Genomic DNA, 1,153,433 nt, shown 5'->3' on the forward strand with positions numbered 1-1,153,433 from the left:
ATACCTTCATCAAGCATATGGAGTGAAGGTAAAGCTCACTGCAGAACCGAGGTTCGCCAAGAGGGTCTTGCAGTGGTCCCACCCTAAAGGTAGGCCTGAGCTACTTGATTATCCTCTCAGGTGTGCCGTCCTGGAAGATGACTTGAGAAAAGTACTAGTTACTTACCGGTAACTGTCTTTCTGGGAAATCTTCCAGGACGGCAGGCCTACTTCCCACCCGTTGGAGGAGGGAAAATTTTAGAACACTAGAAGGTGAGTACCTATGAGGAATGATTTCCCTTGTGAAACAGGTTCAGGAGTGACTTCTCTACAAACTGAGGATCAAGGGGAAGGGTGTGGACTTAAAACAGCTGTTGATTGATTGTGTTTCCTGTCGGGAGGAGCCTCTCATCTCTCAGGTGTGCCGTCCTGGAAGATTTCCCAGAAAGACAGTTACCGGTAAGTAACTAGTACTTTTTTTGCTCGCCTCCGCTATGTGCCTTTCGTGTTCTATCTTAGCCACCCTAATTGCACCCTTACATTTCTTGTTGCATTCTTTATAAAGTCTGAATGCTGATGATGATCCCTCAACCTTTTATTTTTTGAAGGCCTTCTCCTTTGCTTTTATATGCATTTTTACATTGGAGTTAAGCCATCCAGGACTTTTGTTCACTCTTTTAAATGTAATACCCAATGGGATGCATTGGCTAATGCAATTATTTAATATGCTCTTAAAGCAAACCCATCTTTCCTCCGCGTTCTTTGTTCCTAAGATTTTATCCCCATTCATGCCTTCTAGCAAGGTTCGTAGTTTAGGGAAGTTGGCTCTTTTGAAATTCAGTGTCTTTGTATTCCCTTTATGTTTCCTATTTGTGTGATTTATACTGAAGCCAATTGACCTGTGATCGCTGTTTCCTAAATTGCCCCGTATTTCCACATCCGTGATTAGGTCTGTATTGTTGGTAATTAGTAGATCCAGTAACGCTTTATTTCTAGTTGGTGCATCTACCATCTGAACCATGAAATTGTCCTGCAAGACATTTAGGAACTGGCGATCCTTAGATGAATGCATGGTTCCCTCCGCCCAGTCTATGTCTGGATAATTAAAATTCCCCATTATGATAACACTTCCCATCCTTGCTGCTAATCCAAATTGTGATAGGAGATCCGTATCCCCCTCCTCCCTCAGGTTAGGGGGCCTATAGCATACTCCCAGTATTATTTTCTCCTTAGCTTTTTTACCTTCTCTATCCCTGCAATAAAGTGTATACCCTTGAATGGTTGCCAGCCGATCACGAGAGCTGTTGAACCAGGTCTCTGAAATTCCCACAAAATCCAAATCCTCCTCGTACAACAGTATCTCTAGTTCACCCATTTTGTCCGCCAGGCTCCTGGCATTGGTGAACAGGCCACGTAGTTTAGACCGGTTGCATATTATCCTCCTATTGGGTGTTCCGAGATTGCAACTCGGACTTGTTACTATACTTATCTTGGGTTCATGTGCTTTAGTCAACCTACCACTAATGCTCCCAATACTACCCTCTGGAATATGTTCCATGCTGACTATCTCTACCTCTGGCCCCCCATCCCCTAGTTTAAAAACCCCTCTAACTTTTTGGCCATTCTTACTCCCAGCTGATCTGCACCCTTCTCATTTAGGATTAAACAGATTAAAGCCTTCCAGAAATGGAGAGTTTAAGATGAATCTTTAACAATTCTTATCCGGATGTGAATTCTCAACGTGCTTTGCAAATAGTGCTTCATCAGGAAAAATTCTAGTGTACCAATACATGCATAAAAGACGTCAGCATGCCAGTAAGGGAGAGGCCCACACCGGAGGATGGATGCCCAGGGGCCCACACAACACTAATTTGCCTATCTAAAGGGGCGGGCAGTGTATTGGGGAAGGGAGCCCAGCCCAAGAGCCCACAAGGATATTTATGCCAAGGTAGGAGTCCCCAGAGTGAGAGACTGGCCAAAAAAAAACTCAGCCAAGAGACAACCAAGTCCTTCTGTTGGACAGACTGACTTACATATGGGCCAAATGTCGGCCGGTTTTTGAACCGGCCCTTGTCTCCTGAAATTTGGCCCACTGGGATTTAGTCTTAGGCAGCCCATAGATTAGTCCGTTTGTTTTCATTCAACTATTGAACGAAAAACACTTGACTCGATTCCCCCATCCACACATTTAATGTGGATATGGGAATCCTCCCCACTGAGCTATTGTATTCTGACAATGGGGAGGCTTCCCCACCATCAGAATACACTGATCAGCGTTGCAGGCCATAGCCTAAAGCACTGAAAATCCAAAGGGCAGTTGGAACAGAAGTCAATCAGTAGATTGACTTCTGTACAACCTCCCTGCCCATACATGTCCCTGTTTAACCGGTTGAATTTCAATCCATGTATGGCTGGCCTAAGAAGCAGTGCATTAACACTGCCTAGCTAGATTTGCCTTTATTTTTAATCCAAAAAGATTTTTACCTTGGACCCCTTCTCTATAGCAACACAGGGAGATCTCATTCTACAACACATTGGGGTTGATTTACCAAAGGCAAATCCATTGTGCACTTGGAAGTGCAGTCGCTTTAAATCTGAGGGGAAGATCTGAAATTAGGGGAATCTCTGCTGATTCTGTCACCCAATCATGTGCAAGCAAAAATGCTATTTTTTATTTTCCTTGCATGTCCCTCTCAGATCTACAGCGACTGCACTTCTAAGTGCACTTTTAGTGCAAAGTGGATTTGCCTTTAGTAAATAAACCCCAATTTTACCATAGTGCCTTAATTGTGTCTGGACACCTATGGAATTAATTTAATTGCTGCATTTGCTAATTATTCGTTATGGAGAGAAATGTCATCCAATGACACAAGAAATCCTAAAAAAAAAGCAAAAACTGTATGCATCTCAATCTAACAAGGGATAGATCAGGTTCAAGTAAACTAAAAGATGATTGGTTTCTGCATGTCGACATTATTACTGCTCTTTGCTCTGCTAATAAGCATGATTAACATGGCGCAATAACAAATCAATGGCTCGTTAAACTGCAGGGGGTAAAGATCACGTGGTGGTGAATATGCTACATTACATTGGACCCATTAGTCCCAGTCCAATGTTTGCTTTAGTGTTGCTAGTCTACAGCATGATATTCAAAAACAGTTAAAGCTGGGAGGAGAAGGATTTTGTGAACTTTTTACTGTTCTTTGTGATGCCATTGGGAAAAGATCACTTCTCACTTCCTGTCCACTTTGGGAAAAAGGAAAAAAGGAATTCTGGCAGACAGAAATAAAAACTGTTCTTTCATAACCTCTGACACTCCCACACCTTCTTGTAGACCTAAATAAGTTTGTGTCAGTATTGCTGCTACCACATAGGTAAAATAAAATGCTACCAATGTTACATCTATGAAAATCTAAAGAAACTATTTCAATAAAGATTTTTATTTTTAAATATTGCTAATTTTTGTCATATTCAGTTTAGAATGTGTCTTCCGAATGGCAGACAGGCTAATTTGTCCATCAGCTCTTATCACAGACAGTCATTATCCGTACTATTCAACAGTGCAGGTCAGACAGCAAGTGAAAGAAAATACATTTTACAGAGATTTAAAAAAATATTTTTTTAGAGAACCCTTTAAAGGACACAAGACAGTAATTCTTGGGGATAAAGGTTACACTGCTGCCTATAGGAGGGTTGAACACTGGCAAAAAAAAGCCCCCATATAATACTACCTCAAACTGTTATGCCTTAGTTTTGTGAGCAAACAGTACATATGGCCTAATAGCACAGAAGGGAAGAACCTTTGTTCCTCAATGAACTTCAAGAAAAAGATTTTACAGTAAGTACAAAAATCTTATTTTCTTAATTTCTTTATTGTCCATTGAGGGACACAGGACAGTAGTAAGGAGGAGAAGGAATAAACGTCTAAACAAAGGCTTAATGGGTAAGAGTCAACCAAATATGGAGATGGCCAGCCACAAGGGAATGAGACGGAGGATCAAGTCCAGGACAGACATTTCCAGAGGGGAAAACGAGAACCTGAAGGAGCAATGGGCATCAACTAGCAAAGTGGAGGGAAACCAATCCTTTATCTTCAGAAGAAAACCTTAGACCATCCGCTAAGATGATCATCAAAAAGAGGAATTCGGACTTACCTGTAAATTCTATATTTTGGAGTACAGTACAGGACACTGGCAAAGTATTCATAGACCCTAAGTTATAGGCTCTTGAATTCACGGAAAGGAAGCATGGACAGACGAGGTATGTCCACAATAATTGTTAATCAGTTAATAGCTGGAGGCTGAAAGTTTAAAGTTTCTTCCCTACCTGCGTATGTACATATGACGTCCACAGATGGGATCTCCCATCCTGGGTGGACGTCATATGACGGCCTCGGGTTCCCAGCCGTCTAGGGGGCGCGCGCCCACTGCGTTGCTCGGGTCACGGTGGGTGTGCCCAGCGGCCGCGATGTCCGCCGGGCACCCGCGATTGCCCGTTAACCAGGCCGGACCGTGGATCTGTGTGTGTAAACACACAGATCCACGTCCTATCAGGTGAGAGGAGCGCGATCTATTTTCCCAGTACAGCGGAACACTGATAGTTCTCCTCCCCTTGTACGTCCACATTTAACCCCTTGTGTCCCCCTAGTGGTTAACCCCTTCACTGCCTGTCACATTTACACAGTAATCAATGCAATTTTATAGCATTGATCGCTGTATAAATGTGAATGGTCCCAAAAATGTGTCAAAAGTGTCCGATGTGTCCGCCATAATGTCGCAGTCACGAAAAAAAAATCGTGATCGCCGCTATTACTAGTAAAAAAAATAAATAAATATTTTTTTTTTTAAAAATGCCATAAATCTATCCCGTATTTTGTAGACGCTATAACTTTTGCGCAAACCAATCAATATACGCTTATTGAGATTTTTTTTTTACCAAAAATATGTAGAAGAATACGTATCGGCTGAAACTGAGGAAAAAATGTGTTTTTTTTTTTTTTTTAAATTGGGATATTTATTATAGCAAAAGGTAAAAAATATTGTGTTTTTTTTCAAAATTGTCGCTCTTCTTTTGTTTATAGCGCAAAAAATAAAAACCACAGAGGTGATCAAATACCACCAAAAGAAAGCTCTATTTGTGGGGAAAAAAAGGACATCAATTTTGTTTGGGTACAGCGTCGCACGACCGTGCAATTGTCGTTTAAAATGCGACAGCGCTGAAAACTAAAAATTGGTCTGGGAAGGAAGGGGGTGAAAATGCCCTGTATTGAACCGGTTAAAGGCAAAACATTTTTATCTTAATCATACAGTGCAGGACATAGAAATTGATTCTTAGGCTATGAGCTATATTATTATACAGGATTTATATAGCGCCAACAGTTTAGGCAGCGCTTTACAATGTAGAGGGGGAACAGTACAGTTCAATACAGAAGAAATAGGAGGGCCCTGCTCATGGAGTTTACAATCTAAAGGAAAACTGGTAAAAAAAAATAGAAGTGATCCATTACCTAAAGACACAGGCGGGAAAAAAAAAAACTGGGCATGGATATAGCGGAAGCAGTCTCGGCAAAGATTTTGCCAGTGTCCAGTTATCTGAAGGTAGTGACATATAACTGCCCAGTTTTTGGGGGTTCTTTTCGTCAGTGTCTTTAGGTGGTGGACCACTTCTATTTTCACCAGTTTTCCATCGTACTCTTCTGTTAAGATCTAACTGCCTTCATGGCTCATTAGTAGTTTCTGGATCGGTTACCATCACTGTACAAATTGGGAACCATAGCCAGATCCTTGAACGGTGGGGCTGGCCTGTAATGTTATATTTGTTTTGGACACTGAATCCTGCATTCAACCCTCAGTTTGGTACGTTGTGCAAAAATGGAAAATTGTATCAAATACTTACCATAATTTTCCTTTCCTGATGCCAATACATGGCAGCATACATATGATATAGCTCTGTCCCTATATCCATCCACAGGACCTGTTTAGCTCTATTAAAGTCTGACTGAGAGCTACCTCCCCCATTCCCCATATAAAGCACAAAGATCAGAGGGAGGGTTTGTATGCTGCCATGTATTGGCGTCAGGAAAGGAAAATTACGGTATTTGATACAGTTTTCCATTTTTCTGACGCCAACTTGGCAGCATACATATGATAAATAATGAACTTTTGAGAGGTAGAGTTTAATGTTGTAAACTTAGTCTTTATTTGACAATAGACAAAGAAGCTTGGATAGTTTTCCTCCCAAACTCTACTGCAATAAGAGCTGCTGGATCCACCCTGTAGTGTTTTAAGAATGTATGATGTGATGACCAGCTAGCCACTTTGCAGACTGTCTCCAGAGACACTCCTGCCCCTGCTGCCCAAGAAGAAGACATCGCCCTGGTTGAGTGAGCTCTAACCACTTCCGGAGGATCCTTCCCGGCTGCTCTATATGCCCGGTGAATAGTTTTTACTATCCAGGCCGAGATGGTGCTGGCCGAAGTCTCTTTCCTTTTACATTTTCCGGTAGGTATGATGAAAAGTCTGTAAAAACAGCTGAATGCAGAAGTAGCCTGGAGATAGGCTTTGAGGACTTTTGGAATGTCCAACTTATGCAGGTCAGCATCTGATTCTGCTGGGAAGGCTGGAAGCACCCGTTCACTGGAGAGAGAAAATATTGAAGCCACTTTGAGGACAAAGTGATCCAATGGTCTCAGCACAACCCGGTCTGGGAAGAATATGGTATAAGGTTTGGCTGCCCCCAATGCTTGGAGTTCCGACACCCTGCCCCCTGAAGTTATGGCTATTAGGAAAGCCATTTTTAAGGTGATGTCCCATAGTGAACGGTCTGTAGGAGCACAAGGAGGGTGTGCTAGAAAATTGAGGACTAATGCCAGGTCCAATTGAGGGAACCTATTTCTCTTGGGAGGGAGTAATCTAAGTACCGCTTTCATGAAGCACTACACCAGCAGGTTTGCTGCCCATTTCTTTTGGGTAAAAGCCGAGATGCTTGAAATTTGCACCTTAAGTGAACTTAGGCTGAGCCCCCAATCCAATCTGGATTGCAGGAAAGACAGGATTTGAAATACATTTTGGGTCACTAGGGTCAAACTGACGTCTGGCTGCAAAGCTCATGAGCCTATGCCATAATCTGGAGTAGATAGAGTTGGTTGACCCCTTTCTGGAACTCTGTAAAGTTCTAAAAACCTCTGGAGAACATCCTAACCCTTGTAACCCCTGCCTTTCAATCTCCAGGCTGATAAGGCCAGTTGTGATGGTTGCGGATGTAGGATATCTCCTTGCAACAGGAGATAAGGAGTCACCGGCAGAGTGATTGGTGGGCACATGCTGAGATCCACTGCCAGAGAGAATCATGGTCTGCGAGGCCAGTAGGGTAATACTGCAATGACTGTCAGATTCTCTGCCAACAATCTCTTCAGAAATTTCCAGTTTAAAGAAATTGTTGCGCAACCCAAGGATGGGTCAAGGTGACCGTCCCCTCCCCTAATAGATGTGGGTAGCGTGAGAGGAACCGGCTCACCTTGCAGTTGGTTGATGTTGCGGACACCCCCCTCGTGGATGATCTGTTTGAACACTTTGGGGTGAAGGGGCCATTCTTTGGGATCCTTGAATTGTCTGGATAGATGATCCACTTCCAAGTTCTGACGGTCTGGAAGATATATGGTCCTCAAATCTGGGGATATTGTTGTGCCAATGTCATGATCGGTTCCACCTCTCTCAAAAAGGATTGGCTGTGCGTACCGCCTTTTCGCTGTATGTAGGACACTGCTGTCGTGTTGCCCAGACGGAGCAGGACTGGGTGACCCTGTATGTGAGGCAGCAAGATAGCCAATGCCATAAATGCTGCATGAAGTTCCAGAATGTTGAAAACAATGCCCTGAGTGGGAAATTCCTATCTTCCATGGATCTTGTGGTGTTCACAGGTGGTGCCCCAGCCTGCTGCGCTGGCATCTGTTGTAACAATGATCTATGGCTGCGGACCTAATGGACGAAGCTGTACTAGTGTTTCCTGTGGTGTCCACCACCAGAGACTCCGGTGCATCCGGCTGGTGATCCTGATTGGCTGGGCTAGACGAACCCTCTTCCACTGCATAAGGAAGCCATACTGGAAAATTCTGAGTTTCCAGTCATCGGGATACATGAAGCCATCGTCCCGAGAAGACTCATGCACTGGGAAGCTGACATCACTGGCGCAGCCAATGCCTGTTGGAACTTCTCCCTAATTTTGTGGAGTTTCTGAAGAGGCAAAGAAACTGTGGCCACCTGAGAATTGAATTGGGCCCCTAGGTAGACCATATTCTGGGTAGGCTTCAGCTGGCTCTGGTAATGCCTGTCCCCCAACGCAAATCTGAGGAACTGCTGGTATGACTGAAGGATTGGGACATGCCGGTAGGCATACTGCAAGTCCACTGAAATCATCCAGTCTCCTGGTTGAATAACCTGGATTATGGTATGGAGAGAATCCATCTTGAGTCTCTCTATCCAGATAAATGGATTCAGCCTCTTGAGGTCATTCTGGAGGCTGCCGTTTGTACAGCCAATAATGGCCTTTCGCCACTGTGGACTGAACCCACCAATCTTGTCAGTGGTCTTTGCCAGAACTGGGCAAATTTGGGCAGCCTGGCTCCAACCGCCTCCCCCCTGGTGGGCCTGGCATCAAAAGGGCTTCTGGGTACCTGAGGGAGCCACAGGGGCCTTAGCTCTCTGCAATCTTATGAAGGTTGACTGTGTACCCCTCCAACCCCTTTTAGAGTCCTTGGATGAGTGAAAATCTCTGAAGTCCCGGTACCTGTTTGGCGTCCCTCTGGATGGTTGCCCCATCTGGTGTCTGGACCTTCGATCTTGGGGCAGAAGACTTGATTTTCCTCCTGTAACCCTGGAGATGGCAGTCTCCAGTTTTTGGCCAAACAGTGCCTTCCCATGAAAAGGCAGTTTACAGCATATCTGCTTTGAGGATGAGTCAGCCGCCCGCTCAGGGCTTTAGCCACAACGGTCTTTTGGCTGTGGCTAAGCATGGCTCTGAAGGACCATCAAATGATGTCTATAGTTGCCTCGCCCACGAAGTCTGCAGAGAGTTTTATCTCATCAAGAGCCTTGATGATTTTTTTTTCTTTTGGCAACTGATTTTTGATCGCATACTTCAAGTTCTGCTCCCACACTCGCATATCGCTTGCTACTGATGTTAAAGCCACGAGGTACTACCTGCCACGAGGTAGGACTTTAAGTTCGAGTCTATCTAAGATATTATGAAAGGAAAAAGAATCTTCCATCGGGAGTGTCACATTCTTGGCCAGTCTAGTAACTGCTGCATCCACCGTTGATGGGTTAGATAAAGGCGCTGCATCCTCCTCCATGAGTGGATACAATTTCTACAACCTATTGGTTGAAAACGATGTTCTCTCTACTTTCTTCCATTCCTCCTGAAACAGGCCTCTTATTTCTGTCATAAGAGGAAAGGTATCAACCTGTTTGTTTAGGTTGGAATAATACGTTTTCTTCTTCTTTTAGAGGAGGTTCCGGATCCTCTCATTCCAGTGCAGCTTTAACTGCTTTAATGAATGGTGGCACCATCGTAAATTAAAAGCCTGAACCTTCAGGATCCTCTGCCGAGGAGGCGGCATCTTCTCCCTCTGCCTGGAAGGTTGGCTGTAATACTAGGTCTGGGGAATTAGCCCACCTAATCCGCTGGGCTGAACTCACCCCTGAAATGCCTGGTACCTCTCTAACCTAACCTGTTCATCTGCCCCTGTCCCAGGTTGTCCGAGACGACCGGAAAATTCTGCCAGGGAGTCGAGGACTACTTTCTTGGGTAAGATTGACACCTGCTGACTCTCGTACTGCTGGTCTTTGGCAAGCTGCCTTAAGCAGTTGCTGCAAACTAGCTTTCGCCGGCATAGGTTCATAGGTTCATCTCCACATGAACAACATTTGCCCTTAGGGCACTGTGCCCTCAGAAGAGAAGCTGTGCGCTCTCTCTTAAGCGTGGATTTGCGCCCTTTGTACTGGGGTCTGCCAGGACTGGAAGAGTCACTCTCTGCCCTGTAAAAATCCTGACTCTGGACCTCCTAGAGCGGGAGTGTGAGCGGCCAGAGCTGAAATAGACAAGAAAGCGCGCTCGTTAGGGCATAACGCACGCTTTTCTCCCGCATCTTCATACTTACCCAAAGGTGGCCCTTACCTGATATTGCGGTGGTCTTGGTTATGTGGTGTTAGACTCATGCTGGTGGAAGAACCGAAAGGTGCAAAGGGAACTGCACGGCAACAGAAAGGAAAATAAGAAAAGAAAAAGAACAGAAAGAATGAGAGAAAACAAAAATAAAAAACATGCCCTACAAATACACATACAGTATCTCACAAAAATGAGTACACCCCTCACATTTTTGTAAATATTTACCACTGCGCGCATACCAAAGAGCAGGATCGCTCAAGGCTGATGTGGCCGGTCCAAGGGGGAGAGGAGAGCCGCGCGCATGCCACTGGGAGCTGTCGGGAGGGACAGGGGAGCTGAAGAGGCCTGGAAAGTAAATAAAAATGAACTGGAGCAAAGGAGAGAGAGAGAGACAAAGGACATGCCACAAGAGGGATATCGTCTCTGATTAGAGAACACCTCGGCCCCAAAAGACCACCAGAAGGGTCTCCCCACATTGTTGTTGGATTTAGCAGCCTAAGATGTGAGACTGCGTTCTGGGAGAGGCTGAACCCAGACGAACTGCAATGTATTAGGCAGGTAAGAGCTTATCCTGAGTGTAATGGTCTGTAGGTGTTGATCTTTGAGGACAAAAAGGAGAATGGGGGAGGTAGCCCTCAGTGAGACTTTCATAGAGCTAAACAGGTCCTGTGGGTGGATATAGGGGTGGAGCTATATCATATGTATTCTGCCATGTTGGAGTCAGGAAAAGTGAATTAGCCGGAGCGTGCTATACAGGTCCAGAGCTGTGGTCCATTTCTATGGCACCTAGACATCTTTGGGGGTATGCCCACTGTGACAGGCAAAGTCTGGACCAGCAATGTGGATAAGGCAAGACAGGGTTTTCTTCTACCCTTACAGAACGATTCCTGGTTATACATGTTTTGTTGGATTATTGCTTGGTAGTACACACTACATTATATCCTACGAGACCAACTAAACACGCAAGCCACTTTGAAGGCACAGGTTATGGGTAATCTACTGAGTGTTTTTTTTTCTTTAGCTCTCATTGTCTTGCTTATTCTGCCTTATAGGTAATGTTATTATAGAGTACACCTATTTAAATTAGGTAGTCTTTTCTTCAACCTCCAAACAGGAAATTCCTCTCTGGCTAGTGATGCGGTGCATATAAGACTGTTAAGTGTGCACATCCGCCTGCCATTTTCTGCCAATGATGCAAGCTGATTTTGCTTGCTGTCTCATCAGAGACATAGCCACAGGAACTCAGTTAGCACCTGGGTTATTGAAATTCATTCATACTGGACATGCTGAATCCCCTCGATCCACTTCCATTCTTTGACTACCCTGCAGGGGAAGTTCCTCTCTTAGCAATGGTAGATTACAGGCGTTTGGGATCGGAATCACATGGGACAAATGGTGGGAATTCTGCTGCAGGTCCTGTATAAACTTCAAGTTCCATTCAGGTGGACAGCAATTTCCTTGTTCTGGAACAAGGTCTTCCACTGACACTGCTCCATCCCAGCTCCCTCACAGATGCGACACATGCAGGATGACTGACTGAAGCAGAATTTTCTGCCACTATGATCTAATCCAAAGGCTAATCACTACTTTTAGAAATGGCAGGTGCCAACAGCTGCACACGCTCTTTGGACTCTCGTACCCCTGAGTATATCCCTGGAATACATCCTGAATCGCCTCGTGCACTTACATTTGCAGAAGGCTGCTGAAGATCTTTCACCATCAACATTTTTTTTTAAATGAGCTTCTTCACCTTCTTGCTACAGTGGACTCCACATACTCCTATAGACAAAAAAAGCAATTTCCCTATTCTTGATCAAGCTGATTGGGTTCTGTATGATTGTCCCAATTCTGAGAGGTTATTTACCTCTCCTGGAATTTTTTCTGCCTTGTACCCTATGAAAGAAGAATCTAAAGAGTTGCACTATTCCCACTGTGAACCCAGCCATTCTTACACTAAATCAATCTACTGTTTCTATTGATGGCATTTCACCTTTTGATTATTTGATAGACATTTGGTGACTCCTTTTGAAGCGATCCTTTGCTCTAATAGTCCTGAAGCCAGCTATAGCCACTTTATCTGTTGCCCAAATTATGGCAAACTGGACTGGAGGGCTCAATACTGAGCTGTATCTTGAAATAAATAATACTGTTGTTTCTGCAAGAGAACAGCTCTTGCCCTCGACCCTTCTATTCTGCAAAGACGCCATGGCGAATGTGGTCCACTAAAACTTCCTTCTTTTCTGTGCACATGCACATGTTATGGCTTATAGCTTGGTTGGCTGACCCTGTTAAGGAAAGATGTCCTTTGAAGGTAAGCTTCTCTTTGGAAAATCCTTTGAGGAAGGGGGTTCGTACCCCTCTATCCGCAATTACACTTCACTTATGATTTGTACCCCTCTACCTTACATGTACAATCTGTTTTTCTACTGCAGGCCCTTCCTTTCATGGCAGATCTTCCACCACTAAGCCCACCAGATCTGCACAGAAGCCTTATTCACATTGAGGGTTCGCCTTGGTGGAAAATCTACTGACATTTGCTTCAGCTTTTAGAGAGGTACACAAAAGGTATTGCTGTCCTCTCCCCATTCCTTTCTACCACCCATTGTTACTTGCTGCTTTATAAGAGGCAGTTTCCCTACACATTGCAGCTTTTCTGTCAGAAGAGGTGGTAATTTCCTTTCCTTTAAAGAAGAATTACAAGGACTTTCCATAATCTTTTCAGGGACCCCTTTTCCATTTAAGAATGCATGATCCATCATACCCTTGAAACATCTAAATTTCTGGGGTAGGCTCCCTCAGGCTGGGTTCACACTGATACTACACGACAGTCATCCTACTTTGCTCCGCAACATCAGTCCTACATTGGTCCTACATCCACCTGACTTGAATGAACAGGATACTACTTTGATCCGACTTTGTGATAGTATGACTTGTCCTTTGACCAATCAAAACAATAACAGTGTGACATAAATTTCTTTTACTGCTGCTGTAATCACTATGTCGGATGTCACAAGTTGAATGGTTAGGACAAGGATCCTACTTTGAACTGACTTCAATGATATTCAATGGGCTGAAGTAGGATCAAAGTAGTGTAGGGAGCATTTTCAAAGTTGGACCGACTTGTATCAGACTAGTTAAGACGGCTCTCATAGGGAAACATTGATTTTCACACGTCATGCGACATGATCTCCCAATGTCGGAGCATTTTTCGTACCAGTGTGAACTCAGCCTCAAGGTCTCCTGTAGAATTGACACTATGTCTACTACATTAGCTAGGCTTTTTCCTGATTGCCTGTAGACCTGTCACTATACCTTTTACATGAGAGATTTTCTACCTTTTAATAGCAAATGCAACGTAATGGGCATTCTTCCTGGCATGGCACGGCGTGTCCCGGAGCTCTGTGCACAGGCGCAGCCCGGAACACAGAGCGTCTCATAAGTTTCAATGGAACCTTCTGCTTCCTCTAGCACGCAGGCGCAGAGGGCAGGGAAGCCTTGGCCACCATATTTCTTGTGGGTAAAAACACTCCACTTTCGTTCCTGTTGCCTGTTGTAATATGTTGGCCAATTTATGTATAATATTGTATTGGAGTGCCATGCTGACCAGAAATTCAGTTGCATTGTCCAACTGAATTTTAACATAGCAAGGGGACAGCTGAAAACCCTTTGATGTGTTAGTCTCATGCAAGTCTACCTAGGGGTGTGAGGTATGGGCTGTTAACCTAATTGAACATTTCAAAGGGTACATTGTTTAAAGGACCATAGAAGAAATATTTATTGATGGTAATTAGACTTGAGGGGGTAACAATGGGATCAAGGAGTGTTTTGGGTTGGCCTAGCGGAGGCTCCCTCCTGTGGGGCTAATTTATCAGGGGGGCTTGTTTTTTTTTTTTAAATCAGATTCTTTTTATTGATTTTTAAAACATAAGAAGAGAAAAAACTCTTCCTTAAAACAAAAACATACATCAAATTACGTTGCCAAGGACATATTATTATCCAAATATACAGTCAATCAGCTTATGTTTCCTGCAATTTTATGGTATATATAGACTTACAATCAATCTATGAAAACAAATCTTTACATATCTATACCAATTTCAGCTTTACCTCGTATTTTCTATAATTAGTAAGTGTGTCCTTTTAGTACTTTGTACCCCTACTCCGCTCCCAGTCCTTCAACGGACAATCGGTCGGTGTAGAGGTACCTCTCCCCCCTAAACAATGGGGGGGGGGGGGGGATAGTGTCTGCTTTCTTCTTTTAACTAATATATAATTAAAACCTTATAACTCGTCACCGCAGTGTAAGACAACTTCTCATCAAAATTATTGACAGTTTGATCTATATTCTGAGTCCCTATGACATCATAGCATCCTGTATCCATTCAATGTAGACAGCCTCCCTCCTCAAACAAGGGGGGTAGGCGTCTGCGTTCTGCCACCTAGTATTTTATTTTGGACCAATTGGAAGGGGGCTAAACCAGGTACCTCCAACCAAGGATCCCATATACGTTCAAATTTTGCTGGGCTACCCCTGTGTTGGTATGTCAGCTTTTCCCTCAATAGAGTTTCATTTATGGTATTCACCCATTCTGCATGTGTCGGTGGTGTCACCGAAAGCCATTTCTTAGCTATAAGTTTTCTAGCAATAAACAACATTCTGGTGATTGCTATATACGTATGTGGTGTATATAGTTCTTCGTCCAACCATCCCAACAGACACAGCTTGGGGTCAACCACAAATGTAAGATTCCATATTTTATTTATAGAGCTGATTATTTCAGACCAGTATCTTTGTAATTTTGGGCACTTCCAGAGCATGTGTATAAGGGTGCCATTATCTATCTTACAACGGGGGCAAAATGGTTCATCTCTTCTGTTCCATTTATATAATTTATAGGGGGTACGGTAGGTTCGGTGTATAATGAATAGTTGCGTGAGTTTTTGGGAAGAGGAAAGAGACACTTTAGGCACAGTCTCCATTATAGCAGACCATTCCTCATCTGTAATGTGACCTATATCCTCCCCCCAACTTGTCCTGCATTTTAGTGACACAGTCTTGGATATCTGCATTATTAGTGATTCATATATAGATGATATCTGCCCTTTCCTAGACATTGAGTTTACCAGCTGTGTAAGCACCGTTGGTCTAGTTAATTCCCACTTAGAAAGTGTAGTTTGTGCTGAGATGGCGTGCCTAAGTTGTAAATATTGAAAGAACACAACATTTGGTATGCCATATTCTTCTCTTAGGGATTGAAAGTCCCGTAAAAGTCCTCCTTGATATAACTGCTTAATATACACCACCCCACTCCTAGACCATACAGAGAAGCCCTTTAATTTACACAGTTCGGGAAAATTGCTATTGTTCCATATACGAGACCATTCAGAGTACCCTTCATAATGAAAATGTTGCTTGGCCTTGTTCCATATCTTATCTATAAGCACCAAAGTTTTGTATTCAGGTACCCTACGGAACTCTCCTGCTTCCAAGCACTCCACAAGGCCCCCATTCGAGAGTAATGTACATATAATATTGCTCGCAGGGTCAGATAACTCAGAGTCCTGCCAACCCGTCAGGTGTTGCAATTGGGCCGCTATAAAATAATAATATGGGTTTGGGACTGCCAGCCCGCCCGAGTCCTTTGCCTCCTGTAGTGTTTCCAATTTAATACGCGGCACCTGTTTCCTCCAGATCAAAGAGTGAAATATGGTGTTACATTTTTTGAAAATGTGTATAGGGATCCATATAGGGGCGTTGTGGAGCGCATACAAAAGTTGTGGACCCCAGACCATTTTTATCAGGTTACATCGGCCAACTACCGAAAGGGGCAGTTTTATCCAACTGGCTGTTTTTTCCTGGAATTTTTTAATCAAGGGATTTATATTAAGTTTAACATATAGTTCTAAATTGGGGTGGATGACTATGCCTAAGTATCGGAAAGTATCTACTACCTTTATCTGGTCTGCTGCTGAGGGAAGTGGCGACACAAGGGGGTCCAATGGTAACAATGTGGATTTGTCCCAGTTTATCTTGAACCCTGAATAGGATCCAAATTTACTAATTAACTCCATGAGACTTGTTAAGGAGGCAGACGTGTCGCCCAAAAAGATGAGCGCATCGTCAGCATACAAGGCTATTTTATCTTCCAAATTTCCCCTTTTAAAACCGCATATAGTCAGGTTCTCTCTGATAGCAGCAGCCAGAGGCTCTATGGCCAAAGCAAAGAGCAATGGGGATAATGGGCAGCCTTGTCTTGTTCCCCTGTGCAAATCAAAGAAGGAGGAGAGTGTGTTGTTAATTCTAATACATGCTTTTGGTTTTCTGTATAGTAGTTTGATCCAGGATATGAATGTCTCTCCCAAGTTGAACTTCTCTAGCACCCTCCAAAGATAATTCCATTCTACGCTATCGAATGCCTTAGCGGCGTCTAGGGACAGGATAGCTCTTTGACCTGTATTATCTGTTGGGATTTGCATGTTTAAATATAGTCTGCGAAGATTGTGTGCTGTGGATCTGTTCGGTATAAATCCCGATTGATCCGGGTGCACTATTTTTGTCACCACCTTAGACAACCGCATAGCGAGGACTTTAGTGAGCAATTTCAAATCATTATTCAAAAGTGATATGGGCCTGTAAGACTCAGGTTGGATCGGATCCTTCCCGGGTTTCAACAGGACCACTACCACTGCCTCGTACATGGAGTCTGGTAATGAATCATTGGTGTGTGCATCCTTAATTGTGTGTAGCAATTCCGGTAAGAGTATGCCACCAAATTTTTTATACATCTCTACCGGGAGACCATCATTCCCCGGGGCCTTAGAATTGGGGAATGTTGCTAATGCAAGTTGCAATTCTTCTAGAGATATAGGTGCATTTAGTAGTTTTTTGTCTTCCCCCTGTATTGTCGGAAGTGAGATTCCATCTAAAAACTCAGTTAAGTCTTCTTCAGGGTAACTCACCTTCGAGGAATACACATCCTGGAAAAAAGTACAGAATCCCTTCATAATTGAAGGGGTGTCCATAGCTACTTGTGTTGGTGATACCGCCAAGCGGTGAATAATTGGTGATGGCTGCTGTGATTTGGCTATTACCGCTAACATGTGTCCTGTTTTTTCTCCCTCTTCAAAGTATGTTTGTGCGGTAAAGAAACGTTTGTTTTCTGCTTGTTGGATATGTATGGTGCGATACATTTTTTGTGCGTCTTTCCATTTTCTTTCACTATCAAGTGTGAGTGTCTGTAGGAATTCCTCCTCAGCTTTGTCTACCGCAATGCTGGCGTCAGCTGCCCATTGTCTGCTATTTGTTTTAATTGCGGCTATTTCCTTAATACACATTCCCCTGATAAAAGCCTTCAGAGTGTCCCAAACTATACCTGGTGGGGCAGAATGTTTATTGTCTAGTAAGAAGTGTTGAATTTGTATTTGCATTTGTTTAGTATCTCTAAACAGAGGAATCCAAAAAGGATTCATCTTCCAGTGTATTGGTAACTTTACAGTGGGGAAGCTTAAACTGAGTTGTACCGGGGAATGGTCGGATAGGCCTCTAGCAAGATAAATAACCTCTGGATCATAACAGTGTGTTAATGTATTACCCAAAACTAAATCAATGCACGACAAAGTAGAGTGCGTTAGGGAATGACATGAAAATTGTGCCTTAAAAGGAAACTTACACTGCCATAAATCAAAAAGCCCAATCTCCGTCAAAAATTTTGCAAGAGCTGTATATGTCCTGGGGCCCTGAGGGCAGTACTTCCTGTGCACATCTAAAGACATGTCCAGAGTACTGTTAAAATCTCCCATGACATATACCGGTACCCGAGGATATTTTGCCAGAAATCTAGAAAGACATTGCATTATTGTTAAATTAAATGGTGGAGGTATATATACATTTATGATCACACAGGTGTGTGATTCCCAAGTTCCCATAAGAAAAATAAACCTGCCCTCTACATCAATTTGTGCATCAATTTTTGTGAATGAGGTAGTCCTGGAAAACAGTATACTCACACCCCTTGAATACCGGGTATGTGTGGAATGGTATTGAGTAGGATATTTCGATAAGTGTAACAGGTTGGTGGTGTCTCTAGTGAGATGCGTCTCTTGCAGACATATTACAGTGGGGTTCCGATGTGAGATAGAGGTGAAAATGGCAGTTCTCTTTTTAGGGTCATGTAAGCCTCTCACATTCCATGAGAGAATTGACTCAGTTTGCTTAGTCATTTGGTGCAGTTGCTAGTTGTGATCCAACCCCCGATATTGGAGGTCTGTGGCATATGAACTCAGATGATGCAGTATAAGTTCTGAAGTGTAGAAAATGTATTGCGTGACTTGTACCATGTGTCTCACTCTGCAGATTTGCAACCATCGACAAAGCAAACTTGCTTTGCGACCAAAATATATAGCGCCCATTCAACCAGGGCTTAAAAATGGATAAAAGAAAAACAAACTGAAATAAAGTAACTTCCATTGGAAAGCCTTCCATTGGTGCCCCGCAGGGCGTTTGGTGGGGTAATAAAGAGGGCTGGGACCTTGTGCCCATAAAGTCCTAAACGATAGGGGTCACTGGTAAAATAAACCAAAAAAAAAAAAAGTCAGTTGTGACTCTCTGCGGGCTCCATTTTATCTAAGGTGAGCATAAAGAATCAATGTACGGGGTTCATGCGTTGTGTCATCCTGGTTCATTTCCACGCACGGCTGCCTGCAAATGCCTCTCATGTATGTCCAGCTAATTGGTAGCCATCATAGGATTTTCAAAAAAGTGCACCGTGCCCTCAGCAACCACTCTCAACTTGGCAGGGTATAGCATAGAATATATCACCGAGAGAGCACGCAGTCTCTTTTTGACCTCAGTATATTTTGCTCTTTGTTTCTGCACAGCCGCTGAGAAATCAGGGTATATTGACACTCTGGCACCCTGAATTTCCATATTGGGTTTCTGTCTGGCCAAGCGAAGTATACTATCCCTGTCCTTGTAATGTAGTAATTTCAGCAAAAATGGTCTGTCGTTGCCCCCTGGTGGCGGTGGACGGAGTGGAACTCTATGGGCTCTTTCAACAGAAAAGAATGGTGTAAGGTTATTTCTCCCAAATGTGTCAGCCAGCCAGGTTTCAATAAAATCAGTGGGGTTTTTTCCTTCAGCTTTTTCAGGTATACCGACAATGCGAATATTTGACCTTCTCAATCTGTTCTCCATATCCTCCACTCTATTCACGGTTTCTGTGGCTTTAGCTGAAGTTGTGTGAATCTCCTGAGCAAGAGGGGGTATATCATCCTCTAGTGTGCTCACTCTTCCCTCCAGAGCAGTGGCTCTCTCTCTTATTTTCTGCATATCTTGCCTTATGTGTAATATGCCTTCTTTCATGCTTTTGACTTCAATAGAGAGTTCAGTTAGTGAGGAGCCATAAGTGTGAACTGCAGTCAGTATATCATGCAGGGAAGGCTCAGAGTGCTCAGTGTCTGGAGCTTTGGCTGCTTCAGAGGAAGGAGGGGGGGATGGGGGATTCCTCACTGTGTGTTCTGCTGCTCCAGGGGCCATCTTCTCTATGCCATGCTGTGCTGTTTGCTGTGGGACACTCTTGGCTGCTGCCTTTGCATGTGAGGTATGTGGCTGTGTTGTTTTGTGAGTGCCAGTGTCGTGAGCATACCTCTCCAGGCGTGCAGCTGCTGATAGCTGTGATTCCTTCCCTGCACGCTGTGGGAGTGGGGATCCCCCATCTTGGCCATGCCGGCCGGCCGAACGGCTCTCCTCCATCCTCCCAGACACCCCCGTTTTGGATGTAAAGCGACCGGGTGTCGCTGTAGGTGTTGCCCCACACCGGGAGCGAAGTGTCCGGTCTATGGTAGTGGTGGATCGGGCTCACTTCAGGATGTTTTCTGTTCAGGATGCTGGAGCCTCTGTGAGACACGTCCTCTCACATGGAAGTCCAAGCCACGCCCCCAGGGGGGCTTGTTGATATGCAGGAATGTAGGTATTCCAAGGGCTCAAAAGGGTGTTCAGGTGGTATCTGTTAATATAATTACACATATCTAAAGGGGACTTGTTGATGTTGATATGCGGGAGTGCAAATTGGGGTGGTTCACGGCTGTTCACGGCTGGGGGTTGTTGTCTGTTTGAAAGACTAAAGCTAATCAAAGTCCTAAATTGAAACGGCCAATCAAATTGCTCAGCCATTCAATATTTAGTGAATATAACACGGCATTCAGTCTATAGTTTAAGTGAGGCTTGTCTGTGTATGGCTGGGAACACACAGGCCTAGGAATATGGGTCTCTGAATTATATTTCCTCTGTCGGATTTTTTTTTTTTGTCATCTGTGGACTTTGGACTTTGTTCTGTGTTGGAAGTCAATAAAGTGCATCTCTCTGGAAGAATTGGGTTGCTGCGGAAGAGTACTTACATCATTATAATAATGCCTAAATATTAATTATCATACCCACTCTACATCATATCACTCAGTATATATTAATATACCCGATCACTACATTGGTGCCGTTCAAGCGACCAGAAGAGCATTTTCGGACTTAGTAACAGAAGTCGGTGGTGACAACAATCCTGTGAGGTGGACAGAAGTCTGATGAAGAACCAAGAGCTGTGCTGTGACTCTAATGTGTGGTTGTGACATAAGAGAGTCTGATCTACAAAATTTAACAAGTTGGGAACCCCATGATTATTCTCTGGAGACTGGAAACAACAAAAAAGGACTGTGTCGTGTACCAGAAGACCTGAAGTGGAAGCTGAAGGAGTAACTAATGCGGTGAGTAAAATATTTCCTTTTTTTAATTATTAGTAATATAGTCAAAATGCTTACTCAGTGTGAAGCCAGTGTCAGTTCTGATAAAGTTAACAGATGGGTATTAAAATGTATTAAGCGCCATGGCGGTCCTTATGAAATTCCAGAAAATTGTAAGCAGACGTGGACGATGATGAAGGAATTTTTAGAGAAAAATGTTTTTGATAGCAAAATTTCAGAAAGTAAAAGAAAAGGTTGTATTATACAGGGCTTGTTATCTTGCTGTTTAACCATGGAAAGTTCTTTGAATAAAAAGGTTGAGGAAATTACCCAGTTACAGAAGGCAGTTGATAATAGCAACAATGTTTGTGAGAGGTTACAAAACCAATCAGACACTGAGACAGTAAATTTAAAATTGCATGCGGTTACGATTGGAGAAGCTTTACTTGAGAAATCTAAACGTTGTGTCTGAATTATTAGAGGAAAATGAGAGATTAAAATTAAGAATTATGGAATTAGAGAAGAGATCTCAGGAATGCAGATATGCATCAAATCTTGGATTCAGCAATCTGCAGCAAACAGAACCTCATATTAAATCTGATAATTCATTACCAGTTGCCCCCACTGTGACTACCACAGTTTATAACAATAATAATAATACAGGTGAAGTTCAGCTTGTAATGAAGCCTTTGAAACCAAAATTATTAGACGCAAGAAATAGGAATGGTTCCATACCATGATTTAAACAGATTTTTAAAATGGTTTTGTGACGTGCAGCAGGTCAGAGATATGTACAATCTCAACCAATCTGACTTAGAAAGAGTTTTGCAACATTCTGTAGGAAGTGGTCTTTGGATGAGAATTAAACAAATCTGTATTCAGCCTCTGAGGACAAGGGACATATTACTGGAATTATTATGTGTTTTGTATGGTGTACGTTCTGATGTTACTATTCATGGGAAGATCCAGCAAATGCAAAATGAATCTCCCTATGAATTGTCACACAGGATAGCAATTATTATGGAATTATTGGTCGGTAATAATCTTGCATTTGAGCGTGGGGGCTTGATACATATGAGTATGTTTCTAGATGCGTTGCATGAAGATATCAAACAAAATATTTTATTAGTTACCCCAAATCCTCATGATTTAAAAGACATATTGTTGAGAGCAGACCATTTATGGAGAAAGTCAAATGAGCAGGCTGTCAAAATTGATTTAGCCACATTGTTTAGGACAAATACTGAACATAAAGATCAGAAGACAGAAGATAATATCCTATGATAATAGCCAGAGACGAGACATCGGGTCAAACATAGGTGATATTAATATGAAAAACAGAGCTGACCAAAATAATAATAAGAAAAGGTCCAAAACCTGGATACCGTTTTCTCAGTTGAAACAGAAATATGACCACCTGAAAATTGAGTATGACAAGATGAGAGGGGAACGTGATAAATTATTAGAGCGGTTGAAGGGGGTACAGGGTGTCATAAATGCAGAAGATGTACATTCTCCAGATCTGTTTTTGAATGCAGATGACATTTCTCTAGCAGTGGGGGTGAATTAGCTCCAAACTGTAAACGTGTAAATAGTGTTTTGTTTTAACTTCAAACAACGTTTAAGGACCTTGCTAATTAGTTTTGTTGGAGAGTTTTGTCTTTCAGGGACGTCTGAAGATGCTTGCATGTGAATAGCAGAAGTCTGAAATTGCTGGCTAGTGGGGGAGAATTATGGAAGAAATGCTGAATAGACAATATATCACTATACATGGAATTATAAAGTATTCATGGACTCTCTCGAAATTCATCAAGCAATGGACCTTTTTTTCTTTTTTCTTCAACGCCCTAATTTTTAATTTTTCTCCCTTTTCCTGATATATTTTGCTTTTATTTTTTATTTTCTTTATGTTTTGTTTTCTTGAACTTTATCTTAAAACCAAAGAGAAGCATTTAAACCTAAAATAATTTTCATGACATCTGTACATATTACATAATGCGTATTGATCAATATATTTGACATCTAAGGTGAGATGCTGCACAATGGCTTGGCATAGCATAAATTTTAGTATGTTGGGTGGTTTTCCTAAATTTATAAGAGGGGTGAGTGAAATTCATCACTCTAGTCATGATTTGAAACTTTGTTGAATCAGTTGTTTATAATATGCTAAAGGCTATGACATATATGGATGAAAAAGACCTTTCTACCTTTCATGGTGAAGATACTGGCAAAAATTTCCACTGCCGCTTTGTCTGGATAGAAGATCTGATAAACACTGATGTCAAGCTGATTCTATCTGAACCATCGTTTCCACTGCCGCTTTGTCTGGATAGAAGATCTGATAAACACTGATGTCAAGCTGATTCTATCTGAACCATCGTGTGGGGGTATATGTATATGTTGGTATACCATTCAAGTGTAATTATGGACTGAATGATCCAAGTAACTGCTTTATTGAAGGCAATGAGGGGTCGGCCTACAGCAAATTACAAAAGCAAATTGTGGCTGGCAATCAACAAATTCTGATACTTGACAGGTACACATCCCAGTCATCATTGTTCAAATAGGAAATGGAAAGAAGCAGATGTGAATTGTAAAATGCTTGCAAGATGGACTCATGAATGTCAAGTGCAAGGAAATAGTTTGCAGTACAGTTAACCTTTTGACCTTGAAAGTGAGTGCTGGTACATTGATGGTTCTTCTTACTATAAAGATGAAAGTAGAGTGTTTGCGTAAAAGCATCTTTAAAAATGAAAAGCTTGAGCCTGGAGATGAGAGAATCCTGGACTTGTGGATTGGAGTTCCCAGAGCATACCAAGTTTACTTTCAGTGAGATGGTGAGAGATGTGATGAAGTCAGACCGAAGAATGGACTGTGAAATCAGCTCGTCTTTGTGCAATTTTCAAGATCTTGATGTGATATAATAAGGCCTAACAGCTATTATGGGCCACTGATGTTTACCAAATCCTTTTCTAGTCATGGTCTAAAAGTTATATTATCTAATAACTGTTTCATGGGGATATTTTAGAGGCTGGCGAAGAGAGATGTAACCAGTTTCAACTTCATATTTTATATGAGCCATTGTAAAGCATCCAGTACCTTAAATCATAATGATATTTTTTGTTGTTTGATTTATGGGTCAGTTCTAGTAGTTAGAACCGACCCAAGTGGGGGTATATGTTGTAATATGTTGGCCAATTTATGTATAATATTGTATTGGAGTGCCATGCTGACCAGAAATTCAGTTGCATTGTCCAACTGAATTTTAACATAGCAAGGGGACAGCTGAAAACCCTTTGATGTGTTAGTCTCATGCAAGTCTACCTAGGGGTGTGAGGTATGGGCTGTTAACCTAATTGAACATTTCAAAGGGTACATTGTTTAAAGGACCATAGAAGAAATATTTATTGATGGTAATTAGACTTGAGGGGGTAACAATGGGATCAAGGAGTGTTTTGGGTTGGCCTAGCGGAGGCTCCCTCCTGTGGGGCTAATTTATCAGGGGGGCTTGTTGATATGCAGGAATGTAGGTATTCCAAGGGCTCAAAAGGGTGTTCAGGTGGTATCTGTTAATATAATTACACATATCTAAAGGGGACTTGTTGATGTTGATATGCGGGAGTGCAAATTGGGGTGGTTCACGGCTGGGGGTTGTTGTCTGTTTGAAAGACTAAAGCTAATCAAAGTCCTAAATTGAAACGGCCAATCAAATTGCTCAGCCATTCAATATTTAGTGAATATAACACGGCATTCAGTCTATAGTTTAAGTGAGGCTTGTCTGTGTATGGCTGGGAACACACAGGCCTAGGAATATGGGTCTCTGAATTATATTTCCTCTGTCGGATTTTTTTGTCATCTGTGGACTTTGGACTTTGTTCTGTGTTGGAAGTCAATAAAGTGCATCTCTCTGGAAGAATTGGGTTGCTGCGGAAGAGTACTTACATCATCATTATAATAATACCTAAATATTAATTATCATACCCACTCTACATCATATCACCCAGTATATATTAATATACCCGATCACTACATTGCCCACCCTCTCTCCCTTTAAAGGTTTGGCTCATTTTGGGCTCAGGGCTGCTCCACATAGCCAGTGTGTGCCCTGCAGCTCAAAATCATTTCAGATAACAGGTATGTGTCACGTTTTTTTAATTTTTTGCTTTTATACTTTAGACATGGTTTTTTGTTAGTCCTCCCCTTTGGGTTCTATTCTTACTTCATATTTCTGCAGCTGATCCTCCTGCCCATTTCGCCATGAGCCATTCGTCTCGCAGTCAAGATCCTCTTGTGTCTAAAAGGTATGGGACCATCTTTTAGGTGAGTATAAAAAAAAAAAAAAAAAAAAAGAGCGCGCCACTTACAAACAAACCCTGTTTGCTGCAGCCCTGTTCCTGCTAAGCGGTCCAGAAAGTCTTCAAGACACTATGACAACGACGACAGCCCTGAGCGAGAGTCACGTTCTTCACATCATAAGTCTTCCAGGAGATCTGGGTCTAGAAGACGTCATTGCTCTCCACCCCCATCTCCAGGGTTAAACAAGAAGTGCTGGGCATGTGGCACTGTACCACTCCCTGATAAATTGGTCTGTAAGGACTGTCTCAGGGACTACGCAGCCAACCGAGCGCTAGGGAGTCGTCAGGTGGTCAATCTGCTCAAACAGACCATGAAGGACCCTTTCTCAGAACTGGCAGCAATAATTCCCACCCATGTGGCTTCTCAGGCACAAGGCCTAGACCCCGACATCCCGGGTCTTTCATCGGGCAGTAACCTGCTACCATCTTCAGGAAGCACAGCCAGACATTCTTCCTCTGAGGATCTTTCTGGAGAGTCATTGGAGGAAATTGAACCATCAGCTTTCAGTTTTTCCTTGGTCCAACCATTTGTTGAGGCAGTGAAAAACGCTATTGGTTGGGAGGATCCGGAAGAGCCACCTCAAAAGTCAAAGATTCATTTTCCTTTCCACAAGAGAAAACAAGTTTTTTTCCCGTTAATGGGAGAGATTAAGGAAATCATAGAGAATGAATGGAATAAAACAGACAAAAAGAAGATTTTCATTAGCCCGTATGTCCAAGTTGTATCCTTTAGCTCAGTGGTCATCAACCCTGTCCTCAGGGCCCACTAACAGGCCAGGTTTGCAAGATAACTGAAATACATCACAGGTGATATCATTTGCTGCTCAGTGATTGCACTATTCTAGTCTGCATCTCCCCAAGGTAATACATAAAACCTGGCCTGTTAGTGGGCCCTGAGGACAGGGTTGATGACCACTGCTTTAGCTCATAAGGATACACAATCTTTAAGTTAAATGCCTGTGGTTGACGCAGCAGTTTTACGGCTAGCAAAGAACATGACACTGTCGATGGAGGATTCAACTTCATTCAAGGATCCCCTGGACAAACAAATTGATTTGGATCTCAAGAGGAGCTATCCAGCTGCAGGAGCAGCTTGCAGACCTGCCATTGCACTAACGTCTGTTTCTAACGCCATTAGGTCATGGACAGAAAACATAGAAGCAGCCCTCCGTCAGGACTTCCCCAAGGATGATATAATCAAGGCTCTGGAGGAGCTAAAGTTGGCGGCAGATTTTGAGGGTAAAGCAGCCATTGACACGGTCCGCTGTTCGGTCAACTCAGTGCTACACTCGGTCATGCCAAAGACGGCCCTATGGCTGAAACCATGGACTACTGATCTTGTGTCAAAACAGAATTGGTGCAAGATTCGGTTTGATGGGAAATCCCTCTTCGGGGAGAGGCTGGATAAAGCAATTTCCAGAGTAACAGGGGGGAAATCCGGCTTGCTTCCTCAGGACAGGAAGGTCCGGAGAACAAGAAATTATTTATCTCGCTTCCGGCAATCAAGCTTCAGAGATATCAGGCAATCTCGCCCCTTTAAAGACAACAAGAGATCGTGGCAAGGCACTAAGTCGTCATTTCTGGGCACCAGAAAGAACAAGACTCTCACTGCTCCCCAAGAGGGGACGAAGTCTTTTTGATGCCAGAGGGGCGGAGATGCACCCAGTAGGAGCCTGACTAAAACGTTTTTTTCCCAGTCTGGGTTGCCAGATGCCAGGACCCATGGGTCCTATCAACAATTCGGTACAGACATTTTTGGACTTTTTTTCATCAGCCTCTACACACATCCTTCAAGGAAAGCCAGATTTCGACCGCCCTGGAGAAAGCTCTGGCCTTAGGTCTGTTTATGAAGTCGCTACAGCATCAGGGGGCAGCGGAACCTGTCCCTCCATTAGAACAATTGACAGGTTTTTATTCCACCCTCTTCCTGGTACAGAAGAGAACGGGCGACTGGAGGCCTGTAATAGATCTGAAGAGACTCAACAGGTACATTCATCTCGAGAGTTTCAAGATGGAGTCGCTGCAGACAATCATTTAAGTCATACAACCAGGAGATTGGTTGATACCAGTAGACCTGCAGGACGCCTACCTTCATGTCCCTATCCTACCATCTTTTCAAAAGTATCTAAGGTTCGCAGTGGGTCATGTCCACCTGCAATTCCAGGCTCTACCCTTCTGGCTTTGCACCTCCCCTCGGGTGTCTACGAAGGTGTTAATATCTGTCCTGGCCCCTCTAAGGGAGAGAGGGTTAAGAATTAACCACTATCTGGACGACATCCTATTGTTATCAAACAATCCGGATCAACTTATAGCCCACAGAGAAATACTTCTGCGATCATTGTCAGAACTAGGTTGGTTAGTGAACCACCAAAAGAGCCAGCTGATCCCAACACAACAAATTATTTACCTGGAGCAATGTTCGATACAGATCTGACCACAGTCTCTTTACCTCAACAGAAGATGGAGGGCATCATTCAAAAGATATTGAAGACCATACGGAAGTCCCACTTGTCAGCTTCACAATGTCTGAGCCTCATAGGCATGATATATTCTTGTATTCCTCTGGTCCCGTGGTCTCACTGGCATCCGAGACACTTCCAGACAGGTTTTTTAGCACAATGGAAAAAGCAACGTCTATCTCAGACAATTCTGTTGTCAACCCTGATGTCCAGGAGCCTGCACTGGTGGACCAGACCAGAAAATCTCTTCTGTTATCATCTGGGTTCTCATTCTTGGACCACAATTACATCAGATGTGAGTGATCAAGGGTGGGGTGCCCATTGCAGAGAGGTCAGGGTCCAGGGGGAGATGGTCCTTTCCCACCAGGGGGATAGTATCCAATGTATTGGAAATCAGAGCAGCTTTTCTAGCTTTAACTTCGTTTGCACCACAAATCAGGGGATAGAGGGCGCTTCTGCGCCTGGAAAACAAAGCTGCAGTTTCATATCTTCAGAAACAAGGGGCACCCACAGCAGGACGCTTCTGAGGGAAGTGAAACCTATAATGGTCTGGGCCGAAAGGAACCTGGTGCACCTCAGAGCGATATAGATCTCCCAGGCAAAATGAACACAGAGGCAGACGTCTTGTCAAGGGGATTTGGGGACAACGAGTGGTCACTCCACCCCCATGTGTTCGACCAGATTTCCCATCTATGGCAGACCCCACAGGTGGACCTCTTTGCTTTCCAGGAGAATTCCAAGCTCAGGAGGATTCTTTTCTCGCCTTCCACACCCACAAGCAGAGGGAGTAGACGCGTTATCGTGTCCTTGGAACTTCAAGACGGCCTACGCCTTTCCTCCTCGACTGCTCATCTTGAAGTTTCTCCTCAGACTCCTAAGGGAACCAGTTCAAATACTGGCAATATTAAATTTTTGGCCGAAGAGGCCTTGGTTCCCCCTAGCCTTGCACCTCAGTGTGAATCCTCCTATCAAGATTCCCCCCTTCCTGCAGTTGTTGACCCAGGGCAGGCTAATCCATCCAGATCCACAGAAGCTGGATCTTCGAGTATGGGGGTTGAAAAGAGGAGGTTTGAGTTGTTAGAATGTTCCCAGGAAGTCATATTCACCTTGCTGAAAGCCAGGAAACCAGCAACCAATGCAATATATGCTAAGATTTGGGAAAAGTTCCTATCTTACGCCACAGGAAAGGGTTTTGATCCAGTCTTTCCTACTACTGTTGATATTTTGAGTTTTCTTCAAACAGGTTTCAATTTGGGTCTCAGCCAGAGTTTCTTTAGGGCTCTTTCACATGGGGGATCCATATGTCCGTTTTTCATCCTTCCGTTATCGGATGAAAAACGGACATACATGTATCCCTATGGAGCGTCGGATGTCAGCGGTGACATGTCCGCTGACATCCGACCCGCTCCAATCCGAAAAGTGTAACGGAGGAAAACCCTACTTTTCCATCCGTTTTTGGATCGGATGACGACAGACACTACGGTCCGTTATCATCCGATCCCCCATAGGGGAGAGCGGCGCTCTGACAGGTCCGTCGCTGAACAGTGTGCAGTGATGGACCTGTCATCTTCCTGCTCAGCGGGGATCGGCGGGGCGATCCCCGCTGAGCAAGCGGGTGTTCACGGGGCGGATCATCACTGATCCTCCCCGTGTGAAAGAGCCCTTAAAGTACAAGTGTAGGCAATCGCTGCAGCAACCAACAAAAGGTGGGCAGGATATTCTCTAGTGGTCACATTTCTCAAAGGTGTACTGAAGATGCGCCCTCCAACCAGGCGTTACTTTCCGAAGTGGGAGCTTCCTCTAATAATAGAAGTCCTATCCGCTCACCCATTTGCACCGGTAGATAAAATCTCAATTTGGAATCTAACCTTGAAAACAACCTTTCTCCTGGCTATCACATGCGGCAGGAGGATTTCGGAGCTTCACTCTCTGGGAGTGGGAGATTAACACATTTCCTTTTTCCCAGACAGGGAAGAACTTCACCCTCTCCGAGGGTTCACACCTAAAGTCACCACAATGGCACATCTGTCGGAACCATGGGCATTACCAGTGTTTTCTGACCCAGAATCAAGCTCCTGTCATGAGTTAGATATCTCCAAAGTTCTCAGGGCCTACTTGGAAGCCACAGCAAATTTTATGAACTCTGACAGACTTCTCATCATCCCATGGGGCAAGAATAGAGGAAGAGAGGCTTCCCCCAGAACCTTGGCCTCCTGGGTTGTCAAATTAATACAAAAAGCTTACAGGGTTAGGAACTTGGATCCTCCGGCTCAGGTGAATGCTCATTCAATAACAGCAGTATCAGCATCTTGGGCAGAGAGGGTAAATGTTTCCCTTGAAAAAGTATGCAGGGCCGCCACTTGGTCTTCTCGGCACATGTTCCTTAAACATTATCGTATTGATCCCGGGGCTATTACAACAGTAAAGTTCGGGAGAAGAACGCTTTATGCTGCTATGTCTGTGTCTAATTAAAGTTTTTTTCGTTAAAGCATTAAACCCACCAGTGTGAGCTAGTTATTTATCATATGTATGCTGCCATGGAGGCTCCAGGAAAACAGAAAATTGTATCATACTTAACATAATTTTCCTTTCCTGGTGCCTATCCATGGCAGCATAAACTTCCACCCTAGGTATTCTATATTATGAAGAATGTTGGGGGAAGGGCTATGCCCTTTAATTTATGCTATTCACTAGTCCTGAAGGAGGAGTAGAGGCGGAGCTCTATCACATGGATGCTGCCATGGATAGGCACCAGGAAAGGAAAATTACGGTAAGTATGATACAATTTTCTATTATTTGATTCCCTATCAATCAGCAAGATTTCTGTCTCCCAGGTGTCTTCTATACAGATAACAAGCTGAGATTAGGAGCACTATCTTAAAGGGAGTGCTCCCAATCTCAACTTTTTACCTGTATAAAAGACACCTGTCCACAGAAGCAATCAGATTCCAATCTCTCCACCATGGCAAAGACTAAAGAGCTGTCCAAGGATGTCAGGGATGAGATTGTAGGCCTACAAGACCATCGCCAAGCAGCTTGGTGAGAGAGTGACAACAGTTGGCGCTATTATTCGCAAATGGAAGAAACACAAAATAACTGTCAATCTCCCTCGGTCTGGGGCTCCATGCAAGATCTCACCTCATATAGTTTCAATGATCATGAGAACAGTGAGGAATCAGCCCAGAACTACACAGGAGAATCTTGTCAGTGATTTCAAGGCAGCTGGGACCATAGTCACCAAGAAAACAATTGGTAACACACTACTCCATGAAGGACTGAAATGCTGCAGCTCCTGCAAGGTCCCCCTGCTCAAGAAAGCACATGTACAGGCCCATCTGAAGTTTGCTAATGAACATCTGAATGATTCAGAGGAGAACTGGGTGAAAGTGTTGTGGTCACATGAGAGCAAAATCAAGCTCTTTGGCATCAACTCAACTCACCATGTTTGGAGGAGGAGGAATGCTGCCTATGAACACCATCCCCACCATCAAACTTTGAGGTGTAAACATTATGCTTTGGGGGGGGGGGGTTCTGCTAAGGGAACAGGACAACTTCATGCATCAAAGGGACGATGGACGGGGTCATGTACCGTTGAATCTTGGGTAAGAACCTCCTTCCCTCAGCCAGGGCATTGAAAATGGGTCTTGGATGGGTATTCCATCATGACCATAACCTAAAACACACACAGGCATGGCAACAAAGGAGTGGCTCAAGAAGAAGCACATTAAAGAGGAACTGCAGTCCGCTCACATAATTTGTAATAAAAACATCTTTGCCATGCTGAAGCTACCCTCTAACCACTTTGCATATTGTTTTATATATATACACATACATATATATATATATATATATATATATATACATACACACACACACATACAGTGATTCGGTCCTTTCCAACTAAAAAGAGAAAAATTTAACCCTGCGCTCACCCAACAGAAAAGCAGCTCACACAACAAATAGGATATTGTCAAAATTTCAGTGCATAGACAAGTGTAGCGCTTGTAAATTAAAAAACTTATATACATTTATAAGAGTAAAGAAACGTCTATATCGATCAACAATAAATACAAAATATGACAAATTAACAAATAAAGTCTTTGATGATCTTCAGGTGTTTTTTAGACTGAAAGAGGCTGATGTTAGTCCAAAAAAGTATATAATTCCTTATTCACCACGTGGGTAACGCATGCAAAGATGTGATGGACCCTCCCCATAGAGAAAAAGTGAAGTCTGGATATGTTTGGGAGTCTTGTCGCCATCTAATCGTGAGGCCCTTCCTTCTCATTGCCCGTTGGGGCTACAAGCTTGATTGACTCATTGAACGTACGTTCCTATGAGTTCAATCCTTCCGGTAAGCCTTCACTTTTTCTCTATGTGGAGGGTCCATCACATCTTTGCATGCGTTACCCACGTGGTGAATAAGGAATTATATACTTTTTTGGACTAACATCAGCCTCTTTCAGTCTAAAAAACACCTGAAGATCATCAAAGACTTTATTTGTTAATTTGTCATATTTTGTATTCATTGTTGATCGATATAGACGTTTCTTTACTCTTATAAATGTATATAGGTCCTTTCCAACTATGCTGCAGAAATCTCCTTCCACCAAGTCTGGCTGCATCCATTTTAACTGTGGGCAGCTGAAGCTGCTGCCTGTTCACTTCCTGGATTTACAGAGGCACACCTCTAGCTCTGAGGCTCTCATTAGCCCTCTTATGACTCATCCCAGTCCCCCTTCCTGGCAAACTCTCAGGAGAGTGAGAGAGAGAGCTGTGCATAATGTCATAAGCCTAGGCTTTTTACCAGACAAGAAACAGGATATGGGCTGTATAAGGTATTTACTGTCAGAAAAAAAATCTTTTACTATTCAAAGTTAAAACAAGGGCAGAAGATTAAATAGATGGAAAGATGAATAAATAACTGAAGTTCCGCTTTAAGTGTTCATGTAAAAAGTCCTTATAATAGACAAACCTGAATAGATCTATTAAACCTTAAAAAAGATTTAATAGATGGAATGTTGAAAAATTGACTGAAGGTCCGCTTTAAGGTCCTGGAGTGGCCTAGCCAGTCTCCAGACCTTAATCCCTTAGAAAATATGCGGAGGGAGCTGAAGGTTTGTGTTACCAAACGTCAGCCCTTACTGACTTGGAGAGGATCTGCAAAGAGTGGGACAAAATCCCTCCTGAGATGTGTGCAAACCTGGTGGCCAACTACAAGAAACGTCTGACTTCTGTGATTGCCAACAAGGGTTTTGCCACCAAGTACTAAGTCATGTTTTGTGAAGGGGTCAAATACTTATTTCACTCATTAAAATGCAAATCAATTTACAACTTTTTCTAAATGCGGTTTTCTGGATATTTTTGTTGTTATTCTGTCTCTCACTGTTAAAATAAACCTACCATTAAAATTATAGACTGGTCATTTGTCAGTGGGAAAATTTACAAAAAGAAAAAAAAAAAAAAAAAAAAAAAAAAAGAAGGGCATTCAAGGTATATGGGCTTCAGTGCCTGTGTGAATAAAGCACATTTAATTGAATTAGTTATAGGGTAACACCTAACTCTCAACACATGTGGTCAGGAATATTGATGCATTTTTTTTTGCATTGTTCATAAACACAAATGTGAGGTAAGTACAAACCTTCATAAAATACATCTTTCACTAATTTCAACTACTTAAAAGCCCAAAGGAAAACAAAACCATTATCCCAGCAGGCTTAGCTAATGATCAGATATGAAAATCCACATATAATTAAAGTGAAACTCTCACTGTGTTTAGGAAATATTCCCCTGCAAGCCATTTGCATATCTTGTAAACATTTTGATAAACTTTTATTGCTGATCCTAATCTGCCTCTGTTCTCTATATACTATGACAGCCCAGTCTAGTGCATTTGCTGTGCATAGTACACATTTTTAATAAATGTACTGTATGTATGCACATGCTTCCATAGAAATGAACAGTAAACAAATGACCTCTTACACACTTCCAAAACGGTGTGGTCTAGCCACAAATTCCAGCAAGCATTTTCTGGTAAATCTAACATTGCAAAGATTGAGCTCATGGAAGAGTAAACACTGACCCTGAGCTTAACCATTGTCTACCTTCTGTGTTTGCCCCCATAGAAAACAGCTTGGCCTGGCCCCGTCCTCTGCTCCCTCCTCACAGGATTTAATTGATAGTATCGCAAGCCAATGTCTCCCTATGCTGCTGCTGTGTCCTATGAGGATAGGAACACAGACCAGCTCCGCACAGCGTAATTGAGATAGGACACAGCTAAGTATATAGGGAGGTGAGGGAGCAATACAAGTAGTGGAGCATTTTTTACCTTAACCGCTTAAGGACTGCCCCACGTACATATACTGTGGCAGGGCGGCCCTTAAGCGCAAAATCATGTACCTGTATCTATTCCTTTCTTCGGCTCTGAGTGGATACATTAGGAGCCAATCAAGTGGTCTGGCGGACCAGATGTCTGCCCGGAAACCCAGTGATCGTTCAGAGAGGGGCAGAACGGCGATCTGCCTATGTAAACAAGGCAGATTGCCGTTCTGCTAGTAAGAAAGACAGAGATCTTGTGTTTCTGCTCAGCAGGAACACGGATCTCTGTCTTTCTTCAGTTAAGCCATCCCATACACATTAAGAAAGCACTCCCAGGGAACACAGCTAACCCCTTCCCTGCCAGTGTCATTAGTACAGTGACCTTGCATTTTTTTTAGCACTGATCACTGTGTTGGCATCACTGGTCCCCAAAAAGTGTCACTTAGTGTCAGATTTGACGGCCGCAATGTTGCAGTCCAAAAAAAACAAAATAAAACGCTGATCGTCGCCATTACTAGTAAATAAAAAAAAAGTCCATAAATCTATCCCATAGTTTGTAGATGCTATAACTTTTGCACAAACCAATCAATATACGCTTATTGGGTTTTATTTTACCAAAAACATGTAGCAGTAATACATATTGGCCTAAATGTATGAAGAAACTAGATTTTTTAAAATATTTTTTCTTATTGGAAGGGTTTTACAGCAGAAAGTAAAAAATACATATATATTTTTCAATTGTAGGTTTTTTTTTTGTTTATAGCGCAAAAAATAAAAAACGCAGATGTGATCAAATCCCACCAAAAGAAAGCTCCATTTGTGGGAAAAAAAGGAGATCAATTTTCTTTGGGTACAGCGTTGTACGACCGCGTAATTGTCCATTAAAGCAAAGCAGTGCCATATCGCAAAAAATGGTCTGGTCAGGAAGGGTAAAACCTTCCGTGGCTGAAGTGGTAAAAGTATAACTAAAGGCGAAACATTTTTTTTTTTAGTGTTGGATGGAGTGGAGAAGGATTAGAACCCCTATCAGTTTTAATTGTGGTCTGTGCCCCCGTTAGGGAGATTCACCCTCTCTATTTGTCCTGTTTACTATTATCATTGAAAGTGAAAGTAACAGAAAATCCCAAATTTTGGGTTATCCCCAGAACAGTAATAGAGGAGAAATCTTCCAATAGGGACACTGGTTCTGGTGACCTGGGGGGGCAAGAAATTCCCCCAATTTGGATGGATTTCCTCTCACTTCCTGTTTGGCTATGGGACAGGAAGTAAAGGAAAATCTCTGCAATAGGACACCGATGGAGGGGAAAAAAAAATCCGACAGGGGTTATAACCCTCCCTTGCTCTATCCAAAATGAAAAAAAAAAATTGCCTATAGTTCTACTTTAATACAGGGACTGCGTTAAAGTGATTCTAACGGTTTTATTTAATTTATTAAAAAAAACAATAAAAAAAAAACAAACATGTTATGCTTACCTGCTCTGTTGTTTTGCAGAGCAGCCCCGAACCTCTTCTTTTTGGGTCCCCCGCCAACGGTCCTGGCTCCTTCCCTCTTTCCAGTGCCCACAAATTAATAGTAAGCCTCTATTGTCCATTCACAAACAGAGCATGACTAGGTCCCGCCCCCCCCCCCTCTCTTCATTGGCTCACTGGCTGTAAATGACAGCTGTGTGAGCCAATGAAGAGAAAGAGACCCAGGAGAGCCTCTGCTCCCATGACCATTGCTGTATCGAGATGGAGCTCAGGTAGGTATAAAAGAGAAGGCTGCACCTAGAAGATTTTTTTATCTCAGTGCATTAAGGTAAAATACCTTCTACCTTAAAAAAAAAAAAAAAAAACACTTGGTAAAAAATGTCTTGGCTTTATAACCACTTTGAGCTTGGTATTGACTTTTAGAGCCAGCAAAAGACTTTAAGGTAAAAGGGATTTGAGAGGCTCTAGATCACTTTTATGGGGCTCTGAAGCACAATCTGTGCTTCATTAGCTGCAGCACTGGGAAGGAGAGACATTGGGAGTCTAAAAGATTCCCGATATCCCCATAAAGACAATCTATCACCTGGCTAAAGGGATAGCAATAAAGATAGATAGTCAATTTAAAAAAGTGTTAAAATCTAAAATTATAATAAGTGTGAGAGTGTACAAAAAAAAAAAAAAAAAGCACCACCCTCTATGCACCCAATGCAAGTGTGGAGCACACACACATGCATGTAAACATATATTGAGTCACATATACAAGTCCATCAGTGTGAGAGCAACACATCTAGGGTCATTATTCACAGTTAACTCCAGACTTATAACCTTTTAAAGAGTCGGCTATGAAGAATTTCAGATACTATTGTTTTTTTGAGATTTCACGGGCACACACAATTTTAGGTCTTTACGTTTGGTATCCATTTACTCTATGGAAATCCCATCTTTTATATTTTTGGCAAAAAGTGGGTATATTATTGTTTTTGTTTGCACTAAAATGTATTTTAGTGTATTTTTCCTGAAAATATGAGTTTGGTAAATAGCTGTGCAAATATGCAACATAAAATATAATAAAATGTAAAAAAGGTCAACTTGGCATATGTAACCAATAGTACGCGTTAATGTTTAAAAAAAAACTTTTTGGTAATGATATATGTATATGGGGGTGGCAATATTTATTACATATGCAGACTGTACTTCTTGCTTTTGCTAGTGTTACACAATAGTTGTGCTACATAACGCCTGGTACACACTAAGTTTTTTTTTAATTTTTATAATCTTTATTTTATACATTTTTCATTTTAGACAACATACATAAAATTATTATATTTCTTATAGAAAGAGCAATTTCCATGATCAAATATCCAACCATAGACTCTCAATCTACTTATGTACCACAAATCTTATGTTCCTCTTCTAACGCAAGTCTTTTTTTTTTTCATTCAACCCAGCAGACTGAGTGAAACCCCCCCCCCAAAAAAAAAACAGAGCAGCTCGGGAGGAGACCCTGTACTAACAATCTGATGTTAGTAGAGCGATCTCCCGGCTGAGTTATTGTGTTCTGATAGGGGGACTGCCCCCCCTGCCAGGACACACCGGTCTGTGCTCACAACCATTGGCTGCGAACGCTGATGAGATGCTCGTTTTCTAGCATGCCCGTTTGGCCAGCTTCTGTCGGACAGGCTGATGTAAACACTGGCCGAATGTTGGCTGGTTTCTGTTGATCTGGCCGATATTTGGCCCCTGTGTACCAGGCTTAATTGTGTGGCTGATATCTTTTTCTCAATAGTTCAGAGAGACATGAACAGTACAATGCACCAAGCGCTCCCTCTAGTGGCTGAACTACAAATATCTACATTTAACTCTTCACTGCCAGGGCCTGCTCTCCACTTTTCATCTCAGGCGGCCAAACCATTTTTTCACTTACAGCTTTTAGAGTTTGTGAAAGACCTCCCAAACCGTACATTATTGTAAAGCACAGGACTGATAGAATAAAAGATAGTGCTACGGATTTTGTAGGTCCTGTGATGGCTGTGTAAACCTGGTAATAACATTATTATTACCTCACACAGACACAACATGATCTACAAAATTCCCAGTAAATCTAAATGTTAAAACTGGATTGACTAAATAAATACAAATATTTGTAAAATGTTAATTGTGCCTTTTTGGAAAACAGTGAAACAGCAAAGTTGTATAAAACTGTAAATAAGCAACGTACCCTAAAAATCTGGAGGTTGGCTTCACATCTATGCATTGTGGTAAGGCCTGATTCCACAGTGCTGTGTGTACATTGCAATGGTGCGTGTTATGAAAAGATGATGCATTATCACAATGCAGAATGTTATGACAAAATGTCACAGTGTGCTACCGCACAGAGGGTTGGATGAATGCATTTTTATATAAGAAAACAAAAATCAAGCAACACTGCAGCGCATGTGTACAGCTTACACCAGCATGCACAAACTTGTACACACGCATTTGTATATGCCTCATTTTAGGATAGCTCATTCTTTGTAATGGGAAAATGATAGCCCATTACTTTTTATTAATGAATTGTGGAGAATTGCAATACAGTGCTTTGAAAAAGTATTCATATCTCTTGAAATTTTCCACATTCTTTCATGTTACAACCGAAAACGTAAATGTATTTTATTGGGATTTTATGTGATAGACCAACACAAAGTGGCACATAATTGTGAAGTGGAGGGAAAATGATAAATGCTTTTTTTTTTTACAAATAAATGTGTGAAAAGTATGGCGTACATTTGTATTCAACCCCCTTTACTCTGAAACCCCTAACTGAAATCTAGTGGAACCAATTACCTTCAGAAGTCACCTAATCAGTAAATAGAGCCCACCCATGTGTAATTTAATCTCAGTATAAATACAGCTGTTCTGTGAAGCCCGCAGAGGTTTGTTAGAGAGCCTTAGTGAACAAACAGCATCCTGAAGGCCAAGGAACACACCAGACAGGTCAGGGATAAAGTTATGCAGTAGTTTAAAGCAGGGTTAGGTTATAAAAAAAAATATCCCCAAGCTTTGAATGTCTCACAGAGCACTGTTCAATCCATCATCCGAAAATAGAAAGAGTATGGCACAACCGCAAACCTACCAAGACAAGACCGTCCACCTAAACTGACAAGCCAGGCAAGGAGAGCATTAATCAGAGAAGCAGTCACGAGGCCCATGGTAACTCTGGAGGAGCTGCAGAGATCCACAGCTCAGGTGGGAGAATCTGTCCACAGGACAACTATTAGTTGTGCACTCCACAAACATGGCCTTTATGGAAGAGTGACAAGAAGAAAGCCATTGTTGTAATAAAGCCATAAGAGGTCCTGATTGCAGTTTGCAAGAAGCCATGTGGGGGACACAGCAAACATGTAGAAGAAGGTGCTCTGGTCAGATGAGACCAAAATTTAACTTTCTGGCCTAAAACCATAACACCATGTGTGGTGGAAAACTAACACTGCACATCACCCTGAACACACCATCCCCACCATGAAACATGGTGGTGGCAGCATCATGTTGTTGGGATGCTTTTCTTCAGCAGGGACAGAGAAGCTGGTCAGAGTTGATGGGAAGATGGATGGAGCCAAATACAGGACAATCTTAGAAGAAAACCTGTTAGAGTCTGCAAAAGACTTGAGACTGGGGCAGAGGTTCAGGACAACGACCCTAATCGTACAGCCAGAGCTACAATGGAATGGTTTAGATCAAAGCATATTCATGTGTTAGAATGGCCCAGTCAAAGTACAGACCTAAATCCAATTGAGAAACTGCGGCAAGACTTGAAAATTGCTGTTCACAGATGCTCTCCATCCAATCTTACAGCTTGAGCTATTTTGTAGAGAAGAATGGGCAAAAATATCACTCTCTAGATGTGCAAAGCTGGTAGAGACATCTCCAAAAAGACTTGCAGCTGTAATTGCAGCAAAAGGCGGTTCTACAAAGTATTGACTTAGGGGGGTTGAATACAAATGCACGCCACACTTTTAACATATTTGTAAAAAAGGTTGAAAACCGTTTATAATTTTTCTTCCACCTCAAAAATATGTGCCACTTTGTGTTGGTCTATCACATAAAATCCCAATGTGTGTGTGTGTGTGTGGGTGGCTCTGATATTTTACTTTTGAGGTAGAGAACGTTTGAAGACACATAGTCCCCAGTCTCTTTCTCCTCCACAGCCCAGCACATACTTCTTGCAGAGCACTACCTGTTCACTGACACTTGGAAGACATGGTTTACATACCATTAATGCTTATGATCTCTTCAGCTGTGAATGAACACCAGAGAGCTCAGCACATTATATGTACATTCAGGAAATTCAAAGCATTGGTAAATATGAGAAACATTTACTGATCCTCCACTCGCCATCATGTCCTTCCCACATGGAAACCCACAGTCTTCTCCCCTTCACAGCTTGCTGTCCCTGCTGGTACAGGGGAAATGAAGGACGGGCATGTAGTTGACAGTGGATTGTGAAGGCAAGATGATTGTGGGCACACTGCAGGGTGGATCTGTGTCTAAGGGAACCCTTCTGTTGTAAGTGGTTACAGAGGCAACCACTTAATTATATAGCACAGTAGGGTTCCTATGATTACATTTCTGTACAGTGTCTAGAAAACTTGTTGGAACCCCACAGACCTGAAGAGGCTTCATGACCACTGACTGGCAGGATTTCTACTTCTCAGATTAAAGATACACTCTAACCATCTTACAATGTTACATTTACAATGAGTCAGAGGACACCCTACCTGTTGAGTGGCTCCTGTTTTCATCCTGGTATAGATTCTCTGCAACTGGCTGCCGATTTAGTAAACCTCTGAGGTTGCCCATATACAGGTGGAATCTGAGTCCATAAGAATGCAGGCCACCACTGTTAATACTTGCAACACTGCACTCTTTTTTTTTTAATAGACTGTAATCCTCTGACAAGACTGTAATCCTGTGACCAGAGTCTGCAGTCCCACCTTGAAGCCCTGTGAAAGGCTTGTTGAATATCTCCAACAGGTAATACAATTTTTGGTTGGCATGAGACTTCTTTCTCCTATAACCTAATCTCCTAGCACCAACATAACATGCATATTAAAAAATAAAAAAAAAATGCAGGAATTGTTCAACAGAAGAAGGTGCTACAAGCTGACAGGTTCTCTTTAACATACCCCCTAAATAGGATGAAATATAGATGATATGTTATAAAGCAGTACAATGCAATACAAAAAGAGACCCTGAAAAAAAAGAGAATATCCATTGTTTATTAGACAAAGTACATAGCATAGACAAATTTCAATCCTATTATCCTATTTAACCTGGGAAGCCCATTTACATTTTCCAGCAGTAATATATACACAGGAAGGACTTTTTCCTTGCAGTCTTTTCTCAGTGTGAGGAGATGTAGCAGCAGCAGAATTATAGCAGCTTCAGACACTGAGTGTTAAAGCTGTCACCTTCCTTGACAGCTACCGCCTCCAGCAGGGCTTGCTTCTTCTGCATACTGCGTGAGGACTCCAGCTCATACATAGTTGTCAAATTGAAGAGAACGCTTTCGTGAAGATAGTGTTTGGGATCCTGCTGAACCAATCCTTCCAGATGCCTGAGGGATTCCTTTAATTTGCCCAAATAAAGCAGGCAAACGGCTGCATTGTTATTTGCCTGGGAAAAAAAAAAAAAAAAACAGTTTTGGGAATGAGGTGGAACAATAAAGCAGAGATCGATAACCTCATCAATGTGCTCACTGCGGCACAGCGCCACACGGCTTTGCTGCATTCCTAAACCAAGCAACACTACGTAATCAGATCAACCTGTGCTAATGTTTGAGGAACACCAGTCCTGTTCAGAACTGATAACTCTATACCAGCATAGGGGGAGCTGGGAAGCTATGTCTGCTCATTACACACAAAATACTGTATATTACATATATACTGTACACATACACACACAAACCGTGTCTTCTGCTACAGCACATTGTTTTACAATTCCTCAATGCAAGGCTATGGGTCTGTGCAGACTAACTGAAAACAGAACAGTAAGGAGTTGATTTACTAAAACTGGAGAGTGCAAAATCTGGTGAAGCTCTGCACAGAAACCAATCAGCTTCTAACTTCAGCTTGTTCAATTAAACTTTGAAAAAGTTGCACCAGATTTTGCACTCTCCAGTTTTAGTAAATCAACCGCAGTGTAACCTATCCAGTAACTGATTTTATCTCAGCGCTGCCAAGTGAGGATGTGGACTGTGCTGTGTTGCCTAATATAAAGATAACCAACAATAGGAGTACTCAAAACATGATAACAGCACATGTAAACCCTAACTGATATTCAGCCTGCTAAAGCACTGTGTAGCAAACAACTGCTATTTTCTTTTTAATAAAATATTTGTTTTTATCTTTTTATCCTCTGTTGTATCTCAGCGCTGCTGATCTCCCTCAGCCTATTTTCAGGCACTTGCTGTCTACATGCATGCACTCCAGAGATGGCTGTGTGTCATTTCTAAGAGCCTGTTTTCTGATGGATGAACAATGGATCATGCCAGTGCAATGTGCTTGGTATGGTCACCTTAAAAGTAAGAGAGTGTGACAGGTTAGCAGTTAAGTGTTAAGGGTTGGATTTAGACATTCAGTGTTAATGTCTGCTGAAAGATGTGGTTTACCCTGTACGCCTCCGACACGTGCAGTCTGTGTAGTGCTTTGCAGTGCCATTCATTTATGATGATAAAAAAAAAGCCTGCTAAACACCCATACTGCAGTGTACCATAATGCACATACCATGCATTGTGGTGTTCTGCATTAAACATAGGTGCTGATCCAGGTTTTCAGATGTTGTTGTGCAGTCATTTGGAATGGACTGCCTTAAAGCAGAATTCCAGTGAAAAAAATAATAAATTATAGTACATTAATAGATGTACTAAATAAGGCGGCTTTTGCTGCAATACTCACCTTATATTCAGAGCCCCCCCCCCCCCCCCCCCGCAGTACATCAGTATCACAAGCAAATGCTTTGATTAGTCACTTAGGATTGACTATATAGCTTGAGACTTTTCCCAGTAATACAGCTCTGCTAAACACAACCAAGTAGGGATAGACTTTCTCTGATTAGTTGGCAAAATATTTTTCATGGTTTCAAGTATCCTATAGGAATGATGTGCTTTCTATTTATAGGATCACTACAGAAAATAACATTTAGGCTGCATTCTTTTTTTTTTTTGCATTATTTTAACATGTTTGTACCACATGTGACAGCAACGCAAATAAACATAAAGGAAAATGTGGTGCGCTGTCATTTTTTAAATTGGTGCCTCAATGCACACACACACACACACGAATATATATACACACACACACACACACACACACACACACACACACATACATACACACAGTGTATATATAGGTGGCATCTAACCTCTGTTCGCCTAGCAAAATTCACAATTATTGATGACAACTTATGCTGGAAAGGATGTCCAGGGCCGACATACTTTGTGGGACTGCATCTAAAAAGACTTCTGGAACAAGATGTTCACACTTATCTCTGAGGTCACAGGTTGTATGATAAAGCCTAACACTGCACTTGCTCTACTTCTCATAGGAGTGAATGACTTCCCTGATGAATATAGATCAGTGGTAGTCCACATACTGTTTGGTGCCAGATTGATGATCCTTTGAAGGTGGAGAGGTTCCTTGGTTTCTAATGTTTCCGATGAGCTATGAACAATGTCTGGCACTCCAGCTCAGGAAACAGAGTCAGTTTCATAGAGCCTGGGATCCGTGGATTGTTACTCTGACACTGAATAAGAGTATATTGGCCTAGTAGGCTATTGTTAGCCAATTCAATGTTTAGCTGTGGAGGCCTTGCATTCCTGTCTCAGGACATTTTTTTCCCCCAGGAGTTCCCTCCTCTGAGATTAAGGTCTATGCTACTAATTTACAGTGCGAAGACTTCTTTTTTGTTTCCACTAGTTCAACGTGCAAATTAAGTGAGTCGCAATTATTCGCTTCTCCTGTTTAATTGTTCTCAATTCTCATGCCAAGCAGGTATATCTTAGAGTTGCCACCTGTCCAAGATTCACCCGGACAGTCCGGGGTTTTGAATTGTGTTCGGGTTTCCAACCACCTGAAACCCAGACACAATATTCAGAATGGACTGTGGCTCACCAAGTACCACAACTGCCGAGAGCATAGGTCTGCACACGGGCCCCACCCCCATACACGGACAGGAGGGGAGAGAGGGCTTCGTCTGCTCCTCCTCCTCAAGCTCCTTGCCCTTTGTCTGCCCACCCACACTCCAATCTCCGATATTTTGTGCCTCAGGAAAGGAATATGTGGGCTGGAAGTTTGAAGCTCAGCAACCGGCAGATACATTGTGGATGAAAGGTGCCTGAGCCTCCATCCTCAGGTGAATGAGCTCACCATCCAATGTCTGTGACTGAAGTCTCCCCCCTCCCTCCCTTCACTCTCCTGCCTCCAAGCGAGTGAGTACACTAAGAAAAGGGGGACTCAGATGCAAGGTGTGTCCTGTGGACTCTGATGTAAGAGGGACTTTGGGAATCCTAATTTAAAGGGGAATGCTGGGAACTGTAAGTGGGAGGATTGGTAAGCAGAAACCCCCTTAAATCAGAGTTCCCCTTTACACCACAGTGTTCCCCCTTTAAAAAAAAAGAATTTCCGTCATCCGCTAAAATTTTCAGGTTTGGCTTGAAGAAAAGGTGGCAACCCTAGTATACCTGCCAATCATTGTTCTACTATACGTTTTCTGCTTGATGCTCGATTTACTTTGTATTGTTTGATAAAAGAATATTTAACACTATGCTTAAAAAATAAATAGTAAAAAAAAAGCTAAAAAGGCAAACAGGAAGAACAGACAAGGCAGGAAGAAAAGGTGGACAGATAGAAAGGACATGACAGACAGAAAATAATGGGTTTGGTTGTGACAACAAAGATCCACCACTAGATGGAGCTAGAAGAGCTGTAAATACAACTCTATAGAGTCCCCAATGCAGCATTTGCTTCTTGTGCATATTAGGAGCGCAGACAGATCCAAAATTTCTCTGTGGAATTTGGTGACATTTCCAAAAAAATGTTCCATCGAAGAATGACGCGTTATTAACAAAAAGAGAAATAACACTATGCCTAAAAGTATGTCCTACTTCTGTATATGTCAGTGTAATTAAAGTAGAAGCACTCCATCTACATATAACCCTGAGTGGAAGGCTCTTTTACAGAACACAGTTGAACAGAACTGAGCTCCGACGTGATGCTAATCAGATGTAAGTTTGATAAATTATACACCACAGACACTCCTCTCTGTACTTCTACTAGGACTGAAAAATGCATTTCAATAGCTTTTCCATTCTCCACGCTATGTTTTATTCACATTTTTCTTACAAGTCAATGTTTTAATGCAAGAGACCTGCCAGTCTAGAACATTCTGTTACCCTGAATGATCATGTCATATGGATATGAAAGGAAGCTTCTGTTACCTGAAATTATACTGTAGACCCGAAGGCCAAAAACAGGTGCATGCTGGGAGTTGTACTCCAACGCCACCACCACCAGGGAATTTGCAGGAAAATAACTGACACAAAATTTTCTATTGGCACTTAAATCTGCACATACATCAGTCATTTCTGTTTCGTTCAACCAGAGGTATGAAAAAACCCCCAAAAAACGGATTCAATTCCCCCATCCACAATATCGTTGTGCACGGGGTAATCCTCCCCGCTGAGCTATTGTATTCTGACAGTAGGGAGACTTCCCAGGTGTCAGAATACACTGATCAGCACTTCCGGCTATAGCTGGTGGCTCTGATCAAGCGGAAATTTTCCAACAGGGCGATTGTACAGAAGTTGATCCATAGATGGACTTCTGTACAATCACCCTGCCCATACATGGAGCAAAATTGGGCTGATCCCTGCCGAATTTCAATTTAGATATAACAGACTTTAGATTCATTCACTAAACAGCAGGGATTCATCAAATACAATAAAAAGAAAATCCTTTTTCCCTGAGAGATATGATTGGCTGCTGTGGCTTACTATACTTTGCTCTTCATCAGTGATCTTTGCACCACTTCACCCACCTTCACCTCCGGAAGGTTTACCCCCCCCCCTTCCTGATCAGGCCATTTTTTGCGATACAGCACTGTGTTACGTTAACCGCTTGCGGACCAGCCGCCGTTGGCTAGGCTGTGCAAAATCACGTTATTGTACGTGCTCTCGCGAGGTCTGGCTAGCAGGCGCGCAGCCACCGCAAGCTCCGTGAGTCCGACCGCGGGGATACCCGCAATCGTCTCAGAGAGGAAGAACGGGGAGATGCTGATAAACAAAATTTCCCCGTTCTGCCTAGTGACAGTGTCCCTGATCTCTGCTCCCTGTGATCAGCCCCTCCCCCCCCACAGTTAGAATCACTCCCTAGGACACACTTAACCCCTACAGCGCCCCCTCCTGGTTAACCCCTTCACTGCCAGTCACATGTACACAGTAATCAATGCATTTTTAATTGCACTGATCGCTGTATAAATGTGAATGGTCCCAAAATAGCTCCAAAAGTGTCCGATGTGTCCACCATAATGTCGCAGTCACGATAAAAATCGCTGATCGGTGCCATTACTAGTAAAAAAAAGAAAAAAAAAAAATTAATAAAAATGCCATAAAACTATCCCCGTTTTTGTAGACGCTATAACTTTTGTGCAAACCAATAAATAAACGCTTACTGCGATTTATTTAACCAAAAATATGTAGAAGAATACGTATCGGCCTAACCTGAGGAAAAAAAACTGTTTTTTTTATATATTTTTGGGGGATATTTATTATAGCAAAAAGTAAAAAATCATGCTATTTTTTCAATATTGTCCTTTTTTTTTGTTTATAGCGCAAAAAATAAAAACCGCAGAGATGATCAAATACCACCAAAAGAAAGCTCTATTTGTGGGGAAAAAAGGACGTCAATTTTGTTTGGGAGCCATGTTGCATGACCGCGCAATTGTCAGTTAAAGCGACGCAGTGCCAAATCGCAAAAAGTGCTCTGGTCTTTAGCCAGCCAAATGGGGCCGAAGTGGTTAACTGACAATTGCGTGGTCATGCAACGCTGTACACAAATATGTCCTTTTTTCCCCACAAAAACTTCTTTTGGTTGTATTTGACCTGCGGTTTTTATTAATTTGTTTCTAAAAATGAAAGCGATCAGCGACTTATAGTGGGACTGGGATAATGCGGCGCAGACACTAACAGACACCTTTAACTCTTTTTGGGAACCAGTGACACTAATACAGTGATCAGTGCTAAAAATATGCACTGACACTGTACTAGTGACACTGGCAGGGAAGGGGTTAACATCAGGGGCAATCAAAGGGTTAACTGTGTGCCTAAGTAGTGCTTGCTAACTGTGGGGGAGGTGCTTTGACTAGGGGAAGGCAAAAATCTGTGTTCCTGCTTAGCAGAAACATAGGATCAGCACCTTCCCACTCTGACAGAACAGTACTCTGCCTTGTTTACATAGGCAGACTGCCGTTCTGCCTGTGTCCCGAACAATCGGCGGGGCCCAGTGGACATCGAGTCTGCAAGACCCACTGATTGGCTCCCGCTGTGTCCGCTCACACTGGGAGCGGGTCACCGGTGGCAAACGCCCCAGACCTGGAAGTGTCAGATCCCATACTAGGTACGTGATCTGGCACAGAGCGGCCACCCTCCTGCAGGTAATGTACATGGGGCAGTCGACAAGAGGTTAAAGCAAACCTGTACATTGCTTGGATTACGATAAGTAACAGGCTTACTTTATGGCAGGCTCTTTCCAATACTCCATCAGGGCCAGTGCCAGTGCCAGTAATAGGCAGTTCAGACAGCTGCCTTAGGGTGCCAGGATAGGGGGGCGGTAAAATCCCAATGCCCAGCCACTTGCTGGGGATTCGTTTTTTTGAAACCATTTATCTTGTGTTCAGGGCTGAGACAAGGTGCGGCTGAGAGAGGCATGGATACACTGCAGGAGGGGGGCGCCAGCTCCGGTACTTTCTGCACAGTGTAATGAAAGCACAGTCTACTCACACTCAGCTTTCTTTCCCACTGATTATACAGGACCCTACATATCTTCTCAACTCCCACCCCTTCAGTGACAGCCTCACTTGATGGCCATTCAAGCTTGTCCTTTCAGAGTGGAGGGCACACCCTCTGATTTGCATGGCAGTATGGACTGTGTCAGTATGGAGAAGAACTGCCAGCAAATGTGAAGCTGTACTGAACAAGAGATGGGGCAGGGCTCCTAGTCTCATCTATGCTCACGTGCCATCAACAGATCAATCAAAACATGTTCAGCACGGATGATGAGCTACATGATGGTGAGCCACAATTGTTGTTTGGGGTCTCTTCCTTTCACACTGAAAAGTAAAGGAAATGTGTTCTGTGCCAACATCTGACAGCTGTAAAGGTGAGGGCAGCTAGAACATCTACCAATATTTAATCCATTCCTCCCTTACTATTTTTAGCAAACTCAGTACAGAATTTGTTTAATGTTAGGGCTCATTAAAACCATATAGGTACACCCAAGTGCACATGTGTTTTGTGCATTTTCAGCAGTCTATTACTTTCAATTGGCTGGCAAACACAAAAAGAGGGCAGCAAGCACAGATTTTAAATTTGCACTACACCAAACCCAACAGTACTGAGGACTTTGCTTTCTGGTGGCTGCACATGCATCTGCATTTGCTAGATGCATGGGGTGCCATTAGGAATTAATGGCACACACGTATCTGCAGATGGCAGTGCATTTCTGTGCAGTGTGGGGAAACGCATGCATCCATGTGGGTTCCTGCACTGCAGTTTGTCTGAACAAGCCCTTAGAATTAGGGATGTTTAGGTGACTTTTCTGCTTTTCACTTTGAGGGCTCATTCATACCAGATGTGTTGTGCTGTGTTGCTCTGCTATGATCAACAAACAACAAATGTTCTCTATTCACACCATACATGAGTGTTGGGCTGTGATAAAAATGGAGACATGATGCATTTTTACATGACACACACCAACACACATATAGCACATATATACAGAGGATATAAAAAGTCTACACATTCCTGGTAAAATGTCAGGTTTCTGTGATGTAAAAAAAAAAAAAATGAGACAAAGATAAATAATTTCAGAACTTTTTCCACTTTTAATGTGACCTATAAACTGTAGACTCCTGAAATCTTTTAGGTGGAGGGAAGTAAAAATAAAATATGGTTGCATAAGTGTGCACATCTAAATTAATACTTTGTTGAAGCACCTTTTAATTTTACTACAGCACTCAGTCTTTTTGGGTATGAGTCTGTCAGCATGGCACATCTTGACTTGGCAATATTTGCCCACTCTTCTTTGTAAAAACACTCCAAATCTGTCAGATTGCAATGGCATCTCCTGTGCACAGCCCCCTTCAGATCACCCCACAGATTTTCTAATCGGATTCAGGTCTGGGCTCTGGCTGGGCCATTCCAAAAAACTTTAATCTTCTTCTGGTGAAGCCATTCCTTTGTTGATTTGGATGTATGCTTCGGGTCATAACTGGTATTTGGAACTGTTTATAATTCCCTCTACCTTGACTAAGACTCCTGTCCCAGCTGAAGAAAAACAGCCCAAAAGCATGATGCTGCCACCACCATGCTTCACGGTGGGTATGGTGTTCTTTTGGTGTTGTTTTTGTGCCAAACATATCTTTTGGAATTATGGCCAAAAAGTTCAACCTTGGTTTCATCAGACATAACACATTTTCCCACATGCTTTTGGGAGACTTCAGAGTTTTTGCAAAATCTAGCAGGGCTTGGATGTTTTCTTGGTAAGAAAAGGCTTTTGTCTTGCCACTCTACCCCATAGCCCAGACATATGAAGAAAATGGGAGATTATTGTCACATGTACCACACAGCCAGTACTTGCCAGATATTCCTGCAGCTCCTTTAATGTTGCTGTAGGCTTTTTGGCAGCCCCCCTGACAAGTTTTCTTCTCGTCTTTTTATCAATTTTGGGGCGACGTCCAGTTCTTGGTTAAGTCACTGTTGTGTCATATTTTCTCCACTTCATGACTGTCCTCACTGTGTTTGATGATATATCTAATGCCTTGGAAATTCTTTAGCATTCTCCTGCCTGATACCTTTTAACAATGAGATCCATCTGATGCTTTGGAAGCTCTCTGCAGACCATGGCTTTTACTGTAGGATGCGACTAAGAAAATGTCAGGAAAGACCTACTAGAACAGCTGAACTTTATTTGGGGTTAATCAGAGGCACTTTAAGGGATGGCAGGTGTGTACTGACACCGATTTAACATGCCTTTGAATGTGATTGCTTAATTCTGAACACAGCTACAACCCCAGTTATAAGAGTGTTTGCACACTTATGCAATTGCGTTAATTTTCGTTTTTTTTTTTTTACCCCCCCTAAAAGATTTCAGTTTGTTTTTCAATTGAATTGTACAGTTTATAGGTCACATTAACAGGTGGAAAAAGTTCTGAAATGATTTAGCTTTGTCTCATTTGTTTACATCACAGAAACCTGACATTTTAACAGGGGTGTGTAGACTTTTTATATCCACTGTAGTTGAATGAGTTGTCTTTTAATAATATTGAATAAATCTAAAAAAAAAAAAAAAGAAAAAGAAAAAGTAAACAATGCATTTTAACAACATATAGCACAGCCCCTCTACAACACACATCAAATGGACCATATTGTGTGCTCGCTGGTGTAAATGGGCCCTAAGTGCTAGTACCACCTCAGTTTCTCCACCAGGTACAGCATCTCCCACCCTCCTCTCTCTTTGGTCACGGTGCCTTTCTGCAGCAAAATGCACCTTCGCCTGTGTAGACAAAAATCTTTGCACTGGCCCTGCATTGCATCACCTGCTTTGATTGTCCTTAGGCCCCTTTCACACCGGCACCTCTGCTAAGCGGAATCAGCTTGCTCAGCGTGGGATTTCTTTGCTGACTCCCTGCTGAGCAGGCTGATGACAGATCTGTGTCTGCTCCGCTATACAGACACATCCCCCCCTCTCCTCTATGTGGACCTCCTGTCCATTTCTATCCGACTGTCATCCGATCCGCCAGACAAATGGGAAATAGAACCACCACACGTCTGTTTTTGGCAAACAGGATCTGATCAGATCGGATGGCGGCGGGTGTCAGCAGACACTTGTCCACTGACATCCGCGGCGCCATAGAAGGGACTGGAGGGTCTGATCAGGTCCACCTGAAAAACTGACAGGCGAACCTGATCAGACAGCCCGTGTGAAAGGGGCCCTATAGATGGACACATCATTTACTGAACTAGATGCCTATTTTGGCAGCTGTTTATGTACAATAAGCAGTCCAGAATTTCACTGCAGGGAAGTGGGTGGTCCTCTATCCATAGGTCAGCACTTTTACAGCTGTTCTGCAACAACAGCCCAGAAGCTTACCACCGTGTTTGTAGGGTCCACCTTCAGTACCTCTGTGAAGAACTTGTGTGCTTCTGCAAAGTTATTCTGACCAAGATGTTGGAAAGCCCTGAAAGATAAAATGTTATATGAAAATAAACATATTCTGTGGATGTATATTCTGGGCAAGCATGTCAGCATATTTTAAAAAGACATGCGCTTTTCCATCCTAATTTATCCTGTGGGGTCACATCCTTTTTTTTCCTTGGGCTTCTATGTGCACTGTGATGCGTTGCAGTGCAGTTGCATGCGTTTGCGTGCATTTTTGCATGTTTGTGGTGCGAAAAAATGCAGCATGCTCTACTTTTTTTTTTTTTTACCGAACTGCACTGCAATAATGTGAACTACGCCCATGGGATTACCTTGAATGTGGAGTGTCTATGCCGTTGGAGTGCAGTCAAAAATGCAAGCAACTGCATCCCACTGCGTTCGGTGTGAATGGGCCCTTAGTGAATATTTTTAATAACCCTCCCCCCAATCCCCTGAGTGCATCCCACCTGGGATTATACTTCCCTTCATCCCCTATCCAGCAAATTGTGCTCAGACAAGATCCTGGCTGGCTCCTCTTCCAGCTCCACATGTGCTGCAGCCTCATTCATCCCTGTGGGTGGGCTGATGGGGGCCAGCATGAATAAGGCTTACTCATCCCTCAACTCAACTCAGCCTGCAGGGTTGAATGAAAAAAAACTGTGCAAACACATGTTTACATCTTTGGAAGTTCACAATGCGAAGGTTCGTATGTAGGGGCCTTACTGTAGAGAGAAAGGTAAGTATTATCCCAGGTGGGCTGCACTCAGAGGCACAAGGGATTCATTAAAAGATTCAATTCATTAAAAGGTGAACGCATCTTTAAGCTTCTAAAATTAGAAGAGGTGCCATAGCCTTTCTGCTATAACCTTTATTAAAGGTCCACTTATCTGAAAGACGACCATATAGGCCCTAATTAAAAGAAATTCTAAGTGACAGCCATAAAAATAAATTGAAATAATGGATGAAGTCACTGGGCCTCGCTGAAGGAAAAATTAAGAATCCCAAAACTCGTGTGAAGATGATCCAGCACTGTGCAGAAGTACATTTTTATGGGATTTGGGATCCTCAGCTTTCCTGAATCTTGTGACGTGGCTCAGTAACATCTCTCCCACCTGTCGGAAGCTAGGATGTAAGGCAAATATTCTTTTACTTTTTTCTTTCATTTGGCTCTCACTTAGTGTTTTTAATCAGGTGGTGGAGGGCCTCCAGCTAAGCTAAACTTGCATTTTCATGCAAAATCAAATGTAATTAGAAACCTTCCCTCTGCAAACTCCTATGAAACCAAGGATTTGTCTTCCCTAATTTCAAGGCTAGGCCCTCCTTGCACTCCATCCTTCTATACAGAGACAGCACCCTTAGGCCCCATTCACACCTGAGCGTTTTGTAGCTTGAAGCCTGAAGCTACAAAATGCTGGAGTGGAAAAAATCAATTATTCTCTATGGAGATGGTTCACATCTCCACTCCAAACGCCTTAGGCTAGAAGCTCCAAAACGCCTGAAGCTCAAACAAGTCCGGGAACTATTTTTTAGGCAGATTACAGACGTTTTTCTGCTTTTTACATTGGTGACCTTTTGACCTGAAAATTGCGGCAAAAATCGCTGCACAATCGTGGTAAAATCACATGACTTTCTGCCTGAAAACGATACGCTTAGGTGTGATCGGGCGCTTAGGCTGGGTTCACATATATGCCAATTGGATGCGGTTTCCAATGCGCATGACATGCACGTGTGACCGCCTCTCAATGGAGCTGGTTCACACATCTGGGATGGCCGCCGTGCAAATTCCAAAAGGGTCCTATGTGTTTTTGGGTCCAGTCAACAGGAATGCACTGGAAACCGCGGGCGCACATATGTGAACCCGGCCTCACTAGTCACTTTCTGGGGACAGGGATGTGGCAGGTAGGAGGGGCCTAGTTCCAAAGTCAGGGAAGTCAATCCTTCAGTAAGTTGAAACTGATTTAAAAGCATGGTTCACCTTTACCAAAAAAATGCCTATGTAGGTAAAGGGGGGTCTGTATTTAAATACAAACTGCGCAGTGCAGGAGCAAGCTCTTTCTTGGATTCTAACCCCCTCCTACTTTCTCTTCTCTGATGTAGTAGCTCCAAGTTCAGCATTTATGAGCTCAGTCCTCTGATGGTGGAGGTGAACATTAACAATTGGGAGTGTCTTAGGTCATAGCAACAAGGCAGGATGGAATGGCAAGGGCAATAATCAACCTTGGACAAAGTTGCAGTTTGCTTTTATCTACAGACACCCTTTAGCTGCACTTCCGTTTTTTTTTGTAATGGTGAACTATGCCTTTAAAAGATATTATAGTGTAACCCACACACTCTACAGAAAAGCCTTCCATAATGTGTCTCCGGACTGACAACAAATGGCACCTTTACAAATCATCCATGATACAGAAATTGCCAGAACGGCTATGTGGAAATAACCTGCATTTTCCCCTATAAATCAATTCTTTAAATTACAAACCTCACTACATTACATTTTTCAGGCTATGTATTAAAGATCATTTCAAGGACAAAAAGTTTTTGTTGTAATTTTATCAGTCTGATGTCTGGAGTGAGAAGAGACCACACATGAATAATTTTAGAGACAGATTTGTTTTTTTGTTTTTTTTTTTTTTTTAAAGGGATTGAATGTAAAATACCCTTTCACACTGGGGCACTTTTTAGGCGTTTTAGCTCTAAAAATAGCACCTGAAAAGTGCCTCTCAAGCCACCCCAGTGTGAAAGCTCGAGTGCTTTCACACTATGGCGGTACGCTTGCAGGACGGGAAAAAAAGTCCTGCAAGCAGCATCTGTGGGGCGGGATCGGTGTATACACTGCTCCCGCACCGCTCCTGCCCATTGAAATGAATGGGCAGCACTGCCTAAGCGCTTCAGCATCTCCGCAACACGGGCGCTATTAACCCTTTCTTCGGCCGCTAGCGGAGGTTAAAAGCGCCCCGCCAGCGGCTGAAAATTGCCGATATAACATTAAAGCGCCACTAAAACTAGCAGCGCTTTACCGCTGATGCCGACACCACCCCAGTGTGAAAGGGGTCTTAGGTGGTATCCTTGGCACTAGCTGTGCTGGAAGTATACCAAGCTGTATGGCAGAACACACATGAGAATGAAGCAAAGTGTTTGCTTTGCATTGTATATAACTAAAATGAACACAGGTCAGCACTGATTTATGCTGACATTGAAGTCCTCAATTAATTCAAAAGCAAACAGGACACAACACACAAAAATAAGCCAATAATACATTTGTCAAGGCGCTTACCGGTTCATCAAAACTATAATTTTCTTCTCTGGCTCATCTTTATTAACTAGATTCTGTATTACATTTTCAGCATCCTGAAAATACTTCTCAGCAGTTTTTATGTCTCCAATCTAAGGAACAGAAAAGATAAATATGAATTTTCCAATAAAAATGCATCATAGACATGAAGAAGAATTCATAGGGTCAGACCTATATCACGCTGGACTGGGTAATGATCTAAAGCCCATTAGCAAGCCAACATACAACATGGGGGACAAAGTGATCAGACGAGATGGGAAACTGCCTGATTGTGATAGTTCCCCCCCTGAGATATAGTCAGAACCCTTCTTCACCTAAAGGAATGCATGTGCGACCCGAGCATGCCTAAAGTCTATGAGCAGCTTAAAGCTGAATCGAATTTGAGCACCACAATCTGAAAATGCTATTTAATTCATTTTTAATATTCAAAGCAACCTCACCCATCCACCCACATCTCTATGCTTTATTTTGTTGGGGAATTACTTTGAAAAACACCCCCCCCCCAGCATTTCAAGCCATGGCCATCTTGATTAAGGGAAGATGATTCAAATAACACTTACTTCCTGGAGTCCATCTGCCCTTAGCTGAGGCATGCAGATGGGGGGGGGGGGGGTGCTTAAATAAGAAAACCCCTCCTCCTCTCCTCCAGATGAAAGAAAAAACATGCCCATGAACACTCATAGGATGTAAGACATTTTGGCCTAGGCCAGAAACCAGGAAACAACTGAAGAAATGTAAACAAAAAAAGTTTAACCCTTTCGCAGCCAGGTCTATACATCATACGGACCTGACAGCGGGGGGTTGTAAACACATTGTGCGTGAATCTGACAAGCAGACTCCTGCCTGTCAGGTGGAAGCATTCGGCGAGGCTGCGATACCGCCCGATTGCCTCCACACACCCCTGGTAACAAAAGGTCCCTCCCCTGGCATGCATGCGCCCCCGCCATGTATCCTGGGACTGGCAAAGTGGGTGCAGCCGGGAAGAGGAAAGGCTGCAGAGCAGACACGCATCCACTCTCCTCCCCTCCTTGTTGTTGACCCAGAAAAGCTATGTGTTTGATGTCAGTTCCAAATCAGCCTCTCGGTGTCCCCAGCCAGCATACCAGGGAAAGAATGTAATGCAGTGCAATGTGCATTACATTACATTTAGTGGAGCACAGGGCAGACATGCATGGTCTTTTAGACCCTGCATGTCTCATTAAAGACTTAAAGACATGGATGAGTGAGTTTGGGGTGGAGGAACTTGACTGGCCTGCACACAGTCCTGACCTCAACCCGATAGAAAACCTTTGGGATGAATTAGATTGGAGACTGCGAGCCAGGCCTTCTTGTCCAACATCAGCACCTGACCCCACAAATGTGCTTCTGGAAGAATGGTCAAACATTCCCATAGACACACTGCTAAACCTTGTGGACAGCCTTCCCAGAAGAGTTGAAGCTGTTATAGCTGCAAAGGGTGGGCCAACTCAATATTGAACCCTACAGACTAAGACTGGGATGCCATTAAAGTTCATGTAAAGGCAGGCTCCCCAATACATTTGACAATATAGTGTATATTGTATATATATATATATATATATATTTATTTGCAGTTGATCAATAAAGCAATGAGTTTATTTATATGCAGTTGTGCAGACATTTTTCCAGGAACAACTGAAGCTGTAGCAATTATTGAAAAGGTCAATCAGTGTTTTCTTTACACATATGAGTCTGAGACCAGTCCTATATATCCTGACTCTACTTATCCTACGTAGTTATCAGAACACAGATACAATTTCACACTGGTTTGGGTTTCCATGATGGATACAGACACCAGGAAGAAAAGAGTTAATATGATCGGGTGTGCCTTCATTTGCTGGTAAGCCAAATTACATAAGGAAGCTTAAAAGCGGCTTTCAGCTTCGATCATGTTAGAATTGGAAAACAGCAGGGGTGGTTCTTGCAGAACATCTGCAATTAATGAGCTAATAAGCAGCACGCAAAGTTCTTCCACTTCCACCAGTCCTCTGAAAGTCATGAAATCCAACCAATAGGTTACCGGGAATGACGTACAATATATCAATGCCACTAGTTATTTCCAGACATGGTGACAATATGAAATACAGACCAGTATGAATGATACTTTTCCATTCCATTCAATGAGCCTCTATCAAATTATCTGTGTCCAAGTGTATTTCCGAAGGTCATACAAGTTATCTCAGATTTAAGAGTCACCCAGAAGTTAATGTGCAGAATGCGGGGCCCCACTCACTGACCAGTGTGTTATGACAACCGGGGACTTCAGCAGTGACATGCAATACTGTCTGGCTATCTTCTTTCCCATCTTGAACTTTTGGGGTGTTGTTCTACACTGTTGGATATACCTACAACTTCTGCTACATACCGCTTAATATAAATAAAGGGACCACGTTAGGGTTGCCACCGCATCCCTTTAAAACCAAACACATTCATTACACAGGTTCAGTCGCTAATTTAATGCAGGTAAGGCACTAAGTGGGTTTAATTACCACCTTAATCAGCCACAGAACCTGTGTAATTAATATGTGTTTGCTTTTAAAGGGATGAAGTGGCAACCCTAGACTCCATGATGATGATAGTGACAGGCAGGCAAACAAGCCTGGGAAATCGAGTTCACAGATTGTACCACCAGAGTAGTGCATCAAAGGCTGCTATTTTAATTTTTCTCTATGACAATGGCAAATTCTTCACAGCAGAACTTTCCTTAACAAGTGAAGTTCTACCCATTCTTCTCGCTCCCATTTCTGCTTGGCTCGCCTAGGCACGACTCGTGCATGCGCAGTGGGAAGACAGCTGTGAAGCCGCAGTTAGACACAGCTGGCTTCTCACAAGCAAAATGGGGCACTGGATACCCAAAGACCTAACGGAACCGGCCCAGGTGAGGCCAGCACTGGATCCCTAGACAGGTGTCTTTATTTAAAGTCAGCTGCTACAGTATTTGATTGGAACACCTCCTAAAGCACACGAAGTTACTCATCAAAAAAGATCCATTAATGAGCACTTCCCCCTTCAGATTCTTAAAGCGGAGTTCCACCCAAAAATGGAACTTCTGCTTTAAGGGAAGGTGACCCCCTGACATGTCATTTATGTCATTTTTTTTTTATTTTGGGGGGGTGGATACCCTCTTTTTAAAGGGTCCCAGCTCCGACTTCCTCCCGATGCACCGCGGCCAAGGAAGGGAGATCACCTCTCCCCCTTCCCTCTCGGCAATCGTCTGGGACACGTCACAGGTCCCAGATGATTACCCGGCCAGTCGCGGCTTGCGCATGCACAGTGGGTGCCCGGCTGTGAAGCAACAGCTGGGCGCCCACAGTTACAATGCCGCTGGCACCGCAGAGAGGAGGGGGAGACGAGCGGGGCTTCGTTCCCCCACATCGCTGGACCCTGGGACAGGTAAGTGTCCGATTATTAAAAGTCAGCAGCTGCAGTATTTGTAGCTGCTGACTTTTATTTATTTATTTATTTATTTTTAGCGGAACTCTGCTTTAAGGCTACTCACTAGATACACTGCTGGATTTATTTTGGACTGTGTCACCTCAATCTTAATGACACTAACAAACTCTAGAAAACCTAAAGTAGCATGCAAACTGGATACACTATTTATATGTAGCATGCACCAGAAGTTCGGGATGCACAATTGCTCATAGGGAAATAAAGGAATGGTTTGAATGGCCCCATCCACTTAAGATGGAATAAGTACGTTTTGTATTTGTAAGGCAGTGACCATATTTAAAGCTTTATGTTAGGCATTGCTATAGTAGACCCGGTATAGCTGTAAAGTCTCTGCATACTTAAGTGAACTCCAAGCAAACCATTAAACACACACACATACAAATAGGAGAACAATTATACATAGTAGATGATGTGTATTTCTGTCAATTCCTTTTCGGAAATTTACACAGCCCTACCAAACAGCACACACCAAGGCATTTTCTGAAAGTATACTGAGGTGTGCATGCTAAAGGTATATGTGAATAGGGGCAGATGGCGCTACCTATGTTGGATACGTAGGAGTTGTGTGTTAGCCGTGTACTCTCCTCAAATTAGGCTGAAATTAGCTTTTACAGAACCGTATTTTAAAGTTTATATGTGCTCAATGGGATAAATATCCCGTACCATAAAATGCAACCAAATTATATAAATATAGCAAACAAATATATATATGTATATACACACAAGTGTAAAAAATATATATCATCAGTGGTGGTGACGTTTAAATAAAAATAATAATAATAAGTGTAGCACTAACACAGCCCTCTATTGATGTTTAACCATATAAAACAATTCGTTCTTCCGGCTGTTGCACTAGCTGGTGGGGAGTCTATAATCCCTCCACTCCCAGTGCCATATATTGGTTCAGTATTACCACTATATCTCCACTGTGCACAAATAACGTGTTATACTAGTGAAACAATCACAGCCCCCTTCTTAACCATGAGTCCAGTTAATGTTAATAGGGACCAAGTGTAACATGTGACAAAAAATATATATATATGTATGACAAATTGAAAAATGAAAAACCACAAATGTGCCAAAAATATACCAATTGTGACAAAAATATAAAATATATAAAAGTAGATAATAGAAATCAGTGTTGTGAGAGTCCTAGCTTGAAGACAATTCATTCAAAAGTTCCAGCCTGAAGTGACTTTAGTGATGGCAGCAGTTGGTATCCAGTGACTTAAGTGCTCCCCCTCAAGGGTCCCCACTCACCAGCTCTCTGCACCCCTGCAGGGGTAAAAAGCATCTGATATCCTCGGTGTTTCCTTAGAATCCAATGGGGTTGTCCCTAGGGGCCTCCGCTCCAGGTGTAGATATCCTTCTGGGTTAAGCTTTCATAATGCAGAATCAGTGGGAGCCCTGAGCGTGTCATTAGCCACGTCGCCTGCCACCAGATACCATCAGGTGTCCCCAGCGGAGTCCGTCCTTACATCAGGTGCCCCCAGCGGAGTCACTCCTTACATGCAGCCATGGTAAGACATGCTGACAAGGAGTCTCCTTCACTCCTTGTCAGCATGTTGATGTCCATGTTATGTTTGGTCGCCATATTATCATGTGTTTCCAAGTCGATATCATTATGTATCCTTGATGTCCATGCCATATGTGGAATTGTATTTGTAAACTGACTTATTATTGCACTTGTTCCATACCACTGAAATCCAATCCATACCACTGAAATCCAATGTCCTCTATGACAATAAACTATTTTTTTCCTTTACATACCCCCACTATGTCGAGAACCTCATTTAAAGTTGCAAATTTCTCCCCCCTTTTTCTGAATGACGTCATATGTGATAAAACGCGTAGTGAGGAGCTGGAAGTGGCATCACCACACATGCACGGCCACTATTGGCTTCATGTAAATTGTAATTTGTTTTATGTCAACTGCTTCCTACATGCTTGTAAGTGATTTTAACCTTTTAATAAACGGAGTATGAAAGGTTTTACACTATGTGAGCGTGGTGCTCCTTTTTTCTTCTCTCACTGAGCATCTGTCCAGGAGTGAGATGAAGTCCATTCATTCCCTCATATTGGCTGCGGACTGGTAGATACACAAAGTGCTGATTGACTACTCATTAACTGAGAGTCACATTTGATTTGGTAAGCTCATATGCACGGAGAGTTTGTTGGAGCACTGGGTGGATCACATATGAAGATTGCAGACAGGGTTTTATTTGGGGGTTCTGCTTTCACTGGTGCAACAAATACAGTGGGACTTGAGTCACTGGTGCATGGACTCTTACTACTATTGCACATCGATTGCATGTACCTTTATGTTTATTGGCGTTTGTTTTGCCACATGAGTGCAGCAGAGTGTTTATTACAACAATGGGTAATCTGATGTATCAAATCCTGAATATATATTCATGCAGCTGCCTTGTTCATTGTAATGTTTGTGCAGAATCACTGTGCCCCATAACCCCTTTCTCCTGATGCATGCTGGGGGGGGCTGTACCAGGAAGTCAGTCACAGTGTGTGTGGGACTGGAAGCAGCAGCATGATACTTAGAGGGAGACCTGTTGTATATGACTCCTCCATGTAAGAATGTACATCGCTTTCTGAGCGAGTAATAAACCCTTCACTGGTTAAGAAGTGCATCCAGCCTGTGTGTAACTTACTGAGCGGATAATGGCAGCATTGCTAGCAACAACCCTGAGAGACCCCGTGTCGAAGGGACATAACCGTGGCAACGAGGATTGTGCATTTTAGCACATATAAGGTTTATTCAACCATTTGATCCTGCTGTTGAATCCTGAATTCAGTTGAATGGAGCAGTATATGGAAGCAAATAGTGTGGCTGTAGAAAAGAAAGTTGCAGTTTTCCTCACAGCATTGGGTCAAGATGCATATGGTACTCTCAAAGACCTAATTTCTCCAGACAAGCCAGCCTCTAAACCCCTGCCTGAGTTAATTCAGAGGCTACATGAGCACTACAACCCAAAGCCGCTAGAAATCACAGGGCGGTTTAAATTCTACAGTAGGAGGCAGCATGCCGGGGAGGATATAAAGACTTATATAATTGCTTTACGTAAACTAGCTGCCACTTGTCAGTTTGGAGACTACCTGCAGATGGTTCTCCGCGACATGTTTGTCATGGGACTCTGGGACGCATGCCCCTACTCCTCAGAATGTCACACAGCTCAGGTCCTACCTTGGCCTCCTAAATTACTACCACCATTTCTTGCAGAACCTAGCACACCAGCTCTACCCGTTACATCGCTTACTGGATGCAAGCGCTAAATCGATATGGACATACAAATGTAAAGAAGCTTTTCGGCTTTCTAAAGAGCTCATTCTGTCCTCTCAATTTCTGGTCCACTACGATTTAAAGAAACAGGTCACCTTGGCTTGTGACACCTCGCCTTATGGACTGGGTGCCGTGCTTTCCCATGTCATGCCACATGGCACGGAGCGCCCCATTTCTTTTGCCTCCAGGTCTTTAACCTCCGCAGAACAAAACTACTCCCAGATAGACAAGGAAGCTTTGGCCATTGTATGGGCCACAAACAAATTTCACACGTATTTCTATGATCGGGAGTTCATACTTATCACTGACCACAAACCTCTGTTGTCCAAACTGAATCCTCAGAAAGGAACAACCATATCTCGCTTACAAAGGTACGCTTTATTCTTGGGAGCTTATACTTATTCTATCAGGTACCGCTAACATGAGGCCCATGGCAATGCAGATGCATTTTCCAGATTGCCAATTGGAAACCACCCACCTAGAGACATACACATAGTGGAAGTACACAGGCCACGGTCCTGCATGTCCACCTCCCTAATTGCCAGACATACAGCCACAGATACCTTCCTGTCTCAGATATTCTTGTATGTTCAGGCTGGATGGCCAGAGAAAGTCCCAGGTGAATTTTGCCCAAACTTTGTCTGGAAAATGTGAGCTTGTGACTAATGCTGGTTGAATACAGTGGGGCAATAGATTGATTATACCTCAGTATTTGCAACCAACCATGCTAAGGATACTGCATAAGGGCCATCCTGGCGTGGTGCGCATGAAGCAGCGAGCCCGGAGCTATGTTTGGTGGCCACAAATGGATACAGCAATTGAAAATTATGTGGCTCAATGTCCTGGGTGCTGTCAAGCTCAGTGACCCCAAAAGAAAGGAATCCTGCTACCTTGGCCATGGCCGACAGACCCGTGGTCAAGACTCCATCTTGATTTTGCTGGCCCAATCCAGGGTAAAATGTATTTGATCGTGGTAGATGCATTCAAAATGGCCAGAGGTATTTTAAATGCCTTCTATTACCTCAGCTGCTACCATTCTATTCTTAAGGAAGCTCTTTGCTCAATATAGCTTGCCAACAGCCATAGTCTCGGACAATGGAACTTAATTTACATCGCATGAGTTTCAATCTTTCCTCAGTGGCTTGAACATCCAACACTACAAAACAGCTCCTCATCACCCAGCCTCGAATAGGCTGGCAGAACGGTTTGTGCAGACGTTTAAGAAGCACTTACTGTCCACTCTGGACCAGGTCGGACTGTCAGAGGAAAAGCTGCTGGAGTTGTTCACCATGTCCTGAAACACAAAATGCGCTACTACTGGGCTGTCCTTTGCTTTTCTTATGTTTGGCAGGCATCTCCGCACCAAACTTGATTTAGTCCGTCCACAGGAACAGTCACCGACACCTACTCCACCAGGCCGTCCTGGATTCCGTGCCAGTGATCTTGTATGGTTTCAGAATTACAGAGTTTGTCCTCATTGGCTTCCTGGCATTATTGATGGACCTCTTGGAAGAAGAATGTACCTTGTTCGCCTGGATAATGGAATAAAGGATAATGGATAAAGGAAGTGCATTTGCAGACCACTAGAGCCAAACCCAACCCCTCTTTCTAACCAACCACCAGAGCCTACTCAGGGCTCTACTGGTGACATATGGCATGGTGTCTGGCATGATCTTACAAGTTTACAACCAACCCCTGAAACGGTTGTTGACCATATTCCTGAGGAGTCCACACATGTGCCTGGAGTCGCAGAGACTGATTGGTCTGTTGGAGACCCACTGAAATCTCCAGAAACCTTGAGCGATTCTATCCCTTCCAATCCTCTTCCACTTTGTAAGTCTGCTCGCCAAAGACATCAAACTCCTTTTTGGCAAAGCACTGAAATCTTACGGGACACATCGGAAATCTTACGGGACACATCGGAAAACTTGCGGGACACGTCGGAGGTCAGGAAACTGAGACAAAGGGCTCCTGAAGCCACAGAACTGAGTTGGAGATACTACTTCCTGAACTGATCCTGTTTGCCTTGTTCTTTATGTGTTGAGTATTTGTTCTCTTGTTTTATATATATATATATATATATATATATATATATATATATATATATATATATATATATATATATATATATATATATATATATATATAATTTTTTTTATGTTTTATTTTTTTTCTTCGAGAAAAAGAGGTGTAATGTTTGTGCAGAATCACTGTGACCCTTAACCCCTTTCTCCTGACACATGCTGGGGGGCGGGGGCTGTACCAGGAAGTCAGTCACAGTGTGTGTGGGACTGGAAGCAGCAGCATGATACTTAGAGGGAGACCTGTTGTATATGACTCCTCCATGTAAGAATGATGTACATCGCTTTCTGAGTAATAAACCCTTCCCTGGTTAAGAAGTGCATCCAGCCCGTGTGCAACTTGCTGATCAGATACTGGCAGCATTGCTAGCAACACTCTGAGAGACCCCGTGTCGAAGGGACATAACATTCATCATTTATGTTAACCATTTTTATCCCAATACTGTCAAATAAATAAATTGCAGGCAAACAGAAGAGGAGGTTTTACTGCAGAAGAGACATACATGTTATCTTTGCCAATAACAGCCTACCAGTAATGTTTCATAAAAAGACTTTAATTCGACTTCCTGTCCTTAGCTTGTCCCTGAAGGAGAAGTGGCACAATAATGAAATTTGTCTATCGGTCATTCTGCTCTATCCCCCTATCAGCATGTTACTTCTTAATTGCAGCACACCTAAATGACTCCCAGTCTGAGCTTTGCTGCACAGGGATTCCAAGATGCTAATCTCAAGAAGACTATTATATATATATATATATATATACCGTATATACATACACACACACACACACATATCTATATACACACAGTGGGGCAAAAAAGTATTTAGTCAGCCACCAATTGTGCAAGTTCTCCCACTTAAAAAGATGAGAGAGGCCTGTAAAGAATTTATTTGCAAATTATGGTGGAAAATAAGTATTTAGTCAATATCAAAAGTTCATCTCAATACTTTGTTATATATCCTCTGTTGGCATTGACAGAGGTCAAACGTTTTCTGTAAGTCTTCACAAGGTTGTCACACACTGTTGTTGGTATGTTGGCCCATTCCTCCATGCAAATCTCCTCTAGAGCAGTGATGTTTTGGGGCTGTCGCTGGGCAACACATACTTTCAACTCCCTCCAAAGGTTTTCTATGGGGTTGAGATCTGGAGACTGGCTAGGCCACTCCAGGACCTTGAAATGCTTCTTACGAAGCCACTCCTTCGTTGCCCGGGCAGTGTGTTTGGGATCATTGTCATGCTGAAAGACCCAGCCACGTTTCATCTTCAATGCCCTTGCTGATGGGAGGAGGTTTGCACTCAAAATCTCACGATACATGGCCCCATTCATTCTTTCATGTACACGGATCAGTCGTCCTGTTCCCTTTGCAGAGAAACAGCCCCAAAGCATGATGTTGCCACCCCCATGCTTCACAGTAGGTATGATGTTCTTTGGTTGCAACTCCGTATTCTCTCTCCTCCACAAACGACGAGGTGTGTTTCTACCAAACAGTTCTACTTTGGTTTCATCTGACCATATGACATTCTCCCAGTCCTCTTCTGGATCATCCAAATGCTCTTTAGCAAACCTCAGATGGACCTGGACATGCAGGGGGACACGTCTGGCACTGCAGGATCTGAGTCCCTGGTGGCGTAGTGTGTTACTGATGGTAGCCTTTGTTACGTTGGTCCCAGCTCTCTGCAGGTCATTCACTAGGTCCCCCCCGTGTGGTTCTGGGATTTTTGCTCACCGTTCTTGTGATCTTTTGACCCCATGGGGTGAGATCTTGCATGGAGCCCCAGATCGAGGATTATCAGTGGTCTTGTATGTCTTCCATTTTCTAATTATTGCTCCCACAGTTTCTTCACACCAAGCTGCTTGCCTATTGCTGATTCAGTCTTCCCAACCTGGTGCAGGTCTACAATTTTTTTTCTGGTGTCCTTCGACAGCTCTTTGGTCTTCACCATAGTGGAGTTTGGAGTGTGACTGTTTGAGGTTGTAGACAGGTGTCTTTTATACTGATAACAAGTTCAAACAGGTGCCATTAATACAGTTAATGAGTGGAGGACAGAGGAGCCTCTTAAAGAAGAAGATACAGGTCTGTGAGAGCCAGAAATCTTGCTTGTTTGTAGGTGACCAAATACTTATTTTCCACCATAATTTGCAAATAAATTCCTTCAAAAAACAGACAATGTGACTGTCTGTATTTGTTTCCACATTTTGTCTCTCATAGTTGAGGTATACCTATGATGACAATTACAGGCCTCTCTCATCTTTTTAAGTGGAAGAAATTGCACAATTGATGGCTGACTAAATACTTTTTTGCCCCACTGTGTGTATATATATATGGCTTAGACGTGTGTAATATATATATATATATATATATATATATATATATATTTTTTTTTTTTTTACAAAACATGTACCTGAACGTTTTTTTTGCCTTGAGTTCATCTTCAAACATCATCAGTACAAAACCCTCAGTCTAAAAGCAACTCACAGATCAGTACAAGATATACACCATTCACATTCACAGAATATAAAGAAAAATATAAGCAGATTGTATTTGTAGTTAAAAAACAAAACCTCGCAGAGATCTCTCCATCTGATCATGCTTGGACTGATAGCACGGAATGTGACAGCATTCTCTGCCACAATGAACAATGTATCTATTACATGGCAGGACTTGTCAGCACACACATCTCACAATCTTATCTGGCTGAACCAGGCCACAAGAACAGATTGCATATTGTGTCTTCATCTGTTTCATATGACTGACAGATTAAAGAGAACCTGGTGCCTACAAGAGGGATGGGGAGTGTGGAGGGGATGGGGAATGTGGCGGAGGGGTAAAACCATGTGCCATTTATTAGATATAAGAGAGGGCACACCAGTGATATCATAAGACATAAGGGGCATTTCTTTAAATTATCCTAACAAAACAGATGCATAGGATTTATAAAGAACGTACACATTTTTCTTTATACTTATCATATCAGAAGAGATGGTGTAACTTAATGGTCGTCTTTCATGAGTAAGATTCAAGGAGGTGGCCATTGCTGACCTCTCCTTTTGAGAATGCTTGGTCCCTGGCTGTCTAATGCTCTGAAAATAATGCCAACACAAGTATAGTGATAAGAAATTCTGACACTCTTTTAAAGAATGCTTTTTCCAGGTCTGTGACTCAAAAGTCAGACACAGCCAGGCGATGAGTATTTTGGCTGCATTGGCAGCCCCAGTACTTCTCTTATGACAGAGTCACTTTAAGTGCCTGCAGGATTTTATTTTTAATCAGTAGTCTTTCTATGTTCTAGTATCTCCAAAGCATAAGTGTATCTATCACCCGTGATCAGTGATTGCATCCAGTCTGTAGACCCATACAAAAGTCAGCCAATAAATCCATGAAGAACTAATCATATAACCACCGGTCTTACTTCGTCCCAGTGAATTCACAGGCTGCAGTCTCTCATATTGGTACAGTGCTTTCACTCTGAATGGGTTGTGGACACACCACAATACACATTTTAATAGACATGGTGCAAACATCTGTGCATTATGCTGAATTGCTGAGGGCAATCCCTAAGGGATTTGGGGTACCATCAAGAATGAATGGAACCAGACTGTTTCATGCATTAAGCTGGCCATACATTATACAATTATCTTGTTCAATTTCCTTTAGATCTACCTTCAACTATGCAGTGCAAGGGCCTGCCTGACTGCATACAAATTGAAAGGGTTTAGGTTTTACCTCATATTCTATGGTTTTGGTAAATCTAAAGGAAATTGTACAAGAAATTTGGAGATTGTATGGCCGGCCTTACTGTGCATTTTACCACAACGCAAAAACCTGAATGGACCCCGACAGTTGTATTCAGTAAACAGAGCAAGGAGCAAAGCACCAAGAGCCAATGGGGTATACCTCACAGCAACCAATAGCATTTCATTTTACTGGAGTCAGAAAAGGACAAGACCGATCCTGATATTCCTTGCACTGAAGTCTAACAGAACCCTCTTAATGTATTACTGTTAGACTGCACATACAGTAATGGATAGCAGTTTTTATTTTTATCTGCCAAGTGCTGCTGCAAGAAATTAAAAGAACATGCTGGCAGCACTAGGAGAGTCTGACTACCCATCTCTAAGGCTTGTCCCATTGCTCTGACACAGCCCCCTAAACCTGCTTTAAAGTGATACTAAAAACACACCGTTGAACTTACATTATCCCTTCTCATTCTGTATGTGGATGATAGCACTGTTTATTTTAATTTGAAAAAAAAAAAAAGCAACCAATACTTTTTTTCTAATCGATATACAGCTGTCACATGACCCAGCTATTTCCCAGCCTGTCTGCAGTGAAGCAGGGAAACAGTGACAGGAGGAGCTTCTAGTCCTCCACTGCTGGTCACATTAAAAATAATAAGAATATCAATAAAATGTTTTAAACTCTCATTCAAATTTATGTTTGAAATCAAATCTCTATTATTTTTGGCAATAACACAGTGTGGGTGGATTTCTGCCAGTCACAGGCTGTGTCATGCCCTTCCAAACCGTGTCTTAGAATAAGAAGGAGGTGAAGCCTATTTCAATCAAGATGCAATATCCTGCCCCCATTGCATAGACCTATTTAGAAGACATGGTGGAGGGAGGGAGGGAGCTGTCATTTACCACTGTGTATACGTCCCTATGTGTGACTCTATAGTCACATGGGCTGCTCAGATGTGGTAGGGCAGAAATGCTCAGCATAAAAACTCTCTGAAAACTGAGCATGTGCACCAGCTGCCAACACTGCTCCACAAAGTCCCCAACTGCAGTGGGGACACAGACAGGAGGGGGAGACCGAACATCAGAATCAACCAGTTTTTTTTGCAGAAAACAAATCCCATAGTGATCAAGTATGAACAGCATTTCATGATCATTTTTAATGTGAGTTTAATGACACTTTAATCAACAACACTGTTCAGGGAGGAATAACAAGGTTAATTAGAGCAGTGTTCAGTAGGGAGTGTCAGACCACGGAAGAGCTTGTGTGTAAAAGCTCAAGTCTAAGTGCTGGTTCACACTTGTGTGATCCCAGACATTGCATGTGATTCGCAACACATTGCTGTGCAGATCACATGCGATGTCTGTGCAATGCAAATTCAGACAGTTTGTATGGCCCAATTTGCATTGCATTCGCACCAAAATGGTGCAGGATCCTATTTTTGCTTCCTGCACCATTTCACGGTTCACACTGCGATCCAATCTGGGGGGGTCATTAACTTTGTATTGACACCCGCAGTGGTTCACGATGGGCAGTGTGAACCGCCGGCGATTCAGGTGCGATGTGGGAACCGGCACTGGAATCACGCTGGTTCCCGCATCGCACAGGTGTGAACACAGCCTGACTTAAGGTCCTGGCAGCACAGAGATATTTTAGACTTTGCATCAGCAAAAAAAAAAAAAGTTGTTTTTTTACGGGATATGCATTTAATATTATTCATTTGGGCTTCAATGCTTTGCTCCATGTACTCAGCAGATCTATAAAACACATGCATTAGATTATTTACACATTTATCAAACGGTATCTTACAGATTACAGCTAAATATTCTGTACATAAATAGCCGTTCATTGTGCATTCCAGGCCACACTCTGCACATGGCACCAGCAGAATCTCCTGGGAATGCAGCACATAAGACAGGAATATAGATTGTGGCCTTGTATGGCCCGCTGAAGCCAGGAAGGTCACAGTCAGCTGCAGGCCTGTAGCATTGCCACAGTAATACAAGAGATTGTGGACACCTGTCAAGACTGATATGCCAGGCTGTGTAAGAGACTGGAGTAACTCTGACAAGGGGATTACAGAGGAGTTTCATAAGCCTGGAGCTTACATCTCTCTGTAACACAGAACAGAACCCCTCCTTCTCCGTCCAGTGGGAGATCTCACCAGCTCCTGCTCTGTACCTGTAAAGAATCTGGCATCAGCGCATCATTCCCAGACAGGCTCCTCAGCCTACTAATCATTAGCTAATAATTGTAATGTCCGATTTACAGGATAAACACCAGAAAAAATGAGCTCCCCTGTGGCTCCTCTACGGCAATATTTCACGTTATTTAATGACCACATAACTAAATGGGAGAAAACGGACTGGTTGTGAGTTCTGCAATTACCTGAAGAAAAATCCTTCCGATACCGCTCAGCAACTGTGGCTCCTGCTGGGGGTAATACTTTATAACGGCATGATAGGCTTCCACCGCCAGAACGTAATCCTGCAGAAGGGCGGAGGAGAAAGACAATTATTGGTATTTGTTTTACTTTAACTTTCAGACAACTAAAGCGGGACTTATCCTGAACAACCTCCCCAAATCTGCTCCCCCTCCCGAAACATGCAGACTGCCACATGGATGTGTTTCACGGGGGGGGGGGGGGGGGCAGTAATTTGTTATCTTTGCACACAGTTCAGGTCTATTTCAATATTTTTGCTGAGAAAACGTATTTTTATGGTGAATGCCGGCCTACTACACATCAAATGTTCAAAGGGTCTGTCCACCCAAAACTAATATTCTCCTTATGGATGGGTGCTAGTGAGCGAAATCACCAAGGTTTATGTATCTCTCAGGACTCAGTTGACAAGATTTCTTGCCTGGAGTTCACAGATCTTTCCTTTAACCATCCTGAGAGAGCTTTGATATTGTAAATAATCAAGATAATTGTAAAATTCTAAATACTAACAACAACTTACTAAGCCGTTCACAACTTGGCCCCCAGCTAAATCACTAACCTTGTCTCAAAATACCAAACAAATCATTCTCTTTGCTCCTCTTAAGAACCCCTGCTCTCTAGCTCCCTTGTCGCCACCTTCTATGCTCACCTTCAGGACTTCCCCAGAGCCTCTCAAACTCCTTACCCCAATTTGTCCCAATATCTCCTACTCTGTCCACCTTTAGGCGATCCCTCAAAATCTCTCTCTTTAGAGAAGCCTATCCGGCCTCCACCTAAACTTTTCCAGCAGCTCATCACCAACAGTTATTTCCTTTTATCACTTGACCCTCACTTTTCGATTGCAAGCTCTAATGAACACTAATGAACAGGGCCCTCTGATGTCTCTTGTATTGAGCTGTACTGTAGCTATACTGTATGCCTTCAATTTGCAAATAGCTGTGCAAACTGCTGGTGCTGTATAAATCTGTATAATAACAATGATTAAAAAAAAAAAAAAAAAAAAAAGAAGAAGCCTGTGTCTACTCAAAATGTCAATTTTAGATGGATTACCCTCAATTTGGGGTAAATGCACCTGCAAAGAACAAGCAGCATTCAAACAACGTAGTGTGTTTCGTTAGCAGTAAATTGAGATGAACAAACAAGTCACACACAGACTGGTGCACTGTGAACAGCGTGTAGATAGACTGCCACTGCGTGCCCACAATAACTCTGATACAGAGAGGCTGAGCTTGCAGCAGGCTTGATTTGATTATCCTCAGTCATTAACAACAGCAATACCATAAATACAAACACTTGGCCAAGCCTTCATATTTATGCCCATAGGGGGGACAGGGAAGGTAGTCGAAGAAACCACTATCATTTGCTATGTGAAATCAACAGCATTTAAACAAGAGTCTCTACCCAATCCGATCACTCAGTCCACGAAAGGTATGAACTGGCACCTCAGGTTGTAGCCCAATCCAAAAGAAAACCTGTATCTTAAAGTGATTGTAAAGTCTTGTTTGTTTTTTTTAATTAAAAATAACAAACGTCATACTTGCCTCCTCTGTGGCAGTGGATTTGCACAGAGCAGCCTAAATCCTCCTCTTCTCGGGTCGCTCTTCTGTGCTCCTGGCCCCTCCCTCCTGTTGGGTGCCCCCACAGCAAGCAGTTTGCTATGGGGGGCACCCAAGCCAAGTCACAGCTCCCTGTGTCCATTCAGACACAAAGCTGGGGTCTGGCTCCACCCCCTTTCTATTCTCATTGGCCGACTGACTTTGATTGACAGCAGTGGGAGCCAATGGCGCCGCGCTGCTGTCTCAGCCAATGAGGGGAGTCCCAGAGGGCCGAGACATTCCTACATCACTGAAGCTAGAGGGACCTCAGGTATTAGGGAGGGCTGAGGGCGGCTGCTGTACAAAGAAGGCTTTGTATCTTAATGCATAGAATGCATTAAGATGAAAAAACCTTCTGCCTTTACAACCACTTTAAAGTGGTCGTAAACCCTTATATATACCCAGCGAAGGGACTATCTTCAGGTGATACACAGATGAAACAAATAAACAAATCCTTCTACATAAATCGTACCTGTCTATCTGCTGCAGGTGTCTTTCCACTACAGCCATTCAAACTGCTGAATATTTAAAGCTTGTCTGAAAGTTAAAAAAAAAAAAAAAAATTGTCCAGAGCTCAGTGAGGAGAGCCCAGAGCTGATTGGAGGGAAAAGACACACCCCCTTCACACAGCACACAGGAACAGAACTGAGGCTGACAATCAGCTGGAGACCCCTCCCCTGTCACCATTTTTCTCTTGGTGTCAGGAAAACTTGTCAGAAGTGACTCATGTTAACAGCTCCTGAGTACACAATATAGAAGATATGCTTTGTTCATATTTCATGTCTGAGGTTTCCATCACTTTGAAGTCACCATGAATTCCTCTTAACTTCCCATGTAAGGCAAAAACAACCTAATTTTCACTAGAAATGCGTAGCTGGCTATGATACCAACTAATAATGGAGGAGTATAGACAGCAACTGATAAAAAAGTGTAAAAAGATCTCTGCACAGGGAGGCTAGGCTGTTATATGACTAATCTAGTTTTCACCCATTGGCATAATAATGATCCACATGTTTAAATTATGCGATTTCAACAAAAATAAAAAGGAGGCTACAGAAAAGGGGCAAATGATGACAGTGTATAGCTGGACTCCAGAGCTCCAGATTCTTGATGCAGTGCGCAATCATCATAAAAAGGCCAAAATGGCCAATTTGTAAAGTAAATACTAGTAACTAAATTAAGAAGTACAATAAAATTACATGCCGGGAACCCATTTTGTACAATTATGCAGTTCTGAGTTTACCCAACCAATGATTTCTTACAATAGAAAAAAAAACAAAAAAAAACAGGCACCACCATGGTCTATGCTGTGCTGGGTTCATTCCCCTTTTATATACTAATTTCATGTATATTTTTTGCAGCGATTGCTTATGTATCGTCCTGATCTAGCAAAGACCGTGTGGCATCATTTAAGCATCCAACACCAACTAAGCCATGGGAGGCACTATCTGATCTTTCCTTAAGGGTCATTTACACCTATGTGTGGACATTTCAGCCTGCCAATACACACACATGAATGGGCCCTTCAAAAACACAGTAAATCGCAAAGAATAGATTTGATCAATAGATGTGAACTAGCTACAATGGAAAGAATGGGATTTCTACTTAAAAGTGAATTTAAGTATAGATAGAAAGATTTTTCGTACTATAAAAATCGGGTTTTAATGGTATACGAAGAAACATTTACTACAAAGAACATACATTTCTCACATTTAAAATTATGCTTTTAGTATATATCAAAGGATTAAAAATAATCTCCGAGCAGAGATTCAGGTTATGTTGCTTAGTACATAAAAGATCTTTCTTGCATTTGGGCACATCAACCCACTAAAAGGCACAAAATTATTCAATCACTTGATTTCAAACATGAGTTAGACATAAAAAAAAACATCCTTATTGAAATGAAAGGGAACTTTCATGCTTTTCACAGCAAGAAAACATACAAAAGGGAATATAATCCTAGATTTCCTCACTGACTTCATGCTTTGGTCACTCCAGCCCTCCAAAAATCCCAGTGATTTTGTAGGTGGTACACATCTAAAACATGTCCCTCCAGCCTCCCCAATTCATTGCTAGATGTCTAAGCAACGTATCGCCAGGCCCAATTGCGGTCATGCAGAAGGCATCTGTATGCCAATAACATCCTTCAGAAATGCTCTACAAAAAAAGTTTCCTTAAGCTTTAAGCTAAAATCAAAGCTAAGACTATTCTATGCATTTTTCAATATATAGCATGACAAATTTTTAACAATAAGTGTCCAACTTTTCAAATTCTGAACTACTCTGAAATATATTCGCTAACATCTCAAACACAATATAGCGGTTGAGATGAAATAATCTGTAAGTTTCTGAAACATATAGAAAGCACATACTGCCTACCATTTTGAAACCCCCCCCCCCCCCCTTGTGGTAACCTACTGTACTTTTACATTATGAATGAATGGCGGAGCGATGTAACGCACAGAGTGGCTTGGGTTAGCATCATGGTAAAACCAACATTACCGAAAAGCATAGTTCTGAAGGAGGACGAAAGACCAACTACCCTTTCAAAAAAAGTATTCCTCATGTCTTTCCTTCCAAAGCCTAACTAAACTCTCTGGACACTTACCTTAAATCAGCAGACAATGCAATCTTGGAGCATGCACAATACTGGGTGTAGCTATATATGAGATGCTTCCCTACAACATTACTATTTAATCACTCCTACCTCCTAAACTACTGAACCTTCTATATTATTATTTTGAACTTGCAATCTCTATATCAGCCTGAAACTAAGGGGAAACATAAACCTCATTTAACTTCATATATTCTCTGTTTACAATAAGCACAGGATAGGATTAAAGAAGTGACAGTGTCCCTTTAAGTCTTCCGTCTACATGGAATGCACAATTTATGTTATTCAGATAAGAAGAAAGCGGCCCATTTCCCATCTTCAATAAATCCTCTCATTTGAGTTTCTCACATCTGATGTTGATCTATTATACAAGGAGATTAGCACCCTCCGAGATACGGTACATTTTGTAATTATTGTAAGAGCAGAGGAGCAAGCGGCACATTTTATCTCCTACAAATTAAATACCTCCCAAACTTCCTCCGGATACATAGATTGCACACAGATAATGGAGCCATCACCTGGGAAATACAGAGCTCAAATGAAACATCTTTACATCTTTCAGATGAGAGGAAGAGCAGAAAAATGGTGAATTAAAGCAAAGATCTGTGTTTTTTCCCTCTTATCTGACTTCAGTATATGCCTGAAGTCTTGCAATGTAGGACATTCACAAATAAGACAAATTTACTGAGGATGCTTTCATAGACCACCCAATGAGTTCCAGAAGACCCTGGGAACAGGTAGAAGCCCACCCTGAAACATAACAACTCTGTTTAACCCAGGGAACCTTTCTTAAGGGTGTAGGATTTGTTGCCGATCTATACAGCTTGTGTCAAAGGCAAGCATCAATTTTATTGACTAAGTCCTTCACTGTACAACCTTTAATGAGGGTTTAACGAGGGAAAGTCTTCTCTCAGGACAGAGGAAGACAAAAGATATATTGCATGAATTCTCCCCAAGAGTGGAGGATGCACAAGAAGCATGTCAAAAAATTAAGGCTTTCCTAGACACATACAATCAGATGATGGGATGCTCTGCCCTCTGACCACTCACTCAAGTTTAGTTTCACAATAATATACTGCAATATGGAAGGAATTTTGTGCTAGCTCTATGTTAATCATGACGTATTGAAAACTATACACACACTATATTATATATATATATATATATATATATATATATATATATATATATATATATATATATATACACACACACACACACACATACACACACCGTAGCTCGGTTTCAGGGCCTTGGCAATCTTCTTATAGCCTAGGCCATCTTTATGTAGAGCAACAATTCTTTTTTTCAGATCCTCGGATAGTTCTTTGCCATGAGGTGCCATGTTGAACTTCCAGTGACCAGTATGAGAGAGTGAGAGCGATAACACCAAATCTAACATACCTGCTCCCCATTCACACCGGAGACATTGTAACACTAAAGAGTCACATGACATCGGGGAGGGGGTATAGCTTAATGGGCCCAATTTGGACATTTTCACTTAGGGGTGTACTCACTTTTGTTGCCAGTGGTTTAGACATTAATGGCTGTGTGTTGAGTTATTTTGAGGGGACAGCAAATTGACACTGTTATACAAGCTGTACACTCACTACTTTACATTGTAACAAAGTGTCATTTCTTCAGTGTTGTCACATGAAAAGATATAATAAAATATTTACAAAAATGTGAGGGGTGTACCCACGTGTGAGATACTGTATATACAAATACATACATACATACAGTGGGGACGGAAAGTATTCAGACTTCCTTAAATTTTTCACTCTTTGTTATATTGCAGCCATTTGCTAAGATCATTTAAGTTCATTTTTTTTTTCCTCATTAATGTACACACAGCACCCCATATTGACAGAAAAGCTTCCTGATGATGCAAACCATATTGCGAAACGCTTAGAGGCTGCTGGAGACTTTCCCATCACTTCTGGTCATACGGGTGTGAGGTCTGGAACAAAGGCCGCTGTGGGGAGACATTGGAATTGAGTGGGAGATAGACTAAGACTCCGCTCTCCACACACACACTGCTGGATTAGCTTGGTACCGCCTTAGGGGCATCTTAACATGTGAGTTTGACTATGTTTTTAATTAATTTTAAATAAAATGAGAGTTACATACTACACTATGATGGCTACCTATATGTTTTTATGAGCACTAAACAGAGCAAGGGGCATTATTATACTGGTTGGACATGCTGCTATTGGATCCATCATAAACGGAGTGGTTATCCTAAATGAACCAAAGGCACATATTATTACCGTATCTGGTGAGTGGCCATTGCACTAGGTGGTGGTGAAGTCACGATAAGTGGTGAATTAGGAGCACTTTATATGGAAGAGGAACGTTATTACTGCACAGAAGTGATCACTCACTGTGTACTGTGTAATCCAGTGTACTGTGGTTTATACGTACATGTTGGGGACATTTTTTTTGCACTGTGCAGCACACATATATATTGTTATGTGAATTCTATGACCACCAAGTAATATTGGCACATAGTATGACTTTCTAGGTACACTTGCGAACAGTTTTTGAAGGATCTCGTCAGGTAGATTTGTTCTTAATATCTTGGAAAACTAACCACAGATCATCTATGGATGTAGGCTGCTTCCTTCTGTCTCTTCGTGTAATCCCAGACAGACTCGATGATGTTGACATCGGGTCTCCATGAGAGCCAAACTATCACTTCAAGGACTCCTCCTTTATGCTGAAGATAATTTTTAAATGACAATGGCTGTATGTTTGGAGTTGTTGTTCTGCTGCAGAATACATTTGTGGCCAATCACATGCCTCCCTGATGATATGGCATGATGGAAAAGTATCTGCCTTTATTTCTCAACATTGAGGACCCTATTGATCGGGCAATGTTGAGGACCATAGACGCAGTGGTCGGTCAAGGAAACCTAATGCAGCAGATGAAGAATACATCGTGATTACTTCCCATCGACATCTGAAAATGTCCTGCAGTGCCATCAGCATAAAACTAGAGGAAACTAGTGGGACCCAGGCTCACCCCATCTACTGTCCAGAAAAGTCTGGTCATAAGAGGTCCTCATGCAAAAATTGTGGCCAAAAACAAGGCTAAGCGACTCAACTATGCACGAAAACATAGGAACTGGGGTGCAGAAAAATGGCAGCATGTGCTCTGGACTGATGAGTCAAAATCTGAAATATTGGGCTGTAGCAGGAGGCAGTTTATTCACTGAAGGGACGGAGAGTGGTGCAATAATGATTGTCTGCGGGCAACAGTGAAGCATGGTGGCAGCTCCTTGGAAGTTCTGCATTTCTACAAATGGAGTTGGAGATTTTTTCAGGATCAGTGGTGACCCCAATGCTGAGAAATACAGGTTAATACTTATCCATCATGCCATACCATCAGGGAGACATGTGATTGGCCCCAAATTTATTCTACAGCAGGACAGCATTCTCAAACTTACAGCCAATGTCATTAAGAACTATCTTCAGCGTAAGGAAAAACAAGGAGTCCAGCAAGTTATGGTTTGGCCCCCACAAAGCCCTCATCCCAACATCATCAAGTCTGTCTGGGATTACATGAAAAGACAGAAGGATCTGAGGTAGTGTAAGTGGTGTTTTTTTACCTTGTAACGTGACTAAATAGTGACTAAGAAAATAAAAAGAAATATTTCTTTTTATTTTCTTAGTCACAATTTAGTCATGTTACAAGGTAAAAAAACACCACTTACATTTTCTAATCCTTAAAGTGGCAGCTTTACATTTATTTTTCTTTTCAGTTTTATTTTTGCTAAGCATGTTTCATCCGAGGTGCAGTGGTGGTAGTTGAAGTATAGGTGGGCTGTGTTACTTTAATACCAACAACTTGTTAAGGATCTGAGGTAGCCTACATTCACAGAAGATCTGTGGTTAGTTCTCCAGGATGTTTGGAACAACCTACCTGACGAGTTCCTTTAAATACTATGTGCAAGTGTACCTAAAATTAATTCCATTTCGAAGACAAAGAGTAGTCACACCAAATATTTGATTTGATTTGTATTTCTCTTTTATTCATTTACCTTCCATTTTGTTAATTGGTAAAAATAAACTATTAAAACTTCTATTTGTGAAAACACACATAATTTACGGCATTTCTTCACAAATGCCTAAATGTTTGCACAGTACTTCCTGTGTGTGTATATGTAACTAGCTAGATATCTATCTATCCATACACACACGAGGGGCGCTCAAGTGAAACCTGGACATTTACAATTTATAAAAGGTATAAAAAGGGATGCTAGCCTGGCGGTGCTACATGCATCAGTAAGTGGAAATTGTGCCCTATTACGGGTAGGCACCACACATCGTGGACCAGTTCAATGACCATTAATCAAGATGGCAGACAACAGTGTTAGTGCATGCATGGAACAGTGTGGCGATGAAGTTTCTTGTGAAAGAAGGCATAAAACCAGTTGATATCTACATCTCATCATTGCATAGTGCGATGATGAGATGCTCAACTGCAGTAATACATTTGAATGGTGTAAATGTTTCATAGATGCCCACACGTCCATCAGTGACAATCCCGGCTGTGTTGGTTCTACAGCAAATCATTCCTATGAACATTCAAAACAGTTCGGAACATCGTTGGAATGCATCAGGCATCACATGGAGGGCCTGATCCTCCATAATCGACGCAGTACTTGCCTTGAAATTGCAAAACAAATACATATATACAGTATATGCACATATACACACACACAGCGGGTTAAATAAGTATTGAACACGTCACCATTTTTCTTGGTAAATATATTTCTAAAGGTGCTATTCACATGAAATTTTTTCACCACATCAGTAACAATCCATAAAATTCATGCAATCCATAAATACAAAGAAACCAAAACAAATACGTTCAGAAATTAAGTTATGTGTAATAAAATGGAATAACATCCTTTGTTGGTAATGACAGCTTTAAGATGCCTACTGTATGGAGAAACTAGTTACATACATTGCTCAAGTGTGATTTTGGACCATTCTTCCACACAGTCTTCAAAACATGATGGTTCCGTGGGCCTCTTCTATGAACTCTGATCTTTAGATTTTCTATTGGACTCAAGTCAGGTGATTGGCTGGGCCATTCTAGCAGCTTTATTTTTTCTTTGAAACCAATTGAGAGTTCCCTTAGCTTTGTGTTTGGGATCATTGTCTTGCTGAAATATCCATTCTCGTTTCATCTTCATCATCCTGGTAGATGGCAGCAGATTTTTATCAAGAACCTCCAAACTTCACTGTTGGTATGGTGTTTTTGGGGTGATGTGCATTGCCATTTGACCTCCAACACATGGTGTGAATTATGGCATCCAAAGAGTTCAATTTTGATCTCATCTGACCAGACTATATCTTCCCAGTATATCACAGGCTTGTCTAAATGTTGTGCAGCAAACTTTAAAGATATACTAAAGTCTTTTCAATAAAAAAATGTTATACTTACCTGCTCTATGCAGTAATTTTGCACAGAGTAATCCGAATACTCCTCTTCTCAGGTCCCTCAGAAGCGCTCCTGGCTCCTCCCTCCTGCTGGGTGCCCCCACAGCAAGCAGCTTGCTCTGGGGACAACCAAGCCGGCGCACTCCCGAGCCATAGCTCTGTGTGTCCATTCGGGGGGGGGGGCTGCTGCTGCACACAGAAAGTTTTTTACCTTGTGCCTTTCTTTACAACCAACCACTTTAAACAAGCTTCAAAGTGGTCCTTGGCTCTTGGACAACTTTTCTGATAAATATTTTCACTCCTCTGTCAGAATGCTTGCAAGCACCCTGTCATGGCTGGTTTATGGTGAAATTATGTTCTTTCCACTTCTGGATTATGACCCCAACAGTGCTCACTGGAACATTCAGAAGTTTAGAAATCCTTCTGTAACCAACCAATGCCATCAGTATGTTTTGCAACAATAAGGTTGCAAAGGTCTTGGGAGAGCTCTTTGCTTTTACCCATCATGAGACGTTTGTGTGACACCTTGGTAATGAGACACCTTTTTATAGGCCATCAGTTGAGACTGAACCAGCTGATATTAATTTGCACTGACAAGGGGCAGGATTGCTTTCTAATTACTGATAGATTTAAGCTGGTGTCTTGGCTTTCGATGTCTTTTTGCATCTCCCCTTATGTGTTCAATACTTTTTCCCTATGTCATTCCATTTTATTACACAAATTCATTTCTGAATGTATTTGCTTTGGTTTCTTGCATGGGTTGTTACCGACATGTGGTAACAATTTCATGTCGATAGCACCTTTAGATATATATGAATATATAGTAATTTCCGCGCTTTGGATAAATGTGGGTTGCAGCCTCCCCTATTAGGTTTCCAAGGGAACTTACAGGAATAAGTATAAAAAATGCAGTGATTGGCGCTACCCTGTAACCACTGAGTAAATAACTGAAGAGTTATGGAAAATGTGCAAGTGCTAAGCTTTTGAGCCAAACTTTATATGTGTATATAAAGTTTGGCTCATAAGCTTAGCACTTGCACATTTTCCATAACTCTTCAGTTATTTACTCAGTGGTTACAGGGTAGCGCCAATCACCCCATTTTTTATACTTATACCTTTAGAAATATATTTACCCAGAAAAATGGCGACATGTTCAATACTTATTTTACCCGCTGTATATACAGTGCATCCGGAAAGTATTCAGAGCGCTTCGCTTTTTCACATGTTGTTATGTTACAGCCTTATTCCAAAATGGACTAAATTCATTATTTTCCTCAAAATTTTACAAACGATACCTCATAATGACAACCTGAAAGAAGTTTGTTTAAAATCTTTGAAAATTTATAAAAAAAAAAAAAAAAAAAATCACATGTACAGAAGTATTCACAGCCTTTGCCATGACACTAAAAATTGAGCTCAGGTGCATCCTGTTTCCACTGATCATCCTTAGGCCTCTTTCACACGGACTGTCCGTTCAGGTCCGCCTGTCAGTTTTTTAGGCGGACCTGAACGGACACTCCATGGAGGTCTATGGAGAGTCGGATGTCAGCGGTGACATGTCCGCTGACATCCGACCTGCTCCGATCCGAAAAAGTGTAACGGAGGAAAACCCTACTTTTCCATCCGTTTTTGGATCGGATCGGGTGACGACGGACTCTACGGTCCGTCATCACCCGATCCCCCATAGGGGAGAGCGGCGCTCTGACAGGTCCGTCGCTGCACAGGTGCAGCGACGGACCTGTCATTTTCCTGCTCAGCGGGGATCGGCGGAGCGATCCCCGCTGAGCAAGCGGATGTTCACGGGGCGGATCACCACTGATCCGCCCCATGTGAAAGGACCCTTAGGATGTTTCTACAACTTGATTGGAGTCCACCTGTGGTAAATTCAGTTGATTGGACATGATTTGGAAAGGCACACATCTGTCTATATAAGGTCCCACAGTTACCAGTGCATGTCAGAGCATAAACCGAACCATGAAGTCCAAGGAATTGTCTGTAGGCCTCCGAGACAGGATTGTATTGAAGCATAGATCTGGGGAAGGGTACAGAAAATTTTCTGCATCATTGAAGGTCCCAATGAACACAGTGACCATCATCCGTAAAGGTTTGGAACCACCAGGACTCCTCTTAGAGCAGGCCGCCCAGCCAAACTGAGCGATTGAGGGAGAAGGGCCTTAGTAAGGGAGGTGACCAAGAACCCAATGGTCACTCTGACAGAGCTCTAGCCTTTCTCTGTAGAGAGAGGAGAATTTTCCAGATGAACAACCATCTCTGCAGCACTCCACCAATCATCAGGCTTGTATGGTAGAGTGGCCAGACAGAAGCCACTCCTCAGTAAAAGGTACGTGACAGCCAGCATGGAGTTTACCAGAAGGCACCTGAAGGACTCTGACCACGAGAAACAAAAATCTCTGGTCTGATTAAAGAAAGTCTGAACTCTTTGGCCTGAATGGCAAGCCTCATGTCTGGAGGAAACCAGGCACCACACATTACCTAGCCAATACCATCCCTACACTGAAGCATGGTGGTGGCAGCATCATGCTGTGGGGATGTTTTTCAGCGGCAGGAACAGGGAGACTAGTCAGGATCGAGGGAAAGATGAATGCAGCAATGTGCAGAGACATCCTTGATAAAAACCTGCCACAGAACGCTCTGGACCTCAGACTGGTGTGAAGATTCATCTTCCAATAGTACACAGCCAAAAAAACAAAGGGGTGGCTATGGGACAACTCTGTGAATTTCCTTGAGTGGCCCAGCCAGAGCCCAGATTTGAACCCAATTGAACCTCTCTGGAGAGATCTGAAAATGTCTGTGCACGTACGCTCCCCATCCAACCTGATGGAAGCTTGAGAGGTTCTTCTGCAAAGAAGAATAGGTGAAACTGCCCAAAAATAGGTGTGCCACGCTTGTAAGATTAGAGGCTGTAATTGGTGCCAAAGGGGCTTCAACAAACTATTGAGTAAAGGCTGTGGATACTTATGTACATGTGATTTTTTTGCTTTTTATTTTTAATAAATTTGCAAAGATTTCAAACAAACTTCTTTTATGTTGTTATTATGGGGTATGGTTTGTAGTCTTTTGAGGAAAATTATGAATGTAATCAATTTTGGATCAAGGCTATAACTTAGCAATATGTGGAAAAAGTGAAGCACCGTGAATACTTTCCGCATGCATATAAACACACACACTTGAGAAAGACGACAAGCAATTTAAAGACACTGTATCTCAACAAGATAACAATGCGATCACAACATCATGTAAGGATTATCTACTGTTCAGCCAGAAGGTGCATGCTTGGAGAGCATTAGAGGCAGAAAGGTGCCTGGCCTTGAATCGTGCCACTAACTAACACCTGGCTTAATGGTCAGTGGGCAAAAAGATAACTTGGCAGTAGCAGCATAGACTTTTGGGGAAAGTGGTTCACTGTTGCTTTATTGATAAAGGCTAGTTCAGGTGATTATTTTGTATATTTTTTGGGGGTGAGGGGCAGCATAGCTAAGTTGTGTCTTTAAGGATAAGTGTACTTGTAATACTTATGCTTTATTTATACTTGCCCTTGCAGTCCACATAAAAGTCAGTTGCAAGGGCTTCTGGATTTGCCAACAAACAAGGAAGGGTAAAGTTAGGGTTAGAAAAGACAAAGGATGAACTGCTCATTTATAATACAAAGCTGTTCTCCAGCCTTTAGCTCCCTCTATTGGTGGCTGGGAGTAGCTACAGGAAAAGAACAAGACAAACAGTAAAAGGGCGCTGCAAATAAGCAGGGTAGAAAAGTACCCAAAACTACCTCAGCAGTGTAAGCTTCAAGCCATGCCTTTTTTTGCACACTTCTCCTGGTGAAGTGCCCAAAGCAGGCAGGCATCACTTCTGCCTACTCCTTGGCTTTGCGTCAAGTATAGGCCCTTTTCCCACATTTATAACGTTTTAGGGTATTTAAAAAGATAATGTTAAAGACCCATTCCTTTACTCTTAAACAATAAATGCACCCTTTTGAGCACTTTTTTTTTCAACATTGCCCATAAGTACTGCAAAATGTAATACATATCGCTAACTGCAGAAGAGAAAACCTTGGCAAGAATGGGGATGGTGAGGTTTGAGCTAGACTCATTGATATGAATGAACAGGAAGCAATGGAGTTCTTCATGGCTATCCCACACCTACAGCACAATGGGGTACAGTAAAAGAGGAAAGAAATAGGAACATGGAACAGGAGAGGCCAGTGAAAACAAAGACTTCACATTCTCCAAATACTTTATCTTACGTTCTACCATAACTGGTACATCAGTTAAACTTACCTGAACCTAACCTAACATGTAACCTGGATGGAGAAGAGCTTAGATGGCGGAACTCAAGCCATTTGTTTTTTAGTCAATGAAGAGTGAACTTTTTCTTGTCAATGTCTCTTATGGCTTCTAATTATATCACTAGGACAGTTAGTAAGGCTAATTTTCCCAATGGAAATAGATGGCAATAAAACACTTCAGTACAGTGAAGAATGGTCAGAATGACTTTCTACCGCTATTTGTATCCTATTTGGTAACAGTGGGGATAGATATGAGGGGAAAAAAAAAAAAAAAAAAGAAGATTGAGGTTTCAAGTATTCCCACTCACACAAAATAAAGACATTTGGCCGGAGAACCATTTCACACAGGCTCCTAGCCAGGGCAGTGGCCCTGTCTTTATTGTGGGGCCCAAAGTAGTTGCCCCATGAGCCCGCGCTACCTGCAATAATGGCACTGCAGAGTGCTCCGGGGACACGGGAAGCAGCGCTGTATTCCTGAGCCAGCAGAAAAGGGGCAGGGCCGGGAGCTCCACTGACACTCTGACCCCACACCATGCAGTCTGTATGCTCAGTCAGGAGGGAGGCAGCGCTGTATTCCCAAGCCAACAGAGAAGGGGTGGGGCCGGGAGCTCCACTGACGCTCTGACCCCGCCCCATGCAGCCTGTATGCTCGGGAGGGAAAGTAGTAGGAACAGGGAGCCCACCCCCCTGAACTTCTGAAAGTGCATGGTAGGCCCAGCTGGCCAGGTATGTCCTTCCCCCTATAGATTGCCTGACTGCTATCCTAAATCCTGAGCTGTTGTTCAGCTGTAAAGCTGTGCATTGCTGAAAGGTCTCTGACCATTTCCTGTAGTGTGTGTCTGCAATCTCCGACTGTCTCCTGTAGTACGTACACAGTCTCTGACCGTCTCCTGTATTATGTCTGCAGTCTCTGACCATCCCCTGTAGTACGTGTGCAGTCTCTGACCATCTCCTGTAGTACGTGCGCAGTCTCTGACCATCCCCTGTAGTACGTGCGCAGTCTCTGACCATCCCCTGTAGTACGTGCGCAGTCTCTGACCATCCCCTGTAGTACGCGCGCAGTCTCTGACCATCCCCTGTAGTACGCGCGCAGTCTCTGACCATCCCCTGTAGTACGCGCGCAGTCTCTGACCATCCCCTGTAGTACGCGCGCAGTCTCTGACCATCCCCTGTAGTACGCGCGCAGTCTCTGACCATCCCCTGTAGTACGCGCGCAGTCTCTGACCATCCCCTGTAGTACGCGCGCAGTCCCTGACCATCCCCTGTAGTACGCGCGCAGTCTCTGACCATCCCCTGTAGTACATGCACAGTCTATGACCATCCCCTGTAGTACGTGTGCAGTCTCTGACCATCCCCTGTAGTACGTGCGCAGTCTCTGACCATCCCCTGTAGTACGTGCGCAGTCTCTGACCATCTCCTGTAGTACGTGCGCAGTCTCTGACCATCTCCTGTAGTACGTGCGCAGTCTCTGACCATCTCCTGTAGTACGTGCGCAGTCTCTGACCATCTCCTGTAGTATGTGCGCAGTTTCTGACCATCTCCTGTAGTATGTGCGCAGTCTCTGACCATCTCCTGTAGTATGTGCGCAGTCTCTGACCATCTCCTGTCTGACTGCCTCCTGTAGGTGTGTGTCTGCAGTCTCTCCCCTCCCCTGTAGTAGGTGTATTAATGTGCTTACTTGCTCAAATATTTGGGATTGCTCCACTGAAATGATGTGCAGTAACCCCTAGCAATCAGTGAGCGGTAATGATGTGCTGTAAACTATAGCAACCAATCAGTAAACAGTAATAATGTGCAGTAACCTCTAGCAACCAATCAGCAATTATGAGTTGTAACCTCTAGCAACCAATCAGCAATTATGAGTTGTAACCTCTAGCAACCAGTCAGTGAGTGTTAATGATAGGTTGTAACCTCTGGCATCCAATTGTAATTTCTGCATGATCTGCTGCAGCAAACCGATATCGAGTCTACTGGCTATCCTAGCAGAACATTATGCTTCAAAAAGGGAGCAAAAGATGCATAAAAGGAGCATGAGCACTATCTGTATTTCCTACTCATCTACCCAACAATATATGAACTATTACTAGGTGCAGGTTGGCTAGTGATTGCTTGTCTGTGTATACGGTGGGATGTCACACAAGGACCTTCCTATCACTGTGGTCGAGGTATAGGTATTATTTTAGTGGAAATTCAAACAATACACCATGCTAGAGGTCTGTTCAGTCTACAAAGAAATCATTATAGATTACCTGCATGTATTCAATCAGCTTTTGTGGTGCAGTCAAGCACTTCTTACACTGATGCAATTAATGAGCACCTTTCTGTTCGGTGATAATTTATAACATTGTGAAATAACTACACCGCCAGCATGGAATACTACAAGTGACCTCTAGATGGCAATACATGGTACAGCTTAAGATATGAGCAATCTTACTTCAATCCTATATTTGCCTAGCAAGACAAAAAAAAAAAAAAAAATCATCACAGCCCTAAAAACTTGCGAATAAACATTTTTAAACAAACATACCTTGACTATCTCACTATAGCAGGTTCTTCCTCTGCTATGTTAGATGACAAACAAAAAATTAAGTGGAACAACAATAATTTCAGCTATAGGAAGTGTATCATATAATGAGCCTGTTAATCGGTGTGTTTTTGGTTTTCTGTTCAATGGGCGTTGATGGCAGGCACCATGCTGTCTACATGCAGTTTATTACACTGGTGCTCAGAATATAGTGCAGGAAAATGTATTACAGAGATATGATCATGGTTTGCTTTGATCTAAAGCAACTCAATGCAAAAAAAAAATAAATAAATAAAATAAAGCCGACTATTATATAGGATCATTAATACTGAGCCCTGCGGTGGCTGGTGAGTCCTATGTTCTGGTGAAGAGCTATAGCCACAGAAGAATTTCTGCTTCCGACACACTTACGGATTGGATGCCTGGTTGTCTGTCTGTGGTTCCATCCCCTGGACCCCACATTTTCTATAGAACACCGTAACCTAAGGGTTGGTGGATGGAACCACAGAGCTCCGCAGGGCAACAGGCATCTGACAACATAGGGTCCGGTGGATAGAACCACAGCGCTCAGCCAGCACCAGGCATCTGACCTATAAATAACTGTGTTATATGCAGAAGATTTTTCAACAGAACAAAAAAGCAGGGCTTGGCAGCCACCAGAGAGCTCAGTATTAATGATCTTTAAATGCAGGATACTATTTTTTTTGTGTGTTTTTTTTTTGGTAGCAGGGTCGCCGACGACCCTATAGCAGTTTTACTGCTACAGGGTGGCAGCTGTGCGTCAGATCACGTATATATACGCAATTTGGCATTTCTGCCTGCAGGGGGCCTATGCACGTGTATCGCTTCTGCTGTGAATATTCACAGCAGAAGCCGATCTGCAGGTGCCTGGGTTCTCAATGTCCTCCGGCACCCGCCGACTGTTGGTAAAGAACACAGAACCACGATCTGCCTATGTAAACAATGCAGATTGCCGTTCTGACGGGGGGGGGGGGGTGTAGTCTGTATCTCTGCAGAGACTAGAATCTATTTCTTCCCCTAGTAAAAACATCACACAGTGTACATCAAAACACTGGCTTGACACACTGTTAAGCTTTTGATCGCCCTAGATGTTTAACCCTTTTCCAGCCAGTGTCATTAGTACAGTGAGAGTGCATATTTTTAGCACCAATTGCTGTATTAGTGTCACTAGTTCCCAAAAAGTGTCAAAGGTGTCAGTTATTGGCTGAATGCGCACCGCAATATCGCAGTCCCGCTATGAGTCGCTGATATTACTATTCCAGTATATATCCTATAGTTTGTAGACACTATAAAGTTTGTGTAGACCAATCTATATACTCTTATTGGGATTTGTTTTTACCAAAAACGTGTAGCAGTATACAGTATCTCACAAAAGTCAGTACATCCCTCACATTTTTGTAAATATTTTATTATATCTTTTCATGTGACAACACTAAAGAAATTACACTTTGCTACAATGTAAAGTAGTGAGTGTACAGCTTGTATAACAGTGTAAATTTACTGTCCCTTCAAAATAACTCAACACACAGCCATTAATGTCTAAACCGCTGGCAACAAAAGTGAGTACACCCCTAGGTGAAAATTTCCAAATTGGGCCAAAGTGTCAATATTTTATGTGGCCACCATTATTTTCCAGCACTGCTTTAACCCTCTTGGGTATGGAGTTCACCAGAGCTTCACAGGTTGCCACTGGAGTCCTCTTCCACTCCTCCATGATGACATCACAGAGTGGGTGGATGTTAGAGCTCTTGCACTTCTCCACCTTCAGGTGAGGATGCCCCACAGATGCTCAATAGGGTTTAGGTCTGGAGACATGCTTGGCCAGTCCACCACCTTTACCCTCAGTTTCTTTAGCAAGGCAGTGGTCATCTTGGAGTGTGTTTGGGGACGTTATGTTGGAATACTGCCCTGCGGCCCAGTCTCTGAAGTTAGGGTATCATGCTCTGCTTCAGTATGTCACAGTACATGTTGGCATTCATGGTTCCCTCAATGAACTGTAGCTCCCCAGTGCCAGCAGCATTCATGCAGCCCCAGACCATGACACTCCCACCACCATGCTTGACTGTAGACAAGACACGCTTGTCTTTGTACTCCTCACCTGGTTGCCGCCGCACACGCTTGACACCATCTGAACCAAATAATTTTATCTTGGTCTCATCAGACCACAGGACATGGTTCCGGTAATCCATGTCCTTAGTCTGCTTGTCTTCAGCAAACTGTTTGCGGGCTTTTTTGTGCATCATCTTTAGAAGAGGCTTCCTTCTGGGACAACAGCCATGAAGACCAATTTGATGCAGTGTGCGGCGTATGGTCGGAGCACTGACCGGCTGACCCCCCCCACCCCTTCAATCTCTTCAGCAATGCTGGCAGCACTCATACGTCTCTTTCCCAAAGACAACCTCTGGATATGATGTTGAGCACGTGCACTCAACTACTTTGGTCGACCATGGCGAGGCCTGTTCTGAGTAGAACCCGTCCTGTTAAACCTGCTGTATGGTCTTTGGCACCGTCCTGCAGTTAATTTCCAGCGTTTTGGCAATATTCTCAGATACCAGGGTGCCTTGACGAGGCTCTGTGGCTTACTCATGCTTTTGCAAATGTGTGCAGACTAAACCCCTGCTTTTAACGCATACTGTTAGACAGGTTATTTGGTTGTCTGTGGGCTGGTCGGTAAGTTAAGCTTGGTTTTTTCCTTGGATTTATCCTTGGCCTTGTTTATACCTGTTGTTAGCCCTCCAATGCTTCTTACTGATAGCCAGCTATAGATGGGAGCAAGTGGCGACTTTTTTTGTATCGCAATATTCTTATAGCCTAGCCAATCTTTCCGTAGAGCAACAATTCTTTTTTCAGATCCTCAGCGAGTTCTTTGCCATGAGGTGCTATGTTGAACTTCCAGTGACCAGTATGAGAGATTGAGAAAGATGACACCAAATTTAACACACCTGCTACCCATTCACACCCGAGACCTTGTAACACTAACGAGTCACATGACACTGGGGAGGGAAAATGGCTAATTGAGCCCAATTCGGACATTTTCACTTAGGGGTGTACTCACGTTTGTTGCCAGTGGTTTAGACATTAATGGCTGTGTGTTGAGTTATTTTGAGGGGACCGCAAATTCACACTGTTATACAAGCTGTACGCCCACTACTTTACATTGTAGCAAAGTGTAATTTCTTCAGTGTTGTCACATTAAAAGATATAAGAAAATATTTACAATAATGTGAGGGGTGTACTCACTTTTGTGAGATACTGTACATACTGGCCAAAATGTATGAAGAAATTTGATCTTTTTAATGGATGGGTTTTATAGCAGAAAAAAAAAAATAAATAAATATCGGAGGTGATCAAATACTACAAAAAGAAAGCTCTATTTGTGGGAAAAAAAAGGGATATTAATTTTATTTAGGTTCAGCTTTGCATGACCGTGCAATTGTCAGTTAAACGCAGTGGCACGTCACAAACCCCAACCCTACCCCCCTTCTCCCGCCTTCTGAGGCTTGCTTGGCCTCTTCCGTTCCACAGGGAGACCTGAGAAACCAGCCGGCGCAGCCACCGTCTGGTCGGATAGCCGAACTAAGCTGGGATCGGCGCTCCCCTATGGTAACCTCAAAGTGATGACCTGACATCACTTCCAGTTTACCCGGATGTCAACAGTGCCATTTTTAAAAAAGTGGAAGCATTCAGAAACACTGATCTTGGTGTTTTGAATGCTTTTAAGGGCAGATGAAGGATTTGATGAGACCCCAAGCCTCCCCATAAAGAGTACCTGTCACATGCCTATTGCTGTCACAAGAATGTTCAAAAACAATAAAAGTGATCAACATTTTTTTTTAAAGGTACAATGTAAAAAAAAAAAATTATATATATTAATTAATAAGAGATTATATATATATATATATATATATATATATATAATTAAAGTGCCCCTATGCCCTCAAACTCAAAGGTGCATGCATGTGTTGGTTTTGCATGCACGCAGTGACCGTCCCACACATGTAAGGTATCACTGCAAACCCCAATTTATTCTCTAGGGCCTCTGCTTTAAAAAAATATATAATGTTTGGGGGTTCTAAGTAATTTTCTAGCAAAAAAAAAAAAAAAAAAAGACTGATTGTTTCATGTAAACAAAAAGTGCCAGAAAAGACCTGGTCTGGAAGTGGGTAGTGTTAGATGGACTAGTAGATTTAAATACACTAAACAAATTGAAGCCAAACTCCAACTGAAACTTTATAAACAGTTATAGCAACAGTTTTTCCTTTTGGGATAAAGGTTTTTATGTAAATAAAAGAAAAGCTGCAGAGGATGCAGCAAAGTCTGATTTGTGTGCGACAAGGCTGATTTAGTAAAGTAGCTGGGAATCTTAAGACAATAAATTGTTTGAATATTCATTCATGTGAAAATAAAATTGTTGTTCGCTGTGAATACCCAAATCCTTTGCAGCTGAAATAAGTAAACAGAAATGCGTTTTTCACTAGATTGGATAACTGAAGTAAATTTTAACACAACTTACTCCCTGCAATTAATACAGTGTCCTAGATACTCATTAGAAATCGGTAGTGCGACAAATGACTGAACTTGCGGCAGATTCATGTACACGCCAGTAAAGTGGATATAAATTTGTCATAACTGTTGCGCATCTCTCCTGTAAAGAGTTTTATAGGCAGAGAAGATATATGGAGAGGTGGGGAGAGTGAAGGAAATGTATCAAATAGCAGAGGAACTTAAAGAAAAACCTCAGGCATGGTATCTTTTTACTGACCAATCTATACCTCATCCAATCACAGAATGGTTTGCTTTTATGCAGAAAATGCAAAGCATTCTGTGAATGCTCGTACTTATCAACCGACCTCTTGTGTTTACAATACAGCAGGCCGGCCATTTCGCATGGGACCCAGAAGCAAGTGGAGATCACTGGAGAAGCGGTGTCTAGGTCAGTGATTTCCAGCTTCCAGGGTGATCAGCCAGATATAGTATATACATAGTTACATTGGTTCAAGGTGGACCAATGCAACTATGTAAAAATATACCATGCCTTGAATTCTTATATTAAGCCCCGGTTCACACTGAGGCAGCGCGACTTGCAGCACGACTGCCTCAGGCGACCTGGACACGACAGGGGCGGCGACTTGCAAAACGACTTCTATATAGAAGTCTATGCAAGTCGCCTCAAGTCGCCCCCAAAGTAGTACAGGAACCTTTTTCTAAGTCGAAGCGACTTGCGTCGCTCCGATTAGAACGGTTACATCATACAGAACGGGACGCTACTTGTCAGGCGGCTAGGTCGCCTGACAAGTCGTCCTAGTGTGAACCGACCCTGAAGAGAAAGAAATTGTAGCTGCATTGTCTCAAAGAAGCGTCATGATAACAATAATTACATGTTCTACACAAGCAACGATCTATTCCTACATGGAAGGAGTCTTATTTACCTCTAATTTCCTTATCACCAATATTACAGTATTTTTTTATGAATTTGATCGCAACAATAGCACCAGACGGTGTCATAAACAACTACGTGAGTTTTTTGCATGTGTTGGTACTGACAATGAAAATACAGCAGGGTTTTCATGAATATGTGTATGTAGGCCACATACATACCAGGAATATGTTGTAAGTTCCTTACAGAAACACCTACATTCTGTGAAGTTTCTCAATTTCTTTAGTAAATACGGTAGGTCCCAACAAGTCCGAATACAGCCAAAAACACACAGGACCTAGGATTTGCATCTGAGCCTGCATCTCAGCCTAGATGCACATGCTGATCCTGAATGATGCCTGAACCAACATGGCTCCATCCTTCTGAAATGGAGAAATTTTCAGGGATCTACAGTGGGGACGGAAAGTATTCAGACCCCCTTAAATTTTTCACTCTGTTATATTGCAGCCATTTGCTAAAATCATTTAAGTTCATTTTTTTCCTAATGTACACACAGCACCCCATATTGACAGAAAAACACAGAATTGTTGACATTTTTGCAGATTTATTAAAAAAGAAAAACTGAAATATCACATGGCCCTAATGTATTCAGACCCTTTGCTGTGACACTCATATATTTAACTCAGGTGCTGTCCATTTCTTCTGATCATCCTTGAGATGGTTCTACACCTTCATTTGAGTCCAGCTGTGTTTTATTATACTGAATGGACTTGATGAGGAAAGCCACACACCTGTCTATATAAGACCTTACAGCTCACAGTGCATGTCAGAGCAAATGAGAATCATGAGGTCAAAAGGAACTGCCTGAAGAGCTCAGAGACAGAATTGTGGCAAGGCACAGATCTGGCCAAGGTAAAAAAAAAAATTCCTGCTGCATTTAAGGCTCCTAAGAGCACAGTGGCCTCCATAATCCTTAAATGGAAGACGTTTGGGACGACCAGACCCCTTCCTAGAGCTGGCCGTCTGGCCAAACTGAGCAATCGGGGGAGAAGAGCCTTGGTGAAAGAGGTAATGAAGAACCCAAAGATCACTGTGGCTGAGCTCCAGAGATGCAGTCAGGAGATGGGAGAAAGTTGTAGAAAGTCAACCATCACTGCAGCCCTCCACCAGTCGGGACTTTATGGCAGAGTGGCCTGACGGAAGCCTCTCCTCAGTGCAAGACACATGAAAGCCCGCATGGAGTTTTCTAAAAAAAACACCTGAAGGACTCCAAGATGGTGAGAAATAAGATTCTCTGGTCTGATGAGACCAAGATAGAAATTTTGGCCTTAATTCTAAGCGGTACGTGTGGAGAAAACCAGGCACTGCTTATCACCTGTCCAATACAGTCCCAACAGTGAAGCATGGTGGTGGCAGCATTCAGCTGCAGGGACAGGACGACTGGTTGCAATCGAGGGAAAGATGAATGCGGCCAAGTACAGGGATATGCTGGACAAAAACCTTCTCCAGAGTGCTCAGGACCTCAGACTGGGCCGAAGGTTTACCTTTCAAAGCAATGACCCTAAGCACACAGCTAAAATAACGAAGGTGTGGCTTCACAACAACTCCGTGACTGTTCTTGAATGGCCCAGCCAGAGCCCTGACTTAGATCCAACTGAGCATCCCTGAAGAGACCTAAAAATGGCTGTCCACCAACGTTTACCATCCAACCTGACAGAACTGGAGAAAATCTACAAGGAGGAATGACAATGATCCCCAAATCCAGGTGTGAAAAACTTGAGTCTTTTTGGGAAAGATGCATGGCTGTATTAGATCAAAAGGGTGCTTCTACTAAATACTGAGCAGAGGGTCTGAATACTTAGGACCATGTGATATTTCAGTTTTTCTTTTTTAATAAATCTGCAAAAATGTCAACAATTCTGTGTTTTTCTGTCAATATGGGGTGCTGTGTGTACATTAATGAGGAAAAAAAATGAACTTAAATGATTTTAGCAAATGGCTGCAATATAACAAAGAGTGAAAAATTTAAGGGGGTCTGAATACTTTCCTTCCCCACTGTATATGAGAGATAAATACCACCACTAAGTGTTACACTTACACAATACTTGGCATGCAGTTTGAAAAATGAATCTAATACTAGGTCCCATAGGAAGAAAAGCAAAAGTACTATGAGCTGCACATCTCTGCATAGCCCTGTAAATGGATGTGTGACAGCCCCAGCCTGGGCTCCAACCTGGGGTTTGTGCAGGGCTGATGCAAGAATTTTTGACACTCTAGGCAAAACCTAATTTTGCGGCCCCCCCTTGGATCCACTCCTGACTCCACCCCCTTCTCCCTGCCCATGTAAACCCCACCTTTTTAATGAAGCGCCCATCAAATGCAGCCTCGCCAGCGCCCATCAAATGCAGCCTCGCCAGCGCCCATCAAATGCAGCCTCGCCAGCGCCCATCAAATGCAGCCTCGCCAGCGCCCATCAAATGCAGCCTCGCCAGCGCCCATCAAATGCAGCCTCGCCAGCGCCCATCAAATGCAGCCTCACCAGCGCCCATCAAATGCAGCCTCACCAGCGCCCATCAAATGCAGCCTCACCAGCGCCCATCAATGCAGCCTCACCAGCGCCCATCAATGCAGCCTCACCAGCGCCCATCAATGCAGCCTCACCAGCGCCCATCAATGCAGCCTCACCAGTGCCCATCAAATGCAGCCTCACCAGCGCCCATCAATGAATGTTTGCTTGCTTCCATTCATTTGGGAGTCGGGACACAGACACAGTTCTCCGCTGCCACTGCGCCTCTGACACTATGTGCGAACAGAGCGGCAGCTGCCTGCTGATGCTGAGACTTAGTTGCTTGCTGCAGAGAGAAGAGAGTAGGAACACCAGTGACCGGGCGCCCCAGGCAGCAGGGCACCCTAGGCGGCTGCCTAGTGGTAGCACCGGCCCTGGGTGTGTGGCCTGGTTGGAGTCCAAGCTGAGGCTGTCACACATCCACTTAAGCCCCATACACACTATCTGACTTTCTGCAGATTTTTGTCTTCAGATTTACCAAAACCATGTAGTGTAAGGGCCTGCCCGATTGCAAACAAATTGAATCTCTTAAGGTTTGACCTGATATTATATGGTTTTGGTAAATCTGAAGATAAAAACCTGCAGAAAATCTAATAGTGCGTATTGGGTCTATCAGGGCTATTCAGAGATGTGCGGCCCATAGGACTATTGCTTTATTTCCCATTTGACATTTGGAGCACGGATGAACTCCTGTCCTTGCCTGCATGCCAAGCGGTCTGATATTCAAGAGGACCTGAGGGAGCCTTGGGCGGCACCTATTATCTTGGTTTTGGGATACTAGGTCCACTATAGAAGAAGGTCAAATAACCCAAACATTTTTCAGTTTATAGTGAGTGGCAAGATTGCCGCATCTACACCAGGTAGCGGACTCTGCTACTACTGCAGCAGGAAAAGAGTCGCTCATCCTACTGCATTCTCTACAACGTGAACAAAGGGGAGGAAAAAAAAAAAAGGAACTAACAGAGAGGAAGACCCCTTCTAAAGGCTATGGGAGGTGGGTAAGCGTAAACATCCCACTGTAGGAAAGAAGCTGCACAGTGGTCAGTTTAGACTGCTCCGACACATAAAAGATGTATGAATTTAAACATTCTCTTTTTTACAAGAATCATCCACACGTGCACAGAAGAGTCTTAGTGACCAATATGGCTCTGTAGTTGAGAAGCTTGACAAACTATAATTGACTTATGTTGCTTGAAGTGATTGTAGCCGTATTAGAGCACTATATAACAAAAAATTGAGTAATGTCCAGGATACTTTTTTTTATTTGCACTAACACTCAAAATTGTACCCCCTTCATTCAAGGTAATTCTTGGACCTTAGATGAAGGGCGTACACCTCAAAAGCTTGTTCAGAAAAAACTGAGGGGCAGTTCACACTGGAACATGCACACATACTTTCCTGCGCAGCCACTTTTTGAAACCAATTAATGTCAATAGGCTGTTAAATGCCTAAAAAGTACAGCAGGCGCAACTTTTAAAAATGCGGCACACCAAACCGCATGGTACTGTGGTACCATCTGATTTGGTGGCTGCAACTAACATGTTTGTCAGATGCGTTTGGGGTGTCATCAACAATTAATGGCACCCACATGTGTCCAACAAGGGCAAGCACATTTCCATGCAGTGCGGGAAACACGCATTTCCCACACCGAAATTGGTGTGAATGGGCCCCCGAATGTTAGTGCAATAAAAAAAAAAAGTATCACAGACAGTACTAAATTGTTTTTATTGGTTTATGTTGAAATGGCACTCCTCATTCACTCACTCCAAGTGGCCCTCCTTTGTAGGAAGAACATTAAGCATCAGCATGGTTATGGACATTTCACACTGTACTGTTTACAAGCTTGTACATAGCAGTCATATGGATTAACCCTGAAGTTAGCAATACACTAAGATGGTGACTATAAGTAAGGGGACTTCCTGACCAATGAATGGTCTTTTGTTAAAGAGGGCACAATAGAGAACAGGAGGCACAGTAGCATGGTCAGTCTGGGGGCGCAAAGGGGAGAGTGAAATGCATTAGCAGATTGCAATACACTAAGAACCCTTTCACACTGGAGGCGTTTTTCAGGCGCTACAGTGCTAAAAATAACGCATGCATAGAGCCTGAAAAAAGCCTTAGCTGCAAACCCAGTGTGAAAGCCCGAGTGCCGCGTTACCCCCTGTATAAAGCTTTGGACCAAAGAATATGAAGCAAGCGGACGTTGAAACAATACCAATGAGGCCGAGACCTGGCCCTTGATAGTACTCAGGGTCATCTTCATCTCTAACCCCATTTGCAGAAAGGCAAAAATTCTACCCATGATATACTTTCTGGGATGCCAACCCCTGAATTCACACCAGGAAACATATGCCTTCCAGACTCTATAATAAAATTACTCTGGAGGCTGGCTTCCTTGCATTAATCAAGGTAGATATCACTAAGCCTGAAAGCTCACGATTCTTCAGAATGTGGGTTTCAATAGCCAAACCATTCATTTTAGCATTTGTAAAGTAGGATGGAACACTGGTCCCTGCGATAGCAGGTCTGGACGTGGTGGTAGGGTCCAAGGGGCCCCCACCACCATCTTTACTATTTCTGCATACCAAGATCTTCTGGGCCACGCTGGGGCAACAAGAACTATCAACTTCCTTTCCAGTTTGATCCTGCAAAGAATTTGAGGTAGCAGCAGAATAGGAGGGAATGCATAAATCAGTGAGAACTGATCCCACGGGGTCACCAACGCATCTGTTCCACATGCGAGTGGATCCCTTGTTCTTGACACAAAGTTGTTGACTTTGTTGTTGAACCTGGACGCAAATGGATCTACCTCCGGGATCCCCGATCTTTGGCATATAACCAGGAAGATGTCGGGGTGAAGGGATCATTCCCCCAGGAAAAACTGCTGGCGACTTAAGTAGTCCGCCTGCCAGTTCTCTACTCCTGGAATGAAGATTGCGATATGCACGGCACATGCTTTTCTGCCCAGGTTAGGCTATGGTTTACCTCTCCCTGGGCTGCCTGACTTCTGGTGCCCCTTTGGTGATTGATATAAGCCACTGCTGTGGCATTGTTGGATTGAATCCTGACAGGAGAATTACGCAACCTGAATGTCCAGGCCTCTAGGGCTAGGTGCGCTGCCCGAATCTCTAGAATGTTGATGGGCAAGGTCCTTTTGGTTCTCGACCATTTTCCTTGGACAGACGCCTCTTCCAGGATTGCTCCCCAACCCAAAAGGCTGGCATCTGTTGTTACCACCTTCCAGGTAACTGGTAAGAAGGATTTCCCCTTCTGCAGATTCTCGGATATCCGCCACCAACTGAGGCTCTGGCGCACTTTTGGCGACAAATGCATTGGAAAATCTAGAGCTTGGACCTTCTTGTTCCAGGCAGACAGGATATTGTTTTGCAGCAGTCTTGAATGAAACTGAGCATAGGGAACTGCTTCGTATTAAACCACCATCTTCCCCAACAACCTCATACAAAGGCGAATAGAAGGACCCTTCTTTGCCCTGAACACCTGAACCAGCTCCTTTATGGCGCTGATCTTTGCCTGGGGTAAAAACACCTTCTTCTGGGCTGTATCTATAACCAAACCCAAGTACTCTAATCTTCTTACTGGCTTTAAAGAAGATTTCTCTAGGTTGAGGAGCCAACCTAGGTATTCCAAGTATATAGTCAGGTTGAAAAAAGACACAAGTCCATCCAGTTCAACCTTAAAAACAATAAATAAAATAAAAAATATTGTACAATCCAATATATCCAATTTTATACCCCCAGTTGATCCAGAGGAAGGCAAAAAACCCCAACAGAGCATGCTCCAATTTGCTACCGCAGGGGAAAAAATTCCTTCCTGATCCCCCAAGAGGCAATCGGATTTTCCATGGATCAACTTTACCTATAAATGTTAGTACCCAGTTATATTATGTACATTTAGGAAAGTATCCAGGCCTTTCTTAAAGCAATCTACTGAGCTGGCCAGAACCACCTCTGGCGGGAGTCTATTCCACATTTTCACAGCTCTTACTGTGAAGAAACCTTTGCGTATTTGGAGATGAAATCTCTTTTCCTCTAGACGTAAAGAGTGCCCCCGTGTCCTCTGGGTTAACCGTAAAGAGAATTACTCAACACCAAGTTCACTATATGGACCCCTTATATATTTGAACATGTTGATCATATCCCCCCTTATTCTGCTCTTCTCAAGAGTGAATAAATTCAGTTCCTCTAATCTTTCCTCATAGCTGAGCTCCTCCATGCCTCTTATCAGTTTGGTTGCCCTTCTCTGCACTTTTTGAGAACTGGTGCCCAAAACTGAACTGCATATTCCAGATGAGGTCTTACTAATGATTTGAACAGGGGCAAAATTATCTCTCTCTCTCGAGTCCATACCTCTCTTAATACAAGAAAGGACTTTGTTCGCTTTGGAAACCGCAGGTAGTTGACTGTGGTGACCATGCTTTGGTCCAAGTGGGGCTACCGACTGGTCTATCTAGGTATGCTATTATCGTTATACCTCGAGTCCTTAATCTGGCCAGAGGAAGGGCCAGAAGCTTTGTAAACACCCGAGGTGCAGTAGGCTAGACCGAAAGGCAAGGCTACAAACTGAAAATGAAGTTTTTTTTTTTTTACTTCAAAACGCAAATATTTCTGGTCAGCAGCGAAAATAGATACATGCTGGTACACATCCTTGATGTCGATTGATGCCAGAAGTTCTCTTCCTTGTAGGATGGAGACTACTGATCGGATTGATTCCATGCGAAAAGAGCAGATTTTTAGGAACCGGTTTAGATCTTTGAGATCTAGAATGGGTCTGACATCTCTATTTGGTTTTGGACTGTGAAAAGGTTTGAATAAAACCCCAAACCTGTGCTCTTCCATGGGGACCACCATGATCACTTTTTGCGACAAAAGTCGGTCTAATGCTTGAAACAGAGACTTCTTTCTCTGTGGATCTTTGGGGACATTTGAACTGAGGAAACGAGGAGACAAGAATTCTCGGAACTTTAGTTTGTAACCTAGAGCTATTGTGAAGACCACCCATCTGTCTCGAAATGCCTCCTGCCAGACCCTTGAGAACTGCAGAAGTCTCCCCCCCACTCGAATGAGCGGGGCACCCCTTCATAAAGAGGCTTTAGCATTCTGTCTTGTAGGTTTCCTCCTCCAGGACTTCTTTTGTCTCTGGGGTTGACCCTGAGGTTTACCTCTTGAACCTGATGGTGGAGGCCATCGCGACTGGCTGGAGGCTGATGCCCCTGGCACTGGAGAAAGACCCTGTTTAAATGAGGGACGTTTACTCTTTTTCTTAACTGCCAAAAGGGTACTTTTCCCACTTGATATCTTTTGGATATAATTTGTCCAAATCATCCCCAGCCAGGAGCTTTTTGCATGGCGCTTCGGCTGACCAACTTTACAACCATAAGATTCTACGCATATGCACCAACCCATGCGTAAGGTGAGAGGTTTGAAGAATAGAATCTCCGATTGCGTCAATTGCAAAACAAAAAGCTGCTGGCAGCTCAGCTATATCCTGGGCCTGCTGTTCAGGGAAAACTTTGAGCACCTGTTTCAAATGGTCTCTTGAGGACTGACATACCCCATTTGCCGCCACTGCAGGTTGAGCCACTGAACCTGCCAAGGAAAAAATGTTTTTTTAACAGGAATTCCAAATTTTTATCAGTTGGTTCCCTAAGCATTTGCGCATTGTCAACAGGACAAGTCAAACTTTTATTCACGGAGGATATAGCAGCGTCAATTGCTGGTATATTCCACATCTTAGTAAATTTTTCCTCCATAGGATAAAGTGTTGAAAACTTTTTAGGGGGTAAAAAATGTTTATATGGGTGATTTCACTCAGAATACATAAGCTTTTCCAGCAATGAATGTACAGGAAAGGCACGCAAAGCCTGAGGAGGTTTTAGTGAACCCAAAGAAGTGGGCTTTTCCACTGACTCAGTTAAGGGTAGCTTAAATGTGGAGCGGACCATTTCAGTAAGAGAATGCACCAGCAATTTCTCAGCTTGTGAAGCTGAAGGGGAGTCATCAGTCTCTTCACGGTCCCCTGAGGGGGATTCATTTTCCCTCTCCCATAGTTCCTCTGTTTGAGGATCCTGGGTAGTAGAAGGGGACCTAATGAGTTTTCTTCCACTCTGTGAAGATGCGATTAAAGCCGTTACTCTTTCCTCAAATCGAATCATGGTTGAGGAAAAAACCTCCTCAGTAATATAGACAGGGGCTGAACTGTCGGAAGCAATTGCAACCCCTGATGACCCCGATGGCTCACTCTGACTAGCCTACCTAGGCCTTTCGGGGGGGATGGTATTGCAGCGGGAGGGTCTTTAAAGCCTGAGGGCGACCCCTTTGTGCCCTTGTTTTTTGAGGTATTTGTACCTCTCCCTCTGGTTATAGTGTCAAGCACAAATGCAGAGGTGCTACCAAAAATGCACCCACTGCTGAGCAAATAGTCCAGCAACTGCTGCTGCTGCTATTAATGCTCAGCCTGATGCTAAATAAATGTGCCCTGGGAATGCCTGTGTCACCAACACTCACATGCCCCCTTCTGCTTTGTGTCCCTCCATCAAATCATCTGAGAAAAGGTGCACTTTAGAGCAGACACAGCCCTGCTTTTGTGAACGTCTGAGGCACATCAACGCCGGGCTAAGCCTCGCCCCCTTTCTCAGACTTCCCACCCCCCCCTTTTTTTTTTTTAAAAAGATTGCTTTCCCGTGCGAGCGGGCTCCGATACGACCAGATCGCATCTGGAGGGGGCTGGGGTGGAAGAGGGGAGGAGAGCTTGATGGACGGAGAACCGTTGTAATGGCAGCGGTATACCACCGACTGGCCCATGCTCCTTCTGCTTCCTGGAGAGAAGATGTACCTCTGTCCAGGTGGGGGACATTTGTAAGAAAAAACCCCCCTTCTCACATCTTACCTGGGGCTTGGGCTGGAGGAAGCTTGCACCTTGTATGGACACAGAGCGAGACTAACAAGTATACAAACAGGTACGTGCTCTTGACAGCCCCCGGTGGTGACTTTAGGCATGACAACATTTATTTAAAGGAGAAAACCCACAAGAATTAGAAAAATTCTTTAGGAATCTCCCTTAACTTATCCAGCTTCAGGGTACTGTGTTAAAACCAGGGAGACCTAATCTTCACCACTCACGGTGGGCTCCATTTCAAAAACCTTCAGGGACCGGGGCCCCTTTTTATTGGGGGTTCCACACCCCTGGACCTGTAAAGCACCCCGCCAGGAAATATGGCTGAAAAAAAACAAAGCACTGGATCCCGGGGTCCAGATCATTAAAAAGAGAAGCGTTACAGGCAAAACCTCGTTCCTTCCGCCACGAGGCCCGGGTACCATTCAATTCGGCCTGAAAAGACACTTTGAATAGATCCGGTTGCATGGCTTGCCCCAGCAAAGATTTTTCCAGCAGAGCTCAACCTAGCACATCTTTACTCGTGACCAACACCTAAGACACTGGCGAAAAAACTGAGGTACTCCTTTTAAGGGGAGGAGTTATATGGGGAATTGAAATTCCTGTCTAGGGTGTGCCAGTGTCCATCACCTGAAGGTGCCATATAACCCATACAGGAATTACTGTGGCTCTGTGTCCCGTGATGTACGATAAAGAAAAGTTATTTTGGGTGACATGCGTTGCGCAATTTTGTTTGTACGACAAATTGTGGCAAAATCACTCTGAATTTGGGGTGTCATTGAGAGATAAAGGCATCGCAAAAGCGTCCCGCCATGGTGACAGAATTGCTGCGATTCTGCCCACTATTCAAATTGCCTAGGTGTTAATGGAGCCTAAAAGGTCGTGAAAGAACTGAGGGAGTGTTTTAAAAGATTTGTAGATCTGGGATACAGTAAAGAGTATATGACAGTTCAAATATTGGTAAGTAACCTAAATAGAGAACTACTGAGATTGCAACAAAGCAGGATTACCTAGAATTGATACGTTCATCTCTAGATACAACTGTTAGGACTATGAAGAATTTTTGGTGTATGATCAAAGCAACTCCCATCCAGAATTTTTCAAAACACCCTGTGCAAACTCCAAATACACATGTGTATGGAGATAAAACAAGATGTTGTACGATGACTGCATATGTTGACAATCTTGGTAACGAATCAAAGGAGGTTGCCTGCCAATTTATTAACCAGTCAGAAATTATTAGTCAAATTAATACTTTTTTCTTATTTTTTTTTTTTTAATTAAAACACACAGCACAAAAGTATAAATCTGTTTTCTCTAAAATGTACAAATATTAAAGGACATTTTCTACTAAACTAAAAGCGGTGGTTCAGTGATGAGTGGGAGTCTCTGCCTTGAACTTTCCTTTTACAATTTCTCAACACGACACAATACAATCTGTCGATTCAAATTCCAACCACAGTACCACCTGCCTGGAGTTTGCATGTTCTTCCCGTGTCTGTGTGGGTTTCCTCTGGGTACTCCGATTTCCTCCCACACTCCACAGACATGCTAGTAGTTTAATTGGCTCCTGTCTAAACTGGCCCTAGTTTGTGTATACTGTATGTGAATGTTATTGTATGCCCCTTAGCTAATGTGCGGACTGTTCAGATCTGTCAGTTTTTTACAGGCGGATCTGAACGGTCGCTCCATACATCTCTATGGAGTGTCGGATGTCAGCGGTGACATGTCCGCTGACATCCGATCCGCAAAATCCAGATGGATGGATGTACTATTTTCCATCAGTCTGGTGGATCGGATGAAAACTGACAGGCGGTCCGTAATCGTCCGATCCCCCCCATAGACGAGAGCGGACTCTCTGACTGGTCCGTCCCTGCACAGAGTGAAGAGACGGACTTGTCATCCGCTGGCTCAGTGGGGATCAACAGAGCGATCTCCGCTGAGCAAGCGGAGTACTAAAAAACGTACAGCAATGTGTTAAAGGGGTCTAAGGCTCTTAGTTTGTAAGCTCCATGAGGTCAGGGACTGATGTGAATGTATACTATATATGTAAAGCGCTACATAAATTGGACGGTGCTATACAAGTCCCTGGCAAAAATAAATACAGTGCCAAAGCTACATCAAACGATGACAGATATCTGACTCTGCTTCTTGTTACTTCTGTTACCGGCAGGCAGGGACGTACCTACAGGGGTCGCAATTGCGACCCGGCCCCAGGCTCCATTTTCCTCCTGCAGCCGCTGAATGCCTGTGGGAGAAGCGGGCATTCAGACACTGCAGGAGGAAACTTGAGAGATCAGTTTCTCTATATGCATCCTCCCCCACTGTTCCTCCTATGCAGCTTCTTTCTGCTGCCCCCCTGTGCTCTCCTGGCTCCCCCTCGTCCCCTGCAGCTCTGCCGGGTTTCCCCTTCCCTTCTCCCGCCGGCTGCTGCAGGGGATGAGTCAGGGTGGAGAGTGGGAAAGAGGCCAGTAGATGTCTCATTACCAGCCCCTTCCTTGTCTGAATGAATAGTCAGTGATTCATAACGATCATTAACTCTGTTTACTATGCTTCACTTTGTGAATGAAGGGGAAGCTCTGTACAGAGCGATTTCTATCCATTCATTCTGTGCAGCTGAGGCTGCAGGGAAGGAGATCGAGGGTTGTATCCTTAATCTCCTTTCTTTGTCTCAAAGGTGAAACATGAGAGGTCTGTTTAGACCCCTGATATCTCACCAAAGCACCCCAATGGGGCTCCTAAAAAAAAAAAAAAAAAAATTAAAAAAAATATTGTAATAAAATAAAAAAATAGTAATAAGTAATAAAAAAATAAAACAAAAATAAAAAAAAAACTACTGACACCAGTAACAAAACTACCAGGGTCACAAAGGTCGCACTTCCAACCAGGCTCGGAGGGAAGGGCCCTTCATGGTTTCTTGCACTGGGATCCCGAAGGTTGTAGTTACGCCACAGCCTGAAGGTCTCCCAAGGTATCAGAGAACAGTTGCATATGCAAACGCATGATCAGATCAAAATCAGAAAATCAACCGATTAACAAATACTGAATAAGCAATACAGTAAACAATGAGTGGAGATAGCATCCCCAACAGTTCTTTGAAATTACCTCTATCATGCATATACAAGTAGCTAAACTAGCCTTTGAATGCACTTACCTTTGAAAGACTTTTTAGCCCTTTTGCTGCCAGATCTGTACATTGAGTGGACCTGACAGCAAGGGGTTTTACACACACTCAACATGTTTGTTATTTTAAAACAGTAAAATGCAGAGCTTTACAAGCACTTTAAGACTCAACTCCAGAAAGAAAACTGCTAACCACACAGGAAATACATAAATTGGAGCTTTTTAACTTACCAACAGATAAGCATTTTTATACATTTAGGTCTGACATTACTAAGCCTGATCACACAGCACAGCCCCGTCTGACAGGCAAGATCTAAATTTTTCTTAGCTGCAGCTAAAGGATAAGTTCACCATAGCAAAATAAATAAATAAATGCACTTTTTTGCAGGTAAAAAAAATGTGCATTTATCTTTTTTTTTTGTTAGAAGCATGTAAAACATTGTACCTGCAATTCGCAGACTGTGGGTGCAATGCCAAGCTCCTGTAGACTGTCTGTGAAGCTGTTTGGCTGTACCTCTGATACAAGCAGGCAGTTACTGAACGACAGGAACCTCAATGAACTACCTAGAGTGCTCATCAGCACCCTGGTAGTTCATTGAGAACTACAAGTCGTCAGCTGCAAAGGCTGTCGGTACTTGTAGTTCATTGATTCACAGTGATCTGTGAATCAATGACACGGCCATGCGGGTGGAGCCTCGCTTGGCCAGCTTTCTTTGCATTGTGACAGCGAGTGCGGTGAGAAGATCTCCAGCTTGCTGTCACAAGGAAGGGGGGGGGGGGTGTAAATCTGGAGCAAAGGGCCACATGCTGAACATGTTACATGCTATACCCTTTAAACAACATTTGCAGGATTTGTTCCTCCTCCAGCCTGTGACTGGCCAGTGAAATGAGAAACAGTAGCCAATTTCTCTGTCACTTGTTGGCACATAAGCACTACAGCACAACTGATTGGCTACTTGCGCTACTTCACCCTCTCCAGTCTGGGCTTTACTGTACAGGGACTACATGTGGCTGATACCAGGTGAAATTTAGATACTTGCACTACTGGTGATGCATTAATATGAAGCTGCATTCATTTGTGTCTTTTATACTTTCCTGTTACATAGTAGGTGAGGTTGAAAAAATACACAAGTCCATTAAGTCCAACCTATGTGTGATTATATGTCAGTATTACATTGTATATTCCTGTATTTTGTGGACGTTCAGGTGCTTATCTAATAGTTTCTTGAAACTATCGATGCTCCCCGCTGAGACCACCGCCTGTGGAAGGGAATTCCACATCCTTGCCGCTCTTACAGTAAAGAACCCTCTATGTAGTTTAAGGTTAAACCTCTTTTCTTCTAATTTTAATGAGTGGCCATGTGATTATTAAACTCCCTCCCACAAAAAAGTTTTATCCCTATTGTGGGGTCATCAGTACAGTATTTATACACTGAAATCATATCCCCTCTCAAGCATCTCTTCTCCAGAGAGAATAAGTTCAGTGCTCGCAACCTTTCCTCATAACTAATATTCTCCAGACCCTTTATTAGCTTTGTTGCCCTTCCTTGTACTTGCGCCATTTCCAGTACTTCCTTCCTGAGGACTGGTGCCCAGAACTGGACAGCATACTCCAGGTGCGGCCGGACCAGAGTTTTGTAGAGTGGGAGAATTATTGTTTTATCTCTGGAGTTGATCCCCCTTTTAATGCATGCCAATATTCTGTGTGCTTTATTAGCAGCAGCTTGGCATTGCATGCCATTGCTGAGTCTATCATCTACTAGGACCCCCAGGTCCTTTTCCATCCTAGATTCCCCCAGTCTAAGGTTAAACCTCTTCTAATTTAAATGAGTGGCCATGTGTCTTGTTAAACTCCCTTCTGTGAATAAGTTCAGTGCTCGAAACCTTTCCTCATAACTAATATCCTCCAGACCCTGTATTTCAGCTGTAAGTCTAATTTGGTGTGTGAAAATAACATTAGACATGAGATGATCTCCACCAACTTAGCCAATTACCGTTACATCACGGAATGATCATATGGGCATTTTGTGACATCTGCAGATACTCTCTAGTCAACTGATTAAACTGATCATACAGAATAGATTTTCTCCACTGATTGCAACTCCATCTGAGAAAAGGTCAACACCATGGGAGCCTGCTCAGCACATCAAACATTCGTGTTCAACCACGCTCCAATGTGCGACACTCAGATCTTTTGACTACCACCTCATGTCTACCCTTTTCCTTGATAGTTTAGGGGAGGAAACTGGTAGTAGTTTCTGGTATGAACATGTAGCTCCTATAACCAACAAACAATACAGGATATTTCATCTTTGTCCTACAAGCTGCATCATACAAATAGAAGGAGAAAATCCAATTAAAAGAGTTTCCTTTGTGCGTATTCCTGGCGTAAGCTGCCAGACGGCATTAGAAGCTGGCTCGGCATTCTTCTCCTGTATATACGGTAGCTCTGCAGTTTGCTGCCGCCCACGTACCTTCATCATTAGCAGACAGTTTGCCATGGAGTACATCACCCGGCCCAGACGTGACCTCCACAGCTGAACAGAGGCTGCAAAATAAGATCAGCGCGTGAATGTGCACAAATAAATTAGAGGTTCTTTCTAGCCATCAATCACTGCTCCTATGAATTCTGATTTAAAAGATCCCCCTTGTTAACACTGCTGGGTTTCAGGCTAGAATTTTTAATACTCTCTAGGCTGCAAGTCAAGACAAAAAAAAAAAAAGCTATTTTTTTTTTGTTCACTTAGGGACAAGCTCACATAGTTCACGGATTAGAAGTCTGCATAAATAATGCAGCCATGCAGAAAAGCCAGCAACCTTTCCAGTTTCCTAGCAGACATGCTAATTACAATGACAAAAATTCAGTGTCATAAAAGCATTAGCATGCACATAGGATGTGTGCACCGGATGATATTAGAGGCTCATCATTATTGCACGAGCGAAAAACAGGATGTGCTGGTGGTATTTGTGAATGATTGTAATGCCAATGCAGACAGAGATGGGGGCGTCTGAGCCATATAGTTGTCAGCTTTTGGCAGCGTGAAGCCCAGGAGAAAGCGCTGAGCTCAACTACATCCCCTTATTGTTCTGTAGCTGGCAGCCTACATAGAGCTAAGCATCTGCCAATGTTACGAGATCAAAGAGGCTCACTAATCTTCTCAGGGCTGAGGGGACCAGCAGTGAACTGGTGCATGAGATTACAGAGCATCATGCAAGCCCATCGATCTGCGTACACATTCCCTGCGCTCTGCCCACTCCTTAGACTGCAAGCTCTTAGAACAAGAAATTATTTTCAATATTTCAATGGTTACAATGCAATGCAGATTTTTTTTTTTTTTTTTTTTTTAATTGCATTCCCATTAATAATAGCAATAAATAATGCAAACGGTAAGCTTTTCATTTACACCTCCTCTTTCTCTTGATCTATAGATTTCCTAGAACAGAAACAGTCACATAATAGCGATTCAAGACGAGTGAGAACTTCAGCATTTTGACCTCAAGACATCAGTACTGATTATTTTTTTTTTGTTAATACCACTAATAAAAATCATCCGTAAACAAAAAAAAATTTTTTTTTGCCTGCCTTGGTAATGTTCCCTGCCAATTGTGCGTATACACCGATTAGCCATAACATTATGACCACTGACAGGTAAAAGGGAATATCTCGTTACAATGGCATCTATAAAATAGGTGGGATATATTAGGCAGCAAGTGAACATGTTGTCCATGAAGTTGATGTGGTGAAAGCAGAAAAAACTGGACATTGCAGTTTGTTGTATATGGGGCTGTGAAGCCTATGGTGACCCATGTCCACAGCCAAAAGCTTCTACAATTGTCACATGAACATCAGAACTGGAGTATGGAACAATGGAGGAAGGTGGCCTGGTCTGATGAATCATGTTTTCTTTTACATCATGTGGATGGCCGGGTGGGTGCGTGTCACTTTCCTGGGGAAGAGATGGCACCAGGATGCGGTATAAGAAGGCAAGTTTGGCAGAGGCAGTGTGATGCTTTGGGCAATGTTCTGCTGGGAAACCTTGGGTCCTGCCATTCGTGTGGATGTTACTTTGGTGTCCACGCCTCAATGAGTCAAGCCTGTTTTAGCAAAAGGGGGCCATAATCAATATTGGGTGGGTGGTCATAATGTTATGGCTGATTGGTGTATAAGCCAGAGCCATGCCAACAATGAACACTAAACCCTTGTTTGAATATCTAAGAAAAAAAAAATGGAAGTGGCCACTGCTGAACTGTCCTTTTGAAAATGCTAGTTGCCTGGCTGACTTACTATTTCATTGGATTCATTATCTTATGTCCCTCTCCTTAAAGCCTGGTACGCACGATCAGAAAACCGTATGAAAAAAAAAATACAGCTTTTGAAGCGATCGTACGATAATCTAATCGTTCGTACACAGCTTTCGAGAGCCGATCATGACAATTCATGCTTAATTATCTGATGGGACAAGCACGAAAATGTTTCTTTTAATCAGTACAGTTGTCTTCCGAAAATACAAATACAATACATCACTTCTGAATTTTTATTTTGTCGTACGAGAATTTTCCTAAGTTTAGTAACCTCTTCATTTTCTGTATGAGACCAGCATGCAAAAAACAAACAAACAGACGATTGTTCGTCCGGTAATATAATCGTGTGTATGAGGCCTAAGTTATTCTTACCTTACCAGCTCCTTTGCACTGAAATCCAAGATGTCTTCCGCTAAGGAAAGTTGTGACATCACTCCTCCGCACATGTGACAGTGCTCAAGCCTAAGTGATTGGCTGCTAGACATGAGCACATGGGTGGAGGTCACATGCTCCCCCTCATATCCAGAAGCACAGACTATTGTCACTGGCGGTGTCGGAGCGCTAAGGGAATTCTGGTCAGGCCACTGTCACTGAATGGGCAAGGTGTCACTTGATCACGCTCGTTAATTTTCAATGGGCAGCATCCATAACTCTCTCAGGGCCAGTGCACACCACATTTTCATTTTTTTTCTGCATCAAAAACGCATGGGTGGTAGGTTATATGGTTTTTAATGGCATAGTTCACACCAGTGCATTCTAGTTCCAGATAAAGTAGAACATGCTGCATTTTTTCTGCACTGAACTGCACTGGAATACGTTAAAACACATCAAAAACTCACCGGAACAAACATGTTCTTATTTAAGGTATAGAAAAAAAAGGAGGGGGAAAAAATGCACTGGAATGCACCAAAAACGCTTCAAAAATGCACCAAAATAAGTAAAAAAACACACTTGCAGAAAAGTATCTGGACTGCATCTGGACTGTGTTTCTATGGTGTGAATTGGCCCTCAGTAAAAAGTAAAAATGCGAGAATAATAAATACGTATTTTTAAGCTTTTTTGCACGCCATGCCACAGATTTAAAATGAACTTTAGATGTTAATGTTTCAAAATGGCTGCATGCAAGATTCTTTGCAAAATAAAAAATACATAACCACAGCACCATTTCCATGATTCTCAGCACTGCTATGTGAATGCAGTTCTACGTAAATGAGGCCCAACAGAAAAAACTCACCAAACAAGCACTGGAAGAATTTCCCATCTAAATAGACAATGGGTTGTAGAAATAACCTATTATAGCTCCTAAGATTGAAGACGCTGAATCAAACAGGAAGGTGGAGCAGCATAACATACGTTGCAGTTTTTAATACATTTTAGGCTACCACAAAAGTAGCAGAAGGCAATCTATGGCTGGGTTCACACTAATGCAATGCAATTTTCATGGGATGTCCTGTGTGACTTGCTTGAGATTTCAATGTGACTTTACTCGCAGAAATTGCATCAGCATTAAATGAGAAGCTCTATGCGACTTTGATGATATAAGCTTTTTTTAACCCTCACCTCTTCTCCCAAGTTCATCCTTGCTGCCTAAACACTCTCCTCCTAAGCACATTACATTCACATCTGAGCACAATGGAAATGCGCGCCCCCAGTCGCATTTTTAACGCGTTTTTAACACGTAAACATGTGTCATGCCCTGCGTGTGACAAACGACCTAAAATAGCTCAAGAACCTCTTTGGTCATGGAGAGTTGGGCAATTTTTCAGTGTGTGTTTTATCGCACGTCTGCCAACGATGATTGGGGTGTCATGAACAATAGGCTGGCTTCACATCTGCATGTTTCCAAACACACGGTAACCCACTCAGAAAATTACACGCTTTGCTGCGCGTTTAGGAAACGCAATGGAAACACACATTGCGCTTGCATCGCCATGCATTCACATGTGCGCATCTTTTGACGTGTGGCAACCTGAACAGAAAATGTGGGTTTTGCTGCGCGTTTTTTAAAGGTGCTACAAATGCGCTTGTTTGCTATAATGGCATGCTAACCGCGATTGGAGTGTGATTAATAACTAGGCTGCATTGACATCTGTGCATTTCTGAACGTGGGGCACACAGAAAACCTGCGCTTTGCTGCTCTTTTCCAAAACGCACAGCTTGATGAGCGTTTACAGCACATTTCCAAAACGTATTTTCTGTGTGGGTTCCTGAGCATTTGGAAGCACGCAGATGTGTTGGTAGACCAATTATTAATGACACCCCAATCACAGTTAGCAGACACGTGTTTTGCCATGCAACAAAATGCTGTGCTACAAACATGCCGAAACACACATTGAAAATATGCAACGCTCCATGACCGAAGATATTCCTGAACTATTTTGGGGTGTTTGTCCCACGAAGGGCAACCTATTCAAGTGAATAGGCTGCCCTATGCGTGACGAGCATTTACGGGTAAAAGTCGGGTGAAAAAAAACCCAGAGTGTGATAGGAATGTGCTTGTGTTTGTAGGCAGCAAAGATGGCCTGGGAGGAGAGGAGAAGGTTAAAAATTAAAAACTTACAGCGGTTAAAGTATTGGACACATCACCATTTTCTAGGTAAATATATTTCTACAGGTGCTACTGACACGAATGGTTCACCACGTCAGTGACAACCCATGCAATCCAAACATACAAAGAAACCAAAACAAATCTGTACAGAAATGAAGTTATGTGTAATAAAATGGAATGGCACAGGGAAAAAGTACTGAGCACAAGAAATTGAGGTGCAAAAAGGCATGGAAAGTCAAGACACCAGCTGAAATCTATCAGTAATTAGAAAGCAATCCTGCCCCTTGTCAGTGCAAATTAATATCAACTGGTTCAGTCTCAACTGATGGCCTATAAAAAGGTGTCTCATTACCTAGGTGTCACACAAGAAACATCTCATGATGGGTAAAGGCAAGCAGCTCTCTCAAGACTTTTGCAACCTTATTGTTGCAAAACATACTGATGGCATTGGTTACAGAAGGATTTCTAAATGTCCGAATGTTCCAGTGAGCACTGTTGGGGCCATAATCTGGAAGTGCAAAGAACATCATTTCACCATAAACGAGGCATGACCAGGTGATCCTCGCAAGATTTATAACAGAGGAGTGAAAAGAATTATCAGAAGCATTGTCCAAGAGTGAAGGACCACTTGTGGAGAGCTTCAGAAAGACCTGGAATTAGCCAGTACAATTGTTCAAAGAAAACAATAAGTAATGCACTCAGCCACCATGGTCTGTATGCACGCTCACCACACAAGACTCCATTGCTGAAGAAAAGGCATGTTAAAGTTTGCTGCACCAGATTTAGACAAGCTTGAGAAATACTGGGAGAATATAGTCTGGTCAGATGAGAACAAAATTGAACTCTTTGGATGGCATAATACACACCATGTTTGGAGGTCAAATGGAACATCACCCCAAAAACACCATACCAACAGTGAAGTTTGGAGGTGGGAACATCATGGTGTGGGGCTGTTTTTCAGCATACGGTGCTGACAAACTTCATATCAATGAAAGTGGGATGAATGGAAAAATGTACCAAGACATTCTTGATAAAAATCTGCTGCCATCTACCAAGATGATGAAGAGGAAACAAGGGGGGACACTTCAGCAAGACAATGATCCCAAACACAAAGCCAAGGAAACTCTCAATTGTTTCAAAGAAAGAAAATACAGCTGCTATAATGGCCCAGCCAATCACCTGACTTGAATACATTAGAACATCTATGGAAAGAACTAAAGATCAGCCTTCATAGAAGAGACCCACGGAACCTTCCAGATTTGAAGACAGTTTGTGTGGAAGAATGGGCCAAAATCACACCTGAGCAATGCATGCGGCTAGTTTCTCCATACAGAAGGCATCTTGAAGCTGTCATTACCAACAAAGAATTTTGTACGAAGTAATAAATACATTTCAGTTAGCGTGTTCAATACTTCTTCCCTGTGCCATTTCATTTTATTACACATACTGTAACAATTTCTAGACATATTTGTTATGGTTTCTTTGTATGTATGGATTGCATGGGTTGTTAGCAACACGTGGTGAAAATTGCACGTCACTAGCACCTTAAAGTGATTGTAAGCCTTCGTTTTTTGTTTTTTTAAATTTAAAATAACAAACATGTTATACTTACATCCACTGTGCAGCTCGTTTTGCACAGAGTGGCCCCGATCCTCCTCTTCTGGGGACCCTCAGCGGCTCCTCCACGCATCAGATAACTCACTAGGAGAATCGCTCTCTCGGGGGGTTAACATGCGGGCGCGCTCCCGAGTTCAGCATTCAGCGTCCATAGACACGAATGCCGGACTCGGCCCCGCCCGTCATTGGATTTGATTGACAGCAGCGGGAGCCAATGGCTGCGCTGCTATCAATCTATCCAATCAAGAGTCGGGACCCCATGCAGAGAGGTATAGCGCGTCTCCGCCGAGGGAAATATGGGGCTCAGGTAAGTAAAACGGGGGGGGGCTGGTCACTGCCAGAAGTTTTTTCACCTTAATGCACAGGACTCATTAAGGTGAAAAAACACAAGGGTTTACAACCCCTTTAAGTAATATATATTTACCTAGAAAAATGGTGACATGTTCAATACTTATTTTACCTGCTGTATCTCATGCTGATTTGACTTCTTTGAGTTAATATAGAAGTCTATGGGGCTGAAATTGCGCTTGAATCACATCAAAGTAGTGCAGGAACCTTTTTCAAAGTCGCAGTGTCTTGAGTTGCATAGTTTGGAACTGCAACCATTGAACATAATGTGATTATACTTATGTGACTTTGGGGTCGATTTACTAAAACTGGAGCATGCAAAATCTGGTACAGCTGTGCATTGTAGCCAATCAGCTTCTTAAAAGAAAAAAAAAACCTGTAAGCTGATTGATTTCTATGTAAAGCTGCCTCAGATTTTGCATGCTCAAGTTAATCAACCCCCGTGTGTCACAAGTCACATCCCAAGTCACACCAGGGTCAACTGGGGCTAAAGCAAACCCCATTACTTCTGCACAGAAAACATGCCACTCTCTATAAAAAATGCATGTAAAGAAAACAACGTTTACACTGGCCTGGGTGACAGCTCTCAAAGCTCTCAACAGAGATAAGACATTATATTTGTAAAGTTGCAAAGTTTAAATGGATATATTGGAGGAACTAATATACAGTAAAACCTTGGATTGCGAGCATAATTCGTTTCGGAAGCATGCCTGTAATCCAAAGCACTTGTATATCAAAGCGAATTTCCCCATAAGAAATAATGGAAACTCAGATGATTCCTTCCACAACCATTTATTCATAAGTCCTTCAGTTTATAGTCTATATAAAAAGATTATAGCAATGGGATAGGTTGTGCAACCATAAAATGTCCATCTACAAATAGATGCCTCCACAAGGGGATTAGAAGCAAAATCCATCAGGAGCTACAGAGTATAAAAGAGAAGAGAGGCGCCTCTAAGTGTAGCAATACGGTTACATATAATGAAGGTAACAACATTTAGCAACCCACATGGTTGATGATTAAAAGAGGCACATCTAAGTACGCAGGCATCCGGGGTAAAGCGGTCTGCAATCGTGACCGGGAAGACTACCCTGCAGTAGATGTGCCTGTTTTAATCATCAACCATGTGAGTTTCCAAATATTGTACCTTCATTAAATGTAATTGTATTGCTACACATCGAGGCGCCTCTTTTATACTCAGTTGTGACATGAGGCTATTGGATTTTAAGACATTGCTTGTATATCAAATCAAAATTAATTAAAAATTTAATTTGCAAAACGCTGTCAAACCAAGGTTTTACTGTATTTTAAAAGTGTACTACAGTATATTTTCTTTTAAATCACACACACACTAAATCATTTTCATGTCTTTCAAGGAAATTTGTAGTGAGAGAAACACTGGCTGTCTCTGGTTTAAATACTTTTAGTCACTGACCTAGAATAAACTTGAAGCAGGTAAAGTTAGGCCCCTTCCACACAAGCGATCCCATCGGTCTGCCTGTTCATTTCTGAGGCAGACCCTGACTGAACCCTCCATTCTCCTCTTCTCCTGTTCCCATCTGTCTGGGTGGACCAGAGTGGAGGGCAGTTGGGTGTAAGCGGACAGCCGGTCCTGTGTCCGCTCTGCATACGTGGAGCAGACATGGACCTGCTGAGAAAAACGGATTTGGTCCGTGTGAAAGGGGTGAAAGTGTAGATAAAGTCTACAGTAGTCTAGATAAAGTGACTCAAATAATTAATGCCAGTAGGTCATCATGACCACCAGGCAACTAAACAGTGGTGGCCCTTCAATACGGGGCGCCGCTCCCCTAATCTACATGCAGGGCGCTGGACGCATGGATTTTAATGGGTTTTTTTTTTTTTTAAGCACACGATTAGAGCCTGAGGCTCTAATTGGCTTCAAAAAAGGGTGGGCTCAAGGCACAGACCACTTGTGTGACAACAACGAATTAATATTTGCTATTTTACATGGGGCGTGGCTTGGACATGCAAGCGTGAGGTTGCATCTCTGGTGAGCTCCTGTTTCCACCCAGGCTTTTGGCACTTTAACAGAGGGACTTCGCCTCCGCACACCCGCTACAGCATGCCCAGCTGCCGGAGAGCCTCCTCACAGCTCACCTGAGCTGTCACATCCCACTCGGGAGCACTGGACTCTTACTTTGTCAGCGATCCCAGGTCGTATGAGGAGGGTGCCAAGATGCTTCCCAGTGTCCATGGCCTATTCTTTCTGCTCGGACCCACAGCTCTATCCACTGCATCGCTGGGACCAGGTACAGTGCCACAGCCCAGTTCCCTTTCATGCCTTGGCCCCACTCTCACATGCATGCAGACTCCCTGAGACCGTGGGGGGGGGTTCGCTTGCGGTGATCACCACCTTCCCGTCCGTCTCCCCCCCCCCGAAATATTTAGCACCAGCCGCCACTGCAATGGCTACTAATTGAAGTTCTAATTGAAGTTCCATCAAACCTCCTTCCAAAAAACAAAAACAGCCATAGACATTGGATCTAGTTCTGGGCTCTGTGGCCTTTCTAGGACATGCACACCAAAGATAAGCATTTCTCACAAGCCTTTAACTGGTGCCATCTGCTCTCATGTATAAGCTCTTCACTCATACCATCCATAGAAACATGGCCACACACCACACTGGATTACATAGTGTGTAGCCACACTGCTTTCAAATGGATTGCCTTTGCTGCGACCTGGCAGGCTGTGAAATGCTGCAAGTACACCACTGTTCCACCATATAGTATAATGGATTAGCCACCTCTTCTAGGTCTGCTTTCCAACAGGGAATGGTCACATTGGTACAGTCAATTGGCTACGAGAAAATTCTAGAAGTCCTCAAAAGTCATCCATCTTTATTACCTGTTTAATGGTGTATTGTACAGCAGTGGTTCTCAACCTCAGTCCTCAAATACCCACAACTGGTCATGTTTTCAGGTTTTCCTTGACTCTGCACAGCTGCTTTAAATCAATATCAATGACATGGTATTGATAAGAGCTATTTTATCTAAGGGAAACGTCCAAATCATGGCCCGTTGGGGGGACTTGAGGGCTGAGGTTGAGAACCACTGTTGTACAGCATACCTTTGTATTAACATTTGCAGAAACCCAGCCACAATGCCAAACATACCTTATTTGTGGCAGCTCAAAAACAAAATTAAACTGAACAAAATGGTGTATTTCAGCTACCTTCAGACATTTTAGGAGGTTCACATGCTGCTCTGTTATGTTCCGTACACACCATCATATTTTCCGACAACAAATATTGGACGTGAGCTTGTTGGCGGAAAGTCCGACCGTGTGTATGATCCATCGGACATTTGTTATCGGACTTTCCGCCAAGAAATATTGGCTAGGATGTTCTCAAATTTTCCACCAACATATGTGTGTTGTTGGACTTTCCGATCGTGTGTACACGGGTCCAAAGTACAAACACGCATGCTCGGAATCAATGCTCACCAAATACAACATTAGCAGAAGGAGCCCAAAGGGTGGCGCATGACTATTGAATTTCCTTTTTATTGGCTCGTCGTACGTCTTGTACGTCACTACGTTCGTAATTGTTGGCCAACATTTGTATGACCGTGTGTATGCAAGACAAGTTGGAGCCAACAACCTTCAAACAAAATTCCACGGTTTGTTGTCGGAGAGTCCGATCATGTGTATGGGGCATTAATGTTCTTTAAAGGCAATGTTAAACATGTCTGTTAAATAAGATGGCATTTATGAATTACTCAGGATCCTATATTAAGGTCCATTCATCCTGGAAGTATACAGAGTTCAGCAACTTTTACTATCTAAAAAGTTCTAATTGCAGGCAATGCTAGAAATAAACTCTTTGTTGCAGCACAAACATAAGCAAAGTCGCGGGTGACAAAAACTGACACTTCAAAGAGCTTTGACTAACATAGGTGTCATAAAACAACACCAATCATGTGCAAAAATGCAATTGTTTTTAATAAAAGGCACGTGCTTTTACTGTCTAACTGGCAGTTGATCAAAGCTAAAAGAAATCTGGTAACCCATAGTTACTGCACACATGCCCTTCAAGAGAAAATAACCCCCCGATGTGCCCTACTCCTGAGATTTCTGGTGAGCGATGCGTTTAGCGGTCAGAAGTCACAAAGCCACCGGCTATGTCTAGACACCAGCTTATTTCTAGAGTCAGGGCAGCGTGCACATTCCAGGTGCAGGTGTCTACAAGTAATTGCAAGTGTGGCTCTTATCAAATGTTCCCAGGCAGTGCTGTCACTTTGCTGTTCCTCTATTTCAGCTCGTCTACCTTGCTGTGAAAAGCCAGGCAGCGGCTTAACCGCTGCGCTGCCTGAAAATACTCTACCTAAAGCCTTGCATAGCCAAACCTAAAGAGGTGATGTACGTTAAGCCTGCAAATCCTGCCACATAAGACACATACGGTTTGTCATTAAACTAGGTAGCTAGGAGGTTAGAGCAGATCTCCAGACATAAAAAAAAAATCCTATTCATTTGAACAAAAATCATTTGATGGAATTGTACTTAAAATTTAACCATGTGAAAAGTTTTCCAGAAATAGATAAAGAGTAATAGATTTACCTTAACATTGGAACACTGTCACCTTTAAATTTATAGTGCTAGTATGATTATGTGAACACATAATTATATAGAGCCTTAAAGTTCCCTAAGGCCCCTTTCACACTGGGCCTTTACCGCCATTTCTGTGGGGGTTTTCGGCCGCTAGCGGGGCGGTTTTAACCCCCGCTAGCGGCCGAAAAAGTGTTAAAACGGACCCGCAAAGCACCACTGCAGTAGCGCTTTGCCAGCGGTTCGGCAGCACTGCCCATTCAGCTCCTTCACCGCTCCAAAGATGCTACTAGCAGGACTTTTTTTAGCGTCCTGCCAGCGCACTGCTCCAGTGTGAAAGCCCTCGGGCTTTCACACTGGAGAGACAGAGAGGCTCATTACAGGAGCTATTTTTAGCGCTGTAGCGCCTGTAAAGCGTCTCAGTGTGAAAGGGGTCTAAAGCTCCCATTTCTTTCAAGCATGATATACAGCACAGTGCTTTTGCAGGGTCATTTGTCCAAATACATGTTGCACAATACCTCATTGATCCTGCCTGTTCCTGTGTTCCCCTCTGTAACCTGACCACATTTATCATGGCTGCTGATCCACGATAGCGTGGTCAGATTACGTCCCTTCGTCATCCTCTTCTCTCCTCTGCATCTTCCCCTCCCTGCCTGTCATTTCTGTAGTCTGTGCTCTGAGCCGATCTCCTCTCCTCTCTATCCCTCCCCTCCAGCATCTATTTCCTTGTGGCTGTAAAATAACATTCTATTTACTTGTATCCCCTCTGTTTTAGGAACATATTGAGTCTAGTGTATGATTTTTTTTTTAAATTTTTTAATAAAAATTATAATGCTAAATACCTTCTTTGCCCAGCTCTGCCATGTGGGTCACGTGTCCTACCTTTGCTAGCTTGCATACATTAGAGGGGAATCTCAGCCCCTCCCACTGTACTCACTTATATCGGGAAGGAGAGTGGAGGGAGGACACGTGACCACACAGAGCGGATACAAGTAATTTATATACAAGACTTTACAACCACTTTAAGGCTTCTAGGGTAAATTTTATGTTTAATCTATAACTAGAGCACATTTTAGACAGGAGGCAATCTACCAGCACATCCTTTGAGTGCGAGAGCAAACTGGAGTACCCGAAGGAAGCCCACGCAAGCAGTGGGAGAACATGCAAACTATATCCAGAAAGTGTCATGGCCAGGACTCAAATGGAGGACCCAGCTGCTGAAAAGTTGAAATATTAACAACTAGATTCTGGTGCTAAACTGTATATTAAATTTATATATTGCCCTTAACACTAGAATTAAATGAGAATGGCAATAGCATAACTTCTCTGGTGGGCTCCAGGTACCCCCGTCTGCTACCACCCACTTTACAATGAAATTGTGCAGCATGACCAGGTACAGTGCATGGCTGAATCCCCTTCTATCCCCAAGCCTCTGTTTGACATGAGCCACACCTCCATCCCAATATTCTCTCTCTCTCTCTCTGTACCAGCACTCAATCCAAAACATCTTGGTGTTCCACACAGATATGCCAATATGACAACGGACATGGTAGGCATCCATTTCATGGCTTCCAAAAGAGAACAAGTTAAATCAAATCGTTTTATCAAGGCAACATTTTGGGGAGTCACAGATTGCCTTTCTGAAGGCTTCTAGTACCCTGTATCCTGTATCCTGCACCTAGTATCCAAGTGTCCTGTTCCCTGCATTTAGGACCCTGTATCCTGCTCCACTCTTCTTGTTCTTAGTCCCAGTCCTAATCCTACCCTATTCATGTGAGCGCCCCCCCCCCACACTTTGTACATAACATGTATTAGTTGGGTTTTTGTTCTGGGTTTGCTGCACTATCACATTTATTTATTACTTTTGCATCATTTATTGTTTGTTGATGTTGGAAGGGTGTTATTTAGGTTAATAAAACTTTGTTTAATCACACTTGGTTTGGTTCCCGATTCCTTGAGGTGTAGCCTACTGATCTGGTCATCTCTACTGGATACCTGCTTATGGTACCACTTACAGTTATATTATTTCTTCCATAACCACGACTGCACTATTTTACTAAATACAGGGAAACAACATTTATTTGGGGTACAGGGTTTCGTTTTTTTGTTCAATTCAACCTTTCGTGAATATGGGGCTGCCACTGCTGATCTCTACATCTGAACTATCATACTAAGCAAACTGATTTAATACATTCAATACATGTATTAAATTCATGTATGCAGGTCATGAATTTCCAACTTCTTTCAAACTTTCTAATCTTCATACTTGTTTAGGGCTAGTGACCGAGAAAGAAACCCAAGCAACTTGTATTGCTAGAAGGTCTGCAGTGAGAGGCCCCATATTTCTCTCAGTACACTCCAGTGTTTTTACATAACAGTACACATTTTTAAACTGATGTTTTACATCTTTATTTATTTTTTGCAATAAAAAGTATATATGGGAAGCAACTATGACAGATGCTGCAGGACAATATATATAATTTTTTCTTAAATAGCACAGCAGTAGCCTTTCGCTTTGAAACAAATATTCAGCTGGCTGTGTAATTTAATTTGAGCTTTATCTTATCAGCTTTGTAAACAGCTGGATTTTTCAGCAAAGCAGTTAAGGTTAGCCTGGTGAAGAGATGTAGTTGAGGGCAGCTTTCTATGCCACCAAACAAAAGTTGAAGTTGTAGGGGACAATAAAAACTTTGAACAAAATGTATTGTGTACAGGTAATCACGCTACATGTTACAGTTTTTGTGTGTGTTTTTGGAGTTGTCTTTAAAAATAAAAAACAAAGACAAAATGGACCTTGATTTGAGATCCATTACATAAGTGCTTTGTTGGTAGCACTACTGCATGATCTGGGATCACTGCTGAAAAGTCACTGCAAATCACAATTTTGGCAGTAAATGTAACCTTGCAGGCATCGAGTCCTGATAATAAAGTACGCTGCAGTTCTGCCACAGCTCTAGACTACTACAGGTTCATGAAAGTTTAGGAGAACATTTGTTTTTATTTAAGATCTTATGAAGGTCAGATTGGCTGTGTAGTAAAATGGCATATAGTAGCATTGAGGGCACTGTGACAGGCCTATGTACACCAATGATTGGCTTTCTTTGAACGTTTCGCTCATAAAAACCAACAAATTTGTACAAATTGTACAAATACAGCAGCCCATGGCCACCGACTGGCAATTGAATTAAAGTTGATTGGTTGTTGAGGACCAGTAAAGGCTTATTTAGGACATAGTGGTAAACATGGCCCTTTGACTTTAATGCTGACCATTAATACTAACATTTTGAAGGCTTTCCATAATAAAAAAAAAAAAAAAAAAAAAAAAAAAAAGAAGAATAATCATCTTATGGAATTGAATGCTCCTCAGTCATCTGCCCCATAGTGTGATTTCTTTTCCAGGTTCTAAACAACCAAATTATCAAAATTGCAGTGGTCATTTCCTGCAAACTAAGGGCCCATTCACACCACTTACTCAAGATAGTATTGTTTAAATCAACCCTAACACAGAGGCAAGGTAAACTGCCTTGTTTTTAAGTGCTCCAGTTCATACCAGCCTGCTACATTGGTCTGTGATGATCAAAAATGGAACATTTAAAATGCAGCCCAGCACCACATGTTCTAGAAAAGAAAAAGCAATGTACATTTTTAAAAAAGCACAGAAAAAAAAGCACATGTGCTGTGGTGGGAACAGGCCCTGTTTACAGTTGACCTGCTGGACTTAACATGTGATGGAAACAAGCGCTGGTTTTCCATGACCATCTGCCTTGTATAATTTCCATCACCTCTCCCTCCCATATTGCAGACATTCACCAGCATTCTGTGCCATGGATGGTTCTGTGAGGGGGCATGCATTTTGTCATGAAGTCAATGCTTAGTTGTTCTTTTTTTTCCTGATGTGTCCCCCCAGAGCCCTGAACACAGGTCAAAAAAACACGGGCGCCATTGTGCCTCAGAGAAGAGCGCCTGTGCTGAACAGGCATGATGGAAAGGGTGGAAATTGAAATGACAAAGACAAACCAGCACAGGTATTATTTCATAACATACAATAAAAAAATGACATCATTAACGGCTTCTCGCTAAAATCAATTGCATTCCTAAGTGTGTGTCTGACAGAGGGGAGAGCGGGTTCTAACGGCATTGATTTGAAATCTATGAAGGTGGGGGGGTGGGGAGGGTCTGGAAATGTCCAAACGTATATGCCGGGAAAGCTGTTTCACAGCCATCAGCTCTGAGGCAGCCAACTGTGCTGTGATGTGTCTGAGAGCCTTTGCCCTCAGCTGCCCCCTCCTTCACCGTGTCCCTGTCTCACCAGAAGACACTCACCAAGGCTCCTAATGAGCTTTATGCTAGACTGTGGCATGAAAGAATAGCAGAGCATGTCTGAAGCCCTCTGTATCGCTAGCAATCCCTCAGACATCAGACATTTCTCAGCCACACATCTTCCAGCTCCACGCATACAGCGGGTGCACATTGCTGATAACATACCACCTCTTTCTTCTTAAAAGGCTCATGGCAGCAAACATTAGCCAAACAATAGAGATTTTAAAATGGGAAAAAGTATAGACAGAAGGTATATGTAAATACACAAAACACACTCAGGCTATTGCGGTAGATGTACGAACACCCGTTACTGTACACTTTTTTTGATGTCTTATGTTATCCTTTAAATTCGAAAGGGCCATCAATAAAAAATGCAACTCCATTATTGGCAATGTGGTGCACTGCACAAAGTAGTCATATCTGGGCATGGTGCTGTGCTATAGCACAGGTTCCATATGACTAAGGCCTCATTATCATGGGGTATAGCGCACACCATTGTTTAGCCGAACCAGGACACACAGATGTTCCATGCATCCATGTGCAGGTCACATTGATGTCAACTGGGACACAGTTGTTGCTCCCAATTTGATATACCCGTTTGGGTTCATATCTACGAAAGGATAAAGTTGGAAGCAGTAGCTGTGTCAGTACAGCTGCTGCATCCAAATTGACATCAATAGGACTGCCACAGAACACCTGTACATTCCTGTGTGGGTAAACATGGCCCCTTGTGAGCAAAGCCTTACTGTATATTTACACTACCATTTAGAATAAATGGCACAGCGAAAGAATGCACGTATAGCAGTAAGACACCATAAAATGCATGTATTATGGCTTGTTACTAAATGCAATAGTGTAAATAAAGTGAAAGCATACCTCCCAACTGTCCCGGGATTTGATTTAAATCCCGAGGTCCCGCGAGTCCAGTCTAAATTCCAGAGCCCAGTGCCAAAACAAGTTTGTCACTCGGCTCTACTAATCCCTCTAACGCGTACATGCTACCGCGGGCACTGGCACCCCATCCCGCATCCCTTGCCCCACATGCTCACCCCCTCTATTGTAGTCAGCATCTCTTCCTGACAGCTGCCTGTAAATCCACTTGCTGCAAAGCAGCCTCATACACTCCAGAAACCACCTCCTCCCAAGCTCTGACAATGCCATGTACACAAGGCAGGAGGGGGAGCCAGGGGAAGATGGACAATGCTGTGCATAACCTGTACTGATCTTAGGTTTGTGCAAGAGGGGAGAATACAGCAGCCAGGAAGGGGAATTACACAGCAGCCGGGAAGGGGGAGAACACAGCGGCTGGGAAAGGCAAGTAGGTCCCAAATAATGACGTTTCATGTGAAGAGTGATTTGAAGGGAGGATGTGTGCTGGAGAGAGCTTTGGGAGGGGAGAGAACTTATGCTAGAAGGGGGAGGGGGGACGGTTTAATGTCAAACCTCCCCCAACCCCGCCGCCTTTCTAGCACAAGTCCTCTCCCACAAAGCGTCCCCCCCCCCCAGCACATACCCTCCTTCCCCCAGAAAAAGATGCCAGATGCCATTATGGTGTCCTCAGACACCCACAAGAGATGCTGGGCATGTGCCCTGGGTGCCCACACTAGCACACCCCTGCCAGGCAGAGTGAGAACCAAGTGCCAGGACTCATCCCAGATTTGCGGGACAATTGGATTTTGTTCAAATTTCGGGAAGGTCCCGCCAAATCCAGGATGGTTGTGTGTGTGTGTGTGTGTGTGTGTGTGTGTGTGTGGTGTGGGGGCGGGTATTGCTAGATGTGTGCAGAGGATTTGTGCTAGGGGAAGGATGATTTGTGCTGGGGGGATTTGAAGATGAGATTTGGGCTAGAAGTGGGAAGAGGATTTGTGCTATAAGGGGGGATGAGTTGAAGAAGATTTGTCCTGGGAGTGGGGATTTGGGGGGAGAGGATTTGTGCTACTAAGGATGTGTATGGAGGACACAAGTTCATCTCACTGGAAAGACTCTTTGAAGCATTTAGTTGTTAAGAGCTTGCCTTTTGTGCCATCAGGAGACGTTAGACTTCATCGAGCCTTAACACAGGTCACTTAGTGCATTCGGTCATGATTTTATTACCTTGGCTGCTTAATCCCTGAAAAGGGGAGGCTTTTTTTTCACACAAAACAAGTTGGCCATATTCAGAGCTCTTAACAATTAAATGATTCAAGTTCTTGTCTTGCAAACGCTCCCTTTATCGCTATCAATGAGGTAGCAGCCAAGGACCAGATCTGGGATCACCTATACTATATTTCATTCATGAATCTGCTACAGTAAATCACTTCACTGTAGATCCATCGGAGCCTATTTTCACTTCCAGTGCCATCACTCATACACATTAGGCATAAAAAAAAATAAAAAATTAAGGCAGCCACCTCATAAGGACTACTAATGTATTATACTCCTTTTTTTAGTCATGACTTAAAAGCTATGCCCACCTTTTGCATTAAAGTAATAAACACATCCATATAAGTTAAAAATGTAGTATTTATTTATTTTTTGCACAGGAGCCTGCAAAGCATAGCAATCCTGATCAGTAAATCGCAGGTGTAATGCTCTGGCTGTTGCAGACTCTTCCTCCATGCAGTGATAAAGATCTTCGGTTATGGATCTGAAGGAAACATTGATGGACTACAAATGTGACAACATCACTGCACTTGTACTCCATTGAGGACTATTAATCCCTCTGCCATGGTGTCAGATGGGACTTGTAGTTTTTTTCATTCACAGAATCATGTGAATAAACAATGTGGCTGTGCGGGCGGAGCTAAGCTGATTTTGAATTTGAGCTGGCACAGAGACGAACCCCTCGATTCTGTAAGAGCAGAGTGGTTTGAGGGTGGGGGCCTGCAGACGGTGACCGCATTTAATGTCATATGCTAAATATGGACACAACTCAGAAAGGTGGTTTTACCTTAATTAAGAAAAAAAATATGTAAAGACCAACGCGGATATTTTTATTTTAGGTAATCAGTAATGATTCATCTCACTGATTCCAAAGACCACAAGACCACAATAAGGGTGTCAATTCTCACACTAGAGTTCCCCAACTATGTATTTATTCTACATAATGGAGATACCATACATGAAGTATAAGCTGAGCTGTCCATCAGTATCATGTAGTGTATAAGGCAGGCATAAACACAAAACTAAAGGTTGTGAGCAATTAGACCATAAGGTAAAGGAAACCTGCCTTGAGAGACATGTAGGACCACATTCCCATAGCAGTGCACAGAATAAAACAATGGTGGTTATTTATGGTGCACTTTGAAAACAATCATGCATGCACCCATGGCTCATGAAATTTATTGTTGTTGTGTTTCTAAAGTTAACTGTACTAAAGGAGGTGTGAAAGCTGCCAATTGAAAATGAACTGCCACACTCAGCGCAAAATGTGGAGGCTGTCAGTTCAAACAAACTTCTGAAAATGCTAGTTACCTGGCTGTCATACTGATTCTCTAGCTTCAGCACAAAAGCTGTAACCTTGAACATGCTACAGTTCAAGTTCAGGAGTGGCTTCAATAACTGTATACCGTAGTGACTCAAAACAAGCTTAAGGCAAGAGGATCAGAAAGACCGACAATAAAGGAGGCCATACACAGTTTGAACTTTAGCCCCTGCCAGCGCTATCTGGCTTTGTCAAGTCACGTCAATTGTTGAGTCGACGTTTGTCGAGGAAGCCAGATAGAAATTGTCAGCCAAACCGTGATTTCAATCAGATGTAGTCATTGTTTGGGTATCAGATACTGAAGCCAGCTGTCAGAATGTAATACCAGGCAGAGGAAATTCATCCATCTGCGCTGTTTTGGTGTGGAAAGAGGAATCTGTTTGATTTGCTTTATTCAGCTCACAGTCTGGACAAAAGAAATCTCTAAGTGTATGGCCAGCATTGGTATTTTCTGTAGGTGGTCATTTTGAGGGGCGAACCCTCTTCATCAGAGACAACCTGGTGACTCTGATGAAGAGGGCATGTCCCTGGAAATGCCTAAGCTGCACTAAGCACTGAAAAGTCTTCCCATGTCATCATCCTATCAGCGTGGATCTGAAAGCAGTCCCATAAGTATTTATGACACACTAGTCATTGTCATGCGTTTGTGAGTATATAGGAGTTGTTTTATTTAGCTAATGAAATTATATAGTGGTAATGTGCCAGATAGGTGCGCCATCTCTTTGTTATTTTATAGTGCTACTTGAAAGAATGACCATAGTCCTGAAGGGGCAGCAAGACATCAGGCTTGGAAGCACAACACTCAAGCACAGGAGGTTGTGTTTAAATGTATTTGATCAACATTGTTGACCTTCTTTTGAAAATGCTAGTTTCCCAGCTAGCTCTTGCTTTTATACTTTGAGTCATTAATCTGAAGAATAAAGATCAGGTGTTTTGACTTAATTTGCTTTATGCTTGTTCCAGGTTAGTGATTCAGAAAGCATTGATGCTAGTGGAAAGCCAGACAAAATCGCTTCTTCAGAAGGTAATGGAAAACCCTATAGTTTTCTAATGACAAGTCTCCTTTAACAAATTTGTGGTAGTTTGCTGTACATCATTAACAGTTCACCAATTTTAACGTGTTGCCTGGAGTTGCCTTTAAAACTCCTAATGTTGATTTGTCTCATTATTGACAGCTGTCATGGGTGAAGTTCTACTTATATTTTGTTCAGGATCTTTTACAGCTTAATGAATTCCAGGCAAGCTGAAGTCTGTACTGTACCCACACAATTTCTTTAGCAAAGTCTGTTATGCTCTGGCTCAAGCTATTTTTTGCTCCTCTTACATTTGTATGCAGATGGGGTTCGGTGCCTCTGTATGATTTAAACCCCAGCCCAGTCACTAATGCTCATGTTTCATTCCATAAATCACCTCTAAATTAAAATATCTTTTAGGCAGCTTTCCAGCCGGTCAATGTTCCCTAAAATGCGGCAGCCAATTTTCCCAATTAGCTAGCGGAGATGTTTGGAAACGGTCACCCCCCCACCCAGCCAGGCATTTAAACGTTACTGTGTTCTTAAGGGAAGAACTATGCAGAATGATTTAGGTGACGGCTAGCCAAACCGGACCTCGAATGGAAGGATGTTTCATAATTTATGACCAAACATCAGAGATATATGCACAGTAGATTTCAATTTTGAAGCAGAGCTGAGCCTCTGGTTTACAAGGGGAATGCTTGCCTAGAGAATTTATTGACCTTCCATACTTGGCTGACCCAGAACTCATTTTCTGAATCCACAAGTCTTCCAAAATGACTTCCAATCTATTTTGTGACTCTCAGCGGGTGAGACTGTTATTGTAGCTGGCTCTAAGATCTATCATTCTGCATGCCCTTTCCAGTCCCAGCAGTCCGCCTGTATTACGTGCTGGCAAAGGGGCACACTGCTGTATTATAAATGGTTAATTTTTACCTTCTTGTAATCTGTGAAACTACCTAAGAGTAGATGCATTAACAGCTCAGATGGGATTTGGGGGCTTTTCGCAGAGACTGTAAGAAAAAGTTAATCACAAAAAAAGGAACATTAAGGTCCTTGTGCTAAAATAACTTAAATGGTCCGAGTAGCCAGCTAGAAAAATAAATCTAAAGCAATCTATGTGACAGCAGAGACAGCCAATGGGCTAATGGTTAAAGTGCCCATGACTAAGTTACAAACAAAGAACAGAAACTTTAAAAATATAAGTCACATACGTCTTTGTTAAGCAGATCATTACAAGTGATATGTTCAGTGTAAGCTTTTCAATCCACTTATGGCTAAATGAACTAAGCTTGTGCACAAGTATAAGCAACTAAAGGAAAAGTGACAGTATTTGTTTTACATTCTTAACGTGGAACTCTAGCTTTCTTAATCCCCCCTTATTTCCTAAAGACTCCCCCATCCCCCAAGTCTGATAAAAAAAAAGTCTCCAGGTCAGTTCAGTAATGTTACAGGTCCTTCTTGACTTCCTTAATCTAAGGTCTCCAAACTTTCTAAGCAAAGGGCCAGTTTACTGTCCTTCAAGGCTTTAGGGGGGCTGGACTATGGCCAGTGGGAATGGAAAATGCCCCTGCATCAGTGCCCCTTCATTGGTTTTAATGGTGGGAAATAGTGTCCCATTGTCGATATCAATGAAAAGAATAGTGTCCCATTTTTGGTGTTAGTAAGGGGAATGGTGCTCCATCATTGGTGTCAGCTGGTGGAATAGTGCCCCAAGGGCCAGATAAAGAAAAGCAAAGGGCCATATTCGGCCCCTGGGCCACAGTTTGGAGACCACCGATCTAAGACATGGGTGCTCAACCTGGGGCTCTCCAGCTGTTGCGGAACTTCAATTTCCATCATGCCTCTCACTTTGGGAGTCTTGCTTGTAACTATCAGTCTTGCAATGCCTCATGGGACTTGTAGTTACGCAACAGCTGCAGGGCCAGCAGCTGAGCACCCATGGTCTAAGGGCACCTAGTGCTACACACATGGGCACTAAGGCTTGCTTCAAAAAGAAAGCAACATCTACAATGGTAGCACTTGTTGCTAGTTTTAGATTTTCTGGTATGCTCAGTTTAAAGTGGCTGTTAACCCATTATACTATGATCACACCATCACTTCTGTTATATAATGCTATGTGTCCCTGTGCTATAAAAAAAACCCCAAAAAAACAAATTTTACCATATATGAGAGTGGATCCCGACACTCACTTAACTCCTTGGCTCGCTCCTCTTCCCATCTGACAGCTATAGTGGGCGGGGCCAAGCACTGCCACTGACGTCAGTCCAAGAGGAGAGGAGAGAGATCCAGGAGTCACGTGAGCGCCAGTAGACGTTCTGATATACGGTATAATAAGCTTTTTTTTTATATAACACAGGCACAGGGACACATAGCATTATATAACAGAGGGGATGGTATGATCGTAGTATAGATATGATTGCACCAGGAGGGGAGGATCATGGAGGTGACGGAGCTGACAGGCAGGGAGGGGAGGGGGGAGGAGGGCACAGGAGAGCAGGGCTGCGGCTGAAGGAGACACGGAAACTGACCACGATGTCAGGGCTCAGCAGCCATGATAAACCATGGTCAGTTTACAGGGGGGAAGTGTATAGCCAGGCAGGATCAACCAGGTATTTCAGATGTTACAGAGGGCCAAATTACAAGCACTGTGCTGTATAACATGCTTTAAGGGAACAGGATACTTTTTTTTGTTATGATAACAAAAGCTTTAAGTTTAAATTCACATATGTAGTATTGTGACTGTATGAGTAGACAAAGCGTTAATTTGCTTTACTGGTCACTTGTTTCCAAAAGTAATTTCAAGCAACAAGTAACATTAATCAGTGACCAGCTTATCCTGCCCTGTAAGTGCTATACCGAGGAAGTCCACTCAATTAACCTTTATTATATAGTCACTCATTGTGACAATAAAATATAGAAGTGAGCTGATATCACAGAGATTTTATATTTCAGTAGTGGGCAAATGTTAAAATTTTAAATTTAAATAGGCAGCTAGGCCTGTGCATTTGAGAAACTGACACCTAGCTGCCAATGAGCATATACCCTGTAGGCTTGTGGCCATAGGAGGTAAATTAACTATTCCCTCACAAGCGCACAAAAGAATCCTCATTCACACCTAGCAAAGCAAGAACACGTTTTGCACACATTTTTGCGTGTTTATTGTGGGACACGCATAGGGCAGCCTATTGTTTTCAATGGGCTGCCTAATGTGCAACAAATGTGGCAAAGTAGCTCATGGAGCATTTTGCTGCATTCCGGTTTGCGCATTTTTTTTAGCATGCGTTTTTGAGTGTGGAAGAACACACATGTAAGCTCTAATGAGCAGGACCCTCTGATCCCACTTGTACAGAATTGTATCGTAACCGTACTGTCTGCCCTCATGTTGTAAAGCGCTATATAAATCCTGTATAATTAGGAAAATCTGCTTCCGGTATTTGGGGTGCTACTCCTGGAATGTGCAAATGTGAATGCAGCCTTAGACCAGGAGACTCAAAAAACCCCACATACAACAGGGAGGAAAACATTTGTACACACCAGGCTCCCACTCCCTATTGTCTACATAACATTTGTCATTTTCTCAGATCAGAAGGATTATGTTAATTACAGAGAGATGAAAAGGATTCCTTCCGATATCTGATAATATGCATTTTAAGCTACTATTCCTGGTTGTACAGAATGCACTAGAGACAGACAAAACTTATATATAAATCCTGTCCACGGCAGTCATGCAGTATTTGGATTTACCATGATGACTGGGTGTCGACGTCGGAAACCCTACCTCTGGTCTATATAACTGGCTGGTCTATATAACCTATGGCCAATTAATCTTCCTCAAGGCAGGTGAGGTGACCATCCCAGAGGTGACTGGCTGGGTTAGAGTCCATCTCACATCCATATTACAATAAACAGCGGCAAGAAAAACAAAAATGGTGTAATTTGCTTAGGAGCTTGTTTATTACTGTTTTTTCTCCACTAATTTTATAATTAATAGCCAAATTTCTGTATGTCCTTGTATTTTTGTAATTTTTACCTTTTGAACATAATTCTATGCACTGGCCGCCTAGGGAAATTTCTCAACTAAAAGTTCCTTCTTTGTTCTAAGCTAAGTATGAATATTCCTAGAGAAATTTGTGTATTATGTTACCAGTGTCTGTACGCTTGGTACAAGTTCATTGTTGATCTGTACAAAATTGCATTGTGTGGCTGAGGCTTGCATGTAGATCAGTGTCTGTGTGTGTAAACTAGCAGATCTGCCAGACAGGTGTGTGTATGTGGTTGCCTAGCAGTCCAGTCTGTCCAGCTGAAAAACTGCAGGTGGTGGCAAATTGCATGGCCCAAACTATATGGATCATCCATTTTCTTTTTTTTTTTTGCATGCTAGTCGCATATGGAAAATGGAGGTTACTAAAGTTACGACAATTCATGTACGACAGAATAAAAAAAAAAAAAAAAAAAAAAAACCTGTACTGATTAAATGAAAATTGTGCGATCTGGTATCATACGAGAACATTTTTTTGGGTTTGCCCAATCGGATAAACTGTCGTGATTGGCTCTTGAAAGCTCTGTACCAATGATCCAATTACCATATGATCGGTTTGAAAACTGTATTTTTCATCCGATTTTCGGATCATGTGTACGGGCCAGAAGGCTGGCCATATATGGTTCGAATCTCAGCTGGCTCAGCAGGAACTGGTCGATATTTGAACCATGTATGGGCAGGCTGAATGTACCAAGTTGATCGCCGCTAGCAATAATCATTGTCTTGTCCCCAATACAATGTCTCGGCAGGAGGGATTCCCCTGTCAGCACTGTCTGCTTTGATGAGGAAATTTGATGTGCAAATTTCTTTCCTGCAAAGAAAAAGGAAGGAAATTTGCACCCTCTATGGCCTGCCTAAGTTGCATGTCTGGTGTACATGTGGCAGTAGGAAAAGTAATAACAAAAGGATTTTAGCTTGCAGGGTAGCTTGAGGAATCTCAGAAGTGTGTGTCAATCTGCTCTAAAGACTTGAGTGCTCCAGACTGTATGATCTGTATCCTGTGTGTGTTCAGGCAACTCTGTTTGCCCCTCTAGTGGTGCCATACATTGCTGCAGTAACTGTATCCCTACGGGTTTAACCTTTCCAAAGTACGCTCCTCATTCCTCCTCCACCAAACAAGGTCTTGGCTCTGATTATCGGGTCGCTGTTGTTGTGTTTCCTTGGCATCTGGTGGCAGTGGTGAGAGATTGGTTGTTTTACAGTTGTTACCGGTGTCCAGATTGGGAAATTTTGGGTTCAACCGACAATCTGCCAGCATGAGGGTCGATTTATGAGATGCGTGCAGCGAAATGCAATACCTCGCGTATCAATCGGCCTTCCCTCATCCCTGTACCCTCAGTACACACTTGGAAGATATTTTATATGGCTACTAAATTAAACTGCAGCATCCTGCCAAAATTTGGTTCTGTGTAACCTGTCTCTCATGTACCAAAGGGATGGGAAAGGCTGTATTGGGCTCTAACAGAAGACAGTATAGGAATCAGTGAATGCATTGGTCTTCATTTTCATGGGTTTAGATTTCAGAATATGAAGAATACATGTGGTAACAACAGGTATACACCTGCCAGATGGCAGGGTTAAAAATAGCAGCCACTTGAATGGATAGCTTGCATGCAAAAGTCATGTGTTTAATTACAGTGCACTTATTCATTTCAGACACTCACTGCAAAAAGGAAACTGGAATGTGGTTGCTTTGGCTTCACTTCATATCTTGGGCAGAGGTAGTGCCCAAGTACACTAGATGGCAGACAAGTATTGAGCAGAGGTCTACCATCAACATATTAGAAAGCCAGTATAATGCAGCTGGGGTTTCTCTGGCAATAAACTGCTGGTTCCCAGGCAATTTTACCAAGTCATCAGCACAGTATATCCAACAGAAGACTGCACCAATGGATTCAGGTACAATAATATACAATTGTTAGAATGAGATTTGCTAGGATGTTCTCATTATATACAAGTTCTACACAACTGGGTGCTGTCTTGGGGAATCTCTTAACAGAATTCATACATTAAAGGCTGCTCATATGACCCGTGTGCTCTTCCTCCTTGCTGTATGTATAGCCAGGTAAAAGTGCATTGAGGTCACATGATGCAAGGACACAGTGTAAACATAAAACCGCTAATGTGGAAATACACTTACCTTGTCTATTACTATTTGTCATAGTGATCATGCTTCCATCTTCTGCAAACCCATTCTCCAGGTTTTCCAAAATCTGTCATTATTAAAAAAAAAAAAAAAAACATGGCAGAAAATTAGTATTTAAAGGACCACAATACCTAAATGTAAGTCTGGAATAACATGCTCATTAAATATGTACACAAAATAAAAGAGAAGATTAGTTGTAAAATCAACTGATGATCAAGGCTATATGCCAAAACTTGTTAGCCCTTTTTAATACAGACTATCATGTCAATAAAGATCTTCTAATGGATTTTGACGTTGCCAGGAACATTTGTTTTTCAATGATTGGTTGTAAAATCACCTGCTGTTTGCGCAATTTAATGTAGTATTTTTACCTATGAATCCCTAATGAAAATAGGGGCCCTCCACTGCCGTTTAATAAACCTAAGACTGAACTCTAGGCAGATATAAAAAAGGTACTAATAAATGCAGCTTCATTAGTGCGTCATATTTTTTAATGCATGCAGTGCAAGTACCTGAATGTGACCAGGTATCAGCCTCTTGCAATCCCATGCACAACAGAGCTCAGACTGGAGGAGGAAGAAGCAGCACAAGTTGCCAGTCAGGTGCTATCAAGTTACCTGCTGATCAGGAGGAAATTGACAAGAGATGTGTTCATCATTCTGCAATTTCTCCTTTCATTCCCCAGTCGAATGCTGAGGGAGGGGACAAGACCTATAGGTGTCACTTAATTGCAGCAGAGATAGATCTGGTCTTATCTCTTGCCACAACTGTGTGGCAAAGCGTATGCATTTCATTTTTGGATTTAGTAGGCTGCCTGAAGTTTAGAATTGACAGCCAACTAAAATGTTTTTTCCTTCATCTCAGTTCTGAGGTATAAAAAGCTTTGCTATGTGACGTCTTACAGCAGGGGTGCTCAACCTTTTGAAGAGCGAGGGCCACTTAACCACTTCTGGACAAAGCCTATTTTTGACACTTGTTGCTTACAAGTAAAAATCAGTATTTTTTTTGCTAGAAAATTACATTACATTATATATATATTTTTAGCGAAGACCCTAGAGAATAATATATTATTTATATATATATATATATATATATATATATATATATATATATATATATTTTTTAGTGAAGACCCTAGAGAATAACATGGCTCGCACAGTATTTGCGAACGGAAACCCAATTTTTTTTTTTTTTTTTTTAAAGCCAGTGGAGTGCAAAACACACCCAAATACACACCCAGGTATAAGAATACAAACAAAAAAGAGTTTGGGACTTTGCATGTACCTCCTTGGGTTCAACAACCACTTGACAAAATATGTGAAAAATGATTTTAAAATGATCTTTTCTCAAAGTACTAAACAATTTCCAAAAAGGGGGTTTGTTCATTTAAAAACAAGTTAAACTGGTTTGTCCAGGGTGCGGTTATCTTGGGCTTGAGATCTGATTTTTATTGGCCATAAAAATTGTATCTCAAGCCCAAGATAACAGAACCCTGGACAAGCCAGTTTAACTTGTTTTTAAAAGAACAAACCCCCTTTTTGGAAATTGTATAGTACTTTTAATAAAGATGTGAGAAAAATAATTGTAAAACTATTTTGTCAGGTGGTTTTAACCCAAGGAGGTACATGCAAAGTCCCAAACTCTCTTTTGTTGTATTTCTAGAATTGTTCTTCTAGGGATGGTACCTCCTTAAGGGTTTTCTATCAATTCACACTCTGCCCCTACACACAATTTTTCCTTTTTATAGGTATAAGAGCAGAGTGTACATCAAGCTTTCACAGTAAATTTGAAAAGCTTTCATGTAAACTCCGAGTTGCTTCCTTGAAGCCTTCAAGGCACTCGTAGTGCTAGTTTGGGCATGTTAAAGCTGAACTCTAGGCAGATTTAGAAGACACAAATGAATTGCAAGCAGTGAAAGTACCTAAATGTATCGGCCTCTTGCAGTCTTTGTACACCAGTGATTAGAATAGGAATGAAGCAGCACAAGGGACTAGTTTGTTGTGCTGCAGAGCTCATGGGCCAACAAGACACATACTGATAGCAGGAGTGAGCAGAGTGACAGATGGGCTTATCAGAGAAGTAATAGTGTATCCGTTGCAAACCTTATAGGCTTGCCCACAGTTCATGCAGGTTACTGTAGTGAATTGATTGATTGATAGATGGCGACATATAATGAGAAAATAAATATCTTCACCACCACACCTTGGTTTAGTGGCAACCCAGTCCTTGATGCAGGATTAAAGCAACAAGCATCAAAAGCAGACGTTTCAGGATCTCACTCTCTCTTGAAAAAGTCATCTTGTGAGGTCTCGAAATTTTAGCTTGTGATGTCTGTTAACTCTAGGGCTGCAACTAACGATTATTTTCATAATCGATTAGTTGGCCGATTATTGTTTCGATTAATTGGTTAATAATCCTAAAAAAAAAAAAAGTGTGGTGTATAATTTAGTTAATATGTAAAGTTTTCAAAAAAAAGGCCATTTATTCTTGTATATCTCTATGCAGTGGTAAATATAAATAACCAACTATATGGTTAGGGAGCAAAATATCTAATCCACTCTGAGCATAACAGACAGAAGAGATATATACTGTATATACTATAGGAGATATATACTGTATATACTATTAAAATGTGAATCTGGTAACTATCATAAGACTCCGAGATCAAATTTTTTAATTTAACAATGTCTTCCTTAAAAAAAAAAAAAAAAAAAAAAAAAAAGTTATTTTAAGAACCTTCGTTCGATTTTCTAATCATTAGTGGGGTCAAATCGACGTTCATTTTCAACCTATGTGACGGGAAAATTTTGAAATAATAGCAAACTTCTTGGTCGAAGGAATTTTTAGACAGTGTATGTGGTTTTCGTTAAGAAATTACATTAATTTTAAAAACAGAACGTTAAAAACCAAGTGAAAATTTCAAACAACATTCTTTCATTCAGCGAATGTACAAAGATTTTTCGTCCGAATAATCTCGTCTGAATATTTCGTCTGAAAATTGATCGGTGTGGCCAGTAGGGGTGCGCATCTTCACTGGCCTCACGATTCGATTCGATTACGATTATCAGGTCCACGATTCACGATGCATCACGATTACTGCGCGCGATTTTCATCCAAAAAATTTAAGTAGTCAGAAGAACTCCATTTTTAAAATTTTATCTGTTCTTAAAAAAAAGACAACACTCCCTGCATGTAGCAAAGTGTAAACACAGCAGACAACTTAAAGAGGAGCTCCAGATTGCCCCCAAATTACTACAGAAGATGGTCAGAGACTGCAGACATGATACAGGAGATGATCAGAGACTGCAGACATGATACAGGAGATGGTCAGAGACTGCAGACATGGTACAGGAGATGATCAGAGACTGCAGACATGGTACAGGAGATGATCAGAGACTGCAGACATGGTACAGGAGATGATCAGAGACTGCAGACCTGCTGAACATGGTAAGGGAGGTGCCAGACTGTCCTATCCAAGATGACCAATACCCCGCCCCCCCTCACCACTAACCTGTCACCATATAATACTATTACCATAGCGCTCCCCTGCCCAGTGTCACCACGGACCAATTCCCATCCTTCTCGACCAGCATCCAAACAGTCCTCTGCTCTTCACCGCCGCAGCCCCCCCCCCCCCCCACCTCTACACAGTGAGCATGCAGATAGGGCAATAAAACAAAAAATGGTGTGCAGTGCTTTGTGGTGATAATAAATGCACAAAAGAGTCTTACGTAGTGAATAAATATAGTCCTGAAATATATAATCTGTGATCTGATTAAAAGAAATATTTTGTGTATTCAAAGTAATTCCAGTGCTGAGTGTTCTCCGCTGTGTTCAAATCATTCACCAGAAATCAGGAATGATTTGAACACAGCAGAGAACACTAAGCACTGGAATTACTTTGAATATACAGAAGATTTCTTTCAATCAGATCACAGATTATGACTATATTTGTTCACTACGTACTTAATAACACTCTTTTGTACATTTGTCACTGCAAAGCACTGCACACCATTTTTGGTTTTATTGCATACAGTCTGGCACCTCCCTTACCATGTCAGTCTTTAGTTCTCAGTGTCCTCCCCATGGCCCCCTCACCTGGCTCTACTGCTCTTCTGGCTCTCCTCCAGCTCTGCCTCATCCTCCTCCATCACCGCTCTGAAACCTTCCGGGACCAAAAGCACTGATGGCTCCACTCTCCTCCTCGGAGCTCCGTGCTCCAGAAGCCGGTCGCGGCCACCACTCTTAGCAGCAGGGACAGCTCCAGCCACCACAAGCTCCGGCGCCGGCGCTCCATGTTTCCAACGTGCACACAGCGTGGCTCCTCACTTCCGCATTCCACCACCATGACGCCGCCTGGGATCACTATCTATTGGCTGGTGAGGGGGTGGGACGATGAGGGGAGAGAGAAGGGGATGAATGGAAGGCCTCCTCTCCTCGCGACACAGGGGGGGTGACGTCAGTGGGAGGCGGATCAAAACGGCGCAGAAACTTCGGCTTTCAGCTCCACTCGGAGGCAGGGCATGGTGCGGCGGCACGGCGCGAGGATGACGTCATCCTCAATAATCGATTTCTTAAGGCTACAGAATCGATGCCGCATCGTGGACAGTCGAATCCCGATGCATCGATTCGACGATTAATTTCAACACCCCTAGTGGCCAGCATAAGGCTCGGTACACACCTATGCAGTTTGCTTTTGATCTGTTTCTGCAGTGCTTTTTGACTTTTGCGCACGTGATTGTGCAACGATTTGCGTTTTTGCATTTATTTTTAGCCAATTTGTAGTTGGGAAGAATAAAAAAAAAACAAAAACTGCTGCAATAATTACATGCTTTTCTGCAGCTTTTCCATTGAAGTACAAAAAAAGCACCGTTTTGCATTAAAAAAAAAGTCCCTGACCCTTTCCAAATAGGCAGCGGCTGAAAAAAGCATAGATGTGAACGTGTCCCATAGGAAACCATGTAAATAGACTGTAGTGCGTTTCTGCAAAAAGCACTGAACACACAGATATGAACCAGGTCTAAGACAACTAAGTAACTTAATGGGGTAAAAAAAAACTAAAATGAGCCCTTTATAGTACAAAAAAAAAAAACACAGATAATCACTACTGTAAGGGGTTCATTTTTTTTACTGTAGAACTGTGAAAGTAATATTTACAGTAGTGATTATTTGCTCTTTTTGTACTATAAAGGGCTTATTTTAGTTTTTTTAACCCCATTATGTTACTGGCCGATTAATCGATTATGAAAATAGTAATCGATTAATTTCATAATCGATTAATCAATTAGTTGTCGATTAATCGATTAGTTGTCGATTAATCGATTAGTTGTTTCAGCCCTAGTTAACTATGTGAATAAAGGACAAGATCACTATACCTAGTTGTGAAAATCCTTATTTTCAGATGAGCTCATCAGTTAGCTGCTTTTACTTTCATTGTCCAGTCACAGGCTAGGGGAGGGAAAAACCTCTAAATGTTACTAAAAGTGGACCTTTTTACTTGAAAATAAAAGTACTGCTCATCCTTCTCCACACTCATAACACATTTGAGCATTTTTTTTTTTTTTTGCTCTTTATGGGGAGCGGGTACTTTTTTTGACAGGTACCCATTCCTACTTCTTTAATCCTCCCTTAGGCAAAAATTACGTCTGCTTGGGCCCACCTCGCTCCCCCACTAGCAGCATTCTGGGACACCTCGCATATCCCAGGAGGCAGTAGGATCAGTGTACCACGGGATCTCACGCATGCACAGAGGGAGCTAGCTGTGATACACCACAAAGTTACAGCTGGCTCTCAAATCCAAGATGACAGTACCAGGGATCCAAAGTGGTGAAAGAGAGCTGGACTTCTGGGCCTGGAATGTATCAGATTTCTAAAATCAAGCAGTTACAGTATTTGTAACTGCTGACTTCTTTTTTTTTTTTTTTTTTTAAATGGATGAAGTCGCACTTTAACTGTAGCACAAAAAAGTTATGTCACCTTTCCTATCAGACAGAGCTGTGCTGTATGTCCAGGCTGTGTACATTTCAGGACTGGATGGCCAGAAATACAAATGCTTTGGCAGGTAAGATAGTGCCTTTATGTGCAATACAACTTTGTATTTAGCTGTTCACCTTTGAGCACTTTTCATAATGAGAGTGCCGTCTAACTCTAATGCCGCGTACACACGAGCGGACTTCTCATTGGACTGAACTCTGAAGGACTTTGACGGAGTTCCAACGAAACGGACTTGCCTACACATGATCACACCAAAGTCTGATCGTTTCGAACGTGATGACATATGACCGGACTAGAATAAGGAAGTTCATAGCCAGTAGCCAATAGCTGCCCTTGCATCGTTTTTGGTCTGTTGGACTAGCATACAGACGAACTGATTTTTCGATAGGAATCGAGTCCGTTGGAAAGATTTGAAACTTGTTCTATTTCTAAGGTCCGTCAAATTTTTAGACAGAAAAGGTCCGATGAAGCCCACACACGATCGAATTATCCGACGGATTTGTTCCATCGGACCTTTGATGCCGAAAAGTCCGGTCGTGTGTACGTGGCATAAGGCCCTGGTGCTTTTGAAAGTAAGCTATAATGTTAGTGTTTTCCAGCAGTCTCATGCTGCATAAAGCCAGTGTCTGACTGTCTCCTGCAGTGTGTCTTCAGTCTCCATCCACACTTGTTGCATGTTCACAGTCTCTGGCAGTCTCTAATACTTTTTAAAGTCCGACAGACTTCTGCCATACACTGAAGTTTATGTGCAGTCCTTTGAAACTGGCAGGAGTCATACATGAGGCCTCCTAAACCTCACAAGTTGACAACCACTGCTCTAAGGCAGGGTTAAGGCAACCTTTGAGGATTGGGATCTACTTGAACAACACTAGGTCAAAAGATCACCGGGCATAGTGTCTTCCCCCCTCCCCCCCAAAAGGACAGCAAGACGGACCCCCCCCCCCCCCCTTATTTTTTATAAAATAATATTACTCAGAACAAAAATGTATTACAAGAAAATGCAGGCTTCAGGAGTGTGTTGCGCTCAGAATGCAGGGTTCAGGAGTGCGATGCGCTCAGAACGCGGAGATCAGGAGTATGTTAGGCTCAGAATGCAGGGTTTAAGAGAGGGAGGGGGGGAGGTGGAGGGTGGTGTGAAGGGTGGTGAAGGACACTGCTATGGGGTGACCCTGCCCATAACAGTGTCCTCTGCCACCTTCACATCACCTCCCCCCCAACACACACACATTGGTGTCTTCTGCCCCCCCTTTCCCCTATAGCGCAGTAATCAATGCCCCCCCAATTCCCTGCCATAGCATAGCGCCCTACATGTTTCCACAGCGGAGACCGGGAGGCAGCACAGTTCTGGTCAGAGGGCGAGAGCTGGCAGAGTGACTTTTCATATTAGCAAGCTGGTGATTGGTTGCTTAGGGCCACCCTGTGTCCTAGCAACCAATCACATTTCAATCACATTTAACATAAAAAGTTAATTTGGCCGGCTCCTCCTCCCGCCTGAACTGCGCTGCCTCCCGATCTCTGCTGTTTTATTGCGATGGAGGAGGCTGGGGAGGGAGGAAGAAAGAAGGAGCAGGATATAGAAGGCACGGCAGAGCCACGCAGGAGCCTTGAGGCTGGGAGAGGAGACAAGGACCGGCACATAGAAGGCAGGAGTCTGCTGCGCAGGAACCTGTTCGCAGTCTGTCACCTGCCTGTGGTCAACAGGTGGACTGCATTTGATGGGTTACCAACCCCCCGCTCTAAGGGCTCATTCACATAGCCGCAGAGGACTGTACATCATAAAAGACGCATATAGTTCTGCACTTGGGAGTACAGGTATTTCTGTAAAGCTGCCTGTACAAATCAATGAGGTTGCGTCCGTATGCTGGCAACTGCACATCCAAGCATTTATATGCATACAGGGATGGATTTCCGCCCCTGGACATAAATTCTCTGCATACAGGGCGCACACCTGTCTGTACCGATGTCAGCACTCAGAGGTGCCATTACTGGACTACAGCTGCAGTGTGTCAATGATTTGTACAGGTGACTGTACACAATCACACTGGATGCAGAAATATACTTCTATTCGTAGTGTACGGTCCTCAGTGGCTGTGGGAATGAGCCCTAAACAAACTTCTAGCAGGCTTTAAGACGTTTTAGGCAGCACTGAAGCTTGCTGAAAAGCCTGCTGAAGTACTTTCATTTTGATCAGTGTTTAACATCCCCAAAATAGAGCTAAAAAGTGCTTCAAGAAAGCTGCTGAAAGATTACTAAAAGCTTTGAAAATAGCTTGTAAAATCATGCAGCATATGCTGCTCTTATACAAAATAAGGTACATATTAAGGGAGAATGGAGAATCTATCCACCTGCTATGGGCAATAAAAATGCTCTTCCTTTTTATAGAGGAGGCCCAAAACAAGGCCGCACAGGATTCTGACCATTTTATAGTCTTACACAGATGATTAATAAAAGAAGGGTCCCATGTCACTCCTACCTTTAAACAAATGGTTTTCATACTGTGCAAGCAGTCAAGTGTCTCTTGAGGACATCCAAGGTACTGTCTTAATTCCGCATGTAGAATCCGCATAGAAAAAGGAACCATGGACCCTGAAAAGAATACAGGAAAAAAATATTGGAATACTCCTGTAACAGAATAATTAATTGTTCACGTTGTCATCCTCTGAATGTTAAAAAACAAATTCTTGCTTCATTGAAAAGTATGTTATCGATTTAAAATTAGAAGTCAATAACATTACTAAATAGAATGCAATTCATGATAGGAAAATGACGTTTTCATTGGAACGGGAGATGAAGAGAAATCTATTGAGGACACATGTTCTGGTGACAACTGGGATTTTTCCTCATTCAAGATATTCAAAACTATGGAAAAAAAAACCTAACCCCCCCTCCAAAAAAAACGCCCCTCACAGTGTTTGATTGACAGCATCAGGAGCCAATGGCTTAGCTTTAGAACCACTTTACCTCGAGCATGTGCAAAACAAAAGTGAAAAATTTTAATTTTGAATTGCCTAGATTTGTTACAGGTTTATTATAATTTAACCACTTCCCGCCCGGGCCATAGCAGATGACGGCCGGGCGGTGGTTCAGTTATCCTGACTGGGTGTCATATGGCGTCCAGCAGGATAACATGCCGCTGCACGCCCGCAGGGGCGCGCATTGCGGTGATCGGTGGAGCGGTGTGTCAGTGTGACACACCGCTACACCGATCTTGGTAAACAGCCTCCAGCGGAGGCTCTTTACCACAAGTCAATAGGAAGAGCCGTTGATCGGCTTTTCCTCACTCGTGTCTGACAAACGCGAGTAGAGGAGAGCCGATCGGCGGTTCTCCTGACAAGGGGGGTCTGCACTGATTGTTTATCAGCACAGCCCCCCCTCAGATCACCACACTGGACCACCAGGGATCGCCACTAGGACCACCAGGGAAGGGGGCAACATGTGGATGGCCAGGTACGTACCTCATGGCCATCCATATGTGTCCAGTCAGTGCCCAATCTGTGCCAATCAGTGCCCACAAATGGGCACTGATTGGCACCATTATATAGCACTGATGCCCAGCAATGCCACCCTTAGGGGCATCACTGCCATCAGTGCCACCCATCAGTGCCCATCCGTGCCCATCAGTGCCACCTATCAGTGCCACCCATAAGTACCCATCAGTGCCACCCATAAGTACCCATCAATGCCACCTAGGAATGCCCATCAGTGCCGCATACCAGTGCCACCTATCAGTGCCCCCTCATCGGTGCCCATCAGTGCCGCCGTATCAGTGCCCGTCAGTGCAGCCATATCAGTGCCCGTCATTGAAGAAGAAAACGTACTTATTTACAAAAATTTTTAGCAGAAACAAAGAAAAACTTTTTCAAAATTTTCGGTCTTTAATTGTTGCGCAAAAAATAAAAACCGCAAAGGTGATCAAATACCACCAAAAGAAAGCTCTATTTGTGAGAACAAAATGATAAAAAAAAATTTGTTTGGGTACAGTGTAGCATGACCGCGCAATTGTCATTCAAATTGCGATAGCGCTGAAAGCTGAAAATTGGCCTGGGCGGGAAGGTGTCTAAGTGCCTGGTATTGAAGTGGTTAACTAGGCTTGTCACAGCAGTTAATATTCATCTAAAGAAGGGTAGGGAAATGAGACAAACCCTTTAACTTTACAGCCATGAAGATTTTTATGTTTAGCATTTTTGGGGGAAGTTTAAAGTGGAACTTCATTCTACAAATTGACTTTGCTCCCCTGCCGCTGCCTCAACCTCCACAATAATAGCTGCTTTGTTTTTCGGAAGGGGATTCTTTTTGCAGACCATATTAGACTTTTCAATAAGAAAGGTTGGCAAAGTCTGATGATCTTTAATTTGATTTAGTTTTATTCCAATTTATACACTTTGTAGGCTGTAGGATGTATATAGACAAAATAAGATTTTTGTTTACTTAACATAAAATACTTTTCTTGGAGACATTCATGGACACAGGGGGTCATAAACCTTCACGTTACATCCATCAGCCATATGTTGTGTTAACTGAATAACATTTAATTATCTTGTTAAAATGACATCTGAAACTTGGTGGGATAGAATAAGCAGCAAGTAAACATGCGGTCTACAAAGCTGATGTGTTGAAGGAAGAAGAAAAAAAAAAAAGAACATTGCAGTCTGTTGTGTATGAGGAAATGTAGCCACAGACCAGTCAGGCTGCCCATGCTGACCCGTCTCCGCAGCCAAAAGTGCCTGGGAGAATCAGAATTGGACCACGGAGCAATGAAAAAAGGTAGCCCAGTTCGATGAATCACACTTTTATTTGCACAAGGATGGCCGCGTGTGTGCGCGTGTCGCTCAACAGGTGAAGAGATTGCACTAGGATTCAGTAGGAGAAAGCAAGCTGGCGTGGGCAGTGTGATGCTTTGGGCAATGTTCTACTGGGAAACCTTGGGTCCTGCCATTCATGTGGATGTTACCTGACATGTACGACCTACATAAACATTGCTGCTGACCAAGTACACCCCTTCATGGAAAAATATTTCCTGATGGTAGGAGCCTCTTTCAGCAGGATCATGCGTGCTGCCACTCTGCAAAAATGGATCAAGAATGGTTTGAGAGAGAGTTGAAACAAGTTTGAGGTGTTGACTTGGCCTCCAAATTCTACAGATCTCAATTGAGCATCTGTGGGATGTGCTGGAAAAACAAATCCAATCCATGCAGTACCCACCTTACAACTTACAAGACTTAAAAGGATCTGTTACCGAAGGCCTGATGCCATATACCACAGCACCCCTTCAGAGGTCTAGTGGCATTCTTGCTCTGGTGGGTCAGGGCTGTTTTGGTGGCAAAAGTGGGACCTACCCAATATTAATTATGGCTGATTGGTGTATAGTGCCACCTACAGGAGAAATGAATGATGGCAAAAAAAAAAAAAAATAAACATTGGCCAGCCAGGGTAAAACTCCGTCTACTACCAGTATGCCTCAGTTTTGTAGAAAAACAGTACCACGAGCGGGTTGATAACGACAGAGGGGTAGGACTTGTTTCCCTCGAGGGACTCCAGTAAAAGGATTTTATGTGGAGCAAAATATCCTATTTTTTTTCTTTCGGAGGGATACAGGAAGTCTTATAACTTTCAGGACATCAAAAAAAAACAAAAAACTAAGAGGCTGGCTACACAGCAAATACCTGTTAACAGGCCCAAAGTAAAACAGCAAGAACTGGGGACTGCCTGCGGCACAAGGAGCAGTCTGAAGGACCCTACTCACCAAATTTGTTATCACATGAAGAAAAGTGCCAAAAAAAAAAAAAAAAAAAAACAAGAGTTGCTCACTGCTCTAGAGGACTGTTCCTTAACTAAGGAGGGGGAACCCGTTCCTTAAGACCATAAGCCTGAACAATAGTCTTTATGAGCCAGCACCATTCATGAGCCCATCCAGAATGACAAAAAGGGAATCAGTCTTCCTGAAAGAAACAGTGGCTGAAAAATAAACGTCATCAGTCTGAACCCCATCCAGACAAACAGTGGGAAATTTATTTTTGGTGAACTGGAGCCAAAGAGGAAAGAACAATGTCCTAATTAAGGTGAAAGACTGAGACTACCTTGGGAAGAAAGCCCTAGGTGTTAAGACGATCATGTCCCTGTGCAAGACCAAAAAGCATTCCATGCAGGATACAGCCACCAATTCAGACACTAAGCTAACTGAGATCACGGCCACAAGAAATTCAACCGTGTGGGTCAAACAGGGCCTTCTGAAGTGTTGAGAATCCAGATTCAAATCCAAGATTTATATCCCATAGTGTGTGAAGGAGTCAGACTAGGGAGGACCACACTGGAAACCTCCGCCACAAAGGTCTTGATCAGAGAAGAAGCCAACAGTCTTTGAAACAAAATGGAAAGAGTAAAAGACCTTCCTTGATGGAACTAAGAGCCAAATGTGGGTAAGCTGGAAAAATGGGCACATGCATGTAAGCATCCTTTATGTGCACCAAATCAATAAAGTCTCCCTGGTGAAGGGGGAGCAATGACAGGTTTTGTTGAATCCATCTGAAATTTTTGAGCCCAAATGTAAACATTCACAGCTTTTAGGTCCAAGCAGAGGCAAATGCCCCCCTTTGGTTGAACTAAAACTCCTAGAACTGTTCTGCAGAAGCAACTGGATCTATGACCCAAGAGTGCCTGATGGAGATCAGTTAAGCCTAATATACACAGAAGGGTTGAAAAACAAAACAAAAAAAACATACAGCTCAGGAGGAGGAGTTCCTGTACTAACTATCTGACATTAGTACAGCAATCTCCCCTGCTCATCTATTGTGTTCAGACAGGACGACGGCCCCTGCCAGAACACTCCGGTCAGCGCTTTCAGCCAGAGAGCTCTGATCGGCAGACATTTTTCGGTCATGTCTTTTCATCAGAAGCTGGCTGAACAGAGGAAAACTGAGGAAGGGGCAGAGATGAATCGGGACACCACCTTTTGCATCTAGGCATTGGGAATGCAAGCAGTCCGTGAGTTTGCACAGGTCATCCCCCAGTATGGAAAGTGGGGGTGCATCTTCATGCTGAAGAGGGTTTGTTGTGGATTTAGCAGTCTTGGAGTGCCAGACCCTGCGGGGGGATGGGGAATTACCCTTGGGGGCTCTTGAAGAGAAAGATGAGAGCAAACGGAAGTAAAAGGAATGGATAGAGATGACTTGACAGTTTGGCTGAGGAAGAGGACTGCTTCCCGGTAGCATCCTTTAAGATAACATCCAGAGTTGTCACCTACTGGTATGGCCAGATTAACCACTTCCCTACCAGGCCAATTCTGACATTTCTCTCTTACATGTAAAAATCATCATTTTTTTGCTAGAAAATTACATAGAACCCCCAAACATTTTAAATGTTTTTTAGCAAAGACCCTAGAGAATACAATGGTGGTTGTTGCAACTTTTTATCTCACACAGTATTTGCGCAGGAATTTTTCGAACACGTTTTTTTTGGGAAAAAAACAGTTTTGTGTTTTAAAAAAAAACAAAACAGTAAAGTTAGCCCAATGTTTTTGCATTTTGTGAAAGATGAAGTTACGCCGAGTAAATAGATACCTAACATGTCACGCTTCAAAATTGCACACGCTCGTGGAATGACGCCAATGTTCGGTACTTAAAAATCCCCATAGGTGACGCTTGAAATTTTTTTACTGGTTACATGTTTTGAGTTGCAGAGGAGGTCTAGGGACAAAATGATTGCTCTCGCTCCAACGTTCACGGCGATACCTCACATGTATGGTTTGAACACCGTTTTCATATGTGGGTGGGAAATACGTATGCGTTCGCTTCTGCGTGCAAGCACACGGGGACAGCGGCGCTTTAAACATTTTTTATTTTTTTTTTATTGTTAATTATATTTTATTTTTTTTATTTTGACAAAAAAAAAAATTTGATCACTTTTATTCCTATTACAAGGAATGTAAACATCCCTTGTAATAGCAATATGACATGTCAGGTGCTCTTAATAGTGAGATATGGGGTCCCCATATCTCACCACTAGGCTGGGAAGCCTGAAATAAAAATAAAAAATAAAACGATCGGCGCTTCCCAGCCGAAGCGGCGCCGTTTTTTTGAATGGAGAGGCCGGGCGTGACGTCATAACATCGTGCCCGGCCTCCGACGATCATAGAGACTCCGGCGACGGAAATCTCTATGATCTACATCCGGCGCCGGCAGATCCGCTCTCCGCCTCACCGATCGTAACGGTGAGTCGGAACAAGCACCGGAGGGCGGCGGGAGGGGGGGGCGTCCCCTCTCGCCTCCCATAGGAACGATCAAGCGGCAGAACAGCCGCTATGAACGTTCCTATGGTGTGGAGATTCACCGGCTGAAACTGGCACTATCTGAATGATGTCTGTAACTAAAGGCATCATTCAGATATACCTGCCCAAAGCCCAGGACGTCATATGATGGTGGGCGGGCGGGAAGTGGTTAATAGTATGCACAGACCATTTTAGAGCAAATTCCTCAAAAAGCAGATGTAAAGATAAGGTCTTTGTGGCCTTAGAGGCTCTATAAAAATCAAGGCTAGAGATTGCAATGGAGAAACAACAGGTTGATCCTGTAGCTTCAGAGTGATGTGTACCACATCAATTAGAGCCAAAATGGTCTCTTTACATAATAACAGTGGACTGCAGCTCTTCAGGGAAAAGCTCATCAAATTAGAACTTTAATAAGAACTTGAATCAGTTTCTCTGTGTTCAATGGGTTATAAGCGACTAAGGCTGCAGGTAAATCAGATATAGAATCTGATGAGAAGGGGGTGGTAGCACACTTGCAGCTTCTGCAGAGTCAGAAAACAGGGTCATTTAGGTCATAAAAACCTGCATGACTGTATAAAAAAAACAACATCAGACTTTAAAGAGAGAGGACAGCATGGTTACAGGCTACTGATTTTACCATCAAAAAGCATGATGCCCCTAATCTGTTAGTGGAGGAACCCAGCAGGGCAGGACTGTCCCACCCGTGTCTAGAATCAGACATGTTGCAGCCACAGTGTGGTAAGCAATGTACAAGCTCAGGGTAAGAAGCAAGACCTTTAGTACTCATGGAATTTGAAAAGCTGGTAGCAGGTGAAAATTTAACAACCAGAAGGTCGGCTAGCTAAAAGGTGACTAAAGTCACTGCAGGCAGGAAGAAAGAATGGATTCAAGTTCCACATGGCTCTGTGAGGTAGAAGCAGCAGTAGGGAGATGCTCCCCCAACACCGTATGGTGGGAACAAGCACAAATTGGGCATGCAAATGCCATTCCAAAGCAAAGCTATTGCAAAGCATTAAGCTCTTCCACAGCAAAGCTGGTGAAAAACTATGAAATGGTGATGCCCAGCAAACAGTTAAAGGAAGGGAGCTCTTTCTGCTCTGCGCGGTACTCAAAGCGACACTTCAGTCAGTGCAAGTCAGAGGCAATGCTAGCAGCTCTGGATCTGGAGAGTGTTTCACAGCTAACTTAACCTGAACCAGTCTGGAAAGTACCCACATGGAGTCCAATGCCCGAAAGTCCCTTCCAGACTGGTACAGCAATTGGCCACTCCAGTGGAGACTGACGCGACACTCGTACCAGATAACTGCAAGTCAGTGGACGAAAGTCACCAGCAGCAGTCCATGTAGAATTTTTTTTTTCTTCAAAAATTAACACCTCAAAAAAGGTTAGTCTTCACAACAGGCATGCTGGTAGTAAGAGGTGCTATACCCTGGGTTAGCCTACAGTTAGCCTTGTTTGCCAAATCCTCTTGTAGGTGTCAACGTAACCCAAAGGTTTAAGAATTCCTATGTCTCTCAACAAACCCAACATAAAAACTATTCATCTTATTATTTTTACAGCAATTTATCACAAATGCCTAAAACTTTCACATTACTGTACATTATGCAAAAAGGCAGTTAATTGAAAACGTCAGGTCTGGTCTGTCGGTCCATGTGCCTTCCTTGTTCTAACCCCACCCTCCGCTTTCTCACACAGAACGCTAGCACCCCTGCATGATTTTTATTGTGGTCTGTTTCCTTGTTGCAAAATTTCCTCCACTTTCTGTCTAAAATGTTGTCCCCTGGCCAAAAAGCTAAGGGACAATCCTAAGAGCCCTGGATAGCAGTAAAACCAACATTACACCGTTTTAATGCAGCATGTACTGCATTTTCAACTAGCAAACACCAAACGCAGTGCTTTGGTGTGAACTGGGCACACTGAAAACCATTTATTTTTTTCTGGTTATTGCGCTGTGTGTCTGCATTGAACAACGCCGCTCAATGTAGCCTAAGACACATGATGTGAATTGGCTCAGAATGATCTTAAAGTATTACTAAACCCACAACAGTAAAATCAGTCTGTATATGCAATAAAGCATGCTTGTTGTACTCACTGTGGGACCTAAGAGGTTAATCCTCTGCATTGTGTAAAAAGGCTGTTTGATCCTGTCTGCTCCGATCTTCCCCTTCTTCCACAGTCCCCTCTCCATCTTCTGTTAGTACAGAAGCCTTGGGACACTCTGCACATGCTCAGTTTGGGGTGTATTGCTAGTGAGGTTTTTTCTTTTCTTTTGGGAGGGTGTATGTGATAAGCACAGGGCCAATCAGCGCTGTCCAGACAGAAGGTCAGGGATTCTGGATAGGACAGCTCAGTGCAGAATGAAAACTCCTCCTACAAGCTTTAACCAGGAACTGATAGAAGTCACAAGACTGTTATATACTGCTGATGAGAAAAAGGTATTTAGCAGTTTATATTTACTAAAATAATTGCATTTCCATGTTCTGTGTACTGTGGGAGACCAGATATAGTGACTGCAGGGTCCTGGGTTTAGTAACACTTTAAAAGCATCTGAAATTCTGAAATGCAAACAGAATGCCCATAAACACAAGCTCAAAGCATATTGACACAGCCCTTTCAGACACAAGCCAGGTATAACCACAGTCTGCTCTTGCATTGTTTTAGGCAGGGAGGCAATTTTATTACTATACTGCAAGCACAAAAAAAAAACTTTGTCCTATGAATAGCTAGATGAGGGATGACATGGGTGCTTTATTATGCAGTATCCTCCCCTCTTGTAAGAGTTATTTTTAGAGCCAGAAAGGACAATGCATTGTGAGACTAGGGCATGTGAGCGGGGAGCAGACAGGCTTTGTACCGAGTGCCATCCTGGGCATGTCTAATGATAAAACGCGATGAAACACAAGGGGCTGTCTTGCAAAACTGAACAGGCAGACCTGACCCAAGGCAGCCAGCAGCCCCACCACAACCTAGGCCGAGCGCATACTAATTAGAGCCTGCAGAAAGTAGTCTGCCAAGCCGAACAATGAGAGATTCAGAGTGACAGCTTTGTCACAAGTCATCATTTGGGACAAAGGTCAGCACTGGGTCCATATTACCACAACAAGAACCACATACTGGAGGAAAAAAATAGAATACATACAATGCATATCATTAAAAGTCATAAATTGCATTCCATGTTTAGTTTATTTTACCTATAGCATATTTCTACAATATCTATGGATTGACACAACCCCCTCATGAACCATGGTGGACCATGTCATTGTGCATATGATGCGAGTTTCACCTGCCATGACTTACTCTGGAAGGCACACTCTGTTTTTCATATCTCGGTTTCTCCACTGCTTATTATTAGTGACCTGTGATCTCTCAGACCTATTATAAATCACTTGGCAGTGACTTAACAGCATTAGAACCTATAGCACTGTCATCAATTAGAAGATCAGGTGAGAAGATATAATGAAAATTGGAGACTGATGACAACCATAACAAATAATCTCTGATAAAGTCAAGGGAGAAAAGAGAGAAGGAAGGAGCTTGCATTGTCTATGCCCATTCCTAGCAATGCTGGGGAGGGGGCGATTGTAAAGCTTAGATTTCCTCTGTGCATTTATTATTTGACATGCATTTTCCACATTTGTATTTCTGTAGTGCTTTTCTCACTGGGGAGTCAAAGTGCTTAACAGGTGAAAAAAGCAATCTTGGGCACACTCATTTTAGCCAATTAACCTACCAGCATTGAAAAAACCCCCACAAGCACAGAGAACATGAAAACGCCATGTCAATGGTGTCCTGGTTGGGATTCGAACTGAGGACCTCAGTGCTGCAAGGCAGACGTGCCAACCACCATCACTTCTGCAGTGGGGTACTGCAGACACTACACTATATTTTCTTTTGCAGCCTGGATGTGAATTTTAAAATTGCTGTAAACCAACATTCAACCTGATATTCAGTATCTACAGCAGGGGTCTCAAACTGGCGGCCCTCCAGCTGTTGCGAAACTACAAGTCCCATCATGCTTCTGCCTGGGGGGAGTCATGCTTGTAAACGTCAGCCTTGCAATGCCTCATGGGACTTGTAGTTTTGCAACAGCTGGAGGGCCGCCAGTTTGAGACCACTGATCTACAGTAATTTGATAGGCAGAGGCAAGAAAGATTAAAGGACAGCTGAAGTTATGAAAAGGAAGATAGCAAACAAGGGTTTGGCAATGGTGGTCCCATGCATCCTTGAGGTCCAATCATTTCTGCTAACTCAATTGTTAGATCACCATCCTTTGTACAATATAAAAGTTTGCCACTGGTTTAAAACCAAAATCAACAAGAAACTTTCACTTAGCTGCAATCAAGCACAACACATGAGTAAAATACTAATTTACCCTGTAATTGATGAAACATTGAGGCTACTGCCAATATTCACTGGGTTGTCCTAAACTCTGCAGCTGTCAGTCATCCATCATGCCTGTCTCTTCGTCTTGCTGTCAGTCCATATATTGACTTCCCATCTTGTACTGAATTCAATGCTAAGCTTTGGCTCTAACAGCGATGCGGTCAGTATTGATGCAGAGAAATTTTATGTTTTTAGTCCTAGATATGCCTTTCATTTCAACAGACTCTCCTATTCTCTAGGGATCTCTTATCCTTTCAGCTTTGCCTTTATAATATATAATCCTCCATATTGCATCCCTTTTTTGAGAGATCCTATATATCAGAGCAAGGCTGATTTTTTAATATAGAAGATTGACGGTCTAAACAAAGTCAGTTCCACAAATCTTTAGGGTTCGAACTTTCAGGCGAAAAGTAGTAAATGTATTTACCCCCTAACACACACTATGCTCAATTCACAAAGCTAAAAACACCAGGATAAGGATACTGTTTCTTTTTTAAATTGACAGTTCTTTTCAGTTCAGTCCAATGAGACTTGAAAATGTCTGTCATATGACTACAAGAAATATTTTTAAAGTGGTTGTAAAGCCACTTGTAATGTTACTACAATCCACTCTGTTAGGTAACAATATGTGCCCCACTGTATGCCCTTTATTAAAAAAAAAAACAAAAAAACCCACATCTACCTGATTTTAGAGCGCCTCCTGGCGCTCACATGGCTGGCCGCCTCTCTCCTCTCCCTGTCTGACAGCTGCAGCCGGAGGGGTTAAAAACTCCCACTGACCTCAGCCGGGAGGAGGGAGGTGGCTGGTCATGTGAGCACTGGGAGGCGCTCTGAAAGAAGATAGATATCAGCTTATTTTTAATAAAGGACATACAGTGGGGCACATATTGTAACCTAACAGAGTTAACAGAGGACTGTGGTAACATTAATCTGTTATGAAAGCAGCAGGAGAGGAGGATCAGGGAGCAGACAGAGCTGACAGGCAGGGAGGGGAAGGGGGAGAGGACAGAGGAGATGACACAGGAGAGATTCGGATGACAGAGGCATGTAAACTGACCACAATGTCAGGGATCAGCAGCCATAATAAACCATGGTCAGTTTACAGGGGGGGGCAGAACTAGGCAGGATCAGTCAGGTATTTCAGGTAATATAGGGGGCCAAATTACACAGCACAAGCACTGCGCTGTATAAAATGCTTTAAAGGAACACAATCCTTTTTTTTTGGGGGGTGGGGGTTACAAACACTTTTACTTTGTCCCTTCTATAAACCCCTTATGATCATCTTATACAGCCAGTACAGCATCTTTTGAGGATACTATCACTAAATAAATGTTGATATTTGGCCGAGAGATTACAAGCTTTTATTCTGATATAACTTGCAAAAAATATTTAATGGTCCACCTTCCCCAATTAACTCAAGAAACCAGCAGTTGGCTGAACACAACGTGGAGAAGAATGGTGTTAAAGGCGTTGTAAAGGCAGGATGTTTTTTATCTGAATGCATTTTATGCATTAAAGAGGGAGTCCCCCTAAAAAAAAAAAAAAAAAAAAAATATATATGTCAGCAGCAATAAATACTGCAGATGCTGACTTTTAAAATAAGGACACTTACCTGTCTCAGGGTCCAGCGATGTTGGCACCCGAGGCCGAACCGTCGCTCGGCTCTCGGGTGCTGCCGCCGTCATCTTCTGTAAGGGAATCAGGAAATGAAGACTTGCTGCGGAGGGGCCAAATGGCAGCTCTGTGTCTGAATGGACACACAGGGCTGCAGCTCAGCTCACGTTCACCCATAGCAAGCTGCTTTCTGTGGGGGCACTCGACAGGAGGGAGGGGCCAGGAGCACCAAAGAGGGACCCGAGAAGAGGAGGATCCAGACTACTCTGTGCAAATACACTGGACAGAGGAGGTAAGTATAACATGTTTGTTTTTTTTGTTTTTTTATTATACATGAGACTTTATAAATTAAGCACAAGAGAACCCATTTTGTACATTGTTCATTTTACACAGACTAAATATTCTCTCACCCCCTCATTTCTCAGGGTTTTAGTTTCACAACTTTCAGCTGCTGACATATGAGTTGTGACATTATTCTATTTGCTGGTTTTTAATAACATCTCACACCACCCCCTTTCTTATATTGGATATAAAATAAAATCTAACAAAAACTTTAGAACAGATGCTTTGACAGAATTCAATGTCCAGTCTCCCTCTGTACTATCTGTTCTCTGCAATTGCATATTTGTTTTCAGTGTTTAACTATTAAAATCCATAACATTGTTTAAAAAAAAAAAAAAGTCACAAAAAGCAGCAAATGGCAACACTATTCCCACTTCATCAGGGCTTAACACAGGATAAACCTTGAATAGACTCTGAGAAACAAGTGACTTCCCAGATCTATATTAGAACCAATACTGAACTCATCTCATGGAGAACAACCTGACAGCATTGCTGCTCAGAAACAGTGTTGTGCACTGATGAAGGGGGAATAGTGTCAACCCCAGAACGCTTTGGCTGGTTTAAAATACTTTTTTTTTTTAATCAACAATTATAATCATCTTGGAGCCTTTTATCCCATTTTAGTCTCACACTCTTTTCTGTATTTTAATGGTTTAAAGCAGGTACTGTCAGATTTTTGAAAATGTTTAAACCATTAATAGGTATAGCCTCAACAAAATGTAAAAGCATAACAAAGTAATTAATAACATTAAAAAAAATATATATATATGTTAAAAGTGCCCTGACATGGAACATGAAAGCATTTACATAAGGGCTCGTTCACACGGGCGTTCCGTATGTTGTATTTCATCCATCGGTTGCATGCCTATGAGCAAACGGATGATCATCTGTTTACACCCATATCTGTCCACATCTGTTTTTTTTTAACTGATCAAAGCCCTATTTTTGTTCTGTTAAAGAAAAACAAAAAAAAACGAAACGGATGTAAACGGACAAAACGGTACATTTTTGCATTGGTTGTTAGGAGCCGGTGCCCGCTGGCGTACTAACCACCAGTGACTCATCTCTGCTGTCAGGAGAGATTCCCACTGAAAGTAAAAAAAAAAAAAATATATAGACAGTATACAGTGAGGGGGCAGTGTGTAAACTCCCTCACATGCCGGTGCCGACTGTCACTTCTGGTTTTAAACTTAAGAGAAGTATGTTTTTTTCCCCCCATAATCATACTTAGCTAGATGGCTGCAGCATCGGTCTGATGCTGCATCTGTTCCCCGGCGCCTCTGCACTGAGAACCGAGCGATCAAACATCACCGATGGCTTAGTTTTCTCAGCTCCCTGAGCAGAAAGCTGCTGACTGTCAATCAGGACCGTCTCCTCCATGCTCACTGGAGTGCTGGGCTGTGGAGGGGGCGGTGCGGCCAGCTTAGGCTCTCAGCGGCTCGTTGAGAGGCTGAGATGGGTGTCAGTCTAGACACCTGCTGGATCCAGAAATCATTGTCGTGCCTGGACCGATTTCTGTGACGTCAGCAGAGACGTCAGCTGGACTTCTCCTTTAATTTCAATCTCTTTTCTTCATTTCTTCAATAGCGCTAGAGAAGAAGCTGTCCTTTGGCCCCACCACTGAAATAAAATGTGTGACCCCGCCCCTTTTACTTTAGCTGCGGGGACGAATGACAACTCCCTCTCTGGCGCTATAGAGGAAAGAAAAAAAGAAGAGCCAGCAATGACAGTTAGCGCTGGCAAGTGAGGGAGCCTGTCTGTATACACTGCCCCCTCACTGTATACACTGCTCTTCTCCTCTCCTGCCTCTCTCCTTGCACACACTGCCCCCCGCCTCCCCCACAAAGAGGACCTGTCACTTATATGCTATCCCACCACATGCACAGGGGGATATTTACAATCACAAGTTAAAAAAAACAAAACAAAAAAAAAAAACCAACAGGCACACTTAAAAAAGACATAAAAATCAAAGAATATAAAAATAAAAAAAATGCGAGCCTTCCCACCTCCACATATGCAGACATGCATACAAAAATGCATGCGTTGGGGTGCCTACATAAAAAAATGGCAATTGTGCCACACACGTTACATATCACCGTGCATGCCAGAGATCAATAATTTTAGCACCAGAGCTAATGGGTAATGCTAAACTGATGACCTTTTAAAAGATCGCCTATGGAAAAATATAGGGTATTGATGTTTTTTCACAGTTTTATGGGTGCCAAGCACACTGGATGTTAAAATAACATTATAAAAATGCCAGTAGCTCTGCAGTGAGTTTTTCAATGTTTTTCTGCGTTAGCGTTTTTTTTTTCAATGGATCAAAAATGTAAAAAACTGCTGGCGATCCACGTTTTTGAGCGTTTATCAGCGTTTGACATTAGAGCATTTTTACAGCTGAAAAACTCTTCTCTAAACCCACTAGTTTTGGGGTTTTTTTAAAGCCAAAAAACCCCCCAGCCAAAAACTGCTGATAACAGCCTATGTGTGCATGGACACAACATGATGGGGAGTTTATTGACTGTAGAAAAAAAAAACATCTGAAGCCAAAAACAGCTGCTGTAAAAACGTTCAAAAACGTCCAGCGTGCATGAAGTCTAATGCTTGACACTATTGAGTATCTATTTACTCAGTGCAACTCCATCTTTTATATTTTACCAAAAAAATAGGCAATTTATTGTGTTTGTGTGCCCTAAAACAACGTTTTTTTACAGACATTTTGCATTTTATAAACTGTTGCATTAATATCATGTGACATAAAAAATTGGAATTACCACAAATGTATTCTCTAGGGTGTCTGCGTTCAGAAAATATATAATTAAGGATGCACCGATACTGATATCGGTGCCAATATCAAGCATTTGCACAAGTATTGGTACTCGCCCAAACGCTCCCGATACTTTGCGGTGCGATTTGCGTCAATACAAAATGAACAGGAATGCGGTGTGATTCCGGTCTGAATCGTGTGCATATGTGTGTAGAGAAAGAGAAAAGTGCCATCTAGTGGGCAGTTGAAAAAAACATTAGAACTCACAATACATATCTGGCCACATGCAAAATAATCTGCATAGGTGTCCCAGTCTGCCGATCACGGGCACTCGGGGTGCTAACAGGGCTGGAAGAGATGTAGAGGTGGTCTGCCCCCAAGCTGATGTAACTTGGGGTTATAAAAAAAAAAAAATCAAACTGCCCACTAGATGGCACTTTTCTTTTTCTACACACACACACACAGTAGCATTGGGGGAAAATCGCATGCGGTTCAGACAGGAACCACACCACATTCCTGTTCAAATCGTATGCAACTCTTTGCAGTGCAATTTGCACTAATTTTTTTTTGTATTGACACAAATCACACCACAAAGTATCGGTACTCGTACTGGTGAGTACTTGACCGAAAGTGTTGGTACTCCGATAAAGAAAAAACGGTATCAGTGCAACCCTATATATAAAGTTTGGGGGTTTTAAGTAATCTTCAGGCCTAAAATTAAAAAATTATCATGTAAACCAAAAATTTAAAAATGGCCGCGGGACTCAAGTGGTTAAGGACTCCAGCTAGTGGATGTAATAAACCGATTTAAACTGATGAAAAATTGATCCATTTTTTTTCTTTGAAAAAATGTGACTGAACTGATGAAGCGGATGGAACACCCCTGTGAAATGGGCCTTAGTGTGGTGACCTGTGTTCTTCCATACTGGATTAAAGCGGTAGTAAACCGCGGTTTTCTTTTTCTTTTTTTTTAAACCTGCAAGGCAATGTGATAATGTGCTAGTATGCATCACATTATGTGAAACTCTTAGAACGAAGCCCTCCGGCGGCGTGCTTGTGACCGCTGAAGACGCTTTCATCTTCACCCGGTCTTCCTTCCGGGTTCATGGACTTCGTCTGTGTGAGTGGCCGGAGCCACAATGACATCACTGCCACACACGGGAGCCGCCATTTACAGAACAAGACTCTGGAGGAACGGCACAGATAGAGCTGCATTTAAGTAAATATCTCCTTAACGGTGCACATTTAGGAGATATTTACAGTACCTAGAGGCAAGCCTTAATATAGGCTTACCTATAGGTAAAAATCGTGCATGGGAGTTTACTCCCACTTTAATGCAGGCCACTGTTAGGGCACATAAGAAAAAAAAATTTCTATGTCCCCCATTCACACGACAACACTGGTGAGATATGCAGTGCAGTGCATGGTCGAAAAATGTAGCATGTCTGCTGGAGCGTTCACTGGCAGCTGCCCACAGGGTAAAATGTGGCACTTTATCATGCCCTAAAGGACGGGTTTACACCTGCATGATGCGCTACACCTGTGTAGCTTGAACCTGTATAACGCTCAAGGTCTAAAATCCCATAGTTTTCAATTGTGTCTGCTCACACCAGAGCATGGCTTAAAGCTTGTAGCCCAAAAAAGTACCAAGAGCTTCTTGGTACTACAATCTACAAGAGTATTTGGCCACAATGGACTTCAATGGGAGCCTCAGAAAAGATGCATGAAAGCATGTGTGAATATGCACATATTGCTATGTTTTTTCCCTAGTAACTAGCTCTCAATTGGCTAAAAATTATTTTAAATAAAGCACAAGCCTCACCCAAAAAAAAAAAAAAAAAGAGCATGTAAAAAGACCATTGATGATCAAGTGTGAATAATGCTAAAAACTGTGCTTTGTTCTTATATAATTTTTTTTTATTCATATAGCCAGCCCTTAATATTAGTAAACAATTCCAGCAGCAAAAGAGAGTGAGTACAAAGGCTGCAGAGAGGAGTCACAAGACTTCCTTCAGCTTCAGGAACACAACTATCTCATTCTCTTGACTGCTGCACTGCACCAATAGAAACTCTATTTAAACTCTATATAAAGCAGACATCTATATAATGCAATTATCTAACATGATAATAAATGGAGTGTAGCATGTACAAAACAGGGAGTCCTCATTCATATGGGTCCAGCGCAACTACACTAAAAACAGTGAGAATATAGGTAACTGGCTTCCTAGACCAACGGCATTGTCAGACACTGAGGTCCAGTCTTAAATTTTAATTTTGTAAAAATGTAAAAAATATCAATACAAAAAAAAAATAAAAATGTAAACACCTTTGTTCTATACAACAAGCTGTAGAATAGTGGAATAAAATCAGACACTAATAATTTGATGTTTCGGCACACAACACATACAACAGCTTTGAATTGTCAGGAAGAAGAATAGCTGAAGGTTACACATGAATGGGATGGAGCTGAGAATCAAATGATTCTCTGGCAGAACGGAAAGAGGCAGACGGGGGGGAGCTAGTAATTATAAGGGAAGGAAAATGCAAATGGAACAAATGAAAAGGCAATGGCTCCCAGACGGGCACTTTAGGTGAAGGAGATTTTCCCCTGCAGTATAGATGTGACAGAAAGAGGTCTGCGATTAGATGTGCTCCCTCACCTATCTCACAAGGTAATGTGCACGCAATACATACATTCATTCTCTCGATACAGCAATAGAACAACAGGGATCCTATATATTTCAAAAGGGAACCTAAAAATGCTGATTTTTTTTTAAATGTTATTTATTTTTGAGTAGTGTAAATAATAAATCTGGGCTACAAGGGGAGCTGCACAAATCAATAAATACAATCAATATTTTAACTTCCTTCCCTTTCTCGGTAGAGAGATTTTTGTGCCCACCCTTCTATTACTGTACATCATTCGGACTACAAAGCAAACTAGGACAGGTATTAGAGCACAGACTAGACAAGGACGGTGAGATCATGTGTGTGTGAAGGGGGTGTGTGCCGGGTGTGGCTGGGGTGTGTGCCTTTCCTCCAATCAGCTCTCACACACAATGCAGCTCTCAACCTCCTCCTCTGGGATACTAGCATATGCAGAAGGATTTTATCAAAATTCGGCACTTTTCACTGGCTGTAGATAAGAGAAGACTGCAAATAACCAAGTATAACTTATCAAAAATTTAGAGTTGGGTCTAAAAGTAAAGCTTTCCTAAGAGAAACATGGGACCCGCCACTGTGAACATCCTTCTGAAAACGCAACTTTCCTTGGTATTGTGCAGCAATTCCCAGCAAAGTCAAACTTGTTGTAGTAAGCCATCTCAAAGTACTGAAGGGTCAGTGTGATTCCCACATCAAAAGAGTGTGTGCTTACATGCACAGCCAGCATTATAGTGGACCTTGTAGTAAATTGCTTATTGGGTCTGAACTCCTCTCTATAAAAATGACGATACTTTATGACGGAAAAAAAAAATCTACCTGCCAGAAAAAAATGCTAGATCATAAACTTACCTTACCCCCGTCTTTCCTACCGCAGTGCCTAGATGAGGAGGGTGACATCCTGCCCTTCCAGCAAGATCCTGGGGAATGCACTTCAGCCAAAAACTCAAGAACACACTTGCACTGGAATTGAATGTTCTCTCATGAGATTTATGGTATTCAACATTCCCCAGGAAGCTTGCAAAAAGCTTAGTGATGTCATGCCCCAAAACATGGAAGACCAAGAAAAAAAAGATAGAATATGTACTTACCACACACCTGTCTCATTGCAGGGTGTTAAGTTACTACTACCTTACATATTGGTGAGGCTGAAAAAAAGACACAAGTCCATTAAGTCCAACCTATGTGTGTGATTAAATGTCAGTATTACATTGTATATCCCTGTATGTTGTGGTCATTAAGGTGCTTATCTAATAGCTTCTTGAAACAATCAATGCTGCCCACTGATACCACCACCTTTGGAAGGGAATTCAACATTGTTGCCGCTCTTACAGTAAAGAACCCTCTATGTAGTTTAAGGTTAAACCTCTTTTCTTCTAATTTTAATGAGTGGCCACGAGTCTTGTTAAACTCCCTTCCGCGAAAAAGTTTTATCCCTATTGTGGGGTCACCAGTACGGTATTTGTAAATGGAAATCATATCCCCTCTCAAGCGTCTCTTCTCCAGAGAGAATAAGTTCAGTGCTCGCAACCTTTCCTCATAACTAAGATCCTCCAGACCCTTTATTAGCTTTGTTGCCCTTCTTTGTACTCACTCCATTTCCAGTACATCCTTCCTGAGGACTGGTGCCCAGAACTGGACAGCATACTCCAGGTGCGGCCGGACCAGAGTCTTGTAGAGCGGGAGAATTATCATTTTATCTCTGGAGATGATCCCTTTTTAATGCATGCCAATATTCTGTTTGCTTTGTTAGCAGCAGCTTGGCATTGCATGCCATTGCTGAGCCTATCATCCACTAGGACCCCCAGGTCCTTTTCCATCCTAGATTTCCCCAGAGGTTCTCCCCCCAGTGTATAGATTGCATTCATATTTTTGTCACCCAAATGCATTTTTCTACATTAAACCTCATTTGTCATGTAGTTGCCCACCTTATTAATTTGTTCAGATCTTTTTGCAAGGTTTCCACATCCTGTGGAGAAAAGTTATTGCCCTGCTTAGCTTAGTATCGTCCACAAATACAGAGATTGAACTGTTTATCCCATCCTCCAGTTTGTTTATGAACAAATTAAATAGGATTGGTCCCAGCACAGAACCCTGGGGGAACCCACTATCTACCCCTGACCATTCTGAGTAATCCCCATTTATCACCACCCTCTGAACTCACCCGTCTAGCCAGTTTTCAATCCATGTACTCACCTTATGGTCCATATCAACGGACCTTACTTTGTACAGTAAACGTTTATGGGGAACTGTGTCAAATGCTTTTGCAAAATCCAGATATACCACGTCTACAGGCCTTCCTTTATCTAGAAAGGTTAATAGATTGGTTTGGCAAGAATGGTTCTTCATGAATCCATGCCGATTACTGCTAATGATACCGTTTTCATTACTAAAATCTTGTATATAGTCCCTTATCATCCCCTCCAAGAGTTTGCATACTATTGATGTTAGGCTAACTGGTCTGTAATTCCCAGGAGAGTCTCCTAGAGAACGAGGAGTTCCCTAAATATCATGAGAAGAAGCTCCAGTCCAGTGCACGGCATCCCCAACATATTTAGTGTTTTTTGTTCAACCAGCAGGTTGAGTAAAAAAAAAGAAAAAAAAAGAAAAGAAGACTCAATTCCCCCATCCACACATTTGAAATAGATGGGGGGGGGGGGGATTTGGGGTCCTCCTCACTGAGCTATTGTATTCGGACAGTGGGGAAGCTTCCCTGTCATCAGAATACATTGATCAGCACTGCCAGCTATAGCCTGTGGCACTGATCGGACAGGAGAAACCCAACAGGGTGGTTGTTCAGAAGTCGCTGTACAACCCCTGCAGGTCCCTGCTGAACCAGCTCAATTTTAAGCTATGTATGGCTGGCTTAAGAATGTCTTCTTGCAAGATTCAGGTTGCTCTGCATTCCCCAGGATCTTGCTGGAAGGAGTGTCGTGTAGCCCTTATTCTGGCACCCCTAGACCTAATGAGCCGTTAACAACCGCAGTACTGGGGCGGGGGGGCTCACTGCAATCGTAGATTTTGGTCAGTTCCTAGAGTTCAGCTTTAAACTTCAGACCTAAATTATATACACTACAAAGCTCAGTTTACTGAAAAAATCTAAAGCCACCAATTAGGATAGACCTAAAATGGTGGAATATAAATGGAGTTATTGATTGGTATCAAATATGGTTTACATGGATAAAATATTAATATTATATTATATATATATATATATATATATATATATATATATATATATATATATATATATATTTTTTTTTTAAGTAGCACAAAGGTCCAGTCTGCAATATACACTATTACCAAAAGTATTGGGACACCTGCCTTTACATGAACTTTAATGGCATCCCAGTCTTAGATCGTAGGATTCAATATTGAGTTCGCCCACCCTTTGCAGCTATAACAGCTTCAAATCTCCTGGTAAGGCTGTCCACAAGGTTTAGGAGTGTGTCTATGGGAAGGTTTGACCATTGTTCTAGAAGCACATTTTTGAGGTCAGGCACTGATGTGGATGAGAAGGCCTGGCTCGCAATCTCCACTCTAATTTATCCCGAAGGTGTTCTATCGGGTTGAGGTCAGGACTCTGTGCAGGCCAATCAAATTCCTCCACCCCAAACTCACTCATCCATCTCTTCATGGACCTTGCTTTGTGCACTGGTGCACAGTCACGTTGGAACAGGAAGGAGCCATCCCCAAAGTGTTCACACAAACTCGGAAGCATGAAATTGTCCAAAATTTCTTGGTATTCTAACGCCTTAGGAGTTCCCTTCACTGGAACTAAGGGGCCAAGCCCAACCCCTGAAAAGCAACCCCACACCATAATCCCCCCTTCACCAAATGATTTAGACCAGTGCATAAAGACATGGATGAGTGAGTTTGGGGTGGAGGAACTTGACTGGCCTGCACAGAGTCCTGACCCAATAGAACCCCATAGAACACCTTTGGGGTGAATTAGAGTGGAGACTGCGAGCCAGGCCTTCTCATTCACATCAGTGCCTGACCTCACAAATGCGCCTCTGGAAGAATGGTCAAACATTCCCATAGACACACTCCTAAACTTTGTGGACAGCCTTCCCTAGCTACAAAGGGTGGGCCAACTCAATATTGAACCCTACGGACTAAGACTGGGATGCCATTAAAGTGCATGTGAGTGTAAAGGCAGGCATCCCAATACTTTTGGCAATATAGTGTAGACTGGGTGGGTCTGTACTAAGAGCCAGTCAAGCTCTTAGTGCAGTGTATATTGTGCATGAACACATCACTGCTTTACCGCTTGCCGACCAGTCGCTGTCATTTTACTATTTTACTGCGGCAGGTCAGCTCACGGGATCGAGATAGCAGGCACGCACGCACTCGCTGCACTGCGGGGGCGCCGATGTTCCTGGCCGACGGTCGCGATGACCGCCAGCCACGAGCGATTGCGAGAGGCAGAACAGGGACGTGTGTGTGTCCCTGTTCTGTTCGGAGTGACAGATCGTGAGTTCCTAATAGCTAGGAACCACGATCTGTCATTTCCTCTAGGTCAGTCCCCTCCCCCTATAGTTAGAAACACACACAGGGAACACAGGTAACCCCTTGATCGCCCCCTAGTGTTAACCCCTTCCCTGGCAGTGACATTTTTTACAGTAATCAGTGCATTTTTATAGCACTTATCGCTGTATAAATGCCAATGGTCCCAAAAATGTGTCAAAAGTGTCCGATGTGTCTGCCATAATGTCGCAGCCCTGATAAAAATCGCAGATTGCTGCCATTACTAGTAAAAAAATAAATAAATAAAATAATAATAAAAAGATGCTATAAATCTATCCCCTATTTTGTAGACGATATAACTTTTGCGCAAACCAATCAATATACGCTTATTGTGATTTTTTTTTTACCAAAAATATGTAGAAGAATACATATCGGCCTAAACTGAGAAAAATTATTATTTATTATAGCTAAAAGTACAAAATATTATGTTTTTTTCAAAATTGTTGCTCTTTTTTTGTTTATAGCGCAAAAAATAAAAACCGCAGAGGCGATCAAATACCATCAAAAGAAAGCTCTATTTGTGGGGAAAAAAGGACGTCAATTTTGTTTGAGTGCAGCGTTGCACGACCGCGCGATTGTCAGTTAAAGCGACGCAGTGCCGAATAGCAAAAAATGGCCTGGTCATTCAGCAGCCAAATCTTCTGGGACTGAAGTGGTTAAAAGCTGGACAGCATGCTATCAGATACTTATGCTGGTTGTAGCACTTTGCATCAGGTTCCGAGCCTGCATAGCTTCTCAAAACAAATACATTATGGGATCTATTTATAAAGGAGTTAATTTGACATTCACCAAACATTCACTGAGGGTAAATCTTGGGCATGCGGTTTAAATTACAGGGATTGATTCACCACCAGTGAATGTTTGGTGAAAAACACATTCCCTTTAAATATGCTCCTTAGAGTTCACCTAGTCTAGCTTTTCTTTAAAGCTCCAGATTCCTTCCATTTATGAGGTGCAGTACCTAATAAAGCCTACTGATGGCACTGTTGTAACTGCAGAGGGACCAAATAGTTTTTCTTTTTTTTCCATTCAACACAGACAGGCAGAACAGGATTGCACAAAGAAATGCATACATTGGTTATTGATAACTATCAATCTGCTCATCATCCTGCAATGTTGATGTCCACTTTATAACTATGGAATCTAATATATTAAATCTGAACCTTGAGCAAGCGGCCAAATACAAAGCGAAGGCAAGAAGTGTAAATGAATTGCATAATAACCCTAACTATGAGAAGCGAAAAAGGGACACCTAAGTACGGTAGTATAAGTGGGCATGGCTTTACATGCTAAAATATGCACAGCATAATGAAAAATGCCTGACAGCAATTTTATTTTACCAGCATCACAAGCCAAGAGACTGTCAAAAACAGTCACATGATGCAAGAAATTGGAAAAAAGAATACTTGGATGTGTGAAATTACTCTCAGAAGATCAAAAAATAGAAAACGTTTGATTATTTGCATACACACACACACACACACACACACTCTCTGTACTTATGTTTATGATAACACTGTCATATACACAAAATACAGCAGGGCACAGCCTGTCATGGTAATGACAGGCTGTATACTACACCTGGGCTTCTGGGTCCGAGGAACTATGCTGGGTATTACGCTAAAAGTGCTCAGCATAGTAAGAATCCTTATCCATCTTCTTTGCAAGGGACACCATTGTTTCTATTCCAGTCTTTTTTTTTTTTTTTTTTAAGAACAAAAAAGTTGCCAATCTAGGAACTAAAGCATTCTAAGAAGGTAACAGATAGAACACCATTTTTTAAACATTTAGGTTAGTGAAAGAGTTGTTTTAAGGCATATCTATGGCCAAAATATGAAATCATATATTCATTTCCACGTTGTATTTCATTTTTTTCTAGCCTACCACTATTATGCTGAACGATCTTGAAGTTTGAAAACGTGCTTTGCAAAGATCCCCACACACTTACTTCCATAATTTGTGTGACACATATTTACTATGCCCTGTGAGTAGGCACTAATGTGTCACACATTTCACAGAGCCTGCCTTACAGTACAGGAATCGCTGCTTGCAGGCAGCAAAATGCCATGGGGGTATGTAGTAGTCCTTAGAAATCAAAGTAAACCAACGAAATGGTTGACAAAAAGCAAAAAAAAAAAAAAAAAAAAAAACAACAATAAAAAAACAAAACAAACAAAAAACACAACATGAGGTCATGGGTTTAATGGCTTAAATGTCCCCAGTAGGGTTTTTATTACTTGCATTGTGGTAGTTGGTTTCCACTTTTAACAGATGCCTACTGGCCTGACCACATCAGAAACAGTAGCAGACAGATATTTGACTTTAACTATGAGCAATTTCCAACCATAAAAAAAAAAAAAAAAAAAAGACATAATAAAAAAATCAATATGTAACTAAACTCCACATACACAGTGTGAGGCACTGGCTTACAGGATTGTGGATGGTATACACCAGTGGTCTTCAAACTGCAGCCTTTTGCTTGCCTTTATCTAGATCTTGGGACATTTTTCCTCCCACTTTTTATAAAACACTGTTCCTCCCACTAACAATGGGGCATAACTCCTGTTAATAACATCAGCAACGGGGCACAATTCCTCCCAGTGACAACGACAATGTGGCACTATTCCTTAAACTGACCCCAAAGATGGGCATTTATTCTGCCCACTGATAACAATGGGGCACCATTTCCACTGATACCAATGACGAGGCACTATTCATTCCACTGATACCGATGACGGGGCACTATTCCTCCCACCGATACCAATGATGGGTCACTTATTCCTTCCACTGAAACCAATGATGGATCACTCTTTCTCCTACTGGCACCATTGATGGGACATTATTCCACCCAATGATACCAATAATGGGCACTATTCCTGCCAGTGATACCAATGATGGGCACAATTCTTCTCACTGATACCAATGATGGGTTACTACTTTTCCTACTGACACCAATTAGGGAGCGCTATTCCTCCCACTGATACCAACGATAGGGCACTATTCCTCCCACGAATACCAAAGATGAATTGGTAACTCCCACTGATGCCAGGACAATTTCTACTTTCAATGGCCACAGTCTGGCCCTCCTAAAGTCTGAAGGACACCAAACTGTCCCTTTGTTTAGAAAGTTTGGAGACCCTTAGTGTATACTGTATGTGTCACCTAATTTTTTCACATCCACATTGTGAAGGACCCCAGGGGTTTTTGGCCGACGTAAAGAAAAATAGGATTTTTATAACAGCTTACCTGTAAAATCCTTTTCTTGGAGTACATCACGGGACACAGAGCACCACAGCAATTACTATGTGGGTTATAGACCACCTTCAGGTGATGGACACTGGCACACCCTAAACAGGAAGTTGCCTCCCTATATAACCCCTCCCATACCGAGAACACCTCAGTTTGTGTAGCAAAGCAATATACATATACCCCAGAAGAAGAGGGGTGGGACCTCTGTGTCCCGTGATGTACTCCAAGAAAAGGATTTTACAGGTAAGCTGTTATAAAAATCGTATTTTCTTTATCGTACATCACGAGACACAGAACACCATAGTAATTACTATGTGGGACATCCACAGACCAAGTTGCGGCCTTGCAGATCTGAGCCATGGAGGCTTGTGATGCACTGCCCCAGAAGCACTAACCGCTCTAGTAATTTTACCTTTTAACCATTAGGCCTGGATTATAACGTGCGGAATCCACTTAGCAATAGTGGATTTTGACGCTGCCTGTCCCTTCCTAGGACCCTCTGGCAGCATAATAAAACCTCAGTCTTTCAGACCTGAGCAGTCGTCTTTAAATAGACCTTGACCACTCTTACTACATCAAGACAATGTAGTGAGTTCTCTACCCTAGAACCTAGTTTTGGAAAAAAACGACGGTAGGAAAATATCATGGTTTAGGTGAAAACCTAAAACCACCTTAATAATTAAATATGGATTCTTTACAGGAAAGAGCAGCCAACTCCGATACCCTTTTGCAGAGGGTATAGCAACCTGAAACACTATTTCCCTTGTCAGAAGGACCAAGGGAGTATGCTGTAATGGTTCAAAGGGCTGTTTTTGCAATACCGACAAAAAACTAAGTTCAAGTCCCAAGGGTTCAAGGGTGGTCTAAGTGGCGGAATAAGCCGTATTACACCTTGTACCAAAGAAAGCAAGCGGTCTTTAAAATAAGACCGATAAAGCCGAGACTTGCCCCTTAATAGTACTCAAGGCCAGCTTCATTTGTACTTGTAGGAAAAAAAGAAGATATCTGCCTATGTTATATTTCCGAGGGTGCCAACCCTTGGATTCACACCAGGAAACATAAGCCCTCCAGAGTCTATAAATATATGAGTCTGGAAGCTGGCTTCATTAATGAAGGTAGAAATCACTGACCCAGAGAGACTACGTCTCTTCAGAATGTGGGCTTCAAATAGCCAAACCGTCAAACTTAGAGTTTGTAAGGTAGGATGGAATATCGGACATTGTGAGAGTAGGTCTGGCCGTAGTGGAAGGAACCATGGATCCTCCACCGCAAGGCTTTTTTGGTTCTGGACAACTGTCTTTTCCAGTACTGCTCCCCAACCTGAAAGGTTGGCATATGTCGGTACCACTTTCCAGGTAACTGGTATGAAGGTTTTTCCCTTCTGTATATTCCCGGATACCGAGTACCAGCTGAGGCTCTGGAACACCTTTGGGGACAGCCGCATTGGCAAATCTAAAGCTTGAATCGTTTTGTTCTAAGCAGTCAGGTTACTTTTTGTAACAGTCTCAAATGGAACTGGGCATAGGGAACGGTTTCGAATTAAGCCACCATCTTTCCTAACAACCTCATGCAAAGGTGAATGGATGGATCGCTTTTCGACTTGACCATCTTCACCAGCTCTCTTATGGCGTTAATCTTTGCCTGAGGTAAGAACACCTTTTTCTGGGCTGTGTCTATGATCAGACCCAAGTGCTCCAGCCTTTTCAGCGGTTTTAAGGAAGACTTCTCTAGTTTGAGAATTCAACCCAGATTTTTCAGGTATTTGATTGTAATGCGCACGGTTTGCTCCAAACGGGCCACCAACTGGTCTATTAGCAATAGATTGCCTAGGTACGCCGAGACTGTTATGCCCTGTGCCCTTAACCTGGCTAGAAGTGGGGCCAGAACTGTTGTAAACACCCAGGGTGTTGTAGCTAGCCCGAAGGGCAAGGCTACAGGCTGAAAATGCTGCTTTTCTGCCTTGAACCGCAGAAACCCTTTGTGAGAGGGAAATATAGGGACATGCAGATAAGCATCCCTGATGTTGATAGACGCCAGGAGTTCTCCTCCTTGTAGGATAGAAACCACTGACCTTATCGACTCCATGCAAAAAGGGGCAGATCTTCAAGAACTGATTTAGATTCTTTAGATCTAGAATGGGTCTGACATCTCTATTAGGTTTTGGTACCCTAAAGAGGTTTGAATAAAATCCTAAACCTTGCTCTTCTGTGGGGATCTGTATGATCACCCCGAGCCAGTAATCGGTCAAGTGCCTGAAACAGAGATGCCTTTTCCCTGGATCTTTGGGAACATTTGACCTCAGAAAAAACGAGATGGTGAAAACTCCAGAAATTCTAGTTTGTACCCTAGAGACACCGTGGAGATGACCCATCTGTCATGAATTTCCTCTTGCCAGACTTCTGAGTATTGCAGAAGTCTTCCCCCCACTCTGGCGAGGGGGGCATCATAATGAGGTTTTAGAATTCTGTTTTGCAGGTTTTCGCCCCCAGGACTTCTTTTGTGCCTGGGCCTGACCCTGAGGTTTTTCTCTAGAGTCTGATGGCGCGGCCGTGGCCACTGCATAGAGGCGGATGCCCCTGGGGCAGGAGAAAGAGTCCGCTTAAATGAAGGGCGTCTATTCTGGCAAAAGAGTACTTTCCCACTGAAAATCGTTTGGATGTATTTGTCCAAATTATCCCCCAAATAGCTGATCCCCACGAAAGGAAAACCAGTCAGCCACTTTTTGCATGGTGCTCTGGCTGACCACTTTTTTAACCACAGGATTCTACACATGTGTACTAGCACAAGCGAAAGGCGGGAGGCCTGGAGAATAGAATGGCGTCTATGGCAAACATAATGCTCTTGGTAGTTCGGCCAAAACCTGGGATTGTTGTGCAGGAACCTCTTTAAGGGCCTGTCTAAACTGGTCCTTTAGGGATTGACAGATGCCTATTGCAGCCACTGCGGACTAACCGAACCTGCTAAAGACAAAGAGGATTTTAACTGAAATTTCCAACCTTTTATCTGTTGGATCCTTAAGCATTTGTGCATTGTCTACTGACAAGTTAGACTTTTACTCACACTGGAAATTGCAGCGTCAACTGCTGGTATAATCCATTTTTTTGGTGAATTTCTCCTCCATGGGATAGAGAACTGAGAATCTCTTTGGAAGGAGAAAATGCTTATCCGGGTGATCCTATTCAGCATAAATCAGCTGTTCTAGTAATGAGTGGACACAAAACGCATGCAAAGGCTGTGAGGGTTTTAAGGAACCCAAGGAAGAAACCAAACTTTCAGCTGACTCCATTAGTGGTAGCATGAAAGTGGAATGAACCATCTCCGTAAGAGATTGTACCAGCAATTTTTCCTCCGCAGAGGTGTAATTGGTTTGTCTTTCCTCCTGATTAGAATGGTAGGAATACTGTGCTAACAAAATCTTAACAATAAGCAGCAGCATACAGTGCGATCACACCAAAATTCAAAAATTATATTAAAAAAATTGCGCTAGAAGTTAAAGTCCATAATGAATGACATCAAGGAAAAATTAAATCAAGAAAAAAATGTCCATTAAGAGAATAAAACACCACCACCGTGCGCCTATAGATAATTGTGCTAATCCACCGTAGCTGTTGATTCAGCTTACCAGACGGCAAGCTTAAAAAGGCAAGTGGCTATAGCCCAGCCAAGGCCTTTAAGCTTGCTGACGCTCCCGGTGTTCAGATAGCAGGGGGTAAATCTCCAGGCTCACTTGCGGTGTCCACGTATCCACATATTCCAATGAAAACCCAGGTAGCTCAGAGGAAAAAATGACTGGCCATAGTGCGATACCTTCTAGATATTATTATAAAAAACATGTACTCACTCACAGTTAAAACAGCAGAGTTGCGCATACGAAAGCCGGCCGGCAACAAGATAAGCGGAGCCCGTTCTCTTACAATGATATATGCAGCGTTGTATATTTTATCATTTTCGAGCTAAGGGAATCTTTTCCCATACTTAATATGGCGCCTAGATGCTCGTGACCCAGAACGAGGCTTGGTTCCCTTTATATGGTGGCGAGTCATTGCGCTGCCCGTTCCCCAACGTCAGATGACGAAACGCGTCTGGGAAGGCACGCACTGACGTCACCACGCCCTCGGAGTAGGAGAATGGGCTCCGCTTATCTTGTGTGCCGGCCGGCTTTCGTATGCGCAACTCTGCTGTTTTAACTGTAAGTGACTACATGTTTTTTTTTTCCTATCCATTTGGATGGAAGATGCGATTAAAGCCGCTAATCTTCCCTCTTTGCCCTACAGGGCAGAAGAAAAGGCATTTTCAGTCACGTATACAGGGGCTGAGATGTGAGAAGCAGCTGCACCACCAATTGGTTCTAATGACTCACCCTGGCTTGCCATATCTGATATTTCAGGAGAGGATGACAGTGTGGAGGCACGACTGGCGTTGCCAGCACCTGGGGGTGAAATCTTTGGTACCTTTTCTGAGATTTTTGTGGTGTCATAGTCCGAACCACAAAGAGCAGAGGAACTATTTAAATGCACAAATCGCTGAACAATAGTCTGACAGAATAATGCCGCTATACAAGTTCAGTCTAGTGCTGGGAAAAAATGTCCTTCCATATTAGGAATGCCTGTTTTTGCACCCTTACATGCCCCACCGCTCCTGTGTCCCGAGACTAGCCACCTTGCTTTCTCCTTGCTGCACAGCCGAAGAGAGACAGCTCCAAGTAATATCTCCTCTCCGCGCCTAGACCCCGCCCTCTCCGTACAACCCACCACCCCTTTTGTTTGAATTTTCCCGCAGACCCAACACGAGGCAGTAAAACGAAACCGGGACCTCCGCATCCCCCACAGCGGGGGGGGGGTAATTACAAGGGGCGCCATACAATTGTTGATCCCTAACCCCTCATCATCCCACCAGGGGGGAGAAGTGCAGGATCTCTTACCTACAAGAGGAATCCCCACTGTGCAAGCTGCTGCTGCCACACACGGACTGACACTGAGCTGAAGTGAAGACAACAGATAAGGTATGTGCATATACTCCCTCTAGCGGAGGATTTAAGGCATGACAACATTTTTCCCTTAAGGAAGAAAAAATATAGGTGGACTTTTTCAGTTCCTATGCTTCTTCCCTTACCTTATCCTCGCCACAGGATACTGCTGAAGTCAGACAGATCCAAACTTCACCCATCACGGCGGGCTGCGTTTAGCAAACCTTCAAGGACCAGGTCCCTTTTTATCAGGGTTCCACTCCCTTGGACCTGTAAAAGCACCCTGCCAGGAAAAAAACTTTAGGTAATGTAGCATGACCAAAGCCCTGAGTACTGGGGTCCAGCCCTGCAAAGAGAGGCGTTACAGGCAAAACCTTGTGCTTCAGGTACGAGGCCCGGGTACCATCCACTTTGGCCTCAGTGGCACTTTGGATGGATCCGGTCTATGGAGGCTATTTAAAACCAGCAAGGATCCCTCCTGAAGTTCTTCAGAGCACATCTTGACTTGTGACCAACACCTTAGACACTGGCGAAAAAACTGAGGTGTTCCCGGTATGGGAGGGATTATATAGGGATGCAACTTCCTGTTTAGGGTGTGACAGTGTCCATCACCTGAAGGTGGTCTATAACCCACATAGTAATTACTATGGTGCTCTTTGCCCCGTGATGTACGATAAAAAAACAAACTTTTTGATTTTTCAGAATCCTAATAAGTCAGGTTCTTGATCCTGGAGCCCAGGGACTGGATGGGATAAAGCCTCCATTCCTTGGGTAATCTATTACCTCATAGGCAGACCTTATCATTAGTCTCAGATGTCCACAGGCCTTTATATTTGTGACAGACTGATGCTCAGGGCTCTCTCCCTCTCTGCTGTAGGAGTACTGCTCCTGGGTGAAAAGGCAGAGTCCTGACAGAACACTAAAAATGTGCTGCCTGTTTTGTTTTGGGGAATTTTTTTTTTTAGGGGGGATACTGTTATTCAGGAAATGACCTGAGTTTAGTTAGTGGTTTGGCTGGGCAGATGTTTTGTTTGTTTTATGCTATGGACTTTCTGTACAAACCCTGCAGCAGTTGAACTGCGTTAATTTTCAGCCTTACTGAATAAGGCTCCATGCACACTAGGAGCTTAAAAAAAAAAAAAAAAAAAAAAAAAGGACGGAAAAACGCTGGATTAAAACTCCTCGATTGTTCAACTTTTGTGCAGGTGCTTTGCCACCTTTAAGCAGTTTATAATGGGTTGTTAAGGAGCAGGCGTCCGTGTCCTTAACAACCGATGATTTATTAGCTGTCAGCGGAATTCCCCCCTGACAGTTTAAATGTTCCAGAGTCCCAAAATAGGCTGGTATCAATCCCTCAATTACTATATATAGACCCACATGGCGGAGAGGCTGGGAAAAAATAGGATCTTATGATACCAAAAAGATGTGTAGGCAATATACCCAAAACAAAAAAATATTACATACAATTTTTCGGTATCATAAGATCCCGTTTTTCCCCAGCCTCTCCCTTATGTGGTTCTATATACCTCTTCTGATAGTTGAATATTAACAAAAGAATGCTGGCAACAGAGAAAAACAAAAACAAAAGGGGGGCTTTGAATCTGGTACGGATTTTAAGGCGAACCCGGTGCAAAAAAAAAAAACAAAAAAAAAAAAAACAAAAAAAAAAAGGAGTGTGGGGTCCCCCTCATGATCCATACCAGGCCCTTATCCAAGCAAACAGCCCGGCAGGCCAGGAAAAGGGGGGGGGGGGCAAGCAAGTGGGAACCCCGCTATTAGGGATGCAGAGCTCCTTAACAACCAGCTATTCACTGGTTGTTAAGGATGCCAGCAGCCGCCTGCTAAGAAAAAGAATGCTGGGCACTAACGCTTAGCAGCTGTTAGAGCCCATTCACACCTGCGCGTTTTGTAGCTTGAAGCCTGAAGCTACAAAACGCTTGAGGGGAAAAAATCCATTATTCTCTATGGAGATGGTTTACATCTCCTCTCCAAGTCGCCTGAAGCCCTACACCTGAAGCTCAAACAAGTTCTGGACCCTTTTTTGTCACGCGAATCGGGAAGATTTGGGCGTTTTTGGAGCAGGAAGCAGATGAAAAAATCTAACATAGCAACAAATGATGAAACAGATGATCATTTTTCCTAATGGCTAATAAAAAATGCCAAAGCTCAAAAATGCCAGACAACGCTGCATGGAAACGCGCAAATATGCCCAAAAAAAGCGCGAAAAACGCCGGAAGAAACGCTCAAAAACGCTACGCTCAGGTGTGAATGCAGCCTTAGTCTTAACAGTTTTTTCCTGCTCCTAAACGCTGAAGCAAAAAAAAAAACAAAAAAAAAAAAAAAAAAGAAACCACGCCTCTAGACGACAATAGTGGATAAAACTATTTTCTTCTAGAAGCAGAAAAAAACAAAAAACAAAAAAAAGCTCAAAAGCTGCTGCTAGAAGCATGGAGCCTAAGGCTTCATGTACACGGGACGTTGTTTAACCTCTTCTGAACTATTTAACTTGACAGCTAGAAACCGGTGTCTAAAAACGTCCGTTTAGCCGCGTTTACATGCCGCGTTTGTGTCCAGCAGCGGGTAATTTTTTGTTAAAATGAAAAACGTCTGTAAACGAAATGCTGCTAAACGCGAGTTACCGCGTTTAGCAGCGTTTACAGGCCATTAGAAGCATTTGCCGTTTCAAATGCCTCTGAACATCCGTCTCAACCCATTTTTTTTGCATTCCAAAAAATTCTTCTAAACTTAACTGCCTAGAAACTACTATAAAAGGACCCTGTGTACATGTACTGAGAAGATAATATAGAGGAGAGTTCAGGGGCAGCGGAAAAAAATGCCCAACTGGTCCTAAACGTCCATTTACCAGCAGCAGTGTACATGAGGCCTAAAAGGTGCAGTGCAAACCTGCTTGGACTGTTTCTGGGTGTCCTTGCCTTGTGCATGCTTCACTGCTGTCACTACCAGTTGAGCCTGTCCACCTTACAATAGATATGATGTACAGTATATTATATATCTTTGGAGAAAGCAACACTTAAAAGGTTAAGGAGCCACAAACCTGGCCAATTCAATACAATACATGTAAAATGTATACTCAGACATCCAGTGAATCAGGAGTATGTGATAGTGAGCTCTTGTGGTTCAACTCAGGCTCCCCAGGGTGTGGACTCTAAGCCCCAGCCTGCTTCTTCACCAGCGCCCCTGATGGTGGGTATGGAATTGCAGCAAGCTGGAGCCAGGTAACAGCCTCCAGGTTTACTCAGCTGAGAATGCAGAGACCACTTAGCATATGCAGACTACAACAGCAGGAGATGGAAGGGAAAACCAGGAAACAAGCCGAGATCAGGACAGGTGGCAGGCAAGCACAGACAGAAGACAAAGCCAGGATCAGTACACAGGTAGTCAGACAGGATACATGCAGTAGTAACCAGACAGGAGTTCAGAGAACTGTAAAGTTGCTCAGGCATCGCAGGCTGGACTGAGCACATGTACTCACTGCATATATAGAGAAGCAAACATAGGCATGCCAAAAAGTGATGGAAGGGAACATAAAAATAAAATCAGAGAATAGGTGCCAACGCCTATAGGTGAGTGCAGAAGCCAACAACACATGTTAAAGGAATCCCAGGACTAGGGGAACACTGCAGCAAGGAGGTAAGAATTACACAAGAAAACAGCAGGCTAAATTGTGACAATGACAAAACAATCAGTAGATCCAGAGATGTAGACAGCCAACATTATATGCAAATTGTGTCTTTTCTTGCTAAAACCAAGTTCACCTTGTATTAAAGATGGGATTCACAAGTCGATTTCCTGCTATCCTGAAACTATGGTATACTGATTGCTAGATGAGTGCAATAAAGGATTCCCTTAGAGAGTCACAGATGGTACGTGAAGACAGAATTAATAAAAACTCAGAAAAACCCAGACAGAAAATAGTGAGCATTCAACACAAGGCTTGCAGTAACAGAAGCTCTCCAAAGAGACCCACAATCTCTATGCCTGCAATCTACCAGGATTGACGGAGTCTGCCAGTCTCGCTCTCCCCTTGTCTTTTATAAAAATTGTGTCAGGGAACCAGAAACTATACCATTTGTGTGGCTTGCCACTTTAGAAAAGCAAATACTAATTTACATTACCCAATAGTGCTAGGTGCAATTTCTTTACCATTATTACTAAGTTTAATACTATTTAAAGCGTGTCTAAACCCAGGACCTTACAATCACTATATCTGGTCTCCCACAGTACATCGAACATTAAAATGCAATAGTTTTAGTAAATATAAACTGCTAAATACCTTTTCTCATTAGCAGATTAGCAGTATATAGTAGTCTTGTGACTTCTCTCAGTGTCTGGTTAAAACTTGTAGGAGGAGTTTCCATTCTCCCCTGACCTATCAGGCTGCAGGACCCCTGACCCTCTGTCTGGACAGTGCTGGTTGGCCCTGTGCTGATCACATGCACTCTTCTCAAGAAAAAAAAAAAAAAAACTTTCTAGCAATACACATCAAACTGAGCATGTGCAGCTTGTCCCCAAGGCTCTGTTCTATCAGGAGATGGATTGGGGGCAGTGGAAAAAGGGGAGGAACAGAGAGGACAGGATCAAGCAGCCTTTTTACACAATGTGGATGATTAACCCTTTAGGTTCCACAGTGAGTATAACAAGCATGCTTTACTGCATATACACACTGATATTACTGTTGTTAGTTTAGTAACACTTTAAGCACCCATACAATAGTTTCTAGGGCATGAGGTTCTGGCTAATCTATAGAAGATTCTGGCTTAAAAGACCCATTTACAAATTTTCTTTGTGTTGAAATGGCACCCCAATGCACCAAAGTAATTCAGCTCCACAGCACGTACAGTTGTGGTGTACTGCTTTGCCAAAAATGGTGCATGTCAGTTTTTATCAGATGTTTTGGTGCACTTTTAACCCATTCAATTGAATGGTCTTCGAACAGCTTACGAACGGGACGGCTGGCACATTCGACTGAACCTTTTCGACGGCGGGCACATTCGACGGACCCTTTTTCGAAGGCGGGCACATTCGACGGAACATTGGAAAACTACATATCTGCCGTTCTGCCCATGCTGTTCCGACTTATGAACATATTTCGACTTAACAACAAACCTACAGTCCCTAACCCATTTGTAACTCGGGGACTACCTGTACAATGTTAATGACGCCCCCAGATCGGTTCACAGATCGCAGTGCGAAATGTTGATTCGGACAGTAATCGGATCGTATGGATGAAAACAACCATGCGATCCGATTCCAGTGCGGGAAAAAAAAAAAAGTCCCTTCACCTTTTTTTTGCGAATCCAATGCGATTTCAGCCATACAACTGAACTCGAACTGCACAGACATCGCATGTGATCGGTGCGAATCACATGCAATGTCTGACATCACACAAGTGTGAACCTAAGCTCAAAGTGGAAATCCAAGCAGATGTACTGAAAAAATAAAAATTTATAGCAGCAGTGCAGCTTTTTAAAAAAAAAAAAAAAAATGAAAATTTATTTTACACAATATACACAGGCAGCTTACCAACCCATAATATGAGCCTCTAGTAAGGCTCTATTCACATATATGCAAATTGGATGCGTTTTGAACCACATCTGCTTCACATGACATGTGAATCAAACCGGTATAGAGCCAGTTCACATATGTGCGGTGCAGCGGCAGTGCAAATTTAAAAAAAGAGTCTTGTGCGTTTTGTGAGTACTGCAGTACTGCAGTGCGGATCAGATGAGAATTCCAAGCACATCTGAATTGCACATCGGATCGGTTTTGAACACGAATTTGAGCCGAAAAAAAAAAAAGTGTGTTGTCCCCTGCCCCAATCCATAGCAGGCCCTTTCATGTCTGGTACTGATTTTGTATTGCCTGCAATGTTTTTTTTTTTTTTTTTTTTACAGTCAGCTGACCGCTGAGGATTCATCCATTGTTAAAGTGGTTAACCCCCAATGTAACTTTAAACCATCCTCTCTGTTTATATATGTAATGTCTCCCTGTGACTGTAAATTTATAAAAATAAAGTTTATAAATATAAATAAAAATAATGGTGTATATACCTTGTTTGTAGAGCGCTGATCTGCGATCATTGACACGCCACCTCTCTCAGCCTGACAGATGCAGTGGGCGGTGGCCGGGAAACCCCCACTGACGTCAGAGAGGCGGTGTGTCAATGAGTGCAGATCAGCGCTCTATAAACAAGGTATATACACCATTATTTTTATAAAGCACAGTCACAGGGGGCCATTACATTACAAAACAGAGGATTATATGAAAAAGAAAAAGTAATTTGAGCATCAGGATGGGAGGAGGCAGCGCGGACACAGGGCTCACAGTCAGGGAGTGGAGGGGGGAGAGCACATAGGAGACACAGAGCAGGGCTGCGGATGACGGAGACACGTACACTGACTCTGGTGTCAGAGCTAAGCAGCCATGATATATCGGAGTCAGCGCAGAGAGGGGAGGGTAGAAAGTGGCAGGGTCAGCCAGGTATTTCAGGTGTTACAGGGGGCCAAATAACACAGCACAAGCACTGTGCGGTATAACATGCTTTAAAGAAGCAGGAACTTAATTTTTTATCTTTTGGTTTAACAAAAGCTTTAAGGATGCAGACACTGGCTTAAACAATTTGCATCGGAACGGCATCTAAATCACACCTGAACCGCTGAACAGTTGCTTAGAAAATTTGCAGTAAAAAACAGATGGGAAATTCACACCAGACAAGTGTGAACCTAGCCTAATCCCTTCCAGAGTAGAGGGAGGGGAAGAGGCAATATTAGGAGCCAATCCAGCTGAGCTGCTTGCACATGCTCCGACAGGGAACATGCAGAGGGGAATAGGGAGAATGAACAAAGCTAATAGCTTATTACTGTGTAGATGCTCAATTTCTGCCCAATTAAAAGGCTGTAGCCAGGCAGATGACTTAAAAGTGGTTGCAAACCCTTACATTTACCCAGTGAAGGGACTGGGCCTCAGGTTATATAGAGATCAAACAAATCCTCCTATACAAGTTGTACCTGTTTACCTAAAGTATTAACTTCTTTACATCTGTTCAAAGTCCAGAATTTGAGAGCTGAAACTAAATACTGCAGAGCTCAGTAAATAGAGTTGATTGGGAGCTGATTGGGAGAGAAGGGACATCCCCCCCCCCACCTCACATAGGAACAGAGCTGAGGCTGCCAATCACAGGCTTTGTGCTGGAGATACTTGCCGTGTCACCTTTTTTCTCATGGTGTCAGGAAAACTTGTCAGAGGTGACATGCAGATAGCAGAGGAACAGGGCAGTCCGTCATGAATACTTAATTTCCCTGAAAATGTCTACTTACAAGCTTAATTCTCACGCTCAAAAGTCTGTGCCAAAGATTTGCATTAAAGGGGGCCGACTTATGCAATAGTATAGGGATTGGAGATGTAGCCAATCCTTAACCAGGAATAGGGAGGCCCACCAATCAGAACCACGCCAACCAATGAGGCACAGATTAGATGGGAAAGAACACACACTCTCTGGTAGAGCAGTCACGTGAATGGAACCTTTGTAGGCCACAGCCTAGTAACTTTGGAAATGTCTGCCTTGTACTTATAACTAAATATGTTTGTCTTATGTCTTTTATGTCCTACTTTTTGTAGATTAATGTTTTGAAGAATATACTCTGTATTCTTTTAATTTTAACCCAAGATTTTCTTCCTTTGTATAGGCTATAGACAGATTGCAGTATATTAGTCTAGGCCTCCTTACTATATACCAATACATTTTTGGTATTGTGTTAAAGCTTTCACTCATGGTCAAAGAACTCTCATTAACCCAAATAATATCTGAGAGATATTAAATCTCAAATATAAGTTACAGGTAACACTCTGTTTGATCTGAATATTACCATGGTGCTGCACATGATCAATAATGACACCAGCCATGTATTGGCTTGACAGTTTGGTTGAGAGCACAAGCAACTGTGACAGTTATCATTCACAGCACGCCTTGGGAAACAGTTAAATCAATGGGTTTAGTTGCCCTTTAAAAAGGTAAAGTTCTCCTTAAAAAATAAATAAATGCACACATTTTTGCAGGAGAAAAATTTTGATTTATTTTTTTCACAATAGTCAGCAAAGCATTGCACCCATTATCCATTGATCACTCCTGCATAATCTTTCTGCAGCTCACTACTTGTACCAAAGTACGGGGTTTTAGTGGGATAACTGAAAGAAGTATCAATAGACTCTGTCAGTGTTGTGATCACCACACTTCTATTCCATTGAGAACTACAAAGTCAGTCTGCCGTGGTGGCAGGCAGGAATTGTAGTTCAATTATTCACAGAGTCCCACACAGCTGCAGGGGAGAAGAATCCCCACACTGTCATGGGGAGAGGGGGTTCTGCAATTTTACACCCTAAAAACATCTGCAACATGTAACATATTGCAAAAGGTGGAATTACCCTTCAACTAAGGTCTTGTTTACAAGTGCAGTTGTGGCCTTTAAAGTGGTAGTAAACCGCTGGGCGATTTGTTTTTCTGACCGGAAAGGTAATGTCATAATGTGCTAGTATGCATCGCGTACTAGCACATTATGTAAAACTTAAGCAAAGCCTTCCAGCAATGCAAAAACAAAGCCTTCCAGCGATGCGCTGTCCCGCTGGGGGCTGCTTCCATCTTCACCCGGCTTCCTTATTTCTGGGTCCGCGGCCGAGTGACTGGCCGGAGGCCCGATGACGTCACTCTCATGCATGCATGGGGGAGCCACAGTTTACAACACAGGTGGCTGTTCCTTCAGAGCGCATGCATCGGTGATGTCATTGGCTGCATATACAGTAAATATCTGCTAAACAGTGCACATTTAGGAAATATTTACAATATCTATAGGTAAGTCTTATTATAGGCTTACCTATAGGTACAAGTCAGAGATAGGAGTTTACTCCCACTTTAAAAAGCCGTAAAGAGGGTGGGCTTTAACATACATGCCGCACATATGCATCCATGAGTGGCAGAGCTTTCTGTGCCGACAGTGCGCTCACAAATCTAGGTCTCTGCTAGTTCTGCTGACAGCTCACATCCTGTAAGACAGGTCATACTTGGTGGGGATCTGTTGCAGTTTTCTGCATTTTCTCTGTTAATTCAGGGAAGACCTGCACTAATTTCCATTTCACTCTGAAATAAAAACTGGCACATATAGACCTGAAACAGGTTTATTTGCTCAGTTAAATGTGGTGCATGCGACTTCTGATAATTTATACATTTTAATAGTGTATGAAGCTTAGTCCATTCCTTGGAATGATTGGTAGCGAAAGACCAGCTCTTGATCATGTGACCACTGTGACAAAAAAACAAAACGTACTTCTCTTTTAACAGGTTCTTTACACTGAGGGGAGAAGGATTGGACGACCACATGCCTTCTGTGATTGGCTGTCACAGCGGTTTAGACATTAATGGCTGTGTTGAGTTATTTTGAGGGGACAGCAAATTTACACTGTTATACAAGCTGTACACTCACTACTTGTAGCAAAGTGTCATTTCTTCAGTGTTGTCACATAAAAAGATATAATAAAATATTTACAAAAATGTGAGGGGTGTACTCACTTTTGTGAGATACTGTATGTGTATTTCACCTATGTATTTAGCTGTTTGCTTGAAGTTCAGCTTTAAATATTCTGTTTAATGTATGGGGTCTCAACCTTAAATTAATCTTGGGCCGCATATCAGCATTATACTTGCCCTCAAAAGGGACGGTTGTATCTGTAAGACTATATAGTTGTCTTTATCCAGGGCTTATTTTTTCCTCAGAGAATAGGTGCAGGAACTCAACACCCAACAACCGAACTGCATCGAATGGTGGCTGTGGCCAAATTGCACAGTGGCCAAAATCCTAAATTGGGAGGATCTTGAAAAGGGGCAATAAATACCAGAGGTGCGCTGCGCACTCAGAGCAGAGCTCAGGGGTGCGCTGCGTACTGAAAGCAGAGCTCAGGGGTGCGCTGCGTACTGAAAGCAGAGCTCAGGGGTGCGCTGCGTACTGAAAGCAGAGCTCAGGGGTGCGCTGCGTACTGAAAGCAGAGCTCAGGGGTGCGCTGCGTACTGAAAGCAGAGCTCAGGGGTGCGCTGCGTACTGAAAGCAGAGCTCAGGGGTGCGCTGCGTACTGAAAGCAGAGCTCAGGGGTGCGCTGCGTACTGAAAGCAGAGCTCAGGGGTGCGCTGCGTACTGAAAGCAGAGCTCAGGGGTGCGCTGCGTACTGAAAGCAGAGCTCAGGGGTGCGCTGCGTGCTGAAAGCAGAGCTCAGGGGTGCGCTGCGTACTGAAAGCAGAGCTCAGGGGTGCGCTGCGTACTGAAAGCAGAGCTCAGGGGTGCGCTGCGTACTGAAAGCAGAGCTCAGGGGTGCGCTGCGTACTGAAAGCAGAGCTCAGGGGTGCGCTGCGTACTGAAAGCAGAGCTCAGGGGTGCGCTGCGTACTGAAAGCAGAGTTCAGGGGTGCACTGCGTACTGAAAGCAGAGTTCAGGGTAGGGCTGGGCGAAAAAAAAAAAACTCGATTCGAATCGAGTTTTTTTTTTCTTGGACACCGTGCCGGTCCTGAGGAGCTGCGGGCAGGAATATATAGGTGAGGCTGCTGCTTCGGCCTAGTTCGTGGCGTCCGGCCTCGCAGACTAGGCTGAAGCCGCGGCCTCGCCTAAAGACTCCTGCTCACAGCTCCTCAGGACCGACGCGGTGAAAAAAAAAAAAAAAAAAAAAATATCGAAAAAAAAAATCAATTTGCTTACCTTTTGAATCGGTTTGACTTCTCAACTCGATTCAAGCTTTAAATAGGTTTTTTCCCCAGCCCTAGTTCAGGGGTGCGCTGCGTACATAGTGCAGAGTACAGGGGTGCGCTGCGTACATAGTGCAGAGTACAGGGGAGCGCTGCGTACATAGTGCAGAGTACAGGGGAGCGCTGCGTACATAGTGCAGAGTACAGGGGAGCGCTGCGTACATAGTGCAGAGTACAGGGGAGCGCTGCGTACATAGTGCAGAGTACAGGGGAGCGCTGCGTACATAGTGCAGAGTACAGGGGAGCGCTGCGTACATAGTGCAGAGTACAGGGGAGCGCTGCGTACATAGTGCAGAGTACAGGGGAGCGCTGCGTACATAGTGCAGAGTACAGGGGAGCGCTGCGTACATAGTGCAGAGTACAGGGGAGCGCTGCATACTCAGAGCAGAGTACAGGGGAGCGCTGCATACTCAGAGCAGAGTTCAGGGGAGCGCTGCATACTCAGAGCAGAGTTCAGGGGAGCGCTGCATACTCAGAGCAGAGTTCAGGGGAGCGCTGCATACTCAGAGCAGAGTTCAGGGGAGCGCTGCATACTCAGAGCAGAGTTCAGGGGAGCGCTGCATACTCAGAGCAGAGTTCAGGGGAGCGCTGCATACTCAGAGCAGAGTTCAGGGGTGTGCTATGTGCTGAGTGCATTTTGAGGAGTACGGTACATACAGAGTGTAGGGTTTAGGGGTGCGCTATGCACAGTGTGCGGGGTTCAGCTCTTTCACAGGCTGTCCACATCTCACTGCCCCCCTCCTCGGCTCTGACCTCTGCACCTCTTTCCTCTTATCACCCACATCTCACTCCACAGCCCTCAGAAGAAGGCTTTTGTGTTTACAAGTGACAGCGGAGAGCAAGAGCCAGAGATGGCGGAGCAGAATTCTGACACGTTACTGCTGAAAAAAAAAAAAAGCCCTGGGTGCAACGGCCACATGAAATAGCCTGGTGGGCTGGATTCGGGCCGCGGGTCTTGTGTTTGACACATGTGGTTTAATGGATTGTACAGCTTCTAATATATTACCCAAAACAGTAAAAATCATGCATAAACATAACATATGGGGAGATATTGTCAGCTTACCTCTGCGTCCCGGATAAACATGTGGGTAATATTCATAGTAGAGGTCAGGCTGGTCTAGTTTTTTAAAAGCTTCAAACTCCATTTCGGCATTTTGAAAAAGGCCTAGCTTCACCAACAAAGACAGCCGCAGGAACCAGAGCTAGAGCACACAACAAACAGGGTTATTGCTTTGTTAGTTTCCTCTAATAGCCCACATCTGAAGTGAGCCTATCACTAACATTATACGGTATATCTTATAGGGCGTACACACGGTCGGACTTTGTTCGGACATTCCGACAACAAAATCCTAGGATTTTTTCCGACGGATGTTGGCTCAAACTTGTTTTGTCTACACACGGTCGCACAAAGTTGTCGGAAAATCCGATCGTTCTAAACGCGGTGACGTAAAACACGTACGTCGTGACTATAAGCGGGGCAGTGGCCAATAGCTTTCATCTCTTTATTTATTCTGAGCATGCGTGGCACTTTGTCCGTCGGATTTGTGTACACACGATCGGAATTTCCGACAACGGATTTTGTTGTCGGAAAATTTTATCTCCTGCTCTCCAACTTTGTATGTCGGAAAATTCGATGGAAAAAGTCCGATGGAGCCCACACACGGTCGGAATTTCCGACAACACGCTCCGATCGGACATTTTCCATCGGAAAATCCAACCGTGTGTACGGGGCATAATACACACTGGAATATAGGACAGAAAAGAAGACTTTTACCTGCAGCCTCTACTATAGTTATCCACAGATACATGCAAGGTCTGTTTATCTAATTACCTAAATCCAATGCTTTGTTATTTATCTTAGCTAAAAGCCCAGCTACACACAAAAAAAATGTTTTTTTGAAGTTTTGGGTAATGTAGGGAAAGATTTACATCTCTGTCAAGTTTGATTGCTGTCAGTGTCTTTGCTGAGGAATTTCTCTCACTTCTGGTCCCTGTTAACTGGACAAGATGTGGAGTGGAGAAGGGTTAGAACCTCTGCCAGGTGCTTATTGTATGAAAATCTGCACAGGTAGGCAGTGAGCATTATGGCTCCTTTCACACTGATGGGCAGGGTTTATGTACAATTTTACTGTCCCCCCCTGACTGCCCACCTACAAGCTGACCTGAGGCATAGCTGTATGATCATTTTAAATGCCACTTGCTGGTAAGTTCATGCTCTAATGTAAATAGAGCCATGTCACAACCACAAGCCAAAGGCTTGGCTTTGAAAGAAAATGTGGTGCTTTTATTTATCTTTACTAGTAATGATGGCGATCAGCAACTTATAGTTGGCCTTTTTTTACTGCGACAGACATTCTGACACTAACTGACACCTTTTGGAGATCAGTGACACTAATACAGTGATCAGTGCTAAACAAATATGCACTGCCACTGTACTAATGACATTGGCTGGAAAGGGGTTAACATCAGGGAAGATCAAAGGGTTAAAGGTTAACAGTGTGCCTAGACAGTGTTTAGGTCAGAACAGCGATCTGCCTTGTTTAAATAGGAAGATCGCCATTCTGCCTCTCTGCCGAACAATTGGTGGGTGCCAGCGGACATTGGGTACCGTGCACCTGCCGATCGGCTTCCACATTTGGCACCGGAGGGGGGAGCGGATACCTGTCTTTGACAGGTATCCTGTCCCCACTTCCGGGAATCCAGGCCGTGGCGCATTACATCAGCAGCTCGGCTCCCTACTCCTCCCTCCCCTGCTGCCAGTCTAGTAGGAGAAAACAGAGGTGCCTCGCGCATGCGCGGTAGGGACCCAGGGTGAAGCCATAATGCTTCGCTGCAGAGCTCCCTTACCCACAATGGCGGCGGCAGCACCCGACAGCTGATGGAAACATCAGCTGCGGTGCCGACACCGCTGGACTCAGGACAGGTAGGTGTCCTATTATTAAAAGTCAGCAGCTGCAGTATCTGCAGCTGCTGCCTTTTAATTTTTGCAGGGGTGGGCGGACCTCCACTTTAATGGGGCAACGGCATCAATGAAAACTGACATTCTAATCTCTCTCCACTCTATCCAAAACACAAATCTCTCTCTCTCTCGCTCTCCTTTAGCTATACTTTAACCACTTCCCGACAAGCTGCCGCCATACTGCGGCAGGTTAGCTTTATTGCGCGAATCGTCGTAGCTGTACGTCGGTTCGTGTAACAGATACAGTGGGCACGTGCCCGCCTCTCCAGAGCCGATGCGTGTGAGAAAATAGAGAGAGATCGTCTGTTCCTAGTTATCAGGCACAGCGATCTCTCCTCCTCCAGTCAGTCCACTCCCCCCTACAGTGTGTTCTTTTGGTCCTGCAGGTGTATCTGTCCACCCAGTGCTTCTATCCTGGTCTGAGGTTACCTGTTGTGAGACTGTCCATCGGAAGCCCTTACTATGTAACAAGCCTGATTTTAAACTGCCACAACGTGAGTTGCTATTAGTCTTTTCACCACAATAAATCTTTAAATATACTACACTCAAATTATGCCCTGTTCTTATTGGACTGCCAATATAATCTACAGCTTAACCCAGGAGATTGCTAGACTGCGAATGAAAAATGGAGATGTAAAAGGAGAACTCTGAGCATGTCTCAGCTAGGGCCAGCAGTTTTAAAAGTATATTTTCTTAACAATTCGCTGAACACGATGGGCAGTGGGAGGTCTGAATTTAGAAAGTGTACTTGAAGGTATATTTATTAAGGCACTCAGAGATGTGATGTATAACACATCTTGAGCAGAAAACTCACCTGTAAAGAGTCTGTGGTGTGATTGGTTGGCTGACCACTCTTCCCATAACCTTGTCCATGGGCTGTCAGAAGCCGTCCACTCAGGTCAACTGCTGCCCGCCAGTTCTTGCTGTTCTGTTGGAAAAAAACAGGTGAAGGTAACTAACAAATGGTGCCAATAAAGTGCTCGGCCGCTTTAATATGCTTGCTTTCTCAATCCAGCCATCAGTAATGATGACAAGGTCAGTAAAGATGGCCAGAGAAGCTGGAGATGTCATTTGTCAAAGCAGTACGTATAATTAGGTACTAAGTGAAGCCAAGCATGAGACTCTCGTTTATGACAAAACAAAAAAACACTTAAAATATTACAAACAATCAAATCAAGCTTCCTTTGCAGGGATTTGAACAGCACACAATCTACTGTGGGTTAAAATGTGCACACACTGTGTGTATAATAGTCAACTTTTTGCTTCTTGCGGTTGCTGTCTGAAAGCTTTGAAGTTATTGAGAGAAAGAAGAAACCTAAGAACGCTTTAAAAATTTTTAGTGGATTTTAAAATTTGTAACTTGAAACACACAAAGCATAGTATATAACAGAACAATCCCCTCACCTAATCCTTCCCTAATAAATATTAAAAGAGAAGTCGATTTTTCAAACCAAGTTACATCAATATTTAGGGTACAATATGAATCACAGTCAAAATCTGGGGGGCATCTACTCCCCACAGACCCATATAATTTTTTATTCTATTTTTTATATTGGCACAGCTGTATGTGGAACAGGGATCTGTGAATGAAAAATCCCATCAACCACCACTGCAGAGAGACTTGAGGTTCCCAATGAAGCACATTACTACACTTGTAGTGCATTAATTCCTCCAGTCCCATAACTGAAGGGAGGTACCTCAGTATGAACCTCTGGGTAAAGAATTGATTAGCATGAGTCAGAGCATTTCACCCGCGATCCAATGATCGCAGTTGCAATGCTTTGCAGGCTTATATAAAATAAATACACGTTAATTTAGTAAATCAATATGGGTGCATTAATTTTTTTTTTTTTCAAAAGCTGGAATTAGTCTTTAAAATACAAGTATAGGAATTAAAAAAAATAAACATTTATACTCACCTAGGGGGATGCAGCATTTGTCCCCCGCTTCCTCTAATACCAAGAAACGAACAATCAGTTCTAGGTCTTCAGTGAGCAGAAAAGCCCTCTGCTCTGCCCCTCCAGCGCTCACTGGAGATCTTGGCTACAGAAGGGGTAGGAGCGGCTGGTTCAGGCTCTCAGCGGCACGCTGGGAGTCTGAGCCAACTGCTGGTCAGGCATCTGGGTGGAACCCCAACATTAAAGTTGAGATCATTCCAGATTCTGGAGTGGCTGAGTGACGTCAGCCAACAGCGAACTTTAGCCCACTGTTGGCTGAATATAGGTCACAGGAGTATAGAACCAAAAAGCACTCCTGTGACCCATAGTGGAAGTATGGCCAAAAGAGCTTTGGCCATACTTCTCCTTAATCTTTTCATAGGGAAATGTGAATATCATTCCAGAATACAAACAGCCCTGGAATATATAGAAGAATGTTTAGTTCTTTCCGCAGATTTTCTATTGGATTCAAGTCAGGTGATTGGCTGGGCCACTCTAGCAGCTTTATTTTCTCTTTCTTTCTCTCTTTGAAACCAATTGAGTTTCCTTGGTTTTGTGTTTAGGAACAATTTGCTGAAATAAATATCCACCCTTGTTTCATCTTCATCATCCTGGTAGATTGCATTAGATTTTTATCAAAAATGTCGGTACATTTTTCCATTCATCCTTCTTTCAATGATAGGAAGTTTACCAGTACCGTATGCTGAAAAACAGCCCCACATCATGATGTTCCCACCACCAAACTTCACTGTTGGTATGATATTTAGTGCCATTTGATCTCCAAACATGGTTTGTATTATGGCATCCAAAGAGTTACATTTTGGTCTCATCTGACCAGACTATATTGTCCCAGTATTTCACAGGCTTGTCTAAATGTTCTGCAGCAAACATTAAATGAGCTTCAGCACGCTTTTTTTTCAGCAACGGAGTCTTGCATGATTAACATGCATACAGGTCATGGCAGTTGAGTGCATTACTTATTGTTTTCTTTAAAACAATTGTACATGCTAATTCCAGGTCTTTCTGAAGCCCTCCACACATGGTCCTTGGCTCTTGGACAACTCTTCTGATAATTTTTTTCACTCCTCTGTTAGAAATCTTGCGGGGGATCACCTAGTCGTGGCTGATTTATGGTGAAATAATGACCTTTCCAATTCCGGATTATGATCCCAGCAGTGCTCACTGGAACATTCAGAAGTTTAGAGAACATTCAGAAGTTTAGAAATCCTTCTGTAGCCAATGCCATCAGTATGTTTTGCAACAATAAGGTTGCAAAGGTCTTGAAAGAGGTCTTTGCTTTTACCCATCATGAGATGTTTGTGTGACACCTTTTTGTAGGCCATCAGTTGAGACTGAACCAGCTGATATTAATTTGCACTGACAAGGGGGAAGGATTGCTTTCTAATTACTGATAGATTTCAGCTGGGGTCTTGGCTTTCAATGCCTTTTGGCGTCTCCATTTTTTTCATGTGTTCAGTACTTTTTCCCTGTGTCATTCCATTGTATTACACAAAACTTAATTTCTGAACTTATTCGTTTTGGTTTCTTTGTATGTGCAGATTGCATGGCTTGTTATTGACACGTGGCAAATATTTTGACCCTCACATTTTTGTAAATATTTTATTATATCTTTTCATGTGACAAAACTGAAGAAAAACACGACTTTGCTATAATGTAAAGTAGTGAGTGTACAGCTTGTATAACAGTGTAAATTTGCTGTCCCCTCAAAATAACTCAACACACAGCCATTCATTTCTAAACTGCTGGCAACAAAACTGAGTACATCCCTAAGTGAAAATGTCCAAATTGGGCCCAATTAGCCATTTTCCCTCCCCGGCATCATATGACTCGTTAGTGTTACAAGATCTCAGGTGTGAATGGGGAGTAGGTATGTTAAATTTGGTGTCATCACTCTAAGACCCCTTTCACACTGAGGCACTTTTGCAGGCGCTACAGCGTTAAAAATAGCACCTGCAAAGCGCCCTGAAACAGCGGCTCCATTCACTCCAGTGTAAAAGCCCAAAGGGCTTTCACACTGGAGCGGTGCGCTGGCAGGGCATCAGAAGAAGTCCTGCCAGCAGCTTCTTTGGAGCGCATTAAGAGCGGCCAAATAGTTCAGGCAAAAATGGCGGTAAAGCGCCACTAAAAATAACGGAGTTTTACCATCGACGCCCGGGGCGGCTCAGTGTAAAAGAGCTCTAGCTCTCTCATACTGGTCACTGGAAGTTCAACATGGCACCTCATGGCAAAGGACTCTCTGAGGATCTGAAAAAAAAGAATTGTTGCTCTACATAAAGGTGGCCTAGGCTATAAGAAGATTGCCAAGACCCTGAAACTGAGCTGCAGCACGGTGGCTAAGATCATAAAGAGGTTTAACAGGACAGGTTCAACTCAGAACAGGCCTTGTCATGGTCGACCAAAGAAGTTGAGTGCACATGCTCAGCGTCATATCCAGAGGTTGTCTTTGGTAAATGGACGTATGAGTGCTGCCAGCATTGCTGCAGAGTTTGAAGGGGTGGGGGGTCAGCCTGCTAGCGCTCAGACCATACGCTGCACACTGCATCAAATTGGAGAGTGTCTGAACAGCAATTTTCAAATCTTACTATACATTCTCAATCAGATTTAGGTTTGGACTTTGGCCCATTCTAACACATGAATATGCTTCGATCTAAACCATTTCACTGTAGCTCAGGCTGTATGTTTGGGGTCGTTGTAATGCTGGAAGGTGAACCTCCACTCCAGTTTCAAGTCTTTTGCAGACTCCAACAGATTGCCCTGTATTTGGCTCCATTTATCTTCCCATCAACTCTGACCAGCATCCCTGTCCCTGCTGAAGAAAAGCATCCCCACAACATGATGCTGCCACCACCATGTTTCACGGTGGGGATGGTGTATTCAGGGTGACGTGTAGTGTTAGTTTTCCACCACAGATAGCGTTTTGCTATTAGGCCAAAAAGTTCAATTTTGGTCTCATCTGACCAGAGCCCCCACATGACTTCTCACAAACTGCAAATGGGACTTCTTATGGCTTTCTTTCAACAATGGCTTTCTTTTTGCCACTCTGCCATAAAGGCCAGATTTGTGGAGTGCACGACTAATAGTTGTCCTGTGGACAGATTGTCCCATCTGAGCTGTGGATCTCTGTAGCTCCTCCAGAGTTACCATGGGCCTCTTGGCTGCTTCTCTGATTAAGGTTTATGTGGATGCCTATGGCTTGGTAGGTTTGCAGTTGTGCCATACGCTTTCCATTTTTGGATGATGGATTGAACAGTGCTCCATGAGGATGTTCAAAGCTTGGGATATTTTTTTTTTTATAACCCAACCCTGCTTTAAACTTACACAACTTTATCCCTGACCTGTCTGGTGTGTTCCTGTGTTTACTATTAAGGTGACTTCTGAAGGTAATTGGTTCCACTAGATTTTATAGTTCGGGGTATCAGAGTAAAAGTGGGCTGAATACAAATGCACGCCACACTTTTCAGATATTTGTAAAACATTTTGAAAACCATTTATCATTTTACTTCCACTTCATAATTATGTGCCACTTTGTGTTTTTTTTAGCAATCATATTTTATTAAGTAAATTATCTTTACACAAGTTCCACTCACAGCACACATAAATCATATTCCTTTATACATTTATACTTTTATGATTAACGCGTAGCTCAAATTCTTCCTTTAAAGCTACTCATATAAAACTAGATAAAAATGGGAAAGACAGGAAATAAATAAAAGAAGAAAATATATATATTTAGGTATTTTTTACCTATTCTTCCATATGGCTACTTTCTGCTGTCGAGTGAACCTCATGGACCGATGTCAGCCCCAAGAAAGGCAAAAGTAGGAAGTTAGAAAAGAAAACCACTTTGTGTTGGGCTATCGCATAAGAGCCCAACAAAATACCTTTACGTTTTTCGCTGCAACATGACAAAATGTGGAAAATGTCAAGGGATATGAATGCTTTTTCAAGGCAGTGTATTACATATACATACAAACAAAAGTGAGTACACCCCTCACGTTTGTAAATATTTTATTTCTTTTCATGTGACAACACTGAAGAAACGACACTTTGCTACAATGTAAAGTAGTGAGTGTACAGCTTGTATAACAGTGTAAATTTGCTATCCCCTTAAAATAATTCTACACACAGCTATTAATGTCTAAACCACTGGCAACAAAGTGAGTACACCCCCAAGTGAAAATGTCCAAATTGGGCCCAAAGTGTCAATATTGTGTGGCCACCATTATTTTTGAGCACTATCTTAACTCTCTTGGGCATGGAGTTCACCAGAGCTTCACAGTCCACTTCCACTCCTCCTTGACGACATCACGAAGCTGGTGGATGTTAGAGACCTTACGCTCCTCAACTTTCCATTTGAGGATGCCCCACAGTTGCTCAATAGGGTTTAGGTCTGGAGACATGTTTGGCCCGTCCATCACCTTTACCCTCAGCTTCTTTAGCAAGGCAATGGTCATCTTGAAGGCGTGTTTGGGGTCGTTATGTTGGAATACTGCTCTGCAGCCCAGTCTCCGAAGGGAGAGGATCATGCTCTGCTTCAGTATGTCACAGTACATGTTGGCATTCATGGTTCCCTCAATGAACTGTAGCTCCCCAGTGCCGGCAGTACTCATGCAGCCCCAGACCATGACATTCCCACCACCATGCTTAACTGTAGGCAAGACACACTTGTCTTTGTACTCCTCACCTGGTTGCCGCCACACACGCTTGACACCATCTGAACCAAATACGTTTATCTTGGTCTCATCAGACCACAGGGCATGGTTCCAGTAATACATGTCCTTAGTCTGCTTGTCTTCAGCAAACTGTTTGCAGGCTTTCTTGTGCATCATTCTTTAGAAGAGGCTTCCTTCTGGGACCACAGCCATGCAGACCAATTCGATGCAGTGTGCGGCATATGGTCTGAGCACTGACCGGCTGATTCCCCCCCCCCCCCCCCTTCAACCTCTGCAGCAATGCTGGCAACACTCATATATCTATTTCCCAAAGATAACGTCTGGATATGACGCCGAGCACATGCACTCAACTTCTTTGGTCAACCATGGCGAGGCCTGTTCTGAGCGGAACCTGTCCTGTTAAACCGCTGCATGGTCTTGGCCACCGTGCTGCAGCTCAGTTTCAGGGTCTTGACAATCTTCTTATAGCCTTGGCAATCTTTTTGTAAAGCAACAATTTTTTTTCTTTCAGATCCTCAGAGTGTTCTTTGCCATGAAGTGCCATGTTGAACTTCCAGTGACCAGTATTAGAGTGTGAGAGCGATAACAGCAAATTTAACACACCTGCTCCCTGTTGACACCTGAGACCTTGTAACACTAACGAGTCACATGACACATGGAGGGAGAATGGCTATTTGGGCCCAATTTGGACATTTTTACTTATTATTATTATTATACAGAATTTATATAGTGCCAACAGTTTACGTAGCGTTTTACAACTTGAGGGTAGACAGTACAAATACAATACACTTTAATACAGGAGGAATCATAGGGGCCCTGCTCCTTAGAGCTTACAATCTACGAAGGCAGGTCAAGAGATACAAGAGATAATAACTGTGGGCGATGTGCTGATTGAGTAGATAAGTGTACAGTTGTTAGGTGGGGGCCAGATAGGGTTCTCTGAAGAGATGAGTTTTCAGGGATCGTCTGAAAGTGGATAAAGTAGGAGAAAATTAGACAGAGTGGGGTAGAGCTGTCTTGTGAGGAGATAGATGGAGACAGCTGGGGGGTGGAGAGATAGATTTGGGCGTCATCAGCGTAGAGATGATATTTAAAGCCATGGGAGGCAATCAACTGACCCAGGGAGTTGATGTAGATACAGAAAAGGAGAGGTCCAAGAACAGAACCTTGGGGGACCCCAACAGAGAAAGAGAGAGGAGGCAGTAGAGTTGTAAGTGACACTGAAGGAGCGGTGGGATAGGCAGGGTGAGAACCAGCGAAGAGTATAGTCACAGAGACCAAATGAGTGGAGTTTATTGAGGAGGAGAGGGTGGTCCACTGTGTCAAAGGCAGCAGAGAGATCCAGGAGAAGTAGTACAGAATAGGGTCTGTTGGTTTTAGCCGTTAGTAGGTCATTTGAGAGTTTAAGGAGAGCAATTTTCATGGAGTGTACAAGGGCGAAATCTGTACTGAAGGTAATCAACAAGTTTATTCATGGTCAAATGGTCGCTCAGTCGGTTAGGGGTGTACTCACTTTTGTTGCAAGCGGTTTAGACAAGCTGTACACTCACTACTTTACATTGTAGCAAAGTGTCATTTCTGTGAGGGGTGTACTCACTTTTGTGAGATACTGTGTATGTATATATATATATATATATATATATATATATATATATATATATATATATATATATATATATATATATATATATATATATATATATATATATATACATACATACACACACACACACACACACACACACACACACAGTATATATATATATATATGAGAGATTTTCCCTCACTTCCTGTCTTGGGGACTGTCCTGGGTTCTCCCTAACTGCAGTAAAACGTGACAGGAGTTCTAATACTTCAACTCTCTATCAAAAACAAAAAAAGTTTTGGATTTAGATACACTTAAAGAAAAAAATAAAGAAATAAAATGTACCCTGCTCTACCCAAAACAACAATTGTGACAAGCAATTTCATACCAGGTAAAGTTACAAATTTACATTTACCTGTCAGCATAAATAAGATGCATAAAATATTAGTAAAATGTAGTTGTTTGGCACCAAAAAAGGAAAAGACGTTAGTGTTCATGTAAAAAGTCCTTATAAAATAGACAAACCTGAAGACAGAGTCTTAAAAAAAAAAAAAAAAGACAAAAAACACACAGGTGCTTAATATCATAGTGTAGAAAAAAAACTGAAAATAAAATACACATCTTTTCCACAAAAAAAAAAAAAAAAAAAAAAAAAAAAAAAAAAAGGCAGAAAATGAAAGAACTTTGATTTTACAGTACGCAGGAACTCAGCATTTTCCACAGACACCGCTAATGGTACCTGCGCGCCATTCCTCCCCAGAAACAAAGACTCAAAGGGGGCCATTAACGCTACATGTGACACCATTAAAGTGATTAAAACGTCCTCCTCCACCAGTTATGACATTCTTCTCCATCATAAATTACACTGCTACAGCACATTGGCACAGCTTTGGAAAATGCATTTATTAACCCCCGATAGGGATTCTTGTCTGCAGAAAAGGAGAGCACCGATCCTCTCCATTATAACATTAAAAGCTTTTTTATCAGTTGGCTTGAACTGCCCATTGCCTGCTCGGCTCCAACCCAACAATTGACCCTTTTATGTTTGACAGATACATCCGTGGGTGATTAGCAAGTGATCCTGCATAGAATTTTGCATCTAAAAGCTCTACAGAATGGATCTGGCTTCCTGGCTAACTGTATAAGCTAGTGGAGGTTACGGCTTTGCTTTTTTCCCTGATTTTAAAAGTATATTGTCTAACATCCATGGTGGAGGAATTTGGCAAGCAATGTTTTTGTTTTCTAGTGAACAGGCCACTCTACTAAGGGTTAATACACAGGCCATGTGTGTTCTACTTCGGACGTGTATTCAAGGCATTTTTGCAGCAGTGAATGGGGAAGTGCTCTCTTTTTATTATTTGTTGATCTTGCCATGCATTGCATTTCTTTCTCAATGCAAGGTTAAAAGGAATGTAATGTGAACACATCTCAAGCACATATAAGACGTTTTTCCTTGAAAAATCGAGTCCAATGCTTGCATCCGCTATTTTATGGTTAGTCATGTACAGCAAAAAGGGGGAAAAAAAAAAAAAAAAAATCTGGTATGAGGTCTGCCCATCAATGTTTGAATTACACATCCTCTGAGGTCTTACACATTGCTTTCCTTTACATTAGGTCAACTGTCAAATATGAAATCACAAGCTTTTTACTGCTACAATATAAACTAAATCCAAAACAGGTTTGATTTAAAGTGGTATTAAACCCAAAAGGAAACATTTATTATATTGCAGCTTACCAATCTTTAGATGTGATGGCTTTATTAGTTTGGTGATCCAGACAGTAATTCTGTTTTTCAAAAGAACAAACTCTCCAGCATGTATCAGGCTGGGTTCACACTTATGCAAATTGGATGCGGCTTCATAGAATGCATGAAGGTAAAAAAACATTGAGCCTTTACCCACTTAGGAGGGGGGGGGCACTTAAACTCCCTTCCTGCCCAGACCAATTTTCAGCTTTCAGCATTGTTACACAACATTGAACTCAAATGAAATTTTTATCATTTTTTTCACAAATAGAGCTTTCTTTTGCTGGTATTTAATTACTGCTGGGTTACTAGAAAAAAAAAAAAAAAGTTTCATAGTTTGTTATAAAGTTTTGAAAACAGGTAATTTTTCCTCCTTCATTGATGTGCGCTGATGAGGCTGCACTGATAGGCTGCACTGATAAGACAGCACCAATGAGCACTGATAGGTGGCACTGATGGGCCCTGGTAGGTGACACTGATAGGCAGCACTAATGAGGCACTGATGTGCATCTTTCGGCTATAGCGTGGGCGGCAAGTACCGTATTTATCGGCGTATAATACGCACTTTTTTCCCCTTAAAATCAGGGGAAAATAGTCGGTGCGTGTTATATGCCGATCCCCGCTAATTGTGCTCGATCGCCGCCGACATTCACATAGCGTGTAGTTTTAAATATGGTGCCGCGGAGTTCGGAGGGACTCGGCAGAGCTGAACGAGTGCCGCCGAAATCACAGTGACTGGGCGGAGCCGAGATACACATAGTCGAGTGTTCTCGGCTCTTTCCGACGCCGCTCACAGTCACGCCCAGTCCCGCCATTGGACCTGTGTTATGTCCATCATAGGGCGGGACTGTGAGCGGCACCGGAAAGAGCCGAGTACACTCGGCTATGTGTATCTCGGCGGCGTTCGTTCAGCTCCGCCGAGTCCCTCCGAACTCCGCGGCGCCATATTTAAAAAACTACATGCTATGTGTATGTCGGCGGCGATCTGTCCAAGCATGGACACTGGGGGCAAGGCTGCACTGACCACTGGGGCAAAGCTGCACTGACAAGGCTGCACTGACCACTGGGGCAAAGCTGCACTGACAAGGCTGCACTGACAAGGCTGCACTGGGGCAAAGCTGCACTGACATGGCTGCAATGGACACTGGGGCAAGGCTGCACTGACACTGAAAAGGCTGCAATGACACTAACAAGGCTGCAGATGGACACGATAAGGCTGCATTGATGGGCATTTTAATGTAAGTTTTTTTTTCCTTAAACTTCCCTCCTAAAAGTTTTTTTCCTTAAAATTCTCTCCTAAACTTGAGGTGCGTGTTATACGCCGATAAATATGGTAGTTAAGGTATAACTAAAGGCTAAATATTTTTTTTTTTTAGTTTTGGATATAGTGGAGAAGGATTAGAACACCTGTTAGTTTTTAATGCTGTTTGTGCCCCCATTAGGGAGATTCACCTTCTCTATTAGTCCTGTTGACCAATATTATTGAAGGTAAAGAAAATCACAAATTTTGGGTTGTCTATAAAAAAGTAATAGAGGGGAAATCTTCCAGGGACGTCTTTAGTTCTGGTGACCCAGGGGACCCCAAAGAATTCCTTTAATTTGCAGGATTTCCTCTCATGTCCTGTTCTGGCTATGGGACAGGGGGTAAATCTCCCCAATGGAACACAAAAAAATAAAAATAATCTGAAAGGGGTTATAACCCTCCCTTATTCTATCCAAAATGCCCATAGTTCTACCTGAAATATGCTAGTACTACACGTCCTCCCCCGAGACTGACCTTGTTGCTGTCCAATAGTGCCCCCTGGGCTCCTTCATTAAGAGTGGTGTCTCACTAATACAGGAGATAGGTTACTGGCCAGATCCCCAAGTGAAAATAGAGGGGGGAGGGGGAAAAAAACCTAAAAAAAAAAAAAAGAAAAACTGATGCAGCTATCACATCTAAGGATCAGTTAGCTGCAATATATTTCATTTTTGGTTTTGGATTTTTTTGGATGAATTTCATATTTCGATTGGTGGTTGAATCATCGGTTGGCTTCATATATCTTCCATAGGCACTTTCTCTCTTTATTTAAGTTTCTACCCTCCCCACCTGCTATTCAAATGGAGACTCGCTGTTTTATTTGGCTTTCCCAAATAATTTTATTATACATCAGCAAGACAAGGGAGGTTCACCTGATTGGCTTTTTTGCTGGCCCTGGAAGGGGAAGATATAAGAACTGTGGTGGGTATATCTCTGTTATCAAGAGATCCAAGAACCCAGACAGCAATTCATGCCAAATGAACCCACAGAAAACATAAAAAATTTCTGTTTACATGAAATTACAATTTCACAGTTTAACTTACGTGTAGCCAACAGACTGCATAGACTCCCTGAGATGCAACAACTAAGAACCATAGGTCTTTGCTGCAGAGAAACCCACATCTCCTTGTGGGGGCTCTTGCCAAAAAGTCTTAGGTTGTGGTCCTCAGGTTTGATATACTGGCGACAATTGATCTCCATGCAGATAACCCAAACCGAGGCAAAACAGAGGCCCGCAAGCAATTTTGGTCAGGGTGCCATTATAGCATAAGTAGGGGTCTAGACAGGCAATATATAAGCAAAGAGCAGAACCCAGAAGACAAGTTGGGGTTATAATCCACAAGAAAAGGAGATCAGAGAACCAATGTACCACAAAGGGCCAAAAGTAACAATTTTGGTAATTTACAATTTCAGTGATACAAAAATTATTAATATTTTCTGAGTGATAATATTACAGGCATGCAGCACATTTGCAGCATTCTCTTTTTTAACTAGCAGTTGCTCCAGGCAGATGCCTAGAAAGAATGGACCCTGCTAGGAAATGAAGACGTCGAGTCTGTCATGAGACTAGAGTATTGGCGGCTCTCTTTGGTTTCCCACATACTTTTTAATCTGTGCATTAGTTTTCCTCAACGGATGAGGATCAAACGAGATCTAATACAGAATATTGGCAGGTCAAACGTCAAAATACATATTTTACAATGTGGCAGATCAGGTTCAATTAGTTCACAAATGTGGTTTAATAACTTTATTTGATAAGCGAGATCTTCTTAGCCCGAATGATTAAAAATGACAGCAAGCCTAATAAGGCCAAACAGAGGAGTCAAAGTAGCACGCCAGATGTAATGACGGCTGTATTTCAATACACACTCAGGAAAATCTTGAAGCTGCCTCTGGATTATGAATGAGTGTATAAAACGCAGCGGGACTCTGTGCACACTAGACAAGACGAGAGGAAAAAAAAAAAAAATAGGGCGCAGAACAAATAAATGGATGATGTTTATTCACAGCAGTGAGCCTCACACTAATACAGTAAACATTGAATTCAGGTCACTGTATACCCAGATGCACTCACGACTCAAAGCAGCATTTTTAATATTTTATAGCTCGGTGTTTACTGAGAACAGACACAGCACATCCAGCTCTATATACTATACATCCAGCTCTATACATAGACGAACAAAAGCCAGAAACACATACTGCAGGTTACAAGTTCTTTGCTTTAATATTTTAGAATGATGATAATAATAATAATAATAAGGAGAACTAAGAGTACCAGTGGATTTAGAAGGACATTTATAGGATGAACAAGGCTGAAGGTACGCTACTATATTCTCTACCGTAGTTCCTTCTTGTGTAAACTAATGGTGAACACAAGGGAAATCCTTACCAAATGCATCAGGCACCTGAACTATGCAATATGCCGTGCTTCCAAGCTTGACACCTGCAAAACTGTGAAAGTGTCCAACAAAGACAAATACTTTGATGTGATGGACTAGACTACGGTGTTATTTTGTATGTTAATCCCCAAGTCTTTGTTAAAATAAAGGCAGCTCTCGCTGTAATGTTCACCCAATCACCAGTGCTGTCCTCCAGAGAAACAATTGCTCTACACCTCTTCTGAGCAGATGACATCAATGGTTATTCAACCTACTTCCTTGAACCCACAGTGTCTCCTTAGAGATCTGCCCTGGATTTACATGAAAATCCTGCAGAGAGTGAAGTTGAAACTGGACTTTAAACAATGATACCTTGCTAGCTTTGAATATACTCCAAACCCCATATGCTGATTTTTTTATTTTTTTTGCTATTTACCTCTGAATAAAGTGCCTACAAGTACTAGTATCGAGCCTTAAAGCGGGGTTCCACTAAAATTTTTAACTTAATCTTACCCCCTTCAGTTAATTGCATAGATGTTCAAATGCCGCACAAATTTTTTTTTATTGCTGTAATTACCTTTATATTGTACTTTATTGTGGCACTTCCTGTCTCTCCTCCCATGGGAGTAGGCGTGTTTACTGCCTTTCCCCGGCGCCGCAGTGTCTCCTGGGAGCTTAGTGTCAGGCTTCCCAAGATTCAGTGTGGGAACAATGATCATGCTTGTGAACAAGCTGTGAACGAACAGCATTCACCACATCCAGGAAATCAATGCTTGTGGGCTTCACATGCCCACAAGCAAGATGGAAACAGCCAGCATCACATTTTTAAAGTTATTCTTCCGTACGAAAACAGACAGAGGCGGAAATATTACACCCAAACTGTGAGTATTATTTTGGAATTAGCAAAGTGTCTCAGTGACCTAAAAAAAAAAAAAAAAAAAAAAAAAAAAAGGATTGGTCGCCGGACTCCCGCTTTAAGCCAACCATAGATGGATCAAATCTCAGCTTATTCAGCAGGGACTGGCCGAGAGTCGATCCATCTATAGGCAGGCTGTTTGTACCCAAGTCAACCTATAAACACCGAGCTATAAAATATTAAAAACGCTGCTCTGAGTCGTGAGTAACCAGCATGTCAGATTTTTAGCATGCGATTATTGCCAGTGGCTATAGCCACTAGCAGTAATCACAGCATTCTCTCGGCAGGGAAGGTTCCCTGATTCCTACGCCCCCGCCGGAAGAACACAATAGCACTGTGGGCAGTGTTAATGAGGGAATCGAGTGATTGTCTTGTGGTTGTTGCAGGAAAGACAATTGCATAACCTATGGCCTGCTTTACAGAGAAACAAACAGAGCTCAAAAGAGCCTTTGAGGAATTAGGCGGGCCATACACTGTGCAAATGTACTTCCTGCAACCACGGGTTGCAGGAAAGAAAATTTGCACGATTCCCCCATCAATAGAGACAGTGCTGACAGGGTAATCAGCAATTGTCTTTTCTGGCGGTGGGACAGGGGCAGGTGGTGGAAGCTGTCCCTGCCGGGAGAAGACAGTGATTATTGCTAGCGGCTATAGCATCCGTCAGGCTGGTTGTACCCAAGTTGATCGATCAACTTGGTACATTCAGCCTGCCCATTAACGGTTAGAATCTTGGCCAGTTCCAGCTGAACTAGCGGGGATTTGAACCATGTATGGCCATTGTTCTATCATATTACAGCTACCCGTTAGATCGCGTAACGGAAGTGATGTTCCGACCAAAAAATACTTACTGCGCATGCGCTATATGTTCCATGGCGCCATGAGTTCCAAACACTTCACGATCTGACGAGTAGCGATAATCTGATAGAACACCCATGTGGACATCTTACTACACCCAGCTACGTCTTAAAATTTCAGAGTCATTTTAGTAATAAAGTGAGCGTATATAAATAAATATAGTATATTGATATCTGTGATGCAGTTTGGGTGTTTCATTTTGAAAGCCTAAAGGTTTAGCGCTGAGCAGCGCGGGGTGTACCAACATGGCCTCTGCTACCTTCCTACTGCTGACGTCTAGCTTCTTTCAAAATGTAACAGCATCACAGATGTCAATATACTATATTTATTTACATACGCTCACTTTATTACTAAAATTACTCCGATTTTCAAGACGTAGCTGGGTGTAGTAACATGTCCGCATGGGTGTTCTATCATGTTACTGCTACCCATCAGATCATGAAAGATTTGGAACGCATAGCATGTTGAAACGCAAAGCGCATGCACAGGAAGAATGTTTTAGTCGTAATGTCACTTCCGTTACACGATCTGATGGGTAACAGTAATCTGATAGAGCACCAGCTTTAGGTCTAAAAAAGTTTAAAGTGTAAATAAAAAGCAAAACATTCTTTTCTTTAATTTTGGAGAGTGGGAAGGGATTAGAACACCTGTCAGTTTTTATTGCGGCCTGTGTCCCCCATTAGGAGGATTCACCCTCTCAATTTGTCCTGTTTACAGTTCTCATCAAAAGTGAAAGTAAAAGAAAATCTTGTGTTGATACAGAAACAATAATATTGGGGAAACCTTCCAATGGGGACATCAGTTCCGGTGACAACCTGGGATTCCCTCACGTTGGAGGGGTTTTCTTTCACTTCCTGTATTGGCTATGGGACAGAAAGTGAAGACAAAATTTCCCCAAAGGTTCAGAGGTGGCAAAAAAAAAAAAAAAATGGGACAGGGGTATAACCCTCGCTAATGTTGTCATAAACTTGGCAGGCTGCCTGTTTTTTTTTTGTTTGGTTTGTTTTTTTAGACAGCTGTGAATAGAGAATTCTGCATTGAATCGGAAAACAGAGTTAGGTACCTGGTAACTCTTTTTCTAAGAAGTCTTCCAGGGCAGCATCCGAGAGATAGGCTCCTCCTCCCTAAAACAGGAAACACATTAGTCCACCATTATAAATTTCACACTCTTACCTGTGTGCCTCAGTTATGTTAAAGCACCGAAGGAATTCCCTGTAAGCTGCAAGCTCCCCCTCTGTACCTGGTTTTTGTTGTTTCAAGGGTGGGAACTAGTGCTGCCCTGGAAGACTTCTTAGAAAAAGAGTTACCAGGTACCTAACTCTGTTTTCTCGAATCGTCTTCCAGGGCAGCATCCGAGAGGATATATCAAGCAATACTTACTAGGGTGGGGTTAGAGACTGGAGCACTTTACGACCAAATGCTTGGTCTTGGTCAGACAGCTGGTCTATGCGGTAGTGCTTAGCGAAAGTACTGAAGCTCGACCATGTCGCTGCCCTGCAGATCTGCTCCGGAGTTGCCCCTGCTTTCTCTGCGGCCGAGGTTGCCCAGGCTCTAGTTGAGTGCGCTCTGATTTCACTAGGTGGAGTGAGATTCTGTGCCTTATAGGTAATCTGTATGGCCATCCTTATCCATCTGCTGATGGTGCTTTTTGAAGCTTGTTTCCCTCTGTTGATTCCTGCATAGAGGATGAAGAGGGAGGTCGTTCTACGCCATTCTTTTGTTCTTTCGAGATACGCTATGAGCGTGTTCCTTACATCAAGTTTGCTGTAAATGTTTCTTTTCCTACTATCCATGGTTGTTGGAAGTGAGGGTATGACGATGTTTTGGGTTCTGTGAAATGTAGAAGAGACCTTGGGTAGAAAGGCCGGATCTGGAGAGAGAATTATCTTGTCCAGATGTATTAGACAGTATGGTTCTATTGAAGATAGAGCTTGGATCTCACTCACTCTTCTGGCGGATACTAAGGCCAGAAGGAGCGCAGTTTTTAACGTGAGGTTTTTGTCTGAGCTGTCCTCGATAGGTTCAAACGGAGGGGAAAGAAAGCCCTTAAGTACTGTGCCCATGTCCCAGGTGGGAGTTTTGTACAATTTGGCTGGTTTGGATCTTTTAAGAGCTATGAGGAATCGTCTTATCAGCGGGTCTTCCGCTAGTCTAGTATCCATGACCGAGGAAAGTGCTGCAACTTGTACTTTCAGGGTACTTGGTGATATGTTTTTGTCTGCACCATCTTGTAGGAAGTCCAAAACTATTGGAATTATCCCACCGTTGGAGATTGGTCTGTCTTCGTACCAAGAAACAAATTTTTTCCTTATTTTCTCATAGATGGCTCTCGTTACCGGCTTTCTGCTGTTTAAGATGGTGTTGATTACTCTGTCTGACAGGCCTTTGTTCTGGAGTTTTACCCTCTCAGTAACCAAGCCGAGAGCTTCAAGATTTTGTGGTTCGGATGGTTGACTGGGCCTTGTGACAGTAGATCCGGGCGGTCCGTCAGTGTCAGCTGAGGTTGTATGCTGAGATTTTTTAAATGACTGAACCATGCTCTCTGGGGCCAGTGTGGTGCTATTAGTATCACTGTTGTTTTCTCTGCCTTGATTTTTTGGATTACTTTTGGGATTATGGCAGTTGGAGGGAATGCATAGCACAGATGCCATTTCCAGTTTTGGTTGAAAGCATCCACCCCGCTGTTGCCATCTGTAGGGTCCAGGGAGAAAAATATCGGAGATTTTGCGTTCGCCCTGGAAGCAAATAGGTCTACTTCGGGTATTCCCCACTTCTGGGTGATTTGAGTGAAGGTTGTTTGGTTTAGCGACCATTCCGTGTGTTTTATCGTTTTCCGGCTCAGGAAATCTGCCACTGTATTGTCTGTTCCTTTTAGATGAAATACCGGATATCGATCTTATGTTCACTTCTGTCCACAGTAGGATAGATTGTGTCAGTCTCATCAGTTTTTGGGATTTTGTGCCCCCTTGTCTGTTTAGGTATGCGACTGTCGTTGCGTTGTCTGATTGTATCTTTACATCCTTCCCCTGTAATGCTGGCTTGAAGGTTTTTAGCGCTTCCCCCACAGCTTTCAGCTCTCTCAAGTTTGAGGAGGCTTGTGCCCATTTGGGTGTCCATTTCCCTTGCGAGAACCGCCCTTCCATGTGGGCTCCCCATCCTAGGGCGCTTGCATCGGTGGTGATGCTGACTGGATTGACTTGAGCCCATCTGCGCCCCTCGATGACCCGAAGTGGGTTGAGCCACCAGTAGAGTGTTTGTTTGACTGTGGCGGGGACGGGAATGGATTTTTCTAGGGATGCTTGCCTGCCATCCCATTGGGACAGAATGTAGTTCTGTAAGGGTCGCATGTGAATTTGTGCCCAGGTGATGGCTGGAATGGAAGACGTCATCAGTCCTAGTACGGACATTCCGTGCCTGATCGTTGTGGAATGGTTCCTTAGCAGGGACGTAATTGCTTGTGTCATTTTTACATCTTTTTCCTTTGTTAGGAAAATTTTTGACAGTCTGGAGTCCAGCACGTATCCCAGGTACACTACTCTCTGGCTTGGGATCATTTGCGATTTCTCTGCGTTTATTAACCATCCCAGGTTTTGCAGATAGATCATACTCTTGCGCAGGTTGTTTTCTAGGATTGCTGCTGAGTCCGCAAAGAACAGGAGGTCGTCTAAGTATGGTACTATTCCAATACCCTCCTGTCTTAGACCTTTTAGCGCTTCCGCCATTATTTTTGAGAATATTCTTGGAGCTGAGGAGATTCCGAAGGGGAGAGCTGTGTACTGTAGGTGCAGCGTAGCTGCTGGCCCCTGGATTGCGAACCTAGAAACTTTTGGTGATCCTTCCTTATGGGGACATGTAGGTAGGCATCCTGTAAGTCTAGTGTTGCCATGAATGTCTCCTGCGGTAGGATGTTCCTGATTGAATAGATAGATTCCATTCTGAATCTCTTGTATCTTATTCCTCGGTTGAGTGGTTTGAGGTTTAGTATCAGCCTTAGTTTGCCTGATGGTTTTCTTTTTGCGAAGATGTGTGAGTAGAAGCCCTTTTGTTCCTCCTCTTGGGGAACGTGACAAATCACCTTCTGATCTAATAGTTTCTGTAGGGATTCTAGAAACACCTTTGCTTGATTGCTGTCCTTGGGTAGCATGGTCGCTAAGTATTTGGTTGGGGGGCGGTTGGAGAATTCTATTGCGTAACCGTCCGCTATGGTGCGCAGTATGAATTTGTTTTCTGTTATCCCCTCCCATTGGTGGGAGAAAGCCGCCAATCTGCCCCCCACCTGAAGGCAGTCATTGTTTTTTGTTCTTTTGGGTATTAGGCTTGAGGATGAATTCACCTTTGCCTTTCTTGTTTTGTTGACCCCAGTGCTTTTTTGCCCCTGGCTTATTGAATTTCTTGAAATGCCGAAAGGGCGCCTTCCCTTGTCTCTTCTTGGTTTGAGGGAACCCCTTATTTTTTTTTTTTTTTGCAAATATAATTTTTATTAGTTTTCACAAGAAGGGTAGAGCCCCAGAGAATGAAGAAATACATTCGAAAGAAATAGTGGGGGTCGCAGCCTCCCGAAACTACATCTAAACATTGTATAAGACAGTTTGAGAGATTTGTTGAACAGATTCTGTTAGTTTTCCGATCTTCCTAAGATGTGCATATTATGCTGTATTATTGTCACGTAGCCCCAGTCCTGAGGATACATGTATACAACACCCGTCTAGGTAACTATTTATGTTTCATGTCTTATACATGTAAACTGTTTGATTTAATTAGGTGGCGACAACCAGAGCGTGAAGTACAGAGAAGGTAGAGTAAGTAATAGGAAGAAAATGAAAACAAGAGAAGGAGGAGGGTAGGGTGGGGGGGGAGGGAAAAGGGGGGAGGAGAGTTGAGGGGGGGAGGTGGTCAGCGTAGTGATGCATTCTATGTTGAGTAAGCTGTGGGTTATCATTAATTTAGGTTCCCAAAAAGAGCTTTTCCTTCATCTGAATACTTAAACATGTTCCAGAGTGTCCATGTTTTTTGGTAGACTGCCTGCCTGTTTTGAGCTGTCATTATGAGATCTTCCATTGTGTTAATATTTTCTACTTTCTGTAGCCACATCGAGATGGACGGTGGGGATTGTGGTTTCCAAAGGGCGGGAATGCAAGATTTAGCTGCATTTGTTAAATGACGCAGAATAGATTTTTTATATTTTTTGGGCGTTATAGAGGAAACATGGAGGAGAAAAAATGCAGGATCATTCGGAATCTGATAGTTCGTGAATCTCTGGGATATGGAGCGAACCATAGTCCAGAAGTTCTTTAGCTTAGTACAGGACCAGAATATGTGCAGTAGCGTTCCCTCATCTTTCTGACATCGCCAACAGTATTTTGATGTACCGGGGAACATAATATGCAAACGGCTAGGTGTTAAATACCACCTAGTTAAGAGCTTATAGTTCGTCTCCTGTATTTTAGTGCATATTGAAGATTTGAGAGAGAGCGCAATCATATTCTGCCTCTGTATTGTCGTGAACGAGATTTGAAGGTCTGTTTCCCATTTTGTAATGCATGGAAGGTCGAGAGGTTGTGAGGGAGTATTTAGAATAGCGTACATCTTAGATAGGAGCTGTGATAACGGTTCTGTCTCTGAGCATAATTCTTCAAATGTAGTTAAGGGCCTAGTGTATGATTCAGGGTTTGGGAGTGTCTGGAGAAAATGGTGCATTTGTACTGCACTCCAGAATCCAAGTTTGAATGGGCCTACGGGGTCCATTAACTCTGGGATGGAAGGCCATTTGTCTTGTCGCACGAATTGTGAGGCTCTAACATAATTAGAATCCCTCAGTGTCTGAAACTGTCTTGAATTGATTCCAGGTAGAAATTTGGGGTTTCCCAGTATGGGGGTTAATGGAGATTCTTTAGTCGTCAATGAGGTTTGTAACGTTGCTTGTAAGCATTGTTTAATAGTATTGCCTATGAGGGGGTGAGATTTCAGGTCTAGTGGGAGAGAGTCCCAGCACCATATCGCCGTCTGAAGAGGTATTGTAGACTGATGTTGCTCTATTTGTGCCCATAATTTAGTTTCTTTATGTCGTTGCCAGTCAACTACCCTGCTTAGGTGGACTGCTTGGTAGTATTTTCGGATGTCTGGGAGCGCAATGCCACCATACAGTTTTGGTCTGGAAAGCTGTTGTCTTGGGATACGCGGCGCTTTATGTGCCCATACAAAGCGCATGAACAGAGTTTGTACTTGTTTGAGATATGCGGCGGGTATATGAATTGGTAGAGCTTGAAATAGGTACAGATATTTTGGTAGTATACTCATCTTAAGGAGATTGCACCGCCCAAACCAGGAATGCAGTCCAGTATTCCAGTCGTCTATCAATACTTTAGTCCTAGACAATAAGGGAGGGAAGTTGCTGGCATAAAGAAGGGCTGGGTCAGGTGGTATTTTCGTACCTAAATAAGTCAGTGCAGAAGTAGTCCATCTGAATTTAAAACTTGATTGTAAATTTGCAAGACAAGAGGCTGGTACTGAGATTCCCATTGCTTCTGATTTTGAAAAGTTGATTTTTAGATTTGATAATTTCCCGTATCTTTCAAATTCTCTAAGGAGGTTGGGTATAGAGATCACTGGGTTGGTTAGGGAGAAAAGCAAATCATCTGCGTAGGCTGAAATCTTATGTTGCATGGGACCGAGCGATATTCCTTGTATATCAGGGTTTAATCTTATTTGGGATAGGAAGGGCTCTAATGAGAGGGCAAAGAGTAGGGGAGAGAGGGGGCATCCCTGTCTCGTTCCGTTCGTAATTGAGAAGGGATCTGATAGGACCCCATTCGTTTTCACCTGTGCAGTAGGGTTTGAATATATACCGGCTATTCGGCTGAGCATCACTTCTCCTAGACCTATATGTTTGAGAACCGCAAACATAAACTGCCAATTTACGCGGTCAAACGCCTTTTCAGCGTCAGTATTAATAAAGACACAGGGGATTTTTCTAGATTTGGTGATGTGTAGTAAGTTTAACACCTTTGTAGTACTATCTCTAGCTTCCCTTGAGGGAATAAATCCCACCTGGTCTAGATGAATAAGTTGTTGGAGGTGGTGTGCCAGCCGAGTCGCCAGAATTTTAGTATAAATCTTGAGATCGAGATTTAACAGTGATATTGGTCTGTAGCTACCACAGGCTGCCAGATCCTTCCCCTCTTTGTGTATCACCGAGATGTGGGCTCTAAGAGTTTCTCCAGCAAAAGTATCTCCTGCTCCTATCTTGTTAAATAAAGTGACCATACGTGGTCCTAGTATGGGGAAGAGATTTTTATAATACGACAGTGTATACCCGTCAGGGCCTGGGGCTTTACCTGGTTTCATTGATCCTAGAGCTTTTTGGACTTCTGTTAGGGTAATGGGTTCATCCAGTTCAGTTCTGATTTCTGGAGAAAGGGATGCCATTTGAGAGGACATTATATATTCCTCTATTTCAGTAGTGGAGGGAGTTGATTGTGGTAGATTGTATAATTTGGCGTAGAACTGTCTAAATTCTTCAGTAATTAGTGCAGGTAAAGTCTCTTTTTTGCCCTTGGAAGTAGAAATATGTGGAATATAGGTTGCAGATTTGTGGGTTTTAACCATTTGAGCCAATAGTTTCCCGCATTTATTTCCTGACTCATACATCTGTTTATTGCATATTTGTATGGCTGCTTTTGCTCTATATTGTAAAAGGTCTGTAATTTTCCGTCGGACAGTTGTCAGATTCAGGTCAGAGGTCCTTGTAGGGGCATGTTTGTGTCTGGCTTCTAAGGTAGCTAGTTCTAGTAAAAGTTGGGTCAGTTGTGCATTTCTTTCTTTTTTGATACGAGCACCATGGGATATAAAGATCCCTCTAAGGACTACTTTGTGAGCTTCCCATAGTATACCCGGGTCGCAGTCTGGTTGGTCATTTTCTTTAAAGTACAGGTCCAGTGTTCTAGTCACTTCAGTCAGTATTTCGGGGTTCTGCAGGAGGCTTTCATTTAGACGCCAAAAACGGTGTCTCAGGGATGTAGTGTCCGATAATCTATAGGTGAGGAATATAGGTGCGTGGTCTGACCATGTCCTATTTCCAATTGAGGTTTGTTCTACAGCATGTAGCTGAGTGTGGGGGATCAGAAAATAGTCAATTCTGGAATACAATTGATGCGCATTTGAGTAAAACGTAAAATCACGTTCACCGGAGTGTTGTAGGCGCCAGACATCGATTAGCTGGGAGTGATGTAGTGTCTTAGCTATTCGCTTAAGTTGGCATGGTGGGATCGCTGCTCTGCCCGTAGATGTGTCCGCCGAAGGAATTAACGGCGCGTTAAAATCACCTCCTATAATTAATTGGCCTTCCCTAAACTCGGTTAGTTTCTCTAGAGTTTCTCTCAAGAATGTGGCTTGTTGCTCGTTAGGGGCATATATGGTTGCTAACGTTACCTTCACTGTACCAATTAGTCCTGTGAGGAATATATATCTACCTGTCGGGTCTATTTGGGAATTTTGTAATTGCCAGGGGATCTTACTGGAGATTAGGATGGATACTCCTTTGGATTTGGCCTCCGTATTCATTGAGTGATAGGTTACCGGGAAGTATCTGTTTTGTAGGTACGGCAGTCGATTGGTCTTAAAATGTGTCTCTTGGATAAAGGCTATGTCTGTATCGTTTCTCTTTAAGTCATTTAATAACATACGTCTTTTTTCTGGTATATTAAGCCCTTTTGCATTTAGGGACATAACTTTGATTTTGCTGACTGCCATATTGTAGTATGGCGGGGGGGGGGGGGGGGAGGGTTGGGAGGGGGGGGGTGGGTTCAGTAGAAGGGAGATATAGGGAGGGAAAGATGGAGAATAGAAAAAGATATTAAAGCTAGTAGAATAATGAGAGGGTTAGCGGAAAAAGGAGAAAAGCACAAGCAGAACCTAGTGTCCCGCTCGTTTCCCAACCCCTATTAAATCGGGGAGTATGTTTCACACACAACCCCCAGGAGACCTAAAGTCCTCCCCTAGGGGGGGTATGCTAACCTAGATGGGAGAGAGGAAGGACAAGGCCCAAGGCAGTGAGACTCCCGTTCGTCCCCCCCCCCCACCCCAGCATAGCTAGATATATAACCAAAAGGAGAAGAAACAACAAAACAAAAACTGTTGAGTATCTTTTAAAGTAAACATTTGACCAGGATAACAGAACTAAGTGGGTGAATGAACATCTCGATCCACTATGGATAGTTACTTAAGTTTTAAGTTGAAAAGACTGTACCATGCTAAACCTACTTAAACAGCAATATAGCTCATTTGATGATATAACATCTGTATTTGTTCCGAAGTCCAGATCTAGATATTAATAATGTTTCATGTCTGTATGAGCACATTGATATATCCTTATATAACCATCATCTCGTGATTCTCAGAGAGCCTGCAGTGGGGCGTCACGTCTACCTGGAGGGTACACCATAGCCCCACTAATCAAGAGCCTGGGTATTCCCACCAAGAGCCACCACAATCAGACTCTGCGAGTCGTCGGTCTTACTCAGCTCTCTTATTGCACACGTTCAATAGTATTTATTTGTTAATGCAATTTCTGCTCTAGTGTCTACTCAGAGTTAAGGATCATCCATGTGAACTTGCCAGTCACTGGTAGGGATACCTGATCTGTGATGGGCCTGTTCTCTTCAGATAGAATATCTGTGTCCAAGCCTGCTATCTTCGAGGGTCCGCCGATTAGGATGGTCACCTCGAGTTGTGGTGTGTCCTGCCCAAAAAGGGTGGCTTATGTTAAATGAAAATTGTCTCTAGTGGTAAGTAAGTTAATGCCACCTAGGTCTGAAAAAGAAAAATGAAATTAAATGCCGTCCCAAAGGTCATGTGAGATTGAGTGGTCCCTCGTCTAACCAAGTTCAGGTGTGTCCTTGACCTCTGCATGACCGTCACATTTTAGGGATAAGAGGTAAATGATAGCAGTAAACCGCTCCAAACAATGGGAAACAAAACAGCTCAATCATCACCTCTCAGTGATTAAGTATGGTGTTGATAGAGAAAGGTTTTCATGACTCACGTGCGCCGTCAGGAGAGGCAGCTCTGGATCGACGGCGGTTTCTTGGTTGCCTCTGTGGGAGAGTGTTCCCCACGCTTTGTGCGGGCATCCGCCCTGGCACGCGTGGGAGAGGGCCTAGCCAATTCGGGATATCCACAGGTTCTGTGTCCAGAAATGAGAAGAGGGCTGGTAGGGCATCTGGATTGCGTAGGGTGAAGGATCTTTGATCTTTCCTGAATGTAATTGACAGTGGGTATCCCCAACGATAGGTAGCCCCTCTTCGTCTGGCCACTTCCAGCAATGGTTTCAGGATCGCTCTTCTCTGCAGTGTGGCTCGGGATAGATCTGGAAAGATTTTGATCGTGGCACCGTCTAGTTCTGGATCCTCCGCTTCCCAAGCCTTACGCAGGATCTGTTCCTTATGCACATAGTGGTGTAACCTGCAAATAACGTCTCTGGGTCTCAGGGGGTCGGTTGGCTTGGGGCCTAGTGCACGATGGATCCTATCAAGGACAATGCGTTCTGGTAAATCTATACCTGGCAGGCTGCGGAAGATCGCGGTCGCTGTATCCGCCAGATCCTCAGGTCCTGTGGCTTCTGGGAGCCCCCGGAGACGTAAGTTATTCCGGCGGCTCCGGTCCTCCATTTCCTCCAGTCTCAGCTGTTGTTCTTGCAGTACTGTATTCTGTGCGGCATGGCTGTCTTCCATTGCTGACATCCGACGCTCTAGTGCTGCTAAGGAGCTCTCTCCTGATTCCACTCTGGAGGTTAGCTTACTGACGTCCGCTCGTACCGCATTCATCTCCCTGCGGTGTGTTGCTTCCACTGTGGCAATGAGGGCTGTAATGTCCGTTTTGGTTGGCAGGGCTTGTAGCAGAGCGCGCAGCTCCGAGTCCACTCCACTTGAGTACGATGAAGGCTGTGAGTGTTCGCCCAGAGTCGGGCGGAGATCTGTGGGGAAGCCGGCGTAACTCTCCGCCGCCTGTGTGTCTCCGTGCGGTGACGAGGAGCTGCTCGCTGCATGTCTCCCTGAGCGTTCTCCATGCTGCGCCGCCATCTTGAGTTCCGGGGAGCCGAGGAGAGATAGTTGAAATCTTCGTCTAAGTTCGCCTGAGGAGGGTGGCTGAGGGGTGGATTTGGTCAGCCTGCTGTTCTTCTTAGTAGTTCTCCTTTTAGTAGAGTACATAGTTTAGGATTTAAGCATGAATAGCCGGGGTAGGGGTGAGACGGCCGGGAGCTCAGCAAAAGCACGTCTCTATCCAGCCATGTCCAAGCCACGCCCCCACCCCTTATTTTTTGCTGCAGTCCTATCCAGGACTGTTTCTAGTTCGGGACCAAACAGTAGGTCTCCAGTGAATGGTATGCAACATAAACGGTTCTTGGAAGGTGCATCCCCCCCCCAGGATTTTAACCACAGGGCTCTGCGGGCCGAGTTTAGTAGTGCCGTGGTCCTAGAGGATATTCTGACAGTTTCTGCTGAAGCATCTGCCAAGAAAGCTGCCGCTCTAGTTAGTGTGGGGATGGTTTTAATTAGTTCCTCCCTGGGTGTGTCGTTCTCCAATAGATCTTGCAGCTGGGTTAGCCAGATTAGCAAGGTTCGGGCTGTGCAGGTGGAAGCAATAGCGGTTTGCCGCCCCTGCTTCCCATGCCCTTTTCAGGAGAGCTTCTATTTTCTTGTCCATGGGGTCGCTGAGGGTACCTGCGTCATCAAAAGCCAAGTCCGATTTGTTCGTGATTTTTGCCAGAGAGGCATCCACCTTGGGGCATTTAGCCCAGGTTTTGGTGTCTGCTTCCGCAAACGGGTATCTGCGTTTGATTGTGGCGGGGATGAAAAGCTTTTTCTCTGGGTCTTCCCATTCCTTTTTGACTATGTCTTTAAGTGTTTGGTGTACCGGGAACGTTCTTGGCTTCTTGGGCTGGAGCCCTTTGTACATTCTGTCATGCATAGTGCCATGGTGCTCTGAATTTCTTTCTTAAAAGAATTGAGCAGGTCTTTCAAAAATCCCTGTGATTCTTTTGCCACCATTTTGTCTAAGCATTTCTGACACAGGGGCTTTTTCCCATCTGGGGAAAGCCTGTGGCTGCATGAGGCACATGTTTTGCCTTTAGCCTTCCTTTCCTCAGGGGTCTTTGCCTGCAAGCGAGCATAGAGAACAAAAAAACCCCGTGAGTTTAGGTGGTCAAAGGGACTGCCTGTAGATAGGCAGTAAAGAGGTTAAGACAGAGATAATTCAAGAATATTCTGGCTTACCTTGGAGCTGTCCTGATTTGCAGGATCTGCAGGGCAGGGTGGGGAAGCGTCAGACATGATCAGCCACCAGGATCCTCTGCTTAGAGGCCTTTTTATCTGCTTCCTGCATAAGCTCCGGCCCCGCCCCCGGCTGACCCCGTGCAGGTTGGTGGACACACCTGCACATGCCGCTGTATTGTAGAGTAACTGTGCTGGTAGTGAAGGGTAGCATTGAACAAATTTGCTATTTGTATTCTGTTTTCTTTCTCTTTTTTTTTTTTTTTTTTAAACTTCCCGCCCCTAGGTGTCCCTGCTCTATCTCCGCAGTAGATAGACTACGGGAAAATGGCCGCCAACCCGGAAGCGGAACTTCCTCGGCGCCATCTTGGTACACCCCCGACTTCCTGTAGCGGCCTGTGGCGGTGAGGACGCTGCTGCGCCGCCCGGAGAGCGGTGGATTCGTTTGGGGGGACAGCCGCAGCCACCAGGGACCTAATTTAGAAGGTGCAAAACCCTCCCTGCTAGACCCTCTGCTGCTGAGGTTTTCGGCAGCGGGCGGCGGCGGCGGGGGGGGGGGGCGCCCATCTATGCATGTATCCATCCCCCCTGGCGGGCTCCAGATTCTGCGGAAAGCCAGAGGGGGGTGCTTGCGGAAGCATACACAGGCCTAACAGCGGCATGGGGTGGGGATGACAGAGTCCTCCTGCAGCCTGGGGGGATGATTGCAGACCCCTCAGTAGGGGCGAAATCTCAGGCTTTGAGCAATGTTGCCCAGTGCTGCGCCTGCTCGCCCTCCCAAAGCCCCTTGGGCTGTATGGGATGCTGGCAGGGGGTCTCCAGCAACAAGCACAGAGACAGGTGAAAATAAAATAACAAACGTTCTTGCAGCTCCTGTGGGTCCGGAGGAAACACAAACAACTGAGGCACACAGGTAAGAGTGTGAAATTTATAATGGTGGACTAATGTGTTTCCTGTTTTAGGGAGGAGGAGCCTATCTCTCGGATGCTGCCCTGGAAGACGATTCGAGAAAATGCTTTGTTAAGATCGTGAAGGGGGAAAGAATCACGATCTGATTCTTTAACGACTAATCGTGTAGCTCTAATCCCATGTTTTAGGAATAGGTCATGACAGGTCCTCTTTATGAAGAGATGAGGAGCCAATAAGACCCCACATCTCTCTGCCAGGCTGGAAAGCCCAAGATAAAAAAAAAAAAAAAAAAGAGATCTCGGCTTTCCAGCCAAGTTCACGGCAGTGTTTACAACTGCCAGGTCGGACGTGATGTCAAAGTCACGCCCGGGCCTCCGAGAGTCATAGAGACTGCCGGGGACCATCTGGTACTCTGTATTCTCTATGGTAAACTTCCGACAGCAACAGATTCCTTCTCCGGCTCGCCGATCGCACGGGTGAGCCAGTAGAAGCATCGGGGGGGGGGGGGGACGGACAACGGAAGGGAGGCATGGAGTATCAGTTTGCTGGTCCAGCAGACCATCAGCCTTACCCATTCTATCCGCCAGGTCATGCTTCTCCCACTCCAAATGTGTGAAGCGCTGACAGGAAAATATAGTGTGGTGGGCTGGAGTACAGGCTCTGCTGGGAATACGTCACTGTGATCCACTGGGCCAAACAGCAACAGAGTTGCTGTCAGCCGGCCCAGCCATGTATAGTGAGCCACTGCCTAGTACTACACCAACATCAGTGAAGATCACTCCACCAAATATGGACTGAGGTGCTGTCTTTTACCTATTGTGAACATACACTATATTGTCAAAAGTATTGGGACACTTGCCTTTACATGAACTTTAATGGCATCCCAGTCTTAGTCTGTAGGGTTCAATATTGAGTTGGCCCACCCTTTGCAGCTATAACAGCTTCGACTCTTCTGGGAAAGCTGTCCACAAGGTTTAGGAGTATGTCTATGGGAATGTTTGACCATTCTTCCAGAAGCATATTTGTGAGGTCAGGCACTAATGTGGATGAGAAGACCAGGCTCGCAGTTTGCACTCTAATTCATTCCAAAGGTGTTCTATCGGTTGAGGTCAGGACTCTGTGCAGGCCAATCAAGTTCCTCCACCCCACACTCGGTCATCCATGTCTTGGGATGGAGGGACAGGATAGCAGTACAGACACTCAATCTGTTCTCTGTAAAAGCAACAGTAGCCACTGCAAGAGGAACAATACATTTTCAGGGAATAGCACAGTTTTACATAACAGGCTGTATAAGAGTTCAGTAAGAAACAACAGATACTTACAAGAAGCTGTTTAAGCCCCAGGAAGGTCTGCTCTACCGAGTTGGCGGTGAGAACCTGTCTTTTCAAGGCTGCTTGTTCACCAAGAAAACGCAACATGAGATCCCGTACTGCATCTCCCTGAAAAATACAGAAAGTAATATAAGCCTTATGCAAGCCTTGTGTTAGTTAGAACCAGTGTGATTTCATTTTATACCCATGCAATGGACCAAAGCAGTACTGCTTCCCAATACAGCATCATTTGACTATTAAAAGGGATCATACACAAATAGGGGTGCATTTACTGAAACTGGAGCAGGCCAAAACTGGAGCAACTGTGCATAGTAACCAATCAGCTTATATCTTCAACTTGTTCAGTTAAGCTTTCAAAATGAAGGATAGAAGCCGATTGGTTGGTTGCCACACTGCTCCAGATCACGACAGCTGTGGTTGGGGGGGGGGGGGGGGAATCAGAGGAGGAGGATTTCTACTAAAAGGAGAGGAAAGCAGCACAAAGGACACATGGCATCAACTGTAATTGATTTTATTTATTACAGGTACTTACATTAGTGCTGTCAATTTACGCAGCATTTTACCTATATATTGCACAGTCCAGGGTGGATAAAAATGATTTTAAAGAAAAAAATAAATAAATCAGATTTTTTTTTTTTTAAATCGGATTTTTTTGATTTTTATCAGATTTTAATAAAATGCTTTGGGAGTAAAAATCTTTCTAAATATATTTTTCTATTTAAGATAGATTAATAATTTAGTTCATTCAGCATGAAATGGAGCTTAGTTATGTAGCATGAGGCTGTATATTCTGCAATATTTACATTTTTGGTAAACTCATTCAATGAATCCAAGCTGAGATAACATGCATTGATGCGTTCACACAATCTCACAGTAACCATGAGATAAACAAAGTTCAGGAATATTTCTTTATCCGTTGTTTTGCACATCTATGTACACTACAAACTGATTGAATAGGTTCTGATACCGCTGTTTTACTAACCTGACAGCTTATTATTCTAAATAGGAAACCTTCATATTGTTTGCAAATAATAAAGATTCGAACTACCAGCAAGAATAAGTCCTTACATTTAAAGAGCACCTGTCATTTCAGATCCATCATGACAGCACCTGTTAGCGGGCATCCACTCACCTGCTGGCACCACGACCCTCACCTTGTTGTGTCTCTGCCGTATTACCAGCCATTCCATTAAAGTAAATGAGACTGTCGGTGAGACAACAGCAGATCAGAGGAGGAGCCGCTGTGGGACAGAGATGACAGTTGCTCTTTAAAAATTATGATTTAAAATCAAGTTGATTTAAATCCTTTTTACTAGTGATTTAAATTGTGATTTAAATCAAATCCACCCTGGCACATTCACATCAGCCCCTGCCCCAAGAAGCTTACACTCTAAGGTTTCTAACTCACATACTAGGGCCAATTTAGATATAAGCCATTTAACCTATCAGCATGCCATTGGAGTGTGGGAAGAAACCCGCGCAGGCACAGGGAGTGAGCAAACTCCAGGCAGGGAGTGTAATAGGGTGTACACACGGTCGGACTTTGTTTGGACATTCCGACAACAAAATCCTAGGTTTTTGTCCGACGGATGTTGGCTCAAACTTGTCTTGCATACACACGGTCACACAAAGTTGTCGGAAAATCCGATCGTTCTGAACGCGGTGACGTAAAACACGTACGTCGGGACTATAAACGGGTAAGTGGCCAATAGCTTTCATCTCTTTATTTATTCTGAGCATGCGTGGCACTTTGTCCGTCGGATTTGTGTACACACGATCGGAATTTCCGACAACGGATTTTGTTGTCGGAAAATTTTATCTCCTGCTCTCCAACTTTGTGTGTCGGAAAATCCGATGGAAAATGTCTGATGGAGCCCACACACGGTCGGAATTTCCGACAACACGCTCCGATCGGACATTTTCCATCGGAAAATCCGACCGTGTGTACGGGGCATTATAGTTGGAATTCAGAACAGACAACCCTAGTGCTGCTAAGCAGAAGGGCTAACCGCTTAACCACTGTGTTGCCCTATGTTCTGGTTTTTATTTTTATGAATAAGCTTAGGTTTTAACAGTCTTACACTGTTATTAATTAAAATCAATAAATGTATTTAAAATGTAACTAAAAAGGCAAAACTTGTTTTTTATATAAATTTGAATAGAGTGGTGAGGTGTTAGAACCACCGTCAGGTCTGTATTGCTTTCTGTGTCCTCGGTAGGTAATTGTCCTGATCACAAATGTCACCGAGAACGAAAGTGAGATCCAATTCCCAAAATTGACACCAGGACAGGAATAAAGGAGAGATCTTCAAGTGTGTCTGTGTGTGTGTGTGAAAAAAAATACGTTTTGGCTTTAGATATACTTTAGAGAGTAACTCTTGTAGGAACCTGAAAACCATTTAGGCACAAAACACCCCTGGTTAGAAAAGTGTGAAGCATCATTCACTTGTGTATATTAGTCCACAAACCTCTTTGTGTTCTCATCTACCTGCATAGCTGACATGGTCTCTGCATTAGGAGGTGAAAAGCTGAAGGGTGCTTTAAAGACTTCACAAAAGCTGCTCCAAGCTTGTCAAATGCTTGCTGAAGCCGATACTTTCCAGACTCCGTTTTACAGGCTAATGCCCAGGTGTTCAATGGTTAAAGTGTATCTAAACCCAATTCTTAGATGTGCTGGGTTTATTTGTTTTCTTAAAGGATACAGTATCTAAAACCAAGCACAAAAATGTAGTATCTTTCAGTTTACCAGTCCCTAAAGAGGAGTGCTGCCACCGCCATCTTGACTAAAGCCTTGTGCACACGGTATGATTGTTGGCAGGGGATTGTCTGTTGACAGACTGTTGTCCTAAAATCTTACCGTTAGTACGCTCCTTTTGACAATTGTTGTCCAATTTTCAGCCAAAAAATTTTGGATGACAGGCTAGTAAATTTTCAGTGGACAATGGTTTGACGTCAGATTTTTGTATGGTCAGTACACAAATCCGTCACACAAAAGTCGAAATCAATGCTCACCAAACATGAAATTAGCAGAAGGGGCCCAAAGGGTGGCGCTCAAGAGCTGAAATTCCTCGTAGTACTTCACTATGTTCATGTTTGTGGCACGACAATTGTGTACCGTTAGTATGCAAGACAAGATCCTGGCACATGCCCTTTTGACAAAAAAAAAATCAGACGCTCGGTAGGTCAACAATTGTACTGTGTGTACGAGGCTTTAAGGAAACAGGCAGTTTCACAGCCGGATTCCTACTGTGCATGTGGGAAGCATGCTGCACTTTGTGAATGGGGTGGCTGTGGGGGAAGGGGGTCAAACTGAACTGGAAGTGGGAGTGGCTTCTTGTCAAAACCAGGTACCGCTCCCCCCTTCCCCCCAAAAGGTGCCAAATGTGGCAGCGGAGGGGGGAGAGGCAGACAAGTGGAGCTTCCCCTTTTGGGTGGCGCTCCAATTTAACTGTGTTGACTTTAGTTGAAATTATTTAAATTTTTTCAATTTAAGAGCATTTTCTGTAGATACAGAAAATACCTGTTTATCTTGATAAAGTCCGGTGTCCTCGTCACTTCCTGTGCTCTGAACTGAAATTTCAAACTATGTTCTCAGCTTTTATCGGTGAGCTACATAAGCCCTCCTCCCCATGTAATGGAGATGAGAGGAGATGTTCAAATGAGTAAAGCAGTCTAGGGGGACGTTTACTCACTGTACCCAAGGAGGATAGGAGTTGCCGCCCTCGTTTGAACACCTCCCCTTATTTCCATTCTCTAGAAAAAGTTATGTGGTTCTCACAGAAGTTACTTCCTTCCCAACCATGTTAATCAGGTGAAAAAAAAAAAAAAAACCCTTAAAAAGTGCATCTAAACCAAAAAAGTAAGGCCTCATGCACACTGTTGCTTCTAAACTCATGTTTAGCAGCTTTTGGCTTTTTTTTTTTGCCAAAATCCCAAAACTTAACTCAATAAAAAACACTTTGCAGATAAATGTGGTGGCATCAGTGGCAGAACTACCAGGGTCTCACGTGCGACTGGGGTATGGCGTTCCGCCACCGTGGGGGAGCCCAGAGCTGGCGCCAGCATAAAGCACTCTGTGCTGAACCCTGGAGCTCCGGTTACTTGCCTAACTGTGTGCGCTAGCATGGGCACCTGGTTTACCTGCCCCCATCTCTTGCGGGGGGGGTCCCACACTGGCGATTGCACCCTCCATAGCAGCTGGCATGTCTCACCACCGACTGCGAATGCCTGCACACAGAGCACACTGAAGCCAGCTCCTCCTCTTCGGCTCTGATGTTCTCCTGTATGCAGACAGGAGGAGGAGAAGGGACACTGCATTGCAATGGCCACGCTGATGATCTGAGGTCTGTATGGAAGTACATATACAGGGGGGAGGGGGCATGTATCCACCTGGAGGAGTGATGGGGTGGGGGTAAGTGCATGTGTGCTAGGGGTTGCTGGTTGCTTTGGGAGGGGAGAGGATTTGTGCTTGGGGAGTGGGGGTTGGATTTGCAATCTCCCACACCACCTTCTAACACAAGTCCTCTCCCCTCCCAAAGAACCCTCCGGCACATATCCTCCTATCACCCCCCTCCCCAGAATCAAAGAGATGCCGACTGCCACAGAGGGGGCAGTTGCGGTGTCTTGGACCCTGGGTACCTGTAAGAGATGTTCATGAAGTGCCCCGGATGCCCACTCTGGCGCGTCCATCCGGCAAGTTACTGGAGCCAAGTGCCAAAACTCAGCCTGGATTCACTGGACACCGGATTTTGTTCAAACCTTGGTAAGGTCTCACCAGAACCGGTACAATTAGGAGCAGGGGCATACTTACAGGGGTGGCAATTGCTACCCGGCCCACATGGATAGGAGGGGCGGCGGGGGGCAGCATATAGAGGAACGATCCCCTCCATTTTTCTCCTGCAGCCTTTCAGTGGAAAATGGAGGGGGATTGGTTCCTCTATATGCCGCCCCTCCTATTCACCTCCTGCTGTGATCGGGCTCCTGTGCTCTCTCCAAATTCCCCCTCATAAGCCACAGCGCTGTCGGGTTCTCCCTCCTCTCTCCCATGGGTGGTAAATGTGTAGTTTACTGGCCCCTTCCTTGTCTAAATAGTCACTAAATCTGTCCATTTATAACTGAAGCATAGTAACGTGTTAAGTCATAACTGTTTACTATGCTTCAGTTTGTGAATGAACGGGAAGCCTCTGTACAGAGCTATTTCTGTTGATGCATTCTGTGCAGCTGATGCCGCAGAGATGGAGATTGAGGGATGTGTCCCCAATCTCCTTTCTGTCTCAAAGGTGGAATGTCAGAGGTCTGCTTAGACCCCTGATACTTCACCAAAGCCTGCCAACGGGGCTCCTAAAAAAATAAAAAAAAATAACAGAAATAAAAAACGACTGATACCAGTGGTGGAACTACCAGGATTGCAAAGTTCACACTTGCAACTGGGCCCTGGCTTTCCACCACTGTGAGGGGCCCCATCTGGGGGTCCTTTATGGTTTCTTTCAGCGGGGCCCTGAAGGTTCTAGTTACGCCTCTGGGATGCATCAACTTTTTTTTCCTCGGATGAGGGGGACCTTTTTACCTGGATGATGCCTGCAGCTACAGAACAGTGAGCGTTGTCATGCTACAACAGGCAATGTGTTACTGGCAAAATCAGCAAATGAAAATAAAGGAAAAAAAATATATACTTTTCTTGATTTTGGCTTTAGATACACTTACAGAACAGTAATACCAAAAGCTTCCACTGGAAACACTTTTTGCAAACTGGTTTTCCTATATACAAAATACCTATCGTTGTCTTTTCTCTGTAGAAAAAGGGAACAAGTCTTTTACTATGCGTGATTCACATATAATCACTTACCTGAATATTATCGAACTTTAAACCTGGCATAGTAAGCTTCTCCTTATCAATAAAGACAGGGTTGTACTGCTGTGTGGCTACAGAAATAAGGATATTTCTCGTTTCCTCAGATGACAACCAAGCATCGTTTCTCCTGTCCATCTCGCTCATGTTTAGGGCAGTGGCAAATGGGTCATCAATTCCAGCGAACACACTCTGGATCTGTGAGAAGGGTTTTGGGGACTGCGGTATTTCCACAGTTGCGGGTGAGCCACTTGAGTCTAAAGAGTTATTACCCAAGAAAAAACTAACGGCAGGAGGGTTCTGAGAATTGACCCCATCTGGAGTTATAGGTGCTGGGTTTCTTTCAGCAACAGAAGGTGCTGCATTTGGATTACTGACCGAGATAAATGTTGAAGAAGTGGTAAAGGAATCAAAGAAGTCCGAAGCAGTAGAATTAGGTCCTACATTATCAGAGAAAAAGTTGCTTAAGCTTGGACTTGGCTGGACAACTTGTGTTTGAGCCTTTATGGTGCTTTTAAATTCAGCTCCAAAACTTGGCGACTTGACCATTTGAGGTTCAAAGCCATGGTGGACTAAAAAGGGTTGTTGGGTATTAGCCTGGCTGAAGATGGTACAGACCGGGATAGTTTCCTCAGCTGGAGAAGACTTAATGACTGGAATTACAAATTCTTCTTTGTGCTCAATTTCTGGTGTCTGTACATCGGTAGCGATCCCCTCGTTAATTTCAACCGGCTGCTCCTGAAGCTGTGCAGATGTGTCGCTCAAAGGCAACTTGTCTGAAGCAGAGTATTCAGGACTAACATCTAACTCAGAGCTATTCTTGCTATTTATACTTTGATTGTATTCCTTATCTGTGTCTTGCCCCATACCCATGGTGTCACTACTTTCAATTTCATCAACAATGTCCTGAAGGCAGCCAAGATCTCCGGCATCATCTTCGCTGATGTTCGGGGAGTCAGAGATGATCACACTTTCCATCATCTGCTCATTAAGTTTGTCCAGCAAGTTTCCAGAATCTTCAGACAGGGTGACATTTTCTTCAGATTCAAAGGTGTCAGCATCAAGATCAATGGTCTCCTCATGAAGTAGGATCTCCTCTTGTACTTGTGCACTTTTGTCAGGAGGTAGTCCTACAAAATCAGCTTCAGCCATGCTGTTGTGAGATTCTTTCATGTCATTTTCTAGGCAGTTATCTGGGTTCTCCATTGTTCCTAAAAAAAAATTCTATCATGTTATTTGGCTGGCCAAGTGTCAAATAATAATCATCAGAGACACATTATGTTACTTAAAGTCGAATTCAAGGCTGGAAATAACGAAGCATAAAACTGCCCCCCAGCCACCTTCTAACTCCTATACGAACTACCCTGAAAAGGGAAAATGCTTATATTTACCTAATCTCAGAGCTCCGCTCCAGTCACATGATCTCCCCAGCAGCCCGCTTCAGGGGCGAGGGGAGAGCATGGAAAATGGATGCTGGGAGCCAATCACGTGATTGGATCAGAGAGCCCTGAGAATAGTTAAGTATATACACATTCCTTCTACAAGGCAGTTAGTATAGAAGTTAGAATGAGAGTGGGAGCAGTTTTAAGCTTAGTTAGTTCTAGCCTTTAATTCCACTTTAAAGTGATATTGAAGGCTCCTAATTTTTCCCTAAAAAAAAAAAAAAAAAAAAATGTTCTATTTAACTGCTATGTGTAAGGATATTGCACAGAGTGGCCCCTTACCTCCCCTGCTGGTACTCTCCGATCCTCCTTTCCTGCGTGTGCTATGGGGGCACATGTGCGCTGCCAAGCTAGCTTGTGTGTGTGTGTTTATAAACGCACACACAGTGTGGCCAATGGCTCCCCCTGCTCGCAGTCTGTTCTGTGGTGAGAGACTAGCACCGTTGCAGACAGGCACAGCGCTGGATCGAGCGAGGACTCAGGTAAGCATTTTTATTTTTACCTTAATGCAGGTAACACATTAAGTTAAAAAAACCTTTTGACTTTAGAACCATATAGGTTGCAATCTGACTGCACAATCAACTTCAGACCTACCAAAAGTAATATAAGGACCAACTTTGTCTATGTAAATGAGAGGTATATCCCATGGGCCACAAGACTGTAATGTGTGTGGTGAGATCAATAACTAAAGGTTTCAAACGACGATAGATACCCTAAATAGCTGGGAGATTGCTAAGGATCTAAGAGCAATGGAATTGTAGGCAGAATCGCAGCGATTCTGCTCTTGATTACAAATCACTGCAAAACACGTTTTTGGGTGTCATTATTCTTAATGGCATGCCAAATGCTGTGCAACTCTGCTGCTATTGTCACGCAGCAATCATGGCAAAACACGTTTAAAAAAAAAATCACACTAAGCTTGTCACCCAAAAAGGAGCAGGAGTTTCTTTTGGGATGACAAACACACATAGGACAGTTCATTAAAGTGAATGGGCTGCCCTATACGCAACACGCAGAATCGTATGAAAATTGTGCATATGTGATATGTGAACAGGGTCCTACTCTTCTGGGGTGACAAGACCGCTATTCCACAGATACAATATGATAAGTGAGTATTTTCACCCTAGGACAGAAAGAGGTGTTCTGACATCATAATATATTTTTGTTTTTGAGTTTATATAATGGCAGCTTCCATATTGTTGCCAACCTCCCAGGTTCCCCTCTACTCACAGGAGCACGCAGGCTCCCCTCTACTCACAGGAGCACGCAGGCTCCCCTCTACTCACAGGAGCACGCAGGCTCCCCTCTACTCACAGGAGCACGCAGGCTCCCCTCTACTCACAGGAGCACGCAGGCTCCCCTCTACTCACAGGAGCACGCAGGCTCCCCTCTACTCATAGAATTGCATAGGTTCCCCCTTACTCATGGGCATCCGCAGCATAGGGTGGGGGGGGGGGTCAATTGCCCCGCCCCTTTCTTAAACAGCCCAATCATTGGCTGGATAGCTGCTGTGTCCTGCCCACCTCCGACATCACATGTCAGCTCCCCTCCCTCTCTCCATACAGTTTCACACAGTTACACTATCTGCTGTGAAACCTGTCATTGCCATCCAGTGCCATCTGCCAGTGCCACCTGCCAACCAGTGCCTGTCAAAAAAAAAAAAAAAATCGGCCTAAAATATCGGCCGCAAAAATCAGCATCATATATTGGCCATCAGCTGCCCCGATTTCTAAATATCGGCATCGGCCAGAGAAAAACTCATATCCATCAACCTCTATAAGAAGGTGTTGAAGAGTGAAGACAGTTGCCCTGTGTAACGCAATGTCCGCCGCGGCCGTGGAATTTTTTTTATACATCCGCTGGCCTAGGGCTGCTCTCAGTCTATTCGGACTTATCACAGTTTGATACAGACATCCGTCCCTCCCTCACCCCCCGCCCGATCATCGGATTGGCTCTGACTGCTGCTCGGGCCTCTGCTCGACATCTCAGCTGTTCCGGAACGTGATTGGCTGCCTCAGCCTGCCTGTGTAACGTCGCTATGCCGATCCAGTCAGCGCGGCGCTGGCTCCTCCCACAGGTGCGAGCAGTGACCGAGAGAGAATACGCTGCCAGTGCTATTGCATCACTGAAGAACCACAGGTAACAGCACTGCAGTGCCACTTAGGAGGAGAGAATATATATCTTGGAAAGTTGGACAGCAGAGCTATTGCTGGAAAAATATATTTGTGTTGTGTGTTATAATATCTTCTTCACTTTGTATGGAAGTTACTCAGTCTCTCAGGCATACCAGTCCATGATGCCCATATAAATTTAGCCTAGAGAATATACATCTTTCTATTTCCAATGTATTGCAATACATCTGTTGTGGCCATATTTTGATCTTGATGAAAACTATACTATATATACTATATACTATACAGTAAAGGCTGTTTTCATAAAGATCAAAATATGGCTACAACAGATGTATTGCAATACATTGGAAATAGAAAGATGTATATTCTCTAGGCTAAATTTATATGGGCATGGAGTGAAGCTGAATTATCTCAAGAGCTATTTCACACTGCCATCTGGCCGCGTTATCGGTAAAGTGGCGCTTTACCATCATTTTAGCGGCGCTATTCGGCAGCTAGCGGGGCGCTTTTAACCCCCGCTAGCTGTCGAAGAAAGGGTTAAATGCAACTATGTATCGCCGCTGCCGAAGTGCCCCCCCCCCCCGAAAAAAGTTCTGCGGACGCTCATGCCCTTACTCTAAATAAAATGCATCCCCCCCCACGCATAAAACGTGTCCCCTCCCCTTACTCATAGGAATACACACATCCCCCTCCCTTACTCATAGGATCGCACACATCCCCCTCCCTTACTCATAGGATCACACACATCCCCCCTCCCTTCCCTATAGGATCACACACATCCCCCCTCCCTTCCCTATAGGATCACACACATCCCCCCTCCCTTCCCTATAGGATCACACACATCCCCCCTCCCTTCCCTTACTTATAGGATCACACACATCCCCCCTCCCTTCCCTTACAGGATCACACACAATCTCCCCCTTACTTACAGGATCAAACAGGTTCTCAGGATCCTGAAGAGAGCCCCTCTACTCACAAGATGACACAGGTGTCTACACACCACACTGATAATTATCTATAAGATGTCTTTCTTTTAAAGAAGCACACTCGTACACATCACTATACAGTCTAGGCAGCTCCTGCACAAATGTATTGTCTTAGAGCGGACTATGACAGAAGTGAGCGGTCACACTGTACACAGAGGACTGCAGTCACCTTTCCAGGGATAACTCATTCCTATTAGTGACCCTGCAGCCCAGGGATGATAGAACACCGGGGGGGCCCTCCATCCCCACACACAGAGGAAGGAAATGATCTGACTCCCCCCGCTCACCTGACAGCCGGGCCCCGTGTACACAGCTCTGCCCAGCCCAGAACACCCTCCTGTCACTTCCAGCTGCTACCGGCAACTCATGCGCATGCGCGCACTTCTCTACCTTCATTCTGGGCATGCGCAGCCCAATGAATGAATGAACTTTATTCACACGCGAAAATTGCTGGCAAACAGGAAGAAGAGTGAGTACGGAGGCCGGGAGGAGAGCTGACATTCAGTGTGTGATCATACTACAGGGAAGATTCGTCTAGGTTTTCTATAGTGATATGGAGGATGACGCTCCTGTGATCTACGGCCTGGAGTTTCAGGTGTGTGCCCTTATCTATAAGGAATCAATGGGGCATGTCTCCAAAGGAGGGGAACTACAGGTCCCAGCTGGCCACACCATACAGTCTGATTGTATCATTTCCTTTCCATTAGCATCCAATCAATAAGACTCTTGTACTACATACTGTAAATGTGATGGAGATTGTACAACTAGATTGTATGGTGTGTGCTCAGCTTTACTTAGTAGTGGCCAATACTTCTCTCTACATTGTGCAATCAGAGATATGTTGTGCAGGGAGATCATAATCCTGGCTTCCCAATATTAAATTATATCTATGGTCAGAATGTCCAATCATATATTCATTTAATCACTGTAGAGCTGCACGATTAATCATTAAAAAATGTCAATCTCGATTCAACCCCCCTCCCGATCCTAATTCACCATTTCTGGGATTCTCTGTAAACAGTGCAGAGCCCAGATGTCAAAAAACAAAACAAAAAAAGCCAACAAATGTTTATCAACATTCCTCAGCGCTGAGAGATAGAGAAGAGATACAAACTATCATTTAGCCTGGGTTCACACTATTGTCAACACAGATATCACACTGTGGCGCCGATCGCATGCAATGTCAGTTCAATGCGTGTTTAGCCGTACAGTTGTATGGCTGAACTTGCATTGGATATGCATAAAAAAGGCGCAGGGACTTTTTTTTTCCCCGCAATGGAATCGGGATCACCCATGTGATCCCATTCCTGTCCGAATCCACAGTCCGCACTGCGATCTGTGACCCGATCTGGGGGTGTCATTAACATTGTATTGACACCTGCAGCGGTTCGCAGAGGGCAGTGTGAACTGCCTGTGGGAGAGATGCTATGCGGGGACCGGCACTGGAATCACGCTGTAATTGTGAGAAAAGTCCTGGACAGCCGCACTCAAAATAATTTTGGCCTTTATTAATAAAAATCAACAAAAATACATGCCACAGCAAGAAGTGCAGGGATCTGACGCGTTTCACACTACAGTTAGTGCTTAATCATAGCCATGATTATTGGTTATGATTAAGCACTAACTGTAGTGTGATATGCGTCAGCTTCCCTGCACTTTTTGCTGTGGCATGCATTTTTGTTGATTTTTATTAATAAAGGCGAAAATTATTTTGAGTGCGGCTGTCCAGGACTTTTCTCACAATTACATTGTTACAAGCATTGCCGGCACCTGGGGCTTCCAGCTTGGAGGAGAGGTATATTCCTGATTGTCCCTCCTAGAGCGGAAATGTTTCTTTTTCTTCTGGAATCACGCTGGTTCCCGCATCGCTACAGTGTGAACCCAGGCTTAGTTCTTTTAGAGATCAAAGGAACTTCGGTCTGCAAATGAGGTCAGTATAACCACTTAAAGACTTAACCTTTTTTGACACTTGTTGCTTACAAGTTAAAATCAGTATTTTTTGCTATAAAATTACTTGGAACCCCCAAACATTATATATATATATATATATATATATATATATATATATATATATATATATATATATATATATATATATATATATATATATATATATAATATAATTTTTTTTTTAACAGACCCTGCAATATTTTATGTCACATTGTATTTGCGCAGTGGTCTTTCAAACGCAGTTTTTTTGGGAAAAAGTACACTTAAAAAAAAACAAATAAAAAAAACAGTAAAGTTAGCCCAAATCTTTTGTCTAATGTGAACGATGATGCTACGCCGCAAGAATCCTGGGATAATTGTGATCTTTATTCTAAGCAAAAAAATTGTGATTCTCACTTTATCCAGAATTGTGCAGCTCTACTGTATTTCAACGATTTCCTGCCTACTCCTATTCATCTAAATGATATTGACGTTTGCACATTTACTTTGTGAAGATCCTCGCCGACTTACTTCTCTGAATTCTTTGACATCTAATCACTAGGCCCTGTGAATGGATATCGCCGTGTCACGCATTTCACAGAGCCTGCTTTCTGATCTATAGAGGTGCTGAGAGGAGGAGTTTCAGGAGGAGGAGTCAGTACAGAAATCAGGCAAGGTACCATGGGATTTGTAGTCCTTAGAAACTGAAAGTAAACAATAGAAGAGAAGCTATAAAGCATGCAGGGAATCCAGGAAGTTATGGAAAGAGATGGCCAGCAGACAGGCAGAGCTCACACAACAAAAGGAGATTTTTCAGGTAACCTTCTATTGGATTGTCAAAGGTAACTACAGCCGTGGCCAAAAGTTTTGAGAATGACACAAATTTTATTTTCACAAAGTCAGCTGCCTCCGTTTTTATAATGGCAATCTACATATACTCCAGAATGTTATCAGATGAATTGCAATTAATTGCAAAGTCCCTCTTTGCCATGAAAATAAGCTTAAAGTGGTTGTGAAAGCGGAACTTCAGTCATTTTTTCAACTTTCCATCTATTAAATCCTCTGCCCATGTTTTAACTTTTTGGATAGTAAAACATTTTTTTTCTGCCAGTAAATACCTTTTATATAGCTCACTTCCTGTTTCTTGTTTGGTAAAAAGCCTACGCTTATGACATCATGCACAGCTCACTCTGCCAGAAAGGGAGGGGTGAGTCATAAGAGGGCCAATGAGAGCTGCAGAGCTGGAGGAGTGCCTCTGTGTAAATCCAGGAAGTGAACAGGCAGCAGCTTCAGCTGCCCACAATTAAAATGGATGCAGCCAGACTCAGTGGAGGGGGATTTCTGCAGCATATATGACAAGAAGAGAATCACGGTATATATAAAATAATATACAAAGTGGTTGGAGATAATCTTCATGATGGCAAACATGTTTTATCACAAATTATGTGAGCAGACTGCAGTTTCTCTTTAAGCCACTAACTGATCATTATATCGTCCCCTATGTCCCATAAAAAGCTGTATCCTAGTGCCTGTGCAAAAAAAAAAAAAAAAAAAAAAAAGCCGATTTCTACCTGTTTTAACAGTGTCTCCCAGCGATAAAATGACTCCAGGCTCTCAGCTCTCCCTGTTTGATATCTCCAGTGGGCGGGGCTGAGATTCCCCTGCTGACATCAGCCAGGGAGGCGGGGAGGAGAGGAGTCATTCCCCGGAGTCATGTGATCGTTAGAAGACACTGTTATAAACAGGTAGAAATCTGCTTTTTTTTATAAAGCATACGCTCTAGGACTTAGCATTTTATGTGACAGAGGGGGTGATATAATCAGTTAGTTTTAAAGCAGTGGGTAGAGAAGCAAAGCGGCACTAGTGAGAGCTGACCGGCAGGGAGGGGAGGGGGGAGGAGGAGGACAGAGGATAACACAGGAGATCTGCAGATAGCAATGTATGACAGAGGCACGTTCACTGACCACGGTGTCAGGGCTCAGCAGCCATGATATATCGTGGTCAGCGCACAGAGTGGAGGGTAGAAACTGGCAGGGTCAGCCAGGTATACATGGGGCCAAAATACACAGCACAAGCACTGTGCTGTTATTCATACTTTAAGGGAACCAGATCCATTTTTGTTTTTTTGCGATTAAACGCTTAAATACCCAAAAAAGCATTTCCACTGCATTTGTGAAGAAGGCTTCAGGGCGCCCAAGAAAGTGCAAGCACCAGGACTGTCTCCTACAGTTAATTCAGCTGTGGGATCTGGGCACTACCAGTGCAGAGCTTGTTCAGGACTGGCAGCAGGCAGGTGTGAGTGCATGTGCACGCCTAGTGAGGCGAAGACTTTTGGAGGATGGTCTGATGTCAAGAAGGGCAGCAAAGAAGTCACTTCTCTCCAGGAAAAACTTCAGATACAGACTGTTATTCTGCAAAAGGTACAGGTGATTGGACTGCTGAGGAGTGGGGGTAAAGTCATTTTCTCTGATGAATCCTCTTTCCTGTTGTTTGGGACAGCCAGAAAAAAACCATGTCCAGAGAAGAAAAGGTGAGCATTACCATCAGTCCTGTGTCATGCCAACAATAAAGCATTCCGAGACCATTCATGTGGGGGGGTGCTTCTCAGCCAAGGGAGTGGGCTCACTCACAGCCATGAATAAAGAATGGTACAAAAACATCCTCCGAGAGCAACTTCTCCCAACCATCCAAGAACAGTTTGGTGACAAACAATGCCTTTTCCAGCATGATGGAGCACCCTGCTATAAGGTAAAAGTGATAACTAAGTGCCTTGGGGAAAAAAAATCAACATTTTGGGTCCATGGCCAGGAAACTCCCCAGACCTTAATCCCAGTGAGAACTTGTGGTCAATCAAGGAGCTGGTGAGCAAAAAAACCCCACAAATTCTGACAAACTCAAAGCATTGATTATGCAAGAATTGGCTGCCATCGGTCAGGATGTGGCCCAGAAGTTGATTGACAGCACGCCAGGGCGATTTGCAGAGGTCTTGAAAAAGAAGGGTCAACACTGCAAATACTGACTCTTTGCATAAACTTCATGTAATTGTCAATAAAAGCATTTGACACATTTATGAAATGCTTGTAATTATACTTCAGTATACCATAGCAACATCTGACAAAAAGATCTAAAAAAACAGAGGCAGCAGACTTTGTGAAAATTAATATTTGTGTCATTCTCAACTTTTGGCCACGACTGTATTGTTTGGTATTGTTATCACAATGCTGCTGTTAACAAAAAAGGAAAGTGTATACTGTGTTCACAGAACTCCTTAGGTGTGCACCATGCAGTGGTGAACTTTCTGAAGTGTCTGTGTGACATTTAAATAAAGGTCGTAAAAAAAAAAGGGGGACGATGCTGTACAAAGCCTTGATTCCTGTTGTAACACACTACACACCAACCAGTGCTAAGTGGTGTGAATAGACCCTTAAAGCAGACTTTCACCCTCCCCGTCCATATTATTTAATAACCCCATGTTACCAGGTGGTGTTTTCTGCAAAGTTCAGATACTCACCCACCCAGAGGATCCAGTGTTGTTCCGCTGAGATCCTCTTGTCATCTGACACCACTTGTTCTTGTGCCGCCATGACCTCATCAAGAGGCCCGCTGACTCAGCTTGTGGGTGTCACGATGATGTGTTATTAGGCTCGCCCTGCCCCTCTTCCTTTTTGAATGAGAGACTAAGGCCTCCTGGTATAGGTGATGTGCATATCCCAGGAGGCCCAGCAAACACTGTCCTTGTGTTTCACCTAGGCAAATGACATGCATGGGGGGGCAGGACAGCACAGTTTACACAAGGTTACAAATAAACGCACACAGCGCCATTCGTGTAGAGGAGGGGGGAACTTTATGTAGAGGCTGAAGATCCAGTATAAAGTATAACAAAAGGCATTGCTTTCTTTTGAATTCTGGATAGAGCAAGGGGAGGGTTATAACCCATGTCAGGACTTTTTTTTTTTTGCCCTCTGTGTCCCATTGTGGATATCTTATTTCACTTCCGCTAGCCAAAACAGGAAGTGAAAAGAAATACCCGGTTGTCACCAAAGCTAGTGTGCCCATTGGAAGATTTCCTTTCTATTCCTGTTCTGGGGACAACTCAAAATTTGGGTATTTCTTTAAGGCTCCGGTCACACTAGTGTGACTTGTCATGCTACTTTGGACACATAAAGTTGCATGACAAGTCTCAGTCCCTTGACTTCAGTGGCTCCCATTCCAATCTATGCACCTTAAAGTCACAGCGACTTTAAAAAGGTGCCTACACTACTTTGATGCAACTTTCTTGCAACCTGAGTGCCAATGAGTGTAAAGTCACTTCGGAAATTGCGCGAGTTTGGAGTTGCACTAGTGTGAACCAAGCCTTATTTTCACTTTTGATAATAATGGTAAACAGGACAAATAGAGAGGGTGAATCTCCCTAACGGGGGAACAGTCAGCGGTAAAAAATGACAAGGGGTCTAATCCATCTCCACTCTATCCAAAAAAAAAAAAAAAATGTTTTGCCTTTAGTAGCAGAATGACGGCCGGGTGGTGGCTTTATCTTTCTGACTGGATGTCATATGACTTCCTGCACATTGCAGCGATCGTTGCTGAGCTGTTCCCTACAGTGCATCACTGATTAGGCTAAAGAGCCAATGATATAGGCTCTTTACCATGTGATCAGCTGTCCAGTCACAGCTGTTCACATGTAAACAAATGCCAGTTATTGGCATTTCCTTTCCTCAGCACTGTCAGTGTCTGAGGAAGGGAAAGCCGATATCTGGTTTTCCAGTTGCATGGAACATTTACACTGATAATCAGAGCACTGATGATTAGTGCCCTAATCATCAGTGCAGCATATCAGTGCCCCTCAGTGCAACATATGGGTGCCCCTCAGTGCAACATATGGGTGCCCCTCAGTGCAACATATGGGTGCCCCTCAGTTCAACATACCGGTGCCCCTCAGTGCAGCATATCAGTTCCCCGCAGTGCAGCATATCAGTGCACATCAGCAAAGAAGAAAAATTACTTATTTGCAAAATTTTACAACAGAAACTAAGAAAACCCCTTTTTTTTTTTTTTTTTTTTTGTAAATTTTAGGATTTTTTTTGTATGTTTAGCAAAAAATAAAAAACCCAGTGGCATTTAAATACCACCAAAAGAAAGCTCCATCTGTCTCAAAAAAATGATGCAAATTTTGTTTGGGTACAGTTTAGTATGACCGCGGAATTGTCACTCAAATTGCGACAGCGCTGAAAGCTGATATTAGTTGCTTTCAGTCTGGGGAATCATGTCATCTCCTCCAAGGATGCAGTCAACAGCCTAGCTTGCTGAATTGCCACAACCAAACACTGTCATGTGAGGGCGGGGCTGACTTCATCAACCCTGTGTAAGCTCTGATACCATCTGAAATGAAGCATACGTAGAGTTAGGATTGAGGGGGAATGAAACGGATGGGGAAACATGAGGAAGGTAAGTATGAGTAGGCCGGGGGGGGGAGGGATTTAAGAGAGAATCCATTAATCAGTCTCTGCCACCCATAGGTGCGGGCTTTCTGCGCCCTCAAGACAATTGGCACAACAGGCAGATAACTAGCTTTTCTGAAGAAGAGGTCATCAATGGTCCTCTGCTAGCAGGTATGAAGTGCAGGCACCTTCACATACTTGCAGCAGTTCTCAGTGCCTCTGCACTGGCTGAATGGTGGGCTGTTTTAAATGGGCAAAGCTCCAACAGTCCTTGGTAGTGTCAGAGCTTGCTCACCCCCTCCTGCCTTCTACATATTTCTTTTGGCCAGTGAGGCAATCCTATTGATGAGCTCTAGAAATGTGGGATCAGGGGGGATCTGGCAGGCTCCAACATCACTTTGCATGAGTTGTAATTACACAGCCAGCGGGTAACAGCCATTTTTGTTCATTACAGTCGCAGAGTTTATATTCTGATTCTGCTTTACTGTTCACGTCTACCAGACAGGTCTGTCTAATAGAAACAGTGTGATTGTTACCTCCAGAATTGCTAATGCAGGATTGCAGTGAAATCCTGATCTCCCATGAGTTACTAATCAACAGACAAACTATAATGGTCTTTTTTTTGACCAGTTACAGGGATTTAAACTGATGCCATTGTTGTTTTATGTATAGGATTTTTCTTTTGCAAATCAACATTTTAAATCAGGGTGCATCGATGAACGCCCAACACTGCCCTCATGCATTTTGACTAGTTTTATGTGGCTTCCTTATTGTGACAGGTCCCATCTCTGCCTGCAGATGGGAAGAGATGTGTTCCTCTCTCACTTGGTGTCATTTGATTTCCTGCTATTTAGACCAGGGCTTGACAAACCCTAGGCGTCAGGTCATCATGGCGACAAGAAGAATGTTTCGCAGACCCCACGCATGCCCCCCTGCTTTGTATCCCGGGCTCCGCTTGCCCATCTTCGGTCCCAGGACCAGCATAGCGGGTGCCGCTGGGTAGAGGGGAGGGAGGAGAGCCGACACACGTCCACTCTTCTTCCCTTCTAGTTGTTGATCATGTCCCTGTTGATCGTTTCCCCAACCATCAAGGCCGGGAAAGAATGTAATGCAGCTCGATCTGCATTGCATTACATTCAGTGGAGCACAGGGGAGATATCCAGGGTTTTTTAGACCCTGGGTGTCTCATTAAAGAGAACCTTTCACCAAAAAAAAAATCATCACATAGGGGAATTTAAGTTACACCCAAACACATAAAATCCCCCCCCCCCAAAAAAAATTTGAGCCCCCCCCTCCACATCTACAAATACGCACGTAGAAACATAAGTGCACACGGCAGGACACCTATGCCTGAAAAGATCAATTGTGATACAAGTTACATATCGCTGCAAACGCCAGAGTGAGAGCAATAATTCTAGCACCAGACCTCCTATGTCACACTAAACTGATGACCTATAGGGGGCTTTTAAACATCGCCTATGGAAAATATAGGGTACTGACGTGTACAGGGATTGTAAACGATCACCTTGTAAAACAACTCATTTAGTTTAAAATAGAAATGAAAGGCAAAACATTTGTGTATAGATATAATAAAAACGTCCATTCCCTCAGCTGCATAAGAGCTGGGGGATAGGGGGAGCAGCAGTACACTGAGCTTCCCAGTGAATGGCTATGCGGGGGGAGGGGGGGTATCAGGGCAAGTCTGATCATTGGAGGAGAACATACTGTGTTCCTAGCATAGCTAGAGAACTGACCACTACTGTGCCCTACTGCTTAGCTTGGTCAGTTTTTAATAGAAAAGCAGAGGGACTGACAGGAACGCCTGGGATAATATTTGACATGTTGGGTATCTATTTACTTGGTGCAACCTCGGATTTTATATTTTACCTAACCATTGGGTAATTTATTTCGTTTTTATGCCCCCTAAAGTTAACTTTTAATACTTTAAAAAAAAAAAAAAAAATGAAATTTTGTGTTTCCTAGACCTTTGCGGTAATAAAATTGGAATTTTCACTATTTTATTCTCTAGGGTGTCTGCTTTCAGAAAAGATATGTTTGGGGGATTTATGTAATCTTCAGGCCTAAAATTATTTTTTATATGTGTGAAAAAAATGCAGAAACGGCTCTGGCTGTGAAAGGGTTAAAGGATAAGTTCGCTTTCGGGAACATGTTACATGTTCCACCCGTAAGATTTGTTCGTTAAAAACCTGGCTCCTAACTTTTTTAGCTGGCTCCTAAATTCAAAGCAAATTTGTCAAGCCCTGATTTAGACCTATTTACAACACAGGCTGTTTACAACATTGTAAGCCCTGGTCCACACTGATGGGGGACATGCAGCATTTTCCGCACCGCATAGCAATCGCACTGTGTTCGCGTGAGCTGCTGTGGGAGTCAATTAAAAGTTAACGGCACCCCAAAAGCAGGTTGCAAAATGCAGTGTGTTTGCTTGAACCGGATTGCATGGGTGTAAATACCCACACAACTTTTTCATGCGGATGCAGTGCGGTTTGAGCCATTCAAAATGTTTGCACAGGAACGGGGTGCTATTCCTGTGCAAATCACATGCAGTGTGAACCAAGGCTTAGACAGCCACCAGAAATAGGCATATCAGTAAAGCATATGCAACACATTTCTGGCAGCTTGGATGTAGTTGGAAGTCTTGCTCTGCATTCAAGAAAAACCTGCAAAATTTTCATTAATACCGATGTGTGCACCAAATTCAGACGACCAGTCTGTTTACATCTGACTGCCCATAGAGGTGAATGGAGGGCCTGATCAGGTCCCCCTGAAAAATGGACAGGCGGACCCGATTGGACTGCTCGTTTGAAGGGGGCTTTAGGCTTCATCTACACAAGCAGTGCCCTCTGATGAGCGATCCATGTTTATTGGCTCCACAATAAATTGTAACTAATTGATTTACGCAAATTCACACTATACAGCTGGAAAATCGCAGAGCAGCCAGAGTGATTAACCATTCCAGCCGCTCTGCATTGCAGCTGCGGTAGGGGTAGTGTGATGTGTGATTCGGTGTACAAAACTTACACTTCATTCACTGCAATGTCGGGCAGCGTGTTCTGCACTGCCTGGCATTGCAGTGCAATTTCGCCCGGTGCTCTGCGATAAAATGCAGCATGTTACCACATCATGCCACAGCACACAGCTAGGCTGCGTTGCAGTGTGAATGAGACATATAGAAAACAATTGTTTCCGGTGTGTCTCTGCAGTGACAGACGTTTTACAATGCAGTACAAAGTCTGTCACCGCATACTGTATAGTGTGAATTGGCCCTTAGATTTCCTTTATATTAAACGGGTCGCATAGTGTCGCTTGAAACCTGAAAACACAAAACAAACCCTCAAAAATGTGTTTTTGACTAGTAACTGGCTTTCCATTGGCTAAAAATAATTTAAAATTAAAATTGCTCAAGCCTAAAATGTTACAATGATATATATATATATATATATATATATATATATATATATATATATATATATATATATCTATCCTAAAAGGAAAAAACAGTTTGCTATAACTGATTATGTGAGCTGGAGTATAGCTTCAATTTGTCAGTGTATTTAAATCTGCTAGTACATTAAACACTCCTCTCCCCCCAAACTGAGAATGCTGCTGTCTGCTGTGTCCCCTGTGCTCATTTATCCACAGTGGGGGCACTGTGGATAAATGAGCCCCATACACATGCCCCATACACTTGATAGGACTTCGTACAAACTTTACCTTGGATTTTTGTACAAAGGGCGTTGGCCAAAAGTTTGTATTGCATACGGACGACACGACTTTTCCAGCTAACTTTCACCAATTAACGTGGTTTTTCAGCTCTTTACCACCACCCTTTGGTCAACTTCTGTATTGTTGTCTGATATTGTGTCAATCTCGGCGAGATTGACACCTTGCGAGCCGGGTTCACACTGGTGCGGGGATCCGATTTGGATCTCCGCCAATGCCAGCCACTGTGTTTGGTATGAATCTTGAGGGGGAACTCCACGCCAAATTTTAAATTAAAAAGCCGGCATGGGTTCCCCTTCAGGGGCATACCAGGCCCTTAGATCTGGTATGGATTTTAAGGGGAACCTCTACGCCGAAAAAACGGCGTGGGGGTTCCCCCCAAAATCCATACCAGACCCCTATCCGAGCACGCAGCCCGGCCGGTCAGGAAAGGGGGTGGGGACGAGCGAGCGCCCCCCCCCCCGAGCCGTACCAGGCCACATGCCCTCAACATGGGGGGGTGGGTGCTTTGGGGGGAGGGCGCCCTGCGGTCCCCCCCACCCCAAAGCACCTTGTCCACATGTTGATAGGACAAGGGCCACTTTCCGACCACCCTGGCCGTTGGTTGTTGGGGTCTGCAGGTGGGGGGCTTATCGGAATCCGGGAGCACCCTTTAATAAGGGGGCCCCCAGATCCCGGCCCCCCACCCCTTTGTGAATGAGTATGGGGTACATCGTACCCCTACCCATTCACCTAGGGAAAAAAGTGTCAATAAAAAAACAAAGTACACAGGTTTTTAAAGTAATTTATTAGGCAGCTCCAGGGGTCTTCTTCCGACTCCGGGGGTCTTCTTCCGACTCCGGGGGTCTTCTTCCGACTCCGGGGGTCTTTTTCCGACTCTGGGGGTCTTTTTCCGACTCTGGGGGTCTTTTTCCGACTCCGGGGTCTTCTTCCGACTTCGGGGGTCTCTCCGGCATCTTCTCCCGGTGTCCGGATCTTCTGCCGGCTCCTCCGCTATCTTCTGCCGCTCTTTTGCTAGCAGAGGCCCGGACTTCTGCATCGCCTTCTTCCCTCTTCTCTTCTTCCGATGTTGACACGACGCTCTCTCCAGCTGGAATGCTCTCTAAGGGCTCCGCAATGGACTTATATAGGCGGTGACCCCGCCCCCTTATGAGGTCACAGTCCTGGGGCATGCTGGGACTGTGACCTCACAAGGGGGCGTGGTCATCAGGTGACATGACCGGGCCCCCTTGTGAGGTCACAGTCCCAGCATGATAAGGACAAGGGCCTCTTCCCGACAACCCTGGCCGTTAGTTGTCGGGGTCTGCGGGCGGGGGGCTTATCGGAACCCATTATTTGCTACTTCACCTCCATGGGGTTCAGGGATGGCTGCCTCCAGGGATTAGCATTAGTTTGGCATGTGGCTAAAAAAGATAAAGGAAACTAGATGCCACTCAAACCTAGTGAGATCAGAAATAAGCCTATGGAGTAATGCTTACCATAGATTGCAGAGTAAATTATTACAAATAGTACAGATCAGATTATACACCCGTATCTACGATCTTTGCACTTTAGGGCATTGCCTCCATATATGATGTAATGTCCCCAGAGCCCTGAAAGCTAAAGGGAGAGACTGAAGGTGTATATTTGGCTACGCGTTCTGGTATCATATACCACTGGAACTGCGTCTTGTGGGGGGTTTTCCTGGGCTAGGATATTGCTAGAGCATTTGGCCAATGCTAACCAGATTTTATTCCAGTCTGAGATGTCTCTCCCCCATGTCTTGTGTCTTGTTTCTAATTGAAATCTGCTTTTAAATGGGGTTAGTAGTGATGTGGAAATGTGAGGCCTATGATTTTTAGCTTCAATGATAATCGGCTTTAATAAATGGACATACAGTATGGCTTAAACAGTGTGTCAGAAAAATGCTTGGATATTCTGAGAACAGCTGACATCATAAAACAGCTCTGGTATGTTGTCTAGAGTTATGCCCTGTACACACGACCGGTTTTCCTATCGGAATAAACTCTGAAGGTTTTTCCAATGGAATTCCGCTCAAGCTGCTTTACATACACACGGTCACACCAAATTCCGACCGTCCAGAATGCGGTGACGTACAACACGTACGACGGGACTAGAAAACGGAAGTTCAATACCTAGTAGCCAATAGCTTCCGTCTCGTACTTGCTTCAGAGCATGCGTCGTGTCGTTTTTGGTACGTCGGAACTGCATACAGACGAGCGGGTTTTCCGATAGGAATTGGTTCCATCGGAAAAATTTAGAACATGTTCTCTTTCTAGGTCCATAAGAATTTTTGACGTAAAAAGTCTGATGGGGCATACACACGATCGGAATATACAATGAAAAGCTCCCGACTGACTTTTTCTGTCGGACATTCCGCTCGTGTGTACACGGCATAAGTATCTAGGAAGCTCTGTTTATTTATAGTGTCCACTATACTACCTGGTTTATAGATGTACCGTAACTAAGTCAATCCCTTGCCTGGAGGAAATCATTTGGGGGCTGTGAGGATGACCTCTAACTGAGAGTAATGTTTCCAAAAATGTTTTACTTAAATGGAGTTGGGCAGAGAGGGGGATATAGAAGGCAAGCTCTCTTGTTTTTTTATGACATGTAATGACCTCCAGTTGACCAAGTGTGGCTACCTGGCTTATGTGAGGGAATAGGACTTTCTTCAACCCTCCCACCCTTGAGTGAATGTTGAAATGTCTTAGGATATGTGAGAGGGGGTGTTTCTACCTGGAAGGAGTTAAGGAAAGGTGGACTTTTGCAAGTGTATATATTGGAACACACGGGGGTTCATTTACTAAAGGCAAATCCACTTTGCACTACAAGTGCACTTGGAAGTGCAGTTGCTGTAGATCTGAGGGGGACATGCAAGGAAAATAAAAAACAGCATTTTAGCTTGCACATGATTGGATGATAAAATCAGCAGAGCTTCCCCTCATTTCAGATCTTCACCTCAGATCTATAGCGACTGCACTTCCAAGTGCACTTGTAGTGCAAAGTGGATTTGCCTTTAGTAAATCAACCCCATGGTCTCAAAGCATGGTCACATAAGATCTGTCTTTGTAACGTTTCCATATTATCTTATTTCTCTTTTCTTTTACTTTTTCTGTCCTGGGATTTACCTTAATACACTGATGGAATTTGTATGTCCATTGTAACAATATATCCTTTTTGTAATAATTATCTTTGTCCACTGGTAACACTGTATTTGTATCATCTACGTTTATATTTGCTAATATGTGATTATTCTAACGTTTCTTTTCTGTATAAATACATTTGATTGTTATTCTTTTTTGCACAGTTATCATTCGTTTTAATTCTATCCGTAATTGCTGCAACCGCATTGGTTGATTCTTATACAGTATAGACAAACGGTTTTAATCACTTATTTTATGTATCATTAGGCGTATAAGTGAGGTAGGTAAACATTGCCATAACAGTAGCAATGGGGAGTTTGTGGTCTCCAAAAAAGTTATGGAGATATTTGCTTTCTTTAGTTGACCACTGGATAAAGCCACAGGGTCTTCTAGTCCTGGAGAGAACAATGGGTTATAAAGAATACCCATGAGCTGGAAGTGGAGGGAGATTAGTCTGCGGGAATTGCTTTAGCGATTGTCATAGGGTAGGATCCCTCATGGGTGGCTTATGACTTGGGAGAATCCAGATCAAATTATAGATTGGGGCAGAGGAGCATTTCATGTTGTTTAGGTAGGACCACATTGGAAGTTCTGATGTTGCATGGAGTGCTGCTAGTGGTGCTATTTGTGCCGCTGTGTAGTATTTCATTAGATTAGGGACGCTGAGTCCTCCCCTGCAATTTTAGCATATTTCTCTGTTCAATTCAGAGTATGTGGGCTGGAATAGGTATTGGCAGGACTCTAAAATAATAAAGTAGATTGAGACGATATATCATTTTAATTGCCAAACCAGGATATCGAGTAGGAGTGCCAGGCTGGAGGTGTGAATCCTGTAAGTCCTATTAGAAATATTCAACATGTGTAAGTCACATTAAAAACTACTTCATGGTAAAAAAAAAAAAATGCACAAAATATAATTTATTAATCATTTACTGTTCAAGGTATATGAAAGCCCCCTATCAAGCTGGCCGTACATGGATTGAAATTCAGCCAGTCCAGCAGGGGCCGCCTAAATTTTGATCCATGTATGGGGCAGGCTGATTGTACTCTATAGTCGATCCAGCCTGTTGGATTTTTGTCATGCAATTACTGCCGGCGGCTAGAGCCGCTAGCAGTTATTATTGTATCCTGTCGGCTGGGAAGGCTCCCCACAACCCCCTCATCACCATCTCCACTGGCAGAACACAATAGCACTGCAGGAAGGATTCCCTCATCCGCACTGACTGTGTTGATGGGAGGATTGAGTCATTTATGGGCTGCTGCTTTAAGGCCTTTTTCATATTTGTGGTCGGGCATTGTAAAGCCTACAGCAGTGATAGTGAACTTTGGCACCCCATATGTTTTGGAACTACATTTCCCACGATGCTCCACTACACTGCAGAGTGCATGAGCATCATGGGAAATGTAGTTCCAAAACATCTGGGGTGCCAAGGTTCGCCATCAGTGGCCTACAGTATAGTGGAAGGGAGATGTTTACATTGAAATTTAACACGAATTTTTGAGTTGACAAATGGCATCGCCTGTCAAACTCGTCCATTCAAGCCAATGGTGCCACACCGTAACCCAAAAGCTTGGCTCCCAGTTGCGATATCTTAGTCTTATTGCAATAAAAAAACAGCATTCAGGAGGCAGGATTACCTTCTAAATGCCTGATAGTGGCTGCTTAGCTGAACTCTGAAAAACGATTTACTGCAGAGTGCCTTTCAGAGACTAGACAAGTGTGAACTTCTTTTTGCCCTGTGCATTTTAGATGCAGCGCGTTAAAAAAAATCATGCTTGCTGCATCTTTGATGTGCATTAATGAAAATACATGCTATGTAGAGTTTAATAACAAGCCTAAATAGCATGAGAAATGTGCCTAAGCCCAGGTTCACACTGAGTTGCGGGAATGAAGCCGTGCGAGATCAGCTGAACTCGCAAGATTTCACTCCCGCATGTCAGTCCCGATTTCGGCCACGGTTTTAGAGACATCTGTGCAGGTTTCTGCACGGATGTCAATGTAAATCGTAGTACAGAAATTACTTTTTGAAATTGGTGCGGCGCAGCAAATGTGGCGTCACACCAATTGGGACGGTGCCCTTGCTGGCAATTGCCGCCGAATTTGACATGTCAGATCGCACTAGTGTGAACCAGGGCTAAAACACAACCCGCCTAAGATGTGCCACACAGATGTGAACCTGCTCCTTAGGCTGTAAATTCTAGATGTGGTCATGCCACCTGCCTCCCTCTGCCACTTAATACCACTATGGTCAACCGCAGATTGAATGGAGCCGACAATTTATTATTATTTATTTTTTTAAATCATTTTAACTGATTCTTTTTTCCTCCTCATTTCTCTGTGACCTTGGGAACAAAACCTGGAAACCTATGGTGCCGTATGCCAAACGTAGCCGCCGTCAGTGTATTTTCTTTGTCTTCTGAGCAGAGCCTGCTTTCATCCTGTGCTTGTCACATTGCTCTCCTGGTGCCTTAACGGTGCTAATTAACTCCAGATTATGGGACATGCTTGTTAGGAGTCTCGCCGTATCAAAATACGCTGCTCAGAATGTGGATCAGCTGCTTTCCGAGCAATTATTTTCCCTGCCTCCATGTTGTGAGAGCCAAATTATTTCAGGTGGTTTATTAGCATCTTCATTTTTACCTGTGAGATTAATTCTCGAACACCTAGGGTGTAATTTTATCAGTCCCACAACGAAGTCTGTAATAAAATACTGTGGTACACAACGTTATTTGAATGATGTGCCAGAGCAGGGTTGTAAAGAAGCCAGACAAGCTCTATGCTCTTGAATGCATTTTTTTTTTTTAAGACGCGTAATATCATTTTTTTTAATATCTTGTTTATTGACGATTCCCACTTGACCCGTTTCTTTGGGACTACCGTTTGGATGAGTTGCTTGTTTGGTAAAGTATAACTTTTCATCCAAAAAGGAAAAAAAAACTTGAGGATGATAAAACGTCTGAGCCATGTTGACTAATTGCCGCTTTCATCTTCTCTTTGGAAAAATAAAATATGAGACTTGCTGTCCTCCGATGTAACGCTTATGTGCTTTGCGGTGCAATAACTTTGCCACATTTTCAGTCCCCGTGCCTTTTATATGACTGTGATGGAGATGTTTAAATACCCCATGCTGTATATATTGTCTCTTTTTAAAGCAGTCAGGTGCCACAGTAACTTTTTATTTACTTCTTAGAAGAACAACCACGAGCAAAAGGGAAAAACTTTTCATTTATTCTACAAGTGTAGACAGTAGAGCTGCACAATTCTGGGAAACATGAGAATCACAATTTTTTTTTGCTTAAAATAAAGATCACGATTCTTGCACCGTAACAACATCTTTCATATTATACAAAAAAAATTGGGCTAACTTTACTGTTGTTTTTTTTTGTTTTTTTGTTTTTTTTTTATTAAAGTGTATTGTTTTTTTAAAAAATTGCATTTGCAAGAACGCTGCGCAAATACCATGTGACATAAAATAGTGCAACAACCACCATTTTATTCTCTAGGGTCTCTGCTAATTATATATATATATATATATATATATATATATATATATATATATAAAAATGTAATGTTTGGGGGTTCTAAGTAATTTTCTAGCAAAAAATAATGATTTTAACTTGAAACCAACAAGTGTCAGAAAAAGGTCTAGTCTTTTTAAGCGGTTAAACTTCCCGCATTTACAGACTGAAGTTCATTCCTTTGATTTATAGTTGTTTATAGTTGTTATAGCTGTTTATAGTTACACTGAGGAATGTTGTGAAAACTTGGCAGACTTCCTGTTTTTTTTTTTTTTTTTTTGACAGCTGTCGGCTTTGAGCAAAGAATGCTGCATAGAATCATAAAAATGCTTTGTTAAGATCGTGAGGGAGAAAGAATCGCGATGTCGATTTTTAACAATTAATCACGCAGCTCTAATGGACAGTAAACAACTTCAATTTTTTTTGAAAGCCTGCTATGTGTAATTGCCATCTTTATTTCTCATTCGTTCTTTGACAGACACAGCTTTCTTTATTTAGAACGGTAGGGTTATATCATCTCCGCAGGAGTAGGACTAGGCAGAAAAAAAAAAAAAAAAAACAACCACTGGCTATGCCCATGGGCTCTCCTCCGTCAGTATATAACCCCCTACCTGCTCTAGGTATTCCGTTTTTTTTTTTTTTTTGGCCGCAAGTTTTTTGCAGGCTGCTGTTAAGAGGGTCTAATCCCTCTTGAAGGGGTATCGTTCAGGTTGGGTTCCAGCTTGTCCCGTGTGAAGCTCCTGTTACCTGTTTGGCTTTTGTGTTAGCCTTGGGATTTTTCGCTGTCCCACCCCTCATGTTCAGCGCTGCTTTGGGATGCCCCTACCGTTCTGAATAAAGAAGGCCGTGTCTGTCAATGAACGAATGAGAAAATAGGAATTTTTTACTATCCGTTTCTCTGAGTTCATTGACAGACACAGCACCCACCCCTCTATGGAGTTTTTTGATACGTCTATTACTGCTTGCTACTAAACTGAATACCTAGAGCAGGGAGGGGGTTATATACTGACGGAGGACAGCCCATGGACGTAGCCAGGGGTTGTTTTTTTGTTCTGCCTAGTCCTACTCCTGCGGTGATATAACCCTACCGTTCTGAATAAAGAAGGCTGTGTCTGTCAATGAACTCAGAGAAACGGTTTTACGGTAAGTAAAAAATCCTATTATTACATTTCTACTATTGTATGCATACATGCTGAAATCTCAAAATAGGATGTCAATGGGAGTGGCTACACTAGGCTCTGAAGATGTAAGGAAACAGAACAAGGTTGGCTGACACATCGGGGGAGATTTACTAAAACTGGAGCACTAAGGCTGCTTTCACACTGAGGAATTTTTCAAGTGCTTTTGCACTAAAAAAAGCGTCTGAAAAGCTCAAGAAAAATGCTTCCCTTTAAAATCAGTGAATGTATTCACACTGGGGCGGTGCACTTCTGTTGCGGTGAAAATATCCTGCTTGCAGCATTTTTGGAGCATGTTTGGGGAGCTTAAAAAAAAAAAACACACCAAAAACACACCTTCCCATTGATAGCAATGGAACACACAATAAAAATGCACATGCAATGAGATTTTGATGTGGGTATTGAGTCACATGTCCTTTAAAAACTGCACCACAAATCGCGGTAAAAACACATATGGGTTTTTGCCGCCTTTTTTCAGTGGATCAGTGTGAGGCTGGAGTCACACAATGGGGCCGGTTCACATATGTCCGCAGCCTGGATTGAAAAAAAGGTCCTGTGCATCTTTGGGTCTGGTTCAGGAGCAAATTCAGGCTAAAATTCATACCTGAACTGGTGTACAGGAACGCACCGGACCCCAGGCACGAACCCGCGGCTGCACATGTGTAAACCCGGCCTTAGAGCAGCCTTAGAATTTGATGTAGCTGTGCATGGTAGCCAATCAACTTCTAACTTCAGCTTGTTTAATTAAAGGGTAAGTTCACTTTTTGTAACATGTTACACCCATTCAGGGTGTAACATGTTACAGATGCGCAAAAGTTATAGCGTCTACAATCTATGGGATAGACTTATGGAATTTTAATTTTTTTTTACTAAAAAATGGCAGCAATCAGCGACTTATAGCGGGACTGCGACATTGCAGCAGACAAATGGGATGCTAAGTGACACTTTTTGGGGACCAGTGACACTAATACAGTGATTAGTGTAGAGTACAGGGGTTAGGATTGGGTAATGTACAAAGAATCTTGGTTTGAGGCGACCCAAGGAAAGTCACACTGATTGTGATGCACTGTCTTACCTGTGCCTTGGTGAAAATTGAGCTCTTCTATACAGATTTCAGCCTCTACATATCCTCAGTGATATCAATGTCTAAAGATGAATACAGTTAGGGGTCATCTCATATCCATTAATACGCCTTCTAGTAAAAATTCCATAATTGCCTTTTAAATAACATCACATTTGACACATGCCTTGTATACCTTCCCCCTGACCATGTACCCAACATACTCATAACCCTACAACCACTAGATCACATCTCGCAAGGCTGTGGCTGAATCCTTGTCACTAAGGATGAGCTTGGGGGTGTTCGCACACTCCACGTGCAGAGCCAGCCAGGAAGTCGGCACGGCACTGCACTAATCACAGGCAGTGAGACATTTTCCCGATGTGCGGCTGCAGAGATCGAGAAATGTCTCACTGCCTGTGATTAGCGCAGTGCCAACTTCCTGGTGGGCTCTGCACGTGGGGTGTGCGAACACGCCTGAGCCCATCCTTACTTGTCACAGTGGAATTGTCAGTGCTTCTGGCTGAGACCAAGCTGGACAGCAAAGCACTGCAAGTTACCAACATGCAGGCCCCGCAAGGTCCCCCTGTGACCCAGTGGGGTCCAGGCCTGGTGTGGTAGGGCTGCCTGTTTTTTTTAATTTTTTTTTTTATCTTAGATAGAGCAAGGAAAAGTTCTCACAGGGTAGATTTTCATTTGCTTCAGGTTTCTCAGTTTGGATGTCTCCCGAATGAATAAGCTACACTGGATTGGCTTGTGTTTATGTAGGAGATTCTAGACCCAGGAGTGATTTCAGGGGTTCTCTGGGTGAAAGTGTCAGCATTAGGATTACCGTATATACTCGAGTATAAGCCGACCCGAATATAAGCCGAGGCACCTAATTTTACCACAGAAAACTGGGAAAACTTATGGACTCGAGTATAAGCCTAGGGTGAGATATGTGCAGCTACTGTAAGTGGAAAAGAGGGTCAACAATGCCCATTTTCAGCCTCACTGTGCCCATTTGCAGCCATAGGTCCCCCGAACTTCAAACTCGGTAGTTAAGGGTTCCTATATGCCCCCTAGCTGCAGACAAAATTTGGTGTCTCTGGACTCAAAGGGTCCCGAAATGACATTGCTGCAGATAGACACAGTTGACCGACCGGCTCAAAGGGTCCCGAAATGACATTGCTGCAGATGGACACAGTTGACCGAATTTGAGGCCCCGTATCTCGGGGTCACTTGATGCTAGGAACCCCAAATTTGGTGTGCAAACCCAGTGGAACTAGCACTACAACATACCCAGCTGGGGTTCCTAGCACCAAGTGGCCCTGAGATACGGGGCCCCAAATTCGGTTCAGAAAATGTCAAGCACTTTTCTGCAGCAGAGAATGACATTTTCCAAACCGAATTTGGGGCCCCATATCTCGGGGCAACATGGTGCTAGGAACCCCAGCTTTGGATTTTTTGTAGTGCTAGTTCTACTGGGTTTGCACACCAAATTTAGGGTTCCTAGCATCAAGTGGTCCCGAGATACGGGGCCCCAAAGTTGGTTTGGAAAATGTCTGTCATTCTTTGCACAAGAAAAGTGCTTGACTCAAGTATAACGCGAGGGAGGCATTTTCAGCACAACTGAATTAGCAGGAAAATTTTGACCTTTTCTGTAAAAGTCAATTTTGGCCTTGCTCCCCCTCACCCCTTGAGATTTCTGTTGGGCCAAAACATTAGTTATTTTATCTCTTAAACCTGTACACTCCAATGAATCAAAACAATTTTTACCTGTTAATTTGGCAGTCATTACTTAAAAAAAACAACTAATAAATATTTATTCTTTTAGGACAAATTGGAGCATTTTGGTTCCATTTTCTTGTAAAAATGATTTAATTTTATATGTAGTCCCTAGACAAAAAGTTAAGAAGACTAAAGAAATTATTTTTTCTTTTTTTCCTTTTGATTAGTGACATTTTTTTTCTGTTATTCTGTCAAGTTTAAAATGACAATACCATTATATTTGTGGTACAGAACATGACAGTGAAACATGTAATAAATACAAATTAAAGAAAATGTTTACATTTTATGTTATAGATATAACATTTTAGTAAAATCATGAGAAAAATAATTGGTAGGAAGAGAAGGGGGAGATGCTAATTAGGGTAAATTAAGGGTTAATTAGGGTACCAAAGTTAACTCGCATGTAATTTTACAGCTTAACATATTGGGTATCTATTTACTCAGCGCAACCTCATCTTTTATATTTTAACAAAAAATAGGTCATATACAGTATTGCATTTGTGTGCTCTAAACTTATCTTAACTCACTGAAATGTTTTGCTTCATAAACTGTTGGGATAGTATCAGTGCCATAAAACATTAGCTACCACTATTTTACACCCCCCCCCCCCCAGGGTGTCATCTTTTAGAACATATAATGTTTGAAGGGTTTTAGGCCCAAAATGATCTTTATAATTGTGTGCCAAAAACACAATAGTACATCTAGAAAGTGACATTTTTGCCCATTCTTCTTTGCAAGATAGCTCAAGCTCTGTCAGATTGAATGGAGAACATCTGTGAACAGCAATTTTCAAGTCTTGCCACAGATTCTCAATTGGATTTTGGTCTGGACTTTGATTGGGCCATTCTAACACATGAATATGCTTTGATTTAAACCATTCCATTGTAGCTCTGGCTGTATGTTTAGGGTTGTTGTCCTACTGGAAGGTGAACCTCTGCCCCAGTTTCAAGTCTTTTGCAGACAAACAGGTTTTCTTCATATGCCCTGTACACACGGTCGGATTTTCCGACGGAAAATGTGTGATAGGACCTTGTTGTCGGAAATTCCGACCGTGTGTGGGCTCCATCACACATTTTCCATCGGAATTTCCGACACACAAAGTTTGAGAGCAGGATATAAAATTTTCTGACAACAAATTCCGTTGTCGACAAATCTGATGGACAAAGTGCCATGCATGCTCAAAATAAATTAAGAGACGAAAGCTATTGGCTACTGCCCCGTTTATAGTCCTGACGTACGTGTTTTACGTTACCCTGCTCAGAACAGTCGGATTTTCCGATAACTTTGTGTGACCATGTGTACGCAAAACAAGTTTGAGCCAACATCCGTCGGAAAAAAATCCATGGACTTTGTTGTTGGAATGTCCGATCAATGTCCGACCGTGGGTACGGGGCATAAGATTGCCCTGTATTTGGCTCCATCCATCTTACCATCAACTCTGACCAGCTTCCCTGTCCCTGCTGAAGAAAAGCATCCCCACAGCATGATGCTGCCACCACCATGTTTCACGGTGGGGATGGTGTATTCAGGGTGATGTGCAGTGTTAGTTTTTTTTAGTTCAGGAGCACCTTCTTCCACATGTTTGCTTTGTCCCCCACATAGCTTCTCACAAACTGCAAGCAGGACTTATTATGGCTTTCTTTCAACAATGGCTTTCTTCTTGCCACTCTTCCATAAAAGCCAGATTTGTGGAGTGCACGACTAATAGTTGTCCTGTGGACAGATTCTCCCACCTGAGCTGTGGATCTCTGCAGCTCCTCCAGAGTTAACATGGGCCTCTTGGCTGCTTCTTTGATTAATGCTCTCCTTGCCTGGCCTGTCAGTTTAGGTGGATGGCCATGTCTTGGTAGGTTTGCACTTGTGCCATACTCTTTCCATTTTCAGATGATGGATTGAACAGTGATCCGTAAGATGTTCAAAGCTTGGGATATTTTTTTATAACCTAAACCTGCTTTAAATTTCTCCACAGCTTTATCGCTGACCTGTTTGGTGTGTTCCTAGGGTACAACGTGCAACTCGCATTCTGAACTTTATATGCACACACATTTTATACTGTAGGTGTACATATACTATATATATATATATATATATATATATATATAACTTAAACACTGTGGGGTCTATTTATAAAGCATTATATTTGATTTTCACCAAGCATTTATTACAGGTGAATCTTCCCGGTACATGTGTTTTAACCCTTTTGCTGCCAGAGCTGTGTTTGCGTTTTTTACATACATTAAAAATTATTTTAGACTTGAAGATTACATACAATCACCAAAACATTACATATTTTTGGAAAGCAGACACCCTATATAACAAAATAATGGTAGTTTGAATTCTTTATATCACATGATATTTTCAACAAGGTTTATAAAACGCATAATCTCAGTAAACAAAATACAAAAAAAAAGTTAATTTTAGGGCACATAAACACTATATATTAAAACATTTTTTGGTAAAATATAAAAGATGAGGTTGCGCCAAGTAATAGATACCCAACATGTCAAGCCTTAAAATTGCATGTATAAATATAAAAATATGTGTGTGAAAAAAGAATCTTAAAGTGATTGTAAGGTCTGTTTGTTTTTTTTTTTGTTTGTTTTTTTGTTTTTTTTTTTGTTAAAACTAACAAACCTATTATACTTTCCTGCCATGTGCAGTGGTTTTTCACAGAGTTCTTCAATGCTCCTGGCCCCTCCCTCCTGTTGGATGCCCCCACAGCAAGCAGCTTGCTATGGGGGCACCCGAGCCGAGTCACAGCTCCATGTGTCCTTTCAGACACGGAGCCGTGGCCCAGCCCTACCCCCTTTCTCTTCTCATTGGCTGGCTAACTTTGACAGCAGCGGGAACCAATGGCACTGCTCTGCTGTCTCAGCCAATGAGGAGGGGAGTCCCGAGCAGTCGAGACACTGCTGCAACAGTGAGCTGCTGCACACAGAAGGCTTTTTATCTTAATGCATAGAATGCATTCTGCCTTTACAATCTGTCACAGACCTAGCCAGAACAGAGGCTGTTGGAGAGGACTGTATGCAAGCCTGTTGCCTTTTGATTATGGGCCCTGGATTTTCAATGGATTCATTCTGTTGGGACACATCCTGTGAGGAGATGCTGGTGTCATCAACCTGTGTTTATGTTAATTGAATGAGCTAATGACATTGTCCTCTATACAATGTAGGAGACGGGATGACTGCATTGTGTTGATATAACTGTGTGAAACTCGGTGCCCACAAGTCTGGGCGAAAGGTCATGTCTCAGTCACCTAGGCTGTATAAAGGATTAGATAATTAGCTCATGTTAATTAGGTTAAATTTGTATTGTTAGAGTAATCTTCTCCTGTGTATATAAGACTGTATTCTGGTTCTGAATAAAGTGAGTTCTTGGTAGCAACAAGCAAGTGTCGCCTTGTGTTGTGCTCAGAGAGGTTGGGATATCTGTATACAGACTGGGAGGAAGTGGTATATGACGGAAGCACTCAAGCGGAGTGTGGGACGTTCCGTGACACAATCATTTTAACTCTTATTAAACCATAATAAACAAATAAATTGCAAAATAGCAGTCCGATAACATATATATAATTAATTTATGCATTATAAAAGTAAATTTCAGAGAGAAATATATAAATGTCTAAATGTGAAATCTTGAAGGATGAAAATCCACTTGTAAGAATCCCAAACCATCTCACAGACAAGTGTGCCAGTTCCCTTACCAAACAGTAATGATCTCCAAATGATAAGAGATCAACAATGCAGAAATCATCCGATTGGGGGGGGGCACCACTTAGGATACCACTGACTCTATCTCCATTACCTCCACAGTCCTTCATTGGTTATCCAAAGCCAGCACCTCAAAGTAATAATGGGTAGGAGAAAGTATAAAAGACCACAGAGTAGTATACTAAAATTACATGATTTATTGAAAGTAGATTTACTCACAAAAGATTAACAAGAGTAACACAGGCAAAACAAACTACACCAAGGATCAACAGCGGATGCACAGTGGTGTAGTGGGTAGCACTCTCACCTAGCAGTAAGAAGGGTCGCTGGTTCGAATCCCAACCACGACACTACCTGCCTGGAGTTTGCATGTTCTCTCTGTGCCTGCGTGAGTTTCCTCCGGGTACTCCGGTTTCCTCCCACACTTCAAAGACTTGCTGGTAGGTTAATTGGCTTCTGTCCAAAATTGGCCCTAGTATATGAATGTGAGTTGGGGACCTTGGATTGTGGGCTCCTTGAGGGTAGGGAACAATGTATGTGTGGAGTGCTGCATAAATTTACAGAGCTATATGGGTACCTTAAATAAATAATGATATAATAGATGAGCATCTTAATGAGACACAATGTACGGGGATAGGGACATTAGTAGACACTCACTCAGGTTGAACTGGGTGGATTGGTGTCTTTATTCAACCTTACTAACTATGTAACTATATGCCCACTGGCCTCACCCCTGTGTTTTCTGTGTTTTAAAATTGCATGAGCCTGTGGAACAGTGACAAACTTTCATTACCCTATAATTTCCATAGGTGTCACTACAGGTCATCACTTTAGAGGTAACATGAATAATTGGCCTAGATTATTGCACTTATTCCGACGTTTGCGGCGATATGTAACATGTGTACTGCAATCAATGTTTTCGTGCGTGGGCACCCCCCGGCGTGTGCATCCATGTATGTGGGGGTGTGGCTCAAAAATTTTTAGAGGGGGGATTTTCTATTTCAATATTTTTTGTATTAAAATTTTATGGGGAAAAAAAAGTGAGTATACAGCTCGTACACAAACAGTAGTGTCAAAAAAGAGGGGAGGTAAGGTCCCACAGCGCAGGTGGGTGATATCAGTATATCAGTGACAAGCAGAACCGACAAATTAGCATATCCTACTATCAACTTCAGTCATTAATAAACCAACAAAGGAGCTTATATGCTACTCAGTCATAAACCACCCTACCAGGGCTCGCAGGAAGCCCACGCAGGTGACATAGAAAGATATTAAAGCTCAACATTTCCCACCGGCCAGCTTGGAGGGGGATTTGAAGTGCTAAGGTGTAACTTTCATTTTTTTTACGTCCCTTTCTTTTTTTTTTTTTAAACCATTTGCTGACCAGCCGCTGTCAATATACTGTTGCAGGTCGGCTTTTTCCCGCGAATCACCGTAGCTGTACGTCGGCTCCTTTTAAGAGCCATAGCAGGTACGCGCTGCACGGAGGGGGGGACCCAATTCACATGTCCGCCAGCTGCCCACGATCGCGGTAAAAAGAGCCAGAATGGGGATCTGTCAATATAAACAGACAGATCCCCTCTGACAGGTGATGAGAGAGAGATCTGCTGTTACTAGTGATCAGGAATAGGCATTTCCCTCCTCCTCTAGTCAGTCCCATCCCCCCACAGTTAGAAACACCTCCCAGGGAACACATTTAACCCCTTGATCGCCACCTAGTGTTACCCCCATTCCCTGCCAGTGACATTTACACAGTAATCAGCGCATTTTTATAGCCCTGATCGCTGTATAAATATCAGTGGTCCCAAAAAAGTGTCAAAAGTGTCTGATCTGTCTACCACATGTCGCAGTCCTGCTAAAAATCGCAGATTGTTGCCATTACTAGTAAAAAAAAATAAAAACAAAATAAAAATGCCATAAATCTATTCCCTATTTTGTAGACGCTATAACTTTTGTGCAAACCAATCAATATATCCTTTTTGTGATTATTTTTTTTTTTTTACCAAAAATATCTAGAAGAAAACATAAAAGCCTAAACTGATGAAGAAATTTTTTTTTGATATTTATTACAGCAAAAAGTAAAAAGTATTGTGTTGTTTTTTTTTTTAAATTGTCGCTATTTTTTTGTTTATAGCGCACAAAATAAAAACCTCAGAGGTGATCAAATACCACCAAAAGAAAGCTCTATTTGTGGGAAAAAAGGACGTCAATTTTGTTTGGGTACAATGACGCACGACCGTGCAATTGTTAGTTAAAGTAACGCAGTGCTGTATCGCAAAAAATGGCCTGGTCATTAAGTGGTTACTATCGCACAGCGGTCAAAAATTCCCCAATGTGATGCACCTTTTTGGTGACAAGTTCCCTTTAATGAGTCATCAGAGGTTAAAAGACCCCTGATGTTCCATGTGTCCTCCAGTGGAGATAATTGAGTGCAGATCTGACTAGGGAAAGTATCAACCAGGACCCAGAAGTGGAGTTTTATACTCTGTTTCTGGGTTAATAGCAGGAAGGGGAGATCAGCGAATGGACGTTCACTAATCTCTCCCCTCTTTACTTGGCGGCACCTGCCCTGCCAGTCTGGGGCCACCAGGGGACAAGATGTGGAAAAGATCTGGTGGCTGCATAGCTGCTGGATTGTGTCCATCTGACAGCAGACAATTGTCTTGTTAGATTTCCATATAATCCTGTGGCTGTGGCTGCTAAAAGTGTGTGTAAAACCCCCTGACCACCACAAACGTACTATGTATATTGGTGGCAGTAAAAGGGTTACATACATAGTTAGTCTGGCTGAAAAAAGACACAAGTCTATCTAGTTTAACCAATAAAAGATTAAATGACAGCAATTGATTGACTTCAGTTAATGTTGGATGAAAGTCACATACGCTGCTTTAAAAATGCGCCCCTATATGTTCCCATTAATTAGAGTATAAAATAAATGCAGCAACGCTGTGATCAATACTAAGGCAGCTAGCGGCGTGGGAGAATGGTCCTCTGTGCTCGGTGTCTGCTGGAGATGTGGAGTGAATAATAACATGGACATCAAGTTTGCCCGCACCCGTCCTGCCCTTTTGCTTTTCACATAAACCCAGCGACCCATTAAAGGGAATTTAGTTGTGTTATTTGTCAGGAAGGGCCGTCTATCCATTCCTGCGTGGTGAATGCGCCTGTTGGTAAAGGTTGTTTGATACGGTGGTGATTGTGCCGTTTCCTCCGAGGTCAGGGATATGCTGGATTGATTGAATGGCTCCTTCCTCTGATTAAATTGCATAGCAAACTTAAATTGCAAACCTGTTCAGGGTTATTCTGATCCCAACTAAAGCTTGATTTGTCTGTGTTTTTATTGCAGTCATCTTGTGTACTATCGGAATTTCTTCATTCTGTAATGCTCTGCTAAAGCGACTTTACCTTTCCTTCCAAACTGACAGATGTCTGAAAATAAGGCAGGTTAATAATTCTATAGTCTGACCCAATCACAGAGATTTCATATATCTATCTAATATGTTAATATCAATTCAGAAGTCATTTTTAATATTTTTAAATCTATAGGTTTCATCAAAATATAACCTGTTGATCCTGCCATTAAGGTTCTTCTTCAGACATTTCCAGCTATATTGCTGTCACCTGTCATATGACATATGCCCTGTCCAAAAAAGCACTCTTTCCTAACCTTTTTTAGTCTTTTTGTGCTGCAGTAGGCAGCAGACGGGGGTGTTTACATGTTGCGGTCATGGTGCTTCCCGCCCACGACAAAATTAGCGATTGGCGGGTGGCAAGCCTGGCGAATGCTACGCACTCAAGCAAATGGGCAAGCACCGCAAATGCCCTACGCATTTGTTAGCAAAAGCGTTTAAGACGGGATGAGGAAGCGATGAGGAGGCGTTGCAGCGCTTCTTCAATGCCTGTCAGTAGCCTCTGAAGTGCAATTCAAATGCAGATCGGGCTATAGAGGAAAGGGAGATTTAGACGCTTGTCTATATCTACCCTTACTGTGGCGAAAGCCTTGAAATTGTTAACTAGGGCTCATTTACTCTTGCTTTGACTTTAACACACATGCTTCAACATGCTTATTTGATGTGTTTTTAATGCTTTGGTGATGCTTTAATGAAGCTTGGAAAATGCCATTTGTGTAGATTTTTTATTTGTTTTAAAGGGACCCAGTAGAACCCTGGCTCAGTAGTACCCCCACTTAGCTGCTCCCCGGCTCATTCAGTAGATTCCCAGCTTATTAGTACCCTTGTTCTACAGATTCCTTGCTCAGTATTACCCCCCCAGCTCTGCTGATCCCCCACTCAGTAGTAACCCCCAGCTCTGCTGATTCCCCCACTCAGTAGTAACCCCCAGCTCTGCTGATTCCCCCACTCAGTAGTAACCCCCAGCTCTGCTGATCCCCCGCTCAGTAGTAACCCCCAGCTCTGCTGATTCTCCCGCTCAGTAGTAACCCCGAGCTCTGCTGATTCCCCCGCTCAGTAGTAACCCCCAGCTCTGATGATTCTCCCGCTCAGTAGTAACCCCCAGCTCTGCTGATTCCCCCGCTCAGTAGTAACCCCCAGCTCTGATGATTCTCCCGCTCAGTAGTAACCCCCAGCTCTGCTGATTCCCCCACTCAGTAGTAACCCCCAGCTCTGCTGATTCCCCCACTCAGTAGTAACCCCCAGCTCTGCTGATCCCCCGCTCAGTAGTAACCCCCAGCTCTGCTGATTCTCCCGCTCAGTAGTAACCCCCAGCTCTGCTGATCCCCCCACTCAGTAGTAACCCCCAGCTCTGCTGATCCCCCGCTCAGTAGTAACCCCCAGCTCTGCTGATTCTCCCGCTCAGTAGTAACCCCCAGCTCTGCTGATTCCCCCACTCAGTAGTAACCCCGAGCTCTGCTGATTCCCCCACTCAGTAGTAACCCCCAGCTCTGCTGATCCCCCGCTCAGTAGTAACCCCCAGCTCTGCTGATTCCCCCACTCAGTAGTAACCCCCAGCTCTGCTGATTCCCCCGCTCAGTAGTAACCCCCAGCTCTGCTAAATCCCCCGCTCAGTAGTAACCCCCAGCTCTGCTGATTCCCCCACTCAGTAGTAATCCCAAGCTCTGCTGATCCCCTGCTCAGTAGTAACCCCCAGCTCTGCTCATTCCCCCGCTCAGTAGTAACCCCCAGCTCTGCTGATCCCCCGCTCAGTAGTAACCCCCAGCTCAGTAGTAACCCCCAGCTCTGCTGATCCCTCACTCAGTAGTAACCCCCAGCTCTGCTGATCCCCCACTCAGTAGTAACCCCCAGCTCTGCTGATCCCCCACTCAGTAGTAACCCCCAGCTCTGCTGATCCCCCACTCAGTAGTAACCCCCAGCTCTGCTGATTCCCCCACTCAGTAGTAAGCCCAAGCTCTGCTGATCCCCCACTCAGTAGTAACCCCCAGCTCTGTTGATCCCCCGCTCAGTAGTAACCCCCAGCTCTGCTGATCCCCCGCTCAGTAGTAACCCCGATACTAAAAATATTTATATACAACTCATGGTACTTTAGTATAAATAATGGAAAATACTTATCCTTACTCCCAAACAGAATTTTGTTCCCTCAAACCCCCAACAACCCCCCCCCCCTGCCATTTGGAATTCATGATTTTATTTTTTTTCCTGTTTTGTTTACAACTTTTATTTTTTTTCCTCTAGCCCTGCATACACAGTGCTTTATAGAATTAAATGCCATCCAGTAAGGCTCTTTTCACACTAGCGGCCATGTTTACTGCCCCCCTGAAAAGCGGTTGAGTTTGCAGGTGTTTTTTTTTTTTTCTCTCTCTTTCCTTACTGCCGAATGACTATTTTGCATTGCAGTATCGTGCCAAGTGTTTGGAGCACCGTTCCATTAACGTACATGGAAGCGTTTGATAAACTTGTCATGTCAGTACACATTGCTCCGGCAATGTGTACTGACCCAAGTGGCGCCATGTCCACTTGTAAGTTGGCAGTTGGGGGGCAGTAAGAACACAAATTGCCCACTTTTTACCACCCCCTGGCCACCCATGTGAAAGGAGGGTTTAGGGCTGGTTCACACCAGATGCAGATGAGTGTGTTTTTTTTTTTTTTTTTTTTTTGCATCAAAAATTCACAGACATCATTTAACATGGTTTCCAATGGCTCTGGGTCAAACCAATGCAGTGCGTTCCAGTGCAATCAACAAAAGTAGAACATGTTGCATTTTTTTTGTATGGAATATGGCAAAACGCATCAAAATTTCACCAGGATGCATCAGAACACACACATGCCATCAGCTGTTCTCAATTGAGATGAAGGGGGAAAAAGAGGGAAAATACGCATCGGAACACATGAAATACACACATGCAGAAATGAATCCGGAATGCAGAAATTGTTGTGTGAACCGGTCTTAGAGCTACTTTTAACTATTTTGTTTTGCAGTGTACAAAAGCTTATGCAGCTTATTGCGGTCTGTGGGAAATGTAGAAATTTTTGGTTACTCATGTTGTCTTTCTGCAGTGAACAGTGGAACTATGGCAGACACAATATGGGGGGGGGGGGTTTATATTAAGGTAATAAATGCTAAATGGGGCCCTTATGTAAATCTGGCCATATCTCACAATTTGTTGTGTGTTTTATAATTTTGGTGTGTGTTTTCATACTAATGGTGGCCAGAAAAGCTTTGATTATATTATCCAAGCGATGTGCAATTTCAATCAAAACAATCGAATAAAAAAAAATTACTGGATATGGTAACTTCCCTTCAGACCGCTTTAGACACAGTTTAGATTGGTTTCAATCAAAATGAGTCAATTGACCAGGGTGGAGATTATTGATCGTTTCGGATCAATCCACAACAATGAGATGTATCAGTCATAAATTTGATCATATTTTGATCGATCAAATTATGAGATTGCACACAATTGTTTCTTCCAACTATTGATGGAATTCAACTTCCCTACGTGTGGGCTATCGATTGATTGCGTTGTCAACCATTGATCATTTAATCCTATCAGGAGAGCTCAATTGGAAAACAAATCAATTATTTATTGATGCGTGTATGGCCACCAGAAGCAAATCATTACATTTTATTTTTTAATCTACCATTATTGGGACTTTAAAGGCAACCATTACAACATTAAGGGCTAGTTTACACTTGCTTCAAAACATGGCTTCGGACACGCTTTCTTAAAGCTCTCTGAACGCTAGTCAAAGCTCCTGTCACTAAATAAAATGGTTAGCTTACAGTTCTGTTTACTCCTTGCTTTTGCTTGGTGCTTCCATGAGGCTTCGGTGGGGCTTTGGTGAGGCTTTGGTGGAGCTTTGATGGGGCTTTGGTGAGGCTTCGTGGGGCTTCAAGCGAGCTTTGCCATATAATTCTATGGAGGCTTTGAAGATGCTTTGAAGCACCACCGAAGCTACATGGGGTAAAATTTTTGAAGCAAAGCAAAAGCAGGTGTAAACAGGATTGTAAGCTAACCATTTTATTTAGTGACAGGAGCTTTGACTAGCGTTCAGAGAGCTTTAGCAAAGCCTGTCCGAAGCCTTGTTTTGAATGTAACGAAACGTCCCCACACACACGCTTGAGTGCTTTCGTCATATACTGATTCCTCCCAGTCTGAATATAGATATCAGATATTCCAACCACTCACAAGCACAAAACAAGACAATACTTGTTTAGCTGCTGAACATGGACTCTTTTATTTGAGATGACACACAAATATATACTACAGGCTTACAATAAGAACTGTAACCAGAAACCTAATTAACATGAGCTAATTAAATAATCCCTTAAAGCAGAACAAAAGAAAGGAGTGGTGGGACTTTAAATGAGACATGGGTATGTATTTGAAATAGTCTAGGATACCTAAAATTAAATTAAATGTCACCGTCCCAAGAGGGAAAATTGTATAGCCATAGAGAATTGCTGATCAATCAAATACATAGAAATCAATTCATGAGTAATAAATATATATATAATGTATCATAATATACAATACATAAATAATGCACATTAAAGCATAATAAAAAATAGTAATCATGTTGATATAAATGCTGTTTATAAGATAGACATAATTGATACAGGCAATCACAATTATAAAATTGAATGGATATACAAACAAACAAAGTGAACATGGTATTCCTAATAAATAAATATATAAATGGCATACAATAAAATTCATAGATGAGGCAAACTTGAACTGGCATCCCTGAGTGTAGACTCTACGCATTTCATGGCGTTTAAAGCCAATCATCAGGAGTGGGATGCATCAACAAATGGCTAAAGAGATGAAAATAAATAGATCAATGGAGTCTCGAATGCAATCATGCTTTCAAAAGAAAGAACAGGTTTTAGGATATATAAACACACATTACCTTTAGGCAACACCCAAATGGATAGTCCAACAGTCCACGTGAGAGAAAGTGAAGGTGGCCCTAGGAAGAACTGTCTCCCCTGGGGTTGAGGCTGAGACACACATGGCTAACCCCCAAACCGAGGGTCTCCATGATGGACGGAGAACCGGAGAGGGGGTGGGGAGATACAGCAGCCAAGGAGAGAACCAGACAGCCATAACACATTGCCAGAGTGTGAGGTAAGTAGGTATGGGCCACAGATTGAATTCTAAAAGAAATAAGGAAGGGAATGATGAAATGTTGGAAAAATATGAACAGAAAAATGTGAGTGTGTGTTTCAGAAAAAATGATAAAAATGAGGGGAAGTGGATGAGTAAAACCAAAGTGGCACTTGAGTTTATGTCTGACGCCTGCCCAGAAATTAACTGGGTAATAGGAACCATCAAAAAAATTATATTGCCAGTGTATTGGTGTGTGTGATATATATGAGAAGTGCTAGGAAGCGATGGGGGCAGGGTTGGACCTTGGCGCATCGGCGTCATGCCTAGCACGCCGCAAGCGCTGTGTCTCATTGACGCCGGCCTTCGCGATTGCGCTCCTTAGATCCCACGTTGGCTTGGGGGACTTGGATGAACTGCCGCTGAGGTCTTTGTGCCTCAGTTGGTTGTCTGCTCCGTCCACTCTTTTGGCCAACGTGGTAGCATGACGTTGGCTGGGACACGCCCCCAGGCTGAGGATACAAAGGTTGGGATGAGCCGACAGTTCACTGCTCACATTTCTCTATGAGGAGAGGTTCTATGGGTCTTCATCCACACTCCAGGTAATCGGGATGTTTTTTCTTTTGAGATCACTACCACACACATACTCACATCATGCCTGATTTTTTTTTAAACAGGTGTGTACTATTCATTCCTTCTTAGCACTTCTCATATATATCACACACACACCAATACATTGGCAATATGTTAGTATATTTATTTTTTTTATGGTTCCTATTACCCAGTTAATTTCTGGGCAGGCGTCAGACATAAACTCAAGTGCCACTTTGGTTTTACTCATCCACTTCCCCTCATTTTTATCATTTTTTCTGAAACACACACTCACATTTTTCTGTTCATATTTTTCCAACATTTCATCATTCCCTTCCTTTTTATTTCTTTTAGAATTCGATCTGTGGCCCATACCTACTTACCTCACAGTCTGGCAATGTGTTATGGCTGTCTGGTTCTCTCCTTGGCTGCTGTATCTCCCCACCCCCTCTCCGGTTCTCCGTCCATCACGGAGACCCTCGGTTTGGGGGTTAGCCATGTGTGTCTCAGCCTCAACCCCGGGGGAGACAGTTCTTTCTAGGGCCACCTTCACTTTCCCTCAAGTGGACTGTTGGGTTATCCATTTGGGTGTTGCCTAAAGGTAATGTGTGTTTATATATCCTATAACCTGCTCTTTCTTTTGAAAGTATGATTGCATTCGAGACTCCATTGATCAATTTATTTATTTTCATCTCTTTAGCCATTTGTTGATGTATCCCACTCCTGATGATTGGCTTTAAACGCCATGAAACGCGTAGAGTCTACACTCAGGGATGCCAGTTCAAGTTTGCCTCATCTATGAATTTTATCGTATGCCATTTATATATTTATTTATTAGGAATACCATGTTTACTTTGTTTGTATATCCATTCGATTTTATAATTGTGATTGCCTGTATCAATTATGTCTATCTTATAAACAGCATTTATATCAACATGATTACTATTTTTTATTATGCTTTAATGTGCATGATTTATGTATTGTATATTATGATACATTATATATATATATATTTATTACTCATGAATTGGTTTCTATGTATTTGATTGATCAGCAATTCTCTATGGCTATACAGTTTTCCCTCTTGGGATAGTGACATTTAATTTAATTTTAGACTATTTCAAAGACATACCCATGTCTCATTTAAAGTCCCACTACCCCTTTCTTTTGTTCTTCAATAAATACAGGGATGGAGACATGTTTATGTAAACCTTGGGGCTCAATCAGGTCAGCTGCTTTATGATAATCCCTTAAAGCAGCCGATGTGACTCCGTGCCCTCCTGAGCATTGTTATGATTAATCAGGATTTCACTACAGGTCAGACTTGTTGTCATCGAGCTTCACACATTAGTATGAACACAGGACACCTTCTCACAATAGCAGGAGCTAATTACAATTAACAATACAAACAGTGATCTACCCCCTCCTCAGCCTAGTAGGCAACATACTATAGTAGGAATAGACTGTCCGGCTCCTACCCAGTTCTAGAGGCCAATGTGATCAGCTCTCTCAACTAACATGTTGAGTTCAGAATCAAACAAACCAAGAATAGTCTTAACATATATCCTGGGAGATGTTGTGGATAAATATTACTGTCCCATTTTAAGTAATCCAAGATATATGTTCTCAGTCACTATTTCTAATATGGCATATACAGGGTTCCCAGAGTCTGTGTGTCTTGGGGGACAAGGACCTGAATCTAAAGTAACACCACCTCAAGGGTCCCCAGGCATACAGCTCACAAAGAGCACCATTCCCCCAAATGCCAGGGCCCATAATCGGTAGGCAAGAGGCCAGCATTCAGTCCCCTCCAAAAGCATCTGTTCCGGGTGAGTCTGTCACACATTTTATTTAGTGACAGTAGCTTTGACTAGCGTTCAGAGAGCTTTAACAAAGCCTGTCCGAAGCCTTGTTTTGAAGAAAGTGTAAACTAGCTGTTAATGTGTGTTGAAGCTGAAGCAAGTGTAAATGAGTCCTAATATAGTTAAAAAGTAGTCGTTCTTTATTGTATTGTATTGTCTTTTTAAAAGAGGAACATACTGTAACTTAATAGGAAACATTATGTATTTGTATTTTTTCAACTATATCACAGTAGACCGATACAATTGTTCATGGAGCTCAATGTGGGCACTCCAATGTGTGGAACCTATGCAACCATGGATTCTGAATTGTTTTTTTTATGGCCTAGGATATCCAACGCGTTTCAAACAGGGCAACTTCTTGTCTTTTTCAGGGACATGATACCACTGCAACAAAAAACAAACAACCAACAGAAGTGATCAGACGCCTGCTATGGAGACCTACACAGGGGAAAGAGCTAAAAAACGACAGTCCTGTAGATCTTGGCTGCTGGGAATGACTCCTGGGAGGCAGTGTAGTAGAAGAGCTGCAACAAAGTTCCTTAAAGCACCAAGACCCAGGTATATGTCTCAGTTTGAAGGTAGGATAAAACGTACAGTCTCTCAGATTGCATAATGGATAACAGCCTCTTAAGTTCCATGATTAAAAGATAATTTATGGAAACAGCAATGTAATAAAACGTACATTAACTTTAGAAGCTTTTATCCACTATGCAATCTGAGAGTCTGTATGTTTTCTCCCATGTCCACACTGAGACATATACCTGGGTCTAAGCGTTTTTATGGAACTTTGTTGCAGCTCTTCTACTACTGCACCATAAATATCTATTTGTAATCCAATATCAAAAAGTTTTTTTCAATATACATGCATTTATCAATCTAAAAACTAATATGTACAAACTAGCAACCAACACTTACATAGTGTGCTATTTTACTGGACCTGGGTGTCCACTCATAAGACACCCAGACAATAAGTTGACCTGTTTGAAACACTTTGGATATCCCAGGCTTTAAAAACCCAACAATCCAGAATCTATAGTTGTAGGGTTTGACAGTCAGCAGTTGGTGATATTACTTTGTATATGTGTTATTTACACTGTATATTTTGCATATAATCCATCACATTGGAGTGCCCTCATTGAGCTCCATGAATTGTATCTGTCTACCGTGATATAGTTGGAAAGATACAAATACATATTTTTTTTAATTCAGATATATTCCTCTTTTAAGCACTTGACCTCCAGAAGAGTTACCCCCTTCTTGACCAGGCCATTTTTTGCGATACGACACTGCGTTACTTTAATTGACGATTGTGTGGTCATGCAACGCTGTACCCAAATAGAATTTGTACCCCACAAATAAAGCTTATGGTGGGATTTGATTACAATTGCAGTTTTATTTTTTGTGCTTTAAACAAAAAAAGACTGACAATTAGTAAAAAATAAATACAGTTTTTTTTTTTTTTTTTGTTCTAATACATATCCAATAAAAAAAAAATGAACAAAATCAAAAGAAGTGTGATGAGTTTATTTGGCTCATTTGTGATGTCTCAAGCCTTTACTTGTCTATACCACATGACTTGGCTCAGGAGGCTATTTCTTATTGGTTGAAATACTCTACTGAAATGTCGTCTGATATAAGTGAATTTATTTTGTAAGTGTTGGACTATCTATTGACTCACAATTATTTTCTATTCGGGGTTTTCTATCTCCAGTGGTGTGGGACCGCGCGACGGGGGTGAAATTTCCACGCTCACTTGCCAACCTTTACATGGGTTGTTGGGAGAGGTCCCACATCTTTTGGAGATGGGAACCCCTTCAGGAGCCACACACACACACAGACATATCCAGGACATGGGCTACAACTGTCACGTTCCTTGTGTCAAGCCACTCCTGAACCAGAGATGTCAGAAGCATCTTACCTGGGCTAAGGAGAAAAAGGACTGGACTGTTGCTCAGTAGTCCAAAGCCCTCTTTTCAGATAAACGTAAATTTTGCATTTCATTTGAAAATCAAGGTCCCAGAGTATGGAGGAAGAGTGGAGAGGCACAGAATCCAAGTTGCATGAGGTCCAGTGTAAAGTTTTTACAGTTGGTGATGATTTGGGGAGCCATGTCATCTGCTGGTGTTGGTCCACGGTGTTTTTTTCAAGTCCAAAGTCAGCACAGCCCTCTACCAGGAAATTCTAGAGCACTTCATGCTTCCCTCTGCTGATCAGCTTTATGGAGATGATGATTTAATTTTCCAGCAGGACTTGGCACCTGCCAAAAGTATCAATACCTGGTTTAATGATCATGGTATCACTGTGCTTGATTGGCCAGCAAACTCACCTGACCTAAACCCTATAGAGAATCTGTGGGGTATTGTCAAGAGGAAGATGAGAGACAAGTTGAAGGCTGCTAGCAAAGAAACCTGGGCTTCCATAACACCTCTGCAGTGCCACAGGCTGATCGCCTCCATGTTACGCCGCATTGATGCAGTCATTCATGCAAAAGGAGCCCCGACCAAGTATTGGGTGCATACTATACTGTACATGGACATGCTTTTCAGTAAGCCAACATTTCTGTATTAAAAATCCCTTTTTTTTTTATTGGTCTTATGTAATAATCAAATTTTCGGAGATACTGAATTTTGGGGATCTCACTAGCTGTAAGCCATAATCATCCAAATGAAAAGAAAGAAATGCTTGAAATATATCCCTCTGTGTGTAATTAATCTATATAATATGAGTTTCACTTTTTTGAATTAATTAAATAAATTAACTTTTTTGATATTTCAATTTTTTGAGATGACTCCGCACAGCGTGGCCGCCCTGTAGCAGTAAATCTGCTATGGGGCGGTCGGCAACTGGTTAAAGACTGTAAAAAGAAACAATAAAGAATAACACATTTTTAAATATATTAATGTTGTAATGGTTGCCTTTTAAAGTCCCAGTAAGAGGTGGATTGAAATGTAGTGTATACATCAGGCATGGTGGCAACCACACCTTTAGTCATATGAACTTTTCTTCTTTACATTTTATTTTAAACTTTTATCCATCCCAAGTTGTGAAATAACGTACTGTCCTAATGAAGTGCAGATTTAATCAGATTTATAACTTGAGGGTGTTTGAATGGCAGCACCATAGCTGTCTAACTGTAGTGAATTAAACATTAGCAGGTGTTAGGAGTATAGATCTGTAGTCCTCTACAAGGTGTTCTATGCCCAGCAGAACAACATCCATTCTGTGCACATCTAAATCATAAAAAGGAAGGGAAGCATCAGCACGCACATCTCCATATGTTGGTATGTAGGTGTTCTGAACAATGTGCCTTTGAGGGCTGTATAACTCTGCAGAGAACCGTTAACGTGGTAAAATAGTGTACCTGCAGTAAACTTTCCTCTATCTGCAGACATTACTTCTCCTGGCTCTGTTCTGCCTGCATCAGCTAATTGGCAACCTTCAGTCAAAGGTTCTCCGGACGTTCCTGACGTTTTCTGGGTTACGGAATGGCCAAATAAAGGAACAAGACTGGTAAAAAAAAGACTAAATTCCAATAAGACCAAAAAAAAAAAAAAAAGAAAAAAAAAAAGAAGGCCACATTGACACAGACGGCAAGGGCCAAATTCAGATAACAATAATTATTTTTTATTACAGGTACTTATATAGCACCGTCAATTTACATAGTGCTTTACATATATATATTATACATTAACATCAGTCCCTGCCCTCAAGGAGCTTCTAATCTAAGGTCCCTAAGACTCGGTTTACACTGCTGCGACGGCAAAGTCGTATGAATTTGCCTGCGACTTTGCCCTGCGACTTCTTTCCGACTTGATCCGACTTGGATGCTATTTAGGAGTCTGTACAAGGGCTGAAATTGCAGCCAAGTCAGGTCAATTTAGTGCAGGAACCTTTTCTAAAGTCGGAGAGACATGTGTAGTATCAGTTAAGACGGCTCTCATATGGAAACATTGCATTTGACATGTCATGCGACTTTACCCCCTTCATGACTAGGCCATTTTCTGCTATTCGGCACTGTGCCACTTTAACCGACAATTGCGCGGGCATGCCATGCTGTATTGAAACAACATTTATATCATTTTGTTTCACACAAATAGAGCTTTTTTTTGGTGGTACTATGATCACCATTTGGGTTTTTAATTTTTTATTAAATAAACAAAAAAAGACAGACAATTTTGATTGTGTTTTACTTTCTGCTATAAAACATATCCCATAAAAATAACAAACACATCTCTTAATACATTTTGGCTAAAATGTATTCTGCTACATGTCTTTGGTAAAATTAAAAAAAAAAAAAAAAATCCCAAATAAGTGCATATTTATTAATTTGCGTAAAAGTTGTATCGTCTACAAACTTTTGAATATGTACTGAAATTTTTATTTATCTTTTTATACTAGTAGAGGCAGTAATCACCGACCTATAATGGGATAGTGCGGCTGGCAATCTGACACAGGGGGAACAAGCTGCCACGGACATCACCAGTACTATTATTACTGTGATTAGTGCTAATAATATGCACTGTCCCTGTACTAATGACACTGGGCAGGAAGGGGTTAACATCTAGGATAATCAAGGGGTAAATGTGTGCCCAACCAGTGTAACTGTGCTGCTTTTACTGGGGATCTAGTTGTTTTCATTCCCCGCTTAGCAGGGAATAAATAAAAGCAACAAAATATCCTATCGCTGAACACAGCTCTGTGTTGTTTATATTCACAGAGCTGACTTCGGGGAAGATCAGAGCCAATCACTGAGTGCCGGCAGTCAATCATTGACCAGAACCTGGTGATTAGCATGTGCTGTGATAAATCACAGCCCAGCTGGGCCGGCGCACGCGCCTCCTACCTGGAAAAGTACAATCAGGTATATATACATGATTCTGCGCAGCCGGCCCACACTAACAGTAAAGCTACAGTGCGCGGTCAGGAAGTGGTTAAAGTGCACACACCAGGAAAATATACTTGCAGTGAACGTTTGGTGATGGTGCTTTTTATTTTTATATATATTTATACATATTTCTTGGCCGTTTTTCATAGAATATGAATGATAACACAAAAACATTTCTTTCACTCATATTTAGTGTTTGGCTGAAACCATTTATTATCAATCAACTGTGTTTACTCTTTTTAAATCATAATGACAACAGAAACTACCCAAATGACCCTGATCAAAAGTTTACATACCCTGGAGATTTTGGCCTGATAACATGCACACAAGTTGACACATAGGGGTTTGAATTGCTATTAAAGGTAATCATCCTCACCTCTGATCTGTTTACTTGTAATTAGTGTGTGTGTATAAAAGGTAAATGAGTTTCTGGACTCCTGACAGACCCTTGCATCCTTCATCCAGTGCTGCACTGACGTTTCTAGATTCGGAGTCATGTGGAAACCAAAAGAATTGTCAAAGGATCTGCGGGAAAAGGTAGTTGAACTGTATAAAACAGGAAAGGGATATAAAAAGATATCCAAGGGATTAATAATAATATAATAATAATAAATAATTAATACAATTAATAAAGGAATAAATGCAAATTAAATACAAAAAGAACTAAATATCATCAATAAAAGAAATGATTAATATGTAATAATACATAAATAATCCCTAATGCCTTAAAAAAAATACTATTATTATGAATAATAAAATAAAAAACACCCAAACCTGAACAAAAAAAAATAATTATTTTATTTATTTAGGGTTAGGTTGTTTAGTTATTTATTATTATTTTATTTTTTTAAGGGTTTGGGGTTAATTCTTTATAATTGCTTAATAAATAAAAATTCAATAAAATAATTTTATTTATTTTATTTATTTGTGTATTTATTTTACATTTATTTATTCTATTAGTAGTAGTAGTACAGATACTCCTCGTTTAACGACCACTCGGACTTACGACCTGCTCTTCCCACCCGTATGATGCGATATACATTATTGTATTGTAGAGTACAGAATTTTAATTTGTGTTATGCAAATTAAAACAACGTTATTGAGCTGGAGTTTTGTGTTTTTAGACAATACAGTACAGTTACAGTAGTTAAGAATGCTTAAAATATTAATTACTTGTGGCTCCTCGTTTAACGACCAATTTGTTTAACGAGCTGGTCGTTGGAAAGGAACCTAGTTATTAAGTGAAGAGTACCAGTAGTAGTAGTAGTAGTAGTAACACCCTAACCAAAAAAAAAAAAATAGGTAACCCTAATCCTAACCTTAAAGTGGTGTTCCACCCAAAAAAAAAAAAAAAAAATTTGGAAAAAATTTGTTTTTTTAAACTCCTAAATGGCTGGTGCTAGGGGGTCCCTCGTAGTCTGCCTCCTTCAGTGCCTGGGCTAGTGACATCACTTCCCCTCGGCACAGGAATGGCTCAGCTCTGCCCCCTCCCTCTTGTCAATCATCTGGGAACCATTACAGGTCCCAGATGACTGAGCGGCCAATCACGGCGCATGGCACCGCTCGTGCATGCGCAGTGGGAGCCGGGCGCCCACAGTTGCAATGCCGGCGCCACCGAACGGAGGGGGAGACGAGCGGGGCTTCTATCCCCTGCATCGCTGGACAGGTAAGTGTCCGATTTATTAAAAGTCAGCAGCAGCAGTATTTGTAGCTGCTGACTTTTAATTTTTTTTTTTTTAAATGGGAACTCCTCTTTAACTCTAACCTCTTACCCTAACGAAAAAAATAATAAATGAATATTAATAAAAATAAAGAAAGCTTAATGGAAAAGCTAAACAAAATAAAATACCTAGCAACAAATGATACGTTTTCTCATTGGCTAATATTAAAATGCCAAAAGCTCAAGAACGCGCCAAAAGCGTGCAAAAACAAAAAACACGCTGGAAAAACGCTTAAACTACTTTGCATTGTGGTGCGCTGCATTCTAAAAATAGTGCATGCACCCATTGGCTGTCTTTGTACAGTGCACGCCAATACGTTGCAATAATATGAGGCCAGCCTTTGGGATAAGACTAGTACTAAAAGCCACATGCTAAACACTGTGATATGATAACGGTGAGCCATTCCTTCTAATAACTCACACTCATCAGACACCCTTTTTTTTTTCTTGCCGAGAACATTTTCTGTCCTTCATTCTTTCCTGATGTCTGTCAAGTTTTTCTGGTACATGCAGTTTAGAACAGACTACAATCTTTGATTGACAAACTACTAAACAATCAAACTAGGAAGTCATTTGAAAATGAGTGCATGAGCGCAGGTACATACAAATGATAGTTTATCTGCATTACAGGTTCACTTTAGGGGCTGACACTTCTGTGCCTCTGAAAAGGACTGCTTTTCAGAGGTGTCTGAAGGTGGTGAGGAGGCAAAGGGGTTGATTTACTAAAGGCAAATAGACTGTAAACTTTGCAAAGTGCAGTTGCTCCAGAGCTTGGTAAATGAGGTCTAGATTCACTTTACAAAGAATACCCAATCACGTGCAAGAGAAAAGATAAACAACAGCAAACATGACACCTGTAAAGCGCCTGAAAACCGCCTCCCATGCCACCCCAGTGTGAAAGCCCGAGGGCTTTCACACTGGGGCAGTGCGCTTGCAGAACGTTACAAAAAGTCCCGCAAGCAGCATCTTTGGGGCGGTTTGGGAGCGCTGCAATTAGCGCTCCGAAACCACCCCTGCCTAATGGAATGCATGGGCAGCGCTTCCGAAGTGCCTGAAAAGTGGCGCGCAACGCGGGGGCGGTTTTAACCCATTATTTGGCCTCTAGCGGGGGTTAAAAGACCCCTGCTAGCAGCCGAAAAGTGCCGCTAGAACGACGGTAAAGCGCCGCTAAAACGCGGAGCGCCCCCCCCCCCGTGTGAAAGTAGCCTTACTAAGCTCTGGAGCAACTCCACTTTGCAAAGTGCACAGTTTATTTGCCTTTAATAAAGTAACCCTAATGTGCCCCTCCTCGCCACCTAACACTGTAAATGTCACATTTGATGGCGGCACTGCCTGCAAAATGCTTCGGAGGGTCATTTTTGCTGCGGTGTTGTGTACAGATCTGTATGGTTGCCTTTGCAACTTTAGGAGTGTGGAAAAAAAATGCATCTCAATTATGTTTCTCAAGCTGTTTTTACAGCTCCACACCCCAAACGCAAGTGTAAGACCCCTTTCACACTGCGGGCATTTCTCAGGCCAGAGGGCTTTCACACTGGAGTGGTGCGCTGGCAGGGCGTCGGAAAAAGTCCTGCCAGCAGCTTCTTTGGAGCGGTGAAGGAGCGGTGAACTCACCGCTCCTCCCCATTGAAATCAATGGGGCAGCGATGCGATTCTGGAGGCGTTTTGCAGGTGGATTTAACCCCTTTGCGCCAAAATAGCGTCGCTAAAACGACTGTAAAGTGCGCTAAAAATAGTGCTGCTTTACCGCTGACACCCTAGTGAAAGGGCAGTGTGAAAGGGCTCTAAATGAGCCCTAAATGTCCTGATTTTTTTTTTATATGTTGGAAATGTACTGTATATCTCTGCTTGTGTGTATTTTTTTTATTTCTACCCATTATCTCCTCCACCTCTCCTCCCCCTAATACTTTCTATTGGCTAACAAAAACTCCTGAAGTTGTAATACACTTCTAAAATCGCTCAAAAACTCTCAGATAAAAATGCCTGAAAATGACTCCACTCGGGTAGTAATGCAGCCTTAGGGTGCGGATTGAAGTGATAACGGCACTCAAATGCACGTGGATCAGGGGTTGTTACATCACAATGACATCATTTGTTGCATGTTTGTTTTGGGCCTATAACACTAATGACAGCCAAGCAGCTTAGCATTTTCAGGAGCTTAGCAATGACAGCTTTTGGATTTCACTCCAGCTGGTAAAGCTGAACCGTGGGACAAGCAAATTCTAAATACAAGGGGCACGTGCACTCACCGGCCACTTTATTAGGTACACCTTACTAGTACCGGCTTGGACCTCCTTTTGCCTTTAAAATGTATTCCAAACTAAAGCCCCATACACACGATAGGACTTTGTACAAACTTTCCCTTGGATTTTTGTACAAAGGGCGTTGGCCAGAAGTTTGTCTTGCATACAGACGACAGAACTTTTCCAGCCAACTTTCACCAAATCACGTGGTTTTTCAGCTCTTTACCACCACCCTTTGGTCAACTTCTATATTGTTGTCTGATATTGTGTCAATCTCGCCACTTTTATTGGCGAGATTGACACCTTGCGAGCCGGTTTCACACTGGTGCGGTGATCTGAGTTGGATCCCCGCCAATGCCAGGCACTGTGTTTGGTATGAATCTTGAGGGGGAACTCCACGCCAAATTTTAAATAAAAAACCGGCATGGGTTCCCCTCCAGGGGCATACCGGGCCCTTAGGTCTGGATTTTAAGGGGAACCCCCTACGCCGAAAAAACGGCGTGGGGGTCCCCCCCAAAATCCATACCAGACCCTTATCCGAGCACGCAGCCCGGCCGGTCAGGAAAGGGGGTGGGAACGAGCGAGCACCCCCCTCCTGAGCCGTACCAGGCCGCATGCCCTCAACATGGGGGGTGGGTGCTTTGGGGGAGGGGGCGCCCTGCGGCCCCCCCACCCCAAAGCACCTTGTCCCCATGTTGATGAGGACAAGGGCCTCTTCCCGACAACCCTGGCCTTTGGTTGTCGGGCTCTGCAGGCGGGGGGCTTATCGGAATCCGGGAGCCCCCTTTAATAAGGGGGCCCCCAGATCCCGGCCCCCCACCCTATGTGAATGAGTATGGGGTACAGCGTACCCCTACCCATTCACCTAGGGAAAGAAGTGTCAATAAATAAAACACACTACACAGGTTTTAAAATTAATTTATTAGGCAGCCCCGGGGTCTTCTTCCGACTTCGGGGGTCTTCTTCCGACTTCGGGGGTCTCTCCGGCGTCTTCTCCCTCTCTCCGGTGACGTGTCCGCGCTCTCTGGTTCTTCTCCGGTGCCTTCTTCCTTCTGCCGGGCTCCTCCGCTATCTTCTGCTCTTTTGCCGCTCCTTTGCTAGCAGAGGAGCCCGGACATCTGGATCGTCTTCTTACCTCTTCTCTTCCAGAGATGTTGACACGACGCACTCTCCGGCTGTAATGCTGTCTGTGCTCTCTGCTATGACTTATATAGGCGGTGACCCCACCCCCCTATGACATCACAGTCCCGGGGCATGCTAGGACTGTGAGGTCATAAGGGGGCGTGGTCATAGGATGACATCGGATGTTGCTCCAAAACAGCTAATTTGCATGTTTGTTGTCAAAAAGTCCGATCGTGTGTACGGGCCTTAAGATATAGAAGTATGTTCTCTTATCTGTTTCGTCTCTGAACCTTGGCCTTGTCCTGAAGAAGCCTAACGGCGAAACACGTAGACTCACAAGGGCTCACTGCACAAAAACACAGATGCATATATGCTACGTTTTTTACTCTTTTGATTATTTTGTGTAATGTAAATTTCAATAAACTTGATTGTTTGTTTATACTATTCTTCCTCTCCATTGTTTCTTAGCCTATAAAGTCTGCCATTTTTGTAATACTCAGTAGTACCTTTTTCTGTCTCCTTAGGACTGGTCCTGTATCCCTCCTGTAGTCTTGTGCAGGCAGTCTGTAGGGGGCGGGGCCTGCTGGGCCTCTGCTTCCTGCAAAGACTGTCTGCTGCACAGTGATGATGTCACTGATGATGTCACTTCTACTTTACAAGATAATAGCTGGCTTTGTATTTGGTGGTTTATATCCTTTGTGGCTATTGAGGAATATAATTGCGTGGACGTTTTTGTTCCTGGAGTTCAGTGCTAACGCGTGGTATTGGACTGAAACGGGTATTTTTAGTTCCATTGAAAACAATAGTACTCAAAAATAAATAGCAATCCTTACATGTGTGGTCAGTATTGAGTCAGAAATCCTTTTAGCTGTAGATGTCGTGAATTGGTCCCGGATTATTATTGAATAGTAGTGGAGTCTCTTTTGTTGTGCGTCATGGCTCACCATACCCTTGTGTGTTTCTGCTGTCATTGCGATCTCCTCGGCTTCGCCCATTATTGGTGTCTGGGGCTAACAATGGACTTCATCTTGATCTGTGCGCAAGCAATTATATAGAATGGAGATGTGGCTATAGAAGAAGGTACAAAGACTGCTGGTTAGATGGAATACAATAGGAGCGTGCTGTGAAATAGAGATATGTATACATTGATGTGGCAGAATCTCATTAGGAACGTATATATTCAGTTTGCCTGGTGTGATGGCATTCTCTATTCCCAGGCCCGCACTGACGCTTTTTTACCTTGCTCTCTGCGGCTGTGTCAGCGTGTGGCACCGGGCTTTGCATGTTAATATTCTGCTGCCGTTTGCTCTTAGCGTGTCATAGTTTTGACATGCGGTCTTACACTGTGCAGTAGGATTGTAGGCTGCTCCCCAAAGCTTCAAGTCTGATACCACTTATGTGTCTCAGTAGGGTTCAGACAGCTTTTGTTTTTGTGATCAGAGGCTTATGTACAAGGAGTGGGAGGGAGAAAAAGTGTGAAGCTTTGACAAGCAGTGCTGAGAGACAGTCTGTGCTACCTCCCTTCTTCCCTTTCTTGCTATTTTTTTCCTTTGAGTCTCTGGGGTCTGCCAGTTGCAAGCCCACAGATTCTATTCCACAGCACATCGAAAGGTTCTTTCAGTTCTCTTTTTGCGTCGTCTTTTTATTTATGACCTCTCTATCAACTGCAATGGTCGGAATATCATGACTGTATTCCCAAATAACTTCCCTGTCTTATTGATGACTTGATGCAATGGCCATGATTAATCAAGGTCAAGAGTTTCTGCTCTATCTGTTCAGCTGATGGTAAAAATTCCAGAATTATTTGCAAGAGCGTGATATGATAAGCATGTTGGCAAATCCCATTCAGCTTCTAAATATTGAAAAATTGGCATGATTGGGTTGATGGCCATGGTAAAAGGTGTATGATACTATGACCCCCTTCTAATGGCCCGTATATACAATCTGAATATCGTACGAGAGATCGTATGACTTTTTTCACTTAATAGTCGCAAGTAGAAATTGAGTAGGTTACTAAAGACACCAAAATTCACATACGACAGAAAAAAATAATCGGAAGCGATGTCATTTGTTGTAATGTATTTGTATTGTATTTTCGGATGGCAACTGCACTGACTAAACGAAAACCATATGATCTGGTATCACGTGCACACGAGGACAGGGGCACTTTAAAATTTTTATTTTTTTTTATTGTTAATTTTACTTAAAAAAAATTTAATTTGACACTTTTTAAAAAAAAATAATTTTTTCATCACTTTTATTCCTATTACAAGGAATGTAAACATCCCTTGTAATAGGAATATGGTATGATCTGACCTCTTTACAGTGAGATATGGGGTCAATAAGACCCCACATCTCACCTCTAGGTTGGGAAGCCTAAAATAAAAAAATAAGAAAAATAACCGCTTCCCAGCCGAAGCGGCGCTGTTTTTTTTAATGCAGAGGCCGGGCGTGACGTCATAACATCGCGCCCAGCCTCCGACGATCATAGAGACTCCGGCGACCATTTGGTCCGCCGGAAATCTCTATGGTGGACATCCGGCACCGGTGGATCCGTTCTCCGACTGACCGATCGCAGAGGTAAAAGCACAGGAGGGGGGAACGTCCCCTCTCGCTGCCCATAGGAAGATCAAGCGGCTGACCCGCCACTATGATCATTCTTATGGGGTAGAAAATCGCCGGCTGAAAACAGCAATATCTGAATGATGCCTCTAGCTGCAGGCATCATTTAGATATACCCCCACAAACCCAGGACGTCCTAGGACGTCCCACGGTCGGCAAGTGGTTAAGTTTTGGACTGTGCCAATGTATGGGTTAGTGTCCCTGTTAATCCGCAATTCCTCCAACAGAGAGGAGAGTGGTTAGGGACGATAGTTGCCAATCTACTAGGGGTATAGTACCACTTATGAAGGATCTTTTGGACTGATTCCCAATGAGATATACATTTGGACATCTTGATTGGGTTCCTAAATGTTGAGTGCCATTGAAAAAAATGTAGATCAATTTCCCAGGATTCTATAGTTTGGTGTTTTATGTGAAGGGTTTGGCCTGTTCAATAGTTTGTATAATGTATTTGGTGGTATTTGATCACCTCTGCGGTTTTTATTTTTTGCGCTATAAACGAAAAAAAGACAGACAATTTTGAAAAAAAAATAATAATTTTTTACTTTGTGGTATAAAACATATCCAATAAAAAAAATGTAAAAAATCTAATTTCTTCATCAATTTAGGCCAATATTAATTCTGCTACATACATACAAAAAAAAGTTATAGCGTCTACGAACTAGGGGCTATTTTTAAGGAATTTTTATTTATATTTATTATTATTATTATTATTATTTTTACTAGTAATGGAGGCGATCAGCGTTTTTTAGCGGGCCTGCAACATTGCAGGTGGGCAAATCAGACACCTGACACTTTTTGGGGACCAGTGATACTAATACAGTGGTCAGTGCTAAATAATATGCACTGTAACTGTACTAATTACATTGGCAGGGAAGGGGTTAACATCAGGGGTAATCAAAGGGTTAAGTGTGCTCATAGGGAGTGCTTTCTAACTGTGGGGGGGGGGGGAGGGGGGGATGCTGTGACTGGATGAACACAGAGATCTGTGTTTCTGCTTAGCAGAAACACAAGACTCCATCTTCCTCCCTCCACAAAACAGCGGGCTGCCTTGTTTACATCGGCAAACCTCCGTTCTGCCTTTCCTGTGAATAATCGTGGGTGGCCAGCTGCCACTGGACCCGCTGATTGTCTCCCGCTGTGTCCAATCACAGGGGGAGCAGGTCGGTCGCTGGCGGCACGTGCCCCAGACCCACTGCACAAAATCAGGTACTTGTACGTGATTTCGCGCAGGAGGGCCGCCCTGCCGCAGTACATCTGCATGGGGCAGTCCTTAAATGGTTATTTTACTATCGATTACACATCATATACAAACCCAGTTCCAAAAAAGTTGATGCTGTGTAAAGTCTACATAAAAATAGAATGCAATGATTTTCAAATCTCAAAAAACGATATTTTATACACAATTGAAAAATGAAAACATATCTAATGTTTAAACTGAGAAAATGTGCCGTTTTAAGAAGAAAAATAAGGTCATTTTAAAATGGATAACAGCAACACGTCTCAAAGTTGGGATGGGGTAACAAAAAGCTGGTAAAGAAAGAGCTAGAATAGCACTTTGCAACTAATTAGGTTAATTGGCAACAGGTCAGTAAAACGATTGTGTATAAAATGGACAAAGTCAGGGTGACCAGTTGCTGGAATTTTGGGAGAGGAATGTTGTCCTATTCTTGCCTGAGCATATGCTGCTCTGAAACCTGGATGTATCTTTTAGCATTGATGGTGCCAGCTGCCCATACCATATGCACTAATGTATTCCCATACCATCAGAGATGCAGGCATTTAAATTAAGCACTGATAACAAGCCAAAAGGTCTGTCTCCTCTTTTGTCAGTACCCTTGATTGACAAAAAAAATGTCATATTTCAATTCACTACAGAACAGTTTTCCACTTTGCAACCATTTTTAAATGAGCTTTGGCCCAGAGAAGATGGCGGCGTTTCTGAATCATGTTCAGTTATGTATTCCTCTTTGTATGATAGAGCTTTAACCGCTTGCCAACCACTGCACACAGATGTACGTCGGCACAATGACGCAGGCAAGCAAATGAGCGTACAGGTATGTCCTTTTAAATTTACCGCCTTTCAGGCACGCATGCGCCGGCTGCACGCCAAGGGAGCGTGCCCGCGGGTCTCGGGAGCACGATGTTCTCCGGTGGCCCGCGATTTCGGTTTGGAGAGGTAGAACGGGGAAGTGCCTATGTAAACAAGGCATTTCCCCGTTCTGCCTTGTGTCATGATAGAGATCCACTGCTCCCTGTGATCGGGAGCAGTGATTGCTGTCATGTCCTAGGTAGCCCCTCCCCCCACAGTTAGAATCACTCCCTAGGACACACTTAACCCCTTCATCGCCCCCTAGTGGTTAACCCCTTCCTTGCCAGTGTAGTTTACATAGTAATCAGTGCATTAGTAATGTGCCACAACTCACTCTGAGGTAACAACTTGCTGAAGACCAAACCGGCAGCCTGGGAAGTATAGTACCTCCACTGACACTTTTCAGGCTAATGGACAGGACCCTGTAACATATTGGTGGAGGTGCTATCCTTTCTAGGCTGCCTGCAGGTCCCCACTGAATGCTAGTTATCTCGGGATAAGTTATGTCATATAACACTCTCAGCTCACTTCCACTACAGTAGTAGTGTAGCGGAGTGCTCATGTTCTCACCATGCTTAGATGTAGGTGCAGGCCCCTTTAACTCCTTTCTTACAACTTCCTGGGTTCCTAGGTATGCCTAGGGATGATAGGTCATCTGCTTTCATTCCTCAGCAGCTCAGAGAAGCCGTGCCTCTTGAGGCAAAGATAGCTGATCAATTTATTTGCAGCCAGGCGAGAGGCTCTCCACTGTAAGCACTGGCATGCAGGCAGCTAAACCAGGTCATCACTCTGCTTTCTACTCCTGTCAGCTTATTCCTTGTAAGCACAGCAATGATGCAGCAAAGCTTGTGATTGGTTTTTATTCTTGCTCCTTCACATTCATATTTGTATGCTGTGGAGCACTATAGGGCATGTGGATTGGGATTGTCTTTCAGAGTGAATAGAGCTTTATACAGAAATGAGCTGTTGTTGACAGATATTACAGCGGTATTAAACTCAAAACCAAAAAATTAATATATTGCAGCTTACTAATCATTGGATGTAGTGGCTGAATTAGTTTCGGTTTTTCCCTCTGTTTTGACGTGGTGCCCAAACCGCAATAAAGTCTATGGGACCTGAATTTGAAAAATCAAAAGTCCCCATTTTGAGGGCTTATATGAAAGTTATTGGCCATAAAAAGGGTATGGGGGGTCCGGGTACTGCCCTTGGGGATCATTATCATGTATCATTTTTTTTAAAAAAAAGCTTGCTTTTACAGAAGCAGTGATTTTAGTGATGCTTAAAGTGAAACGATTAAAAATGAATAAAATTCCTACAAATATAGTGTCTGGGGGGGGGTCCCAGGGTCCCAGAGTCCCATGGTCCCATTAGTCTGCCTGTAAAGTGGTGCATCTGTACCATGTATAGAACCTACTGCAGCAAAACTGACATTTCAAAAGAAAAAAAAAACATTTAAATTGCCGGCATAACAATACCATTGATGGTAATACAAATGTTAAAAAAACAGCGTTGAGTCCACCCCCCCCCCCCCCCCCAATCCATACTAGACCTGGTATAGACCTGGTACTGGTATAGATTTTAAGGTAAACCCCATGCCAAAATTTGAAAAAAAAAAATGGTGTGGGGTCATAACATCCAGATCCAAACCAGACCCTTATCCGAGCATACAGCTTGGCAGGACAGGAAAGGGTGGGCTAACAAGCGAGCATCCCCCTCCAGAACCATACCAGGCCACAAACCCTAAACATGGGGGGGTGCTTTGGGGCAAGGGCTGCTTCCTGACAACACTGGGTTGTGGTTGTGGGGGGTAGGCAGGCAGAAGGGTTATCAGAATCTGGAAGCCCTCTTTAACAAGTATCCTACTCGATCACAAAAAAAAGTGTTAATAAGAAAAAAAAAAACGTTTTTGACAATTCCTTTATTGTAAAAATAAAAAAACAATGTCCCCAATGTAGATCCAGCATCAATCACGACACCCGCCGCACTCGTACTCGGGGAAAAAAAAAACCACTCCGCCTGTGAGGAGGGCTGACCGCTGAATGCCTGCTCCGCTGTTTGACAGTTCTTAAATGGGTATGGGGTGGGACCACCAGGTGCATGTTGGGTCAGTGACGCCACAAGGGGGCAGGGCCACCAGGTGACATCACCAGATGGCCCCACCCCATACCTATTTAAGAACTGTCACCCTGCGGAACAGGCATTTAGCGGTCAGCCTTCCTCGCAGGCTTTTTTCGGGTGTGACGGACGTCGTGATTGACAATGTTCTGCCAGCAGGGATATGATGGATTTTCTTTCCCCACAAAGCAGGGAATAAATTCCATCACATCCCTTAGTAAAAACAGCACATATAGTACACAAAAACACTGGTTAGGCACGCAGTTAACCCTTTGATCGCCCTAGATGTTCAACCCCGTCCCAGCCAGTGTTATTAGTACAGTGACCGTGCATATTTTTTAGCACTGATCACTGTATTAGTCTCACTGGTTCCCAAAGTGTCAGTTTTAGACTGATTGCCGCCATTACTAGTATAAAAATAAGATAAATAGAAATCCCAGTATATAACCCATAGTTGGGATTTTTTTTTTTACCAAAAACATGTAGCAGAATAATATTGGCCTACATTTATAAAGAAATTAGAGTTTTACAATTTTTTTATTGGATATGTTTTATGGTAGAAAGTAAAAAAAAAAAATTTGTATATAATGGATTCACTTGTTTCAAAAAGAGCATTGACTGCATAGGCACTGCAAAATAGAATGTGATCGTAACCAAATGGGGGACACCAAGCACTGCCATGTTTAATGCAAAAACATCACTCTCTTCCAATCTTTTTTCCCTTAAACGATATACACAGCTCTGGCAGATAGATGCGTTATGTTGACAATACATACAAAATAGGAAGGAGGTGTTGGGGGCTGGTGGCTGTATTTAATTAAAACAAAAAAGTACACTACAAAGGGAAACATTTAAATTGGAAGCAATTCTCCAGGGAACATAGAAAATACTGCATTTCATGATTTGTTTTTGTTTTTTCTTTACAAAAATTATATAATTTTACAAATAACTTCAGTAATGTAGAATTTCTTTCTTCTGTGTTGGTGCCAAATTGTATATATTTACATGAAACGGAAATTAAAATGGGGTTAATCAGTTTTAACAGAACCTTTCCAACTGCAGGCAATTAAGAATTTCCCATGGAATTTTATTTTCTGAAAATGCTGTGTGTGGGGAATACTCAGTAGGAATGATTGTGTTTACTTGTGCACAGAGCAATTGAAGATCAGCTTCTAGCAGTGCAGTGTGTTCATAGTTATGAAAGGTCAGACGTGATTGGATGCTCTGGATATATCAGAATGACTAAAGTGAGAACGGTCTGGGTTGCATTAAAGCAGGCAGTCAGATGTACATGGAAGTCTGCTCTAGCAAATAATATTTCTAACAAGTAGCACTGGTTATGTTCTGTCCTCCTGCTCTAACCAAACTAGTGATCTTACCAACAGTGGTGGACAGTCCAGTCCATGTTAATCAAACATTGCCCGGTAAAGCAGCCCTGTTACCAATTGTCATGTTTTAATATCAAGCTAAAAATAAAATGATCATAAAAGAATGTACAACCCCAATTCCAAAAATAGTTGGGACACTGTAAAATCTACATGAAAGCAGAATGTGATGATTTGCAAATCTCAGTAAAAATCAGAATACATATCAAATGTTTAATCTGAGAAAATGTATCTTTTTTTAAGATATAAATAGGTAATTTGAAATGGATGGCAGCAACATGTCTCAAAAAAGTTGACACAGGGCAATGAAAAGCTGATAAAGTAAGTGGTACTAACATCGGAGAGCTAGAGGAAGATTTTGCCACTTAGATTCATTGGCAACAGGTCAATAACATGATTGTGTATAAAAAGAGCATCTTAGAGAGTCAGAGTGTCTCAGAAGTAAGGATGGGCAGAGGTTCATCAATCTGAAAAGCTGCGTCTAAAAATTGTCAAACAATTTAAAGGATAAGTTCACCTTTGGGAACATGTTACATGGTCCACCCATTTTTAGGTTCCCACTTTTTCAGCTGCTTGCCGATCACCTCTGTCTCCCTGTGACAGCACTATGGGGAGAAGTTCCCCATACAAGCTGTCACCTTTTGGAAAGTGTGTGGCTGTGCGGGGCTTCGCCCACAGGGCTGCGTAATTCGCTCACGGAGTTCTGAACTACAAGTACCGACATCCTGAGTGCTGGGGTTGTTAACTGTGTCTTCCAGTCAGTGTGAAACTGCCTGGCCATAAGATATAAATAAATACTTCTAAAAAGTATGCAGACCCTGACGCTTTTCTCATTAGAACACTGAGAGTGAACCAGTCCCTCCCATTCAGATTGCCATTCAGAGTCTGCGAAGGACATTGTGAAACAGCTATTTCTTCAGAGCAACAAAAGGTAGGAATCTGCTACCATGTTTGTTAAAATCCCTGAAATGTCCATTGATCATCAAGAGTGGATTGTTTTTTTTTTCTCAACAAAAGTGGAGTTACTTATTAAAGTGATTCTAAAGCCTCGTTTTTTTTAATCTATAAAAAATAACAAACATGTTGTATTTACCTGCTCTGTGTAGTGGTTTTGCACAGAGCAGCCCAGATCCTCCTCTTCTCGTGTCCCTCGCCAGCTCTCCTGGCAGCTTGCTATGGGGGAATCCCAGTTGAGTTGCAGCTCCATGTATCCATTCAGACATGGAGCCGCTGTTCGGCCCTGCCCCCCCCCTCTCCTCATCAGCTAACTGACTTTGATTGGCAGCAACAGGAGTCAATGGCACTGTGTCTCAGCCAATAGGAGAAGAGTCCCGGAGGGCCGAGACACTCGTGGACATCGCTGGACAGAGATTGGGCTTAGGTAAGTATGAGGGGGGTGCTGCGCACAGAAGACTTTTCTATCTTAATGCTTAGAGTGCATTAAGATAAACCTGCCTTTAGAACCACTTTAGATATTGCAAAGCATTATAACTAAGAACTGATTACATTTATTGCTCCCGACTTGAAACTTGTCTGGCTACTTCTCTTTGCACATCATTATTCTTGTATAGTAAGCTTGCATATGTATCCAATTTAAGCAATAGAATTTACCTAACCAGTTCCTTACCGGCGTATAGTAATATGACGCTGGCAGGAACATTTCCTCCCCGGAGGAGTAGCAGAATGTATTTTGGGGTGTAATTCTTGCTATGTACATGTTATGTGTTAGAAATATTGTATAAATGGACAACTTTGTGTTAAAAAATACGTTTTCATTTTCTTTCCACATTTTCCAAAAACTTGTGGAAAAAAACGGCATGTTCAAAAGACCCATAATGCCTCATAGAATATACGTTGGGGTGTTTTCTTTCCAAAATGGGGTCATTTTGTGGGTGTTTCCACTGTCCTGGTTCTCCAGAGCCTTCAAAAGTGTGATAGGTCATCAGGTGTGTTATTTATGCTCCTAGAACGCCTGATGGTGCTCCCTGCATGATAGGCCTCTATATGTGTCCAGGCTGTGAAAAAGTCTCATATGTGGTATCGCCACACTCAGGAGGAGTAGCAGAATGTATTTTGAGGTGACATTGCAAGTATGTCTATGTGCCAAAGAATTGTGGGAAAAAATGACAGCTTCAAAAAACTCACCATGCCTCTTACTAAATACCTTGAACTGTCTAATTTCCAAAAAGGGGTCATTTGGGGGGGGTAATTGTACTGTCCTGACATGGCAGTGCCTCAAGAAATAGGCCGTCAGTACATCGGGTGTGATCAGTTTTTAATGATTGGCACCATAGTTTGTAGGCTCTATAACTTTCACACAGACTAAATAATATCCACTAATTTGGGTTGTTTTTACCAAAGATATGTAGCAGTATAAATTGTGGCCCAAATGTATGAACAAAAATTACTTATTTGCAAACTGTTATAATCGAAACTAAAAAAATGTTTTCGCACTTATTTTGCAAAAAAATTAAAAAACCCAGTGGCGATTAAATGCCACCAAAAGAAAGCTCTAGTTGTGTGAAAAATATGATAAAACTTTTGTTTGGGTAAAGTGTTGCATGACTGAGTAATTGTCATTCAAAGTGTGAGAGCGCTGAAAGCTGAAAATTGGTCTGGGCAGGAAGGGGGTGAAAGTCCCCTGTATTGTGTAAGTGGTTAAAACTGGTTTTCATGGTTGGTCTGATTGTGTTTTAATACACATTTCTTTCATTTAGGCCCGGGCCCTCTCAGCTCAAACAGCAGAAACAGATGCCATCAGATTTTTGGTTGGGACGCAGTCTCTAAAATATGACAACCAGGTAAGTGGAGCATTTTTTGCTGTTTTAAAAGAGAAGTATTTTTTTTTTTCCCAGAATCATACGTACAGTACATCATGGATACAGCATCGGTCCCACCACCGGCTCTAATGCTGGCCATATACATAGAATTTCGTCTGTTTGCAGACTGAATGATTATTCGTTGGTCGAAAGCAAATTTTCCATTAACTGATAGAGCAAACTCGTTTACATGATTGTTTCCATGATCATAGTGATTGTTCGATAACAATAAAACATGTATAAATTCTACAAGACAGAATATTCATTAAGTTTAGATTATAACAGACACGTATACACTTTAGTTGAAACGGTAAACGTTTGTGCTTCGGATTCATCAATATTAGCCGGGCCCACGGTCAAAATCGTCGGTAAACTTGGGTCCAACTAACGGCACGAATGTCAAACGATCTTTCCGAAAACTACCAGTTTCGGACGATTTTCTATACATGTATGGCCATCAAAAGGCTGAGGACCGAGCGATCAAACGCCCCTCGTTCACTGTGAAGGGGCGGGAACAGCTGGCTCAGGCTCTCAGCAGCTTTCTGAGAGGCTGAGCCGGGTGCTGGTTCAGGTATGTGGGCGGATCCCAACTTAATTGTCACAATTTTGCCTTAGCCTGGACCGGCTCTGTGACATCAGCCGACAGCGGGCTTTTGCCCCGCTGTCTGCTGAAAATGGGTCACAGGAGTGCAGAACAAACTGCACTCCTGTGATCCACAGAAGTACAGCCAAATTAGCTTTTCATATAACGTAGCACAGTACAGTGTATAGATCTATTCGCATCAGTCCTCGGAAAGAGCTCACAACCTTATGTTCCTCTCTAATACATAAATAAGGTGTCCCTCCAGTTTGGGAGGAAGCCTTGTTTTACGACCAGTTTTTTGATTTTGGGAGGAAGTCGGAACGTAAAAAAAAAAAAATGCAGAGACGAGAAGATAATATCGAAGTGCAGATGGTGTCCTAGGTGGAATTTAAACTTGGAGTTACAGTGCAAGAGTGCGAACCATTTATCATATTTCTCATGAAACATAAGGATTGAACTTTTTTGAAAGTTTTTGAAACAATAGTGATGTGTAATAATAGATACTATTGCAAGCTGTCTTGTAGGTTAGATTTCAATAGCAACGTGAGATTTTAACACTCGGGAACAATAGTCCCCAATAGTAACAAGGACAGCAATACATCAGACAGATTTTTAGCTTTACACATACTATCCAAAACTAAAAATAATGTTTGCTTAACATAAGGTTCAAAGCAAGTGTTAGTATATGCTTTTTTGTGTGTAGAGATGCTTTAGGGATGTTAGTGATCGGCTGTCTGTTACCATGAATTCAGGTTAGTGGTGGACACTATAAGGGCTCATTCACAGGGGCAAATACACCCACTATGTTTAGATACGTATTTTCTGCATGAGAAAGAGGTTCTTGCTGGAGGAGCTACAAGATCCTGTGTAAAATGCACGTTTATGCGCATACGTGCGTAAAATCTGCAGACCTATACGGGTAAAGCTGCAACTGTGTCCTGCTTTTTTTTTTTATTTGTGCTCAACTAAACGCAATGCACATTTTCATATGTAGATGCAGCTTTGTGTATAGGCTCATTGATTACTCTAGTGCTGCATTTACAGTATCCCACAAAAGTGAGTACACCCCTCACATTTTTGTAAGTATTTTTTTCATGTGACAACACTGAAGAAATGACACTTTACTACAATGTAAAGTAGTTGGTGTGCAGCTTGTATAACAGTGTAAATTTGCTGTCCCCTCAAAATAACTCAACACACAGCCATTAATGTCTAAACCGCTGGCAACAAACGTGAGTACACCCCTAAGTGAAAATGTCCAAATTGGACCCAATTAGTCATTTTCCCTCCAATGTGGAGGGAATGCGACAGACAAGAAAAGCAAGATAGAGCAAGACAGAGTTTGCGGTCCCTGGTAGTAATTGCCTTATTAACACTTTTCCCTTCTTCCCAAAAGGAGTGTAGTACTTATTAAACTTCTTAACAGGCTTACCAAAAGCCGAGCCCACCAAAGGCCACTTATAAGGCCTGGTCCGTCTCCCTTAATTAAATTGAAAAGACTAAGGTTTTATCAGAGCTGAGGCAAAAAAACAATTTGTCAAGATGAGACAAAAAGGTACCCTACCACAGGTGATCACCTTATCTCAGCAAGTGCCTCCATTTGAAGGGGTTTTAAAGGTACTCCAGGTACATGACAGACCAGCCAATGGTTAATACTGCAGACTACCGAAAACCCCCGATACCGGGAGACACTTTCAAATGAATACAAGATACACAAAGTGAGTTCAAAGAAAATGCCTACTTTATTGGGCGTGTACACAGCTTATATTTGGTTCAGCTTTACCAATCACAATAGGGGAGTGGGGAGTTGTTAGTAAAGGGATACAGTAATATCATATCATGAATATAATTAAACAAGTCAGCGATATATGGTTTATACAAGTCAGTGACCCTCTAAGATACGTCATCATGAGTTAACACGGATCAACAGGCCATCTGGTTATGAATCATCATCTTGTCCCAGACAAACAAACCCACAATGATATATATATAGTGCAGTGCTTATGCCAGCATCTTTCCAAACATTATTTGATAGTTGCAGATTTAAGCCATCTTGTTATACTGAAATGGCCAAGCATGTGGCATGTGACTTGTTAGTGTTACAAGTTCTCAGGTGTGAATGGGGAGCAGGTATGTTAAATTTGTTTTTATTGCTCTCACTTTCTCATACTGGTCACTTGAAGTTCAAAATGACACCTCATGGCAAAAAACTCCTTGAGGGTATGAAAAAAGAATTGTTGCTCTACATAAAGATGACCTAGGCTATAAGAAGATTGCCAAGACCCTAAAACTGAGCTTCAGCACTGTGCCAAGGCCATACAGCGTTTTAACAGGACAGGTTTCACACAGAACAGGTCTCGCCATGGTCGACCAAAGAAGTTGAGTGCACGTGTTCAGCGTCATATCCAGAGGTTGTCTTTGGGAAATAGACTTATGAGTTCTACCAGCATTGCTGCAAAGGTTGAAGGGATGGGGGTCAGCCTGTCAGTGCTCAGACCATACGCCACACACTGCATCAATTTGGTCTGCATGGCTGTCGTCCCAGAAGGAAGCCTCTTCTAAAAGATGATGCACAAGAAAGACGCAAACAGTTTGCTCAGGACAAGCAGACTAAGGAAATGGATTACTGGAACCTTGTCCTGTGGTCTGATGAGACCAAGAAAAACTTATTTGGTTTAGATGGTGCCAAGCGTGTGTGGCGGCAACGAGAGTGAGGAGTACAAAGACAAGTGTGTCTTGCCTACAGTCAGGCATGGTGGTGGGAGTGTAATAGCTCGGGGCTGAATGAGTGCTTCCGGCACGGTGGAGCTACAGTTCATTAAGGAAACCATGAATGCCAACATGTGCTGTGACATACTGAAGCAGAGCATGATCCCCTCACTTCAGAGACTGGGCCGCAGGGCAGTATTCCAACTTAATGAACCCAAACATACCTTCAAAATGATCACTGCCTTGCTAAAGAAGCTGAGGGTAAAGGTGATGTACTGGCTAAGCATGTCTCCAGACCTAAACTCTATTGAGCATTTGTGGGGCATCCTCATGGAAGGTGGAGGAGTGCAAGGTCTCTAACATCCACCAGTTCCATGATGTCATCATGGAGGAGTGGAAGAGGACTCCAGTGGCAACCTGTGAAGCTCTGTGAACGCCATGCCCAAGAGGGTTAAGGCAGTGGTGGAAAATAATGGTGGCCACACAAAATATTGACACTTTTGGCTTAGGGGTTTAGGGCTGAGGGGTGTACTCACTTTTGTTGCCAGCGGTTTAGACATTAATGGTTGTGTGTTGAGTTATTTTGAGTAGACAGCAGATTTACAGTTTTATACAAGCTGTACACCCACTACTTTACATTGTAGCAAAGTGTAATTTCGTCAGTGTTTTCACATGAAAAGATATGATAAACAATTTACAAAAATGTGAGGGGTGTACTCCCTTTTGTGAAATAGTGTAGATGCGTAGAAAACATTATACTGTATGTATCTGAATGCAGTGTTTTTTTTTTTTTCTGTCAATGTAAATAAGCTTTAAAGTGATTGTAAACCCTTACATGTACCCCGTTGTGACTGGACTCAGGTCATACACAGAGGTGAAACAACTCCTCCTACATAAGTTGTATCTGTTTATCTGCAGTAATCTTTTCTCTACATTCATTCAAAGTCCAGAATTTATAAAGCATGCCTGAGCTGTCAGAAAAAAAGTGTCGGAGAGCTGAAGTTGCACAATGCTGAGCTCTGAGAGCAGATTGGTGGGAAGGGACACACCTCCTTTCACTCAGCTCACAGAAACAGAGTTGAGACTGTTAATCAGCTGGAGGTCCCTCCCCTGTCAACCTCTTTTTCTCTTGGTGTCAGGAAAACTTGTCAGAAGTGACTCATGCTGATAGCTGAGCAATGAAGCAGCAGACAAAAATGACTCTTAAACCCCTTTCACACTGAGGGCGTTTTGCAGGCGCTATAGCGTTAAAAATAGCGCCTGCAAACCGCCCTAAAAGAGCTGCTCCATTCACTCCAGTGTGAAAGCCCGAGGGAGTCAGAAAAAGTCCTGCCAGCAGCTTCTTTGTCGCGGTAAACCCACTGCTTCTCTGCATTGAAATCAATGGGGCAGTGCTGGGGCACCGCTGGCAAAACGCCACTGCAGCGTTTTGTGGGCAGATTTAACCCCTTTTCGGTCGCTAGCGGGGGGGGTTAAAACGGCCCCGCTAGCGGCTGAATAGCGCCACTAAAACGACGGTAAATCGGTGCTAAAATACCGCCGCTTTACCGCTAACGCCTTAGGCGGCACAGTGTGAGAGGGCTCTTAGTTACCCTAATTGAGAGAAGCACACGCTATAGAGGGATATGCTTTGTTCATAATTCATGTCTGAGGCTTACAACCACTTTAAGATCAACAGTGAATAACCCTTTCTCTGCTGGGGAGTAAATGGTTAAGAGCTCTTCAATTAAGCCTCAGCAGGGGGTGATATGCATCGACAGGAGATGGATGGATAGCCCTCAATAGTTCTGGGACAATAAAGTTGTTTTTATGCCTAATAAATCAGCAGTGTGCAGCTTCCTATTATGGTAACCGTATCCAGGGCTGTTCGCAGGGCCAGCGATTACCTGCAGAGATCACTTCTGGATGCACGCAAAGTGCGTCCAGCAGTGATCACCTCAGGTAATCACTGGCTGTACGAACAGCCACTGATCGATACAGCCACTGCTGACCTGGTATTAAATTTACGTGCTAAAAGCGGTCACAGGAATTGTCAGATTCCTGCCGCTGTCATTCCCACCAAGCCAAATCACCCATGCGACTAAAGCCTTAGAGTGAAATCCAATGTAGTTTATTCTAGGTTAGCAGTTCATAGAGAATCTTTTCTATGCCTTTCTTGCACGTAAAGAAAAATAGTGTTTTGATCTTCTGAGACTTTAAAATTACCTTTTTTATCCAGTAAGGATAAAGTAAAACATGGAGATGCTGGAAGCGTCAAACCAGGGCTGCACTAGCTTAAAGCATTTCTTTAAAAAAATATATATATATAAAAGTCAGCAGCTACAAATGCTGTAGCTGCTGACTTTTAATAAAATGACAGTTACCTGTCCAGAGGTCCAGTGCTGTTCTCATCCGAACCGCTTCTTTGTTAGTCTTTAGGTCCTGGTGTCGGCATGTTTGCTGCGGGCAGCTGACTGATTCCTTGCGGCTTCACAGCTGCTACCACTGCACATGTTCGAGCTACACTATATGCTTTATAAATGGTCCCGCAGCCTTCTGGGACCTGTGACATTTCTCAGAAGGTTGGGGATGGGGGGTGGAGCTAGAGCTTCCAGTGGATCGCGTCCATTGCTTTATGGAGTGGCTATACAAACATATGCCAACGTACAGGACCAATGATAATGCAATATAAAATGCAGTTAGATAAACAGTAGGCCAAGGATAAGAATAAACTGTAATTGCTGAAGATTATAAAAAGTCCATGACAAAAAGTCACTATGGTTAAAAACTGTGGTTGGAAAGTCTCTGTGTAGGAACGAGCGCTGAGGGCAGGCTTTTCAGGTGAGCGAAGTCAGCTCTCTAAGTAAGCATGAGAAAAAGACAAAAGAAAAGCGCCTCTAAGTGCAGGTATTTATTGGTAACAATATGCAAGTAATCCACACTTACACAGAGCATGCACATGCTCTGAAACGCGTTGTGGTCCTTTCCACTCCGGTGACATCACACACCTACGAGCGCCTTGTTGGATTACGGAATTTCCATCCAGCCCAGCTGACTGTTTCTCCTTGCGGGGGACCGCGGCCATCCCTTCGGAGTTACTCTGCTGCCTATCCACGCTATGGACGCCGGGACTGATCCAGGAGTTGTTCCCTTTCGGAGTTGATCTTTCCTTATTTCCCTGTAAGTGTGGATTACTTGCATATTGTTACCAATAAATACCTGTACTTAGAGGTGCTTTTCTTTTGTCTTTTTCTTTTGCTCTATGGAGTGGCGGATGTTAGTGGACATGTGTCTGCTGACACCCGCCAGCATTCTGTCTGATCCTGTCCACCAAAAACAGACGGATGAGGGTGCTGTTCCCCATCTGTCCGATGGATCGCATGACTTTGGGATGTAAACAGACACACGGTCTTTTTCCATCCAACCGCCCCATAGAGAACAATGGGGCTGTGTCCATGTCCACTCCCCTATGCAGAGTGTCCTGCACCTGTCATCTGCCTGCTCAACGGGGTTCAGCGAAGAGATCCCCCACTAAGCAGGGGGATGCGCTTTACGGAGTCCGCCCCATGTGAAAGGAGCCTTAGGGTGAAATCCCACGTTAACACAGAACAGGAGTGGGAAATATGAAAACATACCAAATGCACAACACATAAAATAATAATAAGGCTGCTGTGGCAGCACATTATTATAAAGGTTGTATAAGTTGCTTATATACAGTTCCTTGTAGCTTCAATTCTCACTGCTTTCTACATAAACACAATTTTTAATTCGTATAATAGAAACCTAATACAGTTTCTTGATGGGTTAGCTATAATGTGTATGTAAAAAAAATAGCAAAATTTGGCTTTCCAGCTGAAGTGCATAATGCACATCCGCCCAGCAAAGAGTTGGCAGACCCAGCAGGTTAAATTTATTTTCCTGTCTTCTATGCAACTTTTCTTTGCTAAGACAAAAGATTGGATAGAAGGGAAGTATTCCTCAGTTAAGGGTGGTGGTAAAACCATGCCGATCTTTGCTTCAGGCTCCTGTGACTAGCTGTGCATCCAGAATTGCTCGGGGTTTATATCATAGATACAGGCTGCAATTTGAGAGCCGTTTATTTCAATGTACAGCATACAGCCATGACAGCATTGCTAGCCCTCATCAGTACAAAATATGGAAACCGTGACTTCTAATGGAGTAGGCCTTAGGGAATAACAAGCCTGGAAAGCTGTTGAAATAAACGGCTCTGTATCTGTGCTGCAAACCAGAAGTTATGGATGTACAGTTAGCCCCGAGGGTATAACGGGATGCTTTGCATCTCCTTGTTTTGCTGTCTTTTCTTGAATGAAGAATAAAACACTTGATTTTTTTGGATATGTGATAGAAATTATGATATTTAAATTCTTTTGGCCTTTTTCAGCGAACTCTGCAAGGAGAAAAACATGAACAGCATACTGCAGTGACCCATAACAAGTGATTAGAATACTCATTGGGGGGGATTTACTAAAACTGATGCACACAGAATCTGGTGCAGCTGTGCAAAGTAACTAATCAGTTTCTAGGTTTTATTGTCAAAGCTTAACTACTTGCAGACCGCCTGCCCGCAGTGCTGCAGGCACAGCGACGCTGATACCTGCTGTGATTGTACACAGTGGGAGTTTGTCAGCAGGTCCTGGCCAATGATTCATAGCTGGGACCTGCTGATCGGCTGTGTCCAATCACAGCCCAGAGTCTTGTGTTGACAATCAACACAGGGCTCTGTACAGAGGAAATGATCTCTCAGTGCAGGGATAACAATCAGAGTGATTACTAGTAAAAAGCAGCACACATTATACATATTAACACTTACAGTTAACCCTTTAATTACCCTAGATCAGGGATATGCAATTAGCGGACCTCCAGCTGTTGCAAAACTACAAGTCCCATCATGCTTCTGCCTCTGGGTGTCATGCTTGTGGCGGTCAGTCTTGCTATGCCTCATGGGACTTGTAGTTCTGCAACAGCCAGAGGGCCGCTAATTGCATATCCCTGTCCTGGATGTTAACCCCTTCCGAACCAGTGTCATTTGGCGTAAAACCAAATGCCTGCAAGACTTCACCCTATATAAATCTGCCCTTCTAAAATACAATTCCTGTCTCCATTGCTGCTTAACAAACCTTTTCTCAGATGCCCACCTAACCAATTCTCCCTTGGATCCTGGTCCCTCACAACTACTATGGTCGCAGTTACCCCTTTGATTACCCTAGATCAGGGATATGCAATTAGCTGACCTCCAGCTGTTGCAAAACTACAAGTCCCATCATGCTTCTGCTTCTGGGTGTCATGCTTGTCGCTGTCAGTCTTGCTATGCCTCATGGGACTTGTAGTTCTGCAACAGCCAGAGGGCCGCTAATTGCATATCCCTGCCCTGGATGTTAACCCCTTCCGAACCAGTGTCATTTGGCGTAAAACCGAATGCCTGCAAGACTTCACCCTATAGAAATCTGCCCTTCTAAAATACAATTCCTGCCTCCATTGCTGCCAAACAAACCTTTTCTCAAATGCCCACCTAACCAATTCTCCCTTGGATCCTGTTCCCTCATAACTACTACGGTCACCCTCTTATTCTCTCCTATGCTCCCTCACTCACATCTTCAATCTCTCCCTCTCTAGTGGCACCTTCATCTCTACTCTAAAACATGCGCAGATCACTCCCATACTTAAAATGTCCTCACTGGACCCTACCAACCTGAACAACTTAAGACCCATCTCATTGCTCCCATTCACCTCTAAACTTCCAGAATGCTTAGTCTACAACCGTCTTAGCTCCTACCTCAGTGAAAATAACCTTCTTGACCCCTTACAGTCTGGTTTTCGCTCGCAGCACTCCACAGAAACTGCCTTACTAAAACTCACTAACGATTTACTAACTGCTAAAACCAACAGCCAGTACTCCATACTCCTACTACTTGACCTCTCTGCGGCCTTTGATACTGTTGACCACCTGCTCCTTCTCAATAAACTACATTCCTATGGCCTCCGAAATTGTGCTCTATCCTGGTTCTCTGCCTAACTATCTATCAAAGCGCTCCTTCAGTGTCACCTACAACTCTGTCTCCTCCTCTCCATTGCCCCTTTCTGTGGGGGCCCCCAAGGCTCTGTTCTCTGACCCCTTCTCTTCTCTATCTACACCTCCTCCCTTGGTCACTTTATACCCACCCACGGCTTCCAATACCACTTATACAACGATGACACCCAAATCTACTCCTCACCTCACTCCTTCAGTCTCCTCTTGCATTACTAACTTACTAACTGACATATCAGCATGAATGTCGCACCACTTCCTTAAACTAAATCTCTTTAAAACTGAGCTATTATTATTCCCCCCTGCACGTGCCCCCCTCCATGACTTTTCCATCAAAATCAACAATGCAACTATCAGTCCCTCCCCTCACGCCAGGGTACTAGGTGTAATCCTAGACTCTGACTTGTCATTTCAGCCCCAAGTCCAATCGTTGTCAAAAGTTTGTAGAATTCACCTCCGTAACATCTCTAAAATTCGCCCCTTTTTAACAAATGAAACCACCAAGCTCCTCGTTCACTCCCTTGTTATCTCTCGCCTTGACTATTGCAACTCCATTCTCATTGGCCTGCCTCTCCATAGCCTATCCCCTTTTCAGTCTATCATGAATGCTGCTGCCAGACTTATCCACCTTAACAGCCGCTCAGTGTCTGCCAACCCTCTCCTCCAATCCCTACACTGGCTCCCAATCACCCAGCGAATTAAATTAAAAATACTAACCACAGGGGGCGTGGCCTGACTCTGCATGGCGTAGGACGCATCTTCCCGGAGCTCCGACGAGTGATCCTGATCCACGGTTAATCCTGTGACTCTACGACGAGATTTTGCTCCCAAATTGTCTTAGAAGGCACCCGCTATCTTTTGTGGTCATGTCTCCCACAAAAAGCCAAAAATCAGCAACAGAGAAGCTAGCACAGTATCGCCGGCAGGAAGGTGATGAGGGGGAGGATGATGGCGCCGGGAAGGCGGGCGGAGAGCGGGGAACAGGAGACACAGACAGGCTGCTGGAGGCTATTACTCTGTGCTGCACTTCCCTCACTGCACAGATCGAGGAAGTTAAAATGGACATTTCATTAATAAGACAAGACTTCCAGAAACTTTGCGATCGGGTCAGGGAGACTGAGACCCACATAAGTACAGTGAAAGATGCCCTCCCGCCATTACAAGCTGGATCAGAACACGTGCAACGCCAGATTAACCAGATCCTTGCCAAACAGGATGAAATGGAGAATCGCCTAAGAAGATGCAACATCCGCCTCATCGGTCTCCCAGAGGGGGCAGAGGGTAGGGACCCGACAACATTCCTGGAGCAGTTATTAATCAACACTTATGGTCGTGAGGCCTTCTCCCCCGTACTGGTGTTCGAGCGAGCACATCGCATACCAGCAAGACACCCCCCCCCCGCAGGGAGCTCCCCCCCGCACCTTTATCGCAAAACTGCTGAATTACAAAGATAGAGATGCTGCACTGTGAATGGCAAGAGAGAAGGGAAACATCCCCATTGGAAATATTAAAGTCGCAATTTTCCCCGACTTTTCTGCAGAGATACAGAAAAGGCATCAGGGATTCATGGAGGCTAAGCGACAACTGCGCACCCACCACCTAAAATACTCCATGTTGTTCCCAGCATGCCTGCGAGTGGAGAGCGGAGAGAGGGTGGTATTCTTCGAAGATCCATGTGAGGTCATTACCTGGCTGGAACGCAAAGCGGCCCCTGACAGAAGTGAATAGTGGAGCGCCAGAAGAGCCATGCGGTGAGATAATGTCCCCCCCCTTTTTTTTTCCTGTGCCACTGTACTGTTCAGTTACATTCCATGGCACACTGTCTGAAGGGCCTATTAGACAGCAGTGTTGCAAGGACAATTTCCACCTACACAGCTATGAAGCTAGGATTGCAGACAGGAAAAGTTTTCAAATGTCGGCTAGGAAACTGACTAATCCTGCGAAATGTGAGTCAAAACTAATGTACTTTTCACTCCCTTCGAGGGGGTTGTTCTTTCCTACACTCCTGTGTTTGTAATTTTCTGGGGTTATGGGAACATGTTGGTTCTACAGAACGCGCACGCAGTGCAGCGAGTTTTTGCCCCATTATCCACTGGGAACCATCACCATGCAAACAGAAGGGGAAACTGGCATGGTTCACCGTTGTGTACTAACACCTCCTTAAGACAGACGTCTTGGCACCCCTTAGTACAGAGGGGTTTGGCCCAACAAATATGCTCAACTCGACGGATGAAATTGATCTGTGTGTTTTTGCTTTTTTCATTTTATTATTTTTCTCTCAGTCTACCGATACTGACTTTCCCAGATGGAAGTTTTCAGTTGTTAAGGGACTATACCCACACCAGTTGGGGAAGGTGCAGGGTAGGGAGGGGGGAATGTTATTATGGTTAAATTTAACGATTACTGCTGTTTGGACACAGGCTTCTTCTCAACGATATATAATTTTGAACAGGTACATGCACATTATGTCATATACACAATTGGTAATGCTATTTGTAAGTAGGAAGGTCTCAGTGAGCTGGTCCACAGGAGAATTGGGTCCCGCTCTGCCCGACATGTACAATAATGCAGACAATCTCATATGGCGTCCGTAAAATTTCTTACTTGGAACGTGCAGGGCCTGCGTGAGAGAATAAAGCGCACAGCAGCCTTCACGTTCCTTAAGAAACAAAGAGCTGACGTGGTGGTGCTGGTGGAAACACATGCGAAAGGCAGACTACAGATGGCCTTTCGACGTCCATGGATTGGATGGGCATTTCATTCGGTACACACATCCCATTCTAGGGGAGTATCTGTGCTCATAGCAAAATCAGTGCTATGGAAGGGCTCTCATTTATGGTCAGACACCCTACGATACAGGCTGTCTGGCTAGGGGATTTTAACACCACACTAAATACATCCCTCGATAGGCTTAGACCCCCATCATTGACCACAGGACAGACTGGAAGTACTAAATTCTCTAAACTCATCTCTTCTATTCATTTAATAGATACTTGGAGACATAAATTCCCGCAGGTACGTGAGTACTCTTGCTTTTCTACTACGCACAACTCTATGTCCCGTATCGACTTTATTCTTGTATCCCAACAACTCACACCTAGACTACTAGAAGCGAAGTTTGGCCCCAGACTGTTGTCAGACCATAGCTCATATTCAGTGGTGATTAGTATACCCCTTAATAGACCTCCGCAGACCTGGTGATTAAATCCATTCTGGTTGTCTTTGCTGCTGGAGGAGGATACACTTACCACTGAATGGGAACGGTTCTTTCTGGAAAATGATCTGCCTCTGTTCCGGCAGTGTGGGACTCATTTAAGCTACACGTACGTGCAACCTTAACCTCACACATAAACCAGATAAAGGCAGACTCCGCAGTAGCCTTTGACAAGGCGGTAGCGGAGCTCTCCTCCTCAGAGCGAGCTTATGTAACCGATCCCTCTCTATCAAACGCTAATGTGCTTAAGCTACAGGAGAGAATAGTGTCCCAATTGCCATATGAAAAAGCCAGACAGAAATTATTTTTCACTAAACAGAAACAATTCGTGCATGGGGAGAAGGCCGGTAGACTTCTTGCATACCTAGCGCATAGTGAGGACAGACCCCCAATTGTCATTACTCTACATGGCCATGGAGGACAACAGATCACAGACCCCTCCACTGTAACCTCCAAATTCAGAGACTTCTTTAACAATCTATGCACCTCTACAGTCTCGGGGGATAAAACACCCATGGATCAATTTCTTGTCAATATCTCACTCCCACAACTCTGAGGATCAGATTGATCTCCTCGAAGCACCCCTTACTTCTGAGGAAATAGCAACTGCTATTGCGAGTTTTGCCAGGTCCAAATCCCCAGGATCAGATGGATTACCCATCGAATTTTATTCACAATTTAGTGAGCTACTCATACCGAAGCTACTAACCCTGTACAATAATCTTTTTGAAACCCTACTATTACCACCTTCTATGAGAGAAGCCACAATAGTCCTGATACCCAAACCAGGCAAAGACCCAGGATATCCAGAATCCTATCGCCCTATATCCTTATTGCAAGTAGACATCAAAATATTAGCTAAACTACTCTCTTTGCGCTTAAATCAAGTAATACTCTCTCTGATACATACAGACCAGGCGGGGTTCATGTCAGGCCGAAACACCTCCTTCAACCTTAGAAAATGATTTATTAATTTACAGGCCACACATGACAATGTGGGAACTCTAGTGGTGGTGACATTAGACACAGCCAAAGCGTTCTATTCGGTAGAATGGAGATATCTCTGGAGATGCCTGGAGGGATACGGCTTTGGGCCTAAGTTTATCAGATGGGTTCAATTACTATACCAACACCCAAAAGCTAGGGTGGTGGCGAATGGATGGCCGTCTCAGATGTTTGACCTCAACAGGGGCACGAGACAGGACTGCCCACTCTCCCCACTCCTATATGCACTGGCTGCGGAACCCCTTGCTGTGTCCATCCGCGCAAATCCAGAGATCAGAGGGTTGACATTCTGACATTTAACAGAAAAAATCAGTCTCTATGCTGATGACACTTTGCTTTATTTGGCTGACTCAGGCCCCTCCCTACACAATGCCCTCCAAACGATTGAAGAGTTTGGGACATTTTCCGGTCTGAAGATCAATTGGGAGAAGTCTCAGATTCTGCCGATCGACAGTTTTCCACCCACAGAGGCGCAGACCAACTTACCACTTCAGAGAGTCGCCATAATCAAATACCTGGGTATTTATATATCCAGATCCCCGTCAGACTACATAGCCCTTAATATCGAACCACTGTTTTCCCTAGTCAAATCTAAAATACACACTTGGTCCCGCCTACCCCTTGGAGTATGGGGTCGTATTAACTTAATAAAGATGATACTGTTACCCAAAGTGCTGTATATTCTATGGCACTCTCCTGTATACATACCCCTCAAATATTTCAAATCGCTGGAAACTCTCCTTAAACCCTTCGTATGGGGAAATAATAGACACAAACTTTCATGTCAGGCACTTAAAAATTCATCCGACATGGGAGGCACTGCCCTCCCAGACTTTAATAACTATTATATTGCATCACAACTATCCCAGCTTTTCCATATTGACAAATCAGATAAAGATCGCTTCCTTGCCCTCTTATGCCCTAGTTGAGCACAACGTACTGGGGACCCTATAACTGCTATATCAGTGGGTGCAGGGAATATGGTATCGAGGGAACACAGACAGTCCCTACTCTTTCACTATAGGCGTATATGGGACATAGCATCAACCAAATTAGACATACCATTATACAATGACTATGCACCACTCTGGCACAACAAACATCTGCAGGAATTTCACCACATTCAGAACACAGAACTCTGGGCCTCGAGGGATATATATTATCTACACCACTTGATCACTCATGTGACCTTCAAAACCTTTGAGGTACTTAAGGAAGAATTTACACTTCAAGACCACATGTTCTATCGCTTCCTCCAGATTCGCCACGCGGCACAGACGCAGTTTTCACAATCTTTTCCGCAATCCACCCCCAACCCCATTATAGCAATAATTAAAAACACCGACCCCAAAAAGCTTATTTCATGCTTCTATAATATGCTTTCCACACCTGTTTCGTCAAAAATAGCCTATGCCCTAAAACCCCGATGGGAGGGAGATGTGGGAATGATGGAGGATGAGGAATGGGAAGAGGCCTTAGAAACTTGCAAGACAGTATCCCCCAAACTCTTGGACAGACTGTCTCAAATATACATACTTCACCGAGCATATCTCACCCCTCTCAGGATAGCCAGATACAAAAGGAATCGGCCCACTACATGCCCTATGTGTAATACTGCAATGGGGACATTCTTCCATCTTATATGGTCATGTCCCAAACTACAGGAATTTTGGAAACAAATAGTGACCTTCCTACATGATGTCATGGGATCTCCCCTAGCCCTAGACCCGAAGTCGTGCTTACTTGGGATATTTCCTGATGTTATTGAAAAATTCACAAAAATATATCTACAAGAAACTCTGTTCTCAGCCAGAAAAATAATTGCTAGGAAATGGATGAGACCTGAACCCCCAAATATACTAGAATGGAAAAGTGATATAAACACAACCTTGCCATATAAAAAATTCCTATACATTAATAGAGGCTGTCCAGCTAAATATAATGCCCCGTACACACGGTCGGACTTTGTTCGGACATTCCGACAACAAAATCCTAGGATTTTTTCCGACGGATGTTTGCTCAAACTTGTCTTGCATACACACGGTCACACAAAGTTGTCGGAAAATCCGATCGTTCTGAACGCGGTGACGTAAAACACGTACATCGGGACTATAAACGGGGCAGTAGCCAATAGCTTTCATCTCTTTATTTATTCTGAGCATGTGTGGCACTTTGTCCGTTGGATTTGTGTACACACGATCGGAATTTCCGACAACGGATTTTGTTGTCGGAAAATGTTATATCCTACTCTCAAACTTTGTGTGTCGGAAAATCCGATGGAAAATGTGTGATGGAGCCTACACACGGTAGGAATTTCCGACAACAAGGTCCTATCACACATTTTCTGTCAGAAAATCCGACCGTGTGTATGGGGCATAACAGAATTTGGGACCAATGGCTACAAGAATCCGAAACCTGTACATAAGGGATGTAAAAATTGACATAAATGACATACTGTATGTAAATATTGCATATCCTTCTATACAAATTGATGCACATTTCCACATAAATAAGTGCCTACCAAGTATGTGATGATTTGTATCTGTGTTGTAACTGACGTATATGCTGTGTTACCGAAAACCTTTTTTTTTTCTATTCTCTTTGTTTTTCCATTTTTCTCCTACATGTGATATGTGTACCTGTGTCTAATAAAACCTTTTTAACAGAAAAAAAAAATACTAACCACAACATACAAAGCCATTCACAACTCTGCCCCGAGCTACATCACTGATTTTGTTTCCAAATATCACCCAAATCATCCTCTCCGCCCTTCTTAAGACCTCCTACTCTCAAGCTCTCTCGTCTCCTCCTCTCATGCTCGTCTCCAGGATTTCTCCAGAGCCTCTCCCACCCTCTGGAGCTCGCTACCTCCACCGGTCCGGCTATCCCCTACTCTTGCTACCTTCAGGTGATCCCTGAAAACCCATTTCTTCAGGAAAGCCTATCATGTCTCCAACTAATCTTCTACCACTTCCATCAGCTCCTTCCCCACAGTTACAACCTTTTGTACTACCTGCCCCACCCTATTAGATTGTACGCTCTTCTGAGCAGGGCCCTCTTCATCCTCTTGTATTTTATTGTATTATACCTGTATTGTCTCCCTTTTATATTGTAAAGCGATGTGTAAACTGTTGGCGCTATATAAATCCTGTATAATAATAATAATTTGTACAGTGACAACATATAATATCACTGATCACTGTATTAGTGTCACTGGTGATGTCAGTGGCAGTTAGTCAATTCCCCCCCAGTGTCCATGTCAGATTGCCCGCAGCACTACCACAGTCCCACTATAAGTCGTTGATTGCCGCTATTAGTAGTATATAAAAATATAGTATATATACCATAGTTTTGTAGACGCTATAACTTTCATGCAAATCAATATACACTTATTGGGATTTTTCTTACCAAAGACATGTAGCAGAATACATTTTCTACAAATTCTACAATTACACATTCTCCAAAATATAAGTAGAATTTTTATTTTTTTTTTTGGTAATGTTTTATAACAGAAAGTAAAAATGTATATATTTTTTCAGAATTTTCAAAAAAAAACCAGTGGTGATCAAATACCACCAAAAAAAAAGCTCTATTTGTGTGAAAAAAATGATATAATTTTTGTTTGGGTACATTGTTTCATGACCGCGCAATTACCAGTTGAAAGTAGCACAGTGCTAAATAGCAAGAAATGATCTGGTCATGAAGGGGCTAAAACCTTCCGGAGCTGATGTCTTTAATTGAACAAGCTTTAGTCAGCTGATTGGTTACTGTTGGATTTGATTGGATTCTGTGTGCACCAGTTTTAGTAAAGGCCCCTTTCACACTTCCAAAGACCGCCAGCGGATCAGTCCACTCAGCAGGGGATCTCTGGGCTGATCCCCACTGAGCAGGCAGATGACAGGTCTGTGTCCGCTCTGCTGATGCAGAGTGGACACGGACACAGCCCCCTGTCCTCTATGGGCTGTCGAATGGAAACTGACCCACCTGTGCATTTCCATCTGACTGTCATCTGATCTGATCCGCCAGACAGATGGGGAACGAATTCCCATCAATCTAGTTTTAGCGAATAGGATCGGATGTCGGCAGGTGTCAACGAACACAGATCCGTTGACATTCGCCACTCCATAGAGAGCAATGTGTTTTCCATTCTGGTCTGCCTAAAAAACCGACAGGCAAACCCGATCGGTCTGTCAGTTTGAAACAAGCCTAAACCTCCCCATTGTTAAAGTAACACCAATAGCAAGCTGTGTGATATTTTGGGGGGTTCAGTTTTTTCTTTTTTTGTTTTTTTTTGGGTTTTTTTGTTTGTTTTTTCCCCTCAAAATAACTTGATTTACTATTTCGGTTTATGACATGAGTAAATTAATGGTTGGAGAGGTCTCTACTCCACCACCTGGGTCCCTTTTCTTCTACCCTCTGTCACTCTGTTCTTCGCTGCTTGAAGCAAATGTCTGTATCCCAGGAAGGAACATCTGCAGAGAGCAGACAGTAGTAATGATTTTATCATACTGTACTGAAGCTGTGACAGTCTACAAGTATAGTTATTGCTGTTTGATCTACAAGGAGCCAACCAGGGAGAAGACATGGTAGTGCACGAGCTGTGCAGAATACTGAAGGCTCACATGTAATTTTTCCTTTAATTTACGACATGTACAGTACATTTGCATTAAAGGATCTTCTGCAAACTAGATCATATTATACTGTAACTCACAATGATATCACAGATGACATGGGTTTAGTTGATTTAAGTTATGCAACCACTGAATGTATTCTGAATTTCCAGTACTGCTTAAAGGAAACCTTCACTGAGAAAGTATGGGGCTGTCATTTCTGACCTGTTTTTGAAATGCTAGTCAGAGTGAAGTTTTTGAAAAGAGCCAGGAAAAAAAAATCACATTAAACCAGGATGCTCTTTTGGATCACGCATTCTTTTAGAAACCCACTCTATGTGCAGTGTATTGCAGTCCCATTCATTAGCATTCCAATGCAGTAGATTGCAATGCATTACGCTTTGCAGAACAACACAGTGTGCATGTAGTGCATGTGTGTTTTTTTGACCTGTTGCATTGGCAATGCATTCATAATAAATGAGCTGTCTTCATGCAATGCACATTAAAGAGGAGCTCCGGTCTACCCCCCCCAAAAAAAAAGATTAAAAATAAATTAAACAGCTACAAATTGGACACTTACCTGTCCAGTGATCCAGCGCTTTTCTCACCCAAACTGATTCTTCAATGGGCTTCAGGTCCAGGAGCCAGCATCTTAACTAAGGGAAACCAGCTGTGAAACCTTGTGGCTTCACAGCCGGCTTCCCACTACACATAGGCGAGATTTGTTGCGCTTTTGTTAATGGTCCCGCAGTCTTCTGGGACCTGTGATGTGTCCCAGAAGGCTGCAGGTGAAGCGGGTGGGGGTGAACGTTACTTTCATAGGTTTTGACAGGTTGCAGGCAGTGGAGCTGGACACTACTATATCTGTGTCTCCCGAGGGGATGAAAATATTGGAATTGAACGCACAGGGATAAAACCCCCCCAGTGGACCCTGTGTCCTTACTATTTCTCATTGAATACCCAACATAACATGATTTACAAAAAATAACTCCTAATCCGGGTACCTCAGGTTCAGAGTTAGTGACTCAGAAAGCACTGATACTCTTGATCAAGCTGTCAGCAAAACAGTACAAACAGCAACTGCCCCAACCTATAACGGAGTTTTACAGCAAGAAGGACATGGAAGGGTGATGCATATCAAACAACAACAAAGAAAAATTCCCAGCTTAACTCACCAGCCTGCAAGAAACCTAATTGTCCTGTCTAACAGTTCATGTTAAAAACAGGGGTTTAGTTTGCACACGTTGGCAAATACATGCGTAAGTTGACAAGGTCACAGCACCCCAGTATTATCTGCAGTCCTAACTCTTTTCATTTTGAAAGCCTCCATAGTATGAGCACATACTGCATATAGTAATTGATGGATTGAGGGCAGGTATGCCTGGTGGTAGCCCACCTCTCCTCAAAGGCACAGGGGTGCACTGGACACCCAGCAAATAGCACAATGGCAGTGAAGGTATCCAGTGCGCCCCCTCAACAAATAACCAATGGTACAGACAAACGTAAACTGCCCCAACCTATAACTGGCCTTATTAGCAAGGAGCACATAGAAGGGCAACGCATATCAAACAAAAATAAAGAAAAATTCCTAGCTCAACTTGCCAGCCTGCAAGAAACCAAAGCCAAGCAGCTAGCATTTTTTAGAAGAATAGATCAGCAATAGCCTCTTCCATATTTACTTAGAACAGGTTTCCTTTTACTGTGAGTGGAAGCTGACCTTGTGAAGCAACAGAATTTTTCCAAGATAAAGGTCCTTTTCATGTTCATATATTGGAACACTCTTTAGTGACAGAAGTCATATTTATCAGCTAAGTGCTTTACATTTAGAACTTCTAAAACAAATTTATGGAGTGCGTGTGGACAGCCTAATGTAAACCTCTCACAGACCTTGGCATAGACCGTGTGCATAGGATGGAAAATTGCATAATCAGGGGTTACCTGATTATGGGAAAAGTTGAAATTTGCATATAACTTCAGCAGTGTATATTGTAATTGTTTTAAACCTACTATGAGCCTGGGAAGTTCAAACCAAGCATCTGATAAGGAAGTGTAAGAAAAGATTAGGAACTTTTTAATCCAGTCCTATCTTTTTAACACATTTAACCTGAAGAAACAAACAAACCCTGCATGTCCAGCATTGATCTGTTGTGATCTGCTGCTCCGTTGCCTCACAACAGGTCCCACATTGTCATCTCTTTCCTACGTCAATTGAAGGCGGCTGTATCTTCCTGGTTCTCACAGCCGATATCCTGATTGCACGGTGCAAAGTTCCTCCCCCAACGCTGTGAACTTCCTCAGCTGATACCTCCTGTGATTTCTGATGTGGAGGCTGCCATCTTTCTTGCATAAACAAGGACTGAGTGGACCATGTACTGAAAAGGTAAACGATCACAAAAAGGTCAGCTTTTTTAGATTAAGGAGGGGGAGGAATCCAATGATGTAAAGTAGTAATTTGCCGTGAAAGTCCACTTTATCCAAAGTGAGAAACTAATGTGAAAATGACGAGTAGTTCCAAAAATAGACATTTCAAATCTTAATTTTTTTATTAAACGTGTCTGGATCTTTCCTGTGCCACCTCCTGAGACTTCTTGTTGGACAGTAATTCCTCCATCATTTTAGCCCCCTGTGGCACTTAAACTGTGCTTTAATGACCAGGAGGCTGTGAGATCATTTTGATTTGGCTTTCACAGCATTCATTTGATTGGGAGGCACAAACTGTGTCCGGGAGCTATGTCCGAGAGCTATTGGAGACCACTTAGTCAGTGTGCTGGGAGCATGCAGTGAGTAAGTTTTGAGGACAGAACCTTAATCTACCTTGATTGCACATGTGTGTCGGTTGGGCGAAAGGGCTACTTTTTCTGCTGGTGCACGTAACCTGGCTCAGGGAACTGGGAATATGTGGTGGTAATGGGAGCTCTGAGATTTTCAATACCATCGCTAAAAGGGAACTCTATAAGAAGGGTGCAGCACAAAAGAAGCCCTAAATACTTTTGTGACCAGCGATGAAGAGGGATGTTGAAGGTTATTGTGCTCATCAGCACTTTTTTTTTAAATTTTATTTGTGTACGAATACATACAGTACAATACAGTTTTGCTATGCTCATGGTCACCTCCTTTATTTGCTAGGCATTTGCTAGACCCCAAACAAACCTATTGGCACAGCTGGCCTACAGCTTGACAAATAAACTGTGCATTGATTGTCCTTCTGCTAAAGGGGTTTTCAACTTTAAAAGAAAAAATGTGCTGTGTATATAACAGAGATGGAGAGAGAAGCCAGCTTTCTGAGAATCATGACTGTAGAAACTAGGTCATACCATGATGAGAATGTGAGTTTGAGAGGGAGGGGGAGCAAAGTTCCTTCATTTTTTTGCAAAATATAATAGCAATATAATAAACAATGAAAATATAGTACATATTTTTAACGCGTTTGTAGCCATATTTTATATTTTTATTGGGGCAACAAATCTTGCTCACCTTAAAGATCTATATAACATTGTCTTACAATTTTTCATAGAAGCTGTTTTGTGCTAGTGTTGCATCTTAACCCCTTCATGAGATGAGCCGATGGAAGAATTCAAAGTTCATTTGTTAGATAGCTGGGGGATAAGCTTCCCTGAAGAGAGGAGTTTTCATGGATCACCTAAAAGTGGGCAGAGAAGGAGATAGCCTGAGAGATTAGGGTAGAGAGCTCCAGGGGATGGGAGAGGCTCTGGAGAAGAACTGGAGACGAGCATGGGAGGAGGAAACGAGAGAGCAGGAGGTCTTGCAAGGAGCAGAGAGGATGGTTTGGGTGTTATTTTGAAGTTTAGTATTGTAGCTTGGGGCAGAGTTTTAAATGGCTGTGTATGTTAGCATTTTGAATTTGATTCGCTGGGCATTCAGAAGCTAGTGGAGGGATTGGCAGAAAGGGGTGGCAGTGACTGAGTGATTGGTAGGGTAGATGAATCTGGCAGGAGCATTCATGATGGACTTAAGGGGCTACAAAGAAACACACGCAGGAGGGCGCAAATGGCTAGTGCATTACCCAAGATTTATTGGTAAAAGAAACCAAAAAGCCAAATGGATAGAGGTAGGCTTATGAGAAGGAAGTTACAATAGTCAAGGCAAGAAATAACAAGGGAGTGAACAAGTAGCTTGGTGGTTTCATTAGTTAAAAAGGGAGCACATTTTAGAGACGTTACAGAGGTGAACTCTACAAGCTTTTGACAGTAGGTCGATTTGGGGCTGAAAGAACAGGTCAGAGTCTAGGATTACACCTAGTACACTGGTATGAAGGGAGAGACTGGTATTTGCATTGTTGTTCTTGATGGAAAGTCAGAGAGGAGGGTATGGGCGGGGGTTTTTTTTTTTTACAAGCTCGGCTTTAGAAAGATATAGTTTGAGGAAGTGGTGTAACATCAATGCTGCTATGTCGGTTTGTAAGATAGTAATGCAAAAGGAGACTGGAGGAGCAGGAGTAGATAGAAAGATTTGGATGTCATCAACATAGAGATGATATTAGAAGTCGTGGAAGGTTATCAAATGACCAAGAGAGGAGGTGTAGTTCGAAAAGAGGGGTCCAAGAAGAGAACCTTGGGGATCCCTTACAGGAAGTTGGAAGGAGGAGACAGAATTGTAGGTAACACTGAAGGAGTGCTGTGATAGGAGGAAAACCAGGAAAGAGCCGAATCTTGGAGGCTAAAGGAATAATTTTTATTGAGGAGGAGTGGGTGGTCAACAGTATCAAAGGCCACAGAAAGTTCTAATGGCAAGAGTATGGAGTAGTGGCCATTGGTTTAAGCAGTTAGTAAGTTTTAATAGGGCAGTTTCTATGGAGTGCTACAAGTGAAAGCAAGAACTTAAAGTGTCAAAAAGGTTGTTGTCAGTGAGGTAGGTAGGGGCCCAGATGGTTGTAGACTAAGCGTTCTAAAAGTTTAGAGGTAAATGTTAGCAAGGACTGGGGTCCAGTGAGAGTTTTTTAAAGTAAGGGGGTGATCAGTGTATGCTTGGGAGGGGAAGGTGCCAGCAGAAGTCATTGGTGCATGGATGCCCATACAAAATTTAGCAGCATCAGTATGCATCAGTTAATACGTCATGCTGAGAATGTGACACATTTTTGATTGTTATTACATTCTAAATTCATTGGTAAGAACCCGGCCTGACTGCTATTTGCGTGTATGCAGCTAGCTATGAAATGGGCATTGTTGGTTAATGTTATATCGACGTGGGGACCAATGCCTGTGATGTTTTTTTCTAGATTGTGGACCTCCAATGGTTATGCTGCACAATTTCCAGGAAAGATAAAGTCCATGTGCACTCAGAGTAATATATGCATAATTCACAGCTTGTAAAAATAATTAAACAAATAATGTGTATCTGACCAACTACTGTTTCTTATGCAAAGCACACACTTTCTCAAGGGTTACACTGTATACCCTAAAAGAGATACTAGTTGCATTGCTACCATGCTGCTTATGTAACGTCAGCATTCCTCCTAGTATTAGAAAATTTGAAACAGGGACTTCACTCAGAGTAAGAAGGTCGGAGTACCCCAATTGCTGAATACCTACCACTTTGTTTTGAAAAGACTCTGCTGTGCTTAACACTGGCTTGGTTCCTTTTAGCCCAACTCACCATTACCCATCTGCTTATGTTCTATGGCAGGGTTTCTCAACCAGGGTTCCTCCAGAGGTTGCTAGGGTTTCCTTGAGATATGAACAATTCACTGACACCGCTGATCCATTTAGCTATCTGTAAGGGGGAATTCTTCCCACTTGCCATCACACTAATGTATCATGAGTTGTTAATGTAGTCATTTTTAGTAGGGGTTCACTGAAACCAGAAGGTTATTTCCAGGGTTCCTCCATGTTGAAAAGGTTGAGAAATGATGTTCAATGGAATAATGATGGACTCAAAACTTCAGTTCCTGCAGTTAGAATAGCCTAAGTTAACTGTGTATAGTATCACATGTTTGGATTCATATTGCAGATTTACTTGTATGTTAATATTTTTTTATTACACCTGGCATACATCAATGCTAAAGTTAAGTTCTACTGTTTATATTTCCAAGTTTTATAAATGTTTGCTTTCTTATGTTTAGATCCACGTTATAGACTTTGATGATGAGAATAATATTATCAATAAGAATGTTCTACTGCACCATGCAGGGGAAATCTGGCAAATCGGTGCTAGCCCAGCAGACAGGAATGTGCTTGCAACCTGCTACAGTAACAGTAAGTCAGCCTCATTTACATTGAAATTAAACTACAGAATACTACTGCACAAGTTCAGCTGTTCTGTGGAATGTTTGTAAAAACCCCACATTTGCATTCCTGAACTCTCTAACAGAAAAGTATTAGTGAAAATCTGTTGTATTTTTTGGTTAGTAACCTCTGAGATGTTGATCATTGTGTACCACACATCTTACTTGCCTACTTAGTGAATTCTTTTTGCACTGTTTTGTAGTCATGTATTGTTACGCTTCATGTTGGTTTGGATGTTCTATTTATCCTTCCTCTCTGGTAGTTCTATGCAAAAATGTACATCCTATGCAATAATATGTAATGTAACAAAAAAATAATAAAAAAATTCCCTGTCCTTTATTATCAATAAAAGAGTTTGGATTAAAAAAAAATCTGTTGTATTTTACAGCTTATTCTTCACAATGTGATATTCTAGGGTTGAAACTAAGAGCAAAGATTCAGGGCAAGTTAAAGTAGAAGTTCACCCAAAACCTAACCAACTCTAAATCTACTCACAGCCACATTCTAAACCTAATCTATCTAGCCCTGTAAAGAGGAAATCACTATACAGTGGTACCTTGGATTACAAGCATAATTTGTTCCAGAAGAATGCTTGTAATCCAAAGCACTCATATAGCAAAGCGAGTTTCCCCATAGAAGTCAATGGGAACTCAGATAATTCGTTCCACAGTGACTTCTATTGTATGCAGTACTGCATGTGTCCAGAGGTGGGGGGGCACCGGAGACACTCGGAAACCGCTCGGATGCACTTGGAAACACTCGGGAACGGAGTGTTTCAGAGTGGCACCGAGTGGCACCGGCGTCCCCGCGCCTCTGGCCAGATGTGGTACTGCACACAGCAGAGGCTTGAATCCTGCTTGTTTTGCAAGACAACTCTCGCAAACCGAGTCTGGATTTAAAAAAAAAATAATAACTGGTATTGCGAAACGCTTGTTAACCGCGTTACTCGCAATCTGAGGTATTACTGTACATACCTTTTCTCAAGCAGATGTGTGAAAGTGAGAACTGACAATGGCTGGGAAGTGACATCATCCATAGACTTACTATGGGGCTTCTGATATCGGCTGCCTCTCCTGCACAAGCCTACACACTGAACCCGCCGCTTACAGCCACTGACAGCTCAGTGTGGTACCTGTGCGGTACCAGCTGCAGAAAAGTAATGTATAGTGATTTTTTGCTTTACAGGGTTAGATAGATTAGTTTTAGAATGTGGCTGCTAGTAGGTTTAGAGTTGGTTCAGTTTTGGGTAACCTACTTTAAAATGATAGTAAAGTCTCATTTAAAAAAAAAAAATAGCTATACTTACCTCCTCTGTGCAGTGGATTTGCACAGAGCAGTCTGGATCCTCCTCTTCTGGGGTCCTTCTTCGGTGCTCCTGGCCCCTCCCTCCTGTCGAGTTCCCCCACAGCAAGCAGCTTGCTATGGGGGCACTCAAGCTGCAGAGCAGTGTGTCCATTCAGACACGGAGCTGCCGTTCGGCCCACCCCCTCTCTCTCAGTGATTGGCTAACTGACTTTGATTGACAGCCGTGGGAGCCAGTGATGCCGCTGTTGTGTCTCAGCCAATCAGTAGGTAGTGTCTCGGAAGGCCGAGGGACTCGTGGACAGAGATTGGGCTCAGGTAAGTATTAGGGGGTGCTGGGGAGGCTGCTACACACAGAAGGCTTTTTATCTTTATGCATAGAATGCATTAAGATAAAAAACCTGCCTTTACAAACACCTTTACTGTAAATGGTTCACTTCCCAAAAAATAGGGTCTGCAAATTCATACTAAGCAATACACATAACAAAAACAACCATATAAAAGTATTCCTCTTTTCACTATAGTTCTTTTTTGTATATTGCAGAAAGAGTTACAAAAAAAATATGTTACATCATTTAATTTCAAACATAAAGCCAGATATTTTGGCATGTACTGCTACAGTTGCATAGAATTTTTCTGTAATATATCCAACAATCAGTATAGGCTCAATGAAACAGCCAGAAAAAAGAGAACAGAGTATTCTGAACTGAAAGAAGAATAGACAAGGGGTAAGGAAGAAAGTCTATAGCGTGTTAAATCAAGGCTGCGGAACTTGTATCCAGTAGACAGCAGTTCCAGTGCTTCCAGAATTTGTCCCAGTTAAGTGAAGCTTCAGCAAACAGGAGTTTATATTTGGTGTGGATATTAAGATTCTGTATAACTAATGGCAAGGAGGGAGAATAACACCTGTGCGAGTGATGCCCGCAATCTGTAGGGTCATCCTGCTCCTAAAACTGCCAATGCTGGGTCTGGGGTGTACCAAATGTGATTGACTGGGGCAATAAGTAGAAATACACCTTTCTAAAAGGCAAATAGTTTATCACAAACTCACCAAATAAGTTGCAGAGAACTGATAAATCCCTCCAACAGAGTGGAGATTGTAGGGGGAAGATTACGACTAGCCTTTGGGGATATTGTACCATTTGTGGGGGATTTCTTTTACCGCTCATTCCTAGTAGAATAATGAGAAATATTAAAAGGGCGTTGTACCATAGAGTTTCCACTGCAGAATGGTTGGTAGCTTTACTGGTAAGTTTGAGTTGGGAGAGGAGTCGATAAATAATTGTTATCCTCTTCAGTTTGAATTGTTGTTTATTGTAGTAAAATAATAGCCCTTTGATGAAGGGATTGTCACAAATGTGTATTTAGGATAGGAAGTGTTGAAGGAAGATGTATTCAAACCTCTTGCCGACTGCCAGCAGTGCATGTACTGCTGGCAGGCGACAGCCCCAGCCACTGCAACGTACCAGTATGTTGTGGTATATTTCCTGCCTTAGGGGCGCGCAGGCACTCACCCCCTGCTGACCTCTGAGGTGATTGGACAGAGCATGAGTTTGTCAACAGGTTACAGCCAATCGTTTTGGCTGTATACCTGCTGATTGGCTGTGACCAATCACAGTACAGAGACCTGTGTGTTGGTAAACACAGCACACAGATCTGGCTGCATTTCTCCCTGCTTTCATTTACCGTTCAGAACTGAAAGAAAGGAGAGATCTGTAAGTAAAAGCAGTTTGCAGACACTTGTTAGTAACGCAGTTAACCCATTGATTGCCCTCCTGATCCTGGGCACCCAGCTAGTCTCAGTACAGTGTCATGATACATTATTATCGCTGTACTAGTGTCACTAGTGACGTCAGTGTCAGTCAGTGTCCCTCCCACCCATTGTCAGTTTGCCCACCACACTATCACAGTCACACTATAAGTCGCTGATCACCGCCATTACTAGTATAGTGTCTGTACGGATAAGTAGCTTGATCACAATCAGAACTATATTAGTGTCCCTAATGGTATGGTGTCCCCAAAAACGCAGTTTGGTTTTTACCAAAGACATATAGCAGAATACAATTTGGCCTAAATTTAGGAAAAATTAGATTTTTATTTGATATATTTTATACCAGTTGAAAATATCATTTTTTTTCCCCAAAATGTTGATATTTTTTTGTTTATATAATTAAAAATAAAAACCCAGTGGTGATCAAGTACCAAAATAAAGCTCTAATTGTGTGGAATAAATTATATTTATTTCATTTGTGTAAAGTGTTGCATGACCGATCAATTGCCAGTTAAAGTAGCACAGTGCTGAATAGCAAAAAATGTCCTAGTCATGAAGGGTGTAAAACCATCCGGTGGTCAAGTGGTTAAGAATCATACTATCAATAGTGCAGAGCTCATAAAAATTTTTAAGAACATTGCCAGAAAAAGTGGATCTCACTGTCCTAAGGTCGCCGAATCCCAAGTTTCGAGATCCAGATCCTTATTGAGAAAGTCTATGGATGTTAAAATATATGATTAAAGTGGTTGTAAATGCTCCAAAAATTAAAAAAAAAACCTGCAAGACAAAGGCATAATGAGCTAGTATCCATCGCATACTAGCTCATTATGAAATACTAACCTTAGAACGATGCTGTTGCAATGGTCCCCATACACTGCTGTGATGGGTAACATGTCTCCCGAATGTTACTTCCGGGTTTCTGGGCTCTGGCGCTGTGATTGGTCTGAGCCGCGATGACGTCACTCCCGCGCATGCCTGTCATGGCATGGTTTCTTCAGTGCGCATGTGCCAATGATTTCGGCACATGCATGTACAGTGAATATCTCATAAACTGTGCAAGTTTAGGAGAAATTCAAGGTACCTACAGGTAAGCCTTATTATAGGCTTACCTGTAGGAAAAAGTGGTTGTAAAGGGTTTACAACCACTTTAATAAAGGACAATTTTCATGTTGAGTTCATGAGTTCCACAATCTGTGTCGCAGTGGTGGTATCCAGGAAGAATTTATCGGTGTGTGTGACTTCAACACAATTAAGATGAGTGAAAAATTTCCTTCCAAAGTTTATTTTCTTACAGGTACTTGTATAGCGTTATCACTTAACGCATACATATACAGTATATTGTACATTCACACCAGTCCCTGCTTTCAAGGAGCTCACAATCTAAGGTCCCTAACTCACATTCATACATACACATACTAGGGCCAATTTAGACAATATCCAGATAACCTACCAGCATGTCTTTGGAGTGTCGTAGGAAACTGGAGGAAACGCATAAAGTTACAGGGAGAACATGCAAACTCTGTGGAGGTAGTGCCATGGTTGGTATTGGAGCTGATGGCACTTGTGCTGCTAGGTAGAAGTGCTAACCATTTAACCCCTTTTTATGCCCCAAAGTTTAGTAGAATCGGGGATTCACCACCGTTTAATATGAGCTAGGATTGTAGCTTTATAGTATTTAGGAATGTAAGGGGCTCCCATCTCTGCCTGGTATTTTAAAGCATGTAGAATGACTTTTAATGCATGATTTTTCTTTTTTTTCATGCTCCCATATTTAACAGTTGATGACATTTTGGGGGTTCCTTAAATAGAATGATAAAAATAGGATAAATGAAGTTCTGAAGCTATACAATGCTGTATGTGAGAGGACAAATGTCCTGGTTAGTGCTGATCTGCCTGTCCAGGAAGCCTGTGTTCTCTGTAATTCCTTACACAAAGTGGTCACAGCAGTAATGTGGAATAATTAGTTCAGAACAAAAGGATTTTCAGAATCCTTATGCAATATTTTTAATATACAACTAGTAATATCATTTTGGTGGTGGGTTTAAGTTTCAATGTTACCCACATCATAAACTACCTGGAGAATGTCAATGTCCCTCTATTAAGCGTCAGGGAGTGAAAAAGGTTAAATACCCCACCTACCAAGCCCTCAGTGTTTTCTTCTCGTTCAACAGGGATGGTTAACAGAAGGGCCTGTCCATGGAATTACTCTAAAGGAAATTATTTTGCCAGTGGGGAAATATTTTTTACTTGGTACTTGCTTTGCCCCTCACTTGTATTTGTTTTCTGTGCTGCATAGGGTGGTAGGTCACTTGCTTGTGATTCCTCTCCATCTTGCAGGAGATGTCTGCATTCTATCGCTGCATGAGAACACAGAAATAATAATTTTAACACTTCTCCATCAGATTTACCTAGCCAACATTAATTATAGGTGCGTAAACAAGTTTCTTACTGACTGAACGTTTAAGATGAGGATTAGTATTAACACTACTGTACTTCAAAAGGGACATTTTTATGGCATACCTGGATCTCCAGGATCTTCATGTACCAATTTTTTTGCAGTTAACATCAATACTTGGGAATCCGTTTCTTTGGCAAAATCAGTTCTTCATTATCAGTTTGTCATTCTTCTCTTTTGTCTGTTTTTTTGAGTACCGTATTTACTAAGTTCGGTGTGACAGTTCTGTAAGTTTGGATTCCTGTTTAATATTTTTACTCATTCATCATTCTGACAAGCTTTTACAAGCCACATGATGCAGGCCTTCTCCATATCTGTGGAAATTAGCTGGTTCTTTTATGAAGAAAAGTCAGATGTAACACCATCTTAAAGCAAGGATTTTCTTTAAATTCTTCTTAACTTTATGTGCAAGTCTTGCATTGTTCCCCACTAGAGGATAGAGGCTGTCCAACTGGAAGACGCAATTTTCTTGCGAAACGCAGCGTAGGGCTGAGCGGTATCATCGCGTCACCTCCCACTGTCGTTGTAAATCCAGCAGGACGGGCTATCTGTGGTCATCCGGCCGGTGCCACAAACTGTTCTTCTTCTGAGGATGTTCCCTCCTATTTTTCATGTGTTTACTAATATTTTAAATAAATATCGTTTGATTTTACACTATCGGAGCCCTCCTCTTTTTCTCTTTATGATGATACTACTTTGCTGAGGGCCAAGTCCTTTCCCTGTGGATCCATTCATCTCCACCACAGTTCCTGACGTCCCATCCCAACCTCCATCCAGACTCCTGGGAGTTCCGGAATAGCAGGATTTTATAGCCCATTTAGACCCTCTGTAACGGGGGGTCATGGGGTTCTGGTAAGCGGCCAGGCTCTCTATCTATGGTGGTGGACCCATACACCTTGGATTCCATATAATTGGATAATTTAGGATTGTCAAATCACTTTGTGGGTGTTTTCTCATATGGACTATTTTTTCACTATTTTTATTTATATACATTTTTTTATTTGTATACATCACACACGGATTTTTCTGTGTCTAAAGATTTTCTGCACCAACTTTGATACATCATTGTATTTAATCTCTATATCTGTTTAAGGGGGGCCTGAATACTCCCCCAATTTTGCATAAGTGTGGTTTGTCATATTATCACGTTTCCAATTTTGCATTGTGCTTTTCTAAGGTTGTGGTACCTCTTAGCCACATACATTATAGTTTGTTTAGCGCGAGTCATCTTTTTTTTTTTCCCCTTTTGTCCAACTCAAGGTCCAAAATTTTTTCAGAGAGGTCTCATTTTATTAGGGTGTCTATTTCAGTCCTTGCTTTCTAAATTTGATTCATCCCAGTGGTGATTTGAGTACTTCTTGACTTTCAAGATGTTGGCATAAAGATCTTCCTCCACTAATTTTTTTTTACCTTGGTGGTGGCAGTCTCCTGAAAATTTTCAAGCGGGATTTTCATATTCTGCTGGCTCAAGCGAAGAAATACAGAGTGTGACCCTGCTGGCACCGCTCCAAGTTGATTGTTCATTTTAGTTTTGCCATAGGAGCCTGTTAGATAACTGTTGTCCGAACAGCGCTTAAATTCAGTCAGATGCAAGCACTGTTCAGGTGTTCTGACAGCCAGCGGAGCAGCATTCACTTACTGTTGACTGAATTACTACCTCTGCTGAATCGTCAACTACTAATTCTGAAAATAATATTTATGATGATTAATTTTGAACTGCTCTACTAGTCTAAAATCACATTCCCTTGTTCTTGATGTTAGTTTCATGTAGAAAAAACTGCTCTCCTAAACCCTATTTGCACTTTTAATGTGTTTTAAAGGTTTCATGTATATCTCTCCTTACCTTTCTTTCCTCAAGACTGTACATTTTAAGTTTCTGAAGACTCTCCAGATATGTTTTATCCCCCAGACCTTTCACTATTTTTGTTGCCCTCTCTGGACTCCCTGTATTTTATTAATATCTTTTTTGAAGGCTAGGTCACAGTATTCTAAATGAGATCCAACTAAAGGTCCATATGGGGAAATCAGGACCTCCAACTCCATGCTGGTAATTCCTCTAGTGAAACACCCCTGAATTCTGTTTGCTTTTCCCACTGCATGACCACACTGTTTGCTCATTTTGCAATAATCTGAAAATGGCACCCCCAATCTTTTTCTTATCTGGTTCTGGCCAACACTGTACCCCAATATTGTACTCTGTCAAGGGATTCTTCCGTTTCCACTGCTTTAACCACTCTTCCAGCAATATCAAGATATACGTTACATGCCTCCAGGAATATCATCCCTATTGCACACTTTTGTGTCGTAAGCAAAAAGCAAAAACCTTACCCACCAAATTTTGTCATATCACTTACACATAGAATTAAAGTGGTTGCAAACCTCAGTCATGGAATCTGAGCTAAGCACATGTTTCTGTAGTTTTTACTTTTCTCTCTCCAGAGCTCTAAGTTTCATTTCTCTCTAGTGCTTTGTTCCTCTGTTATCAGCAGGAGTCACTTCTGAGAAGTTTTCTGGACACATGAGATACCTTTGTGTTGGGAGGTAGGGGAGGGAGAGCTCAGAACAGAGCCTGTCTATTCAGAACACAGTTCTGCTGTGTGGAGGGGGTGTGTGTTCCTTTCTTCCAATCAACTCTTACACACTGTAACTGCAGCCTCTCCGCCCCCTCCTCTGTGCTGCTGACAGATGAAGAAATATTTTTTAACACCATTCTGCCATTTTGAAGGCGTGTAGACAAGAGAAGACTGCAGAGAAGACTACATGTAAAACTTATGTAGGGTGATTTGTTTCATATCTGAGGCTGTTCACTTCACTGGGTATATGAGAGGGTTTACATCCACTTTAATAGAATAGGACTTAGTACAGAGCATTGTGACACATCACTAATGACTGGTCTCTGTTCATTCTTTTGTCCTTTAGCCAGCTGCGTTTCCACTGAATCACCCAAGGGTTAAGTCCTAGCTTGAACAACTTTTTTTATGAGAGTTATGTGGAAGTCTATAAAATGCTTTGCTGAAATCAGGATAGGCCATGTCCACAGCACCAGCCTTTTCCAAGACATTTGTGATAGTTAAAAATTTGGTCAGATGTACTGAGCACCACAGGCGTTTTTTTGCTGCTGCACTGTGTGTTACATTATTGTTTTTAGAACAACATTCTACACTATTAGAGGTTTCCTTTGTGATCTGTCTGTCTTGAGAGATTGATTCTGTACCGGGGCTGATTTGATTCGGCTATTGAAGGAACTGAGCTGGAGTGGAAGATTCATTCTACCTGCAATTTGGCCCTGAATATTGATGTTTTTCTGTGCTTTTGACCACTCTTTTGTAGTGGTCATGGCTATTTGGTAAGCGGCTATGTGTGGTCACTGTTGGTGGAGGACAGTTTCCAGCTTGTTTGACATAATTCACCACCCTTTGGAGTCTTTATGAGGACAATGTATGGACTATTTGGTGGTGTTTGCACACTTTTGAACCCACTTTGGAGTTGTTGAGATTGCACTGTTTTAATCTCTTTATTAATTAGCACTGTGCTTTTATTGCTCTATAGTCCCAGATTAGTCTGACAAGATTTGCTTTCACGAAATCCATGCTGCTTTGGGTCCAGCAAGTTGTGTGATTTTAAGTTATCATTGATTTTTCTTTTAAGGAGCGATTACGTTAATTTAACTACAATACTGGCCTGCAGTTGCCAGTTTCTCCCCTGCTACCCTTGTGGTTAGGTACAATATTTGCTTTCTTACAGTCTTGGGAAACTTCTCAGTGTTGTGAATGAAGCTAGTGGTAGAAGAAGCAATCGGCTGCAGAGTAGAGCTACCTAAGCCGTTGCTTCCTATATACCACTTGATTTTCGTCACAGGTGGAGTGATACCAAATGCACACTGCCTGGGACAGCAGCAGCCGGCAATAGCCGGCTTAAAGGTAAGCTTATTACCAAAACCACAGTGTATGTATGGGCATATCTGTTCTGCAGTGGTTATTGGGCTGCTTTGAAACTGATCTTCAGGTGCAGCACAGTGCACTTGTAGGTTACCTGCACAGAGCCATAGACCTTCTGTTATTACCTGTGGGTTTGGTGTGCTTTCTGAAAGTGCGCCACACTTGCAGGATATAATAGAAGTCTATGGCAAAGTGTAGCTAACCCGCAGGAAAGCCACAGTGTGCTGCGCTGCACCCGCGGTGTGGGTAAACCACAACGCATTAGTGTGCAAGCAGCCTTAGGCCCCTTTTAAAGCGATCAGTCCCACACAATTGGACCCTACAATTACCTCTATGGAACGGCAGATGTAAACGGACTTGTGTCTGCTTACACCCGCCTACCTCCGATCTGATCCCCTAAAAAAAAAAAACAGAAGGGGATCCCTCCCCTTCTGTTTGCGTGGATCGGATCGGAGGGCCCATAGAATAGAACGGGCTGTGTCCATGTCCGCTCTGCATATGCAGAGTAGACACGGACCTGTCATCCGCCCGCTTCGCTCATTGTGGCCCACGACCAGTTACCAAGTCACTTAGGTGGCCCTCGCTCTTCAAAAGGTTGGGCACCCCTGTTTTATACCTTCATGCATTCTATGCATGACAGTGATTTAACACACATTTGAAATCCATATCCATCAGTTCAGGAGTCCCTGAGAATATTTGTCTTTTCTGTGCCCTGATATTATATAGTAAAATGTTTTGCTATAACACTCTCTCCCCCCTCTACAACATTCTCGCATTGCTTTGCTTTATTATTCAGGTGAAATTTCCAATATATGAAAATCTGCTTTAGATGTTAATGGTTTTGTATATATTTCCCTCCAATAAGGTTATACTTGAGCACACAAGCCTAGCCATGGAATAATGACTAGGAAAGTCTGGCACTGTAGAGAAGAAGCGAGATGGCCCCACTGAAGTGCAGGAGAAGTTTTGTGACAGATGAGGTCAATTTTACCAACAGCCTGAAAGAATATTTCACCTCAGTATTCATGAGGCAAGCTGGATTTAATATCCCACTGACTAGGATAAATTATTCAGTTGAGGAAGGTGAAATGCCAAAAGGACTGTAGATCATTCCAGAACAGAGTAGTTAGGAAATTAGAACAATGAAAACTAGACAATGCCTCAAACCAGTGGAATAGAAATGTGTCTCCTTTTTTCATGGATGTTCCTTCATGCAATTAGGGCTCATTCAGCCTACGCTTACTGTTTATTTCAAATGGTATTTTACCCAAAACTTTTACGGAGTAGGTGAGCAGATGTTCCTTCCAGGGTTTTGATAACAAGTGAATACCCAGCAAGGGATAAAACTCTGCGTCATTCCACCCACAACAAAAGGATCTGAGTAGTGTTCCACAGAAAACGAGCTGATTGTCCTCATCTGACACACAGAAATGCTTATATGAATGATACAACACAGATAAGATATTAAATCACCTTGCATTAAAACCCAACTCCAGCCAAGACATTTTAATTTGTTTTTAATTGCATAGTGAAGAGTTAGAGCCTCTGTGTGGTTTTATTGCTGGCTATGTAGTCAGTGGCCAGATGGAAAGATTAGAGCAAAATTCCGGTCAAAATTAACAAAATAAAATGAATAAAGTCCATTAAAGATGCAATGGGGTTGATTTACTAAAACTGGAGAGTGCAAAATCTGGTGCAGCTGTGCATGATAGTCAATCAGCTTTTAACTTCAGCTTGTTCAATTAACCGCTTCAGCCCCGGAAGATTTTACCCCCTTCCTGACCAGAGCACTTTTTGCCATTCGGCACTGCGTCGCTTTAACTGACAATTGCGCGGCCGTGCGACGTTACACCAAAACAAAATTGACATCCTTTTTTTCCCACAAGTAGAGTTTTCTTTTGGTGGTATTTGATCACCTCTGCGGTTTTTATTTTTTGCGCTATAAACAAGAAAAGAGCGACTGTTTTGAAAAAAAGGCCCATATGTATTCTTCTACATATTTTTGGTAAAAAAAATCGCAATAAGCGTATATTGATTGGTTTGCGCAAAAGTTATAGCGTCTACAAAATAGGGGATAGATTTATGGCATTTTTAATGGCGGTGATCAGTGATTTTTATTGTGACTGCGACATTATGGCGGACACATCGGACGCTTTTGACACTATTTTGGGGCCATTGTCATTTATACAGCTATCAGTGCTATAAAAATGCACTGATTACTGTGCAAATGACACTGGAAAGAAAGGGGTTAAACACTAGGGGGCGATCAAGGGGTTAAGTGTGTCCTAGGGAGTGATTCTAACTGTGGGGGGGGTGGGCTACCACTGACATGACATCAATCACTGCTCCCGATGACAGGGAGCAGTAGATCCCTGCCGTGTCACTAGGCAGAACGGGGAAATGCCTTATTTACATAGGCATCTCCCTGTTCTACGGCTCCCTGACACGATCACAGGACACCGGCGGACATCAGATCGGCAAGTGGTTAAAGTGTCACTAAACCTATGTCATAAAAAAACTATCAATAAATGGTGTATTACATGTTGTTCATACTCAGTCACTATGAGATTCATTTTGTGTATTCTGCAAAAAACCTGGTTTATCCTGCTGCTCTATATCTCCATCTTTTGTTGATGTCTCCAATTCAGTTAGGGATTTTGCAGAGCAGGGTTGGCAGCTCTGCACATGCTCAGTGAGTTTATATGCTGAACATTTCCTCTCTATGATGTCTGAGCAGCCCATGTGGCTACAGAGTCACACATAGGGGTGTATAGTGGTAAATGACAGCTCCCTCCCTCCCTCCCTCCTCCTCCATCCCTCCCTCCTCCTCCATCCCTCCCTCCTCCTCCATCCCTCCCTCCTCCTCCATCCCTCTCTCCTCCTCCATCCCTCCTCCTCCATCCCCACTAAACAGCTAAACAAAATGGGGTGGGATATTACATATAGATTGATGGGGGATTCTCCCTCTTATTCTAAGATACAGGCTGATGGGGCATGACACAACCTGTGACTGGCAGGAATCCACCCACACCATGTTATTGCCAAAATATAAGAAACATTTAATTTCAAATATATATATTTTTATGGCAATTTAAAACCGTTTATTGATATTAATTAATTTATTTTTCCTCCTTATTTCAAAGGCTCTTTTTTTTTTTTTTTTTTTTTTTTTTTTTGCACACAAAACCAGCAGCAGAGGTGTAGAAGCTCCTCCTGCTTATGTTTCCCTGCAGACAGGCTGGGAAAGATCTGGGTCATGTGACAGCTGTATATTGATTATAAAAAAGGTACTGTACTTTTTATTTATTTTTTTCAATTTACCACTTGCCGCCCGCCATATAACAAAATGACGGCAGCAAAGTGGTTGTGTTATCCTGACCATACGTCATATGACGTGATCAGGATAACAAGCCGCTGCTCGCCCCTGGGGGCGCACATTGTGGCGATTGTTGTTGCGGTGTGTCACTCTGACACACAGCAACTCCGATCTAGGTAAAGAGTATCTGACGTTTACACAATGTAAACAGGAAGAGACGTTAATCGGCTTTTCCTCACTCGCGTCCTGACAGGGGGGGGGTCTGTGCTGATTATTTATTAGCACAGCCCCCCGCGGATGCCCACCAAGGACCACCAGGGATGGCCACCACTGATGACCACCAGGTACGGCATCTCTGGTGGCCATGTGTGCCCACACATGGTGCTAATGTATGCCCACACATGATGCCAATCAGTGCCCACCAGCAATACCTGCCAGTGCCTCCTAATCAGTGATGCCCATTAATGCCACCTATCAGTGACCATCAGTGCCACCCATAAGTACCCATCAGTGCAGCCTTTCAGTGTCGCCCATCTGTGCCGCCTATGAGTGCTCATCTGTGCCGCCTATGAGTGCCCATTAGTGTCGCATATCAGTGCCACCTCATTGGTGCCACCTCACCTGCGCTCATCAGTGCCACTTTATCAGTGCCCGTCAGTGCAGCCTCATTAGTGCCCATCAGTGAAGGAGAAAACATACTTATTTACAAAATTTTATAACAGAAACAAAGAAAAACTCATTATTTTCAAAATTTCCCGTCTTTTTTTATTTGTTTAGCAAAAAATAAAAACCGCAGAGGTGATCAAATACCATCAAAAGAAAGCTCTATTTGTGGGAATAAAATGATAAAAATTTTGTTTGGGTAAAGTGTGCCTGACCGCGCAATTGTCATTTCAACAGCAACAGTGCTGAAAGCTGAAAATTGGCTTGGGCAGGAAGGGGGGAAAGTGCCCGGTATTGAAGTGGTTAAAAAAATTACAGTACAATCATCCACATACAGAAATGGAAGGGACAGTGTAAATTAAACAGTGTGTGTTTAGTATCACTTCAAGCTTTGACAAAAATAATTAGAAGCTGATTGGTTTCTATGCAGAGCTGCACCAGATTTTGCACTCTCCAGTTTTAGTAAATCAACCCCAATGACGACATCAACTTTTTCTGCAATATTCAACTTCAATCCAAAGATTTTTCCTGCAGTACTTTTCTTGCTGCTAGATGTCTTCACCATTTAAAGAACTGGTGAAGATATCTTTACTCTGCAAATTCTCTGTATTGCATACTTACATTGGTTCAGCTTGGCACAATGCATATCTCATACCTGATGGACCACTGGGGAATCGGGGAATCACTGCAGTAATTGGCACCACAATAGTTCTGCTTGAGGTTCCGTTTACATGGCTTCTCCTCTGCACACAGAACACAGGGGGTCGCTCACTTAGCACTGATACCATTCATAGAACGTCTTTTTTTTTTTTTTTATGAATACAAGGCATTTGCTGATTGGAGAAGGTAGAGATTGTGACATCACCAACCCTTCTTTCTACCAAATCAGAAAACATCTTGAAGGCATTTTAAAAACACATGGAGTTCAGCTTAAACCCACTTCCTCTAAACCAGGGGCTTTTTGGACTCTGCCAGCCAGTCTGAAACCAACCAAACTATCCTGTCTAACAGTTTGCTTTAAAAACAGAGGTTTAGATTGCACACATTTGCAAATGAATGCGTAATCTGCAGAGACGCTCCAAGGCACCCCATTATTATCTGCAGTCCTAACTCTTGTAAATTTCCATAGTGGAAGCAAATGCATTCTAATGGATGGATAGAGGGCAGGTGAACCAGAGGTAGCCCACCCCTCCTTAAAGACACAGGGGCACACTAGACACCCAGCACATAGCACAATGGCAGCAAAGGTGTCCAGTGTGTCCCCTCACCAATATTACATCAGTAACAAACAAATGGCCCCTGACCCCACCTATAACTGGCCTTCACAGCAAGAATCACATGGAAGAGTAATGCATGCAAAACCAAACCATAGAAATGCATGTTTTGCATCCATCACTCTTCCATGTGATTCTTTCTGTGAGGGCCAGTTAAATGTGGGGGGCAGTGACCAGTTGTTTGCTTCCTGTACTCACCCCAGCATGTGACTGGACAGTATAGGAGAAGCTGTGCAGTGATAAGCTTATCTCTCTTTCTTTTCCTATCGGCATGCTTCTTGTGAGCACATGAACTGATTTGCTCTTAGTGCTGCTTTTTTTCTCTCACACTGGAGCCCTGCTGTGCAGAGAATGCAAGAGACTGATATTGGGTCAAATTCAGTTACTTCTACTGCTTACATAATTGTATGATGTATTTATGATTACAGAATTACATTCATTTCTGTTTTGTATATATGCCTAAAGTTCAGCCTTCATGACTTGTTTTAGATGATATGGAAACAGAAAGTGGTAGGAATTCTCCCCAGTGGGGGCAACAAAATTCTTTAGGCTTGCATTTTGCTTGTAGTATTTTTTTTTTTTTTTCGTTTTTGTGTGTCAGATGAAGGCCACTTTAAAAACCTTATTATGTCAAATACTCCTAAAATGCTCAGCCGAAGATCGGGTTTGGTAAGTCTACGAGTTGATAGGGAAGAAGGACAAATCTTGACAGGGATCAGAATTGTGAAACATTCAGAAATGTACAAGTTAGAATTTCTGAAGAGGAGATCACGACTGACATATCCACTGGAGATCTTTGAACATATTGTCAAACCGATAGACAAAGGAGAACCCATGGACATAATTTAAGTGGATTTCTGAAAAGCATTTGATATAATGAGCAGCACAAAGAGTTCATCTACAAAGTCAATAGCTGGAATGGAGAAAATTTGGCTTGAGTACAAAGACTATCTGAAGCGTAAAAGGGGTGGCAATGCACAGTAAAGGTTTTGTACATTTTTCTATACTATTTTTCCACTTTTATGATGCCTACCCACTGTGCAGAGGTATCTAGCGGTAACAAGCTATAGGCGCAGCTTTATGTGATGTGGATGATCTTGGCAACTGATATTTAGAAACTGTGGCTGGTCTGGGTTTTGAACCTCTTAATGCTAAAATGTGAATATATTTTTAAACTTCTCTTTCCCAGAAAATATTTTAACCTTCTAAGTTTCTTGAACACCATTTAAAATGCCACTTAAAGGAAACTTACAGTGACAACAATACATGGGCTATAAATGCTAAACTTTGTGACAACACAAATTAGGAGTTCTCACTTTACCAGTAGAACACTTGTTTTTGTTCAGTGACACAAAGTCTGCAAGTTAGGCCAGATACCTTTTTAAAGTAAAGTAATAGCATCCTCCATATTTTGAGTACAGATATTGCTGTCACTGGTCTAAATGGCATTGGTTGAAAAAGCAGGAGCCAGTTGGCATGTCAATCGCCATGTTCACGTGTTGGTGTTTTTTTTATTTCTTTGGTTTTAAGAGTAGGTTTAGGGGTAAGATTATTAGTTCTAAGAAAAATTACATACTTTTGTTCGTTTTTTATGTAACAAACGCATGAGTGAAAAAGATACAAACCAAAAAAAAGGATATACTATGTTTGGAAAAATCTGATGTAATTAAAGTGTTGCTAAACCCAGGACCCTGCTTTCACTATATCTGGTCTCCCACAGTACATGGAAATGCAATTATTTTAGTAAATATAAACTGCTAAATACCTTTTCTTATCAGCAGTTAGAGCAGTCTTGTGACTTCTATCAGTGTCAGGTTAAAGCTTATAGGAGGAGTTTTCATTCTCCCCTGATTGTCCAATGAGGCTGCAGGATCCCTGACCCTCTGTCTGCACAGTGCTGATTGGCCCAGTGCTGATCACATGCACTTTCCCTAGAAAGAAAAAACTCTCTAGCAATACACACCAAACTGAGCTTGTGCCACTTTTCCCCAAGACTCTGTACTGTCAGCACATAGATTGGGGACTGTGGAAGAAGTGGAGGATCAGAGAAGACAGGATCAAACAGCCTTTTTACACAATGCAGAGGATTACCCCTGTGTGGGGATCTTCACAAAGTAAATTTACAAACTTCAAGATCGTTCAGATTAATAGAAGCAGACTAAAAATAACTGAAATACAATGTGGAAATGAATACATTATTTTACATTTTAATAATAGACACATTTTAAAGTTATTGTTTTTAAACTTTTAAAACTAAAATGAATGAAATATAATAGGTACCACAAGGTGCTTGTTTTTACTATTATGTGTTTGAAACCCCCTTTCATGCACCCAATAAGCCATTTGAGTGTCTTTTCAATAGGGAATTGACTTATCCGACTTTGGGGGAAGCAGAAACCCTGGAACTAATCCTATCCATCTTCCCCCAACAAATAACTGTGTCGTTATGGACTGCTGCAGCACTTTTGTTAGTAGGATATTGAGGGTAGGGTTAAAGTGTTACTAAACCCAGGACCCTGCATTCACTATATCTGGTCTCCCACATAACAGAGAACATCAGTTAGAGCAGTCTTGCAACTTTTATCAGTGTCCAGCCAAGTACTGGTTAAAGCTTGTAGGAGGAGTTTTCTGATTGTCCTATGAGACTGCAAGACCCCTGACCCTCTGCCTGGACAGGGCCGATTGGCCCTGTCCTGATCACATGCATCCTCCCAAGGAAAAAAAAACCTCTCTAGCAATACGCACCAAACTGAGCATGTGCAGCCTGACTCCATAGACTCTGTGTTATCAGGAAATTATTAGGAGTCAGTGGAAGGAGGAGGGGAACAAAGAAGACAGGATCAAACAGCCTTTTTACACAATGCGGAGGATTAACCCCCTTAGGTTTCACAGTGAGTATAATAAGCATGCTTTACTGCATATACAGACTGATTTTACTGTTGTGAGTTTAGTAACACTTTAACAATACATGAGTATGTCTAGGACCCCTTCCTATGCCATGTCATTGTAAATAGGTGCACTACTGATTTATCTGCAGGGATTCGTCTGTTATTGAAAAATATACTGCATTAAAAATGTCTTCACTTAACAATATCTATCTTTGTTACCAATAAATGTATCAAAATCTGAACACAAATCAATCTATGTGTATGAAGGCAAATCTGGGATTGATCTATACATATGTGGAATGAATACTCAAGGAGCATGGGCATCTCTTATTGACTTATGGATATCGAATTTGAGTATGCTACCATCTATTCCCTCTCTGGATTTGTCAAAGATTGATGTGTTAATGTTCTGCCAATAATTTTGACTGCGTCCTTTTAGCAACATGCTGTGGATTTGGGAGAGTTTGATAATAAATAGGACTTCTCTATACATTTACCCCAAAATATTATTTTCCTCATAAATAATGTCTGCTGGCACAGCACTATAGTGCTGAACATGAGGATCAATAGAGAAGCAACAGCAGTGGTGCGCTTTACCGATGCACCAAACCCACTATGACCTAAAATGTCACTTTTATTCATAATTATCTAAAACTCATAATGTATAAAATAAAAGTCATAAGGATGCCAGGTGTATAACCTTATAGGGCAGTGCAGAATTAGTGCACAAATACAAAATGATGGAACAGATATACAACTGCCTTCATTATAGGGAGATAATATCCAGACAGTATGTCTTTTGCTGCTATTGGTCAGTTTTTCTGTCCGAGTGGAGATGTGCATAGGGTAAGGTCAGTATCCTGGCCACATACCACAATCCCAAAGGTACGGATTGATACTGAGGCTTACTGTGGTTACTAAAAGGCTCAGCTGCTCATCAAAATCAAAGATACCAAAGTACCCTTTTGGGTAATGCCTAAAGACCTACTTGCTGTCTGTCTGTTATCTCCCTATAATGAAGGTACAAGCGGTCCCCAGAATACGAACAAGATAAGGACTGTAGGTTTGTTCTTAAGTCAAATTTGTTTGTAACTCGGAACAGTACATTTTTAAGTGTAACTTCAGCATGTGCAATGATGTGGGATGTTCCAGGTGCTTCTGGGCGTGCAGTTGTGTTATTTGGGGCTCTTGTGGCCATGCAATACGGAAGTGCGGGATGTGTCTGGTGCTGCAAGATGGCTGCTCAGCTGTATCTGGGACCAGCATGGGGCGCAAACGGCCAGCAGTGACGTCACGCAACCTCCATTCGTAAGTAGGAGTCATTCGTAACTCGGATGTTCATAACTCGGGGCCTGCCTGTAGTTGTAACTGCTAAAATAAACAGTGGCATGGGCTTGCCTCTCCACAAAGTATACCTCAGGTTTTTTTTTTGTTTTTTTTATAGGGTCAGCTTTAACCTAAAAAGTCACGGACTGATGGAAATATGTACAGCATATAGTATTTATTTTAGTTATTTGGTTCATTAAAGAATATAGTATCTAATTAATATAAAATAAATTTGTAAAGAATTCTTAAAAATAAAAATCCTAAAACTAGGGGTGATGAGGAAAAAAATATGAAATAAAACTCCCCCAATCAACATTGCTGTTTACTCCAGGAAAGTGTCACCTGGCTTCCCCTGCACTTGGCATTGTCCTGAAGCAAACAGCAGATGTTGTGCTAAAAAGTAGATCTACACTGGTGGAGCTTTATCCTCTTTGATTACCACCATGCGCAATACAGTAAATCTTTCTTGACATTAAAAATAATTACCCTGCAACTTCTAGGCCTGCAGATCCTTTTTGATCAATTGAGTGTGGCTCTACTGTACCCTAAACCTTTTGGGGAACATCTGGATTGTTGGTTAAAGTATTTGTAAAGGCAAAAATTTTCATTTGGATTGAGTAGGAAATGGTTAAAACTACTGCAGGTTTTTCTTTCTTTACACTCTGTGAACCATTGGGGAGATTTGTCCTCACACTCTGTCATGGAGACACAACAGGAAGCAAGAAGGAAATCAACTAAAGTGAGAAAAAAAAAGTCTCAGGTTGTCATTGGAACAAGTGTCCCAATAGAAGATTTTAGTCGTATTCCTGTTCAGGTAAAATTTTGGATTGTCCTTCACTTTTCAGTCTTTGTGAAGATGGCCACCAGAACACATAGATGGGTGAATGCAGCAGGGACACAAAAAAATGTGAATGTGACGGGTTATATCCCTTTTCTATGGCATCCCAAATTATTATTTTTTTTTTTAGCTCTTTTTAGATTTTAGATGCACTTGTGAGGCATGAATACAGCATCTCACAATGCAGTGCTGGTATCTTAAGCCGGCCATAGAGCGATTTTCTTTCCTGCAACCGCAGTCAGTGTTAATGGTGGAATCCCTCCCAGGAAGCCGTCCTGGCCAGGAGAACACATAGGAGAACAAATAGTGATTTTTGATAGCGGCTATAGCCACTGGCAATAATCACATGAAAAAATCTGACATGCTTGTTGTATACAAGTTGATTAGTGGATCAGCTTGGGTACAATCAGCCTGCCCATACGTGGTTCAAAACTCGGCCTGTCCCTGCTGAACCAGCCGAGATTTGAGCTGTCTATGGCTGGATTTAGTAAGATATTGCCAAGTACGCACTTTTTGTCCTTGGATGTGGTGGACTTTGTTTAGAGTTGGTACTTCTTGGTTGTACTGAAGGTTCAGGAGGGCAGTTTTTTAAATGTGAAACCAAAATCAAGAACATGGGGACATGACCTCAAACTAACTGGAGGAAAGTTAAAAACTAACTTTAGAAAGTATTATTTTACTGAAAGGGTAGTTGATGGTTGTAATAAACTTCCAGCAGAGGTAGTGAGACAGTCAACAGTAGATGGCTTCAAACATGCTTGGGACAAACATAGATCTATACTATACAAAAAGTTAACGAAGATTAAAAAAAAAAAAAAATTGGCAGACTCGATGGACTACTCAGTCTTTTTCTGTGCTGTCACTTTTCTGTGCTTCTAGGTATTCAAAAGATGGAACTACAAGCATTGGCTGCCATAAACAGTTCAAGTTTCGACCAATTCATGCTGAATTGACTGAAATTCAACCTGTGGGTGCCCCTGTTCAAGCTGAATTAGGAGAAATTCAAGCTATGGGTTCCTCTGTCTGCATCACCTGCCTTGACAAAAGTCAATTTAAAAAGGAGCCGGGTGGAAATTTTTGGATGTAGGCATTGTTCTAGAATTCTGACAGCCAGAGGTTCATCTATTTGAGCATTTCAGTCTGAATGGAGGAATCTCTTTCATTCAGCCTGGGGCAGTGTTAGGTTAGGTGTTTTTCCTCTACTTTTATTTTTTTAAATTTTATTTTAGTAGAGCCGGTCTATGGTTTAAGTTTGGTTCTGTATTTTTTTAGTCTCTTAAGTAGTACTGTGGATGGGCACAGATTAGGCACTGCACAGCACTTCTTCCTCAGACAGTCCCAACAACCCCACTGCAAATCTCATATGAAATTGAAGTGTGCACAGGATAAGGAGTTCCATGCATAGTACAATGGTGACAGTGAGGTTGATTTACTAAAACTAGCGCAAACTCTGGTGCAGCTGCACATGGTAGCCAATCCGCTTCTAACTTCAGTTTGTTCAGTTAAGCTTTGACAATAAAACCTGGAAACTGATTGGTTTCTTTGCAGAGCTGCACCAGATTTTGCACTTTCCAGTTTTAGTAAATCAACCCCTGTGTCACAGCGAATATTGTTCCTGAGATTCTTGTTAAATAACTGTTGGCTTTTTGAAGCACTTTTGATGAATTTAGCAACTGCCATCTAGAGACAAAACTATGGAACGTTCTGAGTTTTAAAATCGAAAAATCTGAATATATTTAAAGGAACCCTTGCAATTTCTTCTTCAAATCGGGCAGTGTATAATTATGTTACAGAATTAGAAATGTTCTGGGGAAAAACAGTGTCAGGACTTCATTCAAAAACCGTTCACCAATTAACAGAAATCCAGATTGCCTGGATCATAGAGATGGCATCTCCTGTTGAGAAGCAGAAATTAATTGTAGTTGAGACCAGAATATTTTAATACGACTTGGTTTTCAATGCTGTCATGTGGGGTTAATACGTATAGGTTCAGTGTTTTGCTCTTGTTATAGTGATTGAACATAACTCATTAAAGGTTTACACACTTTAAGATTTAATCAAAGAATTACTATTCGCACTCTGAAGTCTGTTAATGCCTCTCAGCAATCCTCTCAAACACATACCTAAACTCTGCATGTTGTCCGAGAATCCTGTCTGTAATTTATAATTTTTTACTGTGGACGCAGCTTTATACTGTATAAGTTACCATATTGTAATAAAATAATTACCGATTACGTAATTACATACATGCATTTATAGGACATCTTTAAAATGTATGTAAATGCATACATCTCCTTGCTCCCCTTCTTATCCAAACTCCTCGAACGTCTGGTCTACAACCGACTGAGCGTCCACCTCGCTGATAATAACCTTCTTGATCCCCTTCAGTCTGGATTTCGTTCTCAATACTCCACAGAAACTGTTCTCCTAAAACTAACAATGATCTACTAGCGGCCAAAACCAATCGACACTATTCTGTACTCCTACTCCTGGACCTCTTTGCTGCCTTTGATACGGTTGACCACCCCCTCCTCCTCAAAAAACTACACGCCTTTGGTCTCCGTGACTGTACACTTCGCTGGTTCTCTTCCTACTTATCCAACCGCACCTTTAGCGTTTCTTATAACTCTACTTCCTCCTCTCCTCTTCCTTTCTCTGTTGGGGTCCCCCAGGTTTCTGTTCTTGGACCTCTCCTATTTTCAATCTACACCGCCTCCCTGGCTCAACTGATAGGCTCCCATGGCTTCCAATACCACCTCTACGCTGACGACACCCAAATCTATTTCTCTACCCCGCAGCTCACTCCCTTTATCTGCTCACGTATCACTAATTTAGTATCAGATATATCAGTCTGGATGTCACACCACTTCCTCAAACTCAATCTATCCAAAACCGAACTTATAATTTTTCCTCCCCCATATGCCCCTTCCCCTGATCTCTCTGTCAAAATCGATGGCACAACTATAAGCCCATCCCCACATGCCAAGCAACACATCCAATCACTGTCCAAATCCTGCCGCCTCAACCTCCGCAACATCTCCAAAATACGCCCCTTTCTAACCAATGACACAACAAAGCTCTTAATTCACTCACTTGTCATCTCTCACCTACTGCAACTCCCTTCTCATTGGCTTGCTTCTACATAGTCTATCACCTCTTCAATCTATCATGAATGCCGCTGCCAGACTCATCCACCTTACCAATCGCTCTGTGTCTGCCACTCCTCTCTGTCAATCCCTCCACTGGCTTCAGCTCGGCCAAAGAATTAAATTCAAAATTCTAACAACTATGTACAAAGCCATCAACAATTTCGCCCCTAGCTACATCACTAGCTTAGTCTCTAAATACCAACCTACTTGTTCTCTTCGTTCCTCTCAAGACCTCCTGCTCTCTAGCTACCTCGTCACCTCCTCCCACGCTCGCCTCCAGGACTTTTCCAAAGCCTCTCCAATCCTATGGAATGCCCTACCCCAATCTGTCCGCTTATCTCCTACTTTATTAGCTTTTAGACTATCCCTGAAAACCTTTCTCTTCAGAGAAGCCTATCCTACCCACACCTAACAACTGTATTTTCATTTTTCTATCAGCTCATCCCCCACAGTTATTACCTTTTGTTTCCACTTGACCCTCCCCTCTAGATTGTAAGCTCTAACGAGCAGGGCCCTCTGATCCCTCCTGTATTGATTGTATTGTAAGTGTACTGTCTGCCCTCATGTTGTAAAGCGCTGCGCAAACTGTTGGCGCTATATAAATCCTGTGTAATAATAATATATGATTTTAAATGGTATCATCATTTGCACTGTGCGTTTTTAAATACGTTCAGTTTTATAGCATTTAGAGAAAATCTAATTCTGTGCATCCAGGGGTAGATTATATACTGTGAACATATCTAAACATAAAGGCAAATACGTTTAAATGCAGGAGAAGGTAATCTGGGACGTATAATGCTTGTTTAAACTTCCCAGGTTAATTCTCCAGCTTTTAAATAAAACAAACGCAGGAGGGGTCATTAATACAAGAGTTAAAATACAGCGAACAGATGTGTACATCGTCTAGTTTGTATGCCTTTGTACACAGCAATATACAAATCTATTGCCCCGTTTAGATAAGGCAGTATTTTGTTGTGTTCAGCAATTTAAAAAAAAATGAACATGGCTGCGTCCAGGGGCCGTAAATTTCATTGTTGTTTATGCAGTATTGATTTAAACTTTCGGCTAACATTTACATGCAGAGAGCATACAGTGTTTGTTCACCTTTGTTTACCGGCACAATTGTTCAGATATTGGCCTGAGTGATGCTACAGCCGCGCATGTCCAGAATGACCTCATCCCATATAGAATGACTGAAAGTGTCATTAAACTCATAAAAAAACTATCAATGAATGACTGTTCATACTCACACAGTTACTAGGAGAATTATTTTCTGTATTCTGCAAAAAATCTGGTTGATCCTGCTGTTTTCTATCTCCCCCTTCTGTTCATGTCCCCAATTCAGCTAGGGATTTTGCAGAGCAGTGTTGGCAGCTATGCACATGCTTAGTTTTCACTGAGTTTCTATGCTGAGCATTTCCTCCCTATCTGTTTTGCTTGCATTTTATCTAGTAGGGTAACTTTGCGATATACGCAAGGAAGCTCAGACCTGTGCAGTGTATAAATTGTGCCTTTACTATCCAAAAATGCTGTACTTTATAATACTATTACAATATTAGGAATACAGCACAAGACTGACAGATATATCAAGCAAGATGCCTAGCAAATAAACAGAAACTATGGTCTGTAACTGTAGAACGCTCAAAAGTGACTTCACTCCAGTTACTGTGTGTTCGTGATCTCCGTTGACAACGAGGAGTCAGGCTTCTTAAGCAGTTGCTGCAATTCAGGCGAAAGCTTCTGGCTGGTTACAGATTGTCCTTGGTGTTTAAGGCATGATAAGTCCTGTCCAACGTATCCCTGGCAACCTTTTATATGTCAGATTGTTTACCATAATTACTGACAGCGGTTACAAATTTATTTACCTTAGTTACAAAACGGAATGCCCAAACTGTCCCATTGTTTGATGACAGCCTGTGTACTTGTTACCAAGGTATTAGTTTGAGAAGAACACTAACCAGCTAAACACAATGGGGGAGGGATATTCAATCTTGATTGATGAAGTCTTCTCCTCCCTGTTATTAAGAGACAGGCTGGAGGGGCGTCACACAGCTTGTGACTGGCAGAAATCTGCCCACACCATGTTATTGCCAAAAATAAAGAAGATTTTATTTCAAATGTATATTTGTATGAAGATTTAAAACAGTATAATGATATTATTTATGTTTACTCTGTATTCCAAAGTCTGTTTTTTTTTAAATTTAAATAATTACAGTGTCATCATCCACATACAGAAATAGAAGGGACAGTGTCAATTAAACAGTGTGTGTTTAGTATCGCTTCAAGCTTTGACAAAAACTTGGAAGCTGATTGGTTTCTATGCAGAGCTGTACCAGATTTTGTACTCTCCAGGTTTAGTAAATCAACCACAATGAATTCATGGGTAACATTTCAACATTAGTAGTGCGTAATTTGTGGTTCACGCTACACATTCTTGATAGTAACATGTTGGCCATGAGCATGGCAACAGGCAATAGGGGTGCATTAAAGCTGTACATATGTAAACATAGCACAGGTGTTACATGCACACAGACAACATTAAGCATAGGCCCTGGAATTCATAACTACCGGCGCAGGTGGATTTTGCAAAAGCATCTTTCATGCATTTAAAAAAAAAAAAAAACCTGTCTAGAACTTGTACTTGAATTTGGCTCAAGCTGCACCACTTTTAGAATGAACGTCAGACACCTTTGCAAAATCTGAGTCAGTTTTTCTCTCTACTGCTGATTACCTCCACTTTTACTTTTGGTGTATTCAGTGCAACACAATATAAAAGCAATGCATTTTAGAATGATCTGATTTTGGTGTCAAAACCAAAAGTGTCGCAAATGCTTAATGAATTTGGCATAATACATTAAAGTGGAGTTCCACCCTTTTTTTAAGTTTATTAAAAATCGGCAACTAAAAAAATGTAGCTGCTGACTTTTAATAAACACCCACTCACTTGTCCCATGATCCAGCGATGCGGGCGCCTGGAGACTCGCTCCTCTCCCCCTCTGCTCCCTGGCGCCGTCATAGCAACTGTGGGCACCCAGCCATGAAGCCGTAAGCTGTCGCGACCGGATGCTCACAGTTGCTATGAGGGCGCTGTTGAGCGAGTCGCTCTGCTATTGGCCAGGCAATCTTTTGGGACCTGTTACATGTCCCAGAAGATTGCTAGGGCGAGAGGAGGAGTCACCTAGGCAGCCGTGAAGAGGAAGGAGGAAGTGGGACAGGAAGTCCCAGTAAAAAGAAGGTACCCACTCCCCCCCCCCCCAAAAAAAATTACATGCCAAATGTGGCATGTAAGGGAGGAGTGCTTAAAGCGGAAGTCCCACTTTTGGGTGGAACTCTGCTTTAACAAGGGATTAACACCAGAAAAGTGGCGCGGCAACTTTATTGAATCCCCCCCCCCCCCCCCCCCAGAATCTTTTGCTGCTGAGCTTCTTTTATATACCCGTCTGAAGGAGTCCTAACTGGGTAGTTCGTAAGTTCCTTTGAGTCTCCGCATTACTTTAAAGTGGACAAAGAATATTTTTTAAATTGTTTTTAACAATTCTTTTTCTTTTTTTTTTTTTTTACTGATGTTGATGGAACAGAAAGTAGCATGGTCATTCTTGCTGCCGACACGTTTTTGCAGAGTTATTAAAACTCAGCAGGGAAATTAAATATCGTAAAAGTATCTTGCTAAAATGGCAACATTTTACCACTTCCCGTCTGGCCTATAGCAGAATGACGGCCGGGCGGTGGTTCAGTTATCCTGACTGAGCGTCATATGACGTCAAGCAGGATAACTGCCACCGCATGCCTGTGGGGGCGCGCATCGCGGTGATCGGTGGAGCGGTGTGCCCTCTGACACACCACTACACAGATCTCGGTAAAGAGCCTCTGGCAGAGGCTCTTTACCATGTGATCAGCCATGTCCAATCATGGCTGATCACAATGTAAACAGGAAGAGCCGTTGATCGGCGGCTCTCCTGACAGGGGATCTGCGCTGATTGTTTAGCAGCGCCCCCCCCCCCCCCGCGAATGCCCACACTGGACCACCAGGGACACCACCAAGACCACCACAACAGATGGATCACCAGGGATGCCACCCTAGACTGCCAGGGATGCCAAAAAGTGCCCAAACAATGCCAATCAGTGCCCACACATATTGCCAGTCAGTGCCTGCCAGATGTCTCCTCATCAATGATGTCCAGCAGTGCCATCTATCAGTGCCCATCCATGCCCGTCAGTGCCTACCTATCAATGCCAATCAGTGCCCACCCGTGCCACCCATCAGTGCCACGATAAGTACCCATCAGTACCGCCTATCTATGCCCATCAGTGCCGCATACCAGTGCCACCTATAAGTGCCCATCAGTGCCACCTCATCAGTGCCAACTCATTGGTGCCACCTCATCAGCGCCACCTTATCATTCCCCATTAGTGCAGCCTCATCAGTGCCCATCAGTGAAGGAGAAAACGTATTTATTTACAAAATTTTATAACAGAAACAAAGAAAAACTTTTTTTTTTTCAAAATTTTCGGCCTTTTTATATTTGTTGCGCAAAAAATAAAAATGCCAGCAGTGATCAAGTACCACCAAAAGAAAGCTCTATTTGTGGGAACAAAATGATAAAAAATTTGTTTGTGTACAGTGTAGCATGACCGCGCAATTGTCATTCAAAGTGCGACAGTGCTGAAAGCTAAAAATTGGCTTGGGCAGGTAGGGACAAAAGTGCCTGGTATTGAAGATGTTAAGTAATACTAAAGCTCTGTTTTTTTATAAACTAACAAACATGTCATACTTACCTGCTCTGTGCAGTGGTTTTGCACACAGCAGCCTTGATCCTCTTCTTTTCGGATCCCTTGCTGGCACCCTTGGCTCCTCTACCTCGAGCATTGCCCCCAGAGAAATCTGCTTGCCCTGGGGGCACCGCTGAGGCTCGCTCCAGAGCCACTACTTTAGAGGGCCAATGGGCTCCCACTGCTGTCTCAGCCAAAGAGGAGGGAGAGTCCACATCCAGCCAAGGCTATTGTGAAAACATTGGTGGGTAGGAAGGGGCTCAAGTAAGGATTAGAGGGAGGGGGGACGCTGCACACAGAAGGTTTTTTTTTTTTTTACCTTCATGCATAGGATGCATGAAGGTAAAAAACCTTCAGCTTTTAGAACCACTTTAACAGGTAAATGGCAGCTACAATTGTATCCTACCTACAGCATGATTATTAAATAATAGTTTAGGGATATTTTGATCAAGATCATGAAGGAATTGACTTGTAATGGATCTTGAACATGAGCAGCTGAGCCCGTTCAGCATAAAAAAAGGGTCTTTCCTCTGGGCAACTCAGGTGCAGCGTACAACCTCTCATCATAAACACAAGTACAGACAAAAAGAGAATACGAAAGTGCCACTAAGTGTAGTAGATTATAAGCAGTTTAATTAAACCCCATATTGGGCTACTCACAAGATATTAGTAGTAAAAAGGCTCATTGATGTGGGTACACATAGAGTAGTCTGTCAGTCAGTGTCTGGAGCGCTGAACAGTGGTGTTTACCACGCTGTGACTGAGGCAGGAAGCCAGTGCCATGGCCGGAAGGAAGCCAGAGGGACGCTGGAGAGACTCCGGGATCCAAGGTGGAACGCGGCGTGGAGCACAGCATGGTGCGAGCAGCTCAAAGGGTACAGACGCCATAGGTCCCAGGATGCTTTGCAACGTGTTTAGGAGCATGCACCAGGCACTTATACCCCTTTGCTAACCAGGCCAATTTTTAGCTTTCAGCATTCTCACATTTTGAATGGCAATTACTCAGTCATGCAACACTGTACCCATATGAAATTGTTGTCCTTTTTTTCACACAAATAAAGCTTTACTTTGATATTTAATCACCACCTGGTTTTTTATTTTTTGTGCTATAAATTCGGTTATACAGTTTTGCAAATTAGTAATTTTTCCTTATACATTTTGGCCAAAAGTTATACTGCTACATATCTTTGGTAAAGATAACCTAAATAAGTATATATTATTTGGTCTTTGTGAAAGAGTCTACAAGCTAAGGTGGCAATCATTGAAAACTGAACATACCTGATGGACTGATACTTCTTGAGACACAAGTGCCGGTTCACACAGGGGCACCTTCAATGTCACCCCGACTCTCGTCCGACTCTGAAGCTGCCCCGTACAGCGCGACTTCAGTGCAGCTTGCTAAAAAGGACTTCTGTATAGAAGTCAATGCAAGTCGCTCCTATTAGAACCGTTCCATTGTACTGAATGGAGCGCGACTTGTCAGGCTGACAAGGTGCCTGACAGGTCGCCCCTGTGTGAACTGGCACTCACAAGCCTGGAAAGAGCAAATACACCCCAAATGACCGCTTTTTGGAAAGTAGACATTCCAAGGTATTTAGTAAGAAGCATAGTGAGTTTTTTAAATTTAAATTTTTTCCCACAATTCTTTGCAAAAATTAAGATTTATTTTTTTCACAAAATTTTCATATTGCCAAGTTATTTCTCACACACTGTATAGGCATACTTGCAACTACACCCCAAAACACATTCTGCTACACCTCCCGAGTATGGTTATACCACATGTGTGAGACTTTTACACAGCCTGGCCACATAGAAAGGCCCAAAATGCAAGTAGCACCTTCAGGTGTTCTAGGAGCATAAATTACACACATAATTTCCTGACAACCTACCACACTTTTGAAGGCCCCGGAGCACCAGGACAATGAAAACACCCACAAAATGAACCCATTGTGATAAGCAAACACCCCAACGTATATTCTATGAGGCATTATGAGTCTTTTGAACATGTCATTTTTTTTCCACAAGATTTTGGAAAACGTGGAAAGAAAATTAAAAGGTATTTTTTTTTTTTTTTTTTTTTTTACACAAAGTTGTCCATTTATAGGATATTTCTAACACATAGAGTGTGCATACCACAAATTACACCCCAAAATAAATTCTGCTACTCCGGAGTATGGTGATACCACATATGTGAGACTTTTACACTGCTTGGCCACATACAGAAGCCCAACATTCAGGGGGCACCGTCAGGTGCTCTAGGGACATAAAATTACAAATCAAAATTCCTGACTACCAATTACACTTTTGTGAGGCACTTGAGGGCACTGATGAGCACTGTAGTGGCATGAATGAGGCACGGATGTGGCAAGGATAGGCACTGATGTGGCACAGATGGGAATGAATGAGTCACGGATGAGGCATGGATGAGGCACAGATGGGCATGAGTGATTCACAGATGGGTATAAATTGGGCATGGATGAGGCACTGATGGGCATGGATGAGGCACAGATGGACATGAATGAGGCACAGATGGGCATAATTGAGACACACATTGGCATGAATGAGGCACAGATGGGCATGAATGAGGCATAGATGAGGTACAGATGGGCATGAATGATTCACAGATGGGCATGAATGAGGCACTGGTGAGATACGGGTGAGTACTGCTGCATTCTCCCTCCTCGCACGCTGTACCGATCGGTGTGTACAGGGTGTGAGGAGGGAGCTGAATCAGACATGCGCCAGTTTGTTGACAAGTAATCCCTCCATGATTGGACAGAGCAATCACGTGGTAAATGGCTGCTGTCATTTGCTTTTTACCTGATCTGTCGTGCGCCAGGTCCAGGGGACCCGACAGTCACAGACATTCCTGGGTGCATGCCCCAGGCGTCCTTGTACGCCCTCCCAGAATAAGCCCACCACTCGTCATTCGGCAAGTGGTTAAAGTTTTACTAAACCCACGAACAGTAAAATCAGTCTGTATATTCAGTAAAGCATGCTAGGTATACTCACTGTGGAACCTAAGGGGTTAATCCTCTGCATTGTGTAAAAAAGCTGTTTAAGCCTGTCTTCTCTGATCCCTCCCCTTCTTCCACTCTTCTATTAATCTCCTGGTAGTACAGAGCCTTGGGGGCACTCTGCACATGTTCAGTTTGGTGTGTATTGCTAGAAAGTTTTTTTTTTTTTTTTTTTCTTGGGAGGGTGCATGTGATCTACACAGGGCCAATCAGCACTGTCCAGACAGAGTCAGAGGTCATGCAGCCTCATAGGACAGTAAGAGAATAATTAAATCTCCTCCTACAAGCTTTATCCAGTTCTCAGCCGGACACTGATAGAGGTCACAAGACTGCTATATACTGCTAGTAAAATAATTGCATTTCCATGTTTGGTGTACTGTGGGAGACCAGATATAGTGGATGCAGGGTCCTGGGTTTAGGAACACTTTAAGTAGCAACAAATAAAATTAATTATATGTAATAAAAATAATCTTTTTACTTCACTAACTTGGTGCTTTATGCATTCTGGTTCAAAGTCCTACAGACCTCCCTCATGTTTTATGAGGAGTCTAAATAAACATGCTTTATTTGGACTCCTCATTGAAGTTCCCCACTTTTTGGACTTTAGTTATAGTTCAATAAAATAATGTTCATATTGAGGTTATCCAAGGTTCACCAGAGGCGCCCGGGTTGAGACATCTGGGTCTCTACTTTCTAAGCTTGAAACGTTATCCAAGAATTAATCCAGTTTTAGAACTGCTCACTTAGTGCATCTAATTTTGCCTGAGTCTTGGTTGATCCTTTGTTAACTGAAGCATCAAAGAGATTTTGTAAGATTTTAAAGCAGAAAACAAGCCCACCTAATCTCTTTGCTGGATTTAGCTTGGGGAGATTTCCTGTACTGGGTAGGATTTTCTTCCTGTGTCGGTAAAATAAAAAAAACTCTGTGGACTGAATGCAAGGCTAAGCAGTGTAGGGGTTCATCCATGATTGCCATGGTACTGTTGACTGTTTTGGAATTACATCATCATCATCATTTTAAACTTGACCACATTTATACAGTGGTCAATTTCTGAAGGTAAAGCAATGCAGATTCAATAATAAAATGCTGGTCTTTTGCAAAATATTGAAATATGATTATAAGAGATATCAATGGAAAATGGGAGTAACCTTAAAGAAGTCTTAAAATTAAAAATAACAATAATAGAATAATAATCAGCAGCTACAAATGCCCAGGTCGGTTCCTTGCCAGTCTTCGGGTCCCCAGCGACAGCATGCTTACTAAGGGGCTTGGCTGTGACTCTTTGTATCTTCACAGATGACTACCCACTGTCCACGCAGGAGCTGCCCTGCAGTTTGTGAAAGATCCTGCAGCCTCCTGAGACCTGTGATGTGTCCAAAAAGGTTGAAGAAAGTCTGTTCTGATCACCTAGGCGGTCAGAGCGGAAGTGGGACCTGCACACATTTTCTTTATTCAATGGAAAGTAAAAGAAATGCATGGTAGAGTGTTTCCATGCATTATTTTTAGCTCTTTGGGGTGCCTTTGAAAATTTGTGCTGTGGTAATGTTCGCATTACCACAATGCATACGCTTACATGGGCCCTGTAAATTATTTTTTTTTGTATAGTTGTAGAAATGACTGAATTCAGTTCCACCCCCTTCTCTTTCCTTGTAGTCAGAGAGCTACTAATGTGAAGTTTGGGGCATGACACCCTCTTAATGTTTCTTTACCAACCACAGCAGAATCGGATAATTGCTGACTGCAATAGGGAAACTTTTTTCCTTTGACGTGTCAAGGAAAAGTAGACACACACAAACTGACTGAATTAAATTGTTTCGTATGTGCATGATTGTTAGATGGGTGTGCACCTATAATTAATGTGTTTTTTTTTTTTTAAAGAAATGTATTTTTAAATTATATTGAGGTTGTCTTGTAACTCACCTCTAAAGCCTAAGCTTGGGCAAAAAAACTCTGCATACGACTACCCAGCAACTTGTAAAAAAAAAGTCTGCAGTATGTCCAGTGTTGTCCACTGCCAGTCTATAGACTGTGACCCTTGAATGGAGTGGTGTGCCGCTCAAGCTCAGCTGGTTCGGGGAATGAAGTGAAGGATGGAAGTATCTGCTGCTGTGAGAGTGCTAGTGGGGAGTGGAGCTCGTCCCGGCTCCTATACAGCTAGAGAGAGAGGAGAAAATCCCCCGGTGCTGCACATCCACGCAGGTATTTAGTGATGAAGTGACAACCCCAGCCTGTGCTCCCTCCTGGCTATGCCATCAACGTCTTTTCCTCTGCACCTCGGAGCTTAGGCATGGGGAATGCCAGTTTATTCGCTTGTGGATGGTCCTTTTCCAGGTTAAATGTCAAGGGTGTCAAGGCTCACTCCCCCCCACCCTTCCCCATTAGTGCGTGTGGCCATTCTTGGCCGCATTCGGGAGTTAAAGCAGTGGTGAACTCTGGGGGAGGGGATGTCATAATGTGCTGGTATGCATCGTATACTAGCACATATTGGGAGAACTAGAGAGACTTACCTTAGAACCAAGCCTTCCAGCTGTACACTGTATAAACCTAACAGGGTTTCCATCTTCACCCAGTTTTCCTTTCGGGTTTGCAGGCCCCAGCGGTCTGACTGACTGAGTCGCAATGGCATCACTCCTGTGCATGCTAATCGGAGTCCCTGTTTATGGCACAGACCTGTGAAGGAACAGCACGGTATGCTGTTTGTTCAAAGCACATGCGTTGGAGATATTTATTTTACCTACAGGTAAGCTTTATTATAAGCTTATAATTATAAGATTATGTTATGGGTAAAGTTCCGCTTTAGGGGACATTGAACAACTATCTGGCTCTGTAATTGAATAGGTTTGGGAAACAATGTGTGAGGTTAGGTTGCAGCTTTAAGACTTCAGGTGACCTTTGATTCTCAAGATCAGCTTTTATCAACTAGGGTTCCTCCAAAGGTTGCTAGGTGTTCAGTGAGCGCTGAGTAATTTCTGCCTCTCAAATAAGTAACGATCAGGGGCGGACTGACCATCGGGCAATTCGGACACGGACCGAGGGCCCATGGCCAGTAGAGGGCCCCATGACAGCTTCCACGGGACCTGATCTACCCGTCAGCTAGCTGTGATTGACAGGCAGATCGGGTCCCTACTCACTGCTAAGAGACTGCAGTGTAAACAGACCTCTCGTGATGCGCTCCTCCCCACCGGCCCCTCCTTCCCTCCCGTCCAACCCAGGTGCTTGAATCTGTCATCACCTCGGACAGACAGAAGAGAGGAGGGGCCAGCGAGGAGGAGAGCATCATGAGAGGTCTGTATACAGCCGCTTCCCGCGCTACTCTGCATCTAGGAAGGAAAGTGCAGCAGCTTGTGCCACGTGCTGCTATTAGAAAGTTGCTGCACAGCTTCCCACCAAGGCTGTCCCTTTGTGCCCCCCACCTCCCCACAGTGTCCCTCTGTGCCCCCCACCTCCCCACAGTGTCCCCCTGTGCCCTCCACCCCCCTACAGTGCCCCCCTGTGTCCTCCACCTCCCCACAGTGACCCCCTGTAACACCAACCCACAGTGTCCCCCTGTGCCCTCCACCCCCCCACAGTGTCCCCCTGTGCCCCTCCACCTCCCCACAGTGTCCCCCTGTGCTCCCCACCTCCCCACAGTGTCCCCCTGTGCCCTCCACCTCCCCACAGTGTCCCCCTGTGCCCCCCACCCCCCCACAGTGTCCCCCTGTGCCCTCCACCTCCCCACAGTGACCCCCTGTGCCCTCCACCCCCCCACAGTGTCCCCCTGTGCCCCTCCACCTCCCCACAGTGTCCCCCTGTGCCCCCCATCTCCCCACAGTGTCCCCCTGTGCCCCCCCATCTCCCCACAGTGTCTCCCTGTGCCCCCCATCTCCCCACAGTGTCCCCCTGTGCCCCCCACCTCCCCACAGTGTCCCCCTGTGCCCCCCACCTCCCCACAGTGTCCCCCTGTGCTCCCCACCTTCCCACAGTGTCCCCCTGTGCTCCCCACCTTCCCACAGTGTCCCCCTGTGCTCCCCACCTCCCCACAGTGTCCCCCTGTGCTCCCCACCTCCCCACAGTGTCCCCCTGTGCCCTCCACCTCCCCACAGTGTCCCCCTGTGCCCCCCACCCCCCCACAGTGTCCCCCTGTGCCCCCCACCCCCCCACAGTGTCCCCCTGTGCCCCCCACCTCCCCACAGTGTCCCCCTGTGCCTTCCCCCCAGTGACCCCCTGTAACACCCACCCACAGTGTCCCCCTGTGCCACCTCCCCACAGTGTCCCCCTGTGCCCTCCACCCCCCCCACAGTGTCCCCCTGTGCTCCCCACAGTGTCCCCCTGTGCCCTCCACCCCCACACAGTGTCCCCCTGTGCCCCCCACCTCCACACAGTGTCCCACTGTGCCACCCACCCACGGCGTCCCCCTGTGCCCTTCACCCCCCCACGGTGTCTCCCTGTGCCCTCCAACCCCGACCCCCCACGGTGTCTCCCTGTGCCCTCCAACCCCCCTCCCACGGTGTCCCCATGTGTCTTCTCCCCCAACAGTGTCCCCCTGTGTCCTCCACCCCTACTGTATCGCCTTCCCCCTGATGGCTACCCTGAGAGACACTGTGTTAAGTCTGAAGGATCCCAGTGCTCTACTGTGTGCCCTGTGTTTTGGTTTGTGCCCTGCTATTTGCCCTACTGCGTGCCCCATGGCCTGTGATGTGCCCTGCTGTGTACCCCCTTATGTGCCCTACTCTGTGCCCCTTGCCCTGTGATGTGCCTTGTGATGTGCCCTGCTGTGTACCGCCTGTTGTGCTCTACTGTGTGCCCTGTAATGTGCTCTACTGTGTGCTCCATGCCCTGGGATGTGTCCCTCATGCCCTGTGATGTGCCCTGATGTGTACTGCCTAATGTGTCCTGTTCCCAAGGATGTGCCCTGGGATGTGCCCTACTGTGTGCCCTACTATGTGCCACATGCCCTGTGATGTGCGGCATGCCCTGCTGTGTATCTCCTGATGTGCTCTGTGATGTGCCCCACTGTGTACCCACTGATGTGCCCTGTACCCCCTGTGATGCACCATGCTGTGCACAATAATGTGCCCTGCTGTGTACAGCTTAATAAACCCTGCTGTGTGCCCCTTGATGTGCCCTACTGTGTGCCCTGTGATGTGCCCCATGCCCTGTGATGTGCTCAGTGCCCTGCTGGGTGCCCCATTATGTGTCCTGTGTGCCCTGTGATGTGTCCTACTGTGTGCCCCATGCCCCATGATGCGCCCCGTGCTCTGCTGTGTGCAATGTGATGTGCCTTACTGTGTGCCCCATGATTTATGTAAGTGGGGTTTTGTGTAGGTGTAGCTTGCATGTGGGCAGAGACACAGGGGGTCCCATGATCTTCTATTGCCCGGGGCCCCATGAGTTGTCAGTCCGCCCCTGGTAATGATTGACATCAATGCTTTTTTACTGTAACAAATTATAAGGAGTGCATTCTTCCCATTGACCAACAATGCAAGTAGCATGTTTTCCATTGACCACCACTCTAATGTACTGTGAACATAATTGACAGGAGTTCTCTGAGAGCTGAAAGTTATTTTAATGGTTCCTTCATGTTAAAAAATAAAATAAAAATAATAATAAAAAAAAAAATCCTAAAGGCTGCTTAAGATGAATGGTCAGGCTTAGACACGAAAGTAAAGCAAAACGAGGGGACAAATCCAAAACTTTAAGCAAAGAGTGCACCATAATATTAGATATATTCAGAGTTTGGCATAAGCCCAACCATGACTGATTCTCTTTCATGTCCTTTGCTGGCAAAGGGGATAGTAGGAGTTTCATCTCTCTGTGTTGATGCTTTTAATTCCTATGCACACACAGACTGAAGGTGTGAGTCTCATTGTCAGAAGGGGCAAGATTATGACATTTGTATTAGCAGCAAGCGTGTAAATAATGGTCCCCCTGCAGCACACGTAATCCACAATAAATCCCTGTTACAAAATTTCCTCCGCTATAAATTCTACCCATCTCATTTTGGTGATTGTTGTGTTTTGCTGATGAGAAAAAAAAAATTCAGGCAATCATGAAATCCTTTTGCGTTTTTGCTATTTCAATCTGCCAGGCGTGGGGTTGGCTGCTCGTTACGGGGAGGGGGGGGGAATAATAAGCCCCTTGGTTTGTCAATGGAAAAGAATGAGCTTTTTAAAGCTGGCTGCCTGTTCCAGTCACACAGGGAGCATTAATGGGCACCAGCTGTGCTGCAGCTATAGCAGCTCCAGCACTTCAGCTTCTCGCAGTGAGATGGCGTGTGGCGATGGCGCAGAAGTGCCTCCTGTGCTGTATCAGGAAGTATACACTTCACTTGTCGTTCCCTGGGCAACAGATTAACTGCAACCAGCTGGCCAAGCACTGCCTTAGCAGATCAAAGAGTCAGCTCTGCTCCTCGCAGCTTCGGCATGAATGTCTGCGGGCGTTGGGATGTAGGAAGCGATGCAAGTTGAATTTCAAGGTTACACATGGAAGGGGGTGGAAGGGGGTTGTTGCGTGGTCATAAAAGGAATAGTCTCTTCAAATACATTTTAGCATCCTCTGTGTGACCCACAGAGTCACAATTCTTTAATTTTTTTTGTATATTCAGCTAATCATTCGATGCACAGCCAGAGCCAGGAAGAATTACACATACCTCCAGTCAAAGCAGAGCGCCAGTTTTTATTAAATATTGTAATAACATAGCAAGTTTGTAATTTGGTATTAAAAATTACCTTTCCATCTCGTTCTGCAGGCATACATTATTTTCCGTAACTGTCAAAAATGTTGATTCTTCCTTCTGCACCATAGCAACTGACTGCTACTGGATTTCCCACAATCCTCATGTACCTGATTTTTTATTTGGCTTTACTTCTTCCTTTGCAGAACTGAAAGAAGAGCCTGAGGTCATGTAATATGCAGGCTATTTAGTGGGACATGGCATCCACAACATGCCTAAAGCTAGCCATACACATTTAGGTTCTCCTCGTTCAGCCTGTGGGCTGAACTCTGTTCCTTCATCCAAGAACAGCTTGGATAGAGGAGTCTACACTGCTGGCTATTGTGTTCAAACGTACTCTACCCAACACACGTGCTTCTGTGAAAGTGGCTGTATGTCTAAGTGGGTGAAGCGACCACCGGCTGGAACCGTGAGGAATGTCACCAGCATGCCAGCAAACTGCAACGTTTTGTTTGATTACCTGAACAATGAATGCATTTCATAGGTCACTGTTTGCTGATAAATTTCCACTTGGCTGAATCAAATTTTCAGTCAATTGTTGTCAAGTCAGGTGGTACCACCAGGGCCCTCTACGACTCAAATTAAAACCAATTTGGCAGGCATTGGCGGATACTCGAGCCATGTATAGGCATCAGGATTGAGAGCAGAAGGTTCCAGTGCAGTAAAATATTTTCATGGAACAAGTCTCTTAATGTTAAAGTACAACTTTCTTGGACCAGTGTAACTATTTATATACCATACCTGGCCGATACCCCTGGAACCACTATTCCAGTGAACTCGATTTGCTTCCATATCGTGCTGAGCAACCTGATGCATTTTAAATATAGATAGTTGGTTACTCGGCACGGGTGCCATTTAATGAATGCTTTCATTTCTGAATGGATGAGGTCGGGAGGTGGGCTGGTGGCACTATGATCTCCAGCTTATCCAACCAGAGAATACTATGCATTTATGGAGAAAATGCAAAGATTTCTTTGAACGGTTGAACCCCTATGTTCAGTAAATGGCAGGGCAGCTGCTTGGCATGGGACCCGGGATCCAGTGGCAAATTACTGTAGTAGCAGTACCTACTATAGTGATTTTCAGTTTCCTCGATGAACAGCTAGCTAGGACACATACATACTTACATTGGTCCTCTGCTCCACCTCTCTGCCTCATCCAGTCTGAGAATGCTTTGCATACTCTGAATTGCACCCGTGCTGCCGCCATGGTTCAGAATGCATGAAGCCTGTGTCTACTTCAGTGATTTCCAGCTTCCAGGTGCATCAGCCAGGTATGGCATATACAGTGGATATAAAAAGTCTACACACCCTTGTTAAAATTTCAGGTTTTTGTGATGTAAAAAAAAGAGACAAAGATCAATCATTTCAGAACTTTTTCCACCTTTAATTTGACCTATAAACTGTACAAATCACTTGAAAAACATACTGAAATCTTTTAGGTGGAGGGAAGTAAAAATAAAAAACTAAAATAATATGGTTGCATAAGTGTACACACCCTTAAACTGTGGAAGCACCTATTGATTTTATTACAGCACTTAGTCTTTTTGGGTAAGAGTCTATCAGCATGGCACATCTTGACTTGGCAATATTTGCCCACTGTCAGATTGCGATGGCATCTCCTGTGCACAGCCCTCTTCAGATCACCACACAGATTTTCAATCGGATTCAGGTCTGGGCTCTGGCTGGGCCATTCCAAAACTTTAATCTTCTGGTGAAGCCATTCCTTTGTTGATTTGGATGTATGCTTGGGTCGTTGTAATGCTGAAAGATGAAGTGCCTCTTCATGTTCAGCTTTCTAGCAGAAGCCTGAAGTTTTTTTTGTGCCAATATTGACTGGTATTTGGAACTGTTCATAATTCCTCCTACCTTGACTAAGGCCCCTGTTCCAGCTGAAGAAAAACAGCCCCAAAGCATGATGCTGCCACCTCCATGCTTCATGGAGGGTATGGTGTTCTTTTGGTGATCTGCAGTGTTGTTTTGCGCTAAATATATCTTTTGAAATTATGGCCAAAAAGTTCAACCTTGGTTTCATCAGACCATAACACATTTTCCCACATGCTTTTGGGAGACTTCAGATGTATTTTTGCAAAATTTAGCTGGGCTTGGATGTTTTGCTTCCTAAGAAAAGGCTTCTGTCTTACCACTCTACACCATAGTACAGACATATGAAGAATGCGGGAGATTGTTGGCACTTACCACACAGCCAGTACTTGCAAGATATTCCTGCAGCTCCTTTAATGTTGCTGTAGGCCTCTTGGCAGTCTTCCTGACAAGTTTTCTTCTCGTCTTTTCATCATTTTTGGAGGGACATCCAGTTCTTGGTAATGTCACTGTTGTGCCATATTTTCTCCACTTGATGATGACTGTCTTCACTGTGTTCCATGGCATATCTAATGCCTTTGAAATTCTTTTGTACCCATCGCCTGATTGATACATAATACCTTTTGAGATACCTTTTGGAAGCTCTCTGCAGACCATGGCTTTTGCTGTAGGATGTGAGTAAGAAAATGTCAGGAAAGACCTACTAGAACAGCTGAACTTTATTTGAGGTTAATCAGAGGCACATTCAATGATGGCAGGTGTGTACTGACTCCTATTTAACATGAGTTTGAATGTGATTGCTTAATTCTAAACACAGCTACAGCTCCAGTTATAAGAGGGTGTGCACATTTATGCAACCACATTATTTTTTTCGCTTTTTATTTTTACTTCCCTCCGAAAAGATTTGTTTGTTTTTTAATTGAGTTGTACAATTTATAGGTCACATTAAAGGTGAAAAAAGTTGTGAAATGATTTATCTTTGTCTCATGTTTTACATCACAGAAACCTGACATTTTATATCCGTTGTACATTGTTACATTGGTACAAGCTGGACCAATGTAACTATGCAAAAATATACAATACCTAGAATAAATTTTTATGGCTCATGTGTGGGAGTCTAGTCAAACACCAAATCCACTTACTAGATTAAAGGGAAAATTCCTTTACCTTCTCTCAAATCCTCCTTCATTTATGTCTCATACCTTTCCTCTCCTAGACACTGCTGAGCACAGAGGGAGGGTTTCAGGACCAGAGGAGGGGCTGTCACGTCAGAAGTCCATACCCTCTGCCAGCGGCATCGGCAGGGGGGGCTGACAGTGGCTGAAGCCACGAGTGGGACCCCAAAAAGCCCCGGGTCTCGGGTGGGCACTGTTCTACTGTTAGCCCCGAGCGCCGCCGCCTGCCTGCCAGCTGAGATCAATCTGATCCGGAGCATCGTGAGTGCGGCCGAGTCACATAGCAGGTCCCGCTGTCTGGAGCCTGCAGCACCTATGATGGACGTCCCACTGGTCCAATGGTGGGACTGCAGGACGTGTGACATCCATCATAGGCGCTGCAGGCTCCAGAAGGCGGGAATTAGAATGCGTCCGCCACTCCACATCAATCCCCGCTCGGTGGGCGGGCAGCCGACTCTCCTCCTCTTCTCTGGCTGCCTCGCACACCATGGCTGAGCTGAGCTGCTGCAGGACACGTGAAGCCTGTCTCCTGGTCAGGTAGGTCAGTGTGTGTATGTCAGGTAGGTAGGTCAGTGCATGTCAGGTAGGTCAGTGCATGTCAGGTAGGTAGGTCAGTGTATTCCCGCCCCGAAAAAGGTTCCATGGCGGAAAGGGTTAGGTATGTCAGGTAGGTCAGTGTAGGTCAGTGCATGTCAGGTAGGTAGGTCAGTGCATGTCAGGTAGGTAGGTAGGTTAGTGCATGTCAGGTAGGAAGGTCAGTGTATGTGTCATGTAGGTAGGTCAGTGTGTGTAGGTCAGGCAGCAAGTGAGCTTATCCCCCGCCGCACAACCCCACCACCCAGCCAAAAAACCCTGTGCCACAAATGCCCCCCCGTGCCAGCCTTGGACATCGGGCTGAAGCCCCTGGTCTTTTTGCCACCTAGCAACGCCCCTGCCCTCTGCAATATTTTGTCATGCCGTTGCAATGCAAGCAGACATAGCCTACGTGAGAGTGGCAACTCTGCTTTGAATACAGGAGCAGTGCAGTATCATTGCCTCCCCATCACAGGATGTTGGGTGACCTTCGCTGGCAGGATCAACAATGTAATGGGACTTTGCAGGGGGTAAACTGTAAATGCAGATGTGCTTATATGTGTGTGTTAGAAGTCCAAGTTCATTGTTGTCTAATATGTTCACATGGTCTTACAGTATAACTAATAGGATACTGTATTTAATTCAGATGGATATAGCATTTGTTTAGAGAGAAACTAATCACTAAATTCTCATTTAATTTTTTAACATACAGCGGGGAAAATAATTATGTGATCCCCTGTAGATTTTGTAAGTTTGCTCACTTACAAAGAAATGAAGGGCCTATAATTTTACCATAGGTGTATTTTAAACGACAGAGACAGAATATCAACTAAAAATCCAGAAAAAACACATGATACAAATGTTATAAATGGAGTTGCAGCTCATTGAGCAAATAAGTATTTGATCCCCAAGCAAAACATTACTTAGTACTTGGTGGAGAAACCCTTGTTGGCAAGCAGGGAGGTAAGACGTTTCTTGTAGTTAGTGACCAGATTTGCACACATCTCAGAAGGGATTTCGGTCAACTCTTCTTTACAGATCTTCGCTAAATCCTTAAGGTTTCTTCGGCTGTCACTTGGCAACTTGAAGTTTCAGCTCCCTCCATAAATTTTCTATAGGATATTAAGATCTGGAGTCTGGCTAGGCCACTCCATGACCTTAATGTGCTTCTTCTTGAGCCACTCCTTTGTTGCCTTGGTTGTATGTTTTGGGTCATTGTCATGCTGAAAGACCCATCCATGACCCATCTTCAATGTTCTGGCTGAGAGAAGAAAGTTCTCATCCAAGATTTTACAATACATGGCCCCGTCCATTGGCCCCTCATGTCGGCATGTCAAGTCTTTCTGTACGTTTAGCAGAGAAACAGCCCCAAACATAATGTTTCCACCTCCGTTCTTGATTGTAGGAATGGTGTTCTTAGTGTCATAGTCAGCCTTTTTCTTCCTCCAAACATGGCGAGTCCCCCTCCTCAAAAAGGCACATATACAGTCATGCCAACGAACAGCTAAATGTTTCAGTAAAGGATTGGGACAAATGTTAAAGGGGTTGTAAACCACCCCACGTTTTACTCACCTGAGCCCGTTTTGTTCCCATGCCGGAGACGCGCACATCCTCTCTGGCTGGGGGTCTCGGCTCCTGATTGGATAGATTGATTGACAGCAGCCTGAACCAATGGCTGTGTTGCTATCAATTCCATTGACGCGGGCTGAGGTGAGGGGGGCAGAGTCTGGCTTTTTGTGTCTATGGACGCAAAAGCTGGACTCGGGAGTGCGCCGGCACGGATACCCCCAAGGAGAGTGCTTCTCCTAGGTGGTTTCCTGATGCGGGGATGAGATACTTGTGCCGCCAGGGGACACCAGAAGAGGAGGATCAGGCCACTCTGTGCAAAACGAACTGCACAGTGGAGGTAAGTATGACATGTTTGTTATTTAAACAAAAAACGAGGGATTAGTAATTTTTTAAGCTCTTTGGCATTAACTCGACTCTCCTTGTTTGGAGGAAGAAAAATGCTGACTATGACCCTAAGAACACCATCCCTTCAGTAAAGCACAGAGGTGGAAACGTGATACTTTGGGGCTGTTTCTCTGCTAAAGGTACAGGCCGACTTTGCTGCATTGAGGGGCCAATGGACGGGGCCATGTATTGTAAAATCTTGGATGAGAACCTTCTTCCCTCAGCCAGAACAATGAAGATGGGTCATGGATGGGTCTTCCAGCATTAAAATGACCCAAAACATACAGCCAAGGCAACAAAGGAGTGGCTCAAGAAACGTCTTACCTCCCTGTTTGCCAACAAGGGTTTCTCCACCAAGTACTAAGTCATGTTTTGCTTGGGGATCAAATACTTATTTTACTCACTGAACTGCAACTTCATTTATAGCATTTGTTTTATGTTTTTTTTCTGGATTTTTGGTTGATATTCTGTCTCTATCATTTAAAAAAATTATAGACCCTTGATTTCTTTGTAAGTGGGCAATCTTACAAAATCTGCAAGGTTTCAAATAATGATTTTCCCCACTGTATTAAAACATAACACTAGGCAGATATGAAAATTACAATTTCATGCAGCTCTGTAATCAAAAATACATACCGTATATAGCACATTTTTTTGTGCTAAAAATGCCCCCCTTGGCTTATATTCGAGTCAAGCACTTTTCTGCAGCAGAGAATGACATTTTCCGAACCGATTTTGGGGCCTTGTATCTCGGGGCTACTTGGTGCTAGGAACCCCAAATTTGGTATGCAAACCCAGTGGAACTAGCACTACAACATTCTAGCACAAAGTGGCCCAGAGATATGGGGCCCCAAAGTCGGTTTGGAAAATGTCAAGCACTTTTCTGCAGCAGTGAATGACATTTTCGGAACCAACTTTTGGGCCCCATATCTCTGGGCCACTTGCTGCTAGGAACCCCAGCTTTGGATATGTTGTAGTGCTAGTTCCACTGGGGTTGCACACCAATTTAGGGTTCCTAGCACCAAGTAGCCCCGAGATACAGGGCCCCAAATTTGGTTCGGAAAATGCACAAATTTGGTATGCAAACCCAGTGGAACTAGCACTACAACATATCCAAAGCTGGGGTTCCTAGCACAAAGTGGCCCTATAATACGGGGCCCCAAAGTCGGTTTGGAAAATGTCAAGCACTTTTCTGCAGCAGTGAATGACATTTTCCGAACCGACTTTGGGCCCCATATCTCGGGGCCACTTGGTGCTAGGAACCCCAAATTTGGAGTGCACACCCAGTGAAACTAGCACAGCAACATATCCAAAGCTGGGGGTCCTAGCGCCAAGTGACACTGAGATACGGGGCCCGAAATTCAGTCAACTGTGTCCATCTGCAGCAATGTCATTTCGGGACCCTTTGGGTCCAGAGACCCCAAATTTTGGCTGCAGCTAGGGGGCATCTAAGAACCCTTAACTACCAAGTTTGAAGTTCGGGGACCTATGGCTGCAAATGGGCACAGTGAAGCTGCAAATGGGCATTGTTGACCCTCTTTTTCCACTTACAGTAGCTGCACATTTCTCACCCTAGGCTTATACTCGAGTCCATAAGTTTTCCCAGTTTTTTGATAGGCAGAGAAAGCAGAGTTACAGAGAAATTAGCTCATCAGTGTGCTGCTTCTCTTGTCACTGTCCAGTCACAAGGTAGAGAGGGGACATTTAAATTGACACTGCAGCAGAGGGAGATTAAGTAACATGCCCTGCTAGAAAGGGTTGTACTGTGGGGACGGGATGTGTAATGAGAAGTGCCACAGATTCAAGGATTCAAACTATTTATTGTCATTATACTATTACAGATCATACTATGACATTTTGGTGTAGCTGTACACAGAACATAAGATAAACATATATTGACTTAAAAAAAAAACCACATATGTATATACAGTGTGTGTGTATATGTATGTGTGTGTGTGTATGTGTGTGTATATATATATATATATATATATATATATATATATATATATATATATATACACACACACACAGTATCTCACATAAGTAAGTGCACCCCTCACATTTTTGTGAATATTTTATTATACCTTTTCATGTGACAACACTTAAGAAATGACACTTTGCTACAAGTGAAAATGTCCAAATTGGGCCCAATTAGCCATTTTCCCTCCCCGGTGTCATGTGACTTATTAGTATTACAAGGTCTCAGGTGTGAATGGGAAGCAGGTGTGTTTAATTTGGTGTTAACGCTCTCACTCTCTCATACTGGTCACTGGAAGTTCAACATGTCACCTCATGGCAAAGAACTCTCTGAGGATCTGAAAAAAAAGAATTGTTGCTCTACATAAACATGGCCTAGGCTATAAGAACATTGCCAAGACCCTAAAACAGAGCTGCAGCATGGTGGCCAAGAACATACAGCAGTTTAACAGGACAGGTTCCACTCAGAACAGGCCTCGCCATGGTCGACCAAAGAAGTTGAGTGCGTGTGTTCAGCGTCATATCCAGAGGTTGTCTTTTGGGAAATATACATATGAGTGCTGCCAGCATTGCTGCAGAGGTTGAAGGGGTTGGGGGTCAGCCTGTCAGTGCTCAGACCATACGCCGCACACTGCATCAAATTGGTCTGCATGGCTGTCATCCCAGAAGGAAGTCTCTTCTAAAGATGATGCACAAGAAAACCTGCAAACAGTTTGCTGAAGACAAGCAGACTAAGGACATTAGGTTTGGGTAAGCCAAGATGGGAATTTTAGACTCTCCTTTACTACGGCTATTGGGGGATATTATACTGTGTATAACAACTGTATATTGTATTTGTCCCCCCCCCCCCCCTTTTTGTTTGATTTGTCTTCCCCTTTGCTATGATTTTTGTATGGAAAGATTTCTGATATCTGTTACTGTTAGATATGGGAGCTGCATTGTACAATGTTTATTATGTTCTAAGTTTGTACATGTTTTTTCTATGTGGAAAACCTTTATTAAAAAGAATTTACAAAAAAAGAAAAGCAGAGCATGATCCCCTCCCTTTGGAGAATGGGTCGCAGGACAGTATTCCAACACAATAACGACACCAAACACACTTTAAAGACAACCACTGCCTTTCTAAAGAAGCTGAGGGTAAAGGTGATGGACTGGCCAAGCATGTCTCCAGACCTAAACCCTATTAAAGCATCTGTGGGGCATCCTCAAACGGAAGGTGGAGGAGCGCAAGGTCTCTAACATCCACCAGCTCCGTGATGTCATCATGAAGGAGTGGAAGAGGACTGCAGTGGCAACCCAAGAGGGTTAAGGCAGTTCTGGAAAACAATGGTGGCCAAACAATATATTGACACTTTGGGCCCAATTTGGACATTTTCACATAGGGGTGTACTCACTTTTGTTGCCAGCGGTTTAGATATTAATGGCTGTGTGTTGAGTTATTTTGAGGGTACAGCAAATTTACACTGTTATACAAGCTGTACACTCACTACTTTACATTGTAGCAAAGTGCCATTTCTTCAGTGTTGTCACATGAAAAGATATACATCGACACCATTCTAATCTTTTTGGCTCTATACACCACCACAATGGATTTGAAATGAAATAAACAAGATGTGCTTTAACTGCAGGCTTTCTGCTTTAATTTGAGGGTATTTACATCTAAATCAGTTAAACGGTGTAGGAATTACAACAGTTTGTATATGTGCCTCCCACTTTTTAAGGGACCAAAAGTAATGGGACAGATTAACAATCATCCATCAAACTTTCACTTTTTAATACTTGGTTGCAAATCCTTTGCAGTCAATTACAGCCTGAAGTCTGGAACGCATAGACATCACCAGACGCTGGGTTTCATCCCTGGTGATGCTCTGCCAGGCCTCTACTGCAACTGTCTTCAGTTCCTGCTTGTTCTTGGGGCATTTTCCCTTCAGTTTTGTCTTCAGCAAGTGAAATGCATGCTCAATCAGATTCAGGCCAGGTGATTGACTTGGCCATTGCATAACATTCCATTTCTTTCCCGTAAAAAACTTATTTGGTTGCTTTCGCAGTATGCTTCGGGTCATTGTCAATCTGCACTGTGAAGCGCCATCCAATGAGTTCTGAATTATTTTGCTGAATATGAGCAGATAATATTGCCTGAAATACTTCAGAATTCATCCTGCTGCTTTTGTCAGCAGTCACATCATCAATAAATACAAGAGAACCAGTTCCATTGGCATCCATACATGCCCATGCCATGACACGACCACCACTATGCTTCACTGATGAGGTGGTATGCTTTGGATCATGAGCAGTTCCTTTCCTTCTCCATACTCTTCTCTTCCCATCACTCTGGTACAAGTTGATCTTGGGCTCATCTGTCTATAGAATGTTGTTCCAGAACTGTGAAGGCTTTTTTAGAGGTTGTTTGCCAATCTCTAATCTGGCCTTCCTGTTTTTGAGGCTCACCAATGGTTTACATCTTGTGGTGAACCCTCTGTATTCACTCTAGTGAAGTCTTCTCTTGATTGTTGACTTTGACACACATACACGTACCTCCTGGAGAGTGTTCTTGATCTGGCCAACTGTTGTGAAGGGTGTTTTCTTCACCAGGGAAAGAATTCTTCGGTCATCCACCACAGTTGTTTTCCGTGGTCTTCCGGGTCTTTTGGTGTTGCTGAGCTCACCGGTGCGTTCTTTCTTTTTAAGGATGTTCCAAACAGTTCATTTGGCCACACCTAATGTTTTTGCTATCTCTCTGATGGGTTTGTTTTGTTCTTTCAGCCTAATGATGGCTTCCTTCACTAATAGTGACAGCTCTTTGGATCTCATATTGAGAGTTGACAGCAACAGATTCCAAATGCAAATAGCACACTTGAAATGAACTCTGGACCTTTTATCTGCTCCTTGTAAATGGGATAATGAGGGAATAACACACACCTGGCCATGGAACAGCTGAGCAGCCAATTGTCCCATTACTTTTGGTCCCTTAAAAAGTGGGAGGCACATATACAAACTGTTGTAATTCCTACACCGTTCACCTGATTTGGATGTAAATACCCTCAAATTAAAGCTGGAAGTCTGCAGTTAAAGTACATCTTGTTAGTTTTATTTCAAATCCATTGTGGTGGTGTATAGAGCCAAAAAAATTAGAATTGTGATGATGTCCCAATATTTATGGACCTGACTGAGTGTGTGTATATATATATATATATATATATATATATATATATATATATATATATATATATTCCACAGTTGTGTGAAAAAGTATTTGCTGAATTTTTTTTTTCTTTTTTGCATATTTGTCACACTTAAATGACTCAGATCATCAAACAAATTTTATTACACAAAGATAAACCAAGTAAATACAAAATGCAGTTTTTTAAATGATGGTTTCATTTATTAATGGAAAAAAGCTTTTAAACCTGCCTGGCCCTATGTGAAAAAGTAATTGCATGAATGAACTGTGATTAACCACAATTTTTTGGAAAGCGGAGTTAAATTTCACTTGCCACACCCAGGCCTGATTACTGCCAGACCTGTTGAATCAAGAAATCACATAAACAGAAGCTGTCTGACAAAGTGAAGCATGCTAACAGATCACAAAAAGCCACACATCATGCCACAATATAAAAACATTCAAGAGCAGATTAAAAACAAAGTAATGTGCATTTATCGGTCTAGGAAGGGTTTCAAAGCCATTCTAAGGTTTTGGAACTCCAGTGAACCACGGGGAGAGGCATTATCCACAAATGGAGATGCTATAACTTTCACACAAACCAATTAATATAAACCTATTGTGATTTTTTATTATTATTATTTTATTTTAAACCAAAGACATGTAGCAGAATACATTTTGGTCTAAATTTTTGAAGAAATTTGATTTTTTTTTTTTATTGGATATGTTTTTTAACAGAAAGGAGAAAAAAAAATATTTTATTTATTTTCATTTCATAAATTTCCTAATAAAAAATTAAAAACTCAGTGGTAATCAATCATACCACCAAAAGAAAACTGTGTGAAAAAATTATATACATTTCATTCGTGTACAGTGTTGCATGACCGTGCAATTGCCAGTTAAAGTAGCACAGTGCTGAATAGCAAAAAATGCCCAGGTTATGACGAGAGTAATACCTTCTGGAGGTCAAGGGGTTAAAACGGTAATTGTTTATCATACACAGTGCTTTAGCAAACTAAATGTCATTCAATTAAGGTTTACAACTTTAATCCACTTTTAAAAATGTAGCAGCTGTTTTGTCTTCGCCTGCACTCGGTATTGATTTTATTTTACTAATTCATAAAGTAACGACTCTTTTTTGGCAGTGCTTAAGAGAGCATTGAATCACATGGCTCTATGCCTCTGAAGGGGTTTATAATCCCACATGTACCTCCCACAGTAGACCCAAATACATTTCCAGTATATTTCTGTATTATGTGGAAACATATCTATAGCCCAAAGTAGGCAAGATTCGTTCGCAAAGTTTGCTAAATTTTTAAAGCATATATTGTTGACTTAATAAATGGCTTTACAAAAATGGGGTTCACTTGAGGCTTTCAGTTAGCCATGTTTGATCTATACCAATCGGCCATAACTTTATGACCTCCCACAGAAAAGAAAAGGATCCGGGATCTGCTGCACTTCTTCAGCCTTTATTGCATGTTCCATAAAATCATCACAGACAGTGTGAGGTACAGCTGAAAGTTAATGTGTTTCGTTAACGTGTTTTGTGCTACAACTAGCGCTAAGCGTTTGTTGTAGCACAAAACGCCTTCTTCCCATAGTGCATCCTGGTGCCTGATATTTCCCCACACACACACGCACCTGGCCATCCACGTGATGTAAATAAAAACATGTAAATCATCAGACTGGGCCACCTTTTTCTATTGGTCCGTAATCCAGTTCTGATGCTCACAATATTAACATCGAACACAGAGCAGAAATGGGAATTCTTCAAAAAGACTGTTTGTAAACTCACTGCAAAGTATATTCCCATGGGCAATAAGTTTAAAAGGCTAAAAATAAAACCTTTGTGGCTCACGGCCAAAGTTAAAAAAGCTATAAACAATAAGAAAAGAGCTTTTAAAAAATATAAAAATGAAGGAACACTATTGTTTAAATGTTACAAAGGATATAACAGAATATGTAAAAAGGAAATCAAGGATGCAAAAATTCAAAACGAACGACAGATTGCAAAAGATAGTAGGACAAACCCCAAAAAATACTTCAAAAATTTTAATAGTAAAAAGGTCAGGTCTGAGCATGTAGGCCCTTTAAAAAATAATCTAGAGTGGGTGACTGGGGACAAAGAGAAGGCAAATGTATTAAATACTTTCTTCAGTTCTGTGTATACAAAGGAGCATGGGGGAGCTCATGTCCATAATGGGGGCGGTAGTGACACAGCCCCAAATGATCCACAATGGCTCAAAGGTGATATGGTCCAGAAATATTTAGACAGAATAAAGGTAAATAAAGCTGGAGCAGATGGCATCCACCCACGGATCCTAAAACAATTGAGCTCTGTCATTTCAAGGCCATTGTATCTAATTTTTAGGAACTCATTAATGACGGGAATAGTACCACAGGATTGACGTAGGGACAATATGGTGCCTATATTTAAAAAGGAAACAAAGTCTTTACCAAGTAACTATAGACCTGTTAGTTTAACTTCTATAGTCGGGAAGATACTGGAGAGTTTAATAAAAGACCACATAGATGAGTTCTTGCTGGAAAAAAATATTTTAAGCAACAGACAGTATGGATTCATAAAAGACAGAAGTTGTCAAACAAATCTGATTTATTTTTATGAAGAGGTAAGTAAAACCTTGGACAGATGGGTGGCTGTGGATGTGGTATACTTGGATTTTGCAATTCTTTCGATACAGTTCCCCACACACGGCTAATGTGTAAGGTAAGGTCTACAGGCTTGGAAATATCAGTTTGTAAATGGATAGAAAACCTGGCTAAAAGACAGAATTCAGAGAGTATTGGTTAATGATTCTTACTCTGAATGGTCTAAGGTTAGTGGTGTACCCCAAGGTTCAGTGTTGGGACCCTTACTTTTTAATATCTTTAATAATGAAATAGTGTCTGGGATTAAAAGTACCATTTAAGTATGTGCAAATGACACCAAACTATGCAATGGAATAACATCGCCAATTTACAAGCTAACCTCAATACACTGTCTAATTGGGCGACTAAGTGGCAGATGAGGTTTAATGTTGATAAATGTAAAGTAATGCACTTGAGGGCTAAGAATATGCATGCATCATACATACTGGGGGGGGGGGGGGGGTACGACTGGGGGAATCCGTAGTGGAGAAGGATCTGGGGGTTTTGGTAGAACATAAGCTCAATAATAACATGCAATGCCAGACTGCGGTTTCCAAAGCGAGCAAAGTCCTTTCTTGTATTAAGAGAAGTATGGACTCCAGAGAGGGAGATATCATTATGCCCCTGTTCAAATCATTAGTAAGACCTCATCTGGAATATGCAGTTCAGTTTTGGGCACCAGTTCTCAAAAAGGATATCGGGGAAGTGGAGAAAGTGCAGAGAATGGCAACCAAACTGATAAGAGGCATGGAGGAGCTCAGCTATGAGGAAAGATTAGAGGAACTGAATTTATTCTCTCTTGAGAAGAGGAGAATAAGGGGTGATATGATCAACATGTTCAAATATATAAGGGGTCCATATAGTGAACTTGGCGTTGAGTTATTGACTTTACAGTCAACACAGAGGACAAGGGGGCACTCTTTACGCCTAGAGGAAAAGAGATTTCATCTCCAAATACGGAAAGGGTTCTTCACAGTAAGAGCTGTGAAAATGTGGACTAGACTCCCTCCAGAGGTGGTTCTGGCAAGCTCAGTAGATTGCTTTAAGAAAGGCCTGGATACTTTCCTAAATGTACATAATATAACTGGGTACTAACATTTATTGGTAAAGTTGATCCAGGGAAAATCCGATTGTCTCTCGGGGATCAGAAAGGAATTTTTTCCCCTGCTGTAGCAATTTGGATCATGCTTTGCTTTGGTTTTTCGCCTTCCTCTGGATCAACTGTGGGTATAGGATTGAGTATATGGGAATGTATGATATTATTTTTTATTTATTTATTTTTATGGACTTGTGTCTTTTTTCAACCTATGTAATGCTGGCCATACACTATACAAAAAATCATCCGAAATGTGGTCATTTAGACAGTTTGTTCGTCTTCGGCCAGTTAATGGGTTCAAAATCAATAATTGTTGGGATGTTTTTGAGCCAAAAAAACGAAGGACAAGTTTGGAGATTTTCTGCCGAACGAATGATACATTGGAAGTTAATGTGTTTCCCTTCCCAACTGTTTTGCACTAAAAAACCAAACAAACAAAAAATGCATTAATTTATGCTTACGGCCGAATGTTCGTTTTTTCGAAAATGGGATAACTATGTAACTATGCTCATTGTAGGCACTTTTGGCTGTGGACATAGGTCATCATGAAAAAAGGGGGAAGGGTAGTACCGCGCTATGGACTGATTGTAAAAAATATTAAAAAAATTAAAAGAATAACAAGCTGCTGCCCCCACTGAAACCAACTGCCAAAGCAGATGTTAGTAATAAATAGTATAAAGCAAATATTAGGAGTGGGTGTGGCGCTGTTAATGAGGTAAAATAAATGTTGTGTAATTAGGTGACAAGCAAAGAAAAAAATATTGCCACATGCCATGGAAATATGCAAAACTACAATGCATATGCAAAGGAAAAAATACTGGCGTGAAATGCAATAAAGTAAGGCCAGAATCTGTGCAAATAAGCAAATCCAGTGCAAGTAAACCAATACTATCCTAAAATGAACATGTTATGCATTCCCTGAATAAATTCTAAAAACTTTCCAGTGGGAAAAAAAAAAATAAATCCTCAGTGATCACATATACAAATAAACTAGTGATGCAAACTAATTCTAAAAAATCCCTCAGTGATCAGAAACATTTCTTAGTGATCAAATATACAAATACATTAGTGATAAAACATAGTAGATAATTCCGTATGCATAAGATATTAGTAATATAATTGCAGTAAAACCTTGGTTTGCGAGTAACTTGGTTTGAGAGCGTTTTGCAAGACAAGCAAAATGTTTTAATAAATTAGGAGGATGGTCTTTGTAGACAGCTTTACCCCCGATGCATACTTAGATGTGTCCGTTTTAACCATTAACCATGTGAGTTGCTAAATGTTATACCTTCATTAAATGTAACCATATTGCTACATTTAGAGGCGCCTCTCTTCTCTTTTATACCCAGTAGTGACATGATGCTACTTGTATATCAAGACATCGCTTGTTTGTCAAGTCATAATTTATTAAAACATTTTGCTTGTCTTGCAAAACGCTCTCAAAGCCAAGGTTTTACTGCAATTATATTAATTCTATGTATACTACATATATTTTATATATATATATATATATATATATATATATACTACTATATATGTTTTATCACTAATGTATTTGTATATTTGATCACTTAGAAATTTTTCTGATCACTGAGGAATTTTTTAGAATTAGTTTGCATCACTAATTTATTTGTATATATGATCACTGAGGATTTTGCACCTCTCTTCTCTTTTATACTCTATAGCTCCTGCTGGATTTTTGCTTCTAATCCCCTTGTCGAGGCTGCCATTTATGGATAGACAGTCCACTGGTGAAAAAAACGCGATCAAAAACTTTAGTCTTTAGCCTCTTAAGGACCAGACACTGCAGTTGTACTGCGGCAATGTGGCTGGTTCCCGCAAAATGCCATCATTGTACGTCGGCTCGTACACGGCAATTTGTGGGCACACCACCAGCCAGCGGGGGAGCCAACTGGGTGGGGCAGACTCGATGTCCGCCGGTCACCCGCGTTCCTTCCCTGCAGTGACAGAACAGGGATTTGCCTGTGTAAACAAGGCAAATCTCCATTCTGACAGGGGAGATCACACAGATCCTGTTCTGCTAAGCAGGAAGATGGATCTGTGTATTTCCCCAGTCAGTCCCCCATACAGTTAGTAAACACACTGTGGGAACACGTTTAACCCTTTGATCGCCCCTAGTGTTAACCCCTTCCCCGCCAGTGTCATTAGTACAAAAACCGTATTTTTTTTCACTGATTACTGTAATAATGTCACTGGTTCCTAAAAAAGTGTCAAAAATGTCAGGTGCCCGACCTGTCTGCTGCAATGTTGCAGTCCCGCTAAAAATCACTGATCACTGCCATTACTAGTTTTTTGGATATTTAGTATAGTAAAAAATATTGTGTTTTTTTTTTTTTTCTAGCGCAAAAAATAAAAACTGCAGAGGTGATCAAATACCAACAAAAGCAAGTGCTATTTGTGGGGAAAAAAGGACATCAATTTAGTTTGGGTACGTTGTCGCACAACCGCTAAAGCGTTGCAGTGCCGTATCGCAAAAAATGGCCTGGTCATTAAGGGGGGAAATCTTCTGGTCCTTAAGTAGTTAATTATAATATGTGAAAACAGTGCTGCAATATCCACACAAGTGGTTGGTGTCTGTGTATCACTCGTGCTCCCCCTTACGTGATTACAGTCACCAGCTAGAAATCCCCACTCAAGGGGTAGCGCACATTCACAGTTGTGGACAGGTCTTTTCACAGATGCTTCACTCTCTGTAGCGTATTAATCACACATATATCATGTAGGGATAATAAAAAGCCTCCATAGAGTGATTATTTAAACCATTTAATGAATAAATGTAAATATCGCACTTACATCAGGTTAAAGATGACAAGCATTGAAATGTAGGAAAAGACTAAGTCTGGCGCTTACTGCGCTCCATGGACGCAAACCGGATGTGATGTAATGACGCTGTAGCTCCGCCTTACCTGTTTCTTCATCAAGACGTCATCAGAAGCGGCGTCATCCAGTTTTTATAGTGTGCGGTAACCCAGAAACCCGGAGACATGTGAGCAACGGTCATCTTGGTACTCAACTAGCTCAATGGAGCCATGTTTCCAGGTGGCCATCTTAGTACTCCAAGATACCGATTGCACTGTTTATATAAGTCTCGGGGATCTCAGGCCAATGCCAACTATTTACATATATATTATCCTCTTATAAAACACTTTAAAACCTTTAATAAAACATCACTTATAAAATACTGTATGTGCTTTAGTTTAGTCACTAAACAAACTAAAGCACATATTTTTTGAACATTAGATACCACTCCCACTAATCTATAATAAGTTTGCCCCTGAATCAATAACCATACTTTTAATTTTTTTCATTTTATTTAACTAATGGCCATACATTACAATTAAGTCCCGGCGCTATTGGTATATTCTTCTCTTTATCGTACATCACGGGACACAGAGCCATAGTAGTTACTATGTGGGTTATATAGGCCACGTTTAGGTGATGGACACTGGCACACCCTAAGACAGGAAGTTCACTCCCTATATAACCCCTCCCATTACTGGGAATACCTCAGTTTTTTCGCCAGTGTCTTAGGTGTTGGTCACGAGTAAGGATGTGCTATGCTGAGCTCCACTGGAGTAATCCTTTGCTGGGGCAAGCTATGCAGGCGGATCCATTCAAAGTGTCTTTTCAGACCGAAATAAATGGTACCCGGGCCTTGTGGCGGAAGAAACGAGGTTTAGCCCGTAACGCTTTTCTTTTTTGAGAGCTGGTCCCTGGGATCCAGTGCTTTGGTGTTTCAGCCATAAAGCTTCCTGGTGGGGTGCTATACGGGTCCAAGGGAGTGGAACCCCCGATAAAAAGGGGCCCCGGTCCTTGAAGGTTTTTTAACGGAGCCCACCGTGAGGGGTGAAGATTGGGTTTGTTTGGTTTTACCACAGAATCCCTGCAGCGGGATAAGGTAAGTGGAGATTCCTAAGGAATTTAAAATTTTCTTATGGATTTTCTCCTTTAAAAGTAAATGTTGTCATGCCTAAAGTCACCACCGGGGGCTGTATAGAGCATGTACCTTGTTCACGCTTTCCATATCTTGCTCTGTGTCAGCAGAAGCTGCAGGCTTCCTCCGGCTAAGCAGTCCCAAGCCTTTGGTAAGATGTTGAAGGGGGGATTTTTTTATAAAACGCCCTCCACCTGGGCAGAAGCTCTTCCCCTCTCCCGGAATAAGCAGGGGGAGCCCAGAACAATCAGCGGATGCCGCTCCGCTCTTTCACCGCCTCAGCATGGCGGTTCTCAATCTCCTCTCCACCCCCCCACACACACGCCAATCCCATCGGATTGGAGGCCCGCTCACGCGTGGGAAACGGTCTTTTTTGAAAAGAGGGGGGGCGCGGTAGGAAGAGGGAGGGGGCGTGGCTTAGTGCGGCATTGGTGTGCCTCAACATCCACAGCGAGGGTGCATAATAAAAAGCTCAATTTGCAGACTGCAGGCTGACGGAGGGACACGAGCAGATGGGGCATAAAAGTGGTGACACAGGCATTCCCTAGGCACATTTACTGAGCATCAGGCTGAGCATTAATAGCAGCGGCAGTTACTGGACTATTTGCTCAAGCAGTGGGTGCATTTTCTTCTGGCAGTACCTCTGCGTTTGTGCATCGGACTATGGTCAGAAGGTGATGTGGAAACACCCCAAAAAAAGGGCCCAAAAGTGTCTCCCTCAGGCTCTAAGGACCCTAGTCTCATCTCTACAATGTCATCCTCCCCTGAGAGTTCTAGGGTGGATGGTTAGGAAGAGCCATCGGGGCCATCAAGTGTTGCAACTGTTTCCAACATTGCAGCCCCTGTCTATATTACTGAGGAGGTTTTTTCCTCAGCTTTGGTGGGATTGAAAGAAAGGTTAGCGGCTTTAATCGCAACTTCCCAGGGTGGGAGAAAACGTGACAGATCCCCTTCTACTACCCAGGACCCTCAAACAGAGGAACTGGGGGTGGGAGAAGATGAATTCCCCTCAGGGGACCGTGAAGAGGCTGATGACTCCTCCTCTGAGGGGTCAATTGCGGAAGGACCTCCTTCAGCTTCACAATCTGAAAGATTGCTGGTGCAATCTCTTACTGAAATGGTCCGCTCCACATTTATGTTACCCTTAACTGAGTCGGTTGGTAAGCCCACTTCTTGTTTGGTTTCGCCAAAATCTCCTCAAGCTTTGCATGCATTTCCTGTCCATTCATTGCTTGAGCAGCTTTTGTATTCTGAGTGGGCTCACCCAGATAAATATTTTTTTCCTCCTAAAAAATTCTCAGCAATTTATCCCATGGAGGAAAAATTCACTAAAAAGTGGGAGATACCAGCAATTGACACTGCTATATCCTCTGTGAATAAAAGTTTGACTTGTCCGGTAGACAATGCTCAAATGCTTAGGGATCCAACTGATAAGAAATTGGAATTCCTGTTAAAACGCATTTTCTTTGGCAGGTTCAGTGACTCAACCTGCAGTGTCAGTAATTAGGGTATGTTAGTCCTTTAAAGACCAGTATAAACAGGTGCTCAAGGTTATCCCTGATCAGCAGGCCCAGGATTTAGTTGAGCTACCAGGAGCTTTATGTTTTGCAATTAACGGTATGAGAGATTCTATTGTTCAGGCCTCGCACCTTACGCTTGGGCTGGTGCATATGCATAGAATTCTATGGTTGAAAAATTGATCAGCCGAAGCGCCATGCAAAAAACTCCTGGCTAGTTTTCCTTTCCGCAGTGAACGGCTGTTTGGGGATGATTTGGATAAATACATCCCAAAAATTTCAAGTGGGAAAAGTACCCTTTTGCCAGTTAAGAAAAGGAGTAAATGTCTTTCATTTAAACAAACTCCTTCTTCAGTACGAGGGGCATCAGCCTCCAGGCAGTCACGACGGCCTCCGCTGTCAGTTTCAAGAGGTAAACCTCAGGGTCAACCCCAGGGACAAAAGAAGTCCTGGGGAAGGAAACTTACAAAACAAAATACTAAAGCCTCTTTATGAAGGGGAGCCCCCACTCGCTCGAATGGGTGGAAGAATTCTTCAGTTCTCAAGGATCTGGCAGGAGGAGTTTCAAGACAGATGGGTGATCTCCACAATAGCTCTAGGTTACAAACTAGAGTTCCGAGAGTTCCCGTCTCCTCGTTTTCTCAGATCAAACGTTCCCAAAGATGCAGAGAAAAAGAAGTCTCTCTTTCAAGCATTAGACCGGCTTGTGTCTCAAAGAGTGACCATGGAGATTCCCATGGAAGAGCAGGGGTTGGGATTTTATTCAAACCTCTTCACGGTGCCAAAACCAAATGGAGATGTCAGACCCATTATAGATCAAGGATCTGAACCGATTCCTAAATATCCCCTCGTTTCACATGGAATCAATCAGATCAGTAGTCTCCATCCTGTAAGGAGGGGAACTTCTGGCTCAATCGACATCAAGGATGCATACCTGCATGTGCCCATTTTCCCCGCTCACCAAAAATATCTACATTTCGAGGTAGAAAATCTCCATTTTCAGTTTGTAGCTCTGCCTTTCGGTCTAGCTACTGCTCCTCGGGTATTTACAAAGGTCCTAGCCCCTCCTCTGGCCAGATGAAGGGCTCCAGGTATAACGATTCTAGCTTACATAGACAATCTGCTTATGATAAACCAGTTGGTAGCCCACTTAGACCAAAGTATGGTCACCACAGTCAACTACCTGAAATACCTAGGTTGGATTCTCAACCTAGAGAAATCTTCCTTAAAACCATCAAGGAGATTAGAATACTTGGGTCTGATCATAGATACAGCCCAGAAAAGGTTATTCTTGCGCCAGGCAAAGATCAGCGCCATAAAGGAGCTGATTCAGGTGGTCAGAGCAAAGAAGAATCCTCCTATTCGGCTTTGCATGAGGTTATTGGGAAAGATGGTGGCTTCATTCAATGCCGTTCCATACGCTCAGTTTCATTCGAGACTGCTGCAAAACAGTATCCTATCGGCTTGGAACAAGAAGGTCCAAGCTCTAGATTTCCCAATGCGTCGGTCTCCAAAGGTGCGCCGGAGTTTCAGTTGGTGGTTGATATACAAAAATCTACAGAAGGGAAAATCCTTCCTACCAGTTACCTGGAAGGTGGTAACAAGAGATGCCAGCCTTTCGGGTTGGGGAGCAGTCCTGGAAGAGGTGACTGTCCAAGGGAAATTGTCCAGAACAGAAAGGATCTTGCCCATCAACATTCTAGAGATTCGGGCAGCGCGCTTGGCCTTGAGGGCTTGGACATTCAGGTTGCGGGATTGTCCTGTCAGGATCCAATCAGACAATGTCACATGAGTGGTCTATATCAATCACCAAGGTGGCACAAGAAGTCGTGCGGCCCAGAGAGAGGTGAATCATATCCTACCTTGGGCAGAAAACCATGTACCTTGCCTATTGGCAGTGACTTGGTTAAATTGATGATAAGCAACTCCTATCCTCATATTGATTAGTGGTTCCAAATTAATAATAACTACTGCAGTAGGGAACAGACACAAAAGATACGCTCAGCATCTTTCCAAATACCTGTTCTGCTTTATTATGATGCAATTGAAGGTTTTTATACACATGATTACGTAGGTATCACATTAATATTACAATTATACGTTTATGGTAACAAGGGGTGTTACATAGGCAGGTTAATTCTTTTTCTTTTTTTTTTGCCACTTCAGTCGACCTTTTCGAGGGGCTTAAATCAACTTTCCAGTTCATTTTTCTTAAATCACCTTCTATTGTCTCATCATTGTGACATTTTGCCATATCAAAAATAGTAAAAACTAGTACTAGGAGTACTGCACTCCCTTTATGTTATGATTACTTAATATGTGTAATTGCAGATATTTGTGATATGATTCTATACTGTAATTCCCACCCCAACGCCCCTCCCTCTCCCCCCCAACCCCCCGCCCTCCCCAACCTCTTCACACCAGGGCCTATTCTTCTTCTACTCTCTTTCTTTAGTCTAAAGCTTTCAGTTCCTTTGCATAGCTCCAAGTTTTTTTGAATTTTTCCCAACGCTCCCACTTGTCTACGTTGACACGACTAGTTTTGTCTATCTTGTTTGCCATATTCTCCAAGTTATATATTTCCTCTACCGCATCAAACCACTCCCAGATCTCTGGACTCTCGCTCCTCTGCCAACTCTTCGGTATCGTTCTTTTTGCAGCATTCAAGAGCTGCGGGACCAATGTCTGCTTATATTTGTTTAAGTCTCCTTCTCCCCCATGGAACAGGACCACCCAGGGATCTTCTACTACTTCTATTTCCCTGATCGTTTTAATCAGAGCAAGTATCTTCCTCCAGCAGTTTTTAATTTTGGGGCAGCTAGGCAGGCTAATTCTAATCAGGGCTCGAAAGAATGTAAACATGTACTGAAAACATTATTAGTGCTGTGTGCACAGTGAGGGCAGTGTGCAATACATACAAAATAGAATACAATTACCATATTTATCGGCATATAACACGCACAGGTGTATAACACGCACATTCATTTTAAGAAGGAAGTTTCAGGAAAAAATAATAAAATTTTTCAATAAAGAACTTTGAAGCAAAATAAGGGTCAGTGCCCATTTGCAGCAATGTAGCCTGATCAATGCCCAACTGCAGCCTCACAAGTGCCATCAATGCAGCCTCATCAGTCCACATCAATGTAGCCTTACCATTGCCATCAATGCAGCAGCCTCACCATTGCCATCAGTGCAGCCTCATCAATGCCCATCTGCAGCCTAGAGGGGACAGGGAGGGGGACTGATTACATACAGTGAGAATCTCCTATGATAGACAGAACAGTGGTCTAATGGCGGTCCAGGAGATGGGACTTCCCATTACAGAGGCCGCCAAGAAAACAGGAGATTCTCACTGTATGTAATCTTACGGTGCTCCTCCCGCCCCCCTCCCTGTCCCCTCCGAGGCAGCTAAAATTGAAGTATTGGTGTATAACACGCACACGCTATTTGCACCTGATTTTTCAGGGTGAAAAAGTGCGTGTTATACACCAATAAATACAGTATATACAGAACTTACAAATTTCTATTACAGCCTCTTTTGATCAATATTTTGATCACTAACCATACCTGTTATCACCTTTTACCTGGAACCTCCACACCCTTAGGTGGAGGTAGTCCTGGCCAAAGAGGCAAAAACAAACTCCATTGTGGAGAAAATAATAGCTGAGCAACTTTTTCATTACAAAATTACTTTTCATTGTGGAAAACAAATGATTGATAAGACATATTTACAGAGTACTGGCTGTACACTCTTGTGGCCAGAATGGCCTTCTAGCTGAATTGTGGGCATGCGGACGTATCAGCATATGTAAACACAAACAATTCTACATAAAATGGAAGACGTACAAAAGACAATTATGACTTCAACATGGCTAAACTACTTTTCAAATATATATATCCCTTACAATTAAAGTAATTGAATCAAAAAGTACCCTAGACTGTGATCACAAGAGGGAAACAAATCAAACACAGAGATTTCTTTAATTTAGTCATTTTTGCAGTGTCTGGTTTGGATCCAGGTGACTTTTCCTTCAAGTTTTGCAAAAACTGTACGTGAAATAGATGCTGTATTGAGTCTCTAAATATTTCCTTATATATAAATGTCTCTTAACAATCCACAAGTCACCTGGCTTTAGTTTTAGATCCTTCCAAACCTTTAGGATCTGGAATTGGGGAGAAAACACATAAATGAGTTTGTCAAAAACCTTAAAAGATCAGCAACATTCTCTGTGAGATCTGAATGGAAGACTTCAGCTGCTAAGACAAAATATAAGCAAGTGAGTAACACACTCCCAAACCAAATCCCATAGGGAGAGAGTCCAACACCCCCCTTAGGGGCTACATAAAATATAAGAAAACATTCGGGCAAAAGTTTTCTAGTTTCTTACTCTACTTTGTCCGCTACATTGTAGACAGTAAGGGGTGTAAAAATAAAACCTCAAAACTTCTATTAAGGACTCTCCTATAAAAATGATTTCCTCTGTTACTCTCTGTAAATATATAGTGCAGAAAGTACAAACTACTTCTGATAACACTTTTTACTGTGGCCTTTGTAGTAGCATTTGCCACTGGACATCCAGAAAACATGTTCATACAGACAAAATGCATACTCGTAAGATCCTGACTTGGGCATCTGGATATATCTTTTTTGTAATCTCTGGAAGGGATGTTCAGCTTTTGGTAACACCTTTGGTAACAGGTAAAACAAGAAGTGGTACGTTATAAAAACAACTGTGGAGAACCCTGGCTCTATCCCACACTCATTTACTAAGGCCGCCATAACTGCTTGTGACTGATGACACGGTCCATGTGTCAAGCTGGAGGGAAAAGAGTGACTGGCAGACATACTGTAAATGATCACCTTTTCCAAAGTCCTGTTTCATAGGAAGTTGCCCCCTGTGGACCACTTGTTCTTCTCGTTCTGGGGTCCTTAAAGTTGAATTATTAATCCCAGCTATACTGGGCCAGAAATAGGGTGGAATCTGTGAGTTGCACAGACCCATCAAGTGTCTGGGGCTGTAATGCAGCTTCCTTAGAGTCGCCTGGTCTGCTTCCATGTGTGAGTTTTAAAGTTAATATAGCTACCTCAGCAAGAACCTGGAAGGCTGAAAACAGCCAATCAAATTAACTTGGCATGCTTGATTGGTTTACCTGCCGAAGTAAAAACAAACTTCTGGCCCTTCAAATGGAACCAAAAGCTCTTGATATCTCGACTATCTATATAAATATACACTCTTTTTATAGCTCACAGGCTTTGCTAAAACATGGAGCTCTGCTTCTTGAGCTGGGGAAAAAGGATCCAATGACTTTGAATACAGAGTATCCTTCTGGGTGATAAACTGCATACTCAAATCTACAAAAAATTAAATATCTGGGTCTTCAGGGAGAGTGTCCTGCACTGGGCTCACAGCAGCTGATTCCTACACCATCAATTTAACACATGTGGTTTTTCCTTTCTTATGAATAAATGTATGCGTTTTTCATTGTTAGATTTGTACATAAACAAACTCATATTTTAAACCTTTCATTAGACAAACATTTAGTTAGCTGTATATTTGCTGCACAGAATGTCGGACCATTAAAAATGAAATGTTTGACCAAAACAATATCTAGCTTGGTCTAATAGCACCTTTGCATAAAAGCTGCAGCTCTGATATATCGGGGTGAACCCTGCATTACTGGGTCCAGCTTCCATAAATATATTACAATGGCTTGTTTCCTATCACGCTGTTTGTGTAAGAACTCCAGTTTCATGTTTCAAAAGCCCTGTTTCACCAACATAAGATCCTTTGCTGCACCTTTTGCATTGGATGAGGTACACAACATTACTTGAGGTACAGCTGTAAGATCCCATGATATAGAAGGTCCCATTTGTGTGTGTAACACTTTTGGATAGATTTATCTGGTTGCATAGTTTGCAGCGTTTTTTATTGCAGGGTTTGCAACCATTATTTTTGACTTCATAATCAGAGTGAAGTTTCCTGCTGATTAGTTTGTGTCTGAGGTTGGGTGGTTGTCTGAAAGCCAATAATGGGGGTTGTTGGAATATTCCTTTCAGAGTTTCATCCTCTGTTATAATGGGTTGTAAATCTTTAATTATCTTTTTGATCCCTTCAAGTGCTGGGTTGTATGTGGTCACTAGAGGTACTCGGTTATTTGTTTTTTTCTCTGTGTATTGGAGGAGATTTTCTCTTCGGGTTTTCAAGGCTGTGTTTATGCTGTTGTTTATGGTTTTGTCTTTGTAACCTTTCTTATGGAAGGAGTCTGCCAGTGTTCTGAGATGTTTATCTCTGTCTTCTGGGTCTGAACAAATTCGGTGGTATCTGATGGCCTGGCTGTGTATGATGGCCCGTTTGGTGTGTTGGGGGTGAAAACTGGAACTATGAAGATAGCTGCATCGGTCAGTCGGTTTTCTGTATATTGACGTGTGTAGCTTGTCATCCCTGATGTATACTGTAGTGTCCAGGAAGTTGACATGTGTGTTCGAATAGTCCATTTTTAGTTTGATAGATGGGTGAAAAGTGTTGATCAATGAAAAGAATTGGTTTAGATTTTCTTCACCTTCAGTCCATATCATGAATATATCATCAATATAGCGATAATATCTGTATGGCTTTTGTTGTATGCTGTTCAGAAATTTGTCCTCCAGGTCAGCCATAAATAAATTTGCATATTGGGGTGCCATTTTGCTTCCCATAGCAGTACCCATACACTGGAGATAGATGTCATTATTGAAAGTGAAGTAGTTGTGTGTAAGAATGAATTCAATGAGCCGTGTCACATCCTCAGCAGTGTATTTGTGGTCTGGTGAGGATGATAAGAATCTGTGACATGCCGCCAACCCATCCTTGTGAGGGATGTTACTGTACAGAGATTCTACATCCATAGTGACTAGAAGAGTATTAGGTGGTAATTGTTGTATATTGTTAAGCTTGTTCAGAAAATCAGTGGTGTCTTGCAGGAAACTTGCAGTGTTCATGACTAAAGGTTTTAACATGTTTTCTACAAGGCCTGAGATATGTTCAGTAAGTGTATTCATACCTGTTATAATGGGTCTGCCTGGATTTCCTGGCTTGTGGATCTTGGGCAGCATGTAGAAGTCTCCCATTTCTGGATTATCCGGAATTGCATTGATGAGTTCTGAATGTAGGTGGCTTGGCATTGTCGCAATGAGACCTTTTAATTGCTTAGTAAAATCCTGGGTCGGATCATAATCCAGTTTTTTGTAGTAAGTAGTATTTGCCAGCTGCCTCTGGCCCTCTTGTATATATTTGTCTGTATCCATCACAACGACTGCTCCCCCTTTATCTGCTGGTTTGATGGTTATGGCCTGATTATTGCGCAGATCATGTACAGCTCTTCGCTCCAGTGGCGAAAGGTTGTATAATACAACCTTTCGCCACTGGAGCGAAGAGCTGTACATGATCTGCGCAATAATCAGGCCATAACCATCAAACCAGCAGATAAAGGGGGAGCAGTCGTTGTGATGGATACAGACAAATATATACAAGAGGGCCAGAGGCAGCTGGCAAATACTACTTACTACAAAAAACTGGATTATGATCCGACCCAGGATTTTACTAAGCAATTAAAAGGTCTCATTGCGACAATGCCAAGCCACCTACATTCAGAACTCATCAATGCAATTCCGGATAATCCAGAAATGGGAGACTTCTACATGCTGCCCAAGATCCACAAGCCAGGAAATCCAGGCAGACCCATTATAACAGGTATGAATACACTTACTGAACATATCTCAGGCCTTGTAGAAAACATGTTAAAACCTTTAGTCATGAACACTGCAAGTTTCCTGCAAGACACCACTGATTTTCTGAACAAGCTTAACAATATACAACAATTACCACCTAATACTCTTCTAGTCACTATGGATGTAGAATCTCTGTACAGTAACATCCCTCACAAGGATGGGTTGGCGGCATGTCACAGATTCTTATCATCCTCACCAGACCACAAATACACTGCTGAGGATGTGACACGGCTCATTGAATTCATTCTTACACACAACTACTTCACTTTCAATAATGACATCTATCTCCAGTGTATGGGTACTGCTATGGGAAGCAAAATGGCACCCCAATATGCAAATTTATTTATGGCTGACCTGGAGGACAAATTTCTGAACAGCATACAACAAAAGCCATACAGATATTATCGCTATATTGATGATATATTCATGATATGGACTGAAGGTGAAGAAAATCTAAACCAATTCTTTTCATTGATCAACACTTTTCACCCATCTATCAAACTAAAAATGGACTATTCGAACACACATGTCAACTTCCTGGACACTACAGTATACATCAGGGATGACAAGCTACACACGTCAATATACAGAAAACCGACTGACCGATGCAGCTATCTTCATAGTTCCAGTTTTCACCCCCAACACACCAAACGGGCCATCATACACAGCCAGGCCATCAGATACCACCGAATTTGTTCAGACCCAGAAGACAGAGATAAACATCTCAGAACACTGGCAGACTCCTTCCATAAGAAAGGTTACAAAGACAAAACCATAAACAACAGCATAAACACAGCCTTGAAAACCCGAAGAGAAAATCTCCTCCAATACACAGAGAAAAAAACAAATAACCGAGTACCTCTAGTGACCACATACAACCCAGCACTTGAAGGGATCAAAAAGATAATTAAAGATTTACAACCCATTATAACAGAGGATGAAACTCTGAAAGGAATATTCCAACAACCCCCATTATTGGCTTTCAGACAACCACCCAACCTCAGACACAAACTAATCAGCAGGAAACTTCACTCTGATTATGAAGTCAAAAATAATGGTTGCAAACCCTGCAATAAAAAACGCTGCAAACTATGCAACCAGATAAATCTATCCAAAAGTGTTACACACACAAATGGGACCTTCTATATCATGGGATCTTACAGCTGTACCTCATCCAATGCAAAAGGTGCAGCAAAGGATCTTATGTTGGTGAAACAGGACAGAAGTTGCAAGTGAGGATGAATTTGCACAGACATACCATCAAAGAACATAAAGAAGACAGTTTATGCACACCTGTGGGACATCATTTCTCACAATCGGACCACACTATAGAAGACCTCAATGTCTTAGTTCTTAAAGGGAATTTCAGAACTATCCAGGAAAGGAAAACGTTTGAACTAAGAATGATACTTCTTTTTGACACAAAGAATAATGGCCTGAATTTAGACATTGGTTTCCTTGCACATTATGCTAAAGTTTTACGACCGCTCTGTGATTAGTATTTCCCCCCCTTGCATTCCCTCCTAGCTCTCCCTCTGTCTTATCTCACTAACTCTGCTGCTATCTTTATTACCATTGATTTGTATGTGTTTTGTTTTCGTTTTTTTTTTTTTTTTTTTTTTCCTTTTTTTCTTTAACATTCTGCTTAGAAATGTGTGAATCAGTACTGCTTGGACCTTGAAGAAGGGGACATACCCCGAAAGCTTGTCCTGAAAAATTGTATGTTAGTGCAAATAAAAAAAGTATCACGGACAGTACTCAATTTTCTCTGTCACAATTGCACTAATACGGCTACAACAAATCAAGTATGTTTCAAAAGACAACTTTTTCCTGGCAATATTATAATAAATGATAACAATACCCTGCGGTCATGCAGAGATGCCCATAAATCCAAAATATTCTTCTGCTTATACCACTATACTTACAAGGAAAAGGGGCACATCATTTCACAATCCACACATTCTGCTTTGGATTTCAAAAATAAAAACAAAAGGATCAACAATCTGTATGATGGACCAGAAAGCATCAAAAACTATAACAACTGGCTGCAGGTGGCATCTATCCTAACAGGGTGTGTGGACTTGATGTGATGGGTCTGTTATATTTATATTTTATTTATTATTACTCTCACATCATGGGCCGCACATCAAGTTATTATCAAAAACCTTAAAATTTAATTTTTGTAGAAAAACTTCTTATGTATCTCATCCATCTTGGCTTTGTTAAATATTATGGCAACTGTATTCCAAATAACAACCTCATCTTGATCTTTTTTTCTCTCAATAAGGGCTTATTGTATAAATGTAAAATTACAAAATTGTTTTCTTAATCTAAACTAATCCCATTTTTACAAATTCCCCCAATAACCTGGATTTCATTTCCAACCAAAGGTTGTCTAAACCAGTTTCAGTATATCTATATTATTAATAAAATTGTTAAACTCATATTAGAAATGAATACTCATTATTACTTAATTTTACTTAATTTCCACTATCAAAGGATATTCAATTTGTGTAATACACGGTTAAATGTAACCTTCAATTTACCATGTCTGGAAAACAGATTAAAAAAATAATTGTGATCACATTGTTTGCCATAAGATTCGTTAACCCAGCACATTTTGTTATTAATGTTTTGTCTAATAAAACTGGAATTGGCACGGTGTCCTTCCAGCTTATCACTGACCTCTCATCCCAGCTACATTCTTTCATGAGAGCACAAAGGAGGAGGTCCACAACACATGCATATCATTCTCTCACTTTCTTTTAACTCTTTAATATTTCCCTGCCTAAATTCTGCTTTCTTTATTTTGTTCAGATATCTTTTATATCTAGCTTCTATGATCAGATGGCAGCCAGAGTGCTCATCCCATCTTCCCTCTCTGACAACATATAAAGTATTCTGTTTTAATTCTCATTTCTCTGTTTCTGACTTTAATAGTTGAAGTGCCTGACCCCAAATTCATCCCACAACTTAACATGAAAATGTCTTTTCTGTCTAGTGTTAATGTCACCTTTGATCCATCCTGCTCACATAGATAGCTGTTTCTCTAGCTGTTTACTCTGCATGATTCTTAGTCCTTGTGGACCTTGGTAACCCAGTTACCCATTGTGGATCCCTGTCCACTTTAACCATTAATCTAGGGGCTCAGTATAGGCGGAACCGCACCTTCGGTTCATATATAGCGCTCCTCTTGCGCTGGGCACTTTTGAGGGTCTCTTACCCTTCATTCCCTTACTTAATTCAATGCCCATAATGACAGGCCAGTCTTCTCTACATGTGCCTATACCCTCTTGCCTCTAAACTACTTTATCTAGCAGATGTAGTACGTATACCTGTGAACAGCACTATTCTTCCCTTTCTTATCTATAACATTCGGATGGACAATAGACAGTGACAACATAACATATAACCACCAATCAATACAGTTCGATTAAGGGGAGTAAAATAGATACCCTTTGTCCCGATCAAGGAAGTCTGATAACTCAAATGTAAGCAAAAGGTTTACCTCAGCCGGCTCCTCGTTTCGGATACTCGGGGTCACCTGGAAACCCCTCCTAAGGCAAAGCTCGCCATCCTGACTTGGTTAAATTGATGATAGGCAACTCCTATCCTCATACTGATTAGTGGTTCCAAATTAATAATAACTACTGCAGTAGGGAACAGACACATCTTTCCAAATACCTGTTCTGCTTTATTATGATGCAATTGAAGGTTTTTATACACATGATTACGTAGGTATCACATTAATATTACAATTATACGTTTATGGTAACAAGGGGCGTTACATAGGCAGGCTAATTCTAATCAGGACTCAAAAGAATGTAAACATGTACTGAAAGCATTATTAGTGCTGTGTGCACAGTGAGGGCAGTGTGCAATACATACAAAATAGAATACAATTATATACAGAACTTACAAATTTTCATTACAGCATTCTTCATTCCAGGAAAAGAGAATTGGCAGGCGGACTACTTGAGTCGCCAGCAGTTGTTCCCGGGAGAATGATCCCTTCACCCTGATATCTTCCTGGCAATATGCCGGAGATGGGGGATCCCGGACGTAGACCTGTTTGTGTCAGGTTCAACAAAAAGATCGACAACTTTGTGTCAAGAACAAAGGATCCACTAGCATGTGGAACAGATGCCTTGGTGGTCCCTTAGGATCAGTTTTCACCAATTTATGTATTTCCTCCTATTCTGCTGCATCCACGACTTCTTCGCAGGATCAAGCAGGAAGGGAAGTCGGTGATTCTTGTGGCCCTGGCGTGGCCCAGAAGATCTTGGTATGCAGAGATCATAAAGATGGCGGTAGGGGACCCATGGACCCTACCACCATGTCCAGGCCTACTCTCACAAGGTCCAGTATTCCATCCTACCTTACAAACACTAAATTTAACAATTTGGCTGTTGAGACCCACATTCAGAAGAAGCGTGGGCTGTCAGGGTCAGTTGTATCTACCTTGATTAGTGCAAGGAAGCCGGCCTCCAGAGATATATATTTTAAATCTGGAAGGCATATGTTTCCTGGTGTGAATCCAGGGGTTGGCATCCCAGAAAGTATGTCATTGGCAGAATCCTTGCCTTTCTGCAAATGGGGTTAGAGATGCAGCTGGCCTTGAGTACTATCAAAGGTCAGGTCTCGGCCTTATAGATATTGTTTCAACAACCACTTGCTTCGCATTCTTTGGTCCGTAGCTTTATACAGGGGGTAACGTGGCTTAATCCACCGGTTAGGTCACCCCTGAACCCTTCTGACTTGAATTTAGTTCTAACAGAATGGTGTCTGGAGGGCGATATGCACAACAAAGAATATTAATGAAAATAGGTCCTATGAGGACTGTTAGTTGACACCAACAGAAACAGATAAATAATCCAAACCGCAAGGTATATGGATAAGCTATATAAGTGAATCGTATATAAACTCTTGTGACACCTGAAGTGAACCAGTAGACAAAACAATATATGTGCATATATTCAAAAAAAAAAAAAAAAGAGGAAACAATATAGGAGGAACCACAAATCCCAACAATAGGGAGGAGTAGTTCTATACATAAGAACCGAAAAAATGTGAGGGTTTTGCACGTCACAAAAGTGTATTGCACACAAATAAAATTAATCGTGTAGAGAAAATGGACTAAAACATAAAAATAAAATAACTTAGAAATATTGGACTGCTAATACAACAAAAAGTCCATCCGGAACTCATATGTAAATAAAATGATGACTCAAAGTCCAAATACTGCAATAGAGAACGATCAACAGCCGCCAAGATCAGTGATGGAGGACCAATGGATCCAAGGATGGCATCCACAAGATACGGTAATAAACATCTGTGTAAAAGGTGTAGGCATAAATACCCTTACCAGAGATGGTGGACTCCTAGTCAACGACTTGGGAGTCAGACGGGCTTGTATTGGAGCAGGGGGAATAGCTCCTGGTTCCCAGCGGCTGGAGATGATGGAGGAATGGCAACACTCACCGACTCGATCACTCAGATCTCACCAACCTATCGCATCAAAGATGTCAGTGGTAGGTGCTTGTTATAGATCCAGCTTCATAGACAGGATGTCAATCCTCAAAGGTAAAGGGAAAAAACAGAGACTTCCCCATAGTGTAAGTCGGCTAAGAACCAGCTTTATTAAAACAGGGTAATAAAAACACTCTGGCTCTTCAAAAAAACAAACAGTGGAAATAGCGCTAAAATTCAAATGGTGGCAAAACAGGCATAACGAACCCTACGCGTTTTGTCCGATGGGACTTTCGTCCGATGGGACTTCGACTGGGGTATATGCCCGTCTGCCACTTGTGCCTGTATATACAGGCCATATATACAGGCACAAGTGGCAGACGGGCATATACCCCAGTCGAAGTCCAATCGGACGAAACGCGTAGGGTTCGTTATGCCTGTTTTGCCACCATTTGAATTTTAGCGCTATTTCCACTGTTTGTTTTTTTGAAGAGCCAGAGTGTTTTTATTACCCTGTTTTAATAAAGCTGGTTCTTAGCCGACTTACACTATGGGGAAGTCTCTGTTTTTTCCCTTTACCTTTGAGGATTGACATCCTGTCTATGAAGCTGGATCTATAACAAGCACCTACCACTGACATCTTTGATGCGATAGGTTGGTGAGATCTGAGTGATCGAGTCGGTGAGTGTTGCCATTCCTCCATCATCTCCAGCCGCTGGGAACCAGGAGCTATTCCCCCTGCTCCAATACAAGCCCGTCTGACTCCCAAGTCGTTGACTAGGAGTCCACCATCTCTGGTAAGGGTATTTATGCCTACACCTTTTACACAGATGTTTATTACCGTATCTTGTGGATGCCATCCTTGGATCCATTGGTCCTCCATCACTGATCTTGGCGGCTGTTGATCGTTCTCTATTGCAGTATTTGGACTTTGAGTCATCATTTTATTTACATATGAGTTCCGGATGGACTTTTTGTTGTATTAGCAGTCCAATATTTCTAAGTTATTTTATTTTTATGTTTTAGTCCATTTTCTCTACACGATTAATTTTATTTGTGTGCAATACACTTTTGTGACGTGCAAAACCCTCACATTTTTTCGGTTCTTATGTATAGAACTACTCCTCCCTATTGTTGGGATTTGTGGTTCCTCCTATATTGTTTCCTCTTTTTTTTTTTTTTTTTTTTTTTTTTGAATATATGCACATATATTGTTTTGTCTACTGGTTCACTTCAGGTGTCACAAGAGTTTATATACGATTCACTTATATAGCTTATCCATATACCTTGCGGTTTGGATTATTTATCTGTTTCTGTTGGTGTCAACTAACAGTCCTCATAGGACCTATTTTCATTAATATTCTTTGTTGTGCATATCGCCCTCCAGACACCATTCTGTTTGGCTTTGCCCAATAAAGGACATCTTTTAGCGCCACACTTATTTTTATATCTTCCTTACAATTTGTCTGATTGTGGTGTTGGCTGCTTTGCCCTCTGGTTGGCGCATTATTATTTTTGATTTTTGAATTTAGTTCTGTCGGCATTACAGAAACAGCCTTTTGAGCTGATACAACATATCCCCTTGGTCCTTTTGACAAGGAAGCCAGTTTTTCTGGTAGTCATATCTTTGCAAGAAGGGTATCAGAGTTGGCTGCTCTTTCTTGTAAAGAGCCATATTTAATTATTCACAAGGATAGGGTAGTATTGCGTCCTCATCGGTAGTATTGCGTCCTCTGTGTCCCGTGATGTACGATAAAGAGAATAGGATTTTTATAACAGCTTACCTGTAAAATCATTTTCTTGGAGTACATCACAGGACACAGAGTCCCTCCCCTCTTTTGATACACGTATATTGCTTTGCTACAAAAACGGAGGTACTCCAAGTAATGGGAGGGGTTATAAAGGGAGTGAACTTCCTGTCTTAGGGTGGGCAAGTGTCCATTACCTAAAGGTGGCCTATATAACCCACATAGTAACTACTATGGCTCTGTGTCCCGTGATGTACTCCAAGAAAAGGATTTTTATTGGTAAGCTGTTATAAAAATCCTATTTTTTAAATATGTTAATTTGGGTTGTCCAATATAGGTCCCCAATATTTCTTTTTTATTTAGTTTGTTTAGTTTTTTTTTTTTTTTTGTTTGTTTTTCTTCTTGCTTCTTTATACAGTATTTTATAAGTGATGTTTTGTTAGGTGTTAGGTTTTAAAGTGTTTTATAAGCGGATAATATATATGTAAATAGTTGGTGTTGACCTGAGATCCCCGAGACATATATAAACAGTGCAATCGGTATATTGGAGTACTAAGATGGCCGCTGGTCACATGTCTCCGGGTTGCTGGGTTACCGCGCACTATAAAAACCCGGATGGTGCAGTAAGATGGCGCCGCTTCTGATGATGTCTTGATGAAGAAATGTGTAAGGCAGAGCTAGAGCGTCATTACATAACATCCGGTTTGGGTCCGGTGAGCGCCGGACTTCCTTTTTTTTCCTGCATCTCAATGCTTGTCATCAGGATGTGCTGGAAATGGAGCGAGTACAGAGAAGGCCAACAAAACTAATAAAGAGCACTGAACTTATTCTCTCTGGAGAAGAGACGCTTGATATGATTTCAATTTACAAATACCATACTGGTGACCCCACAATAGGGGTAAAACTTTTCCATGGAAGGGAGTTTAACAAGACATGTGGCCACTCATTAAAATAAGAAGAAAAGAGGTTTAACCTTAAACTGCGTAGAGCAGGCAAGTCCAACCCGTGGGCCAATCGCGGCCCGAGTTCTGGTTTCGGATGTTCCGCCTGCTAATTTTGACATGTATATTTTTTGTGGCCCCCAACGAATCCCCGAGTGCCGAGGGCCACAAAAGATATATATATGCTGGCTTCCTTGGAGGGGGCAGGACAAGTGCCGTACATACAGGAGTATTTCCTGTTTACACGGCAGACTCTGTAAAAGGAAGTCCTGTCCCCTGCGCTGCCATTGGACGACTGTTCTGTCCACCATAGGAGGCGGGCCTTTCTATTAAAGGGCCCCCTAAGAAAATAGGAGTTGCTCCTGTTTGTCTGTTGGCACTCTTCCTGCCCCCTCCCTGTCTCCTCCAAGGCTGCAGATGGGCATGAATCAGACTGCACTGATGGCAATGGTGAGTCTGCATTCATGGCAATGGGGGTGCTGTATTCATGACAACGGGGGTGCTGCATTCATGACAACGGGGGTGCTGCATTCATGACAACGGGGGTGCTGCATTCATGACAACATGGTTTGCTGCATTCATGTCAACGGGGTTTGCTGCATTCATGTCAATGGGGTTTGCTGCATTCATGTCAACGGGGTTTGCTGCATTCATGTCAACGGGGTTTGCTGCATTCATGTCAACGGGGTTTGCTGCATTCATGTCAACGGGGTTTGCTGCATTCATAGCAACGTGGGTGTCGGATTCATGGCAACGGGGGGGTGCCGGATTAATGGCAATGGGGGTGCCGGATTAATGGCAATGGGGGTGCCTGATTCGTGGCAACGGGGGTGCCTGAATCGTGGCAACGGGGGTGCGGGATTCATGGCAATGGGGGTGCTGGATTCTTGGCAACAGGGGTGCCGCATTCATGTCAATGGGGTTTGCTGCATTCATGGCAATGGTGGGGCTGCATTCATGGCAATGGTGGGGCTGCATTCATGGCACTTGTGATGCTGCAGATGGGCAATGATTAGGCTGCATTTATGGGCACTGACCCTTATTTTGCTTCACAGTTCTTTATTTAAAATGTAAGATTTTTTCCTGAAACTTCCTTTTTAAAGTGAAGGTGCTTGTTATAAGCCGATAAATATGGTATATCCAAATAACACGCCCAAGCTCATCTCTTTACCACACACAGCAACAAAGGCAAGAGAATTCTTGTTGGGCAGTGTATTAGTGCTCGGACAAACACACTTAGACCGAATTTTAATGGTTTAAAAAATGTCAGGCAAAATGGTCGGCCCTCACGCATGTTTACATCATCAAATCTGGCCCTCTTTGAAAAAAGTTTGGACACCCCTGGAGTAGAGGGTTCTTTACTGTAAGAGCAGCGAGGATGTGGAAGTCCCTTCCACAGGCGGTGGTTTCAGCGGGGAGCACCTATGGTTTCAAAAAACTATTAGAGAAGCACCTGAACGACCACAACATACAGGGATATACAATGTAATACTGACATAAAATCTAACAAACAGGTTGGACTTGTTTCTTTTTTTTTTTCACCTCACCAACTATGTAAACCTTCTCATCAGAAGACATTCCTGTTGAGATGTTAACTTCCGTGGACAGCCTGAACGTCTCTGAGATTGTTGCAGTTTCATCTTAAATTTTTGTATCACTTTTGCTACAGTATTCTGACTAATAAGTAAAGCTTTGCTGATCTACTTGTAGCCTTCACTTTTCTTGTGTAAAGAAATTATTTTCTTTCCCAGCCCTTGTGAAGTTTCTCTTCCATGTGGTGTCATTGCTGACACTATGAAATGGGAAAGGGTTTTCTTTGTTAAGTAACGCCCTTTTATAATTAACTGTCTGCTAGACACCTGTTTAATGAATAATTAAACTCACCTGTAGTTGAATTCTTGTTAACCACTTGCCCACCAGCTGCCGTCGTCATACTGCGGCAGGTCGGCACGTCCCTGCGAGCCGTCGTAGCTATACGTCGGCTCCTCCAATCGGGATAGCAGGTGCGCATGCGCCTGCTGCACTGTGGGGGTGCCGATGCTCGTGACCAGTGGTCACGATGACCGCCAGCCACGAGCCATCGCAGGCACGTGAGGCAGAACAGGGACGTGTGTGTGTAAACACACAAATCCCTGTTCTGTTCTGAGAGGAGATGCAGACCGTGAGTTCCTAATAGCTAGGAACCACAATCTGTCATCTCCTATAGTCAGTCCCCTCCCCCTACAGTTAGAACACACAGTCAGGGAACACAGTTAACCCCTTGATTGCCTCCCTAGTGTTAACCCCCTTCCCTGTCAGTGACATTTATACAGTAATCGGTGCATTTTTATAGCACTGATCACTGTATAATTGTCAGTGGTGTCAAAAGTGTCTGATGTGTCTGCCATAATGTCGCAATCACTATAAAAATCGCTGATCGCCGCCATTACTAGTAAAAAAATAATAATAATAAAAATGCCATAAATCTATCCCCTATTTTGTAGACGCTATAACTTTTGCGCAAACCAATCAATATACGCTTTTTGCGATTTTTTTATTACCAAAAATATTTAGAAGAATACACACCGGCCTAAACTGAGAAAAAAAATTGCTTTTGTTTAAAAAAATTGGGGATATTTTTTATAGCAAAAAGTACAAAATATTGTGTTTTTTTTTTTTTTTTGTTTTTTTGTTTTATTAGCACAAAAAATAAAAATCACAGAGCTGATCAAATACCACCAAAAGAAAGCTCTATTTGTGGAAAATAAAGGACGTCAATTTTGTTTGGATACAGCGTTGCACAATTGCACAATTGTCAGTTAAAGCGACCCAGTGCCGTATCGCAAAAAATGCTCTGGTCATTGAGCAGCCAAATTTTCCGGGGCTGAAGTGGTTAATTAAGATTGTGTTTTCTAAAATTTAGCTTTGCTCCTAAGCTTTTCATTGGGGTGTATTCATTTGTTCAAAATGGTCTTGAATGTGTTAGAGAAAAATACTTTTTTGTGTGTGCAAATGAAAAAATCGTGGTTGCAATCAATGGCCCGCATTTGTGGGAGTATTTTGTAGTGTAGTGTTCCATAGAAAAGGAAAGGAAAGGAAATTAAAGGTTTTCTGACAAATCTGTTGGGGTGTGCTCAGCACTGTGTGTGTGTGAGTGTATATATACGTGTGTGTGTGTGTGTGTGTGTGTGTGTGTGTATATATATATATATATATATATATATATATATATATATATATACACACACACATACATACATACAGTGGATATAGAAAAGAATCTCTCCCTTTTGAAATACTCACGTGTTGTTGCTTAGCAGCCTGAAATGAAGACTGACACAGTTTTTGTTCTATCCAGCTGTTTTTACTCAGTGCAACTTGTAACATTCAAGTTTTGGTGTTATATTTTTCACTTGGATGTTATAAGTTGCAGTAAATATGCTGTAAAATAATCTGTAAGAGTAAATACAGCTGGATAAAACAAAAACTCTGGCTGTCTTCATTTGAGACTGAGTTAATTTGAGTAGGTTATTTTAAAGGGGAGTGATTCTATTTTTATACCCACTGTACCTACTCAACTGGCCGAATTTCGATCCCTGTATTTCCCTGTACAGTGTGCTCATAAGTTTACATACCTTGGCAACATTTATGATTTCTTGGCCATTTTTCAGAGAATATGAATAACACAAAAACCTTTCTTTCACTCATGGTTAGTGTTTGGCTGAAGCCATTTATTATCAATCAACTGTTTACTCTTTTTAAATCATGATGACAACAGAAACTGCCCAAATGACCCTGATCACAAGTTTACATACCCTGGTGATTTTGGCCTGATAAGTTGACACAAAGGGGTTTGAATGGCTATTAAAGGTAACCATCCTCACCTGTGATCTGTTTGCTTGTAACTAGTGTGTATGTATAAAAGGTCACAAAGTTTCTGGACTCCTGACAGATCCTTGCATCTTTCATCCAGTGCTGCACTGACATTTCTGGATTCTGAGTCATGGGGAAAGCAAAAGAATTGTCAAAGGATCTGCGGGAAAATGTAGTTGAACTGTATGAAACATGAAAGGGATATAAAAAGATATCCAAGGAATTGAGAATGCCAATCAGCAGTGTTCAATCTCTAATCAAGAAGTGCAAAATGAGGGTTTCTGTTGAAACCAAACCACGGTCAGGTAGACCAACTAAAATTTCAGCCACAACTGACAGGAAATTGTTCAGGATGCAAAGAAAAACCCACAAATAACTTCAGGTGAAATACAGGACTCTCTGAAAACATGTGGTGTAGCTGTTTCAAGATGCACAATTAGGAGGCACTTAATGAAAGATGGGCTGCATGGTCGAGTCGCCAGAAGAAAGCCATTACTACGCAAATGCCACAAAGTATCCCGCTTGCAATACGCCAAACAGCACAGAGACAAGCCTCAAACCTTCTGGCACAAAGTCATTTGGGGTGTGAGACCAAAATTGAGCTTTTTGGCCACAACCATAAACACTACATTTGAAGAGGAGTCAACAAGGACTATGATGAAAGGTACACCATTCCTACTGTGAAACATGGAGTTGGATCACTGATGTTTTAGGGATGTGTGAGTTACAAAACGCACAGGAAATTTGGTCAAAATTGATGGCAAGTTGAATGCAGTATGTTATCAAAAAATACTAGAGGAACATTTGCTTTCATCAGCCAGGAAGCTGTACCTGGGGCGTACTTGGACATTCAAACATGGGAATGATCCAAACCACAAGGCCAAGTCGACCTGTCACTGGCTACAGCAGATTAAAGTGAAGGTTCTGGAGTGGCCATCTCAGTCTCCTGACCTCAATATCATTGAGCCACTTTGAGGAGATCTCAAACGTGCAGTTCATGCAAGACAGCCCAAGAATTTACAGGAACTGGAGGCTTTTTTGCCAAGAGGAATGGGCAGCTTTACCATCTGAGGAGTCTATTGAAGAAGATAAAACCATACCCATTACTCGTGCAAAGATAAATGTATCATGGTGGGGTATGGTTATAGTGGTAGCACACTAACAAGTACAATTTTGGCTCGTTCCTGAGCTAGCCATACACTGTTTGAATTTGACTGGTTCCTGAGGAACTGCCAAAATTACCTCAATGGGATGCCCTGTCGGAAGCCAGGTGGAAAATTGTCTTCATCTAGTTGGTTGAATCCAATCAGATGTAGCTGCTGTTCAGGCTAGTTTGACAGCTGCCAAAATACAAAAGGTTCTGCTGGAGATTTGTTGATCCATGCTATATAGTGCAGACTGAATGAAATATCAGTGCATGGCCAGTGCAGTGTGAAAATTACAGTGCAGGGTCAGTGCAGTGTGGCATTTTGGAAGAATACCCCCTCCTGTTAGAGCTTTGTAAAAAAGAAGTGTTCACCGTATTGCGGGACTGCGGGTTGGCCCTCTGGAGGAGAAGATATCCCTTTACGCCGACGACACCCTGCTATATTTACACGATTCGGATTCGTCGCTGCAGGCGGCCCTGGAAATTTTTGATGAGTTTGGGCGCTTTTCAGGGATTCGTATCAATTGGTCAAAGTCTGTACTTTTCTCCCTAGATGTGAAGGCCAGGGACCTAGCGACCCAGCCTGTATTGAAGTGGGTGGAGGAATTCACATATCTAGGAATCAGAATATCGCGCGACCCCCGATCCTATCAACGACTTAATCTTCAACCTATAGTCGCACGTCTTAGAGACCACTGCGCCAAGTGGGCCAATCTTCCCCTTAACTTGCTAGGACGTATAAATGTATTGAAAATTATTTACCTACCTAAGCTTAATTATTTCTTTCGGAACTGTCCTATATGGATATCCCAGACATTCTTTAAAGAAATAGACAGCTGCAATGAATCCTTTCTGTGGAGAGGGTCCTCCCCTCGGATAGCTAGATCGACTCTTCAGCTCCCTGTTAGTTGTGGAGGCTTGGCCTTACCTAATTTGCTAGTGTACTATTGGGCGGCCATGTTAGTCACGGTTAGGTGGTGGTTTGAACAATCTAGGGCCAATGCTGCGGTCTGTTTGGAAGCAGCTGTGGTGGGCTCTCTCAAGGAGCTCGGCAATCTGGTGTATCGTGGAGCCTCCTCCAATCCTGCCCTCTTGGGACCCACTAAGACTACTCTACGCATATGGGGGGTAGCTAGGAGACGTTTTCTATCTCCCACTAGGTGGTCCCCCTACTGTCCACTATGGGGTAATCCTAACCTCCCACATTTTAGGACAATTCCTGACACACAACTATGGGCCCGCTTTGGTATTAAATTGCTGAGGGATATTGTCTCCTCCGGAGCCTTACTTTCTTTTCAGGACCTGGTGGGGAAACATGGCCTTCCTATAGGGATGATGTTTCACTACTATCAGTTGAGTGGAGAACTTGTAATGGGGCCAGAATTCCCATAGTGAAGGTTAAGGACTTCTCACTTGTGTTGACAGTCCCTTTTGATAAGCATACAGGTCATGTACAGTAGATCACCGCTTTGAGCCAGGTGATTGCATTCTTAACCTCCATTAAGGTCCTTAGTTGTAACCCCTCATTCTTAACCTCTCCCCAGTATCCTTGACCTGCCTACATTTATGCTTCTAAGTGAAGTGGCTTTGGTTCTATCTTTTGCAATAGGGAACTGCACAATACAAGCTCCACACATATGTTTTGTTTCTCGTATGTATTTTACAGTTTATAAAGCTTGCCCTGGGCTTTGTCACAAAGATTGACTGGTGACAAAGGTTTAGGCGTTGACCGTTGCTTCCATAAACATATACATCTGCTGTTGCACATGTCTGTTTTCATAGTTGAAAACCTTTTACATTCACTGACCTTTTAAATGAACCTTCCTTTTTCTAGTAATCGGTTATGCTCCTTTTTTTTTTTTCATTTTATGTTGATGGCATTGAACACTACCTTATGAGTGAGAATAAATGCACATTTATTAGCAGCACTATGGTGGAGTTTCTCACTAGGGCCAGTGTTAAATTACCGGCTACAGCTCACGACCTTGTCTCAAGCACTGAGACAGCCATCCCTAATAGCCAGCTATCCCGGGGTGCAAACATCTACTCGGTACACGTGCCGTGCATCTTTCATTGAGTCTGTTCCTTTACAGCACATAATTGTGCAGGTTTATCCGGGGAGGCAGCAAAGGACTGCTAATGAGCACATAGAATTCCTGAGTTCTTTGTGTTAGTTTATTAGAGAAAGTACACCTAATGGTAGCAGATTGGGGAGGGAAAATGAAGGTGTAAAGGTTGTTAAAGAACTGTGTAGCTATGAATGATTGAACAAATGAATTCACAATTAGACTAGAATGTATAAATGATTATGTCTATTTTTTTTTTTTAGTACACCTGATGGAAAGGAAAATATTTTTCTGTGTTAAAAGGCTACCCACGCACACAATTTTAGCCTTAGTTTGCTTTGAGGTGTAGAAAACCTCCCCATAACACTGGTCCACCCTAGAGGACTCCCCCTATTTCGTCTACACTGGGAGCTCTGCTGGTTGAATGCATTGTACATAAAGGCAGGCTGGGTGTCAAAGACCATGTTGACCCTGTTGCTACATGACCAAAAAGCAAAGTGTCTGAGTGAAATTTGGTTGATGTGTGGCATAATATAGTGCCCTTAAAACACTGATACATATCGGGTTTTTTATAACACTGCTTACATCTTTGTGTTGAAAGAAGCCACTCTATAGTAAAGGTACTCTACATATGGCCAAACACTTTCTTACATTTACCCTTTTTTTGCATGACTAGTTAACACTTTAATGAAGACATCAACATAAAATCCTGCTTGGTTATTAATATAACCTAGGAATAGGTATTTACCGGAGATTGCATCTCGTTTTAGAACAATTAAAGTGGTATGGCCAAAGCTATTTTGGCCCTACTTCTCGTACGGATCACAGGAGTGCACTTCATTCTGGAATCCTGTGACCTGTTTTCAGCCGACAGCAGGCTTTAACGTCACTCTGGAAAGATTCCAACTTTAAAGTGGTATCCAACTCTGTTGTACCACTTTTATCTACAGGTAAGCCTATAGTAAGGCTAACCTGTAGGTACTGTGAATATCTCCTCAACATGCGCTGTTTAGGAGATATTCAGAGTGCATGCAGTCGGTGACATTGGCGGCGCATGCGCTCTGAAGGTCCGGCATACCGTGCTGGACCATTAGAGCCCATGCCATAAACAGCAGCCCCCGTGCGCATGCGCGGGAGTGACGTCATCGGGCCCCCGGCCACCTGTGTAGCCAGGGGCTGCGTACAAGGAAGGAAGACTAGATGAAAGTGGAAGCCCTCTCAGCATTGACAGCACACAACTGGAGGGCATCATTTTAAGGTAAATCTCTCATAATATGCTAGTATGCAATGCATACTAGCACATCATGACATTGCCTTGCAGGGAATTTTTTTTTTTTTTTTTTAACTGCGGTTCATCATTACTGCTTTAACTACTCACCCAGGCCAATTCTGATATTTCTCTCCTGTAAAAATCTTTTTTTTTTTTTGCTATGAAATGACTCAAAACCTCCAAACCCCCAAACACACACCACACACACACACCACACACACCCACATATATATATTATTATTATTATTATTATACGAGATTTATATAGTGCCAACAGTTTACGCAGCGCTTTACAATGTATAAGGGGGACAACACAATTACAGTACAGTTCAATTCAAAAGGTACAGGAGGGCCCTGCTTGTAGAGCTTACATTCTAAAGGGAGGGGGTGGTGGTACAAAAGGTAATAGCTGCAAAGAATGATTTGATGGGGGTGACTCAGGGACAGTTATGTGGGTGTGGGGTAGGCTTCCCTGAATAAATGAGTTTTCAGGGATCTCCTAAAGGTGGACAGGGTAAGGGCTGATCGGACATACTGGGGCAGGGAATTCCAGAGGATGGGAGAGGCTCTGGAGAAGTCCTGAAGGCGAGCATGGGAGGAGGTAACAAGGGAGCTAGAGAGCAGGAGGTCCTGGGAGGAGTGGAGAGGGCGATTTGGGTGATATCTGCAGATGAGGTTGGTGATGTAGATGGGGGCGATGTTGTGAATGGCCTTGTATGTTATGGTTAGCATTTTGAATTTTACACAGTGGGGTAGGGGAAGCCAGTGAAGGGATTGGCAGAGAGGAGCAGCAGTCACGGATCGATTAGTGAGGTGTATTAGTCTAGCAGCAGCATTCATAATAGACTGAAGGGGGGATAGCCTGCTTAAGGGAAGGCCATTAAGGAGAGAGTTGCAGTAGTCGAGGCGGGAAATAATCAAGGAGTGAATAAGTTGCTTTGTAGTGTCATTAGTCAGGAAGGGTCGAATTCTGGAGATGTTGCGGAGGTTAAGGCGGCAGGATTTAGCCAGTGATTGGATATGGGGGCTGAAGGAGAGGTCAGAGTCAAGGATTACACCCAGGACCCTGCCATGTGTGGAGGGACCAATGGTTGTGTTGTTGATATTAATGGTGAAGTCACAGGAGGGGGACCGTGAAGGAGGAAATATAACAAGCTCAGTTTTAGAAAGATTAAGTTTGAGGAAGTGGTGTGACATCCATACTGATATGTCATTCAGCAAGTTTAAGATCCGTGAGGAGATAGTGGGGGTGAGTTGAGGAGTGGAGAGATAGTTCTGTGTGTCATCGGCATAGAGGTGGTATTGGAAGCCATGGGAGGTTATCAACTGGCCCAGGGAAGAGGTATAGAGTGAGAAAAGGAGAGGCCCAAGGACGGAGCCTTGGGGTACCCCAACAGAAAGAGGAAGGGGAGCGGAGGAGATGGCGTTGTAAGTGACACTGAAAGTGCGCTGAGATAGGTAGGAGGAGAACCAGGATAATGCAGAATCACGGAGGCCAAGGGAGTGTAATTTGCTGAGGAGCAGCAGGTGGTCAACTGTGTCAAAGGCAGCAGAGAGGTCTAAAAGTATGAGTATGGAGTAGTGGCCATTGGTTTTGACAGTTATTAGGTCATTGGTGAGTTTTAGTAGGGCAGTTTCAGTAGAATGTTGTAGGCGGAAGCCAGACTGTAGGGGGTTGAGAAGGTTGTTGTCCGTGGGGTAGCGACTCATTTGGTCATGAACAAGGCGTTCGATGAGCTTGGAGGCAAACGGGAGAAGGGAGATAGGTCTTAAGTTATTCAAACAGGTGGGGTCTAGTGAGGGTTTTTTGAGTATGGGGGTAACCAGTGCATGTTTGAGCGGGGAAGGAAAGGTGCCGGAGGAGAGGGAGAGGTTGAATATGTGGGTTATGGAGTTGAGGATAGAGTGGGAAGGTGGTCGCAGTAATTGAGAGGGGACAGGGTCCAGGGGACATGTAGTGAGGTGGGCCATGGAGAGGAGTTTATCAACTTCTTCTGTGGTAACTGGGCAAAAGGAGGAGAGTATTGAGTGTGGTGTTGGAACTGATATGTTGGGTAGGAGAGGAATTTGAATGCTGAATATCTCCTTGCGAATTGTGTTGATTTTGCTATTGAAGTTGTTGGCAATATGTTGAGCGGTAAGCAAGTTGGTGGGTGGAGGCAGTGGGGGGTGAACTAAGGAATTAAGGGTAGAAAAGAGTTGACGAGGTTTGGATGAGAGGGTTTTGATGAGAGTGTTGTAATAGGTTTGTTTAGCAGTGTGGAGGCAGGAGTTGTATTTGAGAAGGACAGATTTGTAGAGGGTAAAATCTTGCAGGGATTTAGATTTACGCCATGCTCGCTCAAGACTTCTGGTGTCGTCTGTTTGCCAGGGTTGTGGCAGATGGGGCCTGGTTCTGCATGTAGAAAGAGGAGCAAGTACATCTAGGGAGGATGACAACGTGGTGTTGTAGATGGAAGTGGTTAGGTCTGGGCAGGACAGGGGTGCGATTTTGTCATAAAGGCCATCAGTAGCAGAGTGAAGAAGGGAAGGTTTGAGGTTGGGAAGGTTCCTGCGGGTAGTGGTTTGTGGGTTGGCAGCATGGGATATAGGAGACAAGGAGAGTGTGAAACGGATAAGGTTGTGATCAGAGAGAGGAAAGGGTGTGTTGGAGAGATTGCAAGGAGTGCAGCGATGGAAGAATACAAGGTCGAGAGTGTTGCCGTTGGAGTGAGTGGTGGTTTGTGTCCATTGTGTTAGGTTAAAAGAGGAGGTTAGGTTGAGTAGTTTAGAAGTGGTAGCATTATTAACATTGATTGGAATGTTAGTCACCTAGGATGATGGCAGGCACTTCGGATGAGAGAAAATAGGGTAGCCATGCAGAGAAGTCATCCAGAAAGCGTGACACTGGTCCAGGAGGTCGATAAATGACTGCGACCCTCAGACAAGCTGGAGAGAAAAGACGAATGCAGTGCATTTCGAAAGAGCAGGTGGAAAGAGAGGGAGGTGTGGGCAGTACCTGGAAGGTGCATTGTGGGGAGAGGAGAAGTCCAACACCACCTCCTTTTCGTCCACTGGGTCTGGTGGAGTGAGTCCAGAGAAGGCCACTGTGGGACAGTGCAGCTGGAGAGGTAGTATCGAATTCCTGGAGCCAGGTTTCAGTTATAGCAAATAGATCAAGGGATTTGGAGAGGAAAAGGTCATTGACAGAAACTAGTTTGTTGAAGACTGAGCGGGCATTCCAGAGGGCACATGAAAGAGGGGGGCTGACTTGTGGAATCAGGGGAATTGGGATGAGAAGGTTGAAGTTACGACTACTGCTGGAGGAGGTAGATGGCCGATCTTGGCGTTGGGAATTGGGTGTGGGAGGGCCGGGGTTTGGTGCGATGTCCCCAGACATTAGGAGTAGTAGGAGGGTGAGGGTGGTAAGGCGGGAGTGGGATTTATAAGAGGGCAGATGCTGTGGTGGAATGGATGTTGTGATACTGTGTGGGCTTAGAATGAGCAGGAGGTGGTAAGTGGAGTAATATTGAGTGGGCAGAAGAGAGGGAGATATGGAAAGGTTGGGGGCTGGAGAGGGGGGGTAAAGACATGAGAGTCTTATGGAGAGAGGACGTTATAACAAAGATTAGTGTGAGCATTTTAGAGGGTGGAGACAGGCTAATAGAAGGAAGGCTGAGGAAAGTTAGAGAATGAAGTGGAACTTCAAGCAAAATAGCTGTGGAACAATAATGTCTGTACTTACTTTTTTTGTAGCAGTGCCCGTGTCCAAGTGCCCGTGTCCAAGTGCCAAACACTTGTTGCCGGCGTGACACTTTGTGCAAAGAGTGACCAGCCTAAACCCTCGCCAGCCGTCCCAAGAAATGAACTAAATTTATAGTGGGAAGGTGTGTGTGGGGGGGGGGATTCAAAATTATTCAATTAGAAGCTGATAAAATCAAGCTGGTGGAGGGTGGGGTTTTACAACTGGCCTGGACAGATTGCAGTGCAAGAGGGGGCAACAGAATAAGGTTAAATGCTTGATCTTGTTCAGGGCAGCAGAATACAAAATAAGTGACACTTTCAAAAACAAACAAGTATAGACAGTAGTTTCAAATTCTTGTTAGGCAGAATTAAAGTTCAGTTAGGCAATGTAGTCCAGTGTTTAAGAGAAGAGTGGAGTCTTTGCAGTTACCAGAGGGTATGAAGAGTCAGGTGGGAAATTGCAGACAGGTAGGGCGACTTTTGTGTTGCAGGGAAGATCAGTGTAGTTACCAGAGGGTATGAAGAGTCAGGTGGTATATATATATATATATATATATATATATATATATATATATAATCTTTTTTTTAATTTAATAAATTCTAATGCAAGAAAAGCACAATATAAAACCCAATTTCTTTGTAAAGTATAAAAGATGATGTTATACCAAGTAAATAGATACCCAACATATCGCGCTTTAAAATTGCACATGCTCGTTGAATGGTGCCAAGCTACTGTACTTAAAAATCTCCATAGGTGATGCTTTAAAAATGATTACAGGTTACCAGTTTACAGTTATAGAAGAGGGCTAATGCTAGAATTTATGATTATACCATAGCTGGCCAATAGCTTTTGAAGCTGGAAATCACTGAAGTAGTCACCACTACCCCAGTGGTCTCCACCTATTTTCAGGTTCCATGCTGAGTGGCTGCCCTGCTGCATTGAGAAGACAGAAGGTCAGCCTCTGGGCATGTGTGCCATTGAGAGAATGCTTTGCATCTTCTGAAAGAATGCAAAGCGTTCTCTGGCTGGATGAGGTGGAGAGGCGGGGGGTGGTGAAGTCCCACACTCCACCTTATCCAATCCTAAAATGCTTTGCATTCATTCAGAAAATGCGAAGCATTATCTGAATGGTGCCCGTGCCCAGAGGCTGACCTTCTGTATTCTCAATGCAGCAGGGAAGCCACTCAGCACAGGACCAGGAAGCAGGTCAAGATCACTGGGCTAGCAGTGTCTACTTCAGTGATTGCCAGCTTTTTTTAAATGTGTACTGCTTTCCTAGTGTGTAGGCTTTGTAAATTGAGCCCAATCATAGTGAATTTTGCTTTTGAAAGGAAATTCCTAATAACAAGATAATAGGTGTGGTAGTGGCCTTTTGGATCTCCCCAGCTCTGTCCTCCCAAGGTTTTCTATAGTGAGCCCGTTATTACTGCAGTTACCAGCGGGTCTGGAGATAAATTTCTCCCTATTTTCAAATGCTGGCGGCAAATTTGAGGAATGTACTAAAATACCCTGTCTCAGTATCTGCAGAACAGAAGAAGAAGATATAGAACTTTTTCAAACTGGACTTTTGGGAAGATTTTTTTTTTTTTTTCAACATTTTGAAGCAAGACAATGTGGGAAATCCAGTAAGAGATTTATACACTTGTATACAGTTCCTTGTTGTGCCATTTTGCACATTTTGTCATGTTACAACCAAAAACATAAATGTATTTTATGGGGATTAATGTGGAAGGAAAATGATAAATGGTTTTTATTTTTTTCCCAAATATCTGAAAAGTGTGGCTTGCATTTTTCAACCACCTTTAGGCCTCTTTCACATGGACGATCCGTATGTCCGTTTTTCATCCTTCTGTTTTCGGATGAAAAACGGACATACATTCATCCCTATGGAGCATCGGATGTCAGCGGTGACATGTCCGCTGACATCCGACCCCGCTCCGATCCGAAAAGTGTAACGGAGGAAAAACCTACTTTTCCATCCGTTATCGGATCGGGTGACGACGGACACTACGGTCCGTCATCATCCGATCCCCCATAGGGGAGAGCGGCGCTCTGACAGGTCCGTCGCTGCACAGCGTGCAGCGATGCACCTGTCATCTTCCTGCTCAGCGGGGATCGGCGGAGCGATCCCCGCTGAGCCAGCGGATGTTCACGGGGCGGATCATCACTGATCCGCCCCGTGAGAAAGAGGCCTTACTCTTATACCCCTAACTAAAATCTAGTTGAACCAATTGATTTCAGAAGTCACCTAATTAGTAAATAGACTCCACCTGTGTGTAATTTATTCTCAGTATAAATACAGCTGTTCTGTGAAGCCCTCAGAGGTTTGTTGGAGAATCTAAGTGAACAAACTGCATCAAGACAGCCAAGAAACACACCAGACAGTTAAACGTTGTGGAGAAGTTTAAAGCAGGGTAAGGTAATAAAAAAAATATCCCAAGCTTTGAACATCTCACGGAGCACTGATCAATCCATTATCCGAAAAGTGTATGGAGCAACTGCAAACCTACCAAGACATGGCCTTCCACCTAAACTGACAGGCCGGGCAATGAGAGCATTACTCAGAGAAGCAGCCAAGAGGCCCATGGTGACTCTGGAGGAGCTGCAAAGATTCAAAGTTCAGGTGGGAGAATCTGTCCACAGGACAATTATTAGTCACGTACTACACAAATCTAGCCTTTATGGAAAAGTGGCAGGAAGAAAGCCATAAGAAGTCTGTTTGCAGTTTGCGAGAAGCCATGTGGGGGACATAGTAAATATGTGGAAGCAGGTGCTCTGGTCAGATGAGACCAAAATTGAACTTTTTTGCCTAAAAGCAAAATGCTATGTGTGGCGAAAAACTAACACTGCATATCACCCTTAACACACCATCCCAACCATGAAACATGGTGGTGTCAGCATCATGTTGTAGGGATGCTTTTCATTAGCACGTACAGGGAAGCTAGTCAGAGCTGATGGGAAGATGGATGGAGCCAAATACAGGGCAATCTTATGCCACGTAGACACGACTGGACTTTACGGCATACTTGGTCCGGCGAACCGGAGTCCGTCGGACAATTCGATCATGTGTGGGCTCCAGCGGACTTTTTTTTCCCCATAAGTTTGACGGACCTAGAAATGAAACATGTTTCAAATCTTTTTGACAGACTCGAGTCCGGTCGAAAAGTCCGCTCGTCTGTATGCTAGTCCGACGGACAAAAACCGACGCTAGGGCAGCTATTGGCTACTGGCTATGAACTTCCTTGTTTTAGTCCGGTCATACGTCATCACGTACGAATCCGTCAGACTTTGGTTGATCGTGTGTAGGCAAGTCCGTTCTTTCGTAAAGTCCGTCGAAGAGTCTGCAGGACAAAGTATGCCGTAAAGTCCGGTCATGTGTACACGGCATTAGAAGAAAACCTGTTAGTCTGCAAAAGACTTAAGACTGGGGCAGAGGATCACCTTCCAGCAGGACAACAGCCCTAAATATACAGACAGAGCTACAATGGAATGGTTTAGATCAAAGCATATTCATGTGTTTGAATGGCCCAGTCAAAGTCTAGACCTAAATCCAATTTAGAACTTGTGGCAAGACTTGAAAATTGCTGTTTACAGATGCTCTACATCCAATCTAACAGAGCTTGAGCTATTTTTGCGAAGAAGAATGGGCAAAAATGTCACTCTCTAGATGTGCAAAGATGGTAGAGACATCCCCAAAAAGACTTACAGCTGAAATTGCAGCGAAAGGTGGTTCTACAAAGTATTGACTCAGGGGCTGAATACAGATGCGCGCCACACTTTTCACATATTATTTATTTGTAAAAAATTCGGAAAACCATTTATATTTTTCCTTCCGCTTCACAATTATGTGCCACTTTGTGTTGGGCTATCACATAAAATTCCAATAAAATACATTTACGCTTTTTGGTTGTAATATGACAAAATGTGGAAAATTTCAAGGGGTATGAATACTTTTTCAGGGCACTGTACATTTCTTTCTGTGTGTATACAGTCAGATGCCTTGCACCAACTTTGTGAAAATCCTATGACATGCTACAAATTCATGTAGTTCCCATTTTTGACAGTTTTACTGTTTGGTGCTATTGTTGGGACAAACTATAAAGAAATACTGCTATATCAGTGATCAGGAAAATGAAAGTAAATAACACTTCTTAAAACCCAAAATATATTGTGCTGTGTCTTTATAATCGCTGTGTCCACACCTTATTATTGTGATACTATATCTTTAAACAACCTGTGTCATTAAATAAATTACCACTATAATTGCTCCACCTTAAAGTGATTGTAAAGGCAGAAGGTTTTCTATCTTAATGCATTTTATGCATTAAGATAATAAGCCTTCTGTGTGCAGCAACCCCCCTCAGCACCCCTATTACTTACCTGAGCCCCATCTCGATCCAGCGGTGTTGTAGGGATGTCTCGACTTCCCGGGACTCCCCCCTCATTGGCTGAAACAGCAGCACTGTGCCATTGGCCCCCGCTGCTTTCAGTCTGTCAGCCAATGAGAAAAGAAAGGGGGCGGTGGTGGGCCAGGGCTTCATGTCTGAATGGACACAGGGTGCTGTGGCTCAGCTCAGCTGCCCCCATAGCAAGCTGTTTGCTGTGGGGGCACTCAACAGGAGGGAGGGGCCAGGAGAGCTGAAGAGGGACCCAAGAAGAGGAGGATCCGTGCAAATCCACTGCAACAGAGAAGGTAAGTATATCATGTTTGTTATTTTTAATTAAAAAAAACTAGACTTTAGTATCACTTTAAGTTATATAAAGTGAGAATAATTCAAAACCGTCCATTATAAATTAAATCCAGTATCTCCCAGGAAATTTCCACCACCTTCACACACAGCCTCTTACTGACTCCTAAGACCCAAAATTTTAGGTGTTCTTAATGTGCTCACATCCATTCAGGTTCAGCTGTCATCAGATGTGTAAAAAGCTTGAAAACCTCAGGGCACGATAACGTTTTCAGGCGTAGGCATGTTTTTGGAGGGATGTTATGTGCTTGGGTGTAACTTAAAGCGTAACTCCACTTTTGTTGAGAATAAAACATTCCCCTCTGCGTGATCTATGTACATTGCAAGGATTATAACAACCTTTGTTGTAGATTCCTACCTTTTTTGTTATTCTGAAGAGATCCATGTGTGTTTGTCTGTGCCTCTGTACTGAGTGGGGTCTAATGGGAGTGGTTTCTAATGGGAGTGGTTTCACTGTCAGGTGTGCAGCTGCAGGGCACTCATGAGGAAATCGGCTGGGCCTGCACCCCTTTAGACGTGTTCCTATTGAAAATATCTCTCCAAAAATGACATTTTTGTTGCAGGGGATACCTAAAGTCTGACTCGTATCTTAGGCAGACTTCTGGTAAAATTGGGGAGCCAATCACACAAGCAGGAAATTATGTTTCTGGGGAGTGATCAATACACACTCTGTGTACAGAACAACTCCATGTAGCCATATTGCAAAAAGGCCCTTATGCGATTCGTTTTTTGGTGACAGATTCTCTTTAATGAGACATGCCCTTTACTAAATGTAATGAAATGCACATAATACTGCGTTACATTCTTTTCTAGCCTTGAAGGGCCAGGGAAACTGTCAACAGGGGCCCAGAAGTGACATCACACATCACTTCCGGGTCAACAACTAAAACATGTGTCTGCTCTCCTTTCTCCCCTCTACCTGCTATGCTGGTCCCGGGCCTGCAGATGGGCAAGCCGAGCCTGGATACACAGCGGGGAAGGGCGCTCGTGGGAAGCATTTGGGCGGCAGCACAAAAGCACAGGCGCCAGGACGAAACTTCTTGTCACCATGTCGACCTGGTGCCTGGGGTTTGTTGAGTCCTGCATTAAAAGGTAAACCTAATGCTAATACAGTTACATTGAGAGGTGTGGGAGCTTGAGCAATATTGTCAGAAATTATTCCAAGTGCCTCAAGACATGGTGCCTTGCTCCCAGATATATGTTAAAGTAGGAGAGGCTCTATGGTCCCTCCATTGGCATCCATATAAAAAACATCAAATCATAAAAAAAGTATAAGAGAAAGTAGAGGAAAGAAAGGAGGACAAGAATTGGTCCCCTCAACCCAGGACCCCATCCACAAGGTGTCCCGGTGTCTAGGAAGCTTAAAGGTATTTAATCTAGCCACTTGACGACCGCCTCACGCCAATTTACGTCGGCAAGGTGGCACGGACAGGAAAAATCACGTATATATACGTGATTTGCCTTCCGCGGGTGGGGGGTCCGATCGGACCGGTGCCCGAGGCGGTCGTCTTTGGTCCCACGGCGATCGGAGATGAGGGGGAGGCCATCCGTTCGTGGCCCCCCCCCTCGCGATCGCCGCCGGCCAATCAGATAACTTCCTTTGCTGCTGTATGCTAAACAGCAGCAAAGGAAATGATGTCATCTCTCCTCGGCTCGGTATTCCGTTGCAGCGCCGAGGAGAGAAGACATCAATGTGAGTGCACAACACTACACACACACAGTAGAACATGCCAGGCACACAAAACACCCCGATCCCCCCCCCGATCGCCCCCCGATCCCCCGCCAATCACCCCCACCCCTCCCTGTCACAAACTGACACCAGCAGTTTTTTTTTTTTTTTTTTCCTGATTACTGCATTGGTGTCACTTTGTGACAGTTACAGTGTTGGGACAGTGAATATTACCCCCCTTTAGGTCTAGGATACCCCCCTAACCCCCCCTAATAAAGTTTTAACCCCTTGATCACCCCCTGTCACCAGTGTCGATCGCTGTATTAGTGTCGCTGGTGACGCTAGTTAGGGACGTAAATATTTAGGTTCGCCGTCAGCGTTTTATAGCGACAGGGACCCCCATATACTATCTAATAAATGTTTTAACCCCTTGATGGCCCCCTAGTTAACCCTTTCACCACTGATCACCGTATAAGTGTTACGGGTGACGCTGGTTAGTTTATTTTTTTTAGTGTGAGGGCACCCGCCGTTTATTACCGAATAAAGGTTTAGCCCCCTGATCGCCCGGCGGTGATATGCGTCGCCCCAGGCAGCGTCAGATTAGCGCCAGTACCGCTAACACCCACGCACGCAGCATACGCCTCCCTTAGTGGTATAGTATCTGATCGGATCAATATCTGATCCGATCAGATCTATACTAGCGTCCCCAGCAGTTTAGGGTTCCCAAAAACACAGTGTTAGCGGGATCAGCCCAGATACCTGCTAGCACCTGCGTTTTGCCCCTCCGCCCGGCCCAGCTCAGCCCACCCAAGTGCAGTATCGATCGATCACTGTCACTTACAAAACACTAAACGCATAACTGCAGCGTTCGCAGAGTCAGGCCTGATCCCTGCGATCGCTAACAGTTTTTTTGGTAGTATTTTGGTGAACTGGCAAGCACCAGCCCCAAGCAGCGTCAGATTAGCGCCAGTACCGCTAACACCCACGCATGCAGCATACGCCTCCCTTAGTGGTATAGTATCTGAACGGATCAATATCTGATCCGATCAGATCTATACTAGCGTCCCCAGCAGTTTAGGGTTCCCAAAAACGCAGTGTTAGCGGGATCAGCCCAGATACCTGCTAGCACCTGCATTTTGCCCCTCCGCCCGGCCCAGCCCACCCAAGTGCAGTATCGATCGATCACTGTCACTTACAAAACACTAAACTAAACTGCAGCGTTCGCAGAGTCAGGCCTGATCCCTGCGATCGCTAACAGTTTTTTTGGTAGCTTTTTATTGAACTGGCAAGCGCCAGCGGCCTAGTACACCCCGGTCGTAGTCAAACCAGCACTGCAGTAACACTTGGTGACGTGGCGAGTCCCATAAGTGCAGTTCAAGCTGGTGAGGTGGCAAGCACAAGTAGTGTCCCGCTGCCACCAAAAAGACAAACACAGGCCCGTCGTGCCCATAATGCCCTTCCTGCTGCATTCGCCAATCCTAATTGGGAACCCACCACTTCTGCAGCACCCGTACTTCCCCCATTCACATCCCCAACCAAATGCAGTCGGCTGCATGAGAGGCATTTTCTTTATGTCCTCCCGAGTACCCCTACCCAACGCCCCCCAAAAAAGATGTTGTGTCTGCAGCAAGCGCGGATATAGGCGTGACACCCGCTATTATTGTCCCTGTCCTGACAATCCTGGTCTTTGCATTGGTGAATGTTTTGAACGCTACCATTCACTAGTTGAGTATTAGCGTAGGGTACAGCATTGCACAGACTAGGCACACTTTCACAGGGTCTCCCAAGATGCCATCGCATTTTGAGAGACCCGAACCTGGAACCGGTTACCGTTATAAAAGTTAGTTACAAAAAAAGTGTAAAAAAAAAAAAAAAATATATAAAATAAAAAAAAATAGTTGTCGTTTTATTGTTCTCTCTCTCTCTATTCTCTCTCTCTTGTTCTGCTCTTTTTTACTGTATTCTATTCTGCAATGTTTTATTGTTATTATGTTTTATCATGTTTGTTTTTCAGGTATGTAATTATTTATACTTTACCGTTTACTGTGCTTTATTGTTAACCATTTTTTTGTCTTCAGGTACGCCATTCACGACTTTGAATGGTTATACCAGAATGATGCCTGCAGGTTTAGGTATCATCTTGGTATCATTCTTTTCAGCGGTCGGCTTTCATGTAAAAGCAATCCTAGCGGCTAATTAGCCTCTAGACTGCTTTTACAAGCCGTGGGAGGGAATCCCCCCCCCACCGTCTTCCGTGTTTTTCTCTGGCTCTCCTGTCTCAACAGGGAACCTGAGAATGCAGCCGGTGATTCAGCCAGCTGACCATAGAGCTGATCAGAGACCAGAGTGGCTCCAAACATCTCTATGGCCTAAGAAACCGGAAGCTACGAGCATTTTATGACTTAGATTTCGCCAGATGTAAATAGCGCCATTGGGAAATTGGGGAAGCATTTTATCACACCGATCTTGGTGTCATCAGATGCTTTGAGGGCAGAGGAGAGATCTAGGGTCTAATAGACCCCAATTTTTTCAAAAAAGAGTACCTGTCACTACCTATTGCTATCATAGGGGATATTTACATTCCCCGAGATAACAATAAAAATGATTTAAAAAAAAAAAAATGAAAGGAACAGTTTAAAAATAAGATAAAAAAGCAAAAAAATAATAAAGAAAAAAAAAAAAAAAAAAAAAGCACCCCTGTCGCCCCCTGCTCTCGCGCTAAGGCGAACGCAAGTGGCGGTCTGTCGTCAAACGTAAACAGCAATTGCACCATGCATGTGAGGTATCACCGCGAAGGTCAGATCGAGGGCAGTAATTTTAGCAGTAGACCTCCTCTGTAAATCTAAAGTGGTAACCTGTAAAGGCTTTTAAAGGCTTTTAAAAATGTATTTATTTTGTTGCCACTGCACGTTTGTGCGCAATTTTAAAGCATGTCATGTTTGGTATCCATGTACTCGGCCTAAGATCATCTTTTTTATTTCATCAAACATTTGGGCAATATAGTGTGTTTTAGTGCATTAAAATTTAAAAAAGTGTGTTTTTTCCCCAAAAAATGCGTTTGAAAAATCGCTGCGCAAATACTGTGTGGAAAAAAAAATGAAACACCCACCATTTAAATCTGTAGGGCATTTGCTTTAAAAAAATATATAATATTTGGGGGTTCAAAGTAATTTTTTTGGAAAAAAAAATATCTTTTTCATGTAAACAAAAAGTGTCAGAAAGGGCTTTGTCTTCAAGTGGTTAGAAGAGTGAGTGATGTGTGACATAAGCTTCTAAATGTTGTGCATAAAATGCCAGGACAGTTCAAAACCCCCCCAAATGACCCCATTTTGGAAAGTAGACAACCCAAGCTATTTGCTGAGAGGCATGTCGAGTCCATGGAATATTTTATATTGCGACACAAGTTGCGGGAAAGAGACAATTTTTTTTTTTTTTTTTTTGCACAAAGTTGTCACTAAATGATATATTGCTCAAACATGCCATGGGAATATGTGAAATTACACCCCAAAATACATTCTGCTACTTCTCCTGAGTACGGGGATACCACATGTGTGAGACTTTTTGGGAGCCTAGCCGCGTACGGGACCCTGAAAACCAAGCACCGCCTTTAGGCTTTCTAAGGGCGTGAATTTTTGATTTCACTCTTCACTGCCTATCACAGTTTCGGAGGCCATGGAAAGCCCAGGTGGCACAAAACCCCCCCAAATGACCCCATTTTGGAAAGTAGACACCCCAAGCTATTTGCTGAGAGGTATAGTGAGTATTTTGCAGACCTCACTTTTTGTCACAAAGTTTTGAAAATTGAAAAAAGAAAAAAAAAAAAGTTTTTTCTTGTCTTTCTTCATTTTCAAAAACAAATGAGAGCTGCAAATGCTCACCATGCCTCTCAGCAAATAGCTTGGGGTGTCTACTTTCCAAAATGGGGTCATTTGGGGGGGTTTTGTGCCACCTGGGCATTCCATGGCCTCCGAAACTGTGATAGGCAGTGAAGAGTGAAATCAAAAATTTTCACCCTTAAAAATCCTGAAGGCGGTGCTTGGTTTTCGGGGCCCCGTACGCGGCTAGGCTCCCAAAAAGTCCCACACATGTGGTATCCCCATACTCAGGAGAAGCAGCTAAATGTATTTTGGGGTGCAATTCCACATATGCCCATGGCCTGTGTGAGCAATATATCATTTAGTGACAACTTTGTGCAAAAAAAAAAAAAAGTGTCACTTTCCCGCAACTTGTGTCAAAATATAAAATATTCCATGGACTCAATATGCCTCTCAGCAAATAGCTTGGGGTGTCTACTTTCCAAAATGGGGTCATTTGGGGGGGGTTTGTGCCACCTGGGCATTCCATGGCCTCCGAAACTGTGATAGGCAGTGAAGAGTGAAATCAAAAATTTACACCCTTAGAAATCCTGAAGGCGGTGCTTGGTTTTCGGGGCCCCGTACGTGGCTAAGCTCCCAAAAAGTCCCACACATGTGGTATTCCCATACTCAGGAGAAGCAGCTAAATGTATTTTGGGGTGCAATTCCACATAGGCCCATGGCCTGTGTGAGCAATATATCATTTAGTGACAACTTTTTGTAAATATTTTTTTTTTTTTTTGTCATTATTCAATCACTTGGGACAAAAAAAATAAATATTCAATGGGTTCAACATGCCCCTCAGCAATTTCCTTGGGGTGTCTACTTTCCAAAATGGGGTCATTTGGGGGGGTTTTGTACTGCCCTGCCATTTTAGCACCTCAAGAAATGACATAGGCAGTCATAAACTAAAAGCTGTGTAAATTACAGAAAATGTACCCTAGTTTGTAGACGCTATAACTTTTGCGCAAACCAATAAATATATGCTTATTGACATTTTTTTTACCAAAGACATGTGGCCGAATACATTTTGGCCTAAATGTATGACTAAAATTTAGTTTATTGTATTTTTTTTATAACAAAAAGTAGAAAATATCATTTTTTTTCAAAATTTTCGGTCTTTTTCCGTTTATAGCGCAAAAAATAAAAACTGCAGAGGTGATCAAATACCATCAAAAGAAAGCTCTATTTGTGGGAAGAAAAGGACGCAAATTTCGTTTGGGTACAGCATTGCATGACCGCGCAATTAGCAGTTAAAGCGACGCAGTGCCAAATTGGAAAAAGACCTCTGGTCCTTAGGCAGCATAATGGTCCGGGGCTCAAGTGGCTAGAGATTCCACACTTTTTCAAACCTGGTTTGTTTAAGGATACTTGTCAATTTTTCATTAATCGTAATCCAGGATATTTTGTGTTTAAGCAACGTAACGTTAAGCACGGGTAATTTCCATGCTCACTCTATAGTTAGTTTAGCTGCAAAGATTATAAAGAAGATGAGAGTTCAGAGAACTCTCCAAGCAGACAAGATTGAATATTCTAATCCATAATCGCTGGACCTTCAGACGTGGAACATATCGCCATCCTGCTCACATCCCTGAGAACAGAGGGGTGAGGTACCAGGGTAGAGTTTCGCCAGCCTCGCCAGAACAAGCTACCTTCAAGACAGCACTTTATAGTTTACTTTCGCTAGGGAGGTATTGAGTACTCCTTTATGCACCATGGTCTACTACTTCACCCACACCTCCTCCTCTATAGTCTCACCCAGGTCCGATGTTGGTTATTAAACAGAACATATAACTTTGAAATCCCTCTGCATGACTCAGGGCCGCGTAGGCATTTATTTTCAAATAAAGTAATGGTAGTTATGTCTACCTGGTCCTTACTTAGAGTCTGTAAAAAGTTAGTAATTTGACACAAGCGGAAGGTTTCTGTAGGGGGCATCTGTAAAGTTTCTAGAAAATAGGAAGGCTGTCTCATCCCCGATCTATAAAGTGCTGTATCCTGTAAAGACCCATATTGACCCACCATGCAAATTGTTGAAGATTCTGCCCTGGGGGAAAATTAGGATTTTTAAAAGAAGGGGTCAACAGGGGAATTAGGAGATTTCAAAGAATATAATTTGCATACCATGACCCAAAGGTAGAGAAAGAAGAGTCTGGATGGCTGCACACCAAGCGGAGATCCAAAATGCCTTTATTCATAAAAAACCATGAAAGACATGAAGAGCACTACATGTACAAGCAGGGGAGGGACGTTGACCCGTTTCTCACACAAGCTATGCTTTATCAAAGCCCGTCGCTCAAAGGTGTAGAGTGTGTGATAAGGAGGTACTCAAGATAGCCTAAAGTTTTTTGGTTGGAGCCACAACAGGAGGTCCATGGGAAGTGAAGTACTAGCACGTGCCTCCAACCGAACCCTATCAGTTTGATATGCATTGTAAATAATTTGATACAGTTGGACCAATTAAGCAGCTCTGTAATAGTGCGGAAAATGGGGAACTCCCAGACCGCCTCGTCACTTGGATGTATACAAAGTGTGAGTGAGAGTAAGAGTGAGCCACCTTGCAACCATTGGAACCCCAGATGAATTTGTAAATCAACGTTTGCAGTTGCTGGTTTATCATTTTGATGTAAACGAATACATTCTGCTAGAAAGCTTGTGCTTTTGAAAAACACAGACTTGTTGGCTGGATCACCAGATGAAAATGGAAGAAAGAGCTTAAAAAAGGAAACTAATACAGCCTTCACATCTACGAGTTGGAATACTGCAATATAATATTTGCTTTTGGGTTTAATACTGCTTTCATTTATAATATAAATTTGCTGGTGATCATTATTCTGACTAGAGGTGTCCTTTATATGATGTGCTGGTCCTGTACATTGGAGCATGATTCTGTGTCATTGATTGAGTGTGACTAATGTTAGGCAGTGATGATGGAAAATTCCTTAGCTGTCGCATTTCACCAGGCAGTAAGCAGCTCTGCTGGAGCTCAGGAGCGCAGTAAAGTGTGTTGATCGTCACTGAGTCTGGCAGTCAGAGGGTTACACAGCATGAGAGGCTGTAAGGAACAAAAGGCGGATGATTGAACAGCTGTGAGATGTAATGGCAGCTAACGAGTCCCCACACAGCTATAATCAGAATCCAGACCAGTTATCCTGCAAAATATTCAACACAAAACTCCCCAATCCTTTCTGTCACGACAAACGCATAATCTATATCGTACATTTGCAAATTTTCCGGCTACTCAATCTAGAGTGGAAGCTAGCAACAGCACACGTCTCAGATTTATATACACTGTTATCATTTTTATTTTAAAACGAAAGAACTCCAGTGACATAATTTCCATCCAGACCAGCGTTTCTCAACTCTGTTACCCCAGAGGAACCCTTGCTATAGTTTTTAGGTCTTTTGTTGCCTCTCATCCAATCTCTTTCAGCCATTTCCTGTCTACATGCATCAGCCCCAACATGCTATGTTCAGTGGGGCAAAAAAGTATTTAGTCAACCACCAATTGTGCAAGTTAAACTCCCACTTAAAAAGATGAGAGAGGCCTGTAATTGTCATCATAGGTATACCTCAACTATGAGAGACAAAATGTGGAAACAAATCCAGACAATCACATTGTCTGATTTTTTTAAAGAATTTATTTGCAAATTATGGTGGAAAATAAGTATTTGGTCACCCACAAACAAGCAAGATTTCTGGCTCTCACAGACCTGTATCTTCTTCTTTAAGAGGCTCCTCTGTCCTCCACTCATGAACTGTATTAACGGCACCTGTTTGAACTTGTTATCAGTATAAAAGACACCTGTCCACAACCTCAAACAGTCACACTCCAAACCCACTATGGTGAAGACCAAAGAGGTGTCGAAAGACACCAGAAACAAAATTGTAGACCTGCACCAGGCTGGGAAGACTGAATCTGCAATAGGCAAGCAGCTTGGTGTGAAGAAATCAACTGTAGGAGCAATAATTAGAAAATGGAAGACATACAAGACCACTGATAATCTCCCTCGATCTGGGGCTCCACGCAAGATCTCACCCCGTGGGGTCAAAATGATCACAAGAACGGTGAGCAAAAATCCCAGGACCACACGGGGGGACCTAGTGAATGACCTGCAGAGAGCTGGGACCAATGTAACAAAGGCTACCATCAGTAACACATTACGTCGCCAGGGACTCAGATCCTGCAGTGCCAGACGCGTCCCCCTGCTTAAGCCAGTACATGTCCGGGCCCATCTGAGGTTTGCTGGAGAGCATTTGGATGATCCAGAAGAGTATTGGGAGAATGTCATAAGGTCAGATGAAACCAAAGTAGAACTGTTTGGTAGAAACGCTGAGTTGCAACCAAAGAGCACCATACCTACTGTGAAGCATGGGTGTGGCAACATCATGCTTTGGGGCTGTTTCTCTGCAAAGGGAACAGGACGACTGATCTGTGTACATGAAAGAATGAATGGGGCCATGTATCGTGAGATTTTGAGTGCAAACCTCCTCCCATCAGCAAGGGCATTGAAGATGAAACGTGGCTGGGTCTTTCAGCATAACAATGATCCCAAACACACTGCCCGGGCAACAAAGGAGTGGATTCGTAAGAAGCATTTCAAGGTCCTGGAGTGGCCTAGCCAGTCTCCAGATCTCAACCCCATAGAAAACCTTTGGAGGGAGTTGAAAGTCCGTGTTGCCCAGCGACAGCCCCAAAACATCACTGCTCTAGAGGAGATCTGCATGGAGGAATGGGCCAACATATCAGCAACAGTGTGTGACAACCTTGTGAAGACTTACAGAAAACGTTCGACCTCTGTCATTGCCAACAAAGGATATATAACAAAGTATTGAGATGAACTTTTGATATTGACCAAATACTTATATTCCACCATAATTTGCAAATAAATTCTTTCAAAAATCAGACAATGTGATTGTCTGGATTTGTTTCCACATTTTGTCTCTCATAGTTGAGATATACCTATGATGACAATTACAGGCCTCTCTCATCTTTTTAAGTGGGAGAACTTGCACAATTGGTGGCTGACTAAATACTTTTTTGCCCCACTGTACATCCTTGTTCTATAATGGCTTCCTGATAAGGTCAGCAGTGTGTCATGTATACACAATCTGGGGAATCAACTAAGCTTCTTGCTCCATTCTAATAGCAAAGGAAAGTGTCTAGATTGGCGTGCGCCACATTAACCCCTTCACGCCGACGTAACGCAAATATGAAACCTTCGGCTTTAAGGGGTTGTACTGGGGGTGGTACCCCGGTAACGTTTTTTTCGAGCCAACAGTTGGCTTTCTTTTGATAACAATCAATGCAGCTAAGCAGCCACTCGATCGTTATCACGAGCAGCGGAAGGGGATGTCCCCCCACCCCCTCTCACTGCCTTCCGCGGCTCGCCCGGGCTCTCCCGTCCCACCTGGAGGCCCGAGCTGGCTGGCATTGTTTGGGTCTCTGCTGGCTGGCCGGAGACCCAAACAATGCCGCAGTCAGCTTTGATCGCGTCTTGGATCTTGTAACCCAGAAGCGATGGCATGACATCACTTCCGGTTTACTGAAACCTTAAAGGCGCTAGATTTTTAAAATGTCAGTATTCAAAACAGCCAAACTTGGCGTTTTGAAAGCTTTTAAGTGCAAAGGAGGGATTTGGGGTCTTATAGACCCCAGAACGCTCCATAAAGAGTACCTGTCACTGCCTATTACTGTCACAAGGGATGGTTACATTCCTTGTGACAGCAATAAAAATGATAACATTTTTTTTTTTTAAAGGGACAGTGTAAAAATAAGAAAACAAAAAATTAAAGTGCCCCATCCCTCCGAGCTCGCGCGCAGAAGCGAACACATGCGTAAGTCGTGCCTGCAAATGTAAACAGTGTTCAGTCCACACATGTGAGGTATCACGCGATTGTTAGAGCAAGAGCAATAATTCTAGTACTAGACCTCCTCTGTAACTCTAAACTGGTAACCATTAAAATTGTTTAAATCATCACCTATGGAGATTTGTAAGTACCGTAGATTGTTGCCATTCCACGAGCATGCACAATTTTAAAGGATGACATGTTAGGGTATCTATTTACTCAGCTTAACATCATCTTTCACAGTATACAAAAAAATTGGGCTAACTTTACTGTTTTTTTTTTTACCTTTTTTATTCATTAAAGTGTATTTCTTCAAAAAAAATTGCATTTGAAAGACTGCTGCGCAAATACAGTGTGACATAAATGTTGCAGCGGTCACCATTTTATTATTTAGGTTTTCTCTCTCTCTCTCTCTATATGTATGTTTGGGGTTCTAAGTAATTTTCTAGCAAAAATTACTGATTTTAACTTGTAAGCAACAAGTGTCAGAAAAAGGCTTAGGCATGAAGGGGTTAACTAAGCAAATGAACCTGTTTCAGAGTAGATTAGAAACCAGCAAAGGGTCTGCTCCTAATTAACAGCGCTAATGCGGCATTTTTCTATTTTGAAGACTGATGCAGATTCCTGCCAGGTGTGACCTGGTGTATGGGATTTGAACTGTCAGCAGATAGCTCACATCCCTATCTCTAGCTCACATCCCTATCTCTGTCTGTGCATTGATTATACTACATGAGCAGAGCCTGCAGGATTGGTCTCAGCTTAGCAGAAGGTGGTGGTGGGTGACCAGTGACCAGAGAAATCAAAGTACCTGGCTCCAGCTCTTCTGATCCCTGTCCTGTCACAACCACAGCTTGCGTCCCTTTTGGTAATTAGCAGCAGCATCTCTATTTTTAGGTTTAGAAGAGGGGTACAAGCATTGTGCTTTGACCACTCTTTGTTAATTCTCTTGAATGTGTGTTAGCACAGCCACTTATGATACACAGTAGGAGCAGGGGACATGGTGACAATGCAGAAGTACAGGAGAGATACCTCATAATAGGAAATGTCTTAACAAGGACCTTTAAGTGTCATGAGGGAACTATGAAGGCTTCCATTGCTGGTCTCCTTCTGAAAATGTTAGTTGCCTGACTAAATCTCACTTAGAGTAGTTTATTAACCCTCAAAAATTATTAGCTTAACACACTAAAGCACACTAAAATAGTCCAAAGTAAACTTAAATTCTCTGCACAGTGGTATAGTGGTTAGCACTTTTACCTAGCAGCAATAGGGTCAGTGGTTCAAATCCTGACCACGACACCATCTGCCTGGAGTTTGCATGTTCTCCCTGTGCCTGTGTGGGCTTCTTCCGGGTACTCCGGTTTCCTCCCACACTCCAAAGACATGCTGGTAGGTTAATTAGACCCTGTTGAAAAAAATTGGCCAAATATGTGTATATTGTATGTGTATGTGTTTGTAAGCATGTCGGGACCCCATGGGTAAAGGACCGCCCTATACCGCAGATGGACACCAGCGGCAAAAAGCGCCTTGAGGCTATTCAGTTCGCATAGGTAGTGCTATACAAGTCATTCATTCATTCACCCCAGCACTTGCAGTTTACAGTTTTCAGTGTAACTGGCTCCTGCTCCTACACTTTCTTCAAAACAAGGCTTCGGACAGGCTTTGTTAAAGCTCTCTGAACGCCAGTCAAAGCTCCTGTCACTAAATAAAATGGTTAGCATACAGTCCTGTTTACACCTGCTTTTGCTTGGTGCTTCGGTGAGGCTTTGTGGGGCTTCAATGAGCCTTCAGTGGGGCTTCAGTGGGGCTTCAGTGGGCTTCAAGCAAGATTTGCCCAAGATTTCTATGGAGGGTTTGAAGATGCTTTGAAGCACCAGTGAAGCGACATGGGGTATAATTTTTGAAGCGAAGCCAAAGCAAAAGCAAGGTGTAAACAGGACTGTAAGCTAACCATTTTATTTAGTGACAGGAGCTTTGACTAGTGTTCAGAGAGCTTTAGCAAAGCCTTGTTGTAGCCGAAGCAAGTGTAAATGAGCCCTTAGTGCTATTTCCTCAAACTTCCAGTCGTCACAGGAAAAAAGCTAAAGAAGAATTCCAGGTATGGATATTTTACATTCATCCACCTTGAAAAAATGCAACTATGCATATACCATACCTCTGAGGGGTCCCCTGTAGAAGCTGGAAATTACTGTAGTAGACATTGCTGCTACAGTGATCTCCACTAGCTTCTGGGTCCTGTGTCAAGCAGCTGCCCTGCTGCATTGTGAACACACAAGGTTACCCACTCAGCACCGGCATCATTCAGAGAACTCTCGTGAAATCTCACTCACAAAAAATGGGAAGATCTATACAGTGCTATTCCTGTCAATTCATTCTGTGCTGCTGAGGCTGCAGAGATGGAAAGCCAAGGCCAATCTGTGCATGTGCTTCTGCTGCATGAGTGACTTAGGGCCGACATATAAGCATCAATAGTGTGTAATTAGTGGTGGCACCGCTGGCTGCACATTGTTGATATGTACATGCCAGCCCTAAGTGGCAGTGGCAGCCAATAAGCTACATGTAAAAGTCAGCACAAACATTACATGCGCGGAGCGTAAATTACGGTAATATGGCCTTGGATGCAGCTTTGTACTCATTTTGTTTTCTTACACTACTGCACACAGCTGTGTGTATAGGTCCATAGCCTTCTATACTACTATATACAGCTGTGTGTATAGGTCCATAGCCTTCTATACTACTGTATACAGCTGTGTGTATAGGTCCATAGCCTTCTATACTACTGTATACAGCTGTGTGTATAGGTCCATAGCCTTCTATACTACTGTATACAGCTGTGTGTATAGGTCCATAGCCTTCTATACTACTGTATACAGCTGTGTGTATAGGTCCATAGCCTTCTATGCTACTATATACAGCTGTGTGTATAGGTCCATAGCCTTCTATACTACTGTATACAGCTGTGTGTATAGGTCCATAGCCTTCTATACTACTATATACAGCTGTGTGTATAGGTCCATAGCCTTCTATACTACTGTATACAGCTGTGTGTATAGGTCCATAGCCTTCTATACTACTATATACAGCTGTGTGTATAGGTCCATAGCCTTCTATACTACTGTATACAGCTGTGTGTATAGGTCCATAGCCTTCTATACTACTGTATACAGCTGTGTGTATAGGTCCATAGCCTTCTATACTACTATATACAGCTGTGTGTATAGGTCCATAGCCTTCTATACTACTGTATACAGCTGTGTGTATAGGTCCATAGCCTTCTATACTACTATATACAGCTGTGTGTATAGGTCCATAGCCTTCTATACTACTATATACAGCTGTGTGTATAGGTCCATAGCCTTCTATACTACTGTATACAGCTGTGTGTATAGGTCCATAGCCTTCTATACTACTGTATACAGATGTGTGTATAGGTCCATAGTCTTCTATACTACTGCACACAGCTTTGTGTATAGGTCCATAGCCTTCTATACTACTGTATACAGATGTGTGTATAGGTCCATAGTCTTCTATACTACTGTATACAGATGTGTGTATAGGTCCATAGTCTTCTATACTACTGTATACAGATGTGTGTATAGGTCCATAGTCTTCTATACTACTGTATACAGATGTGTGTATAGGTCCATAGTCTTCTATACTACTGTATACAGATGTGTGTATAGGTCCATAGCCTTCTATACTACTGTATGCAGATGTGTGTATAGGTCCATAGCCTTCTATACTACTGTATACAGATATGTGTGTATAGGTCCATAGTCTTCTATACTACTGTATACAGATGTGTGTATAGGTCCATAGCCTTCTATACTACTGTATGCAGATGTGTGTATAGGTCCATAGCCTTCTATACTACTGTATACAGCTGTGTGTATAGGTCCATAGCCTTCTATACTACTATATACAGATGTGTGTGTATAGGTCCATAGTCTTCTATACTACTGTATACAGATGTGTGTGTATAGGTCCATAGTCTTCTATACTACTGTATACAGATGTGTGTATAGGTCCATAGCCTTCTATACTACTGTATGCAGATGTGTGTATAGGTCCATAGCCTTCTATACTACTGTATACAGCTGTGTGTAGGTCCATAGCCTTCTATACTACTGTATACAGCTGTGTGTAAAGGTCCATAGCCTTCTATACTACTGTATACAGCTGTGTGTATAGGTCCATAGCCTTCTATACTACTGTATACAGATGTGTGTGTATAGGTCCATAGTCTTCTATACTACTGTATACAGATGTGTGTATAGGTCCATAGCCTTCTATACTACTGTATGCAGATGTGTGTATAGGTCCATAGCCTTCTATACTACTGTATACAGCTGTGTGTATAGGTCCATAGCCTTCTATACTACTATATACAGATGTGTGTGTATAGGTCCATAGTCTTCTATACTACTGTATACAGATGTGTGTGTATAGGTCCATAGTCTTCTATACTACTGTATACAGCTGTGTGTATAGGTCCATAGCCTTCTATACTACTATATACAGCTGTGTGTATAGGTCCATAGCCTTCTATACTACTATATACAGCTGTGTGTATAGGTCCATAGCCTTCTATACTACTGTATACAGCTGTGTGTATAGGTCCATAGCCTTCTATACTACTATATACAGCTGTGTGTATAGGTCCATAGTCTTCTATACTACTGCACACAGCTTTGTGTATAGGTCCATAGCCTTCTATACTACTGCACACAGTGTGTGTGTATAGGTCCATAGCCTTATATACTACTGTATACAGATGTGTGTATAGGTCCATAGTCTTCTATACTACTGTATACAGATGTGTGTATAGGTCCATAGCCTTCTATACTACTGTATGCAGATGTGTGTATAGGTCCATAGCCTTCTATACTACTGTATACAGATGTGTGTGTATAGGTCCATAGTCTTCTATACTACTGTATACAGATGTGTGTATAGGTCCATAGCCTTCTATACTACTGTATACAGCTGTGTATAGGTCCATAGCCTTCTATACTACTGTATACAGCTGTGTGTATAGGTCCATAGCCTTCTATACTACTGTATACAGCTGTGTGTATAGGTCCATAGCCTTCTATACTACTGCACACAGCTGTGTGTATAGGTCCATAGCCTTCCATACTACTGTATACAGATGTGTGTATAGGTCCATAGCCTTCCATACTACTGTATACAGATGTGTACAAAACAATATGCTGTATGTACTGTATGTGTATGCAGTTTTTGACGCCTGTGTGATTGCGCCCTTTTACCGTATTTTCATGGTTATGTTTAGCTTTTGTTTCTTACATATATTTTTAAAGCATTACTTCCAGTATGTTTGTTATATTTGTACTGGATGCACTTTCTTAAAAACCTGGAAAAAAAAAAAAAAAAAACCTGAATTGGTTCTAAAACAGCTCCAGGTAAAGACCGTAATTGAGTTATAACTCTGCTATACAAACCATTTGCTTGACAAGAGCCAATTTTGCTTGCTCCTTAATTTGCATAACAAAAATAGGAATGGTGATAGGGGATTCTGTGTGTGTGTGTGTGTTTTTTTTTTTCTCCCCACCCCCAAAAGAATTAAAATTTCATCAAGACATGAAGACTGGCTTCAGAACACGGTGAAACTGGGTTAAACATATGCAAATTACGAGTTCTGCACAGAACTGATTGGCGACTTCAGGCTTTTCCCTCTATCTCCGCACCGCATTCTGCTGCTTATTAAAATATAAGGCCTTAAATATTTCAGGCAACAGCTGTGCATAGCTCCTGTGTTTTGTGTGAATTCCGGAGCACAGTCATTCCAAATGTGTTCTACATGTACTGATCTGTGCCTTTTTTTTTTTCTTTCTCTTTTTCTTCCCCTCTGTTCTTTAGCTTCAGACAGCAAAGTCACGTCTTGTGCGGCTGTGTGGAGGATACCGAAGGAACTGCAGGCAGGGAACCAGGAGGTCCCTGATGATTCATCAAACAACACCCAAACCTTGGAGCTTCTCTGTCACCTCGACAATGCCTCCCATAGCAGTGTGGCCTGGTAGGGTTCTGCATACTTTAACCTATGAACTGCAAAATTACAGACTTAAAGGGGATCTGTCAAAAAGAAAAAAATACAGCAGTACACCTGTGTGCAAAGGCCATTGGAAACTGCCATTTATGTACCACCTTGTAGTTTAGGGACTTCTGAGATGTGAGATTTGAAACAGTGGCTGCTTCCATTAGCATTTCCTTCAAGTGTATATGTAGCTTAAAGCGGAAGTAATAATAGCAGGTAGAAAAACTGCGCTTAGGATAGGCCTATATGGTAAGAGAATAGGTTGCTGCCTCCCCTACACTGAGCACCTACCAGGGGTACTCCGCTAACGTAATATAAAATAAACAAATGGGGTAATGGCGCTACCTAAGAAAAACCTAAATGCCACTGCATATTAGGAAAAACCACAAAAGGTGTTTTTTAATATTAGAGAATCATATGTCAATACCTATACCTTCTCAGTTAGTGTATGAGATACTAAACTCAAGTGGTTGGTATAAAATAGGTAAAGAGAGGCCCTTAGGTCCCTAGGTTGATTTAATGGGGTATATAATAATGTGTGTTAAAAAAGGAATAATATACATATGGGCTGTCTATATAAGTATAATGTATAGGCAGATACACTTCAATATATATATGCTAATGTATACTATCACATCTACATAAATAGATAGATAGATCAGCCACAGAAAATCAACCAAGTGAATACAGTACAAATTATATAGTGAAGCTTGAAGCCAACATATCCTGCAGTAAACAGGTCAGGTTAATATATAATAATAGTCCCATAAGCTTTTATCTGCATCAAAACCAGTTAGTATACAGTAATAGTCCCATAAACTTTTATCTGCATCAAAACCAGAACATCATCAGGGTGACTTTGGTGCTTAGAGCCCTTTCACACTGCGGTTTGCAGGCGCTATTGCGCTAATAATAGCGCCTGCAAACCGACCCGAAAGTGCCGCTACTTTCATTCCAGTGTGAAAGCCCCGAGGGCTTTCACACTAGAGCGATGCGCTGGCAGGACGGTAAAAAAAAGTCCTGCCAGCAGCATCTTCGGAGCGGTGTGTATACCGCTCCTTTACTACTCCTGCCCATTGAAATCAATGGGACGGTGCGGCTATACCGCCGGCAAAGCGCCTCTGCCTCTGCGGTGGTATTTAACCCTTTCTCGGCCGCTAGCGGGGGGTAAAACCGCCCCGCTAGCGGCCGCATAGCGACGGTAAAACGCCGCTAATAATAGCGGCGTTTTACCGCCGCCGCCACCGGAACAAACATCAAAAAAACGTATATTCCTAAACAGTTATGCACTGGGAAAGAGTAACATCGATTCCCAATCAGCCAGGACATATGTACTGTATTCACTTGGTTGATTTTCTGTGGCTGATCTATCTATTTATGTAGGTGTGATAGTATACATTAGCATATATATATTGAAGTGTATCTGCCTATACATTATACTTATATAGACAGCCCATATGTATATTATTCCTTTTTTAACACACATTATTATATACCCCATTAAATCAACCTAGGGACCTAAGGGCCTCTCTTTACCTATTTTATACCAACCACTTGGGTTTAGTATCTCATACACTAACTGAGAAGGTATAGGTATTGACGTATGATTCTCTAATATTAAAAAACACCTTTTGTGGTTTTTCCTAATATGCAGTGGCATTTAGGTTTTTCTTAGGTAGCGCCATTACCCCATTTGTTTACTTTATATTACATAAAGCAGAAGTAAACCCATAGATTTTAACAGTTTCAAAAAAAAGTTACATGCTGTGCATGGAGGCAATGCTAACTGTCACATTTGCTTGTGCCCTCAAACAAATTGTTACAGTGCATCTGGAAAGTATTCACAGAGCTTCACTTTCTCCACATTTTGTTATGTTACAGCCTTATTCCAAAATGAATTAAATTCATTATTCTCCTCAAAATTCTACAAACAATACCCCATAATGACAACTTGAAAGAAGTTTGTTTGAAATCTTTGCAAATTTATTAAAAATAAAAACTGAAAAAAAATCACATGTACATAAATATTCCCAGCCTTTGCTGTATACTTTGTTGAAGCACCTTTGGCACAAATTAAATCCTTAAGTATTTTTAAGTGTGATGCTACAAGCTTGGCACACCCATTTTTGGGCAGGTTTTCGCACTCTTCTTTGCAGGACCTCTCAAGCGCTCCATCGTATTGGATGGGGAGCGTCGGTGCACAATCATATTCAGATCTCCCCAGAGATGTTCAATCAGGTTCAAGTCTGGGTTCTGACTTGGCCACTTAAGGACAAACACTTCTTTGTTATCTTGGCTGTGTGCTTAGGGTCGTTGTCCTGTTGGAAGATGAACCTTCGCCCCAGTCTTTAGTCCAGAGGGCTCTGGAGCAGGATCAAGGATGTCTCTGTACATTGCTGCATTCATCAGAATAAAAATACCCCCAACAGCGAATATGGGGTTTTAAAGGCAACCAAGTAGTAAAAAGACAGTTTTATTAAATACAAAAACACATATACACAAATCAATACAAAATACAAGTATATAATATAGAAAAGCATGTAGTATTCAAACCACTAAAAGCAATGGTGTGAAATAGTCACTGAAGTCCTCCACACAGCCCTACTTTTTTCGGGACTCTGTAAGTCATCCCTTCATCAGGGGTAATTTGTTGAGAAGAATCACACTATTTGGGTTAGAAAAAAGTATATCAAAGGTTTGTTACATAAATATCATAATTGCTCAACATTAAGAACACCATTCGGAAATGCAAATACATAATGAGAACACATACCCAGACAAATCACATATGGAGTCTCACTGCCCAAGCCGCAGCGGCGGCCGCGTCATGCAAACCCCCAGGATGCAAAGAAAAAACTGGGGTATGTAGTTGGCCCAACCTTATCCACACTAGTCCTCCCAGGGACCGCCAAGGAGGCAAAAGCCACCGAGGGGGACAATGTCCCAAATGTGGACCGGGATAGTATCTGAAAAAAAAAAAAAATATATATATATATATATATATATATATATATATATATATATATATATATAAAACACATCATAAGGTCAGAAAAATATATATGAAGTTGCTGCATTCATCTTTCCCTCGGTCCTGTCTGGTGTCCCAGTTCCTGCCACTGAAAAACATCCCCACAGCATGATGCTGCCACCACCATGCTTCACTGTAGGGATGGTATTGGCCAGGTGATGAGCAGTGCCTGGTTTCCTCCAGACATGACGCTTTGGCCATTCAGGCCAAAGAGTTCAATCTTTGTTTCGTCAGACAAGAGAATTTTGTTTCTCGTGTTCTGAGAGTCCTTCAAGTGCCTTTTGGCAAACTACAGGTGTGCTGTCGTGTGCCCTTTACTGAAGAGTGGCTTCCGTCTGGCCATTCTACCATACAGGCCTGATTGGTGGAGTGCTGCAGAGATGGTGGTTTTTCTGGAAGGTTCTCCTCTCCCCACAGAGAAATGCTGGAGCTCTGTCAGAGTGACCATTGGGTTCTTGGTCACCTCCCTGTCTCTAAGGCCCTTCTCCCACGATCGCTCAGTTTGGCCGGGTGGCTCACTCTAGGAAGAGTCCTGGTGGTTCCAAAATTCTTCCATTTACGTATTATGGAGGCCACTGTGCTCATTGGGACCTTCAAGGCTGCAGAAAGTTTTCTGTACCCTTCCCCAGTGGAAACAGGATGCACCTGAGCTCAATTTTGATTGTCATGGCAAAGGCTGTGAATACTTATGTACATGTGATCTTTTTGTTTTTATTTTTAATACATTTGCAAAGATTTCAAACAAACTTCTTTTTTTTACATTGTCGTTATTGTTTGTAGAATTTTGAGGAAAAAAATGAATTGAATCCATTTTGGAATAAGCCTGTAACATAACAAAATGTGGAAGCGAAGTGATACGAATAGTTTCCGGATGCACTGTACATGCACGGCATGCAGGGAAAGCTAACTTCACATTTGCTTGTGCTCTCAACCGAACTGTCGAACCATCAAATGGCTGGTGTCATAACTGATTAGATGTGCAGTACCATGGCAGTTGCAGATCAAACAGAGGCAGATGACAGCTTCCTTGGCTGAAAAGGATAGGAGGAATTTAGTTCTACTTTAACTGCAGCCAAAATCACAAACAGACAAATCAGCACAGGGACAAAGCTTACAGCCAGTAAGATGTGTCCCTTGTGCTTATGCCTCTTCCGTTAGTGAAAATCATCCTCTGTCCCACTGCCCCTCTCCACCCACCTACACTTTCATAATCTTCTAGTGTGGCGGGGTTAATAAACGAACTAGCTGTTACAGGCCCTCATCAAGAGAGCCTAACTATGCCCGCCCTGTCCACCCAGCTCTGCCATTTATAGAAACCATCCACGATGGAAACACTTTAGTAAACTATGACTGAAGCTTTGCGCTGTAAACTGAGGGGCCAATTGGGGAAAGACAGAGAGAGGATACATTTCTTTCACTGTTTTTCAATTTATATTGGTTGATTTTAAAGCTGAAATCATTTGCTGCTACAAATGTTAATGCCAGTGGTTAAAGTGGTTCTTCGCCCTGTTTGAAAAAATTAAAAGTCTGCAGATAAAAAATACTGTAGCTGCTGACTTTTAATAAAATGACACTCATCTGCCCATCGGTCCATCTCTGTCCTCGCCTGAACTGGTTCTTTACTGTTCTCCGGGTCCCTGGCACCATCATGTTTCCTGTGGGTAGCTATCTTTGATTCCTATAGGCTGCTTTCACGCTGGGGCGGTAGGGGGCATCAGCGGTAAAACAGCGCGGTATAGCCACGCTGTCCCATTGATTTCAATGGGCAGGAGCGGTTTAGGAGTGGTGAATACACCGCTTCTTCACCGCTCCAAAGATGCGGCTGGCAGGAGTTTTTTTCTCCTGCCAGCGCACCGCTTCAGTGTGAAAGCCCTCGGGCTTTCACACTGAACAAACAGCAGCGGCTGTTTTGGGTCAGTTTGCAGGCGCTATTTTTAGCGCAATAACGCCTGCAAACCGCCCCAGTGTGAAAGGGGTCTTATGCCCCGTACACACGGTCGGACTTTGTTCGGACATTCTGACAACGAAATCCTAGGATTTTTTCCGACGGATGTTGGCTCAAACTTGTCTTGCATACACACGGTCACACAAAGTTGTTGGAAAATCCGATCATTCTAAACGCGGTGACGTAAAACACGTACGTCGGGACTATAAACGGGACAGTAGCCAATAACTTTCATCTCTTTATTTATTCTGAGCATGCGTGGCACTTTGTCCATCGGATTTGTGTACACACGATCGGAATTTCCAACAACGGATTTTGTTGTCGGAAAATTTTATATCCTGCTCTCAAACTTTGTGTGTCGGAAAATCCGATGGAAAATGTGTGATGGAGCCTACACACGGTCGGAATTTCCGACAAAAAGGTCCTATCACACATTTTCCATCGGAAAATTTGACCGTGTGTACGGGGCATTAGTCTTCACAGCTGGCTGCACATGCGCGAGCCAGGCCTCTGGGACTTGTGAAGTGGGCGGGGGGGGGCATGGGGGTGTTGGGAACATTTCTAGTGGATCACCAGAGACCAGGTACTCGCTCCCCTCCTCCCCTGAAGAGTGCCAAAAAGAGGAGGGGGGAGGAGGGCATAAAGCGGAACTTCCCCTTTAGCGGATGTTCTGCTTGAACAGCAATTTCTAGCTAGCGATCACTGAAGTCATTACTGATTTATTGCTAAGAAATGGTTTATTACTACTACTTCAAGCTAAACTAGTGCTACAGAATTGGGTTTGTGGGCTCTGTTAATTTTTGGCCCATAGAAGTGAAGGAAGAGAGATTGGCACTGGGGATCTTGACACTGACATGAAATACTGCTAAAAGGCAATAGCTAAATATCTGATCTACAAATTGCTGAAAAACTAGCAGTTTAGCATTTCTACAGAAAATAAATATGAATTTCTTAACAAGAAACCACTTCAAAATAAAGGGGTGGGGTCAGTTATCACTACTGCAAATAAACTACTTGACATTTACCATACTGCCCCTTGGAAAAGTGATTTTCAGAGGCAGTTTAGACCCGGTATACATGCATCCATAATGCAATATTACGCCCCCCTGCATGCCTGTTTTTCAATTTCCAGTGGAATCTTTTTCTATCCCAGTGGAGATTTTACATTAAACTACCGTGCCACCACTGCCATGACCATGTTTACAATGCGGTTGACATCAGTGAACAAGTTTGATAGACTGCCGCTTGTGAAACGCAATATGCTGAGTTAAAATTTCTGCAATGTAAACAGACCTGAGTATTCACCATGTCAAACTGGGGGGTTATTTACTAAAACTGGAGAGTACAAAATCTGGTGCAGCTCTGCATAGAAACCAATCAGCTTCCAGGTTACATTGTCAAAGCCTAATTGAACAAGTTGACGTTAGAAGCTGATTGGATACCATGCACAGCTGCACCAGATTCTAAGTGCTCCAGTTTTAGTAAATATTCCCCATTGTGACATGCTACAGACTGTGGCTTGTGCTGCCCACTTGTCTGAAGGTTGAGGCACATAGATATGCGATTCTTACTAAAAAGGTATTCAGATAATTTGCAGTTGTCCTTAAATTATTTTTCTTCTATTGCGATTGTTATAGTACAGCTTTAGTGCTTTTTACAAAGGAATCAATGATAATTCTACTTTATCGTGCTTTTGTTGAAAATCTTGAATTGGATTTGTTTGAAGTTTTATATTATTGTGTATTAGTAGAAACTGATTTTATTTGATACCTTTTTACACTCATAAACACAAGTCACAGAGGGTTTCTAACTCAGGGAATTTGTTTTCTTGGCGTGTTCCAGCAACTAGGGAGGAAAAAGTTTACAATATCTCGGGAATAGTAAGATTTTCATCTGAGCCCAATAAACAACTTCAATTAGATGAAAAGCACAAGCCTAGACATTTAATAAAATGTAACACTCCTAAAACACAGCAGAAGTTTGTTACTCAAAAAGAATCTATATTAAAGCCCGAAAAGCCCTTCCTGCCACTTTTATTTTTTTGTAAGGTGGGTGGGTAGAATATCTCCCACAGGGGGAGGTGAAGAACAATGCTTGTGTATTGGCTTGTGAAAAATGAAGAGAGCTTGTTTGTGTGATGCCAGGGGTGGGCTCAACTGTTAATATGTCCTACTTTATATGTCAGCACTGAGTGGCTCGGCCAGGATGGTAGTTTTTTGGCCAGGCTGCAGGGAGGCAGAACTCGACCTGCAGGTATGGCATGTACACTAGTGCATGAACAGAATGCATATCTGAAAAGGAAATAGATTCTAATTTACGTATACTTTCACAGGGTGACACTGTGAGTATACAGGTAACAATGTGCCAACGTCCCAGTAGTGGACATTTACAGAAATCTAGCTAAAAAAGTGGACTCTTTAGGCACACAGATGAACCGTCTAAAAGTAATAACTTGATTTAATTGATTGAGAAAATAGATGTTGCATATAAATACAAACAAAAAGTTACATAAAATTGATGTTTGTGAGCCCTACACATAGAGAAAACTCTGACACCACTTATTATACCAAGATACAATAATACATTCAGAGGGACAGCAGTTGGGGTTCCCAAAGTGCTATCTGAGTAACGGAAGAATGTTGTGGATCAGGGTGTGTATCCGGGCACAGTAGTTCACTCAGTCGCTCGACATGTTACGCGTATAAGTACGCTTCTTCAGGAGCATGACAGTCGTGTAATTATCAGACGTGTAAAAAATGATATAGTGTATTGCTAATAAGCAATATTGTACAGATGTATCCAGGGAGGAATGAACACCAGACAGATCTAAGAAGGCATAGGTGGTAGTAGAAAACACAGCCTTACTGTAGTTGTGGAGTCTGTTTAAATAATGTAGAGAATCTATCTGGAGGCTCAAAGAGGCTAGTACCTCGAAAACTAGAGAGCCATATTATGTGGTGTTGAAGAGTCTCCTGGTCTCACATTAGCGTCTGCTGGCATGAGACCAGGTTTGCAAACCTTGCCAGTGTGGATGTACTTCATGGACCCCTGTAATACAGCTTGAACAGCTGCCAGCGGCTATCATCTTGCAACAGCATTTTTTAATGCAGGATTTTATTTAAAATCCCCTAGTTGCTTATTTTGTGATCAAACCCTTTTTTTTTTTTTTTTTTTTCCTTATACATACAGGGATGTGGCAAGCTCACTTTAATATCTGACATGGTGAGAAGTTCTATTTATCTGGTGCATAATAAGGCTTCCATATGCAACTCAGAGGTGTATGTGGCAATGGTCCTGCACACCGGCATGAATTTCCGAAATGTAATGATGCAAAGGCAAACAGTTAATACAGAAAGTTTTCTAGCGTTTTTCAGCCCTCTAGGGCCTTAAGTAGAACTGACTGATAGCTTTCACAATAGATATATACACTATATTACCAAAAGTATTGGGGCACATGAACTTTAATGGCATCCCAGTCTTCATTCATAGGGTTCAATATTGAGTTGGCCCACCCTTTCTAGAACAGCTTCAACTCTTCTGGGAAGACTTATCCACAAGTTTTAGGAGTGTGTTCATGGGAATTTTTGACCATTCTTCCAGAAGCAGGTTGAGGTCAGGACTCTGTGCAGTCCAGTCAAGTTCCTCCACCCCAAACTCGCTTATCCGTGTCTTTATGGACCTTGTTTGTGTATGCAGTCATATTGGAACAGGAAGAGGCCAAAATGTTCCCACAAAGTTGGGGGCATAAATCTTACAAAATGTATTGTTATACTGACACCTTAAGAGTTCCCTTCACTGGAACTAAGGGGCCAAGTCCAACCCCTGAAAATCAACCCCACACCATAATCCCTCCTCCACCAAATGATTTAGACAAGTGCACAAAGCAAGGTCCCTAAAGACATGGATGAGCGAGTTTGGGGTGCAGAAATTTGACTGGCCTGACCTCAACCCGATATAGCAATTTTGAGATGAATTAGGGCAGAGACACTGAGCCAGGCCTGCTTTCCCACATCAGTGCCTGACCTCACCTGTCAAACCAGGTACTCGCTTTCCTCCAAAAGGTGCCAAATGTGGCAGCGGAGGGGGGGGGGGAGGCAAACAAGAGGAGCTTCCTCTTTTGGGTGCAGCTTTGCTTTAACTGTATAACTTTTAACAATGCTTAATATTCAGTCTACGCAACCACGCCAATTCTTCTTTGCATTGCGCTTCTGGCCCTTATACAGGCTGCCTCTTTTTATGAAAGTCTAGTCTTTATGAAAGTTGGGAGGTATTTTATTGCGGTCACTAAAACCAGTTCTGGCTTTGATTAACAGCACTGGAAGCCAATGGCTCCCACTGTCTCAGCAAAGCCAGAGAGACCAGGAAATGAGGGGAGAGAAGCGCTGTAGATGTGCACAGTGCTGGATCAAATGAGGGCTCAGCTCAAGTAAAAAGCAGGGGTCAGGGGGGAAATATGTATGTGTGTGTGTAATATATATAAATATATATATATGGCACTGTCAATTTCGTAAACATTTTTAGTCACGCTAAGTTTATATGGCTGCCTACTCCTGCATACAATACAATATCAAAGTAAATGTATATGAGCTTGTTGACCTGCCAATGTATTATTAATTTTGTTTAGCCACTGCTGTGATTCACAGCACCCACCTTGCTCCAAAGCATAGCTTACACATTTATTACTGTACCTCTGCAGCTTTCTGTATCACCTGCCTACTCGTGAATTTGCTTTTCCTCACACTTGAGATGCTCCCTGGGCTGTTCCTCTCCTGTAAGTTAAATAGACGCTTCTGCCTATATATCCCAGTTAAGTCAGTAGCTTTGTTCAGTGCAATAGATCTTGAGCAGCTCACCAGGTTGGGAATACCATGGATTTCTGACAGATATGCTAGCAGTATTTTTTTCAAAAAAAAAATCTAATAAAAAAATTAGATTAAGAGTTTTTCATTATTTAGTTTTTTTTACAATTTTTCTGAAGTTTGCTTTTAACTACCAATTATTGTATGCTTTTACATTTTAATAAGAACCTGTAAAAACCCTTTTGCCCAGTAATTTCTGACCATTCCAAAATCTACCCTCACAGACCAACACTGTGTGGACCTAATTTGCAATCATTAGTATCAAGGAAACTTGGCAAATTTACTGATAGCAAATCATCTCACACTATATGACCAAAGGTTTGTGGATACCTGAGCATCATGCCCACCATATGGCCAAATTATGTAAGGACCACTCCAAATGATTAGGTTCAGGTGTTTCCAGTGGGTTGTACAATTATTGGTACAGCATACAAAGACATTTTAGACTACTGTGCACTTCCAATCTTGTGAAAACCGTTTAGGGAAGGCCCTTTCTTTGTCCCAGCATGATTGTGCCCCTGTGCACAAACCTAGTTCCATAATGAAACAGAAACTCTTCTGCGCCTAAGTGTAATGTTCCATTTTCAGTTCCTTATATATTTACTGCACGGCACACTTCAGGAATACACACCACCTTGCTGCCCTCTTAAGACTGGGGAATTCCCAATGACACTCTACAACAGGAGTCTCCAAACTTTTGCAACAAGGGGCCAATTTACTGCCTTTCAAACTTTGGGGTGCCGGACTGCAGTCAGTGGAAGTAGAAGATGCCCCAGGAAACAATGTCATTGGCTTGGTGGTCAGTGGGGGTAAAATAATTATATTATTGGTGTCGGTGGGAGGAATAGTGCCCCATAATTGGTGTCAGTTGGAGAATTAGTTCCCAGTCTCTGGTGTCAGTGGAGGATTAGTATCTCATTGCTGGCATCAGTGGCAGGAATAGTGTCTCATATCAGTGGAAGGAATAGTGCCCCAAGGGTCTTATAAAGGCAAGCAAAGGGCCACATCTGGCCCATGGGCCTTAGTTTGGAGACCCCTGCCCTGCAAGAAATCAGACAAAGAGAAGGGCGCACCAGCCTAGTGCATAATCCCACATACCTTTTATTAGTAATCCAAATAAAACATACTTGCAAACCATATGATGAATATAGCATATCAAACAAAGTGTCAGCTTCAGGTTTCTCAATCCCCCCAGCATTCCCAAAACAGTAAAGGACACCCTTGGGATCCTAGCTGGTTTACGTGTTTCAAGGGATGGATCCCTCAAACGTGTAGGCCAGCCAGCTCCATAATGACACGATTTGAAGAATTTGGTGTGAATAAACTAGGATGGCCTGCACAGAGCCCTGACATCACCCCTACCCTGAACACCTGCATGTTGCATCTACAAAATCTGTACCTGACTGCATGAATGTTCTTTTAACGGAATGGACACACATTCCCTCAGACACACTCCAAAATTTTGTGGACAGCCTTCCCAGAAGAGTGATATCTGTTATAGCAATAAAAGTGGCTGAAGGTGGTAACTCCATATTAATGCTTATACTTTTTTATTTGGATGTCTAGCAAATGCATATAGGTGTTATGGTCAGGTGTAAATAAATGTTTGGCCATATAGTTTTTTTTATAGTCAGTGGCCATATGTTTGTTTTAAGTTTTTGTTACTAGAAACATAACGATGTGTTGCTATGGGAAACACAAAAAGTACAAATGAAAAGTAAACTCTGAGATGCATACAATAAGCATTACTTTACTGTTAATCTAAGTATTGCTGTAGAGTCCACAGCAGTCCCATTTGTCAGTAATCTCATGACCTTGGAAACATATCTGTGATGTAGGAAGGAATATCCCAAACGAGAAGAAACAAGAGACTTCTTTCTGTCTTTCCCTTTCTGAAAGCTTCATAAATAAAAAAATAAAAAAGGAAATGCTAAGACATTTCTAAAAGTCACCAATCAGATTCACACCTGCCTTGTAAGTGTGAACATAATTGGTCATTAAAAAAGTAGAAAGGAAGTGAGTGCATATAACCATTGTCTACACAGTCAGCAAAGGTTGCCTGTGTAAGAACAATGTTTGCTACCCATTCTTCATTAAAAAGGAACTTCATTCCCCTTTGTTTTTTTTCCCTGCTTACTTAAATGTATTCACACACTCAGTGAATCGAGCGTTGTCTGGTGTAACCTGCCGCTTCACTGCCACACAAGGACCTGCTCTGCCATCTTCTTTTCTGATGGCATCAGTGGGCCAGCTGTTTCTTCCGGGTTCTTGCAGCCAGCCCACTGAAACCCATGGAAGTTTCAAAATTGCCAGGAATGGGGGAAAAACCCTTCTGGTCGGGTGATCCTAGTGCAGTGATGGCAACCCTTGGCACCCCAGATGTTTTGGAACTTCATTTCCCATGATGCTCATGCACTCTGCAGTGTAGTGGAGCATCATGGGAAATGTAGTTCCAAAACATCTGGGGTGCCAAGGTTCACCATCACTGTCCTAGTGTGTGGTTTTTAGACACCTCTGAGTGCCCAACCCCCCCGCAGCTACTTCAGGCATGTAGAGGTGAGACATGGATTCACCCATTTATCAATCCTGCATCCTTTTTTGCTTATGTGTTCCTACAGCTGTAATCATCTGACTAAATATAGACGAATGTGTGGTATATCATGGATTTGAATGAATTATTGTTTTGGATATAGGGTTTTGATATGAATTCAGTCGTTTTTTACGACTGAATCCATATCAAAACCCCATTCAGTCATTATATTCCCGTCCCTTTGAGGGTGTGGCTTTTTTTGACACAATTTTCAATTCCACCATTCCCTATCAAAGCACTTGCCCATGGTGTACGAGACTAGCCTAGCTTTGATGAAAGGGGTGTGCCCCAGAAATATAGCTGTACCCCGTGTTCTCTGCATGTCCATGCACTGTGTTTATGGCCTTTTGTCAGTTGGAATTTGCGAGTAACCACTTTTATACAAAAATTCTTATTATCTCTGGTAATGCACTAGGTGTGCGCGCCTTCCATTTCTGCTTTTCTTGTAGTTCCTTTCGGATTACCCCATTTGAGGAAGGCAGCATCCACCTAGTTTTGGGATACCATATATACCTTTCACACCACCATTTTATCTGACATCTGTTACTCCTCACCTTGGAAGACTTATTAGCGCTGGAAGTGACCGTGTTTTTTGTAGTGCTTATTTTAAACAGCTGCCACACCTACGTCTCATGTAAACAGTCCCCTTAGTCCTTCAGTCAGGGTTTTTGTATGTCTACCCCTGGTAAAAGATGGAGGAAAAGCTAAAAAGAGTGATCCCTCTTACTTTTGTATATTTAAAAAGCTCAGTGAACACTTTTACTTGTTGCTTAGAAAAGCCCAAGTTATTTTTAGGTGACTTTTGTAATATCCTATTCTGTAGGCTCTTAGCCATTTTTTTTTTGTTTTTGTTTTTTTTTTTGGTACGTTTTGTAGCCTGTCTATCATTTTATCTTCCTTGTTTGAAATGTTTAAAGCTCAACTTTATGATCCTACCAACTAAAGTCTTTTCTTCTCTCAGTATTCATACCTTTTTTTCAGCTGTCTCTTGGCTGGTCACACGACCTGCAGGTTCCTGTTCCTCTTGTTTTCTCCAGCAGTTGGCAGTGCTGAGTGATGCAAAGAATGGACTTGCATAGTAAGGTGGTTGGCAGTCTCTGTGTCTACTGTGAGCCGTGGCCTGCACGACGATGCACCCCAGCAGGTGTGTCTATGGTGGCTTGGGCTCACAAGAAGTGGATTGAATGATGTTGGATGAACCAATAATTCTATAGAAAATAACACAGTATTTTTATTCTTAAGACACCTTGGGCACTTTTTTTAATTATTTAAAAAAAATGTTCCTTACAGATCCAACTAGTTTTAGCTGATTTAGCACTGTTGTTATGGCAATGGCCGAAGCCGGACATAGCGGGGCATGGCTAGGACGTCACACGTCATAAACTCAGCCTCTCTGTGCCCATAGTCTCAGCCTTACCATGCTCATAATCGCAGCCTCACCGCGCCCATAATCACAGCCTTACCGTAACCGTAATGCAGTCTAACCGTGCCTATGATCTCAGACTTACCGTGCCCATAATCACAGCCTCACCATTCTCATAATGCAGTCTACCCGTGCCCATAATCGCAGCCTCACCGTGCACATAATGCTGTCTCACCGTGCCCATAATCGCAGCCTTGCCATGCCTATAATCGCAGCCTCACTGTGCCCATAATCGCAGCCTCGCCGTGCCTATAATGGCAGCCTCACCGTGCCCATAATGCAGTCTCACTGTGCCCATAATCGCAGCTTCCCTGCAGTCAGTGCCTGTCCCTGGATTACACAGTCTGCGGGCATCTCCTGCTGTGTGTCTCGGAGCTGAGTGTGAAAACTTTGGCCGCGCTGTGAGAAAAGTCCAGCCCTCCTCCTAGATCAGCTCTTGTGATAGATGCAGTGGGGGGGACTTTTCTCACAGCGCGGCCAAAGTTTTCACACTCAGCTCGGAGACACACAGTGGGAGATGCCCGCAGACTGTGTATGACATATAGTGGAGGAGGAAGAGGAGGGAGCGCTGCAGCCACAGCTTGGCCCAAAGCGGCCCCAGGGCAGGCGGCCTACTGATCAAAAAAATGAACGATTAATCAAGGAATGAATCGTTCATTTCCGCAGCCCTACTTTAAATACATGATTTTAGATGATCCAAAACATTTTTTTTTTGTTTTACAAAACTGGAAGATGCTGGTTAGCAGCCAAGTGACTGTGAGCATATAACAGACAGTACCACAACTCTTGTTACATAATTGTCTTAGAATGCCTTGTAGTAGTGGTACTTTGTGAACAGTGGCAACCCTAAGGAATCTACACCACTCTACCTTTCTATCATAGCTTTATTCTGACACCTGACAGTGTTCAACTGCTTTGAAGCCATCGAGTAGGTCTGACATGGTTACCAAAAGGCATCCGATTTACTTCACCACCTTGTTCATTTAAGCAGTCAAGATGGCTAAATGACACACAATGTTCTCTTGCTAACATACCAGCATTCACTTACAGCTTATCGCAGCGACTCCTCCAACAAAACTTCACTGCACCAATTGGGTGCAGAAATCTACTAGTGTACCAATGCATCTCCCATGTACCACCATCTTATCCCTATGGTATGTGCACATCTTATAGGTCATCTACTTTTATCAGTAATTCACAAAAACATAATAATAATAAATGGCAGTGCCAAGCTTCCCTTTCCTACCTTTCTGTTTGCAGCGTATAATTTTCAACACTCTACAGAAGCTCTATAAATAACTGTTTGCGTAAGTGGTGCAGCAATAAACCTTGAAATGCATTGCGCCTTCCCTTCAGTCTCTGTGTGCACATTCCTCAGCATTAAACAAAGCTCTGATCTCTGGCAGCTCCTATAATAGTTAAAGGATAATAGCATAGGGATGATACCGCCACAGTCCCTGAAGAGCAGTAGGTTCATTGCACATGTATGCATGCTGATGGCATTTCATACCTGTTCCGTATCAGCCCCCTTCTCCACACCAAAAGTACTCTCAGCGGGGTTATGGGAAAAGACCCAGCAGCAAAGAGATTACAGAGGACACATTTCTCTTTCTATGGCTTCTCTTTATTGCTGTCCTATTTTATTTCTAAAATATCTCATTGTGCTGTCACTGCTAATGGCTAATGTTAGGAAAACTGTGCTCTGTTTACAACTTAGCTTCCCAGTAGGGGTGAGACTCGCACAAAACTTTAACCTCTTCCCTGCTTCAGTGAAATCCCTGCACTTGCTGAATATAGTTGAATTAAAGTGATTGTATTTTTTTTTTTTTTTTAATAACAAGCATGTCATACTTTCCTACTCTGTGCAATGATTTTTGCACAGAGCAGCCCTGATCCTTCTCTTCTAGGGCCCCCCCTGTTTCTCCCCCTCTGCTGAGTTCCCCCATAGCAAGCCGCTTGCAATGGGGACACTCGTGCAGGCCTGATCCCAAGCCGCACTCTGTGAGTCCATAGACAGAGTGTGGCTTGGATCCCCCTCTCCCCCACTTTCTCTTCACAAGCTATGATTGATTGACCAATGGCTCCCGCTGCTTCCTCCATGTCCAATGAGGAGAGAAAGAGCAGAGGTACAGTGTTGGATTGAGATCAGGCTTAGGTAAATACAAGGAGGGCTGCCAAGAATGCTTTAAGGTAAAAAAAAAAAAAGCTACTTTTACAACCACTTTAATTCTCAATCATCCGTCAGGTTGGCCTGAGATAGATTATAATTTTTGTAAATTAATTTTAACCCACTACTGCCCAGCCTATTGTAATATGATGGCTGAGGAGGAGCCCTGTTGTCCCCATGGGCCGCACTTTGTCATGATCTGTCACCCTGCTATGTCTTCCAGACACAGCCAATGACAGATCACTGTACCAGCCTGCTGCCAGTACCAAGTGATCGGTGTGGCCAATCACAGTAGATCATATGACAATTGTACACAATGAAAGGCTTTGATTCATGCCTTTTATTGTCTTGAGCTTTGTGATTGGTCACAGTGATCACATGGTACCGACAGCCCATCTGTACCATGTGATTGGCTGTGGTCAGTCACAGCTAATCACAATAGTAAACACTGGAAGAATATGGTTGCTTATAACTGTAAAGTTCATAGTTATAAGCAGTCATAGTGTGTAAAAAATAAATAAAAATCCTGATCACCTCCCCAGAGTAGTACAGCGTTACTATGGTAACACAATATTGCTCTGGTAACACTATGTAACAAAAAATTGTAAAAAATTTTAAAAAATTAAAAAGAAAAAATATTTATTTTAAAAAATGTAAAAAAATTATTTTTTTTTTCATTTTCTTTTTTTTTTTTTTTTTTTTTTTACATACTGTCACCAGCTTGGTTCAGTCTTGAAGGGTAAATTCACCTTTGTACACTTTTTTTTTTCTAAATTCCAGCTCCCCTATGCACCATGCTTTCCATTACAGTCACTTACTTTTCTTGTCCTAATCTACTTTTCCAGACATTTCCATTAGTAATGTCTTCTTCCTGATCAGACTTTAGGTCATGACATAGGAAGGAGTTGACCAGCTGACCTCATTAGCACAAACCCTGCATCATCCAGCCTCCCACTCCCAGGTGCACGTTTTTTTTTTAATGAAATGCAATCAATCAGTGATAACCCTTCTCACTAAATACACAATATACGATCAGATTGCATAGTGTATGGCCATGTTCATACCCCTGAAATGACTAGTTGCGCTTTCAGTGCCATTAATTGTTAACAGCACACCTAACACAAAAACAAACACACATTTTGCCATATGAAAAAACGAGGGGCAAATGCTGCAAAACGCACAAAATGTCCAATTAACCAGATGTAGTGCAGCCAATTGAAATCAACAGACTCCCCATTGGGTGTTACAGAAAAAAACGAGACACAAAATGTGCGCTCCCACTATGCTAGATGTGAATGGGGCCTGAAAGTGAAATTGGTGCAGTAACACAAGAACAATGAGGCTCCATTCACATCTGTGCTTTTCCTTGCATTTCAGAAATGCGCTGCGCCAAAAATTAGAGTAAAAAACGCAGCAGGCTCCACTCTAAAAAAAAAAAAAAAAAACATTCTGAAGCTTCTTTGGGGCAATTGCCATGTGTAGGGCAGCCCATTCAGGTGGATGGGCTGCCCTGTGCATGATGAGTGAAAATGCTCCAAAATGCCCCCCCCCCGCTAAAAAAAACCCCAAAAAACGCACGTGGGAATGCGTGTTCCCGCTGTGCAGAATTGTGGATGGGGCTTGACAGCTGAGTGTTTCTGTCCACTCCCTCCTATGTACTTGTATAAAGATGGCCATACACTATGCACTGATTATGTATTTAGTGAGAAGGGTGATCACTGATTAATTGCATTTCATTTAAAAACGTGCAGCTGGGAGTGGATGGGTGGATGATGCAGGGTGTGTGCTAATGAGGTCAGCTGGTCAACTCCTTCCTGTGTCATGACCTAAAGTCTGTAAGGAAGACAGACATTACTAATGGAGACATCTCGAAACATGGATTAGGACAAGAGAAGTAAGTTACTGTAGATTTAATGAAAAGTGTTGATATTCTTGCAAAAAATGACATGAATGCTATATTGGTGCATAGGGGAGCTGGAATTTAGAAGAAAAAAAAAGTGTACAATTGTGAACTTATACCCTTTAACTGATGGCCTTTAAAACGGTGTCTCATTACCAAGGTGTCAAACAAGAAACATCTCATGATGGGTAAAAGCAGAGCTCTCTCAAGACCTTTGCAACCTTATTGTTGCAAAACATACTAATGCCATTGGTTACAAAAGGATTTCTAAACTTCTGAATGTTCCAGTGAGTACTGGTGGGGCCATAATCCGGAAGTGGAAAGAACATCATTTCACCATAAATTGGCCATGACCAAGTGCTCTTGCAAGATTTCTTACAGAGGAGTGAAAAGAATTATCAGAAGAGTTGTCCAAGAGCCAAGGACCAATTATGGAGAGTTTCAGAAAGACCTGGCATTAGCAGGTACAATTGTTTTAAAGAAAACAATAAGTACTACACTCACCATGCAAGACTCCATTGCTGAAGAAAAGATATGTTAAAGCTTGTTTACCACTTACTTACTGGGCACTTAAACCCCCCTCCTGCCCAGACCAATTTTTAGCTTTCAGAGCTTTCACACTTTGAATGACAATTGCACGATCATGCAACACTGTACCCAAATGAAATTTTTATCATTTTTTTCACACAAATAGAGCTTTCTTTTGGCGGTATTTAACCTCTTAACAACCGGCCCATAGCTGAATGACGGCTACAGGGCGGCTGCTTAACTCTGGGAGGGCGTACTATGACGTCCTCCCAGAATTCCGCTCTTGCGCGCCCCCGAGAACATCCATGACCGCCGGGTACAGAGGACCCGGCGCATCACGGTAAATGGCCGCTGGTCGCGGCCGTTTGCCATGTGATTGCTCCGTCGCTCCTCCCTCCCCTCTCTGTACCGATTGGTACAGTGTGAGAGGGGAGGGAGAGGGATCGGATGGCAGCAGCGCTGTGGGCTGCACCTGTAGTGCCCACAGCGCTGCTCTGTGACACAGAGCCACAATCCATCCATCCATGCTCAGAAATACCCTGCAATACCCTATGCAATACTCTGCAATGTTCTGCAATACCCTGTGCAATATTCTGCAGTACCCTGTGCAATCCTCTGCAGTACCCTGTGCAATCCTCTGCAGTACCCTGTGCAATACTCTGCAATATCCTGTGCAATACTCTGCAATACCCTGTGCAATACTCTGCAATATCCTATGCAATACTCTGCAATACCCTGTGCAATACACTGTGCAATACCCTGTGCAATACTCAGCAATACCCTGCAATGCTCTACAATAGCCTGCAATACCCTGCAATGCTCTGCAATACCCCGCAATACTCTGCAATACCCCGCAATACTCTGCCATACCCAGTCATACTCGGCAATACCCTACAATACCCAGCCATACTCAGCCATACCCAGCCCTGCGCAGCCATGCTCAGCCATATTCAGCCATACCCAGCCATGCTGAGCCATACTCGGCCATACTCGGCCATGCTCAGCCATACTCGGCTGTACTCGGCCTCTGTATGTGGCCAGGCTGTGGAAGTCTCACACATGTGGTATTGACATACTCAGGAGGAGTAGGAGAATCCATTTTGGGGGGTCATTTTTGGTGTGTACATGCGTTAGAAATATTGTATAAATGGACAACTTTGTTTTAAAAAAAAAAAAAAAAAAAAAGAAAGCATTTTAATCACTTCCTGCCCGCCGTCATATGACGTCCTTGACTTTGTGCGGGGATATCTGAATGATGCCTGCAGCTACAGGCATCATTCAGATATCAGCTTTTTCAGCCGGCGATCCCCTACACCATTAGAATGATCATAGCGGCTGTTCCACTGCTTGATCGTTCTTACAGGAGGCGAGAGGGGACTCCCCGCCACCCTCCGGTGCTTCTACCGACTCACCGCTAAGATCGAAGCCAGGATCATTTTTTTTTATTATTTCAGGCTTCCCAGCCTAGAGGTGAGATGTGGGGTCTTATTGACCCCATATCTCACTGTAAAGAGGACCTGTCATTCCATATTCCTATTACAAGGGATGTTTACATTCCTTGTAATAGGAATAAAAGTGATCAAAAAATAAATTTTTTGGAAAAAAGTGTCAAACTAAAATAAATAAAGTAAAATGAACAATAAAAAAAAAATGTTAAAGCTCCCCTGCCCTGTCCCCGTGTACTCGCATGCAGAAGCGAATGCATACGTAAGTCCCGCTCACGTATGAAAATGATGTTCAAACCACACATGTGAGGTATCGCTGCGCACGTTAGAACGAGAGCAATAATTTTGGCCCGAGACCTCCTCGGTAACTCAAAACATGTAACTAGTAAAAAATTTTAAAGCGTTGCCTATGGGGATTTTTAAGTAGCGAAGTTTGGCGCCATTCCACAAGCGTGTGCAATTTTGAAGGGTGACATGTTAGGTATCTATTTACTCGGCGTAACTTCATCTTTCACGTTCTGCAAAAACATTGAGCTAACTTTACTGTTTTTTTTTTTTTTTTAAAGCACAAAACTGTTTTTTTAAAAAAAAAAGCGCGTTCGAAAAATTGCTGCTCAAATACTGTGCGAGATAAAAGGTTGCAACGACCGTCATTGTATTTTCTAGGGTCTTTGCTAAAAAAAATATATGTTTTGGGGTTCTATGTAATTTTCTAGCAAATAAATGATGATTTTTACATGTAGGAGAGAAATGTCAGAATTGGCCTGGGTGCTCCAGAACGCCCGAAACTGCTCCCTGCATGTTGGGCCTCTGTATGTGGACATGCTGTGTAAAAGTCTCACACATGTTGTATCGCCGTACTCGGGAGTAATAGCAGAATGTGTTTTGGGGTGTAATTTGTTGTATGCATATGCTGTGTGTGAGAAATAACCTGCTAATATGACAATTTTGTGAAAAAAAAAAAAAAAACAATCTTGATTTTGCAAAGAGTTGTGGGAAAAAATGACAACTTCAAAAAAACTCACCATGCATCTTTCTAAATACCTTGGAATGTCTTCTTTCCAAAAAGGGGTCATTTGGGGAGTATTTGTACTTTTCTGGCATGTTAGGGTCTCAAGAAATTAGATAGGCCATCAGTAATTAAGGTGTGATCAATTTTCAGATATTGGCACCATAGCTTTTGGACTCTATAACTTTCACAAAGACCAAATAATATACACCAATTTGTACTTATTTTTACCAAAGATATGTAGCAGTATAAATTTTGGGCAAAATTTATAAAGAAAAATTACTAATTTACTAAATTTTATAACAGAAACAAAGAAAAATTAATTTTTTTACCGAATTTTCATTCTTTTTTCTTTTATAGCGCAAAAAATAAAAAACCCAGCGGTGATTAAATACCACCAAAAGAAAGCTCTATTTGTGTGAAAAAAAGGACAAAAATTTCATATAGGTACAGTGTTGCATGACTGAGTAATTGTCATTCAAAATGTGAGAGCACTGAAAGCTGAAAATTGGTCTGGTTATTAAGGAGGTTTAAGTGCCCAGTGGTGAAGTGGTTAATCACTCCTGGGGTCTTTATTTTTTGCTAAACAAACAAAAAAATTTTGAAAAGAGAAAAACGGTTTTCATAGTTTGTTCTAAAATTTTGCAGACAGGTAATTTTTTCTCCTTCATTGATATGCGCTTATGGGGCTGCATTGATGGGCACTGATAGGCTGCACTGATAGGCACAGATAAGGCGGCACTGATGGGCGGCACTGAAGGGCACTGATAGGTGTCATGATAGGTGTCACTGATGAGCACTGGTAGGTAACACTGATAGGTAGCACTGATTGGCACTGATAAGTGGCATTGATAGGTGGCACTGTGGGCACTGATAAGTGGCACTGATATGTGGCACTAGTGGGCACTGTTATGCACTGGCAGGTGGCACAGGTGGGCACAGATGTGGCAGCAGCTGCTCTCCTTGATCTGAACCGATGTCCCTCTGACAGCCGCCGGTAAGCGGTTTACATCACGTGATCAGCTGTCACACGACCCCTTACTCCGATCTCCGATCAGCAGAGTCTCCAGGGTGGATATAAATCAATGATTTAAAAAAAAATTTAAAAAATCTGATTTTTTGGATTTTAAATCAGATTTTTTTAATTCAAGTCGATTTTTTTTGGATTTTTATCAAATTTATTTTAATAAAATGCTTTTGGAGCAAAAAAATCTGTCTAAAGATAGTTTTCTATTTAAGATACATTAATAATTTTGTTTATTCAGCAGTAAATGGAGCTTAGTTATGGAGCATGAGGCTGTATATTCTGCAATATTTACATTTTTAGTAAACCCATTCAATGAATCCAAGCTCTGCAAGATGAGATAACATGCACTGCACTGATGCATTCACACAATTTTACAGTAACCATGAGATAAAAAAAAGTTCAGGAATATTCCTTTATCCCATTGTACACTACAAACTGTGTAATTGAATTGTTTCTGATATTGCTGTTTTAAAACCTTACAGCTTATTATTCTGTATAGGAAACCTTTGTTTGCAAATATTAAAGATTCTGACTACCAGCTTCTCGGCCTTTTGGCTAAGATCAAGTGTAGTATCTGTTCTTATCAGTTACCAGGAGGTGGCGCTTACTTCTGTCCCTGATCTACGGAGAGGTGGTATCAGGGATGGCGGAGGCTATGCAAAACCTGCTGGTGTAAAGGTAACCTGGAGCGGTTTGTAGCCAAAAGGGAAGCCTTCTGATGGGAATGGAGAACCATTGGGTCTGGCCAGAGGGTCGGGTCCCTGGGTTTGGGGTAGCTCTAGCTCCGGTCAGTTTTTCGGGAGAGAACACTGGCTCCTCTTTCCCACCGGGGGAGTGGTTAGTATTTCCCGAATGTAATTAGGTAGGAAGGATGAGAGCGACGGTGAGGCCTGATGGTAAAGGGCTCTCGCCAAGCTTCCATAACTTCAGGCTTTCCTGGCTGGGGTGGGGGCTGCTGTGGTCTGGGTTGGGGGTCAGGGTTGCACCAAAAGCCAGTGGTGAATGTGCCCCTGAAGTGGCAGTTCAGGGGTGCCATACAGCGACAGTGTTCAGGCACTTGATTTATGGCACCATGGTCACTTCACCACAACACACGTTTTTCGCACCTGCCTCTAGGGCCGAGCATTTTGGCTAGGATCAGGGGAAATTTTTATTCCTGGCTGGAGGGCTGGCCATTGTATTACACAATGGTCACTTTTCACTCTTCCACCTTCTCCCCACTTTCTCTTTATTCATCCCCGTGTTTGTCACTTTTTTGTATTTTTTTGTTTGACGTGTATACACGTTTGCCACTGTGTGATGAGTAAGGTGTGGGTCCTCAGGCCTATTCTGAAAGTCTTGGGAGGAGGTGGACATAGGCCTTCTGGCTTGGTTCTCCCTCTCTCATGGGGTCTCCCTTCGGGGTCTGTTTCGGCAGACCTTCCAGAGAACGGGGGTCCATCTTGTTTCGGCCAGATAGACCCAAGTGAAGTACCTCAGTCCCCGTCTAGAGCCTAACGCCCCGGGGGATCAGGGTAAGGTCCTTCCCTAGTGGAGGATCAGTGTAACACCCGTTGCACGTTTTTGTGTGTCACTCTTTATGTGTGTGCACTTTTTTTGGCACCGGATGGAAGTTTTTGGGTGTGTTTTGCACTCCACTGGCTTTTCAAAAAAAAATTAAGGTCCTCCCTTACTAAGTACTTCTCACTTCAGTGTTTTGCTGCTGCCAGATTTCTAGCTTCCTGCTCTGAACCCTGCTGTCTTGTACCTGATCCCCCCCCCCCCGTTCCTGATCCCAGTTGTGTTTCCCCTTTCCCATCTTCTCCCTGCACCTCCAGTTTCCCCCTGCTTTTTTGTTCCCCATTTTGTATACAGTATATTGTATATAGTTAGTTGTTACTAGTCAGGTATTCTGTCTCTGGGTTTTTTGGTTCACTTATATTTTCATGCTTACTGTGTGCTGGTGTTTGGAAGGATTTTGTTTCACTGTAAATAAATCATTCTTAAAGCATACACAGTCTGGTCCCAGTTTCATGAGTGTAGCCACACACTGAAGAAAGAGGCACTTCGTAGGGGAGGACCTAAAAAACCCCCCAGCAGCTAGCATCAGGTGGAAACTGGAATACTGGGGACTGCTGGATGACACTTGCTGGTGGACACGGGACTTACAATCCTCCACCCAGGGAACCACAGTGCCACTATCAGATGATCCAGGTCCTGACATACTCCATGTGCCTGGCCTTCAGGGCCAGACTCTCCCTAGCATGGTGGATTTCAAACCCATAGCTGGTTGGGAAAGCCCTATTCTCCACAGACGTGGAAGGCTCTCACAAGGGGTACCAACCTGTCAGGCTAGGGCGTAGTCCTGGAGGCTCTCTTGATGCTGGGTACTTGGTCATCAGAGAAAGCGCACTTTCCCACCAACATTCTAGAACTTGGGACAATTCGGTTGTCCCTTCAATGCTGGACTCCTCTATGGTGAGAACACCCAATGAGAATCCAGACAGACATGACCACAATTGGAGCTTACATCAATCATTAGGGAGACACCAGAAAACCTACTGCTCAAAGGGAAGTGGACTTGGTCCTTTGTTGGGCATAGCCTCTCATTCTGGCCCTGTCCATTGACCAGAAACCAGACATGGAAAATTGCCAGGCTTTGCCACAGGTGGTGAATGTCAGATGTGGATCTTCTGTTGTCCATGTCATCAACAAACTGGTCAGACTTGTCGCCAGGTCCAGGGAACCCGGGCCCCTGCAATGGATGCTCTGGCGATGCGTGGCTTCAGGTCGGCCTGATTTACACCTTTCTGCCACTCCAGATTCTCCTTCACCTACTTTGCAGGGAACCGAGATGAAGGGCACTTCAGCGATCACACCGAATTGGCCCAGGAGGATGTGGTACAAACTGAAACACTTGGCAGATACTTCTAGAGCCCTTTTGTGTTTCCAGACCTTCTGTCCCAAGGGCCAGTTTTCCATCCTGCTTCTTGGTCACTCATTTCAATGGCATGGCTGTTAAAGCTAAGGTCCTGAGAAACAGAGGCCTTTTGGATTCAGTCATTCCTATCCTCTTGAAGGCTAGGAAGACAACTTCTCATAAAGTCTACCATCCTCAGAAGATCTGTGTTGCTTTGTGCAAGTTGAGAAACATTCATCCGAAAAAGTACTCCGTGGCACGTATTCTGTCTTTCCTCCAGTCCGGTCTAGATCTGCATCTAGCTTTGAGTACCTTCAAAGTACAAATCTTGGCCATGGCATTTGGCTTCTCACTCCCTAGTTAACTCCTCTCACTCGTGAGTTGTTCAGGGTGTAGCGCACATTTTTCCTCATGTGTACTCTCCTGTGTCCCCTTAGGGACCTCAGTCTGGTTCTGTTGGCTCTGAAGAAGCTGTCTTTTGAACTTGGTGATATTCCTTTTTTATCTGACTTTACTTGTAAAGTGGCCTATCTTTTTGCTATTGCCTCGGAACAGAGTCTCTAAGTTAGCAGCCTTATCTTGTAAGGATCCTTTCTTAGTGTTGCACAAAGACAAAGCTGTATATCGTGTAGTAAAGTAGCGCTAATATAGCACATCAACAAAAAGAAAAAAAAAAGGAATTTCTCAGATGCTCATGGCAAATAAAAACTCATATAAAAGTGTTCAAAGTCCTAAAAGGTGTATCCCATAATACAGTGGGGCAAAAAAGTATTTAGTCAGCCACCAATTGTGCAAGTTCTCCCACTTAAAAAGATGAAGTGGTATAAAAACCGATACTGGTAGGAAAAAAGAAAAGCGAAAAAGGAAGAGCGAAAAAGGATGAGCGAGAGGGAGGGAAAAAAAAAAGGAAGAGCGAGAAGAAAAAAAAAAAAGAGTGAAAAAGGAAGAGCGAAAAAGGATGAGCGAGAGGGGGAAAAAAATAAGGAAGAGCGAAAAAGGAAGAGCAAAAAAAAAAAAACAAGTAAGAGCGAAAAAGGATGAGCCAGAGGGGGGGAAAAAAACAAAAAAAACAAGGAAAAGCGAAAAAGGATGAACGAGAGGGGGAAAAAAATAAAAAAAAAAAACAAGGAAGGGCAAAAAAGGGGTTTTACAGGTGTTGGTTACACCATAGAAGTTTAGCTGCTTTTTTCATTTAGCACTTTATTAATTAGCACTTTATTTGTATTGATACACTGTTGTTAGCGCATTAGTACTTTGCCATATCAACAAAGACAAAGCTGTCTTGACGCCTAAAGCCTCCTTCCTCTCAAAGTTGGTCAATTTTTTCCACTTTAACCAAGACATTGTCCGTCTTTCTTTTAAGTGCTGTTCTGAAATATACAAAGGAAATTTCTCTCAACTGACTTGACATGGTAGATGCTGTGAGAGTATATCGCTTAGCTACTGCCTCTTTTTTTTAAAATCAAGTTCCTTCTTTGTGACTCCTGAGGGTTACCACAGGGGTCTCTGTGCTCCTTGTCCCACCATTGCCAGATGGATCAGACATGTTATCATAAGGCCTATAATCTGAAGAATAGGGTTCCTCCCTTTCCTGTTAAAGGATTAGTTCACCTTTCCTAAAAAATAATAAATGCATATCTTTTTGCAGGTAAAAAATGTGCAGTTTTTTTTTTCTGCAGCCATTAAAGCATTGCTTTCACTATCAGCAGATCATGGGTGCAATGCATGGATCCTGCAGACTCCTAGCTGTTTGCCCATACCTCCCATATGGGCAGAGATTTACTGAACTGCAAGAAGAATCAATGAACTGCAACAGCTCCTACCAGCGCCCTTACGGGCCATTGAGAACTGCAAACCATCTGCCGCGGTGGCCTTCAGCAGTGGTCCTCAACCTCAGTCCTCAACATGCCATGTTTTGGTAATTTCTCTTAGATAATATAGCTATCCAAAATACCAAGCCATTGACTCTGATTTAAAGCATCTGTGCAAGATAAAGGAAAACCTGCAAACATGGCCTGTTGGGGGTACTTGAGGACTGAAGTTGAGAACCACTGGCCTACAGTGCTTGTAGTTAATTCACAGAAAACTATAAATGAATGACATGAAAAATGGTCAAAGCCCCGCACAGCCACCCTGTTTTTAAATTGTGACAGCAGGTGCTGGAAGAAGGTCCCCCACTGGCTGTCACAGAGCAGGGAGCGTGAAAGGCGGGTGCATAGGAGCATGTTGCCCTAAATACAGGTGTAACCGGTAACACGCTTCTAAAGATACACTTATTCTTTAAGGCACACATAACCAGATTTGTTAGTGCTTCATGGACTTTTCAGCATCAGCCATCTGTTTCTCAAAGCAAGGCTGCCACCTTAGCTTCACACATCATTTGTTAAGTTCCACATGGTGGATATTCAGGTCTCCTCAGATGACAGTTTTGGGTGTAAGGTTCTACAAGCTGCTGTTTGCGCCTCTCAAGCCTTCTTGACTTATCAATAAAAATCCCTTTCCTGGAGTACATTACAGGACACTTTTCCCTCCCCTCTGTTCTTATGATCTACCTATAGCTTGATACAAAACTGAGGCTAGCTGGGAGTGGAAGGCGTCATAAAATGGGATGCCCATGCAGCCATTTTTTGTTTGCCAGTGTCCAATCACTTGAATGTAGCTGCATACAACCCCATTGCAAGGATGAAAGTGGTTCTAAATGCAAATTGTTTTACCTTAATACATTCCCTGCATTAAGTAAAGAAACACCCCATTAACCCTCCCCCAACCTTCCCCCAGTCCTTTCCTGATACAGCGCTGTTCCTCCTGCAGCAGCGCTCCTCTGTTTTCCTGCTCTCACAGGATACACAGAGAGCAGAGGGAGCCATTAGTTCCTGCTGCTGACAGTCAAATCGTGTAGAAAGAGTGTGGGGGGGGGGGGGCCTAGCTGAGCCTAGCTGAGCCTTTGGTTGTACACAGCAGGAAACCATCAAAGAAGAGTTAAAGGGCCACTCTGTGCAATATCATTGCACAGAGCAGGGAAGTATAAACTCTTTTTAATTTTAATTTAATAAAGGGTCACTTTAAAGAGCCTCTGGCCTGTATTGTACTCCTAGATTTTACTGACAAGTCAAATATCCTATTATTTCTTGTACACGGCTGCTTCAGTTTGTCCTCAGTGTACCAAAATGCAAGTTGTCCTGCAACACAAATGCACTGGGAAGATGTGTTGGAGTGCCATTAAGAACGAATGGCACTGCGCCACACAAATGCGCGTTACTGTGCATTGCAGTAACAAACACAATGGTGTGAACAGGCCCGAACTTGATTAAAGCCTGCTAGCAGCTTGCTTAACATGACAGAAGAAAAGTTTACAGCGCACACATGCTAAAATGTCGTTTAAATTCTGCGAGGCTATTTAAAACACCTGAACATATTCAGCAAATAAGCAAAAAATATGGGGATTTGGTCACACTATATGGCCTGCATAGTGCTTAAGCCCACTACTGCATCCCCATTATCAGTGGGTACTACACTATTCATAGAATGAAAGATCCTGCTTCTCAACCATGGGAGAAATACACTTCTCCATGTGGGAGAATTAAAGGACTCCTCCTACACAGGTAGACACTAATGAGAGGTAATGGCAGGGGGAAGGGGTGCTCCAACCCAAGGGATCTGGTCAGGACCCTTACAATAGACAAACAAAGATAGACTTAGGTGTGCCCCCAAGTTTATCTTTGTTTGCTTAACATGACGGTCAGCACTACCACTTTTAACTGTGTTTAACATCCTTGAACTGGAACTGAGGGTTGCTTTATAGGCTTCAGCAAAGCTGTCTATTGCCGCGTACATACAATCGCACATTCTGACAACAAAATCCATGTTTTTTTTTTTTCCGACGGATGTTGGCTCAAACTTGTGTTGCATACACACAGTCACACAAATCTTGTCAGAAATTCCGAACGTCAAGAAAGCGGTGACTTACGATGAGCCGAGAAAAATGAAGTTCAATAGCCAGTGCGGCTCTTCTGCTTTATTCCGAGCATGCGTGGAATTTTGTGCGTCGGAATTGTGTACACGCGATCGGAATTTCCGACAACGGATTTTGTTGTCGCAAAATTTGAGAACCAGCTCTCAAATTTTGTTTGTTGGAAATTCCAACGAAAAATGTCCGATGGAGCCTACACACGGTCGGAATTTCCGACAACAAGCTCCCATCGAACATTTGTTTTTGAAAAATCCGATCGTGTGTACGTGGCATAAGGCTTGCTGGAAGCTTTACAAAAACTTTTGCAAAGGTTTGCAGTACATCCTGATTTCTTATAACCTTAAACCCATGTTTACAAGGTCTAAGGGCTTGTGCAAATGTATGGCAGCCCCTGCCACCCTACTGAAAAAGTGATTCCCAGTAGACCGCTTTTCAGAGGGCTTTTGACAGATGATAAGGAGGTGATATGTTGCTTGTTCACCTCCTGATTTTATCTTGTATATTCTGTACCACTGCACTGCAATTGCATGGATTGCATGTGGTTGCGGTGTTGCGCCATAGCGGCATGGCAGCAGTAATGCCCACTGAATGTGACATCATTTATGCCGTCAGAATGTAAATATTTGCCAGCACACCAAGGATCTTCAATTACATCCAAATGTTTTTTGATTGAAGAAAGATCACACCACAACGTTTCGGAGCCACACAAGACCCCTTCATCAGGCATATGATTATCATCACATGCCTGACGAAGGGATCCTGCGTGGCTCTGAAACGCTGCACTACACTGTTCGTGATGTGAAATTTCTTCAGTAAAACAGTTTGGACATAATTGAAGATCCTTGGTGTGCTGGTGAATATTTACATTCTGTCAGGTATGTTCCAGTTTCCAGTTGGTAGTTGCTGCAGCACCCGGTAACGCTGCCTGTTTTTTTTTTTTCAAATATTGTTTTTATTAAATCCCAGAAAGGGCAGAACCAAGCCATTACAACTCGCAATAGTTACTGGCAGATGTTTTTTCCAATGAAGAGTTATGCAGGACTTGACCGCATTCGACAGGTGGCGCACAATTGATTTTCTATAAAGTTTAGCCGGAATGGTTGAGACGTGTAGTAAGAAAAAGACTGGATCATCAAGTATCTTGTATTCTCTGAATTTTTGAGTAAATTTCGGGACCTCCGTCCAGAAGTGCTTCAACTTAGGGCAGGACCAAAATATGTGGAGCAGCGTTCCTCTGTCCCCTTGGCACCTCCAACAAAGGTTAGTTGTATTTAGATAGCATTTGTTTATCATATGAGGGGTAAGGTACCATCTCGTCAAAACTTTAAAGCTGGTCTCCTGAATTTTTGTACAGATCAATGATTTCAGGGAGAATCTGATAATGTGGTGTTGGTCTAACGTAAATTTACGATTTAGCTCCGGTTCCCAGTTTCTCATACAGGGTAGATGTGGTTGCTCAGGGGGAGTGTTCAGTAAATTATAAGTTTTAGATTAAACTTGTGAGAGGATTCCATCATCTGAACAGTGCTCAAATGTTGTCAGATGATGGCCTAAACACTGAGGATTTGGTATAAAATTTAGGAAATGTTGCAGTTGGAGAGCGTTCCAGAAGGGGAGTTTAAAAGGGTCTGTGGTATTAACTAGCAATTCTATAGAAGGCCACAAAAGAATTGGACTCTTGATCACAGCCCGATTTGCAAGCACAATGTAAATACATCTAAAAGCTCCTACTAACATGTACAAACACATAGTGTGTATGTACTTTAAAGAGCGTATGCAGGAGACCTTTGGGTTTAAAAGTAGCTTACTTCAGCTTTCGTTTCCAAATAAAATGGATGTAACACCTTTATTAAAAGATGTTCTCCCCACTGTCACTGTAATTGAAAAATATATAAGCCGTTACAAGAACACTGGTCCTACCCTGATTGGCCCCATGATAAATGACATCTTAATAGGCAGCCTCTCGGTTTCATGCATCAGCCAAGCTTAGATTGTGATCAGGACACTATAAAAGAAATAGGGCAGGCGATTTCATGGTCTATCTCTAAACAAGACAAAAAAGAACGAGAGACATTATTTGATGAAAATGAAGGCTGTGAAATAAAAGGTGATAATTTAAGCATTTGGATACGTAATGGAAGCAGAGAGGTGAAAATGGTATGGACTCCAACAGATGGCAAATACATCTTAGAAAAAGAAAACAGATTCAACACAGAATATTCTATTGTGTGAAACTGTATATCATAGAGACTTGCTTAAAAAGGAAGTCCATTTAAAAGGAAATCAATATTGTTTTTAAGGCATATGTAAACCCAGTCTATAAAATGTCATACTGTATGAACTTTACCATGTTAATGCTACTTCAAAAGTCAGTTTCTACTATTATTTTTTTTTCATCTGCAGCGTTTGAGTACCTGGTGATCCTGCAGTGAAGGACCTTGTTCGTTTGCTTTCTGTTATAGGGTGAAAACTACTTTCTCATGATTGTGTTCCTGCTTGTCACCCTGTCATACATGTGGTTGTTTAACCACTTCAGCCCCGGAAGATTTGGCTGCTGAATGACCGGGCCATTTTCTGCGATTCGGCACTGCGTCGCTTTAACTGATAATTGCGCGGTTGTGCAACGCTGCACCCAAACAAAATTGGGGTTCTTTTTTCTGACAAATAGAGCTTTCTTCTGGGGGTATTTGATCACCTCTGTGTTTTTTATTTTTTGCACTATAAACAAAAAAAGAGCGACAATTTTGAAAAAAAACACAATATTTTGTACTTTTTGCTATAATAAATATCCCCTTTTTTTTAAAAAAAGGAAATTTTTTCTCAGTTTAGGCCGATATGTATTCTTCTACATATTTTTGGTAAAAAAAAATCGCAATAAGCGTATATTGATTGGTTTGCGCAAAAGTTATAGCTTCTACAAAATAGGGGATAGATTTATAGCATTTTTATTTATTTATTTTTTTTCCTAGTAATGGTGGCGATCTGCGATTTTTATCGTGACTGCGACATTATGGCGGACACATCAGACAATTTTGACATATTTTTGGGACCATTAGCATTTATACAGCAATCAGTGCTATAAAAATCACTGATTGCTGTAAAAATGTCACTGGCAGTGAAGGGGTTAACACTAGGCGGCGATCAAGGGGTTAACTGTGTTCCCTGGGAGGTGATTGCAACTGAAGGGGGATGAGACTGACTAGAGGAAGCGAAGAATCGTGGTTCCTAGCTAATAGGAACACACGATCTGTCACTCCTCTCAGAATAGAACAGGGAAGTGTATGTTTACACACACTCGTCCTTGTTCTGTCTCTCATGCTCGTGATCGCTCGTGGCTGGCGGTCATCATGACTGTCGACCACGAGCATCAGCACCCCCGCTGTGCAGCGGGCGCGCACGCCTGCTATCCCGATCCCGCAAGCCGACGTATAGCTACGACGGTTCACAGGATCGTGCCATCCTGCCGCAGTAAAATGACGTCGGCAATTGGCTAAACATTATGCCGGCATGGTCCACTGTTGCCACCATCAGAAAACGCACCCTAAGAAATGCAATGCAACGATTGCTGGAATTTAGGTAAACATGAAGTGGGTGCAAAGAAAAGGCAGGAGCTCAGTTTTAAAAATGATCAAAAAATGCTAAGACAATTAATTTTTTATTTTTATTTTAAAGTCAGTTATTAAGTAGTACTAAGCTCTCATTGTTTTTAGTTGGAACACATTGCTGTAGATCAGGGGTCTACAAACTTTTTAAACAAAGCACCAGTTTACTGTCCTTCAGACTTTGTGGGGGCTGTACTGTGAGTAGAAAATTCCCTGGTATGAATGGGAGAAAAAATGCCCTATCATTGGCATTAGTGGGAAGACTAGTACCCCATCGTTGATATCAGGGGAAGAAATAGTGCCCCATCATTGGTGTCAGTGCAGAGAATAGTGCTCCATCCTTGGTGTCAGTGGGAGGAATAGTGCTCCATCATTGGTGTCAATGGGAGGAATAGTGCCCCGTCATTGGTGTCAATGGGTGGAATAGTGCCCCGTCATTGGTGTCAATGGGTGGAATAGTGCCCCAAAGGGCCAGATAAAGGAAAGCAAAGGGCCGCATCTTGCCCCCAGGCCGCAGTTTGGAGACCACTGCTATAGATGAATGTAACACAGGGAAATAAACCATTCTAACAAAAAATAGCAGAAAGACACTCATTAATATCTGTTTACAGCCATATTCTCAGTCTTCCTCTTTGTAGCTTTTATGTACTTCCAGTTGAAATTTACCCTTTCCATGCCTCATCATTAATTCACCCAGATCGGTGTGTTCAGATGCTTTACTAAATGAAAAATAGTGCTGTTTACATCTGGGAAACTGGAAGTGACAAAACTGCTTGTCAATTCCGGTTTCCTATGCCACAGAGATCATCGGGAACCTTATGGTCCTCAACAGTATCTATGGTAAGCCAGTGAAACTGCTGGCTTTCATTCTCCCAGCTCACCGCTTGAATGTAAGAGCTTAGAGAGGCACCGGTGGGATCGGGGTTGACCCCTCCTACCGCCTGAAAAAGCCATCCAGTGGCTAATTAGCCGCTAGGATGGCTTTTAAATGAAAGCCGGCTGCCAGCAGAAAGAAAACGATACCGGGATGATGTCTATAGCTGCATGCATCATCCTGGTACAACTGCCTAAATCCAAATGACGTACATGTACGTGATTTGACGTTAAGTGGTTAAAAAGGGTAGTTACTTGTATGTAAACTATTGAAGGGGATGATGAGGGACTATATCTAAGAATTTGTTGATGAAAACCGTATAATTAGTAGTTCTATGCATTCTATGCATTAAGGTGAAAAAACATCCGACAATACCCCCCCCAGCCCCCCTGTTTTACTTACCTGACCCCTCGAAAGTCCTGCGCTCGCCCCCGACATCCTCTTCGCCGCTCAGCCTGATTGGTTACAGTGGATGGATTGAAATCAGCGCAGCCATTGACTCGCGCTGCCGTTAATTACATCCAGTGATGCGGTGCGCCGGGGGGTGGGGCCGAGTGATACAGTGGCCGCCGCCGGCTGTATCACGTGAGCGCGCCCGCAAGCACTCAACAGAGGGATCTCACATGAAGGTGTTGAGTCCTTGCGGGGGGGGAGCTGAGACAGCCACCGAGGGACCCCAGAAGACCAGGTTCGGGGCCACTCTGTGCAAAACGAGCTGCACAGTGAAGATAAGTATAAGATGTTTGTTATTTTAGAAAAAAAAAATATCTTTAGTGATCCTTTAATTTATAAATTGAGATCTGTTGGCATGGACCACAAGGTGTATACCTGGATAAAATAGTTAAAAGGGTACATACAAAGGGTGGTGATAAATAGCGAGTACTCAGACTGGTCTGGAGTTGTAAGGGGGCTACCACAAGGCACTGTTCTGGGACCAATTCTGTTTAATATATTCATAAATGATATAGAGGTTGGTATAAATAGTTCAATCACAGTGTTTGCTGTTGATACAAAGCTAAGCAGGGCAATAACTTCACTGCAGAATATTGAAACTTTACAAGACCTCAATAAAATAATGGGGTGGGAAAATACATGGCAAATGAGTTTTAATGTTGAAAAACATAAAGTAATGCATGTAGAGCTTAAAAATATGAAACTAGGAAACTAGAATGAAAAAAGATCTAGGGGTCCTAGTAGATCACAGGCTCAGCAATAGCATGCAATGCCAAGCTGCATCAAGCAAAGCAAACAGAATATTAGCATGCATAAAAAAGGGTATTTATTCAAGAGATGGAACAATAATCCTGACACTTTCTAAAACATTTTGGTTCGGCATCTTGAGTATGCTGTCCAGTTCTGGCCACCAATCCTCAGGAAGGATGTGCTGGAAATAGAGAGAGTCCAGAGAAGGGCGACCAAACTAATAAGGGGACTGGAGGACCTCCCTTACATGGAACAACTATAAACATTACACTTATTCTCCCTGGAGAAGAGACACTTGAGAGGAGATATAATAGCAATATACAAGTATCTTAATAGTCATTCTAGGGGGTCTTTCATGTCAGAGTGGTAAGGATGTAGAACACCCTTCCACAATCAGTGGTGTCAGTGGGAAGTATAGATAGTTTTAAAATGCTCTTAGGGATTTCAGCAAACACAATGTGCAGGGATATGGGAAATGGTATTTGACATGAACACACACACCCACACAGGTTGAGCTTGATGGACTGGTGTCTTTATACAGCCTTACCAACTATGTATTGTTATGTACAGGGGGTAGACTACCTTGGCATTTAAGCTTTTTAATGGTTTCCAAAGATAAACCACTATAAAGTTACATCATGGTTAACATAGAACATTAAGCAATACTATAAGACCTGATACTTGAACAGGTTACACGTCAAAGATTCTATCTGGCCTCTTGCATGATGTATTTATGTATTTTTTTGAAAATTCTATTTGAGTTTTGTCATAAAATAGTACAATACCAAAACAAATACAAGATACCATAACCAGTATTCAGAAAAAGAAATGACAGTAAATAAAGGGGTAAAAAGAAGCACTTGGTATCGCAGGACAACCCTGTACCCAATAAAAAAAACCCTTTCCCCCACCCCTCCCTGTGCGATAACAGTCCTTCCCCAAAATTCAAAACAGACCAAGTGATAGATCAGTTAGTGCAGAGAAGCTGAATATAGCAGTACAAGAGCTAATTCCGACCCCACATAGAGCAGTCCCCCCATCAGGATAACCATAATTATAGCATCAAAATCCTGGTATCAGCCCAGGTATACATCTAAGAGACAGAGAGTTAGCTTGCAGGCCTACTATCTGTAAAAGGACTTCTGGCCCCATTCACACCACACCCAACCCAACTGGACACCCATCCCAACCGGGCACCCATGTGGGACTAACCGTTTGTCTCCATCGAAGATGGAGATGCGTTGTGCGTTATAACATTAGAGAGCTGCCACCAGTTGATCAACAAAGTGAAGCAATTTTTTAGTACTAGTCACATGCAAAGGAATCAGATAGGTATTTGTATGTACTCCTTTCCTACCTTGCCGTTTGGTAATTTATCCTGTAAAGTTTTTTTGGTTTTTTTTCTATACCGAGTTTAACCGTCTTCTCTCATCTTGTTAAACTGACATTTCCTAACCCCACCTATCCATGTTTTTACAATCTAACCTCTATATTAAATAGAAAATGTAACCAAGTGAAAAGAGCAGCATGACCTGTACCCATTTCCATAATTGACAAATATACAGAGTCTCAAGTGCTCCTCTAGAGGGGTATTAAAAAACATTGGATTGTTTCAGCATGTTTATTGGGAATAATATCAATGGACACTGATAACACTGTTATGCCTTACCTTGATATCGTTGAATGATCATCTGTAGCTCTTCTCTGGTATGCAAGAGAATTTTATTTTTAAAAAATGCATCGGTATTCTCTAGCAGAATTTTACATGACTGCTCATACTCTGATGTTCTGTATAGTACCTTAGGAGTAGGAAAACCTTTATGTTCTCTTATTCAGTTCTTGACTTCATGTCCTAAAATCGAGATCTGGCCCTTCACTTTTCAACTGCAATGCCTTGGCTTTGGTCCCAAACTTCAAGGTACAGCTTCGCTGAATAATAATGAGCTTCAAGAAGTAAAGATGAGATTTGCATAATGTTGCACTCCAAGTATCGTTGGTCCCATGGTGTTCTGGAGATATCTAAAAGTATATGCATGCTCCTGCTTTTTTAGGTCTGCTGACACAGGCTCACTAAAAAGTGTATGTCAAGACAAAATAAAAACACACATACAGTGAAGGAAAAAAGTATTTGATCCCCTGCTGATTTTGTACGCTCGCCCACTGACAAAGAAATTATCAGTCTATAATTTTAATGGTAGGTTTTTTTTTTTAACAGTGAGAGACAGAATAACAACAAAAAAATCGAGAAAAATGCATTAAAAAAAAAAGTATAAACTAATTTGCATTTTAATGAGTGAAATAAGTATTAGACCCCTTCGCAAAACATGATGTAGTACTTGGTGGCAAATCCCTTGTTGGCAATCAAAGACGTCAGACGTTTCTTGTAGTTGGCCACCAGGTTTGCACACATCAATACTTTTCTTTTTGTCCCACTCCTCTTTGCAGATCCTCTCCAACTCATTAAGGTTTTGGAGCTGACGTTTGGTAACTCGAACCTTCATCTCCCTCCACTTATTTTCTATGGGATTAAGGTCTGGAGACTAGGCCACTCCAGGACCTTAATGTGCTTCTTCTTGGGCCATTTCTTTGTTGTGTTGGCCGTGTGTTTTAGGTCATTGTCATGCTGCAATACCCATCCACGACACATTTTCAATGTCCTGGCTGAGGGAAGGAGGTTCTCACCCAAGATTTGATGTTAAATGGCCCCATCCATCGTGAAGCTCTCCTGTCCCCTTAGCAGAAAAACACCCCCAAAGCATAATGTTTCCATCTCAAATTTGATGGGGATGGTGTTCTTGGGGTCATAGGCAGCATTCCTCCTCTTCCTCCAAACACGGCGAGTTGATGCCAAAGAGCTTGATTTTGGTCTCATCTGACCACAACACTTTTTCACCCAGTTCCCCTTATTCAGATCATTCAGATGTTCATGAGCAGACTTCAGACGGGCCTGTACATGTGCCTTCTTGAGCAGGGGGGGCCTTGCGGGCGCTGCAGGACTTTAGTACTTCACTGTATAGTGTGTTACCAATTGTTTTCTTGGTGACTATGGTCCCAGCTGCCTTGAGATCATTGACAAGATTCTCCCGTTGTAGTTCTGGGCTGATTCCTCACCGTGATCATTGAAACTTCACAAGGTGAGATCTTGCATGGAGATACTGACCACCCCCAGACCAAGGGAGATTGGCGATAGTCTTGTAGCCCATTCCAGCCCTATGTAGGTCTACAGTCTTGTCCCTGACATCCTTGGACAGCTCTTTGGTCTTGGCCATGGTGGAGAGATTGGAATCTGATAGATTAATTGCTTCTGTGGACAGGTGTCTTTTATACCGGTAACAAGCTGAGATTCGGAGTACTCCCTTTAAGAGAGTGCTCCTAATCTCAGCTCATTACCTGTATAGAAGACACCTGGGAGACAGGAATCTTGCTGATTAATAGGGGATCAGATACTTATTTCAAATGCAAATCAATTTATAACTTTTTTGAAATGTGTTTTTCTGGATTTTTTTGTTGTTTTTCTGTGTCTCACTGTTAAAATAAACCTACCAGTAAAATTATAGACTGATAATTTCTTTGTCAATGGGCAAACCAAACGTAAAAAATCAGCAGGGGATCAAATACTTTTTTCCCTCACTGTATGCAGTACATCTCTGCAATACGCAAACATGTTTATCCTTTAAAGACCCTGCTAGTTAAAAAACAAACAAAAAAAAAAAGAAAAGTATTGATGTGCCAAAAATTTTATATGAAATAGAACAAAAGGGAGCAAATAAGATTTTTTTTTTTTTTGTGGGAGGGGGGGGGGTGGTTTACATACACTCTGTAAAGCCTAAATTTAGTCAAAAATGTTTTTAAAACAGCACAAGGGACATTACTTATAGTCAGTGTGATGTATCTGCTATGTTGCTGGCTGCAAATATAGTTGAAATCTTCCATTCTCTGATCCCCTACCAACTTCCGCAGCCATAATGTCCATCATTGCCTTGGGGGTTAATAGAGCCGAGGGACCTGTCATATGTGCTAATCAAGAGTGCTAACTATGCCTGCCCTCTTCTCCCACCTCCCCACATTCATAGAAGCTGTACTATAGCTTCTGTGATTGAAAAGTGCTCAAAGAATAGAGGAGGGGCAGACCTTTTGTTCATACGCCTGTCCTCCATTCATAGATGGCCAACGATCTTTTTAGCCATCTTTTAGAGGGAGATTCTTCCTACTGACCACAAATGTAAGCAGCATTCTTCCTATTGACCATCACAATAATGAATATTGAGCTGTATATAAAGTATACACATTTTTATAAGGGAGTCCCTAAAGTCAGAAAGTTATTTCAAGGGCTCCCCATGTTAAAAAGGTTAAGAGAGGCTGGTCTGACAGCTAGATAAGTTAAAAAGCGGGGGGGTGAGTGGTAGTGAGTTTCCTCCGGTGCATTAAATGCTGGGACTTATGGAGCTCAGTAAAGAACTTCCTGTGTTCCTCATTGATCCACAGAAGTCTGGATGGTTTGTTATGTCCTTCCCAATTAGGAAATTTCCCATCACTTTATATTCCAGTGACCAAAAAGGAAGTGGGGCCTGCCTTCTGTAAGGGGTATACGGAAGGGAATATAAACCTGATAGAGGGTCTAATCTTGCCCTACTTTATCCAAAGTACAAAAAAATTATTTGGGCTGAAGTCGGGCTTTAAATAAAGCAAAGGTAAATTTACATAAGTTGCAGCCCTAAATCTGCCATTTTGTTATGAATGGAACTGTCCCAAGACAGTACTCTTTTGTTTGCCATGTTGATTGCAGGTCAACCTGATGTTGAATCCTGGAGTGACGTTCCTATGGATCAACAAGGCATATTTCAATTGGTTTAATTTACTTTTGCATTATGTCCATGTGTTCTAGCTGCAAGCACTATGTATAATTTTTACCTGATATAAATGGCGCCAACCATAAAATAACATTTATTACAACTGCCCCTTTAAGTGTGACACACACTACTGTAAAACTATTCAAAAATAAAGTAAGGCACTATTTAAATAATTTGTGCTTATATCCAAGTGATTGTGACCTTAAACACACTACAGATATCATGGACTGCAGTGCCGTGCAGTAAATTGTGAAACAAATTTTAGACTCCAAAAGAATATTCAAAACCTCCTGCAAACTGCAAATATTATATCAGCATTATCATACAATAATTATGTGAATGTCCCATTAGTGAAAAAAAGTATACTGCAAAATGCTAAAAAAAAAAACAAAAAAAATGAAAACATAAAATAAAGTTCTTCTCAATCTATTTCAACATCCACCGTGCTGCTTTAGTGAAGAGATAAGACACAGCTCCTGGAAAAAAGTGCTCCACCACCAGTGATGTAAATAATACACTCACCAAAGCCCTGAGGCCCGCTGGACCTCCACGCGTATATTATATAGCCAAGATAACCAGCATGGAACTCCAAATCAGCATTTCTTCATCCCAGAGGTAATTTCTCCCGTCAGCAGGATGTACACCAATCACCCAAAAAGGAAATGACAGGATGATCGTGCAAATTTCACTATATCTATGTTTGAGAAAAACAAAGATTTGGGGGGGGGGTGCACACCCTAAAAGATGCATTAAAGATGGTGCAGCCATAAGACCATACAAACAGAACAAAATATTACAGCGCACACATGCAAAAATGACATTTAACTTCTGCAAGGCTATTTAACCACTTCAGCCCCGGAAGATTTGGCTGCTCAATGACCAGGCCATTTTTTGCGATACGACACTGCGTCGCTTTAACTGACAATTGCGCGGTCGTGCAACGCTGTACCCAAACAAAATTGGCATCCTTTTTTTCCCACAAATAAAGCTTTCTTTTGGTAGTATTAGATCGCCGCTGCGGTTTTTATTTTTGCGCTATACATAAAAGAAGAGCGACAATTTTGAAAAAAAATCTTTTACTTTTTGCTATAATAAATATCCCACATTTTTTATAAAAAAAAAACACATTTTTTTCCTCAGTTTAAGCTGATATGTATTCTACATATTTTTGGTAAAAAAAATCGAAATAAGTGTATATTGATTGGTTTGCGAAAAAGTTATAGCATCTACAAAATAGAGGACAGATTTATTGCATTTTTATTATTTATTTATTTTCTTTACTAGTAATGGCGGCGATCTGTGATTTTTATCAGGACTGCGATATTGCGGCGGACAAATTGGACACTTTTGACACATTTTTGGGACCATTGACAATTATACAGCGATCAGTGCTATAAAAATGCACTGATTACTGTATAAATGTCACTGGCAGGGAAGGGGTTAACACTAGGGGGAGATCAAGGGGTTAACTGTGTTCCCTAGGTGTGTTCTAACTGTAGGGGGGATGGGAATGTCTAGGAGGGGAGAGAGATCAGTATTCATACATAGTATGAACACACAATCTGTTGCTACTCCACTGAAAGAACCGGGATCTGTGTGTTTACACACACAGATCCCGGTTCTCGCTCTGTCACGAGCGATCGTGGGAGCCTGGCGGTCATCCACCCGCCGGGCACTCACATTGGTTCCAGGCACACACTGCGGGTGCGCGTGCCTCTAGTGGGCAAAAGACGAAGCGACGTAAGATAACGTTGTTTCACCCAGCCGTGCCATTCTGCCGCAGTATAACTGAGGCGGCTGGTCGGCAATCGATTAAAACACCTGAACATTTTCAAAAAATATGGGGATTTAGTCACACCATATGGCGCTTTAGCCCACTTATTGCGTCAAAGTACCCCATGGTAAAGATGGTGCAGCCATGAGCCCATAGAGACAGAACAAAATATTACAGCGCACACATGCAAAAATAACATTTAACTCCTGCAAGGCTATTTAAAACACCTGAATATTTTAAAAAAATATGGGGATTTAGTCACACTTGCATGTGTGCGCTGTAATATTTTGTTCTATCTATGTTTGAGGTCACAATCACATGAATATAAGCACAAATTATTTAAATAGCGCCTTACTTTATTTTTGAAAAGCACTATGTATAGATTGGGCAATCCTGTCGAGAACAGGTGCGGTCTAGCCCCTTATGTAGACCGATGTATTATAATAGTTTGTGCCCTTTTAGTTTTGATTTGTTTTGTCTCTGAATTGAACGCATTGTGAACAGCCATATTTAATTGCCAGAGGCAGAGAATGGAACTTTGTTATGGCTTGCACCTGCTTCACCCATGGAGTATATCTAACAGGTGCTCTTAAATATTGCTGCAAAATATACAGAAAACAAGGTGATAGCGTACATCTTCCTGCTGAGATATAGTGATAAGGTTTACATCCTTCCACCGTTTCCCTTTTTCAAATGGAGACCTCCACTTATACTGCTATGCAAAGTACGTGGCATAACCATGACATTGTGGAGAAGGCATAGGACTCTTCAAAAGTCTTGTTAGAAATAAAGAAATTCCTCTTTCTTCATTGTACTGCAGTGATGTGAACTGTGCACAACTGATCTTTTGGAACACGAGAAGAATGCTCTTCGGTTTTTGATGAGTATGTTACACATCATAATATACATTTTCTTTACAGCCAAGACTTCCCTTTGTCTATCCATGGCTCCAGATTTTCCCTGTGGATTCCAAGTCCCTCACATATAAGCTGGGATTAGTAGTCCTTCCTATGTGTTTTGGACCTCCTTGTTAAAAGTGCCATGAGCAGCTTCAGAGGAATCTTTCTACAGAGGCATCTTTCTACAGGGCATTTGAGATGCATAAACCACACTTTGGCTCTTTGGGTTATAAGAAGCAGCCTGTAGTGTGTCTGCATCACTCAGCTGTGAATAATACATGATAGCTTCTGGTCTGCAGACTTTCTATGCTTCTGTTACTTTTTTCATTGCCTAGAGCTGGCAGGAAATGAGCCTGCTGATTGAGAAGCGAGGGGCTGTGTAAGCGATGATTTAAACATAGAGTGGGGAACAGATACAATTTTATCAGGTTTTTTCTTCTGTGCCTGACGCCACTGGGGACATTCTCCTCACTTCCCGTTCCTGTGATGCCAACTTAAGAATTAAGTGGTGCAGTCGTCATCAGGCAGTAAAGCCATGGACAGTAATGTAAATGTCAGAAGTATTCATTTTTCCCTTTCTGCTAAAATTGGGAACCCCCATTGTAGAGGCTTCCTATTACATCCTGTTCTGGCAGGAAATGAGGAAACATTTCTCCTGTAGTGGGAGACTGCAATACAAACCAGGCAATGGTTCTCTCACCCTGCCCTGCTTTATCCAAAATTAAATCTAAAAGTTTGGCTGGAGTTGAGATTAGAGATAGTAGCATTTTTCAGCAGCACTCTATAACTTTTAGCAGGGCCGCTGATAAGGGGGTAGAACCAGTCCTTGTGTACGGGGCCCAGGGCAACAGGGGAATCCAATATGGGCAGGAGAGATGGTAACGGGGGAGGCATGGGGGGGGCAATTAGAGGAACTTATCTCCTGGGTATCTCTCGCTGCAACAGCTAAAAGCTGGCTTTTCATTCCCTCCCTCCCATCGACTTTCAGCTGCTTTAGGGAGAGACACAAGACACAAAGGGGTCAGATCCTGTAACTGCCCCCTGCCTCACCGGCCACCTTCCCTGTTCAGAATTTGATTGCCTCTGATGCTCGCTTATAACGTTTGTAGTGTATTCTTAATGAAAATATCATTTTCTTTTTTTCTTTTGGGGGGAGGGACTGTCAGATAGAAATCACGGGGGCCCCGTACAGCCTAACAGCAGCACTGCATTTTAGTTGAAAAACGCTCAGTGTACTGGCAATAGACATGGTTGATTTTAAAATGCCAGCGTACATACACTCTCTAAAAGGTCTGTGTTCTTTGAGTCGGTTTAAATACAAGATTTTCAAGTTTGACTGGAGTGTATCTTTACTCTTCATTTTTCATAGTGAGTACAGAATGATGAGCAAGATAGACTTGATTGTAATGTTCGGTAAGGTTAATGACTGAAGGGATTTGTGTGACTGATCCAATCCATATGCTTTTCATGCATTCCCAAGAAGCAAATAGAAAGGTTGTGTTTTTTAAAGTGCCGTCAAAAGGTAGGAACAGCTGTGATCCTTGTAAATTGCAGGTCTCCTGATAGGAAAAGTTTTAGTGTCTGCTGATGGTCAGGCTGTAGAACAAGGTGACCTCTGAATCCGTATCTTACTTTATAGATGTACTGCCTGGTCCATTTATGTATGCTCTGAAACTATGAAAGGAGAGAGCGAGCAAGTACTTTACTTTAAAGGGTCAGCGCACCCAATTATAAAATATCCATTTTTCTGGGTGGGATCTCCTGTCATGGCCGTTACTAAGCAAGTCTCACTTTCTCTGCAGGTCTTTATTTTTTTTAACGTTTTTTTTACTGTATTAACACCTTCCCGCCTGGCCTATAGCAAAAATAAAGGCTTGGCGGGGTTTTTATTATTCTGACAACAAGGCACTAGTGCGCAGCGCTTGATAGTGCGGTTTGTCACTCGGACGCACCGCGTCTCCCATCATGGTAAAGAGTTTATGACGTAAGCTCTTTAACATGTGATCAGCTGTGTCTAATCACAGCTGGTCACAGTGTAAATAGGAAGTGCCGATTACCGGCATTCCTCTACTCACGCTGACAGCTCTTGAGTAGAGGAAAGCCAATAAGCGGCTTTCCTGACAGGGGATCTGCACTGATAATCAGTGCATTAATTATTGGTGCAGTCCCATCAGCGATGCCCACCAGTGCCCACTAATGTTGCCCACCTGTGTCCACCAGCGATGCCCACCAGTACCCACCACTGATGCCTGTCAGTGCCGCTTATCCATGCTCATCAGTGACGCCTATCAATGCCCATCAGTGCTGCATATCAGTTCCGCCTATCAGTGCTGCATATTAGTGCCTCCTCATCAGTGCTGCATATTAGTGCCCATCAATGCCACCTCATCAGTGCCCATCATTGCGGCCTATCAATGCTGTCAGTGCAGCCTCAGCAGCGCACATCAATAAACTAGAAAAATTACTTGGTTATGCAGTTATGTCACAGAAACTAAGAAAAACATTTTTTTTCGGTCTTTTGTTCATTTGTTTAGAAAAAAATAAAAAACTCAGTGGTGGTTAAATACAGCTAAAGAAAGCTCTATGTGTTTTTAAAAAATGATACAAATTTATTTTGGGTACAGCATTGCATGACTGTGCAATTGTCATTCAAAGTGTGACAGCGCGTGTGACAGTACTGAAAGCTGAAGATTAGCCTGGGCAGGAAGGGGGTGAAAGTATTGGAGTGGTTAAATCTTGCAAGTGAGAATCCCCTATTTGTAAAACAAATTATTACTTACAGTGGGGACGGAAAGTATTCAGACCCCCTTAAATTTTTCACTCTTTGTTATATTGCAGCCATTTGCTAAAGTCATTTAAGTTCATTTTTTTCCTGATTACTGTACACACAGCACCCCATATTAACAGAAAAACACAGAATTGTTGACATTTTTGCAGATTTATTAAAAAAGAAAAACTGAAATATCACATGGTCCTAAGTATTCAGACCCTTTGCTCAGTATTTAGTAGAAGCACCCTTGTGATCTAATACAGCCATGGGTCTTTTTGGGAAAGATGCAACAAGTTTTTCACACCTGGATTTGGGGATCTTCTGCCATTCCTCCTTGCAGATCCTCTACATTTTTATTTCTCTCCGGAGATGCTCAATTGGGTTTAAGTCAGGGCTCTGGCTGGGCCATTCAAGAACAGTCACGGAGTTGTTGTGAAGACACACCTTCGTTATTTTTAGCTGTGTGCTTAGGGTCATTGTCTTGTTGAAAGGTAAACCTTTGGCCCAGTCTAATGTCCTGAGCACTCTGGAGAAGCTTTTCGTCCAGGATATCCCTGTACTTGGCCGCATTCATCTTTCCCTCGATTGCAACCAGTCCTCCTGTCCCTGCAGCTGAAAAACACCCCCACAGCATGATGCTGCCACCACCATGCTTCACTGTTGAGATTGTATTGGACAAGTGATGAGCAGTGCCTGGTTTTCTCCACACATACCACTTAGAATTAAAGCCAAAAAGTTCTATCTTGGTCTCATCAGACCAGAGAATCTTATTTCTCACCATCTTGGAGTCCTTCAGGTGTTTTTTTTTAGCAAACTGCATGCGGGCTTTCATGTGTCTTGCACTGAGGAGAGGCTTCCATCGGGCCACTCTGCCATAAAACCCCGACTGGTGGAGGGCTGCAGTGATGGTTGACTTTCTACAACTTTCTCCCATCTCCTGACTGCATCTCTGGAGCTCAGCCACAGTGATCTTTGGGTTCTTCTTTACCTCTCTCACCAAGGCTCTTCTCCCCCAATAGCTCAGTTTGGCCGGATGGCCAGCTCTAGGAAGGGTTCTGGTCATCCCAAACGTCTTCCATTTAAGAATTCTGGAGGCCACTGTGCTCTTAGGAACCTTAAGTGCAGCAGAAATTTTTTGTAACCTTGGCCAGATCTGTGCCTTGCCACAATTCGGTCTCTGAGCTCTTCATGTAGTTCCTTTGACCTCATGATTCTCATTTGCTCTGACATGCACTGTGAGCTGTAAGGTCTTATATAGACAGGTGTATGGCTTTCCTAATCAAGTTCAATCAGTATAATCAAACACAGCTGGACTCAAATGAAGGTGTAGAATGATCTCAAGGATGATCAGAAGAAATGGACAACACCTGAGTTAAATATATGAGTGTCACAGCAAAGGGTCTGAATACTTAGGACGATGTGATATTACAGTTTTTCTTTTTGAATAAATCTGCAAAAATGTAACAATTCTGTGTTTTTCTGTCAATATGGGGTGCTGTGTGTACATTCATGAGGAAAAACTTAAATGATTTTAGCAAATGGCTGCAATATAACAAAGAGTGAAAAATTTAAGGGGGTCTGAATACTTTCCATCCTCACTGTACCTCCAGAAGAGCAGTATCCACAACTACAGAGAGAGAATGTCAACCCTAATGGGTTAAAAGATAAATGTGAAGAACTGTGTGGTTGGTATATACTAAAAACTGAAAGTTTAAAAGAACTTTTCGTTTAAATTGGCTAATATATTCCAGGTGCATCAAAACTAAAGGCGTGCAAAGTCTTAAATTATTTTTCTTTAGAAAGCAGCCACAGCCGGAGTAGAAAAGCTTGTCCTTTGTCAGCTTGCTGCAGAGAAAGACCACTGCTCTCTGTTGACATTTTTTTTTTCAACTAATATATGAGATAGACTCATTACATGCAAAGCAAGATAGCTCAAGCCGTGATTTGTCATAATTGTGATGATTATGGCTTACAGCTCGTGAAAACTCCAAATCCACAATCTCAGAAAATTAGCATATTACATGCAATCAATAAAACAAGGATTGTACAGAGATCAATATCGGACCTCTGAAAAGTATAAGCATGCATATGTACTCAGTACTTGGTTTGGGCCCCTTTTGCAGCAATTACTGCCTCAATGCAGCGTGGCATGGAAGCTATCAGCCTGTGGCACTGCTGAGGTGTTATGGAGGACCAGGATGCATCAATAGCGGCCTTCAGCTCTTCTGCATTGTTCGGTCTCATGTTTCTCATGTTTCTCTTGGCAATGCCCCATAGATTCTCTATAGGGTTCAGGTCAGGCAAGTTTGCTGGCCAATCAAGCACAGTAATCCCATGGTCATTGAACCAGGTTTTGGTGCTTTTGGCAGTGTGGGCAGGTGCCAAGTCCTGTTGGAAAATGAAGTCAGCATCCCCATAGAGCTCGTCTGTGGATGGAAGCATGAAGTTCTCCAAAATCCCCTGGTAGACGGCTGCGTTGACCTTGGACTTAATGAAGCACGGTGGACCAACACCAGCAGATGACATGGATCCCCAAATCAACACAGACTGTGGTAACTTCACACTGGACTTCAAGCATCTTGCAGTGTGTGCCTCTCTAGCCTTCCTCCATACTCTGGGTCCTTGGTCCTTGGTTTCCAAATGAGATGCAAAATTTGCTCTCATCAGAAAAGAGGACTTTGGACCACTGAGCAACAGACCAGGTCTGTTTTTCTTTAACCCAGGTAAGACGCTTCTGACGTTGTTTGTTGCTCAGGAGTGGCTTGACAAGAGGAATACGACATTTGAAGCCCATGTCCAGGATCCGTCTGTGTGTGGTGGCTCTTGATTCACTGACTCCAGCCTCAGTCCACTCCTTGTGAAAGTCCCCAACACTATTGAAAGGCCTTTTCCTGACAATCCTCTCTAGGCTGCGTTCACCCCTGCTACTTGTGCACATTTTTCTTCCACACTTTTCTCTTCCACATAACTTTCTATTAATTTGCTTTGATACAGCACTTTTTTTTGTGGGGGGGGGGGGGGGGGGGGGGCTTAGGCTGAGGGAAATTTAATCGCATACCAGCACATTATGTGAAACTTACCTGCAAATAAAGTCCTATACCGTTGTGTTGTCACTGCTGGAGGCCACATCCATCTTCACCCATCTTCCTTCTGGGTCCACAGACTCCAGCTGTGTGACTGGCTGAGCCGCGTGATGTCACTCCCAGCACAGGTGGCCGTTCCTTCATAGCGCATGTCATCGGCTGCATATACAGTAAATATCTTCTAAACGGTGCACGTTTAGGAGATATTTACAGTACCTATAGGTAAGCCTTATTTTAGGCTTATCTATACATACAATTCATCTATGTCAATTTACAACCACTTTAATATGCAGACCTGGAATTTGTGTGCCCTTGTTCTATGAGGCTGGCTGCCTTTTCTTATATTTGTTTCTCAATAAAAATAGAAAACGTGAAAAAAAGTGCTAAAAATAATTATAAATAAAAATGTGAGCAGCAACACCTTCTGCGAGACATATACACAGTGATCAAACATAAAAATAAATAAGGTCACACTAATCAGTCATGTTGATATAAATGAAAATTCAAAATAAAATATTGTAGTGAATGTGTGGTATAAAAATGTAATGATAAATATGGGGAATACTTCATTAAATAAACAGGAGGGTTTTGGCGAAGGGTAAAATATACATAAAAGGGTGGTGTCTGAGTCTTAAAAACAGTTGATACAGTGCCCCCAGCCGATTAGAGCAATTAATAAATTACTTAATAATTATATGTATTTTATTCAGACACTCCATAGAATGTGACAAATATGAAAACTCAAATCGATACGCCCTCCCTGAGTTCTCACCACTGCGCTCAATGTCAAGCAAAGGGGTGTTAGCCCCCTGCAAAAGATGTAAAAAATACCCTAATGGAATTAATCCAAAGCTGCCACTTTATATATAAAAACTGAGCAGAACTTCCTATTGTTTCCAAGAACCCATAAACGACCCCTGCAAATCAATATAAGTGGCGCTAAATGACAGTGATGACACTATCTAGTGTTCAAAAGCTGTGCAAGCCTTTATGCTAAAGTGATCTAGTGCAGTGACAAAATAACGATGTACCATGCGTGGAACAATCTGTACCAAAAATCTAATCGATGTACAATGTGAAAGTGAGTATCATGACAGTGCATATAAAGATATACCATGCACAAAGCAATTTCAGTCACAAATTATATCAAAAGTGAAACTATATAAATTAGTCCATAAAAAATCCATAGAGAGAACACCGTGAAGGAAATGTGCAGTTTCTGAAAACAGTCCACCAATTCACTCAGTGCCAGTGATTCCTCTCCCCTTGAATTCAGCACTCACCGACTCAATATGCCTCACACTCTCGTGTTTTGGCAATAAAGCATGAACATGTAGTTGGTCAGATGAAGGTAAAAGCTCCGAATTCCTTATTTACCCCAGTGTCATCTCATTGCATGAAAAATAGGAATGCTCAAAATAGTGTGATACCGTAAAACATATAAAATTTATTCAACTTAAAATCTTCAATCATTACACTCACAAAAAAAACTCTTGAATCAAGCCAAAATAACACTGCAGATCAAACTCAATCCTCCTCTGTGAAACGCCCAGCACCACTATGGAATGAAGGTCGCGGCGGACCCAAGAAAAGCGTTGGATAGGTTCTCACCCCACTCGCTGACGCTCTGCAGATGTAGATCTCCTACTGGCACACAAGCCCAAGGAGCAGCTCCTCTGTCGCGTTCAAAAGCTCCCGCCGGTGCACGGAGATAAACAGCAGCTTCCCGTCCGTCACTATCTGCTAATGGTAGATGCCGTACAGCCACGCCCCGACATGTTTCGTCATACCTGACTTCCTCATGGGATACTCCATAGAATACCACAACAATTTCCTGAGTTCTTTAATCTATGGTGATTTCTTACCAATGTATAAATATCTCCCAATTAAATTAATAAGTAAATATAATTCATTAAAATACAAGTGTGTGTGTATATATATATATATATATATATATGTGTGTAGCACTAACTCTCGGTGGAGCTGCTGGTTTAAAGCGGGCTTGTTACCTTCACTCTCGATATCTCTGTTTCACCGCCACCGGGTCTAGGGTTCCGTTGAGTTTACCTCTGGACGATATAAGCACCAAAAACTTGGGTAGGTTTTCCAATGCTTTAATGAACAAATAAAGGAAGTAGCAGGAAAGAGGCAGAAGGAAAGCTGCAGGGAAGCTCAAATACCTTTCCTTAGTATTCTTCAGAACATTCTTTGTAATAGAACACTTGTAGTTGAATGCACTCCCTTTGTGGCATTTAATCTTTTCCCGCCTGGATAGACCTCTCTCACTTGTCTAGCAGCCAGTACGTAGCACGAACAAAAGTCTCTGCCACAGACTTGTTTGAAATAAAACCTCTCCGATCCTCTGCCACAGGATGTAATGGTTTGTGATGAATGTCAGACACAGTACTTGAACCTTTAAGCCAACCCGGCAGTACTATGCAGTAAGACTTCTTCAGGGTACGTCCTCCAACCGAGTCACCAGGCCCCTCTCCAGACCAGCACTCTGCATGATCCTTCCATGACGGGTCCTCCCCTGGGATCTTCTCGGTTGTCCAGCTTCTTCACTCAGGATAGACAGCTCAGGACCATTCCTCTGCTGCTGTGGTATGCCCCAGACAGGCTTCTGGGCCCACCCACATGCCGCAGCGACATGGGCCTCCGGAACAGAGGACCACGAGGTGGAACTCTTAACACATACCTTTTGGTCAGGAGGACCAGCAGGTGGCTGAAAACGAACCCCAGAACATGGCATCTGTCCCATAAATACCCTCTCCCAGAATGCAACTCGGAGGACCACCTCCACCGAGTTATCTCCGGGACAGAGGAGCACTCATACGCTTCAACTTGTTGCTTTTCCAACACTGGCCCATGGTGACAACGACACCCACCGGCACAGTGTGGAACTACATGCAACGTCAGCCAAGCTGGAACAGAGGCAAATATAACTTCCTATAATAAGTAACCCACTAGATTTACCTATCAGCGGTAGATTAAAATCTACCAGCGCTACATACTCCCCACAGTACAATAGACATTGTCCTCAACGTCTGTCACAAAAATAATAACTCCCAAGTCTGAGAGCAGGTATTTGAGCTTATAACTTGGATTTAGGTAAAGAAGAAGGAAAGACAGTAGAAAGACATTATAAGATTAACATTTGTAAAACAATATGTTCACATCTGCAAACAAAACCATCCTATGACTGTACATTTCCTCACTATCTATCTTAGCTGAAAAGCCTAACAGCTTGATAGGAGATCAAATGGTTCCTGAAAAGGAGAACATGTTAAACACACATACGACCTATACAATTTCAGGAGCAATGTCTCATTTGAAAAAAAAATGAAACTCTCTTCCCGTTATCTACACCAGAATAATCTTTAGGTATCCATCCCTATATATACATTTTTTTCTTTAAATGAAAGAAATCCAGCTAGCAAAAAGAAGTCCTTGGATTTGAAACACTGAGATGAACATTCAGATCTTGACCACGAAGATCTCTATATACTGACACTAACTAACTAACTACCCCAATGTTCCTTTGTCCATAATTACCAATAAAAGCTTTTCCCAGTTTATCCACTGTAGTGATGAAATACACAACATCATCTTTTCCGGGCCTGCAGATGACCACTCTGTCAGCATAGATGTGCCGACCGAAATTCCAGTGCATAAAACATCCACTGTAACGTTCATCCATTTTAACAGAATATCCAGTCTTTTGGAAAGGCTTGGGCACAGACAAATAGTCCCAAACAGCTTCACTGTACCAAAGCTCCCGGTTAACTTCAATCACTTGCATTATGTCCTGAGCGACATAAGGGAACTCTAAACCATATTCCGTAGCTACACGCTTGTTCAACATTCTCTGCAAACGTGCAAGTTTCGGTAAGGATCTATTTTTCCCCATACCAGGAGGCACATATGAATTCAATGATTTGCTCACCATAGACCCAGCCGGTGTCTGAAGTGAACTAACAACTTTTGACAATGTCTCATTTACAGTGCTGTGTGGCTCCACACAAGGTGACGTCTTCCCAGAACTCAGGGCTGTCCATTCAGGGAAAGTCATAGCAGAGGCGACATCTTCGCCTTGGGCCCATAACAGCTCTTGTGACATAGTCTCAAACAGGTCATCATCACCGGAGAGATCCGACATGGATTCTATCTCCGAATCTCCCAGCTCTTCTGCTGGCAGATATTTTTTTACAGTCCCAGATACATTTCATACCAATTGCTCACCCGTTCCTGTCCTGGACTTTGTTGGATCCGGTTCGGGTAGTCTCTGGGGTAGGACTCGACCACGGCCCCGGGAAGCCTTCACATATCCCACCTTCTTCTGTACATGTACAACAGGGATAGGTGTGGTGGACGTAGAAATTAAGGTAATGTCTGCTGATGAGACGGCAACAGCAGTGTCTCTCTCCGGAACATTCTCGACAACAACAGGCAAAGTCACGGCCTGCCGTTCTCTTTCCGCAGCAGTAGCAGCTTCTACTGTGGCCATACCTGTAGCCCAATCCATTCGATAAGCACGGGGCGACATGGTAGGTTGCTCCACCACAAACAGATATTCTCCACATTGCGGGCAGCGAACAAATGGACGGAGATGTACGGCCAGTCCCTCACACTTGTGGCAAACCATGCCCAGCCCTTCGATATCTCCGGCAGTAGAGAGAACAAACCTCCCCTGCGGCTTCAGACGAATACCGGTATCTGTAAGCAGGGTTCCGGTTCACAGTACTCGACACAGTGCTCGCAGTGAACATTCCCGGTTCCACAATTGGCTGCATCGCTGAAAAAGACATGGCCACACTCTGATCTTCTCAGCACGATCACGAGGCCTCTCCTCTTCTCTGGCGCCAAACACATACACGTGTCCCACGCGGTATCAAGTAGGGTAGGCTCCTCCCACTTGTTCTTCTGATCATGTAGCTCCCGGGCTTTCACTGGTGCCCACCGCCTACGCAGTCAGAAATAAAGTCCTGCAACTTTTAACCTCTTCTTTTCCTGAAAAATTGACAAAGTCCAGTTCTCACCGTAAACTCCTGGTGAAACACCTCTCTAGGTTGCGAGAATTGACGGCCAACAAATTCCGGACGAGCCCCCACATGTAGCACTAACTCTCGGTGGAGCTGCTGGTTTAAAGCGGGCTTGTTACCTTCACTCTCGATACCTCTGTTTCATTGGCCCGGGTCTAGGGTTCCGTTGAGTTTACCTCTGGACGATATAAGCACCAAACACTTGGGTAGGTTTTCCAATGCTTTAATGAACAAATAAAGGAAGTAGCAGGAAAGAGGCAGAAGGAAAGCTGCAGGGAAGCTCAAATACCTTTCCTTAGTATTCTTCAGAACATTCTATGTAATTGAACACTTGTAGTTGAATGCGCTCCCCTTGTGGGATTCAATCTTTGCCCGCCTGGATAGACCTCTGTCACTTGTCTAGCAGCCAGTACGTAGCATGAACAAAAGTCTCTGCCACAGACTTGTTTGAAATAAAACCTCTCCGATCCTCTGCCACAGGATGTAATGGTTTGCGATGAATGTCAGACACAGTACTTGAACCTTTAAGCCAACCCGGCAGTACTATGCAGTAAGACTACTTCAGGATACATCCTCCAACCGAGTCACCAGGCCCCTCTCCAGACCAGCACTCTGCATGATCCTTCCATGACGGGTCCTCCCCTGGGATCTTCTCGGTTGTCCAGCTTCTTCCCTCAGGATAGACAGCTCAGGACCATTCCTCTGCTGCTATGGTAGGCCCCAAACAGGCTTCTGGGCCCACCCACACGCCGCAGCGACGTGGGCCTCCGGAACGGAGGACCACGAGGTGGTACTCTTAACACATACCTGTCAGCCAGGAGGGCCAGCAGGTGGCTGAAAACGAACCCCAGAACATGGCGTCTGTCCCATAAATACCCTCTCCCAGAATGCAACTCGGAGGACCACCTCCACCGAGTTATCTGCGGGACAGAGGAGCACTCATACGCTTCAACAAGTTGCTTTTCCAACACTGGCCCATGGTGACCACGACACCCACCGGCACAGTGTGGAACTACACGCAACGTCAGCCAAGCTGGAACAGAGGCAAATATAACTTCCTATAATAAGTAACCCACTAAATTTACCTATTAGCGGTAGATTAAAATCTACCAGCGCTACATATATTTATATTTATATTTATTTATATATATATATATATATATATATATATATATATATATATATATATATACAGTATTTTACAACACCGGAATTACTGGTGATTAATATTTCATACACACAATCAAAGACATTAACACAATCGTAACATAACTTCTCTTGAGTTTCAAAAACAAGCCTGGGACAGCCCCAACCAACTACAAAAAGGGGGTGGTTAACCGTGTTTTAAAATAATAAAATAATATCCCTTATCGCTAGTAAGACAATTTTCTGACTCTCTGCGGCTGGAAGAGAGACAGAAAGATATCTTGAGGGGCCAACAAGAAAGATGCTACTAAATTTAAAATAAGTCCTAACTTTAATGGGCTGTTAAATTAGGGTGGACAATAAACAATTTCCCTGGGACACCACAATAGCCAATTTAGTTGCAATACAGGTCTATACCTAATTTACCCAGACACAGTTTCAACATACAATATAGACTAGAATATAAAATATTGTGGGAAAATTATTAGTTAATAAATTGCCCTGCACACTGTAGAAAATGTCAAAACACAAACAAAAAAAAAAAGGTTAATCAACTTATATATGGTCTGTATCTCACCACTGTTTATAAGGGGAAGATGTCCAAAGTACATTTGATTTGTTCCAGCAGCAAAGTCCAGCGATATGGGGAGTGGTCAGCTAGCAGCGCTGTTCAATTGGTCCAGGAAGTGCATCAACGTGTGGGTGTGTGGTTCTGTCCTGAGAATAATGTGCATCTGTGTTTTATAGGGTGCAGTACTATTGTTGAATTGGTACCTTCCCACCTCATGTTTACTATGAGTTGGTTGGTTCCAAATTTGGGTGGTAACTGCCCATCTCTCATCCACCCACTGGTGGTATGACAGTTGTATAATTAGAATAATTGTATATTGTATTACTATGAAATGTATTTTAATATGTTTCATATTAAGATGATCTGGTGATTGCCCGCCTTCATAACTCTTTGATTCACTGTCCCCATATTGTGTACTTTGCTGGTTATAAGAAATTTAGACCTTTAATAATTATACTGTGACTATCAGATATTCATGGGATAAAACAAACACACCCTTTTTTCCATATAATACTGGTGCCAAGTTCTTTTACATTATGTAGATGACTTCTACGATCACTGATTTTTGTATATAGCCAGTATGGTACATATGTATGGTACATGTTGCTCAGGAGATCTTTCGTTTACATGGGCTACTCAAGGTGATTGTCTCGGACAAGGGTATTCAGTTTGTGTGCCAGTTCTGGCGAGCCTTTTGTGCACAGTTGGGAATTCAGCTTGCTTTCTCTTCTGCGTATCACCCGCAGTCTAATGGGGCCGCAGAATGAGCCAATCAGTCCTTGGAGCAATTCTTAAGTTGCTATATTTCTGACCATCATAACAGCTGGTCAGACCTCGTACCATGGGCATAGTTTGCTCACAATAGTGCCTTGAATTCTGCTTCCCGATTGTCCCCGTTTATGGCGAACTATGGTTTCCAACCTTCCATGTTGCCTGACTCATTTGTTCCGCAGAGTATTTCTGTGCTAGAGGAGCATCTCCGTGGTCTTTGTTCCACTTGGGCACAAGTCCAGGAGGCTTTGCGACATGCTAATTATAGGTACAGACTCTATGCTGACCGCAGACGCCTGCCTGCGCCTTCCTACCAGGTTGGGGACAGGGTCTGGCTGTCATCTCGCAACCTCCAACTTCAAGTTCCCTCTCTGAAGGTCGCTGCTCGGTTTATTGGGCCTTTCCGTATTCTTCACAGGATTAACCCAGTTGCTTACGCATTAGACCTTCCTTCTAATATGCGTATCTCAAATGTATTTCATGTTTCCTTATTAAACCTTTGGTCTGCAACCGCTTTACTACCTCAGTGCCTCATCCTCACCATGTACAGGTTGAGAATCATGAGGAGTATGAAGTACAGTCCATTGTTGACTCCCGTAGGTTCTGTGAGCGCATACAGTAGGATCTCTTTTGTGTCTCATCCTCGGACGTACATGCCCCTGTCCTCCTCCGTGATTTCCATAGACATTTTCCCCTCAAGCCTGTAGGTCCTCTGAGGGGGATGAGTCATTGAGGAGGGGGGGTACTGTCAGGGCTTGGCTCAGCCCTTCCGTCTCAAAGCTGGCCGCTCAGCTGTCGGCTAATTGCCAGCTCTTTTCTCTCCACAATGACTCACCTGTTGATGATATCCTGTTCGCCAGTCCTGCCTACTTAAGCCGTCCAGCCCAGATGATCTCTGCCTTCGCTTTGGTCACATCTCTAGAGACGCTCTCCTGTGTTCCTGTTAAAGACTTGCTTGGCTGACATTCCTTTTGGCTCCAGATCCTGCTTGCTGTTCTACTACGCTCATCTCTGGTTCCTTGACGTTTTGGCTTGTCTGACTATCCGTTCCGGTTCATGAACTCTGGCTATGTTTTGACTTTGTTTACTCTGTCCTTTTTATTATTATTATTATTATTATTATTAAACAAGTGTGATTTAACTGTACTTCTGTCTCAGTCTGATTCGTGGTTTCTGACACATTGGGTTTCTATTGAAGAGACGGTCTTATCCTTTGAATAATGAGGGTTTAAGTACTGTCTTGGAGATTTTATGGTCTTCAGTTCAGTCTTCTGTATGGAGCTGTGATATCTTGACCTGGGTTTCCCTTGATCAAAGACTTTTACTTACTGACCTCAAACATCAGGTTATCCCAGCATTGTCAGCTGGGGTTGCGTAAACTTAACATTACATTTGTTTTGATTAAATTGGGTTAACATGATTATTTAATGAACCAGTTCCTTGTGGTCTTCCTTCTTATCCTGGTCTTAAAATGATTCATGAGAAGGGAGAATTTAGTTATTGCAAAGTCATAGTTAATTTGATTTTATCATTTTTTATAGAAATATCCTGACAATACACAATAAATTAGAAACAGTCCACAAGTGATGTAAAAATCCTTCTTCACCATCCACCTCTGTAGTGATCTTTAATTATCACTGTCTCCACCAACAGCTGAAAGACTCGCTTACCAGCTCCTGTTGATGCCTCATTACAAGGGATCGTTAGCGATTGTGGCTTTAGCCCAGCCACGGCCTTACTCCAGGTCTGGATGGTCTCCTCCACAAGATCACCCCTTGGCACCGTGTATGAGGATTTCTCCAAAAAAACAAAGAGCTCCACATAGTGTAAAATCCTTATAAAATGTATTTAGAAGTATAAAATATTACACTTACATCTGCCGCTGATAACATGCACCTTTAATTTGAGTGTGATTGGTGACGCCAGTGCGTCGCTCTCCCCGTGCATTTCGTCATAGCATGACATCATCCAGGGTCACGGGCGGAGTGCTGAGTCACCACACTTTATACACTACACAAACAACCAAGCCTCGGTTTGAATATGCACATAAGGTACAACACTCAGATAGCCAAGCCTCGATTTGAGCCTCAGTCGGCCATATTAGAAACCACAACCAAGCCTCATTGTGAGATCCTATATCTGAAAAGGAAAACACACGCTGAATGTAAATACAACCAACAAGCTTAAACCTTTTAACCATATACAGTGTTCTTACTGAACCCCATTAGAACTGAATCATTTAAAAGGGTTCCTCAACCCAAAGATCCTAATTTTAAAACCTTGTACTGATTTGGACACATGCAATCATAACTCACCTTCAACAATTATTATCAATAAAAAAGGGGATGGGAAAGAGAGATTTTTTTATATCTTACATAGCCTTCTAAATAGGGACCCGGTTGTCAAATGCAAAAAAGAATTGGAAATCATTACTAATAGGGAGATTCATACAAGGTATTAATAATATGATTGAGAAGTCTTTTTTGGTACCAAATACCCCACGTACCCCCATAATATACTACCTACCCAAAATCCATAAAGAACAGTCTTGCCCCCCGGGTCATCCTATTGTCAGCGGTATTGATTCTGTTACGTCCCGGGTGGGCAAGCATATTGATCATTATCTCCAACCCTTGGTGCAGTTGATTCCATCGTATATTAAAGATATGAGACATGTTATCAATGTATTGTCCAATCTAAGCCCAAGGAGAGGGCTGTGGTTGGTGACGGCAGATGTGTCCTCTTTATACACGATCATACCTCACCGCCTAGGCCTTGAAGCTGTTAAATTATCCCTAGATAGGAGTTCTGGACTTTCGAGGCTCCAGCTTGATTTCATTATGGAATAACTAGAATTTGCGGCAACGCACAATTATTTTTGGTTTGATAACCAATTTTACCATCAAGACTGTGGCCATGGGGGCGAAATATGCCCCTAGTTTGGCCAATTTGTTTATGGCTAAATGGGAGGAGTACGTCATCTTTGCCTAACAGAGACCTCAGGTGGTCTTACGAGCAAGATATATAGATGACGTCATCCTCCACCTTTGGGATGGCAGTGAGGTAGAGTTATGTGGGTTTATGGAACAACTGAACAGTAACAATAGGGAGATTGTTCTCAACTTTGAGGCCAGTAAGGAAGATATCACTTTTTTAGATTTGAGGATTTTGATAAGAGGAAGGATTTGTTACATCAACTTTCTTTAGGCCCACAGATAGAAACTCTTATGTCCCCCTAGACCAGCCCTCAAAATTTCTGCTCGCATTTGGTGAGTGAAAATTAGCTGAGGGCAAGTGGAGAGGGGGCACTAAGACCAGATCAGCTCCCAGCTCTCCAGCTGCCTGAATGATAGGAATGATGCTGCCATCGCTCCTATCATTCCAAGCACCACACAGTGCAGGCTGCGATGGCTGCTGGAGGGAGGATTTTGCTCCCCCCTCCCTCCAGCTTTGGGACAGGCAGTTTCTGGCTCTGGCCAGTTGTGTCGGTGGGATGGGTATGCAGCAATTTTCTGAGATCCCACCTGCCAGAATTGCCCACCTACTCACCCGCCCACCTGCCTGAATTGTCTGCCTGCTCGCCCATCCACCTGTCTGAACCACCCGTCCACCTGCTCACCCACCCATCCACCTGCTTACCTGCACTCCTGAAAGAGAGATGTGAACTTACCAGGAGCGAGTGTGTGCTGAGGTAAGCTCAGCTGGCTACTTTTTTCATTGCTCTGGCTCCCTGTCTAGCACCATAGCACTAGGGTAATGGGACTGGAACAGGCTGAAATTGAGAAAGGGGTTAGCATTGCCATGTCCACAATACAGGTGGGGGTTGTGGGGGGGGTCAGTGGTAGTGAAAGGTAACCCTTCCACATGCATTGGTCTTTATGGCAGTGAAGGTTAACCTCCTCATCCCTCACCCCACCCCACCTTGCATTGGTCCTCATAGCAGTGAAATTTGAACCCATCACCCCCTTCTGCATTTGTGGTAATGCCAGTGAAAGTTAACCCCCTCCCCCCAAATTGGGGGTCATGGGAGGAGTTACATTTCAATGCCACTAACCACCAACGTGGGAGAGGGGGATGTTAATACTGACACCTGTGCTAGAGGATATTAATGCGTCCACTAACTTCAATGCTGGGGATTATTAATTTGTCCACTGACTTCAGTGCTGGGGATTATTAATGCATCCTCTGATACCAATGTTGGGGGTTATTAATGCGTCCTCTGATACTTGAATTGGGGGTTATTATGGCATCTGGCACCAGTGCTGGGGGTTGTTAATGCATCCACTGACATCAGTGCTGGGAGTTATTACCACTTCCTCTGACCTGTGTTGGAGATTATTATAGCATTCACTGGCACCAATGCTGGGAGGCATTATGGCGTCCACTGGCACTAATGCTGGGAGGTATTATGGCGTCCACTGGCACCAATGCTGGGAGGTATTATGGCCTCCACTGACATCAATGCTGGGGGTTATAATTATGATCGCTGACATGTATGCTGGGAGTAATTTGATTTGTGTTTAGGGGCGGACAGGGTAGGGGTTGGGTGGGGTAACTGATGGCGAGTAACTCTTAAGGCCTGGCTAGTAGCTCAGGACTTGAAATATTTAGCCCTGCTTTAGACAATTGCCACCGTGAGTCATAGTTGAGATTAGCGCCCAAAAGCCAAATGATGCGACTTAGGCACAACTGCACTGAGGTGGGGGAGTTTGATTCAAGGGCAACTGTTTTATACGGTAGATTTATGGAAAAGGGCTATAATCTCCAAGTCTCTTAGAGATTCGATTTATTCTGTATGAAAGTTGGATAGGGGAACACTGTTGATGGGGAAATCCAAAGATGTAGATAACACTAGGTTTTCACTTCCCTTTATCACCACCTTTTCTGTTCAACATCCAAATGTTAAAATACGAATCCAGAAACACTGGCATATTCTGGGCAAAGATCAAATTCTAAATGCCATTCTTCCAGAGAAACCTCAAGTTATATCTAGGAGGGCGGCATCTTTGAGGGACAAAATCGCGCCAAGTGTCCAAGATCCACTCAAGGAAAATCTTACGGGCTATTATCGTTGCAAGAATTGTGAGGTGTGTAGCATTAACAGCTGTAAAAGTAAGGGGGTGAGTGGCTTTACCACTACGAGCACTTCTCACTCGTTCAAGATAGAGCCATCCTCCACCACAGGGGTAGTATATTTGATTCAGTGCCCATGTGGGCTTCAGTATATGGGCAGAACCATCAGAGAATGAAAGAACATATCAATAATATCAGAAAGAGTTTTAAAAACCATTCTGTGAATAAACATTATGATGAGATGCACAATAGGAATCCTTCCAATACCCTATATCTGTGGGTAGATAAATACAGTCCCCATTGGAGAGGCGGTAGTTATGTTGAGGGAGATTTTGATACAACAAATGGCCTGGGTGTATAGATTAAGTGTCATGGTTATGCAATAGAGTTTGACTGTCAGCTTACCTCTCACCATGTGTTCATCTCTAGAGACCAGCCACTCTCACTTGACTGCTTTTTATAATCTCTCCTCTAAGCATGGATCCATAGCTCCTATCAGAGAATTCTATATTAACCTGTGCACTGCAGGCCAGCCCTGCTGATCAACATTGTGTGTTTGGCTTCCTGTTTCTTGCTTGCCGTGTGCTTTACGTTTGTCTCTGTTACCGACCTTGGCGTGTTCTCGACTGTTCCTGTCTGCTCGTGACCCTGATTTTTTGGCGTGTCCCCGACTATCCCTGTTTGTCTGTGACCCTTATTGTTTAGCGTGTATTCTGTTGTCCTTGTCTGCTAGTCACCCTAACCTTGGCTTATTCCCTTACTATCCCTATCCTCCTGTTGCCTACTTTGAGTGCGAGCTAGGGGACCCTGGGGGTCGCGACCTGGAGCCAGTTGCAGCCAAGTCCATCCTCACCACTAGAGGCTCTGGTGAACACCTGCTGGCTCTTATACTCCGCGCCTTAGGGAATCTTACACTCTAACCCTGGTGGGATCCGTGTTCCAGCAGCCCTGCCTTTCTTTACCACCCTGACTCCCATCCACAGCAGTCAGCCGTAGGGTCTACTACCTTGCGGTGCACTCCTGATCCCAACGGTGTGCATCTATCACCCTGGCCTCAGGTGGCCCGACATTAAGAACATATGTCCCTTATGGCCTTGATGTTGATGTTGATGTCAATGCATTTATTAACAATTCATAGAGTTATTTTTGATTGTGAACTCGAATCTGACTGCCTCTAGATTCTTTAGAATTGAATGTTAGTACTGTAATTCTTAATGGGTAGGAGTTTGCAGTCATTCTAAAATTTTTGGTACTTTTCTACTTACATATGAATGGTAACTGGGAATGGAATCAATAGCAGTTTTTGAACCATCCACTAGGTGTCACTGTTGGGAGTCACCATTAGGTGACACCCTGCTATGAAATTTTAACACTTCCGGGTAGAAAGTTTTATTTAGTATTTTTAGGAAAGACAAATTTATTCAGATATGTAGGATATAAAAAATCTCTTTCCCCTCTCCTTTTGTATTCATAATAATTGTGGGAAGCTGAGTCATAATTGCATTTTTCCCCAAACAGTATTAGAACTGATTCTGTTCTGATGGGGTTCAGTAAGAACACTGTATATGGTTAAAAGGTTTAAGCTTGTTGGTTGTATTTACATTCAGCGTGTGTTACCAATTTCGTTTTCAGATATAGGATCTCACAATGAGGCTTGGTTGTGGTTTCTAACATGGCCGACTGATGCTCAGATCAAGGCTTGGCTATCTGAGTTATGTATCTTATGCGCATATTCAGACCGAGGCTTGGTTGGTTGTGTAGTGTATAAAGTGTGGTGACTCAGCGTGCTGCCCGTGCCTCTGGACAATGGCATGCTATGACGAAACATGCGGGGCAGAGCGATGCGCTGACATCACCAATACCACATGTGCCCTAGAAGGATGGGTTTGTTTTGTGTGCTGGCTGACAAACTCAAATTAAAGGTGCATGTTATCAGCGGCAGCTTTAAGTACAATATTTTATATTTCTAAATACATTTTATAAGGATTTTACACTATGTGGAGCACTTTGTTTTTTTGGCGAAATCCTCATACCCAACACGGTGCTTAAGGGGTGATCTTGTGTAGGAGACCATCCGGAACTGGAGAAAGGTCTTGGCTGGGCTAAAGCCACAAGCGCTAACGACCCCTTGTAATGAGGGATCAACAGGAGCTGGTAAGCGAGTCTTTCAGCTGTTGGTGGAGGCATTGATATTTAAAGATCACTACGGTGGTGGATGGTGGGGACTGACACCAGGATTTTTACATCACTTGTGGACTGTTTCTAATTTATTGAATATTTTATTTTGAATTTTCATTTATATCAACATGACTGATTAGCACAACCTTATTTATCTGTTTCTCAATGTTGAAAGAATCCAAGGTTGACAAAGCAGAAACTATCTGGTCCCAGGAGCATATCAGATTTGATGCTGGCGGTATACCCTGAAAGATTGAAGCACTTTTAACCACAACTGCAAAATTGCCCAAATGAGGTTTAAACAAATACTGTTGGTGATATTTGGATTAAACCATTTTGTGTTTACGATCAAAATCTGGTTAATGCTGTCAGGATATCTGTCACAAGGGAGCGTGGAACATTTTTTGCAATGTGAAATTGATCGAAAGCATAATTTGATGACATTTAATTTGCTAAAACACTGTGTTTCATAAACGATTCCCATTTATTTTTCTTATAAAAAATTCTGTTTCTACTTCTTTTTTTGCATCTTGGTGCTGCTGATTCCCCAACCTCTTTCAAGCAAAAGGCACCTACTGTATACTTAGTTCCAACAGTCCAACGTCCGCAAGGTCCCTCATTGGCACCAGCATCTTCTCCCCAGGTTCTTCCAGGTGCCAGTCTTTGGCTGTTTTTTGATTGGTGGTGCAGATTGACGCTGCTCCCGTAAATGCGCAGCAACTACCAGACTAAAGGCCTGCAATCCAGCTTCAGCTGCTCCTCATTGGCCCGGACCAGTTTTCTGGAAGTGGCATTAGTAAACCATGCTATTGCTTATAGTGTCACCAGGGGAACTTGTTGAAAGGATGACAATGCAGGAGTACATTTGGGAAACAGTTGTCACAGCATAACAAAGAGTACCTGAACTAGGACTTGCATGGCAGGATCACCAGAAATTCCTTTAATGAAAGCTTCAGATTTCAAAAGGTTGAAAGCAATATTTGAAGTGATCGTGTTTCAATGTACGTTAAAGCAGAACTGTAGGACTTCTGCTCTTGATAGTTGGTAGAGCTGCACGATTAATCGTTAAGAATCGTTATCGCAATTTTTTTCCCCGTTGCGATCTTGACAAAGTATTTCCCGATTCTTTTTATGCAGAAAATTCTGACCGCCGTCAAAAGAAAGAAAAAAGAAAACGGGCAGTCTGCCAAGAATCACAACATTCTTTAGCAGTGGAACTTAAGTATAAACATCGTAACAATTTGTCCTTCAGATCAAAGGAATACACGTTGGTGTGTAAATGAGGGAAGTTTAACCACTTAAACACTAAACCTTTTTCTGGCATTTGTTGGTTTCAAGTTAAAGTGGATGTAAACCCAAATTTATTTATTTTTTTTATGTCATATGGTAGAGTATAAGATTTCCTATCATTTGAGCCCAGTCTTGCCACAAAGAGTTAATCCAGCTCTGAGCAATCTTCTTTTATTGTTCAGTGAGATAAATCTTGACAAACAGAGAAAAACTTTGTCAAATCCTCCCCCTTGCTGTGAGTGACAGGTGATTTACATATCTTGTGCACTAACCTAAGACATGCATTATTTTTTAATTCCCACCCCCACTCCTTTCTTCCGCAGCTCTGCAAGGATTGGCTGTTCCACACCTCAGCATGATTTGGCATGCTGAAGTCATGTGGTTACTTTCCTGTCTTTTCACTGGATGTTAGAGATCATAGCAGAAGTTCAGTGTAAGAAATACACAGGAGAAAATGCATATTGACAAGGGGAGTGTAGAGGTGGGCGGGGAGTCTACTGACATCACGACTCCACCCACCGAGCTCCAGACAACAGACCCACCCACAGAATCTGCAGTTTTTCGGGTCTCATAACAGACAGAGGGGAGACATTTGACAGGTAAAGATACATGCAGGAGACATGTATATCCTTATAGATAACCCCTACGGCAGTAGTTAAGAAATTATGACATTGGGTTTACATCCACTTTAAAATATTTGTTTTTGCTAGAAAAATACTTAGAACCCCCAAACATTTTATATATATTTTTTTAGTAGAGACCCCAGAGAATAAAATGGTGGTTGTTGCAATATTTTATGTCACACTGTTTTTGCGCAGCAAATTTTTTTTGGGAAAAAATTACACTTTAATGAATTAAAAAAAAAAACTAACCAGTAAAGTTAACCCAATTTTTTTGTATAACGTGAAAGATTTTATGCCGCGAGAATCGTGATCTTTTTATTCTAAGCAAAAAAATTTTGATTCTCATTTTGGCCAGAATCGTGCAGCTCTACTAGATGCAGTATATACCTGCACATTATGGCAAACCTACCTCTCTGTTTTCCCTTTTCTAGCACTGACAATTCAGACCTATCCCCTGCTGCTCTGTCTGCTACCAATTCTTGCTTGTTCATGCTGCTCCTCATTGGTTATCGGGCAGCCATTTATGAAGTAGCTCCTACACATGTGCATTTCAGCTCCATTCTGTAAAATACTAGGAATGAGCCAGAAGTGAACACTGTACTATACATGCGTGGCAGGGAGTGTACAATTTAGAAAAAATAGCTAGAAGCAGGAAGGGGTTTTTTTTTTTGGAACAGGGATACAAATTCTCTTCTGCCAAAAACAAACAAAAATAATAATAATCTCCTGGTAATCAAATTTTTTAGTAAAATTCTGATTTTTTTTCTATAAGTGACTGGTTTCCTTTTTAAACTGCATCATGTTTTCTCTCCTAAAACTGCTTCCAAGATTTTTTTTTGTAATAGCCTGAACAGCTCTGCTACCTCCACAGGACCTAGCACAGCGAATTTTCGTGACCTATATAGAGCTGGGGAAACATCATGTCTGCATCTGGTTATAAGTACCCCAATAAACCGAGATGCTACATCAGTGGTGTTTTTCTCCCTGTGAAGTGTGCCGTTTCTGATGCTGTTAAAGGCGGAAGAAGAGACTGTTCTGTTTATATGCATAGACTAAGCACAGCAAGACGGAGAGAGACAGCAGGCACTAAAATCCTTTGCAGGAAGATAAATTAGAGCAAGAAAGCACTCAGTGGAAATCCTGTGAACAGCATCAGCAGCATTTTCAGGAGAAAACAGCGGCAGCGAGAACAGCCTGGCGGGTTTTAAAGGTCACATCATCTTTCGCAAATTATAAATCAGTCAGAGGGAATTAGCCATCCAGGATGCTCTTGTCTTTCCACAAGAGTGCTTTCCTGCTGCAGTGCATTAAATTAAAAAAAAAAAAAGCCATCGGTCGGCTGGATAGTCAGCTGATCCGTAGACAGAGCAAGCAAGCTGAGAGGAAAATGTGGAATGTTCCATCTCGCTTAGATTCTGGGAGGGCAGTACATTTACCACAATCACAACCTTAAACCACACCCCTGACCACAGCAATTTTTTTTTCAGTTTAGATGGGCCAGCTACCCAGTTATTTTCATTGATATTTGACTAATCTGCCAGTCACGGTTCTTGCACTACAGTTCTCTGAAGCATTTTGTGTTTGCTGGGCAACTGTCTTTAGCGGTGCAAGGATAATGACAAGCTAATTTCCTGGGGAAGTGTATGCATTTATTTACTACGGGTATATACATAGCGCCAACTAACATATATTACATTTACACCAGTCCCTGTTCTCAAGGAGCTTACAATCTAACGTCCCAAACTTGCATGCATACATACAGTTGGGAAAATTATTATTTGGTCCCTTGCAGATTTGGTAAGTTTGCCCACTTACAAAAAAACAAAATGGACCCCCCCCCCTTTTTTTCTCTTTTCCCATCTTTTTATTAATCTATTTTCATTTCTTTTCTTATCTCTTTCTCTGTTTTTCTCTGCCGTGGAACTGTTATTTTGCCCACAAACTTGAGTGGTCCCATAGATGACTGAATAGGTTTTTATGTCCTTTGGTCCCCAGCTGAAGGGCCCCCACTCTCTTTTTATTTTTATTTACATTTTTTGGACGTGAAACGCATCGCAATTTCAGGCATGGCTTAGTTGTTTGCATATTAATTTAATGCTGCTGGGCCTGATTGTTCCTTTTCCTATTCCTACATCGTTGATTGCTGTGTAATACTCGAGAGAAACTCCTTTTGAATTTGCTTCTGATATTGTATAACCCTGTTTCTCTATGTAAGTGCCTATTTTCTTTGATCTTGTCAATAAAATTCAGGTAAAACAAAATACATTTTCACATATGTATAAATATTCAAAGAAATGAAAGGTCTATAATTTTTATTATGGGTGTATTTTAAATGATAGAGACAGAATATCAACCAAAAAAATGCAGAAAAAAAACCCATGATACAAATGTTATAAATTGAGTTCAGTGAGTAGAATAAGTTTTGATACCCTACCAACCAACAATAATCCTGGCTCCCACAGACCGGCTACAGTATGTGCTCATGTGGTACACAGATTAGTCCTGTAAATTTAAGAAGATGCTCCTAACGACAACTTGTTATGTGTATAAAAGACACCTGTCCACAGAGTATCTTTCTCCATTCAAACCTCGCCATCAGGGACAAGACCTGCACAAGGCTGGAATGGGCTACAAGACCATCAGCAAGAAGCTTGGTGAAGAGGTGCATGCACGGCTTGTAAAATGGCAGACGTGTGATCTCCTGGCGCCGGTCCCTGTCTCCCCTTCCGAGGCTCCCGCTCCACTCTGACAGCATATATCATCATGGGAGCTACACCATTCGCCTCCGGAAGAGCCCAGGCATCCCATGGGTAAGATTGGATTCCAGAAACACGTATACCAGTCTTACACCAAGTCACGGCCTTCTCAGCTCATGGAGCGGTTTCTGCTTAGGACGCAATCCCTGGCCTTGGGTACTTAGGACAACCCGCCGGAGACCACTGACCTTCTTGAACTCACAGATGGGTCATCTACAGAGGGTCCCCCTATACCACCAACAGGATCTTTGGCTCCCAAACCACCACAAGGGGCCAATCCCAGGGACATTATTGTTTGCTTACACTACTATCATTACTATGAAAGTAAAGAAACCCTCACTGCAGCTACCCATAATAGAAGCCACCTGGCACCAAAATCCAAATCTTCAGTGATTTTTCACCTATCACTTTGGCTAAACGACGGAGCCTGCGACCTGTCATTACCCACCTACAAGATCATCAGGTCGTCTGCCGCTGGGGGGTTCCCCTTTTGGTTGTCAGTCTCCAGAGATGCGGTACAATATTCCATGCGGGATCTTCACGAAAGCGAAGCCTTCCTATGTAACCTAGGCCTTCCACCATTACCTGAAGAGGTAACTCCAATTGCCCCTGTCAGGTCTGCCAGGAGACTCTAACCGTCTCCCGGGTTTACTGACCAGTAGTCTTCTTATCACAGTATCAGGCGTCAGGTGGAAGAGTGGTTGAGATCCTGCAGCCAAAAATAGGCTATTTGAATGAACGCCAAACAAGCAACTCACAGTTAATAGAGAGTGAAGTCAGTAAACCAAGGCAGCAGTCCACAGGGTATACCAGGAAGAGGCGTTGGAAGCAGGCAGAGTCGGCAACCACGATCGGCATTAATCAAAAGGAATAGTCCAAGAGGCAAGGCCGGAAACAGGCAGAGTCAGGAACAACGATCAGCGAAGTCCAAAAGGAGTAGAACAAGAAGCGTAGTCAAGAACAAGCAGAATTCAGCAACCAGAAACACAATATCATACACCAACAAGCAGGAACTGGAACCTATACTAGGGAAAAGACAGGAAGGGGAAGTGATGATTTATCACTAAATCAGGCGACTGCCTACAGCTGGACACTGGGTGGGGCCAGGGTCCAAGATCAAGGAGCAGGACATAACAAGGGCTCCACACAGATGGAAGTTCCCCAGTGACTCAGGCAGTAGGGAACAGAACACCAGGTCCCCTCTCAAATCCAGGACATGGAGTGACAGCCCCTCCCTGCTCCTCGGCCATTCTCCACCACTGGACCCCTGTGTGGCAGAAATCACAGAAAGCTTCCTTTACTCCTCAATGGGCTCCATCCTCTAGATACCCCACCTGATGCCCTACCTGATGCCCTCCTACTGATATTCTTCCTGATCTGTTTATACATAGATGGTTTGTGTTCCATCTACATGTTGTAGATCTGGATTCTTTACCCGTAAAAATAATGCCACATCTGTTTGGTTCTTCACTGTGTTTAACTTTCAAGCCTTTCAGAAGACGATGGGACCTAGATGCCTGGTCTTGCGAGCAACCATTCTCCTCTCCATCATCCTCGGCATTGGCCTTGGATTCCTGAGGGTTTGGATCCCCTCAGGTTACTCACCAATGTTGTTGTTTTTTTTTTTTTTTTTCTTTTTCTTTGTCAGGTCTTTTTTTGACCTGGATCTGGCTACTACTGCTATCTTGTTTGCTGCTTCTTTAAATTTTTGGGGGGTTTTCTCTTCACCAAAGACTCTTTTCTTCTGCACACCAATTTGATCAGATAACGATAGCATTGCTTATATATAGTTCATTATGACTTTAAAGCGCAGTTCTACCTGTTTTTTAGTTTATTAAAGTCAGCAGCTACAAAAAGCACAGCTGCTGACTTTTAATAAACCGACACTTACCTGTCCCACGGTCCAGCGTTGCAGCCCCCGGAGCCTCGCTCCTCTTCCCCCTCCTTTCCTCGGCGCCATCATAGCAACTGTGGGAATTCGGCCGTGACAGCTTACGGCTTCACAGCCAGTCGCGCACTGCGCATGCGCGAGTCGCTCTGCTATTGGCCAGACAATCTTCTGGGACCTGTGTTGTATCCAAGAAGATCGCTGGCAGGGAGGGGCCGCCTAGGGCGAGAGAAGGAGTCGCCTAGGCGACCGAGAACAGGAAGGAGGAAGTGGGACAGGAAGTCCCACTAAAAAGAGGGTACACACTCTCCCCCCCCCCCCCAAAAAAAATAACATGCCAAATGTGGCTTGTCAGGGGGCGAGGAGTGCTTAAAGCGGAAGTTCCACTTTTGGTTGGAACTCCACTTTAAGTATTTTCTCATGCAATGTCAAAAGGCTTGAATTCTATTCATAAGAGATGGTTAGCTTTGAAGGAATTCAAATCTTCTAAAGCAGATGTGATGGTGGTTCAGGAGACTCACTTTCGGGCAGAGGGTTCCTTTAAGTTCGCCTCCAAATTATTTCCCATTGCCTTTGTTGCTTCTAAACCTTCTGGAAAGGCTGGGGTAGCAATTTTAATAAATGTACGTATCCATTACAGGTTGAATCATCTTTTTTGGACTCTCATGACCAGTTTATTCTCCTAAACTGTGCTTACATAACCACAACTTTCATCTTGGTTTAATATATATACACCTAACTCAGGGCAGATAGGGCTTCTAACAGAGGTATTTGAAAAAATGCACCCCTTTTTACAACCCTTTATGATCCTAGGTGGTGATTTTAACATGTGCATGTCCTCCACTAAAGACAGACGAACTCTTTTGCAAACTATCCCATAAACCCACGCTCAAATCATTGTCCACATCTTTTTGTAAATTTATTAGATTTCATAACCTTTTTGATTTCTGGTGGATCAAGCACCCCACTCATCAGCAATTTAGGTTTTATTCCCCCTCTCACAAGCTCTATTCCCGTTTTGAAAATTTCTTTGTGTCCACACCCTTATTAACACATTTTGGTATCCTCTGAAATTGATGCTATAACTTGGCCGGATCATGCACCCATACTTCTGAATCTCACCCTTTCTGCTCCAACTAAAAAAACATGCCACTGGCATCTCAATGAATCCCTCCTGTGGATTCCTGAAACCAAAGATCGACTCTTACATAAGCTGTCTGAGTTTTTCCAACTTAATGATGGTACAGTGTCGGAGACCTCCACCCTATGGGAAGCCCATAAGGCTTTTTTTTAGGGGTGAATGTATTTCTGCTGATTCTTGTCTAAAACAGTAGTCCACTCTCCAGAAAAAGCTGTTACTTGACCAGTTACGCACTGCAGAGATGCGCTTGCTCCTTTCCCCTACGGTGGAACGTTTACATGCTGTTGTTTCTTTACATAACCGTATTAAGTCTTTAGATATGAGTAAGATCTCAAAATCAATGCTATGGGCCAGACAAAAATTTTATGAATATGCCATCAAACCCCATAGAATGCTAGTACAAAGTCTTAAAACCTGCCCTTTTCTTACCATACCTGATTTCCTTCTCCAACCAGATGACACTCCGACCTATTGCCCTTTTTGGGGACTTTTACCATAAGCTATATAATAGTTTGAAGGCAGACCCACATTCTCAGTTTATGCAGAGAGTTTGACGACTCCTTTGCCTCCTTGCAGCTTCCCAAATTATCTTCAGCAAAAAAATCTACGCTAAATATGCCTATTACGGCTGAAGAATTAGCAGAGGTCATTTGACATCTGCCATCACATAAGTCCCCAGGTCGGTTTACCTTACTCCTATTATAACACCTTTCTCCCAATTATAATTCTATATTTGTTAAATCTTTTCCCTCCCCTGATGAAGGGCACTATTCCCCACCCCCAATTTCTCCATGCCCCTATTACAGTCATTCCAAAGCTAGGCAAATATCTGTCTGTCCCTGATAATTATCGCTCTATTGCATTATAAAATTTTTAACCAAAATCCTTGCAAATAGACCTTCACTATTACTCCCATCCTTAATCCATAGGGATCAAGTGGGTTTTGTCCCTACTAGACATGCAGGTGATAACACCAGACGTACTATAGATCTCCTAACTAAAACTAAATGCCCTGCCCTAGTTTTAGGCCTAGATGCCCAAAAGGCTTTTGACCGCCTGAATTGGTCCTTTATTTTTACCACCCTCTTTCGTTATGGCTTTTCTGGTCCATTTATACATGCTTTGAGAGCATTATATTCTTTACCCACCTCACAGGTACAGCTTGCCTCCCATTTGTCGCAATCGTTTCCTTTGAGTAATGGCACTAGGCAGGGGTGCCCCCTTTCACCTTTACTCTTTATTCTCAGCTTGGAGCCTCTGGCTGCTGCCATTCATTCCCCACTTGACATTCGAGGGGTGCGGCTGCGATGGAGGGAGTACAAGCTTTCCGGGGGGGGGGGGGGGGGGGCGTCGGATGTTTTTTAACCTTAATGCATAGAATGCATTAAGGTGAAAAAACTTTTACCTTTACAACCCCTTTAAACCGTTTTGGGCTTTTGTCTAGACCCTGCTACAAAACGATTAAACGTGACTATACCTTTAAATCCTATACATTATTTGCTTAGCACCCCCTTCCTGAGTATCCCTAGATCTGCACGGAGGCTGATGGCCTTTATTCTGTTAGCAGCAAAAAGAGCAATCCCATGTTGGCTATCCCCTTTACCCCCCTCTAGCTCCCAACTCCTATCTAACATAGCCAATACATGCAGGATGGAATACCTGACTGCCTTAATCGATGATTCAGTATCACGATTTAATAGATTTTGGAAAGTCCGGGATGATTCTAATTATTGTCCTGAAGTGTTCCTCCTAGAGCACTAGATAGGCGTCTCTTATGTTCATTGAGGATTTTCCATTACTGATCTTTTGAGCTTTCATGTTCTGAGATCCATTGTGCCCCCTATCTCTCTAATCTCCTTTTTTTTTATACTGTGTTTATTACTTAACACATTTTTGCTTGCTATATTGGAGGATTATAATGTGTTATGCCAATTGATGATAATGTGTTGTTGTTGATGATAATGTGTTTTATTTTGACCCTTCAGTTATGTCAGAAGTTTGCCTTTCTATGATTTACTCTGGTTGGTTAATACGCTCTTCTTTATCCTCTCTCTACACTCTGGTTTTTTTTTTTGTATATCTTAAAATACCAATACATATACAATTTAAAACAAAAAGAAGCTTGGTGAGAAGGAGACAACTGTTGGAGTGATTATTTTCAAATGGAGGAAATACAAAATAACCATCAATCGCCCTCGGTCTGGAGCTCCGTGCAAGTCTTTGTCTCATGGGGTAAGGATGATCTTGAGAAAAGTTAGGGATCAGCCCAAAATTACATGAGAGGAGCTTGTGAATGATCTCAAGGCAGTTGGGACCACAGTCACCAAACAAACCATTGGTAACACAATATGCCACCATGGATTGAAATCCTGCAGCGCCCACAAAGTTTCCCTCCTCAAGAAGGCACATGTATAGGCCCGTCTGAAGTTTGCTAATGAACATCTAAATGATTCAGAGAAGGATTTGGCATTAACTAGACTCGCCATGTTTGGAGGAAGAAAAATGCTGACTATGACCCTAAGAACACAATTCCTACAGTCAAGCATGGAGGTGGAAACATTTTGCTTTGAGGCTGTTTCTCTGCTAAAGGTACAGGCTAACTTTGCCACATTATGGGGCCAATGGACGGGGCCATGTATTGTAAAATCTTGGATGAGAACCTCCTTCCCTCAGCTAGAGCACTAAAGATGGGTCGTTGATGGGTCTTCCAGCGTGACAATGACCCAAAACATACCGCCAATGCAACAAAGGAGTGACTCAAGAAGAAGCACATTAAGGTCATGGAGTGGCCTAGCCAGTCTCTAGACCTTAATCCCATAGATAATATACGGAGGGAGCTGAAACGTCGAGTTGCCAAGCCCCAGCCAAGAAACATTAAGAATTTATAGAAGAAGAGTGGACCAAAATCCCTTCTGAGATGTGCACAAACCTGGTAACCAACTAAAAAAAAGTCTTACCTCCCTGCTTGTCAACAAGGGTTTATCCACCAAGTCATGTTTTGCTTAGGGGTCAAATACTTATTTAACTGACTGAACTGCAACTCAATTTATAACATTTGTATCGTGATTTATCTGGATTTTTGGTTGATATTCTATCTCTATCATTTAAAATACATCTATGATAAAAATGATAGACCTTTCATTTCTTTGTAAGTGAGCAAACTTACAAAATCTGCAATTAAATAATTATTTTCCCCACTGTACACATACTAGGGGCAATTTAGACTGAAGCCAGTTAACCTACCAGCATATCTTTGGAGTGTGGGAGGAAACAGCTGCTATCCGACACTTCCAGATGACAGTGTGTCTCTCTTGCTGGAAGCTGTGGTTCCTTCCACCAACACTACATCACTACAGTCCTAAGCAAGCTTTATCTTAAAGTGACCTTCATTCACACGGTAGCGTTTGCCCCATTAATTTTCTTCCCCATCCACAAAGGTGAAAAGCCAACTTTTTTTTTTTTCAATGTATTTTATTTTCACCCCACCCTGCCTTCTGCCTTCATTCTCGCCTATGCAAGAACGATGTGTCCCTACTCCTGGTGCCTACTGGGGGTATGCATGTCACATCCCAGAAGGCTTTAGCAGAGGCATTCACATCACTGGAGCAGGATAGAGACAGCGCTGGAGGAGGGTGAACCTGACAGATGTCATCAGAGGGCCAGCTGCCTGAACCAGGAGAAAGACACCAGGCTCCCAATGACTAAAAAGTGGATCACAGCAGATCAACAATCGATTCACTGGGTGTGTGTGTAAAATAGGTATACCCTAGCAAACCAGATAAGAGGTTATCAATACAAAATTATTGTGCATGCCTGTGCGTATACATGTAGTCTGCATTCTAGACAGTCCCCGTATGCATATGGCCCTAAACGTGAGTACCACTTGGTACAGCATACAGCAGCAGCATATTTCAGACTTTGACAGGGTGAAGGCAGTGGTGCTGGACCTGCACCTCCCCGGTGCATGAAAATGCTGGGATTTGGCACACAGGCCCAAACACCAAGTGTAGGTGGGGCCTTAGTCTCAAGCATCTTTGATAAATACTAGGGTTTCACCAATACATTTTTTAATCGACGAGTACAAGTACCGATACTTGTGCTCAAGTACTCATCGATACCGATACTGATACCTTTTGTGGTGCAATACGCCCATACAAAATGGAATAGCACTGCAAAGAATCACATGCCTGTGTAAACAAGGCTGAAGTCACTATGACAAGATTTAATTTAAGTGGGTTTTTGCAGGTTTTCTAAGTGCTAACTCTGAGACATTAATGCTTCTCATCCATGGGTGAAGATTAGAAGGTCAGAAAGGGCAAAGAGCATATCCAGTATGCCATTATCAGATCACATTCTGGTTGCATAATGTCTTCACAAGTACAATTCCAATTCCAAGAAAGTTGGGACACTGTGTAAAATCGACATCATAACAGAGTGACATGATTTTGAAGTCTCATAAAACCATATTTTATTCACAATAGAAAATAGAAAACATATCAAATACTTAAACAGTGAAAAATTTACCAAATGTAATGTTTTAGGAAAAAAATAAAGTAATTTCAAATTGGGGGTGATCATGCTTACTGCCCTGAATTCTCTGTATACCCCAAGGTTAACATAATTTAAAAAAGAAAAAGAAATGCGCCTCTAAGTGCAGTATGCAAAATTTTATAAAGTGCACAAAGGGTTAAAAGCGCTTACAAAGATTGTTGAGTGTTAAAAGACATGATAAAATCAGGAGTCCTCATCTGTGGCATGTGTCCATCCTCAGGATGGTGGTAGAGAGCAGAGTCAGCTGCTGGACGGCTCTACACTGCTCTCTACCACCATGCTGAGGATGGACACATGCCACAGATGAGGACTCCTGATTTTATCATGTCTTTTAACACTCAACAATCTTGTAAGTGCTTTTAACCCTTTGTGCACTTTATTAAATTTTGCATACTGCACTTAGAGGTGCCTTTCTTTTCCTTTTTTATATCTTCAGAGTTGCTTCTCCTCTAACCAAAGTGCTGCCAGAAGTGCCACCTCATCACTATCATCCCTCTGACCAGCTACCCACCTCCACCAGAGCGCCCTTATCTCCTCTCTGTTTTTTAACATAATTTAAAGCCACTGCTTTGACCAATGTTTCTTGTCTCAACAGCATCACGATAAGGGTCTTGTTGCAGAGGGGTAGAGGAGCTGCAGTTCCAAATGGACTGTAAACGGAAGTTAAGTGGCCAACAACACAGTTTTGCAGGAACACTAAGCCCACTTGGGATTGCCCTTGACAATCCGAAATGGGCCCATTGGGAACTCTGCAGTCTGAAATGAAAGGCTGCTACTAGGAGAATAATGGCTTGTACACAATCAGAAAATACCACTTTCAAAGCGATCGTACGATAATCTGATCATTGGTACACAGCTTTTGGGAGCCGATCACGACAGTTCATCCAATATTATCAGAGGGGGAAAGCACGAAAATCTTTCTCGTACAATACCAGATTGTATGATTTTCGCTTTAATCAGTACAATTTTCGTCCAAAAATACAATACAATACGTTACATCACTTCCAAATTTTTGTTCTGTCATACTAGAATTTTCATAACTTTAGTAACCTCTTCATTTTCAATATGGAGACTAGCATGCAAAAAAAAAATCGGACAATCATTTGTCCGATAATCTCATTGTTTGTACCAGTGTGCCAGGCACCAACAGTGACATTTATAATAACATAGCGTCCATGTATCTGCAATCACTCATTTATCTTGTTGATGCCACAGATATTTCTTTGCTACAATTGGAAATCATTATATCTCATTGAGTAGAGGAACAGTGTGCAGACCTCAGTGGTGCACAAAGTTTACAAATTGGTACCCATCCATCCTTAAGGGGCTAATTTTGGTTTTATGTACCTTTTTACAGGTCCAACTTTAAATACTGCTGCACAATATTATGCCTCCTTTGTTAGCCTGGACAAGCACAATAAGATTGATAAAGCTTAGTTCCCAGAATTACCATAAATATGTGGTCTGAGGTTTATCTTTTTGGGGTTATATACATAATCTAAAGGGAACCATCAGACACCTTGAATAGGCATGAATTACTTTTATTGTTGAGTTTATCCATTACATTGTATCTCTGTTTGGAAACCTTCTGCTGACTTTTCACATGCCTCATATAAAAACATAATTAGATTTATTTGTGTGCTCATTTGTTTGGTTCTTTCTTTTATCCCTTGCCTTTTCTCTTTGTCTTCTATATACACTTTTATGAAAACATGTCTTGCATAGTTTTGTAACTTTATTCATATTTATCTCATATTTCCTCTAGTGTTACCTGGGAACCTCTAGGTGATGGTAAGAAAGTGATGTCTCTGGGTGACAGCAATCTTATGATCTGGGACTTACAAGAAAGCTCTTGTAAAGCTGTGGTAAGTCTAAAGTAAAACTGGGAATGTTGCTTTCAAAGGACAAAGGACTTTGAAAATATATAAAATTGTATACATGCATATCATATATTAGCAGTGTAAGGTCTTTGTGTCTTATAAATATTTTGTACATCCAATCTTAGTGTTGAATTTGTCATGTAGACTTAAAATTGTATAGGGCACAATGTAAGTTTTACGCTCACTCAGCTCCACTGTTCATTATACACTATAGTGTCAAAAGTAATGGGACCACAAAAAGATAATTACCTCGAAACGCGTTAGCCTTTTGGAACTCTACCTCCTGGCTCACAAGTTGATGCACTATAGACTGACTAATACGCAATTGTCAGTTAATGTAAGGCAATGCTCTATCACAAGGGCTGGAGGTGAAGATTTAAATCTGGTTTATGATCAAGATCTTGTGTTATTTTTATAGTATGTTGATATTGTGTTGGTTATTATTTGGGATGGTGTTAGAGAAAGTGGTGTATTAGTTGCATTTGGTAGTTTGATTGTTATTTTAATCTGTATTTATTCTATACTGTATTGTGGGAAACCAATATAAGGACAGTTTAGTTACCTGTATTATCTGTGTTTTACTGTAAATTTAAGAATGTTGCAATTCACAGTTGATTCAAATTGGCTTTTTTATTATCTTGAGGTCCTTTATATGAGCTATAAATGCACAAGAACCTTACAAGGGAGTTGTGTTTTTTTTTCTGAAATGCATTTGAGCTTATGCTGTGTGACCAGCTTTTTTGTAAATAGCGCCTAGTGGAGTTCTTTAAATGGAGACACAAATAGCACGTATAGGATGTAAAAAAAAAAAAAAAACTAGTGTCATCCACAGCCTGTTAGTAGGATACAAGCATCTGTTCCGGTACCGCTCTCTCATATTATTGTAAACATTACACTGAACATCATAACCGTGACGCAACCATAGCAACCATAAAATAAACAGATGGCAATGTTACTAACTTCAGAATCAGCCACTGGAAACATTTAGTCCGATATACAAAAACTGATGATCAGGCCGAGTGGAAGTCTCATCTACAGTCAGGTGTTTTCTTTTTTTTTACCTGCACTACAAAAATAACAGCTAGTGTCTTCTTGGTAGCTACGTAAATTGCCTCCTGCAGTCAAAGTTGACTAATGTCAAAAATTGTCCCTGTGCCTAAGAATCCTACTATGTCCGGTTTGAATAATTATTGTCCTGTGATACCTATGCCAATTGTAATGAAATGCTTTGAAAAAAATGCTTTTGCAGCATTTTAAAGGAAGGGTGCCAGTAGGGTAAGATCCCTTTCAGTTTACATTCTGGTCAAAAAGTTCAGCTGAGGATGCAATAGCTATTGGCACGTCATACTGCCCTTACTCAAAAATAATTATGTTGAATTGCTGCTTGTGGACTTCAGCTCTGCTTTTTACTCTATTTCCCCAATAAAACTTCTTTATAAATTTTATCTATTGGGCTTGGGGTCCTCAATCTGCAATTGGATTTTGGATTATTTTAATAATTAGGCTGCAGGTAATTAAAATTGGACACTAGAAGAAGAGAGGGAAGATCCCTGGTGCTACACATCCATGGAGTCCTATGGTAATATATGAGAGACAACCTCAGCCTGGCTGACGCTAGGCCAGGCGGGAGCCCAGGCTGAGGTTGTCTCTCTCATACCACAATAGGACTCCGTGGATGTGCGACACCAGGAATTTCCTCTCTTCTAGTGACTACAGGAGCTGGGACGAGCTCCATCCCTTGCTGCCATTCCTGCAGCATCACCCACACTATTCAGCGGCACACTAAACAAACTCACAATTAAAATTGGTTAGTAGTCTTCTCCTGTGTTATTTTTAAGTACGGGTACTCCACAGGGATATGTGTAAGGCCCACTATCATTTACTATGTGTACCTCTGATTGTGCTACTCATTATGAGGGAAATTGTATCATTAAATTTGCAGATGACATTACTTTTGCAGGCAGGATAAAAAATAATGATGAAGCTCTATATTGGGCAACAAGAGATAATTTGTAGAGATGGTGAAAGACAAATAACCTGCAGGTAAATTGGAGTAAAACTAAGGAGATGATCATAGACTTTAGAAGGAAAAGGGTTGAGGGGGATCCCAGCGGTTATAGATGGAGAGAAGTTTTAGGTGGTAAATGATTTATTAAATTAAATGAGTTATTAAGGACATTGGAGAGCACAGATGCCTTTGTAGGTCTCACAGTATTTTAAAGATATTACCCATCTGAGTTTTGAGTATTTTGAGATGCTACTGTAGGGGAAGCATTGTAGAAGCATTGGAGCTTATACAAATAGATACAAAATATATTATTTTCCTAGGACGGTGCAGCTTTTAAATTCAGTAATATAAATAATTAGGATAAAGTGATGTGGTGTATATTTAAATGTATACAGTGTGGGAAATAATTATTTGATCCCCTGCAGATTTTTTAAGCTTGCCCACTTACAAAGAAATGACGGCTCTATAATTGTTATCATAGATGTATTTTAAATGATAAAGACAGAATATCAACCAAAAATCCAGAAAAAACGCATGATACAAATGTTATAAACTGAGTTACAGTTCAGTGAGTAAAAAAAGTATTTGAAGTACCGTCACCAAGAAAGTAATAGCCCCTAACCCTAATATCGCTCTGCTAAATGGCAAGATCAAGGCTCTTCCTAAATTCACACAGACGCTGGTATACTTCATCCTTTTAGGGGCAAAAGTCACCATCGCCAAGGCCTGGAAAAAATGCAATGTCTCTTTCCAGGGTTTCAAGAGGAAGGTCTCTTGGATCATGGCGCAAGAACAAATTGTGGCAAAACTAAATGACAAAAGTGGGAATTTCTATGACACTTGGGAACCCTGGGCCATATACTGCAACATTCCCATGCTTCCTGGAATGTCGCAGGTATCTAAGAGAGCACAAACTCCACAGTGACCCCACCCCTCTTCTACTCTTCCCCCTTTCACACCTTTCTCTATTCCTCTGCCTGGGACGCTCTGGTCTCATACTTCTTTTCTGTAAAGCCAGTTTTAGCCAGTTCTACATCACCTTATGGAGAGGTCTTGGAGGTAGTTACTGCACTAATGTAACAGGACTAGCTGCCCTGCATATACCACTAGAATTGAGCTTTTTTATCGCTCTACTGAGAGTTTGGAGACAGTAGTTCGGACACTCTCATCAGAGGGCCGAGGGAGGCTTCGTGAAGAAATCAGGAGGGAGTCTCCCAGGGAGCACTACGCACTTCCACAGTGAGTTCCCACAGGGGTGTGGTGCATGGGGCCTTGGCGAATAGTCAGATGCCCTTATTCTGATAATGGTCATTATTACTCCTCTCCGTTACAAATTTCTTGAGGAGAGAAGCCCGAACCGGATCTAGAGATTAGGGTGACAGTAGTAAGCTCCGGTATGAGGAGCCTCTCCGCAAAGCTTCCCTGATTTCCATGCTCCCTATGCATTCAGGGCTTCTATCACTGGTCTTTGTTATAGCCCGCCCCAAATACCTCTCCCTCTATACTCGTCTTAGGCAGATTTAACAGTTTTATTTGTTCTTTCTCTTGAATGGTTCTCCTTTATTTTTCCATGATTTTACACATATGGAATGTTATGTATACTCTTTATTGCTTTGTATGTAAATTTCTCAATAAAAATTATTTAAATTAAAAAGTATTTGATTCCCCTACCAACCAAAAATAATTCTGGCTCCCACAGACTGGCTACAGTATGTGCTCATGTGGTACACAGATTAGTCCTGTCAATTTAAAAAAGTGCTCCTAACGACAACTCATTATGTGTATAAACCTGCCCATAGAAACTGTCTTCAATTCAAACCTCACCATCGTGGACAAGACCATAGAGCTGTCAAAAGACAACAGGGACATGATTGTAGACCTGCACATGGCTGGAATGGGCTACAAGACCATCAGCAAGTAACTTGGTGAGCAGGAGACAACTGTTGGAGCGGTTATTCGTCTCCTTCTTAAAGTGGTAGTAAACTCTGTTGCACCACTTGTACCTACAGGTAAGCCTATAATAAGGCATACCTGTAAGTACTGTGAATATCTCCTAAACCTGCACTGTTTAGGAGGTATTCAGAGTGCATGCAGTCGATGACATCACTGGCTTGCATTGGGCGGGAGTGAAATCAAGGCACCCCCAGCCACTCATGTAGCCAGAAGCCACGAACCCGGAAGGAAGACGATGCATATGCAAGGCATACTAGCACATTAAGACATTGCCTTGCAGGGAATTGTTTTTTTTTTTTTTACCACCTACGGTTTACTACCACTTTAAGAAGGCACGTGTAGAGGCCCATCGGAAGCTTGCCAATGTACATGTAAATGATTCAGAAAAGGATTGAAGGATTGGGAGAAAATGCTGTGGTCAGATGAGACCAAACTTAAACTGTTTGGCATTAACTCGACTCGCCATGTTTGGAGGAAGAAAAATGCTGACTATGACCCTAAGATCACCATCCCTATAGTCAAGCACGGAGGTGGAAACATTATGCTTTGGGGCTGTTTCTCTGCTAAAGGTACAGGCTGACTTTGCCACATTGAGGGGCCAATGGACAGGGCCATGTATTGAGAAATCTTGGATGAGAATCTTCTTCTCTCAGCCAGAACACTGAAGATGGGCTATGGATGGGCCTTCCAACATGACAGTGACCCAAAACATACCACCGAGGCAACAAAGGAGTGGCTCAAGAAGAAGCACATTAAGGTCATGGAGTGGCCTAGCCAGTCTCCAGACCTTAATCCTATAGAAAATTTATGGAGGGAACAGAAACTTCGAGTTGCCAAACGACAGCCAAGAAAACTTAAGGATTTAGAGAAGATCTGTAAAGAACAGTGGACCAAAATCCCTCCTTAGATGTGTGCAAACCTGGTAACCAACTACAAGAAATGTCTTACCTCTGTGCTTGCCAACAAGGGTTTCTCCACCAAGTACCAAGTCGTGTTTTGCTTGGGGATCAAATAATTATTTTACACACTGAACAAAAAGCCAAATCTGACACATTCCAGGCAAAAATCCAAAAATGGACTGCACAAAATTATTGGCACCCTCAATTTAATATTTAGTAGCACACCCTTTGGAAAGAATAACTGAATTCAATTGCTTCCTGTAACCATCAATGAGTTTCTCACACTTCTCTACTGGAATTTTGGACCACTGTTCTTTCACCTACTGCTCCAGATATCTCAGATTGGAAGTTCTTTTTCCCTACTGTATTTTTGAGATCTCTCCACAGGTGCTCTATGGGATTTAGATCTGCACTCATTGCTGGCCAGCTCAGTACTTTTCAGAGCTTTGTCTTAAACCATTTTTGGGTGTTTTTTTATGTGTGCTTTGGATCATTGCTGTAAGACCCATAACCTCTGACAAAGACCATCCATTGCACCCCAGAATTCTTTGGTAGTCTTCAGATTTCATAATTCCATGTACACAGTCAAGGCATCCAGTGCCTGAAGCAGCAAAGCAACCCCAAAACATCAGTGAACCTCCACCATGTTTGACTGTAAGGACTGTATTCTTTTCTTTAAAGGCCTCGTTTCTTTTTCTGAAAACAGTAGAATGATGGACTTTAACGAAAAGCTGTAATTTTGTTTCATCTGTCCACAGCACATTCTCCCAAAATAATTTAGGCTTCCCCAGGTAAGTTTTGTCAAACTCCAATCTGGCTTTTGTATGTTTCTGTGTCAGCAGTGGGGTCCTCCTGGGTCTCCTACCATAGCGTCCCTTTTCATTCAGATGGAGATTTATAGTGCAAGCTGACACAGTTGTACCCTGTGCCTGAAGGTCAGCTTGAATTTGTCTGGAAATTGATTGAGGTTCTTTATCCACCATTTGAACAATCCTTCATTGCAACCTTTGATACATTTTCCCTTTCATCCATGTCCAGGGAGATTAGCTACAGTGCCATGGGCTGTAAACTTCTTTACAATGTTGCACACAGTGGACACAGGAACATTAAAGTGGTTGTACACCCTGTACAACCATTTTCACCTACAGGTAAGCCAGTTTGGTTCTGGAAATATCTCCTAAACCTCCATAGTTTAGGAGATATTTACGAAAAAGCATGCACACTTTAGAAAGGGCGCATCGTGGGGTCATGGCGTGACTGGCGGCTCCCGCGCACATGTGAGGGAGTGACGTCACGCGACTCCGACCAGTCACAGAGCCAGGGTTTGCGGCCCCGGTAAGGAAAAGGGGTGAAGATGGACGCTCCCTGCTAGTGGGGACAACAGTGACATTGCGGGCTTCGGTTTCAGGTAAGTGACACATAATGGGCTACTATGCGATGCATAGTAGCCCATTATGCTTTACCTTTGCAGGGAAATAAAGAGGAAGTAAAACCCACCAGGGTTTACTTCCTCTTTAAGATCTTTGGAGATGGACTTGTAACCTTGAGATTGTCCGTGCTTTTCCACAATTTTTGTTATCAAATCCTCAGACAATTCTTTGCTGCTCTTTCTCTTTTCGCCATGCTCCATGTGGCATACAGAGAGACAGACAATAGAAAGGTTGAGTACATTTTTCACCATTTTAACGGATTGCCAGAGTGATTTCTATATTGTCAGCACCTGTTAATTGATACAGGTGAGTTTAATTACAAATTACAGTAGCAATTTTGAGAAGGTGACATATATATTTGCATAATTTGTCACATTGTTGTGCTAGCAGCTTTTGCTTACCTTGGTAGTGCAGTCATTTTTCACTTTTCTAATTTTGAGAAGGGGCCAATAATTTTGTTCAGTCCATTTTTGGAGTTTTGTGTGAAATGTGTACAATGTTGTTTTTTGTTTCTCCACTTTTTTAACCAATACAAACAAAAGAAATTCAAATGAGAATTCCTTAACATTTGTAATTGCAACAATTTTCTGGGCAAAGTGGTGCATTATCTGACAGAAATGCAGGGGTGCCAAAATTTTTGGCCACGACTGTATATGTCTGTTTTTTAAATGTTGACAGGTGTTCTGTGTAGAGCTATACTTGAATTTCTTTGTGTGATCTGTTATTGTAGAATAACAAATCGTTTGAATCCTTAATACATTTAAGGTAAACACCAGACAAACAGGAAATTGTAGCAGGGACATTGATATTAGGGGCATACCATACCGTGCCTGCCCAGGCTTTGTTTTATAACTTGAACATACTAAGCCATTGAGTCATGTTGATATCTGTCATTGGTAACGGTCTGGTAGAAGCACCTATGATTTTGCAGGTCAAGGATTCCCAACTCTGTCTGCCATTCATAGAGAGGAAGATAAAGGACAAAAGGGTAGCGGCGTAATGTTGAAATATTTACTGGCACAACGGCTAATAAATTCTTAGAAGAGAAGTGCCAGCCATGAAAAAAAAAAACATCCGGGCTTGCATTATACCGGCATGTCTAGTCAGAAAATTCAGTAGCTAACCGACTACTGTACAGGTTCTTTAAAACGTACACACTGCTTTCTTTTGGTGTAAAAAATGCTGCAGTCATATCCATACAGCTAACATAATATGATTACCCACTTCCATACCGGGCCATTGTCATATGACGTCCCCAGGAACACTCTGTCCCTCTGGGCGGGCGTCATATGATGTCCTTGGCTTCCCGCCGGCATAGGGGGCGTGCACGCGCCCGCCGCATCACCAAGGAAATGATGCACGTGCCCAGTGGCCACGATGTCCGCTGGGCACACGCGACTGCTTGTGACAGAGCAGGAACATGGGTCTGTGTGTGTAAACACACAGATCCGCGTCCTGTCAGGGGAGACACCTGGATAGGAACACCGATCGGTCTCCTCCCCTAGTCAATCCCATCCCCCCACAGTTACAACACACAGTCAGGGATCACATTTAACCCCTTGATCGCCCCCTAGTGTTAACTCCTTCCCTGCCAGTGACATTTATACAGTAATCAATGGCTATTTATAGCACTGATCGCTGTATAAATGTCAACGGTTTCAAAAAAGTGTCAAAAGTGTCCGATCTGTGTGCAATGTTGCAGTCACAATAAAAATCACAGAACACCGCCATTACAGTACAAAAAATAATAATAATAACATGTCATAAATCAATAACCTTCTTACTGTCAAAAAAAAAAAAAAAAATCAATAACCTATTTTGTAGACGCTATAACTTTTGCGCAAACCAATCAATATACACTTATTGGAATTTTTTTTACCAAAAATATGTAGAAGAATACATATTGGCCTAAACTGAGGAAATTTTTTTTTTTTTTTAAATAAATTTGGGATATTTATTATAGCAAAAAGTAAAAAATATTGTGTTTTTTTTTTTAAATTGTCGGTCTTTTTTTGTTTATAGCGCAAAAAATAAAAACCGCAGAGGTGATCAAATACCACCAAAAGAAAGCTTTATTTGTGTGGAAAAAATGATCAAAATGTAATTTGGGTACAGTGTTGCATGACCGCGCAATTGTCATTCAAAACGTTACAGAACTGAATTTTAAAAATTTGCCTGGGCAGGAAGGGGGTGAAAGTGCCCTGTATTGTAATGTTTAAATAGTGCCTAATCATTAATAGCATTGTGAAACAATATATTTAAAAAATCTAATCAGTGACTGAGTAAATAAATATCAGAATAAACAAATGTCCTTGAACACACTCTCTCCTCTTTTAAGTGAAGCCAGTGGTCACCACACCCTCACACCAATCCAGTGTAACTCACCAGATTGAATTTAAATGAAAAAAAAATTGAATTGCCTGTTATATTTTAGATAGACAATTACAGCTTTAGAACAGTATCCATACGATTCCACCTCTACAGGTACCTCTCCATCATCGCTCAGCTCCCCATAGAAGAGTATCAAATGTCATGTAAAGGAAAAGAATGCTTCCAATAGTGCAGTAAAACCCAAGATTTTAATTTCATTTAATAAGAAAAATGCTCACCAAACTATTTCTTTCAATGTGGCATTAAATGGAAAGCTTATGGACCATAACCATACACAGGATGCCAAAACCATTCAAGAGATGGTTTGGGCAGAAGCAGCTTCGCTCCTATATAACCCAGTGTGGTGGATTAACCCTACGTATACCTGGTCAGGCATTGCAGTTTCTTTACAGCAATTTTTGACAGAGCTTAATAACTGCAATAACATCCGGTTGGAGGTGGTGTTTAGCAATTATTTAGATTTGACTATTTCTAAAGAGGGAAACAAGTTGGTCACGAAGACCTTTTTTAAGACCACAGACAGAAATAGTTATTTGGCCGTTAATAGTGGCTACCATCCACAGTGGTTACATAATAAACCTAAAGGTCAATTTTTAAATGTAAGGAGGAACAGTACAAAGGACAGTGACTACGTGAAACAGGGACAGATTTTCAAGGAACGGTTCATAGAAAAAAGTTACTCTGCTCATGGGATTGAAAGAGTCATTGATGGGATATCAGAGGTGCAGAGAGAAGAAACACTGAGGGATAAAATGACATCACTGGATGGTAAACATCAGTGGGCATTTTTATCAGGTTTCCATGTGCTATAAAAGGAAGGTATTTTTTGTAAACATTGGTCTATACTTTTAATGGATAGGGTGTTGTGCACGCATCTTCTTTCACAACCTGTGTTTGCGTATGAGTGCCCTTAACTTTGGGGACAGAGTGAATAAGAGGATTTTGGATCCTCCTCAGAGTATATATATACCTTTTTAGATAGGTCTGCTTTTTCTCATGTGGGCATTGTAGGGCTTGCATTACATACACAAGAAATAAGAAGAAAAGAGCTACTTTTGTGTCTAGGGTAGAAGGTAAGGAATATAAAGTTGAGTTCATTATGTGCAATACAACTCATGTGGTGCATGTTTTGGAATGTGGCCAGCAATATGTTGGCTGCATGAAACGTCCACTGAGATAGCATATTTCGGAACATATCCAAAATACTTTGTTAGGGTATAAGCAGCACAACCTGTCAGCACGTTTTAGACAGTATCATAGTAGAGATCCCTCTAGTCTTTTATTCTAAAGTGTAGACAGGGTGTTTCCTTCTTGGAAGGAGTCCAAAAGGATCAGGCACCCCTCTCGGAGGGATACCAAGTAGATATATACCTCTGGTACTTTGCATCCTGCAGGTCTTAATATTGAACTGGACATCAATTGTTTTATAAGTGATTATTAATAGTCTCTCTGTGGTGTTGTTTCGTCATGTTTATATTTTTATACATTTTATGGTTTTATATAATATAATTTTTGTAAAAGAAAATTTAGCCAATTATATGTGAGTTGAAATTAGGTTAATAAAAAATAATGACATTTTGTAAATAATTATGTGCCTTGAATATGGATTAAGTGATCTGGTGGTAAAATTTGGCTAGAGGATGTTTATTATAGCTTATATGTTTTGTTCATTGTTTATATATACCGAACAGTGCCTGGTTGTTTATTATTTGTTTAGTTTTTCTAATTGGTCGGCGCAATTATTTATATATATATATATATATATATATATATATATATATATTTTATTATGTAGGCATCTTCAATGTTTAAATTTTATAATTTAGGAATATGATGTGATTTTATATTGCTATATCCATACTGAAGACATTAGGCATATGTAGGGTTAATCTGCCATATTGGTTTATATAAGAGTGAAACTGCTTCCACCCAAACCATCTCTTAAAAAAGTTGTTAAAGACAAAACATATCGGGATGCTGTTGGGCGTGAGCTGGAAGAGATGCCAAACTCTCAGCCAAGCGTGGTGGTGAGATCCTGGCGGATTTCTGAGTGTGGCGTCTTGTGTATTACTAGCAGTTATGGTCTATATGCTTTCCATTTTATGCTGCATTGCAAAAAATAGTTTGGTGAGTATTTTTTTTGTTACATAAAATGTAAAGTGGTTTTAAAACCTAAACATTTTTTCCCTTAATGGATTTCTTCCATTAAGGGAAAAAATGTTTAGGCTCACCCCCCCTTTTACTTACTGGAGCCCTCATTCTATCCAGCGCTGTGCACATGTGCAGCTCTTCTCTCCCCTCACTGCTGGAACTCACTGGCTTTGCTGGGGCACCAGGAGCCATTAGCTCTCGCTGCTGTCAATCAAATACTCCCCACACACATGGGATCTTCATCCCCATGCCTAAGCTCCGGTGGGCGGAGTGAAATGCGTTGGGGGCGGGGCTGAGGTTGTCGCTCTCATACCACCATAGGATGATAGGACTCTGAGGATGAGCGGCACCATGGATCTTTCCTCTCTTACTTCCAGTGCTGTCAAAAGCCAGTGACAAGGTGGGGGGCAGGGCCGAGTCCTGCTGTCTGAGTTAATGGGCGAAGCTTCCTGTGGGGTCACTGGACCTGGACAGAGGGGAGGGGCCAGGAGCGCTAGCAGGGAACATAAGAAGAGGTGGTTCGCGGCCAGGTAAGCATAGACATGTTTGTTGTTAAAAAAAAAAAAAAACCTTTACAATCTCTTTAAATCTTTGGTTTTATTGCACTATTAGAAGCAAATATTTTTCTTTACATGACGTGATTGATGATTTGAAACTGGTCTATGGGGAGCGGAGCGATGATGGAGAGGTGCCTGTGGAGGTGGAATTGGACTCTGTGGACACTGTTCCAATGCTGTATTTGCCTATCTGAAAAATGATAGGCAATTCAATCTGGTGAGTTACACTGGATTGGGGTGAGGGTGTGGCGACCACTGGATTCATGCTGGTGATGTAGTTTGGTAGAAGAGGATATAAGAGTCACTTTTAAATTGAAGAAGTTATTTGTACTGGTCACATACCTTTATTTTTTGAAAAATCACTTTATGTAACACTTGGTGTGTTCAAGAAAATTTGTTCATTCTGATATTTATTTACTCAGTCACTGATTATATTTTTTGAAATATATTGTTTCACAGTGCTACTAATGATTAAAGCGGGGTTCCACCCAAATTTTGAACATTATCTCTATGCATTCTCTTCCTTGCCTAGATGCTGACATGCTGTGTAAAAAAATTTAAATCGCCGTAATTACCTTTTTTTTTCTAATCTTCTTTGCACTTCCTGGTTTTCCTCCCATGGGAGTAGGCGTGTTTCTAGCCTCTCCCAGACCTCCCACAGTCCCTGGGAGCTAGTCTCAGGCTTCCCAGCATGCATTGTGCAACAGCGTCATCACAACATCTCTGCTCCCAGCATTCACCGCATCCAGGAAATACATGCTTGTGGGCTTCAAATGCCCACAATGAAGATGGAAACCGCCTTCAGTGAATTTTATAAGTTATTCTTTACAACGAAATCGGACACAGGTGGACTTATTACACAGAACATGTGAGTAGATAATCATGAGAGGAAAAGTTTGTGAATGAACTCCAAAAAAAAAAAAACGATAGATAGGTGGACCCCCGCTTTAAGCACTATTTATTCATATTACTTTATTTGTATAGTTGTTGTTAAAGTATCAGCAGTGTATTTGTTTTATTGCATACACTGTGGATTTTCGTTATTGAGGTTTTTGTGTTCACGCATTTCCTCTAGTGCAGAGAGGGGCATTGGATTTCATTTATATACAGCGTATAGTGGGGTTTTTTTTTTGTTTTTTGGGGGTTTTTTTTAACGATCTGCATGCAACAGTATTGTTTATTTTAAACCATTGCACAGAGCTGTGTCGTGCTAAGCAGTCTTGTGAAGCGTTCAGCTGCGTAAAATCAAATGAAAAAATTGTGTCTCCGCAAGTCAGTATTTCTGCATAATTTATCCATGTAGGTATGTAAATCGATGTAGATATGTACATGTTGGGATTGGAAACTCTGGTAGAGGGAAGGGAGAATTTTACAGACGTGAACAACGCCTGTCAGCTGACCACTACAAGCGTTTGTTTATTTATTTTTTGCTGGATTTTTCTGCCAGCAGGAGCCCGAGTAGATATCAGCATTTTATTAAGCCTTTGACCATTAAAGATATTCCTACCCTGCCATCAGATGAACCCCAAGAATGGACAAGTATTGAAATTCAGGTGCCAGGCTTTTACATTGTTTTCACAGTACAGTTGCTGGCTCCAGTCTCGTTTATCAGATGTGAGGTGCCAGCTGACCTATTTAAACATGACAAAATATGTAATTATGTTTAGCAATTGTGACCCTCTTTTATCTACATTTAGAAATATCTGAGCATTGGAATCGCTATGGTCCCCACAAGTCACAAATGAATAATGTATATTTAAACTTTTTAGTTTTGGCTAGAGTATGGAATGGTTAGAACCTCTGGCGTGTTTTATTGCTTGTAAATGTTCCCCTAGATGATACAAGCATTTATACCTTGCAGTGCAGGAGAACTCCAAGTATAGCTTTGAATTTTACACACTGCATACTAGTACATTATGAGAGACTAACCCTTTGAACGGAGCCCTTCAGTGGTACGCTGTCACTGCTCCCGGAGCTTCCACCTTTGCCTGGTCTTCTTCCAGGTTCTTCCTTGGCTTTTGAATGACTGGTCCCTGATAATGTTACTCCCCTACATGTGCACAGAAGTCACCATCATGGCACTGTGCTCTCTGTAGTCCTCTTCCGTCAATGCAGATACTGTGTTTCCCTGAAAATAAGACCTAGCATGCTTTTTGGGGAGGGCTGCAATATAAGCCCTACCTTGAAAATAAGCCCTAGTAAGGTCCGTTAAAAACATGTTAAGTTTTATAAAATGCTTATATAATGTCCAGTGTGTCTTCTTTTGTAACCTTTATTGTCGATAATACCTTATTTACAGTGCCGCTGGGCGCTCACGTGACCCGCCAGAGATCTTCTCCTCTCCTCCCGCCTGATGTCAGCGGCCCTTCCCTCTGCAGTGCTCGGAGCAGTATTGGAAGCTGGGAAGAAGAGCTCCAGTGGGTCACATGCAGAGGAAGGGGCCGCTGACATAAGCCGGGAGGAGAGACGATCTCCGGCGGGTCACGTGGGCGCTGTAAATAGGGTATTTTCGACAATTAAGTTACAAAAGGAGAAACACTGCACATTATATAATCTTTTTACAAAACGGATTAAATGTTTTTACAATGACTTTAACTAAGGTTTATTTTTGGGATTAAAGAATCTCATAATGCTGACTCCTGAGCTGACAGGGGAGAGGGGGAGAGAAGACCGGGGACTCAGGAACTTTTTTTTACAACTGTAACGAGCCCCTGCTCGCTCGATTCCACTCTCCCGACACTCCTCTGCGGCTATAGAATCAGATTGCAGATCGCAACATCTGATGGTTCGGTCATCCGATGTTCCCGGGACTAGAACTACAGCTATGTGCCGTTCTAATCAAGTTGTGTAGCACAGAACAAACACCAGGCAGGCTGTATGTAAGTTCAACCAGGAATTTCTCTTTATTGACAGGAATACAGGCTCTTTTATACAAAAAAAGCTCATATTACTCTAACAATAAACCTGTAACCTAATTAACCTAATTAACATGAGCTAGTTTACTAACATGACCTTTTGCCCAGACTTGTGGTCATTAGACATTATACATATCACACAGTGCATTATACATTATCATAAGTACAACCACAGGACATTTTCACAATAGCAGGAGCTAATTACAATTAACAATACAAACAGTGTTCTCCCCCCTCCTCAGCCTAGTCATCAACACTTATAGTAGGAGTAGACTGTTCATCTCCTAGCCAGTCCTGGAGGCTAATGTGATCATCTCACTCAATTAACATGTTGAGTTCAGAATCAAACAAACCAATAATAGTCTTTACATTTATATCCTGGGAGATATTGGGGATAAATATTACTGTCCCATTTTAAGCAATCCAAGACATACCCTCCAAGTCACCATTTCCAATATGGCATACACAGGGTCCCCAGAGTCTGTGTGTCCTGGGGGACCAGGACCCCAATCCACAGTAATACCACCTCAAGAGTCCCCAGGCATACAGCTCACAAAGAGCACCGTTCCCCCAAATGCCAGGGCCCACGATCGATCAGCAAGAGGCTAGCATTCAATCCCCTCCAAAAGTCTCTCTCCCGGCTAGGTCTGTCACAACAACTATTTATTGTTTTATTCCAGGTTTTTTAGAACATAGAGAGGGGTATATGACGCAGCACAAGCACTGTGCTGTCTATCATGCTTAAAAGGATCAGGATATTTTTCTATGGAGCAATGTTAAAAATGTTACTTAAATACCACTTTAAGTATTATAACTCTGTAATGCAAAATACAGAATATATAAAACTTTTTTTTAGAACCACATTTTGTAAAATGTATATCAGGAAAACAGGATGCAAAGAGTTCTGAGTAACTAAGAAACACCACATCTAGCTAAATCTCCTGCAGCAAGCTTTGGTTAATTGTCCCCTGATGGGAGATCATCCTCATCATTCATACCCCTGTATTTACCACAGGGGTGATAAATAGCCATTTGCATGATATGATTACAGTGACAATGATATTTGTTAAACCATTATATACAGGGTTAGTATGCTGGATCCCTACCTCATTCAAATGTTCCTCTAGAAATAAACACCCCACAAGGCTACAGGACGCTTTTGGCCTTGTTAACACCTGAGCAATTTTTTGCTTGAAGCTTCTAGCTTATACGCTCAACAAACAAAATCACATTCATTGCAATGCCCTTGTTAACATCTGAGCAGTTTGTAGCCTGTTGCAAAACGATTGTCGCTCAGAAAAGTACATGAGCTTCTTTTAGGCAGATTGGAGGCAGATCGACCCATAGACTTAAATGAAAACACTCAGAAAGCGATTTACAAGCATTTTATCGCTTGTTTTCTGGCAAAACGGCAGCTCTCCACCCCTAATCTCCTCTCCCCGCTGCTTTCTATTGGCTAAAATAAAAACACCTGGAGCTTGAATACACATGTAATACGCTTCTAAAATACTTGTTAGAACTCCAGATAATACTGGGGTGCCATGAAGTGGCTCTGCAGCTTACACATGTATTTGCAAATGTGTCAAACTAAACTCCTGTTTTTAACACAAATTGTTAGATTAATTTGGTTGGTTGCAGGCTCGTCGGTAAGCTGAGCTGGGAATTTTCTTTGGTTTTGTTTCTCAAATAAAAACGCTTGACACTCAAACATGTTTAGATCTAAGGGAAGAAGGTTACACAGGATCAGTGGCGATTGGCTACAATTCTGTTTGGCTTCATTGGAAGAACTGTATAAAACATAAATAAGAGTATCCAAACCCAAAACCAAAAATGTTATATATTGCAGCTTGTCAAGCCTAGATGTGCTGGCTACATTACATTTAATTTTTTAGGTTGCTTTCCTTAGTTTTCACCTTGTGATCTGGCCAGTAACATACTTCCTGTCTTGTTGCCCCTTGGACAACAGCATTGTCTTCTAGGGAGAGGGTAGTGTTAGATACCTAACAAACTTAGATGTGGTCATTGTAAGCACCTCTGTCAGTGGTAAATGGTTTGTCCCAACCCTCTGTCACTTTAATAAAAAATTTAAAAAATGCGAACAGGCAGTCTTTCTAACCATATACCGTCTTTCTGTTATTTTAACACATCCTGGGCTTGGAGTAATTAAAACAAGCTCATGGCTGCAATGGAGATCTTCTTGTTTTCAAGTCTGCAATAAAAAGATGACCTTATGGGTTGCTGTGGATAACGTCTCCTCTGCCTTTTAAACCACTTTTAGAAATGTGTATTTCGGTTTATAGTGATTACTTTAGACCAAGGTCTACCTAAAATGCATTGTTCTAAATAATGTCGGAGAAAGTTTTTAGCAGATAAGAGAAATGTTAGTGGAGTATACATTGTTAATATCTCAGACAGAAAGTGAGAACTTTTATAACATAAGTGGTAAACAGATTGAAATAAAATTTGCATTTTATTGCAGTCTTCCTTTGAAATGAATGAAACACGTTTCCCAAGAGATAAGGAGGTAGTCAGCTGGGTCGCAGTATGACAGTCACTCTGGTATCGCAATGCGATTGCACTGATGGTGCTCAAAGCTGATGTGTGAGACACGTGTGTTTAAAATAAAGACTTCTGGTGTATTTCTATTTTTATGCCCATACTTCTAAAACATGTACACTATTAAACCAGAGATATCCGTGTGCAAATTGCTGTAAACCAAATTAATTTTCAGCCATCGTATCTCATTGTTTTGAGTGCCCTGAACTAATGGAAGGTATAATGTGACAGAGTGCTACCTTGTTAAATAAAACTCACTCTTTGCTTTAAACATGATTTATGGAATTTTTTTTCTTTTTTTTGGGGGGGGGGGGGGGTTGTTAAAAAATGTTACCTACTCAAAGTAAACCTAAAGCCGATTTCTTTTTTGAAGGGGGTGCCTAAAATGACTGTAGAATCACCTTTACTTCCTGTCCTGTAGACTCAAAAGATCTCTCCTCTGTTCCTGTTGCATTAAAGTGGATGTAAACCTGAATTTTTTTTTTTTTTTTTTTTTTTTATGTCATAATGTAGAGTATAAGATTTCCTATCATTTGAGCCCAGTCTTCCCACAAATAGTTAATCCAGGTCTGAGCAATCCGCTTTTATTGTTCAGTGAGATAAATCTTGACAAACAGAGAAAAACTTTGTCCAATCCTCCCCCTTGCTGTGAGTGACAGGTGATTTACATATCTCCTGCTTCAGCCTAAGACCCAGGCATTATTTTTTAATTCCCACCCCCACTCCTTTCTTCAGCAGCTCTGCAAGGATTGGCTGTTCCACACCTCAGCATGATTTGGCATGCTGAAGTCATGTGGTTACTTTCCTGTCTTTTCACTGGATGTTAGAGATCATAGCAGAAGTTCAGTGTAAGAAATACACAGGAGAAAATGCATATTGACAAGGGGAGTGTAGAGGTGGGCGGGGAGTCTACTGACATCACGACTCCACCCACCGAGCTCCAGACAACAGACCCGCCCACAGAATCTGCAGTTTTTCGGGTCTAATAACAGACAGAGGGGAGACATTTGACAGGTAAAGATACATGCAGAAGGCATGTATATCCTTATAGATAACCCCTATGACAGTAGTTTAGAAAGGATGACATTGGGTTTACATCCACTTTAACAACTCAGAGTTTTGGAGTTTCTCTTTGGATTTTCAGTTCCAGTGAGAGTGGTCTACCAGGGGGAAGAAAGAGGATGAATCTCCCCAACAGGGATACAGACCTGGCAGAGGTTTCCTGGTTTGTCCAAAACTGAATGTGACTTTAATGTGAATAAGTTTACATAGGTGTGTTAACATCTTAAATTTTTTTTTTTTTTTTTATGCTTCTGACTATTCATTTAGGCTGCCATTTTTTGTTTAGGACATACACTCACGCCCACTTTATTCTGTACACCTGTTCAATTGCCTGGTAACACAAATTGCTAATCCAGTCAATCACATGTCAGCAACTCAATGCATTTAGGCATCTAGACGTGGTAAAGACTACTTACTGAAGTTCAAACCAAACATCAGAATGGGGAAAGGGGATTAAAGTGACTTTAAATGTGGCATGGTTGTTGGTGCCAGACCGGCTGGGTCTGAGTATTTCAAAAACTGCTGATCTACTGGGATTTTCACGCACAATCTCTAGAGAAAATATTCATTGAGCGGCAGTTGTGTGGCCTAAAATGCCTTGTTGATGTCAGAGGAGAATGGACAGAATGGTTCGAGATGATAGAAAGACAACAGTAACTCAAATAACCACTTGGTACAACCAAAGTATGTAGAATACCATCTCTGAACGCACAGCACATTGAACCTTGAAGAAGATGGGCTACAGCAGCAGAAGACTACATCGGGTGCTGCTCCTGTCAGCAAAGAACAGGAAACTGAGGCTACAATTTGCATAGGCTAACCAAAATTTGACACCAGAAGATTGGAAAAATGTTGCCTGGTCTGAAGAATCTCGATTTCAGCTGCGACATTTAGATGGTAGAGTCAGAATTTGGCGTAAACAACATGAAAGCATGGATCCATCCTGCCTTGTATCAACAGTTGCAGCTGGTGGTTCTGGTGTAATGGTGTTGGGGATATTTTCTTGGCACACTTTGGGCCCTTACAGGGCCGTGAAGGAATTTGGGGGCCCCAAGCAAAATGGACATAGAGGCCCCCCCAAACCCCCCCTCCCCTGCACGCACGCACGCAAAGCCTGCAGGAAATGGGATGGTGAAGAAAGAAGAAAATGGAAAGAAAGCTATGGTAATTGTTTTTATTATGGTCAGCAAGCTACCATATTTTTATTACTAAATGAGTCTTGATGACTGCCTCCCCCCCTTACTACTCGCCCCCCCCCCAGTGTTCTTTTTAACCCCCCTCCCTACCGTGTACCGCACGGAAGGAGATTCTGTTCTCTGTTCCCGGCCAGCCGGACTGAAAGGAAGTTAGCACTCAGTGTGTGCACTTCCTGTCAGTCCGTCCGGGAACAGGAAACTGAATCTCCTGAGTCCTGTACCGCACGGACTGCAGGAGGAAGGAAGAGGAGCTTGGCGACGCTACAGGCTGCAGCTTATAGGAAGCGGCGGCGCGGCTGGGGCCCCAGGCCAGCTCGGGGCCCCAAGCAATTGCTTGTTTTGCCTGTCCTGTCGCGACGGGCCTGAGCCCTTAGTACCAATTGAGCATCATTTAAAACCACGGCCAACTTGAGTATTGTTACTGACCATGTCCATCCCCTTTATGACATACAGTGTACCCATCTTCTGATGGCTACTTCCAGCTGGAAGCTCAAATCATCTCACCACTGGTTTCTTGAACATGACTATGAGTTCACTGTACTCCAATGGCCTCCACAGTCACCAGGTCTCAATGCGATAGAGTACCTTGGGGATGTGGTGGAATGAAAGATTTGCTTTAGGGGTGTGCAGCCGACAAATAAGCAGGAACTGCGTGATGCTATCATATCAATATGGACCAAAATCTCTGAGGAATGTTTCCAACACCTTGTTGGATCTTTGCCACCAAGAATGAAGGCAGTTCTGAAGGCAAAAGGGGGTCAAACCCAGTACTAGCAAGGTGTACCTAATAAAGTGTCCGGTGAGTGTATATAATGCATTCTGTGCTTCTTAAGAAATCTACTTCTGGATACCATTCACAAGGCTATTAACCCACAAATAGGTCTGATACTCCAAAACAGTAAATATCAAGGTAATACTCATCCTAAACTACATTTTCGCAACATATGGCAACGCATTATTTTGCATTGCAATGCAAAGCTAAATGCACTCCAACACATCAATAGTGCACTGCAATGTAGGTCTCCAAACTACAGCCTGCAGGCCACATCCAGCCAAGTACAAGATTTTACCTGGCCTACAGTTGCTTGTCCTGTATTTGCATCATGCCTTACCAAGGTGCGGTGGGGTAGTTAGTCAGGGGTAGACCACGGAAATCTGTATCAGTTGCACTTAGTGCTTTTAATGGAGACAAGTACACACTATAGGGGGATATGCTTTGCTCATATTTCACGTCTGAGGTTCACAAATGTGGTAAGTGCAGTTTGACTAAGTTAGCACTTCCGGTGAAACAAACTGAATTAATATCCACACTTGAGCATATGTCCTGTGTGGCAGGAAGGACAGTTGTGCTTGGAAATTAGATCCACTGTCCCCACTCCTCCATCTTCATCTTCCCTTCCTCACACTTATCTCACATTGCAACATGCTTTCTGTTAGGATAATCTTCTATTCCCAGTTTGGAGAACCACAATGGTTTTTTTTTCAAACTTTACTTTTGGGATTTGTGAGGATGTATCGTGTAGACCCCCTTTGTTGTAGGACGGCTCTACTGTGCTTTGCACTGGTTCAGTGGAAGGAGTTCTGATTTTTTTTTAGCCCACATTACTAGAACTTGTCTGGTTGTACTTTTTTGTTTCTGTTATAAACTACAAATATCTGCTCCAAATTTCAAAAGAAAAACATTTTATTTGTGAAATAAAAGTTATATAAAACCGATTAAAATAAAATACAAAACTTTTTAGCCTTGCAAAACCTGTAAATAACATGTACCAAAACTTTAATAATTTCCTTTTAAGGCATACAATATATAAATGGCTTTTCTATTGTAGTCAACACACTTGTTCACATGTCCACCTCTATCTATACTATTCTTGTGTTTCTTTAATAATTACTGTATGCATACAAAAGACTTACACACATTCTCTTTTGAATACAAGAAATGTGAAAATTTTTCTTTGTCTGTACATTAACACAAGGTATCCATAGTAACAAAAACACAGCACAGATGCCCAGCCATGCAAATAAAATTTCATTAGAATGCACATGCTTTAATCCCACATAAATATGTGTGCTTTCAAATGCATTGATCTGAATACGTCCTAAAGATTGTTGACACTGTGTGGGGCTTATTTTTGCTCATATGCTACTAGCTTCTCTCGGGTTATCCAGTCTCTGTTACTTTGTGAGCAATAAAATGACTAATATCGTGCATCATATTTCCTTTTCTTGTTCTGTCTTTTGTCTCTTTTTTGGTACACTGTATATTTTTGATTTACGGGTAGCTGAAATAATAAGAGCAGAATAACAAGAGACTCCGTAAAAGTTAATAAAATGTCAAAATAAAATGACTAGTATGTAGGTATGATAAAGAAAAAACATGTATGGTTTTCTGATAGTTTCATTTATTTTTACATTTTGTGTGTGTGTATGTATGTGAATATATATATATATATATATATATATATATATATATATATATATTGTGCAAAAGTTTTAGGCAGGTGTAAACAGTGTTGCCAACCTCCAGAGCTGTAGCTAGCGCTATTGGCAATGTGTTTAAGGTATAACCAAAGCCAACAAAACGATTTCTCCTTTTACATGAATGTGGGGGTAATATAACCCAACACATATTCCCCCTTACATCAGAGTCTGCAGAGTTCCCCTTTACAGTACATGGAGGAACAGTGTAGACTGTGATGTGAAGGAGAAATCTGTGGAGTTTGATGTAAGGGGGGAAATGCTGCGGACTCTGGAGCAAAAGGAAACTCTGATGTAAGGGGATCTCTGATCACCAGAGCTTCCTCCTTACAAGGAGTCCTGGAAGTGATCTCAACATCATCGAGTCTGTCTGGAATTACATGAAGAGACAGAAGGATTTGAGGCAGTCTACATTCACAAAATATCTGTAGTTAGTTCTCCAAGATGTTTGGAACAACCTACCTGCCGAGTTCCTTCAAAAGCTGTGTACAAGTGTATCTAGAAGAACTGATGCTGTTCTGAAGGCAAAGGGTGGTCACACCAAATATTGATTGGATGTGGATTTCTCTTCTGTTCATTTACTTTCCATTTTGTTAATTGATAAAAATAAACTATCAACACTTCTTTTTCTGAAGTAATTCTTAATTTACAGCATTTTTTCATACCTGCCTAAAACTTTTGCACAGTTACATGCAACTGTGTGTATATATGTATTATGACCACTGACAGGTTATGTGTATAACATTGATAATATTTTTACGATGGTACGGGAAAGTGGTGGGATATATTAAGCAGCAAGTGAACATGTTGTCCCTGATGCTGAAGTGCTGAAAGTAGAAAAAATGGGCAAGCGTAAGGTTTTGATTGACTTTGACAAGTGCCGAATTGTAATGGCTAGACAGCTATATCAGAGAAACTCCAAAACTTTAGCTGTTGTGGGATTCTCAGTCTGCAGTGGCCAGGACTTACCAAACGTTGCGCAAGGAAGGTAAACTGGCAAAAGGGTCATGGGTAGCCAATCTCACTAATGCGCATGGTAAGCAAAAGCTGGCCTGTGTAATCTGAACCAATAAAAGAGCTACTGTAGCTCAAGCTGCTGAAAAAGTTAAGTTTGGTTCCGACAGGTGTCAGAACACAGTATATCGCAGTTTGCTGGGTATGGAGCTGCGTAGCTGCACACTAGTCAGGGTGCATATGCTGATCCATTTCCACAGTCAAAAGTTCCTGCACGTGAGCATCTGACTTTGACCACAAGCAATGGAAGAAGGTGTCTTTGAGGTATTGACTTGGCCCCTAAATTGTCCAGATCTCAGTCCAATCCAGCATCCGTTGGATGTGCTAGAAAAACAAGTCCCATCCTTGGAGACCCCACTTTGCAACTTACAAGACTTAAAGTGTTACTAAACCCAGGACTCTGCATTCACTATATCTGGTCTCCCACAGTACACAGAACACGGAAATGCAATTATTTTAGTAAATATAAACTGCTAAGTGCCTTTTCTCATCAGCAGTATACTGTATAGCAGTCTTGTGACTTCTATTAGTGTCTGGCCGAGCACTGATTAAAGCTTGCAGAAGGAGTTTTCATTCTACTCTGACAGTCTTATGAGGCTGCGTCACCGCTGACCCCCTGTGCTGATCACATGTGCACCCCCCCCCCCAAAAAAAAAAAACTCTCTACCAAACTGAGCATGTGCAGAGTGCCTCCTAGGGCTCTGTGTGATCAGCAGATAGATTGGGGACAGTAAACGAAGGGAAGGATCAGAGAAGACAGGGATTAAACAGCCTTTTTACCCAGTGCGAAGGATTAACCCCTTAGGTTCCACAGTGAGTATAACAACCATCCTTTACTGCATATACAGACTGATTTTACTGTTGTGGGCTTAGTAACACTTTAAAGCAGGGGTAGGCAACCTTCTTAAGGATCTACCTGAACAACATGGGAGAACTCAAAGATCACTGGGCACAGTGTTGCCTCCTTACACCTGATTTAAACCTCTAATTGCTGTACTACCATGTCACTATAGTGTACATTGCACGGCAATCATGGATTTCAATCAGGTGGTGTGGAGGTAACATATTACCTCCTCACCACCTGTCAAACAAACTCGTATGTTTTGGTTGGGGATGGTAAAACCCTGCTGTTGATTCGCAGATTTACCGCCCCCAATCCCTACCCCCTTTAGCTACTGAGGCAGTAGCCAAAGGTGTACACATGCCACAGCAGGTATTAAACCCCCTGCTGCTTTTGGTGGGTGCTACCGCCTGCCAAACGTATCTAATAGTTTTTTGAAACTATCGATGCTCCCCGCTGAAACCACCGCCTGTGGAAGGAAATCCCAAATCCTTGCCGCTCTTACAGTAAAGAACCCTCTACGCAGTTTAAGATTAAACCTCTTTTCTTCTCATTTTAATGAGTGGCCATGTGTCCTATTAAACTCCCTTCCACGGAAAAGTTTTGTCCCTATTGTGGGGTCACCAATATGGTATTTGTAAATTGAAATCATATCCCCTCTCAAGCGTCTCTTCTCCAGAGAGAATAAGTTCAATGCTCGTAACCTTTCTTCATAACTAATATCCTCCAGTCCCTTTATTAGCTTTGTTGCCCTTCTCTGTACTTGCTCCCTTTCCAGTACATCCTTACTGAGGACTGGTGCCCAGAACTGTACAGCATAAACCAGAGTCTTGTAGAGTGGGAGAATTATCGCTTTATCTCTTGAGTTAATCCCCTTTTTAATGCATGCTAATATTCTGTTTGCTTTGTTAGCAGCAGCTTGGCATTGCATGCCATTGCTGAGCCTATCATTTACTAGGACCCCCAGGTCCTTTTCCATCCTTGATTCCCCCAGAGGTTCTCCCCCAGTGAGTAGATTGCATTCATATTTTCGCCACCCAAATGCATTATTCTACCTTAAACCTCATTTGCCATGTAGTTGCCCACCGCAATAATTTGTTCAGATCTTCTTGCAAGGTTTTCACATCCTGCGGAGATGTTATTGCCCTGCTTGGCTTAGTATAGTCCGCAAATACAGAGATTGAACTATTTACCCCATCCTCCAGGCCGTTTATGAACAAATTAAATAGGATTGGTCCCAGCACAGAACCCTGGGGGACCCCACTTTCTACCCCTGACCATTCCGAGTACTCCCCATTTATCACCACCCTCTGAACTCACCCTTGTAGCCAGTTTTCAACCTATGTACATACCCTGTGGTCCATGCCAACGGACCTTACGTTGTACAGTAAACGTTTATGGGGAACTGTATCAAATGCTATTGCAAAATTCAGATACACCACGTCTACAGGCCTTCCCTTATCTAGATGGCAGCTCACCTCCTCATAGAAGGTTTGTAGATTGGTTTGGCAAGAACGATTCTTCATGAATCCATGCTGATTACTGCTAATGATACCGTTTTCATTACTAAAATCTTGTATATAGTCCCTTATCATCCCCTCCAAGAGCTTGCATAAAATTGATGTTAGGCTAACTGGTCTGAAATTCCCAGGGATGTATTTTGGCCCTTTTTTAAATATTGGTGCTACATTGGCTTTTCTCCAATCAGCTGGTACCATTCCAGTCAGTAGACATGAGGATAAACACTGCAGTTTTGGTTACTGAAGCCTCCCGATTCCCTCGTGAAGACTGAGGAGAAGAATAAATTCAATACCTTTGCCATCTTTCCATCCTTAGTAACCAGATTTCCTTCATCATTCTTTATGGGGCAAATAAGGTCTGTCCTCCCTCTTTTACTGTTTATATACTTAAAGAATTTCTTTGGATTTTTTTTGCTCTCCTCCGCTATGTGTCTTTCGTGTTCTATATTATCCGCCCTATTTGCACCCTTACATTTCTCCTTGCATTCTTTGTAAAGTCCAAATGCTGATGATGATCCCTCAGCCTTGTATTTCTTGAAGGCCTTCTCCTTTGCTTTTGTATGCATTTTTACATTAAAGTTAAGCCATCCAGGACTTTTGTTTGCTCTTTTAAATTTATTTCCCAATGGGATGCTCTGGCTAATGCCTTTATTTAATAAGCTCTTAAAGCAAACTCATCTCTCCTCCCTGTTCTTTGTTCCTAAGATTTTATCCCAATTTATGTCTTCTAGCAAGGTTCATAGTTTAGGGAAGTTGGCTCTTTTGAAATTCAGTGTCTTTGTATTCCCCTTATGTATTCTATTTGTATGATTTATACTGACGCTAATTGACCTGTGATCGCTGTTTCCTAAATGGCCCCTTATTTCCACATCCGTGATCAGGTCTGTATTGTTGGTAATCAGTAGGTCTAGTAACATTTTGTTTCTAGATGGTGCGTCTACCATCTGACCCATGAAGCTGTAAGACATTTAGGAACTGGCGAGCCTTAGACGAATGCGCGGTTCTTTACGCCCAGTCTGTGTCGGGGTAATTAAAGTCCCCCATTATGATGACACTTCCCATCCTTGCTGCTAATCCAAATTGTGATAGGAGGTCCGTCTCCCCCTCCTCCCTCATGTTAGGGGGCTTATAGAATACTCCCAGTATTTTTTTCCCCTTAGTTTCCTCCCTTTGGAGCCCTGCCCATGAGGATTCCACCCCCTCCCTAGCTCCCTTAGTGATGTCATCTCTCACATTAAATTGTACACCATTTTTGATACACAGGCATACCCCTCCCCCTTTTTTACCCTCTCTATCCCTGCGATAAAGAGAATACCCTTGAATGGTTGCCAGCCAATCGTGAGAGCTGTTGAACCAAGTCTCTGAAATTCCCACAAAATCGAAATCCTCTTTGTACAACAGTATCTCTAGTTCTCCCATCTTGTCTGCCAGGCTCCTGGCATTGGTGAACATGCCACATAGTTTAGACTGGTCACATACTGTCGTCTTATTTGGTGTTCCGAGATTGCAAATAGGACTTGTTACTATACTTTCCTTGGGTTTATGTGCTTTACTCAACCCACCATTAATGCCCCCAATACTACCCTCTGGAATATGTTTCAAAACGCTGACTATCTGTACCCCTGGAACCTCCCCCCGTTGCCTAGTTTAAAAGCCCCTCTAAATTTTGTCCATCTTCACTTCCAGCAGATCTGCACCCTCCTCATTTAGGTGCAGTCCATATCTTCTAAAGAACTGGTGACCGACTGAGGAGTCAGCCCAAATCTCCAGGAACCCAAACCCCTCCTTACTACACCAGCTCCTCAGCCACTTGTTTTCTTCCCTAATCTCCCTTTCTGGTGTGGCTCGAGGTACCGGTAGTATTTCTGAGAATACTACCTTGGAGGTCCTTTTCCTTAATTTAGCTCCTAAGTCCCTAAAATTATTCTTTAGGACACTCCATCTGTCTCTGAATTTGTCATTGGTGCCAACGTGCACCATGACAGCCGGGTCTTCCCTGACCCCTCCCAGTAATCTGTCCACCAGGTCCGTTATGTGCCGAACCCGAAACGCCCGGTAGACTGCTTACAGTTGGTCGCTTCAGGTCTTTGTCACAGTTTGCCCTCTCTGTCCTAAGAATTGAATCCCTTACCACCAAAAGCTGTTTTTACTTTCCCTTCACTTCCCCCCCCACTCTCTCACTGGAGGAGCTCTTCCCCTGGCAGCTAGGGGAGTCCCTCAGCTCCAGCAGTGCTTGCCCCTGACTGGTTTCACCAATGTCACTCAATTGAGCGTACTTATTGGGATGTTCCAGCCCAGGATCGGCCTCCCTGGCACTTTCCCCTCTAACCTTCCTAACTATCACCCATCTACTCTTTTCTAGTGCCTACACCTCTTTGTCTCCACCCGCCTCTGTGCTGGCCCCTGCCAGAACATTCCTGGCTCTCCTTTAGTATGGAGGGTCTCCTCAGTGCTGACAGTTGCTTCCCTAGATTCAGAACCTGGGCTTCCAGGGAAACAATGTGCTTACATTTTGCACAACAGTATTCGTCCTGTATTAGGTGATCAAGGAACGCATACATGCCACAAGATGTGGCGGGTGGGGAGTTGTAACTCCACACCTGCCGGGCAACGTACCTACTAATTTAATGAGGATCGGGGATTATACCCTGTCCAAATTAACTAACAACTAGTACTCAGGTACACACAATACTCAGGTACTCACATACACTATCAGTCAGGTTTTGTAGTTTGTGTCTCTGTGTTACTCTGCACAGCCTCCCCTTGTAATCTGACACTAGCCGTCAGTCATTCACCTTCAGTGCCTCCGCTTCACTGATCGGCCTCACACTCTCCATCCTGTCTGCACTTCACTTTCCCGCTGGATGTCCTCCCGCCTCCTCTGTCTTCATTTGGGTCACCTCGCTGCTGAATACAAATGCACTCCACTGACATGTAAATTGATGGAAACAAATATGTGAAAAGGAATAAAACATTTCTACCTGCTGGCTCAAAGTAAAAAAAAAAAAAAGAATAGTACATTTTAATATGTAATATTTGTTTTATTAAAAAAAATTAGACCCTTTCACACTGAGGCAGTTTTCAGCCGTTTTAGCGCTAGAAATAGCTCTTGAAAACTGCCTCCCATGCTGCCTGAATGTGAAAGTCTGAGTGCTTGCGGGACGTTAGAAAAAGACTTGCAAACAGCATCTTTGGGGCAGTTTGGGTGCGCTGCATACAGTACTCCCAAAACACCTTGCCCATTGAAATGAATGGGCAGCACTTCCAAAGTGCCTGAAAAGCGCTTTAGAAGCTCCTCAACACAGGCGCTTTTAACTCCTTCAGCCGCTAGCGGGGGTTAAAAGCGCCCCTTTAGCACTAACACTCGGGCGGCCCCAGAGCGAAAGTAACCTTAAAGCGGAGTTCCACCCAGAAATGGAACTTCCACAGATCGGATTCCCCCCCCCCCCCCCTCCTCCGGTGCCACATTTGGCACCTTTCAGGGGAAGGAGGGAGCCGATACCTGTCAAATCCAGGAATCTGCTCCCACTTCCGGGCAAAGATCGCCGCACTTTGTGGGGCAAACTACGCAATGTCCAGCCCCTCCACCTTTCCACCCGCTGTCTTCTGGGAGGCGCGCATGTCCCTGAAGAAAGCAGGGACCATTCAGAACACGCAGCGCGACTCGGGAACCAGGAGTGAAGCTGAAAGATTTCACTGGCTGTTTCCCTTACTAGGAATGAAAGCGGCAGCACCCAGGAGTCGATCCAAAGATTGGCTGGGGTGCCGACATCACGGACTCCCTGAACAGAGAAATGTTCTAATATTAAATGTCAGCTGCTACAGTATTTGTAGCTGCTGGCTTTTTTTTTTTTTTCCCCAGGCGGAACTCCACTTTAAAGTCAAGTTACTTTTCAAAATTCTTGGCAATCTCAAAAAAATATGTAGTGAAAAAATGCATAAAAAGACAACAGTGAAAAGCAGATTAAATATTCAGTAAATTCAGAAATCCAGGCAGCTATATATGCCCCATCTAAAGCTGGGCTCACACTTGTGCGGGTGTCACACCACACACACTGGAAATCGTTTTCTCACTGGGAACCACACTGCACTTGCAGGTTTTCCGCGAGGGCTAAAATTTCTGAAATGCTGTAAGGACCTTTTTCCCTGCGCTTTAAGAGGCTTGGCAGTCCATTCAAATGAATAAGCTGCCGTGCCCACACAAAACGTGGCTCGCAAAGCCACAATATTGTGAACCTAGCCTAACCTTTCAAATCCTGCTATTTAAAGCCTAGTCACAAACAGCATCCCCAAAACCAATCCACTCCCACTTGCCCGTACCTAAATGGCAAGTTGCATCTTCCTGATGTCGTCTTGCTAAACTCTGTTTATCCTGGCTGTATGTGGCCCTGCCAACACAGCTGTGTTATTCAATTCTGGAATTGTTTATATTACATTACTGCAAGTCGCATCTGCCATTGCAGCAGAGAGACTATGCAAAGTGACAGTGGCCATCCCTTTCCCGTCACTCCCTTGTAGTCCAGATCCACTTCTTCGAGCCTAGGCACCCACATTGCACTGATTGTGGGTGCAATGCTCTACTGGGTCGATTGCAAAAATTAGTAAAGGTACATTATTGATCATTCAGTCAATTTTTTCCTGCGTTTACTAGTTTTTGCCAAAGTAGTACAAAAGGAGGACTAGGTCTTTAGTTCTTTGATATGATAGGTGGCTTCTCTGACCAATAGGGAGGATTAGGACATGTAAGGGGGCAGAGCCCAGCTTAACTTTTGTGTGCAAAGTAGGCCTTTTTATAGCTTCAGCTGCTTATTTGTCTAGTTCTATTGATTGTTCTGATACATTGTTTTTACAGCAGCTAACCTCTGCTTAGGTCTTTTTTTATCATATCCTTAAACATAACTTCCCACTCCTGTAACTGGTTTCTTTCCAGCACTGACCATTACATATAACGATACTAAACACACACTTTAATTTACAATGTCCCTCCTATTTCTGTATTTGGATGATGGCACTGTAATTATTTTAATTAAAAAAAAAATCTAAGTACCTTTTTCCTAATTTATATACAGCTGTCACATGACCCAACTCCCTCCCAGCATGTCTGCAGGGAAACATAAGCAGGAGGAGCTTCTAGTCTTCTGCTGCTGATAACATGTTCAAAATGCAAAAAAACAGCATTTGGAATGCAGAGTAAAAATAAGAAATGAATATCAATAAATCATCGTACAAATATATATATTTGAAATCAAATCTTTATTATTTTTTGGCAATAGCATGGTGTGGGTGGATTTCTACCAGTCACAGGCTGTGTCACACCCCTCCAGCTTGTGTCTTAAAATTATAGGGAGGTGAAGCCTCCATCAATCTATGGAGGCATTGTGTTTAGCTTGTTAGTGGGCATAGTGGAGGGGGGGGGGGGTGAGCTGTCATTTACCACGGTGTATACACCCACATGTGTGACTCTATAGTCACATGGGATGCTCTGATGTGATTGGGAGGAAATACTCAGCATAGAAACTCACTGAAAACCGAGCATGTGCAGAGCTTCCCCTAGCTGAATTGGGGACATGAACAGAAGGTGGAGATAGAGAACAGCAGGATCAACCAGGTTTTTTGCAAAATACAAAGAAACAAATCTCATAGTGACTGAGTGAGTATGGACAGCATGTAAAACAGAACTTATTGATAGTTTTTTAAGATGTGGGCTTAGTGACACTGTAAAGAGTAACTCCAATTTGTTGAGAAAAAAAGATCCATTCCTCTCTGGGTTGTCTATGTAAATTGCAAAGATTTTAACTTACTGCTGCAATTTCCTACCTTTTGTTATTCTGTAGAAATAGCTGTTTGTCTGTGTCAGTGTGCAAAATGAATGTGAATGGGAGTGACTTTATCATTTTCAATCAGCTGCTGCACTTGCAGGGTTCTAATGAGGGAAACTGCAGGGTCTGCGTCCCTTTGGACATGATTTCCCTTTGGGGGTAGCTCACCAAAAGTGATATTTTTGTTGCAGGGGATGCCCAAAATCTGTCTTGTATCTTAGTGAAGAGTTCTGGGAAAATCAGTAAGCCAATAACACAAGCTTATTTCTGGGGGGGAGGGGGCATCCACCATCTGTGTACAGAACGTCTCCAGGTTGCCATACTGCATTTTACACAAAATTCCAGCACTGCAGATTGAAAAGGAAAGGTAATTTTTTAAAACATTTAATTACAATATGACTTGTGTAACAATTGTATATGCTATATTATTATGTATTTATTTTGCAATTTTTTTTCCCTCAAAATTGGAGTAACTCTTTAAGTGGTTGGATGACTTATACCTTGTGGAGGTTTTTCACTTTCAGGTAGGGTTGTCCCACTGGTATCCCCAATCAGCAGTTTTACCAGTAAATAGCTTTGAGGCCAAAGCTCAGCAGTAATGTGATAGGATTGGTAAGGAAAATAACGGCTTTAATGGAGACGTACAGTCAACGCTCATTTGTCTGTACTACTCCTGTGGATCACAGGAGTGCAGTTGGTTCTGCACTCCTGTGACCCGTTTTCTGCAGACAGCGGGCTGAAGTCACAGAGCTGGTCCAGGGTCGGGCAAGATCACGACAATGAAGTTGGGATCCGCCCACACGCCTGGACCATCACCAAGCTCAGCCTCTCTGCGAGCAACTGAGAGCCTGAGCCGGCCGCTCCCACCCCCTCCACATCCCAGCACTCCAGTGAGCAGGGGGGGGGAGCAGAGCATAGAGCTGCTGATTGACAGTCACCAGTTCTCTGCTCAGGGAACCCTGAGATCCTAGCGATCGGATTGATGCTGCATCCACCTAGGTAAGTATGATTAAAGATATATATATTTTTTCATACTTCTCTTTTAAAGGGCTTCTGTAAGTCACACTAAAGTAGTCAAACTAAACTAGAGGTCCTAAGGTTTCTGCCTTTCTTACTTTTACATTTCTTCCTTGATGCCCTGATCCCCCACTACAGTCCTAACAAAAACTCAGATTTTCCTTGGATAAAACACACATGGACAATCCCCTTTTCCTCCCATAAATGTGCACATTGTGCCTGAGCAACCTATTACAGGGGGCAATGTCATGTATGAGACAGAGGGGTGAGCTTGCTTAGGCCTTTTTTTTTTTTTTTACAAACCGGTATTTGCATAGGGTTTTGGGGACCTCCAGCAGCAGGGCAGTGTGGGAGTGAGGTGAAGGTAGGTTAGAGTAGCAGGCTACATCGCCTGTTTTAGGTCTATTACCATTGGTGTGCGCAGCCTATTGCATTAAGGAGTGCACCCCAAAGCTCAAACACATATGTGTGTTTGTGCATGTGCGTGTGTGTGTGTAAATATATATATATATATATATACTGACAGTGTCAGTAGAGCAGTGGATGGTGTCATAAGGGCAGATATTGGTGTCAGTAGTTTTTATTTTTATTATTTTATTTTATATTCATTTTTACAATTGTATTTTTTTTTTTGTAATATTTTCCAAATTTTTTCGAAGAAAAAAGAACATTTTTTTATTTGGTGAAATATCAGGGTTCTAAAAAAGGGGAATATGCACCACACAGGGTGATTAGGGTGTGCCCAGGCACACCTGGCACACCTATGTCTATTACATTTGTGTTAGTACAGAGTTATTGTTATTAGGACCCCGATGGGCCAAAACGCATCATTTGTACATTTTATTGACATGGAATGAATTCATCTCAGTTGCTTTTATTCTGAAATAAATAAAGTGAGATTTTATTTATATGGTTTTCTGTTGAACAGTTTTGCTTTAGTTGCTTCTAGCCACCCCGCTAGTAATTCCCGAAAAGATTTGTATCACTCCCACTTTGTATGCCTAGCAAGAAACTAACAACCTAGATTCATAATAAAAGCTAGCAGCTTCTTTTAACCATTCACATTAAACTTTGACTTTGGCTGTGTTGGGAAAATAATAAAAGTCATGCATACAATCAGATATTAGAGAAATAGAAGGCCGAAAATGGTATATGTGCCTATGAATGGAGAGTTAATTTATCCAGCTTTTGGAAACTCAGGCCCACAATGTTCCTTTTTTAAGGCCAGGGGATGAGGAGCAATCTTGGATACTATGGGTGCTTACTTATCTCTGGGGAGATTATGGTAATCAGCCTCGAAAGTTCAACTCAGCAGATTTGGGGATGTTGGACAAAATTATGGAATGCGTATACATACTGTATATGACCATTGCCTGATAGTATCCCCCTAGACTGGACAACGATAATTTTATGGGGTTTTTTGTCAATTCTTTATTTAGACAGAAGTACAGAGAACATATCAAACAGTAATGTTTGCATGTATCACAAGGGGTACAACAAGAAAAGTTTACAATACTGTAGGAACCAAGACTGCATCGCCTGGGACACAAATGGGGTCAAAAACATAACAAAAAAAGATCAAGATAAATGGAATCACAAAAGTACCCCAGAGTATTGTAGGGGTCCCTGTACCCTGCTTTGGTTTTTTCTTTTTTAAGGTCTAGAACGCATTTGGAAATACATGGCAGCTTGAAATCCATTGGAGGAAGAGAAGCAAGATCATTTTATGTTTCACAAACAATGAGAAATAAACAGATACAAAGTATTTCTCCCTCAGCGCTTGTGAAAAAAAAAAAAAAAAAATATGATAAATAAAAATATATATAGCTGCTACTATAAAAATGTAAACTGTATAAAAAAATTAAAAAAAAACAGTCTTTTAAACATTAGCAGCGCTTAAGAAGTTCATATGTGGAATAAAATACAAATACAGATGAAAAGTTCCACTTGTGTCTTAATAGTGTACAGCAGGGTGTAGGGTGGTAGCTGATCCCTTTATAAAGAATGTTGAACACCAACTCTCTGCTCATCAAAATCCCAGATAAATCCTTCACCACATTGCTTTTATGGGAATCCCCTATAGGTAATTCACTTACCAGAAGACGATGGGTTAACAGCGTGCCTTTCACTGGTTTAATATCGATGGACTTAGTTCACTCAAATAGGACTGGATCCGTGAATGGATGTTTGGATAGCTGTCAGCGCACTCTGCATACTTCCATCTAAATTAAGCTCATAACGAGCGAAGAAATAGAAGTGTCCATAGCGTAATCCAGTAAATGAAAATACTTTTATTTAAAAAAAAAAAGTGATCCCATATAGATGTACACTTACAATGTATCAAAATAATATAAGCATGTATCATAGATCGTTGAGTCCCAATATACCTTATTACCGCTGAGAGCGTATTCCCGGGTAAGGTATGACAGAAGATCAACGGCGTGGGTCGCTGTATGGTCACAGCTACCCACGCCGTTGATCTTCTGTCATACCTTACCCGGGAATACCGCTCTCAGCGGTAATAAGGTATATTGGGACTCAACGATCTATGATACACAGTTGGTTTTTTTAACATATTTTTTGATACAAGATAATTTTATGTCTTAAAGTGGAACTGTAGGCAGAAAATTAGGTCCTGCTAGATCACTTCAAGCTGGCCTCTTTTGCAGGTATAGCTATGTAAAACATTAAAGATAATTGCCTATACCAGTGATGGCGAACCTTGGCACCCCAGATGTTTTGGAACTACATTTCCCATGATGCTCAACTACACTGCAGACTGCATGAATATCATGGGAAATGTAGTTCCAAAACATCTGGGGTGCCAAGGTTCGCCATCACTGGCCTATACGATTTAAAATCCAGTAATACACTGGGGTTGATTTACTAAAGGCAATGGCACTCTGCAAATGCAGTTGTTCTAGAGTTTAGTAAATGAGGTAAAGCTTCACTTTGCAAAGAATTCCTAATCACGTGCAAGGGAAATAAAAAAGAAAAACTGCATTTTTGCTTGCACATAATTGGATGATGGAAGTCAGCAGATCTGCTCATTTACTAAGCTCTGGAGCAATTGCTCTTGCAGAGTGCAACTGCACTTTGCAAAGTGCATAGTTTATTTGCCATTAGTAAATCAACCCCACTGTCTCACTCTGCTCGACACATGCTCAATTGCTCTCTATTTTTAGGCATTGTGCCGAATTTGTAGAGGCAGATCTGCCAGCAGCCTAAAGATTTACTGCTGTTCAGGGGCTCTGGGCTTCAGCAAAATGGCAGGCTCAAGGCAAGAGTAAACGGGAGCAATGCTGGAGGCACATTACAGCACACGTTTTGGTAGCATAATTATTAATGTGGAATGTAGGTAATCTTATTTTTTTATCAAGTTGTTATGGGTAAGGTAAGGTATCTTAAGCTATTAGTTCTTCTAGATCCTGATGTTTATTTAACTCTTGTACTGGAAGTATTTCAGCAAAGATCCATTTGCACACATTTATTTTTTCTGGAGCTTCTTGAGGAAAAAACAAATTCACGGTATAAGAAGTGGAGCTCTTGACACAAATCACAGTATATGCAAGTCAGCTGCTTGTTTAGCATATGTGCTATTATTGCTGTTATTATTCCTTAGTGATGATAGGCAGCGACAAGGGCCCAAGACCACATTAATTCCAATTTCCTCTTCACCGTGCAATAACCAGATGCACAGTCTGATTGTAAGGAAGCGATCAGGAGAATTGCTGTCGGACAATTGACACAAATTACGAACAGGCAGACGACGGCTCCTTGGTTCAGTCTCTTTAATGTTTTGCTTGATGTGTTAGATCCTCAGCCTCAAACCCATCTCCTTCTGGACATATTTTCAGTGCAGACGTCTCGTAATGAAGAGGGTGGGCAGTGTCAGAGCAAGCTGCATTTAATTAAGGCACAATGAACGCACTGGAAGCTAAATCCATTTAAACTAATGTCACATTATGTCAATTTACTTGATGAGGCATGGCAATCCTTTTTCGTAATGGCAGGTTGCAATGCTGCTTTGTATTATTAATGATAGGCTGCAAATCATCAGTGTACCGTATAGGTGTTGCGGCAGGAGTCTGGCTGGAATGGTATGTTCAGGGAGAGGAGTTGTGCCTGGTAAATCGTTTGAATTTGTGAAAATATTACCCGTCTAACCCTGCCAAGATCAGCAAATGTATGGGTTATCTGCCGTATGAGATTTGTCTTCAGAAATCAGTGTGGCTTGCTGTTTTTTTTCTGTACATTTGTGTGTTTTTTTTTATATAGTAAAATTCATTTTGCTGCAAATTTCTAGCTGCATTCCAGGCACACAGGTAAACACACAGTTGAAAATGCATACACTACATTATTGACTTCCCTATATTTAAAGTAACTGACTTGAAAATAGTACAAAGTACTGTACTCCCTACAAATGAAGATACTGTCCTCTGTTGCTGCCCATGATACCAGTCTATGCTGTAATAATTGAAAACCGTCACTCGGAGAACCTTTAAAAATAGAGAATGCCCGATTTCAGTTTTTTTCCGCCAACCTCAACAGCACTACAGGACATAAAGTCATGATAGAAGGAATGGGAAAGGTGAGTATTTATGATCTTCCTTTGCAGGGGGCACTTTGTTATATTTAAGTGGAACTGTAGCATGGGGAATGGCAGCACTTGTAATAATGTTCTCGTATACTTGTACATTAAAGCAAAGGCTCTAAGTTTACCCCATTTTTTTTTTTTTTTTTATCAGAAACCTTAGACAGTACTTTAAGGCTGGGTTCACACTATCTTCGCATGTGGCATCCAGCAGGGGTCCGGTGCGTCCCCGTTCACCATTTCAGGTCTGATTTACGCCCAATTTTTTTTCTACTCTATGAATAAAGGAAGAGGCGGACCAGTCAGTAATCAATTCCTCTTCCATTCATAGAGCACATTTCATTGCTTAAAGCTATAGTACAGCTTAACGAATGGAGGGTGGGGTGGAAAGGGTAGGCCTAGTTAGCAGTCTTAACGAGTGCTTATGACAAGACCAGAGGCTTGCATTACCCTTACCCCCACTGCACTGGAATATTACCACTGCAGGGTTATGTTTGAGATGGAGGTCAGAGAATGTTTGGTTTCTGTCTTTCGTATTTGCATTAGAGAATGGAAGCTTGGCAGGCTGCAATGTCACTACTGATACTGAAAAACAGGGCAAGCTGAGCTGCTGAAATGAAAGGTAATGTTTCTGCTGTAAACATTGAAGATGAATTACTCCATAGTAACTGTAGTTTAAGAGGTCAGTGAGGGCTTGTTTTAAAGATTTATTGGTACAAAAAAAAAAAAATATATATATATATATATATATATATATATATATATATATATCATATCAGCAGTGGGCTCCTGATTTTCCACCAATTATTGTCTGAGAAAGGAAAAATTAGATATCCAAATAATGCAAATTCTTTTACTTCAAGAATTCAAATCCATAATGTCAAAATGTGCCTTGATTTTTTTGTACATTATGAATATTATTTTTTGAAGTAAAAGAATTTGCGTTATTTGGATATATTATCCTTTCTTTTGTATATATAATTTTAAGGATATATAAATATTTGAAACTCGGTCCATGATGTACCCCTGCTAAGTAAACAATAAAGGGGTGGCAGCACATTGATGAGGTCATCCCTGTGCTCTCCTTTTTTAATGTTAGATTGACTGCACTGAGCAAAGAATTAGAGACCTATTTAACTTCAAATACTGACCTTCCTCTCCTAGTTGTAATCCTGTTGTGCAGAAAAATATATATATTCATGCTTGTAACTCAGTTACAGTGTCAGGTGAGCAGTTCACCCATTGGGTTCAATTTGGTTCCTTTACATATATTGTATATTGGAACCACCCTTACATTTGGTAATTGCTTTTGCAGTTCCTTGTGCCCTGCTGAGAACCCACAGAAGGAGTGACTTATTTAATTTCTGTCGATATTTTAGATAACTCCATTCCTCTTCCAGAATTTAATTTGGGATTTTATACTTCGATATATTGGGATACTCAAAGGAGTTCTATGGCCAGAGCATACATTTTCTTTCTATGGCATCAGCAGTGTAAAAACAATATAAACAATAGTTATTTTTGAAAATCTAATATAAACATACTTGAAAAATCTCCTTTCATTTCAGTTCTGCCTATCTGCTGGCCATCTCATTCCACAACTTCCTGGATTCCCTGCATGCTTTCCAGCTTCTCCTCTGCTGTTTACTTACAATTTGTAAGGACTACATAGTCCATGGTACCATGCTGCCTGCAAGCACTAATTCCTGTACTCTCTGTCTCCTGAAACTCCTCCTCTCAGCACTGTAATTCGGGAGGCAGGCTCCGTGAAATGTGTGACACAGCAGTGCCTACTCACAGGGCATGATGAATACGTGTCACAGAATTCAAGGAAGTAAATGTGTGGGGATTGTCACAAAATAAATTTGCACACTTCAAGGTTGTTCAGAGTAATAGAACTAGGCTAAAAATAAATGAAATATAATACAAAAATGAATACAATGATTCTGTATTTTGACAATACTCTTTAATATACATATTTAGATTGTATTTTAAAATGCGTGTAATGATTTTTGAAAAGTGATTGTAAAGCTTTTTTTTTTTTTGTACAACAAACCTGTCATACTTACCTGCTCTGTGCAATCGTTGTGCACAGAGCAGCCCCAATCCTCTTTTTTTGGGTCCCCAGCTGCTGCTCCTGGCTCCCCCCCCCCCCACTCTCTCCTGAGCCACCCTGTCTGCATCTATATACAGCGTGGGTCGCCCCCCCCCCCCCCCCCCCCCATGGCTCCCACTGCTATCAATTTGCCCTATGAGGAGGGAGAGAGCAGAGAGCCACTGCTCTCATGCATGGCAATGGATCAATATTGAGCTCAGGTAAGTATAAGGGGGGTGAGGGGGTCCTTTGACGCAGAATGTTTTTTATGCATTTAGGTAAAAAATAAAATGAATACCTTTACGCTTTAGACCCACTTTATTAAATGTTTTTGCTATGGATAATCTATGGTTGTCATGAGAAAAACATACCTATTGCACAAATCTGGAGTGCAACATTGCAACATTACATGTGGTGGCTGCATTCTTTTTCTTTTTTAGGCTTTTTTCACCTGGTGATTTGGCCAGTAATACACCTCCTTTATTACAGTGCCCCCGCTCTAGATGAATGAGCAAAGGGGACACATTTGGACATTGTTAGTTTGGGGGGAGGGGAGTGTTAAATGGACTAGCAGATTTAAATACAATAACACATTGAAGCCAAACTCCAGCTAATACTTTATAAGCAGTTACAGCAATCTGTTTTTTTCCTTTTGGGATAAGGGTTTTACATAAATAAAAGCTGATCATTGTCAGAACCCCTGCTAGTGTTAAATGGTTTGCCTCATCTCTGATATATTTGATATATTCTGCTGGACAGCTTGTTCTTTTAAAAAACAATAGACCTACTGGCTGGATAACCAGTTGTAAAATGGAAGAAAGCCTAAAAAAGAAAACAAATGCAGCCATCACATCTAAGAAATAGTAAGCTACAGTGTAATAAATGTTTGTTTTTAGGTTTAATAACACTTTAAAGTGATTGTAAAGGCAGAAGGTTTTTTTTATCTTAATGCATTCTATGCATTAAGATAAAAAGCCTTCTGCATGCAGCAGCCCCTCTCAGCCCCCCCCCCCAATACTTACCTGAGGTCCATCCAGATCCAGTGATCTTGCCTCCCCTCCTCATTGGCTGAGACAGCAGCGTGGTGCCATTGGCTCCCGCTGCTGTCAATCAAAGTCAGTCAACCAATGACAAGAGAAGAAAAGGCCCAGCCCGTGGCTCTGTGTCTGAATGGACACAGGGAGCTGTGGCACGGCTTGGGTGCCCCCATAGCAAGCTGCTTGCTGTGGGGGCACTCAACAGGAGGGAGGTCCCAGGAGCACAGAAGAGGGACCCGAGAAGAGGAGGATCCAGGCTGCTCTGTGCAAATTCACTGCACAGAGCAGGTAAGTATAACATGTTTGTTATTTTTAACTAAAAAAAAACTAGACTTTAGTATCACTTTGAGATATTCTAACAAATGACTAGGTGTTGAAAGGGAACAGAACTAGATTCATTCATACATTTTTACAGCTAGCTCCTATTCCCAGATGATGACACAGGGATATCAAAAGAACTTCATTATTTTTTATTTTGGTTCATTATTGAAGCCACTCAGGAACAGTGCCATTGTATTAACGTTTCTGAAAACAGGTCTAAGATACTGATCTGAGGTTCTTCAGAAAGCATGTCATTTGACACACGTGTGGTAGAGTTACCACCTAAACCTTGGAGTTGTCAGGTTCACTAATGATGACATCCCTCTTCTTCTGACATTTAAACCTGTGTTCCCCATCCTGTGGCTTGGAAACCTCCTATGGTTATCAGTTCTTGTTTATTTGCTGGCTGAGCTGCATTTTCTGCAGGGGATCGTCTTTCTTTTTTCAGTAGCAGCTTTTTTTTTTTTTTTTTTTTTTAAATGAGTATCAATTTGCACTTATATGACTGTTGTGGCAAACTAGCCAGAAGCCAAAGCCAGGTAATTCTTGGTATTCTGAGACCCCTTTAGGCTCGGTTCACACTGGGGCGACTTGGGATCCGACTTGTACGCCCTCAAGTCGCCCCAAGTCGCCCCAAGTCGCTTTGCATTTAGATTACAATTGTAGTGAATTGAACCGTCTTAACTGACACTACTGAAGTCGCTCCGACTTCAAAAAAGGTTCCTGTACTACTTCTATCCGACTTGTAGGCGACTTGTACCCATTCAACTCAATGTAAGTCGCCTGCAAGTCGGATCTCTCAAGCGACTTTGCAGAGAAAACCCCTCCCTCCCCCCTCCCTCCCAGAGAGGTGATTGGCCACAGGCGAAGTCGCCTGCCATGGAGGCGACTTCAAGTCGCCTCGTAATTTGCCGAAGTCGCGCTGAAGTCGCGCTAAAGTCGCGCTGAAGCCGCGTTGAAGTCGCGGTACAAAGTCGCGCTAAAGTCGTGTTGCCCATGTGTGAACCGACCCTTAGAAAAACTGAATACAAACATGCTACTGTACCTGAATATATAAAGAGGTTTGGTTGCATTTTATCCAGCGTGTCCAATTCTAGTGAATTGTTTGGGTTAAAAGATTTCTGTAAGTAAAAATTAGTTTTCTAAGGAATGTTAAGGGTTAACAATATGGTAAGAGCTGTGTGTTTTATTCATCCATTTTCATTTTACATGGTTTACACTACTCTTTACTATAAGCCTCAGAACATTTTATAAAGATTTGCGTTGCCTAAATTAGCTGTCATCTTTTCTTTTTATAATTCTTTGTATATAGATTCAACTTCAATGAGATTACAAAAATCTGAGAGTCAAAAAGAAAGAAAACATGGTACATAATACCAGCTATGGTTGTGAAAAAAAAAAAAATACCAGCCATGAAAGAATATTCTACTTTTTCTTATTACAGAAACATAGCATAGATATTCTTTGGTCCATCAGGTGCTTGGTGGAGAACTCTATAGTAGTAGTCAAGTAGCAGTAGTAGTGTACAACTTGCTGTTTGTATCCATCTGTCTTATGAAAAAAATATCTGTCCATTGAATAGGACCATCTCATAGAATTCAGATTTTAAATTTTGAACAACAGATAACAAATGAACACGATTACGAGGATATGGAAGTGCAAACTAAGGAGATGGAGATCTACAAGTTCTTAGAGCGGCCAAAAATATAGGACAAAAGGGGGGCAGAGAGTCCTCTACTGGAGAAGATAAATGGGGATTAGGCATCAACCTGACTATTTTGTTCAGACTCAGTATAAGTTAACAAAATGGAGGAGGAAAAAAGGGAGTGGGAGTGGCTAAAATGAATAAAAAATAGGGGCCCTCAGAGAACCAATGTAGTCATACTATGTTCAAAGAGATAAAATTGTAACAAGAATTACACATCTCTCTCATTCCAATTAGGTCATGTGTGCTCACTCCCAATCCCTGCTGCTGTGTCCATTGACACAGACAGCGGGACTCGGCCCCGCCCACCGCTCCCTTTGATTGACAGCACTGGGAACCCACGGCTCCCGCTGCCCCAGCAAAGCCAGCGAGACCCGGAAATGAGGGGAGAGAAGAGCTGCAGATGTGCACAGTGCTGGATCAAATGAGGGCTCATGATGTAAGTAAAAGGTAGAGATGAGGGGGGATGCTGATGCCTACATTTTTTTTTACCTTAAATTAAGGTAAAACATTTTTTTAGGCTTTAGAAGCACCTTAAATACATATTGTAGTTGAAAATCAGGTAAACAGATTAAAAAATAAGTTTAAAACTAGCAAAAGAAAAGGTGTACATGGGCAGATACAAAAGTTCTGCAGCTCACCTGGAGGCAGCCAATTCTTCCTTAACCACCTCAGCTCCGGAAGGTTTTACCCCCTTCATGACCAGACCATTTTTTTTCTATTCAGCACTGCGCTGCTTTAACTGGCAATTGCATGGTCAGGCAGCTTTCTTTTGGTGGTATTTGTTCACCACTGTTTTTTTATTTTTTGTGATATAAATGAAAATTCTGAAGAAAAAAAAATTGTTTACTTTCTGCTATAAAACATATTCTTTAGTTTTTTGTTTTTTTTTAAATCACATTTCTTTATAAATTTAGGCTAAAATGTATAAATACCTTGCACTGTCTACTTTCCAAAAAAGGGGTTTTGTACTGTGTACTGTCCTGACATTTTAGGGCCTCAATAAATGAGAGGCATCAGGCTTGATGAATTTTCAGATAATATAATATAGTTTGTAGACTCTAACTTTCACACAGACTAAATAATATGTACTTATTTGGGTTCTTTATTTTTACCAAAGAATGTAGCAGAATATATTTTGGCTTAATTTTACGAAGTATTTATATATTTGCAAAATTTATAACAAAAATCAAGAAAAACATATTGTTTTTTTTTTTTCAAAATTTGTGGTATTTTTTTGATTTATATAGCAAATAATAAAAAACCCAGTGGTGATTAAATACCACCAAAAGAAAGGTCTATCTGTCTACAAAAAATAACAAGTTCATTTGGGTCCAGTTTTGTACGACTGAGTAATTGTCAATCAATATGTGATAGTGCTGAAAAAGGGCCTGAGCAGGAGGGGGTGAAAGTGTCTGGTATTGAAGTGGTTAAAGTGATTTTTTTTTAATAACAGACATGTCATACTTACCTGTTCTGTGCAATGGTTTTGCACAGAGCAGCCCTGATCCTCCTATTCTGGGGTTCCCTGCAGGCACTCCTGGCTTCTCACCCGTGCAGAGTGCCCTGATAACAAGCTGCTTGATATGGTCCCCACTTGCAGGCTCGATCCTGAGCTTGACCCCGCCCCCTGCTCTCTCCTCACAGTCTGTGATTGACAGCAGCAGGAGCCAACGCCTTGTGCTGCTGCCTCCATGTCCAGTGAGGAGAGAGCCACTGCTCTCGGGCACATCGCTAGTCAAGATCTGGCTTGGTAAGTATGAAGGGGCTTGGGGGATCACAAGCACAGAAGATTTTCTTACGTTAAAGCGGAGGTCCGCACACCCCATGAAAAATACAAAGTCAGCAGCTACAAATACTGCAGCTGCTGACTTTCAATATATGGACACTTACCTGTCCAGGGAGCCTGTGATGTCGGCACCCTAGCTGATAGCTGATCTTCAGAACGGCTTTCGAGTGCAGCTACCACCATTGCTGGTAAGGGAACCCGGCAGGGAAGCATCTCGGCTTCTCAACCGATTCCCTACTGCGCATGCGCAAAGCACGCTGCGCTTTGTAATTGGCATAGCAGAGGAAGGAGGAGGGGGGCCAAGCTTCGCCACGGGGGCCGTCTCTGGAAGTGGGGAAGGGGACCTGTCAAAAACAGGTCCCCATTCTCCCCTCCCCCCTGAAAGGTGCCAAATGTGGCACCGGAGGGAGGAAGGAGTTGAATAAGCGGAAGTTCCACTTTTGGGTGGAACTCCGCTTTAATGCAGAGAACGCATTAAGGTTACATAGTTACATAGTAGGTGAGGTTGTAAAAAGACATAAGTCCATCTGAACTTGCTGAAAAAACTTTATTGCCTGGTGATTTCCTGTTTGCAAGACCGCTGGCTGCTATCCCTCCAGTAACCTCAGCCAGCATTGTCTCTCGATCCACTGGCAGAGAATACACAATTCGAGATTTCATTAATGTGATGCAAAGAATGTTGTGTATGATGTGGAATGCACAGCATGCACACTGCAATATGTAGGATGTACCTCCAGATCTCTGAGGGTCAGGATGAGCCAACACTATAATGGTGCAGCTTATTCCAATGACAGGAATCTTTCTAATGTATCCAAAAATACTTTAAATATGTGCACGCTGGAAATATGGAATCTTTTGTATTTGATGGTGTAGAAAGGGTTAAAAAAAAATTCCCCGGGGAGGTGATCTCCACCATAGACTACTTGAGAGAGAGGTCTGGTGGATATTTACTCTCGGTACTAGAACCCCTGCAGGTATGAACTCCAGGTGGGATTTGGATTTGTTTCTAAAATAATATAAAGTATTGATTGTGCTGGATGTTTTTTTATATCTGCTGCTTCATCCCTATTGTTTTTATTAATGAAATGATTTCTTTTTGTTGTAGAGCACAACATCAATCTAGATATCAGCTTGCACAAGCCTATTGTTATACATGGTGTCTTTTTGATATGCTGAATCTTTTCATAGTGTTGTAAGCCCATGTCCAATACGAATAGAATCCAGTGCCGCTTTTTTCTGTCATCTGCCAGTTTTTGATTTTAATTGAATAATTGTTTTATTGACACTGCTTTCCTCATATGAGGCATGTAGTATAAATGTTCTGTCGTTCATTTTGTGAATATGCTGTGAACAAGGCTGTAAGCCGAAATGCATCAGGTGTTTTTTATCTTGACTTTTATGTAGCAAATACAGATTTTCATGGGATTCTGGAGTTGCCGGCTACATTTTTCTTGGAGTAACCTCAGCCAGCGGTTTGACGCCCCCTTGTAGTCCTCTGAAAGTGAGCAGGGAGTTCTATTTCTGCCTGGCTCGCTGTAGTGGGCGGAGGGGCTCTCACAGCCCTTGGTTTGTGCCGCCCATAGAGGTGGTGTCTTCCCCCTCTGCTCCCTCCTCCTTGCCAGCGCCGCTCCCCGCTGACACCGCCCGCCCGCCATCTGTCTCCAGTGCGGGAAAGGTAAAGATCATCGGAATGACAGAGCGCATCTCAGGCTGATAGATCTGTATGTGAGAACACCGCTCGTGGTACAGCTCCGCCTCCCTGTACATTGGAACCTTGCGCTCTACGCTGTCTATCACAATTCCGGTGCAGGTATGCGGGGCTGTACCACGAGCGGTGTTCTCACATACAAACCTATCATCCCGAGATGCACTCTGTCATCCTGATGATCTGTAACTATCCCTGCTCTGCAATGATGGGCACTGATAAGGCACTGGTGACACCGCACTGATGGGCAATGATAAGGCACTGGTGTCACTGCACTGATGGGCACTGATAATCTGTACTGGTGGTCCCTGACATTCGGCACTGGTGGTCTCTGACATGCAGAACCACCCACAAGACGGAACTGCACAAGAGGGAAACCTCTAATGCCGTGTACACATGATCGGCATTTCCGTCAGAAAAAACTTGGATGCTTTGTTCGACGGAATTCCGTTCAAGCTTGCCTTGCATATACACGGTCACACACAAGTTCTCTGAACTTTCGACCGTCAAGAAGGCGGAGACGTACAACACTACGACGAGCCAAGAAAATTAAGTTCAATGCTTCTGAGCATGCGTCAAATTGTTTCTGAGCATGCGTGATTTTTTGCGCATCCGAATTGCATATAGACGAACGAATTTTCGGATAGGAACTTTTCCCGACTGAAAAAAATAGAGAACATGCTCACAATCTTTTGCTGGCTGGAATTCTGCCAGCAAAAGACCGATGGAGCATACACACGGTCGCATTTTCTGACAAAAAGCACTCATCAGAGTTTTGCTGGCAGCATTTCCGATCATGTGTACGCGGCATAATACAAAATACAAACAAGTGGCAGCCTGCAGAGAGAAAACAAACATGGTCCTGCAATATTCTGCTATATATCACATTTCATAATAAGGGTTTAATAAGGACTCCAAACAAATGTAAATCCTTTATCTATCTATCTCAATTTCCAATGAATTAAAAGCCAACGTGCAGCCAAAATAGAAAAAACAAAAAGATCAGCACAAAGGACATAACTTCGTCAATAGGTTGTGTTCCTTTTGTTGATGCCTGTTCTATTAGCTGAAACCTTCCATTGTCCATGCTTCCCCATCTCCTTAATTATCTGATGCAGCAGGGATAAATAGAATTGAAGAGCTATTTCAGGCTCTCATCAACAGTACCTGACTATGCACACCCGTTCCACCCAGCTCCGCCATTTATAAAAGTTGTGCTACAGCTTCTATGTATAGAAGATGCGCAGAAGATTGAGGTTCGCTCCCTCCATTCTTAGATCCTTTTTCAGCCCTGGGGCTGGAATAGTCTGCAGGAGCTAGAGCATTGCGCCCATGGCCCACTGATCATGGTCGCAGTGCTGAAATACAGAAAATAATCATTGCATCAAGTTTTCTTTTTGCAATGTGGGGTTTCGTTTATTTTTTTGTAAAAGGTGGAATTAATTCTATTAAATCAGACAGACTGTATAGGTTGTGACAATGGCTGATCACTGCACACATATAGGGAGTGGGTGGAAAGGTGTTTGGATGACACTCAGAGTTCACACACGTCCGGATTCTTGTGGCAGGTGAAATACTCTGTCACATTAGGGTGAAGCAGCTCTGTATAATATGCAGAGCATTGAGCTAATTACAGACTGCATATTGTGACTTGTTAGGCATTTGTTGCAAAAGAGATTTTCTGGTTGCCTCAAATTAACCCCCTGCTGACAAATGTCTCCTATATAATACATGGATTTCATTGTGCTTTAGATATTTGTCAACAAGAAGTTAAACTAATACTATTTGCTTTTAAAAATCAGTTGCGTAACTGAGCCCTTCCACCTCTTTGAGATGGCAATGGTAAACTCTCCACGCAATAGGTCTTGTATCCTCCAAGGCCATTATGTGGGTGTCATGCTCTTGCTGTTAGATTTTTCATTTATTTTACAATTAGAGAATCCTTCATGAGGAACATGACCTACTTGCTCAGCTTTGCTGTGATGGTGGAGATTGTGTGGGGAAGGTAAGAAACAGCAGGGAAATCTGACAAAATCTCCTAGATATTCAAGCTTCTGCCAGATTATTCAAACCGTTCTTTTCCACCCAAATCTTAAAGCGAACCAGTCAGCATGTTTAAAGTTTGAAAGTGGAAAGTGCTACCTAGGAGAAGGCACCACAAAGTGCCTCCTGTTGCCTTTCATTAAAGTAATTGTTTGTGAAAGTCTTTTTTTTCTATAAAAATAACAAACATGTTATACTTAGCTGCTCTGTGCAGTGGATTTGCACAATGGATTTGCACAGAGCAGCCCAGATCCTCCTCTTCTCAGGTCCATCTTCTGTTCTCCTGGCTCCTCCCTCCTGTTGAGTGCCCCCACAGCAAGCAGCTTGCTGTGGGGGCACCTGAGCTGTGTCCATTCAGACATGGAGCTGCGGCCTGGCTCCGCCCCCTCTTACTCCTGATTGGCTAGTTGAGTTTGATTGACAGCAGCGGGAGCCAATAGCACTGCTGCTGTGTCTCAGCCAATCAGATGGGATAGCTTCGGACGGCTGAGACACTCAAGGACATCGCTGGACAGAGATGGGGCTCAGGTAAGTATTAGGGGGCTGGGGGGGGGGGGGGGGGGCGCTGCACACAGAAGGCTTTTTATCTTAAAGTGGATGTAAACCCGAATTTTTTTTTTTATGTCATAATATAGAGTATAAGATTTCCTATCATTTGAGCCCAGTCTTGCCACAAAGAGTTAATCCATCTCTGAGCAATCCTCTTTCATTTTTCAGTGAGATAACTCTTGACAAACTGAGAAAAACTTTGTCAAATCCTACCCCTTGCTGTGAGTGACAGGTGATTTACATATCTCGTGCACTAGCCTAAGACACAGGCATTATTTTTTATTTCCCTCCCACTCCTTTCTTCTGCTGCTCTGCCAGGATTGGCTGTTCCACACCTCAGCATGATTGGGCATGCTGAAGTCATGTGGTTGCTTTCCTGTCTTTTCACTGGATGTTAGAGATCATAGCAGAAGTTCAGTGTTAGAAATACACAGGAGAAAATTCATATTGACAAGGGGAGTGTAGAGGTGGGCGGGGAGTCTACTGACATCACGACTCCACCCACCGAGCTCCAGACAACAGATCCACCCACACAATATGCAGTTTTTCGGCTCTCATAACAGACAGAGGGGTAAAGATACATGCAGGAGGCATGTATATCCTTATAGATAACCCCTATGGCAGTAGTTTAGAAAGGATGACATTGGTTTACATCCACTTTAATGCATCGAATGCATTAGGATAAAAAACCTTATGACTTTAAAACCCCTTTAACCTGAAAACACTCTTTTAAGCCATTAGGGAATGTTTTACGCATATTCACCAGGGACATGAGTCTACCATCTTCAAAGAAAAGTGTTGACCCCGAAACTTAAAGTGTTTTTAAACCTACAACAGTAAAATCAGTCTGTGTATGCAGTAAAGCATGCTTGTTATACTCACTGTGGAATCTAAGGGGGTTAATCCATCGCATTGTGTAAAAAGGTTGTTTGATCCTGTCTTCTTTGTTCCCTCCCTCCTTCCACTGACTCCTAATAATTTCCTGATAACACAGAGTCTGTGGAGTCAGGCTGCTCAGTTTGGTGCGTATTGCTAGAGAGGTTTTGTTTTTTCTTGGGAGAATGCATGTGATCAGGACAGGGCCAATCAGCACTATCCAGACAGAGGGTCAGGGGTCTTGCAGTCTCATAGGACGATCAGAAAACTCCTCCTACAAGCTTTAACCAGTGCTTGGCTGGACACATAAAAGTAACAAGACTGCTCTAACTGCTGATGAAAAAAGATATTTAGCAGTTTATATTTACTAAAATAATTGCATTTTCATGTTCTGTGTACTGTGGGAGACCAGATATATTGAATGCAGGGTCCTGGGTTTAGTACCACTTTAACCCTACCCTTAATATCCTTCTAACTAACAAAAGTGCTGCAGCAGTCCATAATGACAGTTATTCGTTGGGGGAAGATAGATAGGATTAGCTCCAGGGTTTCTGCTTCCCCCAAAGTCAGATAAGTCAATTCCCTATTGAAAAGACACTCAAATGGCTTATTGGGTGCATGAAAGGGGGTTTTAAACACATAAAGGTAAAAACAAGCACCTTGTGGTACCTACTATATTTCATTCATTTTAGTTTTAAAAGTTTAAAAATAATAACTTTAAAATGTGTCTATTATTAAAATGTAAAATAATGTATTCATTTCCACATTGTATTTCAGTTACCGTATTTATCGGCGTATAACACGCGCTGGCGTATAACACGCACCCCAAGTTTAGGAGAGAATTTTAAGGAAAAAAACTTTTAGGAGGGAAGTTTAAGGAAAAGAAACTTACATTAAAATGCCCATCAATGCAGCCTCATCAGTGTTCATCTGCAGCCTTTTCAGTGTCATTGCAGCCTTTTCAGTGTCAGTGCAGCCTTGTCAGTGCAGCTTTGCCCCAGTGCAGCCTTGTCAATGCAGCCTTGTCCCCAGTGCAGCCTTGTCCCCAGTGCAGCCTTATTAATGCAGCCTTGTCCCCAGTGCAGCCTTATCAATGCAGCCTTGTCCCCAGTGCAGCCTTATCAATGCAGCCTTGTCCCCAGTGCAGCCTTGTCCCTGCAGCCTTGTCCCCAGTGCAGCCTAGTGTCCATGCCTCCTGCCGCTGCCGCCGCCGCCATGCACATAGAAGTAGTTTTAAATATGGCACCGCGGAGTTCGGAGAGACTCGGCGCCGGCGGAAGTGAACGAACGCCGCCAAGATACACATAGCCGAGGGTTCTCGGCTCTTTCCGGCGCCGCTCACAGTCCCGCCCAGTCCCGCCCTATGATGGACATAACACAGGTCCAATGGCGGGACTGGGCGTGACAGTGAGCGGCGCCGGAAAGAGCCGAATACACCCGACTATGTGTATCTCGGCTCTGTGATTTCGGCGGCGCTCGTTCAGCACCGCCGAGTCCTTCCGAAGTCCGCGGCCCATTATTTGAAACTACTCGCTATGTAAATGTCGGCGGCGATCGCCGACATTCACATAGCGATAGCGGGGATCAGCGTATAACACGCACCCACGACTTTCCCCTGATTTTAAGGGGAAAAAAGTGCGTGTTATACGCCGATAAATACGGTATTTTTAGTCTGCTTTTATTAACCACTTCCCACCCGGCCACTGCACATAAACAGCCGGGTGGGAGCTTCCTTCTTCTGACTGGACGTTCCCCAACGTCCTTCAGAAGGAGCGGGATCGCGCAGGCGCGCTCCCGATGCGCGCGTGTCACCCGGACACGCCACATCTCGGAACGGCAGGAGGGCAATGTGATTTGCCCTCCTGATCCGCACGATGGCTGTGTGTAATCACAGCCATCGTATAGTAAACATGGGGGAGGGGTGGAACTTGACAGGAGATCGCGCCGCCACGTGCCCGTGCAGCGGCACGATCCCGATCTGCCTGTGCCCCCCAGAGACAGAGTAATTAATACTATAACACAGGAGGGCCCTGTGATTGTCCCTCCTGATCACATGACGACTGTGTCCAATCACAGTCGTCATGTAATGTAAATAGAGAGCGTTGTAACTGCTCTCATCTCTTCCTCTCCTCACACAGAGCCTGTCAGTGAGGAGAGGAAGAGAGATCTGTGCTGCAGCCGGGAGATCTATGAGTTTTATAGCTGTTTGTCTGCTGTTTACCCACTGATCACCCAGCTAGTGTCCCCAAAACACAGTGTCCCCAAAACAGTGAAAACACCTGTCAGTGAACATCTGCCCGTCAACAACTGGCACATCTGTCCGCCAACAGCGGGCACATCTGTCCGCCAACAGCGGGCACATCAGCCCGTCATCATCAGGCACATCAGCCCGTCATCATCAGGCACATCTGCCCGCCAGTCATCAGGCACATCTGCCAGCCAGTCATCAGGCACATCTGCCAGCCAGTCATCAGGCACATCTGCCCGCCAGTCATTAGGCACATCTGCCCGCCAGTCATTAGGCACATCTGCCCGCCAGTCATTAGGCACATCTGCCGCCCACCATCTGACACATCTGCCGCCCGCCAACATCTGGCACATCTGCCGCCGGCCATCTGGCACATCTGCCGCCGGCCATCTGTCACATCTGCCATCTGCCCACGATCAGGCACATCAGCCCGTCAACAGCTGGCACATCAGCCCGTCAACAGCTGGCACATCAGCCCGCCAACAACTGACACATGAGCCCGTCATCAGCTGGCACATCAGCCCATCAACAGCTGACACATCAGCCCATCAACAGCTGACACATCAGCCCGTCAACAGCTGACACATCAGCCTGTCAACAGCTGGCACATCAGCCGCCCATCATCAGGCACATCTACCTGCCATCATCAGGCACATCTGCCCGCCAATCATCAGGCACATCTGCCCGCCAACATCAGGCATATTTGCCGCCCACCATCAGGCACATCTGCCACCCACCATCAGGCACATCTGCCCGCCCGCCATCAGGCACATCTGCCGCCCGCCATCTGGCACATCTGCCAACATCTGGCACATCTGCCCGCCAGTCATTAGGCACATCTGCCCGCCAGTCATTAGGCACATCTGCCCGCCAGTCATTAGGCACATCTGCCGCCCACCATCTGACACATCTGCCGCCCGCCAACATCTGGCACATCTGCCGCCGGCCATCTGGCACATCTGCCGCCGGCCATCTGTCACATCTGCCATCTGCCCACGATCAGGCACATCAGCCCGTCAACAGCTGGCACATCTAGCCACCCACCATCTGGCACAGCCGTCCACCATCTGGCACATCTGCCGCCTGCCATCTGACACATCTGCCGCCTGCCATCTGACACATCTGCCGCCCGCCATCTGGCACATCTGCCCGCCAACATGACGAAAAGATCTTACAGCGCAGAGGAGGCTCTCCAAATACTCCAGAGTATATCAGACGAGAGTAGCGGGGAATTCTCTCCGTCAGACTCGGATAGCGACTATGAGCCAGTGGAAAGCAGTGGCTCCGAGTTGGAAACAGAGGAAGATAGAATCCTAACAAGGAGAATCAGGAGAAATGAGCAGGAGGAGACATTCACCAGCAGCGAAGCACTCCAGGGCATCCACCAGCAGGCATCCACCAGCAGCGCAGCACTCCAGGATGATATGCAGGCATCCACCAGCAGCCCAGCACTCCAGGATGATATGCAGGCATCCACCAGTAGTGCAGCACTCCAGGGCATCCACCAGCAGGCATCCACCAGCAGCGCAGCACTCCGGGATGGGCAGGCATCCACCAGCAGTTTTGCAACCTTCCTAGAAGATAGGCCGGATGCTAGCAACGGATCCCATCAACGAGGCAGTGCCCATACTAGCCTCCAAGATGTTCTACTGTATCCAACATGGCTGCCCGATACGTCAGTAGAACCTGTAATACCCCTTTTTACAGCCCAGCCAGGCCCTCAGATGCAGACGGAAAATGTAACCCCACTTTATTCTCTTCATTTATTTTTTACCAATGATCTCCTAACCTACATTGTGGAGCAATGTAATCTATACGCCAGCCAACATATAGCCAACAATCCAAGTTCCTCATATGCCCGTCCTTTTGTTTGGAAACCCCTCACCGTGGAAGAATTTAAAATTTTCCTTGGCCTAACCCTCAACATGGGGCTGACAAAAAAAAATGAACTCCATTCCTACTGGTCTACCCAACCTATCCACCACATTCCGGTCTATTCGTCATTGATGCCCAGAACCGGTTATGATATGATCATGAGATTTTTACACTTCAATAACAATGCCCAATGCCTCCCTCAAAATCATCCCAGTTATGATAAATTATTCAAAATTCGGCCCCTAATCAATTTTTTTTGCACCAGCTTCAAGGAGATGTTTACCCCTAATAGAAATATATGTGTGGATGAATCCCTAGTACACTTCACCGGAAGACTTGGAATAAAACAATACCTCCCCAGTAAAAGAGCCAGACGTGGGGTAAAATTTTATAAGGCGTGTGACAGGGCCACGGGTTACACATATGACTTTATAATTTATGAGGGAAAAGACAGACAGCTAAACCCCCCTGGATGCCCTACCTACATGGGAACAAGTGGCAAAATTGTCTGGCAGCTGATCCAACCATTACTTGGGAAAGGTTACCACCTATATGTAGACAATTTCTACACTAGTCTCCCACTTTTCCGCCATTTGTACCTAAAGAACACTGTGGCCTGTGGGACAGCATGCACCAACCGCAAAGGCTTCCCACAAAGATTGGTCGCCAAGAAATTGAAGCAGGGTGAAATGGCCAGTATGCGGACTGAAGAGGTACTAGCGGTGAAGTGGAGAGATAAAAAAAGAGATGTCTACATCCTTTCAACAATATATAATGACACCTTGGTGGAACTTCAGAGAAGAGGAGGCCCAATACAGAATCCAAAATGTGTGCATGAGTACAACCTATACATGGAGGGGGGGGGGGGGGGTGGATATGAACGACCAGATGATGCAGCCCTACTTGGCTACCAGGAGATCACTATTTTGGTACAAGAAAGTTTCCATTTATTTGCTGCAAAGTATTGCATCAAAAATTGTAGTTACACGCCCCTGTTAAACAGGGGCTGAAAAATTGGGCCTTAGGCACTGGTGCTGGTGCCACAACACTGCAACCCCTCACAGATACTCTAGTTGTAACACAGAAACGAGCCCTGCTGCAAAGTATTGCATCAAAAATTGTAATTACACGCTCCTGTTAAACAGGGGCTGAAAAATTGGGCCTTAGGCACTGGTGGTGGCTCCCAGAACCAAAAATGTTCTTACAAGCTATCAGCGTGATCATTGAGGAGGAAGAGGATAATTACTCAGGGATAGTCACTCAGCATCAGCATAGGCAGTCTTTGAAGGTATCTGAGATTTCAAAAAAAATTATTCGGTTACATCAGCATCAGGTGCTTGGTAGCTGGTGGTGATCCAAGACTGATTCATTTTTATGAAGGTCAGTCCATCGACCGAGTCGGTGGACAAACGCACCCTGTGATCGGTTACAAAGCCTCCAGCAGCACTGAATGTGCGTTCCGAAAGAACGCTGGATGCAAGATAGGCCAGTAGCTCAATTGCATACTGTGCAAGCTCTGGCCAGTGATCCATCCTCAAGATCAAGTAACACAGAGGATTTTCGGTGGGAAAGGTGTCCAAGTCAGATCTTGCCCCTAGGTATTCCTGCACCATGTAAAACAGACGCTGGCGATGGTTGCTGGAACCAATCATACCTTGGGGCTGCGGACCAAAAAATTGTCTGAACGCATCGGTCAGACGGCCACCTTCTCCACTGCTCCTTCTTTGACTGACCAAAGCCTCAGCAACACGTTGTCCAGAAACAGGAGTTTGTACCCTCCCAGTCTCTGGGAACGCGTTGCACAGACCTTTCTGCAAGGCCTCCCGAAGATGTTTCATCCTCTGCTCCCTCTGCGATGGCAAGATAAGGTCCGCAACCTTACCCTTGTAACGTGGATCAAGGAGGGTTGCCAGCCAGTATTGGTCCTTCTCCTTGATACCACAAATACAAGGATCCTTACACAGGCTTTGCAGGATCAGGGAGGCCATGCAGCATAGGTTTGCTGAGGGATTCGGTCCGGAGTCCTCTGGGTCACTAAGGACGACATGGTCCGCAGCCACCTCCTCCCAGCCACGTACAAGTCCATGTGTTTCTTGGGACTGATCCCTTAAAGACTGCTGCTCATGCTGAGTGCCAGGCTCCACCTCCATACTGACACAATCTTCCTCTTCCTCCTCCTCGTCCTCTTCCTGTGTGATCGGCGGGCACGCAGGAACACTGTCTGGATAAAGTGGGCCTTGAGAGCTAAGGAAGTCCTCCTCTTCCTGCCTCTGTTCTGCCTCAAGTGCCCTGTCCATTATTCCACGCAGCGTGTGCTCCAACAGGTGGACAAGGGGGACAGTGTCACTGATGCATGCACTGTCACTGCTCACCATCCTCTTGGCCTCCTCAAATGGTGACAGGACAGTGCATGCATCCCTGATCATGGCCCACTGGCGTGGGGAAAAAAAAACAAGCTTCCCTGACCCTGTCCTTGTGCCATAGTCGCACAGGTACTCATTGATGGCCCTCTGCTGCATGTGCAGCCGCTGCAGCATGGCCAACGTTGAGTTCCACCTGGTGGGCATGTCACAGATTAGGCGGTTCTTGGGCAGGTTAAACTCCTTTTGGAGGTCCGCCAGCCGAGCACTGGCATTACAAGACCGGCGGAAATGCACACAGACTTTCCTGGCCTGCCTCAGGACATCCTATAAGCCCGGGTACCTGCCCAAGAACCGCTGCACCAACAAGTTAAGGACGTGAGCCAAACAGGGCACATGGGTCATTTGTCCCTGTCGGAGGGCAGAGAGGAGGTTGGTGCCATTGTCGCAAACCACCATTCCTGCCTTAAGTTGGCGTGGCATCAACCACCTCTGAACCTGCTCCTGCAGAGTTGACAGAACCTTTGCCCCAGTGTGACTCCTGTCCCCCAAGCACACCAGCTCAAGCACCGCATGGCATCTTTTGGCCTGCGTACTTGCGTAGCCCCTTGAACGGCTACGGAGCACTGCTGGTTCCGTGGAAAAAGCACAGGAAGAGGCCATGGAGGAAGAAGAAGAGGAGGGGGTGGAGGAGAGAGATGTGTCACAATCATTAGTAGTGGCATTTTGGAGGCGTGGTGGCGGAACAACCTCCAACACTACTGCACCTTGTCCTGCATCCTTCCCAGCTGCCAGCAGAGTCACCCAATGCGCCGTGAAACTTAGGTAATGTCCCTGTCCATGCCTGCTGAACCATGAGTCAGCGGTAATATGCACCTTACCGCTGACCGCCCTGTCCAGCGAGGCATGGACATTGCCTTCCACATGCCGGTAGAGAGCCGGAATCGCCTTCCGTGAGAAAAAGTGGCGTTTGGGTACCTGCAACTGAGGAACCGCACATTCCACAAACTCACGGAAGGGGGCAGAGTCTACCAACTGAAAAGGCAGCAGTTGAAGTGCTAGCAATTTTGCCAAGCTAGCATTCAACCGCTGGGCATGTGGATGGCTGGGAGCAAACTTCTTTCGGCGGTGCAGCAGCTGGGGCAGGGAAATTTGCCTGGTACAATCTGACATCGGTGTACCAAAAGCAGATTGCCCACAAGTACCTGGCTGTGACACACCTTCATTCCTCTCAGTGCAGGTCTCAGAGAGGACTGAAGGTATAGTGGGGTTGGAGATCTCAGCTGATGAGGAGCAAGGAGAGGTCCTCTTTGTTCTTTGGTGTGGGTCTTTTAGATACGCTTGCCAACGAACTGCATGGCAGGTCAACAAATGTCTGGTCAAGCATGTGGTACCCAAGCGGGAGATGTTTTGGCCACGCGAGATACGCTTGAGACATATGTTGCAAATAGCAGCGGTGCGATCTGATGCACTCGTCTCAAAAAAGGCCCACACCAAAGAACTTTTTGAATAACGTGCAGAGACTGCAGCGCCCTGCACATGTGTAGCTTTGGGGTGTGATGCAGTCAATGTGCTGCCCTTAAGCTGGCCCCTGGAGGGCATCCTGCCTCGTTGGTGATGTGCCGCCTCCTCCTCCTCCTCCTCCTCTCTCCTATCAGGCACCCACGTTGAGTCAGTGACCTCATCATCCCCTCCCTCCTCATCACTGGAGCAAACCTGGCAGTATGCTGCAGTAGGGGGAGCATGACTGCCAAATTGCTGTCCTTCTTGGGAACCCCCTCTGTCCGTGCTCATGTTACTGCCTTCATCGAGCTCAGTATCATCATCAGAGCCTTCCAAATGCTGGGCATCCTCCTGGAGCATGTACCCAACACTGTGGTCAAACAGTTCGAGGGACTCCTCAGGAGGACATGGTGGGGCTTGGTCATCCACTCGACCAAGTCTTCGGCATGTTGCGGCTCAACACGGCCAGCTGCCGAAAAAAAGGCCAAGCGTGTCCCACGGCCACGTGCTGATGAGGATGCACCGTCTCCACGACCAGCACTAGACACAAAGCCTGTTTGCCCTCTCTTATTGGCTTGTGACTGTCTGCCTCTCCTTCTTGGCCTTCCAGACATACTAATGGCCTGTAGCTGCACTAAGCTGGGATATATATATATATATATATATATATATATATATATATATATATATATATATACTGATACTGCAGCTAGCAAAATCAACTGCCTGTAGTATATAGAACACCACCAACCTTCTACAAGTAGCTTTAGCTGAACACTGTGCAGAGCTCGCAAAAAACTCACTTGTAGCTTTTTTAGCTGCCTGCGGTAGTGATAGGATCAGGAAAATACCACCAACCTTCTACAGGTAGCTTTAGCTGAACACTGTGCAGGGCTCGCAAAAAAATAACTTGTAGGTTTAGCTGAACACTGTGAGCAGGACGCACCACACTAACTGTAAATAGTCTAGCTGTCTGACTGTGGTACTAATAGGATCAAAAGAACACAAGCAATTTTCTTCAGGTAGCTGTAAATACTGTAACAAGACAAGCCTGCCTGTCAGTAAGAAGATAACAGGAACGGATCTAGCTAAACTGAATACAGTGTATATATATATATATATATATATATATATATATATATATATATATATATATATACACACACAACACCTGGGATGCATATATATACACAATACACTGTAAGTGCAGCTAACTCACTGATTATCCTGCCTAATCTATCTAACTCAAATGAAATGACACTGTCTCTCTGTCTATCTATCTCTCTTTCAACGCCGGAACACACACTACACAGGGCCGCCGTGCAGGCGGCCTTATATAGTGTGGGGCGTGTTCTAAACCCCCTGAGCCATACAGTTCTCTCTACCGACGGCGCTGTGATTGGCCAAGCATGCGGGTCATAGTGCACTTTCAACTTCAAAAAATTCACTATGCCTCTTACTAAATACCTCAGACTGTCTTCTTTCCAAAAAGGGGTCATTTGGGGGGTTATTGTACTGTCCTGACATTTTAGGGCCTCAAGAAATGAGATCAGTGCATTAGGCCATCAGTACATTAGGATTGATACATTTTCAATAATGCGTAGCATGGCTTGTACACTCTATAACTTTCACACAAAGCAATGGTCATACAATTATCAGGATTTTTTTTACCAAAGACATGTGGTAGAATAAATTTTTGCCTAAATTTTCGACAAAATTTAATTTTTTTGGTTTCTTTTAAAAGAGAAAGTAGAAAATGTGGGGTTTTTTTTCAAAATATTCGCTCTTTTTTCGCTTATATCACAAAAAATAAAAAATGAAGTGGTGAATAAATACCACCAAAAGAAAGCTCTATTTGTATGAACAAAATGATAAAAATGTCATTTGGGTACAGTGTAGCATGACTGAGTAATTGTCATTCAAAGTGAGAGAGCACTGAAAGCTGAAAATTGGTCTGGGAAGGAAGGGGTGAAAGTGCCCAGTATTGAGGTGGTTAATCTGAACGATCTTGAAGTTTGTAAATTTACTTTTTTGAAGATCCCCACACAGGGGTTAATCCTCCGCATTGTGTAAAGATGCTGTTTGATCCTGTCTTCTCTGATCCTCCACTTCTTCCACAGTCCACAATCTGTGTGCTGACAGTACAGAGTGTTGGGGAAAGGCGGCACATGCTCAGTTTGGTTTTTATTGCTAGAGTGTTTTTTTTTTAAGTTCTTGAAGTTTGTAAATTTACTTTTTGAAGATCCCCACACATTTACTTTACATTATGTGGCATTCATTCACTAGGTCCTGTGGGTAGGCACTGCTGTGTCAAACATTTCACAGAGCCTGCCTTCTAAAATACAGAGGTGCTAAGAGAAGGCGTATTAGGAGGAGTAGTCAATACAGGAATCACTGCTTGCAGGCAGTAAAGTACCATGGTATATGTAGTCCTTAGGAATGGAAAGTAAACAGCAGAGGAGAAGCTGCAAAGCATGAATCCAGGGAGTTGTAGAGGGTGTTCCCATTGCTTTTGCAAGGTCCCTTTCACACAGGCCAGATCCAATTTTTTCTTAGCAGGGGATCTGTCTGCTGAGCAGGGCAGGCAGGTGACAGGTCCATGTCCGCTCCGCTTATGCAGAGCGGACACAGACAGTCAGATTACAATCTACTGCCCTCTGATCTGATCTGGCCAGACAGAGGGGAACAGATCCTCTTCCATTTGGTTTTTGCTGGATCAGAATGGATTGGAGGTAGGCGGGTGTAAACGGACACAAGTCCCTATACATCCGCCACTCTATAGAGTGAGGATGGAGGGTTCAATCGGGTTCGCCTGAAAAATGAACAGGCGGACCTGATCGGATCGCTCACGTGAAAGGGGCCTTTTGCAGTGCAGTATAAAACACCAACAGGGAACAAGTACCCTCTTGGAGTAGCTCTAAGACAGGGGTCTCAAAGTGGCAGCTCTCCATCCAGCTGTTGTGAAACTACAATTTCCATAAGGCTTTGCAAGGCTGACAGTTACAAGCATGACTCCCACAGGCAAAGGGACTTGTAGTATCGCAACAGCTGGAAGGCCGTCTGTTTGAGACCCCTGCTCTAAGAGGTCTGCAGACCTGGGATCTCAGATGCAGAAAAATATCTTCTGGTGTCCTCAAGAGATAGAAGAAGCCAGATTACTATTCAGCATCTACCTTGCAATTAAATACTTGTTTTAGAAAGAATGATGCTTTGCTGGGGCTGGAATTTTTGCCTTATCAACAGAGTTTACCTTCTTATTGGCCTAAATATGAGTGGTATTGCTAGGCTGTTTTTTCCAACTAGTAAGAAACTCCAGCCCTTCTCATGAATATATAATGAAAGTGCACCCAACTTGCAGCTGGACTCCCTCATTATTTGTGGATAATACATTATGGAGAATCCACCGAGTGACCATGACACCATCATTTGGTTTTGTAATTACCAGGGCCACTGGACAGAACTAGAAATTCTGATCGACTTATTGAACCAATAAATACCCAGATAAATATGACATCAGCACGTGATGTTGTAACTTAAGGTCAACAATGCAGAACTGAAATATCTGGTTGGGACAGAAATGTCCCTTTAAAACAGTAGCTAAAAATCCTGCACTGGATTCCCGTTGCTGGAGTTGAGCAATAAAATCTGTGGCCATCTTAGACAACCAACCTACTGGTGGCTGAAGGACCACAGCTTCTTGCATGTAAGGATACCAGGGCTTGCTGGGACATAGAGATAAATTGACCATGGTGGTTCATGCCTGCTCTGTAGAAGGAATAAGTATAGTTCACCCAGCTGGCATTATGCAGTCCACCAGTAAGTGTCCCCATAGCAACAGCCAACTACCTGCTGTGCTGCCTTCACGTGGCAGGCTTGTATGCCGTCCAGGCTATGGCCCCCTACCACTCCGTCATATGGCACAAGTCAATCGATTTGAAATACACAGCGTGATTTACTTTTTTTTCCAGGCTCGCTGATAGAGAACAGATGATACATTTGAAAGGTTTGTAGGCAAGATTGCTTACAACTTGCCCTATGAATTCTGAGATTCCTACACTAGAGGCTGACTGTGTCTATTAAATGTAACACGATCAAACACATCATTTCCTTCAAATAATGCTAACTCCTCTCTTTGATTAATATTAACGCGCCTTACATTGTTAGATAATTCATCTCAAATATTTTGAATTGATTGCATTTTATTTTTGCACGCTAAATTGGGCACAAAGTGTACGATAAACTAGTGTTTTCTTTTTCATTCATAGTTAAATTATTGAGCTGAAAGTTGATTATTTGGTTTATGTACTTGTTTAAAGTGTACGTTTCCCTATGAAACCTTAAAGAATCAAAAATTTATCAATTTATGTGCTGTTATGTGGTTAATTTTCAGGGTATGTTATTCTTCATAGACAGAACAGTGTTGGATTAACATTATTAATTTAGCTTGGCAAAAATACAGTGCCTTGCAATAGTAATCACCCGCCTTGGCTTTTTACCTATTTTGTTATATTATACCCTTTAGTTGAATGTTTTTTTAATCTGAATTATATGTGATGGATCAGAACACAATAGTCTAAGTTGGTGAAGTAAAATTAGAAAAATATATAGATTAAACTATTTTCAGAAATAAAAAGCTGATAATTGGCATGTGCGTATGTATTCACCCCCTTTGTTATGAAGCCCATAAAAAGCTCTGGTGCAACCAATTACCTTCAGAAGTCACATAATTAGGGAAATGATGTCCACCTGTGTGCAAAAAGAAGTCTTTCTCTCAAGCATTGGACCATTTTTTTTGGCAAAAGTGGTCATGGTGGTCCCCATGTAAGAGCAGAGGTTGGGGTTTGGTTAAATCCAAATGGACATTCTGGATCTCAAAGATCTAAACTCTATCTATCCAGTAGTATTCTCCTTCCTCCAAGGAGAGAATTTCTGGCGTCGATCGACCTCAAGGATGCTTTTCTCCATGTGCCGTTCTTCCCCACTCACCAGAAATTTCTACGCTTCAAGGTAGAAAATCTTCATTTCCAGTTTGTAGCTTTTCGGGCTAGCTACTGCACCTCGAGTGTTTATAAAGATCCTGGCTCCTCCTTTAGCCAGGTTAAGGGCTCAAAGTATAATGATACTAGCCCACTTAGATGATCTACTCTTGATAGATGAATCGGTAGCCCATTTAAACAAAAAGTCTGGTCACCGCAGTAAGCTACCCGGAATACTTTAGGTTGGATCCTCAACCTAGAAAAATCCTCCTTAAAACCATTAAGGAGAATGCAATACTTAGGGCTGATCATAGATACAGTCCTGAAAAGGGTATTTTTGCCCCAGGAAAGAATCGGTTCCTTAAAGGAACTGATTTGGTTGGTCAAAACGAAGAAGAATCCTTCTGTTCATCTTTGCATGAGTTTATTGGGAAAAATGGTGGCTTCTTTCGAGGCCGTTCCTTATGCGCAGTTTCATTCAAGACTGCTGCAAAATAGTATTCTGTCAACTTGGAACAAGACGGTCCAAACTCTGGACCTCCCAATGCGTTTATCTGCCAAAGTGCGTTAGAGCCTCAATTGGTGGTTAATATCCAAAAATCTTCAAAAAGAAAAATCCTTTCTACCGGTTACCTGGAAAGTAGTAACAACAGATGCCAGCCTTCTGGGCTGGGGAGCAGTCCTGGAAGAAGCGTCTGTCCAAGGGAAGTGGTCTAAATCAGAGTTGACCCTGCTCATCAATATTCCAGAGATTAGGGCAGTATGCCTGGCCCTAAAGGCCTGGACACTCAGACTACGGAATTATCCTGTCAGGATCCAATCCGACAATGCTACAGCTGTGGCTTATATCAATCACCAAGGGGGCACCACGTGCGGCCCAGAGAGAGGTGAATCATATTCTGTCTTGGGCAGAAATCAACATCCCTTGCCTATCAGCAGTTTTCATTCCAGGGATGGGGAATTGGCAGGCAGACTACTTGAGTCGCCAACAATTGTTCCCGGGAGAATTCCTTCACACCGACATCTTTATGTCAATATGCCAAAAATGGGGAGTTCTAGACGTGGATCTGTTTGCGTCCAGGTTCAACAACAAGATCGACAACTTTGTGTCAAGGACAAGGGATCCGATGGCATATGGAACAGAAGCCTTGGTCTTACCATGGGATCAGTTTTCACTGATCTATGCATTCCCTCCTGTTCTGCTGCTTCTGTGTCTCCTACGCAGGATCAAGCAAGAGGGAAAGGAGGTGATTCTGGTGGCCCAGGAGATCTTGGTTTGCCGAGATCATAAGGATGGTGGTAGGGGACCCTTGGACCCTGCCCCTGTGGCCAGACCTTCTCTCGCAAGATCCGGTATTCCATCCTACCTTACAAATGCTAAATTTAACGGTTTGGCTATTGAGACCCACATTCTAAAGGACCATGGGCTGTCAGCTTCAGTAGTTTCTACCTTGGTTAATGCTAGGAAGCCGTCTTCCAGAATCATATATTATAGAGTCTGGAAGGCATATGTCTCCTGGTGTGAATCCAGGGGTTGGCACCCCAGGAAATATAGGTAGGATCCTTGAGTTCCTAAAGATGGGATCAGTAATTAAGCTGGCCTTGAGCACTATCAAGGGCCAGGTATCGGCCTTATCGGTGTTTTTTCAACTACCACTTGCTTCACACTCTTTGGTTCGTAACCTTATCCAGGGGGTAACGCAGATTAATCCCCCAGTTAAGTCACCCCTTAAACCTTGGGACTTAAATTTAGTCCTGTCGGCTTTACAAAAACAGCCTTTTGAACCGATTCAAGATATTCCCTTGATCCTCTTGACGAGGGAGATAGTTTTCTTGGTTGCCATATCTTCTGCAAGGAGAGTATCAGAGTTGGCTGCTCTTTACTGTAAAGAGCCATATTTGATTATTCATAAGGATAAGGTTGTATTGCGGCCTCATCCTAATTTTCTACCGAAGGTAGTGTCAGGTTTTCATTTAAACCAGGATATTGCTCTGCCTTTTCCAGAACCTCGTTCTATGGAAGAAAAGTCACTACGTTCTCTTGATGTGGTGAGAGCGGTCAAGGTCTATTTAAAAGCGACTGCTCAGATTCGTAAAACAGATGTTTTGTTTGTGTTGCCAGACGGTCCTAAAAGAGGACAGGCGGCATCAAAATCTACCATCCCTAAATGGATTTGTCAAGTGATTGTTCAAGCTTATGGTTTAAAGATAAAAATTCCTCCTTTTCATATTAAAGCGCGCTCCACCAGGGCTGTTAGTGCTTCTTGGGCAGTGCATCACCAAGCCTCCATGGCTCAGATCTGCAAGGCTTGGTCTTCAATCCATACATTTACCAGATTCTATCAAGTAGATGTAAAAGGTCATGAGGATATTGCCTTTGGGTGCAGTGTACTGCAGGCTGCAGTATAAGTCCTCTAGTCTCTTGGTGCCCTACTTTTGTTGTGTCTCCCTCCAGTTGGCATTGCTATGGGACATCCCACATAGTAACTACTATGGCTCTGTGTCCCCTGATGTATGAAAAGAAAATAGGATTTTTAAAACAGCTTACCTGTAAAATCCTTTTATTTGAAGTACAACAGGGGACACAGAGGTCCCTCCCTTCTTGGTATACACGTGTAATGCTTTGCTAAAAAACTGAGGTACTACCAGTAGTGGGAGGGGTTATATAGGGAGTGCACTTTTTGTCTTAGGGCGTGCCAGTGTACATCACCTGAAGGTGGCTTATAACCCACATAGTAACTACTATGGCTCTGTGTCCCCTGATGTACTTCAAAGAAAAGGATTTTACAGGTAAGCTGTTTTAAAAATCCTATTTTTCCAGCACTGCCTTAACCCTCTTGGGCATGGAGTTCACCAGAGCTTCACAGGTTACCACTGGAGTCCTCTACCGCTCCTCCATGACGACATCACGGAGCTGGTGGATGTTGGAGTAGAGACCTTGCGCTCCTCCACCTTCTTTTTGAGGATGCCCCACAGATGCTCAATAGGGTTTAGGTCTGGAGACATGCTTGGCCAGTCTATCACCTTTAGCAAGGCAGTGGTCATCTTGGAGGTGTGTTTGGGGTCGTTACCATGTTGGAATACTGCCCTGCGGCCCAGTCTCCGAAGGGAGGGGATCATGCTCTGCTTCAGTATGCCACAGTACATGTTGGCATTCATGGTTCCCTCAATGAACTGTAGCTCCCCAGTGCCAGCAGCACTCATGCAGCCCCAGACCATGACACTCCAACCACCATGCTTGACTGTGGGCAAGACACACTTATCTTTGTACTCCTCACCTGGTTGCTGCCACACACGCTTGACACCATCTAAACCAAATGCAGTAAGTTTATCTTGGTCTCATTACACCACAGGACATGGTTCCAGTAATCCGTGTCCTTAGTCTGCTTGTCTTCAGCAAACTGTTAGCAAGTTTCTTGTGCATCATCTTTAGAAGAGGCTTCCTGTGTCAAATGCTTTTGCAAAACACAGGTATGAATGGAGAACAGGTTTGTTAAATTTGGTTTTATCTCTCTCATACTGGTCACTGGAAGTTCAAAATGCCACATCATGGCAAAGAACTCTCTGAGGATCTGAAAAAAAGAATTGTTGCTCTTCATAAAGATGGCCTAGACTATAAGAAGATTGCCAAGACCCTGAAACTGAGCTGCAGCACAGTGACCAAGACCATACAGCGGTTTAACAGGACAAGTTCCACTCAGAACATGTCTTGCCATGGTTGACCAAAGAAGTTGAGTGCACATGCTCAGCATCATATCCAGAGGTTGTCTTTGGGAAATAGACGTATGAGTGTTGCCAGCGTTGCTGCAGATATTGAAGGGATGGGGGGTCAGCCTGTCAGTGCTCATACCATAAGCCGCACACTGCATCAAATTGGTCTGCATGGCTGTCATCTCAGAAGGAAGCCTCTTCTAAAGATGATGCACAAGAAAGCCTGCAAACAGTTTGATGAAGACATGCAGACTAAAGACATGGATTACTGGAACCATGTCCTGTGGTCTGACGAGACCAAGATAAACGTATGTGGTTCAGATGGTGTCAAGCGTGTGTGGCGGCAACCAGGTGAGGAGTACAAAGACAAGTGTGTCTTACCTACAGTCAAGCATGGTGGTGGGAGTGTCATGGTCTGGGGCTGCATGAGTGCTGCCTGCACTGGGGAGCTACAGTTCATTGAGGGAACCATGAATGCCAACATGTAGTGTGATATACTGAAGCAGAACATGATCCCCTCCCTTCGGAGGGCAGGGCAGTATTCCAACATAACAACTCCAAAAACCACTCCAAGACTACCACTGCCTTGCTAAAGAAGCTGAAGGTAAAGGTGATGGACTGACCAAGCATGTCTCCAGACCTAAACCCTATTGAGCATCTGTGGGGCATCCTCAAACGGGAGGGTGGAGGAGCGCAAGGTCCCTAACATCCACCAGCTCCGTGATGTCGTCATGGAGGAGTGGGAGAGGACTCCAGTGGCAACCTGTGAAGCTCTGATGAACTCCATGCCCAAGAGGGTTAAGGCAGTGCTGGAAAAATAGGATTTTTAAAACAGCTTACCTGTAACATCCTTTTCTTTGAAGTACATCAGGGGACACAGAGCCATAGTAGTTACTATGTGGGTTATAGGCCACCTTCAGGTGATGGACACTGGCACGCCCTAAGACAAAAAGTGCACTCCCTATATATATATAGGCTTAAGGCAGTACTGGAAAATAATGGTGGCCCCACAAAATATTGACACTTTGGGTCCAATTTGGACATTTTCACTTGTACTCACGTGTACTCACTTTTGTTGCCAGCGGTTTACACATTAATGGCTGTGTGTTGAGTTATATTGAGGGGGCAGCAAATTTACACTGTTATACAAGCTGTACACTCACTACTTTACATTGTAGCAAAGCACTTTTGTGAGATACTGTATGTGTGTATATATGCGTGTGTGTGTGTATATATATATATATATATATATATATATAATTTAATTGTTCTACTTACATTGTGTTCATTTACTGGAAAAAAAACTGTAGTTTCCCTTTAAACTTATATTTATAGTATTTTGTCTCATCATATGTACATGTATCTCTGGGGCTGCCATTCACTCATTAATCTTACAGTTCAATATCTTTTTTTTTTCTTTTCTCTATGGACAGCTCTCAAATTCTGCCACACTGGAAGGCAAAGGGCAGCTGAAGTTTACCTCTGGGCGATGGAGCCCTCATCACAATTGTACCCAGGTGGCCACCGCCAATGACACCGCCATCCGAGGCTGGGACATTAGAACTATGAGGTAATAAATTAAGAAGCCCAATCTTTATTAATCAAAATCTAAACTTGTCAGTGGCGATCATCTGATTTTTAGTTCAAAAATTGTTGCCATCGTGTCTGCACTGTGCTTTGTAATTAGATTTTTTTTCCTTGTGCCTTAAGCAACACTATTTCATTTAGCAATAAGTGAATAAAAACATTTTGCTTTTAATGAAATTCCTACCTGCATTGTATTTGAAAACAATTTTATATTACATGTTCATTTTGTTCCTGAAAAAAATGTCTAAATTGTTAATGGTGAAATCATAGATTTTGCTTATTTTAGGCAAGAGGTATATTGAGCTTGCAACACTTATATTTTTATTAGTTGAAACTGATGACAGTGAAATTAGATACATTTGAAAACACAATGACAGGAACATTTTATGAATATTTTGCAATTTGAGTTTAGTTGACAGCATAGGCTTGCTTCAAAATTGTAAAAGAACCTAACGGTTAAGGCTGCGCTAGAAATAAATATAAAAATAATTTTTTTTTTTAAATAAATCAAATAAAAAAGCTGCTGGCTTCTGAAGTCCTAAATACAAAACTCAAATCAGTGAAAAACAGGGGGTGGGTGCAGCGCTAATAACAGTATATATATCCAATAATGAAAAACAGGAAATATAAAATTACTTTCAAATTTTCAGAAATGGTGAAAAACTGGGCTCTAATGCAAATGGAAAGCAGCGCTTTTGCTGGCGAACATGCCTGTCAGGTCACATATGCGGGAATAGTGGAAGTCAATGGGGCTTGAACCTGCAAAATCCAAAGTTCCCACCGAAGGCTTATATGCAAGTTCTTTGCCATAAAAAGTGTATGGGGACCTGGGTCCTGCCCCAGGGGACATGTATCAATTGGGAAAAATGTTTTTTAAATGGATGTTTTTTCAGGAGCAATGATTTTAATAATGCTTAAAGTGAAACAATAAAAATTAAAAATTCCTTTAAATATCGTGCCTGGGGGGGTGTCCATAGTATGCCTGTAATGTAGCGCATCTTTCTCGTGTTTATTACTATACCACAGCAAAATGACATTTCTAAAGGAAAAAATGTCATTCAAAATTGCTCGCGGCTGTAATGAATTGCTGGTTCCCGGCAATATAGAGTAAAAATCAAAGAAAAAATTGTGTAGGTTCCCCCCACCAGTCCATACCAGGTCCTTCTGGTATGGATGGATATTAAGGGGAACGCCACGCCAAAAAAAAAATGGTTTAGGGGTCCCCCCCAAAATGCATACCAGACCCTTATCCGAGCACGCAACCTGGCAGGTCAGGAAAGGGGGGAGAGTGAGCGCCCCCATAGTATGCCTGTAATGTAGCGCATCTTTCTCGTGTTTATTACAATACCACAGCAAAATGACATTTCTAAAGGAAAAAATGTCATTCAAAATTGCTATCGGCTGTAATGAATTGCTGGTTCCCGGCAATATAGAGTAAAAATCAAAGAAAAAACTGTGTAGGTTCCCCCCACCAGTCCATACCAGGTCCTTCTGGTATGGATGGATATTAAGGGGAACGCCACGCCAAAAAAAAAATGGTTTAGGGGTCCCCCCCAAAATGCATACCAGACCCTTATCCGAGCACGCAACCTGGCAGGTCAGGAAAGGGGGGAGAGTGAGCGCCCCCCCCCCCCCCCCGAAAGATACCAGGCCACATGCCTTCAACATGGGAAGGGTGCTTTGATGGGGACAAGAGCCTCATCTCCTCCAACCTTGCTCGGTGGTTGTGGGGGTCTGCGGGCGGGGGGCTTATCGAAATCTGGATGCCCCCTTTAACAAGACCCCCAGATCCCAGCCCCCCTACGTGAATGGGTATGGGGTACATTGTACCCCTACCCAATCACCTAAAAAAGCAGTGAAATGTGACAAAAGACAATAACCGGTTTTTGACAATTCCTTTATTAAAAATGTCTTCTTCTTTCCCCCGCTTCTTCCTCCATCTTTCTCCGCCTCTTCTTCCGGTCTTCTCCATCTTCCTCTGGCTTCTACTTCCCCCTCTTCGTCCTCCAATCTTACTCCAGCCGCCGCTCCCGCTGAACATTCAAAAATGAATCTCCCCCGATGCAGCGATGGGAGGCATGACATCACTCCAAGACCCACCCCCCGGGGCATGGTGGGTCAGTGATGTCACAATGGGCCGGGGTCTCCGGCTGACGTCATCCGGCAGCCATGCCCCATAGTTATATATGAAATGTGCGCTATGGAAGCGGACAGAACGGCTGGCCGCAGCGTTGGAGGAGGGTCTATTTTTTATGTTCAGCGGGTCGATGGCGGGAGTGGCAGAGGAGAAAGACCGGAGGATGAAGTGGGGGAAGAAGAAGCCGGAGGAAGAGCAGAGTAAGAAGCAGGTGGAGGAAGAAGGAGAAAACCGAAGGAAGACCGGAGGAAGATGGAAGAAGAAGCGGGGGAAAAAAGAAGACATTTTTAATAAAGGAGTTTTCAAAAACTGGCTATTGTCTTTGTCACATTTCACTGCTTTTTTAGGTGAATGGGTAGGGGTACTACCCAATACCCAGTCACATACGGAGGGGCTAGGATCTGGGGGCCCCCTTGTTAAAGGGGGCTTCCAGGTTCCGATAAGCCCCCCGCCTGCAGACTCCTACAACCACCGGGCAAGGGTTGTGTGGATGAGGCCCTTGTCCCCATCAACATGGGGACAAGGTGCTTTGGGTGGGAACCCAAAGCACCCTTCCCATGTTGAGGGCATGTGGTCTGTTATGGTTCAGGAGGGGGCCCTCGCTTGTTCCTCCCTTTCCTGACCTCCCAGGTTGTGTGCTCGGATAAGGGTCTGGTATGGGTTTTGGGGGAGACCCATATGCCATTTTTTTTTATTTTGGCACAGGGTTCCCCTTAAAATCCATACCAGACCCTTCATTTTGGGGGGACCCCATGTCAATTTTTTATTTTTATCTTGCTGTGGGGTTCCCCTCAAAGTCCATACGAGATCCGAAGGTCCTGGATTTTTTGAATAGCTGGATTTTTGGAATTCCACACCATAATATTTTTTAATAATTACATACCATTGCATGCATTTGAAAAGTTAAAATTAAGGAATAAACCAAACTGATGTGCATTCGCTAATTATGCTGCTGAGTACAATGTACGTTTTCAGGTGGTGATACCATTGGTGGAATTCACACACATTGGTTGAACCTTTGAAGGTAGCAGGCATACCACTATGCTATGGAGCCGAGCACAATCATACATAGAAAATACTATTACTAATTTTTGATTCTTTTCATTCTATACAATAATGTTTTGCATTTGAGGCATTAATATTATGGTACCAACCATGCTCATGTGCCATTGGCTATTCTGTAGGGATGAGCCGAACACCCCCGGTTCAGTTCGCACCAGAACTTGCGAACAGGCAAAAAATTTGTGCGAACACCGTTAAAGTCTATGGGACACGAACATGAAAAATCAAAAGTGCTAATTTTAAAGGCTTATATGCAAGTTATTGCCATAAAAAGTGTATGGGGACCTGGGTCCTGCCCCAGGGGACATGTATCAATACAAAAAAAAGATTTAAAAATGGGCGTTTTTTCAGGAGCAGTCATTTTAATAATGCTTAAAGTGAAACAATTAAAATTAAACAATTCCTTTAAATATCGTGCCGTGGGGGGTGTCCTTAGTATGACTGTAAAGTAGTGCAACTTTCCCATGTTTAGAACAGGACCGCAGCAAAATGACATTTCTAAAGGAAAAAATGTCTTTTAAAACTAATCGCAACTGTAATGTATTGTCGGATTCCAGCAATATAGATAAAAATCATTGAAAAAAAAATGGTGTGAACCCCCCCCCAGTCCATTACCAGGCCCTTTGGGTCTGGTATGAATATTAAGGGGAACCCCGCACAAAAAAAAATTGCATGGGGATCCCCCCAAAATCCATGCCAGGCCCTTCAGGTCTGGTATGGATATTAAGGGGAGCCCTGTGCCAAAATTTGAAAAAGAAATGGTGTGGGGGTCCCCCCATACCAGACCCTTATGCGAGCACGCAACCTGGCAGGCCACAGGAAAAGAGGGGGGATGAGAGAGTGGCCCCCCTCCTGAACCATACCAGGCCACATGCCCTCAACATGGGAAGGGTGCTTTGGGGTCCCCCCCAAAACACCTTGTCCCCTTGTTGATGGGTACAAGGGCCTCATCCCCACAACCCTTGCCCTGTGGTTGTGGGGGTCTGCGGGCAGGGGGCTTATTGGAATCTGGAAGCCCCCTTCAACAAGGGGGCCCCCAGTTCCTGGCCCCCCTATGTGAATGGGTATCGGGTACATTGTACCCCTACCCATTCACCAAAAAAAAGCAGTGAAATGTGACAAAAAACAATAACCGGTTTTTGACAATTGACTAAAATGTCTTCTTCTTTCTGAGTGGTCTTCTTCCCCGAGCTGTGTCTTCCGCCGTCATCTTCTCCTGGTGCTGTCTCTCTTGCCACCATCTTCTGTCGCTGTCTTCTATCGCCCTCTCTCCTGCCATCGCCTATTTCTCCGGCCGCTGTATTCTTCCCCGCCGCCATGTTCTTCCATGCCGCCGTCTTCCTCCTTTGTGTTTTCACCCGCTGTCTGGCTGTGTAAGAGACGCCAGACAGTGGGTGACAACACAACGGAGGAAGACAGCGGCGAGAAAGAACACAGTGGCGGGAGAGGCAGTGACAGAAGATGGCAGCAAGAGAGACAGCACCAGGAGAAGACGGCGGGAGACACGGCTCGGGGACCACTCAGAGCTATTTTATAATAAAGGAATTGTCAAAAAACGGCTATTGTTTTTTGTCACATTTCACTGCTTTTTTTTGGTGAATGGGTAGGGGGGCCGGGACCAGGGGGCTTCCAGATTCCAATAAGCCCCCTGCCCGCAGACCCCCACAACCACCAGGCAAGAGTTGTGGAGATGAGGCTTCTGTCCCCATCAACATGGGGACAAGGTGTTTTTGGGGGGGACCTCAGCAACCAGCTATATACAGTGTTAAAAAAAGAACCGAAAAACACATCAAAAATCGCATCACAAACGCAACAGTTGGATTTCTGGTATGGTTCTATTGAAATCTATTACCCGCAAACCGCGTGAAAAAAGTCCCCAACCATTTCCAAAAACGCACTGGCCGCAAAACGCATAGATGTGAACTAGTACCATGGGAAACCATGTTAAATGGACTGTAGAGCATTTCTTCAAACTGCAAAACGCACTAAAAAGTGCATAGGTGTGAACCTAGGGTCAGGGCCAGTTCACATTGGAGCGATGCGGAACCCTGGGAATCCAGTGCCGGTTCCCACATCGCATACAACTGCCATATGCAAACTGCTGGGAGTGTCAGTAGAAAGCTAATGACACTCCCAAATCAGTTTGCATATTGCAGAGTGAATGGCAAATTCAGACAACACCCATGCGATCCGATTCTGCTGCGGACCAAAAAAGGGTCCTGTGCGAGTTTGGTCCGAATGTGATGCAAATTCAACCATACAATTTGTATGGATGAGTTTGCACCACATAGACATTGCATGTGATTTGCAGTGTGGGGCAAATCACATCCAATGTCGCACAGCAGTGTGAACCGGCCCCAAGGCCCCTTTTATACTTGTGCGACTTGTCCTGCGACTCCTGCGTTCATAGACCTCAAGATTACACTGGCATTGCTTCAAATCACATCAAATTTGCGGCAAGTCGCATAAAAGTCAAACCAAAGTAGTGCAGGGACGAATTTGACCCACTTGTAGGATGCACAAGTGAGAATAGTGCCTAATTCAAAGGTATTATCCACGAATCTCATTCACACTGCTGCGACCTGAAAGTCACACTATTTTGCTGCCACTTTGCAACTTGACCCTAACGTCTGGGAATGCCTATGTAATATTGCGCCCCATGTACCTCAAGTCACATGAAAGTCACACCAAAGTAGTACAGTGACTACTTTTGAAGTTATTGCAACTTGAAGTAGCACAGATATGAATGGTTATCATTGAGAATCATGGGGTACAACTTGTCATGCAACTCGGAGGTCCAAATTTGCTGGAAAAGTCACCCAACTGTGAAACCAGTCATATATATTTTAATAGAAAGGAGCTCTCATTTATATTTGCATAGTCCTTACTGATTTACATCAGCAGAACAAATGCAGTAAGTAATGTCTGCACATGAGCCAGAAGCAAATGTGTGGTGATGCCAATCAAATCAATGAACTCCACCCACACCAAATCTAACTACCACATCCACCCGCACATTGAGTAAGCACAAGTACATATCCTACACTTACCCAGCAAATGAGCAGCACCTCCTCTTTGATAAAGAGGGCCATCGCCATCTCCACCTAGATGGAGATCCTGACCAGCACAGGAACTTCCGGGTAATTACAATGACTCATTTCCGGATCAGAAGGTGAAACCACGCTCTTTTGATCGCAGGCACGATTAGAAATTTTTTTATTTTAGTTTATTTGCAGATATGCGAATCTGTATTTCTACATATAATGATATTTGAAGGTAAACTTAAGGGAGTTCGATAAGAATTGGTGTCCCTGATAGCTGCAGGTGAACTACAAAGACAAAGGCCCAGTTTGAACCCTGGTTCACACTGACAGTGGGAGAAAAGCGTGCGAGTTCAGCCAAAATCACACGATTTCATTCCCGCATGTCATTCCCGACTATGGAGGGAATTTCAGAGACTTCTGTGTAGGTTTCTGCACTGATGGCAATAAAAATCGCACCTGAAGTCGCCAAAAGTAGTACAGAAACTACTTTTGGAAATTGCGGCGCCTCACCACTTAGAACAGTGCAATTGCCGCCGATTTGACATGTCAAATCGCACCAATGTGAACCAAGGCTGACACATACAACATTGCCTATCCACCAGCTGAATTCATTACCTGCAATTCTCCACAGCTGTTACATATAAAGATTCCACCTTTATCATTTACTTGCAGGTGTTCTGAAGAGATTCGTTTTTTTGGTGCACAAATACATATAAAAATTGTAAGATATAAAAGAAAGATATTGCACTTCCCCAAAACCACCACCCCCAAAACTAATGAAAAAGAAGAAAGAAAAGAGAACAAAAAACACAACACACAAGCTCAATAATGTACTTTTATTTTGCCAGCAAACAAAATTATGTACATTTATTTATGTCATTTACTACCATAAAAAAAAAATCTACAGGATATATGGTGCTACATTTAGCAAAATAGTTAGCAATTGGGTTTTAAGGGCCCTGTTCATAGGAGCTTACAATCTAAAATTTGTATAAACCTTAGAGTGGACACAGCTTTACTTTCAGTGTATAACGGGTAACATTTCATACTACAACTACTCGCCCACCAGCCCACATCATTTTTATCTGCAAGATTATAGCAACATACTCAACAGTCATTATTCTTACAAAGCATTCCAACATAATATTTAAAAAGGCACATATTCAAAATATAACACCCACCACCAGCCCACAATCCATAGGGGACCATGTTCTGCTGGAAGCTGCATTTCTGTGTACATGATTAAGCAATGAGATCAAAGAGTAAAAGGTCAGCACATGCTCCCAAACCATGTTTGCATGGTCAGACAGGAACAATACACACAACATTGACAATATGGCCACATAAACCCACTTTTGATGGAAAAAATGCACAAGAATTTCAGAAAACAAACAGCCCTAGATGGGCGTTTGTCAATGTGCACAATATCATTCCTTCTCCCCCCACAAATCACAGCAAAGAACCTGGCCTTCTCAGGCCAAACAAACCCCCCCTACTGCAGCCCTTTATGTAAGATAGTTTGTATTGTTAGCACAGTGACACACGCCCAATAGAAGTACACGCCCACCAGTATCTTTCAATCTGTCTCTTCATGTATGTCTAAAGTGATTGCACCTGATGAGCAGGAACACATAATACTATTTGCAATTGAGTTAGCCCTTGGCTATGTGCATTAAATCTCCAACTACAGGCCAAAGATCAAAATCCATTTGCATGCACATAAACAAAGCAACAGTTTTCTAAGCATATGTACCTGTGCAGTGTAAACCCTACAATTTTAAATGTCCAAGTCCCTGGGCATGATTAGTGCTAAAAAACATTAACATCAGTCCCTGGCTGCAATGAGCTTCCAATCCTGTCCAAAACTAACTTTCTTACATTAGAGACTTTTTCGACAGGAGAGAAATAAAATGCCAGCATGTCTTTGGATTGTGGTGAGAAACCCACACAGGGAAAACATATAAACGTCAACACAAGCATTAGCATGTTGGGGAACTGAACCAACAACCTCAGTGCTGCTAGATGGAATTGCTACCCATTTAGCCAGTGGGCAGCCTCACACATATTGTCTGCAACTCTGTGGTGTTAACCAGCCTTAAGTCCATAGCCATGCTCAGTGTCACAAGCAATATACAATATATTGTCCAAAGTATTGGGACGCCTGTCTTTATACGCACATGAACTGTAATGGCATCCCAGTCTTAGTCCGTAGGGTTCAAAATTCATTTGGCCCACCCTTTGCAGCTATAACAGCTTTAACTCTTCTGGAAAGGCAGTCCACAAGGTTTAGGAGTGTGTCTATGGGAATGTTTGACCATTCTTCCATAAGTGCATTTGTGAGGTCAGGCACTGATGTTGGACAAGAAGTCTCAACAGTCTCAACTCTAATTCATCCCCAAGGTGTTCTGTTGTGTTGAGGTCAGGACTCCGTGCAGGCCAGTCAAGTTCCTCCACCCCAAACTCACTCATCCATGTCTTTATGGACCTTGCTTTGTGCACTGGTCCAAATCATTTGGACCATATTTCAGTAACATTTAGGGAATTATATCATGCTCTAAACATTATTTCCATGTGCACTACTCAAGGTTTTAGCAGAGTAAGGGGATTGGGGTTTGGGCATTATTTGTTTTCAGGGAACTATAGTAAACTTGATTTTGGGAGTATATTTTTTTACCAGCACTATAGTGAATACCGTTTTACCACTAATTAGCGCTAATTTGTGGTATTTAGTGCTAATTAGCACCGCGGCGCTATAGTAAATGACCCCCATAGAGTCTTGTGCCCCTAAATGAATCTATATAGCATTAACTTTGTTGATTTTAGTTGTATAAGAATGACAATAATCATAGTACCGAGGGGGAAAAAAAAGGTTGTACTCTTTTACTATGCAAACTTGTTATTTTTAAACCTCCCATCCCCCCAAATTTTCAGCGCAATCTCAAATGTATTACCTCTGTCCTCTAAATTTGTGTTTCCAATTACTGTTTTTCTTGTGATTCCAAAAAAACAATAAAAAACATACCAGACAAGAGCTGCCATTGTCGTGTTTGGGTGGCCAATGAAAAAGTTTGGTAAGTGGGAGGAAGTGAACTGGAATATGACCTTGCAATCACTAGATCAATATGCATACTAGATTGCTACCAATTTAGGGATCCTGGGGCAAGGGGTATGTAAGTAATCTGTAGAGGCTTTCAGGAGCCAGGTGTATGGACTTTGATGATCCAGTGTCCTCTGTAGAGCCAATTTCCTGTTAATAGCCTAGTGGAACCTGGTGTTGTTTTTTATTTTTGCTGTAGCCAATCCATTTCAGGGTTCAGGGAAGTGTTGAGAACATGTTAAGTGTTCTTCTGTTAGTAGTCGGAGATTTTGCACATTGCTGTAGTAGAGAGTGCTTGTTTTAGCAGTTTGGATCAAGAGGGGCTCTGAAGAAACAGCATGGTTCACCCAAGTACACAGCCTGCTGAGCACTATACCTGTATATACCACTAAGTAATTCCTGCATGGTGTTCTAATGTAAAATCCTGCATCGGTCAGCAAAATGTACACAAGCCTATTTCTGTGCATGGGGAGGCTTCTGGTGCCTTTCCTTCATGCCAGGAGGAATATAAGGGGACTCCAATTCCCTTTTGAGATTGTAATTTATACAATGACCCCACCCAACTTCATATTGTCATATGCTTGGAAATAAATTTATTCTGGAATAAACTCTCTTAAAAAACTAATGCCAGAGATAGGACAGCTACATCATTTTGACTTAAGCATATGACTAGGCTTTTCAAAGTTAGTCTTTAGCAGACCTGTGCTCTCTGACAAAACCTTCCATCACTGTTTTCAGCCTGGATAATAATAAGAGAAACAAAAGGCAGACCTAAAGAATACCTTCAAGCGCATACTGCAGCTGGTCATGTGAGCAATGTTGAGTCATTGGTCATGTGCCACAGGGGCCTTGCAAGTGTCCCTCATATCCTTTGGTAGACCACAACCATGTCAAATGACCACAGAACTCCAAGGATTCATAATTGGAATAATACGAATCAATGTTTTCTATGTTGGCCTTCCCTTCTTCTTATCACTGAGAGTGAAACAGTATAACACTGTCGGACATCACTTTGTTGAATGACAGGATTGAGAAAGGGGAATTGTCAGTCATGACACTAAAGCAAGAAAGCAAGAGCTGTGGCCCTGGAGCAATCACATGCTGCCGGAACACAGCACCTGTCTTTGCTTTAGCTTCATATAGAGGCTCTTAAGGATTGGAGCCACTACAACAACCTACGGCTCAGAAGCATACCAGAAACTATGGAAGCAGAGGCCTTAACAGTTACTAAAGTAGCAATCTTTAATAAGCTGCTAGATAACCTGCCCTGCCACATCTATAGACCTGGACTGTGTACATGTCCATGTGGGGGGGGGGGGTTGGGCTTTACAGGCAATCCTCCCATAGGAGCCCAGCCAAATTAGGTTTTTCTTCTCTCCCCAGGGTGCTGTGTGTCTCCTCCATCTTCTTTTATATATGCTCCTCGTCCTGAACCTCCTGGTGATAGGAGCTGGCGGGCGCATTTTCTCCCCAAGGATGGAGGTGGGGGCCTGGGCCAGGGTGTGGCCACCTCCTCTCCTCCTCACACAGGTGACTGCTGCACTGTAGCTGATGCAGCTGCTGGAAATGGGGCAACACCAAGGGAGGAGGAGGAGAAGAGATGGCAGCTGGGTTTCCAGTCATAGCCATGAGGTAAAGGGCTGATATGTCTGCTTTCACTTGCAGAAATTCCCCTGCCACTACACACTGTCTTGCCCTGCCTCGCCACTACGTACTGCCCTAACTTCCTCTATATACTGCACTGCCACTACATACTACCCAATACCCTGACCTGCCATTACATACTAACCTGACCTGCCAATGCTTACATCCCACTGTCATGACCTGCCACTACATACTGCCCCTGACTTTTCCCTGCATAATGTCCAGACCCTCCACTACATACTGCCCTGACCTGCCAGTGAATACTGTCCTGACCTGCCACTGCATATCACCCTAACCCACTACTACATACTGCCCACTGCGCTGCTCTTTCGCTACACATTGCCCTGTCCTGTCACTGCATACTGCTCACTGCCCTGCCACTGCATAATGTTTACCTACTGCCCTTCCACTTCCAGTACATACAGCTCAAGGCCTGCTGTAACCCACGAACAGATACTGTTCATGGCTCAGCACTTCTTTACTAGTACAAACTGTTCACTACCCTGCACTTTTCTACTGTTACACACAACACACTCCACAGCTATTGACTGCCTTTTTATACTGCTCACTATACTGCTTTGTGTACTGTTCATTGCACAATCTCTACATACTGCTCTGCAATGACACTACATGCTGCGACTACACATCCCACACACTAGCATCGACAGTTGCATGGGAGGGGGTCCCTGTCAGATAGTCTATACAGGGCCCCATGATCTCTAAGGCAGCCCTAAAGTGCGCAATTCACTCTGAGCCCTAAGGAAGGTAAGTACCTTCTTCAATTCCCTAATTACGAGCCAATATCCCTACTTAATATAGATTTAAAGCTGTTTATAACATGGTGGCCATGAGACTAAGATGTAATATCTAGGAGGTCATTCACCTGGATCAGGTGGAATTTGTACCTACCAAGGAAACTCAGGACAATATTATTGGAGCCCTGGATGTTATGCAGTCTGCCAGGTCAGGCTCCACTCCCCTCCCCTATTTCCACATAAAATTAGGGTGAACCCAAATTTCACTCACTGGACTGGATGTAGGCACAGTGGCACCCCAAAAAGTTTTGGTGTATGCCCATGACTTGTTCTTTTTAATAAATCTGACAGTTTCACCCCCAATTTACAAGTTAATATTGGCCATTTTTGCTCCCTCTCTAGCTTTGAAATATCAAAAGTCTGAAGCTTTGAATTAGTAACATCTAGGATTTTCCTATGCATATGAACCACTTTTCTCTTCAAGTAGTCTGATTTAGTCATTGAATGCCTAGGCACTATGATTCTGCGGAACCATTACAACATCTATGCAGCTTATTTTCCTCTCCTATTACAAAAGAACAACTGAAGATCAACATCCTCACCTACCTTCTGTATCTATTGCAAACCCTTCCAGTGCACATACTTTCTTCCTTTTTAAAAACTGTGCACACAATATTTCTCCAATTCTTGTAGTTTCACATTACCCCCTAGATTAAAGTGATCCATTCTCTGCTTGAATAAATCACAAAGTGGCATTGCCCAACCAGACATCTCACATTATCAAGCTGTGTGCCACTTGACTAGATTTATAGAATAATACCAAAATGGCCAATCCAAACAAAATGTGTAAGTGGAACAGGCCACCCCCAAAGTGCCCCTTTAGTCCCTGCCTTGGTGTCTGGATAAAGTACCTGCCTCCAACAAAAACCACCCAACTATTGGTACTACATGTGTCATCTGCAAGAAACACTTTCTTAGAGAGGTCATCTTCCTGTCGCCAACTCCCCCTCCTTTCCCCAATCATAGGTAACCCAAACTGTTCACCTGAATTGAAATACTTTAGGTTTCAAGGATTTAGCCATCTTTCATCTCTGCAGAGTGTACTACTTAATTAAAGGCGAAGGTCACCTTTTCTACAAAAATAGCCTTTGCAGTCAAGGGGCCAGGTAGATCTAAAAAAAAATCTGTGTAGCTTTGTAAAATAATCATCCATTTAATTGTTTACCTGTAGGCAATTTGGGTCCCCTCCGAAGCCTGCATAAAAAACCTATTTCTTGCAGTGGGTACATAACTTATAATCAGAATTTACACCTGTCCAACGAGACAATACTGTATTACACACAAAACATTGGTTTGTATGAAATATCAGGAATCCACTTTTAAAATCCTTACAGGATAGTACACAACCTCTCAGGTACTCCATAAAATGTACCCAACAATTCTTGGCACGTGTTGAAGATGTGGATGCACCATGGGGGGACACCCTATACATTTTTTGGTTCTGCCCAGTACTCAGACTCTTTTTGGCTAAGGGTCAGAGGATAGCTAAAAAGTTTACAGACATAATATTGCCAACCTTTTTTTCTGCTACATCACAACACATCCCTAGGAAAACCTATAAAAACTCAGTACTGCCTAATTCTGTTATTACGGAAAAATGTTGCACTACAGGGTACTGGAGGAAAAAAAAACAAGCCCCCTCCATTGCTTATGTTTATAGCCTTAGTCAATAATATCAGCCAAATGGAAGATCTCAACTCTACCAGTAGAGGCAACCATTGGAAATGTTGACAGATGTGGTTCTACTGGACCAAATTTACAAATACTCTTGAGTACACAACACTCCTACAGGGGAATCCTATGCACTCTGTACAAGAGTAGCTGTTGCCGATCGTAGATGGTTGGGCTCTGGCCCCCACCCTTTTTTTAATTGGTCCTATGCTTTCCCCTCCCCTTCACCCCTACTTCTTTTATTGCCATCCAAATATTTTTGTACCTCCCCACTATTTCTTGCAAATTGTTTACTTCTTGGTCACATATTAAATGTATGCACTGGAAAATATGTGGTCCTCAGATTGATTATCCATGTTCATGGAATACAATACTTCTTGACTACCATGATCCCCCCACAGTCTTGATGTGCTCACAGTAAGTATTTTCTTTTTTCACTGTTATTTTTGAATTCTACATTGTGGTTTGTGCTATGAAACTCTTTTGTAATAAGAATATCCTTTACCAGGAGGTTGTGTACTGTCTGCAGTGTATGGGCCCTTTTTCCGTAAATAATTTACAAAAAATAATTTTACTTTTTGTGAGCAAATTTCTAGACATTTGTGAGCAGGATACAAATATCACAATAGAGTTACCTAAATTTGCGAATGTGAATGCCTTTGTCATTACTCAATTACACTGTGTGGCCTACTGGAGGCACATAAATGTGTCCCATGTACATCCATCAGTCTCCAGGGCGTCAATGAGCATATATACTTGCATTCACAGTAGAGATCATCATTTTTACCACATGTCTACATAAAATAAAAACGTTTCTGCTATAAATAATTGTGATTAGATTTTGCTGTACCCTGATGGATGGAATTAGCCATTGACTCCTTATTTGTGGTAATGTCCTCTTTTCTTTCTTTTATTTTTATTTTATTTTTCATTTACTCCTTTTATGCTACAGAGAAAATAGGAGGCTTCTGATTCCCCTACAGAACTTCATAATGGCCGCTACTATCAGGAGATTTTTTGAAGAGTGATCTTTCTATTTGAGCCCATAAAAAATAAAAGAATAGGAAGGAGGATTCCAGTGATCGGAATCCACCCAAAAATTACATTTACATTTTCTGAGAAATTTTGCCTTTACAAAAATCACTGAAAATTGTGCAGCTACATGTAAATTACGGCATCTCGAATTAAATATTACAATCACTAATTCTAGTTGCTTTTATTATTTTGCTCTAAATGTTCTAATTTCTGTAAATTCTATTTTGTTTGCACTCAGACAGAAGACAACACTCATAGTATGCCTATTAAGGGAGAATTTTTTTCTCCTCTCCTTTTAGTCCTGGTTGTGATTTTGATAAGCATTGGAGTGATGTTATACACATCCGTTGCTATAACAACTGAGGTCTGTGCAAGCTTTTTTAAGCTACAGATTATCCCCTTTGCACACAGTAATTTATCACTAAACTGAGGAGACAGATCTTAGCTATAGCGGCGGCTGCCTTAACAGTGGGGGGGGGGATTTATTTTCAGATTTGTATGTCCTGCTTTCACCTGAAATCCTGCATCTTGGTATATTTATCTTTGCAAATTAGCTGCTTAGCTGTATTTACCTTCATTTCTATACATGCCAAGCTTTATGAAAGCCAGAAGGTGACATGAGAGAAAAAAATGTGTGCATGTGTACACACACACACACCCTCGCACACTACATTTTATTGGGCATTCCATTTCAAAGCATGGGCATTAATATGGAGTTGCTCTCCTTGGCTGATGTAACAACCTCCACTCATCTGGGGAAGCTTTACAATATTTTGGAGTCTGGGAATTTGTGCTCATTTAGCCAGAAGAGCATTTGTGAGGTCAAGTACTGATGAAAAAAAAAAAAGACCAAACATTCTATAACCGCAATTCTAAAAAGTTGTGATGCCGTGTAAAAGCAACATAAAATCAGAATGCAATGGTTTGCAAAGCTCACAAAACCCATATTTTATTCACAATAGAAAATATACAACATTCCAAATGCTTGAACTGAGAAAATGAACCATTTTAAGAAAAAATAAGGTAATTTTGAAATTAATGGCAGTAACATGTCTCAAAATAGCTGGGACAAGGCATCAAAAAGCTGGCAAAGTACAGCCCCAATTCCAAAGAAGTTGGGACAGGGCCATGTTTACTACGATGAAGCATCCCCTCTTCTGGGATCTAAAGGGACATTTGAGAACTGAGGAGACCAGTTGCTGGAGTTTTGGGAGAGGAATGTTGTCCCATTCTTGACTGAGCAAATGCTCTAGAACCTGGATATATCTTTCAGCATTAATGTTTTTTTTTCCCATTCCATATGCACTAACTCATCCCCATACCATCAGAGATTTGAACTGAGCACTGATAACAAGCCGGAAAGGTCCCTCTCCTCTAGTCCAGAAGACGCAGTGCCCATGATTGCCAAAAAAGAATGTCAAATTTTGATTCATCTGACCACAGAAGTTTTCCACGTTACAACAAACTATTTCAAATGAGCTTTGGCCCAGAGAAGACAGCAGCGATTCTGGATCATGTTCAGATATGGCTCATTCTTTGCATGATGAAGCTTTAACTTGCATTTTTAGGTGTCAGGGTGAACTGTGTTCACAGACAGTGATTTTTGGAAGTATTCCTTGGCCCGTGCAGTGATGCCATCACAGAATCATGCCTGGTTTTAATGCAATGCCATCTAAGGGTTCGACGATCATGGACATCCAGTATTGCCTTTTGGCCTTGTGCCTTGCACATAGAGATTTCCTGAGATTCTCTGAATTGTTTGATATTATGCACTGTAGATGATGATATACAGTATCTCACAAAAAATAGTACACCCCTCACAATTTTGTAAATATTTTATTATATCTTTTCATGTGACAACACTGAAGAAATGACTCTTTGCTACAATGTAAAGTAGTGAGTGTACAGCTTGTATAACAGTGTAAATTTGCTGTCCCTTCAAAATAACTCAACACACAGCCATTAATGTCTAAACCGCTGGCAACAAAAGCGAGTACACCCCTAAGTGAAAATGTCCAAATTTTCCCTCCCCGGTGTCATGTGTAGACATTTCCACTTAGGGGTGTACTCACTTTTGTTGCCAGTGGTTTAGACAATAATGGCTGTGTTGAATTATTTTGAGGGGACAGCAAATTGATACTGTTATACAAGCTGTACATTCACTACTTTACATTGTAGCAAAGTGTCATTTCTTCAGTGTTTTCACATGAAAGGATAGAATAAACTATTTACAAAAATGTAAGGGGTGTACTCACTTTTGTGGGATACTGTATTTAAAGTCTTCACAATTTTACTTTTAGGAACATTATTATGAAATTGTTCGGCAATTTTTAGACACAGCTTTTCACAGATTGGTGAACCTCTGCCTATTTCTGAGACACTCTGACTCTCTAAAATGCCCTTTTTATACTCAAACATGTTACTGACCTGTTGCCAAATGTTCATCCTTGTAAGTACCACTTACTTTGCCAGCTTTTTGTTGCCCCGAACCCTACTTTTTTTGCAACGTATTTCTGCCATCAATTTCAAAATGACCTTGAACATTTGATATAAATTCTACTTCCTGTTGTGTATAAAATATGGATTTGTGAGATTTGCAAATCATTGCATTCTGTTTTTGAAGAGACGGTACACAGTAACCCAACTTTTTGTTTACTGGGGTTGTAGTTAATTTGGGTTAAAGTAAGGGCTCTGTGCAGGCACACCAAACTCATGAAACCATGTCTTTACTGACCTAGCTTTGTGCACAGTGGCATGGTCAAACTGGAAAATAAAAGAAATTGTGGTTCATAGTAAGTAGAACGCATCACAAAGTTGTTGCAGATTTGTTAGTAATACCACACACATTTAATTCTTTATCATTTTTAAAGATTCATGATTTATACAAAAAATTCTTCCCAAACCATTTACATGCTGAAGCAAAAATGAAAGTTTACAGACAGTCATGGTTTTCCTTTCCTTAGTTGCTGAGATTTGATGATCCTGTGTTCATCTCAGCCTAATTTTCCTGTTGGTTTCTAGGAACAGGTGTTGGAATTCTATTCCGCTACTCTAGTGTAATCTTTTCAGGATTTTATGTGTTCACAGATGCCCTTCTGTATACCACTATAGTAAAGAGAGGTTATGTGGACTTCGGATTAGCTTGAAACAATTCTGATCATCAACAAGGTGTTTTTGCCAATGAAGCTGTCAATTACTAATAATTATTTGTCTTTATGTCTATTGCATGATTCTTTGTAGACTCTAGTGGCTGTAGTCTATGTAAACCCTAGCTATTTATAAGTCTGGGGTATAGCAGTTGCCATATTAACTACTGATGCTTGTTTTACAGTCAGATTTGCTTTGATTATGTATCATTTGCATTTTAATATTTGATCAAACAACTGAACTCCTTGTCAAATTAGTCCTTATTGGGTCATTATTGGTCTGTGAAACCAATAGTTAACCATCCTTTACCCTGCCAACTTTAGGGGCTGCTCTGTCCAGTGCCCCCAAACCTTCATTGTGTCCTAAATTTATTTTCTGAAATTATGCAGTGCTGACATATCACTGCTCTCTGTAGAGAGTACATATAACTAATTACGTCTGTCCCACTTCTGAAGCGTTTATGCCCTTGTCACAGTCATGCAGGTACACATACCTTATGGCCACATGGGTGGAGTCTATTTGATCTATCTGTTTTTTTTCTAGGATGTGGGTGGAAACCGGTGTACCTGTAGAAAACCAATGCAAGCTCACAAGTTGCATATAAAATCCTATGCAGATAGCCCCCTATGTCAACTGAACCCAGGACTGTGTTGCAAGAGAAGCAATACACTGTACCACCATGGAGGCTAATAAGGTCCTAATAAGACATTAAAAATACTTAGAATCATGGGAGTGCATGATCTAATGGATGGGTAAAAAATACCGTCATATTCTTGCGGAAAATCTGCTCTCCTCTGCCAGAAAGTTCTCAATAGGAAGATAATGACCTAAAGCACACAGCAAAAATTACCACACAGTGGTTGAAGGAGAAACAGGTGAATGTTCCTTGCATGGCCTAGTCCAAGCTCAGACTTAAACCCCATTGAAAATCTGTGGAATGACTTGAAGACTGCAGTCCACAAACGGTCACCATCAAATTTAACTGAACTTGAGCAGTTCTGCAAAGTAGAGTGGGCAAATATTGCAAAGTCTAGATGTGCAAAGTTATTAGAGATGTATCCCAACAGACTAAAGGCTGTCATTAAAGCAAAATGTGGTTCAACAAAATACTGACATAAGAGGATGATTCTTATTCCAACTTAGTGATTCTGTTATTGATATTTTTTTCTTTTACTGATATGTTGGAGTTATATCTTTCACTAGGATGTTAAATACAGCTGGATAAAACAAAAACTGTGTTTGTCTTCATTTCAGGCTGAAAAGCAGCGAAATTAGATTATTTTAAAGGGGGGTGATTCTTTTCTATACCTACTGTAAGTTCCATTCACACCTATGCACCTGTTGTCACATGCTTTTGGCATTTATTTTCATTTTTAATTCACATCACGTGCATTTTTTTATGTTACTATTATATTGGGATTTTTTTTCCTCTTGCTCCTTCCAATAAAAACACATGTATTTTCCTATACAGATAGGGATTCTCGCTGTGGTTTTTGCTGAAAATCCGATTTTTATATCTATGAAATCTAAAGCTCATGTTAGCATTTCCGTAGAAAATATTCATAATTAAAATGTAGCATGGAATGAAATGAATAGAAAAAACACATGGAATGTTTCTATCTGGCATGTTTTCAGTACCGACTCTTTCAGATATGTCTCTGAGTATTGTTAGCCATGGCACAGCTTCCATAAAGTGATTTGTTTATTATTTTCCAGGCAGATCTACTGCATCGACAATGCCCATGGACAGCTGGTTCGAGACCTCGACTTCAATCCCAACAAACAGTACTACTTGGCCAGTTGCGGGGATGATTGCAAAGTGAAGTTCTGGGATACCAGAAATGTTAATGAACCAGTGAAAACACTGGAGGAACATTCTCATTGGTAGGGCTCACAGGGCTTCTGCTTCTCAGTGTTTATTTCTGTTGTATGCAAAGCAAGCTGTTATGGATATAGGCACAGATGGCAGCGCAGCCAACTCAACACGTATGTGTTTAAGCAAACAATAGACCAAACACACAACGAGACGGATTAGCAGAAGGAAGCTCGGCACGCGGACAGGTCTGCAACTGCAGCAGTAGTCATGTGCTCTGTGTTTGTTTGAAATAATGAGACAATATCTCATGATGAGCGGTATTGGGGAGACATATAACTAAAAATGGCAGATTAAACAAATCAATAGGGCACTTAACCATTATCCAATCACATTATAATTTTGAACAGGAAAATTACCCTTTTTCTATAAATATATAAAAAAAAAAAAAAATTGCAAATGCTTCCCACTGATGAGATCCTGAGTAAAATTAAGATCCCAAATCATGTAAGAAGATACCCCTGCACTACGCTGGAACATTTTCTCACAAGATTTGGGATCCATATGCTTTCCCAGGATTATGGCAAAAGGAAAGCAACATCACATTCTGCAGTGCAGAATCAACAGAAAGGGTAGCCAGTTCTTTGCATTTTGGCATGGGGGCTCTGATTAAATAAGAGGACCTTGCCTTTTATTGGAAGTTCACTTTGCTCGCAGCCCTCCAGCCCCCAAATACAAATGGCTTGGAAAAAAAACTTCTGAAAATTTTAGATCAACAGTGGTCATCAACTCTGTCCTCAGGGCCCACTAACAGGCCAGGTTTGCAAGATAACTGAAATACATTACAGGTGATATCATTTGGTGCTCAGTGATTGCAGTATTCTAGTCTGCATCTCCCCAAGGTAATACATAAAACCTGGCCTGTTAGTGGGCCCTGAGGACAGGGTTGATGACCACTGATATAAAAGAAAAAAAAACCTTCTGATGCTTCCAGGAGGTGTAGGTGGCTACAGAGGGCAATCTTGTGGGACTTTGAGCACCCCACTCTCCTTGGAGAAATGGTGATGTCACCCGTGCTGCTCCCCCTGACGTGTCAGAAATAATGCCGAAGAAAGATTTTTATTTTTTTGCATAAACCGTATTTTTTATAGCTTTTTTAAAGCCATTTATATTTGATGGTGGGAGGACATGAGTGAAGTACACATTCCTTTTTTATAGATGGTTCCATTTAAACAGCAGAAGCTTGAAAAGAGCTGGAAATTTGAGGGAGAGTGTCCCTGTCACAAACGGTGAGGAATGTGGAGACACATAGTGACACTGGGGGTTGGCAACCATGCTAACATACTGTGCCATCCTTTCACTGGTCCCTGGGCAGTTTTCTCTGTGCAAAGCCCTGAGTCAGCATAACATCAGCATCTGTAAAAACATCTAGCGTATCACATACAGTTGTATTTGGGTGGCAGAGATGGACATTTTAAAACAAAACTACTTCTCAACTACAACATGTATTAAACATTGCCTTATATTTATATGAACAGTATGTGGATGCCCTGGACTTATGCTGGCCAGCTTAGCACTTTATCTAACCTGCATGACAGAGGAGAGGGCAGGGTCCATGTGGTAGGGATCCTCCAGAGGGAACATGCAAGGGACACACAATGTGCTACACCTGCAACATTTTTTTTTTTTTTTTTTGAAGCGATATCTCTCCCTGGCCACACAGGGAGTTAAAATGAGGCGAGGATGGAAGGATAAAAAGGAGCCTGGAGAAGCTGCTTTACACTGTGGCATGGCAGACAGAATAGGTCCGATCCCTCCTCCTCATGCTGGGAAGTGTTGGAGTGGCTGCATCGCATATACTGCCAGCCAGGGTATATTTTAATAGATAGTTTCTCTTGTCCACAAACTTTAATCGAGAAGAAAAAAATTATGCTGCCCCCCACCCCCAGGGGGTTTACATTGTAAGAAAGGCAAACAAAGGGCGCACTACCCTAGTGCATTATCCCACGGATACTTTATTACAAGTCAAAAAAATTTATATATTCACAAACCATGTAGATTCACATCACATGAAGCCACTAGCCCATGGCACAGTGGTAAGTTCGACCCAGAGTGTTCCAACGCCAGAGAGACGCCATCTAGGATCCAAATTGGCCTACACATTACGAGGGTGAACCCTCTTCTTCAGGGCCATTGACTTGTAATAAAGTATATGTAGGATAATGCACTAGGTCAGTGTGCCCTTTCTTGTATGTCTTTTTTGCAGTGCTCTTTGGACCACCCTAGTCGTCAGAGGGCAGCAAGGCCTGGTTTATTCCATGGTAGTGCCTTAGGAATGCGCCTGTGTAATCGTCCCTATTCCACCACACTCATGTGCAGGAGATGTTAAAAACGTTTCTATCTTGTGAGGCTTTACATTTTGATCAGGGACACAGTAGGGGATGTTTTTTAACCATAGACAGCTTCTGAAAATCGGGGGGCTGTGCCTGGAACCCAGGGACTTCTGGTCACCCTATATTAATGTCAAACTGTTTAAGAGAAGAAAAAAAAAAGAGTCGTAAGAATAATAATGCAGTTTTTGGTATCTCGTTGTAAAATCAACAGTTCAGCACCTAGTTATACATATTTTTAGAATTCATTTTGTCAATATTACATTGACTATTTTACAAGAACCCAGCGCTTCCTGCGGCAGACATTAGCACATGATGTATCTGTCTAGAAGGTCAAAATGGACGACACCCCAGAGCCCAGCATAGTCTGAGGTTTCTATGGAAACCTCACACAGTTCTGTTTGAGAAAAATATTTAGAACACGACATGGTATAGATTTTTTTTTTAAATTATTTTTTTGTACATCACACTATGTCTGTTAAACTGTTGTTTTACATAGTAGCAAATGTGTTTAGTGGCAAAGAACATTTATATTTTGTATGTTTTGTGATAACAAATGTCCTAATTTTATATCCTCTTGAAACTGAGGTAAAACTAGTATAATATAGTTTATTATATCAGTGATGCATAATTTGTTACAACTTTTTAGGGGAATAATAATGATAGTTTTATTAATACTACTGCCATCTTCTGTCAAAGTATATGCAAAAGAGGTGACTGCACTCCAATCTCCAAAGTATAAATGCTTTAATCGTAAAAATCCATGCATAACATCTCTAGGCCACTATACAACAGGACTATAGCAGCATATACTTTGACCGTCTTTCAGTTCACGGACTGGACCAGCATCAGATCTTCTGCACAGCTATTATATCACCTGGAGCAGTATTGCAGCCTCTCTGTGCCATCTGTTGGGAAAATTCGTCCCCTCTCTATTTGTGCTGTAAAAGATCTCCAGGGCTGAAAATAAGGAAAAATCCTATAGGTTATCGCCAGAACAGAAAAAGAAGGAAAAACTTCCAGTGGGGACAATTGTTCCAGTGACAACTGTATAAGATGATTTACCCTACTTTGGAGAAATTTCCTGTGGTATGTTTACAGGACCAGGATTGAAGGTAAATCTACCCAAAGGGAAGGGACATGTCCAAGATGGAAAGCAGACAGGACATGTTGCAGAGCTCTGCCAAATCCATTACTTCTTCACCATTTGATGTGCCTTGCATTCATCTTCCTTCCATCTAGGGATGACAAAGGAGAGAATGCTGGCTGCCTCCAAAGAAGCAGGGGACCCGCTGTCTTCACAGGCTGGTTCCAGGGTTTGCTATCATCCAACATGGCTACACGGACTCCTGCACTTCTGTTTCTTTGGATCTCTTTCGCAGTGATGACTGCCATAACCAACTGCCAAACCATTCTTACCTGAAAGATAAAGGACTTTATCTAACCAACATCAGCCTTATCTGCAGAGATTTGGATACTTTCAGGGTGTGCATCACCACGGTGGAGGGCCCTGTGGGGGGGGGGTGCCATCCATGATCATATGGCCACTCTCCAAACTAAGGTGAAGCACCTGGAAGCTAGAGCTAAAGATGCAGAGAACCAAAACATACTTAACATTCGCCTTTTGAGGCTGCCAGAGGGTGTGGAGGGGGCCGATCCACCAACCTTCACAGAAAATCTGCTCCTAATGCTTGCTTCTCTGGCTTCTTTGTGCCAGAAAGAGCCCACCACATTCTGGCTGTGCATGCCCCCTGGAGCTCCGGCACGTACCCTCATCTTTAGGCTACTCAACTTCTGAGATTGTGGCCTACTCCTTAGAGAAACTAGGCTTAAGGGTGAGCTCTCCTAGGATCTCCTACAGCATGTTATTCCCAGCTAAACTATAGGTTCAAGATGGTGAAATGACCAGGTTCTTTACCTCTCCAGAAGATGCTGCGACATAGCTGGAGATATAGGCTGCTAATGTAATATCCATTACCACTTAAAACATCACCCTGCATCCCACTGGGGGCTTTCTACGATCTGGGGGTACCTCTCCTGCCACCAGAATGGGCCCTGTCTCCCTGCTGTTTACCCTGATGTTTTTCCCTCTATTTGTATGTGTCAGCCATACTTGTTCATCTACCTATTCTGATCCCTGATAGGGTACATTGTCCATGGTACTAATTGCATACTTTGCCTACTTTTTGGACTCTGGAGTCCATTCTGAGTGATTCGTTTCCAGGCCTCTATTCCCCTAAGTTGTTTATCAATGTCTGTGCTTAATTGCACATCCTGGAATTTTAGGAGACTGAACTCCCCAGTAAAGTGGTATTTAGTTTTTCAATTTCTCTAATCAAACCACCCGCACATTTGCCTACTACAAATAATAATAATAAATAATAATGCATCTCTTGGGTGATAGAAACTTGGCCCTTAAGAGACCCTGGGTGGGTCACTACTACAATGCAACATATTCCTCTTACTCTAGAAAAGTCAGTGTACTCGTACATAAATCATTGCCTTTTTAACTGCTTCACCTCAGATTGGACCCAGAGGTTAATTTTGTGATACTGCATGCAATGATTAACTGCTTAGAACTGATTGGCTTATATATTCCTCTACCACCAAAATTAATAGCAGGCTCATAGTGTGGTTGGCCAAGTAACAACTCCCCATGACTAGCATTGCAGCAATGATGGACTTGATGGGTAGCCTAGTTTCTGACCTTGATGATATTAAACCTATAAAACTAATGACGAGGAATTGCTACCTGACCTATATACTACTATAACATCTGCAATACATGCTGACACCTGACACACGCAGGTCACATGGGGTCACATGGGGGCGAGAAGAGAGTCGTTAGCCCTGCTAGAGTTACCTGGAGCTTACAAAATTTAGCTGAATGGTGCAGTGGGAAGATAGACCTTGAAGACTCATGATCCAAGGGAGCGCAGAGGAAGAAAAAAATAGCATGTGCATGTTAACAGAGATAAGCATAACAAAGAAAATCAATCTCAAGATTTAGCAGCACGGAGGTGGATAGTAGCGGAGGTACCCGGGCCTGGATCAGCACAAGGGGACCCTCATTATCGGTCTATACGGAAGAAACTCATGGTGCAGTGAAGCCTAAGAGGGACAACCATCAGAGGCAGCTACCCAAAGACACCCACTCCTCTGCCTAATACCCCCTTGGGGGTGACGGAGTCTGGTGAGTGGGGGAGCACGGGGGGGAGCACTTGCAGTCACCAGCTTCTACTTGCACGGAAGTCACCTCATATCACCCCTTGAGCATTTTTAAATGCATGTCAACCGACCCTGATGTTCTCAATTGTTCCTGTCTCTACATATTAGACATTTTATTCCTGCCTGAGTCCAATATAGGGACTGTTTTACCGATGGTGTATTCATACTCGCTGTCTCTAATATGAGTGTTAATTGTCTGGACTCCTATCTTTTTATATATGAAATTTGAGGAAATTTAATATACTGTAACATAGAGGTTTTTTGCACTTTGGCTTCACTTTATACACAGTGCACTTTATTCACCATATTTATTGGGGATATGTGGTAACCTCATACGGTTACCGTTAGCCCCCAAACAGTGTGCTTTCTCACGGACCCCGAATATTTTTAAAAAGGAGGCTACTCACTAATTTCAACAAAAAAAATTTTTTATATTTCTATTTTTATTATTTTTTTGTCTTGTTTGGTTTATTGCATATGCAAAGGTTCACACTGGAAGTGGAGCAAGTGTAAACTCAACCCACTTACTGAAATATTTATTTACACAATACAGAAGATGTGCACATTCACTTTTTAGGATTTTATACTATATAAATTAATTATTTCATTCATTTTTGGTGCATTTATAGGGGGACATTCACTTAAGGAACACACATTTATTCCTTTCCTTGCATATACACAATTTTTGTCACTATTTCTATATATTCACTTATTTATTTATTTTTCTGACCTCTAAGCAATACTTACTGTCAATAGGGCAGCGCCAATTCCCCACATCTCTTTATTACATACTTTCAATTAACTCCTAAATAGGAATTAATTAAGGGAAGGCTGCAGCCCTTTTAATAGCTATTTTCCTAAGCGCGGACTTTTAATCAAGTATGCTGACACCTTGCCTGCTCCCATGATGGAGGCGGACATTGTCGTTATTCTAAAACCAGAGAAGGACCCTGCTCTATTCTCTTTCTATCGTCCTATCTCCCTTTTAAACACAGACATAAAAATCTTGGCCAAAGTGCTGGCTACTCGACTGATGGAGGTTGTGCCCTCTCTGATGTACAATAAACAAACTGACTTTATGCCTGGTAAGGGTATGGATCTTAATATCTGGCATCTGTTTACTAACATTGCTGCCACTATCTCGAGTGGGGAACCCTGAGTGGTATTTTCTCTCGATGCCGAGAAATCCATTGACTTGGTGGAGCTATCTGTGGGAAGTGCTTTGTAAATTTGGCTTCCGCCCTAGATACATATCTTGGATAAGGAAACTATGTTCTTCTCCTACAGCCAGAGTCAGGACTAATGGCACTATATCCTTGCCATTTATGTTGCATAGGGGCACGAGGCAAGTTTGCCATTATCACCTGGGCTTTTTCCTTGGCCCTTGAATCCCTTGTAATTCTAATTCGATCAGCTGACTCTTGGGTATTCTGGTGGGTCCATGGGAAGGGGAGATTTCCCTATACACGGATGACACATTACTGTACCTTGGTAATGTGATGGATTCCCTTCATTCTGCGCTGCGATTTATCGCCTCTTTCGGTGTTTACTCTGGCTTACGAATCAATTGGGACAAGTCCTTGCTGTTCTCCATGAATCCTAACGCTCCACTCCCTATAGCTCCTACTCTGCAGGCAGGTAACTAAATTTCAATATCTAGGCGTCAAGGTGCAAGCGCACCTTTTTCGATATGTCGAGAATAATCATACTTGACTCCTGACCAAATTTACCCATACCTGTTCAACGTGGAAAAAGCTTTCTTTAAGTCCGATAGGACAAGCCAATCTCCCCAAATGTCTTTATTTTATTTGTCAAACACAATCCCATTTCCATCCACATTTTTCCGTAAACTTAAAAAGTGTCATCTTTTATATGGAATGGCTGAACTCCCAGGCTAGCAAAAGCCGTTCTATCTGCACCTCTTACCCTAGGAGACATAGTCTTCACAGCTTCTTACTTTATTACTGGACAGCGGTTCTAGTTTTGATCAGGTGTTTTTTTTTTTGCCCAACATAGGAATAACGCATCGTCACCTTGGAGGCAGCCCTGATAGTCCTACACTAAACTGAGCAACTTGCCCACATTCTAACTCAACCATCATCATCCCAATGAAAACAACCCTTCTGGTGTGGGACAGTCTATGGCCCATTATGGTTCAGAGGTGGTGTACCCGTCTCTCTCAAAGGATGATTGGGATGAATGCTTACAAAGCTTTCTACCTGTAACAATCTCTGCTAGAGATAAAGTTATCCATTTGAAACTGTTACAACCAGCTTATTATATCCCTTATTAATTAGCTACCATCTATCCTCACATGTTGGACTTTTGCCACAGATGTGATGCAGAGCCTGGTTCACTCATTCATGTATTGTGAATGTATCCCTGCTTACAAACATACTGGAGGAAGCTGTCATCCGTCATCACTCCAGTGGGAGGATTGTCTCTTCCTGTTGATGTTTTAATATTTATCCTAGGTATTGATGATAATCTAGAGACTACCTGCTGTAAACAACTGTTTGCTTTGTACTCGGCCTTCTATGGGAAATTTTACTGAGATGGAGCAAGCAAACCTCGCCGACTCTTGATGAATGGAAGGTGTCAATTCTTAGGATCCTCCCATTAAATACACTTACTTTGATAGAAATTACTCAAAAAAGTTTAAACTAGATGGATCGATGCACAGAACCTAACTGCTTAAACTAGCCAGAGCTACTTCTTGTTTCTTTGCCTGGTTCCCTTATGTATAGTCTGTTATACACCAGACAAGACTAGAACGTGATTGTATCTTGCCCAGTTTAGTACTTGTACTAAAGTACTAGTAAAGTAGCCAGTGCTCTGTGACCGGCCCTGCCATTGTTTGAGCCATTATTTCCTCTTCACCTTCTCTCCCCTTTATCGTTGTCTCTTCTTTTTCCCTGAAGCCTTGGAGTATACCTCCTGGCCATTATACTTTGTGTCACATGATGCTACCCTATGAATGTATGGCACTAAGATTCACTTTTGCCTGGATTTGTACTGTATGTACCTCTGATTGAACGTCTATGTGTGTTATTGCAATGTACCTAGTGTTCACCTATGCCTACCTATGTACCATACCTGTTGTACCTTTCAATTGTATGTTGTTTTAATGTATTTTGTACAACTTTTTTGTGCAAAATTATCACAATTAAAATGACTTGTTTAAATTACCCAAAGAGGCACAGATGGCAAAAACATAAACCCTCCCCTCCTGCCCAGGCCAATTTGCAGATTTCAGCACTGTCGCTCTTTGAATGGCAATTACCTAGTCATGCAGCACTGTACCCAAATTAAATTTATAGAATTTTTTTCACATAAAAAGAGCTTTCTTTTGATGGTATTTAATCATCACTGGGTTATTTATTTTTTTATTATATAAACTAAAAAATACTGAACATTTTGCAAACAAATAATCTTTCTTCATAAATTTAGGCCAAAATGTATACTGCTACATTTCTTTGGTAAAATATCCAAAATCAGTGTATATTATTTAATCTGTGTGAAAGTTCTAGAGTCTACAAACTATGATATGTACGTTATACTGTATTTGAAAATTGATCAAGCCTGATGTACTGACTGCCTATCTCATTCCTCAATGCCCTAAAATGGCAGGATGGACCCTTTTTTAGAGAGTAGACAGTCCAAGGTATGTAGCAAGAAGCATGGTGAGTTTTTTGGAAGTTGTAATTTTTTTGTCATAATTTTGGGAAAATGAGAAAATTAAGAAATTAAATAAAACTTGTTTTATTTTTCTTACATACTGTCACCGGAACAGTACAGCCTCACCATATGACTGGTGTGGTGGTAATGAGGGACACTAACTGGCGAAAGTATGTAAAAAAACAAATTAAAAATGTAATTTTTTTTTTTATTTTTCTACTTTTTTTTTCATATTTCTACTTTTTTTTTTTTCTTTTTTCTACATACTGTGACCACACTGATTGCTTATAACACTGATGATCAGTGTTATAAACAATCTTTTTTATGAATGACATCCATTCATTCATTGTGTACTATTGGCCACAGCTATCACATGGTATAGATGCATTATGATTGGCCATGTCTGTACCATGTGATCACTGAGACTAATCACAGAGATTAACGAAATAGTACACAATGAATGGCTATGAATGGAAGCCCATCATTGTGTAGAACTCTCATGCGATGGCTGTGATTGGTACCAACACATATATTGTGACGGCACTAGCCCAGTACAATGATCTGTTATCCACTGGACACAGCCATTGACAGATTGCGGTACACGCTAGGTGCGTGCCTGGGATGACGTCATATGACATCCACACAGGATGGGAGAGCTACATCTGTCTCTTGTTAAATGACAGGTCCACTTAAAAAAGACACAAAATGAAAAAATAACAAAAGAACATACTTTTAGAAATACTGATAAACATGATTTAGTATGAAAACTTCAGGGAAATTTAATGTTAACAAAGGGAATTCTTTTCATAATTTTTTGAATGGATTTGTCCATCTCTTGTTAAATTACAGGTCCACTCTAAAGAAAAATAATATTTTATTAATTAGGAACAGGGACACATTTGCTGCTGCAAAAAACTGCCTCTTTTATGTACTGGTGTCAGGTGCTTTTTAGTAGAAGTTTGTTTTAATTCTAATTTTTGCTTCCAGGGTTTGGAGCGTCAGATACAATCACTCCCATGACCAGCTGGTCTTAACAGGCAGCAGCGACAGCAGGGTAATCCTGTCAAACATGGTCTCCATTTCATCTGAGCCATTTGGACATCTTGTTGATGATGAAGATTTGAGTGATCAAGAGGATAGTCAGCATGAAGAAAAGTAAGTCGCCACACACACTAGCGGAAGCAGTAGTAGAAGCAATGACTAAATAGCCCAGAAGTTTGCAGTGGTGTAGCCAATTTTTATGGTCATTGCTTTAGATAAATAGCTGAAATACATGTTGAAGATCTTGACATGGTTTGGCCTAGCATGTCATGAATTTATATAGCACCAATGGGTTTTCTTGACTTTTTCTGTCTGTAGTCCTATGCTGTGCTGTGGAAAGAAAAACAGTTTCTCTTATTGGAAATGCACTTCCTGCAAATACTAGTGTTCTCTGCTGAGATGGATGCGTAACAGTCAAACACCTCATATCAAGCTCCTCACTTAGACTTGTAGTGCTGAAGCAGAGGGGGCAGTCTTCCTTTTTTTTTTTTTTTTTCTTTTTTTAATCAGATTGTTTTTGTGACCAGTGCAAAGAAAAAAAAAGGAAAAAAAACACAAAAAAGGAAAAAAAATCTATTTTACAGATAAAACATTGATGTCATCAGTTCTTTTAGTTCATTGGCATCTAATTTTCCAGAAGATATCCCAGAGCAACTGCTACACTCTATTATTTAATATGTTTAATATACAGTCAGGTCCATAAATATTGGGACATCGACACAATTCTAATCTTTTTGGCTCTATACTGTACACCACCACAATGGATTTAAAATGAAATGAACAAGATGTGCTTTAACTGCAGACTTTCAGGTTTAATTTGAGGGTATTTACATCCAAATCAGGTGAACGGTGTAGGAATTACAACAGTTTGTATATGTGCCTCCCACTTTTTAAGGGGCCAAAAGTAATGGGACAGATTAACAATCATCCATCAAACTTTCAATTTTTAATACTTGGTTGCAAATCCTTTGCAGTCAATTACAGCCTGAAGTCTGGAACGCATAGACCTCACAAGACGATGGGTTTCATCCCTGGTGATGCTCTGCTAGGCTTCTACTGCAACTGTCTTCAGTTCCTGCTTGTTCTTGGGGCATTTTCCTTTCAGTTTTGTCTTCAGCAAGTGAAATGCATGCTCAATCAGATTCAGGTCAGGTGATTGACTTGGCCATTGCATAACATTCCACTTCTTTCCCTTAAAAAACTCTTTGGTTGCTTTCGCAGTATGCTTCGGGTTGCGGTGTCCATCTGCACTGTGAAGCGCCGTCCAATGAGTTCTGAAGCATTTTGCTGAATATGAGCAGATAATATTGCCCGAAACACTTCAGAATTCATCCTGCTGCTTTTTTCAGCAGTCACATCATCAATAAATACAAGAGAACCAGTTCCATTGGCAGCCATACATGCCCACGCCATGACACTACCACCACCATGCTTTACTGATGAGGTGGTATGCTTTGGATCATGGGCAGTTCCTTTCTTTCTCCATACTCTTTTTTACTCTGGTACAAGTTGATCTTGGTCTCATCTGTCCATAGGATGTTGTTCCAGAACTGTGAAGGCTTTTTTAGATGTTGTTTGGCAAACTTTTCTGGCCTTCCTGTTTTTGAGGCTCACCAATGGTTTACATCTTGTGGTGAACCCTCTGTATTCACTTTGGTGAAGTCTTCTCTTGATTATTGACTTTGACACACATACACCTACCTCCTGGAGAGTGTTCTTGATCTGGCCAACTGTTTTGAAGGGTTTTTTCTTCACCAGGGAAAGAATTCTTCGGTCATCCACCACAGTTGTTTTCCGTGGTCTTCCGGTGTTGCTGATCTCACCAGTACGTTCTTTCTTTTGAAGGATGTTCCAAACAGTTGATTTGGCCACACCTAATGTTTTTGCTTTCTCTCTGATGGGTTTGTTTTGTTTTTTCAGCCTAATGATGGCTTGCTTCACTGATAGTGACAGCTCTTTGGATCTCATATTGAGAGTTGACAGCAACAGATTCCAAATGCAAATAGCATACTTGAAATGAACTCTGGACCTTTTATCTGCCCCTTGTAAATGGGATAATGAGGGAATAACACACACCTGGCCATGGAACAACTGAGCAGCCAATTGTCCCATTACTTTTGGTCCCTTAAAAAGTGGGAAGCACATATACAAACTGTTGTAATTCCTACACTGTTCACCTGATTTGCATGTAAATACCCTCAAATTAAAGCTGAAAGTCTGCAGTTAAAGCACATCTTGTTCGTATCATTTCAAATCCATTGTGGTGGTGTATGGAGCCAAAAAAGATTAGAATTGTGTTGATGTCCTAATATTTATGGACCTGACTGTATAAAAGGTTTTCCTGTAGGAGTCAGGCCTGTCCAGTGGAGAGATAGACAGAGAAGAGAAAGAAAAAAAAAGAGAGAAAGTCTGTCAGCTTAGATTAGAACATTTGGCGACATTTCCATTTTTTCCATATTTTTTTGAACTTCCTAGAAGCATTACATTGAGCATAGGTATATTTCTCAAACAGTACATGCTTGTCCATTTCCAAAGCCCAGTCCCTAAGGGTAGGAGGATTGGGTGAGGCCCATCAAGAGGCTGTTACCTTGCGGGCCAAAAACAGCATTCTCATAATGGCCATGGCCTCATCATATTCCAGATTATTGGAATTGATATACCCAAGGAGACAAAGGATGGGATCTGCAACTGACATAGTATCACATATAGAGTTTATCGCCTCTATCACATCCTGCCAGTACCGTTGTAATTTTGGACACCTCCAAAATAAATGTATAAAGGAACCAGGGGATTGAGCACATCTTACACATTCAGGATTTTCTTTCCTACCTACCCTATACAACAGCTCTGGAGTACAGTACACCCTATGTATAATAAAAAGTTGGGTCACTTTGTGATTTGGAGATATCGAAACAAGCTGCACATATTCCATTATTTTCTCCCATATATCCCCTAGGGCCACATAAATATTTGTCTCCCACTGTTGTCTGCATGGCTTTAGAAGTTTAAGAAGCAGTGTATTCAATAATTGTGTATAAACTTTAGAAATAAGACCTTTAGTATTATTTGCTTGGCCTATGCTGTCTAAGATGGGGCCGGATGAAAAAGAACAGTCAGAGCCAGGCCTTGGGTCTTGAAAGCATGTCTTAATTGTAAATATTGAAAAAAACACCTTTGCTCCAAACCATAGTCCATACAGAGTTGTTGATGAGTATTCAGTACTCCATCGGAGTACAGTTGCATCAAAGTAGTAATCCCTGTCCGTTCCCATCTAGAAAATCCTTCCAGGTAGGAAATTTCAGGAAACGCTCTATTTGACCACAATGGTGTAAATCTGGTATGTCCTGAGATGCCCAATATTATTTTAGTAGACTGCCAGATTTTATAGATCAAATGTAATGTAGGGTAGGTATATTGGCAGCCCCAGGGAGAGTAGAATATTATTTTCTGCTGCAGAGGACTAAAGCTCTCTGTATGGAAGCAGTGGTCTCTCTGCAATGGTCTGATATTCCTTTAACACTTCTCAGTCAAAGCTACGGCTATGCAGTCAGCATGTGCTTTGCTTACTGTTAGGTTCTAGCTGCGACCCTCCAGCTGGGTTCTAGCATCTGCATCCTCACCCCCCTCCCTGTGACAGCGGGATCGTTTCCCCGCACCCGCAGGTCACTATTTGAAAACAGCGTGGCTGTACGGGGCTCCGCCCACATGGCCACATTTTTCACCATTGCGGCTGACAGCTTGTAGTTTTCAATGAGCTGTCAGGGCGTTTGGGAGCACTCTTGTAGTCCATTGGTCTTCCTGCTCTCTGGTAACTGCCTGCCCATACAAGGTAGAGCAGACTGCTATGCTGAGAGTCTGCAGGAGTTGGACATTGCACCCATGACCTGCGTATTGCCGGTGCAGTGCTGTGCCCTGCAGGCTCCTTAGAAACCTGCAAAAAAATGTGCATTTATTTTTAAAAGGTGAATATATCCTTTAAGATGTTGATTGGAGAAACAAGGACAACACTAATGGTCTTGTTATTTGGCCACACCACACATAAGGCCTTGGAATCCATGTTTGTAGTAAAATGCATTTTTATTTTATTCTTTTAAGCTGGTTGCAACTAGAATAGTTGTATCTGTGTCTAGCATTAAAGTAATAGCAGTCAATAACCTGCCTACTGCTGCACCATACAATGCCATGGCCTACCACTAGTGGTTGGATAAGTGGTGGCCAGCAAGAACTGCAGGTTGATATCAGTTCTCAGCCCTTTTATTTGACTGCAGGGTTTATGCCTGTAAAGCGCAGAGAACACACACTAGTGTCTCATAAGATCATCAGGGCTAGATTGCCAGAACCTGAGAGACGCCTAATTTTGTATTTATCCATTAGTAGAAATTTAGAATAAAACCATAACAACATTCACCATAATGATCATATCCACATTCTATAAAGTATAGCATAGGTCTCAATCTCATATTTACAGTTTTTCAAATGAAAGACGAATGAGCAGCATGAGCAATGGCCGCATTTGATCTAAAGCCGAATAAATGTGGCTTCCGATGTGAGGTAAATCCTGACATATAAGGGCTTTGATAAAGCCTTCTTTGAAAAGATTCAATCTCTGCTAATGTCAAGAGAAGCGGAGATTTAGGTAGAAGCGTAAGACACTGCGTGTGTAGAGACATGCCCATTTCACAGGGTTTTAATATCAGAACAGCTCTAAGCTACTATAAAACCTGATAACGAAAATGTTTTACAAATGTTTGCAAAGGAGGGAATGGCAGACAAAGCATCTGAAACAATTTCACACTGTATTAAACAAGTGCGTTTAGCTATAATGCTAAAAGCCAAAATAGGAGTAACGGTAGCATTTTATGAATTGTTTTCCATTTTTTTAGCTGCCGTTTGCTCGGTGCACATAGCATACAACTCTCACTACTTTGTCTGTGACAAAATGGCCGCTCAGCCAGTTTACTTCAAATGACTTGCAGCTGCTTGGCAGATGAAGTTGTTCACAGCTGGCACATAGAACAGGGCAAAACAGGTCATTTCATATAACAAGTTATAGCTACTTATAAATGCATTTCTATTCCAATTTTACCTAGGTTGTGCTCAGACATATAACGCTCTTAGATACTTCTGGCTAAAACAAGATGGTTGCACAGCCATTTTACCTCACATGAACTGCAGAGGTATGGAAGATGTATTTCAGCAACAGCTGGCATAAGGAAAACTCAATTCTGCGACAATTCCTTGTAAAATTCCAGCAGTTTTCAAATCTAAATATCACTTCTGTTTATTTTACAGGTTATCTGAGGTTAGTTTTGAATTTTCCTGCCTCAAACTAGCAGGAGGAAAGTTTAAAACTAACCTTAGGGTTATTTTACCAAGCATCAACTACTTTTTACCAAAGTAGATGATGCTTGGAACAAACTTAAGCAGAAGTAGTTAGTCAACCGGAAGGGCCCATTTACATCTTTACGGTGCGTTGTGTTGCCCATTAACATGTAATATGTTAAGGCAACCCAAAAATGAATGAACTGAGAACACACCAAAAATGGGGCATGCACATTCTATGGCAGTGCACATCACTGCATTGCTGCACTTGTACTGCACTGCAACTCGTATCTGTCAACAAGGTGCGATGGGGTGCTATACAAATAAATGGCATCACATTGCACAAACACAACATAAGAGTGTAAATGGGCCTTCAGTAACTGTAAAGCCCCGTACACACAGGCCGAATGTTGGGGGACAACGGCTGGTTAAAAAAAAAAAAGAACGTTTGGCCAGCTTCTGTCAGACGTTCATGCTGGAAAACCAGCATCCGACCGACTCCTGATCAGCGCTCTCAGCAAGTGGCAGAGAGCGCTGATCGGAGTGCTCTTGGGGGTGGAGCACAACAGCTCAGCGGGGAGATTGCTGAACTAACCTTGCATGGTTAGTACAGCAGCTCCAACCGGAGCTGTCAGGTTTTTTTCTTTCAACCCGAGTTGTACCCGACTTAAGCATGTTTGGGACAAGCATAGAGCTTTACGAAGACAAAAGGGTTAAACAGCCCAACTCCATGAAAATGGAAAAATTCACCTTTGCAGTAGGGCTTCTAAATCCCCACCCCCAAAGTAACTAAATATGTATTACTAATTTTGAATAAAGTGAGTAAGGGTTGGGAACACTAGTACAGGAAGTGAGCAAAAATCTCCCCATTGACAACAAAAAAGCAATTAAAGCCCATTTTTGGAATGGGATCATTTATTGACATTAACACGGAACTCCAGAGGTAACCTCCACATTGGGGACACGGCACTGAAAATTCAACAGAGGTTGTCATCTTCTCCTACTCGGTTCAAAACTTTTTTAAAGCACTTGTTACGCCAACACTTCATATTCCTGATATGTGCCTGCTGTACCATGTACTTGTATGAGAAAGTATGCTGTTCTCTTTGTATTGCTCCTTTAAGTGAAATATCTGGTGTTCCTGCTAGTCCCCTTGCTTTCCTATTAAAAAACTGACCACACTAAGCAGGAGAGCAAACCGTGGTCAGTTCTCTAGCTATGCTGGGAACTCAGTGCACTCTCCTCCAATGATCAGACTTGTCCTGACACCCCCCCCGCTGCATAGCTGTTCACTGGCAAGCTCAGTGTGCTGCTGCTTCGCCTCCTCCTCCTCCCCCCAGCTCTTATTCAGCTGAGAACAGAAGGAATGTGGTCATTTATAAAAACGGTATTAGTTTTTTTTTTTTTTTTTTAATCTCTGTACAAAAATGTTTTGCCTTTCATTTCTATTTTAAACTGAATGGGTTGTTTTACAAGGTGATCATTTACAATCAGTTTAATGTGGTTTTAACTGGATTTCCTCTTTACCTGTATGGTAGATGGAGCTTAATAGGATGAGTGGGTGAGGGTTAGCTAAAAAAAAAAAAAAAAGGAAAAGAAAGGTGGAGTGGAGTGTGGATAGAGTCACAATGCAAAAGGGAAAACACACAAGATGTGTTTGGGGTAGTAAAAGTATGTGCTAAGTCCCAAATTGAATGTGTCCACTTGAAATGGCTGTAGCTCCTCTGTATGAGTTTAAGATATTACATAGTAGGCGAGGTTGAAAAAAGACACAAGTCCATCAAGTCCAACCTATGAGTGTGATTATATGTCAGTATTACATTGTATATCCCTGTATGTTGTGGTCGTTCAGGTGATTATCTAATCATTTTTTGATTAGACGCTGAGACCACCGCCTGTGGAAGGGAATTCCACATCCTTGCCGCTCTTACAGTATATAACCCTCTACGTAGTTTATGGTTAAACCTCTTTTGTTGTCATTTTAATGAGTGGCCATGTGTCTTGTTAAACTCCCTTCCGCGAAACGTTTTATCCCTATTGTGGGGTCACCAGTACGGTATTTGTAAATTGAAATCATATCCCCTCTCAAGCGTCTCTTCTCCAGAGAGAATAAGTTCAGTGCTTGCAACCTTTCTTCATAACTAATATCCTCCAGACCCTTTATTAGCGTTGTTGCCCTTCTTTGTACTCACTCCATTTCCAGTACATTCTTCCTGAGGACTGGTGCCCAGAACTCTACAGCATACTCCAGGTGTGGCCGGACCAGAGTCTTGTAGAGTGGGAGAATTATCACTTTATCCTGGAATGAATCCCTTTTTTAATGCACGGCAATATTCTGTTTGCTTTGTTAGCAGCAGCTTGGCATTGCATGCCATTGCTGAGCCTATCATCTACTAGGACCCCCAGGTCCTTTTCCATCCTTGATTCCCCTAGAGGTTGTTCCCCTAGTGAGTAGATTGCATTCATATTTTTGCCACCCAAATGCATTATTTTACATTTTCCTACATTAAACCTTATTTGGCATGTAGTTGCCATTAATTTGTTCAGATCTTCTTGCAAGGATTCCACATTTTGCGGAGACATTATTGCCCTGCTTAGGTTAGTATCGTCTGCAAATACAGAGATTGAACTGTTTACCCCATCCTCCAGGTCATTTATGAACAAATTAAATAGGATTGGTCCCAGCACAGAACCCTGAGGGACCCCACTACCCACCCCTGACCATTCCGAGTATTCCCCATTTATCACCAACTTCTGAACTTGCCCTTGTAGCCAGGTTTCAATCTATGTACTCACCCTATGGTCAAAGCCAACGGACCTTTTTTTGTACAGTAAACATTTATGGGGAAATGTGTCAAATGCTTTTGCAAAATCCAGATACACCACATCTACGGGCCTTCCTTTATCTAGGTGGCAACTCACCTCCTCATAGATGGTTAATAGATTGGTTTGGCTAGAACGAATGAATCCATGAATCCATGCTGGTTACTGCTAATGATACAGTTTTCATTACTAAAATCTTGTATATAGTCCCTTATCATCATCTTGAAGAGCTTGCATACTATTGATGTTAGGCTAACTGGTCTGTAATTCCCAGGGATGTATTTTGGGCCCTTTTTAAATATTGGTGCTACATTGGCTTTTCTCCAATCTGTTGGTACCATTCCAGTCAGTAGACTGTCAGTAAAAATTAGGAAGAATGGTCTGGCAATTACTTGATTGAGTTCCCCAAGTACCCTCGGGTGCAAGCCATCCGGTTCTGGTGATTTATTAATGTTAAGTTTCCCAAGTCTAATTCTGTCCTCTGTTAGCCATGTGGGTGCTTCCTGTGATGTGTCATGAGGATAAACACTGCAGTTTTGGTTATTAAAGCCCCCCGATTCCCTTGTGAAGACTGAGGATAAGAATAAATTCAATACCTTCGCTATTTCCCCATCCTTTGTAACCATATGTCCTTCCTCATTTTTTATGGGGCCAATATAGTCTGCCCTCTATTTTTTACTGTTTATATACTTAAAGAATTTCTTGGGATTTTTTTTTGCTCTCCTCCGCTATCTGTCTTTCGTGTTTTATCTTAGCTGCCCTAATGGCTCCCTTACATTTCTTGTTGCATTCTTTATAAAGTCTGAATGTTGATGATGATTCCTCAACCTTGTATTTTTTAAAGGCCTTCTTCTTTGCTTTTATATGCATTTTTACATTGAAGTTAAGCCATCCAGTACTTTTGTTCGCTCTTTTAAATTTATTACCCAATAAGATGCACTGGCGAATGCCCTTATTTAATATGCTCTTAAAGTGAACCCATCTCTCCTCCGTGTTCTTTGTTCCTTAGATTTTATCCCAATTTATGCCTTCTAGCAAGGTTCGTAGTTTAGGGAAGTTGGCTCTTATGACATTCAGTGTCTTTTTATTCCCCTTATGTTTCCTATTTGTGTGATTTATACTTAAGCCAATTGACCTATTATCGCTGTTTCCTAAATTGCCCCGTATTTCCACATCCGTGATCAGGTCTGTATTGTTGGTAATCAGTAGATCTAGTAACGCTTTATTTCTAGTTGGTGCTTCTACCATCTGACCCATGAAATTGTCCTGCAAGACATTTAGGAACTGGCGAGCCTTAGACGAATGCGTGGTTCCCTCTGCCCAGTCTATGTCTGGATAATTAAAATCCCCCATTATGATAACACTTCCCATCCTTGCTGCTAATCCAAATATTAATACATTTTGCACTGTGAAAAAAAAAAAAAAAAACAGCAGGCGCCACCATCTAAGTGTACATTTATTTTAAACAATAAAAAGAAGTTAAAATTGCACTCACATTGTATAAAATCATACAAGTATTACTAGTCCTCTGGTATCTGCAGTACTCGGCAGGGTAGCAGCCAGGTAGATGACAATGGACACTGTTTCTTTTGTTTTTATGTTTTTATGTTCACTGTATGCCTACTGCAAACACAGGGTTTTGTTTTTATCTTTATGTATTATGTTTAGGACAAAAATGTTAAAAAATATATTTATTTGTAATGTAACACAGTGTAGGAATGCTTCATACTTACCACTTGACAGCTGACAGCCTCCAAGTTTTCTATAGCTGTACAGTAATATAATATGGGCGTTTATTATTATGTTATTGCTGTGCTGTATGATGACACAAATGACAAAATTATGCAGTGTGCCAATGCCTCCTAACAGCGCCCACCCCAGAAAAATTGCTCCTTGCCACACTTCCTTGACTCCTCCGCTGCCCACATGACCGTGTTTGGGCCTGGTGATTGGCCGTCCAGGCTCAAGCACTGTCACATGGGGGAGCACATGTGTTCCCCTATACCTAGAAGTTTCTCATGTTAGAGCAACACAATTGGGAGGCAGCAAAGTAGCATGGATCGGTGAGTATGCCTTGCTGGGGGATGGGCAATCAAGAGGCACCATCACTCTGCCCTGAGTGGACTGAGTCCAGTTTCTCTTTAGGAGTAGGGAGATCAAATTATGACACTGCAGCACATATAAGCAGGTAGGCAGTAACAGGAATGGTTTGTAAGCCATGTGTGTCATGTATTTCATTTGACTAAAATTAACCAAGACAATGTTACTTTTCCTTTAAAGACTGTGTCATTTACTGGAAAATTATATAAGGTCTCAGCGTTGAGTTCTTTGTGCCTGAATTCTTCCCATTTGTTGTGGCCATGATAAGAGGGTTTCTTAATTTTCTCACTACAGAAGTGAGACTCGATAGGCTAGATTTAACCACAGAAGGTATGAGACACCAGTGAGCCATTTTAGCCCAAAACAGAAATATCAGTGAGGCGACCCTTTAAAAGCAATTGGTAGCATTGTGGATTATTTTCTCTCAATGAGCAGAGATAATACTAGATATGGGTAGTGAACAGTTTAAAGTGACAAAGGGACATTAATAATGCCTGACAATAACACAAGACAATAGAGATTTTAAAATGATCTGTGACCTCAGGACATCCTGCCATTGCCTGTCCCTGTCCGTCATTCTTGTTGTAGGCTTATAATTATTGTGTGGGATAAATACTTGCCATCGTTTTTTTTCCTCCCTGGCTAATTGCATTTTTTGTTTTCCTCCTAGAACAAAAGAGCCACTCCAGGACAGTATAATAGCTACCTATGAAGAACACGAAGACAGCGTGTATGCCGTGGAATGGTCCTCTGCAGACCCCTGGCTCTTTGCTTCCTTAAGTTATGATGGAAGGCTGGTTATTAACCGAGTCCCAAGAGCACTCAAATATAACATACTGCTGTAATTTCTGCCTTCGTCCGAGCTGAAGTGATTGCATGGCACTGATGGCTTATTTCCTGTAATTTGGAGGCTTGAGTGCTGGATATCTGCAATGTGTTATTATATTTGTTTATTGTAAGCTTTGTCATAACTGACCAAATCTCGGGGCCACAGCTGACCTCTTTATATTGTTCTGTTTGGGCACTGTCATGCTGTATTTAAATGAAATAGATGTCAGCCTGTGTTAAGGATTTAGACATCTGTGGGTGCAGTGCATAGCTGCTCTCATTTTATATTGGAAACGCTGTGTAGATCATAGCTGTGTACAGTGGTGGTGCAGCATTCAGCATCATTGTCTTACAGTTATGAGATCCTTGGATTGATAATATTGGGTCAAGGCACAAAAATACTTAAAATACATGGATCGATGCTGAACCAGCTGAATATTGATGCATGTGTGGGCTCTGTCATTGTGGTTGTACAGAAATCTACTGGTCGACTACTTTATACCCGCCCTGCTGGGTTTTCCCGACTCAGTCAGCACTGCAGGCTATAGCCTGCAGCACTGGTCAGTGCTCTGGGACAGTAGGGAAGTCTCACCGCTGTCAGAATACAATAGCTCAACTGTGTTGATGGGGAATCAAGTCAGTTTTTTTCGTTTAACCCACTGGTTGAATAAAAAAAAAAAACGGACTCATCTATGGGTTGCTTTTGACTCACTGGAAATCCATCAGGTTATTAAAGAGACTAGGTGGCTCATTTTACACCATAGCGAACTGATATAAGAGCTCATGCACATGGCCTATTGGACTGTAGAACATAAAATATAGTCATATTTTGGTGTCTGAGAGCCAAAAGTGAGCATATGCATAATAATGCTCGGAGCTGCGTATATCCATATACAACTGTATGCTGTAAATATTTTTACACGTGGCTGTATGCAACACCTGTGGCTCCGGTGAATTCAAATACAGCTGTATTTTATGTTATACAGCCCAATAATCCCATGTTCTTGAGCCCTAAAACTGTACATTGGGTGAGAAGTGACTAAAATCACTAAAAGTGACTTTCTGATAGGACTGTGTACCTTTGGCAGGTAAAGCTGCACCCAAAGTGTATGCCAAAGCAAGAACAAACCTTATTCTAACACACATACTTCTGGTGCTTATACAAAAATTAGAAGTGACAGGTCCACTTAAACGCCCAGCCTCTCCTAGAGAAGCAAAGGCATAGTATGTATTAGGCCTGGTACACACTATCAAGCTGTTTTTTGTTCAACCCAGTGGGCCCAAACACTTTCATGTGGGCAACTGAAGAGCTCAGGAGGCGATTCTGTAAAAACAATTCGATGTTAGTACAGCTATCTGAGCTATTGTGTTCCAACAAGGGGACTTCTCCCCTGCCAGAACACACTGGTCAACGCTAGCAACATTTGGCTGAGAGCACTGATCGGATGCCGATCTGCAATTCTTTCTTGGTCATGCCCCTTCCACAGAAGGCAGACTGGCTGCTGTATACATGGTCCGAATGTCTATACTGTCTAATGTCGATACTACCCGATATTTGGCCTGCGTGTAAGGCCCATAGTATGGGGAGTGAACCTGTTGTTTTGCAATGCAGAGGTTAAAGTGGTTGTAACCCTTAAAAAAAAAAAAAAAAAAATGATCCTGATCCTTTACAGCAGGAAACACAGCATAGTGCTTGTGCTGTGTCATTTGTCCCTCTCTAAGCTGTAAAAACCTGGTTGATCCTACCTGTTCCTGTGTCCCGCTGTCTGTGTTGTGCACAATAATCATGGCTGCTGATTCCTGATTACCGTGGTCAGTTTATGTGCCTCTGTTATCCCGTTGCTCTCCTCTCTCCCCTTCCCTTACTACCTGTCAGCTCAGGAGTCTGTGTTAGCAATCTCCGCCACTTAAACTGTTTAAAATTACTAGTGACAAATCATGTAATTCCCATTCTTACATGGAGATCTAATGTGCAGTGTGTGTGTTTTTTAAAAATGATTCAGGGAAATACCTTATTTACAGTGCCACGGGGCGCTCACGTGACCTCCCGTCGATCTCCTCCTTTCTCCCGGCTGACGTCAGCAGGGAAACACAGCCCCTCCAACTGTAGTGCTCGGATCAAGGAGGGAGAGCGCTGGGAGGTCATGTGAGCGCTCCACAACGCTGTAAATAAGGAATTTCACTGAATCATTTTTAAAAAGCACAGACACTGCACATTAGATCTTCATGTCAGAAAGGGAATTACATGATTTTTCATAGGTGATGTAACAACCAATTTAAAGCTGGCCATACATTATACAATTTTCTTATTCAATTTTCTTTAGCTTTACCTTCAACTATGTCATCCAAAGGCTAGCCCAACTACATACAAATTGTAAGTGCTTAGGTCTGACCTCATATTATATGGTTTTGGTAAATCTAAAGGAAAATTGTATAATATATGGCCAGCCTTACTGTATATATACACACAGACTGCAGCATGGTGGGGCTTTTTCGGCTTAGGGGCGGTGTCTCAAGGAAAATGAAGTCCAGATTCATTCATAACAAGGGTCCCGCTTGGAATATAAAAGACTGCTCGGTTCATGCATGGAAACAGACCTTGATTATGGACCTCTACATCTATGGTTTTCGTAATATGGCATATTACACTGGACGCAGGGGGACATTTTTGTAAATCCCTTTGTCAAATTTTCTTCTGAATGTGTCTTACAGCTTGATTTATCCTACTGTCCAAAACTGTACTGTCATATGAATATACTGTTGATGAATTAAAAGGTGCTAATATTAGTGTGCGTATCTTACAGCTCTACGGATATATGAAAACTACAGAACATTAAAATATTTAAATTAATCAAAGCTGTTCTTTTATGATCTTTAGGCAGAGATTAGAACTACTTTGGATAATCATCAAGTGAAATCTATTACACCAGCAGAATGCCAAAGATAAAAGCTGAAAGTATGTCAGTCACAGTAAAAAGTGGGATCTTTGCTGCTGTGATATGTGTCCTGAGAGTCAGATGAAGGCAGTTACCATCTGAGCCTTCTTTCTCTTCTCTCACCAGCATTTTGCTTTACGAAATAGAGCCTAGAGTCGCTAAATTGTTTTTAAAAATGCTACTGAAGCATACATAGAATGAAATATAAATGTGGCCAAGCGTTTCTAACACGTGAAGATTTCCAGGTATAGATATTTTATACATAGCTACATTGGTCCAGCTAGAATAAATAAAACTATGTGTGTAATAAGCCTGGCCGATGCCCCTGGAGGCTGGAAATCACTGAAGTGGACAACGCTGCTCCAGTGATCTCCACTTGCTTCCAGGTCTCATGCTACACAGCTGTCCTGCTCTATTCTGAAGACAGGTGGTTGGCTGCTTGGCATTGATTCCATTCATAAAATGTTTGTTATTTTCTGAATGAATTAATGCAAAGCTTTATCTGATTGGGTGAGTTGGAGAATATGACAATACTACCCTGCCTCTCCACCTTGTCCGATCAGAGAGCACTTTATATTCATTGAAAGAGTGCAAAATTCTCTGATTGGGGTCCATGCCAAGCAGCCTATGTCCTGTGTCCAGTGGTGTCGGTAATGTAGGTGTGGGTTAATAGTGTTTACTTCAGTGATTTCCAGCTTCCACGGGCATCAGCCAGGTATGGTATATATGCATAGTTCCACTGATTCAAGCTGGACCAATGTAGCCATGTATAAAATATTCATATCTGGAATTCTTCTTTAACCCCTTCCCGCCGACCGCACACATATATGCGGCTTCACGGAAGTGGCCTTTTTATTTTTAGTGGGGCCGCATATATGCATATCTCTCTTTGTGCTGGGAGCATGCCTCACAGCGTACTCCCTGCATAGATAGCGGGCTGTCCCTGAGAGACCCAGGTCTTATACTAACAATCAAGACCCCGGACTCACAGTTCTGGGTCACCTGATTGCTGTGATAGCCCCTGATTGGCTATTACAGTGATCAGTCCCTTTGAGTCCTCCCCTGTGGTTACTTCCTCTTCTGAATGAAGAGAAAAATGCATTGTATCTTACTCTTTTTGCAGGAGAGAAAACAAACCAAAGTGGAAAAAAAAAGAATATTCAAAAATTCAAAATAACGAATAAAAAAAAGAACAAAATCAATGTTTGTCAGGGTTAGTTTTGGGGTCAGGGGCAAAGGTCAGCATATTTTGGGTAGAATTTTTAAAAGTTTTTTTTTTTTTAATTAGTATCAGTGTTTTAAGCAGGATAAAAAAAATGCAAAATGTGAACCATTGTTTTTGGGCTTTTCCTAGTGTTAAAAAAACAACTACTACTAACATTCACATATGTGGTATTTGTGCAATTGTCAGGAGCAGGATAATTTATTTTGGTGATGGTAAATTATGATAATAGCAAGATATATACAGCTAATTAAAAAAATGTTTTTGTTTTTTTTTACTATTTTGGGCAAAATTTCCTTTCATAATAACAAAAAGAATCGGGAGATATCTGTCACCGTTCACCACCAAAAGAAAGCCCAGTTTGTCCTGAAAAAACAAGGCATAATCCACCTGGATACACAAAGTAAATGTGAGGACATGTACAGCTTTACTAACAGTTGCAAAATTGTGCTTAGGCATTTACATTTGTTTTACTCCTAGGTGTGAAGGGGTTAAAGAACTTGGGTATAAACAAAAGCTTCACCGTTCTTTCTAAAGGCTAAATTGTTTAACCCAGCCCTTTTCAACCAGGGTTCAGTAGAACCCCAGGGTTCCTCCAGAGGTTGCTGGGAGTTCAATTAGAAGTTCAATTAGAAATTTCTACATGACACAAATTATATTTTTCAAACTTTATTTATCAAGACAAGGGAATGACAATCACAGTCCATAGAGATTTACTGATAGTATTTTCAGCTATCTTTAGGGGCAATTTCTCTGACTGACCACAAAGGTAAGGCCAAATTCTTTACACTGACCATCACTCTAATGCAGGAGTTCTGTGAGACCAGAAAGTAAGGGTTGAGAAAGGCTGGCCTAACTTATAAGCAATTTTGTTTTAGACACCCAAGTTAATTTCTAAAGAGGATATCCGTCTTTTGTACCAGGAAAATCCTCTCAAAACAATAACGTATTATCTTAACCACATACTGACCAGCCGCCGCAGTTGTACTGCGGCAGAATGGCACAGCTGGGCGAAACGACTTTACAAAACGTCGTTTCGCCCTGTGGCCACTAGGGCTCGATCACCACCGGGCTCCCGCATTCTCTAGGGGCGCACAGAGAACCGGGATCTGTGTGTGTGTGTGTAAACACAGTTTCCGGTTCTCTGAGGGGAGAAGTGACAGATCCTTTGTTCATACAGAGTATGAACAGGCGATCTGTTAGTTTCCCTGCACAGCCCACATCCCCCTTCAGTTAGAACACTCCCTAGGACACACATTAACCCCTTCCCTGCCCCCTAGTGTTAACCCCTTCACTGCCAGTGACATTTTTACAGTAATCAATGCATTTTTAATCGCACTGATCGCTGTATTAATGCCAGTGGTCCCAAAAATGTGTCAAAATTGTCTGACGTGTCCACCATAACGTTGCAGTCATGATAAAAATCGCTGATCTCTGCCATTACTAGTAAAAAAACAAAATTATTAATAAAAATGCCATAAAACTATCCCCTATTTTGTAGACGCTATAACTTTTGCGCAAAGAAATCAATATACGCTTATTGCGATTTTTTTTTTTTTTTTTAACCAAAAATATGTAGAAGAATACGTATCGGCCTAAACTGAGGAAAAAAAATGTTTTTTATATATTTTTTGGGGATGTTTATTATAGCAAAAAGTAATAAATAATGCGTTTTTTTTTCAAAACTCTTTTTTTGTTTATAGCGCAAAAAATAAAAACCACAGAGGTGATCAAATATCACCAAAAGAAAGCTGTATTTGTGGGGAAAAATAGACGTCGATTTTGTTTGGGAGCCACATCGCACGACAGCGCAATTGTCAGTTAAAGCGACGCAGTGTCGAATGGCAAAAAGTGCTTTGGTCTTTGGCCAGCCAAATGGGCCGGGGCTGAAGCGGTTAAATTGCTCCATACCTTAAAGCAGAGTTCCACCTGTTTTTTCCTTTATTAAAAGTCAGCAGCTACAAAAAGCTTAGCTGCTGACTTTTAATAAACAGACAATTACCTGCCCCATGGTCCAGCAATGTGGTCGCTCGGAGGCTAGCTCCTCTCCACCCTCCTCTCCTCGGCACCATTATGGTAACTGAGGGCACCCGGCCGTGACAGCTTACGGCTTCACAGCCGGGAGCGCACTGCGCATGCGCGACTCGCGCTGCGTTCTCCTATTGGCCAGCCAATCTTCTGGGACCTGAGTTGTGTCCCAGAAGATTGCTGTCAGGGAGGGGCCACCTAGGGCTAGAGGAGAAGTCGCCTAGGCGGCCGAAGATAGGAAGCAGAAAGTGGGACAGGAAGTCCCACGAAAAAACGGGTACACCCCCCCCCCAAAAAAAAAAATTACATGCCAAATGTGGCATGTCTGAGCGAGGAGTGCTTAAAGCGGAAGTTCCACTTTTGGGTGGAACTCCACTTTAAACCATCCCCCCCCCCTCAGCAGTAAATACTCCCTTTTCCTCACTCCAGTACCACATTGTTCATCTGCTGGTAGCACCACGATGAAAAACCTGGATATGGTCAAATGTGATTTACATGTGACAGCACTCGTGCCTTGTGATTGGCCCAGCGCTTTCACATGGGGCCAGGGAAGAAGGCCCTGTTTAAGCTCCAGCAATATGTTTTTGAGCTTACACAGATCTTTCCTCCCCAGGTCTCAGTGGTTGAATGTAGCAAAGTGGAATCAAGGAAAGGTAAATGTATGCTGCTGGTAAGGGACAAACCAAGTAAACCTCTTACTTGGCTGTACATGGCAAAAGAAAAGATTTGCTTTATGTGAACAACAGAAAGCTATTTTGCTGTCATTTTACATAACATTTAGGATATTCCTTTGGATTGTTTGCAGGCCTAGCAGTAACGAATATCTTTTAGACTCAACAATCTTTACTGAAATTATCATTTGCCAAAAATTGTTTTTACATTAAACTGAAAATGCATCTTTTATCTGTCATCAGTGCTTTTTATTTCATTTTCTTATTTTTTTTTCTTTTTTACCTGGAATGCTGCAGTTTATAGAATATTCTTTGAAACTTCTTAAACTGAAATCATTTAATCCCCTTTTAATAGACCTATCTTTTCCTGAAAAAGACCTAGCGCTCAGTATACAATATATGGTCAATATGCCATGGTTTCTGTGCTCCTCTGCACAAGGAGAAAGCTGAAAATCTCACAAAGTGTATGCAAATGCCTCTGACTTTAAGTGAGAATTGACCCAAAATGCTCAGGCTGAAGCTGGGATGGTGATGTCATGCATAGTGAAGTCTTGTTGACTTGAAATGATCCTTCCTGAGCAACATGTGAACAAGTTTCATTTAAATTCAGCCACATTGGCATACAGCATTCAAGGCTTTCAAAGCAACTTTCCATGCAGAGGCACACTACCGCACTTTGAATCAAAATAAATAGGTGCTGAGTACCCAAGGTTTTATTTAATCACAGAGAGGGTCTTCCAAATGTGCTACTGCATACACATAATAGTTATTACAGTAATTATTAAAGCCACTTTTTGATGTACTATTAAAGCCTAGTGCTAGTCCCAGATAAAACTTTATTTTAAGTAGAGTGTGAAATGGTCACAACCTCTATTGTGTTTTTTTTATTACTGCGTGTGTCACCATTTAATCACTTTATCTCCCCTATCTCGCTAAAGTGTAGAGAAGGGTCCGCACTTCCTCCAGGTTTTAATGGTTTCTCTATCCTCATTGAGGATACATCCCCCTTGTATGTCATGGCATGACAGTGTCATTATGACGGGAAGTAAGGAGAAATCTGCCCAGCATGAAAAAGATGGTAATTAAAGCATTTCCAACTTCTTTTCAAAACTAAGAAAACAAAAGTTTCCCCTCTGCCATGTGACTTTGCTTGAGCACTTTTTCGCATTGGGAGGTCATATGCTCCCTCATACCCATCAGCATTTAGTCTTTAATCAATGAAACCATTACAAAGACTATGACCATTCCACACTCTATGTAAAATAAAGGTTTGGCTGGGGTTTTTACATCAGAAAGCACCTTCTTTAATTACATTTATAATCTTTATGTACAGAAGGGCCTTGTATACTTAGCACTAAGTTATTAGTTAATGTGCAGTAGTATGTAATATTCCCACAGTGGACACTGCAGAGGTGAGTATAAAGTGATCGGATATACAGATACTGTTACTTAGCCCTAAAAAAACATAGCAACATTTTCTTTTTAACAGAAAACCTTGCAGCTTAACAGAGACCGTATGTATATATCTATTCCATTGCTAAAGCAATGCGGATTGTGAATGTGTGCACTGCAGGAATCCAGTGTGCTTCAGAAGGACTGACCTTGCCAATGTGTGAAATGATGAGCTTTAGGTAGCACAGATCAATAAGCCCTCAGTACAAATTAATTTGAGAATAGACGGCTACAGACCATCTGCTGCACACTATATAAAACTATCCAAGTCTGAGCTGTGTGCATAGTAACCTTCCAAACACTGAGCAAAGACTCCTTCTCCTGAGACACCCATCTACCAAGAATATAACTGAACATCATTAATACACTTCAAGACTTAAACACTAACAAGCATTTCACAAATATATGGTGTTAATTTCAATTAAAACTGCTGCAGATTAATTTAACTCCATTGTAAACTACAGCTATACCTAATGTATTATACTCTGGTCAGCCATAACAATAGGACCACCCATTATAACCTTTTCAAGGCACGGACCCCAGTAGACCTCTTATGGTATGCTGTGGTATCTGGTACCAAGCCATTAGTAGCAGATCCTTTAAGTTGTAAGGTGGAGCCTCCATAGATCGGACTTTGTTTTTGCAGCACATCCCACAGATTGAGATTTGGAGATTTGGCGGCCAGGTGAAAACTTTAAACTCATTGTATTCCTCAAGCTGTTTTTAAATGCATCAGAACAGGCCACCCTCTTCCATTCCCCCGTAGTCCAGTTCTGATGTATCCATTGTAAGTGCTTTTGGGTGTGGACACGGGTCAGCATGTGCACCCTCACTGGTCTGCAGCTATGCAGCCCCATACGCAACAGACTGCAATGCATTGTATGTGCTGACACCTTTCTATCAGAACCAGTATGACCTTTTTTAGCAGTTTGAGCTACAGCTGCTCTTCTGTTGGATTGGACTACACAGGCCAGCGTTCGCTCCCCACAAGCATTAATGAGCTTATAATGAGAAAAGAAAAATCATTTTGGGACTTTAAATGAGGTAGGAACCAAAGGGGTAACTGCCGCCATCCCTATCATTGATTAAAATTGAGAGCAAATGGTGGGACTTTCTATGAAGCACACAGCAGCACAAAAGGAAGTCAAGTGACTGGAAAACACTTGACTTCCTTTTGTGCTGCTGTGTGCTTCATATAAAGTTCCACCATTCAATTTTAAGCATTAATGAGCCTTGCCCAGGGCCCTGACGTTGTTTTGACGGCTGTCCTTCCTTAGACCACCTTGGGTAGGTCCTGACCACTGCAGACCAGCCACATTCCACAAGAGCTGCGGTTTTGGAATTACTCTGACCAAGTTGTCTAACCAATACAAATCGGCCCTTGTCAAAGTCCTGCAAATCCTTACACTTACCCTTTTTTCCTGCTTTCAACTTCAGGGACAACATGCCCCTTGCTGCCTAATATATCCCACCCACTTTCAAGTGTCAATGTAAAGTGATAATCATTGTTATTCACTTTACCCTGTCAGTAGTCATAGTGTTATGGCTGATCAATGTATGTCTCTAGCTGAAATCAAGGCAAACCACTAAATACACCCATACATAAGAGATGTTTTACCTGCCAGAGGATTTATATTTCTGGTAAATGTAACAAGATACTAATTGGGACTTTGCGTGAGGACAGTGGGGCCGTCCAATACCCCTCCTCCATCCCGGCTCTATGCATAAGTAAAAGAGAACAGATGCGGGACTTTGAATGAGGCACAAGGGGGCAAGAATGTAAATTGGAAAAAAATGCGATTTATTCTTGAGATAATACACAAATTGCAAAGTTACATATCATTACATACATATTAAGGCACAAGGCTCTATATATGCTGGCACATAGCTCAATAATAATGATTAAAAACATTTAAACATTGTATAAGATTCGACAAGAATTATTAATGCAAAAAATGACATACAGTAGGTAGGAACGTTCATACGTTTGTGATGAATCATTATGTATACAAAACGGTGGATCTGAGCTCTACGTCGTTTCGGGGCCTTATAGCCCCTCATCAGGAGCGTAACCGTTGTATCATCTATGTATTAAAGAAATAGCAATCATGAGTATAAATAAAAAATAAAAAATAAAAGTTAAAAAATAAATGGGTAATGGTGGAACAGGGCAAGATGTTATTTTCTCACCGGAAACATGGACTCGCAACACGTATGCACGGAGGCGTCACGGCCCCACATGCCACGCCAGCCCGTGTGCCGGGGTCCGAAGCTGAGGGGGTGTATCTCAGCGGCGCCAACCACACAGGTGACCCTCCAGGTTAGGTCGGTGTGGGGGATGAGGATGGATGGGTGAAGTGTGTGACCCCATGAGGGGGGGGGGGGGAAGGGTGATGCACTGCCCGACCTGTAAGAGACAAGTATGGGGGGTAGTGTGTAACTATTCAAAGTGTGACAAGAAAACAAACATTTAAACGTGAAAACTCAAAAAGAACAGCAAGAAGGTGAATATGTGGGTGAATTGGAAGAAACAGAAGAGAGGGGAATGCGAGGAGGGAGGGAGAAAGAGAATGGGAGGATAAGAGAAAAGAATGGTGGGGTGGGGGGAAGGAAGGGAGGAGTGGGAAGGGCCATGGGTGGAGGTATGTGGAAAAAGAGGAATGGATCTGGGAAGGGGAAGGGAAGAGTGGGAGATGTATGGAGGGAGAGATGAAAAAGGAGAATAAGAGGGTGAAAGGATAGGGAAAGAGAGAGTGTGGCTAACCACTAAGGAGAAGCTGAAAGAGGTCAGGGGGAAGACCAGAAAGTGAAGAGGTGAGTGGGTAAGAAGTGAGAAGTGAACATACCTGGTGTAAGGAGAAGGGCGGATCAGCCAGGGAGGTGTTAATGGTGCAGGAGGTGGATGGGTGAGGACCTGTGCTGGGAGGGAACACTGCGGGGGGCACCACCGAGAGGAGAACCCCCAACGTCCAGCACCAGCTGCCCAAAGAGGTGGCCGGGAGGTGCCCCAATCCCGCCAGCAAGGGCCCCAAGCAGGTCGGCGGTGGTGGTGCCTCCAGGCTTGCCGAGCACTGGAGAGTGTGAACCTCAAGCTGCCGTTATATGGCGTCTCAGGACGCCATACACCCGGCGCGAGATGCGTGACGTCGATGCGCAGTGAGAAAGGCCCCGCCCACCCAGGGGAAGGGGGGCGGGGGGGACCAGCCTCAGTCCGCATCGCAGCTTCGGACCGAGGCAGTGGTGGCCAACAGGACAGGCAGAAGCCTGAGCCGCCACAGCGCATACAGGAGGAGCACCCATGCGACAGGGGATGGAACCAGCACTGGGAACACCCACATTTGACTTGATAGAAAAATGGCAGTGGATGACAAATAGGCTTGATGGGTTCAAGGTAAAGTGGGCACTTGAGATGAAAAAAGTTAAATGCAAGAAAATGGGAAAATTGTATGAACAAATGGGTATCCATGCATGCCACCTTGTGCCTCCATCCCTATTAAATTGGTAAATGTAACAAGATACTAATTGGGACTTTGCGTGAGGACAGTGGGGCCGTCCAATACCCCTCCTCCATCCCGGCTCTATGCATAAGTAAAAGAGAACAGATGCGGGACTTTGAATGAGGCACAAGGGGGCAAGAATGTAAATTGGAAAAAAATGCGATTTATTCTTGAGATAATACACAAATTGCAAAGTTACATATCATTACATACATATTAAGGCACAAGGCTCTATATATGCTGGCACATAGCTCAATAATAATGATTAAAAACATTTAAACATTGTATAAGATTCGACAAGAATTATTAATGCAAAAAATGACATACAGTAGGTAGGAACGTTCATACGTTTGTGATGAATCATTATGTATACAAAACGGTGGATCTGAGCTCTACGTCGTTTCGGGGCCTTATAGCCCCTCATCAGGAGCGTAACCGTTGTATCATCTATGTATTAAAGAAATAGCAATCATGAGTATAAATAAAAAATAAAAAATAAAAATTAAAAAATAAATGGGTAATGGTGGAACAGGGCAAGATGTTATTTTCTCACCGGAAACATGGACTCGCAACACGTATGCACGGAGGCGTCACGGCCCCACATGCCACGCCAGCCCGTGTGCCGGGGTCCGAAGCTGAGGGGGTGTATCTCAGCGGCGCCAACCACACAGGTGACCCTCCAGGTTAGGTCGGTGTGGGGGATGAGGATGGATGGGTGAAGTGTGTGACCCCATGAGGGGGGGGGGGGGAAGGGTGATGCACTGCCCGACCTGTAAGAGACAAGTATGGGGGGTAGTGTGTAACTATTCAAAGTGTGACAAGAAAACAAACATTTAAACGTGAAAACTCAAAAAGAACAGCAAGAAGGTGAATATGTGGGTGAATTGGAAGAAACAGAAGAGAGGGGAATGCGAGGAGGGAGGGAGAAAGAGAATGGGAGGATAAGAGAAAAGAATGGTGGGGTGGGGGGAAGGAAGGGAGGAGTGGGAAGGGCCATGGGTGGAGGTATGTGGAAAAAGAGGAATGGATCTGGGAAGGGGAAGGGAAGAGTGGGAGATGTATGGAGGGAGAGATGAAAAAGGAGAATAAGAGGGTGAAAGGATAGGGAAAGAGAGAGTGTGGCTAACCACTGAGGAGAAGCTGAAAGAGGTCAGGGGGAAGACCAGAAAGTGAAGAGGTGAGTGGGTAAGAAGTGAGAAGTGAACATACCTGGTGTAAGGAGAAGGGCGGATCAGCCAGGGAGGTGTTAATGGTGCAGGAGGTGGATGGGTGAGGACCTGTGCTGGGAGGGAACACTGCGGGGGGCACCACCGAGAGGAGAACCCCCAACGTCCAGCACCAGCTGCCCAAAGAGGTGGCCGGGAGGTGCCCCAATCCCGCCAGCAAGGACCCCAAGCAGGTCGGCGGTGGTGGTGCCTCCAGGCTTGCCGAGCGCTGGAGAGTGTGAACCTCAAGCTGCCGTTATATGGCGTCTCAGGACGCCATACACCCGGCGCGAGATGCGTGACGTCGATGCGCAGTGAGAAAGGCCCCGCCCACCCAGGGGAAGGGGGGCGGGGGGGACCAGCCTCAGTCCGCATCGCAGCTTCGGACCGAGGCAGTGGTGGCCAACAGGACAGGCAGAAGCCTGAGCCGCCACAGCGCATACAGGAGGAGCACCCATGCGACAGGGGATGGAACCAGCACTGGGAACACCCACATTTGACTTGATAGAAAAATGGCAGTGGATGACAAATAGGCTTGATGGGTTCAAGGTAAAGTGGGCACTTGAGATGAAAAAAGTTAAATGCAAGAAAATGGGAAAATTGTATGAACAAATGGGTATCCATGCATGCCACCTTGTGCCTCCATCCCTATTAAATTGGTAAATGTAACAAGATACTAATTGGGACTTTGCGTGAGGACAGTGGGGCCGTCCAATACCCCTCCTCCATCCCGGCTCTATGCATAAGTAAAAGAGAACAGATGCGGGACTTTGAATGAGGCACAAGGGGGCAAGAATGTAAATTGGAAAAAAATGCGATTTATTCTTGAGATAATACACAAATTGCAAAGTTACATATCATTACATACATATTAAGGCACAAGGCTCTATATATGCTGGCACATAGCTCAATAATAATGATTAAAAACATTTAAACATTGTATAAGATTCGACAAGAATTATTAATGCAAAAAATGACATACAGTAGGTAGGAACGTTCATACGTTTGTGATGAATCATTATGTATACAAAACGGTGGATCTGAGCTCTACGTCGTTTCGGGGCCTTATAGCCCCTCATCAGGAGCGTAACCGTTGTATCATCTATGTATTAAAGAAATAGCAATCATGAGTATAAATAAAAAATAAAAAATAAAAATTAAAAAATAAATGGGTAATGGTGGAACAGGGCAAGATGTTATTTTCTCACCGGAAACATGGACTCGCAACACGTATGCACGGAGGCGTCACGGCCCCACATGCCACGCCAGCCCGTGTGCCGGGGTCCGAAGCTGAGGGGGTGTATCTCAGCGGCGCCAACCACACAGGTGACCCTCCAGGTTAGGTCGGTGTGGGGGATGAGGATGGATGGGTGAAGTGTGTGACCCCATGAGGGGGGGGGGGGGAAGGGTGATGCACTGCCCGACCTGTAAGAGACAAGTATGGGGGGTAGTGTGTAACTATTCAAAGTGTGACAAGAAAACAAACATTTAAACGTGAAAACTCAAAAAGAACAGCAAGAAGGTGAATATGTGGGTGAATTGGAAGAAACAGAAGAGAGGGGAATGCGAGGAGGGAGGGAGAAAGAGAATGGGAGGATAAGAGAAAAGAATGGTGGGGTGGGGGGAAGGAAGGGAGGAGTGGGAAGGGCCATGGGTGGAGGTATGTGGAAAAAGAGGAATGGATCTGGGAAGGGGAAGGGAAGAGTGGGAGATGTATGGAGGGAGAGATGAAAAAGGAGAATAAGAGGGTGAAAGGATAGGGAAAGAGAGAGTGTGGCTAACCACTGAGGAGAAGCTGAAAGAGGTCAGGGGGAAGACCAGAAAGTGAAGAGGTGAGTGGGTAAGAAGTGAGAAGTGAACATACCTGGTGTAAGGAGAAGGGCGGATCAGCCAGGGAGGTGTTAATGGTGCAGGAGGTGGATGGGTGAGGACCTGTGCTGGGAGGGAACACTGCGGGGGGCACCACCGAGAGGAGAACCCCCAACGTCCAGCACCAGCTGCCCAAAGAGGTGGCCGGGAGGTGCCCCAATCCCGCCAGCAAGGACCCCAAGCAGGTCGGCGGTGGTGGTGCCTCCAGGCTTGCCGAGCGCTGGAGAGTGTGAACCTCAAGCTGCCGTTATATGGCGTCTCAGGACGCCATACACCCGACGCGAGATGCGTGACGTTGATGCGCAGTGAGAAAGGCCCCGCCCACCCAGGGGAAGGGGGGCGGGGGGGACCAGCCTCAGTCCGCATCGCAGCTTCGGACCGAGGCAGTGGTGGCCAACAGGACAGGCAGAAGCCTGAGCCGCCACAGCGCATACAGGAGGAGCACCCATGCGACAGGGGATGGAACCAGCACTGGGAACACCCACATTTGACTTGATAGAAAAATGGCAGTGGATGACAAATAGGCTTGATGGGTTCAAGGTAAAGTGGGCACTTGAGATGAAAAAAGTTAAATGCAAGAAAATGGGAAAATTGTATGAACAAATGGGTATCCATGCATGCCACCTTGTGCCTCCATCCCTATTAAATTGGTAAATGTAACAAGATACTAATTGGGACTTTGCGTGAGGACAGTGGGGCCGTCCAATACCCCTCCTCCATCCCGGCTCTATGCATAAGTAAAAGAGAACAGATGCGGGACTTTGAATGAGGCACAAGGGGGCAAGAATGTAAATTGGAAAAAAATGCGATTTATTTTTGAGATAATACACAAATTGCAAAGTTACATATCATTACATACATATTAAGGCACAAGGCTCTATATATGCTGGCACATAGCTCAATAATAATGATTAAAAACATTTAAACATTGTATAAGATTCGACAAGAATTATTAATGCAAAAAATGACATACAGTAGGTAGGAACGTTCATACGTTTGTGATGAATCAATGTATACAAAACGGTGGATCTGAGCTCTACGTCGTTTCGGGGCCTTATAGCCCTTTCGAGCCCAATTCCCAATTCACACACACATACTCTGATGATCCATGCAGATCATCCACCCCCGATGTAATCAACTTATCATCTATTCCACTCAACATGGACCAGATCCATGTACTTCGACTTGGCCTCACATTCTGTCCATCTAACGACTTTGATAAATTCGCTCTTATCAAAGACATTCACCTTTTCGCACGTAAATTGCTTTACAAAGTCATTTATGACAAATCTTCATCTAGTACAGTATCTCTTCACGACACCAATCCTCCTCAACAAGTTCCCACTCTAGCTGAAATACAAGCCCTTGAGGAGCTTATGTCACTCTGGGAGGAGGGCGACACTGACGGAGATGACCTTTTGGACTCTTATAATCCTGAGGTCGCCTCACTCGGTGTCTCCTTCCCCCCTCCGGCTTCCTTCAAACCCAAATCTACCAATTTCCCCAACCTATCTACAAATCCCAATATTTGGGCCTTTGTACAGCAGGTTACTAATACCATCGAAGGTTTAAATCTAACCTCTTCTTATCCTTCCAACCTTACTCCGGCCCTCACTAAAGCCATAAAATCCCTTCAAAATCATCCTCAACTGACCATCAAGCCAGCCGACAAGGGTGGCAACGTGGTGGTGATGGACGTGCCCTTCTACGAACAAATGTGTCTGGACATTTTGAACAATCGCGAGTGGTACAGACCTATCTCAAAATCACTCATCGATCACTACATATCTGAGTATCAACAGTTGATATTCGGTGCCCATCAAAAGGGCATTATAGATTCCAACACATGGAAGTTCTTGAATGTCAGAGAACCTAGAACTCCCACCTTCTACTCTCTCCCTAAACTACACAAATCTCTTGTCCATCCCCCGGGCCGTCCAATTGTGTCCGGTCGACAATGTCTCACTGAATCGGCCAGTGCACTGGTCGACAAATACTTGGCACCCCATGTAGTAGCCTTGCCTTCATATATTAAGGACACTATTCACCTCCTCCGGATACTTGATGGTCAAACTTTACCAACCAATACATGGCTGGTAGCCCTAGATGTCGAGAGTTTGTATAACATCATTCCTCACAATAGAGGAATTTCAGAGATCAGAAAACTAATCCGGGAAAGAGGCCCCAAATATGATACATACGGGGACTTTGTCCTCGAATTACTGAGGTTTATACTAACACGGAATTACTTTATGTTCGGCTCCTCCCACTTCCTCCAGGTACAAGGTGTGGCTATGGGGACCAAGTGTGCCCCTGCCTATGCCAACCTATACCTGGGGGGGTGGGAGAGGGAACTGTTTGATCCGGCTCACTCTAACCCTTATCAGTCCAGGGTGATATCCTGGTACAGATATATAGACGACATATTGCTGTTATGGTCAGGTACAAAAGAAGAACTTGTCTCGTTTGTCCAGTATCTTACCCTAAATACATTCAACCTCAAGTTCACCATGGAGTGCAGCCAGTCACAGATCCATTTTTTGGACCTTCAGATTGGTCTGCAACCCAATGGTCAAATCTACACTGCCCTTTATCGTAAGCCCTCTTCGGGCAATACGATATTGCATGCCCAGAGTGCCCACCCCGAGCCTCTTCTTAGAAGCATTCCGTTTAGCCAATATTTGAGGATAAAACGCAACTGTACCCGAGAGGAAGATTTCCTCAGGGCAGCACAGGAACTGTATTACAGACTTCTCGATAGAGGCTATAGCCACTCCCTGTTGAAAAAAGCCTTCAACAAGGCAAAGAAACTCAACAGAAAAGATCTGGTTTTCTCGGATAAACCATTGGATTCAAAACAACCGATACGACTCATTACCCAATTTTCGAATCAACATACTCAAGTAAAGGGTATTCTCAACCAATTCTGGCCCTTACTTACATCAGATCCCACTATTGCCAAATATATAAAAACATATCCTGACATCACATATCGTCGATCCCCTTCACTTCGTGACCGACTAATCAATAGCCACCATGTGACCGACACTGTACATAGGCCCACTGCCACAGGTACTTACCAATGTGGCAGATGTGACATATGTGCATTCGTTACCAACTCTCAAGTGGTGAACCTGCCCAATGGAAACACCCACACCATTGGACATCGTGTCACCTGTACTACTGTAGGTGTCGTATATTTGGCCCAATGTAAATGCGGCTCATATTATGTTGGTAAAACTAAACGTCCATTTCAGATTCGCATCCGCGACCACATTAAACCGCTATACAAAAATATCACTACCACTGCCATCAATAGGCACATTGCTGCCCAGCACAACTCTGATCCTCATGTAATTTTGTTTTCCGCACTTGAACATGTCCCTCTACATGTTAGAGGTGGCAGCATAGATAATAAGTTGCTACGACTCGAAACAAAATGGATCCATTTATTAAATGCCACTCACTTTCCAGGACTTAACGAATACATCAGTTTTAAACCCTTTCTCTAACATTATTCTTTTACGTATCATATTTACAATACACTGTGTATTCTTCTTTCCCATGCCCATCTCTCGGTCAGCTTCGTTTGTAGTCTTTACCTGTTTTCCTTTCTTTCTCCCTCTTTTCTCTTTTTTCACCCATTTCTCTTTTTCCTCTCTCTCCCCTTTCTACTTTTTCCTATTTTTCTTTTTTCTTTTTTCTCTTTTTTTTTTTTTTCGTTTGTAGTCTTTACCTGTTTTCCTTTCTTTCTCCCTCTTTTCTCTTTTTTCACCCATTTCTCTTTTTCCTCTCTCTCCCCTTTCTACTTTTTCCTATTTTTTTTTTTTTTTTTTTTTTTTCTTTTTCGTTTTTCACTCTCCTGCCATGGCTCCACTTGTGGCTTCGTTTACAGCTTTGCTAAGGTAACTTTTATTATGTTATTGTGATTTGCCATAAATGCTCTCTTTTCCACAGCAACACATTTTATTTACTTTTTGACTTTTTGTTAAAAATTTTCTATAATTTCTTTTCATGTCTATAAATATGTTGGATATTGTATTCATACAAAAATAATCCTTTTGACCCACATGTTTTTCTGATGTAAGTCTATATCACTTAAGTATTGTTTTTGTTTCTTTAGATACTTTGTTCTGTCACCAGAACCCTATGGTTCTCTATGTATACTATGCAATTTGTGGCTGGACACTATGGGCTGACACACAGGTATTTCCGGCATCCCCATGGACCCTTAGGGATTGCCGTGTGAGGGTTAGCTTAATATGCTCCCCCACCCTGTGTCTCCGCCCACCTCTTTGTGCGCTCGATGTGCCCCTTCACCCGATCGCTTCGTATCTCCGGCTATCCGGTAATCTGGGGTAAGTGGTCGTGGCGCCGACTTCCCTCTTGGGAGGTGCATCGCCAGCACTGTGTTTGCTTGTACGGACGCCCGGGGCAGACTTCTGTCTGCCCAGCACGTCCGCGCCGCACTCGGACTCCTTGGCCCTTCAGTTTCCATCGGCTGATGGGAGAGAGCGGCGCCTAGGGAATTCCCATCCCATGACGTCTCGCTCTCCCGTTCGCCAGACGGCCCGCTTGTTCTGAGCATGCGCTCGCGATGCATGATGGAACGTGTAGTTCCGCGGCACCGCGATATGCGCAGGCGCGGATGTGCCCTTGTTGCGTCCGCACACCTGATCAGCATTGGATCAGGTGTGGGGGGTATAACAATAACCGGCCAGTCCCTCAGTTCCACTGTTGGACGAGGGACGTGCCTGCTTCTATCCCACACATAGCATTCAGGTAATTCTTTTATTCTATGGCACTTTGCTACGACTCTTCCCCTAGTATACCACTCATTGTGCTCCTAAACACTATTTATAGGAGGCATTTTGGACCCATCATCCATCCTCTTTGCAAATACAGATTTCCTCGAGTAACATCATTTATTGTATGGCTGATTAGGTAAGATATTTTCTGTCTCCCTATCAGCCCTGCTTCTGTTTAATAGTATCCAAAAACTTTCTTTTCCTTCTATATTTACTCTTTTTAGGATGTATTGCAGCTTCTGTCTTACTCTAAAGAAAATCTATTAAAAAACCCCTAAGCTAAACATCTTACATATGTGACTGCATCATTTTTAAGCCTCTACTTGACAGTCAATCAGAGTAAGTAAATATACTCTTTTGATGACTTTTGCCATGTAAAGTCCAGAACTATCATTAGTACTACTCTCTAAGAAATTTACTTTTTTACTCAGGCTTTTTTTCAATTGATTGCCAATCCTGTTGAGCTCATTGACTGCCCTGCTGTGTGTGTGCATCCATCTACAGGCACTCTATGTCCACTTTATTCTACCGTTTTTAAAGAACAAAGTGAGTTTATATCGCCTTAATGAGAATCTGATACACTATGTATACATAATTTAGTTTCACGCAATTGACATATAACTATCTACTGATCTTCATATGTAAAATCTAATAATTATTTACACAATGTCAATACATTCCATTGCCAGGTATATTGTATACCCTCTGCAGGCATATTTTACGGTGCGGCCTGCCCACTCCCTTGTAGTGACGCCTCCGTGCGGCCGCTCCCTTGGTGCCGACACTGCAGGTACGTTTGCAATATCGGAATTGGTGGGACCATTGGGGTGCATGATTGTCCAGCCACAATACTAACTCTGCCAAGTATATACCAAGTATTGTATTGATGAATATATCTGCTCACATGATGTTTTCTATATCTCCGTATACAGAACCCTTTCTCTATTTCCACTTCTTGAGCTCTTGTTCCCTGAAGAAGCCAATGTCTTGGCGAAACATGTAGGAAATCGAGCCCCCCCTCTTTTGACGGCCATCTCCATCAGGCCTACTTTACTATACTTTGGGTCATATACAATTTATGTACTTATTTTAAATGTCAATCGTCCTAAATGTAATTTCTCACCTATGTACAACTATTAATAAACTTTGTAATTTTTTATATACTTTTTTGTATAAATTTCTTGTTTTCGTACTTCTCCTCTCTATACCCCTGGACCCTAGCACCGCTATAATCCCCTGTCCACATACCCATTAACTATTAGATAAAACTTCATGCTCTGGCCTGTAGACAATTGAGAGGAAAACTCTCCAAAGTGAGGGAAATACCTTAGTTGTCCCCAAACAAGTGTCATCATTGGTAAATTTCCCCTTTATGTTTGTTCTAGTGACAACTCAAAATTTTCCAATGGTAAACAAGACTATTAGCGAGGTTGATTATTATCAGCAGTGATACACAGCAGTAAAAAGGTTATAACCCCTCTCCAGTCTATGCAGAAGTAAAAAAAAACAAACAGGAAAAATAATAAAAGGTTTGGGCTTTAGATAAACATAAATGAAAGGCTGACTAAACCCAAGAGCTATTAGGCCATTCATGTGGAAATTAAATGAAAGTAATTGGCCAAGTAGACTTGGGTTATTGTTTGTTATAGTGGAGGGATCTTGTTTTATACAGGGAAAGTTTTGGTGTTATGATATAAATTTTAATTATGTATAGTAAATGTGCGTATGATTGATTTTTATGTATATTGTGCGGCGTAGTATTGAAATTTTCATTGTGAAGTTGTGTTTACAATGACAATAAATCTTATCTTATCCTAACCAAGAGCAAAAGTGCAGTATTTTGCAGATTCCAGTCCTTAGATGTGGTGGCTGTATTTATTTTGTCCTTTTTTTTTTTTTGTTTCAAGCTAAGAACAATTTCAGCAAATGCAGAATATACCTGTTGATCCTGTAAGAATTGCAGTGTCCTTTTTACTTCCTGTGAGCTGCATGGAAGAATCCCTTCCTAGTTATCTTCGTTTAGCTACCAATTGCCCTGCCCCTCATGTGATAAAGATGAAGAGATACAGTGTCAGGAAGGGCACACCAATAATCAAGATGGCGGCCACAGAAGTTCCCTTGTACTGCATGTCCCACTGAGAAGGGCTGCGCAGGCACGCTTGATGCACATGTGCATGCGCACTAATACAGAACAAATGCCAAGTGTGCGCGCTCGGGCCCTGTGACAGTTCTTGCTGCCAAACAGACTATTTAAACCGACTCATTCCCCAGTATCAGTATTGTCTGGTCTACAGCGTTCCCTGTGATTTCTGATATCCGTTTGCCTGTACCTGTTGCAGTTGACCTTGACCTACCCGGCTTGTCCCCGACTGTTCCTGCTATCTGCCTGCACCGTCCTCGGCTTGTCTTTGACTATGCTCAGAAGAGAAAAAAAATGCTTGGGGGAGGAAGGGAGCTTTTACGCATGATCCTGTTCCACCATGTAACCCTATTAAACTGTATGAGCAGTCATATAGATAGCAAAGAGCAGTCCAGGCCCAATTGATCATTAAAGACAATCCACAGGTCCCAAATCTTCAAGAAATTAGCGTAGGTATTCATTAGAAGAGATACAGACATATTTGAAGTTCATGTGAGTAGAGAAGCCAAGGGTGACAACCATGACTCCCTTTATTGATACAGCAGAGGAGTGACGTAGCCACCCAGAGACAGGGCGTGTGTTATTTGTAGGATCACCAGGTATAAATTATGGTATGGTATAAATTATATTTCTACATGGCAAATAATTTATTAGGTGTGGTTGAGTAATAGAAAACCAACAGACCCAACAGTCATGAAATGTTGAATCTGTGTAATTGAATCATTAATTGAAAGGGGCGTGTTCTAAATAATAGCGGTGTAGTAGTTCGATTAGTGAGGTCATTCACTCTGTGAAAAAACAGGTGGCTCTTATTTAAAGGACAAAGGCAGCAAATCTTGTACATGCTGGGTATAGTGCATTTATCTGACAATCTGAGTAAAATGGGTCATTCCAAACATTGTTCAGATGAACAGCGTACTTTGAATAAAAAACATATAAAGACGCGCGGAAACGGATAGGCTGCCCAGCTAAAATGATCTCAAATGCTTTAAAATGGCAACTAAAACCAGAAAGACGTGGAAGAAAATGGAAAGCTATAATTTGAATGGATAGAATAGCCAAAATGGCAAAGACTCCAAAATAGCTCCAGGATGATCAAAGAAGGTCTAAAGTTACCCGTGAGTTACCTGTACTGTACTGTAACAATTAGAAGACGCCTATGTGAAGCCAAGCTATCAGCAAGAAGCTCCGCAAAGTCCCATTGTGGAAAAACTACATATGCTGAAGAGGTTACAAGAATACATTGGCTAGCCTAAAGAGAAATGGCGCAACATTTTGTGGCCTGATGAAAGGAAGACTTTTTTTGGGGGGGTTTAGGGGCCGCAGACAGTTTGTCAGACAACCCCCAAACACTAAATTCAAGCTACAGTACTCTGTGAAGACCGTGACGCATGGTGGCACAAGCATCATGATATGGGGATGTTTCTCATACTAAGGTATTGGGCCTATTTATCTCATACCAGGGATCATAGATAAGTTTGAATACATCAAAATACTTGAAGAGGCCATTATGCCGAAGAGGATATGCCCTTGAAATGGGTTTCAACAAGACAATGACCCTAAACACACCAGTAAGCGAGCAGCATCTTGGTTCCAGACCAACAAGATTACCTTTAGAGAGTGGCCAGCCCAACCCCTGGATATTAATACAATCGAAAACTTGAACCATTTAAAGAGAATGGAGGAATTAAAGGCAACCATACATGAATGCCATTCTAAGCATATGGCTGTATGGTCTCCCTGGATGGACTTCTTGGGCTCTGGCGCATTGGGAACTTTCTTTTAAACAGTCTTTACTTTGTGATGCGGCTGTGATCTGTTGTGCTGCTCCCCGGATGGACTGTTAGATAGATGGACGGATGTGTGTGTGAAAATGTCTGTTTTTTTTTTTTTCTTTTCCTTTTCCTCCCTTTTTTTATGTTTGTTTGTCTTTCTTTTGTTATGAACATTTGAACAGATTCTTACCTAAATGAGCTAAACAAATGTTCTATAAAACTCAGCTTTGTCAAAATTTTGGAAATTGTTCTAGTTTTCAATGAGGTATTGATTAAATCTTACTTTTCAAAAAGGGTGTACTCATTTATGCTGAGCACTGTGTGTGTGTTTGTGTGTATGTGTATATATATATATATATATATATATATATATATGTGTGTGTTTGTATGTATTCTCTTCTCTGCCACCTGTAAACAATATGCACTCATGCACTCACCAGATCAAACGACCTCAGAAAGAAGAAGGTCAGGAATCATGGCAGGATATCCACTCTGGAGCATCATCAATAATGTCTGTGACTGAAGTTCATCAAAGAGACAAAAAAGTAAAGACTAAGGCAGTGTTTCTCAACTCCAGTCCTCAAGGCGCCCCAACAGGTCATGTTTTCAGGCTTTCCATTATTTTGCAAAAGTGATTTGATCAGTTTCACTGCCTTAATAATTACTACAGCTGTTTCATCTGAGGGAAATCCTGAAAACATGACCTGTTGGGGCGCCTTGAGAACTGGAGTTGAGAAACCCTGGACTAAGGCTAAGTTTTATAGAAGAAAAAATACAAAAACCGCGCTATGTGCTACAGGTATTTAAATATACATAAACCAAATTGTATTATGGCGACCTAAAGGTCGCTAAAAGTCCATAAAAATTGTGCTCGTATCAAACTTTTTAAACAATATAAAGTCCCAAGTAAAGTTCTTGCTGTGAAATGACCATCCCTACTATATACGTAGCTTATACCCAGCCATACGTGGCAACTCCCACCATACGCTGATTTCCCACGGCAAAGGGTCAGTGACAGTAATAAGGTGAGCCGGCAAAACTGTAATCCTTGAAGTGTCGTTTATTGGTACATCAGAGTGACAATAAAACAAATCTGACGCGTTTCGGCAATAGCCTTAGTCTATAGGGTCAGTGACAATCACTGGCTGGGACCCTCCAAAGAGCTCATACAACATGGAGTCCACCCTCAGGATGTTACACTCATAGAAGTTCCCCAAAAAATATAAAGCTTGCCATAGTGTAAAAACCTAAAAAACTTTAATTCAACCTAAAAAGTTACACTTACATCAAGAAAGCATTAAAATGCATTGGAAAACACAAGCAGGCCGGCTAGTATGGCGTCCTTCTGAGATCAGAGAATCACGGTGACATCAGCACGTCACTCTGTCCGATGCGTTTCTTCACACACTGAGGTCTTGGGGCAGGGACCACTTGGAAATGAACTGTGACAACGGTCTGATGACTTGAAGATGCCAACAGCATCTGTAATGAGGAGCGAAATGCGGCCTGGCTGGTCCACACCCAAAAGGGAAGGCTTCTTGAAATGGGGTAGACGTAGTCCCTGCACTGTCCTACTCCTCCGGAACCTTTCCCTACCTCTAAGTACTGTCCTTGCCAAATGTGGAAACTAGCCCTACACTAGCCACTCACAAAAAGCACTTCAAATTCGAGAGCTGGAGTCTTAACTCTGCCTGACCTAAAACGACTGCTGGAGGCACATGGAGCACCAGCATCCAAACGGACAGCTGTCTTCTTGTGACCACAGGAAGTCATAGAGGATCCTAGTTCCTCACAACTTCCTTCCTCTTCTGCAATGTTGCTTTGGTCAAGTGCCACCTGCAGTACACCTGTACACCTGCAGAGACAGACTTTTGAGTGACAGCGCACAGCAGCGGGAGAATCCTTAGCTACTGTTCAATTCAATAGCAGCTTTGAGACCGCAATCGAAAGCAAATCTGACCTAGTCTCTCAATTCTCCATCAGGCTTCTCCCACCCGACAGGTGCTGCCAACATGGTGGTTAGATCCCGATCAGGTCCGCCTCACCCTGTAAGCTTGTTATTTCCCAAATATGGGCATTGAATATATCACTTCTATCCTCTACCTCTTTGTTTACACTTAGCTTTTAGCCTGGAAATTTAGCAGCTGACAGTTAAATACGGCTGGGGATAGAGCCCTGCGCTTTCAAGCACAGAAATACCCCTTCTGGGCAAGCAAAGCTAAACTCTGCTATTTTATACAGCCAATGAAGCTGCCATCCTAGCCTCTGTTGTGCAATTGCCATGGGGTTCCACATGGCATCAGTTATGACATCATCATTTATTGGTTTGATAGTTTGGTTAAGAGCACAAGCAACTGTGACAATTGTCAATCAGAGCATGTCTTGAATTGATGGGTTTAGTGCTACTTGAATTGATGCCAGGTTCCTAATTTGCAAACTAGTGGTAATTCTTTACAATAACTATATTCACCTCCACTCTGTGGTGCATGCAGGCAGGTAAGAAACCTCAATGCAGAAGAGATATGGTATGGTGTCTCTTTTTTTTTTTTTAAATAAAGTTCCACTTTAAGAATCTGTTGCTGCTATAGCAGTGGGTTCTTAAAGTGGCAGTATTAAGAACCACCTGAGTTTACTGTATTTTGGTAGTTGGACTGAATTGGCTCAGATGCTTGCCTGAATTAGGCACAGGTAGTTTTAAAGGGAACTACCACCAGAAGGCATTAATGCTTTGCTAAATTCTCCAGACTGTATTAGGTCAAATAATTCAACCTGTATAAAGCCACATGAGTACACAATTTAATACAATTTTATTAATACATAATATCACACATCTGTTTTTAAAGCCAATAAAATCATTAAAATACAACTAAAAGCAATTGCACACTCCCCTAATACAAAAATAGTAAAGAAATAATTTCCCACTTGGGTGAAGAATCTGGGCTTTAGCAATCAACTGTAGCCAAATAACATCTGCAAAGTAATAATATTAATTGCAATGGAATACTAATTAGCCTCCTTCTCTTCTTACATTTTAAAGCATACAATATGCAAACCCAATCACTAAAGTCCCATATAAGCTTTCACATATTAATCCATTTTTTTAAATATTTTTCAAATGCAGCTTTGAGAAAGCTTTTTTAATAACAAAAAATGGCGATCCTGCTATGAGAGTCGTTGTTCAATCAGTTCTTGTTATAGGTTATAACACTGTTGTGTAACCAAGCTGGTTGCAAGTTTTAAAAAAAAGATTCCTGGAGTTCAGCTTTAAGTAAGTAACCATTAAAATGTGAAATTGCTCTTTAGGGGCTGATAACCTGTAGGATAACCTTTTACTGACAAAATACATTTAAAAAAAAAATCACAAAATAATGCCCAATTCTAATGTCTTTAAAAGACGTGTGGGCTTTCATGAAATAAAACAATCATACACACCAAGGTGGATGCAACATCGATCTGATGCTGCATCTGCCCTCTTCTGCCTCTAAGACTGAGAACCAAGCAATCAAAGAATGCTGATCACTCAGTTCTCAGTATTTAGTGAGCAGAGAGCAATGACTGTCAGTCACCAGCTCTCTGCTCTAATCCTCCAGTGCTCACTGAAGCGCTGGGCTGTGCAGGGGACAGGAGCAGCTGGACCCTTTATTTTATTTTTTTTATACTTTCTCTTTACATTTTTTTAATCACTTTTATTCCTATTACAAGGAATGTAAACATCCCTTGTAATAGGAATAGTGCGTGACAGGTCCCCTTTATGGAGAGATGTGGGGTCTATAAAACCCCACATCTCTCCTTCAGGCTGAAAAGGCTGAGATAAAAAAAAATTAACTGTCTCGGCCTTTTCAGCCAAGTCCCCGGCATTGTTTATATCCGCCGGCCCCGTCATGATGTCATAATGTCATAGAGATGACTGGGGACCATCTGGTCACCAGAAATCTCTATGATCAACTTCCAGCGGCGACCGATTCTTTCTCCGGCTCGCCGATTGCATGGGCAAGCCTGGAGAAGCACCTGAGGGCGGCTGGGGGATGTACCCTCCCGCTGCCTGTAAGAACAATCAAGCAGCTAAACTGCCGCTATGATTGTTCTTATGGTGCACAGAATCGCCAGCCGAAAAAGATGATATCTGAATGATGCCTGTAGCTGCACCCATCATTCAGATTACCCCACTCAAAATCCATGATGTCATATGATGTCCTTGGGCTGGAAGTGGTTAAATAACATGCCTGGAGGGTGCCCTAATCCTGTCTGTGAAGGGGAGGATTTCTGTGATATAGAGAAAGTGCTGCAGTACCGGTCAATAAGATTTCACTGTCTGCTTCCTTTTTATAAAAAAAAAACAAAAAAAACAGCACACAGACCACTCTAAAGGTCCCCCAATATATACTATATTACCAAGAGTATTGGGGTGCCTGCCTTTACACGCACATGAACTTTAATGACATCCCAGTCTTAGTCTGTAGGGTTCAATATTGGGTTGGACCACCCTTTGCAGTTATAACAGCTTCAACTCTTCTGGCAAGGCTGTCCACAAGGTTTAGGAGTGTGTCTATGGGAATGTTTGACCATTCTTCCAGAAGCACATTTGTGAGGTCAGGCACTGTTGCGAACGAGAAGGCCTGGCTCGCAGTCTCTGCTCTAATTCATTCCAAAGGTGTTCTATCGGGTTGAGGTCAGGACTCTGTGCAGGCCAGTCCAGTTCCTCCACCCCAAACTTACTCCTCCATGTCTTTATGGACCTTGTTTGTGCACTGGTGCGCGGTCATGTTGGAACAGGAGGGGCCATCCCCAAACTGTTCTCACAAAGTTGTCAAGATGTCTTGGTATGCTGACGCCTTAAGAGTTCCCTTCACTGGAACTAAGGGGCCAAGCCCAACCCCTGAAAACAACCCCACACCATAATCCCCCCTCCACCAAATGATTTGGACCAGTGCCCAAAGCAAGGTTCATAAAGACATAGATGAGCGAGTTTGGGGTGGAGGAACTTGACTGGCCTGACCTCAACCCGCTAGAACACCTTTGGGATGAATTAGAGCGGAGACTGCGAGCCAGGCCTTCTCATCCACATCAGTGCCTGACAAATGGAAGATTCTGGAAGAATGGTCAAACATGCCCATAGACACACTCCTAAACATAGTGGACAGCTTTCCCAGAAGAGTTGAAGCTGTTATAGCTGCAAAGGGTGGGCCAACTCAATATTGAACCTTATGAACTAAGACTGGGATGCCATTAAATTGAATGTGCGTGTAAAGACAGGCGCCCCAATACTCTTGGTAATATAGTGTATATTGTGGGACCTTTAAAGGGGCCTGTGTGCTTTTTTTTTTTTTTTCAAGAAGCCTGTAATGAAATGTAATTTGCTGGAAATTTATACTGAATATTTTTTTATATTTGTAATTGTCACTCACATTGTAGCACATCCTAAAGCAACAATGAAACAAGGGAAATTTTTGAACTCAAGATGAATACTGCAGCAAAAGCTGGTTTGGGTATTTTATCTACTAATGGGCTATTAATTGTTATCCTATTTTTGGGTTTTAATTCTGTTTTTATTGGAGATGTAAACCAAGTCACTATAATCTCATATGAGCTTTACCGTATTAATGTAACTTCAAAACTTGTTTACAATCATTTTCAACATGCATCTCTTAAGGATTTCTGATGATCCTGCCATAAATGTCCTTGTTTAGGCATCTCCTGTTATGGGGTGACAACTGTCCTCTAATTGTCCCCTAATGAGCCCCTGGCGCCTGGTGGAGACTACACGCAGCTATGGAGATAAATATAGCGTAGGCATAGCCCACTGTTGTTACTATGAAGAAGTTGGTCCAGAGCAATATTGTGCAACAGCCCCTGAAGCAAGTACAAATAGACAGGAAGTCCCTAAGAAAACAGTATTTTATATAAAAAAAAGGAAGTTTATAATACACAATGCTTTAGCAAAAACACCCAGTTAATGTTTAAATCTACTTTAAAGAGTATGAAAAGTTTCAAATAAAGTTTTATAACCTATTTGCCCCACCTATCAGAGTTGAGTCCCACACCCTCTCAGAGCTCCATACCATTGAGTTCTGGCTGCCAGAGCCCACAACAGTTTTTCCATTCATCTGGTCAGCTTATGTGTTCCCATATCCATGTGTGCATGGTAGAACTTCATAGACTTCTATAGGTCCAGGAGATGATTAGCTCCAACATTGATTCTCTATAGATACAGTGCATTGACATGTGTTGTACCTCTAGGACAGGAAGTATGTTACTGACAGGAGCACCAGAAGAAGACAAAGGAAAAAAGTAAACAAATGCAGTCACCACATCTCAACAATGGTGCTGTATATTTTGGGGGAGCGCTAGCAAACGGCTCCTACCTGCCTGTTTTCTCCTCCTCTGCATCAATGGGCTTCACGGCAGCTTTCTCCTCGGCGGCTTCCCTCCTCCTTGCCTCGGCGCGGTGGCCAATACGATTGCTTCTCTTCTCGACAATCAGGTCTCAGGACCCGCTTCCTGATTGGCTGGGAGGATATTTAGGAAGACCATAGCGAATATTAATTTGCTATTGACACACAACTGGGTCGGCTCAGGGTGCTCTGTGCTCTAATAACGTGCTTCTAAAAAAAAAAAAAAGAAAAAAAGAAAAACCCCATTTGGAATCCATGCATCCAGCGCCCTGCATGTAGATTGGGGGCCGGAAACATGGATTGGGGGGCAGTGCCCCTAATGGACAGGCTGCCATTAGGAGTCAGGTGGAGGTGGAGGTGGAGGAGTCAAAATCTATGTAAGTTGTCATCACATTGTAAAGTTCTGTCATACATAAAACTTCCTACCTTGTGACCACCAAATGTATTTTCCTAGCTTGCCTAAGTATAGTTCTGGGATTGGATTTTATTCAAATTTAGGAAACTTTCTTAATTGAAATTTCTTCCAGAGGATTTACAACTTGTAAAGACTCTCCATAAATTTCTAGTCAATGCCAATCTTGCTGAAGAACCTCTGCAGTAAACCTGTCATCAAGATAAAATTGTGCATAAAGAACAATAAGCTGAAAGTAGGCACCAAAGCTGCAGCACACAGAACGCTCCTCCTTGGTGCTCTTCGAGCCTGCAATCTCTGGTGTGATCAATATTTAAATCAAAACTTCTGCTCTGACATGCCCCCCCCCCCCCTCCCCATCCCACAATGCAATGTTTATGGTTATTGGCATTGAAGGGAATTTGCTCCAGAATGTATTGTATGTAGTTTCACTTTGTAAAGAATACCCAATCACACGCAAGGAAAATAGAAACAAAAACAAAATTTTGCTTGCACATGATTGGATGATAAAGGTCAGCGGAGCTTCAACTCATTCCCTAAGCTCTATGGTACATTGGGGGGCACACATTGTGATATTATTATTAGTATTATTATATAGGGTTTATATGGTGGAAACAGTTGTGCAAAGCGTTACTAAATAAAAGGAGGCAGTACAGTTACAATATATTGGAAGGTACCGTCAGAATTGTTGGAAATTTAAAGTGTAGGCACCTAAATGTGACAGCAGCCTCTAATGCCGTACATTTAGCCTGGGTCATTCTGACAGGCATTGCTTCAATACTTCTTGATAATGCCAAAGATTGCCCATCCTGTCCTGCCTCCTCTACATTCATTTTGACAATGAGGCAACCCATCATAATGATGTGACAACAGGACAGTTTCAATGGAACTCTCAAAGAATGGAACATTTATTTATAACGATGATTACAAGTGAATGTTTCTCCCCTTCACAGGTTTCAGATCAGATGACTCTCAAAGGAATGACTGCATGGACGCTTCAGCAATTGGCAGCTTTTATCCAGATGCCCAGAAAGGGGAACAAGTGCTGTACACATCCTCAAGGGGAACACAACTTCTTAGAGTCATCTCTATAGAAAACAGCCCTAATAGTGGAACAAAAGAAAGTCGATTTTCACAAAGTATGTAACAGTAAATTGGTACAAGGTCTCTAAAATCTGTTACCATGTTGGCAGGTAAGCCCTGTACACACGGTCGGACATTGATCGGACATTCCGACTACAAAATCCATGGATGTTGGCTTAAACTTGTCTTGCATACACATGGTCACACAAAGTTGTCGGAAAATCCGATCGTTCTGAACGCGGTGACGTAAAACACGTACGTCGGGACTATAAACTGGGCAGTAGCCAATAGTTTTCGTCTCTTAATTTATTCTGAGCATGCGTGGCATTTTGTGCGTCGGATTTGTGTACACACGATCGGAATTTCCAACAACGGATTTTGTTGTTGGAAAATTTTATAGCAAGCTCTCAAACTTGGTGAGTCGGAAACTCAGATGGAAAATGTGTGATGGAGCCCACACACGGTCGGAATTTCCGACAACAAGGTCCTATCACACATTTTCCGTCGGAAAATCCGACCGCGTGTACAGGGCATAAGTCTTCCTTTAAGGCAGAACTCCAAGAACAACAAAAGTTAATGGTTCCCCTTCCGCATGACCAGAGTTAACTGCTCCTTTTGTATAAGGGGAAAGGAAATCAGCAAAAATGCTTAAAGGGTAAGAGTGCTTTCACACTGAAAGCGCCGGCCCTTAGCGGGAAAGCGATGCTCATTTTAATGGCGCTTTAGCGCTGTTTAAGCGACGCTTTTGCTCCACGTTTCGGCCACTAGCGGGGCACCCTTAACCCCCAAAAAAGGGTTAAAAACTCCAGTTTTGCGGCGCTTTCAAAGCACTGCCCATTCATTCCAATCGGCAGGGTGTTTTGGGAGCGCTAAATACAGTGCTCCCAACCCACCCCAAAGATACTGCTTGCAGGACTTTTGGTGACGTCCCGTAATCACACCGCCCCAGTGTGAAAAGTCACACTGGAATGAATGGGAGGCGGTTTTCATGCCCATAGCAGAGGCTATTTCTAGCGCTAACACCTGAAAACCATGCCAGTGTGAAAGGGGTCTAACTGCACTTTCATGGGGGAAAAAATAGCAAATAAAAAAACAATAATATAGCACATACAATTGCAACACATGTCATATTATAATTGAATGTTATTAAAAATTATCTTTCCTTTCCGATCTGCAGCGCTGTAATTTTCTTTCAAATGCAATGCAATATGGCTACCTGGAGGTGTTCTGTAAACAGAACATAATTTCCTGCTTGTGTGATTGGCTCCCTGATTTTCCCAGAAGTCTACATTAAGATGCAAGTCAGATTTTTGGCATCCCCTGCAACAAAGATGTCATTTTTGGTAAGATACTCCCAATAAGAAATCACGTCTAAAGGGATGCAGACCCAGCAGTTTTCCTCATAATTAGCTGGTTGCTAATTATGAAACCACTCCCATTAGACTCACTCTGCACAGAGGAACAAACAGTGATTTCTTCAGAATAATAAAAGGTAGGAATCTGCATCGATCACCCAGAGGGGAATATTTTTTCACAACAAAAGTGGAGTTATGCTTTAACTTTTTATTTGTTCCATAATAAAGAAAGAAATGGCTACTACATCATTATCCTAAAATACAAAATGTGTTTTTAGTAAATCTTAACTTTACAGTGAGTGTAGAAAAGAATCACCCCCCTTAAAAATAATCACATTTTTTTGCTTTGCAGTCTGAAATGAAGACAGACACGTTTTTTTTTTATCCAGCTGTATTTACTAGTGCAACTTATAACATCCAAGTGAAAGATAGAACACCAACATGTCAGAAAAAAAAAATAAAACAAATTAAAAAACAGATTTACTGAGTTGGAAAAAGGATTACCCCCTCTCCACCTTCTCAATGGCACACAAAGCCATTTGACTTTGAACTGTGATCAGCTGTGGTCATTTTGATTAGCTTAGCATGAAAATAGCTGTCCTGGAGCATTTCAGTCCCTGGTAGTGCAACTGAAGTAAACAGTCGACTATGGGTGACAAGACACTGTCAAAAGATCTCCAGGATAAGTTGTGGAGACTACAAATTCTGAATGAACCCTCTGCACACCGCTTTACACCCTTTCCAGCAAACTATGCAATGAAAAACAGGAATTTTTAGTTCACACATATTGTAATACATGTTTAAGCTGGCCAACTGCGTCAAAGTAATCCCTCTTACGGCCAGTCCAACTCTGCTCTACCACTGCAAATGCTACGGTGGACACAATGCCAACATGGGGCACACAAACACAAGGTGGGGGAGAGCTACAAGGGCTGGTCACTGACCTGCATTGCAACAAATACAAGATATACCTGTGCTCAAATCCCAATAGCTTGTACATGTAGGTTGTGGACAGGCACAGTTCAGGAGATGGATACAAAAAACATTTCAAAGGCTTTATCGATGCCTAGAAGCACAACAAAGTATATTATTAAGAAGTGGAAGGTATTTGGTACAACACAGACCCTCCCTGGATTAGGTTGTTACTCCAAACTGGATGAAAAAGCCAGTAGGAAAATGATCAGAGAGACTACCATGAGGCTCCTTTAAGTCCCATAGCAGGCATGCGCCCGCTGCACTGCGGGGGACCCGATGCGTGTGGCCGTGATTTCCGCCGGCTACCCGCAACCGTAAGTAAGAGAGCCAGAATGGGGATCTGTCAATGTAAACAGACAGATCCCCGTCCTGACAGGGGAGGAGAGAGAGAGAAATCTGTTCCTATTGATTAGGAACAGCGATCTCTCTCCTCCTCGTCCAGTCAGCCCCATCCCCCCACAGTGAGAAACACCTCCCAGGGAACACATTTAACCCCTTGATCACCCCCTAGTGTTAACCCCTTCCCTGCCAGTGACATTTATACAGTAATCAGTGCATTTTTATAGCACTATTCTGCAACCCCAGTGTCATATGCGAGGATATGAATAAGGCCAGATAGCTTAACTCGCCTTCCTATCAAAGCACAACAAAATCCTTTAACTTTCTTAACTTTATTTGTGAAATAACAGCAGAGAGTTTGTAGATGTTGCGGGGTGTTAAGAGAGAGCTTCTCTATGTGGAGTGCTTATCCAGGGAAGGAGATAAAAAACAGAATGCTTATTGCAAGGTTTGCCAGCTTGTACTTACAGAGCCTTCCATGAGCGAAGAAGAACAGAGGACTGGCTAAACAGGAAAAGGAACAGGGAGAAACTAACTAAAGAATTTAGACAGAGAGAGTGGGCTAATCCATTCTCTCTACCAGAGAATTGAAAGGTTACTATGGCAACCAGACTGTAGTAGATCAGAAAAGTAAACACTGCAAAAAGAGAGACGGGGCAAACAAACTAGGGACTCTTGTTCCATGATACTCCCCTTCTGGTATCTGGAGATACCACTATTACTAACTATGTGGTACATATGTGAAAACAAAACAACAGTGCATAACATCATGTACACATAATAATGCAATATCAAGTCTCCAAAGTCCCTTTCCAGCAATTGAGGCCAACGGGGTGCACTGTTCAGGATGCTTGAGTGCGCCACAATGTCTTTGAAGATTCCCAGAATGGGCGTACAGTCCTTTTCTTTGTTATAGTCCGCTTTGGCCATTAAAAGGATGGTTTCTATAATGGGCCTTGTAAAGATTTTCACAGTCCCTTGTCTGACAATTTTTACTTCAACCTTGCGGACTTTCCCATCTGCGCTTGGGATGGATTTAACAATGAGACCTATAGGCCACTCTTTTCGTGGCACCTGCTTGTCTCTTAACAGAACGACATCTCCTTCTTGAATGTTCTGTTTGACAGCTTGCCATTTGCGATGTTCCTGAAGTGTCACAAGATATTCGCGCCTCCAATGGTCCCAAAAGGTGCTAGCAAGGCACTGCACCTGTCTCCATTGGCGTTCATACAGGTTTTTTTAATTCAAGTCCCCGACTGGAGTGGGAATGTCTCCTATCTTCTGTGTGAGGAGCGTTGCTGGGATCAGAATGCTTGGTGATTCTGGATCTGTTGATACTGGAATCAAAGGCCTTGCATTAACAATGGCTGACACTTCGGCCATAAATGTGGTTAGCACTTAATGGGTGAGTCGAGCTAAACTAGTAGTCATCATCATAGAGTCTAAAATTCGTTGAGTCATTCCGATCATGTGTTCCCATGCTCCACCCATGTGAGAGGAATGAGGAGAGTTGAATATCCACATGCACCCTTGTTCAGGCAGATACTTTTGGATGCTGGAATCTTCAATGTCTTTAGTGCCTATTTGTAATTCCTTACGTGCTCTAATGAAATTGGTTCCCGCGGTCAGAACATATTTGTTTGACTGGTCCCCTGATTGCAAAGAATCTTCTAATATGCCAACTGTGGCGGTTGTTTTCTCATCAAGCGTTTGGTGGAAGGAGATGGCTATGTGTCTAAGGTGCGCTATTGCTAGCAGGAGAGCCATCCACCTTGAGAAGCAATGAAAACTATGAGAACCAAATACATTTCTGGACTGTACGTTGGCAAGTAGGACAGACACTTGGGGCCTTACCTCAAGGTCTCTTTCGGGATATTCAAGATCAAAGTCATTAATTAGGGTTGATGGTATACTATCTACCTGTGTTTTGAATGTTGGTCCTGTAAGCCACGACGTATCCTGTAGATGTGCTGCAGGCACTGATCTGGTTGCAATATCTGCAGGCTCGGTCTGTGGACACGTAGCACCATTGTTTTGATTGGGTAGACTTCCTGATCCTTTCCACCCGATTTACCACATATACATAGAATCTTCTCTTCGTAATGCATATGTAACCTAACACCACTTTACTGTCTGCGTAGAACCTGATAGCATCTAATTTACAGTCTATTTCATTTTCAATGAGTTCCGCCAACTCTACTGCCAATACTGCGCCACATAACTCAAGTCTGGGTATGGTATGGTTGGGTTTTGGTGCCAGTTTAGCTTTGCCTAGGATGAACCTGGTATGGTGTTTACAACATCCATCTTTAGTTCTTAAGTAGGCCATCGCTGCTATTGCCTTGGTTGAGGCATCAGAGAATACACAAAGTTCTTTGCTGTGTACAGCGGTGAGAGATGTCGACGAGTAGGGGTGTGGAATCTCAAGTTGTTCAAGGAACTTCAAAGAATCCTTCCATGTTTCCCGTTCTTTTCGTCTTTCTGGAGGCAATGGGGCCACCCAACTACTCGATTTGTCTTTGTAGAGCTCCTTGTCCATCAACCTCAGGGATTCTCTATCTTCTATCGAAGGTGCTTGTTTGTTATCGTCCCTTGTAGTCTGGAACACTGTTCACCCTAGGTTATTGGTGCATTTCTCTAACCCAGGAATCTCTCGTCGTGCTCCGAGGACATGCCTATGTCTCCCTTTGATTCCGAGCATCTCCTTAACATGAAAGTGGTTCGGACATGGCTTAAAGATAGATTCACAACCATTTCCCAGCAAGTTTTGTACGTAGGGTTTCTACATTGTCAGGTCTGCATGTCTTGCCAATGCATACTTCCCCTAGTATCACCCATTCTGGGTCAAGCCTCTGGGCGCATGGGTCATCATGTTCCCCATCCCGTTGTTCACGGATTTTATAAGCTCTCATAATGTCCCTACTGAGTAGCAGCAATGGTGTCGGGATTTCACTCCTATCCTCTGAAATGTGATTACACTCAATAAGTGTAGGGAGTGGCATCTGTACCTTACCTTTCATGGAACATATGATGTAGCCATTTACTCTCCTCCCTGTTGTCTCTATTTGTCCCGCACACGTTCGGAGCGTGTAAGGGGAGGCGTTATCTTGTATGTTGAATAGGTTAAAGAATTCTGATCTAACCAACGATTGATTGCTCTGATCGTCGACGATAGCATACATTCTTACAGCTCTTTCCGGTTGTCTCTCTGGGTGCAATGTCCACAAGGCATATCTTCGAACAAGATCTACCTTCGCCTCCATCTCCACAAATCTCAGTACATTTAGATGTTACCGATGGGGGAGGTGTCTTACCCTCTTCTGCCTTATTATAGGGTTAGGGGTCTTGACTGTTTTAGGCTTAAATGTCTCTGGGTGTAGAGCTGTCACATGCCTAACATTGTTACACTCAGTGCATTTTATGGCTTCTTTACATTCCTTGGATAGATGTCCTGTAGAAGCACAGCATTTAAAGCAAGCTCCCAACTCTTGTAGTAATTTTTTGTGTTCCTCTATGGATTTCATCCTGAACCCGATGCACTTGTTAAGCGGATGTGGTTTTTTATGTATGGGACATTCTTTGTTTATGTCTGTCTGCTTCTGGACTCCAGCAGCCAACTGGTCAGGGCTTGTGTGGGTTGTGGGGAACACGTACGTCTTGAGAACCGAGAGGGATGTTCTAGCACTGCCATGTCTTGCCGTTGGTCTTTCATCCTTCAGGCTACTTGTACTGAGTGTGGTCTGTTCACCCACAATAAAGCTGGGATATTCTTTGTGTGGGCTGCTTCGCGATTGAAGCTCAAGAAGAAAGAGAAAGGGGGGGGTAGGTGACCTGCTTCTCCCTTTTGTATTTGGAGCCTTGCAAAATCCATCTTTCTTGGAGGTTGTAGGGTAGCTTCTCCAAGAGTCCAGGATGTTGAGGCCTGTTAGGGATTGAGCTGTTCTTGCAGACTGCAGCTCCTGAAGCAAATCCCCCGAGTTCTCGTAACTTTGTATAGTCTTTGGCAGTAATTTGGGGAAAATTGTCCACCCTCTTGAAGCGTGCATCTTCGACTGCCTCGGGGCTACCATAGCACTCCTCTAGCCTTTCCCATATTAAGTCCAGACCTACTTGGGGGTGGTTCACGTTGGCTGCCCTGAGCTTTTTAGCATGTTCCACAGATTCTTTCCCCAGCCATTTGGTCAGCAGGCTGAGTTCCTCCCTGGCGGAGAAGCCCAGACTCTTAATAGTGTCCTTGAATGTGAACTTCCATATCCTGTAATTCTCGGGACGGTTGTCGAAGTTGGTGAGTCCCATCTGCACCATGTCACGCCGGATCATATACTTCCCCATGTTGGTCAGGCCTGATACATTGGTGTGCTGATCTTGTTCTGCCGTGGTTCCCTGGAAGGGTCTTGTGATTGCCTTTTCTTTGATGCAAGTGTTTGATGTTTGCTGGCCAGTGTGTATAGCTGTATCTCTCTGTGTTAGCGCAGCCACATGGCTAGCCTGTGGTGGTGCATTCATGAGCATACTGGCGTATGGATGATTTCTTTGACTGCTGATATCCCAGGCACTTAGTACCCTTGGAGGAACAGCGTCTTCTCTCGGGTCTAGCAAGTCTTTGGTGTCAGATATGTCGCTCTCACTGCACTGAGATAGTGCACCGGTGTTGGAACGGAGAAGGCTCCTCATGTAATCTGCCATACGTCTGCCTGGACCCTCTGGCAGCGTCAGGTCGTACTTTTGCTCCCCGCCATCCAGTTGCACAGCTGCTTCCAAGACTTCAGCCTGGGCTATGGAGGCTGCTGCGTCCTTTTCCTTACTTAGGGCTTCTAAGGTTGCGTCCAATTTAACCTTTTTACGTGCAGTGGCAGCGTCTGCTTTGGCAGTGGCTGTCTGCTCCTCCTCTTCTATCCATGCTCTCTCAGCTCCTATGACTGCCTCTTTCTGGGCATATTTGGCCCTAGCACATGCAGCCTCCGCGGTGGCTCGAGCCTTGATAGCACTTGCACTGGATGCATTAGACTGCACTGATTTGCCTGACCTTGAGGAGTGTCTGGATGTGCTAGAGAGCAGTGACACTGTCTCCAGGAGGAGATCCTTTCTTTCTTTTTGCGCTTTCATGATGGCAGTCTCCACAATGCCTTCTCGCTCCAGATCGATCGGTTTTTGCAGGTCACGTTCTTGCAGGCTGTCGTTTGTGTTCATTCTAGTCAGGTGAAGTAAGTCTGTGACAGTGCTACGTAATGTCCATGGCAAGAATTAATCTGAGTTATGGCTTGCATAATCTGTTCTTCTTGACTGGTAGCACCTGTGGCATTACATATTTCAAGTATTGTGTCTTCCAAAGCCCTTTCTAACTTGGCACGGTGCACGTTAATCTTAGCTTCATAATTTTCGTGGGCCTTTTGTGTATAAGTAATTGTTCGTTTAGGCACTGCGCCTTCTTGCGTTGCTCGCAGTTGTGTAATGGTTTTGGTGTCAAAATTATCACTGTCCTGTACGGTGTCTAGTGAGGGTCTACGTTCTGCCATGCTGCTTGTATTGTAGGCCTTTAGCCAGCGTGTGTGGCGTGCGGTCTGATACCTAGTCAGCGATGGGTGACAGTCTCGGATGTTGCCGTTCAGTGTGCTGCAACGTTCAGTGTAGAGGTAGCTGAACTCACAGGTATCCTGGTGCTTGACCCTTATCCTGGCAGCTGAATGGTGGTGTGTGCATGGGGTAGGTAAGATGGCTGCTCCTCACTGTAACACTATGCAGAGTGAGGTTTCCGGAAAGACAGAATTGTTGTAAGGTTGCTTGCAGTCCCTTTGTCAGAGAGCTCTGTCACTGTTGCTTGTTCCTAGCATAAGGACTGTGTGAAGCTGGAGCTTTCTGTGCTGTTTTTCAAAGCACAGCAATCTGTTTTTTACTATTCTGCAACCCCAGTGTCGTATGCGAGGATATGAATAAGGCCAGATAGCTTAACCCGCCTTCCTATCAAAGCACAACAAAGTCCTTTAACTTTCTTAACTTTATTTGTAAAATAACAGCAAAGAGTTTGTAGATGAGTTTGTAAGTGTTGCAGGGTGTTAAGAGAGTGCTTATCCAGGGAAGGAGGTAAAAAACAGAATGCGTTTTGCAAGGTTTGCCAGCTTGTACTTACAAAGCCTTCCATGAGCGAAGAAGAACAGAGGACTGGCTAAACAGGAAAAGGAACAGGGAGAAACTAACTTAAGAATTTAGACAGAGAGAGTGGGCTAATCCATTCTCTCTACCAGAGAATTGAAAGATTACTATGGCAACCAGACTGTAGTAGATCAGAAAAGTAAACACTGCAAAAAGAGAGACAGGGCAAACAAACTAGGGACTCTTGTTCCATTATAAGCACTGATCGCTGTATAAATGTCAATGGTCCCAAAAAAGTGTCCGATCTGTCCGTCACAATGTCGCAGTTCCACTAAAAATCGCAGATTGCCGCCATTACTAGTAAAAAACAATCTAGTAAAGACAATCTTGCATAATAAATTGCAACAAGGTCCTGTTGGATTTTTTCTTTTTGTTTAATCCACATATTCAAAATGTGAAAGACTTTTGTCTTTCAGAAGAATGAGTCCAACGTGTGCGGTTTCATTCTTTTGAATGAATGCATTATTTTCTCTGAAGTATGCTCATTAATTTTTATATGTTAATGCATATAGCACAACTAGCTATTCCATATCATTGGGGTCCTCCTGAATATTCCATGTTTTTGATGTAATAATATCAAGAGAGCAAAAAAGCAAGTCAACTAATTAAAATGTGTCACTTGTCTGTTATATTGCCTCCACTGGCTGTCCAAAACTTGTATTTTTGACCAGTTCAGCTGCAGCCTTGTTCCTTTCATAGTCCAACCATACAACAGATTCATTTGCCTACTCAAGGCTATCCACAACTGCTGACAACGTTATTTCACATATGGAGAAGCACATATGAGCCTATCACTCCTGATCTCCAGTGGACTTCAGTTACCTCATTAGTTCCTACTACGTTTAATTCATCGTTCCTAGTTATGCTTCCTGCTGAGGCCTTGTGGTGTTTGTGCTCAAGTCACTGACTTCTTCACGGTGTACCATGCTAAGCATTCCCCCTGAATTAAAGGAGTGAGCAACACTCCCCTTCCATTTCCATTATAATATTAACCCCTTCCTTGGTGTTTTTATACTGGGGAAATATGTTATTGCATTTACTAACAAAAACTTAACCTTAAAATACATAACAGCTATGAAACTCACATATTTACATCCACACAACTCAAAATGTTTACATCTCAATAGAGAAATGGCTGCCTTTGAAAAACAAGGTGTCTAAATTATATATTTTAAACAGTTCTTTCTGCGGGACTATTATTGTAAAATCATCCCTTTCCAAGATAAATTCAGGGAATAATTTGCCTGTACCATTAGTACTTTCGGGGAACTATTATGCTTTAGAGCAAAGTGAGTGCTTGTGTCCTTATTTGTCCTAATATCAGCTCAGATGTTCACTGATATTCACTCAAGGAGGTCGCTTTGTCTGTCCCACATTAAATGGTTGACAAGGGCATATAATTGAATATACCACCCTTTAGGCAGGTGCACTTTGCCCTCCATCTGGTAGATGGTTCTGTATTGCTGGGCAGCTATGCAGATGGACTGAAGGCTGGGAGGAACCTTATTCCTCTGCAGACTCTGTAGGTATCTCCAGGTGAGAAGATGTCCGATTGGGCACTGTAACACTGAGTGACCTTTGGAGGCCATCTTTAGGCGTTTAAAAAATTGCTGCGCAAATACCGTGTGACATAAAAAGTAGCAATGACCACCATTTTATTTCCTAGGGTGTCTGCTAAAAAATATATATAATGTTTGGGGGTTCTGAGTAATTTTCTAGCAAAAAAAGATGACTTTTACATATATGAGAGAAGTGCCAGAATTGGCCTGGGCGGCAAGTGGTAAATTACCATAAGTATGTAATATACAAATAATTCTTATATAGGTTTTTAAGGTAAGTTACTATATTTTCAAGACCTGTACTCAACTGTACTGAAGTCTGAAGTTACAACTTCAAACCAGTCATTTCACAGTAAATAGATAAATAATAAATTATTATGTTAGAAGAACACATAGCATAATAATATATTATTTAGCTTGATTAAAAAAGTACCTTTTCAGCAGGCAGCAGATTCTTCCTCTTAACTGTGTGAGAAAAACATGGGATTATGGCTAAACCTTATACCCATAATGTTTTTTCCTTGTAGTTAAGAGGGCTGGGCTGGAAGGAAATATTTGTCTTTTAGACACACGCCCCCTTCTATGACACTGCAGTGAGAGGAAAGCCTCCACTGCAGCAATTTTATTGGACAGCTCAGTGCTTCTGACAAGACGTCAGAGGCACTGTGAGCTCATCCTCTGTCTCCTGCAAACAGCGTGTGCCAGCTTGTAATTAAACTGGATGTGCTGTATGTAGTTTCTGACAGGCTTTGCAGGGAACTCTGTACCTCCGGGACCATAGGTACCAGGAGCCCCAAATTTTGACCAGTGGTGGGGTAGGACTTTGGGTACCTACCCCACATTTGGGGTCTCTGTGACCCCAGGTCACCAAGCTATGACCCTCAAAGCTCACTCTTTTTTTTTTTTTTAATGTCCATGGCAGGTGAGGCCCCTCTGACTGCACATACCTATTTCACTGAATATGTGTGAACTCTCCATCAGAGATCCCTCCAGTGAGGGATGGTGGCTAGTGGCTGATGCGTGAGAATATTGCTCACTGTGGGTTTCTGGTATGTACAGGTATAAATCATTGACCTTTCTTATAGTCAATTCTAGGAAGGTTCATAAACACCTCTTTACATATACAGTAGGTAGGATTGACATTGCATATATTGCAGTTCAAACTTTCCATGAAACTCAAAATCTTAGCTTTTGTTTCCTCCATGCCACCAGCACATCATCAATGTACCTCAACCAAAAAGATGCTATTTATAGACCTCCTCCATCTTCCAAGCACCAAAATGAATGCATGTATACTCGGGGGCCCAGAAATACTTAAAGTGATAGTAAAGTCTAATTTAAAAATAAACAAAACAACAAACATGTTATACTTACCTCCTCTGTGCAGTTGGTTTTTCACAGGGCAGCCCAAATCCTCCTCTTCTTTTGGCCCTCTTTGCTGCTCCTGGTCCCTCCCTCCCAGGCGCCGGACTTACCATTTGTCTTGACTGGGCTGAAGCCCATGGGCCCCACCCAATAGGGGGCCCCGCGGGCCCCGCCCGTTTACGGTTTAAATATCTATAGATACATACATAGCTGAGTGTACTCGGCTAGGCTCGGCTAGTTCCGCTCACAGTCACACCCAGTCCCGCCCTTTGATGGACATAACACAGGGACTGGGTGTGACTGAGAGCGGAGCTAGCTGAACCTAGCCAAGTATACTCGGCTATGTATGTATATGGGCGGAGCTCGGCTCCCAGTCCCGCCATTGGACCTGTGTTATGTTCAACATAGGGTGGGACTGGGCGGGACTGCGAGAGGAGCCGAGAAGAGCCGAGATACACAGGACCAGCTTCGTGTATCTCGGCGGCGCCATATTTAAACTGCAGTGACACTGACAAGTCACTGCAGTTTAACTGCAGCCTGGGCAAGGCTGCAAATGACACTGACAAGGCTGCAGATGTTCACTGATAAGGCTGCAAATGACACTGACAAGGCTGCAAATGACACTGACAAGGCTGCAAATGACACTGGACAAGCAGATGGATGCTGTGCAAGGCTGCAGATAGACACTGATAAGGCTGCATTGATGGGCATTTAAATGTAAGTTTTTTTCCTTAAAAAGTTTTTTTATTCTCAGTTCATCCAGAATTGTGTAGCTCTAATACATAGCTTGTGTATGTATCATTTTGTTCTATTTAAAGTAATGTATAGAAGGTAGGGCACGAAAGCGACTCAAGCCCAGGGGCCCCCACCACCCTAAGTCCTGCCCTGCTCTCTCCTATTGAGTGGCCACACAATCAGCAGCTTCCTATAGGGGCACTGGAACTGAGACACAGCTCCGTGTGTCCATTCATACATGGAGCCCCGACCCGGCCCCCCCTCCTCTCTCCCCTGATTGGCTGACTGACTTTGACAGCCGTGGGAGCCAATGGTGTCGCGACTGTGTCTCAGCCAATCAGGAGTGCCCCAGATGGCTTAGACATTTGTGGACATCGCTGGAGAGAGATAGGGCTTAGGTAAGTAATTAGGGGGTGCTGGGGTGGCTGCTACACACAAAAGGTTTTTTATCTTAATGCATACAATTTGTTAAATTTTTTTAAGATAAAAAACCTTCTGCCTTTACAACTCCTTTAAGTTATTCCATAATAAAGAAAAAGAAAGAAATGGCTATACAGTATTATGCAAAAAAAACAATGTTTGTTTTATTAAATCTTAAATAAACCCAAAGCTCAAAAGTTCTACAAAAAGTCACATATAGAAAACATATGTCAGCTTAAATCACCATCATTAAATTTAAAATTGAGCAATGTTGACTCAGACAACCACAAATTCAAACTGCACACATACATTGCATTTTTTGCTTTTAAAGTGTTACTAAACCCAGAACAGTAAAATCAGTCTGTAGATGCAGTAAAGCATGCTTGTTATACTCATTGTGGAACCTAAGGGTTTGATCCCCCACATTGTGTAAAAAGGCTGTTTGACCCTGTCTTCTTTGATCCTCTTCTTCTTCCACTGACTCCAAAACAGGTCCGAATAAGAGCGTTGCTGGAGTCAGGCTGCACATGCTCAGTTTGGTGCGTATTACTAGAGAGTTTTTTTTTCTTGGAAGAGTGCATGTGATTAGCACAGGGCCAATCAGCACTGTCCAGACAGAGGTTCAGGGGTCCTGCAGCCTCATAGAAGCTCCTCTTACAAGCTTTAACCAGACACTGATAGAAGTCACAAGACTGCTATATACTGCTGATGAGAAAAGGTATTTAGCAGCTTATATTTACCAAAACTATTGCATTTCCATGTTCTGTGTACTGTGGCAGACCAGATATAGTGAATGCAGGGTCCTGGGTTTAGTGACACTTTAAGGAAATCCAGTAATGCTGTATACATATAGTTTTCCAGGACAGCAGCACTCTCGGCCTGTGGAGAGCATACTGTTACATAAAGTAAACGATTTAGATGGACTTTACATGAGTGACTAACAAATAAAGCATAACTCCAGCTAACAATTTTTCGAAAGCTACAGAAACATTTTTTTTTTTTAGGGATAAGCTTTTACATAAATGGATAAAAGCTGACCATTGTAAACACCCCTGTCAGTGCTAAATGGTTTGTCTCAACCTTCTAACTGCCAATTGTTCTGGACAGATTAGTCTGCTAACCAAAGTTAAAAAAACAGACTTATGCTAGCCATACACCTGTCAAAAAATCTCACACGGTTGTGAGAGCAAACGATATTGCCAGCATGTAGTGTCTGAATTTCAAACGATGAATTGTTCAATGGACATAAATGAATCAATTTCTCATTAGTTTTTTCTGCTTCTGGGTCACATATGCGCAGTACCAACAGTAACATTTTTAATGGGTGAGAAACACATTAACCTTTCAATTTAACCACTTCAATACCAGGCACTTAGACACCTTCCCACCCAGCCCAATTTTCCGCTTTCAGCGCTGTCGCAGTTTGAATGACAATTGCGCGGTCATACAACACTGTACCCAAACAATTTTTTTTATCATTTTGTTCTCACAAATAGAGCTTTCTTTTGGTGGTATTTGATCACCTCTGCGTTTTTTATTTTTTGCGCAACAAATAAAAAAAGACCGAAAATTTTAAAAAAAGTTTTTCTTTGTTTCTATTAAAAATTTTTGGAAATAAGTACGTTTTCTTCTTCAATGACGGGGACTGATATGGCTGCACTGACGGGCACTGATACAGTGGCACTGATGGGCACTAATGAGGTGGCACCAGTGAGGTGGCACACATGAGGTGGCAGGCTGGAGGCTCTTTACCAAGATCGGTGTAGCGGTGTGTCAGACTGACACACCGATCCACCGATTGCCATGATGCGCGCCCCCGAGGGCGAGCGGCGGCATGTTATCCTGCTGGACGTAATATGACGCCCAGTCAGGATAACTGAACCACCGCCCAGTCGTCATCTGCTATGGGCCGGGCAGGAAGTGGTTAATGTCTGTTCGGCAGAAGTTTTCCAAACTTTTCATTCGATTATTTTGGGTCAACAACGTCAAAACCAATTTTCGATATATGCCCATTAACCACTTCTTGACCGCCCACCGCAGAGTGGCCCATAAGTGTAAGCCATAAGTGATATGACATTTCCGGGTGTGGGGCCCACATGACCTGCTCCTGCTGTGATAACATACAACCAGAGCTCAGCGCGGGTACCACGGACTCGATGTCTGCCGGCACCCACCAGTTGTACAGTACAGAGAAAGAACGGCACTCTGCCTATGTAAACAAGGCAGATTGCTGTTCTGTGAGGAGGGAAGGCATTGATCCCGTATCGCTGCAAAGTAGGAACATGGATCTATGCCTTACCATAGTAAAAGCACCTCCCACACAGTGAGAAAGCATAGGCTAGGCACACAGTTAATAAAACAGAGGGGAGAGGTGCCTTTAAGTGTAGGAGTAAAATGATTTATTGGAAATATACAATTGGCAACATGTGTGGGAAATTAAAAGGCACATCTGTAAGTAAAGGTCCCGAGGAATGTCATCGGTGGAAACTCACAGTTCCTCCGCTCCTGTCTCTGCCGAGCACTGAGGTCCCGCTAGTCACCGCTGAGATGGAAGAACGGTGGAAGAAACCAGAGCGAGACTTGGTGCGCAGATCACTGAGTGGCGTGATGAGAAGACGTCTCCCCATCCAAAATAAAAGCTCTAGATTCACTGATGCAAGCATTGGATATTATCATAAAATCTTGAGATAAAGAGGGAGGGATAGTCCTACAAAATAAAGCGGATTATATAACAGAAGCCAATAGGTTCCTCTCTGATAATACCACATATATAAAACTCAAGAAAGATCCCACAGCTGAGTTTAAGCATGAAGCCGACTTTCTAGTAAATTCAGCACTGGCAAGTGGAATCATTAACAAAACGGAGGCTTCATTATTCCATAGGGAATTATTTCAGATTCCCTATTCTATTTTTATCACCTACCTAAGGTCCACAAAAGTCTGCAGACCCCCCCCAGGTAGGTCAATAGTGGCTGCAATGGACAGTGTTTAGCCAAAATGTAGATCGGTACCTACAGCCTTTGGTCCATCAGTTGCAATCCTATATCAGGGATGGTAGGCATCTCCTAGAACTTCTGTCCTCATACAGGTGGGAGTCCACCTATGCACTTCTATTCCCCATAGTTTTGGTTTGTTATCCCTAGAATCTTTTGTTGCTCTAGACCCACTAACCAACCTCAGACAGGCTGCTTTCATCTTGGAAGCAACAAAATTTTGCCTAACGCATAATTATTTTAATTTTGATGGTGATTTTTATCTGCAGCAACAGGGCACTGCTATAAGGGTAAATTTTGCACCATCCTACGCTAATCTGGCTATGGGATTTTGGGAGAACAACTACATTTGGCCACAGAATCCTTTTTCTGCTAACATTTATTTCTTCGGAAGATATATTGATGATATTATCATCATTTGGGATGGATCTGCTAACCTCGTCAATCACTTTAGTCAATCACTGTAATGATAACCCTTATGGCCTATCCTTCACATATGTTACAGACCCTAACACCGTGGCCTTCCTGAACCTGGAACTTTGCCACCACGAGGACACCATCTATGCAAAAAACTATACTAAGCGGGCAACTCTTTTTTACATCATAAAAATTGCCACTATAATAAATAAATTTGCAACATCCCAAAAGGACAGTTCTGCCGCTTGCAACAGAACTGCATGCGAGACTCTGACTATGTGGAACAGAGCGTAGCTCTAAAGAAAAAGTTTCTAAAGACAAAAAATATCCGGAATCATTTGTGGATCAGGCTTTTGAATTCTATTTAAAGGGAAAAACTTTCAAAAAAAGATCGGGAATCTGGTGATCACTCCACCAGATTAACTACTACTTTCAATTTTTTTAGTACAAGAAAATGGAAAGAATCCTTTGCAACCACTGGAACATATTACAACAAGACCCCCATCTAAAAGCCATTCTTCTGAATCATCCCAGAGTCACCTACCGTAGGGCTTCCAATCTTAAAAATAATATTGCACCCAGTAAATTTAAATCCATTGATGTTGGACCTACCAACCAGTTCTGATACCCATAGTTGTCATGTATCAGTGCCATAAGGATTTGCTCTCTGCAAAACATGCAAGTTTTTTTCAACATGGTAAAAATTCTTTCAGCACTAATGGGAAAAGGTATCAGTTGGATAATTTCTATAATTACGCTTCTGATTTTGTTGTGTATGGATTAATATGCCCCTGTGGATTAATCTATGTTGGCCGCACCATCCGCGATTCGAGGTGGCAGTTTGGCGAACATAGAAGACTCATAGAAGAGAGTAAGGACAAACATAACATGCTACAACATTTTGCTGAGTTTCACCAACAATCCAAATTACATGCTCATTAGCTAGGAGCCTTTTTGCCCTGTACACACAAACAACGTACCATGTGTTTATGCCTTTTTGAAACCATGAGGTTGACCCAATACCCATGCTCTAGGATTCTATATATTTTTGATCATGATTATCAATGTGCACAATATGTATATACATCGATACTTTTTTCCATATGAAGTTTCTGGTACCCCCCCTTTTCCCTTCTCTTCCCCCATGGTGTAAACTGTGCTATGTCACGTTAGTACGATAGTAGCATGATAGTATTTGCTATTTTCAGTAACACAATCGTAATACAAATACATACACACACATATATATGTGTGTATGTATATATATATATATATATATATATATATTTTATTATTTTTATTAATTAAGCTAGATTTTTTTTATTACTATTAAATTTTATTTTTTCCTTATTTTTATTTTTAAAAAAGGCATGTCAATTGTGCCTTCTTTTAGGTTTATCATGTTTTCTTGCTGTGTAACGTATACCCCTCTCATAATAGCATAGGTATATATGGATATGTTTTTATTGCTGGATTGTCACCTTATGTTAATCCATTTTTTTAATATATATTTCTGTCATCATGCTAGCTCTTATCCTTTCCTTCCATATTGTTTAAAATCTGTCTGTCTGCATATGCATTGTTTGGCTCCTCCCCCATATAATGCTGGTCCATGAACCCACTTGTATTGCTTATGAAAGGAGAGTGGCTGCCGCAACATACGCAGTGTGCATGTTTAGAAACGCGTCGCACTCCGGTGACAGGAATGGGATAGCTCTGCCCCGCTGATCGCGCTATTACTATTACAATTTTTTAAAAATTGTCGGTCTTTTTTGTTTATCGCACAAAAAATAAAAATGCAGAGGTGATCAAATACCACCAAAAGAAAGCTCAGTTTGGAAAAAAAGAACAGTTTTATTTGGGTACAGTGTTTCATGACCATGCAATTGTCAGTTGAAGTAACGCAGTGCCGTATAACAAAAAATGGCCTAGTCAAGAGGGGGGGGGGATCTTCCAGAGATCAAGTTGTTAACTGAGTGAAAAAGGATCAAACTGTCCAAATGCCAGATTTTTTTTTCTAGTGTATGGGCACCATTACTCGCCAGATCAACAGCAAAAAAAAAAAGGGAAAAAAGCCTAAAAAAGAAGTTGGCAAGCTGCAATATATTACATTTTTGTTTTCATGAGTTTAGTTTGATTTAAAGTCTAGGGCCCTTTCACAGGGGTGTTTTATTCATCTTTTTTTTTCATCTGTCCCTTTTTGAATGAAAAATGGACAGCAATTAATTCCTTTGGGCTTGCGAATGTAACTGGATGATGATCCATTTACATCCACCCTGTGTCTGTTTAGGCCTGTTTTTTTTAAAGGGAACAAGTCTGTGTCATTTTCCATTTAGATGGATGCAAATTGATGGCGTCTGTTTACATCCGTTCTGTTTATGTCTGTTTTTAGGCAAGAAACATTTCTTGTTTATACTTTTGTCACTTATGATTGGTTTCTGCAACAACTTAAAAAAACTGATGTAAACTGATGCAACCTGAATCCATATTTATCAGTTTTTTTCTTAGCGAAAAACATGACTAAACCGATGACGCCCATGTGAAAGTACCCTAAGTTCAGCTAACACCTTACTTAAGTAGAACTAAACCTAATATTTAAAAAAATTGTGAGCAGGCAACTTTGTATTTCAAAAGAGTTATGCTAAGGCTCATCTGCAATAGGACACGTTTACCTGCCCGATCGCAGTCTTCTAATGAATATACAATGAGCTGTACTTGTGCGGCTCAGCGTGTATCCCTGCCACACCGTGGCTATGCCGGGATGGCTGACTCCTATGCGCATGCGCAAAATGACACCTCCCCTTGCTCGCCAATCATGAGGCCGAAAACCCAGCACCTGGAAGAAGCCCAAGAAGAATATGACAGTGACCAGAGAAAGATGTAGCCATCACATCACTAGAAGCCTGGAGATTAGTATTTTGCAGAGTTTAGTTCCGCAATCTTTTTCAAAAAAGACTCTTAATGGTAAATAAACCATACACACCCTTGTATGGACCCTATTCGTATAACAGCTTTTCTCAACAGCTGTAACTATCACTTTTGGTTAACAGCTTGGCCTGAGTGTAAATATGGAAAAATATAAATAAAGACATGTGAAAGGAACTTGTATACTGAATAATATCATTACAAGAATATATCCTATACTGTTACAAGGATACAACATTTTTTGATATAGTAGTCCCTTAACATCTACCTTTCAAATGGCTGGGTGAACCCATTCTTGCCCAAAAGGATTGGAAGTTACTACAGACATTGCTGCAGTCCACTTGGTTACTACCAAGCTCATTATGCTCTGACCTTCAGACCCCGTACACATGGATGGCTGGGGGCATTAAAAACAGGCAGTTAAACAACTGCACTCCTAAAGAAGAAAATCTTGCTTTGATTTGTGGCCACGCAAAAATTAAACCACCTGTCTCGTTCGACAGTCAATAGCACTGCCAAACATGACTCAAGTGAATAGGTCGATACATGGCCTCCTCACCCCATTTTAACTCTAAAAAGTCTGCATGCATTACACATAGCTGTGTCCTGGGCCTTTTAGTCTTTTAAAGGGGTTGAGGAGACCACATATTGCGTCCTAGCTGCCTGTCAGCCGCCTTCTGAAAAGCGATCTACCAAGGGACACTTCTATGGTTTACATACACATTTCACCTGTGTGTATCAGTTTTTACACTGACAGCTCAGTTTTTGCTTTGATGCTGTACATAACATAGATACTTGAAAGTATTTCATTTATTGTAGACCACGGAAGATCAATACAGATGAAACTTCCAGAGGCTGCTTCCCTTTTTATTTTGTAAGCATAAAGGTGGATCTATCCTAACATTCGCTCATACTGAGGACATGCATCTTATTCTTGCTACTTTATGTGTCATATATTATTTCATGCCTAATTTCTCAGGTTTTGTCTGAAAGTGGAATGCTTTTTATAGGCTAAACACGCATAATTGAAGCCGGATGAAGGCTTCTTTGTGCCTTGACAAGTCTTTCTCTTCTGTTGCCTTCCATAAAGTGAGAAGTCTTCCCCACCACCTCCAAAGTGGAGATTTCATTTGGATACATTTATCTCCTATGGGCACTCAACAAATCACTGCTGAGAATGTATGTGACAATGCTTTTATCTCTTCCATTGTCTTCTAGCAGTGAAATGTTTATGGCAGGATGTCTAGTACAGTATAAAAATATTTCACACAAAATCTATTTAAAGTAAACCTCCAATGTGTTACATAGCAGTATGCCACAGACAAAATGTATGTGTGTGCGTGTGTGTGTGTGTATATATATATATATATATATATATATATATATATAATTTAAGGAACTAATTACTTGAATGCACATTAACATCCATTGCATTAACCACTTCAGCCCCAAAAGGATTTACCCCCTTCCTGACCAGAGTATTTTTTGCGATTCGGCACTGCGTCGCTTTAACTGACAATTGCGCGGTTATGCGATGTTGTACCCAAACAAAATTGACGTCCTTTTTTTCCCACAAATAGAGCTTTCTTTTGGGGGTATTTGATCGCCTCTGCGTTTTTAATTTTTTGCTACTATAAATAAAAGAATAGCGACAATTTTGAAAAAAATGCATTATTTTGTACTTTTTGCTATAATAAATATCCCCCAAAAATATTTTAAAAAAATATTTTTTCCTCAGTTTAGGCCAATATGTATTCTTCTACATATTTTTGGTAAAAAAAAAATCGCAATAAGCGTATAATAATTGGTTTGCGCAAAAGTTATATATAGTATTTAAAATGCACTTTTTTTTTCTTTCAAAAAATGTTTCGACGGTCTATCCGACGGGCTTTCGATGGAGTTACGATGGGCTTTCAAATGACCAGACTTGCCCACACATGAACAGACTAAAATCCGTTCGAAAGTCCGTTGGTTTGAACGTGATGGCGTACGAAGGGACTAGAATAAGGAAGTTCATAGCCAGTAGCCAATAGCTGCCCTTGCGTCCTTTTTTGTCCGTCAGTCTAGCATACAGACAAACTTATTTTTTGACCGGACTCGAGTCCGTCGGAAAGATTTGAAACATGTTCCAAATCTAAAGTCCGTCTGATTTTCGACAGAAAAAAGTCAGCTGAATGTCAGGTCATCTAGAGGCTGGGTGACAGATGCACACCGTTGGGATCAGGAGTGCACCACAAGGCAGTGGACCCTACGGCTGACTGCTGCAGATGGGAGTCCGGGTGGTAAGGAAGGCAGGCCGGCTGGGACACCAACACAGATCCCACCGGGGTTAGAGCGTAGGATTCCCTGGGGCGCGGATTCTAAGAGCCAGCAGGTGTTCACCAGAGCCTCTAGAGGTGAGGATGGACTGGGCTGCAACTAGCTCCCAGCTCACACCCACAGTAGGCAACAGGAGGATAGGGATAGTAAAGGAATAAGCCAAGGTCAGGGCCACAAGCAAACAAGGACAACAGAGTTTACGCCAAGGTTCAGGGTCACAGGCAAATAGGGATAGTCGGGGACACGCCAGAGGTCAGGGTCACGAGCAGACAGGAATAGTAGAGAACATGCCAAGGTTGGTAACTGAAACAAACGTAGAGCACACAGCAGGCAGGAACAGGAAGCCAAACACACAAAGGTTGATCAGCAGGGCTGGCCTGCAGTGCAGAGGTTAATATAGAGCTCTCTGATAGGAGCTGGGGTGGAGCCGTGCTAGAGGAGAGTTAATAAAAGCAGTCAGGTGAGAGTCAGCTGGTCTTTAGAGATGAACACATGGAAACAGGTAAGCAGATAGACAACACTTTTGCATAACCATGACAGTACCCCCTCTTTTACGAGGCCTCCCCCTTCCCCGCTTGGGACCAGGTTTAGAGGGGAACTTCAAATGAAACTTCCTCAACAGACGAGGTGCAAAGACCTCAGAAGCCTTGACCCATGACCTCTCCTCAGGACCAAACCCCTTTCAATGCACGAGGTACTGGAGAATGCCTCTACAGAGTCGGGAATCCAAAATTTGGCTAACCTCGTACTCCTGATCCTCCTCAGAGACCGGCACTGTGGTAAAAAGAGGACGAGAGAACTTATTGAGGACTAAAGGCTTCAGAAGGGCAACATGGAAGGAGTTAGAGATTTTGAGGCTTTTGGGAATCTGGAGCTTGAAACAAACCGGATTCAGTTTGGAAGTTATGGTGTACGGACCAATGAATCTTGGGGCAAATTTGAGAGAAGGAACCCGGAGTTTGATGTTCCTGGTGGAGAGCCAGACTTTGTCTCCTGGCTGAAGAGAAGGCGGCTTACACCTGCGACGGTCAGCAAAATTCTTGAATTTGTTGGCAGCTTTCTGGAGGGAGTCATGAACGTCAGCCCACATGGAATTGAATGATTCCTGAACAGTAGCCAAGGCTGGAATGTCAGAAGAACAGGTCATAGGGAGAGGGAGTTGAGGATGTTTTCCATAAACAGTGATAAAGGGTGTTTTCTGAGAACTGACGTTGACATGATTATTGTGGGAGAACTCTGCCCACGGGAGCAGTGATGCCCAATCATCGTGATGAGCCGAGACCAAGATACGGAGAAAGACCTCCAACTCCTGATTAACCCTTTCAGTCTGGCCATTGGATTGGGAATGGTAAGAAGAGGTAAAATCCAAGGTAATGTTGAGGGATTTACAAAAGGCTCTCCAAAAACGGGACGTAGACTGAACACCCCTGTCCGAAATGACATGGGAAGGAACACCATGAAGGCAGAAGGGAGACCAGGAAGAGGAACAATATGAGCCATCTTGGAGAACCGATCGATTACCACCCAAATGGCTGTATTATTCTCCGATAGTGGAAGATCGGTGATAAAATCCATGGCGATGTGAGACCAGAGCTCCTTAGGAATGGTAAAGGGCATAAGAAGACCAGCAGGGGATTGTGTGGAAGATTTAGACTGAGCACAGACATGACAAGCCTTAACATAATCTTTAACATCCGAGTGAAGGTTAGGCCACCAGTAGAGACGACTGATGAGCAGGAAGGATCGGAGGAACCCAGCATGACCTGCCACCTTGGAATCATGTCCCCAACGAAGGATCTTAGCTCTTAGCTCCGTGGGAACAAAGGTCTTGCCAGGAGGCATTTTTGATTCCAGGGTGGTAGAATGGGCAACAATGCATGAGGTTGGAATGATCGGCTCAGGATCAGGGGTGGACTCCTCGTCCAAAGTGTCAAATGACCTAGAGAGTGCATCAGCCCGACCGTTGCAGGAACCAGGTTTGTACGTAATCGTGAATTTAAAACGAGAAAAGAAGAGACTCCACCTGGCCTGTCTGGGTTTCAGACGTTTAGCATTCTGTAGGTATTGTAGATTCTTGTGATCAGTAAAGATCGTAATGGAGTGAGGGGAACCCTCCAAGAGATGACGCCACTCTTCCAATGCCAATTTAATTGCGAGAAGTTCCCGATCACCAATGCCATAATTTCTCTCTGCCTGAGAAAATTTTTTGGAGAAGAACGCACATGGTTGACGTCTCTTCTGAAAGAACTGAGGAAGCACAGCTCCCACCCCCATCGAAGAAGCGTCTACTTCAATAAAAAATGGGTCCTCAGGATTTGGTCTCCTCAAGAGAGGTCCAGAAACAAAGGCCTGTTTCAGATCGTGAAACGCAGAGACAGCCTCGGGAGGCCAGACTTTGGCATTCGCACCCTTCTTGGTTAAAGCGATAATAGGCGCGGCAATGGAAGAGTAATTCCCTATGAACTGCCTATAATAATTTGTGAAGCCAAGAAAGCGCTGTGTGGCCTTAAGGCTAGCAGGAAGGGGCCAGTTGGTAATGGCCGAGACCTTTCCGGGATCCATGTGAAAACCCAAACTAGAAACAAAACATCCCAGAAACAGGACCTCAGGACATTCAAAGGAACACTTCTCCAGCTTGGCATAGAGATTATTCTCTCTAAGGCGCTGAAGTATGGTGCGGACATGGTTCCTGTGAGCAAGCAGATTTTCAGAAAAGATGAGAATGTCATCCAGATAGATGACAACAAACTGGTATAGTAGATCCCTGAAGATTTCATTGACAAAGTTCTGGAACACAGCTGGAGCATTACACAAACCAAAAGGCATAACCAGGTATTCATAATGCCCGTCCCTAGTGTTAAACACAGTCTTCCATTCGTCACCTTCCCGTATTCTAATGAGATTGTATGCACCTCTGAGATCCAACTTGTTGAAAATGGAAGCCCCCTTCAACCTGTCAAATAGCCCAGATATTAGAGGTAAGGGGTATCGGTTTTTGATAGTCACTGCATTTAACCCTCGATAGTCGATGCAGGGTCTGAGGGTACCATCCTTTTTAGCAATGAAAAAGAACCCTGCTCCTGCAGGTGACGAGGATTTCCGGATGAAACCTCTCTCCAAATTCTCGGCGACATACTCAGACATGGCCTGGGTCTCTGGAATGGACAAAGGGTAGGTACGACCCCTGGGCAGAGTTGCTCCAGGGACAAGGTCAATGGCACAGTCAAAAGATCTGTGGGGAGGAAGCACCTCAGCAGACTTCTTACAGAACACATCCCGGTAATCGCTGTATGCCGAGGGAAGATCAGATGATACAGATGTGGTAGCAATGGGATGTCTCTCCTTGGGGACCACCTTGAGAAGACAGGACGAGAAACACGAAGGACCCCAAGCCAGGATCTGCCTAGAGACCCAGTCCACATGTGGAGAGTGGAGCTGTAGCCAAGGAAGGCCTAATACAATGGGGGTAGAGGCCTTGGGTAGAATGAGGAAGGAAATCCACTCCTGGTGGAGTATCCCTACCGACATCCTAATAGATAGCGTCTGGAAACGGATAGGACCCCCTGGGAGCACAGTGCCATCAATTGCCGAGACTAAAAGTGGTGTAGCGAGGGGAGAAAGGGTAAGCTTCATAGAAGAAGCAGTTCTCCAATCCATAAAATTGCCGGCAGCCCCGGAGTCCAGATATGCTAGGACCGATTGGGGAGAAGGGCCTACATGGAGGAAACCAGAAGAAGAAGACGAGAAGGTGATGTTTCTGGGTCCAATACTCCACCTTCAAAATGTATTAGACCCGAGCGTTTCCCGGACGAAGTGAGCAGGAGTCACGAAAATGACCCTTGCCCCCACAATAAAGACACAAGCCCAGAGTTCTGCGTCTAGCACGTTCTTTGGGGGTTAGTCTGGTCTGGCCCAGCTGCATAGGTTCCTCAGCAGGCAGAGGATACTCCACAGGGCGACGGGAGAAGAGTTCTGGCTGACTAGGACCTAGAGGGTGCTGGCGTCTTTTTTTCTAGCAACCACTCCTGGAAACGAATGTCAATCTGATTGCACAAGGAAATTACATCGTCCAGACCGGCGGGGATGGCTCTTCCTACTAATTCGTCCTTCACTCGGTCAGAGAGGCCATGTAAAAAAGGTTGCGACCAGGGCCTCATTGTTCCAGCTCAATTCAGCTGTGAGGATACGGAACTGAAGCGCATATTGTCCCACTGAACAAGATTCTTGGTGAAGGCGTAAAAGGGCACTAGCCGCTGAAGAAACCCGAGCTGGCTCCTCGAAGATATTACGAAAGAGCTTCAAGAAGTCGGGCAGGCTGGAAACCACCGGGTCATTCTTCTCCCACAGGGGGGCAGCCCAAGCTAAAGCTTCACCAGAGAGGAGGGAAATGATATAAGCTACTTTAGCCCGATCAGACAGAAAGTTTTGAGGCTGGAGCTCAAAATGAATGGTGCATTGGTTGAGGAAGCCCCTGCAGGCCTTGGAGTCCCCAGAGAAACGGGACGGAGCTGGCAGTAAATATGAATGTGTGGCTGCGAATGGTGCGATAGGTGCAGCTGCTAATTGTACTTGAGGCTGCAGGTTCGGGTTTCCCAAGGAGGCCTGAAGCTGCTCGAAGCGGGAAGCCAGATCCTTAAGGAATAGCATCACCTGAGTCTGATTAGATTCCTGGGTCTCGAGTCTGCGAGATATGCCCTGCAATGGATCGGCTGCAGGAAGCGGCACGTCAGCCGGGTCCATGGCTGATCAAACTGTCAGGTCACCTAGAGGCTGGGTGACAGATGCACACCGTTGGGATCATGAGTGCACCACAAGGCAGTGGACCTTACAGCTGACTCCTGCGGATGGGAGTCCGGGTGATAAGGAAGGCAGGGCCACTGGGACACCAACACAGATCCCACCGGGGTTAGAGCATAGGATTCCCTGGGGCGCGGAGTCTAAGAGCCAACAGGTGTTCACCAGAGCCTCTAGAGGTGAGGATGGACTGGGCTGCAACTGGCTCCAGGTCGCGACCCCCAGGGTCCCCCAGCTGACACCCACAGTAGGCAACAGGAGGATAGGGATAGTAAAGGAATAAGCCAAGGTCAGGGCCACAAGCAGACAAGGACAACAGAGTTTACGCCAAGGTTCAGGGTCACAGGCAATAGGGATAGTCGGGGACACGCCAGAGGTCAGGGTCACGAGCAGACAGGAATAGTAGAGAACACGCCAAGGTCGGTAACTGAAACAAACGTAGAGCAAACAGCAGGCAGGAACAGGAAGCCAAACACACAAAGGTTGATCAGCAGGGCCGGCCTGCAGTGCAGAGGGTAATATAGAGTTCTCTGATAGGAGCTGGGGTGGAGCCGTGCTAGAGGAGAGTTAATAAAAGCAGTCAGGTGAGAGTCAGCTGGTCTTTACAGATGAACACATGGAAACAGGTAAGCAGATAGACAACACTATTGCATAACCATGACACTGAAGGTCCGATGAAGCCCACACACGGTCGGATTGTCCGACGGATTTGTTCCATCGGAGCAGTCCGGTCGTGTGTACACGGCTTTAGTGCTTTGCCAGTGATCAGTGTCACTTAAATAGGATTGGTTGTTGTGGGTTACTGTACAACCTCACTGCCCCACACAAGGCTCTCCATAGCACTGTCAGGAAATGTTATCTAAGCAATGCAGTGGGGCAGGGGAAAATGGGAACTGTGGGAGGAGAACAAAAGTTATTGTTCTCCTGTTTTGTTCATCCACTCTTCCTCCAATTACAAAGCTCCTTGCATGCAGTGAAAAGAATGAAAAGCTTTTTATGAATGGAAGAGGTACCAAGCTAACGACCTGTTGCCTAATGCAATGTACACATGATCGGAATTCCGCTTAAGCTTGGCTTGCATACACACGGTCACACAAAAGTTCTCTGAACTTTCGACCGTCAAGAACGTGGTGACGTACAACACGTATGATGACACTAGAAAAGGGAAGTTCCATACGAAGCCATGATTCAGAGCATGCATGGTTTTTTGCGCATCGGAATTGCATACAGACGAACGGAATTTCCGATAGGAACTTTTTCAGACGGAAAAATAGAGAACCTGCTCTCAATCTTTTGCTGGAAGAAATTCCACCAGCAAAAGTCCGATGGAGCATACACACGGTCGGAATTTCCGACCAAAAGCTCACATCGGACTTTTGCTGGCAGAATTTCCGATCGTGTGTACGGGGCATTAGTAAATGTAAGCTATGTAACAAACACTACAGCAGCCAGAGGTGGGCACCCTTCATTAGAGGTAACTTATTTTTACTGTGCAAATGTCCAAAAATTAATTTTGGCCATATTTCAGCTTTAATGGCACACTAAAGCACAACGTAACACACTGTAATGCACCGTGCATTGTAGGGTGCTGTAAAACCTGGTACATGTTTGATTCTTTTAGTGCATTGACAGCCAATACAAATTATTCAGCTGCTGTATGTGTGCCTTAATGCAATGCATAATATGCTTGCACTAAGGCAACATATTAGACCGCAACAGCATGAATGAGCCTTTAGGCCTTTTTTTTTAGGCCTTATTTATTTTTAAAAACTTTCCCCCACATGGGTATCCACGTGTTGGATGTCTCTGGTCAGCTGCGTATCTTTCAAATTGTTGGAAACAAATCAGAATTTGGCTCACGTACTTGCCTTCCATGGCTTAGTACATGTTGTATGGAACACGTAGCCATTGTTTGGTAGCAAAGCACATTGCAGTAATACTTTAATCCACAAAGGTGAATTCTTCCTTATCTTGTCTGCTGAGGACAGATTTCCACAGCTCCGGCCCAGTGAATAATGTTTTCAAGGTTTAGTGCGGCTGATTTCCTGTACACCCGATAAAACTCTGAATTCACTTTGTGCTTCTTACTTTATAGAAATGAGGGTATATATATATATATATTGGATGATACTAAATTCTGCTTGCTAAGTAATCAGCAAACCTGAATCTTGTACCGCCAGTCATGAATGTCTAGACAGAAGAATAGGGCCCAACATAGAAAATATATATTTTAAGAAGAGCCCCTTCCTGTATAAAAAAAACTTGCTTAGAATATGTCTTGCGGCACAACTGTTTACTGTGCTTCTCTAAATGTAAAGTGATTTTGACTTTGTTTTAGAAGTAGGCAGGAAAGTAAGTAAAGCAGACTCTCAGAAGATCATATTGTGCCTGTGCCTATCATTAAATCTGAATCCCAACCTTACCTTCCATACAGTTGTATAGGCTCCTCTCTTGTATTAATATGGCTTCTTCTGATTTCACTGCACACTGTAAGCTTCTGACAGCGTTCATTTGAAGCTGCAGCAGGTCTGATAGAACCCACCTTATTTCCTGACTGGAGGAAATCCACCTTTATTTAGCTTTTTACTCCCCTGCCTTACTGTCCCTGCTCACCCCTTTCATTTTATGGATTTCAGTTCTTTCATGGAGGCTCAGCATCACATGTAGGCCTTACTTAGGGAAGTTTACATGCAAATGCAGTCTTCCTAGAAACATCGGCTGCTCCAGACTGACACTAGCCCATCAAAACATTTAGATATTTGCTTGGTTCTTAAAGTGAAACCTGGGGCAGGCAGCTAAATACACATGTATCACCCTCTAGTTAGTGTACTAAAGAGAGCATTTTTTTGATAGTGTAGGTAAATTGTCAGGCTTGGCTGGCAGCCAAGCTTGGGTGTGTTTTGATCTGGGTTGGGAGTGACCCAGGACAGAGCTGAGTGACTCAAAGGCAGCATCACCAACACCTTCCACTTCTTTCTAGAATATCCTGGTGTCTTCTGGAAAGGAAGGAGGAGAAGAAAGGTGAAGCATCCTGGGGTATTCTGAGGAGTCCTGACCAATCCCCTACGTGGATTGGCAGGGGGCAGGCCTCCTCAAATACCATAGGTTAGCCCAGTTGGGGAGTAGTTGTTTGAGTGGAAGCTGGAGATGAATTGTTAGGCTGTCTGGGCCTTTAAGGGAGATCCCCAGTCTGGGGGGGGGGGGTGACCTTGGGCCTGGGGGCTAGGGGGTGGACAGGACCCTTCTCATGACACACACATAGGTGTCCTGGACAGGTGGCACGGGAGCATGAGAAGACAGTGGGAGAGCACTGCCAGGCAAAGTCTCCAGGAGAGGAACAACAGGTTGCAGCCAAGAGGGCTGGTGAGTGACACACAGTCAGGAGAGGATGTCAGGGCTGGGCCCAGCCCTTCCTTTTCTGAGCTGGCTGCTGTCGGCTAATTGCCAGCTCCTATCTCTCCACAGTTACTCAGCTGTTGATAATATTCTGCTCCTAAGTCCTGCCTACTTAAGCCATCCTGTCCAGAGGTCCTCTGCCTTCGCCTTGGTTAACATCACAGAAACTATCTCCTGCGATCCTGTTCAAGACTTGCTTTGCTGACATCCCTTCTGGCTCCAGATCCTGCTTGCTGTTCCACTACATTGATCCATGACTTCTGGCTTGGCTGACTATGCGTTCCGGATACTGAACTTTGGCTATGTTTTGACTTTGTTCTTTTTACTTTTATTATTAAACAAGTGTGATTTACTTGTACTTCTGTCTCGGCCTGATTTAATGGTTTCTGACAGTAGGCGTAGGCCATGGAGGAGTATGTTGTAGACGCAAGGTTTCATCTGCAAATCCTTGTCTCCTGCTGGTGCTGGTTTCTTCTTTGTGAAGAAGAGCGGTGAACTGAGACCTTGTATTGATTATAGGGGTCTCAATCGTTTCACGATTAGAATGCCTATCCGATTTAGTTGATTACGGAGCAACGGTTTTCACAAAGCTTGATTTGAGAGGGGCATACAATCTCGTGAGGATTAAGGAGGGCGACGAGTGGAAAACTGTGTTTGATACCAGAACAGGCCATTATGAGTACCTCGTAATGCTTTTTGGCCTTTGAAATGCCCTGGCAGTTTTCCAGGAATTTATTAACGATGTCCTCCGAGATTTGTTGCAGTTATGTGTGGGGGTCTATCTCAATGATATCCTCATATTTTCAAAGTCCCTGGAGAGCCACCACACAGATGTTTGTCGTGTGCTTTAGAAACTAAGCAAGAACAATCTCTATTGTAAACTGGAGAAGTGCGAGTTCCATTGTGAACAAGTTAAATTCCTTGGTTATGTCATTTTCACTGCTGGTTTTTCGATGGATTCAGAGAAACTTTCGGCAGTTCTGCAGTGGCCCTGACCCGTGGGTTTACGTCCTCTGCAGCGTTTCCTGGGCTTTGCCAACTATTATCGGAAGTTTATTTCTTAACTTCTCGTCTCTGGTCAAGCCTCTGATTGATATGACCAGAAAGGAAGGTAACCCACAGAGTTGGTCTCCAGAGTCCATTAAGGGCTTTAAGAGTCTCAAGGCTGCCTTTGTTTCTGCTCCTGTGTTGGCACATCCTGATCCTATGTTACCTTTTATCCTTGAGGTTGATGCTCCCGAGACTGGTGTTGGCGCCCATCCATCTCAACGTCCTACCTCTGAGAACGCTATGCATCCTTGTGGGTACTTTTCCAAGAAATTGTCACCTGCAGAGTGCAATTATGAGATCGGTGACAGAGAGCTGTTGGCAATCATTTTAGCTCTGAAAGAATAGAGACATCTCCTCGAAGGTACCACTGTGCTGACCATAAGAATGTCACATTCTTGTCTGAGGCTAAACGCCTCTCTCCCAGAAGGGCGCGATGGGCTCTTTTCTTGTCAATTTCAATCACATTGTCTCATTCTTAACCGGTACTAAGAATGTAAGGGCTGACTCCTTGTCACGACAATTTTCCTCCACTTCCAAGTTGGAGTCGGTTCCGGTTCCTGTGATTCCTCCTGATCGTATTCTGGCTACGGTTCGCACCAGTCTCACTTCTCCTTTGGGTCACAAAATTCTTTCTGCTCAGGTCCATGCTCCTCCTGAGAAACCTTGTGACCGCTGCTTTGTTCCAGAGAGTCTCTGTATGCTCCATACTTATCATTCTCCCAAGGCTTATCATTCTCCATGTGATGCATTTTATGTATTCTTGTTATGTATAAATGGCACATGTTTTTTACTTTACATTATTAAAAGATATTTTTTAACATCGAGTTGGTGGTCTGTTAAAGTACCATCCAGGGGGTTACCTTTTCTTGCTTTAAATGTAGTACAGTCTATAATTCTTGCACCCTAAGGAGAGAGGAGAGATAGTTTGCAAGCAAGTGATATGCTGGATTTGAAGATTGGAGTTGTATGTACCGGAGGTGTATATAGTCAGTCCCATTTATATTGTTCTGCAAATCAGTTTGGGCCATCCCCATCAAGGACTTGTTTTCTGCCTGAGGGTGGATGAGAACTGTGTGCCTGGCTGGGCAGGGTGACAGATGGACTAAAACACACAGCAGCTCTCAAGAGGGTACCGCTACATTTGGGGGCTCATCCGGGACATCTGTTTACAGGTAACCTGCCAGCCATTGCCCCTAGCAACCCAAGTTGACCGAGCCCTGGGAACTGTACTTTGTTTCACCAATTGAGGGATTGAACTCAAGGGAAGGATTTCTGTGCTCTACCGGGACAGACACTTGTGCTTTAAATATGCAATTCAGTAATTTTCTACCATGTGCTGTCAACCATGGCAACCACGGCGGGCAATCGCACTCATGGATTACAAATATGTCCAGCGATCTGCTGGACATCTTGAACTTTTACTCCAAACTCCTGCTCTGAACAGAAGTGTGCCTGGAGATGTCTGCTGTTTCCCAGGGTGATCGGCGCTGGCCTGCAGGTGCCTGCAGGCAGGTCTGTGTTAAAAGTGTTCCTTTCAGGGAGGCACTCGCTACAAACTTTATTTTTGCAACCACCGAAAAGTAATTGGTCTTCGCTGCCGAGCAACATGCCTGGACAAGTCCTGCTAGTTCCAGTGTGCCTGCAAACTTCAGTTTATCTAACAAAGGATTACAGTAGCATGCCTGGGGAGGGGACTGTCTATCAGTTTCACAGATGCCAGCCTGTCTGGGAGCGAGGGGGTGGTATCACACCCTAGAGGAAACCCAGCGTTCCCTGTGAGCCGACACCATGAGGCAGAGGAGCAAGATGGCGGAATGTGCTTGTGTGTTCCCAGCGCTGAGCTGGTTGCCTGATCTGCTTGTGCGGACACGGTGTGCGGTTGAAGCACTGCGGGGGATACGCCCTTGGGATGATTGTGGGGATGGAGCAACTGTGCTAGCTGTGTCCAGAATACCGGATATGACTGTGTTGATCAGAGTATGAATCCGGTGTGGTCATTGTGGCGAACCGCTCACCCGGCTTGCATCCAGCCAGCAGGAGCCACAGTACTACAATGTGGACCTGCAATCAGGACTGTGTCGTGTACAGCTGCGGAAGTCCTGAAAGGCCAGAGTGGGCCTTGAATCATCGCCGAAAGGTGGTGGGGTAGTCTGAGCCTGGTGACTCCCCTGTAAAAATCAGTGACATATGGGAAGAGGAGTCTGCCATGGCCTGCGGCCTGCTCGGGGACCTGGTAACTGTAAGTACTGCCCATCAGGAACCAGAAATTGTCCCTGGAATGTTGGCCACCTTGTGTCCCTTGCCAACCCCATCTGGAGGGAGCCAGTGTTGGAGGGGGATGAGCCCTCAGGTAAGCCAGAAGGGGAACGTGAGGACAGGGCCATAGATTGGGGTTCCCCAGATTGCAAGCCAAGTTTGGGTCTCTGGAGAAGTTAGCAGAGTGGTCATCTCACAGCAGCAGCTCAGAGGAGGAATGGGAGACAGGGGGATCCCAGGGGGTCCTGGAGGTTCAGTCCGAGGGAGGAGATGTGCCAGATTCAGCTATGGGAACTGAAGAAGCTGCAGGAACCCCCATCAGCAGCAGACAACCTTTTATGAACGGACCCTCCACCACCCAGACCAGAGCAGCTGCATACAGGCAGTCCATCAAGAGGTCCCATGATGCTTATGTCCTCCAGGAAAAGGAAAGCCCAGAGAACTGCCCAGGTTTTCCAGGTTCCAGCGAGAAGTTCAGCACAGAGTTGCTCTGGAGTGGGGTCTGGACTACCCTTATGTCCCTCCTGAGACCTTGGACATCATAGAGAATTCCCGGGGAGAGTGGGAGGATGACCTGGTTAGGGAGTATTTGCATATCCCCAAGCCTCTCCGAGTACCGGAATGTGAGGAGACCTGGGCCTGTTTTGAGGACATTGGGAGGGAATAGAGGTTGGGGAGAGCAATTTACAAGGACAGAGTGATGGTTGTGAAGGCGGGACAGCCTGCGAGGAGTCACTCTGTCTCCATCAGGGAGGAAGGGGACAGCGGGAGGAGACTGCCCAACCCACATTTCTCTGTGTAAGGAGGACTGTGGGGATGTACAGCCACCATGGAAATAGCCACATAAAGTGCTGGAAAGTTGCAGAATATGTTCTTTCTTCCTGACTCTTTTTGCAGGACTAAGGCCAGCCTGCCACCCCAATCGGAGCCAGTCTGATGGACATTCTTACTGAGGGACTCTGGGTGAGGTCAAAGGAGCCTGATATTGCAGGCCCCTCCCACCAGGAACTCCAAAGAGAACTGTTCACTTTTCATTTCTTTGCTTTTCTGTCAGCAGGACCGTAATCCCCTGTTGACAGAACCAGATATGGCAAAAATCAGTCAGGATACTACCCCCCCCCCCCCGACAGAAAGTGATGTAATTGTGTAGATAGTTGTAAGGACAGGATTTTTTTGTCTTTACAGGATCTTTTTGGATAGGACGGCTGCTCATCCATCTCTGGCTTGAGTCAAAATCCTACGGGCAGAGTATTTCTCTTAAGGGGGAAGTGCTCTGACTCAAAATGTGATGTTGCTGTTAGCTACAGGGACCTGTAATTAGGTGTATATTGTAATGTATATGCTGTAAATACTGAAAAAAAAATCACTTTATTTGTGTACATATTTGTGCATAGCCCATCCCAGTTTATTCCCTTTTGCCCTTCCAAAATTGTATTTTATGAGTTGCCCTTGCTCCTGGGCCCAGGAGCTTATTTTTGCAAATTTCCCAGCCAAGGGACTGGTGGGATGTTAGGGGGGGGGGTGAGTGTAGCAACCTCCAGTTAGTGTGCTAAAGAGAGATAACATTTTTTTGATAGTGTAGGTAAGTTGTAAGCCTTGGCTGGCAGCCAAGCCTGGGTGTGTTTTGATCTGGGTTGGGAGTGACCCAGGGCAGAGCTGAGTGAATCACATGCAGCATCACCAACACCTCCCACTTCTTTCCAGAATGTTCTGGCGTCTTCTGGAAAGGAAGGAGGAAAGGTGGAGCTGCCTGGGGTACTCTGAGGAGCCCTGACCAATTCCCAACTTGGATTGGCAGGGGGCAGGCCTCCTTAAACACCCAGGGTTAGCCCAGCTGGAGAGGAGTTGTTCGAGTGGAAGCTGGAGATGGAGTGTTAGGCTGTCAGGGTCTTTGAGGGAGCTCCCCAGTCTAGGGGGGGTAACGTTGAGCTAGGGTGTGGACAGGACCCTTCTCACGACACACAGAGGTGGCATGGGAGCAAGAGAGGATAGTGGGAGAGCACTGCTAGGCAAAGTCTCCAGGAGAGGAACAACAGGTTGCAGCCAAGAGGGCTGGTGAGTGACACACAGTCGGGAGAGGACTGGGGAGGCATGCCTGAGAGGACTGGGAGATAGCAGTCTGTGATGAGTGCAGAGCCAGTGGAGAGGACTGTGGTGTTATGGGCAGTGGAGAAAGAGGCGACTGCAGCCAGGAGGGTTGGCAGGGCCTGAAGATGTGGTACTGGGTTTAGTAGCCACATGGACAGTTGGCACTGGGACTATTCCTACATTTTTGCTACACCAAAGGGGCCGACATCCTTGCTTGCAAAGGGAATTCACACTAGGCCTGGCTGAGCCAGTATCAGGCCTACAAATCTGTGCCAGCTGGTCCGGGAAGAGCAAGTAAGTGATGTGCTGGAGGTGTTGAGGAGAGATAGTCTGCAAGCAAGTGATGTGTTGGAGTTGAAGTTTGGAGTTGTATATATCAGAGATATCTATAGTCAGTCCCAATTATATTGTTCTGCAAATCAGTTTGGGGCATTTCATGAATATCCCATTCCCATCCATGTTTATTCCTCTGAATAAATGTACACAGACTGGAGGAGGGACACTGCTGTGCATGCCGAGCTAAGGTCTGTACTGTACTCTATTGTAGATGGAGGAGGGGCACAGAGTGTGTACCGAGGGAGAAGGGGGGTCCATGGGGGGGTCTGGACTGAGGGAGGGTTGTCTGTACTTAGTGTAAGGGGGGTTTGTTCTTAGTGGAGGGGGGTCTGGACTGAGGGAGGGGGGTCTGTACTTAGTGTAAGGGGGGTCTGGACTGAGGGGGGGTCTGTACTTAGTGTAGAGGGGTCTGGACTGGGGAAGGGGGTCTGTACTGAGGGAGGGGAATGGTCTATACTTAGTGGAGAGGGGGGCTTATACTGAGGGAGAGGGTCTGTACTGAGGGGAAACGATAGTTGGTGTAGAAGAGGGTCTGTATTGAGGGAGGAGGTCTATTCTTAGTGGAGAGGGGGATCTGTACTGAAGGGGGGACTATACTTGGTGGAGGGGGGGTGACACCATGTTTTACCACACCAGGTGACACCAACCCTAGTGACGCTATTGTGCACAGACTGAAGGACGGTCAGTTCTTGCTAAGCCGACTGATTTTCGATCCGTGTATACCCTTCTTTATATTTTGTAATAGGACTTTGACTGCATATTTTACCTTACTTATCTTAATTAACCATAATCTGCTCTAATTAACTTCTTTCTCCTCTCATTTGTTTCATTTGTTTTCTTGTAGTGTCACAATAAAGGAATACACCAAATAAACATTAAGACCCCTTTCACACTGAGGCGTTTTTCAGGTGCTTTTGGGTTAAAAAAAAAGCGCCTGTAAAGCTTGTGAGAAACGCCTCCCCTGCAGTCTCAGTGTGAAAGCCAGAGTGCTTTCACACTGGGGCGATGCGCTGGCAGGATGCTAAAAAAGTCCTGCAAGCAGCATCTTTGTATACACTGCTCCTTCACCGCTCCTGCCTATTGCAATGAATGGGCTTTGCAGGTGCTTCGGCAGCGGCTCTACACGGGTGCATTTAACCCTTTATTCGGCCGCTATTGGGGGTTAAAAGCACACCGCTAAAATGGAGGTAAATCGCCGCTAAAACTAGCGGCATTTTACCGTCAATGCCTGCCCCAGTGTGAAAACAGCCTAAATGGCATTATTTTACGCTTAAAGCGCAGTTCAACCCATAATATAATGTTTACATTAATCAATAGCTTTCTATGTGTTCCTGATTAGCAGGAAGCACAGATCTTTCTGTTCCTGTCTGACAGAAGCTTGGTTGTTTACATCAGCAGATCACCGATCTGTCGTTGCCTGGAGCAATCGCAGGAGGCCAGCGGGCTTGCTAATTGGCTCCCGCTGTGTCCAATCGCAGCGAGAGCGGTTCACCGGCGGCAAGTGCACCCCAGACCAGGTGGGGGGTTGCCGCTGAGCGAGTGGAACCTGGTGGAAGACCCCAGCCCATATCCGGATAAGAAACTTGATCAAGAAAAACGAGAACAGGAGCATCGGGCCCACCTTCATCCCTTCTAGGAGCGTTAAATCCGAGAGGTCCTTCCTGCCTATCCGGCACCTCTCCGGGATTGGAATCAACTTTAACTCTACCGCTTAGACGGTACAAGCCTATATGACTTACCGCCAACGGCCAGTGAGTCCAACATCTCTGGTAAGGGCATTTCATTTCTCCCAGTTGAAGTGTGTGTTTTGTAAGAAGATTTGGCCCTGGATGCTGGCATACCGTATACCTTGGGGTGAAAGACATACACACAAGTTTTGAACATCTTGTACCTGTAAGAACTGTCAATTCATATAGACTTTTTATTATGTATATGTCCATCAGCCATTCCATCATTTTCCTGTGTTTATAATTTCTGTTTTTTACAGCCACGCCATACATGCGGATTTGCATCTATATGTCTGCATGGATATGTTGTTGTAATATCCCAGACTTTCCATTCTCTTGGGTTTAGACTTTTTTATATATTGTTTGTTTTTATTTTTTCCTTTTTTGGATGTTTATTCCAATGAGATACACTTGCACTGTCTAATAGACATTCACCTATCCGTGAATTTCTGAAACATTCACTCTCCATTGTTAGTACAAAAATGTAGAGGTTGTCCACACACTTGTGAATTTCTAGATATCACTCTCACTATTGTGATTCTACACCCCTCATGTAGATTTTTATCACAGTTATAGCGCTACACTTTATTGTTTTCTTATTTACCTTGCACAATTATGCCGCGTACACACGGTCGGACTTTTCGTCTACAAAAGTCCAACGGACGCCGACGGACTAAAGCTGGCTGGTAATCCGATCGTGTGTGGGCTTCTCCGGACTTTCAGCAGACTTTTTCAGCCTCAAATCCGACGGACTTTAGATTTGAAACATGCTTCAAATCTTTACGTCGTAACTACGACGGACCCCGAAATCCGCTCGTCTGTGTGCTAGTCCGACGGACAAAAACCCATGCTAGGGCAGCTATTGGCTACTGGCTATGAACTTCCTTATTTTAGTCCGGTGTACGTCATCACGTACGAATCCGTCGGACTTTTGTGTGGTCGTGTGTAGGCAAGTCCGTTCGTTAGAAAGTCTGCTGCAAGTCCGCCGAAAGTCCGCAGGAAGTCTGTCGGACAGGCTGTCGGACTTTTGTAGACGAAAAGTCCGACCGTGTGTACGCGGCATTAGTCTTATTGTTAGTGTTGGCTGCTTTTGTATTTGTATTTTAAGTTGGCACAGCAGTTCCCTTCATCTAGCTTTCTATGAGAACAGCAACATTTTGGCCAACATTTTTTTTTTACTTACTCTGCATTGTTGCCATGGGGTCCCTTCTAACCTGCCACTTCGGGGCCGCGGCAATTTACGTCATATCCCACTGCGCCTGTGCTTCTGGTAGATGTGTGTCATCGTTTCCCCAGGAGTCAGTGTACAGCGCCGAGGGATAGCATTGCGTTCTTTCAAAACAGGAAATGACCGATCAAATGCAGATCTACACGCTGTCAGCGCTACACCCGGCTTACAATGCACATGCGCGAGATCGGGAGGTGCATACTGGGTAGCCAGCATGTACCTTATCCCGGAAGAGAGTCCTAATGGCCTTCACATGCCCACAATCAAGATGGATTTGCTCAGGAAGACAAAAATAAGGTAAGTAAATTATTAAAAACATGTATTGGGAACGTGATTAAAATATATACGTGCGTTAATGTATGATATCGCATACAAGCAGAGGGGATGCCAAAAAAAAAAAAAAAGTGTGATCGGAACTCCGCTTTAAATAACTTCACATGTTTGAAGCAGAAATGTAATTAGGGAAAAAAACTTTTTTTTAATCTTTGTTACAATTTATATACAGTATATACAGTGTATATATATATATATATTTGTGATCATGTCTATTCATCAATGAGATAGTGACTTTTTAATAAAAAGAAAATAGTCCAAACTATATGATAGTTTTCATTAGTCCACCTAAAGTGTATATATGAAAAACAAAATGAAAAATAAAAAAACAAACATATGCAGAAAATTTTTGCAATATACACATTTTCACAGTTTTTTTTTCCCTTTTAAAAATTGTGCTTCTAACTTCCTGTAGTGAGCTGACAATGCTGCCCTTGCTGCACTAAAATCCCAAGCAGTGTTGTCCTGCCTGAGTTCCCCCCTGCGGGACTACAGAACACCTACTCTTATGGAGATGGGGAAACAGGAGGTTTTCTGTAGTTAACAGGGGAGAACTGGGTAGGACTGACGACGTTGCTTGAGCTTTCAGTGCAGCAGAGGCAGTACCGTCCGCTCACTACAGTAAAGTGAGGTTACTGGATTCCTGCCAAATTAACAAGTATTTTCCTGCACTTGCAACATTTTTAACCAACTATGTAACGTCATGTTTCACCCCCTTCATTACCAGGCCATTTTTCAGTTTTTGGCACTGTGATACTTTGACAGTTACACTTACTAGGTCATGCAACACTGTTCCCAAATAAATTTTATATAATATTTATATATTTTTTGAGAAATATAGAGATTTCATTTGGTGGTATTTAATTATCACTTTTTATTTTTTACTATACAAAAGATCAGTTAAAAAAGAAAATGTTTCTCTTATTTTCTGTTGGAAAATATACCAAATAAAAATTCCAGGACAGGACAAAACTCTGAAACAATTCCTTTTTTGGAAAGTAGACACCCCAAAGTGATCTGATTTTTTTGCTACATTTTTTTGGAAATTACCATGCTGATATTAGTGCACAGTATGCACACTAGTGTTTTTTAAGCTCCTATAAGCTGTTATTAGCATTTGTTTTGTTGCTCCTAGAAGCTAAATAGTGTTAGCCTATGTGTCCATTCACACTACTTTAGGCTATAGCGTTTTTTGAGCTTCAGCTTCTAGGAACAGAAAAAAAAATGTTTTTGTAGAGTTTCTTGGAGCATTTTTCCAGCAGAAAAATATGCTGAATGCTCCTAGCTGCTCCTAACTGTTACTAACAGCTTTTTTTGAGCTTTTGCTTTTTTTTTTCTTCATGTACTGCAAAAACATCAAAATTATGCTTACGGTCCTAACTGCTCCTAAAAGCTTCTAAAAGCTACTAAAATGCTACTAGAAGCACAAAAAATGCTACTATAAGCATTTTCCATCCAGCATTTTTTTGGCTTTTTTTTAGATTACAGTGTGCATGGAGTTAAAACATAAAGCTTGGTAATGGTGCACTAGGTTAGGTTAAAGGAGTTAATGTACAGGCCACATACAATGGGAGGATGGAGATAAAGGGGTTAAAGATATGCAGGATGGGTGAGATGAGAGGTTAATATACGGGTCAGATCAGTATCAGGATAGGGCTGACATATACAGGAGATGGGTGAATAACAGCAAGGGGTGGATTGTAATGTTGTTGGAACTATACTGGCTGGTGGCAGTGAAAACAGTGGTTCCTGATCACTGGCCAGTAACATCCTTGCCGAGGATTGGTGACTAAACCTGGGTGGCATTTTCAAGAAGTGGCCAAACCAGGAACGGACTGATCAATCAGGCACTCCGGCAGTGGGCGGGGTCCCAGGGCCACTAAGGGGCCCCATCAGGGTGGCCAGCCTCAATAAAACCAGGGACAGTACGGAAAAATCTATGTATTTTTACATCTGTCCCTGAAATGTCCCTTACCGACATAATTTTGCTGTGAAAATCCCAAGGCTATACCTGCCCCGCCTCTGCACTGCCTCCTCAGCCAATGGGAACACAGTGTACATGCCCCCTTCCCCACCGCTGTTTATTTAATTTTAGAGCAGGAGATGCCGACAGCTGGAGGAGAGGAGAGGGAAGAGGGGACACAGCCTGCAGTGTGGGAAGGGCTGCAGTCTGCTGGAAGGTAAGCTTGCTGAGCTGAACCGAGTGTATTTTTGTCAGTGCTTACCCTGGTGAGCAGGAGGGAGGGGGAGGATGTGTTTTTCCTCTAGCAGGGCTCCTCTCCTGTCTCTGAAGTTGTTAGATCAATTTTCTGTGTGAGAAGTCTACTGCTTCTGGAGGAAGGACATGTTCTGAACTTCTCCCCCAATCTCTGCTACCCTGCCTACTAGGGATGAGCCGAACACCCCCCGGTTCGGTTCGCACCAGAACCCGCGAACGGACCGAAAGTTCGCACGAACGTTAGAACCCCATTGACGTCTATGGGACTCGAACGTTCGAAATCAAAAGTGCTCATTTTAAAGGCTAATTTGCATGGTATTGTCCTAAAAAGGGTTTGGGGACCCGGGTCCTACCCCAGGGGACATGTATCAATGCAAAAAAAACTTTTAAAAACGGCCGTTTTTTCGGGAGCAGTGATTTTAATGATGCTTAAAGTAAAAAAAAAAAAGTGAAATATTCCTTTAAATATCGTACCTGGGGGGTGTCTATAGTATGCCTGTAAAGTGACGCGTGTTTCCCATGTTTAGAACAGTCCCTGCACCAAATGTCATTTTTAAAGGAAAAAATCTCATTTAAAACTGCTTGCGGGTTTAATGTCATGTCGGGTCATGGCAATATGGATGAAAATCAGTGAGACAAACGGCATGGGTACCCCCCAGTCCATTACCAGGCCCTTTGGGTCTTGTATGGATATTAAGGGGAACCCCGCACCCAAATTAAAATAAGGAAAGGTGTGGGGCCACCAGGCCCTATATACTCTGAACAGCAGTATACAGGCAGTGCAAACAAGACAGGGACTGTAGGTTTGTTGTTAAGTAGAATCTGTTTGTAATTTTGAACATTTTTAACGTGTTTAGCTCCAGCCAAAAAATCTTTTCTAAGCTTTTTGGAAAACATAGGGAAGGGTTATCACCCCTGTGACATTTGTTTTGCTGTCTTTCCTCCTCTTCAGAAGATTTCACCTCACTTTTTTGTCCCAATGAAAAATGTTTTTTGAAAATTTGGGTTTTTTTGTGGAACAAGGATTGGAAAGCATCAGTGGAAAGGAGAAATTGTTTTCCCATATTAACTCTTACAGGAGAGAATTTCCCTTCCTAGGGGTAGATTTCATCTCACTTCCTGTTGTCTCCTTCCGTTTGCAAGTAGGAGTCGTTTGTAAGTTAGATGTTTGAAAGTAGGGTCCTGCCCTATATACTCAGCAGAAATTTGGGCCTTAGGTGTTGCTGTGGCCACAACACTGTAAGCCCTCACAGGGCCCTGCTGTGAAATATTAGATCAAGAATTGTAATTACATGCCCCTGTTGAACAGGAGCTGAAAAATTAGGCCTTAGGCACTGGTGCTGGTGCCACAACACTGCAACCCCTCACAGACACTCTAGTTGGAACGCAGGAACGAGCCCTGCTGCAAATTATTGCTTCAAAAATTGTAATTACACGCCCCTGTTAGACAGGGGCAGAAAAATTGGGCCTTAGGCACTGGTGCTGGTGCCACAACACTGCAACCCCTCACAGACACTCTAGTTGGAACGCAGGAACGAGCCCTGCTGCAAAGTATTGCATCAAAAATTGTAATTACACGCCCCTGTTAGACAGGGGCAGAAAAATTGGGCCTTAGGCACTGGTGCTGGTGCCACAACACTGCAACCCCTCACAGACACTCTAGTTGGAACGCAGGAACGAGCCCTGCTGCAAAGTATTGCATCAAAAATTGTAATTACACGCCCCTGTTAGACAGGGGCAGAAAAATTGGGCCCTAGGCACTGGTGCTGGTGCCACAACACTGCAACCCCTCACAGACACTCTAGTTGGAATGCAGGAACGAGCCCTGCTGCAAAGTATTACATCAAAAATTGTAATTACACGCCCCTGTTAAACAGGGGCTGAAAAATTGTGCCTTAGGCACTGGTGGTGGCGCCCAGAACCAAAAATGTTCTTACAAGCTATCAGCGTGATGATTGAGGAGGAAGAGGATAATTACTCAGGGATAGTCACTCAGCATCAGCATAGGCAGTCTTTGAAGGGATCTGAGATTTCAAAAAAAATTATTCGGTTACATCAGCATCAGGTGCTTGGTAGCTGGTGGTGATCCAAGACTCATTCATTTTTATGAAGGTCAGCCGATCGACCGAGTCGGTGGACAGACGCACCCTGTGATCGGTTACCACGCCTCCAGCAGCACTGAATGTGCGTTCCGAAAGAACGCTGGATGCAGGACAGGCCAGTAGCTCAATTGCATACTGTGCAAGCTCTGGCCAGTGATCCATCCTCAAGACCCAGTAACCCAGAGGATTTTCGGTGGGAAAGGTGTCCAAGTCTGATCTTGCCCCTAGGTATTCCTGCACCATGTAAAACAGACGCTGGCGATGGTTGCTGGAACCGATCATACCTTGGGGCTGCGGACCAAAAAATTGTCTGAACGCATCGGTCAGACGGCCACCTTCTCCACCGCTCCTTCTTTGACTGACCGAAGCCTCAGCAACACGTTGTCCAGAAACAGGAGTTTGTAACCTCCCAGTCTCTGGGAACGCGTTGCACAGACCTTTCTGCAAGGCCTCCCGAAGATGTTTCATCCTCTGCTCCCTCTGCGATGGCAAGATAAGGTCCGCAACCTTACCCTTGTAACGTGGATCAAGGAGGGTTGCCAGCCAGTATTGGTCCTTCTCCTTGATACCACGAATACGAGGATCCTTACGCAGGCTTTGCAGGATCAGGGAGGCCATGCAGCGTAGGTTTGCTGAGGCATTCGGTCCGGAGTCCTCTGGGTCACTAAGAACGACATGGTCCGCAGCCACCTCCTCCCAGCCACGTACAAGTCCATGTGTTTCTTGGGACTGATCCCTTAAAGACTGCTGCTGATGCTGAGTGCCAGGCTCCACCTCCATACTGACACAATCTTCCTCCTCCTCCTCTTCCTCCTCGTCCTCTTCCTGTGTGATCGGCGGGCACGCAGGAACACTGTCTGGATAAAGGGGGCCTTGAGAGCTAAGGAAGTCCTCCTCTTCCTGCCTCTGTTCTGCCTCAAGTGCCCTGTCCATTATTCCACGCAGCGTGTGCTCCAACAGGTGGACAAGGGGGACAGTGTCACTGATGCATGCACTGTCACTGCTCACCATCCTCGTGGCCTCCTCGAATGGTGACAGGACAGTGCATGCATCCCTGATCATGGCCCACTGGCGTGGGGAAAAAAAACCAAGCTCCCCTGACCCTGTCCTGGTGCCATAGTCGCACAGGTACTCATTGATGGCCCTCTGCTGCGTGTGCAGCCGCTGCAGCATGGCCAACGTTGAGTTCCACCTGGTGGGCATGTCACAGATTAGGCGGTTCTTGGGCAGGTTAAACTCCTTTTGGAGGTCCGTCAGCCGAGCACTGGCATTATATGACCGGCGGAAATGCACACAGACTTTCCTGGCCTGCCTCAGGACATCCTGTAAGCCCGGGTACCTGCCCAAGAACCGCTGCACCACCAAGTTAAGGACGTGAGCCAAACAGGGCACATGGGTCATTTGTCCCTGTCGGAGGGCAGAGAGGAGGTTGGTGCCATTGTCGCAAACCACCATTCCTGCCTTAAGTTGGCGTGGCGTCAACCACCTCTGAACCTGCCCCTGCAGAGCTGACAGAACCTCTGCCCCAGTGTGGCTCCTGTCCCCCAAGCACACCAGCTCAAGCACCGCATGGCATCTTTTGGCCTGCGTACTTGCGTAGCCCCTTGAACGCCTACGGAGCACCGCTGGTTCCGAGGAAGAGGCCATGGAGGAAGAAGAAGAGGAGGGGGTGGAGGAGAGAGGTGTGTCACAATCAGCATTTTGGAGGCGTGGTGGCGGAACAACCTCCAACACTACTGCACCTTGTCCTGCATCCTTCCCAGCTGCCAGCAGAGTCACCCAATGCGCCGTGAAACTTAGGTAACGTCCCTGTCCATGCCTGCTGGACCATGAGTCAGCGGTAATATGCACCTTACCGCTGACCGCCCTGTCCAGCGAGGCATGGACATTGCCTTCCACATGCCGGTAGAGAGCCGGAATCGCCTTCCGTGAGAAAAAGTGGCGTTTGGGTACCTGCCACTGAGGAACCGCACATTCCACAAACTCACGGAAGGGGGCAGAGTCTACCAACTGAAAAGGCAGCAGTTGAAGTGCTAGCAATTTTGCCAAGCTAGCATTCAACCGCTGGGCATGTGGATGGCTGGGAGCAAACTTCTTTCGGCGGTGCAGCAGCTGGGGCAGGGAAATTTGCCTGGTACAATCTGACGTCGGTGTACCAAAAGCAGATTGCCCACAAGTACTTGGCTGTGACACACCTAATTCTACACCTTCATTCCTCTCACTGCAGGTCTCAGAGAGGACTGAAGGTCTAGTGGGGTTGGAAATCTCAGCTGATGAGGAGCAAGGAGAGATCCTCTTTGTTCTTTGGTGTGGGTCTTTTAGATACGCTTGCCAACGAACTGCATGGCAGGTCAACATATGTCTGGTCAAGCATGTGGTACCCAAGCGGGAGATATTTTGGCCACGCGAGATACGCTTGAGACATATGTTGCAAATAGCAGCGGTGCGATCTGATGCACTCGTCTCAAAAAAGGCCCACACCAAAGAACTTTTTGAATAACGCGCAGAGACTGCAGCGCCCTGCACATGTGGAGCTTTGGGGTGTGATGCAGTCAATGTGCTGCCCTTAGGCTGGCCCCTGGAGGGCATCCTGCCTCGTTGGTGATGTGCTGCCGCCTCCTCCTCCTCCTCCTCCTCCTCCTCCTCCTCCTCTCTCCTATCAGGCACCCACGTTGAGTCAGTGACCTCATCATCCCCTCCCTCCTCATCACTGGAGCAAACCTGGCAGTATGCTGCAGCAGGGGGAGCATGACTGCCAGATTGCTGTCCTTCTTGGGCACCCCCTCTGTCCGCGCTCATGTTACTGCCTTCATCGAGCTCAGTATCGTCATCAGAGCCTTCCAAACGCTGGGCATCCTCCTGGAGCATGTACCCAACACTGTGGTCAAACAGTTCGAGGGAATCCTCATGAGGACATGGTGGAGCTAGGGAAGGAGTCACTGATGACATTGAGCTGAGGGAAGAGGCCGCTGCTTTGCCAGACAAAGCACCCTGGGCATGGGTGAGAGAGGATGAGGAGGATGAGGACGGCTTGGTCATCCACTCGACCAAGTCTTCCGCATGTTGCGGCTCAACATGGCCAGCTGCCGAAAAAAAGGCCAAGCGTGTCCCATGGCCACGTGCTGATGAGGATGCACCGTCTCCACGACCAGCACTAGACACAGAGCCTGCTTGCCCTCTCTTATTGGCTTGTGACTGTCTGCCTCTCCTTCTTGGCCTTCCAGACATACTAATGGCCTGTAGCTGCACTAAGCTGGGATAGAACACCTGTAATTTTCTTCAAGTAGCTTTATATACTGTAACCAGACAAGCCTGCCTGTCAGTAGGAAGATAACAGGAACGGATCTAGCTGAACACTGTGAGCAGGACGCACTGTACTAAATGTAAATAGTCTAGCTGCCTGACCGTGGTACTAATAGGATCAAATAGAACACCTGTAATTTTCTTCAGGTAGCTTTATATACTGTAACCAGACAAGCCTGCCGGTCAGTAGGAATTTAACAGGAACGGATCTAGCTGAACACTGTGAGCAGGACGCACTGCACTAAATGTAAATAGCAGGAACGGATCTAGCTGAACACTGTGAGCAGGACGCACTGCACTAAATGTAAATAGTCTAGAAGATAACAGGAACGGATCTAGCTGAACACTGTGAGCAGGACGCACTGCACTAAATGTAAATAGTCTAGAAGATAACAGGAACGGATCTAGCTGAACACTGTGAGCAGGACGCACTGCACTAAATGTAAATAGCAGGAACGGATCTAGCTGAACACTGTGAGCAGGACGCACTGCACTAAATGTAAATAGTCTAGAAGATAACAGGAACGGATCTAGCTGAACACTGTGAGCAGGACGCACTGCACTAAATGTAAATAGCAGGAACGGCTCTAGCTGAACACTGTGCGCAGGACGCACTGCACTAAATGTAAATAGCAGGAACGGATCTAGCTGAACACTGTGAGCAGGACGCACTGCACTAAATGTAAATAGCAGGAACGGATCTAGCTGAACACTGTGAGCAGGACGCACTGCACTAAATGTAAATAGCAGGAACGGATCTAGCTGAACACTGTGAGCAGGACGCACTGCACTAAATGTAAATAGCAGGAACGGATCTAGCTGAACACTGTGAGCAGGACGCACTGCACTAAATGTAAATTGCAGGAACGGATCTAGCTGAACACTGTGAGCAGGACGCACTGCACTAAATGTAAATAGTCTAGAAGATAACAGGAACGGATCTAGCTGAACACTGTGAGCAGGACGCACTGCACTAAATGTAAATAGCAGGAACGGATCTAGCTGAACACTGTGAGCAGGACGCACTGCACTAAATGTAAATAGCAGGAACGGATCTAGCTGAACACTGTGAGCAGGACGCACTGCACTAAATGTAAATAGCAGGAACGGATCTAGCTGAACACTGTGAGCAGGACGCACTGCACTAAATGTAAATTGCAGGAACGGATCTAGCTGAACACTGTGAGCAGGACGCACTGCACTAAATGTAAATAGTCTAGAAGATAACAGGAACGGATCTAGCTGAACACTGTGAGCAGGACGCACTGCACTAAATGTAAATAGCAGGAACGGATCTAGCTGAACACTGTGAGCAGGACGCACTGCATTAAATGTAAATAGTCTAGATAGAAGATAACAGGAACGGATCTAGCTAAACTGAATACAGTGTATATATATATATGCAACACCTGGGATGCATATATATACACAATACACTGTAAGTGCAGCTAACTGACTGACTGTTCTGCCTAATCTATCTAACTCAAATCAAATGACACTGTCTCTCTCTCTCTCTATCTCTCAGCACACCGGAACACACACTACACAGGGCCGCCGTGCAGGCGGCCTTATATAGTGTGGGGTGTGTACTAAATCCCCTGAGCCATAATTGGCCAAAGCCACCCTGGCTTTGGCCAATTACAGCTCTCTCTACTGACGGCGCTGTGATTGGCCAAGCATGCGGGTCATAGTGCATGCTTGGCCAATCATCAGCCAGCAATGCACTGCGATGCCGCAGTGAATTATGGGCCGTGACGCGCCACACGAATTTAGCGCGAACGGCCCATAACGTTCGCAATTCGGCGAACGATCGAACAGCCGATGTTCGAGTCGAACATGGGTTCGACTCGAACACGAAGCTCATCCCTACTGCCTACTCATTACCTGCCCACCAGTACACAGGCACAGTCCCCTCCTCTCCTGCATTACCACCTAATGTGTCTGTGAGCTGCTGGGGCACTACAAGTCCCAGCATGCCAGGAGATGGGGGCAACAGTGTGTTCAATCAGGCTGATTTGTGGGTGAAAAGTGCTGGTGTGTGTGTGTGTGTGTGTATGTGTGACTGTGTATGTATACTGTGTGTATGCGTAACTGTGTGTATATGTATACTGTGTGTATGTGTGTATGTGTATATATATATATATATCATATTTATCGGCATATAACACGCACTTTTTTCCCCTTAAAATCAGGGGAAAATCGTGGTTGCGTGTTATACGCCGATCCCCACTGTCTGTGTGCCAAAAAAGAGCGAGCGCCACCGAAAAAAAAACAAGCGCCGCCGAAAAAGACCGAGCCGAGTGCTTGGCTCTGCTCGCAGTCCCGCCTCCCTGCTGTCTCTGAAAGGATGAGGAGCGAGTGCGGCCGAAAAAGACCAAGCTGAGTGCTCAGCTCCGTTAGCAGTCCCGTCCAGCTCCTATGATGGTCATAACACGCCGTCCAATGGCGGGACTGGGCAGGACTGCAAGCGGAGCTTAGACCAGTACACAGTACACTCGGCTCGGTCTTTTTCATCAGCGCTTGCTCCTCATCCTCTGAGACCGCAGGGAGGCGGGGCGGCGTGACGAGCCGAGTACACAGGCTCTGTCAGTGGCAAATTTAAACAAATAAATGCTGCAAATGGCACACGGCACTGGGCAAGGCTACACTGGGCAATGCTGCATATGACAATGGGCAAGGCTGCATATGACAATGGGCAAGGCTGCACTGGGCAAGGCTGCATATGACAATGGGCAAGGCTGCAAATGGCACTGGGCAAGCTGCAAATGGACACTGATCATTCTGCAATGATGGACAAGGCTGCATATGGACACTGATGAGGCTGCATTGATTGGCATTTAAATGTAAGTTTTTTCCTTAAACTTACCTCAAGTTTTTTTTCTTAAAATGCCCTCCTAAACTTGGGGTGTGTGTTATACGCCGGCATGTGTTATACGCCGATAAATACGGTATATACAGTGGGGACGGAAAGTATTCAGACCCCCTTAAATTTTTCACTCTTTGTTAAATTGCAGCCATTTGCTAAAATCATTTAAGTTCATTTTTTTCCCTCATTAATGTATACACAGCACCCCATATTGACAGAAAAACACAGAATTGTTGACATTTTTGCAGATTTATTAAGAAAGAAAAACTGAAATATCACTAAGTATTCAGAGCCTTTGCTGTGACACTCATATATTTAACTCAGGTGCTCTCCATTTCTTCTGATCATCCTTGAGATGGTTCTACACCTTCATTTGAGTCCAGCTGTGTTTGATTATACTGATTGGACTTAGGAAAGCCACACACCTGTCTATATAAGACCTTACAGCTCACAGTGCATGTCAGAGCAAATGAGAATCATGAGGTCAAAGGAACTGCCTGAAGAGCTCAAAGGCAGAATTGTGGCAAGGCACAGATCTGGCCACGGTTACAAAAAAAATTCTGCTGCACTTAGGGTTCCTAAGAGCACAGTGGCCTTCATAATCCTTAAATGGAAGACGTTTGGGATGACCAGAACCCTTCCTAGAGCTGGCCGTCCAGCCAAACTGAGCTATCGGGGGAGAAGAGCCTTGGTGAGAGAGGAGAAGAACCCAAAGATCAATGTGGCTGAGCTCCAGAGGTGCAAATGGGAGATGGAGAAAGTTGTAGAAAGTCAACCATCACTGCAGCCCTCCACCAGTCTGGGCTTTATAGCAGAGTGGCCCGAGGGAAGCCTCTCCTCAGTGCAAGACACATGAAAGCCCACATGGAGTTTGCTAAAAAACACCTGAAGGACTCCAAGATGGTGAGAAAAAAGATTCTCTGGCCTGATGAGACCAAGATAGAACTTTTTGGCCTTAATTCTAAGTAGTATGTGTGGAGAAAACCAGGCACTGCTCATCACCTGTCCAATACAGTCCCAACAGTGAAGCATGGTGGTGGCAGCATCATGCTGTGGGGGTGTTTTTTCAGCTGCAGGGACAGGACGACTGGTTGCAATCGAGGGAATGCGGCCAAGTACAGGGATATCCTGGACGAAAACCTTCTCCAGAGTGCTCAGGACCTCAGACTGGGCCAAAGGTTTACCTTCCAACAAGACAATGACCCTAAGCACACAGCTAAAATAACAAAGGAGTGGCTTCACAACAACTCAGTGACTGTTCTTGAATGGCCCAGCCAGAGAGCTGACTTAAACCCAATTGAGTATCTCTGGAGAGACCTAAAAATGGCTGTCCACTAACGTTTACCATCCAATCTGACAGAACTGGAGAGGATCTGCAAGGAGGAATGGCAGAGGATCCCCAAATCCAGGTGTGAAAAACTTGTTGCATCTTTCCCAAAAAAGACTCATGGCTGTATTAGATCAAAAGGGTGCTTCTACTAAATACCGAGCAAAGGGTCTGAATACTTACATTAATGAGGAAAAAAATGAACTTAAATAATTTTAGAAAATGGCTGCAATATAACAAAGAGTGAAAAATTTAAGGGGGTCTGAATACTTTCCGTCCCCACTGTATATATACTGTGTGTCTATGTGTATATACTGTATGTATACTGTGTGTGTGTCTATGTGTATGTATACTGTGTGTGTGTGTGTATGTATACTGTATGTTCCATGTGTGCCTACTGCCGCTCAACAAAAGTCGATCTAACAATCCCATGCCCATGAAAAATCCACTTGTTGCCATTCGGAGGCAGCTGAATAATGCACTGCTGAGCTCGGCCTCGGATCGGGCAGCAGGGCAGGTCTGGGTGCATGCCTGTGCAGTGATATCATGGCACACATTAAGCATGGCTTTTAGTCACATGCCCTGCTGTCCGATCTGAGGCCAACCACAGCAGTTCAATATTCCGCTGGCTCTAAGACTCACTTGCACAGTTCAGAGCCTGCAACAAGTGGATTTTTTTTCTAATTAAAAGCCTTTTCCTGCCAGCTTCCTGACACACCAAGCACTAAGGTGCAAAGGTGTGTGTACGTGAACACTGATAGCAGGAGACACACTGGGGGGCTCTGCCATAGGGGGGCACACCTCATCTGCCATATAACTGCTCGCCCCTCTATTTTAACTAGGTCTTCTTGTAAAGTTTCTATATCCTGTTGAGACGGTATTGCCCTGCTTATTTTGTCTCATCAGCAAATGCGACTGAACTATTTATTCCAAACTCTATATTGTTTATGAACAAGTTAAACAGAATTGGTCCCAGGACAGAGCCCTGGGGTACACTGTTCACAACTCCAGAAACTTCATAAAATATGCCGTTAACCGCTTGCCGACCAGCTGCCGTCATTATACTGCGGCAGGTCGGCACGTTCCCGCGAACCGTTGTAGCTGTACATTGGCCCTTTAAGAGGGGGATAGCAGGCACGCCTGCTGCACTGCGAGGGTGCCGATGCGCGCGCCCACCGGTTGTAATGACCACCGGCCATGCACAATCGTGGGCACGTGAGCCAGAACAGGGACATGTGTGTGTCCCTGTTCTGTGAGGAGAGGAGAGACAGATCGTGTGTTCCTACTAGATAAATGTGTCAAAAGTGTCCAATCGGTGATCACCGCCATTACTAGTAAAACAAAAAAATAATAATAAAAATGCCATAAATCTTTCCCCTATTTTGTAGACGCTATAACTTTTGTGCAAACCAATCAATATATGCTTATTGCGATTTTTATTACCAAAAATATGTAGAAGAATAAATATCGGCCTAAACTGAGGAACAAATTAGCTTTTTTAAAAAAAATTGGGGGATATTTATTATAGCAAAAAGTACAAAATGTTGTGTTTTTTCAAAATTGTCACTCTTATTTGTTTATAGCGCAAAAAACAAAACAAAACACAGAGATATATAAATACCACCAAGAAAGCTCTATTTGTGGGGAAGAAGGGACGTCAATATTGTTTGGGTACAGCGTTGCACAACCGCGCAATTGTCAGTTAAAGTGACACAGTGCCGTAGAAACCAAGAAAGCTCTATTTGTGGGGAAAAGGGGACATCATTTTTGTTTGGGTACAGCGTCGCACGATCGCGCAATTGTCAGTTAAAGCGACGCAGTGCCGTATTGCAAAAAATGGCCTGGTCATTGAGCAGCCAAATCATCCGGGGCTGAAATGGTTAATCACCACCCTCTGAATGTGCTTCTGCAACCAGTTTTCTATCCATGTATATACAATATCATCAATGCCAAAAGACCTTAATTTCCATATTAAGCATTTGAGAGATACTGTATTAAATGTCTTAGCAAAATCTAGATACACTATTTCTATGGGCCTTCATCTATCCAGATAACAGCTCACCTCCTCCTTATAGAATACTAACAGGGTGGGTTTGGCAAGAACAGTTTTTCATAAATCTATGTTGGTTACTGCTATGATACTATTTTTATCAGAAAATTCTTGGATATGATCCCTTATCGTTCTTTACAATAGTTTACATATTATTGATGTTAGGTTAACTGGTCTCTAGTTTCCAGGTATATTTTGAGGTCCTTTTTTGAATACTGGTACCATACTTGCTTTTTGCCAAGTACCATTCCTGTCAGTAAGCTGTCCTTAAAGAGTAGGAACAATGGTTATGACATATAAAAGTCCAACACATCCTATGTCCTTAAAATGCCATAGCAGCGCTCATGTCAGTCCATCCACATGTGACAAGCATTTATATGATTCCGCATATAAGAAAAGTGGTGAAATGACTTCTTTAACTGGTTGCCGCCCTCCCACTGTCAAATGACTGCAGGGCGGTGTGGCTCTTGTTCTGGGACGCCGTTGACTTGGTTAAATTGATGATAGGCAACTCCTATCCTCATATTGATTAGTGGTTCCAAATTAATAATAACTACTGCAGTAGGGAACAGACACAAAAGATACGCTTGGCATCTTTCCAAATAACTGTTCTGCTTTATCATGACGCAATTGAAGGTTTTTATACACATGATTACGTAGGTATTACATTAATATTACACTTGTACATTTTTGGTAACAAGGGGCGTTACATAGGCAGGCTAATTCTAATCAGGACTCAAAAGAATGTAAACATTTACTGAAAACATTATTAGTGCTGTGTGCACAGTGAGGGCAGTGTGCAATACATACAAAATAGAGTACAATTATATACAGAACTTACAAATTTCCATTACAGTCTCCCCTCTTTTGATCAATATTTTGATCACTAACCACACCTGCTATCACCTGGAACCTCCACACGCTTAGGTGGAAGTAGTCCTGGCCAAAGAGGCAAAAAAAAAACTCCATTGTGGAGAAAATAATAGCTGAGCAACTTTTTCATTACAAAATGATTGATAAGACATATTTACAAAGTACTGGCTGTACACTCCTGTGGCCAGAATGGCCTTCTAGCTGAATTGTGGGCATGCTGACTTATCAGCATATGTAAACACAGAAAATTCTACATAAAATGGAAGATGTACAAAAGACAAAATATGACTTCAACATGGCTAAACTACTTTTCAAATATATATATATATATCCCTTACAATTAAAGTAATTGAATCAAAAAGTACCCTAGACTGGGATCACAAGAGGGAAACAAATCAAACACAGAGATTTCTTTAATTTAGTCATTTTTGCAGTGTCTGGTGTGGATCCAGGTGACTTTTCCTTTAAGTTTTGCAAAAACTGTACATGAAATAGATGCTGTATTGAGTCCCCAAACATTTCCTTATAAATAAATGTCTCTTAATCCACAAGTCACCTGGCTTTAGTTTTAGATCCTTCCAAACTTTTAGGATCTGGAATTGGGGAGAAAACACATAAATTAGTTTGTCAAAAACTTTAAAAGATCAGCAACATTCTCTGTGAGATCCGAATGGAGGACTTCAGCTGCTAAGACAAAATATAAGCGAGTAACACACTCCCAAACCAAATCCCATAGGGAGAGAGTCCAACATCCCCCTTAGGGGCTACATAAAATATAAGAAAACATTCAGGCAAAAGTTTTCTAGTTTCTTACTCTACTTTGCCCGCTACATTGTAGACAGTAGGGAGTGTAAAAATAAAACCTCAAAACTTCTAGTAAGGACTCTCCTATAAAAATGATTTCCTCTGTTACTCTCTGTACTTAAAAACTACTTCTGATAACACTTTTTACTGTGGCCTTTGCAGTAACATTTGGCACTGGACATCCAGAAAACATGTCCATAAAGACAAAATGCATACTCGTAAGATCCTGACTTGGGCATCTGGATATATCTTTTTTGAAATCTCTGGAAGGGATGTTCAGCTTTTGGTAACACCTTTGGTAACAGGTAAAACAAGAAGTGGTATGTTATAAAACCAACTGTGGTGAACCCTGGCTCTAGCCCACGCTCATTTACTAAGGCAGCCATATCTGCTTGTGACTGATGACATGGTCCATGTGTCAAGCTGGAGGAAAAAGAGTGGCTGGCAAACATAAATGATCACCTTTTTCAAAGTTCTGTTTCATAAGAAGTAGCCCCCTGTGGACTACTTGTTCTTCTCGTTCTGGGGTCCTTAAAGTTGAATTATTAATTCCAGCTATACTGGGCCAGAACTAGGGTGGAATCTGTGAGTTGCACAGACCCATCAAGTGTCTGGGGCTGTAAATGCAGCATCCTTAGTCACCTGGTCTGCTTCCATGTGTGAAAGTTAATATGGCTACCTCAGCAAGAACCTGGAGGGCTGAAAACAGCCAATCAAATTAACTTGACATGCTTGATTGGTTTACCTGCCGAAGTAAAAACAAACTGCTGGCCCTTCAAATGGAACCAAAAGCTCTCGATATCTCGACTATCTATATAAATATACACTCTTTTTTTATAGCTCACAGGCTTTGCTAAAACATGGAGCTCTGCTTCTTGAGCTGGGGAAAAAAAGGATCCAATGACTTTGAATACAGAGTATCCTTCTGGGTGATAAACTGCATACTCAAATCTACAAAAAATGTAATACCTTTCATTAGACAAACATTTAGTTAGCTGTATATTTGCTGCGCAGAATGTCGGACCATTAAAAATTAAATGTTTGACCTCAACAATATCTAGCTTAGTCTTAGCACCTTTCATAAAGCTACAGCTCTGATATATCGGGATGAACCCTTCATTACTGGGTCCAGCTTCCATAAATATATTACAACGGCTTGTTTTCTATCACACTGTTTGTGTAAGAACTCCAGTTTCATGTTTCAAAAGACAACCTTTTCCTGGCAATATTATAATAAATGATAACAATACCTTGCGGTCATGGAGAGATGTCCATAAATCCAAAATATTCTTCTGCTTATACCACTACACTTACAAAGAAAAGGGGCACATCATTTCACAATCCACACGATCTGCTTTGGATTTCAAAAATAAAAATAAATAAAACAAAAGGACCAATCTGTATGATGGACCAGAAAGAACTAAAAAACAACTGGCTGCAGTTGGCATCTATCCTAACAGGGTGTGTGGACTTGATGTGATGGGTCTGTTATACTTAAATTTGTTATTATAACTCTCACATCATGGACCGCACATCAAGTTATTATCAAGAACCTTAAAATTTCATTTTTGTAGAAAAACTTCTTATGTATCCCATCCATCTTGGCTTTGTTAAATATTATGGCAGCTGTATTCCAAATAACAACCTCATCTTAATCTTTTTTTCTCTCAATAAGAGCTTATTGTATAAATGTAAAATTACAAAATTGTTATCTTAATCTAAACTAATCCCATTTTTACAAATTTCCCCATTAACCTGGATTTCATTTCCAGCCAAAGGTTGCCTAAACCAGTTTCAATATATGTATATTATTAAAAAAATTGTTAAACTCATATTAGAAAATAATACTCATTATTACTTAATTTTACTTAATTTCCCTTTTTTAAGCACTGTTTCCACTATCAAAAGGATATTCAATTTGTGTAATACACGGTTAAATGTAACCTTCATTTTACCATGTTTGGAAAACAGATTCAAAATAATTGTGATCACATTGTTTATCATTAAATTCGTTAACTCGGCACATTTTGTTATAAATGTTTTGTCTAAAAAAATGGAATTGGCATGGTGTCCTTCCAGCTTATCGCTGACCTCTCATCCCAGCTACATTCTTTCATGAGAGCACAAAGGAGGGGGTCACATCTGCGTACATGACACATACAAGGGATAGAACTAAAGGTCCCAGCATTCGCACACACATACACCAATATCTCTCTAAAATCGCTTACATTTTTCCCATTTGTACACAACACATGCATATCATTCTCTCGCTTTCTTTTATTTCTCATTAATATTTCCCTGCCTAAATTCTGCTTTCCTTATTTTGTTCAGATATCTTTTATATCTAGCTTCTATGATCAGACAGGCAGCCAGAGTGCTCATCCCATCTTCCCTCTCTGACAACATGAAAATGTCCCTTTCTGTCTAGTGTTATTGTCACCCTTGATCCATCCTGCTCACATAGATAGCTGTTTCTCTAGCTGTTTACTCTGCATGATTCTTAGTCCCTGTGGACCTTGGTAACCCAGTTACCCATTGTGGATCCCTGTCCACTTTAACCATTAATCTAGGGGCTCAGTATAGGTGGAACCGCACCTTCGGTTCATATATAGCACTCCTCTTGTGCTGGGCATTTTTGAGAGTCTTCTCTACATGTGCCTATACCCTCTTGCCTCTAAACTACTTTATCTAGCAGATGTACTACATATACCTGTGAACAGCACTATTCTTCCCTTTCTTATCTATAACACTCCGATGAACAATAGACAGGGACAACATAACATATAACCACCAATCAGTACAGTTCGATTAAGGGGAGTAAAATAGGTACCCTTTGTCCCGAAAATGCCTTACCGGTCAATGAAGTCTGATAATTCAAATGTAAGCAAAAGGCTTACCTCAGCCGGCTGATTATCAGAAATTCCCGGATCGTCTCAAGCTCCTCGTTTCGGATACTCAGGGTCACCTGGAAACCCCTCCTAAGGCAAAGCTCGCCATGCTGACTTGATTAAATTGATGATAGGCAACTCCAATCCTCATATTGGTTAGTGGTTCCAAATTAATAATAACTACTGCAGTAGGGAACTCACAAAAGATACACTCAGCATCTTTCCAAATAACTGTTTTGCTTTATTATGACGCAATTGAAGGTTTTTATACACATGATTACGTAGGTATCACATTAATATTACACTTGTACATTTTTGGTAACAAGGGGCGTTACATAGGCAGGCTAATTCTAATCAGGACTCAAAAGAATGTAAACATGTACTGAAAACATTATTAGTGCTGTGTGCACAGTGAGGGCAGTGTGCAATACATACAAAATAGAGTACAATTATATACAGAACTTACAAATTCCTATTACACCGTCATATGACGGTGTCCTAGAACGGCCGTTCTTTCACGCCCGCGGGGGCATGCAGGGCAGCGATCGTGGCCACGCTGTGTTGCTAGGACACGGCCCCTGATCTGTGGAAAGAGCCGCATCTGCAGCCCTTTAAACATGTGATCAACTATGTCCAATCACAGCCGGTCACATGTAAACAAGTGCCAGTGATCGGTGCTCCTCACCTCACACTGACAGAGTGTGTGGCGAGGAGAGCCGATCAGCGGCTCCTCCACGCAGGGGGACATTTAGGAATGTTATCAGGGCACTGATCATCAGTGCCCCGATTACAATAGTGAAAAATAGTGTCACCATACAGTGCCCACCAATGCCCAACAATGCCAGCTATCAGTGCCCACCAGTGGCAGCAATCAGTGCCCACCACTGCCCACAAGTTCCACCAGTTCGTGCCCATTAGCAATGCCAGTCAGTGCTGGCAATCAGTGCCGCCTATCAGTGCTGCGCATCAATGCCCATCACTGCTGTCAATCAATGCCCATCAGTGTCGCCCATCAGTGCCACCCATCAATGCCCATCAGTGCCCATCAGTACCTCCTATCTGTGCTGCCTATCAGTGCCCACCAGTGGCGCCTATCAGTGCCCACTAGTGCCTCCTATTAGTGCCCACCGGTGCCGCCTATCAGTGCCCACCAGTGCTGCCTAACAGTGCCCATCAGTGCTGCCTAACAGTGCTCATCAGTGCCACATATCAGTGCCGCCTATAAGTGCGGCATATTAGTGCATCCTCATCAGTGCCACCTCATCAGTGAAGGCGAAAAATTACTTAGTTACAAAATTTACTGACAGAAAAAAAGTGAAAAACATTTTTTATTAAAAATTTTTGGTCTTTTTTTTTGTAAAAAAATAAAAAACCCAGCAGTGATTAAATACCACCAAAAGAAAGCTCTATTTGTGTGAAGAAAATGATAAAAAATGTGTTTGGGTACAGTGTAGCATGACCGCGCAATTGTCATTCAAAGTGTGACAGCGCTGAAAGCTGAAAAATGGCTAGGACAGGAAGGGGGTGTTAGTGCCTGGTAGGCAAGTGGTTAAGCAGGTGAAGCTCTCGATACGGTGATCCTAATCATTATAAGCCAAATGCCAAATGCCCCTCATACAGAATTTACATTCTAGCTTGTAAAAACAATAGAGCAATATATATAAAACGTAGCATAGTCACCGGTCCACTGTGTACCTAAGGTGCGTGATCACCATGACGATCAGAAGTGATGTTTGTGTGTCACAGCCAGCTCGGAACTACTGGGAAGAAACAGCGCGACCGGTGACTACGCTACATTTTATATATATTGCTCTATAGTTTTTACAAGCTAATACGTATATTCTGTATGGGGGGCATTTGGCTACAATAAAATTTTGTAAAGCAGGATTACGCTATGTGGCATTTTTACTTTCCTATATGATCTTGCTGCATTAAAGCCATCTATACCTTCACCCTGACAGAATGAGTGTATGACTTGCCTTTATAGTGACAGCAAAGGATTACCTTAAGGTGTATGAAATATTGACATCTGGTGAGTGTATACCCTAAAGGGAGTGTTACTCACATGGTGGGTTCTTGGTATGTGGTGCACGAGTGATAACGATTAGGATAACCGTATCGAGAGCTTCGCCTGCTAAATAATTTCACCATTTTTCTTATATGCGGAATCATATACAGTAAATGCTTGTCACATGTGGATGGACTTACATGAGCGCTGCTATGGCATTTTAGGGACATAAGATGTGTTGGACTTTTTAAATGCTATCAGTTTTATTTGGGTATTTTTTATAGTAGCTGCTGACGTAATTAATATAAGACAGTTTATTTTATTTTATCTTATATTTCATGGTGGCTAGATTTAGCTCTATGTAGTTAATATTATTCCTTTGAAGAGTTTTCTATTGGCACTGAGCAGTGCCGATAGGCCTTTACTGTGCACTCTTTTTTTAAAATCATGGTTATGACATAGATAAGTTCTTTGATGATTTTCAGGTGTTAAACCATCTGGTCCTGGTGATTTATTCCCTTCATGACCGCCCACCATAGATAAACTGTGGCTCTGTGCTGTACGTGATCTGACCCTTCTGGGTCTGGGGCGCATGAGAACTGCCGGCGACCCGCTCCCACTGTGATTACACACAGCAGGAGCCCAGCGGCATGTACCACTGACTCAATGTCCGCCGAAACCCACCGATTACACAGGACACAGGCAGAATGACAATCTGCCTATATAAACAAGGCAGATTGTCATCCTGTCAGAAGGGAAGGTATTGATCCTGTGTTTCTGCAAAGCAGGAACATGGATCTTTGCCTTCCCCTAGTCAAAGAACCTCCCACACAGTGAATAAGCACAACCTAGGCACACAGTTAACCCTTTGATCGCCCCTGATGTTAACCCCTTCCCTGCCAGTGTCATTAGTACAGTGATAGTGCACATTTTTTAGCACCTATCACTGTATTAGTGTCACTGGTCCCCAAAAAGTGTTAGGTGTCCGATTTGTCCACCGCAATATCACAGTCCTGCTATAAGTCACTGATCGACATTACTAGCAACAAACAAAATATCCCATAGTTTGTAGATACTATAACTTTTGCGCAAACCAATCAATATTTGCTTATTGCAATATTTTAACCAAAAATATATAGCAGAATACATATTGCCCTAAATTGACGAAGAAATTTGATTTTTTACATTTCGTTATTGGGTATGTTTTATAGCAGAAAGAAAAAAATATTGTTCTTTTTTTCAAAATTGTCAGTCTTTTTTGCTCTTAGCGCAAAAAATAAAAACCATCAAATACCATCAAAAGAAAGCTCTATTTGTGGGAAAAATGGGACAACATTTTTATTTGGGTACAGTGTCGCATGACCATGCAATTGTTAGTTAAATTAACGCAGTGCCATATTGCAAAAAATGGCCTGGTCAGGAAGAGGGTAAATCTTCCAGAGGTGATGCGGTTATTGACATTACATTTTTCTAGTCTTTTTTGAACACTGGTTTCTGTCAGCCACAAGGGTACATTCAATATAATGTCCTTAAGTTAACTTAGTTTAAAGAGTCAAAACATATTGAATTGTACCTACATTAGTAGAGATGTACTGCATTTTTTTCCTATTTTGCCCAAACTTACACTTTAAAACATAAATGTGAAGTCATAACATTTCATCATGTCTTTTTCAGTCATCTTTTTTTAGTTGGATGTAGAACAATTCATAATTTGTCTTCTATCGGTGGTTACTATGGCAACCACTGTTGTCCTATTAAATGTGAATGGCGGTTTCCATTCTCACGTTGTAAGGATACACACTGAGGTTGTCAAGAGGAATGTGAAATTCACCCAGACAGTCTGAGAATTGGCATGTCATAGAAGAGGAATGCAGGACCTGCTGAAAGTGTGACAACGGGTCTTCAGCATGTACAGTGCATAACAAAACAATGGAAGACAGGATTCAGGAACCTTATGGACTTCACATTTATCAGTCAAACAGATATTAAAATAAAAAAACAAACCCAGACTATCATAAATAAATATCCACCTGATTAAATAAGAATGTTAAAAAAATCCAACCTTCAACTTTTAACTTAATAACCACAAATCTTTTCCTATCATTTTGTTGTAAGATTCTGATTATTTACAAGATCCCCCTATTGTATGTTGGTCATGCTGCCTATGTTTGGTTAGAAATGTTCAAATATGACAAGAAACCCCGTCAGCTCCTTAAACAAATTCAAAGCCTGTAATAAATGAGGAATTAACTCAAATACACAAAGCTGTGGAGTCAATGGGTATAACACTTTCTGCCCCCAGGCTTTGACGATTCCCTTTCTGAGCACAGGTTAATTCAGTTCTTATGTGCAAAGTATAGATCACCACCGCTTAAAACATCTCCAGCGGTGGAAGCCACCACTATACCAGTTAGACCAATATTACCATTATGCGATATTTAGTCCTACCTATTGAATATTATACAGTGTTATCAGAATTTCTTTTTTTTTTACCGAAATATACGGGTACTCTACGCAATGTTTGTTTTTTACATTCACCTCTCTAGCAATGCATGTCTTCTACCTCCCCTTCGTCCAGCGTTGTATCCTCCATCAGACTGTTCAGCTTCAGAGGTGCCAGGCCCAGATGTCTGTATCCTTCACCATGTGCTGTATCCTCCACCAAATTTCCATTGACACCTTTTTTCTGCTGTGCATCCAGCAAGCCATTGTAGACAGAAAATTACAACATACTTTAGTTAGAGATGAGGCATTCATTAAAAAAAATGTTTGTGGTTCTACAAGAGGCATAGGGGGTCATTTACTATAACGCTGCATGCTAATTACCGCAAATTAGCACTCAAATTACCTCCATCACGGTAATTAGTGCCCAAACAGAATTCACAATAGTGCTAGGGCACAAATACTCTCAAAACCGAATTTACTATAGCGCCTAGACAACAGATAGCGCTCAAACCCTTACTCTTGCTAGGACCTGGAGAATTGCACATGGAAATAATGTTTAGAGCATGATATGATCGCCTAAATGGTACTTAAATATGTGGTATATTGTTTAACGATAATCTGCTTTTAAACTGTCTTAAAAAGTGTTATATACACTTGAAATATCTTTAAAAGTCTGAGAAGAGATCCATTCCCTGTCTCTTTACAACTAGATGCCAGCACAGCTAAGCATGCTCAGACATGCAAACTACGCTCATTTTAATTCCTGTGCCTTTTTTTACCAAGAGTTATAGTAGATACCAAAATGAGCGCTGGGTTAAAAAGCGTTTTTTGAGAGTGAAAATGAGAGTTATGTAGCCCAATGCAAGTTTCAGCCATTGCTTTTTAAAGAAATTAAAAAAAACTTTATTACACTATCCATGCCTTTCTGTGGCTTTTCATGGGGAGCCACATTTTGCAGATGAATTGGATGTGAGCTGGTCTTTCTAAGGAGCCACATATACATAAGCATACAAATTTTCATTTGGATTGAAATTGTTTGATCAATATACAACTGGTCTATGCTGAAAGACCCATGAAGGGGTATACCGGATGAAAGAGGTCTCTCTGGTTACTACATGTCTGGTGGTCACTTGGTGGCCGATGCAATCTGGTGGGTGGTTTGATATACCACTTCGGGTGAAGCACTTTACTTTGAAGTGTTTGAAGCACTTTATTTGAAGCACTCAGCACTTTTATTTGAAGCATCTAGTATAATTTTTTGTTAATTGATTGCGTATTCACATATGATATTGAGCCTAATTGCATTGCACTACTGTTGCGCCCTTTATTATTTTCTATTTGCTTATTAGTTTTTACTAATTTTAGGAGCAGTATCAGTTGTTAATAGTGTATGATAAATCCTATTGGCGCCATACTTATCTTCCTTTGTATCAAGTTTCAGCCATTGATTCTAATAGTACAATTGTAACTTCCCCAAAATAAATACTTTTCATGTTGAGATGAAATGTATCTTTCTCTCAAAGAAATTGTCCTTGCAACAATGTTGCTTCTTCTTCATCTATTTTGTTTTTAAGAATGCTAGAATGTGGAATGTTTTGGTAAAGTATATTTTCTCTGTGTCTCTCACTTGTTACTGTCCATCTCACAAAAATCTTTACCCAAACTCACACAGGTGTCTTTACAAACCACAAACAACAAGCTGATGCAAATTTAAAATGAGTCACAATTTTGTGTTTTTTTATTATTTCCAAATGATCATAATTTATACCCAAAAAATTTGATCTGTGTACCAACACCAGAAATAAAAATGTAATTCCCAAAATTCAGAGGGTAACATCACTATTCTACACTCACACACCAAGAACCACCAAATATCACAGAATAAATCAAGAAGAATTACTAATTTAATTCCACCACCTATGTGTCCAAGTATTTATGTGTAGGACCGTTTCACATGTGGCACAGTGGCTAACAGATTAACACTTCTGCCTAACAGCGCTGGGTTTGCTGTCATGTAGAGAAGTTGTTTGTTTTCCCTATGTTGTTAAACATATATCCTGACTCAGGTCCTTACATAAATTATGTCTTAATGTAGCATTTATGTGTAGGAGGGTTCCACCACCATTGCAAATCGTGTCATATGTTTTCCATAGGCAAGGACTATAATCAGCCCTAACATTTTCCCACCAGCACTAATTGCAGCCTCTTACCAAGCCAAAACCCACAAAATGACAGCTGTTTATCTCTCAGCATGCCATAACCAGCCTTCAGAACAGATGGCATACGCCAGAAACAGGTTGTTCAGTGTCTCTCTGGCTTTCCACAGTACATCTACATGTGGCAGCACAGTGGCTAATAGGTTAGCACTTCTGCCTAGCAGCACTGAGGTTCTTGGTTCAAATCCCAATCTTGCTCCCTGACTAGGTGTTTCTATAGCTTCCGTCTCGTAACTTGCTTCAGAGCATGCGTCGTTTTTGGTACGTTGGAACAGCATACAGACAATCGGTTTTCCCGATAAGAATTGGTTCCGTCGGAAAAATTTAGAACATGTTCTCTTTCTAAGTCCGTCATAATTTTCGGCGTAAAAAGTCTGATGGGGCATACACACGATCAGAATATTTGATGAAAAGCTCCTGTCTGACTGTCGGATATTCCGCTCGTGTGTACACGGCATAAAAGTTTCTTTTTCACCAGTGATGACATATTTGATGAGTTTCACATAATGGAACCCCAAAAAAATCACATTATAAATCAAGCAAGTGTGGGTTTGCACCAGATCTAGAACTGGGATGTTTTGGGCCAGATATGGATATATAAGTCTGGTGTGATCCTGCTATTTTAATGTTGTATGCTTATGATGAATGACAATTGCGCTTTGTCCCCAATTTGTATTAAGCAGTCCTTACAAAGTTGTCATTTCCTGTTTTGGACCCTCCACATGCCCAACAACATACACGTTTGATTTGGAGATTTTTGGGATCACTGATCATGGCCAGAGCCTTGGACATTTGTTATTTTGAGGTTTACCCTGCACAGATATCTATGCTGATGCATTTTTTAATTTGTAAAGAGTGTGTATTCCTGATGAACAGGTGTGAGCACTTGAGGCATACACGAAGAGAGCCTGCATTTGTGCCAGGTGTTTGGCTTAAGAACAGGCCTGACTGTTTCTTTGCAGTGTGTATATTGGGTTACAAATAGATATGTTTTTTGTGTTGTTTTGGGGGGATGCATAATTCCTGACCCACACCCCACTAAGGCTGTTGTTTGATGATTGCTTCTAAATTTCACATATTAGACTTACAACCAGGGCTTTTTTTCAGTGGGAACGTGGGGGAACGCAGTTCCCTCACCTCCAGCACTGAATGTCTGCAATGACAAGAAGTGTTGGGGTGTGTTGGAGGGTCTATTGATGCTGGCTACTGGGGGATTTATTGTTGCTGGAGGGGATCTATTTTTGTGTGGCGGTTTATTGTTAATGGAGGGGGGATCTTTTGTTGATGGGGGGTCAATTGTTTCTGGAAGGGATCTACTGTTGATTAAGGGGTCTATTATTGCTGGCTGCTGGAGTCTATTGGTGTTGGCTGCTGGGAGATTTGTTGTTGCTGCTGGGGGCCTATTGTTGCTGGGGTGGTATTTTGTCTTTGGGTTCCATTGTTGCTGGGGGGTCTATTGCTGCTGGCTGTGGGGGATCTGTTTTATTGCTGTTCTTGTTATTATTACCAAGTCCCTACAAATTAGCACAACATAATGATACTTGTGTCTATTCTAAAGGGGTCCTACTGGGAGGTGGTGGAACCAAGGGTAGTGCTTGGAGTTGGGTAAGGGATGGAGACGCAAATTGACTCCGAGGGAGGAGTTCCTGCACCTATTCTCTGAGAAAAAAAGCTCTGCTTACAACTGCTATGTAATGGCTTAGATTTAAAGGTTCCTGCTAATTCATTCCTGCTGTGTGTCAGTGTAGTTTGTGCGCTGCCTTTTTGGCTTTTGTATTCATTTTGTTTGTTTTTACTTATGGTAATACTGCCATTTAACTTTTTAGGAGTTTGGGGCGAGGACTTCTGATCACCACAAAGGTTTGTCATGGTTGATATTAGCTTGATTTGTATCCCTGTTTTTCTAATGTGATTTGCTTAATGTGTCTAATTTTTAGTATTCTATCCTTGTAGATGGTGTACTCTTTTGAGTAGGGCCCTTCTAACTATATTGTCAAATGCTGGAGCATCATTTCCATGCCTGATATTTATTTTTTGGCCCAAGTACATTAATGTAACAAATGTTTATACAAATGTTGAAATAAAATGTTGATTGTTTTTTGCTTTGTTTGACTTTTGCAGACTCAAAATACATATTTTATAAGTGCAAACTATTCATACCCCTTCAAATCTGTATTAAATCTAGTTGCATACAAAAGTATTTGGTTGTGCAAACTTGCAAGTCCTTGATTAGAAAGTGTAATGGGGGGGAGAACCCCCCCAAAAAAATAAAAAGCCCCAAAAAATAAAAAATAAATCCCTGCTCCAAAGCTGAATTTTAGGGCTCTACTAATTATTTTGTGGACTAAGTAAGCTATGAAATATGTCAACTAAATGTGTATTCTCTGTAAGCACCAAATTAAGAAAAAAATACCACAAAATGTCCCCCAAAATCCATACTAGACCCTTTACCAAGCATGTAGCCTGGAGGTCAGGATGGGGGGGACGAGCGAGCGCCCCCCTCCTGAAGCGTACCAGGCCACATGCCCTTAACATGGGGGGACCCCAAAGCACCTTGTCCCAAAGTTGATGGGGACAAGGGACTCTTCCCGACAACCCTGGCCGGTGGTTGTCGGGGTCTGCGGGCGGGGGTTTATCAGAATATGGAAGCCCCCTTTACCCATGTGAATAGGAAGATAGGTACATAGTAAACTTACCCATTAACCCCAAAAAGCAGTGAAATATATAAAAAAAAACAAGAGCCTGTTTTTGACAAGTCCTTTATTGTAAAACAGCTCTGAACTGTCTTTTCCCCGAGCCGTATCTCCCACCATCATCTTCTCCTGCTGCTCTCTCTCCCGGTGCTGTCTCTCCCGCTGCCATCTTCTCCTGCCGCCGTCTTCTCCCGCTACTGTGTTCTTCCTCGCCGCCGGTCATCAGATGGCCACACCCCATGGCTAGATAGATGCCAGACAGTGGGCAACAACACAACGGAGGAAGACAGCCACAGAAGAAGAGCGGCCTTTTTTTATTTAGCGGGGGTAACCGGCGGCAAGGAAGAACACTGTAGCTGGAGAATACATTGGCGGGAGAGACAGCACTGGGAGAGACGGCGGCGGGAGAGACAGCGGCAGGAGAAGATGGCTCGGGGAGCAGGCAGCTCAGAGCTATTTTACGATAAAAGACTTGTCAAAAACCAGCTCTTGTTTTCTTTTTACAATACCCAATACCCATTCACATGAGGGGCGGGATCTGGGGGCCCCCTTTAAAGCCCCCCGCCCCCAGACCCCGACAACCACCGGCTAGGGTTATCAGGAAGAGGCCCTTGTCCCCATCATGGGGACAAGGTGCTTTGGGGTGGGGGGTGCAGAGCTGAGAGCTGATATACATGCCATGGAAAATATTACCACAACTATGCAAGGTAAAGAGGAGAAATTTAACAAAAAAATTACCAATTGGTCCCTCTTTACCTGTTCCAAGGACTATGCCCATGTACTAGTGGAGGAGGAATAGAGGTTTTTTTCTATATCCCCATTTCCTCCGTTTAACCTCCTTTTTTTTTTTTTCTTCCTCTCCCTTTCCTTTTCCTTTCTTTTTTTTCCCTTTTTTCTTATACAGATTTATGTTATAGCGGTGTTTTTTCTTTTTTTTGGATCATAATATTGTCAGGACGGCAGAGACCTGAGAGTCTGTTAATTTAGTTATACTGCAAAGAATATGACTTTTTGATTTTTTGATTTTGTGTGACAATTTAGGAAACTATTCTTGTTTCAGTTGTATCTTATGATATTTACGTAATTATTTTACCTATGTTTGCCTGTATGAAAAGCTGTTTTTTTTTTTTTAAAAAAGGAGAAAATAAAGAGTATTAAAAAAAAAAAGTGGAAAATGAGGGGTTCTGTTGAAACCAAATCACGTTCAGGTAGACCAACTAAAATTTCAGCCACAACTGCAAGGAAAATTGTTCCAGATGCAAAGAAAATCCCACAAATAACTAAAGGTGAAATACGGCACTCTCTAAAAACATGTGTGGCTGTAATAAGGAGGCACTTGAAGAAAGATGGGCTACATGGTCGAGTTGCCAGAAGAAAAGCCATTACTGTGCAAATTCCACAAAGTATCCCCCTTACAATACGCCAAACAGCACAGAGACAAGCCTCAAACCTTCTGGCACAAAGTCATTTGGAGTGATGAGACCAAAATTGAGCTTTTTGGCCACAACCATAAACGCTACATTTGGAGAGGAGTCAACAAGGCCTATGATGAAAGGTACACCATTCCTACTGTGAAACACGGTGGTGGATCACTGATGTTTTGGGGATGTGTGAGCTACAAAGGCACAGAAAATTTGGTCAAAATCGATGGCAAGATGAATGCAGTATGTTATAAAAAAATACTGGAGGAACATTTGCATTCATCAGGCAGGAAGCTGCGCATGGGACGTACTTGGACATTCCAACAAGACAATGATCCAAAACACAATGCCAATTCGACCTGTCATTGGCTACAGCAGAATAAAATGAAGGTTCTGGAGTGGCCATCTCAGTCTCCTGACCTCAATATCATTGAGCCACTCTGGGGAGATCTCAAATGTGCAGTTCATGCAACACAGCCCAAGAATTTACCGGAACTGGAGGCTTTTTGCCAGGAGAAATGGGCAGCTTTACCATCTGTGAAGATAAAGAGCCTCATCTACAAATACCACAAATGACTTCAAGCTGTCATTGATGTTAAAGGGGGAAATAAATAGAACTGGGGTATGTAAACTTTTGATCAGGGTTTCTGTTGCCATTATGATTTAAAAAGAGTAAACACAGTTGATTGATAATAAATGGCTTCAGCCAAACACTAACCATGAGTGAAAGAAAAGTTTTTGTGTTATCATTCATATTCTCTGAAAAACGGTCAAGAAATCATAAATTCTGCCAGGGTATATAAACTTACAAGCACAATTGTATATTGCCGGTAGACAGCAATACATTACAGCCGCAAGTACGTTTAAATTACATTTTTTCCTTTGGAAATGTCATTATTGCTGCGGCATGTTCTACACATCGCACATATGCGCCACTTTACAGGCAGATTAAGGGGACCCCCAGGCATGATATTTAAAGGAATATTTCATTTTTTTTTTCACTTTAAGCATCTTTAAAATCACTGCTCCTTTAAAAACAAGTGTTTTAAAAACTTTTTTTTGCATTGATACATGTCCCCTAGGGCAGTACCCAGGTCCCCATACACTTTTTATGGCCAATAATTTGCATACAAGCTTTCAATGTGGACTTTGGATTTTGCAGGTTCGAGCCCCACTGACTTCAACAATTCCTATATGCCGTTGTGCCAGGCATGTTCACCGGCAATAGCCCACTTTCCATTTGCATGTCTGCCCAGTTGAAGTCTTAATTTACTTTAATTTGGCGCTCTTACATGTAGAACGCCCAGTACTTCCCGGGAATCTTAGTAAATCAGCCCCATAGTGTTGATCTATTGTACACTTTAATTTTAAAATATTTTATATACAGAAAGATTTATCATAATGATAGAAGACAAAATATTTACGTAGCTGTGGGCGGGGCCTACTTTGCCCTAAGCGGGGACCATTTGCAAACGCACCCGCTAATGCCCGGGAACTAGCGGGGGTGCGGTCATACGCAAGTCAGCATTAAGGTGGCACCCCAAACTTAGAAGTGAGCCATTTGCCTTGCACAGATACACTTGATTCACACAGGACTTTATTGTGAAGCACTCTTTCTGTTACTCAGTACTACTTCATTCCCAAATGCAGCATTTTGGGGGGACACTCAGCCATAACTTGCTAACGCACTTCCAGTGATAATGTGGAACAGCTTTAACTCTTTGTGGATCCACTTCTCTCTCTCTCTCCCAGTACCTCCAGCTAGGTCCATAGGTTCCCTGTGCCACAATATTGGTCCCAAGTGTGTGTGGGACAATAAACGCTAGGGAGGGGGCCAGACCACCAACCCCCTCGCTACCAGGGGACACCTTTCCTGCTGGCTGGCTGCTAAAGAATTCCCACTAAACCTGGTTACTCATAGCAATGGCATGCTAGACATCTTCCTACCAACTCCACTGTATTTGTTAACCTCTTCATGGTGGCTCTCTTACTATTCCTCTTCATCCCCTAGATGTTCTTTTGGGTACACCATGTACCTTAATGCACCCCTTTAAAGCACTTCAGACCAGTCACTTTGTAATTTAGGAACTTTTACTGAAGGTTCTTGCAAATACAGGGTTAACAGATTACAGTTTTTCTTATTTTTTTGCAGACACAGTTTAGTTCATTCCCACGTCATACCTCTTAAAGGCTAAGTTCGCCTTTTTTTTTCTAAATTCCAACTCCCCTATGTACCAATATAGCATTATTGTTCTTATTTTGAAAAAATAAACCAACTTTCCATTATTCTACACCGGATTACCTCACACTCTTCATAGCTGTTTAAACAAACTGCTTGATTACTTCTGCCTTACTTCTTAGTCAGACTTTAGGTCATGAGACAGGAAGAAGTTGACCAGCTAAGGGTAGATGATGCAGGGTGTGTGCTAATGAGATCAGCTGGTCAACTCCTTCCTGTGTCATGACCTAGAGTCTGACCAGGAAGTAAGGCAGATATAATCGAGCAGTGTGTTTAAACAGCTACAGTATGAAAAGAGTGAGGTAAGCCGGTGTAGAAATAATGGAAAGCTGTTTTATTTTTCCAAATTAAGTACATTTATGCTATATTGGTACATAGGGGAGCTGGAATTTAGGAAAAAAAAGTGAACAAAGGTGAACTTAGCCTTTAAGCAAGGAAGAGTCCTGTACTCAGAGTCCATGTTCTGGCTTCAGTACCTTGACTGGGTACCCCAAAAGGGTGGCCACATGTTCCAAGAGTAGCTACAACTTGCTGCTGTCAGTACTAGGATCCCTTTAAGACCCAGCAGAACTCACCTGACACAGCCTTTGCCTGGGAAACAACAGTGATTGGCCAGCTAACCTTTAAATCACCTATTTCAGCACACAATCAGTGCTCATGATGCAGTTGTTACCTTTGAGTGCTACTGCCTGAACCAGCTGATATCTGGTCTGTATATTTTGTGTATGACCCGGCTAGTTTTGATCCTGCTTGCTCGCTTCTGATTCAGTACCGTTTGTACTCTGATCTACCTGTGTATGACCCAGCTTGCCTAGACTACGCTTTGCCTGACTCTACTGTAGTACCTTCATCTGCAGCGGTGAACTACAAGGTCCAGCCAACACCTACCTTCATCTGCAGTGGTGAACTACAAGGTCCAGCCAACACCTACCTTCATCTGCAGTGGTGAACTACAAGTCCCAGCTGACCTGCTCTGCTTATACCTGCTCAGGGTATGTGTTCTATGTGCTCTTGTTCCTTGAACTCTGCAAAATCAGCACACCTGAACTGTAACCTGTTATCTGCTCCGAGCCTGACATTATCACAAGCCATACATAAAAAGGGAAGCCTATCATGGAATCTGAGCAGGCTCAGTTGTTTGCACAGGAACTTTGCCGTTTATCCCATCAAGTCCAGGAAATGGCCACAGAGCTCACTATTGTGAAATCTCCTTCTACTACCACCGCTACAAAAACTCCATCATCTAAACTGAAAATTCCTTTGCCTGACTGGTTTTCTGGTGACCGTAAAGGGTTTTGCAACTTTAAAAACAGCTGCAAATTATATTTCAAGTTAAAGCCGTCCTTGTCTGGTTTTGAAACTCAGAGGGATCAGATCAATTGCATCGTCTGGTTCTGAAACTCAGAGGGTTCAGATTAATTGCATCTGAAAGGCCCCAGGCTTGGGCCTTTCAGATGCAATTAAAGACGCTCTAGTCAACTTTTCCTACCCAGTCTCACTGGAGGAGGCTATGAGTCTAGCTATTAGAATTGACCGCCACCAGCGGGACAGCAGGCGAGAACTCTCTACGGCTGTGGCAAATTATATACCTCCCTTGCCACCTGATTATTCCACTTCCAGTGCCATCTCTAAGGAAGAACCAATGCAGTTAGGCTCCACCCATTTATCTGCCCAGGAACACACATGTGGGCGTAACATGGGACTCTGCTTATATCGTGGCCTCAAGGGTCATATGCTCAGTTCTTGCCCTACACATCTGGGAAACTCCAGGACCTAGGTGATTGTGGGTAGGTCACCTTAGGTCTGCTTTCATCTCCCCAGGAGGACAATCGTATACTTTTACCTGCTGTTATCCACTTTGGGACAGGGGCTCATGAACTGCTGGTCTTTGTAGATTCTGGAGCCGCTGAGAATTTTATTGATAAGACTCTGATTACCTCTTTGTCCCTGGAAGCTCATGCTCTAGATTGCCCAATCCACCTGATTTCTGTGGATAATCGGCCTCTCTCACAAAATCTAGTGCTCCAATCCACCGACCCTTTCCAGTTACAATGCCTTGCATTGGGAGAAGATTTCATGCCTTGTCATTGACACTCAATCCACTCCTTTGATCCTAGGCCTTCCTTGGCTTCAGAAGCACAATCCAGTAATTGGCGAACAGGAAATATTCTGGCTTGGTATAATCAGTGTGTAAAAAACTGCATCCAGCACCCTGTTCGATTTGCTGCCTGTCAAGTGGGAATGGAACAAATTTCGCTTTGTTATAAGGACTTTCAGAACGTGTTTTCTAAAGGGATTGCTGACACTTTACCTCCTCATCGTAGTTATGATTGTCCCATTGACTTCTTGCCTGATACTACACCTCGTCGAGAGAGAGTTTTTCCACTGTCTGAGTCAGAGAATCTTGCTTTGCAAGAGTATATTCAGGAAAATCTAGCTAAGGGTTTCACCCGTCCCTCCACTTCTCCCGCAGGCACAGGATGCTTCTTTGTCCCGAAGAAGGATGGGGGACTGAGACTTTGTGTTGACTACAGAGGTCTAAATAAGATAACCTTTCCCAATCGGTATCTTGTTCCTCTCATCACAGAGTTGTTCTCTCAAATCCAGGGAGCCAAAATCTTCTCCAAACTGGACTTAAAGGGAGCCTATAATCTAGTGCGCATCCATGCAGGCGACGAATGGAAGGCACCATTTAACACCAAGGATGGTCATTACAAATGTCTTGTCATGCCTTTCGGTCTCAGAAATGCGCCAGCTGTCTTTCAGAACTTTATGAATGACATTTTCCGTGACCTGTTGGGTTGCTTTATGCTTGTATACTTAGATTATATTTTGATATACTCTCCCAATCTTGAAACACATCAGAGGCATGTCTGCTCGGTATTGACCCGATTAAAGACTCACTCCCTTTTTGTAAAGCCCGAAAAGTGTTTATTCCATGTTAAACAAGTACCTTTCCTGGCTTACGTAATTTCTGACACAGGCCTCAACATGGATCCAGCCAAGATTCAAGCCATTTTAGACAGGGCACCACCTTCAGACCTGAAGGCAATTCAGCGCTTCCTGGGCTTTGAAAATTTCTATAGAAAATTCATTAAGAACTTTGTCACCATTGCATATCCCATCACTTCTTTCACCAGGAAGACTCCAACTAAGTTTAAATAGACTACTGAAGCCCAGGCAGCCTTCACTCAGTTGAAGAAAGCCCTTACCTCTGCACCAATTCTACGCCATCCTGTTCCTGAACAGCCTTTTATTGTGGAAGTAGATGCATCTGAAGTAGGGGGTGGGGGCGCTTTTGTCACAAAAGGATCCTGTAAATGCTGCCATCCACCTCTGTGCCTTCTTGTCCCATAAATATTCCCCAGCAGAGCGCAATTATGATATAGGCACAGAGAACTTCTAGCCATAAAGCTAACCTTGGAGGAATGGAGACATTGGCTGGAGGGAGCTAGCTATGCATTCATAGTTCTGACGGACCTCAAAAACCTTGAATACATCCGTTCTGCTGAAAGACTGAACTCACGTCAAGCCAGGTGGTCATTGTTCTTCTCCAGATTTGACTTCACAATTTCTTATCTACCAGGGCCAAAAAAAATAAGGCTGACGCCTTGTCGTGAAGCTTTTTATCAGAGTCTCCACCTCTGCTTCCTCCACAACCCATTATCCCTGAGGATAGGATTTTGACCTTCACCCAGGTGGACATCTCTGAGGCCTTGTTACCTGCACAGGCTGAAGCCCCTCCCTCCACTCCCTTTGGTATGCTTTTTTTTTCCCCTGGCTCTTCGTTTGCAGGTATTGCAGCAGGTACATGCATCAAAACCTGCAGCACATCCGGGATTTAAACAGACTTTTGAGATTATTTCTCGCAACCTCTGGTGGCCATTGATTAAGCAGGATGTGTTAGCTTTTGTCTAGGCCTGTGAAGTTTGTGCCAGAAGCAAGAGCAGTACCTCTAAGCCCTCAGGTCTCCTACATCCTCTTCCGATACCTACCTGTCCCTGGGCCCATTTATCTATGGACTTTATCACTGACTTGCCTCCGTCCCAGGGATGTTCCACGATCTGGGTGGTGGTAGACAGGTTCAGTAAGATGGCCCACTTTGATCCACTTCCGAAACTTCCATCGGCTAAAGAACTTGCATCCTAATTCATTAAACATGTTTTCAGGCTCCATGGGGCACCAATTAACATTGTCTCAGACTGTGGCTCTCGGTTTATAGCCCAGTTTTGGAAGGCCCTTTTCTCTCAGCTGATGATTAAGTTATCATATTCTGCAGCATATCATCCTGAGACAAATGGCCAAACAGAAAGGACTAATCAGACTCTAGAGAAGATGGTAAGTTGTCTGATGGCCAATGATGAGGTGGAGTGGGTCAACATCCTTCCGTGGGTGGAGTTTGCCTTTAATAATTGTGCCAGCACATCTACCGGGACCTCTTATTTCTTCTGTGTTTACGGGTTGCATCCTCTTGTGTGCTCCTTTGATCTTCCTCTCTCCGATGTTCCAGATGCCAACACTACAATTGAAAATGTCTCCAAAATCTGGTCCGATGTTAATTGTGCTATTTCTCACTCTGTGCAGGCTTTTAAGAAAATGGCTGACAGGAGGCGCTCAAAGGCACCAGGATATAAAGTTGGTGACAAAGTGTGGCTATCATCTAGGAATCTTTTCCCGCATGTTCCATCTAAAAAACTTGGCCCAAAATTCATCAGGCCCTATGCCCCCATCCATGTGCATTCCAAATGTCTTTCATGTTTCATTGTTGAAACCTGTTCATTTCAGCCTCCAAGTAAATGAACCAGAACCTGTGGACGTGTTGGGCAGTCAGGAATATGAAGTGGCATTTATTCTTGATTCCAGACGAGTGCACAATTCCTTACAATATCTCATTCATTGGAAAGGTTTCGGCCCAGAGAATCGATCTTGGGTCCCAGCTCGTGATCTTCATGCTGACCGACTTAAGAAGTTCCATATTTGTTTTCCAAGTAAGCCTGGGGGTGCAGGAGCAACCCCTCAAGAAAAGGGGGGTACTGTCAGTACTAGGATCCCTTTAAGACCCAGCAGAACTCACCTGACACAGCCTTTGCCTGGGAAGCAACAGTGCTCTTGTTCCTTGAACTCTTTGCATAATCAGGACACCTGAACTGTTACCTGTTATCTACTCCTAGCCTGACAGCTGCAGGGCTTCCTGCTAGTTCCCATGTGGAAGAGTCTCTCTCTAAAGGTTTCCTCCACTTGTATTTATAGGCAACAGCAGTAGGACCATGAACACCTGGGAGTTAGCAACCTTAACCCCTTCCTACCTCCCTGGGCAGCCTTACACATTACTGTACAGAGAAACTTGAAATAGACATTCACATAACAGCAGGGCCATGTACCATGTTACACATACCATTAGTATAGCAGTGCCAATATCACTAGACTAGTTAGGCTTTAGCTCGAATTCTAGTTTAAAGCCTCGTACACATGATCGGATTTTCTGACGGGAAATGTTGTATGTCAGGCTGTTGGCGGAAAATCCGACAGTGTCTATGCTCCATCGGACAATTGTTGTTGGACTTTCCACCATTTAGCATGTCTTCAAATTTTCCGCCAACAAACGTGTGTTGTCGGATTTTCCGATCGTGTGTACACAAGTCCGTCGGACAAAAGTCCAAAGTACAAACACGCATACTTGGAAGCAGAAGTGGTCGGTCTTGTAAACTAGCGTTCGTAAAGGAGAATTAACATTCATGACGTGGCAAATTATGAAATCTCCAAATGCAGCGCACAATTCTCTTCTTCTTTAATGGGATAATAATGAAGCTGCTTTGCTGGTGATACTGATGGAGTTATTGCAAACAAATTTTCTTTTATTTTCTAGTGATATCAAGAATAATATAATTATATGTTTTTTTTTTTTTTTTTATTTGTGCAAGTTACCACAACACCATTATCAGCTAGTTTATAAAATCAAAGATACAACTATGTTGGTGTATCTTGTCAATTTTACATTGTATTTTTTTAAATGTAACTGCCTACTCTCAACTGTCATTTGAAGTAAAACACATAGTTAAGTATTATTCTCCACAATTTTTTACTGTGCATTAAAAAAAAAAAAACATGCTATCTGCCAATAGAACTTAACCAAAAAGTGCATTCTATGCATCCAAAAATATAGAAAATATACCAAATCAAATCATTATTCAACCGAAAAAAAATGTCAAAGCAATAACAGACATGTGCGATTAGTTTCGTACGAATCGGAAATTTGTGAGGATCCGAAATAGGAATTTTTGTGCATACGAATTTTGTACAAAATGCAAAATTTTGTTTACGAACCTAAAAGTTAAAAACCCCAGGAAGTCAGCACAGCACAGGGATGGTGGGAGCCCCTCACAGTGATAAATTTATCATAACGAACTTTCGTTAATTTTACGAAAAGTTTACGAACCTAACGAAAATTCATATATCGTACGAATCCGAATTTCAAACTTCGGACACGAATTATGAAGTAATCTTAATACGACACGGAACAGAACAAAACGAAACAAATTTATTGACGGCGCACATGTCTAAGCAATAACTCCAAGGCCAATAATAAATAACACCTTATCTCCTCCGATCCTGCAACATGTCTGGTTGACAAACGGCCGTTCAGAAATGAACTGAAAAGCACGAAATTAAAAACGCGAAAAGAAAAGCGCGAATCAACACTCACCAAACTTCTACTAACACGAAATTAGCAGAAGGAGCCCAAAGCGTGGCGCTAAAGAGCTGTAAAACCGCGTAGTATGTCACTACGTTCGTAGTTGTTGGCTAACATTTGTGCAACCATGTGTATGCAAGACAAGTTTGAGCCAACACCCTTCAGACAAAATTCCACGGTATTGTTGGCAGAAAGTCCGATCGTGTGCACGAGGCATTACTGTAGCTGAGCACCACAAACTGAAAATGCTATTTAATTCATTTGTATTATTCAAAGCAAACACACCTATCCATCCATGTCCCTATGCTTTATTTTGCTGAGAAATTGCTTTGGAAAACTCCACCCTAGCATTTCTGGGTGTTTCCATTTTGAGTAAGGGCAGATGAATTATGTAGCATTAACTTCCTGGAATCCATCTGCCCTTAGCTCAGGCATGCAGGCAGGAGGATGTGCTTAGCTGAGAAAATCCCTCCTCCCCTCCTCCAGATGGAAGAAAAAAATGCTGCCGAAGACTCCTGGGATGTATGATATCATTCTGGCCCAGATCAGAAACCAGGAAGCAACTGAAAATAAGAAAAGGTTGAAAACAAGCAATTATAATATACCTTTTTATCTATTTACCAAGACTTAGGGCATAAGGATTAAAATAGTTAATGCTGACTTGCTGACTGAGAGAGTTTAGTTCCGCTTTAAAGTGCAGCAATTCAGCAGCTCTTCCCCAGAATATAGTGATGCACGCTAATTACACCGCAAATGCATCTGGCAAAAATATTTCGAAAACAATATTTGGCACTGATCTTCAGAGGGGAATGGGGTGGCAAGAACAGGGTAGTGAAGAGGAGGAGGTGGCAGTGAAGAAGGGGAAAGGACGGTGAAGAGGGGGACAGTGTGGTCAACAGGGGGAACGGGGTGGTAAGGAGAGGAACGAAGGGGTTAAGGGCAGTGAAGAGGGGGAAAGGGTAATGAAGAGGGGGGATATAGGGTAAAGAATGGGGTGAGGAGGGAGACAGGGTTGAAAAGAGGGCTTTGGCAGGGGGTGAAGGAATGTGGGATATTTGCTAGAAGGTAGTCACACTGGCTTCAATATGTTATGTACTCAATGTAGATAAAGAAAAACAAAGTGCAGCGCTCAGTGAGAGTAATCCAATGTAAACCACGGTAGTGCTATGTGCACAACTGATGCTTACTGATGTTTAGATGAGCAATACTATTTATTCCATAGATAAATACAAAAATAACAATAAAAGTGTACATCCTTTAAGTCACCTTCTATTTTCTATCCCACACACTCTAAAGGTCCCTATATTGAAACCTTTTATCAAGCAGTTTACAAGGAGCTCACACATCTTTGTGATACTCCCAACAAAAAAGTAATCCACAACTTGACATTAGCGGAATGTCAAGCCCTTAAACAATTAACATCCAATAAAGATGTGATAATAGAACAAGCAGATAAAGGAGGTAGTTTGGTTGTCCAAAACAGAGTAGAGTACATTAAGGAAGCCTAATGGCTTCTGGCAGACACCAACACATCCTTGGATCCTTTTCCAGGTTATCTAATTGATTTACAATCTTTGGTTGATGAAGCTTGTAGGGAAGGGGTGCTGAGTCCGACAGAAAGAGGGTTTTTACTTAAACCTGTCTGCAGCACCCCGTATTTTTTACCATCTCGCCAAACTCCATAAGGCGACAACCAATCCTCCAGGAAGACCTATAATAGCCAGTACAAACAGCTTTACCAGCGACCTTTCAATGTATATAGATTTCTTTTTACAGTCCAAGGTGTGCCAACTTGCCTCATACATTAGGGATTCCAGGCATTTCATTGAGATTCTTAACCACTTCAATACCAGGCACTTTTCCCCCTTCCTGCCCAAGCCAATTTTCAGCTTTCAGTGCTGTCACTATTTAAATAACAATTGCGTGGTCATGCTACACTGTACCCAAACCAAATTTTTATCATTATTTTTCCACACATAGAGCTTTCTTTTGGGGGTATTTGATCACATCTTTGGTTTTTATTTTTTGCTAAACAAATACAAAAAGACCAAACATTTTGAAAAAAAAAGTTTTTCTTTGTTTCTGTTATAAAATTTTGTAAATAAGTAAGTTTTCTCCTTCACTCATGGGCACTGATGAGGCTGCACTGATCAGGCAGCACCAATGAGGTGACACTGATGGGCACTGTTAGGCGGCACTGATTGGATGCACTGATGGGCATTGATAGGCGGCACTGAAGGGCGCTTATAGGTGGCACTGGTGGGCACTGATAGGCGACACTGATGGACACTGAAAGGCTGCACTGATGGGTACTTATGAGTGGCACTGATAGGCGGCACTGATGGGCATTGATGGGCACTGATAGGTGGCACTGATAGGCGGCACTGATGGGTGGCACTGATAGATGGCACTGATAGGCATCACTGATGGCACTGGCAGGCATTGCTGATGGGCACTGATTGGCATCTGCCTGGGCACTGATTGGCATATCCCTGGTGGTCCAGGGTGGCATACCTGGTGGGCGTCCTTTGTGGGCATCCCTGGTGGTCCTGGACAGGCATCCGCGGGGGGGCTGCGCTCATAAATAATCAGCACAGACCCCCCTGTCTGGAGAGCAGACGGAGTGAGGAAAAGCTGATAAACGGCTCTTCCTGTTTACACTGTGATCAGCCGTGATTGGACACAGCTACTCACATGGTAAAGAGCCTCCGTCAGAGGCTCTTTACTGAGATCGGTGTTGCGTTGTATCAGATTCACACACCACAACATATGACGCCGAGTCAGGATAACTGAACCACTTCCCGGCTGTCATTTTGCTATAGGCCAGGCAGAAAGTGGTTAAACAATACACATGGGAAGATACTTACATGTGGGCTTCACTAGACGTTACTTCTTTATATACCTCGATACCTCACAAGGTAGGTCTAGAAGCTGTACAATATTTCCTCAGTAAACATGGAGACATTAATTCCAAACAATCTCAGTTTTTGTTAAATATCCAATTTTGTTTGACACATAATTATTTTACGTTTCTGGATCAATTTTTCTTACAGCAAAGGGGCACGGCTTTGGGGGCTAACTTTGCCCCAGTGTATGCCAATCTTACTATGGGCTATTGGGACGAATGACAGGTCTGGGCCAACAATCCGTATGCTGAGCATGTCGTGTTCTACGGGAGCTACATTGACGACATTGTGCTCATCTGGAGCGATGGCCCGGACCTGTTCACCTCCTTTGTGGCCCATTGTAATAATAACACATTGGGTCTATCTTTTACACATGTGATGGACCCGTATGAGCTGGTATTCTTGGATTTGGTTTTATGTCATGATCAGCAGGTTATCTTCACTAAAAAAGCATATGAAACCCACGAGTGGGAATTCTTATCTCCACTATGATAGTTGTCATCACCTCATATGAAAGTATAACATCCCTGAAGGACAATTCAGGATATTCAGGAGATTAGGAAGGAATTGCACTAAAGTAGATGAATACACTACACAGGGTAGTATGATGAAAATGAAATTCAAAGAGAATAGCAATCCAGTTGACCTGATTGAGGAAGCATTTATCTCCCAAAAGAACCTGCCCTACTGACATAGAGATGCAATCTAATAAAACTGTTAGATTTGTGACTACATATAACGAAAAGCACAAGTCCATCTCCGATGTCATTCGTAAGCATTATAAAATCCTATTATTAAATCAGAGCCTTGCCCCGACACTGCCTCCCTTTCCGCAAATTACTTTTAAGAAAGATCATAGAGTTAAATTTTTTTTAGCTCCTAGTAAAATGGAAACCCTTAACAAGAAACCTGTGTTCAACATAAGATCTTATTTTGATCAAAGGATAGGCATCTTTCAATGTTACAAGTTAGGCTGCCTGACTTGCCAGTTCATAACGCATGGTAGTTCAAATATTATGACCAATAATGGTAAAAACTTCCAGATTAAACAATTTATCACATGTTCGACTGATTTTGTTGATTTTGTTATTTATGTCCTACGATGTCCGTGTAAGATGTTATATGTCGGACGCACTATACGCACTTTGAGAACAAGAATTGGTAAGCATCGGAGGTTTATACAAAAAGGGTGTGATAAACAGAGTGTCCCACGTCATTTTTAAAAAACACATAAAAAGGATATTAAATGTCTCTAGGTTTTTGCCATCGAGGCTATCCCAATGGGTACGCTTACGGCAAATGGGAGATTTTCTCTCCTGTGTAGGAGAGAAACTTTTTGGATTTTTATGATGGGTTCGCTGTCGCCTCATGGTTTAAATGAAGAACTTGAGACACAAACCCTCATTTAAATTTATTTATTCTATTTCTATTTTTATTGTAGGTTTAAATTCAAATTTATAAGAATTTTTTAAATTTCCATACACCATCCTTTTTCTTTCTTTTGGTTATTTTATAGTATTTTCCACATGAAACCTTTCATTACATTCTTGATGTGAGAAGTTGCTTTATATTAGATATATATTTTATATTAGATTTTTTTTTACACAAGATTATTTTTATGGATATAGATATAAATATTTTTATATATTTGTTTCATGTGTACTGTTATCCTGCAAACAAGTTCTCTTTATTAATGCATATCAGGTCATATCAATTGTTTTGCATAGCACTTGTTTCTTGTTTTTAGTTCTGTTGTGTGTTTGGATTTGTTTTAGTTTTTTTCTCTGTCTTTGACATGTGACAATTGTCACCGAGGTAATGGTTCTACAATATATTGCTTTGTAATGGACATTTGCAACTTTATGGCTCCCCGTGTCCACCTTGATATTTATTGGTATCACTTATATGGAGCATTTTGAAGCCTACCCATTTAAGACTAAGAAGTGAGGAGATTACAATTATCCTTAGGCTTAAGATTAGCTTCCTCTCCCTATATTTAGTATCTGTTACCGGCCGTGACTTTGACAAAGCGCATGCATGCGAAACATGTAAGTCACGGCAACAGAACAGTGGACGTTCCAACAGTTCATGGCTAACATTTCATTGCCGGCTCAACATTGACGTCACCGCAGGTGCGCTGAGAGTCTTGCCTCTGCTCAGCTTGTCCGATCCCATTTGGAGCTTTTTACCATCACACAGGCTGCTTTCCCTTATTCCATCCGCTGGTCACAATCCCGCCACGGTATACACCTTGGAGTTGGTTTGTGCCAGCTAACAACCAGCATGCTCCTCTTCTGGGAATTGGATCCTCTCCCCACTCCTTTGGTATGGTGATTGGTGTTTATACCATTTCAACAGCAAGCCTTCCGGATGATTGTTTACCCCTCCATTTACTCCGAGGTCACTAGTGGTAATTTTCACCATCAATAGATTATTTTTACACTTTTATTGTTATTTTTGTATTCATCTATGAAATAAACAGTATTGCTTTTCTAAACATCAACAAGCATCATTTGTGCACATAGCACCATCGTGGTTTACATTGGATTACTCTCTCTGAGCACTGAATTTCATTTTTCTTTGACTGTTTTGCATTTTCCCATGCTGTGATGGCTGCACTGAGTTTAATCCACTAATTTGGCTACCTTTCATCATAGTCACTTTACATGGCCCCTAGACTTGTAGTGCTCCAGGAATTCTGTGTGTTTTTTACTGAATGTAGATAGAAGGTTAGAATCAGCTGTGGTGATTCACACAAACGCCTATAACTTACATACAATACCCCTGATCACCCTGGTGTATACCTCCCCACATGAAGTGCCCCTGGTGACCCTCAAATATACATCCCACACAGAGTGCCCAGACTCCTCTCAGAGGACTGAGATTCATAGTGTGAAGGAATGAAGGTCTGCATACCTGGCTTCTTATGCAGTGTTGGAGAAGCCAGGCATATATCACTGGATACACAGTCACCCCATATAGCAGCAGGGGTAGCACTGAGAGCGGTGCCCATTCTTCGCTTACTAACATGATGAATTCAGAAACGAGAAAATCCTTTGCCTGAGCGTCCTCTGACTCCTGTCCACTGCTGCACACTGATTGGCCATCCCAAGCCCCACCCTATAAACTGATTAGTCTTCAACAGTCCGACCCCTAATACAGTTACATTTGTCCATTGAGACTAATGTTGTGACTCATGTTGTGGTTCCCGGGACACAGCCTGGGACACAGAAATTGCAGGGCAGATATCTGAAAAGCATAATTATCCTAGGAAAATCTGGGACAGTTGCCAAATATACAGTAGTGATGTGGAGGTTCAGAATTTAGCCACAGCACTTTGTGGGGGACATGGGAGGGAGTGGTGGAAAGGAAAGGACATGAGGAAGAAGGTGGAAAAAATTAAAGGCATGAAAGAGGGAAAAAGGAGAGAGTGGAGAAAAGGAAAGGGAAGGAGGGGAAAAGGGAGGAGTGGAAGTCAAGAATAGAGGATAAAGGTGAGGCCTGGAGGAAAGGAGAGAAGGAGGGTTAAGGGGAGGAGTGGAAGAAAGGAAAGGAGAGAAGGAGGGGTAAGGAGTAGGGATGAGCTTCGTGTTCGAGTCGAACCCATGTTCGACTTGAACATCGGCTGTTCGATCGTTCGCCGAATTGCGAACGTTATGGGCCGTTCGCGCTAAATTCGTGTGGCGCGTCACGGCCCATAATTCACTGCGGCATCGCAGTGCATTGCTGGCTGATGATTGGCCAAGCATGCACTATGACCCGCATGCTTGGCCAATCACAGCGCCGTCAGTAGAGAGAGCTGTAATTGGCCAAAGCCAGGGTGGCTTTGGCCAATTATGGCTCAGGGGATTTAGTACACACCCCACACTATATAAGGCCGCCTGCACGGCGGCCCTGTGTAGTGTGTGTTCCGGTGTGCTGAGAGATAGAGAGAGAGAGAGACAGTGTCATTTGATTTGAGTTAGATAGATTAGGCAGAACAGTCAGTCAGTTAGCTGCACTTACAGTGTATTGTGTATATATATGCATCCCAGGTGTTGCATATATATATATACACTGTATTCAGTTTAGCTAGATCCGTTCCTGTTATCTTCTATCTAGACTATTTACATTTAATGCAGTGCGTCCTGCTCACAGTGTTCATCTAGATCCGTTCCTGCTATTTACATTTAGTGCAGTGCGTCCTGCTCACAGTGTTCAGCTAGATCCGTTCCTGTTATCTTCTAGACTATTTACATTTAGTGCAGTGCGTCCTGCTCACAGTGTTCAGCTAGATCCGTTCCTGCAATTTACATTTAGTGCAGTGCGTCCTGCTCACAGTGTTCAGCTAGATCCGTTCCTGCTATTTACATTTAGTGCAGTGCGTCCTGCTCACAGTGTTCAGCTAGATCCGTTCCTGCTATTTACATTTAGTGCAGTGCGTCCTGCTCACAGTGTTCAGCTAGATCCGTTCCTGCTATTTACATTTAGTGCAGTGCGTCCTGCTCACAGTGTTCAGCTAGATCCGTTCCTGCTATTTACATTTAGTGCAGTGCGTCCTGCTCACAGTGTTCAGCTAGATCCGTTCCTGCTATTTACATTTAGTGCAGTGCGTCCTGCTCACAGTGTTCAGCTAGATCCGTTCCTGCTATTTACATTTAGTGCAGTGCGTCCTGCTCACAGTGTTCAGCTAGAGCCGTTCCTGCTATTTACATTTAGTGCAGTGCGTCCTGCTCACAGTGTTCAGCTAGATCCGTTCCTGTTATCTTCTAGACTATTTACATTTAGTGCAGTGCGTCCTGCTCACAGTGTTCAGCTAGATCCGTTCCTGCTATTTACATTTAGTGCAGTGCGTCCTGCTCACAGTGTTCAGCTAGATCCGTTCCTGTTATCTTCTAGACTATTTACATTTAGTGCAGTGCGTCCTGCTCACAGTGTTCAGCTAGATCCGTTCCTGTTATCTTCTAGACTATTTACATTTAGTGCAGTGCGTCCTGCTCACAGTGTTCAGCTAGATCCGTTCCTGTTATCTTCTAGACTATTTACATTTAGTGCAGTGCGTCCTGCTCACAGTGTTCAGCTAGATCCGTTCCTGTTATCTTCCTACTGACAGGCAGGCTTGTCTGGTTACAGTATATAAAGCTACCTGAAGAAAATTACAGGTGTTCTATTTGATCCTATTAGTACCACGGTCAGGCAGCTAGACTATTTACATTTAGTACAGTGCGTCCTGCTCACAGTGTTCAGCTAGATCCGTTCCTGTTATCTTCCTACTGACAGGCAGGCTTGTCTGGTTACAGTATATAAAGCTACCTGAAGAAAATTACAGGTGTTCTATTTGATCCTATTAGTACCACGGTCAGGCAGCTAGACTATTTACATTTAGTACAGTGCGTCCTGCTCACAGTGTACAGCTAGATCCGTTCCTGTTATCTTCCTACTGACAGGCAGGCTTGTCTGGTTACAGTATATAAAGCTACCTGAAGAAAATTACAGGTGTTCTATTTGATCCTATTAGTACCACGGTCAGGCAGCTAGACTATTTACATTTAGTACAGTGCGTCCTGCTCACAGTGTTCAGCTAGATCCGTTCCTGTTATCTTCCTACTGACAGGCAGGCTTGTCTGGTTACAGTATATAAAGCTACTTGAAGAAAATTACAGGTGTTCTATCCCAGCTTAGTGCAGCTACAGGCCATTAGTATGTCTGGAAGGCCAAGAAGGAGAGGCAGACAGTCACAAGCCAATAAGAGAGGGCAAGCAGGCTCTGTGTCTAGTGCTGGTCGTGGAGACGGTGCATCCTCATCAGCATGTGGCCATGGGACACGCTTGGCCTTTTTTTCGGCAGCTGGCCGTGTTGAGCCGCAACATGCGGAAGACTTGGTCGAGTGGATGACCAAGCCGTCCTCATCCTCCTCATCCTCTCTCACCCATGCCCAGGGTGCTTTGTCTGGCAAAGCAGCGGCCTCTTCCCTCAGCTCAATGTCATCAGTGACTCCTTCCCTAGCTCCACCATGTCCTCATGAGGATTCCCTCGAACTGTTTGACCACAGTGTTGGGTACATGCTCCAGGAGGATGCCCAGCGTTTGGAAGGCTCTGATGACGATACTGAGCTCGATGAAGGCAGTAACATGAGCGCGGACAGAGGGGGTGCCCAAGAAGGACAGCAATCTGGCAGTCATGCTCCCCCTGCTGCAGCATACTGCCAGGTTTGCTCCAGTGATGAGGAGGGAGGGGATGATGAGGTCACTGACTCAACGTGGGTGCCTGATAGGAGAGAGGAGGAGGAGGAGGAGGAGGAGGAGGAGGCGGCAGCACATCACCAACGAGGCAGGATGCCCTCCAGGGGCCAGCCTAAGGGCAGCACATTGACTGCATCACACCCCAAAGCTCCACATGTGCAGGGCGCTGCAGTCTCTGCGCGTTATTCAAAAAGTTCTTTGGTGTGGGCCTTTTTTGAGACGAGTGCATCAGATCGCACCGCTGCTATTTGCAACATATGTCTCAAGCGTATCTCGCGTGGCCAAAACATCTCCCGCTTGGGTACCACATGCTTGACCAGACATATGTTGACCTGCCATGCAGTTCGTTGGCAAGCGTATCTAAAAGACCCACACCAAAGAACAAAGAGGATCTCTCCTTGCTCCTCATCAGCTGAGATTTCCAACCCCACTAGACCTTCAGTCCTCTCTGAGACCTGCAGTGAGAGGAATGAAGGTGTAGAATTAGGTGTGTCACAGCCAAGTACTTGTGGGCAATCTGCTTTTGGTACACCGACGTCAGATTGTACCAGGCAAATTTCCCTGCCCCAGCTGCTGCACCGCCGAAAGAAGTTTGCTCCCAGCCATCCACATGCCCAGCGGTTGAATGCTAGCTTGGCAAAATTGCTAGCACTTCAACTGCTGCCTTTTCAGTTGGTAGACTCTGCCCCCTTCCGTGAGTTTGTGGAATGTGCGGTTCCTCAGTGGCAGGTACCCAAACGCCACTTTTTCTCACGGAAGGCGATTCCGGCTCTCTACCGGCATGTGGAAGGCAATGTCCATGCCTCGCTGGACAGGGCGGTCAGCGGTAAGGTGCATATTACCGCTGACTCATGGTCCAGCAGGCATGGACAGGGACGTTACCTAAGTTTCACGGCGCATTGGGTGACTCTGCTGGCAGCTGGGAAGGATGCAGGACAAGGTGCAGTAGTGTTGGAGGTTGTTCCGCCACCACGCCTCCAAAATGCTGATTGTGACACACCTCTCTCCTCCACCCCCTCCTCTTCTTCTTCCTCCATGGCCTCTTCCTCGGAACCAGCGGTGCTCCGTAGGCGTTCAAGGGGCTACGCAAGTACGCAGGCCAAAAGATGCCATGCGGTGCTTGAGCTGGTGTGCTTGGGGGACAGGAGCCACACTGGGGCAGAGGTTCTGTCAGCTCTGCAGGGGCAGGTTCAGAGGTGGTTGACGCCACGCCAACTTAAGGCAGGAATGGTGGTTTGCGACAATGGCACCAACCTCCTCTCTGCCCTCCGACAGGGACAAATGACCCATGTGCCCTGTTTGGCTCACGTCCTTAACTTGGTGGTGCAGCGGTTCTTGGGCAGGTACCCGGGCTTACAGGATGTCCTGAGGCAGGCCAGGAAAGTCTGTGTGCATTTCCGCCGGTCATATAATGCCAGTGCTCGGCTGACGGACCTCCAAAAGGAGTTTAACCTGCCCAAGAACCGCCTAATCTGTGACATGCCCACCAGGTGGAACTCAACGTTGGCCATGCTGCAGCGGCTGCACACGCAGCAGAGGGCCATCAATGAGTACCTGTGCGACTATGGCACCAGGACAGGGTCAGGGGAGCTTGGTTTTTTTCCCCCACGCCAGTGGGCCATGATCAGGGATGCATGCACTGTCCTGTCACCATTCGAGGAGGCCACGAGGATGGTGAGCAGTGACAGTGCATGCATCAGTGACACTGTCCCCCTTGTCCACCTGTTGGAGCACACGCTGCGTGGAATAATGGACAGGGCACTTGAGGCAGAACAGAGGCAGGAAGAGGAGGACTTCCTTAGCTCTCAAGGCCCCCTTTATCCAGACAGTGTTCCTGCGTGCCCGCCGATCACACAGGAAGAGGACGAGGAGGAAGAGGAGGAGGAGGAAGATTGTGTCAGTATGGAGGTGGAGCCTGGCACTCAGCATCAGCAGCAGTCTTTAAGGGATCAGTCCCAAGAAACACATGGACTTGTACGTGGCTGGGAGGAGGTGGCTGCGGACCATGTCGTTCTTAGTGACCCAGAGGACTCCGGACCGAATGCCTCAGCAAACCTACGCTGCATGGCCTCCCTGATCCTGCAAAGCCTGCGTAAGGATCCTCGTATTCGTGGTATCAAGGAGAAGGACCAATACTGGCTGGCAACCCTCCTTGATCCACGTTACAAGGGTAAGGTTGCGGACCTTATCTTGCCATCGCAGAGGGAGCAGAGGATGAAACATCTTCGGGAGGCCTTGCAGAAAGGTCTGTGCAACGCGTTCCCAGAGACTGGGAGGTTACAAACTCCTGTTTCTGGACAACGTGTTGCTGAGGCTTCGGTCAGTCAAAGAAGGAGCGGTGGAGAAGGTGGCCGTCTGACCGATGCGTTCAGACAATTTTTTGGTCCGCAGCCCCAAGGTATGATCGGTTCCAGCAACCATCGCCAGCGTCTGTTTTACATGGTGCAGGAATACCTAGGGGCAAGATCAGACTTGGACACCTTTCCCACCGAAAATCCTCTGGGTTACTGGGTCTTGAGGATGGATCACTGGCCAGAGCTTGCACAGTATGCAATTGAGCTACTGGCCTGTCCTGCATCCAGCGTTCTTTCGGAACGCACATTCAGTGCTGCTGGAGGCGTGGTAACCGATCACAGGGTGCGTCTGTCCACCGACTCGGTCGATCGGCTGACCTTCATAAAAATGAATGAGTCTTGGATCACCACCAGCTACCAAGCACCTGATGCTGATGTAACCGAATAATTTTTTTTGAAATCTCAGATCCCTTCAAAGACTGCCTATGCTGATGCTGAGTGACTATCCCTGAGTAATTATCCTCTTCCTCCTCAATCATCACGCTGATAGCTTGTAAGAACATTTTTGGTTCTGGGCGCCACCACCAGTGCCTAAGGCACAATTTTTCAGCCCCTGTTTAACAGGGGCGTGTAATTACAATTTTTGATGTAATACTTTGCAGCAGGGCTCGTTCCTGCATTCCAACTAGAGTGTCTGTGAGGGGTTGCAGTGTTGTGGCACCAGCACCAGTGCCTAGGGCCCAATTTTTCTGCCCCTGTCTAACAGGGGCGTGTAATTACAATTTTTGGTGCAATACTTTGCAGCAGGGCTCGTTCCTGCGTTCCAACTAGAGTGTCTGTGAGGGGTTGCAGTGTTGTGGCACCAGCACCAGTGCCTAAGGCCCAATTTTTCTGCCCCTGTCTAACAGGGGCGTGTAATTACAATTTTTGATGCAATACTTTGCAGCAGGGCTCGTTCCTGCGTTCCAACTAGAGTGTCTGTGAGGGGTTGCAGTGTTGTGGCACCAGCACCAGTGCCTAAGGCCCAATTTTTCTGCCCCTGTCTAACAGGGGCGTGTAATTACAATTTTTGATGCAATACTTTGCAGCAGGGCTCGTTCCTGCGTTCCAACTAGAGTGTCTGTGAGGGGTTGCAGTGTTGTGGCACCAGCACCAGTGCCTAAGGCCCAATTTTTCTGCCCCTGTCTAACAGGGGCGTGTAATTACAATTTTTGATGCAATACTTTGCAGCAGGGCTCGTTCCTGCGTTCCAACTAGAGTGTCTGTGAGGGGTTGCAGTGTTGTGGCACCAGCACCAGTGCCTAAGGCCCAATTTTTCTGCCCCTGTCTAACAGGGGCGTGTAATTACAATTTTTGAAGCAATAATTTGCAGCAGGGCTCGTTCCTGCGTTCCAACTAGAGTGTCTGTGAGGGGTTGCAGTGTTGTGGCACCAGCACCAGTGCCTAAGGCCTAATTTTTCAGCTCCTGTTCAACAGGGGCATGTAATTACAATTCTTGATCTAATATTTCACAGCAGGGCCCTGTGAGGGCTTACAGTGTTGTGGCCACAGCAACACCTAAGGCCCAAATTTCTGCTGAGTATATAGGGCAGGACCCTACTTTCAAACATCTAACTTACAAACGACTCCTACTTGCAAACGGAAGGAGACAACAGGAAGTGAGATGAAATCTACCCCTAGGAAGGGAAATTCTCTCCTGTAAGAGTTAATATGGGAAAACAATTTCTCCTTTCCACTGATGCTTTCCAATCCTTGTTCCACAAAAAAACCCAAATTTTCAAAAAACATTTTTCATTGGGACAAAAAAGTGAGGTGAAATCTTCTGAAGAGGAGGAAAGACAGCAAAACAAATGTCACAGGGGTGATAACCCTTCCCTATGTTTTCCAAAAAGCTTAGAAAAGATTTTTTGGCTGGAGCTAAACACGTTAAAAATGTTCAAAATTACAAACAGATTCTACTTAACAACAAACCTACAGTCCCTGTCTTGTTTGCACCGCCTGTATACTGCTGTTCAGAGTATATAGGGCCTGGTGGCCCCACACCTTTCCTTATTTTAATTTGGGTGCGGGGTTCCCCTTAATATCCATACAAGACCCAAAGGGCCTGGTAATGGACTGGGGGGGTACCCATGCCGTTTGTCTCACTGATTTTCATCCATATTGCCATGACCCGACATGACATTAAACCCGCAAGCAGTTTTAAATGAGATTTTTTCCTTTAAAAATGACATTTGGTGCAGGGACTGTTCTAAACATGGGAAACACGCGTCACTTTACAGGCATACTATAGACACCCCCCAGGTACGATATTTAAAGGAATATTTCACTTTTTTTTTTTTTTACTTTAAGCATCATTAAAATCACTGCTCCCGAAAAAACGGCCGTTTTTAAAAGTTTTTTTTGCATTGATACATGTCCCCTGGGGTAGGACCCGGGTCCCCAAACCCTTTTTAGGACAATACCATGCAAATTAGCCTTTAAAATGAGCACTTTTGATTTCGAACGTTCGAGTCCCATAGACGTCAATGGGGTTCTAACGTTCGTGCGAACTTTCGGTCCGTTCGCGGGTTCTGGTGCGAACCGAACCGGGGGGTGTTCGGCTCATCCCTAGTAAGGAGTAAGGGTAGGAGTTTAAGCAAGAAATGGGGATAGGGAGGAGTGGAAGACAGGAATAGAGGGGAGGAGTGGAGGAAAGGAAAGGAAATAAGAGCTGGAAGGGTAAGGGTGGAAAAAGGCATGGTGGAGAACTAGGAAGGGTATAGGAAAGGAAAGATGAAAAGGAGAGCTAAGGGGAGGAGTAAAAGAAAGAAATGGTGGGGAAAAGGGAGGAGTGGAGAAAAGGAAAGGAGAGAAGGTGGGGAAAGGGGAGGAGTGGAGGAAAGGAGATAAGGTGGAGAAAGGGGAGGAGTGAAAGAAAGAAAAGGAAGGGAAAGGGGAGGAGGAGGAGTGGAAGAACGGAATGGAGGGGAAAGGAGAGGTGTGGAGGAAAGGAAAGTAGAGAAAGTGAGAATAGGAGAGGGGTGGGAGGAGGAAAATAGAGACATGGGCTAAGGAGGAAGGAGTGGAGGAAAGTTAAGGTGAGAAGGAAAAGCAAGTTAAAAAGGGAGAGAGGAGAGAAAGGAAGAAGGGAAGAGAATGAAGCTATGGGTGGCAGGATAAAATGTAACGGTGGGAAGGAAATTATAGAACAATGAACATGAATAAGGGTAAGTATGGGAATGGAAATGGGGAATAAGTAACAGAGATAAGGAAGGAATTATGAAAGAATGGGGTTATGGCTCCATGCACACTAGCTTATTTTTAAGCTCCTAGCAGCTACTTTATAAACTTTTTTTTCCTGCCCCTAGAAGCAAATAGTGTTATCCTACATGTCCATGCATAATATTGTAGGCTAGGAGCATTTTTCTAGGAACAGAAAAAAAAACAAAAAAAAAACACATTTTGTTGTGTTTTTGGGATCGATTGGCCAGGAGAAAAAATGCTGAACACTCCTAAAGACTGATAACTGTTTCTAAGAGCTGGTTTCCAGCACTTTGTTTTTTGGTTTTTGTTTCTTAGTGGTGGCAGCCGGTGTCCTTAACAACCAGTAAAAATAGCTGGTTGTCAAGCCCCATGTCCTTAACAACCGATGACTCACCAGCCCCCCCCCCACCCCTTTTCTACCCCTTTTCTGGCCTGCCAGGCTGTATGCTAGGATAAGGGTCTGGTATGGATTTTAGGGGGGGGGGGGGCACCCCCATGATGTTCTTATTCTCAAATTTTCATTGCTGGCCATTATTTTGTTTACATTCAGCTGTCAGCGGAGAACCCCACTCAAAGCTGATGAGTCAACAGTTGCTAAGGACCTGCCAGCCTGCTCCTTAACAACCAGCTAAACAATGGTAAAACACCAGCACACAAAAGGGAAAGACACTGTTAAAAAACATTCATATTGAGTGTTTTTTATACAATGTTTTTCCAGTGGTTTGTTCAGCTCTAATGCCCTGTACACACAATAGGATTTTTCGACAACAAAATCCATGTTTTTTTTCCGACGGATGTTGGCTCAAACTTGTCTTGCATACACAAGGTCACACAAATCTTGTCGGAAATTCCAAACGTCAAGAACGCAGTGACGTACAACAAGCTCCCATCGAATTCCCATCTTATCATGTGTACAGGGCATTAGTGTCCATGAAGCCCAAAAATTAGAGGGAGGCAAAGAAGGGAGGAAGGAAAGGATTAAGGAATGGAAGGAAATGGGGCAAGACATGGAGTAGGTTAAGGATGAAATAGAAAAAAATGGAAGAGAGGGAAACACAGGAAGGTGAGAAGGCGAGAGAGTAAAAAAAAAGGTGAAAAAGAAATGTTAAAAGAGCAAGGAAAAAAAGAAAGGTTATACCGAGAATGGAGAGAAAGTAAGACAACAAGCCATAAAGGAAGGGGTGGGTGCTGAAGGAAACAAAAAGGGGAGAGAACGAAAGGTGACAGAGAGAGAAAAAGAGAAAGAAGGAGAAAACAAATCAGTATCTCTAAAGACTGTAGATGCTTTTAAACCACAGTGGTGAACATTTCTTTCCACAGCCTGACTTTGCTCTCCTCTTGTAGCTGAACTGAAAACAGAGCAGATGATTACATACTTGTGGTTTCATGAGAGAAATAAGGAAAGAAAAGGAACATAGTGAAGGAAGGAAATAGTAATATTTAGCTCTTTTATATTAAATATATTTGCAGACTGTGGAGGCTCTCAGGACATTGGTGATTGTGATCATTCTTCTCAGCATCGCTGTAGTTTCATCTGTGCATAGAAAATCAAAGAGCTAATGAGACATCGATCGCTAAACGATGCATGAGTATTTCGCCTAATTTGATTGGCTACACCAGCAATTTTCTCCATCAATGGCTTTTCTCTATCCATTCAACTTTAACGGTGATCTCAGTAGAGAGAGAGAGAGCGAAAGGGAGAGAGAGAGAGAATTACATTGTTGCAGCAGTTTTTACTAATACATATAAGGGACTGCAAGTAAACCACAAGTAAAAATTATAACAATGAAATGTCAAAGTACAAAAAAATCATAATATATAAAACTGTATACACTAACAATTAAAACTACCTTTTCTCCAGCTTAAATTGGAAAATCTAAATGCACATGTTATACACAGGCTCATATTCCTACATTCACAGTACAGTGCACACTACTTGATCTCCACTGCACAATACAAAGCACAGACTCGTGTATGCAGACTACAATTAATTGCAGCAATTCCATTTAATATTTGATATACGGTACATGGCAGAATGTAGAACCAATAAGTTTTTTAGCAAATGACAAAACCAAGCCCAGAGCATCTCCGTAGTAATAATGGGGGACTCATTTTGTGCTTTATACTTTTTTTTTTTTAAGATTAGCTTTTTCCATTTTGCCTTTAACATAGTATTTCCCTTTACTTAAATTAAACATTTTTATGTCAAAAATTCATGTTGCTGAAGCATGTTCATGTTTTATTCACTACTCAGCCTTTATTAACATTACATTTAAATGAATATGTGTTATTTTCCTCAACGCAATAAATTCTTTGAAGTCTTAAAGGGATAGTAGAGTGTATTCTCTGTGATTTACTATTGCACTATTTACCTTAGAGTAATTTTTATGTGAATTTAACATTATATTTTACATGCTTTCTTTTGTTATCTTAATAAATGTAGAAATTTGTAGATTAGCCACTAGAGATTGCATATTACACTTACGCTGTCTAACTTCTTAACAATTGTTAAGGATATCAGTAGTGATGAGCCGAACACCCCCCGGTTTGGTTCGCAGTAGAAAATGCAAACAGGCAAAAAACTTGTGCGAACATGCGAACACCGTTAAAGTCTATGGGACGCAAACATGAAATATCAAAAGTGCTAATTTTAAAGGCTTATATGCAAGTTATTGCCATAAAAATGTTTGGGGACCTGGGTCCTGCCCCAGGGGACATGTATCAATGCAAAAAAAAGTTTTAGAAACTGACGTTTTTTCGGGAGCAGTGATTTTAATAATGCTTAAAGTGAAACAATAAAAATTAAATATCGTGCCTGGGGGGTTTCCTTAGTCTACCTGTGAAGTAGCACATCTTTCCCATGTTTATAACAGTACCACAGCAAAATTACATTTCTAAAGGAAAAAATTTAATTTGAAACTGCTCGCGGCTTAATGTATTGTCGGATCCCAGCAATATAGATACAAATCATTGAAAAAAAAGGCGTGGGTCCCCCCCCCCAGTCCATTATCAGGCCCTTCAGGTCTGGTATGGATTTTAAGGGGAACCCCATACCAAATCTTTTTTAAAAAATGGCGTGGGGTCCCCCAGGCCCTATATGCTCTGAACAGCAGTATATATACTATATGGCCTGCCCTATATACTCTGCAGAAAAATTGGGCCTTGGGTGGTGGTGGTGCCACGACACTGTAACCCCTCACAGTTACTCTTATTGGGTGCAGGAATGGGCCCTGCTGTGAAATATTATATCAAACATTTTAATTACATGCCCCTGTTAAACAGGGTTAGAAAACTTGGGCCTTTGGTTTTGGTGATCCCACAACACTGTAACCCCTCACAGATACTCTTGTTGGGCGCAGGAACAGGATTGAGGAGGAATAGGATAGTCAGCATAGGCAGTCAATCAGTTACATCAGCATCAGGTGCTTGATAGCTTCTGATCCAAGACTGATTTATTTTTATGAATGTGAGCCTATCAATGAAGTCTGTGGACAGGCACACTCTTTGATCCATTACAAACCCTCCAGCAGCACTAAATGTGCGTTCAGAAAGCATGCTGGATGCAGGACAGGCCAGTAGCTCAGTTGCGTATTGAGCAAGTTCTGGCCAGTGGTCCATCCTTAAGACCCAGTAACCCAGTGGAAGCTCTGTTGGAAAGGTATCTAAGTCTGCTCTTGCCCCTAGATATTCCTGCACCATATAATGCAGACGCTGGTGATGATTGCTTGAACCAATCAGACCTTGGCACTGAGGACTGAAAAATTGTTTAAAGGCATTGGTCAGCCGGCCAACTTCTGGTAATCTCCCAGGGTCTGGAAATGCATTACACAAACCTTTCTTCAAGGCCTCCTGAAGATGTTTCATTGTCTGCTCCCTCTGCGAAAGCAGGATGAGTTCTGCAATTTTACCCTTTTAATGTGGATCAAGAGAGGTGCCAGCCAGTAATGATCCCTCTCCTTGATAACACAAATCCTAGGGTCCTTTCGCAGGCTTTGCCGAATCAGGGAGGCCATGCAGCATAAGTTTGCAGAGGCATTCGATTATGAGTCCTCTGGGTCACTAAGGATCACATTATCCGTAACTACCTCCTCCCAGCCACATCCCTTGTTGCTGAGTGTTATCCTCTACATCCATACTGACACAATCCTCCTCCTCCTCTCCTTTCTGTGTGTTTGGCTGCTTGCAGGTATGCTATTTGGTCAAAGGGGGCCTTGAGAGGAAAGGAAGTCCTCCTCTTTCTCCCACAGTTCTGCCTCAAGTGCCTTGTCCATGATTCCGCGAAGTGTGTGCTCCAGCAGGAAGACTAGAGGGACAATGTCACTGATGCATGCATTGTCGCTGCTCACCATCCTTGTAGCCTCCTCAAATGGTGACAGGACAGTGCGTGCATCCTTGATCAGTAGCAACTGGTGTGGTGAAAAGAAGCCAAGCTCCCCTGACCCTGTCCTGGTGCCATACTCGCACAGGTACTCATTGATGGCCCTCTGCTGTGTGTGTAGCTGCTGCAGCATTGCTGACGTTGATTTCCACCTGGTGGATATGTCACAAATGAGGCGGTTGGTGGGCATGTTGCATTTCCTTTGAATGTCAGCCAGCCGATCACTGGCATTGTATGACCGGCGGTAACGACCACATACTTTTCTGGCCTGCCTCAGAAGATCTTTTAAGCCTGGGTACCTGATCAAGAACCGTTGCAACACCAAATTCAGGATGTGTGCCAAACATGAAACGTGGATCAAGTGTCCCTGTTGGAGGGCGGAGAGAAGGTTGGTGCCATTGTCGTATACAACCATTCCTGGCTGAAGCTGGCATGGCGTCAACCACCTCCTGAGCCTGCCCCTGCAGAGCTGACAGAATCTCTGCACCAGTGTGGCTACTGTCACCTAAGCAGACCAACTCAAGCACCGCATGGCATCTTTTAGCCTGACTGCTTGCGTAGCCCCTTGAACGCTTATGGAGCACTGCTGATTCAGAGGACAAATCTGCACAAGCGGCCATAGAGGAAGAAGAATAAGAAGAGGGGGTGGAGGAGAGAGCTGTGGCAGAATCCCCACTAGCAATTTGGAAGCGTGGTGGCGGAACAAGCTCTAACAACACTGAACCTTGTCCTGTATCCTTCCCAGCTGCCAGCAGAGTTACCCAGTGCGCCGTGAAGGAAAGGTAACGTCCCTGCCCATGCCTGCTGGACCATGAGACAGCGGTAATATGAACCTTACTGCTGACCGCCCTGTCCAACTAGGCCAAAACATTGCCTTCCACATGCCGAGAGCCGAAAAGGCCTTCCTTGAAAAGAAATGGTATTTTGGAACCTGCCACTAAGGTACAGCACATTCCACAAATTCACGAAAGGGGGCAGAGTCTACCAGCTGAAAAGGCAGCAGTTGCAGTGCTAGCAATTTGGCCAAGCTAGCATTTAGACGCTGAGCATGTGGATGGCTGTGACAGAATTTATTTTTACGGTTCAGCAACTGGGGTAGGGAAATTTGCCTGTTAAAATCAATTGGTGGTGTACCGCTAGCAGATTGGCTGCAAGTGCTTGGGACACCTATTGCTATACCTTCATTCCTCTCAGTGCAGGTTTTTGAGAGGACTGGAGGTATAGTGGGGTTGGAGATCCCAGACGTGGATTAAGGAGAAGTCTGCCTTTTTCTATGATGTGGGTCTTTCAAGTGCTGTTGCCAACGGACTGCATGGCAGGTCGTCATATGTCTGGTCAAGCATGTGGTGCCCAAGTGGCTGCTGTTCTGGCCACGCTTGATCCGCTTCAGAGATAGGTTGCAAACAGCAATGGTGCGGTCTGCTGCACACGTGGCAGCAGACCGCACACCAAGGAACTTTTAAAAGTCAGTGGGGAGTCAGCAGCACCCTGCACCTGTGGAGCTCTGCAGTGTTTATGTAATAGGGTGGCTGCCCTTAAGCTGCCCCCTAGAGGACATCCTGCCTCATTGGAGCTGTGCCTCCTCCTCCCTTCTCTCAGGCACCCAAGTACAGTCAGTGACCTCATCATCCCCTCCCTCCTCATCACTGGAGGAAACTTGGCAGTATGCTGCAGCTGGGGGAACATGACTGACAGTTTCTTGTCCTTCTGTGGCACCCCCTCTCTCTAGGCTCACGTTACTCCATTCCTCAACCTGTGAACCAACATCTGAGCCTTCAAATCACTGCGCATCCTCCAGCAGCATATAAATGACACTGCGGTCGAATAATTCTGGGGACTCTTCTGTGGTGGGGCTATGGAAGGAGTGACTGTGGACAAGGAGCCGGAGGAATAGGCTGCTTTGGCAGCTGCGTTGGAAGGCAAACTACTTTGAGCGTGGGTGACAGAGGATGAGGGCTGAGGAGGATGAGGACGGCTTCATTATCCACTCCACCAACTCTCCTGCGTGTTGTGGCTCCAAAACACGGCCAGCAGCAGAAAAAAAGCAACTTGTGCTGGGGGAGGGGGGATGGATATTAAATCTGTCTACTCCCCTCTCCCCCAGCACAAGTTCTCTCTCCTTCCAAAGTACATACGGTATCCAGTTAGAACCCCCCCAGCCCAAATCAATGAGATGCTGGCTGCTAAACAGTTAATAAACATGGCATCTGGGACCCTGGGCACCCTGCTAGAGACCTGGGGCAATCGCCCTGGTGCCCACATTAGTGCCCCCCTGTCAGGCGAGTCAGTGGAAGTTTTTTCAGCACTGGGTTTCAGGACTCAGGGCCAGTTTACACCATGAATCACACAGGAACACACTGTGCATTCCTGTGTGTTTCACATGTGTTCCAGGTGCAGTGAATTCATTTGAATGGGCTGAAATCATGCCCAAGTTATAAAACGCACAGGAACTGGATCACATGGTACTACTGTACCATACAATCCGGTGCTTGTGTAGCACCCTGATGTTTAGGCAGGGTTGCTATCAGATTTAGTTGCCAGGCGATAGTTGCCTTAGCCAATTGTTAGGAGATCAATTGATTCCTCTCTAAATCTAGACTTGTTGCACCCTTTCTCTTCTGTCACTAGGTGGCACTATGCTAGTGACATTAGATAAGACAGGGGCTTTGCAAGCTCAGACATGAATGGATGGGATGTCTGAGCCAATGGGCAGGGGTTTTCTTTGGTCCCTTAGCCAGCTGGGAGAGCCTATTTATTTGGGTGGAGTCAGGTGATCGGGGTCCTGTGCCACCTGGATGGCTGTCTGGGTGGACGTGTGTTGTACTGCCCCGGGCTGCTAGGCCAGAAGCCTGCGGATTATCCCGGGGACATTTGGCTGCTAGGCTGCCTGAGGGCCTTTCCAGGAGCGGGAGAGCAGTGTAGGGTTGGGACTGCGGGCTTGTAGTCCAACCAGAAGTAGCGGTTCAGCCAGACAGGGAACCAGCTGTGGTCGAAGGGGTAGAAGGGGAAGCTGTCACCACTAAGGGACCATCCACCTTGTTACTGGAAACCACTGTGAGTAAGCTGAAGTCAGTACCAGAGCAGTCTTCTCACCAGCCGGGGATGATGAAGAAGTGGGAAAACTTCATTGAGTGCCAAGCCAGGGACCCAGCAGGACAGCAGAGGTGCTTTTTCCACCTGCTCTGTGTACATGGTGTGTTCAATAAAAACATGGTAACATTTAATTCTTTGTGTGGTGTTCGTTTAAGCAGACTGTGATTGTCTATTGTTGTGATTTAGATGAAGATCAGATCACATTTTATGACCAATTTGTGCAGAAATCCATATCATTCCAAAAGGGTTCACATACTTTTTATTGCAACTGTATATATAATATATATATATAAGTGCACTCTGAAATGTTGACCATTATTGACTATTGATTGCAGGGGAGCTACTGATACTGTTCATTGCTGATGCTGTTCCTTGTTATCTTACTTAGTGGTATAGAGATTTAGACTGAGCTGCTTTAACTTAGTAATTACCTCATTTGGCTTACTGTGAGTGAAAAGTTTCTTACACCTGCACATGTACTGTATATTTGTGCATTAGTATTTACTTTTGTCCTTTGACAATATACTTCACTTACTTAATTAAAGCAGAGTTCCACCCAAAAGTGGAACTTCTGCTTTAAGCACTCCTTGCCCCCTCACATGCCACATTTGGCAAGTAATTTTTTTTGGGGGGGAGTGGGTGCCTACTTTAGAGAGTGACTTCCTGTCCCACTTCCTCCTTCCGCTTCTCGGCCACCTAGGCGACTCCTCCTCTCCCCCTAGGCGGCCCCTCCCCTCTAGGCAATCTTCTGGGACATTTCACAGGTCCCAGAAGATTGCTTGTCCACTCGGAAAGCGCAGCACGACTCGCGCCCGCAATTCCAATGACGGAACCGTGGAGAAGAAGGGGGAGAGGCTGGACCGTGGGACAGGTGAGTGTCTGTTTGTTAAAAGTCAGCAGCTACACTTTTTGTACCTACTGACTTTTAATAAATGGAAAAAAGCCTGGAACTCCGCTTTAAGTAACCTAGTGCTTATTTCCTGATACCCTAACAAGTGCAGGATATTAATACTTTGCTCGCATACTGTGGGTGTTTGCAGCAATCCTTTACTTAACCACTTCCCTACAGGGCACTTTCACCCTCTTCCTGCCCAGGCCAATTTTCAGCTTTCAGCGCTGCCACACTTTGAATGACAATTGGGCAGCCATTCTACTCTGTAACCATGTGAAATTTGTTATTTTCTTCACACAAATAGAGCTTTCTTTTGGTGGTATTTAATCACTGCTGGGTTTTAAACTTTTTTACTAAAAAAAAAAAAAAAGACTGAAAATTTTGAAAAAAAAGTTTCTTTCAGTAAATTTTGTAAATAAGTAATTTTTCTCCTTCACTGATGTGCGCTGATGAGGCGGCACTAACAGGCTGCACTGATGAGGCAGCACTTATGGGCACTGATGAGGGTGCACTTATGAGGAGGCACTAATATGCCGCACTCATGGGCACTGACAGGTGGCACTGATAAACACTGATAGGCAGTACTGATGGGTGGCACTGGTGGGCACTGATAGGTGGCACTGATGGGGTCTGATAGGCGGCACTGGTGGGCAAGGATAGACGGCATGGATAGAAGGCACTGATGGACACTGATGGGCATTGATGGGTGGCACTGATGGGCATTGATGGGCAGCAATGACAGGCATTGTTTGGCAGCACTGATAGCCAGCACTGACTGGCATCACTAGCAGGCACTGATTGCTGGCACTGGTGGGCATCGATTGCTGGCACTGATGGGCCCTGATTGCTGTCACTGGTGGCGCTGTATTGTAATCAGGGCACTGATTACATGTCTGGATATCCCCTGCGAGGAGATGCTGCTGATTGGCTCTCCTCGCCATACACTCTGTCAGAGTGTGGCGATAAGAGCCGATTACTGGCATTTCCGTGTTTACATGTGACTGGCTGTGATTGGATCCAGCCAATCACATGGTTAAAGAGACGCGGCCGCTGCTCTTTACAGAGATTGGGGTCATGTCCTAGCAACACGGCGCGGCTGTGTGCCCCCACGGGCACGCGGGAGCGGCCGTTCGGGTGCGCTGTCATATGATGTCCACCCAGAATGAGAGCTGCACCGCCCCTCCTTTATTTGATGGTGGGCGGCGGGAAGCAGTTAAAGCGGTGTTATAGCCTGGGGAAAAAAAAATTCATAGTCGGCAGCTACAAATGCTGTAGCTCTGACTTTTAATATAAGGACACTCACCTGTCCAGGGAGTCCGCAATGTTGGCACCCCAACTGATTTTCTGATCGGCTCTCGGGTGTTGCCACCGCCATTCCTGGTAAGGGAAACTGGCACTGAAGCCTTTCGGTTTCACAGCTGGTTCCCTACTGCACATGCACAAAGCACGCTGAGCTTTATAACTGGCCCAGTGGTGGAGGAAGGAGCGGGAGGGTAAAACTTCTGAGGAATGGTGCCTGTTCCCCACCTCCCCCCCACCCCCCTGAAAGGTGCCAAATGTGGCACCAGAATGGGGGAGAAAGCAGATCAGCAGAGCTTCCACTTTTGGGTGGAACTCTGCTTTAACCAGGTGTGTTAGAGGGGAAGAAGCTGTTCACAGAGTCATGTCAGAGAACAGAGAACCTGTTACACCAAGTGGCTCCTCTAAGGGTAGGTCTACACCTATTAATACTGTAATTTTGCCAATAAATTCAATTTTTATTGGCTAGGTCCTAAAATACTGGGCAGGTTGCCTCACTGATTGTTTACTGCTAGAATTGTTTTGCTTGAAGAAGCCTAAATCAACGGATATGCATCACAGGCCAATCAAGCAATATTTTAGCTGGATATGTATTATTTGATATAAAGACAAGTGTAGCGCTAAAAGTGATACAAAAGTGAAAAAAATGTGGAAATAATGAAAGAATATCACAAAATAACTTTAAATGCTAGTGAATGTCCATGTTAAATAAATCAAAGTCCATCATGATGTAAACCGTTTAAAGTCACCACGTGAATCAACAATTAGTTAGTGTCTTTCCGACGCGTTTCATCACACAGGACTTCGTCTGACGTCTGAAGTCCTGTGTGACGAAACGCGTCGGGAAGACTCCACTGCTGCCATTTTAACACACAAGCGCTTTTTATACTTTGAGATGTAAGTGTTTCTCTTTAAATAAATTTGATGTTTATACAGAATTACACTATATGGCCCCTTCTTCATTTCATGTGGGTTATGTCCGAGGACGTTTATACTTCTATATGGAGAAGATATCCCTGGGAAAGAACCGTTAGGATTCCACCTTCAGTTCGTCTTTGGGGTTCCCCCTCCATTGCCAGTGGGCAATTTAAGCCTGTTTGACCCATACAGCATACGCTTTGTGGGTCCCAACTTTCTGGTAAGCCTCCATTCACTCGGGTGGTGGTATTTGCACAATCGTATGTTTACACACATCGGATCTCCTTGAAGGCTTCCAAGACTACATAACTGTTTTTGTGTCTCCATCAATGCTGCTAAAAGTTTGCCTGACCCATATAATACATACTTATCGTGGCTCCAATATTTCTGGGGCGCCTTCATTCAGTTTTGGGACAGTATTGTCACTAATATAATTGTTGATTCACGTGGTGACTTTAAACAGTTTACATCATGATGGACTTTGATTTATTTAACATGGACATTCACTAGCATTTAAAGTTATTTTGTGATATTCTTTCATTATTTCCACATTTTTTTCACTTTTGTATCACTTTTAGCGCTACACTTGTCTTTATATGGTTTATAGCAAAATTTCTATTTGTTGTGTTAGCTGCCTACCTTATTTTGAGCAAGCGCAAGGTTTTTTTGTTTTTTTGTACATATGTATTATTTGATCAAGAAGGAAGAGAGAGAGCTAATCATGGAGCATCAGAAGACTATACGGAGATGCAGCTGATCACAGAGCCTAGAAAGAAGAGGTAGAGCAGGAACTGATCGCAGATCATGAGGGAAAAATGAGAATGATGGCAGATCTCAGACCTGGGGTGTGGTTGGCAGGTGATAGAGATGCAGAATTTATAACTCTTTGTAGACTGAGGAGGCATAAAGTGGCAGAGTAGAAGCTGATCATAGCAGGGAAGAAAGAAGCAACAGCTGATTATGGAACATTAGAAGAGTCAGATCATGAGTTGATTAGGTTCTGGAGGAGTGAGAGAAGGCAGCAAGTAAATGATCATAAAAAATGAGAATAGGCATAACATGAAATAATGATCGAGGACTGGGTTGTGGGGGCACATTGAAGATGCTTTTGGATATGAGCAGGAAAGAGCAGGGGATAGAGAAGGACGAGCATGATTTGACCATAGGCTAACTGGGGATAAGCATATTTGTAGGGCAGAGGAAAAATGATTGCGGTTGGAAGCAAAAGCTTTTCCACTGGTAGAAGATACCAAGTAGGAGCAGGTCATGGATAAAAAAGCAGAGAAGGGGTGGGAAGACGTGTCAGAGAATGTAGTGTGGACACTACAGGGGTGGTGGAGGAGCTTATTGGAGAACAGGCTGTGGGAGTAGGACCCATCATTCTGGCATAGGCTAGAGTAGTGATGGGGGGCAGGGTCCCTTGAAAAAAACAAGTCGGTGGGCAGGGGGGCAGAGTTTTGGACATAAAGTAAACCTGAGCAGTGAAGTTCTGTTTTAGGTTCTCAGATTTTTTCAAGTCCATTCAAAATTCTGAACAGCAGACCAAAATGCCCAGCCAGTAACCTAGGGAGTTTTTTTTTTTTTTTTGCAGCTGGAGTTGTAAAACTTCCCTGGTGTAAGGTCAGTACTATACCTTATTTCCTCTGGTAAATGAGGACAAAGGAGTGACTTGGTCAGACGGGATACAAACAAACCCTTAAGCAGTACAGCTGGCTTAGTAAGCGTTAATCACAGCTGAGAAGACATTGACTGTGTTTGTTGCTGCTAATGCATCATATAGAAGGCTACTTGTCACAGCTATAATGATAAAAGATATGACTAAGCCAATATTTCTTGCCTTTCCCTGCACAGCTGAAGCAATTTTATAAATGTGAACAGAAACATTATTTGCTAAGCCTTGGGGAAGGTGAAGCCCAGCTGGGATGCTCGAGTTACATGCAAATGCTAAAGCATTGCTTCCAGAGCATGCGGGAAAATATATCAGAGCCTTATTGATCCCTCGGAGGGAAAAGCGAAGAGCGGCATATATATATTCTGGTGCTTCCACTGGCAATGCGGCCCTTAAATCATGAGTGGGTGACTTACTGGGCTCGCTCGCTCTGTGCTTGTTGTAATGTACAAAAGGACTTGCAGGGAGATCGCTCAGTACTGCTGAACATTAAGGCAGTGGGGAGAGGACAAATATGTGAAGGATGTGTCGAAGAGGGTAACAGAATGATAACGATTCCATACAAAACAGGACATTCTGGAGCTCAGTGATGTCATTTTTTATTATGAGCAGCACAAACTTTTCAACACAATAACAGTGCTGTATTTATGTTGATTGTTTGACTACCGCATCATGCCATGGCACCTAAACCCACTGAAGCACCTGTACTGCCCTGGTAATGACCACTATAGTAATATAATCAGGATGTTTTCAGGGAAACCTGAAAGAATATGTTGGCTCCTGACCTCTCGTTTTGAAAATGTTAGTTGTCTGGCTGTCATACTTATTCAATGACTTTTTGACTTTTGTACTTTTGTAGTCACTGGTCTGATGTTAAAGGAAGTATGGTATGCTGGGAAAGATTGTATACTGGTAATCCTAGACTCAAAGTGTAACTGCACCTTTAGAGCATGGAGTACAAACTCCCCATATCACTGAATGGAGAGTGCAGCAAATGCACTTTAACCTCTGCCATTAAGGCTTCTTTTATTAAAAAAATGTGCTGTGTGAAAGTTGTAACATTTGCACAGCTGTTCTGAATAATCCTCGTATTGTGACTAATATGTTTTTTTTCCTATAATCATCAGCTTTATCTAGTGGTCACATTGTAGTATTTTCCTGATTTAGGTATTTCAGGGAAGTTTTGCATTATGGTCACTAGAAGAATCTGATGATCATAGTAAATAAACAAATTGAGGGAATTATTCACAACAGCTGTGTAAACGCTGTGACATTTGCACATAATTTTTTTATACATACACCCCTAAATGTAACTATTAATGCTAAATGAAATGCTAACACTAACCCTTAGTTAAACTGTAGCATTACTCCCTAAGATCTCCTGGATTGTATGGTTCCTTTGCTCTGCCCAGTGATGACTCGCCTGTACTTGGAGTTGAGAAATTTCGACACACCTGAAACTGTAAAATGGGCTTTATTAAACAGGCAAATGCCCTGTGAAGGAAATTTGTGGTAAGCAATTAACCCAACTATTGGCACATGCAATAACAGACAAAACACCCTAGACAAAAGGTTAAGTGACCTGTTGACGTTTTACCCTTTACCCCTCTTGGTGTAATGCTCATGCTCTTAACAGAGATTACTTGTAATCTACAGAGTAAAGTAACAACACAATACTCTCTTGGTTCCATATAGCAGCCAAAATGCATTCAATTGTGGCCAATAGGCCTTTCACCACCCAGCAACTCTAATGATGTCTGAAGATAATGGTTTCTCATCAAATGATGCCACAGACAGGATGGATGTGGATTTCAGCAAAGCCACAGCTTCTGGGTTAAATCAGGCAAAAGGCAGCCTGCAGCTCTGGGTCTCTCTCTCAATCCCGATCTCCTGTAGTTATCAGTGGAACTCCCATCCCACTCCCTGGGCTTCCTCCTGGGCTTACCCTCCAGGTATACACAGCAGGCCCCCAGCAACCTTCACTGATGGCTCCACAGCTGCAATAGAAGCCCCAAGACCTGTACCCAGGCTCCTGTTTGCCTCCTACCCCCACTTCTCCTACCCTTGGGTGGTGGTCACAATGGTGGCCAATCAGCATCCTTCAGGCCCAATAACTGAGGCAGGAGCCAATCCCAATCTTTCTTCCTCCCCTCTCCCTGTACTGTCCATCACTAGCATAGGAGAGAGCATTGACCTGTGGCTGGTAGGAATGTTTTGCCTGGCGGTTTAAAGGGACCCCTGGACTGGCCCCATGCAACCCTTTAAATTAATCTTAAGCCCTGAAGTAATTTTTTTAATTTCAAGAATTGACACACCATATAATTTAGTTAGTAAAGGAGTCTAATGGACTAAATCACATGTCTTAGATACTTCCATAGTGAGATCTCCCTACTATAATCAGAAACATAGACCAGCGGTAGCAGAAAAAAGACCAAGTGGTCCATCAAGTCTGGCCCATTTTTCTTTTTTAATTTACACATGTTTTATGTATTTTTTGTTAACATGTTTGTCTAAGTATAGATCTTTGTTTGTTCCAAGCATGTTTGAATTCGCTTACTGTTGACTGACTCGCTACCTATGCTGTAAGTCTATTCCAAGCATCAACGATCTTTTTCCTTCAACTCCCACTCCTCCTGTTCTTGGGTGGTGGTCACAATGGTGGTCAATCGGCATCCTTCTGTCCCAATAGCTGGGGCAGGCGCATTCTTAGGCTGAATCAGGAGCCAATCCCAATCTTTCTTTTTCCCCCCTCCCTGTACTATCCATCACTAACGAAGGAGAGAGCATTGAGCTGTGGCTGGTAGGAATGTTCTGCCTGGTGGTTTAAAGGAACCCCTCGAATGGCCCCACGCAACCCTTTAAATTAATCTTAAACCCTGAAGTAAATCTATCAATTTCAAAAATTGACACACCATATCATTTAGTTAATAAAGAAGTCTAATAAACTAAGTCACATGTCTTAGATACTTCACCAGTGAGATCTCCCTACTATAATCAGAAACATAGAACAGCGCTATCTGGTGCAGCTCGGCATAAAAACCAATCAGCTTCCAGGTTTTTTGTCAAAGCTAAACTGAACAGACTGAAGTTAGAAGCACATCTGCACCAGATTTTGCACTCTCCAGTTTTAGTAAATCAACCCCTTTCTGTCCACCTGAGAGTTTTGGCCTGTTTCTGTCCATCTTTGCAGTGTTTCCTGTTGCACCAACATTCATTGGTAAATATGTTGCAATCTCAGAAGAACATCAGAATAGATACAATTTAAATAATAGGCAATAGTATAGAATTATATTTTCAAGCACACAACTGATATCCTCCCCTGAAATCTCATAAAAGCAAACTTCCAACTGTCATTTTTTCCTTTTGTCTTACTGCTAACATAGAACAATAGGCTGCACAGCAGTATTACATGAATGTAAGCTATCTCAGTTCTTTACAGATTTGCATATTTTTAAATACATAGTTGTGGATGTCATTAGATGTTCTTTCATAGAAGGTAACATTGGCAGCACTTTTGTTTTAGTTGAGGAGGCCCTTTTCATCACGCATAGACTTGGGACCCTTGTAATCATGTTTTGCGCTAGGGTCCAGGACAGAGTCACTACATCTGTGGATTACACATCTGGTCACCATAGAGAAGGAAATGTTACTGTAAAGTTTTTTATGTTGGGTAGAGCTTTTACATTTTTTAGATATTGTGTCTTATGACAGTTAACCACTTGCCAACCGCTACACGACGATATACGTCGACACAATGGCAGCGGTGGGCAAATGAGCGTACCTGTACGACCCCTTTAATTGGTGGGGCTAGCGGGCACGCGCGCCCACTGTGTACAGCGTGACCATGCCTGCGAGACCTGTGGACTCGATGTCCGCCGGTGTCCTGGCGATCGTGTCACAGAGCCGCAGAACAAGGAGATGCCTATTTAAACAAGGCATTTCCCTGTTCTGCCTAGTGACATGACTAGGTGAGTGACTATCCCCCACAGTTAGAATAACTCCCTAGGACACAGTTAACCCCTTGATCACCCCCTAGTGTTTAACCCCTTCCCTGCCAGTGTAATTTACACAGTAATCAGTGCATTTTTATAGCATATAAATGACAATGGTTCCAAAATAGTGTCAAAAGTGTCCTATGTGTCTGCCATAATGTCGCAGTCACGATGAAAATCGCAGATCGCCGCCATTACTAATAAAAAAAATTAACAATAAAAATGCCATAAAACTATCCCCTATTTTGGAGACGCTATAACTTTTATGCAAACCAATCAATATACGCTTATTGCGATTTTTTTTTTACCAAAAATATGTAGAAGAATACATATCGGCCTAAACTGAGGAAAACATGTGTTTTTTTATATATTTTTGGGGGTATTTAATATAGAAAAAAGTAAAAAATATTGTTTTTTTTTTCAAAACTGTCACTCTATTTTTGTTTATAGAGCAAAAAATAAAAACCGCAGAGGGGATCAAATACCATCGAAAAAGAAAGCTCTATTTGTTGGAAAAAAAGGATGTCAATTTTGTTTGAGTGCAACGTCGCACGACCACGCAATTTTCAGTTAAAGCGACACAGTGCTTAAAAAAAAACAAAAACAAAAAGCACTCTGGTCAGGAAGGGGGTAAAATCTTCCGGGGCTGAAGCGGTTAATTTAGGATAAATCTGCAGTATGGTGTATAATCTTCCAATTGCAAACAATGTTAGTCACCTTCAGGCCCATTCAAGTCTATTGGGACGCAGTGGCTGCATGGACAATTTGACAGCTGTGTGGGTACAGATGTGTCTCCACAAAACATACAGTGTGCGTTCGGAGACACACACCTGCAAGGCTGTCAAATTAGGACCAGGGGCTGTGTCCCAATACACATGAATGGGACTGCCTGCACGCATATGCATAAAACACCTCTAGATCCCGTATGGGCAAAGTAGGCCCTTTGCATGGGTGTACAAATAGGTATGCCCATGTGTATGAGACCTAAATTAATTCTGAAAGATCTCAGAAATATATCAGACTGATGTCATTAACACAAGCTCAAAACCCGTCAACACAGATCCTAAAGCTTACAGTAAGGGCTCATTCACACCACACAGCACAGTTGTGTTGTTAAAATACGTTGCAATTAGGGATGAGCTTCGAGTTCGAGTCGAATTCATGTTTGACTCGAACATCGGCTGTTTGCCAGTTCGCCGAAAAGAGAACGATTTGAGGTGTTCACGACAAATTTGAAAGCCGCGGAACACCCTTTAAAAGTCTATGGGAGAAATCAAAAGTGCTAATTTTAAAGGCTTATATGCATGGTATTGTCATAAAAAGTGTTTGGGGACCCGGGTCCTGCCCCAGGGGACATGTATCAATGCCAAAAGAAGTTTTAAAAATGACAGTGATTTTAATAATGCTTAAAGTTAAACAATAAAAGTGTAATATTCCTTTAAATTTCGTACCTGGGGGGTGTCTATAGTATGCCTGTAAAGGGGCGCATGTTTCCCGTGTTTAGAACAGTCTGACAGCAAAATGACATTTCAAGGAAAAAAGTCATTTAAAACTACTTGCGGCTATTAATGAATTGTCGGTCTGACAATACACATAAAAGTTCATTGATAAAAAAGGCATGGAATTTCCCCACAGGGGAACCCCGAACCAAAATTAAAAAAAAAAATGGTGTGGGGGTTCCCCTAAATTCCATACCAGGCCCTTGAGGTCTGGTATGGGTATTAAGGGGAACCCCGCGCCAAAATGTAAAAAAAAAAAATGACATGGGGGTCCCACCAAAAATCCATACCAGACCCTTATCCGAGCACGCAACCTGGCAGGCTGCAGGAAAAGAGGGGGGGACAAGAGGGCGCCCCCCCTCCTGAACCTTACCAGGCCAAATGCCCTCAACATGGGGCCTCATCCCCACAACCCTTGGTTGGTGGTTATGGGGGTCTGTGGGCGGGGGGCTTATCGGAATCTGGAAGCCTCCTTTAACAAGGGGACCCCCAGATCCCGCCCCCCCCATGTGAAATGGTAATGGGGTTACAAAAGTACCCCTACCATTTCACAAAAAAAGTGTCAAAAATGTTAAAAATGACAAGAGACAGTTTTTGACAATTCCTTTATTTAAAGTCTTTTTCTTTCCATCTTCTTCGGGTCTTCTTCCTTCTTTCTTCCTTCGGTTTCTTCCTCCATCTTCTTCTTCCTCTGGTTCTACCTCCGATCCTCTGCTTCTTGCTCCGGTGTTCTCGTCTGGCATCTTCCTTCGCGGCGTCTTCTTCACCACTTCGTTCTTGGGCTGCTCCGCATCCATGGGAGGCTCCCACTGTGTGACGCTTCTCTTCTTCTGACACTTCTTATATAAAGGAGGGCGGGGCCACCCAGTGACCCCACCCCCTCTGACACACGGGGACTTGATGGGGACTTCCCTATGGCTTTCCCCGTGATGTCAGAGGGGGGCGGGGTCACCCGGTTATGTGTCTGAAGAAGAAAAGCGTCACACAGAGGGAGCCTCCCATAGATGCGGAGCGGCCCAAGAATGAAGCGGGGAAGAAGACGTCATGGAGGAAGATGCCGGACGAGAACACCAGAGCAAGAAGCAGAGGATCGGAGGAAGAACCAGAGGAAGAAGAAGATACTTTTTTTAAACATTTTTTACACTTTTTTTGTGAAATGGTAGGGGTACTTTTGTACCCCATTACCATTTAACACGGGGGGGCAGGAATTGGGGGTCCCCTTGTTAAAGGGGGCTTCCAGATTCCGATAGGCCCTTGCCCGCAGACCCCCACAACCACCGGCCAAGGGTTGTGGGGATGAGGCACTTGTCCTCATCAACATGGGGACAAGGTGCTTTGGGGCCTACCTCAAAGCACCCTCCCAATGTTGACGGCATGTGGCCTGGTACGGTTCAGGAGGGGGGGGCTCTCTCATCCCCCTTCTTTTCCTGTGGCCTGCCAGGTTGCGTGCTCAGATAAGGGTCTGGTATGGATTTTTGGGGGGACCCCACGCCGTTTTTTAAAAAAATTTTGGCGCGGGATTCCCCTTAAAATCCATACCAGACCTGAATGGTCTGGTATGGATATTGAGGGGGACCCCCGCGCCATTTTCTTTATAAATTTTGGTGCGGGGTTCCCCTTAACCCTTTCATGACTAAGCCTATTTTTGACATTTGATGTTTACAAGTTAAAATCCGTATTTTTTGCTAGAAAATTACATAGAACCCCCAAACATTATTATATATTTTTTAGCAGAGAAACTAGAGAATAAAATGGCGATTGTTGCAATATTTTTTTTCTTATTTATTTTATTTATTTTTATTTTTAGAAATTGTGTTTTTTTTTTTTTTGATGACCTTTATTGCTGTCACAAAAAATGTAAACATCCCTTGTGACAGTAATAGGTGGTGACAGGTACTCTTTATGGAGGGATCGGGGGTAGAAAACGGCGATTCTGAACACTTTATATTTTTTTAAAACCGGCGCCATTGGCAGCCGAGTAAACAGGAAGTGATGTCATGACGTCGCTTCCGCGTTTACAATTAGGAGGCTGGAACGAAGCCGTGCACGGCTTAGTTCCAGACTGTCAGCAGCCGCCGGAGGCAGCGGATCATCGATCGGGTCTCCCGGTGGATCGGGAGGCCCGGTAAGAGCGGCGGGAGGCGGCGGGAGGGGGGAAGTCCCCTCCCGCTCCTCCGGTATAACAGCCGAGCGGCTTTCAGCCGCACCGGTTGTTATACATGGATAGCCAATCGCCCGCTGTACAACATGGCACCGGGATGATGCCTGCAGCTGCGGGCATCATCCCAGTATAACTCCGGAAAGCCGAGTACGCACATCTGCGTACGCTCGGCGGGAAGGGGTTAATATCCATACCAGACCTGAAGGGCCTGGTATTGAATTTAGGGGGACCCCCACGCCATTTTTAAAAAAATTTTGGTTCGGGGTTCCCCTGTGGGGAAATCCCATGCCGTTTTTATCAATGATCTTTTATGTGTATTGTCGGACCGACAATTCATTAATAGACACGAATAGTTTTAAATGACTTTTTTTCCTTTGAAATGTCATTTTGCTGTCAGACTGTTCTAAAGACGGGAAACATGCGCCTCTTTACAGGCATACTATAGACACCCCCCAGGTACAAAATGTAAAGGAATATTACACTTTTATTGTTTCACCTTAGGCATTATTAAAAAAATCACTACTCCCAAAAAAGCGGCAGTTACATGTAATTCTTTTGCCTTGCAGCATACGCTACTGCACACAGTTCACAAAAATGCAATATGTCCTACTTTTTACAGCAGACCACATTGGTGCGAACTGAATCTACAGGACACAAGTCAAATGGCCTTATTCTTGCATAGGGCAACACTGCCCAGTGCTGCTGGTGTTAACAAGTCCTAAGGGCTAAATAATGACAAAATCATACTTTAGCTGACAAATTTTATTACATAGTTCTTTTGTTTCATAATGCAAAGCCATAATTAATTTGCCATAAGCAAATGTAGCTTTGTACAATAGAAATAAATTATCCTAGCTAATGTAAACATCAATATTCATACAGCTGAGTAGAAAGATCAATATGAACTTTATATGATGCTTTGGGTTATAAATGAAGGACCGCATCCTCAGAATCTCTTTACATGCGCATTACATACCGTAGTTACATCTCCTGGCTCAACTCCTTTGACTACTAGGGAGCTAGGGAGTATGAACATGATGAACATCTAATGAGTCCATACACAGACAGCTCCACGGCTGCTGACTCTATTATTAGGAAATAAGAATTATTGTGTGAAAACCCTTGATAACCACAAATGCAGCTGTCAAAGGGCAAAAATAGAAAGGAAAAGTCTAAAGAACTATACTAAACTTACTAGATGTTTGACTTGCCCAGTGCTGGACCTAGAGGAAATCTATGTACCTGCTGGGAATCTATCAACCCCCCTGTCAGAATAAACAGATCAGCACTGCAGCTATTGGCTGCAGCAGCTGATAGAATGCTGTTTTTTCAGCAGGACCATTCAACCAGAAGCAGGACATTAGACCATCTTCTGTTGAACAGAGAGGGGAACACACACAATAACATTTGGCCGTTTTCTGCTGATCTGGCTGAATTTTCATGTGTGTATACCATGCTTTAGTATCACTAACAGAGAGATACAGACCAGTACAGATCTCAGTGTTCGCAGCAGCAACCAGTACAAATCTAAGGCCGTGTACACACGAGCAGACATTCGACAAACTGAACAACGAAGGACTTTTTGACGGACTTTCGACGGAGTTCTGACGGCGTTCCGATGCAACAGACTTGCCTACACATGATCACACCAAAGTCCGATCGTTTCAACCGTGATGACGTACGGCCGGACTAAAATAAGGAAGTTCATAGCCAGTACCCAATAGCTGCCCTTGTGTCGGTTTTAGTCCGTCGGACTAGCATACAGACGAAGGGATTTTTCGTCTGTATGCTAGTCGAGTCCGTCGGAAAGATGAAACATGTTCCAAATCTAAAGGTCCCATGAAGCCCACACACGATCGGATTATCCGGCGGATTTGTTCCGTCGGACCTTTGCTGTCGAAAAGTCTGGTCGTGTGTACACAGCATAAGTGTCCCCAGCAGTGACCAGTATAGATCTCAGTGTACATAGCAGTGACCAGTACAGATCTTAGTGCCCCCAACACTGACCAGTATACAGTAGATCTAGGTGTCCCAAGCAGTGACCAATAGAGATCTTAGTGTCTCCTGCACTGACCAGTACAGATTTCAATGTCCCCAACAGTGACCACTATAGATCTCCACGTCCCCAGCACTGATCAGTATAGTTCTTAGTGTCTGCAGCAATGACCAGTATACATCTCAATGTCCGCTGCACTGACAGTACAGTACAGTACAGATATGTGTCCCCGGCTATAACCAGAACGGATCTTAGTGTTCCCAGCACTGACCAGTATAGATCTTCAGTTGAGTAAACATGCAGAGTTTCTTTTTTGTTCAACCAGCAGGATGAACAAAAAAAACTCCCAGATCCCCCCACGTATGGATGCAGAGATTGCAGAGATGCACTATTGTATTGAGACAGCGGGGACTCCCCCCCTGTCAGAATGCACAGATCAGCACTGCAGTTAGAAATAGCTGTCTGCACGTACGTGCAACAACTACATTAAATCACTTTTTGTGACAGCTCATCTCAGTGCTCTGTACTGAGATAAAGGGGCACGTTTAGGTGCCTTTAGACAGAAACTGGATGAGCTGACCAGAAAATAAATAAAATCTCAGAATACGTTCTTATTCTCAAACATTTGTTGATTTTTTATTAGAATATAAACTGTAGATTATAATAGGTATTTTGTCTTTTATATTATGGACTGTAGTAGTGAAAGGTGCATTTTATGTTTAGTGTATCACTCTTGTAAGTAGGGTGCTTATTCTCCCTTGTAGCTTTTGTTTATTTTGTCATGTCTCTGTCTTATTGTACAGTATTATGTATACTGTCATCTTTATATATTTGCCTATTTAGTAGTATTCACAAAGATAGCAATGGGATTTATTTATTTGGTAACAGGGAACTCCAAATTTATATTTGTTTATTATTTTCTAAAAAGAATAGTGAAGAGTGATGCATGGTAACAGTGCTACCATCTTATTATATGTGCTATATGTAGCACATACAGGGGGGTGAATTAGATAATTAGAGTCTTAATTTTTAATATTAGCTTTTAAGCTCTGGTGAGCAAGGTCCCTTATTGGTATTGGCTATAACTTATTTTGTCCTACCTGATTACAATATTTAGTAATTATCAGGTTGATTATTAGTTTGCCTAAATAAATAATTTGTTTCTTTATTCCAGGAGCAGCCAGCACGTTTTCATATGTAAAGTTATACTTTGTAAAATTTCACTCCTTTTGATTTTTTTATTATTCAAGTTCCTAGTTATGCTACTACAGGTGGCAAAGTCAGTTTTTGGATTAGGGTCACTCTGCATTAATATGATCTAATTAACAATAAAATTTGTATATAATTATTCTTAAGGAAGGGACATAGTAATGCACATTTTCTTAACCTCTTTAGATTTAACAGACTGTGCAAGTGACCATGTAATTTTATTTTGATTTATTTGTAATTATGAACAATCACAATGTAGTTTCACAAAATGTAGTTCTTCAAAGTCTATTTTGTGTGCCTGTATATAGGCTTTATTGCAATGAAAGAACAAAGCTGTAGATATAGATATACTTTAATAAATGTCTGCTCCTTTTTAAAGTAAATCACAGTTTTTCATATGGTCATGCAAATGTATGAGACAACAGCTAAGTGTCTGATGTGGGAAATTTTCCCAGGATTGGAGTGTATACAGCACTGATATCAGATAATTGTACCCATTTTTATGAAAAATCAGTTCCATTTTGCTCTATGCTTGGCATAGAAAATAGAACCTTGTGTCCACACTCATATTCATTGGTGGATAGGTTGTATGGGCTGTTCTAGACCAAATTAAATACAATTTGCTGGGCCATATGAAACTTTGGATAGATTTGTGACTAAGTTTAGGAGTTCTAGAGGCAAATCATAGTTGCTTAGACTTCATGTTGTACAGTGGGAGATAAAATGTTCATGTGTTTAAAATAATTAACCAAATTGGTGTAGTTTTGTTTCTAAACAGATCCTTGTTTTAGATGTGATCTCTTGTTCCAATCAAAGCCACTAAAGGAATGTATGTCAGTAATAGGGATGAGCCGAACACCCCCCGGTTCGGTTCGCACCAGAACCCGCGAACGGACCGAAAGTTCGCACGAACGTTAGAACCCCATTGACGTCTATGGGACTCGAACGTTCGAAATCAAAAGTGCTCATTTTAAAGGCTAATTTGCATGGTATTGTCCTAAAAAGGGTTTGGGGACCCGGGTCCTACCCCAGGGGACATGTATCAATGCAAAAAAAACTTTTAAAAACGGCCGTTTTTTCGGGAGCAGTGATTTTAATGATGCTTAAAGTAAAAAAAAAAAGTGAAATATTCCTTTAAATATCGTACCTGGGGGGTGTCTATAGTATGCCTGTAAAGTGACGCGTGTTTCCCATGTTTAGAACAGTCCCTGCACCAAATGTCATTTTTAAAGGAAAAAATCTCATTTAAAACTGCTTGCGGGTTTAATGTCATGTCGGGTCATGGCAATATGGATGAAAATCAGTGAGACAAACGGCATGGGTACCCCCCAGTCCATTACCAGGCCCTTTGGGTCTTGTATGGATATTAAGGGGAACCCCGCACCCAAATTAAAATAAGGAAAGGTGTGGGGCCACCAGGCCCTATATACTCTGAACAGCAGTGCAAACAAGACAGGGACTGTAGGTTTGTTGTTAAGTAGAATCTGTTTGTAATTTTGAACATTTTTAACGTGTTTAGCTCCAGCCAAAAAATCTTTTCTAAGCTTTTTGGAAAACATAGGGAAGGGTTATCACCCCTGTGACATTTGTTTTGCTGTCTTTCCTCCTCTTCAGAAGATTTCACCTCACTTTTTTGTCCCAATGAAAAATGTTTTTTGAAAATTTTGGTTTTTTTGTGGAACAAGGATTGGAAAGCATCAGTGGAAAGGAGAAATTGTTTTCCCATATTAACTCTTACAGGAGAGAATTTCCCTTCCTAGGGGTAGATTTCATCTCACTTCCTGTTGTCTCCTTCCGTTTGCAAGTAGGAGTCATTTGTAAGTTAGATGTTTGAAAGTAGGGTCCTGCCCTATATACTCAGCAGAAATTTGGGCCTTAGGTATTGCTGTGGCCACAACACTGTAAGCCCTCACAGGGCCCTGCTGTGAAATATTAGATCAAGAATTGTAATTACATGCCCCTGTTGAACAGGAGCTGAAAAATTAGGCCTTAGGCACTGGTGCTGGTGCCACAACACTGCAACCCCTCACAGACACTCTAGTTGGAACGCAGGAATGAGCCCTGCTGCAAAGTATTGCTTCAAAAATTGTAATTACACGCCCCTGTTAGACAGGGGCAGAAAAATTGGGCCTTAGGCACTGGTGCTGGTGCCACAACACTGCAACCCCTCACAGACACTCTAGTTGGAACGCAGGAACGAGCCCTGCTGCAAAGTATTACATCAAAAATTGTAATTACACGCCCCTGTTAAACAGGGGCTGAAAAATTGGGCCTTAGGCACTGGTGGTGGCGCCCAGAACCAAAAATGTTCTTACAAGCTATCAGCGTGATGATTGAGGAGGAAGAGGATAATTACTCAGGGATAGTCACTCAGCATCAGCATAGGCAGTCTTTGAAGGGATCTGAGATTTCAAAAAAAATTATTCGGTTACATCAGCATCAGGTGCTTGGTAGCTGGTGGTGATCCAAGACTCATTCATTTTTATGAAGGTCAGCCGATCGACCGAGTCGGTGGACAGACGCACCCTGTGATCGGTTACCACGCCTCCAGCAGCACTGAATGTGCGTTCCGAAAGAACGCTGGATGCAGGACAGGCCAGTAGCTCAATTGCATACTGTGCAAGCTCTGGCCAGTGATCCATCCTCAAGACCCAGTAACCCAGAGGATTTTCGGTGGGAAAGGTGTCCAAGTCTGATCTTGCCCCTAGGTATTCCTGCACCATATAAAACAGACGCTGGCGATGGTTGCTGGAACCGATCATACCTTGGGGCTGCGGACCAAAAAATTGTCTGAACGCATCGGTCAGACGGCCACCTTCTCCACCGCTCCTTCTTTGACTGACCGAAGCCTCAGCAACACGTTGTCCAGAAACAGGAGTTTGTAACCTCCCAGTCTCTGGGAACGCGTTGCACAGACCTTTCTGCAAGGCCTCCCGAAGATGTTTCATCCTCTGCTCCCTCTGCGATGGCAAGATAAGGTCCGCAACCTTACCCTTGTAACGTGGATCAAGGAGGGTTGCCAGCCAGTATTGGTCCTTCTCCTTGATACCACGAATACGAGGATCCTTACGCAGGCTTTGCAGGATCAGGGAGGCCATGCAGCGTAGGTTTGCTGAGGCATTCGGTCCGGAGTCCTCTGGGTCACTAAGAACGACATGGTCCGCAGCCACCTCCTCCCAGCCACGTACAAGTCCATGTGTTTCTTGGGACTGATCCCTTAAAGACTGCTGCTGATGCTGAGTGCCAGGCTCCACCTCCATACTGACACAATCTTCCTCCTCCTCCTCTTCCTCCTCGTCCTCTTCCTGTGTGATCGGCGGGCACGCAGGAACACTGTCTGGATAAAGGGGGCCTTGAGAGCTAAGGAAGTCCTCCTCTTCCTGCCTCTGTTCTGCCTCAAGTGCCCTGTCCATTATTCCACGCAGCGTGTGCTCCAACAGGTGGACAAGGGGGACAGTGTCACTGATGCATGCACTGTCACTGCTCACCATCCTCGTGGCCTCCTCGAATGGTGACAGGACAGTGCATGCATCCCTGATCATGGCCCACTGGCGTGGGGAAAAAAAACCAAGCTCCCCTGACCCTGTCCTGGTGCCATAGTCGCACAGGTACTCATTGATGGCCCTCTGCTGCGTGTGCAGCCGCTGCAGCATGGCCAACGTTGAGTTCCACCTGGTGGGCATGTCACAGATTAGGCGGTTCTTGGGCAGGTTAAACTCCTTTTGGAGGTCCGTCAGCCGAGCACTGGCATTATATGACCGGCGGAAATGCACACAGACTTTCCTGGCCTGCCTCAGGACATCCTGTAAGCCCGGGTACCTGCCCAAGAACCGCTGCACCACCAAGTTAAGGACGTGAGCCAAACAGGGCACATGGGTCATTTGTCCCTGTCGGAGGGCAGAGAGGAGGTTGGTGCCATTGTCGCAAACCACCATTCCTGCCTTAAGTTGGCGTGGCGTCAACCACCTCTGAACCTGCCCCTGCAGAGCTGACAAAACCTCTGCCCCAGTGTGGCTCCTGTCCCCCAAGCACACCAGCTCAAGCACCGCATGGCATCTTTTGGCCTGCGTACTTGCGTAGCCCCTTGAACGCCTACGGAGCACCGCTGGTTCCGAGGAAGAGGCCATAGAGGAAGAAGAAGAGGAGGGGGTGGAGGAGAGAGGTGTGTCACAATCAGCATTTTGGAGGCGTGGTGGCGGAACAACCTCCAACACTACTGCACCTTGTCCTGCATCCTTCCCAGCTGCCAGCAGAGTCACCCAATGCGCCGTGAAACTTAGGTAACGTCCCTGTCCATGCCTGCTGGACCATGAGTCAGCGGTAATATGCACCTTACCGCTGACCGCCCTGTCCAGCGAGGCATGGACATTGCCTTCCACATGCCGGTAGAGAGCCGGAATCGCCTTCCGTGAGAAAAAGTGGCGTTTGGGTACCTGCCACTGAGGAACCGCACATTCCACAAACTCACGGAAGGGGGCAGAGTCTACCAACTGAAAAGGCAGCAGTTGAAGTGCTAGCAATTTTGCCAAGCTAGCATTCAACCGCTGGGCATGTGGATGGCTGGGAGCAAACTTCTTTCGGCGGTGCAGCAGCTGGGGCAGGGAAATTTGCCTGGTACAATCTGACGTCGGTGTACCAAAAGCAGATTGCCCACAAGTACTTGGCTGTGACACACCTAATTCTACACCTTCATTCCTCTCACTGCAGGTCTCAGAGAGGACTGAAGGTCTAGTGGGGTTGGAAATCTCAGCTGATGAGGAGCAAGGAGAGATCCTCTTTGTTCTTTGGTGTGGGTCTTTTAGATACGCTTGCCAACGAACTGCATGGCAGGTCAACATATGTCTGGTCAAGCATGTGGTACCCAAGCGGGAGATGTTTTGGCCACGCGAGATACGCTTGAGACATATGTTGCAAATAGCAGCGGTGCGATCTGATGCACTCGTCTCAAAAAAGGCCCACACCAAAGAACTTTTTGAATAACGCGCAGAGACTGCAGCGCCCTGCACATGTGGAGCTTTGGGGTGTGATGCAGTCAATGTGCTGCCCTTAGGCTGGCCCCTGGAGGGCATCCTGCCTCGTTGGTGATGTGCCGCCGCCTCCTCCTCCTCCTCCTCCTCCTCCTCCTCCTCCTCTCTCCTATCAGGCACCCACGTTGAGTCAGTGACCTCATCATCCCCTCCCTCCTCATCACTGGAGCAAACCTGGCAGTATGCTGCAGCAGGGGGAGCATGACTGCCAGATTGCTGTCCTTCTTGGGCACCCCCTCTGTCCGTGCTCATGTTACTGCCTTCATCGAGCTCAGTATCGTCATCAGAGCCTTCCAAACGCTGGGCATCCTCCTGGAGCATGTACCCAACACTGTGGTCAAACAGTTCGAGGGAATCCTCATGAGGACATGGTGGAGCTAGGGAAGGAGTCACTGATGACATTGAGCTGAGGGAAGAGGCCGCTGCTTTGCCAGACAAAGCACCCTGGGCATGGGTGAGAGAGGATGAGGAGGATGAGGACGGCTTGGTCATCCACTCGACCAAGTCTTCCGCATGTTGCGGCTCAACACGGCCAGCTGCCGAAAAAAAGGCCAAGCGTGTCCCATGGCCACGTGCTGATGAGGATGCACCGTCTCCACGACCAGCACTAGACACAGAGCCTGCTTGCCCTCTCTTATTGGCTTGTGACTGTCTGCCTCTCCTTCTTGGCCTTCCAGACATACTAATGGCCTGTAGCTGCACTAAGCTGGGATAGAACACCTGTAATTTTCTTCAAGTAGCTTTATATACTGTAACCAGACAAGCCTGCCTGTCAGTAGGAAGATAACAGGAACGGATCTAGCTGAACACTGTGAGCAGGACGCACTGTACTAAATGTAAATAGTCTAGCTGCCTGACCGTGGTACTAATAGGATCAAATAGAACACCTGTAATTTTCTTCAGGTAGCTTTATATACTGTAACCAGACAAGCCTGCCTGTCAGTAGGAAGATAACAGGAACGGATCTAGCTGTACACTGTGAGCAGGACGCACTGTACTAAATGTAAATAGTCTAGCTGCCTGACCGTGGTACTAATAGGATCAAATAGAACACCTGTAATTTTCTTCAGGTAGCTTTATATACTGTAACCAGACAAGCCTGCCTGTCAGTAGGAAGATAACAGGAACGGATCTAGCTGAACACTGTGAGCAGGACGCACTGTACTAAATGTAAATAGTCTAGCTGCCTGACCGTGGTACTAATAGGATCAAATAGAACACCTGTAATTTTCTTCAGGTAGCTTTATATACTGTAACCAGACAAGCCTGCCTGTCAGTAGGAAGATAACAGGAACGGATCTAGCTGAACACTGTGAGCAGGACGCACTGCACTAAATGTAAATAGCAGGAACGGATCTAGCTGAACACTGTGAGCAGGACGCACTGCACTAAATGTAAATAGCAGGAACGGATCTAGCTGAACACTGTGAGCAGGACGCACTGCACTAAATGTAAATAACAGGAACGGATCTAGCTGAACACTGTGAGCAGGACGCACTGCACTAAATGTAAATAGCAGGAACGGATCTAGCTGAACACTGTGAGCAGGACGCACTGCACTAAATGTAAATAGCAGGAACGGATCTAGCTGAACACTGTGAGCAGGACGCACTGCACTAAATGTAAATTGCAGGAACGGATCTAGCTGAACACTGTGAGCAGGACGCACTGCACTAAATGTAAATAGTCTAGAAGATAACAGGAACGGATCTAGCTGAACACTGTGAGCAGGACGCACTGCACTAAATGTAAATAGCAGGAACGGATCTAGCTGAACACTGTGAGCAGGACGCACTGCACTAAATGTAAATAGCAGGAACGGATCTAGCTGAACACTGTGAGCAGGACGCACTGCACTAAATGTAAATTGCAGGAACGGATCTAGCTGAACACTGTGAGCAGGACGCACTGCACTAAATGTAAATTGCAGGAACGGATCTAGCTGAACACTGTGAGCAGGACGCACTGCACTAAATGTAAATAGTCTAGAAGATAACAGGAACGGATCTAGCTGAACACTGTGAGCAGGACGCACTGCACTAAATGTAAATAGCAGGAACGGATCTAGCTGAACACTGTGAGCAGGACGCACTGCATTAAATGTAAATAGTCTAGATAGAAGATAACAGGAACGGATCTAGCTAAACTGAATACAGTGTATATATATATATGCAACACCTGGGATGCATATATATACACAATACACTGTAAGTGCAGCTAACTGACTGACTGTTCTGCCTAATCTATCTAACTCAAATCAAATGACACTGTCTCTCTCTCTCTCTATCTCTCAGCACACCGGAACACACACTACACAGGGCCGCCGTGCAGGCGGCCTTATATAGTGTGGGGTGTGTACTAAATCCCCTGAGCCATAATTGGCCAAAGCCACCCTGGCTTTGGCCAATTACAGCTCTCTCTACTGACGGCGCTGTGATTGGCCAAGCATGCGGGTCATAGTGCATGCTTGGCCAATCATCAGCCAGCAATGCACTGCGATGCCGCAGTGAATTATGGGCCGTGACGCGCCACACGAATTTAGCGCGAACGGCCCATAACGTTCGCAATTCGGCGAACGATCGAACAGCCGATGTTCGAGTCGAACATGGGTTCGACTCGAACACGAAGCTCATCCCTAGTCAGTAACCCTTGATGACTGCAAGTACATTAAAGATCATAAAAGGAAGTGGAAGAATTCACAATTCAAGTGTCCATTTAAATCCACATTTGTGACAGTGACATTTTCCCTTTCTATAGTAGTCAAAGTCTGAGTGAGATTACCAAGAGTGTTATTCACATAAGTGCAAGTGGAATACATACAAGAGACTGCTGCAGACAAAGACATTGGAAATATTTCAGTAATGGACATTTCTAATTAATTATATGTGATACTTTGTATGTAGAGACTTACTGTTGTTTTGTTTGTTATATATGTTATAAGTATTAATATTGTGAACACCTTAAAGTGGAACTTTGGTCAGAAAATTGATTCCTGCTGGATCACTTGAGGCTAACCCTTTTTGCAGGTGTAGCTATGAAGCACAGTAAAAAAAATAAGTGCCTATACTGTTTAAAATCCACTGTTCCACCCTGCTCTACACAGGCTCAGTTGTGCTCTATTTTTTTGCACTGCTTAAAAATCTAGAGGCCAGTCTGCTGACAGCCTGAAATTCTACTGCTGCTCAAAGGTTATGGGCTTCCGTAAAATGGTAGCATAATAATTAATGTGGAATGTATTTTTCTTGCTAATGAACCTTATTTTATCACATTTTTGTGAGTAGAGTTCCACTTTGAGTAATGTTCAATCATTATAAACAAATAGTTTTATCATTTTTTTTTGAAAAAAAAAAAAAAAAAAGTGGGGAGGTGTAATGTAATGAGTATGACATTATCGCTAAAGACTGTATGCTATTGATGCTCTATAGGATATGTTATATTTGTCATGATTTTGTTTTATAATTTATGTTTTAAGACATAGAAGAGGTAGGCTACTGACTTAGACAGTATAGCAGTGACTGACAGAAGAGACCCATGCTGACTGTTATTGTAAAATATTCTGCAGTATAGTATGTGCAAAAATTGACAAAAAGTGAAATGGTTTTGGGTTTAGCAAACTTTGTGGGAAGACTTCAAAATTAAAACTAATGAAATATCTGGACTGACTATATTGACAGTATGACATGACCAGGGTAATAGTGACTGATAGGTGGATTCAAGGTTAGGAAATGATAAGAATTTTACAATTATTGTATGGGAAATAGTATAGGTTGGGAAATGTAAAAGAATAGTCTATATAAAATACTTTGTAGTGAAATTATGTACTTCAAAGGATTTATACTAACAATTATTATTAATAGTGTAAGAGTATATAGTATATAGATACATGTATATTATTTTAGCGAATGTTGTAGAAGTAAAAGGAACACACTAAATTAAGTTATTAGATAAAATGAAAATGTAGGAGCCATTGCTTTGTAGGTTGCCCTGAAGTGCTTGCCAGAGACCTATTGTATCCTGACACTGACTTTATTTTTATTTTTTTTTTTATAACTATATTTTTGAAGTGTATTTTATATCCAGACAAATATCGGGTGATAGCAGAAGACATGATGCAACTTGTTACAAATGTTAATTGCTACAAAGGAAGGATTTCATGCAATAAAGGAACATCTGAGACTTGTACCCTTGCAGAACAGGTATACACTGAACTTGTGTCTTACAGCATCCAAAGCAGCTTGTGCTATGATACTGGACCAGCAACTGATGATGAAGAAGGAGATCTCTCCAAAAAACATCAAGCACTTGGCTAAGCTGAAAAGACCTATGCAGGAAAAGGCAGAGCCTTATGGGACTGAGTCTGCTGAATGGTCCCTGGGACCACATACTTGGCTTTCATTCACTAACTAAACGGATTGTTCCTCTTCCCTGATATCCTTGATGTGATGTTGCTGAGTAACTGTTGCCTGTTGCAAGAAGTTTGTGGCAAGAATGATCACAATGCCACTGAGACTGACAACTATGTTTTCCGTGCCACATATGGAGAAGGACTTTGCAGCTACAGAAGATGCAGTGTGTTTTTGATTGGACTGATTTATTTATTTTTTATTTTTTGGACTGATTTATTTTTTTTTTTTTTTGGACAATTTATGTGATCAGTGTTGGGTGCATGGGGTCTCTGAAGAGCATGGTGGGTGATCTGTACTGTAATTGCTGTGAGGCTTATGCCTCAACAGGGGGGAAATGTTGTGGAATCTCATATTAGCCAATGTATTTCATATTATATATATTGATTTGCATATATTTTATTGATAATTATTATTATTATTATTATTATTCATATTATTATATAGTAGTGGTTTTATCAATATTATTATTCAATAAGTAAAGCAACAATTATTAATCTTTAATAATGTATACTGTATTTTCCAGATTTAGAAAGTCTTCATTTTTAAGTGTTGAACTTTAAATGACCTCTGCTTTATGACAAGTACTTGTAAACAGGTGTTCTCGAAAATGTATTAAGATAGTCTACTGGGTGAAAGTTCATTAGAATAGATTCAAGTTATGTAGAATGGTCTCAGACAGATAAGAAAACAGTTAAAATAATTAGGTGGAATACAGGAAAGTTATGTACAGAACATTAATTAAGTTTGACAGGGTCAAACAAAGGTCTGCTTGTGCCCTCATTAAAACTGTTAAAATACATGCATATAGTGAAACATATAAAACATCTGGTGGGGTTATTGAAAGTTAATTGTCTCAAAGTTGTAAATCTGCAAATCCTTGAAGCTAGTTAAATCTTATCAAGATAAGGAGAGTTTGATAACACAGCTGGGTGCCAGACTGTCTCTATACAGGTGTTTTTAATTGGACAAAAACAGTTATAAATCACTTTAATGAACATATAGGAATTTTGGGAATAATTAAGTTTGTCTGGTTGTAGAACAGGTGTCAGATTTATGGTTAGTTACTTTGACGTAGATCTTAGCGACCAATCATATGTAAGAAAGATAGTTGAGATAAGACTTGTGAAATGGTATATAAATGCAAGCTCTGTAATTGTTAGACGGACAAGTCAGATAGGAGCTCATAAGGCTGAACTCTATGTATGCTGCCCTATTGCACGGGTCATAGAGGTCAGAACCAGTGGGCAAGTATCTGTCCTAACTTGTCTCCTCGGACAGGTCAGATAGGAGCTCATAAGGCTGAACTCTGTGTATGCTGCCCTATTGCACGGGTCATAGAGGTCAGAACCAATGGGCAAGTATCTGTCCTAACTTGTCCCCTCGGACAAGTCAGATAGGAGCTCATAAGGCTGAACTCTGTGTATGCTGCCCTATTGCACGGGTCATAGAGGTCAGAACCAATGGGCAAGTATCTGTCCATAACTTGTCTCCTCGTACGAGTCAGAGAAGACTTCTTGACTTGTGCCAGAATGTGGTCTCAGGTGAATTTCCCTCAAAAACTTGGTCGAGCTGGAACCCAGAACTCTGTGAGGGGACCAGACCACTGGTCGACCGGCTGGTCCCTATCAGGTGACAGGTTCCCAAGAATTGGCAGTAAAGACCCATTCTGGTTCAAGGTGAGAACACTTCACAATCGTTTCAATTTGGTTAGAGGATAAGAATATTTATATCTAATATGCTTGCATTGTAAGAAACTGTATAAATTAGACCTGTATATTGTAATATTTTGAACATAAACCTGTATGTTATCAGCTGTTAATAAACCTGCATTGCTGAAGTTCTGCCTGGTTCGATACTTTACTATTCTACTTCATTTTCCTGCAGGAACATTCGACAGAAGCTGGTTGTTAGACCATCTTTTGTAAAACAGAGAGGGGAACACACACCTCCTCCGCTGATCCACGGCCTTAGAACCATACATAGAGTATTAGGCCATTAGTACTCTAGAACGCTGACTTTGCTCTGCTTCCCACCTGATAGCCTTTGCTGCATAACATTATAATCCTTTTTTTCCCCACCTGCTGCAATAGAGGAGTTTCATGTGTACTAAGCCCAACCTGTATAATATACTGCTGTTTAATGAGACTCTTTGAACCATCATCGCCACCTTGCACGTCAACAGTTTTAAAAGGCCCCGACGTAGCCTGCACATACTCTTTAGGAAAGACTTGCCTGAGATACTCTAGTCCTGAGAACAGAACTGGCTTTCTAATATAGAGTTTAAATTTGAAGGCCTAAGCCTAGCTCCTTTGTTTGAAAGCTCTCAAGTAACTTTGCCTGCTCCACCTCTTTGTAATTCTCTCAGATCATTTGAGGTGTAACTTCTCATTCAGAGAGCTGCCGTTTATGCTCCTTATATTACAGTACAAGCTGGGATTTTACCCTAGAGATGCCTCTGTGGAGTATACTGTACCCTTTGCTGTGGTGTTTATGTGTACTGATTTTTATGTACCAACCTGCTTTGTTATATTTTGTGTCTTTAACCTGCCAATACAGTGTGCTTGTCTTTTTAAAGGGTTGTGTGTATAATTCTTGTGTGTCTGCCAGGTGTTTCCAGACAAGGTATTCTGGTGGTGTCAGCGAGGGTGAGGCCTCTATTTTAATGCTGAATTGTTTTGCAATTATTTTTTTCATTATTTAGAGGAATTCACACTTTAATAACCACTTTCCCTCTTTCTTAAAGAGGAACTTCACTTGGCTATGGCAAAATTAAAATTCAGCAGCTAAAATACTACAAGTGCCGACTTTTAATAAACAGATACTCACCATTCTATGGATTCCACTACTGCCTTCCCCACAGCCGATTCTTCTCAGTGATGTGGCTCAAGGGATGTCATCGTTGATTAGGTGGGGAAATAAGGAAGTGGTATTGGATACTAATAAAATAAACTAATCACTCTTCCTCACCAACTAAAAAAGCTGCGGTTAGGGTAAAAGCTATACTTTTGGGTAAAGGTCCACCCCCCCAACCCCCACCCCCATCTCTTAATTGTTTTCCCCAGGTTAGTCACAAGAAATGTGATGTGAGGCAGTGCACTGCTGTAGATGTGAGAATCCCACAAGGTTGGGGACAACTGAATACATCATTCTATCCAGGAAGTGTGGGAAGGGTTGCCTGTAAAAGGTATTAAAACAAACAAAACAAAAGTCTGGCTGTGAGAGAAAAGGAGGGTAGGAGTGAAATGGGTGAGGAGGGTGAAAGTCCACTTTCAAACCTAAAACATGTTGGCTTTACACTGTCAATTTAACTGAAAAGTTTAAAGTACCATGGAAAATGCTCCAAGCAGAACTAAGCATATTCCTGCAATTAACCAGCTTAGATGCTTACTGCTTTCATGCCACCTCAATTGTTCACTATTAAGGTTTGATGGATGTCCACACGCAGTCGGGTGACTTTGTGAATAAAGCTGGTTGTGGATTTGTCTTGACATTTTCAATGCCTGCTGGGCTGTAGAGTGTCTGGAAATGTATGAATCTATGGAAGAGCCAGGCAGATAAATCAAATTTCCCATTCATTTTCAGAAATTTCTGTGTTGTTTTCTTCCTGGTTGATCACGTCACTGGGCTGAAGATTTATGTGAAATTTCTCTGGACTAGTAGGTATAAAGTTGTTGAGGTTTAAAAAAAGACATTTATTTCTAGTGATTTATTTCCCTGTGATTCCAATGCTTTCTATGATGAGAGGCCAATAATAGTTGTTTTCAAACTGTATTATGTGAATATGTTTATCTTATAACAGTAGCTCTATGGACCTTGCTGTCACTATCACTTTAAAGGTGCATATCACACAATATATAATTGGCCTCATTAAATTCCAGCGTATGTTGGATTGTTTTCAAATATTACAAAATAGCTGCCAGTGCTATATATATATATATATATATATATATATATATATATATATATATATATTGTTAAATGATATAGCACTATAAGGGCATCATTATATGTTTTAAATATGTAAAATCACCCTCACTGTTTAATCACTGCTCTGTAGGAGATCACTGGCCAAAAACTAGCATAGTTAGTAAATTTGACATTTTTCTAATGGTTATCCGCTCTCCACATCCTTAGGAAAAATATGAGATACTGACTGCCCACCATTACCTAGAGTGAGTGTCCTCTTTCAGATTACAGCTGATCTCCAGTTAAAGAGCTAAATACACAGGTGAAAAACTGTACTTACAGTATATGGGAACTGTTGTGTCTGCCAAAAGATTTATTTTTCTGTCTATCTAGCCCTGTTACAGTTAACTAATACTAATAGGTCTTGTCCCTCCTTTAAACTGTGACTGAACAATGAAAGGTGAAACAGCATTAGACTTATGAGCATATCACAATGTCACTCTACTTTGCTGATTTCTTCTTATTAGAATGCTTCATTAATTGCAGCACACCTTATTGGCTCCTTGTGCTGCTTCTTCCTCCCCCACTCAGAGCTCCGTAATATGTATATGGAATGCAAAAGTTTGATTTCAAGTCAAATTCAGATACTTTTATTGTTTGCATAAAAAACTAATTTTAACCACCTCAATACAGGGCACTTTCACCCCCTTCCTGCCCAAGCCATTTTTCAGTTTTCAGCGCTGTCGCACTTTGAATGACAATTGCGCGGTCATGTTACACTGCACCCTAATGAAATTTTTATCATTTTTTCCCCCACTAATAGAGCTTTTTTTTGGTGGTATTTGATCACCTCTGTGGTTTTTATTTTTTGCGCTATAAACAAAAGAAGAGGGACAATTTTGAAAAAACACAATATTTTTTACCTTTTGCTATAATAAATATCCAATTTTTTTTAACAAATTTTTTCCTCAGTTTAGGCCGATATGTATTCTTCTACATATTTTTGGTAAAAAAAAATCGCGATAAGCGTATATTGATTGGTTTGCGCAAAAGTTATAGCGTCTACAAAATAGGGGATAGGTTTATAGCATTTTTATTTATTTATTTATTTATTTACTAGTAATGGCGGTGATCTGCGATTTTTATTGTGACTGCGATATTACAGCGGACATATTAGACACTTTTGACACATTTTTGGGACCATTCACATTTATACAGCGATCCGTGCTATAAAAATGCATTGATTACTATGTAAATGTGACTGGCAGGGAAGGGGTTAACACTAGGGGGCAATCGAGGGGTTAATGTATGACCTAGGGAGGTGATTCTAACTGTGGTAGGAGGGGACTCACTAGGGGAGGAGACCGATCGGTGTCCCTATGTACAAGGGACACACCATCGGTCTCCTCTCTGACAGGACGTGGATCTGTGTTTACATACACAGATCCACGGTCCTGCTCTGTTACCCGGCAATCGCGGGTGCCCGGTGGACATCGCGGCCGCCGGGCACGCGCACCGGGTGGCTCGGCCCCCTAGTGGCTCGGGAGGGCGATCACGTCCTATGACGTCCGCCCAGAACAACAGAAGCCTCGTCCCACCGTCATATGACGGTGGGCGGCGGCTTAGTGGTTAATGAATGCAGAGTCATTTACACTGATTATCCAATACTTTATGACGATCTACCTAATATTGCGCCACAGATGCCGCTAGACCTCTGAAGGTATGCTGTGGTATCTGGCACCAAGTCATCATTAGCGGATCCTCTAGGTCTGGTAAGTTGCAAGGTGGGGCCTCCATGGATGGGACAATTGGATTGAGATCTAGAGAATTTGGAGCTCAAGGCAAAACCTCAAACTTGTTGTGTGCCTCAAACCATCCTTGAACCATTTTTTGCAGTGTGGTAGGGTGCATTATCCTGCTGAAAAAGGCCACTGCCATTAGGGAATAGGTTTCCATGAAGGTGTGTACTTGGTCAGCCCTACTTTTTGTGTCCAAAAGACACATAGAATGGGGCTCGGCCCTGCCCCCCACTCCTTGGCCGGATTTACATCTCAGAAGCCTATAGGCAGAAAATTCTGCCTCACCGCCTCCCTAACACTTCTACTACCCCTATATACACCTCTCCTGTCAACATACCCATTCTACCAATCCCCATTACCCACCCCCTCCTCTCCACATATCCCTTACTGCCCCTTTATCCAACTCTCCCCATACCCCGTCAACTGCCCACAGTGGACGGTGTCGGTAAGTAGAGCTGTGAAAGGTTTCGATAAAGCAGTGGAAGGTACCAGTAGAGCGGTGGACAGTGTCAATAGGGCAGTGGACGATGTCAGTAAGGCAGTGGTCATATCAATAGGGTAGAGGTTGGTGTCAGTAGGGCAGGGGAAGGTGTCAGTAGAGCAATGGAAGGTGTCAATAGGGCAGTGGATGGTGTCAGTAGGGCAGTGTAAGGTGTTCGTAAGCCAGTGGGTGTGTCAATAGGGCATTGGATAGTGTCAGTCAGTAGAGCAGTGGATGGTGTCAGTAGGGCAGTGGACGGTGTCAATAAAACAATGGAAGGCATCAGTAGGGCAGTGGATGTGTCATAATGGCATTGTATGGTGTCAGTCAATGGAGGGGGTCAGTAGGCCAGTGGATGGCGTCAGTAGAGCAATGGAATGTGTCAGTAGGGTAGTGGATGGTGTCAGCAGAGCAGTGGACGTGTCAATAGGGCAGTGGATATGTCAATAGGGCAGTGGATGGTTTCAGTCAGTAGGGCAGTAGATGGTGTCAGTAGGGCAGCATAGGGATGGTGGGAGCCCCTCACAATGGGCACTGCAGTTGTACAGATCCTGGAATTCAGCACAGGAATGGTGGAAACCCCTTATAGTGGGTACAGCAGGTGTACAGGCCCCAGAGCTCAGTGCAGGGATAGTGGGAGCCCCTCAAAAGGGGAGCCTCGGCTCTCGTGCACATAGATGGATAGAGATCGGGCTCAGGTGAGTATTGGGGGTGCTTCGGAAGAAACTACATTCAAAAGGTTTTTACTTTACTTCATAGAATGCAGTAAGGTTAAAAAAAAAAAACTGCCTTTACAACCACTTTTTAGTGAAAGCGTGAGGTTTACTATATAGGGGAAAATGAATTAACGCTGCTGAAGATCATGCTTCGTGCACTGCCCTTTGGAACATGTACCGATGCAAAAACATATTTTTTTTAATTCGATTCTGCTAGAGGCAGTGATTTTTTTCAAATGCTTAAAGTGAAACATTAAAATGCCCAATTGCTTTCAATAACATACCTGTAGTCTGTCCTAGTTCTGCCTGTGAAGGAAGGGATGCATCTCTGTTTTGTACAGAAAGTTCTGCAGCCACACTTACAGAAAGGAAAGTGTTTCTGGAAAATTACAGGTCATTGACAGCTTCTTTTAAATAAAAAAATAAAACATACACAGACCCCTCGAAAGGTCTGATATGTCTTTTGGGGGATACCATAAGAGGTTTGTGTGCCGTTTTTTTTTTTTTCAAAGAATGCCATTTGCTGGCAATTTAAACTACATAATATTTTTTCTTTGTAAATGTAGCACATTTTACAGAAACATTTACATAGAGTTCCACCCCCCCCTCCCCCGCAAAAACAAAAAAACATACCAGACCATTTGACCATTTTTAGGGAGTATCATATGTAAAAAAACAAAAACAAAAAACAGCAAAAAAAGGGTGGGACTGATATGGATTTAAAGTGGGACTTCATGTAAAAATTTAACAAACAAAAAAGTGTGAACCCCTAAAGATCCACACCAGATTCTTAATGTGAGCATGCAGCCTGGCTGGCCAGGAAGGAAGAGGGGAATGAGAGTGCACCCCATAGCTATATAAGGGAAGCGGCAGGGATGGTAGTGACATCATTGACCTAATATGGCCATGGCTATATTTGGTCAATGTCATTGCCCAGATATTTGCCATTTATGGGCAGTGATGTCACTGCTAACACTGCCTCTTTGCTTAAGTGGTGGTAAAGCCGTGAATGGCATGTTGGAAGATGTAGTTTCGATGAGGGATGCATGTGTTGTGTCGGGTCAGCAAGAGACTACAGCTCTCAGGAGACAACAGGAGGAAGAGGAGGAGCAAAGGCTGGGATAATGGGCTGCCCCGGAAAGTTTGGTGCAGTTGGCGCGGGGCTGATGGAGAGTGCAGACCTTCTTGCTGTGTGTCTAGCTGCACGGAGCCTCAGTCAGGGGTAAGGGGTGTGAGACAGCTGCCACCATTGGGAAGCAGAGAGTAACCGCATAGGCTGTCATGATATTGCCAAACTGTGGGAGTAAAGATGGTGAGGTTAAACACTATCGTCAATCACACTGCTTCTTGCCAGAATTGGATCCAGAGATCAATGAGGGGCCTGTGCTGTGTCACAGGACTGCTGAGAGGGTGATATACCCACTATCTACACTGTGTAGCAGGATGTAAATGTTCCTGCAAACGTTTGAGTGTCATACAGTACTCTCCCTGCATATACTTGGCCTATTACAATTATCTTGAAAAAGCCTTCCTCTTTGAATTTTACTCCAGACAGAGCCCATTTCTCTAAATTGACTCTATTTTGACTTTTTCAATCAAAACAAGCAACATATCCGAACTCCACTATACTTTAACTGGATGCAGGTTAATTTTACACCTTTACACCTTTGTAAGTGCACCAACACTAAGGGCCCCAACAATAACCGGCAGAGGAAACAACTTAAGTGCTGCCCCCCCCGCCTGTGACCAAGTGCCTCCTGGCTAGCTAGTCCAGGTGGAGTCTTTCAGGCAGACTTGGGCCTAGCACAATCATCCCAGGGCATTATAGGCAATATAGCTCCGGGGGTTTAGAAGGGTCTAACTAGGACTGAACTAATGAATACTAAACAGAAGGGGGGGACAGTGGAAGATACCAATCACTTAACTACCACTATATGTCAGCATGCAACACAAAAACATTTAATATAACACAGAAAATTACATATAGGTGAGAGAGAACAGATGGCATGTAAACATACAGTGGCTGCAATGGGGCTTCAGGAGATCAGCAGTACTTATAGGCAACAAATAATAAAAAAAAAGGTAAAAACTGTAAAATATGTTAAGAAAATTATAGTTGTTTATGTTAGTTTAATTCAGTTAGGGCTTACATGTACTTTAAGTGCTAAAGGCAGGGCAGCGCAGTCCAACCAACCATAGCCTAGCTACAGCTTGTATATGTGTTTATGGCATTCCTTATATTTCAGGATTGGTGACTTTATAACTGAGCAGACTTATTTTCTGTCTGCTAGCGGTGATAGATTCACTTTGATATCTTTGTATTTCATTTGACCAGGTAATGAAACTACCAGTGGAAAGTTATTCCATCCCCATTTTTTGTCATTTCTCCCGCAGCAGACTAATTGACTGTATCTGATTCCTGGCTTGTGCATTGTTCAAACATAACAGTTTTCAGAGTGTTCTATTCCATGTGCAGTTTACGTCTAAGTTCCAGTGGCATGGACCTTCAGGCTGGCCGAGACTGGGAAAATGCACTGTAATTGCCTGTCTGCTATTCCAGCACAAATGCATCAATAGAAGAAGAGAGCACTTCCTCTTATCCTTTACAGTAAGTTCATCATTCTGAAGAAACAATGTGTTCAGTTTATCTTAGAAAACGAGGGAAAGAGCCTTTGTGTTCACTGAATACCATAAAAAAAATATTCATCTGCTGTTGTTAAGGCTTTATTAGATAACTGCAGGCAGTTTGCAGACACTGGATGTTAGCTACTCAGGGTAAGACTCAGTGTAAGGATCTCCTGTGATCCTCAAAATACAAGCCCCATCAGTGTGGAGGAGAAAAGGGGAGATCGGTGATAATCTGTGGATCACAGTGGGCTGGGGACAATATTGAAGATATGAAAAAGATATGAAGATTTCCAGGAACAACACCCAATTGTAGGGGTCTGTCTCTAGGAAAAAAAAATATCCCTGATTTTTTCCCCCTGTTAAAACTATATGTCCTGATTTCTTTCCAGATTTCGTAATGGCATCCCCAGCTAGGGAAGTCGCAATGTATTCTATCTCCGCAATATTTCTATGGTTGGCTTAGAGCAGAAGGAGAGAAGGGGTGTGTCTGCTCCCGGCTGTGTCCAGGGTTATTGGTGATGTCACATACCAATATTATGTGGTCTTCTCAGTCCCTCCCTTCTGCTTCCCCAGACCTTGTTGCAGGCAGAATGCAGAATTTTGGCCACACAGGGCCAAGAGATGAGATTCGGGGTCACCACTACTATGGATTCCAGGTGAATCTTGTTCGAGATTTGAGTTCCTGACAAAATTTATGTGCAGATTTACCAGGGAATTTTTTTAACTATAATGCACTGCAAGCCTAGCTACAATGGCTACCAGGCTTAGAATAGCTAAAAAGTGAGATTTTGATTAGGCCAACCCCTCGCTATTAAAAGGTGGCATAGAGAAGTTATAGTGGCAGTAATTTGGAAGCTGTTATAGGAGAGGTGCCAGACTTCATAGGGAGAGATGTGAGTCTGTTTGGAAACTGTACTTTAATTCTGATTGCTAGCTGTCTAGGCAATTAACCGCTTTGCTGCCTTTTTTTAAACATTTTTGGGGCCCTTTCTTTTTATTCAATTTTGTTTTGTGGTTGATTTGAGGTCAGCGGTTACGTTTAGCTGCTGTCCCATCTATAGCAAATTTTATATTTTTTCAAATCACTTATTGTTCCAAGGGTAGTATTTTGAGGGATTTCATTTATTAGTAGATTAACCTGACCTTTTTTGCTTCAAGGTCTCCCTTGAAGCAAAAAAGGAAGGAAGCAAGCAAGCTTTTGTTTCAGAGATGGTATTTTTGTGTTCATTTTCTTGTGGCTTTTCCATATTTATTTTATGTTGATAGGAACTTTTTTTGAGGTGCTCAAAGTGCAGCATTCACTTGTTACTGACCAGGATCCTTCTCTTGTTTGCAGCACATTGCTTCATTGTTTGAAAGAGAAAAAGTACAAGAATAACATACACCTCACATTATATCGCTCACATTCACTGTATCCCCCCCCCCCCTATCTGCATAGATTAAATAAAAGTTAGACATACACCTGTGAGACCTATTATACCTGATTTATACTGTTCTGATATAAGCCAGTTTTACTCTTCTGTAGCTTCTGCAGTCTCTTGATTGTTGTAGTGATTCTTTTCTCTAATAAATCTGAGCCTAGCCTTGTTTTTTTTTTAAATTGTCCTGCTGCCTATTACAGAATAGTTCTGATCACATTCAGCTTTAGCTTTCACCTGCCTGTACACTTTTTTCTAAAACATTGTGGCAAATTTCCCCTCAACAAAATATGCTGCTGCTGACCAGTTGTACACCGTTGTATTATCTTTGGTATCTTAATTCCTAATGAGAGTCTGATAGAAAGTGGCCAGGAGCAGAACAGCTTTGCATTAGCAAGAACAGGGACAGCTACAGTGAACAACAGTACTGGCCATTTTTTATCTGCCAGTCAAAGCATGTCTAATGTTTGATTAAAAGGCACGTGTCGTGCTAAAAATACCTAAGGAAGGCCTTTTAAAAAAAAAAAACTGTAATAAATCTGATAGGGGTGCTGCGGCTGTATGTAAGTCAAGCTAATAGTAAAATTAAAAAGTAAATACCATAGCCGATTATGCACTGCCAGGGTATTCTTTCACTCATACAGTCCACAATGACAAATGCACTGTTCCATAATATGACATGCAGCTTTAGGTCATCTACCAAGCATGTTATTTTAAAGATTTGTGTATTTTAATTGTTGTTCTTGAAGCCACTTGAAAAAAAGATTGTCTTCTCATGCTTTTTCACAGTAGTTCACCTATTAGACCAAAAGTGGCAGAAATTTGACTCCCATAAACCTCAAAGTTCGAGAGTTTACTGAATTTCAAACAAGATTTGCTGAACTCCTGGCAAACAAAAACTGGGCAGATTCACCCATAACTACTCAACATGCATTATGACAAGCTTATTCCAATGTGAGGGCATGTGAGGTACCACTAGAGACAGGGCTTGTTAGCATTTACCTCAGGCTGGATCCTTGGATGCAAAAGGGATATATATCAATTGGGTGCCAGTCACTTAAAGTTTTTATTCAACATAGCAACTCATAGATGAGAGGAATAGGGAATGGAATTCAGACCACCTATTTTTGCAGAATTTCAGACGCCATCCCTTAGGCTCTGTATAGGCAAAAATGGACCTTTAAACTGAGATTAGAGGCATACGAAGGGAAGAAAGAGTGCAAAACCTTTTATTAAGTTTAAAAAATGATATAAAATTCATAAAAACTCACAAACATAAGTTGATTCAGACATTGTAATCCACAGTATGGCATCTCTCAGTGTAAGGCTTCCAGCCGTGGGCTCAAGGCTGTCTAGGGGACTAGGGGACTGCTTTCCCACTATGGAGACTGGCCGCATGATAAACAGAGCCGCCTTCCCTGTCACATGACTCGGACGGCCAACAACTGACAGAGCACAAGCACAGTTGCCAGGACAAAGCGTTTCAGAGGGCATGGCCTCCTTCTTCAGGTCCTCCCTCGGTCCCTACGTCAGCCCTTAAGTAGTTAGCGAGTGCTGAGGGATTAACCCTTCACACGCTTGCTATCAGGCATCCGCGGTGACACTGGAAGCTACATTAAGGCAACTCACAATTTCTAAGGAATGATTTCTCAACCCCTTCATTACAACATTAGCACATCACTTTTAAACCTTTAGCAATGTTTGGATCATTCATAAAAAATATATATAAATATAAGCATTACTACAGATAATATACTAAAAATGGATATATAAAAATATATCTAAAAATATATTTAAAAATGTTCACATTTGCATCTACTATTACCAGTACTATACACAGAGCAAAAACCCTCCAATTTACTATAGAATAATAAAAAATATGATGAAGAAATAATAAAAAAAATAATAAGTAAATCAAACAAAATATCACAGTTTAAAGAAAATCAAGTGATTGTGTGGGTGTAATTGCCATCATACCAATTATATTGTTTTAAAGCATATCCTCATTTGGTGGGATTTTTAAGGCAATCAAAACATATTACTTAAAAAATATATAATTTTATTGAAATTGGTTTATCATTAAAATTGTAAAAAGGAACATTGTACAATCCTCACAACACTTAAGGTTCAACATAGCTTATATCAAAGATGCTTTTGTCACGGCTGGGCTCAGCCCTTCCTTCTCAGAGCTGGCCGCTCAGCTGTCAGCTAATTGCCAGCTCCTATCTCTCCACAGTTACTCAGCTGTTGATGATATCCTGCTCATCAGTCCTGCCTACTTAAGCCGTTCAGCCCAGTGGATCTCTGTCTTCGCCTTAGTCAACATCACAGAGACGCTCTCCTGCATTCCTGTTAAAAGATTTGCTTGGCTGACATCCCTTCTGGCTCCAGAGCCTGCTTGCTGTTTTACTACACTCATCTCTGGCTCCCTGATGTTTGGCTTGTCTGACTATCCATTCTGGTTCCTGAACTCTGGCTATGTTTTGACTAGGTTTTGTTCTATTTACTTTTATTATTAAACAAGTGTGTTTTAATTGTACCTCTGTTTCGGTCCGATTTCATGGTTTCTGACAACTTTAACAATAGAAGGAATACATGAAGTGGTATCCCCCAACTACTTGCTGGTATTCCACCCCGATTATAATAGAAGGATGGATTCAGTAGCATAGGGGTATCCAAAGAGTTTCAAAGTATAGATACAATTAACTTCTTCCTCAGGGATACTACCACTTCTGTAATGTGAAATAATAGTGCTTACAACATTGACATTGACAGTATCTCACAAAAGTGAGTACACCCCTCACATTTTTGTAAATATTTTATTATATCTTTTCATGTGACAACACTGAAGAAATTACACTTTACTACAATGTAAATTAGTGAATGTACAGCTTGTATAACAGTGTAAGTTTGCTGTCCCCTTAAAATGACAACATCATGGAGCTGGTGGATGTTAGAGACCTTGCGCTCCTCCACTTTCTATTTAAGGATGCCCCACAGATGCTCAATAGGGTTTTGGTCTGGAGACATGCTCAGCCAGTCCATCACCTTTACCCTCAGCTTCTTTAGCAAGGCAGTGGTTGTCTTGTAGCCGTGTTTGGGGTCGTTATCATTTTGGAATACTGCCCTGTGGCCCAGTTTCCGAAGAGAGGGGATCATGCTCTGCTTTAGTACGTCACAGTACATGACGGCATTCATGGTTCCCTCAATGAACTGTAGCTCCCCAGTGTAAACAGCACTCATGCACCCCCAGACCATGACACTCCCACCACCATATAGTTTTGCGTGCGTTACTGCCAGTTTAACACTATATAGTTCTGTGTGTGTTACTGCCAGTTTAACACCGTATAGTTTTGCGTGCGTTACTGCCAGTTTAACGCCATAGTTTTGCGTGATGTTTCCTATCTGTATTCTTCAATTCCACATGCCTTGGGTCTACAGGTGGTGTCCTTTTTCTTGAAAAGATCAGGAAATTTTTCTCTGGCTTCACAGGAGTTCATTATTATGTGCCTGGAATATCTCCTCACACATAATTTTTTTATGTTCGACGGGGACTTCTACCTCCAAAAATGTGGGGCCTCCATGGGAGCCAAGTTCTCACCATCCCTGGCCAATTTGTATAATGGATGGTGGGAGAGGTCCCGCATTTTTGGACCTGATAGTCCCCGTCAAAAAGATACTGCATTTTGTTGTCGATATATAGATGATCTCCTGTTTATAGTCTCCGAGCCACACATCTGCTTAGATCAATGGTTGGAATATTTGAATGACAATGCTTTGAATTTAAAATTCACAGGACAACATGAACCAAAGTCTATAGAGTTTCTAGATGTTAAGCTTACAGGAGACAATAATGAAATCATCTTGAATCTCTATAGAAAACCCACTGCGGGTAACACTCTTTTGCGGGCAGACTCTAGTCATCCGTCCCATCAAAAGTTTTCCAGTAGGCCAATTTCTCAGGTTGAAAGGACTATGCACCAGACAAATAGATTTTGAATGGGAAACCATACATATGTCAGCAAGATTTGAAGCTAGAGGTTATCCTAGGTCAGCTATTAATAGGGCTTTGTCCATTGCAAATAGAACACCTTGGGCCAATTTGCTAATGGACAAACCCAGCAATTGCAGTAGACGTAACAGATCAGATAAATCTAATTTTCTTCCAACATTCTCTACTCTGTATAGTGCTGAATTTCACAAAATTAAAAAAAATAGTCACCAAATATCTACCAGTGTTGTCTAACGATCATATCTATTCTCAAATTCTAAACAAAGGCATACGTACAGTATCAAGGAAAGCACCCTCTCTAGGTGGACTTTTGTCCCCTAGTCTTTACATTAGCAAAAAACCAACTGCTCATTGGCTACAGTTTAAGGGAACATATAGATGCGGTGGTCTGTCTTGTACATATTGTCCCTTCATTAAAGGGGGTGACACTGTCATATCTACATCAACAGGCAGATCACATAAAATACAGTCCTTCATCAATTGTAATATGCGTTATATAGTTTGTTATTACGTGTATCATTTGCTTTATCCAATATGTTGGTAGAACCACTCGTAGGCTCCTAGAGGTGGGGACAAATTTGGTATATTGTGCAAACAAGAGGTTCAGTGGATTTTTATTTTAAACACTAGACGTCCCAACGGCCTCAATTTCGAATGGGACGTATCCCATTTGTATCAATAGATACGTACCCTGTTATGCCCATGTGCATCCTCCATTCAATCCAAATAACATATTGATTGATTTATGTTAGTACGGTTTCCTATAACATTCCATATACATACGTGTCTATTTTGATATTTTTGCCCAAATGTATCTAGCACATGACGTATACTTCCTGGTTCATACTTATATGTGGCTATGTTTCACTCCCTCCTCTTTTGATTTTTGATTACCTGATTTTCTGATTCATTATTATATTATCAGATTTTCTGAATTTTTCCCGTGCTTCTGCGACTTTTTGTGATATTTTGTGATTTTGCGTTTTTTGCGGGTTTTTGCGATTTTTGTGTTTTTGCGACTTTTTGCATTTTTTTGCGATTTTTTGACTTTTTGCTATTTTTTGCTGTTTTTTCTTTTTTATACATATTTTTTGGTGACTTGTTGCTTTATGTGATCTATTTAGAGCCTAGTAGTTTAAATTGCTGCTTTCATAGCAAGATTATTATCTTCATCTGGTCATTGCAGCAAGTATAGCGAGACTCCTACACACCTGCTTATATAACATCTGTTGATCCTCTAAGATTCTTTGAGATTCAACTGAAAAATATCAGTAGCGTGACTACCTTTCCCATAGCTATTACAGACACAACGAGATTATTGCTTTTTGTTCACTGTTTCTTGTTTCTTGTAGTGTCCCTCTCTACTTTCCCACTTTTTCCATGCACCTTTGAAGTGCTCCCCCATCTGATGATGACTTTCTGTCCCCTTCCTTTTACCCTTTTTAATGCTGTTTGTTGCAGCTTTGGGATATATATATTTTTTGTTTGTAATCCAACACAAATGGATTCCAGATTTCATCAGGTGGGGTTTTGCATTTTTCTTGGGTGCATGAATTTATGTGGGTATAATGATTTACATATAAACACTTTTAATGAAAATTATTATTTTATTTAGTTAACTTTCAAATACAACTACATTCCAGGATGATGTGTATACATATGCAGTTACCAAGATATTATTGATAGTGTTGAGAATGGGTTCACTCAGTATTTCCATATCAATTTCATGTATATGTCATTTTGCGATTTTTTATAAATTCAGCAGGTTTTGCATTTTCATGACTTTTGTTTATTAATCATTTATATACAGGTTTCCTTTGAGATTATTCTTTATTTACAATTTGGAAATCAATGTTGTTATTTTGATACTTTGCCATCATTCTGTATTGTTTTAGTATTTATCATGGTCTTTATCCCAAGGTTATGGATGCACACAATGGGAGAAGTTGAATTATGCAAATAATGAAAACAATCATGTGTGTAGTTCGCATGTATTTATGTATGCGTATTGGTTCACTTAATAAACTTTTTTAGTTTGGTGGACCTTTGCAGGCATTATTATATCATTATATTACCACATTATTATACTACTTTGCCTTCAAACTTTAATTTAAAATTCAACTTCATATCCCAGGTGTATCCTATCTTTTGGGTGTTATCCTAGAGTTTGATTGTGTAGGCGGGTCTCCTTTTGAGGCCATTTTTTGATTGGCCATCAAAACCTGAAGTCTCTATATATGCCCATGAGCAAACTTTTAGTTATTTAGCTATGAATAAGCGCCACAATAGGGCGTGAAACGCGTTAGCAATTTTTCCTGCTTTTCCCCGTACATGAAGTGACTGCATTTGGGTTTTACTTTTTCATATCAATAAAGATGCCTTCTATGAAGTGCGACCATCCAGGATCCTCTTTTTTCCTCAATATAGTTTTGCGTGCGTTACTGCCAGTTTAACGCCATTCACTTCTGTTTGCGTTACTGCCAGTTTAACGCTATATAGTTTTGCGTGCGTTACTGCCAGTTTAATGCCATTTACTTCTGTGTGCGTTACTGACAGTTTAACGCCATATAGTTCTGTGCGTCACTGTACTTTTAGCGCATTATATTGTAGTATATTATAGTGTATCCGTGGAGTGTGTCTGTGTAGTTTGAGTACTCAAATTAAAGTGCACCAAGCACCTCTTTACATTGATTAAAGTGCATCTATGTACAGATTTCAAGTTCTTCTTTACATTTGCTTATAAGCACTGCCCCCTCCCTCCCAATAATGTTTGGGAGGACAACAAGGAAAGGCAGACGTTCCCTTGGCACTGTAAGGGGGCCAGCAACAAATGTGTCCACAGGCAAAGGTGGACGAGGTGGTCAGTCCTCAGGCAGGGCATTATTTCCTCTGTTTAGTGAGTTTGCCCGTGCTATCCAGCCACAGCATGCAGAGGAGGTGGTGGACTGGCTTACTAAACCTTCCTCATTCTCCTCATTCTCTGTTATGCAAGCAGAGACAAGTGTGCAGTCCCCTGCAGTTGCCAAAGTGGATAAACCTGCCTCCTTGTCCACATCTATTCCCGCCACATCAGCCATTGAGGAGTCAGATGAGTTATTTGACCACAGCGTCAGCCACTTGCTCCTTGATGATGCCCAGCCATTACTGGATTCAGATGTTGTTTCTGAGGTTGAGGATGACAGGAACATGAGCCTAGAGAGAGGGAGGAACACTGGTAGACAAACTGGCATTCATGTTCCCCAAACTGCAGCGTATTGCCAAATTGTCTCCAGTGGTAATTATGAAGATGGAGGAGATGGAGATCATGATGATGATGATGATCAAGTCACTGATGCGACTTAGGTGTCAGATAAAGCAGAGGAGGAAACTAAAGGTGAGGCGGCACAACCCCAAGGAGGCCGACATCAAGAAAGAGTAGAGAGCAGCCACCCTATTCCATCACATTCTGCAGCTGTTATCTCCCGGCCCACTCCCCAAAGCTAAGCTGTCTGGTCCTTTTTCAGCACATCTGCAGCAGATTGCACTGTTGCTATCTGCAAACTGTGTGTCGGGCACATCAAACATGGCAAAAACACCAACCATTTGGGTACCACATGCCTAACAAGGCATTTAATGTCCAACCACTCAGCCCTTTGGCAAGAGCACCTAAAAGCCACACAAAAGGGGCACAAATCTGTCCCTCCTCCTTACCCAGTTCAGTCTGCCCCTGCGATACCGAGTCATTACCTTTCATCAGCCTCCACTAACAGGGATGATGGTATAGCACAGGGTGTCCCAGGTCCTAGCAGCACATCTGCCAGCAGCACACCACCAGCTGTAGACTGTAGCCGGCAAATTTCTCTGCCCCGTCTGCTGCAGCGGAAAAAAAAATACAGTCCCTGCCACCCACATGCCGAGCATCTGAATGCAAGCTTGTCAAAGCTGTTGGCTCTCCAACTTCTGCCTTTCAGCCTGGTTGATTCTGGCCCCTTCCGTGAATTTGCACAATGTGCTGTACCACAATGGCAGGTTCCCAGTCACTACTACTTTTCACGTAAGGCCGTTCCATCTCTCTACCATCACGTAGAAGGGAATGTTCTGACATTGCTGGGCAAGGCAGTCAGCCGTAAAATCCGCCTTACTGCTGACACGTGGTCCAGCAAGCATGGGCAGGGACGATATATTTCGTTCACAGCACACTGGGTAACGCTGCTTGCAACTCGAAAGGATGCAGGACAGGGCTCGGTGCTGCAGCTTGTTGTGCCCCCACATCTCCATACAGCTGGTGGTGATGATGCCAGACCTGTGAGCTCTACCCCCTCCTCCTCCTCCTCCTTCGCCACCTCCATGCCCCCCTTTGCAGAATTGTCCTATGAACATCAGGTATCCCCTAAGCTTTCAAAGGGCTATTCCCAGAGTCAGGCTAAAAGGTGCCATGCAATGCTTCAGCTGGTGTGTTTAGGGGACAGGAACCACACCGGAGCAGAGATTCTTGCAGCTCTGCAGGGACAGGCCCAGAGGTGGTTCACACCACGCCAGCTGGAGCCAGGAATGGTGGTGTCCGATAATGGCTCAAACCTCCTGCCCGCCCTTAGACTGGGAAAGTTGATATATGTGCCATGCCTGGCACATGTCCTCAATTTGGTGGTGCAGCATTTCCTAAGTAACTACCCAGGGTTGCAAGATGTACTAAAGCAGGCCAGAAGAGTCTGTAGCCATTTCAGGCGGTCATACACAGATAGTGCTGGCTAAAATTCAGTGGGAATTCCACCTGCCCATAAACCGCCTGATTTATGACATGCCCACCAGGTGGAACTCAACTTTGGGAATGCTGCAGCGGCTATACATGCAGCAGAGGGCCGTCAATGAGTACCTGTGCCAGTACAGCACTATGACAGGCTCAGGCTGCCTTGGCTTTTTTTCCCCATGCCAATGGCTGATCATTAAGGATGCATGCACTGTATTGTCACCATTTGAGGACGCCACAAGGATGGTGAGCAGTGGCAGTACATGCATCAGTGACACAATCCCTGTTGTGTTCTTGCTGGAGCAGACTCTGCGTGGCATTATGGACAGGGCACTGGAGGCAGAGCAGCAGGAGGAAGAGGAGGACTTCCTTTCCTCTCAAGGCCCACTTTATCCAGACACCATCATTCCTATGTCACAGAACTCACGGGAGGAGAGAGGGGAGGAAGAAGGGGAGGAGGATGAGGAGGAGGATTCTGGCACTTTCATAGGCTTTGAAGAAGAGGAAGACATATAGTTACATAGTTACATAGTTAGTCAGGTTGAAAAAAGACACAAGTCCATCCAGTTCAACCATAAAAAAAAAAAAAATATCGTACAATCAAAAAACCCCAGCAGGGCATGCTCCAATTTGCTACAGCAGGGGAAAAAAATCCTTCCTGATCCCCCAAGAGGCAATCGGATTTTTTTGTGTCTGTAAGCGATGCCTTTCCAACCCCTGGACCCTTGGGAGTAGTACGTAGCTGGGAGGAGGAAGTTCCAGATGCTGTCATCCTGAGTGTCCCAGAGGAGTCCGCTTCTCAAGGCAAATTTGAGGCGCATGGGCAACCTCATGCTTCAAAGCCTGCAAAAAGACCCAAGAATACATGACATAAAGGAGAAGGATGATTACTGGTTGGCAACCCTCCTTGACCACCGTTATAAGGGGAAGGTCTCAGAACTCATCCCGTCCCCACAGAGAGTGCAGTAGATAAAATCTCTTGAGGACACGTTGTTGGGCTGCCCTGCATCTAGCGGGCTTTCAGAAGGGGCATTCAGTGCTGCAGGAGGTTTCATTACTGATCATAGAACGCGTCTGTCCACAGACTCCGTGGACCGTTGGACTTTTATAAAAATGAATCAGTCCTGGATTACCAGCTATGAAGCCCCTGATGCCAATGTCACTTATAAAGTCTTTTTGGGATGTGGAATCTCTGCAGGACTTCATGGCTGCCTAGCTTTGAGGGTGTTTCATGGGCACAATTAAATTTTTCAGCACCTGTTTGACAGGTGCATATCATTGCAATTTTTTGCAGCAAGGCCAATTCTTGCTTTCATCAAGATTACCTCTATAGGGTTACGGTGGGAAGGCGCCACCGACACCCATAGACACATTTTTATGCACACGTTACTTCTATCCAAAGTCAAAGTGACACCAGAATGTATCCAAAAATCTCTAATCTTGTTCCCAGTGCACTGCATTGTGGCCTTATCATACACAGTGGCTCCCCAGCTGTTGCCGAGCAAAATAAAGGTAGCTTGCAGGGAAAATTTCATTTTTTTGGCTTTATAAATGCTAATATTGCTGCAGCAGATTCTAGACATGGTACAGGTCTGCCACTTTACAGGTAGACTAAGGGAACCCCCCAGGCATTATATTGGGAGGAATTTTTCATGTTTATGCTTTCATTTTAAAAATCAAAAAATCATTGCTCATTTAAATTTTTTTTTTTTTATTGATACATGTCCCCCAGGGCAGAACCCAGACCCCTATAACCATTGTATGCCAAATTACTTGCATATAAGCCTTCAAAATGGGCACTTTGGATTTTTAATGTTCGGGTCCCATTGACTTTAATGGGGTTCGTTATTCGGGTCCAAACGTTCGTGGTGTTCGAAAGTTCGGGTTCGAACTGAACAGGGGTCCATTCGGCCCATCCCTACTCACTTCCAGGCTTTGCACCAGCACATGTAAATACCTCATAGACCACAGGCCTAGTGTCAAGAAGATTGAGTGCATGGCCATGCCTGAAGATCTGCATATGCAGTGCATAGTCAAGGCTGTATTTTTCCCATGCGCACTGCATGTTCGGCACTGTTTTTGGCACCCAAAGCCCTATTTAATGCACAACACAACTGGGGAGAATTGCTGAGTGGTCATTAGCTCCTTTGACTTGTGACCAGATCCACATCCTTCTGTTGTTGCTTACCTTGGCTTGTGTCCTGACTTTGTCCTTTGCCTGCTGTTTTTGGTTCTTCTGTTGCTCATCTGATTGTGATCCCAGCCCCTGCTCCTACCTTGTGATTTCTTACCTCTGCTACCTGGTTATTGCTAAATTTGGCTAGATTTAGGCATAAGGCGTTTGTTAAAATTAACTACACTGTTGTCTCAATTTACATTATCAAGTTCCACAGTGGGAAATCAAAAAAATTGCTATGGGGCCCTATAATTTATAGCTACTCCCAGTTTTAACCTTGTATTTAGCAGTTTGACTGCGGTAGCATAATAAGTGTTCATTTAGGATTTTTAAGAAAGATAGTGCCTATATTTTAACTCTTATATATAAGGAATCTGCCATTTAGCACACTTTTAGCAGTGGCTGTGGTTTGCAGATAGTAGCACAATGTTCTGACCATCACCTTTTGTTGTCGTCTACTAGTGTTCTCACTACACAACCAAGCTTGCGATTGTGCCGACATTTCTATAGGTACAAAGCAAGCGAGGAAATGGAATAATTATTTTTAATTTTTAATCAGTAGGCCAAAAGCATCCTCAGAGCAGACTCTTGACAATCAGCTGAGTAATGAATAACACACATTGGGCTATGAGAACAGGAAACAATAAACTCACGCAGACAAATGAAATGTGGACAGCTTCATAGACACCTCCATTGTCCCAGTCCCCTGCCCCTAAAAGTATAAATAGCTGCCTCTAAAGTGTAATTTGGACAGGGATACACCACAAATAATGAATATATATCCCGGAATATAAAACACGATTTGTTATGCACAATTTCCTGTAATAGGCTTCTTAAATGCACTCCTGTCGGTTAAAAAAATTAAAAATCCACATGTGCTCAATTGAAGAGAAAGGAAGTGGAGTGTTTTTTATTTGGAAGCACGCACTGAAGTAGCATATTGTTCTAACCCCTATCGCGGGGCCTGCTGGATGATTGTGGCGCAGGGGAGTTTGTGTCAGTGCTGATGCTGGGCTTAAGAGACAGAGCTGTAAAGAGAGGTGAAGGGGTGACGCTGAAGTGTTTAGATTCTATTCATCAAAACTTCATAAAACAATTCAGCAGTACTTTTGTGTGAGAGCAAAAATACTGCCAGTAGTTGTAGCTGACAAGGTACAACAGTTATGCCAAGGTTTATAACATAAAATAAATTTAATGTAAAACCTAGCTATACCTAAACCCCTTATCTGTTTCAGTTACAGCATGGAAGGCAGTGGTGACAGAACTAGTGCCGCCTAATGACATCATTTCAGGAGCCTCATTATGATGTAATTTCTTTCTTAAATCACAAGCCCCCATTAGCTGTTACTGGTTTACTGGGAAGTTCTGAGTCCCTTTGCTCATATTGCTGCTTTTTGCAATTTTTGGTACCCTATAAAAATAATTCTTAAGGTGTATCTGTATAATGTAGGGGATGGGTTTTAGCTTAAATTTTTGAGAAATTTCTCTTAACTTCTTGTCCTCAAAACCAATCAGGAAGTGAGAAGAAAACTTATCAAAATATGAAGAATTTCTCTCTTAGTTGTTATCAAAACAGATGTCCCAATTAAAAGATTTATTCACACCTCCTATTCTTGTGACAGCTTTCAAACTTTGGATTTTTCAAAAATATTCCCATTATCAAAATGGTCACCAGAACAAATAGAGAGGTGAATCTCCCCAGCAGGGACACAAATAGCTATAAAAATTTGATAGGGATTTAAATCCTTCCCTATTCTAACCAAAATGTTTAAATTAATAAAAGTAGCTATTATTATGTAATATGTAGGGGGGATCAGCTAAATGATCAGACAGAGGGTAACTGTAACTGAAAGTGGTTGTAAACCTCAGTCATGGAATCTGAACAAAGCACATATATCTGTAGTGTTTACTTATCTCTCTCCGAAGCTTGTGTGTTTCATTTCTCTCTGGTGCTTTGTTCCTGTGTTATCAGCAGGAGTCACTTCTGAAAGGTTTTCCAACATATGAAAAAAAATTGTGTTAGGGAGGGAGATGACCACGAAGCTTGTCTATTCAGAATACAGCTCTTCTGATGTGTGGAGTGGGGTGTGTTCTTTTCTTCCAATCAGCTCTCCCTCTGTGTAACTGCAGCCTCTCTGCCCTCTCCTCTGTGCTCCTGACAGAGGAAGGAAGATTTTAACAAAATTCTGCCCTTTTGAAGACCGCAGATAAACAAGTAAAACTTATGTAGGAGGATTTGTTTCAGCTCTGTGTATCATCAGAGGCTGTTCACTTCACTGGTTATATGTGAGGGTTTACAACCATTTTAAAGTGGAAGTAATCTTCCTTTGCTGACTTTTACCTATAGGTAAGCCTATAATAGACTTACCAATTGGTAGTGTACATATCTCCTAAATGTATACCGTTTAGGAGATATTTAAATGACATGCAGTCTATGACATCACTGGTGCATGTGCTCTGAAGGAACGGCCGCCCGTGCGGCTCCTTCAGAACCCTGTGATGTAAACGGCGGCTCCTGCACGCATACGTGGGAGTGATGTCATCGTGGCTCCGGCCAGTCACAGAGCTAGAGTCCGCGAACCGGGAAGCAAGACGGGTAAAGATAGGAGCGCCTGCAGCACTGACTTCTCGGTGCTGGAGGGCTTCGCTTTAAGGTAAGTTTACCATATTGTGCTAGTATCCGATGCATACTAGCACATTATGACTTTACCTTGCAGGATAAAAAAAAGCCCAAAAACGTCTCTGTACCTCAATCAGTCTAAGGCTGGGTTCACACTGTGAGCGGCGCGGCTCGCAGCAGGGGGTCCAGTGCATCCCCGTTCACGTTTCAGGCCCGAATTAGGTCATCATTTTTGGCTGAATTCGAACCTGAAATGGGGCAAAGATGCACAGGACTCTTCTATAGTGTGCTCCGCAGCCGCCCTGGAGATGTGTTAACCGGCTCCATTGAGAGCCAGTCACACTCCCCCGTCATGTGAATTTGATGCAGGGAAACCAATGGATATATCGACCTACTGATGGACCGAATGGGGGGGTTATGTGGTTTGTTTGCCATCCCCCAAAAAATGGAGCACCAGCCGCCAATGAGTGTGAACCCAGCCTGAAAGCAATGGAGCATTTAGTTGTTTATTGTGGCAACAGCACTGGAACTCTTACATCCTCTGCAGTCAATGAGATTGGTGTCTCCGTCAATACTTGGGTAAGTGTGCCCACCCCAGTAGGCCTTTACTTAGATACTGGACTTGTGTAAGTGTAGCCAGATGCTTGGCTATAGGGAGCAAGATATGACACTGTTTGCAGCTGCTCTTTACACTGTCACTGAATTGACATACTGGATTTAATCGCAATGTCTGCCTCCTTGTAGGCAAGTCAAAGGGCGTTCAGGCAAGTCAGAGGAGCTCTATAGACTTCTATGATAGACGCAGATGAATGTTAAATAGTTATGTAGTTAGTCTGATTGAAAAAAGACACATCCATCAAGTTTAACCCTCAGGGAAAAAAAACGTTGCTGGACTTTCAGTGGTTATACTGGAATGATACCTGCAGCGTCATCCTGGTATTGTTTTTCAGCCAGCTAAGCACTTTCTTGTAAAAGCAATTCCTGCAGCTGTTATCCTGGTATTGTTTTTTCAGCCAGCTAAGCACTTTCTTGTAAAAGCAATCCTAGCAGCTAAATAGCTGCTGTATTGCTTTCCCAAGTGGCAGGAGGGGGTCTACCCCACCCGATGCCTTCCGCCACCTTCCTGGGATTATCTGTCCCCCCAGGGAACCCAGGACTGCGGCTGGCGGTTTCATCAGCTGACTATAGAGCTAATCAGGGACTCGAATGGCCCTGATCACCGCTATGGTCTAAGAAACCAGACGCAACGACTATTTTGTTACGTTTCGCCGGTTGTAAACAGATCATTACTGGTTTGAAAAAGCATTGGATCATGCCAATCTTGGTATGATCTGCAGCTTTTAAGGGCAGTGGAGAGATCTGGGATCTAATAGACCCCAGATGTCTCAGTAAAGAGGACCTGTTACTGTCTGTTACTATCACAAGGAATGCTTAGAAAAAAAAATAAGTTAAAGGTACAATGTGGAAAAAAAAAATGTATACACCCCACCCCCCCCCCCCATGGTCATGTTCCAAAGCATAAACAGTGATCGCACCACACATGTGAGGTATAACCGCAAATGTCAGATAGAGAGCAATAGTTATAGCACCAGACCTCCAAATCTAAATCTAAAGTGGTAACCTGTAAAGGTTTTTAAAATCTCGCTTATGTATGAACGTAGTTTGTCACCACTCCACAGACATGTACAATTTTAAAGTGTGGCATGTTTGGTATCTATTTACTTGATGTAACATCCTCTTTTATATTTTTCCAAACAATTGTGTATTTTATTGTGTTTTTCTGCATTAAAATTCATTAAAGTGGACTTAAAAAAAAAAAAATGCGTTTGAAAAATTGCTGCACAAATACCATGTGACATAAAAAATTCCAACACCCACCATGTTATTCTCTAGGGCCTCTGTGTTAAAAATATATGTAATTAACAAGTGTCAGAAAAAGGCCTGGTCTTCAAGTGGTTAACAACTGAATCATTCTGATTAAAATCAATACACTTCAGAGGTAGTCAGTGTTAACAAGAAGTTCATCTCAAGCTGCTAAGATGTTAACAGTCTCCTGTGTGACTTAACTATCTCATCTGGCTGTTTTGTCTGTTCATAGAAATTGGTTACGTAGACATCACTCTGAATCTGAACTCTAAACACTGTTGTCTTGCAGAGCAGTAGTCAGAAGTTTAATTAATTAATATTCACCTAGAAGTTTAATTACTACATGGGAAACTATCTGCATGGAATTTGTATCAATATACTAGGGTACTAAAAAGGCCTTTCATGTATGATGCAGTATTACATTATTATTATAATACAGGATTTATATAGCGCCAACAGTTTGCGCAGTGCTTTACAACATGAGAGCAGACAGTACACTTACAATACAATCAATACAGGAGGGATCAGAGGGCCCTGCTCGTTAGAGCTTACAAGCTAGAAGGGAGGGTCAAGTGGAAACAAAAGGTAATAACTGTGGGGGGTGAGCTGATGGAGAAAATTAAAATACAGTTGTTAGGTGTGGGTAGGGTAGGCTTCTCTGAAGAGAAGGGTTTTCAGGTATCGTCTAAAAGCTAATAAAGTAGGAGATAAGCGGACAGATTGGGGTAGGGCATTCCATAGGATTGGAGAGGCTTTGGAAAAATCCTGGAGGCGAGCATGGGAGGAGGTGACGAGGGCGCTAGAGAGCAGGAGGTCTTGAGAGGAACGAAGAGAACCAGTAGGTTGGTATTTAGAGACTAAGCTAGTGATGTAGCTGGGGGCTGAATTGTGAATGCCTTTGTACGTAGTTGTTAGTATTTTGAATTGAATTCTTTGGCTGAGCGAAAGCCAGTGGAGGGATTGACAGAGGGAGTAGCAGACACAGAGCGATTGGTAAGGTGGATGAGTCTGGCAGCGGCATTCATGATGGATTAAAGAGGTGATAGACTATGTAGAGGTAAGCCAATGAGAAGGGAGTTGCAGTAATCGAGACGAGAGATGACCAGCAAGTGAATTAAGAGCTTTGTTGTGTCATTGGTTAGAAAGGGGCGTATTTTGGAGATGTTGCGGAGGTTGAGGCGGCAGGATTTAGACAGTGATTGGACGTGTTGCTTTAAGGAGAGTTCAGAGTCTAGGACTACACCCATTGGGGAAGTATGTAGCTCAGTGAGTAAAGGTGTTGAGAAATTCAAGAAACTGGTGGCTAGCATTAACCACTTGACCTCCGGAAGATATACCCCCTTCCTAACCAGGCTGATACGGCACTGCGTTACTTTAACTAACAATTGCGTGGTCATGCAATGCTGTACCCCAAAAAAATGTAAGTCCTTTTTTTCCCACAAATAGAGCTTTCTTTTGGTGAAATTTAATCACCTCTCCGTTTTACTATTTTTTGTGCTATAAGCACAAAAAACAACAATTTTGAAAAAAAAAACACAATATTTTTTACTTTCTGCCTCTAAAACATATCCAATAAAAAAAAAAGAAAACTCCAAAGGCCAATATGTATTTTGCTACATGTTTTTGGTAAAAAAAAATCCCAATAAGCGTATATTGATTGGTTTGAGCAAAAGTTATAGCATCTACAAACTATGTGATATTTTTAAAAACATTTTTTTACTAGTAATTTTGGTGATCAGTGACTTACAGTGGGACTGTGATATTGTGGTGGACATTCTGACAATAACTGACACTTTTGACGCTTTTTTTGGGAGACCAGTGACACTAATACAGTGATCTGTACTAAACAAAATGCACTGTCACTGTACTAATGACACTGACTGGGAAGGGGTTAACATCTAGAGCAATCAAAGGGTTAACTGTGTGCCTAACCAGTGTTTTACTATACTGTGTGGGGTGCTTTTACTAGGAGAAGAGATGGAATTTATTCCGTGCTTTGCAGGGACACAAATTCCATCCCTTCGTTCCTGCAAGAATGATGATCTGCCTTGTTGACATAGGCAGATCGCCGTTCTGCCTCTATGCATAATGATCAGCAGGTACCATGAACCCGCTGATCGGCTTCCGCTGTGTGTAATCACAGCGGAAGCGAGCCGCAAGTAGTGAGTGTACAGCTTGTATAACAGTGTAAATGTGCTGTCCCCTCAAAATAACTCATCACACAGCCACTAACCACTTAAGGACCAGAAGAATATGCCCCCTTAATGACCAGGCCATACGGCACTGCGTCGCTTTAACTGACAATTGCGTGGTTGTGCGACGTTGTACCCAAACAAAATCGACTTCCTTTTTTTCCCACAAATAAAGCTTTCTTTTGGTGGGATTTGATCACCTGTGCGTTTTTTATTTTTTGCGCTATAAACAAACAAAGAGCGAAAATTTTGAAAAAAAACATTTTTTTTAACTTTTTGCTGTAATACATATCCAATAGAAAAATATATAAAAAAAAATTATTCATCAGCTGATATATATTCTTCTAAATATTTTTGGTAAAAACAAAAACACAATAGGCATATATTGATTTGTTTGCGCAAAAGTTTTTGCGTCCACAAACTATGGGATAGATTTAGGGTCTTTTATTCCTATTTTATTGTTTTTTACTGGTAATGGCGACGATCTGTGATTTTTAGCGGGACTGCGACATTGCAGTGGACAAATCTGACCCCAAATTACACTTTTTGGGGACCAGTGACATTATTACATTGATTAGTGATATAAAAATGCACTGATCAATGTAAAAATTACACTGGCAGGGAAGGGGTTAACACTGGGGAGCGATCAAGGAGTTAACTGTGTTCCCTCAGCCTGTTCTAACTGTAGGGGGGATGGGCTGCCAGGGACATGACAGAGATCACTGTTCCCAATGACTGGGAACAGTATATCTCTGTCATGTCCCCTGTCAGAATGGGGATCCGCCTTGTTTACTACTAGGTGATTGCGGGTTGCCGGCAGACATCGAGTCTGCCCGACCCGCGGGCCCGCATACTGCGCTTGCGCGAGCCTTCATACAGCTACAGCAACTGATGCAGGAGAGCAAACCTGTCGCCGTGTAACGATGGTGGCTGGTCGGCAACTAGTTAATATCTGAAACCGCTGACAACAAAAATTAGTACACCCCTAAGTGAAAATATCCAAATTGAGTCCAATTAGCCATTTTTCCTCCCCGGTGACATGTTACTTGTTAGTGTTACAAGGCCTCAGGTGTGAATGGGGAGCAGGTGTGTTAAATTTGGTGTTATCGCTCTCACTCTCTCATACTGGTCACTGGAAGTTCAACATGGCACCTCATGGCAAAGAACTCTCTGAGGACCTGAAAAAAAGAATTGTTGCTCTACATAAAGATTGCCTAGTCTATAAGAAGATTGCCAAGACCCTGAAACTGTGCTGCAGCACGTGGCCAAGACCATACAGTGGTTTAACAGGACAGGTTGCACTCAGAAGAGGCCTCGCCATGGTCGACCAAAGAAGTTGAGTGCACGTGCTCAGCGTCATATCCAGAGGTTGTCTTTGGGAAATAGACGTATGAGTGCTGCCAGCATTGTTGTAGAGGCTTAAGGGGTGGGAGGTCAGCCTGTCAGTGCTCCTACAATACGCTGCACACTGCATCAAATTGCTCTGCATGGCTGTTGTCTCAGAAGGAAGCCTCTTCTAAATATGATGCACAAGAAAGTCTGTAAACAGTTTGCTGAAGACAAGTAGACTAAGGAAATGGATTACTGGAACCATGTCCTGTGGTCTAATGAGGCCAAGATAAATTTATTTGGTTCAGATGGTGTCAAGTGTGTGTGGCGGCAACCAGGTGAGGAGTACAAAGACAAGTGTGTCTTGCCTACAGTCAATCATGGTGGTGCATCCTCAAATGGAAGGTGGAGGAGCAATAGGTCTCTAACATCCACCAGCTCTGTGATGTCGTCATAGAGGAGTGGAAGAGGACTCCAGTGGCAACATGTAAAGCTCTGGTGAACTCCATGCCCAGGAGGCTTAAGGCAGTGCGGGAAAATAATGGTAGACACAAAAAATATTGACACTTTGGGCCCAGTTTGGACATTTTCACTTAGGGGTGTACTCACTTTTGTTGCCAGTGATTTAGACATTAATGGCTGTGTGTTGAGTTATTTTGAGGGGACAGCAAATTTACACTGTTATACAAGCTGTACACTCACTACTTTACATTGTAGCAAAGTGTAATTTCTTCAGTGCTGTCACATAAAAAGGTATAATAAAATATTTTCAAAATGTGAGGGGTGTACTCACTTTTGTGAGATACTGTATATTTGTTATCAGGCACACAGGTGCCACCCTGTAGCAGTAAAACTGCTACAGGGTGGTCCTGAAACAGTTAAAGTATAACTAAAGGCAAACTTTTTTTAAAGTTTTGGATATAGTAGAGCGGGATTAGAACGCTTGTCAGTTTTAATTGCTGTCTGTGCCCTCGTTAAGGAGGTTTACCCTCTCTATTTGTCCTGTTTACCGTTATCATTGAAAATGGAAGTGAAAGTAGAAGAGAATCCCAAATTTTGGGTTGTCCCCAGAAAAGTAATAGAGGGGATATCTTCCAGTGGGGACACTAGTTCTGGTGACCTTAATTTGCAGGGATTTTATTTCACTTCCTGCTTGGCTATGGGACAGGAATTGAAATCCCTGTAATGGGACAGCGACAGTGAAAAAAAAATCTGACAGGGGTTATAGCCCTCCGTTGCTCTATCCAAAATGGGAAAAATATGTTTTACCTATAGTTCTACTTTCGATTATGATATGGGCATTATCTGTGAGAAGGAGGATGCAGTAATAAGGCTCTCCCTCTGATGCTGCTGTAGCTCTTCTATCATCCCTAGGTTATAGGCACTCACAGGTAGGGTATGGATGAATATTAGGATAAAAATCAATAGATGGTGTTGCGCTCTGAGTGATAACTAAAATAGCAATAATGTATAAGACGTGCTGGAGAACCAAAGTGAGTACAGAATGTAAACAGGTAAACCTGCGTTTATACCTCCATATACCTTTAAACTGAACATTGACTGACTGCTATATGCATATTTGGTAAACCTGCGTTTATACCTCCATATACCTTTAAACTGAACATTGACTAACTGCTCAAATGCATATTTGGTAAACCTGCGTTTATACCTCCATATACCTTTAAACTGAACATTGACTGACTGCTCAAATGCATATTTGGTAAATCTGTTTGTCACCACTGTTTCAACTCCATCTGTAGCCATGCTCACATTATTTCAATGTTTATTTAGCCATTAAGTCTTACCTAAATTATGGGTTTCCTTATCTTTACAATTTTGGCCTTTTAGTCCCCTTGCAGTTTGGTTGTGGTGTGAAAGTTATGTTCTGCTAGCTGTGTTCCTAATATCCCCTCTCAATTGATTAATTGCCAGATTCTATCCACATCCAACACACAGTATAAAAACAAGGCCTTCTTTATGGGGGAACACATACAGGGGGCTGCACATACAGGGGGTTCTTCCAAAGAAGTGGGGTTCTTTAAATAAGTGGCCCTTCTGCTCTTGCACTTCAGCGATTTGCACAAAGCAAACCACAACAGACTGCAGATGATCTCAATTCCTAATGATCTCACCTTCCTCTCTGAAACATGCTCTTTTTAGCTCTTCTCCTTTTTACAATTGCTGCCTCTCTCCTCAAACTCTCTTTTCTTCACCCCTCTGCCCCACCCCACAATCTGTACATATCACCCTCACTTCTCCCCTCCCCCTATTACTGCACTCATCACCTCTTTCTAATTCTAAGCCCACTTGCTAACAAACCCCCCAGGATACTGAAGCATGTCCCCTCATACAAATCATATTCTCATATTACCTCCCTTACTCTTCTGCTTCTCCTAACCGCTGGGGATATTTCCCCAAACCCTGGGCCTCCTTATTTAACTGTGCCCAACACACCCATCACCATCACCCTACACCCTCTGGCAGTAATCACAATCTACGCAATTTAGTCTCCATTCCTCTTCTTCCCAACGCCAGCCTCCCTCTCTCCTGTGCCCTCTGGAACGCCCGCTCTGTCTGCAACAAACTCACTGCTGTTGCTGTTGCTCTCACCGAAACCTGGCTCCACGAATATGACACCCCTTCTCCTGCTTCCCTATCCCAGGGTGGCCTTCACTGGACTCACTCCCCTAGGCCTAATGGATGCAAGGGAGGTGGAGTGGGATTCCTCCTATGCCCCCAATGCACCTTACAGGTTATTCACTCTCCTCCCTCTTTTTCTCTCTCATCATTTGAAGCCCACTGTATACGTCTATTCTCTCCTACTTCCCTAAGAATTGCTATGATCTACCGGCCCCCTGGACCACTATCAACTTTCCTTGATGAGTTTTCTGCCTGGCTACCCTACTTTCTCTCTTCAGAAATTCCCACAATCCTTCTCGGTGATTTCAACATCGCTGCTAATACAAACACGCCTGCTACTTCTAAACTTCTTAGTCTAACCTCTTCATTTGACCTAAAACAATGGGTACAGGCTTCTACTCACTCTGATGGCAACACCCTTGACCTTCTATTCTCCTACCTATGCACTCCATGCAACTTCTCAAACAATCCTTTTCCTCTCTCCGACCATCACCTTATTAGTTTCTCCCTCCCTCTGTCTTCCACCACCTTTCCCTCCAATCGCCTAACCATCACCTGTAGAAATTTTCGCAACTTCAACTCCTCTCTCCTCTATTCTGCTACTGACCACCTCTATGACAAAATTTCACCCCTGTCCTGCCCCAACCAAGCCACCTCCTGACCACCTCTATGACAAAATCTCTCCCCTGTCCTGCCCCAACCAAGCCACCTCCATCTACAATAAATCCCTGTCCTCCACCCTGGACAAGCTCCCTCCCCTCACTACACGCAGAATCAGGCCTCGACCCCTACAACCCTGGCAAACAGATGACACTAAAATTCTCAAAAAGCGTAGTCGCACTCTTGAGCGTCTGTGGCACAAGACTAAGTCTTTGATAGACTTAGTCTTGTGCCACAGACGCTCAAGCATAGTCGCACTCTTGAGCGTCTGTGGCACAAGACTAAGTCTCTCAAAGACTTCAACCAATACAAATCTGCCCTCCAAAAATACTATTCTTTCCTCCACACTGCCAAGCAAACCTATTTTACAGCTCTTATTAACACCTTCTCATCTAGTCCCCTTAAACTCTTCTCTACCTTCAACTCTCTACTTTGTCCTCCACCGCCTCCACCCACTGACTCACTCACTGCCCAGGAGATCGCTAATCACTTCAAAAACAAGATTGATACAATCTCCACTCTACAGGTATCTCCCCAAGCTAAGATCCCATGTCAACAGGTACAACTGACACTCCCCCTATTCAAATCTGCTACTACAGATGAAGTTGCTAAACTCCTTTCTATCGCTCACCCAAGCACCTGTCCCCTTGACCCTATTCCCTCTCATATTCTACGGTCGCCCTCCGACTCCATCCTACACTCTCTAACCCACATCTTCAATCTCTCCCTCACCTCTGGCATCTTCCCCAATGCTCTAAAACATGCACTGGTCACCCCCATACTTAAAAAGCTGTCCTTGGACCCTACCAATCTTAACAACCTATGCCCTATCTCCTTGCTCCCCTTTTCCTCTAAACTCCTTGAACGCCTGGTTTACAACCAACTGAGTGACCACCTCATTAAAAACAACCTTCTTGATCCCCTTCAATCTGGATTTTGCCCTCAACACTCCACAGAAACTGCTCTTTTAAAACTCACAAATGACCTACTAACTGCAAAAACCAACGGACACTATTCTGTACTCCTACTTCTGGACCTTTCAGCTGCCTTTGACACGGTTGACCACCCCCTCCTCCTCAAAAAACTTTACTCCCTCGGTCTCTGTGACTGTGCTCTTCAGTAGCTCTCATCCTACCTATCCCAACGCACCTTCAGTGTCACTTACAATTCTACTTCCTCCACTCCTCTTCCCTTCTCTGTCAGGGTCCCCCAAGGTTCTGTTCTTGGACCTCTTTTATTTTCAATCTACACCTCTTCCCTGGGTCCGCTGATAGCCTCTCACGGCTTTCAATATCATTTCTACGCTGACGACACGCAAATCTATCTCTCCACCCCTCAACTCACTCCATCAGTCTCCTCACGCATCACTAACTTACTAACCGACATATCTGTATGGATGTCACACCACTTCCTCAAACTCAACTTGTCCAAAACCGAGCTTATAATATTTCCTCCCCCACGTGCCTCTTCCCCTGACTTGTCTGTCAAGAGCAATGGCACAACCATCCACCCGTCCCCACATGTCAGGGTACTTGGTGTTATCCTGGATTTTGATACTCTCCTTTCAGCCCCACATCCAATCACTTTCCAAAGCTTGCCGCCTCAACCTCCCCAACATCCCTAAACTACGTCTCTTTCTAACCAATAAAATCACAAAGCTCCTGATTCACTCCCTGTTTATCTCTCGCCTCGACTACTGCAACTCCCTCCTCATTGGCTTACCTTTAAATAGACTATGCCCCCCTTCAGTCCATCATGAATGCTGCTGCCAGACTCATGCACCTTACAAACCGCTCAGTGTCTGCTACCCCTCTCTGCCAATCCCTCCATTGGCTGCCACTCGCACAATGAATTAAATTCAAAATACTAACAATAAGTTACAAAGCCATCCACAACTCTGCCCCCAGCTACATCACTAGCCTAGTCTCAAAATACCAACCTAATCGCCCTCTCCGTTCCTCCCAAGACCTCCTGCTCTCTAGCTCCCTCATCACCTCCTCCCATATCCGCCTCCAGGACTTTTCCCGAGCCTCGCCCATCCTCTGGAATTCCCTACTCCAATCTGTCAGACTGTCTCCAAATTTATCCACTTTTAGGCGATCCCTGAAAACTTTCCTCTTCAGAGAAGCCTATCCTGCCTCCATCTAACAACTGCACTATTTTCTCCATTAGCTCATCCCCCACAGCTATTACCCTTTTGAATAACTTGACCCTCCCTCCTAGATTGTAAGCTCTAACGAGCAGGGCCCTCTGATTCCTCCTGTATTGAATTGTATTGTACTTGTACTGTCCTTCCTAATGTTGTAAAGCGCTGCGTAAACTGTTGGCGCTATATAAATCCTGTATAATAATAATAATAATAATAATAATAATAAACACATATGAAATAAAGTCCTAAATGCTAATCTGACAATATTGAAAGCAACCACTATGAATAAATATATAACGTGCAAGTGATAAAAGTGACAAAAGTGAAATCTAATCTTCACTTTAGATAATCATACAGTGATGGAGGTAAAAATGTCCAAATATGAAACTCTTCAACCTCTGTGTGAAATAGCCCCTTACCTTACCGCTGTAAGGTAACAGCATGAAAAAATGCAGTAACGACCAAAGAAATCCAGGCTCCTGCAATAGGCCACTTGGGGTTTCTCCTCTATGCAACTCAGCGATAAATGGAAAATGAGCTCCAGATCCAATAACAATGTATAAGGGAGAAGAAAAGGGGGCCCAGATCGTAAAGTATGTTGAAACTGGATATATTTATCAAAATAACAGCCAAGCACTCACATTACAAATATGAAACACAAACACACCACCACGAGCGGCGAGCTCGCAACCTGACGTCACTTCTGTTCCAACGCATAGCTTCACGATCACGTGACTTCATCAGGGACTTCTCCTGATTTGCACAGAGTGTCAGTTGGAGCAGCACTTCACGGCTTCATTTCATTGATTTAGAGTTGTAAATACTGCATTTGGTCACAAGATGATGCTTAGATAATTTCTATGATAATTAGTAGCCTCTAGTACCCCAATGCATTTTTTTGTTTTACAGGGTAACGCCACGTTCGTGGGAAAAAAACCTAGCATATTATATATATATATATATATATATATATATATATATATATATATATATATATATACATAGTTTAGAAATATATATAGCATTCACAATTGTGACACAAGTCATATTGTAATTCAAAATGACCTTTCCTTTTCAATCTGCAGCGTTGTAATCTTCTGTAAAATGCAATGCAATATGACTACCTGGTGGCATTTTGTACATAAATGGTGTACAGAACGCCCCCCCCCCCTCCAGATATGTAATTTCCTGTTTGTGTGATTGGCTCACTGATTTTCCTAGAAGTCTGCACTAAGTTAAATATTCGAGCTAGATGATTCCCTGCAACAAAAAATTTGATTTTGGTGAGATACTCCCAAAGGGAAATCATGCATTAATGGATGCAAACCCTGCAATCTTCCTCATTAGAGCCCTGCAGGTGCACCAAATGATTGATAATCACGAAACCACTCCCATACAGATTCACTTAGCACATGGACACAGACAAATAAACAGCTATTTGCCGACTGCCTAACAGGGAAGATACATCATTACTCTGACGTTAAGTACCGGGGTTATGGCTGCAGCTAGATGCCATAATCCCGATACAATTTTTTCCCTCGGGTGCTGGTCATTCTCATAAAAGTGGGCCGAGCAGCAGAATGGCCCTCCCCCCGACACTTTTTTGGGGTTTTCAGGCTTACCTGGCAGTTCGGGAAGCCTGAAAAATCGATCCGGCACTAGCGTGGCTGTGCACAGAGATGCGCAAAACAAGGCCATTTTTTTAAAGCAAGAGATCAAAAAGTTTTTTGATCTTTTGCTTTTAAGGTTAGAGGAGAGATTTGGGGACTTTTACACCCCTGATCTCTCCATTAGGAGGAGCTGTCATACTGTACTGTTATTGCAAGGGATGTTTACATTCCTTGTGATAGTAATAAAAGCACCCCTGTCCCCGTACGCTCCTGCCCACATATACATAGTTACATAGTTGGTGAGGTTGAAAAAAGACACAGGTCCATCAAGTCCAACCTATGTGTGTGTCAGTATTACATTGTATATCCCTGTATGTTGCGGTCGTCCAGGTGCTTATCTAAAAGTTTTTTGAAACTATCGATGCTCCTCGTTGAGACCACCGCCTGTGGAAGCAAATTCCACATCCTTGCCGCTCTTACAGTAAAGAACCCTCTATGTAGTTTAAGGTTAAACCTCTTTTCTTCTAATTTTAATGAGTGGCCACGAGTCTTGTTAAACTCCCTTCCTCGAAAATGTTTTATCCCTATTGTGCGGTCACCAGTACGGTATTTATACATTTAAATCATATGCCCTCTCAAGCGTCTCTTCTCCAGAGAGAATAAGTTTAGTGCTCGCAACCTTTCCTCATAACTAATATCCTCCAGACCCTTTATTAGCTTAGTTTCCCTTCTTTGTACTCACTCCATTTCCAATACATCCTTCCTGAGAACTGATGCCCAGAACGGGACAGCATACGCGAGGTGTGGCCCTACCAGAATCTTGTAGAGCGGGAGAATTATCGTTTTATCTCTGGAGTTGTTCCCCTTTTTAATCCATGCCAATATTCTGTTTGCTTTGTTTGCAGCAGCTTGGCATTGCATGCCATTGATGAGCCTATCTACTAGGATTCCCAGGTCCTTTTCCATCCTAGGTTCCCCCAGAGGTTCTCCCCCCAGTGTATAGATTGCATTCATATTTTTGCCACCCAAATGCATTATTTTACATTTTTCTACATTAAACCCCATTTGCCATGTAGTTGCCCACCCCATTAATTTGTTCAGATCTTTTTGCAAGGTTTCCACTTCCTGCAGAAACATTTTTGCACTGCTTGGTTTAATTTTGTCTGCAAATACAGAGATTGAACTGTTTACCCCATCCTCCAGGTCATTTATGAACAAGATAAATAGGATTGGTCCCAGCACAGAATCCTGGGGGACCCCACTACCCACCTCTGACCATTCCGAGTATTTCCCATTTATCACCACTCTCTGAACTCGCTCTTGTAGCCAGTTTTCAATACATGTACTCACCCTATGGTCCATTCTATGCCTTATTTTGTACAGTATACGTTTATGGGGAACTATGTTAAATGCTTTTGCAAAATCCAGATAGACTACATCTACGGGCTTTCCTTTATCTAGATGGCAACTCACCTCCTCATAGAAGGTTAATAGATTGGTTTGGCAAGAACAATTCTTCATGAATCCATGCTGATTACTGCTAATGATACTGTTCTCGTTACTAAAATCTTGTATATAGTCCCTTATCATCCCCTCCAAGAGCTTGCATACTATTGAGGTTAGGCTAACTGGTCTGTAATTCCCAGGGATGTATTTTGGGCCCTTTTTAAATATTGGTGCTACATTGGCTTTTCTCCAATCACCTGTTACCATTCCAGTCAGTAGACTATCAGCAAAAATTAGGAAAAATGGTCTGGTAATTACTTGACCGAGTTCCCTAAGTACCCTGGGATGCAAGCTATCTGGTCCTGGTGATTTATTAATGTTAAGTTTCCCAAGTCTAATTTTAATTCTGTCCTCTGTTAACCATGGAGGTGCTTCCTGTGATGTGTCATAAGGATAAACACTGCAGTTTTGGTTACTGAAGCACCCCGATTCCCTCGTGAAGACTGAGGAGACGAATAAATTCAATACCTTCGCCATCTCCCGATCCTTTGTAACCAGATGCCCTTCCTCATTCTTTATGGGGCCAATATGGTCTGTCCTCCCTTGTTTACATACTTAAAGAATTTCTTGGGATTTTTTTTGCTCTCCTCCGCTGTGTGTCTTTCGTGTTCTATCTTAGCCTCCCTAATTTCTTTCCTTAGCACCCTTAAATTTCTTGTTGCATTCTTTCTAAGTCTGAATGCTGATGATGATCCCTCAACCTTATATTTTTTGAAAGCTTTCTCCTTTGCCTTTATATGCATTTTTACATTGGAGCCAACCAGGACTTTTGTTCGCTCTTTTAAATGTATTACCCAATGGGATGCATTGGCTAATGCCCTTATTTAATTTGCCCTTAAAGCAAACCCATCTCTCCCCGTGTTCTTTGTTCCTAAGATTTTATCCCAATTCATGCCTTCTAACAAGGTTCGTAGTTTAGGGAAGTTGGCTCTTTTGAAATTCAGTGTCTTTGTATTCCCCTTATGTTTCCTATTTGTGTGATTTATACTGAAGCCAATTGACCTGTGATCGCTATTTCCTAAATTGCCCCATATTTCCACATCCGTGATCAGGTCTGTATTGTTGGTAATCAGTAGATCCAGTAACGCTTTATTTCTAGTTGGTGCGTCTACCATCTAAACCATGAAATTGTCCTGCAAGACATTTAGGAACTGGCAAGTCTTAGATGAATACTTGATTCCCTCCACCCAGTCTATGTCTGGATAATTAAAATCCCACATTATGATAACACTTCCCATCCTTGCTGCTAATACAACTTGTGATAGGAGATCTGTCTCCCCTTCCTCCCTCAGGTTAGGGGGCCTATAGCATACTCCCAGTAATATTTTCCCCTTAGCTTCATCCCTTTGGAGCTCTACCCATAAGGATTCCACCTCCTCCCTCACTCCCTTAGTGATGTCATCTCTCACATTCACTTGTACATTATTCTTGATATATAGGCATACCCCTCCCCCTTTTTTACCCTCTCTATCCCTGCGATAAAGGGTATACCCTTGAATGGTTGCCAGACAATCATGAGAGCTGTCGAACCAGGTCTCTGAAATTCCCACAAAATCCAAATCCTTCTTGTACAACAGTATCTCTAGTTCACCCATCTTGTTCGCCAGGCTCCTGGCATTGGTGAACATGCCACGTAGTTTAGACCGTTTGCATACTATCCTCTTATTGGGTGTTCCAAGATTGAAACTAGGACTTGTTACTATACTTACCTTGGGTTTATGTGCTTCAGTCAATCTACCACTAATTCCCCCAATACTACCCTCTGGAATATGTTAGGCGCTGGCTATCTCAACTTCTGGGCCCTCCACCCCGTCGCCTAGTTTAAAAACCCCTCTAACTTTTTGGCCATCTTTACTCCCAGCTGATATGCACCCGCCTCATTTAGGTGCAGTCCGTCCTTTCTATAGTACTGTGATCGACTAAGAAGCCGGCCCAGTCATCCAGGAACCCAAACCCCTCCTTACTACACCAGCTCTTCAGCCACTTGTTTACTTCCCTAATCTCCCTCTGCCTTTCTGGTGTGGCTCAATGTACCGGTAGTATTCCTGAGAATACTACGTTGGAGGTCCTTTTCCTCAATTTATCTCCCAAGTCCCTAAAATCGGTCTTTAGGACACTCCATCTGCCTCTGACTTTGTCATTGGTGCCAACGTACACCATGACAGCCGGGTCTACCCCAGCCCATCCCAGTAATCTGTCCACCAGATTCGTGATGTGCCGAACCCGAGCACCCGATAGAAAACATACAGTTCGGCACTTCAGGACTTTGTTACAGATTGCCATCTCTGTCCTTCTAAGAACTGAGTCCCCTACCACCAGAATCTGTCTTTCCTTTCCCTTCGCTTCCCCCCCACTCTCACTGGAGGAGTTCTTCCCCTGGCATCTAGGAGAGTCCCTCAGCTTCAGCAGTGCTGGTCCCTGGCTGGTTTCACTAATGTCACTCAATGGAGTGTACTTATTGGGATGCTCCAGCCCTGGATTGGCCTCCCTGGCACTTCCCCTTCTACCCTTCCTCACTGTCACCCATCTACTCTTTCCTAGTGCCTGCACCTCTTTGTCTCCATCCACCTCTGTGCTGGCCCCTGCCAGCATCTACCGTGTACATTCCTGGCTCTCCTTTAGTATGGAGGGACTTCTCAGTGCTGACAGTTGCTTCCCCAGATTCAGAACCTGGGCTTCCAGGGAAACAATGTGCTTACATTGTGCAAGATGTACACCGAGTCGCATCTCCACACCCACTGGGCATAGTACCTACTAATTTAATGAGAATTGGGGATTATATCCTGTCCAAACTGCCTAACAACTAGCTTCCTGACACTAATACTCAACAAGACAATACACAGATACTCAACAGGACAATACACAGGTGAGACATTTACTCAACAAGACAATATACAGGTACTCAACCATATGTAAACAATGTTCCCATCACACATGTGAGGTATCGCTGTGAACGTCTGAGCAGCAGCATTAATTCTAGCACTAGACCTCCTCTGTAACTCTAAACAGGTAACTTGTAAAAATGATTAAAATGTTTAGAGCGTCACCTACAGAGATTTTTAAGTACCGTATTTTGCTTCCATTCCACGAGTGCGTGCAATTTTAAAGCATGACATATTTGGTATCTATCTACTCAGCATTACATATTATACAAAAATATTGGGGTATATAGTAGTTTTTTTTTTTTTTTAATTCACTAAAGTGTATTTTTTCCAGAAAAACTCCGTTTGAATAACTGCTGAGCAAAAACTGTGTGACTTAAAAATTGCAACGGACACCATTTTATTTTCTAGGGGTCTCTGCTAAAAATATATATATAATGTTTGGGGGTTCCAAGTGATTTTCTAACAAAAAATACAGATTATTATTTGTAAACAAAGGCCTGGTCAGCAAGTGAATAAGAGAAGGTAGGGATCTGAAACAAAGTACAGTATATAGATCACCCAGAGGGGACAGTTTTTTCTCAACAAAAGTGGTGTTACACTTTAAATTGTTGAAAAACATTTGATAAGCACAGGAAATAGCCTAATAACATTAATTTTGCTCCATTCGCACAGAACAAAAAGTACTTGCTCTTTCACTGGGCAAATTACATATGAATATGTATAAATACATCGCATGGGGGGTTATTTACGAAAGGCAAATCCACTTTGCACTGAAAGTGCACTTGGAAGTGCAGTCGCTCTAAATCTAAGGGGTAGATCTGAAATGAGTGGAAGCTCTGCTGATTTTATCATCCAATCATGTGCAAGCTAAAATGCTGTTTTTTATTTTCCTTGCATGTCCCCCTCGGATCTACAGTGACTGCACTTCTAAGTGTACTTTCAAGTGCACTTGCAGTGCAAAGTGGATTTTCCTTTAGTAAATAACCCCCATAGCGTGCGTGTAAACCATAGTGTATAATAAGGACAAATGTAAATGTCTCAACATACTTTTTAAAACATTTGCAGAATTTTGTTGGAGATATATAAACTGTTAAAATAAAAATGTAAATGTGCACATAATTGGTATTCATGATTTTTGTCTTAAAAAAAAAATCCATCTTCAAAAACACCACCTAGAAGGGAACACCAAGGAAAATAATCTGCTTGTTCAGAAAATCAGAAGCAATTATTTTGTCTTTGGAAAATAATGATTTCAGGAAAGTTAAAAAGCATTATCACCAGGGTGGATGCTGCATACTAAGCATTGTACTTTGCTGTCTTTCTTTCCATGGCTGTTTGGCCCATGTGCTGTATTTGACACTGTAGAATCAGAGAAAAAAAACTGCAATAAGCACAATGAAGAAAGCAGCCATGTCTAATATGGGACAGATTGAGTTTGTGATATTGCATCTCTAGTTAGACAGCTTGGATGATTGAGTTATTTGGGAGTTGTATGATTTCCGAGGATGAGAGGTGATTTGTCTTTGCTTCCACTTTCAGCTCGTCTCCTTCCCCATTTCTGTGATGGGTGTAAAAACTTTTTTTCTCTGTAGCATGAAACGTCTCGACACTTTACTTCCATCAATAGATCTGAAGTTGCTGTACTGAGCAGTTTGCACAAATCACTCTGACATGAAGAGCGGCTCTTCATGTTTAAGGACGCTACAGACTGTGCTATAAATACAATTAGAGAGGTTTTTTACTTTACCTGTAGATTTATCTAATCTCCACTTAAACCTCTTGATAATTAAAATTTACTATCCACTCTTTGCAGAATGCTGCTTTTCTTGCTCTAACCTCACAATAACAGAGCTCCCGCTCAGTGTTTTATTCTTCCTGCATATGAGAGGGCATTCAGCTTAAGATGCTTCTTTTGTCTTTATGTCAAGGGTTTACCAGAAAAAAATTGCACTGATCATCAAGTAATCTCTCATCTGTAAGCCAAAAGTTAGTCAGCCTGGGTTTGGTGAGTAACTTTAAATTGTATGTAAATCCTACAACTATTTTTCAGTATGCTTAGCATCATGTGTTTCTGCCAAATTGTTCTTAAACCTAAAAAGCGTGTGGCCTCACCAAACAGATAAACAAATTATAAGTCAGTAAAGTGTACCATCATCCAAATTAGTTGAGGAAGAATATTAGGGATTATGGGCCCCACCCCAAACTCACAGAAGGAAGGAGGCAAGTGGACAAGTGGAGGCAAGTGTATTGCGGTACAGTATGCATATATAGTACAAATCACTAGTAAAAAAGTCACAAACTTTATTTTTACAAATGCAATAAAAGAACACACATATAGGTTAAAAAGTTTCAGATGACATGATATTACACGACATGTTTTGCGGGTTTACCGTTTCATCAGGACAGTACATCTGTGAATATAGATGAAAATACAATAATAATAAATACCATATAGAAGGTTTTTTTACACAATTGTAAAATGGGGGAGATGAAATTTCATCTCCCCCATTTTATCTATTCATCTCCCCCATTTTACAATTGTGTAAAAAACCTTCTATATGGTATTTATTATTATTGTATTTTCACTGTCCTGATGAAGCGGTAAACCCACGAAACATGTCGTGTAATATCATGTCATCTGAACCTTTTTTTTTTTACAAAAGATTTTATTTGGAAGACAAGAATAAAACATGTACATGGGTGCTATGAGATTTGTACAGAATAAAGCGTTATTACAGATATTACATAGGTATAAGATAGAGTATCAAAGTGTACAGTACATTGGTATGGTAGGTAGGGGGGAAGTCCGAGGGATACAGGCATCTCATGAGGAATACAATAAAAAGGTCTAGTACATGGACATTAAAGAGCATCATCACGTGAGGACCAAAATAGTCATTTGTCGTTATAGATATGCATGCTGTCAGATATAGTGTGATGGATTCTCTCTGAGAGTCTGAGAATTTCCATTCTAGATTCAACCTGGGGCCAAGAAAGATTGTGTGACTTCCAGTTAAAAGTTATCATCCATTGAACAGAACCAATTAGAGAGTGAATTAGTCTGTTACCTGGAAGAGGAACATCTGGAACCAAGGCGTAGAGGAGGCAGACTTGTGGTGAGAGGGAAATTTTTTTTTTAAGTGGTTTTTCTAATTTACTAATAACTGCGTTCCATATTGGCTCCAGATGTTTGCAGCTCCAGAAAATATGGATGTAGTTGCCTTCTATGGGGCAGCCCCTGAAACAGTCAGAGGATGTCGTGGGATAAAAGGAATGAATTTTGACTGGTGTCATATACCATCTAATAAAAAGTTTAAGGGGGGATTCTCTGAATGCAGCAGCACAGTTGCTTTTGCGAAGGTTTTTGATCATTTTAGTCCATGACTCAATGGGGAACGAGCAACCGATATCAATCTCCCATCGAATCAAGGGACCTGATTTTTCAGGTTGGTGAAGGTTATTGAGATAATTATATACTTGAGAGATCAATCCCTTGTCTCTAGGAGTAGAGATGGAAATATGTTCAAATAATGTGTATGGTGGGTTGAGACAAAGGGAGTAATTACTGTAAAAGAAGTTTCGGATAAGGTTGTATTGGGGGAGTTCAGTAGAGGGGAGTTTAAATCTAGATTGCAATGAGGCAAAGGAAGAGAAATTCATATTTAGTGTGAGAGACTTATATGTGGTGAGATTATTTTTTATCCACAAGTTAAAGAGAGAGTTGTCTCATCTGAACCTTTTTAACCTATATGTGTGTTCTTTTATTGCATTTGTAAAAATAAAGTTTGTGACTTTTTTACTAGTGATTTGTACTATATATGCATACTGTACCGCAATAGTCCACTTGCCTCCTTCCTTCGGTGAGTTTGGGGTGGGGCCCATACTCCCTAATATTCTTCCTTGTTCTTAAACCTAACTCTTGGCAAATAGAAAATTATCTCTTGCAGTGGGGCTGTGCCCATACTGCATGTGTCAAAAGCTTGTTTTGCCTAAGGCAGAGGAGAAATACACTATATTACCAAAAGTATTGCGACACCTGCCTTTACACGCACATGAACTTTAATGGCATCCCAGTCTTAGTTCGTAGGGTTCGATATTGAGTTGGCCCACGATTTGCAGCTATAACAGCTTCAACTCTTCTGGGAAGGATAGCCACAAGGTTTATGAGTGTGTCTATGGGAATGTTTGACCATTCTTCCAGAAGCACATTTGTGAGGTCAGGTACTGATGTGGGCAAGAAGGCCTAGCTCTCAGTCTCTGCTTTAATTCATCCAAAAGATGTTCTATCGGGTTGAGGTCAGGACTCTCTCGCTCATCCATGTCTTTATGGACTTTGCTTTGTGCACTGGTGTGCAGTCATGTTGGAACAGAAAGGGGCCATCCCCAAACTGTTCGCGCAAAGTTGGGAGCGTGAAATTGTCCAAAATGTCTTGGTATGCTGATGCCTTAAGAGTTCCCTTCACTGGAACTAAGGGGCCAAACCCAACCCCTGAAAAACAACTCCACAACATAATCCTCCCTCCACCAAATGATTTGGACCAGTGCACAAAGCAAGGTCCATAAAGACATGGATGAGCGAGTTTTGGGGTGGAGGAAAACTGTGAGCCAGGCCTTCCCAGAAGAGTTGAAGTTGTTATACCTGCAAAGGGTGGGCCAACTCAATATTGAACCCTACAAACTAAGACTGGGATGTCATTAAAGTTTATGTGTGTGTAAAGGCAGGTGTCTCAATACTTTTGGTAATATAGTGTAGCTTTACTTACCTGATCCTTCACTCCCTTGGCAGACGGCACTCTCCCATGATCCAGAGGTAGACTGTCCCTCGGCATTCTTACATCCAGTGCAGGGCTATGGACTCTGCTTTGGTCTTATTAACTATAGGAATGTAGACTGGTGGAGCATGGGGATACAGACACTACGGACACCGGTCTAACTGTGGGAAGGAGCAGAGGATTGGGTAAGTAAATCTCTTTCTTGTTAATGCAAGTAAAACAAAAGGGCATAAAGGCCTAGTGCATTAACAGATAAACTTTATTCAAGAAGAAAATAATGAGTGCATATAAGCAAAAGCTAAAAAGGCTAGTACAGCTGTAAAATTCAGACCCAGTGACAGGTAGCTCTCATAGGGTGCCATATCAACCCAACCCTGGCGTCACCTAGACTCGCCAACTAATGTGTTTCAAGGGATCTGGCTCTGATAAAGAGGGTTCATCCCTTGATACACGTTAGATTGGGGAGTTTTGGTGGTTGTGTTGATACAGCATGCTATAAGGGCTGCTCTGTCACTGGGTCTGAAATCTACAGCTGTACTATAGCCTTTGGCTTTTGTGCGCATGCACTCATCATTATTCTTTTTTCTGGTAATACACTAAGCCTTTGCACCCTTTTTGTTTTCTTTGCATGTTTGTTATCTAGATTTCTCAATCTGAAGAGGGTAGCGATGGCGCTGGCTACCAGGGGTGTGAAGAAGTGATGTGAAACTGGTCTAAATTACACAAATTCCCTAGCACCGACCCCTTTCTCCTGCTTTTTATTCATCGTCCCCCCTCTCCCCCCATCCCTGGACACCTAGAGTGTCTGCTTTCCTATTTGAAAAACATCAAAAAATGCTTCCCAGTATGTACTGACTGTAAGGTATGACTGTTTTAAAGTCCCCCCTACTACACAGAGTCAATGTTTGCCCCTGCCTTATAATAGATACGTGCATGTAGGTGATAGGTCCTCTCAGTATGTACATGAAAGTCATGTTCTTCTATGTATTTTTCACCACATTGCAGTGTTTTTTCCTAAGGATATCTCAACCTTGAGTTGTTAGTTATTGTGTTCTGTTGCATCCCCTTAAATAAAGAATTTAAAAAAAAAATCCCTAGCACTACATTGAGGATGGAGTCCCTTTATTGTTCTCCTAGACATAAAATGACAACTAATCCTTGCAGTGAAGGGACAGCCCCACTACCAGAGATTTAAAAAAAACAAACATCTGAAGTTGGGCTTTAAGCTATTTGTTCTGTGTGAACCTGTTACAAACTTTCTTAGCTCGAGATCCTGCCAGTAATAACTTCCTGTTGAAGGTTGAGAACACTAAGCCCCCCCCTTAAATTTAGCACAGCAATATCAGCCTTCTGTGAGTTCCTTTAGACTGAATATGCAGCTCAATTGCAATCGACCTGAAAGGTAGCCTAACAACAAACTCTAGTATCATGCACTACAGGATGGCAACTCTAACTAGTTTTAAGGCAGCGTCTTAGTGTTGTCAGCTTATAACAGAAAGTGCCAGGATCTACAGGTAAGAATCTTCGCAAAAGCTTCACAAAAATAATTATAAGAAAACTCTATAGAGTGAGACATGATGTCAAACAAAAATAGAGATTTAGGTTTTACATGTACTTTCTAAGTGGAACTTCACTCTTTCAATCAAGATTGACTATTTTTAATCCCTATGCTGACAGCATTAGTAAATAGATAGGTATGTACTGTATATCATACTTACTTGTTTTAAAATATATATTTTTTTTTACATTTCTTCAGTTACTTCCTGGTATCTTGCCTAGGCAAATTATGTCATAAATCCCAGGATTCTTCAAGAGGGGAGGAGGGGTTTTCTCAGCTGAACACACCCTCCTGCTTCTATGCCTAAACTAAGAGCAGATAGATTCCAGGAAATCAATGTTACATGAATTATCTGCCCTTACTCAAGCTGACCATGGCCATTAAAGCTAGGCAGGGTGTTTTTCAAAGTCATTTCTCTGCAAAATAAAGCATTGAGACATGGATGGATTGTTTGTTTTGAATATTAAAAAATGAATTAAATAGTATTCTTGCTTTGTGGTGCTTAGACGCAGTGTACTTCTGCTAGGAAACAGTTTAGAAGGGGTCGTACAGGTAAATGGAGGTATGGGCTTGAACGCAATAACAAATTAGTAATTAGTGTGTAATGCATTTCATTTGTCCTTGAGGTTTCATTTATTTAACAATGTATACAGTATATTAGGACATTTTGTAACTAGAACCATTCCAATCTGGAGACAACCGTAATCAGTTTTTTGCTTCCTTCATCAGTCTCTGGTCTCATTAGGATTCTTCCCAGTGTAGGTTCATATGTTGTCATATTCCTTATCTAACCCTTATGCCCTGTACACACGGTCGGACTTTGTTCGGACATTCCGACAACAAAATCCTAGGATTTTTTCCGACGGATGTTGGCTCAAACTTGTCTTGCATACACACGGTCACACAAAGTTGTTGGAAAATCCGATCGTTCTAAACGCGGTGACGTAAAACACGTACGTCAGGACTATAAATGGGGCAGTGGCCAATAGCTTTCATCTCTTTATTTTATTCTGAGCATGCGTGGCACTTTGTCCGTCGGATTTGTGTAAACACGATCAGAATTTCCGACCACGGATTTTGTTGTCGGAAAATTTTATATCCTGCTCTCAAACTTTGTGTGTCGGAAAATCCGATGGAAAATGTGTGATGGAGCCTACACACGGTCGGAATTTCCGACAACAAGGTCCTATCACACATTTTCCGTCGGAAAATCCGACCATGTGTACGGGGCATTAGTTTGTATACCTGGTGTTACTCTTCGTTAGTTAGATGTGTTCAGTCTCTGTCTATCTCCCATGCCCTAATTATAACCATTAACTAACTCCGCCTTTTGGGATTTGTAGCTTGACTTATTTTATCCCTTAGTAACATACTTACTTATCCTTTGTTTAGCCTCCAGCCTTTGCCTGTCTTTGAACTTTCAGAACTCCTGTTTAATGCATCATATGGTATTGTCTGTGGTCTGTGTAGGCTATGCTTCACACTTTCAGGCCAGCTTTGCCTTTGTGGAATAGTCTTATACCCTGTACACACGGTCGGACATTGATTGGACATTCCGACAACAAAATCCATGGATTTTTTCCGACGGATGTTGGCTCAAACTTGTCTTGCATACACACGGTCACACAAAGTTGTCGGAAAATCTGATCGTTCTGAACGCGTAATACACGTACGTTGGGACTATAAACGGGGCAGTAGCCAATAGCTTTCGTCTCTTAATTTATTCTGAGCATGCGTGGCACTTTGTGCATCGGATTTGTATACACACGATCGGAATTTCCGACAACGGATTTTGTTGTCGGAAAATTTTTTTTTTTTAACATAAAGTTTATTTATTTGTTCTGAACAAACAGAAATAAAAAACAAGTTACATTAGCTCAAGACAGATAATGTACAATGATCCATACCTTATCAAGTCAATAAGGACAGTGAAAATAATACAGTTCAATGTCACACATATTGGCGAAAGTATACTATTAAATCTCCAAATCATAGACACCTTATGAGACCCTTGGGGGGGGGGGGGGAGGGGAAGCCCGACAGGGGGTTCCCCAACCCTAGTTATATACTAGCTGTGTATCGGGCAGGCCATGTTCGGACCAAAATTACAGAAAGTAGGGATGTATGGGTAGCCAATGGGCCAAGGCAGGTTACTTAATATATCTATGCAATGGTCAGGTGTTTGGCCTCTACCCAACCTGCCCATATCCTATCGAATTTCTTCGGACAATTTCTCCCCATATATGTAAGCTTATATAGCGGCAGGGCTGCATTGATGAGAGAGAGCCATAGTTGTTTAGTGGGTGGTTGAGGCTGGTTCCAGTTAAGAAGAATTGCCTTTCTGGCATACATTGCTGTGTAAAAAACGAATATTTTTTTTCTTTTTGGGGCCTCAAGAGAGTCACATATGCCCAACAAGAGGGGAATAGGACTGTAGGGGACCCTGATTTTGCCCACCGAGTTGATATCATCCAGAACTATCTTCCAGAAACCCACTATCCTTGGGCATGTCCACACCGTATGGAAGAAATCCGCATTATCCGCATCACACCTAGGACAGGTGGCTGTTCTATTTGCATAAATTTTAGCAAGACGCGATGGGGAGTAATAAGCCCGATGGAGGAATTTTAATTGGGTAAACCTATCCCTGGAGGAGATGGTCAGAGTTAGGTATTGCTGCACTCCCTCTTCCCAGTCCTCATCAGTCAGGTCAGGAATGTCACGCTACCAGGTAGACATCAATTGTGAGATTCTAGACGTGTCCAGTCGTGCAAGCTTATTATACATAATCGACAGCAGTCTGGTTCCTTCGGGTGCGCGGAGCTCAGTTTCCAAATCTGACATCTGCAAGATCACCGGACCCGGAAACTGGGAGTGAAAAGCATGTCTTATCTGAAGAAATCTAAAAAACATCTGGTTTGGGAGGCCCTTTCTACTCTTCAGTTCATCAAATGTTATCAGTTGTCCCTGCGATACAATATCGCTCAGGGTAACTATTCCGTATCTAGCCCATATGACGGGATCTGGTATAGAGTGAAAATGATTCAACCTTGGATTACCCCAAAGTGGTGTCACAGGGGACCACGTACCTTGTTTACCCAGCTTCGTGATTACCGTATCCCATACTTTAATGGTTGTTTTCATGGGCACAGTTATTTTGGAGTTGGAGCGGGGCCCCCTATGTATAAGATTTCTTAGCTCCGCATAGGAACCAAGCAACGCAGCCTCCACAGCGGATGCCGGGTTAGAGGGCTCCTCCGCCAACCACCATTTTAACGTCACCAGGACCGCCGCCCAGTAATATTTTAGGAAACTTGGGAGTGCCAGGCCTCCCAATGTAACCGGTAATTGTAAGGTTGTTTTTGCGATTCTAGGGGCCTTTCCATTCCATACAAAGGATATGACTAAGCTGTCCATTTTATTAAAAAAGGAAATAGGTATAGGGATAGGAGTTTGCCTAAATAAGTAGGTGAATTTGGGCAGGATAGACATCTTAATTAAATTTACGCGTCCCACTGGACTAAGGGGAAGAGACTTCCATGATGATAATTGGTGGGTCACTCGAGACATCACCGGGGCCAAGTTGAGACCAATGAATTGGCGAAGGTCTCTATGTATCTCTACGCCTAGGTATCTGAACTGTGATACCCGACGAAGCTGTGCGTCCGAGTGCGAAGGAGCAACCCCAGAGTGCAGTGGGAACAGCACCGACTTTCCCCAATTAATACATATTCCGGAGTATCGCCCGTATCTATCTATTACCTGAAGCGCTTGTGTCAACGATTGTCCATCATCCTTAAGGTATAAAAGGGTGTCATCTGCGTATAATGACACCTTTTCTTGTAGTGGGCCTATAGTAATACCCTGTATACGTGAGTTGGACCTTATACGGATAGCCATGGGCTCTATCGCGAGCGCAAAAAGCCCCGGGGATAATGGGCAGCCCTGTCTCGTTCCCCTACGGAGGGGAAAGGACTGAGAGAGGACCGCTCCAGTGCGCACCACGGCCATCGGAGATCTGTACACCGCCTCAACCCAGGAGATGAAGACGGGACCAAATCCAAATCTGCGGAGGACCTCCCATAGATAATTCCATTCCACAGAATCGAAAGCTTTTTCTGCGTCCAGGGAGGCCACTACCGCTTGGTCAACGTCTCCAACCCCCGAGGCCAAGACCGCATACAGTCTCCGCAGGTTAATGTCTGTGCCCTTGCCCGGCATGAACCCCGACTGGTCCTCATGCACTAGCGACAGTATTACCTCATTGAGGCGTCTAGCCAGGATTTTGGTCAACACTTTTGCATCAGAATTCAATAGGGAGATGGGTCTATAGGATGAACAGAGTTGGGGATCTTTACCTGGTTTGGGCACCACGACTATTATGGCTTGGGCCATGGAAGGGGGGAGGACTCCCTCCTTTAGCGTCTTAACCAGCATGCTGTATATTCTTGGGACCATTTCCTCAGTATATTGCTGATAAAACTCAGGGGGGAATCCATCCGCTCCAGGTGTCTTACCTGATTGTAAGGAACCCAGGGCTATTTGGACCTCTTCTATTGTGATCGGGCTATCGAGGGACTGCCTTGCCTCCGGGGTAAGAGTAGGAAATTCCACTCCATCCAAGAACCGAGAGAGCTCTTCATCAGAGTATCCTGCTCTCGAGGAGTACAGATTGGAGTAGAACTCCCTAAAGCATGTATTTATATCTGATGGTTCTGTCTTTATTGTACCATCTGACGCCTCGATCTCCGCTATAGTGGGGGTCATGGATTGTTCTTTAGCTAGCCAGGCTAACAGTCTCCCCGTCTTCTCCCCCTGTTCAAAAATTTTTTGTGTTTGAACCAGCTGTCTTTTTTTGACCTTGGCCACCCTGAGGAGCAAAACCTCCCTATAAGCTGCTCTCATATCCTGTCCCGTAAGGGGGTTAGCCGTGAGGGCAAAGTCAGACTCGAGAGTCTGAGCCCTGGCCTCCGCCTCTTCCAGTGCAATCTGATTGTTTTTACGTTCCGTAGCTATGGAAGACATGTAACATCCTCTGATATAGGCCTTAAACGCATCCCAGTCATTACCCGGTGTAGTAGAGTCAGCATTTATCAACCAGTATTGTCTAATCAAAGTGGCCATCTCAAATTCTATAGTCGGGTGATTTATCCAAAATCTAGACAGTCGCCAGATTCTGTCAGCAGGGGGAGTCACCGTCTGCATATCACAGAGCATCGGCGAATGGTCCGATATTCCTCTGGGAAGGATCTTGACCCCCCTAAGCCTGGGCAGGAGGCTGCCACTGGCATAGATGAGATCAATGCGGGATAGCGTATTGTGTGAATGGGAGCAGCACGTGAATGACCGTTCATGAGGGTGCTTCCATCTCCACACATCCTCAAAACCAAAGACACCCGCCCATCTGGACAAGAAAGAGTCCGTAGCCGGGTCAGGTGTGAGTCTGTCTCGGGACGGATCTGGTGCTATATTAAAGTCCCCTGCCAGAAGGACATTATCCGTGGGATATTGGGCTAGGAGAGGGATGAGATTATGTAAAAGGGAAATGTCAGCCGGGGGTGGTAAATAAATGCCCACAACCACCATCTCAATCGTGTCAATAAGTGCATGTAGTAGTACGTATCTACCCCCAGGGTGCAGCTTAACATTCAACAGCTCGAATTGGAGGGACTTATGAATCAAGATACTAACTCCCCGGGAGTATCCAGAGTGAGTGGCATGAAAATGTCTCCCAACCCAGGGCCGTTTGAGGCTCATTATCTTACTCCCCACTAAATGCGTTTCTTGCAATATGCAGATGTGGGGGTTGTATCTCTTAATATATTCGAACACTAGGGAGCGCTTTATTTTATTGCCAAGGCCCCGGACATTCCAGGAAAGAATTCTCAAGGGGGCCATAGCAAGGGGAAATAGGAATATGCAAGGATCAAATTACAGTCAGCTGGACCCCGAGGGGCCGACACCACCATCAATTCACTGTACATATGGGTCCGCCACGGATCTAGACAGAGCGGCGGCAGGGCCCAAATCCACAACACCCTTGTAAAACATACATTGTCACACATCTGTCTTATGTAGTAAAGATTAACTCTGATAAACCAAAAAAAACAAAAACCCAAACCCCGCCCACCCCGCACATCCGCTGTAGAACTCGGCGTGCCTGAACCCCAAACAGAACCCATTAAATTCTAGGAAAGTCTCCTATTAAGGCAGTGAGACAACTCCCTGAACGGCACTAAACAACACAGGGGCGGTCAAAGTTCGGTGCAGTCCAGAGATATCCGTCCGTATCCTGAGGATAAAAGCACCATAATAAAGATCCATGCAGACTTTAAACTAATATAAGAAAACGTAATAGAAAAAATAAAAATAAAAAACACCTAGCCGGAGCTAGGGGCACATACTTTGGTCCCAGCTGTGACCTATAATCCCCCATGTACCTTTTAAGGAGGTCCCCATTTTCCTCTGATAAAAAATATAGTATGTCTGAATTGTTATAGCTTCTGCATATTTAAAGAGAGTAAAGGATAAATCCGCCATGTAGAGTTCAACAGTAAGAGGAGAGGGGAAATAAACCAGCAAGGGAACCATCCACCACCCCAACCCCTCCATCCCCAACAGGCACATTTTAGTGTACAGGAACCGAGAACTAGGGGGGGGAGGGCAGGGGGGCGGCAGTAAGGCTCCTTGGGGAACCACATAAACAAAAACAATCTTCTTGGTAGGTATTAAAAATGACAGTCATACGCATCTAAGGAGTTACCTTTAAGGCACTAGGTAGCATCTTTGGGCACCTACACCAGCATTTGCATATACTACTCCTGTCCCCTACGATCTTGGGGTAGGGTATCCAACCAGCGGGAAGCCTCCTCCGGCGAGGTGAAGTATCGAAAGGACTCTCCATCAATCACTCTAAGGCGAGCCGGGAACAGCATGTTATACTTTAGCCCTTTCAGGCGGAGCTGTGCCTTGACGTGGTCGAAGGTTCTGCGGAGACGCTGGGTGTCGATAGAGTAGTCCGGAAACATCATGATTTTGGTGTTTTCGTAGCGAAGCTCCGGGACCTTCCGGGCCTCCCTAAGGGCCAAGTCTCTGTCCCGAAAATTCAGCAGCCGGAAGATGAAGGTACGCAGTTGAGCCCCAGGTGGGCCCCGCACCGGAGGCATCCTGTGCGCCCGCTCCACCACGAAATGCGGGGAGAATGGGGCCTGTGGAAGTAAGGTGCGGAGCAGGGTTTCCGTGAAGGCTGTAGGATCCCGACCCTCGGAGCCCTCTGGGAGGCCCACCAGCCGCAGATTGTTCCTGCGACTACGATTCTCACTGTCCTCAGCCCGCGATTCGAGGATCTTTACCTTGGCTTGCAGGGTATGGATAGAGGCCCGGTTGTCATGAACAATATCTTCCGAGTCGCCGATTCGCCGCTCCGCTTCATTCATGCGATCCCTCATCTTGTCCATATCTCTGCGCATAAGACCGAATTCCATTTGTAGGGTATCTATTTTGGCTGTCAGGGTGTTCTGGTATCCAGAAATAGCCAGCATCAGAGCTTGGAACCGATCCTCCTCCGAGCACGGATCTGTGGGGATGGTCTGAGATGCCATGTGTGCGTAGTTGGTCGGGCCCGCTGGGGCCTGTGACCTCCGCTGTGAGGAAGCTTTAGGGGTACACCCAGCTGTCTTCGCCGCACCAGATCTGCCCCTTGTCATGCCCAGATGCACTCCACTGCTGGATAGAATGATTTATAGTATTGGAGAGGACTCAGGCAGGGCACAGGCTTTGAAAACTGCGGTTATGTCACCCCCAACAACAGTACCTTGTGGTAGAAACTGTAGACTGTTCTTTAGGTCACAGGTTAGGAGGGAGAGGGGGGAACGTCTCTGCGATTTCACAATGTCCTTTAGCTGTTTGTTCCCTCTTGTGCAGGTCCCAGGTTGGGTGGCAGCTCCCTCCCCCAGACCTCAGCACCCCAGGACAGTGTTAATATGATCCTGAACTCCAAGATGGCTGCCGGTGTATGGAGCCCACCGAGGGCCTTTATGGTGTTTTCTGCGTCCCCCCCTCGTTTCCTCCGGATCCCGCTGCTGCTTCTAAGTAGGTGGCACCAATGTATAGCCTGCGGTGGCCCTTCCTCCGCCGATTGCGGTACCCGAGGCCGGGGATCGCGGGGGCTCCGCAGGCCGCAAGATGGCGGATCGCGTCCAGGTTGTGGAGCCGAATGGAGGCCTCTGCAGTGCGATCGCTGGATGCTTGTCTCCACCGGTTCTCGCCTCCTCCCACCTCTGACCGGGACCGATGCGCAAAGCGCTGAGGTCCCCCTCCCGCCGATCGCGGTACTCTAGGCCGGGGATCGCGAGGCCGCTGTAGGCCGCAAGATGGCGGAATGCCTCCTGGAAGTGGAGCCGGCCTGTTACAACACCCACGAGCGGCTGTCCTCCACAATACCCTCCTTCCCTGCTGAGGATGGTATCCTGCCACACTTAGGGAGCCTTGTGGATTGAAATAAAATGAGTTTAAAGGCAGGATGGCTACGGATAAAGCCAGGACCGGCGGAGCTCCTCTGGAACACGTCCTGCTCCTTGCTACATCCGGACACGCCCCCCGTCGGAAAATTTTATAGCAAGCTCTCAAACTTTGTGTGTCGGAAATTCCGATGGAAAATGTGTGATGGAGCCCACACATGGTCGGAATTTCTGACAAAAAGGTCCTATCACACATTTTCCGTTGGAAAATCCGACCGTGTGTACAGGGCATAACTGAGACTTGATTATCCAATGCTTAGAGTTGGGTTCAATTGAGTATGATGAAGTGTTTTCTATCCTGAAAGTTGACTGCTTGAGTATGTAAGTGTTGCACAAATTGTAATCAAGCTCGACCTATGGATTGATACATAAATTACAACAGGCCCACTTGCCGGCAATTCTCCATATTTTTGTAACTTTAATCAGGAGGGTGGAATATGTAAAAACCTAAAGGAAAAGGAAACCTAAAGGTAAAGGAAAAACATTTTAGTTTGTTTTGGATAAAGTGAGGTTAGTATAAAGGTTCTAAAAAAAAGACAGTGCTCTAAAAACAAACTCCACAATGATTGTTCAAGCAATTATAAACCCTCCTAATTATATCTCAAATAAAATAAGTGTTATCAATTGAATATATAGTCCATAAATCATGTGCTCGGAGCCTTTTTATTTGTCCATATAGTGATAGAAAAGCATGCCACAAAGGAAGGACAGTATTTCCTCTCCAACACCAAATTCACACCGCACTCACCAGAAGAATTTGACCCTCTTCTCCCAAAGTGGGTCAAAAATCGCTCAGGTATAAATCTCCTGGCTTGTTCACTGTCTGTCCTGATTCCAGGATAGTTAACACTCTCTGTATGAATGACGGTGCTTCTGCACATTTAAGGCTTTCTGCAACAAACTCCCTCACCAGGGATGAGGATAAAAGGACCTCTCATAGTGTAGTATATCAAATATTATTGTTTTATTAAAACGCTTTTTTAAAATGCACTTACATATTCCATGATAACAACTGTCATATCAATACACAAGATAAATATGGAAACCGAAACTGCTACTGACGCTGTGTGCTCCACCTGCACCTCAAATGCCAGGAGCAACGTCGTTTTTTTTTTTTTTTTTTTTTTTTTAGAACCTTTATACAGAACTTTAATTGGCTTTAAGATGTGCAGCTCACAAAGTGGCACTTATTCACTAGCACACATCTTGGTTTAACACTAATAGTTTTTGTGAATTTGCATGGGTGTTACTTTAAGATTGGAAAGTGAGGTTAGTGTTTGACCCAGTGCAAAAGTTTTCACTGCAGGTTGGACCCCTCCCGGGGAGATTTACCTCTCTATTAGTCCTGGTAACCATTGTCTCCAAAACAGAAATTGAAGGCAAATCCTACATTTTGGAATTGTCTTGAGGACAAGAGATGTGTAAAAATCTCCAATTGGGAAAATGCTCTGATGACAACTGTCTAAGATTAAATAACCTTCATTTTGGGGAGGTTTTCTCCTATTTACTGTTTTGTCTCTATTACAGGGAGTAAAGAAAAATCATCCCAGCAGGATGACAGTGAAAACTTTACCCCATCGTCATACTTTATCCAAAACTAAAACTAAAAAAAAGCTTTAAAAAAAAATTAAACCACAAATTAGCAGTAGTCAAAGATTTTTAATTCTCTTTGCTATTTATATACTTTCTGATCCCCATTTTTATTGTGTTCTTTAAACAGGAAAGACCATTTGAGCTTGATAAGGTATGACTATTTTTGCTGTCTGTGACAGACTTCTTATTCTCTTCATTTACCAGCTGGCTGAACAGAGCTCATACTATATTCACTTTTGGAATAACGGTTTCCTAGAGAAGTTTAGCCTTGCACTCATAGTTCATAACCAACTGCAAAAAGATAATGAGAACTATAATTTTAACTGACATGTCCTTTCACAAAGCCTCAGAAGTAGAAATGTTACATAATGTATACAATATAAACTTTATTTTTACAATGTAATTTCTAATTAGTTCAGATACGCAGGGAACAGCCTATAAATACAAAGCCAGCATGGCACCTATACAGTAGCAATTTACTATGCAAAAATTTTACATTTATTTAATTGCGTAAATAATGCGTTTATCGAATTGTCTTATATTGCATAACTAATGAATCAATTATTTTAAATGATTAAATCCTAGATTATTTCACATATCTAATTGGTTGTAATCAGGAATCACTTAAATCTTGGTCATTACATTTAGACAACCTACTTTAGTAAATGCCGTTGTAAAAAGTTTTATTAAGTTTGACTAAATACATAAGAATGTTTTTTTTTTCTACTCTATGTTTTGTGATAGAAAAAAAGTTTGTCACAGGTTAAGACACAGTACCTGTTTCAGCAGGGTAAGGGTTCCTACAGGGCAAGGTAAAGGTGTAACACTGATTGCAATCAAATGGGTCTCACTTTCAGGCTCCATTTACACTAGCCCGATTCCAAAGTCATACGATTTCCAGTGCAAATTTGGAGCACAATTTTTATGCGACTTTGAGTGCGACTTTGATCCAATGTTACACTCTGAATCAAAGTCACATCAAAGTAGTGAAGACTTTAAGTCACACCGATTTGAACTGGTGTCATTGAAAAGAATGGGCTGCAACTTTAATGTCCAAAGTTGCATGACAAGTCACACAAGTGTGAATGGAGCCTCAGTCTTCATGACAATGGTCATCAGGAAAAATAGAGAGGGTAGATCTTCTTGCAGAGAGTCAGACAACATTAAAAACCTGAAAAGGGTTCTACCTCCTCACCATTCTATCCAAAGCTAAAAAAAGATTTTGGCTTTAGACAAACTTTACTGAATCAGCTGCATTTACAGTTGGGGGACATATCCCTATAGTCCTACTAAGCTATTTAGTAGATAAGCCAGCACAAGTAAACAAAAGCTGTCTACAAGTATATACTGATAACTGGCAAAATTGATCCTAATGCCTGATACACATTATTAGTTTTTTTTTTCATTCAATGCAGTGGGCTGAACAAAAAAAACAAAAACTGAAGAGCTTGAGAGGAGCCGCTGTTCTAACTATCCAATGTTAGTACAACAATCTCCCCCCCTTGAGCCACCCCCCCGCCAAAACACACTGGTCAGCACTCTCAGCCATTGACTGAGAGCACTGATCGGATGCCGATCCGCAGAACTTTTTCAGGTCATGCCCCTTCGACAGAAGCTGGCCGAACAGCTGGCTTCTGGCTGATCGGCTGCCATACACACGGGCCGAATGTCCCCATCCGATATTTAGCCTGCGTGCATGGCCCTTTGAATGCGGCCCTTTAGGCTGGGTTCACACTATTGCGAATTGGATGAATTGGTTTCCCCGCATCCAATTCGCATGTCAGGAGATTGCGACTGGCTCTCTATGGAGCCGGTTCACATTTCTCCACAGTGGCTCTGGTGCAAATTGCACAGGAGTCCTGTGCGTCTTCTGGTCCATTTCAGGTCCAAATTCAGCCAAAAATTCTGCTGAAATCGGACCTGAATCAGTGAACAGGGACGCATGGGACCCCTGTTGTGAGCCGCTCCGCACAGCAGTGTGAATTCAGCATTAAGTATGAGGTAGAATGGTTGGATAGTCTAGAGAAATTCATTTCTAAGAGAACATTTATAGCCGTTATATACTACATTTGGAAAGGCGATAAACATGCAAACATTCTGCTTCACAAAGAACAGAGCAAAGTTACAAATAAAATGTCCATAATAATACATTTTTACTAAAAACTCAATACATGTATGATTTAAAAAATGCATCAACAATAATAGGAAATCACATTTAAATGAACTTTCTATTATATAAATTTGACATTCTACACAGAAGAAAGAAGTTTAAATTGAATTATATAAGATACCAGGCTACTTTATTCAGAATAACGTTGAGCAAGAGACAGGATGAGTAGAGCTGGAAACTGAGACAGGGAGAATTCAAGGCTGGGAAACTATATAGAATATACTGAAGCTTACAAGTCCTTAAATGTGGTCACTGCATTTGTTTTAATTCCTCCTTTATTTTCACCTGGTGATTTTGCCAGTAATACACTTCTGGTCCTAGGGTGACAGCATCAGTGGGTCTCTGGACCACCTGATAAAATTACAAATGTGTGCCTGCTAACATTTTTACAGGCCCACACACTGTGCACACAGCCGCCCTGCCTCCCTCCTGTTCCAAAGGTCTTAAGAGCAGCAGGGAGAGGTGAAACACACTTCCAGCCTTGGATTGTTGGTGGAAGCCTTTGAAAATGCTCAATGTTTTTGACTCCTCCCTCCCATTGTGCCTTGTCCCACTTGCATTTAGCCAGCAGTGAATTTGGTAAAAAAAGCTGACCCTAACCAAGATCAGCACAGGGTGACTTCAGTCCAGGGGACAGCCCCCATTGATATAGTGTCTATATCTCCTGGGAAGAGGAGGAAGATGGCAAAGCCTGTGTGCACAGATAACAGGGTGGGCTGATGGGGGTAGGGGTGTTATGGTGAAGAGGTAAGACATTACAGGAACAGCAATGAATGGGGTACAGAGTGGTTAGGACTATGTATTTAATGAGTCACAAATGTTGTTGTTGTTGCTCTCCCTTTTGTTGCCTGCATATTGTAATCGTTTTTTTAGTAGCTTCTTTGTTGCCAATGTAGCGATGGTAGATTTATAATCTACCGCTTATATGTAAATTTAGTGGGTCATTTGTGCTGTACATAGTTCAAATTTAATCTCCCCAGACGACGCCATTTGTGGTGAAACGTACGTCGGGAGGTTGACGCTCTGACGTCATCGCCATTTTCAGTGTGGATGGGGGTTCGATATGCCGGCCGGCTGTTTGCTGTATTTTTACATACTCATGTGAGTTTTCTACCTTTATCTATTAAATCGTTTTTATCAGTATTACACTATGGCCAGTTCCTTTTTATTTACATGCTTGTGAGATGTCATTTTGGAGTCTCTGCTGTATCCCCCGGTTCCTGCCGCAAGTAGTCCAGAATGCCAATGGATCTCTCATACTGCTATTGAACATAAGCTGTGGTTGGCTTGCCTTGCGGTAAGCGCATTATATGCCTGGTGGTGGATCACGTAGTGTGGTGTGGTTAACCAATACTGAACACAAGCTGTTGTTGGCTTGCCTTGTGGTAAGCGCAATATTTGCACGGAGTGTGGGGTCTCATCTTCACTACTGAGTTTGCTAGTGTTCACTCTAAGTTCCCTTTTTTTCCTGCTGTATCTTTATGCACTAGTGTAAGTTTTCTACCTTTTCTAAACTTTAATTAGTTTGGCAGTATTACACTATGACCAGTTTCCTTTTATTTACATGTCCATGAGATGGAAGTTTGGTGTCCTCATTACATCCTTTCAGCTACGATGTATACAGTCTAAGAGCACCATCTGGATTCTCCACACCAAGACGTGATACAGGCTGGTGTACGCTTGCCTTGCAGTAAGTGCAATTATTGGGTATTTGCGGATATCATATTTTTTACACCATTGACTCTGGTTGGATTCACCCAAGGGGTCTCTCTTGGACTGTTTTCAGATCATTACTTCACATTTTTATTTTCTGTTACTATATATGGACACTTATTTTTATTCGCAAATATTGCATATGGACACTCATGTTTGATTCATACATACATGTGTTGACCCATGTACTTTTCATAATTAAATTTTTAATATTTTTCAACATTTTTGTATTTATATATGTACTTCCTCACGGAAGTCTTTGAGATTGCTTCACGTGTTTCACTTATATTTAGCGCGGTTATTTCTTTTTTATTACTTTGGAGATGGTCCTGTGCTGTCTGTCCTGCGGGAAGAAGCCGGACAATTGAGAAGACCTAGGGGAGGACCCGTCTTTGGAGATGACCGAGCGGAACTCTGGTATCTCAGGAGGGGCCTGGTGACTCAATTGGAGGATGCATCTTAAATCTAATCTATCGCACAAGTACTGCCGGGTCGGCTTAAAGGTTCTGGTACTGTGTTGCTGTTCATCTAAAACTACTACGTCCTGTGGCAGAGGATCGTACAGTTAAATTGTTCTTCCCAAGTCTGTGGCAGAGACTTTTTGTTTGTGCTACACTCCGGCTGCTAGGTATATTCGTCCCCGAGATTTAAAGTCCTCAGTGATATAAAGAAAATGGTATTTAAACCTCCCTGCAACTCTTCTTCTACCTCTTTCCTGCTACTTCTTCAAGTTACTTCCTATTAAAGCATTGAGAAAGTACTAAAGTGACTGGTGCCTACATTGTCAGAGACAGAGCTCAACATGGACTCCAAGTTCTGATATTGGTGAAACTAAAGATAAAAAGGTGACGGTAACAGCCCGATTTAACTCAGCAGCTCCTAAAGGAGTTATTGCTACACCAAAATATTGTAATAGTTGCTTGCTTGTTACATATGTATTTTAATGGTTTTTGGTTTGTTTCCCGCATTTTGTAATATTGATCAATTTTATTGACAAAGTATTCTAATAATTGCTTGTTTGTTGCCCCAGTATTGTCAAGAAAGCCTTTTTTGCCTCCATATTGTCAAATCTGACCAGCTTATTTTTACGATGTGTGCCACTATTTACCTATCCTCTTGCCCTGCTCCCCGCCCCAATCTCAGGCTTACTGACCAAAAAGTTCCCAGGTTTGCACACATCAAATATTATGTCTTGACCAGTCCATTCTCCGAATGCCTCTGCTCTTGCCTTTCTAGGTGCAGCTTATTTAATTCATAAAATTGCTCAAGAATAATTACTACTGTGAAAACTTAGAGCCCATATTGTGTCAACCAGAAGCTCCATTTTTTCTTAGAATTGCACCCTACCTGCTGAAGTGGGAAAATGCAAGTGGATGTTTCTTCCCTGCCTTGGTATCATTAAATTAGCTAATTTACTCCAGGAAGAATTTGTAGAGAGCCATAGAAGCAAATACTCAGACCATCTGTCTCCTCCTGCTGTGTCTGAGGTGAGTAAAGGGGATTAAAACACTGGGTGCCAAATAGGCTCTACTGCATGCACATGTGCTTAAAGGGTGGCATGTTGATAGGAGAAGGGAGCATCATGAGCAGAGAGATATACTTATCGGGATTCTGGTGTTCTTCACTATCCAGCTAACAAACCAGGATTATATACAATATACTGACCCCGTGTTCTTGTCCAAGGTTTGCTTCCACTTCAGCGAAGGTCAAGGATGTGACCATGCTGTCTGACAGATATGTCTGGATCACAAAACTCAATGTACATATTTGCCAGCACATCGTGGCTCTTCAAATAATGTCCAAAAAAATGTATTCAAAGTGAATACATGACAGCGAAAGAGCGCAGTGTCTTGAGGCTTCACAGTACCCTTAGTCAGCCACGTGACGACGAAGGGGTCCTGCAAGAAGTTGCACTTTGCTGCTTTGATGTGATACTTACTGCAAGGACTAGAAGTTTTATTTGCAAGAACAACATTTATCTCATGATTTTATCATGCTTTCTACATACAGTTGTAGTTTAGTCATAGATGTATTTGAGTCAAATTGTATTTGAGCATTGTATTTGAGCATATTCTCAAAAGTCTTCTGTAAAGAGTCCCCTGATGCAACTTTTTTTCCTTTAACAAGAAAAAAACAATTTTCAGTGCGAAAAACCTTATTACAAAGGGCACCCATGGTGTGTAATTGATCAAATGTCTCTTTATATCTTCATTTACATAACCACTACTTAGATAGTGGCAAAACAAGTACATGGACTTTAGTTTAGACCAGTGTTGTAAATAACAAAAATCTTCATAAATTCACAGGCAAAAATGGGCAAGAGAATTGCAGTAAATGTTCAAAAAAATGTTTGTATGTAAACGAATATAGCAAAAAAAAAAACCAGTGTAACCATTGAACCCAAATAATTTTTATTCAGTTTAACATTTCATATCAGCTTTTAATATCTCCAAAACACAGTAGCATATTGAGAATCAGATTTTTACATTACGAGCTTTTCTTGAATTAGTTGTTCCTTTCTGTTTTAGCGCAGTGTAAAATCTGTTAGTAGTATGCACACAGAAGCCAAATGGGTTTTCATGGTCTAGCCTCATTTTTTCATCTGTTTCCCGGAACATTTTCAAGTCCCGTAGGCTGTATCTGTGAAGTCAATTTGAGGTCAGGCAGCTCTGCTCCACGCACAGGCAGCGTATGCTGCAGATTATTTTTTACCGTGCATGAATTTCCTAACTTATTAAGAGGATTACTGAGAAAGAAGTCATGCTTCACACAGTTTGCACAGTAGTATTTTGGGAAAATGCCTTTTTTTGTTTACAAAATATAAGGCATAAAAAATGTCAAATATATATGTATAAGGGATAAAAACAAAAACATCAATCAATATGTTCCTGGCTTCACCCACCTGATTACATCAGTGAATTTTTTTTATTTGCCATAAAGAAGAATGCAGCCTAACTTGCCTAATTTCATTGTGGAAGGTGTGCAGAAATGGACAGAAGTACATAAGTAGTTTTGTGACATCTGGTGGGGACCTATTTCATGTGGAGTCTAAAAGATGTAGGATAACAGCATGTAATTCCACCCATCTGCATCAGCCAAAGCTAACGATAGAAATATTAGCCACAGAAAGAATTGCCCTTAAAGTGTTACTAGACCCTAAAATGCACTTCCTGTATTGGGTGTTAAATACTGTATATGATTGAAAGAATTTTGTTATATCTTTGGAATAAATGCAAAACCTACTCTTTATGTTTTGTTTTCCCACAGGAAGAGTGAAATGTGGTGGCATGACATTTCAACCCACCAGCTGTTAAATACTCTTTTTACATCTAACACCAATATGAATGACCCTTAAACCTGGTACACATGGGTTGAATGTGTCGGGAGACATCGGCCGGTTAAAAAAAAATGTCCAGCATTCGGCCTGTGTATACGTCGGTCTGTCCGACATCCCCGATTAGTGCTCTCAGCCAATGGCAGAGAGCGCTGATCGAAGTGTTCTGGCGGGGGGCTGTCAGCGCAAGATCCCTGTACTAACTTTGCATAGTGAGTACAGCGGCTCCGACCGGAGCTGTCACTACTCATAGTGTGTACCAGGCTTAAGAATCACCTTTAAAATAGAACTATAACCAAAAAGTTTTGTTTAGATTTAGACAGAATAGGAAAGGGATAACCTCTCCACCCCTACCCAAATTTAAGGGGCTATTTGGCTGTTCTGTTAGTTTCACTGCTGATTGAAAGTGCCTGAAAATTGTTAGGTATGTGGGATAGAACCTTTGCCTTTTTATATGTGGGCTGTGTTGGGTAAATTTTCCCTCTCTTTGTATTGGTAATATGATAGGAAATCTCTCCAGTCGTACCACACTGCAACAAAGAATTTTTTCAGTAACAGTATACAAAGATTTGGACTAGTGTTGGGCTTTAAAACATATGTAGGTCTAAAACCAAAAATGTTATATATTGCAGTTTACCAGCCCTTAGATGTGGTGTCTGTATTCCTTTTCTTTTTCTCTTGTTTTCCTTTTTCTTTTCTTTTTCACCAGTGGATTCTGCCAGTAATTGGCTTCTTGTCCTGGAGTGACAAAGCTCACTCCACTTACTATATCGGGACAGTAGAAAAATGACAGGACTACAGAATCCGCCCTCATCTTCTCCATAACGTTTTTTTCTTTTGATTACATTTTTTTCTTTTTTTTACAATGTTTTTACATTGTGATCTGCTGTGATTGGTCACAGCGATCACATGATCCTGGCAGCAACCCAGTACACTGATTTGTCAACTGCTGTGTCTGTTGGACACAGCAGATGACAGATCGTGCCAGAGCGTGGACCGATCCTGGCACGTCATTTTATGTCCACCAGGAAATAGAAAGCTCATGCCATCAGTATTACTATAGGCAGGGCAGGAAGCGGGTAAACTTGTTGTAAAAACATCTATATTAAAATTACAGTTTAATGTTTCTAAATTTATGCACCTAGGGAAAAATAATGTACCCAGGGAAAAAGACTCCCTTGGCAGAGTACAATGTTGAGGGTACAGTGTTGGCCAGTACTACAGTGGAAAAAGATTTGGGGGTGTTAATTGCAGATGAGCCCACAGACAAGCTTGGGCTATTATCCAGCATGCACTGACACATAGGCACATTTGTGTGTGCAAGCATGCATTGGTGCGCACGTCCATGCATATTGGCTCCAAGCTGCCTATTTAAAGGAGATCCTGGTGTGTGCTAATCTCTGGATGCTCTTCAGCTTTCCTGTGACCTGTGTTCCTGCTTTTGCTGACTGATCTTCCATTGCTGAACTGGCTCGTTCCTGACCTTGCTCTGTGGATTCTGGATTATGACCTCGGCCTGCCTCTGTCTTTGCTCTGCCTGCTTCCCTGGTATTGACCTTGGCCTGCTACTGAATCTTGCTCTGCCTGATTCCTGTCCATGCTGCTCCCTCACCATGTATGACCCTGGCTCACCTTGACTACGTCTCTGTCCATGGCAATTACCTGCTACCAGCACCCTCTCTTCTTTGAGCCTTGTACCGCTGTCACACACACTCAGGGGTGCTTGGACCAGAGCAGCAAGGGAATCCCTCTCGTCAACTTGGTCTCCAACCAATGTGCATGACAACATTTCACAGAGCTTGCCTTCTAAACTACACAGGCGCTGGGGGGAGGAGTTTCAGAAGGCAGAGCCAGTACAGGAATCACAGCTTGCAGGCAGCAAGGTACCATGGGATATGTAGTCCTTAGACATTGACAGTAAAGAGCAGAACAGAAGCTTGAAAGCATGCAGAGAATCCAGGTAGTGGAGGAAAGCGATGTCCAGCAGACAGGCAGAACACAAAACATGAAAGGGGATTTATCAAGTATGCTTATATAAAATTGTTTAATACAACTGTTGCATTGCTATTACAATGCTGATGTTTTTACAAAGAAAGTGTATGCTGTGACCATGGAATATCTTTAACAGACTAAATGGGACCAAATAGGAGAAATTCCTTGTAGGGGTTTAAGAAACTGGGTCTGTGGTTTAGTCAAAATCTGAGGAAAGCTTCCCAGTGGACACATTTTTTTGGCAGACAGACAAGAGCTAAGTAGGGAAAGCCATAACACATTTATAAAACAAATTAAAACACTTGAATCTATTATAGTCTTGTGAAATATACTTCATGTATAATGACAGTATTGTTCTTATTCCATGACAGATTTAAACCTCATCAAACAATAACAGATTATTGGGGAAAGGAAATATGAAAAAAAAACTGTGTGCTGGTGAACAGAAGGAGTTCTGTGATTTTCGGGAATGAGAGAAGAGAGATTAAAAAAATAAAGCGAACATGATGTGTGAACTGTGGTAGACAGAAATAAGAAATGAAACCAGACATAACTTGTGTAATAACAGAAGGATAACAGCATTGTCTCTCTTATGGTGATCTCAGAGAGAATCTTGTCTTTGGTCCTTGTTGTTTCTCTTCATGCCCATTCCCCACCCTGGTCATCCTCTACTAAGACACTGATCACTTAATGTCTTCTGCAAGGAGTGAACATAAAAAAAGAAAGAGTGCTGACATATTCTGGAGGGATATTTAAAGTAAATTTCAATAATGCATACAAATCTCATGTAATCTTTGCTTTCTTGCAGAGCTACAGGATCTTCAGCATCTGACACATTCAATCGCGTTAGATTCCTGCGTCCCCCACTACACGCTGTGGTTCCACCCATCAGCTGTTACATCACTACTGTGTCTCTGATAGCTCATTGTAGCTTAGCAATGGAGCAAAGACTGAAATCATGGGTGGCTGGACTGTCAAGTACCATTAACATTATTTTACTGGCTGTGCTTTACTTTTTTATTAGCGACACAATCACTTTAAAAAAGTGAATAGACAAATTCAAGTTACTTCTGATGCAGTGGAGAATACCCTCCAAGGTCATTGAAATAGCACTAAAGAAGCTCAAGGGACATCCTCAAACATTTGTAATTTGGCACGTTATGTTTTAGCAATATTATCTCCAGTCTGCATTTATGCCTTTAAACCCAGAAGCTGGAGATTAACCCGCTCAGGCACAGTTACCTGTGCTGAGAGAATGTTAATCTACATATCACTGTAGGAGCATATACCTGTGTTGACAGCTTCTGGGCTACACCGATGATCTGGAACTAGAGTGGTTCCCAATCATGTGGTCAACTTATCAACCAATAATAGTGATTTCAGGAGAGAGGCCCACTGACAGCTGAGGTTAAAAAGGGTGAGGAGCAGGAGCTTCTTTTGGGTGACAAGCATCATGTGATGCAATTTGCTGCGATTGCAGTGTGGCAAAACTGCACCACATTTAGATGCCATTAAAAATTAATGGCGCACAAAGGTGCGTGCTGTGTTTTTCCAGCATTGCAGTGTAGTTTGGAATTGTAGCCACGTTTGGGGCAGATTCTGCCTGTGATCCCAAATCACTTGATGTGAACGGGACCTAACACACAGAGTAATGTTGCATCTCTGACCTGTACTGTGTTTGTTACAACCTACCTTCATCAGCTGTGAGAGGGAAAGTCCAATATGAATGGTCATCAGAGTAACTAATGCCATGATGCATCTATTAAGATGTTTGTGAAACTGTGCAAGGTATACCTTTATATATTAGGCCATAAACAATAGCACTTACTAATGACCGGCTTTGATTTATTTTATAATTCTGTTTCAGATCTTAATTATATTAAAGGGTTGATTTATAAAGAATTTGCATAGCCATTCGCCTAGTGAAAGTGCGTTCATTCTGTGCAAATGGGGCAAAAAAAAAAAAAAACTAAATAGCATTTATCCTAGTTTGTTAGTATGTAAATCGTTGAGTTTAAATAAAAAAAAAATCTTCATTTTGCCAATAGATGGTGCTAAGTACCATATGAGTTTCCTATAATACTTAGCTCCATCCAGTGGCCAAATGTGGTCTTTTCCATTTAAAATCAATTAATGACACTTGAAAGCAAAGGATAAAGGCTTTTTGCATTTGTTTTTTGCCCTATTTGTACAGAACAAATGTACATGCATTTTCACTGGGTGAATACTTCTTTTACTCAACCTCTAAGGCTGAGCCATCCTCCTTATATCTCCATGCCCTGCAGTTCACAGATCATAGCCTTTCTGAAACCTACCCGTCTGCATCCAGGAAATGTGCACAACTGCTAACTTTTTAGCCTGCAAACTAGTACAGACCACAAATTAATCAGGAGAGAATTGTGTATCTTTATAGTGTTTCATGCTGGTGGTCACATTAGGTCCTATGAGGAGATTTGGATGACAATGGCTTTGAAAACTGAATATAAGAATAACCATGGGTGGCTGTTGTGCAATGAACCTAGATTTTATACTTTTATTTCCTTAAAAGGCCAGTCCACCCCAAAGTCTTATTTCAGATTTGTAGACCTAAACAACTGTTCATTTAATTCATACAGTACAAGTTTTAAGGGAATTAGTGCAAATACACGATGTGCAAAAAAGAAATATGCCTATTACAAACAGAAAGAAAAAATAAGGAAACAAATCTATACAGAAAAAAAATATTACTACTCCATCCACACAGAACATACTGATTGAACTGTTTTGTGCGAGGAACTAACACACCGTTTTACTCCAGTGCATCTTCTGGATCCTGAGAGAACCCTGCAGCTGGACAACCATTAGGATTTTTTTGGGTAATGTGGTGACTCCCAAAGGTGGACAACTCGTCCTATGCTGGTAAGAAGACAGAAGACTTTTAATCTGGTTGTCGTATGGCTATGAATTTAGATGAGTAAAAGGAACATTTAGGTAGTTTTTTTTCTTCTTCTACTTCTTTTTTATGCTAGTGATTAGTTAAAAGGGGGTGGTTGGGGTTGTGTAGAGTAGTAGGGGACAGCTTATAGAGGAGAACATGCATCTCAATAAAATTCCTGACTAGACAAAATAAACCATACGATGATATAAAGTTGTAGGCGAACAGACCCTTTAAAAAATGTATCACAGATCATTGAAAAACGTGAGAAGTTGATTTTACTCAAATATACTTCTGTTGGCATATTAGTTAACCATTGCAATGTACATCCATAACATATTGTATAGATTAACATTTTCCATACCTGTAAACCTTATGTAATGCATTTCTCTTGACATATGACACCACTTTTTGTACCCAATAAAATAGCTTGTAAACAAAACAAAAAAAAATTTAAAAAAATGTATATTACAATGTAGTTCCTTGGTACTTCTGAATGAAATTAAGACAACACTGAACAAGCAGGTCTGCATTTAGACATCATACTGTCCTGTGCACAGCTACTGGTGATCTGATGATTGATTGGGTAATAATCAAGAAGCAGCAGGAGAGATTGAGAAGGCAGAGATCCACAAAATGGATGAAGCATGGAGATCCTTGTACAGCATTCTGTCTAACCAGGGGAATGAAAGGCATCACTGTAGTGACATCACCAAATCTCATTTTAAATCTCTAGAAATTAGCAGTTGCAGGCAACAATGCCTTAGACGATCTCATGCTGCAGATATACAGCTGTGAGGCTTAAAGCACAGGAGTCACATGACATGACGTGCATGACTATTTTTACAGTTGAATTTCAGTCAGCCGATACAAAAATACCTTTTAAGCACCCCCCCCCAAATATTAATAGAAACGCAGAAACAAAGAAACGTGACTACCAAAAAAAAAAAAGTGCTCATCCAGTCTGCACCATTTTTTTAAATATTTATACATTTTTTAAAACTTTTTGTCAGAGTATAGATCTATATTTGTCCCAAGCATGTTTGAATCCATTTACTGTTGATTGACTCACTACTTCTTTTGGAATTCTATTCCATGCATCAACTACTCTTTATGTAAAATAACACTTGCTAAGATTCCTTTTGAACTTTCCTTCTGCTAGTTTGAGGTCATTAGGGATGAGCCGAACACCCCCCGGTTCGGTTCGCGGCAGAACATGCGAGCAGACCAAAAATTTGTGCGAACACCGTTAAAGTCTATGGGACTCGAATGTGAAAAATCAAAAGTGCTAATTTTAAAGGCTAATATGCAAGTTATTGTCATTAAAAATGTTTGGGGACCTGGGTCCTGCCCCAGGGGACATGAATCAATGCAAAAAAAAGTTTTAAAGATGGCCGTTTTTTTGGGAGCAGTGATTTTAATAATGCTTAAAGTGAAACATTAAAAGTGAAATATTCCTTTAAGTATCGTGCCTGGGGGGGTGTCTATAGTATGCCTGTAAAGTGGCGCATGTTTCCAGTGTTTAGAACAGTCCCTGCACAAAATGACATTTCTAAAGGAATAAAAGTCATTTAAAACTGCTTTCGGTTGTAATGTAATGTTGCCCCCCCCCCCCCCAGCCCATTACCAGGCCCTTTGGGTCTGGTATGGATATTAAGGTGAACCCCGCACCCAAATTTAAAAAAAAATGGCGTGGGGCCCCCAGGCCCTATATACTCTGAACAGCAGGAGTATACAGGCGGTCCCTGGGTTACAAACAAGACAGGGATTGTAGGCTTGTTCTTAAGTTGAATCTGTAATTTGGAACAGGTACATTTTGTAAGTATAGCTCCAGCCAAAAAATCTATTTTTAAGCTTTTTGGATAACATAGGGAAGGGTTATCACCCCTGTAACATTTGTTTTGCTGTCTGTGCCCCTGTTCAGAAGATTTCACCTCAATTTCTGTCCCAATGACAATTGGATTTTGAAAATTTTGGGTATTTGGGAAACAAGGATTGGTGATAAAGCCTCAGTGAGGAGACACCTTTTTCCCATATTAACTCTTACACCAGAGAATTTCCCTTCCTAGGGGTAGATTTCCTCTAACTTGCTGTTGTCTCCCTCCGTTTCTAAGTAGGAGTCAATTGTAAGTCGGATGTTTGAAAATAGGGGACCGCCTGTATATACTATACGGCCTGCCCTATACACTCTGCAGAAATTTGGGCCTTAGAGCCAGCTCACACTGAGGCAGCACGACTTGCAGCGCGACTGCCTCAGGCGACCTGCACACAACAGCAGCAGCGACTTGCAAAACGACTTCTGTATAGAAGTCAATGCAAGTCGCCTCAAATCGCCCCCAAAGTAGTACAGGAACCTTTTTCTTGTGTCGTTCCTATTAGAACGGTTCCATTGTACAGAATGGAGCGCGACTTGTCAGGCGGCTAAGTCGCCTGACAAGTTGCCCCAGTGTGAACCGACTCTTAGGTGTTGGTGGTATCAGAACACTGTAAGCCCTCACAGTTACTCTTGGTGGGTGCTGGAACGGGCCCTGCTGTGAAATATTATATCAAGAATTGTAATTACATGCCCCTGTTAAACAGGGGCAGAAAAATTGGGCCTTAGGCCTCACAGATACTTTTGTTGAGCGCAGGAACAGGTGCTGCTGTGACATATTAGATCAAAAATTTTAATTACAATACAGTGCAGCCGTAGTGCAGTCTGGGCCATCTTTGATTGAACCCTGGGCAAATGTTTTCTTGCCCCCCCCCATTCAATTTCACTCTCCACCTGCTCTGAGACATACAATAAATAGCAGCTAGACTTAAAATCAGTTTACTGTATCAGATCAGGCAGCGATTGTGATTGGTTGCCAGAGGTTAGAGTGTATCATTATCGCTTACTGACTGGTTGCTAAAGGTTACAGCACACATTACGGCTCACTGATTAGTTGCTAGATGTTGCACCACATGATTTCTGCTTGTTGATTGGTTGCTAGAGATTACTGTACAGTAATACTGCTCACTGTTTGGTTGCTAGAGGTTACAGCACATCATCTCCTCACTGCAGGGGGCATGATATACATATGAAAGCCGCCTTTATTTACATATCTTTGCTGCCAGATGCAGCTATATACATATGAGTGCTGCTGCTATTTACAAATTACATATGGGTCATCTGTACACATCAATAGGGCAGAGCTGGGCAGCATTAGTAGCAGCACTGTACACTGAGATATCAGGACACAGCAAGGGACTAAAACTTCAAGGGAATTTAAACTGGGATAGTTGGCAAGTATGAGGCAGCTGCTTTGGGCCCCACAACAATGGCAGGGCCCAGGGCAGCTGCCCTTTTGCCCTGCCTTAAAGACGGCCCTGAGTGCAGTTGCTACTACTTTTCTGGTGGTGTACCCAGTACACAATACAGTGTAGTGCAGTGTTGCAAAACAAAACATACATCATGCCCAGAAGGCCACCAAGGAGAGGCAGACGCTCACAGGCCACTAAAAGAGGGCAAGCAGGCTCTGTGCCTACAGTCAACAGTGCTGGTCATGGATATGGTGCATCCTCTGATGGTGGCCGTGGGGCACACTTGTCCTTTTTTTCTGCCCGTGTTATTGAGCCAGAACATGCAAAAGAGTTGGTGGAGTGGATAACAAAGCCGTCATCCTCCTCATCCTCTGTCACCCAGGCTCAGAGTAGTTTTCCTTCCTATGCAGCTGCCAAAGTGGCCTATTTCACTGGCTCCTTGTCCACAGTCACTCCTTCCGTAGCCCAACCATCACGCACTGCCAGCAACATTGCTGTTCCAAGCCATCTACTCGCCAGTCTCCTCTGCTATGTATAGACTCTGATGCTGAATTGTGTTCTTCTATTCCTGCACCTTACCGAGACGTTACTGATGTGTTTAGTAAGAAAGAAGTGGAGACTCTTCCCCCTCATTGGCCATATGATTGCCCAATCGAGCGCCTTCCTGGGGCCGAAATACCATTCAGGCGAATCTTCTCTCTGACGGAACCTGAACTTGATACTTTGAAAGAGTACATTGATGACAGCCTGAGAAAGGGGTTTATCCGTCCCTCCACGTCCCCAGCCGGAGCTGGAATTTTCTTTGTCGAGAAAAAAAGGATCATTCCTTTCGCCCGTGTGTGGACTACCGGGACCTCAATAAAATAACGATTAAAAATCATTACCCCCTGCCTTTTGTCCCAGAGCTGTTTCAGAGACTGCATTCTGCCGTCATCTTCATGAAATTGGACTTACGTGGCGCATAAAATTTGGTGCGTATTCATGAAGGTGACGAGTGGAAAACGGCTTTTCGTACCCGATTTGGACATTTTGAGTGCTTATAGTAATGCCTTTCGGACTTTGCAACGCCCCAGCAACATTTCAGCACTTTATTAATGCTGTCTTCCGGGACTATTTAGATCTATTTTTTATCGTGTATCTGGATGATATTTTAATATTTTCTTCTTCCTTAGAGACTCATCAGGAACAAGTCAGAAAAGTCCTGTCCCGACTCAGACAGCATGGCCTATACGCGAAACTCGAAAAATGTGTGTTCAAGCGCCAAAGTATCCAGTTTCTGGGCCTTATCCTGTCCACAGACAGCATCAAGATGGATCCCCAGAAAGTCTCTGCCATCCTGGATTGGCCAGCTCCCACAGACAAGAAGGGGGTACAACGCTTTATAGGATTCACAAATTTCTATAGGAAATTTATTAAGGGATTCTCCGCAATAATTTCCCCCATTACTTAGTTGACAAGACAATGCAAGCGTTTCCAGTGGTCTTCAGAAGCACAGTCTGCATTTGAAACTCTGAAAGGACTTTTAACATCTGCACCTATACTCCGGCATCCAGATCCTGCTCTACCATTTGTCTTAGAGGTAGACGCTTCAGAGATGGCAGTGGGGGCAGTTCTGTCTCAACGTCAAGGGGCCAAAGCCTTATTACACCCTGTGGATTTTTTTTTCGCAAGTTATCCCCGTCAGAGAAAAATTATGATGTAGGAGACCGAGAACTCTTGGCGATTAAAGCTGTCCTTGAAGAGTGGAGATACTTGCTGGAAGGGGCAGCTCACCCAATCTTGGTATATACTGACCACCGAAACCTGGAATATTTACGAGCAGCAAGACGTCTGAAACCTTGACAGGCCAGGTGGACACTATTCTTCACTAGATTTGTCTTCCACATCACTTACAGGCCAGGGTCAAAAAACGCAAAGCCGGATGCTCTGTCCCGTATGTTCGGTGTGTCAGAAGAACCTACCCCTCCAGACACCATTCTTTCCCCTGGGAATTTTCTCTTGCTACAGGAAGACTTCCTGTCCCAGATTAAACAAGCCTCTATTGGTATCTCATCTTCTTCTGGGGTGGTGTTACAAGCAAGGCATGGACTGTTATGGCACAATGACAGAATCTTTGTACCTGAAAAGGTGCAAGTTGCCGTCCTGGGTCTCTGCCACGACCATGCCCTTGCAGGACATTTTGGAATCCACAAGACGTCCGAACTCTTACAACGTACCTTTTGGTCTCCCAGCTTAAGAGAAGACTGTCAAAAGTACATAGAGTCTTGTCCTACCTGTGTTAAGAATAAGACCAGCAGGACTAAGTCCCGGGGTCTGCTGAGACCCTTGCCAAGTCCAGATAGACCTTGGAAAATCATTTCAATGGACTTTATCGTGGAACTCCCTCCTTCCGAAGGTCACTCTACCATCTTTGTGGTCGTGGACCGTTTATCGAAAATGGCACACTTCTTACCCATGAGGGGTACACCATCAGCTTCAGAGACAGCACAGATCTTTATTAAAGAAATTGTGAGACTGCATGGACTTCCTGTTAATATAGTGTCAGACCGCAGAGTCCAGTTCATGTCTAGATTTTGGAGAGCCTTGTGTGAAGTCCTGAAGATTGAGTTGTCTTTTTCTTCAGTGTACCCCCAGACCAATGGTCAAACTGAAAGGACCATCCAAACGCTGGAACAGTATTTACTCTGTTTTTCTTCTTTTTCACAGGATGATTGGGTGGCACTATTACCATTAGCAGAGTTCGCATACAACAACTCGGAACACTCTGCCATCAAGCAATCCCCCTTTTTTGCCTACTACGGTTTTCACCCTTCATTCCTGACCACCACAGCCAATGAAAGTGCCATCCCAGCAGTTCAAGATACAATGAATTTCTTCAGTTCTAACAACCAACTGTTGCAAAAAACCATGGCCAAAGCCCAGGAAGTCTCTAAGAAATCTTTTGACAAGAAGAAACGGGGAGATCTGATCCTGGAACCTGGTGATCAGGTTTGGTTAGCTACATCTAAAGTTAGCTTGCCCCTCTAAAAAATTGGGTTCTAAATGTGTGGGTCCATTCGCAGTGAAGAAGAGCATTAACAACGTGGCCTATGAATTGGCACTACCAGACTCCTTTAAGATCCACCCAGTTTTTCATATTGCGCTTCTGAAACCTGCGTGTCCGGACCCATTTCCTGAACAGAGTAGTGGTCCCCCTGAGCCTGTAATGGTAAATGGTGAAGAAGAATATGAAGTAGAGGTGATCATGGAGGAGGAAACGGAATCAAATCCAGTACTTGGTCAAATGGAGGGGGTACGGACCTGAGGAGAACTCTTGGGAACCTGAGGGCAATATTCATGCCGAGAGACTTATCCAACCTTTTTGTCAGAATTATCCTGAAACACTAATCCAGTTGGGTATCCAGAGGCTGCCCGTTGGAGAGGGGCAATGTCCGGGTGCACATGCCAGCAGACAAGTTCGCCCCCTCTAGAAGTACTCTAAAGCGCAGACGAACACTTATTCCCTTTGTTCGTAGGAAACAGGCATTGGCGCATAGAAGTGCGCATGCACAAACTGGCGCACAATCAGAAGCCATCACGCATCCCCGTGCGTGCCAACGCTTGCGCACACCCGCGCTCACCCGTGATTGACGCTGGCGCCAAAATAGTCTATTTAAACCCAGCCAGTGCTGCTTCGTCTTCAGCCCCTGTGTACCCTGTTACCTGTGAAACCGGTGTCCTGATCTCTGTGTTAACCTGGCTTGTCTTGACCATCCCTTGATCTCCACCTGCATTGACCTCGGCTAGTTCTGTGACCCTTCTTCTGCCTTCTCCCTTGGCTCCTGTTTGCACTCATCTGGTTCCAGACCTGGCTTGCCTCCTGGCTACGTTCCTGCCCGCACCCTGCATCTGACTGTCTTGCCGTGTATGACCCAGCCTGCCTGACCTTTCTATCTGTTGCTGTCACCCGCACCAGCTACCTACCTGCCAAGACCTTCCGGTATCTTCTCCAGCCATCCAGGACATCCGCCCTGCCGCCTGCAAGAATCCTTGGCACTCATGCGACTCTGCACTCCGGCACCTTCTGTTCACATTATCAGAGGCCCCGAGTCAGAGGTGTAAGGGAGGCCTTCCTCGTTCAATCAGGCTCTACTACCAGGTATGTGATACTATCTAATACACAACCATCTATCTATAGTCTACACCAAGGAAGAAAATATTAGGTTAAAATGTGGAAGGCAATGTTTTTGTCTTATTGGACAGGGCGGTCAGCAGTAAGGTGTATATTACCGCAGGTTCATGGTCTAGCAGGCATGGGCAGGGATGTTACCTTTCCTTCACGGCGCACTGGGTAACTCTGCTGGCAGCTGGGAAGGATGCAGGACAGGGTTCAGTATTGTTGGAGCTTGTTCCACCACCATGCCTCCAAAATGCTAGCGGTGATTCTGCCACAGCTCTCTCCTCCACCCCGTCCTCTACTTCTTCCTCTTTGGCCTCTTCTGCAGAATTGTTCTCTGAACCAGCAGTGCCCCATAAGCATTCAAGGGGCTACGCAAGCACTCAGGCAAAAAGATGCCATGCAGTGCATGAGTTACATAGTTACATAGTAGGTGAGGTTGAAAAAAGACACAACTCCATCAAGTCCAACCTATGTGTGTGATTATATGTCAGTATTACATTGTATATATGTTGCGGTTGTTCAGGTGCTTATCTAATAGTTTTTTGAAACTATTGATGCCCCCCGCTGAGACCACCGCCTGTGGAAGGGAATCCCACATCCTTGCCGTCTCTAATGCCCCGTACACACGAGCGGACTTTACGGCAGACTTTGCCCAGCGGACGGGATTTCGTCGGACAATTCGATTCGTGTGTGTGGCTCCAGCGGACTTTGTTTTCTCAAAAGTTGGACGGACTTAGATTTAAAACATGCTTTAAATCTATCCATTGAACTCGAGTCCGGTCGAAAAGTCCGCTCGTCTGTATGCTAGTTCGACGGACAAAAAGCCACGCTAGGGCAGCTATTGGCTACTGGCTATAAACTTCCTTGTTTTAGTCCGGTCGTACGTCATCACGTACAAATTCGTCCGACTTTGGTGGATTGTGTGTAGGCAAGTCCGTTCATTCGGAAAGTCCGTCATAAAGTCCGTTGAAAAGTCCGCCGGGCAAAGTCTGCCATAAAGTCCGCTCGTGTGTACGCGGCATTACAGTAAAGAACCCTCTACGTAGTTTAAGGTTAAACCACTGCTTAGGGGACAAGAGCCACACTGGGGCAGAGATTCTGTCAGCTCTGCAGGGGTAGGCTCAGAGGTGGTTGACGCCATGCCAGCTTCAGCCAGGAATGGTTGTATGCGACAATGGCACCAACCTTCTCTCCGCCCTCCGACAGGGACACGTGACCCATGTTCCATGTTTGGCACAAATCCTGAATTTGGTGGTTCAGCGGTTCTTGAGCAGGTACCCAGGCTTACAAGATCTCCTGAAGCAGGCCAGAAAAGTCTGTGGTCATTTCCAATGGTCATACAATGCCAGTGCTCGGCTGGCTGACATTTAAAGGGAATGCAACCTGCCCACCAACCGCCTCATTTGTGACATGTCCACCAGGTGGAAGTGAACATTGGCAATGCTGCAGCGGCTGTACATGCAGCAGAGGGCCATCAATGAGTACCTGTGTGAGTATGGCACCAGGACAGGGTCAGGGGAGCTTGGCTTCTTTTCGCCATGCCAGTGGCTACTGAGCAAGGATGCATGCACTGTCCTGTCACTATTTGATGAGGCCACGAGGATGGTGAGCAGCGACAATGCATGCATCAGTGATACTGTCCCTCTTGTCTTCCTGTTGGAGCACGCGCTTCATGGAATAATGGACAGGGCACTTGAGGCAGAACAGTGTGAGGAAGAAGAGGACTTCCTTACCTCTCAAGGCCCCCTTTATCCAGATATTATTCCTGCAGGCCCGCCAAACACACAGGAAGAAGATGATGATGAGGAGGAGGAGGATTGTGTCAGCATGGACGTGGAGGATAACACTCAGCAGCAGTCTTCAAGGGATGGTTTTCAGTCCCCAGAAACCCAAGTAGCAGTAAGTGGCAGGGAGGAGGTTGTTACGGATCATGTGATCCTTAGTAAACCAGAGGACTCAGAATCGAATGCCTCTGCAAACTTTCGCAGGCTTTTCAGAATCAGGGAGGCCATGCAGCGTAAGGACCCTAGGATTCGTGGTATCAAAGAGAAGGAATCCTTACTGGCTGGCAACCCTTCTTAATCCACGTTACAAGGGTAAGGTTACAGAACTCATCCTGCCTTTGCAGAGGGAGCAGAGGATGAAACATCTTCAGGAGGCCTTAAAGAAAGGTTTGTGCAATGCATTTCCAGACCCTGTGAGGTTACAATTTCCTGGTGCTGGACAACGTGTTGCTGAGGCTTCTGTCAGGTCACCTGAGGCCAGGTGACAGATGCACACCATTGGGGTCAGGAGTGCACCGCAAAGGTAGTGGACCCTACGGCTGGCTGCTGGGGAGTCTACGTGGTTAAGGAAGGCAGGTCCGCTGGAACACCAACACGGATCCCACAGGGGCTAGAGCGTAAGATTCCCCAGGGCGCGGAGTCTAAGAGCCAGCAAGTGTTCACCAGAGTCTCTAGTGGTGAGGATGGACTGGGCTGCAACTGGTACCAGGTCACGACCCCCAGGGTCTCCCAGCTCACGCCCACAGTAGGCTACAGGAGGACAGAAATAGTAGGGGAATAAGCCAAAGGTTGAGGCGACTAACAGACAAGGATAAACATAGAACACGCCAAAGGTCAGGGTCACAAGCATGCAGGGATAGTCAAGAACAAGCCAAGATCGGTAACTGGAATCAGACATAGAAGACACAGCAAGATGCACATGGAAGCTAAACACACAAGGGTTGATCAGCAAGGCAGGCTTGCAGTGCACAGGTTAATATAGAGTTCCCTGATAGGGGCTGGGGTGGAGCCATGCTTTGAGAAGAGATTAAGTAGCCAGGTGAGAGTGGCTGGCCTCTAAAGGGGAACACATGGAGGAGAGGTAAGCTGACAGACATAGTTTACTGCATAACCATGACAGCTTAGTTCAGTCAGAGGAAGAGCAGTGGAGAAGGTGGCTAGCTGACCGATGCCTTTAGACAATTTTTCAGTCCTCAGTGCCAAGGTCTGATCAGTTCAAGCAACCACCACCAGCGTCTGCATTACATGGTGCAGGAATATCTAGGGGCAAGAGCAGACTTGGAGACCTTTCCAACAGAGCATCCACTGGGTTACTGGGTCTTGAGGATGGACCACTGGCCAGAACTTGCTCAATATGCAAATGATCTACTGGCCTGTCCTGCATCCAGTGTTCTTTCTGAAGGCACATTCAGTGCTGCTGGAGGGTTTGTAATGGAACATAGATTGCGCCTGTCCACAGACTCCCTTGATAGGCTCACATTCATAAAAATGAATCAGTCTTGGATCAGCAGCAGCTATCAAGCACCTGATACTGATGTAACTGATTGATTTTTCTATGGATGTGGAATCCCTTGAAAACTGCTGAGTGACTATCCTATTCCTCCTCAATCTTGATGATGCTAGCGTCCAACAATATTTTTGGTTTAGGGCACCACCACTGCCTAAGGCCCAATTTTTCTATCCCTGTTTAACAGGGGCATGTAATTACAGTTTCTGATCTAATATTTCACAGCAGGGCCCGTTCCTGTGCCCAACAAGAGTATCTGTGAGGGGTTACAGTGTTGTGGCACCACCACCAAAGGCCCAATTTTTCTGCCCCTGTCCCAGCAGCAGAAAAAAAGGACAAGCGTGCCCCACGGCCACCTGCAGAAGATGCACCATGTCCATGACCAGCCCTGTGGACTGTAGACACAGAGCCTGCTTGCCCTCCTTTAGTGGCCTGTGAGCGTCTGCTGGTGGCCTTCCGGACATGATGGGGATTTTGTTTTGCAGCACCACACTACACTGTATTGTGTATTGCGTACACCACCAGAAAAGTAGTAGCAAATGCACTATGGGTGCACGGTACTGTGTACACCACCAGAAGTCTAATAGCAACTATGGGTGCACTGTATGTATTGTGTATTGTGTACACCACCAGAAAAGTAGTAGCAACTGCACTATGGGTGCACTGTACTGTGTACACCAACAGAAGTGTAATAACAACTATGAATGTACTCTACTGTGTACACCACCAGAAAAGTAGTAGCAACTGCACTATGGGTGCACGATATTGTGTACACCACCAGAAGTCTAATAGCAACTATGGGTGCACTGTATGTATTGTGTACTGTGTACACCACCAGAAAAGTAGTAGCAACTGCACTAGGGGTGCACGGTATTGTGTACTGTGTACACCGCCTGAAATATATTATAAACAGTACACCATGGCCTGCAGTGAGATATAGCTAAAATATATGCAGTGTATATATATATATATATATATATATATATATGAGACTATCTGTATATATATTAAATACACTGCAGCTAACTGAATCACCTGCCTGCCAGGAGTATATTAGAAACAGTACACCAGGAATGGCCTGCAGTGAGATATAGCTAAACTGTCACGGAGCAGAGGATGCAAGGTCAGCAGGACAGTGTAAAAGAGTCAGTAGGGCAATGTAAAGGGGGTCAGCAGGGCAGAGGATAGGGTCAGCAGTTTGTAGGGCAGTGTAGCAAGGCCATTAGTGTGTAGGCCTCTACTGTATGCAGTGGGTTATCAGGGCAGAGGACAGGGGTCAGCAGGGCAGTATACAGGGGGTCAGCAGGGCAAAGGATGGTAGGTCAGCAGGGGAATGTACAAGATTCAGTAGGGCAGTGTACAGGCGATCAATGGGGCAGAGAATAGGTGTCAGCAAGGTTGAGGACAGGGTCAACAGAGCAGATCACAGGGGTCAGCAGGGTGGAGGACAGGGGTTATCAGGGCAGAGGACAGGGGTCAGAAGGGCAGAGAACAGGGGGTCATCAGGGCAGTGTACAGGGGACAGAAAAGCAGAGGACAAGGGTCAGCAGGGCGAAAGACGGGGGTAATCAGGACAGAGAACAGAGTTAAAAAGGGCAAAGAACAGGGATCAACAGGGCATAGGAAAGGGGGTCACCTGGATAGAGGACAGGGACCAGCAGAGTAGAGAACAGGCTTCAAAAGGGCAGAGTAAAGGGGGTCAGCAGGGCAGAGGACAGGGGTCAGCAGGGCAGAGGAGAGGGGTCACAAGAGCAGAGAACAGGGTTTCAGCAGGGCAGAGGAATGGCGGTCTGCAGGGCAGAGGAGAAGGGTCAGCAGGGCAGTGTTCAGGGGTGAGCAGGATGAAAGACAGGAGTCAGCAGGATGGAGGATAGGGGCAGCAGTGCAGAGGACAGGGATAAGCGGGATGGAAGACTGGGGTCAGCAGGATGGAGGATAGGGGTCAGCAGTTCAGAGGAGAAGGATAAGTAGGGTGGAGGACAGGGGTCAGCAGGATGGGGGATAGGGGTCAGCAGTGCAGAGGACATGGATTAGTGGGATGGAGGACAGGGGTCAGCTGGATGGAGGATAGGGGTCAGCAGGATGGTGGACAGGGGTCAACAGGATAGAGGATAGGGGTCAGCAGTGCAGAGGACAGGGATCAGTAGGATGGAGGATAGAGGTCAACAGGATGGATAGGGGTCAGCAGTGCAGAGGACAGGAATCAGTAGGATGGAGGACAGAGGTCAACAGGATGGAGGGTAGGGGTCAGTAGTGCAGAGGACAGGGATCAGCAGGGCAGGGTACAGGAGGTCAGCAGGGAAGAAGACAGGGGCCAGTAGGGCAGTGCACAACGGTCAGAAGGGCAGAAGACAGTGGTCAGCAGAGAAGAGGAGAAGGTCACTGCTGACAGGGCACTCAGCAGAGCTCTTCCTGTCTTCTCCACACAGCACAAAGCTAAAATTAGATTCCCTGACAGACATAGCCTTGATCTCCATAGTGTGTAGCTGGTATTGAAGCTGCACTGCTATTCTGATCTGGGAATTTCACAGGCCAGAACTGCAACATAGCTGCCAGCTAAGTCCAGACATCAAGGTAGAGAGAAAGTATCACCGCTCCAGGTGGGTTAGATAAGGATAAAAAGCCTCTCCTCCAGTTAGAAGCCCAGGTGCTGGCAATGCATATAGCATTTGGACATCGAAAGTTCTGGGCAGCCGCACTCCAAAAAAATATGTTTTGCCTTTTATTCAAAAAAGTGTCATCTAAAATAGTCATAGTCATCTCAAAATGTCATCCAGAGTGGAACACAGCTTACGCGTTTCACACTGCAAAAAGTGCTTAATCATAGCTCTGTTTCTAGTGTGAGACGCGTAAGCTTTGTTCCGCTCTGCTGTGACCTGTATTTTAGATGACACTTTTTTGAATAAAAGGCAAAATATATTTTTTTGGAGTGCGGCTGTCCAGAACTTCTTTCGATGTCCAAAAGCTGGCAGCTACACACTGTACAGATTGAGGCTGTGTCTGTAAGGGAATCTGATCTCAGCTATGTGCTGTGTGGGGCAGTGACCTGTTGAGTGTGCATTGTGGGCAGTGCTGGGACAAGATCATCTAGCACCCAGGATAAAGATGACAAACTGTGCACACCCCAATATATAAGCATCATGTCTCAGTAGAAATCCCCCCTCAAAAAAAATTCAGCACACTCAACCCATAAAGGTGAATTCCCTCTACAAGCCAAAATTCTCCCCAAATGAAAATGCACAACATCCCCATCCACCCAGTCCAAATCCCCCCTCTCGGCACAAATCTTTGCCCCCCATCCCGCCTCCCAGCTCTAATCCCACCACAATTCCACCCTCCTAGCACAAACCCCCCCACCCAAAAATAATCACCCCTGCTAGCACACATGCTCTTTCTGCTCAAATTTCCCATCCTAGCACAAATCATCAATCATGACCTAAAATCCCCCTCCCAGCACACATACTCAACCGCAAATCTAACCTCCTACCATAAAGCCCTCCTCCTAGCACAAATCCCTCCCAATCCCTCCTAGTAGAAACTACACCCCAATGCTCCCTCTTAACCCAAATCCCCCACCCCTTTCTAGTGCAAATCCCACCCATCTCCCCTATAGCACAAATCTCCCCTCTCTTAGTCCAAACCACTCCACCCACTCCCAGCACAAATCCCCCCTCCTAGCACAAATCCCCTCCCCAAATCCCCCTCATAGCACAAACACCCCCCAATCCCCCCATCTAGCACAAATTCTTTCCCCCTCAACCCCCCCAGCACAAATTCCCCCTTCTCGACAAACCTTTAATCCCAAGCACAAGTAATTGTTACTCCCGTTACGTCCCCAGTACAATTACCCCCCCTTCCCGAAATGTACAGGTGGGAACTAGGTAGAGGAGGAGTGACAGCTGTAGAGAGAAAAGAGCTGTGCTCCCCTCCCTCCTTTCAGAAAAGTGCTCCTCCATACAGCAGGTGACACTGTACAGGGTTTGATTACCGCCCCCACCCAAATTTCCTGCTGCCAGGAGATGAGCAGCCCTTGGAGGAGATAAGGGGGAGGGGAGTAATCAAACCGTTTACAGTATGATCTTAGAGTTATCCTTTGTCATCTACTGTATGGAAGTGAGAGATGTAGCCAGCACACCAAGATGAGCAGGGGGTGCTGTTGCGCTGCTTTATTGTTGACGCAAATCCACAGAGCAGCGTAGTGTCTGGAGGGAAGGAAGTGTATCAGTGAGTGAGCTGCGGACCGGATCAAACCCCCCTTGAGACCGGGAGAAGCGGTGGAGGGTGCAGACCGGATCAAACCCCCTTGAGACTGGGAGAGGCGGGTGGAGACAAAGAGGTGCAGGCACTAGAAAAGAGTAGATGGGTGACAGTCAGGAAGGATAGAGGAGAAAGTGCCAGGGAAGCCGATCCTGAGCTGGAACATCCCAATAAGTACGTCCCGTTGAGTGACATTGGTGAAATCAGTCAGGGACCAGCACTGCTGGAGCTGAGGGACTCCCCTAGCTGCCAGGGGAAGAACTCCTCCAGTGAGAGTGGGGGTGAGCCAAGGGAAAGGAAAGACAGATACTGGTGGTAGGGGACTCAATTCTTAGAACAGAGAGGGCGATCTGTCACAAAGACCTGAAGCGCCGAACTGTATGCTGTCTACCGGGTGCTAGGGTTTGGCACATCGCGGATCTGGTGGACAGATCTGGTGGCTGTCATGGTGCATGTTGGCACCAATGACAAAGTCAGAGGAAGATGGAGTGTCCTAAAAAACGATTTTAGGGACTTAGGAGCTAAATTGAGGAAAAGGACCTCCAAGGTAGTATACTACCGGTACCTCGAGCTACACCAGAAAGGCAGAGGAAGATTAGGAAAATAAACAAGTGGCTGAGGAGCTGGTGTAGTAAGGAGGGGTTTGGGTTCCTGGAGAACTGGGCCGTCTTCTCAGTCGGTCACCAGCTCTATAGAAGGGACAGAAAACCCAATAAGAAGACAGTATGCGACCAGTCTAAACTACGTGGCATGTTCACCAATTCCAGGAGCCTGGCAGTCAAGATGGGAGAACTAGAGATACTGTTGTAAACTCCCCATTTTATATTTTGTCCCTTTTTTAAATATTGGTGCTACATTGGCTTTTCTCCAATCAGCTGTTACCATTCCAGTCAGCAGACTGTCAGTAAAAATGAGGAACAATGGTCTGCCAATTACTTGACTGAGTTCCCTAAGGACCCTCGGGTGCAAGCAATCTGGTCTTGGTGGCTTATTAATGTTAAGTTTTTCAAGTCTATTTCTAATTCTGTCCTCTGTTAACAATGGAGGTGCTTCCTTTGATGTGTCATAAGGATAAACACTGCAGTTTTGGTTACTGAAGCCCTCCGATTACCTAGTGAAGACTGAGGAGAAGAATAAATTCAATACCTTTGCCATCTCACATCCTTTATAACCAGATTCGCTTCCTCATTCTTTATGGGGCCAATATGGTCTGTCCTCCCTCTTTTACTGTTTATATACTTAAAGAATTTCTTGGGGTTTTTTTTACTCTCCTCCGCTATGTGTCTTTCGTGTTCTATCTTATCCGCCCTAATTGCACCCTTACATTTCTTGTTGCATTCTTTGTAAAGTTTGAATGCTGATGATGATCCCTCAGCCTTGTATTTTTTGAAGGCCTTCTCCTTTGCTTTTATATGCATTTTTACATTGGAGTTAAGCCGTCCAGGACTTTTGATCGCTCTTTTAAATGTATTACCCAATGGGATGCATTGGCTAATGCCGTTATTTAATATGCTCTTAAAGCAAACCCATCTCTCCTCCGTGTTGTTTGTTCCTAAGATTTTATCCCAATTCATGCCTTCTAACAAGGTTTGTAGTTTAGGGAAGTTGGCTCTTTTGAAACTCAGTGTCTTTGTATTCCCTTTATGTTTCCTATTTGTGTGATTTATACTGAAGCCAATTGACTTGTGATCGCTGTTTCCTAAATTGGCCCATATTTCTACATCCGTGATCAGGTCTGTATTGTTGGTAATCAGTAGATCCAGTAGCGCTTTATTTCTAGTTGGTGCGTCCACCATCTGAACCATGAAATTGTCCTGCAAGACATTTAGGAACTGGCAAGCCTTAGACGAATGTGTGGTTTCCTCCGCCAAGTCTATGTCTGGATAATTAAAATCCCCCATTATGATAACACTTCCCATCCTTGCTGCTAATACAACTTGTGATAGGAGATCCATCTCCCCTCCTCCCTCAGGTTAGGGGGCCTATAGCATACTCCCAGTAATATTTTCCCCTTTGCTTCATCCCTTTGGAGCTCTACCCATAAGGATTCCACTTCCTCCCTAGCCCCCTTAGTGATGTCATCTCTCACATCTCGTACATTATTCTTGATATATAGGCATACCCCTCCCCCTTTTTTACCCTCTCTATCCCTGCGATAAAGGGTACACCCTTGAATGGTTGCCAGCCAATCATGAGAGCTGTTGGACCAGGTCTCTGAAATTCCCACAAAATCCAAATCTTCCTTGTACAACAGTATCTCTAGTTCACCCATCTTGTCCGTTGGGCTCCTGGCATTGGTGAACATGCCACGTAGTTTAGACCGGTCGCATACTATCCTCTTATTGGGTGTTTCGAGATTGCAACTAGGACTTGCTACTATACTTACCTTGGGTTTATGTGCTTTAGTCAACCTACCACTAATGCCCCCAATACTCCCCCCCTGAAATATGTTCAGCGCTGACTATCTCTACTTCTGGGCCCTCCCCCCCGTCGCCTAGTTTCAATGTACAAATACCATACTGGTGACCCCATAATAAGGATACAACTTTTCAGCAAAAGGGAGTTTAATAAGACACGTGGCCACTCATTAAAATTAGAAGAAAAGAGGTTTAACCTTAAACTGCATAGAGGGTTCTTTACTGTAAGAGCGGTAAGGATATGAAATTCCCTTCCACAGGCAGTGATTTCAGCAGGGAGCATCGATAGTTTAAAAAAACTATTAGATAAGCACCTGAACGCCCACAACATACAGGGATATACAATGCAATACTGACATATAATCACACACATACAGTAGGTTGGACTTGATGGACTTGTGTCTTTTTTTTCAACCTCACCTATTATGTAATTATGTAACTAAGGATCTCCCGAATGGGTCCAAAGTTTTATTCAGTAATCAAATTATAGTACAGAATGTTTTGGGAGATCCTTGGTGTGCTGGTGACATGTCTCTCTTTGAATGTCTTTGGTTTCCAGCTGGTGGTTGCTATGTGTGTGTTTTGCTCATATCTACTGTATGGAGGAACACTGTTCTGTACAGGAGGGAGGAGAGCACAGCACAGCCTGCACCTCCTCCTGGTGCACTCCTCTCTGCCACTGTCATTACTCCTGTCTAGACTTTACTGTTTACTTTAGGAGTTCACTGGCTGCCACCTCCTTGTTCTGGCTCTGAGTGTTGGGATGGGGGGAAGAGCTTAGCGGGCCAGGCACAATGTTCTGGGGGGCCTGGCCTGGGGGCACAGCTGAAATCTGGGGGGTGTAGCCCACCCCAGCGCCCCACCTAAATCCAGAAATTATCTGAAATAAGTACTCTCAAATCTTTTTCCTCTGAAGTGCTGGCCATCACTGTACCCCCAATATTGTAATCTATAAAGGGATTATTTTTCCCTAGATGCATTATTTTACATTTAGAAACATTGAACTGCAGTTTCCACTGCTTTGACCAATCTTTTAGTGATGCCAGCTCATGTTTCATATTACAGACACCTCCAGGGATATCAACACTATTGCACACCTTTGTGTCATCATCAAACAGACATACCTTACCCCCCAACCATTTAGTTTTATCACGTACAAATAGATTAAATAGAACAGGACCTAGCACAGAGCCTTGTGGTACAGCTTTAGCAATGGGTCTCTGTTCCAAATGAACAACATTTACAACTATACTCCGGTATCTATCCTTTAGCTAACTGCTTATCCACTGAACCATCTAAAGGTTAGCTTGTTAGATTGTTATGTGGAACTGTATCAAATGCTTTGCTGTAATCAAGATAAGCTATGACTACTGCAACATCCTGGTCCAAAACATTAGTGATATAGTCAAAAAATTCAATGAGATTAGTCTGACACGATCTGCCCTTAGTAAAGCCATGCTGCTTTGGGTCCAGCAAATTATATGATTTTAAGTGATCAATTTTCCTTCTTTTCAGGAGTGACTCCATTACCTTGACTACAACAGATGTTAAACTCGCTGGCCTGTAATTGCCAGCTGCTACCTTGCTACCCTTCTTGTGGATAGGTACAATATTAGCTGTCAACCAGTCACTGAGAACTTCTCCTGTTAGAAGAGATTGATTAAAAGACCTGTTAATGGTCAAAGAACCATTTAAGGCTCTAATGCTTATACAGGCTAGGGGATATACAGTAACAGAGAGGAATACTTACCTTATCTCTTTGCTCCACACTGACAGCCAGGAAGCACTTCTCTGTTGGTGGGGAGTAACACAGTGTGGCTTTGTGGGACTGGTTGTCTGGCGAAAGCAAAGCTTGTAGGAGCAAAGAACAAGATAACTAATTATATTTCATGCTCCCTGGACTAAACAGGCATTAGCTTCTTACTTTATGGGGGTGGAGAATAAAAAAGAGGACTTTTAACAGCTGACCAGAAGTTCAACTTTCAGGAGGAATTCAAAGATAGGTACATTTTTTAAGGGTACTTCTTGGAACTATTAACACTTCTAGACATTCCCTAGCAAATCTTCACTTTTTCAGTTCATATCCACTACTGAAAAAATGAAATTGACCCATTATAGTTTGTCTTTAACATACTTACTTTCAAAGTTCTATTGATGAATTCTCTAACCTTGCTGTCTTAGGCATTGGTCCAAGAATGCCTTTTTTACCCACAATGTCAGCAGGTTTAGAGGAACACAGCCTTGAGTACAAGTTTGGATTATCTTTTACGGCCGCTGTGTCTAATGTATAACAATAAAAACTATCTGTATTGTAACCATAGCACTTCCAACCCAGCATGTGTACTGTACTTGCAGCTTCATGCAAAGAAAAATTCCCCAGGTGCACACAGAGACTCATCACAAAAGATGGTGCAATTAAAATGACTTTGCATGGAATGCTCAAGAAAGCTGCAAGTATTTGCAGATTGCTTGTTCTTTCTTTAGCTTTTTAATGAAGCAGACCTTCCAGTGTGTGAACCTTGGTTTTCACACTTCCCATCTTTCAGAGCTTCAGTAGGTGGGAATGTAATACCTCAGAGAACAGGCAAAATTAATTCAGTATGATAGGAAATGGTCTTTGGTTCTGCTCTGGTACCTTTTATAGAAGATTCTCTACACAGAGTGAAATCATTCTGCCTGCCATGTGCTTCATTTGCAGACTTCCTGCCTCCTCTCTCCGGGTGAGATATTGCCTTACACCATGCAGGCTCTGAACGACAAGCTAAGAAATAATGCGAATAGAACATTGGAACATTGCCATGCTAATCCATCGTTAAAGAGGTCACTGGTACATTCAGTGATCAGTTTGCAAGTATAAAATGTTCTTCTATTTTATTTTGTCTAAAATGCCTGCTTTCATGGTACTTCTTTCCATAAGAAGTGTGGGCTTGATCCTGGTCTAAAACTTTTGCCTACAGTATCCATTATAGGATATCTCTTGTACCCTAAGTGGTAGAATAAAGTGGCATTGTAGAAGCTAAATTTACACATGTAATGTGTCTGATGTTTCCTAACTGCCTAAAAAAACGTAATTTTAGTCAGCTAGTTTTGTAATCCCGGCATCCCTGTCAGACAGCCCTGCCAGGTTCTGACCTCATCTTCTGCAGTTAAATCAATACAGCTAGGTCAAAAACCATTCTAGCTTGTGATTTTAAAGCAGGGGTATTGAAATAAAATTTGCGAAGCCCCCTTCACGTCACCCCCCCACAGCGGTGTCCTCTGCCCCACTTCACATCACTCAAGCCCCCACAGTGGTGTCCTCTACCCCCTTCACATCGCCTACCCCCCCCCCCACAGTAGTGATCTCTGCCCCCTCCACATCACAGCCCCACAGTGGTAACCTCTGTCCCCCTTCACATCATAGCCCCCACAGCAGTGTGTTCTGCCCCCTTCACATCACAGCCCCCAGAGCGGTGTCTTTTGCCCTCCCTTTACATCACCTACTCCCCCACAGGGGTGTCCTCTGCCCCCTTCACATCACTCACCCCCCCACAGCAGTGACCTCTGTCCCATCTTCACATCACCCACCCCTCCCCACAGTGGTGACCTCTGCCCCCTTTACATCACAGCTCCCACAGCTGTGACCTCAGCCCCCTTCACATCACAGCACCCACAGGGGTATCTTCTGCCTCGACTTCCCCTCACAGCCCCCCCAGCGGTGTCCTATGCCCCAATTCACATCACTCACCTCCCCACCCCATTGAAATAAACCTCTGCCCCCTTCACATCACAGCCCCCACAGTGGTGACCTCATCCTTCCTTCACATCACTCCCCTTTACATCTTATCCCCCACGGTGGTGTCCCCAGCCCCCCTCATATTTCAGTTGTCACAGCTGTGTCCTCTCGTCCACTGCCCCCCTTCACATCACAGCAGTGTCCTATGGTCCATTGCCCACCACATCACATCATAGCGGTGCCCTCTTGTCCACTACCCCTTACCCCTCCTTCACTTCACAGTGGTGTCCTCTTGTCCACTCCCCCCTTTACTTCATAGAGGTGTCCTCTTATCCACACCCCCCTCACAGCGGTGTCCTCTTATCCACTCTCTCTCTTCACAGCAGTGTGCTCTGCCCCTTTACTCTTCTACTGACATGGGCACACAGAGGTGAGAAGGAGGTTGTACAGTTCTGAATGGTGGGCGAGAGCAGGAGCTGCCAGAGTTAACTTTTTATATTAACAAGCTGATGATTGGTTGCTTGGTTGCCCTGTGTTCTAGAAACCAGTCACCTGCTGGTTAACTTGAAAACTTAACTCTGGCAGCTCCCGCCCACCCTTTAGAACTATACAACCTCCTTCTCTGCTGAGAATGACAGTGGCTGGAGCTTGGAGGTAAAGCCAGCTCCTAAATGGCGGGGCCACGAAAGTTTTTATTTATTTTTTTCTTTTGGATGAAGAAGGGAATGTTTAAAATCCTTGGAATTTTGCCACCTGTGTCCTTTTGAGGAGATTTCTCTTTTCTTTCTGCCCTGTAGAACTAAACTAAACATGAGAGGAAGCCTCTTCAAAATGAAGAAAATACACTTTTAGAAAACTGTCAACCAAAACAAATGTTCCTTTTTAAAGATTTACTCTCTATTGCTGTACCGATGACAACTCAAAATGTTGGATTTCCCCTCTTTTCTCTCCCAGTGGAAATGGTCCACAGAAAGCATATAATTTTACCCAGTGGAGACACAGACTTCGATAGTTATATAATCAGGTTGAAAAAAGACACAAGTCCATCTAGTTTAACTGAAAAAATAAATAAATAGAAAACCTCCATATACACAATTCTATCCCCACAGTTGACCCAGAGGAAGGAAAGAAACCCCTAAAAAGTATGGTCCAATGTACTCCAGCAGAGAAAAAAAAAATCCTTCCTAATCCCCCAGGAGGCAATCGGATATTTTCTGGATCAACAATCTCTGGTGTTATTCCCTATAAAATTTAATAACCAATTATAATGTGTGACTCAAAATCAGTTTACTGTATCAGATCAGGCAGCGATTGCGATTGGTTGCCAGAGGATACAGCATGTCATTAACACTTACTGACTGGTTGCTAGAGGTTACAGCACACATCACGGCTCACTGATTAGTTGCTAGGGGTTACAGCACATGATTTCTGCTTGTTGATTGGTTGCTAGAGATTACTGTACATCAATACTGCTCACTGATTGGTTGCTAGAGGTTACTGCACATCATTTCCTCACTGCCTGCACACCATGGACTGGGGTGGTGAGGGGACCCATCAATAGACAGAAAACTCCTAGAAATCCTAGAACTCCTGGGATCAGTGGCAGTGCTGGGGTGGAGGATAGGGTGTGATCAATGGCGATGCTGATTTTTTTACCGACTACCAATATAAAGAGGAGTTTCAATACTGGCCACCAATGCAATAGGGGTTTACACTGACCACTAATGTAATAGTGGTTTACACTGATCACTAATGTAATAGAAGCATTCACAGTAACCACCAATGTAAGGAGGGATTTACACTGACCACTAATGTAAGGGGAACATTCACACTGGCCACTAGTGTGAATGAAAGGATTCTACACCAAGCCATTGAAGAACAGGCTGATGTTAGGATTAATGGCCGCAGTTGCAGGCAAGACTTTCAAGCATGCCCCTTTACCTCCCCAGTGGGCAGCAGTCAGTATAGGTGATGGTGGATATGACCTCAGGGGGGCATGATATACATATCAATGGCGCAGGCCGCTGATATGTGCATATCAATGCCACCGCTAGTTACATATCAATGCCGTTTATTTACATGTAAACACAGGGTCTGCAGGTGAGTCATCTGTACACAACAATAGGGCAGAGCTGGGCAGCATTCACTTCACACTGAGATATTGGGACACATCACAGGACTAAACTTCAGTGGACAAGGGATTTTAAACCAGGATAGTTGGCAAGCATGAGGCAGCTGCTTTGGGTCCCACAACAATGACAGGGCCCAGGGCAGTTGCCCCTTTTGCCCTGCCTTAAAGACGGCCCTGCTGATAGAGGTTTAAATCCTTCTCTACTATATTTAAGCAAAACAAAATACAATTTAAAGAATGTTGTAATGAATATATAACTGGGTTAAACAGTGACATTTTAGATCGACCTGCACTTCTGATTGAAAGTGTCCCTGTGTCTGGACTATGGACATAGATATTCTTAACGAGCATAAAAAAAGCTTTACAACAAACATCACTGACCTTTATAGCTGCTTGTGCTGTAGAGTAATCCATCTTTAAATAAAAATAAAATGCAGCTCATATATATATAATATATATATATATATATATATATCTATATATAGAAGAACTAGCAATAATATTGTGATAATTTATACCACACAATAAATATAAACGTATATAAAATGTCCACCAAGTAAAGAGAATAATGTCCACCAAGTGAAAAAGAAGGAAGTGACTGGAGTCAAGTGTCGGTATCAGCAGAAGCAGTTTTAGGCAGTTATCTGCCCTTCTTCTGGGTCAGTGATTCAAATATGAAGCCAGAGGATGAGCATTAAAGCCAGGCAACCGTCATTTTCAAAAAGTTTCAACGTGTGAGCATAAGGATATCCTCCGGCCTTTCCTCCTTCCATTTGAGCCCCATGAGCCTGTATACCGTGGATTCGGTGATCAACATCATTTAAAGATCTGTCCAGGATCCCTGATGGTCTTCCATACACAGTGTTTATCAGCATAAGTCTGTTTGACTTAAGAGGAATAAGCCCCTTTAAGTCTATTACTTCCAGTAAGCCTTCATACAATTGGTGGCGTTTTTTCTCACAAGCTTTTTTTCAAAGAGTTTTTCTTCACACTGATGTCATTTGCCTTATCGATGTTTTCGAGATGTCCATCCTCTGACATTATTCACTGAAGCCAGGACTTTCTTGAATCTTAATATTCATCATTTTTTCACTTAGTGGACATTATTTTCTTCACTCGGTGGACATTTTATATACGTTTATATTCAGTGGTATAAATGATCACAATATTATTGCTAGTTATATATATATATATATATATATATATATATATATATATATATATATATATATATATATATATGCGCTGAATTTTATTTTTATTTTCATCTTTTACTGTTTGTCTCTGGCCGTGCTGGCTGCTGTATATATACATTTTTTTACTCTTTTTCACAGCGCGGTAATTCCCTTTTGATATTTTAATCCATCTTTAAAGATGAGAACACTGACTCAGGTTTTAGTAGTTTCCACTAGCTTAACCACTTACCGACCTGCAGTACTTTCACTGCGAGCAGGCAAAAAATGCTCTGGTCACGAAGGGGGTGAAACATTCCGGGGGTCAAGTGGTTAAAAACACCTGCTATTAGTTTACATTAGTGGGCTGGCAGGTTGCCAAGTTTCCCTGCCTTAGAAAATAATTGGCAGGGATTTGCGATTTCACTGCCTCTGTTGTGAACTTTCACATAGGAATTTCTTCACTATGGCTACAACTACAGAAATCAATGAAGGCTTATTTTAACCACTTCCATACAGGGCATTTTCACCCCCTTCCTGCACAAGCCAATTTTCAGCTTTCAGCGCTGTCGCACTTTGAATAACAATTGCCCGGTCATACAACACTGTACACAAATGAAATTTTTATCATTTTTTCCCCACTAATAGAGCTTTCTTTTGGTGGTATTTGATGACCTCTGCGGTTTTTATTTCTTGCGCTATAAACAAAACAAGAGTGACAAGTTTGAAAAAAACACAATATTTTTTACTTTTTGCTATAATAAATATCCAATTTTTTTTTTTTGAACAAATTTTTTCCTCAATTTAGGCCGATATGTATTCTTCTATATATTTTTGGTAAAAAATATTGCAATAAGCGTATATTTATTGGTTTGCGCAAAAGTTATAGCGTCTACAAAATAACGGTATAGATTTATAGCATTTTTATTATTTTTTTTTTTTTTACTAGTAATGGCGGTGATCTGCGATTTTTATCGTGACTGCGATATTGCAGCGGACATATTGGACACTTTTGACACATTTTTGGGACCATTCACATTTATACAGCGATCCGTGCTATAAAAATGCATTGATTACTGTATAAATGTGACTGGCAATGAAGGGGTTAACCAGGAGGGGGCGGTATAGAGTTAATCGTGTTGCTAGGGAGTGATTCTAACTGTAGGGGGAGGGGACTCACAAGGGGAGGAGACCGATCGGTGTTCCTCTGTACAAGGAACACACCATCGGTCTCCTCCCATCTGACAGGACGTGGATCTGTGTGTTTACACACACAGATCCATGGTCCTGTTCGGTTACCAGGCAATCGCGGGTGCCCGGGGGACATCCCGGCCGCCGGGCACGCTCACCGGGACCCGAGTGATGAGGCGGGAGCGGGCGCACGCCGCCGGTGGCGCACGCGCACCCCCTGGGGGACCTGGAAGGGCCGCCGTCATATGACGGCGGACCAGGATAACAGCTGCACCGTCCCGCCGTCATATGACGGTGGGCGGGCAGCAAGTGGTTAATCTGCCCTTACTCATTTTTCCAAAAGTTGTAATAATCGTATGTGTATAGTTTGGGTACAGGTTTACTTTAAAGTGGATGTAAACCCAATGTCATCCTTTCTAAACTACTGTCATAGGGGTTATCTATAAGGATATACATGCCTCCTGCATGTACCTTTACCTGTCAAATGTCTCCCCTCTGTCTGTTATTAGACCCCAAAAACTGCAGATTCTGTGGGTGGGTCTGTTGTCTGGAGCTCGGTGGGTGGAGTCGTGATGTCAGTAGACTCCCCGCCCACCTCTACACTTCCCTTGTCAATATGCTTTTCTCCTGTGTATTTCTTACACTGAACTTCCGCTATGATCTCTAACATCCAGTGAAAAGACAGGAAAGTAACCACATGACTTCAGCATGCCAAATCATGCTGAGGTGTGGAACAGCCAATCCTTGCAGAGCTGCTGAAGAAAGGAGTGGGGGAGGGAATTAAAAAATAATGCATGTGTCTTAGGCTAATGCACGAGATGTAAATCACCTGTCACTCACAGCAAGGGGGAGGATTTGACAAAGTTTTTCTCTGTTTGTCAAGAATTGTCTCACTTAACAATAAAAGAGGATTGCTCAGAGATGGATTAACTCTGTGTGGCAAGACTGGGCTCAAATGATAGGAAATCTTATACTCTACAGTATGATATAAATTTTTTTTTTTTTTTTTCGGGTTTACATCCACTTTAAGGTCAGTTATATATACACAAACTGCATTTGGTGTTTTAAAAGCTTTATTGTTTGGAGGAGCCCTCATTGCTTTATGAGTTTTATCTTCAAAGTGATGTGCTCTGAAATGAGATATTGAAGAATTTATATATTGCTACTTGCACGTGTTGAAACTAATGTTATGTGCAGAAAGTGTTCACGATTCGAGACATGAATGAAAGGATTATAGTTTCATAAGCATTATTAGTCCCATAGGCATAAGCATATCATTATGATGAATAAAATGATCGATATGTGAAGACGTGTTATAAAATATTGGGTAATAAACTGCGGTATAGGAAAATACCAACTGTTAAATTAGAGAATTGTCCAAAAGAGCTCTTTACTATCATAGATGAAATCTTGGAAAATCAACTAATTTCTAATTAATAAAACTGCTGACTTTCTGAGAACTGTTAACCCTGTTTCCCAATTCTATGCATTGCCAGAAACTCATAAAAGATGTTGTTGTTAACTACCTAGGTAGACCAATCATTTGCCTGGTAGGTTGGTTTACTCAAAATGCTAGTAAAGTAGTTAGTGAATACTTCTGTTCCTTTGTTAAAAGGTTACTATGGCATGTAAGGGATACAATATATTACCAACCATTTTGGACAGTCTACATCAGGGGTCTCCAAACTTTCTAAACAAAGGGCCAGTTTATTATCCTTCAAACTTTAGCGGTTCCAGACTGTGACCTGTAGGGATAGAAAATGTCCTGGCGTTGGTAACAATGCCCCATCACTGGTGTCAGTGGGAGGAATAGTGTTCCATCACTGGTGTCAGTGAGAGGAAGAGTGCCCCTTCATTGGTGTCAGTGGGAGGAACAGTGCCCCATCACTGGTGTCAGTGGGAGGAATAGTGTTCAATCACTGGTGTCAGTGAGAGGAATAGTGCCCCTTCATTGGTGTCAGTGGGAGAAATAGTGCCCCTTCATTGGTGTCAGTGAGAGGAATAGTGCCCCTTCATTGATGTCATTGGGAGGAATAGTGCCCCATCGTTGGTGTCAGCGGGAGGAATAGTGCCCCACTGTTGGTGTCAGGGGCAGGAATTATGCCCCATTGTTAATGTCAGTGGAAGGAATAGTGCCCCAAGAGCCAGGTAATGGTAAACAAAGGGCCACCTCCAGCCCCTGGACTGCAGTTTGGAGACCACTGGTCTACATGTATCTTCTGAAACCATATTAGTATCAACTGATTTTGAAACACTTTAATTTGGAATGCCTCGTGTGAAGTGATTATAAGTAGGTGCCTCATTTTGAGTAAACTGGATACAGGATTTTTTTTTTTTTTTTTGCAGCTTTTTGAATTCACCTTAAGACCTGCTGCACACTGCAGCTTGAAAAAGCTCAGTGCCCCAATACAGGTATACAGGGAGGGGGCCACACAGGCCCTCTAGAGCATGGGGCTGGGTCACAATGGCGACACCTGCGACCCTGGTACGTATGCCCCTACAACCATCACTAGAGTGCAGTTGTGTAGATAGTAAATGTTTGCAAAGAGGCTGCAGGAATTCAGCAGAACTAAAATGAAGTAAAGGATAAAAGAAGAATAAAGCAATGTAGTTGTTTATTATACACAGTGTTTAATCAAACTAAATGTAATTCAGTTCAGGTTTACTTTCATGAAAAATTAAAATTTAGTATCTCATTGGGATCCAGTGGTGCCCCCCCCCCCCCCCAGGCAGTCACAAAAAAAAGGTCCATTTGAAAAAATAAAATAGAAAAAAATGTCCTTTAATTGTACCGTATTCGGGCGCCGGACACGGTGCACTATGGGAAGCACTACATCTATGCAATCATGAGATGACAAGACGCTTCATTTGTAGGGTTTTGACCTGCCTTGTGGCACAATCCATTGTGCCAGAACACTTCCGCCCGTAGTAGCACTACAGGTGCTTTGTTCTTGATTGGATCCACCCTAGGACATGGGCGGTGCTTTCCCTCTGAGTTACGATGTCACTTCCAGTTTCCCTGGGCCAGTGATAAACCAGAAGTGACGTCAGCAGCTCTGTGGAATGCACGGCCTGAGCAGCGCTTTTTATTCACAGCCCTCCCTCCTCTCTACACTGAGACTTCCATCCCAGCCTGGAGCACTGGCAGCTATGGTTGGCAGGCTACCCTTGCAGGGTGTCCCTGAGCTGCTGTACATGAAGAAGAAGGGGACAGGGTGCTGGACAGTAAAGATTCAGGACTCCCCCAAGTCCTTGTCCCAGCAACTGATTCCTCAGCCCAGCAACAGCAGACAAGTCCTCTGATCAGGAGGAGTGCGGGTGATAAGTACAGTCCTGTCTATATACTACAGGTCATTGGGCTGTCACATAAGAGCCTGTATAGCTATAACCTCATGGACTCTAGGGGGTACAAGGTGTACAAGGACACACTGTGTTCCAGCAATGTGATGGTCATTGATGATGTGATCATTGGTGATTAGTAAATGGATGATGATCAGTGATGCAATGTGATGATAATTAGTGATGTGAACAGTGATGATCAGTATGCTGTGATTCTGGGGCTGTATACTCTGCTGTGATGCTGGGGCTGTATACTCTGCTGTGAATCTTGGGCTGTATACTCTGCTGTGATTCTGGGGCTGTATACTCTGCTGTGAATCTTGGGCTGTATACTCTGCTGTGATTCTGGGGCTGTATACTCTGCTGTGATTCTTGGGCTGTATACTCTGCTGTGATTCAGGACTGTATACTCTGCTGTGATTCAGGACTGTATACTCTGCTGTGATTCTGGGGCTGTATACTCTGCTGTGATTCTGGGGTTGTATACTCTTCTGTGATTCTGGGGCTGTACACTCTGCTGTGATTTTGGGGCTGTATAATCTGCTGTGATTCTGGGCTGTATACTCTGCTGTGATTCTGGGGCTGTATACTCTGCTGTGATTCTGGGGCTGTATTCTCTGCTGTGATTCTGGGGCTGTATACTCTGCTGTGATTTTGGGCTGTATACTCTGCTGTGATTCTGGACTGTATACTCTGCTGTGATTCTGGACTGTATACTCTGATGTGATTCTGGGGCTGTATACTCTGCTGTGATTCTGAACTGTATACTCTGCTGTGATTCTGGGCTGTATACTCTGCTGTGATTCTGGGCTGTATACTCTGCTGTGATTCTGGGCTGTATACTCTGCTGTGATTCTGGGGCTGTATACTCTGCTGTGATTCTGGGGCTGTATACTATGCTGTGAGTCTGGGCTGTATACTCTGTCCTGTGATTCTGGGGCTTCATACTATGCTGTGAGTCTGGGCTGTAAACTCTGTCCTGTGATTCTGGGGCTGTATACTCTGTCCTGTGATGCTGAGCTGTATACTCCTGACACTATGGGTGGAAGCAAGTGGAATACAGGGGACAGAGTGGGTGAATGCTATAAGGGGTGGGGCTTATAAGTGGGAGGGGGTCAAAAAGGAGGGGCAGGTCTGGCACCCCCCCATCCTAAAACTTTCCCAGCCGCCACAGTTGGGATCCCTAGGAATACAGGGGGTTCCATTTTTTGCAGCCTCCTCCTCTTTAAAAATCTGACTTTTATTGCAGAGATGTAAAATTACCCAACCCTCTCTGATTGGGAGCTTCTAAATTCATTGATCACTTTTATGCAGATTACAATATTTTTTCATTATTATTATAATAGACAACTTGGCTGATTCTTGATTGATTTAACAATCTTTCCACATTAGATTTTAAAATCCGATTTCTGCTTGGTTGTTAATACAGCCTTCTACTGGGGTTTTCACCTTTCTCAGCAAATATCATTTTCAAGTATGGACAAAGCATGAAAAAACATTTCCATGCTGTGTGTCTGATATCACAGTCTTATCACTCCAATTCTTTGTTTCATAGACATGCATGTTATTTTGTTGTGGTTGGTTAAACCTTGGCATGATAATTACATGCAGGCTTGATGCTTGCTTTAATAATAATAAAAAAATAGAGTCTGTATAATACAATCACAGAGTACCTGCTGAAATTGAAGGTGTTCTCTGCTGTCTTTTGGATTCTCTGCTGTTTAATAATTCATGTATGTAGGCCCGGTGAAGCTGCAAACGCTGATTTATCGCTGATGTCTAAGTTCAGCTCAATGTGGGTTATCTTCCTATAGGCACCCCCTGAGGCTCTGGTTGTATGGGATCCCCTAATTAGATCTTGGCTAGTGCTCCACCTGCTGCCTACTGTGAAAACTTTTTTTGATGTAGCACTTTATGCCATGCTAATCAAGTTTTGTTCACATTCAGGAAGCCACGATGGAGCAAGTGCTCTGTGCCTCCTAACTACCCTAGGGGTATCTTGACCTCCCCTTTTAGGGTCACCTGTGCTGCCTTTAAATTACCACTTAATGTGCTGCAATAAACTAAAGAAATTATACTCAGCTGTTGGTTTTCCTTAACCCAAATAAATGTTACATTTTCTGATGCTCTATAAATTGAATGTTGCAGCGCCTTTTCTATCCAAAAATGTCTAAGAGTTTATCAAAAACCACAATGCAAAGGGCAATAAATCATACTAACCAATCAGAAACATTTTTTTTTGCCTATTTAAGTATGTTGTAGGCTTGGACTGTTAAAAAAGATGATTATAATAATGGCATGTTGTTTTGTTCCTGCTTACATGCGTATAGAAAAAAGATTTAGCAGTGTTAAAAGCAAGTGAAAAAAAATGCAAAGTAGGGGTGAAAAAAAAAGTAGCAGAAACATGTGAAATGTGAAGAAATGTGCTTTCTTTATTAACAGTAGGATAATATGCTGAGATGGCAAGGACACACAGCTGTAAAATCTTTAAAGTGCAATATACATGGTTTGTACAAAGATATTACCGGTTGTTTTTACTTTCTTGAGTTATGGTGAGGGAAAACGTCGATATTGCCTTGAGCAGATTTATAAACAGGTGCAAAAAAAATCGGAATACGTATTTTCTGGGGATAAAATGCAAACATATCTATCTATATATATATATATATATATATATATATATATATATATATATATATATATATATTTAGTTTTGTCTAAATGGGCCACTATAGGGCGTTTTTATAAAACATTCTTAGCCTATCTGCCATGCAAAGGAAAGATGGCTATATTTACCTATTCTGAAATTGCTCTGGTCCAGTCACATGATCTCTCCAGCATCGGCTTCAGTGTAGAGGATAGATTGCTGACAACGGCTGTAGAGCCCTCGGGGGTGACATCATTCATAGGCTTACTATGGGGCATCTGTTGTCAGCTGTCCCTCCTCTATGCTGGGAGCTGATCATATGACCTGACCAAAGTGGCTTCAGAATAGGTAAGCACAGACATCTTTCCTATTACAGGGTAGATTGAATAGGCTTAGAATGTGGGTTGGAGCATTCTTTAGCTTAGTTAAAGTTTGATTGGAATTACATTTTAATACTATGACTTTCTATAATCATCCATTTCATCTAGTGGCCGAAATCCTTTTTTTTTTTTCTAAAATACTTCAAATCAGAAAGTGTACAAAATTTTTTTCTACTAGATGTAGCTGACGATCATAGGAAGTCATAATGCTATAGAAATGAGTATTTGTGCAGCCTGGACGAATGCTTGTGTTTTATAACTGGACCCCTACGTGTCATTGTGTTTTGCACTGACTTCTTAAAGCAGAGTTCCAGGCAAAAAGACAACTAGGTCTCAAACAATTGACCAATTGTTTTTGGATATTTTTTTTTCTTTTTGGTACCTTTTTTGCGTTTTTTTCTTTGGGACATTTGGCCTATGTCGCTGCAGCGTGGTACATCACTTCAGCGGTTGCATCTGGCAGTCTTCCTCCCCCCCGCTGCCTTCTGGGGCATGTGTGTCCCCCAGAAGACCACGGGACCATTAAGAAACCGCTGCGCGACTCGCGCATGAGCCTGAAGGCACCATTGCCAGTTTCCCTTACTTGCAATGACGGCGCCTGCACCCGAAGGCGATGGACAGATTGGCTTGGGGTGCCAACATCACGGGCTCCCTGAACAGGTAAGTGTCCACATTCCCATAGCAAAGAAAAAATATTTAAAAATTACAGCCTAGCTTTTTTTTTTTTATTCTCCATTCTGGACCACCAGCAAGGAAAAAATCCTAGGTGGCATTCTTTGTTTATGAGGGGCTGGGCAGCTGGGTTTGCCATAATCAATTATAACTATCAATTTATATCAGTTCTAACTAGATTTGAACACTGACTGTCCTGGCATTTTATGTTAATGGGACAGGATCACACTAACATTGTTCAAAAAACCTTTCAGTCAGCCATGACATCTTATTAGACACATCTAAAAGGTAAAAAATATTTATTTTTTTAGACATTCTGTGTGAATGGAAACAAATAACAGACACACAGTGGCGTTTTCTTAAATTTGACTGCATCAGTGGAAAAACACTTTAAATGACAATGTTATTGCCCCAATGAACAGGCCCCTTACAGCACTGTATATTGCTCTGCGGCTGGTGCTCCATTTTTTTAGGGGGGCGCAAACAAAATCCCAACCAACCCCCCCCCCCCCCCTTGACGTCACTCGCCCGCGATGGGCCTATAGACACACAGAGGGATAGAATGGATAAGATAGATAGATAGATAGATAGATAGATAGATAGATAGATAGATAGATAGATAGATAGATAGATAGATAGATAGATAGATAGATAGATAGATAGATAGATAGATAGATAGATAGATAGATATATGCGGTTATACAGATAGATAGATAGACAGACAGACAGATATATGCAGCAGTTAGATAGATAGATAGATAGATAGATAGATAGATAGATAGATAGATAGATAGATAGATAGATAGATAGATAGATAGATAGATAGATAGATAGATAGATACATGCAGTTATACAGATAGATAGAGAGAGAGACGTGTAGATAGATAGATAGATAGATAGATAGATAGATAGATAGATAGATAGATAGACAGACATGTAGATAGATAGATAGATAGATAGATAGATAGATAGATAGATAGATAGATAGATAGATAGATAGATAGATAGATAGATAGATAGATAGATAGATAGATAGATAGATAGATATATGCAGTTAGATAGATATACAGATAGATAGACAGACAGACAGACAGACATATATATATATATGCAGTTATATAGCTAGATAGATAGATAGATAGATAGATAGATAGATAGATAGATAGATAGATAGATAGGTAGATAGATGGATAGATAGATACAGATAGATAGATAGTTACACAGATAGATAGAGAGAGAGAGATACATGCAGTTATACAGATAGATAGATAGACAGACATGCAGATAGATAGATAGATAGTTATACAGATAGGAGAGAGAGAGAGAGAGAGAGAGAGAGAGAGAGAGAGAGAGAGAGAGAGAGAGAGAGAGATGAGATGAGATGAGATGATAGAATGCACAGCATGACTCCAGGACACAGTGCTGGGAGCCCCCGTGATATACACATACAGCAGATGTGTAATGAAGGCTCCAGCACATTTGTCGGGTGAAGGGCTGGAGCAGAGGTTGATTCCAGGCAGTGCAGAGGTGAAGCACGGCTCCCTCCACCCTCCGATCACAGACTGAGAAGAATATAACACGTGGACAGACAGGCTGTCAGTGACACAGTACCTTGTCTTCTCCATTCACACAGAGCGGTCCGAAACAGGAAGTGACACGCCGCCGGGAGACAGCACCGCCCAGACATGAAGACACAAAGGAGAATGGCCCAATCAGCGTGTAGAGGTGCACTGCATAGCGCCACAGGGCATCAAAAAACCCCGCAAATGAAGCGTCTTGCCTGCAATCATGGGATTGCATTGGCATGACGCTTCCATAGTGCACCGTGTCCGGCGCCCGCCCGGAACACAGTGCACTTAAAGGAAGTTTTTTTTTTTTTTTAAAGGGACATTTTTTTTTTTTTTTTGGGGGGAGAGGGGGGCGGCGCCCATGCGCCCCCTATGGACAGGCCGCCACTGCTGTCCATAAGTATACAGATGTGAAAGCTGAATGTGTTAAAATGACCCTGTGGCCAGTTTAAAGTTCTAAAAAAAAAAAAAAAAAAAGAGCATTGATGTTACCTGGTCACCTAGAAATCACTTTGCGTGCTCTTGAAGAGCATCCGTATTAGCAAGCACGCACCCCAAAGCCTGGTACACAATTAGCAACCTTAGTACCTTAAGCTGCACCCTACCTCTCTTTAAATTGATCCATAGAGTTCTCATCCTTATGATGGACCAGGAAGGAGACACCAGAAGATGAGAACATGGGTAACTTCAATTTCTGAAAAGAATCTGAAAGTGCACAATACCCAACATTTTGTAAGACTGATGGTGATTTTTCAGACTGTAGTTGCTTTATAGGAAAATCAAAATGTGTTTTTCTATAAACAGTATGTTGAGTTGAGTTGAGTTGCATCTTGATATAGCGCGGTCTTTCTTTGTTTCTGTTTTTGTTATGATGACATTATTAAATAAATATTTAGACTTAAAACAATTGAATTCCTCACTTTTTGTAATCAGGTAAAATATTATATATTGCATATAAATATTTCATATATATACAGTGTATATATATATATACGATTTACAGCCAACAGAAAAAGCTCGTAGATTTATTTTTAAATTACATGCTTTTCAGTTATGGTTCTAATTTCAACTGATTTTTATTTTTTATTTTTTTTTGCTTAATAAGCTAATTAGTTAAAGCGTTTGTAAGCCCAACATTTCATTGTCCTGATATGTGCCTGCTGTACTATGTACTTGTATGAGAAAGTATCCTGTTCTCTTTGTATTGCTCCCTTTGTGTGAAATCCCTGGTGTTCCTGCTAGTAAGTCTGCTTTCCTAAAAAAAAAACTGACCATACTAAGCAGGAGAACACATGTTAGTCAGTTCTCTAGCTATGCTGGGAACTCAACCTTCTCGCCTCCAATGATCAGACTTATCCAGATAACCCCCTGCTCAGCCATTTACTGTGAAGATCAGTGTGCTGCTGTTTCAAAACCCCCCCCCCCCAGCTCTTATGTGGCTGAGAACAGAGGTTTACGTGGTCACTTATAAAAAAGGGAAAAAAGGGTATATAATGTTTTTTCATTTTTATTTTTTCATACGTACACAAATGCTTTGCCTTTCATTTAGATTTTAAACTGAATAGGTTGTTTTACAAAGTAAGGGTTTACATACAATTTAAAGCTCAAATTATACACACAGCTGAGTCAGAGGAGTGATTGTTAACTTTCCCTTCCTCCCTGCTCTGTATAGATCTGTACAGAAATTCCAACAGTAAGCCCCACATATTTTTGTGCACTGAGATGTATTGCGATGAGGCAACTCATTCATTTTGCAGGGGCGAAAATCAATGGATCTTAACACATAAAAAAAACCCACAGCATTTTTGCTGCTTGTGTATATCGCAAGTGTGGCAATCAATGGTACCATATTGTAACATATACAGTATCTCACAAAAGTGAGTACACCCCTCACATTTTTGTAAATATTTTACTATAACTTTTCATGTGACAACACTGAAGAAATGACACTTTGCTACAATGTAAAGTAGTGAGTGTACAGCTTGTATAACAGTGTAAATTTGCTGTGCTCACTTTTGTTGCCAGCGGTTTAGACATTAATGGCTGCATTGAATTATTTTGAGGGGACAGCAAATTTACACTGTTATACAAGCTGTACACTCACTACTTTACATTGTAGCAAAGTGTCATTTCTTCAGTGTTGTCACATGAAAAGTTATAGTAAAATATTTACAAAAATGTGAGAGGTGTACTCACTTTTGTGAGATACTGTATACGATTTTGCCTGTAACAACACACATTTGGAAATAAATGTTTTTTTTCGTAACACATTTAAACTGTACCCTAAAGTGTTACTAAACCCAGGACCCTGCATTCACTATATCTGGTCTCCCACAGTACACAGAACATGGAAATGCAATTATTTTAGTAAATATAAACTGCTAAATACCTTTTTTCATCAGCAGTATATAGCAGTCTTGTGACTTCTGTCAGTGTCTGGCTGAACACTGGTTAAAGCTTGTAGGAATTTTTATTCTCCCTAATTGTCCTATGAGGTGCAGGACCCCGACTTTCTGTTTGGACAGTGCTGATCGGCCCTGTGCCGATAACATGCACCCTCTCAAGAAAAAAAAAAAACTCTCTAGCAATACACACCAAACTGAGCATGTGCAGAGTGCCCCCAAGGCTCTGTACTATCAGGAGATGAATTGGGGATGAAAGAAAGGATCAAAGAAGACAGGATCAAACTTTTCACACAATGTGCAGGATTAACCCCTTGGATTCCACAGTGAGTATAAATAGCATGGTTCACATATACATACATAGATATACAGACTGATTTTACTGTTGTGGGTTTAGAGACACTTAAAAGCAAGAGTGCTCAACCTGTGGTCCTCCAGCTGTTGCGGAACTACAAGTCCCATGAGGCATTGCAAGGCTGACAATTACAAGCATGAGTCATAAAGCCTGAGGCAAGATGGGAATTATAGTTCAACAGCAGCTGGAGGGCCACAGGTGGAGCACCCATGCTTTAAAGCATATCTATAGTCAAAATTGACACTCATATATTAATTTCCACATTGTGTGTCAATTATTTCTAGTCTACCTCTACAAATCTAATCGATCTTTGAAGAGCCCATTTACATTATGTATTGCTTTAACAAAGATACATGCTTTATTCTGCAAGGCATGTTTCCAGTAGGGATTGTGGTTCCACAGTGATGGGGTGTGCTGTAGTGACTGCATTGCCAGCACTCCAAGGACAGCGAGGAAATAATTTTGTGTAACCTATAGGGAGTAACATATTGCACCATGGACAATCTTATACTGTATGAGACGGTCTCTCAGGGAGACCAGAGTTTTAAATGAGAAATCTCATATGTCCTCCCAGTCCACAAAGTCAAGCTCCAGAGCATCTTGGGACCAGCTCTGGAGAGGAGATGAGCGTAGAAGTTTGAAGCGGGTTTTTCCGCAAATTCATAACGTGTAATTCTTTCTAGGTCAGGTTGTACCAAGTGTCTCTCTGTAGGGGGGAACTTACTTTTGAAAGCATGGGACAACTGTAGGTATCGAAATAGGTGCGAAGTTGGGACATTAAATTGTGATACTAGATGGTCAAAGGAGCATATAGAGCTGTCTGTGGCAACATCCGAGAGCCGCTTGATGTTATATTTAGCCCATACTTTGGGTTCGGGGATTGTGAACAAATGTGGTAAGTTAGGGTTATTCCACAGGGGGGTGTTTGGAGAAACTGCTGTTCTTGGATATCGCTCACAGGCCAGCCCTGCTTCTATGCTCTGAGAGTCGTGAGCATGGAGGGAGTTATGTTATAAGGAGCTTTGGGACCCTCTAAAGGGCAAATTGGACAGTGCTTCCACAGACCCGACCACTAAGGCCTCCACAATTACTGCAGAGTTTGACATATCCCGCGACAGCCACCAGGCCGCAGTGACCATTTGGAAAATATTTTTGGCAGTCTGGAAACGCCAGCCCCCCTTGCGAGGTGGGGTGCATACGGATAGTTAGTTTGTACCTAGGTGGGCGAGGACCCCAAAGAAAGGAGGAAAAAAGTCTGTTTAAATGAGAAAAGAAGGATTGGGATATTCACTGAGGGGAGTTTCGAAACAGATAATTGAATTTTGGATAAAGTTTCATTTTGATTCAATTTATGCGGCCTAGGAGGGATAGTGAGAGGTTCTCCCATGCTTTCAATTTTGGGGGATAAAGCTTTTAGCATATCTTGAGACCTTGACCGCCAGATAAGTACATTTCCCCACCCATTGTAACTGGATATTTGATGGGGCCCCAGATTGGGCTCCGGGGTCTATAGCAAGAAGCTGTGACTTAGACCATGTCACCCTAAGCCCCGTTATTTTAGAAAATTCAGTGAGAATCGAGAGCGCCTCTCTCAGGGAGGAATCCCCATCATTTAAAAACAGCAAGAGGTTGTCTGCATACAGGGCTACCTTCTCCTCAAGCCAGGCCAGTCTGAGTCCCTTAATGAGTGGGGAGACGCATAGTGCCTCAGCCACGGGCTGCATGGCTATGGCAAACAGTGTCGAGGAGAGAGGGCAGCCCTGCCTAGTGCCTCTAAACAATGTAAACAGTCTATACCCAAAACAAATCAAGCAATAGCTTAACAATATGTCTAGGGAACTCGGAGCACCATAGTGTAACCCGGACTTGAGCAAGCTCAACTCAGTGGCACTTTCACTGGCAGTCTCTCACAATGTACACTCCAGGAAGGAGGGGGAGTACGGGACTGTACAGGGTACAATCGTACAATCTCAGGTGGGGAAACCGCGGTCCGTGGCCATGCGACCGCTGAGTCTGGGGGAGGAAAAGGGAGGGGGGGATGTTGTTGAGGGGGCCTCTGAGGGGTAGGCAGACAAAAGGAGAGGCAGCAGCCTGTCACAAAATGAAAAACAAGCTGAAACAGATACTTATATATGTGTAGCCCGCCTGGCCCCAAACAGTGGACTCATCTACGGTGGTGTTCAAGCTTAAGCATAGCATGTAGATCCAGGGACATCTGCCACTGGGGAGGAAAGGTTTAAAGCAGAGTCCAGGATAACAAAAAATTGGAAAAGTCAATGAAAACAAAGGCCAACTGGCCCTTAAGGCCTATGCCCAGATACTTGCATTGGTTAGATCAGCGACCATCTAGCCAAGCTACCGCTGGGGTCTTGATAAACTTGGCACGGTCTCCATCTATAATCCAAAGCTTGCTAGGGTAGAGAAGGCTGAACTTGAGGCCCTGCTCCCTGAGCCTCTTGTGGATCCCTGTGAAGGAGCAACGCTTCTGCTGAACCTCCGGTTAGTAATCCGGGAAGAGAAGGATCTTGGCGCTCTCATACCTTAAATCTTGCTTTGCCCTGGCTGCCGCCAGAATCTTGTCATGATAATTGAGCAGTTTTAGAAGAAAAGGTTGCGGTGGTGCCCCTGGAATAGGCAGCACAGGGGGGACCCTATGGGCTTTCTCCACCATGAACATTGAAGGCATCACGGGGAGGTCCAGCAGCCAGATAAGGAAGGATTCAACAAACTTCGCCGGCTTAGGGCCTTCCGCTCTTTCATGTGGGCCTAAGATTCGGATATTGTTCTGTCTGAGTCTGTTCTCAGTGTCAGTGGCTTTGTCCTGTAACGCTTTAACCTGGATTTGTAAGGCATGTGCTAACCTGGATTTGTAAGGCATGTGCTTCCCTGGAATCCATGCTGGTGGAGTCCTCTAGCTGTGAGATAAAATCCTCTGTCTTTGACATCCTAGATCTGAATTTATCAAGATCATGGCGGATAAGACTGATGTCTGTAGCTAGGTAATTGATTTTTGCCATGAGGTTATCCTTACAGGACTTCATTGCAGGCTTTAATGGCTGTGAGGATGTCCGCAGTAGTGGGACTAGTCTCCTCTGACGGCCCAGCAGGTGTCTGTGTAGCAGCAGACATGGTGCTTACAGGAAGCCTCATGGCAAATATGGCCGCCGCAGGAGAGGATAGGCGCGTGGCACTTGCGGGATTACGGGAGGTTCTCAGCTTGCCCGGTGACAGCAGAGGGACCCATGGGGTGCTCAGTGACTTCTTGGAACCCAGGGTGTCCTAATGGAAGCTTATAGTGAAAGAAACTAGAGTCCAAATAACCGTCAGGATAACAGCAGGAACAGAGCCCAGGCACTGCACATCCTCTGTCTCACATCCCGGCCACCCCAGCGCAGTGCTACTGACTTTAACTGGTTCTTCCCCAAACACGATAGAGGCCACCAGTCACTCAAGCAACAGTCCACTCACTCAAGCTCCAATAAACAGTCTAGGGGTTGTCTTTTTGTAATTTATTGCTGATAAAACTTGTAACAGGAGAGGGTTTAGGGGCATGGAGTACTCCAAAACATTTATCACATAACAGTTGGAGGACAGTCTTTTCCCTGAGTCTGGACTCCCCATGGCGGAAGACCATGGGGTGACTTTCTGTGCAGGCTAAAACCCCATAGCTGGGGACCATAAGGCAAGTCTCTTTGGTACTGTATATGTAATCTTCCCCTCAGCATTTGTTAAGAAATGGGGCAGTCTAAAGCCTCACAGCTCAAGACCACAAGGTCACAGACAATCTTCTCTTTACTAATTGTGGATACCACCATGCAATTGTACTTACTATTAAGGATGAGTTGTAAGATTTTGGTGAAATAGGTTTTGCTATAAAATTACAAATTTTTGCTGTTGGTGAAATTTTGCAGCAGTGGAATCTTTCAATTTTGCTCATTGGGCTGCTTAGAGGACATTTGCTTGAAACAAAAAATAACTTTCTTATTTTATTCAGAGTGCTTTTTTTTTTAGGAAGGGGGTATGTAGGGCTGCTTAGTTTATTTCATTTAATTCTTTGTATTTTTTTTGTGTGTTTGATTATTATTCCTTTATTGATGCTTCACAGTTTTTATTTTTTTCTGTCTGTATTTTTCTGTCTGGGAAAAATTGTAAAATGATGAGGTTAAAATGATGAGGTAAAGTTGGCTCAAAAACCTTCAGGCTGGGTTCACACATATGCAAATAGGATGCGGATTTTTCCGCATCCAATTCACATGACAGGAGAGTGTGACTGGCTGTCAATGGTTCACATTTGGAAAGGGTCCTATGTGTTTTTGGTTCCGATTCAGGTGTGAATTCAGGCAAAAATCCAGACCAGATTCGCACCTGAATCGGTGAACAGGGATGCACTGGACCCCCCTGTTGTGAGCTATGGCCACAGCATGTGTGAACCCAGTCTCAGCCTTTACAACCACTTTAATTTCAACTTTCATGACTCCAATGCATTTTACTAAAAAAAAAAAAAAAAAAATTAAATAAAATCCCCCAATTTTCACAGGAATGTTATTAAAATGAAAACTTACAATGTTGCTCGTGCCTACTCCCTATTTTACTGGAGTGACAATACTTTGCACATTCATTGCCTAGAACAGGTTAACTTGAAGTTTTGCAGTTGTAAATTATGTCAATAATCAGATCCCCTATTATAAGTAGGCTAGACATTAAATTTATAACTCAAATTTAGTATTTTGTATAATATTGGCCTTGTGGGACTTGAGCAGAGATCTGTAACATAAATTTAAGCATTTGCTTAAAAAAAAAAAAATATACAACATGGTGTTATGCTGAAATATTTTCTTTTGCAGTGATGATAAAGAATAAAATATTGGTCTCATTAATAAATACATGTAAATAGTTATAAAGCTAATTGAATGTTGCAAAAAGATTTTAGACACTTACTGACTGCCGCAGAGTCATTATGCTTAAGAAATGGCTGTTACTATAGATACATTATTCATATTAAATGCTGCTGATCTCAGTTTTTTCAGTCTCTGAAACAGAAAACAATGGGAAAGCAATAATTGCAATATTGATATTTAGATTTAAATTGTTACTAGAGTAATCGTGTTTTGCCACGTATGTAACTCTAGTCACTTGGCTTAAAGCAAACCTGTGCAAACAAAAGTGACCCTGTCACCCCTTGATATCAGCAGTGGCCAAGGATCAGCAATAGAGCAAAGTTTCAGGACAATGCCCTACAGACAGGGAATCCAAGGGAAAGTAAAAACATCTGGGCCCTACCTGAATGGGTAAAGCAAATATCCAGTGTAAAGCCCACTGCCAGGTAAAAAATATAAAAATAGCTTAGTACCAGCTTTTGCTGTAATACTCACCTTTTCTCTGTTGCTGACCCCACAGGCTTACTGCTTATTCTGAGGTCTAAGTTCAGTTATTTTGCAGGTTGGGTGATGTTCAGTATCATTCAACTCACTTATTCTAAGGCTCTATTCACATCTGAGCGATTTGGATTATGGGCGGAATTGCTGCGATTCTGCCCATGATTCCAGAATTGTGGCAAAACGCAGAACGCGTTTGCGATGCCATTATTTCTTAATAGAACCCAAACACAGTGTGATTTTGCATGATTGTCAAGTGACAAAACGTGCTAAATCGCGGCAAAAATCGCAACCGCAAACGCTCCTGGTTCTGTGCCAAGATTTGGTACATGATATTTTTTGGAACAGAGGGAGGTCTATTCAAATGAATGGTGCCACTCCAAAAACGCTCCACTAAAAAAACAAGAAAAAAAGCGAAAAGAAAAAAAAAAACCTCGCTGCGCTACCCTTAGGTGTGAATAGAGCTTAAAAAAGCAAGGACATCATGTCCGCATCCCCGGGGGGTGCATCATCAAGCTGGCCTGGACTCAAAGGTGAATTTTGCAGAAAACAGTTCTCCACAAGGATCTTCATTGCAAGGTTACCAGGTATTAGTTTAATAAAGCTTGATGCTCTTAGAGAGATTTTCCTTCACTTTCTATCTCAAAGGCACAACAGAAAGTGACATGAAATTTATCCAAAAAGATGTTCCCATTGCAATATTTCTCCTTACCTTTTGTTCTGGTGACAGCTGTAAATTTTTAGATTTCCCATCACTTTGCAACAATGGTCACCAGCACAAATACATACCTTTCAACTTTAAAGGATACATTCACCTTTTCTCTTTTAAAATATTTTATTGTTTTGAGTTAAATATAGTTCAGGTTTACAAAGAAAGATAATAACATTCTTGTATATATAAGGTAACAGGCAATTGTAATGCATCACATGAGTGATTATGGTATGGAAAGTAACACACAATATATCATAAACGTTTATATCATTTTAAGTGAATACAGAACACAAGAATTATACAAATTAAAGGTAAAGTATAGGAGGTATGGGGTTGGAATAAGTTTATTAAGAAGTGTGGGGAAAGGTAAGATGCAGGAAAGTAAGTATAATAGAGAAAAGGAAGTAAGATAGTTGGGGGAGAATCAGTAAATAGTTCCAGGGCCAAGTTCCTGCAATATGGCTTGGCTTCATCTGGAGATTAAATAAGTCTTTCCAACTATTTTTAGTCATTCACACTTCAAGAAAGTCAAGTAGTAAGTGAAGGGGGTAGTAACTGCACAGTGTTGGGGGTAAGGAGATAAGGGGGTGGGACATGGGGGAATTACCAGAGAAAAACACTAATTAAAGGCAATATGTATAGTTTATAGTAACATTATAGGTTGTCCATATAATGTCTTCAAAGAAGAAATAATGAGTTATCGAATCCTGGAGGTAGGAAATGCTCAAACCATGGTCTCCAACATTCACCTTTTAGAGCATGTTACACACATTACACCCATATTTAGGTTGTAATGTGTAACATTGTGCTCCAGACCTGCGCCCCGCACCCAAGATCTTTCACCCTCCCCCCAACAGTGGATACTCTCCTCATACCCACTGTCGTATTTCTCATTCATAGGGATCTGTGAATGAGAAAACTACAGGTCCCCTTTGCCATGGCTTGTAAACGTCTTGTAGTTCTGCCATGGCTTGTAGTTCTCAATAGTCCGTGAGTGTGTTGATCAGCATGCTCATAGTCCGTTCACACTGCCTACAGCTCTGTAACAGAAACCTGTAGAGAAGTGTGGGCAACAGAGCTGCAGGCAGTGTGTGCAGGAGCCTGGCATTGCACCTGTGATCCACCCCCAGGCTCCTGTGAAAGGAATAATAAATGCACATTTTTTTCTGCAAAAATATGTGCATTTATTTATTTATTTTTTCTAAAAAGTGAACTTAGCCTTAAAAAATTGAGAATAAGAACAACTTAGATAAAAGAGGACCAATTCCACGCAAAATACTCCCTAATGATAGTGGCACAAATGAGATTCCTACAGATGTACATATCCCTCAGCACGAAGGATCATTCAAAAAAATGTAAACTCTTTCATTATGTAGTACTATCCTAGGTAGGTGCTAGGATTAGTTTGTTTTAGTTCTGGCTTACTGTGTTCAGTGGAACTGGATGTGTTATGATAGGTGTATTTAAATTGCTTTGCTGTAATCAGTGTGACTGTGTTTATTGTTTTAGATAAATTTAGTTCGCTGTCTGCATCCAGTGCCACTGATTAATTAGGTCAGTTCAGTGTTCTCAGTTGCTGCTAGTCTGTTTACTCCCTCTGCTTTTCAGGAAGCCGTGAGAACTTTCTGGATCATAGGTGTGGAGTTATGCAGGTGGCAGTATGAATATTTATACAGCCCTGGCCAATCCCAGGGAGCTGGGCCTTGATAGCATGCTGGGTAACTGTATATATTCTTTTACCACACTGAGCTCTGACTCTGAGTCGAGCCTGGAGGGTTTACTGCCCTCCAGGGCAGTGCTGCCATGTGCTTGCTGTTCGTGAGGCCTCAGGTGGGTGACATGGGGGCCTGGATGCTGAAGTTACAGAATGCTGACTGAGGGGCTGTGTGCTGAAGATCTAGCCTGATATCACTGAAGGAAAAGTGTTACTTGGAAATTGGAAGGAGGCAACCAACTGTCCCTGGACATTTTGTGAGTATGGACTGGTGAGAGAGCTTAGAGAGTTTTGGGCTGCTGCCACGCCTCTTGTGCTACGAACAGCAAGCACATGGCAGCACTGCCCTGGAGGGCAGTAAACCCGTGTGGGGCTGTTCTTATAACTCTAAAGTAAAAACCTTGTGTGATGTTGACTGCTTCTACTCCAAGCCAAGTTCACAGTTTGCTATATGCAAAGACTTCTGCTTCAGCTCTACATTTAACTGTTTCCACTACAAGCCAAGTCCCCTGTTTGCTATATACAAGGACTTCTGCTTCAGCTTTGCAGAAAGGAGTTCACTGTCCTCAACTTGTATATAGTTTCTGTTTTTGAAGTATCCCACTCAATTCCCTCAACCCTATCCAAGTTCTCCAAAAATAAAAACAACACCTGTAGACTGGCTATTGAGGTGTGGCTGTGATCACCGATGATCAGTGCCCTGATTATCAGTGCAGCCCCATCAGTGACCAACTGTGCTGCCTATCAGTGCACATCTGTTCCGCCTATTAGTGCCCATCAGTGCCACCTATCAGTGCATCCTCATCAGTTCCGCCTATCAGTTCCCATCTGTGCCACCTATCAGTTCCCATCAGTGCTGCCTATCAATGCCACCTATTAGTGACACCTATCAGTGCCGCATATCATTGCAGCCCCATTAGTGCCTCCTCATCAGTGCCCATTAGTGCAGCCTATCGGTGCCCATCAGTGCAGCCTCATCAGTGCAGCCTCATCAGTGCACATCAATGAAGGAGAAAAATTACTTATTTGCAAAATTTTATAACAGAATCTAAAAAAAAAGGTTTTCTTTTCCAAAATTTTCAGTCGTTTTTCATTTGTTTAGCAAAAGAATTAAAAAACCCCAGCAGTGATTAAATACCACCAAAAGAAAGCTCTATTTGTGTGAAAAAAAAGTGATAAAAATGTCATATGGGTACAGTGTTGCATGACCAGGCAATTGTCATTCAAAGAGTGAAATTGACCTGGGCAGGAAAGGGGGGGGGGGGGTGCTCGGTATTGAAAAACTTCCTTAAAACAGTTGGACTATTTAGCATTCAGCAACTGTTGAGATAATAATCATGGTCAGGAGTATGTAAAGTGCAGCATAAATTACAGATTGTAGCGGTCAGGATGTGTAATATAAATCAGAGCATATGCAGCAGGGAGTAGTATGTACAACGCAGTTTATAAATGCAGGGTTTAAGAAGTAGAACAGACAGCACAATATACTGAGGGCAAAGGTCAGGAGTATGTAACATAGTCCAATAGGATGCTCCACAGCACAGCTCCTTCCTTTCCTCTGCCTGTCTGCCAATCTATCGCAGAGGGAGGTTTAACAGCACAGTAAAGCAGGTACATAGACTTAGAGCTTTGGGATACAATTAAAATGACTGGCACCCCAGAGCAATAACACATGTAACATGCATTGTGTTGGTAACATGCACATTACCACATGCAAGAACATACCCGAAATGGAGACACAGAATTGTTACTTTTCTTTCTGCCTGCATTGCTGAAAGCTGCTCCAATGTCAATGAATCATCAGTCCCCTGGGATACCAACACTTCTGGGACTCCATGACTCAATAATGACATGGAGGAACCCCTGAGCCTTGCAAGGGACCAAGGAGATTGATAGTCCAGGAAGTGTAGGTTTTCCCAGTGGACTTTTTTTTCTGATTTCTCATGATCAGAGCGGAGTTCAGCAGCAGCAGCAAAAGAGGTAAGTGTTCTTGCTTGAGAGTTTTTATTTATTTTACTTTAGTCAGTGGGTTTATGTCTGCAGTATTATTATTATTATTATTATTCAAATACTGCAGATGATTAACATCGTGACTGGCCTGAGCACCTCCATCATGTTTCCATGCAATAACTAATATTAAAAAAAGATTGCAGTCAGTGATGCAAAGTGTGGAAATATATACCTGGAGACAGTACATACTGTAGCACTACTGCTTAGAAAAGTACTATTTTATAAACACTGTATGGGTGCCAGATGTAAGGTAGCCTCCCTAGTTACAAAGCACACCAGTACAAACCAGTGCAGAGGAAGCCAGCCCTTGCCAGTTGCTCTAGGCTCGCCCTAGTTCATCTTGGTCAGCTGTAAAAGCTTCTTATTCTTTGACCTTTCTCCATTCTCCATTCCATTCTTTCTCCTCCAGCAACTCAAGATACACTGCCTGCCAATTGTCATTCTCCACCCTGGGCAGTCTCTGCAGCTAACCCAGAATCTGCTTGCCCTCTGAACCTGTGGCCCCTACCAGGGGGATGTTTCCTACATCTTTGCCCAGCATGAAGGGGAAAGAGGAGACGTTCTGGTGGTGCTTGGCTTCTGGCTGGCCCCTGAACTCCCAGCTCCATAAGATGCCCCTGTAGGAGAATTACCGCATCTGGGTCTCAAGTATAAGAAAATGGCCCATGCAAGCTGCCGGGGATGATGGTGCCAAAGTAATCTTCCTCTGTATGCCATCCTTTAAAGAGGTGTCCAGGCTGTCCCCATGATCCTGATATTTCCCTGATCAGATTGCATCTTGGACCTCCTTGTCCATCGCTGCATTCAGGCTGAAGCTCCAATCGATCATAGTAGAGGGAGAACAATGGCTGTCCTGGAAGAGAGATAAAGATAGTCAGCATCACATGGGGCATCCCTCACCTTGGTACATTGCCACCATATAGGAGAGGGGCCTTGATAAATTGCCAGCATGATAAAACATTCTGGCAGTTGGCTGGCTCTGAGATCCATGCAGCCTGTATCCATGGGGTGCTGAGATTTCCTAAAATCCCAGGACATTCCTCTGAAATCCAGAATGGTTGGGGGTAATGCAAATAGTGAGGGTGGATCTCCTTAACCGGGGCAAACACAGTAATGAAAACCTGACAAGGGTTTCAGCACTTCCCAAATCCTTTCAAAAGAAAAAAAAATGTTTTAAACTTTTTTTTGAACCACAATCTTAGCTTGTAATAAAGATGCATGTCAATTGACAGATGTGAGGCTGTGGAGAAGAGAAGGTCTGCAAATGCCTTTGAAACAGGTCATGGCTATTCATCTCATGCCATGGGTACATCCTCCCCAAGCATATTCTCTTTGGTTAGCATAGGGGTGTTAAATTGTAATCTGCATTAAATGATTACAGCCCCAGTAATGAAACCCTATAGAAAAATTTAGCAGATAGCAGTGTCAACTGTGACAATACATGTTACTTATCTTAATATAAATTATGCTTAAAGGTAGCAGGAGAGTACCAAAATAGAGCTGCATCCAAAATAAGGACTTTAAATGTGCTGCCAGGAGAACATAAGAATTTTACTTTACACACTAATTAAGTTCAATAAAAAAAAATAGTTTTTGTATTTATCCAGGTAGCGGGAAAACTTCTACATAGATATACACTTCTAGGGAGCAAGGCTGTGGACAAAAGTTATAGTTGTAGTATCAATAAAAATAATAATAATAATATTAAAAAGAATTATGATATTTTATATTATGATAACATAATTAATGCTCTTGCACAAAATTTCTCTGACTGTTATTTTTTATTTTTGTATTCTGGGAGGCAGAGTAGTCATAGAGTGTGTGGGGATGTGCAGTTGCAGAAACAGAACTGTATTAAAGCTAAAGTTCAGTAAAGCACAATTATCCAGCAAGAAGGTAACCTGACTGGGAGCACTCACAAAATGTTACAGTGATGAGTATAGCAGTAGGTCCCAGGTGTGCTGTCGGCGTCTGTCTCGAAGGGTGGAGTGCAGCCTGGCCGGCAGGGGTGTCGGGAGGGGGGCAGAAGCCCCGAAATTGTGACCCCGAAAAGCCCCGAGTCTCAGGCATGCAGCTTTCCATTGTTACCCCTGAGCGGCGAGCGCCAGGACCGATCTGATCCGGAGCGCCACCGAGTGTGGCCGAGTGTGGCCAAGTGCCGCTGAGTGTGGCCGAGTCCTGCCGAGTGCGGCCGAGTGCCATAGCAGGTCCCGCCTTCTGGAGCCTGCAACGACTATGATGGACGTCCCACTGGTCCAATGCCGGGACCGCGGGACGTGTGACGTCCATCATAGGCGCTGCAGGCTCCAGAAGGTGGGAATTACAATGCGGCCGCCGTGCCACATCCCCGCTTGGCGCTCGGGCGGGCGGCTCTCCTCTCCTACTCGGCTCCTCCTCTGCCCCTCCTCTGACGACTGACTGATTGACTGCCTGCTGTGACACCGCACACCACGGCAGAACTGAGGTAGGTCAAACAGTGTATGTAAATGTCAGTGTACGTAGGTCAGGCAGGTCAGTGTAGGTAGGTCTGTGTAGGTAGGTCACTGTATGTAGGTCACTACCGTCAGTGTATGTAGATCAGTGTATGTAGGTCAGTGTACAGCTAGGTCTATAAATATTGGAACATCGACACAATTCTAATCTTTTTGGCTCTATACACCACCACAATGGATTTGAAATGAAACGAACAAGATGTGCTTCAACTGCAGACTTTCAGTTTTAATTTCAGGGGAACAACAGTTTGTATATGTGACTCCCACTTTTTAAGGGACCAAAAGTAATGGGACAGATTAACAATCATCCATCAAACTTTCACTTTTTAATACTTGGTTGCAAATCCTTTGCAGTCAATTACAGCAAGAAGTCTGGAATGCATAGACATCACCAGACGTTGGGTTTCATCCCTGGTGATGCTCTGCCAGACCTCTACTGCAACTGTCTTCAGTTCCTGCTTGTTTTTGGGGCGTTTTCCCTTCAGTTTTGTCTTCAGCAAGTGAAATGCATGCTCAATCGGATTCAGGTCAAATGATTGACTTGGCCATTGCATAACATTCCACTTCTTTCCTTTAAATAACTCTTTGGTTGCTTTAGCAGTATGCTTCGGGTCATTGTCCATCTGCACTGTGAAGCGCCGTCCAATGAATTCTGAAGCATTTTGCTGAATATGAGCAGATAATATTGCCTGAAACACTTCAGAATTCATCCTGCTGCTTTTGTCAGCAGTCACATTATCAATAAATACAAGAGAACCAGTTCCATTGGCAGCCATACATGCCCACGCCATGACACTACCACCACCATGCTTTACTGATGAGGTGGTATGCTTTGGATCATGAGCAGTTCCTTTCCTTCTCCATACTTTTCTCTTCCCACCACTCTGGTACAAGTGTCATCTTGTCTCTTGGAAGTGCAGTTTATCTGAGGGGGACATGCAAGGAAAATAAAAAACAGCATTTTTGCTTGTACATGATTGGATGATAAAATCAGCAGAGATTCCCCTCATTTCAGATCTTCCCCTCAGATCTACAGCGACTGCACTTCCAAGTGTAGTGCAGAGTGGATTTGCCTTTAGTAAATCAACCCCAATGTATTTTGTTGGAGTTGTATGTCTGCAACATATAAATGAATGTGTATTGGTCTGCCATGTAGTAGTTCAACTGGTGAGACTTGCTTAGTTGCATGCCTAGTCACCCTGTAGACACGTAAGAAGTAGAAAAAACTATCCAAGATCCCCATTTAAGGAAAGTCTAAAGAGCTTCTTTAAGACTTCTGTGGAATCGGCCAATTTCTCCTTTACCTTGGGGGTAATAAACTGAGGAATTCCTATACAAATTATTTCACTCTTTCAGGAAGGATTCCAACTCAGATGAAACTAATTGTGGTTCATTGTCAGACACTAGTTCCTTTGGGTTACCTTTCCTGCTGAAGACTGTTGGGAGAAATTTAATTACAGCAGCTGATGTTATATTGAGCCAAATGCAATTTCTCTATGTTTCTTGTAATAATTCAATAATGTTCTATCAAATTGGCAGTCCACAGGTACCCTTGTAAAAGGACATACTACAATATCTATAGCAAGCTTCTCCCAAGCAGAATCAGGAAATGGCACTGTCTGGAATGGTGGAGTGTATGTGACAGCCGATTTGTCACGACTCTGACAAGTAACGCAAGACTGAATGGTAATTAGTACATAGGCATCCATGACTGGCTACAAGTATAGTTCATGTCTTTGCTTTGTTCTTACAATTTCTTGGTGATTCTCATGTAGAAGTATTAATGTATAATGCTTTCTCTCAAGGACTCTGATACCAGTAAGTAATGAAATCCACAGACAATATAGCCAGTAACTAAGGAAAGTTCATATTTAATACTTTGATAAGACTGTAAACCGGGCTTAATTTATTTTCTGAGATTGACCATTTGCTTTGTTGAATGTCCTGTAAATGTACTTCTACTGGGCATGCAAGACAAGCTTGTTTGAAGTCATATGCTGTAACCTGACCTTCTTGCTATACGCATTCCTGCTCACCATAGTCCATTTAGGGTAAGCAGTGTATTTAAAGGACCATGATAGGTCTGCAAGGTAAACTGATAAACCCACAGCTATGATCTCCATTTTTTTGTTGCCCAAAATATGCTAGGGCTTTTTATTCTACAGTAGGATGCTTTGCTTCTGTAAGGGTTCTGGATGTAGTAGCAACAGTTTTCTTCACCTGATCCACATGGTACTGTGTAAAGATCGCACCAAGACCATAGTCTAAAGCATCTACGTATGGCAACACTAGTGAGTAGAGAACAATCAAATAATCCTAGGGCTGGACTACTCATGACAGGGTTACCAACCATCATAAAATTCAGGCAGTTTGTAATATCCATGATTTTTACATCTGTCCATGTAATGTCCATAATGGACATTCATCAACAGATTTTACAAACTGTCCGAGAATTTGCTGACAGTTGACAACCCTGACTCACAATGAGCCATTTAACTGTTTAAAGCTGTGCTGAACGGTCTCTAACCCAACCATGTGTGCCTTTGTTTGTGGTAATGTTCTGAATGGCTGCACTACTGAAGCATTATTGGGAATACATTTGAAATACCATAAAGTTAAACTTAAGAAAGCACATAAGGTCTGAAAGTCAGATGGGGCAGATGTTTGTATCACAACTTTTACATGTCAGGATCGGGCAGTAGTCCCTCTTGTGATATAATGTGACCCAGAAATGACAAATATGTTTTAGGAAGATTCATTTTCAGTCCTGCAGATTCAATGTGCCTTAGAGCAATTTTAAGGGACTTGTCATGAAAATCCAAAGTTGGGCCATATACAACTATGTCATCAGATAGCACTGTACATGAGTTACATTACTAAGGTTTGAAAATATCTACCTTTGAAAACAACTGGGTGCTGAAGTTTGAAAATAAGGTTCACAATTGAAATAGAACAGGCCCTTATAGGTAATACATGCAGTGGGGTTCCTTCTCTTCTTATCCAGCAGTGAAATTTGTTAGTGAAACTTTGGACAGTGGCTTAGTGGTTAGTACTCCTGCCTTGCTGAACTGGGGTCTCCGGTCTGAAACCCAACCAGGACATAACCTAAATGGAGTTTGCATGTTTTCCCTGTTCTTACATGGGTCTCCTTTAGGTACTCTGGCTTCTTCTAACACTCCAAAAATATGTTGGTAGGTTAATTGGCTTCTTTATATATATGCATGCATGTGAGGTAGGGGCCTTAGATTGTAAGCTCCTTGAGTGCTGGCACTGATGGAAATGTAAAGTGCTGTGTAAATTTTCAGTGCTATATAAAAACATACATTTAAATAAACTTATAGCATAGGGGCAACTGAGGCTGTTGTGATAAGACCATTCATTAATTGTAGATTACATTGCATGTAGAAATCAGCTTGTACACTAGTTGATTTGCATCTTACTTCACTGACAGGTAACCAAGCATAGACATAGGGTCTCTAAGAAAACAAATGAGTTTCAGAGTAGGTAGAGTAAGTGGAGTACTTCCAGTAGACTTTCTCAGGCAGTATGGAGACAGCAGATCCTGTAATGCCCCGTACACATGGTCGGAATTTCTGTCAGAAAAAGTCCGATGGGAGCTTTTCATCGTATATTCCGACCATGTGTATGATAGAGAACGTGTTCTATATTTTTCCTACAAAACAAATTACTGTCGGAAAACCTGCTCGTCTGTATGCTGTTCCGACGGGATTAGCAGAAGGAGCCCAAAGGGTGGCGCACTGGCTATTGAACTTCCTTTTTCTAGTGCTGTCGTACGTGTTGTACGTCACCGCATTCTTGACGGTCGGAATTTGGTGTGACCTTGTGTATGCAAGACAGCTTGAGTGGAATTCCGTTGGAAAAATCTTCAGAGTTTATTCCGACGGCAAAACCGGTCTTGTGTACAGGGCATAACAAGTATCAGGATAATGGAGCAGCCCTTGTTAGTAGAGGCAGGAGAAATTACTGCATTACACAAAGGTTTATCTGGAATGGAAGCATGGTATTTATATAACCTAAGGTTGTAATTTCTGGGTAGCACCTTCACTACCTGTCTAGTAGTAGAAGTATGGCAGAATGTCCATTTTTCTTTCATTTACTCTCCTATCTACTCTGAAAACTCATCTCTTCAGGGATGGCTATCCCGCCTCCATCTAACATCTGCACATTTAAATCTGTATAAAACCCAAAAATGTGTCAGTTTACCAATCATTAGATGTGGTGGCTGCATCAGTTTTCTTTCTTTTTTTCCCTCTGTTTTCAGCTGGTGATCTGGCCAATAACACACTTCCCGTATTAGTAAGACACAACTCTGGAGGAATGAGCATAGGAGGCACAGCAGACAGCACCATTGTCAGTCTGGGGGGTGGTGGTGGTGATTAGCTCCAGCTAACACTTTATAAGCAATTACAGCAAATAGTTTTTTCCTTTTGGAATAAAGGTTCTGAATGAATAAATAAAATCTGATCATTTTATTCACCCCTACCAGTGTTAAGTGATTTGTCTCATCCATGTAAACTGATACATTCTGTTGGAGAGTTTGTGCTTTAAAAAAAAAACAAGACTTGCAGCCTGGATCGTCAGATAAAAATAGAAGAAAGAAAACCTAAAACAAGGAAACTAAAGCAACCATCACATCTAAGAATTGGTAAGCTGAAATATAATACATGTTTGCTTTTGGGTTTACAACTGCTTTAATTCTCAGCTCATCACTCACAGTTATTACCTTTTGTGCCACTTGCCACACCCTATACGTTTGTAAACTCTTATGAGCAGAGCCCTCTTAACCCTCTTGTATTTTATTGTATTGTAACTGTACTGTTTCCCTTTATATTGCAAAACACTGTGCAAACTGTTCGTGCTACTGTATATAAATCCTGTATTATAATAATAAATTAATCTGTTAGAATAGCAAAGTCACAGGTAGCAACCAACTATATTAAAGCTGCTAAAAATTGTGCTTTGGATTTACCATAAGGGCTCTTTCACATGGGGCGGATCAGTGATGATCCGCCCCGTGAACACCCGCTTGCTCAGCGGGGATCCCTCCGCCGATCCCCGCTGAGCAGGAAGATGACAGGTCCATCTGTCATCTGACCTGTCAGAGCGCTGCTCTTCCCTATGGGGGATCGGATGATGATGGACCGTAGAGTCCGTCGTCACCCTATCCAATCTGAAAATGGATGAAAAAGTAGGGTTTTCCTCTGTTACACTCTTCGGATCGGAGCGGGTCGGATGTCAGCGGACATGTCACCGCTGACATCCGACGCTCCATAGGAATACACGTATGTCCGTTTTTCATCCGAAAACGGAAGGATGAAAAACGGACATACGGATCGTCCATGTGAAAGAGCCCTTAGGCTGTCCATGTTGCTGGAATGTTATCTTTCTCACATTCTCAATGACACTTTGCTACAATGTAAAGTAGTGAGTGTACAGCTTGTATAACAGTGTAAATTTGCTGTCCCCTCAAAATAACTCAACACACAGCCATTAATGTCTAAACTGCTGGCAACAAAAGTGAGTACACCCCTAAGTGAAAATGTCCAAATTGGGCCCAAAGTGTTAATATTTTGTGTGGCCACCATTATTTTACAGCGCTGCCTTAACCCTATTGGGCATGGAGTTCACCAGAGCTTCACAGGTTGCCACTGGAGTCCTCTTCCACTCCTCCATGACCACATCACGGAGCTGGTGGATGTTAGAGACCTTGCGTTTGAGGATGCCCAACAGAAGCTCAGTAGGGTTTAGGTCTGGAGACATGCTTGGCCAGTCCATCACCTTTTAACCTCAGCTTCTTTAGCAAGGCAGTGGTCATCTTGGAGGTGTGTTTGGGGTCGTTATCATGTTGGAATACTGCCCTGTGGCCCAGTCTCCAAAAGTGCGGGGATCATGCTCTGCTTCAGTATGTCACAGTACATGTTGGTATTCATGGTTCCCTCAATGAACTGTAGCTCCCCAGTGCCGGCAGCACTCATGCAGCCCCAGATCATGACACTCCCACCACCATGCTTGACTGTAGGCAAGACACACTTGTCTTTGTACTCCTCACCTGGTTGCCACCACACACGATTGACACTATCTAAACCAAATAAGTTTATCTTGGTCTCATCAGACCACAGGACATTGTTCCAGTAATCCATGTCCTTAGTCTGCTTGTCTTAAGCAAACTGTTTGCAGGCTTTCTTGTGCATCATCTTTAGGAAGAGGCTTCCTTCTGGGACAACAGCCATGCAGACCTCTGCAGCATTGCTGGCAGCACTCATACGTCTATTTCCCAAAGGCAACCTCTGGATATGACGCTGAGCACGTGCACTCAACTTCTTTGGTCGATCATGGCGAGGCCTGTTCTGAGTGGAACCTGTCCCGTTAAACTGCTGTATGGTTTTGGACATCATGCTGCAGCTCAGTTTCAGGGTCTTGGCAATCTTCTTATATCATAGGAAATCTTTATGTAGAGCAACAATTCTTTTTTTCAGATCCTCAGAGAGTTATTTGCCATGAGGTGCCATGTTGAACTTCCAGTGACCAGTATGAGACACACCTCATACCTCATAACACACCTGCTCCCCATTCACACCTGAGACCTTGTAACACTGAGTCACATGACACCAGGGAGGGAAAATTGCTACTTGGGCCCAATTTGGACATTTTCACATAAGGGTGTACTCACTTTTGTTGCTAGCGATTTAGACATTAATGGCTGTGTGTTGAGTTATTTTGAGGGGACAGCAAATTTACACTGTTATACAAGCTGTACACTCACTAATTTACATTGTAGCAAAGTGTCATTTCTTCAGTGTTGTCACATGAAAAGATAGAATAAAATATTTACAAAAATGTGAGGGGTGTACTCACTTTTGTGGGATACTGTAAACCTCATAAAAGGGCCACAACAGGGGGTGGGAGGGTGGTATGTGCTGTTTTCTGGTTCTCCTCGCCGTCTGTCAATCTAATGATGCATCCTCTCTCTTTTTATAGGTGACAGCTCGTGACAGAGGACCATTTTTGGGCAACTGTCAACTCATCAACCAATCGCTGGTAAATATTTATTTTCAAATTTCTTAACAGCTTCCAGCAGTTTCCATTGTCTGCCATGATCCCATAGGTGGTCACCATCCTTCACCTTCCAGTCTTTCTTGATCACTTCAGGCTGGCCCCTTTTGAAGGCATAGCTATGTAAAACATTTAAAATAAGTACTTATACTGTTTAAAATCCAGTAATACACTGTCTCTCCCTGCTCTGCACATGCTCAGTTGCTCTCTATTTTTAGGAACTGCCAAATTTGTAGAGGTGAATCTGCTGACAGCCTAAATATTTGCTGCTGTTCAGGGTCTCTGGGCTTCAGCAATATGGAACTCCAGCAAGAAGGAACAGTAACAGTGCTGGAGGCAATTAACAGCACACAATCATTTTGGTAGCATAATTATCAATGTGGAATGTATGTTCCTTACTAATGAACATTATTTTTATCAAGTTGCTATGGATACATTTCCACTTTAAATCAATGTTCAGCTTTAAGAGTTTGCTCTGATAGATGTCTGCATAGTAAAGGATCTCCAGTTAGGACCACCAGTCACCATATCTTATTAGCATTGGCCAAGGGAAATACTCCTCAGCTCAGTCCTCCCAGATACAATGGAACTTGCCTCTAAGATGTTAAATGCTATAAATTAATCCTCTATGGAGTATGAAAAGAATAAAGCATATGCAGATCATTTTTTACAGTTTTCTATTGATTGAATTCAGTTTGGTGATAATAATATCTCATATGGAAATGTTGTATCAGCTGAAGCACCACATATTATAAGCATCTGATACAGATTCCTTTCTCAGGCAAGGGGTGCAGATGGAACAGCCACAAGGGGGGATAGACAGTCTCCTCCCTCTGTATAGTTAACGAGCAGCTGTGTGACAGTTGTTCAGATAATAATTAGGCCCTAGTCACTGTCAACATTATACCATCAAAGAAACGTAATTATCTTTCTCCGATTTTCAAAAATCTTGTGTCTTCTTGGTGTGTGAATTGTAAAAATGAAAGCTTTGTCATTGTGGGAGGGAACTGAGTTATAGCTATGTGAGTATATGCATATTTACCTACTTTAGTCCAGCACAGGATGCTGAAAGTTGTTGCTTCTTCTCTTTTTCTCCTCCTGTAGCGGGTGACTTACTTGGTTGCCCAACATTTTTGGAAGGGAGTTGCAGCAGCAGTGAAGGGACTGACCCAATCTGAGTCCTCAAAGTAGAACTATAGGCAAAATCTTTTTTTTTTTTGGATAGAGTAAGGGAGGGATAAAACCCCTGCCTGTTTTTTTGCCATGGGGGAGATTTCCCTTCACTTCCTGTCCAAGAGCCAAAACAGGAAGTGAGAGGAAATCCCTCCAAAGTGAGGGAATTCCATGTTGTCACCAAGGTCACAAGAATTAGTATCCCCATTCAAAGATATCCCCTCTATCACTGTTCTGTGGACAATCCAATATTAATGATTTTCTTTTACTTTTACTTTCGATGATTCGACAGTAATTATGACAAATGGAGGGGATGAATCTCTCACAGACAGCAATAAAAATCTGACAGGTGTTCTAATCCCTTTCCACTCTAAGCAAAACTAAAAAAAAAGTTTTGCCTTTAATTATACTATATAGTATATGTAAACCCAATCATTAAAATCTCATATAAGCCTTAACATGTTAAGGTTTTTTCAAAAGTAATTTTCAGTTCTCCAGCTTTCATTTTAATAATACCTTTTAAACCTACCATGAAGATCTTCATTCAGGCATGCCCTCTTATAGAGTGACAATGATTTGGGGCCCTTTTGTCAAATTGTGCTCTTGTATTGTCCTTCTGTCACATGGGCTTCAGACAGTGGCAGCCACTCCATTAGGGGTGCAGGGGCACCGTGCCCCTAATCCATGTGCCCGGCCCCTAATCTACATGCAGGGTGCCGGACGCATTGGATTTCAATTTTTTTTTGAAGTATGTGATTAGAGCCTGAGGCTCTAATTTGCTTAAAAAAAGGGTGGGCTTGGGGCACAGAGCACTGCGCCCTGAGCCCACCCAGTTGTGTGACAATAGCAAATTAATATTAGCTATTGTCTTCCTGATTCTCCTGGTGCACAGTCATGTTGGGACAGGAAGGGGCCATCCCCAAACTGTTCCCACAAAGTTGAGAGCATGAAATTGTCCAAAATGTCTTGTTATGCTGACCCCTTAACAGTTACCTTCACTGGAACTAAGGGGCTACGCCCGACCCCTAAAAAAACAAACCCACATCATAATCCCCCTTCACCAAATGATTTGGACCAGTGCACAAAGCAAGGTCCATAAAGACATGGATGAGATTGTTTGGGGTGGAGGAACTTGACTGGCCTGCACAAAGTCCTGACTTGAACCCGATAGAACACCTTTAGGATGAATTTGAGCAGAGACTGCGAGCCAGGCCTTCTCGTCAGTGCCTGACCTCACAAATGCACTTTTGGAAGAATGGTTAAACATTCCCATAGACACACTCCTAAACCTTGTGGACAGCTTTCCCAGAAGAGTTGAAGCTGTTACAGCTGCAAAGGGTGGACCAACTCAATATTGAACCCTACTGACTAAGACTGGGATGCCATTAAAGTTCATGTGCATGTAATAGCAGGCATCCCAATACCTTTGACAATATAGTGTTGTTTAGCGTCAATTTAGACGTCATGCACACAGGACATTTTGCCAACTCTCCTAGCAGCATTTCCTCCTAGCATCAGCGTTTTAGCAGAAAAAATACCTGACGCTTGTAAAAGTTTGCAACGTGTTTAGGGGTGTTTAGGAGCCTTTACAGGTGTCAAGCGCTTGCGTGTTAATTCATTTAATTGTAAATAATAAATAAAATATTATTCTGGCCATGTAAATGAATTAACGCTCAAGTGCTAAAAGTGCCTAGCATTAACACGCGTTTAGACCTGTTTACACACGTTTAGCGACAAGTATTTTTACTGCCAAACTCTGCTGCTCCTAGATGCACTGGCTGTGTTTTTTTTTTCTGCCTCTAAATGCCTCTACCTCTATACTCCTCTAAAAGCCTATGTTTGCATGAACACATAGACTAACACGCAGGAGCATTTAGAGGCAGGAAAAAAAAAAAAAACGCCTGATGCCCCTAGGAGCAGCTGAAAAAAAAAAACATCCAGTGTGCATGATTCCTAATTTAACCGCCATCTGTGTCTGGACTGCTCTAAGCCCTAAGATTTAGTTAATATTATTTATATTCATCTGTAGACTGTCCCCTGGGCCTTATTCCACTACCATAGACTGTATTACGTACACTTACTTCCCCTGGCATTCTTCATCAGATATTGCAGAGATCTGTATGTCAGCATAGCTTCACCTCCTATTCACGTACCTGAACTCTTCCTGAGCTGCAAATTGTTGGTATCAGTTCACCCAGCCTTTCTGTATGTCCTTCTTTTAGATGTTTCTTTGCAACTTCCAGTATCTGCAATCGCTCTGATTACACCGCTGTCTGATGTCAGCTCCCTTGTCTCTCTCTATCATTCAGCCATTTCTTTCTCCTTTCACTGCATGTATTTCTGCCAGTTAACTCTGTATTTGCTTCTGCTAGCTCTGAAGTCACCCTTTCTCATTACAATCAGTTCAATTCCCCTTTCATTGAATAGGCTTCAGTCAGTCAACTCTTCTTAAACTTATGTTGGCTGTTCTTGTAAAAGTTTTTTCTTTCTTTTTTTTTTCATTATTTTTAATTTTATTTATTTAATATTATAAAATATTTTATTTCTTAATTTTTCCTGAACTGTGATTCTCATTGATTTGCTTCTACTTCCAATGTAGGGTATCAGGTTTCCAAGGTAGGTTATGGAGTAGGGATGGGCCGAATGGACCCCTGTTGGGTTTGCACCAGAACTTTCAAACACCACGAAAGTTCGGACCTGAATAATGAACCCCATTAAAGTCAATGGGGCCCGAACGTAAAAAAAAACAAAAGTGCCCATTTTGAAGGCTAATATGCAAGTAATTGGGCATACAATGGTTATATGGGTCCAGGTCTTGCCCCAGGGGACATGTATCAATAAAAAAAAGTCGGGGAAAAACGTCATTTTTAAATGAGCAGTGATTTTTTGATTTTTAAAGTGAAAGCATAAAAATGAAAAATTCCTTCCAATATAGTGCCTGGGGGGTCCCCTTTGTCTACCTGTAAAGTGGCAGATCTATACCATGTCTAGAATTTGCTGCAGCAATAATTGCATTTATAAAGGCAAAAAAATGACATTTTCACTGCAAGCTGCCTTATTTTGCTCAGCAACAGCTGGGGAGCCAGTGTGTATGATGAGGCCACAATGTAGTGCACTGGGAACAAGATTACAGATTTTTTTGATACATTCTGGTGTCACTTTGACTTTGGATAGAAGTAACGGGTGCATAAAAATTGGTCTTTGGGTGTCGGTGGCACCTTCCCACTGTAACCCTATAGAGATAATCTTGATGAAAGCAAGAGTTGGCCTTGCTGTAAAAAATTGCAATGATATGCACCTGTCAAACAGGTGCAGAAAGAATACTCTTTGTGGACAAAGAGGCAGGTTTATCCACTCTGGCAACTGCAGAGGACTGCACACTTGTCTCTGCTTGCGTGACATAGGATGAGGAGGATGAGGAAGGTTTAGTAAGCCAGTCCACCACCTCCTCTGCATGCTGTGGCTGGATAGCACAGGTAAACTCACTAAACAAAGGAAATTATGTCCTGCCTAGGGACTGATGATCACCACATCCACCTTTGCCTGTTGACACATTTGTTGCTGGCCCCCTTACAGTGCCAAGGGAATGTTTGCCTCTCCTTGTTGTCCTCCCAGACATTATTGGGAGGGAGGGGGCGGTGCTTATAAGCAAATGTAAAGAAGAAGTGGAAATCTGTATGTAGATGCACTTTAATCTATGTAAAGTGGTGTTTGGTGCACTTTAATTTGAGTACTCACACTACACAGACACACTCCACGGATACTCTATAATATATTGCAATATAATGCGCCAAACGTACAGTTACTATATGGCGTTAAACTGGCAGTAAGGCACGCAAAACTATATGGCGTTAAACTGGCAGTAATGCACACAGAACTATATGGCGTTAAACTGTCAGTAATGTACACAGAAGTAAATGGCATTAAACTGGCAGTAACGTACACAGAACTATATGGCGTTAAACTGGCAGTAATGCACACAGAACTATATGGCGTTAAACTGGAAGTAACGCACACAGAACTATATGGCATTAAGCTGGAAGTAACGCACATAGAACTTTATGGCGTTAAACTGGCAGTAATGCACACAGAAGTAAATGGCATTAAACTGGCAGTAACGCACACAGAACTATATGGCGTTAAACTGTCAGTAATGCACACAGAACTATATGGCGTTAAATTGGCAGTAACGCACACAGAACTATATGGCGTTAAACTGGAAGTAACGCACACAGAACTATATGGCGTTAAACTGGAAGTAACGCACATAGAACTATATGGCGTTAAACTGGCAGTAATGCACACAGAAGTAAATGACGTTAAACTGGCAGTAATGCAATCAAATAGATGGTGTTCAACTGTCACTACACTGACGCTATCTGAACTGTCCCTACTTTAGCTATACACTAATGTAAAGATTACTAACACGATCTCTCTACAGTACACTAAAACTACAGTATAAGAGCTGTCCCTACTTTACACTAATGTATGTATGAATGACACGGTCTCACTACGCTACAGTGAAACTATCTGAACTGTCCCTTCTCTATCTGCACACTATGCAAAGCTGGATGATGGTCCTCCTCACTACACTCACACTATCCCTAGACTGACACTAAACTAATATTCTGCACTGACAATTGAAGCAAAATAGCACAGTATAGCACACTAATAACTAATAGCACTCTACAGAGCCCTGTTCTATCTCTCTCCACACCGAAATCAAACTGAAAATGGCTGCCATTGAAAGAATACTTTTATACTGTGGGGCGGGAATGAGCACTGATTGGATAAAGTCATGATGACAGTGTCCAATCATGACTCTGACAGTGCTCTGTGCCCTGATTGGCTGAAGCTTTCACTGCTTCAGCCAATCAGGGCTTTCAATGCACTGTTCAGCGCCGCAATGCATTGTGGTCATTTCGGGGGGCCGAACAAATGGTTGAACTACCCATTCATTTGGCTGTTTGTCGGACATCCGAACAGCAAAATATCGGCCTGATGCTTGGGCCAAACCATTCGCCCATCCCTAGTATGGGATGCCATCAGACCCTCCATACCCTACTTGGGTCTACACACATTCCGGTTCTCTGATAGGTGTAGCTCCTGCTCATCTTGTTGTTCCTTGTGCATTGCAGTGCCTTGCAACCTATTAAAATAAATTTCAAAGAAATTCCTCTGCTGCTATGCCCAATAATATTAAACTCTCAATAGCTTCTCACACTTTTTGATATTCAAAACAAATGCAATGCGGTTGATTTACAAAAACTGGAGGGTGCAAATTCAGGTGCAGTTCTGCATAGAAACTAATCAGCTTCCAGATTTTTTTTTTTTTGTCAAAGCTAAACTTAACAAGCTGAAGTTAGAAGCTGATTGGCTACCATGTACAACTGCACTATATTTTGCACTCTCCAGTTTTAGTAAATTAATCCCTTTGTATTTATACCTTGAAACCCATTTACTTTCCCTAAAATGCATTGGAACTCCTAGAATATTACTACTGATGTGCATACTAATGGGCGTTACAGGGTTGAATGGAAAAGATGTGCACTGGATCATTGTATTTGTCTAACTAATATCATTATTTTTAGGTATCTTTATTATCTTTTATTTTTTGTATCCACTGTATGGTTTTGTTGCAATATATTGGGTAATTGTTATACATATCGACCAGGTTGCTTTCTATATCATTTGGTTTATTCATTTGTTTTCAACAAGCTCATCATATTTTTGATCTTATATGGGTCTGAATGTGACTGTAGTGGGGCATATACATGGACCTTTTGCCCTGTCTCACATTGATGCGATTTGGCATGCAATTTGACATGTGAAATGGCACTGTCTGAATCATTGCGACGTCCCACCGATTCCCAAAAGTAGTTTCTGTACTACTTTTGGTGATTTTGGGGTGTGATTTCCATTGACATCTGTGCAGAAACCCGTAGAGATGACTCTGAAATCACCCTCGAAGTGGGGACAGACATGCAAGAATGAAATCATGTGAGTTCAGTTGAACTCACATGATTTCATTTACGCAGTCAGTGTGAACCAAAGCTTTAAGTCAATATAGTGGGCTATATGCAATCTCCAGTTTGACATGCTTAGACTACATGCCTGTCTATCAGCAACTATCGAGCGACTGATCGTTTTCCGATGGTGTCGGGGTGCACACATGTACATAGTTGGTCCTCTATGTTATATGTTCTTTGTATCTGTGTTCACCCATATGACACCTTGGGTTTTTAGACAAATATCAAATTTGGTTTTGGATAATTTTTTCATCTATCTTTCTAATGGTTTTTCTCACATTTGTTTTTGGTATATACCAAGTGTTTGTCTTGAGCATCCTAACATTTCCAGCTGTATTGGGATTATTTAAGAGTTAATTCCATAAGTGCTTACAGGTTATTACTAAGCGAAGTAATTTGTGAAACGCATCAACCTATGCTTTCCTCCGTGTGCGTCATGATGTTATCGTGAATTGATTTCTTGATGTTGGATGATTTTACGAAATAAATATTTTCTTTGTATCCAGAAGTACAGTCACCCTCTCTCTCTTTTGATTTACTAAAGGCAAATAGGCTGGTCATTTTCCTGTCACTTTGTAAATGAGGAGAAGCTCTGCCAACTTCCATTATCCAAGCAAAAATACTGTTTTTTTAAAACGTTTTTATTTGCATCTACAGTGGAACCTCAGATTGTGAGTAACGCGGTTAACCGGCATTTCGCAATATGGGCACTGTATTTTTAAAAATCTGAACTCGGTTTGCGAGTGTTATCTCACAAAACGAGCACGATTCAGGCCAAAGCGGTGTGCAGTACCGCTTTTGGCCTAAGGTGGGGGGGCACCGGAGCCGAGCAGAGCCGAACGTCACGTTTGGAAATGCACGGAAAGTCCCGAGTACAGCACGACTGACCTCGGCAAATCTCGGGTAGGAAGTCTTTCCGAGGTTTGCCAAGGTCAGCCAAGGTCAAGCAAAGTGTGCTTGGGCCTTTTCGGCTGTTTTCGAGGCTCTCCGGCGCCCCCCCCCGCCTCTGGCCGCATGTGGTATTGCATCCCATTGAAGTCAATGCAGAACAAATTATTTTCATTTCCTTTGACTTCAATGGGAAAACTCGCTTTGATATGCGAGTACTTTGGATTATGAGCATACTCCTGGACTGGTCTGGCAGGCATGGTGCTGTCTGGGCTCTTGTTTGATATGCTGCATTACATTGCTGGGAGTCAGAAACATGTTGTGTGTGTGTGTGCATTACCCCTGACAAGCTTTCCATCCTAGGCCATGGCCTATGTTGGGTTATGCTGGCTTTGTTCTACCGGTGACAACTGACAGGACACAAGAGGTAGGAACTAAAGAACAAGTAGAGTACCAAAATTGTAAGGCAAATGTGTAAGCAAATTCAGGTCAGAGGTCAGTTCAAGGAGTTGAAGAAAATAAGCAGATGTAAAGACAGAAGATGGACAGCCAAATCAGCAATTATGCTAAAATAACGAAAGAATTTGTTACCCCAACATTTCATATTGCTGATATGTGACTGCTGTACCATGCAGAGTACTTATATGAAAAAGTATCCTGTTCTCTTTATATTGCTTTCTTTGTGTGAAATCTCTGGTGTCCTTGTCAGTCCCTTTGCTTTCCTATTAAAAACTGATCACACTAAGCAGGAGAACACAACGTGGTCAGTTCTCAACCTGCTCTCCTCCAATAATCAGACTTATCCACTGCTGTTTCTCATCCCCCAACCCATTTACAGCCGAAAATAACGGGAATGTGATCACTTATAAAAAAGGGGGAAAAAAGTGTTTATATATTTTTTTTTATATCTACAGTCATGGCCGAAATTGTTGGCACCCCAGAAATTTTTCCAGGAAATCAAGTATTTCTAACAGAAAAGTATTGCAGTAACTCATGTTTTGCTACGCACATGTTTATTCCCTTTGTGTGTATTGGAACAAAACAAAAAAAGGGAGGAAAAGAAGTAACTTAATATTTGGTTGCACACCCTTTGGAAAAAAAAACTGAAATCAGTCGCTTCCTATAATCATCAATAAGCTTTTTACACCTCTCACCCGGAATTTTGGACCACTCTTTCTTTGCAAACTGCTCCGGGTCTCTCTTTTTGGAAGGGCACCTTTTCCAAACAGCAATTTTAAGATATCTTCACAGGTGTTCAATGGTATTGAATCGTGGTAACACGCCTCCGACATGTTTCGTCATATCGACTTCTTCAGAGGCGTGGCTGTACGGCAACCCAGCATCTGTTCATAATGTACTGTATGACGCATTGTGCTCTGCTTTGGCCAGCTGACACTACCTCTTAGCACTAAGGATCCAACGAGGGGAGGGGTGAGAGTTTCATGCTGCATCCCGGGTCCGCCATGACCACTAGCACATTACTATTACCAGTCACAAGGAGTGTCTTGTTTATGCTGTTTTAATTCGTTTAGAATCGGTGCTAATTAAAGAGTTCCATCTGCAGTGGACCCAACTTGAGTAACCCCCTGGGGGGCTTTTACAGTGCTTATACGCTGCGCATGAGAGTGCAAGGCATGTTTTTCTGGTGAGTGGGGCTCCATAAGAGTGGATCACAATCACAATCGGTGTGGTGGAGGAGATTGTTTACGGCATAGGAAGATTACAGCCTAATGCCCCGTACACACGGTCGGACATTGATCGGACATTCCGACAACAAAATCCTAGGATTTTTTCCGACAGATGTTGGCTCAAACTTGTCTTGCATACACAGGGTCACACAAAGTTGTCGGAAAATCCGATCATTCTGAACGCGGTGACATAAAACATGTACGTCGGGACTATAAACGGGGCAGTAGTCAATAGCTTTCATCTCTTTATTTATTCTGAGCATGCATGGCACTTTGTGCGTCGGATTTGTGTACACACGATTGGAAATTCCGACAACGGATTTTGTTGTCGGAAAATTTTATAGCCTGTTCTCAAACTTTGTGTGTCGGAAAATCCTATGGAAAATGTGTGATGGAGCCCACACGCGGTCGGAATTTCCGACAACAAGGTCCTATCACACATTTTCCATTGGAAAATCCGACCGTGTGTACAGTGCATTAGACTCACTTGTTGGATACACTTATTTGGCATGGACTTTGTTTCAACAGTTTAATTTTAACATTGCACGAACTGTTCATTAATATCTATAAATGATTTTATTCACATTTTTGTTATCACTAAAGGAATAGCACAATTATTTGAATCATCACGGATATTTATATACATATTATATATACAACACTTTTTGGTATAGTATTAGCACCTTTGGTCACTGTTTTATACCAGCAGTTATCATCATTATTTATGTGATTCACTAATAGTTTTGTGTACCTTGTACATAGCGCCACTATTTTATTCATTTAGAATACCATTTTACATTTTCTTTTTTAGGTTGGCAGCTATAGTCACTGTTTGTTTTATGCCGTAGCGCAGTGGTGGGTCATCAAGTTTTTTTTGCGCGACACTTGATCACGTTTTCTCAATTTTGAAAGGGTGCCAAGAAATTTGACCAGCCCATTTTTGGAATTTTGTGTGATATTAGGTCCAATTTGCTTTTTTTCCTCCCTTTTTTTGTTTTGTTCCAATACACACAAAGGGAATAAACATGGTATAGCAAAACATGTGTTACTGCAATACTTTTCTGTGAGAAATACTTGCTTCTCTGTAAAAATGTCTGGGGTGCCAACAATTTCGGCCATGACTGTATACACAAATTTTGTGCCTTTCATTTATATTTTTAACTGAATGGGTTATTTCACAAGTTGAGCGTTTACATATGCAGAAACTGCACTGATATGATGTTCTGAACAGCTTTTAAACTGTCTGCCTACAAGGTACCACAATTTCTCTGACAGCATTTTCTTTGTGGAGTGCAAGATTCTGATCAGATCAACCATTAGAAGATGACTGCATATACTTAAAACCATTCCACCTGTCCAAGACAAGTGGACAATGGCTGATAATAGTAATTGGTAGCAAGCTACTACATCTCAGCAGTCAGCTAATAATTGTGGCTTCTACTTTGCAGTCTCCTTTCTTTTACTATACAGATACTGTGGGTTTGAAATACTAAATGCAAATAAATTGTTCATTTTGCAAGGGAAGTTGTACTTTGCAATGGAACTTGCCCACTGCTTAGTACATGAGGGGAAGCTCTGCTGACTTCCATTATCCATTCATGTGCAATTAACCTCTTCCAGACCAGCCGTCACAGTTTTACTGTGACAGGTTGGCTCCCCTGTGCGAAATCACGTTATTGTACGTGATCTCGCGAGGTCGGGATAGCAGGCGCGCATGCGTGCCTGCTGCATAGCGGGGGTGCCGATGCTTGTGGCCGGAGGTCGTGATGACCGCCGGCCACGAGTGATCATGACCAGGAGACACAGAACAGGGACCAGTGTGTGTAAACACACACTTCCCTGTTCTGTTCTGACAGGAGTGACAGATTGTGTGTTCCTATTAGCTAGGAACCACAATCTGTCACTTCCTGTAGTTAGTCTCTCCCCCTTCAGTTAGAATCACCTCCCAGGAAACATAGTTAACCTCTTCACCGCCCCTAGTGTTAACCCCTTCACTGCCAGTGACATTTTTACAGTAATCATAGTTACATAGTTACATAGTAGGTGAGGTTGAAAAAAGACACAAGTCCATCAAGTCCAACCTATGTGTGTGATTATGTGTCAGTATTGGTGTAATCAATGCATTTTTAATTGCACTGATCGCCGTATTAATGCCAATGGTTCCAAAAATGTGTCAAAATTGTCCGATGTGTCTGCCATAATGTCGCAGTCACGATAAAAATCGCAGATCGCCGCCATTACTAGTAAAAAATATAATCATAATTTAAAAAATGCTATAAATCTACCCCTATTTTGTAGACGCTATAACATTTGCTCAAACCAATCAATATAAGCTTATTATTTTTTTTTTTTTCTTACCAAAAATATGTGGAAGAATACATATCGGCCGAAACTGAGGAAAAAAAAATTTTTATATATTTTTGGGGGATTTTTATTATAGCAAAAAGTAAAAAATAATGCTTTTTTTTCAAAATCGTCGCTCTTTTTTTGTTTTATAGCACAAAAAATAAAAACCGCAGAGGTAATCAAATACCACCAGAAGAAAGCTCTATTTGTGGGGAAAAAAAGGACGTGAATTGGTGTGAACTAGAGCCATTGGAATACAGTTGTACTCATAAGTTTACATACCCTGGCAGAATTTATGATTTCTTGGCCATTTTTCAGAGAATATGAATGATAACACAAAAACTTTTCTTTCACTCATGGTTAGTGTTTGGCTAAAGCCATTATTATTATAAATCAACTGTGTTTACTCTTTTTAAATCATAATGACAACAGAAACTACCCAAATGACCCTGATCAAAAGTTTACATAACTTAATATCGTGTATTGCCTCCTTTAACATCGATGACAGCTTGAAGTCTTTTGTGGTATTTGTGGAAGAGGCTCTTTATCGTCTCAGATGGGAAAGCTGCCCATTCCTTTTGGCAAAAAGCCTCCAGTTCCTGTAAATTCTTGGGCTGTCTTGCATGAACTGCACGTTTGAGATCTCCCCAGAGTGGTTCAATGATATTGAGGTCAGGAGACTGAGATGGCCACTCCAGAACCTTCACTTTATTCTGCTGTAGCCAATGACAGGTGGACTTGGACTTGTGTTTTGGATCATTGTCATGCTGGAATATCCAAGTACGTCCCATGCGCAGCTTCCTGGCTGATGAATGCAAATGTTCCTCCAGTATTTTTTGATAACATACTGCATCCATCTTGCCATCAATTTTGACAAAATTTCCTGTGCTTTTGTAGCTCACACATCCCCAAAACATCAGCGATCCACCTCCATGTTTCACAGTAGGAATGGTGTACCTTTCATCATAGGCTTAGTTGACTCCTCTCCAAATGTAGCGTTTATGGTGTGGCCAAAAAGCTCAATTTTGGTCTCATCACTCCAAACGATTTTGTGCCAGAAGGTTTGAGGCTTGAGGCTTGTCTGTGTGCTGTTTATAAGTGGAATGCTTTGTGGCATTTGTGTAGTAATGGATTTCTTCTGATGACTTGACCATGCAGCACATCTTTCTACAAGTGCCCCCTTATTGTCCATCTTGAAACAGCCACACCACATGTTTTCAGAGAGTCCTGTATTTCATCTGAAGTTATTTGTGGGTTTTTCTTTGCATCCCGAACAATTTTCCTGGCAGTTGTGGCTGAAATTTTAGCTGGTATACCTGACTGTGGTTTGGTTTCAACAGAACCCCTCATTTTCCACTTCTTGTTTATAGTTTTAACACTGCTGATTGGCATTCTCAATTCCTTGGGCCTCTTTCACACGGGGCAGATCAGTCATGATCCGCCCCGTGAACACACGCTGGCTCAGCGGGGATCGCTCCGCCGATCCCCGCTGAGCAGGAAGATGACAGGTGCATCGCTGCACGCTGTGCAGCGACGGACCTGTCAGAGCGCCGCTCTCCCCTATGGGGGGATCGGATGATGACGGTCCGTAGTGTCCGTCGTCATCCGATCCGATCCGAAAACGGAGGGAAAAGTAGGTTTTTCCTCCGTTACACTTTTCGGATCGGAGCGGGGTCGGATGTCAGCGGACATGTCACCGCTGACATCCGACGCTCCATAGGGATGACTGTATGTCCGTTTTTCATCCGAAAACGGATGGATGAAAAACGGACATACGGATCATCCGTGTGAAAGAGGCCTTGGATATCTTTTTTATAACCCTTTTCTGTTTTATACAGTTCAACTATCTTTTTGTCCTTTGACAATTCTTTTTTTTCCCCATGACTCAGAATCCAGAAACGTCAGTGCAGCACTGGATGGAAGATGCAATGGACTGTCAGGAGTCCAGAAACTCATTGACCTTTTATACACACATTAATTACAAGAAAACAGATCACAGGTGAGGATGGTTACCTTTAATAGCAATTTAAACCCCTTTGTGTAAACTTGTGTGCATGTTATCAGGCCAAAAGCACCAGGGTATGTAAGCTTTTGATCGGGGTCATTTGGGTAGTTTCTGTTGTCTTTATGATTTGAAAAGAGTAAACACAGGTAATTGATAATAAATGGCTTCAGCCAAACACTAACCATGAATGAAAGAAATGTTTTTGTGTTAACATTCATATTCTCAGAAAAATGGCCAAGAAATCATAAATTCAGGGTATGTAAACTTATGAGCACAACTGTACATGGAAAACACTGTACATGCATTCTTAGTGCAGAAAAAAAAGCGCACAAGAACTGCATCTGGTGTGGGGTTAATTTACTAGTGCAAAATTTGGTGCAGCTGTGCATGGTAGCCAATCAGCTTCTAACTTTTGCTTATTCAATTAAACTCAGACAAAAAAAAAATCTTCAGTTCTATGCAGAATTGCACCAGTTTTAGCAATCTCCATTTTTAGTAAATCAAAAATGCATTTGCATTTGTTAGTCTTGTTTTGCCTTTCCTGTATTTGAGTTCTGTGCTTCTTCACCCATTCTGTCTGTCAGCCTAGTCTCCCTGTCTGTTTTGTTTTTCTCTCTCACTTCCCTGCATAGCCAGTCTCATTCCTCCCTAACCATCCTGTTTGTGCCTTCCAAGCCTTATACATATGCCACTCTCATCTTTATCACCTGTCCTATGGTTTCCCTATTCAACCTATTAAAATAAATTTCAAAGAAACTCCTGTCTTATGGTTCCCCTTTGTGAGTTTTTCTTTCCTTTGCCAAACTTATATTGCTTCTCCTGTTTTACAGTCCTCTGTTAGGCCCCATTCACACTAGAGCGTTTTTTGATGCATTTTGCATTTTGCAGAAATGCACGGGAATTTTTTAACATGGGTTCCTATGGAACATGTTCACATCAATGCTTTTTTGTATCTCTGCGTTTTTGGAAAGGGTCGGGGACTTTTTTTCATGCAAAAAGCAGCGTTTTGCATGTAATGGTTTTCAATGGACAAGCATCAAAAACGCAAGTGCAGCGTTTTTGCAGCGTTTTTGATGCATTTTTGGTGCGTTTTTGGTGCGTTTTTGCCGTTTTTTTTTTTTTTTTATTTTTTTTTTTTTTTGTAATTTTTTTGTAAGACTGTAAAAAAAAATGAAAAAAAAAAAAAAAAAAAAAAAACGCAAAACGCAAATCGCGGCAAAAACGCGGCAAAAACGCGGCAAAAACGCGGCTCAAAAACGTGGCAAGCATGAAAAAAAAACCTCCAAAAACGCTCAAAAGCAACATGCATAGGTGTGAATCGAGCCTTAGGCTGGATTCACACCTATGCAGTTTGGGCGCTTTTTGCATTTTGCAGATTTGCACTACAGAACATGTTCCATAGGAAACCATGTTAAATGGGCTGTAGTGCAAATCTGCAAAATGCAAAAAGCAATAAAAATGCATAGGTGTGAATCCAGCCTTAGGCTGGATTCACACCTATGCATGTTGCTTTTGAGCGTTTTTGGAGGTTTTTTTTTCATGCTTGCCACGTTTTTGAGCCGCGTTTTTGCCGCGTTTTTGCCGCGATTTGCGTTTTGCGTTTTTTTTTTTTTTTTTCATTTTTTTTTAGTCTTAAAAAAAAATTACAAAAAAAAAAAAAAAAAAAAATTACAAAAAAAAGGGCAAAAACGCACCAAAAACGCATCAAAAACGCATAAAAAACGCTGCAAAAACGCAGCACTTGCGTTTTTGATGCTTGTCCATTGAAAACCATTACATGCAAAACGCTGCTTTTTGCATGAAAAAAAGTCCCCGACCCTTTCCAAAAACGCTGAGATACAAAAAAGCATTGATGTGAACATGTTCCATAGGAACCCATGTTAAAAAATTCCCGTGCATTTCTGCAAAATGCAAAATGCATCAAAAAACGCGCTAGTGTGAATGGGGCCTTAGTCTATCTTTTTATCCTCCTTTCATTCCATAATATAGTCACACCTTCTCTTCCAATGTGTGTGCCACTCTCTACTGCCTTTGCCCATTCAACTCATCACTTTTATCTCTCTTAACATACAGTATTTGTCATTTTGTCTGTCTTTGCACTTGCCTTTTGCAAGTCTCACTTTCCTTTTTAGACCTTCCTTCTATGCACATCTTGTGTCACATTAGTCTGCTTTATCTTTCCTTCTTATCTTTCTGTTTTTTTTAGTCTATTCTTTCTTTGTTGGTGTTGTACCATTTATATCAATGTTTCTCAACTCCAGTCCTCAAGGCACTCCAATAGGTCATGTTTTCAGGCTTGCCATTATTTTGAAAGGTTCACGCAGGACCAAAATGGGAGAGCTCAAAGGGGATGCTGTTTTCCCATTTAATATATTAACAGGTTGTCATTGGTTACTGCAACAGCTACCTGCACAGCAACAGGCCGAAGATTGGTTAAAATTGGCGGGTTGCCAAAGCCCGCAAATCCAGAGCAGATATAAAGGAGAAGTCCGGCCGTTACCCCCAGACCCCCCTTTAAGACAGGACCAGGACTCTGATGAGATGACCTCATCTGAGAGAAGAGAGAGCCTTCTCCGCCGCCTCATTGAGAAAGCAGAAGGTTCCGGGGGTGAGGAGTGGCTTATGCGCTGCCTGGAGGAGGGTCAGTCATCGGCCCTGCCTGACCTACCTCTCATGAATATGGAGGAGAGAGCGATGAGCATGCGCAGTCCACGCCAGCAACCAGGGAGGAAGAAGAAGAGGCAGAGGAAGGATGCTTCTCCACAGCCTGTCAGCGAGGAGGGGGCTAACAGCGTTCCTCTCAGGAATGCACCGCAATTAAAAGGAGCTACTCAGCCAGCCTCTGTGGCAGCCAGCAGTGAGCACAAGAGGAGTCCCCCTGTTGGACAGACAATATACAATGCTAATGCATCTGAATCTCATGTTAATATTGCTGAGTTACAAATAATGGTTAATTCATTATCTAGTATCTTAAAAAATATTGAAGGGGCACACACAGTGGGTACTGTTGGTAAGAGAAAGGCTGAAGGAGCACAGACTTCTGGTGCATTGATTTTTGCTGATAACAGAGCTAGTTCTATGGGGGCACATTCAGATGGTGCTATTTTACATGCAAATGATGCTTTATATAATGATATGGATGATATCAGTCCAATATGGCAAAATCTGTCAGACTCTCCTATAGATAGAACTTTTAAAGGTACCACTCATAACATGTCTAAAAAACCTGTTTCTATTCAGAAATCATTTGCCCCCCTTTCACGCTCCCCTCACTCCAAAGTTGCAGAGTCTTCCTTTAAAGAGCAGATGGCTTGTGAAATCTCTCCTTTAGGATTTCACTTAGCCAATTGGGTTAAAGAAAAAATTTGGGCAGGTGATTTCATCGATTTGTTGTCTTTGCTACCTGCATCTAGGGAATTCCTGTCTAAATCTGAAAAGAGAACGGAAGACCGCACTGAAGAAGATAGGAGGAGCGCTATCCCCAAAACTTTTCAAAATTGGTTACAGGCATTCTGCATTTACGCTGCAGTTTTGGGTGAACAATTTCCTGAGAAATGTTCAGGCCTTTTCCAACACATAGATATAGTTTCTGAAGCCTTTCATTTTGGTGGTACGGCATGGTTCACTTCTGACGAGAATTTTAGGCAGAAACTGGCAGTTCACCCTACACTCCGTTGGAGGTCAAAAGATGTAGGTTTATTGTTGAACCTAATGCTACCTCAGAAACTACACTTCACGCCTATATCGGCGATTAGTGCACAGAATACCTTTCGTAAAGGCTTCTGTTTTGCTTTCAATGAAGGGCAATGAAATTCTTGGCGAATTGCAGATACAGGCCTACTGCAATGGAAATCACCCTGCCAACAGATGTTTTCGGAAGTCATCAGCAAACTCTCTCACTTCACTACCCGGGGATGTTGGTGTGAAAAGCCACGACTCCAGTGAGCCTAACAAAACTGTTACCATGGCTAGATCGATATCCAGATCACTTGATGGCGCATCTGTTAACTAATGGCTTTAAAGAAGCCTTCTTGGTTCCCTCCTTCTCTGGAAAAAGTTGCACGTTGGTAAAAAATTTACATTCTGTTGCAATTCACCCTGAAAGTATTAAAGTTAAAATCAATTAAAAAGTCAAGGAGGGAAGAGTAGCGGGTCCATATCTTCGCCCACCATTTCCAAATGTTCGACTTTCTCCCTTGGGTATTGTACCCAAAAAGGAGCAGGGTAGCTTTAGATTAATTCACCACTTGTCCTGTCCAGAGGATCACTCGCTTAATGACAATGTTTCAGATGTTGATGCTCCTGTTTCATATGCTTCTTTTGATGAAGCATTGGTATTGTTAAGGCGCTTTAATCAAGGTGCTTTATTGGTGAAGGCGGACATCAAATCTGCCTTTCGCCTACTTCCTGTACATTCCCAAGGTTTTAATTCACTGGGTTACCACTTCCAAGGACACTTTTATTTTGATAGTGCATGCCCATGGGTTTTTCGTTATCATGTTTTTATTTTGAGGTCTTTGCAAAATTCCTACACGGGTTTCTGGAGTCTCATTCCCCTTCTGGGGGTTTTCTCCATTGCTTAGACGATTTTATGTTTATAGGCACATCAGATTCCCCCATATGTCATGAGAACAGTGATTTCTTTATTCTTGTCAAAGCATAAGGTGCTGTTAAAAGAGGCCCAAACCTCATTGGGCTTCTTTGCCTTTGCAGCTAGAGTCATCCCAATAGCTAGAATTTTTTCCAGGCGTTTTGCCACTGCTACTAGAGGTTTTAAGAACCCCTATTCACACATTCGCTTATCCAAAAATATATATACGTTTTCATTTCCCCAAAAAAAAATAATTATACAATTTTCCAATGCACAAACATTATGTCTTTTGTTCAGCACAATTATTATACATATTACTCACGTAGGTGATAGCCAGAAGACTCTAGTCAATTATAAAGACTGTTACAATGTGGCAATACAGTAGATCTTTTGGGGTATCAATATATCATTTGTTATTATACAGATTTGAAGAGAATGAGCTGTATGGTACAGGTCCAGTAGGGTGGTACGTTAAAGAAGGAGATGTGCTCTGCAGTGCTACACACATGTGTCAGTTGTATTAAGCCAACGGTCCCAGACTTTGTTATATTTTGCAGAGCACCCTCTATTAATGTAGACAAATTTTTTATAGGGCAATGTGCTATTAACGTCAGTTTTCCAGTCAGATAATCTAGGGGGAACGGTCTCATCCAGTGTTTAGCAATAGTTTTCCAGGCAGAAAATAGGGTCTCCTGCATAAAAGTTTGGGTGTATTTGTCAGTGTCAGCGTCTGGGAAAACACCAGTAGGCATGGTTTGAAGAAAATCTACCACTTGTTTCCAGAAGCCCTGTATGTAGGGGCAGGACCACAGGAGGTGGTAGAATGTGCCTGTTTCTCGACTACATAATAGACATGTGGAGGGTTGTCGCTATTCTTATAGGTGTGAGGTATGCGCGGTGTAGGACGTATGTTTGGGTCAGTCTGTCAGATAGCTTGGGTGAGACAGCTTTGCATGCGTCCAATGCTTCACTCCAGTCCTCGTCTTCTAGGATTCCTAGGTCTCCCTCCCATCTTGATTTTATATTGTAAGCTATTTTAGTGGATTAGGGAGTATGAAGCATATTATAGAATATTGATATTAATTTCTGGGGATCTACACTTTTGACTATGTCCATTATAGGATTACAAGTAGGGTTAGGTAATGATTCTGGAAACTGGGAGCGAATTGCATGTCGGACCCGTAGAAATCGGAAAAACATGCGATTTGAGAGTGCAAATTCTAGTTTTAATGTATCGAATGTCTTTAATGTGCCGGCGGTAAGTAAGTGTGATAGGTAGAAAATTCCTCTTCTGCACCATGTTTCCGAAATCCGGTATAGTCAAGAATTCCTGTAGTGTCTTATTGTGCCAGATGGGAGAATAGTCGATATATGTAGGTATGTCTAGTTTGATGGAGGCCAGTCTCCATATCTTCCTATAGTGGCTTAATAGGGAATTGTGTTCCTCTGATTTAGTAGTACCTTCGGTGCCAGCTGCTATAGCGCAGATGGGATTGTTTATCAATTGGGCCCAGGTTGGGCATAGAAGCAAAGTAAATCTCTTTCTGTCAGTCTTATCTATATGGAACAGTTGGGATAGTTGGGACGCTAGGTAGTATAGAGCGAAGTCTGGTAGGGCCGTACTGGCCAGGTCAGTGGGGTTTTTAAGTAATTGCCATGCTAATTTATGTCTATTCTTCCCCCAGACAAAGGGTTTGAGAATTGCATCCATGGTTTTGAAACATTTCAGTGGGAGATACACAGGGGTGTGCCATAAGATATATAGAATTTTAGGGAGGAGTATCATTTTAATAAGGTTGATACGGCCCAGTATCCGGAGAGGGTGATGCGCCCATGTTTGTGTTTTGGATTAGATCAGGGCAAACAATGGTTCCGCATTGAGAGAGACATAATCAGTCGGGGACCTAGTAATGCTCACACCCAAGTACTTGATACTATCCACGAGCTGTAGGGGCAATCGGGTCTGGAATTCAGTCTGGGGAGCAAAATCGAGTGGGAGAATTTGCGACTTCTCCCAATTATTTTTGAGCTCCGAAAATGAACCGAAGTGTTCAATAGTTCGTAAGGCTTCAGCCAGGGAGGGGCCTGAATCTGCTAGATACAGTAACGTGTCATCTGCATACATGCTTATTTTTTCTTCTAGGTCGCACACGCGTAGGCCTTGTATCAATGGGTTACATCTGACGGATATTGCTAGTGGTTCCGTGGTTAAGGCATACAGTAGGGGGGATAGAGGGCAGCCCTGCCTGGTGCCTCTGGAAAGTTCAAAGGTTACCCTGGCCACTGGGGCCTGGTATAGTAGGCAGATCCACCTAAGAAATTTAGGGCCGAAGCCGTATTGTGCCAGACATTTCCACAGATAGTTCCACTCTACCGAGTCAAACGCCTTAGCAGTGTCAAGCGTCACCACAACCCTTTCTCCAACATTGTCATGACGGGCTTGCATATTTATGAACAATTTTCTAAGATTAAATGAGGTGTTCCTACCAGGCATGAAGCCAGCTTAATCTTCATATACTAAGGTTAGGATAACCTGATTGAGACGTAGTGCTAGAATTTTGGCCAGGATTTTGATGTCCACCTGAAGCAGGGAGATGGGTCTATAGGATTCTGGGAGACCCAGATCCTTGCCCGGTTTTGGAATGAGTACTATGATTGCTTCCCTCATGGATGCTGGTAAAGTAAAGGTCTCAAATAGGTGGGTGTAAAGGGCAAGCAGATGAGGTATGAGAGTCTCACTATATTGAGAATTGAATAATATGGGTAGCCCGTCAGACCCTGGTGACTTGGATCTAGCAAAGCTAGCGATTGCCGTGGCTATCTCTTCGGTTTTTAGTGGCACTTTTAGTGTTTCTATCTGATCTGTGGTCAGCTGTGGAATCGTGAGTTCTTCTAAGAAGCGATCAATGGGTGTTGAGTCATTGGATGTAGTAGTGGTGTACAGGGAGCTAAAAAACCTGTGGAAAATTACTGTTATAGTTGCAGGGTCGGTTATCATCTCACCTGATGGGTTTCGCAGGGAAATCACTACTGGGGGCCTGTCATCACTGTGAGCCATGTATGCCAAAAGTTTTCCTGCTCTCTCTCCATGTTCAAAAAGTTTCTGCCTAGAGAAAAAAAGTTTTCTTCTAGACATCTCATATTGCAACTGATTAAAGCGGAGTTCCACACAAAAATGGAACTTCCGCTTTTCGGAACCCTCCCCCCCTCCGGTGTCACATTTGGCACCTTTCAGGGGGGGGTGCAGATACCTGTCTAAGACAGGTATTTGCACCCACTTCCGGCATAGACTCCCATGGGAGTCTATGCCTCTTTCTGTCAGTCCGCGCTGTCTCCTGGGAAACACACAGCTCCCAGGAGATAGCGGGGACCAGTTACGATGCGCAGCGCGACTCGCGCATGCGCAGTAGGGAACCGGGAAGTGAAGCCGCAACGCTTCACTTCCTGATTCCCTCACCCAGGATGGCGGCGGCAGCTGCCGAGAACTGAGCGGGTTCTTGGCGTCGCCTGCCGACATCGCTGGACCCTGGGACAGGTAAGTGGCCATGTATTAAAAGTCAGTAGCTGCAGTATTTGTAGCTGCTGGCTTTTAATATTTTTTTTTTTTTGGCGGTTTAGGTGGACCCCCGCTTTAACTACCCTGGATTGTAGTTTAAGGCGGGAAGCCTTGTCAGGAGAAGGGTCAGCCTCGTACTGACGTTACGCAAGTGAGAGGTCCTCCAGTACCCTGTCTGTCTTTTCCGCTGTGTCTGATTTTAGTTTATTAATTTGGGAAGTCAGAGTGGCCCTCGCATGTAATTTGAATGAGTCCCATATGTTCGCAAATGAGGCAGAGTCAGCGTTTACCTGAAAGTATCTTTTCCATTCATCATCTATCTGGCCATCATCTGGGAACAATGAGAGCCAAAAAGGGTTGAGTCTCCATGTCCTGGGTGGTTTAGTTAAAGGGATAGTCAATGTGATCCAATATGGACTATGGTCCGACAACAGTCTAGGGCAAAAGGCTGCTTCTAGTAGTCTAGGTACCAGTATCTGTGAAAGTAGGATAAAGTCTATACGGGACATTGTGTGGTGGGTGGAGGAGAAGCATGAGTATGCCCTGATGGTTGGGTGTTTAGTCCTCCAGCCTCCAGTCCTTAATCAGCCAGATTAAAGTTTGAGATCAGTCTGGCAAACCTAGTATGTGTATATGGCCTAGAAGTCAAGGAAGGCTGTGGTGCTCTGTCAAGGCTGGGGTTTAGGGTAGCATTGAAGTCTCCCAACCAGATGGCTGGGACTGTCGGATACTGGGCCATGAAGTCGAGTCCCTCCGTCAAGACTGTCATGCAAAATGACATAATAAGCCAGTAGCGAAAAGTGTTCACCATATATATCTTAACATGTAGGAAAACATAGCGACCCTTTGGGTCTGAGCTCAGATCACACAACTCGAAATGCAGGGACTTGGCTATGAGCAAAGACACCCCTCTTGCGTGTGTTGTATAAGTTGAGTGATATGCCCACCCAATCCATGGGCGTTTAAGGGCGAGCTGTAAGCGGCCATCTATGTGTGTCTCAACGAGGACTATAATGTCCGCCTTTTGCTTTTTAATATACGATAGAACAGCTGAACGTTTGATTTTGTCTCGTAGACCTCTAACGTTCCACGTTAGGAGCTTAAGAGAAGTCATGGTAAAGTATAATGTAGATAATATAGGATTTTGATCATGTAGTACCACAGTATCATACATTAAAGAAAGAAGTGTTTGTTGGTCTTTATTTGTATTGAATAATCCCTTTGTGCTAGCCCATGAAAGGTTCACGCAGTATGCGGGACCAACATGGGAGAGCTCAAAGGGGATGCTGTTTTCCCATTTAATATATTAACAGGTTGTCATTGGTTACTGCGACAGCTAACTGCACAGTAACAGGCCGAGGATTGGTTAAAATTGGCGGGTTGCCAAAGCCCACGAATCCAGAACATATATAAAGGAGAAGTCCGGCCATTACCCGCAGACCCCCTTCAAGACAGGACCGGGACTCCCACCCTCACTCCCTATTTCTTGGAATCTGTCATAGGTGTTATTTAGTGGGGGAATAGTCATCCAGCATTGTCTGGATGGACACCGTTTAATTCTTATATTCATTTATTATAGCCAGGATGGCTTCATAATTTAATTTAATTATCGTTAATACAATAATCAGGTTACCCCTTGAACAACATTGTGGCCTATAAATAATTTGTCAAAATAAATAAATAATTATTAAAGAAAGAAGTGTTTGTTGGTCTTTATTTGTATTGAATAATCCCTTTGTGCTAGCCCATGCACAGGTGATTTGATCAGTTTCACTGCCTTAGCAATTACCACAGCTGTTTCATCTGAGGGAAATCCTGAAAACATGACTTGTTGAGGCGCCTTGAGGACTGGAGTTGAGAAACACTGATTTATATGACCCTTTTAATAGTCTTGCCTTCCCTTGCTCATTTTGTTTCTATGTGTTGATTTCCTCTGCAATTCCTGCTTGTCTGTTGCCCACCCTTTTCTGTTTTCCTATTGCGCTCATTCTCCTTTCCTTTTTTGCTTGTCTCATTTTTTGTCCTGGTCTTTCTTTTACTTGTGATTGTTGTCAGGCCCTTCTTTCCATCCTCGTTCCATGTTTTTTCCACACTTTTTTTGGTCCAACACTTCTGTAGGACTGTGTTGCTATCACTCATGTGTTGCTATCACTCATGGTCCACCTATGTGTTCTGTTGGCTCATTTTAATTGCTTCCTCCATATGAATGTTACATGAGCATTCATCTACTATATTTGCCATTTAATAGTTATTGACTTCTCAGTCTATTCACATATTTAGTAACTTATTTCTCCAATAACAGATATTTGACCTGTCTCCATTTACTTGCCACTCCTTACATTTTCCTATTTTGCTAAATCACACACTCCCTTTGCCACATTACTCTCCCCCTCTTTTACCAGATCTTTGGCCTGTTTGTCAATTCCTTGCTACCCTCTGTCACAACCTCACTCACTCTATATTGCCTATTTCTTTTATTTAAGCCTTGCTTGTCCTGTTTGGCAAACTTAGGCTTAATGTACACGGGATGTTTTTACAACCTCTCCTGAACGATTTAACTTGGCAGATAGTAACCCATGTTTAAAACATCTATTTTGCCGCGTTTACATGCCACATTTAGCTGCATTTTGCCGAGTTTGCGTTTAGAAGCGTTTGAAAAAAAAAAATATATATTTTTTCAAAATATCCAAAAATGAAATACGCCTGTAAACGAAATGCGGCTAAATGCGAGTTACTGAGTTTAGCTGTGTTTAGAAGTGCTTGGCGTTGGAAATGCCTCAAAACTCAGCGTCTGAACCCATTTTTTTGCTTTCCAAAAAAAGCCTCTAAAAACAACTGCCTAGAAACTACTATAAATGACCCTGTGTACATGTACTGATAAGATAACATAGGGGAGAGTTCAGGAGCAGTTGAAAAAAAAATGCCCAAACATAAACGTAAACATCCGTTTACCAGCAGCAGTGTACATGAGGCTTTAGGTTTCTTCACGTCTTCTCAATCAGGCTTGTCTTTGTCTTTGTTTTCTTCCTTGTCTTTTTGCATCAGTCCCAATTGTAAGCCTAGTCTTCCTTCACCTGTGCCCTTTCCAGATGTCATATTTCCGTGACTCTTCTGTTTATCTATCACATCGTTCTTCTTGCTTACTGCTTATAGGTCTCACCTTGCCCCTTCGTTTATGGTCGTCAATCTTGCCTTCTTCACCAGTCAAGTTTGTGATTCTTTTCTTTCTGTGTCCACCAGTTTAATTTTTCCTCCAATCCATCTCCTCTCCAGTTTGTCAGTTTGATCTTCCTTTGCACATCCAGCTTTTTTTTTTTTTAGTCTTGCCTTTCTTTGTCAATCCTTCTTTCCTTTGCCCATTTTCCTTTCTTGACTTCCTTCATCCATTCGTTTTTAGTCTTCTCTCCTCCATCTATCTAACTTGTCTTCTTTCTTTCATCTGTACAATTTTTCATTTTCACTTTCCTCCACCTATCTCATTTGTCAGTGTCATCTTTCTCCCCTTTCTCTTATTGCCGTAATTTTTTTTTATCCACTTTGGCAGTCTAGTCTTCCTTCATCTGTCCTATTTGTCAGCCTTGTCCTCCTTCCAGTGTCTTGTTTATCAGCCCCAGTCTTCCTTCATCCACTTTCATCCTTACATCAATTTCTTAGCCTTATTTGTTTTCTAACCATGCTATTTATTAGTCTCATCTTTGTTTATTAGTATTGTCTTCCTTTGGTTGCCTTGCTTACCTGCCTTAGCACCAGTCTTTATATCCAGCTTAGTCTGGTTTGTCTAAATATTCCTCTCTTCCACCCATACTTATATTTGACCTTGTGTCTGTTTTTTACTGTTCTATTCCTATTTTCTATGAGCTCCATCTAGTTCTTTCTGCTTTTTTATCTTGCATACATATCACATCCCTGTCATCCCACCCAACTTTTTTTTTATCTATAATTCTTCCATTTGAATATTTGCACTGATGTATTTACTCTCTTGTATTTGTCCTGTCCTGTATAATTTAAATAGTTCTGCTAAGATATTTGCCAATGCAGTGCATCCATTGATTACTATATTCACTTTTACCATGGCATCTGACCATTTCATTAATCAAGAATTTTCTTAGCATTTTAACTGTGGACAGTTTTTAAAAAACTAGGCAGCTAGATGGCCTATAATGTATACTTATACTTCTCAACAGAAATATACTCTTTCATGTCAAAGTAAAAGTGTATCGTAAAGAAAAATCTATGATTTTTTTTCTCCAATGCATTGGAGCTATTCCCACACTGCATCGGTTACTTGCATGTTTTTGTCAAGGGGTGAGGAAAGCAGAAATATACTTACCTAATCCGGTGAGCCTCTCCAAGACTAGCCCCTGCCACTCCTGTTCCCCTATGATCTAGCGGTGTTGTGCGGGGGACTGTTTCTGGTATCATCAGGCCAATAGACAGGCTCTGGATGTGAGAACAGCAGGAATAATCCACCACTGGACACGGGGAGCGCTGTTTTCCAGAGGATCAAAGGATCGGGAGAGGATAGCCTTTCTTTGCATCCCTGGATAAAACGAGGAGTCAACCCATGCAGTGCAGACACAGCCCCACTGCATGAGAATCCCCCCCCCCCCCCAGATTTCTGCTTTAAGTTGCTCTCACATAAAAATGTATATTATTAATGTAATGTATATTATTTATTTTTTGCTTCTATTGAACCCGGGTGGAAGACACCCATTTAGCCCAAAAACTGGCCTGCTGTCACCACTAGCCACTGTTTTCACAAATATATTTCATATACATGTTTTAGCCTTTGACCTTGCCTCCAACATTGGTGGTGTTCTGTGGCCTTTGTGTCCTTTGCTGTCTCCTCTGGCGGTTGGCGGTTTTTGTCTGGCATGGGAGCTGCGATATGCTAAGGGAGATTCTTGTCTCCTGCTGTCCCCCCCCCTCGTCCTATGGACTTTGTGGAGGGGCCAACGGCATATCGGCGCTATGCTCCTACACCCATTGGGTGGCTTCTGTGGTTGCGCTGTCACCCAGTGGCAGTGCAGTTTGTCATCTTGGATGGACGGGAGTCCACTGCGCATGAGTACTCCCATTGGTAGCTGACACCCTGGGCGTCAGCACACCAATCCATCCTCGCATGGCATTGGGGGCGGACCGGACCGGACCCCTTCAGGAATATAAGTCAGGGGTGAGACATGGCTGAGATCACTTCCTTCGCTCACCAATACTATGCACACCACAGAGATTTCCATTACTGTTCAGCTGTTTGCATATCAAGGTAAATACAGTCTCCCCACCCTAGCACTCGCCTGGTGCTTTATTTGCATTCCCTGCACTTTTTTGTTTCATTTATAACACTGCTTTTCACACAACCTTTTTCCTTTTTTCTTTCCCAGACAAACACATTTTTTCAGGATTTACTTTCTTACCCATGGTCTCTATGTCTGCTCCATTATTGGATCAGGTTAGTCCACATATGTTTCCATACAAATAATTGTACAACTCTTGTTTACTCTGCTTTTTTAGTAAAGCTTGACACATATACTTATGCTAGAGTATACATGCTCTCATACAAAAATATTATTACATTATATAACTTGATGTTCATCTTACTAAATTTGGCAAATCATTGAGATATATACATCTATGTTTACAGCTGATATCTATCAAGCTACATACTGAGACAATAGGACCATTCACTTTCACTTATGCCATGTCTGCTGCCTGGCATCCCCCCTGGGGGTACCCCTGTCCGTCTTCTCCCCCTCAGCTCCTGTGCCATACTCTGGCTGCTGCCGTTCATTTAGTGGTTCAGCGATGGAAACTCTGCTTTTGTTCATTGGTAAGTATTGGGCCGTTTTGCTCTGGCCCATTCTGCCATTGTCCTTACATTTACCACTGTGACACATCTTTTTGTCTATTTAGATACATCTCATCCGCATCCACCCCTGATGAGCGAGCAATGATCTTGCAAAACGTGCTCCGGGTTTTCTGATGCGTGCATTTGTATACACTGCATTGTATAACGTCTGTATCAACTTTATTTATTCTCTTCATTATGTGCAAAACCATTGGCTGAGCTAATATGCTATATTATCCATGTATGTACATTAATTTTAATAAACATTTATACTGCTATTACTCTTGTTACTCAGTGGCTAACTGTGACCACCTCATTTAAAGTCCCAGGGCAACTCTCTTTTTTTTATATGTATATAGGGATGAAGGTGCATCACTGGTGACTGCGGACCTTTTATTGTTTGCTTCTTCATAACAATGTATGCAGATAGGTCATCAGATACATGCAAAAAACTATTTGTACCATCACGGAGCGAAGCATGAAAGGCGTATGTTTTCTATAAACAATATAATCACATGTAGACGTTACATAAAATGGAGGGGGCATTTGTGATACATGGTAAAATGCCTTGCTATTTCAAAAGGCGATTTACTTTTATAAAGAAGGATGCTAGGATGACACAGAGTCAGATAATACTAGTGACATCTACTCAATGAATCCCTCCAAATTCCTGAAGATTAACCAGCCTGCCCAAATATAATAAAAGGTTTGAAAGTCTAGTTTCCTAACATACTTCATACAGAGATAAACCCTCATAAACCACACTCCCATCTCAGGTGTATTATTCATATGTAAAAGCATCATACATGGGAGAATGAGCCCCTTTCTCCATAGCTTCTCCAACACAGTGGTTAGGAACTCTGTAGACATTTGAAATTCATTTCTGCTATGGTAGTTTTAAAGTGTCTGTCAGGACAAAATACAGGTTTAAATTTATACATACATATATACATATTATTCTGCAGGTACAGAAAAATACGCACGCATATGTAGATCGCGCACATATATGTACAGTGCATTGAAAAAGTATTCATACCCCTTGAAATTTTCCACATTTAGTCATGTTACAACCAAAAACATAAATGTATTTTATTGGGATTTTATTTGATAGACTAACAACAAAGTAGCGCATAATTGTGAAGTGGAAGGAAAATGATAAATGGTTTTCCAAATTTTTTACAATTTTACAAAGAAATATTGGAAAAGTGTGGCATGCATTTGTATTCAGCCCCCTTCACTCTGATACCCCTAATTAAAATTTAGCGGAGCCAATTGCCATCAGAAGTCACCTAATTAGTAAATAGAGTCCACCTGTGTGTAATTTAATCTCAGTAAAAATACATCTGTTCTGTGAAGCCCTCAGAGGTTTGTTAGAGAACCTTAGTAAACAAACAGCATCATGAAGGCCAAAGAACACACCAGACAGGTCAGGGATAAAGTTGTGGAGAAGTTTAAAGCAGGGTTAGATTTTAAAAAAAATATCCCAAACTTTAAACATCTCACGGAGCACTGTTCAATCCATCATCTGAAAATGGAAAGAGTATGGTACAACTGCAAACCTATCAAGACATGGCTGTCCACCTAAACTGACAGGCTGGGCAAGGAGAGCATTAATCAAAAACATTTATTAACCACTTCAATACCGGGCTACAGGATCTCCCATCCTGGGCGGGCGTCATATGATGTCCTTGGTTTCTCGCCGCAGTGCGGCGATTGGGGTTGAGGTGTGTCCCTCAGACACAGCCCACCCCAGATCCGTGTAAAGAGCCAATAAAAAAATGTCTCTTTACCAAGTGATTGGCTGTGTCCAATCACAGCCGGTCACATGTACTGTCTACGTGAAAAGCGCTCATGCACGCCCCTAGGGCGCGTGCAGAGCGGCGATTGGGGACGAGGCTTGTCACCCTGACACAGCCCAACCCCGATCGCAGTAAAGAGCCAATGGCTCTTTACCACGTGACCGGCTGTATCCAATCACACCCAGTCACAGAATGTCAGAATGTCAACAAACCGAGGTAACGAGATGTTACCGGGTTCTCCTCCTCACACACCGATCGTGTGTGAGAAGGAGATTACAGTACACACCAACACACACTGATTGCCCTCCTAATAAAGAGGACCTGTCACTACCCATCAAAGTACTTTTCACCAGCCATCAAAGTACCTGTCACCACCCATCAAAGCACCTGTCACAGTCCATCTGAGTACCTGAGTACCTGTCACAGCCCATCTGAGTACCCAAGTACCTGAGTACCTGTCACAGCCCTTCTGAGTACCCGAGTACTTGAGTACCTGTCACAGTCCATCTGAGTACCTGATTACCTGTTACAGTTCATCTGAGTACCCGAGTACCTGTCACAGTCCATCTGAGTACACAAGTACCTGAGCACCTGTCACAGCCCATATGAGAATCTGTCACAGTTCACCTGAGTACCTGAATACCTGTCACAGCCTATCTGAGTATCTGCGTACCTGTCACAGCCCATCTGAGGACCCGAGTACCAGAGTACCCATCACAGCCCATCTGAGTACCTGAGTACCTGTCACAGTTCATCTGAGTACCCGAGTACCTGAGTACCTGTCACAACCCATCTGAGTACCTGATTACCTGTCACAGTTCATCTGAGTACCCGAGTACCTGTCACAGTCCATCTGAGTACCTGAGTACCTGTCACAGTTCATCTGAGTACACGAGTACCTGAGCACCTGTCACAGCCCATCTGAGTATCTGTCACAGTTCATCTGGGTACCTGAGTACCTGTCACAGTCAATCTGAGTACCTGTCACAGCCCATCTAGGTACCTGTCACAGCCCATCTGAGTACCTGTCACCAGTCAGAGTACCTATCTGTAGCCCATCAGAGTACCTGTCACCAGGCCATCAGAGTACCCGAGTACCTGTCACCAGGCCATCAGAGTACCCGAGTACCTGTCACCAGGCCATCAGAGTAACCGAGTACCTGTCTCCAGCCCATCAGAGTACCCGAGTACCTATCTGCAGCCCATGCCTCATAGAATATACGTTGGGATGTTTGCTTTCCAAAATGGGGTCATTTTGTGGGTAATTCCACTGTTCTGGTGCCCAAGGACCTTCAAAAGTGTGATAGGTAGGAATGAAATGATATGTGTATTTTATGCTTCTAGAACGCCTGAAGGTACTACTTCAATGTTGGGCCTCTGTATGTGGACTGGCTGTGTAAAAGTCTCGCACACGTGGTATCACCATACTCAGGAGGAGCAGCAGAATGTGTTTTGGGGGGGTATTTTTTGCTATATACATGCTATGTGTTAGAAATATCTTATAAATTAACAACTTTGTGTAAAAAAAAAAAATGATTTTCATTTTCTTTCCATGTTTTCTGAAGACTTGTGTAAAAAAATTAACCGTTCAAAAGACTCATGATGCTTCATAGACTATACATTGGGGTGTTTGTTTTCCAAAATGGGGTCATTTTGTGGGTAATTCCATTGTCCTGGTGCCCCCAGGACCTTCAAAAGTGTAATAGGTTGTTAGGATATTAGAGGTGTAATTTATGCTCCTAGAACGCCTGACAGTGCTCCCTGCATGTTTGGCCTCTCTATGTGGCCAGGCTGTGTAAAAGTCACACACATGTGGTATCGCCATACTCAGGAGGAGTATCAGAATGTGTTTTGGGGTGTCATTTTTGCTATATGCATGCTTTGAGTTAGAAATATCTCATGAACTGACCGCTTTGTGTAAAAAAAAAAAAAAAAAAAAAGTTTTAATTATCTTTCTACGTTCTCCGAGGACTTGTGGAAAAAAATGAACGGTTCAAAGGACTCATTATGCCTCATAGAATAGACGTTGGGGTGTTTGCTTTCCAAAATGGGGTAATTTTGTGGGTAATTCCACTGTTCTGGTGCTCCAGGGCCTTCACAAATGTAATAGGTCATTATGAAATTAGAGGTGTAATTTATGCTCCTAGAACCCCAGATGGTGCTCCCTGCATGTTGGACCTCTATGTGTGGCCAGGCTGTGTAAAAGTCACACACATGTGGTATCGCCATACTCGGGAAGAGTAGCAGAATGTATTTTGGGGTGTAATTGGAAGTATGCATATGCTGTTTGTGAGAAATAACTTGTTATTATGACAATTTTGTGAAAAAAAAAATTCTTAATTTTCCCAAGAATTGTGGGAAAAAATTACAACTTCAAAAAACTCACCATGCCTTTTACTAAATACCTTTGACTGTCTACTTTTCAAAAAGGGGTCATTTGGGAGGTATTTGTACTTTCCTGACATTTCAGAGCCTCAAGAAATGACATAGGCCGTCAGTACATCAGGTGTGATCAGGTGTGATCAATTTTCAATGATTTGCACCATAGCTTGTAGACTCTATAACTTACACAGAGACTAAATAATATCCACTAATTTGGGTTATTTCTACCAAAGAGATGTAGCAGTATAAATTTTGACCCAAATTTATGAACAAAAATGACTTATTTGCAAAATTATATCATAGAAACAAAAAACAAGTGTTTTTTTCTCAAAATTTCTTGAACAAAAAAGAGCTGTATGGTTGAGGTGCTAGAAGGAAGCCTTTACTGCGCCAATGCCACAAAAAATCCAATGAGGCATGTCAAGGTGTTGTTGGGCATATTGTAACCAGGCTTTTTTGTGGAACTTGTACAGTAAAGGCTTCTTTCTGGCAACTTGACTAGGGATGAGCCGGACACCCCCCGGTTCGGTTCGCAGCAGAACATGCGAACAGGCAAAAAAATTTGTGTGAACACACGAACACCGTTAAAGTCAATGGGATGCGAACGTGAAAAATCAAGAGTGCTCATTTTAAAGGCTTATATGCAAGTTTTTGCAATAAAAAGTGTTTGGAGACTCGGGTCCTGCCCCAGGGGACATGTATCAATGCAAAATAAATGTTTTAAAAACTGATCTTTTTTCAGGAGCAGTGATTTTAATAATGCTTAAAGGGAAACATTAAAAATGAAATATTCCTTTAAATATCATGACTGGGAGGTCTCCTTAGTCTGCCTGTTTATCTTTCCCATGTTTATAACAGTACCACAGCAAAATTACATTTCTAAAGGAAAACATGTCAGTTAAAACTGCTCGAGGCTGTAATGTATTGTCGGATCCTGGCAATATAGATAAAAATCATTGAAAAAAATGGCGCACCCCCCCCCCCCCCCGTCCATTACCAGCCCCTGCGGGTCTGCTATGAATATTAAGGGGAACCCTGCACCAAAATGTTTTAAAAAATGGTGTGGGAGGCCCCCAGGCACTATACACTCTGAACAGCAGTATATACTGTATACTATACAGCCTGCCCTACATACTCTGCAGAAAAATTGGGCCTTATGTGTTGGTGGTGCCAGAACACTGTAATCCCTCACAGTTACTCTTGTTGGGTGCAGGAACAGGCCCTGCTGTGAAATTGTATATCAAAATTTGTAATTACATGCCCCTGTTAAACAGGGGCAGAAAAATTGGGCCTTTGGTTTTGGTGGTGCCAGAACACTGTAAGCCCTCACAGTTACTCTTGTTGGGTGCAGGAACCTGGCCCTGCTGTGAAATATCATATCAAAAATTGTAATTACATGCCCCTGTAAAACAGGGGCAGAAAAATTGGGCCTTGGGTGATGGTGGTGGTGGTGCACAACACCGTAACCCCTCACAGACACTCTTGTTGGGTGCAGAAACGACCCCTGCTGTGAAATATTATATCAAAAATTGTAATTACATGCCCCTGTTAAACAGGGGCAGAAAAATTGGGTCTTGGGTGGTGATGCCACAACACTGTAACCCCTCACAGTTGTGCTTGGACGAAGGAATGGGCCCTGCTGTGAAATATTATATCCAAAATTGTAATTACATGTCCCTGTTAAACAGGGGCAGAAAATTGGGCCTTGTGTGGTAGTGGTGGTGCCCTAAACCAAAAATATTGTTGGAAGCTAGCATCATCAAGATTGAGGAGGTATAGGATAGTCAGCATAGGCAGTCTTCAAGGATCCCAGATCCATAGCAAATTCAATCAGTTACATCAGCATCATGTGCTTGATAGCTGCTAATCCAAGACTGATTCCTTTTTATGAATGTGAGCCTATCAACGGAGTCTGTGGACAGGCGCACTCTTTGATCGATTACAAACCCTTCAGCAGCACTGAATGCGCATTCAGAAAGGACACTGGATGCGGGACAGGCCAGTAGCTCCATTGCATATTGAGCAAGTTCGGGCCAGTGGTACATCCTCAAGACCCAATAACCCAGTGGATACTCTGTTAGAAAGGTCTCCAAGTCTGCTCTTGCCCCTAGATATTCCTGCACCATATAATGCAGACGCTGGCAATGGTTGCTTGAACCGATCAGACCTTGGTGCTAGGACTGAAAAATAGTTCAAAGGCATCAGTCAGCCGGCCACCTTCTACACCGCTCTTCCTCTGACTGAAAGAAGCCTTAGTGACATATTGTCCAGCACCAGGAAATGGTAACCTCCCAAGGTCTGGAAATGCGTTACACAAACCTTTCTTCAAGGCCTCCTGAAGATATTTCATCCTCTGCTCCATCTGCAAAGGCAGGATGAGTTCTGCGACTTTACCCTTGTAACGTGGATCAAGAAAGGTTGCCAGCCAGTAATTATCCCTCCCCTTGATACTACGAATCCTAGGGTCATTTCGCAGACTTTGCAGAATCAGGGAGGCCATGCAGCGTAAGTTTGCAGAAGCATTTGATTCTTAGTCCTCTGGGTCACTAAGGATCACATTCCCTGTAACTACCTCCTCCCAGCCACGTACAACTCCTTGGGTTTCTGGGGACTGAAAACCATCCCTTGAAGACTGCTGCCGAGTGTTATCCTCTACATCCATGCTGACACAATCCTCCTCCTCGTCTTCCTGTGTGTTTGGCGGGCCTGCAGGAATTCTATCTGGATAAAGGGGGCCTTGAGAGGAAAGGAAGTCCTCCTCTTCCTCCCGCTGTTCTGCCTCAAGTGTCCTGTCCATGATTCCACAGATCATGTGCTCCAGCAGGAAGACTAGAGGGACAGTGTCACTGATGCATGCATTGTCGCTGTTCACCATCCTTGTGGCCTCCACAAATGGTGACAGAACAGTGCATGCATCCTTGATTAGTAGCCACTGGCATGGCGAAATGAAGCCAAGCTCCCCTGACCCTGTCCTGGTGCCATACTCGCACAGGTACATGGGTCAAGTGTCCCTGTCGGAGGGCGGAGAGAAGGTTGGTGCCATTGTCTTATACAACCATTCCTGGCTGAAGCTGGCGTGGCTTCAACCACCTCTGAGCCTGCCCATGCAGAGCTGACAGAATCTCTGCCCTAGTGTGGCTCCTGTTCCCTAGGCAGATCAACTCAAGCACCGCATGGCATCTTTTAGCCTGACTGCTTGCGTAGTCCCTTGAATACTTACGGAGCACTTTTGGTTCAGAGGACAAATCTGCAGAAGAGGCCATAGAGGAGGAAGAAGAGGAGGGGGGTGGAGGAGAGAGCTGTGGCAGAATCACCACTAGCATTTTGGAGGCGGGGAGGTGGAACAAGCTCCAACAACACTGAACCCTGTTCTGCATCCTTTCCAGCTGCCAGCAGAGTTACCCAGTGCACCGTGAAGGAAAGGTAACGTCCCTGCTCATGCCTGCTGGACCATGAGACAGCGGTAATATGAACCTTACTGCTGACTGCCTTGTCCAATGAGGCCAAAACATTGCCTTCCACATGCTGGCAGAGAGCTGGAATGGCCTTCCGTGAAAAAGAAATGGTGTTTTGGAACCTGCCACTGAGGTACAGCACATTTCACAAATTCATGAAAGGGGGCAGAATCTACCAGTTAAAAAGTCAGCAGTTGCAGTGCTAGCTATTTGGCCAAGCTAGCATTTCGACGCTGAGCATGTGGCTGGCTGGGACAGAATTTCTTTTTACAGTTCAGCAACTGGGGTAGGGAAATTTGCCTGCTAAAATCAATTGGTGGTGTACTGCTAGCAGATTAGCTGCAAGTACATGGGACACCTATTGCTATACCTTCATTCCTCTCAGTGCAGGTTTTTGAGAGGACTAGAGGTATAGTAGGGTTGGAGATCCCAGATGAGGAGCAAGGAGAATTCCGCCTTTTTCTATGATGTGGGTCTTTCAAGTGCTGTTGCCAATGGACTGCATGGCAGGTCGTCATATGTCTGGCCAAGCATGTGGTATCCAAGCGGCTGCTGTTCTGGCCACGCTTGATCCGCTTCAGACATAGGTTGCAAACAGCAACATTGCAATCTGCTGCACACATGTTGAAAAAGGGCCACACCAAGGAACCTTTAAAAGTCAGCCTGGAATCAGCAGTGCCCTGCACCCACGAAGCTCTGCAGTGTGATGCAATAGGGTGGCTGTCCTTAAGCTGCCCCCTAGTGGACATCCTGCCTTATTGGAGTTGTGCCTCCTTCTCCTCACTTTCCTCCTCTCTTCTCTCAGGCACCCACGTACAGTCAGTGACCTCATCATCCCCTCCCTCCTGGTCACTGGAGCAAACTTGGCAGTATGCTGCAGCTGGGGGAACATGACTGCCAGTTTCTTGTCCTTCTGTGGCACCCCCTCTCTCTAGGCTCACGTTACTCCCTTCCTCAACCTGTGAACCAACATTGGAGCCTTCAAATCGCTGTTCATACTCCAGCAGCATGTAACCGACACTGTGGTAGAATAATTCTGGGGACACCTCAATGCATGTTGGTGGGGCTATGGAAGGAGTGACTGTGGACAAAGAGCCGGTGGAATAGGCAGCTTTGGCAGTTGCATTGGAAGGCAAACTACTCTGAGCCTGGGTGACAGAGGATAAGGAGGATGGGGATGGCTTTGTTATACACTCCACCAACTCTTCTGCATGTTGTGGCTCAATAACATGGCCAACAGCAGAAAAATTGGTCAGTGCGTCCCAGAGAGAGCCAGGTCCAGCTCAGGTCTTGGTCCTCTCCCCCAGGCTAATTTAAGCTCACCTGAGCAGACAGCCTTTGCTCTTGGCCTGGGATACTCAGACAACTTCTGTGTAGGAGAGCAAAAAGGTATGTGGAAGCTGATAAGCTGTAGGCTTGCTCAGCCTGGTACTTAGGCTCTGTAAATATTGTTTAGTTAGTGCCGAGACATGGCTAGGTTTTGTTTTGGCTATTTTTGTTCCTATTTGTTTTTTGGAACACTGTACAGCACCTGTATATAGACTTGTATATATCACAAATAAACACTGCACTATTTGTCACCATTTCACTGGATTTGGTATCTGTGCCTGAAAGACTGCTCATCCCAGGGAGCTTTGTACCTGCTACATGTCCCCCAGGTTACAATATATATATACTGCCTGCACTGTATTAGAAACTGTACAATGGCTGCACTGTATTGTACGCCACCAGAGGTGTATTAGAAATTGTAAACACTGTATTAGATACTGTGTACACTGCCTTCACTGTATTAGAAACTGTACAACGGCTACACTGTATTGCATACTGTGTACACCACCAGAAGTGTAGTAGAATCTGTACACACTGTATTATATACCGTGTACACCACCTGAAGTGTATTAGAAAGTATACACCACCAAATGCACTATATATATAGACTACACTGAATTCCGCAGTATATATATATATATATATATATATATATATATATATGTTTTTTTATTAATACACCACCTGACGTGTATTAACTGTACACACTGTATTAGATACTGTGTACACTGCCTGCACTGTATTATAAACTGTACAATGGCTGCACTGTATTGTATACTGTGTACACCACCTTCACTGTATTAGAAACTGTACAACAGCTACACTGTATTGCATACTGTGTACAGCACCAGAAGTGTAGTAGAATCTGTACACACTGTATTATATACTGTGCACACCACCTGAAGTGTATTAGAAAGCATACAACACCAAATGCACTATATATATAGACTACACTGAATGCAGCGTATATATATTTGCAGGTCACTGCAAATAGTGTGAACAAGCCCTAAGTCATTCCTGAAACTTGGCAAACATTGCATGCAACAGTAGGAATGGAATGAGTAATATGTACTCAGATATTAAGCCCTCCCACACGTCCATGTTTATTGTTTTTCTTTTACAAAAGGACTGTTAAATAAAACAGAAACAAATAAATGGGATTCTCCACAATATATCAGTAAATGTAGACAGATGATCATACAGTAAATGTTTAGGACAGGGTTTCTCAACTAGGGTTCCTCCAGTGGTTGCTGGGGGTTCCTTGAGTAATGAGCAATTTCTGTCTCTCAGATAAGTTCCCACTGCCATCATTGATCTTTTTAGGTATTTGTGAGGGGTAATTCTTCCCAGTGTCCACAAGTGTAAGGAGAATTCTTCCCACTGACCATCACACTAATGTATCATGAGTTGTAGATATAGTCATTTTTAACAGGGGTTCCCCAAGACCAGAAAGTTATATTAAGGGTTCCTCTGTGTTGAAAAGGTTTAGAAAGGCTGGTCTAGGAAATCAGCTTGCTGGGTGCAAGAATTGCAGATTTAATCTATATTTTTTTTCTAACAGGACTGTCCTCTGAAGGTCTATCGATTCTAACAGTGGGTCTCACATTGAGTGTGCCATATAGTTCATTCCCACAATTTCACTTTAATAATGTAACAGAACTGTGGTACACATACAGTATGTTGACCATACACATAAATAATTCTTATTCTCAGAGGATTGGAACTATGTAGGGTATTACCACTAGAAAGTATTGAGTTTTAATTGTAAAAAAAAGAAAATAAAAGTACCATTTTCAGTGATATTTCTTACAACTAAATACATTTTTATAAAGTAATAATCAAAATGTGAGAAAAAACATTTATCTGTGTCATAGCTTTCCACTAGTCAGAGCTCATGTGTTGCACCTGCAGATTATTTTAACCCCTTCGCTCCTAATGCCGTGTACACACGAGCGGACTTCTCGTCGGACTGAACACCAAAGGACTTTTCAACGGAGTTCCGACGAAGCGGACTTGCCTACACACAATCCCACCAAAGTCCGATAGTTTCGAATGTGATGACGTATGACCGGACTAGAAAAGGAAGTTCAATAATCAGTAGCCAATAGCTGCCCTTGCGTCGTTTTCGGTCCGTCGGAGTAGCATACAGACGAACGTTTTTTTCGATAGGGATCAAGTGTGTCAGAAAGATTTGAAACATGTTCTATTTCTAAGGACTGTCAGATTTTTCGACAGAAAAAGTCAGATGAAGCCCACACACGATCAGAATGTCCGACAGATTCGTTCCGTCTGACCTTTTCTGCTGGAAAGTCCGGTCGTGTGTACGCGGCATAAGGGTAAAACAAGTCTAAATGCCTAAGCACAATTTTGCAACTTGACATGTGTTAATAAAATTGTACATATCATCACAACTACTTTGTGCATCCAGGTGGATTATACCTTGTTTTTTCCAGACAAATTGGGCTTTCATTTGGTGGTTAATGGTAACGGATATCTCCTTTTTTTTTTTTATTATCAAAGGAAAACTGGCCCAAGATAGTAAAAAATATATATATTTTAAATTTAGCTGTATATTTCTTGGTACTACCATAACCTTCCACCAGAGAACAAACAAAATTAAATCCTCCTGCTTCTGACGATCGCAGCGATACCATATATGTGTATGTTAGTTGCTGTATCTACCCGTAGTACAGCCGAAAAATAATTGTGCGCATTTTGCTTTTTTTTTATCTTACCTAAAACACACTGACACTAACTGACACTGATACTAATTAAAAAAAAAAAGAAAATTCTGCCCCCAAAAAATACTGACCTTGACCCAAACACTAACCCTGGCACTGACCTAGATCAAACCTTGATCTAGGTATTTTTTTATTTTAATTTTTATTAATATTATTTCGTTTTTTTTTTTTTACACACACACTTTTTTTTTTTTTTTATCTGCAAGGAGAGAGAGAGATACGATGCATCTCTCTCCTCCATTCACAGAGAAAGAAAACATGAGGGTGGGCTTTACGGTGACTGATCACTGTGATAGCCAATCAGAATCCCGGAATCTCGAGTTCCTGATCCCGATCCTTAGTACGGGGCTCACAGTGAGACCCTGGTCTCTGTGCTGAAAGCACGGCGAGCTCCCAGCACAAAGGGAGATATGCAGATACGTTGGTGTGAAGGGGTTAATTATAAAGATAAATATATTATATATATATATATATATATATATATATATATAATATATATATATGTATACTGTATATACACACTATGGTACATATAACCACAATATTACACCGGTCTTTGTGTTCTACTGTTCCTGAGATTGAAGGAAAGAATGCATTTTTTTAAAGTTCCAGTGGTGCTGTGGTGACATAAAAATGGCCTTGAAGGAGTAGAATAAGTAATAATTATTTGGGTCAACGTGTAAAAGAAGACTCAGAGGACTTACCTCAGCCTGTGCAAGATGGCAACCAGAAATGGCTTTTATTACACCTTACTTCACGGAATAACAATTAAAATTCCACAGTCTGACTGTGTCAAATCTTCTGGGGAACAGCGTTTAGACTTTAATGAAGTGAATTATTATTTGTGTAGCTAGGAAGGTGGTCATACTAATTCATTGTTCCCAGGACATTGTGAACTTGTGTTAGCACGTCTTGAGGAGAGTGTGGTGAATGAGATCCAGGGAGACATCATGCCTCTTTCTCACGTACGCAATGTTGTTTGGAACTGAACTTAATGAGCTTGTGGTTACATTTAAAGCAGACCTTTTAATTAATGGAAATTCTTAGATTTGTGTGTCTGAAAGTCTACAGCTATTGAATTAGATATATGGTGCCCCTAATCTTTAAAACGGAATCTATCATTTTCACTAATGATAATAAAAACCTGTCTAGCTGGGTGACAAATAGCCTTAAATGCTTCATTTCCAGTGCGGCCTGTAACATGCTGCATTGCAGAAAAGAGGTTAAACGTCCATGCAGTTATTGGTTTCCCAGAGGAAGTGGACCCATATGGATTAAGGATTGCCTGTGGGTTTGTTTGTGTTCGAAAGTCAATTATGACTAGCTAAACATCCCTGAGGAAAACATGTGTGAGACAGATAATGTTATCAGAAAAGCAATGACAGTTCAAGAAGACTGCTGGGCTGGCGTGTGGTGGTCGTGGCAGAGTAAAGGCTTGGCATAAAAGAAATAGACCTGCAGGAGAGAAAAAATGTGAACATCTGTACATCATTATCCTTATGACGGAAACAACATTCTGATATGCTATTTTGTTTTTTACAATACAATGGGAAATGTTTGCTCATGATGGGAGAATTATTTTTCAAGATACCAAATGTTGCTTTATTCAAATGTAGGCATAGATATTTGATAATCATCTTCTTTTCCAGCTAATTATGACCAGACTAAGAAATGACCAGTGTGAATACTTTTTATAACTGGATTTTTATGTCTATGGGGATCTTTAGACTTGGAGCAACGCGCCAAGCAAATTTAGGATCTTTTTGGCTGAACTTTTGGATTAGGCTGCTGGTTGTTGTTACTTAGTGTAGACACCTACACTTTGATGATATGACCTTGCGTGTCTACAGTATATAATGTACATGTCTGTGCAAAAATTCAGTTTGTTACATTGTGTTATTACAATGTCAGACACCCAATGATCATGCTATTCAACCTAATCATACAATGCCCGCACCTTTAACCGATTGGGTGTTACACCCTTAAACTGGTCAAAGATTTCCTTATTAAAACTGCTTGCCACTGTTCTCGTTGAATAAAGGATAAGTTCTAATACCCTGTTTTTAAAATTCCAGTGAAACCCACATAAACCACTTGATAATTGAATGTTATGGGAAAAAAAAACTAGAATTACCCAGCTATTAAATAATTTACAGATCATATATGCTTGGAAATAGATAGGAAATTGTAGTCGGACACTATGATCACCAAAGAATCTTACCCTCTTTTGACTGGAACACTAAAATCTATGTTTTCTTCTTTTTATTATGTGTATGTTTGGAACACTGCAGACACATTTCGATCTTCACTCAATCAGCAGTTTTTTTCACTGGAAACAGTCTGCTTAAAGTATAACTAAACTCTAGTCTAAAACTTCTTGCCAAAGCTTTAATTCTGTTCAAAGTGAAATCTTTAAAGAAAAAAGAAAATCAGTTTTTATACCTTTCTATATTTTCATCCTATGAAATCCATATGTTTCTTCTCCTTGTGCCTATCTGTTCATTCACCAATGTCTTTACTGATGACAAGGAGCTTCTTATTCTATTGACACAGGCTATAGTCTAGCCCAGATTAACAAAGCTGCTCCTACATGGATGTACAGTAGCAGTATGCGTTGCCACCTCAGGGCCAGAAGTGTGTTACTGGCAGGATCACCTGTTGAAAAAAGCCTGATTAAAGAAAGCAAATGCAGCGACTACATCTAATGATACAAAAGCTGCACTTTTTTCCCATACACCAAAGACTTGCTGGTTGATTAATTTGCTCCTTTCTTTGGGTCCTTAGATTGTATGCTTCTAGAGGGAAGGGACTGATGTGAATGTACAATAGCACCTAGTATGATTTCTGTCTGCAGGCTCATCCCACTACTATCTGCATGAGTCACTTCTGACAGTCTATGCTGACACCAGACAATCCCGGGAGATGGCCGCCCCAGCACACAACAGGTGGTTGACAGCCTCAGCTGTGCATGTTTCCCTTAGAGACTGTCTAGAGGGGGGAGGGGTTGTCCTTTCCTTCCACTCAGGTCTCAGATCACACTCTGCTCCTCGCTCTATAATGTGTCTTCAGGAGCTGAGGGATGCTGTGTAAATTCTGTATTTTGAATTCTGAGGAGAATAGATGGCTGCAGATAAACAGGTAGGAGAGGAGATATGTTTTTTTCTCTGTGTATCACCTGAGGCTAGTCACTTTTGTGAGTATATGTAAGGGTTTACAGTCACTTTAACCACAACACTAGGACTTCTTACACTCATATGTGTCAACTTAAATTTCCAGTCAGGTACCTTAATCAGTTTTAGGCCGGGTTCACACTATTGCGAATTGGATGTGGGATCACCGCATCCAATTCACAATAGCAGGAGATTGTGACCGGCTCTCTATGGAGCCGGTTCACATATCTCCGATGTGGTTCCGGTGCGAATTTGCACAGGAGCCCTGTGCATCTTTTGGTCCATTTCAGGCCCGAATTCAGCCCAAAATCGGACCTGAAACGGTGAACCAGGACGCACAGGAACCCTGCTGTGAGCCGCATCGGCTTTAGGTGTGAACCAAGCCTTAAACAGTTTTGGACCCCTGACTTTTCTTAGATGGGAGGTATTGGGATAGGTCAAACCGCCCATATTGGGGGATACCACTTGAACCACCAATATGGTCCTGTCCCCAAATCAGAGACTACATTCCAGTGAAAAAAAAACAACATTTCTTATGATATTTTCAACATATTGGCATATATTTATTTTGTTCTTTTTGTATTTAAATGATATTATTGCAGTAAAAGTCCTCCCTTCTAGATCACTCTTATATTCTTATGAATTAATTAAAAACAGAACAGAAAATTTGGGACTTTAAATGAGGTTAGATAGGGGGCGTTCAACTCCCCTCCTCATCCCGGTTCAATATATATACCAAAGAAAAAGGAGCAAAGGGCGGGACTTCAAATGAGGACACACGGGGGCAGGTACAAAAGTCAAGTATAAAACAGGTTTTATTATATTCAAAATTGTCATATATTCACATGATTTCAAATGTACATGGCTACTATTCTTACTCTATGTTTCATCAAAGTATACATTCCAACAAGGACTTATGATTACATTGCATGAACAGTTTAATAGCTAAAATCTTGAGTAGAGGATATATGACACATTAAAGTGTCAAATAGACAGGTTACAAAAAAGAAAACAATGAGTGGAAATGGAACGTTCATATATAATTGTTGGTGAGGTACGCCTATAGGTAGATGAAAGCTCTACGCGTTTCGGGGCTTAATCGCCACTCTTCAGGAGCAAAAACCAAGGGTAACCTGGGGATATGGAAAACAGTCGTATTTAAAGGGAGAAAAATGCTTCGGGAGAAAATAGTGGATAAATGTGGAGTGTATTCCCCACATAGTACACCTAACCCATCAAACTTACATGCATATACTTGCGCACAGGTAACGGGCCCCGCAAGTCAGGTCAGCCAATGATGTCACGCTCCGGAGCTGAGGGGGCCCCCTGGGGCGGCACACCATCAACCCAAGCACCACCCCAGATGGGTCACAGAGAGAAAGCCTGGTGATGATTGGTGAGATGAAGAAAAATATAGAATAGACGGGGCAGTGTTCCCCAGAGAAATGGAGAGCCTGTGAAAAATAAGTGACATATATATTAAACTGATAGGCGACGTGTAAAATAAATGATAAGTGGAAATGAAGTGAAGGGAAGGGGAAAAGTGGAGGCAAAGGGAAAAGGAAAGGTGGAAACAAACAGAGAAGGGAGAGGCTGAGGTAGAAAGTGAGGGAGGAAAGAAGTACTGGGGGTGGCAAAGAGAGACCTTACCTGCTGCAAAGTGAGTGGGGATGAATTGCCAAGGTGCATGAAAGTGCCAGGGAGGAGGTGACCAGGAGAAAACCAAAGTGGGGGACCCGAGCCCGGGGGAGGTCCAGGAGGGACGCGCCGCCACAAAGGGGCCCCCAACGTCATGCTCCAACGGAAAATCGGGGCGAGGAAGGCGCGATGGCGGAGACGGCCAGACACACCAAGCCACTCCACCAGCAGCGTCCCAACGAGCCCCTCTGACCGCTGGAGATGGAAAGCTAACCGGCCGGCCTTAAACACGCCACGAGGACGCCAGGCCGCCAGCACTAGCGGCATGACGTCGACGCGCAGTGGGGGAAATCCCTCCCCCCCGCGTCACATCGAGGGGGCAGGGAAACCCCCAGTGCGCGTCGCAGCTCCGGAACGTGAAACAAGGCACAACCAAACCAGACGACGGCCCGACTGACCAGGCACAAATACAGCATGCATAGCTTGACCAAAGACAATGGGAAGATGCGGCATCGAATTATTAATTAGGGGGTAAATTTGCAAAGGATCAACTGGATAAATGGGGGGCTGAGGGGAAAAAAATCAAAATAAAAATAAAATTAAAAAATATAAAAATAAAAAAAAATGATAATTATTGTTAGTGCCAACCGTGTGCCTCCATCCCTAATTGATTATGAATTAATTAAAAACAGAACAGAAAATTTGGGACTTTAAATGAGGTTAGATAGGGGGCGTTCAACTCCCCTCCTCCATCCCGGTTCAATATATATACCAAAGAAAAAGGAGCAAAGGGCGGGACTTTAAATGAGGACACACGGGGGCAGGTACAAAAGTCAAGTATAAAACAGGTTTTATTATATTCAAAATTGTCATATATTCACATGATTTCAAATGTACATAGCTACTATTCTTACTCTATGTTTCATCAAAGTATACATTCCAACAAGGACTTATGATTACATTGCATGAACAGTTTAATAGCTAAAATCTTGAGTAGAGGATATATGACACATTAAAGTGTCAAATAGACAGGTTACAAAAAAGAAAACAATGAGTGGAAATGGAACGTTCATATATAATTGTTGGTGAGGTACGCCTATAGGTAGATGAAAGCTCTACGCGTTTCGGGGCTTAATCGCCACTCTTCAGGAGCAAAAACCAAGGGTAACCTGGGGATATGGAAAACAGTCGTATTTAAAGGGAGAAAAATGCTTCGGGAGAAAATAGTGGATAAATGTAGAGTGTATTCCCCACATAGTACACCTAACCCATCAAACTTACATGCATATACTTGCGCACAGGTAACGGGCCCCGCAAGTCAGGTCAGCCAATGATGTCACGCTCCGGAGCTGAGGGGGCCCCCTGGGGCGGCACACCATCAACCCAAGCACCACCCCAGATGGGTCACAGAGAGAAAGCCTGGTGATGATTGGTGAGATGAAGAAAAATATAGAATAGACGGGGCAGTGTTCCCCAGAGAAATGGAGAGCCTGTGAAAAATAAGTGACATATATATTAAACTGGTAGGCGACGTGTAAAATAAATGATAAGTGGAAACGAAGTGAAGGGAAGGGGAAAAGTGGAGGCAAAGGGAAAAGGGAAAAGGAAAGGTGGAAACAAACAGAGAAGGGAGAGGCTGAGGTAGAAAGTGAGGGAGGAAAGAAGTACTGGGGGTGGCAAAGAGAGACCTTACCTGCTGCAAAGTGAGTGGGGATGAATTGCCAAGGTGCATGAAAGTGCCAGGGAGGAGGTGACCAGGAGAAAACCAAAGTGGGGGACCCGAACCCGGGGGAGGTCCAGGAGGGACGCGCCGCCACAAAGGGGCCCCCAACTTCATGCTCCAACGGAAAATGGGGGCGAGGAAGGCGCGATGGTGGAGACGGCCAGACACACCAAGCCACTCCACCAGCAGCGTCCCAACGAGCCCCTCCGACCGCTGGAGATGGAAAGCTAACCGGCCTTAAACACGCCACGAGGACGCCAGGCTGCCAGCACTAGCGGCATGACGTCACTTTAACCACAACACTAGGACTTCTTACACTCATATGTGTCAACTTAAATTTCCAGTCAGGTACCTTAATCAGTTTTAGGCCGGGTTCACACTATTGCGAATTGGATGTGGGATCACCGCATCCAATTCACAATAGCAGGAGATTGTGACCGGCTCTCTATGGAGCCGGTTCACATATCTCCGATGTGGTTCCGGTGCGAATTTGCACAGGAGCCCTGTGCATCTTTTTATCCATTTCAGGCCCGAATTTAGCCCAAAATCGGACCTGAAACAGTGAACCAGGACGCACAGGAACCCTGCTGTGAGCCGCATCGGCTTTAGGTGTGGACCAAGCCTTAAACAATTTTGGACCCCTGACTTTTCTTAGATGGGAGGTATTGGGATAGGTCAAACCGCCCATATTGGGGGATACCACTTGAACCACCAATATGGTCCTGTCCCCAAATCAGAGACTACATTCCAGTGAAAAAAAAACAACATTTCTTATGATATTTTCAACATATTGGCATATATTTATTTTGTTCTTTTTGTATTTAAATGATATTATTGCAGTAAAAGTCCTCCCTTCTAGATCACTCTTATATTCTTATGTTTTTAAAAGCCTAAACACAATCCTTGCCTCCTCATTCTTTGGCCTCTAGTTTAGAATACCTCTTTACATCAGCAAGAGAGGGTACTCATTCAAACCACTTGGCAAATTAGGCAATCTACACTTATATTTAGGTGTCCATGAATCTGCCTAATCCAGATTGGACTGACCCAAAGATTGATTTACTCTCCTCCCCCCTGCACCAGAACTTGCGAACAGGCAAAGAATTTGTTCGAACACGCGAACACCGTTAAAGTCTATGGGACACGAACATGAATAATCAATAGTGCTAATTTTAAAGGCTTATATGGAAGTTATTGTCATAAAAAGTGTTTGGGAACCTGGGTCCTGCCCGAGGGGACATGGCTCAATGCAAAAAAAAGTTTTAAAAACGTCAGTTTTTTCGGGAGCAGTGATTTTAATAATGCTTAAAGTGAAACAATAAAAGTGTAATATTCCCTTAAATTTCATACCTGGGGGGTGTCTATAGAATGCCTGTAAAGGGGTGCACACAGGGGAAGCCCAAACCAAAATAATAATAAAAAAAAATGACCAAAAATCCATTAACATTTGATTAGCTCATTACATCAAAGTAAGGTTATTAATATAACTTAGATTACAAAATCTTCAGTTTTACTCAAATTAGTTGATGCAAAAAAGAATACACCCCACAACAAAAACTACTACATCTAGTATTTTGCCTTCTAGAAATGGAATGAACAAGTTGGCTTCTTGTAAATGCTTCACCGACCCAGGGAGGACAGAAGCGGGTTCTGTGCGAGGCACTCTGGAACTCACCACGGTCATACGAGACATATCTGTAAACCTGAAGAACGTCAATGACAACCTGGAGAGAATACTGATGGATAAAGCAGGAATAGAAGAGCTGGAAGAAATGCTGCTTCCATATCCTTCCTGTATGAGCCATTAACTCCTGTGAAGACCCTAGGATCTCGGCTGTGTGTAACCAAAGGCCCGGGCTGGGTATTAAGCCAAAGGCATGCATGATCTCCTATAAGAGATCCACAGGAGCCGGTGAGCGGCAGTTTGTGTGAAGGTGGAAGGTGGATCCTTTTCTTTTATCACCATTCCTGGGTGGTTTTTGTGTAATACTTGCACAAGTGGATACAACTATCAATCTGTATGGACTACTAATTATACACTATTCGATTAGTTTTTCACTTAATTGTTTGATTGAAATAAGGTTTTAGTACCATATCGGTCATATTTTTCACCCACAGCGTGACTTGATATTTGAAAATTGAATATTAAAAACTATCTTTTTCCATTCTTCAAGAACGACCTCTTTTAGAGCCTGGATGCTGGATGGAGATTGATGCTCAACTTGTCTCTTCAGAATTCCCCATAGGTGTTTGATTGGGTTCAGATCAGGGGACATACTGAATCACTTTCACCCTGTTCTTCTTGAATGCAACAGTGGCCTTAGATGTGTGTTTTGGATCATTGTTATGTTGGAAAAGTACATGACGACCATGGGCACGGAGTGATGGTAACATCTTCTCTTTTAATATAGAGCAGTACATCTGTGAATTCATGATACCATCAATTTAATAAAGCTCTTTGACACCAGCAGCACCAGCACAGTTTTCTTTGTACTCCTTCACCTTTTCAACGCCATACAGTTTTGAAGCCATCAGTTCCAAAAACAGTTATCTTGGTCTCATCACTCCAGAGTACAGTGTAGTACTTCTTCTTTTTCAGCATGGGCCCCCGGCAAATTCTAGGAGGGCTTTTTTTTTTGTGCATGGGCTTTAGGAGAGGCTTGCTTTGTGGACGACACCCATGCATGCCATTCCTCTGCAGTGTACACTGTATTGAAAATTACCCCAGTTTGGCTTTCTACTTTTTAAGCTCACTTGAAAAGAGTAGTTTTCTTCTTCAATTATTTGAAGATTTATAAAAAAGGGTACTGAATATTATATTTTGGTAGCTTTAAATAAAACAAAATGAGCAGTTTAGGTTGGATAATAAAACCAGGTTTCGAATTCCATCTTTCTTCAATTGAAAGTATATTTATAAGTATCAAAAAATGTTGTAATTTTGAAACACAGCAACGATAAGAGAAGTTAATCTAGATAGCAACCTGTAAACAAAAAAAAAACATGGATGAAGAAAGCTGCCCTTGACCCTTTTCTGCTTGAACAGCAAAAAAACAAATTATCAGTGGCTGGAGCAACAGAGGGACATGAAGCAGCTGTTGTACATCAGGACTAGCGTGCTTTCATTATGTTCATAATAGATAGGCCACTTAGAATATGAAAATGCTCCCTGCTGAGGTTCTCCTGGCAGAAGCAAAAGATGGCTTGTAAAAAAGATGGATGTGTTTCGGGCATAAAAACTAAAAAATTGTAGAACATAAAAAGAAAACATTCTGCATCTCCTAAAATCCATTAGACTTCCTGATAACACTAAACTTTAAAATAACAAACACAGTAATATGGAGGTTAGATAAATATATAGTGCAGCAAAACACCTTTGGAAGTGAAATTGTACATTTTGTGTAGAGATGTACACATCACACCAAAAAGAGGGACAACCAAGGCTGCACGAGTGACAGGAGGATTTAAAAAGCTTGTAAAGGCTGAAGGTTTTTTACCTTCATGCATTCTTTGCAGAAACCTTCTGTTTGCTCCCTCCAATACTTACCTGAGCCCCCTCTCAATCCAGTGTGCACGAGAGCCTCTGCTGTAAAATAAATAAGAATAGACTTGACATTTACTGTACCTTGTTACACTATGGTTTTATTAATGACACTACTAATTTTGTTCTGTAGTACTTTTCATAAATCAGCCCCACTATGAGGTCCATAGTCGTGGAAGACCACAAATGCCAAAACTGTAAAGAGTGCCAGGTTGCTCTTGAACCTTGAACCTAATAAGAATGGTCCACTTTTGAAATGTGGTTCCTTTCCCTAGCTGAAAAGTTAAGAAAAATGTTACATAGTATACTTACCTTTTCTCTGACTTCTGCCTGTGGCAGCTAGAGGGTAGAGACATTGTGGAGTGGTATTCAGTATTTCAGCAAGAGGAGGAAGGCCGCATTTAAAATGCAGGTCCTGCCCTGTGTAAGGAAAGGCCTCCTGTGCACAGGCTAAAACAGGTTCTTTTTAGTGCTCGCAGGAATTAGGCATTGGCTAATGCGTATGTGCATGCGCAAACTAAACCACTTAAGCCCTGGAAGATTTGCCCCTTAATGACCAGGACATTTTTTGCAATATGGCACTGCGTTGCTCTAACTGACAATTGCACGGTCGTGTGACACTGTACCCAAACAAAATTGACGTCCTTTTTTCACACAAATAGAGCTTTCTTTTGGTGGTATTTGATCACCTTTGCGTTTTTTTTTTTCGCTATAAACAAAAAAAGAGCGACAATTTTGAAAAAAAACCCCAATATTTTTTGCTTTTTGCTATCATAAATATCCCAAATTAAAAAAAAAAAATCTTCCTCAGTTTAGGCCGATATTTATTTTTCTACATATTTTGGGTAAAAAAAAAAAATCGCAATAAGTGTATATTGATTGGTTTGCGCAAAAGTTATAGCGTCTACAAAACAGGGGATAGATTTATGGCATTTTTATTATTATTTTTTTTTTTAACTAGTAATGATGGTGATCAGTGATTTTTAATCATTGTGGTGGACAGTTCGGACACTTTTGACACTTTTTTGGGACCATTGACATTTATACAGCGATCAGAGCTAAAAATAGCCACTGATTCCTGTATAAATGTCACTGGCAGGGAAGGGGTCTACACTACATGTAGGAGAGAATGTCAGAATTGGCCTGGTTGGCAACAGGGGTTTAGTCCACACACATTTTCAAATACATGCGTAAACTACAGGCCCTGTCAAGGCACCCTGTTTTCTGTAGTCCCTAACTCTAACTTCAGTGAGTCTCTACAATGAGAGCACAGACATTTTAATGGATAGGCAAAGGCAGGTGGACCTGGAAGGAGCCCACCCCTTCTTAAAGATACAGGGGCACACTGGACACCCAGCAGATAGGACTATGGCAGCAAAGATGTAAGTGCGTTGCCTGACCAATATAATCAAAATACAAACAAGTGGCCACTGCCCCACCTATAACTGGTCTATGCAGCAAGGAGCACTGGAAGCAGGGGCGTAACTAGAAATCACAGGGCCCCATAGCAAAATGTTGTATGGGCCGCCCCCCCTGTATACAGCCCCGCCCCACAAAAAAAAATGAACTAATGCCATTGAACAACAGATTACCACACCCATGTGGCACAGTACCCAGGCAACAGCTTATATTAGATGTAAAAATAAATTGTAGCGCTAGAAACACACAAATGGTGAATGGGATTCAAAGTGCATATAGACGTAATGTCCCGAGAAAAGCAAATATGTGATCCAAAGGAGCAAAAAAAAGTCCACAATGAAAATGGATAATCCGTGTGTCAATTCTGTCTGCTTCTCAACCTTCAATTGGGATATCATCAATTTAAGCGAATAGATAAAATACGCTTACCAGAGAGGTTGGATTCTACTGCCATAAGCATAGAATCAATGGAGCTTAGTGCCACCCAGGGCGAAGTGGTGAGGTGTTGGAGGCAAAGGGAGAGCCTCTCCCAGGCCGGGACGTCCCCTCTCTACCAACAGGAACCAAGCCGGAAATAGATTCCAGAAAACGTGGTGGTTTCAAACCAACATGGCGGCAGCAAGCCAAGTGCTCACATCTGAAGGCCATTATATTAATTTCGAACAACAAAGTATGCAGTATACTGTATGCAGTAGAGCTGGGCGATTTTCTCTAAAATAAACAAAAATGAGATTTTTAAAAAAAAAAACTCGATTCACGATTCAAATCGAGTTTTTTTTTTTTTTTTTATGGACACAGCGCCGGTCCTGAGGAGCTGCGAGCAGGAGTTTTTAGGCGAGGCCGCGGGTTCGGCCTAGTCTGCGGAGTCCGGCCTCGCGGACTAGGCTGAAGCGGCGGCCTCACCTAAAAACTCCTGCCCGCAGCTCCGGGATCGGCGGTGTCAGCGCCGGTCCTGGTGAAAAAAAAAATCTAAAAAATCGATTTGCTGAAAATTTTAATCGATTTGACCTCAACTCAATTCAAGATTCAAATCTTTTTTTTCCCCAGCCCTAGTATGCAGCCCCTGAAAGACACACATGCATACCCCCATCAGTACAGACACCCCCTACCTCAGTGCAGACCCCCCAGCAGTACAGACACTCCCCTTAGTACAGACACCCCCCTAGTGCAGACCCCCCAGCATTACAGACTCCCCTCAGTGCAGACACCCCCTCAGTGCAGGACCCAACCCCCCCAGCAGTACAGACATCCCCCCAGTGCAAACCACCCCCCTCAGTACAGACACCCCCCAGTGCAGACCCCCCCCAGCATTACAGACCCCCTCAGCATTACAGACCCCCCTCAGTGGAGATACCCCCCTCAGTAGTACAGACCCCCCCCCAGCAGTGTAGACACCCCCTTTAGTACAGACTCCCCTAGTGCAGACCCCCCAGCATTACAGACCCTCCATCAGTACAGGCAACCCCCCAGTGCAGACCCCCCCTTAGTACAGACACCCCCCCAGTGCAGACCCCCCAGTTTTACAGACCCCCATCAGTACAGATGCCCCCCAATGCAGACCCCCCTTAGTACAGACACCCCCTAGTGCAGACCACCCCCAGCATTACAGACCCCCCTCAGTGCAGACCCCCTTTAGTACAGACACCCCCCTAGTGCAGACCCTCCAGCATTACAGACCCCCCTCAGTGCAGACACCCCCCACCTTAGTGCAGACCCCCCAGAAGTACAGACACTCACTTCAGTGCAGAGCCCCTGAGTACAGACACCCCCCATAAGTACAGACCCCCCCACCCAAGTGCAGACCCCCATCAGTACAGACACCCACCATAAGTACAGACCCCCCACACAAGTGCAGACCCCCCATCAGTACAGACACCCCCCACCTCAGTGCAGACCCCCATCAGTACAGACACCCCCCCTTAGTACAGACACCCCCCATTACAGACCCTGCCTCAGTGCAGGACCCCCCAGCAGTACAGACACCCCCCCAGTGCAGACCACCCCCCTCAGTAGAGACACCCCCCAGCATTGCAGACACCCCCCTCCTCAGTGCAGGACCCCCTCTCAGTGCAGACTCCCCCTACAGTAGTGCAGACCCCCCCGTAGTAAAGATGCGCCCCCCCTTACATACCTCAGAACATCCCTGACAGCCTCAAGATACACACAGCGGTGTGTGTGCCTCGAGGCTCGAGCGCAGGCTCCTCCTCCTCTTTGGATGTAAACATAGAGGAGGGGAGGCGGCTTCGGTCCACGCCACTGAGGGACAGCGAGCGGTGTTAGTGGTGCGGCTGCCGCTACCCAAGGGTGTCCCCCCCGGCGGGTGTCACCCGGTGCGGCCCGCACCCGCCTAGCAACGCCACTCATCGGGCCCCAACTTGGCTGCGGGCCCCATAGCGACCGCGTGTGTCGCTATGGTGGTAGTTCCGCCACTGACTGGAAGGGCAACAAATACAAAAAGCTTTCCAAGCTCAAACTTACCAACCAGTCAGATTGTCATATGTTTGTTTTTTCATACCATGATAGGGAGTGCAAGCCCATATGTCAAAAACTGTGGTTATTTAGAGACTTGCCTCCAGCTTGCATGATTTTATTAAATTCCATAGAAATAAATGATGTTCAAACTGAGTTTGAAGTTTTTGAATTTTAAAAATTCTAAAAATATACTTCATTATTTGGTCAGCAGAAAAATGTAAAATACACTTGGAGATTTCAAATTAGGAAAGTCTTGTGGCGACTCAGAGAAGTTCAGCCAGCCTTTTGAAAAGGTGACATTGTGAAAAAACAGCACAAGCAGAGATGATTTTGATTGATGGACGGGGCAGCTATTTAGGCTGAACAATCTAAGGTAATTGTATTATGTAAAAGAAAATTGCTGATGTTATACATGTTTAACAAGGAATTATGGAAGGTTTATTTTAAGATTCTACCTGAAAAGAGTATTACGAACCAAAGCAATATAGGGGTGAATTTACTAAAGGCAAATAGACTGTGCTCTTTGCAAGGGCAGTTGTACTTATTTTCCTTAGTAAATGTAAATGTGGTGACATTTGACTTTGAAAAGAATACCCAATCAGATTTAAGGAAAGTAAAAAAACTGCATTTTTCTTTTCGCATGATTGGATGATTGAAATCAGAGCTTTAGCACATTTACTAAGCTTTTGGGAAAATGAGTGCATTTGCAAAATGCACATTCTATAAAGTATCTTGCTTAGCTTCTAGGGTACCTATGTAAATATCTGATGGTGGCTTGACCTTACCATCGGAGTAACAGGTATTTTTTTCTGAGAATAACAGGTATTTCTTCAGGATGTAGAACTTGTGACAGAAAAACTCCAGAATAGAGACTAGAGGATGAGTTTGAGCTGTCCCTGGGGAAACTTTCCTACCCACCTCATCCTATTACATTTACCAAAAATGGTTGCACCCATCTAAGCAGCCATCCTACAGATTTAATTATTGTTTACTCTAACAGACTTTGAACAGAGTATTTATAATAGTTAGGCCCCTTTCACACATACGGACCGTTCGTCCGTTTTTCTTCTGTTGACGGATGAAAAATGGACATCAATGCATTCCTGTGGAAAAAAGGGTGACAACGGATGATCATCCTTTTGCATCCGTTTTCATCCACTTCTGTCAATATCAGTTTTTTTTAATGGTTTAAAGCCCTATTTTTCATTCATATCTGTTTTTGCATTGTAGTGGATTTAAAAAAAACTGATGAGCACGAATGAAAAACTGATGAATACTTCATCCTTTTTAACATGACTGAACTGATGAAATGAATGGTCCATATGTGCGAAAGGGGCCCTACATACCTCCTAACTTTAGACCTGGAGAAAGAGGGCCACCTGGGTGCTGAGAAGATACGCAGCACGCAGTGGAAAAAATAGGAGTGACTACATTCAGCTCACAGAGTAAAACAGTAAAGACCACAATCTGCAACATAAGGTATACAGTGTACTGATCAGGAGTAAGCAATCTACATTAAAAGGCCTGATGTGCAAGGGTCAGGAGTATATAGGCAGATCACACTGGTCAGAAACATGTCTCTTAGATAGTCAATGGCAGGAAAAAGTGCTCTGGATCAGTGAGAGGTAAAAAAAATCACAGTATGCACCTGACTGTCAGACTCTGTATGCTGTACTGTATGTTACATACTCCTGACAGCCCCACTCTATATGCTGCACTGTATGTTACATACTCCTGACTGCCCCACTCTATATGCTGGACTGTACATTACATACTCCCTACTATTCTACTTAGTAAGTTGTACTGTATGTATTCACAAACTCACAACAACTCTCCTCTGTATGCTCTACTTTATTATACATAAACATGGCCACACCACTGTACAATGTACTGTAATTAACATACTCCTGGCTACTCCACTGTTTATGATGTTTTGCACATTAGATTCTTCTGACCACTCCACTGTTTGCATTGTACTGCCCTTTACATTTTCCTGATCACCCCATTGTTCACTGTTTTATGCGTAACTCCCTACCACTCCCTACCACTCCACTCTGTGTGCTGCTATATACATTACATACTCCTTACTGCTCCATTTTGTATGCTATAATGTAGGTTACTTGCTACAGCTCCACTCTGTGCACTATATTTTACATTACATACTTCTTACTACTCCACACTATATTCTGTATTGAATGTTATCTACTCTTGAATGCCTGCTCTATATGCTGAAGTGTACGTTACATATTCTTGACACATCGCTATCTCTTACATACTCTTGACCCCCCCTTCCCCCACTGCACACTGTACGTAGGACCATGCCAGGGGCAGATGCAGCCTGAGGCGGCCATGTTTGTATAGCCTGTTAACTGGCTGCTACAGAAAGTGAAAGATTTTTTTCCTCGGTCAGACGGCATTCTGAACATGAAAAGGAAGTGTGCCAGCGTCACAATAAATTCACAAATGTCAGCATAATAATATAAATAACAGAAGCGCAGGTCACTCACTATCCCTATGTATCTACTTCAAGTGAATGGACAAAATCGACTGTCAACTCTGACTCACATGCATCAATTCACTCATCTTTAGTAACTACGGCTTTCAGTAATACCAAGTACCACATTAACAATAAAGTTGCTTGCTGCAGTTGGAAATGTTGTCCTTGCGTTCAGTTCTTATCTCCACATAATGGTTGCCTTGTTATAGTTAATATATTTACCACCATTCTGAACCCAGATTGATGTGGGAGAGGTGAATGAGGAACCATGTCTACGCATAGCATCATCTTATTTACCAGTGTCATGCAGACTGTGTGGAGAAAGGTAATTCTCATTAATCAAGACACTTCACAATGGTATCAGAGGACTGTATGAAGAAAAACAACAGCTTGCCTGATGCGGAAAGATATGTACATTGATATTGATTGCTGAATTTTGTTATATAAACAATTAACCTGACACTATGGGATTACAGGGAACCTATAAATAACACCATTATTTTTTTCCCGCCTTCGTGTCCTTCTTCACTGTCATCAGACACAAGATTGCTATCATTCTGCAGGTGTAACTGTTACTACTGCTTTTAAAGAGAAGTTTAGGTCAAACAAATCCATTTAACCAGTGATAATGACTACTGTTCCTTGCAATTGTTTTTCTTTTCTGTGCAGCTGGTTCTTGGTACATCAGTGTCCGCCATGCTGTATTGCTGCTTAAGTTTGAAGCATAAGACTATATTTTTTGATCTTCCAATTGTTTCCCTATTTTTCTTGAACTCTGTGAACTGGATATCCATCCCTAAAACATGTGACTGTCAAAACTGTAGCAACATCCAGGAAGCAGTAGACAGAATTTGAAAGTTAGTCTTTCTTTTCATGGGCTAGCACAAAGGGATTATTCAATACAAAGACCAGCAAACACTTCTTTCTTTTATAAGTATTTATTTGTTTGGCAAAATTATTTATAGGCCACGGTGTTGTTCAAGGGGTAACCTGATAATATATTAACGAGAAATTAAAATAAAATATGAAGCCATCCTGGCTATAATAAATTAACATAAGAATTACACGGTGTCCATCCAGACAATGCTGGACAACTATTCCCCAACGACCAAATCCGGAAGAGAACCTTCTGGCTGAGGTCATTTTCAATCAAAGTTTAAAGACCCATATTGAATATGTCTATGCCAATTGCCAATAAATGTACTAGATCATTCCTGAATAGCCCAGGCACAAAACCCTCAAGCTCCATGTGGCGAAATGATAAACCACCCAAAGATACTAAAAAATTATGGATAGTTCTATTCAGGCATCTCCTAATTCTAACTACATAGAATAAATTACTGGAAGGAGACCAAAGGAGTCGAGGAACCATTTCGGAGAAGGCCAGAACAGATAGTGGGTACAAAAGCTTAATGGCAGAAAAATCCCTTTTCATTTCACATAACAGTTCCCACGTTTTAATTTTCCCAATGTCATTGCCTCCAACATGACTAATAATAACCTGTGAGAAAGGCCAATTGCTGGACAAAAATATTAAGTGGTCCCTAAGAATGCGCCATCTAAGGCCCCTAATGCCTGACCATAAAACTAGAAAGTTATTAACGTCCAGATCTAGATTGCTTGAGTAAATCCTGTATTCTGCCTGTTTCCCTGCCCAGAAGACGTAGGAATGGCCTACTATCCAGATAGTACTCTTGGGTGAATCTGAAAGAGAAAATCAAACAATTAACAATTCAGGGTGGACATATATCATGTATGTACTACTTTCCCAATGACCCACCCTTTTTTGAACATCTGAAGAGAGACCCAAAGAATTAGCTGTAGTAGCAGCCCCAATCCTAAAGGAGTGTGATGAAAATTTGAAACCTGAGAGGTTAAGGTGCTTAAGGCATGAAGATTGGATTTTCTGACAACTTTGTGTGACCGTGTGTATGCAAGACAAGTTTGAGCCAACATCCATCAGAAAAAATCCATGGATTTTGTTGTCAGAATGTCCGATCAATGTCCGACCGTGTGTACAGGGCATAAGTCTTAGGACTAAAATGGCATTTTAGTTTTAGTCCAATTTTAGTCTTCTGCAAGTGTTTTAGTTTTAGTCATTGACTAAAATGCCATTTTACTTTTAGTCCCATTTTAGTAATCGTATTTTAGTCAACTAAAATCTGCAGTACATTTTAGTCGAATAAAATCAAATGTTTTTAGTTAAATTGTAAAGCATTATTTAAGCATTTCTCTAGATTTTCCAAACTAGAGTGTAAAAAAGTCTGAATATTATTTAATTATTTATGGTATTAAGGTTTGAACAAACTCACAGATACAGCTTCGTGAAAACCAGAAGTTACGTATTTATCGGCGTAAAACACGCACCCTAATTTTAGAAGGGAAGTTTCAGGAAAAAAAACTTTCCACAGCCCCCCCACCCGCTGCACAATACACAGCCCCCTATCCTCTGCACAATACACAGCCCCACCCTCTGCACAATACACAGCCCCCCACCCTTTGCACAATACACAGCCCCCACCCTCTGCACAGTACACACCCCCCACAGTACACAGCCCCCACCCTCTGCACAGTACACAGCCCCCACAATACACTGCCCCCACCCTCTGCACAGCACACATCCCCTCGCAATACACAGCCCCCCTGCACTCCCAGGAGACCTCCAGTCTCCTGGGACAGCACTGCCAGTGTGCTCTAAAGTTAAGAATAAATTACTGACAGATATTTCTCATACACTGCCCCTCCTGTGTCACTCTCATTGTAAATCAAAGTCTCTAAATACCTCAATAGCTCTGTACTTTCATTGACCCGGTCACATGACTGCTCTCCTCTACCATTTCATGGATGTTCATGTGTGACATCTCTCCTCCAATCTAAAGCAACACTCGGAGGAGGAGAAGAGTGGCCAACAAGAAGGAGGTAAATTGAGGTATTTAGAATTTTTGCTTTACAATGAGAGTGACACAGGAGGAGCAGTGTAGGAGAAGGGGCTTGCAGTGATTTTTTTCCTAACTTTAGACTGTGCTGACAGTGCTGTCCAAGGGCCAGGAGAGGCGGGATGGACAGCCTGACACCCCCCACATGTGTGGCACCCAGGGTGGACCACCTGATCCCTTCCCCCCGTTGGTAAAAACAAATATCGGCGTATAACACGCACGCACTGTGGAATATGCCAATAAATACGGTAGTTCATGAGGGTAAACGTCCTTGCCATTTTCGTCCCGTTTTTGTTCCTTAGCGAAAACGGATTTGATTTTTGTCAAAGTTTTCGTCTGTGGATGAAAAGGTGCTGTACTTTTAGTTTAGTTTTCATCACTGTAAAAATGCCACTGATGAAATCTTTGCCGAAAACGTTTTTGTTGACGAAATTAACACTGGTGTGAACCCAGCCTAAGTATCACCTACTGAGGGACAATCAAGAGCAAGGTATTATTGACATTCATTACTGCTCGTCAGAAGAGATGACTGCTGATGCACTCACCACGCTATTGTTGAAGGAACATCATAGTTATTTCCAGAAAAAGCTGAATTTAATTTGATGAAGCACATGCTGTTGAGAAGGGGTGCTGGAAGAACAACAACATGTAATTTAAAGTTGCTTATATAAACTGAACAATATACACTGTATGCATTATACCTATTTTTGCAGCAGGTGGCTCTGTAGTATTAAAGTGTATAGTACATGTTTTCTATGATAGGACAGGATGTTTGTCTATCCTCTCTCTATGTACTTGGATGCTCCTGTGTCATGTTCCTAATGCTGTAAGACATATTGCTAATCCTCCATGAAAGTAAAGTATTCTCTGCATACAACAAGCTTCCAAATGCATGATTCAATAACTTGCTAATAATTTCTAGGTATATAACTTGGCCCTTTTTCTTTTAATACTGATAACACATTTGCACTTTGCCAATCAGCTGGTACACTTCCAGTTAGAAAGCTGTCCTCAAAAATTAGGAATAATGGTCTGGCCATAACATGGCTTATTTACTTGGGAATTCTCAGGTGTAAGCCAAGTGGTCCTGGTCATTTGTTACCATTAAGTTTTTCTCGCCTTTTTTAAACACCAGTTTCTGCCAGCCACCCAGGTACATTTAATATAATTTATAACTATTATTGTCTTGTTTTTTTATACCCTCCTTTCCTTCATATAAATACAGACATTTTTTTTTCCATGTTAGGCCATTCCTGCCCTGAGAAAGCATGTATGGGCAGGGATGGGATATCAACATGGGTACTACCTTTATAAAAAAAGTTCTAGGTCCAAACAGTACCTTGTGCTTGTGCAAATTTAAAAAAAACTTTCATGATACAGGGGAAGGGCAGGCAGCAACAAATAGATATGGGAAATTATATGGGAAGCGGGAGTTTAAATAGCAGCAACGGGATAATGGCCATAAAGTCATATGGCTATTCAAATCTTTCTCTTCTGGGGTTGAAACGAATTAGAGAGGCAATTTGGATTGTGACATTAGCTGTCATAGGCTGAAGGTTGCATATCTGGATTCAGCGGGACTGTCCAGAGACTTTAACAAAATATCAATTTGCCATAGATTTGTCCTGCTCACGGCCACCACTCATTCCTGCACCTGGCCTCAGATCTTTTGCTGCTCTGTCAGTGGAAGTTACCTCCTGACCGACATGAGCACTTTAGACCCAGCAGAAGGAGCTTGCAGCAATGACCCCACTGACACCAATATCTCCCTACCTACTCTTACCAGACACCAGTGCTTTCTCTCCTTTCACAGAGCATCAATGTCCCCCTGTCCCCCACAGAGTACTAATGTCCCCTCTCTCCTTCTGCAGAGCATCAGTGCCTCCCTCTCCCTGCACTGAATATAAGTTCCTTCCTTTCCCCTCCACAGAGCATGAGTGTCTTCCTCTCCCTCCACAAAGTACCAGTGCCTGCCTCCACAGAGTACCGGTGCCCTGCTCTTTCCCCATTTAGCACCCATACCTTTCCTAACTGAATGCCAGTGCCCCCTTTTTCTCCCCTACTAGGGCATTTTTCTCTCATTGACCAGTGATGCTGTGCATTTTCTTCCTCCCTTTGACACTGACTCCTGGCATTTTTTCCTCCTATTAACCAACAGTGCCAGGTATTGTTTTCTCCCACCTGTTTTTCTTCTGCCGACCACCAATAATGAGTATTTATCTCCCCCTAACCACCCCCGACAAGAAATGCCAGAAATTTTTTCTTCCCCAGCCATCAACAACAGACATTTTGTTCTTGGCTGCCCACCAACACCAGCCATTTTTTGTTGTTGTTGACCACAGGCATTGGCCATCTTTTCCCCCTTTTTACCAGCAGTAAAATGTGTGCCATGACACAGAAGTGATGACTACAAGGAATCCCAATTTGTAAGTGAAAGTAGAGAGAGAAATGTCTCCAATGTTTCAACATTTCTGAAGTTCAGAGAGAATTAGATTAGATCCTCTTAATCACAGAGTGAGAGGCCACCCATCCATTTTCCCACCCACCCCTTCAAATACATTTTTTTATTATTTCGATGTTTTCTTTTATACATATTTTAATTTTTTACCTTTATAAGGCTGTCCCTGCCCTGGTCAAGCAAATGTGGGCAGGGATCGCAAAGCTGTAACTAAGATACTTAGAAGTGATCATACCCATTGGCCAGGGTGTCAAGCATGATATTTGGATAATTTAGGATATATGCCCTTGGAAAAAAACACATGCAGCCTGCTATGATTGCAGTAAATGTGGGCAGGGACAGACTGTGAAAAAATGAGTTGCTGCCAGCAAAAAATAAGAAATATGCCCTATGAAAGAACATACAGCCTGCCATGACTGTAGTGCATCTGTACAGACTGCAAAAAGCAACAGCACATTGGAGCTGTGAGATAGAGGAGTGAGGGGGGCGATACTAAGGACATTTTTTACCCTAAGGCAGGGATTGCATTAAAGTGATATTAAAGTCTTGTTTTTTTGTTAAAAATAACAAACATGTTATACCTACTGTACCTGCTCTGTGCAGTGGTTTTGCACAGAGCAGCCCAGATCCTCCTCTTCTCAGCTCCCTCTTCGGCGCTCCTGGCCCGTCCCTCCTGTTGAGTACCTCCACAGCAAGCAGCTTGCTATGGAGGCACCCGAGCTGAGCCACAGATCCCTGTGTCCATTCAGACATGGAGCCGTGGCCTGGCCCCACCTCCCTCTCTATTTATTGGCTCACTGACTTTGATTGACAGCGGCGTGAGCCAATGGAGCTTCACTGCTGTCTCAGCCAATGAGGAGGGAAAGTCCCGGGCAGCTGAGTCTCTCGTGCAACATCGCTGGATCGAGATGGGGCTCAGGTAAGTATTGGTGGGGGGGACTGAGGGGGGCTGCTGCACACAGAAGGCTTTTTATCCTGATGCATAGAATGCATTATGATAAAAAACCTTCTGTCTTTAGAACCACTCTAAGGTAAAGAAGTGTTCTGCCTTTAGAAACTTTAAGGGTTCTCTCTACTTTAACCACTTGCTGACCAGCTCACGCCGATGTACGTCGGCAAAGTGCGTTACCGCGAATCGCCGCATGGGTATGTCTGTACCTTTAAGGCCGGTGGGTGCGATCGCCACCGGCCACGCGTGATCGCGTGCACGAGAGCAGGAACAGGGATTTGTGTGTATAAACACGCAAATCCTCGTTCTGTAAGGAGAGAAGAGACATATCATTTGTCCCTACTAAGTCGGAAAAACGATATGTCTTCCTCTGGTCAGTCCTATCCCCTCACAGTTAGAACACACCCAGGGAACGCACATTTAACCCCTTGATCACCCCCTAGTGTTAATCCCTTCACTACCAGTGAAATTTACACAGTAAACAGTACATTTTTATAGCACTGATCGCAGTATAAATGTCAATGGTCCCAAAAATGTGTTAAAAGTGTCTGATCTGTCCACCGCAATGTTGCAGTACCACTAAAAATCGCAGATCACTGCCATTATTAGTATAAAAAAAATAATAAAAATGTCATAAATCTTTTCCTGTTTTTAGACGCTATAACTTTTGCGCAAACCAATCAATATATGCTTATTGTGATTTTTTTTAACCAAAAATATGTAGAAGAATATGTATTGGCCTAAACTGAGGAAGAAATTTGTTTTTAAAAACATTTTTGGGGATATTTATTATAGCAAAAAGTAAAAAATATATTTTTTTCAATATTGTCACTTTTTTTTTTTTATAGCGCAAAACATAAAAACTGCTTAGGTGATTAAATACCACCAAAAGAAAGCTCTATTTGTGGGAAAAAAAAGGACATCAATTTTGTTTGGGTACAGCATCGCACGACCGCCCAATTGTCAGTTAAAACGACGCAGCGCCGTATCGCAAAAAATGGCCTGGTCATTAAGCTGCCAAATCTTCCAGTCTGTAAGTGGTTAAGAGATATGCAAATCTGTCCCTATGCATTTTATCATATATATTATTTATGACAATGGGGTTGCCTTATTTATACGCCCGATTCTAAGTAATCTGACCAAAGTTCAAATGGTAGCATTAGTTTGCTGCTTCCTTGAATTGTCAACAGGTTGGGTTCACCTGGAATACAAGTTTGAATCTTATACTCATGCCTAAACCTTATTATAGCAAAAATGCAAATTCCCAGAGATGTTATAACCTGTGAAATATCTGCTCCCATAGGAACAGGCTGATCCATAAATAATGCCCTGTACACACGGGTGGACTTTTCGGCAACAAAGGTCCGACAGTCTTTCCGACGGACTTTTGACGGACTTCCGACAGGCTTTCGAACAAACGGACTTACCTACACACAAACACACCAAAGTCCGACGGATTCGTATGTGATGACGTACGACCGGACTAAAATAAGGAAGTTCATAGCCAGTAGCCAATAGTTGCCCTAGCGTCGGTTTTCGGACTAGCATACAGACGAGCGGATTTTTCGATAGGAACTGGGTCCGGCGGAGTTCCGACGTAAAGATTTGAAAAATGTTCCACATCTAAGGTCCGTCAGATTTTCGACAGAAACAGTCCACTGAAGGTCCGATGAAGCCCACACACGGTCGGATTGTCCGCCGGATTCGGTCCGCCGGATTCGGTCCGTCGGACCAGTCCGGTCTATAAGTCCGCTCGTGTGTACAGGGCATAACACTTGTTTAGAGGCCTGCATCTTATAAAATATATCCCAATTTTTGCTGTGTATTTGGTTGCTCTCAATCGCACTGTATTTTGGAGACATGTTCTTACTCCGTGGCTGAGCATAAATGTGTGAAAAGTCAAACAATGTTTATTATTTTCTTCTTAATACTGGAATGTAACACTTCTGTTCTTAGCCTACATTATGAAAATTATTTTCTTTTTTGCCTATAGGGCAATGATGTCTTTTCAGTGCAATTACTGTCTCAACTTCATGGCGATGTCACTTACAATTTTAGATGTTACCTCAGTGCTCCATATTAGAATTACATCTATGCCAAAAACTCGAGTCATCATTGGAGTTCTCTGGCACTATATTTTGTGGACCACTGTGGCCAGTATTACTGCAGTCTTCTACTGAGTGAAAGGGGTACAGATGGATAAACCTTCTAACAGTAACAGCATGTCGAAGATTAAAGCCACGCCACACACAAGGACCACATATGTATACCACCATACTGTTTTATATATCACAGTGTTTGAAAACCCAAAATATAAATTGCCTTAAAGTAAAACTAAGGGCATTTTTTTCTTTTTGGATAGAGTAAGGGAGGGTTATAACCCCTGTCAGTTTTTTTTTGTGGTCATTTATGTCCCTTTGGGGAGATTTCCCTTTAGTTCCTGTCCCATAGCTAAAACAGGAAGTGAGAGGGAATCCCTGGTTGTCACCAGGTCACCAGAACTAGTGCCCCCACTGGAAGATTTCCCCTCTATTTCTGTTCTGGTGCCAACCCAAAATTTGCTATTTTCTTTCACTCTCAGCGATAATGGTAAACAGGACAAGTTTTGTCTTTAGTTATATTTTAAAATGGTTCCTTTCATAATGTTACATTTACCATAGGAAGCTTTCTTTATAAATGTTTAAAAATACCAGTTCATACTGCCAGCACCAGCCTCTTATTTCAGGTGACAATACTAACTATACAATACTATTGGTATGGTAACACTGCCAGCCTGCTGTGCACACTCCCACATTCTGGCTACAGTATGGCATGCCAACACAACCATAGCATACTCTAAAAATGGCAATACACAGAACTTAACAAATACATAACAACATAATTCCTGTAGACTCCCATTGTCATCCTGTGATATTACAGTCAGATATGTATCCCAGGAACCTTTAATGCATAGGCTACAGGGAACTGAAATGCAGCTGAGAGTTGTGACAGTGGTGGAAAAAGCCAATTTCTGATATTAGTTTCCACCCACTGTTCTTGCAATGCTCAGTTAAAGAGTGACTCCACTTTTGTTGAGAAGAAAACATTCCCCTCTGGGTGATCAATGTACATTGCAAGTAGGGCTGAAACAACTAATCGATTAATCGACAACTAATCGATTATGAAATTAATCGATTACTATTTTCATAATCGATTAATCGGCCAGCTGCCTGCATACAGAATGCATTATTTGTTTACATATCAGGAAATACAGTGCAGCACACATACAGCACACATGTCAGTAAGTGCCTGAGAACTTGTGAATGTGTGAGGAGCAATGCCCCATGGGACTTGTAGTCCTGGGCAGGAAGTGAGTGGTTCTAAAGGCAGAAGTTTTCTTTACCTTGTCATTGGGGCACTCTATACTGTACTTAACACACAGCAAAAATCAGTGTAGAAACAGATCAAAAGCAAACTGCATAGGCATGTACTGAGCCTTATGCTGGCCACACGGATCAATTTTCAGTTGAGAATATTCATATGAAAAATCTTTGTACATTTGCTGAATGAAAGAATGTTGTTTGAAATTTTCACTTGATTTTAACATTCGGTTTTAAAATGAATGTAATTTCTGAACGAAAATCACATATACTGTCTGAAAAATTCCTTTGACCAAGAAATGTTCTATTATTTCTAAATTTTTCTGTCACTGTGGTTGAAAACGAACGTCAATTTGAGCCCACTAAAATCGAAAATCGGACGAACGTTCTTAAAATGAAATTTTTTTGAGGGAAGACATTGTTTTTGTATGGCCAGCATATAATATATTACAGTTCTGTTTGAAAATCTGCAAAACCGTCTTTAACTTTTTTTTTTTCTTTAAAAAAAGATCTGAGTCTGATGATATTTACCAGATTCAACCTCTAATAGTATATACAGTATATATCTCTTCTAATAGTATATACAGTATATATCTCTTCTAATAGTATATACAGTATATATCTCTTCTGTCTGTTATTCTCAGAGTGGATAAGAGATTTTGCTCTTTGCCTTTTTTTTAAACATATTAACTAAATCATACGCCTAACTTTTTTTAAGGTTATTAACCGATTATTCGATTAATCGAAACAATAATCGGCCAACTAATCGATTATGAAAATAATCGTTAGTTGCAGCCGTAATTGCAAGGATTATAACAACCTTGGTTGCAGATTCCTACCTTTTGTTGCTCTGAAGAAATCCCTTCTTGGGTCTAATGGGAGTGGTTTCATAATTATAAGTCAGCTGTGGCAGCTGCAGAGCACTAATGAGGAAAGCAGCTGGGCCTGCATCCCTTTAGACGTGTTCCTATTGGAAGTATCTCACCAAAAATTACGTTTTTGTTGCAGGGGATGCCTGAAATCTGACGTATATCTTAGGCAGACTTCTGGGAAAATTGGTGAACCAATCACACAAGCAAAAATTATGTTTCTGGGGAGTGGTCAGTAAACATTCTGTGTACAGAACATCTCTAGTAGCCATATTGTTTTGCATTTTCAGAAAATTACAGCGGCTGCAGATTGAAAAGGAAAGGTCATTTTTAATAACATTCAATTACAATTTGACTAGTGTCGCAATTGTATACCCTATATTATTTTTTCTTTAAAACTAGGTGATGGGGGGAGGGTCCAGAGACAGAGATAGCCAGCGCGGAAGATATTCCAGAGGGTAGTATTGGGGGCATTAGTGGTAGGTTAACCAAAGCACAAAAACACAAGGTGAGTATAGTAGCAAGTCCTAGTTGCAATCTCGAAACGAGGACAATATGAGACCGGTCTAAACTATGTGGCATGTTCACCAATGCCAGGAGCATGGCTAACAAGATGGGTGAACTAGAGATACTGTTGTACAAAGAGGATTTGGATTTTGTGGGAATTTCAGAGACCTGGTTCAACAGCTCTCATGATTGGCTGGCAAACATTCAAGGGTATACCCTATACCGCAAGGATAGAGAGGGTAAAAAAGGGGGAGGGGTATGCCTATATATCAAGAATAATGTACAAGTGAATGTGAGAGATGACATCACTGAGGGAGCTAGAGAGGAGGTGGAATCCTTATGGGTAGAGCTCCAAAGGGATGAAGCTAAGGGGAAAATAATACTGGGAGAATGCTATAGGCCCCCTAACCTGAGGGAGGAAGTGGAGACGGATCTCCTATAACAAATTGGATTAGCAGCAAGGATGGGAAGTGTTATCATAATGGGGGATTTTAATTATCCAGACATAGACTGAGCGGAGGGAACCGCGCATTCATTTAAGGCTTGCCAGTTCCTTAATGTCTTGCAGGACAATTTTATGGGTCAGATGGTAGACGCACCAACTAGAAATAAAACATTACTGGATCTACTGATTACCAACAATACAGACCTGATCACGGATGTGGAAATACGGGGCAATTTAGGTAACAGCGATCACAGGTCAATTAGTTTCAGTATAGATCACACAAATAGGAAACATAAAGGGAATACAAAGACACTGAATTTCAAAAGAGCCAACTTCCCTAAACTACAAACCTTGCTAAAAGGCATAAATTGGGATAAAATATTAGGAACAAAGAATACGGAGGAGAGATGGGTTTGCTTTAAGAGCATATTAAATAAGGGCATTAGCCAATGTATCCCATTGGGTAATAAATTTAAAAGAGCGAACAAAAATCCTGGATGGCTTAACTCCAATGTAAAAATGCATATAAAAGCAAAGGAGAAGGCCTTCAAAAAATACAAGGTTGAGGGATCATCCTCAGCATTCAGACTTTATAAAGAATGCAACAAGAAATGTAAGGGTGCAATTAGGAAGGCTAAGATAGAACATGAAAGACACATAGCGGAGGAGAGCAAAAAAAATCCCAAGAAATTCTTTAGGTATGGAAACAGTAAAAAAGGGAAGACAGACCATATTGGCCCCATAAAGAATGAGGAAGGACATCTGGTTACAAAGGATGGGGAGATGGCGAAGGTATTGAAATTATTCTTCTCCTCAGTCTTCACGAGTGAATCGGGGGGCTTCAGTAACCAAAACTGCAGTGTTTATCCTCATGACACAACACAGGAAGCACCTCCATGGTTAACAGAGGACAGAATTAAAATTAGACTTGAGAAACTTAACATTAATAAATCACCAGGACCAGATGGCTTGCATCCGAGGGTACTTGGGGAACTCAGTCAAATGATTGCCAGACCGTTGTTCCTAATTTTTACAGATAGTCTACTGACTGGAATGGTACCAGCTGATTGGAGAAAAGCCAATGTAGCACCAATATTTAAAAAGGGCCCAAAATACATCCCTGGGAAGTACAGACCAGTTAGCCTAACATCAATAGTATGTAAACTCTTGGAGGGGATGATAAGGGACTATATACAAGATTTTAGTAATAAGAACGGTATCATTAGCAGTAATCAGCATGGATTCATGAAGAATCGTTCTTGCCAAACCAATCTATTAACCTTCTATGAGGAGGTGAGTTGCCATCTAGATAAAGGAAGGCCCGTAGACGTGGTGTATCTGGATTTTGCAAAAGCATTTGACACAGTTCCCCATAAACGTTTACTGTACAAAATAAGGTACGTTGGCATGGACCAAAGGGTGAGTACATGGATTGAAAACTGGCTACAAGGGCGAGTTCAGAGGGTGGTGATAAATGGGGAGTACTCAGAATGGTCAGGGGTGGGTAGTGGGGTTCCCCAGGGTTCTGTGCTGGGACCAATCCTATTTAATTTGTTCATAAACGACCTGGAGGATGGGATAAACAGTTCAATCTCTGTATTTGCAGACGATACTAAGCTAAGCAGGGCAATAACTTCTCCGCAGGATGTGGAAACCTTGCAAAAAGACCTGAACAAATTAATGGGGTGGGCGACTACATGGCAAATGAGGTTCAATGTAGAAAAATGTAAAATAATGCATTTGAGTGGCAAAAATATGAATGCAATCTATACACTGGGGGGAGAACCTCTGGGGGAATCTAGGATGGAAAAGGACCTGGAGGTCCTAGTAGATGATAGGCTCAGCAATGGCATGCAATGCCAAGCTGCTGCTAACAAAGCAAACAGAATATTGGCATGCATTAAAAGGGGGATCAACGCCAGAGATAAAACGATAATTCTCCCACTCTACAAGACTCTGGTCCGGTCGCACCTGGAGTATGCTGTCCAGTTCTGGGCACCAGTCCTCAGGAAGGATGTACTGGAAATGGAGCGAGTACAAAGAAGGGCAACAAAGCTAATAAAGGGTCTGGAGAATCTTAGTTATGAGGAAAGGTTGCAAGAACTTATTCTCTCTGGAGAAGACGCTTGAGAGGGGATATGATTTCAATTTACAAATACTGTACTGGTGACCCCACAATAGGGATAAAACTTTTTCGCAGAAGAGAGTTTAATAAGACTCGTGGCCACTCATTACAATTAGAAGAAAAGAGGTTTAACCTTAAACTACGTAGAGGGTTCTTTACTGTAAGAGCGGCAAGGATGTGGAATTCCCTTCCACAGGCGGTGGTCTCAGCGGGGAGCATTGATAGCTTCAAGAAACTATTAGATAATCACCTGAATGACCGCAACATACAAGGATATACAATGTAATACTGACACATAATCACACACATAGGTTGGACTTGATGGACTTGTGTCTTTTTTCAACCTCACCTACTATGTAACTATGTATGTGCTATTTTTTCCCCACAAAAGTGGAGTTACCCTTTAACCACTACAGTCCTGGAAAGATTTACCCCCTTCATGACCAGGCCATTTTTTGCAATACGGCATTGCGTCACTTTAACTGACAATTGCAATGTTGTACCCAAACAAAATTGATGTCCTTTTTTTACCACAAATAGAGCTTTATTTTGGTGGTATTTGATTACCTCTGCAGGTTTTATTTTTTGCGCGATAAACAAATGACCATTTTGAAAAAAAAAAACTATTTTTTTACTTTCTGCTATAATACATACATCCACCCAAAAAATGTAAAACAACAAATGTATTCATTAGTTTAGACCAATATGTAGTCTTCTAAATATTTTTGGTAAAAAATAAAAATCCCAATAAGCGTATATATTGATTGGTTTTGCTCAAAAGTTATAGTGTCTACAAAATAGGGGATAGATTTAGGGACTTTTAATATCTTTTATTGTTTTTACTGGTAATGGCGGTGATCTGTGATTTTTAGCAGGACTGCGACATTGCGGTGGACAAATCTGACCCTAAGTGACACTTTTTGGGGACCAGTGACACCAATACAGTGATCGGTGCTAAAAAAATGCACTGATCAATGTATAAATTACACTGGCAGGGAAGGGGTTAACACTAGGGGCAATCAAAGGGTTAACTGTGTTCCCTGGGTGTGTTCTAACTGTGTGGGGGATGGGCTCACTGGGACAACACAAAGATCGCTGTTTGCCATTTCATAATGAGGATCCACCTTGTTTAAATAGGCAGATCCCTGTTCTGCCTCTCGGTGGAGCGATCGCGGGTGGCCGATGGACATTGAGTCTGCCAGACCTGTGTGCTCCCCCAGGGTGCAGCAGGCACGCGTGCTTCTGGCGGTGAGCACGCACCCACAGTATCTCATGCAAGAAACGACGTACAGTACAGTTACGTTGATTTGTGCAGCTGGGCTGCCCTGCCACAGTATACGTGCGGTGGTCCGGAAGTGGTTAAGGAAGGAAGATTAAAAAAGGGGAAAAAAGTACTTAAACTTTCTTTTTTTTAGCATATTATGTTCATCTTAGACACTCAAGGCAATTGTAAGCATGTTACAGTGCCTTGAAAAAGTATTCATACCCCTTGAAATTTTCCACATTTTGTCATGTTACAACCAAAAATGTAAATGTATTTTATTGGGATTTTATGTGATAGACCAACACAAAGTGGCACATAATTGTGAAGTGGAAGGAAAATGATAAATGGTTTTCAAAATATTTTACAAATAAATATGTGAAAAGTGTGGCGTGCATTTGTATTCCGCCCTCCTGAGTCAATACTTTGTAGACCCACCTTTGGCTGCAATTAAAGCTGCAAGTCTTTTTGGCTATGTCTCTACCAGCTTTCCACATCTAGAGAGTGAACTTTTTTGCCCATTCTTTGCAAAATAGCTCAAACTCTGTCAGATTGGATGGAGAACATCTGTGAACAACAATTTTCAAGTCTTGCCACAGATTCTCAATTGGATTTCGGTCTGGACTTTGATTGGGCCATTCTAACACATGAATATGCTTTGATCTAAACCATTCCATTGTAGCTCTGGCTGTATGTTTAGGGTCGTTGTCCTGCTGGAAGGTGAACCTCCACCCCAGTCTCAAGTCTTGCAGACTCTAATGCGGTTTACACACGACCGGACTTTTCGACCGAACTGGTCCGATGGAATGAATCCGCTGGACAATTCGATTGTGTGTGGGCTTCATCTGACCTTTTCTGTCGAAAAATCTGTTGGACTTTAGAAATAGAACATGTTTCTAATCTTTCTGTTCGTCTGTATGCTAGTCCGACGGACAAAAAAGGATGCAAGGGCAGCTATTGGCTAAAAAAGACCAGATTTGTGGAGTGCACAACTAATAGTTGTCCTGTGGACAGATTATCCCACCTGAGCTGTGGATCTCTGCAGCTCCTCCAGAGTTACCATGGGCCTCTTGGCTGCTCCTCTGATTAATGCTCTCCTTGCCCGGCCTGTCAGTTTAGGTGGGCGGCCATGTCTTGGTAGGTTTGCAGTTGTGCCATGCTCTTCCCATTTTCGGATGATGGATGGAGCAGTGCTCCGTGAGATGTTCAAAGCTTGAGATATTTTTTTATAACTTAACCCTGCTTGAAACTTCTTCACCACTTTCTCCCTGACCTGCCTGGTGTGTTCCTTGGCCTTCCTGATGCTGGTTGTTCACTAAGGTTCTCTAACAAACCTCTGAGGGCTTTACAGAACAGCTGTATTTATACTGAGATTAAATTACACACAGGCGGACTGTATTTACTAATTAGGTGACTTCTGAAGGCAATTAGTTCCACTAGATTATAGTTAGGGGTATCAGAGTAAAGGGGGCTGAATACAAATGCACACCACACTTTTCATATATTTATTTGTAAAACATGTTGAAAACCATTTACCAATTTCCTTCCACTTCACAATTATGTGCCACTTTGTGTTGATCTAGAGTGTCTGTCTTGAGGGGTGGAATGCAGCCTGGGTGGTCCATGCCTGAACAGGGAGGTTTCCAGGAAGAATGGGGTATTCCTATCCTTTCCCTTGGAACCTATGCCTGCCACTAATCACTGTCCCTGTTAGACATGAAATGCATGCCAAGCCTGGGAGCCAGGGTCTTTAATAGGGCCATGTTCCTCTTGATTTCCTCTCCCTCAGCAATGGTGTTGTGATTGAGTGCCATCTGTAGTGGAGAAAGTAGACTGCACTTGCCTGCAAGTGTTTTCAAGGAACTACACTAAATTTTACATAACCACTTGCTACCCAAACCAATTCTAAAACTTCTCATATACATATAAAAATCTGCACTTTTTTTACTAGAAAATTACTTACAAACCCCCAAACAATATATATTTTTTGAAAGCAAAGGCCCTGGAATAGAATGGCTGTTGTTTCAAATTTTTTTTATGTCACACGATATTTGCGCAATTTTTCAGGAAAAATGTACAATTGAATGTATTGTAAAATATAATGTTATGCCAGGTAAATAGATAACAAACATGTCACTCTTTGAAGGAGAAGTATGGGAATGCAAAAATAGGTAGTACATGCTACCCTCATACCTGCATTGCATTTTTTTCTTTCCCCAGTCCTTTAGTTTTTGTAGAAGTCTTTTGAAGACCCCAGAATCAGCCTCTAACTGTTCTTTCTCAGTTCAAAAGTTTCCAGGAATGGAAACAACTCCACAATCCAGCCACACATTCACTCCCTCCCTCTGGAGGACATGTGGGTGTGTTTGGTGAAGAGCTGCACACCTAGGCTGCTTTCTAGAACGAGCACGTTCTTCACATGCCTCTGTTTCCATGGCAGTGTGTCCCCAGCTAAAACCCAGAAGCAAGTGTGATACAAACAGGGAAATCTCCTCACCTTTCCCTGGGTTTTATCTGCAAGCTCTCCTCTGAGAGACTCCAACAACTCTCCCCTGGGCTTTGATGTTCCTTCCAGTGTCCTCCAAATTCCCTCCCCTCTCTCCCCTCACTTATTCAAAGTCTGTATCAAGCCGATGGGGGAGGGGGGAGAGTCACTTTTTCTGTTCAGCAATGAACACAGGTAATCTCTCTACACACAGCACTGTGTTATATCAGAAGAGGAGACATGATGAGGAGCATAGTGACCCGTGCCCTGTGTCTGTTCTCTGAAATGAACTCAGTGCTATGTGTAGAAGGCATACCTGTGTACAGTACATAGGAGAGGAGACTGACAACTCCCCCACATCTAAAGTGATCCCTGATATGTCCCCAGAGTCTCCTTTATTGTACATACAAATCATCCCTCTGTCACTGTACTCCTATACAGTCCCATCATCCCCATCCCCGTATGGTAATGAATGGCACTGTACGGCATGTGATGTCTCTGTACTGCATGTGATGTCTCTATATGACATATGATGGCATTGTACGGCATGTGATGGCTCTGTACGGCATGTGATGGCTCTGTACGGCATGTGATGGCACTGTATGGCATGTGATGGCTCTGTACGGCATGTGATGGCACTGTACGGCATGTGATGGCTCTGTACGGCATGTGATGGCACTGTACAACATGTAATGACACTGGACGGCATGTGAAGTCTCTGTACGTCATGTGATGTCTCTGTACGCCATGTGATGTCTCTGTACAGCATGCAATGTCTCTGTGTGGCATGTGATGTCTCTGTACGGCATGTGGTGTCTCTGTACGGCATGTAATGTCTCTGTACGGCATGTGATGGCACTGTACAACTGGTAATGACACTGGACGGCATGTGATGTCTCTGTACGGCATTTGATGGCTCTGTATGGCATGTGATATCTCTGTACAGCATGTGATGGAACTGCACAACATGTAATGATACTGTATGGCATGTGATGGCACTGTATGGCATGTGATGGCACTGTGCAGCATGTGATGGCTCTTTACAGCATTTGATGGCACTGCACGGCATGTGATGGCTCTGTACGGCATGTGAGGGAACTGTACGACATGTGAGGGCACTGTACGACATGGGATGGCGCTGTACGGCATGTGATGGCTCTGTATGGTATGTGATTGCACTGTACAACATGTAATGACACTGTACGGCATGTGATGGCTCTGTACGGCATGTGATTGCACTGTACAACATGTAATGACACTGTACGGCATGTGATGGCTCTGTGTGGCATGTGATGACTCTGTGCGGCATGTGATGGCACTGTACAACATGTAATGACTCTGTATGGCATGTGATTGCACTGTACACCATGTAATGACTCTGTACGGCATGTAATGGCACTGTACGGCATGTGATGGCACTGTACGGCATGTGATCCTGTAATGCTCTATTTACAATGAAGGGAATATTGTTACTATAGGGGTACTAAGTAATGCACCAATTATGGGGGAGCAAAGCTCTGTCCATGTCTGAGGAGCTCTGGGCTTCAGTATGAAAATACAAGTAGATGTGAATGGAAGGTTTCATTGTCTCATATAAAAATCTAGATAGTCAATATAAGGATTAATTCACAATGTTCTGATTTTATCTCATTTTACTATACCAGTAATGCATGGAATGCCTGTGTGCTGTCACAGCCATATGTGTATTCTGCTTTACAAATATATTGTTTTCACTCTGGTAGACAGAAATAGGTAGAGGACATTTGCATACACAGAACTATCAATGACTTCTCCTACCTTATTCACTGAATGAAGTGCTCTTATCTCTGCTGACTCTTCTGACCATTGAAACATGCTGCGCTCTGTGAAGTCTCGAGAGCTAGCAGAGAGCAGAGAGAGCTGATATCAATCAACATCAATTGACATCAATCAAGCAAAATGACAGGAAATTGGTGATCCAGACTCCAGAGCCAGACCATTGTCGGTATTACACTGTATGAAAGTCTGTAGCCCCTCCCACAGGTATTTAGCTTGATTTTAACAGAATGGGGGCACTTCTGAGAGGGCTGGAAAGACTTTTAGATATCAGCAGCTCACATAGAATAGATGTAAGCAAAAAAAAAAGGAAAGCCATACTTTTCTTTTAAAATCGGTCATGGTCATGGAATGGCAACAAACTACGATACATTAAAGCAGTGACGGCCACTCTATAGGGGGCGCAGGGGCGCCGCCCCCCTAATCCATGCGCCCTGCCCCTAATCTACATGCAGGGCACCCGACACATGAATTCCGAAGGGGGGGTTTATTTTTTTTTTTAAGCACATGATTAGAAGGAAAAAAGCCAAAAGAAAGAAAACAAATGCAGCCACCACATATAAGGGCTGGTAAGCTGCAATATATTTATATTAAATTTTTGTTCTTGGGTCTACATTTTAACCTTTTCATGACAGCCCCACGCAGATATACTGCAGCAGGGTGGCCGCTCTGACGTGATCTGGCACTTCTGGGTCTGGGGCGCGCACGTGCGCCGTTGGCGACCCACTCCCGTTGTGATTGGTCACAGCGGGAGCCATTCAGTGTGTCTGGCAGACGTGATGTCCACTGGGATCTGCTGATCATTCAGGAGATAGGCAGAATGACGGTCTGCCTATGTAAACAAGGCAGACCACCGTTCTGTGACAAGGGAAGGCAGAGATCTTGTGTTTCTGCTAATCAGAAACATAGATCTCTGCCTTACCACAGTGCAACCACCCCCACACAGTTAGAAAGCACTCCCAGGGAACACAGTTAACCCTTTGATTGCCCCTGATGTTAACCCCTTCCCTGCCAGTGTCATTAGTACAGTTACAGTGCATATTTTTTTAGCACTGATCACTATGTTAGTGTCACTGGTCCCCAAAAAGTGTCAAAAGTATCAGTTAGGTGTCTGATTTGTCAGCTGCGATATCACAGTCTCGCTATAAGTCGTTAATTGCTGCCATTACTAGTACTAGTAAGAAAAAAATAAAATAAAACTATCCCATATAACTTTTGTGCAAACCAATCAATATACGCTTATTGGGATTTTTTTTACCAAACATATGTAGCAGAATACATACAGTGAGGGGAAAAAAGTATTTGATCCCCTGCTGATTTTGTATGTTTGCCCACTGACAAACAAATGATCAGTCTATAATTTTTATGGTAGGTTTTTTTTAACAGTGAGAGACAGAATAACAACAAAAATATCCAGAAAAACATATTTCAAAAAAGTTATAAATCTCCCTCGGTTTGGGGCTTCATGCAAGATCTCAACCTCATGGAGTTTCAATGATCATGGGAACGGTGAAGATTTAGCCCAGAACTACACAGGAGAATCTTGTCAATGATCTCAAGGCAGCTGGGAGAAAACAACCGGTAACACACTACGCTATGAAGGATTCAGAGGAGAACTGGTTGAAAGTGTTGTGGTCAGATAACCAAAATCAAGCTCTTTGGCATCAACTCAACTCGCCATTTTTAAGGAGGAGGAATGCTGCCTATGACCCCAAGAACACCATCCCCACCGTCAAGCATGGAGGTGAGAACATTATTCTTTGGGGTGTTTTTCTGCAAAGGGGACAGGACAACTTCACCGCATCAAAGGGACAATGGACGGGGCCATGTACCGTCAAATCTTGGGTGAGAACTTCCTTCCCTGAGCGAGGGCAATGAAAAATTCCAGCATGACAATGACCCAAAACACACGGCCAAGGCAACAAAGGAGTGGCTCAAGAAGAAGCACATTAAGGGCCTGGAGTGGCCTAGACAGTCTCCAGACCTTAAATCCATAGAAAAAATATGTGGAGGGAGCTGAAGGTTCGAGTTACCAAATGTCAAACTGGAAACCTTAATGACTTGGAGAGGATCTGCAAAGAGGAGTGGGACAAAATCCCTCCTGAGATGTGTGCAAACCTGGTGGCCAACTACAAGAAACGTCTGACTTCTGTGATTGCCAACAAGGGTTTTGCCACTATAAGTACTAAGTCATGTTTTGCGAAGGGGTCAAATACTTATTTCACTCATTAAAATGAAAATCAGTTTCTAACTTTTTTGAAATGCGTTTTTCGTTGTTATTCTGTCTCTCATTGTTAAAAAAAAAAACTACCATTAAAATAGACTGATCGATTTTTTGTCAGTGGGCAAACGTACAAAATCGGCAGGGAATCAAATACTTTTTTCCCTCACTGTATTAGCCTAAATTGATGAAGAAATTAGATTTTTTACAGTTTGTTATTGGGTATGTTTTATAGCAGAAAGTAAAAAAATTTTTTTTTTTTTTTTAATTGTCACTCTTTAATTAAAACCACAGAGGTGATCAAATACCACAAAAAGAAAGCACTATTTGTGGGAAAAAAAGGGCATACATTTTATTTGGGTACAGTATCACACAACCGTGCAATTGTCAGTTAAAGTAATGCAGTGCTGTATAGCAAAAAAGGGCCTGGTCATGAAGGGGGGTAAACCTTCCAGAGCTGAAGTGGTTAAAGGAGAAGTACAGCCAAAACTTGTTTGGTTGTACTTCTCCTGTAGATCACAGGAGTGCAGTTTGTAGTGACCTGTGACCTGTTTTCAGCAGACAGCGGGTTGAAGTCTGCTGTCGGCTGACATTACAGAGCTAGTTCAGGCTGGGGTAAGATCGTGATCCAGGTTAGGATCCACCCACATGCCTGGAACGGCACCTGCCTCTCAGCAATCCTGCCCCCTCCGTAGCCCAGCACTCCAGTGAGTGTATGTGTGTGTGTGTGTGTGTGTGTGTGTGTGTGTGTGTGTGTGTGTGTGTGTGTGTGTGTGTGTGTGTGGGGGGGGGGGGGGGGGGGGCAGAGCAGACAGTGGTGGCTGGCAGTCACTTGAGTCTGAGAACTGAGCTCTGAGAACTGATCACTCAGTTCTCAGTCTTACAGCAGGTGGGGGACAGATGGAGCATTGGACCAATGCTGCATCCACCTAGGTAAGTATGATTCTTTAAAAAAAAAAACGTTTCCCATACTTCTCTTTTAAGTGACATCACTTTCTCATAAAAGCTGTTCCTGGAATGACAATATTGTACAAACTTGTCTCTGATATAGTCACTATGGGGTTGAATTACTAAAAGCAAATAAACTATACACTTTGTGAATGCAGTTGCAGTCATTTTCCCCAGAGCTTAGTAAATGTGGTAAAGCTTTGTAAAGAATACACAATCAGATGCAAAGGAAATAATATAAAAAAAAAAAAAAAAAACAGCATTTTTGCTTGCACATGACTAGATGATGCAAATCAGCTTTACCACATTTACTAAGCTCTTGGGAAAATGGGTGCAACTGCACTTGCAAAGTGCACAGTCAATTTGCCTTTAGTAAACCAACCCTTATGGCTAATAATGGTTGATATCCAAATCTTTAAATTATTTGTTTACCTGTAATTGTACATTTTGTTTGTTACTTAAAAGGATTTTTTTTTTAACTTTTTTTCATATATTTTATCTTGAATAGTCTGTCTTGAGGATATGTATGCAGGACTAAAGTAACCTCACTAAACTTCCCACTGGGATGCAATAATATATGTTTTTCTCTGCTGAAGAGAGATGTGTTGCCTTAAATAATCTTTATGACGCAAATGCAGACTTTTCAAAGATGGTGCTAAAGGTTTTATTTAGAAAACTTCTGGATTTTTTGAAAAAATAGTGCAAGACAACAAGAATGTGTTTTTTTCTGAAATCAAAGATATCCATGGTTTTCTTGTGCCCCTGTAGTCCAGGTGTGTTATGTGGCAAGATAATATGTTTTTAATTTGTTTAACTTTCTTCTTGTCTAACTGCAGTTTTCCACCACGAAATGCAGTTTCAAGTGTGCCCTATGCACAAAATGCAGAGTTCAGGGTACATAGTGCAGCGTTCAGGTGTTCCTTATGCACAGAGTGCAGAGTTCAGGGCTGTGAAATGGACAGAGTGCAAAGCTCAGAGGTGTATCATGTACAGAGTGCAGGTTTGAGGATTATGCTATGTACAAAGTACAGGGTTTAGGGGTGTGCTAATGCACAGTATGCAGGGTTCATTTCTTTTTTACAGGCTAACCATATCTCACTTCCCTCCCTCCTCTGCTCTGATCTCTGCACCACTTTCCTCCATCCCCCACCTATGTACATATCTCTCTCCAAAGCCCTCATATCCCCCCTCAAAGCTTCCTCACATCTCACCTACCTGACCCAACTCTAGTACTCCCCACAGTGTAGGTGGCTCTGCCTCTTTCTCTCACTTGCAGGGAGATCATTGGCTCTGCATCTGTGCACCCAGGCACAGATGGGGATCACAGTGCAGCTTACCATGTGATGCCCCATTCTACACTGCATCTGCATCTCCCTTTTTCCTGAGTGCAGTGCAGGCTTGAATCTGTGAGAGCCGCTGTGTTGCTATGGCTATTTTTAGTGATTTTTATAATATAAATATAGAATTAAGACAATGCATTGTTTTAGAAGCTAGGCCTCCCCTATTGATATGCAAATTAACTAGTTGGAGTGGTTTGTGAAGCTCACTACAGAAAATGATGTAGGCAGGAAGTGGGGAAAGGGAAAATGACTTGGAAAATCATGTACCGGAAGACAAAAAATCAGTTTGCAGGACTCTGAGAAGGATGGGGCCATAAGAAGACTCCATAAAAAAACAACCCAGGTTGATTAGCTTTTAGTGTATTCTTATTACATACATTGCCCATGTTAATTTGCTGGGAAAGATGGATAGCGTGTGTAAATTGTATGCATATTTTGTAATATCTGGCAGTCTTGTACTATATTCCTATAATTGTAATAGTTTGTATGTGCAGAAGTTTGTTTAGTAAAAGCATGTTAATACATTACAAAGGTCTAAGCTTCCTTGCTTTATTGAAAAGTAATCTTAAATAGACGCAAAGCAAAACTGCTGATGAGAGGAAAGCTGTCCTTGTAAACATGGAAGGCATCTGTGTTTACAAGTGACAGAGGTGATGTGGGAAGCAGAGGACAAGAGCCAGAGATGGCAGAATGGAGTTCCACCACGTTCTGGCTGAAAAAAAGCATTGGGTGCGAGGGCCACGTGAAAAATGTCCTGGCGGGTCGGATTTCGGCCTGCAGGCCTTGTGTTTGGCACATGTGGTCTACGGCATATCTTTTCTGTAGCTTGCATGAAGTCATATATTCTTAGTCAGAAAGTCCCTATTTAGTATTCGATGCAGTGCTCATTAGATGCAGAGAATAGGTGCAGGAACTCACACCCCCACCTGCCAGGGAGAGTAGCGATTTGGTGCATTTTGTGTGTGCTAACAGTGGGAGAGTCTTAGAGGGACATTGTTAAATAAACCCAGCAGTGCATAATGCACAGGATGTCAGGGTTCAGGAGTGTGCTACACATGGGGTGCAGGGTTCTGGAATGCATTATGTGCAGGGTACAGGGTTCAGGAGTGCATAACCCACAAAGTGCAGGGTTTAGGAGTGCATTAGGCACAGAGTGCAGGATTCAAGAGTACATTACACACAGAATGTAGGGTTCAGGAGTACATCACACACTATGAACATTTTAGGAATGTATTACACACAGAGTGCAGGGTTCAGGTGTGCATTAAACACAAAGTGCAGGGTGCAGGACTGCATTACATGTAGTGTAGGCTTCAGGAGTACATCACACATACAATTCAGGGTTCAGGAGTGCATTACACACAGGGTTCAGAAGTGCATTACACACAGTGCAGGGTTCAGGAGTGCATTACATACAGAATGCAGGGTTCAGGAGTGCATTACACATAGTGGTCAGGGTTCCAGAATGCATTACACACACAGAGTGCAGGGTTTAGGAAGGCATTACCCACAGGGTGCACGGTTCAGGCCTGCATAACACACAGGGTTCAAGAGTTTATTATACACAGAGTGTAGGGTTGAGGAATGCATTACACACAGGGTTCAGAAGTGCATTACATACAGGGTGAAAACTCCAGGAGTGCATAACTTATAGAGTGTGGCATTCAGGAGTGCATTATATACAAGTTCCAGGGTCCAGGAGTGCATTACCACAGGGTGCAGGGTTCGGGTGTGCATTACGCACAGGGTGAACAGTTCAGGAGTGCTTAACGTGCAGAGTGCAGGGTTCAGGAGTGCACTACACACAGGAAGCAGGGTTTAGGAGTGAATTATATACAGAGTGCAGGATTCACGAGTGCATCATACACAGGGTGAATGGTTCAGAAGTGCATTACACAGAAGGTTCAGCAGTGCATTACACACAGGGTGCATGTTTCAGGAGTGCATTACACACAGGAAGCAGGGTTCAGGAGTTCATTGCATACAGGGTGCAGGTTTTAGGAGTGTATTCTGCACAGAGTGCAGCATTCAGGAGTGCATAAAACACAGGATGTATAGTTCAGGAGTACATTGCTATGTACTATAAATTCTATGTTTCATTTCAGGATGCACACAAAACCACATTTACAGTTACAATTTAAAAAAAAAATCCATCCTTTTCCTTTGATTTTCATCATCAATGATCAGCACTTTGACGCCATTTACTGTTAGAAAATTAAATGAATGTCCTAAAATTGATTTTTTAGAACAAAATTCTACTGGTGTATGGCCAGCTTTAGTCTGAACTGCTTATATAATTTTATTGTCTGACATAGTGGGTGGCTAAAACTTTCATCTTTGAAATGCTTTTTCTGGGACTGCAGCTGTTTTTGATTTCTCACAGTTTTTTTTTTTCTGGGACTGCAGTTGCTTTTGATTTCTAGCAGGTGTTTTCCTATCTTCACTGAGGGTTTTGGTGAAAATAAAATAAAATCTGAATCTGGAGGTTTAGACTGTACCTTCCCTATCAGACACCCCTTTCTAAGGCCCCTTTCACACGGGCTTTCCGATCAGGTCTGCCTGTGAGTTTTTCAGACGGAACTGATTGGACGCTCCTTTCACCTCTATGGAGCGGCGGATGTCAGCGGTGACATGCCTGCTGCTTCTAAAATGAAATAATGCAATGTTCAGGCATCATCTTGTGATACAACTTTGTATAATACTGTGCAGACTTGCCACTAACTATACACATTTTATAAAATAAATTACTTATTGTAAGTATTAATTATCTCAAAATCTTGAATTAAGCTGTTCTGTATAGTAGGTTTTAAATTGTACTTGTAATCTTTGGATCCCATATTCTTCTTTGCCATAATATGCACATTTTAACCAGTCAAATTCAGATCAATCACATGTAAGCACTACCCCCGCAGGGGCTGCTGGCAACTGGTTCCTGCATAGCCAGGCAACATGCATTTTCCACTTGCAGCCAAACACAAGAAGTCAGTCCCTTGGCTTTGTTTTTGTTGTTTTATTAGGGGTAACAACTTAGATGGGGTATAGGAATTTATGGCATTCCCAACTTGACTTGAAGAACACACAAGGACAACTTCCTTCCTATATGCAGAGATAAGATCCTGTACTGTTCTCCTTCCTGGTCACACTCAATCTTTAAAGTGGATGTAAACCCTCTCCTATACCCAGTGAAGTGAACAGCTCCAGATGATACACAGGGATGAAACAAATCCCTACATAAGTTTTACATGTATATTTGCTGTCTTCAGCTTGCTATATTCTTTAGAAAATGCACATCGTGTTAGAATTTGTTCTTTCTGTTCCAGCAGTGGGAGGGGAGTCTTGGCATACACTGTGTGACAGCTGATTGGATGAAAGGCACCCCCCCCCCCATTCCACATAGGCAGAGGAATGAAGATACTTGCAGAGCTGTGCTGTGAATAGACAAGCTCTCTGCTAATCTATTTATAGCACCCACCCCGACACAAATTTCCAGTTGCTTTTATCTCCAGTGTCGGAGAACTTGTCAGAAGTTATCATACTGATAACAGAAGAACAGAGCAGCAGAAAGACACAGGACTTAGGGCTTTGGAGAGAGATAAGTAACCCTACAGATATATGTGCCTAGGTCAAATTCTATGAATCCAATTTACATCCACTTTAAGGATCAGTAGCAAAAGTTCCTTATGGACTAGGAGCTCTTAGTCCCCTTTAGAAAATAGCACAAAAGGTTGTAAAACTGCATGCAGGAGTATCTCCTCTCTTATTGTAGAACTGCTCCCAGCTCCACTGCTTGCAGGCACTACCAGCCCTCCTGGCTGATACTCTCAAGATCTCCCAGGGCAAGGGACAATAAGGTTTAAGCACAGCATTGTCCTTTGAAAGCTTGCTACATGTGGCAGTCTCTCCCCTTGTGAATCCCTGGGTGTACTGATGTCCTCCTTGCTCCTATTGCTCTCAAGCAAGAATCCTGTTCAAACCCTGATGCTGAATAGATCTTGAGCCCAGCCTGGGGGCAAAGGCCCCCTTAGACCTAGGGGCCCCTCCTAGGCCTCTGACTCCCTTGCTGGCATGGCTCCACCATATTTAAGGGCTGACTTGGCCATCCTGCCAGGACATTCTGCCTGGGGTTGTCCAGGTTCCCTCAATTATGCAGATCAGCCTCCTGGTCTTCGTCCACCAGCTTCTAGAATTTTCTTCAAACTTCCAGATCCAGGGGGAGGTACCAGAGACCTACCTCTGTGAGTCGTCCAGCCTGACCTGCAGTAAACCCTGACCCAATTTCAGACTCACAAACGAACCATGAGTCATAACATAAATTTGCCTGCACTAACACTAGTAGCACACTAGAGGGTGCTACACTTATAACTTCTATGATGTACTGTACTTTATATTTGTTTTCAGCAAACAACTGTACAGGGGTATCCTATTTATACATTGTAATGAAATGCACTGCATGACCATTGATGCATTTCTTTGAGTTCTGCATTTATTCATATTATATGTAGATTAGGAGCAACCTCGACAGCTGTTTACCTTTTAAGCCTTGTATTGTCAGTGGAAAAGTATCAAGCGGTGTGCATGACATGCAAAAGCCACGGCCCCAAAACCTGGAAAAAAATTTGTCTGCTTACACAGTATACTGCGTACGCAAATTGCACAATCTACATGCCTCCACAAACTAGTAATAGTTAAAATAAACCTGTCCATATAAAAAAATAACTTAAGGTGCAACCTAAATGAAAAATAGACCCTCCATACCTTCACAAAACACTCAATAATGTACAGAACATCTCAGGAATGCAATATTAATTTCTTATTTGTTATGATTTTTTGCACTGTACATTCAGGCACACATAGTTTTAGTGTTAACAGTTTTTAAACCTGAAATGCAGAGAAAATATGCACAAATAGTCAGTGATCACACCTAGAAAAATAAAGTATCACTTTAAGGAATACTAACTAGCTGACCATCAACATCCTGAACCTAGCCCCTAAACCTAAGCATGTAATGAACCTCTAGCTATTAACCTCAACCTAAACCTGTTAATTTTAACTCCTAAATTTTAATCTAACCTAAAAAAATACCTATTGACCCTAATGTAACCCAACAACCTTTCCCTTAATTTAAATATAGCCCTAACTCTGCATCCAATCCCGAATCTCTGTCTAATCTCTTTACCTAATCCACATTTAACCTAATTTTTACACCTAACCCAAAAAGGGATTTGTAAGTCCCAAACCCAGACTACTCTAATGTGTGCATATTGTCTTTTGTAGTACTTCATTGGTTTCAGTAGAGTGAAAAAGGGTTAGGACCCTGTTAGTTTTATTGCTGTCTAAATGAAACATCCAGATGCATAAAGAACCAAAAAAAAAAAAAAAAAACACTAACTAGCGATGTATTCCTCAATTTAGGATAGTGGGCAGAGCCATAGAAATCATTCATTTATTCTAATTTGTGACACATCCAGAACTGATGTTTTATAGTAAAGATAAAGCCTAATGGGGCGTACACACGGTCGGACTTTCGACGAACTTTTGCCGGACTTGCGGCGGACTTTCTAACGAACGGACTTGCCTACATACGATCACACAAAAGTCCGATTCGTACGTGATGATAGCTGCCCTAGCGTGGGTTTTCGTCCGTCGGACTAGCATACAGACGAGCGGATTACTAGGTCCGGCAGCGTTACGACGTAAAGATTTGAAGCATGTTCCAAATCTAAAGTCCGTCAGATTTGCGACTGGAAAAGTCTGCTGAAAGTCCGGGGAAGCCCACACACGATCGGATGGTCCGCCGGATTTGGTCCGTCGGCGTCCGTCGGACTTTTGTAGCCAAAAAGTCCGAATGTGTGTACGCCCCATTACATTATAGAGTAGTTTCTTCCAAACTGAATGCAGCTGTTTCAGACTAGTTGGCTATCAGTGTAATTGTTGGAAACCGTAGCTGTTTTATTTTGGTGGTGTCACTGCTGGGGACATTCTATTTAATTTACATATGGTGGTCATAGGTGTAGCACTAACTCTCGGTGGAGCTGCTGGTTTAAGCGGGCTTGTTACCTTCACTCTCGACACCCCTGTTTCACCGGCACCGGGTCTAGGGTTCCGTTGAATTTACCTCTGGACGATAAAAGCACCAACACTTGAGTACGTTTTCAATGCTTTACCAAGTAACGAAGGAAGTAGCAGGAAAGAGGCAGGAGAGAAGCTGCAGGGAAGCTCAAATACCTTTCTTTAGGATTCTTGAGAACGTCCTTTAAAGTTGAATATTGTAATCGGATGCAATCCCCTTGTGGGACACAGTCTTTGCTCGCCTGGATAAGCCTCTCTCACTTGCCTAGCAGCCAGTACGTAGCACGAACAAAAGTCTCTGCCACAGACTTGCTTGAAATAAACCCCTACGATCCTCTGCCACAGGATGTATTGTTTTTTTGCGGTGAATGTCAGACACAGTACTTGGACCTCTAAGCCAACCTGGCAGTACTATGCTGTAGAACTACTTTAGGATACGTCCTCCAACCGAGTCACCAGGCCCCTCTCCGGACCAGCACTCTGCATGATCCTTCCATGATGGGTCCTCCCCTGGGATCTTCTCGGTTGTCCAGCTTCTTCACTCTGGATAGACAGCTCAGGACCATTCCTCGGCTGCTGTGGTAGGCCCCAGACATGGTGTCTGTCCCATAAATACCCTCTCCCAGAATGCAACTCGGAGGACCACCTCCACTGAGTTGTCTCCGGGACAGAGGAGCACCCATAGGCTTCGACACGTTGCCCTTCCGACACCAGCCAATGGTAACAGCGACACCCACCAACTCAGTGTGGAACCACACGCAACGTCAGCCAAGCTGGAACAGAGGCAAATCTAACTCCCCTAACGAGCAATTCACTAAATTTACCTATCAGATGGTAGATCATAAATCTACCAGCGCTACATACTCCCCCCACTACAATAGACGTTGTCCCCAACGTCTGTCCAAAAATAATGATAATAGCTCCCAAGCCTGGGAGTAGGTATTTGAGCTTAAAACTTGGATAGATAGAGAAGAAGGAAAGACAGTGGAAAGACATTATGAGATTAACATCTATAAAACAATATGTTCACGTCTGTAAACAAAACCATCCTATGACTGTACACAACCTCACTATCTATCTAGCTGAAAAGCCTCACAGCTTGATAGGAGATCAAATGGTTCCTAAAAAAAGGAAAACATATTAAACACACATATATCCTGTACAACTTCAGGAGCAAAGCCTCATTTAAAAATGAGACTCTCTTCCCATAATCTATTATCAAAAATAATCTTTAGGAGTCCATCCCTGTATAAATTTTTTTCCACATGAAAGAAATCCGGCTAGCAAAAAGAAGTCCTTGGATTTAAAACACTGAGATGACTATCCAGACCTTGACCACGAAGATCTCTTTATACTGACACTAACTAACTAACTAACTTCAAAGTTCTTTTGTCCATAGTTACCAATAAAACCGGGGATCTGGCAAGGTCAGTGTCTTTCCCAGTTTATCCACTGTGGTAATGAAATATACTTTTCTGGGCCTGCAGATGACCACTTTGTCAGCATAGATGTGTCGATCGAAGTTCCGGTGCATAAAACATCCACTAAAACGTTCATCCATTTTAACAGAACATCCAGTCTTTCGGAAAGGCTTAGGCACAGACAAATAGTCCCAAACAGGGTCACTGTACCAAAGTTCCCGGTTAACTTCAATCACTTGCATTACGTCCTGAGGGACATAGGGGAACTCCAAGCCATACTCCGTAGCTACACGCTTGTTTAACATTCTCTGCAAACGTGCAAGTTTGGGCTAGGATCTGTTCTTTCCCATGCCAGGAGGCACACAGGAATCCAAGGATTTGCTCACCATAGACCCAGCCTATGTCTGCAGTGAACTAACAACTTTTGACAAAGTCTCATTTACAGTGCTGTGTGGCTCCACACAGGGTGACGTCTTTCCAGAACTCAGGGCTGTCCATTCAGGGAAAGTCATAGCAGAGGCGATGTCTTCGCCTTGTGACCATAACAGCTCTTGTGACATAGTCTCAAACAGGTCATCATCACCGGAAAGATCCGACATGGATTCTATTTCCGAATCTCCCAACTCTTCCGCTGGCAGATACTTATTTACAGTCCCAGATACATTCCCCAGCAGCTGCTTACCCGTTCCTGTCGTGGACTTTGCTGGATCCGGTTCGGGTAGCCTCGGGGGTAGGCCATGGCCACGGGAAGCCTTCACATATCCCACCTTCCTCTGTACAGGCACAACAGAGACAGGTGTGGTGGACTCAGAATTCAAAGCAATGTCCGCTGATGAGACAGCAACAGCAGTGTCTCTCTCTGGAACATTTTTGGCAACAACAGGCAAAGTGACGGCCTGCCGCTCTCTCTCCGTAGTAATAGCAGCTTCTACTGTGGCAATACCTGTTGCCCAATCCATCCGATAAGCACGGGGCAACATGGTAGGTTGCTCCACCACAAACAAATACTCTCCACATTGCGGACATCGACCAAATGGACGGGGATGTACGCCCAGTCCTTCACATCTATGGCAAATCATGCCCAGTCCCTCAATATCTCCTGAGGTATACAGAACAAACCTCCCCTGCCGCTTCAGACTAACACCAGTATCTGTAAGCAGGGTTCCGGTCAGCACAGTATTCAACGCCGTGCTTGCAGGGAACATTCTTGGTCCCATAATTGGCTGCATCGCCGAAAAAGACATGGCCACACTCTGATCTTCTCAGCACGATCACGAAGCCTCTCTTCTTCTCTGGCGCCAAACACATACATGCGTCCCACGCGGTATCAAGTAGGGTAGGCTCCTCCCACTTGTTCTTCTGATCATGTAGCTCCCGGGCTTTCACTGGTGCCCGCCGCCTACGCATTCAGAAATAAAGTCCTGCAACTTTTAACCTCTTCTCTTCCTGACAAATTTGACAAAGTCCAGCTCTCACCGTAAACTCCCGGTGAAACACCTCTCTGGGTTGTGAGAATCGATGGTCAACAAATCCCTGACGACGCCCCCACATGTAGCACTAACTCTCGGTGGAGCTGCTGGTTTAAGCGGGCTTGTTACCTTCACTCTCGACACTCGTTTTACCGGCACCAGGTCTAGGGTTCCATTGAGTTTACCTCTGGACGATAAAAGCACCAACACTTGAGTACGTTTTCAATACTTTATTGAACCAAGTAACGAAGGAAGTAGCAGGAAAGAGGCAGGAGGGAAGCTGCAGGGAAGCTCAAATACCTTTCTTTAGGATTCTTGAGAACGTCCTTTAAAGTTGAATATTGTAATCGGATGCAATCCCCTTGTGGGACACAATCTTTGCTCACCTGGATAGGCCTCTCTCACTTGCCTAGCAGCCAGTACGTAGCACGAAAATAAACCCGTACGATCCTCTGCCACAGGATGTATTGTTTTTTTGCGGTAAATGTCAGACACAGTACTTGGACCTCTAAGCCAACCCGGCAGTACTATGCTGTAGAACTTAGGATACGTCCTCCAACCGAGTCACCAGGCCCCTCTCCAGACCAGCACTCTGCATGATCCTTCCATGATGGATCCTCCCCTGGGATCTTCTCGGTTGTCCAGCTTCTTCACTCTGGATAGACGGCTCAGGACCATTCCTCAGCTGCTGTGGTAGGCCCCAGACATGCTTCTGGGCCCACCCACGCGCCGCAGCGACGCGTGCCTCCGGAACGGAGGACCACGAGGTAGCACTCTAACGCATGCCTGTCGGCCAGGAGGGCCAGCAGGTGGCTGAAAACGAACCCCAAAACATGGTGTCTGTCCCATAAATAGCCTCTCCCAGAATGCAACTCGGAGGACCACCTCCACCGAGTTGTCTCCGGGACAGAGGAGCACCCATACGCTTCGACACGTTGCCATTCCAACACCAGCCAATGGTAACAGCGACACCCACTGGCTTAGTGTGGAACCACACGCAACGTCAGCCAAGCTGGAACAGAGGCAAATCTAACTCCCCTAACGAGCAATTCACTAAATTTACCTATAAGATGGTAGATCATAAATCTACCAGCGCTACATAGGGAAAGGAAAGGAAGGGAAACTATATCTATTGAAAAGATCAACAAAAAGAAGAAATCAAATTCCCCACACAGGTAGCACAATAATTACCAACAACAAAAAAAATATACACACGTAAGAATCCACCTCCACCTGCAAATAAAGGTGTCACTCTAAATTCTACAATATTACAGTTCATAAGTGTGCCCCCATCACAGCATCACTGAGACTCAGAAATAAAATGAACTCCCATAGCATAATACTATACCCACTTTTATTAAATCCTAATTTAGTTAAAATAACACTCACAAAAGTAATAAAATATAGGCCCATCCAACATAGCTAAGAATGTCAACATCAGAACCATCAATGCTGGTTGGACTGGTGTATGTGGAGTCTCACTCGGTCCCTGATCGCGTCAATTCTGAATCGGCACCTGATGTCACTTCCGGTTGCCATGCAGCCACACTGATGGACACTGATCTGGATGAGATGCTGCATCCATCGGTCCTACCAACACTGGCAGGACTTCTAATGCTGATGTTCTTAGCTATGTTGGATGGACCTATATTTTTTTACTTTTGTAAGTGTTATTTTAACTAAAGTCGGTTTAATAAAAGTGGGTACAGTATTATGGTATGGGAGTTCATTTTATTGCTGAGTCCCAGTAAAGGTTTGATGGGGGAGCTGGATTGAGAAAGAAGAAGGGAAGCTTATATGATTAACATACTCTTCTTGAGTACAGGGGTCCGTCACACGCTGTTTGCCAATCAGTAAAATGAGAGGTGTAGCACCCTCTACTTTAGGTAGGTGCTAGAAGTAGGTTTTTGAGAAGAGCAGGTAAATGAAACAGGCCTAGCTGGAAGCTAGGCCTGTTTGTTTTAATCTGTGTGAGCTGGGAGTGGCCTAGAGCAGAGCTGGTGATTCACAGACAGCATCACCTCCATGTCATCTTCCTCTTACTTCTAGAGGGTTCTAGAAGGGAGGAGGGGAAGTGGGGAGGGGCTGTCTGGGGTGTCTCAGGGAGCCCTGACCAATCCCCAAGTAGGATTGGCAGTGGGCAGGCCTCCTTGAAATATCCAGGGTCAGCCCAGCTGGGGAGGAGTTGTCGAGTGGAAAAAGCTGAAGATGGCCTTTGAGGCACTCCCCAGTCTGGGGGGGTGACATTGGGCTTGTGGGGTTGAAATTGAAGCCTTTCTGAGAAACAAAAGAAGGATCTGGACAGCAGGCATGAAGAGGGACCGAGAACGACAATGGGAGCTAGTTTTGCTGGGCAAGTCACCAGGAGGGATCCACCCGAATGCAGCCAGGAAAGCTGGTGAGTGACAGGCACAGTTGGGAAAGCTGGGGAGGCATGCCGGAGCAGATTGGGATTGTGCAGTCTGAGATGGATGTAGAGCCAGCAGGAGAGACTGTGATGTCATGGGCAGTGGAATTGGACAGCTGCAGTCAGGATGGCTGCCAGGGCCTGAAGAGGACTGACTGGGAGCAGTAGTCCACCATAGGACAGCTAGCATTAAAATAATTTTCTTTCACTATTTGTTGCTACACTAAATTGGCCCACGGTCCCTGCCTGCAAATGGAAATTGCTAAGGCCTGACAGAGTCAGAGTTGCGCCTACCATGTGCTAGCTGTCCCTGGAGCCAAGTATTGTACAGGAGAGAGAGAAACAGTCTACAAATAAGCTGGAGGAGGCTGGAGATCTAGAAGAGTGAATAGAGGTTCCAACTGACCATCCAATTGATTCTACTATTGATTCTGGGCATCCCCTAATTTTCCTTACCCTATCCAAGTTCAAAATCCCTCAATAAAATACAAAGGAATCATACGGACTGTTCATTGTCTCCAAAGTAAATGGGAAGTGAATCCCGGGCTGGGCAGAGGTGACAGACGGACTACAACTTTCAGCAGCCCCTACGGGGGTACCGATACAGAGGCTAATTTATTTGGTGAGTGTGGTGACCTGTGGGAGTGGAAACCACTTGTTTGCACTTGGTGTAGAGTGTGGAAGATTAACAGCCTATTTTGCATAATGGGCACTTTGAGAGATTGAATTTATAAAGTTTAATATTGTAGAGTTTAGAGTGACACCTTTATTTGCACGAGGTGGATTCTTATGTGCATATTTTTTGTTTTTGTTGCAAGTTATAGTGCTACCTATTTGGGGTATTTAATTTCTTTTTTTTTTGTTGATCTTATTAATTATTTAGGGGGCCAGCAGTTGTATAAATCACTGTTGAAAGGGGAATTTGCATGATTTGTTTTGTGCATGATGTTATTGATTTTTGAGTATATCTATTGAAAACTAAAAAAAAAAATAGCTTGACTGGAATAAGATGTAAAGCCCACTTCTGTGCTTCAAGCCCCCTCCTCTAAACCTTACCCCTGTATAAAATATTTTAAAACATTTCCAAACTTCTATATTCCAGCCATCCTTTGGCTAGTTAATTGATGGGTGGGATCCTTCTTGTTTTCTCTGGTGATATATGGTTCTACTGATGCCATCCCAAATCTTACCACATTTGGTTCTATAAACATTTACATAGTAAATCTGGTTGAAAAAAGACACAAGTCCATCCAGTTCAACCAACAGAGAAAACAAATGTAGCGCTATGCCCGTAGGGGCTGCTGCGTGTAGACTTCCCAGGGCTTTTCCCCTTCTTATCTTGCAGCCAGTTACTAGGGGTTTTCACACAACTGCCCATACTCACATCCACTCATTTACAATAATAAATCCAGGGGATTTTTGGTATATATTGTTGGAACTTGGATAGGAGAAGGGAATAGTGGAATACTCCAACTGGAACTAATTACAGATGAGGACAACTCTCACTCGGCCTCACCAGGTTAAATGTGGTAAAACAGACTTTCTGTTATACCATACAACACTTGTATGGGAAGATTAAGTCTTTTGTTTGCTCTGGCAGCAGACTTGATGAAACTGTTTATCATCAGGAGACTTACTAGCATCCCCTTTGACACCTGTCCACTGATCTACTAGCTGAAGGGATGGCCCTCACAGAACAGGCCCCATGACACATATCTGTACTCACTGTAGGCTGAAACAGATCCTTCCTGGCGTGTCTTCCTTCCAGTCAGCTCTGCAGGACATCTGGGTTGCAGCTATTCTCGGATTCAGGCCCTCAGGTCAGCTATCTAAAGCCACATGGCAGCTTCTACAGAGTAAGGGCAGCCACCCTGCCTCTGGGACCTCGCTCTCAAGTCCAAGACCCCAAACACATGTGCCCTCGGCATATATACAGTCACCCAGCATGCACCGAGGCACTTTACTTTGCCAATGCCCAAGGCTGTAACTATTCCTGTGCTCTCATTTGTCAGGTTTTCTCACTGTTCAATATACCCCATCCTATTGGACCAGTGTAAAACATTCAGACAACATGAACAGCACCTGGGCACCATGAGCAGACCCTATCAATGGACCCCTGCTCCCTGGTAGGCAGAGAGCATCTAAATGTACCTGGCAGCCTTACTGGTAAGCAGAAAGACCCCAAAACTATACTCTCCTCTAGCACCTACCTAGGAGGGTGCTACACAAAAAAAAGAAAGCCAACACACTCAGATAGAAAACCTCCATATACAGGTACACTATCCAATACCCACAATTGATCCAGAGGAAGGCAAAAAAAACTAATAAAGCTAAATTTGCCTTACCCCTTACAGAAATGGGGTTTGAACCAATAACATATGAGCAGTCGTGTGGTGAAAATTAATGTTTTACTTTTGAAAGAAAATATAAGCCAGCAGAATTGAAAACAAGTTGCAGAATGTAATTTACCCTAGTCTCTTTATTAGCATTTAACCAGCACTTGACAGATAATACAGTGGCTCTCCTAAGTAATGAAGTAGCTGCTCGCTTCCTTCAGTCTGTGGAACACAGAAAACCTTTATGATGGCTAACATCACCCACGGAAATTATACTGTTGTAGTGCTGATGGGAAATCTATAACTCTCAATGTTTAAGGCTACATAAAGCCATGTACACAATAACAAGATACATGAGGCGCTGCCAAGAATGTGTTGTTTAAATTATAATCTTGTAACTGCACTCAGGAACAATTTAACTTGATTGAACAATTTCTATTCAGAAATAATAAGGTAGAAAGTGGCGGTATGCAAATATCCCAATATTATAAGAGATCAGTTCAGATAAACCTGTGTAGAGAATAAATATGAGGAGACAGGGCTAGGCAAAGCTTCCTTTATTTTTCATAGGGCAGAAGTTGCAGAGGTTTATTACAGGAGAATTGTGCTCTAATTAAAGGATACTAGTGTGTTTAAAAATAGCATTTCAGTGGTTACTTTAAGGAATAAGTGCATTTTTAGTACATTTATCCTTTTCTAACCCCCCACCTCATGTTAGATTGCTGACAACTTTTCATTGCAGACAATATAGACTGCAGAGCTGATGATGGAGTAGTTAGTTGCACATGGTCTCCAAAGGCAAAGCCCTCATATGACTGTTTCCTAGGTTTATGGGAATTGACTTTCTTCAGTGATAGTTATCATGAAGGGAAAGAACACTTTTTTAAGAGCAAAAAACTCTTGTGCTATCTATCAACAACCCAAACACTGCTTCACAAATCTATTATTGTTAGAAAGAAAAACTGCGCTGGTATAACAACTCAAAAAGTGAAATACACACCAAGCAAATAGAGAACAAAAAAGAAGCTGTGCTGATAATAGATAAATAAGCAAATAAACGTGATCCAGTGGACAAATAAACCTATAACTTGGTTGACAAATATTGTGAAAACCCTGCGGTGTTGACCGATAAAAGTGGATGCAATAAAATATAATAAACCAAATGAGTCCTGAAAAGTAACATAAAAGGAATAACCTGTTAGTGCCCCAGGACGACGTCTATATAGTGACGAAACACGTAGGGAGGAGCAACGTGCTGAAGTCACCGCGCTGTTCTCACGCTCCGCTTGCACGGGCGTGTTTGTACTATTTGCCGGCCGGCCTAGCTTGTTTTTATGGAACTTTTTGCGCAGTCTGTCTGTCTGCACAGACTTTTTACAATAAACATCACCTGGTTTTCCTGTTGGCGAACCTTTTTTTTTCTCTTTTTATGGGCCTAAATTTACTTACCGAGGATATGTTCATGGCTGCTTGTTTGATTGTTGGATACACATCAAGTCTTCAAGAATGCCTGGCTTGCTAGCCACTGAAGGTATTGGGGAGATTTAAAGGCCCTAGCTGGGCATTAGCCACAAGCTCTGACAGCTTGTATAGCTGGTAAGCCTTCAATTGTCCTTTGAATATTGAAGATCCCTCACAGGGTGTTTCAACATTTATTCCAAGTGGAAAAGCATTTTGGATGAGATTTTCAAACTTTTATTTTTATTTCTTTTTTTATTTTAGTTTTCACATATTTTTTTGTCACATTTGTTAGTTCACTTACCATTTTTGCTTTTGTTTCACTCAACAGGTTATTCCTTTTTTGTCACTTTTCAGGACTCATTTGGTTTATTATATTTTATTGCATCCACTTTTATCAGTCAATACTGCAGGGTTTTCACGATATTTGTCAACCAAGTTATAGATTTATTTGTCCACTAGATCACATTTATTTGCTTATTTATCTATTATCAGTGCAGCTTCTTTTTTGTTCTCAAATCTATTGTTAATCAACCATTTAGCATCTAGCTGGCACTGTCATGTGTTCCTACATCTATGTTCAGTACGTCACTTTATCTGCCCTTATGCATTATATCATAGCCATGTGACTTCCTAAGAGGATGTAATGCATAAGGGCAAGGCCAGTGATGCCATCACTCTAAACAGGAAGGGGTCAGACAATAGGATGAGCGGGGCTAAATTTAAAGGTGTGATCCTTTAAAGGGACATATACGCCAGTATACTGCAGTGTACCAGATTAAAGTGGTTGTAAACCTCAGACATGAAATTTGAACAAAGAATATCCCTCTATAGTGTGTACTTGTCTCAATTAAGAGCAATAAGTGTCATTTCTGTCTGCTGCTTCCTTCTGCTGCTTTCAGCATGAATCACTTCTGAAAAGTTTTCCTGACACCAAGTGAAAAAAAGGTGACAGGGGAGGAAGCTCCAGCTGATTGACAGCCTCAGCTCTGTTCTGATGTGCTATGTAAGGGGTTGTGCCTCTTCCCTCCAATCAACTCTCAGAGCTCTCCTCACTGAGCTGTGCAGTGTGTAATTTCAGTTCTCTGTCCCCCTTTTTTTCTGACAGCTCATATAAACTTAATAAATTCTGCACTTTCAACAAATGTAGAAAACAGAAGACACAGATAAATAGGAACAACTTATGTATAAGGATTTGTTTCATTCCTGTGTATTACCTGAGACCAGTCACTTCACTGGGTATATGTAAGAATTTACAAGCACTTTAAGTGCACGAGTAATGTGAGTGTAATTTACTTGTATTTTGAGAAAGGTAAGTTTTCATGGAAATATTATTGTTTACTTTGAGCTAATATTCTGGCAGAAAAGTGGAATCCCAGACCCTGGATAGGAGAAACTAATGGCGTAACCCCTTAAATGAGAAATGCGCATTTTAACCTGTAGTAAATATGGGTCAATCCCAGAGGTGAAAGCATAGTGAACATGTATTGGTGGATTACAGAGTGGAGTGGATCACAATATATACAGTATCTCACAAAAGTACACCCCTCACATTTTTGTAAATATTTTATATCTTTTCATGTGACAACACTGAAGAAATGACACTTTGCTACAAGTAGTGAGTGTACAGCTTGTATAACAGTGTAAATTAGCTGTCCCCTCAAAATAACTCAACACACAGCCATTAATGTCTCAACCGCTGGCAACAAAAGTGAGTACACCCCTAAGTGAAAATGTCCAAATTGCGCCCAAAGTGACAATATTTTGTGTGGCCACCATTATTTTCCAGCACTGCTTTAACCCCCTTGGGCATGGAGTTCACCAGAGCTTCACAGGTTGCAACTGGAGTCCTCTTCCATTCCTCCATGACGACATCATGGAGCTGGTGGATGTTAGAGACCTTGCGCTCCTCCACGTTCCGTTTGAGGATGCCCTACAGATGCTCAATAGGGTTTAGGTTTGGAGACATGCTTGGACAGTCCATCACCTTTACACTCAGCTTCTTTAGCAAGGCAGTGGTCGTCTTGGAGGTGTGTTTGGGGTCGTTATCTTGTTGGAATACTGCCCTGCGGCCCAGTCTCCGAAAGGGAGGGGATCATGCTCTGCTTCAATATGTCACAGTACGTGTTGTCATTCATAGTTCCCTCAATGAACTGTAGCTCCCCAGTGCTGGCAGCACTCATGCAGCCCCAGACCATAACAATCCCACCACCATGCTTGACTGTAGGCAAGACACACTTGTCTTTGTACTTCTTACCTGATTGCCCTCACACACACTTGATCCCATCTAAACCAAATAAGTTTATCTTGGTCTCATCAGACCACGGGGCATGGTTCCAGTAATCCATGTCCTTAGTCTGCTTGTCTTCAGCAAAATGTTTGCGGACTTTCTTGTGCATCATCTTTAGAAGAGGCTTCCTTCTGGGACGACAGCCATGCAGACCAATTTGATGCAGTGTGTATGGTCTGAGCACTGACAGGCAGACCCCCCCACCCCTTCAACCTCTGCAGCAATGCTTGCAGCACTCATATGTCTATTTCCCAAAGGCAACCTCTGGATTTGACGCTGAGCATGTGCACTCAACTTCTTTGGTCGACCATGGCGAGGCCTGTTCTGAGTGAAACATGTCCTGTTAAACCACTCTGTGGTCCTGGCCACCGAGCTGCAGCTTAGTTTCAGGGTCTTGGCAATCTTGTTATAGCCTAGCTATCCTTATGTAGAGCAACAATTCTTTTTTTTTCAGATTTTCAGAGTTCTTTGCCATGAGGTGCCATGTTGAACTTCCAGTGATCAGTATTAGAGAGTGAGAGCGATAACACCAAATTTAACACACTTGCTCCCCATTCACACCTGAGAATATGTAACACTAATGAGTCACATGACACCGGGGAGGGAAAATGGCTAATTGGACCCAATTTGGACATTTTCACTTAGGGGTGTACTCACTTTTGTTGCCAGCGGTTTAGACATTAATGGTTGTGTGTTGAGTTATTTTGAGGGGACAGCAAATTTACACTATTATACAAGCTGTACACTCTTTACTTTGCATACTTTGCATTGTAGCAAAGTGTCATTTCTTCAGTGTTGTCACATGAAAAGATATAATAAAACATTTGCAAAAATGTGAGGGGTGTATTCACTTTTGTGAGATACTGTGTATACAGTTGCGCTCATAAGTTTACATAAACTGGCAGAATTTATGATTTCTTGGCCATTTTTCAGAGAATATGAATGATAACACAAAAACGTTTCTTTCACTCATGGTTAGTGTTTGGCTGAAGTCATTTATTATCAATCAACTGTGTTTACTCTCTTTAAATCAAAATCACAACAGAAAGTGGGACTAAGCATAACAGGTCCCCTTCCATTACCCAGGACCCTCAAACTGGGGAACATGGGGGAGAGAGATGACGAATTTCTCTCAGGGGACCAGGAAGAGGCTGATAACTCCTCTTCAGAAGAGTCTAATACGGATGGATCGGGTTCACAAGAAAGGTTGTTGGTAAAATCTCTCACTGAATTGGTCCGCTCCACATTTTTGCTGGCAGTAGCTGAGTCAGTCGATGAGCCCATTTCTTGTTTGGGTTCCCTAAACCCCCCCCCAAACTATTCATGCTTTTCCTATCCATTCATTACTAAAAACTTATTCTGAGTGGGAGCACCCAGATAAAAAGTTTTTTCCTCCAAAAAAGTTTTCAACACTTTACCCTATGGAGGAAGAGTTTAATAAGAAATGGGGGATTCCAGCAATTGACGCTGCTATATCCTCTGTGAATAAAAACTTGACTTGTCCGGTAGACAATGCTCAAATGCTGAAGGATCCAACAGATAAGAAGTTGGAATTCCTATTTAAAAACAATATTTCTCTGGCAGGTTCAGTGGTTCAGCCTGCGCTGGTAGCAATCGTGGTATGTCAGTCCTTAAAAGACCAGTTTAAACAGGTGCTCAAGATTATTCCTGATCAGCAGGCCCAAGATTTGGCCGGGATATCAGAGGCGTTATGTTTTACAGTAGACACTATGAGAGATTCTATTCTCCAAGCCTCACGGCTTATGCTCGGGCTGGTGCATGTGCGTAGAATTCTATGGTTGAAAAACTGGCCAACTGAAGAGCCATGCAAAAAGCTCTTGGCTAGTTTTCCATTTCACGGTGAATGGTTGTTTGGAGACGATCTGGATAAATACATCCAAAGAATTTCTAACTGAAAAAGTTCCCTTTTACCAGTTAAGAAGTTTAAGCGTTTTTCTTTTAAACAAGCTTCTTCTCCAGTGCCAGGGGCATCAGCCTCCAGGCAGTCATGATGGCCTCCACCATCAAGTTCAAGAGGTAAACCTCAGGGTCAACCCCAGGGTCAAAAGAGGCCCTGTGGGAGGAAACTCACAAACCAAAATACTAAAACCTCCTTATGAAAGGGCGCCCCCGCTCGCTCGAGTGGGGGGAAGACTTCTGCAGTTCTCAAGGGTCTGGCAGGAACAGTGTCGAGACAAATGGGTGGCGTCCTCAATATCTCTAGATTACAAACTAGAGTTCCGAGAGTTTCCGTCTCCTCGTTTTCTTAGATCAAACGTTCCCAGGGATCTGGAAAAAAAGAAGTCTCTCTTTCTGGCTTTGGATCATCTCTTGTCTCAAAAGGTGATATCGGTGGTCCCCATGGAAGAGCGAAGGTTAGGGTTTTATTCAAACCTTTTCACGGTACCAAAACCAAATGGGGATGTCAGACCCATTTTAGATCTCAAAGATCTAAACCAGTTTTTGTATTTCAGCTCTTTTCGCATGGAGTCAATCCGATCAGTGGTCTCCATTCTACAAGGTGGAGAACTACTAGCGTCAATCGACATCAAGGATGCTTATCTCCATGTACCTATTTTTCCCGCTCACCAGAATTATCTACGCTTCAAGATAGAAAATCTTAATTTTCAGTTTGTAGCTCTGCCTTTTGGTCTAGCTACTGCACCTCGAGTGTAGGGATGAGCTTCGTGTTCGAGTCGAACCCATGTTCGACTCAAACATCGTCTGTTCGACCGTTCCTCGAATTGCGAATGATACAGGCCGTTCGCGCCAAATTCGTGTGGTGCGTCACGGCCCATAATTCACTGCGGCATCGCAGTGCATTGCTGGCTGATGATTGGCCAAGCATGCACTATGACCCGCATGCTTGGCCAATCACAGCGCTGTCAGTAGAGAGAGCTGTAATTGGCCAAAGCCAGGGTGGCTTTGGCCAATTATGGCTCAGGGGGTTTAGAACATGCCCCACACTATATAAGGCCGCCTGCACGGCGGCCCTGTGTAGTGTGTTCCGGCGTGCTGAGAGATAGAGAGAGAGAGAGACAGTGTCATTTCATTTGAGTTAGATAGATTAGGCAGGACAGTCAGTCAGTTAGCTGCACTTACAGTGTATTGTGTATACATATGCATCCCAGGTGTTGTGTGTGTATATATATATATATATATATATATATATATATATATATACATTGTGTTCAGTTTAGCTAGATCAGTTCCTGTTATCTTCCTACTGACAGGCAGGCTTGTCTTGTTACAGTATTTACAGCTACCTGAAGAAAATTGCTGGTGTTCTTTTGATCCTATTAGTACCACAGTCAGGCAGCTAGACTATTTACAGTTAGTGTAGTGCATCCTCCTCACAGTGTTCAGCTAAAGCTACAAGTTAGTTTAGTGTGACCTCTGCACAGTGTTCAGCTAAAGCTACAAGTTAGTGTAGTGCGCCCTCCTCACAGTGTTCAGCTAAAGCTACAGGTTAGTTTAGTGTGACCTCTGCACAGTGTTCAGCTAAAGCTACAAGTTAGTGTAGTGCGTGCGCTGAACAGTGTTCAGCTAAAACTACAAGTTATTGTAATATGACCTCTGCACAGTGTTCAGCTAAAGCTACAAGTTAGTGTAGTGCGTCCTCTGAACAGTGTTCATCTAAAGCTACAAGCTAGTGTACTGCGTCCTCCTCACATTGTTCAGCTAAAGCTACAAGTTAGTGTAGTGCGTCCTCCTCACAGTGTTCAGCTAAAGCTACAAGTTAGTGTAGTGCGTCCTGCTCACAGTGTTCAGCTAAAGCTACAAGTTAGTGTAGTGCATCCTCCTCACAGTGTTCAGCTAAAGCTACAGGTTAGTTTAGTGTGACCTCTGCACAGTGTTCAGCTAAAGCTACAAGTTAGTGTAGCGTGTCCTCCTCACAGTGTTCAGCTAAAACTACAAGTTAGTGTAGTGCGACCTCTGCACAGTGTTCAGCTAAAGCTACAAGTTAGTGTAGTGCGTCCTCTGAACAGTGTTCATCTAAAACTACAAGTTAGTGTAGTGCATCCTTCTCATAGTGTTCAGCTAAAGCTACAAGTTAGTGTAGTGCGACCTCTGAACAGTGTTCAGCTAAAGCTACAAGTTAGTGTAGTGCGTCCTCTGAACAGTGTTCAGCTAAAGCTACAAGTTAGTGTAGTGCGACCTTTGCACAGTGTTCAGCTAAAGCTACCTGTAGAAGGTTGGTGGTGTTTTCCTGATCCTATCACTACCGCAGGCAGCTAAAGTATTTACACGTTAGTGTAGTGTGACCTCTGCACAGTGTTCAGCTAAAGCTACCTGTAGAAGGTTGGTGGTGTTTTCCTGATCCTATTACTACTGCAGGCAGCCAAAGTATTTACACATTAGTGTAGTGCGACCTCTGCACAGTGTTCAGCTAAAGCTACCTGTAGAAGGTTGGTGGTGTTTTCCTGATCCTATCACTACCGCAGGCAGCTAAAATATTTACACGTTAGTGTAGTGCGACCTCTGAACAGTGTTCAGCTAAAGCTACCTGTAGAAGGTTGGTGGTGTTTTCCTGATCCTATCACTACTGCAGGCAGCTAAAGTATTTACACGTTAGTGTAGTGCAACCTCTGCACAATGTTCAACTAAAGCTACCTGTAGAAGGTTGGTGGTGTTTTCCTGATCCTATCACTACCGCAGGCAGCTAAAGTATTTACACGTTAGTGTAGTGCGACCTCTGCACTGTTCAGCTAAAGCTACCTGTAGAAGGTTGGTGGTGTTTTCCTGATCCTATCACTACCGCAGGCAGCTAAATTATTTACACCTTAGTGTAGTGCGACCTCTGCACTGTTCAGCTAAAGCTACCTGTAGAAGGTTGGTGGTGTTTTCCTGATCCTATTACTACTGCAGGCAGCTAAAGTATTTACACATTAGTGTAGTGCCACCTCTGCACAGTGTTCAGCTAAAGCTACCTGTAGAAGGTTGGTGGTGTTTTCCTGATCCTATCACTACCGCAGGCAGCTAAAGTATTTACACGTTAGTGTAGTGCGACCTCTGCACAGTGTTCAGCTAAAACTACCTGTAGAAGGTTGGTGGTGTTTTCCTGATCCTATCACTACCGCAAGCAGCTAAAGTATTTACACATTAGTGTAGTGCGACCTCTGCACAGTGTTCAGCTAAAGCTACCTGTAGAAGGTTGGTGGTGTTTTCCTGATCCTATCACTACCGCAGGCAGCTAAAGTATTTACACGTTAGTGTAGTGCGACCTCTGCACTGTTCAGCTAAAGCTACCTGTAGAAGGTTGGTGGTGTTTTCCTGATCCTATCGCTACCGCAGGCAGCTAAATTATTTACACGTTAGTGTAGTGCGACCTCTGCAGCTAAAGCTACCTGTAGAAGGTTGGTGGTGTTCTCATATTGTAGGCAGGCAGTTGATTTTGCTAGCTGCAGTATCAGTATATATATCCCAGCTTAGTGCAGCTACAGGCCATTAGTATGTCTGGAAGGCCAACAAGGAGAGGCAGACAGTCATAAGCCAATAAAAGAGGGCAAGCAGGCTCTGTGTCTAGAGGCAACGGTGCTGGTCGTGGAGACGGTGCATCCTCATCAACACGTGGCCGTGGGACACGCTTGGCCTTTTTTTTGGCAGCTGGCCATGTTGAGCTGCAACATGCGGAAGACTTGGTCGAGTGGATGACCAAGCCGTCCTCATCCTCCTCATCCTCCCTCTCCCATGCTCAGGGTACTTTGTCTGGCAAAGCAGCTGCCAACGCGGCCTATTTCCTCGGCTCAATGGCATCAGTGACTCCTTTCCTAGCCCCACCATGTCCTCCTGAGGAGTCCCTCAAACTGTTTGACCACAGTGTTGGGTACATGCTCCATGAGGATGCCCAGCATTTAGAAGGCTCTGATGATGATACGAACAGAGGGGGTGCCCAAGAAGGACAGCAATCTGGCAGTCATGCTCCCCCTGCTGCAGCATACTGCTAGGTTTGCTCCAGTGATGAGGAGGGAGGGGATGATGAGGTCACTGACTCAACGTGGGTGCCTGATAGGAGAGAGGAGGAGGAGGAGGAGGCACATCACCAACGAGGTAGGATGCCCTCCAGGGGCCAGCCTAAGGGCAGCACACTGACTGCATCACACCACAAAGCTCCGCGTGTGCAGGGCGCTGCTGTCTCTGCGCGTTATTCCAAAAGTTCTTTGGTGTGGGCCTTTTTTGAGACGAGTGCATCAGATCGCACCGCTGCTATTTGCAACACATGTCTCAAGCGTATCTCGCGTGGCCAAACCATCTCCCGCTTGGGCACCACATGCTTGACCAGACATATGTTGACCTGCCATGCAGTTCGTTGATAAGCATATCTAAAAGACCCACACCAAAGAACAAAACGACCTCTCCTTGCTCCTCATCAGCTGAGATCTCCAACCCCACTATACCTTCAATCCTCTCTGAGACCTGCACTGAGAGGAATGAAGGTGTGGAATTAGGTGTGTCACAGCCAAGTACTTGTGGGCAATCTGCTTTCGGTTCACCGACGTCAGATTGTAGCAGGCAAATTTCCCTGCCCCAGCTGCTGCACCGCCGAAAGAAGTTCGCTGTTCGCGCCCAGCCATCCACATGCCCAGCGGTTGAATGCTAGCTTGGCAAAATTGCTAGCACTTCAACTGCTACCTTTTCAGTTGGTAGACTCTGCCCCCTTCCGTGAGTTTGTGGAATGTGCGGTTCCTCAGTGGCAGGTACCCAAACGCCACTTTTTCTCAAGGAAGGAGATTCCGGCTCTCTACCGGCATGTGGAAGGCAATGTCTTGGCCTCGCTGGACAGGTGCGGTCAGCGGTAAGGTGCATATTACCGCTGACTCATGGTCCAGCAGGCATGGACAGGGACGTTACCTAAGTTTCACGGCGCATTGGGTGACTCTGCTGGCAGCTGGGAAGGATGCAGGACAAGGTGCAGTAGTGTTGGAGGTTGTTCCACCACCACGCCTCCAAAATGCCACTACTAATGATTGTGACACACCTCTCTCCCTCACCCCCTCCTCTTCTTCTTCCTCCATGGCCTCTTCCTGTGCTTTGTCCTCAGGAACCAGCAGTGCTTCGTAGGCATTCAATGGGCTACGCAAGTACGCAGGCCAAAAGATGCCATGCGGTGCTTTAGCTGGTGTGCTTGGGGGACAGGAGCCACACTGGGGCAGATGTTCTGTCAGCTCTGCAGGGGCAGGTTCAGAGGTGGTTGACGCCACGCCAACTTAAGGTAGGAATAGTGGTTTGCGACAATGGCACCAACCTCCTCTCCGCCCTCTGACAGGGACATCTGACCCATGTGCCCTGTTTGGCTCACGTCCTTAACTTGTTGGTGCAGTGGTTCTTGGGCAGGTACCCGGGCTTACAGGATGTCCTGAGGCAGGCCAGGAAAGTCTGTGTGCATTTCCGCCGGTCATACAATGCCAGTGCTCAGCTGGCAGACCTCCAAAAGGAGTTTAACCTGCCCAAGAACCGCCTAATCTGTGACATGCCCACCAGGTGGCAGAGGGCCATCAATGAGTACCTGTGCGACTATGGCACCAGGACAGAGTCTGGGCAGCTTGTTTTTTTTCCCCACGCCAGTGGGCCATGATCATGCATGCACTGTCCTGTCACCATTTGAGGAGGCCACGAGGATGGTGAGCAGTGACAGTGCATGCATCAGTGACACTGTCCCCCTTGTCCACCTGTTGGAACACACTCTGCGTGGAATAATGGACGGGGCACTTGAGGCAGAACAGAGGCAGGAAGAGGAGGACTTCCTTAGCTCTCAAGGCCCCCTTTATCCAGACAGTGTTCCTGCGTGCCCGCCGATCACGCAGGAAGAGGACGAGCAGGAGGAGGAGGAAGAGGAGGAGGATTTTGTCAGTATGGTGGAGGAGCCTGGCACTCAGCATCAGCAGCAGTCTTTAAGGGATCAGTCCCAAGAAACACATTACTAGTACGTGGCTGGGAGGAGGTGGCTGCGGACCATGTTGTCCTTAGTGACCCAGAGGACTCCGGACTGAATGCCTCAGCAAACCTACGCTGCATGGCCTCCCTGATCCTGCAAAGCCTACATAAGGATCCTTGTATTCGTGGTATCAAGGAGAAGGACCAATACTGGCTGGCAACCCTCCTTGATCCACGTTACAAGGGTAAGGTTGCGGACCTTATCTTGCCATCGCAGAGGGAGCAGAGGATGAAACATCTTCGGGAGGCCTTGCAGAAAGGTCTGTGCAACGCGTTCCCAGAGACTGGGAGGTTACAAACTCCCGTTTCTGGACAACGTGTTGCTAAAGGCTTCGGTCAGTCAAAGAAGGAGCGGTGGAGAAGGTGGCCGTCTGACCGATGCGTTCAGACAATTTTTTAGTCCGCAGCCCCAAGGTATGATCAGTTCCAGCAACCATCGCCAGCGTCTGTTTTACATGGTGCAGGAATACCTAGGGGCAAGATCTGACTTGGACACCTTTCCCACCGAAAATCCTCTGGGTTACTGGGTCTTGAGGATGGATCACTGGCCAGAGCTTGCACAGTATGCAATTGAGCTACTGGCCTGTCCTGCATCCAGCGTTCTTTTGGAACGCATATTAAGTGCTGCTGGAGGCTTTGTAACCGATCACAGGATGTGTCTGTCCACCGACTCGGTCGATCGACTGACCTTCATAAAAATGAATCAGTCTTGGACCACCACCAGCTACCAAGCACCTGATGCTGATGTAACTGAATAATTTTTTTTTAAATGTCAGATCCCTTCAAAGACTGCCTATGCTGATGCTGAGTGACTATCCTGTTATGCTGAGTAATTATCCTCTTCCTCCTCAATGATCATGCTGATAGCTTGTAAGAACATTTTTGGTTCTGGGTGCCTCCACCAGTGCCTAAGGCACAATTTTTAAGCCCCTGTTTAACAAGGGCATGTAATTACAATTTTTGATGCAATTCTTTGCAGCAAGGCTAGTTCCTGCGCTCCAACTAGAGTATCTGTGAGGGGTTGCAGTGTTGTGGCACCAGCACCAGTGACTGAGGCCCAATTTTTCAGCCCCTGTTTAACAGGGGCGTGTAATTACAATTTTTGATGCAATACTTTGCAGCAGGGCTCATTCCTGCGTTCCAACTAGAGTATCTGTGAGGGGTTGCAGTGTTGTGGCACTAGCACCAGTGCCTAAGGCCCAAATTTTCAGCCCCTGTTCAACAGGGACATGTAATTAGAATTCTTGATCTAATATTTCACAGCAGGGCCCGTTTCTGCGCCCACCAAGATTAACTGTGAGGAGTTACAGTGTTGTGGCACCAACATCACCACCACCACCAAAGGCCCAATTTTTCAGCCCCTGTTCAACAATGGCATGTAATTACAATTCTTGATCGAATATTTCACAGCAGGGCCCGTTTCTGCGCCCACCAAGATTAACTGTGAGGACTTACAGTGTTGTGCCACCAGCACCACCACCACCAAAGGCCCAATTTTTCTGGCCCTGTTCAACAGGGGCATGTAATTACAATTCTTGATTGAATAATTCACAGCAGGGCACGTTTCTGCGCCCACCAAGATTAACTGTGAAAACTTACAGTGTTGTGGCACCAGCTCCAACACCAACACCACCACCACCACCAAAGGCCCAATTTTTCAGCCCCTGTTCAACAGGGGCATGTAATTACAATTCTTGATCTAATATTTCACAGTGTTGTGGCACCAGCACCATCACCACCATCACCAAAGGCCCAATTTTTCTGGCCCTGTTCAACAGGGGCATGTAATTATATAGTAGGTGAAGTTGAAAAAAGACACAAGTCCATCAAGTTCAACCTATGTGTGTGATTATGTGTCAGTATTACATTACATATCCCTGTATATTGCGGTCATTCAGATGATTATCTAATAGTTTCTTGAAGCTATCAAAGCTCCCCGTTGAGACCACCGCCTGTGGAAGGGAATTCCACATCCTTGCCGCTCTTACAGTAAAGAACCCTCTACGTAGTTTAAGGTTAAACCTCTTTTCTTCTAATTGTAATGAGTGGCCACGAGTCTTATTAAACTCTCTTCTGCGAAAAAGTTTTATCCCTATTGTGGGGTCACCAGTACAGTATTTTTAAATTGAAATCATATCCCCTCTCAAGCGTTTCTTCTCCAGAGAGAATAAGTTCAGTGCTCGCAACCTTTCCTCATAACTAAGATCCTCCAGACCCTTTATTAGCTTTGTTGCCCTTCTTTGTACTCGCTCCATTTCCAGTACGTCCCTCCTGAGGACTGGTGCCCAGAACTGGACAGCATACTCCAGGTGCGGCCGGACCAGAGTCTTGTAGAGCGGGAGAATTACAATTCTTGATCTAATATTTCACAGCAGGTCCCTGTGAGGGCTTACAGTGTTGAGGCCACAACAACACCTAAGGCCCAAATTTCTGCTGAGTATATAGGACAGGCCCCTACTTTCAAACATCCAACTTACAAACGACTCCTACTTGCAAACGGAAGGAGACAACAGGAAGTGAGATGAAATCTACCCCATAGGAAGGGAAATTCTCTCCTGTAAGAGTTAATAGGGGAAAAACATTTCTCCTTTCCACTGATGCTTTATCACCAATCCTTGTTTCACTAAAAACACCAAATTTTCAAAAAACATTCATCATTGGGACAAAAAGTGAGGTGAAATCTTCTGAAGAGGAGCACAAACAGCAAAACAAATGCCACAGACAAACTGATTTTTTTGGCTGGAGCTACACTTTAAAATGTACCAGTTCAAAATTATAAACAGATTATACTTAACAACAAACCTACAGTCCCTGTCTTGTTTGCACTGCCTGTATACTGCTGTTCAGAGTATATAGGGCCTTGGGCCCCACGCCTTTCCTTTTTTTAATTTGGGTTCGGGGTTCCCCTTAATATCCATACAGGACCCAAAGGGCCTGGTAATGGACTGGAGGGTACCCATGCCGTTTGTCTCACTGATTTTCATCCATATTGCCAGGACCCGACATTGCATTAAAGCCGCAAGCAGTTTTAAATGACTTTTTTTCCTTTAAAAATGTCATTTTGTGCAGGGACTGTTCTAAGCATGGGAAACACGCGCCACTTTACAGGCATACTATAGACACCCCCCAGGTATGATATTTAACGGAATATTTCACTTTTTTTTTTTTTACTTTAAACATCATTAAAATCACTGCTCCCGAAAAAACAGGCGTTTTTAAAAGTTTTTTTGCATTGATACATGCCCCCTGGAGCAGGACCCGGGTCCCCAAACCCTTTTTAGGACAATACCATGCAAATTAGCCTTTAAAATTAGCACTTTTGATTTTGAACGTTCGAGTCCTATAGACGTCAATGGGGTTCTAACGTTCGTGCAAATTTTCATTCCGTTAGCAGGTTCTGGTGTGAACCGAACCGGGGGGTGTTCGGCTCATCCCTACTCGAGTGTTTACAAAGGTCCTGGCTCCCCCTTTAGCCAAATTAAGGGCTCAGGGTATAATGATTCTAGCTTACTTAGACAATCTACTCTTGATCGATCAGTCGGTAGCTCGCTTAAAGCAAAGTTTGGTCACCACAGTCAGTTACCTGGAATACCTAGGTTGGATTCTCAACCTAGAGAAATCCTCCTTAAAACCATCAAGGAGATTGGAGTACTTGGGTCTGATTATAGATACAGCTCGGAAGAGGGTGTTCTTACCCCAGGCAAAGATCAGTTCCATAAGGGAACTGATTCAGGTGGTCAAAGCAAAGAAGAATCCTTCTATTCGACTTTACATGAGATTGTTGGGAAAGATGGTGGCTTCATTCAAGGCCATTCCTTATGCTCAGTTTCATGCGAGACTGCTACAAAACAGTATCCTGTCAAGAAGGTCCAAGTTCTAGATTTCCCAGTGCGTTTATCCCCAAAAGTGCGTCAAAGCCACAGTTGGTGGTTGATAACCAAGAATCTCCAAAAAGGAAAATCCTTTCTACCAGTCACCTGGTAAGTGGTAACAACAGATGCCAGTCTTCTGGACTGGGGTGCAGTCCTAGAAGAAGTGTCTGTCCAGGGAAAATGGTGCAATCAGAAATTACCTTGTCCATCAATATTCTAGAGATTCGGGTAGCTCGTCTGGTCCTGAAAGCATGGACGCTCAGATTACCAAATTGTCCTGTCCGGATCCGATCCAACAATGCCACAGTAGTGGCCTATATCAGTATACAGTATGGTGCTGCGCTAATCCAACAATAAAATTACAGTGTTGCTCTAGGTAGCAGTATGGGTGAATATACAGATGTCCCTAGGGGGAAGATGAATATGCTAATTGTGTTTCACTGAAAAAAAATGGTGTCATGCTAATGAACACAAGTAAAGTGCAGAGTACAACACGGTGTGTAAATACTACAAGATTATATGCCAATATGTTTAAATACAAATACATTAGAGACAATGGTGCATAATTCATTAAGAAAGTGAAAAGTGCAAAGCTATTCAGTGCAAAAACAATGCAGTACTGTGCGTATCATGCACACATAAGGACGCACTGTAATATCAAAGTATCCAGTGCAAAAAAACAAACTCAGTGATAAATCTAAAAACTATATCTAAAAAACGCAAATAAATAGATAGACAAATAAATAAAGTGCCTAGTGCAGTAGATTCAGTGACAGAAATTACAAATCAGTCCATGTTGTGCCAATATAACATCAAGTGAATTCAAGCATATAAAGATATTTCTCCACAGAGCATTCTGTAAGATAGATGGAAACCGTGAAGTGTATAGACCAGGAAGAGATAGTGGCTCCTCTTCGTGACAGAAATCCTACACCGATAAGTAATGGCCCCTTACCTCATGATACTGAGGTAACAGCGTTAGCAGAAATGCTGGTACTGGCTCCTTCTCATATTAATCATGGACCGAGTCTTGTTCTCCAAGCATCTATGTCCCTCAGAGGGTGCAGGGGCCGTAAATGAAAAGAAGGAGGTGCCACATAGTGTAGTATTTTTAAACCAAAAACTAAGTTTATTGTAGCATAAGGTACTCACATTAAGCAGAGCAAAGATAACATAACCCCAACGAGCAGCGGGCTCGTGCCCGTCAATCAGTGGGACGTGCCTGTCTCGTCCCTATGAGTGACGTCACGTACCTCGTAACTTCATCAGGGGCCTATATCAATCACCAAGGGGGCACGAGAAGTTGTGTGGCCCAGAGAGAGTTGAATCATATCCTATCTTGGGCAGAGGACAACATTCCTTGCCTATCGGCAATCTTCATTCCAGGAATAGAGAATTGGCAGGCGGACTACTTGAGTCGCCAACAGTTGTTTCCGGGAGAATGGTCTCTTCACCCCGACATCTTTCTATCAATATGTCAAAAATGGGGAATTCCGGACGTGGATCTGTTTGTGTCCAGGTTCAACAAAAAGATCGACAACTTTGTGTCAAGGACAAAGGATCCGCTGGCATGCAGAACAGATGCCTTGGTTTTTCCATGGGATCAGTTTTCACTGATCTATGTGTTCCCTCCTGTTCTGCTGTTTCCGCTCCTTCTTCGCAGGATCAAGCAGGAAGGGAAGGAGGTGATTCTTGTGGCCCCAGTGTGGCCCAGGAGATCTTAGTATGCAGAGATCATAAAGATGGCGGTAGGGGACCCATGGACCCTACTATCTCGGCCAGACCTTCTCTCGCAAGGTCCAATATTCCATCCTACCTTACAAACATAAAAAATTTAATGGTTTGGCATTTGAGACCCACATTCTGAAAGACCATGGGCTGTCAGGTTCAGTAGTTTCTACTTTGGTTAATACTATGAAGCCGGCCTCCAGAGTCATATATTATAGAGTCTGCAAGACATATGTCTCCTGGTGTAAATCCAGGGGTTGGCACACCAGGAAATATGTCATAGGTAGGATCCTTGAATTTCTACAGATGGGATTAGAAATGAAGCTGGCCTTGAGCACTATCAAAGGCCAGGTGTGGGTCTTATCGGTATTTTTTCAACGACCACTTGCTTCACACTCTCTGGTTCGTAGCTTTATTCAGGGAGTAACGCGGATTAATCCTCCAGTTAGGTGACCCTTGGGACATGAATTTAGTCCTGTCGGCGTTACAGGAACAGCCTTTTGAGCCGATACGAAATATTCCCTCGGTCCTTTTGACAAGTAAATTAGTTTTTCTGGTTGCCATATCTTCTGCAAGAAGAGTATCAGAGTTGGCTGCTCTTTCTTGTAAAGAGCCATATTTGATTATTCATAAGGATAAGGTTTTCAAGAAAGAGGTGGGGTTCGGGCGCTCCTATTATTATGATGCCTTAAATGGAATGGTGCAGTAATAATATAAACAGCACAGTAAAAATAGCACATAAAAAATAGTACATTTAAAAATAGCGGGGGGGGGGGGGGGGGGGGGGGGGGAGAGGAGGCAGCCATCCTCAGAGGGTGTCCATAGCCTTTGTGAGCACACAATGAATAGGGAGGAGGGGGTTTTGGAGGCGCCAACTCTAGTAACACTGTCACATGATGTTAGTGTAAAGCATACACTTACTGGTTCGTAGGTTCAGATGGGGTGGCAATGTCCTGGGGTGTGCTGGTGTTCAGGTGCAGGCTCCGGTGATGATCCTTCGGCTTGGGAGATGTAAAATCCTGGTTGGAGGAAAGGTAGTACAGCGGTGTCCAGTGGAAGCTCCACGCTAACCACCCTGGAACGCGGAAGTGATGTCAGCGGTGCATGGAGAGCATCCAGACACAGATGGGGGATAGTACAGGCTACGCGCTCGGGGCTCACAGCTCCTTCTACTGGCCTGTTTGCTCTCTGGAGGAGTGCAGCTAAATAAGGTACAAGACATCTGGCTAAAAGGAAGTGGGCGGGGCTTCCGTGGCTGTGGAACCATAACAGCCAGCGGACCCGCATTGTAGAAAAAACTATACCCCCAAGTATTTGTATTATCCTGGAGATTGAACCCAGATGGGAATAATTTAACTGTAGGGCACAAGGATAGGATGGAAGGCAAAAAAAGCAGGGGTACAACTACAATAAAGAGTGTGTCTCTATTTCTTCATTGAGTCCTCCCAGTGAGAGAGTGTTCAAGGAATATATCCAGTAAGTTTCCTGCTGACATAAGCGTTTAAAACGTTCTGCAGCAGGAAGATCTCTGGGAATGGCCTCTATAACCCAGACTTTGAGGCCAGTGGTGGATTTATGGTGTACCTTCAGAAAATGAAGAGGGACACTGTGTTTGTCACAGCCTTTTTCTATGAAGCGCCTATGTTCACCAAAACGTTGGCGTAAGGTGCGTATGGTCCTGCCCACATAAAACAGGCCACATGGGCAGGTCAGGCAGTATACCACGTACTCACTAGAGCAATTGTGAAATTCTTTTATGGTATATGTTTTTCCTTGAATGGTGAAGTTTTTACTCTTTATATTTTTGGCTCTGCAATAGGATACCTTAGGTTGTTGGGTGAGGGAGGAACCCAAAAAAGGGTCTCCGAGCAGGATGCACCAATGTTTGGTTATGATATTCTCCATTTTTTTGTGACAATCATGAAATTGGGTTGTAAATCGTGTTGGTTGTAGATCATCTAAAGTTTTTGCCTTTGGTGGAAGTTTATTTGCTTGTTGAATGAAGGCTTTTTGGACCAGATTTGATGGATATCCTTTGTCCTGAAATTTTTCTGAGAGGAGTTTGCCCTGTGTATGGTAATCTTCGTCTTTGGTACAGTTTTGCCGAATTCTATGGAATTGACTTTTAGGTATATTTTTAATCCATCTTGGATGATGACAGCTCTCATAGTGGATGTAGGAATTTCCAGCAGTTGGTTTGACAAAGTTTGTGGCATGTATTTGGGATTCACTATGGAAGAGTTCTAGATCCAGGAAGGCTAATTTGTTGGGATCTATAACATGAGCGAAGGATAGCCCTAGGGAATTGTGGTTACAATGCTCAATAAAGGACTCCACACTTTCTTTTGGACCATCCCAGATCATTACGGTATCATCAATGAAGTAGATAATTTAGTAGTAGATAATTTGTAGTATATATATTATATTAAATTAATGACCTTTTGTCATATTAAATAATTGACTCCTCAACCTCTTCCCCATTTCCAACTTTTATTTTTTACTTTTTTGTACAATGTGGGTCCGCTGGCTGTTATGGTTCCACAGTCATGGAAGCCCCGCCCACTTCCTTTTAGCCAGATGTCTTGTACCTTATTTAGCTGCTCTCCTCCAGAGAGCAAACAGGCCAGTAGAAGGAGCTGTGAGCCCCGAGCGCGTAGCCTGTACTATCCCCCATCTGTGTCTTGATGCTCTCTGTGCACCGCTGACATCACTTCCGCTTCCGCGTTCCAGGGTGGTTAGCGTGGAGCTTCCACTAGACACCGCTGTACTACCTTTCCTCCAACCAGGATTTTACATCTCCCAAGCCGAAGGATCATCACTGGAGCCTGCACCTGAACACCAGCACACCCCAGGACATCGCCACCCCATCTGAACCTACGAACCAGTAAGTGTATGCTTTACACTAACATCATGTGACAGTGTTACTAGAGTTGGCGCCTCCAAAAACCCCCCTCCCTATTCATAAGGATAAGGTTGTATTACGTCCTCATCCTAATTTCCTTTCCTAGTGTCAGGTTTTCATTTAAACCAGGATATTGTTCTGCCTTCATTTTTTCAAGAACCTCGTTCTGTGGAAGAAAGGTCACTACATTCTCTTGATGTGGTGAGAGCAGTAAAGGTCTACGTGAAGGCGACTGCTCAGATTCAAAACGGATGTTTTGTTTGTGTTGCCAGAAGGTCCTAAGAGAGGACAGGCAGCATCGAAATCTACTATTTATAAATGGATTTGTCAAGTGATTGTTCAAGCTTATGGTTTAAAGAGGAAAATTCCACATTTTCATATTAAAGCGCGCTCCATGAGGGCTGTTAGTACTTTACTGGGCAGTGCATCACCAAGCCTCCATGGCTCAAATCTGCAAGGCCGCAACTTGGTCTTCAGTCCATACATAAACCAGATTCTATCAAGCAAATGTAAAAGGTCATGAGGATATTGCCTTTTGGCGCAGTGTACTGCAGGCAGCAGTATAAGTCCTCTAGTCTCTTGGTGCCCTACTTTTGTTGTGTCTCCCTCCCTTCAGTTGGCATTGCTATGGGACATCTCACATAGTAACTACTATGGCTCTGTGTTCCGTGATGTACGATAAGAAAATAGGGTTTTTAAAACAGCTTACCTGTAAAATCCTTTTCTTTTTTTCTTTGAAGTACATCACGGGACACAGAGGTCCCTCCCTTCTTTTTGGTATACACGTGTATTGCTTTGCTACAGAACTGAGGTACTCCCAGTAGTGGGAGGGGTTATATAGGTAGTGGACTACTTGACTTAGGGTGTGCCAGCGTCCTTTACCTGAAGGTGGCCTATAACCCACATAGTAACTACTATGGCTCTGTGTCCCGTGATGTACTTCAAAGAAAAGGATTTTACAGGTAAGCTGTTTTAAAAATCCTATTATTGTTTCACAAGCATTGGGAAGGTTTGCCCACAGTTCTACTGTGATGAGTCACAGATCAGGCATGCTCGGGACTACTTTGATGAAAATCAGAACTACTGATGGTTTTTGCATTACTTTGTTCACTTCTTTATCAGTGAGTTGGAATGTCTAAATAAAATATTACATTGATTGCGCTGACTCACAAAGAAGATGGGGCAATGCTGGGATAAAATATATGTAAGAAAAAACATATATATATATATATATATATATATATATATATATATATATATATATATATATATATATATATATATGAACAGTATCTCACAGAAGTGAGTACACCCCTCACATTTTTGTAAATATTTTATTATATCTTTTCATGTGACAACACTGAAGAAATGACACTTTGCTACAATATAAAGTAGTGAGTGTACAGCTTGTATAACAGTGTAAATTTTCTGTCCCCTCAACATAACTCAACACACAGCCATTAATGTCTAAACCGCTGGCAACAAAAGTGAGTACACCCCTAAGTGAAAATGTCCAAATTGGGCCCAATTAGCCATTTTCCCTCCCCAATGTCATGTCATTCATTAGTGTTACTAGGTCCCAAGTGTGAATGGGGAGCAGGTGTGTTAAATTTGGTGTTATCGCTCTCACTCTCTCATACTGGTCACTGGAAGTTCAATATGGCACCTCATGGTGAAGAACTCTCTGATGATCTGCAAAAAAGAATTGTTTCTCTACATAAAGATGGCCTAGGCTATAAGAAGATTGCCAAGACCCTGAAACTGAGCTGCAGCGCGGTGGCCAGGACCATAGAGTGGTTTAACAGGACATGTTCCACTCAGAACAGGCCTCGCCATGGTCAACCAAAGAAGTTGAGTGCACGTGCTCAGCTTTATATCCAGAGGTTGTCTTTGGGAAATAGATGTATGAGTGCTGCCAGCATTGCTGCAGAGGTTAAAGGGGTGGGGGGTTAGTTTGTCAGTGTTCAGACCATATGCCGCACACTTCATCAAATTGGTCTGCATGGCTGTCACCCCAGAAGGAAGCCTCTTCTAAAGATGATGCACAAGAAAGCCCGCAAACAGTTTGCTGAAGACAAGCAGACTAAGGACATGGAATACTGGAACCATGTCCTGTGGTCTGATGAGACCAAGATAAACTTATTTGGTTCAAATGGTGTCAAGCGTGTGTGGCAGCAACCAGGTGAGAAGTACAAAGACAAGTGTGTCTTGCCTACAGTCAAGCATGGTGGTGGGAGTATCATAGTCTGGAGCTATATGAGTGCTCTCGGCACTGGGGAGTTACAGTTCGTTAAGGGAACCATGAATGCCAACATGTACTGTGACATACTGAAGCAGAGCATGATCCCCTACCTTTAGAGACTGGGCCGCAGGGCAGTATTCCAACATGATAACGACCCCAAACATAACCTCCAAGACGACTACTGCCTTGCTAAAGAAGCTGGGGGTAACGTTGATGGACTGGCCAAGCATGTCTCCAGACCTAAACCCTATTAAGTATCTGTGGAGCATCCTCAAACGGAAGGTGAAGGAGCGCAAGGTCTCTAACATCCACCAGCTCCGTGATGTCATCATGGAAGAGTGGAAGAGGACTCCAGTGGCGACCTGTGAAGCTCTGGTGAACTCCATACTCAAGAGGGTTAAGGCAGTGCTACAAAATAATGGTGGCCACACAAAATATTGACACTTTGGGCCCAATTCAGATATTTTCACTTAGGGGTGTACTCACTTTTGTTGCCAGCAAAGTGTCATTTCTTCAGTGTTGTCACATGAAAAGATAGAATAAATATATATATATATATATATATATATATATATATATATATATATATATATATATATATATATATATATATAAATATATATATATATATATATATACACACACATACTATTATCATATTTTATACACATCACCACTTTCCTGACCACTTCAGACCGGGAACCACAAAAGCTGCAGTTTTGGAAATGTTCTGACCCAGTTGTCTATCCATTACAATTCGGTCCTTGTCAAAGTTTCTCTTGTCTGCTTTCAACACATTAACATCAGGGACAACATGTTTACTTTTTGCATAATATATCCCACCCACTGTCAAATACCTTTGTCATAGCTCCCAACTGTCCCTAATTTGGAGGGACTGTCCCTGATTTGGAACAATGTCCCTCTGTCCCTTTTTCCTCCTCATTTGTCCCTCATTTTGGTCTGATCCATATAGTTGTATATAAAAAGTACTTTTTATCTTCCAAAAAGTGTTTCCCAGTGCTAAACCTTTCATTCAATTTCTAAATTGCTGCATTTGTACATTTTTAAAGCTAATATAAAGGAATAGTAGCAGTAAAAATAAGCTCATGATTTAATTAAAGCGGAGTTCCACCTTGAAAAATATTGTAATATTTTCCTAGTCCTTGATTAATAATAACAAACATTTGGAGTGAAACTTTTTTTATACTTACCAGAAGTGCCCTGTTGCTAGGTGATGGCTCCTAATCTGCCACATCTGGCTCCGCGGCACTCCGCATCACTTCCTCCCTCGCCTGTGCTCCTGGGAAATGTGAGTCATCATTTCCTAGGAGTCAGTGGGCAGGACTGTGTGCACAAATCGACAATCCCGAAATGAAATGGCGCAATTTAAGGCAGATCACAGCTCTGTATAGACAATGTTATCTATGTTGCCATAAGAACGGGGCGGGACCTTCCTCCGTCGCCGCCTGTTGTAATGGGAACTTGCTAAACAATCAGCTAGGGCTGCAACTAACGATTATTTTCATAATCGATTAGTTGGCCGATTATTGTTTCGATTAATCGAATAATCGGTTAATAACCTTAAAAAAAGTTAGGCGTATGATTTAGTTAATATGTTTAAAAAAAAGGCAAAGAGCAAAATCTCTTATCCACTCTGAGAATAACAGACAGAAGAGATATATACTGTATATACTATTAGAAGAGATATATACTGTATATACTATTAGAAGAGATATATACTGTATATACTATTAGAAGAGATATACTGTATATACTATTAGAGGTTGAATCTGGTAAATATCATCAGACTCAGATCTTTTTTTAAAGAAAAAAAAAGTTAAAGACGGTTTTGCAGATTTTCAAACAGAACTGTAATATATTATATGCTGGCCATACAAAAACAATGTCTTCCCTCAAAAAAATTTCATTTTAAGAACGTTCGTCCGATTTTCGATTTTAGTGGGGTCAAATTGACGTTCGTTTTCAACCACAGTGACAGAAAAATTTTGAAATAATAGAACATTTCTTGGTCAAAGGAATTTTTCAGACAGTATATGTGATTTTCGTTCAGAAATTACATTCATTTTAAAACAGAATGTTAAAAGCAAGTGAAAATTTCAAACAACATTCTTTCATTCAGCAAATGTACAAAGATTTTTCATATGAATATTCTCAACTGAAAATTGATCCGTGTGGCCAGCATAAGGCTCAGTACATGCCTATGCAGTTTGCTTTTGATCTGTTTCTACACTGCTTTTTGCTGTGTGTTAAGTACAGTATAGAGTGCCCCAATGACAAGGTAAAGAAAACTTCTGCCTTTAGAACCACTCACTTCCTGCCCAGGACTACAAGTCCCATGGGGCATTGCTCCTCACACATTCACAAGTTCTCAGGCACTTACTGACATGTGTGCTGTATGTGTGCTGCACTGTATTTCCTGATATGTAAACAAATAATGCATTCTGTATGCAGGCAGCTGGCCGATTAATCGATTATGAAAATAGTAATCGATTAATTTCATAATCGATTAGTTGTCGATTAATCGATTAGTTGTTTCAGCCCTACAATCAGCGCTACGGCCAGGGCCGTTTTTAAGGCAGGGCAAAAGGGGCAGCTGCCCTGGGCCCTGTCATTGTTGTGGGGCCCAAAGCAGCAGCTTCATACTTGCCAACTATCCTGGTTTAAATTCCCTCCTCCCTTGAGGTTTTAGTCCTGTGCTGTGTCCTGATATCTCAGTGTGAAGTGCTGCTACTAATGCTGCCCAGCTCTGCCCTATTGTTGCGTAAAGACGACTCACCTGCAGACCCTGTGTTTACATGTAAATTAACGGAATTTGTATGTAAATAGTGATGGAATTCATATATTAATAGGGGCGGCCAGTGGCATTGATATGTATATCATGCCCCCTTGAGGTCATATCCACAGTAATCTCTAGCAACCAATCAACAAGCAGAAATCATGTGCTGTAACCTCTAGCAACTAGTGAGCCGTAATGTGTGCTGTAACCTCTAGCAACCAGTCAGTGAGCGGTAATGATACACTGTAACCTCTAGCAACCAGTCAGTGAGCGGTAATGATACACTGTAACCTCTGGCAACCAATCGTAATAGCTGCCTGATCTGATTCAGTAAACTGATTTTGAGTCTAGCTGCTATTAATTGTATGTCTCCAAGCAGGTGGAGAGCGAAACTGCATGGGGGGGGCCCCAAGAAAATTTTTCCCCGGGGTCCAATCGATAATAAAGACGGCCCTGGCTATGGCCACCGGAGCATCGCACATGAGCGAGATCGAGAGGTGCATGCTGGTTACCCAGCATGCACCTCTCGAGAGGTTATCCATGAAGAGGTTGCGATTGAGCTTCATATGCCCACACTCATCATAGCAACGGCCAGAAGAGGATCATCTAAAGCGTAAGTTTAAAAAATATATATGATTACTATCCACTAATAAATATAATTAAGGGGGTATGACAGGGGGCGTGTCCCTTGCTCACATACGTTTCCTAGATGTCCCTCATTCCCATCTTAAAATGTTGGGAGGTGTGCTTTGTAATGAGTTAATCAGTGTTATTGATTTTACCTGTCGGTGGTCATAATGTTATGGCTGATCAGTGTATGTAAATTGGTTCATCAGGCAGTGCTTTGAAGTACTTATATACAGTAATTTAATGATGAAGAAACATGATGGTTGACCACAAGTAATATATAAAAATTGTTGCTTTTTTAACTTCTAACTTTTTCTTCTTGTGTTCCTTTGAGCAAAAACCAATGTACAATAAAATATTATGTTTTATTATATAAAAAATGCCTATTTTGGTTTTCTTCCCATAGTGCAACTTTGAATTTATATATCTTGATAATACAGGGATATGGCACCCTAAGCACTCAGTCCAAACATAAAGTATGTCAGATTAAAAACCAAACCAAAAAAAAAAAAACATTTGATATATGGCAGCTTACCAGTCCCTAGATGTGGTGGCTGCATTCGTTTTTTCTATTTTAATTTTTTTTCCCACTTTATTTTCACCTGGTGATCTGGACACTTTTACTGCAAGTTTAACCTCAGCTAACATTTTTGCAACCGCTTTTTTTTTCCTTTTTGGATAAAGGTTTTACATAAATGAAAATCTCACCATAGTGAACACCCCTGTCAGTGTTAAATGCTTTGTCTCAACCCTGTAACTGCTACTTTTGAGGAAAGCTTGGTATGTTAAAGGAAGCTGTAAAATACTGTCCTGAACATCAGGAGAAAATTACTGAAAAAAACCCAAAACAATAAATAAAAAAAAAGGGGCTGACTCAATTGACTACTCTGTCTTTTTCTGCAGTCACTTTTCTATGTTTCTAATATCGGAAAAAAAAAAAAATAATGAATAAAAAAGTCAGCTACTACATCTAAGAATTGGTAAGTTTCAAACAAGACTTAAGGCATTATACAGTCAGGTCAATAAATATTGGGACATCGACACAGTTCTAATCTTTTTGGCTCTATTCACCACCACAATGGATTTGAAATGAAACAAACAAGATGTGCTTTAACTGCAGACTTTCAGCTTTAATTTGAGGGTAGTTACATCCAAATCAGGTGAAAGGTGTAGGAATTACAACAGTTTGTATATGTGCCTCCCACTTTTTAAGGGACCAAAAGTAATGGGACAAATTAACAATCATCCATCAAACAATCACATTTTAATACTTGGTTGCAAATCCTTTGCAGTCAATTATAGCCTGAAGTCTGGAACGCATAGACATCAACAGACGCTGAGTTTCATCCCTGGTGATGCTCTGCCAGGCCTCTACTGCAACTGTCTTCAGTTCCTGCTTGTTCTTGGGGCATTTCAAATCATTTCAAATCCATTGTGGTTTACAGAGCCAAAAAGATTAGAATTGTGTCGATGTCCCAATACTTATGGACCCGACTGTACGTTACTTATTACATGCAATGTTCCTACTCAATATTGGAAGCAATGTACTTGGTTACCCATGTTATGTTGTTATGCTCTATCTCCCTGTAGAACCCAATAAAATCCAAAAAAAATTGGTAAGTTGGAATGAATAACATTTTTGCTGTTGGGTTTGGATGCTTTTTAAGGGCCTGAAAGATCTAGTTATAGTTCACAGCATCTGTAGCTGTTATGGCAGAATTTTGGGCCACAATCACCTACCTGGACCAAAAGGATGATCTAAATCTTCTCTCTTACACCATAACAAGAGTGCAACCTTACTAGTCAAGAATAGTCTTATGTCCTATAATTTGTCTAGATTCTCTTCCTTTCTTAGGGTTGTTCCAACAGTGGGAGTGTGTGTTTATAAAACTTAAACAACAAAGGTGCTGTTAGGAATATCATTTTGTGAAGGTTCTCGCTTTATATTTTCCTTGAAGCCTCATTTTAAATGCTTCATGGCAAGGAATGGGTTACAGTTCTATAGATGGACCTCAGAGGTTCAAAGAGTAATGGTGTCTCCTGTAGTGTTAATTGAACTACAGGGCTTATTTATGGGTTTGGACTCAGGTGCAGATATGTATAAAATAAAACAAATGAGTCCAGTCAGAGCTAGATATAAGGTAGCCACTGCTATATATACATTGATAAATAACCGCAGCCCCTAAGGAAGGACTTGATGCGTGAACAGGTCAAAAGTAACACCAATGAGTTTGACTGCTGTGTATTGTCTTGGCTTTATTGCAATTGAGGCAATAAAAGAAAGAATTAACAATGTATACAACACTGACTAGTGTTTCAAACTACTGTTTTAATGAAACCACTGATAACACTTTCTAGGGCTGAATATAAATATAGTTTAATAATATACTGTATGCAATGGATGTCTCTTCATACACATGCAAAGCAATGAATATAGGCTGCTGGCACTTCAAAGAAAATGTCTAGGCTTCTCTTGATTTTCATTGTTCTTGCTCCTTATACAGTGTGCGCACGTCCTCTTGCCATCGTGTCATCTACTTTAAGAACTTGAAGTGTAACTCCACTCTTGCTGAAATGATGATAAACCCTGCAAGGATTTTAGGAACCTTTTTGGTAGATTGATTTTTTCTGTTCTGTATAAGTTGCTGTTGTTTCACCATGTCCTAATGCGCACCAATTCCCTAAAGTTTATGTCATGGCAAAAAAAAACAAACCCAACATTCAAATAAAAAAAAAAAAAAAAAAAAAAAAAAAAAGCTAGTTTCAGAACTGCAAGTTCAGTGGAGGTCTTGTTGATCTGCGGTTGCATAAGTGTGCACACCCTCTTATAACTGGGGATGTAGCTGTGTTCAGAATTAGGCAATCACTTTCAAACTCATGTTAAATAGGAGTCAGTACACACCTGCCATCATTTAAAGTGCCTCTGATTAACATCAAATAAAGTTCAGCTGTTCTAGTAGGTCTTTCCAGACATTTTCTTAGTCACATCCTACAGCAAAACCATGGTCCTCAAAGAGCTTCCAAAGCATCAGAAGGGTCGCAAAAGGTATCAGTCAGGAGAAAGGTACAAAAAAATTTCCAAGACATTAGATATTCCATGAAAGACAGTCATCATCAAGTGGAGAAAATATGGCACAACAGTGACATTACCAAGAACTGTACGTCCCTCCAAAGTTGATGAAAGGACAAGAAATAAATTGGTCTGGGATGCTGCCAAGAGGTCTACAGCAACATTAAAGTAGCTGCAGAAATATCTGGCAAGTACTGGCTGTGTGGTACATGTGACAACAATCTCCCGTATTCTTCATATGTCTGGGTTATGGGGTAGAGTGGCAAGACGGAAACCTTTTCTTACCAAGAAAAACATCCAAGCCTGGCTATATTTTGCAAAAACCCATCTGAAGTCTCCCAAAAGCATGTACGAAAATGTTCTGGTCTGATGAAAGCAAGGTCGAACTTTTTGGCCATAATTCCAAATGATATGTTTGGCGCAAAAAAAATACTGCACATCACCAAAAGAACACCATACCCACAGTGAAGCATGGTGGTGGCAGCATCATGCTTTAGGGCTGTTTTTCTTCAGCTGGAAGGCCCAAAGCCTCGTACACACGGTCTGATTGTTGGACGACTGAGCGTCAGATTTTTGTCAAAAGGGCGTGTGCAGGATTTTGTCTAGCATACTAACTATCCGGAAATTGTCATTTGACAAACACAAAGTGATGTACTATGAGAGTATGAAGATTTATGAAGATGTATAAACTTAATTTCTCAAGCGCCACCCTTTGGGCCCCTTCTGCTAATTTCATGTTAGTAGAGGTTTGGTGAGTGTTGATTCGCGATTTTCAGATCGTGCAAAACAAATTAAATTTACTTTAAAATACGTTTGACATAACTACATGCAAAGCAGCTTCATTATTATTCCATTAAAGAAGATGAGAATTTTGACATTTCATAATTTGCCGCGTCACGAATGTTAATTCTTGATTACAAACGCTAGTTTACAAGACTGACCGCTTCCGGTTCATTCCCTGGTTCCGATCATGCGTGTTTGTACTTTTGACTTTTGTGTGACGGATTTGTATACTGACCATCTGAAAATCAGACGTGGAGCCGTTGTTCGCCAAAAATTTACTAGCCTGTCATCCAACATTTGTTGTCCGAAAATTGGAAAATAATTGTCAAAAGGAGCGTACTAATAGTAAGAATTTCGGACAACAGCCTGTCAAACGACAATCCCCTTCTGAATTTCACATCGCGTGTACGAGGCTTTAGTCAAGGCAGAGGGAATTTCGAACAGTTCCAAATACCAGTCAATATTGGCACAAAACCTTCAGGCTTCTGCTAGAAATCTGAAGAGGAACTTCATCTTTCAGCATGAGAACAACCCAAAGCATACATCCAAATCAACAAAGGAATGGCTTCACCAGAAGAAGATTAAAGTTTTGGAATGGTCCAGCCAGAGCCCAGACCTGAATCTGATTGAAAAACTGTGACTCTATTTGTCTTACGGATGCATAGAGCAGCAGATCGGGAGCGAGCACATGGCAGTGCCACCAGGGCACTTGGGGCACTGCTCGAGGCAGAGTTTTCTGGGGGACCCGAAAAGAAGAGGATCGGAGCTGTTCTGTGCAAAACCACTGCACAGAGAAGGCAAGTATAACATGTTTGTTATCTTTAAAAAAATGAAGCTTTGATATCACTTTAAGGGAGAATTTCTTTGTCAGCGGCTGCAGCAAATCGGCTGCAATCTCTGATCAATGTATTCTGATAGTGGGGGGCTCCGCTGTCAGAATACAATGTCCCAGCGGGCGGGAGAATTCCTACCTCTGCCTTATTGGTGTGAATGGAGGCATCTGTTTTTTTTTTTATTCAGTCCACTGGCTGAATGAAAAAAAAAAACTATGCATTTATGGCCAGCTTTATTCACAGGCTCAAACCAAAAAAAACCTAGGCAGGTTGGCTTTACTGAAGTCGATCAATAGATCAACTTCAGTACAACCAGCCTGCCCATAGATATTTTGAAATTCGGCTGGTTCCTGCTGAACCAGCCAAATTTCAATCCGTTTATGGCCCTTAAGAATATAGTTTAAGAATCACTGTAGGATTGGTTCACATAAGCGATGCAGGACACCGCATGTGATTTGAATAGGAATTGCACCGCATTCCTATTCAAATCACACGTGATTCTTTGCAGTGTGATTTGAGCCCATTTATTTTGTATGGGCTCAATTTGCATCATACCGAACAAAAAAAAGGTGTAGGCATCTTTTTTTTTTTGCCGAACCAGAATCCGATTCTTGCAATCTGTTTTGAGGTGTCATTAATTTTACATTGATTTTACATTGACACTGGTGGCAAATCGCTTAAACATAGTGTGATTTCAGTGTGGTGCGGGAAATGCTCAGGATTCACTGTGTTTCCCGCACTGCATATACAGTATGTGAATTGAGGGTTAAAGCGGAGCGCCGCCGAAAATTTTTTTTTAAAAAGTCAGCAGCTACAAATACTGCAGCTGCTGACTTTTAAAACATGGACACTTACCTGTCCAGGGCGCCCGCGATGTCGGCACCCGAGGCCGAAGCGTCTCTCCGTCCTCGGGTGCTGCCGCCTCCATCTTCGGTAAGGGAATCAGGAAGTGAAGCCGTGCGGCTTCACTTCCCGGTTCCCTACTGCGCATGCGCGAGTCGCACCGCGCAATACGAATGCTCCCTGCTGCCTCTGGGACCCGTGTGTTTCCCAGCAGGCAGCGGGGAGGGAGCAGGAAGTGGCAGATTCTGCGGCTATCTACGCCGGAAGTGGGTACAGATACCTGTAATATACAGGTATCTGTACCCCCCTCCCCCCTGAAAGGTGCCAACTGTGTCACCGGAGGGGGGGAGGAAGGGGGGGAGGGGGGAGGAATCTGATGAGTGGAAGTTCCACTTTTGGGTGGAACTCCACTTTAAGTTGCCATGATGTTGTCTTTTGTGGTGTTTAAGCATCCAGACAGCAGTTAAGCCGCGTACACACAATTGGATTTTCCGAAGGCAAATGTGTGATGACAGGCTGTTGGAGGAAAATCCGACCGTTTGTACGCTCCATCGGACAATTGTTGTCAGATTTTCCGCGGACAAACGTCTGTTGTCGGATTTTCTGAGCGTGTGTACACAAGTTCATTGGATAAAAGTCCAAAGTACAAACATGCATGTTCGGAAGCAAGGACGAGCCAGAAGCGGTCGGTCTTGTAAACTAGCGTTCGTAATGCAGAATTAACATTCGTGACGCGGCAAATTATGAAATCTTGAAATGCAGCGCACATTCTCTTATTCTTTAATGGGATAATAATGAAGCTGCTTTGCTGGTGATACTGATGAAGTTATTGCAAACCAAAGAAAAAAGGGGAATATTTGGGACTTTAAATGAGACGCAACGGGGAATATTGTGCCTCCATCCCTGGTTGCTTTTGCAAAAAAGAGAGGGGGGGAGGGGGGGGGACTTTAAATGAGGTGCGTGGGGTAGAGCTGAAGTCACAAAGCCAGTCTGTGGGGTCCACCCAGATGCCTGATTGACAGCTGGCTCTGCCTCTAAGCATGCCTCTGAGAGCCTGAGCCATCTGCTCCTGCTCTCTCCACAGCTCGGTGTTCCAGTGACAGCAGAGAGCGGTGATTGACAGTCAGCGCTCCCTGCTCAGCGGAGATCAAGAGTTGAGTTATCAGTGGTTATTTGATCGCTCGCTTCTCGGGCTTGGAGCTGGCGGGGCTCAGCTGCAGCATCACAGTAATGCGGCAGCCATAGAAGTGTATATATATTTTTTTTCAATTCCCACACTTATACTTTAACCACTTAGGGGCCAGAAGGATTTGCCCCCTTAATGACCAGGCCATTTTTTGCGATACGGCACTTGATCACTTTAACTGAAAATTGCGCGGTCCTGTGACGTTGTAGCCAAACAAAATTTATGCCATTTTTTCCCACACGCTTTAAACAAAAAAAGGGCGACAATTTTGAAAAAAAACATACAATATTTTTTATTTTTGCTATAATAAATATTCAAACATTTAAAAAAAAAAACACATTTCTTCATCAGTTTAGGCTAATTTGTATTGAGAATGTGAGAATGCCAAGGGACAGTCCACCACTGGAGCATTAGTGACTAGAGAAGAGCGTTAACTGGGGGTGGGGGACAGAGGATCGGGTAACTAAAACTGCCCTCTAGACCTAAGCGAATGTTTAACCTATGCTGAACAGAGGTAACCCCTCTACTAGGAAGCATTTTTGTTTCTCGCAGAGATGGGCTTTCAATGCAAAAAAAATCGAATTCTTAGTTGAAATCAATAGTAGTTCATCAGGGGTACCGACTACACTCCGTGATATACAGGTGACTTAGTACTCATTCATAATACTACATACTCATTGAAATCAGCTACAGTTTTCCTTCAAGTATCATGTTTTTGTGCTGAGACTGCCATTTCCCGTTGAAGTTTGGCTACATTTTTATTCTATACATGTCTCCTTGTTTACCACTGTGTGCGGATGTGTATATGTGTTCTATAATCTCTACCAGACAAAGAGAGATAAGGTCCTACTGAGACAACAGGACTAAATCCTGCCCTCAAGTTTATGGCTATCTGTCACTTCCAATGACTTCTCTTTCAGATGTATTCTGTGCATGAGCAGACTGGCCTGCAGGGGGCCTCGCAGCAAGATGACTGCCAATCTGCTGGCAAGCTGCTTATGTGTGACCTGAATAACAGCAGTCTGCACCTAGGACCTTCTGTTTTACATGCAGCCTGCGTAAGCAGGAGGCACATCGCAGTCATGCTGATATGGCTGTTGTATAGCAGTTATTGCTCGAACACATTTTCAACACAGCACCTCTGTAATTTGTCTCGACATGATATCATCTTTTGTCTCAGCAAACCAAGTCTTTTATCCGCTGTACATCTGACTTCTACAGTCACGGCTGTAAAGGACAATTCTAACAGCAGTGCTAGGCACAGTACAAGCCGTGTACGCAGACATGTATGAGAACCTAAAGAAAACGGGATGCAGAATTCATTCTCATAACTTCTGGGATATTTCTAGGGGCTCATTCACACTGTACGTGCATAAAACCCGATGAAAAAAAATACAAAGGTTTGATGCATACAGACACATGTTTTCAGGTCAATTTTTAGGCCTCATGCACATGGTGTATTAAAATACTCCTATCTACACTGGATCTTTTTTTGCCAGGAGATGGCAAAGAAATCAAGCATAAAAAATGCTTGTTTTGGTGCATAATTACATGCATTTATGCACTTTTATAGGCGTATGGCATTTAGACACATATGAGCATAAACTCATTCTACTAGCCAGAATAGTAATTTATTCTGGCTACTTGAATAAATGCAAGTGCTTATGCATACGTTTATGCTTGTTTAGGTGCAAACACACCTTTTATTTCTCTAATCGCTGTACTTAACTGCTTACTGCCCAGGCACAGTACATTCACTGTGGCAGGGTGGCATGGGCAGGCAGGATCACATACATGTACGTTATCCTGCGTCTCTCGGGTTGGGGGCAAGCAGTATGCCGCTCCCATGACCACTGTGTTCTTCAGACACAACGGATTGGGGATACTAGTACCTGATCACTTTGTATGGTCGGGGGATTATATGATCACAATGTCACAAAGCTGTTGTGAACAATTTTCATTTATAAGACCCCTTTTACACTGAGGCAGTTTTCAGGCGTTTTAGTGCTAGAAAAAGCATCTGTTAAGCGACTGAAATCTACCTCCCATGCCGCCCGAATGCGAAAGTCTGAGTGCTTTCACACTGGGGCGGTGCGATTGCGGGACGTTAGAAAAAGTCCTGCAAGCAGCATCTTTGGGGCGGTTTGGAAACGCTGTATACAGTGCTCCCAAAATGCCCCTGCCCACTGCAATGAATGGGCAGTGCTTCCCAAGCGCCTGAAAAGCGGTTCGGAATTGCCGCAACACGGGCGTTTTTAACCCCTTCTTCGGCTGCTAGCGGGACTTAAAAGCTAGAGGCCGAAAAGCACCGCTTAAAGCGGAGTTCCACCCAAACATGGAACTTCCGCTTTAAGGGAAGGTGACCCCCTGACATGCCACATTTGACATGTCAGTTTTTTTTGGGGGGGGGGCGGATACCCTCTTTTTAGAGGGTTCCAGCTCCCACTTTCTCCTGGCGCACCCGCAGCGCCGGAAGGGAGATCACCTCTCCCCTATCCCTCTCGGCAATCATCTGGGACACGTCACAGGTCCGAGATGATTGCCTGGCCAGTCACAGCGTGCCACACGGCTCGCGCATGCGCAGTGGGTGCCCGGCTGTGAAGCCACAGCTGGGCGCCCACAGTTACATTGCCGGCGCCGCAGAGAGGAGGGGGAGACGAGCGGGGCTTCGTTCCCCCACATTGCTGGACCCTGGGACAGGTATGTGTCCGATTATTAAAAGTCAGCAGCTGCAGTATTTGTAGATGCTGACTTTTATTTTATTTTTTTAAGCGAAACTTCACTTTAAACAGCGGTAAACGCTAATGCTCGGGCGGCCCCAGTGTGAAAGGGGTCTAACAGCTGTGATTCCTAGAGTGATGCTGTGATTGGCCCACAGCTATCAGATGGTACCTAGGTCAATAACAGTACCCTGTACCATCTGATAGCTGTAGGCCAATCACAGCACACAATAGAAAATCACAGCTGTTATGAATGTAACCCAGTTAAAAACATTGTTGCAGTGAACATCACTCTAACAGCAATCAAAGTGTGAAAAAAGAATCCTTCATCATCCCCTCAGAGTAGTACAGTGTCACTATGATGGCATCGAACTACTCTAATGAAAGTATGTAAAAAAATAGGAATAAAAAATACAAAATTATTTATTTATTTAAACATATTGTCACTAGGGATGAGCCAAACACCCCTTGGTTCGGTTCGCACCAGAACATGTGAACAGACAAAAAATTAGTGCGAACATGCGAACACTGTTAAAGTCTATGGGATACGAACATGAAAAATCAAGTGTTCATTTTAAAGGCTTATATGCAAGTTATTGCCATAAAAAGTGTATGGGAACCTGGGTATTGCCACACGGGACATGTATCAATGCAAAAAAAAGTTTTTCAAACTGATGTTTTTTTCAGGAGCGGTGATTTTAATAATGCTTAACGTGAAACAATAAAAATGAAATATTCCTTTAAATATCGTGCCTGGGGGTCCCTTTAGTCTTCCTGTAAAGTAGCACATCTTTCCCACGTTTATAACAGTACTGCAGCAAAATGACATTTCTAAAGGAAAAAATGTCATTTAAAATTGCTCACGGCTGTAATGTATTGCTGGATCCCGGCAAAATACATAAAAAACAATTGAAAAAAATGGCGTGGGTTCCCCCCCAATCCATACCAGACGCTTTGGGTCTGGTATGGTTATTAAGGGGAACTCCACCCCAAAATATAAACAAAAAAGGATGTGGGGGTCACCCCCCAAATCCATACCAGGCCCTTCAGGTCTGGTATGGATTTTATGGGAAACCCCGCGCCAAAATGTAAAAAAAAATGGCGTGGGGCCCCCCAAAATCTATACCGGACCCTTATCCGAGCATGCAACCTGGCAGGCCGCAGGAAAAAGGGGGGGGGCGAGAGAGCTCCCCCCGGCACTCCCCTACGTGAATAGGTATCGGGTACATTGTACATTACCCCCACGCCATTTAAAAAAAAAAAAATTGCTGCAGGGTTCCCCTTAAAATCCATACCAGAGCTGAAGGGCCTGGTATAGATTTTGGGGGGACCCCTACGCCATTAAAAAAAAAAAAATGGCACAGGGTTCCCGTTAACCACTTCAAGACACTGTGTTATATAAACTACACTGCCTGCACTGACTGAATATAGAGTCTAAACTGAATATATAGTCTTTGCTAAATGCAGAGTGTGTGTATATATGTATATATAAGACTGTGTATATATATATATATATATATATATCTCAATCAAATACACTGCCACTAACTAACCTGCCTGCCTAATCTAGCTTAATCTATCTCCGTCCACACACTATACACAGCCGCTATGTAAGCAGCCTTATATAGTGTGGGGCATGGACTTAGTCCCCCTGAGTCATGATTGGCCAATTATGGCTCTCTCAGCATAGTGCGCTGTGATTGGCCAAAGCATGCAGGACAGGGGCATGCTTTGGCCAATCATCATACAGCAATGCACTGCAATTTCATAGTGCATTATGGGGCGTTCTGCGGCACTTTCACGCGAATGCCCCATAATATTCGCTGTTCGGCGAACTGGCGAACACCCGATTACGTTCGACTCAAACATCAAGCTCATCTCTAATTTTCAGTCAGTATCCTTGATCACTGCCACACCAGTCATATTTTGATGCTGTACTGCACTGGTGAAAAAAAAAAACACATTTTGTTTAATTTCTTAATTTTCCAAAAAATTGAGAAAAAAAATGACAACTTAAAAAAACTAGCTATGCCTCTACTAAATTCCTCAGACTGTCTACTTTCCAAAAATTGGTAATTTGGGGGTTATTTGGACTGTCCTGACATTTTAAGGACCTCAAGAAATGAGGTAGGCAGTCAGTACATCAGGATTGATCAATTTTCAAATTTATAGTTATAAATTATAAATTATAGTTTGTAGATGCTATAACTTTCACACAAACCAACTAATATACATTTATTGGGATTTGTTTTACAAAAAACATGTAGCAGAATACATTTTGGCCTAAATTTATGAAGAAATTTGATTCAATTTGAGCTCAGTGCTGAACAACAAAAAATGACCTGGTTGCGAAAGAGGTAAAATCGAAATGTCTAATATGCATGACCAGATAGGCCAGAGGTCGACAACCCGCGGGCCGCACCCGGCCTGCCACCACTAATTGTCCGACCCAACATATTCGCCACTGTCCTCTTCATTGGACAGCAGTGAGTGGCTGGTATCACAGGGCTGGACGTGGCGGAAACTGCTGAAGTTAACGTTTTACATTAAACAGCAGGTTATTGGTTGCCGGGCGATCCTAGCAACCAATCACCAGCCTGTTGATGTAAAAAGTTAACTTCAGCAGTTCCCGCCCCCATCCAGCCCTGTGATACCAGCCGATCGCTGCTGTGCTCTACACCCGTGTAAGGTAGGAAAGTTCTACCTACACAGTGTGTGTTTTTGTGTCCATGGGGTGGGGTGCGGGGGGGGCAAAGAACACTATGGGGGCAGAGGACAGAGGACACTATGGACACAAACTACACCCCTACACCCCCTGTAGTTTGTATTTTAAAGGGAACCCACACCAAACTATCCTTTTGCCCTATTTCACACATAGTTATGTGTGCCCCTATGGGGTTGTTTCATATTGGTTACTATGATCTCCATATGATATACCTTTTCATAAATTTACAACAAACACTATTAGGAGCTTGGTCTCCTTAACCACCTCAATACAGGGCACCCTTCCTGCTCAGGAATTTCAGCGCTGCCGCACTTTGAATGACAATTGAGCGGTCATGCTACACTAATGCTAAATTTTTAGCATTATCTTCACACAAATAGAGCTTTCTTTTGGTGGTATTTAATCACTTTTGTTCTTTTTATTTTTTCTTAAAAAAATAAAAATAAAAATAACGAAAATATTGAAAAAAAAAACGCTTTTCTTAGTTTCTGTCATTAAATTTTGTAAATAAGTAATTTGTCTCTTTCACTGATGGGTGCTGATGAGGCGGCACTGATGGGCACTGATAGGCTGCACTGATGGGCACTGATTAGGTGGCACTTATGAGCACTGATAGGCGGCACTTATGGGCAATGATTAGATGGCACTGATGAGGAGGCACGAATATGCCACAATTATGGGCACTGATAGGTGGCACTGATATGTGGACCCCCATATCTCAGCCCCTCCCCCCTATGTTAATAAGTATGGGGTACATTGACAATTTTTAATTGTCAGCTTTTTTTTACAATCAGGGAAGTCCACTCACAGCTGATGAGTCATTGAGTCATTACCGGTCCACTGCTTAGCAACCAGCCATTTGTCAAAAAACAGCCTGGGCGTCCCCCAGACCAAATACCGCATGTCATCCCGCCAGCTAAACCCTGGTGGTAAATATCGTATGCTTCTTTAGCGCTTTGGTCCATTTATGAATTGGACTTAAGAGCTTTTTATGCGGTATTTACCGTCACATTTTTTTTTTGGTAAATACCGCATAATCGTTTTTTTTTTTTTTTTTTTAATTGGACTTTTACTGCATGTGGTAATGTATGCAAATGATATGATACCCTTATCGCATGCGTTAAAGCTTTGTAACTTGTGTTTTATGTTTGTTTGTCTTGTACGCACTTTAATTGCTGGTGCTTTGTTTGACCTGAGTGACTCTTTGATGCTGGGAGTCAGTTGATTTTAGTGCTGAAATAATTTTTGATATCACGTCATATATAAAGATTACATTTTATGCTATTAAACCCTATTGTGACCTATTGTGACTGTTGTCAATAAAGTAACCCTGTTGGTCTCCCAGGTAGTCTATTACCAGGGTTTTGTAGTACACTATGGGGGTTATTTACGAAAGGCAAATCCACTTTGCGCTACAAGTGCACTTGGAAGTGCAGTCGCTGTAAATCTGAGGGGTAGATCTGAAATGATGGGAAGCTCTGCTGATTTTATTATCCAATCATGTGCAAGCTAAAATGCTGTTTTTTAATCTTCCTTGCATGTCCCTCTCTGATCTTCCAAGTGCACTTGCAGTGCAAAGTGGATTTGCCTTTAGTAAATAACCCTCTATATGTTTGGTTATGGTGACAACACCCTAACGGGTGAGTGGTCTATGGGATTTCATGAATTTCGAAAATATGCAAGGGCCTGATGTTCATTTTCATGATAGTTGTGTAGCTGTTGGCTCCTCTCCAAACATAGCGCTTATGGTTCTGACCAAAAAGCTCTATTTTGGTCTCATCACTCCAGATTACAGTGTGCCAGAAGCTGTAAGGCATGTCAAGGTATTGACTGGCATATTGTAATGGGGCTTTTCTTGCAGCATTGGCACAGTAAATCCTTCTTTCTGGCAACTTGAGCATGCAGCTCATTATTGTTCAAGTATGGTCATATTGGGCTCCTTGAAACAACCCCACTGTCTCTTTCCAGAGCAGCCTGTATTTCTCTTGAGGTTACCTGTGGGTTTTTCTTTTTATCCCAAACAATTTTTCTGGCCATTGTAGCTGCAATATTTCTTGGTATACCTGACCTTGGCTTGGTATCAAGCGATCCTCAAATTTTCTACTTCTTAGTACGTGAGTGATCAGTACTGATTGGCAAATTTAAGGCTTTGGGTATCCTTTTGATCTTACTCAGGTCTTTACAGTTTTTTCTGCTCCCCATGGCTCAGTATCTAGCTTGCTTAGCGCATCCACATGAAAGCTAAAAGACGTATTGACTATTTATACATAGACCAATCCTATTAATTTGTTCATAAACGATCTGAAGGATGGGATAAACAGTTCAATCTCTGTATTTGCAGACGATACTAAGCTAAGTAGGGCAATAACTTCTCCGCAGGATGTGGAAATCTTGCAAAAAGACCTGAACAAATTAATGGGGTGGGCGACTACATGGCAAATGAGGTTCAATGTAGAAAAATGTAAAATAATGCATTTGGGTGGCAAAAATATGAATGCAATCTATACACTGGGGGGAGAACCTCTGGGGGAATCTAGGATGGAAAAGGACCTTGGGGTCCTAGTAGATGATAGGCTCAGCAATGGCATGCAATGCCAAGCTGCTGCAATTTAAGCAAACAGAATATTGGCATGCATTAAAAAGGGGATCAACTCCAGAGATAAAACGATAATTCTCCCGCTCTACAAGACTCTGGTCCGGCCGCACCTGGAGTATGCTGTCCAGTTCTGGGCACCAGTCCTCAGGAGGGATGTACTGGAAATGGAGCGAGTACAACGAAGGGCAACAAAGCTAATAAAGGGTCTGGAGGATCTTAGTGATGAGGAAAGGTTGCGAGCTCTGAACTTATTCTCTCTGGAGAAGAGACGCTTGAGAGGGGATATGATTTCAATTTACAAATACTGGACTGGTGACCCCACAATAGGGATAAAACTTTTTCGCAGAAGAGAGTTTAATAAGACTCGTGGCCACTCATTACAATTAGAAGAAAAGAGGTTTAACCTTAAACTACGTAGAGGGTTCTTTACTGTAAGAGCGGCAAGGATGTGGAATTCCCTTCCACAGGCGGTGGTCTCAGCGGGGAGCATTGATAGCTTCAAGAAACTATTAGATAATCACCTGAATGACCGCAACATACAGGGATATGTACAACAGAATTTAAAAAAAGAAATTGCGCTAGGTGTATAAAAATTGTGATTAAGTAAAAAAGGTGAAAAAGTCCTGCTGCTATGCACTATAACCCCGATATAAGGGTACCAAAAGACTAGATATAATATAAAGAGTGCAGCGCTGGACATATAACGTAGATGGAAAAAATATTATTAAACCATGTACTAAAATTTGATCAACAAAATATACAAATAATGACCTATGAAGGTAGTGAATTACTTATGACCATAAACATATAAATAGAAAATAGTGAATTACTTATGACTGTAAACGTATGAAAGAGCATAAAAGTCCAAAGCAATAATTAATCGTGCAATGTGAATAAGCATATGAAATTACAAAAAACCTTGAAAATAAAACTTTTAAAGTGCAAAAAAGTCCAAATATATACAGGGATATGTAATGAAATACTGACACATAATCACACACATAGGTTGGACTTGTGTCTTTTTTCAACCTCACCTACTATGTAACTATGTAACTATGACACTAATTGCGATTTAAAAAGCCACAGATGTGGGAAATTAACCTTTTAATGCAATTTGAACCTGTGTGTGTCACCTTTTGTGTCTGTACCGAAGCCAAACATTTCAGGGTATGGAAACTTTTGATCAGGGTCATTTGGGTCATCTGTTATCATTAGGATTTAAAAAGGAACCATTATCACCATGTGATAATAAATGGCTTCATATGAACACTATCCTTAAATAAAAGACAGTTTTTTTGGCATGATCAATCATATTTTCAATATCAATGCCAAATTGGCATGATTTCTGCCAGGGTATGCAAACTTTTGAGCACAACTGTAGATGTTCATAACCCAGTGGTTGATCCACCTACTCTATTTCTGGAAGTTTCCCTCAAGAGGTAGGCAGGAACAATCAGCCACTAGGTTTGAGGATAGACCTGAACAATACATTGTTGCTAAGCAGGATACAGCAGAGCCAAAAACTAAATTTAGAAAGTCTAAGCCAAGGGTGCTATATTTAAGCTGGCCATACACTGCTCATTTTTTTTTTTTAATTCAGGCAACAGTCTGAAAAAAAAAATCATCAGATTCCTTTATCCACACAAACGAGATCCCCCTGCCTGTACATTGTAGCAGCAGATGCCCCTGTCAGAACACATTTAACAACGGCTGCAGCTGATTGGCCGCAGTCACTAATCAATAAAAGCTTTACAACTTGTCCATTCAACAGAAGTTGGTCAAGCGTGTACACATCTAGATGTTTGAAAAGAAAATACAGAACGGATTGCTAACTAGAATTAAAAAGCTGATGGGTGGAAAGGTACTGAACCCCTATCTATAGGCCTGTGGAGTTCCGACGTTAATGAGATCAGCCATATGGAGGATCAGAATTGCATGGAAGACAAATTTCACTCCAGTTCTCTGGAATGGTGTCCATTCCTCGCCAGAATCGAGATCGTACTGCAGCACAGTCCTAGATTATTATTGGGACTTAACCCGATATCCACAGGAATTCTTGACCTATACATTTAGTGACCAGCCCTTATATTCTGTTCAATAACATTTCATCCACATTGACAATTCTTGGAGGCTACACGCAGACTTCTTTTCCAGCAAATCTAAGAATTAATAACACACGGGTGTATTCCTTTTTATATATTTGCATGACTGATCTGTAAAGACTGTATACTCTTCATTTGCTTCTTTTTGGAAAGTACCCATGGAATGCTTAAATTAGGTAATCTAAACCTTTCCTATGCCATCCAAAAAAATGTTGGTTTTAGGTATACTTTAGCATTTCGGTGTGATTTGGGATCATCCAAGCTTGTGATTGGACAATGAAGATGGAACATGTTCACAGATATATGAACAGTTTATTTAACACATGCATGTGGGCAGTGAAGATAAAAGTATTTAACTGCCATGTCACAAGGCGAAGTCCACTTTTGTAAGATGCAGAAGAGCTCTAATAATATTATACAGGATTATACAGTTTTTACAATATATAGCACAAACAATAATATAATATGATAAAAATGGTGCACAATTAGGAGTATTGTTATTGGTTGCTCCTCCCTACAGAACATTTTTAAGTCTGTCCTGGCATGAATATTTATTAGTTACTGTGTGATAGATACAATCAAAGCTGGAAAATCTGAGTGTTTTCTTCCTGATAGCTGTTCAAACTGAAGTAGGAGTGGTGTAAAGCAGGACAGCTAATTAGACTGTACCATGATGGGCCTGGCTTACACTACCTGCACACAAACACAGGATGAGTGAAAGCATAAAAACCTGAATCATGTTAAAATGTAAGATTTAATTGGATTTATCTATAAGGCCATAAATGGTTTGATCCCATCCACAAACAGTGCAGAGGGCAAGAATTGGGCAATTTAGGGTATAACATAGGAGGCACTGCTGGCTATCCCAAGTTGGAAAATACCCATGTGAACCAGCTCAAGTAAGAAATGAAAAGACACCTGCCCGTTCATGGCTCGCAAATAAAGTATATGTAAACCCAATCACTATAATCTCACATATGCTTTAACATGTTAATGTTTTTATAATAGTCACTTTAATATTTTTAAATCTGCAGCTTTACTTAAAGGGGTGTTCCGGCCGCAATTTTTTTTTTTTTTAAAGTCAGCAGCTACAAACACTGTAGCTGCTGACTTTTAATAAGGACACTTACCTGTCCAGCGAGCCCGCAATGTCGACCCCCCGAGGCCGATCCATCCATCGGCTGTCGGCTCCTCCATCTTAACGAAGGGAAACAGGAAGTGGAGCCTTGCGGCTTCACTGCCCATTTCCTACTGCGCATGCGCGAGTCGCGTGGCGCTTTGTGAATGGCCCTGTTGTTTTCTGGGACACACACATGTCCCAGAAGGCAACGGGGCCGCTCGCCGAAGAGGAGGAAGCGCCACGGAATAGGAAGAGTCAGATTAGGAAGACTGCCTAGCAACAGGGGTTTCAGGTAAGTTAAAAAAAAATGTTTTTTCAGATTTTTAAAAAAAAAATTTAAGAATATTAATGCAATTTTTTATTTTAGTGTGGCCCTCCGCTTTAAAATGGTTGTAAACCCTTACATATACCTAGTGACAAGCCTCTGGTGGTACACAGAGATACAGCAAATAGATCTACATAACTTGTACCTGACTATCTGCAGCCATCTGTCCTCTACATCAAATATCTCAAACTGGCGGCTCTCCAGCTGTTGAAAAACTACAAGTCCCATCATGCCTCTGCCTGTGGAAGTCATGCTTGTAACTGTCAGCCTTGCAATGCCTCATGGGACTTGTAGTTTTGCCGCCAGGTTGAGACCCCTGCTCTACATCCATTCAAAGTGTACAGTTTACACAGCATCTCTGAGCTCTAGCAGGCAGGGAGCGGGAATTTGATGTCTCACACTGTAGAGCACAGAGAGGAGAGCTGAGTGTAGCCTTAGACTGGAGTGGAGGGAAAGTGCAACCCCCCCCTCTACAAAGCACATAGGGAAACATGCACAGCTGAGGCTGACGACCACAGGCTGTGTGCTCGAGCTCCCATCCCCAAGGATTCTGTGGTGTCTGTATTACCTGTCGGAAGTGACTCTAAGGATGCTGTTTCAAAAACATTTGGCAATTATGTTCCACTGTTGTCATCATCTAGAAATTTGTCATGAAAAATGAATTAGCAATTGCTTATGATACAGTGTACATAATAAAGAGCAATATCATATTCCAGACATGGAAACATTGTTATTACTCAGCAGTAATGAACAATTTTAAAGTTAGATGTCTGCAGCAGATGTTGAATGCTGTAGGTGCTCCTAGGACACATCTGGTAAGTGATTTATGCCAGTGTTTCAACTTATTAACTCCTATGTAAGCACTGATTTCTTGCATACAAAACTATTTCATGTATTGTTGTCTCCTCTTGGTGTCTTCAAATAAGACAGTGATTTGGCAGAATGTAACTCTTCCTGCAGGCTAAGATGTTTGTGTTTGCTTTGCCTGCTGTGTGCTTTGTTTTCTAACTTCTAAAGATATGAAATGTACCAGGTTTGCTGGAGGTAGATCTTTTAGGTTGAAGCTCATGTATTTGACACACACAGTGTTATAAAGTGCAGCAAATGACTTTATGTTTTGTCACTCTTCCTAAATTGTTATTTTCCTTCAAGGGGTATTTCCAAGATGAACATGCATCTGAACCCTACCGGAAACCCCATTGTGTAGTAAGATGTAGTGCTTCCTTTACAACTCAGCAGGACACTTCATCTGCTTTTATTATTATTTGCTTTACTCATGAAGTACATTTGAGAGAGTGTTTTTCACTATTAGCTTACTGTATGTTTGGGTCACTGTGCTAGAGTCTACCAGATAGTGGAGCTATAACAAAATGTAAAATTATGACTTGAGGCACCTGAAACCATGTTTTCTTTTTACAGTGGCCCATATTTACACCAGTTGGACTGTAGTACTTTAGCTTAATGTCCATGGAGTGACTGTGCTTTATAAGTTAGTTTCATAGATAGGTGGAAGTAATGGACAAATCTCCCCTGTTTGTTTCAGGAAAGGATCAGTGAATCTTGTTCAAAATGTGGCAAACATGAACTTAGAGGAAAATTTAATTACAGTTTGCAGGGAGCAAATTATGTTGCTACATTTTGGCCATTTTTAGGATTAATATTTAAACTACTGTCAAAAGAGGTGCTACCATACAGCTTGAAGAATGTCCTTTCATGTGACTTCAAGGGCAATATTGAAAAACCACAAATCCCCATGCTTGGGGGTGGTGTTGCAGAACAGCATGATTTTTACCAACTATCATAGTGTCAGTGTACACTGGAAGAGCATACTTGGATGTGGAGTTAATTTTTTCCTTTTACAACTAGCTTGGCTTACATACAGCAGGAAGCACCCCAATCTGATTAATTTTAGTTTAAAAGAAGGCCCTTTGTCAGGTAGCTTTAGCAGCAATATTTTTTTTTTTTTTATCAAACGGCAATAGGCCCATTTTTACCACCAGATAGAAACTGGCCCGTAGTTTGCTGTGATTGTCCTTGTTTTCACTGATGCAAAACTTTCTTGCCAATTTCTTTTAGGCTCTCATTAAGAAGAGACCACAAGAGACCACAGATGATACTGCAGTGAAAAATTGCCCAGCAGTAAAACCTTTTTAATGAAGGAGAATTGGCTTAAATATACTAGGGAAACACAGTACAAGCTGGGGTACATAAAGCATTAAAAAAACTGCAGATGGCATGGTAGTGTAGAATTGGGCATCAGCAGGACAATTTTAAATAGAAAGGCTAGGCCTAAATTTACTTGCATCAAAGAGCACAGGCTGCTGAGGCTAGGGCTTTACTACAAGGATTAAGATACTACAAAGGGTACCTCGGTGTAAAATGGGCCAGTAGCAGGCCATTTTTTTTCATGGATAATGGGCTGAAATGTACTAGAGACAAAAAATACAGGCAAGTGTAATACAGGCAAAAAATACAGTAGTGTACAATTGGCCAGTGACAGAACAATTTGAATGAGGGAAGTTTTCTGATGACACTGCGGTAGTTGGAGGTATCAAGGATGGGCAAGAGACTGAGTATAAATGTAAACAAATAATTCTGCGCTGCTCACAAAGTCAGCCGCTAACATACCACATTGGATAAATGGTATACAAAAACGAAAACAAAGTGTAGTGCTAAAAAGTGATATGCCAAAAAAAGTATAGACAGTGAGTCTTGATGGCACCGAATTCCAAAAAATATATACAATAAGTGAATAAAACAAACATAAATATGTGTAAAAAAAAAAAAAATAAATAAAATAAAATCCATAAAATAATGGTGCAAAGAAATAGATGTGAATATAGTCCCAATCTATATGGTTGAAGATGTGAGATTCACTAATGAAGGCCTCTGTGTGAGGAATTCTTGCCAAAGATGGGTTATATAATTGTGAAGAAAACCACCACCATGTGAAGGGGAGGCTTACCAGATTGTTTGAACACGCCAGAGCATATGCTCTGCGTGTCAAACAGGCTTAGGTTAAGGTGAATGGACTCTGGATCAGTGTCCTCAAGCAGGTATTCCCAATTCACAGCTGGATGGAAACGTGAGGACCATGATATCATATACGGACCAAAACTCAGAAATCCACAGACATGTAGATGTTACCAAAGAAGGAAGCAAAAGGGGACCACATAGCGTAATTCCGTAAAACAAGGATAAACTTTAATAAAGTAAAAAACTCACATGATTGAGAATAAAACAGCGCTGGTATAAAATCTATTTGGCAGCAGTGGGGACGTCCCGATGCGTTTCGTCTCCAAGGACATATAACTATAGGGACAGAACTTGGATATTCTGGCAACTATATATAGATGTACAATATAAAAAATTATAACAAGGTAAATAGAGAGAATTATTGTCTCGCTATAGGGAATTGGAACAGAAGTGTAAGCGAATTGTGTATACCGCTCATGGAATGAAATCTCATGTGGGGCCATATATACATAAAATATAGTCACATATCCATGACCATATCAAACAATAAAGAGAGAAAATGTATGGATAGTAGCTATTATAAGTAATGCATTGAAAAGCTATCAAGCCTGACTAATGAAGGATTAGCAAATCCGTCTGTGTTTAACCCACTCGTTCCTGTGGCTCCGGCCATTCACATTTTTAAAGACCTTGTACTCAAGGACCTGGCAGATTTACTGGTCAGACGTACCTGCCACCAACCAGTATCTAGTATTGTATAAAAAACCAAAGGTTAACGCTGCGCTAGAAACCTAGTAATTAATTGATAGCTATAAAGGATTAACCCTTACAGACTAAAGCAAATTAATACAAAAATAAACAAAAAATCAGAGATTTTACCTAAATTACCAAAAGCAGCCAGCATCAAAAAGTCAGACACAAACTTCAAATATTAATAATAAAAAATAATGCAGCGCTAAGGGTAACCAAAAAATGAAAAGAAATTTTTTGTTTGTGATCAAAAAATTATTATGAAAAATTTGTGAACTATATTGTCATAAATGATACCACAAAAAACATACCATAAGATTATTATAACCACTGAAAAATTGTGCAAAGGATTGTGCATTCAATTGATGTTATCAAACAAACCAAAAAGTGATCATAAAAAAAGTCCCATCACAATTAGTGCAAATATAAATATATGTAAAGTTCATAAACATAAAAAAAGATAATCCAAAGTCCGTGATGAAAAGATCCAATCTCCCAAGAGGTGAATACACCTAAGTGAATATGAGGCTCCTTACCGACTCAGAAGACCACAACGGTCTGACCAGGCATATGGGAGATTAAAGGTTTCCCAATAACCTATACCAGCAACTGGATCTGCGGCTAAAGCTGTATGGCTCCGGGGATAAAAACAAAAAAAGCTCCCATAGTGTAATCGTTCCAACCAATAAGAAGTTTAATGAATAAAAAATGCACTTACAAACGAATCCAATAAGCAAGTGTAAAGGCAATCGCAATGTAACGGCGTCTCCGCAGGCTTCCCACTGTATACACACTTCCCATCCAGCTCGGCAGAGAGGAACAGCGTAGTGACGTCAGCGTCATAGGCCACACCCTAAGCGTTTCGTCACGATAGGACGTTGTCTGGGGGCTGGGCCACTTGGCCCAGCCCCCAGACGACGTCCTATCGTGACGAAACGCGTAGGGTGTGGCCTATGACGCTGACGTCACTACGCTGTTCCTCTCTGCCGAGCTGGATGGGAAGTGTGTATACAGTGGGAAGCCTGAGGAGACGCCGTTACATTGCGATTGCCTTTACACTTGCTTATTGGATTCGTTTGTAAGTGCATTTTTTATTCATTAAACTTCTTATTGGTTGGAACGATTACACTATGGGAGCTTTTTTTGTTTTTATCCCCGGAGCCATACAGCTTTAGCCGCAGATCCAGTTGCTGGTATAGGTTATTGGGAAACCTTTAATCTCCCATATGCCTGGTCAGACCGTTGTGGTCTTCTGAGTCGGTAAGGAGCCTCATATTCACTTAGGTGTATTCACCTCTTGGGAGATTGGATCTTTTCATCACGGACTTTGGATTATCTTTTTTTATGTTTATGAACTTTACATATATTTATATTTGCACTAATTGTGATGGGACTTTTTTTATGATCACTTTTTGGTTTGTTTGATAACATCAATTGAATGCACAATCCTTTGCACAATTTTTCAGTGGTTATAATAATCTTATGGTATGTTTTTTGTGGTATCATTTATGACAATATAGTTCACAAATTTTTCATAATAATTTTTTGATCACAAACAAAAAATTTCTTTTCATTTTTTGGTTACCCTTAGCGCTGCAGTATCTAGTATTGGTTTAAAATCTCTGTGTCAACAGAAAGATTTAGTAATACGTCTGGCCGACAAAGGAGGTGGCATTGTGGTGTTAGACAAAGCTGACTACGAACAAGAAAAGTATAGGATCTTGAACGAACCAAACACTTATAAAGTACTATCTAACAATCCCATTTATGCATACAAAAAAGAGCTTTTGAAGATTGTCACTGAAGGCTTTGACAATAAGATTTTGAACAAGAAAGAGAGAGATTTTTTAGTTCCTTTAGCCCCCAGAAAACCCACCATTTATTATTTACCAAAACTCATAAGGATTCCCTTCACCCCCCTGGCCGACCCATCGTGAGTGGCATCAATTCAGTCACGTCACGTATAGGTCGTTATATCGATTTTTATTTACAGCCCCTAGTCAGACAGACACCATCCTATCTCAAGGACACTGGATCCACAATCAGACTCTTGGTGGGCTTGGATGTACAGGGGGACTGCATTATGGCTACCGCCGATGTAGCCTCCCTCTACACCTGCATACCACACGAGAGGGGCATTGAAGCTGTCAGACATTTTTTAGATAAGGACCCAACTCTGGCTTCTTTTCAATGTGAGTTTATTATGGAATTGCTACAATTCGCAACTACACACAGTTATTTTTGGTTTAACCAACAATTTTTCCTTCAACTTTGAGGAGTGGCCATGGGGGCTAAATTTGCCCCAAGTCTGGCCAACTTGTTTATGGCCAAATGGGAGGAGGATGTCATCTATGCCCTTGGGAATCCATCCTTGGTCCTATGGGCACGTTACATAGACGACTTCCTACTCCTATGGAATGGCGCTGCAGACTCACTACAGACTTTTTGTGATTCACTAAATATGAATGACAGAGGTATCTCTCTCACCTACAATTCCAGTACTGATAAGATCAATTTTTTGGATTTGGAGATTCGGATTGTGAATGGACATTTCGAGTTCCAAACCTTTTTCAAATCAACCGACAGAAACGGTTTCATCCCTACAGATAACTGCCATCATCCTTCTTGGCTTCGGTCTGTCCCGCACAGCCAACTTTTGGGGCTTCGTAGGAACTGCACTAATATAGAAACCTTTAAGGCGCAGGCCGACACACTCAAAACACGATTACTGGACAAAGGATACAGCCATTCCGAAGTGGACTTTGAAATTTCACGTAGCTTGGAAGTAGATAGAAAATCTTTATTGGCCATCAAGCCCAAATGGGACACGGACAATAGTTTTAGGTGGGCTATGATGACCTCGTTCTCCACCTAATATCGTCAGACTAAAGCCATTTTTGCAAAGCATTGGAACATTTTCAAAAATTATTGTATCCCGGGTTCATCTCTACCAGATCAACCCAAAGTTATTTTTAGAGGAGTGCCCACTTTAAAAAGTAGAATAGCTCCGAACATCATAAATCCCCCCACACGTACGTCATTTTTCCAAGAACTGACTGGCTTCTTTCCGTGCAGGAAATGTGTATGTCAGCACAATTCAGGAGTGGGACGCAGGGTAGTTGATTTTAGATCTTCTGTCACTAATAAGTTCCTACTCGCCCTTTGGCATGAATATAGAGTGGGATATTAATTCCTTCATTAGTCAGGCCTGATACCTTTTCAATGCATTACTTATAATAGCTACTATCATACATTTTCTCTCTTTCTTGTTTGATATGGTCGTGGATATGTGACTATATTTTATGTATATATGGCCCCACATGAGAGTCCATTCCATGAGCTGTATACACAATTCTCTTACACTTCTGTTCCAATTCCCTATAGCGAGACAATAATTCTCTCTATTTACCTTGTTATAATTTTTATATTGTACATCTATATATAGTTGCCAGAATATCCCAGTTCTGTCCCTATAGCCGGCCGTTTTTTTTTCATTTTTTTTTTTTTATGTTTGCCATTGAGTTGATATAACACGGCTCAATTTCATTTTTAATTTTACTTCATATATTTCATTTTCTATTTTTATTTTTATTTTCTCTTTTTATTATACATTTTTCATTATTAAATTAAATGTTTTTTGGAGATATGAGGTGGTGACATTTAAGTGTCACCATTTATGTCCCCCTTTTTCTTTCATATTCAGCTTTTTATTAAGTTTTTTCCGTTTTACTGAGTTGTCATTCTCAGTATTTTCTTGCTTCCGTTTTGCATTATATATATGTATGTAGCCACACACAGGACCCGCAATACGTCTATGTCTGTGACCTCATTACGTTTATCACGTTGCAGCAGTTGTCTATACAACCACTCCCATGACGTGGTATGCATGTTTATGCGTTAGTCACGACGTGAAACGCACGACGTGGAACGCATGACATTTTTTGGCGTGACATGCACTTTCGCTCTCCATTCATTGGAACGGCCTGTCTTGGCTAGGCGCATGCCCACATGTTCCTTCGGGCGTATGACATCAGCCCAGGTGTCTTTGTAGTATGTATCAGCAGGGTTGCCTTTCCAGCATTGCTTCTAGTGGATAGGTAAGATAGGAGGAAGCATGTGGAACGCATCCTTATACCATTCAATGTGCATTGTGGAACGCACACCGGAGCGCCATCTTTATCACACCGGAAGTACTCGCCATACATGCCGCAAAGGTTCGTGGGCTGGGCTCTCATTATGGGGGTCATATTTTTTATATATTTGTGGTGAGCAGCAGTGGAGGGACACCCCAGACGATATCCTTGGAGACGAAACGTGTCGGGACTGTCCCCACTGCTGCCAAATAGACTTTTTTACCAGTGCTGTTTTATTCTCAATCATGTGGGTTTTTTTACTTTATTAAAGTTTATCCTTGTTTTTCGGAATTAGGCTATGTGGTCCCCTTTTGCTTCCATCTTTGATAACCTCTACATGTCTGTGTATTTCTGAGTTTTGGTCCGTATGTGATATCATGGTCCTCATGTTTCCATCCAGCTGTGAATTGGGATTACCTGCTTGAGGACACCGATCCAGAGTCCATTGACCTTAACCCAAGCCTGTTTGACACGCAGAGCATATGCTCTGGCGTGTTCAAACAATCTGGTAAGCCTCCCCTTCACATGGTGGTGGTTTTCTTCACAATTATATAACCCATCTTTGGCAAGAATTCCTCACACAGAGGCCTTCATTAGTGAATCTCACATCTTCAACCATATAGATTGGGACTATATTCACATCTATTTCTTTGCATAATTATTTTATTGACTTAAAGAGACTGAGTATAGGACTGTGGTGGAGAACTTTGTCATGTGGTGTGAGAATGATCATCTGCAGACCTGGACTGGCCATAGGGCACACTTGGCATTTACCTGTTGGGCTGGGGCTGCCGGGCCACATGTCCTAACAAGAGCTGGCTAATGCAGGGGACCACTCCATGGCCTGTTGATGACTAGGCCACACAGCAGGAAGTAAGCGGTGATAGGGCTAACACAGACAGTGGTCGCCACCCCAATGATCCAACCAAACAATAAAAAGTGCCCTATCCTTGTGCTAGGTAGTTAATAAATCACATAAGAGACACAATAAAAGTGCATTAAACTTATGATGAACTCATTCTAAATTGACATATCTGTGCAAATAAAGTCCATATAAAAATGTGCAAAAAATATATTATAAATAAATATACCTTTATACTGTATAAGGTGCAAAAAGGTGCTCAGATTTTCGAAACTTCAATAGTTCCTCTTTCTTTGCCATGAAGGAATGATGAAAACGTGCACCAACAAAGAAAGGGTGCTCCCAAAAGGAATCACCACAAGCAATTAAATGAACTCCTTACCAGCTGCTCCGATCCCACAAGGAGACCATCAGATGCCTTGCTTCATAGCAGCCATATATACCACGATCTTGCATGCAAAGGTTCCACGGTCTCCCAAGCCAAGATAGACTCCATGGAGAAAGTTAAAGTACAGAGGAAAATCCACACAGTGTAATATTTCACCCAAATGTTATCTATGATAAAATCACAGTTACAATTTTTTTGGGGGGGGAAATTCAACAAACAATACACAAGAGCAAACCCCACAACCATTCCCCCTCCCCCTCCATCTTCCCTGTTGTGCAATGTCCCAAGAATTACAGGTAATTAAACATAGTAAATTACCCTTCCAGCATTCTTAGATCAAACAGTGTAGACTTCAATGAGATATAGAGCAATAACCACAACGGCCTGGCCGCTGCTAAGCCTGTCTGCCCTCTTCAACTAGTGTATGTTCAGTTTATAAATCATTTAACCCTTCAATTATACAGTATCATCTGAGGAGAGCTAGCACTGCCATACTTTCTCAAATTTTTGGGGGCAACCTCTGTTCAAGTACGTGGCTTTATATAGAGGCAATACCTTATTCACTATGCCCTTCCAGTAGGCCAAGGAGGGAGCCTCAAGTTTTTTCCAGCATAAAAGGATGGCTTTGCATGCGTAAAACAGAGTGAGGGAGAGCATGGTTCTTTGTGCCCTTAGCAGAGCCACCACCTCCTCCACCAGGCCCAGCAAACATACCGCTATCGTCACGGGAATGGGCAGTGAGATCAGTCCCTGAATAGTTTTGGTAACTCCTGTCCAAAATTCCTGTATCGGCTGACAATGCCAGAATATGTGATCAAAATCCGCCCTCGCTTCGGTACAACGCCAGCAAGTTGCATCGTCTTCCGCACACATTCGTCACAGAGCAACTGCTCCAGAGGCGAGGCCTGAAGTTCCACCGTGCCTGCACCAAACTGTGTGACAAATGCATGCCGCAGCTGCAGATAGCGGAAAAAGTACCAGTTTGGGAGGTCATACCTATCCTTTAATTGATCAAAAGAGAGCAGTCTCTCCCCGCCCCCACTATGTTCTTCAATTGTTTGATGCCAATTCGGGCCCATATTATTGGATCTGGAATTTCACTAAAATGGGATAGCCTGGGATTGAGCCATAATAGAGTGTCTGGTGACCATACCTCTGTATCAGAATGCATTAGCACTTTGGCCCTGTCCCAGGGGCGGATGGTAGCATGCATGGAGCCAGTCAAAGGCACCGCCACCTGTGGCCCTCTGTACACCAAATAGTAAAGACTCTCGTAGGATCCCATTAGAGCAGCCTCAAGTAATGTTGCTGCATCACCATCATCTCTTACCAACCAATGCCTGGCAAACACCATCTGCCCTGCAATAAAATATTTGAACAAGTCAGGTAGAGCCAATCCTCCCTGTCCATAGGGTTCCTGTAATGTACGGAGACCTACTCTGGGGTGACCCGAGCACCATATAAATGAGCTGAACAGGCTATTTGCGTGCCTAAAATACGAGCAGGGGACCCATATTGGAGTGTTGCGCAGAAAATACAGGAATACTGGTAATATCTTCATTTTAAGGAGATTCACCCTACCAATTAGGGAGAGTGGTAAATGTTTCCAAGCGTCCAACTGTATTTTAACCCCTGTGAGTAGTGGTATTAGATTGAGTGCCAAGTAATCTGTAACTTTAGGGGATACGCGTACACCCAAATATTTAATTTCAGAGATCCAGGCTATAGGGACCCAGATACGCGTACACCCAAATATTTAATTTCAGAGATCCAGGCTATAGGGACCCGAAGTGATGCCCAAGCCTGAGCTCCATCGTCAATAGCCATGATGTTGGACTTCTCCCAGTTTACTTGTCGGCCCGAGAATTTTGCAAATGTGCCCAGAATCTCAAATACTGCCTCTAGTGATGGTCCCGGATCCTCTAAAAAGAGGAGCATGTCATCCGCAAATAAGGCCGTGCATTCAGGTATGCCACCTACCTCAAAGGTTCTAAATTCTGTGGACACTAGTAGAGCAATGGCTATGGGTTCAATGGCCAAGGCAAATAAAGCCGGGGAAAGTGGGCATCCCTGACGCGTTCCCCTACCCACTGAAAACTGTGCGGAAACTGATGTGCCTATCTTCATTGTCGCCTTGGGTGAGCTGTATAGCAGCGAGATCCATGTAAGAAAAACATTTCTAAACCCCATATGCCATAGTACCGTGGACATATAGTGCCAGTCCACGGAATCAAAGGCTTTAGTCTAAGGACACTATCACTCTGGCCCCAGGGTTAGTGTGACTGATCTGTAAGTGCGCAAACAGCCTGCGGAGATTTATATTAGTGGATTTCTGGGGAGTGAAGCCGGTTTTATCTATGTCTACCAGTGTGGTGATTACCTTCAATAGTCTTGTGGCAAGTATTTTTGTTAGAATCTTAAGATCCTGGTTGAAGAGAGCTAAGGGCCTGTAAGAGGAGTAGCTCAGGGGATCCTTGCCTGGTTTGGTCAATAGGACCACCTGAGCCTCCATAAGAGAATCCGGTAGCGTCTTATGTTCCAAGCAAAAGTGAAATAGTGTCTTAAGTCTTGGCACAAGAGTCTCCAGGTGTGACCTATACCATTCAATGTAAAATCCATCTGGCCCTGGTGATTTTTGCGGTGGGAATGATCTAATGGCATGCGTATGAAAGTAAGCAGGGATTCAAGATCCTGTTTGTTATAGGCATGTAGAGTGTGCTATAGTAGTCTACAAAGGTGTCTAGAATGTCATTTGGTCTGACAGTAAGATTCCCTGAGAATTGGTGATACAAGGAATACTGGTCTGGACTCTCTGCTCTGCAACCAACATAGCTAAGAGTTCCCCATTTTTATCTCCTTGCTCAAAGGCACTCAGCCCTCCTCGCCCAAGAAGTGTGTGTCAACTCAGTGAAATGCAATGCCAAAAGATGGCACGCCTCAAGTAGTTCAATGTAGGTAACATCTGACTGGTTAGCTGCATGAGTCAGCTCACACATTCTCTCCTTGTCCTGCAGTTCCTGTGATTTAGTATTAAATTGTTTACATGCTTGCTTAATTGCCGAAATGTACTGTCCTCTCATACACGCCTTAAAGGCATCCCAAACTATAGGCAGGGGGGCTGACTGCAGGTTATCCTCCCAGTAGTCAGAGAAAACTGGTGCCACCTGGGAAGAAACCGATTCTACCTCCAACCATCCCAGATTTAATCGCCATGCCCTCCCTCTAACCTGTAAGGGTATACCAATATGTATCTGTAGGGGGGTGTGATCCGACAGGCCCCCGCAATATAATTGGCTCCCCTCGCCAGCTGCAACATGGAAGCATTGGCAAACGCCAAATCAATCCTGGAGGAGGACTTATGCATTTTAGATAGGTGTGAGAAACTTTTAGTGGTAGGATTTTTCCATCCCCATAACTCCGTGAGAGCAGCCATCTCCGCCCACGCTGACAGCTCTACCGACGCCACTCTCCTGGAATTAGAGGAGTCCAGAGCAGCACTTAAAATGGCATTGAAATCGCCGGCCACAATGAAAGGCAGGTGCATGAAGGGAACCAACCTACCCAGTAGGTCATACAGTACCTGAATTTGAAATGGTGGGGGAACATACACATTAACTAACACCATCTTGTGCCCATAGATGTCAGCTATAACAATTGGCTATCGGCCCCCTGGATCGGTGATAACCTGGTGAACACTGCAGGGGCCTGTTTTGCTAATCAAAATAGCCACTCCTCTGATGTACATGGAGTACGTAGCATGTATGGCACGTTGGCTCCAGGGGCGCCACATAGTCAGAATTCTATTACGATCTAAATGCGTCTCCTGTAAGAAGACAATATGCTGTTTAAGTGGTTTCAAGTATTGGAACATTAGGGCACGACGAAATTTATCATTCAGGCCTCTAACGTTCCAAGACAGTGTATCAAAAACAGTTCCTGCCATAGAAATACCTTATAAAATAAAACACCGAATGGCATATCCGTATTACAGTTGCTAGCGACTAGGGATGAGCTTTCTGTTCGGGTCGAACATGAGTTTGACTCGAACATTGGCTGTTCGCCCATTCGTCGAAAACCGAACGTTATGGGCCGTTAGTGCCCGTAACGGCCCATAGTGCACTGCGGGAGCGCAGTGCATTGCTGTATGATGATTGGCCAGAGCATGCACCATGACCTGCATGCTTGGCCAATCACAGCGCCCTCAGCTAAAAAGTGGGTGCCTTTTGCCAATCATGGCTCAGTGGGACTAAGTCCACACCCCACACTATATAAGGCCACCTGCACGTCAACCTCGTGTAGTGTGTCGTTGGCGTGGACGGAGAGTGTCATTTAGATTGAACAGACAGATTATTCAGTTAGCTGCAGTGTATTTTATATATATATATATATATATATATATATATATATATATATATATATATATATATATATGTCCACTGTATCCAGTTTAGCTATATCTCACTGCTGTTCCTGGTGTACTATTTCTAATATACTTTAGGCAGGCAGGTGATTCAGTTAGCTGCCTGCCTGAAGTATATTAGAAATAGTACACCAGGTTAGCTGCAGTGTATTTAATATATATATATATATATATATATATATATATATATATATATATATATCATACTTTTCTGGTGGTCAATACAGTACACCCGTAGTTGTTATTAAATTTCTGTTAGTGTACACAGTACCGTGCACCCCTAGTGCAGTTGCTACTACTTTCCTGGTGGTGTACACAATACATACAGTGCACCCATAGTTGTTATTACACTTCTGTTGGGTTACACAGTACCGTGCACTCCTAGTGCAGTTGCTACTACTTTCCTGGTGGTGTACACAATACATACAGTGCACCCATAGTTGTTAAACTTCTGTTGGTGTACACAGTACCATGCACCCCTAGTGCAGTTGCTACTACTTTCCTGGTGGTGTACACAATGCATACAGTGCACCCATAGTTGTTATTAAACTTCTGTTGGTGTACATAGTACCGTGCACCCCTAGTGCAGTTGCTACTACTTTCCTGGTGGTGTACACAGTACACAATACGGTGTAGTGTTTTTTTTGCTAAACAAAATTTACAGCATGTCCAGAAGGCCACCAAGGAGAGGCAGACACTCACAGGCCACTAAAAGAAGGCAAGCAGGCTCTGTGTCTACAGTCGACAGTGCTGGTCATGGACACGGTGCATCCTCAGCACGTGGCCGTGGGGCACGCTTGTCCTTTTTCCTGCAGCTGGCTGTGCTATTGAGCCACAACATGCAGAAGAGTTGGTGGAATGGATAACAAAGCCGTCCTCATCCTCCTCATCCTCTGTCACCCAGGCTCAGAGTAGTTTGCCTGCCAATGCAACTGCCAAAGCAGCCTATTCCATCGGCTCCATGTCAACAGCCACTCCTTCCCTAGCCCCACCATTATGTACGGAGGAGTCCCCGGAACTATTCGACCACAGTGCCGGGTACATGCTGCAGGAGGATGCACAGCGATTTGCAGGCTCCGATGATGGTACCCAGGTTGAGGAAGGGAGTAACATCAGCCTAGAGAGAGGGGGTGCCCAAGAAGGTCAAGAAACTGGCAGTCATGTTCCCCTAGCTGCAGCATACTGCCAAGTTTGCTCCAGTGACAAGGAAGGAGGGGATGATGAGGTCACTGACTCGACTTGGGTGACTGATAGAAGAGAGGAGGAGGAGGCACATCTCCAACGAGGTAGGATGCCCTCCAGGGGGCAGCTTAAGGGCAGCCACCCTATTGCATCCCACCGCAGAGCTAAGCAGGTGCAGGGCGCTGCTGACTCCCCGCATATTTTGAAAAGTTCTTTGGTGTGGGTCTTTTTTGACATGTGCACAGCAGTTTGCATCGTTGCTGTTTGCAACATATGTCTGAAGCGTATCAAGCGTGGCCAAAACAGCAGCCGCTTGAGCACCACATGCTTGACCAGACGTATGATGACCTCCCATGCAATCTGTTGGCAACAGCACTTAAAAGACCCACATCAAAGAACAAGGCGGACCTCTCCTTGCTCCTCATCAGCTTGGATCTCCAACCCCACTATACCTCCAGTCCTCTCAGAAACCTGCACAGAGAGGAATGAAGGTAGAGAAATAGGTGTCCCAAGTACTTGCGGCCAATCTGCTAGCGGTACACCAACATTGGATTTTAGCAGGCAAATTTCCCTACCTCAGTTGCTAAACCGTCAAAAGAAATTCGGTCCCAGCCATCCACATGCTCAGCATCTGAATGCTAGCTTGGCCAAATTGCTAGCACTGCAATTGCTGCCTTTTCAGCTGGTAAACTCTGCCTCCTTTTGTGAATTTGTGGAATGTGCGTTACCTCAGTGGCAGGTTCCCAAATGCCATTTCTTTTCATGGAAGGCCAGTCCGGCTCTCTACCAGCATGTGGAAGGCAATGTCTTGGCCTCTATGGACAGGGCGGTCAGCGGTAAGGTGCATATTACTGCTGACTCATGGTCCAGCAGGCATGGAGAGGGACGTTACTTTTCTTTCACGGTGCACTGGGTAACTCTGCTGGTTCCGCCACCACGCCTCCAAAATGCTAGTGGTGAATCTGCCACTTCTCTCTCCTCCACCCCCTATTCTTCTTCTTCCTTTATGGCCTCTTCCTCTGCAGATTTCTCCCCTGAACCAGCGGTGCTCCGTAGGCGTTCAAGGGGCTACTCAAGCACTCAGGCAAAAAGATGATATGCGGTGCTTGAGTTGGTCTGCTTAGGGGACAGGAGCCACACTGGAGCAAAGATTCTGTCAGCTCTGCAGGGGCAGGCTCAGAGGTGGTTGACGCCACGCTAGCTTCAGCCAGGAATGGTTGTATGAGACAATGGCACTAACCTCCTCCCTGCCCTCCGACAGGGACACTTGACCCATGTTCCCTGTTTGGCTCATATCCTGAATTTGGTGGTTCAGCGGTTGTTGAGCATGTACCCGGGCTTACAGGATCTCCTGAGGCAGACCAGTAAAGTCTGTGGTAATTTCCGCTGGTCATATAATGCCAGTGCTCGGCTGACTGACATTCAAAGAGAATGCAACCTGCCCAAGAACAGCCTCATTTGTGACATGCCCACCAGGTGGAACTCAACGTTGGCAATGCTGCAGCAGCTGCACATGCAGCAGAGGGTCATCAATGAGTACCTGTGTGAGTATGGCACCAGGACAGGGTCAGGGGAGCTTGGCTTTTTTTCGCCACGCCAGTGGCTACTGATCAAGCATGCATGCACTGTCCTGTCACCATTTGAGGAGGCCACGAGGATGGTGAGCAGTGACAGTGCATGCATCAGTGATACTGTCCCTCTTGTCTTCCCGTTGGAGCACACGCTTCATGGAATAATGGACAGGGCACTTGAGGCAGAACAGCGGGAGGAAGAGGAGGACTTCCTTACCTCTCAAGGCCCCCTTTATCCAGATACTAGTATTCCTGCGGACCCGCCGATCACACAGGAAGAAGAAGAGGAGGAGAATTGTGTCAGCATGGAGGTAGAGGATAACACTCAGCATCAGCAGCAGTCTTCAAGGCATTGTTTGCAGTCTCCAGAAACCCATGGAGTTGTACGTGTCTGGGAGGTGGTGGTTGAGGATTATATAATCCTTAGTGACCCAGAGGACTCAGGATCGAATGCCTCTGCAAACCTATGCTGCATGGCCTCCCTGATCCTGCAAAGCCTGCGAAAGGACCCTAGGATTCATGGTATCAAGGAGAGGGATCTTTACTGGCTGGCAACCCTTCCTGATCCACGTTAAAAGGGTAAGGTTGCAGAACTTATCCAGCCTTCGCAGAGGGAGCAGAGGATGAAACATCTTCGGGATGCCTTGCAGAAAGGTTTGTGCAATGCATTTCCAGAGCCTGGGAGGTTACAATTTCCTGGTGCTGGACAACGTGTTGCTGAGGCTTCGTTCAGTCACAGAAAGAGCAGTAGAGAAGGTGGCTGGCTGACCGATGCCTTCAGGCAATTCTTCAGTCCTCAGCGCCCAGGTCTGATCGGTTCCAGCAACCATCACCAGTGTTTGAATTCCATGGTGCAGGAATATCTAGGGGCAAGATCAGTCTTGGAGACCTTTCCATCAGAACGTCCACTGGGTTACTGGGTCTTGAGGATGGACCACTGGCCAGAGCTTGCTCAATATGCAATTGAGCTACTGGCCTGTCCTGCATCCAGCGTTCTTTCTGAATGCACATTCAGTGTTGCTGCAAGCTTTATAACCGATCAGAGAGTATGCCTGTGCACAGACTCGCACTTGATTGGCTCACATTCATAAGAATGAATCAGTCTTGGATCACCAGCTACCAAGCACCTGATGCTGATGTAACTGATTGATTTTTCTATGGATGTGGGATCCCTTAAATACTGTATATGCTGAGTGACTATCCTATTATGCTGAGTGACTTTCCTATTCCTCCTCAATTTTCATGATGATAGCTTCTAAGAATATTTTCGTTTCAGGGCACCACCACCACAAGGCCCAATTTTTCTGCCCCTGTTTAACAGGGGTGCGTAATTAAAATTTTTGATCAAATATTTAACAGCAGGGCTCGTTCCTGCGCTCAACAAGAGTATCTGTGAGGGGTTGCAGTTTTGTGGCACCACCACCACTGCCTAAGGCCCAATTTTTCTGCCCCTGTTTAACAAGGACGTTTAATTACAATCTTTGATCAAATATTTAACAGCAGGGCTCGTTCCTGCGCTCAACAAGAGTATCTGTGAGGGTTTGCAGTGTTGTGGCACCACCACCACTGCCTAAGGCCCAATTTTTCTGCCCCTGTTTAACAGGCGCGCGTAATTACAATTTCTGATCTAATATTTCACAGCAGGGCCTGTTCTTGCGCTCAACAAAAGTATCTGTGAGGCTTTACAGTGTTGTGCCACCACCACCACCACCACCGCTTAAGGCCCAATTTTTCTTCCCCTGTTTCACAGGGGCATGTAATTACAATTCTTGATATAATATTTCACAGCAGGACCCGTTCCAGCTCACACCAAGAGTAACTGTGAGGGCTTACAGTATTCTGGTACCACCAACACCTAAGGCCCAATTTTCCACAGAGTGTATAGGGCAGGACGTATAGTATATACAGGCGGTCCCCTATTTTCAAACATCCGACTTACAAATGACTCCTACTTACAAATGGAGGGAGACAACAGGAAGTGAGAGGAAATCTACCCCTAGGAAGGGAAATTCTCTCCTGTAAGAGTTAATTTGGAAAAAAGGTGTCTCCCCACTGATGCTTTATCACCAATCCTTGTTTCCCTAATAACCCAAAATTTTCAAAATCCAATTGCCATTTGGACAGAAAGTGAGGTGAAATCTTCTGAACAGGGGCACAGACAGCAAAACTAATGTTATAGGGGTGATGATAACCCTTCCCTATGTTATCCAAAAAACTTAAAAATAGATTTTTTGGCTGGAGCTACACTTACAAAATGTACCTGTTCCAAATTACAAACAGATTCAACTTAAGAACAAACCTACAGTCCCTAATTTGTTTGTAATCGGGGGACCACCTGTATACTGCTGCTGTTCAGAGTATATAGGGCCTGGGGTCCCCACGCCTTTTTTTAAAAATTTGGGTGAGGGGTTCACCTTAATATCCATACCAGACCCAAAGGGCCTGGTAATGGGCTGGGGGGGGGGGACAACATTACATTACAGCCGCAAGCAGTTTTAAATTACTTTTATTCCTTTAGAAATGTCATTTTGTGAAGGGACTGTTCTAAACACAGGAAAAATGCGCCACTTTACAGGCATACTATAGAAACCCCCCAGGTACGATATTTAAGGGAATATTTCACTTTTATTGTTTCTCTTTAAGCATTATTAAAATCATTGCTCCCGAAAAAACGGCCGTTTTTAAAACTTTTTTTTGCAGTGATTCATGTCCCCTGGGGCAGAACCCGGGTCCCCAAACACTTTTTATGACAATAACTTGCATATTAGCCTTTAAAATTAGCAATTTTTATTTTTCACGTTCGAGTCCCATAGATTTTAACGGGGTTTGCATGTTCTCACAAATTTTTGGTCTGTTCGCGGCTCATCCTTACTAGCGACCAGTGATCACTGCAATTCTCACTTATAATATATGTCCCAAGCAGCCAAGGGTATATTCTGGCACATTGCACATATGGAAACAACCGCCCCCCCCAATCCCATGTAACTCCCTGCTGCTGTGCAAAACATCCACACTAATACACGCAGCATAGTCCCAAAACTAGTCCCAACTTTAAAGTGAACGTGACCCAAAAAAAGAAAAAAATTAAGTCCAAAGCATTGAAATCCATCCAAAAAAAAGACGGTGTGGAAAGTGTCTGTTTTTGCTTCACATTCTGTCCTTGCCCCTGAGAAGGAGTTATGGCCCACGCGCCCCCCACATATATCCAGGAGTGTCAATGTTGTTAAGCACCCAATGTAGGAACACCGACAGCATGGGCATGAGAAAATAAGCATTCTCTAGGACGTCTTAGCCCCGCCATCCGTTTGGTGCAAGGGAATCGATATAATCAATATTTCCAACTGTGGGGGTGTATGTGTAGTCTCCACAATGCAGGCCACCCCCCCCAGATGAATATCAAGGTCCCCAAAACTGGATGAAGAATTGGAACCTCATTTACCCTTTTCACAGTGTGTCAATCCACTCATTGGCTTCTTCAGGCGTATCAAAAAATCTGGCCGTGACCTTGTGAGGGGTCCGCACCTGGCTGGGGTACAGCATGCCATATTTGATGTTTTTTTCCCAGAGACGGCGTCTCACCTCATTGAAGGATCTGCAATGTTTTTGAACCTCAGCCGAGAAATCCAGGAAGAGCATCAGTTTAGTGTTTTCATACGGTAGATCCAGATGCTTCCTTGCTTCCACCAGGATCATATCCCTATCTCGGAAGTTCAAAAGTCACACCAAGAATAGTCTGGGTGGTGCACCCTCTGGGCGTTTTCCCGTGGTTACCCTATGTGCCCTCTCAACTACATATGTGGGTGGCATATCCGGCAATTTCAGCAGTTGTTTAAACAGTGTTTCAGCAAAAATGGCAGGCCTCTGGCCCTCCGCGCCTTCTGCTAGGCCTTCCACACGGTTTGTCAGAGGATTTAGTAGACCAGACCGTGTGGACTGCACAGAGGAAACCAGAAACGCATGTAAGTGAAATAATGGTGTTTATTAAACAAGTGACAAGTAAAAGGAATATAAACAGTGCAAAACCAACACAACTAACCCACTACAAACAACAATATATACAAGTAAAAGGAGATACCGGAATCGTAAACAAAGCCAGGCCAAGGTCATACACAGGGAGGTCAGCAGATGGGCAAGGACGGGAAACCAGCAGGACAGGGAGAGGATGGATGGTTAGGCTGCAGGACAGGGATCCAAGGGAATCAGGAGGGACAAGAACAGGATGGGCTAGGGATAGGGATCGGATCGGATCAGAGCAGATCAGGATACAGGCAGCAAGGTCAGGCGCAGGGAGAAAGATACCAAGGCAAGCATATGAGGGCTTGCCGGATATTTATAGGACTGACTATGATTGACTCAAGTCACACCTGAGCGCAGGGAGTGTTGTCTGCTCCATACTGCCAGGATCCATCCGCTGGTGGACATCAGTACTGCGGCCAAAAGATGAAATGACACTAGCAGGGAAATATTCTCCTGACAGTTCAACACTGTCAGGAGACACCTGCTGGTGGACCCCAGTACTGCATGCCAAACGATATATCTTACCAGCGGATGGACCCTTTCCTGACAGTACCCCTCCCTAAAGGAGCGGCCTCCGGACGCTCCAACTAGTCTTAATTGTCCATGGTCTATGGCATCAGGCAGAATGGTGGAAGAAGGCATTTCAGGCTGGTCGTCAGGCACAGCTGGCATGTCAGAGTCATTGAGCTGGGCAGCGGACAGGAACAAGCCGAGCTGGGCAGCAGACAGGAACAAGCCGAGCTGGGCAGCAGACAGGAACAAGCCGAGCTGGGCAGCAGACAGGAACAAGCCGAGCTGGGCAGCAGACAGGAACAAGCCGAGCTGGGCAGCAGGCTCCGGGTCATCGAGCTGGGCAGCAGGCTCCGGGTCATCGAGCTGGACAGCAGGCTCCGGGTCATCGAGATGGACAGCCGGCTCTGGAACATTAGGCCGAACAGCGAGCACCGTAAGGGCAGGCTGGATTACAGGCACCGGCTCAGCAAGCTGGGTAACGGATCCCGGCCCAGTGGGCTGGGTAACAGGCCCCGACTCAACAAGCTGGACACCGGGCACTGGTTCGGCAAGCCGGATAACGGATACTGGCTTGACAGGCAAAGTGACGGACTTTGGTTTAGCAGACTGGGTAACGGGCACCAGTTCAGCAGACCGGGTAACGGGCACCGATTCAACAGACTGGGTAACGGGCACCGATTCAGCAGGCTGAGACACGGGCACCGAAACTCCAGGCTGAAACACGGGCACCGAAACTTCAGGCTGAGACACTGGCACCGAAACCTCAGGCTGAGATACCAACATCACGACATCAGGCTGGAAGACAGGTACCAGGATATCAGGCTGGAGGATGGACACATCAGACCGGAAAGCAGGCTCATCAGGCTGAACAGGGGGCACATCAGGCTGGAAAGTGGGTACCGAGACATCAGACCGGGCAGCAGGTGCTGGAACTTCAGGCCGGACCGCAAAAACAGGCGCTGGCACATCAGGCAGAACAGCAGGTACTGGCACAACAGGCTGAACAGGTACATCGGACTGGTCAGTAGTCGCTGGAGCGTCAGACTGGAACATGGACACTGGGATTTCGGGCTGAGCAGCAGGCACTGGGACCTCAAACTGGGCAGCGGACACAGGCATTGGCACAACTGGCTGAGTAGCAGACACTGGCACATCAGGCTGGAAAGCGGACTGGAAAGCCGGCACCGAGACATCAGACCAGGCAGCGAGTACTGGAACTTTAGACTGGGCGGCAGACACAGGGGCTGGCACACCGGGCAGAACAGCAGGTGCTGGCATACCAGGCTGAACAATAGGTACATCGGACTGGACAGTAGTCACTGAAGCGTCAGACTGGAACATGGGCACTGAGATGTCAGGCTGAGCAGTAGGCACTGGGACCTCAAACTGGACAGCGGGCACAGGCATTGGCACAACAGGCTGAGTAGAAGACACTGGCGCATCAGGCTGGACAACAAACAGAAGGTCATCAAACTGGGAAGCGGGCACATCAGACTGGAACACTGGTAGCAAAACTTTAGGCTGGAACATGGACATAAGGTCATTAGATCGGTCAGCAGGCACTGGACCATCAGGCTGGGTGGCAGGCACTGGACCGTCAGGCTGGGTGGCAGGCACTGGACCGTCAGGCTGGGTGGCAGGCACTGGAACGTCGGGCTGGGTGGCAGGCACTGGAACGTCGGGCTGGGTGGTAGGCACTGGAACGTCGGGCTGGGTGGCAGGCACTGGAACGTCGGGCTGGGTGGCAGGCACTGGAACGTCGGGCTGGGTGGCAGGCACTGGAACGTCGGGCTGGGTGGCAGGCACTGGAACGCCAGGCTGGGTGGCAGGCACTGGAACGCCAGGCTGGGTGGCAGGCACTGGAACGCCAGGCTGGGTGGCAGGCACTGGAACGCCAGGCTGGGTGGCAGGCACTGGAACGTCAGGCTGGGTGGCAGGCACTGGAACGTCAGGCTGGGTGGCAGGCACTGGAACGTCAGTCTGGGTGGCAGGCATCGAGACATCCGGCTGGGTAGCAGGAGCAGGTTGGGTTACTGGCAAGATGGTGTGGGTCGGGAAGAAATTTTGTTTCTTTTTTGGTTTAGCCCGTGCAGTTTTGTATGTAGGTGCAGGGCTGTAAGAAAAAAAGGTAGCTGGATCGAAGGAAGACCAAGGAACTGTAGCTAGAGAAGGGTTTTGTGGGACTGTTACAGGTGGAGGAGAAGAGACAGGTGGATTGAAGGCAGGATAGGTGCGACACTTGTAGACTGGGTGGTAGTATTTGGTAGGGGGCTGATTAAACTGGGCTGTAGCTGAGGTTGCCATAGGTGACGGGGAGATAGGTTTTTGGGAAGGCAGATGATTAATGGCAGAGCTGGAATATTGTGGCTTAGCTAAAGACAGGAGATCTGACCATGCCTGCAGCACAGGTTGAACAAATGCTGATTCACACACAGCCTGACTAATCAAGGATTGCACCGACTGGATGCAATTGGACAACACTTACTGTGAACAGGAGGAATAATGTTCCATAAAATAGGCTGAATCATCCTCTAACAACCAAACCAGGGATTCAACTTGGCCATAATTGAAGGGGGGCGAAAAATCATCACTTCCCTCGGGAATGCATGACAGGGTTGGTTTTGCACATAACTGGATCAGGGGCTGAACATCTTCAAAAGACATATACCCCTGATCCACTAGGGAATGAGCTGATCGGATAGTTTCCATCAGCTGGTCACTAGTCCACCCTTTTAAAATCTGGCGACAATATTCACCATCCTCTTCTGCTAGCAGAGAATAATAAATGATTTCATCGAAATCCATATTAGCAGACCCGACAAACCAGGATGGTTTCCTTAATGCAGCCACGTCTGGTCAGGGATGGCCTTGGTATACTGTCAGAGGATTTAGTAGACCAGACCGTGTGGACTGCACAGAGGAAACCAGAAACGCATGTAAGTGAAATAATGGTGTTTATTAAACAAGTGACAAGTAAAAGGAATATAAACAGTGCAAAACCAACACAACAAACCCATTACAAACAACAATATATACAAGTAAAAGGAGATACCGGAATCGTAAACAAAGCCAGGCCAAGGTCATACACAGGGAGGTCAGCAGATGGGCAAGGACGGGAAACCAGCAGGACAGGGAGAGGATGGATGGTTAGGCTGCAGGACAGGGATCCAAGGGAATCAGGAGGGACAAGAACAGGATGGGCTAGGGATAGGGATCGGATCGGATCGGATCAGAGCAGATCAGGATACAGGCAGCAAGGTCAGGGCGCAGGGAGAAAGATACCAAGGCAAGCATATGAGGGCTTGCCGGATATTTATAGGACTGACTATGATTGACTCAAGTCACACCTGAGCGCAGGGAGTGTTGTCTGCTCCATACTGCCAGGATCCATCCACTGGTGGACATCAGTACTGCGGCCAAAAGATGAAATGACACCAGCAGGGAAATATTCTCCTGACAGTTCAACACTGTCAGGAGACACCTGCTGGTGGACCCCAGTACTGCATGCCAAACGATATATCTTACCAGCGGATGGACCCTTTCCTGACACGGATATTGTTTTGCCTCTGTCTGTTCTCAGCGTCATCCATTTTATGTACAAGGGAACTCACCAGCGATTGCAGCTCTGTGATTTGTGCGGTATGTGAGCCCTGCTGATCTTCCACTGTGCCAATCCGGTCCTCTGCTTCATTGATTCTCCCCCTCATTTTGTCCAAATCATGGCGGATCAGGGTACACTCTGACGCCAGGTGGTCTATGGTGGACCATCATCATGGATTTGAACCCCTCTATAGCAGCCAGGATAGGTTTTGTAATCTCCTCTGGTGCTGTTTCCAGTGCTGCAGAGGGGAGAGCAACTTCGTGTGCATCAGAGGAGGATGACATGCCCGAGGGGGATGCCGAGGTTCCCGGGCTTTGCACTGTTCCCAGCCCGCTCCATATAGCATAAGTGGAGGCTAACATGGCGCTTGGTGAGCCCGCGGCTGCCCCTTCCCAGAGTGCACTGTGATGGGGGGGCTGTGATTGATTGCTGGGAACATTGTGATATTAAGGGGACTGCAATCATTACAGTGCTCCTTTACAGTGCAGTCCCCTGTATATCACAGTGTCCCTTTACATTACAGAGCAGAGGACAAACTCCATGAATATATCCCCCCCCGATCCCTGGAAAAATTGGCAGCTCAGTTTAAAATGCCCAGGCTTATTTTTTGTCCCAGTCCAGGCCTGATCATGTGTATCTAAATGTGACTAAGACAAAAAGAAATGGTTGTGGATTTGAGAAGGAGGAAGGCAGTGGCACTAGTGATCTCTGTTTCTATCCGGGAGAATGCATACATATATAAACTGTACTAGGTCTTCAAGTCTAGGAAGGACCAAAACTGCCTCTATATTTTGAGGCACCTGAGGTCTGTTAACGTCTGCTGGACTATGCTGAAGATGTTTTATCAGTCTGTGGTGGCCAGTACTCTCCTGTATGCAGTGGCATGCTGGGGAAGCAGGCTTAAGCTGACCAACACCAACAGACTAAATAAGCTGATCCTCAAAGCCAGTGATGTTGTTGGATTGGAGTGTCAGAGAGGAGGATGCGTTCAAAAGTATGTTCAGTCTTACACAACTCCTCCCACCTACTCTGCAATACGCTGGTCAGTCTGAGGAGTTCCTTCAGAGATAGATTGTTACAACCACGATGCACCACAGAGCGACACAGGCAATAATTTTTGCCTGTGGCAATGAAGTTATATAATTCTTCTCTTTGAGTGCTCTGGACACAGGGGGTTTAATCTAGACTTATGATCCAGATTTGTAAATGTTAGTTGGTTAGATAGGGATGAATAGATTACTTGGGGAGGAGGAAATTAGAGAAATGGTGCAAAAAAAAAAAAAGCATTTGGAGGGGCAAGTGGGGTATAGTGGTATGAGGGGGAAGAGGGCCTGTTGAGGGGTGGAGAGGGGGATTTATAGAGATAGGGGACTCCTTGCGTTGGTCATAAAGACAAGATACAAAGGATCAGTCTTGAGATTGTTTTAAGATTAGGCTAGAGAGCCAAGGTTGTGTAAAATTCTCCAATCTATCATCTTCTTTTGTCTATGAGACATTCTAGTCTTTTCATGTTGTCCATTAAAACAAATCTTTTCATCAGTGATGGGGCCTGGTGGGAGTTTCAGTGATGAAAAAATAGCTCTTGCTACAGTTTAGTCATAAATACTCTTTTAAGGAAACTACGGTAATTCCAGAAGCATAAACAGCAGTGTAATGCTAGAAGTATTCCATAATATGTTATCTATTGGTATAGCATACTGTATATTTGTTGGAATCACTGTTTAATATTCCCAACAAATATGTGCACTCATCCCCTGCTGAGACTGACATACCAGTATATATGTCAGAGAGTGAGAAATTGTGCAGACTAGACTTACTAGGGAATTCGTTCCACTTGGTCAGGATCTTGTAGTTTTTTTTTCTTGAGTCATAAAGGCTATGGAGAGTTTTTGTATCAAGTTAAAGGCCATTTTCTAAGCCCTCAGGTTCAGGATAGAATTTCTAACTTTCTTTCTCAACGTCTCATATATTTTGGCAGGGATATCTAAGAGCTATTTGCATAGTATGTTCGGGAGAGGAGTTATGTAGTAAACATTCCTCTATTGGTAAATGTTTCTTAATCAGGTTTTTGTATGGCAGTGAGTCTTTGTAAGGACTTCATTAGTCCAAATGCAAGTGTAGCGGTCACTACCTAAAGGTAGGTGATCTTTCAGTGTTAAATGACATGGTACAGTTTCAGGTAAATTTAGTCAGGCCTGTATTCCTATCTCAGGCCTGGTTGTTTATTCTGGGGACTGGGAGTGTCAGTGTAGTGGAGGGTGTGGCCACCTGTGCTCGGGCCCAGAGATGCCTCCTCATGCTTTCAGTGGAAATGGTTCTGGAAGAGAGGTTGGACTTGGGATCTGAGTGGCAGGCAGCTCATGTGTGGAGTTCTGGGGAATCATTAATTTGTTTGAGAGGAGGCTGGACTCCCATATAAGCTGGGGTCACATGTTTTGGAGGAGAGAAGGTGAGCGCCCCCCCCCTGCGGGGAGGGGGGGACCATGCCACGGGGAGTGGAGGAGTTGGAGTTGGTGACATCGCACAGCATGCAGCCACTGGTGTAGCTGGACCTGCGGGGAGGGGGAGCGGGCCAGACCGGAGAGATGGGATGGAGGAGCCATCAGGAGGAAGTAGGAGCTAAGCGGAAAAAGAAGACTGGGTGATCGACTGTTTGTGTGTGGCACATGGACTGTTGATCAAGTGAGTGAAAGCCCAGGGGAGCAGTACTACCAGAGGCTGAGGGATGTTGGTATGCAAGTCCACCGATGGTCTGTGACTTTTGGTTCAACAAAGCCCTGGGAATCCAATCAGTCAGGCGGGAGGAATTATTCATAGTAATGTCTTCTTTTGCCCAACTTGGAAGTACTGTACAAACGAAAGTAGTGGTCAAAAGGCGGAGGTAGAGCTTCGAGCATAAATAGAGATACAGATTGTTCTAAAAGTCCTACGGGTGAAGAGTTATTCAGAGTGACTCTTTGCTACATAGCCTATGTATTCTCTAAAGTAAATCTACCAAAGTCTATATGTGAAGAGTTATTCAGAGTGACTCTTTGCTATCCATCCTATGTATTCTCAGAGACCATACTACTCCAGTTTTCCCATGAAAAGTTCTTCAGAGTGACTTTTTATTATCTGCATTGCTCTAAGTATTTGCATAAGAAGTCAAGGGAAAGATTACTAAACAGCAAAAGAGCATCTCAGAAAACCCCTTTCCCTGTCCCAGTTCAAGTTATGCAAATAAAAGCAAGAGAAAAAGTACAATATGGACTGTTTCTATTTCTATGGGCTGCGATGTGCTTGGTGGTGAATGTGATTAACGGATAACACAAACAAACAGCAGCTCCTTCGGGGGTAGTGCGCTACACAAGCAAGAATATTGTAGTAGTGGGTTTTTGCAATTGTAGGATTACTAACTGGGGTCATTTTCCAGAAAAGATATTTGAGTCAGTCTTTGGTTCTTGGGGTTCTAAATGCAAAAATATATATTTGCCCATTGCAAGGGGAATAATGGGGTGACAGAAAATAGGGTCATTACACCTGAGATGCACTAGTATATTTAAGGATTTGCTTGTCCCTGGTGTTGAGGGAAGCGATGTAAGAACATACAAATGTCAGATGTGTTGCTGCTAAGTTTAGGATCTATCCAGGAGAGAGATAAGAGATCTACTTTTCTGAGATTTTGTTTAATGCACATTGATAGCTTAGAGGCCAGGTTACAGATGTCTTATGTCTGCAGAGTTTGCCCAATCCTAAGATTTTAGAAGGGTGTTATGGGTAAAACTGTAATAGTCTAGATTCACATAGATTCACTGCACATTTATCGCCATTCACCTTCAAATACATTCTCTGCATTAAAAATATAGTGAATGAGCAACTGAAAAACAGTTCCCAGGTAAATGTTTGGAGTACAGTAGTTGCCTTTTTATCAGTGAATGTGAGTCTGATAAGTGTGCTGTATTTTCTACACAAATTTAGCATTACCAGCGTTAATTTTATTAAGTGCTCTTAAACACTGGGGCGCCTTGAGAGGGCCCCCCAAAAAAAGAGATATCTTTCCCAAACCAGTAGTCAATGCTGAAGGAAGCTGAGCATACCTGGCACGAAGGGTATTTGCAAGAGAGGGAATAATCTTCAACCGATCTCCTAATCCTATGGGGAAGAGGTAGGTTTTCACCTTCTGACTAACAGCTTAAAGGTTTTTTAAGTCCCTTAACTGTTCACTGTGTGTGGGCAGGAAATTAAAAATGTACATAAACTAAATGCCTATGGATTCAAATTTATTACATGGTCAATATGGTGCTGAATCTGAATTTGCATAAGGACCCCTGGAAGGCACTGTTACATAAACCTATTACGGATATAGCAAACAGTGAGTGTGTTTTAGTTATGCATGCCTTTATGGCCACAAAACAAACATATGCAAAGGCTTGGAAAATGAGTGTCTTATCTTTTGACAAAGTGAAAAGGCGAGTGCAAGGTACATTGGTGAATGAAATTTCAATCCTCTTTTTCCTAAAAAACTGACAGTGCTTCTAATGCTGTGTACACACGAACGGACTTTCAACTGACTGAATCACATTAGATTTTTCGACGGACTTTTCGACGGGACTTCTATCGAATCGGACTTGTCTACACACAATCACACCAAAGTCCGATGACCGTGATGACGTACGACCGGACTAGAATAAGGAAGTTCATAGCCAGTAGCCAATAGCTGCCCTAGCGTCGGTTTTCGTCCGTCGGACTAGCATACAGACAAACGGATTTTTCAACCGGACTCGGGTCCGTCGGAAAGATTTGAAACATGTTCTAAATCTAAAGTCTGTCACATTTTCGACAGAAAAGGTCTGCTGCAGGTCCGATGAAGCCCACACAAGGTTGAATTGTCCGGCAGGTTCGTTCCGTCGGTTTGGTCGAAAAGTCCGGCCGTGTGTACACGGCATTACAGATACACGCAACAAATTTCTACAGATCTGGCAACCTTGTCTGGATCACTTCCCGACTATGCAACCACCCACTCACTTCTTATATTTATAGCCCATGCTGCTTGTTCTGTGGATTGCACCAGTTGTGGCCCCCCCCCCCGGCATGTTGACCCTCCTCTCCCTCTCCTTCCTCAATTTTCTTTCCTTTCCCTCTCTTCCTTGCTTCCTTCTCTCTCTCTTTTTTGTTATTTCTGCAGGAACCCCATTGGCATGGACCAATTCTTTTTACCTAGTGTTTGGATACCCGTCCACGGTTGGATAGGCAAACTGTCCACAGTAGCTTTTATTTTGTGGTTAACATTGATTTTTTGCTTATTATGGTCTAACTTAATAACAAATGCTGCTTTGGATTTATTTTTTGTTTGTTAATTTTTTTTCTTCTGTGGGGGGGGGGGAGCTGCATTACGTTTAAGCGCAGCCACCTGACTGCCTTTAAAGTTGTGATCCATCTTTATCTTCCTATTCTGGAGGGACCTAATAGTTGTGCACTTTGGTTGGACAGCTCTCTCAAATATTTGGGAACCTTGATCCCAAGTGACTTGAAATGCACATTCAACCTTAATTTCCCACCCCTATTGTAACCTATTGTAACAAAGTGTAGTGCTAAAGATTTAAATATACATAGAAAAAAAAATATGTATATAAAAATCTCTAATATTTATAAATGTCCATCATATATAATAGTGAATCATAGTCCATCATTGTATGAAGCCATCATGGTCACCATGTGCGTAAAAAAAGTAAATAGTGAAAATGCCACCACCGAAGTAAATGGAGGCCTACCGGAAAGTTTGAACCCAAGACAGCATACGCTGTATGGGTCAAACCAGCTTGTATTGCCCACCAGCAATGAGAAGAAAGCTGTAGTAATCAGCCAAGAGTATAGGCCTGGGAGCCTTCACGAAAGTGTCATGTATATATAAATGGAAGATTGTGAAGATACCACCACCAGAGTGAATGGAGGCTTATCGGAAGGTTAGAACCCAAAACAGCGTAAGCTCTATGGGTCAAACCAGCTTGTATTGCCTTTGTAGCCAACAGGGAATGAGGTCAGCAAACAGCTGTTTGCTATCAGTGAGAGAGACATCTGCATGATGTTTAACCACCCGCATGGAGAAGATACTTCCGTGAAGGCTCCTAGGACCTCATTCCCTGTTGGCTACCAAGGCTTCCCCTCTATTGCCGGTGGGCAATACAAGATGGTTTGACCCATAGAGCATACGCTGTTTTGGGTTCTAACCTTCCGATAAGCCTTCATTCACTCTGGCGGTGGTATCTTCACAATCTTCCATTTATATATACATGACACTTTCGTGAAGGCTCCCAGGACTATACTCTTGGCTGATTACTACAGCTTTCTTCTCATTGCTGGTGGGCAATACAAGCTGGTTGACCCATACCACGTATGCTGTCTTGGGTTCCAACTTTCCGGTTGGCCTCCATTTACTTTGGTGGTGGCATTTTCACTATTTACTTTTTTTACGCACATGGTGACCATGATGGCTTCATACAATGATGGACTATAATTCACTATTATATATGATGGATATTTATAAATATTAGAGATTTTCATATTCATTTTATTTTATTTTCTATGTGTATTTAAATCTTTAGCGCTACACTTTGTTACACTTGTCGTTTATAGCAAAATTTCTATTTGCCGTGTTAGCTGCTTGCACAATCGAGTAAGCGCAAAGTTATTTTGTCTTTTTCCCACCCCTATTGACCAAGACTCGATTGTTACTGGAGGAATGGAATAGAGGACTCAGCATTGACATCACACCCTGTAATAGGCACGACCCTCGTGTAGGCGCATCTACCATACTTACAACCTCCCTTTCCACTAAAGACTCTCCTCTCCACCCGATATTGGGTAATCCTGCTTTCCCCCCTGGACTGGAACCATCGGAGTATGAGACACTTATATCGACTGGTAGGGACCGTGCCTCACATTTCTTAGAAGGCAATCATTGGCATTCTGTTCAATCCCTAACTACTGAAAGTGGTCATTTCTGATTGTCATTCTGGAAAGCAATGCGACTACACCACTTCTTACCCTCGATCGCCAACCCGGAACAATTTAATCGCAACTTGACGACTTTTGAGGACTACTGCAGGTACGAGGGAGTCTTATCTCAAGTATTATCTAAAACCTAGGATATGCTCAACTCCCCTTCGGAACAACCTGACCTGACCTTCATACAGAAATGGGAGACTGACCTACAGCGCTTGTTTACCGACGTCCAAAAACAAACTATAATCAGATTCTCCTTAAAAACATCCATTGGCACAAAAATACAGGAACTTAATTATAAGATCTTGACCAGATGGTATTACACACCTCAGATGCTGCACAAGTACTTCCCAGTCACCACAGGCAAATGCTGGAGATGTCAGACAGACAAATGGACACTCCTCCATATTTTCTGGTCTTGCTCTCTGCTGCAACATTTCTGGACGACAGTCCGGACGGTCACTCAAAAATTCACAGACTACACAATAAATAACAATCCAGCTTTTATCTTGCTCCATGCCGCTACAATTCCGTCACGGGACTATAAAAAATCGATAGTACGACATGTACTGAATGCAGCTAAATCCTGCATTCCCCTTATGTGGAAGAAAAGCTCACCCCTGACTGTCTGGTTGTGGCTACGCAGAGTGGAGGAGGTCAGGAGATTGGAGGACTTAGTCCTCACAGCACAAAATAAACAAGAGCAACACTCTAAGGCATGGAGGCTTTGGAATATATTTATTCTATCTCACGAAGGAGTGTCCTTGCTTGCCACTTGAATAGCAAATCGCAGCAGGCCTGAAGACAACATACCCATTACTCCCGGGTCAACACCCCCCCTTTCCCCTCCCCCCTCCCCATTGACTCTGTCTCCCCCCTTTTCACTCTCTCAGGTACCTCTATGTTCCCCCTTCTTAATCTCTCTGCTTTTTCTGTTATTTGTACTCAGGGATTGGACAGAGCAGCTAGAAATATGAGTACGGAGACGAGGTGATATTTCTTATCCAATAACGCCAGATGTTAATAATACTTCACCACAAGTCTTATTGTTATTGATGTTTTATGCTGCAAATGCCGGATAGGTTACCAGCTTCTTTCAAATGTACTTACCTGTGAACATCTTCTGTTATTGTTGGCATTGTACTATACTTTCTCTGTGAAGCGCACTACCCCCGTAGGAGCTGCTGGGTAGTTCATTCTTTCCTGAAGTGCGTTCCCGTTACCCCCTTTCCCTCACAGATTGACACGACAGACAGTCCATAAACATTTAAACTTTATTTCGCTTCTGGTATTCGTTGCAGAATTGCATTGAAGAGCCACCCTGAATAACTCCCAAAGAGTTATGCAATGAGAACACAACACTCAATCCAGAACATATAAAGCCTCTGTGAATAACTTCTATCTTGCACTGGTTCCAAATGTGTAATGCAGCTTTTCTTCCTCCTGTTAGTTACTATTTCCTGACTGTACAGCACTTCCAATTTAAACTCTAAGGACGATACTCTGAATAAAGTCCAAAGAGATGACTAATTGGATTCCTCCAAGGTGTTAGTTCTCTAAGGTCCACTTCTGTACCTTTCCCTCCTGGACCCGCACTCTAACCCCTTTAAAGTCTCTTAGAAGCGCTGTTTCCCTGGGTTACACTCATGTGTGCTCCCGAGCAACCGTCCATGCCTGCCATGGAGGGTCCACTCCCAGTCCTTGTGTCTGTGAGTAATAGCAACCTTCTCATAAAATCTTCTCCTGGAGTCTCCTCTCCACATGGCGTACTCCCCTCCCCTGCAGGGGAGAGCACCCGAGCTGCACAAGTCTCTACATCCTCTTCTCTGTCTTCCAACTCCAACCTTAAAACCAAAAAAAAACAAAAAAACCACCCCTGGAACCATGTGACCTTGTCTTTTATAGGAGTCCCGCCTCTGCCCAGGCAAATCAATGATTGGTTCAGAGGTGTCTCCAGAAGACTACCTGCCACTCTAGTCCTTCATTTCTCCCACTTTCCAGATCAAGTCATAGAAAATGAAGGAAATTACACAGGCAGAGTGTAGGTGGCCACACCTTCCTCTACTCTAACCAACCTATCAAAGAAATTAAACCCACCAGCTTACACCTCAGGGTAAAATACTGGTAATTTGGCCTAGCTTTAATCCTAAATGTCTAATCTAGCACACACCTAAGTAGTTGGGCGCTACACACACCCCCTCCTGAAATCACAACTGTCCCCAGTTGAAATTTTCCCCAAACCAGGAAACAGTCCTACCTACCCAACATTTCCCTACTTTGTGGTGATGTGTGTGAAACATGAAGAAAATTAAACATAGATGTATTTACAAAATTTTACAATTACAATGTTGTGCAACTTCTATCTATGCATCCCTATCACTACAAGTAATACAAGAAGAATTAATACACCGCTCCCTAAGGAGAAATGCCTTAATTACTTCAGGTCTTCATCTGTGCCATTACAGACAGCCGTCTTTTCCCGAAGATACCTGCAAAAGAGAAACATAAGCACACATCCTAATCTATATTCTCTCTTCACATCCATAATTCTTATTGGCATGTGTAACACTACCAGAACTGCTGTTACCTCAAAAGGAGTCTGAAGACTCCTGCAGAACAGAGCCTGAGTAGACACGCCAAACATAGACGTTTAAATCCATGAGCACACTTTGTGAATGACTCCAACCAGGAGTTCATTGCATTTTAATGGAACAACTAAAAAAGGGACAGACAGGGACAGCAATAGAAAGGTGTCCTTACTGATCAGGTAGGCACTGAGGCTGTTGCCCTGTATAGGTAGTCACTGGGAAAACCCACCCTAGCCCAGCTACGCACTTGTAGTCATTGGGTAGAAACTTAAACATATTTTTGTGGCGGCTCTTTACACCAGAGTCCTGCTCACAGATAAAAGTGAGGATCGGGTAGTCTTTTGCGAGAATCCCCTGTTCCCTTCACAGATATGGAATAACTGCGGGTGTGTTGTCCAGCCTTAAGGACCAAAACTCTGTCCTTGTAAATAGCCCTCCCCAGTTTCCATTCTTTATAAATATCTTGAAATCTGACCCACACTTCACTATCTGGGGTGCGTTGAGGCTTAGGCACATGCAAATAGTCCCACACCAAATCTCCTTCCCATTGTTCTCGAGAAGCTTCCACAATATCCATTATTTGTTCAGGAACATAGGGGTAATCAAATCCCCACTCTTGTGCTACCCTTTTCTGGACACCTCTCTGGAATCTGGACAAACGTGGCAATTTTTTTGGCCTTCCCCGCCCGGGCAGAACATACGAATCCGGGGGCCTTGATAGACTTTTGCTGATATGAGGATGATCCAGAAGAGAGGGTCTTCGCGAATTTAGATTAAAGTCTGATGGGGGGGTACAGAAGGTTTTATGAAGACAGATGTGTTCCCTGTAGCTCCTGTAGAAGCCTCCATTAAAGTAGAGCTTTCTAAGAACAATTCATCCTCCTCACTTGAGTTACCTTCCTCTGGGGATGACCATTCAAAAAGGCGTTCTATAGACCCATACTTATCCAGCATTTCTGGTGATCCCCAGTCCACAGCCCGGCCCTTATTTGTCCCGTCCGGCTCACCTGAGGGATCCCCCTCTATTAACTGTGGTTCCTTCCGAACGGGTCTAACAAGGTGATTATTTACACTGAACGGTTTTTCAGGGGATACTTCCAGGGATTTCCCAAACAAACTCTCAGTCCCCAGGTCCCTGGCCAAGTCACAGGCTTCCCCAACGGGTCCTACCTGAACCTCCGGCACCTCCGACTCCCTTGAGCCAGACTGGAACTCCTCTGTTGCAGGTACAGGTGACACTCGGCCCTCTCTGGCCCCTCCGGTCATCTGTACTTGAGGCAGACAAAGTCCGGTTGTAAAACTAGCAAAGTAGTACTGGACCTCTTGCTGTACAGGTCCCAGGCGTGCTAACTGTGATCCGCAATGTCCACAGCGGGCCCATGCGCAGACTCCCATTGTAGGTTTCCGACATCCAGGACACAGCATGCAAAGCCTCTCCACGCCCCCTACCACTCCAAGCGCCAGCCCTCCGGTGAGTTCCAGACGAATGCCGGTGTCCACGAGGACTTGATCCTGCTGTTCAGTTGATTGCTGCATAGCGGGTGTGCTCTGAACACGCGCCGCCATCTTCCTCCGCCTTGTGTATGGCGCGTGGCATGCTGAACGCTGACACTCTCTCCTCCTGGGTGTGGCTCCGCCCCTCAGCTTGTTGGCTCAGCGCGTGAGGAACTGTAACACAACATTTGTTTGACGCACCATAGCGACACCTGGTGGCAGGCACTGTTAAACTGCAGGTTACAGCAGCAATAACTATTGTCACAGTGGAAATGTTACTTGTGATGCCCCCAACTGTAAGAGAAATGGTCCCTGCATAATCTCTGGCACTACACCACCCCCTGTGTCCATGTTTCCAAGGGCAACAGCGGCACCCACAACTCCCATCACATTCCCGACTGTGCAGCAGGACAAATTGTAGCAAACAATGGCGATGCCGGCGCTGTACCCACGCCAGGCATTTCTATACTATGGCAAGGTGCTTTCCTGAAGTGTGTTCCTGTTACCCCCTTTCCCTCACAGATTGACACGACAGACAGTGCATAAACATTTAAACTTTATTTTGTTTCTGGTATTCTTTGCGGTATTGCATTGAAGAGCCACTCTGAATAACTCCCAAAGATTTATGCAATGAGAACACAACACTCAATCCAGAACATGTAAAGCCTCTGTGAATAACTTCTATCTTGCACTGGTTCCAAATGTGTAATGCAGCTTTTCTTCCTCCTGTTAGTTACTATTTCCTGACTGTACAGCACTTCCAATTTAAACTCTAAGGGCGATACTCTGAATAAAGTCCAAAGAGATGACTAATTGGATTCCTCCAGGGTGTTAGTTCTCTAAGGTCCACTTCTGTACCTTTCCCTCCTGGACCCGCACTCTAACCCCTTTAAAGTCTCTTAGAAGCGCTGTTCCCCTGGGTTACACTCACGTGTGCTCCTGAGCAACCATCCATGCCTACCACGGAGGGTCCTCTCCCAGTCCTTGTGTCTGTCAGTAATAGCAACCTTCTCATAAAATCTTCTCCTGGAGTCTCCTCTCCACATGGCGTACTCCCGCAGGGGAGAGCACCCGAGCTGCACAAGTACAAACCCCCCTACAGTGCAGACCCCCCTACAGTACAGACCCCCCTACAGTGCAGACCCCCCCTACAGTACAGACCCCCCCTACAGTTCAGACCCCCTCTACAGTGCAGACCCCCCTACAATACAGACCCTCCTACAGTTCAGACCCCCCCTACAATACAGACCCCCCCTACAGTTCAGACCCCCCCTACAATACAGACCCCCCTACAGTTCAGACCCCCCCCTACAATACAGACCCTCCTACAGTTCAGACCCCCCTACAGTATAGACCCCCCCTACAGTACAGACTCCCCTACAGTGCAGACCCCCCCTACAATACAGACCCCCCTACAGTACAGATCCCCCTACAGTGCAGATCCCCCTACAGTACAGACCCCCTCTACAATGCAGACCCCCCTACAATACAGGCCCCCCTACAGTTCAAACCCCCCTTACAATACAGACCCCCTACAGTACAGACCCCCCCTAGTGTGTGCCACCCGGGGCGGCCCGCCCCCCCACCCCCCACTTAGTAAGCCACTGGGCCTCTCCACTAGCCCAGCAGCAAGCAGCAGTGCTCAGCGCCGCCAGCTGACTGCTGTGGTGCCTGTGCTGAAGTGAAGAACACTGCCAATTGGCGCCCCCCCTCATCCTGCGCCCCTGGCGGGCGCCGGTATCGCCGGCCGCTTGGTACGCCTCTGCCAAAGTTTTACAGTTTTTACCAGAACAAGAGGTGAGGGTCTTCATCTCAATGAATACACTTATTTTGGTGGCAACCAAGTGGGGAATTCCCCTCACGTTATAGAGATTTCCTCTCACTTTCTGTTGCATCTCCAGGACAGGAAATGAAGGGCAATTTCCCCAACCGGTTATAGACACCAAAATAGGCAGGGGTTTTAATCATTCCCTCTTCTATCTAAAACTACAAAACGTTTGGGTTTACAAAAAAGGTTTGGATGTACATACTGTATGCTTTAAATGTAATCTGTTTGCATTTTTGTGAGAGATAGCTTACCAAAAGTGTTACTAAACCCAGGACTCTGCATTCACTATATCTGGTCTCCCACAGTACACAGAACATGGAAATGCAATTTAGTAAATATAAACTGCTCAATACTTTTGCTCATCAGCAGTATATAGCAGTTTTGTGACTTCTGTCAGTGTCTGGTTAAAACTTGTAGGAGGAGTTTTCATTCTCCTTTGACTGTCCTGTGAGGCTTCAGGACTCTTGACCCTTTGTCTGGACAGTGCTGCTTGGACCTGTGCTAATCACATGTACTCTCCCAAGAAAAAAAAAAACCTCTCTAACAATACAAGTCAAACTGAGCATGTACAGAGTGACTCCAAAAGCTCTGTCTTATCAGGAGATGGATTGGGGACTGTGGAAGAAGGGGAGGATCAGAGAAGACAGTATCAAACCACCTTTTTACACAATGCAGAGGATTAACCCCTTAGGTTCCACAGTGAGTATAACAAGCATGTTTTACTGCATATACAGACTGATTTTACTGTTGTGGGTCTAGTAACACTGTAATATATCATGTTTTACCATGGCATACACATGTATGAGGTAACACTCTTCCTTTCCTGGCTTTTTCCACTTTCACATACAGATTTGGCTGTAAGGCGACCTTGACTTCACCTTCTCTGTAAAAATGTGTCCTATTAGCAGCTTTCAAGACATGAAAACACCACAGCAGCAACCTGTCTACTCTCATCACCAAATGTATATATTATCACAGCAAAATTGGAGTTGATTCGTTTACCCGGAGAAGGAAAATGAGCAAAAAAGTGGAGTTATGTCCAAAAGAACCCCATGAGGTTTCAACTTTTATTTTATGGAAACATTAAACAAGAATTCTAATGGATCACTCTGGACAATAACTCCAGTATTGTTTTTATTAGCTCTATGGGATCACCTAGGAACTGGAGCCAGCAGTAAGTATGCAGCCAATATTACAAATATTAGCATACACTTCAACATCGTGAGTAGGCATGAGCTTTCTGTTCAGGTCGAACATGAGTTCGACTTGAACATTGGCTGTTCGCCCGTTCGTCGAAAACCGAACATTATGGACCGTTCGCGCCAAATTCGAGTGGAGCGTTAACGCCCCATAATGCCGTTAGCGCAGTGCATTGCTGTATGATGATTGGCCTAAGCATGCACCATGACCTGTATGCTTTGGCCAATCCCAGCGCGCTTAGCTAAGAGAGCCATAATTGGCCAAAGGCAGGGTGCCTTTCACCAATCATGGCTCAAGGGGACTAAGTCCACGCCCCACACTATATAAGGCTGCCTGCACGTAGTGTGTTGTTGGCATGGAGGAAGAGAGAGTGTCATTTAGATTGAGCAGGCAGGCAGGTTATTCAGTTAGCTGCAGTGTATTTAATATATATATATATATATATATATATATATATATATATATATATATATATATATATATATATATATATATATATATATACAGGGCTTTTTTTTCAGCTGGAACTTGGTGGAACTCAGGCCCTCTGCTCCCTGCTCACCACTATTACTTGTAAACATTGAAGTCCGGTTTCTGTGTTTACAAGGGACAGCTTGTCTCTCAATGGCTCCCACAGATCTGATCTCCTGAATGGCCAAGGAAGATGCAGGTGCAGAGCAGATCCCGACTCCCCGACTGGATCATCTCCCTACAAGTGAGAGAGGAGCCACCTATACTGTGTGGGGAGATACTAGAGCGAACAGGGTACTTCAGTTTAATACAGCAACACAAGTAAGACATGTGGAAAATGGTGAAGCTTTATAAGGAGGGAGGGAGAAGATGGGGGCAGTGAAAGGGAGGTTGCATGCAGAGGTCAGAGCTGAAGAGGGGTGTGAGATGTGGATGGGGGATGCAGAGGTAAGCAGCTGCGGAGGAAGGCTGAACTCTGTACTCTGTGTGTAGTGCACCACTGAACTTTGCACTGTGTGTAGTGCACCCCTGGACCGCTGCACTCTGTGTGCAACATCCCCCTCCCCCCAAACTCTGCACTCTGTAATTAATGCATTCAGGGCATTTAATGCCCCTTCAAGAACCTTACACTGTTAGTGAAATTTGACCACACCCTCTATTTGATGCGGTTTGAAGGGTGTGCGTATTGGGGCGAAGGTTGGTTTTGGGGGGGTCATGGTCGAGTTCCCACACCTATTTTCTGAGAAAAAAAGCCCTGTATATATATATATATATATATATATATATATATATATATATACAGTTAGGTCCATATATATTTGGACCCAGGCACAATTTTCATACTTTTGGCTCTGTATGCTCCTGGGTTGCTTTTGCAGTGTGTTTTGGATCATTGTCCATTTGTACTGTGAAGCACCAACCAAACAACTTTGCTGCATTTGGCTGAATCTAGGCTGACAGTATATCTCTAAACACTGCAGAATTCATCCGGCTGCTTCTGTCTTCTGATACATCATCAATAAACACCAATGACACAGTGCCACTGGAAGCCATGCATGCCCATGCCATCACATTGCCTCCAACATGTTTTACAGATGACGTTGTGTGCTTTGGATCATGAGTTGTTCCAAGCCTTCTCCACACTTTTTTCTTCCCGTCATTCTGGTACAGATTATATTAGTTTCATCTGTCCAAAGAATGCTTTTCCAGAACTGGTCTGGCTAATCTGGCTTTTCTATTCTTCAGGCTTATGAATGGTTTGCACCTTGTGGTGAACCCTCTGTATTTGCTCTTGTGAAGTCTTCTCTTGATTGTAGACTTTGACAATGATCCGCCCACCTCCTGGATAGTGCCCTTCACTTGTCTGGATGTTGTGAATGGGTTTTTCTTTACCATAGAAAGGATCCTGCGATCATCCACCACAGTTGTCTTCCGTGGACGTCCAGGCCTTTTTATGTTGCTGAGCTCACCAGTGTGTTCTTCTCCACGTCCATGCTGACACAATCCTCCTCCTCCTCTTCCTCCTCTTCTTCCTGTGTGTTTGGTAGGCCTGCAGGAATAATATCTGGATAAAGGGGGCCTTGGGAGGTAAGGAAGTCCTCCTCTTCCTCCCGTTGTTCTCCCTCAAGGGTCCCATCCATTATTCCATCAACCGTGTGCTCCAACAGGAAGACAAGAGGGACAGTATCACTGATGAATGCATTGTCGCTGCTCACCATCTTCGTGGCCTCATCAAATAGTGACAGGGCAGTGCATGCATCCTTGATCAGTAGCCACTGGCATAGCGAAAAGAAGCCAAGCTCCCCTGACCCTGTCCTGGTGCCTTACTCACACAGGTACTCATTGATGGCCCTCTGCTGTGTGTGCATCTGCTGCAGCATTGCCAATGTTGACTTCCACCTGGTGGACATGTCACAAATGAGGCAGTTGGTGGGCAGGTTGCATTCCCTTTCAATGTCAGCCAGCCAAACACTGGCATTGTATGACCGTTGGAAATGACCACAGACTTTTCTGGCCTGCCTCAGAAAATCTTATAAGCCTGGGTACCTGCTCAAGAACCTCTGCACCACCAAATTCAGGATGTGTGCCAAACATGGATCATGGGTCAACTGTCCCTGTCGGGGGGCAGAGAAAAGGTTGGTGCCATTGTCGCATACAACCATTCCTGGCTGAAGCTGGCATGGCATCAACCACCTCTGAGCCTGCCCCTGCAGAGCTGACAGAATCTCTGCCCCAGTGTGGCTCCTGTCCCCTAAGCAGTCATTTAACCTTAAACTACGTAGAGGGTTCTTTACTGTAAGAGCGGCAAGGATGTGGAATTCCCTTCCACAGGCGGTGGTCTCAGCGGGGGGCATTGATAGTTTCAAGAAACTATTAGATAAGCACCTGAATGACCGCAACATGTATACAATGTAATACTGACATATAATCACACACATAGGTTGGACTTGATGGACTTGTGTCTTTTTTCAACCTCACCTACAGTGCTATATAACTGTGTAACTCATGCACCGCATGGCATCTTTTTGCTTGAGTGCTTGTGTAGCCCCTTGAACGCTTACGGAGCACCACTGGTTCAGAGAACAAATCTGCAGAAAAAGAGGAGGGGGTAGAGGAGAGAGCGGTGGCAGAATCACCGCTAGCAATTTGGAGGCGTGGTGGCGGAACAAGCTCCAACAATACTGAACCCTGTCCTGCATCCTTCCCAGCTGCCAGCAGAGTTACCCAGTGCGTCATGAAAGAAAGGTAACATCCCTGCCCATGCCTGCTAGACCATGAGTCTGCAGACATATACACCCTCCTGCTGACCGCCCTGTCCAACAAGACAAAAACATCGCCTTCAACATGCTGGTAGAGAGCTTGAATGGCCTTCCGTGAAAAGAAATGGCGTTTTTGGAACCTGCAACTCAGGTACAACACATTCCACAAATTCACAAAAGGGGGCAGAGTCTTCCAGCTGAAAAGGCAGTAGTTGCAGTGCTAGCAATTTGGCCAAGCTAGCATTAAGACTCTGAGCATGTGGATGGCTGGGACCAAATTTCTTTTTACGGTTTAGCAACCGGGGTAGGGAAATTTGCCTGCTAAAATCAGATGGTGTTGTACTGCTTGCAGATTGGCTGCAAGTACTTGGGACACCTATTGCTATACCTTCATTCCTCTCAGTGCAGGTTTTTGAAAGGACTGGAGGTATAGTAGGGTTGGAGATCCCAGATGAGGAGCAAGGAGTAGTCCTTTTTCTTTGATGTGAGTCTTTCAAGTGCTGTTGCCAACGGACTTGTTGCCTTATGAGTTTATGTGAAATCTACATTAATAGCTGTAAAATATTGTAATTATGAATATATTTAATTTAGCTTTTATCTATGTAGGGCGGAACATATTATCTTCACAGAAATCTCTGGCAGACTGGACAAGTTGGTGCCTAGGGTTGTGTATACAAACAATGGGATCCAAACGTCATTGTTTTACACATACTTCAAAGGATTCCATGCTGGGATACGCAATGAAGGGAGGCAACCCATAATCAATACTTAACATCCTGGGAAATTCAAGTTAAGCTCCTGCTCAGAATAGTCACAAGGATTTGCATTAAAGGGGGCTGACTTATGCAAAGTATAGGGATTGGAGAGTCCTTAACCAGGAATAGGGAAGCTCACCAATCAGCCACGCTATGCCAACCAATGAGGCATCAGCATGTAATGATATACACAGACTAGATGGGAGGGAAACACACACTTTTATGGGAGAGCAACCATCAGAATGGAACCTTGGTGCAAAGGGTAATTATGGGAAAGGTCTGCATTTTACTTGTAACTAAATATGTTTGTAGATTAATGTTTTCAGGAATATACTCTGTATTCCTTCATGTAATTCTCTTATTTTAACCTAATATTTTCTTCCTTGGTGTAGACTATAGATAGATGGTTGTGTATTAGATAGACTTTCCCAACTACTCACCAATAAATGTTGTTATTGTGTTAAAGCTTTCACTCATGGTCACAGAACTCTCATTTAACCCAAATCATATCTGAGAGATATTAAATCTCAAATATAATATACGGGAAAAAGACCGCATGGGAGGTGGTCATATGTCTGGTCAAGCATATAGTTCTCAAGCGGCTGCTGTTGTGGCCATGCTTGATCCGCTTCAGACAGGTTGCAAACAGCAACGGTGCGATCTGTTGCACATGTGTCCAAAAAGGCCCACACCAAGGAACTTTTCAAAATCAGCGGGGAGTCAGCAGCGCCCTGCACCTGCGGAGCTCTGCGGTGTGATGCAGTAGGGTGGCTGCCCTTAAGCTGCCCTCTAGAGGACATCCTGCCTCGTTGGAGTTGTGCCTACTCCTCTATTCTATCAGACACCCAAGTAGAGTCAGTGACCTCATCATCCCCTCCCTCCTCATCACTGGAGCAAACTTGGCACTATGCTGGAGCTGGGGGAACATGACTGCCAGTTTCTTGATCTTCTTGGGCACCCCCTCTCTCTAGGCTCACGTTACTCCCTTCCTCAACATGGGAACCAACATTGGAGCCTTCAAATCGCTCCAGCAGCATGTATCCGACACTGTGGTCAAATAGTTCGGGGGACTCCTCCGTGCATGATGGTGGGGCTATGGAAGGAGTGACTGTGGACAAGGAGCTGATGGAATTGGCCGATTTGGCAACTGCATAGGAAGGAAAACTACTCTGAGCCTGGGTGACAGAGGATGAGGAGGATGAGGACGGCTTTGTTATCCACTCCACCAACTCTTCTGCATGTTCTGGCTCAATAACACGGCCAGCAGCAGAAAAAAGGACAAGCGTGCCCCATGGCCCTCCTTGGTGGCCTTCTGGACATGATGTATATTTTGTTTTGCAACACTGCACTACACTGTATTGTGTACTGTGTACACCACCAGAAAAGTAGTAGCAACTGCACTACAGCTGCACTATATTGTGTACTGTGTACACCACCAGAAAAGTAGTAGCAACTGCACTACGGCTGCGCTGTATTGTGTACTGCGTACACCACCAGAAAAGTAGTAGCAACTGCACTACGGCTGCACTGTATTGTGTACTGTGTACACCACCAGAAAAGTATTAGCAACTGCACTACGGCTGCACTGTATTGTAATTACAATTTTTGATCTAATATTTCACAGCAGGGCCCATTTCTGCACCCACCAAGAGTATCTGTGAGGGGTTACAGTGTTGTGGCACCACCAACACCACCACTGCCTAAGGCCCAATTTTTCTGCCCCTGTTTAACAGAGGCATGTAATTACAATTTTTGCTCTAATATTTCACAGCAGGGCCCATTCCTGCCCTCAACAAGAGTATCTGTGAGGCTTTACAGTGTTGTGCCACCACCACCGCCTAAGGCCCAATTTTTCTGCCCCTGTTTAACTGGGGCATGTAATTACAATTTTTCATTTAATAGTTCACAGCAGGGCCCATTCCTGCGCCCACCAAAAGTATCTGTGAGGGGTTACAGTGTTGTAGCACCACCAAAAGTATCTGTGAGGGGTTACAGTGTTGTGGCACCACCACCACCGCCTAAGGCCCAATTTTTCTGCCCCTGTTTAACAGGGGCATGTAACTGTGAGGGCTTACAGTGTTCTGGTACCACCAACACCTAAGGCCCAATTTTCCACAGAGTGTATAGGGCAGGCCGTATAGTATATACAGACAGTCCCCTATTTTCAAAAATCCGACTTACAATCGACTTACAAACGGAGGGAGACAACAGGAAGTGAGAGGAAATCTACCCCTAGGAAGGGAAATTCTCTCCTGTAAGAGTTAATATGGGAAAAATGTGTCTCCACTGATGCTTTATCACCAATGTTTCCCTAATAACCCAAAATTTTAAAAATTCAATTGTCATTTGGACAGAAAGTGAGGTGAAATCTTCTGAACAGGGGCACAGACAGCAAAACAAATGTTACAGGGGTGATAACCCTTCCCTATATTATCCAAAAAGCTTAAGAATAGATTTTTGGACTGGAGCTACATTTAAAAAATGTACCTGTTCCAAATTACAAACAGATTCAACTTAACAACAAACCTACAGTCCCTATGTTGTTTGTAACCCGGGGACCGCCTGTATACTGCCGTTCAGAGTATATAGGGCCTGGGGCCCCCATGCCTTTTTTTTATTTAGGTGTAATATCCATATGCATAATATCCATACCAGACCCAAAGGGCCTGGTAATGGCCTGGGGGGGGGGGGGCGGTGGCAACATTACATTACAGCAGCAAGCAGTTTTAAATGACTTTTTTCCTTTAGAAATATCATTTTGTGTACGGACTGTTCTAAACATGGGAAAAATGCCCCACTTTACAGGTATACAATAGACACCCCCCAGGCACGATATTTAAGGGAATATTACACTTTTATTGTTTCACTTTAAGCATTCTTAAAATCACTGCTCCCGAAAAAACGGCCATTTTTAAAACTTTTTTTTGCATTGATACATGGCCCCTGGGCCAAACACTTTTTATGACAATAACTTGCATATTAGCCCTTAAAATTAACACTTTTGATTTTTCACATTTGAGTCCCATAGACTTTAACGGTGTTCGTGTGTTCACACAAATTTTTTGTATGTTTGCATGTTCTGCCTCGAACTGAACTGGGATGTTCGGCTCATCCCTATTTGTGAGGTTTTGGATGTGTATGGAGGAGCTAAGCAACCCCCTTTCACCCCCAGAGCTGCCCTCCCCAATGACAGTGTGAGGGGGTTCTTCTCTCCTGCAGGTATGTACAGCTGGATGAAGAGTTTGCAGGAGCCTGACATTGCACCTGAGATCAACTGAATTTACTATCTTGTGAGTGCTCCTTTTATCGCTTTCAGAGAGGTAGCAACCTAGGACCAGAAAAAACCACTTACACTATATTTTTTTTCATGGATCTGTAAGGAAAAATCTTTTTATGGTATATCTACTGGAACCAATATTTACGTCTATCGGTCTATCACACACACACCACAGGCAACTTTGTGAGATGGAAAATAGGGACACTGCTTTGCCACTAGTAACATGGATAAGGATTAATGGGAAAAAAATGCTTTTTTTATCACTACTTTTTATTTATTTTGACTTTGCAAAGTAACAAATTGCATAATTTAACCCTTTCTGGACCAAGCCTATTGTTTACAAGTTAAAATCAGTATTTTTTGCTAGAAAATTACTCAGAACCCCCGAACATTATATATATTTTTTAAGCAAAGACTCTGGAGAATAAAATGGCGGTCGTTGCAATATTGTATGTCACATGGTATTTGCGCACTTCACTTCAGTGAATTAAAGAAAAACTAAACAGTAAAGTTAGCCCAATTTTTTTGTATATTGTAAAAGATGATGTTACGCTGAGTAAATAGATACTTAATGTGTTACAGTTTAAAATTGCACACACTCGTGGAATGGCAACATACTGTGGTACTTAAAAATCTCCATAGGCGACGTTTAAAAATTTTTTAGCGGTTACCAGTTTAGAGTTACAGAGGAGATCTTTTGCTATAATTATTGCTCTCACTCTGATTATTGCGGCGATGCCTCACATGTGTGATCTGAACACCGTTTACATTTGAGGGCACGACTTATGTATGCGTTTTCTTTGGTGTGTGGACAGGGGTGCTTTAAAAATATTTTTTTTCTTATTTATTTTCTTTCTTTTTTTTTTACACTGTCTCTTTTAATAAAAAAAAAAAAAAAAAATCACTTTTATTACTGTCACAAGGAATGTAAACATCCCTTGTGACAGTAATAGCCGGTGACAGGTACTCTTTATGGAGGGATCTGGGGTCTAAAAAAAGAAAACAAATCCCTTCTTTGCACTTAAAAGTATTCAAAACGGCAAAATTGGCATTTTGGAGTACTAGGGATTTTTTAAAATCAGCACCATTGACAGCCAAGTAAACCGGAAGTGATGTGAGGTCGCTTTCTCGCTTCCAGGATACTACATTGGAGTCCCGATCAGAGCCAATTCTCACTTTGTTTGGGACTCCAGCCAGCCGGCGGAGGTGGCGAGAGGAGTGTTGGAAGGCAGCGGGGGGGAGGGTGGGTAATGTCCCCTCCCACACCTTGTGATAACGGCCAAGTGGCTGCTGAGCCGCATCGGTTGACATCATCAGAAAGCCGACCTTCAGCTCTAAAAAAAATGGTACAGGTTTGAAGCCTACAGCTTCACCCTGGTACAACCACTTCCTCAAAACGACGTACAGGTATGTTGTTTCGCGTAAAGTGGTTAAAGGTAAGATAAAAGTTTTAGTGTATTAAAAAATTATTACAGTTAATACATATTTTATAAAGATCTACAGTATACATCTGACCAAAAAAAGAGGGACAACTGAGAAAGAAAGATGGATTTGGTTCCAGAAGAGGGACAGTCCCTCCATTTGAGTAGATGTACATAGCTAACATTAAATGACCAGAAAAATTTAATAACTAACAATGAGCAGTGATTGCTATGTCTGGGTAGCAGCATACACTTATGATGGATCTCTTCATTCTGTCCCCTTTTGCTGGTATAGCTATGTAAATTATTTAAAATAAGTGCCTATATTGTTTAAAATTCACTAATGCATTGACTCTGCACATCTTCAGTAGTCCTGTATTCTTGACACTGTGGTGATAATCAGTGAGTCACTAGAGGCCACTCAGCTGACAGCATCAAGATTTACTGCTGCTGAGAAGGGAGGAAACAACAGGAATGACACAGACCATGCCGAGGAAGGACAGGTTAGAGAGGGAGAAAAGAAAGGAAGGAGAGGTGACAGGACAAACTCTGTTGCCAAGAAGACTCAAAAAAGTTAAACTTACAGAATAGTGTCTTATTTTTTATCCATGATATTCTCTCCTTTCTCCAGCAACTCTTTGAGATTGAGCACTATTGTCACATACCTTGTGGCAGAGCTTGACGTGTAGAGGGAGGCCTCTCATACAGCCCCGACTCTGAGACCACTGATGTTGTGACAGTGGGCGCGAGAGCACGGCGGGGTATGAGTGCCTGCAAGATGTCCATAAGCTGCGGTAGTAGGTAGCAGTTGCGTCGCCAGAGACAGGTTGAATTGATGGAAGAACGGAGAGCAGCAGAGACAGCAGACCCAGGACTGGGCAAACATCAGGTGGCAGGTACTTGACAGGCAGGTGACAGATATGGCAGGATTGGTAGCACTCAGCAGGTGAAGAAGAACCAGCAGGAATCAGGTAGCATGCAGAGTAGAACTGGAGGATAAATGGATGCAAGGTCAGATGAGCCAGATCGGCAACAAACGGTCAGATACAGGCATAGATGGCAGGCAGAGAATGGTCAGGATACAAGCAGAGGTTGGCAATGCAGAATCAGGCAGATGAGCAGGAAACAGAGCAAATCCAGAGACAGGCCAAGGTCAGGGCAGGAAGTGTTCAAGCCAGGTCGATAACAAGAGTCAACACAGGAACAGATGCAGGAACACAGGCAATAGCTGCAGATCAGACAGCACTGACTAATAGAACTGCTGCAGTTTAAATAGTCCCATTGGCGCCAACATTAGCAGTGGGCATGTGCGGGAGCACGCACGTGTGTGTGCATGCACATGCGCACGGTTATACAAAGAAAGACGGGCACCTGCACATCTGCGCATGCGCACCTGTGCACATCTAGAGGCTTCAGCTGTACTATGACTAGTGAATTCCTGACAACTATAAAGCTTCTGTCAGCTTTTCCCTCTTCCCAAGACATGAAACCAAGGCTGGAAATGCACACATTTTATTTACAGAAAGTGAGATATAGTTTTTGAGACCAAGGAGAAGGAAAGAGTTGACAACAAGGAAGTGACTGCTCTGGGTTTCAAGAAAATAGCAGCCTCCAGCAAGAAGAAACAAGAACAGCGCTGGAGGCAATTTACAGCATGCACTAATTTTGGTAGCATAATTATTAATGTGGAATACAGTGTGTGTATGTACTTTTGTTAAAGAACATTATTGTTATCAAACTGTTATGGGTAAAGTTCTGCTGAGTTGTTTTGGATTTTTTCAGTTGATCTCTGTTGTTTTCTCTGTGTATCAGGCTTGTCCAGCTGCTCTTTTCATCTCTCATTCATAGACATGTTAGTGCATACTCCAGCCATACATGTCAATGTTAATGGCACCCTAAATACAATGTGCATGACACACTTGCACGTGCAAAAGAATGTGCACCGAACATGTCAAAATGTGTGATTAGATACTTGAGCTTCTTTGCCACATTTGTAGAATGTAGGGCAGCCTATTAAATTGAACTGGCTGCACTATTGTGTGAAAAAATGTGCAAAAATGCTTATGTGCACAACATCTAAGGTCCTGTTACAGTAGTGATCATTGGGGATTAATACAAATCGATACATCAGATCTAAAAGCTAGACAGTTCTGAAAAAGGTGGACAAAGAGATCTGACCACTATCTTTGTCTTTGGCTAGTATATTCTAAACTGCTATGTCCTATACAGCTGTGTCTGTTAACCTCCCTGGCGGTATGATTATTTAATATTTTTGATGCTGAAAGCGGTATAATTATTTTGCATGGAAATTTGGCGTTTTATATTGTAGGCCTGTAATTCTTAGGAATAACTCACTTAAATCTGTCCAAACAAGAGTCTAGTAGACATCCCGGGTATGATAAAGTTTGAAACACGAAATCATAAATTATAATATAATAAATAACTATAAATATTTATACCAAATAATAATATAATAATAATAAAAATGATTCAATAATAAAAATAAAATTTGTTCATTTGCAGAAAATTTTCGCTGTCATTACTTTTCAGTGTTTGATGACAGATCTCCCCACAAATTACTATCACTCAATTCTGTGAGTGATTCTAATTTATTATCACTGTTTTCTAGCTGATCTAAAACCACTTTTGATCTAAAGGGATGGTTTTGGTTGCTATGGACAATCTCCAGTTTCTGCATGCAGGGCACTGGAGAAACCACTAGGGACAAAAGGGAGGTGAAATAATTTCATACAGTAATGTAGTCTGTAAGATTACAGTGTACTGCATGTATAGTGTGTGCTTCACTTTTTGAATCTGGCACTGTTCTCCGTCCCCGTACGTTGCAACGCTCGCAGGGAACGGAGCACGGCTCCGTGATGAATCGAGCGGAATACGAGCCGCTCACACTGCGGGGAGACATCGCAGGATCCAGGGGACAAGGTAAGTAAGCTCTTCCTGGATCCTGCAATGAGATCCCGAGTCTGGCTTGGGGTTACCGCTTTTGGTTCTGAAATTCCACCCCGAGCCAGACTCGGGAATACCGCCAGGGTGGTTAATAAGTTTAGAATAAACTGCTTAGCTGTAACCAGTCTGAGCTAATATTTACATTTTCTGTGTTGTGTAGGCTTTTTCTAAGTCTTGTGGGTTGGTTACTTTAGCCTGTTGCAAGAAGGAAGTTCTGGTAATCATTGTGGGTAGGACAACCCTTATGTCATTAATATTTATTCTTTCTTTAGCTGTAACACCCAGAGGTATGGCTTGGGGCATGTCCCTTGTCTACATATCTTGCATGATTGCTTGGGAGCCCTTTTTTATGAAACTCTTTCTTTCCTGGAGCTTCTTCCTGGGAAGAGGCACTTGTGAACAATTGCTGTTCCTAGCCTCAGCATGAGCCATATACTGAGGGCCCTGGCTACTAGGCCACCTGCTAAAGTGCATGCCTGAAGGTAGCTGGGCTGAACAGAGGTACTCTTGCGTGAAGAGGGTCACATAGGAGCTGGGTAGAAGCTGCCATCTGGAACTTGGAATAAGAATCTATGCCCATGGATGCAGATATTTTGTCTGATTAAAGAAGGACGGTAGTCAGATTCAGGAACACTGTGACTGCTCTCAGAGGATCACAGATTTATGCTCTGTCCCTTAGCATCTATTTTTAGAGGTTGCTTTCATAGGACCTACTGGTGACTTAGTATATCTGTCCTCCTATATTGTTTCTGGGGTATCCTGCACCAGTAAAGCCTCCAGCTTGAACACCGCAATAAATGGTAAAAAGTTCCAATTGACTGGAGCTTGATTATTGTCAAAGGTTTGTTGGTGAGCTGTTGGGTCTAGATATAGGGCACATAGTCATGGGACAGTTAGGAGAATCCACTTTTTTTAAGCAGCTTCCTAGGGATTCATCGCTACACTGCATGTAGTTGACAATTATGTAATTGTGCTGTTCGGTGTTATCAGCCATATAAATTAATGAAGACTTAAAAGTGACCATTGAGAGTAGTTCTTTATGGAGAAGACAGCTATGTATTTGAAAATATAACACGCTTGCCAAGTTGCAAGTAAATTAACCTAATTTTAATTATACTGAATTCTGATAACGCTGACACACTTACACATTTATTAAATGTCATTTTGCACAAAGTGGTAGCCTAACTTCTGTGGCCCATACGTTTGTGAGATATCATATTCTATTTTTTTCCCACCTCACTGATATGTCATATTGACCTATAAATCTGCAATGTTGAATTTATAAAGCTTTTCACTTTGCAGTCATTTAGCAAACACCCTCTATGCCTTTTCTCTTTGCTGAAAATGGATCAGGCAAAATGATCTGAAAATTAGGATAATGGGAATGAAGGGCTCACTTTGTTTGGTCTATGGATATAAAACTACAGTAATATGTATTAAATCCGCATATAAATGGCTTATGAAGGACCTTCTAAGATTTGTTCAGCTATTTTTTTTTCCAGCAAAACTGGCCCTGACTTTATTTACAGTATAAAAAATTTATAGTAGATCTATTTACAAACATTAATTTAAATATATGATGCCAGGATATAATATTTAAAAGACAGGTAAAGGTTTTTTTTTGTTTTTTAGGAATCATACTTACTTAGTAGTATTGCTTTCACTGGCATCAATGTTGGGGGATAATATTGCGTCCACTGAGACCAATGCTGGGGGTTATTATTGCATCCACTGACACCAATGTTGGGGGTTATTATTGCATCCACTGACACCAATGCTGGGGGTTATTATTGCATTCACTGACACCAATGCTGGGGGCTATTATTGTGTTGACTGACACCAGTGTGGAGGATTATTGCCGCTTCCACTGATACCAGTTCTGGGGGTTATTATTGTGTCCATTGATATCAATGCTGGAGGATTATTACATTCACTGACACCAATGCTGGGGGTTATCATTGCATCCACTGACACCAATATTGAGGTTTATTATTGTGTCTACTGACACCAATGTTGGCTTTTTTTTGCGCTCACTGCTTGCTGTGCCTCCCGGGATAGGTACATCACATATCCAAGGGGGCATAGGCTTTCATTGATGAACAGGAGAATCGGCGTGTCATTGAGAGGCCAACTCCCACTGAACCCCAAAGAGTTGGCGAGCTACTCAATGATATCAGAGAAAACATAGCAGCGCGGGACGGAGCTGTGGCCAGGCATGAGATGATCTCAGCGGGTCAACACTGGATCCACTGGATGGATGAGTATCTGAAATGTCCAGATACCACTATCAGGTAAGCAGGGCAAAAAAAAATGGGGAGGTCGGCCGCAATTCCTCTTTAAAGATGAATTCCAGATTTGGATATTTTATACATAGATACATTAGTTCATCTTGCAGTTACCATACCTGGCCAATGCCCTTGGAAACTGGAAATCACTGAAGCAGACACCGCTATTTCAGTGATCTTCAACTTATTTCCGGGTTCGAGCAGTTGCCCTGCTGTATTCTGAACACAGGTGCTGAGTTGCTCATCATGGGTGCCATTCAATGCTTTGTATTTTCTGAATTAATGCAAAATGCTCTCTAATTGGACAAGGTGGAAACAGTGACATCACCGCCCTGCCTCTCCATCTCTGAGATGCCATCTGTGATGAGTGGTTGACTTCCTGTGGTCATAACACCACAGGGCAGCCACTTGGTGCGGGATCCGGATGTAAGTGGAGATCATTGAAGTAAGGGTGTCTACTTCAGTTATTTCCAGCCTCCAGGGAGATCAGGCAGGTATGGTATATGCATAGTTATATTGGTCCAAGCTCATGTATAAAATATCCATATGTGGAAATTTTCTGTAAGTAGGTCAACTTAAACTCAAGTAGTCAAAAATATGTTGTAAAGACACTGTACTGCTAAAAAAAAGGGAATTTAAATCATACAACAAAACCAAAAGCAGCTGTTAAAGTGCTAACTCCACTATAAGTTATTTTACAAATAAAAAAACTACATTGAATAACGCTTATTCGTAAACAAAATAAATCTGAAATATGTATATATAAAAGTGTCTATCACCAAGCAAAACAAATTAAGAATAGGCCATTGCCTTAGGACAAATTGCTAAGAATATTGAGTGCAGAATTTATACAAGACTGCCTGATAAACCTAGTATTTGTATTTGCAGACAAGTGTGGGTGTGTTCTGTTGCCTTTTTCAAGTTATATTAAAACCAGAAACCAAAAATGTATTATATTGAAGCCTACCAATCATTACATGCAGTGGCTGCATCTGTTTTCTTTTCTTTGGCTTTTTTCTCCCTCTGTTTTCACCTGGTGATCTGGCCAATAACACACCTCTTCTATTAGAGCACCCCCACTCTGGAGGAATGAGTACATGACACATCAGACAGCAGCATTGTCGGTCTGGCGGGGCATGGGAGTGTTAAATGTATTTACAGATTTAAATGCAGTAACAAATTGAAGCCAACTCCAGCTCACACTTTGTAATCAGTTATAGCAAACTGTTTCTTTCCTTTTGTGATAAAGGATTTACGTGAAAAAATAAAAGTTGATGATTTTAATCACCCCTTTCAGTGGTAAATGGATTGTCTTATCCTTGTGAACTTATATATTCTGCTGGAGAGCTTGAGTTTCTGAAAAACAGCAGACCTACTGGCTAATGTACCTGGTAAAAATAGAAGCCTTAAAAAGGAAACTAATGCAGCCAACACATCTAAGCTACGATACAATAAATGTTTGCTTTAAGTTTGATACTGTAATGGAAATTTGTAAGTTCTATATGTAATTGTATTCTATTTTGTATGTATTGCACACCGTCCTCACTGTGCACACGGCACTAATAATGTTTTCAGTACATGTTTACATTCTTTCGAGTCCTGATTAGAATTAGCCTGCCTATGTAACGCCCCTTGTTACCATAAACGTACAATTGTAATATTAATGTGATACCTACGTAATCATGTGTATAAAAACCTTCAATTGCATCATAATAAGGCAGAACAGTTATCTTTTGTGTCTGTTCCCTACTGCAGTAGTTATTATTAATTTGGAACCACTAATCAATATGAGGATAGGAGTTGCCTATCATCAATTTAACCAAGTCATGTGGCAAGCTTTGCCTAGGAGGGGTTTCCAGGTGACTCTGAGTATCCGAAACGAGGAGCTTGAGAGGACATGGGAATTTCTGATAATCAGCTGGCTGAGGTAAGCCTTTTGCTTACATTTGAATTATCAGACTTCCTTGATCGGTAAGGCATTTTCGGGACAAAGGGTACCTATTTTACTCCCCTTAATCGAACTGTATTGATTGGTGGTTATATGTTATGTTGTCACTGTCTATTGTCCATCGGAGTGTTATAGATAAGAAAGGGAAGAATAGTGCTGTTCACAGGTATATGTAGTACATCTGCTAGATAAAGTAGTTTAGAGGCAAGAGGGTATAGGCACATGTAGAGAAGACTGGCCAGTCATTATGGGCATTAAATTAAATAAGGGAATGAAGGGTAAGAGACCCTCAAAAATTTCCAGCGCAAGAGGAGCGCTATATATGAACCGAAGGTGCGGTTCCGCTTTTACTGAGCCCCTAGATTAATGGTTAAAGTGGACAGTGATCCACAATGGGTAAAATCATGCAGAGTAAACAGCTAGAGAAACAGCTATCTATGTGAGCAGGATGGAGACCCGACTCACGGAGCTCCCGGCCGGCGCGCACGCAATGGCATGGCGGGGAATTCAAATGGACGTACAGGTACGCCCATTTGCCCAGCCATGCCATTCTGCTGACGTACATCGGCGTGCGCCGGTCGGGAACCGGTTAACAATTTTATTAATAATATAGATATATTGAAACTGGTTTAGACAACCTTTGGTTGGAAATGAAATCCAGGTTAATGGGGAAATTTGTAATGAATGGGATTAGTTTAGATTAAGATAACAATTTTGTAATTTTACATTTATACAATAAGCCCTTATTGGGAGAAAAAAAAGATTAAGATGAGGTTGTTATTTGGAATAAAGCTGCCAAAATAGTTAACAAAGCCAAGATGGATGGGATACATAAGAAGTTTTTCTACAAAAATGAAATTTTAAGGTTTTTGATAATAACTTGATGTGCGGTCCGTGATGTGAGAGTTATAATAAATAAAATGGAAATATAACAGAACCATCACCCAGCCAGTTGTTTTTTAGTTTTTGATGCTTTCTGGTCCATCATACAGATTGTTGGTCCTTTTGTTTTTATTTATTTTTATTTTTGAAATCCAAAGCAGAATGTGTGGATTGTGAAATGATGTGCCCCCTTTCCTTGTAAGTGTAGTGGTATAAGCAGAAGAATATTTTGGATTTATGGACATCTCTCCATGATCGCAAGGTATTGTTATCATTTATTATAATATTGCCAGGAAAAAGTTGTCTTTTGAAACATGAAACTGGAGATCTTACACAAAAAGCGTGATAGAAAACAAGCCATTGTAATATATTTATGCAAGCTGGACCCAGTAATGAAGGGTTCATCCCGATAGAGCTGTATCTTTATGCAAAGGTGCTATTAGACAAAGTTACAGACATTATTTTGGTCAAATATTTAATTCTTAATGGTCCCACATTCCGCGCAGCAAATATATAGCTAAGTGTTTGTCTAATGAAAGGTTTAAAATATGAGTTTGTTTATGTACAAATCTAACAATGAAAAATGCATACATTTGAATCCAGCCACCTTATTGCCTCTATTCAAGGAGTGTGGAGACAAAGGAAGACACATGAGTTAAATTGATGGTATAGGAATCAGCTGCTGTGAGCCCAGTGCAGGACACACTCCCTGAAGACCCAGATATTTAATTTTTTGTAGAGTTATTCCCGGTTTTATACTGAGTATGCAGTTTTTCACCCAGAAGGATACTCTGTATTAAAGTCATTGGATCCTTTTTCCCCAGCTCAAGAAGCAGAGCTCCATGTTTTAGCAAAGCCTGTGAGCTATAAAAAGAATGTATATTTATATAGATAGTTGAGATATCGAGAGCTTTTGGTTCCATTTAAAGGACCAGAAGTTTGTTTGTACTTCGACAGGTAAACCAATAAAGCATGCCAAGTTAATTTGATTGGCTGTTTTCAGCCTTCCAGGTTCTTGCTGAGGTAGCCATACTAACATTAAAACTCACACATGGAAGCAGACCAGGTGACTCTAAGGATGCTGCATTACAGCCCTGGACACTTGATGGGTCTGTGCAACTCACAGATTCCACCCTATTTCTGGCCCAGTATAGCTGGGATTAATAATTCAACTTTAAGGACCCCAGAACGAGAAGAACAAGTGGTCCACGGGGGCAACTTCTTATGAAACAGGACTTTGAAAAAGGTGATAATTTTTTCGTCTGCCAGCCACTCTTTTCCCTCCAGCTTGACACATGGACCGTGTCATCAGTTATAAGCGTTATGGCTGCCTTAGTAAATGAGCATGGGATAGAGCCAGGGTTCTCCACAGTTGTTTTTATAACATACCACTTCTTGTTTTACCTGTTACCAAAGGTGTTACCAAAAGCTGAACATCCCTTCCAGAGATTACAAAAAAATACATATCCAGATGCCCAAGTCAGGATCTTACGAGTATGCATTTTGTCTGTATGGACATGTTTTCTGAATGTCCAGTGGCAAATGCTACTGCAAAGGCCACAGTAAAAAGTAGACATGTGCACACTGAAATATTTCATTTCGGAATTTCGTTTACGTCCAAAAAATACATTTATTTAGTTACTCCCGAAATACGTTTTTATTTATTTTGTTTTTCGTTAAAAATTGCATTCATCTGAAAATCCAAATTGAGGTCGAATCTGTCATTGAAGGCTTGTGGTGTCTGTCGAATGTTCAAAGAAGATTCAATAGAGCAGCTAAACTGTACGATGCCGTATAGTATACCTGCTCCGTCGAATCTTCTTACAACTTTCAACAGACACCATAAGCCAAAGTACGTGTGTACTTAGTTCTAGCTATTTTACTGCTCCTCCTCTTTGGTTACAATCAATAACATTCATCATCATCATTATTTTTATTTTACTTCCCCCACCCAATTTCAGCAGCGATCTTTTCTCCCCTACGTCGAATCTTTTCTCCCCTACGTCGAATCTTTTCTCTCTATGTCAAAACTTTTCTCTCTATGTAGAATAATCTTGGACTAATAGAGTTAAGGTTAGGCACATTCGACCACAGGTTTGATGGAAACAGATTGTTATTGTCATCATCATGTCGAATCTCCTATCTATATCGAACTGTTGTAGCAACGAAAGCGAAAATAAAGCATTTGTTTATGTCGGATCTTTCGTTTTTCGGATTCTGCACTTTCGTTATCATTTGTTAAAACGATAACGAAAATACCTGAAATTCGGACGAAAATGCATTTGGAGGAAAACGAATGCACATGTCTAGTAAAAAGTGTTATCAGAAGTAGTTTGTAAGTAAGTACAGTTTGTAAGTATAACATACCACTTCTTGTTTTACCTGTTACCAAAGGTGTTACCAAAAGCTGAACATCCCTTCCAGAGATTACAAAAAAGATATATCCAGATGCCCAAGTCAGGATCTGGGGACCCCAGATGATGTCCTTTTAGAGACAAAACGCGTCGGGACGGTCCCCACTGCTGCCTACATTGTCATACAGCGCTGTTTTTACCTATACTCATGTGAGTGGTTTTTCATTTTTGATAAATATACCTCTGTTTTATGGAATTACACTATGGTCCCTTTTCGTTTCCTTTCCAATACTCTCCACATGTCTATGGACCTTTGAGCTGTTGGTGTGTCTGTGGTGTCATTCCCCCCATGATTCTACAAGGCTGCTATCCGCATACACCTGTCTGATGACATCTACCTATGGTCCATCCATTTTATAACAAGCCTGTTTGACACACAGAGCGTACGCTCTAGTGTGTTCAAACGATCCGGTAAGCCTTCCCTTTATCCGGTGGTGGTTTTTTTCACAAATATATTCACTACCTGCAAGATTTAGTGCACTTGATTAGAAACAGATTTTGATCCAGTGTTATTTATGGACTTATTTCATTGAGTGTACACACTTTTTATTTATATATTTTTTTACTACACACTTATTGTGCACAATGGTGCATATTCATAATTTATATATATTTATATACATTTATATATGTGTCATAGTTTTATTGTCAATTTTGATATTTGCTTGAGTTGTATTTGAGCACTTTTATTTTCAGCGCTACACTTTTTTATCTTAGTTTTGTATACCATTTATTCAACGTGGTGTGTTAGCTGCTAAAAACACTGGGAGCAGCGCAAACATTTTTTGATTTATTTTTTGCTTACATGGACTACCCAAAGTATTTGTCTCAGATAGGGGTAGTCAGTTTGTGTCCCGGTTCTGGCGAGCCTTTTGTGCACAGTTGGGAATTCAGCTTGCTTTCTCCTCTGCATATCACCCGCAGTCTAATGGGGCCGCAGAACGAGCCAATCAGTCCTTGGAGCAATTCCTACATTGCTATATTTCTGACCATCATAACAACTGGTCAGACCTCTTAATGTGGGCAGAGTTCGCTCACAATAGTGCCTTGAATTCTGCTTCCAGATAATCCTCAATTATGGCAAACTATGGTTTCCAAACTTCCATGTTGCCTGACTCATTTGTTCCGCAGGGTATTATTGCATTAGAGGAGCATCTCTGTGGTCTTCGTTCCACTTGAGCACAAGTCTAGGAGACTTTGCGACATGCTACTGATAGGTACAGACGCCATGCTGACCGCAGACGCCTGCCTGCGCCTTCCTCCCATGTTAGGGACAGGATCTGGCTGTCATCTCGCAACCTTAGGCTTCGTGTTCCCTCTGTGAAGTTCGCACCTTGGTTTATTGGGCCTTTCCGTATTCTTCACAGGATTAATGCAGTGGCTTACGCATTAGACCTTCCTTCTAAGATGCATATCTCAAATGTATTTCACGTCTCCTTATTAAAACCTTTGGTCTGCAACTGCTTTACCACCTTGGTGCCTCATCCTCACCCTGTACATGTTGAGAACCATGAGGAGTATGAAGTACAGTCCATTGTTGACTCCCGTAGGTTCCGTGAGCACATACAGTACCTGGTGCATTGGAAAGGGTATGGTCCGGAGAACAATCTTGGGTCTCATCCTTGGACGCACATGCCCCTGTCCTCCTCTGTGATTTCCCTAGATGTTTTTCCTGCAAGCCTGGTGGTCCTCCGAGGGGGAGGGGTCATTGAGGAAGGGATACTGTCAGGGCTGGGCTCAGCCCTTCCTTCTCTGAGCTGGCCGCTCAGATGTCGGCTAATTGCCAGCTCCTGTCTCTCCACAGTGAATCACCTGATATCCTGCTCGTCAGCCCTGCCTACTTAAGCCTTCCAGTCCAGATCTCTGGGGACGCTCTCCTGTGTTCCTGTTAAAGACTTGCTTGGCTGACATTCCTTCTGGCTCCAGATTCTGCTTGCTGTTCTACTATGCTGTTCTCTGGCTCCCTGACATTTTGTCTTGTCTGACTCTCTGTTCTTGAACTCTGGCTATGTTTTGACTACGTTTACTCTGTTTACCTTTTTTATTATTATTAAACAAGTGTGATTTAACTGTATTCTGCCTCAGTCTGATTCATGGTTTCTGACAAGGAGTGATATTCTTTCCTGGGGGGGGGGTGCAGCCATCAGGCACACCTGTGCAGAGTACAGCTGAGCAACAACAGAACCTGAGCATGGTGCACAGTAGACAGGCAACATCAGAAAAAGGGACAATCAAAAGGTTATATGGGACAGTGAACAAGTGTAGACTGACACAAGTGTCATGGTCAGGGGTCAGAGACACGGGCTCACCCAAGGTGCGGAGTCTAACCGGTGTTCACCAGAGCTCCTGATGATGAAAATGGATTTTGCTGCATGTTAGTAACAGGCCAAAGTCCTCAGGATCTCCCCACCAGGAGGTGAGCAAGTCGGGGTCCAGTAGTAGAAAAACAAGTAGGGGTCAAGCAGAAGCATAGTCAATAACAAGCCAAAGGTCAGTCACGAGTGATTGCAGGTTGGGATCAAGCAGAAGCGTAGTCAAAGAACAAGTCAAAGGTCGGTAACAAGTGGTAGCGAAGATACAAACAGCAGCAGAAGTGACAAGAGCAAGATGTTGGCTGGAAAGGGCACAATAATCTGGCAAACAGGAAGTGCAAAGGCCTGGCCAAAATAAGAAGTTCACGGGAGGAGCATAGGGTTCAAGGATCATGAGAAGCAAGGTTAAAGACAAGATTGTTCAAGGAATTGTCCAGGCTGCTGTAAAGCATCCCCGATACAACCTAAGAAGCCCAGATAGCAAGCAATTGTGCTGAAAGTTTGAAATGACTTGCTAAGCTATTGCTAGTTTTGCCAGGTTCACAAGTTTGTTGTACAATTGCAGCAAATCCACATTGCATGACTCCAGATGTAAATAAAATGTGCAGCACTAAAAATATATTTGCAATATATAACACAATGCATATAACAGGTGCAAAGATTAATAAAGTGTATTCAGTGCAATCAATGGTGTATAAACAATATAGGAAATCAATAGCAAAACATTGCAAAAAAGAGAAATATGCAAAATTTTAAATAAAACATGGAATAATTAAAGTGCAATAAGTGTCATCAATTGTGCAAAACCTAAAATTCAGTTAGAGATGAATTTCAAGCATAAATATCAGTGCAATATATAGTTACATAGTTAGTCAGGTTGAAAAAAGACACAAGTATATCTGGTTCAACCATAAAAATAAATAAATAAAAAATAATATCAAACAATCCCATATACCCAATCCTATACCCACAGTTGATCCAGAGGAAGGTGAAAAACCCCAGCAAAGCATGGGAAAAAATTCATTCCTGACCCCCAAGAGGAAGCCAGATTTTCCCTGGATCAACTTTACTTATAAATGTTAGTACCCAGCTATATTGTGTGCATTTAGGAAAGAATCCAGATGTCAGGAAAGGTTCCACCCACTAATGGCTGTCAGGCATTTGGCGTGCAGTACTGATGTCCACCAGCGGGTGTCTCTCCTGCTGGTGGTATTATTTGATCTTTTAGCTGCAGTACTGGTGCCCACCAGCGGGTGATTCCTGGCAGTGTGAAGCCGACATCAACTCGTGCGATCAGGCATCACCTGAGCCTGATTGCAGCAGATATGTATAAATACCTGGCAAGTACACACACACTTTGCCTTGGAATCTTCCTTTTCGCCCTGACCTGATTCTATGAGTTCTGAACCTGATCCTGATCCTGTCTCTGAACCTGATCTCTGTACCTGAACCCTGTGCCTTGTACCTGGACCTGTCCCTCCTGTGATCCTGTTACCCTTACCTTTACCTTACAGCCTGATCCCTCCATCCTATCCCTGTCCTGTTTATTCCCTGTCCCCATCTGCTGACCTCCCGTTGATGACCATGGCCTGGCTACGTTTATGATTCTGGTATTCCCCATTATATGTATATATCTGTCTGTTTATTATTATTATTTGTGGGTCTCTGTTTGTGGTTGGTTGGTTGCACATTGTATTGTATTGGAGGTGATTGTGTTTATATCATTCAATTATCTTAATAAATCACTATATTTTCACTTATATACGTTTGGGTTTCCTCTGTTGCGATCCATGCAGTTCTGGTTTCACCTGATACGTGACACCAGGCCTTTCTTAAAGCAATCTACTATGCTGGCCAGAACCACATTTGGAGGGAGTCATTTCCACATTTTCACAGCTCTTACTGTGAAGAAACCTTTCTGTATTTGGAGATTAAATCTCTTTTCCTCTAGGCATAAAGAGTGCCCCTTGTCCTCTGTGTTGACTGTTGAATAACTCAACACCAAGTTCACTATATGGACCCCTTATGTATTTGTACATGTCCCCCCTTAATCTCCTCTTCTCAAGAGATAATAAATTCAGTTCCCCTAATCGTTCCTCATAGCTGAGCTCCCCCATGCCTCTTATCAGTTTGGTTGCCCTTCTCTGCATAGACATAGTCGCCCAATTAGACAGTGCATTGAGGTCGGCTTGTAAATTGGAGACATCCTGTAAGGACGTTATTCCACTGCAAAGTTTGGTGTCATCTGCAAAGACTGAAATTATACTTTTAATCCCAGACCCTATATCATTTATAAGACTATTAAAAAGTAAGGGTCCCAACACTGAACCCTGGGGTACACCACTGATAACCTTAGACCATTCAGACTAAGAATCACTAACCACTACTCTCTGAATTTTGTCTTTTAGCCAGTTTTCTATCCATTTACAAACTGATATTTCCAAGCCTTACACATTAGCCATGTGTGAGGAACTGTGTCAAACGCTTTTGCAAAATCCAAGTATACCACGTCCACAGCCACCCCTCTGTCCAAGGTTTTGCTTACGAAAATAGGCAAGCCGCTCACAGGATAACCACATCTAAACAATAGGAAACGTCCTCCCTCAGCCCCACAGGTGCTGGCTCTGCACGATGAGTAGAAAACAAAATAGAAGAGTCTGGATGGCCGCACTTCCGTGGAAAAAGCACCTTTATTGTAGTGAAGGGCCCAGGTTACATGTAGATGGATACACAGGACAACTGCTAGCAGTTCCACGGAAGTGTGGCCATCCAGACTCTTCTACAAGGTTTTACTTACCTCTTCATAAAAAGAAATCAGATTTGTTTGACAACTTCTGTCTTTCATGAATCTATGCTATCTGTTGCCTAAAATATTTTTTCCAGCAAGAACTCATCTATGTGGTCTTTTAATAAACTCCCCAGTATCTTCCAGACTATAGAAGTTAAACTAACAGATCTATAGTTACTTGGTAAAGACTTTGTTCTCTTTTTAAATATAGGCACCACATTGGCCTTACGCCAATCCAGTGGTACCATTCCCCTCAATAACGAGTCCCGGAAAATTAGAAACAATGGCTTTGAAATGACAGAGCTCAATTCTTTTAGGATCCGTGGGTGGATGCCATCTGGTCCAGGTGCTTTTTCGACCTTTAGTCTGTCTAAATATTTCTGGACCATATCACTTTTGAGCCATTGTAAAAAGGATGCAGATCTCTGCCAAAAATCATATGGGACTAAAGTCCATGTGTAAAGTCCATTGCAAAAACATGTTAAAATGATGTTCAAACATCCAGTTGTGTGACACCCATCACCAAAGTAAAAAATGCACTTTATTAAAAATCTTTGCACCTGTTATATGCATTGTGTTATATATTGCAAGTATATTTTTAGTGCTGCACTTTTTATTTACATATTGTTTGTGCCTGGTACCTAGATTATAGTGCACAGCTGCTGTTTTGTTTTTTGTTTATGTCATGTTATGTCATGCAATCACAGGGGTCACTGTGGCTGAATTTTCATGCTGTAGACTTGCAGAGCTCTTGCTGTAGACTCATCACTGCAACTTTGCTCTTGCTAGAGACTTGCCATGCAAATTTGCTACAAGTTGGAAAAGTGTCAACTAAAACTTGTACTTCAAGTGCTCTGCAAGTGTACAACTTGCCAGTGAAAATGTACAGAAAGTTAACAGACTTACAATTCAACACTGATACAAATTTGTGGCAAGGTTCCCTTGCAATCTGGGAGGGTACCTTGCCAGGGGGGAACTCCTAGCAAAGCAACGTGTCCTGATGTCGATGAGGACCTCTTACCCACAGCCCTGGCCTGGTGTTTGCAGAGGTCTGCAGGATGGGGGTTTATCAGAATCTGGAGGTCATCTTTACCAATAAGGGGGATCCAGATCCCACCTCCCCTACACGAATACATTTGCAAATGCTAGTTATAGTTTGGGGTGGTTGCCACTTTTTGTACAGTTGGTTGAATTGGGTGCAGGGACACACTGGATGCCTTCACTGCCATTGTGCTTTTGCTGGGTGTCCCCTGTATCCCTGTGCTGTGCCTTTAAGGAGGGATGGGCTCCCTCCAGAGGTGGGGGACTCAAGTCACATGACTTGACTCGAGTCAGACTTGAGTCACCTTTTTGAGGACTTGCGACTTGCTTGACAAAATTAAATAAATGACTCGACTTGACTTTGACTTGTCACTAATGACTTGCAACTTGACTTTGACTTGGGCTATTTGACTTGCAATGACTTGGCACCACCACCAATGCTGTGTCTTGGCCTAGGCAAAAGCCGCCCCCCCCACAAAAGAAAGCTCCCCCCGAGTCCCGGCTTCGGGGTAGATCAGTATTTTGACTTAATTTGTGACTTGACCAAAATAAATGACTTGACTTGACTTGCTTGACTTCTAGCAGGGACTCGACTTGACTTGCTTGCTTTTCGCCACAGTAACTTGGGACTTGCTTGTGACTTGAAGGTTAAGACTTGAGACTTGCTTGTGACTTGAACATGTGTGACTTACTCCCATCACTGGCTCCCTCCAGGCACACCTGCCTTTAATTTATCCATTGCTATATGTGCTTCTACTATGGAGACACTAGAAATTTTAGAGTTAGGATATTCAGAGGTCCCTTGTCGTGGGTACTGCGGCTTATATATATATATATTATATATATATATATATTTGCAAATGTCTGCAAACAGAACCCTCTGTTTGTAAATTTGTAAACTGTTAGACAGGGTCAATTGGGTTGTTTTGCAGGCTGGCTGGTAAGTGTGCTGGGAAATCTTTTTTTTTGTGATGTGAGTTGCCCTTCCATGTGTACCTTGCTTCAAAGGCTAGTTATAGGTCAGGGTGGTTGCCACTTTTCAGCTAACTATACACATTAGATAGAAATATCCCAATCTCTTTTTTATTTTATTGGTAGAGCTGTATCTTGAGGTCAGTACTCATAGAAACTTGTATTTGCTTGTTGTGGTACCTGGGGAAGCCCCTTCCTTGTGAAAGCCTCTTAGATTCCACATTCAGAGTAGCCTACATTACCCACTGGTGACACAGAGCAGAGGTTCTCAACCCCGTCCTCAGGTACCCCCAACAGGCCATGTTTGCAGGTTTTGCTTGATTTAAAGCACCTGTGCAAGATAAGAGTAAATGGCTTGGTATTTTGGACAGCTATTTTATCTAAGAGAAATTCCCAAAACATAGCCTCTTGGTTGTACTTGAGGACATGATTCAGAACCACAGACACAGAGGACCCACACTAACCCATGCAACTTGCAACTTTAAAGTTCATGTTCTACATTCACCATAGACAATGTTGTATAAAAAACTGCCCCTGTAGCTTCCAATTCGAGCTAAGCATTCTGTGAAAGTATCACACAGACATCACACACCTTTGACAAGTCATTTTATAAAATAAAGAAAAACAAAAAAACAAATGCAGCTTCCTGTTAGAGCTTAGCACACTCTGCAGTATCACAGACTTTACAATCCCTAATTAACTCAGCCCCCTAAAGAAGACACTACAGAGTTAATATCAGGAGATTTATTTCATTAGGAAGTTTTACTACACTTAGAACGTAACTATGTTCTGAGCTGTAGAGATGACAGAGATGCCATACAGTATTTCATACAAAAAGACGAATGTAATTTGACCTTGGGCTTTGTGCGTCATGCTGTGAGAGAGACAGTCAGCCAATTACAGGGGCAGATTTTATTATAACTTTTATTTTTTACTCTTAAAATAACTGGAGTACTCACAGGCATGAGTGATCGGTAATAACAGACGTGGAAAAGCAAAGGAGACTTCTATCCCTTACTCTTCTTAAAAAAAAAAAATGAAAGCATGGCCAAGAGTTTTTGAGAATTTTTTACACTTATTAGTGAGTTCTTTAGTAGAATGCAGCAAATAGATTTATTGTTACTAATTTTACTCCTAGGGGTTTGACATGAAAACCTGAAATCTTGTTTTTGTGTGAGATTTAGGCTGATAAAAACATAATGATTGGCTAATACCCAAAAGTTACATAATGATAGTTTTTTTCGGTATAATAAATTTGCTTCTTGGGGGTGATGAATTAGTGTATAGAAGTCTTTGGTGTACACAGCCTATTGCATTAGGGTGTGCACCCAGAGCACAAACACACATGCATATCCACAGAGCAGTGGATGGTGCCAGTAGAGCAGATATTGGTGTCAGTAGTTTTTATTTTTATTATTTTTTACAATTTTATTTTTTTAATTATTTTTTACAATATTATTTTTTATTATTTCTTTTACAATTTTTTTAGGAGCCCCGTTGAAGGGTTTTGGTGAAATATCAATGGTCTAGACCTCTGATGTCTCACTTTTCAGGCAGAGAAAAGGACTGAGGACAGAGCTTCCCCAGTGTTTTTTCTGCAGCCGCAGCTGCACTGGTCAGTGAACTAATGAGAACAATGCATCAGTTAAGAATGAAAACAGGAGTGACCGGTACAAATCACTCACTGTGTTCATTCAGAAAAGGAAGGGGCCGGTAAACTAAATATTTACTGGCCCCTTCCCCTGCTCTCCATCCTGAATCATCCCCTGCAGCAGCCAATGGGAGAGGAGGGAAGCTGGAAGCACTGGAAGCAGGGAAAATTGTCACTGCACAGGGATTAGGGTGTGCCCAGGCACACCAGGCATACCCGATGCGTGCGCCTATGGCTGAAGTATCAAATGCAGTAAATGCATCATATCAAGACTCCTGCAATATCAAATACCGCAAGAACAAGTTGAGATAAGGCTCCCGCCCGATCAAAATTATAACTCTTTATTGCTCACACAATGTTAAATATATAATCCCCATCCAAATGCAAAATTTGGACACCAATGCCAACAAACAATAATTAAAAGACCATGTTGTCTTATAAAACTGCAGCACCGCACACTAACCAAAAATCAACCTAATCATACCTAATAAACTGCCAACTATTTAAAATACCAAAACAATCAGGTAAATCCTCTTGTGTAGTAGTGATAAATCATCAACTTTAACCACTTCAGCCCCGGACCATTTGGCTGGCCAAAGACCAGAGCGTTTTTTGCGATTCAGGACGGTGTTGCTTTAACTGACAATTGCACGGTCGTGCAACGTGGCTTCCAAACAAAATTGATGTCTTTTTTTTCCCCACAAATAGAGCTTTCTTTTGGTGGTATTTGATCACCTCTGCGGTTTTTATTTTTTGCGCTATAAACAAAAAAAGAGCGACAATTTTGAAAAAAACGCAATATTTTTTACTTTTTGCTATAATAAATATCCCCCAAAAATATATAAATTTGTTTTTTCCTCAGTTTAGGCCGATACGTATTCTTCTACATATTTTTGGTAAAAAAAAATCGCAATAAGTGTTTATTGATTGGTTTGCGCAAAAGTTATAGCGTCTACAAAATAGGGGACAGTTTTACGGCATTTTTATTAATTTTTTTTTTACTAGTAATGGCGACGATCTGCGATTTTTATCGTGACTGTGACATTATGGCGGACAGATCGGACACTTTTGGTGCGATTTTGGGACCATTCACATTTAGACAGCGATCAGTGAGATTAAAAATGCACTGATTACTGTGTAAATGTGACTGGCAGTGAAGGGGTTAACCAGTAGGGGGCGCTGCAGGGGTTAAGTGTGTCCTAGGGATGTGTTCTAACTGTTAGGTGGATGGGTTACGTGTGACATGACACTGATCACCGCTCCCGATCACAAGGAGCTGTGATCAGTGTCCTGTCACTAGGAAGAATGGGGAAATGCTTTTTTACATCAGCATTTCCCTGTTCTTCCTCTCCGTGAGACGATCGCGGGTTACCCTGCAGACATTGAGTCCGTGGGACTCACGATCACACTCATGGAGCTCGCCCACAATGCCGCGTCTTAAAGGGCAACGTACAGGTACGTTAATATGCCTGTACGTCCCTTCTGCCGACGTATATCGGCGTGAGCCGGTCGGCAAGGGGTTAATTAACCTTGCCCTGTTGATTGCCTAAAAGTACAATGGTTCTTCAAAAAGTTTCCACTCTTTTTTTTTAAAGTTTCGCAGCCATCTTTACCACATCCTGACAACTCTTATGGTAAACTGCATTGTCAGCTGACCTGTCAGACATACTAGTTACATGATACTCTCAGACACGACCAGTTACTACTCCTCTTGCTCTCATCATTTCCAATGAATATATAAAAGTGCGGAAACTTTTTGAAGACCCCTCGTATGTTCATCAACAAATGTTCTGTGTTGCTGTGTGCTGTGTGAATGGGGGCGTTCTCCTTTCCTCCAATCAGCTCTCAGAGCTCTCCTCACGTAGCTCTGCATAGTGTAATTTCAGCTCTCTGCCCCCTTTTTTCTGACAGCTCAGACACACTTTAAAAATTCTGGACTTTGATGCAGAGAAGAGAAGACTGCAGATAAAAAGGTACAACTTGGGCCAATAACTTTACTGGGTAAATGTTAGGGTTTACAACCACCTTAACACTTCCCCACTCTTTTGGCTGGAGTTGGGCATAAATATGACATGGACATATCATTTCTTTGAATAAATGAGTTTCTGGGACTAGCTGTCTTCTTATCCAACAAAGGATGTGAACCACACTGCATACTATATGATCTTTAGTGCCAAAATGTTATATTGAGCTGGCTGGTGGGGATATGAGGAAGTAGAAGAAAAGTCCATTCTGCTTACGGTCATGGTTACCACCTTTATTTATTTATTTTAGGGCTGCAGAAATGAACGATTAGTTCCTTGATTAATCATTAATTCTTTTGATCAATCAAAATTTTTTTGATTAGTAGGCTGCCTGTCCTGGGGCCGCATTGGGCCAAGCTGTGGCTGCAGCGCAGCGCTCTGCTCCCTCCTCCTCCACTATATGTCATACACAGTCTGCGGGCATCTCCCGCTGTGTGTCTCGGAGCTGAGTGTGAAAACTTTGGCCGCGCTGTGAGAAAAGTCCAGCCCTCCTCCTAGATCAGCTCTTGTGATAGATGCAGTGGGGGGGACTTTTCTCACAGCATGGCCAAAGTTTTCACACTCAGCTCCAAGACACACAGCGGGAGATGCTCGCAGACTGTGCAATCCAGGCACAGGCACTGACTACAGTGAGGCTGTGATCATGGGCACGGTGAGACTGCATTATGGGCACGGTGAGACTGTATTATGGGCACGGTGCGGCTGCCATTATAGGCACGGCAAGGCTGCGATTATGTGTATGGTGAGACAGCATTATGGGCACGGTGAGACAGCATTATGGGCACGGTGAGGCTGCGATTATAGACACGGTGAGGCTGCAATTATGGGCACGGTAAGTCTGAGATTATGGGCACGGTAAGGCTGCTATTATGGGCATGGTGAGGCTGCGATTATGGGCACGGTAAGGCTGAGATTATGGGTACGGTGAGGCTGAGATTATGGGCACGGTAAGGCTGAGATTATGGGCACGGTGAGGCTGAGTTTATAACGTGTGACGTCCTAGCCATGCCCCGCTATGTCCAGCTTCAGCCGTTGCCATAACAACGGTCAGCTAAAAGTAGTTGGATCTGTATGTGCATTATAGTTAATCGAAATTAGTCGATTCATCGATTTTTAAAAATACATTAATCAAACACGAAAATTTTAATCAGTAACAGCCCTAATTTATTTATTGTAAATTGGAAACCCCCTTTAAATTTGCAGATAATTTTTATACACAATGCAATTAAAATTATAACCCTTTACTTAGTATTGTTGTTAAGAATAAAGCAGAAAAACCTGTGCTATCCTTATAATATATCATTTTTATATCCTGGCAGCAAGATTAAAAAGAATTCTTGTCACTCTTTCAAGTCTGATCATTAATAGCACTAATTTGACTTATTGTGGAAGAATTTATGCCACTATAAGATAAGATACAAAAAAAACACACTCTCTCTTATGTGTCCCATTTGTCACAGTGCTCTGCAAATTTATTATTTTGGGAGAGTTCTCATAAACATGCAAAGAAAAAGAATAAATGATGGCCCATTTACCAAGATATAGGGATCTATGGAGAGCTCTCTGTATATTTTTAATATTTAATCTATAATCCAATAAACACGTACGTCACAATAAATTCCTACTGCATTTCTTGCTTAAAGCCAAAACTTTAAACAGCAATAATAAATAGCCAGCAAATATGCAAAGCTTCTTACTTTTTCTTTTGAGAAAACCTCAAAAGTTAATTCGCAAAGATAATAATTTTTTTTTTTTTTCATTCAAACACAACAACAATAAAGTCTATACCCCACCGGGGGTTTAAAACTGGCATTAAATTATATGTCTTTATAAGAACTACAGATTTTTTTATGTTTAAGTAAATAATAGTAAGTTGATTCTTTCTTTGTAGTCGGGCCACCAAGTGATCTTTTTAACTATGTAGGGAAAACCATAGGTTCACCCTAAAGTGATTGTAAACCCTCACCTTATAAAACAAGCCATTCAGTTTAAAATAGAAATGAAAGGCAAAATATTTTTGTAAAGATATAAAAAAATATATATAAACACCTTTTTTCTTTATTTTTTTTTATAAATGATCACATTCCCTCTGTTCTCAGCTCCATAAGAGCTGGCGGAGGAGAAGCAGTAGCACAGTGAGCTTCCCAATGGCTGTGCGGGGGGGGGGGGGGGGTTGGGACGTCAGGACAAGTCTGATCATTGGTGAAGAGCAGGCTGAGTTCACAGAACAGCTAGAGAACTGACCACGCTGTGCTCTCCTGCTTAGTGTGGTCAGTTTTTAATAGGAAAGCAGAGGGACTGGCAGGAATTTCACACAAAGGAAGCAATACAAGGAGGACAGGAGAACAGGATACTTTCTTATAGTACATTGTACAGCAGGTACATATCAGGAATATAAAATGTTGGGTTAACAAACAATTTAATGCCACCTTTCCCCTCAGCACACAGTTTCTTTACTCCTTCACTGCTCTGTCCAACTGCCAGGAGTAAGGAAAACAGCCGTGTGAAAGTTCTAAGTTGCTGTAGTTAGAGCTTACACAGAGCTCTTTCCATCCCACGTGACAGCACTGGGTTAATCATGAAGCACCAATGCTGTCATATTAAAGGAAGAGGAGTGAGTCATATGCCCCTTTATATCCAGAAGTATATGGCATCGTCTTCCCTTTTTTCCCAGAGTGTGGCATTAACGAAACCTATTGCTTTATCCTGCATGAGTAAAGCACAAGTTTGCTTTGAGTGTAGCCATAGATGGTCAGATATTTCCCTAATAGCAACAAATGGGGAAATGTGGACATTCCTGACAGAGCTGGGTCGCACCACTTTGTACAGTAAGGTTTAGGTGACAGAAAGGATACATGCACAATACTTACTGTTACCAAACCTCTGTGGGAAATAGCAAGCTCTTCTGGCAGTAAGAAATATCACACCCCAGGGTAACCATACTACTACAGTCTTTGCATCAGGGCATCTGTTATGACTGGAGATGGGCAGAACATTTGTGGCCTCCTAAAAGTTTCTCCTAGGGGAGCAATGCTGTACCACCATAGTTACAGTACAGCGAGTGTGCTTGTTCACCCTAGGATAAGAAGTGTGTTAGAAGGATCACCAGGTTAAAATAAAGTTTAAAAAAACCAATAAAAATGAAATAAAAACAAATGCAGTGACTATATCTAAGCATTGGTATGCTGCAATATATTTTAGTTTTTTGGGTTTAGATACAGTTTAGGGTTAAGATGGCATTAACCGCTTCTTCTCTGCCTAATGTATATAAACAACCAGGCGGGAGCAGCACCAAATCAGGTGGGCGTTCCCGTACGTCCTTCTACATTGCCTGCTCATGGGATGCTCTCTAAAAAGTGCAGCGGTGCAATCTGTGATCTGCTGCTTCCACTAGACACAGCTGATTACCAATCACAGTACCGGGCTGCTGTGAGTGGTTCTTGTAACATGTAATTGCTGTGACCAATCACAACGATCACAGTCACAGTAGTAACAATGCTGTCATTGTTTACTACTGTGTGAGCTCTGCGACTGGTCATAGCGAACACATGGTACCAGGTACAATCACAATGGACCTGTACCATGTGAAAGCTGTGACCAATCATGAATGAATTGCCACCGATCATATTGTCCATGATCACCACCACACCAGTTAGAGTGTCCATAATTACTGCCACATCAGTCCCTGATCACTGCTACACGAGTCATATTGTCCATAATCACAGCCACACCAGTTAACGTGTGCCTGATCACCGCCACACCAGTTGCAGCGTTCCTGATCACCACCACATCAGTTACAGTGTTCCCAATCACCGCCACATCAGTTATAGTTTCCCTGATCACCCACACACCAGTCATAGTGTCACCATAAGGACTTGTTCACAAGTGAGATGCTCTCTGAAGAGCCATCCATGTTCAGATGGCTCTTCAGAAAGCATTGGACAGGCAGGAGATATTGTATTACCTCCTTACCACCTGGATTAACCCCTTTTACCCCACACAAGCAACCCCATTCACTTAAATGGATCACGATGGGCGTGCTGGGGGTATAATTCCTGTCACATCTGTGAAGCCATGGCATGTGCACATCCCCGGCTGCTACCTCTGCAGCTAAAAGGGGTAACGGTTGAGGGGAGGTAAAACTATGCCTCAACCACAAGGTTTTACCACTCCTCAACTTCATATGTGAATGAACCCCTAATAGTGCAGCCAATCACAGTTGGTGTCCCTGATTGTCATCTGTACTAACCCTGGCCTGTTTATTGACCACCTTTCTGCATGTTGCCTGGACTGATCATTTGCCTATTTGCTGTTCATATCCCTGCCTGCACCTAAACTGACCCGTCTGACTGACTTTGTTCCTTTGATACACCTGTCTCAGCCATCCCCTGCAGGCAACTGACCTCCTGGAACCACAGGAACGCTTTTGTTCTTCCTTTCTTTAGCCTCCTGTACTTCCTGGCCAGTGAACATGGCATTCCTGGGGGCCGTCATGTACCAGTAGGCTAGGCTTGCTTAGTTCATAGAAACTGTCATGCCCTGTAAACACGATCGGACATTGATCAGACATTCCGACAACAAAATCCATCTGATTTTTTCTGACGGATGTTGGCTCAAACTTGTCTTGCATACACACACGGTCGCACAAAGTTGACGGAAAATCCGATCGTTCTGAATACGGTGATGTAAAACACGTACGTCGGGACTATCAACGGGGCAGTAGCCAATAACTTTCATCTCTTAATTTATTCTGAGCATGCGTGGCACTTTGTGCGTCAGATTTGTGTACACATGATCGGAATTTAAACGATCGGATTTTGTTGTCGGAAAATTTTATATCCTGCTCTCAAACTTTGTGTGTCAGAAATTCCGACTGAAAAAGTCCGATGGAGCCCACACACGATCGGAATTTCCGACAACACAATCCGATCACGCGTTTTCCATTGGAAAATCTGACCGTGTGTACAGGGCATTACTGTTATGCCCCGTACACACGGTCGGACTTTGTTCGGACATTCCGACAACAAAATCCTAGGATTTTTTCCGACGGATGTTGGCTCAAACTTGTCTTGCATACACACGGTCACACAAAGTTGTCGGAAAATCCGATCGTTTTAAACGCAGTGACGTAAAACATGTACGTCGGGACTATAAACGGGGCAGTGGCCAATAGCTTTCATCTCTTTATTTATTCTGAGCATGCGTGGCACTTTGTCCGTCGGATTTGTGTACACACGATCGGAATTTCCGACAATGGATTTTGTTGTTGGAAAATTTTATCTCCTGCTCTCCAAATTTGTGTGTCGGAAAATCCGATGGAAAATGTCCGATGGAGCCCACACACGGTCGGAATTTCCGACAACACGCTCCTATCGGACATTTTCCATCGGAAAATCCGACCGTGTGTACGGGGCATTGTAGGTGATGCTACACTAATCTATATTCCTTGATCACTCATAGAGAGGCGACAATTACAATACATTGCTTTTGATACAATTGGTTGATTTGTGTAATACACAAGATACAATATCTGGTAAATAATCAGTCCAGACAGTAAAAATGTCTCACACATGTGATATCACCAGAAGTAACAGAATGCATATTGAGGTGTAAAGTATACCCTTGTGGTGTGTGAGAAATATCTCAATAACTTTTTGTAAACAAAAATAATTTTCTTTTTTATGCATTTTCCAAAAAAAAAACTTGTGGTAAAAAATTCTTCAGTCTTCAAAAGATTCATCATGCCTCTTAGAAAATACCTTGGGTGTTTGCTTTCCCAAATGTGGTCATTTTATGGGTGTTTCCACTGCCCTGGTGCTCCTCCAGGGCCTCCAAAAATGTGATAGATAATCTGTGAATTAGATGCATAAATTATGCTCCTAGAAAGCCTGAACATGCTCCTTAGATTTTAGGCCCCTCTGTGTGGCTAGGCTGTCAAAAAGTCTCACCCATGTGGTGACACCATACTCGTAAGGAGTAGCAAATTGAGTTTTGGGTTGTAATTCTAGGTACAGTAAGCCTATGATGTGTGTTAGAAATATCTTATTAATTGACAACTTTGTGTAAAAAATATATATATATATTGATTTTTCTTTCCTGCATTTTCCAAAAACTTGTGGCAATAAATGCCATTCTCAAAAGACTCACTGTGCCTTTCAGAAAATATCTCAGAGTGTTTGCTCTCCAAAATTGGGTCATTTTGTGGGTGTTTCCACTGTCTTGGTCCCCAAAAATGTCATAGGTAGTCAGGGTATCCCTATACTCAGGAGGCATAGCAGAATGTGTTTTGGGGTGTAATTCAAAGTAAGCATATGATGTGTATGAGAAATAAATTGTTAAAATGACAATTTTGTGAAAACAAAATTCATTTCTTAATTTTCCAAAAAATTTGTGACAAAAAAAAAAATGATAACTTCAAAACACTCACCATGCCTCCTACAAAATACCCTGGACTGTCTACTTTCCAAAAAGGGGTCAGTTGGGGGATAGCTGCACTGTTCTGGCATTTTTGGGCCCCAAGAAATGAGATAGACAGTCAGTACATCAGGATTGATCAGTTTTCAAATATATATATATACCATAATTTGTAAACTCACTCTATAACTTTCACACAGATGAAATAATATACACCAATTTATGCTTTTATACTAAAGAAATAGCAGAATACATTTTGACCTAAATTTATGATGAGGGATTTGTTATTTGCTAAATTTTATAACAAAAAAACATGTTTTATTTATTCAAGAACAACAGCAAGAAATTAAAAAAAACCCAGTGTTGCTTCTAAACTCAAAAGCAAACATTTTACATATTGCAGCCTACCAATCTTTACAGCAGTATTAAACCCCCAACCAAAATGTAATATATTGAAGCTTACCAATCATTAGAATTAGTGGCTGCATTTGTTTTCTTTTTTCAAAATGTTTCCCCTCTAATTTCACCTTGTGATCTAACCAGTAATACACCTCCTGTATTAGAATACCCCCGCTCTCGATGAAGGAGCACAGGGACACCTTTAGAGAGCAGCATTGTCAGTCTGGGGGGACAATAGTGTTAGATGTACTAGCAGATTTAAATGCATTAACAGACTGAAGCTGGAGCTTTTCCTTTTGGAATAGTGCTAGGTTCACACCTATGTGTGTGGGTCAAAACCACCATGCAATTTCCCTGTACCTTTTTTTGTGGAACCGCAGGCATGGCAGCCCATTCATTTGAATAGGCTGCTGTACCCGTGCAAACGCAGGCCACAGAAACACAGAGGTGTAAACCTAGCCTTAAGGTTTTACATGAATATATAAAACTGATCATTTTAAACACCCCTGTCAGTGATAAATGGTCTCATTCCTGTAACTGATACATCTGGCAAGAGAGCTTGTTCTTGAAAAACAACAGATTTACTGGCCAGATCACCAGATGAAAATATAAGAAAGAAAGCCTAAAAAAACAAAACAAATGCAGCCATCACATCTAAGACTTGGTTAGCTAAAATAAAATAAATGTTTGCTTTTCGGCTTAATACCACTTTAAATGGTTTTCTTCTTTTTTCAGGCTGTTTTTTCTTTATTTTTTCCTGTTGATTTTTAAACCTTTGAGCAGCATTTACAGAGTTTAGAAAACTATAGCTGCATAAAAAGTGTTAATTGGAGTTTGGCTTTTGGAATTCCAGCACTTTTCTGACAGTAATGAAAATATGTTTCTTCCAGGTCCTTGACTCACACCTCCAGCACACCTCCAGATTGTAAGCTCTTCTGAGCAGGGCTCTCTTAATCCTCCTATATTGTATTGTAACTGTATTGTCTCCCTTTTATATTGTAAAGCGCTGCGTAAACTGTTGGCACTATATAAATCCTGTATAATAATAATAATAATTAAAGCCAGATGCAACCTGGCAACCAACATTTTCAGCCCAGCAATAGCAGCATCTGTACATCATTGGCCCCACCAGTCCACGCCACCTGGGGCATGGCCAGGCGGGAGCCCAGGCTGAGGTTGTCTCTCTCTTACCACCGTAGGACTCCGTGGATGTGCGGCACCAGGGATATTTCCTCTCTTCCTTCCAGTGGCCACAGGAGCTGGGATGAGCTCCATCCTTTGCTGGCACTCTTGCAGTGGATGCAGCATCACCCACACTACTCCCCATAGTAATTGAGCCTGAGTGGCACACTAAACAAACCGTTGGTCACAATCTGTACATCATTCTTTATAGGTAGAATGGACAATACTAGGTCTAAATCTAGAAAATTATTCACTTTGCAAGACGCAATGGTACTTGTTTCCTTCTCTGATCCTGCTGAGCTTTGCCCTTAGGGCTGGTTCACACCAGAATCGCACAGGAATGCAGTGCCTCCAGCAGGATATTAGTTAAGTTGTTTTGCGTGCAATGTCAGATTTGACCACAAGATGGAGTCAGCGGTAAATTGACTGTTTTTGCAGAATTTAGAATCTGTTCACCTTTGATAAAAGTTCCCATCATTTTTCAGTATAAGGAGGAAAAACAGGTGCATCCTGGAAACTCAGACTCCATCTTAGATACTGAAAAGAAGTAACCAGGTATCATATTATATGTTGGACTAAAACTTGCTTCTGCTCGCATCCCCTAAATGCAGCATTGCTGGTGAGAATTTTTTCTCGCCATCTACAGTCTAGCTTATTCATTGTATTTCTGTATACTTCATATACCGATTATATGTATCTGTATTTGTTTTTTCTCAATAGTTTCACCCAACTCTTTTTTTTTTTACTAAAGCTTCAAAATGACACGCAGTCTGGCTTATTGCAAAATTGGAGGGTTTAGCTGCATGTCAGGTTACACACAGGGAAACGTGTAGTGAGGACAGAACAATGTTCATGTGTGATTCTTGTGCATTCCACTGCAAAGCAATATTCAGCTCATTCATTTAAATGGGTTAAAATTGTACTGGATCACACAAAAAGTAGTGCATGCACTACTTTTGAAAAACATGCTGCACCAAAACGCATGGTACTACAGTACTATGCATTCTGGTGTTGCAAACACAGTGCATTTGTGATCTGCGTTTGGGGTGCCGTAAACAATGTATTGGTACCTACAGCAGATCACAAGGGCAGTGCGTTTTAAACAGAGTGCACCTTTTATATCTGGCCCTTTTTCAGGAAAACCTAGGACAGTTGGGTGGAACTGAAAAATTAAGCAAAAAAAGTCACCACCAAAAACCAAGAGATATGCAAGAATCTGTCAAACGATAGGTTGGCATCCCCCAAAATGCAAATGTAAATTTTGGGTGGTCTTTTGCTCAAATCTCCATTCAATCATTCCCCACAGCCAACGTTATATCAGAGCTAATATATTCCATGCTGCGCTTTCAATCTCAGAGGTGAGAATGGGAACTTGGAACGTGCCATCACCTATCATATGTCCAAATGTATGTTCTACACCAGAGAGGAAAACATGCATCGCTTGTTTAGAGAGTTGAAGACAAGGAACGTGCAGCCTCTTTAATTTGCACACTTTGAACAGGAAAACACAAGTACTGTTTCTATTTTGGTTGACTCAGTTCTTTCCATAATTGTGGCTCCCTGCCGTGGGCAACCGAAACTTGCACAGTTTTCTAGTACAGGTCTCGTGGGTAATGTGATTCACTCGAGGGGAGATAAGTAATGACGCAGCAGAGAAGACGTTTGGTTTACATTTAGTTTGCCTCTGCCTCTAGAGCCTTACAAAGGATGCCATAGACATAGAACATTCCCAGCAAGTAATCATCGAACCTACAAATGCAGCCTGAATAAATAGATGATAGAGTCACAATACATAACAAAATCTTGTTGGCCTCTACACATTTTGTTCTGCATGCATTATGCAACAGAGTTGCCTTATGATTAATTAAAATTGTTATTATGGAAAGCAAAGATAGAGTAAAATAACCAGGATCACATTAAGGAAACAAAATTATTCATAAGAAGAGGAGACAATAGTGGAGGTTTTACACCATATTTATTTTATCGGTATGAAGTAGTAATCATTCAAGGTGCATATCCAGTGCTGAAATAGTTTGCTGAAATAGTTTTAAAGGAGATGTCTAATTGAAGACCAATTGTGTTTGTTTGTGTTGCAGTGCATGGATCAGATGGGCAAATTATTTTTACCTCATTTAATGAAAGCTCTGATACTGTATCTATAAACTGATCAAAAATGAAAGGTCTTCTTTAATTCTGCTGGTTACCTCTGATTGACAGACATTTCCATATCGGTCTTCTTGCACATATATATCATTAATAACAATAAGCCTATTAACAAGGTCTAGAGCAGGGGTGTCAAACTCAATTTCATTGCGGGCTGCATCAGCATTATGGTTGCCCTCAGGTGGACGGTTGTATCTGTAAGACTATGTATGCAGAGTTCAGGAGTGTGCGCCATACAGAGTGTAGAGTTCAGTAGTGCGCTACGTAAAAAGTGTAGAGTTCAGGGGTGCAAGATGTATAGAGTGCAGAGTTCAGGGGTGTGTTGAAATACAGAGTGCAGAGTTCAGGGGTGCGCTGCATACAGAGTGCAAGGTTTAGGGGTGTGCTATGCACAGTGTGCAGCCCAGGCTGTTCAGATCTCACTTCCACCCCACTTCTTTGGCTGTGATCTCTGCACCATTCTCCCTCATCTCCCTCCCCTTCCTTCATCACCTCCCCCCCAAAAGCTTCCTCATACCTCCTCCACCCAGCCTAGGTCTAGTACCAGTGTACTAGGCTAGCAGTGTAGGTGTCTCCACCTTGCCTTTCAGGGAGATCACTGGTTGGTATCTATCCCTGCCTTGCCCCACTGTGAGTGCATGCAGGGATCTGTGAGAGCAGCGAGCCATGGAGAGCAAAGCTGTTTTTTGTAAATACAATAGCAGGGAGCAGAGGGCTAGGGCTGAAAAAAAGCTCTGGGAGTGAAGACCACATGACATGGCCTGGCAGGCAGGATTCAGCCCACGTGCCTTGTGTTTGACATATGTGATCTGAGGCACCAGGGTTAGTAAATTAAGAGCAGAACATAATGTGAGGATTACACGATGGAGGCAGGTGCTTGATGTTTATGGGGCCCAGCGACAGCGGATCAAAACAATATTGATTTGATCTTGAAAGAAATTTACAGTGAAACTTTCTTAAATTGTTTATAAAAGATAGAAAAAATGAATTTGTTCAAAGAAAACCACAACTTTACATTTGGCTCGGTTCACACTGCCACGACCTGAAAGTAGCGCAATTTACCGTGCAACTTTGCCAGGCGACCTTGGCATGTCTTAGGTGCGACTTTGAAGCAACTTCAGGCAATGCCTGTGTAATCTTCCTGTAATGTCGGATCCAAATCACATCATTTAAGATGAAGATCCAACTTGGAGGCAACTTCCATTAAAGTCTATGGGCACAAGTCGGATAGAACTCACCTTGAAGTAGTACAGGAACCTTTTAGAAAGTCAGACTGACTTTAGTAGTGCTAATTAGGATAGCTCTCTTTAATTGAGTCAGACTGACTTTAGTAGTGCTAATTAAGATAGCTCTCATTGCCTAACATGGGATTTCACATGTCACGTGACTTGAGGTCTCACAAGTCAGATCCCAAGTCGCAGCAGTGTGAACCAAGCCTAAAGGATAAACTCACCTTTGTTCACCTTTGTAACCTGTTACATATTACACCTGTATTTAGGGTATAACATGTAACATGTTATAATATTTCACCTACCAGCAGCACTCCACACTCTCATGGTGTGGGATGGATCTTTTCCCCACAACTGCTTTACTATTTAAAAACAGCGTGGCCATGCGTGGCTCCACCCACACAGCCACGTCATTAATTCACAGAGTACCATCAGCCACTGCAGCAGACGGCTTGTAGTTAACACCGAATCCGACTTTGAAATTGCGCACTTCACTTGAAAAGGGCTAAAAGGCTTAAACCTTTTCAGCAATTAAACAGAAGACTTGCTATAAAACGTGATGTCATGGTTCAAAGAACCATGACGGGAAGCCACCTGTAGCAAATCATCACAATTCAGACTGTTTTAAGCTACAGTAACTACTGATGAAAGATAAATTCTAGTTTAGTATATTTGCTATCATTTTTATCTCCAGGAAAATTCCATTATTCTCTCAAATCAGTTTTTAATAATAAATGAGCGACCCATGTCATAATGCTGGGAGACAAGTGTATTGGCACAGCTGGTAAAAGACAGTTCATTGTGCTAAGTGGTGTTTACAATTTCAGTATTGAAAGAGACTGGAGAAATCATCCTACAATTGTAGTTTCACGTTGAAAGTGCTTAAAGGGTAAACCTGCAATATTTTCATTGAAATAAAGCATTAGTGAATTTTTCAACTTTCAAAATCTATTGTCTTTTTATTTCCCATTGGTTTTAGGTATAAAAACTCAAGGAATCAATAAGGCCCTGTTTACACTTAAGTGATTGTCTTGAGAAAACTATGTACACTGCTTTTGCTGGCTGTTCTTCTGGAAATGCTAGTTGCTTGATACCATGGTCATTAAACCAGATATTGGTACATTTGGCAGTGTGGGCAGGTGCCAAGTCCTACTGGAAAATTAAATCAGCATCTCCATAAAGCTGATCAGCAGAGGGAAGCATGAAGTGCTCTAGAATTTCCTAGTAGAGGGCTGTGCTGACTTTAGACTTGATAAAACACAGTGGACCAACACCAGCAGATGACATGGCTCCCCAAATCATTATTGGTCTTATGTAATATTCAAATTTTCTGAGATACTGAATTTCGGGTTTTCACTAGTTGTAAGCCACAATCATCAAAATTAAAAGAAAGAAATGCTTGAAATAGATCACTCTGTGTGTAACGCATCTATATAAAATATATGAGCATGGCAGCTGGTGCTCAAAATTGTTGGGGGGGCTCAAATGAACTGAAAAATTCTGAAAAATACTGAAACAAAAACATCAATTGCAGCCTCACTGTGCCATCAATTGCAGCCACTGTGCCCATCATATTGTCAGGGCTGGGCTCAGCCCTTCCTTCTCTGAGCTGGCCGCTCAGCTGTTGGCTAATTGCCTGCTCCTATCTCTCCACAGTGACTCACCTGTTGATGATATCCTGCTCGTCAGTCCTGCCTACTTAAGCCGTCCGGCCCAGATGATCTCTGCCTTCGCCTTGGTCACATCTCTGGAGACGTTCTCCTGTGTTCCTGTTAAAGACTTGCTTGGCTGACATTCCTTTTGGCTCCAGATCCTGCTTTCTCTTCTACTACGCTCATCTCTGGCTCCCTGACATTTTGGCTTGTCTGACTATCCGTTATGGTTCCTGAACTCTGGCTATGTTTTGACTACATTTACTCTGTTTACCCTTTTTTATTATTATTAAACAAGTGAAATTTAACTGTACTTCTGTCTCAGTCTGATTCATGGTTTCTGTCAGTAGGCGAAGGTCATGAATTCAGAAGATGCAGTCAATCCACTTGTTGGTATCATTTTTTCCAGATTGGATGAGCAGGATCACCGCATGGATCAGTTTGCCATGGCGTTACAAACGCTCCTGAGTTGCGTGGCTCACCTGGAATCTCCCACTGTGGCTGCTCCGGTACAACCTGAGTTGCAGGCCGTCCCTGCTGCTGTGCCAGTCTCTGTGCAGGCATCCGCATCGAGTATTACCTCTATAAGAGGTATGGCTGGTTCCGCTACGCTTCCCCAGCGATTTGGGGGCGATCCAGTCCAATGCAGAGGGTTTCTCAACCAGGTTGAGATATACTTTGAGATGCTACCCCAGGAATTTCCCACGAACAGAAGCAAAGTAGGTTTTGTGATTAGGGATGAGCTTCGTGTTCGAGTCGAACCCATGTTCGACTCGAACATCGGCTGTTCGATCGTTCGCCGAATTGCGAACGTTATGGGCCGTTCGTGCTAAATTCGTGTGGCGCGTCACGGCCCATAATTCACTGCGGCATCGCAGTGCATTGCTGGCTGATGATTGGCCAAGCATGCACTATGACCCGCATGCTTGGCCAATCACAGCGCCGTCAGTAGAGAGAGCTGTAATTGGCCAAAGCCAGGGTGGCTTTGGCCAATTATGGCTCAGGGGATTTAGTACACACCCCACACTATATAAGGCCGCCTGCACGGCGGCCCTGTGTAGTGTGTGTTCCGGTGTGCTGAGAGATAGAGAGAGAGAGAGACAGTGTCATTTGATTTGAGTTAGATAGATTAGGCAGAACAGTCAGTCAGTTAGCTGCACTTACAGTGTATTGTGTATATATATGCATCCCAGGTGTTGCATATATATATATATACACTGTATTCAGTTTAGCTAGATCCGTTCCTGTTATCTTCTATCTAGACTATTTACATTTAATGCAGTGCGTCCTGCTCACAGTGTTCAGCTAGATCCGTTCCTGCTATTTACATTTAGTGCAGTGCGTCCTGCTCACAGTGTTCAGCTAGATCCGTTCCTGTTATCTTCTAGACTATTTACATTTAGTGCAGTGCGTCCTGCTCACAGTGTTCAGCTAGATCCGTTCCTGCAATTTACATTTAGTGCAGTGCGTCCTGCTCACAGTGTTCAGCTAGATCCGTTCCTGCTATTTACATTTAGTGCAGTGCGTCCTGCTCACAGTGTTCAGCTAGATCCGTTCCTGCTATTTACATTTAGTGCAGTGCGTCCTGCTCACAGTGTTCAGCTAGATCCGTTCCTGTTATTTACATTTAGTGCAGTGCGTCCTGCTCACAGTGTTCAGCTAGATCCGTTCCTGCTATTTACATTTAGTGCAGTGCGTCCTGCTCACAGTGTTCAGCTAGATCCGTTCCTGTTATCTTCTAGACTATTTACATTTAGTGCAGTGCGTCCTGCTCACAGTGTTCAGCTAGATCCGTTCCTGCTATTTACATTTAGTGCAGTGCGTCCTGCTCACAGTGTTCAGCTAGAGCCGTTCCTGCTATTTACATTTAGTGCAGTGCGTCCTGCTCACAGTGTTCAGCTAGATCCGTTCCTGTTATCTTCTAGACTATTTACATTTAGTGCAGTGCGTCCTGCTCACAGTGTTCAGCTAGATCCGTTCCTGCTATTTACATTTAGTGCAGTGCGTCCTGCTCACAGTGTTCAGCTAGATCCGTTCCTGTTATCTTCTAGACTATTTACATTTAGTGCAGTGCGTCCTGCTCACAGTGTTCAGCTAGATCCGTTCCTGTTATCTTCTAGACTATTTACATTTAGTGCAGTGCGTCCTGCTCACAGTGTTCAGCTAGGTCCGTTCCTGTTATCTTCTAGACTATTTACATTTAGTGCAGTGCGTCCTGCTCACAGTGTTCAGCTAGATCCGTTCCTGTTATCTTCTAGACTATTTACATTTAGTGCAGTGCGTCCTGCTCACAGTGTTCAGCTAGATCCGTTCCTGTTAAATTCCTACTGACAGGCAGGCTTGTCTGGTTACAGTATATAAAGCTACCTGAAGAAAATTACAGGTGTTCTATTTGATCCTATTAGTACCACGGTCAGGCAGCTAGACTATTTACATTTAGTACAGTGCGTCCTGCTCACAGTGTTCAGCTAGATCCGTTCCTGTTATCTTCCTACTGACAGGCAGGCTTGTCTGGTTACAGTATATAAAGCTACCTGAAGAAAATTACAGGTGTTCTATTTGATCCTATTAGTACCACGGTCAGGCAGCTAGACTATTTACATTTAGTACAGTGCGTCCTGCTCACAGTGTACAGCTAGATCCGTTCCTGTTATCTTCCTACTGACAGGCAGGCTTGTCTGGTTACAGTATATAAAGCTACCTGAAGAAAATTACAGGTGTTCTATTTGATCCTATTAGTACCACGGTCAGGCAGCTAGACTATTTACATTTAGTACAGTGCGTCCTGCTCACAGTGTTCAGCTAGATCCGTTCCTGTTATCTTCCTACTGACAGGCAGGCTTGTCTGGTTACAGTATATAAAGCTACTTGAAGAAAATTACAGGTGTTCTATCCCAGCTTAGTGCAGCTACAGGCCATTAGTATGTCTGGAAGGCCAAGAAGGAGAGGCAGACAGTCACAAGCCAATAAGAGAGGGCAAGCAGGCTCTGTGTCTAGTGCTGGTCGTGGAGACGGTGCATCCTCATCAGCACGTGGCCATGGGACACGCTTGGCCTTTTTTTCGGCAGCTGGCCGTGTTGAGCCGCAACATGCGGAAGACTTGGTCGAGTGGATGACCAAGCCGTCCTCATCCTCCTCATCCTCTCTCACCCATGCCCAGGGTGCTTTGTCTGGCAAAGCAGCGGCCTCTTCCCTCAGCTCAATGTCATCAGTGACTCCTTCCCTAGCTCCACCATGTCCTCATGAGGATTCCCTCGAACTGTTTGACCACAGTGTTGGGTACATGCTCCAGGAGGATGCCCAGCGTTTGGAAGGCTCTGATGACGATACTGAGCTCGATGAAGGCAGTAACATGAGCACGGACAGAGGGGGTGCCCAAGAAGGACAGCAATCTGGCAGTCATGCTCCCCCTGCTGCAGCATACTGCCAGGTTTGCTCCAGTGATGAGGAGGGAGGGGATGATGAGGTCACTGACTCAACGTGGGTGCCTGATAGGAGAGAGGAGGAGGAGGAGGAGGAGGAGGAGGAGGAGGCGGCGGCACATCACCAACGAGGCAGGATGCCCTCCAGGGGCCAGCCTAAGGGCAGCACATTGACTGCATCACACCCCAAAGCTCCACATGTGCAGGGCGCTGCAGTCTCTGCGCGTTATTCAAAAAGTTCTTTGGTGTGGGCCTTTTTTGAGACGAGTGCATCAGATCGCACCGCTGCTATTTGGAACATATGTCTCAAGCGTATCTCGCGTGGCCAAAACATCTCCCGCTTGGGTACCACATGCTTGACCAGACATATGTTGACCTGCCATGCAGTTCGTTGGCAAGCGTATCTAAAAGACCCATACCAAAGAACAAAGAGGACCTCTCCTTGCTCCTCATCAGCTGAGATTTCCAACCCCACTAGACCTTCAGTCCTCTCTGAGACCTGCAGTGAGAGGAATGAAGGTGTAGAATTAGGTGTGTCACAGCCAAGTACTTGTGGGCAATCTGCTTTTGGTACACCGACGTCAGATTGTACCAGGCAAATTTCCCTGCCCCAGCTGCTGCACCGCCGAAAGAAGTTTGCTCCCAGCCATCCACATGCCCAGCGGTTGAATGCTAGCTTGGCAAAATTGCTAGCACTTCAACTGCTGCCTTTTCAGTTGGTAGACTCTGCCCCCTTCCGTGAGTTTGTGGAATGTGCGGTTCCTCAGTGGCAGGTACCCAAACGCCACTTTTTCTCACGGAAGGCGATTCCGGCTCTCTACCGGCATGTGGAAGGCAATGTCCATGCCTCGCTGGACAGGGCGGTCAGCGGTAAGGTGCATATTACCGCTGACTCATGGTCCAGCAGGCATGGACAGGGACGTTACCTAAGTTTCACGGCGCATTGGGTGACTCTGCTGGCAGCTGGGAAGGATGCAGGACAAGGTGCAGTAGTGTTGGAGGTTGTTCCGCCACCACGCCTCCAAAATGCTGATTGTGACACACCTCTCTCCTCCACCCCCTCCTCTTCTTCTTCCTCCATGGCCTCTTCCTCGGAACCAGCGGTGCTCCGTAGGCGTTCAAGGGGCTACGCAAGTACGCAGGCCAAAAGATGCCATGCGGTGCTTGAGCTGGTGTGCTTGGGGGACAGGAGCCACACTGGGGCAGAGGTTCTGTCAGCTCTGCAGGGGCAGGTTCAGAGGTGGTTGACGCCACGCCAACTTAAGGCAGGAATGGTGGTTTGCGACAATGGCACCAACCTCCTCTCTGCCCTCCGACAGGGACAAATGACCCATGTGCCCTGTTTGGCTCACGTCCTTAACTTGGTGGTGCAGCGGTTCTTGGGCAGGTACCCGGGCTTACAGGATGTCCTGAGGCAGGCCAGGAAAGTCTGTGTGCATTTCCGCCGGTCATATAATGCCAGTGCTCGGCTGACGGACCTCCAAAAGGAGTTTAACCTGCCCAAGAACCGCCTAATCTGTGACATGCCCACCAGGTGGAACTCAACGTTGGCCATGCTGCAGCGGCTGCACACGCAGCAGAGGGCCATCAATGAGTACCTGTGCGACTATGGCACCAGGACAGGGTCAGGGGAGCTTGGTTTTTTTTCCCCACGCCAGTGGGCCATGATCAGGGATGCATGCACTGTCCTGTCACCATTCGAGGAGGCCACGAGGATGGTGAGCAGTGACAGTGCATGCATCAGTGACACTGTCCCCCTTGTCCACCTGTTGGAGCACACGCTGCATGGAATAATGGACAGGGCACTTGAGGCAGAACAGAGGCAGGAAGAGGAGGACTTCCTTAGCTCTCAAGGCCCCCTTTATCCAGACAGTGTTCCTGCGTGCCCGCCGATCACACAGGAAGAGGACGAGGAGGAAGAGGAGGAGGAGGAAGATTGTGTCAGTATGGAGGTGGAGCCTGGCACTCAGCATCAGCAGCAGTCTTTAAGGGATCAGTCCCAAGAAACACATGGACTTGTACGTGGCTGGGAGGAGGTGGCTGCGGACCATGTCGTTCTTAGTGACCCAGAGGACTCCGGACCGAATGCCTCAGCAAACCTACGCTGCATGGCCTCCCTGATCCTGCAAAGCCTGCGTAAGGATCCTCGTATTCGTGGTATCAAGGAGAAGGACCAATACTGGCTGGCAACCCTCCTTGATCCACGTTACAAGGGTAAGGTTGCGGACCTTATCTTGCCATCGCAGAGGGAGCAGAGGATGAAACATCTTCGGGAGGCCTTGCAGAAAGGTCTGTGCAACGCGTTCCCAGAGACTGGGAGGTTACAAACTCCTGTTTCTGGACAACGTGTTGCTGAGGCTTCGGTCAGTCAAAGAAGGAGCGGTGGAGAAGGTGGCCGTCTGACCGATGCGTTCAGACAATTTTTTGGTCCACAGCCCCAAGGTATGATCGGTTCCAGCAACCATCGCCAGCGTCTGTTTTACATGGTGCAGGAATACCTAGGGGCAAGATCAGACTTGGACACCTTTCCCACCGAAAATCCTCTGGGTTACTGGGTCTTGAGGATGGATCACTGGCCAGAGCTTGCACAGTATGCAATTGAGCTACTGGCCTGTCCTGCATCCAGCGTTCTTTCGGAACGCACATTCAGTGCTGCTGGAGGCGTGGTAACCGATCACAGGGTGCGTCTGTCCACCGACTCGGTCGATCGGCTGACCTTCATAAAAATGAATGAGTCTTGGATCACCACCAGCTACCAAGCACCTGATGCTGATGTAACCGAATAATTTTTTTTGAAATCTCAGATCCCTTCAAAGACTGCCTATGCTGATGCTGAGTGACTATCCCTGAGTAATTATCCTCTTCCTCCTCAATCATCACGCTGATAGCTTGTAAGAACATTTTTGGTTCTGGGCGCCACCACCAGTGCCTAAGGCACAATTTTTCAGCCCCTGTTTAACAGGGGCGTGTAATTACAATTTTTGATGTAATACTTTGCAGCAGGGCTCGTTCCTGCATTCCAACTAGAGTGTCTGTGAGGGGTTGCAGTGTTGTGGCACCAGCACCAGTGCCTAAGGCCCAATTTTTCTGCCCCTGTCTAACAGGGGCGTGTAATTACAATTTTTGATGCAATACTTTGCAGCAGGGCTCGTTCCTGCGTTCCAACTAGAGTGTCTGTGAGGGGTTGCAGTGTTGTGGCACCAGCACCAGTGCCTAAGGCCCAATTTTTCTGCCCCTGTCTAACAGGGGCGTGTAATTACAATTTTTGAAGCAATACTTTGCAGCAGGGCTCGTTCCTGCGTTCCAACTAGAGTGTCTGTGAGGGGTTGCAGTGTTGTGGCACCAGCACCAGTGCCTAAGGCCTAATTTTTCAGCTCCTGTTCAACAGGGGCATGTAATTACAATTCTTGATCTAATATTTCACAGCAGGGCCCTGTGAGGGCTTACAGTGTTGTGGCCACAGCAACACCTAAGGCCCAAATTTCTGCTGAGTATATAGGGCAGGACCCTACTTTCAAACATCTAACTTACAAACGACTCCTACTTGCAAACGGAAGGAGACAACAGGAAGTGAGATGAAATCTACCCCTAGGAAGGGAAATTCTCTCCTGTAAGAGTTAATATGGGAAAACAATTTCTCCTTTCCACTGATGCTTTCCAATCCTTGTTCCACAAAAAAACCCAAATTTTCAAAAAACATTTTTCATTGGGACAAAAAAGTGAGGTGAAATCTTCTGAAGAGGAGGAAAGACGGCAAAACAAATGTCACAGGGGTGATAACCCTTCCCTATGTTTTCCAAAAAGCTTAGAAAAGATTTTTTGGCTGGAGCTAAACACGTTAAAAATTTTCAAAATTACAAACAGATTCTACTTAACAACAAACCTACAGTCCCTGTCTTGTTTGCACCGCCTGTATACTGCTGTTCAGAGTATATAGGGCCTGGTGGCCCCACACCTTTCCTTATTTTAATTTGGGTGCGGGGTTCCCCTTAATATCCATACAAGACCCAAAGGGCCTGGTAATGGACTGGGGGGTACCCATGCCGTTTGTCTCACTGATTTTCATCCATATTGCCATGACCCGACATGACATTAAACCCGCAAGCAGTTTTAAATGAGATTTTTTCCTTTAAAAATGACATTTGGTGCAGGGACTGTTCTAAACATGGGAAACACGCGTCACTTTACAGGCATACTATAGACACCCCCCAGGTACGATATTTAAAGGAATATTTCACTTTTTTTTTTTTTACTTTAAGCATCATTAAAATCACTGCTCCCGAAAAAACGGCCGTTTTTAAAAGTTTTTTTTGCATTGATACATGCCCCCTGGGGTAGGACCCGGTTCCCCAAACCCTTTTTAGGACAATACCATGCAAATTAGCCTTTAAAATGAGCACTTTTGATTTCGAACGTTCGAGTCCCATAGACGTCAATGGGGTTCTAACGTTCGTGCGAACTTTCGGTCCGTTCGCGGGTTCTGGTGCGAACCGAACCGGGGGGTGTTCGGCTCATCCCTATTTGTGATATCTTTGCTTTCTGAGAGAGCCTTGACCTGGGCAAACCCTCTATGGGAGACGTAATAACCTGTTGTCTTAAGTTACCCTGAGTTTGTGGTTTCCTTTAAAAGGGTAATTTGACGTTCCCGCACGCTCCGCTTCTGCTGCCAAGTGCCTCATGTCCATCAAACAGAGTACGAAAACTGTTGCCGATTACGCCATTGAATTCCGTATTCTGGCAGCAGGGGTTGCTTGGTACAATGAGGCCATTGTGGCTGCTTTTTCTCATGGTGTCTCGGATACCATCAAGGATGAGATAGCCCGAGATATACCCACTGAGCTGGAGAAGTTGATCACGTTTGTCATCCTCTCTGACTCCAGACTCAGAGGAAGAGTCCCTTTTAAGGAGCGCTTGCGGAAGCCTCCTGTACATTTTTTTCTGAAATTTGCGGTATATAAAGAGATAAATATTGTTGGATCATTTCCAGATACAGATAAGTGTCTCCAATCCCTGGTAATGTGTAGAAGAAAAAACTTTTAGGAGGAAGCCTAAGCTGCCCCTATAGAAGTGGGATTTTTGGGGGAGACAATAACATCTGTATAACGAGGTAAACACAAAATCATTGAGGTTCTTTAAAAATTAAATTTATTAATACAAAAATATAATGTATAATATAAAATCACAGAATTTACATAATACATAGTTTATGAATGATACTTGAATGTACTATTTCACAAGATGCTTGGATATGCAGAAGGCCAACATGTTTCGCAGTTTCCTGCTTCTTCAAGGGCGTCGCATGCATCTATAAATTCATTAAATTATTAAATCCTATATGTCAACAACTCCCACAATCCTCCTGCAGACACATAGGACAAAATAAGAGGCGCTCTAAACAAATATAGTGCCCTGGTGCCTCTAACACAATAGTGGTGTGACCCTTTTAATGTGCTCTGTGCACCAACATAAGATCTGATATTAACACAAACAAATAACCCAAGCAAATATAATGAATAATAATCTAGTGAAATAATATGTGCAATCACTTCACTCCATGCTGTGAGTAAACACTTCCATAGTGCAAAATATAAGTCCATACATTTTCGACAAAAAAATCAGTCCAAAAAATTTGTGACAAAAATATAAATGAAGTGTCCAAGAAAATGTTTGAAATCTTGATGAACAAACAAAGGCGACTCCGTGTGTCTTCCACCTCACCCCCGTGATCAGTGAATCCACTCCCTCAAGAAATACACTCACTGATTTGAATTGCCAGCACTTTCATGCAAGGCAGTAATCGCTTGCTTACCACACTCAGGGGTAATTAGATCAATCGATGTCCCACAGTGAATGTTATAGATAAGGTCCACATGAAAAAAATAAAGTGCTCCAATAGTGTAAACCAATATAACACATTTATTAAAACCACTGCAATCTTATGCCAATACACTCACATTTTAAAAAATAAAAACCAGCCAAAGTAAAGTGCAGTTCACATCAACTTCAAACTCAGTGGATACCAAATGTAACTAGCGGTCACGGCGGACCCGAGGTGTACTGGTGCCGAGCTTCCAATCTCACCCCTCCCTTTACTGTCCTCCGTTCCTCCGTGTACTCGATTCTCCTCTAATTCAGTGTGGCTTACAGCGCTATGCGTCACGTATCACAGCCACGCCCCCGACATGTTTCGTCATGAGTTGACTTAATCATGGGATTGGCTGTGTCTGTTGCCACTCATCCCTTATGTGTGTTCCTAGCTCATGCCCATTAGGCGGCACATTGCGCATGCACACACCTCGTGTCCCTGTTGTGCTAATCTCACCGAGATGTCCGGAGCTCATCACACTAGGGATCGGGCACCCCAAATATATGGACTGACTCATCTCAACATATCTCTTAATCAATATATTTTCGTACAGATATAATCTATATCTTAATAATTTACTAAATATAGCGTCACACTTTACAGTATGCATTGACATCTGGTATTGACTCCGCGCTCATACTAAGCACTGAATACCTGCCCTTATTCATAAAACAACCCAAAACTTGTACCTACATGGTGAGAACCTCCCTTATTTTACATTAACCATTCCTTATGGATATAATAAAATATATATATATACACCATTCCTGCTAAAACTATATTAAAAATTTTTTTTTTCATTTAAAATCATTAAAGTTGATATCCTTACATATATACCTGACAAATAATACATATATCAAAAAATTAATAAAAATATATAAAAATATCAAAGATAAAAAGGACATATACACATATATACAACACCTCCCCCCTACTACAGTCAAGGGTGGGCAGTCTTCTCTAATATGTTAAACCTAATCCTTATTCATGGACATGTATCCAATATCTCGGCAGATACATACTCCACTGGAACCCAAAAAGCATATATTACACATACCTAAACCAGAAATTAACATTTAAAAATCATTAATAAAGCAGTTCAAATCTAGTTCTATGTTTAACCCCCTAGGGGTCAAACTTTTCAATAAAAATATCCAACGAGTTTCCCTTTGGGATAAATTCCTAACTCTATTGGACCCTCTCCAAGATGGGTGAACGATATCAATCCCACAAAACTGGAGTAAAGAGGGGTCCTGCTGATGTTTTTCTTTGAAATGCAGAGAGACGCTATGAAATTTATAACCATTTCTTATATTGGTTAAATGTTCTGAGATCCTAATCCTTAGGATCCTCTTCGTTCTCCCCACATAAAGTAGGCCACATGGGCACCACATTAGATACACAACATGTGAGGAGTTGCAGGTACTGAATTCCTTAATTTCAAAGGATTCACCTTCTCTGTTGGTCACACTTGTTATTCCTCTGTGACTCATTCTTATAGTTCTGCAACAGATTCATCTCCTGCAGCAGTAGAAACCCCTAAAATGCAGTCTCAGATCATTCTGCCCTGGCGGATCAAGTATTTTCTTGACCACATGGTCACCAAAACTAGGGGCCCTTCTGTATATAAATTTTGGATGGTTTGGTAGCACCTCCCCAAAGTGTCTATCCCTACACAAAATGTGCCAATGTTTCCTAAAAATGCCTTCAATGTCCTTATATTGACAATGATACCCAGAAATGAACCCAAACTGATGCTGGTCATCATTTGATAGAGTCACATTTTTCTTGAGGCACTGTTCTCTGGCTATTAGTGCTACCTCATGGATGACCCTATTCAGTTCATCCTCTCCAAATCCTTTTTGTATAAATTTATCTTTTAGGACCCCAGCCTGCTCATAGAAATCATTTAACTGTGTGCAGTTCCGGCGTACACGTAACATCTGTCCCTTAGGGATATTTGATATTTGTGGTAGGTAGGGAACTGCAGGGACTAGTCCTGAAATGGAAACAAATCAAATTGAGTATGTTGAATGAAAAAATTAAAACGTTGCAAGATAAATTGGAACCCATTAAGGATACTAATCAAATGAAGTAGTTCAATAATAATATAAAGAAGAAGGATGAGTGGCAACAGACACAGCCAATCCCATGATTAAGTCAACTCATGACGAAACATGTCGGAGGCGTGGCTGTGATACGTGACGCATAGCGCTGTAAGCCACACTGAAGGAGAGGAGAATCGAGTACACGGAGAAACGGAGGACAGTAAAGGGAGGGGTGAGATTGGAAGCTCGGCACCAGTACACCTCGGGTCCACCGTGACCGCTAGTTACATTTGGTATCCACTGAGTTTGAAGTTGATGTGAACTGCACTTTACTTTGGCTGGTTTTTATTTTTTAAAATGTGAGTGTATTGGCATAAGATTGCAGTGGTTTTAATAAATGTGTTATATTGGTTTACACTATTGGAGCACTTTATTTTTTTCATGTGGACTTTATCTATAACATTCACTGTGGGACATCGATTGATCTAATTACCCCTGAGTGTGGTAAGCAAGCAATTACTGCCTTGCATGAAAGTGCTGGCAATTCAAATCGGTGAGTGTATTTCTTGAGGGAGTGGATTCACTGATCACGGGGGTGAGGTGGAAGACACACGGAGTCACCTTTGTTTGTTCATCAAGATTTCAAACATTTTCTTGGACACTTCATTTATATTTTTGTCACAAATTTTTTGGACTGATTTTTTTGTCGAAAATGTATGGACTTATATTTTGCACTATGGAAGTGTTTACTCACAGCATGGAGTGAAGTGATTGCACATATTATTTCACTTGATTAATATTCATTATATTTGCTTGGGTTATTTGTTTGTGTTAATATCAGATCTTATGTTGGTGCACAGAGCACATTAAGAGGGTCAAACCACTATTGTGTTAGAGGCACCAGGGCACTATATTTGTTTAGAGCGCCTCTTATTTTGTCCTATGTGTCTGCAGGAGGATTGTGGGAGTTGTTGACATATAGGATTTAATAATTTAATGCATGTATTTTAATTTAAAGGGGCGGCTCAACACCAATTATTATTAGTAATTAATAATTTATATGTATTCAATTACATATTTGTCACAATATTCATAGATATTTTATTTAGATTTTTTGATTTTGGAGTTTCTAGGGGCGCGGTGGAGGTATTTTTTGTTTTAAGGGCGGTTTATCATTCAGGATACCATCTATAAATTCATCCAGATTACATAAAACAACATTAGAACCATAATTTATTAAATACACAGTTGTTAAGTGTTTCCTTGGAAACGTGTAAATGCTTACCCAATCAGAGATTGCAACTGCTTTAAAAGGACGTGTATAGCGGAAACTCATAATCAGGACCCAGTTAATAAAGTCAGCCAAATGAGACCATTACCCTGTGGAAGCCAGATCCATAAGGGTTGAATAGTGGGATGTCGGATCATGCAGTGGCCAAAATATCAGGAGATTATTGCCAGTGCCATTAATCTAAAAATTACAAATTTTAAAATAACCGTTTATTTAACATAAATGGGTCAGTGGTGGAGTACTAATATATCTGACCAATTGAACAACTATGCCCGTATTTTCACAGTAGTCATAGATGGTCCATAATTAGGGAAGAGCTTCGAGTTCGAGTCGAACTCATGTTCGACTCGAGCATTGGCTGTTCGCAAGTTCGCCGCGGAATACCCTTAAAAAAGGGAGAAATCAAAAGTGCTAATTTTAAAGGCTTATATGCAAGTTATTGTCATAAAAAGTGTTTGGGGACCTGGGTCCTGCCCCAGGGGACATGGATCAATGCAAAAAAAAGTTTTAAAAAACGGCAGTTTTTTCAGGAGCAGTGATTTTAATAATGCTTAAAGTCAAACAATAAAAGTGTACTATCCCTTTAAATTTAGTAGCTGGGGGGTGTCTATAGTATGCCTGTAAAGGGGCGCATGTTTCCCGTGTTTAGAACAGTCTGACAGCAAAATGACATTTCAAAGGAAAAAAGTCATTTAAAACTACTCGCGGCTATTGCATTGCCGGTCCGACAATACACATAAAAGTTCATTGATAAAAACGGCATGAGAATTCCCCACAGGGAAACCCCGAACCAAAATTAAAAAAAAAAAAAATGACGTGGGGGTCCCCCTAAATTCCATACCAGACCCTTCAGGTCTGGTATGGATTTAAAGGGGAACCCCGGCCAAAATAAAAAAAAGCGGCGTGGGGTCCCCCCAAAAATCCATACCAGACCCTTATCCGAGCACGCAACCTGGCAGGCCACAGGAAAAGGGGGGGGGACGAGAGAGCGCCCCCCCTCATGAAACGTACCAGGCCACATGCCCTCAACATTGGGAGGGTGCTATGGGGTAGCCCCCCAAAACACCTTGTCCCCATGTTGATGAGGACAAGGGCCTCATCCCCACAACCCTGGCCGGTGGTTGTGGGGGTCTCAGGGCGGGGGGCTTATCGGAATCTGGAAGCCCCCTTTAACAACGGGACCCCCAGATCCCGGTCCCCCCTGTGTGAAATGGTAAGGGGGTACACCCCTACCATTTCACTAAAAAACTGTCAAAAATGTTAAAAATGACAAGAGACAGTTTTTGACAATTCCTTTATTTAAATGCTTCTTTCTTCTTTCTTCTATCTTCCTTCATCTTCTTCTTCTTCTTCTGTTTCTTCTGGCTCTTCTGGTTCTTCCTCCGGCATTCTCGTCCAGCATCTCCTTCGTGGCATCTTCTATCTTCTTCTCCTCGGGCCGCTCCGCACCCATGGCATGGGGGGAGGCTCCCACTCTTCTCTTCATCTTCTTCTCTTCTTCATCTTCTTCTTCATCTTCTTCTCTTCTTCATTTTCTTCTCCGGTTCTTAAATAACGGGGGGCGGGGCCACCCGGTGACCCCGCTCCCCTCTGACGCACGGGACATGATGGGACTTCCCTGTGGCATTCCCTGTGATGTCACAGGGAAGTCCCGTCAAGTCACTGTGCGTCAGAGGGGGCGGGGTCACCGGGTAGCCCCGCCCCCGTTATTTAAGAACCGTCAGAAGAGGAGACGCCGTCACACAGCGGGAGCCTCCCTCCATGCCAGCATGGATGCGGAGCGGCCCAGAGAAGAAGATGAAGAAGAGAAGAAGATGAAGAAGAGAAGAAGATGAAGAGAAGAGCGGGAGCCTCCCCCTGTTATGCATAACATTCCACTTCTTTCCCTTAAAAAACTCTTTGGTTGCTTTCACAGTATGCTTCGGGTCATTGTTCATCTGCACTGTGAAGCGCCGTCCAATGAGTTCTGAAGCATTTTGCTGAATATGAGCAGATATTGCCCGAAACACTTCAGAATTCATCCTGCTGCTTTTGTCAGCAGTCACATCATCAATAAATACAAGAGAACAGTACCATTGGCAGCCATACATGCCCATGCCATGACACTACCACCACCATGCTTCACTGATGAGGTGGTATGCTTTGGGTCATGAGCAGTTCCTTTCCTTCTCCATACTCTTCTCTTCCCATCACTCTGGTACAAGTTGATCTTGGTCTCATCTGTCCATAGGATGTTGTTCCAGAACTGTGAAGGCTTTTTGAGATGTTGTTTGGCAAACTCTAATCTGGTCTTCCTGTTTTTGAGGCTTACCAATCGTTTACATCTTGTGGTGAACCCTCTATATTCACTCTGGTGAAGTCTTCTCTTGATTGTTGACTTTGACACACATACACCTACCTCCTGGAGAGTGTTCTTAATCTGGCCAACTGTTGTGAAGGGTGTTTTCTTCGCCAGGGAAAGAATTCTTCGGTCATCCACCACAATTGTTTTCCGTGGTCTTCCGGGTCTTTTGGTGTTGCTGAGCTCACCGGTGCATTCTTTCTTTTTAAGAATGTTCCAAACAGTTGATTTGGCCACACCTAATGTTTTTGCTATCTCTCTGATGTGTTTGTTTTGTTTTTTCAGCCTAATGATGGCTTGCTTCACTGATATTGACAGCTCTTTGGATCTCATATTGAGGGTTGACAGCAACAGATTCCAAATGCAAATAGCACACTTGAAACTAACTCTGGACCTTTTATCTGCTCTTTGTAAATGGGATAATGAGGGAATAACACACACCTGGCCATGGAACAGCTGAGCAGCCAATTGTCCCATTACTTTTGGTCCCTTAAAAAGTGGGAGGCACATATACAAACTGTTGTAATTCCTACACCGTTCACCTGATTTGGATGTAAATACCCTCAAATTAAAGCTGAAAGTCTGCAGTTAAAGCACATCTTGTTTGTTTCATTTCAAATCCATTGTGGTGGTGTATTGAGACAAATAGATTAGAATTGTGTCAATGTCCCAATATGTATGGACCTGACTGTATATGCTATAAGGACTGGCAAATTTTAGGTAGTTCTGCTGTAAGACAAACTAGAGTATATAGAAAAAAGCTTCAAATAAACTGTAAATCAAAATGCACTTCTGTATGATATGTATACCGGAGGATTTTTTCCTCTTCAAGAAGATGCAAATTCAAATTGAATTTAAACAACCCAATTTGATTCCAGCTCATCCCTCAACAGCAATTTGTTCCAGAGAAATGCATTATAAGGTAAAATTAAATAAACCTGTTCATTACAGCAGCAGCAGGATATCTGCTAGAAGATGTGGCTGAGAAGATCTGCTCTATATTCGATCAGAAACTGGAGGAGAGAGACCTACTGTGCTTTACTGACCTGGAAAGAGCAGCGCACTCTCATTCAAACTGATAGAGAGCCACACATTATTTTTCCCTTACAAGAGCTCATTGCCAGGAGCATAGCTGAGTCCTGTTGATTGTCAAGGTATCTAATTGTGAGGAGAGCTGTGACCTCCTGCTGGTGAACTTAGCCGAATGCACGCTTGTGCATTGATACTTGTACTTCCTAAGCAGCATAGAGTGAGCTATCTCTTCATTTCTGACAAATAAACGGCAAACAGGATGAGACAGGTACATCATTATTCTAAGTAGTAGTGGACAGTGGGATTCAAATGTAGTTAATGTAGAGATATAATTGTAACATTATTGCATGCAGGTGATACAGAAGACACATTTCAGGCCATTTCATGATAATACCCTGTTTGTTGAATCATTAGGACTTTTCTTTTGCCAGGACATGAATTTAGTTTCATAGTCAGTAGTCACATATATATTTATTTCCAAATACTTGAATTCACATAACTGAAGGAACGCATATGCAATTTGGTACAAAGTTACATATACACATACCTGGTCACTGTTAAAACAGAGGACACACAGGTCTATCAAGTTAAAGTAAAAGTGTGTAGCTGATCTAGGGGACCTGCCAAAAGATTTTTTTTAGATAATGTACACACTCCTTTTAATTAGCAAGTTAAGGCATCCATGATAGACAAAAACAATATAAAGAATGATATCACAAAACTGTACTAAGCATTTTAATTACCTTGCATAATCTTTTGTCCTAATAGGTGGCCTTCTGATTCCTTGACTAAGTCTAGGTGGTTTGGGTGCAAGATCCTGTTCCCCAGTTGAGTTCTTATTAGTAGGAACAGGAAAATGTTCTTTGTCAAATAAAAAAATCTGAAAAATCCATCCTAACAGGTGCAAGACAATTGGCTTTCTATATGCGTCTTCTTTGACTTGTTACTCATTGACTTGCCTATCCAACTGACTTAAAAAATTGGGATTGTCCTTGTTTCAATAAGCCAGTTTTCTTAAAGTGATATTAAAGGTTTGATTTTTTATTAAATAAAATAATAAACATGTTATGCCACGTACATACGGTCGGACTTTGTTCGGACATTCCGACAACAAAATCCTAGGATTTTTTCCGACGGATGTTGGCTCAAACTTGTCTTGCATACACACGGTCACACAAAGTTGTCGGAAAATCCGATCGTTCTGAACGCGGTGACGTAAAACACGTACGTCGGGACTATAAACGGGGCAGTGGCCAATAGCTTTCATCTCTTTATTTATTCTGAGCATGCCTGGCACTTTGTCCGTCGGATTTGTGTACACACGATCGGAATTTCCGACAACGGATTTTGTTGTCAGAAAATTTTATCTCCTGCTCTCCAACTTTGTGTGTCGGAAAATCTGATGGAAAATGTCTGATGGAGCCCACACACGGTCGGAATTTCCGACAACACGCTCCGATCGGACATTTTCCATCGGAAAATCCGACCGTGTGTACGGAGCATTATACTTACCTGCTCTGTGCAATTGTTTTGCACATAGCATAGCAGCCTCGATCCTCCTCTGCTCAGATCCTCTGCCGATGCTTCTGGCTCCTCCCCCCTGCAGAGAGCCCCCATAACAAGCTGCTTGCTACGGGTGCACTTGTGTGTGCTTGCTCCTGAGCCCTGCTCTGTGTGTCCAAGCAGTGGGGTTAGTCCTACCCCCACCTCTGCTCCCTCCTCACTGGCTGTGACTGAGGAATGATATGATGGAGGAAGAGAGCCGACAGCTCTGTTCTTGTGCACTTTGCTGGATCAAGGTAGGGCTAAAGTAAGTATAAGGGTGGCTAGGGGAGGAGCTGCACACAGAAGGTTTTTTTACCTCAATGCATAGAAATATGACTTATCCCTTCTTCTGAACTTTCCATGGATCAAAAAGGATTTTTTTCCATGCATCAATTCTCTTCAATTTTTATATATTTGGGGGGGGGGGGGCAAAATTTTCATTTTATATGTCTGCCTGATAAATGCCTATCCCCTTCCTCACAAATTGCTTCCTATTAAAAAGGATATGACTCCGTGCTTCAAGTGTGTACAATGTTCATGCAGGGTCTCTGAAAAATAAAATTGCACTTAATAGTTTTGGGTGAAATGTTCCTACTCTCTGCCTCCAAAATCCAATCACATCCTAAAGAATATGATTCAGCAAATAATTTAATTTAATTTTGTGATCGTCTTTGTGTTTTTTTTAAATTGGTTGAACTATGCCAACCCTCAGCCTCCCAAATTGTCTCCCATGGAAAAGAAAAAGATAGTATTCAGGGAATCCATGCAAATTGCACGTTGTCTTAAACAATACACTTTCATTTAATTTTAATGCTAAAATAGGACAACTGTCTGTCTCTGGGGAGAGGGCGTGTTTCGTTTGGACTGTTATTGTTTATTCAGTTGGACTATGTTAAGTGGGTTATTGTTTAACACACGGTACCTTCTTGGGCCCTGTGTGGCCGTTATGTGGGCTGGTGTTATGTTGACACAACTCTACTGTTTTATGTCATGCATAAAAACTTAATAAAAATAATAATAAAAAAAAAAAACTGTCTGTCTCCAGGATTACCTCCCATTAAATGGATGAAATTCTTTTTAGCTAATTCATATGATTTTCATATAGTGTCTTTTTTAGAAAATACATTTGTATTCTTACTTCTGGCTGAAAGAAGCTGACTCACTGGCTCAAATTTTTTTCCCCATTATTAAAGTGTTACTAAACTCAGGACCCTGCATTCACTACATCTGGTCTTCCGCAGTGCACAGAATATAGAAATGCAATTATTTTAGTAAATAGTTACATAGTTACATAGTAGGTGAGGTTGAAAAAAGACACAAGTCCATCAAGTCCAACCTATGTGTGTGATTATATGTTAGTATTACATTGTATATCCCTGTATGTTGCAGTCATTCAGGTGCTTATCTAATAGTTTCTTGAAACTATCAATGCCCCCCCCCCCCGCTGAGACCACTGCCGGTGGAAGGGAATTACACATCCTTGCCGCTCTTACAGTAAAGAACCCTCTCCGAAGTTTAAGGTTAAACCTCTTTTCTTCTAATTTTAATGAGTGGCCACGAGTCTTGTTAAACTGCCTTCTGCAAAAAAGTTTTATCCCTATTGTGAGGTCACCAGTACAATATTTGTATATTGAAATCATATTCCCTCTCAAGCATCTCTTCTCCAGAGAGAAAAAGTTCAGTGCTCGCAACCTTTCCTCATAACTAGTCACCAGTACAATATTTGTATATTGAAATCATATTCCCTCTCAAGCATCTCTTCTCCAGAGAGAAAAAGTTCAGTGCTCGCAACCTTTCCTCATAACTAATATCCTCCAGACCCTTTATTAGCTTTGTTGCCGTTCTTTGTACTTGCTCCATTTCCAGTACATCCTTCCTGAGGACTGGTGCCCAGAACTGGACAGCATACTCTAGGTGCGGTCGGACCAGAGTCTTGTAGAGCGGGAGAATTATCGTTTTATCTCTGGAGTTGATCCCCTTTTTAATGCATGCCAATATTCTGTTTGCTTTGTTAGCAGCAGCTTGGCATTGCATGCCATTGCTGAACCTATCATCTACTAGGACCCCAGGTCCTTTTCCATCCTAGATTCCACCAGAGGTTATCCTCCAGTGTATAGATTGCATTCATATTTTTGCCACACAAATGCACTATTTTACATTTTCTACATTGAACCTCATTTGCCATGTAGTTGCCCACCCCATTAAATCTAGACTGCTAAATATCTTTTCTCATCAGCAGTATAAAGACAGTCTTCTGATTTCTACTAGTGTCTGGTCAAAGCTTGTAGGAGGAGTTTATTTTCCTCTGAATGTTCTATGAGGCTGCAGGACCCCCGACCCTCTGTCTGGACAGTGCTGATTGGCTCTGTGCTGATCACATGCACTCTCCAACGAAAACAAAAAACCTCTTTGGCAATACACACCAAACTGAGCATATGCAGAGTACCTCCTAGGGCTCCGTACTATCAGCAGATGGATTGAGGACAGTAAAAGAAGGGGAGGATGAGAGAACACAGGATCAAACTTTTTGCACAATGTGCAGGATTAATTCCGTAAATTCCACAGTGAGTATAACAAGCATGCTTTACTGCATGTACAGACTGATTTTACTGTTGTGGGCTTAGTGACACTTTAAGTAAGAGATTCTCTGCAGAAAATCTGTACAATATTTCTACTATGTCTATGCAAAGATTCAGTCAATTGCGGAAATATACCTGCTCTCTAATTTAGAAATAGTGGTCTATTTAAAAAGGCTAAAAAAGGTAAACTCTACTCTTACTAATTATTCTTAATAGTGGCGGCTGGTGCTCAAAACTTTTGGGGGGCGCAAACAAACTGGAACATTTTGAAAAAAAACCCCAATTGCAGCCTCACTGTGCCATCAAACGCAGCCACTGTTCCCATCATACGCAGCCACTGTACCATCAAACACAGCCACTGTGCCAAACGCAGCCACTGTGCCCATCAATTGCTGCCACTGTGCCATCAAACACAGCCACTGTGCCCATCAAACGCAGCCACTGTGCCCATCAAACGCAGCCTCTGTGCCATATAAAATGTTCCCACTGTGCCATCAAATGCTGCCACTGTGCCATCAAATGCTGCCACTGTGCCCCATCAAATACAGCTACTGTTCCCATCATATGCAGCCACTGTACCCATCTTATGCAGCCACTGTGCCCAATCAAATGCAGCCCCTGTGCAACATTGAATGTATCCACTGTGCTCATCATATGCAGCCTCACTGTGCCCCATCAAATGCAGCCTCACTGTGCCCCATCAAATGCAGCCTCACTGTGCCCCATCAAATGCAGCCACTGTGCCTATCAAACACAGCCACTGTGCCATCAAACGCAGCCACTGTGCCCATCAATTGCCGCCACTGTACCATCAAACACAGCCACTGTTCCAAACACAGCCACTGTGCCCATCGATTGCTGCCACTGTGCCATCAAACGCAGCCACTCTGCCCATCAAACGCAGCCACTGTGCCCATCAAGTGCAGCCACTGTGCCATATAAAATGCTCCCAATGTGCCATCAAATGCTGCCACTGTGCCATCAAATACTGCCACTGTGCCCCATCAAATACAGCTAATGTGTCCATCATATGCAGCCACTGTGCCCATCCTATGCAGCCACTGTGCCCATCTTATGCAGCCACTGTGCAGCATTGAATGCAGCCACTGTGCCACATCTAATGCAGCCTCACTGTGCCCCATCTAATGCTGCCTCACTGTGCCCCATCAAATGCAGCCTCACTGTGCCCCATCAAGTGCAGCCTCACTGTGTCCCATCTAATGCAGCCTCACTGTGCCCCATCAAATGCAGCCTCACTGTGCCCCATCTAATGCAGCCTCATTGTGCCCCATCTAATGCAGCTTCACTGTGCCCCATCAAATGCAGCCTCACTGTGCCCCATCTAATGCAGCCTCACTGTGCCCCATCAAATGCAGCCTCACTGTGCCCCATCTAATGCAGCCTCACTGTGCCCCATCAAATGCAGCCTCACTGTGCCACATCTAATGCAGCCTCACTGTGCCCCATCTAATGTAGCCTCACTGTGCCCCATCTAATGCAGCCTCACTGTGCCCCATCAAATGCAGCACTGAGCCTCACTTACTTACCTTACAGGCAGCTCCGCTCGACAGTGCATTCCATGGAGCTGCCAACGTCACTTCTGGTTTCCCTCTAGAACAGGGAAACCGGAAGTAACCTCTTAACTTGAACAACAAAGCTCCCACCCGTAGTAATACTATGGGCGGAAGCTGTTTGGCACTTTGGATTGTGCCGCAAAGCAGGTCAAAAGCCTGCAAATGAAGCACCTCATCTGCAATCTTGTGATTGCATTGACGTGGCGCTTCCCATAGTGCACTGTGTCCGATGCCCGAATACAGTGCACTTAAAGAACATTTTTTTCTATATATTTTTTTAAAGGGACCTTTTTAATTTTTTTTTTTTTTGTGACTTCTGGGTGGGGGGCCTGCGCCCGTGTGCCCCCTATGGACGGGCCGCCACTGATTCTTATTACTACATAGAAATACCCCGAAGTGGTATAACTCTAGATCATGAAACTGGGATTAGGTTACGTTTGTTCAAGAGTTCATGACCAAGAAGAGTAAGATACCAGATTGATAAATTGATATGAATGATATGGAAGAATATATTGTTAAATTAGCTTTACCTTGTAGGATAGGAATGAATTGCTATTAATACTAAGATATGTATGTTATAGTGTTTGGACCCTTTATTTCTTCCCCTTTAATAAAGAATAAATAATAAAAAATAAAATAAAAAAGGTAAGCTTAACATCACTTGTGTTATGGAAAAACAATAGCTGCGCTAAAAATTGATATTCCCACTAGTGATGAACCAATGTTGGACAAATTGAGTGAGAAATCGATATAAAGATAGAAATTAAATATAATGATATATGTGATGAATTCAGGATTATTTTAAAGGTGATAATGAAAATACAAAAATCCAAATGTTCTATGAGGATGTTGTGATAATAGAGTGTAATCTTCCACCACCATTAAGTGCTGATCACCGTATGAAATACACGCTTACCAGAAGGCAAGCAAAAAACAGCTTGCAGCTAAACACCCAGCCAGGGTCTTTGCTGTGGGGATCCGTGATGGATAGCTCAGAAGCATCGAAGCGAGACTCAATAAAGCCGACAACCCACTAGGATGTATGGAAACTCTCAAATGGGTACCAGGTGTTGGTTTTTTTAATAATAAAAAAATTAAAAAATATATTAAAAAAATATAATATATAATGGTTCTAGAGACTGAAATTATATATGAATGTGTGATAAAAAATGTTGAATATATCAAACAGTTGCAGGGGAGATCTTAAAATGAAAAAAGGTAAAGGGAAAACCTAAAATGAAAATGTCCCAGTCCTCAAATCACATGGAGTTTGCATAAAAGCTGCCGACGTCACTTCTGGTTTCCCTCTAGAACAGGGAAACCGGAAGTAACCTCTTAACTTGAACAACAAAGCTCCCGCCCGTAGTAGAAAATACAACTAAGAATTGTCAGTAAAGGAATTTACATTGTGTAAATTCCTTTATTGACAATTCTTAGTTTTATTTTCTTTATTGTAGTGCTTGTGGTTTTGTGATTTGTTGTTACCATTATGATTTTTTATTATCATTATTAATTACCTTTTATGTAAACTCCAAGTGATTTGAGCACCCCACTCCCGCATTAAAACCCTTTCATGACTAAGCCTATTTTTGAAATTTGGTGTTTACAAGTTAAAATCCGTATTTTTTGCTAGAAAATTACTTAGAGTTACCAAACATTATATATATATTTTTAGCAGGGAATCTAGAGAATAAAATGGCGATTGTTGCAATATTTTTTATCACACGGTATTTGTGCAGCGGTGTTTTAAACGCAAATTTTTGGAAAAGGGACACTTTCATGAATTTTAAAAAATCCAAACAGTAAAGTTACCCCAATTTTTTTGTATAATGTGAAAGATGATGTTACGCCGAATAAATAGATACCAAACATGTCACCCTTTATAATTGCACGCACTCGTGGAATGGCGACAAACTACGGTACCTATGAATTTCCATAGGCGACACTTTAACATTTTTTTATGGTTACCAGGTTTGAGTTACAGAGGATGGCTAGGGCTAGGATTATTGCTCTCGCTCTGATGATCGCGGCGATACCTCACATGTGTGGTTTACATATGCAGGCGCGGCTTCTGTATGCGTTTTCTTCGCTGCGCGAGCTCGCGGGGACAGGGGCACTTTAACAACATTTTTTTTTTTTATTTATTTTATTTATTTTTTTACTTTATAAATTGTGTTTTAAAAAATTTTTTTTTTTTTTTTACTTTTATTGCTGTCACAAGGAATGTAAACATCACTTGTGACAGTAATAGGTGGTGACAGGTACTCTTTATGGAGGGATGGGGGGTCTAAAAGACCCCCCATCCCTCCTTTACACTTCAAAGTATTCAGATCGCTGAAAACGGTGATTCTGAATACTGTGTACTTTTTTAAATTCGGCGCCACGGGAGGCCCGGTAACAGCGGCGGGAGGGGGGAGATGTCCCCTCCCACTCATCCGGTATAACAACCGAGCGGCTTTTAGCCGCATCGGTTGTTATACACGGGTAGCCGATCGCCTGCTGTAAACAGCGGTACCGGGATGATGCCTGCAGCTGCGGGCATCATCCCGGTAAAACCCCGGAAAGCCGAGTACGCATATCTGCGTACGGTCGGCGGGAAGGGGTTAAGTACCTCTCATTAGTGTCCACTTATGTCATGTGTGTCATGTGTGGAGACCTCAAGATTCTCCCATTTAGAAGAATGTATTGCTCTTATGATTCAGAGAAGCAGGATCTCCCAATCTATGGAGGACCCACTCATCATGCGGTACTTTGTCGCAGTAAGTGGGCTTAGCACCATATAGCAATATGGTGTGACCAAATACCCATATTTTTTGATAATATATTTTTTTGAAAATGTTTAGGTGTTTTAAACTAGCCTTGCTGGAGGTAAATGTCTTTTTTGCATGTGTGCGCTGTAATATTTTCTTCTACTGTAAGGTCTTATGGCTGCACCATCTTTAATGCATCTTTTAGGGTGTGCCCCCCAAATATCTTGTTCTTCACCATCTATGCCCTTTGGTTTACTCATACTAGTGTTCTGGCTGTGCTCAACACATCAGTTGATGGTGTTTTTGTAATGTGCACCTTCGGTTATTGTAACTTTTATCTTTCATTAATAAACCCTTTTTAATGGTAATACACTATGGAAAGCTCCCTTTTTGTATTTTCGGCCAACACCTGGTACCTATTTGAGAATTTCCATACATCCTAGTGGGTTGTCAGCTTTACTGAGTGGGATCCCCACAGCAAAGGCCCTGGCTGGGTGTTTAGCACATTTGGATTTTTTGTATTTTCATTATCACCTTTATTATAATCCTGAATTCATCACATATATCATTATATTTCATTTCTATCTTTATATCAATTTCTCACTCAATTTGTCCAACATTGGTTCATCACTAGTGGGTTTATCAATTTTTAGCGCAGCTATTGTTTTTCCATTTTATATAAATGTACAGTATGTATCCCATATATTAGTTGCTGCTACTCTTGTTTTTTATGTTTTTTTTTACTTAGTTTAAGCACGGTATTAGTCTTTTTCTTACCACTTGTGTTATGTTTTCTGTGTTATGTTTTCTGTAATTAAATTTCAAATTAAAATAGAACATTCTTTTTTTTCAAATGCAGTCTGCCTGCTCTCTACTTCAAAAAAGGGTATTCAAAAATATGAAAGATGTACTGCAATTATTTATATTGTTTCTCTCTTAATAATCCTTTTTTTTTTTTAAAATACAATATATAGCAACCAACATTTAACGGCCTGTTAGTATGTGTGTGAAATATTCTTGGAGAAATAAAGAAAATATGTACTTTTTCTAGTTGCAATCTACTTGCTCTCTCCCTCAGAAAAAACAACCTGCCCAAAAAAGATTAAAAGCTTAGCAGCAAATCCATCAAATCTTCCTTTATTCTGTCTAAAAAAGGAAGACAATTTTTTTGCTTGAAGATGCAATCTGCTTATTCTCTCCATCAGAAATCGATGCCTATTTTAATGAATGCTTGAAAAGTGTGGTGCAATTCTGCTCCTAAAGGCTTGATGTCTGTCGTGAAAATCACTAACCTTTTCTCATCTTCAGTCTCTGAAACAAGACAGTAATTTTTTTACAATCAGATGCAATGCGATTGCTTTTTCTCTAAGAAATTCGGACAAATAAAGTCGAAATAAAGTATTACATAAATGCGCAAAATAAATGAGGTTGTCACAGAGTACATGTATAAACCACTACACTGAACATTGGATGTGAAAGCGCTCTATTGCTCTATCCCCCAAGGAACTGGATTACAGGCTATCAAGTATCATCTAAAACAGTATAGTTCATACTCGCCAGAGCTACATCAATACATTTTGAGCAGTGTTAAGTTTTTGTAATCACATAAATATTTTTTAGTTGATGACAGCTATTATATCCAGTGCTGTGGGGCCTCAAAGAGGGCTAGATATTCGCCATCCATGGCAAATCTATACATGGGATGGTAGGAAGAGCTGTTTTGATTTTCAGCTGACAACCATTTTGCTGACCACAATAAATTGGTATAGTCGTTATACTGTATAGATGCCCTGTTGATGGTGTGGGATGGGGACATGTCTGCTCCGAATGGCTTTGTGAAGTACATCAATACTAACTTGTTTAGTTTACAGTTTTCAGTTCAGTCTAATAATCCAAGTATTGATTTTTTGGATGTTATCCCTTCAAGTGATCCCAGTACTGAAATGGTCTCCACAACCACATTCAGAAAGGTGTGCTCCAGCACTACTCTTTATGCCACCAGCTACCACCCATCCCACACAACCAATGCAATCCCTTATGGTGAATTAATTTGTACTAGACGAAACTGCTCCACTGAGTCTGCCCTTGATATAGAGTGTCAGAATATTTCTACATATCTTTCAGAAAATGACTATAGTATCTCTATTATACAACAAGGCTTATCCAGAGTCAGGATGAGAAACAGAGAAGATCTGTTGGCTGACACCTTCAGATATAAGAATCAGTCTAGCGATAACACACCTGTTATGTTTGTCATTACATATTCTAAAGTGGGGGTCAGTAACCATCGATCGTGATCTACCTGTTCCTTTTCTTCAGCTTCTGCTTTATCAAAAGATTAATTTCTTCTGCTGGACAGGACTTGATACAGGCTCCAGTACATCTCTGTGTCCTTTCCAACACTGTCATCCATCTTGGGGGAAACAAACAGGAGAGGAGGAGTAAGGGAGAACACTCTCATCACTTTGGCCTCCACCTGATATGTGACATCCCTGAAGTTTTCAGTGATATAATTTTTCTCCCTTATCTTTCTTTTTTCATTTCTGTCTCCCTCACCCTTCCCCTTTTTCCTCCTCTTCCTTTCCCTTCCTCCTTCTCTTCCTTTCCCCCTCTCTCCTTCCCTAATACTCATCCAGCCCCTTTATCCCTCGTCCCCTTCCCTCCTCCCCTCTATTTTCCTCCTTCTCTTGCCATTATTTCTCCTCTTGTTTTTCTACATTTTCTCTTCTTTTCTCTCTTTTCTTTCAGTAAAAAAACATATTTAATGTTATAAGGATATTGTGACAAAAGTACTTTTAGATAAGGTTTAAAAGCTTCAATATATGTTTTAAGTGGATGTTAGAAATAAATATCTGTTGATTTGACATGTAGAGGTTGTTTGATAGGGGTTGAGATTTCATCTATATTTTTATTGTCCATGTGTTTATGGATTAATAGAACTGGCCCCCTTGAGGGCCCAGTAGGAATTTTTTGAACTATGTATAAATACTCATGTAGCCATGGTGTTAGCACTACTGACAAACAATCTGCCAAATCATCCCACTGCCAGACTTCATGCATCCTTTCCAGAGACAATGAACAGTCTTTTGCAAACATTGTTTTTGTTGTTTTATTGGGGAGTACAACTTGGATAGGGATATTGGATGCCCATGGAATTAATCATTGCCATCATATTTAAAGAATTCAATACACTTTGAACAAAGTTAGAGCCTGAAGATTGAATGTGCATGTTTGACTAAGTATACATCTTCTCCTGCAGCTCCCTGCAGACTGTTGCTCCTTGCATCTCCATGCTGACTGTAGCTCCCTCTGCATCTCCATACAGACTACTGTTCCTAAGAGTTTTCCGTCCTTCACCATGTGAGGGACAGAAAAATCACTTTTGACCGTGTAAAAGAAATGGTCTTAGATCTCTTCACCTCCTGCTCAAACTTGCTTCCTCCTGCACAAACTTGTAGTTGCTAATTGAAGTATGACACATCTTCTATTGGGTAGCATGAACTCACTCTGAATAAGCCCCTCTACTGGCTCTGCTGACTCGTTGCTACTAGGCCTGAGGCCTGCAGAACCTCTCCCCAGGGGCCTAGTAGTCTATCTTCTAGGAAATGGACTACTGCTCCCAGCCAGCCAACTTGAAAACCATGCGCCATTCGGCCACACTGATTTGACACAGATCCCCCAGTCTCTTCTCTGACCCAGGACTCTTCACCATCCACCATGTGCATGATAAAGACTCTTCTAATGACCATGTAGAAGCCGAGTTCCCTCACAGATTCCATGGCACCTCCAGCCATCTACTGTGGTAACACTCACCGACCTTCCAGCCCTGAGTCCTTGATGAGGAACTTGTCCGGACCATGCGTTCCGACAGCTTCTCCTTCCCCTCTGCTCCAGGAGTTCCCTGCCACTGACCGTTTAGTGACAGAGACATTGTCAATGATCGTGTAGGCAATGTTCCTTCACAGCTCTCCCCGGGCCTCCTCCTGCAATCGGTACACCCCCCCAGATGGGGGTGTCCTCCTGTGGCTGTCTAGCACTCCATTCCTCACTTCACCAGCTGACTTCTCCCCAGTAGCATGTGACCTCAACTTATATAGGAGGCCCTCCCCCTGCCAACACCAGTTAGGGATTGGTCAGGGCTCCCACATGAGTTGCCTGCCACTCCAGCTCTAGGCCCAGTCTCTCCTCCAGAACATTCCTCCTGGAAGCAGGGGAGGCACCTCAGAACTGGAGTACAGGTGATCACACCCACTGCTACTCTGACCATTCCCAGCCCCCAGATCAAAACAGACAGGCCTAGCTTGCAGCATAGGCCTGCCTAAATTTGCCAGTGCTGAAAAAACTTAGTAAAATAACCCTTACTAGCACCTACCTTCTGGTTGAGGGTGCTACACTCATATCTCTCTACATTCTCTTGCTCTATGGTTAAGCCCCAGAAGGGGTGAAATGTATCAGAAGGTGCTGTGTAATGTGTCCTCAAATGTACCAGAACAAAAAAGATATTTTTTATGCCTAGCAGAAAAGCAGCGCACAGATCCCAATTATGGTAGGTGGACTGGTTTGGGAGGAGCACACCCCAAGTCTAATAGATTTCCTCAGGCAGTGTTGAGACAGCAGATACTATATCAAGCATCAGGATAATAGAGTAGTCCTTGCTAACAGAAGCAGTTGTAAATGTTACAGTACACAAAACTTTATCTGGAATAGAAGTGTCATACTTATATATGCTTTATAAAGTAACTCTGGGGCAGAAATGTCACAAACCTGTATAGCAGTAGAAAGAGGTCAGATTTATTCAGTGTCCCATTTTCTTGCATTTACAGAATCATACATCTTTTGCAGGACACACAACAGTTTGCAATGTGATGTGTTGAACCACACCTGAAGCAGTACTTGTTCTATGTACACTCACCAGCTGCTTTATTAGGTACACGTTGCTAGTATCAGGTTAGACCCCATTTTGCCTTCAGGACTGCCTTAATTGTTCATGGCATGGATTCAACAAGGTGTTGGATACATTACTCAGAGATTTTGGTCCATATTGACATTTTAGCATTCCACCACATCCAAAACGTGCTTTATTGGATTGAGATCTGCTGACTGTGGAGGCCATTGGAGTACAGTGAATAAATTGTCATGTTTGAAAAAAACAGTTTGAGATGATTTGAGCTTTGTGACATGGTGCATTATCCTGCTGAAAGTAGTCATCAGGAGTTGGGTACACTGTAGTTATAAAGGAATGGACATGGTCAGCAACAATACTCAGGTAGGCTGTGGCGTTTAAACAGTGCTCAGTTGGTACTAGGGGGCTCAAAGTGTGCCAAGAAAATATCCACCATGCCATTACACTACCTTCCTGAACCATTGATATAAGGAAGGATGGATCCATGCTTTCATGTTGTTTACGGCAAATTCTGACCCTTCCATCTGAATTTCGCAGCCGAAATCGAGACTTATCAGACCAGGCGACGTTTTTCCAATATTCTATAGTTCAACTATGGTGAGTCTGTGTGATTTGTAGCCTTAGATACTGTTTTTCGCTGACAGGAGTGGCACCTGGTGTTATCTTTTGCTGCTGTAGCCCATCAACTTCAAGGTTCGATGTGTTGTGCATTCAGAGATGGTATTCTAGATACATAGTTACATAGTTACATAGAAGGTGAGGTTGAAAAAAGACACAAGTCCATCAAGTCCAACCCATGTGTGTGATTATATTTCAGTATTACATTGTATATCCCTGTATGTTGCGGTCGTTCAGGTGCTTATCTAATAGTTTCTTGAAACTACCGATGCTCCCCGCTGAGACCACCGCCTGTGGAAAGGAATTCCACATCCTTGCTGCTCTTACAGTAAAGAACCCTCTACGTAGTTTAAGGTTAAACCTTTTTTTTTTCTAATTTTAATGAGTGGCCACGAGTCTTGTTAAACTCCCTTGCAATAAAGTTTTATCCCTATTGGGTCACCAATATGGTATTTGTATATTGATATCCCCTCTCGAGCGTCTCTTCTCCAGAGAGAATAAGTTCAGTGCTCGCAACCTTTCCTCATAACTAATATCCTCCAGACCCTTTATTAGCTTTGTTGCCCTTCTTTGTACTCGCTCCATTTCCAGTACATCCTTGCTGAGGACAGGTGCCCAGAACTGGACAGCATACTTCAGGTACATCTGGACCAGAGTCTTGTAGAGCGGGAGAATTATCGTTTTACCTCTGGAGTTGATCCCCTTTTTAATGCATGCCAATATTCTATACAAAACATAGGGGAAACTGGGATTTTAAAGGTGCAAAAGGATGACACAAAATTTGTGTAAAAATTTCACATTTTATTTAGAAAAATTGATAAAAACATTTGCAACCAAAGGATTTATTTCTCAACATGTTTCACCACATGCTGTGACTTCTTCAGGAGAGTAGTATCTATCAGGCACTGAGAAAACAATACAATAAATGACAAAGTAAACATTAAAGGGACAATCAAGAAATCAGTAAAAGTACAAAGCAAAAATAATACCACACATCCAATATGCCAATACAATACTTAAGCCAAAAATGGGATTTGTTTACCTGTATGCAGGTCTTTCAAAAAATTGAATATTGAATTGAATATAAACTCAAATCGGGAAGCAAACCCAGCCAGAGGATCAGCTGATGACCATTTTTAACTGATGGAAGAGGTCCTAGAATGTGAGTGGAGAAAGGAATAAAGAAAAAATAATTTTAAACCTTGTTGCAATCTTTAATTTGAATCTTTTAATTCTTTATTTCATTTTTTATTTATTTTTTATTTTCTTTAAAAAAAAAAAAATAGAATCTGTACCTGTAATGAAGGACTGGCTTAAAATCAAAAGTCCAAGTTGCTTGGCTGCATTGATTGGTGTTCTTTCCAAGACAAAACCCCAAAAGGGGGAAAAGGACAGCAAAAAACCTAAAAACAACAGCAAGATTTGAAATCAGTCAGAAGACCCTCAACCAAAGCAAGGGTTCCTCAAGGATTAGTCTAGGATTTCCTCAAAATAGCATAAAATACCTGGGTCAGATGATATATGAAAAGAATAACATCCTCCTCCTCTCAGGCTGAATCTCTATTAAACCACCACCAGAGTGTTTAAATACCCTCCCCCTCTCCAAGTTTGGCGCCAAATAATGGCGCCTAAACCTAGGGGAGGGGCGGACTCTGCAGGGGCATCTACCTATAGGCAGTAAAACCGGAAGTGACACTTCTGGCTAAATCAGGAAGAGAAATACATCAATCAAATCAGTATAGTCAATGGTGCTAGGCACACCAGAAGTGACACTAGGTGGCGCACCGGAAGTGACAAAGCAACACCTCTGGGACTGTCAGCAATAATGTAAATGACCAAAAAAGGCCAAAAACACATCAAAATTGATATGTATAAAAAATATTGGTAAAGGAGGAAGTGTAACCAGAAAGGGTGAAAAAATAACTGCGACCATTTGTGTGGACAAAGTTCACACAAAGGTTAGGGAAAGATGCAATTGGCGCCACCCAGTGGAAACAAACTTACCACTGGGAATGGAGCCCTGGGCGTCCGTATGGTCATCTAATCCTTGTAGGTGCTTCCTTAGTTTAAAAATATAGTTCAAATTCTAGGACTCTTAGGGAAAAAAAAATTGGTTGATAATGTTTTTCTCCCTATTCTTCCATTTCTGTTTGTATATTCAAAAGTGGTTGATAGATGAAATCTACATAATTAATCCAGAAATCCCAATGGCCAAAAATAAAGTGAAGGCCGTTCAGATGGGGTGTACGTAAAAGCCTGGTACAAGAAACCAACACATATCAAATAACAATAGAGGCCAAAAATGACCACTTCAAGGAGCAGCTGAAAAAATGGCCATACAGATCCCTAGAGGAAAGGCCTGAAGCTTATGGATTCGTTAAGCCCAGAAGGCGAGGTGGCAGCCAAGGAATGGATCCACCTCGTCAGCTTCTGCAAGAGAATTCTGTCCACGTCTCCAACCCCTCTCGTGAGTGGGCAGGAATTCCAGGGCAAAAAATGTCATCTTTGTTAGATCAAATGAATGGTATAAACCCATGTGTCGGCTAATGGCTGTTTCCATCTTTTTCTTTTGGATGAGGGACACGTGGTCCCTAATCCTGTGGAAGAAAGGTCTCTTAGTTTTCCCTATATAGAAGGCCTTACAAGTGCACCTCATATAGTAGACCACCCCATTGGATTGACAGTTAGCAAAGAAATTGGGTTGATATACAGTCCCATCTGGAAGAGTTATCTCCTCTGAATCTAGGATGTAACTGCAAAAATCGCACCTGCCACACGGGGCAGTGCCTTTCCAAATATCTCCTACAGATCTCTGTGTCAAGTGGCTATGGACCAATTGATCCTTTAAGGACCTAGATCTTCTATAGGTAATGGAGGGGATTGGTTTGACATATTTAGAGATTATTTTGTCATTGGATAATAGAGGCCAATATTTCTAGATAATTTCACTGACTTTTTTATGCTGTTTAGAATATGTGTTATGAGCCATACCTGCTGGTCCGATTTTCGTGGTTTCGACAAATGGATTAATTCAGTTTGATTGTGTGATTTGGCCCTATGATATGCCTTTTTGAGAATGGAGCGACTGTAGCCCCTATCCAAGATGCGTAACTGCAAGGCCCATGCTTCCTTCTCAAAATCCTGGTCGCGGCTGCAGTTCCTCCTTATTCGTAGATATTGATTATAAAGAATGCTCGCCACCAAGGACTTAGGGTGGGAGCTGGCCGCGTGTAGGATAGTATTTCCTGCCGAGGACTTCCTAAACAAAGAGGAGCCAAGTGTGCCGTCAGAATTAAGATAAATAGAAATATCTAAGAAATTGATCATATTTTGATTGTAAGTCATAGTGAATTTGAGATTGTATGAATTGGCCTTAAGTTTGTCCAAAAAAAGAAGAAGTTCCTCCTTGGAATCAGTCCACACCACAAAAATGTCAAAACATTGTTAAAAAATTGACTGAAGTCATCCGAGGAGAAAATCTCTCGCTCCCACCCCTCCAGGTACAGATTGGCGTACGATGGGGCACATTTAGTCCCCATCGCAACACCCTGCACCTGGAGGTAGTGGGAGAGGTTGAAGAGAAAGATGTTATTAGTTAGAATAAACCGTAAGAGATCCAGGATGAAACAATAGTAAGCAGAGGCTCCAGGGCCCCTTTCTGATAGGAAGCCCTCCACAATCCCCCGCTCGTGGGGGATGGAGTTGTAGAGGGCCTCCACATCAATAGCGACCAATAGAGACCCCGGTGGTACACAAATACCATCCAGGGATCTCAAGAGGTCAGCAGTGTCCTGTATATAGGAGCTGAGCGAGCCTACATGCGGCCACAAATAGTCATCCAAAAGTTTGCTCATGGGGTCAGTTAAACACCCATTGCCCGAAACTATCGGGCGGCCAGGAGGAAATTTAAGATGCTTATGGATTTTGGGTAAGGCGTATAGGGTGGGGGTTCTGGGAGTTTCAATGATCAAAAAATCAAACGTCTTCTTGTTAATGAGGTCATTATGGAATGCCCGACTGACAAGGATCTTGAACTTCATCTCTGCATCTTGAACTTGAAATGAGGGAACGGGCCGATACCAACTGCGATTCCGCAAGAGATCCAGAACCATTTTAAAAAAAATCCCTATTCATAACTACTATATTCCTCCCTTTATCCAAGAGTTTGATGACAATATGATCATTGTGTTTCAAAGAGGATAAAGCTCTGCGAAGGGCAGGTTTCAAGTTGGAGCGGCCAGTAGATTGTTTCCAAGCTGTGGCCTGGATCTCTTTGGTAACTTGTTGGGTAAAGGCCCAAATGCTCGGGTTGCCCTGTAGGGCCAGAAAAGAAGTAGATTTTGGTCTATAAAGATAGGGTGGAGGGAAAATCCTCTCAAATGGGGGTCCGGGGAAGAATTGACAGTTGGCTCCTCCAGGGAATCATCAAATGGACTGCCTTCCTCCCATAATTCCATCAAATCCTGTAATGCCCTTATCTCATTAATGGTTTTATTCATCCAAAGACTCTCTGGATTAACATCAGAGCAGCCGGGGTCCTTGTTGAATATAACCTTGAACATTAATTTTCTGGCAAAAAGATGCACATCCTTTATGATCTCAAAAACATCCACCTCCTGAACAGGACAGAAGGTCAGGCCCAGGATGAGAACCTGGATCTGATCTTCCATCAATGGACAGGAGGATAAATTAATTACTTGCAAGACGCCTTGGCTGTCCCCGTGAGTGTTCGGGGTGCATTGGCAACTTTTTTCATATTTTCCAAATTTGGTGTCAGTGAAAAAATGGGTGCCGTGCGAAGATCCCCGAGATTGGTAAATCCTTGTGAGTCCCCCAAAGGGGTATCAACTGATGGGTGGCTTACCTTGGGTATTGCTACCAATTGTGAACCCGAACCTGAAGAATTAGATTGTCCATCACCGAAAGAATTAGAAGAACAGGAAGGTGTATTTTTTGTTTGTGAGCGAAGCCCGGAACTGGTAGTGTCCTGCAGGGTGCGTTTAGCAGCCGAGACGGTTGATGCTGACGTATCAAATTTGCATTTCTGCGTGCCAGATGATGTATTAGAGTTTGCACCTGCTAAGGATGAGGAAGAAATGGAAGATTCGTCAGAGTCAGTTGGATCATGGGCAGAGTTATGTCCATGAGAGGAAGGTTTGTTCCTCTTTCGTGAGTTCATAGTAGAACATTTATAGGCTGTACTGGTTTCATATGCCAATCTATCACGGTAGTATTTTTTATCTTTGGTTTTAAGGATATCAGTGGCAAAATGTTCTAAATAATTCTCTAGTGTTAGCTTTCTGTCGGAAAAAGTAGGGTCAGAGACAAGACTACTGTTGTCAGTGTATAATTTTTCAATGTCCCCATTGATAACCTCTAATTCTCTTTGGTAATTCTGGCAGAGAGCCTCCATCGTTTTAAAGGAACAGGATTGTAAATTTGATTACCAATCTGCTTTAAATTCAGATATAATTTTTGGCAGGTTAGGAAAAATTTGTATCCGTAGTCCCCAAGGCACAATTCTATCTTCTATGTATTTCTGAAAATATTTATTGTTCCAAAAAACTCGAGCCTTTTTTTCCAATAATCTTTTTAAACTAACGAAAAAAGATCCATAGTCATACCCCCATAAGAGGAACCTTGGGCTTGATGGATCTTATCCATTAACCCCTCAAAGCCAATACCTCTATAGGTAGCCATATTTCAAATACAGATGCTCCTACTACACAGAGAAGCAAAAAAGTGAGAATAATCATAAAACAATAATTAATATTGCAGTATGATGAGAAGCAAAAGAATGGGTGTTTAACCACCCCAATGTATCCGAAGGAGAAAATGTAAATAATTGCCTCACATACAATATGAGATTGGCACCACATCCCTGAAGTATACAATATACAAAACATAGGGGAAACTGGGATTTTAAAGGTGCAAAAGTGTGACATAAAATTTGTGTAAAAATTTCACATTTTATTTAGAAAAATTGATAAAAACATTTGTAAAAGGAGTTTACATTCAATGTATTGAAACAGTACATGTCAAACCAATCCATTACCTATAGAAGATCTAGGTCCTTAAAGGATCAATTGGTCCATAGCCACTTGACACAGAGATCTGTAAGAGATATTCGGAAAGGCATTGCCCCGTGTTGCAGGTGCGATTTCTGCAGTTACATTCTAGATTCAAAGTAGATAACCCTTCCAGATGGGACTGTATATCAATCCAATTTCTTTGCTAACTGTCAATCCATTGGGGTGGTCTACTATATGAGGTGCACCTGTAAGGCCTTCTATATAGGGAAAACTAAGAGACCCTTCTTCCACAGGATTAGGGACCACGTGTCCCTCGTCCAAAAGAAAAAGATGGAAACAGCCATTAGCCGACACATGGGTTTATACCATTTATTTGATCTAACAAAGATGACATTTTTTGCCCTGGAATTCCAGCCCACTCACGAGAGGGGGGGAGACGTGGACAGAATTCTCTTGCAGAAGGAGACGAGGTGGATCCATTCCTTGGCTGCCACCTCGCCTCCTGGGCTGAACGAATCCATAAGCTTCAGGCCTTTCCTCTAGGGATCTGTATGGCCATTTTTTCAGCTGCTCCTTGAAGTGGTCATTTTTGGCCTCTATTGTTATTTGATATGTGTTGGTTTCCTGTACCAGGCTTTTATGTACACCCCATCTGAACTGCCTTCACTTTATTTTTGGCCATTGGGATTTCTGGATTAATTATGTAGATTTCATCTATCAACCACTTTTGAATATACAAACAGAAATGGAAGAATAGGGAGAAAAACATTATCAACCAATTTTTTTTTTTATCCTAAGAGTCCTAGAATTTGAACTATATTATTAAACTAAGGAAGCACCTACAAGGATTAGATGACCATACGGACGCCCAGGATGCCATTCCCAGTGGTAAGTTTGTTTCCACTGGCTGGCGCCAGATGCATCTTTCCCTAACCTTTGTGTGAACTTTGTCCACACAAATGGTCGCAGTTATTTTTTCACCCTTTCCGGTTACACTTCCTCCTTTACCAATATTTTTTATACATATCAACTATGATGTGTTTTTGGCCTTTTTTGGTCATTTACATTATTGCTGACAGTCCCAGAGGTGTTGCTTTGTCACTTCCGGTGCGCCACCTAGTGTCACTTCCGGTGTGCCCAGCACCATTGACTATACTGATTTGATTGATGTATTTCTCTTCCTGATTTAGCCAGAAGTGTCACTTCCGGTTTTACTGCCTATGGGTAGATGCCCCTGCAGTGTCCGCCCCTCCCCTAGGTTTTGGCACCATTTTTTGGCGCCAAACTTGGAGAGGGGGAGGGTATTTAAACACTCTGGTGGTGGTTCAATAGAGATCCAGCCTGAGAGGAGGAGGATGTTATTCTTTTCACATATCATCTGACCCAGGTCTTTTATGCTATTTTGAGGAAATCCTAGACTAATCCTTGAGGAACCCTTGCTTTGGTTGAGGGTCTTCTGACTGATTTCAAATCTTGCTGTTGTTCTTAGGTTTTTTGCTGTCCTTTCCCCCCCTTTTGGGGTTTTGTCTTGGAAAGAACACCAATTAATGCAGCCAAGCCACTTGGACTTTTGATTTTAAGCCAGTCCTTCATTACAGGTACAGATTCCATTTTTTTTTTAAAGAAAATAAAAAATAAATAAAAAAATGAAACAAAGAATTAAGAGATTCAAATTAAAGATTGCAACAAGGTTTAAAATTAATTTTTCTTTATTCCTTTCTCCACTCACATTCTAGGACCTCTTCCATCAGTTAAAAATGCGATTTTACTTACTCTCTGTGGTCATCAGCTGATCCTCCGGTTGGGTTTGCTTCCTGATTTAAGTAGCTTAATCACTTGAGTTTATATTCAATTCACTATTCAATTTTTTGAAAGACCTGCATACAGGTAAACAAATCCCATTTTTGGCTTAAGTATTGTATTGGCAGATTGGATGTGTGGTATTATCTCTGCTTTGTGCTTTTACTGATTTCTTGATTGTCCCTTTAATGTTTACTTTGTAATTTATTGTATTGTTTTCTCAGTGCCTGATAGATACTACTCTCCTGAAGAAGTCACGGCATGTGGTGAAACATGTTGAGAAATAAATCCTTTGGTTGCACTAGTTAAAGACTGTTTCAGTACATTGAATGTAAACTCCTTTTATAAATGTTTTTATCAATTTTTCTAAGTAAAATATGAAATTTTTACACAAATCTTGTGTCACCCTTTTGCACCTTTAAAATCCAAGTTTCCCCTATGTTTGTATATTGTATACTTCAGGGATGTGGTGCCAATACTCATATTGGATGTGAGGCAATTATTTACATTTTCTCCCATGCCAATATTCTGTTTGCTTTGTTAGCAGCAGCTTGCATGCCATTGCTGAGCCTATCATGTACTAGGACCCCCAGATCTTTTTCCATCCCTAGAGGTTCTAACCCCGGTGTATAGATTGCATTCATATTTTTGCCAACCAAATGCATTATTTTACACTTTTCTACATTGAACCCCATTTGCCATGTAGTTGCCCACCCCATTAATTTGTTCAGATCTTTTTGCAAGATTTCCACATCCTGCAGAGAGGTTATTGCCCTGCTTAGGTTAGTATCATCCACAAATACAGAGATTGAACTGTTTACCCCATCCTCCAGGTCGTTTAAATAGGATTGGTCCCAGCACAGGACCCCACTACCCACCCCTGACCATTCCGAGTACTCCCCATTTATCACCACCCTCTGCACTCGCCCTTGTAGCCAGTTTTCAATCCATGTACTCACCCTATGGTTCATGCCAATTGACTTTATTTTGTACAGTAAACGTTTATGGGGAACTGTGTCAAATGCTTTTGCAAAATCCAGATACACCACGTCTACGGCCCTTCCTTTATCTAGATGACAACTCATCTCCTCATAGAAGGTTAATAGATTGGTTTGGCAAGAACGATTCTTCATGAATCCATGCTGATTACTGCTAATGATACCGTTCTCATTACTAAAATCTTGTATATAGTTCCTTATCATCCCCTCCAAGAGTTTACATACTATTAATGTTAGGCTAACTGGTCTGTAATTCTCAGGGATGTATTTTGGGCCCTTTTTAAATATTGGTGCTACATTGGCTTTTCTCCAATCAGCTGGTACCATTCCAGTCAGTAGACTGTCAGTAAAAATTAGGAACAATGGTCTGGCAATTACTTGACTGAGTTCCCTAAGTACCCTCGGGTGCAAGCCATCTGGTCCCGGTGATTTATTGATGTTAAGTTTCCCAAGTCCCAATTTTAAATCTGTCCTCTGTTAACCATGGAGGTGCTTCCTGTAATTTGAAAGACAAAAACAGAACATTCCATAGCTCAACTCACCAACCAGTCTGCCAACTGATGACATAAACCTGTTCAACAGTCTGCGTTAAAAATAGGGGTTTAGTTAGCTCGCATTTGCAAACGCATGCATAAGCTGCAGGGCCTCTTCACGGCACCCTGTGTATGCTTGCAGTCCTAACTCTACTGACTTTATAAGCGTCTCCACAATGGAAGCACATGCATTAAATGGATAGATGAAGGGCAAGTGGGCCTGGAGGCAGCCCAATCCCCCTTAAAGGAACAGGAGCACACTGGACACCCAGCAAGAGCACAGTGGCAGCAAAGGTGTACAGTGTGTCCCCGGACCATATTTATACCAGTAACAAACAAATGGCCCCTGCCCCCACCTATAACTGGCCTTCACAGCAGGGAGCACATGGAAGGGCAATCACATGAAAGACAAAAACAGAACATTCCATAGCTCAACTCACCAACCAGTCTGCCAACTGACCAAATAAACCTGTCCAACAGTCTTTATGGTGCCAATATGGTCTGTTCTCCCTTTTTTACTGTTTACATACTTAAAGAATTTCTTGGGATTTTTTTTTTGCTCTCTTCTGCTATATGTCTTTCATGTTCTATCTTAGCCATCCTTACATTTCTTGTTGCATTCTTTATAAAGTCTGAATGCTGATGATGATCCCTCAACCTTGTATTTTTTGAAGGCCTTCTCCTTTGCTTTTATATGCATTTTTACATTGGAGTTAAGCCATCCAGGACTTTTGTTCGCTATTTTAAATTCATTACTCAATGGGATGCATTGGCTAATGCCCTTATTTAATATGCCTTTAAAGCAAACCCATCTCTCCTCCGTGTTCTTTGTTCCTATGATTTTATCCCAATTTATGCCTTCTAGTAAGGCTCATAGTTTAGGTAAGTTGGCTCTTTTGAAAGAGCCAACTTTGAAAATTCAGTATCTTTGTATTTCCCTTATGTTTCCTATTTGTGTGATTTATACTAAAGCCAATTGACCTGTGATCGCTGTTACCTAAATTGCCCCGTATTTCCACATCCGTGATCAGGTCTGTATTGTTGGTAATCAGTAGACCAGTAACGCTTTATTTCTAGTTGGTGTGTCTACCATCTGACCCATAAAATTGTCCTGCAAGACATTTAGGAACTGGCGAGCCTTAGATGAATGCGCGGTTCCCTCTGCCCAGTCTATGTCTGGATAGTTAAAATCCCCCATTATGATAACACTTCCCATCCTTGCTGCTAATCCAAATTGTTATAGGAGATCTGTTTCCCCTTCTTCCCTCAGGTTAGGGGGCCTATAGCATACTCCCAGTATTATTTTCCCCTTAGCTTCATCCCTTTGGAGCTCTGCCCATAAGGATTCCACCTCCTCCCTAGCTCCCTTAGTGATGTCATCTCTCACATTCACTTGTACATTATTCTTGATATATAGGCATACCCCTCCCCCTTTTTTACCCTCTCTATCCTTGCGATAAAGGGTATACCCTTGAATGTTTGCCAGCCAATCATGAGAGCTGTTGAACCAGGTCTCTGAAATTCCCACAAAATACAAATCCTTCTTGTACAACAGTATCTCCAGTTCACCCATCTTGGCTGCCAGCCTCCTGGCATTGGTGAACATGCCACGTAGTTTAGACCGGTCGAATATTATCCTCTTATTGGGTGTTCCAAAACTGCAACTAGGACTTGCTACTATACTTACCTTGGGTTTATGTGCTTTGATCAACCTACCACTAATGCCCCCAATACTACCCTCTGGAATATGTTCCACGCTGACTATCTCTACCTCTGGACCCTCCCCCCCATCGCCTAGTTTAAAACCCCATCTAACTTTTTGCCCATCTTCATTCCCAGCTGATCTGCACCCTCCTCATTTAGGTGCAGTCTGTCCCTTTTATAGCTCTTGTTTACTTCTTTACTTCCCTAATCTCCCTCTGCCTTTCTGGTGTGGTTCGATGTACCGGTAGTATTCCTGAGAATACTACCTTGGAGGTCCTTTTACTCAATTCAGCTCCTAAGTCCCTAAAATTGTTCTTTAGGACACTCCATCTGCCTCTGACTTGGTCATTGGTGCCAACGTGCACCATGACAGCTAGGTCTTCCCCAGCCCCTCCCAGTAATCTGTCCACCAGATCCATGATGTGCCAAACCCGAGCGCCCGGTAGACAACATACTGTTCAGCACTTCAGGTCTTTGTTACAGATTGGCCTCTCTGTCCTTCTAAGAATTGAGTCCCCTACCACCAGAATCTGTCTTTCCTTTCCCTTCGCTTCCCCCCACTCTCACTGGAGGAGTTCTTCCCCCGGCAGCTAGGAGAGTCCCTCAGCTCCAGCAGTGCTGGTCCTTGACTGGTTTCACCAATGTCACTCAATGGAGCGTACTTATTGGGATGCTCCAGCCCTGGATCGGCCTCCCTGGCACTTCCCCCTCTGCCCTTCCTGACTGTCACCCATCTACTCTTTGCTAGTGCCTGCACCTCTTTGTCTCCACCCGCCTCTGTGCTGGCCCCAGCTGGCACCTCTTTGTCTCCACCCGCCTCTGTGCTGGCCCCAGCTGGCACCTGCCGTGTACATTCCTGGCTCTCCTTTAGTATGGAGGAACTTCTCAGTGCTGACAGTTGCTTGGTTGTAACAAGTGGTTATTTGCATTACTGTTGCCTTTCTATCATCTCAAACCTGTCTGCCAATTCTCCTCTGACCTTTGACATCAACAAGGCATTTTTGTCCACACAACTGCTGCTCACTGGATATTTTCTCTTTTCCGGACCATGTTCTGTAAACCCTAGAGATGGTTGTACGTGAAAATCCCAGTAGATCAGCAGTTTTTGAAATACCCAGACAAGCTCATCTGGAACCACCAACCATGCCACATTCAATGTCACTTAAATCCCCTTTCTTCACCATTCTGATGCTCAGTTTGAGCTTCAGCAAGTTGTCCTCTCCACGTCTACTGTAGATACCTAAATGCATAGAGTTGTTGCCATGTGATTGGCTTATTAGCAATTTATGTTACCAAGCAATTGAACAGATGTACCTAATAAAGTGGCCAGTGAGTGTAGATGCAGCCAGTGGTGTATTTACGTTTTGTGCTGCCCTAGGCCTGACTAAACTCATGCACCCCCAAATTTAAATATGACCCGCCCCTTCCTGTCGATGCCACACCCCTTCATGTTTAAGGCCTGCCCTGTCATCTGTAAACCACACCCCTTCCTATTTAGGCTCCACCTCTTCCTCTCTGTACATTAGGGAGGGTTTGAAATCTGAACTCGCACGATTTCAAACCGGCAATGAAGTCCGAATTCGGGGACGATTTGACAGACATCTGTGTGGGTTCATGCACAGATGTCTATTAAAATGGCCCCCAAAATCACCAAAAGTAGTACAGAAACTTATTTTGGGAATCAGTTCGGCTCCGCAAAGGCAGCGTCGCACCGATTTGAACTGTGTAATTGTCAGCAATAGCTGTAAATTTGGCATGCGATTTGACATGCCAAATCGGCCCAATGTGATTGTGGGCTTAAAGTGGGTACCAAGTGCAGCCTCATCAGTGCCGATCAGTGCAGCCTCACCAGTGCCCACACAAGTGGCGAGGAGGCCGCATATTGCCTCTGAAAAGAAATCTGTGTGTATTGCTTTTCAGAGGCGTGACAGTCTTTTTTAATCAGAGCAGGAGAGGGGGACATTAGTGTAATTGTCTAGGAGGAGGTGATGTTTAAACTTACTAACCAATTTTCCAGCCTCTAGTATGCGTGTACTCTGATTTGCCACCTGTCCTGCACACCTTAACATACACACAGAAAGTGTGTCTGTGTGTGCATCAGGGGGTGGAGTCTGGACATAGCTGATGGGGCAGGCACAACAGAGATTGGATAGATCATAAGGAGGCGGGGCAAAATCATTGGCCTTTTCAGCAAACTGCGTTCACTCCAAATAGAGACAAAAGAAAAAAGAAAGAAAAATAAATATACGTCAGTCTTAAATGTAGTTAGTAGAATGGACAATAAAATCCAGACTGATCTATAATGAGAAATGACACTTTTCTTCGTATGTCAGAAGGCAGCATGATCCATACAGGTAGCTATGAAAGGTTAAACCAATATATACAAGCAGACACTAAGGTGTTAAATGCCATTTTTTACCAGAAGCACCTGCCTGCAGATGTTGAGCTGTAAATAGTCAGGCTGCATTCACACCTGAACGTTTTCAGCTCGTAAAATGCCATCAAAAACCCGTGAAAACGCCCAACAAACAAAATCCCATTCATTTAAATGGCCCCTGTTCACATCTGAGCATTTTGTCGCCTGTAGTAAAACGCCTGAAGCTGCATTCACACCTGAGTGTATCGTTTCCAGGCAGAAAGTTACGCTATTTTTGCCACGATTTTGTACAGGTCAAAAGGTCACCAATGTAAAAGAATTAAAAACGCCTGTAATCTGCCAAAAAAGAAGCTGATGTACTTTTTTGAGCGATGGCCGTTTTGCTGTGTGACAGAAAGCTCAGATGTGAACAGGGGCCATTGAAATGAATGGGATTAGTCTTGTTGGGCGTTTTTAGAGCTGAGGCTGAGAGCAAACAAATGCCCAAAAACGCCTATGTGTAAACAGAGCCTGAGCTCAAAAAAGTACATGAACTTCTTCATAGGCAGATTATAGGCATTTTTCTGCTTTTTTTTCTTTGGTGACCTTTTGACCTGTACAAAATTGTGGCAAAAATCATGGTAAAAACGTGCGACTTTCTGCATGAAAGAAATACGCTCAGGTATGAGTGCAGCCTTAACCATTTAGAGTCCTTTCACATTGAAAGCACCTGGGCGTCGACAGTAAAGCGGCGCTATTTTTAGCGCCGCTTTACCGTCGAAATCGGCCGCTAGCGGGGTGGTTTTAACTCCTGCTAGCGGCCAAAAAAAGGTTAAATCCGCCTGCAAAATGCCGCTGCAGCGGCGCTTTGCCGGTGCTGCCCATTGATTTCAATGGGCAGGAGCAGTGTATTCACCGCTCCTACACCGCTGCAAAGAAGCTGCAGGCAGGACTTTTTGTAACACCCTGCCAGCGCAGCGCCCCAGTGTGAAAGCACTCAGGCTTTTTTCAGGTGCGCTGTAGCGCCTGAAAAACGCCGCCAGTGTGAAAGGGGTAAGCAGCAGTGTACATGTGTTCATTAAGCCCGGGTTCACACTGATGTGATGTGGGAACCAGTGCGATTCCAGCGCCAGTTGCCGCATTGTATCTCTCCCGTGGGCAGATCACACCACCCTCTGCGAACCTCTGTGGGTGTCAATACAATGTTAATGACACCCCCAGCTTAGTTCACAGATCGCAGTGCGAACTGTTAACTGGCACAGGAATCGGATCGCATAGGTGAGAACACCCATGCGATCTGATTCTAGTGCTGGGAAAAACAAGTCCCTGTTATTTTTTCTGTGCCAATCCAATACGAGTTCAGCCATACAATTTCATGGCTGAACTCGCATCTCACAGACATTGCATGTAATCGGTACCACTGGTGCGGGTGCGAATCACATGCAATGTCTGATCACACTGGTGTGAACCTGGGCTGAAGCAGAGAAGAAAAGAAAAGCACAGTTCTCCCCCAGCAAAGACATAGAGGGTTAATTACTAGAGAGACTCTATTTCAGATAACAGGAGATAGGAGAAACAAAGTGGGAAAGTCAGAGCACAGATAAGCAGTGCTATGAGGTTTGCAAGGAGACCTAGTGAGGATCAGTATTTCCTCTCACCCCTCCAGCCAGGTCAGATATGCAGAATGTACACAGTAGCCGGTCCGCTGCTGAAGCCACAATCCGACTGCTCCATGTGCACTCGGGGTCACAACACAGGAAGAGAAACTGACCTCCTCTCTCACTGCTCTCCGTCTGTTTAGAGAGGAGGAGGGGGGGAGGAGGGGGGAACTGTCACCACACGCTGTATGAGAGAGAGACGCTCTCCGAACGCTGCGTGTTCTGTCAAATTCTCAATGAATGGGCTGACTCAGGAGCGGGGGGGGGGGCGGCAGCTGCCGCCCCCCCCCAAAGTGCCGCCCTAGGCCTGGGCCTTGTCGGCCTAGGCCAAGACACAGCACTGGATGCAGCTCTGCAACCCCAGTTAGAACAATTGGAAATCACTTGGAAATACAGTCTGTGTGTCTCCCTTGACTCTGTACCTGCTTGTTTTTATGACCACACAGATTTCTGTTCCTTGATGTTATCATGTTTCTTCACCCCCCCGAAGTTCACAAAACACCTAGACGTGTTCAGCAGCCCCTGCTACCTATTACAATCTTATTCAAAATCAATATATCATAAAGAAGCTCTTTTTAATGTTACAATTAGAACAGGTTCCTATCTGTACATTTTGTAATTTGTTATAAACCTTTTTTGCTCTTTAGAAATCCCTTAAACCCTGGAAGCATAGTGCATCAAACTCACCCAATGTTCTGAGACTCCCCCATATCACTCAAATCTTCCCACAATTAATTTCTTCATCTGACAGAAAGGTCAAACTTTAATTATCCAGTTTAGAATGTGATTGCCTGCTGTGGTATAACAGTTCATAGTTCAGACAATTTGACGGTGCTCTCATTATGTCAGTGCTACACTGAACTGTCAAGTTTAATTTAGGCAACTCAAAGTCACATAGTCTTTAAATACAACAATGTAGTTGAATTGCTGGAGCCTGATGGTAGTACTACATCGGACCGCCCGCCATCGTGATATGTCGGCTGTTTGTAGAGGGATATCATTGTTATGGTATCAGCTAGCTGACATAACCCTGGCATCCTCTTCTTTAGCGGACGGTCCGCTTTCAGATAAAAGTGGTCTCTGCAGTGGATTCTAAGCGAGATCACTTTTATCGGTGGTGGGAGAGGCCACTCCTGGCGCTCTCCGGTGCCCTTTGCAGCTTACCGGAGCCGTGAGCAGCGGCGCAGGCGATTGCATCTGCTCCCCTCTGTGGTATGTAGCTGAGTGAGGGGAAGATGCCCCCCACTCCTCTCCATACTATTGCAGAGCGGAAGCGACGTCAAAACGTCACTTCCACCCATAGCTCTTAAAGAGATTTTTTTTTCAAACAACATTTTTATTGTTTTATTTTTTTTATTGCATTTTAGTGTAAATATGAGATCTGAAGTCTTTTTGAACCCATATCTCATATTTAAGAGGTCCTGTCATGCTTTTTTTCTATTACAAGGGATGTTTACATTTCTTGTAATAGGAATAAAAGTGACACTTTTTAAAAAAAAAGAACAGTGTAAAAATAAAAAATAAAAGGTAAAATAAATAAGAAAAAAAAAATTCAACACGCTCCGTCCCACCGAGCTTGCGTGCAGAAGCGAACACATACGCGAGTAGCGTCTGCATATCAAAACGGTGTTAAAACCACACATGTGAGGTATCTCCACCATCGGTAGAGTGAGAGCAATAATTCTAGCCCTAGACCTCCTCTGTAACTCAAAACATGCAACCTGTGGAATTTTTTAAACGTCGCATGGATATTTTAAGGGTAAAAGTTTGTTGCCATTCCACAAGAGGGTGCAACTTTTAAGTGTGACATGTTGGGTATCAATTTACTCGGCATAACATCATCTTTCACAATATAAAAAAAATTGGACTAACTTTACTGTTGCCTTATTTTTTAATTCAAAAAAGTGTATTTTTAAAAAAAAAAGTGCGCTTGTAAGACAACTGCGCAAATAAAATATAGTATGAGCGGACCCAGTTCTGGTTTTAGGCTGCTACCTCTCCGTTAGGGTCAAAGGGAGCGTTTGCCAGGCGGTAAACTCTTGGGTGGGTACGGACGAGCATCTAGTACATATTGCCTGAAGGATGGCATCTTGGCTGGCTGCTGTTAGTGTAGTCAGGAGTCGCTAGTCTTCTCTGAGCCTTAACACAGGTCTTTAAGTGCATTTTGTTATGATTTTATTAACATCCACTGCTCAAGCCCTGAAGAAAGGGGAGGCTTTTTTCCTCAGAAATGCTTTAAAAGTGGCCTGGATTCTTTCCTAAATGTACAGAATATAACCGGGTACTAACATTTATAGGTAAAGCTGATCCAGGGAAAATCCGATCAAGAAGGATTTTTTTTCCCCTGCTGTAGCAAATTGGATCATGTTTTGCTGGGGTTTTTGCCTTCCTCTGGATCAATTGTGGGTATAGGATTGTGTATATGGGATTGTATGATTTTTAATCGCTTGCCGACCAGTTTTACTGTGGCAGCATGGCACGGCTGGGCGAAACGACGTTACCTTCGCCTTTTGGCCACTAGGGACGCTCGCCCGCAGCATGTGCCCGGAGCCGATGCAAGTGCCCAGCGGGCTCATGACAGAGCGAGAACCGGATCTGTGTGTACACACAGAGATCCCTGTTTTTTCAGGGGAGAGGAGACAGATTGTGTGTTCATACTATATATGAACACCGATCTCTCTCTCCTCCTAGAAAGTCCCATCCCCTCTACAGTTAGAACACACCTAGGGAACACAGTTAACCCCTTGATCGCCCCCTAGTGTTAACCCCTTCCCTGCCAGTGACATTTATACAGTAATCAGTGCATTTTTATAGCACTGATCGCTGTATAATTGTCAATGTGTCAAAAGTGTCCAATTTTTCCGCCATAATGTCACAGTCCCGATAAAAATTGCAGATCGTCGCCATTACTAGTAAAAAAAAAATAAAATAAAAATGCCATAAATCTATCCCCTATTTTGTAGACGCTATAACTTTTGCGCAAACCAATCAATATACGCTTATTGCGATTTTTTTTACCAAAAATATGTAGAAGAATACATATCGGCCTAAACTGAAGAAAAAAATAGTTTTTTTGATAAAAAATGTGGAATATTATAGCAAAAAGTAAAAGATATTGTGTTTTTTTCAAAATTGTCGCTCTTCTTTTGTTTATAGCACAAAAAATAAAAAAACGCAGAGGCGATCAAATACCACCAAAAGAAAGCTCTATTTGTGGGAAAAAAAAGAACATCAATTTTGTTTGGGTACAGCGTCGCACGACCGTGCAATTGTCAGTTAAAGGGTCGCAGTGCCGTATCACAAAAAATGGCCTGGTCATGAGCAGCCAAATCTTCCGGGGCTTAAGCGGTTAAAAAAAAAAAAAATTATTGGTTGAACTAGATGGACTTGTGTCATTTTTCAACCTAACTATGTAACTACATATAGAGTGCAGGTATTAGGTGTATATAATGTACATAATGCAGGTGTCAGGAATATGTAGTGTACAGAGTGCAGGTTTCAGGAGTATGTATCGTATAGTGGGCAAGAGTCCGGGGTGGATAACATACATTGTTCAGGGGATGGAAGAGTTTAATTACAGAGTGCAGGGGTCAGGAGTGGGTAATGTACAGAGTTCAGGAGTAAGGAGTGGGTCATTTTCAGAGTTCGGGAGTCAGGAGTGGGTAATGTACTTAGTGCATGGGTCAGAAATATGTAACGTACCGAGTGCAGGGGTCAGGAGTATGTAATGTGTAATACAGAGTTCAGGGGTCATGAGTGGATAATGTACACAGTTCAAAGGCCAGAAGAGGGTAACACAGAGTGCAGAGGTCAGGAGTGTGTAATGTATATATTGCAGAGGTCAGGAGTGTGTACATAGTGCAGTGGTCAGAAGTTGGTAATGTACATCTTTTTCAAGAGTAGGGTTGAGTAACAATCAGAGTGCAGGGGTCAAGAGTATGTAACGTATAAAGTGCAAGGGCTCGAAGGGGAAACTGAATGGGGCCACCCAACAACCGTCTACAATGCAGTCAGTTGCAGCACAGTGGTGCTTGATTTTAGGGGTTAAAGTTATTTTAAAAAAATAGTAAACATGTCATACTTACCAGCCCTGAGCAATGGTTTTGTGGCCCTGCCCCACACCCGCTCCCATGTCACTGGATTTGATTGATGGCAGCAGGAGCCAATGGCCCTGCTCTCACTAAGTCCAGTGAGGAGGGAGAGAGAGCAGTGCAGCTGCTCTTTGGTACAACGTTGGATCGAGATCGGGCTCAGGTAAGTGTTTACCTCATGGGGGCTGGGGGAGTGGTGGAGCTGACTATAGATTTTTTTTACATTAATGCAGAGAATACATTAGGATAAAAAAACCTTCAGCCTATACAACATCTTTAAATCAGACAGTGAAGAGACAATATAACATTTCCTCAGTGCCTGTCAAACACTCTCTGAAAAGTGATCCACCACATCACTCTTCAGAGCGCAACACAAATATACAATCCATAGCAATAGTAACCCCTGTAAGGTCTATTTCCGCGGGAAGCAGACATCACCCTGGTTAAAGGCGCAGCATACTCATCATCCTCTAACTCCCCTCCAGGCTCTGACACATTGTTTAGTGTTGGGCTCCTTGCAGGCAAAGAGGGGAGTGCCAACTTCTGGGCACTAGCAGAGTAATCCCGCACTTTGCAACAATTTAAGAAAATGGCCCTGGGCCACATTTGTTCAGCAGGGGGTGGGGAAAAAAAGAGGAGCAGGCTGATTAATCTGCCAATCGGCATAACCTGACAATTAAAGTCCTGGCCTGCCCTGACTGACTAATATAGAAATGGCAAGGGCTTTCATTGAATTGTCGAGAGATGCGTTGCAGTTACCTGCACCTGAAAATCATTAAATAGTCCCTTTTCTGCCCCTGGGCCCTTGCTGGACAAATGGAGTCCAGGGAATTTTCTTTAAATTGCCACAAAGGGTGGGATTGGTACCCTGGTGTCCACAGGGTGTGAGTCCTCTCTCTCCCCTATGGCCCCCCCGCTGAATTGGTAGGTCTGGGCCCGGTACAGGAGGGCTGGGGCTACCCCGTTGTAGGCACTAGGCAGCGCTGCTCCTAACCTTTAAATGTTTCAAAAAGTCCTTCAAGTGAGATGAACTTTTGTACCAGGCACTCCTCCGTACACATCCAAAAATACAAATATTTAGGAATCATAACATTATGCTAACGGGCAAGAGAAATTTGGGGTTGATTTACTAAACTCAAATAGGCTGTTAAAGCGGAGCGCCGCCAAAATTTTTTTTTTAAAAGTCAGCAGCTACAAATACTGCAGCTGCTGACTTTTAAAACATGGACACTTACCTGTCCAGGGCGCCCGCGATGTCGGCACCCGAGGCGGAACCGTCTCTCCGTCCTCGGGTGCTGCCGCCTCCATCTTCGGTAAGGGAATCAGGAAGTGAAGCCGTGCGGCTTCACTTCCCGGTTCCCTACTGCGCATGCGCGAGTCGCGCAGCGCAATACGGATGGTCCCTGCTGCCTCTGGGACCCGTGTGTTTCCCAACAGGCAGCGGGGAGGGAGCAGGAAGTGGCGTAAATAACCGCAGATTCTGCGGTTATCTATGCCGGAAGTGAGTACAGATACCTGTAATATACAGGTATCTGTACTCCCCTCCCCCCTGAAAGGTGCCAACTGTGATACCGGAGGGGGGGAGGAATCTGATGAGTGGAAGTTCCACTTTTGGGTGGAACTCCACTTTAACTTTGTAAGGGAACTTGCACTTTGCAAGAGAATTAGCCCTGGAGCTTAGTGAATGTGGTGAAGTTTCATGTTACAAAAAAATACTCAATCACGTTTAAGGGAATTAAAAAACAAAAAATAAAAAAACAACATTTTTGCTTGTACATGATTTGATGATGGAAGCCAGCACAGCTTCATTCACTAAGCTCTGAGGCAAATTCCCTTGTGTAACTTCCCTTGCAAAGTGAACAGTATATTTTTGCCTTTAGTGAATCAACCCTTTGATCTCTGTGTATAACCTAATAATAGCAAATTTGTAAAAAGCAACTAAGGAAAAATAATATAAAGCCTCTCTGGACCATTTGGAAGTCTTTCCTTCCAGAGTTGTAGCTACAGACACTGACTCCTATAATTTACCTGGTTTGGAGACACCTTCTTTAAAGTCACTGAACCTCACAGTGCAACTTCTTTCTTCTTTCTTTTATTCGTGTTAGTATAGTCCTTTATTACTAAGAACATTTAGACAGGTACAAAGGAGTGCTTGAAAGACATGAAACAGTTTAAACTTCCAAATGCTTTGACATGATTTAGAAACCTTTGCGAAATATGAAGGACATTGGTACAAAGACTAGAGGCTTTTCAGTGCAGAGGATTAGAAAAATAGTCGTTCTGTGGTACAGCAAAGGTAAAGAAGGTTTGTTGTGAATATACTGGGAGAATCCACAGGCATCTGCACATAACAGCATTCTTTCAAATCTAGGAATGAACAGTATGTTTCAGAGAAATTAGTTCTGGGCACACAATATGTCAGACGATTGCAAAACACGATTGATTTGCTGCAAGCGAATGGGATTATATATATATATATATATATATATATATATATATATATATATATATATATACAGTATATATATATACACATATATATATAATATATACACGGTATATAAATATCCACCATCACACTATCATACTTGTATACTACTCTGTAGTCTTTTATACTTTCTCCTACCCATCATTACTTTGAGGTGCTGGCTTTGGATAACCAATGAAGGACTATGGAGGTAATGGAGATAGAGTCAGTGGTATCCTAAGTGGTGCCCCCCCCAATCGGATGATTTCTGCATTGTTGATCTCTTATCATGTGGAGTTCATTACTGTTTGGTAAGGGAACTGGTACACTTGTCTGTGAGGTGGTTTGGGATTCTTACACGTTGATAATCATCCTTTTCAAGATTTCACACTTAGACTTTTATACATTTATCTTTGAAGTTTACATCTTTGTTATTCATAAGTGAATTATATGTTATGGGGCTGTCATTTCACCATTTATTTGATGCACATTGTTTATTATAGTTTAATATGAGTTAACGTTTTCACGCGCATATTTTTGTATTTATCACTACAGAGATATTGGTTTTGCACACCTTTCAGAACAATTAAACATCTAAGGATTGGTAAGCTGCAATGCTGCAATGCATTACATTTTTGTTCTTTGGGTTTAGATATGCTTTTACAGCTGGGGCAACAGCAAGGATAGATTTTTTTTCCTAATTCTTGTAGTTGGTTGGGCTTTAAAGACATAGATTAAGGGTTGTGTTGGTGGGAAGGAGATGACATAATGTGTTTTAGGGGTAACAGTAGGTTAAGAGTTAACGGCTTGGGTAGTGTTAGGTCACAAATAATGTGATTTGTAAAAAGTGCAGGCACTTGTTTAACAGGATAGATTCATTGTAAGTAACATGCTGTATGTCAAATAAATGATTTTCTTAGTAGTTAGTCCTGGACTAGCTGCCTGCTGCAAAAGAAAGAAAAGGAGTAGAAAGGGTTTCATTTACGAAAAAAAGGAAATGCATTATATCCTCTATGAAGCTTGTAAAATGATCTCAATGATTTATTTTTAATTTACTCTGTAGCATTTTAAAAATGGTAGTTTAGATACATCTGCTTATCTGGAAGACTAATAGATGATAGATGGTAAATAGATGTTAATATTGTAGATGAGAGCAGGAAAACATTAGATTAAATACGTTGGTTTCATGTCATGTAAAGATATGTAAGAGCTCTGAATGGTGTCTGTCCCCTTTTTACACTTTGTGCTTTTCCTTCTCTTCACACTCTCTTCTCCCCGCTCTTTCCCTTTTGGTAAGATTTCTTTTCTGCATTAATGTGTATGTAAACGCCTAACAGTGAACTTCTCTTATCTCCTTCCCGTTTGTCTGCTAAGTTTAACAATGAAAGTGTTTTGTTATATCTGCTTGATAAGTGCAAACAACTCGATATCTGGGGATATTTTGTATGCCATATGCAACACCTCCTGAATTTCGAGAAAGCAATATTTCTTTTTTGACAGTTTTACAAAATTACATTTGCAGATTGAAAATAATAGGTGAATCTTAATAATATTACATTACAAATTGGTTTGTGTAGAAATTATATGCTGTATGTTAGATTTTTTTTTAATTGGCACATATGAAGAACACATAAAGATCATTGTGGCGTACAACAATGACAGAACCCAATTAACAATGGATCCTGTAAAATGTAGAAAAAAAGAAAGGAGGGGGGCACCTAAGTGTAGTATTAAAATCATCAATTTAATCTCAAAAGGTAAAAAACACTCCCATGAAATCAATGAGAAACTAGCTTGCCAATGGGATAGTAAGGTCTGGCATTCGTCTCCGTCCTGCAGGGGCTGCCTGGGGTCTGGATTGCTGGAGATGTAGAGAAGAAGAGGAATGGACGCCCTGTGACATCACCAGAAACCAAAGAGAGGGTCGGGAAGAACAGGCCCTCTCTTCAG

The 1,153,433-nt window shown here is 42.9% G+C and overlaps 2 protein-coding genes and 1 pseudogene across 2 annotated transcripts; 2 read left to right on the forward strand and 1 right to left on the reverse strand.

Annotated features, from left to right (window-relative positions):
- Nucleotides 1–40,706: 40,706 nt before the first annotated feature.
- Nucleotides 40,707–225,347, reverse strand: TRAPPC12 (trafficking protein particle complex subunit 12). Its single transcript, XM_073625427.1, has 12 exons — nt 225,224–225,347; nt 220,374–221,587; nt 214,520–214,636; nt 185,428–185,541; nt 182,718–182,856; nt 140,552–140,664; nt 132,079–132,151; nt 106,196–106,269; nt 69,185–69,283; nt 54,194–54,303; nt 50,875–50,962; nt 40,707–41,125 (listed from the first exon to the last, which is right to left on the reverse strand). Exons 1-12 carry the CDS (start codon nt 225,339–225,341, stop codon nt 40,883–40,885), a joined length of 2,502 nt encoding a protein of 833 aa, XP_073481528.1. The 5' UTR covers nt 225,342–225,347; the 3' UTR covers nt 40,707–40,882.
- EIPR1 (EARP complex and GARP complex interacting protein 1) lies at nt 225,334–604,386 on the forward strand. The gene is made up of 9 exons (XM_073625428.1): nt 225,334–225,531; nt 282,309–282,392; nt 306,636–306,768; nt 414,083–414,239; nt 490,901–491,000; nt 557,643–557,779; nt 577,165–577,332; nt 587,545–587,712; nt 598,514–604,386. The coding sequence occupies exons 1-9, from the start codon at nt 225,490–225,492 to the stop codon at nt 598,686–598,688; spliced, it is 1,164 nt and encodes a 387-aa protein (XP_073481529.1). The 5' UTR covers nt 225,334–225,489; the 3' UTR covers nt 598,689–604,386.
- LOC141141935 (U2 spliceosomal RNA) lies at nt 436,717–436,850 on the forward strand (annotated as a pseudogene).
- Nucleotides 604,387–1,153,433: the final 549,047 nt, after the last annotated feature.

Source organism: Aquarana catesbeiana, linkage group LG04 (assembly GCF_042186555.1).
Source record: "Aquarana catesbeiana isolate 2022-GZ linkage group LG04, ASM4218655v1, whole genome shotgun sequence".
In the NCBI taxonomy this organism is placed as follows: domain Eukaryota; kingdom Metazoa; phylum Chordata; class Amphibia; order Anura; family Ranidae; genus Aquarana; species Aquarana catesbeiana.

Bases quoted from the DNA above. Each gene is read 5' to 3' on its own strand.
- TRAPPC12 (XM_073625427.1), bottom strand. From the start codon at position 225,341: ATGCCCAGAATGAAGGTAGAGAAGTGCGCGCATGCGCATGAGTTGCCG. The intron at 140,665-182,717 runs GTAAGCTGACAA...TATTCTTTTCAG, and splicing joins TGTTTATCCGGGACGCAGAG to GGTCCATGGTTCCTTTTTCT. The intron at 69,284-106,195 runs GTACGTGGGCGG...GCCCTTCTGCAG, and splicing joins ACTGTCTGCTAATGATGAAG to GATTACGTTCTGGCGGTGGA.
- EIPR1 (XM_073625428.1), top strand. From the start codon at position 225,490: ATGGAGGATGACGCTCCTGTGATCTACGGCCTGGAGTTTCAG. The intron at 491,001-557,642 runs GTAAGTCTAAAG...CTCTATGGACAG, and splicing joins AAAGCTCTTGTAAAGCTGTG to CTCTCAAATTCTGCCACACT. The intron at 557,780-577,164 runs GTAATAAATTAA...ATTATTTTCCAG, and splicing joins TGGGACATTAGAACTATGAG to GCAGATCTACTGCATCGACA.